We start from the raw sequence: 1,097,500 nt of genomic DNA on the forward strand, positions 1-1,097,500 counted from the left end.
TACATGATATAACATAATCTACAGTGGCTTGCGAAAGTCTTCACCCCACCCTGGATAATTTTTCCTATTTTGTTGCCTTAGAACCTGGAATTTAAATAGATTTTGGGGGGGTTTGTATCATTTGATTTACACAGCATGCCTACCACTTTGAAGATACAAAATATTTTCTCTTGTGAAACAAACAAGAAATAAGACAAAAAAAATAGAAAACTTGAGCGTGCATTACTATTCACGCCCCCAAAGTCAATACTTTGTAGAACCACCTTTTGTAGCAATTACAGCTGCAAGTCTGTTGGGGTATGTCTCTATAAGCTTAGCATATCTAGCCACTGGGATTTCTGCCCATTCTTCAAGGCAAAACTGATCCATCTCCTTCAAGTTGGATGGGTTTCTCCTGGTGTTCAGCAATCTTTAAGTCATACCACATATTCTCAATTGGATTGAGATCTGGGCTTTGACTAGGCCATTCAAAGACATTTATGTGTTCCCCCTTAATTAAACCACTCGAGTGTTTCTTTAGCAGTATGCTTTGAGTCCTGCTGGAAGGTGAACCTCCATCCCGGTCTCAAATCTGTGGAAGACTGAAAAAGATTTCCCTCAAGAATTTCCCTGTATTTAGCACCATCATTCCTTCAATTCTGACCAGTTTCCCAGTCCCAGCTGATAAAAAAAATATCACCACTGCATGATGCTGCCCACACCATGCTTCACTGTGTGGATGGTGTTCTCGGGGTGATGAGAGGTGTTGAGTTTGTGCCAGACATAGTGTTTTCCTTGATGGCCAAAAAGCAAAATTTAAGTCTCTGACCAGAGTACCTTCTTCCATATGTTTGGGGAGTCTCCCACATGGGTTTCGGTGAACACCAATGTGTTTATACTTATTTTTTTCTGGCCACTCTTCCGTAAAGCCCAGCTCTGTGGAGTGTAAGGCTTAAAGGTCCTATGGACAGATACTCCAATCTCCGCTGTGGAGCTTTGCAGCTCCTTCAGGGTTATCTTTGGTCTCTTTGTGCATCTCTGATTAATTCCCTCCTTGCCTGTTCCGTGAGTTTTGGTGGGCTTTTGGCAGGTTTGCTGTGGTGCCATATTCTTTCCATGTTTTATAATGTATTTAATGGTGCTCTGTGGGATTTTCAAAGTTTCAGATATTTTTTTATAACCCTGAACTGTTTGGAGAGCCCCTTGGTCTTGCTTGGTGGTGCCCCTTGCTTAGTGGTGTTGCAGGCTCTGTGGCCTTTCAGAACAGGTGTATATATACTGAGATCATGTGACAGATCATGTGACACTTAGATTACACACAAGTGGACTTTATTTAACTAATTATGTCACTTCTGAAGGTAATTGGTTGCACCAGATCTTATTTAGGGGTTCATAGCAAAGGGGGTAAAAACATATGCATGCACCACTTTTTTTGACTTTTATTTTTCTTTAGAATTTTTTGAAACAAGTAATTTTTTAAAATTTCACTTCACCAATTTGGACTATTTTGTGTATGTCCATTACATGAAATCCAAATAAAAATCAATTTATATTACAGGTTGTAATATAACAAAATAGGAAAAATGCCAAGGGGGATGAATACTTCTGCAAGGCACTGTACATAAATAAAATTATGTACAACTAAAATTCCCACCTGATTCAGCTAATCATGGTGAAGCAGAGAGAAGAGCTTGATTAGTTGAATATTTTAATCAGGTGTGTGATGCAGTGCTGAATCGAAAGCCTGTACTGCCAGTAGCTCTCTAGAAGTAGAGTTGGAGACCCCTGTTGTATTGTTAGTATATGTAATGATGACAGGGTAGGGGTGTTGTAATGTGTATAGTATAGTGATGGCAGGGTAGGACGGTAGGACACCTTGAAGGCCATCTTCCGATGTTGTGCTACCAGTGACTTTCTCCAGTGACTTTCTCCAGCAGGTCTCTGAGATGTTCCTGAGTGGCCTGACACATTGACTGACCACATCTGATCCCACCTCGGACACTCCAAACGCCTTGGGAGAGGGAGAGAGAGGGAGAGAGAGAACAAGAATAAGAAAAAGAGAGAGAAAGAAAGAAAGAGAGATATGTACAGAGAGAGAAAAGAAAGAAAGGAGAAAGAGAGCAAGATTGATTGGCTAATCTCTCTGAGGTTAAGGTCCATTTCTATTCAACATTGCTCCCTGCTGGTGACCAAATGAATGACACCTGTCTAAGATTAAAAAGGAGTGCTGATATTTTTTGCAACAAAGGTTGTGCTTATACAGGAAACTCTATCATAAAGGCCTGATTGGTGAAGTAGTGCAGAGATGGTTGTCCTTCTGGAAGTTTCTCTCATCCCCACAGACAAACTCTGGAGCTTTGTCAGAGTGACCATCAGCTTCTTGTGATCACCTCCCTGACCAAGGCCCTGCTCCTCCGATTGCTCAGCTTGGCAGGGCGTACATCTCTAGGAAGAGTCTTGGTGGTTCTAAACTCGTTCCATTTAAAAATGATGGAGGCCACTATGTTTTTGGGGACCTTTAATGCTGCAGAAATGTTTTGGTACCCTTCTCCAGATCTGTGCCTCAACACAATCCTGTCTCGGAGCGCTACAGACAATTCCTTCGACCTCATGGCTTCGTTTTTGCTCTGACATGCACTTTCAACTGTGGGACCTTATATACACAGATGTGTGCCTTTCCAAATCATGTCCAATCAATTCAATTTACCACAGGGGGACTCCAATCAAGTTGTAGAATCATGTCAAGGATGAGCAATGGAAACAGGATGCACCTGAGCTCAATTTCGAGTCTCATAGCAAAGGGATTAATAAGGAATTTCTTTTTTTTCTTTTCTTTTTCTTTTTTTTTCTAAAAACCTGTTTTCGCTTTGTTATTATGGGGGATTGTGTGTAGATTGATCAGAAAATCTTTTTTTTATATACATTTTCGAATATGGCTACAACGTAACAAAATGTGGGAAAAGTCAAGAGGTCTGAAGACTTTCTGAATGCATTGTTTATTAAATCATTTTCCTTAAAGTATTATTTCTTGTAAGTACTAATGTTACTGTCCCCACGAGAACAACAAAATACTTAAATACATGTAATTTGTCCTTGAACGATTGAATTGAAATACTGTAGAATTCCCTTCATTCCTATGGAGAACTGCTTTTCTGAGGAGCGCTAATATGGCTGACCAGTGGCTTCAAAGCCTGTCATTGGCCAATACATAACATCAGCACTCCAGGGTTTATACACATCAGTGTATTGGTCAGGCTCCTGTTCTGATCTGACGGGTATGTATGGCCTTGAGGATTATAGACCTAGGCTGTTGGCTCAAGTAAAATTTATTTTAATTGTCACATGCTTTGTAAACTAACAGTGAAAGGCTTACTTACAGGCCCTTCCTAACAATGCAGAGAGAAAATATAGAAAAATGAGTAACAATAACTTGGCTATATACACAAGAGAAACAGTCTATGACCTGTGGGCAGAGGCACACACAACGACACATACACACACACAAGTTTGACACTTCTAAAAGTAAAATTCAAATAGAACTACAGTCACTCATGCAGAGCTTTTCAGAGAGTGTGTTATCTGTGTTTACAGTAGGAGAAGGGCATTCACACAAAGCTGCTAATAAAGTAAATAGCATTACAGAAAATCAGAATAATGTTGTGACTGCTCTCCACATTATGAGTTTTCCCTCTGAAGGTGAGATAGCTAGCTGTATGTCGCCTGCAGAGGATAACTGATGAAAATCCTAATTTTGGGAGCAGTAGCTGTAACCTAGTTAGTCCTCAGCCTAGGCTCTAACTGAAGAGGAGAGAGGAGAGATAGAGGAGAACAGAGACAGAGAGGGAGAAGAGGTGAGGAGTGGAGAGGTGAGGAAAGGAAAGGAGGAAGAGGATGAGAGTAGATAGAGATGAATAAGGAAGAGAATGTCTAGTCTGTAATCTCTATTAACTTCGGTGTTCATACGTGTAAGAAATTGAGAGTTCCGGCCCAAATAAAGTCTACACCCTCACAAAATTATTTTCAGCAAAATAAACACAGTTGACAGTGAGAGGACATTTCTTTTTTTGCTGAGTTTATATTTATATATATATTTATATATGAAGGTTAAAACACACCGCTGCCCTTTAAATACGCCACTTTTTGCGTCAAGCCATACACCACCACACCCACCAAACTGAGCAAATGTACTCAAAGTCTGTTATTAAAGAATGTTCAAGAACGTTTTGGGGAAATGTGTTTCGTACAAACCGTCCCACAGCGTTGCAAACGTTAAAACGGGGTGGCAGCGTAGCCTAGTGGTTAGAGCGTTGGACTAGTAACCGGAAGGTTGCGAGTTCAAACCCCCGAGCTGACAAGGTACAAATCTGTAAACATGTGTAAATATTTGTATGAACATAACAAGATTCAACAACTGAGACATAAACTGAACAAGTTCCACAGACATGTGACCAACAGAAATGGAATAATGTGTCTCTGAACAAAGGGGTGGTCAAAATCAAAAGTAACAGTCAGTATCTGGTGTTGCCACCAGCTGCATTAAGTACTGCAGAGCATCTCCTCCTCATGACCTGCACCAGATTTGCCAGTTCTTGCTGTGAGATGTTATCCCACTCTTCCACCAAGGCACCTGCAAGTTCCTAGACATTTCTAAGGGGAATGGCCCTAACCCTCACCCTCTGAAACAACAGGTCCCAGACGTGCTAAATGGGATTGAGATCCGGGCTCTTCGCTGGCCATGGCAGAACACTGACATTCCTGTCTAGCAGGAAATCACGCACAGAACGAGCAGTGTGGCTGGTGGCATTGTCATGCTGTGGAGGGGCATGTTAGGATGAGCCTGCAGGAAGGGTACCACATGAAGAAGGAGGATGTCCTCCCTGTAACACACAGGGTTGAGATTACCTGCAATGACAACAAGCTCAGTACGATGATGCTGTGAAACACCATGACGGACCCTCGATCCTGCTCCAGAGTACAGGCCTCGGTGTAACGTTCATTCCTTTGACGATAAACTCAAATCCGACCATCACCCCTGGTGAGACCGCACTTTTTGCCAGTCCTGTCTGGTCCAGCGACGGTGGGTTTGTGCCCATAGGCGATGTCGTTGCCGGTAATGTCTGGTGAGGACCTGCCTTTACAACAGGTCTACAAGCCCTCAGTCCATTCTCTCTCAGCCTGTTGCGGACAGTCTCTGAGCACTGATGGAGGGATTGTGCGTTCCTGGTGTAACTCGTGCAGTTGTTGTATCCATCCTGTAGCTGTCCCGCAGGTGTGATGTTCGGATGTACCGATCCTGTGCAGGTGTTGTGATCAGCTGTCCTGTCTCCTTGTAGCGTTGTTTTAGGAGTCTCACAGTACGGGCATTGCAATTTATTGCCCTGGCCACATCTACAGTCCTCATGCCTCCTTGCAGCATGCCTAAGGCACGTTCACGCAGGTGAGCAGGGACTCTGGGCATCCTTCTTTTGGTGCTTTTCAGAGTCAGTAGAAAGGTCTCTATAGTGTCCTAAGTTTTCATAACTGTGACAATTGCCTATCGTCTGTAAGCTGTTAGTGTCTTAACAACCGTTCCACAGGTGGCAGTTCATTAATTGTTAATGGTTCATTGAACAGGCATGGGAAACAGTGTTTAAACCTTTTACAATGAAGATCTGTGAAGTTATTTGGATTTTTACAAATTATCTTTGAAAGACAGGGTCCTGAAAAGGGATGTTTCTTTTTTTGCTGAGTTTATATGTAATATATTTATATATATATGCAGTCATTCGTTTTGATATATATATGTAATATATTTATATATGTGCAGTCATTCGTTTTGAACCCACAATCCAACCATCCTAATTTTTCAACTGGTCATAACGTACAGCAGCGTTTATATTTAATTGAACGTTCCACTAAGTTTTTTCGAACTGAATACCGATTTTGTAGCAAAACGTTTTTTAAACTGAAGCAAACAGAACAAAACTGTAAGGACCTAGCTGCATTTATCTATTTGAAACTCTAATTTTCAACTGTTTGCAATTGTTTGGACTAATGATTGCACCCCGGGTGTTTCCATTGCTCTTTTTGTGGTAATGAATCTGAGTCGCTGTGTTGCTACAGTCGTGAAGAAGGCGCGACAGCTCCTCTTCCCCCTTAGGAGGTTGACATATTTGACATGGGCCCTCAAATCCTCAAAAGGTTTAACAGTTGCACCATTGAGATCATCTTGACTGCATCACTGCTTGGTATGGTAACTGCACTGCCCTCGATCACGTGGTGCTATAGAAGGTATGGTGGTGCGGACAGCCCAGTACATCACTGGGGCCGAGCTCCCTGCCACCTGGACCTCTATATCAGGCGGTGTTAAAGACTCCAGCCACCCGAGCCATAGACTGTTGTCTCTGCTTCCATATGGCAGAAGCGGTACCGGAACAAGCGGTACCGGAACAAGTCACGTTCTGACCTTAGTTCCATTATTTTGTCTTTTGCTTTAGTATGGTCAGGGCGTGAGTTGGGTGGGTTGTCTATGTTAGTTTTTCTATATTTTTCTATTTCTGTGTTTGGCCTAATATGGTTCTCAATCAGAGGCAGCTGTCAATCGTTGTCCCTGATTGAGAACCATATTTAGGTAGCCTGTGTTCTATTGTGTTTTGTGGGTGGTTATTTTCAGTCTTTGTGTCAGCACCAGACAGAACTGTTTCGGTTTTCACTTTGTTGTTTTGTATTTTGAAGTGTTCAGTTTGATTAAAAAAAGATTAACACTTACGACGCTGCGCTTTGGTCCTCTCCTTCCACCAATGACAACCGTTACAATGACCTTATATCCCCAAGCCATGAAACTGCTAAAAAGCTAACAAAATGACTGCACAGACTATCTACATTGACCCTTATTTAATTTTTTGCACTGACTCCATGCACTCACACTCACACATACTTATTTCTCACACACACATTCATACTGACTCAACACACCCACACACAGGTGCAATCTTCATATACGCTGCTACTACTCATACTCTGATGCCTAGTCACCCTACCCCTATACAGTCGTGGCAAAATGTTTAGAGATTTACACAAATATACATTTTCAAAGTCTGCTTCAGTTTGTATGATGGCAATTTGCATATACTCCAGAATGTTATGAGTGATCAGATGACTTGCAATTAAGTCCCTCTTTGCCATGCAAATGAACTGAATCCCCAAAAAACATTTCCACTGCATTTCAGCCCTGCCACAAAAGGACCAGCTGACACCATTCTCTCGTTAACACAGGTGTGAGTTGACGAGGACAAGGCTATAGATCACTCTGTCATGCTGATTGAGTTCAAAAAACAGACTGGAAGCTTCAAAAGGAGGGTGTTGCTTGGAATCATTGTTCTTCCTCTGTCAACCATGGTAAACACATGCCGTCATCAATGCTTTGCACAAAGAGGGCTACACAAGCAAGGCTATTGCTGCCAATAAGATTGCACCTAAATCAACCATTTATCGGATCATCACGAACTTCAAGGAGAGAGGTTCAATTGTTGTGAAGAAGGCTTCAGGGTGCCCAAGAATGTCCAGCAAGCGCCAGGGATTGGTGCACCACCAGTACAGAGCTTGCTCAGGAATGGCAGCAGGCAGGTGTGAGTGCATCTGCATGCACAGTGAGGCGAAGACTTTTGGAGGATGGCCTGGTGTCAAGAAGGGCAGCAAAGAAGCCACTTCTCTCCAGGAAAAACATCAGGGACAGACTGATATTCTGCAAAAGGTACAAGGATTGGACTGCTGAGGACTGGGGTAAAGTCATTTTCTCTGATGAATCCCCTTTCCGATTGTTTGGGGCATCCGGGAAAAAGCTTGTCCGGAGAAGACAAGGTGAGCGCTACCATCAGTCATGTGTCATGCCAACAGTAAAGCATCCTGAGACCATTCATGTGTGGGGTTGCTTCTCAGCCAAGGGAGTGGGCTCACTCACAATTTTGTTTAAGAACACAGCCATGAATAAAGAATGGTACCAACACATCCTCCGAGAGCAACTCCCAACCATCCAGGAACAGTTTGGTGACGAACAATGCCTTTTCCAGCATGATGGAGCACTTTGCCATAAGGCAAAAGTGATAACTAAGTGGCACAGGGAACAAAACATAGATATTTTGGGTCCATGGCCAGGAAACTCCCCGGTCCTTAATCCCATTGAGAACGTGTGGTCAATCCTCAAGAGGCGGGTGGACAAACAAAAACCCACAAATTCTGACAAACTCCAAGCATTAATTATGCAAGAATGGGCTGCCCAGAAGTTAATTGACAGCATGCTAGGACGGATTGAAGAGGTCTTGAAAAAGAAGTGTCAACACTGTAAATATTGGGTCTTTGCATCAACCTCATGTAATAGACAATAAAAGCCTTTGACACTGATGAAATGCTTGTAATTATACTTCTGTATTCCATAGTAACAATAGACAAAAATATCTAAAGACACAGAAGTAGCAAACTTTGTGAAAATTAATTTAGGTGTTATTCTCAAAACTTTGGCCACGACTGTACATGTCTACCCTACCACTCGAGTATCGCTGAACATTGTAAATATGTTATTGGCACTGACCCTGTATATTAAATACTGAGCAAAAATATAAACGCAAAATGCAACAATTTCAACAATTTTACTGTTACAGTTCATGTATTGAAATCAGTCAATTTAAATAAATAAATAAATGAGCCCCTATTCTGTGGATTTCACATGACTGGGAATACAGATATGCATCTGTTGATCACAGATACCTTTAAAAAAGTTGTGATTTAGATCAGAAAACCAATCAGTATCTGGTGTGATCACCATTTGCCTCCTGCAGCACGACACATCTTCGCATACAGTTGATCAGGCTGTTGTTTGTGGGCTGTGTTATAGAAACTCTAATTTGCAAATGTTGGACTAAAGACTACACCCTGTATCAGCTAGATGCAGGCAAGAGTGTGCCAGACGGTTTTGAATGTCACTGTCTGTCCATGTGTCACTGTCTGTCACCTCAAATTTGTCTCTTGTGTGCACTTACGTTGTAAACTTTCATTCATAGGCAAGGTTGTAGCAACCTCAAGAGTATAGGGAAAATTTGAGTATCATGTGGTAGCCTAAACCTATCGCTGTTACATTGAACTGGGTGAATGGAATATGAATGACAGTCATCCAATATCATGTAATAGAAATAAGGCCATGTTCATGAAAAAAAACATTTATCCTCCCTCATCTTAAACGGCACTGACCGCCACTGCTGTGGCATTGTGTTGCGTGACAAAACTGGCCATTTTAGAGTTGCTTTTTACAGTCCCTAGCACAAGGTGAACCTGTGTAATGATTATGCTGTTTAGTCAGATTTTTGATATTCCACACCTCTCAGGTGGATGGGTTATTTTGGCAAAGGAGAAATGCTCACTAAAAGGGATGTAAGCAAATTTGTGCCAAAACATGTTGAGAAATAAGCTATTTGTGTGTGTGGAAAATTTCTGGTATCGTTTATTCCAGTTCATGAAACATGAGACCAACACTTGACATGTTGTGTTTTTATTTTTGATCAGTGTAGCTTACATACTTTCTTGTGTTCTTCTTATTTCTATTTCTTGTGTGTTTTTGTTCTACTTTACTTTATTTTATAGTATTTACTACTGATATTGAATACTGCAATGTTGGGAAAGAGCTTCCAAGAAAGAAATTTCACCTTCAGCAAAAATAATACATTATTTTTTTATTTTGAAAACATTGATAAGAAGCTAGAGTTCATTGTACATGTTATAATACTATGAGTAATTTCTATATTCATAAATGAACGACTGCACCTGTGGCAACGGCCTATGTGGAGTCCGAAACATTTATTCTTGTGTCAAAATTGGCTACAAATTGTAAATAGGATCATTTTGGTCATAAAGTCAGTCTTGTTCGAAACGTACATTTGAGAGATGATAGGAAAACAATTGTATGTCATGGAATGAAGGGAACTTTAACAGTTTTCCTAGGGTTGGGATTATTTCAAGGAAACGTCTAAATGGAATCCTTGGGACATCCCAACTAGGGATCCTTGGTACATCCCTTCTCATTGAAGTTGAAATTGAACAGTTAAGGTGAGGGTTAAGGTTAGGGTTAGGTAAGGGTTAAGGTTAGGGTGGGTAGGGGTTAGGGTTAGGATTAAGTGTAGGATCCCGGATAGCACTGCTTTATTTCAATCCTGCCCACAGCTGGCAGCACCCAAGTAATCATCAGCTGCACCCTACCCCATCCTAATGTCCATTTGGTTTTACATTTAATATCTCTATGGAGCTAGTTAGGGACCATCAGTAAATTACACAATGTACATGGGACAACATTTTAAAATATCAATAGCAAAACATTTTAATGACTTAACTTCAAAACTATAAATTGTAGAAATGTGTAGAGAAATACTGAAAGAATTGAATTAAGCAAATAAAAATGTGCAACATGAAGATATTGTACCATTTACATTATGCAATTTATTGACAGTCCCTAACTAGCCCCAGAGCTAGGCTATCCAATATTAAACCAACTTTTGCCACAGTCATACACCTGCTGGGTGAAGCTAATTGGCTAAATAAGTTGGCAACTTCAAGACACAGGACCTGGTTAGATTGTTTCAAGTTATCTAAAAGTGTGAGTAACTAACTGTGTACTGTTTTGTCAGAGTGAAAGTACAAACGCTTGCCATGTGCGAACACACACACAAAGAGTCACCCACATTAATCTCCCCCTCCCCTCCACAAGACATCTCTTGTTTGGCTTCAGCAGAAAAAATCCACCCAAAATTGGTCCACATTAAACAGATTATTAATTATTACGCAAGTGAGGAGTTTTGTATGGGGGGCAATGAGAGTGTTGAATTTAGTCAAGATAAAAATGAATTGCTATTTTGATATGTGAGGCTTATTTGATCTAATAAAAGCTTTGTATTGCGTAGGTAGTTGTGAGTATGCTGATGTGTGATGCATGTGACATCCCAGCAACTTTGAGTAAAAACAAGTTGACCCTGATGAAGTTCGAGACGGTCTATGCATATTCACAAGGCTAGCATAGCATTTCACTCTCCATTAAATACAGGAGTTTTACGTCAACAACCCTCATCGAATATATCCAAAAAAGTATTCACCAATCCAAAGAGCTGAATAGGCAGGAGCTTGACAACAGCACTCCGTTCTGCTATGTGGACAAACAAATCCCATTGTCAGGGAGGAGACACACGCATCTTGTCATTATTGTTGCATTCACATGGTCGTTAGAGATTTCTATTTCCTAGCTGTGATGTCGGAAATACAACTTTGTTTAATCACAGATTACTCAAGTGGCCGCTCTAACAATGAAATACATGAAATACACAAGATGTAAGGCAGTCGGGAGGAGGCAAGATCAGATGGGACCATTCTAGCCAATTGAGAGGGCAGATACCCGAGTGAACAACAGGCACAACTCCGATATAAAATTGGTTTTCTCAAAGTTGCCTGGAAGTCACATTTCCTACTTAATATCAGTACACTCCAAACAATCTAACATGCTGACCACACCGGCCGTGTTCCGTCTGCAAGCGTTGCAAAATAAATGCATGTTATTCAATAATTTCATCCAAACTGCTCGAGTACGTCAACAAGCGTCTGCATAGCCAGGCACTAAAATAAAATGTGGTTTGATTTTAGACGCTTGCCAAGCTGTATGTTGGGCGGAAGGTAGCCTAGTGGTTAGAGCGTTGGACTAGTAACCGGAAGGTTGCAAGATTCATTCCTTGAGCTGACAAGGTCAAAATCTGTCATTCTGCCCCTGAACAAGGCAGTTAACCCACTGTTCCTAGGCCGTCATTGAAAATAAGAATTTGTTCTTAACTGACTTGCCGAGTTAAATAAAGGTAAAATAAATAAATAAAAATGTCCTGCCTCTCCCATTTCCTCATAGGAGCATATACCCAACTGGGTGATTGAAAGATGAATGAGGTCTACACTGCAGTCCAGTTGGCTGCATTAATGACACATAAAATCCACAGAAGAAGAAGACCGAACTAGAAGAGATTACTAGAAACTAACTAGGTTTCCCCTTTTTATCTGTGGATGAATTGTCGTAGTAGAGAACACACAATTTTGTGTAACTCAAAATGGGTCGATATTCTACAAAGATCCAGAAAAAAAATGACCTTGTACATTTCAGGTAAAATAACAACCTAATGTTTATATACCAGAACAAATTAGCTAGCAACAGCAAGCTAGCTAGCTAAATGGCCATGAATGTTTCAAATGTGTTTTGACCTGTCCCCAAATTAATATAGTTGGTTCAGAGTTTGTTTTGTTTATTTCAATCTGTGTGTACTTATCCTGTGTGGATGGACAGAATCAACATGTGTGCGATGGTGCACGCGCATGCCTGGTGTAGCCAGCATGTAAGCATTACGAAACGTATATTTGATCCAATAAGCCTTAGGTAGCAAATAAGCCATTATATTTTTTCCACACACTCTCTCATTGACCGCCATAAATTCCTCACTTAGTGGGCAAAAAAAAAGTAATTCCACTCTGGTTTCATTCATGTGCTTTTTGGTATTTGAGTGACTGGAGTCTTGACAATTTATTGGGCTTTCCTCTGACACAACCTAGCATATAGGTCCTGGATGGCATGAAGCTTGGCCCCAGTGAAGTACTAGGCAATACGCACTACCCTCTGCTCAGATGCCTAGCAGTTGCAATACCAGGTGGGGATGCAACCGGTCAGGATGCTCTCGTTGGTGCAGCAGTAGAGCTTTTTGAGGATCTGGGGACCCATGCCAAATCTTTTCAGTGTCCTGGGGGAGTGTCGTCGTGCCCTCTTCACGAGTGTCTTGGTGTGTTTGGACCATGATAGTTTATTGGTGATGTGGACACCAAGGAACTTGAATCTCTCGACCAGCTCCACTACAGCCCCTTCGATGATAATGGGGGCCTGTTCGGCCCACCTTTTCCTGTAGTCCACAATCATCTCCTTGTCTTCTCACATTGAGGGAGAGGTCTCTGAGCCCCTCCCTATAGGCTGTCACATCATTGTTGGTCATCAGCAAACTTAATGATGGTGGATGGAGTTGTGTTTGGCCATGCAGTCATGGGTCAACAGGGAGCACAGGAGGGGACTAAGCACACATGCCTGAGGGGCCCCAGTGTTGAGGGTCAGTGTAGCAGACATGTTGTTGCCTACCCTTACCACCTGGGGCAGCCCGTCAGGAAGTCTAGGATCCAGTTGCAGAGGGAGGTGTTTAGTCCCAGGTTCCTTAGCTTAGTGATGAGCTTTGTGGCCACTATGGTGTTGAATGCTGAGCTGTTGTCAATGAACAGCACTCACATAGGTGTTCCTTTTGGCCAGGTGGGAAAGGGCAATGGGGAGTGTGATTGAGATTGTGTCATCTGTGGATTTGTTGGGGCGGTAATGTGGATTGGAGTGGGTCTAGGGTGTCCGGGAGGATGCTGTTGATGTTAGGAATGACCAGCCTTTCAAAGCACTTCATGGCTACTGATGTGAGTGCTATGAGGCGGTAATCATTGGGCACAGGGACTATGGTGGTCTTCTTGAAACATGTAGGTACTACATACTCGGCCAGGGAGAGGTCGAAAATGTCAGTGAAGACACTTACCAGTTGGTCCGAGCATGCTTTAAGTACCCGTCCTGGTAATCCATCTGGTCCTGCGGCTTTGTGAATGTTGACCTGTTTAAAGGTTGTGCTCACATGTGTTACCGAGAGCGTTATCACACAGTTGTCCAGAACAGCTGGTGCTTTCATTCATGCTTCAGTGTTGCTTGCCGAGAAGTGAGCATTAATGGCATTTAGCTCATCTTGTAGGCTCATGTCACTGGGCAGCTCTCGGTTGGGTTTCCCTTTGTAGTCTGTAATAGTTTTCAAGCCCTGCCACATTCGATGAGCATCAGAGCCGGTATAGTAGGAATCAATCTTAATCCTGTATTGACTCTTTGCATGCTTGATGGTTCATCTGAGGGCATTGCAGGATTTCTTATAAGCATCCAGATTAGTGTCCCGCTCCTTGAAAGCGGCAGCTCTAGCCTTTAGCTTGATGCAGATGTTGCCTGTAATCCATGGCTTCCGGTTGGGATATCTACGTACGGTCACTGTGGGGACGACATCATCAATGCACTAATTGATGAAGCTGATGACTGAGGTGGTATACTCCTCAATGTCATTGCTTCATTGCCAAAATCCCGAAGTATCCCTTTAACATTGACACTATGGTCAAACCTAGCTATATTACACATATTGTAGTTGTCAAAAACGGATTTGTTGTCAAGTTTCTAACTAGGCGTGTCTTTGCGTCAACAAATACCTAATGTGCACAACCTGTTCCCAGAACAGGATTTTCTATGATGTTTGAAAGAAAATTAGTCTCAGCCTTACTTTATTTAGTCTATTCGTGATGGTGAATCCGTCCACTGACGCTCCCTAATTGGATCCGAGTCGGGTCCCTTCTGCTCCTTGGATTGGTGTGTGGGCTCCCTGAGCCACACCTATTGTAGACCCTGTGCACAGTTAACCTCGGTCTCCCTGGGAACGATCAGCAAGCGGAGTTAGCCATCTCATCCTCATGCCCATCACCAGAAAGGAAGAGAGACTGTAGATTCTTTAAAACAAGTTGTTTAATGATAAGAATTGCAATTCCGGAGCTGGTTAACAATCACTCAAAAGGTGCAGAGTTAAGAGACCAATGAACAAGAGTTGGGTCTCAGCTTTTATAATCTTAGTCTACGTGGCAGTTTAGCAGGTGTGTGAGATCATGATGGGAACATAGAGTACAAACAAGTGATAATGCCAGTTTTGTTACTCTTTTCTGCTGCTGCTCAAGTTTCCCTCTGTTCTCTTCATATCTCCACACAGCTGTGTCCTTGAAAGATACGAAAAGAACAGGATGGACCAAAAACTGGTCACTCCCACAGGGCCCTTTGTTTTTGGCCTCGTGACTAAGTTACTCAGAAACAAGAGAGGAAAAACACTGGCTTCTTCTTACATGAGAGAAACAGACAGTGGAAAGTACACATACACATACAGCACATGTGCATAACAACGTTTGTCATTTTCCCCCATAGATATGAGCTTGATGCTCCTTTTAAATAAATATTGAGGGTCGTATTCTGGTGACATGATGATCAATGCTTTGACTGTCGTTTTGACAATACAAATATTCTCGCTCTTATCTATAATAATCTAATTTTGTAGATTAGCCAACCCACATGGTACAGTATCTGCAAACTGATGGCTAGAGCCCACATAGCAAGGCCAGAGTAGGCAAATGTGCTATTTAACGCAATCGTTTAAGTGAGAAATCTATCAGTAGTGTTGAAAATGCAATGGATACATATTGAACATTAGATTTTTATTTGTACATGAATGCATACCTGCAACAAGTCATTTCGGTGAAAACACACCACTGGTAGAAAATGCACATTATTTCTTGATGCGGATTTTAGAATGCTCACATTCAAATCGGTCGCCAATTGGATGGAAACCTAGCTATTGGAGCCATTCTTTGCATAACACGCTGCCCTGCTATAGTGGTACACAAAACTACAGAGTAAATTGTCCATTGAAGTTGTTTCTGGCTCTTTTGATATCAGATTCAGAACAAATGACAAGATTTGTGGTAGTTTGAAAGGTTTTGATCCACCTTATGCCAGAGTGTTCCTGAATCACATGACACGACAATTAAAAAAAAACTGGCCTACAGACATAGCACAGATTAAAATGGAAGCTATCTATGCTTAACAAAAATATAAATGTAACAATTTCAAAGATTTTACTGAGTTACAGTTCATATTTTATTTGTTTATTTGTCAGGGACCATGTACAACATGCCATTGCAGCAGACTTAGCTAGACAGCTAATTTTCATCTGTAGTCTCTGGGCGGATAACAATCAACATTAACACATTATGAAAATATATACAGTGCATTCGGAAAGTATTCAGACCACCTGACTTTTTTCAACATTTTGTTACGTTACAGCCTTATTCTAAAACTGATATAATTTGTTTATTCCCCCTCATTCATCTACAACCAATACCCCATAACAGATAAATCACATTTACCCAAGTATTCAGACACTTTACTCAGTACTTTGTTGAAGCATCTTTGGCAGCAATTACAGCCTCATGTCGGGTTCAAGTCCGGGCTCTGGATGGGCCACTCAAGGACATTCAGAGACTTCGATCGAAACCACTCCGCCTTTGTCTTGGCTGTGTGCTTAGTGTCGTTGTCTAGTTGGAAGGTGAACCTTTGCCCCAGTCTGAGGTACTGAGCACTCTGGAGCAGGTTCTCATTAAGGATCTCTCTGTACTTTGTTCTGTTCATCTTTCCCTCGATCCTGACTAGTCTCTCAGTCCTTGCCGCGTAAAAACATCCCCACAACATAATGCTACCACCTTACTTCACCATAGGGATGGTGCCAGGTTTCCTCCAGACATGACTCTTGGCATTCAGGCCAAAGAGTTCAATCTTGGTTTCATCAGACCAGAGAATCTTGTTTTTCATGATCTGAGAGTCCTTTAGTTGCCTTTTGGCAAACTCCAAGCGGGCTGTCATGTGCCTTTTACTGAGGAGTGGCTTCCATCTGACCCCTCTACCATAAAGGCCTGATTGGTGGAGTGCTGCAGAGATGGTTCTCCTTCTAGAAGGTTATCCCATCTCCATAGAGGAACTCTGGAGCTATGTGAGAGTGACCATCGGGTTGTTGGTCACCTCCCTGACTAAGGCCCTTCTCCCCAGATTGCTTGGTCGGGCGGCCAGCTCTAGAAAGAGTATTGGTGGTTCCAAACACTTTCTATTTCAGAATGATGGAGGCAAGGTTTTTGGGAACCTTCAATATTGCAGAAATGTTTCGGTACCCTTCCCCAGATCTGTGCCTTGACACAATTCTGTCTTGGAGCTCTACGGACAATTCCTTTGACCTCGTGGCTTTGTTTTTTGCTCTGACATGCACTGTCAACTGTGTGTCTTTCCAAATGATGTCCAATCAATTGAATTTACCACAGGTGGACTCCAATCGAGATGTAGAAACATCTCAAGGATGATCAATGGAAACAGGATGCACCTGAGCTCAATTTTGAGTCTCATAGCTAAAGGTCTGAATAGTTATGTAAATAAGGTATTTGCAAACATTTCTAAAAATGTTTTTCACTTTGTCGTTATGGGGAATTATGTGTAGATTGATGAGGAAAAAAATAACAATTTAATCAATTTTAGAATAAGGCTGTCACATAAATGTGGAAAAAGTCAAGGGGTCTGAATACTTTCTGAATGCACTATATAATCAAAATATAGAACAATATAATGCTTATATTACATCAGAGATTAAATGTCCTTTGGTCCTACAGTATCTGACATTTTAAGAGTCAGAATAATGAAATTAGTCAATTGAAATAAAATGTATTAGGACCTAATCTATGGATTATGGCTGGGAATACAGATATGCATCTGTTGGTAGGTGCATTGATCATAAAACCAGTCACTATACGGTGTGACCACCATCAACACATCTCCATTGCATAGAGTTGATCAGGCTGCTGACTGTGGCCTGTGGAATGTTGTCCCACTCCTCTTCAATGGCTGTGCGAAGTTGCTTGATATTGGCGGGAACTGGAACACACTATTGTACACTTCGGTCCAGAGCATCCCAAACATGATCAGTGGGTGACATGTCTGGTTAGTATGGAGTCCATGGTGGAACTGGGACATTTTCAGCTTCCAGGAATTGTGTACAGATCCTTGCGACATGGCGCCATGCATTATCATGCTGAAAAATTAGGTGATGGCGGCAGATGAATAGCACGGCAATTGGCCTCAAGATCTCATCACAGTATCTCTATGCAATCAAATTGCCATTGATAAAATGCATTTGAGTTCATTGTCCGTAGCTTATGCCTGTTCACAACGTTGACATCAGCAAACCCCTCGCCCACACGACGCCAAACACAATCTACCATCTGCCCGGTACAGTTGAAACCGGAATTCAACCATGAAGAGCAAGTGTGCCAGTGTCCATCGAAGGTAAGCATTTTCCCACTGAAGTCAGTTACGAAGCCGACGGACGATGAGGATGCAGATGGTCCTAGGCTGGCATAGTTTCACGTGGTCTGTGGTTGTGAGGCCAGTTGGACGTAGTCTCAAATTCTCGAATACGGAGGGGGGCTTACATGGAACCAATACGGCTGCGTGCGTGCATCATCGTGCATAAATGTATTTTGTCCCCCCACACCAAACGCGATCACGACACGCAGGTTAAAATTTCAAAACAAACTCTGAACCAATTACATTAATTTCGGGACAGGTTGAAAAGCATTAAATATGTATGGCAATTTAGCTAGCTAGCTTGCACTTGCAAGCTAATTTGTCCTATTTAGATTGCTTGCTGTTGCTAGCTAATTTGTCATGGGATATAAACATTGAGTCGTTATTTTACCTGAAATGCACAAGGTCCTCTACTCCGACAATTAATACACACATTAAACGGTCAACCGAATCGTTTCTAGTCATCTCTCCTCCTTCCAGGCTTCTTCCTCTCTGGACTTTATATTGCAATTGGCAACTTATATAAATTAGGTGCATTACCGCCACCGACCTCATTTGTCTTTCAGTACCTGCTTCTATGAACCAATGAGATGGGAGAGGCAGGACTTGCAGCGAGATCTGCATCAGAAATATAACTTATTTCTATTTTAGCCCTTGGCAAAGCAGACACTCGATGGCGCACGCAAACAGTGTGGGTGCAATAATTGAATAACATAGATTTCTAAATTTATTTTGCAACACTCGCGCACGCAAGTGGTGTCAGCCTATTAAGGAAGATAAATTAAAATGTCATTTTCAGCTCTGGTGAACATTCTTGCAGTCAGCATGCTAAATGCATACTCCCTTAATTTGCGATATCTGTGGCATTGTGTTGTGATAAACGGCACATTTTTTTGGCCTTTAAAGGTCCGCCTGTGTAATGATCATGCTGTATAATCCGTTTTTTGATATCCCACACCTGGCTGGTGGATGGATTATCTTGGCAAATGCTCACCAACAGGCATGTAAACAAATTTTTACACAACATTTTTGATAAGCTTTTTCTATTTATGGAATATTTCTTGGATCTTTTATTTCAGCTCATGAAACAGCTCATTTTGTTCAGTGTATAATAATAATATTTTGTTGCACTGTAGACTACGAATATAGGACCCAAAATTTAACCTGACCAGGTCATGAGATAAGGAAAAACTCCCAAGCCCCAGAAAAGACACATACAAATTGCCACACCTCTTTAAAACCTGTGGTGAAACTGACTATAGAATATTACAATGCAATCTTTGATGAATGATGAAATGTGATCTGTCATCTTATATTATTTAGACGTGTACAGTGGTTTTGTAATGTGTTCTTGCCTGACTAACAAAAAAATTCAATAAACTGGTTTCCAGAATTGATGCTGCCTGCAAGCCAAGCATCCCCAAAGGTGAGCACATGAACCATATTCAGTTTCACTATAGAAATTCTGGAACCTATTATTTGCACATAAAGGTACGCTACACAACTAAATTGGCCAATGCTATCCCATTTGCAAAAAATGCATAACAATTCTCATCTCTTGGTTCTATTCTATTTGCTATTTAGAGTAAGCACTTGCATACAGACCAATTCCTGAGGGGGAAAGTCGTTTTTTGTTCTCAATCCTTGATAACATGTAAATGAGACATTTGGTCAATTGAAAATACAAAAAGGTGAATATTTTATTGTTCAATATTACATTAATAAACCGCATTATTTTTGGAGTCAAATGCTTCAGTTCAGGGTAATGTGCTAACATAAGTGAACAGAATGGTCATAGCTAATGTAACCACACTACAAAATAAATGGAGACAGGAGTGTGTGTTGTTGGATACAGTGGGTATTGAATGCAGTCACCCTGAATTGAAACGTATCCTATCCTCACACAAAGTGAAAACAGGTGATGTGAAAGACCAATTTGATTTATGTTGATTTCTTCTGCTTCTTCTTCTCTGCCTCCTCTTCTTTCTCCTTCTCGATTTCAGTCACAAGGGTTTCAATTTCTTTAGACTCCAAAAGCTGAAATATATGTACAAAACAGGGAATTAGTAATGATTACAAAATCCATCCATCCAGAGAATAAATCAGTTAACTGCTTTTGAGCTATTAGTGCGTGTACCTTCAATGACTGATTTCTCCTGATCACCGCCAGCTCAATGTTCTTTCCTCCTGACTGGACGACCTGTGAGGATAGGGTCAGGAGGTCAGCATGCTGTTGTTCATTACCATCAACCACCATGGGTGATTTAGTTGCCCGATTTACACTATAGAACCGACCCAAACCATAGTTGCCGGCGTAGATATTTTCATTTCACAGTCCTTTCCAGCAACTATAGTGGACACGTAATCAGGTTAGCCTAGTACAGCTCGCCTTGGCCATATAGTGTGGATCAGGCAAGTGCTGGTGCTTGCACTAGCCTACCTCCAAAAGGGCTTTGATGGCCAGCTTTATAGCCTCGTTGTCAGTGGCGATGGACTCCTCTGTGTAGTTCTTCTCCAGAAACTCCCGGACAGTCTTTGCACTGCGACCGATAGCATTAGCCTGCAGAAGAGTAGATGGAGAGGTTACCAACAAAAAAAGCTAAGCAAGTAACCTTACAAAACAGTTTGACTGATTAAACCACACATCCAAGGCAATATACTACACCATTTCTTTAAAAAAACGGGTTGAATAAAGCCAGTACTAGTGTGGGCATGTGTGTTCTGCTTTCTATCCATAAAGCCAGGCATGAGGCCACTGTCTGCCACACACCTTCCAGGCATGGTATGTTCCAGACGGGTCGGTTTGGTACAGCCGTGGGGTTCCATCACAGTCGAAGCCCACGATTAGAGCAGAGATACCGAAGGGTCTTCGTCCGTTACTCTGCGTGTAGCGCTGGAGGAGGAGGGTTAAGAGAGAGATACATTCTTACTCAAGGTGTTTGTGTGTGAGAAAATACCAGGGTCATGTTCATTAGGCACCAAATGGTAGAGAAGTGAAACAGAGATGACTAGCACTACCAATAAGAAACTCACTTTCATTTTCTGTTGCAGTGTTTCACTACAGCGTGCAGCCTACCTGTTTGAGTGTAGCGATGTGGCGTGTGATGTACTCCACCGTAACAGGGTCCTCTACAGTGAGCCTGTGGCTCTGACACTCTACCCTGGCTCTGTTGATAACTATACGAGCATCTGCCGTCAGACCTGGAAGGACAGGAGAAAGACCATATTAGACACGTCATACATTTCAGGCCTATTACTCAAAACCAACACAAAACACCTACTCTTCCACACACTAAAAAGCAGGCATTGCATCTGAAATACAAAGCACAGGCTAAATGATAACTATTCCCATTACCTGCAAATGCCATGCACACATGATCATCCAGTGCACAGATCTTGCGTACAGTCCTCTCCTCTTGGAGTTTAGCGACAGACTTTTTCTCAACACCCAGAACGACAATGTCTTTACCACGGATGCCAACCTGTACACATTAAGAATAATGCTTAGTCTGCATAGCTTCGTATGAGGTTATACAGATATCATTTTTCTGAGATGAGCATAAAGACGACCTGTTCGGCAACTTTAGCTAGCTGGGATAGTTGGCAGGTTAGCAACAACATGCAAGTCATGCTGGCCCTGATGTGTAAGTAACGTTAACTATCTGCTAACTATGTAACTAGCTAGCTTGAAAATGAGCAAGATGCTTCTCTGCAGCTAAAACTACAATCCACCGTCAATTCGACTTCACAAAGCAACTGAAGTATATTAGTTAAGACTGGAAACTAAACGCAACTTCAAGTAGCTAGCTGACGTTAGCCAACTAGCTTGCCTAGTTAAGCTAACTATTAGCTAATAACACTCACCGCAGTCGAGCCTTTTTTCACAGCCTCTTGCGCATATTCCACTTGAAACAGGTGTCCATCGGGAGAAAAGACCGTTATAGCTCTATCATATCTAGCGGCCATATCTAACTAAGAAAAGTTAAATAAATAAAAAATACGAAGTGTTCACCTGTTAGCTAAACAACCCGCTAAGGCTTTGGACCAATGACAGCTTTGGAATGGTACCAATTTGCGCATGCGCTGGTATGGAAACGCTGAAAGGGCGGTGCGTTTGATCCCATCACGTCCGTTCCACCAGCAAGAACAAACCAGACTAAGCAGGCATAAGGCCGTGACCTCTGTGATTTTCCTTCAAAATACAAGTCTGGAATTAAGATCTTGAAAAATAATACAAGTGGTCGAAATTCGTAAAATTTTTATGATGAAATGTTAGCAGACTTAGTTTAACAATATGAAAAAATACATGAAGTGAATTGCCTTTATAGCACAAATTATATTATAGCATTGCCCTTATTGTTGACAGCATTAAAAGTAATGATTACTAGATAGCTGTCATGGTAACAACAGTTACAAGGCTACTATTCATAATAATAGTAACAATCTTGTGTACTTCAGGAGACAGCAGAGGGAGCACGCACCTATCCACACCGACTGGACAGTCAAGTTCCTCGGAGTACACATCACTGACAATCTGACAGTGGTGGATAAAGTACCCAATTGTCATACTTGAGTAAAGTAAAGATAGCTTAATATAAATTGACTCAAGAAAAAGTGAGTCACCCAGTAAAATACTACTTGAATAAAAGTCCAAAAGTATTTGGTTTTAAATATACTTAAGTATTAAAAGTAAAAGTATGAATCATTTCGAATTCCTTATATTAAGCAAACCAGAGCACATGATTTTATTGTTTTTTAAATGTACGGATAGCCTGGGGCACACTCCAAAAATCAGACATAATTTACAAACAAAGCATTTGTGTTTAGTGCCAGATCAGATGCAGCAGTGCGTGAATTGAACAAGCATTCAAAATGTAAGAAGTACCTTTGGGTGTCAGGGAAAATGTATGGATTAGAAAGTACATTTTTTTCTTTAGGAATGTAGTGGAGTAAAAGTACAAGTTGTAAAAAATATAAATAGTAAAGTAAAGGACAGATACCTCAAAAAATGACTTTAGTAGTATTTTAAAGTATTTTTACATAAGTACTTTGCACCACTGCAATCTGAAATGGTCCACCCACACAGACAGTGGCGTAACTTCTACTTCCGGAGGCTGAAGAAATTTGTCTTGGCCCCTAAGACCCTCACAAACTTTTACAGATGCAAAATTGAAAGCCTCCTGTTGGGCTGTATCACCGCCTGGTACAGCAACTACATCACCTGCAACCGCAGGGCTCTCCAGAGGGTGGTGCGTTCTGCCCAACGCATCACCAGGGGCACACTGCCTGCCCTCCAGGACACATAAAGCACCCAATGTCACAGGAAGGCCAAAAAGATCAAGGACATCAACCATCCGAGCCACTGCATGTTCACCCCGCTATCATCCAGAAGGCAAGGGGCATCAAAGCTCGAATTGAGAGACTGAAAAACAGCTTCTAACTCAAGGCCATCAGACTGTTAAATAGCCATCACTCTGCCGGCTAGCACCCGGTTACTCAACCCTGCACCTTAAAGGCTGCTGCCCTATGTACGTACTGTAGACATGGAATCATTGGTCACTTTAATAATGGAACTAGTCACTTTAATAAAGGAACACTAGTCCTTTATTAAAAATATATAAATATGAATCATTAGTAAAGGAGAGAAGGGGACAGTCAGTGGGGTAAGGACAGGGTCAGATCAAGGACAGGAGTGGGTTGGGTTTAGTTCAGTTTAGTTTATTAGGATCCCATTAGCTACTCTTCCTGGGGTCAACATAAAACATTGAGTACAAACACATGACAAATAGACAATAACAACATAAAATAAGAGTTAAATATAGGAGACACGAAGGGACAACTAAAATACTATTTACAGACTATTCACATATGAATATTCATAATATATTCTTATATACAGTACAGTTAAATTAGATCTTTAGAAAGAGGAGAGATGCTGTGATACAATATGTTTTCAAACTGTTTTTTAAAGCTAAACTTGCTTTTTGCCTGAGTTCCCTTTGTTGGCAGAGCATTCCACATTGGCATGGCTCTATAGATAACTGAGCGACGCAGTAAATCTGTTTTTGGTTTTGGTACCGTGAAGAAGCCCATAGTGGCATGTCTGCTGGGGATTGTATGTCTGTTTGAAGTGTATGCAAATAGATTATACAACTGGTTAGGCATTTTCAACACACAAATGTTTCTTAAATAGACTAAAAGAGAAGTAGTCAATTTCTCCTCAACCCTCATGAAACACTATCATGCATGATGTTGATGTTAATTCTGTGTGCATTTAAGGGCAAGAGGTGATGATTAGTTTTGAGCCAGCTGTGGCTTTGCTAGGTATTTATTTGCTGCACCTGAACATATTACCGGACAGTACTCAAGATGGGACAAGATCAAAGCCTGAGCAACTAGTACAGTTGATCTTTGTGTCAAAAAGCAGCACATCTTTTTATAACAGACATACAGTGGCCCCTATTCTGAAACTATTCAGACCCATTGACTTTTAGAGCCTTATTCCAAAATGAATTACATTTTTTTCCCTCATCAGTTTATATGCAATGACAAATCAAAAACACATTTTTAGAAATGTAATTTATCAAACATAAAAAATGTAAATGTCACACTTACATAAGCATTCAGACCCTTTACTCAGTACATTGTTGAAGCACCTTTGGCAGCGATGACAGCCTCTTCTTGGGTATAATGCTACAATCTTGGCACCCCTGTATTTGGGGAGTTTCTCCCATTTTTCTCTGCAGATCCTCTCAAACGGTCAGGTTGCATGGGGAGCGTTGCTGCACAGCTATTTTCAGGTCTCTCCAGAGATGTTCGATCGGGTTCAAGTCCGGGCTCTGGCTGGGCAACTCAAGGACATTCAGAGACTTGTCCCGAAGCCACTCCTGCGTTGTCTAGGCTGTGTGCTGTGGTGGTTACTTTCTGTATTATCAAATGATTATCTGCCTTATAGGCAGAGTTGCAAAGAAAAAGCCATATCTCAGACTGGCCAATAAAAATAAAAGATTAAGATGGGAAAAAGAACACAGACACTATACAGAGGAACTCTGCCTAGAAGGACATCATCCCGGAGTCGCCTCTTCACTGTTGACTTTGAGACTGGTGTTTTGCGGATTCTATTTAATGGAGCTGCTGTTGATAGACGTACTCGCTGGTAAATTTGTTCTGGCTATCTACTCCGATTTCAGACCACGGGTAACATTTTCAGATATTTTACGTTTATAATTTTGACATAAGGTCTTTTAATTTCAAGTTAAAGTGTACTGTTAGCTAGCTAGCTAACGTTAGCTGGCTTACTCGCTAGCTAATGTTTCGAGTATGATCTTATAATTCGTATCTCAGAGACACTAGTTATAGCCTAATGTTAGCTAGCTAACATTGAACCTGGTTGGTTAGTCTACCTGTAGATTCATGCAGGGTAGTAGCGTCATGAGTTGGGATTATGGTTAATTGTTTACCTAGCTAGCTAGCTACATGTCTGAACAAAAGATGCTCATTTTAGTGTGCCAGAGCGCAGAATAACTGAAGTATTTACGAACGCTATATGGCCGGTGTCAGTAAACATTGGCAAAAAAAATTAAATAAATTGTTGCCAGCAGTACAGTTACAGTCATCAACGCTCTGGATAACATGAAAACAGCCTAACCAGCTCTGCTAAGGTGAGTAAAATGGTCAGAGTGGGGTGTTCTCTCATTATGTTTCTGGAAGTAGCTAGCAAGGTAGCCAATGTTAGTCAGTTAGCTTGGGTGCTTGACTGGGGTCAGAATGTTCGGATCAACCCTACTCTTTGGCCAGAGCGTCCAGTGTGTGCTCTGAACGCGAAACGCTCATGAACTACCTTAGACACACAAGTGTAAAGGAATGAATAAGAATATGTACATATAAATATATGGCCGCGCGATGGCCGGACAGCATATACCGCAGACTGACTGAGCAGAGGTTGCAATCTTACAGCATGGAAGTGGCAGGGCTGAGTATTTTTTGAGATCTTGATTATGGAACAGGTGGTGGGGATCTGATCTGCCTCCAGCACATCTGTCTCGCCCCCCCCCCCCACACACACACACACACACACACACACACACACACACACACACACACACACACACACACACACACACACACACACACACACACACACACACACACACACACACACACACACACACACACACACACACAAAGAGGAAGAGGGAGAGAGCACTGGGAGAGTGGCGGCAGGTTAGGGAGACACAGGACGAGAAGTAGAGGGAGTGGCATGAGCAGATGTAACAGATTTCTCTGAAACCCACACATAATTATCTGTAAGGTCCCTTAGTCCAGCAGGGAATTTCAAACACAGATTCAACCACAAAGGAGGTTTTTACAATGCCTTGCAAAGAAGGGCACCTATTGGTAGATGAGTAGAAATACAAAAAGCAGACATGTAATATCCCTTTGAGCATGGTGAAGTTATTAATTACACTTTGGATGGTGTATCAATAAACCCAGTCACTACAACGGTACAATCATCCTTCCTAGCTCAGTTGATGGAGAGGAAGAAAACCACTCAGGGATTTCACCATGAGGTGAAGAAACGGAATAGAGCTAAGCGGAAACAAAATCCAACAGACACTTGGAGACAAATCCACCTTTTAGAAGGACAATAACCTAAAACACAATGCCAAATATACACTGGAGTTGCTAACCAATACGTCATTGAATGTTATTGAGTGGCCTAGTTAGTTTTGACTTAAATCGACTTGAAAATGTATGACAAGACTTGAAGATGGCTGTCTAACAATGATCAACAACCAACTCGACAGAGCGTGAAGAATTTTTCTTAGAATAATGTGCAAATATTGCACCAAACAGGTGTGCAAAGCTCTTTAGAGTCTTTCCCAGAAAGACCCGCAGATGTAATCTCTGCCAAAGGTGATTCTAACATGTAATGATTCAGGGGTGTGAATACTTATGTAAATTAGATATTTCTGTATTTAATTTCCCCAAAATTTGCAGAAATGTCTAAAAACATGTTTTCACTTTGTTATTATGGATTTTTTGTATATGTACATTTTGAATTCAGGCTTTAACACAACACAATGTGGAATAGTCAAGGGGTATGAATACTTTCTTAAGGCACTGTACATGTAGAAAATGTTATTTAGTGCTAGTCAGACAAACAGTATGGACTGCCACTCCAGGTATTCTTATCCTTTAATAAATGTGTTACTTCAGATGGTATATAAGGTGAGATCCAATATCCCCATCTCGTAGTATTGACATTCCAGCTGGCGACAACAGGCAGGCATACAGATTGAGCTCGGTAATATGCCACTCAGGCAAAACAGCAAAAAAGGGGCACTACTGGTCACAGTTGATTTTTGATGGTTTTGAATTGAAGGCAGATGACCTGCATATATCATACATTTCCAAGCGTAATGAAAACACAGACGGAGTGATTTATTTTCAAATTTGCCCTCGTGGAGAAATTGATGGAGAAAAGCTCTGTTATGCTAAGGGTTGCGCTTGACCTATGTTACCCTTTCTTAGTCAGACGTCAGCTTTTACAGAATGTCCATCTAGATTATAAAGTGCTATCCAGGAACATAGGCCTTGTTGTCCACCTTTCACTCAAGCCATCAAACAGTAGAATAGATTAAAATTGTTAAAGGTTTCACAGTTGATGGTAGAGCAATGAGTGAAATACAATGATGTGACAAACATTGAGGACTTTGCTAAACAAGTACTTCTGGAAAATGTCTTAACCAATGATCTACTCTATATTCACAGTCTAGATGTTCTAATTTGCAGCCAGTGTGATAATAAGGCAGTGGTTGATAGCAAGAATAGGAAAGATCTTATCGTTGAAGTAAGATACATTTCAGATGACGGGATCAAAGGTTATCTTGAACAGCAATTGGCCCAACAGAGCGGGACTTCTAGCATGTGCAATACTTCTTACAAGATTCATCAAAGCTATGTACTCCATGCACCACAGACACTACTAGTAAAATGGTTATGACAACATAAAACAATTTACCTACACATTTTACTCTGTCCAGCAGACATAGCAAGCACACATATGAATTGTCTAGTGTAATGACATTTTCAGATAAATATACATTTTTGAAAATGTACACAAACTCTTAGGATCAACTTTGGTACATTAACTGTACTCAAAGATCAAAATCTCCACTAGCCTATATCTTTGAATTAGTCTAACATTTATTTTCTGAAGCTTCATTTGTTTTGGTAGTATATAGAAGAACACATCGGAAACAGACCACTAACTTGTGCACTGACCAATGGAATGACAAGTATTCACCTGGCAAAAGTCCCAGTCCGTCTAAGTGCCTACCATGTCCAACAAGTAGAGAGGATTATGATACACTACGAAATGGAAAGTTGCTTAATGGTGGGATTATAGATGTTTACAACAGTCAAGTGAAATCTCACAAGAAATAAAATAATGTATTAATGGCTCCTGCTTCTTTTGGTAGCAAAGAACTGCATAACGTCTATTGGCAAAACATAGATGTTCTACCAAAGGTCCTAGAAGCAGTGTTCAATTGGTGGTGTTTTGAGGTAGTGATAATACCTGTGAATCTGAGATCCTCACATTGGGTATCCATAGCGGGGCGGCAGCGTAGCCTAGTGGTTAGAGTGTTGGACTAGTAACCGGAAGGTTGCGAGTTCAAACCCCCGAGCTGACAAATCTGTTCCCAGGCCGTCATTGAAAATAAGAATGTGTTCTTAACTGACTTGCCTGGTAAAATAAAAAAAATAGCAATTGACAAGAATCAGAGAGTGACAAACGGTAAAAACATATAATTCAGTTGTAGAATAATGAACTCCTTACAGCTATATGAAATGGAGCTTGAGGGCATTATGTACCAACTGCAAAAATACCTGGCCATGCAATACTTGGCATGTCATGGAGTTCTGGTAGATATTAGTCTTGACTATGAATTCTGTCATCAATGCCCTATATGTATAAAACATACAGTTAGCAGAAGTTGTGGTATCTATATGTTTGTTTTCCAAAGCAGTCCTTTTTGGAGGAAGCATTAATCAATTTTGTCACAAGAGTATGAGAGACTGTCGTATGTGTTGACAGAAATGAAGTATTTACTTAGAAAGTTGGAGCTGAATAATGAATTAAAGCTCTATACTTTCATATGGATTTAAGATGACGTATTCGTTTTTGAATGACTTGCATGAAATGACAAGTTACCTTCTGAATTATTCTTATTTATATCAATTATTTAAAAAATGAGATATTTTTATTTAAATAACTAATGAGGTCAAGGAAGTCATGAATTTGAGAAAAATATAATTTTATGAAACGCCTGTTGTGTAATGAATGACTCATACAATGAATTAAGTAATCTTATCAATTGTACTGGAGGGTTTATTGAAAGACAATCTTTATGGACATAATTTGAGGTTTTGGGTCTCTATAGTTAGTGTGATCTTACTGGAAAATAATTATTTCACATACTTTTCCAAGACTGGATGTGAAAGAATAATCACCTGTTGAATGTTATATGGTGCATGATTCTCAGAGGTGTAATTTTGTCTTTCAGGAACTGAAAGCCTGGGACCTTTGAGATGTGATGTTCCGTCGCCAAGGGCATTTGCTGAAATCACAAAAGAACCAAATGGAAGTTGTGTTGATATTCTTGTAAATATTCTTGTTTAAATTCATAAGCATTAGTTATAATGTTTATATTAGCAAAGTTTGAATACAATGATTTTAGGACAGCTTTCAATGTACGACTTGTAATTCTTAAACATTTATTTTGTGTAATTATGTTTTGGGTTGTTGTGCTTTTCTACTTGTCTAGTGACTCATATTTTTATTGGTGTTTCCCAGCAGTTTGTGATTTGTTAGTATTTATTTGTAGAAACATGGGCAATATGCATGTCCAATATGAAAAACGATTGGATTTAAGTTGATGGACCACTCTATGGGAGGCCAAATGAGCAGCGTCACTCCTCGGTGTAAACTCTGTGGATTTAGAAACTAGAAGTTCTCCTGAGTAGAATGGACGCCATTTTTAATGTGACACAATTTACAGAGAATTTTGTATGGTGCAATATGTATGTCCAATGTGGAAAATACTTTTGGATTTATGTTGACACTATACGCTCCGCCAAATGAGCAGCGACGCTCCTCTGGGTGTAAACTCTGTGGAGTTGGACAGCTGAACTTCTCCTGAGTAGAATGGACCAGCCTTTTACTGCGGCACAATTTACAGATAGATTTGTATGGTGCAATAAATGATCGAAGTGCACATTGACATTGTTGAATATTTAGGCTTGACGTTTATTTATTTTATAAAATAATGACATAGAAATACGTTAAATTATTATTTGTATTATAACGAGTATGAAATATATAGATAATTGCGCATATTTTCCATAATTATACCCCTAATTATTCATATACAATTTATACAGGACGGGACTATTATTCTGAAGGATTCCAAAAATACGTGATCCGGAAGTACTTCTTTATCCTTGCCTACTATGACGTCTTGATAGAAAGTGGTTAACCGGAAGTCTACAGGAACCAAACTTCGACCTGGATCAATTTGAAGAGATAGCTGGAGTTTAACTTTTTTTATTAAAACCATTTGCTGGTTAGTTAGCTCGTTTTTTGCTATCTTTTTTTGTTTGTTGGTATTATGCCTAAATGATGAAATAGCGCAGCTGAACTCTTGAGTATTAGCAAATATTATCTGACTGATATCTGTGGAGCTGATCTGCTGCATGTTTATTTAATCTGCCTCGTTTTTCATCTGATACTGAGCATGCCTGCTCCTTACCTTGAACAAATTAGAAGAGCCAAGGAGTGGCAGGATGCCAAAGTTACTTCCACCATTACACCCACCTTGAAGAAGATATGCATCAAAACAGTGAGTCGTCACATGGATGTACTAGACAAGAAAGCTCTTGGTAAGTGTCTTCTTCGATGCAACCAAGGGAGTTTTTTTTACATTGTGCTGGACGAAGGACGATCTTGATTGCATCAAAGCTAAGTGTTACTCAGCTATTTTAGCTAATGCATGTACAATACATGAATGGACTGGTACCCAAACTAGCTCTCGAAAACGCTAGGTGGCATTCTGCCTTCTCCCTACAGTTTTCAGCCATTATTAACTTCGCCCACAACTGACTCGTGTGAACTACAATCCCGACACAGTTTTAACTTTTAGAAACGTCAATAATCATAGCTTGCGATACGGCTTTTGAAACATATGGCCCATATCTTTCATCGATAAAGAATCCTTCAAATAAAAAAAGAAACTATATTGTAGGAGTTTTGTCTCCATCCAACGAAACGACACTTCTTGAATTACACTTACACACAGGTGTTCGGGGGCATGCTACACTTAACACAAATATAAATGCAACATTTAAAGTGTTGCTCCCATGTTTCATGAGCTGAAATGAAAGAGTGCGCAATTGTCATGCTGACTGCAGGATGTCAACATTGTGAACAGAGTGCCCCGTGGTGGGGTTAGGGTATGGCCAGGCATAAGCTATGGACAACAAACACAATTGCATTTTATCAATGTCAATTTCAATGCAAAGAGATACCATGACGAGATCTTGAGGCCCATGGTCGTGCTATTCATCTGCTGCCATCACCTCATGTTTCAGCATTATAATATACAGTCCCATGTCACGAGGATCTGTACACAATTCCTGGAAGCTGAAAATGTCCCAGTTCTTCCATGACCTGCTTACTCACCAAACATGTCACCTATTGAGCATGTTTGGGATGCTCTGGGTTGACTTGTAGACAGCGTGTTCCAGTTCCCGCCAATATCCAGTGGGACAACATTCCACAGGCCACAATCAACAGCCTGATCAACTCTGTGCGTCTCACTGCATGAGGCAAATGGTGGTGACATCAGATACTGAATGGTTCTCTGATCCACAACCCTACCTTTTTTTTAAAAGGTATGCATATCTTTATATCCAGTCATGTGAAATCCATAAATTAGGGCCTAATGAATTTATTCCAATTGACTGATTTCCTTATATGAACTGTAACTCAGTAAAGTCTTTGAAATTGTTGCATGTTGCATTTGATATTTTTGTTCAGTATAGATCGACAACCACCTGTGCTAATTGCCTGTTGTCAAACAAGCGCTGTAACATGGAGATATGGCCGTGTGGGCACACTAATCCTATCAAGGTGTGAATCAATTTGACCTTTTATTGTTTTTTTGAAAATTATTTCTCGCAGATATGAAAGATAAGGTCCTAATGCTTCCAAAACTGTACCTCAAGCGACGTTTGTTAATGTTCAGATTGAGCGTTGGGGCTCTTAACAAAACTCCCCCATGCAGAAGAATCCTTTGTCCAATTACTCTTATGTGTAATGACTAGCTAGAATGTTCCTTACTGACTGTATTCCTAAAGAGGATAAACAAGATAAAATGCAGTCTGAATATCCTGAAAATTAACTGTTTTTAATATGACCCATTTAGACCTACCAATCTCACTGATCAAGGAGCTCCTGCAGCATTTAAACATTGTTGATCTGGATAGAATTCAGCCTGCAGTGAACCGGAAAGGTAAGTACTGTAAAGCCTAGCTTTGGTCGATGGCGCTGTCAGCTACGCTCTCACTATGACTGTCAGTGGAGAGATCAACGCAGCCAAATTACATACTGGACCAGCGCTATATAACACCCAACAGGCCTCAAATCACACTGCTGATTTTTCAGACAGGGGGAAGCTCATTGAGGGTAGCTAACTACTGCTATTCTATTAAACATTTCATTTGTCTGTCTTTCAGGAATCTCCACCTCCTTTGTGTGGGCAGGAATATTGAGAAGAATCTCTGGGCCTCGCAAAGGGAGTGTACGTATCTTATCCACATAATAATCCACCTTTGTACCATCTGGCTTTTTCACTATTTAAATTCCATCATGCAGTTAACGTCACTCTCCACCACATACTAAGGTGAGGCAATCCACTGAGAATGTTGAAAAGTACAAAACAACAGCCGGATAACTAGTTCTAACTAGTTTTAGTTCCAAGGTTGGCTATGTGTGTGATCTATAGCCTGAAACACTAGTTCTGAACCCTATAACAATAGTTCTGAACTAAACCTTCTAGAGAATGTGTTCCTTTGCTCTAATTATTGTGTTATTCTTGTTTCTTTTCCAGACCATACTCACCGAAGATGAATGGAGGGAGATAAGCATGCATAAGCTCTTTAACTTGGCCTTCTATGGCTTCAGGTTCGGAGGTGATACAAAATACCTCCTGAATGTTAACTTTAACTCCCTTCTCTTAGTCATGGCCAAATACATCCAGCACCTGGTTCTTCGAACATCACGACCACACGGCTACTTCTTCGCGAGGAGGTCCGTTCTGAGCGTTCTGGAGAAGGGTGTAAGGTGCATTCAACTGGGAGAGAGCACTCAGCTCAAAGAGTGGCCCAGTGATGTCTTATACACCCTGCACCGTTTACTGGACCACGGGGCAGCCCGTGATGTCATCATAAACCAGAGCCCAGATCCTCGTCTGCTGGCTTGGATTCTTCATGGCAGGGGACCTCGGAGTAAAAGCCACCAATGTCCAATGGAGTCCATGCAAGGTGGGATGGTCAAATGTTGCCAGGCGCCAAACACTGCAGGACGCAGCGCTAGAGATGCTGAGGCAGCCAACTGCCAGGTCCCCGAGGAAGAGGAGCCTGATGAAGAAGATAATAATGGTGGGACCCCATGCAAGCGTCCAAGGTTGAGTATTGCCTCTGCGAAGGCAGATCTTGACTTGACCAGCACTCCATGCCAATGTATGGTCCCCAAGCCATTGTGCCAGATGTTTATTCCCTCGGCTGGTCACTCGGCAGAGATTTGCCACAAGGGGCAAATCCATTCACTAAAGATCAATGACTTCAGGGGTGGAGTCTTCCCTGTACTGCTTCCTCTCCTGCCTTCTTGGCTGTGCCTCCACTCTCTAAGCCTGCAAAGTGCTTGTAAGTGTGTAATCTATACAATCTATTGTGCTTTATGTGTTTATTACAAAGAAAGGGTATGCTAAAAAGGACAGTTATGAAAGTGGAATGCACTTGTTGGTTGCCTCCCAAATGGCACCCTATTCACTTTATTGTGCACTACCAGTGTAAGGGGAATAGGGTACTATAAAGGCTATAGGGTGTATTCGGACACAGGCCGAGTGTTTCTGTTGTTGATGCCTCTGTCTGCAGGGACCTTTGAGGAGGGTGATGCGTTGAGCCTGGCAGAGTCTCTCCAGCAGCTGTCTGCTACACCAGGCTGCTCCCTGATTGAGCTGAGTGTGGGGTCCCTGACCCATCCTGCTCTCATGGAGTCCCTGCTGAATGCATGCCCCACCCTCAGGTCATTCTCCATGGAGATCCACCCTGTAGCAGAGTACCACAGAGCCCCACTGAGAAGCATTCCCCAGCCTGCATACCATGCAGGTGGCCGACAATCTAGTATATGGACCACCCAAAGTTATTAATATCCAACCTGTACAAAATGTTTTTGTTTTATTGTAGTTTGTTCCGCCGGTTTACCAGACATAGAGTAATCCTCGTCTTCGATTAAATGCAGATTTGAAGATTCAGATTCAAGTTTTAGTGAGTTGTCGGGTTAGGTGAGATTAATTTAACAAGGGAAGTGAAATCTCAACATAAGACATGAGGATTGCATATGCGCGTTTATAAAACAATGATATATAAATGTTTACTTTTAAAAATTGAGTTGCAGAGAATTGGATGTCTACAAAGAGCATTTATTTTTGCATTGTATTTGAGAACTTGTCCCAACTTTCCATTGCTAGAACTCTCACTGGAGAAGCTGTGTGTGAAAGTACCCAAATTGAGGACCAGTGTGGAGAGTCTGATGTGTGTGTTGCTACGCTCTCCTCGCCTCACCTCACTTCACGTCTCAGGAATCAACAGCTCAACTGGCTTCTCACCCAGCCACCTCCTCAACACAGTGGCAGGTAGAGTACAAGCACTATATTTCATTCAACAGTTTTGTCATTTAGCTTAAGCAGATGCTCTTATCTAGAGCGACTTAGTCAGTGCATCCAAGTGCTATTTTCTAGCAGTTTTGTATGTGTAAGTTGATGCTGCTGTGCTCACATAATGGGCTAGAATATGCATTATCTGTTTTTTGTGTGCTTCCAATTGCTTCAGCAATAACTTCATGTGCAATGTATGTGGAACACTTCATAGCCGTAGGAGATATTTTGGTATATTTTCTCCCATATGGTAAAATGGTTTTTGTGTTCCTGCTGTGACAGAGTCCAATCGCCACCTGAAGGACCTCACCTTGGAGGATATCAACCTGTCTGACTGTCACTGTGCAATCTTCCAGCTACTGGATAACTACTGTATGTTGGAAGGTAAAGGAATGATTTCCATTAAATAGTCTTTGCATTAAAATTCATATTAAATCTGTTTTAATCTAATATGTATGCAGCTCTAAAAAGTGGTATGCAGCATGGATATCACAAACAAGCAAAGCCTCTTGCATTTGATCAGTCTATTCTATGGTTGTGTCTCAAATGGCACCCTATTCCTTATGTAGTGCACTACTTTTGTCAAGGGCCTAAAAGGAAAACGGTGCCATTTGGGATGCATCCTAATTGTATCCTCCTGTCTGCTCCATAATGACAGCGTTGTCATTGAAGGACTGTCGGCTTCTGGAGAAATGCAGTGACAAGGAAGATGTCGTCCGACAGCTGGTTAATTCTCTCAAAAAGGTTCCATCTCTCCAGTCTCTCAACCTGGCTCAAAATCGCCTCGGTAAGAGGCCAACTTAGCTTTGTTTCATAGGTTTCGTTCAGACTTTTCATGCTACATCCCCCGCCCCTGCCACCTTTTATTTTATTTACCCTTTATTTAACTAGGCAAGTTAGTTATGAACAAATTCTTCTTTACAGTGACGGCCTACCAAAAGGCAGGCCTCTTGCGGGGACCTGGGGCTGGGATTAAAATAAAATATAGGACAAAACACACATCACGACAAGAAAGACACCAGAACACTACATGAAGAGAGACTTAAGACAACAACCTAGCATGGCAGCAACACATGACAACAACATGATAGCAGCACAAAACATGGTACAAACACTATTGGCACAGACAACAGCACAAAGGCAAGAAGGTAGAGACAACAATACATCACGCAAAGCTACTACACTTCTGGATGGTATGAATTTGATTTTTGAGTGTATGAATTGAAACAACTATTTTTATTTTGTCCTTTTAGCCAAGACTGTGACAGTTTTGGGGGAACTCTTCAAAGGACCCTCACCAAGCACAGTGAAAGAGCTGGACATCAGGCAAGTAGCTGCTATAAGCATTTCAGTAGGCTATTTTGGCATTTTGTGAAGAGGCCTAATCTGTCTTATAAGAGTTGGACTCTGTCCCTATTCTCCACACTTCCCCCAAAGTGTGCGCAAGCAAACTCCCCGTCATGGATTGGTGTAAGCATTGGCTGTAGGGAGTTTCAAGTTCGACCACTGTTAAATCCATGATGTAAAGTATACAACTGCAGACTTTGAGAGAAGGGTGGCAAATTGGAACGTAGCCATTCTGTTTCTTGTATTTCCTGTCTTTGTCGTTGATAGCTCCAACTTCATCCAGCCTCCTGAGCTGCTAGAGTTAGGGAAGTTGTTGGAGACCCACCGTCCTCCCCAGAGACTACTCCTCACCCTGAAGAGCAACCCACTGGACAGAAACATGGAGCTGAGGGACACTGCTCTGGGCACGCTCAGTCACCTTTGTGACCTCATCACCGACCACTGGAACTCCAGGGACACCATGGCTGACCACATCAGCATCATGTGAATTAGGTCTTAGGTCATGCGAATGGAGTAGGGTGAAGTTGCCTCTAGGTGCTGATCTTGGGACAGTTTTGTGAGGAAGAGAAAGCTGGTCCTAGACCTCTAGATAGGGGAACCTTCGCCTCGTAATCCTGCGAATTCTGGGTTGTGTTCATTAGTAACACTAAAACGTTTTGCAATGGAAAAAAATATGAGCATTGTTTATTAGACAAGAACAGATAGTACTTCCCTGTTTCACTCCAGTTCGGACCAACTGAACATGACCCTGGATAAAATGTTGTTCCTTAACCTGAAGTGAACAAACATTTGCTGCTACCCAAGAGAAGTTCCTGGAAATCAAAATTGCTTCAGTTTTAAGTCTTTTGTAAGGAACTTTTGTAAGGAACAATATTTTCCAGTTTACAACACATATGTGTTGCTGTTTTGTTTGTCAAGGCTGTTGCAGGCCTAATAAGCCAAAAACAATGTGTTACATAAATACAAGTGGCCTTTATATTTGGCATTTTAAATTGTGAAATAATGGCATAAGAGCTTATTCAGCATCTTTATTGTTAATATATTGTCATGTTTGTAATGCAGCATCTGCAGCCCTTAAATCATGTTTGTTGTTTTTTGGGGGTCATTGACCTAGAACAGGGATAGGCAACTGCGGATCAGTTACTGAGTCACTCAATTAGCCGATGTCATCAAAACATTTTTAGATTTCTGGCTAGACTAACTTACCAATCTAATCATGGTCGAATTACTGACCGGGGGGACCCCATTTGATTTTGTAACTTACAGTTTGATGTCATATTAAAACTGCAAACATTTGTAATGAAAATTTGTATTGTTTGTGCTTTTCTAATAACCAATTTCTGTCTTCGATGTTTGTGCTTTTCTAATAACCAATTTCTGTGTTCATGTAAGTAAGTGACTCAACGAATCCTCACCATCAGTATCTGCAATTTGGCAGTACGCCCAGAACCTTGTTTTGAGACATTTTCAAGGTCTCAGCTTGGAGAGAAGAAGGCTTGTAGTATTGGTCTGTCCCATGCATGACCCAAACATTAATGATGAATTTATTATGAATAAGCTAAATCATGCAAATATAATTAGTCTGTAAGCAGTATAAAAGATATCTAACGGGACTGCCCCGATAGAGCTCCGTGAAGACCGCTACTTTATGCATCTACATTTGACTGTGACCTCTCCAGCTTCCTGTTAATAAACAATGATTCATTTAAGATGAACTTCGACTGTCCCTATGTAGAATTGCAGCAAACTTGCTTTAAAACGGACCTATTTTCTCTATGCTCTAAACCTTCAATATTTTCTTTCTGCTGTCAAGAGGGGGGCTGATAAAATTGCGGGGAGGGTGGGCAACAATTTGACTTAGGGCCCCAAAAAGGTTTTGACTGCATGTGTGGGTTTGAATGTGGGTACGCAGACCTGCAAGCCACTGTGGACCCTACATTTTTTGTAGCCCCCCCCATCAAAGTTGCCCATCCATGACCTAGAATATCTTGTTTGTTGAATTGCTAGTTGTCTTGGTTCAATAAATCCTGACATGAGTGAAATTGTCTAACGTCTTTACAAAATACTTTTGTTATCAAGGCAACAAAGTATACGATTCAATAGAAAACAAATATAAGTACATTTAGACAATATATATGAATATTTACACAGTGAATATAACCTAAAACGGACTGGAAAGAAAGATGTGGCGACAATTACATATAGGAATTGCCTTTACATAAAAATAAAAGTCTTCAATATGGTTATTACATTGTTACACACCCTTATAAAAAGAGTATGGTGGATTGAACCTTGAACCTAGCAGTGCCGATATTAGCATGCAAATCTTGAGGCAAAAAGAAAATGTGGGATGCATGCCAGCAAAGCCACTACACAACACAAATTGCACTATAACTGACAAACTGTTTGGGCCTACATAAAACTGTCCCAAACACCTTACCACTGCTAAACCTGGCTTTCAGTGGAGCCTTGTCTGGCAGCGAAACAGTTCATTAAGCCTCATTTACTGCCTTTAAAAAAAACAGAGGATATGGCAGACTTGCTTAAACAAATGTGGTTTTTACTGACAATTGAGATGTACAGTTGAAGTCGGAAGTTTACATACGCTTAGGTTGTTTACAGACAGATTATTTCACTTATAATTCACTGTATCACAATTCCAGTGGGTCAGAAATGTACATACACTAAATTGACTGTGCCTTTAAACAGCTTGGAAAATTCCAGAAGATGATGTCATGGCTTTAGAAGCTTCTGATAGGCTAATTGACATCAAAGGAGGTGTACCTGTGGATGTATTTAAAGGCCTATTTCAAGGCCTACAAACTCAGTGTCTCTTTGCTTGACATCATGGGAAAATCAAAAGAAATCAGCCAAGATCCCAGAAAAACAATGTAGACCTCCACAAGTCTGGTTCATCCTTGGGAGCAATTTCCAAACGCCTGAAGGGACCACGTTCATCTGTACAAACAGTAATACGAAAGTATAAACACCATGGGACCACGCAACCATCATACCGCTCAGGAAGGAGCGGTTTTGTCTCCTGGAGATGAATGTACTTTGGTGCAAAAAGTGCAAATCAATCCCAGAACAACAGCATAGGACCTTGTAAAGATGCTGTAGGAAACAGGTACAAAAGTATCTATGTCCACAAGTAAAACAAGGCCTATATTGACATAACCTGAAAGGCCGCTCAGCAAGGAAGAAGCCACTGCTCCAGAACCGCCATGAAAAAGCCAGACTACGGTTTGCAACTGCACATTGGGACAAAGATCATACTTTTTGGAGAAATGTCCTCTGGTCTGATGAAACAAAGATTAGAACTGTTTGGTCATAATGACCATTGTTATGTTTGGAGGAAAAAGGGGGAGGCTTGCAAGTCGAACAACACCATCCCAACTGAGAAGCAAGGGGGTGGCAGCATCATGTTGTGGGGGTGCTTTGCTGCAGGAGGGACTGGTGCACTTCACAAAATAGATGGCATCATGAGGAACGAAAATGATGTGGATATATTGAAGCAACATCTCAAGACATCAGTCAGGAAGTTAAAGCTTGGTCGCAAATGGGTCTTTCAAATGGACAATTAACTCAAGCATATTTTCAAAGTTGTGACAAAATGGCTTAAGGACAACAAAGTCAAGGTATTGGAGTGGCCATCACAAAGCCCTGACCTCACTCCTATAGAACATTTGTGGGCAGAACTGAAAAAGCATGTGCGAGCAAGGGGGCCTACAAACCTGACTCAGTTACAGCAGCTCTGTCAGGAGGAATGGGCCAAAATTAACCCAATTTATTGTGGGAAGCTTGTGGAAGGCTACCTGAAATGTTTGATCCAAGTTAAACAATTTAAAGGCAATGATACCAAATACTAATTGAGTGTATGTAAACTTCTGACCCACTGAGAATGTGATGAAAGAAATAAAAGCTGAAATAAATAATTCTCTCTACTATTATTCTGACATTTCACATTCTTAAAAAAAAGTGGTGATCCTAACTGACCTAAGACAGGAAATGTTCCCAAGGATTAAATATCAGGAATTGTGAAAAACTGAGTTGAAATGTACTTGGCTAAGGCGTATGTAAATTTCCTACTTCAACTGGACAAGTTATGGCATAAGGTGACGACAAGCAGATAAGAGGCAATCCATCATTTAGATTAAGACATTAATGAGCAAGCGACAACGGACATAGTCAATAGGGCTAGGCCCCTTTTTTCTCCACTTCCTGTCTGAATGACATGCCCAAAGTAAACTGCCTGTAGCTCAGGCCCTGAAGCCAGGATATGCATATAATTGGTACCATTGGAAAGAAAATACTTTGAAGTTCGTAGAAATCTTAAAATAATGTGGGATAATATAACACAGTAGATATTATAGGAGAAAATCCAAAGAAAACCAACATGGAATGAAAAAACAGACACCATCCTCTTGGAAATGCAAGAGAAAGATCATATTAATCATATTAAGAATTCCACAGGGTGTCAGCAGTCTATGTTCAAGGTTCTGTTCAAGGTTCTGCTAAAACTGTAATATCAGTTTTAGCAGAAGGACACAGTCTTGGAAATTCTTGTTTGCGCTCTCCATGAAGACATTATGCACCTGCTAAAATCCAAATCCAGTTTCCAATTGAACATACTTATTTCTGTAAGAAATATTATAGTTTGTTTACATTTTTTGGGTATCTGAGGAGTAAATAGAAATGTATTTTGACTTGTTGAAACAAAGTTTAGGGGTATATTTTTGGATTCCTTTCTCTGCAAGTTGAATGAGTGGATTACTCAAATCGATGGCACCAACTAAACAGACTTTTTGGGATATAAAGAAGGATTGTATCTAACAAAACAACCCTACATGTTATAGCTGGGACCCTGTGGATGACAAATCAGAGGAATATTTTCAAAAAGTAAGTGAATATGTCATTGTTATTTGTGAATGTATGAAACCTGTGCCGGTGGAAAAATATTTTGATGTGGTGCTCCATTTTGATGTGGTGCTCAAACCTTAGAATTGTGGATCACGTACTGTCCCATGAGTGACAGAAAACTGTGCAAATCATAACAGAAAACTGAGCCAATCAGGCAAAATGCTCTGTATTTTCTGCTGGCTAGCCCCACCACCACAGAAAGCACTGAGCTAGGCTGAAACACCTGCATTTTGGAGATGCCTTATTCAAGAAGAGACCATGTTTGTATGCAGTTTACTGAACTCAATGACATGTTTTTTTTATACATTGTTTGCAAACTGATGTGACACTTATTAAGCCAAAATTACAAGCAAAACAGGTTAGCCCCCCCGCTCAAAACATTTGGGGCTCTGCCACATCTGCCCTGAATGACGGATCGCCACTGAATAATTCCATCATGAGAGAATTTATATTTTTTCGTGTATCCCTAGGCCCTCTCGTCCAGTAACGTTGCTCCTGTGTGGAGTTTACCGTCTTTGGTTCAACGCTAGGCCCTCTTGTCCAATCACTCCTGGTGCTCTCAGGCTTCCTAGCTGGTCCTTGTGGGAGCGCTGATGGAAGACGAAATAGACACCTGCATCCCAGGAGGCCGGCAGCACCGGGTCTCTCAGGCCTTTCTTATCAGTGTGGTGTTGCCACTGGGACAGGTCACAGGCACAGTCAGAGTCCCCAGGAGGGGTACGCACCTGACGCCTGTGCCTACAACGGAACCTGGCAGGAGCACAGAGAGGCAATAGTTCACTTCAGTGGCCAATCAAAACTGTTATGATTGACGTCCGTCCCTACACACAAGACAGATGTTTTATTTTTCCACAAAGTAGAAAAGTGCAACAGCAACTCCCCAACTATCTTTAAAAAGAGTTCAGAGGGGTTCTGCCAACTGCTTCTGTTGAGATCTTAACTCTGCATGTGGTTGTACCAAGCAGGGCTCTAAAGTGTGAAGGAATATTTTGACGTGCGACCTGGAGTTTTACTTTGGGAGCACCAGTGCGACTTAAAGACAATACAATAAAAATTTGATTCGTAACAATATTTAGCCGCAGTAGTTATCTACACTGCTGTGTCCCGCGGCAGCTTGGTTCCAGTTCCCAGGCCACACACACCATGTCCCACCCCCTGTCACTCAAGCAGGCACCACACAGTTCCTTCACGCTGTTCATTCTCTCAGCATGCTGTCAATTCATGCACTCACAATATTCTTCAAAAAAAGAAAGATGATGCTTTTCACGTTGCTTCTAAATATGAATCCACATGTTCTCTATTATACTATTCAGTTGCACATATTGCTCTCTGCAAAATGCGCGTTAAGTTAGTCTAAAGCTGGCATGTGCCTAAAGTAAGGATAGCTAATCTTTAATGCTAATCGCTAGTTGACTAGATAAATGCCTTATAGTTAAATGCACTTACGCCCAATTTTTCAGTTTTTGATTTGTTAAAAAAGTTTGAAATATCCAATAAATGTCGTTCCACTTCATGATTGTGTCCCACTTGTTGTTGATTCTTCACAAAAAAATACAGTTTTATATCTTTATGTTTGAAGCCTGAAATGTGGCAAAAGATCGCAAAGTTCAAGGGGGCCGAATACTTTCGCAAGGCACTGTATATATAGACATACAGTACCAGTCAAATGTTTGGACACACCTTCTCATCCAAGGGATTTTCTTTTATTTTACTATTTTTTACATTGTAGAATAATAGTGAAGACTTCAAAACTATGAAATAACACATTTTGTATTTATTTATTTTGATTTTACCTTTATTTTACTAGGCATCATGTCGTAACCAAAAAAGTGTTATACAAATCAAAATATATTTTATATTTGAGATTATTCAAAGTAGCCACCCTTTGCCTTGATGACAGCTTTGCACACATTCTCTCAACCAGCTTCATGAGGTAGTCAACTAGAAGGCATTTCAATTAACAGATGTGCCTTTTTTTAAAGTTAATTTGTGGAATTTCTTTCCTTCTTAATACAAGCAAATCAGTTCTGTTGTGACAAGGTAGGGGTGGTATACAGAAGATAGCCGTATTTGGTAAAAGACCAAGTCCATATTATGGCAAGAACAGCTCAAATAAGCAAAGAGAAATGACAGTTCATCATCACTTTAAGACATGAAGGTCAGTCCTTTGGTCTGATGAGTCCAAATGAGGTATTTTTGGTTCCAATTGCTGTGTCTTTGTGAGACGCAGAGTAGGTGAACGGATGATCTCTGCATGTGTGGTTCCCACCATGAAGCATGGAGAAGGAGGTGTGATGGTGTGGGGGTGCTTTGCTGGTGACACTGTCTGTGATTTATTTTGAATTCAAGGCACACTTAACCAGCATGGCTACCACAGCATTCTGAAGCGATACGCCATCCCATCTGGTTTGCACTTAGTGGGACTATCATTTGTTTATCAACAAGACAATGACCCAACACACCTCCAGGCTGTGTAAGGGCTATGTGTGCAAAGCTATCATTAAGCCAAAGGGTGGCTACTTTGAAGAATAGAAAATAAATGTTGATTTGTTTAACCTGTTATGGCTGCAATCCTGATATCGGGATCGATACCAGTGAAAATAGAGGGTGCCAAATTTAAACCACAGAAATCTCATAATTACAATTCCTTTACCATACATGTGTTTTATATCATTTTAAAGCTATTCTCGTTGTTAATCCCACCAAAGTGTCCAATTTCAAATAGGCTTTTCAGCGAAAGCACTACAAACGATTATGTTAGGTCTCCACCAAACCACTATAAGCACAGCCATTTTCCAGCAAAATATAGCATTCACAAAAAGCATAAATAAAGTTAAAATGAATCACTAACCTTGAATTATCTTCATCAGATGACACTCTTAGGACTTCAGGTTACACAATACATGCATGTTTTGTTTGATAAAGTTCATATTTATATTAAAAAATCTGAGTTTACATTGGCTATTTAGATTCACTAGTTCCAAAAACATCAAGTGATGTTGCATAGCCACATTGTTTCAACAGAAATACTTATCATAAATGTAGATGATAATACAAGTTATACACATGGAATTATAGATATACCTCTCCTTAATGCAACTGCTGTGTCAGATTTTTTTTAAAAGTTTACGGAAAAAGCAACCCATGCAATAATCTGAGACGGCACTCAGAACAGTAGCCAAATTAGCCTCCATGTTGGAGTCAACAGAAACCAGAAAATACATTAAATGTTTCCTTACCTTTGATGAACTTCATCAGAATGCAGTCCTAGAAATCCCAGGTCCCCAATAATTGCTTGATTTGTTCGGAAATGTCCGTTATTTGACTCTCTATGTCCCCTATCTTCCAGGCCGGCTCGGTCCTCCCCTCCCGCTCCGTGGCTCGACGACTCATTGCGAGCTCACAGAACAGGGCTCCGGGCAGCCGAGCGGAAATGGAGGAAAACTCGCCTCCCTGCGGAGCTGGCATCCTTTCGCTCCCTCCTCTCTATATTTTCCTCCTCTGTCTCTGCTGCTAAAGCCACTTTCTACCACTCTAAATTCCAAGCATCTGCCTCTAACCCTAGGAAGCTCTTTGCCACCTTCTCCTCCCTCCTGAATCCTCCTCCCCCCCCCCCCTCCTCCCTCTCTGCAGATGACTTCGTCAACCATTTTGAAAAGAAGGTCGACGACATCCAATCCTCGTTTGCTAAGTCAAACGACACCGCTGGTTCTGCTCACACTGCCCTACCCTGTGCTCTGACCTCTTTCTCCCCTCTCTCTCCAGATGAAATCTCGCGTCTTGTGACGGCCGGCCGCCCAACAACCTGCCCGCTCGACCCTATCCCCTCCTCTCTTCTCCAGACCATTTCCGGAGACCTTCTCCCTTACCTCACCTCGCTCATCAACTCATCCCTGACCGCTGGCTACGTCCCTTCCGTCTTCAAGAGAGCGAGAGTTGCACCCCTTCTGAAAAAACCTACACTCGATCCCTCCGATGTCAACAACTACAGACCAGTATCCCTTCTTTCTTTTCTCTCCAAAACTCTTGAACGTGCCGTCCTTGGCCAGCTCTCCCGCTATCTCTCTCAGAATGACCTTCTTGATCCAAATCAGTCAGGTTTCAAGACTAGTCATTCAACTGAGACTGCTCTTCTCTGTATCACGGAGGCGCTCCGCACTGCTAAAGCTAACTCTCTCTCCTCTGCTCTCATCCTTCTAGACCTATCGGCTGCCTTCGATACTGTGAACCATCAGATCCTCCTCTCCACCCTCTCCGAGTTGGGCATCTCCGGCGCGGCCCACGCTTGATTGCGTCCTACCTGACAGGTCGCTCCTACCAGGTGGCGTGGCGAGAATCTGTCTCCTCACCACGCGCTCTCACCACTGGTGTCCCCCAGGGCTCTGTTCTAGGCCCTCTCCTATTCTCGCTATACACCAAGTCACTTGGCTCTGTCATAACCTCACATGGTCTCTCCTATCATTGCTATGCAGACGACACACAATTAATCTTCTCCTTTCCCCCTTCTGATGACCAGGTGGCGAATCGCATCTCTGCATGTCTGGCAGACATATCAGTGTGGATGACGGATCACCACCTCAAGCTGAACCTCGGCAAGACGGAGCTGCTTTTCCTCCCGGGAAGGATTGCCCGTTCCATGATCTCGCCATCACGGTTGACAACTCCATTGTGTCCTCCTCCCAGAGCGCTAAGAACCTTGGCGTGATCCTGGACAACACCCTGTCGTTCTCAACTAACATCAAGGCGGTGGCCCGTTCCTGTAGGTTCATGCTCTACAACATCCGCAGAGTACGACCCTGCCTCACACAGGAAGCGGCGCAGGTCCTAATCCAGGCATTTGTCATCTCCCGTCTGGATTACTGCAACTCGCTGTTGGCTGGGCTCCCTGCCTGTGCCATTAAACCCCTACAACTCATCCAGAACGCCGCAGCCCGTCTGGTGTTCAACCTTCCCAAGTTCTCTCACGTCACCCCGCTCCTCTGCTCTCTCCACTGGCTTCCAGTTGAAGCTCGCATCCGCTACAAGACCATGGTGCTTGCCTACGGAGCTGTGAGGGGAACGGCACCTCAGTACCTCCAGGCTCTGATCAGGCCCTACACCCAAACAAGGGCGCTGCGTTCATCCACCTCTGGCTTGCTCGCCTCCCTACCACTGAGGAAGTACAGTTCCCGCTCAGCCCAGTCAAAACTGTTCGCTGCTCTGGCTCCCCAATGGTGGAACACACTCCCTCACGACGCCAGGACAGCGGAGTCAATCACCACCTTCCGGAGACACCTGAAACCCCACCTCTTTAAGGAATACCTAGGATAGGATAAAGTAATCCTTCTCACCCCCCCTTAAAAGATTTAGATGCACTATTGTAAAGTGGCTGTTCCACTGGATGTCATAAGGTGAATGCACCAATTTGTAAGTCGCTCTGGATAAGAGCGTCTGCTAAATGACTTAAATGTAAATGTAATGTAAATGTTATTTATGTCCAATTAGCTACTTTGTTTAGCGGCTTGGTAAACAATTCCAAAGTCACAAAGCGCGTCCACTATAACGTGACGAAATGTCCAAAAGTTCCGTAACAGTCAGTAGAAACATGTCAAACGATGTACTGAATCAAACTTTAGAATATTGTTTACATATATCTTGAATAACGTTCCAACCGGAGAATTAGAATGACTTCAGATGAGCGATGGAACGCAGGTCCTTCATCTGTGAACGCGCCTGGTGAAAGCATGGTCCACTCATGGCTCACTATTTCCTGTGTCAATCGACCCCCCTTCAGATTAGAGTCATCAGACAAAGTTCTATTGACTGCTGACATCTAGTGGAAGGCGTAGGAAGTGAAAACGAATCCATATCTCGCTGTAATTTCAATGAGACCTTGGTTGAAAATCTACCACCTCCAGAAGAAAAAAAACAGGAGGTGGAATTTCTCAGGTTTTTGCCTGCTATATGAGTTCTGTTATACTCACAGACATAATTCAAACCGTTTTAGAAAAGTGTTTTCTATCCAATACTAATAATAATATGCAAATATTAGCAACTATGACTGAGGAGCAGGCTGTTTGATATGGGCACCTTTCATCCAAACTACTCAATACTGCCCCTGCAGCCATAAAAAGTTAACACTTTTTTGGTTACTACATGATTCCATTTGTGTTATGTCATAGGTTTTGATGTCTTCACTATTATTCTACACTGTAGAAAATAGTAGAAATCAAGAAAAACCCTTGAATGAGTAGGTGTGTCCAAACTTTTGACTGGTACTGTATACACACACACATATACATACATACTGGTACATACACTACCATTGAAGGCCAGCAGCCTGGCCAGCATCCCAGAGTCACCTCTTCACTGTTGATGTTGAGACTGTTTTTTTTAAGCTGCCAGTTGAGGACTTGCGAGGCGTCTGTTTCTCAAACTAGACATTCTAATGTACTTGTCCCCTTGCTCAGTTGTGCACTGGGACCTCTCACTCCTCTTTCTATTCTGGTTAGAGACAGTTTGCGCTGTTCTGTGAAGGGAGTAGTACACTGTGTTGTACGAGATCTTCAGTTTCTTATCAATTTCTCGCATGGAATAGCCTTCATTTCTCAGAACAAGAATAGTTTCAAATGAAATGTATTTGTTTCTCGCCATTTTGAGCTTGTAATCGAACCCACAAATGCTGATGCTCCAAATACTCAACTAGTCTAAAGTAGGGCAGTTTTATTGCTTCTTTATTCAGGACAACTGTTTTCAGCTGTTCTAACAATTGCAAAAGGGTTTTCTAATGATCAATTAGACTTTTAAAATGATAAACTTGGATTAGCTAACACAACATGCCATTGGAACACAGGAGTGATGGTTGCTGATAATGGGCCTCTGTACACCTATGTAGATATTCCATAAAAAATCTGCCATTTCCAGCTACAGTAGTCATTTACAACATTAACAATGTCAACACTATATTTCTGATCAATTCAATGTTATTTTAATGGACAAAAAATGTGCTTTTCTACGTGACCCCACACTTTTGAATGGTAGTGTATATATATATATATATATATATATATATATATATATATATATATACACTATGAAACCAAGATAAATGAAACAAAGAATGTGTCACGGTTTTCCTCCTGGGAAGGAGAGGCGGAAAATGCAACGTGGTCGAAGTTCATGTTTCTTTAATGAGAAAACTAAACATGAACATAATACAAAACAATAAAAGTGGAAAAACCGAAAAAGCCCTATCTGGTGCAACAAACACAAAGACAGGAAACAACCACCCACAAAACCCAACACAAAACACAAAACCTAAATATGGTTCCCAATCAGAGACAATGACTAATACCTGCCTCTGATTGAGAACCATAGCAGGCCCAAACACAGAAACAGACAAACTAGACATCCAACATAGAATGCCCACTCAGATCACACCCTGACCAAACAAAACATAGAAACATACAAAGCAAACTATGGTCAGGGTGTGACAGAATGAGAATGAAAAGCTTTGGAGCACCTTAAAGGAAATTCTGGGAAAAAAGGCAAACTCAGCTCCATCATCCATTGAAACAGATGGCTCATTCATCGCAAAACTAACTGATATTGCCAAACTAAGGGCATAACATTCCAGCAACAAATGTTGACACTACACATCCAAGTATAACTGACCAAATTATGAAAGACAAGCATTGTAATTTTAAATTCTATAATGTTAGTGTAGAAGAGGTGAAAAATGATTGTTGTCTATCAACAATGACAAGCTTCCGGGATTTGACAACTTGGATGGAAAATTACTGAGGATAACAGCAGACGATATTGCCACTCCTATTTGCCATATCTTCAATTTAAGCCTACTAGAAAATGTGTGCCCTCAGGCTTGGAGGGAAGAAAAAGTCCTTCCGCTACCTAAGAACAGTAAAGCCCCTGATCAGCCTGTTACCAACCCTTAGCAAACTTTGGAAAAAGTTGTGTTTGACCAGATACAATGCTATTTTACAGTAAACAAATTGACAACAAACTTTCAGCGTGCTTATAGAGAAGGACATTCATCAAGCGTAGCGCTTCCATAAATGACTGATGATTGACTGAGAGAAATTCATAATAAAACGATTGTGGGGGCTATTTTGTTAGACTTCAGTGCGGCTTTTGACAATATTGATCATAGTCTGCTGCTGGCAAAACGTATGTGTTATGCCTTTACACCCCCTGCTATATTGTGGATAAAGAGTTACCTGTCCAACAGAACACAGAGGATTTTCTTTAATGGAAGCCTCTCCAACATAATCCAGGTAGAATCAGGAATTCCCCAAGAAAGCTGTCTAGGTCCTTTACTTTTTCAATCTTTACTAATGAATTGCCACTGGCTTTGAGGAAAGCCAGAGTGTCTATGTATGTGGATGACTCAACATTATACATGTCAGCTACTACTGCGAGTGAAATGACTGCAAGAGTTGCAGTTAGTTTCAGACTGGGTGGCAAGGAATAAGTTAGTCCTAAATATGTCTAAAACAAAAAACATTGTATTTGGGGCAAATCATTCACTAAACCCTAAACCTCAACTAAATCATGCAGTAAATAATGCGGAAGTTGAGAAAGTTGAGGTGACTAAATTGCTTGCAGTTACCCTTGATCGTACACTGTCATGGTAAAAACATATTGATACAACAGTAGCTAAGATGGGGAGAAGTATGTCCATAATAAGGCGCTGCTCTACCTTCTTAACAGCACTGTCAACAAGGCAGGGCCTACAAGCCATTAGTTTTGTTGCACCTGGACTACTGTTCAGTCATGTGGTCAGGTGCCACAAAAAAAGGACTTAGGAAAATTGCAATTAGTTCAGAACAGGACAGCACGGCTGGCCCTTGGATGTGCACAGAGAGCTAATATTAATAATATGCATACCAATCTCTCCTGGTTCAAAGTGGAGGAGAGATTGACTTCATCACTGCTTGTATTTTTGAGAGGTATTGACATGTTGAATGCACCAAGCTGTCTGTTTGAACTACTGGTGCACAGCTCGGACAACCATGCATACCCCACAAGACATGACACAAGAGGTCTCTTCACAGTCCCCAAGTCCAGAACAGACTATGGAAGGTGCACAGTACTAAATAGGGCAATGACTACATTGAACTCTATTCCACATCAAGTAACTCATGCAAGCAGTAAAATTAGATTTTTAAAAAACAGATAAAAAACACCTTATTATGGAACAGCGGGGACTTATACGCCTGTTCTGAAAGGCCCCAGAGTCTGCAACACCCCTCAGCAAGGGGCACCACCAAGCAAGCGGCACCATGAAGACCAAGAAGCTCTCCAAACAGGTCAACGACCTGTGGAGAAGTACAGATCAGGGTTGGGTTATAAAAAAATATCAGAAACTTTGAACATCCCACGGAGCACCATTAAATCTATTATTAAAAAATGCAAAGAATATGGCACCACAACAATCCTGCCAAGAGAGGGCCGCCCACCTTAACTCACAGACCAGGCAAGGAGGGCATTAATCAGAGAGGCAACAAAGAGACCGAAGATAACCCTAAAGCTGCAAAGCTCCACAGCAGAGATTGGAGTATCATCTGTCCATAGGACCACTTTAAGCTGTACACTCCACAGAGCTGGGCTTTACAGAAGAGAGGCCAGAAAAAAGCCATTGCTTAAAGAAAACAATAAGCAAATGCGTTTGGTGTTCGCCAAAATGTATGTGGGAAACTCCCCACACATATGGAAGAAGGTACTCTGGTTAGATGAGACTAAAATGTAGCTTTTTGGCCATCAAGGAAAATGCAAACCCAACACCTCTCACCCCGAGAACACCATCTGAGAACACAATCCGCATGGTGGTGGCAGCATCATGCTGTGTGGATGTTTTTCATCGGCAAGGACTAGGGAACTTGTCAGGATTGAAGGAATGATGGATGGTGCTAAATACAGGGGAAATTCTTGAGGGAAACCTGTTTCAGTCTTCAAGAGATTTGAGACTGGGACAGAGGTTAACCTTCCAACAGAACAATGACCCTAAACACACTGCTAAAGTAACACTAGTGGTTTAAGGGGAAACATTTAAATATCTTGGAATGGCCTAGTCAAAGCCCAGACCTCAATCCAAATGAGAATCTGTGATATGACTTAAAGATTACAGTACACCAGCGGAACCCATCCAACTTGAAGGAGCTGGAGTAGTTTTTCCTTGAAGAATGGGCAAAAATCCCGTAGCTAGATGTGCCAAGCTTATGGAGGCATACCCCAAGAGACTTGTAGCTGTAACTGTTGCAAAAGGTGGCTCTACAAAGTATTGACTTAGGGGGGTGAATAGTTATGCACGCTCAAGTTTTCATTTTTTTGTCTTATTTCTTGTTTGTTTCACAAAAAAGTGGTAGGCTTGTTGTGTAAATCAAATGATACAACCCCCCCAACAATCTATTTAATTCCAGGTTGTAAGGCATAACAAAATGGAAGAAAATGCCAAGGGGTGTCAATAATTTTGCAAGCCACTGTATAGATGAGCTCATTAAGAAGCAAAAATGTAAAGTTGGCCTTTTTCTGCAGAAACAGATTGTGCCTTTCTCTAAACAGTAGAAAGCAGATTATTCAGTCAACCTTTTTATCTGTTCTTGATTATGGCGATATTATTTATCAAAGTGCAGCTGCTACTCTTTAACCTTTGGATGCCATCTACCATAGTGCCCTTCGTTTTGTTACAGGTGACAGACAGTTCGATACTCATCACTGCATCCTGTATTAAAAGGTTGGCTGGACTTCGCTATAGACTCGTGCTGTTACGATCAACACTGTTCAAATCAAATGTATTTATAAAGCTCTTTTTACATCAGCAGATGTCACAAGGTGCTAATACAGAAACTCAGCCTAAAAAGCAAGCAATGAAAATGTAGAAGCACGGTAGCTCGGAAAAACTCTCTAGAAAGGCAGGAACCTAGTAAGAAACCTGGAGAGCAACCAGGCTCTGAGGGTTGGCCAGTCCTCTTCTGACTTTATTTGCCACTTAATAGGCACTGACTATAGTGATTTTTATTAAGCTGAATATGTGGTCTTCATGATATAATGTTAAAATGAGGTGAAATCAAAAGTGACCACGTAACAATTCTCAAAAGGCACAGAATTGGTGGAATAACCCAATGGGAGAAACAAAGAAGCCAAATATGTTTTGATGATGAACCCAGATCTGCATTCAGTATTTACTTATAAGCCTTCTTTTCCTATAGTAAGAACTAGTTATACATAGCCTTCCTCAATTAAACTAGGCCTATTGCAAATGTACAATATATGCCCCTTTCTGTATGTCTATCTTAATGCTCCATTTTGTCAGGAGAATAGTTAGGTGTATGCAAAGAAATACATATCAGGACAGGCAATACATTTTCATCAAGGTTAAAAAAAAACTTTATTCCTTAAAGAGGTACAAAAATAGTGTCCATATGACCTTTTAGACATAACAGTAACATCAATAAAAACAACATAAACCCGACACAAGTATGAAATGCAAGAATACAATTTGCTACGCAGGAGGCAATCATATATATTAGCTTTGAGTTGTGGGGCTGCACACGTTTAGATATTTCTTCTACGCAACCACGCAGGATCGCCATTTTGCACAGCTAATCGTAGCTCTTGCATTGTGTACTTGTGTAAGGTATAAATTAGGGTTTTAGAGCTACATCTAAAGGGAACAGACGTGTTTGGTCTCTGATACTGTGCCAGGGACTGGCACTCATCTATCATATAAAAAGTTAGTGGATATACCGCTCTGTGTGTGTATGCATGTTTGTCCATGCGTGTGCGTGTGTGACTTGCTTGGAAACATTCTTGCTTTTTCACAGAGAAAACAAAGGTAACATTTAAAAAAGCATACATGGCCATTTCATAAATAATAAATATCTGATATTTGTAAGAACAAGTGTACAACATGAAATACAATAAATACATCATTTTTATGTAATAAATAATTTGATAATGAGATGCATAGCATCTAACAGGGGAGTTCAGTTTGGACTTAATCAGTGAGTGACAGCAAAGAAAGCCAAGATGGTGCCGGAGAAGAAGGCTGACGTTTTACGTGTTCCTATCCAATTGAGTTTTTTTGTTAGTTTCTTTTTGTTGTTTGTAACTTATTTTTTTACATATTTTGTACATAATAATACATTTGTACTACCGTCTCTTATGACCAAAAGTAACTTCTGTACATCAGAACTGCGATTACTCAACACGAACTGGCAGAATCCTTTTTTCCCTTTAGCGAGTCCGACGAGCCCGACGTGAATGACATAATGCTTTCCCAGGAACAGGCCCAGATCCCCATCAACTGCGAGAAGAGAAGGCTGAGAAAAAGGGGCCGGAGGGCGGACTACCTTCTGATAATTCATAGGTGAATGAATAAACCACCACTTCCTTCCATTCTACTAGCAAACGTGCACACTTTGATTTTTTAAAATCTATGACCTACGTAAAAGATTAAACTACCAACGGGACATTCAAAGCTGTAATATCTTATGCTTCACAGAGTCGTGGCTGAATGATGACATTATCAACATTCAGCTGGCTCGTTATACGCTTTATCGGCAGGATAGATGAGCAGCGTCTGGTCAAGGGGGGCTGACTATGTATTTTTGTAATAACAGCTGGTGCACGATATCTATGGAAGTCTCGAGGTTTTGCTTGCCTGAGGTAGAGTATCTCATGATAAGCTGTAGACCACACTATCTACCCAAAGAGTTTTCATCTGTATTTTTCGTAGCTGTCTACATACAACCACAGCCTGATGCTGGCACTAAGACTACACTCAATGAGCTGTATTCCGCCATAAGCAAACAGGAAAATGCTCACCCAGAGGCGATGCTCCTAGTGTCCGGGGACATTAAACCTTTCATGCGTGAGTTACAAATATCTGTAACGGTCGCCCCAGCGTGAGTTTTGTTATGCACGTGATGTTAGAAGTTCTCTCCATTCCGGAATATGATTGTTACGCAACAATACATTAAATCCGTGCTGCCCTCAAACCAGGGCACTTAGCCTGTTTTTATTTATAGGCTGTTTTCAATTTCAAATGATTTTCCAACAAGTTTTTTTTTCTAAGAACAGTTTGAATTGAGGTGTGTTCCGCCTCCTCATTCATTCACATAAAAATAGTCATTTTTAATTTTGCGGATAATTAATCTTTGGGAGATTTCTGACCCGGATAAAATTCCCCAAGCACTTCCCAATTGTTTTAATGCATTACGATTCTTGCATAGATTGTCATGGACACATGGACACATAATATGTGTGTAAAATAGTTTTTTGAAGGTTGTACAGATTATGATGTGCTATGCTAATTCCAGCTGTGTGTAGCCATGTTTGTTGACAAACAATGCATTCTGGGTTTCACGTAATCCTCTGTTGGGCCAAAGATGTTATAACAAAATGAGGTGAGTAAGGGCTCACTATAAACAGACCAGACTCATCTTGTCTCCTCTTATTATCTGTGAGGGAAAAAAGCATGGCAGCGCACACAAGAATCTACCCATTGTCTTTAAATTTCTAGAGAGTGTTTTACTCAAATATTTCAATCAATGGTGAGTTCACCCGTGATGTGATTAATTATAAAAAGTAATTTCTATTAGCTAATTCATGACCGCTTGTGTTATGTCAATCTTTCCTCGGTTAGCGCTAGGAAAAATGTAGCCTACATTTTTCCGGTTTGGATGATTGTGTTATGCTGTATATACTTCTGTGAATGTCTGAACATTGCATACAAAAATAAACTGCTCACATTCTGGACATAACTTTGTAAGGATTTTGTTTGTGCAAAATGTTTCTGAAAAAAGTGTGGCCAGCTCAAATGCTGATTGTTGCGTCATTCGAAACTGGCCGTTCTAAATACGTGTTCTAAATAAGCATTCTAATCACACCGGGTTGATCGTGTGCTATGGGGACCACAGTAGAATGATCACACCCGTGGGTGAAAAGGATAATGCAGAGAAACTTAAATCGGTCTTACCAAATTTCTATCAGCATGTTAAATGTGCAACCAGAGGGGAAAAAAATCTCTAGACCACCTTTACTCCACTAACAGAGACACATACAAAGCTCTCCTTCACCCTCTATTTGGCAAATCTGACCAAAATTATATCCTCCTGATTCCTGCTAACAATCAAAAATTAAAGCAGGAAGCACCAGTGACAATAAAAATGTGGTCAGATGAAGCAGATGCTAAGCTACAGTACTGCTTCGCTAGCACAAACTGGAATATGTTCAGAGATTCCTCTGGTGGGATTGAGGAGTACACCACGTCAGTCATTGGCTTCATCAATAAGTGCATCAATGACGTTGTCCTCACAGTGACCTCACAGTACGTACATTCTCCAACCAGAACCCATAGATTACAAGCAACATCCGCACTGAGGTAAAGGCTAGAGCTGCCGCTTTCAAGGAGCGGGACTCTAAGCTGTTAGCTTATAAGAAATCCCGCTACGCCCTCCGACTAACCATCAAACAGGCTAAGTGTCAATACAGGACTAAGATTGAATCGTACTACACTGGCTCTGCTCGTTGGATGTCGCAGGGCTTGCAAACCATTACAGACTACAAAGGGAAGCACAGCAGAGAGCTGCCCAGTGACACGAGCCTACCAGACAAGCTACAATACTTCTGTGCTCGCTTCGAGGCAAATAACACTGAAACATGCATGAGAGCACCAGATGTTCCGGAAGACTGTGTGATCACGCTCTCCACAGCCGATGTGAGCAAGACCTTTAAACAGGTCAACTTTCACAAGGCCACAGGGCCAGGCGTATTACCAGGACGTGTACTGTGAGCATGCACTGACCAACTGGCCAGTATCTTCACTGACATTTTCAAACTCTCCCTGTCTGAGTCTGTAATACCAACATATTTTAAGCAGACCACCATAGTCCCTGTGCCCAAGAACACTACAGTAACCTGCTTAAATGTCTACCAACCACTCACTCCCGTAGCCATGAAGCGTTTTGAAAGGCGAATCATGGCTCACATCAACACCATTATCCCAGAAACCCTAGACTCACTTCAATTTGCATACTGCCCTTACAGATCCACAGATGATGCCATCTCAATCGCACTCCACACTGCCCTTTCCCGCCTCAACAAAAGGAACACCGATATGAGAATGATATTCATTGACGACAACTCAGCGTTCAAAACCATAGTGCCCTCAAAGCTCATCAATAAGCTAAGGACCCTGGGACTTGAACACCTCCCTCTGCAACTGGATCCTGGACATCCTGACGGGCCGCCCCCAGGTAGTAAGGGTAGGTAACAACACATCCGCCACGCTGATCCTCAACACTGGGGCCCCTCAGGGGTACGTGCTCAGTCCCCTCCTCTACTCCCTGTTCACTCATGACTGCACGGCCAGGCACGATTCCAACACCATCATTAAGTTTGCCGATGACACAACAGTGGTAGGCCTAATCACAGACAACGACGAGACAGCCTGTAGGGAGGAGGTCAGAGACCTGGCCGGGTGGTGCCAGGACAACAGCCTCTCCCTCAATGTAATCAAGACAGAGGAGATGATTGTAGAATACAGGAAAAAGAGGACCGAGCACGCCCCCATTCTCATCGACGGGGCTGAAGTGGAGCAGGTTGAGAGCTAAAAGTTCCTTGGTGTCCACATCACCAACAAGCACACCAAGACAGTCGTGGAGAGGGCATGGCAAAACCATTTCCCCTCAGGAAACTAAAAAGATTTGGCATGGGTCCTGAGATCCTCAAAAGGTTCTACCGCTGCACCATCGAGAGCATCACTGCCTGGTTGCATCACTGCCTGGTATGGTAACTGCTCAGCCTCCAACCGCAATGCACTACAGAGGGTACTGCGTGTTGCCCCGTACATCACTGTGGCCAAGCTTGCTGCCATCCAGGACCTCTATACCAGGCGGTGTCAGAGGAAGGCCCTAAAAATTGTCAAAGACTCCAGCCACCCTCGTCATAGACTGTTCTCTCTGCTACCGCACGGCAAGCGGTACCGGAGCATCAAGTCTAGGTCCAAGAGGCTTCTAAACAGCTTCTACCCCAAGCCATAAGACTCCTGAACATCTAATCAAATGCCTACCCAGACTATTTGCATTTCCCCCCTTTTACACCGCTGCTACTCTCTGTTATTATCTATGCATAGTCACTATAATAACTCTACCTACATGTACACATTACCTCAATTACCTTGAATAACCAGTGCCCCCACATTGACTCTGTACTGGTATATAGTATATAGTCTCGCTATTGTTATTTTACTGCTGACCTTTAATTACTTGTTACTTTTATTTCTAATTCATATTTTTTTTAACTGCATTGTTGGTTAGGGGCTTGTCAAGTAAGCATTTCAGTGTAAGGTCTACTTGTTGTATTCGGCTCATGTGACTAATACAATTTCATTTGATTTGATATATATGGAGATCGAACACACACCAGATGCTGCAGCTTCATATAACCACAAACCAGACATGAACTGAAGGCAGAATAGAGACTGGTAAAACTTCTTTGTTCACACTTTGCCAGTCCCTAGTGCCGTGAACAATGAGAAAACACAAAGTCTCTGCACGTAATTATGGTTGAAGCACATTGTTAAAATAGCATGGAAATCTCTCTCAGTACATGCTTTGGTTTTACTGTAGTACAGTTGGTGATGGGATCCGGGTAAAAAACAACAAAGATTGAGACAATGAATAACATCATGAAAAGAACAATAGCAGTGTATGGATACATCTTTCAATAGACTCTTGATTGTTTGTTACTGTGAATGCCAACAAGTCTTGAAAGACTGATCATAACATTGCTATTATGAATGATAGTTCTCCAGATGATATCCAACTACAAAGAGATTGAGGAGACATATGTCTTTCCGCTAATGTAAAACATTACAGCATGGTCCTGAGAGAATGGTGCAGAACTATGCAATGTACACAATGTTATACTACACACAGATTAAAATATAACCTTACTTTACGGAAACCTACTCTACAAGCTCCAACAGTTGAACAGAAATGCTTCACTTAAAAAATGTAACACCACTTGATATAAATCAACACTATAATACAATATGTGTGATACATTACTACGCAAACCTTCGCCTTGTTTGTATATACCGTATCTACATGGTGATTTATTCTCTCTACCATAAATCTCCATTTCATTGGTCAGGTGTGGAGAGGCAGCCAATCAGAAGACAATATGTATGTAGTCAATTCAAATGTTCCTTTAACACAGCTGCAACAGAATGGTATAAGTGAAGTTTGTCCATCACAGAGATAAACAATATGATATGAGAGAGGATATATACAGTATCACGATAAAAAAAAAGATTATAAGCACATTCAGAATAACAGTTGGCAATATGCTTAATTATCTTTGCAATCCAAAACCTTTAGTTGACTTCGGTGGTGTGCACATTCAGAGCTGAAAATAAACCCTGTGTGTCAGGCAGCATGAGGTATGGCTGGGCCATGATTGACCTTGGCCCTGTAATGGCATCCTACAACACACTGTTTATAGACATGTACAGTAAACAAGTTGGGCCAAGCTACAAACAAGTGCCTCAACAACTGCAAGTCTTAATCTAGGTAGGTACAGTTGATACAGTTGTGGTATTGTTCTCAAGGCATGCATGATTTCAGAGTTAGTAAAGTAAGAGTAGATTTGTGCTTAGTGACTGGAATCAACTGAATACCATGGTGTATGTCTATGTCATTTCATTCCCATAGCCTGTGTACAGAGACAGTGGGAGATGGGATTATATTGTTGTTGTTTTTTAATCTACAAATTGCTCAAATCTACCTTGCTATGCCATGAATGAGCAGCCAACGAAGCAGTAAACATAAAAATGCATAGATGTTATTTTGGTCTTATTAGAGAGCCTTCGAAACCAAACAACTTCACTTCTCACTTCTTATACAGTCAGTTGCCCTGTAACCCACAATGCTTCTCTTCTGGTTTAGAGTTATGGTCCAATGGTTCAATACTTTTGCTTCATCCTCTCCTCCTTTTAGATGTAACAAAATACAGATGAGGGCAGACAACAAGTGAAGTCCACCTTCTTATGGGGCATCTTGCCGTCAGCACAGGGAGCAAGTCTAGGGTGGAAGACAACTACTCCCAGAGCCGTGTATTTAGAGAGTTGGGCCAATGTGGTTTCTGCATTTTGATTCATTTACATGACACTTCAACATTATATGGCAGCCATGTTAGTGCCACATTAACATTACATGGGGAATATTTAAACATTGCTATGTAACGTAATGTCTAGAATTATAACAATATTCAAAATTCTAAAAGTTGGCCTAACTCTCTAAACACATGGCTCTAACTACTCCTAACCTCTCCAGTCCCTGCCAAGGAGCTCCGTCCTCTCCAGTCTCCAGAGCTGCGACTCCTGGGCTCTGACTGAGGATGTATCTCCTCTGTTGGACATAGGGATTGACAGGGAAGGGGAAGGGAAAGGGGGATACCTAGTCAGTTGCACAACTGAATGCATTCAACCGAAATGTCTTCCGCATTTAACCCAACCCCTCTGAATCAGAGAGGTGCAGGGGGCTGCCTTAAATTGATATCCATGTCATCGTCGCGTCCGGGGAGCAGTTATTGTCGAGGGCTAACTGCCATGCTCAAGGGCAGGGTGTATTTCTATTCTGCATCCGTGCTGTTTCCCGACTTGAGAATCCGGGTTAATCCAAAGTAGATCCACGTCAGGAGGAGACTCAACTTTTGGGCCATGGCTTCGATCCAGGCTCTGATCTAGCCTTTTTACCCAACACGCGCACAGTGAAGGCATCTCAGACTCTTCTTCTCTTCACCCTAAAGCTTCTTTATGCATGTGTGTTCTGCAGGTAGTCTTCTTCTTACTCTCTGCCCATCACCCCACACAGCTACAGTTAGCTGCAGACAGCCACTTGATGGTTTGCCATATGGTCTGGGCATCCATGAAGGAGACAGTCTCGTAGCGGGTGGGCCTACAGCATGGGTGAGCACTCACTTTCCTGCTGGAGATACTTCCATTCTCTGTCAGGGCCTTGAGGGCCAAGTCGTAGTTCTTACGGGAGCTCAAACACGTCCCCATACAGTACTTAAACAGGACGATCTCGTCGGAGTCAAAGCCCAGGCCCAGGTCTCTGACACGCATCTCCTTCTTCTCCATGCGGCAGTCCCGGCTGCTGTTCTTGGGCTTCTTGCGGGAGCCTCTTCGGGAGGGGTCTGGGGCCGAACGTTGCCACCTGCCCGGGTAGCTCTCTCCATCATTCACCAGACTGCGGTTCTCTACAGGAGAAAGGACATACAGTTGAAGTCGGAAGTTTACATACGCCTTAGCCAAATACATTTACACTCAGTTTTTCACAATTCCTGACATTTAATCCTAGTAAAAATTCCCTGTCTTAGGTCAGTTAGGATCACCACTTTATTTTAAGAATGTGAATATTAGTAGAGAGAATTATTCATTTAAGCTTTTATTTATTTCATCACATTCCCAGTGGGTCAGAAGTTTACATACACTCAATTAGTATTTGGTAGCATTGCCTTTAAATTGTTTAACTAGGGTTAAATGTTTTGGGTAGCCTTCCACAAACCTCCCACAATAAGTTGGGTGAATTTTGGCCCATTCCTCCTGATAGAGCTGGTGTAACTGAGTCAGGATTGTAAAGGCCTCCTTGCTCGCACATGCTTTTTCAGTTCTGCCCACAAATGTTTTATTGTATTGAGGTCAGGGCTTTGTGATGGCCACTCCAATACCTTGACTTTGTTGTCCTTAAGCCATTTTGCCACAATTTTCTAAGTATGCTTGGGGTCATTGTCCATTTGGAAGTCCCATTTGCGACCAATTTTGAACTTCCTGACAATGTCTTGAGATGTTGCGTCAATATATCCACATCATTTTCCATCCTCATGATGATCTATTTTGTGCACCAGTGCGTGCACCAGTCCCTCCTGCAGCAAAGCACACCCACAACATGATGCAGCCACACCCATGCTTCACGGTTGGGATGGTGTTCTTCGGCTTACAAGCATCCCCCTTTTTCCTCCAAACATAACGATGGTCATTATGGTCAAAAAGTTATATTTTTGTTTCATCAGACCAGAGGACATTTCTCCAAAAAGTACGACCTTTGTCCCCATGTGCAGTTGCTACCTGTAGTCTGGCTTTTTTATGGCGGTTTTGGAGCTGTGGCTTCTTCCTTGCTGAGCTGCCTTTCTCGTTTTACTGTGGATATAGATACCTTTGTACCTGTTTCCTCCAGCATCTTAACAATGTCCTTTGCTCTTCTTCTGGGATTGATTTGCACTTTTCGCACCAAAGTACGTTCATCTCTAGGAGCGGTATGACGGCTGCGTGGTCCCATGGTGTTTATACCTGCGTACTATTGTTTGTACAGATGAACATGGTACCTTCATGCATTTGGAAATTGCTCCCAAGGATGAACCAGACTTGTGGAGGTCTACAATGTTTCTGAGATCTTTGGCTGATTTCTTTTGATTTTCCCATGATGTCAAGCAAAGAGGCACTGAGTTTAAAGTTAGACCTTGAAATACTTCCACAGGTACACCTCTAATTTATTCAAATTATGTCAATTAGCCTATCAGAAGCTTCTATAGCCATGACATCATTTTCTGAAATGTTCTAAGCTATTTAAAGGCACAGTCAACTTAGTGTATGTAAACTTCTGACCCACTGGAATTGTGATTCAATTAATTATAAGTGAAATAATCTGTCTGTAAACAATTGTTGTAAAAATGACTTGTGTCATGCACAAAGTAGATGTCCTAACCGACTTGCCAAAACTATAGTTTGTTAACAAGACAAGACCATGGAGTGGTTGAAAAATGGGTTTTAATGACTGCAACCTAAATGTATGTAAACTTCCGACTTCAACTGTATATGAAAACAAATTAATCATTATGATACACACTGTGCTTTTAACATATAGTGTTTTCAACTGGTATACAGCCCTATTTGGTAAAAGCCATTTCCACATTTTGGCAAGAACAGCTCAAATAAGAGAATCGACAGTCCATCATTTCTTTAAGACATGAAGGTCAGTCAATCCAGAACATTTCAAGAACTTTGAACGTTTCTTCAAGTGCAGTCGCAATAACCATCAGCGATATGTTGAAACTGGCTCTCATGAGGACCTCCACAGGAAAGGAAGACCCAGAGTTACCTCTGCTGCAGAGGATAAATTCATTAGAGCTAACTGCGCCTCAGATTGCAGCCCAAATAAATGCTTCACAGAGTTTAAGTAACAGACACATCTCTACATCAACAGTTCAGAGGAGACTGCGTGAATCAGGCCTTCATGGTTCAATTACTGCAAAGAAACCACTACTAAAGAACACCAATAAGAAGAACAGACTTGCTTGGGCCAAGAAACACAAGAAGTGTAAAAGCTAACACCACAACCATGTCTTTCCAGAACATGTGCAGCACCAGCACAAAGAGTCTCTGCTTCCCCAGCCCACCATGCCGAACACCATTGCCAGTGTACCAAAGCCGGATAAATTACTATGGATGGTTTATACAGGCAGACAATTCTGATATATATATATTTTTTGATTGTGACCAATCAGATCAGTTCTGAAAAAGAGCTGATTTGATTAATACCAATTAGTGGGAAAAATATCAGAATTGGGCTGCCTATGTAAACACAGCTAGTGTGGCTCAGCATAAGACCATATAGAACAGGGGTCTCCAACCCTGTTTCTGGAGAGCTACATTATTTTTGCTGCAATCCCAGTTGTAACTAATGTGGGTCATATTATCAACCAGCTAATTATAAAAAATAAAGTGTGCCAGACTAGGGTTGGGGATTTCCAGGAACAGGGTTGGAGAGCCCTGATGTAGAACCACCATAAATGAGATGAGTGTTGTCATGATCAAACTGCCATTCAGCTCCTCATGAGTCATCTGCTTGAAATCCAGCATAATGTCTAATCCCTAGAGAGGGATACAGTTCATAGGATACAGTTCTGCTACAATGACACACGCAGGTAAATTAATTCTGTATCTAGAATCCACGATATTGTCTGTAAGACAATTTTTAAAAAGATTGTAGATTAAACAACAGTTGAATTGTATAGCATCAACATTGAACATGTATACTGTACATGTGCACAGGCACAGAGATTACATTTAGAACAATATTTAGACTAATATAAATAAATATGACATAACCCTCACTGTGCAAAGATTGAGGGTTATGTCATATTTATCGCCAACATGGATATCGCCAACAGAAATAAACATCTCTCTGGGAAGAAGAAGGGCGGGGGTGTATGCTTCATGATTAACAACTCATGGTGCAATCATAATAACATACAGGAACTCAAGTCCTTCTGTTCAGCTGACCTAGAATTCCTTACAATCAAATGCCAACCATATTATCTCCCAAGAGAATTCTCATCGGTTATTGTCACAGCTGTGTATATCACCGCTCAAGCAGATACCATGATGGCCCTCAAGGAACTTCACTGGACTATGTAAACTGAAATACATATATTCTGAGGCTGCATTTATTGCAGCTGGGGATTTTAACAAAGCAAATTTGAGAACAAGGCGACCTAAATTCTATCAACATATTGATTGCAGCACTCCCACAGGCAATACACTGGACCACTGCTACTCGGACTTCCGCGAGGCATACAAGGCCCTCTCCGCCCTCCCTTCAGCAAATCCGACCATAACTCAATTTTGCTCCTACTCTCCTAAAGGAAGAAACTCAACCAGGATGTACCCGTTACTAGAACCATTCTGCGCTGGTCTGACCAATCGGAATCCAAGCTTCAAGATTGTTTTTATGACGCGGACTGGGACATGTTCCAGGCAGCCTCAGAGAATAACATTGATTTATACGCTGACTTCGTGAGTGAGTTTATAAGGAAGTGCATTGGAGATGTTGTACCCACTGTGACTATTAAAGCATACCCTAACCAGAAATTGTGGGGAGATGGCGGAATTCGCACAAAACGGAAATCACGAACCACCGCATTTAACCATGGAAAGATGACTGGGAATGTGGTCGAATATAAATAGTGTAGTTATTCCCTCTGCAAGGCAATCAAACAAGCGAAATGCCGGTATAGGGACAAAGTGGAGGCCGCAATTCAACGGCTCAGACACAAGACGTATGTGGCCTGGTCTACAGGCAATTACGGATTACAAAAAGAAAACCAGCCACGTCACAGACACCGACGTCTTGCTCCCAGGCAAACGAAACACCATGGCCCGCTTTGAGGATAATACAGTGCCACCGACACGAGGACCGCGGTGCCACCCCCCTTTCCTTCTACATGACCGACGTGAGTAAGACATTTAAACGTTTTAACCCTCGCAAGGCTGCTGGCCCAGACGGCATCCCTAGCCGAGTCCTCAGAACATGCGCAGACCAGCTGGCTGGTGTGTTTACGGTCATTTTCATTCACTCCCTATCCCAGTCTGCTGTCCCCACATGCTTCAAGATGGCCAGCATTGTTCCTGTACCCAAGAAGGCAAATATGACTATCGCCCCGAAGCACTCACTTCTGTCATCATGAAGTGCTTTGAGAGACAAGTCAAGGACCATATCACCTCCACTTTACCTGCCAGCCTAGACCCACTTCAATTTGCATTCCACCCCAACAGGTCCACAGACGATGCAATCGCCATCACACTGCACACTGCCCTATCCCATCTGGACAAGAGGAATACCTATGTAAGAATGCTGTTCATTGACTACAGCTCAGCATTCAACAACACCCTCAAAGCTTATCATTAAGCTGTGTATTTTGCATTAACATCTGCTAACCATGTGTATGTGACCAATAAAATGTGATTTTATTTTATTTGATGTTTTTTGAGTGTGTTCATACATTCCTAGCAATAAGTATGAACCTGGTGGCACTGCAGAAACATTGATGCACTTAACCAAGAGGTTGCAATTTTAAATCCCTGAAGCATTCATCTATGTCAAGTGTCACTTGAGCACTGCTAGTTTTCGTTGATGTAATGTTGGTGGTGCAAATATATATATTTTTTGACTTGATTCTGGGCAGCTTTTAGCGAAGACGTGGATTGTGTATGTGTGCCATTCAAAGGGTGAATGGGCAAGACAGAGGGTATGGTAGAAGGTGCCAGACGCACCGGTTTCAGTGTGTCAAGAACTGCAATGCTGCTGTTTTTCCCGCTCAACAGTTTTCAGTGTGTATCAAGAATGGTCCACCATCCAAATGACATCACCCAACTTCACACACCTGTGGGAAGCATTGGAGTCAACATGGGTCAGCATCCCTGTGGAACGCTTTAGACATCTTATAGAGTCCAAGCTCAGACGAATTGAGGCTGTTCTGTGGGCAAAAGGGGGTGCAAATCAATATTAGGAAGGTGTTCCTAATGTTTATACACTCAGTGTATGTATAGCCAATCTCCAATTTGTCTGCAGACCTAGTGGCACAGCAGGATCATCAGGTACCTAACAACCAAGAGGTGGTGATTTCAAATCCCAAGCGAGGTTGAGTTCCAAGCAATCCAGGGGACAATGGCACAAGTTCAAAAAAATGTTATTCAGGACAAACTGGGAATGAGACAAAACCTCCAGCGTGAATGTAAATTATGCATTGTAAAATATGAATGTTTCATGGTATCACATGTTGATATTTTGCATCCCCATGTTGTCACATTTAATTCACGAGATTGTGTTTTCACATGCTCACGTTATCACGGTAACTTCACAAGATCACATGTGATCACATCAAATTAATGTGGTTTTTCCATAAGGTTTTAAAGCAACCATAACTTCACATTAAATACAGATTTCAGATATATGCCAGATGTCTGCTAGGACCTTTAGAATGTAAGTTGAACTTCTCACAGTCCTGCTGGGTGAAGGCCAGTGTAGTGTAGGTACTGCTGCAGCCTGTGGTGTGTGTGCTGCAGTCTCTCTCCTTGTTTGTGTGTGTGTGTGTGTGTGTGTGTGTGTGTGTGTGTGTGTGTGTGTGTGTGTGTGTGTGTGTGTGTGTGTGTGTGTGTGTGTGTGTGTGTGTGTGTGTGTGTGTGTGTGTGTGTGTGTGTGTGTGTACATGCTCATTTGTGTATGGACTAGTCTAGTGGGGTAGCTAGAGCAGAGCATGTGTGGCTAAATTGAAAGCAGATAGGTGCTGGTGTTGAATCTGGGAGTGAAATTACTTTTTTTATCAGCTGAATGGTGCAAAGTGTACTGTCACTATGTAGGGTGATTACCACCGGAGGAGAGGTGGGAGAGTGGGAATGGCTGGCAGGCTGGTCTCCAAAAGGAGGAGAATTAATGTTGCTCTGTGTGAGTTATTGGAAATATTTCAGCTCTAATTTGTTGCACAAACTTCCTGAAGCCCACCAGTATGTATGATGCATGAACACATTGAAGGTTTTTACTTTACAGGTGTAACATAGCACAGACATTAGAGCTGTTTCAACATTCATCTGAACTGAAAATAGTTTTGCCCTGCACTATTGAAGTTTTGTACAGTTGGTCAACTCCTTAATATGCTCATATGTTTTGGGTAATGAGATTTTTTAAAGGGGAGAATGCTTTCTTTCAGTAAATGAGTTGATGGATGGATAGTTACAGTAACCCACTTGTTAGTTCCTATGCCAGTGCCAGAACGAATCAGTTGGACGGGCCTTTGATATTCATAGGTGGGCATGTTTTTTCACAGAACCTCCTATGTTTGCATGCACTTGTGTGAATGTTTTTCTTTTTTAAAGACCATACGCAGCTGGTGAGTTTCAAGTTTGGGCAATTTATCCTATCATTTCTACCAAGCAGGGAAATTATGATTATTTATATGTGCATTTTCGTGGAACAGTTTTCATTTCAATAATTACTTTTTCGTTTCTCAAAATCATTGTCACATGTTAATCATAAAAATCTGGAGTAAAATAATACAAATATAAAAGTAAAAATTCAACTAAGGATAGAGCACCAGCCTCTGCCATATGGAGGCGGTGATACACTGTGGACTATTGGTGGCTAAAGAAATGAGCGCATAGAACTCAAAGAGAGCCTATAGGCAAATGCAGCAGTTGGCCTATAACTTAAATCATCAACTAAAGTAAAGCATACTGAACAAAAATATAAACGCAACATGCAATAATTTCAAAGATTTTACTGAGTTACAGCTCATAAGCAAATAAATTTAAATAAATTCATTAAGCCTACGGATTTCAAATGACTGGGCAGGGGCGCAGCCATGGGTGTGCCTGGCAAGGCATAGGCCCACCCACGTGAGGGGCCAGGCCTACTCACTGGGAAGCCAGACCCAGCCAATCAGAATGAGTTTTTCCCTACAAAAGGGCTTTATTACAGACAGAAATACTCCTCAGTTTCATCAGCTGTCCAGGTGGCTGGTCTCCGACAATCCCTCAGGTGAAGAAGCCGGATATCTGGAGATCCTGGGCTGGCGTGGTTACAAGTGGTCTGCGGTTGTGAGGCTGGTTGGACATACTGCCATACTGCCAAATTCTCTATAATGACGTGAGAGGCAACTTATGGTAGAGAAATGAACATTTAATTATCTGGCAACAGCTCTGGTGGAAGTCAGCATGTCAATTGCACGCTCCCTCAAAACGTGAGACATCTGTGGCATTGTGTTGTGTGACAAAACTGCACATTTTAGAGTGACCATTTATTCCCCCCAGCACAAGGTGCATCTGTGTAATGATCCGTCTGTTTAATTAGCTTCTTTATATGCCACGCCTGTCAGTTGGATGGATTATCTTGGCAAAGGAGAAATGCTCACTAACAGGGATGTAAACAAATGTGTGCAATTTTGTTTTGAAAAATAAGCTTTTTTGTGCGTTTGTATGCAACAAAAAAAATTCAGCTCATGAAACATAAGACCAACACTTTACACATTGCGTTTCTATTTTCATCAGAGTTTACCACGTCAGTGAGCTCGGGACAGAAAGCTGTTTTTTATGCCGATTCCACTGGATATATGTGATCATCAGATCATGATATTTTGTTCTTTCACACCGAGGCTTGGTGATTATCGAGGCCAGAAGTGTTGGAAAGACTATTCCAATCCTGAGGAAGTATAATTTGCAATGGATGTTAAAAAAAACAGACTTTGTTTACAATGTGTGAGTTGAAGAAAGAATTACTGAGAAGCTCAGCTCATGTGGTAGTTAAGACAATCAGACATTGCTAAAGAGCTACTTTCCAACATTTGCATGCAGCAGGCCAGGTAGGCCTATTTCTATGCGTGCTCAGGCACGCTTGGCTCCCTCAACGTTATCAGGACAGAGAAGCCAGACACAAGCTCATTGCTCACAGAGCACGCCAAACAAAAGTCAATTGAAAGATTTACAAAACTCATTATGGTTATGAAATAATCCCAAACTTGTTTCTCACAAGTGTAGCACATTGTGAACTCGGCAAACAATGTAAATGACTGTAATTAATCATTGCAGTAGTTTCAACAGAAATGTATGTAACCAAAAGAAGAGGGATTATCGGTACATTGACTAGGCCTACTAGTGACATATGTAATGAGGAATTGATACAAAAAATAAACCATCAAAGGGCAAACAAGCCCTACAATGAAACAATGAATGGGAAAGAATTGTCAGGAGACAGCTGAGCACATTCTGGAGAGCTGAGTGCATTCATTCTGGAGAGCTGAGTGCATTCATTCTGGAGAGAGACACGTCATATCTTCGCCACACACACCTAATTCTTCTTGTTAAAACATTTCAAATGATACCCAAGACACATTATCTTCACACGTATTTTCGATGCTTTTCACTGACAGATGCAACTCAATCAGCTAGACAGCCACGCGGGGCTGCCCAAAATTGCAGGATTCCCAAATATGCATAATCCTACAAATTTGTGATTAGAAACGGTGGCAGATAGCCTAGTGGTCAGCGCATTAGGCCACTAACCAAAAGGTTGCTAGATTGAATCCCCGAGCTGACAAGGTGTAAATATGTCCTTCTGCCCCTGAACAAGGCAGTTAACCCACTATTCCTAGGCTGTCATTGTAAACTGACTTGCCTAGTAAAATAAAGGTTAAAAAATAAATAATCCACAGCAATCCATATTAAAAAGGCTGATGGTCCTCTGTGGCAAGTCATCCTCTGGTAATGTATTTTTAAAGTTTTTTTTTTTAAATCAGTAGTAATTTATATAATTATATAATTTTGACTAATCCTACATTTACTTTAGGGGAAGCCAGCATCCTAACAGTGCACTGTGCACCAGCCAACTTTGCTTTCCAATTTGCAAGAGGTTGAAACCAGAGATTTGTATATAATGACGAGATGCTCATGTCTCCGCCCTTACAATGGGAGTCAGTGTCCCAAAGGCGGGAAGGCAGGAGATAAGTTTAGGTCTGCATATTATGCCCATAGAAATGCATTGGGCTTATTCTGGACAGATTTTGGTGAGATTTAGCCCTATCGCTTCGCCTCTTCCTCAATGCTAAAACTCTCTCACTGGAGAAAGCAGAACAGCACCCCTCTGTCTTACTATATGAAGCCCATGTATCTGATGCTGTCTGGACAGAAATAGTATGACATGCCATACTCTTTTGGTCCAGAGAGAATCAGATACATGGTCTATACATGCAGACACAGAGGGGTGCTGTTTCTCTCGCTTTATCTGAGATTTCTGTTGGCGTGCGTCTCGGACAAATAAATGATCAATATTTCTATATTTTATTTGACCGGCCATGGTCAGTTTATGTCTTGTTGTTTAAGAAAACAAAAAAATATGAATTTTAATGAAAATGTTCCTCAGGCAAAACAAGAACAAGGGAGTTGTTAGTCAAATCATTCCACATCTAGCCATGTTAAAACATGCTACAAGTGTTTTTTTTTTTAAATGTCATGCAATTATAGGAGTATTACACAAGGTTTAGGGAATCACTTCTGACACAGTGTTGCTGCAAAGACCAAAAAAAGAATCTTCACTAGTACATTAAAAAATATATATTAAAAAAATTGTGTGTGTGGGGGGGGGGGTATAATTATAGTAATTGTGCAGTCAGTAAAGAGGTAAGAACAATGTAAACAAAATATATGTACACATATATCTTGAAACTATCTTGGCGTCTCAGTTACTCCTGTATGTTCTCAACAGAGGTCAGTGGAGATCCACCCACCCAGCCCCAGGACATAATATATACAGCAACATGACAGCATGACACAGAGTACATAAGAGTGATTATTTTTATCCCTGTAGTATGTGGGAGAGCACGCTCTATTGCTCCACTGACCAAGGCCGTGTCCTGCTGTTGCGATGAAAACTACCAGGCATACTTCCAGAAGTTCTATGAGTCATAAGAGTATTGCACCCTATTCCTTATGTAGTTGCACTATTTTTGATCAGGGTCCATAGCGAGTCCCATAGGGCTCTGGTCAAAAGTAGTGCACTATATAGGTGCCATATGGAAGAGATTCCCAAACTTTTCTGTTTCAGACACCCCTTTTGTGATAGAAAATTCATCAGGGACACCCTCATATCAGAACACAACTCTTACTATAGAGTACAATAAAAATAGCATACAATTAGTTTTACTATGACTTCTGCAGTGCATGGCCGGATGAATCAAGTCTCGGGCCCTGGGAAAGGGTACGTTTTAAAGGCCCCTCTCTTGGCATCAGAGAGAACATTTTTCTACAATTCTACACAATTCTACACAATTCTACACATTTTGCCTTGGGGCAGAGAGAAAATGTTGCAGTTTAATTGCTAATTTTGTACAATTCTACATATTTTGCCATGGGGCTGAGAGAAAATCTCTGTGCGCCTCCCAAATGTTGTAACAATGCGGAGGGTGCCGTACTGTATAGCTCCCCATTGACATGATTGTTTGATGGTAAGTGGGGCCGGGAGATCCAATATAACACAAACTCACTTCCTTGACAACTTCCTTCACAACAGCTCTGCGAAGCGCAAGAAGTATAAATGCCTGACTTCTGCTAAGGCTGTATCACAGTAAATGCTGTACAGATACTGTAGAAGTCTGATTTACCTTGAAGAGCCTTTAAGAGTTAAGAACGTCAATTGTGGATGAGTAATATTATATATTACATATTGCATCCTCTCAACCTTTTACACAAATTCCTTGTCCAAAATCCATTTAATCTGTTAAATACAAATATCTTTTAAACAGAGTTTTTAATTTTGAGATCTGGCTGCAGACACCATGCAGTACCTCCATGGACCCCACTTTGGGAACTCCTGCCATATGGGACACCAGCGCCGCCTTTAGAGTTTTGGGTGCCCTGAGTGAGATTTGGTCAGGGGCCCCGCCCACATCGCAGTCAAAATGATCTAGTGCAATTCTTCACATTTTGTCATGGGGCGGAGGAAATGTTGCAGTTTTAAAGCCAATATTCTTCAACTCTACACATTTTGTCATGCCATGTTCAAATTATACTGTATCTGTGTGAGAGTGACTAACAAAATCAACCGGGGCCCCTGTTGGTAATTTGGTGATGATTAGGTGATGACAAGGTTCTGATAGCTGGCTAGACTACCTTACCCAGCAATCAAAAACATTTTAGATGCCATGGGCTAATTAACTGACTGACACATAAGAAGTGGAAAACTGATGATGCACTACCACATTTTGAAATTGCACCTTCTACTTTTCTAACTCTCAACTATAAGTTGAGACACCGACTGAGTTCCATTTTGGGGGGTTTGGGTTGTGGGCCCCCTAGAGGCCACGGGGCCCTAAGAGCAGCACATAGTCTGCGTATAGGAAGAGGTGACTCTGTGGGACACAGACAGTCTCTTATTTTATGGCCATTACAAATCAGGGTTTTATCTTTTGATTTATGAATCATTGTTCTCAAAGAGACAGCTTGACTGCTCCAAAACTGATTAGGGAGGATGAGGAATAAGAGCAAGAACGCCCTTCCCAATCTAATAAAAACCCAGCGGACCATGCAGGGCAAGGCTGGGTATGTACTGTTAGATGGCTCCCACGCAGCAGCCAGAAACCTTGATATACGGTAATGATACATGTTTTCCCATGGTGAACTGGGGGATACTTTGGCTACAGGACAAATAACACCCTATTCCCATACAGTGCACTTATTTTGAGCAGGACCCATTGCCTTTATGTGATGTGGTTTATGTGACAGCATCCAGTATGGAGGTCATGAAGAGTTCTGAGGAAGTACTAACCAAACAAACTGGGCCAGGAGGCCTGGCCATGGCCGTGCCTGCTCTCTCCCAGCTCGTGGACCTCTGGGTAGTGGTCTGGGAGCCAGGCCCCAGCAGCGGTGGTCCTCTCCTGGGCTCGGAGATGCTCAGTGTGGGCTTCCTTGAGGTCCTCCTCAGAGAACACCCCCTCCACCAGGGTTAGTAGAAAGGCCACTACCCACAGCACTATCTGGGAGGGAGTGGAAAAAAGTACATGTCACAACACCATTAGAGTTTACTACACCCATTACAACACAGAGCATCATCTGGGAGGGCCAGGTGGAGAGTACATATCAGGTGGAGAGTACCATTAAAGTTAGTTAGTTACTAGGCCTATCACAAAACATTAATCCGAAGCATAATATAGGACAGACAGGAATACAGTATGTCACTACTGCAATTACTACAGTTACTACAGCCATTTCAACATATTCAATAGAACTGAATTGATAAGCACAGAAAAGGCAGAGAAATATAGAAATGGCACAGAAACTATGTTGAATAAATAAACATTGTAAAATAAACAACATAGAGCAGACAAATTAAATGTAGCATAAGTAAACATATAAACATAAACACAGTCATACTATATACACAAAAACAGACATAACACTGTGGCTACAAAACCTAAAAAAGGACACAGACATAACAACAACTGCTGGTGAAATTGCAATGTCACCATAAGCAAAACAACTAACAGCAAGAGCAAGACTCATTTCGAGAAATAGATACCTTGTATGTTGATTTATTTGGCTTGCAAGTCACAGAAGGCATGCAAATACGTTTTAATGAGCCCCTACAAGTCCCCCCCACCCCAAAAATAAAATAACTGCACTTTGTCTTTTCCTACTAGCAATGACGGCTGATAACTTCTTTATTGGGGAAAAATGTACTTACTATGACTGTGATATGCGGCTGTCTCACCTAGCTATCTTAAGGTGAATGCACTAACTGTAAGTCGCTCTGGATAAGAGTGTCTGCTAAATTACTAAAATATAAATATAATGTTATCTCTATGACAGCAGGCAACAACCACAACAATGTTGCTTGGTTGGTTACGGAACACATCTCTCCTGTTATCATATTGTTGTTTACTTGACTCCTTGTATGCCCATCAATATTTGTCCCTTCGGGGATGAATACAGTTTATTGAATTGAATTGAGTTGGTTAGAGAATACATCTCTGTAGGCCTGCCCTGCCTGTGGTCAATTTGCATTTGATTTGGTTATTGTATGTTACATAATCCCTGTGAGGTTGTGGGACTCCAAGCTGTTGTAGGTAAGGTGATCCAGAACCCTATCCTTACTGTCCCATCACCATCAGCCCCAAGCCCCCAGCACCCTAGTCTGACATAGAGACACTCACTCCCTGGTCAGGCCTCTCTAACCAGGCCCAGGGCCCCCTGGAACAGACCTGGGTTCAAATACTATTTTAAATTATTTTAAATAATTTAGCTGTGCTTGATTGAACATAACTGTTGGAATGGTACATATTGTAATGTCCCAAAAGTGAAAACCCTGCCTACCTGGCACTCCAGGAAGGCTAAACCAACAGCTCAAAAATATTTAAAATAGTATTTGAATCCAGGTCTGCTGGATAATCCACTGACAGGCCTGTGGGCCGGCTGCGGCCAACACATTGCCTCTTTAATTACTTAATTGACAGCCGACACCCCTCCAGGGCCAAGCGGGGGTAATGTTTCAGAGGCACTTATAAAATGAGTTTCACTGGAGGCAGCAGCGTATGTCTGCTAGGCCAGCCAAAGGCCCAGATCAGTGTAGTTGAAACTGACAAGGCTGAAACATATACCTTTACAGCCATACTCTAAACCGGCTGCCGGCAAGCAAGCAAACCCTCTGCCCCTCTTTTCATTATTTAATTGAGGAGGTTTTAGACACGTTAATTAATGTTGAGATTTTAAGGTGTTGTGTTGTTGTTTGTTTGTTTTTGTTGTTGTTGTTATAATGGTAAACTCACCTTCCAGTTCCTCTGGTGGTATTGGGCAGATGACAGTTCCTGCCTCCTCCACATCTTTCCATCTGTAAAAAAGAAACTATGTTTGTTGAACAATCGCTACATACTTCTCTCTACATTCCTCTCCCTCGTTGTACTGTAGGCTTACTGTCGTGAGACTAACTACAACGTATTTTCAAAATACTTCACAGGTATTGATTTTAATCCAGAAAGAACGGGGAAGCAACATATTAAAGTAGCATGTTGATAAGCTAGCTTTCCCCTTCCTTTGCTTTCAATAACTCTAAGTCCTCTGTTAATGACATCATCAAGTGGACTGTGTCCCAAATGACACCCTATTCCCAATATAGTGGACTACTTTTGACTAGCGCCCTATTGGCCCTGGTCAAAAGTAGTGCACTGCATAAGGAATAGAGTGCTGTTTGGGAAGCAAACAAGAACAGCGGTTATTGGTGTGGAAATGAAGAGTGGTGAATTAATGGATTCCTTGTTTCCCTTAGTAGTAGCACCTCACCCCATGCTGCAGGCACTTTACAGCATCAAGGTTCGTAGCCAGAGATAGAGAGGAGGTGTCAGGTGGAGTTGCCAGATGAGAGGTGAAAAAGAGGCCGGCTGTCAACTTCAACACACTTGTGACAGTCTGTCAAGGGGAGGAGCAGGAACCATGCCATGGGGCTGGGCTGCACTGGTTTCTATCTCATCCAACTAGACCATAAAGACAGTACACGATGCGCCTCACGGAGGGTTGAGATAGTGAAAACGAGTCGCGGCTGAACAAGGAAAACATAAATCTAGCTGTTTTTTCTATACACCGGCAGGACAGAACTGCAGCATCAGGTAAACTCAAGGGGGGTGGTGTGTGTCTCTTTCTTAACAACAGCTGGTGCGCAATCTCTAATATTAAGAACGTTTCGAGGTTCTGCTTACCTGAGTTAGAATAGCTCACGATAAGCTGTAGACCACACTATTTACCAATCTATATTTTTTTCGTAGCCGTCTATTTTCCACCACAAACATCCCCTGGCACTAAGATCGCACTCAACAAGCTGTATAGGGACATATAAGCAAACAAAGAAAATGCTTAGCCTGAGGTGGCGCTCCTTGCGGCCGGTGATTTTAATGCAGGAAAACTGAAATCCATTTTACCTAATTTCTACCAGCATCTTACCTGTGCAAACAGAGGCGAAAAAACTCTAGATCACCTTTACTCCACGCACAGAGAGGCATACAAATCTCTTCCTCACCCTCCATTTGGCAAATCTGACCATAACTCTATCCTCTATACAAGCAAAAACTCTAACAAGAAGTACCAGTGACACGCTGAATACGGAAGTGGCCCAATGAAGCGGATGCTAAGCTACAGGACTGTCTCGCTAGCATCAACTAAAAAATCTGATGGCATTGCTGAGTTTATCACATCAGTCAGTCGATTCATTAATAAGTGCATCGACATCCCCACAGTGACCATACGTACAGTTGAAGTCTGTTTACATACACCTTAGCCAAATACATTTAAACTCAGTTTTTCACAATTTGTGACATTTAATCCTAGTAAAAAAATCCCTGTCTTAGTTCAGTTCACTTTATTTTATGAATGTGTAATGTCAGAATAATAGGAGAGAGAATGATTTATTTCAGCTTTAATTTCATTCATCACATTTCCAGTGGGTCAGAAGTTAACATACACTCAATTAGTATTTGGTAGAATTGCCAATTGTTTAACTTGGATCAAACGTTTCAGGTAGCTTCCCACAATAAGTTGGGTGAATTTTGGCCCGTTCCTCATGGCAGAGCTGGTGTAACTGAGGCAGGTTTGTAGGCCTCCTTGCTCACACACACTTTTTCAGTTCTTCCCACACATTTTCTATAGGAGTGAGGTCAGGGCTTTGTGAAGGCCACTCCAATGCCTTGACTTTGTTGTCCGTAAGCCATTTTGCCACAACTTTAGAAGTATGCTTGGGGTCATTGTCAATTTGGAAGACCCATTTGTGACCAAGCTTTAACTTCCTGACTGATGTCTTGAGATGTTGCTTCAATATAGCCGCATAATTTTCCATCCCCATGAAGCCATCTATTTTGTGAAGTGCACCAGTCCCTCCTACACCAAAGCACCCCCACAACATGATGCTGCCTCCCCCGTTCTTCACGGTTGGGATGGTTTTCTTCGGCTTGCAAGCCTCCCCATTTTTCCTCCAAACATAATGATGGTCATTATGGCCAAACAGTTCTACTTTTGTTTCATCAGACCAGAGGACATTTCTTAAAAAAGTACGATCTTTGGCCCCATGTGTAGTTGCAAACCGTAGTCTGGCTTTTTTGTGGAGGTTTTGGAGCAGTGGCTTCTTCCTTGCTGATCGGCCTTTCAGGTTATGTTCATATAGTACTCTTTTTACTGTGGATATAGATACTTTTGTACCTTTTTCCTCCAGCATCTTCACAAGGTCCTTTGCTATTAGAATTGGGATTGATTTGCACTTTTCGCAACAAAGTACATTCATCTCTAGGAGACAGAACACGTCTCCTTCCTGAGCGGTATGACGGCTGCATGGTCCCATGGTGTTTATACTTGCGTACTATTGTTTATACAGATGAACGTGGTACCTTCAGGCGTTTGGAAATCCCTCCCAAGGATGATGATTTATTTTAATTTTCCCATGATATCAAGCAAAGAGGCACTGAGTTTGAAGGTAGGCCTTGAAATACATCCACAGGTACACCTCCAATTGACTCAAATGACGTTGATTAGCCTATCAGAAGCATCTAACGCTGGAATGTTCCAAGCTGTTTAAAGGCACAGTCAACTTAGTGTATGTAAACTTCTGACCCACTGGAATTATGATAAGTGAATTAATCTGTCTGTAAATAATTGTTGGAAAAATTACTTGTGTCATGCAAAAAGTAGATGTCCCAACCAACTTGCTAAAACTATAGTTTGTTAAGAAGAAATGTGTGGAGTGGTTGAAAAACCTAATTGTATGTAAACTTCCGACTTCAAATGTACAAATCCCAACCAGAAACCAGGGATTACAGGCAACATCAGCACTCAGCCAAAGCTGCTGCTTTCAACGAGTGGGACACTAATCCGGACATTTCTAAGAAATCCCGCTAAGCACTCCGCTAAACCATCAATACAGGAATAAGATCGAATCCTACTACACCGAATCCTGACACTCGTCCGATGTGGCAGGGCTTGCAAATTATCACAGTTTACAAAGGGAAACCCAGCCAAAAACTGTCAAGTGATGCAAGCCTACCAGATGAGCTAAATGCCTTCTATGCTCGCTTTGAGGAAAGCAACACTGAACCTTTCATGAAAACACCAGCTATCCTAGATGACTGTGTGATCATACTCTCTGTAGCCGATGTAAGACCTATAAAAAGGTAAACATTCACAAGGCCGCAGGGCCAGACAGATTACCAGGATGCATACTCAGAGCATGCGCTGACCAGCTTGCAAGTACATTTCTAACATTTTCAACCTCTCCCTGATCCAGTCTGTAATACCTACATGTTTCAGTCAGACCACCATAGTCCATCTGCCCAAGAACGCGAAGATAACCTGTCTAAATGACTGTTGCCCAATAGCACTCACATCTGTAGCAATGAAATGCTTTGAAAGGTTGGTCATGGCTCATATCAACACCATCATCCCAGACCCTGGACCCACTCCAATTCAGATCCACAGATGATGCAATCTCTATTGCACTCCATACTGCCCTTTACCACCTGGAAAAAAGGAACACCTACATGAGAATGTTGTTCATTGACTACAGTTCAGCATTCAACACCATAGCGCCCTCCAAGCTCATCACTAAGGACCCTAGAACTGAACACCTCCCTCTGCAACTGGATCCTGGACTTCCTGACGGGACGTGGAGAGGGTAGGCAACAACACATCCGCCACGCTGATTCTCAACCCCTGGGGCCCCTCAGGGATTTGTGCTTAGTCCCCTCCTGTACTCCCTGTTCACTCATGCCTGCTTGGCCGCCCACCACTACAACACCATCACAAAGTTTGCAGACAACACAACGGTGGTAGGCCTGATCCCCGACGATGATGAGACAGCCTATAGGGAGGTCAGAGACCTGCCAGGACAACAACCTCTCCTTCAACGTCAGCTAAGACAAAAGAGATGATAGTGGAATACAGGAAACAGAGGGCCGAGCACGCCCCCATTCACATCGATGGCGCTGTAGAGGAGTGGGTCGAGAGCTTCAAGTTCCTCAGTGTCCACATCACTAAGGACCTATCATGGTCCAAACACACCAACACAGTCGTGAAGAGAGCAAGACAATGCCTCTTCCCTCCGATCCTCAAAAAGTTATACAGCTGCACCATTGAGAGCATCCTGACTCTACAGAGGGTAATGCGTACGGCCTAGAACATCCCTGGGACCGAGCTGTTGTCTCTGCTACAGTAGGGCAAGCGGTATCAGAGTACCAAGTCTGGGACCAAAAGTCTCCTGAACAGCTTCCACACCCAAGCCAAAAGATGCTGAACAGTTAATCAAATTTCTACCTGGACTATATTTGCATCGACCCCCTTTTAATTTTTTACTGTCTCTCTTGCACTGGCTCTATGCACACTCACTGGACTCTACCCACACACTCACATATACTACGCTGACACTCCAACACACACATACACACACACACACGCAGATTGACGCCACACACACACACACACACACACACACACACACACACACACACACACACACACACACACACACACACACACACACACACACACACACACACACACACACACACACACACACACACACACACACACACACACGCACGCACACACACACACACTCACTCACACACAGACACACTTTAACACTCTTTCACTCTCTTCACATACGCTGCTGCTGCTCTGTTTATTATCTGTCCCGATTGCCTAGTCACTTTTACCCCTACCTACATGTACATATTACCTCAATTACCCTGTACCCCTGCACATTGACTCGGTACCAGTACCCCTTATATTCTATATAGCCTCGTTATTGTTATTTTATTGTGTTACTATTTTTCCAAATTGTTCTTACTTTTTGAAAGTAAAGATTCACCCATTTTAAATGTTATATTATTTTTGTGCATCTTTGAGCAATGTTCAATCGATTCCCGGGGTAATTTCATCTGAGCTATTGCCATTCGACCAGGCAGAAATTCGTCCTGTATGACATAGCATTACGATAAAACCGCTCTCACTACACTGCAAGTTAATAGGAATATGACTTTTTGACTGCGAAAACATCTATCATATATGTCAGATTTAAATACTGCCCGATGACTTAACGTGGGAAGTAATTTTCTCTCGATAATGTTTTTGTGATATTCCTACCTCAAGAAATGTGTAATTTAACAGAGGGTCTAACACATTTCTCCTATTTGTCTGCCTTTCCAGGGTGCATTGCATGGTGCCATTGCGAATGTCAGACTCCACTCTGTTGCGGCACAACGACCTGCAGGTTGAACATGGTGGGATCGTAGACACCTAAATTGATAGTGCAGTTTGTTTAGCTAATTTTACAGATAACTAGTTGAATCTACATAAAGTTCTTCATACATGAGTTGTCATGCAGTCAATATGCTGTTCTGACCTTGTGTACAAAGTCAAATGGCACATGCTGATATAACAGTCTTTTAGCGCTTTTCATAACCATCTCAAAGCACTACAAAAGCAAACAACAAACAAGCAATACAGGTACACCATCATGAGTAGCCCCCCCCCCCTCAAAAAAAGAGGCCAAATCTTTGAGTGTATGGACCCTCCAAAGATGGAGAAGGACAGTTCATGGCTTGATCAGAGGAAGATGGTCAGGGAGATGGTTGATGAAGAGTCTGATGACAATCATGTAAAGGACTACTCTGGGAACCAGCCTGAGTCGTGTAGCTACTGGACCTCCTCCTTCACAATGTATGACACCCACTTAGGTAATGCCTCAGCTGCTCTGGGCGCCAGAAAGCTCACCACACACAGTTCAGAGTAGTAGCCAGTCGTCCTTACTACGAACCTTCTGCCTCAGTACTGCATTCCTTTAGTGCATCTCCCATTCCTCTCAAGCAACAGATAACTTTTCAGGTGATATTCAGGTGACTCTTCAGGTGGTAACACTCTTCAGGTGATATTGACTTTGGTATTATTGTGTGTAGCTACGTTTGCTAGCTAGCTAGCCAGCCAGCCATTCCATAGAAAGAGCATTGCATTGTGGATTTTGTAGTAGACATGAACTACAAAAGATTTCCACAACCAAAAATATTGTTCTCACATACTGTATTATAGGAATGCGAGGTTTTGGGTGGATTTTTTCTTTAACTCTGCATTGTTGGGAAAGGGCTCGTAAGTAAGGATTTCACGGTAGTCTACACCTGTTGTATTCGGCGCATGTGACTAATAACATTTGATTTGATTTGAAATGGTTCAGATGCACCTTGCATTCGAGTCCAATGTCATCTCTCTCAACTCTTATTGTCTGAGAGAGAGCTCTTGTTAATTTTATAGCTTTCATTGCTCAGAACAAGATATCTCTAGAGCCAGTTCTGAGCAGACAGTCATTCCTGCATACAGCCTCTCTGTTCAAAACAATGAGGTCCTGGATAGGACTCACTCAAAAAATATTTTTAAAGGTAGGCGCAGCAATGACGTAGATTCAGAAAGTAAACAGCATAGTGGGTCAATTTCCACAACAACTAAAAGCGTTGAAGCGCGAGGCTCAACTTCTCTGCTGTTTTGGTCCCGTGGCTACAATGCTCTAACAGCGTGAAGCGAACCCGTGCACATGTGCAGATATTATGTGTGACTATGTGAGAGCGAAGTCTTGCATGTCGCTAATCTCAAAATCTGTGGTGCTGCTCGTGGCAGCGTTATTTCGTTGAATCTACCTTTATATCTCAATGCAACAGACCTTGTAAAATAGGAATAATTGCATTACCATATAATGGCTTAAAAAGGTCCTTGATTTAAATGTCAATGTGTTTTATCAATAAAACTACTAGTGATTGAATTTCAATCTCACTTTATGTCCTTTAATCTGATAACAGAATATGGTACTGTACATTACATTGCAGACAGTACTTGGGTCATGAAGACTCAAAGTTCACACTTAACACATCATTTATAAGTGATATCCCAGAAAGGCGGATACAAAGGTAACAGCCATAAAGAATATTAACGAGCTCCTTTCTTCCTTTATATAAATAACCAAATAAGTCAACAATAATGTCCTATCGGCTTTATCTCAGTCTTTTAATATCCCTGTATTATGACTGTAAGTTTCTAAAAATATTCCTGGCTGGCCTTCCCTGGCAGACACAGCCTTGACACAGTGCTTCCTGCTTGCAGGTTGGAGGACAGGAATGGCATGAGAAGTAGTACAAAGGTTAGGAGAAGACCCGGCTCCCATTACACAACACCAGTTAGCCTCGACAGCCAGTCCACCACAACCCTTACCCAGGGAATCAGGTAATCAATGGCCTATTATACCCAGTAAACTGGGATAACTTTATTTGTCACAAGCGCCGAATACAACAGCTGTAAACCTTACAGTGAAATACTTACTTACAAGCCCTTTCCCAACAATGCAGTTTAAAAAAGTACCTAAAAAAAAAAACAATAAGAATAAGAAATAAAAGTAACAAATAATGTACCACATGATTACAACCACAAGGTACAACCAACTAGCATGGAGTAGAAAAGGACTCTCTAGAGCAGGGTTTCTCAAACTCGGTCCTGGGGCAGCCCTCCTGGGTACACATTTTGTTTTTTTCCTTCCTGCTGCACAGCTGATTCAAATAATCATAGTTTGATGATGAGCTGGTTATTTGAATCAGCGGTGTAGTGCAAAAACCAAAACGTGACGCAAGAACCAAGTTTGGGAAACCTGCTCTAGAGGAAGGAAACCATGACTAGGGCCTAGACTCAATCAGACCAAGCGTTAACCGGTGACACCAGACAGGTGCAATAGTGAATGTTTTGGCGGTGTTGGATGTGGAACTGTGTTGGAGCCATCAGATCGTTGAGCAGCTAATCTTGCAATCATTGTCACCATCTCGCGTTAGAAGTTCAGAACGATAAAGTTTAGGCCACGTGGAAATAATTACATTCAAATTTAAAAAGCATTCAAATAAACAATCAGGATTTCTATCATCCTAATGGAGGTGTAGATTACATCTCACATTCCTTGGTTCAAATTTGTAAACAAGGCTACATGGGATTTATCTTAATGTGACTCGAATAGCAATGACTGCTTTAGGTATAATGGCAAGAGCCGCTTGTGGATTTGAAAGCTCTAACGCAGTTCCACCCCAGACACCACCAAAACAACCGCTATACGGATGTCTGCTGAAGCGGATCTGATTGAATAGAGCTTTGGGACAAACAAGAGGAAGTATCTGTCCCAAATAGCACCATATTCCCTGTATAGAGCACTACTTTTGACCAGAACTCAATGGATCCTGTTCAAAAGCAGTGCACTATTTAAGAGAAAAGCGAAGCTTAATCATGGTGGTTAGGTGCTGAACTGGAACATCCTGTCCTAAAAAGTGAGCCTAATACCTGTAGAAGGTTACAGTCAAGTGTGTGTGTGCATGTGTGTGTGTAACTGGGGTAATTGTGCTGCTAACAGCTTAGCTTCCTCCACTTACCGACTGCCCCACACTGGGCTTAAGCTAGTGATCCTCTGCTTCGCCACACACGTGACCGCCCTCCTTGACAACAATCCAACGGGTTGAGCCACAGAAAAGGCAACAACTGGGTGGCTCCATCCGCAATATTTCATGCTAGCTTTCAATTGAGCTTAAGGTACGTTGCACGCGTGTGGGTGCATGTGTGTGTGTGTGCGCGTATGCATGTGTTTGTCTGTGTCTGTGTTTGCATGTCTTTGAGTCTCCGTCTGAGTCTATACACGAGCCATGAGGTCATTGTGAATTGTCTTTGCCCACAAACAGTACCAACGTCAGGACATGCTTGTAGCATTCCACACCAAAGAAAATGTACACAGGCTTTGATGAGAGCAGAGAGAGAAGAGCTCTTCAACCACATATGGGCACCGTGAGCAAAGCCAGCCATCCCAAACCCAGTGTGCATCCTAAATGGCACACTCCCTTTAGAGTGCACTACTTTTCACCAGAGCTCTGAGCCCTATTTACATTTTAGTCATTTAGCAGACGCTCTTAATGACGATTTATGCTTGATCTGGCATGTGGTCCGGAGGCTCCGTACAGAGGGTATGACGCAATTGCGGCGCTTGCGGAGGCCAAATCGAGCCTCATACAGTGATGCAGTGCGCCTCCAAATTTTGTAACAATACGGAGGGCTCCGTATAGCTTCGCTTTGACATGATTGGTTGATGGTAAGTGGAGGCGGGAGGTCCTGTATAAACACAAACTCACTTCCTTGACAACAGCTCTGCTCAGCGAAGCATGAATGCCCTGACTTATGCAGAAAACCTATCGCTGTAAATTACTTTATGGCCAATGCAGATGCCAGATTGACCATGCAGAGCCTTTTATCCAGAGCAACTAGGGATAAGTGCCTTACTCAAGGACACATCAACAGATGTTTTACCTGGTCAGCTCGCGGAATCGAAACAACAGCCTTGCAGTTACTGGCCCAACGCTCTCTATCTCTGCGCTTTGAGATGAGCTTGGAATGAAAAGCACTTTACAAATGTAATAAATTGTTATGAAATGTAGTGCACTATAAAGGGAATAGGGAGCCCTTTGGGATGCAGACCGAGCTCCTTCATCAGCTTGAGCTTTGAGTGGCTTGCCACTGGCATTAAGAGTAGAGAATAAGAACCCTGTATGGAGGTCAAGATAGGGTTGGAATGTTGCACCGTGGCCCAACAAAGCTTCACACCCTCAGATCCATCACAGTAATGCACGAGGTTAAAGGAGAGAGGCAAAAAAAACATGACACAGTGAGATCTTGCAGAGTCAAGGATTGCCAGCGTGCCGAGAGTCATGTAACCTGGCACACACTTGCACGCATACACACATACATGCACACAAATGTACACAGACACACACACACACACACACACACAAAGAAAACACACCTGCAAAAGGGGATGCTTAACAACCCACATGGATTTGATTGGCTTTAATGTTCCACTTCCAGCTGCTACTGCTTACACATCCGTAGCTCATCCGCCCATCACTCTGTCACTTGGTATAGTCTACCTCAAATCCGTTCAGACAGATATTACCTCTTAGAGTACCTCTTGGTTCACAATCTTTTTTTCATTCTTTTTTTCCACAATTCATTCTTTAAAATTGTTTTTCTACAGAACTCAGTCAAATTTAATCTCACACTGTCAGTATACAGTACATCCTTAATCGTGGAGATGGATAGATATAAATTCCTAGGCACAATGAAATGATGGCACGTACATTATCCCAAAATGGTGTCAGTTTGTCACAAGACCACAGCATATGTAATAGGGTTCCTTTGTGGGTTTTTTGCATCTCCAACAGAGATGTGACATTTCTTGGTGACATTACATGCATTCTGGTAAGAGTGTAGTAAGTCCTATGAATTATCTTAAATTGTAGTAGTTTATGTTTTAGGCTGTAGGAGCAGGTATGAACATTTTTACATATCTGTGACCAATGGTTCTCCTCGATGCCTTCCTTTAGATCTGCTTCCATTTTGTTTCTGGTTGTTTCTGCATCACCAGGTAGAGTCTCAGTCAACACTTGATATGACTTGGTAATCAACTTCTTTAGCGTAGCAGCTTATTTGAGTATTTTTTTCTATGCTAGATGCCTTAAATTAATCCGGATTCTGTTGAAGAGATTTAATAACATTTCTGAGTTGTACAAATGTAAAGAAATTGGCCTTGGATATTCCAAATCTTTCTTGTAATTGACTGAATGATAGTAGAGATACGGTACGCATTTTCAAAATTCATGATGCCACTTTGGAACCAGAACTTAAAGGTGTTATCATTAAACGTTGGAGGTATAAAGTGGGGTTATTCCAAATAGGGGTGCCTGGCGATGTTGGTTCTTTCCACCTCATGAATGTACGTATATTTTCCCAAATATGAATGGAATTGAGAATCATTGATTGTCTCTTTTTTTCTTCAATGCTTTGGACCCGAAATAGTGGATCTATTTTTAGATCATACGATATTACACTTGTGGCTTCAATACCCCTCCATGCACAATGATAGTCTGCTACCCATTGTTTAAGTGAACATAGTTGTGTATGCCAGTAATACAGTGCCATGCGAAAGTATTCGGCCCCTTTGAACTTTGCGACCTTTTTCCACATTTCAGGCTTCAAACATAAAGATATAAAACTGTATTTTTTTGTGAAGAATCAACAACAAGTGGGACACAATCATGAAGTGGAACGACATTTATTGTATATTTCAAACTTTTTTAACAAATCAAAAACTGAAAAATTGGGCGTGCAAAATTATTCAGCCCCCTTAAGTTAATACTTTGCTGCGATTACAGCTGTAAGGTCGCTTGGGGTATGTCTCAGAATGTTCTGGTTCAGATAAATAATTAAGTGATAACGCCAGAGAAGCCGGTGTTTGTTGGAGTGCTCTGGAAGTTGTCTGGGAGTTTTCATCGGAGAGTCCATCGGAGAGTCCAGACCAGGGTTCCATGGTCCGAATATGACGATTTGGCAATCGCTTTCAGTAAAAAGAAAGCGACTAAATTACCACCTCATCGACCGGGAGGGGGTACTGTCACGACTCCTACCGAAGGTGGCTCCCCTTCCTGTTCGGGTGGCGCTCGGCGGTCGACGTCGCCGGCCTACTAGCTGCTACTGATTCTTTCCTCCACCTCCTTGTCTGTTTATTGGTTACACTTGTTATGTATTTTGGTGATTAGTTGGGCTTTATTAGCCAGCCGGCCCGCCTGCTCTTTGTGCGGGATTGTTTGTGTGACATTTGTGCACGTTTGAGGTGAACGTGTTTTTTCCCTGTTCGTTGGTTTTGCTGGACTGTTTTAGTCCCCGTGTTTGGGGCATTTGTTTTTGTGAGCGCCCAGTGTTTCGTTAAAGAGCACTACCCTGAAATCTCTGTTTCCTGCGCCTGACTTGACACCCACTACCTCAGATCGTTACAATGCTCGGGGTTCTGTGGCTAAAGAAAATAAATAAATAGACAATGGGCATCCTGTCTTTTGCCTCTTGATAAATTAAATTATTCTGAAATCTGTCCGTTTGTTTGTATACAATGGCTTGCGAAAGTATTCACCCCTTGGCATTTTTCCTATTTTGTTGCCTTGCAACCTGAAATTAAAATTGATTTTTGGGGGGGGGGTTGTATCATTTGATTTACACAACATGCCTACCACTTTGAAGATGCAAAATATTTGCATTGTGGAACAAACAAGAAATAAGACAAAAAAACTATTCACACCCCCAAAGTCAATACTTTCAAGAGATACCTTTTATTTTAACTATTTTCATAGTTCCTTACTCATGATGATACATTTGTGTGTACCCCTTTAAGAGCTTCCCGCAAAGCCATGCTATAATTTTGGGGGGGGATAATAGTTTTCTGCATTGCAAATGTGTAACCACGGACACCATGCTCTGTTTGTTTCTATGGCAGAGGCTAAACCCTATCACTTGCCTGTGCTAATAGGCAAAGTGAAATTATACAAATTACTTTGCTCAAATGATACAAATTTAGCAACCGCCTAAAAAACACTGTCTAGGAGGAACTGGGAGAGAGAATGCTTGGATCTCCAAACGTGTCCACACTATGGTGGAATTAATGATTGACTGAATGGTTGATCAAATGAATTAATAAAAATGACTCAAATCAGAGCTAAAATATTTGACCCTACTGAAGGTTCAAGGTGGCTAACTTAATTAACTTGTATCATTTCACTGAAAAAATACACTATATAAACAAAAGACCCTGTCTTTTAAAGATAATTCGTAAAAATCCCCAAAACTTCACAGATATTAATTGTAAAGGGTTTAAACACTGTTTCCCATGTGTGTTCAATGAACCATAAACAATTCATGAACATGCACCTGTGGAACGGTCATTAAGACACGAACAGCTTACAGACGGTAGGCAAATAAGGTCACAGTTATGAAAACATAGGACACTATAAAGAGGTCTTTCTACTGACACCAAAAGATTGGATACCCAGGGTCCCTGCTCATCTCATTAGGCATGCTGCAAGGAGGCATGAGGACTGCAGATGTGGCCATTTCCATACCATGAGATGCCTAAGACAGCGCTACAGGGAGACACAACGGACAGCTGATCGTCCTCGCAGTGGCAGACCACGTGAAAAAACACCTGCACAGGATCGGTACATCCGAACATCACACCTGCGGGACAGGTACAGGATGGCAACAACAACTGCCCGAGTTACACCAGGAACGCACAATCCCTCCATCATTTCTCAGACTGTCCGCAATAGGCTAAGAAAGGCTGGACAGAGGGCTTGAAGGCCTGTTGTAAAGGCAGGTCCTCACCAGACATCACCGGCAACAACGTCGCCTATGGGCACAAACCCACCATCGATGTACCAGACAGGACTGACAAAAAGTGCTCTTCACTGACGAGTCACGGTTTTGTCTAACCAGGGGTGATGGTCGGATTCGCGTTTATCGTCGAAGGAATGAGCGTTACACCGAGTCCTTGTACTCTGGAGCGGGATTGATTTGGAGGTGGGGGGGCTGTCATGGTCTGGGGCGGTGTGTCACAGCACCATCGGACTGAGCTTGTTCTCATTGCAGGCATTCTTAATGCTGTGCGTTACAGGGAAGACATCCTCCTCCCTCATGTGGCACCCTTCCCGCAGGCTCATCCTGACATGAGCCTCCAGCATGATAATGCCACCAGCCATACTGCTCATTCTGTGCGTGATTTCCTGCAAGACAGGAATGTCAGTGTTCTGCCATGTCCAGCGAAGAGCCCGGATCTCAATCCCATTGAACACATCTGGGACCTGTTGGATCAGAGGGTGAGGGCTAAGGCCATTCCCCCGAGAAATGTCTGGGAACTTGCAGGTGCCTTGGTGGAAGAGTGGGGTAAAATCTCACAGCAAGAACTGGCAAATTTGGTGCAGTCCATGAGGAGGAGATGCACTGCAGTACTTAATGCAGCTGGTGGCCACACCAGATACTGACTGTTACTTTTGATATTGACCCCCCCTTTGTTCAGGGACACATTATTCAGTTTCTGTTAGTCACATGTCTGTGGAACTTGTTCAGTTTATGTCTCAGTTGTTGAGTCTTGTTATGTTCATACAAATATTTACACATGTTATGTTTGCTGAAAATAAACGCAGTTGACAGTAAGAGGACATTTCTTGTTTTGCTGAGTTGATGTGGACATCCCTTCAAATTAGTGGACTTTGCTATTTCAGCCACATCCATTGCTGACAGGTGTATAAAAGTCGAGCACACATCGACAAACATTGGCAGTAGAATGGCCTTACTGAAGACCTCGAGGCACTGTCATGGAATGCCACCTTTCCAACAACTCAGTTCATCAAACTTATGCCGTGCTCTAGCTGCACCGATCAACTGTAAGTCCTGTTACTGTGAAGTGGAAATTTCTAGGAGCAACCACGGCTCAGCCGTGAAGTGTTAGGCCACACAAGCTCACAGAACTGGACCGCAAAGTGCTGAAGCACAAAAAATGGTCTGTCCTCGGTTGCAACACTACAGAGTTCCAAACTGCCTACGGAAGCAACGTCAGCACAATAACTGTACATCGGGATCTTCATGATGGGTTTCCATGGCCGATCAGCCGCACACAAGCCTAAGGTCACCATGCGCAACTGCAAGCATTGGCTGAAGTGGTGTAAAGCTCGCCGCCTTTGGACTCTGGAGCATTGGAAACACGTTCTCTGTAGTGATGTATCATGCTTCACCATCTGGCAATCCGACAGACAAATATGGTTTTGGCCAGGAGAACATTACCTGCCACAATACATAGTAAATAACTGTAAAGTTTGCTGTTAGAGGGAAATGATCTGGGGCTAGGCCCCTTAGTTCCAGTGAAGGGAAATCGTAACACTCCATCATACAATGACATTCTATCTAGACAATTCTGTGGTTCCAACTTTGTGGCAACAGTTTGGGAAAGGCCCTTTCCTGTTTGCCCCATGCACAAAGCGAGGTCCATACAGAAATGGTTTGTTGAGATCGGTGTGGAAGAACTTGGCTGGCCTGCACAGAACCCTGACCTCAACCGCATCGGGATGAATTGGAATGCCAAATGCGAGCCAAGCGTAATCGCCCAACATCAGTGTCCGACTTCACTAATGTTATCTATGGTGGCTGAATGGAAGCAAGTCTCCGCAGCAATGTGGAAGTGGGAAGACTTCCCAGAAGAGTGGCGGCTATTATACCATCAAAGGGGGAACCAACTCCATATTAATTGCCATGATTTTGGAATGAGATGTTCGACGAGCATGTAGCATATGTCCATGTGTTTACAGTTTAGAGAGAGACAATGTAAAGTATGCTTACAACAGCACTGGGGAATGTGAAGTTGCGTCACTAGACTGCTACCCTGGAACCCAGATCTGTTTGTGCTGTCTTGTCATTTACTATGTTCATTGTCATGTCAAACATGAAGGATGTGGCTATACAGCACCAACATATCTGTGACCAGACTGCTAAGAAGTTTTTTTATACTCATCCTCTACTATTTATCATCACGACTATAATATATATATATATATATATATATATATATATATATATATATATATATATATATATATATATATATTTTATTAAAAAATTGACTCCCGATCACAGCCGGTTGTGATACAGCCCGGGACCAAACCCGGATGCAGTGCCTTAGACTGCTGCACCACTCAGGATCCCCGGGGACGTGTCAAAACAGGCCTGGTCCCTGGGACTCAACCAAGGAGGGACACAGCCTGGCTGCCTGGACTGAGCCATCATGGAGGTCCAGTTCCCTTTCAGACTGTGAAAAGTAGAACCACTAAACATACCTGAAGACCTGTTGGCTCAAGGGAGAAAAAAACAAGAACAATTCTGCAGCTACCTCACTTTTTTAACAATAAAGTATTTGTCCTTCAAGAGCTGACAGGTGATGTTACTTTTGACCATGAGAGTTGACTAATGGAGTAGCTGTTCAGTTTAAGTGCCATGGTCACAAACAGTAACACTTGTTTTGCATGTTACAATCTGTCTAAAATAAGTCTTGAAATACAGTGAAATCCTTCATTAGGCAATGGGTACTCAGTCACGTCATCTATAACCTAACAGAAGTCTGAGTAACACTAATGATGTTTGACAGGACTCCTGTTGACCAGATCTGCAACAAATACTTTGCACACCCAAACAACTAAAGTGGCTTGTGGTTCAAAATGGGATTTAAAGCATATTAAGCATTCTATTCTACAATATACATTTACAATCCTAGAAATCTGATTCTTCAAACAAAAACAACCTGTCAGAAACCCTTCTACTTCAAATGAAGCACATTTAGTAACATTAACATAATAAGCATCACTACCTTTGAACAATATACAGAAGTCACCCATGCAGTTAGTTCCTGTACTGAAGTTACAAGATGGAAGGTTCTGGAAGGTACTGAAGGTTCCAGAAACGACCCTTTCATGTCAACACAACTTGAGCTATGGCAAAACAAGTGTCATAGTAGGACGTGTGGGTATGGTGGCATATCATGTCTTATTCAGCGTGACAGCATTTAGATAGCAAGGCATTTAGATAGCATGCAAGCAAGTGTTCACAGATGGATGCCTATATCCCTGGTTACAGTGACTTGTTTAACTAGAACAAGTTTATTATCAACACAACACAATGTAAGTATGTAATAAAGAAGGAAAATGATTACTAAAAGAGCCTTTATCCAGATCCCCTTTACCCTTCAGAGAGTAATCACCTTCATCCATTTATCCAGCGTGAGAATACAGTAATACACAACAGGTCACAGTCTAGATAACTCTCCACTGAGGAGAAAGCCAAAGGTACTATTCAATCAGATCCACATTAGTGATATAGCGGTTGTTTTGAAGGTGTCGGTAGGTGGAAGTGCATTAGAGCTGTCAAATCCACAAGTGGCTCCTGGCATTATACCTAAAGCAGACATTGCCATTGGCTGCACAGAGTCACATTAACAGAAATCCAGCCTTGCAGCCTTGTTTACACGTTCGAATCCTCAAATGTGAGATGTAATCTAAACCCTCCATTAGCATGATAGAAATCTCCATTATTTGGTTGAATTACTTTTCAATTTCACCATAATTATTTTTATATAGCCTACACTTTCTCGAGTGGTGCAGGTGTGGCTTGATGACAATTTACATTTACATTTAAGTCATTTAGCAGATGCTCTTATCCAGAGCGACTTACAAATTGGTGCATTCACCTTATGACATCCAGTGGAACAGCCACTTTACAATAGTGCATCTAAATCTTTTAGGGGGGGGGAGAAGGATTACAATGATGGCAAGAGCAGCTGCTCACCGATTTTGATGGCTCCAACGCAGTTCCAGCTCCGACACTGCCAAAACATCAGCAATGCAGGTGTCTGCTATCGCTGGTCTGATTGAATATGGAATTCAGACCTCCAATCATCCAAACAAAACACTATTCCACTTCCTTAAAGGCGCAATTTGGACTTTCAAATTAATGATATGTACCCATTGATTCTTGATTAAATTAACTTATAAATGCCTCATGACCTTAGTTCAACTGTCGTACACCTTCAGAATCCAAAATATAAGCTTGTTTTACTCCAATGTTTCTACACTAAGTAAATGTAAGCGAATACAATATAGCCTCAAAACATGGTCACAACTATAATTTGATATCATAGATGGGCAGTCCTTGCAGCCATTAGCTCTGACTATGAATTTGAGAGTGGTTACATTTCTCTAGCCCCATCACTCAGCTTTTTACTGAAACAGGGGCGGGGAGTACACTTGTTTTTGTTTCAACTGAAGATTGGCCCCTTTAACAGTACACTACCGAAAAAACACTATATTTGGATGAAATGTATGTTTATGTGTGTATTACATTGAAGTTAATTAGTAGACACTCTTATCCAGAGCAACTTACAGAAGCAAATAGGGTTAAGTGCCTTGCTCAAGAGCACATCGACAGATTTTTCACCTGGGATTCAATGCTCTTAACCGCTAGGTTTCCTGGCCTACTATGATATTGTAAATGTGTGAGCGTGCGTGGGTGCATGTGTGTGTGTGTGTGTGTGTGTGTGTGTGTGTGTGTGTGTGTGTGTGTGTGTGTGTGTGTGTGTGTGTGTGTGTGTGTGTGTGTGTGTGTGTGTGTGTGTGTGTGTGTGGAGCAGTAAACAGAGCCAAAGCCCGCCCACACAACCCAGCGGCCTGGCGGACCCACTCCGAGCCTCTTGATGGATGAGTCCCTGTCTGGAAGACATTTTATAAATTTGGCTTTTACAAATTAAGTGGAGGCTGTTTGCATTCCCAGCATGCTCCTTCCGTGTGAGCGTGACTTGTGTGGAGCAGATGTTCAGCTGGGCTAATAGTGAGGCTGTGAGGCGGCAACTGCTCTATGAGTCTACAGTGTAAAAAAAAATCCTGTCATTTTTACAGTAAATTACTAGCAGCTCAGAACCCGGTAAATTACTGTAGATTTACAGGACCTGTACTGAAACACATATTTACAGCATATTTGTGGAACACCTGACTACAGCAACATGCTTTATTTCTAGAATGTACAGTGCATTACTGGAAGGAAAGTGGATAGTGAACTGTTGCAGATTTACAATGCAGGTAACTAGTGCTAAAGACGGGCAGTATTTCTGTTACATGTATTTGATATAGTTATTTCAATAGTTTCAATGCTTATTTTGTCATTTGTATTTCACTGCCATGAACTACAATTCATGTAGAGTGTTTTGTAACAGTTTAATTGGAATGCATGTATTTTGTATTCTCTAATACAAAAATAAACTTGAAAGTACCCGCTGAACTACAACAACATTCTCCGTAATGGTATGACTGTGATTTTTTTTGTTTGTTTATCTATCTTAGTTTAATGCACTGACTGTAAGTCAAAATACAAATATTTGAGGGCCAAGCTCATTAGAATAGTACCCAGCAGTATGATTGAAAGAGTTCATTTTTACATTTATGTTTTGGTCATTTAGCAGAAGCGCTTGTCCAACGTGACTTACATTCAGTGAGTGAGACTAAGGTTGATTTTAAAAATACACATATCAGTCATAGCAAGTAAAACGCTTCTGTAACCATTACTGAGAATGTTGTTGTAGTTCAGGATACATTGTTCTTCAAGGTACTTTGTATTAACTTGCTTGACCATGCTGCAGTTGATATAATTGCTTGTTTACATGCAATGTTGGCTTTGTGGACTTCATTGGAAAGATGTCATGTTTTGTGCTATATAAGTAGTTGAATTTTTCAGCCACTGTGTGCCTGTTGTCTTTTCGTTGTCACTGCCTTATTGTATAGCCTTATTGTATATCACGGTGGTGTATTAACCAATGGGTTATAGAGTAAACAACGGAATTATTACAACTTAATGTAGGTTGTAATGCCGATTTTGTTTTACTGGTTTGGCTTGGCTTCCTCAGTGATTTTATCTATGAACCGCTACTGTCCGGAGCTAAACCATTTAATCACACAAGTAGCAGGTGCATTGTCGCCCTCTTTGGAGATCGCTTAAGAGGCGTTGACTTCAATATTACCACACAGACTGACATCTGTGTGATCAGGAAAATAAAGTGACCAGTCACGCCGATGATGGAAAAAACAAACAAGCCTGAAATCACAATGTATCTGTGCGCCCGTTTTTCCCGCTCGCGCTCTTAGAAATATCAGTCCATGATCCGCATTTACGCATGTGGCTGAGATGTACATTTTACTATCCAACTGCGTAATCAAATAAAGGTTTGACTTTCCAGGTATTTTAACATCTCTTTCTTTCACACTGCTTTAATGTTATACGTTCTCTGCATTTCAAATTAGAAGATAAATATATTTAATTAATTGTATGCTCCCAAGTGAATACATGCTTTAAAAACACAAATATGCAGACAGAAAAGGCACAAGCTAACATTTGTATTGAATGGAAATAAAGTTTGATTGTTTGTTATCAATAACTTTATTATCATTATTGTTATTGCTATTATTATTATTGGACTATTACTAATATTGTCATTATTATGACCACCTTAATCATACGTTGTAGTAGTAAGATATAATCAATAACAGTTATTATGATAAGTAGAAGTAGTAGTAGTAGTAGTAGTATTTCTGCTATCATTGGTTTTATCAGAGTCTGATAGCAATACAAACGATTATAGGTTACATTGAATTACATGTAATTACATGCACATTTGGCATAAAGTCAAAGGATCATTACAGAGCACGGTAGAAAGGAGTCCAGTTCAAGCCGCGCTGGAGTTTGAACATGACTGTGCAATAACTAAGCTGCGCTTCCTGACATATTCTATATAGTATAGGCTATATTAACTTTGTTTGCTTGTGTAGGCCCATTATATAACCTACAACATTAACATTTGTTGTTGTAAGCAAAAACAAACGATACATTTGAATAAACATGGATTATTATACAACTATCCTACAAAACAACAGTGTTTATTTTATTCTTACCTTTGCCGACTCTGACAAGCTTCCCAATCATGGACGTGTGTATGAGCAGAAAAATCTAAACGTTATAAAAATAAATCTAAATGCAATGGCACTTTACCCCCTAGAAAGCTTTCTCTGGATACCTCTCTTCTAAACATGGCATAGTACAATAGCACAATCACAGTTTCAATGAAAAAAATATGCGGCCACATTTTTCTCAAAAACGTCCACATTGCCAGGCTATAAGAGTTCTAAACTTCGCCTGACCCTGGGATTCTGTATGTTCCATAATGGACAACAATGCGCACGAGATGCGTTATGGACCGAACGCGCAACAGGTATCGTTCTCATTGAATAGAAAACGTCTCCCTCTTTCTTCACTGCAAACTGCAGATGTTAGTGTTAAATTGTAGCTCCAAATACAGATGTGAGTTGGCTCAGCTTTTTTAAAGCCTGGGGTGTCAAATTCCACCATCTATCACATGTTCCCACACACAATACACAGGTGACATGACACTCAACCTACAAAAGCTTATAACAAGGCCTACTTACTGATTTTTGTTCCTTCTTTTAATGTAACTTGAATAACATTAACTTGATTCCTTATGTCGTTCTTTGACCCGAAAGTTGACCCGGTTCAGTTTGAACGTCTGGCGCGTTCCATTAGTAGGTCTCCAAAGGCTTGCGCCCGACTGGCGGTGTCTATTAACTGCGCATATAAATGAGCGCTTCAAGGCAACAGATATGAGTTACACCCCTTTTATTAGCGCCAAATGCTTTCACACTGCTGCTGAGCTCAGCCCTAGGGCATTAACTTTACACACTGCACTGCAGTACTTGTATAATGTGTCATATCATGAAAAAAAACTATAGACCTAAATTACCTCTAACAATCATAATTTGCCACCCATAAAAATGTGTAATTGTTATATTGTCTTCTCGTTTTGCCTGTTGAATGACCTTTGTGATATTTCGACATATCAGTACTTGATTGACTTGAAAGAGGTTGTATTTCAAGTGGTTTTCAGGGCAAGTACTTATCAATACCCAAACTTCTATCTGACAGCAATTGACCCAACGCTTTAAGAAAGAGGTTGTAATTTCAAGTGGTTTTCAGGGCAATTATTTGCTTGATGTGGAATCAATACCCATACTTTTCTATCTGACCACAATTGACCCAAATCTTGTTGTTTCGGAGATAAGGCTATTCAAACCAGCAGTCACACACTTGATAAAACAAACCTCAGTAATGAGCCTAGTTACTTACCAAATGGCAGTGCACTATGGGCCCTGGTCAAAAGTGGAGCACTAAATAGAGAAAAACACTCCGACAAAGTGGTTCCAAAAGGGTTCTTTGTGGAGGGATAGAGTTCCACCAAAAAACATTTTGATCTAAATAGCCCTGTTTGCAGCACAAGGGTTCTTTGTAAGGCAAAGGGTTCTACCTATAACCTATAACCTTATAACCGTTTTTTGGAAGAAAGGGTGTTTGATGATTCTTTGGAAGGCAAGAAGGATTCTTTGGGAGGGAAGAACGATTCTTTGGGAGGGAATATATTCAATATTCAATTTTTTCTACCCTGGCAGTCATTCTGAATGCAGGTTGCAGGTGACAAAAAGATTCCACTTCTTGGATATTCTAACTCTGGCCGGATTCCAATAGGAATTACACATCACTTTGCAAGCCAGCATAATGTGACTTTCAGGCCTCATGTGGCCTGTAAACTAGTTATGGAAAACCGAGGCTTTCTGATGGAGTCTTTTCACATTCACCAAATTGTGCCGATAAACGGTTCATTACTCTTTGCTTCATTATTTGTTCACAATACAAATTAGTGACATCTGCTGGTCAGCAATAAATAGCATTGTATGATTATCAGATATAAAACCATTTTCTCTACTCTTTTCATTAAAACTGAGTGGTACAGGAGTACGTCATTGGCATTTAATAGCCTATAATCAAATATAATACCAGAATCACATCATGCTTCCCTTTTCTGCCAAGTTTAAAACATTTAAAAAACAGAATATATGGCATTATTTAGCATGCTTCAGAGATAATTATTTTAACAACAGTACAGAAAGTGCCCTCACCTCCTCCCTATAGGCTGTCTCGTCATTTTTGGTGATCAAGCATACCACTGTAGTGTCGTCTGCAAACTTGATAATTTAGTTGGAGGCGTGGGAGTCAAGGAGGGGGCTGAGCACGCACCCTTTTGGGGACCCAGTGTTGAGGATCAGTGAGGTGGAGATGTTCTTTCCTACCTTCAACACCTTGGGGCTGGCCCGCAGGAAGTCCAGGACCCAATCGCACAGGGCAGGGTCGAGACCCAGGGCCTCAAGCTTAATGTTGAGCTGGAGGGTATTATGGTGTTGAATGCTGGGCTGTAGTCAATGAACAGCAATCTTACATAGGTATTCCTCTTGTTCAGATGGGATAGGGCAATGTGCAGTGTGATGGCGATTGGATCGTCTGTGGACCTATTGGGGCACTATGCAAATTGCAGTGGGGTGACAGGTAAGGTGCAGGTGATATGACCCTTGATTAGTCTCTCAAAGCACTTCATGGTGACAGAAGTGAGTGCTACGGGGCGATAGTCACTCGGTTCAGTTAATTTTGCATTCTTGGGTACTGGAACAATGGTGGCCATCTTGAAGCATGTGGGGACAGCAGACTCCGACAGGGAGAGATTGAATATATCCGTAAACACACCAGCCAGCTGGTCTGCGCATGCTCTGAGGACTAGGGATGCCGTCTGGGCCGGCAGCCCAGGGGTTCTACCAAGAACCATTCTATCATCTAAAGGTTCTTGCTAGAATCCTCTATGAAGGGTTCTACCGAGAACCATTTCATCTTTGGAGGGTTCTTCCTAGAACCGTCGATGAACGGTTCCACCAGCCTTATTAGCATTTCAAATAAAATGATTTACGACAATAATGACGTATATCATAAGACCTGTCACTCCTTACACATTGGTGTTAGGAAACGCCTGGTTTACAGTAGTGATGTTACGTTTGATACCGGAGCTCATAGAGGCATGCATCGAAATCTCTAAGCAGATAACTTGGAAGCAGTGTGCCAATGTGTGTATCACTTTATCAGAAGGATGTCATCATTGACTTCCGAAACTTCATTTGATTACGTGCTTTTTCTCAGATTCCAAGCTGCTTTCAAACATCGACCTCTACTGGACACCGAACTTACAAATATAGTTTGGGTTTTGTACCAAAAGCTTTTTGATTGGTAGAGTGAAACTATGGAACATTCAGGGACGTGAGGGTATAGAAAGAAACCTCCAAAGATTAAATGGTTCTCGGTAGAACCCTTCATATAGGATTCCAGAAAGAACCTTTAGATGATAAAATGGTTATTGGTAGAATAGTGAATTTTAGGCAGAACCCTTCATATAGGGTTAGAAGAATAACAATATACTGGGTTTTTTATGAATAACTCTACATAGAGGGTTCTAGGTAGAACACTTAGGCAAAGGGTTCTAACTAGCACCAAAAAGGGTTGTCCTATGGGGAGAAACCGAAGAACCCTATATGGTTCTATTTAGCACCTTTTTTTCTAACAGTGTAGTGTGCCATTTGGGACGCAAGCTTTCATGACCAAAGTTCCCGAAAGCGACTGGGGTGCAATCTAAATCTCAAACTTTAGAGGAGTTATCAAGATTGGCCTGTAATCAAACCCACCCGACTGACTACAGGGTCAGCCAGCTCTAAACATTAAATGTCCTTCCCAAATGGCACTCTATTTCCTATGTTGTGCACTGCTTTTGACCAGGAATCATAGGACTCTGGTCAGAAGTAGTGTGCCCTATAGGGAATAGGGAGCCATTTGGAACGCAGTCTTTTCCAGATTGTGGATCTCTTCTACACCCCTAACATGAAGCCATAGCATCGCCAAACAGCAGATTAAAGCCCCACAGAGGGTTGCCTTCTTTGGGCAGCGGTGGAAGGCTGACTGTCTCATTGGATGCTGCTGGTGCTTGACCTTGCCACCCTCCGCTGATCAAGCAGTGCCTAGCCTGGGAGGCTGTCTGACAGTGAGAGACAAGCCCCTGTGACCAGCCTACCTGGAGCTAGGGCTGTGAGACAGGACAGGAGGCTGACTGGGGCTTGACTGGGACACCGGGGCAGGAGATATAAGGGCTCACAGGGGCACTGAGGAGTGACTCTAGGTCGCACTGTTGACTCTGGGGCCAGGTCGTTATTCATGACTGCTCAGTGAACAGCATCAGCAGGACCAAAACCAAAAATGTTTAAAACCTGAATTTGATTCAGTATCCTCACTGTGTTTTGGGTTACGAGTCACAGGTGACTGTGGAGGGGTTGGACAGGGGCAGCAGGCATCCCTGGACTTTGAGTGTTTGACTAGTTTTGTAGTCTATAGAGCCATGTTGACCCCTGGACTGTGACCAGTGGCTGTGAGTAGTGTTGTGGTCTAAAGGTATGAGGTCCTGGCAGCAGACTGTTGTGGTCCAAAAGCATCAGGACGTAGTTGCCTCCCAGACTGTTCTTGTGTAGTGGTTTAGAGGTACTGTATGAGGACCTTGTTGACCTCTGCTCATAGGGAGAATATTAATGAGGTCCTCCAGCGGGGTTGGCACAATCCTCACAGCGAGACAGGCACCCAGGAGACCACACTGCCAGTCCCTGACTTAAAGCAGAAAGCCTTGTCCTTTCCAGCCCACACAGGTCCTCCCTGCTCTGGCCTGGAGTAGATGCTAAGCAAACATGGGCCCATATGCTCTGTCTCTGGAGCTCCAGTTGGCTAGCCCACCGCCACAAGCCCATCTCCCATCCACCTCTTTCAGAAGTTCAGATCTCCCTCACCACATTCCCCAAGCCTCTCTCTGCTATAGCCTCCTACTGTAAGCGCAACCGGCTGATTAAATTCACATGTATGTCTACCGCGGACCAATGACCATGAAATATTGTTCTCAGTACTTTCCAGGCTGCACAAGTGGACTTCCCTATGGATAAAATTAACTTTCCTTCCCTCTCTACATGAATGATGGCTGAACCCTTCAAAAGGAATTGATGACTAAAATAATTGTATTTCAAATAGCCATTTAAACTCAATTTGGCCTCTGTCAGAGTGATCTATTTTCAGTCGTATAGAATTCAGCTGGAACAACAGAGAGTTCATTGACTGCAACCCAAATGTCGGCCTGTTCCCTACATTTAGGGAATAGGTTGCCATTTGGGACACCGCCATTGACTGTTAGGATAGATAATAGTAGGGAAATCGGATCCCGGGCTGACAGTGTGCGCACAAACCGAAACCTGGGTATGTATTTAAACGGGGAGAGAGTTATTTGATGTAGTTTTCTATAAAATAAAAAAAACTTTATTCCCGGTCTCGATCCAGAGTGCTTTTTTATGCCTTTTAAGTGAATTACAGTATTGCAACACAGCAGAGATGTAGGCTATATTTCTCACGAAACAGAACCTGTTTGTTTAGAGCAAAGTGAAATACAATAGGTTCCACATTGCCAAACCACACATGTACATTCTGATAAGGCATGCTCACACTGTACCTAAGAGCCTCCTCAGACCTGGGCTAAGGGAGAGTTTAGCCAGGGGCTAAGCGAGTGTTCACACTTGCACATTCTAAAGTGGGCTAGCACCAACCTTAGCCCAGGGCTAGCTAGCCGTAAGACAGAGCAGGGTTAGCACCAACTTTTTTGGGGCTGGCCCCAGAAACACGGTGCCAAAATAGCCAGTGTGAAACGGGCTCAAGAACAACTCATAGAAATTTCACTGTCCAATCACAAAAGCAGCACTTTCACTTCATTTGCATATGCTTGTGATGGTTGTGATGAAATCTGCACACTATTTTAATAAGTACATTTATACTATTTCATCCGTCTATCTGAGGACAAAAACCTGGGAAAAAAACATACTTTCATCTGTGCTAAAGTATTGGTTGCTGTGGCTAACAAAAACGATTGTTATGCTGGCTGGGTAATGTCTTCTCACTTACTGACTTCGCTAGCCAACTGAAGCCACAAACTCTACAGCTGGAAGGGCAGCAAATGCTCAATATTCATCTGTTTTCATAGCTTTTCTATTTACATTTAAATGGATATAGCTATCCATGATAATAATATTTGTGCATGATTTTGCCTGGATCAGAAAAGGTGATGTTTTGTCTGTGCACAGCATTCTCTGTACATGGGCGACATCACATTTCAAAAGTGAAACATTGTTTCCGAGGTCGGACAGGCAGAAAGCAAGGTTTATACAAACCATCATTATTGGAAATAAAATGCGAGGCTAGAAGCAAGAGGAAATAACGTAATATTACTTATAACATTGGTTGTGTGCCAGAGATAGATTGTTGCATGTGTGTTTGTCCGTTATTCCAGGGCTTTGGAATACACGTGTGAATCCTAAAGCTTAGCCCAGGGTTAACTAATACCAGGATAAACTAGCTAAGGGCCAGTCTTAGCCTGGGGCTAAGATAGCCTGGGGCAAATAACAATGCAGCGTGAAAAGGCCTATAAAGAGGTCACAGTAGCTGCATCAATAGGTAACATATACAGTATATTCCAACTAAAGCTTTATAGTCACCAACCATCCTTCCAGTCTAAAATCATCACAAGTTATCACTCTGTGAATCCAAAATAGAACATGACCCTGATTAACCTGTGCCCTATAGGTCAAGCCCCCTGTTGTGGTTGGCCGGTGAATCCATCCACCCACCCACCTATTCCAATGGGGTTTCTGTCTATAAGGAAACTCGTAATCTTGGCATCTGAGTAAGGCTCACAATGGCACTGGAGGGCTAGATTTAGAGAATTAGAGAAAGGTTGATTTATCTGATATCTCTTTCGACCTGGGGTCTACTGGTCCTGTGGTGAGTTAGGGTTAGAGGTCAGGGGTCAGACAGTTTTTGCGTGGTCCGGCATCGTCCCCCTGGATCCCCCTGCTGTTCAAAGCTACCAGGTTCCTCAGCTCTCCTGCTGATTCACAGCATCCAGGTATTGTGAATGAGTTGGTGGCAGAGGATTCCTCCCAGGCTTAGGATGCCTATATCCGGGGAACACTGGTCTGTTCTGGTCTGCACAGGGTATCGTTACAGCCCTCTGTTACCCAGACTGGAGACTTCTATTCAGATGCCATCTCTAGTTGAGAACCTGTTAATTATAGAATGGTTTCTGCACTGATTCTACTATAACAGAATGCCCTTGTAAAACACTGTGGGGTAGAGTACAGAACAAAGCAAGAATATACAAATATATGCCTATTACTCACATGACTGTATTGAGGGAGAGAGAATGAGAAGAGTCTCAAGCCTATCCACTAAGACAAGTCTCAGTGGATAGGCTTCTGGTTCTGTAGTCAGCACCTCTCTCTTTCGCTTTTCTAACTCACCTGTGGCCCAGAGGGACTAGTAAGGAACTACTAGATGTAGTGATTCCACTCCACTGAGCTAGGAACACAGTGAACCACTCGGTCTATTTCTGGAAAGCATACTAAACGTGACGATATCTCTAAAGCATCGGGCGACCTGAGAAAACAAGCAGTTGATCAACGTTGTAAAAGAGGATTGCTGAAGAAACCTGGTCCACATTACATTACAACTTGTTCCAGAGCACATCACGTCCTATAATCTATCCCGTCAGTGTCTGACATACATTAAACATTATAATTGGAAAAGAGAACTTGTAGTGACCAGACCACCTGTTTCTCTGTCTTCTGTCCCTACTGTAGATGTGAACTGTGTATGTCAGGGTTCCCCAACTGGCCCCCCTATAACCCACCAAATAAATTATCAATACTTTTTGCATTAAAAAAAATGTCATTATAAAAACATCTCGGACCCAAGATGCAAAAGGTCCCAAATGCTATGTCCCAAGAAGGACGTTAGCCTGCCTAAATAATGCAAAAGTTACATTTGATCTTAATTCAAGAGGAGAAAGAATGCAGGACACAGTCAACTAATAAAGCAGGCAGTGGACCATTATGTGGTGCTGAAACGTAAAGCTGCAAACGCAGCGCAATCAATAGGAGGTGAACAGCAGCTGGTGATGCAAATATAGCTAACTTCTTTTGCAAGTGGCGCACAGCAACAGATGGAGAAAAACTACACCAGATGAGTAACTCATTTTAACAATAATCTTAATTTTAATTTGACTTTACAAACAGAGAGTGGGCTTAATTGGAGTATATTTTTTACGAGCCTAGGCCGATATAATATAACTTAACTGGCTGAGATAGACTAGTAATCTTTCACAAGAAAAAAAATATGGTCTAATTTAATATATATATATTTTTCTTAATAGAAGTGGGATTTTTTAAATTAGGCCTACTCACAATTGCAACTGGTCAAAAATGTAACAACCGACATGGTGATGTCTGTGTCTGAATGTCTGTATCGGTAGTCTCGGAATAGCTTGCATCTGTAATGACAGAATAAACAGAAAATACTGTCAGCATGACACCTAAATACCTCTGGATAAGCACTTTACTTACTTACTTAATGGGAAAAGTTGCATTTCCCTTCTTGTGGAGAGAATTGCGCTCTTGTGGATGTCAGGTGAGAAGGATGTGATTTTAATGCCCGGGCAGTCCTCAATTGAGTTATGTGAAAGCCAGTTACTCTCATGAGTCTTGATTGAGTTCATAGAGGAAAAGGAGGACTTGCAGTATTGTAAGTATCACAAGTCGATCCAAACATTGTTAGCACATAAAATGCAAGTTTCTTTATTGTGCTGTATTCCTCTGAGCATGCCACCCAAAACGCACACAAGAACTCAGCACTCCTAAGCGCATCACTGATTTGGCTCAATGTCTGGATTCAATCAGCTCAGTTTGAATTGCGGCCTTATCGAGGAAGGGTATCGTTTTCTTAGCAAGGGAGGAGAATTCTCCACATGGGCGGACTGTGAGAGGATCACAGACAAAGACAATGATATCCTTGGGCATGCTGTAGTCTTCAAATCTGGTGGAGAAGTTGTCCCTCAGCTGCTTGATGAAATCTTCCATCACCTCTGTGACAATGCTAAGGCCTGGTCCTTCTGCCTGTCGTTTCTTCGTTGTGCTGAAGTGCAGTAACCTTACACATGACAAGTCCAAATCTGGGCTGTACCCCTCCCAGTCCACCAGGTACTGAAGCTGACCCCCATGACGTCAGGGGTTCAGTAGAGACCAGACAGCATAGCCAGAGATCCCATCAATGTCCAGGGGAGGCGGAGGGGTGTCGCGGGGGACGGCATCAGCCAAGGGACCAGGAAACACCGGCCTGAGGAGGGAAACACAAAAAGAGGGTGAGATCGGGTAGTTGGTCGGGAGTTGTAAACGGTAAATTATCTCATTGACCCTCCGGAAGACTTTGAAGGGCCCCACAAACCGGGGGCTCAGCTTCTGGCAGAGGGCAGGCGGGGCGGGAGGTTCCTGGTAGAGATCCAGACGCGATCACCAGGATGGAACACGGGAGCCTCACTGTGGTGGCAGCCTGCCTGATCCTTCTGATGGCAAACGGAACCACTTGTCCACTGCAGGGGCCTCGGTCTGGATCAGAGTCCATGGAGCCAGGGTCGGTTGATATCCCAAGATGCACTGGTAGGTGTCAGCCTGGTGGAGGAGTAACGAAGTGAGTTCTTGGCGCACTCTGTCCAGGGAAGGAACCGGGCCCACTCCCCTGTCGGTCCTGGCAGTGATTTCTTAGGAACCTCCCCAGCTCCTGGTTGGTCCTCTCCACCTCCACGTTGGACTGAGGCCACAGTCGGAGATGATGTCCTCCGGAAGGCCATAGTGCCGGAAGACCTGCTGCAACAGGGCATCAGCGACCTGGAGAGAGGTATGGAGACCAGAGAGAGGGATAAAATGGCAGGATTTGGAGAATCTGTCCACAACAACCATAACAGTGGTGAAACCATCAGACTGGGGGAGACCGGTAACGAAGTCTACAGACAAATAGGACCAAGGCCACTGAGACACGGGAAGGGGAAGTAGTTTCCCTGCTGGAGCGTGCCAGGGAGATTTGGTTTGGGCACATATGGAGCAGGAGTTGACATAGCGGGTGATGTCCTGCGCCAAGGTGGGCCACCAGTATTTATTGGAAAGGGATTGGATAGTGCGGGTGATACCTGGGTGTCGATTGGCGAGGGATGTGTATGCCCAGGTTACCAGCAGATCTCTTACCCCTGTTCGAATATCGATGCATTCTGGAGGGCAGGTAGCAGGAGCAGTTTCCCTCTCCAGAACCTGGTGGATGTCCACATCTACATCCAGAAAACGCAGGGCCAACAATACCGGAGGAATGATGGATGGGCTGGAGGGTACTTACAGGACTCTCAACCGGCATGGAACCACAAGGTACGGGGAAGCAGGTCTTCCGGCATCATGGACCCCAGGAGGTGATTTTCATCCTCGACCAGGAGATGGCAGGGTTATGACTTTGGAGCCAAGGGAGGCCGAGGATGATTTTGTGTACGGGTGCAGTGTTGATGAGGAATGGAAGGCTTTCCTGGTGCATGGCTACCACAGTGAGGGTGAGTGGTGCTGTGATGTGCGTGATTGTGCCAGATCTCAATGGTCGCTTATCCAAGGCTTGCACCGGAAAAGGAAAGGAGAGGTACAAAGTTATGTTCAGGGAGGAGGCGAGGGCCTGGTTGATGAAATTCTCGCGGCACCGGCATCCACTAGAGCTGTAGAGACAACACCTGAGGGACAGCCAGCTAGTGAAATGGGAACCAGAAAGGGTTTGACGGAACACGATGATGAATACTCATGCGGGCCCTCTGCCCTAGTGGACTCTGGGTTGGGACACACAGGACACCACTTAAGCTGGTGCCCCTCCAGGACATAGCCCCAGCAGTCTCCTGCGACATCGCTCTGCCTGGGAGAGGTAAGTGGCTCCTAACTCCACGGTTTCAGGCTCTGCCTCACTACAGCCAAAGGAGGGAGGCGAGGGGCGAGGTGGCACCGTGGCTCCCGAAGAAGGTTATCCAGACGGATGGCCATCGCGATGAGTGGATACGTTGTCATCCCGACACGCCAACTCTGTCTGGACCTCATCATGCCTTTCTCTCTGGAAGAGAGTGCGGATCGCAGACTCATTCCATCGCTCACCTCCCTCTCTGGCCTCTGGAGGATGGTTGAAGACCGCTCTGAACAGAGCCATGAACCTCTTATAGGAACCCACCTCCTCCTCTCCCCTCTCCCAGACAGCCGTATCCCACTCCAACGCCCGCCCGGTTAGCAGCGAAATGACCGGGGGATGACCTCTCGATGGTGGGGGCTCCCGTCTGATGGGTGAAATAGAGGGAGCACTGGAGTAGGAAGCCACAGCATTTCGATGAAGTACCGTCATACTTCTCTGGAAGGGACAGTAGGGCATCGCTGACCTGGGCAGATGGCTGGGTAGGCTGGGAGATTGGCTCACAGTGATGACCAGTGGTACTAATCAGATGTGTTAAAAATGTTGTTCAATTAGTAGTGTAGGCCTATTAATTGTGCTAATATTATTTGCCAATTATGTTCTGGCCCGCCGGCTATTAGCTGAGAAACAATTGGGCCTGATTTTATGACACCTACATAAGTGTTTCAAAGCCCACATAACCTACCACACATGGTAAAACATTCCATTACACCATAGCCTACATGTCAAGAGTATGTTTTAAGAAAATAACTAAATATTGACCATATTCAATTATCATTGTAATCGTGCACACATTCATATCAGATATGCACCTACCCCAGTGCTCTGTTGCTGCTGACTGGGATGAATGCAGGAGCAGATTTCAGTAGCAGGACAAGACAACCTCTTTTTGACTGAGGACTGATATAAGGACATGTATGTGATGTGCTTATCTTGTCTTTTCTTATATGATTATCATCTTGACGGTGTCATAAAGTGTATTTCCTTAGTCCAACCAAGTAAAATGACACAGGTTCTCAGCTCTGTAGATTTTGCTGTGAAGAGACAGAATCACTTGGTCATTTATTTTGGTATTGCCCCCATGTAGATTGTTTCTGGTCACAAGTTCAGAAATTGAAAAAAAATATCACAACATTTACTTAAAATGATCCTTACAAATAGCAGTGTTGGGCGATTTGGAAAGCCATAGTCAATCAATCAATAATATAATAATACTTGTAGGCGAGGTTTTCAATCTAAATGTGTTTTTTTTTGGCAGAAATGCCTTCTCGAACACATGAACTTTCATGTGACTTGACAACAAACTTTTATGCCATCTGTAAATGGCAAAGGAAGAATCTCTCTCTACTTTGAAGAATCTCAAATATAGCATACATTTGGATTTAACACTTTTTTGGTTACTACATGAATCCATATGTGTTATTTCATGGTTTTGATGTTTTCACTATTACTCTACAATGTAAAACAAAGTACAAATATACAAAAACTCTTAACTGAGTTGGTGTGTCCAAACTTTTGACTGGTACTGTATGTACAGTTTATGTAGCTGAAAAGCTGTAAAAACAAAATAAGATATGTGTCCTCTGAAGAGGAGGGTGGGGATAAAAAATATGTATAAAAAAATCAATGACATAGGATGATCATTGTTCTTCATGACAATGCCATAAAGTGTATTTTCTACAAGTTATTTTAAAATATCATGAGAAAAACATGACTGCAAAAGAATTCATTACAACAGCAAAGGATTTAAGAAACAAACTTTCAAACGAAAGAAAACTTATTGGCAGGGAAAAAAGTAATTTGAGTAAATGTTTTGACCCTCTTATGTAGGTGTCATGACCAGCTATAGAATAACGCAATGTATGTCACAACAGGTGTAATTATACGTGTCATGACACATTATGTCAGCTTTTATGACATATCATGACATGTTTATTACCATGTCATAACATGTTATGACACTGGGTATCAAGTATTAGTGTTAAATGTTTTTCATCTGCAAGTGTCTTCCGTTTTCAAGTAAATACATTTTATAGGTCAGCAGCCATGATGCAGAGTCAGTAGAAACAGGTTGTGGAACCTGAGATTGCACAGACACACTCTGCTGGAGAACAGTGCATGGGCGGACCAAAACAGGGTCAGGGTTTAATTAAAACTAAATGATGTGACCCACCAACAAGAACCAGGGCTCGTATTTCAGGTCAGACAGAAGATGAAGAAAAATAAGATCAAAAGACTTGGGAGCAGCGACTGAACCCACTCTGGCCTTTTCTGCTGGTGGTATGTGAGAGCTGTCCCCTGGTGTCCCCTTCCCAGGATATCCATGTTGTCACTCAGATCTGAGGCCACCTAGATAGAGTAGAGAAGACCAGACAACCTGTCTGTGTGCACTCTACCAAGCCCCCCTAACCCCCCCCCCGCCCCCCCACCAACCATAACCTTAACCCTAACTGTCACGGCTGTGTGTAGAGACGGACCAAGGCGCAGCGTGCTCCGAGTTCCACATCTTTATTTCGTGAAACTTACAAAAAACTAAAAAACTAAACAAACAATGAACCGTAACATAAGAGGTGGTACATGCACTAACTCAAAACAAGATCCCACAAAAAAACAGTGGGGACATGGCTGCCTATATATGATCCCCAATCAGAGACAACGATAATCAGTTGCCTCTGATTGGGAACCATACCAGGCCAACATAGACATAAAACCAACCTAGATAACCCACCCTAGTCACACCTTGACCTAACCAACATAGAGAATAAACGTCTCTCTATGGTCAGGGCGTGACCCCCCCAAAGGTATGGACTCCGGTCGCAAAACCTGACTCTATAGGGGAGGGTCAGGGTGGGCATCTAGCGTTGGTGGCGGCTCCGGAGCGGGGCGAAGTACCCACACAAACCACGGGTCTGGCCATGGAGCCGGGAAGAACGCCGTGCCCAAACCGGGCACCGGCGCCGAAGAAGACTCCGACACAGGACGTACTGGACTGGGGACACACACTTCAGGGAGAGTGCAAGGAGGAGGCACAGGACATACTGGGCTGTGGAAGCGCACTGGAGACCTGGTGCGTAGAGCTGGCACAGATGATGCCGGAACAATGACATACTCCGCACGGTGAGTGCGTGGAGCTAGCACAGGATGTACTGGGCTTTGGAGGCGCACTGGAGACCTGGTGCATAGAACCGGCACAAATTGTACCGGAACAATGACACACTCCGCACGGTGAGTGCGGGGAGCTAAGCACAGGACGTACTGGGCTGTGTATGCGCACTGGAGACCTGGACGTACCTGACTGAGAAGGCGCACTTGAGGGAGAGTGCGAGGAGCAGGCACAGGACGTACCGGACTGGGGAGGTGCACTGGAGGCCAGATGCGTGAAACTGGTGCAGATGACACCGGACTGGTGTCACGCTCCTCAGCACGCCTGCAGCGAAATAATTACAATATAGCAATTAAACAGTGGAGTGATAGATGTGCAAAAGATGGGTGTGCAAGTAGAGATACTGGGATGCAAAGGAGCAAAATAAATAAAATAAATAACAGTATGGGGATGATGATGATGGATGGGCTATTTACAGATGGGCTTTGTTGCAGTAAAGTGATATGTGAGCTGCTCTGACAGCTGGTGCATAAAGATAGTGAGGGAGATATGAGTCTCCAGCTTCAGTGATTCTTGCAGTTCGTTCCAGTCATTGGCAGCAGAGAACTGAATATAACATGATTTGACGTCATTTTGTCTGTGGCCAATGACTTTGAGCCTTCTTGGATGGCTACTTCTAATGTAACTCTATGGCAGCACCCAAGGGGCTAGAATTGTCGGTGATGTAGTGTTCCCATGAGTGACAGAACACTGAGCCAATCACGGCACAACTAGAAAACATTACCAACCCCTACTATTATTTCCCGCTGGCTGCCCGACCACCACAGTAAGCATGGAGCTGGGCCTGAAACACCTGCATTTTGGAGCTGCCTTACTCAAGAAAGAAAAAAAGAGACCATGTTTGTATGCGGCTTCGTTAACTCAAATTAACTTTTTCATTGTTTGCAAACTGATATGTGACACATTTTAATGCCAAAATAACATGCAAAACAGCTAAACAGGTGGGGCTCAAAACAGGTGGGCGCTGCCCCAACTGCCTTGAATGAAGGGTCGCCAGTGGACAAATGTGAAACCAGTCATGTAAGCAAACAGAAAAGCATATCAACATGACAGGTATTTATTTCTGGCCCTTTCCCACAGTTAAGTATAAAATGATGTGACCTTGTGCATAATATAAATTGTATGGCCTTTTAACTTGCAGTGATGAAACTTGGGAGACTCAAGACAATAGGTAGGCTAAGTGATGATGATGATGCAAAGCATTGCACAATGACAGGAACACCAAATTGAACCTTTGGGCAGTCTTGAAAGTTGTAGTTATATATCCTGACTTTCTCGGTTTCCTACTATTTCAATCCCCTTAGATATTAGCCAATACTATAAATGTCAATGTGGTCATTAAACCCATTGCACTTACAGTGCCTTCAGAAAGTAATCATACTCATCAACTTATTCCACAATAGGTTGTGTTACAGCCTGAATTCAAAATAGATTAAATTGATAATGATTCTCACCCATTGAGAATCATCAGGTCTTCATGGTCGAATTGCTGCAAAGAAACCACTACTAAAGTACACCAATAAGAAGAATAGACTTGCTTGGGCCAAGAAACACGAGCAATGGACATTCAACCGGTGGAAAACTGTCTTTTGGTCTGATGAGTCCATATTTGGGATTTTTGGTTCCAGACACCGTGTCTTCCTGAGATGCAGAGTAGGTGAACGGATGATCTCAGCATGTGTGGTTCCCACCGTGAAGCATGGAGAAGGAGGTGTGATGGTGTGCTGGTGCTCTGCTGGTGACACTGTCAGTGATTTATTTCAAATTCAAGGGACACAACCAGCATACTCTTGTGCTACCACAGCATTCTGCAGCAATATGCCATCCCATCTGGTTTGCGCTTAGTGGGACTATCATTTGTTTTTCAACAGGACAATGGTCCAACACACCTCCAGGCTGTGTAAGGGCTATTTGATCAAGAAGTGGAGTGATGGAGTGCTAGCATCAGATGACCTGGCCTCTACAATCACCCGACATCAACCCAATTGAGATGGTTTGGGATGAGTTGGACCGCAGAGTGAGGGAAAAGCAGCCTACAAGTGTAAAGCATATGTGGGAACTCCTTCAAGACTGTTGGAAAAGCATTTCAGGTGAAGCTGGTTGAGAGAATGTCAAAAGCCTGCAAAGCTGTCATCAAGGCAAGGGTTGCTACTTTAAAAAAGGTCAAATATAAAATATATTTTGATTCCAGATGTGTTATTTCATAGTTTTGATGTCTTCACTATTATTCTACAATGTAGAAAATAGTACAAATAAAGAAAAACCCTTGAATGAGCAGGTGTGTCCAAAGTTTTGACCGGTACTGTATGTTAATGAGATATTTCTGTATTTCATTTTCGATAAATAAGCAAACATTTCAGAAAACACGTTTCACCTTGTCATTATTGGGCATTGTGTGTAGATGGGTGAAATAAATAAAATGTTTTTAATCCATTTTGAATTCAGGATGTAACACAACAAAATGTGGAATAAGCATCAAGTCATTACACAATTAAAGACAGATAACATGAAAAACTACAGGTAATCTAGTAAAAAACATAGAATTCACAAGAGTATAACAAAATCATAAAACAGCTAATTTAAAACATTGACAGATCAGAGAAATGTCTCGAAATTCTGCATCAATGATTAGAAACTCCAATCGGGACAAATTCTTGCAGATTAAAAGCATTATGTAAGGCGTTCCAAGCCGATGGCGCAGAGTACATAAAAGCCATTTTAACAATTGATGTTAAAAAAACAACAACAAATTCGCAGGATAAAGTCCTGCGAAAGAAGACAGAACCCGCCACATTTGTAAACAATAACAATTTCCCCCCAAATAACGGTGGTAAACCCAAAATGGCTTTGTAAATAAAAGTATACCAGTGACTGAGCCTACGATTGACAAGGTGTCAATTGATATCAAACACTGAGCGGATGCATTCATAAAGGCATTCATAAAGGTACCTGTTACCAGCCTCCTTCTGACTTCAAAAGAAAAACAGGCCTTATTCCCTAAAATAAAATCTCAAATTCAGTTTCATTTTTTTTGTAAGTTACAATAAATAACAGTATCATCAGCATAAAAGTAAAGTTGCGCATTTTGCACATTTTTGTCTAAATTATTTTGCACAAATAGTGAATAAGAGGGGACCAAGTACAGAGCCCCGGGGCACACCATTGCAGACAGACAATTTAACAGACATGAGCCCATTAAATTGAGTGCACTGAGTTCTATCAGACATATAGTTAGCAAACCATGCAACTGCATGCTCCGAAAGACCAACACTCAATAATCTCTGCCTCAGTATAGCATGATCAACTGTATCAAAGGCATTAGAGAGAGCAATAAAAAATAAAAAAAGACCCAATGCTGTTTTTGTCAAGGGATTCAGTGAAATAATTTAAAACCTTCATGGCTGCTGTAATTGTGCTATGCTTCTTCCTGAAGCCCGATTGGTAGATAGGTAAATTGGTAAAATAGAGTTAATAAATAAAAACTCCTTTAGCTGTTCACTCACAAGGGATTTAAGTATTTTCACCAGGGGTGAGAGCTTTGAGATTGGCCTATAATTATTTAAGAGTTGTATCTCCCCCTTTTAAAAAGTGGTAGGACAAATGCTGATTTCCAGATCTTTGGAATTTCATTACATTCCAGGGTTCAATTGAACAGATATGTAAGTGGTTTAGCTATGAAATGAGCTGACAGATTTAAAAAGCAGGGATCCAAAAGATCAGGACCTGCAGGCTTTCTCTGTTCTAAGTATTTCAGGGCTTTATGTACCTCCTGCAGAGTGGCAAAAAGCTAAAAGTTTGACCAGCTCTCACTGGTTTGTCCACACAGGGTTGTACAAACAGACTACCAGATGATACAAAGTGCTCATTGAAACAATTCAGCAGTTCAGTTTTGTCATATACAGCAACAGACTCCTTCAATACCCATGAAGGTAATTCATTAACATTACTGTTACCAGACATAGACTTAGTAGCCTCCCAAAACTTTCTAGGGTCATTCAGGCATAAAATATTCGGACTTCGCCTTTCTGAGACGAAAAGAACACTTGTTTCGTAGCTGCCTAAAACATGATTTCCTTGCTTTAGCCCAGGCAAGATTACGTTTTTGAATAATACAAGACAGCTTAGAAGAACACCATGGATTATCCCACCCACTAACTCTGAGCCTGCAGAATGGGGCATGTTTGTTTACTATTTGGGAAAAAACATCATGAAATAATTTCCAGGCAGTTTCCACATCAGTGTTAAGCTCAATCTTGCTCCAGTCAAAATTAAAGAAATCATGAAAGAAAGCCTGCTCATTACAACTTAACATTTCTCTAACGAATAAAGCATGGGTTTGTTTTAAGAACCTTTCTAACAGCAACAACAGCAACAATAACCCTGTTGTGAGGGGTCCAGATTAGAGTTGTATCAACTTGAACATTTTGAGTAATGAAAATCGGTCTTTTCAGGAAAACATCTGTATATTATGACCACTCTATGGAAAGGGGAGACTCCGTTTTTCTCAATAACCACCACAAGTGTCACGAGAATCATCTGAAGGTAACACATATAAACAAACTGAAGTAGTTTTGTGCCAAAATAAATAAAAAAATCCTGAGGTTTCGTATTTGTCCATTTATGGATGTGTTATCCTAAATCGGTCCTAAAATTCCTAATCAAAATAGCTAAATTATCCATGGTATTTCAATCAATTCCATATGTTAGCTTGGTAACTTCCCAAAATGTTCAGGTTTTCCAGAAATCCTGGTTAGACTTTTCCTGGAAACGGATACAGAAAATCCAAAATCCTTCAATCAGGAGGTCACCGGAATTTTGTAACCCTACTTGCAGGCCTGATGTGGCCTGAAGTATGAACTGGTGTACAATTATGCACTTATAACTAAAGGATGACCTTACAGGGTACCACTGAGCTGCAAGTGTTTATATCCCTTTAAGAACAAATCAAAAACGTTTTTTTTCTGAATGTAATATTTTGGCCTTAAACTCATGGTTTACAGGACACATCAGGCCTGTATGTCACATTATGCTGGCTTGCAAGGTGTTGAGTAATTCCTATTGGTATCCAACCAGTGTGGGGATTTCCAACTTTTTGCATTTTTAATCACCTGCAACATGTATTCAGAATGACTGCCAGGGTTGGGAAGACTAAGCAATGACTCTACATTTATTATTGCTCAGAGCTTTTTTAACTACTTCTTTTACTGACTTGAGAGTCATGATTAGTTTTACTTGTTCATTTAAATTGCTGGCCGTAATTAATTCTATAGCATGATTACTCCGCTGGTGACTCTGGAGACGTGCTCCGACCAACAACTGTCTGTTATATGTTTAGAACTGATAATTGATGGTGCAAGAATGAATGCATATAAGTGATTATTGAATGTTATAATGGATACAGATTTGTCAAACCAAAATTTACACAGCCTCTGCTCAACAAACTCAAACATGAATTGTTTGGGGGGGCTACAGTTCACGAACGATATTGTGCTTATCAACCTCACGGCATTCAAGCAATGCATTCCTCTAAGAGTCATTCACAATATAGTCAAGTTGCAGCAACAACTAGACTTAATTTTAAATGTACCAACAAATAATCGTATTTGTATGCCTAGCAATCAACACATGTACATTGTACAATACATGCACGCTTTTACAAGCCTCAGTCACAAAGGACAGATCCAATAAGCACCTTACAGTGAACAAAATGTGAACCAGAGGCTTGTAGAATTATGACTATTTTAAGTTTTCAGTTCATCGTTCGCTGGTAGGGGGCCCTGCGTGCGCTGGGCATTACTGAGTCAAATGTGGAAAAACACCTAACTTCCCATCACTATTGGAGACCCCTGACCGAAGGCATGTGTAAACTGGAACAACCATTTCAGTAACGTGTGCAATAAGTCAAGTAACATATTGGATTAGTTTAGTAATTTATATTAATTAATTAATTAATGAATCAATGACCATGCACAAACATAGATACAGAAATAAACAATTCTAAAAATCAACCTGCTATAGAGCATCATATGATACTTTTGTTCAAAGTTATATATATGAGTTTCAGGACTCTTTATTATGGTAAAACTAGGCCCTCAAAATAAGGACTTATGAAGTATTGGTACTGGTATTGTGTAATAAAAAAAATAATTATCATGAAAAGTCAAAATCAAGTTTTTAAAAAATTAGATGATATTTGAATGAGACCAGATCAAAGTATGATGATCAAAGTATGAACAATAACTGTTGCTTCTATGACTGGTCCCCTCACCAATGTTAAATAACTTGGATTCATTATTAAGGGAACATTGTGACATATTCTCTTATGGATTCGAGATGGTCAGTGACCTGTTTGTTGACTTGGCTTTCGAAGACCTTAGATAGGCAGGGCAGGATGGATATAGGTCTGTAACAGTTTGGGTCCAGGGTGTCTCCCCCTTTGAAGAGGGGGATGACTGCGGCAGCTTTCCAATCCTTGGGGATCTCAGACGATATGAAAGAGAGGTTGAACAGGCTGGTAATAGGGGTTGCGACAATGGCGGCGGATAGTTTCAGAAATAGAGGGTCCAGATTGTCAAGCCCAGCTGATTTATACGGGTCCAGGTTTTGCAGCTCTTTCAGAACATCTGCTATCTGGATTTGGGTAAAGGAGAACCTGGAGAGGCGTCCCAGAACTTTTTGGAGTTGGAGCTACAGGATGCAAACTTCTGCCTGAAGAAGCTGGCCTTAGCTTTCCTGATTGACTGCGTGTATTGGTTCCTGACTTCCCTGAACAGTTGCATATCGCGGGGACTATTCGATGCTATTGCAGTCCGCCACAGGATGTTTTTGTGCTGGTCGAGGGCAGTCAGGTCTGGAGTGAACCAAGGGCTGTATCTGTTCTTAGTTCTGCATTTTTTGAACGGAGCATGCTTATCTAAAATGGTGAGGAAGTTACTTTTAAAGAATGACCAGGCATCCTCAACTGACGGGATGAGCTCAATGTCCTTCCAGGATACCCGGGCCAGGTCGATTAGAAAGGCCTGCTCACAGAAGTGTTTTAGGGAGCGTTTGACAGTGATGAGGGGTGGTCTTTTGACTGCGGCTCCGTAGCGGATACAGGCAATGAGGCAGTGATCGCTGAGATCCTGGTTGAAGACAGCGGAGGTGTATTTGGAGGGCCAGTTGGTCAGGATGACGTCTATGAGGGTGCCCTTTCTTACAGAGTTGGGGTTGTACCTGGTGGGTTCCTTGATGATTTGTGTGAGATTGAGGGCATCTAGCTTAGATTGTAGGACTGCCGGGGTGTAAGCATATCCCAGTTTAGGTCACCTAACAGAACAAACTCTGAAGCTAGATGGGGGGCGATCAATTCACAAATGGTGTCCAGGGCACAGCTGGGAGCTGAGGGGGGTCGGTAGCAGGCGGCAACAGTGAGAGACTTATTTCTGGAGAGAGTGATTTTCAAAATTAGTAGTTCGAACTGTTTGGGTATGGACCTGGAAAGTATGACATTACTTTGCAGGCTATCTCTGCAGTAGACTGCAACTCCTCCCTCTTTAGCAGTTATATCTTGACGGAAGATGTTATAGTTGGGTATGGAAATCTCTGAATTTTTGGTGGCCTTCCTGAGCCAGGATTCAGACACGGCAAGGACATCAGGGTTAGCAGAGTGTGCTAAAGCAGTGAGTAAAACAAACTTAGGGAGGAGGCTTCTGATGTTGACATGCATGAAACCAAGGCTTTTTCGATCACAGAAGTCAACAAATGAGGGTGCCTGGGGACATGCAGGGCCACATCTCTAAACCCAACACCTCATTTGGCCGCCTTTCGTTCCAGTTCTCTGCTGCCTGTGACTGGAACGAATTGCAAAAATCGCTGAATTTGGAGACTTTGATCTCCCTCACCAACTTCAAACATCTGCTATCTGAGCAGCTAACCAATCGCTGCAGCTGTACATAGTCTATTGGTAAATAGCCCACCCATTTTCATCTACCTCATCCCCATACTGTTTTTATTTATTTACTTTTCTGCTCTTTTGCACATCTCTACCTGTACATGACCATCTGATCATTTATCACTCCAGTGTTAATCTGCAAAATTGTAATTATTCGCCTACCTCATGCCTTTTGCACACAATGTATATAGACTCCCCTTTTTTTTTCTACTGTGTTATTGACTTGTTAATTGTTTACTCCATGTGTAACTCTGTGTTGTCTGTTCACACTGCTATGCTTTATCTTGGCCAGGTTGCAGTTGCAAATGAGAACTTGTTCTCAACTAGCCTACCTGGTTAAATAAAGGTGAAATAAAAAAATATAAAAAATAAACAGTATGTTTCCCATTTCATCTGTGTCTGGTGTCAGTTACTGGCTAGGTCTTCAGCCAGCATGGAACAATAGGGGGGAAAGGGTCATTGAAAACTCTGATGCAGTTATCAAGTTAAAACATCTGTCAGTGTTGCTTTGAATCGCATCACAAGAGACGTGACAAACAGGAGATGTATACAAATAAATTGATATCACTGATGGAATTTCAATGTTGTTTGAGCTGCTTTGTGTATCACCACATTAGCTTGAGATGATTTTATGCTCACTGCATCCAAGTTCCTTGACATAGGTGTTTCAAAGAGCTGCCAGTCAAGGCGAGCTCATTAATATTAACTCCCTGTCCACTCAGTCTGTCTTTTCATTCTTTCTGGTAGTTAGCCAGGAGAGAAAATGTACTTTTCAGTATGGCTGTTCAGGACCATTAACACTGTTCCAGTGTGTATATGGGTTCACAGATTCCACACTATCCATCGTGATTCATAAAAATAAAATAAAAATTAGTCTGGAGAATTTGCTGTGTCTATTCATGTACTATAAGCTTTGAAGATAAGTCACTTTCATTAGTGACTTCATTAGGTAAAATCACATTAGGCTGGGTAATAAACTGAAGTTGTCTACATCCCAAATGGCACCCTATTCCCTACGTAGCGAGCAAAAAAGTTATGCACTCTATAGGGATTAGGGCGCCATTTGGTGATGCAACCCTATTGTTGTGTAAGGGTGGCCTTTGTTAATCCAGCCGTTCAGGCAGCACTCCTAAAATCTACAGAAATAGACACAAATTCCCTGTGGAAGAGCAAAACATACACATTAGACTCCAGCCTCTCCTGGCTTCTCCTGTTTCTCTCTACAGAGATAAGATAGAATATCGGTTAGACTGGTGTTATGCAGTCTTAGCCAACGCCACAGCTCTCTAACTTGTCTAAGCCACAGCTCTGATCTAACTTGCAGACGAAATGGTTGCGTTAGACTCTCCCTCCTGGTTGAAGGCAATAAAAGCTTTGGTAGCTCACCAACACTTCTGGCTCATTACAAAAAAGGTATAGTTACAATGAAATAGTAACCATGGCAAAACCTATTTCCACCCATGCACAAACACAAACCACGCACATACAAGTGATCAGTCTGAAAGAGTTATGATGGTCAGCAATCTGTTCCAAGAATACTGTTCTGTTGTTTCTCGTTCTTGACCTTTTCCACACAAATATCCTGCTAGAATCCACCCAGGAAGGCACCAGACCTGGGTTCAAACACTATTCAAAATCATTCCAAACAACTTTATATGTGCTTGATTGAGCTTGCCTGGCTTAATGGATGACTATAAGATAAAAATGTAAAATAAAAAAAATTGCAACAGCCACCTACCTGGCATTCCAGGCAGGATAGAACAAACTCTGAAAGAATTCGAAAGGTTTCGAATACTAGTTGAACCCAGCGCAAAGATGACTCAGATCCATCAGTTAAATTGAACATGTTTACCTGCACACTCCTATAAACATGTACTGTTTGTTGATGCCACCTATGAGAAGGGGAATAGTTTACAGCTCTCAAAAGTGGGACAAGAAAAAGCTGAGATGATCTTTCTGATAAGGCGTATCCACTACTGGAACACATGGATGGGTGGGTGGAGGACATATAAATACAAACATACTATATCTAAACAACATGGCATTAGAAAACAACACTTAGAATTTGCTGTTTTGCAATATAAAATAGATGCTTTGTAAATGCCCCAAAAACGTTTTCTAGGGAAGACAGTAGATTTTATATTAAATTAAACCAGTTGTATGCATTTCATGTAATTACATGGGACAGAGTCAGGTGATACAGCTTTTTAGAATCTGTTTTATTTCGTTTGTCAAACCATGACGCATGATGATCCATAGTATAGTCTGTGTATGAGCGATGAGAAATACATAATACATAAGTGCTTTGGCTTCTGCATACATTGTTAGCCGGTTTTGTAATTTTATCAGTAACTTACTGTATTAATCAACAGCATAATACTGTATGAACTGAATACAGTAGATTATCATAGAATGCACCGTAAAATACCATACATTTGTGTTACAGAACACTGTCAGACCTTGCTGTAATTTCAACAGTAAAACACTGTATAACGCACAGTAAAATGCTGAAAAATGTTTTACAGTATTAATTATGGAGCATTGTAGAAAATGTTGTGGGTGGGAAAGAGTCTCTGGCTCCTTAACATATTTTAAGGTGTGCCTTGTAAGAGGCTATACTGTATTTGTTGCACCCCTGAGTGAGAAAGCTGTACCCCCACAGAATGCGTAAATATACTGTATTTTAGGAATTCTACAACCCTTGTCCTGAAACTCTACAGTACCTTACTAGCTAATTGCTGCCAGTAATTAACTGTAATTCAGAACACAGTACAAATACGGCATCTTTGGAGCGCTAACAACCTTCTGAACACTAGTGGGTGTGTGGTATTGTTGTTTCTCAGTCAATAACATTTTGAGGCATGTCTTGTAAGAGCCTACATTTGTTGCACCTGTCATTGAGAGTGATGTATCAATTTAAGTGATACGAAGTAGTGCTTCCATAACAATTAAATGTACGTAGGGGACAGATCGGTGTGGAAGCAAGTCTCAAACCTTTAATGGTTGAGTGGCAGCCATGTCATTTGATTTTCCCTGTAGTCACTGTCAGTTTAGAAGCCTTTGTTAAGGTTTCAAAAATGGAAGTTATTTAAAAACACCAAATATCAGTTAGTATGCTGTAATATATCATTCATTATTCACTCTTAGCAATTGCTGAATTTCTTTTCAATATAATTCCACAATATAGTTGTCACGTTCTGTCCATCGTTCGTATGTGTTTTCCTTGTTTTAGTGTTGGTCAGGACGTGAGCTGGGTGGGCATTCTATGTTGTGTGTCTGGTTTGTCTATTTCTATGTTTGGCCTGATATGGTTCTCAATCAGAGGCAGGTGTTAGTCATTGTCTCTGATTGGGAACCATATTTAGGTAGCCTGTTTTGTGTTGGGTTTTGTGGGTGATTGTTCCTGTCTCTGTGTTTGCACCAGATAGGACTGTTTAGGTTTTCACTTTTCTTGTTTTGTATAGTCTGTTCATGTATAGTCGTCTTTATTAAAAACATGAATAACCACCACGCTGCATTTTGGTCCGCCTCTCTTTCACCAGAAGAAAACCCTTACAAAAGTACTGTATTTATGTTTTGCTATATATTTACTGCATCATACATTAATTTATGGTGCATTGTGGAGAAATATTGTGGGAGGAAAGAATCGCTAGCTCATTGACACATTTTAAGTTCCTATATTTGCTGCACCCATTAGAGTCCTGTACCAATTTACATTTTGGTAGTAAAATCCCTAACAATTAAATGCATATAGGAAAGAGATTGGAGTGGTAGTGGGTCTTAAACGTTTAAATATTTAACCATGTCCATTTGCTCTGTTTTGCCCTTTCATCACAGCCAGTTTGGAAGCCTTTGTTTAAGCCTCTAGAAGTGTACGCGATCTAAAACACCTGGTATTCATTAATACGCTGTAATATGCACTTTTACTGTATTGTACTGTTTCATTGCTCTGGCATCAAGTTACTGGGAATATCTCAGTATTGTATTAGCACTATCCAGAGATAGTCAGACATATCTTGTTGTAATTACAATTATTTTGAAGACCAATGTATCCTTAACTACAACAGCCTGGGTTGAATGCACTGAGTGAATAATGGTGCCGGGGGGGATGACTGCTGTTTTACAGGTTTCTAACCAACTGTGCTATTTTGTGTGGGTTTTTTCACATTGTTTATAACTTATTTTATACATAATGTTGCTGCTACTGTCTCTTATGACCGAAAAGAGCTTCTGAATATCAGAACAGTGGTTATTCACCTCGAACTGGTCAAAGATGTTTTCTTTAATGAGTCAGAGGGAAAGGATATGCTGCTTCTCCGAGACCAGGCCCAAATCAACATCATTCGTGTGAAGAAAAGACGTCTGGTAAGACGAGGGGTGGGGGTATGTGTCTATTTGTCAATAACAGCTGGTGCGCAATGTCTAATATTAAGGAAATCTCAAGGTATTGCTTGCCTGAGGTAGAGTACCTCATGATAAGCTGTAAACCACATTATCTAACAAGAGAGAATTCATCTATGTTTTTCATAGCTGTCTATTTACCACCACAAACCAATGCTGGCACTAAGACCGAATCAATGAGCTGTATAAAGCCATAAGCAAGAAAATGCTCATCCAGAAGCGGCACTCCTAGTGTCCGGGGACAGGCAAACTTAAATCCATTTTACCTCATTTCTACCAGCATGTCACATGCAACCAGAGAAAAACAACTCTAGACCACTTTTACTCCACACACAGAGACACATACAAAGCTCTCCCTCATCCTCCATTTGGCAAATCTGACCATAATTCTCTCCCCGATTCTTACTTACAAGCAAAAACTATAGCAGGAAGTACCAGTGACTCGCTCAATACGGACATGGTCAGATGACGCGGATGGTACGCTATAGGACTATTTTGCTAGCACAGACTGGAATTTGTTTTGGGATTCATCCAATGGCATTGAGGAGTATACCATCTCAATCACCGGCTTCATCAATAAGAGCATCGATGACGTCGTCCCCACAGTGACTGTATGTACATATCCCAACCAGAAGCCATGGATTATGCATCGAGCTAATGTCTAGAGCTGCCGCTTTCAAGGAGCGCGACACTAATCCAGGCGCTTATAAGAATTCTTCTATTCCCTCAGACGCACCATCAAACAGGCAAAGCATCAATCCTACTACATTGGCTCTGACGCTCGTCAGATGTGGCAGGGCTTGCAAACTATTACGGACTACAAAGGGAAACCCAGCTGCGAGCTGCCCAGTGACGCGAGCCTACCAGATGAACTAAATGCCTCAGGGCGGCAGGGTAGCCTAGTGGTAGAGTGTTGGGCTAGTGACCGAAAGGTTACAAGTTCGAATCCCCGAGCTGACAAGGTACAAATCTGTCATTCTGCCCCTGAACAAGGCAGTTAACCCACTGTTCCTAGGCCGTCATTGAAAATAAGAATGTGTTCTTAACTGAATTGCTTAGTTAAAATAAGGTGAAATAAAAAAATAAATGCTCACTTTGAAGCAAGCAACACTGAAGCATGCATGAGAGCACCAGCTGTTCTGGACGACTGTGTGACCAGGCTCTTCATAACCGATATGAGCAACACCTTTAAACAGGTCAATATTCACAAGACCTCTGAGCCAGACAGATGACCGGGACTTGAACTGCAAGCATGTGCGGAGAAACTGGCAAGTGCCTTCACTGACATTTTCAACCTCTCCCAGACCGAGTCTATAATACCTTCATGTTTCAGGCAAACCACCATAGTCCCTGTGCCCAAAAAAGCGAAGGTAACCTGCCTAAATGACTACCTCCCCATAGCACTCACATCGGTAGCCATGAAGTGCTTTGAAAGGCTGGGCATGGCTCACATCAACACCATTAACCCAGAAACCTTAGATCCACAGATAACGCAATCTCAGTCACACTCCACACTGCCCTTTCCCACCTGGACAAAAAAAACACCTATGTGAGAATGCTGTTCATTGATTACAGCTCAGCGTTCAACACCAAAGTTCCCAGACAGATCATCACTAAGCTAAGGACCCTGGGACTAAATTACCTCCCTCTGCAACTGGATCATGGACTTCCTGATGGGCCACCCCCAGGTGGTAAGTGGCAGCAACAGCACATCTGCCACACTGCCCCCTCCTGTACTCCCTGTTCACCCATGACTGCGTGGCCAAGCACAGCAACGATGAGACAGCCGTGCTGTCTCATCGGGAGGAGGTCAGAGACCTGGCAGTGTGGTGCCAGGAAAACAACCTCTCCCTCAACGTGAGCAAGATAAAGGAGCTGATCGTCAGTTACAGGAGAAGGAGGGCCGAAAACGCCCCCATTACCATCGACAGGGCTGTAGTGGAGCGGATCAAGAGTTTTAAGTTCTTTCTGTCCACATCACCAACAAAATATCATGGTCCAATCACACCGATCGGGAGCACCGGGACATTTTCCGGTGCCCTGAGGGTTGTTTTGACCTACCGGGAATAGGTAGGTCAATACTTGACCACCGATAATATTGCAAGCAGGAATGAGTTGACGGAGAATCCACGCATCAGGCGCGACTCTCACTCTCTCGCTGCAGTCTCCCCGCGACGCACATAGCAACCATCTATCTGCTTCGCACAGCGAAATGGATGGTCAGAAAAGGGAAGGTGGAGCAGAGAGGGAGAGAATAAAAAAGAGGAAGGCCCTTGCCACAGACGCAGCTAAATGCTGCAAAATAAGCGACATGTTCGTCAGTAAGGGACCAGGTCAGTCAAAAACACTAGCTAAAACACCCACACGACACCCAGCATGGCTAGCTAAGTAGCCTAGCTAATAATAGTGACACAACAGCCGGTAGGCTAAACAGTTTGCACGTCTTACGTCTTCGTCGAGGAATTATATCATAGCAATGAGTGCAACATAGCGATCATAATATGACATTGAAGGCAACTAGTAAAAAATAGTAAACCTAGACTATGGACAGCATTCAGTCTTGACTCATGTCACATAAGCTAATAAAGTGCACATACACTGTCCAGCGAAACAGGCTACAGTAACTTAACCATAATACATCCATGAACGTAACACAGTAGCCTGTGTGACACAACACAGACAACGACAAAGTCCATTAGAGCCATTAGTACCAGCATTACAAGTTACTACAATAATATACAGCTCTGGGAAAAATTAAGAGGCCACTCCAAATTAAGAGACCGCTCTTAATTTTTTCCAGAGCTGTATTACACTAATGATAGTGTCTATGATAATAGAGTATTTTCTTTGCAAAGGTGGAGAAGGAAGCAGCAGCACCACTAGGGCTTCAGGTGCTCCTGCAGAACTGGAGATGGTGGTCAGTTCAGAGTCAGACTCCGAGCAGGAACCTTCAGGTACAAGTAAAGAGCACAAACCTAAACATGTAGGCTATGATTTCAGATTCATATGTGCTTTATTTATGAGATTATCAGTAGGACTGTAATCGGGGGGCATACAATTGATGACTGCACAAGTTATACAAGTTTAAATTGAGGTTATTTACAATGTCTCATTCTGCAGAGCAGCCAGATGTGCAGAGAGAGAGAGGTTCAGAGCCCAGTACAGGGAAAATAGAATGGGACAGCGAAAGCACTGAAAATCCATTTGATTATTTTGCCCGTCCTCAGTCCAAGGATTTTGACTTATTTTTTCAGTATCACCCAAAACAAACCCCTCAATGAGTCATTCCCAATGTATTCCACTCCAAAAATGGCACAAACAGAAAATGGATGTAATAAAAGTAGCGAGACTACATATAGACACAGGTTAGTCAGGCTGATTGAGGTAATATGTACATGTAGATATGGTTAAGGTGACTATACATATATGATGAACAGAGAGTAGCAGCAGCGTAAAAGAGGGGTTGGGGGGAACACAATGCAAATAGTCCGGGTAACCATTTGATTACCTGTTCAGAAGTCTTATGGCTTGGGGGTAAAAACTGTTGAGAAGCCTTTTTGTCCTAGACTTGGCACTCCGGTACCGCTTTCCATGCGGAAGTAGAGAGAACAGTCTATGACTGAGGTGGCTGGGGTCTTTGACAATTATTAGGGCCTTCCTCTGACACCACCTGGTGTAGAAGTCCTGGATGGCAGGCAGCTTAGCCCCAGTGATGTACTGGGCCATTCGCACTACCCTCTGTAGTGCCTTGCGGTCGGAAGCCGAGCAATTGCCGTACCAGGCAGTGATGCAACCACTGCTCTTGATGTTGCAGCTGTAGAACCTTTTGAGGATCTCAGGACCCATGCCAAATATTTTTTGTTTCCTGAGGGGGAATAGGCTTTGTCGTGCCCTCTTCACGACTGTCTTGTTGTGTTTGAACCATTCTAGTTTGTTGTTGATGTGGACATCAAGGAACTTGAAGCTCTCAACCTGCTCCACTACAGTCCCGTCGATGAGAATGGGGGCGTGCTCGGTCTTCCTTTTCCTGTAGTCCACAATCATCTCCTTAGTCTTGGTTACGTTGAGGGATTGGTTATTATTCTGGCACCACCCGGCCAGGTCTCTGACCTCCTCCCTATAGGCTGTCTCGTCATTGTCAGTGATCAGGCCTACCACTGTTGTGTCGTCAGCAAACTTAATGCTGGTGTTGCCTGGCCATGCAGTCGTGGGTGAACAGGGAGTACATGAGGGGACTGAGCACACACCCCTGGGGAGCTCCAGTGTTGAGGATCAGCATGGCAGATGTGTTGCTAGTGACGCGAGCCTACCAGATGAACTAAATGCCTCAGGGCGGCAGGGTAGCCTAGTGGTAGAGTGTTGGGCTAGTGACCGAAAGGTCACCACCTGGAGGCGGTCTGTCAGGAAGTCCAGGATCCAGTTGCAGAGGGAGGTGTTTAGTCCCAGGATCCTTAGCCTAGTGATGAGCTTTGAGGGTACTATGGTGATGAACGCTGAGCTGTAGTCAATGAATAGCATTCTCAAATAAGTGTTCCTTTTGTCCAGGTGGGAAAGGGCAGTGTAGAGTGCAATAGAGATTGCATCATCTGTGGATATGTTTGGGCGGTATGCAAATTGGAGTGGGTCTAGGGTTTCTGGGATAATGGTGGTGATGTGGGTCATGCCAAACCTTTCAAAGCACTTCATGGCTACGGACGTGAGTGCTATGGGTCTGTAGTCATTTAGGAAGGTTGCCTTTGTGTTCTTGGGCACAGGGACTATAGTGGTCTGCTTGAAACATGTTGGTATTATAGAATCAATCAGGGACATGTTGAAAATGTCAGTGAAGACACCTGCCACCTGGTCAGCACATGCCCGGAGCACACGTCCTGGTTACCCGTCTGGCCATGCAGCCTTGTGTTTGATGACCTGTTTAATAGTCTTACTCACGTCGACTATGGAGAGAGTGATCACACAGTCGTCCGGAACAGCTGGTGCTCTCATGCATGCCTTAGTGTTGCTTTCCTCGACACGAGCATAGAAGTGATTTAGCTCGTCTGGTAGGCTCGTGTCACTGGGCAGCTAGCGGCTGTGCTTCCCTTTGTAGTCTGTAATAGTTTGCAAGCCCTGCCACATAAGACGAGCGTTGGAGCCGGTGTAGTATGATTCAATCTTAGCCCTGTATTGAAGCTTTGCCTGTTTGATGGTTCGTCGCAGAGCATAGCAGGATTTCTTGTAAGCTTCCGGGTTAGAGTCCTACATCTTGAAATCGGAAGCTCTATCCATGGCTTCTGGTTGGGGTATGTACGTACAGTCACATATGGTGTTACTCACATGTAATCAACCTTGTTCTAACTGACACCACTGGGGTTGTTGTGGCAAGTGAATCCCTTTTCTCACTACTGAATGACATTGTAGTGTTCGTTCGAGATTCCTACAAGCGCATGAAGCTATGGGAGGAAACCAGTGAGGACAGGAGACACAGACGGCTTGATGTAATTGATGAAACACGCTGGTGGGCCAAAGACAAGGGCTTGAGGAAAGTATTTGGAAGCTTTGCAAAGCCTGACCATGCACTTTACACGAATGTGGTCATCACTATGGAAATAATGGAAAATAATGTAACAATAAAACCTGCAAGGCCCAAGGGTACAAGGATGCTCTCCCAAAGTATGAAACCATACTTACAGCTGAGGTTTTTCTCAGGATCTTTGAGCAGACATCCCCTCTCTCTAAATACTTGCAAACAAGTGGCATGGATATTGTAACAGCACAGCACTTGGTTACGGGAATGGAGGATAACCTGAGAAAGTGTGACAAGACTTTGAGGGTTTGAAGAGGGCAGCAGACAACTTCGTTGAGTGGGCCAATGGCATTCTGGAGGAGTAGCAGGACTGTGATGCCGAAGCGTAGACTGCTCTCCCAGAGAAGAGAACAAAAAAAAGAAGAGAAAGCCAGGTGAGTTGGCAGAAGATGAGCCCATTACTAATGCAGACATGGATTACAAAATCAAGATCTACAATGTGGTATTGGACACTGTTGTTGAAAGTATTCACCTCCGTTAATGCAGCAAATGCAGTGCTGTATACAGATGTCTCCTGCATGAATCTGAAGCATTTTCTCAGTTCAAAGAAAAGGGCCTTCCAAAGACTATAACCCCGGTATTGTTATTTTATTGTGTAACGTTTTATTACATTTTTTACTTTAGTTGATTTAGTAAATATTATTAAAACTCCATTTCTTGAACTGCATTGTTGTTTAAGGGCTTGTAAGTAAGCATTTCACGATAAATTTGATACATTCGATTTGACTGTAAATTGCTAAGGACAAGAGCACACGCTAAATGATCAAAATGTAAATATCAAAATGAGAACTTGCAAAGAACACTGCGTAATATGTCGCTGCATGTGTAATTCCAGTAATATACTGTAAATTAGATTACAGTAACATTTTTGGAAGCGTTAAATGCATTACCGTAAAATAGATTACAGTAGCTGTACTGTAAAATTAATTCCAGTAAATTATTGGCCACTTTCTTCCAGTAAATTACTGTAATCCATTTTACTGTAATGTATTTTACTCTACCAAAAAGGTAGAAAATAAGACCATATGTAATTGATCAGAGAATGGCAGTTAAGACACCACATATTATTTCTTAAAAAATGTCAATGAATTTGGGCAAAAACAAAGAAATTATAATGTTTATACAACAACTGACAGTAGTCAGTAGTAACAGAGTATGTTTGCGGGCCATGCAGAGGCCTGACATAAAGGATGCATCCCAAATGACACCCTATTCCCTAAAGGGCTGCAGGTAGCCTAGCAGTTAAGAGCATTCAGGTCGCTGATTCAAATCCCCTAGCCAACTAGATAAAAATTGTTCCTTTGAGCAAGGCACTAAACCCTAATTGCTCCTGTAAGTCGGACTGGATAAGATTGTCTGTTTAATGATGTATAGGCTCCTGGCCAAAAGTAGTACATACAGTACATAGGCAATAGGGCAGGGGTCTACCACCCTGTTCCTGGAGAGCCACCCTCCTGTTTGTTTGTTTCTCCAACTAACCTAATTCAGTTAATCAGCCAGCTAATTATTAGAATCAGGTGTACTAGATTAGTGTTAGAGCGAAAACTTACAGGATGGTAGCTCCCCAGGAACAGAGTTGGAGAGCCCTGTAATTGGGTGTCAAGATAACAGCATTAAAACCAGAGTAACAGTGTGAAACGTGATCCAGGACAGTTCAGTGTTTGGAAAGATCACACAAAGCCCAGTGTTTCTCACAGAGAACAGTAAAATAAAATATAGGCTCTTACAAATAATATATGTTTATCTAGTGAGGGGATTGATTGTTCACTCATCTTCTTTGCGTTGAAAAAAAAAGACAGAGTAGAACAAAGTAATCTCTAAAGGTAAATCATTGTAATACATCGTAAAAGGTGGGAAGGAAGGAAGTTGAGCATCTCTGCTTCCTGATACAGTAGAACAGAATACGTATGTGCATTATTTGCTAACCCGGCGTCAACCATCCTATAATGACGAAGCCCAGATAAAGAGGGCACCGCAGCCATTACGAGATATTAAAATAAATAACAGTTTAAGAACAGTAACAGCAGTTTCTGCGATGCGTATGTAGTGACTGAATATATTCAAGTATACTGTATGAGCAGAGGTATGCACTTCTTCCTCCTCCAAAGATATTCTCGGTCCATCTTTTCATAATACTGTAATTGAGTCAGCAGTTTTAAGTTCCTCGGTGTCCACATCACTTGTCATGGACCAACAACACCACCACTCTTGTCAGCGTCTGTAATCCCTAAGGCGACTGAAGAAATTTGGCATGTCACCCCGGGTCCTCTCCAAATACTACCGATGCACCATCGAGAGTGCCCTGACCGGTTGCATTACGGCCTGATACAGGAATCGTTCCATTCACGCCCACAAGGCCCTCCAGCGAGTGGTGAAGACGGCCCACCGCATCACTGGGACCGTGCTCCGACCCATCTAGGACATCTACTCGAAACGGTGCCCGAGGAAAGCTCCAAGCATCATCAAGGACCTCCGCACACAAGTTGTTTACTCCCTTACCGTCAGGCAGACGGTATCGGAGCATGAGGTCTGATACCAAAAGGCTCAGTGACAATTTGTATCTACCAGCCATCAGACTACTGAACATTTGAACTTGACTGACCACCTTCTCTGATTCTCAGCACCTTAGCACACTTTAGCGCGCGCACACACACACAGGCACACACACACACACATGCACACACGCACACACACATTACAAATGCTGCTTCCAGACATATTGCGATTGCTAAATACTGCACAATTTAAACACTTGCCCCTAAATCCCCTCCTGCCCAAAACCCACAGATAAATGCTGGACTATAAATTGTGCCTTCCTGTATTATACTTATACAAAAAAAAATATTCTATTCAACTGAGCCATTTACTTTATGTTCATATTCTTTATAATTTATTATTGTTGTTGCATTGTCGAGAAAGAACTTGCAAGTAAGCATTTAGTTGGACGGTATACCATGTTTATCCCATACATATGACTAATAAAACTTCAAACTATTGTCACACTGCAGCAAATCATAAAATAGAATAGTATAACTCCGCATTCAACAGAGTTCAAGTTCCCTTTGTTCTAGAGTATTCTAGAGTGTTGTGTATCTCTCCAATGAAGTCCAGTGAAGATGCCATCTACCACAGTTATCTTCTGTCAGAGATAGGAACGCTTCAGAACCCTTCACCAGCCTTCTGTCCTGACAACAGTATGCCTCAGCCAGCGGTGAAGGTTAGGTTGAGGGGAACAGAGCAGGACGTCACAATGATGCCCCTGTGTTTCTCCTCCATATCTCTCTGCGATCTGGGATTGGCTGGATGTTGTCATCAGCACCCTGAGCCACAGATCCCATGGGTCAAGTCCTGTATAACCCCGGCCTTCACCAGCTTAATCAGGAACTCCTTCTCTTTAGAAATGTTATGAGTCCAGGACTGCGAACAGGAGACAGGGAGGGAGGAGAGGATAGGTGGGGAGAGAGGGAAGATGGAGAGACAGAATGGATAGGGGGGTAGAGGACAGGAGATGCAGAGGAAACAATTAGGTACTTTACAGGGGATGGACGTAAAAAGTAACATTCTTTGAAAATGGAGGCAGGGAGGATGACAAAGCTGTTGCGTCCACATACTACTACTTTACTTTCAACTTTTGATCACAGAGAGTTTCTCAGTGGAGGCAAAGGCGAGAGGTACAATAGAAGACCGAAAGTAAACAGACCATTGAGGTTGACAGGGACACTATTGTGTCTTTTTAAAAGGAGCTTTCTACACTTACGGAGCTGCACCTTAAATACAGCGGATGAGAGAGAGAGGAAACACCACATGACTGTACAATGTGGTTCACTAAACATTGTGGCTAAACCATTTTTTTTACAGTGGGCTGTTGGATGCAAAAGATAAGAGAGAAAGAGAACTGATTTATTATTATGGCTCCACGAGCTAAATGCAAAAACCATTCACAGCTCAAAACAGCCATGTCCATAGTGAAAGATCTGATGGAGATGCCGGTACATGACGGTAAATGATGATGGGAAAACTAGTGTCATTGCAGGCATGTTCAAAACCTTTTACTAACCACGACCACATCCTTTACAGGAACAACCTATCCCATACTTGCCTCTACTGAAACCAATAGCTGTTATCAAACAGTTGAAAGGCAATAGCTATCGTGTGTCTGGTCTAAAATATCACCCTTTTTGATTCCAGGTACAACCCTTTTGGGTTCCGTGTAGAACTCTCTGTAGAAAGGGTTTTACATGGAACCCAAAAGGGTTCTACCTGGAAACAAAAGAGATCTACTGGGAACCAAAAAGTGTTATTCAAAGGGTTATTATATGAGGGCAGACTAAGAATCCCTTTCGGTTCAAGATATTACCTTTTTTTCTAATAATGCAGTGAATCCTTTAGGTGTCATTAGAAAGAGCATATGATAAGTGTTTGAACAGTCTTAGCTGTTCAGTACATAGCTGTGTTTGTTTGCTCCATTCAGAGGCAGGATAGCCTGTTGGACTGAGCGGTTCTACAGGCACAGACCCAAAGGTCTTTGAGTGGGAGGCCCAGCGTTCATCTTGGAATGACAGCTTCACACGGGCCCTGGGTCACCCACAGAGAGAATAATGTACTACCACAGCTCTCAACTATACATGGCAGGGGGGTGGGAGTGGTGCTGCGATGGGTTTGTGCCACTGCAAACTAAAACACAAGTTGACACACGGAGAGTGCACACTGACATCTGGTTCAAAACAAATCAAATTGTATTGGTTACATGTACCAAATTTAACTGGTGTAAACTTTACATGGAAATGCAGAATACAAAAATACAAATATTTGCTACATAAAAAATAAATAGTAACGCAATTAAAACAATAACGAGGTAATATACAAGGAGTACCAGTATCGAGTCAATGGACAGGGGTACTAGGTAGTTAATTGAGGTAATAGCGAGAAATTTCCAAGAAACTGAAGATCTTGTACAATGCTGAGTTGCAAAGAAAAAGCCATATCTCAGACTGGCTAATGAAAATATAATAAGATGGGCAAAAGAACACAGACTTTTTAAAGAAGCTGCCAGACTTGTGAGGAGCCTGTTTCTCAAACTAGACACTCTAATGTACTTGTCCTCTTGCTCAGTTGTGCACCGGGGCCTCCCACTCCTCTTTCTATTCTGGTTAGAGTCAGTTTGCACTGTTCTGTGAAGGGAGTAGTACACAGTGTTGTACGAGATCTTCCGTTTCTTGGCAATTTCACGCATTGTACTAGCATTCATTTCTCGGAACAAGAATAGACTGATCAGTTTCAGAAAGTTATTTGTTTTTGGCCAGTTTGAGCCTGTATTCGAACCTACAAATACTGATGCTTCAGACACTTAACTAGTCTAAAGAAGGCCAGTTTTATTGCTTCTTTAATCAGTACAATAGTTTTCAGCTGTGCTAACATAATTGAAAAAGGGTTTTGTAATGATCAATTAGCCTTTTAAAAATATAAACTTGGATTAGCTAACACAATATGCCATTGGAACACAGGAGTGATGGTTGCTGATAATGGGCCTCTGTCCGCCTATGTAGATATTCCATTTAAAAAATCAGCGGTTTCCAGCTACAATAGTCATTTACAACATTAACAATGTCTACACTGTATTTCTGATCAATTTGATATTATTTTAATGGACCAAAAATGGGCTTTTCTTTCAAAAACAAGGGCATTTCAAAGTGACCCCAAACATTTGAACGGTAATGTACATGTAGGTAGGGGTAAAAGTGACTAGGCAATCAGGATATATAATAAACAGACCAGCAGCAGCGTATGTGAAGATTGTTAAAGTGGGTCTGTGTGGCATCAATATGCAAGTGTGTGTGAGAGTATGTAGTGTGTGTGTGTGTGTGTGTGTGTGTGTGTGTGTGTGTGTGTGTGTGTGTGTGTGTGTGTGTGTGTGTGTGTGTGTGTGTGTGTGTGTGTGTGTGTGTGTGTGTGTGTGTGTGTGTGTGTGTGTGTGTGTGTGTGTGTGTGTGTGTGTGGAGTGTTAGTGTAGTGGGAATGTGTGGGTAGAGTCTAGTGAGTGTGCATAGAGCCAGTGCAGGGGTGTCAGTGCAAAACAAGTGCAAAACAATTAAGATAAAGATTAAGATTAAGAATTAAATAATAAAGGGGATCAATGTAAATAGTCCAGGTAACCATCAGTCTTATGGCTTGGGGTTAGAAGCTGTTCAGGTACCTTTTGGTCCCAGACTTGGTGCTCCGGTATCGCTTGCCATGCGGTAGCAGACAGAACAGTCTATGACTTGGGTGGCTGGAGTCTTTGACAATTTTTAGGGCCTTGCTCTGACACTGCCTGGTATAGAGGTCCTGGCATTGTCGTGCCCTCATCATGACTGTGTTGGTGTGTTTGGATGATGATAGGTCCTTAGTGATGTGGACACTCCACTACAGCCCCTTCGATGTGAATGGGGGCGTGTTCAGCCCTCCATTTCTTGTAGTCCACGAAAAGCTTATTTGTCTTGCCCATATTGAGGGAGTGGTCTGCCAGGTTTCTGACCTCCTTGCGATAGGCTGTTTCATTAGCCTAGTGATCAGGCCTATCACCGTCATGTTGTCGGCAAGCTTAATTGCGGTGTTGGAGTAATACACGGCCACGCAGTTTGGGTGAACAGGGACTACACAAGGGGAATCAGCACGCACCCCTGAAGGGCCTCCTTCACCAACTAGGGGCGGCCCGTCAGGAAGTCCAGGATACAGTTGCAGAATGAGATGTTCAGTCCCAGATTTCGTCTAGAATGTCATTGTATGCTGTAGCGTTAAGATTTCCCTCCACCAAACCCAGATTCGTCAGTCCGACTGCCAGATGGTAGAGCGTGATTCATCACTCCAGAGAACGCGTTTCCACAACTCCAGAGTCCAATTGGCAGCTAGCTTTATAACCACTCAAGCTGACGCTTGGCATTGCACATGGTGATCTTAGGCTTGTGTGCGGCTGCTCGGCCATGGAAACCCATTTTATTCAGCTCCCGATGAACAGTTATTGTGCTGACTTTGCTTCCAGAAGAAGTTTGGAACTTGGTAGTGAGTGTTGCAACCGAGGACAGACAAGTTTTAAGCACTTACATGCTTCAGCACTCTGCGGTCCTGTTCTGTGAGCTTATATGGACTACCACTTCACAGCTGAGCCGTTGTTGCTCCTAGACATTTCCACTTCACAAGAACAGCACTTACAGTTGACTGGGGCAGCTCGAGCAAGGCAGACATTTGATGAACTGACTTGTTGGAAAGGTGGCATCCTATAACGGTGACATTTTGAAAAATTAACTGAGCTATTCAGTAATGCCATTCTACTGCAAATGTTTGTCTATGGTGGTTGCATGGCCGTGTGCTTGGTTTTATAGACTTGTCAGCAACAAGTGTGGCTGAAATAGCCGAATCCACTAATTCAAAGGGATGTTCACATACACTATATATACAAAAAAAAGCTGGTCAGCGCATACTCCGAGTACGTGTCCTGGTAATCCATCTGGCCCTGTGGACTTGTGAATGTAACCTGTTTAAAGGTCTCACTCACAATGGTTACGGGGAGCATGATCATACAATTGTCCTGAACAGCTGGGGCTCTCACACATGCTTCAGTGTTGTTTGCCTTGAAGCGAGCATAGAAGGCATTTAACTCATCTGGAAGCCTCCCATCACTGGGCAGCTCTCAGATGGGTTTCCCTGTGATAGTTTGCAAGCCCTGCTATATCCGACGAGCATCAGAGCCGGTGTAGAAGGATTCGATCTTAGTCCTGAATTGATGCTTTGCCTGTTTGATGGATTGTCCAAAGGCGTAGCGGGATTTCTTATTTAGCGTCCGGATTAGTAGTTGCGGAGTTGTGTGTGTGTTTGTGTGCTGAAGGTGATTGCATGTCAGCCATGGAGGGACCAGAGCAACCACTCTGGGCTCTGACATCCCTCAGTAAAGAGTGATTTATGACCAGGCAGAGTGCTGTGTACTTAACCAGCAGATCAGATGGCCCCCGTAGACACAGGGACTTGTGTTTGTCTGTGTCCTTAGTGTCTGTCTGTGTCCCTATTCCCTATAGTGCACTACTTTTTTTTTAGGGCTATGGTCTAAAGTTGTGCACTATTAAGGGAATAGGGTGCCATTTGGAACACAGTCAATGTGGTGCTTGTGGTAGTGTCTCCTCTTTAGAACTCAGCACCCACAGGCTCCTATGCACTTGACTTTCTTTACACATCCTACTCCACATCTCGCCTCTCATGTGGTGGTGGGAATTGGGAAGTAAAATGATGAATATAAGAGAGTAACCACGAGACTCTTGGGTATTAAATAATGACAGAAAGGTTTGTGTAAACTTCCACTGGGGAGAAGTAAACTATCAAAGCTAAACAGACAGGATGTTGGTGGGCAGGGGAGACAGGGACACACGCTTAGCAGGGAATGCTAACACATAATCACCGGCTGGCTGTAAGGTTCATAGCTTTGGACTTTGAGTGGGCAGATGGATGGGTGGATGTTACTGGTATGTTCCAGTAACTAAGGGTTCAGAGAACAGCCGATACCACAGCAACACAGTCAGTGACCTGTATGACTCATCATCAAAGGGATCCCCCGCAACGTTGTCTTTTTGTCTCTTTCAGATCAACCTAACTCTTTCATAAGGTGACCCTTTCACAACTTTACCCTTTCACAACCTAACCCTTTACAAACTAACCCTTTACAAACTAACTCTTTCAGAACCTAACCCTTTACAAACAAACTCTTTCAGAACCTAACCCTTTACAAACTAACCCTTACACAACCTAACCCTGTCAACACACTTAGAAATAAAGGTACTATCTAGAACTTAAAAGTGTACTTCTGCTGTCCCCGTAGGAGAACATTTAAAGAACCATTTTTGGTTTCAGGTAGGACCCTTTCCACAAAAGGGTTCTCCTATGGGGACCACCAAAGATGGCTTTTGGAACCCTTCTGCACTGAGGGATTCTAAAAGTGAAAAAGAGTAGCACTAACTGGCGGTGGACTCCAATAGAGGTGCTGCTTTAACATGTTGGTACAACTGTCCTCTGGTAGAAGGCAGATAATGACAAGTAGGAGACAGATGTACAGAACACACTTTATTCCACATTCAAGACAGACAGGCACACATACACACACAGATAGGAATTGGACTGATGGTAGTAGTGAAAGGGATAGTGGTTGTCTAGGAAAAGACAAGAGAGAAAGAATCAGACAATGTACAACTGTTATAGCTACAAAGGCAGTAATAACAATGTAATTGTAATGCTACCGTAGTAATAGCAGTGCTAATAACTGCATCATTGTAAAGTGGCAAGCAATATATTGGCTAATAGCACACAATGAACAGAACAGGCTACAGGATGTACAAAGGAATAGCAGTAGCATGAGCAGTACTAGTACGTCAGCAATATTGGCTACACAGAGAGGCTAGTAGGACCCAGATAATGTAGCACACAATATGACAGTATACATGTAGCACACTAGGTTAGGCAATAACAGGCTAGTAGTACAGGACAGTATATACAGAGGCAGGATAGCATGCTAGGCTGATAGACCACAGGCTCTTGGACATGGCAGACAACGTAAAAGCTATACAGTTAGCGCGCAAGGCTAATAGATAGCATTAGCATGCAATGATGTTAAGGTGTAGACAATAACAAGGCCATGGGGGCAGGCATCTTGGGAGAGACCAGGACGTGATGATGTTATAGGCCGGCCATCTTGGGTGAGTGTGAGACACAATAGGCTGGCAGCCATCTTGGCTCATGGAGTAAAATGGGGAAAGATTTTACCTCATAGCCTGAAGAAGAAAAAAGTATGTACCCCTGAACTATGCCATAAGGGCCAGATAAGCAGAACTAGTGTGGCTAGTACACAGGCCTGAGATAGTAACATTTAACCCTCAAACCCTTCCTACGAGGCTTGTCCTCGTAGGAAGGATCCAGTGGTGAGTTTTGTTGAGGTGGTGCAAAGTTCTTCTGACCTGTTGTCTCTCTGCACCCCAGCAGTAAAAGGCTACAACGTTTGTCTCTTCAGTATCAGAGATAGGGAGAAGGTTTGAATGGTTAATGTCTGAGGATTTATTGATACAGGTTAGAAGGTTTTGTACATAAAGGCTGCAGGTATAAATTACGCACTTCAGGAATGAATCACTGGAACCTAGGATAAGATAATGATCTTTAGAGTCTTCTGTAAATGGGCGGTAGGTAGCCTGGCAGGTAGGAGCATTGGCTAGGTACCCGAAAGGTTGCTGGATCGAGTCCCCGAGCCAACATGGTAAAAATGTGTTGTTCTGCCCTTGAGCAAGGCAGTTAACCTTTGTCGGTTTACTGCTTAGGTAGGCTACCATCCCTTGCCTCAGCTTGACCCCATTGTACAGTGGCAGAGACCACTTCACACCTCTGAGTTAGGGACCAGGTTGCAGTGGGAGAACCTATTTAAGTAAGTAAATACATTTTGAAAAATGTTAAAACAGTAATAGTAGTAGGATACTTTGTAGGCTAACTCAACTGAGCTGCAAGCTAGCTAACTTTACACACTGTTTAGCTAAGTTAATTAAATGTAATCAGCTAGCTAACTTTCTTTTCACTAGCTACCTTGATGTAATCATTGTAAATTAAAAAGACAGTCTCCAAAAGCATTTGTAGAAAACAGTCATGGAATTATTGACAAGTGTTACTCCCCTTTCCCGGGACGGCTAAATTAGCCCTCCCCAGCGCCCTTCCTTCGGCAAATCAGATCACGCCTCCATTCTGCTCCTCCCTTCCTATAGGCAGAAACTTAAACATGAAGTATCCATGGTAAGGATTGTTCAACGTTGGTCTGACTAATCAGAATCTATGCTTCAAGATTGTATGTTGATATGTTCTGAGTTGCCTTTGAGAATAACATTGACGTATACACTGACTCAGTGACTGAGTTTATCAGATCAAATCAAATCAAGCTTTATGTTTTTTTGCCAACCGAGGCATGGAAACCTCTCGAACCAGCTAAGGTGTGGAAGCCCGATGAGCCAGCTGAGGCAACCTCTGGTTCCTACAGCAGCGGCACCCGGGCCCGACATCACCAACAAAACAGAAAACAAAAACCTCTCTGATGCTTCAAATATTGGTGTCAGCATTCTGTAAGGACAGACGCTGGAGACGAGAAGCAAGTACAGGGAGAGAACATTTCATGAAACACGGACAGGAATAGAATACGGACAGAGTCTGGGCAGGGGAAAACAAAACAACAATAATGCTGACACAGGGGAACTGAGGAACAGACAGATATAGAGGGGCCAGGTGTCCAGGTGTGTCCAATGAGTGCTGATGTGCGTAATGATGGTGACAGGTGCGCGTAATTATAGGAAGCCTGGCACCAGAGAGGAGGAGCGGGAGCAGGCGTAACACAATGACACAAACCGAACAACTAAAAAGCACCCTAAGGAAAATAAAAGCTAAAAAGATGTGTCCACAGTCCACATATGTCCAGAGTTTCGGTCTCCCTCAGGTTCTCTAGCAGGCTATTCCAGAAGCATAATAACTAAAGGCTGCCTCCATGCCTCTTGGACCTAGGCTTTGGGATAGTTAAAAGGCCAGTGACAGAGGACCTGAGGGACCTACTGGTTTCATAACTTAAAAGCATGTCTGACAAGTACTGGGGTGCACAATCATGGATTGTTTTAAAAAACAATAGAAGAATCTTAAAATGTATAAAAAAAACTCACAGGCAGCCGGTATTCATAGAGGAAGTGCATAGAGGATGTTGTTCCCACTGTGACGAATCCAAATAAAATAAAATAAATTATTGGCAGCATTCGGACAAAACTAAAAGTGTAAACCACTGCAATTAACCACGGCAAGGTGACTGGGAACATGGAACATGGACGAGTACAAACAGTCCAGCTATGCCCTCCGTAAGGCAAGTCACAATTCAATGCCCTCCGTAAGGACAGTCACAATTCAATGGCTCAGACACAAGATGTATATGGCAGGGAGTCCAGACAATCACGGATTATAAATGGAAAACCAGCCACGTCGCTGACACCGACTCCTTGCTCCAGGACAAGCTAAACATCTTCTTCACCCGCTTCAAGGACAACAAAGTGTCCCCGGAACGGGCCAACACCGTTCATGAAGAATGTGAGCTCTCGTTCTACGTGGCTGACATGAGTAAGACATTTAAGTGTGTTAACCCTCGCAAGGCTGCCAGCCCAGACGGCATCCATAGCCGTGTCCTCAGAGCATGTGCAGAGTGTATAACGACATATTGAAGCTCTCCCTATCAGTCTGTTGTCCCCAATTGCTTCAAGATGTCCACCATTGTTCCTGTACCCAAGAAATTGAAGGTAACTGAAGTGAATTACTATCGCCCAGTAGTACTCACATCTGTCATTATGAAATGCTCTGAGAGGGTAGTTAAAGATCATATCACCTCCACCTTACCGGACACACTAGACCCACAACAATTTGCATACCACACCAACAGATCCACAGATGACGCAATCGCCATGGCACTGCCCTATCACATCTGGAAAAGAGAAATATATATGTAAGATTGGTGTTAATTGACTTACAGCTCAGCCTTCAACACCATAGTGCCCTCCAAGCTGATCACGAAGCTCAGGACCCTGGGTCTCGACCCCACCCCTGTGCCACTGGGTCCTGGACTTCCTGACGGGCCGACCCCAGGTGGGGAAGGTAGGCAACAACATCTCCACTACGTTGATCCTCAACATGGGGACCCCACAAAGGTGCGTGATCAGCCCTGTCCTGTACTCCCTGTTCATCCATGACTGCGTGGCAATGCACGCTTCCAACTCAATCATCACGTTTGCAGACGACACATCAATGGTAGTCCTGATTACCAGCAACGACGACACCGTCTACAGAGAGGAGGTGAGGGCCCTAGTGGAGTGGTACCAGGAAAACAATCTCTCTCTCAACGTCAACAAAATGAAGGAGCTGACCGTGGAATTCAGGAGGCAGCAGAGGGAGCACACTCCCATCCACATCAGTTAAAGTTAAAAGCTTCAAGTTCCTTGCCGTGTACATCACTGACAACCTGAAATGGTCCATCCCTGTTCAACCTCACTCTTTAATCTCAGGAGCCTGAAGAAATTTGGCTTGACCCCTTCTACAGATGCACCACTGAATGCATCCTGTCGGACTGTATCAACACCTGGTACGGCAACTGCACCATCCACAACAGCAGGGCTCTCCAAAGGGTGGTGCGGTCAGCCCAACGCATCACTGGGGGCACACTGCCTGCCCTCCAGAACATCTACAGGCTGTGGCCCGAATCAGCTAGAGACCACTAGCTGGCCTGCGCCCAGTAGCCTGCCCTGAACGTTGGTCATTTTTACTAGCCGGCTACCACCCGGTACTTAACCCTGCACCTTAAGAGACTGCTGCCTTATGTGAATAATGTAATCATTGAGCACTGGTCACTATAATAATGTTTACATACTGTTTTACCCACTTCATATTGTCGTGTCTTTCCTATCATTAACTGAAGACTGATAGTTTTTATCAAAGATTCTCTGTAATAGTTACTACGCGATCAACTGATTAATAACATAACTAATTAACTAGGAAGTCGGGGCACCAAAGACAAATATTCAGATTACAAAGTTATCATTTCCTAAAATAACTTTTCAGATATTTTATCTGATCAATTAGTCTTCAAATTAATGAATTATTTACTTTACCTCACGTTAGTCTCATTCCAAATGTCGTAAATGGTTGGTTATCTGCACGAACCCAGTCTTCACTATGAGTCATCCATACATCAATTGTCTTAAAAAATCTATTTATTACTAACTAAGTAATTCACAGAAATGCATAAACAAACAAACAAGGTAAATGTAATGATAGGAGAATGTACCCTAGTGGGCTAAATCGGCAAGGCGGCTTTGTTAGACAAAGGGGGAAGTGGGGGTCGACTAAGAAGTCACTACAAAGTTATAATTATAACAATTGAAATGCTAATCCTTTGCACATGAACACTCACTCATTCGGGAACAATTGCAATCAATATATATATTTATGCTCAGTGTGTCATCTTGATCGCTGGTGAAAAGTTAATTTATTTTGTAGAATTGTCCGTCTCTCTCCCTCTCTCTCACGGTTGTGGTTAGAGGGGATTGTATAGAATGGATGTTTTGGCAATTGTTGTTCTTCGCGTTCAATGATACCGAATTCCTAGCTGCAGACTAGTAATTAATATCAAAGACTTGTTCTTATTCTGTCGGTATCGATAGTCTAAGAGTTTAACCATGTGGTATGGTTGAAAGATTCAGCAATGGTCTACAACCTTTGTCCTCCCAATGGAGAAAAACATGGTCTGCAACCTTTAGCCATCTCGTAATTGAGGTAAGCTTGGTCTGCTGATCATTTCTCAAAGTTGGGTTTTATTCGGAATGGCAGAAAAGGAGCTGTCCCAGGAGGCCATAAGCATTTTGCTACACCCACGATAACATCGGCAAAATATATGTACATGACCAATAACATTTTATTTGATTAGGAAGACGATGGAATTCCAACTCCAGCTGTCAGTAAAGGGAGAGTGTCGGCTACTGGATAGGCTAGGTAACTTTCAGGGAGGACATTACGAAAAGATTCTCATGTTCCAGTCCCTAGAGGCAAAGACAGAGAGATAATAGGAACATAATATTCAGTGCTGTCTAATTTGAGTATAATGAAGCCTGTTTCTTTGTTTTCTGTCTTCAGGTATGTACATCAATGAAAACCTGTGTTCGCAGATGAAGAGAGGGGTACCAATGAATGTCCCAAGAGACCGATATCCATACAGGATTTACCCCAGTGTTTTACCCAAAAGGCTCAGACTTTTCTGTTTCCATCTACGCAGGCCGGCACCCGTGTCTCACTGGGCCATGGCTCCAGCGGACCTGCTCTCCCTTGGGGCCAAAACCAGGCCGTTGGTACTTTTCATCTTGCGTTTACAGAACAATGGCTAACTATGAACTTTAACACCTTCTCATAAAGCAACTGTGTATACCAGCATTATTTTTTCGTGTACAACATTTGCTAACATACTGTAGATAGGCTACCTATATGCCATGAGTTACATGTGTAGGCCCACAGTACCTATATTAGCACGTTATACACATTGTATACATTAGATTACTCACAATGTATCAACGTATTACAACTGGAGCAGGTCAACCCTGCTGGAGGTCTGCATTGCTGGGCTAGCAATAACACACCGGATTCAACTTATCAACCCTAATGAGGTGATAATCAAGTGTGCTATTGCTGGGCTGAAACAGAAGTCTGCTCACTCAGTAGATCAGGGACCAGTGGAGCAAGGTTTGCCACCGTTGGTATTGATTTTTTTTCTCTCACCTGAAATGATTCTTTAGTAATAAAAGCCTACTTGTTACTACTCAATTATTTATTGTTGTTGATACCTAGATGTCTAATCTTTAAATATGAGTTAATTTATTTGTACATTTTGTAGTGATGAAGTATTGATTCTTTGAAGAGAAGTGTTTAAAGCTGCAATATGTAACTTTTAAGGGCGACCCGACCAACTTCACATAGAAATATGAGTTGTAGAAGAGGTTGTATTCTATGTGCACAGTTTCTATGCTTCCCTTTCATAGGTTTTACATTTGAGTCATTTACTTTCGGTTTTGTACACCAGCTTCAAACAGCTGAAAATACAATATTTTTGGATATTACATTTACATTTAAGTCATTTAGCAGACGCTCTTATCCAGAGCGACTTACAAATTGGTGCATTCACCTTATGACATCCAGTGGAACAGCCACTTTACAATAGTGCATCTAAATCTTTTAAGGGGGGGAGGGGGTGAGAAGGATTACTTTATCCTATCCTAGGTATTCCTTAAAGAGGTGGGGTTTCAGGTGTCTCCGGAAGGTGGTGATTGACTCCGCTGTCCTGGCGTCGTGGGGGAGTTTTTTCCACCATTGGGGGGCCAGAGCAGCGAACAGTTTTGACTGGGCTGAGCGGGAACTGTACTTCCTCAGTGGTAGGGAGGCGAGCAGGCCAGAGGTGGATGAACGCAGTGCCCTTGTTTGGGTGTAGGGCCTGATCAGAGCCTGGAGGTACTGAGGTGCCGTTCCCCTCACAGCTCCGTAGGCAAGCACCATGGTCTTGTAGCGGATGCGAGCTTCAACTGGAAGCCAGTGGAGAGAGCGGAGGAGCGGGGTGACGTGAGAGAACTTGGGAAGGTTGAACACCAGACGGGCTGCGGCGTTCTGGATATTGAAAGGATATTTCACAGTGGTTTAGATGGTACAATTCTCTTCACTATATATTGTTTGTTTTGCCACCTTTAAACTTGTAAATATATTTTTTTACTATTATTCAAAATGAACTAGTGTCAATGTTGGTTAATAACATATCACAATCCTGCAATACAGAGGGGAAGGGGTTCTGTCTCTAATGTGTCTATTTCTGTGTTGTATTCACAAATTAACATTTCCTTTTTGTCTAGTTATAAGAGCTCCAATCTGTTTTATTTGATTGTCAATCTGTCTCAGTATATCTGAATCCCATTTAGCAGTTTATCATATGGCATGCATGGCCAATGCAGCCACAGGCCTGTAGCACTCAGAGAACAGCTAAACTCACACATTGTTTACTTGTTGAGCTATATGTTCTCAATTTAAAATGATACCAGTAGACAATGTATATGAGGCAAACCATATAACAGATTTTGTACATTCCTTTGAAGTGCTGACATATGAAATTGTCTAGTGAAATTCAAACCTTGTAATTTAGGTGCAGTATGAAAAGAAGATGACAACAATTAGGCTACAGGAGATGAGCATTACAGGTAACATATTATGAGGTTCATTTAATTCATTTCAGCAATGTTGCTTGCAAAAAGGTAAAAGTAGTTGTTTCCATAGCAGATAGACCAGGGGTAATTGAACTCTTACCCTACGAGGTCCGGAGCCCGCTGGTTTTCTGTTCTACTTTATAATGAAGTGCGTCCACCTGGTGTCCCAGGTCACCCTGTATAAGCTAGATACTCGGTCACAGCTAAACCTTTAGATCAATAATATGCTGTTTTTATTCAAATGTTGTTATAATCGTGAGAGAAATTAAACTAGCTAGTAGCTAACGGTAGCTAGCTAGTTATACCTTACAAGGTTAGCTGACTTTTCTCAAAACAAAACTCATTGTAGCTAGCTACATCTTGTCCCTCATGCTAGCCTGCACAGTCAAATTTCACTCCAGAAATGTACAAATGACATTTATATGGCCAGCATTTGAGACCATTTATCCCCTCTTGCTGCAGCTTTAGCTCATCTTGAATAACAGTGAAATGCTGTGAAATCCAGCGTGCTGCAAATGTTCTAGAATGTTTTGTCACCAATGCTTGTTTGTTAAAAACATTTTGTCCACTTGTACATTTGCTCCTACAGCACTAAACTGGTGGGCACCTTTCGAGCTCCGCCAAGCAAGGCATTTGATTGGTTTGACGTGTTGTGAGGCGTCAGTGATTTACACTGGATTCACACTCATCTTTAGCTGATTTCTGCCATGAAACTTCCCCAGGCTTCCCGTACTAGGGAAGCCTGGTTTGCGACGAGGCAAACCTAACTCTGGCTTTCACAACCTAACTTAGGAGACTAACACCTCAGCTCACACAAGTTTGCGTCTGCGTCCTAAATGGCAGCCAATTCCCAATGGACCCTGGTCAAAAGTAGTACACTATATACAGTAGGCACTATAGGGAATAGGGTGCAATTTGTTATGCAGGGTGAGTGAGTGCATGGAAAGCAGATCTGAGGCTTTCTAGATATAGCCAAACATACACCAGACCCCTGTTCACTACACAGTAAAGTCTCTAGAAAGAACTCAGGTTTAATTGGAAATAGTTTACATTTACCGTGCCAATTATGGTTCAAATATTCAGGTACATTTTGTCTGTAAATTTCCCTCTTGCTTTACAAGATATTTATAAAAGCTTTTCTTAACGAAGCTATTTTGACCTTGGCACCAAACTAAGCCATCAGTTCTTCTCACTTTGATGCTGTGTGGAATGTGTGCGTGTGTGTGAACATGTATTTCAGAGGTTAGTTGCTGGGTAAGGATGATACAACCATCATCCATAGTTAACTATCAGACTGACAACATACATTACACATGCCCCTCTTTCAGCTTCCATTATTTCAACAGGACTGCTAGAAATCTTAACAAGCCTTCTGCTATACAGTAGGTCAGTGTGACCTCATGGTCAGATGAATGCATTGTATACAAAACAGTTTACATATTTATTTTCATGTTTCCATGATGTATGTAAGCGTGTGTGTGTGTTTGTGTGTGTGTGTCAAGGCCCCACTGTGACCCTTTAAGGGGTCGACAGAGAATACGTAGACAGGGCAAATGGCTGTTGTCAGTGTCAGGTCACTTGTACCTGTTTGATGGCCACCATCCTGATCTTCTCATAGTAGTGTAGGGGAGCGTGGGGGGTACTCATGTCATAACCAAATCCAGCCACGGCTACCTCATCACAGTTATGGAGGGCCATTGTTATGGCAACAGTCCCCAGTGTCGGAATATTCTGGAAAACACAGAAGAGAAGACAAATGTTCCCTGAAACAAGACAGTGAGTAAAGTTGACTACTGGAACTACTGGAGGTTAATAGCACATGGGGTAACAAAGAAGAAATGTAAAAAGGGTACCAAACAGAAGTAATGGAACTATTTGAAAGACTTTAGTCACAGCTGAGTCAAGATTTGAAAAGATGGCGCTGACAGACATGGATGTCCAGTTCCTAGCTCCTAGCCAACTTTGCAGTATTTCATTTTTTTTGTGTTATTTCTTAAATTATTTGCTCAGAACATTTCTTGCATTATTTTACCTACAGCCAAAAATAAATTTTGGATATTAGATTTCTCGGTCACTCACCATAATTTCAACCATAAATTTGACTTTCCTGAACTGGCTCCTTTGTTTGTACCTCCCAAAACATTTCCACTCTTCACAGGGGCTGCTCCAAGACGCCCTCAAAGCAGAAGAGGAATACGGAGTGGGCTTTAATTTGGAAACCATCCACTGCCTCCAAGTATATTACTCACTAAGGTTTAGTCCATGGACAATAAAGTAGACAAGCTCAGGACGAGGATCTCCTTCCAGAGAGACATCAGGGACAGTAACATCATCTGTTTCACGGAATCATGGCTCTCTCCGGATATGCTGTCCCCATCCATACAGCCAGGTGGGTTCTCCGTAACATTCCTTGAACAGTAAGAAAGAACTCTCAGGGAAAAAGAAAATCAGAGGTGTAAGGTGCATGCTCAGACCCCCTCCTGTACTCTATTGTTTACCCATGACTGTGTGGCCAAGCATGTCTCCAACTCAAGCATCAAGTTTGCAGATGACAGCTGTATTCCTTGATACCAACAACAACGAGACAGGATACAGGGAGAAGGGGAGGGCACTGGCGGACTTCAGGAGACAGCAGAGAGAGCACGTCCACATCCGCAGAGGAGAGGGTGAAAAGCTTCAAGTTCCTCGGCGTGCACATCAGTGACAACCTGAAATGGTCCATCCATACAGAAAGTGTGGTGAATAAGGTGCAATAGCACCTCTTCAAGCTCAGGAGACTAAAGGAATTTGGCTTGGCCTCTAAGACCCTCACAAACTTCTAAAGATGTACCATTGAGAGGATCCTGTTGGGCTGTATCAATGCCTGATACGGCAACTGCACCTTCTGAAACCGTTGGGCTCTCCAGAGGGTGGTGCGGTCAGCCCAATGCATCAACGGGGCACTGTCTGCCCTTAAGGTCATCTGCAGCACCTGGTGTCACAGGAAGACCAATAAGATCATCAAAGACCTCAGCCAGCCGAGACACTAACTGTTCACCCCACTACCATCTAGAAGGCAGACAATTCAGGTGCATCAAAGCTGGGACCAAGAGACTGAAAATCAACTTCTATCTCCAGGTCATCAGAGTGTTAAATAGTCACCACTAACTGGCCTCCGCCCAGTAACCTGCCCTGAACTTTGTCATTGTTACTAGCCGGCTACCACCCGGTACACTACCCTGCACTTTAGAGACTGATGCCCTATGTACAGTTGAAGTCGGAAGTTTACCTACACTTAGGTTGGAGTCATTCAAACTTGTTTGTCTACCACTCCACAGATTTCTTGTTAATCAAGTTGGTTAGGACATCTACTGTACTTTGTGCATAACACAAGATATGTTTCCAACAATTATTTACAGCCAGATTATTTCACTTATAATTCACTGTATCACAATTCCAGTGGGTCAGAAGTTCACATACACTAAGTTGACTGTGCCTTTAAACATATCTTGAACATGCCAAAAAATGATGTCATGGCTTTAGAAGCTTCTGATAGGCTAATTGACATAATTTGAGTCAATTGGATGTGAACCTGTGGATGTATTTCAAGGCCTACCTTAAAACTCGACATCATGGGAAACATCAAAAGAAATATGCCAAAATCTCAGAAAAAAAATTGTAGACCTCCACAAGACCAAACGCCAAACACCTGAAGGTACCACGTTCCTCTGCACAAACAATCTTAACAAACAATAGTAGGCAAGTATAAACACCATGGGACCACGCAGCCGTCATACCGCTCAGGAAGGAGACGCGTTCTGTCTCCTAGAGATGAACGTACTTTGGTGCAAAAAGTGCAAAACAATCCCAGAACAACAGCAAAGGGCCTTGTGAAGATGCTGGAGGAAACAGGTACAAAAGTTTCTATATCCACAGTGAAACAAGTCCTATATCGACATAACCTGAATGGCCGCTCAGCAAGTAAGAAGCCACTGCTCCAAAACCGCCATAAAAAAGCCAGACTACGGTTTGCAACTGCACATGGGAACAAAGATCATACTTTTTGGAAAAATGTCCTCTGGTCTGATGAAACAAAAATAGAACTGTTTGGTCATAATGACCATCGTTATATTTGGAGGAATAAGGGGAGGCTTGCAAGCTGAAGAACACTATCCCAACCGTGAAGCACGGGGGTGGCAGCATCATGTTGTGGGGGTGCTTTGCTGCACGAGAAACTGGTGCACTTCACAAAATAAATGGCATCATGAGGCAGGAAAATGATGTGGATATATTGAAGCAACATCTCAAGACATCAGTCAGGAAGTTGAAGCATGGTCGCAAATGGATCTTCCAAATGGACAATGAACCCAAGCATACTTCCAAAGTTGTGGCAAAATGGCTTAAGGACAACAAAGTCAAGGTATTGGAGTGGCCATCACAAAGCCCTTACCTCAATCCAATAGAACATTTGTGGGCAGAACTGGAAAAGCGTGTGCGAGCAAGGAGGCCAACAAACCTGACTCAGTTACACCAGCTCTGTCAGGAGGAATGGGCCAAAATTCACCCTACTTATTGTGGTAAGCATGTGGAAGGCTACTCAAAACGTTTGACCCAAGTTAAACCATTTAAAGGCAATATTACCAAATAATAATTGAGTGTATGTAAACTTCTGACCCACTGGGAATGTGATGAAAGAAATAAAAGCTGAAATAAATAATTATCTCCACTATTATTCTGACATTTCACATTCTTAAAATAAAGTGGTGACCCTAACTGACCTAAGACAGGGAATTTTTACTAGGATTAAATGTCATGAATTGTGAACAACTGAGAAGTTATTCCTTATCAAGGTGTATATAAACTTCTGACTTCAACTGTACATAGTCATTGAACACTGGTCACTTTAATAATGTTTAAGTAACGCAAGTCAACTAATGTTGAATACTTATTGTTACGAGTGAAATTCCAGGAACCAATCATATCATACTATATTGCTATGTTTAAATTGACAGCTATTACAAATCAGCTGTCAGAAGCTGCATGACGAGCAGTTTATTTTGAGCCAATCAAAACTCAATATTCTCTTTGTCCCTCTCCTAACCTCACGTTATACACCATTCGGCACCAACATGCTGAAAAAAGAGCTAGAACATGAAGAGCTACCGCCATTCCATGGAAGAAAAACAAAGTTTCAAATCTTTGAGAAGTTGTATAAAACTGAACTAAAAAGAGCAAACTGGATCGGGGCGGTAGGTAGCCCAGTGGTTAGAGCATTGGACGAGTAACTGAACGGTTGCAAGATCAAATCCCAGAGCTGACATGGTAAAAATCTGTCGTTCTGCGCCTGAACAAGGCAGTTAACCCACTGTTCCTAGGCCGTCATTGGAAAAAAATAATGTGTTCTTAACTGACTTGCCTAGTTAAATAAAGGTAAAATAAAACACATTAACACTCACTTATCTATACAAACGTGCTGTGAAGGGATTGAGGGAAAGATTGATGCCAGGATTTGGTGAGTTTTCAGAAGGAAAACGAGCTGCTAGCGATTAGGCTAGCTAAGCTATTGCTAGCATGTTGTGCGCGTTCATACTGAACCAAGCATACGCACAAGCCGTTAACATTTAGGATAGCTCAGCCATCGATCAATTGAAATAAAATTGAAAACACTAGTGATCATGTAATCATACATGGTGAACTATTTTAGTTTTCATACTGTCATAAAATGTGATGTGAACTAGTATCTAGTGTGATGTGAACTAGTATGTGAACTAGTATCTTAATCAATTTTCGTACACTTATGTCATAGATTACTTTATAAGAAATTACGTGTAGGTGTAAGCACTAGTACTTTTAATTTGCCCGGGCTAGTCTATTGTTCAGTCCACATGAGCCTGGTGCTGTAGTTGTAAAGAATTTTGACTAAGTTTATTTTCTTTTTCCTGTAAGAGAATGAAGCTAAGCACTGAAATAATGGTTTTTGAAAGGTACTCATGGTATATATATGTGGTGTGATCCTGTTTGTAAAACAGGTCAGTTTTTTTGAGTATTTAATCAGTTCCACCAAGGATGGCGAGCTGCCAGAACACAGGATATCAAATCAAATCAAAGTTTATTTGTCAGTGCAATGCTTACTTACAGGCTCTAACCAATAGTGCGAAGAAAATGTATGTGTGTGTAAGTAAGTAAGTAAAGAAATAAAACAATAAAAAGACATTTGAAAATAACAGTAGCAAGGCTATAGACAGACACCGGTTAGTCAGGCTTATTGAGGTAGTATGTACATGTAGGTATGGTTAAAGTGACTATGCATATATGATGAAGAGAGAATAGCAGTACAGTAAAAAGAGGGGTTAGCAGGTGGTGGGACACAATGCAGATAGCCCGGTTAGCCAATGTGCAGGAGCACTGTTTGGTCGGGCCAATTGAGGTAGTATGTACATGAATGTATAGTTAAAGTGACTATGCCTTGCGGTTGGAGGCCGAGATATTGCCGTACCAGGCAATGATGCAACCGGTCAGGATGCTCTCGATGGTGCAGCTGTAGAACCTTTTGAGGAACTCAGGACCCATGCCAAATCATTTTAGATTCCCGAGGGGGAATAGGCTTTGTCATGCCCTCTTCACGACTGACTTGGTGTGTTTGAATCATTCTAGTTTGTTGTTGATGTGGACACCAAGGAACTTGAAGCTCTCAACCTGCTCCACTACAGCCCCGTCCGATGAGAATGGGGGCATGCTCGGTGCTCCTTTTCCTGTAGTCCACAATCATCTCCTTAGTCTTGGTTATGTTGAGGGATAGGTTTAGTCCCAGGTTGCTTAGCTTAGTGATGAGCTTTGAGGGTACTATGGTATTGAATGCTGAGCTGTAGACAATGAATAGCATTCTCACATAGGTGTTCCTTTTGTCCAGGTGGGAAAGGGCAGTGTGGCGTGCATAGAGATTGCATCATCTGTGGATCTGTTTGAGAGGTATGCAAATTGGAGTGGGTCTAGGGTTTCTGGGATAATGGTGTTGATGTGAGCCATTATGTCACGTTTGTCATAATGATTGGACAAGGCGCAGCGTGCGTAGAATTCCACCATACCAGGCCAACATAGAAATAAAAATCACCGAGATGACCCACCCTAGTCACACCCCGACCTAACCAACATAGAGAATGAAAAGCTTTCTATGGTCAGGGCGTGACACATTACCAGCCTTTCAAAGCACTTCATGGCTACGGACGTGAGTGCTACGGATCTGAAGTAATTTAGGCAGGTTGCCTTTGTGTTCTTGGGCACAGGGACTATGGTGGTCTGCTTGAAACATGTTGGTATTACAGACTCAATCAGGGACATGTTGAAAATGTCAGTGAAGATACCTGCCAGTTGGTCCGCACATGCCCGGACCACATGTCCTGGTAATCGGTCTGGCCCCACAGCCTTGTGTATGTTAACCTGTTTAATAGTCTCACTCACGTCGGCTACGGCGAGCGTGATCACACAGTCGTCCGGAACAGCTGATGCTCTCATGCATGCCTCAGTGTTGCTTGCCTCGAAGCGAGCATAGAAGTGATTTAGCTCGTCTGGTAGGCTCGTGTTACTGGGCAGCTCGCGGCTGTGCTTCCCTTTGTAGTCTGTAATAGTTTGTAAGCCCTGCCACATCCGACGAGCATTGGAGCCGGTGTAATATGATTCAATCTTAGCCCTGTATTGATGCATTGCCTGTTTGATGGTTCGTCGTAGGGCATAGTGGGATTTCTTGTAAGCTTCCGGGTTAGAGTCCCGCACCTTGAAAGCGGCAGCTCTACCCTTTAGCTCAGTGCGAATGTTGCCTGTAATCCATGGCTTCTAGTTGGGGTATGTACGTACAGTCACTGTGGGGACGACGTCCTCGATGTACTTATTGATAAAGCCAGAGACTGATGTGGTGTATTCCTCAATGTCATCGGAAGAATCCCGAAACATGTTCCAGTCTCTGATAGCAAAACAGTCCTGTAGTTTGGCATCTGCTTCATCTGACCACTTTTTGAATAGACCGGACATAAGAAGATTTGCATGCAAATATGTATTTTCCTTGGAGATCACTGATTTTGCACTGCCATACTACGGTGTGGTAGGATTTTTCTTGCAAGACATCATTGCATCATAAATTGCAGTGGGATTGTTATAAGCACATGCTACACTTAAACATCTTACAGTGTTTATTGATAGGCACAGTCACTCACATTTGATTCCATCTCATGGTCGTTTAAGTCAGTATTTGTGAATTGGTTTGTGTTTTTCTGTGCATTCATGTTATTGTATTGCTATTGAATTTTGAACATTGAAATCTGAGAGATCCTCAGATTAAGATAGAGTTGGGTGGACCCTCGTAAACTATAGGCAGGATATATGGCCGATGTCTAAGTTTATTGTACTATTGATGTGTTTAATACATATTGAGCTCATTGCACAAATATCAATATTTACTCAAGGTGATACATTTTTTATTTACAAAACACAAGACGGCATCCTTTCCCTAAATTACTCAGTCGTGTGGTTTTCATTTCTCCCTACTGCTCCAGTAGCGGACCTAACTGGTCCAATATACAGTTTAAGCTTAAACCCATAGTAGCCCATAGTGTTAAGCAATTGTTACATTTACATACTGATTTAACCAGTTCATATGTATATATACTGTATTCTTGTCAGGGCGCATCCTATATTACTACTGCTGTACACACCTTTTCTATTCACATACTGTACACAATGTCTATACACACCATCATATAGACAAAAATATACACCGAGTGTACAAAAGATTAGGACCACCTGCTCTTTCCATTGCAGACTGACCAGTTGAATCTAGGTGAAAACTTATTGATGTCACATGTTAAATCCATTTCAGTGTAGATGAAGGGGAGGAAACAGGTTAAAGAAGGATGTGTAAGCCTTGAGAAAATTGAGACATCATTGTGCATGTGTGCCATTCAGAGGGTGAATGGGCAAGACAAAATATTTAAGTGCCTTTGAACGGGGTATTGTAGTAGGTACCAGGCACACCAGTTTGAGTGTGTCAAGAACTGCAAAGCTGCTGAGTTTTTCACGCTCAACAGTTTCCCGTGTGTATCAAGAATGGTCCACCACCCAAAGGACATCCAGCCAAATTAGACACAACTGTTGTCGGCATTGGAGTCAACATGAGCCAGCATCCCAGTGGAACGGTTTGGCGCCTTGTAGTCCATGCCTTTGACGAATCGAGGCCTACAGTCCTTGCTCCCTCCATGGCTCGGAGCCATGCCTATAGAGGTGTGGATGTTGCAACAGGGAAGCGCATCTGCTTTAGACGCTATGGCAAAGCTACTGATTGATAAGAATGTCTACTAGGTGTGGACATTACGAGGATGTTACTAAAAGCTACTAGTATCGGGCACCTGGAGGGTCAGCTGTGTGTCTACAGTGTGTTAGGGTAGTATGTTAGAGCTGACCTGGTCTGCTGTGTGTCAGGGCTGACCTGTCCTGATAGGAGCAGACACACAGACAAGGAGAGAAACCAGTGCAGCCCAGCCCAGCAATTAACGCATGCTTATGTGTGAAACAGCTGAGTTTTTTTTTCTTTCTATTTAATTTCTTAGAATGTAATTTAACTACCTTGAGTATCCTGGTAACACATATTCTGCAAGCTATTTATGTAAATGACTAGTTGTTAGCTGTATAAAACCAGGGCCTGATTATTGCGGTTGATGGCATTATGTTTCGATCAGTTAGTTTCCCAGTCTCTCACCCCTCTCCCCATCTGTCCCTTGTTGTGTGGCAGGCCAATGAACCTGAAGGCAGCCTCCTGGATGAAGTAAGGGTTGAGGATCCTCATCTCACTGGGCTCCCTGGGGACATGATGGGCCACAGACTTCCAGAACCCATCTGTACTATGCTACGTGAGAGAGAGTGAAAGAGAGAGAAAGAGAGAGGGAGGGGGAGAGAGGGAGAGAGAGGGAGAGAGAGAGAGAAAGTGGAAGAAAGGTTAGTTTGAATAATAGCATTAAAAATGATAAAAACAAATGAAGACATGAGTTATACATTTACCACTTGCTATGACAATGTGATGTCTCTCTGTTGGTGGTCTCTAACAGCACAAGTCATCCAGCTTTTAGACCTGACCATCAATTACAAGGAAGCTCAGCCAGCCCAGAGCACCTCAACATCTCTTCTCATCAGACCTGGGTTCAAATACTAATTTAAATAATTTCAAATACTTTGAGCTTTTGCTTTAGCCTGCTTGGAATGCCAGATGGGCAAGATTTGACCTTTTGGGACTATTCTATTGAATCAGTAAGTCAGCCAAGCAAAATCAAACACGGACAATGTATTTGAAATGATTTCAGTTTCATATTTGAACCAAGGTCTGCTTCTCATGTTCTTCTGCCTGATCATTCATTCTTCTCTTCAGCGGAGAAACTGGCAAAGTGAGAGCTGATGCTTAGCAGTTGGTCAGTGAATTTTAACACACGTCACCTGTACAAATAAACCAGAGTGCTTCCTTTGATATTTTCAAATAAAGAGTGACTAAAATATGGCCAAGTGGCTTTGAGGTGGTTTGGCTGTGTGCCCAGGACAAGCCCAGACACAACCCACCTCTCTGTCAGACCAGTTCTGAATAAAGGGCCTTTCTGATTCTGATGGGGCAACAACATCACAGCAAGGGACACATAAAGCCAGGCCCAGGGACACAGCCCCCCCCCTTCCCCTAGGTAAACAAAAAACATATGGTCTCAGGTTTCACCTGATTGTTCAGAGGGTGAAAAGTGATGGAAGATGACACCTACTATTGAGTATTGCCTTTATTTGATTTATGATGAAGTATATTGTCCACGGTCTTGTTCAGATTCAACATGCCATAATCAACAGAATATACCCAATGCTTTTTTATGTAGAACCTGTCACAGGTCAGTCACACAGACAGAGTTCCAGGTCCTGTAGCAAGGTCCCAAGCTTGGTCTGATGGGCAGGGAGGAGAGCCCAAAAATTACAGGTTGTAACCTAGCCTACTGTGGTGGGAGGAGGTCCAGGAAATCAGGGCTTATTTTTCTTTGGGGAGGCCACTCTGCTGCACTAAGAATGCTGTATATACTTCACAGAGGTGTTCCAGATAACCTCCGACCGGTTTAGTCACGTGGGGTTCCTTTTATGGGCTAGGAGTTTATAAAAAGCAAGTAAAGAACACCTCACAGCACAGGCTGTGTATCATCTGTGTTTCCTTTTGTAAATAATATATGTGTGAAATTTGTTTTGATTTAGAATGGATCATTATCCCACAACTGTCTCGAAACAGGGACAGGGGGGAAAAAAATGTAATCTATGCAAATAGCGAATGGAGGACACTTTTCCCGTGGTTAATGTTCATGACAGCCAGGTAGGCTATACTGCTGTTGTAAAGAGAAGCAAAGTGTTTAGTATCAAGAAAGTATGCCTAGCCTATAGAAAGCTAATGGGATCCTCCTCTTTTTAATAGAGGCCATCAAAACGGCTTTCTCACGTAATTGCATAGGCTATAGAAATGTTGCTCAACATGATTTGATTTTTGATCGCATTTGCATTGATGTCAGAGTGGTTCGAGGGACAATAGAGTGCTGAGTACCAGTCAGTTAGCAAGCTTGGTAGGCTACTAATGACCATCAGGAGCATCAGAGTTAGGAGAAGCCTCGTTATGGTGACTAAACGGTCCTGTGGAATTTTACTGAGGTCATGACTAGTGACTGCTGGTGTGGCTGTAATATGGTCACCGTAACAGCCCTATCTGTGTATCTGTTGGGTCGGTATACAAATTGTAGTTGGTCAAGGAAGTCGGGTAAGATAGAGGTTTGATCTGATTTGCCGAAGGGTGGAGCAGGCAAGGGTCTTCTAGCCTTCCCAGAAGGGAGAGTAACAATGTGTAGCACGGGAGATGTGTTGGTAGATTTTTGGGAGCGTTTGCCTCAGATTTCCTTTATTAAAGACCCCAGCTACAATAAATGCGGCCTCAGGATATGTAGTTTCCAGTTTGCACAAAGTCCAGTGTAGTGCCTTATGAGCCATTGCGGTGTCGGCTTGGGGGAGAAATATACAGAGCAGTGACAATAGCCAAAGAAAATGATCTTGGGACTTAATGCTGTCTGCATTTGATGGTGAGTTATTCCAGATTGGGAGAACAAAAGGACTTGAATTCCTGTACATTACCACAATCACACCATGAGATGTTAATCATGAGACATACCTCCCACCTTAGTTTTTTCCAAAGAGTTCTTTCTTCCTGTCAGCGCGATGTAAAGAGAACTTTGTTGGCTGTATGGATGGGGACAATATACATGGAGAGAGCCTTGATTCCGTAAAACAGAGCATGTTACAGTCCCTTATGTCTCACTGAAAGGAGATCCTAGCCCTGAGCTCATCTACTTTATTGTCCAGGGGGCTGAATGTTTTAGCGAGTAATATACTCGGTAGCGGTGGATGGTTTGCTCGCAGCCTGACTAGAACTCCTCCCTCTGGTGGAGCGTCTGGGATGAATGAGGCTGCCTCGGGAAATCCAAACAAAAGATCCAGGTTAGGGAAGTCATTTCTCGTCAAATTGTGAGTGACCGCCGATCAAATGTTCAAAAGTTATTTTTCGGTTGTAGGAAATGATACTAGAAACTTTCTGAGCAAATAATGTAAGTCATAACACCAATAAAGCGAAATACTGCAAGTTGCCGGGGAGATAGAAACAGGGTGACCGTGTCTGTCAGCGCCATCTTGTCTGAACTGAGGACATACAACCACAACTTGCTCTATAAATGCTTTGCATAAGTACTTGGGATAAATACATTTTGAAATTAATGTATTTAGTGAAGGCCACTACTTCATAGGCTGTATTGCGGTGTTAGTTATATAATTGTGCGATACCTAGGCCTTCATGAAAAGGCAACACATTTTTTGTATATGTAAAGACAATATTAAATCAAGAATAGTCTAATGGGTGACAATATTAGCCTATAACTCGTGAATGATATATTATCACTTGTGTATGATGCCCAGCTTAAGGCAAGAAACAGCGCATGCCTTTTTGCTGCGAATTCAAATCATACTCGCACACGTATATATGCCTATATGTTTTGCTAAGTTTTATATCACAACTAAAGTGGCCAAATAACTTAAGATTAAGCACATTCATCTGCTTTACAACTGGTGTAGAGCCTAATAATTAAGCATTATATGCATAATTGCATTTGCGATTACTTTTGAGAATAGTGTTTTCCCGCTAAATTATTATTGCATTTTGGAACATTCGTGCTTATACAGCGGTTCTTCTTTTAAAAGTTGCGTCGTACTGCAGCACAGCTTGCGGACTGTCGCATAATTCTATGGCACGTTGTTTAAGTGTCAGCCATTGTTGCAATTAATGATAGTTAGTGCTAATTTGACCACCAGAGGGCATCTTTGAGAAGCATTTGACAGTTTTTAATATTGGCTGTACTAGAGAATTTAAACACTTTTTTTGTAAGAACATAGTATATGGAATTGATTTTAAGAAATGTAGCTTAATTTGATTCATAATATGTTGTTTCTATTCGAAGAAAAATGATAAACGAAACCCTCAGAGTTTCCATTAGGAAAATTTGTCTCTGTACAACATGACCGGTCAGGAGAAGGCTACTAAGAGCAAAATAATCCTAACATTTCCACACCCTAATTGTAGGCCAACCAATACCCAAACGGAGATTCTGTGAAAATAAAAATATAATTGATTTATCAAGACCAGTCCCCAAGCTTGTTTGTCACATATTTCTTTACTTATTTGGACATAATGTTGCTGCTACCGTCTTTTATGACAGAAAATGACTTCTGGACATCAGAACAGCGATTACTCACCTCGACCTGGAAGAAGCTTTTTCCTTTAATGAGTCCGACAAGCCTGATGCGAAGGATATAGTGCTTTCCCGGGAACAGACTGAAATCCCCGTCATTTCCGTCATTTCCTTCTGAGAATTCGTAGGCGAGCGAGTAAACTCCCACTGCCATCCGTTCTATTGGCCAACGTGCAATCATTGGAAGATAAAACCAACTAACTACGATCAAGATAATCCTACCAACAGGACATTAAAACAATCGGTGAAAAACGACACAGATAAAATGGAGCTGGCGGGATTTTCCATGCACCGGTAGAACAGAGATGCTACGTCTGGTAAAGAAGTCTCGAGGTATTGCTCGCCTGAGATAGAGTACCTTATGATAAGCTGTAGTCCACACTATCTACCAAGAGAGTTCTCATCTATATTATTCATAACTAATGTATCTATTTACCTCCAAAAACTGATGCTGGCATTAAGACCGCACTCAACCAACTCTATAAGGCCATAAGCAAACAAGAAAATGCCTCATCGAGAAGCGGCGCTCCTAGTGGCCGGGGACTTTAATGAAGGCAAACTTAAAACCGTTTTACCTCATTTCTACCAGCATGTCACATGTGCAACCAGAGGGATAAAAAACTCTAGACCACCTTTACTCCAAACACAGAGATTCATACAAAGCTCTTCCTCGCCCTCCATTTGGCAAATCTGACCATAATTCTATCCTCCTGATTCCTGCTTAAAAGCAAAAACTAAAGCAGGAAGTACCAGTGACTCGCTAAATTTGAAGTGGTCAGATGACGGGAATGCTACGCTATAGGACTGTTTTGCTAGCACAGACTGGAATATGTTCCGGGATTCATCCAATGGCATTGAGGAGTATACCACTTTTTAACAGCTTCTACCCCCAAACCATAAGACTAAATAAATAAAATGGCCACTGGACTATTTTTTTTATTTCACCTTTATTTAACCAGGTAGGCTAGTTGAGAACAAGTTCTCATTTGCAACTGCGACCTGGCCAAGATAAAGCATAGCAGTGTGAGCAGACAACACAGAGTTACACATGGAGTAAACAATAAACAAGTCAATAACACAGTAGAAAAAAAGGGGGAGTCTATATACAAACAAACATACAGTCAATAATACAGTATAAACAAGTATATATACAATGTGAGCAAATGAGGTGAGAAGGGAGGTAAAGGCAAAAAAGGCCATGGTGGCAAAGTAAATACAATATAGCAAGTAAAACACTGGAATGGTAGTTTTGCAATGGAAGAATGTGCAAAGTAGAAATAAAAATGTATGATATGCCTAATATGTCTGCACCCCAGGAAGAGTAGGGGATCCAACAATAAATAGAAATACCCACCTGTCTGTCACTGTGTGAATAGTGATCCAGACTCACAGGACCACCCCAGTGATATGCCTATCATCCATCCATCCATCCATCCATCCATCCATCCATCCATCCATCCATCCATCCATCCATCCATCCATCCATTCACTGTCTGGCTATGGGCATTGGGCAGGCCAGGTAAGCCCAGATCTGAGATACTGTTGCTCTCTGATGTGCATCAGACCCCTGAATCCCATAGCCTGTCAGCCTCCAGCCCCCCCCCCCCCAACCCTCTGAACCCCACACACCCTGACCCACCTCCTGCTCTAAGTGATCAGAGCATCGACAAGGACAGGAGTCTGTCTATGGAGCCCCTATAGATGTCCATATCCATGTAATTTATGCCAACATCAGATACAATACTATAGGATTTGACTCTGACACATCCTTCTATAAAGATTGGAGAATGAAGAGAGGAAGGGAGAATAAGGTATGCTGTTATTTTGAAAGTAGGAATGTGTTGTATGTGTTCTATTCCCATTCAACCATGAAGGAATGACCATAGTGACTGTAACCAGAGCTAGACATTTTTCTTCTCATAGACCAAAACCATGTCAGTCAGAGCCCTCTACAAAGCAACCTTAAAATGTCATAGCCCTCTGTACTAAAAAGCAACATTGGAATGCTGCTCTAAAACTTTGGATTAAAATGTACTGTATGGTTATTATTACATTCACATTCACACAGGGATTAGTGTTATACCCCTTAAATTAAATTCCACAAGTACAATGACACCTCCCAATCCCATTCTGTGTCCCCACTTGCTTCAAGATGTCCACCATTGTTTCTGAACCCAAGAAATCGAAGTTAACTGAACTAAATTACTATCGCCCAGTAAAACTCACTTCTGTCATCATGCTTTGAGAGGCTAGTTAGGAACATATCACCTCCACCTTACCTGACACGCTAAACACACTACAATTGGCATACTGCCCCAACAGATCCACAGATGACGCAATCACCATCGTACTGCAAACTGCTCTATCCCATCTGGACAAGAGGAACACCTATGTAAGAATGTTGTTCATCGACTACAGCTCAGCCTTCAACACCATAGTGCCCTCCAAGCTAATCACTAAGCTCGAGGCCCTGGGTCTGAAACCTGCCCTGTGAAACTAGGTCCTGGACTTCCTGACAGGCTGACCCCAGGTGGTGAAGGTAGGCAACAACACCACCGCTACACTGATCCTCAACAGGGAGCCCAACATGGGTGCGTGCTCAGCCCCCTCCTGTACTCCCTGCTCACCCATGACTGCATGGTTACGCACGTCTCCAACTCAATCATCAAGTTTGCAGATGACACAACAGTGGTAGGCTTAATTACCAACAATGATGAGACAGCCTACAGGGAGGAAGTGAGGGCCCTGGTGGAGTGGTACCAGGAAAATAAACTCTCCCTCAAACTTGAAAGTGTATTCCAGGGTTTCTTCTGGATCAAAAAGTGGCTTAGCTAGTGGATGTGGAAGGGGGCATGGCAATGGATGTGGTTGGCCAATTGCCGTGGCTGAATTTTAGAGAACATTTTAGAGGCTCTCATCTTGGCGGTTTAGAGAAAATGTTACAGGTTTTAAGCAAATTTCCTGCGTTTCTACATATTCTGCCATGGAGCTGAGAGAAAATGTTGCCGTCTTAACACTCATTTCCTGCAATTTTATGCATTTGCCATGGCTAAGGATGTGTTCTTATAACAAAATACATACAGATAAATTAATTGTTTTGGGAACTTTCATTTCTCCCAGACTGTTTAGCTTTCATTCTGGTGATAAAAATATCTAGATACATCATCTTTTCTACATATTTGTATATCTGTTTTGGTCATTTAAGCTTACACTGAAACGGTTCTCCATCCCAAAAATGTATTTAGTTTTTTACATTGTTTGGACTGAGGCGGCCCCAAAAAATACATACATATTCTTCATACAATTCAGTATGGTATAATGGTACAAATGGTATAATGACAGTAAATATGAATTCTCCAGTCACAACAAGTGCAGAGTTCCAAAGTCAGATTATAAGGCTACTATTATCTAGTATTATCCAATTGAGGTAAACAGTGTGGTAAAGATGGGTATAAACAGGTAAGTGACAAAATAATGAAACACCAACATAAATTGTATTAATACGACATTGGGCCACCATGGGCCAGAACAGCTTCAATGCACCTTCACATAGATTCTACAAGTGTCTGGAACTCTATTCGAGGAATGCGACACCATTCTTCTTTGAGAAATTCCATGATTTGGTGTTTTTTTGATGGTGGTGGAAAACACTGTCTCAGGATCCGCTCCAGAATCTCCCATAAGTGTTCAAAAGCAGAGGTGCATAAAGATGGCGGCTGGCATGCACTTACCACAAATTCCAAGTTCGCTAAATTCCTAATAAAATGTTTATGGTCATTAGCAATGTATACATGATCCCAATTTTAGCTTTAAGATGCGGGCAATTATTGGCACATTAAACCATATCGCACTCCCTACTGTACTTTTAAAAACTCAGTGGATAGTGAAAATGTCAAGAACTTTGAACGTTTCTTCAAGTGCAGTCGCAAAACTATCAAGCACTATGATGAAACTGGCTCTCATTAGGACCGCCACACTAAAAGAAGACCCAGAGTTACCTCTGCTGCAGAGGATACGTTCATTAGAGTTACCAGGCTCAATAATTGCAGCTCAAATACATGCTTCATAGAGTACAGACTCATCCAAACATCAACTGTTCAGAGGAGACTGCGTGAATCAAGCCTTCATGGTAGAATTGCTTAAAAAACACCACTACTAAAGTACACAAATATGAAGAAGAGACTTGCTTGGGCCGAGAAACACGAGCAATCAACATTAGATCGGTGGAAAACTGTCCTTTGGTCTGATGAGTCCAAATTTGAGATTTCTGGTTCCAACCGCTGTGTCTTTGTGAGATGCAGAGTAGGCGAACGGATAATCTCTGCATGTGTGGTTCCCACCGTGAAGCACAGAGGAGGTGTGATGGTGTGGGGGTGCTTTGCTGGTGACACTGTCTGTGATTTATTTAGAATTCAAGGCACACTTAAGCAGCATGGCTACCACAGCATTCTGCAGCGATATGCCATCCCATCTGGTTTGCGCTTAGTGCGACTATTATTTTTTTTTCAACAGGACAATGACCCAACACACCTCCAGGCTGTGTAAGGGCTATTTTACCAAGTAGGAGAGTGATGGAGTGCTGCATCAGATGACCTGGCCTCCACAATCACCCGCCAATGTAGAAAATAGTAAAAATAAAGAAAAACCCTTGAATGAGTAGGTGTCCAAACTTTTGACTGGTACTGTATGTTTTGATAAAGTTTGAATAACAACTAAAGTAGCCAAACAACTTCTTAAAATTAAGCACGTTAATCTGCTTTACAAGGGTTGTAGTAAAAGCTTAACTGGCATACATAAGCACTGCCTGAGTTTCATGTTTGGGGAAGATAATTTTCACAATGAAAACTGATTTAAAGATAGTTTGCATTCAATTTCAATACTAAATGCATTAACTCCGGAAACAGGAATTTGCCCAATTATAATACAACTCAAGTTAAAAAATTCTAAATAACAATTCCATTTAAATTATTTTTATTTTCCAATTCAATTCCAATTCAGGCAGTCTGAATTCCAATTCCATTCCAGGGATGATTTTCTTTTACAATATGACAATTTAAATCCAATTCAATTCCAATAAAAAAAATATATGATGGCTACAATTCCAATTGAATTCCAAGTAAATTCTCCACTTCCTGCTTGAATTCCAGAATTGAATTGGAAATTAAATTGGAATTGACCCCAACCCTGATGTTCTCATGACATGGCTTTAACGTTTTCTCCATGAATTGGGACTCAATTGGAACTTTACCTAACGTTGTAGGAATGGTCACTCTTTGCTGGATTACCACTTACCAGCCTCTCTTTAAAGATCATGGACCGCAGCCATTTGAAGTCGAGAGCTTTGAAGGCAGAGAGAACGAAGAGGGAGTCCTGTTCGTAGCGTTCAGTCTTCTGGATGGCTCCCTCTGGGTAGGTGATACGCATAGTGGTCCGGGAGCCCACATCTTTCTCATAGCCACTCACTGGGGCCTCGTTTAACCTGCAACACACACAGGTCAACTGGGACTAGGAATCTATAAACATATGGTTCTCACAATCACTGGCTCTTACTCAATTGGTCTTTCCTTAATTCCTCGCATCCTCTCTCTTCGCCTCCTTCTCAAAACATATTGGAGAAGGTCAGAACTTTGGATGTTCTCCTCTAGTGCTCTTGAGAAGGAGGCGAGAATAGAGGATGTAAGGAATCTAGAAAATATTATTTAAGAACCCTGGAGGTGATGTGCCTTTTAAAACTGACCTTGCAATCACATTGTACTCGTCAATCCTTGCACCCATAGACTTGTTGGTCAGAATAGCACCATTTCCCATGATTATGCACTTTTTACAACTCAGACTAGAAGAGCAGGAAAAGAACAGCAGAAAAACAAAATTTCTGTGAGGTTTGTGAAGAGAGGAAAATGACAAGTACTGCAGTGATTTATTCAGATATCATGTGTAGTTGTGCAATTGCTATCAGGTTCCCTGACAGCATTATGTAGTAGAGAATGTGACCTCTGTTAAGACTGAGTTCTACATTCCAGGTGGAAAATTAAACACATTCCCAATTTCCTTAGTTGATGATATCAGGTCGGCAAATAATGGTTGTGGAAAGAACCAAGCCATTAACAAGACAGAACACTGGAAAATCAGCAATGTTTTCGGGATTGGTAGAACATATTTCTTGCCTGGTCCCAGATCTGTTTGTGCTGTCTAGCCAACTTATATGGTTGTTTTGGCATGACAATGACCAAAAATGGGCAAATCAGCAAAAACATATTTGGGACCTGGCTAGAATATTTCTGAGTAAGCCGAGAGTTTTCATACAGGTTAGTTTCTGAATGTCTTGAGAAGCAGGCATAACCCTTTAAACACCCCAAGATGCCCCCTGATGTTGCCGAGTTAAAGGTGTGAAATACCTGTCCAGCTCATCTTCCAGACCATAGCTCTTTGTGGCTGTCAGAATATTATCTATGATCTTTTCTGAGGAGAGAAGAGAAGATTTTTAAACCAGCACCTTCTCTGGGCAGCAATCCTTGGACCCCAAGGAATGAGGTTACACCAGGTTTCCCCAAGGATAATGCCCCCACTATGTTAAAGATCATTTAAAAAACAATACAAAAAATACAAATAAAAACACTAATAGTAAATACTACAGTAATATCCGCAAAAACACTAAATTAATTACTATAGTATTTACAACAGTTTTTACTAAGGTAATACTACAGTATTTATACTTGTGGTCCTTCTGTAGCTCAGTTGGTAGAGCATGGCGCTTGTAACGCCAGGGTAGTGGGTTCAATTCCCGGGACCACCCATATGTAGAATGTATGCACACATGACTGTAAGTCGCTTTGGATAAAAGCATCTGCTAAATGGCATATATTATTATTATTATTATTACTGCGACTCGTTTCAGGAAACTTCACAGGAGAGCCATTTGAACCTAAACTTTTGTTTTATCAAAATATTTTTTGGGGGGCAGAAATACCTTCTGGAACATGTGAAATTTCATGTGACTTAATAACAAACTTGTACGCCATCTGTAGATACAGTGCCCTGCGAAAGTATTCGGCTCCCTTGAACTTTGCGACCTTTTGCCACATTTCAGGCTTCAAACATAAAGATATAAAACTGTATCTTTTTGTGAAGAATCAACAACAAGTGGGACACAATCATGAAGTGGAACGACATTTATTGGATATTTCAAACTTTTTTAACAAATCAAAAAATGAAAAATTGGGCGTGCAAAATTATTCAGCCCCCTTAACTTAATACTTTGTAGCGCCACCTTTTGCTGCGATTACAGCTGTAAGTCGCTTGAGGCATGTCTCTATCAGTTTTGCACATCGAGAGACTGAAATGTTTTCCCATTCCTCCTTGCAAAACAGCTCGAGTTCAGTGAGGTTGGATGGAGAGCATTTGTGAACAGCAGTTTTCAGTTCTTTCCACAGATTCTCGATTGGATTCAGGTCTGGACTTTGACTTGGCCATTCTAACACCTGGATATGTTTATTTTTGAACCATTCAATTGTAGATTTTGCTTTATGTTTTGGATCATTGTCTTGTTGGAAGACAAATCTCTATCCCAATCTCAGGTCTTTTGCACACTCCATCAGGTTTTCTTACAGAATGGTCCTGTATTTGGCTCCATCCATCTTCCCATCAATTTTAACCATCTTCCCTGTCCCTGCTGAAGAAAAGCAGGCCCAAACCATGATGCTGCCACCACCATGTTTGACAGTGGGGATGGTGTATTCAGGGTGATGAGCTGTGTTGCTTTTACGCCAAACATAATGTTTTGCATTGTTGCCAAAAAGTTCAATTTTGGTTTCATCTGACCAGAGCACCTTCTTCCACATGTTTGGTGTGTCTCCCAGGTGGCTTGTGGCAAACTTTAAACAACACTTTTTATGGATATCTTTAAGAAATGGCTTTCTTCTTGCCACTCTTCCATAAAGGCCAGATCTGTGCAATATACGACTGATTGTTGTCCTATGGACAGAGTCTCCCACCTCAGCTGTAGATCTCTGCAGTTCATCCAGAGTGATCATGGGCCTCTTGGCTGCATCTCTGATCAGTGTTTTCCTTGTGTGAGCTGAAAGTTTAGAGGGACGGCCAGTTCTTGGTAGATTTGCAGTGGTCTGATACTCCTTCCATTTCAATATTATCGCTTGCACAGTGCTCCTTGGGATGTTTAAAGCTTGGGAAATCTTTTTGTATCCAAATCCGGCTTAAAACTTCTTCACAACAGTATCTCGGACCTGCCTGGTGTGTTCCTTGTTCTTCATGATGCTCTCTGCGCTTTTAACGGACCTCTGAGACTATCACAGTGCAGGTGCATTTATATGGAGACTTGATTACACACAGGTGGATTGTATTTATCATCATTAGTCATTTAGGTCAACATTGGATCATTCAGAGATCCTCACTGAACTTCTGGAGAGAGTTTGCTGCACTGAAAGTAAAGGGGCTGAATAATTTTGCACGCCCAATTTTTCAGTTTTTGATTTGTTAAAAAAGTTTGAAATATCCAATAAATGTCGTTCCACTTCATGATTGTGTCCCACTTGTTGTTGATTCTTCACAAAAAAATACAGTTTTATATCTTTATGTTTGAAGCCTGAAATGTGGCAAAAGGTCGCAAAGTTCAAGGGGGCCGAATACTTTCGCAAGGCACTGTATGTATACAATTGTTAAATTACGAGCCTAGTTTGTTCAGCCACCAAAATATATAGGAAACTTCCCGTTAGTCAAGATTGGCTGAGATAATGAGAGGGCTGGACAAGGCGAGACTGTCTATAACATGAGCTGGTAGGTATGTGTAGCTAATTATTTTCTAACGCAGCTTTTTTGAACAATATCACATAGTAAAACCGTAAAAAGTGAAAGTGTTGCTCTCAGGTGGAATTAGAGTATGATAGCTCAGGAGACTGAGAAAATTCTGTCGTTTGATTGGAAATATGCAGAGGTAGTCGTAAAGAGAACACAGAGAAGGCTATTGTATAAAACACCTGTCTCAGGACTACTTCAAATATAGGGCAACCATGGCATCTGTGAAAGAGAGGGAGAAGTATCTATCCATGTATACAGGTAAGATAGTCTAGCTAGCTACAGTTGAAGTCGGAAGTTAACATACACCTTAGCCAAAAACATTTAAACTCAGTTTTTCACAAACAAAAGTTTACATACACTCAATAAGTATTTGGTAAAATTGCCTTTAAATTGTTTAACTTGGGTCAAATGTTTCAGGTAGCCTTCCACAAGCTTCCCACAATAAGATGGGTGAATGTTGGCCCATTCTGGTGTAACTGAGTCTGGTTTGTAGGCCTCCTTGCTCCCAAGAATGAACCAGACTTGTGGAGGTCTACAACTTTTTTTTTTGAGGTCTTGGCTGATTACTTTAGATTTTCCCATGATGTCAAGCAAAGATGCACTGAGATAGATGGTGGACCTTGGAATATATCCACAGGTTCACCTCCAATTGACTCAAATGATGTCAATTAGCCTATCACAGTGGTTCTTAACCTTAATCGATCGAACCCCAGGGGTTCGGTGAGTCAGTCTCAGTGGTTCGGCGGAGGTCAAGACACACATCCGACTCATATGATTCATGATGACACGCCTCGCTTGGCCATCGTTGGCTGCAGGTGATCACGCTACATCGCTTGGCCTATCTGTGCTGCAGGGAATTTGGTACACTCAGTAGTCGACTTGTGACTGTCGTGATGGTACGTCTTGTGATTTCTTTCTTAATATTTTAATCCCTTCATACTTACTTATGTCGCGCAAAAAAAGAAAGTGGTCGGATGAATATGTACAATATGGATTCACATGTATAACGGAACGTGATGGGAGTCAGCATCCTAACTGCATGATTTGCAATGCCAAGTTGAGCACCGGCAAAACTAAGAGAACACTTCCTTAAGCTGCATGGAGATGGAAAATACAAGAACACAACACTCGCTAAATTCAAGGTGAAGAGAGCCAGATTCGATGAAAAGGCTACTCTGCCTGTTCTCGGCTTTGTACCCATCAACAAACCGATCCTCACAGCATCGTGTGAAGTTGCTTACCTGATCGAAAACCACACACCATTGGTGAAACACTCATAAAACCAGCTGTGTTGAAGATGGCGAATATCATGCTGGGAAAAGAGGCTGAAGTTAAGTTATCCCAAATTCCTCTTTCAAATAACACCATCAGCGACAGAATAGAGGACATGAGCAAAGACATCTTGGCTCAAGTAGTTGCAGATCTGATTTCAAGCCCGGCAAAATTCAGCCTTCAACTCGACGAGACCACAGATGTTTCCAATCTAAGCCAGCTTGCTGTATTCGTGCTCTATGTGAAAGACGACGTGATAAAGGATTTTTTTTTACAACAACAACAACTAAGGCAGCCGATGTGAAGAAACTTGTGGATGACTTCTTCAAAGACAACAATCTTTCGTGGGATATGGTTTCTGCAATTTGTTCGGACGGAGCTCCAGTCATGCTGGGAAGAAAGTCTGGTTTTGGTGCGCAAGTGAAAGCCGATGCACCACACATCATTGTTACGCATTGTATTCTGCACAGGCAACAAAAACCTTGCCTCCAAAACTGGCAGAAGTATTAAAAATTGTAGTGGAATGCGTGAACTATGTGCGAACTAGTGCTCAAAGGCACAGCATCTTCAGTGAGCTGTGTAAAGAAATGGGCTCTGAATCCGAGGTACTTCTGTACCATTTTAACGTTCGGTGGTTATCCCGGGGACAGGTGCTGAATCGTGTTTTTGCAGTGCGTGTGGAATTAGCCCTGTTTTTGCAAGAGCACCAACATTGTCATGCAGATTGCTTCAAAAATTCTGAGTTCATTCTCATTTTAGCGTACATGGCTGATATCTACGCAGCTCTCAATCATCTCAATCAAAAGATGCAGGGCGGTGGAGTCAACATCATCGAAGCGGAGGAAAACCTGAAGGCTTTTCAAAAAAAGCTACCGTTATGGAAACGACGAACAGAGAACGATAACTTCGCAAACAGAAGCTTCTAAAGCCATGACATCATATTCTGGAATTTTCCAAGCTGTTTAAAGGCACAGTCAACTTAGTGTATGTAAACTTCTGACCCACTGGAATTGTGATACAGTGAATTATAAGTGAAATAACCTGTCTGTAAACAATTGTTGGAAAAATTACTCGTCATGCACAAAGTAGATGTCCTAACCGACTTGCCAAAGCTATAGTTTGTTAACAAGAAAGTTGTGGAGTGGTTGAAAAACAAGTTTTAATGACTCCAATCTAAGTGCATGTATACTTCCAACTTCAACTTCACATTTTCATATATTACACATTTCTAATTTTGTCAAAGTTGTTTATTTAAAGCTTACTGTTAGCTAGCTGGCTAATGTGTGTTACTTTAGTAATATTATTTGTATCTCAGATCCATTTGTATTGCTAGTTATAGTCTAATGTTAGGTAGCTAGCTAACATTGTAACTGCGTGGTTAGCTACCTGCAGATTCATGCAGGGTAGTAACGATATGAGTTGAGATTATGGTTCATTGTTTAGCTCGCTACATGTCTAAACAAAAGACTCCACTATGCAAGTAACCATTTCATTAGAATCTTCATGATGTCACTGTGACAACTGTCAATAGACATAGCTGATAAATTCACCCTTGCTGTCTACTCTGATTTCTGAGTACTTGTCTGAGTGTGCCAGAGCGCAGAATAACTGACAAATTTACGAACGCTTTGTCATTAAATTGTTGCCAGCAGCACAGTTATGGTCACCAAAGCTCTGGATAACATAAAAACAGCCTAACCAGCTCTGCTAGGGGGAGTAAAATGGTCAGTGAGCTCTTCTCTCATTTGTGTCTGGAAGTAGCTAGCCAACGATAGCCAGTTACCTTGAGTGCTTGACTGCTGTTGTTAGGTCAGAATGCTTGGCTCAACCCTACTCCTCGGCCAGAGTGTTCAGTGTGCGCTCTAAACGCCCCCTAGAGCGAAAAGCTCTGAATTTGCGAATGGACAATCTGAAAATGCTCTGAGTTTACAAATGCCAAGAGCGCAGTCTGGTACACCAGATTAAATTTACGAACACACCCATAGTATAAACCAGCCTTAAATCTTGAAATCTTGGGTTGTTTAGTACATGGCCTTACATGTGAATCCTTAAAGAGATGGGTGGGGCTAAGGCTTAAGAGGGTGTGAACGATGGGTGCAGACAAAGAGCTCTCCAGTAGGTGTACCAAAACATTCAAGGGCCATCAACTTTCAAAGCATAATAACTTTCTCATTGTTCCTCAACTGCAGGGTATGATAGACCATTTTCTAGATCTGAGTCTCTACTTTTATCCAAGGTTAAAAACACCACTTCAAATTTTGCAACATAAGACCAAATTGAGCCGGTCGGTCAACTATAGTAAACTTTACTACAGTATACTAGTCATGTCCACAAAAACACAACAGTGAATACTACAGTAAAGCCCATAAAAACACTACAGTGAATACTATAGTGTACTCCAGCAAAAACATTATAGTGAATACCATATTATATAAATATATTAATGCTTCAGTATTTAGAGCATAGTATTTTTCATATGGGCACTGGGAGGCCCTAAGTCTTTCTGTAAACTCTACAGTAAACAAATGCTCTCACTACCTCAATTTGTTTCTTGTCCTTCCACACTGCTGGCCTTTATGCATCTTTGAAGTATGCTTCCCTTAAACTGAGATGCCCATTGTCTGCCTGTTCAACAACTCTTGCTATTTATCTAGTCAGTTATAGTTGGAGTACATTATTTTATAGGAAGGAAAAACTTAAGTATTGTTTCCTAGTCCATACTTTCCCTGGGTCTTTCCACTATTTACATATCCAGTTATTCTAGCAAGTCCTAGGGAGTAACTATGAAGTACAAAAGTACAATTTCCTATAGTCCTTAGACTGAGATGCTCCTGTCTGCACAACAACACTAGCTAGGCCTATTTATATAGCCAGTTATTCTAGGAAGATATAAAAGGAAAGGAATGACTGCAATCCGGATGTTTTCTATACAATTGACAAGGGTAAATACACTTGGCCTCAAGAGATCAAGTTTAAATTAACAGTAATTGCCTAAACAATTGTGAGAGCTGAATCGCTGGACCATCTGTCACGAGATGAAAGTCCACATGATTTGACTGTATACTGTAGGCTTAGGCCAAGTAGGCTACTTGCTTGCTATTCGTGATTATTGACGTTAAACTAAATTGCCAGAGCATTAAATTGCTATTAGGCACTTGTGTTCAATTCTCAGATGCAGTGGAGATCATAAAAAATATCACCCATTTTAGCAAAATATGTTTTTCAGTTAGCATACTTTTTCGAACATAATTATTACTGTAATTAGGTCATGATGCATTAAAAAAAATGGAATCAGCCCATTGTTAAAACAATATTGCCTATAGCAGTGTTTCCTAATGTTGGTCCTGGGGACACAAAAGGAGCACATTTTAGTTTTAGCCCTAGCACCAAACCCACAATTTCACTAGTCAATAGTTTGATGATGAGTTGAACAGTGCAAAAACAAAAATGTGCACGCTTTTGGGTCCCCAGGCCCTGTATTAGGGAACATTGACTATAGTGAATTATACTATAGTAGATTGTGTCACGGGATGTGTCAGTATGACACATGATTTTGAAATCCCGTGACACAATCTACTATAGTATAATTGAGGATCACTCAGAGGCAGTGAAAAGCATCGATGTAGAGACAGTCTCAGCTCTGTCCAAAATGACTTGCATATCTGCATTGTGACTAACACTGGAGAGATTGGGAGGGAGAGGGCTGCATAATAAAAGGTATCCTTCTCCCAAAATAGTGCACTACTTTTGATCAGGGCCTATAGGGGTCTGATTTTCTGCTCTTTTGCACACCAATATCTCTACCTGTACATGATCATCTGATCATTTAACACTCCAGTGTTAATCTGCAAAATTGTAATTATTCGCCTACCTCATGCCTTTTGCACACAATGTATATAGACTCCCCTTTTTTTATTTTTTCTACTGTGTTATTGACTTGTTAATTGTTTACTCCATGTGTAACTCTGTGTTGTCTGTTCACACTGCTATGCTTTATCTTGGCCAGGTCGCAGTTGCAAATGAGAACTTGTTCTCAACTAGCCTACCTGGTTAAATAAAGGTTAAATAAAAATAAATACAAAATTAAAAGTAGTGCACTATATAGGCAATAGGGTGCAATTTGGGATGCAGCGAGGGAAAAGAGTTGTTGACTACTGTGGTGATATCCTAGATATAAACAGACAAGATCAATCAGGCTGGATGGGAATCATTTGAAAAGATTTTCTCTCCTTCCAGCCAAACCACACAGCTGATATCAGATGAGGGCTAGGCTACCATGGCACCATCTGCAAGGGTGAGGCACCTAGGCTAGGCACACCCCTGAAACAGCCCAATGTCTGACAATGAAGGACTCTAGTTCTGCCAACCAATCAATAACAAGACAAAGGCTTACAGTATGACTTTAATAATCTATGTTCAGGCAGAAGTGGAAACCACATGTTTAGTGTGATCCCTCAAACTGCCCTTACTACCGAGTCACAGAACAGAAAACGCCCAGAATGTGTTGGTTAGTTGGGAGAATAGAGGGTGTTGGTTGGGCTTCCTGGTTCCTATCAGCCATGAGGATGAGGGCAGGCAGTCAGGCCACAAATAGCTCACTGATTATTACTGATTAATAGGTCTCTCATACAGAAGAGATTACTTCAATAACCTGTATAAATAAAGGTTAAATGAAATAAAACTGATTAGATGATGCTGTGGCTGGCTACATACTGTAGCTAATCATTCCACAACTAACATGTGTTTGGGTGGGAGACTTGTGGCGTGAAGAACAAAGGTGTGGGGCTGAGACTGGGCTTTCCAATTGGGGCCTGAGACTGGTAGGCAAAAGGATCTGACAGTGGTCCTGTAGTGTGTTGGTGTTGCTCAATGTTACTGTTCAGTATTACAGAGAAAGGGCATGGATGGAGTTTGGTATCAGAAACAGACAGATTTCTATGAGAACACTAGTTAGCAAACACCCTTCCTCTAATACCGAGAACCAAGAACATAAAGGCATTTTCTGCACATGCAAGATGGAGAGCTAGACTACAAAGTCATCCTCCTGATACCTTTCCAGGGATATTTATATATTTAGCACAATTTGAGCGCACTGACACCATCATTATCGTCATTACATTTAGACAGATTTCTATTAAAACAGCTATAACATTGATATTTACGTCAAATGAACCCAAATGTGTAACATCAACTTTACAAGGGATTTGACGAGATTAAACACAAGTTAAATTGGTGATCACATTGTTTAAAAAAATATGAGCGAGGGGCAGCAAAAAATGCTTTGCTTAGCTGTGATCCCTGCATAGCTAGGAGAAACAGTGAGGTTATTCTCAATAAGGCCAGTATTTGGACATTGTGTACTGCCCTCATCTAAGCAGTCACCCAAAGCACTACCTCCCTGTAGTTGAGCTAGTGGTCAACAGTGTCCTCTCCCAGGGGCTCCCCATTCCTCATGGTCATCCAAAATGAAATATATCTAAAATGGAGGTCAATACCTTGCATTTTCATTCCAAAGGGTGGGAAGAATTTGCTGATTTTGGTGAATCGTCTAAAATTCGGATCAAGGAACATGGGGGCTGGTTTAGTGAACCTGGAGAAAAACAGAGAGAGCACAAGATATACCAAGTGAGAGTGAGACTAATTAGAATTAATAGGCCATAAATACAGTGCATTCGGAAAGGATTCAGACCCCTTGACTTTTTCCACATTTTGTTGTTATAGCCTTATTCTAAAATTTATCAAATAGTTTTTTCCCTCATCAATCTACACACAATATCCCATAATGACAAAGGAAACACAGGTTTAGACAATTTTGCAAATTTATTAAAAAACACCTTTGGCAGTGATTACAGCCTGAAGTCTTCTTGGGAATGACACTACAAGATTGGCACACCTGTATTTGGGGAGTTTCTCCCATTCTACTCTGCAGATCCTCTCAAACTCTGCCAGATTTGATGGGGAGGGTGGCTGCCCATTTATTTTCAGGTCTCTCCAGAGATGTTTGATCAAGTTCAAGTCCGGGCTCTGGCTGGGCCACTCAAGGACAGTCAGAAACTTGTACCCAAGGCCACTCCTGCGTTGTTTTGGCTGTGTGCTGTTAGGTTCTAATTCTCAGAGTAAATAACTCAAAGGACACTATGAAAGCTTAACCATGTTTAATTCTTCCCAGAGGATCAATACAGCTGCATTTGACAAAACATGTTTCCACCACCACAAGTATTTATACTCCAATGTAGGCACTCCTTCTCTCCAATCTATCATGGTTTGACAGGAAGAGGGTAATAAAACCATAATTTCTCCCTTAACCTGTAGTGACACCCCATCCCATGAACGGGAACGTTGTCATCATCTGACACTAATTAGCATAACACAACGGACATAGATCTTCCTAAAAAATATTCCTATTCATGAAAATCACAAGTGAAATATATTGGAACACAGTTAATTGTTAATTGTTGAGATCAACCTGTCATCTCAGATTTTCAAAATATGCTTTACAGCGAACGCTAGACAAACATTTGTGTAAGTTTAGCGATAGCCTAGCATAGCATTATGCCTTGCTAGCAGCAGGCAACCTTGTCACGGAAATCAGAAAAGCAATCAAATGAGTTAGTTTACCTTTGATGAACTTCGGATGTTTTCACTCACGAGACTTCCAGGTAGACAGCCAAAGTTAATTTTTTCCAAAAATATTATTTTTGGAGGCGAAATAGCTCAGTTTGTTCTTCACATTTGGCTGAGAAATCGCACGGAAATTGCGGTCTCCACAACGCCGAAAAATATTCCAAATTAGCTCCATAATATCGACAGAAACATGGCAAACATTGTTTAGAATCCATCCTCAAGGTGTTTTTCTAATATCTATTCGATAATATATCCGTCGGGAAAATTCGTTTTTCACTAGGACCGATTGGAGTAATGGCTACCTCTGTATTTTACGCGAGAATCTCTCTCGGAGCCACCATGTGACCACTTACGCAATGTGGCCGCCTACGGCTATTCTCCAACAGAAATGCGTAAAACTACGTCACAATGCTGTAGACACCTTGGGGAATACGTAGAAAGCGTAGTAAGCTCGTTGATGGTACATTCACAGCTGAATAGGGAGTCATTGGAACGCAGCGCTTTCAAAACCTGGGGCACTTCCGGATTGGATTTTTCTCAGGCTTTCGCCTGCAACATCAGTTCTGTTATACTCACAGACAATATCTTTACAGTTATGGAAACGTTAGAGTGTTTTCTATCCAAAGCTGTCAATTATATGCATATTCTAGCATATTTACCTGACAAAATATCCCGTTTAAAACGGGAACGTTTTTTTTCCAAAAATGAAAATACTGCCCCCTAACACCAAGAGGTTTTAAGGGGATCTGACCTGACCTCAACCCCCCAGTTGCCTAATCCACATATGTCCATCCATATCCTCTATAGCAATCCTGTGACTTCCTCCCATCCACACACCACATTCCAAAGCCATCTGGCTCCTGCAGATGTCTGATGTAAAAAACTAGTCTATAGGATAGCAATGTTCCAAGTTTAACACAGCATCCAACAGTCCCCCCATTTTGAACATTTTAACTCCACACTGTTCAACAGTGAGAGGTTTGACTGTGTGTGATATTAGATTGCTTCTTGTGTAAATATTTTCTGTCTGGATTTTAATGATTTGTAATGGAAATTACATATAAATGAACAAACAATAATAATAAAACATGAAAAAAATATAAATAAAACATGATTATAAATGAACAAACAATGATAACAAAACATTCACCGTGAGGTTTACAAACTCAGAGACTTATGGCCTCTGTGCATGGTGTGATCATAAATCAATCTTATTTCCATCTCTCATCACACAACAGAATGACATTCCAGCTGAAGCTGGTGGCTTCCTCCACTTCAGCTAGAGCTGCTTTTAGTTTCTCCACTTTCTCCTTCTGGTTCCTAAGAGAGTGATAGCATAAGACTTGATGGCGCTGACAGAGATGGTTGCCTTGCTTCAGGTCCTCAGATAACTATGCAGTTATTTGTTTTTTTAATGTACTATTTCTTACATTGTTAGCTCAGAAAATCTCAGGTGTTATTACATACAGCCGGGAAGAACTATTGGATATAAAAGCGATGTCTAATTACCATCATTACGACCAGGAATAAGTCTTACCCGAAACAGATCCTTTGTTCGGACCTCCACCCTGGACATGTGATCTTATCCCAGAGGCCGACCCAAAAAAAAGTGGTCGCCGCAGGAGAGGCAGACGGAGTGGCCTCTTGGTCAGACTCAGAAGGCGAGCACACCATCCACCGCTTCCTAGCATATTACTCACTAATGTCCAATCTCTAGATAACAAGGTGGACGAAATTAGGGCATGAGTTGCATTCCAGAGAAACATCAGAGATTATAACATTCTGTTTCATGGAAACTGCTCACTCGTACGTTGTCAGAGTCGGTAAAGCCACCCGGTTTCTTCATGCAACGCGCCAACAGAAACAAACATCTCTCTGGTAAGAAGAAGGGCGGGTGTGTATGCCTTATGATTAACGACTCATGGTGTAATCACAACATACAGGAACTCAATTCCTTTTGTTCACCTGACTGATTGTAAGTATTCCTTACAATCAAATGCCGACTGCATTATCTTCAAGAGAATTCTCTTCTATTATAGTCACAGCCATGTATATCCCCCCCAAGCAGGTACCTCGTCGGCCCTGAAAGATCTTCACTGGACTCTATGTAAACTGGAAACCATACATCCTGAGGCTAACCTAAGATCAAAGCTAACCTAAGATCAATACTACCTTAATTATATCAAAATATCGAATGAGTGACACGAGCTGACAGAATTCTGGATCATTGCTACTCGAACTTGCGCAATGCATACAAGGCCCTCCCGCCCCCTGCCTTCGGAAAATCTGACCATGAATCCATGTTGTTGCTCCCAGCCTATAGACAGAAACTAAAACAGGAAACGCCCGTGCTCAGGTCAATACAATGCTGGTCTGACCAATCAGATTCCACGCTTTAAGATTGCTTCGATCACGTGGACTGGAATATGTTCCGGATAGCGTCAGACAACAACATTGATGTATATGCTGACTCATACCCGCTGTGACTATTAAAACCTTCCCGAACCAAAAAACATGGATTAATGGCAGCATTCGCACAAAACTGAAAGCGCGAACCACCGCTTTTAATCATGGCAAGGCAACCGGAAACATGACCGAATACAAACAGTGCAGCTATTCCCTCCGCCAAGGCAATCAAACAAGCAAAAAGCGTCAGTATAGAGACAAAGTAGAGTTGCAATTCAACGGCTCAAACACGAGACGTACGTGGCAGGTTCGACAGTCAATCACGGATTACAAAAAGAGAACCAGCCCCATTGCGGACATCGACGTCCTGCTCCCAGACAAATTAAACAACTTCTTTGCTCGCTTTAAGAACAATGCAGTGCCACTGACACGGCCCGCCACCGAAGCCTATGGGCCGAAGCCCTCCTCCAACGTGGGTAAAACATTTAAACGTGTAAACCCTTGCAAGGCTTCCGGCCCAGACGGCCTCCCTAGCCGCGTCCTCAGAGCATGTGCAAACCAGCTGGCTGGTGTGTTTACGGACATATTCAACCAATCCCTATACCAGTCTGTTGTCCCCACATGTAACTTGCTTATGTCGCACAAGGTAACTGAACTAAATGACTATCACCCCATTGCACTCACTTCTGACATCATGAAGTGCTTTGAGACATCATCACTTCTGACATCATAAAGTGCTTTTTCATATCCCCTCCACCCCACCTAATACCCTAGACCCACTCCAATTTGCTTACCGCACCAATAGGTCCACTGACAATGCAATCGCCATCCCACTGCCCTATCCCATCTTGACAAGAGGAATACCTATGCAAGAATGCTGTTCATTGACTACAGCTCAGCATTTAACACCTCCCAAACTCGTCATTAACCTCATCCACATCGACGGGACAGTAGTGGAGAAGGTAGAAAGTTTTAAGTTCCTCGGCATACACATCACAGACAAACTGAAATGGTCCACCCACACAGACGCCCTGGTGAAGAAAGCGCAACAGCACCTCTTCAACCTCAGGAGGCTGAAGAAATTTGGCTTGTCATCTAAAACACTAACTTTTAGATGCACAATAGAGAGCATCCTGTCGGGCTGTATGACCGCCTTCAACTGCAAGGCTCTCCAGAGGGAGAGCGCATCACCGGGGGCAAACTACTGCCCTCCAGGACACCTACAGCACCCGATGTCACAGGAAGACCAAAAAGATCATCAAGGACAACAACCACCCAAGCCACTGCCTGTTCACTCCGCTATCATCCAGAAGGCGCGGTCAGTACAGGTGCATCAAAGCTGGGACCGAGAGACTGCAACACAGTTTCTATCTCAAGGCTGTTGACTGTTAAACAGCCATCCCTAACATAGAGAAGGCTGCTGCCAACATACAGATTAAAATCTCTGACCACTTAAATAAATGGACTTAATAAAGCTATCACTAGTCACTTGAAATAACGCTATTTTAATAATGTTTACATATCCTACATTACTCATCTCATATGTATATACTGTATTCTATAACATCTACTGCATCTTGCTTATGTCGCACGCCATCGCTCATCCATATATTTATATTGTGGCAAAGAAGGGGGTCGAGTGATAAATGGCAGATATGTGAGAGCAGAACTAGTAAACGGCCCCAGGTTCCGAGAGGTGTTCCCAAGCCATGTCATTTTCACTTTGTTCCCCATTTCCTCCATTGCCCCCTGATAAACACATGGTTATCCCTAATCAATGCTAAATCCTCTTGAGGTAACTCAGCACTGTACATGCTTTCACATCAATGCCTTCAAAATGTTGTTTAGAGTACAATTACCCCAACTATCTATCCTCTTTCATATGATGCATTAACCAATAAAGCAGCTAACCTAAACCAACTATGATGTTTAAAAGTAGCTCCCAAACGCAACCCATCTGTATGTCTACAGTGGACTCTAGTCTCCCTCTCTCTCTCTTTAGCTCCGCTTCCTCTGTCATGGTGTCTTCAAGCTCACCCATTATGCAGCTGGACCTCATGTAAGAACTATGCACCCACCAAGCAGAGACATGGCGATCTTTACCGCTGCAGGTGCAGTAAGGAGTACTGTGTGTGGACCAGACCAACACTTTCACAAACCCCCTGCCTGGTGTATCTTGATGTACACTCAATCTCCAGAATTCAGCCCGTGCCCTCGGTAATCTCCTGCTCCTCCTGTGCTGCTTTCACCTGAGGATATACACACTGCAACACATGGGTCATTTCCTGACAACATAGACTCTCCTCTTATGGCAAGATCACTAATTTGTGACATTTGAAAAAACGCCACCCCTGTACTCCCATCGGTCTCCCAGTTACCAAGCCATGTGGCACGAGTCCTCAAACTGATATCCCAACAATGCTACTAAAGGAACCCCTGCTACTACTAACATGGCCCATGACTATAGCCTCCTTCAATTACATTCCCTACAGCGACTGCCGTGAGAATAACTCCTGAATGTAATCTGTCAAGTGTTTTCCGACTGTTAGAAATTGGAAAATATATTTAATGAGTTGGAACAATATCCAACCTAACCAAACACTGAGTCACAGGTTTCTTGAATGTTTACCATAGTGTCTGAAATGCCACCACTATCTCTTCTACTCTCACCATAATCTGGGTATGCGTAATGTTCAATTTAACTTCACAATAGCCCCTATATTGTGCACAGTTAACTGTCCTCCCTCTCCTGTAACAATATACATAGTCTCTGGGAACAAAACACCTCAATCACCACAGCCTTCATTTATGAGCCCCTACAGATCTCCACTGCAGTCACGTTCCATCCCACTTAACAGCCCTATGTAAACATTCAGTCTCAAACACCTCGCCTCCTGCTACAGATACATCTGCACATATATCATTCCATCTAACCCATAACACACAAGTCACTACTACTAATGCACTTCTACAGTTATAAACATACTAAAATATTCTCAAATCAATTAGTCAATATACATCAGTCCCTCCGCTGGAACAATGAAAACCCTTATATTCCATGAAACCCTTTCCAAGGAAAGAGGGAAAAAAATACATGTAAATTGGAGTGGGTCTAGGGTTTCTGGGATAATGGTGTTGATGTGAGCCATTACCAGCCTTTTAAAGCACTTCATGGCTACGGACGTGAGTGCTACGGGTCTGTAGTCATTTAGGCAGGTTGCCTTTGTGTTCTTGGGCACAGGGACTATGGTGGTCTGCTTGACGCATGTTGGTATTACAGACTCAATCAGGGACATGTTGAAAATGTCAGTGAAGACACCTGCCAGTTGGTCAGCACATGCCCGGAGCACACGTCCTGGTAATCCGTCTGGCCCCGCAGCCTTGTGTATGTTGACCTGTTTAAAGGTCTTACTCACGTCAGGTTATGTAGAGCGTGATCACACAGTCGTTCAGAACAGCTGATGCTCTTACGCATGCCTCAGTGTTGCTTGCCTCGACGCGAGCATAGAAGTGATTTAGCTCGTCTGGTAGGCTCGTGTCACTGGGCAGCTCGCGGCTGAGCTTCCCTTGGTCTGTAATAGTTTGCAAGCCCTGCCACATCCAGCTCAGTGCGAATGTTGCCTGTAATCCATGGCTTCTGGTTTGGGGTATGTACATATGGCCAAAATTCACACAACTTATTGTGCGAAGCTTGTGGAAGGCTACCCAAAACGTTTGCCCCGAGTTAAACAATTTAAAGGCAATGCTACCAACTACTAATTGAGTGTATGTAAACTTCTGACCTACTGGGAATGTGATGAAATAAATCGTTCTCTCCACTATTATTCTGACATTTCAAATTCTTAAAATAAAGTGGTGATCCTAACTGACCTAAAACAGGGAATGTTTACTCTGATTAAATGTCAGGAATTGTGAAAACTGAGTTGAAATGTATTTGGTCAAGGTGTATGTAAACTTCCGACTTCAACTGTACATCCGTTTCTCCCACGTACACAAGTCTATCACCTGACCCTTTTTACTTCTTATGTGTTCATTAACCAATTCAATTAAAATACTCAGTCTGTACCCAGAGTTTGTAAGGTTCTGGGGGAAATGAAACAGATGGAGACCAGTCAAAAATAGTCAGTGACGTTTATTCTCGAGAGCTCTGCCCATCATTTCATGTACATTGGTTTATATACCTCTCATTACGTCATAAATGTCCCTCCTCCTCTAAGACAATGACAATGCTGTTTTTCAATTCCATTCCAACACATACATATTGCTTAGCATATGCTACTACGTTACACAATCTACTGCAAGCCCAACAGTTTCTCCCCTCCCTGGTTGGGGACCAGACATCTTTACTGTTGTTAGTTTCACTGTGGTCATAGGTTGTCTGTTAACACTTCCTCTTTGCCTATGTACAAACATTCTTCATCAGACAGGGTAGAATTCTGTTAGTTACAATCCTGCGTTAAATGTATACATCATTTAGTCATTATTCATAAAATCCCATAACGGGTTCACACACACTGTTTGTGGTCAAATTATTCCTACCATGCATTAACACATGATCTAATATACCCTTCCATGATAACCTCAAAAAATAACAAAAAAAGGACCCCCGCAGTTACCGTTTTGATCACAGGGTTCAAACCTGCCATCAAAGCAGACGTGCAAGTTATATCAATGCACTCCTGTACCCAGTCTTTCTGTGGCTGAGTACTAATACTAATTCCAGTTTTATCAGCTTGTATTTTTTTGTTGATAGAATGCTGACATCAAAATGCTGGTATATTGAGTTTTTTGATGATTCTTTGTCATTGTGCCAAGTCATAATTGCCTCCCTGAATTCTTTATTTGATTAGAATTCTCTGTTAGCAGGGAAATGTTGCCCGATTTTAATTTAAAAAAAAAAAAAAAAATGTTTTATCCAGTTTGCTCAATTTTCCCATATTCGAGCCGAATTTGTAGAATGCTTGTGCGCTTCTTTCAGAGCCTCCATTGCTTTATTAAAATCCTCTAGCTCCTTATTACAGGGAGAATCGGGGCCATTTGTTGCCATATGAATAGTTATTTCCTAACCTCTCCCGAAGGTGTTCAGGGTATTTTAGATTTCTTCACTCCCGTCTATAATGCACACCTTCTATTAACTAGGCAAGTCAGTTAAGAACAAATTATTATTTTTAATTCCGGCCTAGGAACAGTGGGTTAACTGCCTTGTTCAGGGGCAGAACGACAGATTTGTACCTTGTCAGCTCGGGGATTCAAACTTGCAACTAGCCCAATGCTCTAACCACTAGGCTACCCTGCCTTCCCAATGTAAGGATTGGAGAGAAGGAGTGCCTAAACTGGAGTATATATACTTGTGGTGGAAACATGTTTTGTATAATGCAGCTGTATTGATCCTCTGGGAAGAATTAAACATAGTTAAGCTTTCATAGTGTCCCTTTGAGTTATTTGAGAATAAAAACCTCTGAGAATTAGATTTAGAACAGTTGGCTCTGCATGTAAGACCCTGGTGGGGTTTGTTCCCTGCTAAACCTGTAACAAGAGGGTGAAGGTCTCAGTTGCACTGGCCGTGAGAGCGCAGAGTATGAGTGTGTGTGGGGGTGTGTATGAAGGTTTGAACAAGCTCTATTTTAAGGGTATGAGGCCGCTATTGTTAGGTTTGAGGCCTCTGTATTTGTGCTTGACGAGGTTTGCGTCCTCAAAACGGGTTATATAGCAATAAAGAGAGGTTGGTTTTATGCCCTGTTGGGGTGGTGAACCATGAAAGATTATGTGGAAATAGGAAGAGAAGTGTGAATAATTTTGGAGATGTGGCTTATCAACAACAGTGATATTTAAGGTGCAATACTGGAATAAGACATTAAGTCATCCATATTCTCCAGTAATACATTTGCAGATTCTATAGTATAGGTTCTAATACAAGGTATTAAGGTCCGTAACCAATTCATAGGTACGAATACCATAACTATTATCTGGGGAAGTGGGTAGCGCTACCTTGGAAAATAGTTAAATAAAGGTAAACAAAAAATAAACATCTTATGGTTCGACAGGAAGATGAAGTAATAGGGTAATAAACCATAATTTCGCCCTTAAGGGGATCTGACCTGACCTCAACCCCTCATTTGCCTAATCCACATATGTCCATCCATATCCAATATAGCAATACTGTGACTTCCTCCTGTCCATCCAACACATTCCAAAGCCAACTGGGCCGTACAGATAACCATTAACCAGTCTCTAGGAAAGCAACATTTCAAGTTTAACACAGAACCCAAAAGTGCTTATGGTCGTTGTCCTGTTGGAAGGTGAACCTTCGCCCCAGTCTGAGGTCCAAGCACTCTGTAGCAGGTTGTCATCAAGGATCTCTCTGTACTTTGCACCGTTCATCTTTCCCTCGTTCCTGACTAGTCTCTCAGTCCCTGCCGCTGAAAAACATCCCCACAGCATGATGCTGCCTCCACCATGCTTCACCATAGGGCCAAAGAGTTAATCTTAGTTTCATCAGAGCAGAGAATCTTGTTTCTCATGGTCTGAGAGACCTTTAGGTGCCTTTTTGCAAATTCCAAGCCGGCTGTCATGTGCCTTTTACTGAGGAATGGCTTCCGTCTGGCCACTTTACCATAAAGCCGTGAATGATGGAGTGCTGCAGAGATGGTTGTCCTTCTGGAAGTTTCTCCCATCTCCACAGAGGAACTCTGGAGCTCTGTCAGAATGACCATTGGGTTCTTGGTCACCTCCCTGACCAAGGCCCTTCTCCCCTGACTGCTCAATTTGGCTGGGCGACCAGCTCTAGGAAGAGGTTTCAAACTTGGTGGTTCCAAACCTCTTCCATCTAAGAATGATTGAGGCCACCGTGTTCTTGGGGACCTTCAATGCTGCAGAAATGTTTTTGTACCCTTCCCCAGATCTGTGACTCGACGCAATCCAGTCTCGGAGCTCTATGGACAATTCCTTCGACCTCATTGCTTGTTGTCTACTCTGACATGTACTGTCAACTGTGGGACCTTATATACACAGGTGTGTGCCTTTCCAAATCATGTCAAATCAGGTGGACTGAAATCAAGTTGTAGAAACATCTCAATGATGATCAATGGAAACAGGATGCTCCCGAGCTTAATTTCGAGTCTCATAGCAAAGGGTCTGAATACTTATTTAAATAAGGTATTTCAGTTTATTTTTAATACGTTTGCAAACATTTCAAAAACGCTGTTTTCACTTTGTCGTTATGGGTTATTGTGTGTGAGGACTTTTTTAAATATATATTTTCGAATAAGGCTGTGACGTAACAAAATGTGGAAAAGGGGAAGGGGTCTGAACACTTTCCGAAAGCAGTGTCCAGACACCAACTAGACAGACAGAACCCCCATGTGGACATAAGGCAGGAGATGCTCTGATTTAATGTGAGGCAGCATGCTTTACAGGATTACAGGAGTTGTGTTTCAGGTCATCTACTGGCTGTTCCTGTCTTTATCAGCACCCAGAGTACAGCGAGGGAGGGAGGGATGGGCAGAGAGAAAGAGAGAGCGAGCAAGAGGTGACAGCATCCTTCATCCAACATAGCGTGAGAGGAAATGCAGAGATGCATCTAAAAACAGATCAAGACATAGGCTTAGCTGAGCGAACGCTGTCTGGACAACTGTCAGGAATGCATGGGAACACTACAATAACTACAAGGGGTTATGCCTCAATGGGAATCTCCTGCTCACCAGTCTGTTTCAAACAGTTGCCAATCCACTGACAGAAAGACTAGTTTTTGGCATCAGCACTATGTTGTTTTGACAAACAAACCGTACTGCTGTCTATCTTCTGTCTGTGAATGATTAGCCACATCGTCTTGACAGACCACACAAAGGTAAAACCTATTGAATATGAAAAACCTGTGATGAATGTATGTGACACGCTACTAACAAAAGCAATGGTTCCATCATCCATGGAAATCAGATGCTTTGTGACATTCAGTAGTTCCACCCCTCATTGCAGGTAGTTGACTGATTCAGGGGCATATGATGGTGGTGGCAAGGGTGAGAAAGAGCTGTCATTCTGCACAGCATTGTATCTCATTGGTCTTTACAGTGAGAGGGAGCAACAACAGTTCACCCAGAGGCCGGAAAACCTCCTTCAAAATGCCCTGCCAGCTGCACCAATGAAAATAAATTCTGCATGACCTCAGTGTAGATGTTTACTGTCCTCAACATGTCACCTGATATGTCAGGTACATCTGATGAGGGTATTTTCCACAGTAAGGGTATCATCACAGTAAGCTGATCATTCTACCACAGGACTTATAGTAACTGTAAGACTCCTACAAACAACATTTCCAATTGATGATTCTCCCTTTTTATAGAGTTTTCCCCATACATCTGAAGTCCGATTGAGTTTCAGGGTGCATGTTCAACAATGCATGTAAAATGCATATTACATAGTTAACAAGTCTTTGTTGATTTAGTGTTTCAGCTAACATTGTATTATGTTGTCTATTTACTGCTCACATGTCTTCACTTTAGGCATTCTGCCTCAGATGTACAGCGGCTATATTATTATGTTCCCAAAACACAAAAACTGTCCAGTTGTGCAGATGTTTCTACAATGGCAGGTAGCCTAGTGGTTAGAGCGTTGGGCCAGTAACCAACAGGTTGGTGGATCAAGTCCCTGAGCGGCCACGGTCAAAATCTGTTGTTCTGAATAAGGCAATTAACCCACTGTTCCAAGGCCATGTTATAAATAAGAATTTATTCTTAAATGACTTGCCTATATAAATATATATTTATTTTTAAACGTGTCTTTTAGGCTGCAAAAACATTCACTTGATGTTACAAGAACGTTCCCAGAAAACATTTAGTCTCTTTAAAAGTTTCCCAGAATGCTTATTTAGGTTGTGGAAACATTGTGGGGATATGACAAGAAATTCCTAAAACACTTAAACTGTTCAGTTGTGCTGACATTAAGATAATATTTTCTATCAAGGGTGGGGCAGATCATTTAAAGGCCCACCTCAAGTTCCACATCCAAGACTGAAGCAATACATATTCAGGAATTGGGGTGGGAACAGTGTGGTGATTTCCACATGTAGCAGAGAAATAACAACAAATAGGGCACAGACTGACAGCTGTCAGTGTAACTAGCTAGCATGCTAACCTTAGCCAGCTAATGGAAGCTATGAGAGCACCTTTTCAGTTAAGACAGGCATACTGTAAGTCAGGTGAACATCATTATTTCAGAAAGACTACCAGTTCTACATAGAGCATGCTGGGAAATATTGGTTCTATCGCATGGAGATTTTCAGAATAGTCTGTTTTACTGTAATATATGTGTTTTTGTATGAACATTGATTAGTTAATACATTTTATGCTACACAAAGATAAATAACATACAGTTTTCTAAACCAATCTAATCTGTTGGATTTATTGCACCCGTTACTGAGATGGTTGTTCCAGTTTAGATGATTTAGATCAGGGGTGTCAAACTCATTTCGCATCGTGGGCCACATACGGCCTAGGGAGATGTCAAGTGGGCCGGACCATTAAAATTATACCATACTCTGCTATAAATAACCAAAATATCATGTCTTTCCTTTGTTTTGGTGTAAAGAAGCACAAGAACATTAGGAAAATATTGAAATTTAATGAACTATCCTTTTACAAAACATTTCATGAAACACCTCATATTTCCTTAGACAAATGTGCAATTTACTTTTATCATTCACAAATATGCATTGCAACTGATCCCACTGATTGTACAAAGGCACAAAACTTTAATTGGTACTGAAAAATATAGTAATGCACTTTAAGATTAAATGAGACTTTTAAAGAAAGGAATTTTTAAACCACTTACACATACGCATATAAAATCTAAATGTAATCCCTGCGTACACCTTACAAACTAAGGAGAGTGATTTTAAATGTGTAATGAAGAAAGTGTTCGCCTGTCCTGTAAATCTGTAAACTTCATACATGAAACATACATACACATACAATACATACTGAACATTTATGGAGCACAAAGGTTTTCCGTGCATCTCTAAATAAATAGGACGTGGTCCATTTTTCTTTGAAAATTCTACACTCCTTATCTACTTTTCTCCGTTTGGATAACGACATTTTGGCTAATGAGGGTGTAGCGGAGAGGTAGAGACCAAGGTATTAACAACGTCGTAACAAGCAGCAGATGGCGCATTGATACCGTCTGCTGTTTTCAGTCTGTCTCAGTGATGCGGCTTGTCTTCTACTCTGATGGAAAGAGTGCGCCCCTTAGCGGATAATCCATGAATTGCAGCGAATTAAAAATATTAATTCCATGTCTTTTATGCATTTTTTCCACTTTCAAATTATCCTGCGGGCCTGATCGAACCTCCTTGGGGGCCGGTTCCGGCCCGCGGGCCGTATGTTTGACACCCCTGATTTAGATCATTCCTATCCTGGCAGCCATTATGAATGCAGGTTGCGGATGATTAACAATTCCACTTATTGGATTTCCTAACTCTGGCTGGATTCCAATAGGAATTACACATCACTTTGCAAGCCAGCATAACGTAATTTGCAGGCCAAACCAGGAGATTCCTAAACACCACTGTGTTGGGGGTATAATTAGGCCCTCAAAGAAAGGCCTTATAAAATGTAATGTATTGACATAAATAATACAAAATATAAGGATAATCAGACCCCTTTCATAGAAAGGTTCCACCATAACCCTCCAAAGACAAAGGGGTTCTGGGTAGAACAGTTCATAGACAGTTCTAGGAAGAACATTTAGATTATGAAGGGTTCTACCAAGAATCATTTTATAGAGTGTTCTAGGTAGAACAGGGGGTTCTTTGAAGAACCCTACACAGAGGGTTCTAGCTGGAACCTCTGCAAAGGTTTCTAACCAGCACCAAACAGGGTTCCCCTATGGGGATAAACCTAAAACCCTATATGGTTCTACTTACACTCTTAGAAAAAAGATGCTACCTGTCTCAGCTAAACCGTGCCTATACAATCTGTTGACATGTTAAGGGTTGACATTTTACTCTTGTCGTTTGATAATTCCAGTGAAACCGTGTTCATTTTTGGACATTCACACGGACATTATCAAATAGCGATATTCTTTGTCTCTGTCTTATTTCAGCAAGCTAGCAAGCTGTATATCAATGACTATCTAAATTGTGACCTTGAATCCACCATAGAAATAGAAAGAATATGAGCTCAGGTAATATGGATATCCTAAATAGTGAACAGTTTGGAGCATGTATTGAAGCAATGGGTGAGATCGTTTTGCATGCCCTGGTGTCCCGGGTGGATGGAGATTTCTCTTTAGGGATCAATGGAATGGTCAAACGAGCAAACCATGCACACCCGGCCATGCAACACAAATTTGCCTAAAACGTTATTGATCAAGACCATTCATCTTGGGGCGACGGGGAGCCGGGTTCTAAAATGCAATCATATCACACAATTTTACTATTTATAAAATGTTCATTTTTTTTAATGCAGACTAGCCAAAAAAATAAGTAAACCTTTACAAATAATCCAATGAATTGTGATAAGTTTGCCCCATGGCAAGGTGTCCAAGTGTAGGGTCATCATTAGTTAACACAGCCACAAAGTCAGAAACACTGTTGGTTTCTAAATAAATCACACTGCTAACCTTAATTTAAGGTTAGGCGAAGGGACAAATCGAAATTGACAGAATGGTTACCTGGGTTCAGTGAATTGTTTGCAGCAAATATTTCAATATAACAGTCAGGAAGGACAACACAATCGTTTTAATTTTATTTTTGTATTGGGTGTATCTACCGACTGCATGTATAGGTCCGGAAAGATGCATCCTTTGTTTTGTTATTTTTGTTTTACTCTGCCTGCAAACACGCTAGATGATTCAGAATCCATTGAAGAGCTTGAACGAGGAGGCGGATGCTGGTAGGAAGCGGAACATGGCGGAAGCAGAAGTGTTGTTTGAGGCTGAAAGCATGTCGAGTACAGTTAGCGAGAAAAATGTGTGGACAACAGTGAAGTCCAAGAATGGAACAAAAAGAGCTCAAATAGTTGTGGAAAATGAGTCTGATGACTCAAAATGAGCCTGATGAACAATCTGGACTTAAATGGAGATGTACTCTTATAATATCCACCTGACCAGCCACCCCTCAGAGCCTGGTTTCTCTCTAGGTTTCTTCCTAGGTGTCTGCTATTCTAGGGAGTTTCTCCTAACCACAATGCTTCTACATCTGCATTGCTTGCTGTTTGGGGTTTTAGGCTGGGTTTCTGTACAGCACTTTGTGACATCTGCTGATGTAAAAAAAGGGTTTTATAAATCGATTTGCTTGTTGGACTACGTTTTTGGACAATGATGTTTATTTGGGAAACCCTTTTTGAAGTCCCGACGATGGTGAAGAAGGCATTGGGAAAAATGGATGCAGTCAAAGTAACCAGGAGTGGTGTGGTGTTGACATCGTGTGTATCTAAAGAGCAAAAAGAGTGTGCATTGTGGCTCGCATGACGCGAACAGCTTTGATAATCCATATCTAAGGTAGTGTTACAAAGGGTCGGAAACTCTCTGGTAAATTTCCGGAATTTTTACGGAAGTTTTCCATTGGAAGTTAAGCATGGGAATTTGGGGAATTTCTAGGTCTTGTGGCATATTTTGGTTAAACTATCCTCAATTCAATGGAATTGCAACCCTCTGCATGCACAGTGCATTCTTTTATCACATGTGATGGAAGAGTCCACTGCACATGTACAGCTGATTCTCAAGATCTTGCACACTTATCTGTTCATGGAATTGTATTTGTTTTCTTTTCCACTCATTTTTTTGTAATCTTTTCAGGAAAATGCCACGGGCACTATCTGATGTGTGGAGACATTACACTGCCGCTAATGTAGAAGGAAAAGCTGTGTACATTTGCAAATACTGTGCCAAATCATATGTGAAGAATGCAACAAAGATGCACAATCATCTGGCCAAGTGCATAAAGTTCCCTCAGCACTCACAACAAGCAACCTCTGAAAAAGTCCCTCTACTTATATTAGCTTTAGATTACATTTAAAAATCCAGTCAAATGTATAATTGAGATTTACTGTAAAAAAATGTACATTGTGTAAAAAATGATATGTTTTTCATGATCTGCAAAGTGATCCTAGATCAGCACTCAGAGTCTTGGATACCTTATATAAATGCAACATGCAAGAATTCCAAAGGTTTTAATGAGTTACAGTTCATATAAGGAAATCAGTCAATTTAAATACATTCATTAGGTCCTAATCTATGGATTTCACACAACTGGGAATACGTATATGAATATGTTGGTCATAGCACCTTAAAAAAAGGACTGGGACATTTTCGAGCTTCCAGTAATTGTTTACAGATCATTGTGACATGGGGCCATGCATTATCATGCTTCTGAAACATGGGGTGATGGTGGCGGATGAATGGTACAAAAATGGGCCTCATGATCTCTTCACGGTATCTCTGTGCATTCAAATTGTCATTGATAAAATGCAATTGTGTTTGTTGTTCATAGCTTATGCTTGCCCATATCATAACCCAACCGTAACCATGGGGAACTCTGTTCACAACGTTGACATCAGAAAACCAGTCACCCACACGATACGATACAAGCTATCTGCCATCTGCCCGGTACAGTTGAAACAGGATTTATCCGTGAAGAGCACTTCTCCAGCGTGCCAGTGGCCATCGAAGGTGAGCATTTACACACTGAAGTCAGTTACGATGCCGAACTGCAGTCAGATCAAGATCCCGGTGAGGACGACGAGCATGCAGATGAGCTTCACTGAGACGCTGCAGCCCGCCTGGTGTTCAACCTTCCCAATTTCTCCCATGTCACCCCACTCCTCCGCACACTCCACTGGCTTCTAGTCGAAGCTCGCACACACTACAAAACCATGGTACTTAATAATAACAATTAATATATGCCATTTAGCTGACGCTTTTATCCAAAGCGACTTACAGTCATGTGTGCATACATTCTACGTATGGGTGGTCCCGGGAATCAAACCCACTACCCTGGCGTTACAAGCGCCATGCTCTACCAACTGAGCCACAGAAGGACCACTTGCCTACGAGCAGCAAGAGGTACTGCCCCTCCCTACCTTCAGAATATGCTAAAATCCTGCACCCAAAACTGAGCACTCCATTCTGCCACATCTGGTCTCTTGGCACTCCCACACTTTTTAAAATTGTATTATTATTTTTTTTAACCTTTTATTTAATTAGGCAAGTCCGTTAAGAACAAATTCTTATTTTCAATGACGGCCTAGGAACAGTGGGTTAAGTGCCTGTTCAGGGGCAGAACGACAGATTTGTACATTGTCAGCTCGGGAATTTGAACTTGCAACCTTTCGGTTACTAGTCCAATGCTCTAACCACTAGGCTACCCTGTCGCCCCATTGGCAGGGCAGCTCCCAATGGTGGAACCAGCTTTCCCCTGAAGTTAGAACAGCAGAGTCCATGCCCATCTTCAGAAAACATTTCAGATCCTACTTCTTCCAAGAATATCTTAAATAATCCCACATCACCCCCCGAACTAACACTCACACTTGACTTTTTCTGCCTTACTAGCTCTGACTTTGCTGATAGTACATGTTTCCTCAAAGTAGCTTACTATGACTGTGATATGTGGTTGTCCTGTAAACTAACTGTAAATCTCTCTGGATAGGAGTGTCTGCTAAATGACTAAAATGTAAATAAGATGGGTGAAGTGATACCAATATTTCCCTGGATTAGATATGTATAAGAAGGTTTGAAAGAAAGCGTGGAATTCCTGATTAACCATACTGACATGGCTATAAACTGAAAACATTATATGGGAGAGCACTTCCCTGGTGGTGCATAGGATAAAAGATCTGAGCTGTGTTCGAATACCCATACTAACATACTGTATACTACTTACCTAATGAGTATATACTACATACTATTAGTTAATTTTAGTATCATGTAAACAAACGGTATCGTTTCCGGTGAGCGTACTAGGGCTTCGCCTGTCTAAAGGAAGTTGCTGCTGTTGCAATGCAACCTCTCACTAGCTAGTTAGCATATCAAATTACTAGCTAGACATTTTACGACTTTGGGTGTGTTTGTAAATTCAATCTGGAATGCCAGAGTGCGCTCTGGGCGTTCCAAAATCAAGAGTTGACAGATTGTCCATTCTTAAATTCAATGTGTTTTGATCTCGGTGCTTTCAGAGCACACACTGGATGCTCTGGCCGAGGAGTAGAGTTGATCCGAGCATTCTGACCTCGGCAGTCAAGCACCCAAGCTAACTGGCTAACTATGGCTAGATTGCTAGCTACTTCCAGACACAAATGGGAAAACACCTCACTCTGACCATTTTACTCACCGTAGCAGAGCTGGTTAGGCTGTTTTCATGTTATCCAGAGTGTTGGTGACTGTGTAACTGTGCTGCTGGAAACACATTTAATTATGTTTTTTCTTTGCTGACGTTTACTAACACCGGTCTTATTCATCGGGTGTTGAGCGTTTCTAAACTCATCAGTTATTCTGTGCTCTGACGCACTCAGACGAGAGTGCTCTGAAATCAGAGTAGAGAGCCAGAATTAACAATGTCCATTGAGAATGCACAATGACTATACCACTTAGCTAAGAATGACATGAATAATCAAGACAAACATTGGGTAGTTAGTTAGATAGCATATATATACACACTATTGTTTTTTACCCCTTTTTTGTGGTATTCAATTGGTAATCACAGTCTTGTCTCATTGCTGCAACTCCCGTACGGACTCGGGAGAGAAGTGCATCCTCCAAAACACCAAGCTGCACTTGACACAATGCCCACTTAACTCAGAAGCCAGGCGCACCAATGTGTCGGAGGAAACACCGTACACCTGGCGACCGTGTCAGCATGCACTGCGCCCGGCCCACCACAGGAGTCACTAGTGCGCAATGGGACAAGGACATCCCTGCTGGCCAAACCCTCCCATAACCTGGACAACACTGGGCCAATTTGTTCACCGCCCCATGGGTCTCCCGGTAACAGCCGTCTGCGACAGAGCCTGGACTCGAACCAAGAATCTCTAGTGGCACAGCTAGCACTGCATGCCTTTAGACCACTGTGCCACTCGGGAGGCCATGATAGCATATAGTTAAAATATTGCCTGGCAAGTTCGATGTATTAGTAGCCAACTAACATTAGGTAGCTAGCTAACATACCAGTACATACAAGCAACTGCTGTAATGATATGCTATGCTATGTGGTTCATAAGGCTCACATGGCTAACAAATTGCCAATGTAACGCAACTTATTTGAAAAGTCATTACTTTATTATATTGCTCAACATTTTCTTAACATTTGTCATAATTAGTTAAAGCAATGAATTTGTATCCGCTCTCATCAGACATCAGCTGCATATTTTCTGCCATTTTCTTCAAATGTGAAAACATTGAAGCCATGCCCATTTTTCTGATGAATTGCATTATGGGTCCTAAAAGCTGCTTGTATACTTCATATTTTGGCAAATGTAGTACACCATCCGGAAACTTTTGGCATATTAACTATATCCATACTATGACCAATAAGCATACTACAGTACATATTCAATTTGCGTCACATATGGTTAGTATGAGTATTCAAACATAGCTCTGGCTTGAGACCCAAACATTGCAGGTTCAAACCACATGTGCAGATTGTCAACATATGAAGTGAAATAAATATGGTTGTATTTGTATGATTAAATGCTGTTCAAATGTCCTATGAAATTAAAATGACCCCATAATATTCTGGGTCCATAATATCACCTTAAAATGCAAATTTCCATTAAATCAAGAGAGAAACATAATGGGGATGTATTCCAATCTGCTTTCTCATGCTTTACAGAGTTAAAAATGTGCATGTTGAGGATGTTGTGGTAATATTAGATCAAACTTAAATATAAAATGTTCTATATGTAAGAAGGAGAAACACCTGGCTAGACAAGAACACAAATGTGAACTGGATCGGGATCGCTCACTGACCAAAGTCTTCTCTTGTCCCCAAAAAGACAAAGTCAACATTCACTACACACCATGATCATTCCTTGCAAGCTTTGAGAAGGTATTTGTGTATGTATCGTTCATAGTGAATTACACTGTCCTTTTAATAATGACGAATATCAAAACAACCAAATAAAGTTCACGTCAATGGTAACTTATTGAGACACCTGACATTTGTAATAGATAATGATGTGTAAAATAGAATGTGCCTGACATTTGTAATGACCCAGTATGAAAATGTGTTTCCATAGCGTTGTGGATGGTAGGATATCAGAGACCCTTTGCCTCTGCCTGGTGAAAGATCAATCTCAATTTTTATTTCCTGGATTCCTTGTGCCCTCTCTCCTCGCTTCCTTCTGAAAATACACTGGAGGAGAACATCCGAGGTCCTCTCTCTCAGATCTTTTCCACCAATATTTTTTGAGATGGCAAAGAGAGAGAACCCAAGGAATCAAGGAAATACAAATAGAGAAAGATGCTTTGCTTCTGCCTGGTGAAAAGTCACTGATATCCTACCATCCACAACGCTATGGAAACACATGTTCATACTGGGTCAGTACAAATGAAAGATTCATTGAGATGAATCCACAGGAAGGTCGTCATCTTCACTGGGAGTCACTGAGGGTGCCCTGACCTTTTAACCCATGATCTGTCCAATGAGAGGACCATCTGAGTCACCTGGCTGCCTCTAACTAGCTGAGGAGGGCCGGACAATGGGCCAGTAGACTGCCAGCAGACAAGGAAATGGTTTTATGGGGAAGTTTTTTTCTGGATGAAGGAAGCGTCTCATATAGTATCTGAGATGGAGCTGACAATAATCTGTGGGTTTATTGTGTTCATGCTGAGAATCCATGGCATATATAATACAGTAGGACACTGGTGATTTAGAAAGTACAACTGAATGTTAATGAGATGGAAAGGTGTGGTCAGAGAGTGAAATAAAACCTTGAATAAGGCCGTCAAATTAGCGCCATCATCATCTCACCCGGAGGTAAAACGCTTTACTTAAATGGGAGAGGAAATATTTATGGGGTGCTGAATCATATCGATGCATCAAAAACCAAATTATAAAAACTGAAAAATGATGATAAAACATGCACATTAAAAGAATTAGCTTACTTTGGATAAATGGCAGTCATCTTAGCAGCTGCATAGCCAGGCTTGCAGACTCCCTCGCTGAGATTGCCATACTTGTACATCAGCTCCAAAGGCCTGTGGAACAAAGAGGAAAGTCAGAGACGGTCACGCAAGGAGAAGAAAGGGAAGGGGATACCTAGTAAAAACTGAATGCATACAACTGAAATGTGTCTTCCACATTTAACACAACCCCTCTGAATCAGAGAGGTGCAGGGGGCTGCCTTACTCAAGGTTATCGGCACATGGTTAGAGCGTTGGACTAGTAACCGAAAGGTTGCAAGATCAAAAATCCCCGAGCTGACAAGGTACAAATCTGTTGTTCTGCCCCTGAACAGGCAGTTAACCCACTGTTCCTAGGCCGTCATTGAAAATAAGAATTTGTTCTTAACTGACTTGCCTAGTAAAATAAAGGTATTAAAAAAAAAATAATAATAAAAAAACATTGGCAGCAGTTGTTGGGGGATAACTGTCTTGATCAAGGGCAGAACAGCAGATTTTTCCACCTTGCCAGCTCTGGGACTTTTCAGTTACTGGTCCACCGCTCTTCACCGCTAGGCTAGAGGAAAGGCCATTTCCTTGATGCTCATATTCTTATCTTGTATTATTTCTTATTGCTGTTGCATTGTCAATTAAGAACATGCAAGTAAGCATTCCGTTGGACAGTATATACCCCCTCATACTCAATTGGCGGACTGTGGTCCGGATATGGACCCAGAAAGGGTTCTTGGTCAGGTTTCAACCCCTGGTGTCATATAAACACAAATTAGACATGGAAAAATGTGTAGAATTGCAGGAATTTTGCATTAAAATGACTAGATGTTCTCTCCACTAACAAGAGTGCCTTAGACCGCTGCGCGAGCCCAAATAGTACTTGAGTACCCCTGGTGTATCCTGTACATACAACCAATAAAACTTGAAAAAAAATCATCTAAAAGCCTAAAAAGCTGCATAAGCCTTAAAAAAGAACCAGGAGTACGCTGTAAACGTGTAAAAGTTAAGAACAAACAACCAGATCATTAAACCTTTGAATCCCTAATAAGATTGCAAAGAATAGATGTTGATGACAATTTGATGGCTCTTACTTTAAAGATCCTCAAATTATACTGTAAACATAGATTTTCATTTCTTTAATAATGCATAAGAGCATTTATACCCTCCTAAAACTGTTTAGCCTCATATACCCGGAAAATGTTAAGACTGGAGCAGCTGTAGTGTAGCTGTAGTGTAGCAGCTTTTCACCGAAAAGGGGGGCAGCCTCTCCGCGCTGTCGTTTATTTAACTCTCACCTCTATCCAATGATTCAGTGATAAAGGATGAATCATGCACAGTAGTGATCATTTTGATTAAACTTCCATTAAAGATGAATTGTTTACATTTTATTTGCATATCAAATTAAAATAGTAAAAACATACATGTTTTACCTAATTTTCAAACTCAGTAAAATGTTAATTATATGAATCTGAAACTTGACTGAATGACTTATGCATCTAATGAATTATGTTAGATGTTTAAATAATCACTTTACCTATCTTTATTTTGCCATGAACTTGTTTTGGCATTTAACTTGTTTTAGTATTGACATTGCCATTTAAAAGTAGTCAACTGGGTGGGTTTCCTATGGGCTGGGAGTGATCAGAGAGCATTGTCTTCTTCAAACTGAGTGGCTTATGGTTTGTAAACAAAAGATTAAGGTAATATCCAGGAGCCAAAACCAAGATTTATACCAGGATATTGGTCCCAAGATCCAGACCCGGTGAGTTGAAACCATGACAAGTTAAAGACTGAAATTATGTAGTCTTCCATACCACTAGATCAAGAGTCCATGGGCCATTACTTCAATTGTAAGAAACTCAAAGTATGTGAACCCTTTGGAAATACCTTAATTTCTGAATAAATTTGTCATACAATTTGATCTGATCTTCATCTAGGTCACAACAATAGACAAACACAGTCTGCTTAAACTAATAACACAAACAATTAAACGTTTCATGTCTTTATTGAACACACCGTGTAAATATTCACAGTGCAGGGTGGAAAAAGTATGTGAACCCTTGGATTTAAAAACTGTGTGACCCTCCTTTTGCAGCAATAACCTCAACCAAAAGTGTTCTGTAGTGGTGGATCAGAGCTGCACAATGGTCAGGAGGAATTTTGGACCATTCCTCTTTACAAAACTGTTTCAGTTCAGCAATACCCTTGGGATGTCTGGTATAAACTGCTCTCTTGAAGTCAAGCCACAGCATCTCAAATCGGGTTGAGTTCAGGACTCTGACTGGGCCACTCCAGAAGGCGTATTTTCTTCTGTTGAAACCATTATATTGTTGATTTACTTCTGTTTTGGGTCACTGTCCTGTTACATCACCCAACTTCTGTTGAGCTTCAATTGGCGGATAGATAGCCTAACATCCCATTGAGCACATCTGGGACCTGTTGGATCAGAGGGTGAGGGCTAGGGCCAATCCCCCCCATTAATGTCCGGGAACTTGCAAGTGCCTTGGTGGAAGAGTGGGGTAACATCTCACCGCAAGAACTGGCATATCTGGTGCAGTCCATGAGGAGATGCACTGCAGTACTTAACGCAGCTGGTGGCCACACCAGATACTGACTGTTACTTTTGATTTTGACCACCCCTTTGTTCAGGGACACATTATTACATTTCTGTTAGTCACATATCTGTGGAACTTGTTCAGTTTATGTCTCAGTTGTTGAATCTTGTCATGACCATACAAATATTTACACGTTAAGTTTGCTGAAAATAAATGCATTTGACAGCGAGAGGACATTTCTTTTATGGCTGAGTTTATATTTTATATTTTTCAAAGTAGCCACGTTTTGCTTTGATGACAGCTTTGCACACTCTTGGTGAACGGATAACCTCCAAATGTGTGGTTCCCACCGTGAAGCATGGAGGAGGAGGAGGTGTGATGGTGTGGTGGGGGGTCTTTGCTGGTGACACTGTCAGTGATTTTAGAATTCAAAGCACACTTAACCAACATGGCTACCACAGCATTCTGAAAGCGATATGCCATCCCATCTGTTTTTGGGACTATCTGTAACGGTTTTTGTCTGGTGAAGGAGAGGAGGACCAAAATGCAGAGTGGTAAGTGTTTGTCATATTTTAATAGAAAAACTGAACACTACACAAAATAATAACGAAGAGAAAACGAAACAGTTCTGCCAGGTGAACATACTAAACAGAAATTAAACACCCACAACCAAAATGGGGAAAACAGGCTACCTAAGTATGATTCTCAATCAGAGACAACGAACGACACCTGCCTCTGATTGAGAACCATACAAGGCCAAACACATAGAAATATTACAACCTAGAAAAAAGAACATAGACTACCCACCCCAACTCACGCCCTGACCAACCTAACACAAAGACATAAAAAAGGAACTAAGGTCAGAACGTGACACGATCATATGTTTTTCAACAGAATAATGGCCCCCCAAAAATCGAGGCTGCGTAAGGGCTATTTGACCAAGAAGGAGAGTGAATGAGTGCTGCATCAGATGACCTGGCATCCACAATCACCTGACCTCAACCCAATTGAGATGATTTGGGATGAGTTGGACCGCAGAGTGAAGGAAAAGCAGCCAACAAGTGCTCAGTATATGTGAGAACTCCTTCAAGACTGTTGGAAAAGGCATTCCAGGTGAAGCATGTTGTTAACTTCCGGGTTGGGGCGAGCGGTCGCATCGCACTTCGCTCCGCAGGTAGTATAACTTTTTCATTACATTTCATTACATTTCATTATAGTACAACGGTTGATCTGTCTAATCTTAGCAATTTCTTCTTAGCTAGCTACATAGCCGTCCTTGTATCAGAGATAATTGCATAATTATCGTATTTCGTCGCCCTAACGTAGCCTTCACTGCTATTCGCCCAGCAGCTAGCAAACGCTAGCAAACGCCCACAGATTAGCACCACTGTAGTGCTATTACACTATTACACTCAACTGAACGACTTGATTAGTTTAGTGTTAGCCAGCTACATAGCTGTCTTTGTATCCAAGATAATTGTGTAGTTTAGAGTGTGTAGTCTTGGAGTGATCATCTTAATTTACCGAGGTTAGCTAGCCAGCTATTTGTCGTCCTTAACGTAGGAGACTCTGCTAGCTAGCCAACAGCTAACAGCTAACAGCTAGCCAACGTCTACTGAATAGTACTCAACAACCCGGTCGCATTCACAGGTAGTATCACATTTTCATTTCATTTCATTACAGTACAACGGTTTGATTTGTTTGATCGTAGCTAGCTACATAGCTAGCTACATAGCCGTCTTTGTATCAAAGATAATTGTGTAGTCTAGAGCGATTTTCTAGGTTAGCTCGCCAGCTATTGTCGTTCTCTTAACGCAACGTAACGTAAACAACACTGCTAGCTAGCCAGCTAGCCCCCGAATAGCAGCACTGCAGAAACTACTACACTCAACGGAACGACTTGATTAGTGTAGTGTCAACAACGCAGCTACTGCCAGCTAGCCTACTTCAGCAGTACTGTGTCATTTTATTCATTTTAGTCAATAAGATTCTTGCTACGTAAGCTTAACTTTCTGAACATTCGAGACGTGTAGTCCACTTGTCATTCCAATCCCCTTTGCATTAGCGTAGCCTCTTCTGTAGCCTGTCAACTATGTGTCTGTCTATCCCTGTTCTCTCCTCTCTGCACAGACCATACAAACGCTCCACACCGCGTGGCCGCGGCCACCCTAACCTGGTGGTCCCAGCGCGTACGACCCACGTGGAGTTCCAGGTCTCCGGTAGCCTCTGGAACTGCTGATCTGCGGCCAACAAGGCAGAGTTCATCTCAGCCTATGCCTCCCTCCAGTCCCTCGACTTCTTGGCACTGACGGAAACATGGATCACCACAGAGAACACTGCTACTCCTACTGCTCTCTCTTCGTCCGCCCACGTGTTCTCGCACACCCCGAGAGCTTCTGGTCAGCGGGGTGGTGGCACCGGGATCCTCATCTCTCCCAAGTGGTCATTCTCTCTTTCTCCCCTCACCCATCTGTCTATTGCCTCCTTTGAATTCCATGCTGTCACAGTTACCAGCCCTTTCAGGCTTAACATCGTTATCATTTATCGCCCTCCAGGTTCCCTCGGAGAGTTCATCAATGAGCTTGATACCTTGATAAGCTCCTTTCCTGAGGACGGCTCACCTCTCACAGTGCTGGGCGACTTCAACCTCCCCACGTCTACCTCTGACTCATTCCTCTCTGCCTCCTTCTTTCCACTCCTCTCCTCTTTTGACCTCACCCTCTCACCTTCCCCCCCTACTCACAAGGCAGGCAATACGCTCGACCTCATCTTTACTAGATGCTGTTCTTCCACTAACCTCATTGCAACTCCCCTCCAAGTCTCCGACCACTACCTTGTATCCTTTTCCCTCTCGCTCTCATCTAACACCTCCCACACTGCCCCTACTCGGATGGTATCGTGCCGTCCCAACCTTCGCTCCCTCTCCCCGCTACTCTCTCCTCTTCCATCCTATCATCTCTTCCCTCTGCTCATACCTTCTCCAACCTACCTCCTGATTCTGCCTCCTCAACCCTCCTCTCCTCCCTTTCTGCATCCTTTGACTCTCTATGTCCCCTATCCTCCAGGCCGGCGCGGTCATCCCCTCCCGCCCCGTGGCTCGACGACTCATTGCGAGCTCACAGAACAGGGCTCCGGGCAGCTGAGCGGAAATGGAGGAAAACTCACCTCCCTGCGGACCTGGCATCCTTTCACTCCCTCCTCTCTACATTTTCCTCCTCTGTCTCTGCTGCTAAAGCCATTTTCTACCACTCTAAATTCCAAGCATCTGCCTCTAACCCTAGGAAGCTCTTTGCCACCTTCTCCTCACTCCTGAATCCCCCCTCCTCCCTCTCTGCAGATGACTTCGTCAACCATTTTGAAAAGAAGGTCGACGACATCCGATCCTCGTTTGCTAAGTCAAACGGCACCGCTGGTTCTGCTCACACTGCCCTACCCTGTGCTCTGACCTCTTTCTCCCTCTCTCTCCAGATGAAATCTCGCGTCTTGTGACGGCCGGCCGCCCAACAACCTGCCCGCTTGACCCTATCCCCTCCTCTCTTCTCCAGACCATTTCCGGAGACCTCCTCCCTTACCTCACCTCGCTCATCAACTCATCCCTGACCGCTGGCTACGTCCCTTCCGTCCTCAAGAGAGCGAGAGTTGCACCCCTTCTGAAAAAACCTACACTCAATCCCTCCGATGTCAACAACTACAGACCAGTATCCCTTCTTTCTTTTCTCTCCAAAACTCTTGAACGTGCCGTCCTTGGCCAGCTCTCCCGCTATCTCTCTCTGAATGACCTTCTTTATCCAAATCAGTCAGGTTTCAAGACTAGTCATTCAACTGAGACTGCTCTTCTCTGTATCACGGAGGCGCTCCGCACCGCTAAAGCTAACTCTCTCTCCTCTGCTCTCATCCTTCTAGACCTATCGGCTGCCTTCGATACTGTGAACCATCAGATCCTCCTCTCCACCCTCTCCGAGTTGGGCATCTCCGGCACGGCCCACGCTTGGATTGCGTCCTACCTGACAGGTCGCTCCTACCAGGTGGCGTGGCGAGAATCTGTCTCCTCACCACGCGCTCTCACCCCAGGGCTCTGTTCTCGGCCCTCTCCTATTCTCGCTATACACCAAGTCACTTGGCTCTGTCATAACCTCACATGGTCTCTCCTATCATTGCTATGCAGACGACACACAATTAATCTTCTCCTATCCCCCTTCTGATGACCAGGTGGCGAATCGCATCTCTGCATGTCTGGCAGACATATCAATGTGGATGACGGATCACCACCTCAAGCTGAACCTCGGCAAGACGGAGCTGCTCTTCCTCCCGGGGAAGGACTGCCTGTTCCATGATCTCGCCATCACGGTTGACAACTCCATTGTGTCCTCCTCCCAGAGCGCTAAGAACCTTGGCGTGATCCTGGACAACACCCTGTCGTTCTCAACTAACATCAAGGCGGTGGCCCGTTCCTGTAGGTTCATGCTCTACAACATCCGCAGAGTACGACCCTGCCTCACACAGGAAGCGGCGCAGGTCCTAATCCAGGCACTTGTCATCTCCCGTCTGGATTACTGCAACTCGCTGTTGGCTGGGCTCCCTGCCTGTGCCATTAAACCCCTACAACTCATCCAGAACGCCGCAGCCCGTCTGGTGTTCAACCTTCCCAAGTTCTCTCACGTCACCCCGCTCCTCCGCTCTCTCCACTGGCTTCCAGTTGAAGCTCGCATCCACTACAAGACCATGGTGCTTGCCTACGGAGCTGTGAGGGGAACGGCACCTCAGTACCTCCAGGCTCTGATCAGGCCCTACACCCAAACAAGGGCACTGCGTTCATCCACCTCTGGCCTGCTCGCCTCCCTACCACTGAGGAAGTACAGTTCCCGCTCAGCCCAGTCAAAACTGTTCGCTGCTCTGGCCCCCCAATGGTGGAACAAACTCCCTCACGACGCCAGGACAGCGGAGTCAATCACCACCTTCCGGAGACACCTGAAACCCCACCTCTTTAAGGAATACCTAGGATAGGATAAGTAATCCTTCTCACCCCCCCCTTTAAGATTTAGATGCACTATCTTAAAGTGACTATTCTACTGGATGTCATAAGGTGAATGCACCAATTTGTAAGTCGCTCTGGATAAGAGCGTCTGCTAAATGACTTAAATGTAAATGTAAATGTAAATGTAAGCTTTTTAATAATAATATAATATGCCATTTAGCAGACGCTTTTATCCAAAGCGACTTACAGTCATGTGTGCATACATTCTACGTATGCTGATTGAGTAAATACCAAGAGTGTGCGAAGCTGAAGAATCTGAAATATAAAATATATTTTGATTTGTTTAACACTTTTTTTTATTAATACATGATTCCATATGTGTTATTTTATAGTTTGTTTTCATTATTATTCTACAATGTATAAAGTAGTACAAGTAAACCCTTGAATGAGTAGGTGTGTCCAAACTTTTGACAAAATTGACAACAATGTTTAATTTTGGTCATAAAGTCAGTCTCGTTCAAAACTGAGATTTTTCGAGATGATAGGAAAAAAATTGTATGTCACAGAATGAAGGGTACCGTAACTGTTTTCTTGGGTTGGGTTTATTTGGATCCTGTCAACATGCCCACAGCTGGCAGTACCCAAGTAATCATCAATTCGGAGTGCAGGTTGTTACAGGTTTTGTTTTTTACATTTATTGTTTTGAGATTGGACTTTAGCACATATAGCACATTAGCATGTAGGGCGAAGCTGGATTGTACCTCCAAAATGAAGGACTGGGCTGCTACAATGTCTCGCAGAATCTTCACCGGCTGCCTTACAGTCGGCTTGTACCGCAGGGTTCATATCTCTGCAGAGTGGCGATGCTTTTAAGCAGCCGGTGAAGATACTGCGAGATATTGGGGCATCCCAGGCCTTCATTTTGGAGGGTGTTTTGCCTTTGTCTGACACTTCAGCAACTGGTTACAGTGTGTTAGTACAAGACATGGGAGATGGTTGCATGGAAGTTCCTTTGTATAATATGGAACTCAAGTCTGAACTTAAGTCTGAACAAGTTACGTTATCATTGGAGTGAGGCCTAGCCTACCGGTGAAGGGGGTCTCATTCATTTTGGGAAACAATGTGGCTGGAGGGAAGCTCGTTCCAAATCCTGTCGTTTGTAAGGAACCCAGAGTAGAGAAAGCTGATGGGTTATCAGAAAAGTGCCCTAGGGTGTTCCTAGTTTGTGCCGTTACACATACTATGTCTAAAAAAGTCGCCGGGAGCAAGTCTAGTGTTGAGGAGCGATCCCACCCTGGTCGATCTGTCGGAGACATTTATGGGTGATCTGGATTTTGCTAAACCCCCTGAGTTGACCTCTCCTTTGAAAACCCCAAAGGTGAGCAAGTATCTTCTAGGACCACTGAAGGAATAGAGGGTCCCCACAGTTGACACTTGAAGCAGCTGATTGCAGAACAGAGTAAAGATGTTTCCCTCACCCCTCTTTTTGCTAAGATACTGAAAGTGGCTAGCTCAGGGCTCTAGTTGTTTTGAGAGACCTTTAGTTGGCGCTCCCTATTTGATTTCTAGAAAAACATTCCTTTGTATAAAATATTCATTTTTTTGATTGCTTCCCGTCTAAGTTTGGTGTGGGATTTTATTTTGTTTGCCTCTTCTTGAGCAAATTTACTGGATGCTCATGGTGGGTCTTTTAGGTTCGTTCCAGTTGTTGTTGCTAGTCAACTTTCAGTAGACAACCCCATGAGTGTCTTTCAGAACGCCTCCTAAAACCCCACCTGTTTTGGTTGTTGGTCAGTGACCGTCAGTTCCCCCTCGTGTTTGAGCATCATTTTTGGTTTTCTTGCTGGGGAACGTAACAAGTTGCACGTCTGGTTTTACAGCGCCTCAGAATGGACCTTGAATGGGAGTCTATGGGTGCGTTCTGAGCGGATCCCTTTTCTCAAGTTGGTGACCATCGTTGGTGTGTGTTGCATTATGGGGATACAAGCTCCGACTCTGCAGTTGTCAGGCTCTTCATCAACTTTATCCTGCAGTCATCGCATGCATTGTGGGAGGCTCGTTTGTCAACCAATCATTAGGGTGTTTTTCGTAGACCCACGCGAACGTGACCAAAGACATGACTGAAACAGGAACCAACTTTGCCACAATTCATGTATACAATAGAAATGTACAAATTAACATGATATTTTAGGTTCTCTTTCACCAATGTATTATACAATGTACACACATACATTCTCAGTTTAAGTGTGTGATATGGTGGCTGGAGAACAACCTTTTATAAAGAATGGCAACACTGCCATATTGCACTTAGCCTTGCTGTTAGAAAACCAGACCAGTGTCAGACTTGGCTGTCAGATGCACCTCCCCCAACTTCACTCCTCAACTTTTTTCATCCACTCAAATTAGCACTTACGACTATTTTCATCCACTCAAATGAGCATTTACGGCAGGAGCGTCAAACAGCCACCAGTTTTTATTGGCTAATCTCTGTCCATCACCATCTAGTGCAACCCTTAGAACCTCCCCCCTACATTGTGGACTTCAAAGTTCAAGCAGCGCAAGTGATTTAAGGAAGTGAGTTAGAAAATCTGAAAGTACGCATCTTAGAAATAGTTTTTACATGTAAACTTTATATGCCCAACTCAATTGTGCTTCCCCAAAATAATATGGTTCATGTGATAGAACATCTTGTTTTCCACTCGCTTCCACAGCCACAAAGTAAAAATGGACTACAAAAATGTGCTTTTTGGTCATAATTTAAGGTTAGGGTTAGGCATAAGGTTAGCAGTGTGGTTAGAGTTAGCTTTAAAATCAGATTTTAAGAAGAGGCATTTTAGAAATAGGCAAGGTTTATGACTTTGTGGCTGTGTTAATTAGTGACAACCCTCTCCCGCCTCGATTTAGAGCCGCGCCTCTTAACAGAATTTGAATTGATTAGCATGTCACTCAGTAAATCCACTACCCCGTGAATTCCAAACAGTCCCACACTGTTACCAGGCTCTATGCGCCAGCAATTCAAGCCTTGGGACGAGTTTATCCAAAGTCAAAGCAACTTTGCCACGGTCACGCCGGCTGAAGCTAATTGGCTAAATCATTTGTTTAACTCTTACCACCTACGGACACACGAGACACCCACATCAAACCACAACCCTCAACCAACTCACGGTTTAATTCAGTCATGGCTGCTATCATTTCTTAATGAACCAAATCTAAAACGAGGAACTAAATCAGGAAGTGCCCCAGGAATTACAGTATCCCTCTGTTTCCAGCAAGCTAAATATATCCCCAAGAGGCCCCTAAAATTATTAGGAAAATGGTTTCTAGTTGAGGTGGGGCTGGTCGTAAAGAGTAAAGTAAAGTAAAGTAAAAAGTAAAGAGAAAACAATTGCCCTCACAGACAGTCTGTGTCCCAAATGGTAAACCTATTCCCTTCATAGTGCACTACTTGTGACCAGAGCCCTATAGGCCCTTGTCAAAAGAAGACATTATGAAGGGCATAGGGTGCCATTTGGGAAGCAAGCCAGAGTGCCAGGCCAATATTCTGAAAACCATGCACATTGATATTAATTACTGCTCTGAACAGCAGATTTGAACCTCATCGTGAATAACCTGTTCAGTCCATAGCTTAGTCTAATAAACAGACAAGCCAGAGGAACTACATCAGTTGGGGAAAAGTAGGGCACAACACCATAGCATTGTAATACTAATCTATTCCACTTAGAAGACACGTTTGCATTTTATGACTGTGATCCCTGGGTCGTTCCACCATCTCAGATTGTTCTGAAATAGTTTGTTGTTAGAAACAGATAAGATTAGCATTCCTGCAACATTATTTTGTTGAAATATAATTTAATTAACCTAATTGATTGCACCTAAATTGGCCATTTTAATTCATAAGATCCATATAATATTGAATAAATATAGTACCTAACTAAACTAACAATGTGTATATAATATCAGTTGTCTATATTTAACAAGTAGTATGGAGCGGCGGCTCTGAGTATTGTTTCTTCATACTATGTAATGTACAGTATTCTCAGTGAATTGGTGATGTTTTTTCCCCCTGTTCAGAGAAATTTCTCATTGAAGTTGTTGGGTTTGTCCCGTCCTACATCCTGAATCCCCCCCATTGTTAAAGGGAGAGTTCACTCAAATTACATTGGTTTTCTTAACCTCTTCTTAACCTCTATGGGGGCGCTATGTCATTATTGGATAAAAAGACGTGCCCGTTTTAAGCGCAATATTTTGTCACGAAAAGATGCTCGACTATGCATGGAATTGACAGCCTTGGAAAGACAAAACTCTGACGTTTCCAAAACTGCAAAGATATTATCTGTGAGTGCTCCAGAACTAATGCTACAGGCGAAACCAAGATGAAGTTTCATACTGGAAATGCCCCAGATTCTGAAGGCGCTGTGTTCCAATGTCTCCTTATATGGCTGTCAATGCGCCAGGAATGAGCCTGCCCTTTGTGTCGTTTCTCCAAGGTGTCTGCAGCATTGTGACGTGTTTGTAGGCATATCATTGGAAGATTGACCATAAGGGACTACATTTACCTGGTGTCCCGCCCGGTGTCCTGTGTCGAAATTATTGCGTAATCTGTAGGTCCATGCGCGTTCCATTTCTTCAGAAGAGAAAGTCAACTGCCACGAAGGATTTTATCATCGATAGATATGTGAAAAACACATTGAGGATTGATTCTAAATATCGGTTTGCCATGTTTCTGTCGATATTATGGAGTTAATTTGGAAAAAAGTTTGCGTTTTAATGACTTAATTATTTTTTTTTACATTTACATTTACATTTAAGTCATTTAGCAGACGCTCTTATCCAGAGCGACTTACAAATTGGTGCATTCACCTTATGACATCCAGTGGAACAGCCACTTTACCCAAACGTGATGAACAAAACGGAGCGATTAGTCGACACAAATAATATTTTTTGTAAAAACGGAACATTTGCTATCTAACTGAGAGTCTCCTCATTGAAAACATCTGAAGTTCTTCAAAGGTAAATGATTTTATTTGAATCCTTTTCTGTTTTTTGTGAAAATGTTGCATGCTGAAAGACAGGCATAATCCTATTCTAGGCTATCAATACTGTTACACAAATGCTTGTTTAGCTATGGTTCAAAAGCATATTTTGAAAATCTGAGATGACAGTGTTGTTAACAAAAGGCAAGCTTGAGAGCAAATAGATTCATTTCATTTAATTTGCGATTTTCATGAATAGTTAACTTTGTGTTATGCTAATGAGCTTGCGGATAGATTTACACAATCCTGGATACAGGTTTTTTTCGTAGCTAAACGTGACGCAGAAAACGGAGCGATTTGTCCTAAACAAATCATCTTTCAGGAAAAACTGAACATTTGCTATCTGAGAGTCTCCTCATTGAAAACATCCGAAGTTCTTCAAAGGTAAATTATTTTATTTGAATGCTTTTCTGGTTTTTGTGAAAATGTTGCCTGGTGAATGCTAATGCTAAATGCTACGCTAGCTATCAATACTGTTACACAAATGCTTGTTTTGCAATGGTTGAGAAGCATATTTTGAAAATCTGAGATGACAGTGTTGTTAACAAAAGGCTAAGCTTGAGAGCAAATAGATAAATTTCATTTCATTTGCGATTTTCATGAATAGTTAACGTTGCGTTATGGTAATGAGCTTGAGGCTGTAGTCACGTTACCGGATCCGGGATGGCTCGAAGCAAGAAGTTAAGCAGAAAAACTGTAAGCAGCCTATGGACCAGAGGGGTATCCTACGAAGCAGGTTTGAGGAGTTAGTGAGGTAACTTTGGTCAACTCTGGGCTCAAATTGGGATAACCGTTCATCACTGAAAGTCACTCAATAAGCCATCAGCTAAAATATTTCAGATTGTAAGTTCGTCTTGCGGTCAGCAATCTAAACTTGCAGTAATCATGGTCTAATTTCTGACCGGGCAGCCCCCCATTTGATTTTGTTAGTCACTCACAGTCAGATATCATACATAATAAAAACTGCAAACATTTCTCTCCACCCCATGGTAAAACGTGTAGAATTGCAGAAAATGTTGGGGCCCCCAAAAGACTCTGACTGCATGTGGTATGGATGTGGGTACGCGGACCCATGAGACACTGCGGCCCCCCTTGGTGACTGATTTTTTTTGTCGTTGACCCCCACTCGCATCAAATATGCCCCTCCCTGCATTGAACATTTAGCATTGACAGAATGCATTTTAGACTTCAAGCACAGTAACACTTTGGTATGACTTAATAGAATGATTTTATCAATAGGAGTGGGGGAAAAAGGTGCTTGTGGTTGTGCATTCATAAGCACACAAAAGCACATGAAAGTCGGCATTAACGAGAAGTAATCACATAAGACAACACTACTAAAAGCCTATTTCACACGATAGCCTGCTGCATTTGCAATAACTTTCTTTTCATTTAGACTTTGGCACAAACTAAATGTGGCACTGACTCGCCCATGGATTGACGTTTCAGCATTGTCTCAATGAAGAGTTTGGCACTCGACTAGCCATGTGTGACATGCACGCACAGTTGCATGCCTGCTAGAGTTAGTGGCAGGGGGACAAGCAATATCCACCGCTGTAGTACGGATGAAGACTGAGCTGAAATGTGAAGCTAACTGAAGCTGGTTAGCTTTAGAAAACCCTGAGAAGATCTAGCTTGCTTCGTTGGCAATGTTCCCTGTTATTGTCAGCACTGAGCAAATTTCACGTCTTCTGAACGCAAACGTCCGGCGCGCGTTTACTGTGAACACTAAGGCTGTACTTGCTTTAAGTTAGTTTTAAACCGTGGCCAAGTAAGTAACCGTGGCTATTTGATCCGAATGGCCTACCATAAAAACTAATGGAGAAAAATGCATCCCATAACATTAATATGGAAACAGCTGTTCTATCATTCATCCCACAGTAGCAGCAAATGTGTGGCGTTAAATGTTGGTCTACATTCCGTGAGACTTTTGAAAAAAACATGCCGGGTTTGACATTTTAACCAGTTTATCCACTTGTCCTTCAGACACGGAGGTGACTGAAAATGTTGTTTCATGCAAGAAACCACTTTACAAAATAAAATGCATTATTATTCCCATACCATTATTACAGAGAACCAGTCAAATTATGCCTATTGGCTACTTAGCTTATTCAAGACCGTCTCAAAATACAACACTGCCCTTTTAACACAAAAAAAGCTCTTTACCTGCTTTTCAAAGTTGTCTAGAAATGCACACATGTTGTGTTCTTGTAGTAAGCAATCACTCCCACATTCTTGACTAGAAATGAGCTATAACAAGGCTAATAACTCATTAACTAGCATATAATATGATCAAATGTGCACAGGTGGCTGGCTATATGCAGCTCTCGCTTTGATCTCAAAACAAGCACATCTACTCGTGACCGTTCATGCTGTAAACACAAAACAGTTGAAAGTGAGTGGCACAGATCCATATATAGTAATGCATATTTGCATATTAGGCCTACTTTAGCTCTGACTGGTTATGGCATACCGGTCTATGTAGAGTGTGGGCTGAGTCGTGCCTGTCAATGCAATTGAATCCTACTCCAATGCACTCAGCCTACAATAAAATCGATTGCAGTTAGTTTTGCATACTAAGTCTTGCATAGTTGTTTTGTTTCGGTATGTTACATTGAAATTGGCTAATATTGTGTTGATTTGAGCACAAATCCCATGGTAAAGCAAAACGTTGATAGTGTTAACTAAATTAGAAAACTCTAGAAAGTTGAGCTCAATCTCGTACTTCTCTGCGCCGGCAGTCTGCTGGGGAGCTGGTATGACGGCAACCCAAGCTTTGGTTTGTTTACCTGGCAACTGTTTCAAATGCTAACTTTTTTTTGCACCTGTGTCACAAATCAATGCAAGTACCTGGACCATTTCTTTGGAAATTCTGCTAGGTACTATAATTCTTGAATATTATATGAATCCTATAAATTCAAATGGGTGAAATCAATTAGCTTAACTTCTCAGAGATCAAATAATATTTCAACAAAATAATGATTCCGGAATGCTTAATTTTTTTCTAACTACAGAAACGATTTCAGACAAATCTGGGTGTCATGACTTGCTGAAATGAAATGAACGACCCCCCTGTGAGAAGGGAAGCCACAACCTTGATGTTGCTAGTATCATGCTCGTACGTATAACTAATCGATTTAATCGTTAACAAACACACACTAAAACACACTAAAATAATTATCTTGTGAAGTAACTCGGAATACTTGTGATAAGACTGTTACTGCTTCGGCTCCTTAAGAGTTTGATGACTGTCGAGGCTAACGAAAACATACACTGCTCAAAAAAATAAAGGGAACACTAGAGTGAAAGCACCGCCATCATTCAAAAGTGACCAAAACATCAGCCAGGAAGCATAGGGACTGAGAAGTGGTCTGTGGTCACCACCTGCAGAACCACTCCTTTATTGGGGGTGTCTTGCTAATTGCCTATAACACAATGTAACTCCAAGTCAATCACACTTCTGTGAAATCAAACTGTCCACTTAGGAAGCAACACTGATTGACAATACATTTCACATGCTGTTGTGCAAATGGGATAGACAACAGGTGGAAATTATAGGCAATTAGCAAGACACCCCCAATAAAGGAGTGGTTCTGCAGGTGGTGACCACAGACCACTTCTCAATTCCTATGCTTCCTGGCTGATGTTTTGGTCACTTTTGAATGATGGCGGTGCTTTCACTCTAGTGGTAGCATGAGACTGAGTCTACAACCCACACAAGTGGCTCAGGTAGTGCAGGTCATCCAGGATGGGGCATCAATGCGAGCTGTGGCAAGAAGGTTTGCTGTGTCTGTCAGCGTAGTGTCAGAGCATGGAGGCGCTACCAGGAAACAGGCCAGTACATCAGGTGACGTGGAGGGGCCCGTAGGAGGACAACAACCCAGCAGCAGGACCGCTACTTCTGCATTTGTGCAAGGAGGAGCAGGAGGAGCACTGCCAGAGCCCTGCAAAATGACCTCCAGCAGGCCACAAATGTGCATGTGTCTGCTCAAACGGACAGAAACAGACTCCATGAGGGTGGTATGAGGGCCCGACGTCCACAGGTGGGGGTTGTGCTTACAGCCCAACACCGTGCAGGACGTTTGGCATTTGCCAGACAACACTAAGATTGGCAAATTCGCCACTGGTGCCCTGTGCTCTTCACAGATGAAAGCAGGTTCACACTGAGCACATGTGACAGACGTGACAGAGTCTGGAGACACCGTGGAGACAGTTCTGCTGCCTGCAACATCCTCCAGCATGACCAGTTTGGCGGTGGGTCAGTCATGGTGTGGGGTGCCATTTCTTTGGGGGGCCGCACAGCTCGCCAGAGGTAGCCTGACTGCCATTAGGTACCGTGATGAGATCCTCAGACCCCTTGTGAGACCATATGCTGGTGCGGTTGGCCCTGGGTTCCTCCAAATGCCAGACAATGCTAGACCTCATGTGGCTGGAGTGTGTCAGCAGTTCCTGCAAGAGGAAGGCATTGATGCTATGGACTGGCCCGCCCATTCCCCAGACCTGAATCCAATTGATGACATCTGGGACATCATGTCTCGCTCCATCCACCAACGCCACGTTGCACCACAGACTGTCCAGGAGTTGGAGGATGCAGGTCTGGGAGGAGATCTCTCAGGAGACCATCCGCCACCTCATCAGGAGCATGCCCAGGCGTTGTAGGGATGTCATACAGGCACGTGGAGGCCACACGCACTACTGAGCCTCATTTTGACTTTTTGTTTTAAGGACATTACATCAAAGTTGGATCAGCCTGTAGTGTGGTTTTCCACTTTAATTTTGAGTGCGACTCCAAATCCAGACCTCCATGGGTTGATACATTTGATTTCCATTGATAATTTTTGTGTGATTTTGTTGTCAGCACATTGAAATTTGTAAAGAAAAAAGTATGTGTTATTTTAGTGTTCTCTTTATTTTTTTGAGCAGTGTACATGAACGTCATGTAGTCAAAACACATAAAGCAAGGTGAAGGGGTAAAACACAACACACTGGAAAAGAGAATGTATTAAGGGAATACTTACAGATTACCATCCAACTTCAGCAAGAATCCCTGTTTGTCATACACTAGAGCGAGAAAGAGAGAGAGAGCGACAGAGTGAGATTAAGTAAATGTTGATGGCTAGAGAACAAGGAACAAAACATTGCAAAACAGATGAATACAAACTAAAACAAAAAGTGTAGTAATCAATGTTTATTTTCTTTCATATTAATTTAGCTGTGGATCATCTATAGACAAGGTGCCATGAAGCTTAAAAGAACAACTAGTGGAAAGCAATGAGAGAATTATATTTTTGGTAAGTTTCTGTTGGAGCCTGGGTCATAGGAAACGTCATGGATCATGAGGCAGTAGCTATTTCTACTTATGACATGGACACAACTCTTACGACATGGGTACATTTTCAACTTCATAAAAACATGTCTGTCTGCAATCATCATATTATATTCATCATCAGAGGTCACTGGAGCTGTTCTTTAAACTGGTAATGACTGTGTCCTCTCTGCCCTTTATTTTCAGGCCTGGTACATGACTTCATGTTCTTATGGGAGTGGAACAGTAACACAAAAAACATCATATTTTGCTCTTTTCAATGGTCTGGCTGGCAAATGTGTCTAGACAAATGATGTGGTTTAGTTGAACTGATTTACTGAGTTCAGGACAACTTAATCTCAATCTTAGCTTTCTTCATTTAAAATACCATTGTTAAAAACAAGAAAACAAATGATAGTTTTGAATCCAACATTTCCTGTTAAAACAAAGGTAAACAGAGGTCACACTTGTATTTGAAAAGCAGCAGAGCACTGTTCACCCACTTTCAAAACCAGTACATTCAGCCAACAAAAAAAAAGGTACAGATCTTTGACATTTGCCCGGCAGAGTTCAATTAAATTGACACTGGAGTAGCCAGATCTAAGGCCTCTCATTAGTTACTCAAGTTATCCAGCTCTTTCATGGTGCTGCTATCTGCCTGCTAAAGCAAATAACTCCGTGCACCCTGCTGCTTAAAAGGAAATGAAGCACAAATAAAAAGAGAAGAGATCTTGGAGATCTTCAAGAACACTGAAGATAAAGCTGTAACTTGATCTAATACCATCTGGCTGTGGGAGACTAGACCACAGTGTGTGGTGGAGTGTGTGTTAGAGGTCGACCTATTAATCAAAAATGGGGGCCGATTTCAAGTTTTCATAATAATCAGAAATCGGTAATTTTGGATGCCGATTTTGCCGTTTTTAAGAAAACATTTTTTTTTACACTTATTTCATCTTTATTTACTACGCAAGTCAGTTAAGAACACATTCTTATTTTCAATGACTGCCTAGGAACAGTGGGTTAACTGCATTGTTCGGGGCAGAATGACAGATTTTTAACTTGTCAGTTCAGGGACTCAATCTTGCAACCTTACAGTTAACTAGTCCAACGCTCTAATCACCTGCCTCACGAGGTGGGCGCCTGTTACGCGAATGCAGTAAGAAGCCAAGGTAAGTTGCTAGCTAGCATTAAACTTATTCAAACATAATAATTTGTTATAACTACACATGGTTGATGATATTACTAGTTTATCTAGCGTGTCCTGCGTTGCATATAATCGATTCCGTGCGCATTCGCGAAAAAGGACTGTCGTTGCTCCAACGTGTACCTAACCATAAACACATTACATTACATTACATTTAAGTCATTTAGCAGACGCTCTTATCCAGAGCGACTTACAAATTGGTGCATTCACCTTATGACATCCAGTGGAACAGCCACTTTACAATAGTGCATCTAAATCTTTTAAGGGGGGTGAGAAGGATTACTTTATCCTATCCTAGGTATTCCTTAAAGAGGTGGGGTTTCAGGTGTCTCCGGAAGGTGGTGATTGACTCCGCTGTCCTGGCGTCGTGGGGGAGTTTGTTCCACCATTGGGGGGCCAGAGCAGCGAACAGTTTTGACTGGGCTGAGCGGGAACTGTACTTCCTCAGTGGTAGGGAGGCGAGCAGGCCAGAGGTGGATGAACGCAGTGCCCTTGTTTGGGTGTAGGGCCTGATCAGAGCCTGGAGGTACTGAGGTGCCGTTCCCCTCACAGCTCCGTAGGCAAGCACCATGGTCTTGTAGCGGATGCGAGCTTCAACTGGAAGCCAGTGGAGAGAGCGGAGGAGCAGGGTGACGTGAGAGAACTTGGGAAGGTTGAACACCAGACGGGCTGCAGCGTTCTGGATGAGTTGTAGGGGTTTAATGGCACAGGCAGGGAGCCCAGCCAACAGCGAGTTGCAGTAATCCAGACGGGAGATGACAAGTGCCTGGATTAGGACCTGCGCCGCTTCCTGTGTGAGGCAGGGTCGTACTCTGCGGATGTTGTAGAGCATGAACCTACAGGAACGGGCCACCGCCTTGATGTTAGTTGATCACGCCAAGGTTCTTAGCGCTCTGGGAGGAGGACACAATGGAGTTGTCAACCGTGATGGCGAGATCATGGAACGGGCAGTCCTTCCCCGGGAGGAAGAGCAGCTCCGTCTTGCCGAGGTTCAGCTTGAGGTGGTGATCCGTCATCCACACTGATATGTCTGCCAGACATGCAGAGATGTGATTCGCCACCTGGTCATCAGAAGGGGGAAAGGAGAAGATTAATTGTGTGTCGTCTGCATAGCAATGATAGGAGAGACCATGTGAGGTTATGACAGAGCCAAGTGACTTGGTGTATAGCGAGAATAGGAGAGGGCCTAGAACCGAGCCCTGGGGGACACCAGTGGTGAGAGCGCGTGGTGAGGAGACAGATTCTCGCCACGCCACCTGGTAGGAGCGACCTGTCAGGTAGGACGCAATCCAAGCGTGGGCCGCGCCGGAGATGCCCAACTCGGAGAGGGTGGAGAGGAGGATCTGATGGTTCACAGTATCGAAGGCAGCCGATAGGTCTAGAAGGATGAGAGCAGAGGAGAGAGAGTTAGCTTTAGCAGTGCGGAGCGCCTCCATGATACAGAGAAGAGCAGTCTCAGTTGAATGACTAGTCTTGAAACCTGACTGATTTGGATCAAGAAGGTCATTCTGAGAGAGATAGCGGGAGAGCTGGCCAAGGAGTTTTGGAGAGAAAAGAAAGAAGGGATACTGGTCTGTAATTGATGACATCGGAGGGATCGAGTGTAGGTTTTTTCAGAAGGGGTGCAACTCTCGCTCTCTTGAAGACGGAAGGGACGTAGCCAGTGGTCAGGGATGAGTTGATGAGCGAGGTGAGGTAAGGAAGAAGGTCTCCGGAAATGGTCTGGAGAAGAGAGGAGGGGATAGGGTCAAGCGGGCAGGTTGTTGGGCGGCCAGCCGTAACAAGACGCGAGATTTCATCTGGAGAGAGAGGGGAGAAAGAGGTCAGAGCACAGGGTAGGGCAGTGTGAGCAGAACCAGCGGTGTCATTTGACTTAGCAAACGAGGATCGGATGTCGTCGACCTTCTTTTCAAAATGGTTGACGAAGTCATCTGCAGAGAGGGAGGAGGGGGGGGGGGAGGAGGATTCAGGAGGGAGGAGAAGGTGGCAAAGAGCTTCCTAGGGTTAGAGGCAGATGTTTGGAATTTAGAGTGGTAGAAAGTGGCTTTAGCAGCAGAGACAGAGGAGGAAAATGTAGAGAGAAGGGAGTGAAAGGATGCCAGGTCCGCAGGGAGGCGAGTTTTACTCCATTTCCGCTCGGCTGCCCGGAGCCTTGTTCTGTGAGCTCGCAATGAGTCGTCGAGCCACGGAGCGGGAGGGGAGGACCGAGCCGGCCTGGAGGATAGGGGACATAGAGAGTCAAAGGATGCAGAAAGGCAGGAGAGGAGGGTTGAGGAGGCAGAATCAGGAGATAGGTTGGAGAAGGTTTGAGCAGAGGGAAGAGATGATAGGATGGAAGAGGAGAGAGTAGCGGCGGAGAGAGAGCGAAGGTTGGGACGGCGCGATACCATCCGAGTAGGGGCAGTGTGGGAAGTGTTGGATGAGAGCGAGAGGGAAAAGGATACAAGGTAGTGGTCGGAGACTTGGAGGGGAGTTGCAATGAGGTTAGTGGAAGAACAGCACCTAGTAAAGATGAGGTAGAGCGTATTGCCTGCCTTGTGAGTAGGCGGGGAAGGTGAGAGGGTGAGGTCAAAAGAGGAGAGGAGTGGAAAGAAGGAGGCAGAGAGGAATGAGTCAAAGGTAGACGTGGGGAGGTTAAAGTCTTTCTTAAAAATCAATACACAGAAGTATATATTTTTAAACCTGCATATTTAGCTAAAGGAAATCCAGGTTAGCAGGCAATATTAACCAGGTGAAATTGTCACTTCTCTTGCGTTCATTGCACGCAGAGTCAGGGTATATGCAACAATTTGCCAGAATTTTACGTAATTATGACATAACATTGAAGGTTGTGCAATGTAACAGGAATGTAAAATAAACATCTGTTCCGTATTTCACTGAAAGAATAAACGTCTTGTTTTCGAGATGATAGTTTCCGGATTTGACCATATTAATGCTCGTACTAAGGAGGTATTTCTGATATTATTAAATTTCTGGTATTTCTAAGGCTCGTATTTCTGTGTGTTATTATATTATATTATAATTAAGTCTGATTTGATAGAGCAGTCTGACTGAGTGATGGTAGGCACCAGCAGGCTCATAAGCATTTATTCAAACAGCACTTTCATGCATTTTGCCAGCAGCGCTGCTGTTTATGACTTCAAGCCTATCAACTCCCGAGATTAGGCTGGTGTAACGATGTGATGTGAAATGGCTAGCTAGTTAGCGGGGTGCGCACTAATAGAGTTTCAAATGTCACTCGCTCTGAGACTGAGTATTTGTCCCTCTTGCTCTGCATGGGTAACGCTGCTGCGAGGGTGGCTGTTGTCGTTGTGTTCCTGGTTCGAGCCCAGGTAGAGGTACGGAAGTTATACTGTTACACTGGCAATACTAAAGCGCCTATAAGAACACACAAAGGCATATGAAATACAAATGGTATAGAGAGAAATATTCCTATAATAACTACAACCTAAAACTTCTTACCTGGGAAAACTGAAGACTCATATGTTCTCATGTTCTGAGCAAGGAACTTAAACGTTAGCTTTCTTACATGGCACATATTGCACTCTTACTTTCTTCTCCAACACTTTGTTTTTGCATTATTTAAACCAAATTGAACATGTTTCATTATTTATTTGAGGCTAAATTGATTTTATTGATGTATTATATTAAGTTAAAATAAGTGTTCATTCAGTATTGTTGTAATTGTCAATATTACAAATACATTTTAAAAATCGTCTGATTTAATCGGTATCGGCTTTTCAGTCCTCCAATAATCGGTATCGGCGTTGAAAAATCATTATCGGTCGACCTCTAGTGTGTGTGTGTAATGTGTGTGTGTGGGAAGAGTGCTGTGGTGACAGGTTCATTGAGTGCTGATGGGATTGAGAGGTTTGTTGTGAAGTGTGGTGGGTTAGTTGGGGAGGAGATAAATAGGTGCTTCTTAATGTTGCTGGGCAGAGAGTGAGATTTGTTCTAGCAGCAGTTTCCTGATGGAAAGCAGCAAGCCTCTAGCCAGCTACCTCTGGGCTCTAGATTCCGGGGTCTGGAAATCAGGGGAGCTCATGGGTCCTGCTCTTACAAAGATATATCTCTTAACTGCAGGGTGGATTTTGGTCGACTATGGGTGTTTCTATGGCACGTTTTCATTTCCTATGTCAAGGTCATTAATGAGGTTGAATGATCCACAATTGGTTATGAAATTCAAAAGAAGGCTGGTTCTCAATGTACAGTGAATCATTAAAACATTAAAGGTGAAGTCTTACATACACATCCAAAAGAGATACTGAATGAAATTGTACATTTCCAGCCATTCTTTTCCTATAAAATTAACACATAATATAATATAATATATGCCATTTAGCAGACGCTTTTATCCAAAGCGACTTACAGTCATGTGTGCATACATCTAGATAGAAGATAATTTTCTTTGAAAGATATACTGTATTTCAAAATGTGGACATACCATAGAAGATTGAACTGGTGGCAGTTTGGAAATGTTATAAAATGTTGGGAGGTGATGGATTTCAATAAATTAAATATATACCGGTAGTTTCAATAATAATAATACCATTATTATCATCTGATATGCCAGATACACTATTTACAGCAGTTGCACTCAATTCTAGATGTTTGTTAATCAAATGTAAGCACACCTAAGTGAGTACTATGAGAAAGCCAGGCTTTTGAAAATGCATATGAGTTCCTAAGATTGACAAAACCTCCCAACATGGATGCCGGGTTTATATGTGGCAGGGTTGGCTTAACTCTAAACCTTAATCTATACTACCTGAGTGAAATAATCGTCCCACGGAGAAAAAACTATCCAGGTCTTTCTCTGAAACACAAGAGTTAAGTAACGAGTTAAGCCCCAGGGTAATAAGTGTTCAGTTAGATATCGCTGGACAAGCCCTCCTATCCAAGGGAAAACCATAGAAATATAATAGCTTGCCATGGGCCCATCCATCACAGAACAATGACTTGAATGGGAATGTTCGTTGTAGAAATGTTATTTCTATGTGGAAAACACAGTGTGAAAACAGGTGGTTTGATTGGGTAGTGTTAGTCATAGAGTGTGACATAAACAAGAATCCATATTAACCACCACCCTCATAATTTCCACTAACACTACCAGCACGCTTTGTAACGCCTGTCTTCAGAAGGAGTGAACCAAAGCATAGTGTGAAAAGTGTTCATGATTATTTTATTAACAAAAAACACTCGAACAAAGTAACAAAACGAAAGCGAACAGCTCTGTCAGGTAACGGAGACAAAACAGAAAATAACTACCCACAGACACATGTGGGAAAAAGGCTGCCTAAGTATGATTCCCAATCAGAGACAACGATAGACAGATGCCTCTGATTGGGAACCATACTCGGCCAAAACAAAGAAATAGGCAACATAGAATGCCCACCCCAAATCACACCCTGACCTAACCAAATAGAGAAATAAAACAGCTCTCTAAGGTCAGGGCGTGACACCCTCTCTCAGAAGAGCACATCCATCTCCTGTTCTGTTGCTCCTAGGCAGCTCTACCGCCAACATCATCATTCACTGTCGTCTCAGCCTGCCATTTTACAAAGTGTTGGACGATATTGCAAATCATGAGATTAAGCAATAACCCTATTAAAAATGAACAAATTAAAACTGTGATGACAGGATGATTAAGAAGAGAAGTAATTCAATCAAGTTTACACAGTTGAAGGGAATGGTTTAAGGGTTTGGTTTGCACATCATTGGACATTGAGGAGTCCAAACAAGTGAATAATACACATTCTGCCAAGTCCAAACTACCTCCTGAGAGGTGCAATGCTTGATAGTGGGTTCATAGGAAAACAAGCTATTGTTGTAGAACAAGCTGTTAGATAGGGAATGTGTCCCAAATGGCACCCTATTCCCTATGTAGTGTACTACTTTTGACCAGGGCCCATAGCACTCTGGTTAAAAGTAGTGAATTATGTAGAGAATAGGGATCCAGCCTCAAATCAGGGATGAGGACCATTTTTAAAGAGGTACACCTCACCTCACATAAAAGAAAGTTCAACACACCCAACAGCGACACCGCAGTTGGCGTAAATGTATCGTAAAATCAGGACAGGGGGTGTGAGGTTGTTGAGTTGCTCTCACAATATCGGTTGTTTGAGGATACCTGTTAGCCTGCTTTCTTTCTTTGGCTCATCTGCCAAAAAGCTTAAACACTCAGAGTGATGTTAAATGCACTAATCTCCAAACGTTTACTTGGTTTTTACATAATGGGCTATTTTCAAATCAAGCCTGGACTCTGGTTGGCAGAGAACAAGAAGCCCTACGGCATCATGCTTGGCTCGCTCCTTCCATCCCTTTTCGGAACTTGGAAACTCAACTTGCATCTGTGGAGAGTGGTGAACAAACATATCTCCCAAATTGCTAACAAATGCTGATATGCCTGAGGTACAGGAATCATTTTCCGCTTTGAAATGTGTGTATTTTCACAGACCCTGGGTGCTAGTTGACAGAGCGAGAGGAAGGACATAAGAGAACGATAGAGAAGAGTAGTGTTGTTCTTGTTTCTCCTGAGTTAGACATTTAACCTAAACATGTAACTTTAAAAAAACATCATGATTTTGTACATAACTGTACAAAATACTGTACAAAAAACGGTACAAAATAAACACGACAAAGTCGTGTAATGCTCTATAGCTGTGTAGTTACGTTGTAGGCCTACTGTACGTTGTTACATATAACTTTATTCCGGTAATTGCATAGGAATAAAGTTAAAACATTTTGTTATTACGCAGAGAAAATCTCAGGCTGGAATAACATTATTTAACGGTATGATAATTACTTGAAAGTAAGACTTGCCTAGGAGATTTCGAAACAAAAGTCTCCTTGGTGTCTTTTATACTGATAACAAGTTCAAACAGGTGCCATTAATACAGGTAACAAGTGGAGGACAGAGGAGCCTCTTAAAGAAGAAGTTACAGGTCTGTGAGAGCCAGAAATCTTGTTTGTTTGTAGGTGACCAAATACTTATTTTCCACCATAATTTGCAAATAAATTCATTAAAAATCCTACAATGTGATTTTCTAGATTTTTTTTCTAATTTTGTCTGTCATAGTTGAAGTGTACCTATGATGAAAATTACAGCCCTCTCTCATCTTTTTAAGTGGGAGAACTTGCACAATTGGTGGCTGACTATCCCCCATTGTACCTTAGATAAATAACCCTTTAGTTCCACCTCCCACACCCGTGGTGACCTCACCTGGTTTAAATGATGTTTCTAGAGACAATATCTCTCTCATTGTCACTCAATGCCTAGGTTTACCTCCTCCACTGGATTCACATTCTACCATACGTTTGTCTGTACATTATGCCTTGAATCTATTCTACCGTGCCCAGAAACCTGCTCCTTTAACTCTCTGTTCCGAAAGTACTAGCCGACCAGTTATTATAGCCTTTAGCCGTACCCTTATCATACTCCTCTGTTCCTCTGGTGATGTAGAGTTTAATCCAGGCCCTGCAGTGCCTAGCTCCACTCCCATTCCACAGGAACTCTCATTGGTTGACTTCTGTATCCTTAAAAGCCTTGGTTTCATGCATGTTAACATTAGAAGCCTCCTCCCTAGGATTGTTTTATTCACTTCTTTGGCACACTCTGCCAACCCGGATGTCCTAGCCATGTCTGAATCCTGGCTTAGGAAGACCACCAAAACCCCTGGCATTTTCATCCCTAACTATAACATTTTCCGACAAGATGGACCTGCCAAAGGGGGCGAAGTTGCAATCTACTGCAGAGTTCTGTCTTACTATCCAGGACTGTGCCCAAACAATTTGAGATTCTACTTTTAAAAATCCACCTTTCCAGAAACAAGTCTCTCACCATTGCTGCTGCTATAGACCACCTTCTAGCCCCAGATGTGCCCTGGACACCATATGTGAATTCTTAGCATGCTATTCTGCATTAGCATCGAATAGCCCCCGCGATATGCATCTTCCAGGGAAGTTAGGGACCAATATACACAGGCAGTTAGGAAAGCAAAGGCTAGCTTTTTCAAACAGAAATTTGCATCCTGTAGCACAAACTCCAAAAGTTCTGGGACACTCTAAAGTCCATGGAGAATAAGAACACCTCCTCCCAGCTGCCCACTACACTGAGACCAGGAAACACTGTCACCACTGATAAATCCAAGATAATTGAGAATTTCAATAAGCATTTTACTACAGCTGGCCATGCTTTCAACCTGGCTACCCCTACCCCGGTCAACAGCTCTGCACCCCCCACAGCAACTTGCCCAAGCCGCCCCCATTTCTCCTTCACCCAAATACAGATAGCTGATGTTCTGAAAGAACTGCAAAATCTAGACCCCAACAAATCAGCAGGGGCTTGACAATCTGGACCCTCTCTTTCTAAAAATGATCAGCCGAAATTGTTGCAACCCCTATTACTAGCCTGTTCAACCTCTCTTTCGTATCGTCTGACATTCCCAAAGATTGGAAAGCAGCCACGGTCATCCCCCTCTTCAAAGGGGGCGACACTCTAGACCCAAACTGCTACAAACCTATATCCATCCTACCCTGTCTTTCTAAGGTCTACGAAAGTCAAGTTAACAAACAGATCACCAACCATTTCGAATCCCATCGAACCTTCTCTGCTATGCAATCTGGTTTCCGAGCAGGTCATGGGTGCACCTCAGCCATGCTCAAGGTCCTAAATGATATCATAACCGCCATCGATAAGAGACAATACTGTGCAGTTGTATTCATCGACCTGGCCAAGTCTTTCAAATCTGTTAATCACCACATTCTTATCAGCAGACTCAATAGCCTTGGTTTCTCAAAAGACTGCCTCGTCTGGTTCACCCACTACTTCTCAGAAGTGTTCACAGTGTCAAATCGGAGGGCCTGTTGTCCGGACCTCTGCCAATCTCTATGTGGGTGCCACAGGGTTCAATCCTCGGGCTGACTCTTTTCTCTGTATACATCAATGATGTGGCTCTTGCTGCTGGTGATTCTCGGATCCACCTCTCCACCTCTACTTCTGCCCCTTCTTTGGACACTGTGTTAACTAACCTCCAGACGAGCTTCAATGCCATACAACTATCCTTCCGTGGCCTCCAACTGCTCTTAAATGCAAGTATAACTAAATGCATGCTCTTCCGATCGCTGCCCGCACTTGCCTGCCCGTCCAGCATCCCTAGTCTGGACGGTTCTGACTTAGAATATGTGGACAACTACAAATACCTAGGTGTCTGGTTAGACTGTAAACTTTCCTTCCAGACTCACATTAAGCATCTCCAAGCAGGTATATTTCACTGGTCACCCCCAAAGTCAATTCTTCCTTTGACCGCCTTTCCTTCCAGTTCTCTGCTGCCAATGACTGGAACGAACTGCAAAAATCACTGAAGCTGGAGACTCAAATCTCCCTCACTAACTTTAAGCATCAGCTGTCAGAGCAGCTCACAGATCACTGCACCTGTACGTAGCCCATCTGTAAATAGCCCATCCAACTACCTCATCCCCATATTGTTATTTATTTATTTGCTCCTTTGCACCCCAGTATCTCTACTTGCACATTCATCTTCTGCACATCTATCACTCTAGTGTTTAATTGCTATATTGTAATTATTTCGCCACTATGGCCTATTTATTTCCTTACCTCCCTTATCCTACCTCATTTGCACACACTGTATATAGACTTTTTCTATTGTATTATTGACTGTATGTTTATTTATTCCATGTGTAACTCTGTGTTGTTTGTGTCGCACTGCTTTGTTTTATCTTGGCCAGGTCGCAGTTGTAAATGAGAACTTGTTCTCAACTATCTACCTGGTTAAATAAAGGTGAAATAAAAATACAAATAAATAAATGTGAAAGACGGCAAAGAGGAAAAATTGCCCTCAACCACTAAAAGTATCAACTAGTTACTTTTACAAGTAACCTCGTCCACAGGCTATTGTGTACAGCACATGTAAGCCTGGGAAATCAACGATTCAAAGTTGGCCTTAAGCTGATTTAAGCCAACGCGCCGGTAGTAACTCCTGGTCTTTCTGTATTGGCTAATGAAGGCCAAGTTTGACTCGTTGGTCCACCAGACTCTTCGCACATTTAGACAAGAAGTGTCTAGGAACAAGATTACTGTACAAGAAAGACACCCAAGTTGTGTTCAGTGGAGCACACCATAGCAAAATATTTTGCAACCGTTTTTAAACCCCGGCAACACATGCAATTAAATGCTTTAGTGAATCAAGTTGAATCTGTGAGAAGCTAGATGGCTAATGCTGGTATACAAAAGCGCTTGTCTTTATGCTATGAAAGAGTAGGGCAGACACAATATCGCATGAAAAAATATATTTAAGCTTTCCATCGCAAATTAAAGACACAAAATAATGGTTGTGCAAATAATAGATAGAGAAGTAGAGGTCGCAGTTCTAACTGGTTCCAACATTACTACATGGTGTGATAAAACATGTCAGTTTATTGCTAATGACAATAAACAAACAGCCTTTGAAGAATCAAAATCATTCTGAGGACAAAAAGCACAACTGAAAAGAACAGAGTATATAGAGTATAGTCGCATCAAATAAATTGATTGATAATCCATTAGTATCGTGTCACAGCATTTGTTAAAATACACTGCAGTTTTGCAACTCCAACTTATTAAGTAGCCTACATGGATTTGCAAGTAGAGCTCCGAGACAGGATTGTGTCGAGGCAGAGATCTGGGGAAGAGTACAAATAATGTCTGCAGCATTGAAGGTCCCCAAGATTCTTAAATGGAAGGATTTTTGAACCACCAAGACTCTTCCTAGAGCTGGCCGCCCAGCCAAACTGAGCAATCGGGGAGAAGGTCTTGGTCAGGGAGGTGACCAAGAACCCGATGGTCACTCTGACAGAGCTCCAGAGTTCCTCTGTGGAGATGGGAAAACCTTCCAGAAGGACAACAATCTCTGCAGCGCTCTACCAATCAGGCCTTTATAGTAGAGTGGTCAGACGGAAGCCAGTCCTTAGTAAAAAGCACATGACAGCCTGCTTGGAGTTTGCCAAAAGGCACCTAAAGGTCTCTCAGACCATGAGAAACAAGATGAACCTCTCTAATGAAACCAAAATTAAACTCTTTGGCCTGAATGCCAAGCGTCACTTCTGGAGGAGACTTGGCACCATCCCTACGGTGACGCATGGTGGTGGCAGCATCATGTTGTGGGGATGTTTTTCAGTGGCAGGGACTGGGAGAATAGTCAGGATCGAGGGAAAAATGAATGGAGCAAAGTACAGAGAGATCCTTGATGAAAACCTGCTACAGAGGCCTCGGGGCCTCAGACTGGGGCAAGGTTCACCTTCCAACAGGACAATGACCCTAAGCACACAGCAAGACAACGCAGGAGTGACTTTAAGACTCGTCTCAATTTCCTTTCGTGGCCCAACCAGAACCCGGACTTGAACCCGATGGAACATCTTTGTAGAGACCTCAGAATAGCTGTGCAGTGACGCTCCCCCTCCAACCTGACAGAGCTTGAGAGAGAAGAATGGGAGAAACTCCTCAAATACAGGTGTGCCAAGCTTGTAGCATTATACCCAAGAAGACTCGAGGCTGTAACCGCTGCCAAAGGTGCTTCAACAAATTACCGAGTAAAGGGTCTGAATACTTATGTAAATGTGATATTTTTTTAATACATTTGCTAAACTGTCTATAAACCTGTTTTGCTATGTCATTATGGGGTTTTGTGTGTAGATTGATGAGGAAAAGGGCTGTAAACATAACAAAATGTGGAAAAAGTAAAGGGGTCTGATTACTTTCCGAACGCAATGTAAGTGCCTTTGAGCGGTGTATGGTAGTCGGTGCCAGACGCACCGGTTTGTGTCAAGAACTGCAACGCTTCTGGGTTTGTCATGCTCAACAGTTTCCTGTGTGTATCAAGCATGGTTCACCACCCAAAGGACATCCAGCTAACTTGACACAATTGTGGGAAGCATTGTAGTCAACATGGGCCAGCATCCCTGTGGAAGACTTTTGACACCTTGTAGATTCCATGTCCCAATGAACTGAGGCTGTTCTGAGGGCAAAGGGGGTGCAACTCGATATTAGGAAGGTGTTCCTAATGTTTTGTACATAACAACATAAGACAATACAATGCAAAATACAATCCAAAATGTATAAAAATGTCTGTCTCTTCACAGTCCCCATTGTGCCGTAATGTGTTCTTTTATCTTTTTTTATCTGATTTTATTGCTAGCTTGAGTTGTCTGGGGAGGCAGATAGTTCCATGTATTCATGGCTCTATTTAATACTGTGTGTTTCTCAGCCTCTGTTCTGGACCTGGGGACTGTGAAGAGACCTCTGGCTGCATGTCTTGTGTGGTACTGATGAGTGCCCGAACTGTGTGACAACTGCTTCAACAGACAATTCAGTACCGTTAACCCATCAACACCTTGCACAAAGACCAATAGTGATGCAGTCAATCTCTCCTCAACACTGAGGAGAGAGTGACATGCATACCACTGACATTTGCCCTCCGTGTACATCTAAGCGCAATACGTGCTGCTCTGTTCTGGACCAACTGCAATTTTCCTATGTCCTTCTTTGCCGCACATGACCAGACAACTGGGCAGTAGTCTAGGTGCGACAAAACCAAGGCCTGTAAGGACCTGCCTGGTTGGCTGAGATGCCAAGAAAGCAGAACAATGCCTTATCATGGGCAGACCTCATCCCATTCTAGCAACCATTGAGTCTATATGTTTTGACCATGACAGCTTGCTATCTAGGGTTACACCTAGCAGTTTAGTCTCCTCAACTTGCTCAATCGTCACATTATTAAGTAATAGATCTAGATGAGGTTTAGGGTTGAGTGAGTGATTTTTTCCCGAAAACTATGCTTTTAGTTTTTTAGATATTTAGCACCAGCCTATTGCTAGTTACCCATTCTAAAACTGACTGGAGCTCTATGTTAAGGGTGTCCGTTACTTATTTTACTGTCTTAGCTTACGTGTATACGGTTGAATTGTCAGAGTACATAGACACACAGGCTTTATTCAAGGTCAGTGAAAGGTCATTAGTAAAAACAGAAAACAATAATTACCCAAGCCAGCTGCCCTTGTGGTTCACCACACTCGGGTAACTGTCATTCCATGATGAGGCAGAGGATGTAAATCCATAACGCCTACTTTTTTTTCACCAAGAGGTTATGATCGATGATATCAAAAGCTGCACTGAATACAAACAAAACAGCTCCCACAAACTTCTTATCATTTTCTTTCAGCCAATCATCAGGAATTTGTGTCCGTGCCGAGCATGTTGAGTGCCCTTCCCTATAAGCATGCGAAAGTCTGTTTTTTTATTTGTTTTCTGTAAAATATCACTGTATTTGGTCAAACACGATTTTTTCCAAAAGTTTGCTAAGCATTGGTAACAGGCTGATTGGTCGGCTGTCTGAACCATTACGGGGGCTTTGCTATTTTTGGATAGTGGAAAGACCTTTGCGTCCCTCCATGTCTGATGGCACACACTATCTTTCTAGGCCTAAATTGAAGATATGTCAAAAAGGAGTCACAATGTATTCCGCTACCAACTTCAGCAATTTACCATCCAGGTTGTCGGTACCAGGTGGTGTGTCCTTATTTAGAGATAGCAACAATATTTTCACCTCTCCCACACCAACTTTGCAGAACTCAAAACTACAGTCGTTGTCTTTCATTATTTGGTCCGTTATGCATGAATATAAAGGCTCAGCATTTGTTGCTCACATGTCTCAGTTTGCAAATATTATAAAAATATAATTTAAGGTACTCCAGACATTTTTACTATCATGCTTTATATAATTTCTTTATTCTATAGTGTAGTTCATTTTGTTTTGTTTAGTTACGTGATTTCTGAATTTACTGAATATACAGCACATCTTTCAGTTCCATGTTTCCTTAGTTGCCTTAGTCTCTTAGCTCCCCCTTCTGGTAAGTAGTAGTATACACAAAACATGCTGCTACAATGACAGGAAACATGCTGGAAACATTATGCTGGATGGGGGTGGGGGCAAAGCTTGGTGCATCATACTCATTATAAACATGTTTGGCATGACAATGAGTAACAATGATTTGGCATGACGGCACAAACAGACTGGCACTCCGTCTAGGACACGGGTAGTTGCTATACTGTACTTACGTGATGTATGTCCCCAGCCCCAGGGGTGCAGTCTCCCAGAGGAGTAGTAGAGGAAGCCCAGGATCACCATGGGACAAAGCACCAGGAGCAGGTGACGGGTTGGCTTCATGATTCTCATCCCCTTCTACTGTACATGGCACCATCCGCATTGTAGGTGAAGAGGATTGATTGTTATCAGGATAAATTCAATTTCAAAATGCATGGATATTTTTTTTTTAACAGGAAAGAGTAGTTTAGAATATAAAATAGCATGGAATATGATACAATCCAATATATGGAATTACAATGCACTTTTTATAGAATAGTGTCAAAATAATAGAATAGAACAGGATAGAATAGAATAGCAGCAGGTTCGGTTCATTGATTGCGCAGAACTTCAACTGCACACCTAATTGAGGAACATTCTGTTCTCTAATATCAAGGCGATAATTGAGTTTTGATAACTGGTTGCAGGATGTGCTAGCAACAACAATCAGTTGATACTTGTAAAAATGTCACTTCTGAAGACTCTTATCTGTACCTATGTTTATCCTGTACAACAACGGTCCTTCCACATAGTGTTCATATTCATACATTTTTTTAAATACCTTTTTTTAAATCGAATAAGTTAAAACCACCGACTTTTTCATCATTTGTGTTTTCAACTCAGCGCAAAAGTCAAGACAAGTCAAGACATCTCAAACGTCAAGACATCTCCAGTTGAGCAACACAAATTAGGAAAAAGTCACTGGTTGTATTCCATAAAATATGTTATTAAAAGTATGATGGGCCGCAGTTGCAGGTAGGCGTTTTCTGAATTGGCATTTTTTTAAAGTATCGACTGATGACTTAATGTTGTTGCTAGCAAATCGCTTGACCACTTATCAAAACTCAACTCGGCCTAGATTTAAGAGAACGGAGTTGAGCATTCCTCCGCTACCGCACTCCCTGCCTTGGCACCACCTGGGGACGTGCACCAGAATTTCATAACAATCGGAGCTCAGTCCTAAAGACCAGGGCTAAGGAGCTGGTGTGTCCGAGGAAAAAAAGTACCTTTTCTAAAATAATTTCCTGTAATTCTAATTTTACATGAATGGAGACATTACAATAATATGTTTTTTTTTTATACCACACAAATGATCAAAATGACAAGCTACTCTGACATGTACATACTGAGATCAATAAAACAAATGTCTTAAATGCAACCAATAAGGCCAATGAAAACAGTGGATAGGCCTACACAGATTTTAGGCCTAGAATATGAGGAGGAAATTATAGTCCACCAACTTTCCAGTGGCACTCAACTGTTCAAACAATTTTTTTCCCTACACAATTGTGTTTTGAAATATTGCGAAATACCTTCTAGCTGCCTGATTTTCATTGAAAGCTTCACCTCAACAATCAACCGTTTAATATTTTCTATGCGGGCTGCCCAATTGATGGATTCCCGACAGTAGACTAGGCCTATGCGCTCTTAATGTGACAAAACATAATTTACAGCTATTTAAATATATATATATATATATCGATCTTCTGTAGCTAAATTGTGCTGGTGTAGTATTTTCAATTATGTATTTCAATCGTGTATTTTTTATAGAGACAGGAGTAATTATAATTTGGCAAATCCAGCACCCTTCCTTCATCGCTGTTTTCTTCCATGAGCGATGCTCTCTCCAATGCCAAATAATCAACACTTATTATTAATTCAATCGATTGTGGTCAGTAACCACATACCATGGGTTACTGTGTAGGTTGGCTTACTGTTACAATAATATTTCAAATAATATATCAGCAAGTAGCCTCGCTTACAATTACAAAATTATAAATTCAGTAAGTCAATGAAGCCAATAGTGGTTTCAGTTACAATGTTATTGAAACGATGTAGGCCTCATTAACATTTTAAACAATTCAAAAACATGTATCATTACTTTAATAGCCTATGTGAAAGTGTACAAATGTGTATTCGCATCAGTAGACTAAGCGACTGAGATGCATTAGAAAAGTATTGGAAAGTTCAGGAAAACATCAGGGATGCTAATCGGGTAATGTGTGTGTGTGTGTGGACAAAATCGCTTTCAATTGCTAGACTAATGATCATGAGCACTCACCTCGATTTAGCTAACATTTCCCAGCCTAACTGTGACCAAAGATCCGAACGGAGATTCAGTTAAAACATAAATCGGACATTGATTTATCCAGATCTATTGTTTTATTTTATTTATCAAGATGAGTTCCCATGCTTGTCTCAAATAAGTGCAATGACGCTGTCCCAATCAAAATTGTGCTGGAATTATCAGTTGACCACACATGGCAATTGCTTTACATTTATTATAACCAGTGGTTTAGTGCCATTTTTTTTAAATAGATAGAACCATTTAAAAAAACGTTAGCCATAATTCCTGAATGAAAGTTGGTACCGACATGAAGCCTATGTATGAAATCATTTGAGAATATACATACAATGTACCAGCCTAATTGCATGATTGCCTATACCGACACATACTGTAAGTGGCTAAAGGAAAATGTTATATTTTTAAAATCCTAAAACCCCAAATTAAGCCTACCTTAGTTTAAATTAGGCCACCATCACTGTCAATCGTGAATGATAATTCTTCACGTTTTACAGGTGATACAAGTCAGTTTCATGGGAATATGCATTTCGATCTTGAATGATGTAAGGGTGGCTAACCAGCCGAACTAATCGAATTTTAGAACCGGTGGAGTTAAACTCTGGCATCGAATGAGAAAAACAATTCAACGTCTCAGCACAATCAGCCTAACTACTATAATAGTAGTCTGATAAAATCATGCTATTTTATTATGTTTATGTAAAATACTAATTAATAATTAAGTGATCTTGTGAGACATAGCACCATTGTGAAAAGTGGCGAAGCGTCGCTCTACTGCGCACCAGCAGCACTACACCCCTGATTATAACCGTTGGATGACTTCGGGAGTTTCACGTGACCACAGCTCTATGAAGTAAGTGGCGCATTCAGTTGACTACATTTTTTTTATACACCAGCAGCGCAAAAGATTCGGGGCTGACCCAAAATCAGCCCTGAAAGCCAGGTCCTGGTGACGTCCATGCTGTGCACCACCATGGTCGCCAGCCCAGCTCGGTCGTTCTTATTATAGCTCAGTGAGGTAGGTGGCTGTCAGGTATATCTGGACATGGAGGGACAGCTAAGCCAGCTAGCTAGCTAAACGAACAGCATTGCATATAGTGAACAGAAACAAAGCCCAACCCCAAACATGTATTGCACAGGCTTGTCGATATGTTAAATACCGGTATCTACTTTACATTCTATCACATTCTACTATTTAAGCATGGCTGGTCACAGTACAGAAGCTAGCTAGCGCTATGCTAACTGTCACCTTTTGTGTCCTTACCGTTTCTTTGATGATACGTGTTCCAGAAGTGACTGATAGCTAAGATAAACATTTCGTCTTTATATGCAAGCTAGCTGTCCATCTCCATCGTCAATTTCAAATTGATATCCAGCAGCGAGTGTATGTGGAACCCCCCTCAAAAGGTAAATAGCGGTCACTGTACAGTTGCACCATCAGCACACATAACACAGTGGACCCAACACTGACAGTGGGAGGGAACATCTCTGAAACGCCAAATCAGTGGCACACTGCTACAATGTAGCTAGTTGTGAGGGTGGAAATAAGTCACGTTGTTGCGACTTGAATGTCAGTGCATTGGATTCAAATAGAAAAGCAGAAATAGGAAAGATAATCATAAGGCTGTTCAGCACTTTATTGTCTTGTCTACATTAAAAAACAATGAGCAATGTTTGCTAAACACAAATGACATTCAACCTGTGTGCGAGCTGGTGCAAACCATAAACAGCAATATACAACTGCTATTTTTTGTAAAGGCTGGGCTACTGTAATGTAAAGTATTCAGACCCCTAGACTTTTCCCACATTTTGTTACATTACAGCCTTATTCTAAATTGTTTTTATCCCTCATCAATCTACACACAATACCACATAATGACAAAGCCAAAACACATTTTTTTTTAAATGTATCACATTTACACAAGTATTCAGACACTTTACTGAGTACTTTGTTGAAGCACCTTTGGCAGTGATTACAGCCTCAAGTCATCTTAGGTATGACGTTAGAATCTTGGCACACCTGTATTTAGGGAGTTTCTCCTATTCTTCTCTGCAGATCTGTCAGGTTGGGTGTGAAGCGTCGCTGCACAGCTATTTTCCGGTCTCTCCAGAGATGTTCAATCGGGTTCAAGTCCGGGCTCTGGCTGGGCCACTCAAGAACATTGAGGGGGGAAAAAGCCACTCCTGTGTTGTCTTCTGGTGTTCAACCTTCCCAAGTTCTCTCACGTCACCCCGCTCCTCCGCTCTCTCCACTGGCTTCCAGTTGAAGCTCGCATCCGCTACAAGACCATGGTGCTTGCCTACGGAGCTGTGAGGGGAACGGCACCTCAGTACCTCCAGGCTCTGATCAGGCCCTACACCCAAACAAGGGCACTGCGTTCATCCACCTCTGGCCTGCTCGCCTCCCTACCACTGAGGAAGTACAGTTCCCGCTCAGCCCAGTCAAAACTGTTCGCTGCTCTGGCCCCCCAATGGTGGAACAAACTCCCTCACGACGCCAGGACAGCGGAGTCAATCACCACCTTCCGGAGACACTTGAAACCCCACCTCTTTAAGGAATACCTAGGATAGGATAAAGTAATCCTTCTCACCCCCCCTTAAAAGATTTAGATGCACTATTGTAAAGTGGCTGTTCCACTGGATGTCATAAGGTGAATGCACCAATTTGTAAGTCGCTCTGGATAAGAGTGTCTGCTAAATGACTTAAATGTAATGTAATGTAATGTATTGGCTGTGAGCTTAGGGTTGCTATCCTGTTGGAAGGGAAACGTTCACCCTAGTCTGAGGTCCTGAGCGCTCTGGAGCAGGTTTTCATCAAGGATCTCTCTCTATACTTTTCTCTGTTCATCTTTCGCTCGATCCTGACTAGTCTCCCAGTCACTGCTGCTGAAAAACATCCCCACTGCATGATGCTGCCACCACCATGCTTCACTGTAGGGATGGTGCCAGGTTTCCTCCAGACATGACGCTAAGGCATTCAGGTCAAATAATTGAATCTTGGTTTCATCAAACCAGATAATCTTGTTTCTCATGGTCTGGGTGCCCTTTGGCAAACTCCATGGAGCCCACTGTGTTTGGGGAACTTCAATGCTGCAGAAATGTACCCTTCCCCAGATCTGTGCCTCGACACAATCCTGTCTCAGAGCTATACCTATGGCTTAGTTTTTGCTCTGTCAACTGTGGGACCTTATATGGACAGCTGTGTGCCTTTCCAAATAATGCCCAATCAATTGAATTTACCACAGGTGGACTCCAATAAAATTGTAGAAACAGGATGCATCAGAGCTCAATTTTGAGTCTCATAGCAAAGGGTCTTAAACACTTATGTATATAGGGTAGGTTTATTTTTATAAAATAGAAGAAAAAAATCTAGAAACCTGGTTTAGCTTTGTGGGGTATTGGCGACCATGGTGATGCACAGCATGGACGTTACCAGGACATGACTGTCGGGGCTGATTTTGGGTCAGTCCCAAATCTTTTGCGCTGCTGCAATGGAGTGATGAGGGGGGGGAGGAAACAATTTAATCCATTTTAGAATAAGGCTGTAACCTAACAAAATGTGAAAAGTCAAAGGATCTGAATTTTTCTAATACACTGTATGACCTTCAAAATCGTATACAGTTCTATAAAAATTGTCTCATGAATTCAAGCAATGACCGGTTCCTTGAACTTAATCTCAAACGTTCTGTGTAAATCCTGTTTTGGGCTAACCTGTGAGGTTTGCTGGTACAAACACTGGGAGTCTTCTCCTAGGACAGAAATAATTCAGTTGACCATTTTACTCCATATAGAGGTAAATGTATCACTACTGTGATTTAATGGTATGCCGTATTAAGCTCTCAAGGTATGCGAAAGTGTGATTACATATACTGCAAATTGTAGTCATAATTGTGATAAGCATGTCAAACATCGCTAACCATTGTAATTACATAGTAATGGAACCACCAACAAATAACACCAATACAGGACATAAGCGAGGCAAAAATTTACTGAAACAAAAATTGTTTACAAAATGCATGAATGATAATATGGAAGAAGTCCAGCGTTCATTTATCACAGACACAGGAAAGAGGTCAACGTTCAAAAGGTCAAACATGAACAGGCCAGGGAACGGTCCCAATGGTACCCTACTCCCTATATAGGGAATAGGGTTCCATTTGAGATGCTGCCAAGATCCCTAGAGTCAACAGTTTATATCTTTCAATAAAGTACTTATTACAATAATTACATCTCAGTGTCTTCCTGGCTGTGAATATAGAACATGTATCATTATAAAACAAAGCAATAGTTATTTTTGATAGAAAAGTAATTTTCCTCCGTGTATTATAAGTCTTAAGTTTTTCCAGACTATTGAATGATGATAAAAACCTTTTGCTCAGTGGTACTGCTGTGAATGCGGGCCTTTATAACTAACTGTAACCCATACTGTCAGTTCTGTGACTCACACACTCAATTAGGGTCACAAAATGCTGGGAACTTTCTCCAAATTCCCACGTTTTCCAGAAATCCCAGATTGGGTATACCTAGATTTCCTGCTTATTCCCTCCTGATTCCAGGCATATTCCGACCAGGATTTCTGGAAAACGTGGGAAAATTTTCCAACCCTATACTCAAGACAACAGCAGTTTACAGACAAACAATGAAGACAATCTTAAAGCCACCTTATCCTATCTTAATAAGTGCATCATGGTTGACGATCTTGGCCGAGTGGAGATGGGTAAGAACATCTTATAGATGTAGAATTCACAATAATATCCCCCCCACCACCAAAATAGCATATGGCAGCACACAACTATTAAAATGTCCTCTCAAACTGGACTTAAATAAAAGTGCAATGCACAACTTTCATTAAATGAGTAAAGAACCAACTTGGAAATAAATGGAGAGCCCACAGCAATTCTGAATAGGCTATTTCCAATTCATCGCTATAGCAAAAATAGAACATACATCATAATAGTTTTGAAACCTCTACAGCATTGCAACTGACAAACTGTCTGTATTGCAGAAGTTACTTTTAGTTTCTCCAAGCACCATATCATAAATATGCTGGTAAAAAAAACAACTCAAAATGGAAAAAGCTATATTCAACGCATTCCTACAAAATACAATGTATAGGAATGCAGTCAACAGTGTGAATCTGCTAAGAGGAGGCAGTATTAGTTACTAAAATGGCATTGCACCTCCTTGAAATCAAACATAGGTGCAAGTAGCACCATAAAAACTATACTGAACAAAAATATAAAGCGCAACATGTAAAGTATTGGTTCCATGTTTCATGAGCTGAAATAAATGATGCCCAGAAATGTTCAATATGCACAAAAAGCTTATTTCTTTCAATTTGTACACAAAATAGTTTACATCCCTGTTAGTGAGCATTTGTCATTTGCTAAGATAATCCATCCACCTTACAGGTGTGGCATATCAAGAAGCTGATTAAACGCCACTATCATTACACAGGTGTACCTTGTGCTGGGGATAATAAAAGGCCACTAGAATGTGCAGTTTTGTCACACAACACAATGCCACAGATGTATCAAGTTTTGTGGGAGCATGCAATTGGCATGCTGACTGCAGGAATATCCACCAGAGCATTTGCCAGAAAATGTCATGTTCATTTCTCTACCATAAGCCGCTTCCTTCATTTTAGAGAATTTGGCAGTACATCCAATTTCTGTCTATAATAAAGCCCTTTTTTGGGCAAAAATGTAGTTCTGATTGGCGGGGCCTAGCTCCCAAGTGGATGAGCTTATGTCCTCCCAGGCCCACCCATGGCTGCGTCCCTGCCTAGTCATGTGAAATCCATAGATTTATCCATCATTTATTTATTTCAATTGACTGATTTCCTTATATGAACTGTAACTCAGTAAAATCATTGAACTTGTTGCATGTTGTGTTAATATTTTTGTTCATTATACATAGGAAAATATATACATATGTATGTAAAACAACAACTGGCAAACATTGTCAAATATTGAGTCAGAAAACACAAGTGATTATGAGGATGAGTGGCAATAACTTTTGTGTCTGCTTCACTCCCTTGAGGAAATCCTTCCTACCACTGAATTATATTGAGTGAATTGTTATTATCAGAAAGTTTACATCTTGTTTGGGAGCAAAAATCAAGGGTCAATATCACTTCATTCAATACACAAATTACTGATACTGGGCACTGGCAGAGTAGCATAAAATGTGACATGGATGGTAATAACCATAGGGACAGGTTTCCTGGACACAGATCAAGCCTAGTTCTGGAAATATATTTTTGGTCCAGGACAAGGCTTAAACAGTGTCTGGGAAACCAGTGCCTAATGCTGGAATGATGAAGGGATGAATTGAAGAAAAAGACAGTCTAAACTAGGGGTTGGACAGTTATTTTCAGAGGAAGTCCTTTAGTCAGAGCTACACTTACTCACTCAGTGGATAAATTAAGGTAAAGTGAGCAGAAGTCTGGATAAGGAATATCAGTGCTGGTGATTTGTCGGTAGAGTAGGCTACTCCATGCTGTAGTCGGCAGGCTACTCCATGATGGCTCTGTAGATCACAGGTTCGATGTAGTCTCCTCTGTACCGTGAGTTGATCACTCTCTGCCTCTTCGACTGCTGGATGGCCTCCTTGTCCTCAAATATACCATCGAAACGCATGTCTGACGCTTTGGACTGGGGAGACGAGGCAGGGTACACACGGAAGATAAGGATTACTTCATGGTCCATTGTCACAGGGTTCATTAATAATCAACAAACATGCTGGAGAATAAGATCCAGTAGACTGCTACAGTAGAGTGAAAAAGTTCAGAGTTGATATACAATGTACATAGGTTAGCAACTTTGGATTCAGTATATTGGATAGCTCACAGTACACTCACCAGTCTTGACTTGACTCTCTTGGGCAGCTCCTCATCCAGGGTATAGACATCATCTCTCTTGGCTGTTAGTTGTGACCCGTCTTCAAACTCCACCTACATCAAACAACACCATCAATGCCAAAATAACCACATTTGATGACTCTCATAGCAAACAAAACAATGGTTTCATCACAGATTTTTAATGTATTGCTTGCTATGAGTTTTAAACCATCTGGGAAAATGGAGCTGATCAATTAGACCGCAAAGCAGTCTTTCATATAAGACTGTAATCTCTTTCTGCATAAGGTATATTGTTGCTACGGGTGAGTATGAATACTGTTGCAGTACCTGGTACATTTGGATGACGTGAGCAGCCACAAACTTGGCCCCGTAGACTAGACCATCTGTCCACCGGACCTGCACCACCTCCCCCTGCGATGGGGGGCCTAGCTGGGCACAATTCCGGCTCTGACAACAGAAAACAACATTAGATACAATCCTACGAACATACTATTTAGCAAACTCCAAAAAGCCATCACCCAATTTCAACCAATGTGTAATTCAGAGCTGGGATGATAAACCGAAAGTTACCGACATTGACATGGCCTTCCTCTTACCGAAGCATTTTGTGTACGTCTGTAATAAACAATGTGATAGACAACATTCCTGTAGATTGTTCTAAAACCATTATTTGGTCAACAGTAATAGCCTATGCATCATGTTGATTCGTGCTATGAAAGTATCTGCCTGTCCCTGTTTCGCTGTCAGCTGCTCTGTGAGCGAGCCACTCTCACTTCCTCTCCCCACTGTGCACACGGAGGAGGGAAAGATGCATTCTGAGAAGCACAAGCATATTAACGTTGCTCAAAATGCAATTGCGGAGAAAAAGACTACTGTTTTTCAAAACCACTGCTATATTTCTCACCTCTTTATATTAAGTTCATGGCACCACTTTACAACTGGATATGTTACATGAAATAGCTTACCATAATTGCTGGACTATTAAGCGCACCTGAATATAAACCGCACCCACTGAATTATTAAAAAAATATGTATTTTGTACATAAATAAGCCGCACATGTCTATAAGCCGCAGGTGCCTACCGGTACATTGAAACAAATTAACTTTACACAGCCTTTAAACGAAACACGGCTTGTAACAAAAATAAATAGGCTTTAACGAAACACGGCTTGTAACAAAAATTAAAACAGTAGCCTACCAAGAAAGTCATTGGTCACTATCTTCCTCCTCCTGTGCACTGAAACCACTGAAACCATCCTTCGGTGTCGGAGTTGAATAGCCTCAGAATTGCTTCATCCGATGGATCGTTTTCATTGTCGCTCTCGTCACTTTCATCCGGAGGCAAATACCCCGCTGAGCTCATGCTGCCCCTTCAACACGCAGCAGTCCAGCCTTTCGAAACCCGTTGATGATAGTGGATTTTTTGACAATGCTCCACGCTGTCAGGAACCACTGGCAGACTTGACCATAAGATGCTCTTGGCCTGCGGCCAGTTTTAGTGAAGGATTTCTCCCCACTTGTCATCCAAGACTCCCACTGAACAAGGAGCGCCACCTTAAATGCACGATTTACACTGATGTCGAGTGGCTGCAAATACTTTGGGCCATCTGCTTTTCTTCCCTCTGAAAGCTTTTATAATAATAATAATAATAATATATGCCATTTAGCAGACGCTTTTATCCAAAGCGACTTACAGTCTTTCTGCACTGAGTCAGATCCTCACGCTGCGGTTTCCAACGTCTTATCGACTCATTAAGGCCAAGCTCCCATGCAGCAGCTCTATTTCCTTTTCCAACAGCCAGATTTATCTCCTTCAACTTGAAAGCTGCATCATATGCATTTCTCTGTGTCTTTGCCATGATGAGGGTGACAAAATTACTACCGTAATCAGAATGATGGGAAGTTTGAGCGCGCTCGATTTACGTCACATTATGTGACGGTGCTCAGTTTTTTGGCGGCATGAATCTTGTGAAAGCGGGAAAAATCCATAAATTAGCTGCATCATTGTATAAACCGCGAGGTTCAAAGTGTGGGAATAAAGTAGCGGCTTATAGTCCGGAAATTACGGTAATTTTTTAATCATAGGCCACCCTCTCAGCTGTCTTACTTGGCACTGGAAGAAAATGTTCTAGAGCCCTCCGCTAATTTAAAGTATCTGTCCATTAATGATTGTTATCAAGCAAAATAGTTACATTCATCACAATATTACTGTTTGTCCATATCGCCCAGTTCGAGCACCTCCACCCCAAAATAATTGACCATTATTTATCGCCTATTCATTGTTATCACAACAAAACAAAAAAAACAGGTACATTTATCACGCTGTGGACTGTTGTCCATTTTGCCTAGCTCTCTAAGCAATCAATAAACAAATCATGAACAGCATATGAACTACTGAACCGTAAGTTCATTTCCCCCTTCTGATGACCAGGTGGCGAATCGCATCTCTGCATGTCTGGCAGACATATCAGTGTGGATGACGGATCACCACCTCAAGCTGAACCTCGGCAAGACGGAGCTGCTCTTCCTCCCGGGGAAGGACTGCCCGTTCCATGATCTCGCCATCACGGTTGACAACTCCATTGTGTCCTCCTCCCAGAGCGCTAAGAACCTTGGCGTGATCCTGGACAACACCCTGTCGTTCTCAACTAACATCAAGGCGGTGTCCCGTTCCTGTAGGTTCATGCTCTACAACATCCGCAGAGTACGACCCTGCCTCACACAGGAAGCGGCGCAGGTCCTAATCCAGGCACTTGTCATCTCCCGTCTGGATTACTGCAACTCGCTGTTGGCTGGGCTCCCTGCCTGTGCCATTAAACCCCTACAACTCATCCAGAATGCCGCAGCCCGTCTGGTGTTCAACCTTCCCAGGTTCTCTCACGTCACCCCGCTCCTCCGCTCTCTCCACTGGCTTCCAGTTGAAGCTCGCATCCGCTACAAGACCATGGTGCTTGCCTACGGAGCTGTGAGGGGAACGGCACCTCAGTACCTCCAGGCTCTGATCAGGCCCTACACCCAAACAAGGGCACTGCGTTCATCCACCTCTGGCCTGCTCGCCTCCCTACCACTGAGGAAGTACAGTTCCCGCTCAGCCCAGTCAAAACTGTTCGCTGCTCTGGCTCCCCAATGGTGGAACACACTCCCTCACGACGCCAGGACAGCGGAGTCAATCACCACCTTCCGGAGACACCTGAAACCCCACCTCTTTAAGGAATACCTAGGATAGGATAAAGTAATCCTTCTCACCCCCCTTAAAAGATTTAGATGCACTATTGTAAAGTGGCTGTTCCACTGGATGTCATAAGGTGAATGCACCAATTTGTAAGTCGCTCTGGATAAGAGCGTCTGCTAAATGACTTAAATGTAAATGTAAGTCTCCTTACCACGATGTCCTCGGGAAAGAGGTTGTCGCTGAAGGAGCCGTCATCAAAGTTGACCTCATAGAACGTCTCCTTGGAAAGCTGCACCACGTCACACTGGTAGTAGCGGCCATTTTTGTGCTTACAGATCACCCTCTGTCCCACGGTGAGCTCATGCATGGCTGCTTTGTTACGCTGAACGAGGAGAGAGATCAGTGATGATTACACGGTCATCCACAGGATTAGCATCAAATAAGAACTATCAACCTCTTTGGACTGGAAGCACATGGGCACACTTGTGGGAGTTTTCACTCAAATCTAAAACCTAGTCATGTTTATGCAATACAATGTGGTGAGCACAGTCCTGAATACACTGAGTATACAAAACATCCAGATAAATCCAGTTCAATCAGTGTAGATGAAAGGGAAGAGACAGGTTAAAGAAGGATTTTTAAGCCTTGAGACAATTAAAACATGGACTGGGTATGTGTGCCATTCAGAGGGTGAATGGGCAAGACAAAATATTTAAGTGCCTTTGAACGGGGTATGGCAGTAGATGCCAGGCGCAACAGTTTGTGCCAAGAACTGCAACGCTCTGGTTTTTCCACACAACAGTTTCCCGTGTGTATCAAGAATGGTCCACCACCCAAAGGACATCCAGCCAACTTTACACAACTGTTGGAAGCATTGGAGTCAACATGGGCCAACATCCCTGTCGAACACTTTCGACACCTTGTAGAGTCCATGCCCCGACGAATTGAGGCTGTTCTGAGGCCAAAGGGGAGTGCAACTCAATATTAGGAAGGTGTTCATAATGTTTGCTATACTCAGTGTATATAGAAGGTTTAGAAACTACAAGGCAAAGTATCAGAAGAATGTTCCCAACTAAGTTCCAAAACAGAGGCCTTCAGAGTTCCCCGTCTGGTGTATAGCTTCCTCTTTCTGAAAGACACCAAGTAAAGTACAACTGATGTATACCTCTGTCTGAATAGGGCCCTTGTGCCGGCAGCAGGTAACGTAGACCACGAAAGGCCACTCGTCTGGCTGCATGAGGACCCCAGCGGCTTGGGCACAGGTAGGGTGGTAGGCCGTAGAACAGCGGCCATGGGAACACTGCACACAGCACCCGGACGTCTTCTTCATCCTCTTCTTACAGTAGTAACATTTCTGCACATCACAGATAAGCATAAGAACATGCTCAGAGAGACAGGAAAGGGAAGTCTGACAGGGAAAACTTGGCCTGTATGTCCGGTCAAACAGTATACAGTGGCATGCTACATTCTCTTCAAATACAATGGCTGTCATGATTCCTGTGAAAGGGCTAAATTCAGAAATAAGGCTTTGCAGAAAGAGATGTAATTTCATATCCCCCTGATATGACATGTCAGAAGTTCTGACTGACTGGGCTTAAATCCCAAACTCACATGACATCCTCTAAATAGCCTGGTCTCTAGTCCAAGAATGGGCAACTTTGATGGGGGTGGGGACCACAGATAATTTCCTGCACTTCTACACATTTTGCAATAGGGTGGAGAGAAATGTTTACAGATTTGAATATGATATCTCAGTGAGGTCCCCCGGTCAGTTTAGATAGCTGGCCGCTAAAATATTTTTTTGCTGACATGGGCTAATTGAGTGACTATCAGTGACTCATATAGAGGAGGATGTGTCAACTATTCTCAGGTTTTGTCATGCAAATAACATATTACTTTGACATAATATGCTGAAGAGAAGATATTCCGCCACTCCACTCTTTTCAGTTTGCTCCTCTTCATGCACCTTGGTTGGAGAGTGAGGTGAACCGCCTTTGCTGTCTCTGCCTGGCCGGTTCCCCTCTTTCCACTGGGATTCTCTGCCTCTAACCCTATTACGGGGGCTGAGTCACTGGCTTTCTGGTGCTCTTCCATGCCGTCCCTAGGAGGGGTGCGTCACTTGAGTGGGTTGAGTCTGTGACGTGATCTTCCTGTCCAGGTTGGCGTCCCTCTCGGGTATGTGCCGTGAGGGAGATCTTCGTGGGGTGTTTCAGGGTAGTAAGTTGGTGGCTAAAGATATCCCTCAAGTGGTTTTGGGGACTGTGCTTTGGCAAAGTGGGTGGGGTTATATCCTGCATGGTTGGCCCTGTCTCGGGATATAGTCGGACGGGGCCAGTGTCTCCCGACCCCTCCTGTCTCAGCCTCCCGTAATTATGCTGCAATAGTTTGTGTCGGGGGGCTAGGGTCAGTCTGTTATATCTGGAGTATTTCTGCTGTCTTCTCCGGTGTGCTGTGTGAATGTAAGTATGCTCCCTCTAATTCTCTCTCTCTTTCTCTGAGGACCTGAGCCCTAGGACCATGCCTCAGGACTACCTGGCCTGATGATTCCTTGCTGTCCACAGTACACCTGGTCATGCTGCTGCTCCAGTTTCAACTGTTCTGCCTGCAGCTATGGAACCCTGACCTGTTCACCGGACGTGCTACCTTGACCCAGACTTTCTGTTTTTGACTCTCTCTCTACTGCACCTGCTGTCTCGAACTCTGAATGATCGGCTATGAAAAGCCAACTGATATTTACTCCGGTTTCTGTATAGCACTTTGACATCGGATGATGTAAAAAGGGCTTTATAAATACATTTGATTGATTGGCATTTACTGTGTTTAACTCACCAGTTTAAACCTCTGTAGAGGAATCCCACTCAGATCCACAGGGCTTCTCTCAGTGATGTTCACAAAGCGAGCCTCCAACACTGCTACTGCACACAGCACATGGACCCACCTACAACACACAAAAACATGTCAATACACACACAAAAACATGTCAACACACACACACACATCGTTAGTGGCTTATAAACTAAACCCTAGTAGATATATTTCAGTAGAACGTCTAAATATGTGAACATAAGTGTACATAAATCAATATACTGTTGATTAGAGTTGTAGAGTAAATGTTCCATGTGTGATTACTGATTGCTAGACTAGACCACTCCCTGATCTAAGGAAATTTGACTGGCACACAAACTTACTTGTTGTTGTTGGCTTTCTGCAAGGCTCCACCCCTCAGCGAACACAAACAGCAACTCTGCAAACAGGAAAACAAACTGTCAACCATCATCATCCAAGTAATCTAAACATAGATGTGGTTCCTGCTACCTGATGACCAGTATCAGTTAGTCACATATCATTAGGAGACTACCGCAAACACTACTGCCAGATCGAATGACTGTTTACAGTACTGCAAAGTTTGCAAACACTATTGACAGTGACAATAACAGAGATTTGGGCCAACTAGGTGAGGTGAATCATACATAGAGAAGGGCCACTGAGCTGTTGTAGAGACACTAACCTCAGTCATGGCGTTGGCCTTACAGCGAGCACACTTCCAATCCTTAGTAACAATCTTTGGATCCACGCCATAACAGCCTGGTAACACAAAACCAAACACCAGGTCAGGGGACAAAATTAACATAGCATACACCAAGAGCTAGTTTGGGAGGACGATTGGCAGACAGGCATTGACGAAGTCTTAAGTCTTTCCTTCTTAATGTTGTTGTCCTGATCTCAATGACAGAGCAGCTTTCACTTTCAGTCCCCGAGCCAAAACACACAATTCGCTCAATCCTGCCAAGGACGCATTTGCATCAGTCATTACTATGGCAATTCAGTATGGTGCTACACATACCTCTAATAATCAAAGGTTAAAGATAGAAACATCTCTATTTTTTAATTTTTAATTTTATTAGCACGTTTAGTATTAATTGATCTCTTTGCTTAGCTTTACTCCCTAAAGTGTTCCCATTCCCTTTAATAAGTGCATTGAAGACATCGTCCCCACAGTGACCATACGAACATACCCCAACCAGAAGCCATGGATTAAATGTAACATCCACACTAAACTAAAGGCTAAAGCTGACACTTTCAAGGAGCGGAACAGTAATCCGGACGCTTATAAGAAATCCCGTTACGACCGGCTATGACCCAAACAGGCAAAGTGCCAATACAGGATTGAAAGATTGAATCCTACTACGCCGGCTCTGACGCGCAACAGATGTGGCAGGGCTCGCAAACTATCACAGATCAGAGGGAAACCCAGCCGGGAGCTGCCTAGCGACGTGAGCCTAACAGACTAGCTAAACACATCAAGGCAGACCACACGGAACCATGCATGAAAGCACCAGCTGTTCCGGGCGACTGTGTGATCTTGCTCTCAATAGCCAATGTGAGTAGGACTTTTAAACAGGTTAACATTCACAAAACCGCAGGGCCAGATGGAATACCAGGACGTTTACTCCGAGCATGGGCTGACCAGCTGGCAAGTGTCTTCACTGACATTTTCAACATATCCCTGACGCGCTCTGTAATACCAACTTGTTTCAAGCAGACCACCATAGTCCCCTTGCCCAATAATGCCAAGGTAACCTGACTAAATTACTATTTCCCCGTAACACACGTCCATAGCCATGAAATGCTTTGAAAGGCTGGTCATGGCTCACATCAATACCATCATCCCAGACACCCAAGACCCACTCCAATTCGATCCTGCCCCAACAGATACAGAGATGAGGTAATTTCTATTGCACTCCACCCTGCCCTCACTGGACAAAAGGAATACCTATAAGAATGCTGTTCCTTGAGTATAGCTCAGCATTCAACACCATAGCCCCCTCCAAGCGTATCACCAAGCACAGGACCCTGAACAACTCTCTCTGGATGCTGGACCCTCCGACAGGCGCTAAGGATAAGCAACAACACATTCGCCACGCAGACAATCAACACGGGGGTCCCACAGGGGTGTGTGCTGAGTCCCCTCCTGTAATCCCTGTTCACCTACGACTGCGTGGTTTCATACAATGGTGGTAGTACTTATCACCGACAACGATGATGCAGCCTATAGGGAGGAGTTTTGAGACCTGGAAGTGTGGTGCCAGGACAACAACCTCTCCCTCAAAGTCAGCAAGACAAAAGAGCTGATCGTGGACTAGAGGAAAGGGAGGGGTGAGAACGGCCCCATCCACATCGATGGGACTGTAGTGGAGCAGGTTGAGAGCTTCAAGTTCCTCCGTGTCCACATTACTAAGGAATTAACATGGTGCACATACACCCACACAGTTGTAAAGAGTGTATGACAGGGCTTACTCCCCATCCAGGAGGCTGAAAAGATTTGGCATGGGCCCTCAGACCCTCAAATTTCTAAAGCTGCACCATTGAGAACATATTGACTGGCTGCATCACCACTTGGTACGGCAACTGCAAGGCTCTACACAGGGGGGTTGAGTATGGCATTGTCAAAGACTCTAGCCACCAAAGCCATAGACTGTTCAATCTATTTCCTGCACCTCAAGCGGTACCAGTACACCAAGTCTGGAACCAACAGGACCCTGAAGCTTCTACCCTCAAGCCATGAGACTGGTAAAAAGCTAATCAAATGGCTAGCCATTCTACCTACGTTGATCCTTTTTTGCAATGACTATGCACACACTGGACTCTACCCACACACACACACACACAAAGCACATCCACACATGCATACTGACACACACACAGCTAATGTCTTATCTATCCTGTTGCCTAGTCACTTTACCTACCTACATGTTCATAGCTACCTCGTACCCCTGAAAATCAACTCAGTTCTGGTACTCCCTGTATATAGCCATGTTATTTTTACTCATTGTTATGCACTGCATTTATTCCTCGTGTCACTATTTCAAATTGTTGGAAAAGGACCCATCAGTAAGCATTTCACTGTTAGTCACGAAGTATGTGACTAATAAAATGTGATTAGATTTGACAAGCTTAGGTCCAAAATAAGCCCATAGAAATGCACTGGGCTAATTTTAGAAACCTCTCGCATTGCCTCTTCCGTTCCGGTGTATATCAAAATGTGTCAGAGTAAAAATAAGAAATATATATATATTTTTTTAATTTTAGGCTTGAAACAGCCTGTAGTTAACTCCTCTAAATCAAGTCTGTCCAAACAGTTTGCTAGAGTAGAGTATAGCTGTTAACCCTGGTATTACAGTTAAGGATACAGTACAGCCTATGATCTCTCCAACTATAGCTGTAGGTAAAACCTGTTGACCAGAAGCTTTCTGAAGGCTAGTTAATACCCTACGTACACAACGGAGTTGCACACCTCTGCATAGTTTTGCTACGCAACAGCTATTTTGCATTGCTACTTGTAGTTCATCCATGCATACGTACGTAGGGTATAAACGAGGTTTGAGGGTCTGCAAAAACAATGACAGTACATTATGTTGCGAGTACTGACTAGTGTGGAGTTAGTAAGTAGTACTGACTGGTGTGTATGCGGACACTGCAGTGGGAGCAGCTGATGAGCAGGCTGGTGCCGTCTGGCTCCAGGTGAGGGGTGGTGGGCGCCAGGGCTCCAAGCGCCTGCTCCTCAGCACCCTCCTCTGGCTCGGTGGTGGTAGTGAAACACATCTCAGCGATCAGAGGCTTAGTCCTCAGTCTGCCTCCAGGCAACACCACTGGAGTGTCCTTACAATCATCAGCACACTCCGTCTGGAGATTTAAAAAATAATCATATTTAGCACCACTTGGGAGGACAATGGAGGATCATTTAAAAAACATTTTTACAGTTGTTTAAAAAAAATGTTTTGGGGTTTTTAATCGCTTTGGTGTAATTTTCACAGCTCTTAGTACTAAACTCAAAACATCATCAAAAAGGCAGTTGTTTCAAAACGAATCACATTTTCAATTGACTAAGTACAACACAAAATCAGTCCATTTTTCACCAAATTTAAATCAGTGTCATCTAGAAATACATATTTTGCATTGCACTGCTCACATTACTTTTGATATGTTTCTCTTCTGCAAAAATACATTTCACTTACTGAATCCAATTGTTAATTGATGACCACTTAAATGTTTGGTAAACCTTATAGATTTTACATGTAAACTGGTTTGTCTACTACAGATTGAGAACTACATCATGAAAATGTACATTGTAAAGTAGCAACATAAAAAGTATGATTTACACTACCAGTCAGAAGTTTTAGAACACCTCATTCAAGGGTTTTTCTTTAGTTTGACTACTATCTACATTGTAGAATAATAGTGAAGACATAAAAACTATGAAAAAACACATATGGAATCATGTAGCAACCAAAAAAAAAAAGTGTTAAGCCAAACTTAATATATTTGAGATTCTTCAAATAGACACATTTTTCCTTGATGACAGCTTTGCACACTTTTGGAATTTTCTCAACCAGCTTCATGAGGTAGTCACCTGGAATGCATTTCCATTAACAGGTGTGCATTCATTAAAGTTAATTTGTGGAACTTCTTTCCTTCTTAATGCGTTTGAGCCAATCAGATGTTTTGTGACTAGGTAGGGGGTATACAGAAGATAGCACTATTTGGTAAGAGACCAAGTCCATATTAAATGGCAATAACAGCTCAAATAAGCAAAGAGAAACGACAGACTACTTTAAGGCATGAATATCAGTCAATTTGGAAATTTCAAAAAGTTTCCATAACTTTTGAAAGTTTCTTCAAGGGTAGTCGCAAAAACCCTCAAGAGCTATGATGAAACTGGCTATCATGAGGACCGCCACAGGAACGGAAGACCCACAATGCTTCAGAGTTCCATCCCATTTGGTTTGGGCTTAGTGGGACTATAATTTGTTTTTCAACAGGACAATGACCAAACACACTTCCAGGCTGTGTAACGGCTATTTGACCAAGAAGGAGAGTGATGGAGTGCTGCATCAGTTAACCTGGCCTCCACAATCCCCTGACCTCAACCAAATTGAGATGGTTTGGGTTGAGTTGGACCGCAGAGTAAAGGAAAAGCAGCCAACAAGTGCTCAGCATATGTGGGAACTCCTTCAAGATTGTTGGAAAAGCATTCCAGGTGAAGGTACAGTGAAATGCTTGAAATGCTCCCAGCGCCTACAGTGCAGTAATTTAATATAGTGGAGTATTTGCATATGATCTCAGTGATCATTGTCCCATAGTCTGTATAACATGCTGACCAGACCGCGAGTGTCCCAAAATAAATGTAGAAATCCATGTTATTCAATTATTGCCCCCACACTGCTCGCTCGCTCGCGCGCGCGCGCCTGCGATGCCAAGGGCTAAAATAGAACTCCTTTCTAGTTCTGACGCAGATGGCACTGAAAGTCCTGCCTCTCCCATCTCATTGGTTTGTAGAAGCAGGTACCCACGTGCCATTTCCTCATTGGTTATACCCACGTGGGTGATTGAAAGACAAACTGTTTTGCCGATTGTCGTGGCAATACTATGAAAGTTTGGATGCGAACACCATATGAGTTCAAAGATGAAAAAGCCTGCAAGGAGGAGAGATGACTACAAACGATTCGGTTGACCATTTTATGTGTGGATTAATTGTCGGAGTAGAGGACCTTGTGCTTTTCAGGTAAAATAACAACTCAATGTTTATATCCTGGACAAATTAGCTAGCAACAGCAAGCTAGCTAAATAACAAATTAACTAGCTAAATTGCCATACATGTTTAATGCTTTTCGACCTGTCCCCAAATGAATGTCATTGGTTCAGAGTTTGTTTTGATATTTTAACCTGTGTGTCGTGATCGCGTTTGGTGTTGGGGGATAAAATACATTTATGCACGATGTCGGACGCGCGCAGTCGGTTTGGGTTCCAAGTTAGAGATACGAAACAGCAAAATACAAATTCATGTTTAATTAAGATAGCATTTCAAAATGTTTCTGCTAAGGGTTTTTACATGACATATTCTACTCTGTCTACTGTATTCCTGACCAAGTGTTGGCTTTAGAAAATCCCTCCTCCATATTTGTTCTCCTGGCAGATAAACACACCCCTATTAAACAATTAAGAGTCAAAAGATACAGTGCATTCATAAAGTATTCAGACCCCTTGACTTTTCCCATATTTTGTTACATTACAGCTTTATTCTGAAATGGACTAAATTGTTGTTCCTCAATCTACACACAATACTCCATAATGACAAAGCAAAAACAGGTTTAGAAATGTTTGCTATTGTATAAAAACAAATCAACTACCTGAAATCATATTTAAATATGTATTCAGATACCTTAATCAGTACTTTGTTCAAGGACCTTTGGCAGATATTAGAGCCTCGAACCCATGCCAAATCTTTTCAGTCTCCTGAGGGGGAAAAAGGTCTTCAGAACTGCCTTGGTGTATTTGGACCATGATCATTTGTTGGCGATGTGGACAGCAAGGAACTTGAAACTCTCGACCCGCTCCACTACCATTGCGTTATTGTTAATGTTGGGCCCGGCTTTTACTGTAGTAGACGATCAGCTCCTTTGTCTTGCTCACATTGAGGGATAGGTTATTGTTCTGGCACCACACCAACAGGTCTCTGAACCCTCCTCCTTATAGGCAGTCTCATCATTGTCGGTGATCACATTGAGGGAGAGGTTTTTGCCCTGGCTCCACACTGCCAGGTCTCTGACCTCATCCTTATAGGTGGTCTCATCATTGTCGTGGGTTAACAGGGAGTACAGGAGGGGACTAAGCACACACCCCTGAGGGGCACCAGTGTTGAGGATCAGCATAGCATTGTTGGCTACCCTTACCACCTGGGGGCAGCCCGTCAGGTAGTCCAGGATCTAGTTGCAGAGTTTAGTGTTTAGTCCCAGGGTCCTTAGCTTAGTGATGAGCTTCGTAGTGTTGAACGATGAGATGTCGTCAATGAACAGCATTCACACATAAGTGTTTATTTTTGTTCAGGTGGGAAAGGGCAGTGTGGAGTGTGATTGAGATTGCATCATCTGTGGATCTGTTGCAAATTGGAGTGGGGCTAGGGTATCCGGGGGGATGCTGTTGATGTGAGCCATGACCAGCCTTTCAAAGCGCTTCATGTTTGGATTTGGGTTTGGATATCTGAACTTTAACTACTATTAAATCATTAGTTATAATAGAGACCTGAGGGGTGTCATAATGAAGCTTGGGAGGAGCAAATCAGTTCAGAACAAATTCTTATTTTCAATGACGGCCTAGGAACAGCGTGTTAACTACCTTGATCAGGAGAACAGTGGATTAACGACAGATTTTTACCTTGTCAGCTTTGGGATTCGATCTTGCAACCTTTTGGTTACAAGTCCACTAGGCTACCTGCCACCCCAACAATTAAAGGCCATTTTAAGATGTGCAGTTTTGTCACAGAACACAATGCCACAGATGTCTCAAGTTGAGGGAGTGAGCAATTGGCACGCTGACTGTAGGAATGTCCACCAGAACTGTTGCCAGAGAAATGTTAATTTCTCTCCCATAAACTTCCTCCAACATCATTTCAGATAGGTTTGACCTACTGCCAAATTGCCTCACAACCACAGATCATGTGTGACCACGCCAGCCCAGGACCTCCACATCCAGCTTCTTCACCAGTGAGATCATCTGATTGGCTGCCCTCCCAGGCCCACCCATGGCTGCACCCCCTGGTAAGTTATGTGAAATCCATAGATTAGGGTCTATTTAATTAGCTTCAGTTGACTGATTTCCTTATATGAACTGCAACTCAGTAAAATCTTTAAAAGTTGTATGTTGCGTTTTATATATTTGTTCAGTATATTTCACAGTAAACATATTTTGGATCAATGGTTGTGTGGCGAGAGAAGTTTACAGTCAAAATAAATGTGAAACTAAAGGTTCTGAATGTAAGACTGGCTGCGTTACAAGCTTTACCATTTGAGTTTTGTGACAGAGTTTAGAAAATTCACCACATACTATACTTGTGAAAATAGTACCAAAGCGATTAATAAAAAGGGTATAATTCAAAAAGTAAAGTTTGCGTATGCTTTCATCTGTGCACTCGGTATGGCCATGGAGAGAGACACAGCAATAGAGCTAAATTCAGACTAGGCATAGAAAACATGAAATACCAAATTCACTGTTCAAGAGTACTGAGTGGGGTATACTACAATACAACTACTTTTCTCCTAATGCTAAGTGAAGAAAATAAATCACCTAATAAGAGCTTTACTCTCGTTAAGAATTTACTTTAGGAATCCCTTTGAGACTAATGACTGATAGGGTACACGCTTTAGCTTCCAAAATCCCCTGTTAAAGTGTCTGAGTGCTGAGTGTCTCCTCCTCTCCTGCTGTTGAGCACTCTCCTCTACCCTCCTTTCCTCCCTCCTCACCCGCTGGTAGGTCTGGAACAATGAGCACACGGAGCAGTATGGGGCCTGGAGGCCCATGCGACGGTTGTACTCCTTCTCTCTCTTCAGGCTGGGGGGTCTGTTCTGCCACAGATGGACAAAGGGCTTGGCCCACAACTCTCCCTCTAACCCATCCTCCTCTACTGGGGGCTGCTCTGGCAGCTCTAAAAACAACAAAACAAAGATTGTCTAGCGTTAGCACAAGCCATATCCAAAGCGACTTACAGAAGTGTCGATATTGACAGTGGCCCATGAAGGAAATCAAATCCACAATGCTATATGCTCTAATCACACAGACAAACTACTATCATCTCATCGAGTATGCAAACATCGATATGAGTGAATGATGCTCTTTTCTATTCAATGCCAGAACATGCCCGACACTGCTTTCCTTAGGTCGTATCCAATATTTAGGAAAAGGAAGCCTAACTTGGGCTGAACTATGTGAATGAAGAAGTAATATTTGTATTCACCCTCGTCACTCATGCTGTCCTTCATCAGAGGGTGATGGTGAGGCAGCTTCCCCAGTTTGCTTTGCACACCTTCATCCTCCGCTACCTCTTCTGCCCCCTGGTGGAATAAAAGGGGTTAACAACAGAATCATTATAGCGCTGATTCATTGAACATGTACAGTATATAGCTGACCTCAGAAAAATCATCATAAAGCCAATCCTACAGACAGAGGTTAAGTGACGTGATGTTTGGACACTACTCCTCTTCTCCTGCGTCTCTGCTCCTCCACCCCTCACCTTGCTGTCATCCTGTTCCTCTGCTTCACTATCACTACTATTGCTCCTCATGTCCTCCTTGCTCTCTCCCTCGCTGTAGTCTCCCTTGGCGTAGCTGTGGACGTGCAGCACGTCTGTCGGGCTCAGGGTCCTCTGGAAGAGTCGGTGAGCAGGGCTAGGGCTGTTGGCTGGTGCTGGAGGCTTCACATCCTCACTGGGGCCGGCCTTCTCTGAGCTCTGGGAGGAGGGGCCTGGTACTGCTGGTTGGGTTGACTGACTGTTAGTCTGTGGCTGAGACTTAATTAGAGTGGATTTAATAGAGTTATTGGCTTTCATCTGAAGTGCTAGCTTTCGGCTGGCGTTTGTGTTTCGGTTGGTCTGTGCGTTGGGTGGTAGCTTTGTTAGCTCATTTTTAACGTCCTCCGGCTTCGGCTCTGAAATAAAAAACAAACAACATGAAAAGATGGAGGCACAAAACAATATCTAACTCAGTGGTTCTCAACTGGTTTTTGCCTCGGGACACAAATTCAAATCAGGTAGTCTGTTGAGACCCAATATTCGCAGCCAAAATACAATCTGGAACACTATTTGTAAAGCTATATTGATAGCAAATGTGGCAATTATGAAAAGGGAACAACATTACCACCTCTATTTGTCAATAATACATATTTGCCCACATTCTTGATGAAGAATGTTAATAAACTCACTGTCTCGAGACCACAAAATCAACCATAATAGTGCTTCTTATAGCTCTATATTGAAAATACTGTGACTGATTTTTTTTAAAATAAATTCAGCGATAAAATGTTTTAAATTTTAAGTTCATTATCACTTCTACACACTTTCTACCTGGTTTACGTTGTTTAATTAAGAATCCGCCCCATTTTTTCAATTTTCGCCAAAAATGACATGCCCAAATCTAACTGCCTGTAGCTCAGGCCCTGAAGCAAGGATATGCATATTATTGGTACCATTTGAAAGGAAACACTGAAAGGAATGTAGGAAAATAACACAATAGATCTGGTAAAAAATTATAGAAAAAATAAGAAAAAAAAACATTTTGTATTTTCTTGTACCATCATCTTTGAAATGCAAGAGAAAGGCCATAATGTATTATTCCAGCCCAGGTGCAATTTAGATTTTGGCCACTGGACTGCAGCAGTGTATGTGCAAAGTTTTAGACTGATCCAATGAACCCATTGCATTTCTGTTCAAAATGTTGTTTCAAGACTGCCCCAAATGTGCCTAATTTGTTTATTAAAACTTCAGGATAGCGTGCCCAATTTCAACTTCCTGCTACTCAGCCCCAGAATATAAGATATGCATATTCTTAGTAGATTTTGATAGAAAACACTCTGAAGTTTCTAAAACTGTTTGAATCATGTCTGAGTATAATAGAACTTATGTAGCAGGCAAAACCCAGATGACAAATCATTCAGATGTTTTTTGTTTTTGAGGTCACTGTCTATTCAATGCGTTTTCATTGGGAAACTAGATTTCTAAAGGGACTTGTTTGCAGTTCCTACCGCTTCCACTGGATGTCACCAGTCTTTAGAAATTGGTTGAGGTTATTCCTTTGTGTAATGAAGAAGTACAGCCATCTTGAATGAGTGTCATTTGAAGTCTACTTTTTGAGAGAGGAGCATGACTTGAAAAGTAGCGTGAGTTTGTTGTCTTACGGTATTGATTGTCCCATATTCAATTTGATTGATTATTAACGTTTAAAAATACCTAAAGTTGTATTACAAAAGTAGTTTGAAATGTTTTGGCAAAGTTTACAGGTAACTTTTGAGATATTTTGTAGTGACGTTGCGCAAGTTGGAAGCTGTGTTTATCTGGATTAAACACGCCAAATAGACATTTTGGATATATATCGACGGAATTAATCGAACAAAAAGGACCATTTGTGATGTTTTTGGGACATATTGGAGTGCCAACAAAATAAGCTCGTCAAAGGTAAGGCATGATTTATATTTATTTCTGTGTTTTGTGTAGCGCCTGCAGGGTTGAAATATGCTTTCTCTCTTTGTTTACTGTTGTGTTATCATCAGATAATAGCATCTTATGCTTTCGCCAAAAAGTATTTTTTAAATCTGACATGTTGGCTGGATTCACAACGAGTGTAGCTTTAATTTGGTATCTCACGTGTGATTTAATGAAAGTTAGATTTCTATTGTATTTAATTTGAATTTGGCACTCTACATTTTCCCTGGCTATTGGCCAAGAGGGACGCAAGCGTCCCCCCTATCCCAGAGAGGTTAATAACTTTTCATGTTCAAAATTGTGCACTCTCCTCAAACAATAGCACGGTATTATTGCACTGTAAATTGGACAGTTCAGTTAGATTAACAATAATTTAAGCTTTCTGCCAATATCAGATATGTCTATGTCCTGAGAAACGTTCTTGTTACTTACAACCTCATGCTAATCGCATTAGCCTATGTTAGCGCAACCGTCCCGTGTACGGGACACCGATCCCAAATAAGTTTTAATTAAGTTCAGACTGGACTATTTATTGAATGTTTTTATTCAGACACCTGAGAACCATTCAAAACCTCCCATGACCCAAATTGGGGTTGCGACCCACCAGTTGAGAATCGCTAGTCTAAATGATCTCCCTCAAGTCAATCTGCAGTAGACTAGTGTCAGTCCCTTAATTGTTTGTTAGCATGGTCAAAGATTAACTGAGGTACCTTACCTTTGTACCTCCATATCCATATACAGTATTTATGTATAGATTGAATCTGGTGGATAATATATCTTTTTTTTATTTCAGTGAAGAACAAATTCTTATTTACAATGATGGCCTACTGGGGAACAGCCGTGTTCAGGAGCAGAACATAATTTTACGTTGTCAGCTCAAGGATTCTATCCAGAAACCTTTCGGTTACCGGCCCAAAGCTCTAACCACTAGGCTACCTGCTGCCCCTTAAGGGACAAAATGAAACTGTGGTTCTGGTATTATACTTTGTATTTCATGTTATTGAGAAGCTTCCCATGAACACAATTGATCTTATTTTATGAGATATCTTATTTTAAAGTTATCTGAAAAGATCAAAGGGTCAGACAGGTCAACGTTAATCCTTAGTCAATAAGGCACCAAATCACATGTCTGGCTTCTTAAATTCAACACTTTTTTGTCCAATAACTCAAGATAGGTTGGCCATACTGTTCTGGGAAAAATATATATACTGCTATGCAAATTATGCATTTAATATGCAAATGTAGCATTACAGAATACAACATTCCAGTAATTTAAGCCCAATCATTTAAAGTAGGGTGGTCATATTATAAACAAATCTTAATGTTTTATGAAAAACGGAGACTAACAATCAATGAAATTAGAGTACAACTTCTAATACTACTTTATGCAAATATAATACATAATATGCTAATTAGTCTGTTCATTTAAAGTAATTCGGTCATATTGTTTTATGCAGAACTAGGAGTTCACACAGAGGAATAGGGTACAGCCCGTGCACACACATTTTCACACAAACACACGGGGGGAATAGATAATCATGAACAAAAAAGCAAGGTTACTATTTAGTAACTGTTAGGCTGTATACTGTACACTGAATATACAAAACATTGTGAACATCTGCTCCTTCCATGGCAGACTGACCAGGTGAAAGATATGATCCCTTATTGATGTCACTTGTTAAATCCACTTCAAATCAGTGTAGATGACACTCAACAGTTTCCAGTGTGTATCAAGAATGGTCCACCATCCAAAGGAAATCCAGCCAACATGTCAACTGTGGGAAGCATTGAAGTCAACATAGGCCAGCATCCCTGTGGAATGCTTTCGACGCCTTGTAGACGCCATGCCCCAACGAGTTGAGGCTGTTCTGAGGGCAAAAGGGTGGGGGTGCAACTCAATATTAGGAAGGTGTTCCTAATGTTTGTTATACTCAGTGTACAATCACAGTTATGTTGTATTCAGTAGGCCAACTGATTAGACCTAGTGCGCCAAATAATACGCCCAACCCTGTGCTACCTGCATCCACACACACACACACACACACACACACACACACACACACACACACACACACACACACACACACACACACACACACACACACACACACACACACACACACACACACACACACACACACACACACACACACACACACACACACACACACTCCTCACTAAGTCTGAACCGTAACTCAGAAGGCTACTAGTCTAATAACATAGCTTAATTCTAAAAAGGTAGGCCTACATCGGAGTTGGGTTACATTGCGATGTTATTTTTGGTGTTGAGAATAAACTGCACCGTTTCCAGGAAATAATTATCCTAGGCTCAGAAAAGACAGACCGTGAGCTGCCTGCTAGCCAGCTGCACACAAAGAAGGGACACATTTGAAATTTGATCAATTGCAGGACTGCAGCCAAAAAATTGTCGTTTTAAAATCACCAATCACAACAAAAAATAAAAATCACTGTTGGCACAATACAGCATCGCAACCTCTCGCCTGGCTCGTTGCCTTAGCGAACAGCGTCAGGCACTCCCAAACAGCTAGCAAGCATGGAAATGGGAGTGACGAATTTGGACCAATTCCTGACAACTCATACAAAAACGTAGCTACGAAGCTTAACTTTGTAACCTGCTATGCTATTTTGATTTTTAGACATGGTTAACAACTTCCATACTCATGTTTTAAAATAATTTATGTATTTTGATGCCCACATTGACATTAAGAGAAAATTGGATTTGTTTTTTGTAATTTTTTTGTATAATTCTTGCATATTGCCCATCACAGGGTCACCTAACTTGAGGTACCTTTGTGTGCTGGGGTGTGTCCTCCACTCCACTTGTCCAGCTTGACTTTCTTTTGTGCTACCTCTCCTTCCTCCTTAGTTTGCTCAGTGTCTTCATCCTCCTTTGCCTCCACAACTGCTTCCCGTTGGCGCTTTTTCCCAACCTTCAGCTTCAGGTTGCTGTGGCACAGGACAGAGAGGGGAACTGTCAATGTTTTTTTTATGTCTCTTTTGAGACACTAGCTCAAAGTGGTGAACAAAGAATGAATCAATTATTTTCTTTGATCATTTAAAAAAAAAAGGGGCAATCTGCAGTAGAAACAACAAAAAGTGTTGAGGAAATGTAACAAATTCATAGACAGAGCTTTGGATGCAAGGACTGACCATCCATGATATCACAAGTATAGTTTAAAAATCAGGAGTTTAACCTTTTCTTGCCCAGGAAACACCCCCAGCGTAATCAACATTTTCAAATGGATTTAGTAGAAATTCTTTCATTATTTTGACCCCCCCACATTATAATCCAAGATGCTGGTAACTAACCCAAGATACACCCCTGGTGTGGTTTCCAGTGGGAGCAAATGAAGCATAGTGGGTGGAACAAGCAAGGACGTGGGAATAGGGGGCGTTCTAGCATGTATTTGCTGCACATGCACAGTATGCACAGTAGATACAAGACACTAGTTATTGCACACTACTCCAAAGTGTGCAATAACTAAATTCGACCCTTCTAAACACTGCAATTTTTAGAAAAGGGTCACGTCCACAAAACTTAGTGCACTCTGTTCGTAACGGATTCTAGTTTTGGGTACAGAAAATTGTATCGAGTTCGACTATTTCAACAATGAGAACATTTGCAGAATGTCGGCCAAGTGTCATCTACCGCCATCGTCACACATTTCTCGCCACTGGACATCCTCTCATGGTGGTTGGAAGTTCTAAACGGATGCTTCAGATACAGTGCCTTCAGAAAGCAATCAGACCCCTGGACTTTTTCCACATTTTGTTAGATTACAGCCTTATTCAAAAATGTATTATAGTTTTTTCCCCTCATCATTCTACACACAATAAATATCCCATAAAAACAAAGCAAAATGTTTTTAAATACATGTTTGCTAATTATTTAAAATTAAAAGACTGAAATATTACATTTACATAACTATTCAGACCCTTTAGTCAGAACTTTGTTGAAGCACCTTTGGCAGCGATTAGCCTCGACTCTTCTTGGGTGTGACACATAAGCTTGGCACACCAGTATTTTGGGAGTTTCTCCCATTCTTTTCTGCAGATCCTCTCAAGATCTGCCAGGTTGGATGGAGAGTGTTGCTGCACAGCTATTTTTAGGTCTCTCCAGAGATGTTCGATCAGGTTTAAGTCCGGGATGTGGCTCAGCCACAAGGACATTCAGAGACTTGTCCCGAAGCCACTCTTGTGTTGTCTTGGCTGTGTGCTTGGGGTCGTTGTCCTGTTGGAAGGTGAACCTTCGCCCCAGTCTGAGGTCCTAAGAACTCTGGAGCATGTTTTCATTGTTGGATTCGGGCTAAACTTTGAACATTGACATATTAAAAGACATGATCGATCAGATGCATAGTATATAAAGGAGTGAGACCTGTTGAAAAACAGAGTGGCTGTGGAATGTGCTGCGTGGACGGGAGAGAGTCAAAGGAGTGCGATAGGTGATACGAGAGGAAATCTGTGGATTAGGCGGAGGGGTTGAAGTCAGGTCAGATCCCCTGAAGGGAGAAATAATGGTTTTAGTATCCTGTTATGTCCAAAGTGGGGTGTATATATATATATATATATATATATATATATATATATATATATATATATATATATACATACATATACACACACACACACTTGTGATGGTGAGAAAATGTTTGTCTAAATACTGCTTTCGATGAAGCTGTGAGAAGAATTAAAACTTGGTCAAGCTTCTCTAGTGTTAGTTACTTACTCTGAAAAATAAGAACCTAACATCATCAAGGATCTGTCTATACAGTGACTTGCGAAAGTATTCACCCCCTTCGGCATTTTTCCTACTTTGTTGCCTTACAACCTGAAATTAGAATGGATTTTGGGGAAGTTCATATCTTTTGAATTATTTTAATATTGTGAAACAAACAAGACAAAAACAGAACACTTGAGTGTGCCTAACTATTCACCCCCCCAAAGTCAATACTTTGTAGAGTCACCTTTTGCAGCAATTACAGCTGCAAGGCTCTTGTGTTATGTCTCTATAAAATCTTGGCACATCTAGCTACTGGGATTTTTTTCCATTCTTCAAGGCAAAACTGCTCCAGCTCCTTCAAGTTGGATGGGTTACACTGGTATGGGATTTGACTAGGCCATTCCAAGACATTTAAAATGTTTCCCCGTGCTTCTACACCTGCATTGCTTGCTGTTTGGGGTTTTAGGCTGGGTTTCTGTACAGCACTTTGAGATATCAGCTGATGTATGAAGGGCTATATAAATACATTTGATTTTGAAATAAATTTGATTTAATAAACCACTCAAGTGTTGCTTTAGCAGTATGCTTAGGGTCATTGTCCTGCTGGAAGGTGAACCTCCGGTCCCAGTCTCAAATCTCTGGAAGACAAACAGGTTTCCCTCAAGAATATCCCTGTATTTAGCGCCATCCATCATTCCTTCAATTCTGACCAGTTTCCCAGTCCCTGCCGATGAAAAACATCCCCACAGCATGATGCTGCCACCACCATGCTTCACTGGGGATGGTGTTCTCAGGGTGTTGTGTTTGCGCCAGACATAGCATTTTCTTCGATGGCCAAAAGGCTCCATTGTTGTCTCATATGACCAGAGTACCTTCTTCGATTTGTTTGGGGGAGTCTCCCACATGCCTTTTGGTGAACAACAAACATGTTTGCTTATTTTTTCATTAAGAAATGGCTTTTTTTCTGGCCACTCTTCCATAAATCACAGCTCTGTGGAGTGTACGGCTTAAAGTGGTCCCTGAGACAGATACTCCAATCTTCTCTGTGGAGCTTTGCAGCTCCTTCACGGTTATCTTTGGTCTCTTGTTTGCCTCTCTGATTAATTCCCTCCTTGCCTGGTCTGTGAGTTTTGGTGGGTGGCCCTCTCTTGGCAGGTTTGTTGTGATGCCATATTCTTTCAATTTTGTAATAATGGATTTAATGGTGCTCCGTGGGATGTTCAAAGTTTCTGATATTTTTTTCAAACCCAACCCTGATCTGTACTTCTCCACAACTTTGTTCTTGACCTGTTTGGAGAGCTCCTTGGTCTTCATGGTGCCGCTTGATTAGTCGTGCCCCTTGCTTAGTGGTGTTGCAGACTCTTGGGGCCTTTCAGAACAGGTGTATATATATACTGCTCAAAAAATAAATGGAACACTTAAAATAACACATCCCAGATCTGAATGAATGAAATATTCTTATTAAATACTTCTCTTTACATAGTTGAATGTGCTGACACCAAAATCACACAAAAATTATCAATGGAAATCAAATTGATCAACCCATGGAGGTCTGGATTTGGGAGTCACACTCAAAATTAAAGTGGAAAACCACACTACAGGCTGATCCAACTTTGATGTAATGTCCTTAAAACAAGTCAAAATTAGGCTCAGTAGTGTTTGTGGCCTCCACGTGCCTGTATGACCTCCCTACAACACCTGGGCATGCTCCTGATGAGGTGGTGGATGGTCTCCTGAGGGATCTCCTCCCAGACCTGGACTAAAGCATCCACCAACTCCTGGACAGTCTGTGGTGCAACGTGGCATTGGTGGATGGAGCGAGACATGATGTCCCAGATGTGCTCAATTGGATTCAGGTCTGGGGAATGGGCGGGCCAGTCCACAGCATCAATGCCTTCCTCTTGCAGGAACTGGTGACACACTCCAGCCACATGAGGTCTAGCATAGTCTTGCATTAGGAGGAACCCAGGGCCAACCGCACCAGCATATGGTCTCACAAGGGGTCTGAGGATCTCATCTCGGTACCTAATGGCAGTCAGGCTACCTCTGGCGAGCACATGGAGGGCTGTGCGGCCCCCCCAACGAAATGCCACCCCACACCATGACTGACCCACCGCCAAACCGGTCATGCTGGAGGATGTTGCAGGCAGCAGAATGTTCTCCACTGCGTCTCCAGACTCTGTCACATCTGTCACATGTGCTCAGTGTGAACCTGCTTTCATCTCTGAAGAGCACAGGGTGCCAGTGGCGAATTTGCCAATCTTGGTGTTCTCTGGCAAATGCCAAACGTCCTGCACGGTGTTGGGCTGTAAGCACAACCCCCACCTGTGGACGTCGGGCCCTCATTACCACCCTCATGGAGTCTGTTTCTGACCGTTTGAGCAGACACATGCACATTTGTGGCCTGGTGGAGGTAATTTTGCAGGGCTCTGGCAGTGCTCCTACTGCTCCTCCTTGCACAAAGTGGGAGGAAGCGGTCCTGCTGCTGGGTTGTTGCCCTCCTACGGCCTCCTCCACGTCTCCTGATGTACTGGCCTGTCTCCTGGTAGCGCCTCCATGCTCTGGACACTACGCTGACAGACACAGCAAACCTTCTTGCCACAGCTCGCAATGATGTGCCGCACTACCTGAGCCACTTGTGTGGGTTGTAGACTCCGTCTCATGCTACCACTAGAGTGAAAGCACCACCAGCATTCAAGTGACCAAAACATCAGCCAGGAAGCATAGGAACTGAGAAGTGGTTTTCTGTCACCATCTGCAGAACCATCTGCAGAACCACTCCTTTATGTCTTGCTAATTGCCTATAATTTCCACCTGTTGTCTATTCCATTTGCACAACAGCATGTGAAATGTATTGTCAATCAGTCAATCAGTTGCTTCCTAAGGGAACAGTTTGATTTCACAGAAGTGTGATTGATTTGGAGTTACATTGTGTTGTTTAATTGTTCCCTTTGTTTTTTTTGAGCAGTGTACTATACTGACATCATGTGACACTTAATTAGTTAGATTGCACACAGGTTGACTTTATTTATGTAACTTCTGGAGGTAATTGGTTGCACCATATCTTATTTAGAGGCTTCATAGCAAAGGGGGTGAATACATATTTAGACTTGTTTTCATGCTGCTGTGCATTTTATTTCTAACCTTACTTTGCTACCTGCCAACTTTCCAGTTTTTACTTTTTAATTACCATTTATATTTTTAGTTTTCCCCACCTCGCTCGACTTTTTCACTCTGGACACTATCTGGACGTGTTTCGTCAGGACCTCCCACCAGCCGAAGCTAAGTAGTAACATTAATATGATGCCTTCTAATTGCAGTCGCTGTACTCATAACATACAGGAGAACGATCGCCTTACAGCGAGGATAGCTGTGCTGCTAGCCTAGCTTCAGACTCAATCGTTAGGCAAGGGTAATTTAAGTGTAGGAAAGAATGAAAGTGTCTGTGCCACCAGTAAGTACAGATAGTAGTATAAATCCCCTCGCACAGTCCCCGCAGCCAGACAACAGTCCCCGCAGCCAGACAACTTTCTCATGGCTTCTGGAAGGAAATGCTGTAGGATTGCTCAACCGGTGTCACTCATTCAGCCGACAGAAACCTTCAACCGGTTCTCCTCATTAAGCAGCGAGTCGGAGTCAGAGGCCGAGCCTTCTCTGGTCTCTACTCCTCCCATTATGAGGTCTGAGACGCTGAAGCCTCCCACAGTTAGCTCTGACAAATTGAAAACACTAGTCATTGGCAACTCCATTACCCGCAGTATTAGACTTAAAACGAATCATCCTTGGAAGCCTGTGTTTCAGACATAAGGAAGTGGATGGCTGCAAATGTTCTACTTTTAAACTCGGAACAAAACAGAGATGCTTGTTATAGGTCCCAAGAAACAAAGATCTTCTGTTGAATCTGACAATTAATCTTGATGGTTGTACTGTCATCTCAAATAAAACTGAAGGACCTCGGTATTACTCTGGACCCTGATCTCTTTTTTTAACAAACATATAAAGACTGTTTCAAGGACAGTTTTTTTCCATCTACGTAACACTGCAAAAATCTGAAACATTGTTCAAAAATAATGCAGAAAAATTAATCCATGCTTTTGTCACTTCTAGGTTAGACTACTGCAATGCTCTACTTTCCGGGCAACCCGGATGAAAACAACTAAATAAACTTCAGTTAGTGCTAAACACGGCTGCTAGAATCTTGACTAGAACCAAACAATTGTATCATATTACTCCAGTGCTAGTCTCTCTACACTGGCTTCCTGATAAGGCAAGGGCTGGTTTTACTGCTAACCTACAAAGCATTACATGGGCTTGCTCTTACCCATCTTTACGATTTGGTCCTGCCGTACATACCTACACGTACGCTACGGTCACAAGACGCAGGCCTCCTTACCGTCCTTAGAATTTCTAAGCAAACAGCTGGAGGCAGGGCTTTCTCCTATAGAGCTACATTTTTTATGGAATGGTCTGCCTACCCATGAGAGACGCAGACTCGGTCTAAACCTTTAAGTCTTTACTGAAAAGACTCATCTCTTCAGTAGGTCCTGTGATTGTGTGTAGTTTGGCCCAGGAGTGTGAAGCTCGGCCTCGTCTCAGGACAGTAAGTTGGTGGTTGAAGATATCCCTCTAGTGGTGTGGGGGCTGTGCTTTGGCAAAATGGGTGTGGTTATATGCTGCCTGTTTGGCCCTGTCCGGGGGTATCGTCGGACGGGGTCACAGTGTCTCCCGACCCCTCATGTCTCAGCCTCCAGCATTTATGCTGCAGAAATTTACGTGCCGGCGAGCTTGGGTCAGTCTGTTATATCTGGCGTATTTCTGCTGTCTTATCCAGTGTCCTGTGTGAATTTATGTACACTCCCTCTCAGAGGCGGACCTGAGCTGTAGGACCATGCCTCAGGCCTACCGACTCGTTTCCCCAGTCCACCTGGCGACTCGTTTCCCCAGTCCACCTGGCCGTGCTGCTGCTCCAGTTTCAACTGTTCTGCCTGAGGCTATGGAACCATGACCTGTTCACCGGACGTGCTACCTGTCCCAGACCTGCTGTTTTCAACTCTCTAGAGACAGCAGGAGCAATAGACTCTGAATGATCAGCTATGAAAAGCCAACTGACATTTACTCCTGAGGTGCTGACCTGTTGCACCCTCTACAACCACTGTGATTATTATTATTTGACCCTGCCGGTCATCTATGAGCATTATAACAGAACATGGCCAAGATGTTCAAATCTCCACCCAGCACAGCCAGAAGAGGCCACCCCTCATAGCCGTGTTCCTCTCTAGGTTTTCTTCCTAGGTCCTGGCCTTTCTAGGGAGTTTTTCCTAGCCACCATGCTTCTACACCTGCATTGCTTTCTGTTTTAGGCTGGGTTTCTGTACAGTACTTTGTGACATCAGCTTATGTAAGAAGGGCTTTATAAATACATTTGATTGATATGCACACACCACTTTCTGTTTTTTATTACAAGTTATTTTTTTCATTTCACCAATTTGGACAATTTTATTTATGTCCATTACATCCAAATAAAAATCCAGTTAAATTACAGGTTGTAATGCAACAAAATAGTAAAAACAGCAAGGGGATGAATACTTTTGCAAGGCACTGTACTTTGCTCCGTTCATCTTTTCCTCAATCCTGACTAGTCTCCCAGTCTCTGCCACTGAAAAACATTACCATAGCATGATGCTGCCACCACCATGCTTCACCGTAGGGATGGTGCCAGGTTTCTTCCAGATGTGACGCTTTGCATTAAGGCCAAAGAGTTCAATCTTGGTTTCATCAGAACAGAGAATCTTGTGCCTCGATTACAATCCTGTCTCGGAGTGCTACGGACAATTCCTTTCGACCTCATGGCTTGGTTTTTTCTCTGACATGCACTGTCAACTGTGGGACCTTTATAGACAGGTCTGTGTCTTTACAAATCATGTCCAATCAATTGACTTTAGCACACGTGTACTCTTGTTGTAGAAACATCAAGGTTGATCAATGGAATCAGGATGCATCTGAGCTCAATCGAGTCTCATTGCGAAGAGTAAGAATACTTACGTAAATAAGGCATTGCCGTTTTTCTTTTTACTTTAGCTTTGTCATAATGGGGTATTGTGTGTAGATTGATGAGGACATTGTTTTATTTAATCTAGTTTAAAATCAGGCTGCAACGTAACAAAATGTAGAAAAAGTCAAGGCATCGGAATCTTTTCCAAAGGCACTGTATATACATCCGGCGAGACATCTGGCTCACTTCTACATTAATGTGGATGTTACCCCGATCACAGATAATCCTAAATGACTTGTGAATAATGACAGAAAAAGTTAGAGGGCCAAAGGTCATACCCCTAACACATGCTAACCTCTCACCAGTACCAATAACAGGGGAGGTTAGCATGGAGCGTTGGTGATTAGCACTGGCCAAATGAGGGTAGATTTTGTCATTGGTGGGTAAGAATGTGGCAGGTGAAATATACATCGGCCACACACTATTTGGCAACAGTTTTATTTTTTATTATCCAAAGCCCACCAGTCGAATTGACAAGGCAACTTAAGTATGACTTTGTCCTCGTGTTTCTTGGCCATTTAAATATTTTGTTCACATCCGATTTCCTATTTTTCAATGTTAATTTGAGTTTGCTGCAACATTCTGCTGCTAAGTGCCCGAGTTACCACTGAAACGGCCTGTCCCGGGCCAGCTGAACCGCTGTCTCATCTAATGATTGCTCCATGGTCAATCAAGCACACTCTCCAAAAACTGTATTCATTAACTTTTAGTCACTGTCTCTGCTAAATTTATTTGTGTGCTTCTACATTTCTACTTAGAAGCACATCATGTACTCCTTGTAAAAAATGTTAGCGTAGAGCCCTGAACTAAAATAATAAATAGTCTGTATCACTCAGCATTGTGGCAGGGAAGGAACTTTCTTGATGTTCATCTGTTTGTATTATTGGATCTATACCAAACAAAAATATAAAAGCAACATGCAACAATTTTACTAAGTTACAATTAATAAGGAAATCAGTCAATTGAAATAAATTAATTAGGCCCTAATCTTGGGAGCCAGGCCCACCCACTGTGGTGCCAGGCCCAGCCAATCAGAATTAGTTTTTCCCCATAAAAGGGCTTTCTTACAGACATAAATACTCCTCAGTTTCATCAGCTGTCCAAGTGTCTGGTCTCAGACGATCCCACACTTGAAGAAGCCGGATGAGGAGGTACTGGGCTGGCTTTGTTACACGTGGTCTGCGGTTGTGAGGCTGGTTGGATGTTCTGCTAAATTCTTGAAAACAACGTTGGAGGCGGCGTATGGTAACAAAATGAGTATTCAATGCTGTGGTGGGCATTCCAATTGCATGTGGCATTGTGTTGTGTGACAAAGCTGCACAATCTTAATGGCCTTTTGTCCCCAGCACAAGGTGCACCTGTGTAATGATCATAATGTTTAATCAGCTTCTTGATATGCCACACCTGCAGGTGGAAGGATTATCTTGGCAAAGGAAAAATGCTCACTGACAGGGATGTAAACAAATTTGTGCATACAATTTGACAGAAATAAACTTTGTGTGGAACATTTCTGGGATCTTTTCTCACATGAGTTTATATTTTTGTTCAGTGTAAATTGTCTTAACAGACGCAGTTCACAAAAAATAAAATTAAGCGACATACCCCTTTACTTATTAGTAATACATTTTTGAAACAATTGAAAGCATGCTCATCTGTTTGATTTTTGGGTGTAATTATGGAGAGAGAAAAAAAACTTGTTGGTAAAACAATCTGAGTGGCTGGTACTTAAAAAAAAAAAATGATCTACTTCCCACAGTAGCTGGTGGACCAAAAAAATGATTCCCACCCTGTTAACATGTTATCTTTGACCATCTAACTTTCTCACTCATCATTATTCACAAATCATTCAGGATTATTCATAATCATTTTTTACAATAAAAGTGACTCCAAAATGACAATGCATTATTTACCATTAATTTCTACTGGGAACAAAATGATCAAAACAACTGAATCGAACTGCCAATGCATCCAACATGTGTGTAGGATCACAAGCTTGATATAGTCATTGCGTGCTAGGAATATAGGACCAAATACTAAACTTTTGACTACTTTATTTATAAGGATCTTTAAGTGCCAATAATTTTGACCCCTACCTTTAAGGGAAAAAAGTAATACTTGTATATAGTAATACTATATTTTCAAAGAAGCATGGGTCATCATTATTTGGACCGTATAGGTTAATAGGCCATATCGGTTTATGGTCCAATAACATTTTAAATCATCCATTGACCTTGATCTGTTTGGACAATTTGTACATATGTATCAAAATGACTGTTAATATTCACACCTTTTGAATTTCTTTGCCCATGAAAAAAAATAATAATAATCACCCCCCAGTCCTTTTTCCACACAACTTCACCTAAAATTGTTGAATGAGTTTCCTGTAAACAATATACATTATATTCCTTCTCTTTTAGCCAGAGTCTTTTCGTATTATACATTTACATTTTACATTTAAGTCATTTAGCAGACGCTCGCTCTTATCCAGAGCGACTTACAAATTGGTGCATTCACCTTATGACATCCAGTGGAACAGCCACTTTACAATAGTGCATCTAAATCTTTTAAGGGGGGTGAGAAGGATTACTTTATCCTATCCTAGGTATTTCTTAAAGAGGTGGGGTTTCAGGTGTCTCCGGAAGGTGGTGATTGACTCCGCTGTCCTGGCGTCGTGAGGGAGTGTGTTCCACCATTGGGGAGCCAGAGCAGCGAACAGTTTTGACTGGGCTGAGCGGGAACTGTACTTCCTCAGTGGTAGGGAGGCGAGCAGGCCAGAGGTGGATGAACGCAGTGCCCTTGTTTGGGTGTAGGGCCTGATCAGAGCCTGGAGGTACTGAGGTGCCGTTCCCCTCACAGCTCCGTAGGCAAGCACCATGGTCTTGTAGCGGATGCGAGCTTCAACTGGAAGCCAGTGGAGAGAGCGGAGGAGCGGGGTAACGTGAGAGAACTTGGGAAGGTTGAACACCAGACGGGCTGCGGCGTTCTGGATGAGTTGTAGGGGTTTAATGGCACAGGCAGGGAGCCCAGCCAACAGCGAGTTGCAGTAATCCAGACGGGAGATGACAAGTCCCTGGATTAGGACCTGCGCCGCTTCCTGTGTTAGGCAGGGTCGTACTCTGCGGATGTTGTAGAGCATGAACCTACAGGAATGGGCCACCGCCTTGATGTTAGTTGAGAACGACAGGGTGTTGTCCAGGATCACGTCCAGGATCACGCCAAGGTTCTTAGCGCTCTGGGAGGAGGACACAATGGAGTTGTCAACCATGATGGCGAGATCATGGAACGGGCAGTCCTTCCCTGGGAGGAAGAGCAGCTCCGTCTTGCTGAGGTTCAGCTTGAGGTGGTGATCCGTCATCCACACTGATATGTCTGCCAGACATGCAGAGATGCGATTCGCCACCTGGTCATCAGAAGGGGGAAAGGAGAAGATTAATTGTGTGTCGTCTGCATAGCAATGATAGGAGAGACCATGTGAGGTTATGACAGAGCCAAGTGACTTGGTGTATAGCGAGAATAGGAGAGGGCCTAGAACAGAGCCCTGGGGGACACCAGTGGTGAGAGCGCGTGGTGAGGAGAGATTCTCGCCACGCCACCTGGTAGGAGCGACCTGTCAGGTAGGACGCAATCCAAGCGTGGGCCGCGCCGGAGATGCCCAACTCTGAGAGGGTGGAGAGGAGGATCTGATGGTTCACAGTATCGAAGGCAGCCGATAGGTCTAGAAGGATGAGAGCAGAGGAGAGAGAGTTAGCTTTAGCGGTGCGGAGCGCCTCCGTGATACAGAGAAGAGCAGTCTCAGTTGAATGACTAGTCTTGAAACCTGACTGATTTGGATCAAGAGGTCATTCTGAGAGAGATAGCGGGAGAGCTGGCCAAGGACGGCACGTTCAAGAGTTTTGGAGAGAAAAGAAAGAAGGGATACTGGTCTGTAGTTGTTGACATCGGAGGGATCGAGTGTAGGTTTTTTCAGAAGGGGTGCAACTCTCGCTCTCTTGAAGACGGAAGGGACGTCGCCAGCGGTCAGGGATGAGTTGATGAGCGAGGTGAGGTAAGGGAGAAGGTCTCCGGAAATGGTCTGGAGAAGAGAGGAGGGGATAGGGTCGAGCGGGCAGGTTGTTGGGCGGCCGGCCGTCACAAGACGCGAGATTTCATCTGGAGAGAGAGGGGAGAAAGAGGTCAGAGCACAGGGTAGGGCAGTGTGAGCAGAACCAGCGGTATCGTTTGACTTAGCAAACGAGGATCGGATGTCGTCGACCTTCTTTTCAAAATGGTTGACGAAGTCATCTGCAGAGAGGGAGGAGGGGGAGGAGAAGGTGGCAAAGAGCTTCCTAGGGTTAGAGGCAGATGCTTGGAATTTAGAGTGGTAGAAAGTGGCTTTAGCAGCAGAGACAGAGGAGGAAAATGTAGAGAGGAGGGAGCGAAAGGATGCCAGGTCCGCAGGGAGGCGAGTTTTCCTCCATTTCCGCTCGGCTGCCCGGAGCCCTGTTCTGTGAGCTCGCAATGAGTCGTCGAGCCACGGAGCGGGAGGGAAGGACCGAGCCGGCCTGGAAGATAGGGGACATAGAGAGTCAAAGGATGCAGAAAGGGAGGAGAGGAGGGTTGAGGAGGCAGAATCAGGAGATAGGTTAGAGAAGGTTTGAGCAGAGGGAAGAGATGATAGGATGGAAGAGGAGAGAGTAGCGGGGGAGAGAGAGCAAAGGTTGGGACGGCGCGATACCATCCGAGTAGGGGCAGTGTGGGAAGTGTTGGATGAGAGCGAGAGGGAAAAGGATACAAGGTAGTGGTCGGAGACTTGGAGGGGAGTTGCAATGAGGTTAGTGGAAGAACAGCATCTAGTAAAGATGAGGTCGAGCGTATTGCCTGCCTTGTGAGTAGGGGGAAGGTGAGAGGGTGAGGTCAAAAGAGGAAAGGAGTGGAAAGAAGGAGGCAGAGAGGAATGAGTCAAAGGTAGACGTGGGGAGGTTAAAGTCGCCCAGAACTGTGAGAGGTGAGCCGTCCTCAGGAAAGAAGCTTATCAAGACATCAAGCTCATTGATGAACTCTCCGAGGGGACCTGGAGGGCGATAAATGATAAGGATGTTAAGCTTGAAAGGGCTGGTAACTGTGACAGCATGAAATTCAAAGGAGGCGATAGACAGATGGGTAAGGGGAGAAAGAGAGAATGACCACTTGGGAGAGATGAGGATCCCGGTGCCACCACCCCGCTGACCAGAAGCTCTCGGGGTGTGCGAGAACACGTGGGCGGACGAAGAGAGAGCAGTAGCAGTGTTATCTGTGGTGATCCATGTTTCCGTCAGTGCCAAGAAGTCGAGGGACTGGAGGGAGGCATAGGCTGAGATGAACTCTGCCTTGTTGGCCGCAGATCGGCAGTTCCAGAGGCTACCGGAGACCTGGAACTCCACGTGGGTCGTGCGCGCTGGGACCACCAGATTAGGGTGGCCGCGGCCACGCGGTGTGGAGCGTTTGTATGGTCTGTGCAGAGAGGAGAGAACAGGGATAGACAGACACATAGTTGACAGGCTACAGAAGAGGCTACGCTAATGCAAGGAGATTGGAATGACAAGTGGACTACACGTCTCGAATGTTCAGAAAGTTAAGCTCACGTAGAAAGAATCTTATTGACTAAAATGATTAAAATGATACAGTACTGCTGAAGTAGGCTAGCTGGCAGTGGCTGCGTTGTTGACTTTGTAGACTAGCTGGCAGTGGCTGCGTTGTTGACACTACACTAATCAAGTCGTTCCGTTGAGTGTAATAGTTTCTACAGTGCTGCTATTCGGGGGCTAGCTGGCTAGCTAGCAGTGTTGATTACGTTACGTTGCGTTAAAAGAACTACAATAGCTGGCTAGCTAACCTAGAAAATCGCTCTAGACTACACAATTGTCTTTGATACACAGACGGCTATGTAGCTAGCTATGTAGATCAAACAAATCAAACCGTTGTGCTGTAATGAAATGAAATGAAAATGTCATACTACCTGTGGAGCGAAGCGGAATGCGACCGGGTTGTTGAGTGCGGAAGTTCTATTCAGTAGACGTTGGCTAGCTGTTGGCTAGCTAGCAGTGTCTCCTACGTTAAGGACGACAAATAGCTGGCTAGCTAACCTCGGTAAATTAAGATAATCACTCTAAGACTACACGCTCTAAACTACACAATTATCTTGGATACGAAGACAGCAAAGACAACTATGTAGCTAGCTAACACTACACTAATCAAGTCGTTCAGTTGAGTGTAATAGTTTCTACAGTGCTGCTATTCGGTAGACGGTGGACGTTTGCTAGCTGGCTAGCTGCTGGGCAGATAGCAGTGTAGACTACGTTAGGACGACGAAATACGAAGTTGCAATAGAAGTGGTCCTTCTGTGGCTCAGTTGGTAGAGCATGGCGCTTGTAACGCCAGGGTAGTGGGTTCGATTCCCGGGACCACCCATACGTAGAATGTATGCACACATGACTGTAAGTCGCTTTGGATAAAAGCGTCAGCTAAATGGCATATATTATTATTATTATTATAGAAGTGCTGACTGTTTCACTTTGTTGTCCTCTTTCTTTTCCTTTTTCTTCTGTCCTTCTTTTGTCCTAATTTTGTCTTCCTTTCTTCTGTTAACTAGATATTTTGTTGTTATTCTTTGTAAGCTAGCTAGCTTCTTCCAGGAGAGTCCCTAGCAACTGCTTAGCAACAAGTAAACAATTCTGCTAGCAATTCAGCTAGCTAAGATAACTGTACAATTTTATGAAAAATAGTTAATTTTTCAAAAGCCTGTCTTTTTTGGTTTGTTCCTTGTTTTGTCTTCTATTGAGTCTTGCAGTTTTCTCTTGATTTTTTTCGATGTACTTCACTCTAAAAAAAACATTTAAATCTCAATATATACAGGAGCTCATTTTTCAGCAGCTGCTCAATTTAGAACTCCGGAACACATTATTATGTGCTAAGCCATTACAATTATAACTGGCTAATACTTATTTCACCACAATGAAATAAAAGTTTCAAATCTATTTAATATATATATATATATATATATGTAAACTCATCATTAAAAAGTACAATAGTGATTGAGTGTCCATATAGCTATACCATGATTTGTGCATTGCTACTAAGTAAACCTCTAATTGGTCCCCACTATTCCACCAGCTAAAACCCCTCCCCATCCCGAGTTGGGTTGTCATCCCAGTGACTGGCACACCCACCCCCCCCCAGATCCCATGGCCCCCGAGAGACCAGGACCAATTCTTCGAAAAGAGCACACAGTGCCACCCACAGAACAGAAGCAGATCAGCCGTCAAAAGCATTTATCGCACTCACCTCGATTTGTATTATATAACTATTAAAAAATGATTTAAAAAATCCTTCACCTTAATTTCCATAATTAACAATTCATATTTCTAATAAATTAGGTAGTTCATGCAAAGGATTGCTAACATTTACATTTTGGCAAGCAAATATTATTTTAGTGAACAATTATTGTGAATCATTCTATATTGTCCCTAACATCTTTACTCCCTAGCAAGTTATGGGACACAAACTTTCCCTCACAAACTGGGGATTTTATTTAATGCCAATTGTACTTTCGTTGGGCACAGATATCAACTTTAGGGGTTTAAGCTATACCAGCTGGAAATGATAAACATGACAGGGTAAGTGAGAACAGTAAAGTACAGACCTCGTCTCCTCCTGTGCAGTGGTGCCTGGGGTGTCCTCCTCCTGGTCAGGGGCCTCGCTGGGGCTTGGACCCTCCTTCCCAGGCTCCCCCGTCTTCTCTCCCGTCAGGAACTCAGCAGCCTCTGGCGTGGGCTTGGAGTGGTCAATAGGAATGTTGTCTTTCCCTGCCTTCCATGCCTTGTAGCGATCTGGTTGGAACTTCCTCACAAACACATCCATGGAGATCTTCACCATGTCTTTACGGCACGAGCACTGGGAGGGATAGGACAGGGATTGGTCATGAGAATATAATACAATAAATGCCACTTACTAGACTCTTAGCCAAGGCAACTTACAGTAAGTGAGTGAATGCATGGAATTTTTTTTTTATGTGATACTTGCTGGAGTTCTCTAGGGTAGGGGGCAGCATTGGGAATTTTGGATGAAAAGAGTGCCCAAATTAAACTGCCTGCTACTCTGCCATAAAAGCTAGAATATGCATATAATTAGTAGATTTGGATAGAAAACACTGAAGTTTCTAAAACTGTTTGAATGATGTGAGTATAATAGACATATGGCAGGCAAAAACCGGAGAAAAAAATCCAACCAGGAAGTGGGAAATCTGAGGTGTGTAGTTTTTCGACCCTTGCCCAATCGAATAGTGTCTATGGGGTCATGTTGCACTTCCTAAGGATTCCACTAGATGTCAAGTCTTTAGAAACTTGTTTGATGCTTCTACTGTGAAGTGGGGCCGAATGAGAGGGGAATGAGTCAGAGGTCTGCCAGCAGCCACGAGCGTTCACGTGAAAGCGACCTGCGTTCCATTGCATTTCTGAAGACAAAGGAATTCTCCGGTTGGAACATTATTGAATATTTATGTTAAAAACATCCTAAAGATTGATTCTATACACTGTTTGACATGTTTCTACTGAACTTTTTGCTAACTAAAGCTAATAAAAGTAGATATTTGGACATAAATTATGAACATTATCGAACAAAACAAACATTTATTGTGCAACTGGGATTCCTGGGAGTGCATTCTGATGAAGATCAAAGGTAAGTGAATATTTATAACGCTATTTCTGACTAATGTTGACTCCAACATGGCGGATGCGGTCTCTGCCTGGCCGGTTCCCCTCTTTCCACTGAGATTCTCTACCTCTAACCCTATTACAGGGGCTGAGTCTGGTGCTCTTCCATGCCGTCCCTTAGAGGGGTGCGTCACTTGAGTGGGTTGAGTCATTGATGTGATCTTCCTGTCTGGGTTGGCGCCCCCCCCCCTGGGTTGTGCCGTGGCGGAGATCTTTGTGGGCTATACTCTGCCTTGTCTCAGGATGGTAAGTTGGTGGTTGAAGATATCCCTCTGGTGGTGTGGGGGCTGTGCTTTGGCAAAGTGGGTGGGGTTATATTTTTCCTGTTTGGCCCTGTCTTGGGCTGTCATCGGATGGGGCAACAGTGTCTCCTGACCCCTCCTGTCTTAGCCTCCAGTATTTATGCTGCAGTAGTTTGTGTCGGGGGGCTAGGGTCAGCTTGTTATATCTGGAGTACTTCTCCTGTACATGTATTGTGTAACATGAAGTCCTATGAATGTCATCTGATGAAGAACAAAGGTTAGTGATTAATTTTATCTATATTTCTACTTTTTGTGACTCTTTGGCTGTGTTTTTCTGTGACTTTGCTCTGACCTACCATAATCCTTTGTGCTTTCGTCGTAAAGCCTTTTTGAAAATCGGACACTGTGGCTGGATTTACAACAAGTTTATCTTTAAAATGGTGTAAAATACATGCATGTTTGAGGAATTTTAATTATGGAATTTCTGTTTTGAATTTGGCGCCCTGCAGTTTCACTGGCTGTTGACAGGTGGGACGCTACTGTCCCACGTACCCAGGAGATGTTAAACCCATAACATTGCCTTTGCTAGTGCCATGCTTTACCAACCACACGACAAAACACCATTCTCACACACACATATGACCTGGAATCACACATTCAATGTGTTAATTAATGTATCTGTACATACCAGTGTGGCTATTTTGCCATAATCAATCCATCGCTGTGTGGCAAAGTTGGTAGACTCTGCACAGTTGAAGCCGTGGTTGAAACCAGCATGGTAGCCGAAAGGGAAGGTCACTATGAACTGGCCTGCCTCCTGGGTGATCTAAACACACAGACGCACACACAACAAGTCAGACCACTGATCTAAAGAGGTGGACACTAAGGTTGGGTGATGTCAATCTTTGTCCTATAGTCATTAAGTGCACACAAAAAGTGATACGATGGTATCGGCCCCTATTGGCCAACTCTCCCAACAAGGACCCTAGCGCGAGCTCGCTTGCTTGCTTTCAGGAAGGACCAGCAAAATCATGACAAAGGTATTTTAGAGCCAAATCTTTTTAAAGTTGCCTATTACTCTATGTCCGAGCTGTGGCGAGAAATTGTGCCCACATGCAAGTGACAGTCAAGGAGCCTCAACTGCAGAGCACCCAACTCTGCTGTCCCCAGAATTGTATGAATATTCAATGATTCGCATTTTAATAAATTCTCTCTTATTAGGCCTAGGCTTCTATACATTGTTAGGTAGGCTGTAGCCTACATTGCTAATAATAGGCTGTGGAAATAGGCCTACTCTACGCATAGTTTCTTTAATAAGCTTTGCTGAGCTATATGTTTTCTTTAGAATTCATTCGATTCTTCTATCTTGATATTGCTTGCTCAATTTCACTTTTTGCCTACATACAGTGCCTTCAGAAAGCATTCATACCCTTTAACTTATTCCACGTTGTTACAACCTGATTTCAAAATAGATTAAATAAATAAAACATCACACCCAACTACACACTATACCCCATATGACAAAGTGAAAACATGTTTAGACATGTTTCCACATTTATTGAAAAATAAATACAGAAAATCTCATTTACTTAAGTATTTATACCCCTTTGCTATGACACTACAAATTGAGCTCAGGTGCATCCAATTTCCTTTGATCATTCTTGAGTTTCTACAGTTTGATTGGAGTACACCTGTGGACATTTCAATTGTTTGGACATGATTTTGAATAGAAACACACCTGTCTATTTAAGGTCCCACAGTCGACAGTGCAAAGTCCAAAGAACTGTCCGTACATCTCAGAGATAAAATTGTGATGATGCATATATCTGGCGAAGGGTAGAAAACATGTCTAGAGTGATGAAAGTTCGGGAAATGAAAAAAAAAAATAATGGATCTACCTAGAGCTGGCCATCCGACCAAACTGAGAAACCGGGTAAGGGCCTTGGTCAGGTAGGTGACCAAGAACCCAATAACCACCAACATAATTACAGAGTTAAATTGCTAAGACCTGCCAGAAGGACAACAGTCTCTATAGCTCTTCACGAATCTGGGCTTTATTGGAGAGTGGTCAGACAGAAACCACTCCTGAGAAATTAAACATGATAGCACGCCTGGAGTTCGAAAAGACACGTGAAAGACGTGGCAAAAGAAATACAGGCAAATATTTAATGAGAACCTGCTTCAGTGTACAAACAACCTTAGACTGGGGTAAAGATTTACATTCCAACAGGACAATGACCCCAAGCCATGCTGAGATGGAATGTGAATGTCCTTGAGTGGCTCAACCACAGCCCAGACTTGAATCCCATTGAAAATCTGCCGAAAGACTTAAAACACAGATGCGCAAAGCTGATAAGACGGCTCAAAGCTGTAATCGCCGCCAAAGGTGCTTCTACAGAGTATTGACTCAGGGGGTGAATACTTATGTAAATTAGATTACTGCATTTCATTAGCAAAAATATTCATGTTCTCTTCTCAATATGGGCTATTGTGTGTAGATGGATGATAATCTATTTAATCCATTTTGAATTCAGGCTGTAATGCAACAAAATGTGGAATAAGTCAAGGGGTATGAAAACTTTCTGAAGACACTATCATTCAAAATAAAGCTGTGATACTCGCCTATAGACCGAGTTTCACAATTGTTCCCCTTTTAAAGCTGCAGCTTTAGCACATGTAAACACCTATAATAGCTTATTTGGGAAACACTCAAGTTGAACTTGTCTTAATGATTTTAATAGGCTATTTTAATTAGTATGATTTGACCGTTTGGTTCACAATGGCAAGGAGGAGTGATGCATGCATCATTTATTGTATAATAGACTAAGCTTGGCTCAACTAAGGCTAATTCAAAACTACTTGTTCGACTTTGCCATTGTTTGTTTTACCTCTATCATTATTACCGTAGGCCTACCTTGTTGAGGTTATTCAAAAACTTTGAGCCTAGAACTGTTAGATGAATTCATTGTTTGATCATGAAGTAGCGCGGCAAGAGAAAGCCAGCATACATAAAAAGTGATATTCATATAAAATGAGAGAAACTGTCAAATTTGACGTAGACACCGGAGTGTCTGGCTATACGGACCAGATAATCAAACATTGAGAGAAAAATTTAAATCTTAACCAGACATTTTGCACTGCTTTGGTGAAAATTGCTCTGTCTGCATTCTCTTGCATTCTGTACATTTTTTATAACATTTATATTGAAATAGGTTACGCAGCCTACAGCAAAGGAATAGGCCACAGTATGGTCCTGCTGTGGGCTGCTCAGTCAGCGCTTTACTGCGTGGCGCCAATCAAGTTGAAATAGGCTATACATTGTTTGTCACGTCACAATGTCATCACCAACTACAACAGCTGTCAAGCATCTTCGACATCCAATACTATCATAATAGTCACCTAGCCCAAGTGGACACGCATGCATGCATACATACATACATATATGCATACAATACTACTATTGAAAACAATATTACTTTTACTCCTACTGCCAAAACAGTCAAATCATCCCACTGTAACAACCTACAGTATAGCCAGAAAGTTTCTGGTCAGTAAAGCTGATTGTATTATGCCATTGAAAGAGAGGTCACCTTCTCAAATGGTATGCCGTATTTCTTCAGGATGGAGGGTGAGATTAGAGTCATCTTGTGCCGCAGGAAAGCTTCACAGCTCTGAGCACTCCCAGGGAAAAACCCTGCATGAGAAGAAGTCAATTATGTTAAGAATTCTGCTGACTACTCTGGACATTGATATACAATAAGGAAAATTATTTTCAAGTACCTTTAGCGAGACGCTCCAATCTCTTCCCATGTTCAGGGGGAACAACATACCTGTAGAGAGATAAGAGCAACGATGTCAAATAATAAGCTTTGTCCTAGCCAGAGCGGCCCATAGGGTAGGAGCCTTTTGCTGTATGAAGCAGCTCGATGTAGAAAAACACCTCCTGGACAGGACGCTAGTGTTGGGTGTTACGTATAATAATAACAACCCACACACGTTTAATTTGTAAACTGTAAAATCGACATACAGTAAATATCTACTGGTATAACTTCACTGCACTGAACCTTCTGTTTTTCTAACTATGCAAAATAAATAAAACTCTACCAGGACTTGGGCTCTCCAAAGTGAAGGTAGTTGATGCTGTAGAGATCCATGTCTTCAGTGTGCCAGGCGAAGGTACTCTTCCACATGCCAAAATACAGGTAAGGAGTGTTTACCCCTTTGATCTTGATCCCACTCTCCCTCTCCACAGTGTCCAGGATAGTGTTCAGATGACCAATGTTCCACTCTGTCACGTCCTAGGAGAGAGAGAGAGAGCAGAGACGATGTTGTTAAAGGCCCAATGCAGTTGAGGTTAGAAAAATACTGTGAAAATGATGATAAGAGTGGTTTCAAAAGGCAGCCTGAAATGTAAGCCTGTTGTGGTGGGATGGAGTTATGGCCAGCTGGTGACATCACCTAGCGTTAAATTTGTTAATATACCAATAAGAGTTCCAAACCAATAACAGCAGTTTCTCTCCCCACTCAGACCACTCCCAGACAATCCTAGAAGAATTCTTGCTTGAGAAATTGCTCTTTGCTGAGAAGCTATGTTCTCAATTAAAATGGTCAAAAAGAAAACTGGTGTACAGTCACAAGATACTTCATTTTTACCCAGAAATGATTTGATATTGATATAAAAACAGCTGCTTTGGAACTTTAAGGGTGACGACATTGACATTTAAACAGAATGCTGTGGGTTCAAATCCGAAATGGAGCCAAATGGAGGGCTGATGTTTGGAGAATACATTGGTAAAGTAAAAGCTTGTTTAATGACAGTGAATGGTCTATTGAAATATAATTAGAACATGGAATGGTCATGGAATGAGATGGAATCACTCACTGGATCATAGAGTGTTCCGTTGACATCCGCTCCATAGAGAGGGGGGTTAAAAGTCAGGTTCTTCCAAAACTTTCTCTCCAGCTCATCAAAATCCACATATCGGGGGTTACAGAACCTACAACAAAAAGTAACAGAAGATAACTAAACAAGTAGGGCTGTATATATTTCCTTTTCAAGACGATTTGATACTGATCTAGATACATGCCATGGGCTCCAATACGATACAGGAACGATTTGGTGCGACTCAGTTTGATTTAAAAAATGAATCGATGCAATTTGGTTCGGTGCACTAACATTTGCTACATAAACATTAATTTTTCATTTGAAATTAAAATCTGCTGAGCTTGTGTGTGTGACTGTAGGTATATGGTGTAAACTTGGGACTATATCAAAATGGGGTAGGCTGGTTTTTCAATATTGTCAACACTATTTCTTGGAAATTTCTCCAATACATTTTAATATTTGTAGCTACTTTCAGTTAATACCTGCAGTCAACTTCTGCAATACTTAGATGTTAGGTTCTAATTATCAGTAAGAACTCAAGACACTATGAAAGCTTAAACCAAGTTTATTCTTCTCAAAGGATCGAACAGCTGAACAGACAACATATTCACATAAAGCACTGATATTTAACCCTTTCTCCAATGCGGAGTCTCCTCCGACACATCTGGACAGCCAATGCATCTGTTGCTAGTAAGAACTTTAGTGATACCCATTCTTCCTCACTTCATTTGACCTGACCTCAGCCCCAAAGTGCTCACTCCAACTCACGGCTGTCATGGTGACTGGTACCAGACTGTCTCTTCTCCCAAAAGATCCCTGATGGCTAACAACAAATCCTGACAAAGTAAATGTTATACATTACCCTCTCTTCCTCAGTGACATGAATACATTTTCCATATTCTCAGAACCCAACAGAGAAAAAGCAGATTGTGTTCTTAATTTCACCTGCCACATTATGAAGTTCCCCAGAGCAGTTGAGCCAGTCATGTGTTTGTAAATAGCATAACGGGAGAAAGCAGGAGCTGGTGAGTCCATAGCGTTCAATAACTATGGGCAAGTCTCTGTTGTGCGACGCACAGGAGGTGATGAAGTTACACTTGTATGAAATTCAATAGTTACGTTTGCCATAAGCTAATGGATTTCTGCCAGAAGTTTAAAAAAGTTCTGGAAGGGATGCATACAGTTACCATCCCCCCCAATTTGCTACCTACTAGCGGTTTTTCCTCCTCCATTCTCCCCCTCTGCTCCGTGTACACAGAAGAGTATTCATCACAACGTTGTTGATTTGCAGTTTTTTCCCCCTCACCTCACTTTTGCTTGGAAATGTCCGAACTCACCCAAAATTACATTCAGTAGCTACTAACTATGCTTGCATAACTTTGAGCTGGCTTTGCAATTAGTTATGTTCGCTTTCGCTCGTTACCGTTTAGCTAAACACTGTCTATGTCACTATTAGTTTGTGCTAATTTTGTTAGCATTCTGGTAAAGGCCCAATGGGATTCTCTAACTTTGCCGCCCCTTGTGGGCCATGCCGGTAATACCGTAAATCCAGGGATGAGGAGGACTGTATGACGATATGAAAATCTGGATATGGCCCAAGCCTACTTTGGTGTATGTACTATGTAGCAGTGCTGAGCCATTAACTGATATGCAATTAACTAATCTTTGCAGATTGTGTTTATAATTTACAAATGAAATAAAAAATACACACTGCATTCAGAAAGTATTCATACCCCTAGACTTTTCCACATTGTTATGTAAAAAAAAAAATGTAAGTCCTCAAAACACAACACCCCATAATGACAAAGCAAAAGTCAATATATTTACTAAAAACATACCTTATTTACATAAGTATTCAGACCCTTTGCTATGCGACTCGAAATTGAGCTCAGGTGCATAATGTTTCCATTGTAGAAACAGCTCATGGATGATCAATTTGATCGGAGTCCACTGGTGGTAAATCCAATTGATTGGACATGATTTGGAAAGGCACACCCCCAGTCTACATATTGTCCCACAATTGCATGTTGGCGCAACAACCAAGCCATGAGGTCGAAGGAATTGTCCGTAGAGCTCAGAGACAGGATTGTGTCCACACAAATCTAGTGAAGGTACAAAAACAAATGTCTGCAGCATTGAAGGTCCTCAAGAACACAGTGGCCTCCATTCTTAAACGGAAGACATTTGGAACCACCAAGACTCTTGCTAGCCAAACTGAGCAATTTGGAGAGAAGGGCCATGGTCAGGGATGTGACCAAGAACCAGATGGTCACTGACAGAGCGCCAGACTTCTTCTGTGGATATGGGAGAACCTTCCAGAAGGACAACCATCTCTGCAGTACTCCACCAAATCAGGCCTGTACGGTACAGTAAAAGGCACTTACAGGAAACTCAGAACATGAGAAACAAGATTCTCTGGTCTGATGAAACCAAGATTGAACTCTTTGGCATGAATGCCAAGCACCACATTTGGAGGAAACCTGGCACCATCCCTATGCTGAAGCATGGGTGGCAGCATAATGCTGTGGAGATGTTTTTCATCAGCAGGGACTGGGAGACTAGTCAGGATCGAAGGAAAGATGAACGGAGCAAAGTTCAGAGAGATCCTTGATGAAAGTCTGCTCCAGAGTGCTCAGGACCTCAGACCGGGGCGAAGGTTCACCTTCCAACAGGACAACGACCCTAAGCACACAGCCAAGGCAATGCAGGAGAATCTTTGGGACAAGTCTCTGAATGTCCTCGAGTGGCCCAGCCAGACCCCGGACTTGAACCCAATCAAACATCTCTGGAGAAACCTCAAAATAGCTGTGAAGCAGCGCTCACCATTCCAACCTGACCGAGCTTGAGGATTGGGAGAAACTCCCAGTATAGTTGGGCCAAGCTTGTTTTTATTTCATCTTTATTTAACCAGGTAGGCCAGTTGAACAAGTTCTCATTTACAACTGACCTGGCCAAGATAAAGCATAGCAGTGTGAGCAGACAACAGAGTTACACATGGAGTAAACAATTAACAAGTCAATAACACAGTAGGTAAAAAAAGTGGAGTCTATATACATTGTGTGCAAAAGGCATGAGGTAGGCGAATAATTACAATTTTGCAGATTAACACTGGAGTGATAAATGATCAGATGGTCATGTACAGGTAGAGATATTGGTGTGCAAAAGAGCAGAAAAGTAAATAAATATAAACAGTATGGGGATGAGGTAGGTAAAAATGGGTGGGCTATTTGCCGATAGACTATGTACAGCTGCAGCGATCGGTTAGCTGCTCAGATAGCATTTGGTTTTGCTAGCGTTTAAGAGCAGTTGGAGGCCACGGAAGGAGTGTTGTATGGCATTGAAGCTCGTTTGGAGGTTAGATAGCACAGTGTCCAAGGACGGGCCGGAAGTATATAGAATGGTGTCGTCTGCGTAGAGCTGGATCAGGGAATCGCCCGCAGCAAGAGCAACATCATTGATATATACAGAAAAAAAGAGCCAGCCCGAGGATTGAACCCTGTGGCACCCCCATAGAGACTTCCAGAGGACCGGACAGCATGCCCTCCGATTTGACACACTGAAATCTGTCGGCAAAGTAATTGGTGAACCAGTCAAGGCAGTCATCCGAAAAACCGAGGCTACTGAGTCTGCCGATAAGAATATGGTGATTGACCGAGTCGAAAGCCTTGGCAAGGTCGATGAAGACGGCTGCACAGTACTGTCTTTTATCGATGGCGGTTATGATATCGTTTAGTACCTTGAGCGTGGCTGAGGTGCACCCGTGACCGGCTCGGAAACCAGATTGCACAGCGGAGAAGGTACGGTGGGATTCGAGATGGTCAGTGACCTGTTTGTTGACTTTGCTTTCGAAGACCTTAGATAGGCAGGGCAGGATGGATATAGGTCTGTAACAGTTTGGGTCCAGGGTGTCTCCCCCTTTGAAGAGGGGGATGACTGCGGCAGCTTTCCAGTCCTTGGGGATCTCAGACTATATGAAAGAGAGGTTGAATAGGCTGGCAATAGGGGTTGCGACAATGGCGGCGGATAGTTTCAGAAATAGAGGGTCCAGATTGTCAAGCCCAGCTGATTTGTACGGGTCCAGGTTTTGCAGCTCTTTCAGAACATCTGCTATCTGGATTTGGGTAAAGGAGAACCTGGAGAGGCTTGGACGAGTAGCTGTGGGGGGCGGAGCTGTTGGCCGAGGTTGGAGTAGCCAGGCAGAAGGCATGGCCAGCCGTTGAAGTTTTCGATAATCATGGATTTATCGGTGGTGACCGTGTTACCTAGCCTCAGTGCAGTGGGCAACTGGGAGGAGGTGCTCTTGTTCTCCATGAACTTCAGTGTCCCAGAACTTTTTGGAGTTGGAGCTACAGGATGCAAACTTCTGCCTGAAGAAGCTGGCCTTAGCTTTCCAGACTGACTGCATGTATTGGTTCCTGACTTCCCTGAACAGTTGCATATCGCGGGGACTGTTCGATGCTATTGCAGTCCGCCACAGGATGTTTTTATGCTGGTCGAGGGCAGTCAGGTCTGGAGTGAACCAAGGGCTATATCTGTTCTTAGTTCTGCATTTTTTGAACGGAGCATGCTTATCTAAAATGGTGAGGAAGTTACTTTTAAAGAATGACCAGGCATCCTCAACTGACGGGATGAGGTCAATGTCCTTCCAGGATACCCGGGCCAGGTCGATTAGAAAGGCCTGCTCACAGAAGTGTTTTTGGGAGCGTTTGACAGTGATGAGGGGTGGTCGTTTGACTGCGGCTCCGTAGCGGATACAGGCAATGAGGCAGTGATCGCTGAGATCCTGGTTGAAGACAGCGGAGGTGTATTTGGAGGGCCAGTTGGTCAGGATGACGTCTATGAGGGTGCCCTTGTTTACAGATTTAGGGTTGTACCTGGTGGGTTCCTTGATGATTTGTGTGAGATTGAGGGCATCTAGCTTAGATTGTAGGACTGCCGGGGTGCTAAGCATATCCCAGTTTAGGTCACCTAACAGAACAAACTCTGGAGCTAGATGGGGGGGCAATCAATTCACAAATGGTGTCCAGGGCACAGCTGGGTGCTGAGGGGGGTCGGTAGCAGGCGGCAACAGTGAGAGACTTATTGATGGAGAGAGTAATTTTCAAGATTAGTTGTTCGAACTGTTTGGGTATGGACCTGGAAAGTATGACATTACTTTGCAGGCCATCTCTGCAGTAGACTGCAACTCCTCCCCCTTTAGCAGTTCTATCTTGACGGAAGATGTTATAGTTGGGTATGGAAATCTCTGAATTTTTGGTGGCCTTCCTGAGCCAGGATTCAGACACGGCAAGGACATCTGGGTTAGCAGAGTGTGCTAAAGCAGTGAGTAAAACAAACTTAGGGAGGAGGCTTCTGATGTTGACATGCATGAAACCAAGGCTTTTTCAATCACAGAAGTCAACAAATGAGGGTGCCTGGGGACATGCAGGGCCTGGGTTTTATCTTCCACCCGCGGAACAGAGGAGGAGTAGTATGAGGGTGCGGCTAAAGGCTATCAAAACTGGTCGCCTGGAGCGTTGGGGACAGAGAATGAAAGGAGCAGATTTCTGGGCATGGTAGAATATATTCAGGGCAGACAGGGGGATGGTAGGGTGGGGGTACAGCGGAGGTAAGCCCAGGCACTGGGTGATGATGAGAGAGGTTGTATCTCTGGACATGCTGGTTGTAATGGGTGAGGTCACCGCATGTGTGGGAGGTGGGACAAAGGAGGTATCAGGGGTATGAATAGTGGATCTAGGGGCACCATTGTAAACTAAAACAATGATGACTAACCTGAACAACAGTATACAAGGCATATTGACATTGAGAGACATACAGTAATCACAGGTGTTGAATTGGGAGAGCTAGCTAAAACAGTAGGTGAGACAACAGCTAATCAGCTAGCACAACAACAGCAGGTAAAATGGCGTAGGCTAGGCAGGGGGGGGTCGGATTAACTGCACACAGAGCCTGAGTGCGGCTGGGGCCGACAGATAAAACATAAAACAAGCAGAATGGAATACCGTGATTAATGGACAGTCTAGCACGCATCAGCTATGTAGCCAAGTGATCAGTGTCCAGGGGGGCAGCGGGGGATGGGGCAGGGAAGCTGGACTGGCGAGTGTTATCCAGGTTAAAAACAGTTAGCAGTGGCTAACAATGACTAAATAGCTTGTAGCTAGTTAGCTGGTTAGCTTCTGGAGGTTCTTGAATGTGTTCTAAAAATTAAAAATAATGGCGATTCCGTATCACATTGGGTGAGGCAGGTTACCGGAAGGTATAAACAAATTAAAAATCGAAAAGAGAAAGTAAATATGGGTCCAGTGAGTGTTTGGGACGCGGCGATTCAGACGGTTAGCAGGCCTGTGCTAACAAGCTAACAGTTAGTAGGCCAGGGCTAAACAAGGTAGCAGTTAGCGGACCGGGGCTAAACAAGCTAGCAGTTAGCATGCCGAATTAGCAAGCAAGGACGTCGCGATGGGGTGAGTCTGTTTATTCCTCTTCATGCGGTGACATCGATAGAGCGGTCAAGGGTCCAGATATTGTAGCCCAGGAGTATGCTTCGGTGGTAGCACAGGAGCTCTGGCTGGGCTCGCTTCAAGCTAAGTGGGTGGAAACGCTAGCCAGGAGTAATCATCCGGGGTTGCGGTTAGCTAGATAGCTAGTTGTGAAGAATCCAGCTGAAAATGTTCAGTTTGCGGTGGGGATCCGGTGGGAATCCGGGGATAAAAAAAAAAAATAATAGGTCCGTTATGCTCTGGTTAGAGTCGCGTTGTTCGAACTGGCGAGAGCTTTCCGAGCTAAAGGTTAGCTGATGACCGGTTAGCTGAAGACCGCTAGCAATGGTTTGCTGACTGATAGCTGGTAGCTAGCTGGTAGTTAGCTGGCTAGCTTCAGTTGAGGGGTTTCGGGGGGGAAAAAACAATTGAATCAATTTTAGAATTAGACTAATGTAAAAAAAAAATTGAAAAAGTCCAGGTTCTGAATACTTTCCGTAGCCGTTCCTTTGTCCAGGTGGGAAAAGGCAGTGTGGAGTAGGATTGAGATTATGCGAATTGTAGCGGGTCTAGGGTTTCTGGGAGGATTGTGTAGATGTGAGCCATGACCAGCCTTTAAAAGCACCTCATGGCAACCAACGCGAGTATTACGGGGTAGTCGTCATTTAGGCAGGCTATCTTCACTTTCTTGGGCACAGGGACTGTTGGTCTGCTTGAAACATGTAGATATTACAGACTCAGTCAGGGAGAGGTTGAAAATGTCAGTGAAGACACTTGCCAGTTGGTCCACGAATGCTTGGAGTACACTTCTGGCCCCGCAGCCTTTTGAATGTTGACCTGTTTAAAAAGTCTTGCTCACATCAGCTACAGAGAGCGTGATCACACAGTCATCCGGAACAGCTGGTGCTCTCATGCATGCATGCATGCATTCAGCCTGTCTGGTAGGCTCACGTCACTCGGCAGCTCGCAGTTGGGTTTTCCTTTGTGGTCCATAATAGTTTGCAGGCCATGCCACAGCCAATGAGCGTCAGAGCCAGTATAGTAGGATTCATTCTCAGTCCTGTATTGACGTTTTGCCTGTTTGATGGTTCACCGGGATTTCTTATAAGATTACGGATTAGTGTCCCGCTCTAGCCTTTAGCTCAGTGTGGCTGTTGCCTGTGATCCATGGCTTCAACAGTGTTTTGAGAAATAAAACCAATATTACAACCATGTGTAGCCTATAACAATGTATCATGTGTCCTATAACATGTACCATGTGTAGAACATTGTTAACAATGTGAATGTACTATATTACAACCATGTGTATAACTATGTTAAAAATGAGTACTGTGTTTAACAGTGTTAAAGCTCACTTGTCTGTGTTGGCAGTCTTGCGGAACTCTCGGACGGTCATGGGTTTCTTTTGGATGTTGTACTGTGTGAAGAGACCGGACTGGCCAGTCACCACTTGCTGTATAGGAGCAGGGATCACCAGGTCATCTATGTCATCATAAGTACGTCTGGGCTTCCAGTCTTTGGGTGAAATAACCTGCAACACACACAAAACATAGCATTGTCTTAATTTATGCAGTGTATTCTTTATAGAATGGGATATAAACATTTGAAACATAATATGCATAAGCAGTCATCATTCTATCTTCAGAAACAAACACACACACTAACCTTAGCCATTCCAGCTCGGTGAGCTCCTTGTGACTCCATGTAGGCGATGTAACGGCTGAAGTCCTTAAACTCCTCCATGGAAGGGTGAAAGGTCATGATCTTGGAGCCAGGAGTTTGCTGGGATGCAGTGTCTGTTGCCATCCTGGAGTTGTCCAGTGTCTGCAGATCAGAGCAAGAGAGAACATGTGTTTTTGTTGTTGATCTGATGTCTGTGTTAATTGCATCACATTTTGATAGCCTTCACCTCTAACTTATTTTGTGTTAAAGGAAATGTTCACCCATTTTGAATGTTCATTTCTTGTTGTGTATCTGAGTGATGTCCTACCGATTCCCAGAGTCATTTCATGTTTATCTTAGATATTGGTGTTCAAGAAGGCAGAAATCCAGCCGGTATGCATAACACCGTCATAAAGTCGCTCTTACTACAATGAAAGTTAATAGGAATAAGACTTACATCGCGAAATCATCATACATTTCACATCTCAATATTGGCCGATGTCATAACTCGGGAGGACGTCTTCTCTCGAAAAGGGCCATTGATATTTTTGTGATATTCCTACCTTATGAAATGTGTAATTTTAACAGAGGGTCTAGCACATTTTTCCTATTTGCCTGCCTCCTTAGTCCAGGGTGCATTGCATGATGCCGCTGTCAGAGATATTATACAAAGGAGATATAGTTTCCTTGGATTCCTAACACCCCACCCAGCAGACTGTCAACCAATCGCTTTCACCTTGTCATGCTGCGTCACGCAGTTCCTAAGATAATCTTCACGCAATCCCTTCTCAAAGTCAGTGTCAAATGTGCCTATTTTCCTCGAAAGTACGTAACGATTCCAAAGCTATACGATTCTACAGATAGCAAGTTAAATTCTCACATCACGGAAAAGATTTGTAATGTCATACTTCTTGCGCCCTACAGTCTCTACATCCCTACATTCACTTCTTCATGTCAAAATAATGGTGCCAGAGGGGGGGAATCCCGTTTTATGAGCTTCAAATGAAATAAACAATGAGGAAAACAATGACAAAATTGCCTAACTTATTTTGTACATAATGTTGCTGCTACTACTCTCTCTTATGACCGAAAATAACTTCTGGACATCACAACAGCGGAAGGTAGCCTAGTGGTTAGAGCGTTGGACTAGTAACCGAAAGGTTGCAAGATCGAATCCCCGAGTTGACAAAAATATGTCGTTCTCCCTCTGAACAAGGCAGTTAACCCACTGTTCCTAGGCTGTCATTGTAAATAAGAATGTGTTCGTAACTGAGTTGCCTAGTTAAATAAAAGGTTATTAAAAATTAATATAAGGCGTTTGCTCACTTCGAACTGGATGAAGATTTTTTTCTTTAACTTCTTATGGCTGGGGGGCAGTACTGGGTAGCTTGGATGAATAAGGTGCCCAGGGTAAACTGCCTGCTACTCAGGCCCAGAAGCTAAAATATGCATATTAGTAGTAGATTTGGGTAGAAAACACTGAAGTTTCTGAAACTGTTTGAATGATGTCTGAGTATAACAGAACTCATATGGCAGGCAAAAACCTGAGAAAAAAAAAATCCAACCAAGAAGTGGGAAATCTAAGGTTTGTAGATGTTCAAGTCTTTGCCTATCCAATTTAGTGTAAATTTGTCCGATTGCACTTCCTTAGGCTTCCACTAGATGTCAACAGTCTTTAGAACCAAGTTTCAGGCTTCTACTGTGAAGGGGGAGCGAATAAGAACCAGGTGTCTGGCAGAATGCCATGAGCTAAGTCTCGCGTGCGGCGATGAGCACGAGCTCTGTTACTTTTCATTTCTAAAGACAAAGGAATTGTCCAGTAGGAATATTATTGAAGATTTATGATAAAAAACTTCCTAAAGATTTATTCTGTACATCGTTTGACATGTTTCTACGAACTAATGGAACTGTTGTCTGAACTAAGTGCCTGTGCCTTGCGAATTTGGATTTGTGAACTAAACATGCAAACAAAAAGGAGGTATTTGGACATAAATGATAGACTTTATCGAACAAAACAAACATTCATTGTGGAATTGGGATTCCTGGGAGTGCATTCCGATGAAGATCAAAGTTGAATATTTATATATGCTATTTCTGACTTCTGTTGACTCCACAACATGGCAGGTATCTGTATGGCTCGTTTTGGTCTCTGAACTGAAGATTATTCCATGGTGTGCTTTCGCTGTAAATCTTTTTTGAAATATGACACAGGGGTTACATTAAGGAGAAGTATATATATATATATATATATATCTCTTTAGTTCCATGCATAACACTTGTATTTATCAACATTTAGGATGAGTATTTCGGTAAATTGATGTGGCTCTCTAATCACCAGATATTTTGGAAGCAAAACATTACTGAACATAACATTCCAATCTAAACTGAGATTTTTGGATATAAATATGAACTTTATCGAACAAAACATACATCTATTGTGTAATATGAAGTCCTATGAGTGCCATCTGATGAAGATCAAAGGTTTGCGATTCATTTTCTCTTTCTGCTTTTTGTGACTCCTCTCTTTGGCTGGAAAAATGGCTGTTTTTAATGTTACTAGGCACTGACCTAACAATCGCATGGTATGCTTTCGTCGTAAATCCTTTTTGAAAATCGGACACTGTGGTGGGATTAACAAGTTTATTTTTAAAATGGCGTATAATACTTGTTTGAGGAATTTTAATTATGAGATTTCTGTTTGAATTTGGCACCCTGTACTTTCACTAGCTGTTGTCAAATCGATCCCGTTAACGGGATTTCAGCCATAAGAAGTTAACAGATTCTACCACTAAGCCATAAGACTGCTGAACAATTAATCAAATGGCCACCCGGACTATTTACATTGACACCACCACCCTGTTTTTACACTGCTACTACTCACCGTTTATCTATGCAGTCACTTTACTCCTACCTACATGTACAAATTACCTCGACTACCTTTACCCCTGCACATTTACTTGGTACTGGTACCCTCCTGTATATAGCATCATTATTGTTATGTAAACTGCAATGGTTGGTTAAGGACATGTAAGTAAGCTTTTCACACCTGATGCATTTGGCACCTGTTACAAATAAAATGTGAATTGATGGAGCGCGTTTCTTTTACCAGAATCGCCCAGAATGTACCGTGCAACCCTTTGACGTAGCATGGGCAACATTTCCCCATCTCTTGAAGAGTATATCTGCCATTGCGACTGTCAGACTCCATCCTGTGAAGCACATCGATCCGCAAATTGACCATGGTGAGCTTGTAGACTCCTAAATTGACAGCTGTAAAATCACCTAAACAAACTGCACTAACTAGCTACATTACATGCTGATCTTGTCCTTGGTATTATTGTGTGTAGCTATGTTTGCTTGCTAGCCAGCCAGCCCAACCATAGAGGGCATTGCATTGCAGATTTTGTAGTCAATTTGAGCTGCAACAGATTTCCACAAGAGATTTTCCATGTTGCTACCAACCTTCTTTTAAATGCCAAAATGAAACAAAACATTGTTCACATATTTAGTGGTTTTGGGCTGATTTTTTCCCTTTAAGTTTGAGGACTAGGAGTAATTTACATTATTGCAATTGATGTGCTTCACAGGATGGAGTCTGACATTCGCAAGGTTCGTTATCAGGGATAATTTGTATTTATTTTCGTAAGATTTTTTTAAAACAATAGAAAACAGAGACAAGACAATATAGACAAACATTGCTGACATAACACCTGCTCAGACCCACGTCCCCACCGTTTCAACTTCTAGTGCTTGTAAAACTATGCCATATGACCTCAAATTTCTCATTTTTTAAATATTTAAATAGAATGAATGAAATGCATTGTCTTAACAATTGAGGGTCAGTTGATTGAGTTTAAACAAAAACTTTTTCAAAATGATCGACAAGAAAAGTATAGTCCAACCCATTGTGCATCTCACCACACCCTCATATGCCGATAGATTAAAAAGTACATTTATATTGTAAAACTTCTGTCTACCAACTTTCTAATTCCGCCCATAACTTTAACTTCATAGCATTCCCAGAAGGCATGAATCATTAAGTCACTGTTGGTTTTACATTTAAGACATGACTCTGCCGTTGTGCTATAGCATTTGTGAATTCTGTCTTTGTATAAATTGTATCAGGAATAATTAATGGACTGTAGCTACTGTGGCATTGCATCGTTGATAACATATACAGTCTCGACCACCTGTCGCACACCAACTGTTTGTGTAAACGACTTAACACTGCTTGCTTAGCGAGTACCATTTCCTTCCGATTTGGCCCATACCCGGCGCAAACATTATTATTATTTTTATTTTTTTCCCACGTACCCACTGGGGACTGCCCGGTTGGGAAACACTGATGGAGAGGGCTACTCTGGGAACCAGCTTGAGTCGTGTAGCTACTGGACCTGCTCCTTCACAATGTGTGGCACCCACTTAGGTGATACCCCAGCAGCTCTGGGCGCCAGAAAGCTCACCACACACAGTTCAGAGTAGTGGTCAGTCGTCCTCACTACGAACCTTCTGCCTCAGTACTGCATTCCTTTCCTCCAGTGGTCACCAACCGGTCGATCGCAATCGACTGGTCTATCGCCAAACATTTCTGTAAAAAAAAGAAGCCTTTTTTTAAATTAAAGAATTCCTCGTAGTTGGTGGTAGGTGCACCCAATCAGCTGCCCTGAGCGGCAAGTAGGGGAAGTGTTCCGATTTTGAACCATTTCAAACTCTGCCTTCCGGGGCCTACCGCTGACCAATCGGATAGCTCAGATTACCGTGTCTACAGAAATTAAGCAGGTGTAAAAAGAAAGCTGCAGCAAAAATATTTCAAAACCATGATTAGAGTAGGGGCTGTCCAACAAATTTAAAGTTGTCTGTTCTTTCGACCAATCTACTTCTCAATTTAAGTGTATTTTTCCACGTTTTAATAACATCAACTATATGTAAGATACCGAGCTTAAGATTAAGACACACAAATGACCCGAGCCAGAGATCAAGACAGCCTAACCAAAAACAAAAATATTATATTGCCAACTATGTAAAGAAAATTGCCTACATAATGCCAACAAATAAAAACATAACAGCCTGCAGGTAGAAAATATACTAATACAAAATAAATATCATGGCCTGTCTGCAAGGAAATTGAAACATTGTATCAGCCTAAAATGTGCTAACAAACTTGCAACATTGTATATCCTGGGCCCTCAGGCCAGTGAGCTCCAGACAGACACAGCTGTAGGCTATTTGCGCAAGAGATAAAAAGTAATCAGGTAGGCCTATTAGGATGTTTCCACTGGATCAGAGGATTACTTTTTTTTCTCCACTTTTCACACTGATAGGAAAGGAAGTTAGCTGGAAAGATTGTTCAAATAGGCTACATTGAGGAACTACTGTCATTCTCAATGGATGAAAAACAGACTGTTTACTTGCTGTTTGAGGTGAAGAAAATATTACTTGGAGAAGCTCAGTGGTGGTTAGTTCAGATGTGGTTAGTTCCAAAAGGGCACATTTATAAGTCTACATTAGCATGCAGGACAGGTAGCCTAGGCCTACTTCTATGCATAAACAAGGTGCGTGTCCTAACTAAACATTGAAAGAAGCGCTTCAAACCAAACACAATTAATAAAATTGACAACTCGTAAATGGAATGAAATAAATCAAAACTTGTTTCTCACAAATGTAGCCTAGGTTGTGCACTCTGCAAATGGGAATTAACGGTAAATGTACTACTGTTGATATTCATGTGCCATCCCGCGGCCTCCGCAATGGATTAGTCCACTGGGACAGTCAATCAAGAGGTACTTTCCAACTGCTCAACTAAATAATATTGGTCGACTAACAGCCCATCAACCTGGGGCAGCAGGTAGCCTAGTGGTTAGAGCGTTGGACTTGTAACCGAAAGGTTGCAAGATCAAAGCCCCAAGCAGACAAGGTAAAAACTTACATGTAAAAATCCACTGTTCCTAGGCCATCATTGTAAATAAGAATTTGTTCATAACTTCCTTGCCTAGTTAAATAAAGCTTTAAAAAATAATTTAAAAACAGCCCATCGACCAACCAGTTGACTAAATGGGGTCAGCCCTAGACTCAACAAATACAGCAAAGAACAGCTGTTTTTGAGTGAGTTCATGTTTAAGTTCTGTCAATACTTTTAAAGGCCATAAAATGTGTGTTCATCGTGCTACAACCAGCATTGCATCTAATGAACGAGTAGAAATGTGCATCAATAGGATTTCATTTTTATTATTAGCAATTTTTTTAATATCAAGGAATATTTCACTTTCTCTGTTCATAGGAGTAACAGCATGAATTTGTTCATGAGGCAGAAATAATGCAGTGCAACTAAGTTGCCATCAGCTGAAACACAGTGTCCCTTTTTGGTCAGTGTCAGAAGAGGAAAGGGAGAGCGGAGGGACGTTGAGCAGCGGACCCTCATCAGTCTGCTGCTCTCTCCCTCAGCTGAGACTGACCATCAGATGCAGGCACCATCAGCCCAGTAAAATAAAGCAAATTATTTAACTGTGCTCACTCCACTGTGCCTCACAAGTAATGCAACAGCAACAGATCATATATCCTACCTTAAATGTTTTAATATAACTAACAATGCATTGGCAGGGCAATTCAAGCAAAGCCAATATGCAGTGATAACATATTAGGCCTATAGTCAACTGCACAAACCTCATTGATACGGTACTGCTTTTAATAGCTTAATGTTGCATAGGATTACTTTTTTTAAAGTAATGTTCCCCAAAAATATAAGCGGTGGATCTCGGCTTGCACTTTGACTAAGAAAGTGATATTGACTAAGAAAAGATTGGTGACCACTGCTTTGCTGCAGCTTCCATTCCTCTCGAGCTTCAGGTGACTCTTCAATTGATATTTTCAAAAAGGATCAGGAACCAGCAGCCAGGTGAAACAAAAAAGTTGCTACAGTGTCCAGATGCATCATTGAACAGAAACAATTAGCCAGCTAAAGTAGCTAGCTAAGCCATAATGACTTTTACCTGCCAGTCCATCTGCACATCTGTGGGTCAAAACCACCAGAAATATGCAATAAAACTCAATGTTATCAAAAAACAAAACAGCTGATTTAAAAAAAAAGTTAAATAAATGTATATGTACATATTTACAGGAGCTCTCTGCTTAGTCTAACGTTACTACTATGGCAACTACAGAAGTGTATACTATAATTACACAAAAACACAGTAGAAAAAATATACATATTGTGGGGCCAGGTAGATAATGTCGTCGAAATTACTTCAGTTCAGAATGCTAACGACACGTTAGCTAGTTAAAGTTAGCTCTTGGCATACTAGCGAGTTAACTAGCTAGATGCCGGTCGTCACTAGTTACCACAGCCAGTCATAAACCCCGCCTATTTCTAAAATGTATCTTCTTAACATTTTATTTTAAACCGAACCTTACCAAACTGCGAACCGTATGCCTAACCTTCAATTAAGACTAAAAAGAAAATGTTTGTTTTAATGAGTTGCGATAGTCATTTTGACTCTGTGGCTGTAGTAACTAGATACTGACAAATGCCTAACGTTAATATCAGCAACAACAACTCAAATTTAAACGAGACAGTTAGCTAAAATTATCTAGCTAACATTACCTCGCAGTAAGCCAGTCTTTTACTAAATTCTGATCTCCTCCGTGAGATGGTAGCTGGCTTCATATGATGCTCACGTTGTGTTGTTGTCTTAACTTTTCCTTCCTACAACATAAGAAAGCTAGCATGCTAATATTCCTCAAGACAGCTAACGTCAGCGAATTGCGAAGTTCCTGCGCACTTGCAGATTGGACGAAGTCCTGATGAAATTAAATTCCTACATTTGTGATTGGTTGAATGCCAAGTCATTTAACGACGGGCCCAGTGTTGTCACCTAAACTCACAGAAAAGAGCGTTAGCAAGATGCCTTACAAACCTAGCCAAATTAATAATTGTTCACTTAATAATGTAGTTCAGCTATATCAAAGACAAGGTAATAGTAGTTGTGTCATATTGACAAACATGTTAAAGATAACGCAACAACTGATAACGTCACAACTTTGAGAAGCAAGTAACGTTAGTACGTTACGCTAACGTAGCTTTGACTAAGAGCGAAGACCATTTTCAGCAACATTACTTATCAGTAGTTAGCTACTTAAAAGAAAACACATTTTTTTGTTTAAAATATTAACTTACGCTTGACGACCAAGTAATGAGTGATTGCTACGCCAAAATCTCCAAAAGCAGAAGATTATTTGTTTACAATTCACCATGGGTAGGAAAGATTATCCTCCATTAAGTTACCCAGTGTCGCACGCATGCTCAGTGCGTGTTTGTGCACAATGCTTAATGAGGGCGTATCCAACGCTCAACCGGGACAAATCAAAATGCACTATTTTGCTATGACTCCGCCTTGTTAAATTACTCATGCCCTGCAAATCGTAGCCTATTAATATGGTATAAATCGTTAAAAAGTTGGATGATGTAAAGAAAAAAGATTAAGTCTAGGACATCTAATTTCTCTGTACAAATACCAAATCCTAAAACTGTAGTCTTTCCGTGATCTGTTTTTTTCCACAATTGAAAATATTATTTAGCAACTGAATCTGGTTAATGAGTGCCAAATAATTAATCATGTAAATGGTATTGTCTTTATGTTCAACACAGTGAGTATTCCTCTTTGGAACCTGGAGTTTACCCAACATGTCACCTAACATTGTTCACCTAATACCTTTTTAAAAATATTTTTTGTTGTTGAAATTGCACTGTTGGTTAGAGCCTGTAAGTAAGCATTTCACTGTAAGGTCTACTACACCTGTTGTATTTGGCGCACGTGACAAATATACTTTGTTTTGACATGTCGAACTGTTACTGTAGATCTGAACAATTCCCAACATCCTCCTAGTCACAATGCTGGTACCTACTTACTACTGTAAACCAAAATTCATTGTTTCTATAATTTTGTGACCATAATATTCCAGGGGTTCTGTCAGGACAGAGTGGCTGTATAGCAGTGTCCAGGCAGTTCATGGACACAGCATGGACACAGCATGGACACAGCACAGCTACAATACTGGCAAGGGGGTGGATAAAGGGGGAGCAGGTCCATGGACGGATGGAAGAGAGGGGAACAGTGTGTGTGTGTGTGTGTGTGTGTGTGTGTGTGTGTGTGTGTGTGTGTGTGTGTGTGTGTGTGTGTGTGTGTGTGTGTGTGTGTGTGTGTGTGTGTGTGTGTGTGTGTGTGTGTGTGTGTGTGTGTGTGTGAGTTGTGACTGCATGTTTGTGCGTGTGAGTGCAGGGTACAGGCAAATCTCAACACAGGACAGTACATGGAATGTCCACAACATTGACAAAAAAGAGCCATGCAACCACCACATTATAAAAAACCAAATTTTTCAACTTTATTAACATCAAGGTTTTTGCAACATTTTTTTCCTCTCCTTTTTATTAACAAATAGAAAAAAGATTGAACCCCTACGGCACTATTCGAAGACAAAGTGAAATGAATCCTGTTTTGTAGTCCATTCTTCCGGGCCCACTAAATCCAAATTCACCTCATTTTGCAATTCTATAGTACCACTTAAGAAAGAAAAGCTTGACTATAAGGTAGAGATCTTCCACCGTACATTGATGCTGCTTCTTTGTGTTACAGGAGAATTTCCTTCTGTACCACAGTGAGGAGATAATACAGTATAGTACAGCAGTTATACCATGGATGTAAAGTCAGTGACAGTCAGAAGAGACGTTCATCTGGGTTGTTGTCAGTTACTGTATCTGCAGAGCTGGCCAGTCATTGGGAGTTGGACCAGTCGTTTGCAGATGGACATAGTTCAGAATCAGAAGGGTAATCAGAAATACATGGATGAATAACTGTCTTTCTGGACACTTCAACACTTCTCATAGGATGGTTGTTGTTGGGGCTGTACATTAGTCTGTGATGTGGAGCTCTGTATATCTGCTTCTCCAAACTAGGTATAGCTTGTCAGATCAGACCAGAGCCAGGGTCCCAGTTCCTCTGTGACATTCGGGAGTGATGGTTTGGTTCACTCAACCTCAGGCCATGCTCGACCTACCTGGATGTAAAAGAACAAACAACTTTCCATGTACCGGTGGTTTTCTGTATTTCTTTCGCTGTGTCTAGAGTTTGGACCGGAGCTCTTTGAGCGACAGGCATTGAGAAAATCACAGTAAACAGTTATTGGGTATTTGTACATGGCAGATTTGTCAAAAGTCATCAAGATTAGCCTATTCAGTTTTTTAAACATACAGTGCATTTGGAAAGTATTCAGACTCAGATAGTAGTCAGATTTTTTCACATTTTGTTACATTACAGCCTTATTCTAAAATTGCTGAACTAAATAAATAAATAATTTTATCAATCTACACGCAATACCCCATAATAACAAAGCGAAAACAGGTTTAGAATTGTTTGCAAATGTATTCTATTTAAAAAACAAACTTATTTACATAAGTATTCAGACCCTTTGAAACAGGCTGAGACCAAAATTGAGCTCAGTTGCATCCTGTTTCCATTGATCATCCTTGAGATGTTTCCACAACTTGATTGGAGTCCACATGTATTAAATTCAATTGATTGGACATGATTTGGAAAGGCACAAGCCCATCCATATAAGGCCCCACAGTTGAAAGTGCATGTCAGAGCAAAAACCAAGCCATGAGGTCGAAGGAATTGTCCATAGAGCGCAGAGACAGGATTGTGTTGAGGCACAGATCTAGGGAAGGGTACCAACAAATATCTGCAGCATTGAAGGTCCCCAAGAACACAATGGCCTCCATAATTTGGCAAGTAGCCCAGTGGTTAGAGTGTTGGGCCAGTAACCAAAAGGTTGCTGGATCAAATCCCCGAGCTGACAGGGTAAAAATATGTCCTTCTGCCCCTGAACAAGGCAGTTAGCACACTGGACTCTGAAGACCTTGATGTTGATTATGCCCCCCCGCACCTCTCTTTCACAGAAGGGCCTTGGTCAGGGAGGTGACCAAGAAGCCGATGGTCACCTATGTGGAGATGGGAGAACATTTCAGACCTTTATGGTAGAGTGGCCAGATGGAAGCTACTCCTCAGTAAAAGGCACTGCTTGTAGTTTGCCAAAAGACACCTAGACTCTCAGACCATGAGAAACAAGATTCTCTGGTCTGATGAAACCAAGATCGAACTCTTTGGCCTGAATACCAAGTGTCACATCTGGAGGAAACCTGGCACCATCCCTACAGTGATGCGTGGTGGCAGCATCATGCTGTGGAGATGTTTTTCAGAGGCAGGGACTGGCAAAGTACAGAGAGATCCTTGATGAAGACCTCAGACTGGGGCGAAGCTTCACCTTCCAACAGGACAACGACTTTCAGCAAACAGTCAAGACCACGCAGGAGTGGCTTCGGAACAAGTCTCTGAATGTCCTTGAATCTGCAGAGAAGAATGGGAGAAACTCCCCAAATACAAGTGTGCCAAGCTTGTAGGGTCATACCCAAGAAGACTTGAGGCTGTAAATGCTGCCAAAGGTGCTTCAACAAAGTACTTAGTAAAGGGTCTGAATACTTATTTAAATGGTCTGTTTTTTTTATTATATACATTTGCAAACATTTCTACAAACCTGTTTTTGCTTTGTCATTATGGGGTATAGTGTGTAGAGTGATGGGGCGGGGGGGAAAAACGTTTTTATTCCATTCTAGAATGGTAACGTAACAAAATGTAGAAAAAGTCAAGGGGTCTGAATACTTTCCAAATGCACTGTATGTAGGTTTATTTTATAGTAGTCCACTAACTCTGGTGTATGTGTTTGATCTCTTTTTGTGGAGATGGCTAGTCGTTTTGTAAAGGACCAGGAAGTGAAAAGGCGTATAAAAGATTGTCCCCCATATACCACTGAATACTACCACAGAATAGCGAACTTTGGAATATGGTAAAAAATAAAATTATTATTAGCAGCTCTGAGTATGCATACGTCTCCAGTATTAATAATAACTCAGAGCACATTAAAAATTCATGTCCCTTGTGCAAAAAAAGACAAGTAATTAATTTAAAATGAGACACGTTAAGACATACAATAACCAAAGTATAAATGATTAGAAAATAAATTCAAAATAATAATAATAATAATCACATACTTATAATGGGTAATAATATTGATATTTATGCATAATAAAAGCAGAAAAATAACCGTTGCTATGTCAGCAGTAGTAGGAGGCAGAAATAGTGATTTTATGTTGTGTGCATTACGTATAGAGACGTCAGAATGAAGCACACTGAAGCATTTAGATAATTTCTTGAGGAGTAGATTTTAGTAGTGGAGGGTTTTAAAGCAGGTTTATTATGCCAGTCAGTCCAGGAGTACTGCTCCACCTGATTGAAGGTCGCCCAGTCAGACTTGTGCTCTCTCCCTCTCCTCCCTTCTTCCTCCCCCCTCTCCCTTCTCCCCTCAGGCAGTTTCTGGACTTTGTCAGCCGGGTGTATATGGCTCAGAAGGGACACACTGGCGGCGCTCCGGAACCCCAGGAGTCCCAGTGCATTCTGAGAGTGATTATGTTGCATAGTGGTCAAAGCTGCCAAGGTACTCCAGAGCTGCCCTGTAGCACAACTGGTACTGGTCCTGGGAGGGAAACAAAGAGGGGCAGAGCAGTGTCGGTCAAGAGAGTGATCTACAATCACAAATAGAGCCACTTTACCCCGACCTACATGGACAAATTACCTCAACTAACCTGTACCACCGCACATTGACTCGGTACCAGTACCCCCTGTATATAGCCTCGTTATTGTTATTTTATTATGTTACTTTTTATATTAGTTTATTTAGTAAATATTTTCTGAACCCTATTTCTTGAACTGCATTGTTGGTTAAGGGCTCGTAAGTAAGCATTTCACGGTAAGGTTACCTGTTGTATTCGGCGCATGTGACAAATACAATTTGATTTGACTTAATAGTTCTGCATTTGCCTAGGAGAGTATTTGTAGCAATATGTTGAAATAACTACACTTTATTAATCTAACCCCACACATCCCAGTTTCCTCCCGATATCTGCCTACCTTCCTCATTATGGCACAGTATCACGACAGGACATCACACAATATAAATCTGATTTGTAAAAAAACTATTGTTTCAACTGAATCCTTGTTTGCTTAGTCACCTGCCTCTACCCAAGAGCTTCTATATAGTTCTATCCCCTCTCTAACCAGTCTATCCCAACATACTGTAGCGTTGTGACTGCATTGTACCTCTGTCTGCACCATGGCAGGTCTCTGGGTCCTCAGTGTTTTGGCGGTATGGAAGATGTCCACCACCCCCTCGTACCTCATCCTCTCCAGCACGATACTCAGGGTGATGAACACACCAGTCCGCCCAACACCAGCACTGTGGAGGAGCAAAGAGAGTAGATGCGCACACACGCACACACACACACACACACACACACACACACACACACACACACACACACACACACACACACACACACACACACACACACACACACACACACACACACACACACACACACACACACACACACACACACACACACACACACACACACACACACACACACACACACACGTATGCATAAGCGCACACACGTATGCATAAACACACACACAATGGTAATTGTCATTGGTGTCCCTTACCTGCAGTGCACAGAGATGGGTCCATCCTGTCCGAACTGTTCCTTGGTTTTATGCACTTGGCCAATGAAGTCGATAAAGCCCTCTCCAGTTTTTGGCACCCCTTGTTCTGGCCAATCAGTGAATTGGAACTGCCGAATGGTCCTGGATTGGCCATCCTTAGAGGTGGTGAGGAATGGATGATGGTTCATAAAGTGAGTATTTTCTTTAAGTCTTATTATTAGACATTATAAAGGCTCATACATGCTTATACCACTACATAAAGCATTATACCCACAGAATTTGAGTAATGTTACCAGTATTGTTTTAGTGTGTTCTCAAGCTACTAATGTCTTTGCTGTAACGTGCAGAAACTATTTCTACACACAGAACATCAGAACATAACCACAGTGCAGAGATAATTATATGTGTTCAAACAATTCACTGGGAAAATATGCTTAGCGTACAGCTATGTACAATAATTAGCCCTTTGCATAGAGCAGAAAGATATATATATATACGTCACTGGGAAGAAGAGGGAGGATGGATGGAGAGATGGACTTACCCTGGCGTCTGTGACCTTGAACTCTCGGAGGATGTACTGGGGCATGTTGTACTCAGCCATGGGGTCCACTACAAAGTACTGGTACCTAGCAGAGCGCTCAGCAGGCCAGTACTGATGGCACTTTTCCTAAGAAACAGAAAACAATGACAGAACTGTCATATCAATCAACAATACCATCCATTAGTGTGTGTGTGTCCATGCATGCATGTGTTTGTGTGTGCTTGTATTAACAGTGTATGTACAGTATCTATGCCACTCACCCGTCCCATCTCTCTGAGTTTGGTGAGCATGACGACGATGGTAGAGTTGTGTTCCCACAGCATCCTCCAGAAGTCCTCTGTGGTCTCTGCTAGCGGGCCCTGGGTGGCTATGTAGGCCTTCTGTTGCCTGAGAGACACGAGTTACGTCAGGATACAGGAAAGGCCATGACACAGGGAGTCAGGATAACATCATAACTACAAAGGATATAAGGTACACTTCAATACATCCCCATAGACCTAGAGTATCCACGCTGAGCCCTGTGTGGTCCTACTGTGATCTGAGAGGCCCTTGTGCTGATAATGGGGTCTGGGCTTGGTGTATTTTCATTATGTTATGCTGCTGACAAATTAAATTCCTATTCTCTTCAAGGCAGTGAGAACCGCAGCGTTGCAGCTGGGGTCCAGTTCCACTAGATCAACAGTAGAGGGCAGTGTGAAGCTGTGGGAGTAGTGTCGTTAATATGATTACGTTTCTGTCAGGAATCCCGACAAACGTGTGAGAGTCAGCCCAAGACGCATACATTCGTATGGCCAGACACACACACACACACACACACACACACACACACACACACACACACACACACACACACACACACACACACACACACACACACACACACACACACACACACACACACACACACACACTGCAGGAAATGAGTGACCATGAGATTACAGCAGCTATATGGTCTGCTCCTCCATGTTATAGGCTACAGAAGGATACAGTATAGCCATACATCATTGCTTATACATCCATACAGAGACAGACAGTGCATTCTATATGAGGCATGAAGTACAGTATAAGGTGCTGGTGGAATTGTGATTTCTATCTAAGGTGCTGCTGGATTGTGAGTTCTATCTATCTAAGGTGCTGCCGGAATTGTGAGTTATATCTAGCTAAGGTGCTGCTGGAATTGTGAGTTCTACCTATCTTTGCCCTAACTTTTCTGAGTAACAACTAAGACCAGCCTCAGCACAATGTTCAAAGGGTCTCTAACATCTGATAGGTTTGACTGACACAAGGATATTCAGTTTCTTCAGCTGAATTATTGGATTCTTAGTGTTCTGACATAGCAATAGCAATAAAGAAATGAACAGGCATGTATGGAGATCCTTGCTCTGCCAAGACAGTGCTTGGTATGTATGTAATGTCTGGTGTGCACAACATCGTTATGTCAGTGGCATAGCTGGCAAGAGACTAGATAGTTTGAATTACCACCTCAGGATATCAGAAAATTAACCAGAATGACATCGTCATCATCATTGCGTCATCATCATTATCCTCCCCTTCTTCATTCCCCTAAGTCATTCTGATCCCCTCTGGCACTTTAAAGATGTGATGCCTGCTTGCCTCCCACGCAATAGAATACTAACACCTACAATCAGTCCCAAATGGCACCCTATTCCCTATATAGTGCTCTACTTTTGATCAAAAGTGCACTATATAGGGAATAGTGTGCCATTTGGGACACAAGCCAACACCTCTCTGTCACTCTTAATTACCGCTACATGAATTAAAGAGGAATTACATCCACCTTCCTTCTCCCCCTCCCCCTCTCTTCTTTCCCTTCTCTCCCTCAGGTGGGGCAGCCCCAGGGACATTATTAGGCACAGAGGAGGTGTATGTGTGTTTGCTTACTTGCTAATGTGTGTGTGTGTGTGTGTGATGAGAGGTTGAATGAGGAAATCCAAATAGAAAACCCTCAACAAATCCTCCAAAAAGGAGGAAAGCTCCTATTCATTCAGACATTCACCCATTAGTGTGTTGTAGCATTGTGGATTATTGCCAATTACAGTGTTTACACTTCCATGAAGGAGCCTCTCTATGGGACCACTCTGATTAGGTATTAATATATGGGACAATACCTGAACAGAAGCCCCCAAGCACCTCACACACACTTTCAGTCTCAACCATACACACGCGCCCACACAGGAATTGGCAAAAATCACAAAGAACAATTACAAAATACCCTAAAGACCAACATATCAAAATAAATTACAACATACATTTAGGAAGCATTATATTTCTTTTAAAATACAAAAATACATTAGCAAGTCGACCCGTTAAAAACAACATCACTCTCAGTAATGGTTACAGAGACTTGTTGCTTGCTATGACTGCGATATGTATTTTTTTATTTACCTTAGATGAATGCACTGCCTGTAAGATTCCCTACATAAGAGTGTCTCCTAGGGGCCCCCTGGTTGCGCATTTTGGTGTTCATTTTTATATCTACATTTACAATTTGGTAATTTAACAGAAACACTTATCACACCATAGTGCCATCAGACGTCTGATACCAATGAACCGCTATATATAAAAAAAAAATGGTATTGAAAAGTATTTTGGTATTTTGAAAATACCAATTACAGCTCTCGAAAGTATCTCGTTACAAAAAACATTGGATTGTAGTTCAGGCAAATAAAATTGTAAATACAAAATACGTATTTCAAATATATTCAACAGAAATACTGCCCATCTCTGTGCACACATTAATGCTCACTTGCACGCACACACACAGCTGTATATTACGGAATTCTCAAAACCTTCCCATCCATCTCAGTAAGAACAACAGGTGCTTCATTTCACTGTTATTTTTCCAAATATCAACAAATGTCTTTAAAAGAGTGTTTCCCATACAGTAAAGGAATGTGGGAATCAGCAGACAAGAACAGAGTCATCACAATAAGCAATAACTTTATTCCTCTTCCAGGAGTAGTTTGTCACCTCTCACAAACAGACTATTTATTTACCACAGGAGAAATGTGGCAAGCGATGGACAGTACTGCCACCATGACCAATTTGCCTGTCAACTGACACAACAAGGAAGACAGACAGGAAAACACTGGTCTCCATGTCACACCATAATCCACTGCTGTCAGCCGCTGCAGGAAAGGTCCACCTCCTTGCTCATTAGAGGAGCTGTGTCTGCAGGATGGATTCGGTCTTCTCCATTTCTATTTCATCTCCTCTATTTTCACCATCCTCCATCTCACTTATTCTAGTCTTCAGAATATTTCATGTCTCATTTTCACAGTTTGAATCTCCTCTCTTTCTCTGCCCTCCCCCTCCTCTACTCTACCCCCTCTCCTCCTCTCCTCTCTTCTCGTCCCTCCTTCTCTTCTCTCCTCTCCTCATCTCCCTCTCTCTCACCTGTATCCATCGATGAAGCTGGCGTTAATGTAGTCGGAGCCCTCCACACCTCTGATAGGCTGCAGATACACGCGGGTGGACTCAAAAGGCATGATATTCACCAGCCGGTTCTTGAACTTGTTGCAGGGGAGGTTGGCGCTGATGAATCTTGAGGTATGTGCTTTAGAGTTAGACAGTTTCTGGAGAAGGAAGGGAAGAGGAATGGACAGAGTTAAGATACAATCTGGGATGTTTTTGGGCAAAATGGCAGCCCCGCCACTTGTTTTGGTATACTGTTGAGGGATGCATGGATGGATGCATGGATTAAAAACATGGCTCAGATTAAAGAACTGTGTGCTACTGTAGAGAAACACCAACCCTTACCCTTATAATTACTGGACTGGAGTGCACCCACAGGGTGCAGTCAAATTGCCTCTAACCCGACGACGACTGTTGCCACAGCGTTCCCTGACGCCCACCTTCCTTCCTTCAAAGTTGTAAAGCCAGGGATCCCAGCCAGCCTAGCGCTGCTGTATATGGGCAGGGATTTTGGAGGGTATAGGGGCTAACACTATTATTGATGCATGAAAATGATGAGCTTTGAGTCAAGCCCCTTTGTTCTCCATCTTCAAATAACTGCCTGCTGACACTGGCAACGCCGAGCTCTCTCTCTCCTTTAAACTCACCCTAAGTGTCGACGCCACAGCCACATACGGAGACGTCAGGGAGTCGAAAACAAATACTCACACAACATTTGAGACGGCTGTTAAGAGAGATGCACAGGCCTACAGTATATCCATGTGAAAGCTATGGAATAGCAATCCAAAACCAAAGCAAACTTTTAAAATGTAAAATCATTTTCTCCCAAATGAGAGGGGGATAGAGTTTTTATATTTTTGCTGGCTTGGCTGACAGGGTCCTCTTAATGTGATTCTCTGTCAGTAGTTAAAAAGCAAAGTATAAATTTCAGACCTTGCTTGCGGAACAAATTTGCGAGTGGTACTGAGCATCAAAACCTAATTATACTCGCTGCGGATTTACAATCATCCTGCTTGCTGAACAAGTTTGACCCACATCATTTCGGTTATGGTGGTGAGTACCCCAGAAGGAGACTGGTTAGAGCAGTTTTGTTTTCCTATGGCAGGAGGCTGTGAGTGGTTGCACCCCAAATGGGACCCTAATCCCTACATAGCGTACTACTCAGAGCCCTATGGGCCCTGGTCAACAGTAGTGCACTATATAGGGAATAGGGTACCACTTGGGATGCAGAAATGAGTATCTGAGGGGGACCAATACAGTCGTTGGAGCCCAGTGGTATAGGCCCAAGCCCAATCCCAGGATGCATCAGCTCTCCAACCCACTGAGGCTTTATCTACAGGCTGTCAGCCGGTCAGCCTGCCCCAACACTCCTCCCTCTCTAGATCACTCTCTTTCTCTCTGTCTCTCCATCCCCCGAGCCTCTCTCTTCTCTTCCTCCCTTCCTCATTCTCAGTCTCTCATCCCCAGTCCAGAAGATTAGCCTCTGAAACAGAACACCCCCCCCTAAGAGTTAGTGTGAGGGTGAGGAAAATTCCTCCTCCTCCTCCTTTTCTTCATTAACATTAACTTCCTGCCCCCACTGCATCGTACACACCGAAACAACAATAACTCCTAACTAAATGCCCCAGTTAGTAAGTGTACCAATTTTGTAGTCATGTCACTTAAACTCTAGCATAACCAGTCAATTCCCAAGTCCCTAGCATTCGAGTCTGATTTCAAGGCTGCACTCCAACAATTTTCAAGTTAAGTTCATAACATGGAACTGAACTGTAATGTACAAGGAGACAGGCTGCTACCACACTGTTTGCATTGTTCTTCCAACTGCTATGGTCGTTGTTTCCATCTGGGACCAGGCTACAAAGCAGGGCTGTTGCCTTATTCTCAAACTCCATGTTTTGTTACTCTACCTTGAACTCTAGCTCCATGGCGGAAACGGTGCCTCCGGGCGTGACCTGGGTGAGCTTCTGGATGTGTGCGTACAGGTTGCGTGCAGGGACCTCTGTGTTACCGCAGGTGGCTGCCTCTAGCAGGGCCTCGTGGATGAAGACGTACTGGTCCTCCGTCTGCACCATGTAGTTCCTCTGAGCTCTCATACACGTCACATGACCGTAGATATCCACAGACTTCTCATGCTTCATACGCTCCAGCATGGCTTCGATCACGATGAAGCAACCGGTCCGCCCTACACCAGCACTGTGGGGACGGACAGAGCACTGTAACTATTACACAGACAGGAAACTGTAATTATAGAGCCATGTACAGTACACTGACAGGAACAAATGGAATAAAAAGGAATGTGTCACATGCGCCAAATACAACTGGTGTAGACTTTACGGGGAACTGCTCGCTTTTATGAGCCCTTCCCAACGATGCAGAGTTTCAAAATAATGAAAATAATAATACAAATCAAATAGTAACACGAGGAAGGAAATAAATACACAAGAATGGAGCTATGCAGTATACAGGGAGTGCCAGTACCAGATCAATGTGCAGAGGTACAAGTGCCAGTACCAGATTAATGTGCAGAGGTACAAGGTATTTGAGGTAGATATGTAAATGAAGGAAGAGTAAAATGACTAGGCAATCAGGATAGATAATAATAAGAGTAAAATAAATAACAACAGCAAATTATGTGTGTAAAAGTGTGTGTATTGTGTGTAATGTGTATGTTTGTGTTGTGTCGTGTGTGTGTGTGTGTGTGTGTGTGTGTGTGTGTGTGTGTGTGTGTGTGTGTGTGTGTGTGTGTGTGTGTGTGTGTGTGTGTGTGTGTGTGTGTGTGTGTGTGTGTGTGTGTGTGTGCATGTGAATGTGTGTGGCCTTTGTGTGGGAAAAGTCACATATCTGTGAGATGGTTCTGGTTTAGGCTTATTTCCACCAGTGGAAAGAGCCTCAACAGCGCAACTTCAGTGAACCCTGTTCTTGGGCTGTTTTATTGACTTCATTCCAGGTGTTTGCAGTGAAGGAGATGTGTCTGAGATGGGGGTTACCTGCAGTGGACCACCATGGGCCCTGCATCTGTCGGGTTGCATGCCTTGACCCTGCGCAGGAAGGCCAAGGTGGGGGTGGGGTACTCAGGTACTCCATGGTCCGGCCAGGCCATGAACTGGAACTGACGAACCTCTCTCTTCTCACTGGAGCCATTCTGGTAGAGCAACGTATCAGAACACCACAAACGCACACTGGTGGCCACATTCTGGGTAGTCTCTATGACAAACATTTATATTTACAACACCGAGTTAGCTAGCAAGAGATTTGATAAAAGCTCGAGAAAACATTCCGGGATCATTGCCCTCCAGCTGGTCAAGAGCTGGTCACTCTTGGGCTACAACACATCCTATACCTCTACATGTGTGGCTCTTACCTTATAGAGGGTGAAGGTGCGTACGCTATAGGTAGCCAGCTCCACAGTGTCCAACATGGTCACCTGGATCATCCCATAGGTCTCTGTACCCCGACTGGGCCAGTACTGGTCACACTTCACCTGTACACACACAGGCAAAGAACAATTGACGTTCAGCCTCAGTGTAGAGCAGTGTTACTGACACTGCAGTTACAGTAAAGGAACAGTGGTAAGGACTAGGGGTGAGAGAAGGGGCTAGTGTTCGGGTAATGGGACAGTAAGGGACTGGGGCTGATCTAAAGAGAACAGCTTGAGCTGCTTCTGCTCCACTGTGTAATTTCCCCTGTCCTGGAGGATGAGAGGAGAGACTTCCACTCGCAGACACTGAATAATGAATATCTCTGAGCATAGCTTTAGCCTAAGAGCATTGACACAGAGTTACAGTAGGTTGATAGGAAAGGGACTAAAGCTGCCTGAGGGGCCTAGTGTTTTGGTGAAATGGGACAGGGACTGAGAGGGTCAGTGTTATAGGACAGGGACCGAGAGGGTTAGTGCTATGGGAGAGGGACTGAGGCTAAGCGAAGGATGACAGCTTGGACTGCTTCTGCTCCACTGTGTCATCCATGTCCTGGAGGGAGAGAAGGAGAGAGAAAGAGGGGAGAGAGTGAAAGCAGAGAGAGTTTGCCAGCTGGGGTTCAGTGGCCCATCTCTAGGGCAATCTAGGCCCAGGGACCCTAGCCAGCATGACTGGTGCCTCTCTTCTCCTCCAGACCTCTACGTCAAAGGGCCATTGGTCAGGGCTTTGTGATTGGACAGCAGCCTGGTGCTCCAGGGTCATTGGTCAGGGCATTGTGAGGGGGCATTGTGATTGGACAGTCTGGTGGACAGTAGGGTCACCACCTGGATACATTCCAATGAACATCCCAAACACACACAGTCAAGAGCTAACTGGTACATTTCTTACAAACACAGACCATGTACACAGATAATAATATTCCTTTTTAAATTTTACTGGTGTTTTATGTTGATCTGTTTTACAGGAACATTTCCCAACATCCATCCAGACTAGTGCCAGTTGGAAATGGCTGCTGTCCCTAAAGCTATTGAAGGTTGGTACTGTGCTCTGGTTGTTCATAGTGAAGGGGGTGTCACTGCGTCCCGGCCATCCCCATGTCAGTCGCTACGGACAGTCACATAAATTCTATTCTATTCTATTTCAGGTCCTCCCCTCCCGTTAATTTCCTCTCTAGTGAGACTGATAGTAAGGGGTGAAAATTGTCATGTCTAGATGGCTACAGCTTTTGTTAAATTGATGTCAAAAGTTTAATTATTTAGCATTATAGGTAAGCCTAAACCTTTTCCTAATCTTAACCTAATACCCCTAACCTGCTGCATAAATTATCCTAAATCTGCTACGAAAGTCAATTTTGACAAAAGCTGTATTCCTTCTAGACAAAACCGGTGAAAATGGAGGTTATCAGAGGACACAGCGGTGGGGTTGGGATATTACCAGCAGACACCCTGCTGTGATGATGATGACACACAGGGGCCAAGATTCAAAGGTGAAAGGTAATTGAATGATGAGTTGACCCTTCATGGGGCCAGAAAGACAGGTGTGATGTTAAGTTTGGCAGGAAGCTGTGACACTATGGGATGACCTTTAGGTACAGAGTTATTCATCCTGCTAGAGAAAGTAGGTGTGTGTTGGTGTGAGTGTGTGTGTGCGTGACACATTTCCATCTGTCTTGCTGACACCATGCAGTCAAAGTGTCAGTTATTTACAGAGTCTATTCAAATACCTCGATTAGGATTTTGCCACCGAACAGTCGACGCTCACACCTTCTGTCCATTAGAGAGCAAGGGTGAGACTACTGGGACTGTTACAGTCTGTAAGTGCAGGGTCAATGACAGCAGAGGGTGAATCAATAGTCAGGACGTGTGTGTGTGTGTGGGGGGGAGGGGGATTGTGTGTGTGTGTCCTGAGACATTGTGTGTGTGTGCGTGTGTGTCAGCAGGTAGCCTGGCATTTCAGAATGTTGGGCCAGTAACCGGTAGGTTGCTGGTTCGATTCCCAGAGACGACAAGGTGAAAAATCTGTTGATGTGCCCTTGAGCAAGGCACTTAACCATAATTGCTCGGTATAAAAGCGTCTCCTAAATGACTTAAATGTAATGCTGAGACAGTGTGTGCGTGTTCAGTCTCTCACCCTTGATTTCTCCTCCAGCCTGGTCATCATGACAATAGTGTTGGTCCTCTGCTCCCACACCATCCTCCAGAAGTCACTCAGGGTTTCAGGAAGCGGGCCCTGTGTAGCGATGTAGTCGTTCTGCTTCCTGTAGCCGTCTATGTAGTTAGCGTTGATGTAGTCGCTACCTGGCACTCCTGTAGCACGGTGAAGGAAGGCAGTGTTAGGAAACATTCGGCCTGCATCCCAAATGGCTCCCTACATAGTGCACTTATTTTGACCCCCGCCCATAGCGCAATGGCACTCCATCACTTCTTCCCAAATGGCACTATCTCCTATAGTGCGCTACTTTTGACCAGGGCCCATAGGGCTCTGGTCAAAAGAAGTGTGCTATAAACAGGGGATAGGGTGCTATTTGGGATGTCACCTAGCAGGCTGGCAGGTTTTCAACACGGTATCAACACACCCTTCACAGCATGAAACAGCTCCACACAGCACAACACATTAGAGAAGAAAGACACATCCACAACCAGTAGGATGCAATGACATTTATATCACTGACTGACTCCAAACTGAGACAGACGGACAGTAAGTGAGGGAGAAAGCATTGTCACACCTGGGGATTGGGTTGAGAGATATATTGTTGTGACATGTCTTTGCAGTGGGTAGGAGCTTACTGTCTGCAGACTTGGCTTTGGATATTCTTTATTGAGACTCACTTAGTTAATACCATCACAATACATCCCACAACCCCTCCCTAAAAAGCTAAACGTCACCTAAAAAATGTTTTATTGACAGGTGCTCTCTTATTTCATAACACATTACCTCCCCGCATCCAGTTATTAAAAAGCGAAAACACTTCACAACAACAACAAATCCACCAAACATACCGTCGACGGAGGTGAGGATGACCCTGGAGTGGTCGTAGGCGATGACATTTGCATAGCGGTTCTTTGGCTTGTTTACTTCCAGGTTCGAGTGTTCCCATGTGAACTGCTGGCCAGGGTCTACGGACTGATGGAGTGAGAGAGTGCAAGGGAGAGAGAAGAAGGGAGAGAGAAAGAGAGAAGGGGAGAAAGAAAGAAGGATAGGGGGAAGGAGAGAGAGATAGAGAGAGGAGGAAGAAGAGACACATTGTAATTTTTCCTGTCATATTTCTCAAAACTCAATTGCCTTGCAGTGTTTTGTGAGGAAAGTAGGTTCGGTATGTTTAATTCTAAAGGATGATGGAGGCACCAGAACACCAGAACATTCCCCATCCTTTTCAATGCCTGTTCTGTAATAAAAGCAGCCCTATGTGATCCCACAGCACTCTTCTGTTTGAGACGGGCTGTTTGAATTCATAAAATCACCTCTCCGTCGTGGCTCTACCATCTCTGGGCCACCTAATGGCCAAGGAGAGCTGTGCTGATGAAATCAAGAAGTCATGGAGGTGAACAGAGCAGAAACAACCTCTATCAGTGTTCCTGAATCTATCCAGCCTGAGGTCACGACCTCCAAGCCCTTCCACACAGAGAGGGGAGAACACTCAGGATGAATTTAACACTGGAAATAGGAAATATCTATGCTGTAACAAGCTAGTACAAATCAGATGTACTACTGTATCCTCAAATAAGGAAGATGAAAATGAGGAGGCTGTCCAGAGACCATTGAAAGAAGTTGAAACAATATTTACTGGTGGAACAATGTAGTATAGAGTACAGTACAAATACATACAGTATATAGAAGTAGTCTATACTACAGTATGTGACACAGTGAGGGAGAGCTGAACATATGGTAGGCAGGGCATGGGTAAGCCATGGCTACGCAGGTTGATGATTCATCTGAGCCCTGTATCGATCCCTGGCACTGGACAAAGGCTCTGGTCCAACTAAATAATGACAGACACTACATTGTTATTCATTATTGACCATTCTGTTCTGATCACTGATCTCACATCATACTGAAAAACAAATACATACGCTCTCCCCCAACCGCATCACTGTCTCGCCTCTCTCTTTCACCTTCTCGGTCTCTCTCCTTATCCCCTCTCTGTCTTGCCCTCTTTCTCCCTCTCCTCTCCCTCCTCTCCCGCTCCCTCTCTCTGCCTCTCTTCTTCGCTCACACACACACAAAGAAAAAGGCTGCACATTCTGGTTGTTTCCTCCTGTCTGAATGGCTGGCTGAGAAGGCATGTGGGACCTGTCTGTCTGCTCATATCAATGCCAATGGTGAGAGAGGTTGAGCGCACATCTTATTTAACAGCCTGTTAGGCAAAGCTTTTGCTGCGTTGCTTTGACAAACAACACACATTATTGCTAATGCGCCCAGTGGATGTGAATATCAGTTACCGTGGATGCCACTGCAATCACGCTCTCTCCCCGACACCGCCGCATTTCCATCCCTCTTAGAAACAAAAACAGGCACCCACAAAACAAAAGCCCAGAGGGCCGCCACCATGTGTACCTCCGTGAGGAAGAGATACCATGCTAACGCTTGGCACAAGAGGCTGAATTTACATAGGCGAGGAAAATTGACTTTGACATTTGAAGAGCCCTTAGCTTGTTTTCCACTAGCTGTGTGTGTGTGTGTGTGTGTGTGTGTGTGTGTGTGTGTGTGTGTGTGTGTGTGTGTGTGTGTGTGTGTGTGTGTGTGTGTGTGTGTGTGTGTGTGTGTGTGTGTGTGTGTGTGTGTGTGTGTGTGTGTGTGTGTGTCTGTGTGTGTGTGTGTGTGTGTGTGTGTGTGTGTCTGTGTGTGTCTGTTTTCCACAAGCTGCATCCTAAACCAGCAGCACGGTGATGCTTCAAGAATAGCTCCTGTATTTCAGCTGATATCAAATCCTGTCAAGACACTTCATACAGTAACTGACTGTGGCCCAAATGGCACAATATTATTCCATATATAGTGCTCTAGCTTTGACTTGAGCACTACGGACCCTGGTCAAATGTAGTGCACAACATAATGCACAGGGTACCGTTTGTGGCATACACTACTTATATTGTGTCTTTTGTGATGCTTAAAATACTTCTATATTGCTGCTTCAGTTGGCAAGGTGTACTATTCTGTGTCCATAACAAATACATGTTTTATTTAAACAGCTTCTCTAAGGAGGGTGATAATACATTGCAGGATCATAATTAGCTATTTCCCTGCTAACATGCACAAACACACCACCCACACGTGCACTGATACAGTACAAACATGCTTACACACACACACACACACACACACACACACACACACACACACACACACACACACACACACACACACACACACACACACACACACACACACACACACACACACACACACACACACACACACACACACACACACACGCACACACACACACACACACACTGTTAGGAGTGTGTATTGGAGGCAAGGTCAGGTGCAGGAGAGCAGAGTGTAGTGAACAAGCACACTTTTTATTCCACTCAAATAACAGCACAAAGTAACATAAAATGTGCCCAAAACACAGAACATAGACAAAAAAGTAATGCACGTAACAATATCCACAATATCAAAATGCACGTAACACAAACAATCCTACACACAAACACGGGGAACAGAGGAATAAATACATTTGATTTGATTGGGGAATGAAAACCAGGTGTGCAGGGAACAAGACAAAACAAATGGATACATGAAAAATGGAGCGGCGATGGCTAAAAAGCTGTTGACGTCGACCGCCGAACACCGCCCGATCAAGGAGAGGAGCCGACTTCGGCGGAAGTTGTGACGCACGCACGCACACACTAACACACACACACACACACACACACACACACACACACACACACACACACACACACACACACACACACACACACACACACACACACACACACACACACACACACACACACAGACACACACACACACACACACACACTATGGCTGACAGTGTCTGGCCGAGTGGCTGAAAGACATTGTTTGCTGTCTTTATCAGACTTGTGTAATTTCAACAATAAATTACTGTAGAATGCACAGTAAAATACCTTAAACATGTATTACAGAATTAATGATGGTGCATTGTGGGAAACTGTTGTGGGCTGCGAAAGAGTCTCTGGGACATTAACATATTTTAAGGCTTGCCTTGTAAGAGGCTATATTTGTTGCACCAGTGAGTGAGAAACCGCACAGAATACACTGATATATATTGTATTTCAAGAAATGTATAAACCTTGTCCTGAAAACCTACAGTATATTACTGGCCAAATGTTGCCAGAAATGTTACTGTAATTCAGAATACAGTACCATACTGCCTTTTGGAGCTCCAAAAGCATTTTAAACATGAGTGAGAGTATGATATTGTTTCTGATCCATTAACATATTTTGAGGTTTGTCTTGAAAGAGACTCTACATTTGTTGCACCCGTTAGTGAGAATGCTGTGCAAAATTAACTGATATGTGGTAGTAGTTCTGTAAGAACTTAATTTATCTATGGAACAGATCAGAGTGGGAGCAAGTCTCAAACCTTTAATGGTTGAGTGGCTAGCCATGTCATTTTCATCTGTTTTGCCATGTAATCACTATGAGTTTCGTAGTGATGGGAAACCGAGGCTTTCTGAAGGCTTCGGCGCTTTCATCAAATTGTGCCAAAAAACGGTTAAATACTCTAAGCTTCATTATCTGTTCACATTGCACATTAGTGACATCTGCTGGTCAGAAGCATGCGATTATCACAGGTATTCTTTCTCTGTTTCAGTCATAATATCATGGTCGTTGGCTTAAGTAGCCTATAATCAGTTGGAATACCAGGTTTGCATCTTACATCATGCTTCCATGTTTTTGCCTTCAAGTTGACTCTTTTTCAGAAATTGAATCTATGGCATTATTTAGGATGCTTAAGACAGAAGCTTATACTAAATAATGCAAATTGTTTTAACAGAAATGCAGAAAGAACCATTTTCTAAATAGTGTGCCTTCAACCAAGACTCAAACGCATACCCCCAAATCAGTGAATGTTCCATTGTTCCCTACTCTACCTGCTAAGCTACCGGTCAGGTGAAAAATATTTTGTACAAAATCATAAATATATATAAATATACTGTCTAGTCAGTGTTTGAAAGCAGCTTGGAATCGAAAAAACACACCGGAACCAGGGTGAAATCAGTGGAATCCCGCATTTTGCAACACATGGTTTGAGAAAAGTATGTGATCAAACTAAGCTTTGTATGTCATTGATTACATACTTCTGATAAAATGATACACGCATCGGTACACTGCTTCGAAGTTAGCTTCTTAGCGATTTCAACTCATGCCTTAGATCTCTGGTATCAAGCATAACATTGCTGTAAGTGCACCCGCTAAATGAACAAAATGTACATGTTTAAATGAAAACTTGCAAAGAACATTGGGTAGTATGTCACTGGGTATTTACAGTAATATGCTGTAATTGTAATTGGTACTGTTAATTAAATTACAGTAACATTTTTGCTGCCAGTAAGTTTCTGTACATTTTACAATAAATGTTTGACATAAATAACATCACATCCAGGCCCTCGTTGAGTCAGAGGCGCATTCTGACAGGTGCATCTCAGGTTGCCTCCCAAATGGTAAATTATTGTGAGTCATGGTCCAAAATAGTGCACTGAATAGGGAATAGGGTCCCATTTGGGGTGCATGCTCTGTTGTATCTATGATAAATACAGCAAACAATGTCTTTCAGCCATCTGGCCAGACATTGTCAGCCATAGTGTGTGTGTGTGTGTGTGTGTGTGTGTGTGTGTGTGTGTGTGTGTGTGTGTGTGTGTGTGTGTGTGTGTGTGTGTGTGTGTGTGTGTGTGTGTGTGTGTAAGCGTGCTGTAATTTATGTCAGCTGTCGACAAATCCACAGAGGGAAAAACAGACACACGGGCTATACAGTAGATGGAACGCACTAGACGTGTTAAACAGACCTATTGTTTGCTATAACTGAAGAAAAAAGCATTTCCCGTTCTTTTTCAGATGATATCCTAATCTAGCGAGGCACACTAGGAGGTGATTGTGTCTGGTGAACAGCCTGATTAATACCTGCTGTCACTCCCCAGCGTACATTACCAGACAAGTCCTCTCATAAATTGTTCGCAAATTCCCAATCCTAAATTGTCATCTCTGCGTGAATCGACGCTCCCTGAACATATGGTGTTGCTTCCTTCCTCTGTGTCAGCAAAAGGCATCAGTCCCCACTACTGAGGAAACGTTTGAGTTGGACAACATGTGCCAAACAGAGTAAGGCACAATCAACTAACAACTGTAATTGTTTTCACCTGTCTGAATACAGCTCAGGCAAGGAGAATGAAGGATTCCTTAATGAGAGTCTTGGACTAGTGCAAGGCAACACTCACCACTCAGTAGCAGGCAGTGATCATGAATCACTCATCTTAGGCTTATGAAGAAAGGTAGGTGTGTGTGTGTGTGTGTGTGTGTGTGTGTGTGTGTGTGTGTGTGTGTGTGTGTGTGTGTGTGTGTGTGTGTGTGTGTGTGTGTGTGTGTGTGTGTGTGTGTGTGTGTGTGTGTGTGTGTGTGTGTGTGTGTGTGTGTGTGTGTGTGTGTGTGTGTGTTGCCCATATAAACCAGACTGAGAATTTTAGCTCAGACTTTTTACTAGCTATTTGCATAATTCTACTTAATTCTACCTAATAACAAAGTGGGGGAAGGGGGGTTCAAGCTTCCTAAAGTTCAGAATATTACTGTATTTTGTGTGGATACAGCATTCTCACTCAAGAGTGCAACAAATATAGCCTCAAATGCAAGTCTTAAAATACGTTAATAAGCCATAGAAGCTTTCCCAGCCCACAACATTTTCCAACAATGCACAATCATTAAATCTGTAAAAAGACATTTAAGGTATTTTATTGTGCGTTCTACAGTGTTTTACTGTTGAAATTACAGAAAAGTCTTACAGCAGTGTGTGTGTGTGTGTGTGTGTGTGTGTGTGTGTGTGTGTGTGTGTGTGTGTGTGTGTGTGTGTGTGTGTGTGTGTGTGTGTGTGTGTGTGTGTGTGTGTAAGCGTGCTGTAATTTATGTCAGCTGTCTACAAATCCACCGAGGGAAAAACAGCCACACAGGCAATGCAGTGAATCGAACGCACAAGACATGTTAAACAGACCTATCATTTGCTATAACTGAACGATGCAGCAGCGACGCAGGGGTATTCAAAAAGCGTCTCCCATTCTTTTTCAGATGATATCCTAATCTAGCGAGGCACATTAGGAGGTGATTGTGTCTGGTGAACAGCCTGATTAATACCTTTCGTCACTCCCCAGCGTACATTACACAGCCAAGTCCTCTCATAAATTGTTTGCAAAGTCCCAATCCTAAATGTGTCATCTCTGCGTGACTCGACGCTCCCTGAACATATGGTGTTGCTTCCTTCCTCTGTGTCAGCAAAAGGCATCAGTCCCCACTACTGAGGAAACGTTTGAGTTGGACAGCATGTGCCAAACAGAGTAAGGCACAATCAACCAGCAACTGCCATTGTTTTCACCTGTCTGAATACAGCGCAGGCAGGGAGAGACTTGGACTGGCGCAAGGCAGCACTCACCACTCAGTAGCTGGCAGTGATCATGAATCACTAATCGTAGGCAATTAAGAAGAAAGGTGTATGTGTTGCCCATACAAACCAGAGTGAGAATTTTAGCTCAGACTTTTACTAGCTATTTGCATAATTCCACCTAATTGCTAAGTTCACCCTTTAAAATTACAACAGTTGACAAAGTCTGGGCTTCTTTCCCAACCCTCACCACTGAAACATAATTTAAACAGTATGCATAACCTATTAAAGACACTCACGATACTCTGACGACTACTACACTTTGAGTGGTCATGACCGTATTAGAATTATACTTATACAAATGTGTGTGTTAGAGGCCAATCACAGACTCCCGCTCTATTCCAAACGGCAGAACAAAGTGTGTGTGTAGATGAGCAATGTTCCAAATAGGCCTAGCTTGTGCATCACTATCACTAACTATCACCAGAGAGGAAGAGGTGAAGCGAGAGGATAACCTCTGTCCAAAATCTGCCCCTGCTAGATAAGCAGATCTTTTTGCATGGAAGTCTATGAGAGAGTGTCAAATTACATGACGCTTATGTGATCAAATAGCATAATGTCTAGGTTGTTACAAATGCACTCTTATAAGTGGACACACGTGCCATTCTGCAACTTAGTTGTGCTTGTTGTTCACACACGTATCTGCTCTCTCACTGGCTAGAATGGTCCCACCTGATCTCGTCTCCTGCTGCCTGCCTTCCATATTTTAGGACATGTATTTTCATTGTTAGAGTGGTTACTTGAACATCTTGTCAATATAATAGATAATCTTAGCTATCACGAGCCAACAAGAGTGAAGAAATTCGAGGCAGAGACATAGAGACACCCCCAAAAATGTTCTGATTGGGGAAGGCCCACTCTGGTCTGCTTATTGAGCAAAACATCTCACTGGCTCAGCATAATAGAATCCGCCCAATGGTTGCGTTCCCCTGCCGAGACGTTCTATGCATCAACCAATGGTTGCGTGCCACATCATTGACTGTGTCATCGACCACGAAAGGGTTCTACCTGGAACCAAAAACTGTTCTTCAAAGGGTTATGGGGACAGCCGAAGAACCCTTTAAGTTCCTAAATATCACCTTTTTTCTAAGAGTGTAGTGATAAAGACAGCCAGTGGTTGCAGGGCAGTGTGTGAGCCATAATCAAAGTGTCAAGCTAATCTGTTGAGAGAGACTATAGATCTAGAGACTACAGAGACTACAGTATATGAGCGAACTGAGTTGTAGACAGCCAGTGGTGGTCAGCAGGGCAGAGCAGAGCAGGGGTAGTTACCTCATACTCCTGTGAGAAGCGGAGTCCGTCGTTGGCCTTAAGTCGCTCGATGTGGTTAGCAAGATCAGTGGTGGAGATGAAAGGGTGCTCCATCATCCCTGAAGGAGAGAGGAAGAATGTTATTTACAGCGGTACATAAAACTTTCCAGAAGCTATGGATGAAAAGTACAACACAGTGTTGTATGGACGCACACACACTTGCAGCAGGTTGACGTTTATTGGGATGAGAGTGGTCCTGGAGGCAGAACTGAGCGATTTCTGCTAGATGTGCCAGCTGCAAAGTCAAAATTGGCTATATTGTAAACATTTATGAAAACAAAATGTGCTTTTTGATCCTAATTTAAGGTTAGGGTTAGGCATTAGGGTTAGCAGTGTGGTTAAGGTTAATGTTATGTTTAAAATCAGATGTTGTGACTTTGTGGCTGTGCAAGCTAGTGACCGTTCTGCAGAGGTGCCTCCAGAACAGGATTCATGACGAAAAAGCTAACCTGCACACATGCATGCACACAACAGACACTGAATGTGAGATATGCAACCAGTGAACTGATGCAAGTGTGATGACAAAGCACAGAGCTCATTGAGAGTGGTGATATGGAAAGAAGTGTGTGGAGAGAGAGAGAGAGAGAGAGGATGTTCTGAGCATCATGCTTTAACAACAGGTCACTTTCCAATTTTCCATGAAATGGTAAGTGCAAACTATCTCTTGCTATAGCTACATAAGACAAAACATCTTAATACATTAATCATGATATTGTCACAAAGCAAAACAATACTTTAGAAGATATACCATATACATTTGCTACCAGGTGATATATAGCTATTGATCCTGAAACGAATGATGCTGAAATTGTAACCTCAAAGTGCGGGACTTATAAACAGAACACATACAGGTACAGTATATCATCTTTTTCAGCGGTAAAAGAGCTCAGGGATTGATGCAGGAACAATCTTTCATCTCTGCTTGTCCTCAAAGCAATAGCAAATGGATTATCCTCCAAAATGACCGGACAGACCGAGACACAGACACCACTAAACAACAAACACAGACACAAATGTCTCAAACATATAATATTGATTCAAATAATACATTAATTATATCATTGTCAATAGAGGCTCTATGCATATTACTGCGTTCTTATCTTATTGGCTTATTATTAAAGACCCTAAGCTCTGACCTCTTCTATAACCCTTGACCTCCCACAAACAGCCATCCAATCAAACACTGTGGATAGTTCTCAGACAGCGGTGACAGGTAGCAGTTCTGAGGCCAGCCTGTCGAAAGGAAGTGACACAGCTAGTGGGGATGAGGGGGGAGGGAGTGCAGTGGAAGGGGGTGGGAGGATCCAGCCGACTGAGCTACAAATCAGATGCTCACAGAGAAGGTGCAGCTAGCATGGAGCCGAGATGAGATGGCCTTAGTGGGTGACATAGCAGCAGTGGAGGATGAATAGAGAGGGTGGAGGTGGGTGTTCTTGGAGGAGGGGGGGAGTCCAACTCAGCTCCCAAAGTAGCACCATCACAACACTTGCCGTCGGTTTTGGTGCAACAGTCACTGACTACATAAACTACTGTATGTACAGATCAGGATCAGTTCTAACACTAATAAGTAATTGATGGGTAGTTATATTTCTCCTATTACAGCTCAGACTGTGCCTCAGGGGGAGTTGAGATATGCAAGAAAAAAAATCACATTTCCAATTTACACATACATATAATCCACATTTGTACATGTGTGAATTGGAAATGTGTTTTTTTTGCATATTCCAACTCCCCCTGAAGCACAGTCTGAGCTGTGATTGTGCTACTGAGAGAACTGATGCAGAGTGACTCAGAGATCAGAGAGAGAGAGAGAGAGATCAGAGAGAGAGAGCGAGAGAGAAAGATCACAGAGAGATGAAGAGAGAGAGAGAGAGAGAGAGAGAGAGAAGGAAAGAGGATATGCTTAAATAGGTAGAAAACACGGGAGGAATGAAAACTAACTTGGAGTGTTCGGACAACTGAGGGCACTGGTACCTGTGGGGAGAAGATGGGGGAGGTCGATGTGTCATACTCAACAGCCAATACCAGAGGTATCATTCATGTTAAAGGGGGAAGAGAGGAAAAGGAGGGGAGAAGAGGGTGAAGAAGGAGAGAGATAAAGGGGGATAGAGAAAGAGCACCAAGGTTTTCAGAACTGAAGAGAGTGCGTTTGTTAGGCTGAAACTGAGAGGAATGATGCAATTCCAGGCGGTCTCCATCCATGTAAATAGCCTGGATCCAAATTGAACTGTTCGATTTCACCTCATGGTATTGGGTCCGGGCTACCATGACAGTCCAAACGTACCCTGACACATAACTGTCTTAGACATAAGACAGACTATACTGTATGTACTACTACCCTATATTAAAGTATCATAGAGTGCTTTAGTATGCAACAGAGGCATCGATAGTGAAGAACTGAGCTATTAGGACACGCCTGATGTCTAGCGCTGTTCTTCATTGTTGCTCATGAAGGACACACAAGGTAAGAGGCAACCTAGTCAACAACATACCTGCCTCTATTTGTGTAAACAACATCAGACAGGTCCCCCACTGCTAGAGACCCACAAGCTGCCCATCTAATAGCACATTACTAGAACAAATACTAAAGAGGATCCCTGTGAAGGATCTAGCTTCAAAACACCCCAGCGTGGAGGGATGGAGGGGAGAGAGATGAGATGAAGGGTTAGAGAGAGAGAGAAATAGAGAGAGAGAGAGAGAGAGACGGCATATAGTAAGAAAGAGTGACAGCAGGAGACAGAGTGAGAAAGCGAGAAAGAGGGCGAGAGAGCGCACAGGAAGAAAGTGCTAGAGAGAGAGGAGACGAGGAAGCACAGAAAGAAAGGGCGAGTGATTCTGTGGGCTTATATTCGAGTTCAAAGCTGCTTCCAATGGTAGTTAATTAGCAAGCTGGGTCATTCCAGCCCATTAGAAGAGGCTGTATCCCAAATGGCACCCTATTCCCTATATAGTGCACAACATTTGACTAGGACCCTGCTTGCCAGTTATTTATTTAAAACATACGTTTATTTGCCCGCCCGGCTATTAAAAAGGACAGGCGGCTATTTGAGACAGCTTTTAATTTAAGTTTTACGGTATGATAAGAGACCATTTAGTCTTCTTAAGGTCATAAATGGAAGTTTAGAGGGAGAGGACATCTCAACTTTCAGACTAAAACCAGTGCTTTGAGTTGTCGATCGACAGATGGTACCTTCAATCCTCAACTACAGTATCTCTCTTTGCATAGAGTATACCAACTTCACCTCAACCCAAGTACTACAAATACTACAAGATTGATATGATCCTATACATTAGGCCTTGTTAACTTACAATCCTTCTCATCCTCAATCCTCCCAATATAACAAAGACAAGATGATGACATCCACACAGAAAATTCTCCAGTTTTAAAAACAAAAACAAATAACACTGAGAAAGTGTGAAATTAACACACTGCTTAATGTATTTCTGAGAATACCTCAGCTTTCGAGTAAATTGTAGTTACCACCCATGACAGTATTTGTTTGTGACAGAGACATCATTGCTGCATTTATCCATTTTTGGTTCCATGGACTTGACCAAGTGAGATCCTAATTGAATATGTTATTATATATTTTTTTAAAGACATCCTCCAGTGATTTTTGAACTTCTTTTGAAAATAAATATCCCAAGTATAAAATACAGTCATGTCCCCACACTAAAGGGTACACAAATGATGTTTTAAGCAAAATAGTGGTGTTTAGACAACTGAAAACATCAAGGAGTAGGGAATTCAAAAATTGGTTTGATGGTATTGTGATGTCATCTGCCTCCCCCCTTGCGTGAGGAACAATAGAGAGCAATAGTGAACAAAATATAACCCCCCCCCCCATTTGTGCTGTGCTATGTCATGACTTAACTGTACCACCTATTGAGATGTGCCTTTTGTTAAGTAAATCAGATGTTAAATCATGTGAAAAGGAGACTGGAGTACCACTTTAGCACAACGCCATACACATTTTATAAGGCTTTACTTTGAGTGCCGAGTTTTACCCAAATACAGGAGCCTGGAACTCGTACACATCACTATAAACCAAAACCATGACAATCATTAACATGTTTCCCAGTAAGCTCTATTGCAGTTTGATTTTTCAAAATGGTTTGTTTCATTATCTGTTTGTGCATGTGCATGTACATGGATTAATTAATTAATATTATACCACTCAAATAAAAATGACAATTATTTTCTAAACTGATCCAATATGTTACTTAGAATTATTGCACCTGTTACTGAAATGGCTGTTCTAGTTGAGATGCTTTAGCTCAGGTCTCGCCCACTTCGTTCCTGGAGAGCTACCCTCTTGTATGTTTTCGCACCAACCCCAGTTGTAACTAACCTGGTTTAGTTTATCAACCAGCTAATTATTAGAGTCAGGTATGCTAGATTAGGGTTGGTGTGAAAACCTATAGGATGGTAGCTTTCCAAATCAAATCAAATCCAATCAAATCAAATTTTATTTGTCACATACACATGGTTAGCAGATGTTAATGCGAGTGTAGCGAAATGCTTGTGCTTCTAGTTCCGACAATGCAGGAACTGGGTTGGAAAGTCCTGCTTTAGGTAGTCTCATAGTGTAGTCTTCCCAACCCATTCTGAAAACAGGTTCCAAAAGTTATATTACTACACTGGCTGGATTCCAATAGCACATTGTGACGGCCCTGAATTTTTCTGAACCGTCTCAGTGCAGCTCCTTCCAATCGGGCGCTTTCCCTTTAATTCCCTATTAAATAGCCAGCATCAGCTGTGCAAAAGTGGGGTTGTGATGGAGACGTGAATGAGGATGTGTTCAACCCTCAGTTCCGAAGCTTCTCCATTCCGTTGTTTTGTTGCCGTTTAAACTTGTGTTTTGTAGCCTAAGAGAGTTTACCCAGGATCGGATCCACTCTTTGAGTCCGTGGACTACACCTCTCCGTTCTTCGTGGCCTTTTTCTGCTGGAGATCTATTGGCGGATTGGATTGTCTGACTGACCGACTGACTACAACCTTTTTGTATACGGTATTTCATTTGTTTTGATGTCATGTATAAGGTGATGATTTATGTAGTTAGTTGTAGTTGAGGACTTAGTAAGAGTTGATACGCGTTATAGTTCTGTAGTAAAATAATTGTTATATTGATTGTATAATTAATACTGGGTTTACGCTACACTTGAATGAACGGACAAACATCCGGGCTGGACTCTTTTTAGGCCCGAGGTACAAGACATTTCTGGAGGAACCAGAACTCATTGTGTTATATTACTATATGTGTGTGTAATCATTGATGTTGTTAATACAACCCACGCAAAAGAATATAGTTGTTTTTGAAGTTCTTTCCAATGTTTTAAGGGTTTATGAAAAGTTTATTTCCATCCTGACTTTTACATAAGTCCTTTGTATTAGTGTAGACTTGACGGACCAGATGGGACTCATTCCCTCCCAAACCAAAAGGAGAAACCAATGTTTTCTCTGGGAGGCACAACTTACCTGGCACCCCTATAAATAATAACCTCAAGTCAAAACCGTTACATAAAAAATGACACCCCAGATGGGACAGCTCAACATTGAGAACTAACCAAAGCAAATATTTTGTGTGGAATTAAAACAATGGATTCACCCCAAGATAATGTGCTCATCCATGTCATACCTGTCAATGGGAATACACAGGGCCATTCTGACCATCAAGCTGACAATACAAATCATAATGTGAATGGAGATAATGGAGTTGATTTGGGCCAGAGCCATGGGAATCTGAATGCTCGGTCTGGACCACAGGCCACAGGAGGTCTAACCAGTTACTCACTTATTGACATGGATCTGTGTGGAAGTACTGAGCTAGCCCTCCCTCTGACACCCAACCTTCCTCCATTGTCTGGTTTATCTCCAGAGGTTGTAGTCTTACAACTTCAAGGTGACATCCTTGATATTCGTCGGACTCAACAACATCTCCAAACTCTTATCCACCATAAATTCAAAGAGCAACAACAGTGTGCCATGGAATTCAGAAACTCACTGAGCACTCTAACCCATACGTTGACAGAGCTCAGTGAGAGTGGAAGACGGGAAATTACTGGTGCCATGGACAGGCAGTTTGACTACCAACGAAACCAACTCACTGCCACTCTCCAATGGCGCCTGCAACATCACCACACTGAGGTCCTCAAGGACGTTAAATTCTGTTTTTTCTCCCATGGTTAACACTGTAGACCACTTGCAGACAGAACTCTCTAATTGTGTTAAAATGTTGGATGACGTGTCTGTGGACATGGCCTCCATTAGGCACAACTCCTTACACAGAGTATCTCTGGTGTCCACTTCTGTTCAGACCACTGAGGGCCAAGCTGGCACCTCTGAACAGCCAAGAAAAGGACATGCTGCAGCCACCCCTTGCAGGATGCAATCCACCATGCATCCTGGTGTTCATTTTCATGGTCCGATAACTCCCTCCCCCTCTACTTCCTCAATCCCTCCTAGCTCGTTTGTTCATGGTGATATGAGTAGACGTCATGTGGGGGCGATGCCCATTAAATTGCAATTTCCCACATTTGGGAAAAAAAGATGACAGTCCTGATCCATTAATGTATGTAGAAAGATGTCATGACTTTATTGCCCTCAATCCCCTGGCTGACGAAGAACTTCTTGCCACATTGAGGAATGTGTTGCATGGGACAGCTCGAGACTGGTGGGATGTGGCACGTCTCACCACTACCTCCTGGGCTGACTTTGAGGCCAAGTTTTCCTCTGCATTTCTGTCTGAGGACTACACCGATGAATTGGCAGACAGTGTCAGAAATCGAGTACAAAGAGAGAAAGAGAGTATCTGTGACTTTGCATACGGTTACCACTCCCTGTGCAGAAGGTGGAAACCTGGCATTGAGGAGGAAGAGGTCATTAAATTGATCTTGAAGAACATCAACCCACTACTAGCCAGTCAACTCCGAGAACGAGTCACCACTGTTGATGGACTGGTTCGCTTGGGACAGCAGTTTGAGAAGGACAGAGAATGCCAACAGCAATATGACCAGAGAAAGAAACAGACACCCAAACAGTTACCCAAGACAGACCATCAACAACAGCCAGAGTCTCCAGCCAAGACCCCTCTCATGTTCTGTTGGAGATGTAGCCAAAAGGGACATTCTTCAGCTACATGTCCAAGACCGTATCAAGTAAACCCTTCCAGAAACCACAAATCACAACAGGCCAACACACCTAACTCTCTTCGCAGGAATGACCATTCTACTCTGGGTGCTTTAACCAGAGCTGAAACCCCAAGAGTCACTGCCTACGCCCCCCCATCGACATCCCCTTCCTTTCAGTTAATACCGCACCAACTGGTGTTACCCCTGTCCATAGGCCCATGGACAGGAAGAGCCATCTTGGATACCGGGTCATCCTACACACTGCTCAATGAGAAACTGTGGAAGGAGGTTAAAGGTCCACAATACAACTTGAAGCCGTGGACAGAAGGTTCACTCTATCTGGCTGATGGTGAGGCTAGACGACCACTTGGATGGAGTGAGGTAGAGTTTCGCCTGTGTAACCGCTTCTATATGATTCCTTCTGTTATCCTACAAACCAAGAACCTTGCTTTTCCTGTCGTGTTGGGAATTGATTTTATGTACTTCAGTGGTGTCCAGATTGATATCGCACACAATTGCTACTGGTTTTCCATACAATCCGAGCAAGAAGCATTTCTTCCAATCAGAAGCTACGAAGTTACATGATTGGGGATCAAATGGGGCATTCTTCTCTGCCATTGCTCCGGTACCACTAACCCTTGATAATCCTTCTGACGATCTCCTTTTACAGGCTGTGAGAAGAGCTCAGCTGGAACAGCCAGAGGAGTTAAGGCTGTTGGAACACCTGCAGAATAATGCTGATGTATGTACTTCAAAGCTGGGACGCACTGGGCTCCTGAAGCACAAAATATTCCTTACACAGGAAATGCCGATCGAGCAAAAGCCATATCGTTTGTCCCCAGCGAAGCTAATCATCCAAAAGGGACTCATTAATGATATGTTAACACAATATATAATAGAACGTTCCTCCTCTCCCTGGGCTGCTCCTGTTGTCCTCATCCCAAAAAAGACTGGTGGTCTTAGATTTTGTGTGGACTATAGGAAGACCAACAATGTTTCCCAGACTGATGCCTATCCTCTTCCCACCATCCATGAGATCCTGGAGTCATTGTCTGGCGCTGTTGTGTTCACTACCCTTGACCTCAATAGTGGTTATTGGCAGGTTGAGATGGACCAGGAAAGCAAGGACAAGACTGCTTTTGTCTGTGCTGAGGGCTTGTTTTCCTTTAAGGTGATGCCCTTTGGATTAAAGAATGCACCTGCCACTTTCCAAAGACTCATGGAGATTGCGTTAGGTGAGCTCAAAGGGAAGATCTGTTTCGTCTACCTGGACGATATAATTATCTACTCCCAGAACAGAGAACAACACTTTCAAGATCTTCAAGCAGTGTTGGACAAGCTAAGAGAAGCTGGTCTGACCTTGAATATGAACAAGAGCAACTTCTGCCAAACCTCCCTGAAGTTCCTTGGCCATATTGTGTCTTTTGACGGCATTCATGTGGATCCTGAAAAGACAAAGGCTGTACAAGACTTCCCTGTGCCAACCACACTCAAGGCCCTTCAACGGTTCCTTGGTATGGCTGGATGGTACCATCGGTGGCACCTGGGATGGTACCATCCCAGGTGGCAGAACCCCTCAACGCGCTGAAGCGAAAAGGAGCGAAATTCCAATGGACGGCAGAGTGCCAGACCTCCTTTGAAACCCTGAAACGACATCTCGTCACACCTCCCATTTTAGGTCATCCCAACTTTGATTGCCCTTTTGTTGTTTACACTGATGCAAGTGATGTTGGACTTGGTGCTGTCCTAGTCCAACAGACTGGACTTGGCACTGAAGAAGTGCTAGTGTTCGCCAGTCGGACATTGAATGGAGCAGAACGGAACTACTCCACAACCGAGCAAGAGTGCCTTGCAGTTGTCTGGGCTTTGGAAAAGTGGAGGTACTACCTGGAGGGAAGACACTTCACTGTGGTCACTGACCATTCCTCCCTTGTGTGGGTGTTCAAGACCAACAAACCAAGCACCAGACTCATAAGATGGGCTCTACGGTTGCAAGAGTTCACCTTTGCAGTAGAATACAGGAAAGGAAAATACAACACTGTTCCAGATGCCTTGTCCAGAGCTCCTGCTTGTGATAACGGTGGCCCTCATCTTACATGTGCTACTGTCCTGTCAAGCAGTCGAGACTCGCCCAAAACGGACTTTCCCATCTCTGATGAGGCCATATGGAAAGCCCAACAGGATGATCCAGAAGTACAGGCTTTGTACCAGACTATCCTGGAAGATGGAGAAAAGATGGTCAATTCTACCACAAAGCTGACCATCATTGAAGACAAAGTCTACCGAGTTCTACAACTACCTCACAGAACACTCTACCAAATGTACATACCTGAAACTCTACGCCTTCAACTGCTTCAACATTTCCATGAAGACCCATTAGCTGGTCATTTGGGCAGGTTCAAAACCTACAAGCGGTTGCAAGCGTTACTGTACTGGCCACATCTGAGCATGGATGTGAAGTCACACATCCGAAACTGTCAGGTTTGTCAAATGTACAAACCAGAAGGTAGATAGCCTGCTGGCAAGTTGCAGCAAACGGTGGTTACCCGACCATGGGAAATGTTAGGAGTGGATTTGATGGGTCTATTTCCTAGAAGCTCCAATCAGAATGTGTACATGCTTGTTTTTGTCGATTATTATTCAAAGTGGGTGGAACTCTTTTCCCTGCGTCAGGCCACAGCAAGGACCGTCTCTAACATCCTTACGAAAGAGATCCTGACTCGCTGGGGAGTGCCTGATTACATCCTGTCTGATCGAGGTTCCCAATTTGTCTCTGATCTCTTTGAGGAGACCTGCCAAAGATGGAACCTGAGACAGAAGTTGACCACGGCCTATCACCCACAGACCAATCTCACTGAGAGAGTAAATCGAACCTTGAAGACAATGACTGCTTCCTATGTAGGGACCCAGCACAAACACTGGGACAAGCACCTTCACGAGTTTCGATTTGCCCTGAATTCTGCTGTGCAAGAGTCCACTGGAGTCACACCTGCAGAGCTGAACCTAAGTCGTCCTCTCCGAGGACCCTTGGATATGGTGCTACAGCCCCAGCAGTTTACTCCAGACGCTGCTTGCTATGACCAGGTAGTCCATCTCCATGACTTGAGAGCTCTTGTCTCAAAAAACATGATCCAGGCTCGACTCAAGCAGAAGAGAAATTATGATAAGAACAGACGAGACATGCAGTTCCAGCTTCGTGATCGGGTGTGGCTTTGCTCTCATCCTTACTCGAAAGCTGAACAATTCTTCTCGGCCAAGCTCGCTCCTAAATGGCAAGGACCATATAGGATTGTGGAGCAGATGGGCCCTTTGAACTACCGAGTTCGCCTTAAGGCCTGTTACCCCCTCGGCTGAGGAATTGGAGGCGATTGAGCGCCGCAACGCAAGGTCCTGGATATCTTTGAAGAGGAAAGTGAGGAGACTTTTCTCGGATTCCCAGACCCAGAAGTCTCACACCTTATTAAGGCCTGTGACCCCTCAGCTGAGGAGCGTGAGCTCCAAAAAGTAATGAATATTTTTGTAGAGGAAAGTGATGAGACCTTTCTCGGTTTTCCCGACCAAGATGTGCCTTCCAGGGCAATGGTCGGCTTTTTCCAGGGGAGGGGGTGTGTGACGGCCCTGAATTTTTCTGAACCGTCTCAGTGCAGCTCCTTCCAATCGGGCGCTTTCCCTTGAATTCCCTATTAAATAGCCAGCATCAGCTGCGCAAAAGTGGGGTTGTGATGGAGACGTGAATGAGGATGTGTTCAACCCTCAGTTCCGGAGCTCCTCTATTCCGTTGTTTTGTTGCCGTTTAAACGTTTTTACCCAGGATCAGATCCACTCTTTGCACCTCTCTGTTCTTCGTGGCCTTTTTCCGCTGGAGATCTATTGGCGGATTGGATTGTCTGACTGACCGACTGACTACAACCTTTTTGTATACGGTATTTCATTTGTTTTGATGTCATGTATAAGGTGATGATTTATGTCGTTAGTTGTAGTTGAGGACTTAGTAAGAGTTGATATGCGTTAAAGTTCTGTGGTAAAATAATTGTTATATTGATTGTATGATTAATACTGGGTTTACGCTACACTTGAATGAACGGACAAACATTGCGTGACAAAAGTCACTTGAGTTCACTGAACTCCTTTACCGGGCTGGACTCTTTTTAGGCCCGAGGTACAGGACATTTCTGGAGGAACCAGAACTCATTGTGTTATATTATTATATGTGTGTGTAATCATTGATGTTGTTAATACAACCCACGCAAAAGAATATAGTTGTTTTTGAAGTTCTTTCCAATGTTTTAAGGTTTGATGAAAAGTTTATTTCCATCCTGACTTTTACATAAGTCCTTTGTATTGGTGTAGACTTGACGGACCAGATGGGACTCATTCCCTCCCAAACCAAAAGGAGAAACCTATGTTTTCTCTGGTAGGCACAACCTACCTGGCACCCCTATAAATAATAACCTCAAGTCAAAACCGTTACAACATACAAAGGTGATGTGTAAGTCACCATAATGTGACTTGCAGGCCCTATGTGGCCTGTAAACCACAACTTTCAGGCCATTGTATTACACACAACAAAAGGTTTCGATTTGTGCCTAAAGGGGTACAAACACTTGTAACTGTAGTGGTACTCTGTAAGGTCATCCTTTGTACCTTTGTAAGTGCATTAATTGTACCCCAGTTCATACCTCAGGCCAGGAAGGAATTAGGGTTATCAAAATTGACTGAATTATTTCAGATTTCCCGCTTCCATTTCCAGGAAACTTCCAACCAGGATTTCTGGAAAGCCTGGGAAATGTATCTGCATTTTTCAATTCTACCTGCAAGTCACATTATGCCAGTTTGCAAAGTGATGTGTAATTCCTATTGAATCCAGCCATAGTTTGGATATCCAACAGTTGGCGTTTGTATTAATCTGCATTCGGAATGACTTCCAGGATTAGGAACATTGTGCGGCGACATTTAAACTGGACAAAACTTTTCAGTAACGGGTGCAAAAAATGTAACTAACGCCTCCCAAAAAATGTAACCTTTATTTTTCCAGGCAAATCAGTAAAGAACAAAATCTTATTTACAATGCGGGCCTACCCCGGGCAAATCCTAACCCGGACAATGCTGGGCCAATTGTGCGCTGCCCTATGGGACTCCCAGTCACGACCGGTTGTGATACAGCCTTGTATCGTACCAGGCTCTGTAGTGACGCCTCGAGCACTGAGATGCAGTGTCTTAGACCGCTGCGCCACTCGGGACCCCCCAATGCATGAATGCACATGCACAAACATAGATACTGAAACAAACAATTCCAAAACCCAACCTGCAAAACAGCATGCTGGGAAATATAATAATGATGGGTTTGGTTTTGGTTCAAAGAGATGTATATGAGTTTCAGATCACTCTATTAGGGTAATACAAGACCCTTGATACAAGACCCTTAAAATAAGGCCATATGAAATGTGTAAGGTATTGTGTTACAAATACAATTTTTTTTTGATCACTTAGTGATGTCAGGAGGGCTGAAAATGGATGAATGCAACAAGCATATATCTCAGTCACTAACAAATACAGTCATGGGTGTTTTTTTTATTTGAAAGATCAGGCATTCTGGGAAATATTTGAATAAGGGTTTAAACTAAGCAGTGTTAATTTAACACGGTTCCCGATGTCTATATGGGTCCACAAACTCAATACTTTCAGTGTTGATTTAACACTTATTAACACTTTAACACTTATTTAACACTCATTTATTTTATTTTATTTTTACACTGGAGAATGTGGTGTGCAGTAAAGCAGGTACATTCCACCGATGATAGTCTGCATAATTGAATGTCAACAATCTTAATTTGAGATAACCAGCATCTGATATGATTCTAATTTAGCTGAATCTAATTTAGCTGCATATACACTGAGAACTCAGATGGTTTTCCTATTACATCTTCCAAAGCTGTCCTGTGAGCTGCGTTACATTGCTTCTCCTATCAAAGTGGTTACAAAAATCTACACATTTACCAGAATTTATCAAAGCGTAAGAGTGTGACCAGTGGAGGTGGCTCGAGGCCAGGTTTTATAAGCAACCTGGTTAGAGATTTGACTGTAGGCAAAGTGGAAAGTTTGTCCATGGTTGCTAAACTTAAGACTGTGTGGGTTGTTTTGTCTGCTCAACAAGATCTCGAAGTTTCCCTTCGAAATTCAACGTATTATGGATGAAGGTCTATTTTTGCCCCGTTCATTCTGCATGGTCACAGGGTTAATCCCGTGTGGTTACAGGGGTGAAATGGAAACAACTCAAAGGGTTAACTGTATGTGTTCATTCCCGAGTGGTTAAGGTTAGGACGATGGTTTATGGGAGGCTCAAAACAAAAATAATGAAAAACAACGCACTATTACCATCAGGTATCATCAGCATTCACAGTGATCTCGCAGCTTGCTAGAACATTGTGAACTGCGATAGCGCAGTGGTCTGAGCAGCGTGCTCTGACTCCGAGAATCATGAGTTTGCTCCCAGTGTTTTTTGGGGGTGAGTGCAGAGAAAGGCCTATCGACGTTCTTAAGACCTTTTCAAACGTCCGAATTTGCAGCGTGTGTCTAGTGATCAGTCTGGTCTGGTAGTGTGTCTGGGTGGGTGACTTTGTGTTTGTGTGCGTCTTTACCTTGTGTCTGGTAGTTAAGTCGTCTCATCTCCACAGGGTCAGAGGAGTGGGCCAGCAGAGAGTCCTTCACCCCAACAGAGTGCTCATCCTTGGCAGAGGGAGATGCTCGTTTCCTGGGGAGAGAGGCAGGGAGGATAGGCCATGAGAGGAGCTGTAAACACAGTATATTCTCTGTTCCAAAATTCACACTACTATTTAGAATGTAATGTATTTGGCATGTATTCTAAGTGGCATGCTAAAAGGCCTTTAGACGTTGGAATGTAAACCATACAGCAGGGGCCTTCTGGCTTGGGATGGTCAACCCCTTACACAGACTACCCATCAGAACCCAACCCAAAGACTGACATCTGTTTATTTCTGCAATCATGTGGAAGATACCAGATACCAAGACGATGCTCAATTTGCAGGTAGTTAAAAGTCATGTTGAGATTTGTAACTTCCTGAAGCAGAGGCACACATCTACTCTTCAGAGTCAGATCAGAATCCCAGAATCGGATTTACACACACCCCGAAATTGACTTAATGAGTAGGTGCTTCCAGTATTAGACCGTGTCCAAGACAGACAAGACACAAAGTCAACATACAGAATGCATAATATAAATACAGTACACATAAATAAGTACATTTGTTTTATGTCCAAAACTGCACCATCCCTGCTATATAATGCCCTACTTTTGACCATAGCCACAGCCCTCAGCTCTGGTCAAAAGTAATGCGTTATAAAGGGAATAGGGTGCAATTTGAGTATGCTGCTGTTAAATAACACTGTCTGCCGGGCTGTGTTCGTTGGTTCCCCAGATGAGGCCGTTTATGTGTGGAGGGCCCAATTTACTGTCTACACAGCTGGGGGGGAAGTGGTGACACAGTTTTAGGTTTACGCTCATTAAAACCTCTAATTTCCCCCATATGAATGTGTGAAAACAAACAGGCTGAGCAATTAACGGATCAGTTGCAGTGACAGACTAGCACGGCTGGCTAATTACAGAGGTGGAGAGAAAGAGAGAAGGAGGGAGGGAAGGAGAGAGGGGAGTGGGAGAGGGAGGGACTTGGGGAAGAGGAAAGGGGGATGGAGTAGTGAGAGGAAAGAAAGAGAGGGAGAGGAGGGAGGAAAGTAGCACACCTCCTCCATTCCCAATGCACAACACGTCTCCTAGCATGATAACTGAGGTCTTAAGTTTTGACGTGTTACAGCTGCTGCCAAGCAAATGCATTAAAGCATGCATTCGTTTCTCTGGGTAGCGCTAACATTACGCTAACATGTCATGTGCAGCAGCCTCCATCGCTGAGTACTGCTGCTGATGTGCTCACCTAACTCTGTCTCAGGGGCAGCTATTAGTGATGCCATGCTATCAAAGCTGTCTATGAGAGGTGTCAGTCATGTTACTAGCCCTAAACTTACAGTTTATATATACACCTTTGCCAAATACATTCATACTAATATTTTGACAATTCCTGACATGTAATCCTATAAAAAAAAATCCCTGTCTTAGGTCAGTTAGTATCATCACTTCATTTTAAGAATGTGAAATGTCAGAATAATAGTAGAGAGAATAATTTAAGCTATTATTTCTTTCATCTCATTCCCAGTGGGTCAGAAGTTTACATACACTCAATTAGTATTTGGTAGCATTGCCTTTAAATTGTTTAACTTGGGTCAAACGTTTTGCGTAGCCTTCCACAAGCTTCCCACAATAAGTTGGGTGAATTTTGGCCCATTCCTCCTGACAGAGCTGGTGTAACTGAGTCAGGTTTGTAGGCCTCGTTGCTCGCACACACTTTTTCAGTTCTGCCCACAAATTTTCTATAGGATTGAGGTCAGAGCTTTGTGATGGTCACTCCAATACCTTGACTTTGTTGTCCTTAAGCCATTTTGCCACAACTTTGGAAGTATGCTTGGGGTCATTGTCCAATTGGAAGACCCATTTGCTTCAATATATCCACATAATTTTCCACCGTCATGATGCCATCTACTTTGTGAAGTGGACCAGTCCCTCCTACAGCAAAGCACCCCCACAACATCATGCTGCCACCCCCGTGTTTCACGTTTGGGATGATGTTGTTCGGCTTGCAAGCCTCCCCCTTTTTCCTCCAAACATAACGATGGTAATTATAGCCAAACAGTTCTATTTTTGTTTCATCAGACCAGAGGACATATCTCCAAAAAGTATGATCTTTGTCCCCATGTGCAGTTGCAAACCGTAGTCAGGCATTTTTTATGGCGGGTCTGGAGCAGTGGCTTCTTCCTTGCTGAGCGACCATTCAGGTTATGTTGATATAGGACTAATTTTACTGTGGATATAGATACTTTTGTACCTGTTTCCTCCAGCATCTTCACAAGGTCCTTTGCTGTTCGGCAATTGATTTATACTTTTTGCACCAAAGTACATTCATCTCTTCCGTGATTTCATGACTTCCGGCGCTGACAGAGATGGCCGCCTCGCTTCGCGTTCCTAGGAAACTATGCTTTTTTTTTTTTACGTGTTATTTCTTACATTGGTACCCCAGGTCATCTTCGGTTTCATTACATACAGTCGAGAAGAACTACTGAACATAAGAGTAGCGTCAACTCACCATCAGTACGACCAAGAATATGACTTTCGCGAAGCGGATCCTGTGTTCTGCCTTTCACCCAGGACAACGGAATGGATCCCAGCCGGCGACCCCAAAAAACGACTTCGAAAAAGGGGAAAACGAAGCGGTCTTCTGGTCAGTCTCCGGAGACGGGCACATCGTGCACCACTCCCTAGCATTCTCCTCGCCAATGTCCAGTCTCTTGACAACAAGGTTGATGAAATCCAAGCAAGGGTAGCATTCCAGAGGGACATCAGAGACTGTAACGTTCTTTGCTTCACGGAAACATGGCTCACTGGAGAGACTCTATCGGAGACGGTGCAGCCAGCTGGTTTCTCCACGCATCGCGCCGACAAACAAACATCTTTCTGGTAAGAAGAGGGGCGGGGGCGTATGCTTTATGGGTAACGGGACGTGGTGTGATCATAACAACATACAGGAACTCAAGTCCTTCTGTTCACCTGATTTAGAATTCCTCACAATAAAATGTAGACCACATTATCTACCAAGGGAATTCTCTTCGATTATAATCACAGCCGTATAAAGTCCCCCCCAAGCAGACACATCGATGGCTCTGAACAAACTTTATTTGACTCTTTGCAAACTGGAATCCATTTATCCGGAGGCTGCATTAATTGTAGCTGGGGATTTTAACAAGGCTAATCTGAAAACAAGACTCTCTAAATTTTATCAGCATATCGATTGCGCAACCAGGGCTGGAAAAACCTTGGATCATTGCTATTCCAACTTCCGCGACGCATATAAGGCCCTGCCCCGCCCTCCTTTCGGAAAAGCTGACCACAACTCCATTTTTGCTGATCCCTGCCTACAGACAGAAACTAAAACAAGAAGCTCCCGCGCTGAGGTCTGTTCAATGCTGGTCCGACCAATCTGATTCCACACTCCAAGACTGCTTCCATCACGTGGACTGGGATATGTTCCGTATTGCGTCAGACGACAACATTGACGAATACACAGATTCGGTGTGCGAGTTCATTAGAAAGTGCATTGAAGATGTCGTTCCCATAGCAACGATTAAAACATTCCCAAACCAGAAACCGTGGATTGATGGCAGCATTCGCGTGAAACTTAAAGCGCGAACCACTGCTTTTAATTTAATTTTGAAATAATTCAGTCAGGTTTCAAGACTAGTCATTCAACTGAGACTGCTCTTCTCTGTATCACGGAGGCGCTCCGCACTGATAAAGCTAACTCTCTCTCCTTTGCTCTCATCCTTCTAGACCTATCGGCTGCCTTCGATACTGTGAACCATCAGATCCTCCTCTCCACCCTCTCCGAGTTGGGCATCTCCGGCGCGGCCCACGCTTGGATTGCGTCCTACCTGACAGGTCGCTCCTACCAGGTGGCGTGGCGAGAATCTGTCTCCTCACCACGCGCTCTCACCACTGGTGTCCCCCAGGGCTCTGTTCTAGGCCCTCTCCTATTCTCGCTATACACCAAGTCACTTGGCTCTGTCATAACCTCACATGGTCTCTCCTATCATTGCTATGCAGACAACACACAATTAATCTTCTCCTTTCCCCCTTCTGATGACCAGGTGGCGAATCGCATCTCTGCATGTCTGGCAGACATATCAGTGTGGATGACGGATCACCACCTCAAGCTGAACCTCGGCAAGACGGAGCTGCTCTTCCTCCCGGGGAAGGACTGCCCGTTCCATGATCTCGCCATCACAGTTGACAACTCCATTGTGTCCTCCTCCCAGAGCGCTAAGAACCTTGGCGTGATCCTGGACAACACCCTGTCGTTCTCAACTAACATCAAGGCGGTGGCCCGTTCCTGTAGGTTCATGCTCTACAACATCCGCAGAGTACGACCCTGCCTCACACAGGAAGCGGCGCAGGTCCTAATCCAGGCACTTGTCATCTCCCGTCTGGATTACTGCAACTCGCTGTTGGCTGGGCTCCCTGCCTGTGCCATTAAACCCCTACAACTCATCCAGAACGCCGCAGCCGGTCTGGTGTTCAACCTTCCCAAGTTCTCTCACGTCACCCCGCTCCTCCGCTCTCTCCACTGGCTTCCAGTTGAAGCTCGCATCCGCTACAAGACCATGGTGCTTGCCTACGGAGCTGTGAGGGGAACGGCACCTCAGTACCTCCAGGCTCTGATCAGGCCCTACACCCAAAGAAGGGCACTGCGTTCATCCACCTCTGGCCTGCTCGCCTCCCTACCACTGAGGAAGTACAGTTCCCGCTCAGCCCAGTCAAAACTGTTCGCTGCTCTGGCCCCCAATGGTGGAACAAACTCCCCCACGACGCCAGGACAGCGGAGTCAATCACCACCTTCCGGAGACACCTGAAACCCCACCTCTTTAAGGAATACCTAGGATAGGATAAAGTAATCCTTCTCACCCCCCCCTTAAAAGATTTAGATGCACTATTGTAAAGTGGCTGTTCCACTGGATGTCATAAGGTGAATGCACCAATTTGTAAGTCGCTCTGGATAAGAGCGTCTGCTAAATGACTTAAATGTAAATGTAAATGTAATCAGGGCAAGGTGACTGGAAACATGACCGAATACAAACAGTGAAACTATTCCCTCCGCAAGGCAATCAAACAAGCTAAGCGTCAGTATAGAGACAAAGTAGAATCTCAATTCAATGGCTCAGACACAAGAGGTATGTGGCAGGATCTACAGTCAATCACGGATTACATACGTAGAATGTATGCACACATGACTGTAAGTCGCTTTGGATAAAAGCGTCTGATAAATGGCATATATTATTATTATTATTATATAAAGAAAACCAGCACTGTCACAGACCAGGATGTCTTGCTCCCAGGCAGACTAAATCACTTTTTTTGCCCGCTTTGAGGACAATACAGTGCCAATGACACTGCCCGCAACTAAAACATGCAGACTCTCCTTCACTGCAGCCGACGTGAGGAAAACATTTAAACGTGTCAACCCTCGCAAGGCTGCAGGCCCAGACGGCATCCCCAGCCGCGCCCTCAGAGCATGCGCAGACCAGCTGGCCGGTGTGTTTACGGACATATTCAATCAATCCCTATCCAAGTCTGTTGTTCCCACATGCTTCAAGAGGGCCACCATTGTTCCTGTTCCCAAGAAAGCTAAGGTAGCTGAGCTAAACGACTACCGCCCCGTAGCACTCACTTCCATCATCATGAAGTGCTTTGAGAGACTAGTCAAGGACCATATCACCTCCACCTACCTGACACCATAGACCCACTCCAATTTGCTTACCGCCCAAATAGGTCCACAGACGATGCAATCTCAACCACACTGCACACTGCCCTAACCCATCTGGACAAGAGGAATACCTATGTGAGAATGCTGTTCATCGACTACAGCTCGGCATTTAACACCATAGTGCCCTCCAAGCTCGTCATCAAGCTCGAGACCCTGGGCCTCGACCCCGCCCTGTGCAACTGGGTACTGGACTTCCTGACGGTCCGCCCCCAGGTGGTGAGGGTAGGCAACAACATCTCCACCCCGCTGATCCTCAACACTGGGGCCCCACAAGGGTGTGTTCTGAGCCCTCTCCTGTACTCCCTGTTCACCCACGACTGCGTGGCCACGCACGCCTCCAACTCAATCATCAAGTTTGCGGACAACACAACAGTGGTAGGCTTGATTACCAACAACGACGAGACGGCCTACAGGGAGGAGGTGAGGGCCCTCGGAGTGTGGTGTCAGGAAAATAACCTCACACTCAACGTCAACAAAACTAAGGAGATGATTGTGGACTTCAGGAAACAGCAGAGGGAACACCCCCCCCCCCCCATCCACAGTAGTGGAGAGGGTAGTAAGTTTTAAGTTCCTCGGCGTGCACATCACAGACAAACTGAATTGGTCCACCCACACAGACAGCATCGTGAAGAAGGCGCCGCAGCGCCTCTTCAACCTCATGAGGCTGAATAAATTCGGCTTGTCACCAAAAGCACTCACAAACTTCTACAGATGCACAATCGAGAGCATCCTGTCGGGCTGTATCACCGCCTGGTACGGCAACTGCTCCGCCCACAACCGTAAGGCTCTCCAGAGGGTAGTGAGGTCTGCACAACGCATCACTGGGGGCAAACTACCTGCCCTCCAGGACACCTACACCACCCGATGTCACAGGAAGGCCATAAAGATCATCAAGGACAACAACCACCCGAGCCACTGCCTGTTCACCCCGCTATCATCCAGAAGGCGAGGTCAGTACAGTTGCATCAAAGCTGGGACCGAGAGACTGAAAAACAGCTTCTATCTCAAGGCCATCAGACTGTTAAACAGCCACCACTAACATTGAGTGGCTGCTGCCAACACACTGACTCAACTCCAGCCACATTAATAATGGGAATTGATGGGAAATGTAAAATATATCACTAGCCACTTTAAACAATGCTACCTAATATAATGTTTACATACCCTACATTATTCATCTCATATGTATACGTATATACGGTACTCTATATCATCTACTGCATCCTTATGTAATACATGTATCACTAGCCACTTTAACTACGCCACTTTGTTTACATACTCATCTCATATGTATATACTGCACTCAATACCATCTACTGTATCTTGCCTACGCCGCTCTGTACCATCACTCATTCATATATCTTATGTACATATTCTTTATCCCCTTACACTTGTGTCTATAAGGTAGTAGTTTTGGAATTGTTAGCTAGATTACTTGTTGGTTATTACTGCATTGTCGGAACAACAAGCACAAGCATTTCGCTACACTCGCACTAACATCTGCTAACCATGTGTATGTGATAAATACAATTTGATTTGATCTCTAGGAGACAGAACAAGTCTCCTTCCTGAGCGGTATGATGGCTGCGTGGTAGAGCATGGCGCTTGTAACGCCAGGGTAGTGGGTTTGATTCCTGGGACCACCCATACGTAGAATGTATGCACACATGACTGTAAGTCGCTTTGGATAAAAGCGTCTGCTAAATGGCATATATATATATTATACTTGCGTACTATTGTTTGAACAGATGAACGTGGTACCTTCAGGCATTTGGAAATTGCTCCTAAGGATGAACCAGACTTGTGGAGGTCTACAATATTTTTTTCTGAGGTCTTGGATGATTTCTTTTGATTGTCCCATGATGCCAAGCAAAGAGGCACTGAGTTTGAAGGTAGGCCTTGAATTACATCCACAGGTACACCTCAAATCGACTCAAATAATATTAATCAGCCTATCAGAAGCATCTAAAGCCATCATTTTCTAGAATTTTCCAAGCTGTTTAAGGCTCGGGTCAATAGAGCTGCACTATACAGGAAATAAGATGCCATTTAGGACACATCCATGGAGATGGACGGCGAGATGAGGATTGTAATGGAGATCGTAATAAAGCATGGAGGCAGGAAATAAGGAAGTGTGGGAAAGCGTGCTTTGTTATTCTGACTATTGCCTAGGAAACGACATGTAATTTGAACTCCACTTTTTGCATTTTGCTTGCAAGGCATCAGGGCTGCAGGTGTGTGTGGGTGTTGGTGGGGGGAACCGGGCAAAGGAGAAACCACAGACTATGAACTCTCAGTGAGATGTCGCTCAACAGATCAACGAGATCAAAGACATTTCTCAAAGCTGCCTGTAAACATTGCCCACACACGCATGCACATATTTGCATGCTCACACGCGCAAACACGACATACGTGGACACACACACACACATGCACACACATAGACACACAACCAGTCAAGAGCCAGACATGTCTCCTGTGAAAAAAACAGTCAAAGGTGTGATGTGTGATAGTGATGGGAAGTTCAGTCAAAAGAACGATTCTGTAGACTAATTTTGAGTCAGTAATGACCAGAACACGCAGGACCCCACACCAGCGAACGATGAACTGAAAACTTGAAAGTCCTGATTCTACAAGCCTCTCGTTCATCACAGTTGGCAGGCAGGAGCCCCTACCGGCGAACGATGAACTGAAAACTATCATAATCCGACAAACCTCTCGTTCACGTGTCGTTTACCGTGGTGTGCTTATTGAAGCTGTCATTTGTGACTGAGACTTGTTGTTTAAACAATGTAGGCATACATTTGTTGATTGCTAGGGATATAAATAAGATGATGTCTTAATACATTTGATACAAGGTCTAGTTGTGGCCACATCCGGACTAGATTGTGAACGACTGTTGGAGGAGTGCATTGCTCAACTGTGATAAGCACAATATGGTTCGCAAACTGCAGCCCCCCCCAAACTATTTGTTCTCGAGTTCAAGTTTGTTTAGTAGAGGCTGTTCATGCTTTGATTCTTCAAAGCCGATTCCATCATAACATTCAATAATTAATGAATTGGGTTCATTCTTGCACCATGAGATGAATTGTCAGTTAACATATATTTTTATCCTCTATGCTGCCTGCAGCATGATCTATTTTCCTTTGAGTAATTATGACAGACAGTTGTTGGTCAGAGCACATCTCTAGAGCTGTTGAGTCGGAGGACTGTATATCAATCCTGCTGCTAGCAGGCCAAAAGAACGACTAAAATGAACGAGTCACTCAGAAAAACGAATCGTGACTTTCGAGTCAGTAAAGAGAGTAGTAGAAAAAGAATCGATCGCATACCGGACCTCGCTATGTGTGATCTTGACAGTGTAGTAGAAACAAAGAGCATGTCAGTCTGTCACTCTGACTCTCTACATCAGGCATCAGTCAGAACAGAACAGAGTGGAGCAGCCTGACCCAGAAGCACATCTTATAGAGGAGTAAAGGCATCTGTCCACATGCTTCCCAGCTCAACTACCTTTTGTGACGTTTTTGTTAGTTTGTGTCTCAGCGAGGGTTTTATCAGTTGTTTGGGCACAACAGCAAAAAGTTTGAGGCAAGCCGAAGTCAGTAGCCGAAGTCTACTCCCATTCGTCTGTGATTGGTCAACGGCAGGGGTTCTTCAATTAAGTGTTTTTTGTCATTCAACGAGAGACGAATCGGTTTCATGCACATATTTTCACTTTAGAAATACTGCAATAACGTCTTAATTTGATGTAAAAACATTTTTTTTTTCAAGCGAAGGTCTTTTAAGGGACTATGCAAGCACACTCGTTCAGCCAGCTGACGCCTTCGCATGCTGACGCCTTAGGGGGAGGGGAGAGGAAGGGTGTGCTGCAGATTGACAGCCAAGCCAGGGTTGAGAGGGGGGAAAGTGGTGTACGGATGTAAAACAGGAGAGAAGTACTAACCTTTCTTGTTTGCTGCGTTCACAGAAAGCAGGGGGAAAGTGAGCGAGGGAGAAAACAGAGAGAGGGAGAGAGAGAGGGAGGAGGATTAAATTACAGGGTTAAAGCATAGAAGCAGTGGATGGGGAACAGCATCTGGCTAATACAAGCTCTTTACTTCACACCTCCCTCCATCCCTCATTCCATCCATCCCTCCCTCCCACCCTCTCTCTCTCCTCCAATCTCTCAGCCCTGCGGTTTTATTCAGATAATAACGCTGACATTTTGAAAATGAGTTTTTTTCCTCCAGGGGCCCAGATCTCAATCCCTGTCACTGTGATCATCTTCAACAAGTGTTTAAATATATATATTTTTTCTTTACAACCCATTCTCTTAAGATACATATGCTGGGATTTTTTTTTAAAGGAGGATCTACATATCTGCTATGTGGGGAATTCAGGAGATAATTATATTCTCTGCAGTTGGACAGGCTTGATGATGGTGCACTCTGCTCTCTCAGGTTACTTGAGGTAGATATTGTACTAACTCAGTGGAAATACAGCAGGTTGCATCCTGCAACTAACGTCCCGGTATCAACTATGTTATCCTACTACATTGTGTGGACAGATGAGGATGGGGTTATTATATAATAAGCTGTTTTACCTCATATACTTTTGCAACTGTTGAAATGTCTATAGATCTGCCTCTTGTACTGTGTTTTGTAGCATTTACATTAATTTATATTTGAATACAATCCATTCCAGCAAAATGACTTCCAAGTCATAAAAAGTTGCTATGTGTCCTGGCATGGACATCAGAGAGTTATAGGCCTATGCAGTCAAATAGGCATGTTAAATTGGGACACTTCAAAAGATTTCTTCTCATTTGCTGTGAAGAAATCCTCCACCCTCCTGCCATCTAAGTCAGCCTTGCCTGGACTTTTCCCACAGAGAAATACTTTGAATTACTAGTTCAGCTGAGTTCAGCTTATTACTTTCCTGGGTTGTTGTGTAAGAGCGAGTTGAGGTCTGGCTCCTTCTGATCGCCAGAGTGAGGAGAATTAAGGTGAGGTCAAGCATTTTGGAATGCTTTTTTGAATGATTAAGTCCTTTTTAATGATCAAGTCAAGCACCTGATTCCCTTTTTTGTTCAAGCAGAGCTGAAGCGTCTGAGAAGTAAGGAGAGCTACACTACCACAAGCCCAGCAACTCAAAGACTGAACAAACAGTAAGAGAGAAGGGTGACAAAAGAGGAGAAGAATGTTGAACAGATAGAAGAAGACAGAGGAAGGAGAACCAGCTCGTCCCATCCCAGCAGTGTGCTAGCTAGCTGAGATTTCATTATTAGCGGAAGAAGCATATGGATCCCCTGTTCTTCCCTCTCTCTCTTATGCTAGCTCAGCTAGAAGCTCTAAGGACAGCTACATTCAAAGAGAGCAGCGAAAACACAGCTGGGCCAACTCTGGGAGAGCATGGCCACAGGCTACCTGACTGAGATACCTCCCATATCAATGCTCACTCCAAGGAGACTCACTCCAAGGAGAGAGTCTCACAGAGCCTATAGGACTTCAGGCTGAGGCTAGATGAATGTCTATCTGTCTTGATGGAGTAACCACTGAACTCCAACGAATGAGGGCCAGTCAAGTTCTTCCACACCAATCTCAACAAACCATTTCTTTATGGACCTCGCTATGTGCATGGGGGTATTGATTGTCATGCTGAAACAGGAAAGGGTCTTCCCAAAATTGTTGCCACAAAGTTGGAAGCACAGAACCATCTAGAATGTAATTGTACGATATAGCATTAAGATTTCCCTTCACTGGAACTAAGGGGCCTCGCCCGAATCATGAAAAACAGCTCCAGACCGGAATTCCTCCACCACCAAACTTTACAGGTGACACTATGCATTCGGGCAGGTAGCATTCTCCTGGAATCCGCCAAACCCAGGTTCGTCCGTCAGACTGGAAGATAGTGAAGCGTGATTCAACATTCCAGCGAACGCATTCCCAATGCTTCAGAGTCCATTGGTGGCGAGCTTTACATCACTCCAGCCGAGGCTTGATATTGCGCATGGTGAGTTTAGGCTTGTGTGCGGCTGCTCGGCCACGGAAACCCATTTAATGAAGCTCCCGACGAACAGTACTTGTGCTGATGTTGCTTCCACAGGCAGTTTGGAACTATTGTTGCAACCGAGGACAGAAGATTTTTTGCGCTTCGGGCATCAGCATTCGGCAGTCCCGTTCTGTGGGCTTTGTGTGGGCTATCACTTCGCGGCTGAGATGTTGTTGCTCCTAGACATTTCCACTTCACAATAACAGCACTTACAGGGCAGAAATTTGACAAACTGACTTTCATGGTGCCACATTGAAAGTCACTGAGCTCTTCAGTAAGGCCATTCTACTGCCGGTCATCTATGGAGTTTGCATGGCTGTGTGCTCGATTTTACACACCTGTTAGCAACAGGTGTGGCTGAAATTGTCGAATCCACTCATTTGTAGGGGTGTCCACTTACTTATGTATATACAGAGTATTCGGAAAGTATTCAGACACGTTGAGTTACAGCCTTTTTAAAAATTTGATTAATAAACTATTTTCCTCATCAATCTACAAACAATACCCTTCAATGACAAAGCGATAACAGGTTTTTAGAAATTTTAACACATAAAAAAATTAAAAATAATATTCAGACCCTTTGCAATGAGATTCGAAATTAAGCTCAGGCGCATTCTGCTTCTATTGATCATCATTGAGATGTTTCTACAGCTTGATTGGAGTCCATCAGTGGTAAATTCAATTGATTGGTCATGATTTGGAAAGGCACACACCTGTCTATATAAGGTCCCACATTTGACAGTGCATGTCAGTGCATAAACCAAGTCATGAAGTTGAAGGAATTGTCCCTCGAGCTCCGAGACAGGACTGTTTTGAGGCACAGATCTGGGGAAGGGTACCAAAAAATGTCTGCAGCATTGAAGGTCCCCAAAAACAGAGACTCTTCCTAGAGCTGGCTGCACAGCTAAACTGAGCAATCGGGGGAGAAGGGCCTTGGTCAGGGAGGTGGCCAAGAACCCGATGGTCACCCTGACAGAGCTCTAAAGTTCCTCTTTGGACATGGGAGAACCTTCCAGAAGGACAACCATCCCTGCAGAATTCCACCAATCAGGCTTTTATGGTAGAGTGGCCAGACTGAAGCGACTCCTCAGGTAAAAGGCACATGACAGCCTGCTTGGAGTTTGCCAAAAGGCACCTAAAGACTCTCAGACCATGATAAACAAGAATCTCTGGCCTGATGAAACCAAGATTGAACTCTTTGGCCTGAATGACAAGAGTCACATCTGGATTCCACCTGGCAACATCCATACGATGAAGCATGGTGGTGGCAGCATCATGCTGGGGGGATGTTTTTCAGTGGCAGGTAATGGGAGACTCGTCAGGATCGAGGGAAAGATGAACGGGCCAAAGTACAGAGAGATCCTTGATGAAAACCTACTCCAGAGCGCTCAGGACCTCCGACTGGGGCGAAGGTTCACCTTCCAACAGGAAAACGACCCTAAGCACACAGCCAAGACAACACAGGAGTGGCTTTGGGACAAGTCTCTGAATGTCCTTGAGTGGCCCAGCCAGAGTCCAGACTTGAAACCGATCAAACATCTCTGGAGAAACCTGAAGATAGCTGTGCAGCGACACTCCCCATCCAACCTGACAAAGAACAATGGGAGAAACTACCCAAATACAGGTGTGCCAAGCTTGTAGCTTTATACCGAAGAGAATGCGAGCCCGTGATCGCTGCCAAAAGTGCTTCAACAAAGTACTAAGTAATGTGTCTGAATACTTATGTAAATGTTATATTTCAGTTTCTTATTAAAAAAGAAAAAGAAAATTTGCAAACATTTCTAAAATCCTGCCTTTGCTGTGTCATTATGGGGTGTTGTGTGTAGATTAATGAGGGGGAAAAAAACAATATGGTTGTTTTATAATAAGGTTGTAACGAAACAAAATGTGGAAAAATTCAAGGGGTCCGGAAACTTTCAGAGTGCACTGTATGGTGTAAAGTGCCAAGAATAATTTTTTTTGCACTTTGCTTTAAGTACATGCAACAACTTGAAGGTGTTATTTCTATAACAGGGGCGGCAGGGTAGCCTGGTGGTTAGAGCGTTTGACTAGTAACCGAAAGGTTGCAAGTTCAAATCCCTGAGCTGACAAGGTACAAATCTGTCGTTCTGCCCCTGAACAGGCAGTTAACCCACTGCTCCAAGGCTGTTTTTGAAAATAACAATTTGTTCTTAACTGACTTGCCTAGTAAAATAAAGGTACTTTTTTTTAAATGACAGTATACTGCTGTTTTCTGATTTCAATTAGTTTTATATTTTGTACTGTGACCACACTTGGTTGAGTGCGTCAATATTTCTGCAGTGCCATCTGGTTCATGGTTATCCCTTGGAAACATGAATTAACACACTCTCAAAAAATCGGGTATGGTTAAGATACAGTGTTGTTCCCTGGGGTACAAAAAAAAAAGTGAAAGGTACACTTCACAGGTACACATATGAACTCGCATGGTACAGTTCGGTACCTTGTAAGTATAATCAGACACGTTTCTACCTAACATTTAGAATATGAAGTACGATCACCATTCATAAGTGGGGGCAATGTACTGGTGGGGCTCATTAGCATATTTTGGGATGAGGTCAAATACACTCTCCAAAAGTATGTGGACACCCCTTCAAATGAGTGGATTAGGCTATTTCAGCCACACCTGTTGCTGACAGGTGTATAAAATCGAGCAGAGCCTTTCAATGTGGCACCATCATAAGATGCAACATTTCCAAGAAGTCAGTTCGCCAAATTTGTGCCCTGATAGAGCTGCCCCGGTCAACTGTAGGTGCTGTTATTGTGAAGTGGAAACGTCTCGGCACAACAATGCCTCAGCCGCGAAGTGATAGGCCACACAAGCTCAAAGAACGGGACCGCCGAGGGCTGAAGCGTGTAGCACATAAAAATTGGTTGTCCCCTGTTGCAACACTCAATACGGGTTCCAAACTCCCCGTGGAAGCTACGTCGGTGCATAAACTGTTAGTCGGGAATGGGTTTCCATGCCCGAGCAGCCGCACACAAGCCTAAGATCACCATGCTCAATGCCAAGCATCGGACGAAGTGGTGTAAAGCTCGCGGCCATTGGACTCTGGAGCAGTTGAAACGTGTTCTATGGAGTGTTGAATCACGCTACACGCATCACCATCTACCAGTCTGACAGACAAATCTGGGTTTGGTGGATGCCAGGAGAATGCTACCTACCCCATTGTAAAGTTTGGGGGAGGAGGAATAATGGTCTGGGGCTGTTTTTCATTGTTCAGCCATGGCCCCTTAGTTCCAGTGAAGGGAAATCATAACGCTACAGCATACAATGACATTCTAGACGATTCTGTGCTTCCACCTTTATGGCAACAGTTTCCTGTTTCTGCATGACAATGCCCCATGCACAGAAATGGTTAGTCAAGATCGATGTGGAAGAACTTGACTGGCCTGCTCAGAGCCCTGACCAATCCCATCGAACACCTTTGGGATGAATTGGAATGCAGACCGTGAGCCAGGCCTAATCGCCCAACATCAGTGCCCGACCTCACTAATGGTCTAGTGGAAGTCCCAGCAGCAATGTTTCAACATCTAGTGGAAAGCCTTCCCAGAAAAATTGAGGCTTTTACAGCAGCAAACTCCATATTAACACTGGGGATTTTGGAATGAGATGTTTCGACAAGCAGGTGTCCACATAATTTCGGTCATGTAGTGTATATGTGTATTTGTGCCAACTGTCATGCCGATACAGGTTAACCACCTCTTTTGACACTGTCTGCTCTACACACGTGAGTCTGGAGAGACATTTCTCCTCCTCACAATTGTGTAGCGAATTCTACTAGATGAAATGCCAAAATGAGTAAGTCATCCTGGCATTTAAAGCACACTCGATTTTTGAAATTTCAGTAATGTCACTTTTTTTGAGAACACAAGCACACATGTACAGTTGCGGGCACTTGCGAAAAACGATCCACATTAAACACTAGAGTGCCGTGACGCACATTCATTGCAGCAATGAAATAGTTGGCACGGCGGTGTATTTACCTCTTGAAGAGCAGGATAGAGATGACGATGATGATGATGAGTACGACGGCCAGGACAGGGCCCATGACCCACAGCATCTCTGGGTCCTCAGCATGGCGAGCCATACCGCTGTGGAGCTTCACTGTGATGGGGTCCGAGTATGGGCTGGCCGCAAACGTCTTCTGCTGCAGGAGAGAAGAAGGAGGAGGACACCAAACAGAAACCCCTGTTCAGAATGGAGAGGCTTTATCATTTGGTTGGAGTCTGAACACTGCACTATTAACCTTGAGACCTGTGTTGTCTCAAGCCCGTTGGAGTACTTTAGCTCTGTTGCTCTTGTGTCTTATCCCTTGTCCAACCCAGTGCCTGATTGAAAGTCAGTGGCTGACATCAGTTAGGCGCCTGGAAACACGGTGCTAACTCGACGTGATGTTACTGTAGCCCTATACAGAATTCTTCGCAGCTCTGCCTTAGCATGTATCTAACGCTGTGTCTGCTGGAGACTAACATCAGCCAGGCATCTGGTGAAGGAGAGAGAGGTGTATTTGTAGCTAGCTCCATTCTTTAATAGAGTGAAAATTCCCCAACCTGTCAGCCAGAACACAAAGTGACAACAAGCGCAGTTACTTTAAGATATTTACGCCTTGCAAATTGATCCATTTAGCTTTGTTATGTGACGCCAGCATCATGCCAAGCCATATCCATTGTACCCAGCCTCTGCAAAAAACTTGAAGATGAAAAGGGGATGAGAGAGAGAGAGAGAGAGAGAGAGAGAGAGAGAGAGAGAGAACTTCCGAAATTTATGACAGAACTCCCTTTTTAATAGGGTTTTAATGCCTTTTTAACTGATAAAAACATTAACTGGTGCTGACAACGGTGTTCATTCCAGTTGCCGTAGAAACACACAGAGCACTGCAGTCACTACATGTGCCTGCTTACTGTGGTGGCACAGACGCAAGCCGGGAGAGAGGTATAGGCTTACTGTAGCCTAAGTGCTGATGCAGATGAAGCTACTACTAAATACACTCAGAGAGTAGTACACATATGCTGCGAGCAGATAAACAAACTCCAGATCCTGCCCATGTATCAGCAATCGCCCACTCACAACCGCTCCCTGGTAGTTAAGTCTGTCCCCTTCCCCTCGCTCCTCTCTGCCCCTGACCCTGAGTTATTTTCAGCCTCTGTTGCTCTCTTCTCCTGCTCTTCCCCTCCTCTAACCCTGCCATGTCAATTAGTGAGACTGTGATATACTGTACTGACGCCAGTGAGAAAGAGTTGGCCTCGGGTTCTCTGCTGGCTTCCAGAGGGCGTGATAAAAGTTGTCACCTTTATCGGATTTGTCCTCAGAGGCCACTGATGCACATCCTCCCCTGCACTAGTCACCCTCCCCGGACACAGCAGAGAATATACACAATGACCGAGTCTAATCCTCCATCAAGATCTCTCTCTCTCTACCCATCTCTCTACCCCTCGCTCTCCCTCTCTCTCTGTCCCATTTGCAACCCCTTCGCTGTCTAAGACGTGTTGCTAAAATGATCGGCAGAGGAAATCCCAACAACTTTCACTGAGGCCATGCCACCAGGTTTACATGTGGATAGCACTTGTCAGGCCCACTTGAGGAGTACTCAAAACAAGGGTTACTGTCGAGTCTTCTGAATGTTTCACCACAGCATAAATTGACATCTTCAAAGGAAATATTGAAAATATGCATCTGATATTGATGAAGATGGTTGCAGTTATATCCTGCATAAACAAAGGACTCATATGGGCCAAAAGCATTTGCACAAATGTTCAAGGTCAAAAGGTCATGGTGCCTCCCATATTCTGATACCTGCTGAGAAAGACCTGGAGTCTTGATCGACTCAATGACAGAAACAGCCATGAATAGCCTGACATCTCTGAGAACTGTTCATGTTGATCTCATTTCTCGGCTTCCTCTTTCTCTCTCCATCGCTTCCAGCCTCGTCCCTCCCTCTTCTGTCTCGGTCTCTCTATTCTCTCTCTCCCAGGCTCCTCTTCTCCACAGCTCATTCTTATACTTTTGGCAATGTGCAGCAGGCGTTGTACCACAAAACTTTATTTGAAAAATGGCAGCAGTCACGCCTCTTAGACACAGTGGATGGAAGCCCAAACAAAAGAGGACATTTAGATATTCTCAGAGAGGGGGGAAACTTTGGGAGTGATCAATTTGAGAAGCACTATCTGATAGAAACACAGCCCATAGAGTGAGTGAATAATGTACTTCCAGTGCCTATACATTTACAAATGCAGCATGGGAATGCTGTGTATTGGAGAGATAATAAAGTGAGTGAAATGCAGAGCTGATGCGGGGAAGGGAAGGGAAGAAGACCGAGGAGTGCATAGGGTGAATAGTCTTATTTTTCCCCATTGTTTCTCCCACAATAAGGCTTCCTACTGGGCACAACACATCATTGAAACATGAACATTTGGGTAATATTTGGTTGAGATGTGGATTCACCCACTCAAAAAGACAGCCAGAGGTTGGTTGAATTCCCAACGTGCAATCACTGTGCTTTCAACCATCTAAAAGCACCACCAAGTTCCAATGGAAGAACCACGTCTGCTTTTCGGTTTAGTCGTCACCTAAATGTGTGTGAGGCGTAGATTTGTTTAAGACGACCAAGAAACACTCTGTGTGACCCTGATTCAGCCCACTGCAGTAAAAGGTTAAGAGGTCTCTCAATAATCATTCTCACGATAGCACATTGGAAGTAACACGTGACACATTTTCAAGAGCTTGGGACCATACGTTTCTATCTGCATTTGTGTCAAAATGTAGTTGTTGACACAGCCTTGTTTTTGACAGAGCGCCACTTGCGTCATGACTGCATCGGCAAGGACCAAAGAAACTCATGGTCATCACTCACCACGTCAGGTCATCAGATGCTCCAATAAAACATGTCTCTGCAAAAATAAATAAACGCTAGCTAAGTTTTTCCTCTTTGGATCTGTGTTTTGGATGTATCCAATGTGGTTGCTGGTTGAGCTTGATGTTACTTTGTAGCAAGTAGGGTCTGTGTATGTAGGCGCTTATTGCGTCATGATCGCTATTTTAGAATGCCCTTCTGGCCAATCGGAAACAAGTATTCACCAGTATAAAGTACCCTAAATACCCCAGTTCATGTTGATAAATCCTTAAATTCAATAATTGAGGGTTTGGAACTTCGAAGCAATTTATCTCAGAATCATAATTTTGCAGATAGGTCCTAAAAAGTCATTGTCAATGAGATCAGTGTAACATTAAATACTAAGATGATTATTGAACATATTGACAACGATCCCCTCTGGGTGTGTCTGAGGTGAGGGCAGAGCACCAGGACCCCCCACTCCCCCCTCCCTTAATCCTCAGGCTACGACCTCTCTCTGTCTGTGTCTCGGTCTCTCTCTTTCGTCCTGTCTCGCTCTCGTTCTTTCAATCTGTCTCTTCCTCTATTTGCCTCTGTCCATCTCCCTATTTTCACGGCGTCTCTGTCTCTCTGCCTCCCTCTGTGTCATTTAAACAACTCTCTTTTTCATCCATAAAATCTCCCCATAAAAAAAAGAAAATCTCATCCATAAAACCTTTACTGCATTCCTCTTCTCTTAGTACTGTATATTATTTCCCCAAGGCTCCCTCTAACAATCTCCATTCCTCCATCAGACTTATCTCTCTCTCTGTACCCCTCACTCTTTTCACCCCTCCATCACTCCCATTCGGTTTTCTCCAGTCCCCTCAGATGAAACTGACACCCTTTCTCTCTAATGCTCCCTCCCCTCCTCCCTCTCTCCCTCTCTTCCCTGCTGTAAGTGAGCACACTGTTTATATGGCTTGTTTCTTTTATCCAATTTCACACTTCCAGGCATATTTACCAGCCAAGGGAGCCACATAAAGCTGCAGTGCCCTTTTGCTCCAGTCTCCCGCCTCCCTCTTTCTCCTCTCTCCTCCTCCTTCCTCCATCCTGCCATCAACCCTGCCATAACTATAAAGCTGAGCTCACTTCCCTGTTTTCCCATGAACGTGATTAGCCTGCTATTTTATCTGGCCAGGCATGACTTAGATTCAATAATAATTCACTTTACTGGGTCACAGATCTGTTATGTGTCTGTCTGTCACTCTGTTAAAGAGAAATAACCACGTTCTAGCTGAACAAAAACACAATACACAACTCTCCTTTCTCTACACAATGTATTGCTTACCAGAAGATGGAGAAAGGCATAGCAATGGGCTGGCACTGTCGAGAGTTGGTGTTCCAATGGTTGTAAAAATCGATGTATGTTTTTTTTATTTTTTATTTATCAACCATGCCATCATTTCCTCATGCAGTATACAGTGCATTCAGAAAGTATTCGGACCCCTTGACGTTTTCCACATTTTGTTACGTTACACTCTCATTCGAAAATTGATTACATACATTTTTGTTCCTCATCAATCCACACACACTACCCCATAATGACAAAGCGAAAACAGTTCGTTTTTTTAACCTTGAAATTGGGCTCAGTTGCATCCTGTTTCCATGGATCATCCTTCAGATGCTCCTACAACTTAATTGGAGTCTACCTGTGGTAAATTCAATCGATTGGACATGATTTGGAATGGCAGCTGTGCAGCGACACTCCCCATTCAATCTGACAGAGCTTGAGAGGATCTACAGAGAAGAATGGGAGAAACTCCCCAAATACAGGTGTGCCAAGCTTGTAGCATCATACTCAAGAAGACTCGAGTCTGTAAACGCTGCCAAAGGTGCTTCAACAAAGTACTGAGTAAAGGGTCTGAATACTTCTGTAGGTGATATTTCATAATTGTATTCTTTTGCAAACATTTTTTTGCTTTGTCATTATAGGGTATTGTGTGTAGATTGATGAGAAAAATGCCACAAAACGTGGATAAATCCAAGGGGTCTGAATAGTTTCCAAATGCACTGTATGTACAGTAAATAGATAGGGGAGACATGTTTTGAGGCTGAGGAGCTGTCTGAACTTCTGCAGTGAAGACCAAGGCCACCAGTGAGTGCATCTTCTAAAGAGGAAACCAATGACGGCCACACTGAGTGAACTCTGACTGTGACGCGGGCTCATAGTTTCTCTGTGACACGTAACCGTGACTCACTACACAGACGTGAGTCACACAGTGCTACTGCTTCGTGCAGCGTGTGGTATGGCGACACCAGCGGAAGTCTTGGCTCACCTGTTACCTAGCTGTGTCACTGAGAGACGCGAGGAGTATCGCAACAACAAAAACAACTGATTGTGCTAAAATCCAATAATTGGCAGGCTGCACTGTGTAGAATATGCATGGCAGACTCAAGGGGCATTTACAGTATATGACATATCCTTACTGTTGTATTAACAGTACTAGTCTTTTGAGTTTGATTCTACATTGGATGTTCATGTATCTCGGGGATGGTGATACCGTATGGAAGTTGTGTTTGTGACAGGACTACAGTATCTATAGATACGGAGAAGTGGTTGTTTCACTTACAGATTCGTGGCCTTTGAGGGCAGCCAGTACGAAACAGAGGTACTGCTGCTGGCCCGGTAGAGGCTTGTTGTAGAAGCCGTTGTACTTCTTCTCGTCTCCTAGAGGGAAGGTGTCTGGGAGAGCATCCATCTTGGCAGCGATGTAGGGTCTGAGGAACTCTTGGGTCTGTCTCCTCTTCAGGCTCTGGTCAGAACTAGCCTCCAGGAGCTGACATGACATCAGAGAGAAATACTTATCTGCAGCCCAAATAGCGCCATTCTGTATGTAACTATGTTGGAAATAGGGTGCCAATTGGAGCGAAGACTCAAAGATACACAATCTCCTGCCATTATGGCTTTGAGCAAGGCACTTAACTTTATTATCTATCTGTTCAGTTTGGGGTTTTTGTTTTTATTCTGTAGCAACTATATAGTCAATAATATAGAACACACATACTGTTCACATCAATGTGTTCATAAACTGCGTCCATAGGCCACAATGAATTGTGCTTCTAGGCTCACAGGTGGGTTAAAATCTTACACTGCAAATGATGCATAGAGTAATTCAAGTTTTATAACATCTTGGTCCTGCAGCCAGGTTTCACACTTGAGCTGCTCCTCTCTTGTCTCTCTCACCACTCACACCTCTTTCTGACCTACAGCTGTGGTGAGAGGTCATAGCTTTATTAGACAGTCTCAGGAGTGTGTTCCTGTGTGTGTGTGTGTGTGTGTGTGTGTGTGTGTGTGTGTGTGTGTGTGTGTGTGTGTGTGTGTGTGTGTGTGTGTGTGTGTGTGTGTGTGTGTGTGTGTGTGTGTGTGTGTGTGTGTGTGTGTGTGTGTGTTTGTTCCTGTGTGTGTGTGTGTGTGTGTGTGTGTGTGTGTGTGTGTGTGTGTGTGTGTGTGTGTGTGTGTGTGTGTGTGTGTGTGTGTGTGTGTGTGTGCTTGTTCCTGTGTGTGTGTGTTTGTCCCTGTGTGTGTGTGTGTGTGTGTGTGTGTGTGTGTGTGTGTGTGTGTTTGTTCCTGTGTGTGTGTGTGTATTCAAAGAGAATGTCTGAAGTATTCTACAGTTCTACTGACTCCTAGAAAGTCCACGTTACATTTTTATGTGAACCCCCCTATAACCTTGTTCCTCTTCTCTGCTCTTCAACACGACTTTAACCGACTCATTTCATACCGACAGTTTCTCTAGTCTATAAAACGGCAGCAATAGCAATGTTTTAGATTGCAGAGAAAGAAAAGGCTTTGACAATGAGAGAGCAGATCTTGCTGTCTCAAAGGTGCTTTGGATGCAGGCATATTTATTTAACGCGCTCTATGCTTTTTGATATTCAAGAGGCTGCACTTTTTCTGCAGACGACAGTAGATTGAGAGAAAGCAAACTCACGAGAAAGGTATTGAAGCCCAAAAGGTCCACATTAATAAAACAAAGCAAAAAAATGCTATGAGCAGCTATTTAGGAGTGTTTTAAGTGCCTCAAACACTCAGGAGAAGCAAAACTTGAAATGAAAAATAAAAAGCTTATTTTTTTTAAATGGAAATCACCATCCTGCACAGCAAAGACAAAATGTTAAGGGCAAAAATGGCAATTTACATGTGTAGTGAAAGCTGAGAATTCTGTAATCAGCAATTCACAGCACGATATGTCGATATCGTCTTGTTCTTTTTTTTTTTTGGGGGGCAGAGACTAAATATATGAGCTGTTTTAAAGATGCTTCATATTTAATGGGCTTGGTGCTATGGAAGAAAGGGATTTTTTGGTCTGTGCCCAAAGGAGGTGCTGTTAACACACGCACACACACGCACTCACCTCATCCAAGTCCATATCTTCAGGGTTCTCCCACCTGTGTAGTGTGGCTGGTGTGACAGGAACCACCACTATGTAGTAATATCTGTAGAGAGAGAGAGACAGGCAGGTTGAGCACGACCAGGGTGTGTGTGTGTGTGTGTGTGTGTGTGTGTGTGTGTGTGTGTGTGTGTGTGTGTGTGTGTGTGTGTGTGTGTGTGTGCGTGCGTGCGTGCGTGCGTGCGTGCGCGTGTGTGTGCGTGCGTGCGTGTGTGTGTGTGTGTGTGTGTGTGTGTGTGTGTGTGTGTGTGTGTGTGTGTGTGTGTGGTCTAACTTTACTATCCTTTTGCGTTCCAAAAGTCCTCTCATCGGATAGTAAAACAAGGAACATTTGAATAGTGGGGACATTTCAACCGGTCCCCAAAAGGAAAAAAATGCGATTTTAGGTTAGGTTTAGAGTTAGGATTACAATTAATTAGGGTTAGAATTAGGCTGAGGAGTTAGGGGCTAGGGGTTAGGGGTTAAGGTTAGGGCTTGGTTAAGGTTAGGTTTCGGGAAAATAAGATTTAGAATGAGAATAGATGTTTTGGTCCCCACTTGGATAGTAAAACCAATGTGTGTGTGCGATGGAGTGAGTGAGTATGAGTGTGTGTGCGTGCATGGGTGCATGCATGTGTGTGTAACACGCTGTCCCTTTGGGTAAGCCTGAGCATATCTCAGATATCTCTATTGTCATAACATTCAGGCTCTGCTAAGGCCTCAATCTATCCATACTCGAACATACTCAATCACCATATTCTTATCGGCAGACTCAGTAGCCTCGGTTTTTCGGATGACTGCCTTGCCTGGTTCACCAATTACTTTGCAGACAGAGTTCAGTGTGTCAAATCGGAGGGCATGCTGTCCGGGCCTCTGGCAGTCTCTATGGGGGTGCCACAGGGTTCAATTCTCGGGCCGACTCTTTTCTCTGTATATATCAATGATGTTGCTCTTGCTGCGGGCGATTCCCTGATCCACCTCTACGCAGACGACACCATTCTATATACTTTCGGCCCGTCATTGGACACTGTGCTATCTAACCTCCAAACGAACTTCAATGCCATACAACACTCCTTCCGTGGCCTCCAACTGCTCTTAAACGCTAGTAAAACCAAATGCATGCTTTTCAACCGATCATCGCTGCCTGCACCCGCATGCCCGACTAGCATCACCACCCTGGATGGTTCCGACCTTGAATATGTGGACATCTATAAGTACCTAGGTGTCTGGCTCGACTGCAAACTCTCCTTCCAGACTCATATCAAACATCTCCAATCGAAAATCAAATCAAGAATCGGCTTTCTATTCCGCAACAAAGCCTCCTTCACTCACGCCGCCAAGCTTACCCTAGTAAAACTGACTATCCTACCGATCCTCGACTTCGGCGATGTCATCTACAAAATGGCTTCCAACACTCTACTCAGCAAACTGGATGCAGTCTATCACAGTGCCATCCGTTTTGTCACTAAAGCACCTTATACCACCCACCACTGCGACTTGTATGCTCTAGTCGGCTGGCCCTCGCTACATATTCGTCGCCAGACCCACTGGCTCCAGGTCATCTACAAGTCCATGCTAGGTAAAGCTCCGCCTTATCTCAGTTCACTGGTCACGATGGCAACACCCATCCGTAGCACGCGCTCCAGCAGGTGTATCTCACTGATCATCCCTAAAGCCAACACCTCATTTGGCCGCCTTTCGTTCCAGTACTCTGCTGCCTGTGACTGGAACGAATTGCAAAAATCGCTGAAGTTGGAGACTTTTATCTCCCTCACCAACTTCAAACATCAGCTATCTGAGCAGCTAACCGATCGCTGCTGCTGTACATAGTCTATTGGTAAATAGCCCACCCATTTTCACCTACCTCATTCCCATACTGTTTTTATACTGTTTTTATTTATTTACTTTTCTGCTCTTTTGCACACCAATATCTCTACCTGTACATGACCATCTGATCATTTATCACTCCAGTGCTAATCTGCAAAATTTTAATTATTCGCCTACCTCATGCCTTTTGCACACATTGTATATAGACTCCCCTTTTTTTCAATGAATGACTTGTTAATTGTTTACTCCATGTGTAACTCTGTGTTGTCTGTTCACACTGCTATGCTTTATCTTGGCCAGGTCGCAGTTGCAAATGAGAACTTGTTCTCAACTAGCCTACCTGGTTAAATAAAGGTGAAATAAAAAAATAAAAAAATAAAAATAGATATGTAGTTTCTCTTACTAAATAATGAATCCCCTGATAGGCGAACACACATATTCTATGCACACACACACCTCCCCCCTTTTATGCGTCAACATCTTTGCCCAGTTAAACCTATGTAGTTAACTTCTGCCACCAGAGGAATAGTAGGATAAGTTTGGCTTTGGCTCAGATGTTTACTCTGGCTCATGTGTGCTTGTTCCTGTGTGTGTGTGTGTGTGTGTGTGTGTGTGTGTGTGTGTGTGTGTGTGTGTGTGTGTGTGTGTGTGTGTGTGTGTGTGTGTGTGTGTGTGTGTGTGTGTGTGTGTGCGTGGCTCTAATCCAGAGTGTGATGAAAAGGTCTGGCCAGGGCATTAAGATACTGATTGTATTGCTAAATTCGTTTTTTTGTTTTTTTTTCTCACTCATGCTGGCGCTGCTTATTACGGCTTAGATGGTCACAGTTTCTTTTTAGAAACAAACACTTGAGTCCAAGTAATTCACAAGTCTGCCTGACTAGGAAGGGTAAAAAAAGTACCTTTTCTGAAATTGCAGGTTCTGCATTGGGCCCCTGATTTTTTATAAGTTAACATTTGAAGTGAACTCTTGAAGAAATTGCTTTCTGCTCTAATGGGAGAGTAGCATAGAGCTACAGTAAATCCAATCAAATTTTATTTGTCACATGTGCCGAATACAACAGGTGTAGTAGACCTTACAATGAAATGCTTACTTACAAGACCTTAACCAAACAAAATACAGTTAAGAAAATACCACAAAAAGAGTAAGAGATAAGAATAACAAATAATTAAAAAGCAGTACAGTGATGTCGACGCCAAGGAACTTGAAGCTCTCAACCTGCTCCACTAAAGCCTCATCGATGAGAATGGTGGCGTATTCGGTCCTCCTTTTCCTGTAGTCCACAATCATTTCCTTTGTCTTGATCACGTTGAGGGAGAGATTGTTGTCCTTGCACCACATGGTCAGGTCTCTGTCGTCCTCTCTACGGACTGTCTCATCGTTGTCGTGATCAGGCCTACCATGTTGTGCCATCAGCAAACTTAATGATGGTGTTGGAGTCGTGACTGGCCTTGCAGTCATGAGTAAAGAGGGAGTACAGGAAGGGACTGAACACGCACCCTTGCGGGGCCCCCGTGTTGAGGATCAGAGTTGCGGATGTGTTGTTACCTACCCTCACCACCTGGGGGCGGCCCGTCAGGAAGTCCAGGATCCAGTTGAAGAGGGAGGTGTTTAGTCCCCGGGTCCTTAGCTTAGTGATGAGCTTTGAGGGCACTATGGTGTTGAACACTGAGCTGTAGTCAATGAATAGCATTCTCACGTAGGTGTTCCTTTTGTCCAAGTGGGAAAGGGCAGTGTGGAGAGCAATAGAGATTGCATCATCTGTTGATTTTTATTTATTTTTATTTCACCTTTATTTAACCAGGTAGGATAGAAAACACTCTGACGTTTCTAAAACTGGTTAAATCACGGCTGTGACTATAACAGAGCCTGTGTTTCATCGAAAAGCGCAAGAAAAACTGATCACTGAAAACTGGAAAAAGTATCAATGCGCCACTTGCATGTTTTGTTTATGGGAAACCAAATTACATGGGGCTGAGATTGCAAGTCCTACAGCTTCCACACGATGTCGCCAGTCTTGTCAATTGCCTGGGCTTTGTTTCTTGGTCAAACGAGTAAGAGAGAGCCCATTCCTTCCGGTCTCCGACAGGATGTTTTGTATGAGAAATTTTCGACCATGAGTTCAAGACGTGGAGCTATTGAATACACATCGCCCCGTGATCAATTTGATAGATTATTAACGTTTACTAATACCTAAAGTTTACCTAATGCTTCCCTTTATATTCTGTAATAGTTTGCAAGCCCTGCCACGTCGGCCGAGTGTCGGAGCCAGTGTAGTATGATTCGATCTTAATCCTGTACACAATCCTGAGAACACTTTGCTTTTTTCATGGTTCAGCGGAGGGCATACCGGGATTTCTTATAAGCTTCCGTGTTAGAGTCCCACTCATTGAAAGCGGCAGCTCTACCCTTTAGCTCAGTGCGAATGTTGTCTGTAATCCATGGCTTCTGGTTGGGGTATGTACGTACAGTAACTGTGGAGACAACGTCATCAATGCACTTATTGATAAAGCCAGTGACTGATGTGGTGTGCCATCGGATGAATCCCGGAACATATTCCAGTCTGTGATAGCATAACAGTCATGTAGTGTAGCATCTGCTTTATCTGACCACTTTTTTATAGACCGAGTCACTGGTGCTTCTTGCTTTAAGCAGGAATCAGGAGGAATCAGGAGGATAGAGTCAGATTTGTCAGATTTGCCAAATGGAGGGAGAGGGAGAGCTTTGTGTGTGGTGTACATTTCTTTTCCTCTGGTTACATTTTAACATGATGATTGAAATGAGGTAAAAACTGATTTAAGTTTCCTTGCCTGAAAGTCCCCGGCCACAAGGAGCGCCACCTCTGGATGAGCGTATTCCTGTTTGCTTATGTCGGAATACAGCTCATTGAGTGCGGTTTTAGTGCCAGCCTCGGTCTGTGGTGGTATGTAGACAGCTATGAAAAATGCAGATGAACACTCTAGGTTGATTTTGTGGTGAGATACTCTACCCCAGGCGAGGAAAACCTTGAGATTTCCTTAGATATCGTGCACCAGCTATTGTTTACAAATATAACTATATAACCCGCCAGTTGTATGTTCTTAATGTCGTTGTTCAGCCACGACTTGTTGAAACATAAGATATTACAGTTTTTAATGTCCTGTTGGTAGAATATACGAGCTGTCAAGTCTTCCCATTTATTTTCCAGCAATTGAACGCTAGCAGGATGGAAGGCAAGTGCAGATTAGCCACTCGTCTCCTGATCCTCACAATGCACCCTGATCTCTTCCTGCGAAACCTCTGTTTCCTTTTCCAGCAAATCACGGGGATCTGGACCTGGTCGGGTGTCTGTAGTAGTATATCCCTCCCGTCCGACTCATTGAAGAAGAACTCTTCGTCCAATTTGAGGTGAGTAATCCCAGTTCTGATGTCCAGAAGCTCTTTTCGGTCATAAGAGATGGTAGCAGCAACATTTATGTACAAAACAAGTTATGAACAAAGCGAAAAAACAAACAAAATATCATGGTTGGTTAAGAGCCGATAAAGCGGCAGTCCTCCCCTATAGCGCCAGTTTCAAATGTGTCTTACTAGCACAGTTTTTTTAGAAAAATAATATTTTTTAAAGGTTTTTACTAGTAATGATTGCAGGACAGCAGGCTGGCCTGGGACAAAGCCAGACGTATCCCTAATAGTGGTCTCTCTACTGCTATACCACTGAAAATAAATGTGAAAATACCAAGGTGGTTATGAACTGCTCACACAAAAAATACTACAGTTCCTATAGAATTAAGTAGTCAAATGAAATATACTGTAGAATACAAATATTACACACTGTTTTTTCCCTCGATCGTGTGTAGTACTGTAGAATGTTGCAGTATCCTGTAGAATACTATAGTGAATACTACAGTATTATTCACAAAAGAACACTGTAGCACAGTACTACAGTAAAGTCTGCAAAAAACAGTAACTAGTAAATACTACAGTATTCAATATGCATATACCCTGCCCATTCCCTTCCCCATATCGCAATTTGAGCCACCCATAAGTGAAAAACCCAAATGCCAGGTATAGAAAATAGCATAAACTTTGAACTATCTGTTCAGACCGACCAGTTATTGAAAATGTGATCTTAGTATTTCTCCAGTAGGTTTCTTGAAGAAGAAACACTATATTAAATACTGCAGTAATTTAGTCAAAAACACTATAGTTAATACTACAGTAAAGTTTGCAAAAACACTACACTACAAAAACACTATAGTATTTATGCCGTAGTGTAGAATACTATAGAATTTATTCATGTTGGTGTGTAGAATAGCGTGACGTATATACAGGCACTGGAGTTGTTCTCCAACCAGGCAGCCCTGGAGGACACAGCTTGTGTGTATGTGTGCGTGCGTGCAGATCCTCATCCTCCATAAATCCTTCATCAACCTCGTGCTCATCTGAGGATATTGATTTAGCATTAGCATGGAAAGCCATGTTTTTTTTCTGTGTGTCTGGTGAGGAAGGCCTTCTGGACCCAAATTACAGCGAGCTAAGCCTCTTTAGCCTCTGTTGTGCGTCATCTTCTCTCTGTCCAAATCATCTCTCAACTCCTTTAAGTGCTGGGTGTTACTTTTAACAGTATAGCTCTGGCCTCCAGCCAAATAGATGAACAGATGAAGTAGCACCCAGACAACATACAGTGGCAACACTTGACAACTCATTCTTTATCCTCTGACCATTCTCATTCTCTATCCTCTCCTGTTCTTCTTTTTGTTAAACCTTTATTTAACTAGGCAAGTCAGTTAAGAACAAATTCTTATTTTCAATGACGGCTATGGTGGCAAAATTGCAAGATTATGCTATAATACTTTAATTGCATCAAATGGTTATTTTATTTCAACAGAATAGAGTATTCTTAACTATTGTGTGTGTTTTCTACTGAGGATGGGCCTCTGGGAGATAACACTGACAGGAGATTTACCATGTCTTTTGGGTGATAAAACATAAAGAGCATTCCAGAGCATGAGTTAATGTGTCTGTTCTATACCGTACCAGGGAGAGATGGTTCCAGTTTGGAGTCGGAGGACCAGACACTGGTCTATAAAACGAAAACCGTTTACCCAGCAGATACTGTCTGCTATGTATTATAGGTATCTTTCATACAAATCTTAACCTTATGACCCATTCTATATATCTGTTGTTCGTCATGTAGGTTTAAAGGGGGTGTACCTTGGCTAGAAAAGACCTTTGTACTTTTGTCTCGCCACTCTCAACGAATCATCAGAGATGGTGATGGGCTGACCAGCCATTGCTATTGCAAAGCTCTCACTATTAAAGATTTAGTTTATGACTTGTGTGATAAGTTTGTCTCTCCTCATTTGATAGTAAAGAAATTAACCACCACACGGCCTAGGAACAGTGGGGTAACTGCCTTGTTCAGGGGCAGAATGACAGATTTGTACCTTGTCAGCTCGGGGATTCTAGCAACCTTTTGGTTACTAGTCCAACGCTCTAACAACTAGGCTACCTGCCGCCCCCTATCTTCTTAAGGACATAGTTGGGACAGTTGGTGTTGGAGGATTCATGTTGACTTGTTGCTTACAACAATAGTAAGCACAGGATGGATAAGTAAGCACAGGATGGATAATACAAGTAGTGGCAATAATAGATAATACTAATAGGTATAGGGATTTAGATCGCCATCTTGTATACAATGGACTCAGATAGAGATCCCCGACTAAGGAACAATCGCCCCCAGGTCCCCAGTTAGAGGTATAGGGACACAGCAGGAGTAACAGATTTATAACCATGCCACGATGCAGACACATCAGCATTGAACAGGATGGAAGTTGGTTATAGCCCTAGTTTTAGCAGTGAGAGTGATGGTGGTAGTGACAGTAACATCCACAGTGTTTATGGGACAGACCTGACAGGGGCGGTGGTGGGGACTTTGGGCAGGGTGATGGTGAGCTTGCCCCCCTCCTCTGGGTCATGTTGGTATTGGATGGGTTTGGTCTTGAGCAGGTCCGGGGCGGTCCTGATGGAGACCTGCTGCTGTAGACCCCCAGCACTGTTCCCTCTAGACATCAACACAAAGCTGTAGTCTGTGTCTGGCTGCAGCCTCGTGATCAGCTTCCTCTTCAGGTTCCCCTGCACCTCCACACTCTGCTGGTTATACAGTATCTAGATAGAGACACAGGGAGGAGTGCTTAGTTATATACAGACACACACACATATATATATACACACACACGTACACAAACACACACACAAACACACATACAGTACCGGTCAAATGTGTGTACACCGCTACTCATTCCGGGGTTTGTCTTAATTTGACTGTTTTCTACATTGTGGAATAATAGTGAAGACAACAAAACTATGAAATAACGCATATGGAATCATGTAGTAATCAAAAAAGTGTTAATAAAACCTAAATATATTTTATATTTGAATCAATACCAACACTTCTTCTTCTTATTTTTTCAAATACTGTTAAACTATTTGGTCAAAATGTTGTCTTGAAGACAATGTTCATTTGCTTTGACCCTAGTGTTCCATTTGTACATGTCACAGGAGGTTGGTGGCAGCTTAATTGGGGAGGACAGGCTTGTGGTAATGGCTGGACCTGAATCAGTGGAATGGTATCAAACACATCAAACACATGGTTTAATGCCATAACATTAGTTCCATTCCAGCCATTATTGTGAGCCGTCCTCCCCTCAGGCATAATAAACTATATTGAAAAGAACACAGATTTTGATTTGGAACCTGAAAAATGTGCCTTTCAACTTACCGAATTGAGCCTTGTTTCAAATAATCACGCTTTAAGAAAAACTGTTGCGGACGTGAGATGCGAATCACTTCGCAATATTCTGTTATATTTTATTATAAAATAGGTGTCTTGACTGTGATAAGTGCTAGGGAAATAAGTGCATCTTGTCTGCTAAATTTACAAAACAATGCTATGCCATTGCACAGCAGTAGGCTTCTACAAGAAAGCGACATGCGGCTGAGGTTACTCCCTTTTCGAAGAGTATGATCCACGATATAATATAACCAGTTGAGATTAGAGTTTTAATACATTCATCTTAAAAGGCATTTGTTTTTTTATTGACTGAATATATATATATATATATATATATATATATATATATATATATATATATATATATATATATATATATATATATATATATATATATATATATATATATATATATATATATATATATATATATATATATATATATATACATATATATATGTGTGTAGTTGAAGTCGGAATTTTACATACACTTAGGTTGGAATCATTCAAACTCATTTTTCAACCACTCCAAAAATGTCCTTTTAACAAACTATTGTTTTGGCAAGTCGGTTCGGACATCTACTTTGTGCATGACACAAGTAATTTTTCCAACAATTGTTTATAGACAGATTATTTAATGTATAATTCACTCTATCACAATTCCAGTGGGTCAGAAGTTTACATAAACTAAGTTGACTGTGCCTTTAAACAGCTTGGAAAATTCCAGAAAATTATGTAATGGCTTTAGAAGCTTCTGATAGGCTAATTGACATCATTTGAGTCAATTGGAGGTGTACCTGTGGATGTATTTCAAGGCCTACCTTCAAACTCAGTGCCTCTGCTTGACATCATGGGACAATAAAAAGAAATCAGCCAAGACCTCAGAAAAATAATTGTAGACTTCCACATGTCTGTTTCATCCTTGGGAGCAATTTCCAAATGCCTGAAGGTACCACGTTCATCTGTACAAACAATAGTACGCAAGTATAAACACCATGGGACCACATGGGACCACGCAGTCATCATACCACTCAGGAAGGAGACGCGTTCTATCTCCTAGAGATGAATGTACTTTGGTGCAAAAAGTGCAAATCAATTCCAGAACAACAGTGAAGGACCTTGTCCTGCTGGAAGAAACAGGTACAAAGTATCTATATCCACAGTATAACGAGTCCTATATCGACATAACCTGAAAGGCCGCTCAGCAAGGAAGAAGCCACTGCTCCAATAATAATGACCATTATTGTGTTTGGAGTAAAATGGGGGAAGCTTGCAAGCTGAAGAACACCATCCCAACCGTGAAGCACAGGGGTGGCAGCATCATGTTGTGGGGTGCTTTGCTACAGGAGGGATTGCTGCACTTCACAAAATAGATGGCTTCATGAGGGAGGAAAATCATGTGGATGATTTCTCAAGATATCAGTCAGGAAGTTAAAGCTTGGTTGCAAATGGGTCTTCCAAAATGGACAAAAACCCCAGCATAATACATCCAAAGTTGTGGCAAAATGGCTTACGGACAACAAAGTCAAGGTATGTGAAACAATGTCAGGAATTGTGAAAAACTGAGTTTAAATGTAACTGTATGTACATACACACAGTTGAAGTTTACATACTGTACACCATATATATAGTGCTGCCCTTGTTCTAAACATTTTTGTTATTTTTATTTGACTACTCCAGTACTCAAAAAAAAAAAGTCATGCCAGTACTTGAACAGTCAAAAAAGGTATACTCCACCCACTGGTTTCAATCCTCAATAGCCACAAATGATTTTCAAGATGATCAGAGGTGGAAGTCGTGATGTTACAATGATGATACGTTTGATACCGGAGCTCCGAGGCATACACCGAAATCCTGAAGCAGTTTACTTTGAAGCAGTGTGCCGATGCTTGTAATTACTTTATTACAAGCACGTGATCAATGACGTTCAAAGCTTCATTTTGTCAAACAACCACGTAATTGGTTTGGTATTGGATTCGGGAGAAGGCAAAAAGACTACCCTGCACACCTGCTATGTGCAGGGTAGGACGTCATCTTTAATAATTTGTCTGTTTTAAATGATTTTGACCAGCAGGTGCCACTACTGTAAAAAAGCCTATTTTTGACACAATTAGCTGGCAATGCTCAATGCATTAGAAAGCTTAGTTTAGTTTCCCAATCACTAGGTGGGGGTATTGTGTCTAACATTGGTTGGCACACCACCATTAAGCCCTAGCAAAGAAGAAAACATTAAAAGTAACATTTTAACTTATTACATATTTGTAAATCCAAACAAAGGCTTTAAGGAAACTCATACACTTCTGTAAGTATCATTACAACTGCAAAAATATAAAAGTTTACCTTTGTTATGTGATAACTATACAACAGAACCAGTGAACAGAAATGACATTTACTCTCAGGGGTGTCAAAAGAAAAAAGATCTGGAAGCCACGCCCCTACTTAACTACGCCTCCAGTCTTCCTGCTCTGACCCAATGGGTCATATCTCAATAACCAAGCAGTTAAGAAAACAACCCACGTAAGTGACACAACACGTGCAACAAAGCAGTTGTGTCAACCAAACAACCCAGCATTTTTTAGAGTGCATGATGATTTTATTCTCCCTTCTTCCTTGTGTAATTTTCTATATGAACCTCATTGACAGTTATGGACCACGTGTGATGGAATATAAATCGTAACCTATTATTTAAAGCTTGGCCATATCCTTCCTCATTCCCATGATATTTCAATATATATTTCAATCCTAGCCCCTCCATTGTGTTGTGTGAGCCTTCTTTCCATTGTCCACTGACAAAAGTGGCGTCACTCACGCACAATGCAATTCCCTCAATCTGTGCAGGCGAAAGGCACGCTATCAGGATGGAGTTGTCTTTACTTACTTTGAAAGGCACTTGAGACTTGTATGTTTCTGGCACTTCCCAAGTCAGCAGCACTGACGTCTTCATCACGGCTTTTACACCAAAGTTTTTGGTGAACTCTGGGGGAGTTGGGGGGAGAAAGAGGGTGAGGCGGAAGAGAGAGGGGTGAGATTGAGGGAGAGAGGAGGGAGACAGAGGGTGAGGTGAGGCAGACAGGGTGAGGTGGAGGAGAGAGGGGTGAGACAGAGGGAGTTGGTGAGAGAGGGTGCGTTGGGGGAGAAAGAGGGTGAGGTGGGGAGAGAGTGAAGAGAGAGGTTAGGTGGGGGAGAGACGGGTGAAACAGAGGTGACGGAGACAGAGGAAACACACAGAAGGTAAATTATAAAAGAGCACTGTCATCTGTACTTGCTGTAACATGATAGAGCTAGGGGAACCCTAGAGCATCTTGGGAGATAAAATAGTAAGGGACACAAAGCAGATAGAGAGCAGATAAACAGATTATGAAACGAGTCTCTGGAGAGATATCTAATTCATAATAGTTCACTAATGTTCAGTGACCCATACTTTGTAATGGTAACATTAAGAGATGTTATTGCATTTACACTTGAACATAAATATATGCATGATAAAACATCAGGGGAACTACTCACATGAGTGTTCCTCTACATTAAACTTCACTGTAACTGGTGGGTGTAAAACAGTGGGATCTGAATCCCAGTATCTGGTAGCTGCCTCCTAGACCTCTGTGCATTAGATTTGACTATGAATAGCTAGTAGCAGGAAGCTTAGCATATATTTCCACATCAGCCATATGTGCCCTAATATGAACATGAAAGGAGTGTTCCATGGTGCTGATGTACTGCTGTACTGGTTACGCTGGACTGGTTCTGCCACTCTTGTCCAGTTGCCACCAGCTTCCACACACACAGTTACGCATCTGTTCCTCTCCCATACCATCTGCTCTGTGTGTGTGTGTGTGCGTGTGTGTGTTTGCATGCCTGTCTGCATCTGTGTGAGACTATTTATACAGAGGCATGGAGGTCGACACGATCATGCTCTCAGTGTGTGTGTGTGTGTGTGTGTGTGTGTGTGTGTGTGTGTGTGTGTGTGTGTGTGTGTGTGTGTGTGTGTGTGTGTGTGTGTGTGTGTGTGTGTGTGTGTGTGTGTGTGTGTGTGTGTGTGTGCGCCTGCACTCGGGTTTGTGTGTACGCCTGCATTGCGTATGTCCACCGCATACTCACCTGGCATGGCGGTAGACATGGTCCTGCTCTGTATACTAGGACTGATTGGTCCCCCTCCCTTGCTGGTGAATGCCCTGATCCTGATATCATAAGTGGTATCAGGCTGCAGCCCCATGATGGTCATCTGGGTCTCTGTCGTGCTGTTGAGGCAGATGAGATAAGGGAAGATAAGATACCTCTGTTTTAGGACAATGGACTATCCAAGATGAACTTCATTGAGATAAAGTGAGGACTTTCTGTGTTAAGTGGTTTATCAATGTCTCAGAAGGTGTTTACATTTATTTATTTACATTGGTATTGAATATTACCTGTTGGTGTGGTTCTGCTGGCTGTTGATATCTCTGTACACCACAACGTACTGGACAATCTTCCCGTTCCTCTCAGCCAGCACCGGAGGCTCCCAGGCCAGCTTGGTTGTGGTGGTGGTCAGGCCCACAACGCTCAGGTTCTGGGGGTAGCTACCGGGCACATCGTCTGGCGTGGTAATCTCCTTTGCGTACTCCTCCCCGTTGCCCACCCGGTTTTTGGCACAGAGCTTGAAGATGTAGGTGGCGCCCTTGTGCAGGCCGGTGACAGTGAAGTGGTCTTCTATCTTCTTGAAGTCTTTTACGGTGAACGACTCCTCCTCCATGCGTTTGTACTGCAGCTGGTAGCCCATGTGCTCTCCCACCATCTCCTTCGGAGGTTGCCACTGGATGAGGGCTGTGTTACCGATGGTGGTGCTGATCATCATAGTGGGCCTGCCTGGGACTGATGGGTAAAGAGAGGGATTAGGATCATTAGGATAATGACATAAAAAATACTTTAAAATGACATTGAACACACCTAATGGGCCCTGGACGAAAGTAGTGCACTATATGGGGAACATGGTGCCATTTGGGAGGCAACCATTGTGAGCAGTCAGAGTAAAAGGGCAGTTTCAGGTCAAACCAGTCAGAGTGAGTACTACTGCACATTCACCATTTATACTGGTCCTGAGCGCTCTGGAGCCGGCTTTCACAAAGGATCTCTATGGACTTTGCTCTGTTCATCTTTGCCTCGATCCTGACTAGTGTCTCAGTCCCTACCGCTGAAAAACATCGCCATAGCATGATACTGCCACCACCATGCTTCACCATAGGGATGTTGCCAGGTTTTCCCCAGATGTGGCACTTGGCATTCAGGCCAAAGAGTTCAATTTTGGTTTCATCAGACCAGAGAATCTTGAGTCCATTAGGTGCCTTTTGGCAAACTCCAAGCGGGCTGTCATGTGCCTTTTACTGCGGAGTGGCTTCCGTCTGGCCACTCTAACATAAATCCCTGATCGGTGGAGTGTTGCAGAGATGGGTGTCCTTCTGGAAGGTTCTCCCATCTCCACAGAGGAACTCTGGAGCTCTGTCAGAGTGACCATCGGTTTCTTGGTCACCTCCCTGACCAAGGCCCTTGTCCCCAGATTGCTCAGTTATGCGGAACGGACAGCTGTAGGAAGAGTCTTGGTGGTTCCAAACCTCCTCCATTTAAGAGTGATGGAGGCCACTGTTTTCTTGGGGACCTTCAATGCTGCAGAAATGTTTGGGTACCCTTCCCCAGATCTGTGCCTCGACATAATCTTGTCTCTGAGCTCTACGAACAATTCCTTTGACCTCATGGCTTGGTTTTTGCTTTGACATGCACTATCAACTGTTGTACCTCATACAGACAGGTATGTGCCTTTCTAAATCATGCCTAATCAATTACATTTATCACAGCTGGACTCCAATAAAGTTTTAGAAACAGCTCAAGGATGACCAATGGAAAGAGGATACACCTGAGCAAGTTTTTTACATTTACATTTACATTTACATTTAAGTCATTTAGCAGACGCTCTTATCCAGAGCGACTTACAAATTGGTGCATTCACCTTATGACATCCAGTGGAACAGCCACTTTACAATAGTGCATCTAAATCTTTTAAGGGGGGGGTGAGAAGGATTACTTTATCCTATCCTAGGTATTCCTTAAAGAGGTGGGGTTTCAGGTGTCTCCGGAAGGTGGTGATTGACTCCGCTGTCCTGGCGTCGTGAGGGAGTGTGTTCCACCATTGGGGAGCCAGAGCAGCGAACAGTTTTGACTGGGCTGAGCGGGAACTGTACTTCCTCAGTGGTAGGGAGGCGAGCAGGCCAGAGGTGGATGAACGCAGTGCCCTTGTTTGGGTGTAGGGCCTGATCAGAGCCTGGAGGTACTGAGGTGCCGTTCCCCTCACAGCTCCGTAGGCAAGCACCATGGTCTTGTAGCGGATGCGAGCTTCAACTGGAAGCCAGTGGAGAGAGCGGAGGAGCGGGGTGACGTGAGAGAACTTGGGAAGGTTGAACACCAGACGGGCTGCGGCGTTCTGGATGAGTTGTAGGGGTTTAATGGCACAGGCAGGGAGCCCAGCCAACAGCGAGTTGCAGTAATCCAGACGGGAGATGACAAGTGCCTGGATTAGGACCTGCGCCGCTTCCTGCGTGAGGCAGGGTCGTACTCTGCGGATGTTGTAGAGCATGAACCTACAGGAACGGGCCACCGCCTTGATGTTAGTTGAGAATGACAGCGTGTTGTCCAGGATCACGCCAAGGTTCTTAGCGCTCTGGGAGGAGGACACAATGGAGTTGTCAACCATGATGGCGAGATCATGGAACGGGCAGTCCTTCCCGGGAGGAAGAGCAGCTCCGTCTTGCCGAGGTTCAGCTTGAGGTGGTGATCCGTCATCCACACTGATATGTCTGCCAGACATGCAGAGATGCGATTCACCACCTGGTCATCAGAAGGAGGAAAGGAGAAGATTAATTGTGTGTCGTCTGCCATAGCAATGATAGGAGAGACCATGTGAGGTTATGACACAGCCAAGTGACTTGGTGTAAAGCGAGAATAGGAGAGGGCCTAGAACAGAGCCCTGGGGGACACCAGTGGTGAGAGCGCGTGGTGAGGAGACAGATTCTCGCCACGCCACCTGGTAGGAGCGACCTGTCAGGTAGGACGCAATCCAAGCGTGGGCCGCGCCGGAGATGCCCAACTCGGAGAGGGTGGAGAGGAGGATCTGATGGTTCACAGTATCGAAGGCAGCCGATAGGTCTAGAAGGATGAGAGCAGAGGAGAGAGAGTTAGCTTTAGCAGTGCGGAGCGCCTCCGTGATACAGAGAAGAGCAGTCTCAGTTGAATGACTAGTCTTGAAACCTGACTGATTTGGATCAAGAAGGTCATTCTGAGAGAGATAGCGGGAGAGCTGGCCAAGGACGGCACGTTCAAGAGTTTTGGAGAAAAGAAAGAAGGTATACTGGTCTGTAGTTGTTGACATCGGAGGGATCGAGTGTAGGTTTTTTCAGAAGGGGTGCAACTCTCGCTCTCTTGAAGACGGAAGGGACGTAGCCAGCGGTCAGGGATGAGTTGATGAGCGAGGTGAGGTAAGGGAGAAGGTCTCCGGAAATAGTCTGGAGAAGAGAGGAGGGGATAGGGTCGAGCGGGCAGGTTGTTGGGCGGCCGGCCGTCACAAGACGCGAGATTTCATCTGGAGAGAGAGGGGAGAAAGAGGTCAGAGCACCGGGTAGGGCAGTGTGAGCAGAACCAGCGGTGTCGTTTGACTTAGCAAACGAGGATCGGATGTCGTCGACCTTCTTTTCAAAATCATCATCAAAAGTCATCTGCAGAGAGGGAGGAGGGGGGAGGGGGAGGAGGATTCAGGAGGGAGGAGAAGGTGGCAAAGAGCTTCCTAGGGTTAGAGGCAGATGCTTGGAATTTAGAGTGGTAGAAAGTGGCTTTAGCAGCAGAGACAGAGGAGGAAAATGTAGAGAGGAGGGAGCGAAAGGATGCCAGGTCCGCAGGGAGGCGAGTTTTCCTCCATTTCCGCTCGGCTGCCCGGAGCCCTGTTCTGTGAGCTTGCAATGAGTCGTCGAGCCACGGAGCGGGAGGGGAGGACCGAGCCGGCCTGGAAGATAGGGGACATAGAGAGTCAAAGGATGCAGAAAGGGAGGAGAGGAGGGTGGAGGAGGCAGAATCAGGAGATAGGTTGGAGAAGGTTTGAGCAGAGGGAAGAGATGATAGGATGGAAGAGGAGAGAGTAGCGGGGGAGAGAGAGCGAAGGTTGGGACGGCGCGATACCATCCGAGTAGGGGCAGTGTGGGAAGTGTTGGATGAGAGCGAGAGGGAAAAGGATACAAGGTAGTGGTCGGAGACTTGGAGGGGAGTTGCAATGAGGTTAGTGGAAGAACAGCATCTAGTAAAGATGAGGTCGAGCGTATTGCCTGCCTTGTGAGTAGGGGGAAGGTGAGAGGGTGAGGTCAAAAGAGGAAAGGAGTGGAAAGAAGGAGGCAGAGAGGAATGAGTCAAAGGTAGACGTGGGGAGGTTAAAGTCGCCCAGAACTGTGAGAGGTGAGCCGTCCTCAGGAAAGGAGCTTATCAAGACATCAAGCTCATTGATGAACTCTCCGAGGGGACCTGGAGGGCGATAAATGATAAGGATGTTAAGCTTGAAAGGGCTGGTAACTGTGACAGCATGAAATTCAAAGGAGGCGATAGACAGATGGGTAAGGGGAGAAAGAGAGAATGACCACTTGGGAGAGATGAGGATCCCGGTGCCACCACCCCGCTGACCAGAAGCTCTCGGGGTGTGTGAGAACACGTGGGCGGACGAAGAGAGAGCAGTAGGAGTAGCAGTGTTATCTGTGGTGATCCATGTTTCCGTCAGTGCCAAGAAGTCGAGGGACTGGAGGGAGGCATAGGCTGAGATGAACTCTGCCTTGTTGGCCGCAGATCGGCAGTTCCAGAGGCTACCGGAGACCTGGAACTCCACGTGGGTCGTGCGCGCGGGGACCACCAGATTAGGGTGGACGCGGCCACGCGGTGTGGAGCGTTTGTATGGTCTGTGCAGAGAGGAGATAACAGGGATAGACAGACACATAGTTGACAGGCTACAGAAGAGGCTACGCTAATGCAAGGAGATTGAATGACAAGTGGACAACACGTCTCGAATGTTCAGAAAGTTAAGCTTACGTAGCAAGAATCTTATTGACTAAAATGATTAAAATGATACAGTACTGCTGAAGTAGGCTAGCTGGCAGTGGCTGCGTTGTTGACTTTGTAGACTAGCTGGCAGTGGCTGCGTTGTTGACACTACACTAATCAAGTCGTTCCGTTGAGTGTAATAGTTTCTACAGTGCTGCTATTCGGGGACTAGCTGGCTAGCTAGCAGTGTTGATTACGTTACGTTGCGTTAAAAGAACGACAATAGCTGGCTAGCTAACCTAGAAAATCGCTCTAGACTACACAATTATCTTTGATACACAGACGGCTATGTAGCTAGCTATGTAGCTAGCTACGATCAAACAAATCAAACCGTTGTGCTGTAATGAAATGAAATGAAAATGTGATACTACCTGTGGAGCGAAGCGGAATGCGACCGGGTTGTTGAGTGCGGAAGTTCTATTCAGTAGACGTTGGCTAGCTGTTGGCTAGCTAGCAGTGTCTCCTATGTTAAGGACGACAAATAGCTGGCTAGCTAACCTCGGTAAATTAAGATAATCACTCTAAGACTACACGCTCTAAACTACACAATTATCTTGGATACGAAGACAGCAAAGACAACTATGTAGCTAGCTAACACTACACTAATCAAGTCGTTCAGTTGAGTGTAATAGTTTCTACAGTGCTGCTATTCGGTAGACGGTGGACGTTTGCTAGCTGGCTAGCTGCTGGGCAGATAGCAGTGTAGACTATGTTAGGACGACGAAATACGAAGTTGCAATAGAAGTGCTGACTGTTTCACTTTGTTGTCCTCTTTCTTTTCCTTTTTCTTCTGTCCTTCTTTTGTCCTTATTTTGTCTTCCTTTCTTCTGTTAACTAGATATTTTTTGTTGAAATACATTTTTTTTTAAATACATTTGCAAAAATGTACATAAACCTGTTTTCGCTATGTCATTATGAGGTATTGTGTATAAATGGATGAGGATTGTGTATAAATTGTGTATAAATTGTGTATAAATTGATGAGGTTATTTTAGATTATATTTTTCATTATAGTGATATTGATATTTGTACTGCAGTGCCCTTTTGGAATAAAACATTCTCTTTCACAATAATCACCTGATCAAGAAGGAGCAATGATTTAGCTGTGCACACTTGCTCCTGTGTGTGTGTGTGTTTGTGTTTGTGTGTAGCTCTACACACCTGCTCCTGTTGTGGTGACCACCTTGGCCTTACTGCGTGCCCCATCTCCCTTGGTGGTGTAGGCTGCCACAGTGACAGAGTAGGTGGTCTCAGGGAGCAGGCCTGTTATGACAGTCTCCTGTCGGAGAGAAATGCACAAACAGCCCATGTCAGACTAATGCTATGATGAGATGATACCTAACACAATGACCCAGCCTTCATCCACTGTACTGTGTTCAGTACACTCTGGTAGGGTTAGGCAGTCAAGCGCACACGCACACACACACCATACGTCAGTGTAGCATTTGAAATACTCTCAAAGCATTGCATTTCTTTCTGAGAAATGGTTGCAGAGAAGGTAAAGGAACAAACAAAGCTCAAATGGTTTGAAAATAAATAGAGAACAATTTTGGTACTCCCATGTTGCTGTGGTGATATAAGAACTGAGATTAAACCTTATACACTCAGTGGCCAGTTTATAAGGTACACCGCCACATGGTTCGCTCCTAGAAGTTAGTCACGTGGCCGAGGCTTGCTATATAAAGCAGGCAGACAGGCATTGAGGCATTCAGTTACTGTCCGATTGAACGTTAGAATGGGTCAAAAGAGTGACATAAGCAACTTTGAGCATGGTATGATCGGCAATGCCAGGCACGCCATTTCCGGTATCTCAGATATGGCCAGCTTCCTGGGCTTTTTACGCATGACAGTGTCTAGGGTTTACCAAGAATGGTGCGACAAACAAAAAACATACTTACAGTGGCAGTCCTGTGGGCGAAAACAGCTCGTTGATAAGAGGTAGAAGGAGAATTGCAAGAATCATGCACGCTAAAAGGCTGGCCACAAACAGGAAAATAGTGGCACAGTACAATGGTGGTGTGTAGAACGGCATCTCGGAATACACAACTCGTCTGTCCTTGTCCACTCCTATCAGCAAATAAAAAGGAGAAGCCGCTCCAGTGGGCACGCAATCACCAACAAGATTGTAGACCTACACAAGGCTGGAATGGGCTACAAGACCATCGCCAAGCAGCTTGGTGAGAAGGTGACAACAGTTGGTGTGATCATTCACAAATGTAAGAACTGTCAATCTCCCTCGGCCTGGGGCTCCATGCAAGATCTCACCTCGTGGAGTTGCAAAGATCATGACAACGGTGAGGAATCAGCCCAGAACTACATGGGAGGATCTTGTCAATGATCTTAAGGCAGCTGGGACCATAGTCACCAAGAAAATAATTGGTAACACACTATGCCGTGAAGGATTGGAATCCTGAAGCACCCGCACGGTTCCCCTGCTCAAGAAAGCACATATACATGCCCGTCTGAAGTTTGCCAATGAACATCTGAATGATTCAGAGGACAACTGGGTGAAAGTGTTGTGGTCAGATGAGACCAAAATGTAGCTTTTTGGCATCAACTCAACTCGCCGTGTTTGGAGGAGGAGGAACGCTGCCTATGACCCCAAGAACCTCATCCCCACCGTCAAACATGGAGGTGGAAACATTATGCTTTGGGGGTGTTTTTCTGCTAAGGGGACTGGACAACTTCACCGCATCAAAGGGACGATGGATGGGGCCATGTACTGTCAAATCTTGGTTGAGAACCTCCTTCTTTGTCATTGGGCAAACGTACAAAATCAGCAGGGGATCAAATACTTTTTTCCCTCATTGAAGAACCATATATATTATTTCCCAGCATGCTCTTTTGCAGGGAGATTCAAGACTGTTGGAAAAATTTTCCAAGTGAAGCTGGTTGTCCAAGCTGTAATCAAGGCAAAGGGTGGCTACTTTGAAGAATCTGAAATATGAAATAGATTTAGATTTCTTTAACACTTGTTTGGTTACTACATGATTCCATATGTGTTATTTCACAGTGTTGATGTCTTCTCTATTCTACAATGTAGAAGACAGTCAAAATAAAGAAAAACCATTGAATGAGTAGGTGCAAAAACTTTTGACTGGTACTGTAATTGTTTGATTTACTGTAATATTTGTATTTTTGCATGTGTTGATTAATTTCATGCTACACAAAACATATAAATAACATACAGTTTTCTAAACTAATTCAATCTGTTAGATTTTTTTGCGCTTGTTACTGAAATGGTTGTTCCTGTTTAGATGATTGAGGTCGTCTCAGTATTCAATATTCTCTACTCTGGCAGTCATTCTGAATGCAGGTTATGGGTAACTAACAATTACACTTGTTGGATAACCCGGGCTGGATTCCAATAGGGATCACACATCACTTTGCAAGCCAGCATAATGTGACTTGCAGGCCTGATGTGGCCTGTAAACCAGGAGATTCCTAACATCACTCTGTTAGGGTATAACTAGGCCCTCAAAGAAAGGCTTTATTATTTACAGTATTGTATTCTCATACATATGTATAATTTAAAGGCTAATTAGGCTGGTGGAACCATTCATAAAGGGTTCAAAGAACCCTCCAAAGATAAAAGGGTTCACTGTAGAACCCTTCAAAGGGGTTCTTGGCAGAACCCTCCATAGAGAGTTCTAGGTAGAACCATATACAGGCGGTTCTTTGAAGAACCCTAAATAAAGAGTTCTAGTCAGAACCCTCTGCAAAAGGTTATACCCATCACAAAAAAGGATTCCCCAAACTGAAGAATCCTATATGGTTCTACACAGCACCTTTTCTTTCTTAGTGTACTTTTGACAAGGGCCATAGGGACACAGGAATGCTTTTGTCCAGGGCCCATAGTGACACAGGCATGCTTTTGACCAGGGCCCATAGTGACACAGGCATGCAAATAGTGCAATATCAAGGGAATAGTGTGTCATTTGTGATGAATGAGCTTCAGACGGAAGAGCGAAAGTCAGAGACAGGAGCTGGGTTTCCAACTGAGAACACCCAGAGAGACTCATCCACCCATCCCTCTATCCCTCCATCTCACTCGCCCATCAGCCTACCACCCATGGTGCAAGCTTGTAAGAGCCTGGGGCATGGAGCTCAGCACAGCCCTCCGAGAGCAGATGAGATAACAGACCAAGAAACTGCAGCTAGCAACCACAGGAATGACATGGCCAGCTCCGCTTCCCAGAGCCCAAACCAATCTTTAATTATGATTTCATGGCTGTAGCCTCTCACATCTTTATTGCATGATAATCATAAAAAGGAAGGCTTTCCCTTTCTGATAATTATGATGCAGCCATGTAATCACAGACATGCTACTGAGCAGAGCAGGCTGGCATATAGTAGGCTATTTTGAGCAAAGATCGCCCACTTAGGGTTTAAGAAGCAGCCATCTCATCTTCCACGGGGGGGGGGGGGTTCAAGATGAGAGGGAATACGAGTCATCTAGAGCTATTAATTTTCTTTAAAAAGCCTCATTATTTTTATCGTACAGTATTCCTTTTTAGTTTTGGCGCTGGAGTGGTTTCTCTCTTTCATTTGGAATAAAAATCTAATCAGGCTCTTCTCCCTTATTCAAATGCAGAGGGATGGGGGGAGGAGGAGGGGAGGGACGAATATCGGGTTCTCTGGGAATGTAGGGATGGATTCCCAAGGAGGGAATATATTAAACATTAAGACAGACTGCATCCCAAATGGCGCCCGATTCCCCTTTTGACCAGAGCCTATAGGGCTCTGGTCAAAAGTAGTGTACTACAAAGGGAATATGGTGCCATTTGGGATGCAGACAAGACATGATGAAAGATTCTATTCTACATCCAAGGGAACTCTGTCCTGGCTTGTTTAACTGAAGCCAATCAAGTTGTCATGACTTCCAGTTCCAGTAGACTCCAGATCAAACGCTCTGGTCCTCTCCACCTACTTCTTCCACCCCTCTCTTCCACCTCCTCCTTCCACTTACCTATTCCACCGTCCACCTTTTTCTAAACCTCCACCCTAAATTAACAGGGGTTCCTACACTGTGAAATCCAAGTGTTTAGGATCTGAACACATAACTAAACACTTTTCTGCAACACTTTTTAAACACATCAAGACATTTATAATTTATATAAAATCACGTCACAGTGTTTGGATTGTAAACACCAAAACATGTTTATTTAATGCCAGTGTCAATTTTTGCACGTAAATCTTGGTTGGGCAACAAACATTTTTTTGGGGGGGACGCATGCCAGCAAAGCCACTACCCTACACAACACAACACTAAACAATTCATTAATTGCACTATAACGGTGACAAACTGTGCCCACAAAATGTTAGGGCCTACATAAAGCTGTCCCAACAGCAGAGTCACAACAGCAGTCCCAAAACCTTGCCACTGCTACACCTGGCTATCAGCAGAGCCTCGTCTGGCAGCAAAACAGCTAATTCAGGCTCATTTACTGCCTTTAAAAAACTATGGCATAACGGGACGACAAGCAGATAAGAGGCAGATAAGAGGACGGCCGTAGTCAATCTAAATTTAAATGTACAGCGACAGAATACAGAACATGGGCTATTCTTACAGTGTTATCCCTGTACACCAAGTCAGAACCATGGGATAAATAAAGTGGGCATAAAAGCAGACAATGAAAGCTCTTACAATATTCAAAGATTACATTTCTCTAAACAGGTTATAGGCTACATGTGCACCACCAAGTCAGAACATTAGGCAAAATTAGGAGAGGAAAAGGGAGCAAATGATTAGGGTGAGACACATGGGCTCCTAACAGTTTAATACGCAACATACACTTAGTATTACTTTCTTAGCTGCAGTATAGGTATCTCACTGGCATATTACATCATTTATGTAGTTGTGTACAATACATTTTTGGACTCACCTTGTTGTGCTGTGCTCATTTGAACAGGAAGGTGGCACGGGAGTTCTTCGTGGGCAAATTTCGTCGTCAAACTTTGTCATCAAAGTCTAGCATTTTCTGGATTTATGGTGCTTTCAAGACAACTGGGAACTCGGAAAAAACGAGGTTGAATCATGATGACGTCAGTGACCTCCAGGTCGCGGCTCTAGTAAGAGGCCAGAGTTCCCGGCTTGGAATTCCGAGATGGATGACCTTTCTAAATGTATTTTCCCAGTCGGAGCTCGTTTATTCCCGAAATCCCAGTTGTCTTGAAATCACTGAAGTCAGATTTCCCAGTTCCAAGTTAAACAATTGTTTTGAGCACGGCAGAAATTATGCTGCATTGACAACATGACCAATGTTGAATATTTGTCATTTTAAGCTTGGTAAAGAGACCACCCTTAAAGCCAGAAATGGGACCACACACCCACTCCATTGAATAGCAGGGTAGTGATTGCTTTGCAATGCTTGCAGTTCGCCACTGATTCCTTCCAAACCACTCAATGTTGAATTTGCGATTTCCAACTTGTTGTCTTATGTTTATGTCCAATGGCCGAAGAGCACCGAAATATTGTATCTATAATTTCTCTTAATTATTTCTGTTCATAGGACACGGATTAAAAAGGATTTGCCAGTATATTGTTGACTTGATTCATGATGATAACTGCTAACTAAGATTTTGAAAGTATGATGTTGACATGATGTATGATGTTGATCAGTTCAATCAAAGCTACTGTAGATATAACGTGATTTCAAGTAATTTTATCAATGGCCTTGAACCTTCTTGGATGGGCACTTCTAATGTAACCCTATGTTAGCACCAAGTGGCTCGAATTTTCAAGCTCTACCCTTAGATTTTGGCAGTGACGTAGTGTCCCTGTGAGTGACAGAACACTAACCAATCACGGCGCAACAAGAGAACATTTACCAACCCCTACGCTCTGTATTTTCCACCGGCAGCCCCCACAGTACCACAGAAAGCACTAAGCTAAGCTGAAAGACCTGAATTCTGGAGCTGCCTTAAGAAATCCAGAAATAAATCATGTTTGTATGCGGCTTTAACTCAATGATTATTATTATACATTGTTTTAAAACTGATATGTTATATCCCAAAATAACATGCAAAAAAAGGCAACCCTACCAGTCAAAGGTTTGGACACACCTAAGGGTTTTTCTTTAATTGTACTATCTTTCTACATTGTAGAATAATAGTGAAGACATCAAAACTATGAAATAGCACATGGAGTCATGCAGTAACCAAAAAGTGTTAAACAAAACTAATTTGATATTTGATATTCTTCAAAGTAGCCACCCTTTGCCTCGATGACAGCTTTGCACACTCTTGGCATTCTCTCAACCAGCTTCATGAGGTAGTCACCTGGAATGCATTTCAATTAACAGGTGTGACTTGTTAAAAGTTAATTTGTGGAATTTCTTTCCTTCTTAATGCATTTGAGCCAATCAGTTGTGTTGTGACAAGGTAGGGGTGGTACACAGAAGATAGCCCTATTTGGTAAAAGACCATGTCCATATTATGGCAAGAACAGCTCAAATAAGCAAAGCGAAACAACAGTCCATCATTACTTTAAGACATGAAGGTCAGTCAATCCAGAACATTTCAAGAACTTTGAAAGTTTCTTCAAGTGCGGTAGCAAAAACCATCAAGTGCCATGATGAAACTGGCTCTCATGAGGACCGCCACAGGAATGGAAGACCCAGAGTTACCCCTGCTCCAGAGGATAAGTTTAGAGTTAACTGCACCTCAGATTGGAGCCCAAATAAATGCTTCACAGAGTACAAGTAACAGACACATGTCAACATCAAATGTTCAGAGGAGACTGCATGAATCTGGCCTTCATGGTCAAATTGCTGCAACAAAAAAAACACTACTAAAGGACACCAATGAGAAGAAGAGACTTGCTTGGGCCAATAAACATGACCAATGGACATTAGAAAAACTGTCCTTTGGTATGATGAGTGCAAATTTGAGATTTTGGATTCCAAACACAGAGTAGGTGAACGGATGATCTCCGGATGTGTAGTTCCCACCGTGAAGCATGAAGGAGGAGCTGTGATGTTGTGGGGTGCTTTGCTGCTGAAACTGTCTGTGATTTATTAAGAATTCAAGGCACACTTAACCAGCATGGCTACCACAGCATTGTGTAGTGATATGCCATCCCATTTTGTTTGCGTTTTTCAACAGAAAAATGACCCAACACACCTCCAGGTGGTGTGAGTGCTATTTGACCAAGAAGGAGAGTGACGGAGGGCTGCATCAGATGACCTGGCCTCACAATCACCGGACCTTAACTTCTCTAGGGTAGGGGGCAGCATTCGGAATTTTGGATGAAAAGCATGCTCAAATTAAACGGCCTGCTACCCGGGCCCAGAAGATATGATATGCATATAACTGGTAGATTTGGATAGAAAACACTCTAAAGTTTCCAAAACTGTTAGAAAAGTGTCTGTGAATATAACAGAACTGATTTGGCAGGCGAAAACCTGAGAAAAAGACATTCAGGAAGTAGTTTTTTTGTTGGTTTTGTAGTTTTCTATTCAATGCCATTACAGCATCCATTGACTAGGGACTCAATTTCCAGTTCCTATGCCTTCCACTAGATGTCAACAGTCTTTAGAAATTGTTTCAGCCTTGTATTCTCATAAATGAGGGAGTAAGAGCAGTCTGAATGAGTGGACCCTACCGTGTCGCAGAGCTTTTTCATGCGCAATCCCGAGAGAGTGCATTTCTTGTTTACCTTTTATATTGACAACGTTATTGTCCGGTTGAAATATTATAGTTTATTTAGGCTAAAAACAACCTGTTGCTATGAACTTTACGGATACAATTTTGATTTTTTTTGTCTGCCTGTTTTGACTGCGTTTGAGCCTGTGGATTACTGAAGAAAATGCGCAAACAAAACAGAGGTTTTTGAATATAAAGATACTTTTTATCGAACAAAAGGAACATTTATTGAGTAAATGAATGTCTTCTGATTGCCACCATATGAAGATCATCAAAGGTAAGTGATTAATTTGATCTCTATTTCTGAGTTTTGTAATGCTTCTGCTTGGCTGGTTACTGTTTGTAATAATTTGTCAACTGGGCTATATTCTGGGCTAGGTATGCTTTCACCGAAAAACATTTTATAAATCTGACACCGTGGTTAGATTAACAAGAAGTTAATGTGTAAAATATGTAAAATATGTTTTGTTTTCTGAATTTTTATAATGAGAATTTCTGTATTTCAATTTGGCGCTCTGCAATCTCACTGGATGTTGGCCAGATGGGACGCTAGCGTCCCACATACCCTGGAGAGGTTAACCCAATTGAGGTGGTTTGGGATGAGTTGACCCACAAAGTGAAGGAAAGCAGCCAACAAGTGATCGATCAGCATATGTGGGAACTCCTTCAAGACTGTTGGAAAAGTTTTCCAAGTGAAGCTGGTTGTCCAAAGCTGTAATCAAGGCAAAGGGTGGATCCTTTTAAGAATCTAAAATCTAAAATAGATTTTGATTTGTTGAACACTTTTTTGGTTACTACATGACTCCATATGTGTTATTTCATAGTTTTGATGTCTTCACTATTATTCTACAATGTAGAAAATTGTCAAATGAAAGAAAAACCCTTGAATTATTAGGTGTGTCCAAACTTTCGACTGGTATTGTATATACAGTTGAAGTTGAAAGTTTACATAACCCTTCTCCAAATACATTTAAACTCAGTTTGACAATTCCTGACATTTAATCCTGGTAAAAATTCCCTGTCGTAGGTCAGTTAGGATCACCGCTTTATTTTAAGAATGTGAAATGTCAGAATAATGCTAGAGAGAATGATTTATTTCAGCTTTTATTTATTTCATCACATTCCCAGTGGGTCAGATATTTACATACAGTCAATTAGTATTTGGTAGCATTGACTTTAAATTGTTTAACTTGAGTCAAACATTTTGGGTAGCCTTCCTCAAGCTTCCCACAAAAAGTTGGGTGAAATTTGGCCCATTCGTCCTGACAGAGCTGGTGTAACTGAATCAGGTTTGTTGGCCTCCTTGCTCGCATACGCTTTTGCAGTTCTGCCCACAAATGTTCTATAGGATTGAGGTCAGGGCTTTGTGATGGCCACTCAAGTAAGTTAATCTCTAGGAGACAGAACACGTCTCCTTCCTGAGTGGTATGACGGCTGTGTGGTCCCATGGTGTTTATACTTGCGTACTATTGTTTGTACAGATGAACGTGGTACCTTCAGGCGTTTGGAAATTGCTCCCAAGGATGAACCAGACTTGTGGAGGTCTACAATTTTTTGAGGTCTTGGCTGATTTCTTTTAATTTTCCCATGTTGTCAAGCAAAGAGCCACTGAGTTTGAAGGTAGGCCTTGAAATACATCCACAGGTACACTTCCAATTGACTCAAATTATCAATGATCAATTAGCCTATCAGAAGCTTCTCAAGCCATTACATAATTTTCTGGAATTTTCCAAGCTGTTTAAAGGCACAGTCAATTTAGTGTACGTAAACTTCTGACCCACTGGAATTGTGATAGAGTGAATTATACATTAAATAATCTGTCTGTAAACAATTGTTGGAAAAATTACTTGTGTCATGCACAAAGTAGACGTCCTAACCAACTTGCAAAAACTATAGTTTGTTCACAAAAAATGTGTGGTTTGGTTGACAAAACGAGTTTTAACTTCACTAGGGTAGGGGGCAGCATTCAGAATTTTGGATGAAAAGCGTGCCATAATTAAACTGCCTGCTACTCAGGCCCAGAAGATAGGATATGCATATAATTAGTAGATTTGGATGGAAAACACTCTAAAGTTTCCAAAACTGTTAAAATAATGTCTGTGTATAACAGAACTGATACGGAAAATCCAACCAGGAAGTACTGTTATTTTGAAAGACTGTTTTTCCATTGAAAGCCCATCCATCATACAAAAACCTGGGGCCCAGTTCATGACCTCTATGGCTTCCTCAACATGTGACCAGTCTTTAGGCATTGTTTCAGGCTTTTACTCTGAAAAATGCAAGTGGAAATTTCCATTCATCAGCCATGTATCTGATCGTGAACGCACCTTTCTTATTTCTCCTTTCCTATTGACAAAGCTTTTGTCCGGCTGAAATATTATTGATTAGTTTTGACAAAAACAACCGTAGGATTGATTTTAAACATTGTTTGGCATGTTTCTACTAACTTTTATTGTACTTTTAAAACTTTTCGTCTGGAATTAGTGCACGCGCCTTGAGTTTCTGTGGGTAGGAGCTGACCTAACATAATCACAAAGTGTGCTTTCGCCGTAAAGGATTTTTGAAATCTGACTCAGAATTTGCATTAAGGAGAAGTTTATCTATAATTCCATGCTTAACACTTGTATCGTTTATCAATGTTTATGATGAGTATTTCTGTTATTTGATGTGGCTCTCTGCACTTTCACCGGATGTTTGTTTGAGACAATGCATTTCTGACCATAACGCGCCAATGTAAACTGAGATTTTGGGATATAAATATGAACTTTATCAAACAAAACATACATGTATTGTGTAACATGAAGTCCTATGAGTGCCATCTGATGAAGATCATCAAAGGTTAGTGATTAATTTGATCTCTTACTGCTTTTTGTGACTCCTCTCTTTAGCTGGAAAAATGGCTGTGTTTTTCTGTGACTATTTTACTGACCTAACATAATCGTTTGGTGTCCTTTTTCAGTAAAGCCTTTTTGAAATTGGACACTGTGGTTGGATTTACAAGAAGTTTATCTTTAAAATGGTGGATAATACTTGTATGTTTGAGGAATGTTAATTATGTGATTTATGTTGTTTTGAATTTGGCGCCCTGCAATTTCACTGGCTGTTGTCGAGGTGGGAGAGGTTAATGACTCCGACCTAAGTGTATGTAAACTTCCAACTTCAACTGTACATAAGGTCACTTAGAAATGTCCTTGTTTTTGCACCTTGTGTTGGCTAATCTAAGTTTAACATTTCATAAGGCTAATTGATCATTAGAAAACCCTTTTGCAATTGTGTTAGCACAGCTGAAAACTGTTGTCCTGATTAAAGAAGCAATAAAACTGCCCTAGTTGAGTATCTGGAGCATCAGCATTTGTGGTTTCAGATTACACAGATTACTTTCTTCTGAAACTCGTCAGTCAGAGTTGTATGAGATCTTCAGTTTCTAGGCAATTTCTCATATGGAATAGCCTTCATTTCTCAAAACAAGAATAGGCAGACGAGTTTCAGAAGAAAGTTCTGAACGCTTAGGACATACAGTATAGGTGTTCACAAATGAACAGGACATTTGATTGAAAGTAGTGTGAGACACATTACTAGGTCTGGCCAGAAAATTACACACAAATAAGCTATATTGACACCTTTTTTTCTTGGGAACCAAAACAAAATAAGATTTACAACAGTAATACCTCAGAGACGAGAGGTGCTGCTGGTTCTCACGCAACATGACGACACTACTGAACCATGGAGAGAGTGCTGCCAAAACACACACCTGTGCGCAAGTATTCACACACGCACACACACCTCCCCCACACACACAAAAATCAACCTGCAACAAAACATGCTGGGAAATATGATAATGAGGCCCCACCCACGTCTTTTTCACTCAGAGAGTTACTCACACAGTCGAGTAACAATAACACCACGAGATTTAAAATATTTATTGAATCAAATGTCCTGTTTCGTAGTGCTGAAATGTAGGTAAGGTGACCGACATTCCGAACACTAATCTGAATAATAGGCATAGAAAGTTACATCAAAGACTAAATGCACTCTAAAAAGGACGACGGGAAAGTAAACACTAGTGTTTAAATCTGAACACTTAGGCTATACAGTATAGGTGTTCTCCTGGTTGGAAACTGACTGGAAAAAGCTGACTATCATCTTTTAATCTTGCATTCTAAACGCCTGTGTTTAAGATGAGAACACCTATCGGCACGTCAACATTTCTAATATTTCAGTTTTAAACACTGACATTTGGGTTATAAACGTGTCACATGTTTTATGTTTTTACAGTGTACGCCACTGTCTTACAGTTACACGACTATCAGGCCTAATGAACAACTATACTGCTGACTTGGTGTTCACACGGGAGCTCTGAACAGTCACTTTGGTGTTTTATACACTTAGTAACTGCCTGAGAATAGCTCTATGATGACAAAGTGGCGAACATAAAGGGTGTGTTCGTAAATTCAATCTGGAGTGCCAGAGTGTGCTCAGAGTGCGCTCTGGGCGTTCGTAAATTCAAAGCTTTGTCAAGTTGTACATTTGTAAATTCAGAGTGTTTCGCTCTCGGAGAGTTTAGAGCGCACACTGGACACTCTGGAGAGGAGTCGGCTTGATCTGAGTGTTCTGACCTCACAACGGAAGTCCAGCACCCAAGCTAACTGGCTAACATAGCTACTTCCAGACACAAATAAGAGAACAACTCACTCTGACCATTTCACTCACCCTAGCAGAGCTGGTTAGGCTGTTTTCATGTTATCCAAAGGGTTGGTGACTGTGCTGCTGGCAACAATTTAATGACGTTTTTTTTACTGATGTTTATTGACACCGGCCATATTCATCAGATTTTGAGCGTTGGTAAATTCATCAGTTGTTTTTGGCTCTGGCACACTCATTCGAGAGTGCTCAGAAATCAGAGTAGATAGCCAGAGTGAATTTACGAACGCACCCAAAGTAAGATACATTCTAATCTCGAATGCGCCGAATCTCCACAGCCTAATACAGTATCTTCAATTCTGAAGCTACAATGATGTAATGAGTGATGCATCAATGTTCCATTAGCGGCCCATTATTGACACACATCTCCCATATAAGTGTGATGGGTTCTGGGAAACTGAAGATGCGTTCATTTGGAGCTGTGGTTGTGGTTCCATAAGTAGCCACAGAAGAGAGGCCAAGAGAATGCAGGAAGCCCGAGCTCCTGCTCCTAAAAACACTGTGCTTAGTCTGCAGACTCTGAACTGACAATCTGGAGTTGTCACTACCTGTTCGGCATGAGGAACAGATGCTCCAGTCAGTCTGATACCTTTTTCTTTCCCCTCGCAGACAATGTAAAAAGCTCCGGAGCAGACATTTCCAGTCCCAGGGGGAGTTCTGTGCTGTTTGAGCTGGATTTCCCATTGACACTGTAAGGTGTGTCAGGGACCTCTGTCTCTACTAGGACGGTATCAGAATATGAAGTGAGATACGCACGCACATATGCCGGAGCACGCACGCACACAAACACACACACACTCTCTCTCAATTTGCCGACAACAACAATACATAACATAAGAAAAACAAACAAACACAGCATAACAGTGTGCATCACTGAGCCATGTGCAACTTCCATTACAGCATATAAACATACAAGAAAAGGGATTCACAGGACAGTCAATTTGCGGGAGACATAGTGTATTCAACAACACAACATAACATAAAGTTCAGCAGCCCTCACAGTCCCAGTGGCCACCACAACTGTAAATCCACTTCTTACTAAAAGCAAAATGTGGTTGAGGTGATTCAAGTGTGGCAGCGAAGAGCTCTGGACTCAGGAGCCTCTGTTAGCTAAAGTTGTGTTTCTGTTTTCTGTTTGACAGAGTACAGCAAGGTATTATAACTATTATAACACAACACGCAGGTCTGTTTGTATGTGTGTGTGTGTGTGTGTGTGTGTGTGTGTGTGTGTGTGTGTGTGTGTGTGCACGTGTGTACCTGTTTGCACAACCATACCTTACCTGGCAGGTAGACAGAGAGCTAGACAGGTATTAATCGGACTGGGGAAAGTAGTGGGAGACACATTACTCGGTCTGGACAGAAAATTACACACAAATAAAACACATTTTTTTTCTTGGGAACCAAAACAAAAGAAGATTTACAGCAGTAATGCCTCAGAGACGAGAAGTGCTGCTGGTTCTCACGCAACACAACAACACTACTGAGCCATGGAGAGAGTGCTGCCAAGACACACACACCTGTGCGCAAGTATTCACACACGCACACACCTCCCCCCACACACAAGCTGGTATGCACACACACACACACTCACCATGTACAAAGTGTGTGAGTGCACATGTGTGTGAGTGCACATTAAGCAGTGTGCATCATGTCTTCAGCAGCACTTTCTCACCAGCTGCAGAAACAAATAAAGAGAACACAGGGCCATCTGGGACACGGACTAGAGCTCACAGTTCTGCCTCAGTACACCCGGGGCTCCATGCCTCCCAACCAGAATCCTCACACATTCCCCCAACACTCCCCACACACTCCCCTACCTACACCCTCGACACTTGCCCACTCCGAGCCCTACACCGACACACTCCCAGCACCACCAGCCAATCTCACACAACACACTTGGTAAGTAGGAGTCCAAGCTGATTGGGAGGAAAGGAGAGGGGGGTCTACATGAGAACTTCACAACAGGAGATGAAAAGTTCAGTTGAACTCTGGACAGGGACCTGCTGTGAGAAGGTTGCTGACGGAATGAAGAACGGAGAGTAAAGGTGGAGAAGCATGACTATCTATGTGTATATGAAGGTCTAGATAGAAAGAGGATGCAGAGAGATAGATAGTGAAAATAGAGAGTGGAAATAAGGGGTGAAAATGGCCTAGGGAAAAAGAGGTATGGAGAATGGAGCGGAGGGAATTGGACCAGGCTATGGCATTGTAAATATGCTCCGTTAAGGTCACGTGTAGGTTATGCCTCTAATATCACAGTATTACATGGCGTTTTCAGGAAGAAGAGCAACTCCATACAGTTATATAAAGGACATAACAGGGTGGAAATGGTCAATTTCATGCCGTTTCACAAGACTTACCGCTACCACAGACAGTATGTCTTGAGTCTGGCAAGAGATACTTCCCTGTCTATCTCTTTCAATTCTACAGCTAACTGCTCCTAGTCTAACTGCTTGAGGGAAAGGGAAGGAGAGAGTGTTTAGTCCCCTGATAGACAGTGAGATGGAGAGAGAGGAATTGGGATAGAAGATTGAGAACAGAGAGCACTCCCAACGGCCCTCTCTGACAGCACCGCACCCAGCACACACTACACATGTCTCCTACTCACATAGTCCGTCGAATCCTCAACGTTCCACTAATGATAGGGAGCAGACAGAATGGAGGGAGAGAGGTCAAACACAGAACAGCACAGACAGAACAAAAAAATAAGTGATTTAAAAAAAAAAATCCATAGTTAGGAAAGGGGCCATAGGCTAAACTACAGGCACTACAATAGTGGCATGCTCAATGTGTCTGTTTAGGTAATTAGTGACTGGTAGAGAGGGAGAAGAAGCTCGATGGGGGAGGGAAAGGGTTAACATGCAGTAATGAATACAGGTAGATGGGTGGAAGAAGGGTGGTTGCTCTCCACAGTGCCACCTAGTGAGCCATGTCCTGAGGGGGAATCTGTGTTGGTGGAAGTACCCTGCTGCTACACCAACTGTGTGGGTTCATCGATCAGGGTTAAAGGCAATTATCAAAACACAAGGTCAGACTTCTGCTTTAGCCGAGAGAACACTGCCAACTTACCTGCAACGTTCTTCCAACCTCCTGCAAGCGTTTACTGTGTCTGAAAACACGTCAATGTGCATCCAACCCTTGAGAAAACGTAAAGGTTCCCAACAAATGCATAACTCTTAAAAAATGGCCTGGTTTTGAGACAAATCAACTGCCTTGTTTTTCCATTGGTATAATTGAAGCCTTTTTTATATTTCAGGTGACCAATATTAAAGAAGGTTGACATCAAAGCCAGGATGATACGATAAGAGATAAAACAAAAAGGAAGATTGGCAATAAAAATAAAACACGGCCTCTGAGCTGAGCACGCTGCTAATTCTTAAATAGGGTATGGAAATAGAATGCATTCATTATTAGAGTCTAACTGGGTCTTCAAATGGCTGACTATAACAAGCTCTCTGAGAGAGAGAGAGAGAGAGAGAGAGAGAGAGAGAGAGAGAGAGAGAGAGGCTTCTAAGGATGCAACTCCCATGATATTACACTTCAGATCTCGAAAATATGGGAACTAGAGGGAGGGAGATTACAAAGACAATAGAGCGAGTTAGAGGAGGAGATTTGTTGCGTTCTTTGTCTGATCTGTGCTTCTTCTTCCTGTTTATTCCTTTCATACTCAATACTCCACCGCACGACACAACATATACTCAACCTCTCAGCTTACTGCCTCATACATTACTACAGAAGACCATGCAGCTTCCAGAGGGGTGACTTTAAATGCGGAAGACACATTTCAGTTCAATACATTTAGTTGGACAACTGAGGTATCCCCCTTTCCCAGTCATGTGTGTGCACGGGTGCATGAGTGGAAGAGTCTCACTGAGAGAGAGAGAGAGAGAGAGAGAGAGAGAGTAGAGAGCTCAAGATCCTCTCCTGTGCTGCTGTAATGTGTCTGTCATTGAGTTGAGATTACATTTCACCTTCAGAGGTTAGAGCCCTTTTGCTTATTCAGCAGCCAGTCTGGGGATTAAATTGTTCTCCTTCGCTGTGAGGTACCTGCACCACCTATTCCCTTCATTCACACTTCCCTTTCAAATAAAGCTGGACAGAGCCCCTTAAACTCTACATTCAGGCTCCAGCCCCCTCCCAGCCCCCCAATAAGCTTGCCCTGTCCATCCCTAATCCCCATACTTCCCAAGCCAGACCTAGCCAGTAGAGGCTATTCATCCTCTAAGTAAAGGCAGTAATGGTTGATAGAGATTAAACTTAGTCTGTCTCTCTCTCTCTCTCTCTCTCTCACTCTGCCTCTCTCTCTGACTCGCTCTCTCGCCCGCTCCAACTGAAACCCACGACACGTAGCAGGTGCCACAGCAGAATTGATTCAGAGACACATGGGATTTGTATTCCACTCCACGACCTTGCTGACTAAAGGAAAATAAAAGATAAAGGGGCACGGCGGCACGCTTCTTTTTTCGAGCTGCTTAGAAAAATGACCTTATCATAAACAAGAGCTGCAGGGCGGGTGTACTGCTGGGCCTGCAGGGCTGGGGACAGCGAGCTGAGAATCAGCTATATAGCCGGGTCCCCTATTGGAAGTGCACGTTGTGCACTAAATCACGGAAAGATGCATCATCATAGCACAGCAAACACTAGGCAGAATAAAAAATAGTCTGAGGAACTGTCTCTCTGTTTCCTAAAGTAACTGCTGTGTTCCTTCACTAGGAAGGATTCTGCCTGGAATTGTGTGTGTTCATATCTACCCGGAATCGTAATATCTCCCATTTATAACGTTTGATCATACACTATTTCCTTCATAGCAGTCTCAGTTGCTTGGAAGAACAGTTATTGAATGGGATAGGCTTATTCCAGAAGCTGAAGTGACATTTTAAAAAACATCTTTGGCAACATCCTCAGATAGAGCTACAGACATTCTGTGGCCTTATACTGTATGTGATGTGAAAAACTTCGGAGTTGAGAGTACTCCCGAAACAGAAATGACATAGCCGGAGGCTATTCCGTCACACAACACAAATGTTTATCTCCAGAACCAATAAAAACACTTGACAACAAAGTCAATAACCCGAAGATGAGGGAAGGGAAAGGGTCAGGTAAAAGATTGACACATTGTCCTTACACAGTGAACCATGAGAAAAGAGAGTGCATTTCGCTTAAGTTGAGTGGAATTGAGTGGAAAAGCTCTTTGATAGAACATTTTGTGAGTATTGACTATAGTTTTTAAAGGAGGAGGTGGGGAGGTGAAGAGTGTAGGTGGGACTGAACTCTATATGACCCTGTAGCCTTGGAGTAGCTGCCAGTCACAGCAGCCTTCTGTGTGTGAGGTCACGGCTGTGTGACAGTGGTCCCTGAGGGCCAAACTGAACACGTCACTTTAGCCTGTTTGACCCTGTATGAAATTAGTTAGTGAGCGGAACTGGAAGCCCTGACCGGTAAACAGACTACCACAGAGCGCTCCAACACTAATAGACCATGTGTTTGTGAGTGGATGTCTGACTGAGGAGGTGTTCTAAATGGCACCCTATCCTTTATATAGCGCACTACTTTTGACTAGGGCATAATAGGGCTCTGGTCAAACGTTGTAAACTATATAAGGAAAAGGGTGCTATTTGGGATGCATCCTCTGCCCGGGCACTGTTCATGCAGTATGTGTCACACAGTGCAGGTCAAAAGGTATTCCACTGCTTGAGCCACACACTCACTGACACCAGAAAGGTCAATGCTACTGGACTGCAGGACTCTGGACAACACTACAGCGATAATCTACTCTGCCCTGCTGCACAGTTCCATGAATAGGAAACTAGACCTTTCAAGTTGCTGTTAGCAGAGGTCCTCTAACTCCAAGGTCATGTGTTCAATTCCCGCAAGGATCGCATAAACTAAGTGGCATACAGTACCTTGTTCCTCTTGGAGTGACTATAAGTACTGTAAACCTATAAGGAGCCACTGGTCTGCCTGCGCTTTAGTTCTAGATAGTAATGCTACTGAACAATAAACTGAACAGTACTGGACCCAAAAACCAGATTGGAATTTTTCAATAATACGGTTGGCACTTTCTTTTTTTTTTAGCTGTTTGAAAACCAATATCTCTTAAGAATGGGAGTTTGGAGATTGAGCTGAAGAATCTAGATTACTTTTCTTCAGAAGGGGTTTCACAATGGCAGTTTTTAGTGCAGTGGGGAAAGTGGAATGATTACCAACAGCTTGTACTTCTTCTGATATGCAATTAAAAACTGTTTTGCAGAAGGTGGAGGGGATAGGATCGAGAAGGCAGGTAGAAAGGCTTAAGTTGTGATATCACTTTCTTGAGCATGTCTGTGTCAACCAGGGAAAATATATCCATAGTGCCTTTTTTCTGGTAGACTGGGGCACAAATCATCAAACTTCTCATCGGGTTTCGCTTGACTGATACTCCGCCTGATGTTTGTTATCTTGTCTCTGAAATATGCTGCAAATGCCTCACATTTAGATGTGGAGGAAAGTTCACATAGGTTAGCTGAGGTAGGATTTATCAGGACACCAATGGTCGATAAGTGTCACGTCCTGACCTTTTTTATGTCGCTGTTTTAGTATGGTCAGGGCGTGAGTTGGGGTGGGCATTCTGTGTTTGTTCTGTGTGTTATAGTTCTATGTGTTTGGCCTGGTATGGTTCCCAATCAGAGGCAGCTGTCAATCGTTGTCTCTGATTGAGAACCATACTTAGGTAGCCTGTTCCCACCTGGTGTTTGCGGGTAGCTGTTTTCTGTGCCTGTGTTTTCACCAAACCGAACTGTTTCGATTTTCATTTCTGTCCTTCACTTGGTTATTTTGTATTTTTCGTGTTCTGATATAATAAATGATCATGGACACTTTCAATGCTGCATTTTGGTCCGATCCTTCCTACTCCTCATCAGGCGAAGAAGAAGTTAGTTACAGATAAGAGCACTCACAAATTATTCTGATTATTAGTGATCAATTTAGGAAAATTAGCCCATCTGGCATTTCCAATTGCCAAGTTGCGCTCTCAGAATATAATAATGGACCTGCGACTTTGAAAGAAAAAGCCTCAGAGATGCTCTGTCAGGATGAATTATCTGGGCAGATGTTGCTAAAGGAGCCAATAATTCACAGACCGCAGCAACAGAGGGAAACTTTCAGAATAGCAACCCAGAGAAAAGCATTAGGGTGCAAAGATCTCTCTCAGAATGCCAAGTTGCTCTCTCAGAATATCATAATGGACCTGCAACTTTAAAAGAAAGCCTCAGAGATGCTCTGTCAGGATGAATTATCTGGGCAGATGTTGCTAAAGGATCCAATAATTCACAGAACGCAGGAACAGAGAGAAACCTTCCGCACAGCAACAAAGAGACAAGCATTAGGGTGCAAAGGTCTACCAGAATGTGTTGTACTTTTCTTTATTTCATCATTCCTCTGACACAAATAAAAATAAATATATGTGATAACAGCTATAGGATAACAACTCCTTTCTATTTTATAATAGAAACAACAGTAGACTGTAGACTGTTTAGTGCCTGCTTTTTCCAACTTAGAACTGAAGACCTCAGCTGAAAACATAATTTTAAGTAGCAGACACTTATAACACAGTTAGTGCAGCACCCACACTGACACAACATCGTCTCATTATAAAATTGCTATATCTATAGTTGATAATACAATTTTCCTGTGTGCAATGTATCTCATCATTTCCTGTGATCAAATTACTTTCTTCCTGGCACTTGGCTGTGACAGCTCTCGCAATCTCTCTCACTCTCTCACACTCTTTCGCTCTCTCTCTTTCTCTCTCGCTCTCTCTCTCTCGCTCTCACTCTCTCGCTCCCTCTCCATCTGTCCATCTCTCTTTTAATGAAGTGTGTCCCATTGCCTGTCCTTTAGAAAGCGTAGCGACTACAATCCTTTTCGGAACATTTAGTTTTGTTGGCGGTTGGTCGTTCAGTGAGCTTTCAAACATCTCTGTGGTCATGCACGGCAGTAGGCGGTATATGTACTGCTGCGGTTAGTTTCACACACAGATGCCTGCCTGAAACATGTTGAAGCATGCCTGGCAGCTCTCCTTGAACATGACTAAGGAAATACCTCAGGGATATATGTTACATGGTAAGAGAGAAGACTATCTCGTTGTTAGAAGCAACTGTACTACTGTTAATAAGCAGCACTATAGCTTTCGACTGAAGTGTTTGGAAAGTATCTGCTGGCTACACCTGTGTAGAAGACACAAACAACTAACAACGTACACAACTGGGACCTTCAAGTGGTAGCTATTTGTCAAAGAGAATGTGTGTACTGCCATTTGTGAAGTTACACCACGCACTGTAAAGGCAACCAGAAAGAGAGAAGGGCTCTTCTCTCCTCTTTTCTCTCGTCTTTTCTCTGTGCAGTAAATATATGCCAGAGTGTGGGCTTCAAGCACCAATGCTGCCCTTGTTTATAGGTAATCACCCCTTACCACCCACACACAACGACACTCTCCCTCCCTCTCTTTTTCCTCCGCTCTCTCTTCGATTATCTCTCCCTCCTCTCTCTCTCTCTCTCTCTCTCTCTCTCTCTCTCTCTCTCTCTCTCTCTCTCTCTCTCTCTCTCTCCCTCTCTCTCTCTCTCTCTTTCTCTCTCCATCTCCTTCTCCCCCTTGCCTCTCTCAGTGACCAGTCTCTGCTGAAGCATCCGTTTTTTTCCCGAACTCCAGGAGACACAGATTAGCGTTTGATAGATTAGGACCGTCTTATCTGATCAGACAAGCCTTCCGCTTCACAGCCATCAAGCCTTCCGTTCCAGGTGTCCAAAAATAGGCCTGACTTCAAACCTCAAAACAACCAGCGTGTAGAAAAACAACACTCTGTCTGTTCACGAGCAGAGAGAGAGAGAGAGAGAGAGAGAGAGAGAGAGAGAGAGAGAGAGAGAGAGAGAGAGAGAGAGAAAAGAGAAGGAGAGAGAAAGATACAGGAGAGAGTCAGGTATAAACAAAAACGGTATAAGCGTCGTAAAGCACAGGGCAGGGAGTTGGCAGGCAATTAAGCCTTTATGTTCCTCAGTGTCTCTAACCCCCACGGCCAATAATTTGATATGGTGGAATTTACTCTGTCATTAAGGGTTTTGTCATAAGCGTGACGAAGAGAGCAGTAGTCCAAGCTTGATTGCTGTTCTATAGAGACCATCCACAGCCACAGTAAAATGGCGAAGGGATTTTAAAAGCTTCCTTCAACTGATAAACAACACACTACTAGGCCTACACTCCAAAAGGAGTTCTTTGGCTGTCCCCATGGGAGAACCCTTTTTGGTTCCAGGGAGCACCCTTTTCGGTTTCCGAACCAAAAAGGTTTCTTCAAAGGGTTATCTTATAGGGACAGTAAAAGAACCCTTTTAGGTTCAAGACAGTGAGAGTGTAGAGTGATGACAGCTTATACATTTACATTACATTTAAGTCATTTAGCAGACGCTCTTATCCAGAGTGACTTACAAGTCTAGCTAATGTGTTAGTTTCTCTATCACTAAAATTCTGTTCTCTCTCTCTCTCTCTCTCTCTCTATGCCCTTGGTTGGTAGGTCTATAGTGATCACAGCTACTAGTCTTGCTAATATGTTTTTCTGCAATGAGCTTCTCTCTGTCCTTGGGTGTGTAACACTGTATAAGCAACCGAGGGGAATGGTTATGGCCTCTTTCGAACAGATCTAGTCCCCAGACTTCATCAGTAGCAGTGGCCAGAGAGCCTGTTTTTCATGGAGCTGACAAGGACGCAGGCACCATAAATATGGACACAGCACAGCCAGCCGCCATGGTATGAGGAGCTCTCCACTGGCATAAAGATCTGAGCCTGGCAACACAGCCCACTTAAAGTGATTCAGCACCGCACCAGGGACGGAATCAATCCATCACATAAAATCGTGTGATGTGTATACGACAGACCGAGAGAGATCCAACAACACAGTGTGTGTGTGTGTGTGTGTGTGTGTGTGTGTGTGTGTGTGTGTGTGTGTGTGTGTGTGTGTGTGTGTGTGTGTGTGTGTGTGTGTGTGTGTGTGTGTGTGTGTGTGTGTGTGTGTGTGTGTGTGCGCGTGTGTGTTGTATATGACAGAGATCCAAACAACACACCGTGGAAATATTCAGCCAAATAAGGCCACATTCATGGCAGAACAGATTCCAATGAAGAGGACTAAGGAAACTACTGCAGTATTCTAAAATGAAAACGCTCCACTGGCTTGGCAAGATACAATTAATAAGATACATTACAGATAAAAACAGACAAAACTCTATGAATGAAGGTAGTAGGAAAAAAATGTGTGTGTGTGAGTCTGTACCGTGGATGTTTGAGTATGTGTGTGTGTCTGTGTGTGTGTGTGTGTGTGTGTGTGTGTGTGTGTGTGTGTATTGCTCCACAATGTACGTGTAGATGTGGCATGTCTGGTGGGGTAAGGGTCACGCACCACATAGTGCTGTGTGTAAGTTGACAATGCAAATAATTAGGAATTTCCTTCACATTAATGTTTCTTGTAAGAACAAGAAATTATGCAGTTGTAACGAGTGCGCTGAGAGTCGGTAAGCAAGTTCAGGGAGTGAGTGTTTTAATAAAATAAAACGGAACATAATACAAAACAGAAACATTAACAGCACCCAGACGAGAAACAGAAACAATGACGCCTGGGGAAAGAACCAAAGGGAGTGACATATATAGGGCAGGTAATCAAGGAGGTGATGGAGTCCAGGTGAGTGTCATAATGCGCTGATGCACGTAACGATGGTGACAGGTGTGCGCCATAACGAGCAGCCTGGTGACCTAGAGGCCGGAGAGGGAGCACAGTAAGTCTTACTGCCACAGTAAGTGGCAGCAGTAAGTCTTTCCTTATCTCTTAGCCCTCGAGAGACTGGCATGCATTGTAATGATATTAGCCCTCTGAATACAATGAAGTGCAAAACCTGCCTCTCAGTTCTTGGCCAGCTGAAGCTTAACTAAGTCCTTCTTTGCAGCACTTGGCCATATGACTGGACAATAACCGAGATAAGATAAAACTAGAGCCTGCAGGACTTTCTTTGTAGAGTGTGGGGGGGGGGGACAAACTAATATAAAAAAATATGAGCCTTCAAGCCCTTTAAGGGCAACCGGCTGTGATTGGGAGTCCCATAGGGCGGCACAGAATTGGCCTATCGTCGTCCGGGTTAGGGCAGGGTTTGGACGGGTTAGGCCGTCATTGTAAATAAGAATGAGTTCTTTACTGGCTTGCCTAGTTAAATAAAGGTTAAATATAAAAAAGCACATTCACTCACAGGGTGATATGTGTGCGTATGTGTGTGTTTGTGTGGGTGTGCACATCCGTGTGTGCTTGCGTACATGCTTGTGTGCGTGCATGCATGTGTAAGTGCTCATGTGTGTGTGTTTTTTTATATGTGTATGTGTGTGTGTGCGTCATTGCCTGCAATTTGTGTCACAAATGTGGTCGGGGGATGCAGAATAGCTGCTCCTTGCCCAGATAAGACAGGATTGTACCTCATGAAGGAAATCAGAGGTGAAACTTATCTCTGGGAGAGAGAAAAAAAACACAATGTGAAATGACATGAACGATAGGTCCTCACACTGTATGTCTACTTGACCTTTCAGCTTGGCCAAGAAGTGGTACAGTGTGTGTGTGTGTGTGTGTGTGTGTGTGTGTGTGTGTGTGTGTGTGTGTGTGTGTGTGTGTGTGTGTGTGTGTGTGTGTGTGTGTGTGTGTGTGTGTGTGTGTGTGTGTGTGTGTGTGTGTGTGTGTGTGTGTGTGTGTGTGTGTGTGTGTGTGTGTGTGTGTGTGTGTGTGTGTGGCAAAGACGAGATGCAGCAGCCATCAAGGAACAGGGATTTAAGAAACAGTCTTTGGGTGGCTGTCTGATAGCAAGGTCACGGGAAATGGTTGGTCACGGCAAAAACAGTAGGTTGGTGGAACCAGCCTGATCTCCCTATAGCTCCCATTTTGTTTCACTGTGAAGTAAAAGGAATCGTCAGGTCAACATGCTAGGGATGCGAGAGTTGATCAATTCGAATTAAGACATGTGTAAGGGTCAAAGGGCTCTGGTCAAACGTAAGTGCACTGTGTAGGGAATTGGGTAACATTTTGGTACAGCTTTACAGCTTTATGGAAAAATACATTGCTAAGGTGTAAGGTTCAGAGACAAAATACATTCACAGCACGTCAATACAAATATCCGTGATGTGGATAATAGCTCTGCCTGAACGAACTGCTGTGACTCAGCATCAGAATCAGACATGGCAGGGAATTGTGAATTGTCTCATTGTACATCTCATCACACCTCTATACCTACCATGTCAGCCAGGCTTGTCTGCAGTTATCTGAGGAGAATGGCAAAGGGTGCTAGCACTGATAAGCTGGGAACTGGAGGAGGGCTTGACACCGTGTGCTTGACACTGTGTGCTTTAGAGAGAAGGAAGGCATGCTCTCACAAGCTCCTAATATGACTAGAGATCCTCTTATAAGCATTCCTAATACAACGAGAGAGAGAGAGAGAGAGAGAGAGAGAGAGAGAGAGAGAGAGAGAGAGAGAGAGAGAGAGAGAGAGAGAGAGAGAGAGAGAGAGAGAGAGAGAGAGGTGTGTGTGTGTGTGTGTGTACGTGTGAGCAACCCTAATCAGGATTAAATCTATGCTTTTTCATATTCCTCATTTTCGAGTAATACTAAACCCAGCAACAATATGAAATACAATAATTTTCCTAGAATAACAAGGCAGTGAGTTGACATTCTCATCTACATAAAAGGCAGACCAACCCGCATTCATATCTACATAGAATATCACCCAATGCATTTTCATCATCAGCATAGCTAGAGACTGAACAGAGTTATCTTGGTATTTCCATCCCTGCCTTATTCCACTGAAGAGGAAATGGAAAAGGGGGATTTGTTCACTGTGTTTTTTAAAGGCAAATACATAGGAAATACAGGTCCTTTTCAATCACGTTAAGAGGACTGACTAATTAACTAATCATAGTGACTACCTGACCACCATTCTCTGCCACTGACAGAGAGTAATGATCATTCCTTACTGAACAAAATCTCCCCCAGTTCTCCATTATGAGTGACTAAGAACTGTGTGAGGTGAATGGGAGGGCTCTTTGAGAGTTTGAGAGACCTGGATGGGTTCTTTGAGCGTTTTCTTGAGCCTTCCTGGAGTGCCAAATGGCCGGGCAAGCTCAGCACATCTTACGTATTCAAAGTTGTAGAAATATTTCAAATACCATTCGAAACCCAGGTCTGACTGGGACACTGTGTCACTGGCAGTGGGACAGTACCTGTGCCTCGGGTAGGGAGACGTCCATGATGTTGGGCTGGCCTCGTGGCGCTCCATTCTCCAGTCGTGAGAAGACCACCTGGTACCCCCTGATCTGCCCATGCTGTTTCACCTGGAGGGGGGGCTTCCACATCACCCTCAGGGCTGTAGAGTTCAGGGCATCAGCCTCCACCTTCCTGGGAGGGGCTCCGGGCACTGGGGGAAAAGGATAACAGGTAACAGAGGTTACATAACAATTGAGGGTACTGCAGGTAAAAAGTTAAGCTTCAACTCTGACTGAGGGTTACAGCTAGGCTTAAACCTGTGTCCAAAATGGCACCGTATTCCAGATGTACCCAGAGAATAATTGAAGATGACCAAGCAAGCCTGTTTCAAACACTGTGCTCTGTAGCTAGCTAGATCTCTATCGGAATGGCATCAAAGCTTCATCAAAGAAACAGACCTATTGAGAAACATTGAAAGGTCTGTGGAGGTTCAAAGGTAATATGAAGGTAGCATAGTTCCCTTTGAAGGTTAGATAAATCAAAGCGTCTCGTGGTTTCTTGGGGGGGGGGGGACATCAGCGGCTGGGTTGAGTGGCCAGACTTACTGTTTCATGGCAGAGGAAGAGCAGAGCTGCTATTTAAACAGGCTAATTATGAGCTGGATGCATGATCAGCTACCCGGGGAGGTTTTAAATTAATACAACTGTGACGTCAATAGAAAGGAGCGGAGATAGATTGGCTTGATAATGATAGTCAATAGGAAGCAGCGGAGAGTGAGGAGGAAAGGACAGGAAGCGGTAAAGGAAAAGGCCTGTATTAAGAGATGAATACATAGATATAAGCAGACTGTTAGTGTAGTACTCTACACCAACGCAACACTACATATCCTAACGGAAAGGAAAAGCTCAGTATCTGCCAGTCAGCACTATGCACAGCAGCTCTGCTAATTGGAACCATTTAACCTCATAATACATCTGCAAGCTTCCAGAATCCTGCAGAATCCTGCCGCCTCGGTCGACCTTCAGAAGAACAAAAGTCAATATGGCTCTTGTATTAACAGATAAATACAAAGCCCAAGTCTACATCCCAAATTGCACCCTATTCCCTGTGCAGTGCACTACTTGTCAAAAGTAGTGCGCCGTGTAGGCAACAGGGTCCCATTTTTAGAACACATGTCATGCCTGTGTAAAATGGAAGAGGAACTGATGTAGAGAACCCCAGCACGTATACACAGACACGCTGTTGAAGTCTTTGAAGTTCGGTCTTCAAGGATTTCAATCCAGAGTACTGCTGGGTGTAAATTGTTCATCCTGTCTTCAGACTTGTCCAAAGGGTGCGTACACTGACAAAATTGCCGGGTTATTTGGATGACCCAACCGCTGGGGTTGTAGGCATTGGGTCACTCAAAATCAAATCAAATGTTATTTGTCACATGCGCTGAATACAACAGGTATTACAGTGCAATGCTTACTTACAAGCCCTTAATTAACCAACAATGCAGTTTTAAGAAAATACCTAAAAAAAAGTATGAGGTTAGAAAAACAAATAATTAATTAAAGAGCAGCAGTAAATACCAATAGCGGGGCTATATACAGGGGGTACCGGTACAGAGTCAATGTGCAGAGGCACCAGTGTCGAGGTAATTGAGGTAATATGTTCATGTAGGTAGACTTATTAAAGTGACTATGCATAGATAATAACAGAGAGTAGCAGCAGCGTAGAAGGAGGATGGGGGGGCAATGCAAATAGTCTGGGTAGCCATTTGATTAGATGTTCAGGAGTCTTATGGCTTGGGGGTAGAAGCTGTTTAGAAGCTTCTTCGGTCTAGACTTGGCGCTCCGGTACCACTTGCCGTGCGGTAGCAGAGAGAAAAGTCTATGACTAGAGTGGATGGAGTGTTTGACAATTTTTAGAGCCTTCCTCTGACGCCACCTGGTAAAGAGGTCCTGGATGGCAGGAAGCTTGGCCCCGGTGATGTACTGGGTCGTACGCACTACACTCTGTAGTGCCTTGCGGTCGGAGGTCGAGGAGTTGCCATACCAGGCCGTGATGCAACCCGTCAAGATGCTCGCGATGGTGCAGTTGTAAAACCTTTTGAGGATCTGAAGACCCATGTCAAATCTTTTCAGTCTCCTGAGGGGGAATAGGTTTTAGTTGGGTTGTTTTCTTTAAAAAGAGCAAGGTTGGAAAGTTGATGCTGGGTTATTGAGATATGACCCAGCCGGTCTGATGAGAAGACTGGAGGCGTGGCTTTTTACAGGTGGGGCTTTCAGATAGTTATTCTTGGATACCGTGACAGTCAATGTAATTCCGGTTGAACTGTTCTGCTATGTTGTTATCACATATTGAGGTTGAACACTAACATTTTTGTAGCTTTGAGAAAGTGTACTAGTTTCTTAAGTGCCTTCGGGAAACCCAATGTTGGGATGATTACCACTTTGTTATAGTATGCAAATAACAATATTAATATTATATTTGAATATTTAAAGTGCAAGAATGTTAAAGAAAATGTTTCATTTGCAGTGTACGAACATAATTGATAAAGATGGATGGCCAAAAATAACTATCTGAAAGCCACATCCCCAATTAGCCACACCTCCTGAAAATAACCTAAGGATTACATTAAAAGAAGACCCAGTTGCTGGGTCGATCCAAAATGAAAATGAATAAAACCCAACTCATGGTTAAATTAACCCATGTTTGGGTAATCCCAATATCCCAACATGTTGGGTTATTCATGCAACCCAACTGGCTGGGTCAAAATAACCTAGCGTGTGTTCTGTCAAATATTTACCCAGCGCTGGGTTTCCTAATAACCCAAATTGGGTTATTTTTTACCCATCATTCTTTTTAGAGAGTAACAATAAACCCTATTGTTTTCAAACAACATACTGTCATCTCTCAGTGTTGGGGCTGCACAGGGATGTTGGACTCAAACTGAGGGCAGCTGTGATAGTTTGTCTCCATCTCTCTCCATCTATTGCTCCCTCTCTCTGCTACCCAGCTCTCTTTCTTTCTCAATCCATCTCTGGCTGTCTGCTACTCATCAGAGAGACAGAGAGCTCCCACTCACTCCCATGGAGTCTCCATGGAAACCGAGGTGCAGAGACAGAGTAGGTTCATGCCATGTTCTCTTGTTTCTAGAATGTCCCCTCTACTCAGGTCCACATGAATGAAGTTGCTAATGCACTTTTTCCCAGAATCCCACTGCATGAATGCAATCAAGCACACATCATGTGCTTGTCAGCTCAGGGCAGCGGGAAAGTGATTCAGCAGGTAATTCAATAAAGATCTGGGACAGATTGGGAATGTATAGGCAAAGTCAGTTAGGGGGTCACTCATCCCACTGTAGCAGAGGAGATAGAGAGGAGAAGAGAGAAGGATCTGACGGTGGCCATGCTGTCAGTAAGTTTTCAGAACCCTTGACTTTTTCCAAATTGTGTTGTGTTCCAGCTTCACCTGGAATGCTTTTCCAACAGTCTTGAAGGAGTTCCCACATATGCTGAGCACTTGTTTTCCTTCACTCTGCGGTCCGACTCATCCCAAACTCAATTGTGTTGAAGTCAGGTGATTCTTGAGGCCAGGTCATCTGATGCAGAACTCCATCACTCTCCTTCTTGGTCAAATAGCCCTTACACAGCCTGGAGGTGTGTTGGGTCATTGTCCCGTTGAAAAAAAATGATAGTCCCACTAAATGCAAATCAGATGGGATGGCGTATTGCTTCAGAATGCTGTGGTAGTCATGCTGGTGAAGTGTGCCTTGAATTCTAAATAAATCACAGAGTGTCACCAGCATAGCACCCCCACACCATCACACCACCTCCTCCATGCTTCACAGCGGGCACCACACAGGTGGAGATCATCCCTTCACCAACTCTGCTTCTCACAAAGAAATGGCTGTTTGAACCCAAAATCTCAAATTTAGACTCATCAGACCAAAGAACAGATTTCCACTGGTCCAATGTCCATTGCTCGTGTTTCTAGACCCAAGCAAGTCTCTTCTTATTGGTGTCCTTTAGTAATGGTTTCTTTGCAACAATTCGACCATGAAGGCCTGATTCACGCAGTCTCCTTCGAACAACTGATGTTGAGGTGTGTCTGTTACTTGTAATCTCTGAAGCATTTATTTGGGCTGCAATTCCTGAGGATGGTAACTCGAATTAACTTATCTTCTGCAAGAGGTAACTCTGGTTCTTCCTGTCTTGTGGCGGTCCTTATGAGAGCTTGATGTATTTTGCGACTGCACTTGAAGAAACTTTCAAAGTTCTTGACATTTTCCTTATTGACTGACCTTCATGTCTTAAACTAATGATGGATTGTCATTTCTCTTTGCTTATTTGAGCTGTTCTTGCCAAAATATGGACTTGGTCTTTTACCAAATAGGACTATCTTCTGTATACCACCCCTGCCTTGTCACAACACAACTGATTGGCTCAAACGCATTAAGAAGGAAATAATTTACACAAATTAACTTTTAACAAGGCACACCTGTTAATTAAAATGCATTCCAGGTGACTACCCCATGAAGCTGGGTCAGAGAATGCCAAGAGTGTGCAAAGCTGTCATCTAGGCAAAGGGTGGCTACTTTGAAGAATCTAAAATTTAGCTGTTTGAAGCAGGTGTACAAAACCAAAAGTAAAAGACAAACATGACACTTAAGAACAGGAAGAATAGAAATAGAGCACATAGAACAGATCTAATGCTTCTTAGACTTGCTTTTAATGACAAGATAAATCTAGAACTGACATTTATACAGTATGCGAATTTGGTTGGGTCGCCCAAAAAGTATTCAATCCCTTTCTTAAAGCAAGCCTTAATAAATTATGGAGTAAGCATGTATCACACAATAAGTTGCATGGACTCATTCCGTGTGCAATAATAGTGATTAACATGATTTTTGAATGACTACCTCATCTCTGTACGCCAGTGAATTTCAAACACAGATTCAACCACAAAGACCAGAGAGGTTTTCCAATGCCTCGCAAAGAAGGGCACCTATTAGTAGATGGGTTAAAATGTTAAAAAGCAGACAATAAATATCCCTTTGAACATGGTGAAGATATTAACTACACTTTGAATTGTGTATCAATACACCCAGTCACTACAAAGATACAGGCATTCTTCTGTAGCTCAGTTGGTAGAGCATGGCGCTTGTAACGCCAGGGTAGTGGGTTCGATCCCCGGGACCACCCATACGTAGAATGTATGCACACATGACTGTAAGTCGCTTTGGATAAAAGCGTCTGCTAAATGGCATATATTATTATATTATTATTATTATCCTCAGTTGCTAGAGAGGAAGGAAACCGCTCAAGGATATCACCATGAGGCCAATGACTTCAAAACAGTTACAGAGTTTAATGGCTGTGATGGGAGAAAACTGAGGATGGATCAACAACATTGAAGTTACTCCATACTCCATTTTACTCCATAATAAACCTACTTGACAGAGTGAAAAAAAGTTAGGCTGTTCAAAATAAAATGTTCCCAACACATGCATTCTGTTTTCAACAAGGCACTAAAGTATTACTGCAAAAAATGAGGCAAATTAATTAACATTTTGTCCTGAATACAAAGCATTTTATTTGGGGCAAATCCAACACGGCACATTGAGTACCACTCCATATTTTCAAGCGTAGTGGTGGTTGCCTCATGTTATAGGTATGCTTGTCCAGTAATTGTTAAAGACAGTTTTTCAGGATAAAAAATACATGGAATGAATCTAAGAACAGGCAAAATCCTAGATGAACATCTGGTTCAGTCTGCTTTCTACCAGACACTGTGAAATGAATTCTCCTTTCAGCAGGACAATAACCCAAAACACAAGGAGAAATCTACACTGGAGTCATACGAAGAAGACAGTTGATGATCCTCAGTGGCCGAGTTACATTTTTCACTTAAATCTGCTCGAAAACCTATGGCAAGACCTGAAAATGGTATTCTAGCAATGATCAACCACCAATTTGACAGAGCGTGGAGAATTTTGACAGAGCGTGGAAAATAATCCATGGGCAAATGTTGCACAATCCAGGTGTGGGAAGCTGTTAGAGATTTACCCAGAAAGACTCACAGCTGTAATCGCTGCCAAAAGTAACATGTATTGTATCTAACATGTATTGACTCAGGGAGTTGAATACTTATAGAATCAATATGCACTGCTCAAAAAATAAAAGGAACACTAAAATAACACATCCTAGATCTGAATGAATGAAATATTCTTATTAAATAGTTTTTTCTGTACATAGTTGAATGTGCTGACAACAAAATCACACAAAATCTATCAATGGAAATCAAATTTATCAACCCATGGAGGTCTGGATTTGGAAAAATTAAAGTGGAAAACCACACTACAGGCTGATCCAACTTTGATGTAATGTCCTTAAAACAAGCCAAAATGAGGCTCAGTAGTGTGTGTGGCCTCCACGTGCCTGTGTGACCTCCCTAAAATGCCTGGGCATGCTCCTGAGGAGGTGACGGATGGTCTCCTGAGTGATCTCCTCCCAGACCTGGACTAAAGGGGTCTGAGGATCTCATCTCAGTACCTAATGGCAGTCAGGCTACCTCTGGCGAGCATGGTGTTGGGCTGTAAGCACAACCCCCACCGGTGGACGTCGGGCCCTCATACCACCCTCGTGGAGTCTGTTTCTGACCGTTTGGGCAGACACATGCACATTTGTGGCCTGCTGGAGGTCATTTTGCAGGGCTCTGGTAGTGCTCCTCCTGCTCCTCCTTGCACAAAGCACTACGCTGACAGACACAGCAAACCTTCTTGCCACAGCTCACATTGATGTGCCATCCTGGATGAGCTGCACTACCTGAGGCACTTGTGTGGGTTGCAGACTCTGTCTCATGCTACCACTAGAGTGAAAGCACCGCCAGCATTCAAAAGTGACCAAAACATCAGCCAGGAAGCATAGGAACTGAGAAGTGGTCTGTGGTCACCACCTGCAGAGCCACTCCTTTATTGGGGGTGTCTTGCTAATTGCCTATAATCTCCACCTGTTGTCTATTCCATTTGCACAACAGCATGTGAAATTTATTGTCAATCAGTGTTGCTTGGACAGTTTGATTTTACAGAATTGTGATTGACTTGGAGTTACATTGTGTTGTTTAAGTGTTCCCTTAATTTTTTTGAGCAGTGTATAGTAGTGACATTACACAGTATTTTGTGTAGATCATTGACAAAAATGACAATTACTGTAAATCCATTTTAATCCCACTTTGTAAGAAAACAAAATGTAGGATAAATTAAGGGGTGTGAATACTTTCTGAAGTCACTATAGGTAAAGCAGACTACTGCAGGTCCCGGTCCATCTGACATGACAGACATCCCAGCACACTGCTTGATATATATCCCCAAACCATCAAGAACAGCCAGACAGTTGCTGCTGGATCTCAATAACTATAGGCTGTGAGATTGGCTTCATTTTATTAAAACAAATGAATTGAGAGACAGAGGCCCAGCCATCAAGGCCCAGTGCACCCTAACCACAGTGTCACAGAACAAATTAGACTTCACTGTGATTGGACAGGGTGCCAGGCAGGCAACTCTGTGGGTTCTGCTGTACTGTGGGGGTGGGAGGATTATTGGTGTGTGTGTGAGAGAGATAGAGAGAGAGAGAGAGAGACACAGAGAGAGAGAGAGAGAGAGAGAGAGAGAGAGAGAGAGAGAGAGAGGATGTAGAGAGATGAAAGAAAGACAAAGAAGAGAGATTGGACAGGGAGGGATAGAACAGAGGATGCCACTGCACTGAGAAAAGGACAGATGCTGGAACAATCCAGGGAGAGACGAGAGCTCAAAGTCAAACGGACGCAGAGAGACGGAAAGAGATGAAAAGAGTGTGAGATTAGAATGCAGTGGGTGTGCAGAGGAAAACTGTAGCAGAGAGAGAGAGAGACAGAGAGAGAGGGGGCATGGGAGAAATAGAGGGAGAGAGAGAGAGACAGAGAGAGAGAGAGAGAGAGAGAGAGAGAGAGAGAGAGAGAGAGAGAGAGAGAGAGAGAGAGGGGGCATGAGAGAAAGAGAGAGAGAGGGAGAGAGAGCAGAGATGGAGCGAGAGGTGGAGATAGAGGGAGGGAGAGAGCGAGAGAGAGATTAAGAGAGGGAGGGAAGGAGGAGGAGGGGGTTGATGGAGTGAGATGTGGAGAGAGAGGGAGAGAGAGATGAAGATGGAAAGAGAGGTGACACAGTGAAGGTTAGTGGATGTGAGTGAGTGGGAGAGGAACAGTTTGCCTAACTAAAACGATGCTTCTGCTCGTCTCTTGTGAAGGCATTATTGGCTGTTTCTACTCTTTAAAGCCCTGCTGCCACTGTGAAGACAAAGAAAAACAAAGAGAGGGGAAGATATGGATAAAATCCAAGAGAGGGAGGGAGGGAGAGATGGCGATAATGCGATAAAGAGACCCTGCTATAGCCATTACATCAGTCCCTGTAGCTCTCTGACCCGAAACAGGACCGTAAAAGACCTGCCTCTACCAGAATGCGAAAACATGGGAACAACGAAGAGAAAGGAAAGCAGCTGCTAGATGAATAGCCATTACAATTCTCTCTGCCCTAGCCACCACCCACACATCACTCTACCACCCACACGTCACCCCCCCCCCACCACCACCACCACCACCACCACCACCACCACACACACACACACACACAGTGGAAAGCCTAACATAATTAATAGGCAAGGGGAAAAGCGAGAGACAGGAAAGATGAAATGGGGGAAGAGAGGGAGTCAGGAAGATGTCAAGAGCACATGCTGTCTTCATTTGTTAGCTGTGGTCACCACAGACAGACAGGAGGCTGGAGAAAGATGCAGAAAAACCCTGTTTTATCAGATGGAGGGAAAAAAGAAGGAACGGCTCCAGTCCCCACACTGTGCTGACTGACGGACAGCTGGAGAAAGAAGAAACACAGTGAAGAGAAGAGGAATTACCCTCAACACTGCACTGTCAAATCCGCTGATACTTTCTCCATTGGTCCAGGAAAAGAGCCTATTGTATTCCTGGTTACGGTGGAGCCCCTTGTAAGAATGTTGTGTAATGGCATCTTAGACTTAGTGGACACAGATGCTGGACTGTGCTGCTGTAATGTGAGGCGGTATGCTCTGTGTGCGCCCAAAATGGCACCCAATTCCCTATATAGTGCACTACGATTGACCAGAGACCCATAGGGAATAGGCTGCAATTTTCAGATGTGCCCTCTGTCAGTAATAAACACACAGAGTGTGCTGGCTGGGTGATGCAAAGCTGACCATCCTTGTGGGCTAGCCTCCGACAGCCCATTTATCCACTCACCACAGCACTTCAAACTAAAGCTTTATCTGCGTGAGGAGATGGAGCCTGTCAGATCCCCACTCAGACTCAGGCTCATCACCAGACAACACAGACCGCCCAGCCAGCTACCAGGCTAGAGAAATGACAGCATGCTCAAAGACAGGAAGAAGAGAGTGGTCAAAGAAAACCAGAAAGGTCATTAGAAAGAGTAGAGCAGCTGTATAGTAGTAGAAGAGTCCCGGCGCTGGGTTTTGTGTCAGAGAATGAGGGCCTTGCCTGGCTAGAGAGAGGCAGAGATAGGCCGCCGGGGAAGGCCCAGTTGAGAGCAGTAGTAGTAACAGTAGTGGCAGTAGTTGTACTACTACAACAGCAGGGCTGGGTTAGTGCCAGTATTGCTTCGCCAGGAAAGTCTCCAGCCTGACCATGGCAGAGAGGAGCACAGATGCCGGACAGAGGCAGAGACAGGTCAGGGGAAAGCTGCAGCAGTAGTATTAGTAGCAGTAGAGACCCAGTATCAGGCTGGGTTAGTGCCAGAAGTGCTTCTCCGGGAAAGGAGGCCCTTTCCTGGGCCCAACCATGGACATACCATCCTCCTTGGTCCTGATCCGGGCTGCAGGGCTCTCTGGGCCTGGGCCTACGTCCGTGTGAGCCCTGACCCACACCTGGTATTCTGACCACTTCTCCAGGCCCTCCAGTATGTAACTAGAGACGTCTGCCCCGATGTCCGACACCTCGTGGCGCTCCAGGTCCTCTCCAGTTGCGGCCTTGTAGGCCAGTGTGTAGCGGACGATGTCCCCATGGCGGCTGGCTGCAGGGGGCGCTCTCCAACTCACCTTAATGCTGGTGGAGCTGAGGCTCAGCAGGACTATCTCCTGGGGCGGGGCTGATGGGGCTGGGGGGAGGGACACAGGGAGGGAGGGGGGTCAAGCAGGAGAGATTGGAGAGGGATGGAAGAGGAGTGCATCCCAAATACCACCCAATTCCCTTTAAGTGCACTACTTTTGACCAGGGCTCTGGCCCAAAATAGTGCACTACTGTATTTGGGACACAACCTAGGCCTTCTGGACTGGGAGGGGGAGGGCCATATACTGTAGCCTATAACTCTTTACCAATGTGTGTTAGAGTAATCGTGTGTGTAAGGCAGCCTGAAATTTGTTTTTAAAGGAGGTATAGTAGGTGTATATATAAATACATATGAATAATTTTTATCAAGTGTTTTTCTTCAGAAGGTGTGCTTATTTTATTTTCTAGTCTGTTGGCTAAGCCCACAATCTTACACAGTAAAACAAACACTTAAAATGTAAAACAGGCACATAATATAAATGAGCAAAATAAATGTTTCAGAATATCACGACACAGTGAATATGAACAATGTAAAGGTGGTGGGTGGGTGAGGGATACTGAGGGAGCACTGTGTGACAGAGGAACTTTAACATGCCTGCTTGTGATTCTGGCAGCCAGAGCACTGAGGCAGCAGGACACAATATGCTTTCACTAATGAGTCATGTCTGGTTGGTTGGTGTGAAAGAGCTAATCCTTGACAGCCCATTATTTCCTTTCAGAATACAGATGCCCAAGTGATGAACAAATCCAGATTGAAACAGAGTAGAAACATTCTACAACCCAAATGGCACCCTATTCCCTACATAGTGCACCAACCCAAATGGCACCCTATTCCCTACATAGTGCACTAGGTGGCTGAACCTTTTTGGGTATATTCATGTGGGGGTGGATGAGAGGAAGAGACTATGTGTGGGAGACAAATTGCAACAGCTACGTTTCAAATAGGAGCAGGGTTGTAAGAAATACAAAAAGATAGAGGAGAGGGAGGCAGATATACAGAGAGGGAGATATAGATATAGAAGAAGGAAATAAAGACAGGGACAGATAAAGAGAGCAAGAGAATGAAATGGTGAATGGGTAAGAATATTGAGGACAGAGATAGTAATAGAATTGTGATTTTGAGAAGCAAGGGGAATAGAGCAGAAAGATTGAAATGCAGTGAAAGGAGGAAAAGTGGAAGTTATTGAGACAAAGACAGATAGAGAGAGACACTTTGCTGTGTTAGAACCCTTCTTGAAACGGTGACTCGGTGACTCCGTGTGTCAGTGGGCAGGCAGATAAGAGACTGACTTCAGAGAGAGCGAGAGAGAGAGAGAGAGAGAGAGAGCTCCATTTCGAGACCTCTGTTCCTATGGGAATCAAAGCCCTGTCTGGTCCCTCAAAAGTAGTGCACTAAATCGAGAATAGGGATCCATTTGGGACGCAGGCCTGGCTCCCCCTTTCCATACATGAAGGTTTTGACAGCTGACAAGTAAAACAAATGGCTCAGAATAAACTCTGATTCGTTTTAGGGAACCCATCATAAATATTTCAGCTTCCAACCCCTAGATTTCCTGGAGAGCCTGCTCGGTGATGTGAGTGGAGCCTGAGGCCGTGACAACAGCAGAGGTGCAGCAGAGGGGGCTAGTTATGTGCTAAAAACTCAATTAAGGGGAGCTGTTCGATGCTATTAGTGTCGGGTAGGCGACAGTGATTGTGTTGGTGGATGCCAAGGCCATACATAAAGACGTATAGTACAGTGCGGTGCCGTGTTTCATGATAAACTATAAAACCATAATAACAAATGATGGTGACATTTATGAGTCTGCCTTGTCTTCTGTGCAGCAGCCTGTTTGGGGTTGCTGGGTTCTGCATCATACTGAAAATGAGCATGTTCTGTGTATGTACTCAGTTGAATGTGGCGCAATGGGTTTATCATACTATTTGTCAAAATGTGCAAGGGTCTACTGGTAGTGATTTGTTATCGAACTGACTGCAAATAGGGAGAAGGAATGTTCCTCACAGTGCTGGCATGTACTGTACTTGTCAGGGGAGAACGACTGCACCCTCTCATTGAAGCCGCTGAAGTTCAAGGCCAACCGCTGTATTGCAGGCATTGTTTCCCCATTATAGAGTTGGACTAGTTACTGAAAGGTTGCAAGTTCAAATCCCCGAGCTGACAAGGTACAAATCTATCGTTCTGCCCCTGAACAGGCAGTTAACCCACTGTTCCTAGGCCGTCATTGGAAAATAAGAATTTGTTCTTAACTGACTTGCCTAGTTAAATAAAGGTAAAATAAATAAATAGTGAATAGAAAAATGGCAATCTTTGTGTGAATAAAACATTTTTTTCGAAGACAGTCATGGTAGAAATGATTCATTCTAATACACCAGATGTATGTTCTTGAACCTAATATTTTCAAATTGCAAACAGAAGTTAGAAGGATAAGCCTGCAGTACCCCGGTCAGGCCTTCAACTTGAGTTACTCAATGAGAGTGGGCAGCACCGAGCTAGCTCAGACTGCGTACGTTATGTCTCAATGAGATGTCATCTTAACCAACATAATTTTCTTTCAATGCACTTTTGAGTCTTCACATAGGAATGAACGGTGTCACCTGATCGATGGTTTTGTCCATTCATAGTACACACATAGGATTTTCCCCCTCAAGATCAGATGGGTTTGAGGTGCAAAATATGACCTACCTTTTGTGTCCACCTCAATGAGGCACTGACTACACATTCTTGTAAGATGCAGAAAATTTCATTAAAGTCCTAGAGTAAAAGCTTGTACGAGCGAAAGTGTTGCACGTAGAAGAAGAAAAAAAACTCTGTTTCTGGGCGTTGGGGTGTGGACCAAAAAGTAGTCAGCTCGAGGTAAAGAGAGGTAAAAAAGCTATAGGTTTGGGTCTGGGAGTTGAGGCACAGTACTTACTGGACTGGGCAGTCCTGGCCTCAATAAGTTGGGTGTAGACGCCAAGACCCATCTCAGAGCGAGCAGCCAGGGAGAACATGTAGAGGGTGTCTGGCTTCAGACCCTCCACAGCATAGGACCCCGCTGGAGGGAAGGTCACGTGGAGCTGAGGAAGAGAACAGGCATAATAGACGTTAGTAAAAGTCTCGGAAGAGTTGAGAAAAAAGGACCCAGAAACAAATGTTGTCGGCACTAGCAAGATCGCTACTCTATTTATGTTTACGTCTGTCGCTAGAGATTGTTAAAAAGCACAATGAGAACTGTAGATATTAATCATATTGTAGATTGTAGATATTAATTGTAGATATTAATCCTCAAAGTTAATATGTAACACTTCCACATAAAAGGTACACAAAGTAGGAATTACATTTCGGATCCTATATCGCATTTGCAACATCTGAAATATCTTATAGAAAGTCCACTGAGTAAAACATAACAGAAGCATGAAATGTTTCATGATCCTACGAGACGGATTACACTATTCCTGGAGTAGGGGGATTGCATTATCAGTAAGGGTAGGATGTGCTGGGGACAGGTTTAAAGTTGTAATTTACCTTATTGCCAGAGTTAGCCTCCCAGTACATGAGCTCGTACTTGGTGATCTGGTCCTGGACAGGCCACAGCCACGACAACATGATGCGGGTGTCCAACTCTGCCTCTGCCTCGAAGCTAGACGGCTGGGCTGGTACTACAGGCAGAGAGAAAGAGAGAGAGAGAGAGAGAGAGAGAGAGAGAGAGAGAGCGAGAGAGAGACTTTACCTATCAGGATACATAGGGGTTACGTCTTAATTCAGCCACAGCATGCACTTGTGCACTCCTTCCCATCCATCTAAAAGCATTGGAATGTCTTACACCATCTTCTTTTAACCACAAAGGGAAGTACACACTTTGGACAGAGGGGTTGATGACTTGGACTGGGGACAAAGTGAATTACTCAGTGTGGAATCATATAGACTACGGTAGTGTCTGCAGACGTGCTGTGAGGCACAGGAGATGCGCTGTGCTTTCGCATGATTCACTCTGTAATAGCGCTGAGACTACTGTTTCACAAGTGCCAGCAATATACAGAACACCTTCGCAAGTGGCTCCTTTATACCTTTAAAAGCTCGAGTACATCCACAGTACAAAGAAACCAATTCAGAAGACTGTTTCTGCACGGCAAAAGAATTCAGTGGCACTGCATCACTTTATCACCTTTCTTCTCAAATGTGTCAGAAGAGGAGGAAACTGCAGAGCAGACACCTACTTTGTTTCTTGGAGGACACAGCACAGTAGATAATATGCCCTTGTGGATATGGATTGTCACTTAGTGAAAAGTGAAACCTCTACTTGGGAGACTTGAGCTTGAAGATTGTCCCACAGTCGAGGGTAGTTAAGGAGCGGAAACAGACCTAACACACAAAGTGCACCCTGTTTCATACAGTGTCTACTTGCCATCTAGGTAGTGTCCCTTCTTCATAAGTAACAGTGCCCGCTCACCACTCCTCGGCTACACAAGTTGTACACTTACCACCTAGGTAGTGCACTAGGTACTGTCCCTCCTTCAGAGTGTCCACTCACCTCCCTGCTGGGTTTTGACCTGCAGTACATCAGACGGAGGTCCGTCCCCTACAGAGGTGAACCCCAGCACCCTGAGGCTGTAGGTGATATCTGTGGTCAACCCTGAGATGGTGGTCAGTCTGCTGTCATCAGTGTTATGTTTGTGCCACGCACTCAGCGGGGCTCCGAGGTCAGAGCTATAGTACACCCGGTAACTGAGGAGGGGGTTAGAAAATCAATCAATCAGCCAAGTTTACCAAATGGAAGATAAAATCCTCAGACGAAGAGACCTGTTAAATCAACCTTTAGCTGTATGACATGTATAAAGCATGTAGGCCTCATAAAGAGTTTATAAAGGCTTCATTAAGCCTTAAAAATATATATTCATGGAATAGTCTTATAGCTAAGACCCTACCCTCTGATCTGTCCATTAGGCTCCTCGGGAGGCTCCCATTGGACCAGCATAGTGGATGCGCTGAGCATGCGAGCCTGTACAGCCAGCGGTGGAGAGGAGGGAGCCTGCTCACTGGTTCTGGTGTCCACGAGGCTGCTGGGAGGGCCACGCCCAATGTTGTTCACCGCCATGACGTGGAACTCATACTCAGAGTAGGGGCTGAGCCCTCCGATGCTGTAGCGGGTGGTGGCTACTCCGTCAACCTAAAACATAATGACATCATAATAATATGGTCATTTAGCAGACTCTTTTATCCAAAGTGACTTACAGAACTGTCAACATTGACCATGACACTTACTGTACATTCAGCATATGTGGCCCATGTAGGAATGGAACCCACAACCATGTGAGAATGGAACCCACAGCCTTGGTGTTGCTTGAACCCACTGAGTCATTCAAACCATTGGAACGTACCTCCTGGAAGCCGTTTTCAGAGACCTTGGCCCGGTACTGGATGACGTAGTAGGACACAGGCTCAGGGTTCCCGGAGTCCCAGGTCAGAGTGACGCTGGTGGCTGTGGTCTCAGTCACAATCAGGGAGGTGGGGGGCTTGGGCAGGGCTGTCAGATAGACCATTGGGGAGGGAAATAAATACACAGGTCATGGAAGCTCACAACAGCAAAACGATACATTTCTGTTTTCATGGACAATAAAGTATGCTATTCCATTCTATTCTATTTTGTTCTATTCCAATATATTCTTTCATCCTTCGTCCAGTCCTGCTAACATTATACTACAAATAAAGACGTAAAAAAGGCTGAGAGTGCTCTATCTCACTAATGCAGGCCCCAGAGCTGTGAGCAGCAACACGAGCGAAAAGAGTGAGAAGGACAGCACTCACATCCTATCAGTCAATCACTGTTCAGAGCCTGTCTCTTTCAGTACCTCACCTGTCACTGGAGGGGCCAAGCCAGCCATGTTCATTATCTCCCAAAGCAAAGTGTCTCTCAACCAGTGTCACCATTCAGCACGCTCTCTCTCTCCCTCTTTGTTGCGCTCTCTTTCTTTTTCTCCCACTCACTATATATATACATATATAGAAAGCCCATTATTTCCTTCTTTGCTATCTAGGGCAAAACGTTCTCCTTCAATTAAGTTGAGAGTCAGAGTCTTGAATAGAGAGATGAATAGAGTAATGAGTCTTTTCTATTTTCGTTTTATTTACATATTGATCCCCCAAAAACTATTTCAGGGCTTGGAGCACACCTTTGGCAAAAAGACAAATGTGTTCAATGTCAGGTAATTGAGTATCACTACAAAATTATAATATTTAGGGAGTGTAAAGATACTGAAGAAGAGTCTAGTCTTGAATAAATAACCAACATAGAAAGCAGACTTAAGTAGACTGACTGTAAATCAATGTAAGCAATGTAAAATGGAGTGAACTGAATGTAAGTTATCTAGGTGGTTTTGTGCTAGGATTTCTTTTTTTTTCTTTCTTTTTTTGAATTGTACCCCTTTTTCTCCCCAATTTCGTGGTATCCAATTGTTTCAGTAGCTACTATCTTGTCTCATCGCTACAACTCCCGTACAGGCTCAGGAGAGACAAATGTTGAAAGTCTTGCGTCCTCCGATACACAACCCAACCAAGCCGCACTGATGTGTCGAAGGAAACACCGTGCACCTGGCAACCTTGGTTAGCGCACACTGCGCCCAGCCCGCCACATGAGTTGCTATTGCGCAATGAGACAAGGACATCCCTACCGGCCCTCCCTAACCCGGACGACGCTCGGCCAATTGTGCGTCACCCCACGGACCTCCTGGTCGCGGCCGGTGGGTGCGAACCCAGAGACTCTGATGGCACAGCTGGAGCTGCAGTACAGCACCCTTAAACCGCTGCGCCACCCTGGAGGCCAGTGCTAGGATTTCTTGAGAGGGTTTTCTTTTCATATTTTGCAATTATTTTACCTTCTGTTGACTTGCAAGGTGACATATTTCAAGTGGGTGTGGTATATGGCCAATATACCGCAGCTAAGGGCTGTTCATATGCATGACGCAACGCAGAGTGCCTGGATACAACCCTTAGCCGTGGCATATTGGCCATATACCACAAACCCCATAAGTGCCTTATTGCTATTATAAACTACTTACAAATGTAATTAGAACTGTTAAAATATGTATTTTTGTCATACCCGTGGTATACGGTCTGATATACCACAGCTTTCAGCCAATCAGCATTCAGGGCTCAAACCACCCAGTTTATAATACATGATATAACATATAGTATAATATGAATGTACTCGCAGAGCATTTGAGTTTGAAACACTCAAGATGTAGGTCCACTCTGCAAAGAAAGTGATTATCTGTCCCTTTACCTCATGGTAATGGTAATGTACACACTCTCCCAAGTTTTCTTATTTCCCTAGTAAATGGAAAGAGGCTGCATTATAATAAAATTGTGGCTGAAAATGTTTGCTAAATCACTTTTGTGTTGTGCATTATTGTACTACTGTCAGAGTCCAAATGGTTCTGCTAAAGCAAGAGGTAACAGCTCGCCTCCAGACGTCAGATGGGCATTATGGATGAGACACTGCAACCCGAGAGGTTTTAGAGAAAGAGATCAACCCTACAGCCGCAGCCCCCCAATTCCCGACGTCTTGGTTGACATCTGCTATTGACATCTGCTATTATTGCCTGCATCCCAAATGGCACGCTATTCCCTATATAGTGATGACTTTTGACCAGGGCCCATGGTGCTCTGGTCAAAAGTAGTGCACTATGTAGGAAAAGGGGTGGCATTTGGGACATAGAATTATGCGCCATATCCAAAAAAGGCAAAAGAAGCTTGAAAAACTTTTGAAACCCTGACAGTATTGCTCTGAGTACTGAGTGATGTTAAGTTAGAAGTTAGACTATTTTAGGGCCTATTATGCATGCATCACATATACAAAGTTGCGGAATACTTATTCATCAGTAGGTGTGAGTCTGTAGAGGAGAGAGAGCCTCTCCCAGGACTTGAAAATATCCCACCATCTGTCAACACTGTGAGTGATATCATGAGCTAATTGGGGAGTTGTAGTTTGCTTACACTTTAAAACATTTCCTGCAGCAATTGGCCAGTAAGTAACGTTGATTTATTTTAACCTACAGCTACCGTAATCCATTTCATGGTAATGCATTTTATAGTACCAAAAATGGTACTGTAATCAAATTTACAGCATATTATTGGATTTACGCATGCAGCGACGTATCACCCAGTCTTCCTTGAAAGTTTTCATTTTTAAATGTACATTTTGGTCATTTAGCGGGTGCTCTGGTCCTTAACAACTTACAGTCAGTGCATTCAACCACGGTAGATAAAACAAACACATATTACAGTCATTGCAAGTAAAATGTTTCTATAACCGTTACTGAACATGTTGTTGTATTTAACAACAATACATGTTATGATATGATTCTGAATATCTATGGAAAGTGCCAATACAATAGTGAGATATTCACGTTAACTTAACGCCAGAGCAATGAAACAAAGTACAAGTGACTATTAAACTGTAATAAATAAAAAAATCCTACAGTAATTACAAGGGATTAGAGCAAGCAGGTTGGCTGTATGCATTTGCATATTATAGCATACTAATGAATACTGGGTGTTTTATATCACTTGTACATCTAGAGGCCTAAACATGATGCCAGAGCAATGAAACAAAGTACAAGTGACTATTAAACTGTTTTTTTTTTTAAATCCTACAGTAATTACAAGGGATTAGCGCAAGCAGGTTGGCTGTATGCATTTGCATATTATAGCATACTAATGAATACCTGGTGTTTAATATCACTTGTACTTCTAGAGGCCTGGACAAAGGCTGCCAATCTGGCCATTATTACAGGGCTAAACAGATCAAACGGACATGGCTAAATAGTCAACCATTAAAAGGTTTAAGACCCGCCACTACTCTTACCTGTTCCCTATATACATTTAATTGTTAGGGAACTACTACCATATATCACTTAAAATGGTACAGGACTCTCACTAACAGGCGAAACAAATATAGCCACTGACAAGGCACACCTTAAAATACAGAATGTTACTGAGCCAGCAATTCTTTCTCTTCCCACAATATTTCTCAATGCACCATAATTTACAGTATGCTGCAGTGAATTTAAAGCAAAACATCAATAAAGTATTTTATTGTTGAATTAAACTGAAAATCCATTCAGCATTTGCTAATGGTGACTATTTAATTATTTATTGCAGCATACCAACTGATATTTGGTGTTTTATATCACTTGCACTTTAGGCCTTAAGAACGGCTTCTAAACTGATAGTGACTACAGGGCAAAACAGATCAAAATGAAATTGCTCGCCGCTCAACCGTTAAAGATTTGAGACTTGCTGTCACTCTGATCTGTTCCCTATATAAGTGCAATTGTTAGTGAACCACATATCACTTAAATTGGTACAGCACTCTCAATGGGTGCAACAAATATAGCCTTATACAAGACATGCCTCAAAATATGTTAATGCTTGAGAAACATTACCACACACCCACATGTGGTCAAAAGGTTGTTGATGCTCCAAAAATGCAAAATTGGTAGCGAATTCTGAACGACAGTAAATTACTGGCAGCAGTGCCAATAAGACACTGTAAAGTTTCAGGACAAGGTTGGTAGAATTGAGAAAATATAGTATATTACTGTATTCTGTGGGGGTACAGCATTCTCAGTCACATGTGCAACAAATATAGCCTCTTACAAGGCATGCCTTAAATATGTTAATGAGCCAGAAACTTCTTCCTCGCCCAAAACATTTTCCCAAAATGCACCATAATTAATACTGTAAAACACATTTACAGTATATTGCTGTACATTCTACAGTAATATACAGTATTCAGTTTATACAGCATCATATTGGTGATTAATACAGTAAGTTACTGATAAAATTACAAAAACAGATAACAGTGTACTTTATTATTTGTTTTTTGATAGTCATATTGTGTTTTGTTAATATTACCATAGGGCCCCATTCATTCAGAAAATATGTCTCCATTACTAGAAGTAGTAGTGCTTTCCTCTTCAAAAAATCTTTGAAATAACTGAGATTCTCTATAATAACTCTAGTGAATTAATGATTGGTTAGACTGATAGGTATTTGAGCGTCACAAATACTCTAATATTATGTGTTGTTTCAGCCAGTGCAAATATTAATCCCTAGAAGAAGGAACTGACTTTAATCTCTCCATGTACTCAACTCACTAAACTCAGAGGATGTAGAGATGATATGAGAACTGATTTGGGCTTCAAGCATTTCACATGCAATGAACAAAGTAGTAAATTAAATGTTCAACTGAGTCTTTGGCCAATTCGATCTGGAATCATTAGTCCATAGCTAAGACCCTTCCTTAAAAAATAATTAAAATATTACTTTGTGCTGTTCATATTTGAAGCAGTGAGAAAGCCTACTGTATTTCCCGAAAGCAGGATCCCATTGTAATTGGAAAGTAAACACAAAACGCTTTTCTCGCTAGTTTGTCATCTCGCTACTTTGTCATAGTTAGGTTTTCAGGAAGGTAAAGTTTCAGCCATGTTGAATTATTGATGACAGTATTAATGAACACACTGTCATCTGTACTGTACAAATAGAAAGTTTCTGAACACCATGACTGTGTAATGAAACCATGAAAAGTAGAGCACCTAAGCTGAAATCGTTTGGAGGGTGCTCCAAATGTAAGTCCAATGTAAGTGCTTTAAACAGAAATTCGTCTGAAACACCCAAAGTAGTTCTTTAACCTGAAAATTGGGGTTTTAAGAGAATGTTGTGAAAACACTTTATTGGGTTTCAGTGCATGCATGTAAAAGTTAGCATCAAAACACAGACACTATGTTTATCATACAATAAATGGTATTGAAATGCAAATGGTTTACAGCCTAAACATTGACTGATAAGGGCCTATGGAGAATATTTTTTGTGGAATTCCACCTTTATTTTTTCAATGCTTTATTTAGACAGATTAGAGACAGGAGGGGCAGTAAGATGATACATTTTGTTGGAATTGTATCCACTCAACCACACAGCCACACTGTTAGAAATCATTTTTGGGTGAATTTAGAATAATAATTTAAAAAAACATATACTGCTAGAACCGCTAAAGCAGTAATTTTGACTCCTCATGAATTATAATGTGTTATTACTCTGCCATGTTTTAAGTCATATAACACACTGTTGTTATTAGAATCATAATATCACAAACAGAACTGGAGTTATAACAAGTTTAAGGAGGGCATGTCATTTTATTTTATGGTTTTTCGCTCCTTCTTCCCACAGTTGAAAGTGCAGTGCCCATCTGATAATCACCCCGATAATTGCCACGAAACTGAACCCAAACTATACCGAAACTAATTTCACACATATAACACCAGATTAAATAAATGAAGTAAAGTATGATGGCTTTGAGTTGATGAACGAGGGGAAACAAACAATGCATAATTATGTAGTCACCAATTGTGAATGAAGAACAAGGCGAGCCATTCTATGGCATTGATCCGGTCTAATTAAAATCTTTAAATGATATGTACCCTATTTCAGTCCACCAAATAAAAGCAAATCTGGCCTACTTGGAGCAAGTTACCCAATGAGAGTGTGCGTAATTGTAGATGCTGAACGGCTTTCATCTGGGAAAATATCCACATTGGGCAGTAGGTGAGTGAGTGTCAGAGAATGTGGTGATGGGGCTTGTGGAACCTTACATTGGAAATAGCCAAAAATGTCACCATGGACAATTTCTTAACTTCACTGTCATTGGTGAACAATTTGCTTGCAAAGAAAACATGGCAGGCCGGCACCGTGAACAAAGTGAGACAGGAGTTCCCTCCCTCTGTGCAAAATAAGGCACCTGCACAGCAGTTGTACTCCACAATGGTGATGAAGAATGACAAGACAATGGGAACACAAAGAGAAAACCGGAGACTATATTACGTGCTACAAGCAAGCCAACGTATGTCAAAGTGGGTCAAGCAAGTGAAAGTTACAAAGACTGTCGGGACAAGGAATAATGGCTAAATAAAACCTAGCTGACACCATGTAATGTAAGCATGAGCTGACAATGATGGACTATTTTTGACTGCTGTTATATCGACACTTCTATTCATTGTAATGCCATTATTGCTTTGGTGCCAAGTTTGGCTATTTATCAAGACACTTGGCGCTTGTAATGATGTTTAGGCTACTGATGTTTTCATCATTTGACCGCTCGTCCTTTGACCGTTGGTCTTGGCGATTGGGGTATTAATATAATTTTTGTCATTATAAAAAGAAGCTGTTACCATGTTTCAACACATATGTTTTCTGTTTTATAGTTGTAACAAAGGCACTCCACGAATAAAATTGATTGGACACTTGAATTTTGGCACGTTTTTTATTTATTTTTACATATAGCCTACAGTAACATAAACTAATGTGTTATTTGAATTAAAATATATATATCGTAATCCATTGTGCCCAAGCCCTTCATTAACACAACCAAATTATATATTTTTTGCAATAGCATTTGAAATATATCAATTACACTGTTAGAATGTTGGGTCAATCATGGCCCAGCGGTTCTAGTGTTAATAAAAATGAATGCAAGTCATGCAGAACCCATGGTCTGGTGGAAACGCACCCGGCTTAGACCCATATCACCCCCCTCTGCTTTTAGAGGATTGTGGCTAAATCATTTTTATAATTTTTTATTCTTTCACACAATGCTGTATACATGTTTAAAGAAAGAAAAGTATATTTCTATATTAGTATTAAGCTTGTTGTGCCATTAGGTGTAATGGATCATGATTCATGAATATCAAGCTCTTATAATGCAGTCCAAGACATAGTGAGACATTTTTAACATGTCCATCTAATATTAATCTAAAATATCTCCTTTGGATGTTGATCTTGATCCAGATCCATCTATTCATTTTGGATGTTGACATGTTGATATTGAATGAGGGCTACTTTGCTAGATACCAAACATAGCTAATTCACTGCATCCCAGGCTACGTGTGCCATTTTTAAATTGATGTAGTTCTGTCCTTGAGCTGTTCTTATCTATTAATATTCTGTATTATGTCATGTTTCATGTTTTGTGTGGACCCCAGGAAGAGCAGCTCCCACCTTCGCAACAGCTACTGGGGCTCCTAATAAAATACCAAATACCAGGCAAAACAAACACTCAAAGACTCAAACTCCCACACCCCCTCTCTCACACTTCTCCCATCCTTCTCACCTTTGACGGTGATCTGTGCAGTGGTCTCGATCATACCAAGCGACGATATCGCCACGCAGGTGTAGTTGGCAGACTGGCGAATGTTGGTGACCTCCAAAACATTCCTCCCAATGGGCATCTCTTCTTCCTTAGTCAGGTCTACCACCCCCATCATCCACTTGACGTAGGGCATGGGTGCTCCCACCGCCACGCACGTCAGGTTCACGCTGCCACCCGGCATCACCTCGTGGTTGTTGGGAGGGATGGAGAACCGGGGTGGCACACGCCTCACTGCAGGGGGAGAGCATAGGGGTGTGAGAGGCAGAAGAAGTGGAGGTTTGATGGGAGACACTGCATGGTTGGCTGGGATAGCTCAATACCTCAATGGTCAGGCCTGGCTGTTGCTGCAGGGTATACCACTGTTCTCTGGGACAATAGAGGCCTATGGCAACTCTGCTATAGTTAGTTAGGGTGGGACCACATGTGATATATCTATTACTCAACAGTGAAATAGGACTTTCCTCCCCTTTCATGTTAAATTTGCAAAAAAATGCCTACGGTGGCCTATAAGGCTGGATTTCTCACGAGTGCCTTTGGATTTCCTTCTTTGGTATGTGGATTAAGACACACCTGGAGCTTATTACTGCTGTTAAGTCTATAGCTTCCCTACCATACTCAGAGTAAGCTAGCTATCTAACACTCGTTTTGTCTCTAAGTGTGAGTGAATAGAAGAGGTTTCTTCTCCCTTGTTATCTACCATACACCATTAGAAGTCCCCTTAAGTGCTGAGAAGTACTGCTCATTATGTCTGAATTAATGTTGCAATGCTACTCACTTTGCATGCATTAAATATACATAGCTCAACGGCATGGCAGCAAAAGTGCTCACACACACCCCTTGACTAGGAAGGCTGAGAATGGTCACAAAATGTGTTTCACTGTGGTATAATTTAAGTTTAGAGTCTGAATATTCTGGCCGTGAGGGGCGTAGATTGTGTCTTACGGGGTTTTCACCATGTTTCTTCTTAGTCTAACTAAATAGAAAGGGGAGGGGAGATCTACATGCTGTGTGAGTCAAACAGGGAGAGACACAGAGGTTTATGACAGATCTGACCTTGTCCCCAGGCTCACATTTCACATAAAGCCTGGTAACAGTGGCACTTTTTGGAATTTAGGTTGTGTGGATTTACTGAGTGACATGCTAATCTATTCAAATTCTGAGCGAAACACAACTTTGAGGCGTGGCTCTAAATTGAGGTGGGAGAGGGTTGTCACTAGTTAACACAGCCATAAAGTCATAAACCCTGCCAAAAATCTGATTTTAAACCTAATTCTAACATTCACCCTAACCTTAATCACACTGCTAACCGTATGCCCTACGCTAAACCTTAAATTAACTTGACTTTGTGGCTGTGGAAGCTAGTGGAAACCTGCCGCAGTATCTGTGCATTAGAGATGTTGCCAATGACTGTGACATGTCTCCTCTCTAACGCCCAGGAAGCTCAGATTCAAACTCCCATTAGACAGCTATGCAAGCGTTATAATGTCAAAGTACGTTCGATACTTTTCACTGAGCAACTATCTTCACTTACTCCCGTTATGGCTGGTATGTATTTCCAAAAAAGTATAAATAGAAATGTACAAGCAACCAAAAACATTACTAGTCGCCATCTCCAATGTATAATTTTTGCTGGGCAGAGACGTCAGTCAGTTCAACGTCTATTCCACGTTAGTTCAATGTCATTTCATTGAAATTATGTGGAAACGTTGAGACGTGAGATATATTGAGCTGTTGTAGACCTCCGACAAATAGGTCGGAAACACAGCAGGGTATAGCTAATGTTGTATAATTTGAGAGCGGTACTACTTTGAACAAATAAACTGAAAGAGGATGTATGCGCACATAATGTCTTCATTTGGCTCACTCAAGCACAGCAGTAAGTTAATTAGCTCCAACCAAGTGAGGAATCACTGTGATAAATGAATGTGTATTTGCATGGGCTCAGTCAGTCAGTGAGGAGAGGTGATAGATAGTCATGTTGGCTGTCGTCGCTGCAAAGACAAGGGCTGCATTGTCTGTCAGCTGGGACCGGAGGGAAAGAGAGAACCATCATTTACATTTTAGCAGACACTCTTATACAGAGCAATTATGGTTACCTCCCTTGCTCAAGGGCACAGAGAGTTTTCACCTAGCCAGCTCGGGGAATCAAACCAGCAACCTTTGGGTTACTGGCCCAACGCTCTTAACCGCTAGGCTACCTGCACGCTCTGTGATACAGATGGCTGGCATTAACATGGGTTGCCACGGAGACAGACATCGCCTGAGCACGTGACATGGACAACAGGGGGAAAACAGAGGGGGGGAAGGAGGAGAGGAGGGTAAGAGACAGAGAGAGAGAGGGAGGGCGAGAGAGAGAGCGAGAGTGGTGAGACGAGGGGAGGGGGCTGGCTGTTTGAGGCTGGGTATAGGCCTATAGGCCACAGTTATTTGCCATTCCGTGATTCCAGTTTAGGGTGATCTCAGGTCAAAAACTAAGAAAGTCGGAGTTGCCAAACTTTTAGATATATCAGGGTACCACTACTGCCAATCTCATACTATATGACTCTATTTCTGTGACTATTACCTCACAGAGCGGAGGTTGTAAGCGGAGGTTGCAAATCGTTGTGCAGGTGAGGCACAGCAAAGCAGCAAAAACCAGGCCTTGACGTTTCAATTCCCAATTGATCTCCCAACACACACACAGATGGTCTGCAGGATCTCACATTAAGCTACCCGCAAAACGATCCCCTTTCAGACAGCGCTGAGACTCTTAATCAACAGTAAGATAACTAAACGTTCCCAATTTCCTCTCTTTGCTCAGGAAAAATGCAAGGTTGCAGCCCAACAAAGAGCCGCTCGCTGAGAAAGAGGTTGCGTCCCAAATGGAACCCTATGGGTTCTGGTGAAAAGTAATACACCATGTAGGGAATAGGGTGCCATTTGGGATGGAACAGGATTTCATTTGGGATGCAAGGGGAGAACTCTAGCAGACCCCTGTTTTGTGCTTGAAGATAAAATAGAGGCAACATTATTCACATCACAACTCTTAAAATACTGTGTTTATCATCATGACTAAGAAATCACCTGCTTATTTCTTTACCACAGCAAAATGATGCAGGCATAGTAATGTAGTACTTACAGTATTCTAGGGCCCACCGGCCCTGCCTGGCTGACCAGCAGTTACATCTAAATACTGTAAATATCTCCAAGCTGGTTTTGAAGCTAGCATGGCACCAAAATAGTTTTTTCTTCCTCTTCTAATACAAACATCTCAGTTTTTAAGTGACTTGAATGGTGTATGGGGTGTGAGGTGAGGTTGCTGCCCTCTTCTCCCTTCTCTCTCTCTTCCTCCATCCTTTCACCCCCCCCAACCCTCCTGCAGTACTGTAGTCTACAGGAGGGCAACAAGAACTGAGGGACTTCCAGATACCCATAATGAACCACAGTTGGGTGTTATCTAACAAAATCAACATTTTATTTAGCCTAAGATTTGCAATCTTTCTCTACTGCAGTATTCACCTTACCTTACCTAAGTAGACACTTAGATTTTGCATTTCTTTTGCATGTATTTTTGTGTGTATTGTATGCATACTGTATGTGTGCCATGTGTACCATCTCTGTATGCAGAAAGTCTGCGTGTGATTCATTCAAGTCAAGTAAATGCTGAGATTTTGAGATTTATATATCTGTTCCTCTGTAATGAAATTGAGGCCAATGGTCTACCAACTCTGAGCTTTTCAGAGGAAATTAACCAATGTGTTAGATTGGAGTCTGAGAGCTGTCAACGTGACATGCTGGACAGCGCAATGCAGGGCAGGAGGAATCATAACAAACCAACGTTAGTCACCGTGTACATTATTAGAAGGATAAGGAGGTTGGAGGTTACCCATGGATATGGAAAATGGTCACAGCGTGACATGATGGTTGTTGTTGATTGGCTGACTGAGTGAGGTTATAACAAGGGGTTATCTGAGTTATTATTGGCTATGGAGGACAAATGTTAAAGGTTAAAGGTCACCAGGAAGTGGTGGAGGAGGAGAACTCGTCATCGTCGTAGAAGCGAGTGACACTGTGGGGTATAGTCACTGGTTTCAAGTGAACAGTTTTAGTATCAGAGGAAGTAGTATCAGCAGTAGCAACATGAGAAGCTGGCAGTTATAATGCAGACACGCACTTATCTTCATTGGCATGCCACAGAGAAAGAGGGGGAAGAGAAAGAGGGAAGGAAGGAAGGATTTGGGATTGGAAAAATAAAAGGCTTTGGAGCTGAGGGGGGTAGGGGTGGAAGCACAATCGTGGTTGCACACAGATTTTAGGCACACAAATATTGTCAAGCAAGGCATGCAGCAGCCCAGGCACAAGGCAAGCAAAGCATCAAGCCAATTACTAGCTAGCTACAGAGCAGCTATGATCATGATGAGGCTGTGGAAAATCTCCCTGATCTTTGTGATAGAATCTGTGCTTGAAATTCAGTATTCGACTAAGGGACCTTACAGATAATTGTATGTGTGGGGTACAGAGATTGGGTAGTCATTCGGAAATCAAGTTAACCACTATTATAGTTAGACTGAGACCATGCATATTATCATGTGATTTGCTAAAGACCCAGTGCTGTCAGAATTCTATTTTGCCTGTGTTTTTTTTACCATATTGTAACATGGCTGATGAAACTAACACTGTAAAAGTGCGAAAACATTTCCTGATAGTTGCTGGTTGAAAATACCAGCAGGACCTTCTAATCAGCAGGTTTGCATGGGCGGGAGTTTCGACTTTCCATGGTGACATCTCCGTGAGGTATATTGGTTAATAGACCGATAACAAAGAGTGTTCCAAGCCTCTCTGCCAATAACAGCTAGTTTTCAGTTTTCCCCTCACCACTCAGATGACTCCCAGACAGTCCTAGCAAAATACTTGTTTTTGTTGCCCATTTTAATGGAAATCTATTATATTAAGGTACTTAATTGTTACGAAGAAATGTTTTGATATTGATACAAAAACGACTGCAACATTTTCCCTCCTGAACTTATTTAGGCTTGCCATGACAAATGGGCTGAATACTTTTTGACTCTAAAAACAAAAAATGTTCACTTTGGACATTATTGGGTATTATTCTTAGGTCAGTGACTCGAAATCTCAATATAATCCATGTTATATTCAGGCTGTCACACAACAGAATGTGAAAACAGTAAAGGGGTGTGAATACTTTCCGAAGGCAATGTAAGTTAATATTTCTCACATTTCTCACAGAGAGGAAAGGAATCAGTTAACTATCTTAAAAGTAGTCCTTTTTTTTATTCGAGAAAAGACATGAGACTGTCTGGGATTAATGGGAGGTAAATTGTCAGAGGGCACAGACCTCCATTTTAGAAAGTGCTTTGCTGATGTGTGAGTTGGCTGGAAGTTTGGGTAGCTGAGACGGTTTTTATCCATCTCTCCCACAGAGAGACACCTTCTCAGCTCAGCAATTTAACCCTAGTGGCGCCAACATATTTTTGCTTAAAATCAAATTGGTAATGATTGCAAAGTACCACTTTAATAAACCTTTTGTTACACAAGTCAATGTTTGAAATTCCAGGTAGACAGGTAGTGACAGGTAGCAGTGACAGGTAGAACACTGCCACTGCCACACCCCCCAGGGGCCAAATCTGGGGTGGCTCCATATCTACAATACCATTCAAAAGTTTGGACACACCTACTCGTTCAAGGGATTTTCTTTATTTTTGACTATTTTCTACATTGTAGAATAATAGTGGAGACATCAAAACTATGAAATAACTCATATGGAATCATGTAGTAAAAAAAAATCTAAATATACTTTACATTTGAGATTCTTCAAAGTAGCCACCATTTGCCTAGATGACAGCTTTGCACACTCTTGGCATAATGAGGTAGTCACCTGGAATGCATTTCAATGAACAGGAATTTATTTGCTTCTTAATGCGTTTGAGCCAATCAGTTGTGTTGTGACAAGGTACAGAAGATAGTCCATTTTGGTAAAAGTCCATACTATGGCAAGAACAGCTCAAATAAGCACAGATAAATGACAGTCCATCATTACTTTAACCTTCCTGCTGTGTTCCGGTCAAATTGGACTGTTTTGTCTCTGAAAAATGTAGTTCATTTAATATAATTGTCATAAGGTTCCATGACTTTGTCCACACAGGGCACCTGAACACACAAAATACATTTGGATGATTTTCATTACATTTTCATTACATTTTGGGTGTTTGACCAAATTAAATATTGTATGTGAGGCTCTTGATCATATCTTTGATCATGACACTGGTGAGGAGGAGAGAGTCCTTGTTAAACTTTGACACAAAGTAGTCTGTGATAAATAACACAATATGTTTCATCTGAGTATTTGTTAGTCAAAATAATCCAAACATTATGCTTTTTTTTTTTTTTAACTCAAAAGACTTTTATGAGCTCAGGTTAATGAGGCCTACAGGCCATAAATAGCAAATAGAAGTTCAAAACTTGTAATGTTCATAAAAAGATCTAACACAACATTAGGTGATGATATATGGATTATTATGGATTCATAATCAGTTATAATGAGGCGGTCATTTTGGACAGGGAACACAGAATTAATTAGCATTTATTTGGGGTGCAATCTGAGTTGCAGTAAACTCTAGTAAACTTATCCTCTGGAACAGAGGTAACTCAGGGGTTTTCCTTTCCTGTGGTGGTCCTCATGAGAGCCAGTTTCATCATAGCGCTTGATGGTTTTTGCGACTACACTGAGTTCTTGAAATGTTCCTGATTGACTGACCTTCATTTCTTAAAGTAATGAGTGACTGTCATTTCTCTTTGCTAATTTGAGCTGTTCTTGCCATAATATGGACTTGGTCTTTTACCAAATCGGGCTATTTCTGTATACCACCCCTACCATGTCACAACACAACTGATTGGCTTAAACGTATTAAGAAAGAAATAACTTCCACAATTAAAACACAACAGGAGGTTTAAGACAAGAAGGTCAGTCAATATGGAAAAGTTCAAGAACTTTGAACGTTTTTTGAAGTGTAGTCGAAAAAAATCATCAAGCGCTATAATGAAACTGGCTCTCATGAGGACCGCCACATGAAAGGAAGACCCAGAGTTACCTCTGCTCCAGAGGATAAATTCAGTTGAGTTAATTGCACCTCAGATTGCAGCCCAAATAAATTCTTCACAGAGTTCAAGTATCAGACATCTCAACTGTTCAGAGGGGACTGCGTGAATCAGGCCTTCATGGTTGAATTGCTGCAAAGAAACCACTACTAAAGGACACCAAAAATAAGAAGAGACTTGCTTGGGCAAAGAAACACAAGCGGTGGAAATATCTCCTTTGGTCTGCAGAGTCCAAATTTGAGATTTATGGTTCCAACCGCCAAGTCTTTGTGAGATGCAGAGTAGGTGAACTGCATGTGTGGTTCCCACCATGAAGTATGGAGGAGAAGGTGTGATGATGGTGTGGGGGTGCTTTGCTGGTAACATTGTCTCTGATTCTTTTCGAAATCAAGGCACACTAGACCGGCATGGCTAACACAGCATTCTGCAGCGATATGCCATCCCATCTGGTTTGCGCATAGTAGGACTATCAATTGTTTTTCAATAGGACAATGACCCAACACATCTCCAGGCTGTGTAATGGCTATTTGAACAAGAAGGAGAGTGATGGAGTGCTGCAACAGATTACATGGCCTCCCCAATCACTCAACCTCAACCCAATTGAGATGGTTTGGGATGAGAAAAGCAGCCAACAAGTGCTCAGCAAATGTGGGAACTCCTTCAAGACTGTTGGAAAAGCATTCCAGGTGAAGCTGGTTGAGAGAATGCAAAGAGGTTGCAACGCTGTCCTCAAGGCAAAGGGTGACTACTGTGATCTCCCACTCTGTCTGCCATATTCTGTCTCTTTGCTCTTGTTTTCCTTAATAGGATGTCAGGATGTCAGTGGGAGGAGCCGGGAGGGTCATTAGTGAAATGGGACACACCTGGGCTCGGGTGTGACCCAGGATGAATATACCTCTTCCCCATTCATTGGGGAGACTCTCTCCATGCAGACACAGATTTTGGTTGTGGCATTTTTTTGGCTGTTTTTGGTTGTTTGCGTTGGCACCTTTCAACATCCCTCATTATCACATTCATGCACTCAACCACTCACTTACACTACTGACTACTGACTACACACACCGTTGTTAATTATATTTAGTTTACTTTAGTTAATAAATATATTTTGTTATTCCTTATCTCCACGTTGTCTCCCTTTTTGTTACGAACTTTGAGCCGGTTCATGACACTAATTTAAAGAATCTAAAATCTAAATATATTTTGATTTGTTTAACACTTTTTTGGTTACTACATGATCCCATATGTATTATTTCCTAGTTTTGATGTCTTCACTATTATTCTACAATGAAGAAAATAGTAAAAATAAAGAAAAACTCTTGAATGAGTAAGTTTTTCCAAACCTTTGACGAGTACTGTACCTCTGTGCCAAATTTTGTGTTTTTATCACAAAGTGCACTATTGAATCAAAACGTTCAGCGATGCACCACTAGTAAAATAAATATTGTATTTCATTCCTCCATTAAAAACAGAGAAAACATGGTAAATTGTTTGCTTGACAAAGTCCTACACTTGTGAAGGACGAAAAAAAAAGTTTTTCAAATTATGACATTTTAGACTCCTTTGTCTCATAATTGACCCCTGTTGTTTGGGGTTACGCTTGAAAAGATGAACTGGAAAAAAACTACTGAAAAACACACTGGGTCTTTAAACAGATTTGTTTGCTTTATTCTCATCTTCTCCGCAGTCTCTCCCTCTCTGTTCTCTGCTCACATTGTTCTATGAACTAAATCTGGAATACTGCACTGAATGTTGAATCCAAAATAAACAATCAAAGCTGCTTTAGCCTGATTAAATATTGAAAACTCAAAAGGCTTTTCACTGTTAACCAGGATAACACAACATCTTCTACTAAATAGGAAAATCGTTCCAGGGTGGTGGGAAAAAGGCACTTACTGAAATTTGAACTTGTATGTAAATAGTACTGATCTCTTAAGCGTCATGCAACATCTGTTCCCTGAACCCAGACGTAAAATACCTAAAAGACAATGAGAAACCACTGTTGCAGAAGACCAATGATAATGCATTGCATCAGAGAAATCTCAGTGAGAGCCCATACGCTTCTCATTTTCATAAACCATGGATATAACCAAGGCAGCAATTATTTCTAATGGTAGCTTATTGTTACTCCCAAGATGCCAAAGATACATACATCCAACTACTCTTCATGAATAATTAATTGAAAACCTCTGTTTTCTCTAATTCTCTAAGACTGTATGGTCGAGAGCTATGCTACCAACTGATGTTGATATACTGTGTGAGAATCGAGTCAAGGTAAGGTAAAATGAGAGTTGTGCAGTCAGCTAGACTGGGACCATGACGAGTCCACGTGGCAACACAGATGCGAGGGCTCAGGCTCACAGTGAAATGACACCCTTGTCCCTATATAGTGCCACACTTTTGACCAGAGCACTTGAGGCGCTGACCAAAAGTATTGCGTTTTTATAAGGAATAAGGTGCCAATTGGACACAGCCATGGTTGGACGGACACAGTGTGAACATAGAGGATGATGGGATGGAATAGACACGCCCTAGGTGATGTGAGGATCACCCAAGGAAGTGGGCAAGGAAGATACATAACAGACTGAAGCTGACAGGGAAGACCCATCCATGCCAGAGATATTCAGAGACCTATAACAATGTAGATGGTGGAGGGTTTAGGGTGGAGGCAAGCAGCATAGCAGTAGTAGAGAGGGTAGCAGTAGAGATAGGGTAGGAGATGCACAGTGGAGGTTCAGGTTGGTAGAGGCAGGAAGGTTCCTGGGAGGCCCATCAGGCCGGGACGGGCCCGTGGCACCCAGCGTGAAGCTGGGGGCGCTGCCAGGCTCCAGCCCACCGGGCCTTGGCATACCGTGGGGTATCAAAGGAGGAGCAGGAAGGTAAAGAGTGAAAAAAACCAACCTTCTCGTTGATCTGAGAGGATTTGGTGAGGTTTGGATTGTTTTATGGATGGCGAAGTGCGATGATGATGGGGGGAATAAAGAGAAAAGAGAAAAACCAACAAGAGAGAAAAAGGAAGAGGAGGAAGAAGACAAGGAAAAACAGAGAGAGTAAAACAGGAACATTTTCCACTTATCCATAATAGAGAGTGAGGAAAACACTATGGAGACAAAGGCCAGTGCACTGATAGCCACACTCCAAAAACACACACATAGCAACATCTCATCAAGTACAGACATAAATATAAACACACGCACACACTCCTCCTAGCCCCCCCACACACACACGTACTCCTCTCTGTTCCTGACTACTCTCATGTTCTCTAAGCCCTTCCCTTCAGACCCATCGGCTGCTGCCTGTGTATTAAGATGCCATTAGACAGTCAGCGAAACTGCGTCCCAAATGGCACCCTATTTCCTATATATCGCACCCCTATGGGCCCTGGTCAAAAGTAGTGCACTAGAAAAGGAATAGGGTGCCATTTGGTTCGCAGACAGTCTCCCTGGCTGACAAGCGGACTTCATTATGCACACAAAGCAGATACTGTTCTGCTGTTAGCTAAGGCAGCCACATTTATTCTGTCCATTGACACCTTCTTAGCAGAGCCACTGAGGATAGCAGAGACAGAGAGGCTGGATGTGAATACAAACATCAAACATGGCCGTCACTAGCTCTGGACTAGTCATACACTCAGAGTTATTGACTCGCACACAAAATGGCCTGACCACGGAGTTGTACACCGATAACAGAGAGAGCTCTGTGCATCACTCACTCAATGTTGAGGCAATGGCCTCACACCACTGTTGTGTGCTGACAGAATTTATCAAATGGGTCACGGTGGTGAAGTCTTTAACCAGTATGAGTGATTGTGGCATTCATGATGTCCTATACATTATGTCCCATGGGCACAGTCCTATACCTACATGAGCGGAGTATAGTGCATCTAAAGAGTCTATGCATTCTAGATGTGGTTCCTTTGTATTAAAGCTTGTTTCTAATCTTGATCTCTGCATGCGCACACACCCGCGTACACACGAGCGCACCCACACACACACTACACAAAGACAAATAAAAGCAGACACACATACGTACACAAGTTTCAGAGAAACTCAGAAAACCCCAAGACACATGAAACCTTGGGTGACACTTGGGAAAAACATGGGAAAGCACACAGACAATGGTATAATTCTTTTTTTTTATAGCAGGATAAGCATTTGTGTAATGGACACTCCCATATACAGTCTGTGTATATGACATAACACAGCAATGGACATGGAGTCAGTGCCAAGGATACGCCACACACAGAGTGATAATCAGAAAGCAAAAGCTGAGAGAGACAGACAAGAGAAAAGGAAGAAGTACAAATATAGCAAAAGAAGAGAGAGAAGAATTCTCTCTCACTCTCTCTCCCTCTCTCTCTAGCAGCAGAGAGAGCGCTTTCAGGCACCATCGTTTGCTAAGGAAATTACACCCCTGGTAGAGTGGTGTAATACCTGGAGAGATAGAGGTTAGACCCATTCAGACAAGAACACGTTGTACAGAGACAGAACAACCCAGTGTTACATTATACAGAAACATACATTTGTAAGAAAACACATAGGAAAGAAGCTGGTAGTCTTGACCTTGATGACTTCAGTTGTAGGTTTAGTAGAGTGATGTTTCAGCACAGTGCATGAAGGGTTTTTCTTTTTCAAATGATGTTCAACAGTATAGTTAAACTCCATGGCAACGCATTATGGACTGAGGGTTGGCAGTGGAAAATAATCAAAAATAATATTTCACAGTGTAAAAAACACTCGAAAAGACTCTTTCAGTTCTCAAAGGCAATTCCTCTCCGGGAGTGAGATGTAATCTACTCTATCTGTGAGAAATTGATGCAGGCATGGGTGGTGAGAAATACTGCAGGATTTTAACACATATGTATACACCTACACACATACTGCAGGATGGTCACATGCGCATGTGCGCACACACACAAACACTCACAAACACTTTACAGTCCACACACAAGCAAACAAGTACACCATGTCTTACTCTGTCACTGGGCAGGTGCAGTCTGATTACAGAACACTTATACATATATATATTAAATGCCATTCATCAACCGGACCAATTCTAAATCTGTATTCCCTGCGACAGCACTCCCTCTGTCACTTGGTCCGAGTTAAGGTCTGTGTCCCAAATGACACCCCATTCCCTATACAGTGCACACCTTTTAACCAGGGCTTTGGTCAAAAGTAGTGCACTACATAGAGAATAGGGTGTAGGGAATATGGTGCCATTTGGGATGCAACTAAGATCGAAGGAGAGCCCAGCACCAAGGAGAATGACAGATGTATCTTTTCTAAGAGTTTTCCCTCACATTCCTTTTTATCACTGAATGGGTCATGTATGTATTAATCTGGGAGAATTTACGACCTGGGCTGACAGAGGCAGTTACCAGGTTTACACCTCCAGAGGATGTTTCCTCTCTGTAGGTCAGAGGTCAACCATGGGACAATTTACCCAGAAGGAATGCACTGCAGTGCAGGTTGGTTATCACTAGTTACCGCAAAGTAATAATTATGGCATTTCTGCAATTTTATTTTCTTAAAATCTGATTGAAAACCTAACCCTAACCCCAACCCTAACCTTAACCATACTTCTCAATTTATGCCTAATCCTAACCTGAAATTAAGACCAAAAGGCACATTTTTTTATTTCATGAATTTTTACAATGTAGACAATTCTGACTATGTGGCTGTGGTAACTAGTAACAACCGTGCAGGTTAGGACATTGCTTTTATACTCTGGTACAGGTCTGTCAGATACCTGAATAATGTATTAAAAGCCTTTGATGCTGAAATTATCTAAAGAAGTTAGCTGGAGGGAATTTGAAATTAACTTTAGAATTATACCTCTGAAAGAAAATCATATTATCCTACCGGAAGCAAGTTAACATATCATTTGAAGATCAAAGTAATTGATGTGATGACAGAAATTAAGACTTGATTATGACACTAAGAGGAAAGGGGAAGGGGAAAAAGTAGGGAACTTGTCTGTCGGCCATGCATTGAAGACCAACATTGGTTAAAGAAAATTATGATGAATAAAAAAGTATACCCGTTTCATTTAAGGACCAAAAAATTGACAGCTGTGCCATATATATTGCAAAATAGTTGGGATTTTCAACGTACCGATTCCATGGCACATGGTTTATGAACTAATATGCAAAATGACGCCGGATTCAAAATGTATACAGTATACAAAATTCTTACAACCAATAGAATGTTATATACAGTGCCTTGCGAAAGTATTCGGCCCCCTTGAACTTTGCGACCTTTTGCCGCATTTCAGGCTTCAAACATAAAGATATAAAACTGTATTTTTTTGTGAAGAATCAACAACAAGTGGGACACAATCATGAATTGGAACAACATTTATTGGATATTTCAAACTTTTTTAACAAATCAAAAACTTAAAAATTGGGCGTGCAAAATTATTCAGCCCCTTTACTTTCAGTGCAGCAAACTCTCTCCAGAAGTTCAGTGAGGATCTCTGAATGATCCAATGTTGACCTAAATGACTAATGATGATAAATACAATCCACCTGTGTGTAATCAAGTCTCCGTATAAATGCACCTGCACTGTGATAGTCTCAGAGGTCCGTTAAAAGCGCAGAGAGCATCATGAAGAACAAGGAACACACCAGGCAGGTCCGAGATACTGTTGTGAAGAAGTTTAAAGCCGGATTTGGATACAAAAAGATTTCCCAAGCTTTAAACATCCCAAGGAGCACTGTGCAAGCGATAATATTGAAATGGACGGAGTATCAGACCACTGCAAATCTACCAATGACCTGGCCGTCCCTCTAAACATTCAGTCCATACAAGGAGAAGACTGATCAGAGATGCAGCCAAGAGGCCCATGATCACTCTGGATGAACTGCAGAGATATACAGCTGAGGTGGGAGACTCTGTCCATAGGAAAACAATCAGTCGTGTATTGCACAAATCTGGCCTTTATGGAAGAGTGGCAAGAAGAAAGCCATTTCTTAAAGATATACATAAAAAGTGTTGTTTAAAGTTTGCCACAAGCCACCTGGGAGACACACCAAACATGTGGAAGAAGGTGCTCTGGTCAGAGGAAACCAAAATTGAACTTTTTGACAACAATGCAAAAAGTTATGTTTGGTGTAAAAGCAACACAGCTCATCACCCTGAACACACCATCCCCACTGTCAAACATGGTAGTGGCACAGCATCATGGTTTGGGCCTGCTTTTCTTCAGCAGGGACAGGGAAGATGGTTAAAATTGATATGAAGATGGATGGAGCCAAATACAGGACCATTCTGGAAGAAAACCTGATGGAGTCTGCAAAAGACCTGAGACTGGGACGGAGATTTGTCTTCCAACAAGACAATGATCCAAAACATAAAGCAAAATCTACAATGGAATGGTTCAAAAATAAACATATCCAGGTGTTAGAATGGCCAAGTCAAAGTCCAGACCTGAATCCAATCGAGAATCTGTGGAAAGAACTGAGAACTGCTGTTCACAAATGCTCTCCATCCAACCTCACTGAACTCGAGCTGTTTTGCAAGGAGGAATGGGAAAAAATGTCAGTCTCTCGATGTGCAAAACTGATAGAGACATACCTCAAGCGACTTACAGCTGTAATCAATTTGTAAGTCGCTCTGGATAAGAGCGTCTGCTAAATGACTTAAATGTAAATGTAAATGTAATCGCAGCAAAAGGTGGCGCTACAAAGTATTAACTTAAGGGGGCTGAATAATTTTGCACGTCCTATTTTTCCGTTTTTGATTTGTTAAATTTTTTTGAAATATCCAATAAATGTCGTTCCACTTCATGATTGTGTCCCACTTGTTGTTGATTCTTCACAAAAAAATACAGTTTTATATCTTAGATGTTTGAAGCCTGAAATGTGGCAAAAGGTCGCAAAGTTCAAGGGGGCCGAATACTTTCGCAAGGCACTGTATATAGGGGATAGAACCTCCCAGCTCTGCAGATTTAGCTGTGAAGAGACAGAATCATTAGATCATTTGTTTTGGTACTGTCCATAAGTAGCTTGTTTTCTTCAGGAATGGCTGAAGAATTGCAAACATTTACCTGGAGCAAACTCAACAAATAGCACTACTGGGTGATCTGAAAAGTCATAGTCAATCGATCAATAATGTAATATTTTTGGCCTCCCGGGTGGCACTGTAACGGCTTTCTTCCGTCGAAGGAGAGGAGGACCAAAATGCAGCATGGTTAGAGCTCATGGTTTTTAATAAGATAAACTAAACATGAACACAATTGCAAAAACAACAAACGTGGCAAAACCCGAAACAGTCCTATCTGGTGCAAAGAACACAAAGACAGGAAACAACCACACACAAACCCCAACACAAAACAAGCTACCTAAATATGGTACCCAATCTGAGACAATGACTAACATGCCTCTGATTGAGGCCTTACATAGAAACAGACAAACTAGACACACAACATAGAATGCCCACCCAGCTCACGTCCTGACCATCACTAAAACAAGGAAAACACAAAAGAACTATGGTCAGAACTTGACTGGCTGAGGTTGAAGAGGCACTGCTGCGCCTTCTTCACGATGCTGTCTGTGTGAGTGGACCAATTCAGTTTGTCTGTGATGTGTATACAGAGGAACTTAAAACTTGCTACCCTCTCCACTACTGTTCCATCGATGTGGATAGGGGGGTGTTCCCTCTGCTGTTTCCTGAAGTCCACAATCATCTCCTTAGTTTTGTTGACATTGAGTGTGAGGTTATTTTCCTGACACCACACTCAGAGGGCCCTCACCTCCTCCTTGTAGGCCGTCTCGTCGTTGTTGGTAATCAAGCCTACCACTATTGTGTCGTCCGCAAACTTGATGATTGAGTTGGAGGCGTGCGTGGCCACGCAGTCGTGGGTGAACAGGGAGTACAGGAGAGGGCTCAGAACGCACCCTTGTGGGGCCCCAGTGTTGAGGATCAGCGGGGTGGAGATGTTGTTACCTACCCTCACCACCTGGGGGCGGCCCGTCAGGAAGTTCAGTACCCAGTTGCACAGGGCGGGGTCGAGACCCAGGGTCTCGAGCTTCATGACGAGCTTGGAGGGTACTACGGTGTTGAATGCCGAGCTGTAGTCGATGAACAGCATTCTCACATAGGTATTCCTCTTGTCCAGATGGGTTAGGGCAGTGTGCAGTGTGGTTGAGATTGCATCGTCTGTGGACCTATTTGGGCGGTAAGCAAATTGGAGTGGGTCTAGGGTGTCAGGTAGGGTGGAGGTGATATGGTCCTTGACTAGTCTCTCAAAGCACTTCATGATGATGGAAGTGAGTGCTCAGTTACCTTAGCTTTCTTGGGAACAGGAACAATGGTGGCCCTCTTGAAGCATGTGGGAACAGCAGACTGGTATAGGGATTGATTGAATATGTCCGTAAACACACCGGCCAGCTGGTCTGCGCATGCTCTGAGGGCGCGGCTGGGGATGCCGTCTGGGCCTGCAGCCTTGTGAGGGTTAACACGTTTAAATGTCTTACTCACCTCGGCTGCAGTGAAGGAGAGACCTCATGTTTTCGTTGCAGGCCGTGTCAGTGGCACTGTATTGTCCTCAAAGCGGGCAAAAAAGTTATTTAGTCTGCCTGGGAGCAAGACATCCTGGTCCGTGACTGGGCTGGATTTCTTCCTGTAGTCCGTGATTGACTGTAGACCCTGCCACATGCCTCTTGTGTCTGAGCCGTTGAATTGAGATTCTACTTTGTCTCTGTACTGACGCTTAGCTTGTTTGATAGCCTTGCGGAGGGAATAGCTGCACTGTTTGTATTCGGTCATGTTACCAGACACCTTGCCCTGATTAAAAGCAGTGGTTCGCGCTTTCAGTTTCACGTGAACAGCTGCCATCAATCCACGGTTTCTGGTTAGGGAATGTTTTAATCGTTGCTATGGGAACGACATCTTCAACGCACGTTCTAATGAACTCGCACACCGAATCAGCGTATTCGTCAATGTTGTTATCTGACGCAATACGAAACATATCCCAGTCCACGTGATGGAAGCAGTCTTGGAGTGTGGAGTCAGCTTGGTCGGACCAGCGTTGGACAGACTTCAGCGTGGGAGCCTCTAGTTTTAGTTTCTGTCTGTAGGCAGGGATCAGCAAAATGGAGTCGTGGTCAGCTTTTCCGAAAGGGGGGCGGGGCAGGGCCTTATATGCGTCGCGGAAGTTAGAGTAACAATGATCCAAGGTTTTTCCACCCCTGGTTGCGCAATCGATATGCTGATAAAATTTAGGGTGTCTTGTTTTCAGATTAGCCTTGTTAAAATCCCCAGCTACAATGAATGCAGCCTCCGGATAAATTGTTTCCAGTTTGCAAAGAGTTAAATAAAGTTCGTTCAGAGCCATCGATGTGTCTGCTTGGGGGGGGATATATACGGCTGTGATTATAATTGAAGAGAATTCTCTTGGTAGATAATGCGGTCTACATTTGATTGTGAGGAATTCTAAATCAGGTGAACAGAAGGATTTGAGTTCCTGTATGTTTCTTTCATCACACCATGTCTCGTTAGTCATGAGGCATATTTCATGTATCGTTCATTTTCATTAAAGAACATGAGTTACCACCACGCCGCATTTTAGTCCGATCCTTGTTCTACCTCTTCGTCAGTGGAGGAGATAGAAGAGAGCCGTTACAGTTACTACATGATTCCATATGTGTTATTTCATAGTTTTGCTGGCTTCACCATTACTCTACAATTGAGAAAATAGTGAAAATAAAGAAAAACCCTTGAATGAGTAGTTGTGTCCAAACTTTTGACTGGTACTGTATATATATGTATGTACATGTATTTATATGTACAGTGGCTTGCGAAATTATTCACCCCACTTGGCATTTTTCCTATTTTGTTGCCTTACAACCTGGAATTAAAATATATTTTTATGGGGGGTTGGTATAATTTGATTTACACAAAGATGAAGAAGATATAAAATATTTTTTTTGTGAAACAAACAAGAAATAATACAAAAAAACTCTAAACTTGAGCGTGCATAACTATTCACCCCCCCCTCCACACTTCGTTGAGCCGCCTCTTGCAGAAATTACAGCTGCAAGTCTCTTGGGGTATGTCTCTATAAGCTTGGCACATCTAGCCACTGGGATTTTTGCCGATTCTTCAAGTCAGAATTGCTCCAGCTCCTTCATGTTGGATGGCTTCCGCTGGTGTACAGCAATCTTTAAGTCATACCACAGATTTTCAATTGGATTGAGGTCTGGGCTTTGACTAGGCCATTCCAAGACATTTAAATGTTTCCCCTTAAAACCACTTGAGTGTTGCTTTAGCAGTATGCTTAGGATCATTGTCCTGCTAGAAGTTGAACCTCCGTCCCAGTCTCAAATCTCTGGAAGACTGAAACAGGTTTCCCTCAAGAATTTCCCTGTATTTAGTGCCAGCCATCCATCATTCCTTCAATTCTGACCAGTTTTCCAGTCCCTGCCGATGAAAAACATTGCCACAGCATGATGGTGTTCTCGGGGTGATGAGAGGTGTTGGGTTTGCGCCAAACATAACATTTTCCTTGATGGCCGAAAAGCTCAATTATAGTCTCATCTGAACCGGGGTATCTTCTTCTATATGTTTGGGGAGTCTCCCACATGCCTTTTGGTGAACACCAAACGTGTTTGCTTATTTTTTCTTTAAGCTGTCACGCCCTGACCTTAGAGATCCTTTTAATTCTCTATACTATGTTTTCTATTTCTTTGTTGGCCTGGTATGGTTCCCAATCAGAGGCAGCTGTCTATCGTTGTCTCTGATTGGGGATCATATTTAGGCAGCCTTTCCCCACCTGTTGTTTTTGGGATCTTGTTGTTGTGTAGCTGCCTGTGAGCAGCCCAGAACGTCACGTTTCGTTTTCTTCTGCATTGTTTTTGGTGAGTTGCATATTTATTAAACATGTGGAACTTGAAGTACGCTGCGCCTTGGTCCATTCACTCAGACGATCGTGACATAAGCAATGGCTTTTTCCTGGCCACTCTTCCATAAAGCCCAGCTCTGTGGAGTGTACGACTTAAAGTGGCCCTATGGACAGATACTCCAATCTCCGCTGCGGAACTTTGCAGCTCCTTCAGGGTTGTCTTTGGTCTCTTTGTTGCCTGTCTGATTAATGCCCCTCTTGCATGGTCCGTGAGTTTTGGTGGGCCCTCTCTTGGCAGGTTCATTGTAGTGCCATATTCTTTCCATTTTTTATAATGGATTTAATGGTGCTCCGCAGGATGTTCAATGTTTCGGATATGTTTTATAACCCAACCCTGATCTGTACTTCTCCACAACTTTGTCCCTGACCAGTTTGGGGAGTTCTTTGGTCTTCATAGTGCCGCTTGCTTAGTGGTGCCCCTTGCTTAGTGGTGTTGCAGACTCTACTGAGATCTACTGTATGTATGTATGTATGTATGTATGTATGAATGTATGTATGTATGTATGTATGTATGTATGTATGTATGTATGTATGTATGTATGTATGTATGTATGTATGTATGTATGTATGTATGTATGTATGTATGTATGTATGTATGTGTGCATATGTATAAATATATTTGCAAAACAATATATGTGGATTGGAAGTGATGAAGACAAAAACATTGATGGAAGCTACAATCTATCTGCAACATTCAACATCTACCCCCTAAAAAATACACTAATGAATAAATATTCTTTCTATGGAAATGGATAAATGGGAATTTACGATCCATGTAGATATATTAGAATGGTCTCAGTTATATGAACAGACGCTAGAAGACGAGAAGTAAGTACAGGGAGTGAAGATTTCATGGATAAACTGACATATAACAAAACAAGAACAGCGCATGGACAGGGGGATCAAAACGACATTAATGCAAACACTGGGAAGAAACTAAGGAAGTGACAGATATAGGGGAGGCAATCAATAAAGGGAGCCTGACGGGCCTGGGAGCCCAAGGCGTGGGAGCCCGACCAGCCAGCCCGAGGCGTGGGAGCCCGACGTGCCGGCCCGAGATGTGTTAGCTCGACGTGGGATGGGAGCCCGACCAGCCAGCTGAGGTGTGGGAGCCCGGCGTGCCGGCCTGAGGTGTGGAGTGCCGGCCCGAGGCATGGGAGCCCGACGTGCTGGACCAAGATGTGTTAGCTCGACATGCCGGCCCGAGAGGTGGGAGTCTGACGGGCCGGCTGAGACATGGCGTGGGATGGGAGCCTTATGAGCCGACTGAGGCGTGGGAGCCCGACAAGCCGGCTGAGGAATGACATGGGATGGGAGCCTGCCAAGCCAACCAAATAAAAAAAAACTCTCGAGCCAGCTAAGGTATGGAAGCCCGACGAGCCAGCTGAGGCACCCCTGGTACCTGGGCGTGAGGTCACCAACCCCAACAAAAATCAAAAACTCCCTGATGCATTCTGTAGTAAGGACAGATGCTGGGAGACGAGAAGCAAGTACAGGGAGTGAGGATTAATGGATAAACGGACATACAGTTGAAGTCGGAAGTTTACATACACTTATTGTGGGAAGGCTACCCAAAACGTTTGACCGAAGTTAAACAATTTAAAGGCAATGCTACCAAATACTAATTGAGTGTATGTAAACTTCTGACCCTCTGGGAATGTGATGAAAGAAATAAAAGCTGAAATAAATAATTCTCTCTACTATTATTCACATTCTTAAAATAAAGTGGTGATCCTAACGGAAGGGAATTTTTACTAGGATTAAATTCCAGGAATTGTGAAAAACTGAGTTGAAATGTATTTGGCTAAGGTGCATGTAAACTTCCAACTATATAACAAAACATAGAACAGCATCTGGAAGAACAGTGTTTGGACAGGGGGATCAAAACGATGGACAGGGGTAACAAAATGACATAAATGCAGACATGGGGAAGAAACTGAGGAAGTGACAGATATAGGAGAAGCAATCAATTAAGTCATAGAGTCCAGGTGAGTCCCATGAAGTGCTCATGCGCGTAATGATGGTGACAGGTGTGCGTAATGATGGGTCGCCTGGCACCCTCGAGCACCAAAGAGGGGGGAGGGGGAGAAGTGACATCAGTAACATAAAAAGTTGTGAATAACTTAATTCTTTGCCCTTGGTGAACTTTTCCAATGTGTTTGCAATGAGCACGGTAAAAACCTGTGGGTATGCATAAAACAGGGACACAAGGAACCAACTTGAGTTGAATCGTGGAAAATTGCCTTTGAGAACCTGATTTTGGCTGGTGGAATAGAGGCTAATTGAATTTTTGCTGCCGAACATTATTCTCTAAAAGACCATGGGGGTTGAGTTTGATATGACATCAGCCCTGTTTGCTTTGTAGTAGTAGAACAAATAGGCAGTGCACTAAATAGGAGATAGAGTGCCATTTGAGACGCAGCCATAGACTGCATATCATCCTGTTGATAGGGGAATGTCATACACTCAGGATGACAGTAACCAACGAGGTGTCTATTTCCTGTATGCACAGTATGTCTACAAGACTGCATATGTACCACCAGCATATAACAACTCTCTCCACTTCATCAAGTCTGCATCCCAAATGGCAACCTATTCCCTATATAGTGCATTGCTTTTTACCAGAGTATACAATCACCCAGGAGAAAAGAAAAGATACAGAAAAATAAACACCCCCCACAGAGAATAGACAAAACATTGACATAACAAGAACAGGCATCAACAGGTTAGGCTGAGCCTTTCACTAACTGGTTGGCTGGGTAGGTGCTCTATTATTCCAGTGAGGAAGTAGTTGGTTGGCATTTGTCAGTTTCCAGACAGTGAATAGATCCATGTGGAGTATTTGTATAGCTAGACCAGGCTCGCTGTGGAGAGGAGTGGGTTAACTTGACCAGAGAGCAGACCTGGTTGTGTAGCTGTGGAGTGGGTTAGCTTACACTAGTCTTTAGCGCTTGACCAGAGAGCAGTGATGGAAGTGATAGATTAGAATAGATACTTTATGGACAGGTGGATGGCCCCCACTGTTAGCACTGACCCGCTCGCCAGGCAGGGAGGGCTCTTACCTCTCACATATAGGTTGGCTGGAGCCGAGTAGCGGGTCCCGGCGCTGTTGACCGCCACACACTCGTACTTGCCCTGGTCCGACTCCTCGCTGTTTTCTATTTGGAGAGCTCCTGAAGGGAGAGGACACACTGTCAAGGCTCAGAGTCCACTCAGATGGATACATGGTTTTCATATCAAATGGCACCCTATTCCCTACATAGTGCACTATTTTTGACCAGAGCCCTATTCACCCTGGTCAAATGTAGTGCACTATATAGGGAGTAGGGTGACATTTAGGAAAATGCAGTTAATGCACACTGAAATGTGTGTTCAGACTTACACTACTTCAAACTCACACACACACACACACACACACACACACACACACACACACACACACACACACACACACACACACACACACACACACACACACACACACACACACACACACACACACACACACCTTGCCAAAACAAAAATACAAATAACCAAGCTGACTTTTCATACACGTACAGCATATATCAGAACAACTGACGTTTTGAAAACGGACCCATCCAGCAGACAGACATTTTGGCAACATTGAGAAAGACCAAAGCATAGACAGGTAAGAGGACATTACACTTCTTATTAGGGACCTAAATACTGCAGAAACGATGCAATATCAAGTTTCATGAAGTACCCATAAGTGGTAATTAACAGGAACTATAGCTCAGCCTGACGTTACAGTAAGACTGGACAGAGGAGAAAAGCAAAACAAGTAAGAAAAATACAGTAATTTAAAAGTGAGGAATTCTAAACCTGCTGTCTCATAAACAAGAAAACTTATCTTTATCTTCTCACTTGTCAATTCTAAAGTCAAATACAGGCCTAAGCCATTCTGTGAGTAATGACAATGTCAGTACAGAGAGATGGGAATCCCTAAGAGTTCTGCTGTACTTCAACGATCTCCCCATCACTCTGCCAAAGCTTCAGCCTTCAGCCTCACAGATTAACTAGCCACAAATCACTAATCAATTCTGCTTTGTTCACCACTGATTAGTTCTTATCGCCTGCTCTACTGTTAGTGACAGTGGGGACGGCGACCATTTTTCAAACAGTGAGGAAACAAATGAGTTCAAACAGACTAGGGGAGTGAAAGACTCTTTTATTCCTACTCTCGTCGACAGTCCTCTTTGGCCGTCCCTGTCTAAAACGGATGACACATGAAGACTGGATCAGGAACATAACACTTACCTGTTCCTGCTCACTCAGAGTGATCACGTGGTTTATCATTTTCTTTGACCATTTACCAAAGCATTTTCCTTTATACAATGAACAATTATTCATATACAGTCGACTCAGGATCGATTTTGACAGACAACATGACTGTGTGTCTGGTGTTCATGTACAGGGATGCTCTTGACCGTGATGTTACACACATCATGCAGTTTGAGATCAGTGGCGGAATATTAATAGAAAATAAACGTGAGAATATATTTCAGAAAAGGAATCTGAAATGCATCATATGGGATGAGTTTGTCACACAGCTGCTGATAACATTTGGACATAGAAGAAAAAAAATGTGTGGTGACATCCATGTGAATCTGGAGTTAGGTGAGATGGATGGGCGCCCAGAGATATCTTCATCCAGCAGCCACCATTGTTACGTCAATCATCTAGAGCAGGGGTGTCAAACATACGGCCCGCGGGCCGGAACCGGCCCCCAAGGAGGTTCGATCAGGCCCGCAGGATAATTTGAAAGTGGAAAAAAATGCATAAAAGACATGGAATTAATTTTTTTTTTTTTTAAGACAAGCCGCATCACTGAGACAGACTGAAAACAGCAGACGGTATCAATGCGCCATCTGCTGCTTTTTACGACGTTGTTAAGATTGTTAATGTCTCTACCTCTCCACTACACCCTCATTAGCCAAAATGTCGTTATCCAAACGGAGAAAAGTAGATAAGGAGTGTAGAATTTTCAAAGAAAAATGGACCACGTCCTATTTATTTACAGAGATGCACGGAAAACCTTTGTGCTTGGTGTGTTTGCAACAAGTTTCGGTATTGAAGGAATATAATATTCGACGCCACTACGAGACTCATCACAGCGAAAAATATGACGGCTTGCAAGGACAACTGAGAAGAGATAAGATTAACGAATTGCTGGCGGGTCTGAGGAAACAGCAGTCAACTTTCATCCAGAGCCGAGAAGTCAGTGAAGCAGCGGTAAAAGCCAGCTACCTAATTGCTAGCGAAATAGCATTAGCATCGAAGCCGTATTCCGACGGTGACTTTGTTAAACGATGCATGATGAAGGCGGCTGAACTTGTATGTCCCGAGAAGCGACAAGCTTTTGCCAATATTAGCATGACGAGGAATACTATAGCAGAGAGGATTTCGGAACTATCGGCAGATTTAGACAGTCAATTGAAACAGAGAGTCAAGTCATTTATTGCATTTTCCGTGGCAATTGACGAGAGCACTGACATCACAGACGTGGCCCAACTGGCCATATTTATTCGAGGAGTTGATGAGACATTGACTGTTACTGAAGAGTTTCTTGAGTTGGTGCCAATGATGGACACCACAACAGCCGAGGACATTTTCGGCTCTGTCCTTGCTGCATTGGACAGAGTTGGAGTGGACTGGTCCCGCTGTCAGCCTGGCTACAGACGGCGCGCCATCCATGGTCGGAAAGAAAGCAGGTGTCGCGACAAAGTTCAAAGACAAAGTACAAGCCCTTAATGGAGGAGATCGTTTCTGGACATTTCACTGTATTTTGCACCAGGAGGCATTGTGTTGCAAGTCGCTGAAAATGGACCACGTCATGGAGGTGGTTGTTCGCACTGTAAATTTCATCCGGTCCAGAGGTCTGAACCATCGTCAGTTTGACAAACTTCTCAGCGACAGCAACATTACCCACAGCCTGCCATACCACACTGAAGTGAGATGGTTAAGCCGAGGCGCTGTGCTGAGGCATTTCTTTGATCTACGAGAGGAAATCGGACAGTTCATGGAGAAAAAGGGAAAACCGTGTTGGAATTACAATCTCAGGAATGGCTACGGGACCTTGCATTCTTGGTTGATATTACTGAACACTTGAACAATCTGAACAAAATGTTGCAAGGCCGCAAAAAGTTGTCACACAGTTTTCTGACAACATACATGCATTTAAGTTGAAGCTGACTTTGTGGGAGATGCAACTGGCAAATGGCAACCCTGCCCTGATTTTATCAGTATCTACTACCAGGGTACCCCAAATTAACAGCCCTGGCTGCTAAAATTTTGTGCATGTTTGGGACAACCTACCTTTGTGAACAAATTTTCTCAGTGATGAATATCAATAAAACAAAAATGCGTTCAAGGCTCACAAACAAGCACTTAAATGACATTCTGAAAGTGACAGCTAGTCAGGACATGACACCTGGTGTTGATGCACTTGTACAGGCCAAAAGATGCCAAGTTTCAGGTACAAATACAAGTCCAGACTAGACTAACACCTTTAAAATGCTGCCTTAGATACTGTTTGCATTGAAAGAATACAGCTCTGTGAAGATGAATCCTTACTGTGGTGATTTAAAAAATGTGCACTTTAATGTTAGTCAGCAGCTTCAAAACAAAAGTTGTGTGATGGAATTCTACTGTTCATACAACTCCATACATTTTCAGTATGTATTGTATGTGTATGTATGTTTCATGTATGAAGTTTACAGATTTACAGGACAGGCGAACACTTTCTTCATTACACATTTAAAATCACTCTCCTTAGTTTGTAAGGTGTACGCAGGGATTACATTTAGATTTTATATGCGTATGTGTAAGTGGTTTAAAAATTCCTTTCTTTAAAAGTCTCATTTAATCTTAAAGTGCATTACTATATTTTTCAGTACCAATTAAAGTTTTGTGCCTTTGTACAATCAGTGGGATCAGTTGCAATGCATATTTGTGAATGATAAAAGTAAATTGCACATTTGTCTAAGGAAATATGAGGTGTTTCATGAAATGTTTTGTAAAAGGATAGTTCATTAAATTTCAATATTTTCCTAATGTTCTTGTGCTTCTTTACACCAAAACAAAGGAAAGACATGATATTTTGGTTATTTATAGCAGAGTATGGTATAATTTTAATGGTCCGGCCCACTTGACATCTCCCTAGGCCGTATGTGGCCCACGATGCGAAATGAGTTTGACACCCCTGATCTAGAGGATTCTGCCTGAGATGTGTATCCTGCTGCTACAAACGTCACATATACGCAGACAAGCCTCCGAAGCCCCCCCACACACACACACAGAGCCCAACTCAGGTAAGACTTTCTTCGATGTACAGTTCTCTTTCCAAGCTCTTAGCTTTCTCCCTCTAGCCTTAACTTCTAGTGATCAACGCTTGGTGTAGGCTAGGGCAATCCTGTTTCCGATGTGCGGAGAGCAGAGGAATGCAGCAGTGGCTGGTTATTGCCTCATAGTTACATCTGGAAAAGGATAATATGTATTATCCTTTTCCATTCCTCTTTAACTGGATCTTGTGGAATAGTGCACTACTTTTGTCAAGGGCCCATTGGGCTCCGGTCAAAAGTAACGCAATATAGCGAATATAGTGCCATTTGGAACACGTTTCCTTTCAACACGTTTTCATGGCAGTGAGACCCCTTGATGAGATGAGATGTTCTTTATCTCTGGAGAGAGACGACGAGGTGAGCAGCAGGCAAATTGGGAAGTTCCTACTGACCCAATCACCAAAGCCTGCTCTCGCTTTTCTCCCTTGTATAAAATGAGCCAGAGGTATAAGACAACTTCTCAGTCAGAGAGATGGTCTGCTTCCCCAATGGCACCCTATTCATAGTGCACTACTTTTTGACTAGGGCACTATGTAGGAAATAGGGTGCCATTTGAGGCGCAGACATGGAGATTTTAGGACCCTCAATAAAGAGTGTAGCTAGCTGCCAGAAGTTCCACTCTCACTCTGCCCAAAGAAGTTGAATCTTTAATAATGCAATCTAGTACCTCTTCCTCCTTCCTGCCTCTGACTACAGCCTCTCAGGACAGTGCTCAGACAGGGGTCATCGTTGACCACCTCTAAAACACATCACAGACTACTAATCATAGCAGGTGTCAATCCCGCCATACATTGGGAATGGAAATACAGTAACGTCAGGCTCATCGCGAGGAGTCTAGGAATATAAAAACTGAAAGAGTGGTCAAGAGATCACGATCCACGCTCAGGATAGAGCTGCAATTCAAAATATTAATCATATGTTTTGTTAATCTACAGTTTAAGCAGGTCCATCTTTCTATGAGGTTACAGTTTTCTTAGGTGAACGTTAAGACGGTTTAATTTGAGTGGGATGTGTAGTAAGGATTTTGTAGATTCGTTATTTGACGTTTGTGTTTTTAGAGGTGCCATTGACCAGACAGACTTACAAAGGGTCATGTACTGATGTGGAGAAGGAGTCAGGGCCCAGAGAGAGAGTGAGACAACTGGTGATGAGGACATTGTGAGGTGAAAGGAGGAGGGAATGGAGGAGGATAATGAGGAGGAGGACAGGAAGGATGACGTGAGTGGACAGTTTTTTGTGTACCCAGCATTCTTACCTCTGATTGGTGTACCACCTGGAGAGGTAATTTGAATGCAAATAAGATTAGAGAGAAGCATTAGTACAAAGATGAAAGAAAGAATAAAGAGAAGAAACCGCAGAGTGAAGAAGAACTTGAGTATTGAATTCCAGAAGCTATTTCTCCCTCAACACGTTTATAAAACAAATTGCTTTTCAAATTTCTGGATATTACACAATTTTGTGTTTTGTTGTGTTGGGTGAGAGTACCCAGAGTGGTAACAGAGTGGTAACCCGACTAAGGGGCAAGATTCTACTTCTGGTCTGCACTTGCCTGCTGTGTGCTATAATCCGGACTCTTTATGTTATCTACACCTGGATATTTGTTTTCTCCCCATCATTTTTTACGCTGTACACCTGGCTATTTGTGCTACTGAGCTGCGGGTCTGCTATGATTGCAAAGCTACTTATTCTCCCCACCTGCTTGTTCGTGTTAACACCTGGCCATCAACATCAACCTTGAATAGTGATCCGCCGTTCACCCAAAACAGGCCTGTTTCTGGCTGTTACCTAAGACATTCTGATAAGGTCTACGGACTAACTCTAGACAGGTTAACTAATCTGGGCTGTTTAGCTTCCTGTCGTAACGAGGTTAACACCAACACAGGCTACAACAGTATCTGATGTAATACTAAGAAACCTGTGCCCTGGAATACAATAGCCTAAGTTGTGATATTGCTGCTGCATTGTGAGAGAAAGTCTTAGGTGGGTGCAGTGTTATTCTTTTTTCTTTGTGGACCACCCTCTAACTAATTAGCTGCATAAATAATATATTGTTTGATTCCATTGATTATTCTTGTAGTTGTTAGTACGGGGTCATTTGGGCATATTTAGTCATATGCGACAAACGTTGGAGGAGTCGGTTTGGTTACTATACAGATACACACGATCTGGATAATAAATCCAAACCAGTATCCACTCATTAAACAGGAGAATAGAGGTGGAGAAGAGGGGTTGAGAAAAGAGGACGGAGAGCCCCCTAAAAGCTGTGTGTCCCATGTTGATGAGGTCATCAGCAGCTTAAAGAGGACTGGGTCTACGCTGAGACCTGCCAGGACAGACATACAGCCTCCATGTACTGAGCCCAGGTTGGTTCAGTATGAATATCACATGCTTTGTCCATGACAGATTTCAGTGTAGCAGGTACTAGGTAAATTGTGAAAAATAATAGTACTTTATTATGTTTTCGCAATATCCTGGATACAGTAGGCAGGTATTCATTTTCCTATATGTTGAAGAAATACATTGGGGTTAATGCACAACAATAACCTATTACCGTGGATTTAATTAGTCCATGCTCTGCCTTCACAAGGACATAATATTATGACCGTATATATTTAACACATTTTATCATGTCATCATTATCCATATACATATTCATAATAATTCAAGGATGGCATAATACAACTCAGCTAATTATGTTTCTAGCAGGCTGCAGTGGAGAGAATCACCAATCACCTAAGCTGTGTCCCTAATGACCCTCTATTTCCTATATAGTGTACTACATTTGAATAAAGCCCATTTCAAAAGTATTGCACTATAAAGGGAATGAGGTGCACTATAAAGAGGAAAAGGTGACATTTGGGATCCAACCCTGGTGAGTCAGGAGGACCCAGAAGAGTTTGAGTGACTACTCCACACACAGAGCCGTGGCCTGGTGCACCTGCTACTCCAGGAGTATTTCCCGGAAAGAATAGAGGTATAGCCACTTCTAGAGACACTAATCCTCCTCCTCTTCCACTCCTACTCCTCTCCCACACCTCTCTTCCTCCCTATCAGATCCCCAGGACAGCAGAAGAGGAGTGTCAGGATGAGTGTCTGTTTGCTTTTTGTGTGGCCTGCATTGTAAACAGTGTTGATCGATGTCAGGGGCCAGACTTCCTGGTTTGGACAAGCCTATCGGTAATTACCGGGAGACAATGCCATGTTTAAGTCTGCATCCCAAATGTCACCCTATGTAGGGAATAGCATGCCATTTGGGATGCAGCCTTAGTAGACGGGGGATAGAGCTCTGAGCTTCATTTGACGCAAAGGACACATACTGACTTGTCTTTCATTTGCTACCAGAGTGCAAAGGTCTCAAATGGAAAATTTTGGCTATTAGCATTCCTTGATGGATAAAAGGTCCTATAATAGGGATACTAATTTATGAGCAAATGTAATCTCACGAGCGCGTAATGAATTGTATTGGAACAAATAAATTGCTTGAATGTCAAGTTGACCTCTGACAGACATTTAGCGAACGGGCAGCACTTAAACAAGAAGATAAAAAAGAGACATGCCCATTTGGGCTTGACTGCAGTGGGATTATTGTGCATCCCAAATGGTACACTTTTCCCTACATAGTGCCCTACTTTTGACCAGAACCCAGGGCTCTGGTCAAAAGTAGTGCACTATGATGGGAATAAGGTTACAGTTAGGATGCAGCCGATGTGTGACGAGGAAGGCAAGCCAGCGCCATGAACCAAATTGAAGAAAATTGCTGTGCTGTCATGTTAATAATACATCATGGCGGGAGGATCTGTCTTCACCTGAGGCCTCTGCAGCTGAAGCCTGCCTGGGGAAATCCTCCAGCTTCCACAGGCTTCAAAGCTACACATAGCCTGTGTCCCAAATGGCATCCTACTCTCTTTATATCCCTTTATAGTGCACTGCTTTTGACCAGAGCCCTATAGAGCTCTATATGGGGATACGGTGCCATTTACAATGCAGACCAGAGATATCCTACAGCTTCTCTCAGCCTTTCCTCTCTCTGTGTCTGTGGATAGGAGCCAGAGGTGAAACACTGCAATTATACCTCTGTTTCTATATTATATTCTATGCTGCCAGAGCTGGGGTTCAAGAGTTGATGCCTATCTGGAATGCTTTTGGAGGTTGCATTGATGCTAAGGGTTTAGGGAGTAGGGACCCAGACTCCAACATATCTGTGAACTGTTTCCCCCTCAAAACTGACTGTATAGGGAGGGGCCTAGGCCTATATAGGCATATAGTACAAAGGTATGAAGTGCACAGCCGGGCAGCTTTGCTGCACCTGCCTTACTGACGAAATAAGTGCTTGGAAACAGGCCTTTCTGAGTTGTACTGAGCCTTGTGGTTGTTTATAATTTTAAGACGAATGGCTGCCTGCATCTGGTACTGAAGGCACCACAGGCACAGAACAGCAGCAGCAATCCCTTTCAGGAGCCACTGGGGGAATTACAAAGCTGTATGCAGTTAAATGAATGTAGAAAAACATTTATTCACAACTTTAAGGAGTGATTTGGCAATTACATTTTAAATGTAGAAAATACATTCTACACAAATAAATGTATATTCTCATCATTGTTCAACACAGCGTTGGAATATATATTGAATTTTAGTGATTTTATTGGGTGTGTTTGACATGGTGCAAAATACTGTGTATGTGTGTGTGTGTTTTTCAGAAATAACCATGTACAGTATGTGGGGACCGTGTGGAGACTCTGTACCTGAGCGGAGCTGCTTGATTCTTCCGTTGCTGCTGTTGATATCTACAGGGAGGAAGTCCTTGAACCAGGAAATCTCTGGGTCGGGGTTGCCACTGGCAGCACACAGCATTGTGGCTGTACGGGTCCGCTCTACAACTTTCAGCTGGGGTCCCATATCTATGGTGGGGAACCCATGGGGAATCTGGTCCTCTGGAGACACAGAGAGAGAGTGGTGGTTAGTGTATATGATATACTGTATATAATACAATGATAGTTTTAAGGTAAGTGGACCCTGACACGAGTGAACATAGCTTGCTGGTCGTCCCTGGTATAAAAAAGTTGAGAAACACTGAACGAAGGCACCAGTCATCCATTAAATGCATTCTCTCTCACACACACACGCATGCACACACGCGAGCACACGCACACACACAGCCTGTGACTTCTTTCCTTCACATCTTGATATGTGAGACCACCCAATCAGTCATGGTCTGTGGTCTCCTCTGTGATTGGCCTGTTCATCCCACAGCCTTGAGCTGCAGTGAGGTGGTTGCCTTTAAAACACTGTGAAATACACCCCCAATGTAAATATCGCTAGGCCAAGGCATGACTAATCCACCTATGGAATTTCTCGTCATGGATCTGTGGAGAGTGAAGCCGGAGTGCGAGACGCAATTTCACTCTGGATGAATTGCCTTCAGATAGAGAGTGTCCCCTGCTTTCCCAGGTATGATCATCTGGAAGGATAAGTGTGGTCAAATGCCAGCCTCTGCCAAATTCTGCATAAAAACGTAACACAATCAATGCCTGAAATCACTTTCCATGCTTCCCTCCTTCTCCCTTGTGTGTGAAAAGAGGAAATTACACCCCATCTCCAGGTACTCTGGAAAAGGAAAGCTCTGAAGGAAATAAGTTGGAAGGACCTTGAATTAACTGATGCAGAAGCTTAGGATATCTATACTATATACTGTAAGTAAACTGGTGAAGACAGGACCAGGACAAGGATCAGTACCAGGCATAAACTTTTTGTTGTTGTACTTTTTACCCCTTTTTCATGATATCCAATTGGAAGTTAGAGTCTTGTCCCATCGCTGCAACTCCCGTACGGACTTGGGAGAGGTGAAGGTTGAGAGCAAAGTGTCCTCCGAAACACGACCCCGCCGAGCCACAGTGCTTCTTGACACACTGCTCCCTTAACCCGGAAGCCAGCCTCACCAATGTGTCGGAAGAAACACCATACAACTCTGGCAACCGAGCGTCAGCGTGCATGCGCCCGGCCCGCCACAAGGAGTCACTAGAGCGCGATGGGATAAGGACATCCTGGCCGGCCAAGCCCTCCCCTTACCCGGATGACGCAGGGCCAATTGTGTTCCGCCTCACGGGTCTCCTGGTCGCGGCAAGCTGCGACATAGCCCGGGATCAAACCCGGATCTGTACTGATGCCTCTAGCACTGTGATGAAGTGCCTGCTGCGCCACTCGGGAGGCTCAAGCTTCATGTTTTTATTGAAACCTGTTTAATTCGCTGTGTTTTGCTGTTTAAATAAAAACTCAACTCTGAAACAGTATTGTTAATCGAATCCTGCCCCTTTGCCAAGTTTGTTGCCTTTACAGTAATTAACAGGCTTCAATGGGACAAGCTAGAGTACAGTAACTTGAACGCTTGATGGATAAGTGACATTGCAAAAGACATCGGCAACCGTGACAGACAGCAGCCAAGCCCGTATTGATGAGCAAGGGGATGTGACAACAGTACATACGTCCCAAATCACACCCTATCTCCTATGTAGTGCAGTACTTTTGGCCAGAACTGTGTGGTACCCGGTCAAAAGTAGTGCACTATAAAGGGAATGGGGTACCATTTGGGGACGCATGCCACTACCTGTTGTTACCCTTGTTTGACAGTAACCTGAGGCAGTGTGAACAATGGTGACACTGTGATTCTGTCAATACCAGGTACTACAGAGGGGAAAGTCAATAGCAGGTAGTGTAAAGAGGGGGTAATTTCTTAGGATGAGGTTGTCTATTAGTCCTGCAAAGAAACAGAATGGGAAAGGGAAGGAAAAGTGCATACCTCGTCAGTTGGACAACTAAATCCATTTAATGTGTCTTCTGCATTTAACCCAACCCCCTTGAATCAGAGCAGAAAACCTCAAGTGTGAAAGGACAATAGATGTGTCCCCAATGGCACCCTATTTCCTTTATAGTGCCCTACCTTTGGCCAGAAACCTATGGGTCATTTTTGGTTAATTTGGGATGCACACAATGATGCAAACGTCTGGCTCAGAAGAGTACAGAAGAGTTCAGAGAGACACTGGGAAACCCTTTAATAGAGAGACAGGCTGTGAAAGGGAGGTGGGATACCATGGAGAGAAAGAGACACATGAACCCTGAGGACTCTGGGGAGGGGCTGGCTGGCTATGGGAAACAACTGTCATATGAATCAGGGGACTGATGAAAGGAGTTAGTTGGCTGGCTGGCAGTTTGGCAGACTGTCTTGCTGATTGTCACTGGGAAACACCTACCGTAGCCTATCACTGTTGCTCCACCCTGGGCTCTGAGGCTCTGACTTAGGTAAGAACTGCCTGTTCTCTCCCCCCTCACACAATAAGAGCTGGAGATCCATGAGTTGTCGTCTCCATACCCACTTTGAAAGAAGTTCATTGTCGACTGGCAAGGACGCCTGGAGGTTCTGTGAGGAACCATTCGCCCCGAGGAAGCCTTTGTCTTTTCAGTGTCTCACTAAGAGATGGCATACTGTAATAGTACCCCAAGGGGAGCTGGGGATGTGCCCTGGTCTTTATCAATATGGAGGAGAGGGAAGAAAGAGGGTAACGCAGCCTTCTTAGAATGCCATTGCAAATTATTTAAACGGTGTCAAATCCCATTCTTGCTGTCTTACCATCTCTGTCTCTGCTCCCATACCATACTTGGGAGAGAAAAAAGTCATTCACATGCCCCGCATGCTTCAGCAACTAATCCCATAGGTTTCTTTACTGTCGCGGTCTTAGGGGAATACTGACTGTCAACTTGTAGGAAACAACATCTACACTTCGCTGATCCTCATCACTGAGGACCCACAAGGGTGCATGCTCAGCCCCCTCCTGTACTCCCTGTTCACCCATCACTGCGTGGCCATGCATGCCTCCAACTCAATCATTAAGCTTGCAGACGACACAACAGTAGCGGGCTTGATTACCAACAACGACGAGACAGACTACAGGGAGGAGGTGAGGGCACTCAGAGTGTGGTGTCAGGAAAACAACTCAACGTCAACAAAACAAAGGAAATGATCGGGGACCTCAGGAAACAGCAGAGGGAGCAAGACATCTGCCATTTCCAGCTACAATAGTCATTTACAACACAAACAATGTCTACATTGTATTTCGAATCAATTTAATGTTATTTTAATGGACAAAAAAAAAGGTTTTTCTTTAAAAAACAAGGACATTTCTAAGTGACCCCACACTTTTGAACGGTAGTGTACGTTATTCCAGCAGCAGACTATGATCGTTAATGTCAAAAGTTGTACTGAAGTCTAAGACAGCCCCCACAATAATTTATCATCAATTTCTTTTATTGTCAATCATCAGTCATTTGTGCAAATGCTGTGCTTGTTGAGTGTCATTGCCTATAAGCGTACTGAAAGTCTCTTTGTCAATTTGTTTCCTGTGAAATTGCATTGTATCTGGTCAAACACCATTTTTCCCAGAAGTTTACTAAGGGTTGGTAATAGGCTGATTGGTCGGCTATTTGAGCCAGCAAAGGGGGCTTTACTATTCTTGAGCAGCGGAATTACTTTAGCTTCCCTCCAGGCCTGAGGGCACACACTTTCTAGTAGGCTTAACTTGAAGATGTGGAAAATAGGAGTGGCAATATCGTCCGCTATTATCCTCAGTTATTTTCCATCCAGATTGTCAGACCCCGGTGGCTTGTCAGTGTTGATGGACAACAATAATTTTTTCACCTCTTCCACACTGACTTTACGGAATTCAAAAGTACAATTCATGTCTTTCATAATTTGGTTTGATATACTTGGATGTGTAGTGTCAGCATTTGTTGCTGGCATGTCATCTCTAAGTTTGCTTATCTTGCCAATGAAAAAGTCATTAAAGTAGTTGGCAATATCAGTGAGTTTTGTGATAAATGAGCCATCTGATTCAATGAATGATGGAGCCGAGTTGGCTTTTTCCATTTAAGGTGCTCCAAATAATTTTACTATCATTCTTTATGTAGTTTACCTTTGTTTCATATTATAGTTTATTTTAATGTTATTTTGCTTAGTCACATGATTTTTCAATTTGAAATACATTTGCCAATCAGTTGGGCTGCCAGACTTACTTGTCATACATTTTACCTCATCCCTCTCAACCCATAAAATTCTTCAATTCCTCATCAATCCAAGGGGATTCAACAGTTTTCACAGTCATTTTCTTAATGAGTGCGTGCTTATTAGTAACTGGAATAGGCAATTTCAGAAATGTGTCAAGTGCAGCGTTGCTCCTCATTACACACCACAGACCAGCAAATATTCTTTACATAATCAACATATGAATCACTACAAAATGTATTGTATGACCTCTTACACTATATTAGGCCCAGCCTTTGGAACTTTAGTTTTCCTAGTTATGGCTATTATATTGTGATCACCACATCCTATGGATTTGGATACTGCTTTAAATCAAATTTCTGCAGGATTAGTAAACATGTGATCAATACGTGTTGATGATTTAATTCAATACTCTGGTAGGTTGACTGACAATCTGATTTAGGTTGCAGGCACTGTTTACAGTTTGAAGATTTTTCTTGAGTGGACAGCTTGATGAGAGCCAGTCAATATTTAAATCACCCAGAGAATATTCTTCTCTGTTGATATCACATACATTATCAAGCATTTCACACATATTATCCAGATACTGACTGTTAGCACTTGGTGGTCTATAGCAGCTTCCCACAAGAATGGGCTTTAGGTGAGGCAGATGAACCTGTAGTCATATTACTTCAACAGTATTTAACATTTGATCGTCTCTAAGCTTTATATGTACGTGGTTCTTTATACAGACCGCAACACCACCCCCGTTGGCATTTCTGTCTTTTCTGTAAATGTTATAACCATGTATTGCTACCTCTGTATCATCAAAGGTATTATCTTAGTGAGTTTCAGAGATACTCAGAATATGAATGTCATCTGCTACAAGCAAGTTATTGACTACATGGACCATGTTTCTCAGGCTGCATATGTTAATAGGGCTATTTGAAGAACCTTCTGGGTTGCTTGATTGTTTGTAATGCTTTACTGGGAAGCTTATCAGAAGTAGACTTGCTCATGTTATTTGTATTGGAGCTGAGAGGCCTTCCTACAATGGCACACCGCCTCAGTGCTAACAGTGTATCTCTGGTTCATAGGCTCATGATTAATGCATACAACAGAGGTTTTCAGGGAAATTAGGGGGACATAAATTAATCTACTTACATTGTGTCTGCCAACACCCCTAGAATAATGTACATGCAGCATTATGGATGCAGCATTATGACGACTCATTGTCACAATGGTAGGGATTAACTGAGCTGGTCTCGGGTCATTGATAAGTCATTGTTTCAACGCTGCCTTGAAATGCAGGAGCCAAGAGGATTTGGATGGACTCTGTCATTCCTGTAGAGTATCTTCTGTTTCCAGAAGGTGTCAAAGTTATCTACTTGTATACAAGTGACTCCAGCAGAGCTACAATAATATTTTAGCCAGATGTGTAATGCCAGTAGCCTGCTGAATCTTTCACACCCACGGTCCAACGATGGTACTGGACCTGAAATGATTGGTCGTTTTTTTGGAGTCTTTTAATGCTAAAATTAGTTCTTAAAAATACACTTGCAGATGTTCCGAAACTAGCCCTCCTGATGTCGTTTGACCTCATATGGACTACGACAGTGTCAGCTCCCGGCATCTGTCATAGAACAGTCAGTGGCAGCCTTGTGATATCCTGTACTTTTTGCCTTGTGAACTAAGATGTTTCTCACCATAGAGCTGCCTATGATGACAGCTGGCGATGTTAAATGGCAGCCTCACGGAATGATGAGGGTGGGAGCTCCGAGGATCTGAACCCAAGATAGAAGCCACTGGAGAAGGAGACAGGACAGAGGACGAAGACGTAGGTACTTCCGGATCCGATCTTGAATGGGAAGCCCCAAAGGAAGAAGGCGCTGGAACCTCTGGATCCAGGGCGGAAAAGACGTTTCTGGTCTGTGTCAGGTCGGGCTCAACATCTCCAAGGAGACCCCCGTTGCCAGAGGACGCTTACTTCAACTTCCACTGCGAGTGACGCATCTCCATGGTTGGTTGGCTGGGTCGAGAACAGCTTCGTTCTCCAGGGAAGGGGGAGACCCCTTCGGGGATGGTACCCTGCTGAGCACCGGCCAGAGAGCCGACACGGCGGCGACACTTCCACCAGACCAGAGCGGGGTCCGAATACTGAGGTGGAAGAAAAAGAAAAGTAGGCGGGTGTGGATTCCCCAGTAGCTTGTGTAGGTTTGCTACTTCCTTGCTAATATGGTAAACAATATTTAATGGAATGGGTTAATGTTAGTATAAGAGCAGCATAAATGTATAGTGTAGAACAGTCCTGGACTGCAATAGAACACCCAGTCCACTTCTACTGTCTGTGACTACACATAACTTAGCGACAGTGATGGATCATTGTCATACAGATACTACTTTGCCATCCTGAACATGACACGTCAGCAACACTTCCCAAACTACCAGACAATTCCACCCTTGTCACTGCACCCTGACCCATAGTCAGGTGAGGCCTGGTTGGTTGGTCTCTCTGAGAGAGAGAAGCTTTGTTTGAAATGGTACCATATTCACTAGATTGTGTACTACTTTTTCTGACCAAACCAAATGCACTATAAAGGAAAAGGATGCCATTTCAGACACAGCCAGAGTCTGACCTCAGTGTAATGGCTGGTGGTTGAGACATGTGATGCTCAGGGCATGCTGCGAGAGAGGAGCAGAGAGAGCCTCTCCACACTGAGACTATTGTTCTCTACAATGCTGCTGTGACAAGGTGTTTGGCACAGGTTACAAGCCACACATTCCTCTTGTAATGCACCAGCCTGTTTCGTCAAGAGCACACAGAAACACAATCAGCCCAGATGAAGACAGGCCCGGGGGGGACAAGAGGATGGGGAGGTAGGAGGGATGTGGACGGAGGTTTGAGGTGGAGAGTGGTAGAGACACACAGAGCTACAGGTACACAGTACAAAATAATTATTGGGATTCAGCACACGGCGAGTTAAAATCAAAACTTTCCTAGTGTACAGTGTCTTCGGAAAGTGTTCAGACCCCTTGACTTTTTCCAAATTTTGTTACGTTACAGCCTTATTCTAAAATTGATTCAATTGTTTTTCCCCCCTCGTCAATCTGCACACAATACCCATAATGACAAAGCAAAAACAGGTATTTAGACATGTTTGCTGAAATGTCACATTTACATGAGTTTTTAGACACTTTTTTGAAACATCTTTGGCAGCAATTACAGCAACAAGTCTTCTATGATATGACACTACAAACTGAGCACACCTGTATTTGGGGAGTTTCTCAAATTCTTCTCTGCCGATCCTCTCAAGTTCAAGTCCAGGCACTGGCTGGGCAACTCAAAGACATTCAGAGACTTGTCCTGAAGCCACTCCTGCCTTGTCTTGGCTGTGTGCTTAGGGTCGTTGTCCTGTTGGAAGGAGAACCTTTGCCTCCGTCTGAGGTCCTGAGCGCTCTGGAGCAGGTTTTCTTCAAGGATCTCTCTGAGCAAAGCTCTGTTCATCTTTGCCTCAATCCTGACTAGTCTCCCAGTCCCTGCAGCTGAAAAACATCCCCACAGCATGATGCTGTCACCAACATGCTTCACCGTAGGGATGGTGCCAGGTTCTCCAGACATGACGCTTGGCATTCATGCCAAAGAGTTCAATCTTGGTTTCGTCAGACCAGAGAATCTTGTTTCTCATGGTCTGAGAGTCTTTAGGTGTCTTTTGGCAAATTCCAAGCGGGCTTCCTTTTACTGAGGAGTGGCATCCATCGGGTCTGATTGGTGGAGTGCTGCAGAGATTGTTGTCCTTCTGGAAGGTTCTCCTGTCTCCACAGAGAAACTCTAGAGCTCTGACAGAGTGACCATCGGGTTCTTGGTCACCTCCCTGACCAAGGCCCTTCTCCCCACCGATTGCTCAGTTTGGCCGTACGGCCAGCTGTAGGAAGAGTCTTGGTGGTTCCAAACTTCTTACATTTAAGAATAATGGAGGCCACTGTGTTATTGGTGTTATTTTTGGTACCCTTCCCCAGATCTGTGCCACTACACAATCCTGTCTCGGAGCTTTATGGTCAATTCCTTTGACCTCATGTAGACAGGTGTGTGCCTTTCCAAATCATGTCAAATCAACTGAATTCACCACAGGTGGACTCAGGTCGTTGAATCATCTAAAGTATGATCAATGGAAACAAGATGCACCTGAGTCTCATAGCAAAGGATCTGAACACTTATGTAAATAAGGTATTTCTGTTTTTAAATTTGACATTTTCGAAGTTTCCGAAAACCTGTATTCACTTTGTAATTATGGGGTGTTGATTGCTGAGAATTTGTATTTATTTAATCCATTTTAGAATAAGGCATTAAGGTAACAAAACGTGGAAAAAGTCAAGGGATCTGATTTTTTTCCCGAAGGCACTGTATATATAGGTTCCACTTAAAAAGTGTTAAATCAATAGTTAGATTTATCAAGTGTAGATTTATTTTACACTTCACAGTTTAGACAGATAACATTTTAGCATTGTTCAGATTTGAAAACAACACTAAGCAGTGTTGTGCCCAAAACAAATGTACGTTCTTACAGTGTTAATCCATATACCAATGAAACTTTTCAGCGTTGGAAAATGAACAGCTATGGCTCTAATGCTTTATTTCCAGTAATGTACTGATAAACCAAAGTTTACCAGTACATACTGTACTGTACCTTTTTACAGTAATTTACAGGTAACTGGATACCAATAAGTTACTGTAAAAACATGTTTTTTACAGTGTAACTAGGCATTGAGGGACATAGTGAGTAAGTAGGCATTTGTACAGCTATGGAACATGTATAAAGAAGATGCATGAAGCAGAGTTTATGTTCTTTGTCAGACCTCAGGGGCAGACATAGTGATGACTGTGTGTATTACTCACCCTCCCTGATGTCTACCACTCCTTAATTATCTATTCTGCTACCCTCTCTAGCTCACTCTGACTGTCTGACACAGGAACATGCAGGACTACAAGTCAGCACAGTCGGCAACATCTCCCCTGAATTGGTGGAGTGCCCTGAAAGGGCGGGCTTCTACACTGGTGGTGTGTGTGTGTGTGTGTGTGTGTGTGTGTGTGTGTGTGTGTGTGTGTGTGTGTGTGTGTGTGTGTGTGTGTGTGTGTGTGTGTGTGTGTGTGTGTGTGTGTGTGTGTGTGTGTGTGTGTGTGTGTGTGTGTGTGTGTGAGGGAGAGGAGAGAGAGGGAAGTGTCTGGCAGAGAAACGCACCTGCCACCACATGGCCCCATCTTTAAGCAGCAGCTCTCATGGTGCTGTTTACATGTAAAGTGCACCATGAGCCAGCCCAGCGATGCTCCATCCTGACAGACAGAGAGAATTCCCCTGATAATGAATATAGAATTATGGAATCAGAGAACATTGACTGAATGCGAATGTACATTCTATAATTATATTTCTATGTCTGCTGATCTCTGTGTTACTGCAAGCAGATGTGACCTCTCTCCTGAAGTTCTCTTAGGGCTGACAGGTCCCTCAGACCAGGGTTCCCAAACACGTATCAAAGTCCCAATGCAAAGTTACACCTCACTTTTCTATTTTTTGAGTTATTACATAAAACTGATCAGAATTCCAAAGAATGCCGAAGTCATGGCGGAAATTGTTTTTTTGTGGTTGTGGCATAATATGGAGGACCAGCCTATTCCCTATAGTGTAAACTCCAACAGAAATAAACTTCCAATGTATAACTTCAAATGAAACCAAATCGTTTCCACTCATGACTGGTGGTTTCAATGAAATGTTCTGCCAACTTACAAGCAAATACTTATGAATCAGTGGAGGCTGTTGAGGGAAGGACGGCTCATAATAATGGACAGAACGGAGCAATGGAATGGGATCAAAAACATGGAAACCATGTGTTTAATGTATTTGATACCATTCCACTGATTCCACTCCAGCCATTACCACGAGCCCGTCCTCTCCAATTAAGGTGCCACCAACCTCCTGTGTTATGAATGTATTGTTACAAATCAGCTTTGCCAGGTTGCTACTAACATTAGCCCTACTAGTCTGATAACACTGTCCTTACCAGCCTGCTAATGTTATGTTAGCACTGTGTGAGTCAGCCAGTTGCTATCAACACCTAATTTACGCCTACATTAAAGTAAACCAAACGTTTGGAAATACATAACACCATCTAACCCGTTATCTTAGCCAGCAAGCCAGCCAGCCAGCCAGCTAAAGTTAGCTGGCTAGGCTAGCTAGCAGACTAAAACAACAATCTATCTTAGCTAACCACCCAACACACGGTTGACATAGCAAAGTAGTCAGCCAGAAAACAACTAGTCTCGCACTGGCAGGAAACCACAGAACACAACAACAACAAAAAGACAGCAGATATAAAGTGGAGAGAGCAGAGACTTACCGATTGACAGCTGAGTTAGCTACCAAAGTCAAAGGAGAGCAAAGGAGAGGCCTTCAGAGGGAAAGACCATTTAACCGGCCGAGGGAGAGTAAGCTAATCCAATGCTCAGCACAACACCTGGTTTAAGTCAAAGTCTCGTTCCGAATCCTGCCTTCCACTGGTTATACTAAGCCATTGAAGTCCTGTGGGGTGAAATGAGCAATGCATATAGTTGTTTTGGAAAACTCAATGCAAAGATTTAGGCAGAGACTAATTTAAAGTTTAATAGTGTAATATTAGAAGCAACAGTTCCAGAACAAAATGGCCTTATGTTATGGTGCAGACATAACAGGAGTCTATTAAATGCATAACATCACAGTACCACACAGAACAGAGCATAAACCTTGAGAAATTACAACTGCTCACCCCAAATTCTGCCACCACACAGTAGACATGGGCATGGTTCCCATAATAATCAAAGCTAGCTTCTTATTTTTTTTTGCCAAAAAAGATTCAGAACCCTGTCCTTGTGGGTATTACTGCGCTATGTGGGTATTACTACACTATGTCCTAGCCGTGTTTGAATCCTGGCTTAGGAGGACCACCAAAATCCCTGAAATGTCCACCCCCAAGTATAACATTTTCCGACAAGATAGAGCTGCCAAAGGGGGCGGTGTTGCAATCTACAGCAGAGATAGCCTGCAGAGTCATGTCTTACTATCCAGGTCTGTACCCAAACAATTCAAGCTTCTACTTTTAAAAATTCACCTTTCCAGAAACAAGACTCTCACCGTTGTCGCTTGCTATAGACCACCCTCTGCCCCAGCTGTGCTCTGGACATCATATGTGAACTGATTGCCCCCCATCTATCTTCAGTGCTCGTGCTGCTAGGTGACCTAAACAGGGACATGCTTAACACCCCGGACATCCTACAATCTAAGCTTGATGCCCTCAATCTCACATAAATTATCAATGAACCTACCAGGTACAACCCCAAAACTGTAAACACGGGCACCCTCATAGATATCATCCAAACCAACTTGCCCTCCAAATACACCTCTGCTGTTTTCAACCAAGATCTTAGCGATAACTGTCTCATTGCCTGCATCCGTAATGGATCTGCGGTCAAACGACCACCCCTCATCACTGTCAAACGCTCCCTAAAACACTTCAGCAAGCAGGCCTTTCTAATTGACCTGGCCTGGGTATCCTGGAAGGATATTGACCTCATTCCGTCAGTAGAGGATGCCTGGTTATTCTTTAAAAATGCCTACCTCACCATCTTAAATATGCATGCCCCGTTCAAAAAATGTAGAACCAGGAACAGACATAGCCCTTGGTTCTCTGCAGACCTGACTGACCTTGACCAGGACAAAAACATCCTGTGGCGTTCTTCATTAGCATCGAATAGCCCCCATGATATGCAACTTTTCAGGGACGTTAGGAATCAATACACAGGCAGTTAGGAAAGCTAAGGCTAGCTTTTTTCAAGCAGAAATTAGCATCTTGTAGCACAAACTCAAAAAGGTTATGGGACACTGTAAAGCCCATGGAGAATAAGAGCACCTCCTCCCAGTTGCCCAATGCTCTGAGGCTCGGAAACACTGTCATCACCGATAAATCCACTATAATTGAGAATTTCAATAAACATTTTTCTACGGCAGGCCATGCATTCCACCTGGTTACCCCTACCCCGGTCAACAGCCCTGCGGGGTGCAGGAACTCGCCCAAGTCTCCCCCATTTCTACTTCACCCAAATCCAGATAGCTGATGTTCTGAAAGAGCGGCAAAATCTGGACCCCTCCAAATCAGCCGTGCTAGACAATCTGGACCCTCCCTTTCTAAAATTATCTTGGAAAGCAGCCGCGGTCATCCCCCTCTTCAAAGGGGGAGACACTCTAGACTCAAACTGCTACAGATCTATATCTATTCTACCCTGCCTTTCTAAGGTCTTTCGAAAGCCAAGTTAACAAACAGATTAACGACCATTTCGAATCCCACCGTACCTTCTCCACTATGCAGTCTGGTTTCAGAGCTGGTCATGGGTGCTCCTCAGCCACACTCAAGGTCCTAAACGATATCATAACCGCCATTGATGAGACAATACTGTGCAGCCTTATTCATCGACCTGGCCAAGGCCAAGGCTTTTGACTCTGTCAATCAACACATTCTTATTGGCAGACTCAACAGCCTTGGTTTCTCAAATGATTGCCTCGCCTGGTTCACCAACTACTTCTCTGATAGAGTTTAGTGTGTCAAATCAGAGGCTCCGTTGTCCGGACCTCTGGCAGTCTCTATGGGGGTACCACAGGGTTCAATCCTCTGGCCGACTCTTTTCTCTGTATACATTAATGATGTCACTCTTGCTGCTGGTGATTCTCTGATGACACCATTCTGTATACTTCTGGCCCTTCTTTGGACACTATGTTATCTAACCTCCAGACGAGCTTCAATGCCATACAACTCTCCTTCCTTGGCCTCCGACTGCTCTTAAATGCAAGTTAAACTAAATGCATGCTCTTCAACTGATTGCTGCCTGCACCTGCTCGCCCATCCAGCCTCACTACTCTTGGTGTGATGGTTCTGACTTAGGTATTTGTAGTTGTCCACATATTCTAAGTGTCTGGTTAGACTGTAAACTCTTCTTCCAGACTCACATTAAACATCTTCAATCCAAAATTAGTTCTAGAAGCGGCTTCCTATTTCGCAACAATGCATCCTTCACTCATGCTGCCAAACATACCCTCGTAAAACTGACCATCCTACCGATCCTCGGCTTCGGCGATTCTCCTTTACAAAATAGCCTCCAACACACAAATTGGATGCAGTCTATCACAGTGCCATCCGTTTTGTCACCAAAGCCCCATATACTACCCACCACTGCGACCTGCACGCTCTCGTTGGCGAACTGCAAAAATCACTGAAACTGGAGACACATATCTCCCTCACTAGCTTTAGGCACCAGCTGTAAGACTGCACCTGTACATAGTCCATCTGTAAATAGCCCATCCAACTACCTCATCCCCATACTGTATTTATTTATTTATCCTGCTCCCTTGCACCCCTTGCACATTCATCTTCTGCACATCTACCATTCCAGTGTTTAATTGCTATATTGTAATTACATTGCCACCATGGCCTATTTATTGCCTTACCTCACTTATCTTTCCTCATTTGCACACAATGTATATAGACTTTTTTTCTACTATGTTATTGACTGTATGTTTGTTTATTCCATGTGTAACTCTTTGTTGTTGTATGTGTTTGCTTTATCTTGGCCAGGTAGCAGTTGTAAATGAGAACTTGTTCTCAACTAGCCTATCTGGTTAAAGAAAGGTGAAATAAAATAAATACAAAAATAAATGTGGGTATTACTACTATTTTATTTAACCTTTATATAACCAGGCAAGACAGTTAAGAACAAATTATTATTATTATTATATCTAAAAATGCTAAAACATAACTATTTTTGTAGTTATAGGTAACCAGATCGTGACTACAACTAAGTCTTTGACCACACTGTGTTGTTATTTTGGTGACAAAAAACAAATGCTTCCTACCCCTTAATCAAGGAGATGCCAGACAACCCCAGGGGGAATTATATGCTCTTAATAAGATCTCCCTCCCTGGCAAATTAAAAGAGCACCAGCAAGTCATATTGTCAGGGGCAGAGAGAAGGGGACAAGAGGGTGGATGTGTGTTTGTGTGTGTGTGTGTGTGTGTGTGTGTGTGTGTGTGTGTGTGTGTGTGTGTGTGTGTGTGTGTGTGTGTGTGTGTGTGTGTGTGTGTGTGTGTGTGTGTGTGTGTGCGTGCGTGCGTGCGTGCGTGCGTGCGTGCGTGCGTGCGTGCGTGCGTGCGTGCGTGTGTGTGTGTGTGTGTGTGTGTGCGCGTGCGTGGACGGTCATCGCAGACAGCCAAGAGGTAACAGGCTTACAGCAACAGAACTCAGATGAGAAAGGAAGTTGACAAAGACCTTGGCGGGGAAGGGAAAACATTCACTCAGCGGTTCACAAATTAAAAGCAACAAGCAGTTCCCACATGGGCTGTGTACCTTTCTCTAATGGGAAGAGATTGATTCCAGCAGTAAGGAAAAGGCTTGTGAGAGATCAGGCCACCCACTGCTACAGGTCTAATAGCTGCGCTGAGAGAGAGAACCACGGCTGTTACAGTGTGCTCTCTCTGTTTGAGTCCCAAATACCACCCTATTCTTTTTAAAGTGTACCACTTTTGACCAGTGACCAAGGACTCACAGGCTCAATAGTAACACACTATCTAGGGAATAGGGAGCCATTTGGGATGCATCCTCAGCCTCTTTTATACTACAATAGTACCTGAATGACTACCGCGGCACATGGAGTGGATATCTCTTTCCCTAACACCGAAATTACCTTTGTTGTGTTTTATTCACTCTCAATGGAAAGTGACCAATTCTCCAGGAGGGTTAGAGGAGGTAATGGACGAATGTCCCTGAATGCCCTTGAACTTTCTGTCATTGTGTTATGTCCTCACCGACTGGGTGGCACATGCATGTGTGTGTATGTGCATGCGTGTGTGTGCATGTGTGTATGTGCGTGTCCTCACCACGACTGAGTGACCGGGGTATTTTCTTTAGAAAACCACTCTAGGAAACACAGTGGTACAAGCTTCTCTGAGCTGTAATTGATGGTGCTGATAGAAAACAGGTCAACACAACAGAAGAAAGCATTATAGAGAGGCCTCCAATCTCTATCACATTAGCATACATGACCAATAGGACCTCCCTGTCCTCCTCTCACCGGTTGCATCTCAAATGGCACCCTATTTCCTATATAGAGCACCTCTTTAACCAGGGCCTATTCCCTATATAGTGGGGGAATAGGATGCAATTTGGGATTTAGACAGGAGTTATGTAACCACTCCCTGAGATCAGTCCAACTCTGACACACACTGACACGCCGTGACTTAACCTTGGAGATAGAATTTAGGCTTAAGAGTGTTTTAACAATGCATCGTTCCTACAATGGACGAAGATGTAACATGCGTTTCCCAAAACACCCCGCAGAGACAATGGTCGCTAAGTTCATCGTTGGAGCATACGGATAGGATCGAAAGAAAAGGAGCACTGCTCTCGGATCAGCTCAAATCTTACCTTACCTTACCTTACCTTACCTTACCTCTTACCGTATATTTATTTCACAATACTGATGACTGATCAGCTCATAGAGAAACATTACCACCTTCGGCTGCAAATGTTGAGGCGGCTTATTCTAATGCTTACCCAATAAAAATTCACAAAATCACTGATTTGGCACATCATTGCGCACATTAGGCTACACATCATGCAAAATATTAAGAGAAATTACAGGCAGTGGCATATAAGTAACAAAACATAACAAAAAATTGATTGAACGTTAAATGTATTTCAATACGATTAAAATAAGCCTATAGCCTACAGTTTATATTTTAATGTAATCATCTCGAATTTCATTTCAAGCATCTTTTTATGTCGCTTGTCTGTATCAATTGCGAAGACATTGTCAACATTGTTTTTCTAGTCAACTTTGTTCTGATGTTATCAGCAGTCACAGAGAGACGGATAAACAATGTGATTCTATGTTTAGCAGAGATCTTCTGTGTATAAAGTGATGCGGGAGGGCAAAAAAAGCATCTCACTTAGCAGTTCTACGGTTGGTCTGAGGCAGGCAGGCATTAGATTATGAGCATTTTTTTAAGTGCAACATTAATAACGATGGTTTTGGGAAACAACTCTGAGATCTAACGATGCTTCTGCGAAGGATCTAACGATAAACTTAGCATTAAGATGCTTTTGGGAAACCGGGCCCTGTCCCTCATATCTCTACACCGTCAGGGCATAATTGGGACTTGTGACAGGGGGCGTGACACGGTGACTGTAATACCATGGTAACACCATAACCGTTGATACAGCAATAGGTACCATGGCGACACTGAATACGTCTCAAAAGGCACCCAATTACCTATTTAGTGCACTACTTTAGACCAGGGCCCATAGGGTGCCATTTGGAACACAAACAGTCTTTTCGTCAGGCACTGTGAAGATTAGGTATAGGAATAGCTACTGAGAGGAAAATAATTTGCCGCTGTCTTCCAAAGCCACAACCAGGCTTCCGACCTTCACTTGTTTTCATCAAGCATAATTAGTTGGATGAATTTATTTGCATTGGTAATCTCTCCAAGGATTAGAAATGGAGGGAACATTAGGGAGCGGTAGAGAAGAGGAGAGAAGGAGATTGTGTCTACACACACACACACACAAACACACACACACACACACACACACACACACACACACACACACACACACACACACACACACACACACACACACACACACACACACACACACACACACACACACACACACACACACACACACACACACTTAATAGCAACACAGCTCCTAACAAGCCTTTAATAGCTGCTGTTGGAACTGAAGCCTTTGAAGAGGCCTCCCCTCAGGTTTACATAAGTCAGCTGAGTTTACAAATAGGCTAGCACTTAACACTTTACACCCTGGACAAATCTGCATAATCACTCATCACCTGGGTGTGTGTTTAATAATGTGTGCATTGTATACTAATTATGTTATAGTGTATTGTGTGTCACCTTGGACCTAAACAAATCGTGATAGCAATTCAGAAATAGGATTTGTTCAATGGTCCATCCATCCATCTACACTATATATACAAAAGTATGTGGACACCCCTTCAAATTAGTGGATTCGGCTATTTCAGCCACACACATTGCTGACAGGTGTATGCAATCTCCATATAAACATTGGCAGTAGAATGGCCTTACTGAAGAGATCAGTGACTTTCAACCATCATCGGATGCCACCTTTTCAACAAGTCAGTTCGTAAAATTTCTGCCCTGCTTCATGAAATGGATTTCCATGACCAAGCAGCCGCACACAAGCCTAAGATTCACCATGTGCAATGCCAGACGTTGACTGAAGTGGTGTAAAGCTCGCCGCCATTAAACTCTGGAGCAGTGGAAATGCTTTCTCTGGAGTGATAAATCGCACTTCACCTTTTGGCAGTCCAACTGATGAATCTGGGTTTGGCGAATGCCAGGAGAACGCTACCTTCCCGAATGCATAGTGCCATATGTAAATCTTGGTGCAGGAGGAATAATGGTCTGGGGCTGTTTTTCATGGTTTGGGCTAGGCCCCTTAGTTCCAGTGAAGGGAAATCTTAATGCTACAGCATTCAATTACATTTTAGACGATTCTGTGCTTCCAACTTTGTGGCAACAGTTTGGGAAAGGCTCTTTCCTGTTTCAGCATGATAATGCCCCCATGCACAAAGAGAGGTCCATACCTCTATCCAATCAATCCATCCATCCAACAATGTGGCAGTAATGACCATGTCCATTTAACATTCCAAAGCCATTCCACTGCTCCCTGACAGCAGCCCACCAGACAGCTACCCGCTTCACATCCCAACAGGAGACACGATCATAGAGCAATAGATGGCAGGGATATCACAATTAACTCTCCAAATAACATGATTTAAATTACCAACAGAAGAAAAATCTAACTTTATTTGTGGGGAAAGCACTGAGATTAATTTAGTTTGCTTCCCACTGGCACCCTATTCCCTATACACCGAGCACTACATTTGAGTAGTACACTGTAGGAATATGGTGCCATTGGGATGCAGACTTAGAAATAACTGAATTTGATAAATAATAAATAGTTGTTAATGTCACACCAAGGCTGTTCGGAGGAGAGGGAAAAGAGGAGAGAGGAGGGAAAAGGAAAAGTGTAAATAAGATGTTATTATTAATGACATAAATCTGACGGTTTAATTGCTTCTTTATCTGTTCGCAACATCCAGAAGGCATCTGTGTGTGTGTGTGTGTGTGTGTGTGTGTGTGTGTGTGTGTGTGTGTCTGGAGCCTGGAAGGCCTGTGTGTATAGGGCCTGTCTGGTGAGAGATAAACAGCAAACTAAGATGGCAGATAGCTAAGCATGAAATCTCACCGCTGCAGAAGCCCCCAGAAAGGACACACTGTACACAGTACATTTTGCAGTGTTAAATTAACACTTAAGAGTTCATTTAATTTTAACACTGCCTCAGATAGCATATGGTGCCACTCTAGAGAGTGTAAAAACAACTCTGATTAACACTCAAAATGTAACACTCTAATGTAACACTTTCAAGTGTAAAACATTAACACTGTATTACACTTGCCAGTCTTACTCAAATTGAACACTTTGGGGTAATTAACACTCACAGTGTTATTTCTATTCAACACTAGTGTTAATCTTGAGTTAACTCCTATTAGTGTTATGCAATTTGCATATTTCCGAAGGTGTCTTTTCTTTTTGAGTGAATTGGAGAGTTGCCACCCATGACTGTATTTGTTAGTGACCGAGAGATGGTTGTTTAATTATTTTCAATTAAAAGACTATTGACATTCACTTAATGGATACCAAGGCAAATGTAAAACATTACAAATGTTCCTGTTAATGTTACAGTACATGTATCATAAGGCCTTACTTTGATGGCCTAGTTTTACCCTCACACAATGGTTCAACCGCAACCTGCATTCAAAATGACTACCAGGGTTAGGAAGTCTGGTAAAGGAGACTACCTAAATCATTGAAACTGGAACAACTATTTCAGTAATGGATGCAATAAATCTAACTAACTCATTGGATTTGTTTAGAAAAATGGATGATATTTATCTTCGTGTAGCATAAGATTTTTTGTTAATAGGTGAATCTTGAATGGATATAAAAGCTCTCGAAGGCACAAGTGTTATTATGCACAGCTTGTTTCACGGTTTACAACACAAGGTCATTCTACTAGACACACGACAAGTGTGTGTGTGTCTGTGTGTGTGTGTGTGTGTGTGTGTGTGTGTGTGTGTGTGTGTGTGTGTGTGTGTGTGTGTGTGTGTGTGTGTGTGTGTGTGTGTGTGTGTGTGTGTGTGTGTGTGTGTGTGTGTGTGTGTGTGTGTATGCAATTTGTGTACCTGCCTGCGTGCACTTCCGCTTTGTTCGTTTGTGACGAAACACTCAATCCCTTATATACCTCACGCCCCCATAAATGTTCAACGGGAGCACGCGAAGCAATGCGCAGAGGATTGTGGGAAGGTAAGCGACGAGAACCCTACTAGTTTTTTTTATAGTAAAAAAATATATGCTTTGTTTTTTATTCAGTAACATGAAAAACATAAACATAACAGCCAGAGGAAATAAAAAATAAATAAAACTAATCCACATTATATCAATTCAAATACTGACATGTAGCAACTACATTTTTTAAATCGCTTACAATCGGAGATATTCCAAAATATGCATTATTCTGAAGCAAAATTTTTATCCCAATATAGCTTTAATAACAGTGTCATATTCCTTGCTTGAAACCTCAAAGTTGTATCTTTACAGAAATTATCTCTGTGTAAATAGATATCCACTAATATTAACTAATTGGCTGACAAGGCCAATGTTTTTCGAGAACCATTTATGGTAAAATAACATCTTGTTTCTATGTAATATCAACCCATTGTTCCGTATAAAACATTTATGAGGTGAAAATGTGTGTTTATAAAACAAAGCCCAGCACATTAAAACCTGCTTGTGAAAAGCCAACAGTTTCACAGGAAGTTTACCCACAATACATGGACATTGTAGTAAAAAATGAAGCCTTCCGAACTTCTGAAAAATAAAATGAGGAGTAATATTCCAGAAACTATGAGGATTTTTTATGTACCTTTTAATCCAGTTGACCTTTGATATCTGATTAAAGAGAGTGAAGTCTAAGGTATTTAGACCGCCATCACAAACCCTGTTGGTGGAGAACCCTACTAGTGGAGCAATAGAAAAAGTGCTCTGCTCTACTTTATGCAAATAGCATGTGGCCACCGCTGCCGTTAACCAATCAGGTGAGAAGGATTGCAGAGATTGTTGGTGTTGATGGTGGGTGAAGAGAGATTTTCAAAACAATGTTTTCTTGTGCGTAAGCTAGGTAGCTATGAATTTCAATCAATCTTAACCTCAAAACTGTGATCAAAGCCACCATTTGTGAACGTGTTGATTAAATTAAATTGTGAAATTTCCCCACCAAATGATAGAAATCACCAATAACACACATAACATTGGAAATGAAACACTAAAGCATGAATTTCCCATGTAATATGCTACCAATTGGATTATGGTAATTTAACATTATGATTAACATTATAGTTTATGGCTTTTCATTATACCTGTTTCACAACATTAATGACTGTAGCTTACTTCCTGTCAAATACATAGCCCTACATTTAAAATTCACATGAATAGGTACTTTGAGTAAAGGACATTATGAATTTGACTTATGGCTATGCAAATCTCTCTTCACCCATTATCAACCCCAACAATCTTTGCAATCCTCCTCCGACATCGACCTTCTGATTTCTCAGAAAATAAAAGAGGTAGAATTACAACGCTCCCCATGCCCCATTATTATCCCTTTTCACTTAATTAGCCTACAAATGGTCAGCTCCTTGTTTTCATGTACAGTACATTACCTGGAATACAAAGGTTGGATTTGCACTAAACTATTTCACGTCAGAAGAATCATGTAGAAAATATGGTTTATGGTTCACCTCCTCTACATTATCTACTGGTATCATTTGATATTGAGATCATATTGCTAGCTCAACAATATGCACATTAGGTGTGAGTTTAACAATTCTCTACTTCAGATGTACAATGACAAGCAACGCATTGCACATGCCCATAAGGCCAGTCATGCCATCATACTGTCAGTGGTGACCTCAGACATTCATGTCAGAGCCCCACCTGTTTTGACCCCCACCAGTTTAGCAAACAATGTAAGACATTTTTTTCCTTGAATTAATAAAGCAGCATACAAACGTTGTCTCTTTCTAGCTCCAATGCAGCTGTTTCAGCCTAGCTCAGTGCTTCCTGTGGTGGAGGGGCAGCCAGAGAAAGCACAGAGTGTAAGCGATGTTAATCTTCTCTGATTGCACCGTGATAGGCTCAGGGTTCTGTTACTCATGAGGGTCTTACGTCACCACAGAATCTACGGGAGAGCTAGGCAGTTCAGTAGAAGTGCCTGTCCAAGAAGGCTCAAGATCATTAGCCACAGATAAAATGACATCGAATCACATTATATCTCCCGTAGCTTTGATTGGACTGGTCACATGAACATACTTTCAAAGTCATAGCTAGCTAGATACGTGTTCATCATGAATCACATTGACAATCTATTGGCAAATAATTTAAAATCCTTGTCATATGAAGAGAAATTTGAGGTTAAATTGTCTCAGTGCTTATCGGCCATTACACAAACATTACACAAGTCGGAAATTGCAAAGTTAAGAATGAGTGGTTTGGAATTAAGCAGTGGCTAACTGCGAGCGTTGCAAAGCAATCATCATTTTGTGTAGTCCAAGTCTGGGTTTAAGGATTTTAAACATTGTGGCTCAGCTAAACACTGCATATAGATGAGCCGTGACCTTCACAACCAACAGACAGACAGAGGAGAATAGGTACGTGCTTGCCAGAATTACTGCATTAAGCAAGTCAGCCATGTAAAGGTGGCTGAATGAACTGCTTCACTGCCAGATGAGGCTACTGGTAGCCAAATGCATTGGTGGTAAGGTTTCACTCCTTGGTGCTGAAAGGACAGATCCTCTGTCAGGGCAGCTTTGTGTCGGCCCTAACAGTTTGTGGGCACCGTTTGTCACTGTTATTGTGCATTTAATGTATTGTTTAGTGCTGTGTTGTGCAGTGGCTTCGCTGGCATGCGTCTAAAAAAAACATAGGTTGAGTTTGTCCCACCCAGATTTACATGCTAAAATTGCCACTGCATATTGGTGATGCATGACATTATGATAAGCTGCAGAATGGGTTCACATGACTGATATCCTGAGACAGAACGACAATCAAATGGAACAGATTGGAGAGCTAACTGGACCAACAACAAAATATCCTCTTCACCTCTTATATTGCAGAATTGTGATCTGTGATTTAATGAACGTTGACACTAGTTCATCTTGAAACATCTTTAAACAATCGACATTGAATGAATCAACACATCATTTCAAACTGTTTAAATAAGCTAACTCGTTTGTAAATGTTTGACATCTTAGCATGTAGGTTACTATTACTAAAGCAATAATTTCGGGTGAACAAAAAAATACTCCATACCGGAATTGGCCAACCCTGCTCTATTCCCTGATCTACTGGGTAAGCAGACTTCTATTCCAGCCCAGCAATAATACACATTGTTATCAACTCATTAGGTTTGACAAGTTGAATCGGGCATGTTAGTGCTGAAGCCTGCACACTCATCATACCTCCAAGAGCAGGATAGGCCTGCTCCGGTTGTAGTAAGTTTGTAGCCTACATTGTCTGTGACTTTAAAATGTATTATTGTACACAACATTTTCTATCATAAGTGCACATACAACCCATGGCATACAAGGATGTCTCTTGGGACATTCACTGGGACCTCTTCAACTGCAGACAGGCTTTCACAGCTCTCCATATCTGAGGACAGACAACATGACAAAGAAACAGGTTTCTTATTTTACATTTAGATAGCCCTGACTATTATCTCTCTGTTTGTCTTCATAGTTGTCCTCTCTAGGGACGAGAACTGGAGAATCATTTGATAATGTGGTCCCACAACCTGACCGATCTAACTAGTGCACAGTCTCCCTTTTTTTCTGACAGCTGGAGCAGCAAATCATTTCATCGCTTTCAAATCCATTTGGAGCATGTGTTTTTAATTTACAATGATAAATCGGCCTACATCAAGATAAACAGCTAACATGGCGAGCAGCTGATAAGCCTACACATAGCGGCCTGCTGTAGCTAACTTATAATACACAGTTTTTTTTACATTTTAAAATGTATTTACTTACTTGAATAGGTTCCCCACCTACGCCCACGAGGTGGACAATCTTTTGGAGCGAAGCATTGTCAATTGGAGGCACCGGTTCTGGTTAAAATATACTGTCACATTATGATGTGTTTAGAATGTTACACACAACCTTATTCCATTCCACATTGCAGGCTCACTGCTCAATGTTCCAGAACCCTGGTCCGTGTGCAGAGAGGCAGACCTAGCTGTAATTGGCGTCAACGCTACTTTAAAGGGTGGGGCGGATTTTTCCTCTTTAGAGTGCATTATGCACCCGGCGGAGCCGCCATCCATCATCCCAGGCAGCGAGGTGTTGCTGACACTTTTAACGGGATATCTCCTTTAATCCAGCCCAGGTATACAGGGCTCAGTACTGTGGGGTCTGACACCAGTTCAGCACAGCATGGGAGTGGAGAGGACCACAGAGGGTGGCTTGCAGCAGGAGCTGAACTGCCCACTCAGCCGCCACTCAGGCCTTGTTGTTTTCTCTACCTCTATTGATGATGGTCAGTTGACTTCAGGACCGACAGACAGAGGCATAAAGAAAGACCAAGATGGTAAGGTGGAAAGAGCATTCTTAAGTGCACTCTAACATGGATTAGGATATCTGTTTATGGATTTGTAAAGGGGGAGATATGTGTGTGGAACAGAGGTTCAACCTCCTTGTGAAAGCATTGAGTAGGCATTGAATAGATTCCTGTTTAGAATTCTAATCGAAAATCTACAACAGCTCCATAAAATCCCACTTTAACCACCCGTTTATATGTCCACAGCTAAGCCCACATCACTGTTTGTTTGTGGCCTTGGCATAAGGGCAGATAGAGTCAGTGTGTGCCAGCGTCTTGGCTCCTCTAATGACCAGGGAGAGAAGGTCATATCACAACCCAGCTGTCTACAAACACAACAGGCTTCCAATACACACACACACACACACACACACACACACACACACACACACACACACACACACACACACACACACACACACACACACACACACACACACACACACACACACACACACACACACACACACACACACACACACACACACACACACACACACACATACATACACACACACACACACACACACACACACACACACACACACACACACACACACGTTTAGGCCCGTTAAAGGAGAAAGTTGTCAGATTTACATGTTTTATAATAGCATCTTTTTGACACATTCTCTTTTTAAAAAGAGAATGTGTTATGTGTGTTATGTGGTATGGTATGATATGGTGTGCAAAAACTGTGCTGGCATCGTACTGTAATTTACCAAGCTTAAATAAGAAGCATGTCCATGCCAAGACCTATACCATCAGTACATTGCCACTGCATGTGGCAGGTAGCCTAGCAGATAGTATGTTGGGCAAGTAACTGAAAGGTCACTGGTTTGTATACCCGAGCTGACAAGATGAGAAATCTGCTGATGTGTCCCTGAGCATGGCACTTAACCCTAATTTGCTCCAGGGGTGCTGTGCTAGTATGGCTGACACTGTAAAACAACCAATTTCACTGCCCCTCGCTGGTGAGTGTACAAAACATTAAACACATCTTGAGTTTACTACACCCCTTTTTACCCTCAGAACAGCCTTCATTCATCGGGGCATGAACTCTACAATGTGTCTAAAGCGTTCCACAGGGATGCTGGCCCACGTTGACTCCAACGCTTCCCACAGTTGTGTCAAGTTGGCTGGATGTCCTTTGGGTGGTGGACCATTCTTGATACACACAGGAAACTGTTGAGCTTGAAAATCCCAGCAGCGTTGCAGTTCTTGACACAAACCGGTGCGCCTGGCGTCTAATACAATACACAACCCATGTGTCAATTGTCTAAAAAATTACTTATTTAACCTGTCTCCTCCCCTTCATCTACACTGATTGAAGTGGATTTAACAAGTGGCATCAATAAGGGCTTTCACCTGGATTCACCTGGTCAGTCTATGTCATGAAAAGAGCAAGTGTTCCTAATGTTTTGTACACTCAGTGTGAAAATATATATATTTATTTATTATTATTACTACATTATGTTGGCTAATTCTGAACCCCTAATATGTATGAATCACATCTGAAAGGCTTTGAGGAACACTATTACAGTGGGGCAAAAAAGTATTTAGTCAGCCACCAATTGTGTAAGTTCTCCCACTTAAAAAGACGAGAGAGGCCTGTGATTTTCATCATAGGTACACTTCAACTATGGTAGACAAAATGGAAGAAAAAAAACTAGAAAATCACATTGTAGGATTTTTTATGAATTTATTTGCAAATTATGGTGGAAAATAAGTATTTGGTCAATAAAAAAGTTTATCTCAATACTTTGTTAAATACCCTTTGTTGGCAATGACAGAGGTCAAACGTTTTCTGTAAGTCTTCACACACTGTTGCTGGTATTTTGGCCCAATCCTCCATGCAGATCTCCTCTAGAGCAGTGATGTTTTGGGGCTGTTGCTGGGCAACACGGACTTTCAACTCCCTCCAAAGATTTTCTATGGGGTTGAGATCTGGAGACTGGCTAGGCCACTCCAGGACCTTGAAATGCTTCTTACGAAGCCACTCCTTCGTTGCCCGGGCGGTGTGTTTGGGATCAATGTCATGCTGAAAGACCCAGCCACGTTTCATCTTCAGTGCCCTTGCTGATGGAAGGAGATTTTCACTCAAAATCTCACGAAACATGGCCCCATTCAGTCTTTCCTTTACACGGATCAGTCGTCAGCCGCCCCAAAGCATGATGTTTCCACCCCCATGATTCACAGTAGGTATGGTGTTCTTTGGATGCAACTCAGCATTCTTTGTCCTCCAAACACGACGAGTTGAGTTTTTACCAAAAAGTTCTATTTTGGTTTCATCTGACCATATGACGTTCTCCCAATCTTCTTCTGGATCATCCAAATGGTCTCTAGCAAACTTCAGACGGGCCTGGACATGTACTGGCTTAAGCAGGGGGACACGTCTGGCACTGCAGGATTTGAGTCCCTGGCGGCATAGTGTGTTACTGATGGTAGGCTTTGTTACTTTGGTCCCAGCTCTCTGCAGGTCATTGCTCACCGTTCTTGTGATAATTTTGACCCCACGGGGTGAGATCTTGCGTGGAGCCCCAGACCGAGGGAGATTATCAGTGGTTTGTATGTCTTCCATTTCCTAATAATTGCTCCCACAGTTGATTTCTTCAAACCAAGCTGCTTACCTATTGCAGATTCAGTCTTCCCAGCCTGGTGCAGGTCTACAATTTTGTTTCTGGTGTCCTTTGACAGCTCTTTGGTCTTGGCCATAGTGGAGTTTGGAGTGTGACTGTTTGAGGTTGTGGACAGGTGTCTTTTATACTGAAAACAAGTTCTAAAACAGGTGCCATTAATACAGGTAACGAGTGGAGGACAGAGGAGCCTCTTAAAGAAGGTCTGTGAGAGCCAGAAATCTTGCTTGTTTGTAGGTGACCAAATACTTATTTTCCACTATAATTTGCTAATAAATTCATAAAAATCCTACAATGTGATTTTCTGGAACTTGCACAATTGGTGGCTGACTAAATACTTTTTTTGCCCCACTGTATATGGAACCAAGTGTTCCTGCTACAACATGGGATTGTGTTACCACACAGATAAGAGAAAGACAGAGAGAGAGAGCAAAAGACAGAGAGAGAGAGAACAAAAGAGAGACAGACTTCTGAGTAGCATATGAATGAATAAAGAACAATTCCTAGAGCGCTGTGAGACAAGTCTGAACGCCAGCTATGTCTGTCTGTCTGGTTGGTCAGCCTCGGCCAGGCGCGGTGTGTATGTGCGTCTGTGTTGTATCGGGTGATGGATGAGAATAATTACGTGGAATGTCCGCTTGCACAGCGTGCGCCAGGGAGCGGCCAACACCAGGGGTGGACTCCTGCTCATATGATATTATAACAGTAAAGCATGCTTATTCACTGCCAGGCCCTTGGGCACTCCATCACCCCATCCGTCTCTCAGAGAGATGGCTGCCCTGAACCAAGGACTGGCTTTAGACACAGAGACTGGATCCTAAATGGTAACCTTTTCCCTATATAGTGCACTACTTATTGGCCCATCGGGTCCTGGTAAAAATAGTGCACTATATAAGGAATAGTGTACCATTTCGGACGTAAACATACACAAACAAACTGGTTAGCTCTAGGGAACAACACAGGAGGGGGAAGTAACAGTAGGCCACAATAACAACAAACTATCTAGCAGGGACTAACTTTCTCAAGTGAGCTTAATAGCCGAGAGACAGAGAGAGAAAAGTGTTACTCACTGGTCCAAGATTAGCAGCGAGAGAAGAGTACTTAGAATAGTACTGGATATAATAGAATAGTTATCAATTTGTCCATGTTTCAAAATAAATTGAGGTGCTAAACTTACTGGTGTGAAATTGACAGTGAGAACAACTGTTTGCTTACAAGTGGTTGCAATGTGCCCAAATGAATGACAAGAGGGTTCATGATAATAACAGTGATTTGTCAATTATATAATATCATGGGATGTTTTTGTTATTTTCAATAGCTGCAGTTGTTGAACTGATCCCACTCATTTTGGATTTGAAGGGCTACATTTTCTGACAGTTTTGTTTACTACTCAGATATTACTGAGCCACTCCACTGAAAAAATCTCCTTGTACTAGTCAGCCTGTCAAAACAGATTTGTTTGAAAGGTGTTGACAAAGTACATGAGAGAAAATCAAGCTTTTTAAAGCATTAGCCTGGAATGTTGTTGTTTTAACTTATGCAACAGTGTTAATAGCAGAGAGAGAGAGAGAGAGAGAGAGAGAGAGAGAGAGAGAGAGAGAGAGAGAGAGAGAAAAAGAAATGAATTCAATTAATTTTAATTGATTGTTTTTCTCACACAACTACTACACACAATACCCCATAAAGACAACGTGAAAACATGTTTCTGACATTTTTGCATATTTTTTGAAAATGAAATATCTAATTTACATAAGGATTCACTCCCCTGAGTCAATACTTTGTATTAGCACCTTTGGCAGTGATTACAGCTGTGAGCCTTTCTGAGTAAGTCTCTAAGAACTTTCCACTTTTGGATTGTGCAACATTTGCCCATTATTCATCTCAAAATTCTTCAAACTCTGTTAAATTGGTGGTTGATCATTGCTTGACAAGCATTTTCAGGTCTTGCCATAGATTTTCAAGTAGATTTAAGTTAAAACTGTAACTCAGCCACTCAGGAACATTCACTGTCGTCTTTGTCAACACCACCAGTGTAGATTTGGACTTTTGTTTTAGGTTATTGTCCTGATGAAATGTGAATTCATCTCCCAGTGTCTGGCGGAAAGCAGACTGAACCAGGTTTTCCTCTAGGATTTTGCCTGTGCTTAGCTTCATTCCATGTATTTTTTATCCTGAAAAACTCCCCAGTCCTGTACGATTAAAAGCATGTCCATGACATGATGCTGTCACCACTATGGTTGAAAATATGGAGTGGTACTCAGTAATATGTGGTATTGGATTTGCCCCAAACATAACACTTTGTAATCAGGACAAAAACAGCATTATTTTAGTGCATTGTTGCAAACAGCATGCGTGTTTTGGAATATTTAAATTCTATACAGTCTTTTGACTCTTCCAATTAGGTTAGTATTGTGGAGTAACTACAATGTTGTTGATCCTTCCTCAGGTATCTCCTATCACAGCCATTAAACTCTGTAACTATTTTGAAGTCAACATAGGCCTTATGGTGAAATCCCCGATTGGTTTCCTTCCTCTCTGTCAACTGAGTTAGGAAGGACGCCTGTATCTTTCTAGTTACTGGGTGTATTGATACACCATCTAAAGTGTAATTAATAACTTCACTCAAAGGGATATTCAATGTCTGCTTATTTATTAATTTTTTTACCCATCTACCAATAGGTGCACTTCTTTGGTAGGCATTGGAAAACCTCCCTGGTCTTTGTGGTTGAACCTGTGTTGTGAAATCCACTGCTCGCCTGAGGGACCTTACAGATAATTGTTTGTGTGGTTTACAGAGATGAGGTAGTCATTCCAAAATCATATTAAACACTATTATTTGCACACACATTTTTACTCAGAAACTTTAGGCTTACCATAACAAATGGGTCGAACACGTATTGACTCAAGACATTTCAGCTTTGTCTTTTTTATTAATTTGTAAATTAAAAAAAAAAAACATTTCCACTTTAACATTACGGGGTATTATGTGTAGGATAGTGACAAACAATCTCAATTTAATCCATTTTAAATTCAGGCTGTAACACAACAAAATGTGGAAAAAGTAAAGGGGTGTGAATTCTTTCTAGATATAGAGATATAATTATATATATATAAATAAGAGAGAGAGGTATGTCTCTACTGATCCTAACTAGGACTGTGGAGGTCAAGCAAATAACTGCCAGTCTCAGGGTAATTGACTGTTAACTAACTAATCTCTTGGCTTCCACGCATAGCCTACAAGCCACTGATGCAGACCTTTGGAACATCTACATTTAAAAAAGTTGAATAAATCAATTTAATAGATCCTACACCAGTGGCGGTCAGTGCCCTTTATTTTTTTCATGTGCATGGCCATATTTCTATTACAGCATATTGGATGACAGTCATTCATATTCTATTCACCCAGTTCAATGTAACATTGATAGGTTTAGGCTACTACATGATACAAAAATGTTGCTATACCCATCATGAGGTTGCTACAACCAGGTCAAGATTAGCTAGCTGCACTTGCTAAGTAAGTGAAACTGAAAGGGGAAATACATTAGGAAATCTCTCTCTCTCACTCTCTCCCCTCTCTCCCCCTCTCTCTTCATTTTTGAATAAATGAATTTGTTCAAAACTGTTCAGCTATTCTCTCTCTCTCTCTCTCTCTCTCTCTCTCTTTGAGTTACCTACTCACAACATTTTATGCACTGCATTGCTAGCTAGATGTAGCTTACTAGATTTATTCTCTGATCCTTTTATTGGACAACATGTCAGTTCATGCTGCAAGAGCTATGGTAGGTTGGCGGACGTCCTCTGGAAGTTGTCATAATGGGGTTGAGAACCATGAGCCTCCTAGGTGTTGTATTGAAGTCAATGTACCCAGAGGAGGACAGAAGCTAGCTGTCCTCCACCTACACCATGGTGCTACCCTACAGAGTCTAAGGTCTAAAGAGGTCTAAAGAAACATGATATTAAGAAAATGTAGTCTATTTCAGAAGGACAGAATCGCATACTCTGAGTTGTCCTTATGTTAGGCCCTGATCTGGCTATGCCATATGGTTGTGGGCAACACTAGTTCATTTAGCAGACAAGAGTTGCTTAGAATTCTGTGGCATTATATTTTATTATTTTATAATATGAACAAAATAATTGAACATAGCTTAATAAAATAGAAGGATATTTTCTACAAAGAATTTCAAAAGAAGTGTGCACAATCAAGCGATTAACAAAGAAACTGATCCCCCTAAATGCTTCACTTTGAGTTATTTAAGCAACTTTAGTTGTGATACAAACTTTGGGCTATAGGTTTTGATTTTTAATATATTCTATGGCTGCATGGTGGGACTCTAATGATGATTTAAAAAAAGTTGCAAGCTGCACACACTTCATCATTCTCTCATTCACAATTTGACAAGCATTTAATAATATTCTCACCAGGCCTCGAATTTCCCGGCGGCATACCCCTTGTGTGGCCATAATGCCCCCTAAAAAACGCATGCCTTTTGGGGCCAAAGTGGCCTTTTATGCCCTTGGGCTGAATATAATAATTATAATTCCCTTCTCCCAGTAAGAACACGAGACCATCACCCTGTTGGAATATTAAATTAGGGATTATATTACAAATGCAATGAAATAATTTAGTATCCATTTGATTTTAAAGATTATATTATAGGTTTTATAATCCAGAGCATTCAACCCTACCTCACTTTGGATGATACAAATTACTGATTTTCTTAAATAATGAGGTCCATACCTCCATATGAAGTTAAATCGTTTAGTGTCGAACCATTTTAGGCAAGGGAAGTATAAACTAATCTGGGCAGACCTTCAGATTTTGACAAAAGCACACATCCAGGGGGACATGACCCTCCCACATTCTGTTAGGTAGCAGTATCTAAAAGCTGTTGTGTGTATGGAAATGTTTTGTAGCATTTTGTTTGTCCCGTTTCAACAGAAGTAAATTAACTTGGCTAATTTTCACCTGTTGATGTAGCTACCATTAGAGCTAGCCAAAAGTTGGCAAACTTTAGCTATTATTTTTGCCTCAATAACACTAAACCTGAATCAAATGATGATTCCATTGAAGCCTGATATTCTGACATTTTTTGATAGCGCAATGTGAGTAGTTATTAGAGTCAGTATAGCGATAGCATTATTGATTGTCAGTTTCCTTATGTAGTTCCCTACTTTTTACACTGACATGGTATAAACAGCTCTACAGGCTTCACTGTCATGGTGCACAGTCAGTACACAACATTATAATCATCATGTCTTAGCAGGGTCAGACAGCCAGGGAAGGCCAGTCTACGGAGCTCAGGTAAATTTTGCAGTATAGTATAACAATCAGTGAATGGATACAAAGTTCTATCTTGAGTTGATGGGTAGGCTACAGTCTGAGATCTGGGAATAATGGTAATTTCAATTATTGTACCATTGATTCTATTCATGGATTATATGATGTATAAATGAAAACCAAGGTAATTCTTTGTCATGCCTCATCTGAGCAGGATGAGATGGTGACAGGGGTCTCAGCACGGTCAGGAAGCCAGGAAAAAGAACAGTCTGTGACCACTGAGGTGAACTTTTTCAGATGCAACACTTCATTCTCTCTGTGCTGCAAACACTGGACAACCCAGAAACTTCAAAGACTTGCAGCTATTTTGTCAGTCTGACAAACCTCTAAAGTTGTAATATTTTCCTAATGACACAAAACATGTCAAATGAAAATGTAAAGAAGACCTGAGAGACACTGTAAGGAATATATACAGATATGTTTGAATGCCCAGTCATGTTCATATAAACTCAGACATAAATGACTTCTGTTTAAGACCATCCATAGAACATACTACTGTATATGCCAGTTATACTGAATATCATGCACAGAGAAATGTAATTGCTCTGGTGAAGTTGTACAAACCAAAAGGGACATATTTGAATTTGTTATGATCATGTGAAGGCTGGCAAAATTCTGGCAAAGAGTAAATTCTTATATCTCAGCATGTCTACAGATTCCCCCTTCTCCCTGTTTTTGTTTGCTTGGAAATGTTGATACCGGAGAATGTTATAAGAAGAAACTGTGTAAGCATAGCATTAATAGTGGCTAAGAAATGCATTACCATTCATTTGAAGGTTGCTTATCCTCTGACAATGTCACAATGGATTGCAGAAATGTTGTGTCACTAGATTTGATTTATTACAAGATTAAGGGTATACTGTGCATCTTTCAAAAGGTCTGGGAGCCTTATATGGAATACTGTATGACAAAAGCTGTCTGTATTGAAAACATTACATAGTAGAAGCGTACATTTTCCGTTCATTTCCATCATTTCTAATCTGCAATGTATATTTCTTTTTACAGTAATTTCTGTTAATGCATTCAATATATTATTATTGCTGTTCTTTACCATTGTCAATGTCAGAGTGGACATGTGTTTTGGAGAACGTACAACCTATGCTACACTTGTGATAAACAAGTTTTGGCAATTTATTCATCATTTTTCATTTGAAACTCTCCTGTCAATGCACACCTGATTACTCATATAGAAGTAGAACTAGTCTACCTGGCCTGTGCACAAATGTAGGCCTATGAATGAGCCCATTTGGGGGTGTCTGATAGTATTTATAATTGTCTTAAAACCTCTTAGGGATAGGGGGCATGGAGCAGTATTTTCACGTCCGTATGAAAAGCGTGCCAAAATTAAACTACCTGTTACTCAGGCCCAGAAGCTAGGATATGCATATAAGTGATAGATTTGGATAGAAAACAAAACATCTATCCACAGTTTCTGGTTAGGCTAGGTTTTAATAGTCACAGAGGGTACTACATCTCCTATACACTTCCTGGTTAACTCAGTAACCGTATCAGTATATTCGTTAATGTTATTCTCGGAGGCTACCCGGAACATATCCCAGTCCGCGTGATCAAAACAATCTTGAAGCGTGGATTCCAATTGGTCAGACCAGCGATGAATAGACCATGGCATGGGTACTTCCTGTTTGAGTGTTTGCCTATAGGAAGGAGAGGAGCAAATCTGATCAGTCGTGATTGCTGAAGGGAGGACGGGGGAGGGCCTTGTAGGCATCCTGGAAGTTGGAGTAGCAGTGGTCGACTGTTTTAGCAGCGCAAGTACTGCAGTAAATTTGCGTTTTGGTAGCGTTTTCCTCAAATATGCTTTGTTAAAATCCCCAGCTACAATAAATGCGGCCTCAGGATATGTGGTTTCCAGTTTGCATAGAGTCCAGTGAAGTTGTTTGAGGGCCGTCGTGGTATCGGCTTGAGGGGGAATATCCACGGCTGTGACTATAACCGAAGAGAATTGTCTTGGGAGGTAATATGCTCGGCATTTGATTGTAAGGTATTCTACGTCCGGTGAACAAAGGGACTTGAGTTCCTGTATGTTATCACAATCACATCATGACTAGTTAATAATGAAAAATACACCCCGCCCTTCTTCCCGGAGAGATAATTATTCCTGTCTGCACGATGAACTGTGAACACAACTGGCTGTATGGACTCAGACAGTATATCCCGAGAGAGCCATGTTTCCATGAAACAGAGTATGTTACAATCCCTGATGTCTCTCCGGAAGGATGTACTCGGCCTCTGCTCGTCAACTTTATTATCCAAAGACTGAACATTAGCGAGTAATATACTCGGAAGCGGTGGGTGGTGTGCACGCCTCCTGAGTAGGAGTAGAAGTCCACTCCGAGTACCTCTTCCCCTCCAGTGATGTTTTGGTTTAGCCTCTGGAATCAGTTCAATTGCCCTGGGGGGTTCGAACAAAGGAACTTATTTGGGAAAGCCGTATTCCTGGTACTGCTGGTGAGTTACCGCCACTCTGCTATCCAAAAGTTCTTCCAGGCATAACAGATCTGCTGCTGGTCATTCTGAAATAACAGTTCTCTAGTCTTTAAACGGTCAGATACACAAGTCAGTCTGGCCCTGGTAGATACAACGACAACTAAAAGTTCTACAGTTTCTTCCCGGCAAAAATAATTATGTTCTAATAAAGTAAGAAATAACACATAAAAAAAAACAAAATACTGCAAAGTTGCCTAGGGGCTAGAAGCTCGGCTGCGCTCTCTATCGGCACCATTTTAGGAGATGACATTCTGGGACGGTTACTAGCAGACAAAGGGAAATGGGACTTGGGATGTTTTTTAGGCAAAAGACAACTACGGGGTATAGAATGAGATAGACACTTTAATTAGAAAACAATTCTTAATTGTTTTGATTTGTGCAATACTAAATTATAAATTACAAATCCCATGTGATGATAATACTTCATTCAATACCCTTCTTTAGGAAAGAGACAAACTCATGAACTCTGTCGACCTTAAATCTGTCATGTAACAGCGTTCTTACCCTTTCAGCCCTCCTTCCCCCAGGTATCCTACCTGAGTCCTTCCCGGAAGAGTTTTGATATCTGCCACACCCCTTTTGAATCAGCTATTGTTTACTAGAAGGAGAAAAGCGTACAGATTTTTAGAAATAATGTGCGACTTATCCATTTATCTATAAAATGTCTTGCACAACTAGCTACATTCGTTTTTCTTATCACTTTATACATTTATTTTGGGATTCCACCCTGTAAACGTAAATGCCTGATGAGAGTCCCATTTCAAGTGCATTTTCGGCCCCTTTCCCTCTCCTCGATTACCTTTGACCTTTTTCAGAAGGAGGCCAGCGAGGACAGAGCAGAGAGGATGCTGGAGTTGAGCAAATCTAATTGAGAAAAGGCCAATGGGTGAGGTGAGGAATGTGGGTTGTGAAGACAGGTCTCCCCATGCTAGTGAGGTGAGGGCTCCTCCGTGCCTGATTTATATAACACATATAATAGTTGTTAATTAATTAGTTTATTTGTGTGCCAAGACATACTCAACACAACATGCCCAGGAGCTTCTTCTGTATATTTCGGTTTCTATTCTCTCTCTCTCTTTTTTCCCTTTCACCACTCCTCACTAAGCACCCCTCTAAGTGCCTTAAACTTTCAGACGACACTGTGAGAAAGGAACAGTCTCTGTGGTACTTGTATAGAGTGGTAGAGAGTTTCATATATATTGTGTTAGTGAACATGAGGCCCGGGTGTACTATGTTGGTCCATTTCTGTAATCCCATATGTAATGAAATAGCTTACAGTATTTCTAGAAAACATAAAGAGCAACAACACACAATGAAAAGTAATTTAAACACATCAAAAACTGTGTTCCTGACTCCATCATCTATGATGTGCAATGCTCTCATTTGGGAATGTTAACGGGCTCTTGCTTCAAATGCCGATAGATATTAGAGTTTACTGCAGTGAAAACATCAAAAGACAAACTCAGACAAACTGGTCCTTTTAACTTAGTATTTTTTTAGGGGATAGATCAGCTTTAATATTGCAGATAGATTGTGGCTTCCATCAATGTAATTATCTGCATCATTTCAGATTCCCCAAATATATAAGGTGCATTCGGAAAGTATTCAGACCCCTTGACTTTTTCCACATTTTGTTACGTCACAGACTTATTCGAAAATGGATTAAATACATTTTGTCCGCAGAACTGCGAGACAGGATTGTGTTGAGGCACAAATCTGGGGAAGGGTACCAAAAAATGTCTGCAGCATCGAAGGTCCCCAAGAACACAGTGGCCTCCATCATTCTTAAAGCTGTCCACCCAGCCAAACTGAGCAAACTGGGGAGAAGGGCCTTGGTCAGGGAGGTGACCAATAACCCAATGGTTAGAGTTCCTCTGTGGAGATGGGAGAACCTTCCAGAAGGACAAGCATCTCTGCATTACTCCATCAATCAGGCTCCCCATCCAACCTGACAGAGCTTGAGAGAATCTGCAGAGAAAAATGGTTAAAACTCGCCAAATACAAGTGTGCCAAGCTTATAGCGTCATACCCAAGAGGACTCAAGGCTGTAATCACTGACAAAGGTCCTTCAACAAAGTACTGAGTAAAGGGTCTGAATACTTATGTAAATGTGATTTCATCCATTTTAGAATAAAGCTGTAAACAACTATATATATAAAAGATATAGTTTTTTAAAATCAATTTGTATATTTGAGTTTAAGTTATAATATTTGTAATGTCTTTTCTGGTCGATTAAACTGAAATTCCAACCATCTTTCTATGGCTTGTTTTAAAAATAACAATATTTTTGAGATTATATCATTTTCATATAGCCGAAAGTGAGCGGTTGTAATCTGAATAAAAGGAAGAAGGCCATTATTGAACATGGGGTGATACATTCTTACTAATCTGCTAGAGAACCAGTTCTGATTGAAGTATAACTTTTGTATGACTGATGCCTTTCGTGAGAGGTCTAATGCTTTAAATTGTATATTTTTTTGCTCATATAATTTAAAAAAGGTCTCTCACTCCTTCTCCCTCTCCCTCCTAGCAGTGGAGCTGGCAGCTATGGCAGTTGAGGTCATGCTCTGGCAGGAAACAGGTGCGTGAGGAACACCACATGACCCACACTCTGACTCCTCACGCTGGGCCAGTTCAGGGACCTCAGGAGGCCTCCAACCCCATTAAACACCCAACAACAGCCTCCCTTGACCCCCTACCTCTCTTCTGGTATTCCTGACCTCCCATAGCCTCTACCCAGCCTGGCCCTTCCGTGGTCTCTATCCAACAATTAGCCAACTACCAGGTCAGAATGCCACCTCTAGATCCCCCACTCCCCACCTGCTGCTTCGGTAATTAGAAGCGGCAGGCTAGCCTAGTGGTTAGAGCTTTGGACTAGTAACCGGAAGGTTGCAGGTTCAAATCCCAAGCTGGCAAGGTACAAATCTGTCATTCTGCCCCTGAACAGGCAGTTAACCCACTGTTCCTAGGCTGTCATTGAAAATAATATTTTTTCTCAACAGACTTGCCTAATAATTAAAAAAAAAATGCTGTTACAGTCCTCGGTTTCAACAAATGTGTTGCAGGGTTCGACTACCCACCATCAGCTTGCTGCTGTACAGTACATGCCATCCTTTTCATGGGCTTTGGGAAATATTTGGGAAACTCTTTAAAGGCCACAACATGATTATCCGTCTTTCCTTCAGAGACATCTCCTGTTTGACAGGTTCTATAAAAAGACTGACCTGAAAGTAGATAAAGTACCCAATTGTCATACTTATATAGACATACTTATATATATAAAGTACAGATGGCTTAAAAGAATATTACTTACTCAAGTAAAAGTCAGACAGAGAAAAACTACTTGAGTAAAAGTCTTAAAGTATTTGGTATAAAATATACTTAAATATCAAAAGTAAATATAATTGCTAAAATATTTATTTATTTAACTAGGTAAGTTACTTAAGAACACATTCTTATTTACAATGACGGCCTATCAGAGAACAGTGGGTTAACTGCCTTGTTCACGGGCAGAATGACAGAATTTTACCTTGTCAGCTCGGGGATTCAATCCAGCAAACCTTCCGGTTACTGGCCCAACGCTCTAACCACAAAGCTATCAAAAGCAAAGGTATAAATAATTCAAAATCTGTAAATTAAGCAAAGCAGATGACACAATGTTCTTGTTTTAAATGTTTACGGATAGCCACACTCCAACACTTAGACATTATTTACAAAAGATGGGTTTATGTTTAGTGAGTCCACCAGGACAGAGGCAGTAGGGATGATCACGTGTTACCTTGATAAATGTGTAAATTTGTACAGTTTTCCTGTCCTGCTAAACATTTAATATGTAATGAGTACTTTTGGTTGTCAGGGAAAATGTATGGAGGAAAAAGTACAATATTTTCTTTAGGAATGTAGTGATAAAGTAAAAGTAGTAAAAATATAAATAGTAAAGTAAAGATACCCCCCAAAAAGTACTTAAGTAGTACTTGAAAGTATTTTTTACTCAAGTTCTTTACACCACTGCTGACTACCCAACATCAGCTACACAGGGTCAGACTGGGATATAGGGCTAGTTTTATAGAGGGCTATGCTTCACTGAAGACTGATTTAACTCCCTGGGTTTTAGTCTGTAATTCATACGCTTTCTGTTAATCTGTTCTGAAGCCTGACTTTAATCTGTCTGGATCCCAATCTGACACATCCTATAGCCCTGGCTGGGTGATATATGCAGCGCGGTTAGATAGTTCATGTTTATGTTAGTCACTGAAAAAACAACATTACAGCAGATGAATAACCCTGATGTTGTTTCATGTACCTAACAACAGGTCATGTAGCTAAGGAAGACATGAAGGACAACACAGCACAGGAGAGGTATGCTGGACATGTATATGTGTCCTTAGCCTCCCCCCTCCTTTCCTCCCATCTCCTCTCCCTCCTCCTCTATCCCTCATTTGAGATTTTTCTTTAAGGGGGCGCTTCTCTCCCCCCCCCCCACAGAGCTTTTGAAGGAAACAAAGGCTGAAGGGCTGAAAGGGTGTATAGGCGTCTAAGTCTAAGTCAGTGGCTACATCCTAAATGGCACCCTATTCCCTGTATAACGCACTACTTTTGACCAGAGACCTACAGTGTGGGCCCTGGTCAAAAGTAGTGCACTATATACGAAATATGGTGCCATTTGGGACGTAAAACTGTGTCTTACGGTCAGGTGAGACAGAGATCTATCTACCCTGGAGACTGACAGGCAGACAGACACAGGTCAGGCACTGTGACGTAGCCTTAACAGAGAGAGAGAAGGAGACAATGGCTGTGTTCGAGAGCATCAAAACCGTAATGTATCATGGGTATCATTCCCCAAGGATGGCATATCAGTTCAGACGTCTTTTGTCCTCGTCTTGTCGTGTCCCGTATATAGGGTAGCCTAGTGGCTAGAGCGTTGGACTCGTAACCGCAAGGTTGCAAGTTCAAACCCCTGAGCTGACAAGGTACAAATCTGTTTTTCTGCCCCTGAACAGGCAGTTAAACCCAAATATTCCTAGGCAGTCATTGAAAATAAGAATTTGACTTGCCTAGTTAAATACAGGTAAAAAAAAATATATATGTATTTACAACATTTTTCACATACATTTTATTTTTATTTTCCATCAACTCATCTTCAAAACACTCTCCTGCAACCCGCCTCACCAATTTATATTTATAAAAAGTATTATTTACCTCAAATCTGTAATCCTCCAAGAAGTTAGCCAGAAACTCCAAGAAGCTAGCCAGAAACTAGCCAGAAGCTAGCCAGGAGCTAGCCAGAAGCTAGCCCAGAAGCGAATCCAGAAGCTAATTAGAAACTAGTTCAGAAGCTAGTTAGCTTCTTTACTGGCAAATCGTTAGTATTCAGCTCACCACGGTTTGTGGTCATCAGCTATCCTTTAGCTCGAAAATCTATCGCCAGTTTTGTACGGCGCAGCGCAGCGCGGCTCGGGACGGAACATACCGGACCAATTTTTCTCTCCATGTCCCTGGATTTCAACTGCTCTCTGGACATTCATACCTGGATCTCACAGCTAGCTAGCTGCTATCCGTGTGACTATCGGCTTTCGTCGATTCCGGAGCAAACATCAATTATTCCGGAGCTAGCCAGCTCCGTCAATCACTCCTGAGTTCCATCAATCACTCCTGGACTGCTGTCACCTATCCGGACCCGTTTTACTGCCTACGCGGAGCCCCACCGGGCCTTCACAACTGGACTGCCGACGTTATCTACCCGAAGGAGTTATCCGGCTGGCTCCTCCGTCGCGACGTTACCTGAACGCCCATCTGCGGCCTGATAACCGTTAGCTGTCTTACCGGCTGCTATCTGAATAGACAATCGGACAATTTATTTATTTTTATTATTATTATGTTTTCTTCTTGGGCCTCTATAACTATATCTATTGTTTTTATTTTTGTTGTTGTTGTGTGATATGGATTAATCCCCTCTACCACACGGAACCCCACTAATCTACTGACGGAACGCAAAAGGTGGCTAATAACAGACCTCCATCCTATGCTAGCTTGCTACCGATGGCCTGGCTAGCTGTCTTAATCGCCGTGACCCCCAACCAACCTCTCCAGCCACTGGACCCTTTTGATCACTCGACTAAGCATGCTTCTCCTTAATGTCAATATGTCTTGTCCATTGCTGTTCTGGTTAGTGTTTATTGGCTTATTTCACTGTAGAGCCTCTAGTCCTGCTCACTCTACCTTATCCAACCTATTAGTTCCACCACCCACACATGCAATGACATCTCCTGGTTTCAATTATGTTTCTAGAGACAATATCTCTCTCTTCATCACTCAATACCTAGGTTTACCTCCACTGTATTCACATCCTACCATACCTTTGTCTGTACATTATACCTTGATGCTATTTTATCGCCCCCAAAAACCTCATTTTACTCTCTGTTCCAGACGTTCTAGACGACCAATTCTTATTGCTTTTAGCCGCACCCTTATTCTACTCCTCCTATGTTCCTCTGGCGATGTAGAGGTGAATCCAGGCCCTGCAGTGCCTGGCTCCACTCCTATTCTCCAGGCGCTCTCTTTTGACGACTTCTGTAACCGTAATAGCCTTGGTTTCATGCATGTTAACATTAGAAGCCTCCTCCCTAAGTTTGTTCTATTCACTGCTTTAGCACACTCTGCCAACCCGGATGTTCTAGCTGTGTCTGAATCCTGGCTTAGGAAGACCACCAAAAATTCTGAAATTTTAATTCCAAACTACAACATTTTCAGACAAGATAGAACTGCCAAAGGGGGCGGTGTTGCAATCTACTGCAAAGATAGCCTGCAGAGTTCTGTCCTACTATCCAGGTCTGTACTCAAACAATTTGAACTTCTACTTTTAAAAATCCACCTCTCTAAAAACAAGTCTCTCACCGTTGCCGCCTGCTATAGACCACCCTCTGCCCCCAGCTGTGCTTTGGACACCAAGTGAACTGATTGCCCCCAATCTATCTTCAGAGCTCGTGCTGCTAGGCGACCTAAACTGGAACATGCTTAACACCCCAGCCATCCTACAATCTAAACTTGATGCCCTCAATCTCACACAAATTATCAATGAACCGACCAGGTACCTCCCCAAAGCCTTAAACACGGGCACCCTCATAGATATCATCCTAACCAACTTCCCCTCTAAATACACCTCTGCTGTCTTCAACCAAGATCTCAACGATCATTGCCTCATTGCCTGCATCCGTAATGGGTCAGCGGTCAAACGACCTCCACTCTTCACTGTAAAACGCTCCCTGAAACACTTCAGCGAGCAGGCCTTTCTAATCGACCTGGCCGGGGTATCCTGGAAGGATATTGATCTCATCCCGTCAGTAGAGGATGCCTGGATATTTAAAAAAATGCCTTCCTAACCATCTTAAATAAACATGCCCCATTCAAGAAATTTAGAACCAGGAACAGATATAGCCCTTGGTTCTCCCCAGACCTGACTGCCCTTAACCAACACAAAAACATCCAGCGTTCTGCATTAGCATCGAACAGCCCCCGTGATATGCACCTGGGAAGCTTCAGGGAAGCGAGAAACCATTATACACAGGCAGTTAGAAAAGCCAAGGCTAGCTTTTTCAAGCAGAAATTTGCTTCCTGCAACACTAACTAAAAAACAAAAAAAGTTCTGGGACACTGTAAAGTCCATGGAGAATAAGAACACCTCCTCCCAGCTGCCCACTGCACTGAAGATAGGAAACACTGTCACCACTGATAAATCCACCATAATTGAGAATTTCAATAAGCATTTTTCTACGGCTGGCCATGCTTTCCACCTGGATACTCCTACCCCGGTCAACAGCACTGCACCCCCAACAGCAACTCGCCCAAGCCTTCCCCATTTCTCCTTCTCCCAAATCCGTTCAGCTGATGTTCTGAAAGAGCTTCAAAATCTGGACCCCTACAAATCAGCCGGGCTAGACAATCTGGACCCTTTCTTTCTAAAATGATCTGCCGAAATTGTTGCCACCCCTATTACTATTCTGTTCAACCTCTCTTTCGTGTCGTCTGAGATTCCCAAAGATTGGAAAGCAGCTGCGGTCATCCCCCTCTTCGAAGGGTGGGACACTCTTGACCCAAAGGCAACCATACCTTTCTAAGGTCTTCGAAAGCCAAGTCAACAAACAGATTACCGACCATTTCGAATCTCACCATACCTTCTCTGCTATGCAATCTGGTTTCAGAGCTGGTCACGATATCTTAACCGCCATCGATAAGAAACATTACTGTGCAGCCGTATTCATTGATCTGGCCAAGGCTTTCGACTCTGTCAATCACCACATCCTCATCGGTAGACTCGACAGCCTTGGTTTCTCAAATGATTGCCTCGCCTGGTTCACCAACTACTTCTCTGATAGAGTTCAGTGTGTCAAATCGGAGGGTCTGCTGTCCGGACCTCTGGCAGTCTCTATGGGAGTGCCACAGGGTTCAAATCTTGGACCGACTCTCTTCTTTGTATACATCAATGAGGTCGCTCTTGCTGCTGGTGAGTCTCTGATCCACCTCTACGCAGACGACACCATTCTGTATACTTCTGGCCCTTCTTTGGACACTGTGTTAACAACCCTCCAGGCAAGCTTCAATGCCATACAACTCTCCTTCCGTGGCCTCCAATTGCTCTTAAATTCAAGTAAAACTAAATGCATGCTCTTCAACCGATCGCTACCTGCACCTACCCGCCTGTCCAACATCACTACTCTGGACGGCTCTGACTTAGAATACGTGGACAACTACAAATACTTAGGTGTCTGGTTAGACTGTAAACTCTCCTTCCAGACCCATATCAAACATCTCCAATCCAAAGTTAAATCTAGAATTAGCTTCCTATTTCGCAACAAAGCATCCTTCACTCATGCTGCCAAACATACCCTTGTAAAACTGACCATCCTACCAATCCTCGACTTTGGCGATGTCATTTACAAAATAGCCTCCAATACCCTACTCAACAAATTGGATGCAGTCTATCACAGTGCAATCCGTTTTGTCACCAAAGCCCCATATACTACCCACCATTGCGACCTGTACGCTCTCGTTGGCTGGCCCTCGCTTCATACTCGTCGCCAAACCCACTGGCTCCATGTCATCTACAAGATCCTGCTAGGTAAAGTCCCCCCTTATCTCAGCTCGCTGGTCACCATAGCATCTCCCACCTGTAGCACATGCTCCAGCAGGTATATCTCTCTAGTCACCCCCAAAACCAATTATTTCTTTGGCCGCCTCTCCTTCCAGTTCTCTGCTGCCAATGAATGGAACGAACTACAAAAATCTCTGAAACTGGAAACACTTATCTCCCTCATTAGCTTTAAGCACCAACTGTCAGAGCAGCTCACAGATTAATGCACCTGTACATAGCCCACCTATAATTTAGCCCAAACAACTACCTCTTTCCCAACTGTATTTAATTTATTTTTTTATTTTGGTCCTTTGCACCCCATTATTTTTATTTCTACTTTGCACATTCTTCCATTGCAAAACTACCATTCCAGTGTTTTACTTGCTATATTGTATTTACTTTGCCTTTTTTGCCTTTACCTCCCTTCTCACCTCATTTGCTCACATTGTATATAGACTTGTTTATACTGTATTATTGACTGTATGTTTGTTTTACTCCATGTGTAACTCTGTGTCGTTGTATCTGTCGAACTGCTTTGCTTTATCTTGGCCAGGTCACAATTGTAAATGAGAACTTGTTCTCAACTTGCCTACCTGGTTAAATAAAGGTGAAATAAATAAATGGGTAAATTGTGACTGACTGACTGATCGACAAATAATAACAAGTCATTATTTATGATGCAAGGTGATTTGTAGATCAGTCAGTCGGCGATCTCCTGCAAATGTTGGCTGCAGTGTCGCACAAGCCCAGAGAGAGAGGTGGAGAGAGAGCGAGAAAGAAAATATTTGACTGGGGAGAAGACTATCACATCATTTCGAGGTGTGAGAGAACTGTAATGTTGTTTGTTTTCTGACACAAAATGACACCCATGCATCACCTGGGATAATGTTTAGTCATTATGTAGTACATGCAGTATTCCGTCGTTGGGTGAAAACAGCTAACCTTGCCAGTGTTCCAAATGGCACCATATGCTTTACATAGTGCACTACTTTAACAATCTTTGGTCAAGTGTAGGAAATAGGAAGCCATTTGGAACACTGGCAAGGTTAGCTGTAGTTTAGAGACTTACAGGTTAGAAACGTACAGGCTAGAGACGTACAGGCTAGAGATGTACAGGCTATGGGCCCTGGTCAAATGTAGTGCATTACATACATTCTTAAAAATAAAGGTGCAAGCTGGAACCAAATAAGATACTTGAGAGCGATGCTACAGGGAACCATTTTAAAGTCTCTGAAGAACCATACAAACATTTAAAACCAGATTTTTTTCGACAGGATCGGAATTGAATAGCCCTGCTGTAAGGTTTTAAGCCTTATTTGCACATTTCCCAGGGTGCATTTGGAGTGAATTGTAGACTTACCAGTACTACCAATTTCTGTGTTTGCTAGTTACATAGACATGGTTTTGGCAATGCATTCATTTCTTTCACAATATCCCATAATGACAAAGCGAAACACGGTTTTTAGACATTTTTGCTTACAAAAACAGAAATACCTTTTCACGTAAGTATTCAGACCCTTTTCTATGAGACATGAAATTGAGCTCAGGTGCATCCTGTTTCCATTGATTCCTTAAGATGTTTCTACAACAGATTAGAGTCCATCTGTGGTAAATTCAATTGATTGGACATGATTTGGAAAGGCACAAACCAGTCTATACAAGGTCTCACAGTTAACATTGCATGTCAGAGCAAAAACCAAGCCATGAGGTCAAAGGAATTGTCTGTAGAGCGTCGAGACAGGATTGTGTCGAGGCAAAGATCTGGGGAAGGGCACCAAAACATTTCTGCAGCATTGAAGATCCCCAAGAACGCAGTGGCCTCCATCATTCTTACATGGAAGAAGTTTGGAACCACCAAGACTCTTCCTACAGCTGGCCGTCAGGCCAAACTGAGCAATCGGGGTGGAAGGGTCTTGGTCAGAGAGGTGACCAAGAAACCAATAGTCACGCTGACAGTGCTCTAGATTTCCTTTGTGGGGATGGGAGAAACTTCCAGAGGACAACAATCGCTGCAGCACTCCAACAATCAGGCCTTTATCTGAGAATGGCCAGACAGAAGTCACTCCTCAGTAAAAGGCTCATAACAGTTACTTATAATTGGCCAAAAGGACTCTCATACCATGAGAAATAAGATTCTCTGGTCTGATGAAACCAAGATTGAACTCTTTGGCCTGAATGCCAAGCATCACATCTGGGGAAAACATGGCAACATTCCTACGGTTAAGCATGGTGGTGGCAGCATCATGCTGTGGGGATTTTTGTCAGCGGCAGGGACTGGGAGATTAGTCGGGATTGAGGCAAAGATGAATGGAGCAAAGAACTGAGAGATCCTTGATGAAAACCTGCTCCAGAATGCTCAGGACCTCAGACTGGGGTGAGGTTCACCTTCCAACAGAACAACGATCCTAAGCACACTGCCAAGACAACGCAGGAGTGGCTTCGGGACAAATCAAAATCAAATCGGTCACATACATACAGATGTTAATGTGAGTGTAGTGAAATGCATGTGCTTCTAGTTCGGCCAGTGCTGTAATATCTAACAATTAATCTAACAATTCCCCTTCAAGTACTTAATACAGACAAATCTAAAGGGGTGAATGAGAATGTGTACATATAAGTATATTGATGCAGTACATGGTATAAAATTCGGTATATACATGTGATCTGAGTAATGTAAGATATCTAAACAATATTAGTGGCATTATTTAAAAGAGGCATTGTTTAAAGTGACTAGTGACCTATTTATTAAAGTGTCCAGTTATTGAGTTTCAATGTAGGCAGCAGCCTCTCTGAGTTAGTGATTGCTGTTTAGCAGTCTATTGGCCTTGAGACAGAAGCTGTTTTTCAATCTTTCTGTCCCAGCTTTGATGCACCTGCACCTGTACTGACCTCAGTGGCTTGGGTGGTTATGGTCCTTGATGATCTTTTTGGCTTTCCTGTGACATCGGGTGCTGTAGGTGTCATGGAAGGCAGGTCGTTTTCCCCCGGTGATATGTTGTGCAGACCGCACCACCCTCTAGAGGGCCTTGTGGTTGAGGGTGGCGCAGTTGCCGTACCAGGCTGTGATACAGCCTGACAGGACGCTCTCGATTGTGCATCTGTAAAGGTTTGTCAGGGTTTTGGGTGACAAGCCAAAATTCTTTGGCTTCCTGAGGTTGAAGAGGCGCTGTTGCGCAGGAACTTAAAACTTTCCCTCGTCTCCACTACTGTCCCGTCGATGTGGATGGGGGATGCTCCCTCTGCTGTTTCCTGAAGTCCACGATCATCTCCTTTGTTTTGTTGACGTTGAGTGAGAGGTTGTTTTCCTGACACCACACTCTGAGAGCCCTCACCTCCTGCCTGTAGGCTGTCTCGTCATTGTTGGTGATCAGGCTGTTGTGTCATCTGCAAATGATGACTGATTTGGAGGTGTGCATGGCCACGCAGTCGTGGGTGAACAGGGAGTACAGGAGAGGACTGAGCACACACCTTGTGGAGGCGTGCATGGCCACTCAGTCGTGGGTGACAGTGAGTACAGGAGAAGACTGAGCAAACACCCTTGTGAGTCAATCGACATTGAAGGGACAGTAGTGTTGAGGGTCAGCGAAGTGATGATATGATCCTTGACTAGCCTTTCAAAGCACTTCATGATGAAGGAAGTAAGTTCTATGGGGCGGTAGTCATTTAGTTCAGTTATCTTCGCCTTCTTGGGTACAGGAACAATGGTAGCCATCTTGAACCATGTGGGGACAACAGACTGGGATAGGGAGAGATTGAATATGTCTGTAAACACACGAGCCAGCTGGTCTGCACATGCTCTGAGGATGCGGCTAGGGCCAGCAGCCTTGCGAGGGTTAACAAGTTTAAATGTTTTACTTAAGTCAGCCACAGAGAAGGGGAGGGGGGGGACGCAGTCTTTGTTAGCGAGCCGTGACAATGGCACTGTATTATCCTCAAAGCAGGCAAAGAAGGTGTTTAGTTTGTCTTTAAGCATGACGTCGGTGTCCGTGATGGGGCTGTTTTTGTTTTTGTAGACCGCGATTTCCTGTAGACCCTGCCACATGCGTCTGGTGTCTGAGCCATGGTATTGCAACTCTACCTTGCCCCTTCTTTTGAGGGCCTTGTTTTATACTAATACAGTGACCTGAAACTCATAGTTTAGAGGCCACATCCAGTCTGTAAATCACAATATACTGGCTTGCAAAGTGATGTGTAATATCTAGTGGGATCCAGCAAGAGTACAAATAAATAAAAAAATATGTATTTTTTATTTACACACAACATGCATTCAGAATGGCTACCGGGTATCAGAGGTTATGATATGAGACTAGCTCAAACATCTAAACTCGAACAACAATTTCTGTAACGGGTGCAATTAAGTCCAAGTAGCAGATTGTAATAGTTTAGGAAAATGTATATCATATATATATATTTGAGTAGGGTAATTAATCAATCAATGTACATGCAAAAACATAGATATTGAAACAATTTTTTTTTTAAATCAACCTGCAAGAGAGCATGCTGGGAAATATGATAATGACGGGCATGGTTTTGGTTCAACTCTGGTTATTAACGCCAACACTAGGGTTCTTTTACATTGCTAAGTATTACTTTAACGCTTTAATCCACACTAGGAATGTTACTCTGAAAAATTAATACTAGTTAACCTGTTACTCCTACCCCCTACTTTTTCGAACATTCTGTTAAAAATTGCGCAACATTTCAGCGCCCTGCTACTCATGCCAGGAATATAGTATATGCATATGATTAGTATGTGTGGATAGAAAACACTCAGACGTTTATAAAACTGGTTAAATCACGGCTGTAACTATAACAGAACGTGCGTTTCATCGAAGTGCAGGAAAATCTGATCACTGAAAATGGGAAAATATATCCATGCGCCACTTCAACCAATTGTTAAACGTGAACCACATTAAATGGGGCCGAGGTTGCAATACCTACAGCTTCCACACGATGTCAACAGTCTTGTAATTTGCCTACTATTTGTTTCTTGGTCAAACAGACACAAGCGCAGTTCTTCCGGTCTCCGACCGGATATTTTGGTTGAGATTTACCCGGACATTATTTCCAGACGTACAGCTATAGAATATACATCGCCTCGTGATCAATTTGATCGCCTATTAACGTTTACTAATACCTAAAGTTGCATTACAAAAGTATTTCGAAGTGTTTTGTGAAAGTTTATCGTCGACTTTTTTAATTTTAAAAAATGACGTTATAAAATGCTATTTTTTTCGTTGATCACACAGTCTTCATAGATCGATATCTAGGCTATATATGGACTGATTTAATCGAAAAAAAGACCCAATAGTGATGTTTATGGGACATCTAGGAGTGCCAACAAAGACGATGGACAAAGGTAATGAATGTTTTATATTTTATTTGTGCGTTTTATGTAGCGACAACTATGCTAATTATTTTGTGTACGTCGCCTGCGGGTCTTTTGGGGTGTTACATGCTATCAGATAATAGCTTCTCATGCTTTCGCCGAAAAGCATTTTAAAAATCTGACTTGTTGCCTGGATTCACAACGAGTGTAGCTTTAATTCAATACCCTGCATGTGTATTTTAATGAACGTTTGAGTTTTAACGAGTGCTATTAGCATTTAGCGTAGCGCAATTGCATTTCCAGATGTCTAGATGGGATGCCTGCGTGTCAGGTAGGAGCAAGAGGTTAACACTGGCCAATTTGATGTGTTATATGAAGGGACACATCTGCAGACTTCCATACATTTCAAGAACCTTTTAGAATTCTGAAGAACTGTAGATGCCACATAAAAAACCTCACACTTCACTGAAATATTATTGATCAAGCCAAAGTTTACAGTGGCTTGCAAAAGTATTCACCTCCTTGGCATTGTTCCTATTTTGCTGCCCTACAACCTGGAATTAAAATAGATTTTTGTGGAGGATTGTATAATTTGATGTACACAACATGCCTATGTAACGGATGTGAAACGGCTAACTTAGTTAGCGGTGTGCGCTAAATAGCGTTTCAATCGGTTACGTCACTTGCTCTGAGACCTTGAAGTAGTAGTTCCCCTTGCTCTGCAAGGGCCGCGGCTTTTGTGGAGCGATGGGTAACGATGCTTCGAGGGTGACTGTTGTCGTTGTGTGCAGAAGGTCCCTGGTTCGCGCCCGGGTATGGGCGAGGGGACGGACTGTTACACCTACCACTTTGAAGATGCAAAATATTTTTTTATTGTGAAATAAAACAGAAATCAGACAACAAAAAACTGAAAACTTGAGCATAACGATTCACCCCCCATCCCCCCACAAAGTCAATACTTTGTAGAGCCACCTTTTGCAACAATTACAGCTGCAAGTTTCTTGAGGTATGTCTCAAAAGCTTGGCGCATCCAGCCACTGGGACTTTTGCCCAGTCTTCAATGCAAAACTGCTCCAGCTCCTTCAAGTTGGATGGGTTCCACTGGTGTACAGCAATCTTTAAGTCATACCATAGATTCTCAATTGGATTGAGGTCTGGGCTTTGACTAGGCCATTCCAAGACATTTAAATGTTTCCTCTTAAACCATTAGAGTGTTGCTTTAGCAGTACACTTAAGGTCATTGTCCTGCTGCAAGGTGAACCTCCATCCCAGTCTCAAATCTCTGGAAGACTGAAACAGGTTTCCCTGAAGAATTTCCCTGTATTTAGCACCATCCATCATTCCTTCAATTATGACCAGTTTCCCAATCCCTGCAGATGAAAAACATCCCCACAGCATGATGCTGCCACCACCATGCTTCACTGAGGAGATGGTGTTCTCGGGGTGATGAGAGGTGTTGGGTTTGCGCCAGACATAGCATTTTCCTTGATGGCCAAAAAGTGCAATTCTAGTCTCATCTGACCAGATTATCTTCTTCCATATGTGTGGGGAGTCTCCCACATCCCTTTTGGCGAACACCAAACGCATTTGCTTATTTTTTTCTTTAATCACTGGCTTTTTCAGTGCGCTCTTCCGTAAAGCCCAGCTCTGTGGAGTGTATGTTTTAAAGTGGTCCTATGGACAGATACTCCCATCTCTGCTGTGGAGCTTTGCAGCTCCTTCAGGGTTGTCTTTGGTCTTTTTGTTGCCTCTCTGATTAATGCCCTCCTTGCCTGGTTCGTGAGTTTCGGTGGGCTTTCCATTTTTTAATAATGGATTTAATTGTGTGCTGTGGGAAGTTCAAAGTTTTGGATATTTTTTAAATATCCATTTAAATTACAGGTTGTAGTGCAACAAAATGGGAAAAACGTAAAGGGGATGAATACTTTTGCAAGGCACTGTACAAGGAACCTTAAGAGCTTAGTAAGAACCATTAAAGATCCCACATCTATTTTTCTCCATTACAGTATAATATTATCCAGACTGAATACAGTAAATCATTGTAGTTAGTTTTTTTATATTTCCCGATAAATCATAAGGATACAACAGTCATTCCTGAACATGTCATTAAGACATGTTTCTTAATGGCAAGAATAATCAGTGATGTGTATGTATTATACTGAAGTTAAAACACACAGAGGGGGTAACTGACAGCATACAACAATGCATTTAATATGTCTACTGAGTCTGGTCATAAGTCTATGATGCAGACCTGGACATTCTCCTGAAGATCAAACTCTCACATATTATTTCCATTCCCACAGCATAAATATTACATCATAGGTGAGCCATACACTTAAGTATGATACAAAGGCCTGGATTCAATCAGATCAAGCGTTAACCGGCAATAGCTGACACCCGCATGATGTTTTGGCGGTGTCAGAGGTATAACTACATTGGCGCTGTCAAATCTGTGAGCAGCTGTTCTTGATCATTTTCACAAAGCCACACCGGTCCCACACGTGATAGAAGTTCAGAATGAGAAAGTGTAGGCTAAATAAAATATAATGAAGCTTGAATTGAAAATCATTAAACAAAGTAATGAGGATTTCTATCAGCCTAACCGGACTGTAGATTGTATCTCACGTTCCAGTGTTCAAACTTGTAAACAAGGCCGCATGGGATTTCTCTTAATGTGACTGCGCAGCAAAGTCAGCTTTAGGTATAATGCCTGGAGTGCTTGTAGATTTTACAGATTCTCCAGCGCAGTTCCACTTCCGACACCACCAAAACAATAGCTTTGCAGATGTTGACTAAAGCAGTTCTGATTTAATAGAGCCTAACACTGTTAGTTCATAATTTCTGATGTTTTCTTACACACCCATTTTCCTGCAAATCATTATGTGATCCAATGTCATATTCTGCCAGAGGCATTGGAATAATAAATATGTTTACAATTTGACTGCTTGTGCATTAGTGTGTTTTGAACTCTTGGGGAACCCCCCCCCCCACCACACAAATAGCTGGAGTAATGTTTCCTACTCCCATAGCTGCTCCTCTTCCCTGCCACCCAGATAGTAACCATCATAAACACTGATCAAGGTCACAGTGACATCAAAAGCCATCTGTACACAATATCATGGCCAAGGCAAACAGACATTTTGCTGGTGTTATTTTAGATATTCTGTTAGAGCCAAATTGACAAAGTATATATCCAATACATTCAAGAGCAGTCCTGCAAAATGGCATTTCAGAATACACACTGAAGAGATTTTTCAGAAGGAGATCAACAGCAAAAACAATCTGAGTCTCAAATAGCATCCAATTCCCTTTATGGAGCACTACTTTTGACCAGTGCCGGTCGGTGCCATATGGGACACACCAATGAGGGAAGTTTATGTAGTGTAAATAACACAAGTGTCTGCTCTCAAAGTACAAGAGCATATGCATATCGAGTTTAAAGTGTCTCCCAGAGCAACACTTCACCTTTAAAAAGAGAGTTTGCAGTGTTTGCATGTACAGAGCTCTTCTGAACCCTTAGAGACATGGACCCGGACAATCACTTGTGTCGACTCTTGACGTGCTGCTGATGGATAGAGACTAGAGACTGCCAAGTTCAGCCTGGTGTTTGTGTGTGTGTGTGTGGTGTGTGTGTGCCTGTGTGCGTGTGCGTGTGCATGTGGGTGTGTGTGTGTGTGTGTGCGTGCGTGCATGTGATTGAGAGTGGTATAGAGAGGACAAATCTCAAATCAGTCGGTTTGGACTGGTTAGCTACCTGGTGTTTGTTTGAACATGCAGATGAAGTGGTCGATGAGGTCCTGGATGCTAGCTAGCATAAAACGGCAAAGTGCCGGCCTCACTCTCCTCCATCATTAGCGTGTTGATGTTATGGGTAGTTATGCTGGAGAAACCTATTTTCCCCTTGTGTGGTGTTGGGGACTGTGGGACCCATGTTCAATGTTTCCTTAAAAGGAAAATGAGGATCATGTCTCTGTCAATACGGAGTCTGACAGTGAGTTGGAAGAAGAGGATGAGATTGACCCTCAGCCAGACCCAGGACCAGCCGTCAGCAACCAGCTCAACAGCAGCCTGCGGGAAAAGAGATATGGATGTAAAAAAAAATGTGAAATTGAATGGTCTTCTTGCCAAAGGAATGAGCCACCCTGCATGGCTGCCAATGTGATAAGGATGCAACCAGGGCCGACGCGGACGACGGTTACTCGTAAAATGTCTTCTTTTGAACATCCCAGACACCATCCAGAAAATCATTCTGGACTGTGCTAATTTGGAGGGAAGGCGTGTTTTTGGAGAGAGACGGAAGGAGATGGACCAAAGTAATTTACATGCATTCTTTGGGGTTCTTAACCTTGCTGGTGTTTTCAGATCCAATGGGGAATCCGCAGAATCCCTGTGGGATGCAGAAACTGTCAGAGAACTTTTCCGTGCAACAATGTTTCTGGAAGATTTCCACATTATTTCCAGGATTATCCGCTTCGATAACCGAGACACCGACCAGCTGAGTGAGTGATATGTTAGTAAAATTGCTGAACTAAGTGTCTTCATCATTCTAGATTGCAGGCGGAGGCAACAAGGAGAAGAGCTGCAATGTGTGTCGACCCAAAGACCGGAAGATACAGTACGGACACATCAAGTGTCAGAAATACATTTGTAACGCACACACACACAGTAAAACTCTGCCCATCATCTGGTGTGTAGACCGACCATAATTTGTGTTCAATGGGGCTCATTAATCATTTCCATGAAATACTGTATGTAAAATTTGTCCTTCCAATTTGTTCAGTTCAAAGCAATAAACATCAAGTGATGAAAACCTTGGTTCATTTATATTTGTTCAAGATAAACACGATTTATTCCATCCATGTCTTGATTATAATTTTTTTTAAACGAATAGTGCTTTGATTGATAAATGTGATCTAGCAGAGGTAAATGGCAAATATTCACCATGTATGCTGCCTATATTGCTTGTAATTGATATAAGTCAACATCTAAGCATGACATGTTTTTGACGTGAATTGTTACGGCGGTGTTGTGTTTAAAAACTAAATAGAAAGCCCATCAGACCCACGAACATTGGGTTAATACACAAACACACACCTTCCCTGTGTCGCTCTACCTCTATTATCCCTTCTCTCTCTCCCTCACTACCTCTTTCGCTCCAGCAGGTGTGCTGGTCTCTGTATGTCATCTTTATCCTCCACTCATTATGTTCTGCTCACATCCCTCTCTCCCACTCTCTTTCCTCATTTTCTGCCTCTGTGCTTATACAAGACCCTACACAAAAATAAAAAACTCCACCAGCAAAAATCTGAGGACAGGCTCATCGCGAGACATTTTGATTAGGTCTGTCAAACGAAATGTAAAAAATATATACATAGTTAATCACAGGATTTGTTGTGACTAATCGCAAATTCAGAATTGATTCCAATTGAGCTGTAATTTATTATCTTTTATACAAAAAAGCATTACACAAATATTGACATCTTGATTTTGTCCAAAGCAACGGTTAACAAAATCATTGCCATAATTTCCCTGAGGCATTGTAATGTGAGTACAGGACAGGTTTGGAATGTTCCATCCATTAACCACTAGCCATTTAAATGGCACTACATCTACAGCAGGTCAAATATTTTTCAGCCATTCAAATAATTCACGTTAACCTGTTAGGGATAAGTAAAGGGAATCTGGTGCCATTTGGGCCGCACATTGTCTCAGTGTGCCGGTCACTGCAGTGGAGACTATCCAGGTGATTTGCTGTGGGATCATAAACTTCCTGGAATAGAGTGGTAGGGAGTGACATGACTGTTAAACGCTGCTCATCGTTCACATTTAATTAGACACACACATGTTTTTTCTAAATATTACCAGGAAAGTTAATTGCATGTTTTGGTTTTTGCCCTAGCACTACACAGCTGATTAAAATAATCAACTAATCACAAAGCTTTGAACATTTGAATTAGCTGTGTAGTGTTAGAGAAAAAAAACTAAGTGTGCACCCCTTTGGGGCTCGGGGACTGAGTTTGGGAAAATCTGAGATAGCTTGGGTTGGTTTTTAAAGGTTCAATAACCATGCTCATAATGTTCTAAATGGAACCTGTATGGTTCTATAAAAACTTTTCTAAGGTTTATAAAGAACCATTAAAAAAAGGTTCTATATAGCAGCAAAAATAGTTCCGCTATGTTTACAACCCTTTTTGGGGCTCCATACTCTAGAACCCTTTGTATGGTTCTTTATAGAACCTTTATGGAGAATGTTTCTACAAATAAACTTTCTTAATCTGAAAGGTACTTTGTAGATCCTTTTGAAGAATCACACTATTTTTTTATTTATTCTGGTCAGCCATATTATATAGTTAAAATTATATAGGTCTAATTGTGTTAATTGCCAAGTTGAATCAAGTGAGCTACCTAGAACAGATGGGGTTTTTTGAAGAGAGAATTGAGAACCACTGACTGATTTAGTCAATCATTCTCAATTGACACAATGTCATATGTGAGTTTTTCACAAGACAATAGAAATGTGCAGTTTGCGAACGATTCGTTACTTTTGAACGAGTATTTTTGCTGGCTCGAGAGGCATGATTCATTTTTCTGAGTGACTCGTTTATTTTGTCGTTCGTTTGACCTCGTAGTGCTGGTTGCAATAAGTCATACAGCAGTAATTAATAAACGCCCATCAGGCTCAGACAGCGGCCCAATAGACCTGCTCAGTCATATGCACGCAGGAAAATAGATCATGAGCATAGAGACGAAAAATATATGTTTAGAATTGATAATTGATGGCATGGTGCAAGAATGACAGTAAATACTTGATTATTGAATTTTATGGACACAGATTTAGAACCAAAACATACACAACGGCTGCTTAACAAACTCGAACTTGAAAACAAATCGTTTTTGGCACTGCAGTTCGCGAACAACTGTGCATATGACCTTGCCCAGCAACTCGGACACCTTGCTCTGGCCAAACGTTAAGCCATGCCACGGACGTTATTTTCTCCTCGGCAATGAGAAGTATGTAGCAAACGGCAGAGCAGCGGAATAATTTAGTGTCATCAGGCTAATTATCACCATCACCAGCAGTCAAGAAATGCATTTTGCCAAGAGTCGTTCACAATCTAGCCTGGTTGCGGCCACAACTGGTCCTCATTTAAAATGTAGCAATAAATACTCTTATTTGTATGCCTAGCAATCGCCAAATGTACACTGTTTAAAGCACAAGCTTACAAGTATCAGGAACAAATGTCAGCTCCAATAAGCCCATAATAGATTTTTTAAACCGTTATTTTACCAGGTAAGTTGACGGAGAAACATTCTCAAATATAGAAATGACCTGGGGAATAGTTACAGGGGAGAGGAGTGGGGATGAATGAGCCAATTGTAAACTGGGGATGATTCGGTGACCTTGATGAGAGCAGCAGCTGCAGGAGGGACTGGTGCACTTCACAAAATAGACGGCATCATGAGGGAGGAAAATTGTGGAAATATTGAAGCAACATCAAGACATCAGTGAGGAAGTTAAAGCTTGGTTGCAAATGGGTCTTCCAACTTGACAATGACCCCATGCATACTTCCAAAGTTGTGGCAAAATGGCTCAAGGACAACAACGTCAAGGTATTGGGTGGCCATCACAAAGCCCTGACCTCAATCCTATAGAAAATGTGTGGGCAGAACTGAAAAAGCATGTGTGAACGAGGAGGCCTACAAACCTGTCTCAGTTACACCAGCTCTGTCAGGAGGAATGGGCCAAAATTATTGTGGGAAGTGCAGGCTACCCGAAATGTTTGACCGAAGTAAAACAATTTAAAGGCAACGCTACCAAATACTAATTGAGTGTATGTAAACTTCTGACCTACTGGGAATGTGATGAAAGAAATAAAGGCTGAAGTAAATCATTCTCTCTACTATTATTCTGACATTTCACATTCTTAAAATACAGTGGTGATCCTAACTGACCTAAAACCGGGGATTTTTACTAGGATTAAATGTCAGGAATTGTGAAAACTGAGTTTAAATGTATTTGGCTAAGGTGTATGTAAACTTCCAACTCTACTGTAAATGAGTAGAATGATTTATTATTTTTGACTGGACAAGCAGAACAGAGCAGAATAGAGCAGAGTCTGTAAAAAGAACCAAATATCCCATCACTGCAAGACAACAATATTGGCCATTCATATTTAATGCATTGTACCATAAAACATTAGATCAACTAGAATGACACTCTCACTTATGTTTGCACAAAAAGCTGTGCGTAAACCATGCCCCAAAATATTTTAATGAGCCGCCTCCCCTACATTTTAATTACGACCAAAAGAGCAAAGAACCCTTTTGTGAACTGTAAATAACCATTGAAGACCCCAATGGTTATTTAAAGACTTGTAGTTCCACATAGAACCATTGCTCTTCCCAAAGATCTCTTGAGGAACCCGCATTTTTTTGTGTGTATGCTGTAGTAATTTATTACCTCCAGTGCTAGACAGTCCTAAGGGACCCTCCACTGCCACTCCCTCGGTCTTTCTATCTCCCTCTCCTCCCTCCCTCCTACCTGGATCTCTCTCGCTCCCTCTCTGCCCTTGCTTCTTTCCTCAGACTCTTTCCTCCATCCCCTCCTCCCTCGTTCCCCATCTTTTTTTTCTCCCTACAACCTCTGTCGATAACCCCCCCTTCCTCTCACCTCCCTCCCACTCCTCATCCTATCATCTCACTGGGCACGTCTCCAGGTAATAGCGAAGACAGAGAGAAAACAAAGTGAAGATGACAGAAGTAATTTTGGATCAGTGCTTAGCCATATGGGCCGAGGACAAACCACTGGGCTTTGCTTCATAAATAATACAGATCACACCATCTGCATCTTTCAAGAAGCAGGATACCAGTTTTTGGTCCGGCATTTTCAATACTTTATCCAGTGTCTGCGTTCAAACAATTGACCCCAATCCATGCACCTCCATATTCGGAATAACCCCAGGGAACAATGTTACAAAAAAATACAGGATCAGGCCCAAATCCCCGTCATTCGCGTGAAGAAGAGACGCCAATACAGGGACGCAGTTCCGGGTGCCTTGTGAGAATTTGTTGACGAGTGGTTAACACGCCTCTACCATCCATCCTACTGGCCAACGTGCAATCATTGGAGAATAAACTGCATAAGCTACGTTCGAGACTATCCTACCAACGGCACAATAAAAACTGTAATATCTTATGTTTCACCGAGTCGTGGCTTAATGACGACATGGATAATTTTATTTTATTTTTTATTTCACCTTTATTTAACCAGGTAGGCAAGTTGAGAACAAGTTCTCATTTACAATTGCGACCTGGCCAAGATAAAGCAAAGCAGTTCGACAGATACAACGACACAGAGTTACACATGGAGTAAAACAAACATACAGTCAATAATACAGTATAAACAAGTCTATATACAATGTGAGCAAATTAGGTGAGAAGGGAGGTGAGAAGGGAGGTAAAGGCAAAAAAGGCCATGGTGGCAAAGTAAATACAATATAGCATATAATATAAAGTTGTCTGGGTTTCCTTGCACCGGCAAGACAGATCTGGTACCTCTGGTAAGAGGTGGTGGTCTGTGTCTATTTGTCAATAACGGCTGGTGTGCGAAATCTAATTTAAGTGCAATCACACAACAGAGATTATTTATTTTATGAAATAGTGAAGTTGTAATTTTTCCTCTAAGTTCTGCACAAACTGTTAGAAATCGTCTCAGGGAAGCTCATCTGCGTGTTTTTGTCCTCACCAGGGTCTTGACCGGACTGTCACCTACTTCAGTGGGTAAATGCTCACCTTCGATGGCATCTGGCACGCTGGAGAAGTGTGCTCTTTACGAATGAATCCTGGTTTCAACTGTACCGGGCAGATTGCAGACAGTGTGCATAGCGTTGTGTGGGCGAGCGGTTTGCTGATGTCAACGTTGTGAACAGAGTGCCCCATGGTTGGGCAGGCGTAAGCTATGGACAATGATGGCAATATGAATGCACAGAGAAACCATGACAAGATCCTAAGGCCCATTGTCTTGCCATTCATCACGTCATGTTTCAGCATGATAACGCACGAGCCCCATGTTGCAAGGATCTGTACACAATTCCTGGAAGCTGAAATTGTCCCAGTTCTTCCACGTCCTGCATACTCACCAGACATGTCACCCATTGAGCCTGTCTGGTATGCTCTGGATCGATGTGTCCAACAGATTATTCCAGTTCCTGACAATATGCTGCAACTTTGACCAGCCATTGAAGAGGAGTGGAACCATATTCCACAGGCCACAATAAACAGCCTGATCAACTCTATGCGAAGGAGATGTGTCACGCTACATGAGGCAAATGGTGGACACACCAGATACTGACTGGTTTTCTGATCCACACCCCTACCTTCTTTAAGGTATCTGTGACCAACCGATGCATATCTGTATTGCCAGTCATATCAAATCCATAAATTAGAGCCTATTGCATTTATTTAAATGTACTGATTTCCTTATATGAACTGTAATGCAGTAAAATCTTTAAAACTGTTGCACGTTGTGTTTATCTTTTAGTTCAGTGTACTTGTAAAAAAAAATACAAATCATAAATAGTGTTAAAAATAACAATAACAATAATAATAATAATAATACAGATCATACATGTGTCTCAAATGGCACCTTATTCCCTCTTTAGTGTGCTTTATAGGGTAGTGTACTACATAGGGAATAGGCTGAAATTTAGGACAAAGCCCATGATAATAACTACAGAGATCAGTCAAACACTGAGTTTTGATTGGTTCCACATTTGGTCTGGGTAACCTGTGATCTATGTACCAAGTAAAGAAATAAAGCCTGCATGATGGAAGATGTCTCTTTAGATTAAATGTTTGTCAAATAAACCCACAACAAAGAGAGATGAGTGTTCGACTTTATTTTTCATTTGTATAACCCCTGGCCTCTCCTAAAATATGGGCGATTCCAACTATAACATATAGGGGAGGATTGCAGCCCTACTCGGATGTCTATGTACCATGACCACCCCTATAGTTGATGGACCAATCCACCCACCCAAGCTTCTCTGTTTACAAAGACTGTCTTCCACAAGAAGGACCTGGAAACTGGAGGACCTGGAAACTAAGCTTGGTTCTAATTCAGTAACTGACATTATACATAACATAACCCCCGCAAAAAAATATTTCAAATTCTATTTCAGATTCAATATATTCCCTCAGAGGCCTTCCTTTATCAAAGAGACAATTTTATGAAAAACATTCGATAAATAGATTCAGTCCCACGGGGTAAGTTATTTGAGGAAGCAGTATTCAGTGTTGAAATAATCATTCCTAGTAATGGCACCACAGCTACATCAGCCGTCTTTAAAGGTACAATGCAGCTGTTCTTACCTCAATATCAAATAATTTCTGGGTAACAATGAATTAGCTTACGGTGATTGTAGGACTGGCACAATTACCGTATCACTGTGTAACCGACGTTTATGGATGAAGAATGTTAAGAATAGAAAATAACCATCATAATCGTTTTATTTTCTGGGAAGGGGAGAAGAAAATGCTGGCTGAAGACGGGACGGCCAGGCATTCGTACGGTTGAGTCCGTTTTTGTGATAACACGGACTCTTAACAACATGACTAAACTTTGTTGCCCATTGCTGAAACAAGCAAGGTGTTGTATCAAAATAATTAACATAATGGGCTAGGAACCTCTAACCCTGGTAATATGACTAGTAAACCGTTGTATTGTCATGCAATAATTTCAATAGTAATGTAGAATCTTCATTTAAAGTACATTACCAGTCAAAGGTTTTATAACACCGACGACTCATTCAAGGGTTTTTCTTTATTTTTTAAAACTATTTTCTACATTTGAGAAAAATAGTGAAGACATCAAATTAGGAAATGACACATATGGAATCATGTATTAAGTCTCAAACAAATCAAAATATATTTCATATTTGATATTTTTAAAACTAGTCACCCTTGACCTTAATCACAGCTTTGCACACTCTTGGCATTTTCTCAACCAGCTTCATAAGGTTGCTTTTAAAATGGAATGCATTTTAAAAGTTTGTCAAAGGTTCATTTCTGGAATCTTGAGCCAATCAGCTGTGTTGTGACAAGGTAGAGGTGAATGGACAGAAGATAGTCCATATTATGGCAAGAACATTTCAACTAAGCAGAGAGAAATGACAGTCCATCATTACTTTAAGACATGAAGGTCAATCAATCTGGAAAATATCAAGAAGTTTGAAAGTTTCTTCAAGTGCAGCTGCAAAACCCATCCAGCGCTATGATGGAACTGGCTCTCATGAGGACCGCTACAGGAGAGGAAGACCCAGCGTTATCTTTGCTGCAGAGGATAAGTTCATTAGAGTCCCCAGCCTCAGAAATTGCAGCCCAAAAGAATTCTTCAAAGTTCAATTAACAGACACATCTCAACATCAACTGTTCAGAGGAGACTGCTTGAATTAGGCCTTCATGGTCGAATTGCTGCAAAGAAACCACTACTAAAGGACACCAATAAAAAGAAGAGACTTGCTTGGGACAAGAAACATTAAACAGGTGGACATTAAACAGGTGGAAATCTGTCCTTTGGTCTGATGAGTCCAAATGTTCGGTTCTAACCGCTGTGTCTTTGTGAGACGCAGAGTAGGTAAATGGATGATCTCTGCATGTGTGGTTCCCACCGTGAAGCATGGAGGAGGAGGTGAGATGGTGTGGGGGTACTTTGCTGGTACCACTGTTAGTGATTTATTTAGAATTCAAGGCACACTTAATCAGCATGGCTACCACAGAATTCTGCAGCGATACGCCATCCCATCTGGTTTAATCTAAGTGGGATTATCATCTGTTTTTCAACAGGACAAGACATCAACACACCTCCAGGCTGTGTAAGGGCTATTTGACCATGCATAAGAGTGATGGAGTGCTGCATCAGATGACCTGGCCTCCACAATCACCCAAACCTCAACTCAATTGAGATGGTTTGGGATGAGTTGGAACACAGAGTGAGGGAAAAGCAGCCTACAAGTGCTCAGCATATGTGGGAACTCCTTCAAGACTGTTGGAAAAGCATTTCAGGTGAAGCTGGTTGAGAGAATGCCAAGAGTGTGCGAAGCTGTCATCAAGGCAAAGGGTGGCTACTTTGAATATAATATATTTTGATTTGTTTAACACTTTTTTGGTTTTTACATGATTCCATATGTGTTATTTCATAGTTTTGATGTCTTCACTATTATTCTACAATGTAGAAAATTACAAAACAAAGAAAAACCCTTGAATTAGTAGGTGTGTCCAAACTTTTGACTGGTACTGTATGTTATTGAAATATATGATCATACATTTTTAATTATATGCCACATTTATATACAGTATGGGTTTTAAATATATGATCATATGTTTCAAAATATACAGTAGGCCATGTTCTTTGATATATAAGGCCATATACTACTTTTCCGTATGGGCACCCTAGCCAGTCTCTCTAGCAGCAGTATGAGTGGAGATAGAGAAGAGGAGTTAGAGTTCTAACTCTGTGTAATCAGGCCCTTCATAAATTGGTTAATTCCTCCTCCGGACCAGTTTTCACTGGAGGAACCAGGAACCATTTAATGGGAACCATTCAGGCCTGGTCTGGGCTGTCCATGACACCCCAGTCTGGCCCAGACAATTACATGCTGGAATTGTGAGTCCAAGATCAAGTGTGATCCTGATCTTGAAATAAACTAACCTTTGTGTGTGATATTGTAGCATCAGAGTGTTAGTTATAACAGTATAACCATACAGTACATGGTTTAAAACAGAATCAAGGTCAGCTTGCTTGTAGAACTATATGGAAAATTATTGGGAGGATGCTGGAGTTACAACATACAGTAGAACACTTTCTCGCGTTAACTTTTTCATACAGTCAATGATGAAAAATACAGTACGATATAGTTCCCAGCAGCATCACTACTTCCCAAAATGGAGGTACCACTGTATCTCCACTGCAGCTTACTTCAACCAGCAGACAAACAGTATTACTGTGATTGGGACCTTCCAGATTCACTCTTTACTAACCAGAGTAAAGGGAGCCTCTTGGCACAACATAGCCCTGCTGTCCCTGATGTGTGGACTATATCCAGTTAGCGGGGTTTGTTGATGGTCGAGGAACACCAGTTAACAGCAGAAACCAGGGCAGCATCCCAAATGGCACCCCTTTCCCTATATAGCGCTTTACATTTGACCAGAACCCTTTTGGGCTTATGAGCTCTATGAGCACAGTGTGCCTTGGTCAAAAGAGGTACACTATATAGTGAATAGGGTGCCATTTTATACTTGAAAACTTGATTTGGGACTCAGACCAGCATAGCTATGATCACAGCTAGCCATCAGCAGTCAGTGACTTCCTTATTCAAGTCACTCTGTACTCTGATGTTCCTGCACAGAGTGATAAAGCCAGGCCTGACCATGGGAATTAGACTGTGTGGGGCCCCGGTCTCATCTCCATGATAGTGTGAGGCCAGCGGTGACACATGCTGGGCTGCCACAATAATATCCTTCCCCCACTCTTTGGCTTAATCTGACATGGGTTAGAGAGGCCAAGGCTGTGTTAGTCTGGTAATAATCTGTTGTTCACACCACTGAACACAGCAACAACCCACACCTGCTCAGGAAGACTGGATATTTGAATCTCTCAAATACTTTGCGAGTTTGCTTGAGTCAGCCTGGAGTGCCAGAATACAAATTAACACCAACATGGGACAAGATGAGACAGTGACAAAGAACGCAACACCAGAATCAGTAGCAGCAACACCAACCACATAACACAGACAGCGACAGTATAGTGCAGCATTTTTTCGTGCTATGGACTGGAATGTTATTACTTAGGCATCACCATCAATATGCAATACACAATATCTCTTCGGCATCACCATCAATATACGATATCCAATATCCCTCAGGCATCACCATCAATATGCAATATATAATATCCCTAGGGCATCATCATCATCATACAATATCCCTTGGGCATCAACATCAATTAACAATAATGATCAATTTCAGAACATTAGCAATAGTGGTGTGCTGGGGAATGCGGATGAGGACTGAGGAATGCCATAAATACTCCACAAATGAGGAAACTCTTTCTCCTCTATGTTTAACCCTCTCGCCATATCTTAGCGTTGACTATCTCTCGGTTTCTGTCTCTCCTTCAGGCTTCAGCCTTTCTCCCAGTGTGCACTTCATGACGAATGCCTCGCTCTCATTACCCACAGTCTCTCTCTCTCTCTCTCTCTCTCTCTCTCTCTCTCTCTCTCTCTCTCTCTCTCTCTCTCTCTCTCTCTCTCTCTCTCTCTCTCTCTCTCCCTCTCTCTCTCTCTCTCTCTCTCTCTCCCTCTCCCTCTCCCTCTCCTCTTCACTCCTCAGGTTGTCCTTCCATCACTCTACAGATCCAACACCAGTCCCAGTTCCAGCACCAGACCCAGTCACACCAACAGATGAGGTGCAGAGGAGGGACCAACAGATATTAACCTGGAGCGAGTGGACCACATGGGAGTGCCATCACTGTCCTTTGGGTCTGGAGCTCCCTTGTGGGTCTGCTTGCTCCTCAGGTTGTCTTTCATCCCTTCTGCCGATCCAGCACCAATTCAGATACCAGTTTTCAGCACCAGCTCTAGCACCAGACCACCAGAAGAGGCACGAAGGAGGGACCAGATCAGACGTTCACACGGAGTGAACAGGCCACAGGAGAGTACTACCATTTGGTTTCCCTGATTTGAATTGAGTACTTATTGTTTGAATTGTTTACTATTTTAAATTTTAACTTAATGATGGATTTAATTTGAACTTGTTGAACATTTAAAACTTCATGAAAAAACCCAAATAAAATGACCTTTACCCAAGAGTAAATTGACATTTACCCTATGCATGTCCCAGTATTGGGAGAGTTATACATTTGTTATAATATTTTAATAATATCTGTAAAGACAAATCTAATGTACACAAATATTGAGATTTGCAGTGTACAAACTTAACATGATGAATAAGAATGAATAAGAACTCATGGGTGGCCAAAAATATCTATCTGAAAGCCACGCCCCCAATAGGCCATGCCATCTGTCTCATCTCCTCCACTCATCCATTACGCTCACCAATCTTCTCTCCTCCTGTCCTCTCCTCCTCTCACCATCCATTACTCTCACCACTCTCCTTCTCTCCTCCATCATCTCCACTCCCTGTCTTGGCTCAACCTCAGGGAACAAACAGGAGTTCTGTCTAAAACATCACTGCTTTCTTTCCGTCATCCTCCTGATCCCAATCCTTCACATGCTGATGTACAGTAACGTGTGAGTGGGAGCAATGTGACCCAAGCACAATCCTTTTATCCATGAGTCAGCCTACAGTCAACCATCAGCCATGTCCTTCTCCCGAACACATCACACTCGATACACCAGGAGGATGGATGTCTTCACACTGCACTCAGACACCATGTCTGCCAATCATAGCAGCACTATTGTTCAACACAGACAGACTAGGGTTGCTTTCCAAATGACACCCTATTCCGTACATAGTGACTTACTTTTGTCCAGAGCCCTATGGCTGCCCAATGTATATGTCCCAAATGGTGCCCTACCCTATGTAGTGCACTACGTTTGATCAGAGTCCTGAGCCCTAGTCAAAAGTAGTGCACTATATAAGGGGATAGGGTGCCAATTGAGACACAGATTAAGAATGATCAGACACCAGTCTAGTACATGCTACAAAGCCCCCCTATCTGGCTCCTCTATCTATCTGCATACATTTACATCCGACTGATGGTAATTCTGCCATTAATCTGATCCTAGATCAGCTTATACCGATCCCGGTTAACACCAATAACCTCAGCACCCAGCCACACGCCTAACAAAACCTTTGGTAGTTCTGAGAATGTGTCCCAAATGACATCCTATTCCAAGAGTCCTATGGGTACTAGCCAAAAGCAGAGCACTACACAGGAAATAGGGTGCCATTTGGGGGTTTTCCAGAAGTCTTGGGGGTTTTCCGGCTATGTTTGCTGAGCAAGCCAGGAAGGAAGCCAGCCAGCCTGACGGTATCTACATTATCGTCTCCTAGTCCAGATAATGTGTTCCTAGGTGATTTGGAAAATCCCTGCCAGCCGGCGAAATGTTTGCAAATATTTCAATATCAATTTGAGTGTGGATAAAATAATTGTTGTTTCCACTGTCAGGAGAGGAAAAAACGAATTTCACACAGACCCCTCTACAGTAGCTATAAGCTTCAGAACAAAAACAATTCCCGCAGTCAGATTGTAGATTCATGGTTGGAAAGTGTAATAAAATAGAGATGTCAAGACACATCTCTAATCAGTACATCTAACAGCTACGGGCGAATCACAAACTGATGTATTGTTTCTATTTCATCAACCAAGCAGGCTACCAAAAGTAGCAGGACATAAAACGACATCGTTGGAATCTGTGTGGACATATTGAGCCTCGCTGATCAAGACAGAGAAACTCATTGTGGCAGGAATAGATGAGGAGAATAAGAGAGATGAGTGAGACAGACACAGAGAGAGAGAGGGAAAGAGGGAGTGTGTTTGTGCCTGCGCATATAAGTGAGAACGAGAGAGAGAAGCTTTATAAAAATAATGATCGAGAGAGAGAAAGAGAAAAGGAGTGAGAGAGGTGTATCGTACCTTCCAGGACGGTGAGTTTGGCGCTGGTGTTGATCTCTCCCACGCTGTTGATGGCAGTACACTCATAGATGGCCTCGTCCCTGTGGGTCCTCAGGGGCTGGATACGCAGGACAGACCCTGAGCCGTCGTCAAACTCTATCACCTAAAGACACGGATGGGGAGAGGAGATAAAAGGCATTACAATCAGACCTATGGTCGTCCTGTGACTAAGATTCAAATCTAAACTGATTTAAACGGTCATCTTAGCACGGGCATCCCTTTGATCGCTATTTCATCAATACGTACAGGACCACCAGAGCACTGTAGAGCCCACTGAGCCAAGGGAACACTCCTTTTTGGATCACTGGCAGGGGGACTAATATAGGGCTAACTTCTACTTACTCCGTAGGCGGGACTGAGGAACTGGGTTTATAACAAGAGTACAGACTATGCTCCAATTCTATCCAGTCTTCACAAGCATACCTGGCATACCTGACCAAACTCAAACTCTACTAAGCCATCTCAAATAGAGACTACTCTATTCTGATCTCAATTGAAAAGGACCCTCTGACATTGCATGACTTTGTTGCTGCCCTATATGCTCCACAGGCAGGTAAGCTAAGAGGAGTAGGTAAGTATGATCTGATACAATCACCCGATTAGAGAGAAATATGTTGTATGAAATGATGACCCTGAGTGGACAGCAGGTATTTCAGGAAGGCCTTTCAGGAAGCCAGCCTTTAGGGTGGTAAAGAATTAGAGGTCACAGGTCAAGGGAGTGGGTCTCCTAATCTTCCTTCCACTGCAGTGGAAACTCTCTGACCCAAACATCCACATGAGAGGAAGAGAACATTCCAGAACTTTTCTTTACTCCAATGACTGGATCTGTGTCAGTCGAGCACACCTAGGTTCAAATAGTATGACATTTTTCAATCACTTTGAGCGTTCACTTGAGCCTGCCTAGAGTGCCAGATAGGCTGGGTTATCACTGAAGGGGCTATTCCCTTTGTTCCCATATTCATATCTCCCAATTCATAATTAATATACACTACCACTCAAAAGTTTGGGGTCACTTAGAAAAGTACTTGTTTCTGAAGGAAAAACCATTTTTTTTAATCATTAAAATAAAATAAAATAGATCAAAATACAGTGGAGACATTGTTAATGTTGTAAATGACTATTGTAGCTGGAAAAGGCAGATTTTTTTAAATTGATAATTAGAAAACCCTTTTGCAATTATGTTAGCACAGCTGAAAACTGTGGTGCTAATAAAAGAAGCAATAAAACTGGCCATCTTTCGACTAGTTGAGAATCTGGAGCATCAGCATTTGTGGGTTTGATTACAGGCTAGAAAGAGGAGTGGGAGGCCAAGGTGCACAACTGAACAAGAGGACAAGTACATTAGAGTGTCTAGTTTGAGAAACAGATGCATCACACGTCCTCGACTGGCATCTTGTTTCAGGAAAATTAGCATATGTCGCGTGTCACTACTTTCATGTGCCTTAATAACAAACTTGTATGCCATCTATAAATATGAATACAGCTGTTAAATTACGAGCCTAGATGGTTTAGCCACAGAAACAGCCAGCAACCTTCCCGCTAGCCATGATTGGTTGAGATAATGAGTGGACTGGACATGCCGAAAGATGAGTTCGTATTGGTCTGCCGTGTAGCGCGGATCTGTATATTTGAGCTGGTCAGTATATGTAGGAAATCCTGTTTAACGCAGCTTTTAAAATATATATATTTATATATATATATATATATATATATTGCGTATTAGAATTGCATAAGTGTTGCTCTCCACTTTCTGGAGGACCGAGTTTTGAAATCAGTGGAATTTGAGCATGATAATTAAGGAGATGGAGAAAACACCTGTCTCTGGATTACATCTTCAAACTAAGGGCAACCATGGCATCCGTGACAGAGAGGAGCATCCATCCATGTATAGGGTTAAGATAGTCTAACTAGCTACATTTTTATAGCAACCTGGTTGGTTAGCTGCCTGCAGATTCATGTACGGTAGTAAGGTCATGAGCTGGGATAATGGTTAATTGTTTGTTTAGCTAGCTAGCTACATGTCTTAACAACATATTCCACTATGCAAGTATCCATTTCAATAGAATGTTCATGATTTCACTGCAACAGCTGTGGATAGACATAGCTTGTATATTCGCTCTAGCTATCTACTCTGATTTCAGAGCACTCTTGTCTGAGTGTGCCAGAATGCAGAATAACAGACAAATTTACAAACGCTCGACACACATTGAATATGAGCAGTGTCAGTAAACGTTGACAAAAAAGGGTCAATTGTTGCCAGCAGCACAGTTGCAGTCACCAATGCTCTGGATAACATAAAAACAGCCTAACCAGCTCTGCTATGGCGAGTAAAATGATCAGTGTAAGCTGTTGTCACATTTGTGTCTGGAGGTAGATAGCAAGCTAGCCAACGTTAGCCACTTAGTTTGGGTGCTTGACTGTTATCGATAGGACAGAACACTCGGATCAACCCTAAAAGAGATGAGTGGGGCTAAAGCTTAAGAGGGTGTGAACGATGCTGAATTGGGTGAAGACAATGAAGAGCTCTCCAGTAGGTGTACTAAAATATTCAAAGGACATTTTCTCAAACGTGAGGTTACAAGTTTATCAACTTTCAAAGCAGAATTACTTTCCCATTGTTCCTCAACTGTAATGTATGATCATGGTTCTGTAGATTCCTTTTTAAATGTCATCCGTTACAGTTACCTCTCCAAAATTGTAATCAGTAACATAATTTTGGGATTACCCAAACTCAATAACGTAATCTGATTAAATGAATTTACTTTAAAATTACTTTCCCCTTAAGGGACATTAGAAGAAGACACAAATATATGTTACCAATTGAATGACATCTATTACAGAAGAAATCAATGTTGAAGTTTACATAGCTGGCCATATATGGATGTTAAATTTCACTTTATGGGTTGGTTATGTAGGCTTCTTCTAACCCATCACTTTCTACCCATATAATAATATGATTAAATGATGTCAGAATTCCAGTCATTCCAAAAAATGTTTACCCCCCTTGATCTTCAAAAATAGGAGTTGGAAATATGGAAGCATATATTTAAACAAATTGTTATACCTGAGCATAACTCCAAAACTAAGGACTTAAACAGCCCATCTCTGTTGTTTATGATTTTGTTGTCATGGGGAACAACAAATGAACGCTATTTACTATTGGCCTACATTGTTGTTGGTGACACTTTGGTATCTTGATAATATGCAGCTGTTTAAAGGGCAAATCCACAGATTAAATGGTAACAAAATGGTCAGCATCCTGGAGTCGTCTCTTCACTGTTGACGTTTAGGCTGGTGTTTTGCAGGTACTATTTAATGAAGCTGCCAGTTGAGGGCTTGTGAGGCGTCTGTTTCATAAACTAGACACTCTAATGTACTTGTCTTCCTGCTCAGTTGTGCACCGGGGTCTCCCACTCCTCTTTCTTTTCTGGTTAGGGCCAGTTTGCGCTGTTCTGTGAAGGGAGTAGTACACAGCTTTGTACGAGAGCTTCAGTTTCTTGGCAATTTCTCATATGGAATAGCCTTAATTTCTCTGAACAAGTTTCAGAAGAAAGTATTTGTTTCTGGCCATTTTGAGCCTTTAATCGTACCCACAAATGCTGATGCTCCAGATACTTGAGTAGTCTGAAGGCCAGGTTGTTTGCTTCTTTAATCAAGACAACAGTTTTCAGCTGTGCTAAAAAAAATTCAAAAGGGTTTTCTAATGATCAATTAGCCTTTTAAAATGCTAAACTTAGATTAGCTAACACAACGTACAGAAGAGTGATGGTTGCTGATAATGGGCCTCTGTACACCTATGTAGATATTCCATATAAATCTGCCTTTTCTAGCTACAATGGTCATTTACAACACCACCAATGTCTACACTGTATTTCTGGTCAATGTGATGTTATTTTAATGGACAAAAAACATGTTTTTCTTTCAAAAACAAGAACATTTCTAAATGACCCCAAACTTTTGAACGGTAGTGTAAACTGTCTCTGTGTCAGAACATTTAGATTTGTATTTTGTTGCATTGGCCTATTTATTTTCTGCAACAGCACACTCATCTCTTACTGTAAGCAAGCTAGTGCCTGTGACTCCTAGTAGGCTTCTAACTAGAGACGAGATGAGTGAAATCAGGAAATGTGTGGCTATCAGCTGATCATAGCAAATGATGTTAGCTATGCTGTCAAAAACAATTTTCTATTTTGGCTTGATTTGAATTTGTTGCTGCGGACATCTGCCTCTTACTAGCAAACACTTGCCCCCTTCTCTGTCCATAACAGCGAGAGACACACATCACAGGTCCAACTTAAAAGTAGTTTACCAGTGTTCAAAACCGTAGACAGCACAGAGCACTACATGTCAGTTGAGTGCGTGCTTGAGGGGGATATATATATATATTTTTTTTTTTACCTTTATTTAAAAGGTAAGTCAGTTAAGAACAGATTCTTATTTTCAATGACGGCCTGGGAACAGTGGGTTAACTGCCTGTTCAGGGGCAGAACGACAGATTTGTACCTTGTTAGCTCGGGGGTTTGAACTCGCAACCTTCCGGTTACTAGTCCAACGCTCTAACCACTAGGCTACGCTGCCGATATAAGACTCAAGAGAAATTAAATTAGCTCGTTTGAGGTCTAATTTGTTCTTTTTTTATATATATTCTTTAAGACACAATAAATAAAATAAAGTATTCCAACTAGTCCCCTTTTTGCCCTCCTTTCTCATAAGAAGGCAAAAGGGCAGGTACTCGAGCACTGGTTGAGCTCGATCTGTGTACATGCCTGCTGGTCTGTCTGTCTCTCTGCCAGTCTGCCTGCCTGTCTGTGTACCTGTACCTATCTTGTCTGAGCAGGGTCTCCGCATCTTGTCTCTGTATTGCTTCAGGTGCTTCTTTGGTGGAATAAAAGGCAGACAGAGCGAGAGAGGGAGGTGGTCATTCAACGGACAACTGAAACAGACAGACTTGTGGTTGAATGCTGCTTTGAAATAAGGATGTGGGTATGCCCATAGAATAAAAATGAATCTGGTAATGTAATTAGGAAAGGTATACTATGTCTGCTTGGTGTTCCTGCAGTTTTTCTCAACCTTCTCTGTACGGGCAAGCTGATCCATTCTCATTTATGTGTGAGGATTAGCTATGTAGCTAAACTCTGGTGAAAAATCTGTTGTACATCATATATGTCAAATTAAATAAATAAAATACAGTAGTAGACAGTGTACCTCAAAGCGCTGAGAGCTGACTTTCTTGCCCTTCTTCATCCAAGTGATGCGTGGCTTGGGATCGCCCACCGCCTGGCATACGAAGGATGCCACGCCTCCCGAAATACCTGTCTGGTCATCTGGAGACTTGATGAAACTGGGCATGCCTGGGAGAGAGAAAGAGGACATCCAATGTCAATCAATCAAAAAACTCCCTTTGAGGATGAAACCTCCGAGAGGAGGCCAATAATCTGCTGACTGAACCGGGTAGAAGTTAGGAATACGTACAGTGGGTCTTCACATACAGTAGGACCATGAAGATCAGACCAAAAGCAAGAGAAAGACAACAACAACACAGGACAATACAGCTCTGGGCAGGTTACAGGGCATTCAGATTTCCCTACCAGTTGATGTTCAGGCAGTAACAATGCGTTTTCAAAATCGGATACCAAACTGCCTGCAGCCAAATCAAGTCAAAAAAGTCTGTGAGTAAAAAACAGTCCAGTGCTGTATTGTCCTTCCTGTCTTGTATTGTGTTGTTGCCATAATTCCAGTGCCTGTAAGTCTCACTCTCATTAATAGCCATACAAAACTAGCAGATACTACTCTCCCTCTTCATGCCTGAACAAACCAGCCCTGTGTGCCCTAGTCAAAAGTATTGCACTAAATATGGAATAGATTGTCATTTAGGACAGGATTTCCCAAACGCTGTTCTTGGCCCACCTCTGGTTTCACGTTTAGTTTTTTTTGCCTTAGCCCTACAGAGCTGATTCAACTAATCAATGCTTGATAATGGAGTTGGTTATTTGAATCAGCTGTGCAGTGTTATGGCAACAAATTCTAGTGTCAAGAGTTAAATTAACACTGTAAAGCATTAAAGGAACCCTATTGGTGTAAAATAATCTCAGTGTTGGTGTTAATAACCAGAACCATGCCTGTCATTATCATATTTCCCAGCATGATCTATTGCAGGTTGATTTTTAATATTGTTGTTTCAATATCTATGTTTTTGCATATACATCCATTTGATTGATTACTCTTATGCTATTCAGATATAAAGTAATGGACGTTTTGCGCCCGTTACTGAAATGGTTGTTCAAGTTTAGATGTTTAAGGTAGTCTCATATGGTGCTGTTCCCAACCCTTGGAGTCATTCCAAGCGGAGGTTGAGCGTTCAATCTGCCTGCTGGGGGGCAAGGATACCCCCAGCTCTGCTAAAACCATTGACAACTGCGCACTTTGATTGTAATATCATCTTAAACATCTTAAAGAGCGTAATCAGAACTACACATTTCTGATTATTCCATGGAAAAAATATCACCTATTTAGCGCTATCATCTGAGTTATACAGCACGTAACTGCATGCTTTCATGATCAGTAAACATCAATTGATCGTGTAATTTCAGATAGATAATTGGATATTTGAGCAATATAAAATAAAAGTGAACTATACCTGAAAAGTATGATTGGTTAAAGTTAATTTACCATCCTTTGTGGGCTCTGCCTGTCAAGCAGCAGAAGGGCACATTTGCCGATGTACTGATAATGTTTACTTCGCAAACTACTTATAGAATTGTTGTACAGTTGGCTAAACATAGTAGCAAGTAGACCAAATGTACTTTTTTGGTAGGCCTACCTAGTGAAGTTAGCTTACATAGCTTACAAGAGTGTATAATAATCACAATTGCAGCTGACAGACATGATAGCTACGCTACATTGATTTATGGACCTCGTCAAATTGGCTAGCTAACAAGCTAACTTTCAGGGGATAGACTAAATGGCTACATCCAAATATTGTTTGATTTGCTTGCCAGCTACACTCTGCTCTTCCCATGACATAGACTGACCAGGTGAATGCAATGATCCCTTATTAATGTCACCAGTTAAATCTACTTCAATCAGTGTAGGTGAACGGGAGGATACAGAGACAATTAGCCTTGAGACAATTTACGACATGGATTGTGTATGTTCCATTCAGAGGGTGAATGGGCAAGACAAAAGATTTAAGGGCCTTTGAACGGGGTATGGCAGTAGGTGCAAGCACACTAGTTGGAGTGTGTCAAGAACTGCAACGCTGCTGGGTTTTTCATACTCGACACCTTGTAGATTCCATGCTCCGACAAATTGAGGCTGATCTGAGGACAAAAGAGGATGCAATTCAATACTAGAAAGGTGTTCCTAATGTGATTTGCAGGCCAGATGGGGCTTGTAAACTATGAGTTTCAGACCACTATATTAGGGTAAATCTAGACCCTCAAAAGAAGGCCTTTTGAATTATGTCTCGTATTGTCTTAAAACATTTCTGATTTGGGATTTTTGTATGGTTATTCAAAGAACCATCCCATGCATGGTTCTTTAGAGATTCCTAAAATGGTTCCCAAATGGCATCACACTCAAGAACCTTATTTTGTTCCAAAATTGTTTTTTTGAGAGTGTAGTATTCTGCCTATTGTTCTCTAGCTTGTGTGTGTGTGTGTGTGTGTGTGTGTGTGTGTGTGTGTGTGTGTGTGTGTGTGTGTGTGTGTGTGTGTGTGTGTGTGTGTGTGTGTGTGTGTGTGTGTGTGTGTGTGTGTGTGTGTGTGTGCTCCTAGCAGTAGATGCATTATGCAGAGCTATGCCTGCCCTTGGCCTGTTTTCAGAGAGCAGAAGGGCTGTGTACTGTATGTCCGTCTCTGTGTTAGGGTGCAGTTACAGAAAGTGTCTTAGTGCACTACTTTTGATCAGGGCCCACTACTTTTGATGAGGGCCCATTGGGGTCTCATCAAAATATCTTATTTATTAAGGGAATAGGGTTACACTTATGACACAGCCACAGTATTTGTAGGATGAGGTAGGGGCACAGAGGGTAAATAAAATGTGATGAGTGGGCGCTAGATGTAGGGAGTAGTGAGACATAGCCGACTGTAGTGTAATTACCACCCTTCTTTCTCTCTTTTTTCCCCTCCCGCCATCCCTCCCTTTTATCCTGCCCCAAAAGATCCTCCTGGCGTCAGCGTTTCTCCTAAACTGAGCGCTTATGTCACCACTGTAACTCTAACAGAGACCCTAAGCGAGCGTTGAGCTCTCCTCACCGCTCTGTGCTGTCCTGCGACCATGTTCCGCTCTGTGGCACCCCTTTCCCTACATAGTGCAAAACCTTTGACCAGTGTCCATAGGGCACCATATCTCCTATGTGTAGCGCAAAGGTAGTAGGCTGCCATTTGGGACACATCCTGAGATGATACCATAGCAGGCTCCTGTCCCTGCCATTATTGTTCCTCTCCTGTGGTTTGTGGTCTGTGGCTGCTCTTCATACAACACATCCCACAAGGTATTATGTGAGAGACACATACATACACACACACACACACACACACACACACACACACACACACGAGCGTGCGCAAAATAATATTGTGAATTGAGTCATTCAAAGCACATAACACCTCTTCTCACTTTAAGTGGATACAGCTGAAGACAGTGGCAATATCTAACACCCATAATAGCATACTACATACTTAAACTACATATTATGTACTCATCGTCCGATACTATTTAGCACCTACCGTTTAGTAAAAAGGATGCAGTGTACCACAACCACAACAGTAGCGGCTCCTGACAGGCTGAGTAGGTTGGACCGGGCCGAGAATTCAATACATTTTTCTAAACTCTGAATAGAATAGGAATGGAGCACGTTGGGGAGTAACGGATTACAAAAAAACGGTAAATGTAATCCGCTATATTACCAGCTTAAATATTGTAATCAGATTACAGATACTTACAATTTACAGTAACTTTGAGTAATTACTTTTACATTCAGAAAGGATGTTTGCGAGCAACAAAATATTTGATACTTCTCTGTTTACTCAAGGACATTCAAATCAGCATTGAAAAAAGGTGCAAGTTTAAGTTTGTTCCAAGTCAGAGACCACTATGATGACACACCAAATGTGTTTGATGGATCACGGGAAAAGAGCAGGAATAGGCTTTTGTAGGCTACAGTTATGTCTTCCAATGGTGCGACTGCTGTCTGCATCCAAAGATTATCCAACACAAATAAACGCTTGGAGGTAAGGATGACAGCAGTGGTGTAGCCTACGGCGGCGATACAGATATCACTTATTATTGATATCTACTTAGTGCATTGATGTGAATCACACTGCTGCTCTCTCATTTAGCTATTTGCGCCTTACGGATTGAGGTTGTTGTGGATGGCTGTTTACAAATCCACATGTGTATTTGAACCCAATAATGGTTCAATTCAAAAAGTTTAAGCTGCCTATCAATCATTGTTTTTGAAATCAGTGGACAGCCAGTGAAAAATGCACTCTTGCAACAGATGCATAGTGCAGATCCAAGCCTAGCGAATAAAAGTGGATATTTTATTGCTCAATCTAAATCATAATGATAAAAAAATCCATAGGCCTAATGGACACAAACTCAAACTCATACAGTTTTGAAAGACTTAAAGGGGCAGTCTGTAGATGCTACATACATTTTTGGACATATACATCATATTTACACTACAGTTAAAAAGTTTGGGGTCACTTAGGAATGTCAATGTTTTTCATGTCCAATCAATTGAATTTACCACAGTTGGCCTCCAATCAAGTTGTAGAAACATCTCAAGGATGATCAATGGAAAAGTCAAGGGGTCTGAATACTTTCCGAAGCCACTGTATTTATTAGTGAAACCAAAGAGCTGTAACATATATACATTCAATCAAATAGCCTAGGACATACACTCAAACTTTTCAAATGTTCAAATCAAAAGGCTATTGCACAGAAAAACGTGGATAGACGGGTGCATTGCAAATTCAGAACCGCTGGACCATAATGACATCAAAATGACTGCTGCTTGATCCATAAATGAAATAACTAGACTGCAAAACTAAAACAATCTATTTGTTCAAATCAAAAGGCCTGATTAACATGACATCAGTAACGCAGCCACATCCCGAATCCCCAGTGCCGATACATTCAGAAATAAAAGATGGTTTAGTACTTTGTTTAAAAGCTCTGACGAAGGCTAAGAGAACTAGAAACACTGCTATGAGAAAACAGAAATCCACTTTGGATAGAAAAAGACTTATTTTTTCAAAGATGTAGCCTACGATGCAATACTTGGGATCATTTTAGGGAGAACAAAACCAACTTAGCCTACATTTGTACACCACTATATGTAAACAGTATTGTTTCTCGCCCCTTCCTGGGCTTGAACCAGGGACCCGAAGCATCGTTACCTATCACTCTACAAAAGCCGCGGCCCTTGCAGAGCAAGGGGAACAACTACTTCAAGGTCTCCGAGCGATTGACATCACCGATTGAAATGCTATTAGCACGCATCCCGCTAACTTGCAAGCTATTTCACATCGGTTGCACATAGGAGCTTCGCTATTCGGCATCTTCCCAATTATATAGCCTGGCTTTGTTGTTTGGCTGCTTGAAGAGAGCTAGGCCCTATCACTCACAGCCCACCTATTCCAAAGCATTGTGGGAAAGTGTGCATCGAATTCTACTAGATGAAGAGCTGAAATTAGTATAACATCCAGGCATTTAAACCATACTCGATTTTCAAAATTTCGAATACTCATTTTTTGCATACTGACAATGCGTCATGCGCAATTGTGTTCTTTTCCGTATTTTTCTTTCTTTCGATAGCGCATCCCCATATCTAATTGAACAGCCGTTGTCAAAGCCAAAAATATTATGACATCCAGGAATTTAAGGTATACTATATTTTTGAAATGGTGCATACTATTAACCATTATTTTTTTGCACACTCAAACAGCCTATTATTTAGGACGCAAGTATGGGTATTCAGACACGGCAAGTTTGTAAACTATTTATTGTAGGTAAATTGGCTCCATTGATAACAATGGCAATCAATACTAGTTTAACTCACATTGTTTAACCAAGAGGCACACATATACTGTATGTCATACTGTCCATTGGAACTATACTAAGCCCTAAACCCACCATGCTAGAGCTATGAAAAATCCCATAAAGTTAAATATAATTCAAATCCCCGCCATCATCATCATAGACAACACTCTATATCTAACCGTCGTCTCTAATAGGGTGCTGCGTGTATACAGCACAGTGAGTGGTATCCATAAGGAGGGATATGCTATTGCACAACACACACACAGACAATACAGTGGAAGAAAGAATTACACCCTCCTTAGACACAGCCATGCTGATAATGCAGCCACTCTCTCTTGCCTTCTCGAGGCTCATATAATGAGAGATATATGCCTTCTGTTCGACTGTGAACTGTTTCATCTTAATCTAATTGAGAAAGCGACAATCTCTTTTGATAAACCTCCAACACTGAGAGAACTACAGTAATACCATGACATAAGCATGCTCTATGGTGGTAATTAAAAATGGGATGTAATAAATGTATCACTAGTCACTTTAAACAATGCCACTTTATATAATGTTTACATACTCATCTCATATGTATATGTATATACTGTACTCTTTATCATGTACTGCATCTTGCCTATGCTGTTCGGCCATCGCTCATCCATAAGTATATATATACAGTGGGGAGAGCAAGTATTTGATACACTGCCGATTTTGCAGGTTTTCCTACTTACAAAGCATGTAGAGGTCTGTAATTTGTATCATAGGTACACTTCAACTGTGAGACGAAATCTAAAACAAAAATCCAGAAAATCACATTGTATGATTTTTAAGTAATTAATTTGCATTTTATTGCATGACATAATTATTTGATACATCAGAAAAGCAGAACTTAATATTTGGTACAAAAACCTTTCGTTTGCAATTACAGAGATCATACATTTCCTGTAGTTCTTGACCAGGTTTTCACACACTGCAGCAGGGATTTTGGCCCACTCCTCCATACAGACCTTCTCCAGATCCTTCAGGTTTCGGGACTGTTGCTGGGGCAATACGGACTTTCAGCTCCCTCCAAAGACGTTCTATTGGGTTCAGGTTTAGGCTAGGCCACTCCAGGACATTGAGATGCTTCTTATGGAGCCACTCCTTAGTTGCCCTGGCTGTGTGTTTCGGGTCGTTGTCATGCTGGAAGCCCCAGCCACGACCCATGTTCAATGCTCTTACTGAGGGAAGGAGGTTGTTAGCCAAGATCTCGCGATATATGGCCCCATCCATCCTCCCCTCAATACGGTGCAGTCGTCCTGTCCCCTTTGCAGAAAAGCATCCCCAAAGAATGATGTTTCCACCTACATGCTTCACGGTTGGGATGGTGTTCTTGGGGTTGTACTCATCCTTCTTCTTCCTCCACACGGAATGTGGAGTTTAGACCAAAAAGTTATATTTTTGTCTCATCAGACCACATGACCTTCTCCCATTCCTCCTCTGGATCATCCAGATGCTCATTGGCAAACTTCAGACGTGCCTGGACATGCGCTGGCTTGAGCAGGGGGACCTTGCGTGTGCTGCAGGATTTTAATCCATGACAGCGTAGTGTGTTACTAATGGTTTTCTTTGAGACTGTGGTCCCAGCTCTCTTCAGGTCATTGACCAGGTCCTGCCGTGTAGTTCTGGGCTGATCCCTCACCTTCCTCATGATCATTGATGCCCCACGAGGTGAGATCTTGCATGGAGCCCCAGACCGAGGGTGTTTGACCATCATCTTGAACTTCTTCCTTTTTCTAATAATTGCTCCAACAGTTGTTGCCTTCTAACCAAGCTGCTTGCCTATTGTCCTGTAGCCCATCCCAGCCTTGTGCAGATCTACAATTTTATCTCTGATGTCCTTACACAGCTCTCTGATCTTGGCCATTGTGGAGAGGTTGAAGTCTGTTTGATTGAGTGTGTGGACAGGTGTCTTTTATACAGGTAACGAGTTCAAACCGGTGCAGTTAATACAGGTAATGAGTGGAGAACAGGAGGGCTTCTTAAAGAAAAACTAACAGGTCTGTGAGAGCCGGAATTCTTACTGGTTGGTACATTTACATTTACATTTAAGTCATTCAGCAGACGCTCTTATCCAGAGCGACTTACAAATTGGTGCATTCACCTTATGACATCCAGTGGAACAGATCCAGTTAGATACAATAGTGCATCTAAATCTTTTAAGGGGGGTGAGAAGGATTACTTTATCCTATCCTAGGTATTCCTTAAAGAGGTGGGGTTTCAGGTGTCTCCGGAAGGTGGTGATTGACTCCGCTGTCCTGGCGTCGTGAGGGAGTTTGTTCCACCATTGGGGAGCCAGAGCAGCGAACAGTTTTGACTGGGCTGAGCGGGAACTGTACTTCCTCAGTGGTAGGGAGGCGAGCAGGCCAGAGGTGGATGAACGCAGTGCCCTTGTTTGGGTGTAGGGCCTGATCAGAGCCTGGAGGTACTGAGGTGCCGTTCCCCTCACAGCTCCGTAAGCAAGCACCATGGTCTTGTAGCGGATGCGAGCTTCAACTGGAAGCCAGTGGAGAGAGCGGAGGAGCGGGGTGACGTGAGAGAACTTGGGAAGGTTGAACACCAGACGGGCTGCGGCGTTCTGGATGAGTTGTAGGGGTTTAATGGCACAGGCAGGGAGCCCAGCCAACAGCGAGTTGCAGTAATCCAGACGGATTGGTAGGTGATCAAATACTTATGTAATGCAATAAAATGCAAATGAATTACATAAAAATCATACAATGTGATTTTCTAGATTTTTGTTTTAGATTCCATCTCTCGCAGTTGAAGTGTACCTATGATAAAAATTACAGACCTCTACATGCTTTGTAAGTAGGAAAACCTGCAAAATTGGCAGTGTATCAAATACTTGTTCTCCCCACTGTACCTTGTTCTCCCACTTAAAAATATGAGAGAGGCCTGTGATTTCCAGCATAGGTACACTTCAACTATGACAGACAAAATTAGAAAAAAAATCCAGAAAATCACATTGTAGGATTTTGAATTAATTTATTTGCAAATTATGGTGGAAAATAAGTATTTGGTCACCTACAGACAAGCAAGATGTCTGGCTCTCACAGACCTGTAACTTCCTCTTTAAGAGGCTCCTCTGTATTCCACTCGTTACCTGTATTAATGGCACCTGTTTGAACTTGTTATCAGTATAAAAGACACCTGTCCACAACCTCAAACAGTCAAACTCCAAACTTCACTATGGCCAAGACCAAAGAGCTGTCAAAGGACACCAGAAACAAAATTGTAGACCTGCACCAGGCTGGGAAGACTGAATCTGCAATAGGTAAGCAGCTTGGTTTGAAGAAATCAACTTTGGGAGCAATTATTAGGAAATGGAAGACATACAAGACCACTGATAATCTCCCTCGATCTGGGGCTCCACCAAGATCTCACTCCGTGCGGTCAAAATGATCACAAGAACGGTGAGCAAAAATCCCAGAACCACACGGGGGGACCTAGTGAATGACCTGCAGAGAGCTGGGACCAAAGTAACAAAGCCTACCATCAGTAACACACTACGCCGCCAGGGACTCAAATCCTGCAGTGCCAGCCGTGTCCCCCTGCTTAAGCCAGTACATGTCCAGGCCCGTCTGAAGTTTGCTAGAGAGCATTTGGATGATCCAGAAGAAGTTTGGGAGAATGTCATATGGTCAGATGAAACAAAATAGAACTCCAAACTCAACTCGTCGTGTTTGGAGAACAAAGAATGCTGAGTTGCATCCAAAGAACACCATACCTACTGTGAAGCATGGGGGTGGAAACATCATGCTTTGGGGCTGTTTTTCTGCAAAGGGACGAGGACGACTGATCCGTGTAAAGGAACGAATGAATGGGGCCATGTATCGTGAGATTTTGAATGAAAACCTCCTTCCATCAGCAAGGGCATTGAAGATGAAACGTGGCTGGGTCTTTCAGCATGACAATGATCCCAAACACACCGCCCGGGCAACGAAGGAGTGGCTTCGTAAGAAGCATTTCAAGGTCCTGGAGTGGCCTAGCCAGTCTCCAGATCTCAACCCCATAGAAAATCTTTGGAGGGAGTTGAAAGTCCGTGTTGCCCAGCAACAGCCCCAAAACTTCACTGCTGTAGAAGAGATCTGCAGGGCGGAATGGGCCAAAATACCAGCAACAGTGTGTGAAAACCTTGTGAAGACTTACAGAAAACGTTTGACCTCTGTCATTGCCAACAAAGGGTACATAACAAAGTATTGAGATAAACTTTTGTTATTGACCAAATACTTATTTTCCACCATAATTTGCAAATAAATTCATAAAAAATCCTACAATGTGATTTTCTGGATTTTTTTTCACATTTTGTCTGTCATAGTTGAAGTGTACCTATGATGAAAATTACAGGCCTCTCTCATCTTTTTAAGTGGGAGAACTTGCACAATTGGTGGCTGACTAAATACTTTTTTGCCCCACTGTATATATTACTGCATGGTCGGAACTAGAAGCACAAGCATTTCGCTACACTCTCATTAATATCTGCTAACCATGTGTATGTGACCAATAAAATTAGATTTGATTTGCTCATTTGCTTGTCCACCACCATGGGCAATAGTGTGTAATTCCACTGGGGAACCGAGTTTTACACTTCCGCCTCCATGAAGCAATACTAAAAGAAACAAGAACACAGCCCAGTCTCTGGGGGAGAGTTGCAGACTAAAGGACAGGATAGATATACCACTGTCTGTCGGTCTGCCAGCTACCTCCACTCTTATATCTGTCCTCAAATAAAAACATCTGCAGGGTTGAATCAATATTTTTCGACTGGCACAGTGTCACAACAACAACTTCAAAATGTCTGTCTAGGAGTGGTCCTATTAGGTAATATAGAAAGAGAAGGAAGGTGATGTGACCAGGGATGGGAGTGGGCAGTATTCAGGAGGACAAGGTTGCCCTTTAAAATACAATGTAAGAGGAAAAGAGAGCAGAGAAAGACATGAAGAGTGAGAGAGAGAAAGGGTGTGAGAAAGCAAGAGAGAGAGAGAGAGAGAGAGAGGGAGAGAAGAGAGAGTCACAGCGGTGGTGACGTAGGTTCTCAGTCTGAGGGATGCGGTGGGGGGACAGAGGTTGAGTTCACACCATTATTTAGCTATTTATTTCGTATGGTCACAACATCCTGACCCCTGGGTCGTGACATTCTAAATGTAAAACGTGCTTTGCTTGTAAAAACGTGCTCTGCTTTCCCTCTCCTTCAGCCCCACGCTTATATGACCGACAGCTGTGAATTCTCTCTCCACCACATTCACACGTGACCCTGTGACTATGCTGAATGTCTTCTTTTTTAGAAAGAGGGAGAGAGAGAGGTGAGAGAAGAGATACACTCTTACAAAAAAAGGGTTCCAAAGAGGTTCTGCGTGTAGGGATAGGGTACTACCAATAACTGTTTAATTGCAGGGATAATTTACAGAATTGTTTGTTTTACAGTTATATCTGTTGTTTTTTTACATTGACTGGTTGATTAATTTTATGCTACAATAAAGATAAACAACATACCATTTTCTAAACTAATAAAATCTGTTAGTAGTTGGATTTATTGGACCTGTTAGTTACTGAGATGGTTGTTCCTGTTTTGATGATTCAGGTAGTCTCAGTATTCAATCTTCCCTACCCTGCAGTCATTCTGAATGCAGGTTGGGGGTGATTAACAATTCTAGAGAGAGATTAGAGAGAGAGAAAGAGAGAGAGGGAAAGTGGTGTGTGTGAGAGAGAGAGTAGATGGTGAGAGAGAGAGGAGATACAGAGAGCTGAAAGAGAGAGAGAGTTAGGTGAGAAAGATTTGAGAGCGAGAGACTGGTGAGGGAGAGAGAAAGAGAGAGAGAGAGAGAGTGACAGAGAGGAGATTGGGAGAGATTTGAGAGAGAATGGAGAGATAGAGAGAGAGAGAGAAAGCTGAGAGCAAGAGAGAGGAGAAAGAGGACATAGAAAGAGAGAGAGAGAGAAAGAGTCAAACTACGTTGTTCCTCAAAAGAACAGACATGGAAACAACCACACAGTAAGCTGTACAACATCAGAAATTCATACAGAACAGCACAGGAGAATACCAAAAAGCAACCTGTAACCAAAATATCCAAACACTTAGATAACTTTCTGGATAGCACATTCACTCACAGTAAAGAAGGCATCAATCTAGCAGTAAAAACATCAACGATATATTCAGGCAAAAGAAGCACAACTGAATTTTATTTTTATTTTTTTATTTTTAAAGACCACAGATGACAACTGGTTTGATGCAGATTGTAAAATTACAAGGAAAAAACTTAGAACACTCTACAACCAAAAGCATGGAGGCACACATAATGATGAATTACGCCTTCATTACTGTGAGACTTTAATACTGATGTCATAAGGTGAATGCACCAATTTGTAAGTCGCTCTGGATAAGAGCGTCTGCTAAATGACTTAAATGTCAATGTAAATACTCTATAAAAGTACACTGAGAACCAAAAAAGCACAGTGCAACAGCAAGCAGCTGACACAAATTGAGGAGTCCATAAACACACAAAAAATTGAAACGAGAGAAATTAGCGATGCAAAATGGTGACATATGGACAACCCATTTTAAAACACTACAACACCTTCCAAATTGACACAAAAGCAGGGCAGTGCCAAATTCATGAGAAGTTGAATGGATTAGAAAAAGCTATAAAGGACAATCAAAATCAATTGGACTCCTCAATTACTGACCAGGAGCTCTATAAAAAACTTCAGGCCCTCAAAAAAAAGCATGTGGACCTACCTGATGGCATCCTAAATGAGATGCTCAAACTCAATTGGCTATATTAAAACTGTTTAATTTGATCCTGGGTGTAGGTTATTTCCCTGACATCTGGAATCAAGGACTCATAACCCCAATTTTTAAGAACGGAGACTAATTTGACCCTAACAATTACAGAGGCATTTGTGTGAACAGTAACCTGGGGAAGGTTTTCTGTAGTATTATAAATGTAAGAGTTCTAAACTTCCTTAATAAGCACAATGTCTTGAGTAAAAGCAAAATTCTATTTATACCAAAACATTGCACGACTGATCATATTTACACCCTACACACCCTGATAGATAAACATGTCCACCAAAATAATACCAACATATACACTCGACTTCCAAAAAGCATTTGATTCTATTTGGCATACAGGACTGTTTTACAACGTTATTGAAAGTGGTGTAGGTGGTAAAACATATGATATTAACATTAACATTTTAGCATTTTAGCATGAACATTTTCAAGAAAATAACAGAATTCTTTAAGAAGGGGCGGGGCCTTCGCCAGGGTTGCATTCTGAGCTCTGCACTCTTCAATATTTACATCAACGAATTGGCCACTATTCTAGAAACATCCTCAGGACCTGGTGTTAGTCTCCCCAATTCAGAGGTTAAATCCTTACTCTTCGCAGATTACCTATACCTGCTGTCACCCACAGCACATGGCCTACAGCAGAGCCTGGAGCCTGGACCTGCTAGAGCCGTACTGCCAGACCTGGGCCCTGGCACTAAATCCCAAAATACTAAAATAATTACTTTCCAGAGACACTGAAGCCTCAGTACCAGAACATCCAATGAATCAGAATAAAACAAATTACAACACAATCCAAACAAACCTACATTGCTTATTGGGAAACACAAGCACAAAGCAAAATGCAATGCTATCTGGCCCTAAATGGACAGTTCACCATGGCAAACTATTTGACCATAGTTACTGATAAAAACTCTAGAAAAACCTTGACAGAGTACAGGCTCAGTGAGCACAGCCTAACCTTTGAGAAGGGTAGACACAGGAAAACCTGGCTCCCTGAAGAGGAAAGGCTGTGCAACCACCGCACAACAGCAGAACATGAGACAGAGCTGCATTTCCTGAAGAAATGTCAAAAATATAAAACAATTAGAGAGTCTCATTCCCCCAAATTTGAAACCCTTATTCAAGGTTTCAAAGACGTCTCTGATGAGAGTAGGCTACCCGTCCTGTTGGGGGAGGACGCAGAGAGCTGTGGGTTGGCAGCGCACTACATTGCTGCCTGCCATAAGATGAGGGACAGTGTCTGACAGACCAATCAACCTGCACATGTCCCCTACAGTATGCTTACTGTTATTGTTCAATGTATGGTTATTTTGACCCTTGGTTATTGTTGTTACTGTTGTCCCTGTGGCATTTTGATTCTTATTATTTTCATATGATAAATATCCAAAGTAAGCTTTGGCAATATGCACATTGTTATATCATGCCAATAAAGCAAATTTTATTGAAATTGAAATTGAAATTGAGAGAGAGAGAGAGAGAGAGAGAGAGAGAGAGAGAGAGAGAGAGAGAGAGAGAGAGAGAGAGAGAGAGAGAGAGAGAGAGATGGGATAGGAACGTTTTGCCTCCTATGTACATTCTTCAAGGACGTGCCACTTCCAGTTAAAGGGGAGAAAAATACTGTGTACATATTGAAGGTAAAACAATTGACCGTGCCTACAATGTTTCATAACACATTATGTGTTCAGATCCGTGTAAGGGGTTTGCGAGCTCGCCATGCATATTGAGTGCTCAGGGGCCGCTGTCTCCAAAGTAATAAATACTTAATCGTATGATCACCATTTAATCATAAATAGATTCAATTTGAGCTTAAACACGATTCACCTTCTCAGTAAAACGCCATTTATCGATCCTGTATTTCTGGAGAGTATCTGTCTGGATTCAGTCAGTCGTGTAGCCTTTATCACAAGTCAGAGTTAAGCTGTCTAACTGATTGCATTAGTGGCAGAGCTTGGTGCAAGGCATATGTTTGTTAAAATGGCAGCCAGATTTGGAGGATTTGGTGTCAATTCCACGTATTAGGAATAGAGTACAATTACAACTCCCTCTCCACATTTTAACTGCTAGCTACACACCAACTATTCCAAAGTACAGTGGCATCCAACATAATAATCCCTTCTTTAGAATATATAATCAGACAGAAGGAAAAGTCGAGAGATAATCTGGATTTTGTAAAGATCAGTCGGATCTCTAGCATATCCACAAGGACCAAACGGAATGGATCAACATAAAAGCTCCCCAATATGACTGCCAGCCTAAAACACACACTGCTGTCTGAGGACCCCTCAGGGTTGGCCTGGGCAGAGTTGTACAATTCTTGTTCCAGAGTACACACAGTCAATGACCTTTGAACCTGAACTCATGGGGGTGTAGTATAAACAGACAGTACAGTAGCCCAAGCTGCATGCGTTCACAGTCCTGTATTGCTCAGTTGGTAAGCCTGTAGCACAAATGTTATGGGTTCAATTTCCGCAGGGATCACAGTCACATGTACTAAAAATGATTCATGTTTAGTAAGCTTTATGCTTCTAACAATGTACTGAATGCACTGACTATACTGTAAGTCACTTTGGATAGAACCATCTGCTAAATAGCTTACTGTATCTTCTACAGGAGCCAGGAGGCAGACAGACTGTTCCATTGGCATGCAGTGCATCTAGAGAAGCTGTTATAGCAAGAGCCCAGCAATAAAACCAAATGAGGCAAGGAAACATTGTGTTTTGTGCTCCCTGCGGAGAGGACGCATCTTAGGACATTATCTAGGACGATGGTAGCTCTGCCCGGTCTAGTGTAGTATCATTATGCAGTGGGAAAGAGGTGTAGCTACTGTACTCACTGTGTTGGAGTCACACACACACACACACACACACACACACACACACACACACACACACACACACACACACACACACACACACACACACACACACACACACACACACACACACACACACACACACACACACACACACACACACACACACACACACACACACACACACACACCTTGTAGAGGTACCTTAGGGATTGGGTGTGATAGCAGACAGATCTCTTCACACCACAGTCAGCACACACAGGGTGTGTCCCAAATGGCTCCCTATAAAGCACTACCTTTGATTAGACAGAGCAGTGGTGGAGTGGAAGCAGAAGGGAGAGAAAGAGAAGGACAGCTGGGAGTTTGAGTGCAGCTGGGAGGCTTTCCTTACATCTGGAGCCATTAGCTCTCTGTCCCTACAGCCTTGGAACAAGAGATAGAGAGAGAGAGAGAGTGAGAGAGAGAGAGAGAGAGAGAGGAGGGGGGGTAGAGAAAGGATGAGGGCTGCCTGCTTCCCTGCAGCGCATCACCAGAAAATACCTCTGCATCAAAAATAACACAACACCCACAGAGAGCTTTCCAGAACAGAGTGAGTACTGAATACACCCGAACAGCCATTACACTGCATTTACACAGTGCTAAGTTGACATTGCCTGCATCGAAATGCTACCCTACACTCTAAAAAATGCTGGGTTAAAAACAACCCAATTTGGGTAATTATTAGAAAGATCACAATGTTGGGTTATTTTACCCAGCCAGTTGGATCAGTTGGGGCGTGGCTTTCAGGTAGTTATTTTTAACCACCCGTGAGAGTAAATGTCATTCCTGTACATCTGTTCTGTTGTATAGTTACAACATGTCAAGGTTGAACATGGATATTTATGTAGTTTTAGTGAGGCTTATAGGATTGGTTCCTGAAACTCAATGCAAATCCAATTTTTGGGATAGATATCATCTCATTATAATATGTAATAAATAAGCCTAACATTCTAGAAGAATGTGTACAATGCAAAAATGAAGGAACCATTACATTGTCAGTATGTGAATTTAACATGATCAACAGGAATCACATTTAATCTAACAGTCAGCCAATACAATCCATCTAAAAGCCACACGCCGAATAAACCATGCCCCCTGAAAATAACACTAAGGATTACATAAAAAAAGACCCAGCTGCTAGGTCAACCCAGCATGAAAATAATAAAATACCCAACTGATGGTTAAACGAACCCATGTTTGGGAAATCCCAACATGTTGGGTTATTCATTCTTCCCAACTGGCTGTTTCAAAATAACTCAGTGTGTGTTCTGTCCAATATTTACCCAGTGCTTTTAACCCAGCATTAGGGAGCCATTTGCTGAATAAGCGAGTGGAGGCAAAACTGCAGCAGACCGGACAGCAATCAAGAAGTCAGACCCAGCTACCAATTCTTCACTCAGTGAATACTATAAACAGGCAATTTGGAGCTAGGAATCAATACACACACTGGAGTCTAACCAATCTGTTCCCATTAATAATGTATCCAGACACTTACATGTAGACTCTCATTTAGACCCTTACTGTAATATGTATTTGTCGAGTAGGATTGTAGGTGATTGGAGTGGGGCAATACATTGTGTTAATGTGGTTTGTTGCACTATTAGCAACACATATTATTATACAGTACAGCAAAAACGAATTATGAAACATATATTTAGTAAAAAAAAAAATGTTTAAATACACACTCAAGCTTTTTCTTAGCTACTGAATCTGTTGGGTAAATGTGCCCAGGAGATGGCAATGTTTCAAATATTGTCACGTTCTGACCATCGTTCGTATGTGTTTTCCTTGTCTTGTTTGTCTATTTCTATGTCTGGCCTGATATGGTTCTCAATCAGAGGCAGGTGTTAGTCATTGTCTCTGATTGGGAACCATATTTAGGTAGCCTGTTTTGTGTTGGGTTTTGTGGGTGATTGTTCCTGTCTCTGTGTTTGCACCAGGTAGGACTGTTTAGGCTTTCACTTTTCTTGTTTTGTTTAGTCTGTTCATGTATAGTCGTCTTTATTAAAACGTGAATAACCCCACGTTGCATTTTGGTCCGCCTCTCCTTCAGATGAAGAAAACCATTACAGAATCACCCGCAACAACAGGACAAAGTGGCGTGGTAACGGGCAACAGCAGCGAAAAGACGAATGGACATGGGAGGACGGTTTGGACGGCAAGAATATGGACTATACTACTTGGGAGGAAATAGACAGGTGGGCGGTCGACCCAGGGAGAGTGCCGGAGCCCGCCTGGGATTCGACGGAGCAGTGCGCGGAAGGTTACAGGAGAATGAGGTTGGCGAAGCAAGCACGGCGGCGCGGACGGAAGCCTGAGAGTCAGCCCCAAAAATTTATTGGGGGGTGGCACAGGGGGAGTGTGGCAGAGTCAGGAGTCAGACCTGAGCCAACCCCCCCCGTTTATCGTGAGGAGCCAAGGAGGAGCTCAGAACCAGAGCTGGTGTTGAAGGTGAGCGAAACAGAGACTGTGAAGGAGTTAATGGGGAAATTGGAGGAGAGAGATATGAGGGAGTTGGTGCATGAGACACGGAATTCGCCCGACGGAGCGTGTCGAGGATTTGATGACACCTGGGTCAGCTCTCCATACTCGTCCTGAGGTGCGTGCTAGTCGGCTGGTGAAGATGGTGCCAGCCTCACGCACCAGGCCTCCTGTGCATCTCCCTAGCCTTGCACGTCCTGTGCCATCTCAGCACTACAGTGCTCCTAGCAGTGCTAACCGTGGCGAGCGTGGTGCTGGTCAGGGCGGTTAGTGCCAGCCCTGCTCTCAAGTTCTCCAGTACGCCTTCACAGTCTGGTCCATCCAGTGCAACCTCCACACACCAGCCTCCGGTGGCAGCTCCCTGCACCAGGCTTCCTGTGCGTGTCCTCGGCCCAGTACCACCAGTGCCAGCACCACGCATCAGGCCTACAGTGCATCCCGCCTGTCCAGCGCTGCCGAAGCCTTCCTTCTCTCCAGTGTGCAGCCAGAGTCTCCCGCCTGTTCAGCGCTGCCAGAGCTCCCGCCCCTCAGTCCAGAGGCGCAAGAGCCCCTCATTCCAGAGGCGCCAGAGCTCCTTAGTCCAGCGCTGCCAGAGCCTTCCTCTCCAGCATTGCCGGAGCTTCCCGTCTGCCCAGCGCCATCTGAGCCACCCATCTGCCCAGTGCCGCCAGTCAGCCAGGGGCCGCCAGTGCCGGCCGTCTGCCCAGCGCTGCCAGTCTGCCCAGTGCCGCCAGTGCCGCCAGTCTGCCCAGCGCCGCCAGTGCCGCCAGTCTGCCCAGCGCCGCCAGTGCCGCCAGTCTGCCCAGCGCCACCAGTGCCGCCAGTCTGCCCAGCGCCGCCAGAGCCGCCAGTCTGCCAGGATCAGTTAGATCCGCCAGGATCCGCCAGTCGGCCAGGATCCGCCAGTCAGCCAGGATCCGCCAGTCGGCCAGGATCTGCCGGAACCACCAGCCAGCCAGGATCTGGTAGATCCATCAACCTGCCTGAGCTTCCCCTCAGTCCCGAGCTTCCCCTCAGTCCCGAGCTTCCCCTCAGTCCCGAGCTTCCCCTCAGTCCCGAGCTTCCCCTCAGTCTGGAGCTGCCCCTCAGTCCAGTGGGGCCCGTTGTTAGGTTTCCTAGGCCAAGGTTAGCAGCGAGGGTCGCCACTCAAGGGACGCTAAGGAGGTGGACAAAGACAATTATGGAGTGGGGTCCACGTCCAGCGCCAGAGCCGCCACCGTGGACAGATGCCCACACAGACCCTCCCCTATAGGTTTAGGTTGTGCGTTTGGAGTCTGCACCTTGGGGGGGTTCTGTCACGTTCTGACCATCGTTCGTATGTGTTTTCCTTGTTTTAGTGTTGGTCAGGACGTGAGCTGGGTGGGCATACTATGTTGGATGTCTTGTTTGTCTATTTATATGTCTGGCCTGATATGGTTCTCAATCAGAGGCAGGTGTTAGTCATTGTCTCTGATTGGGAACCATATTTAGGTAGCCTGTTTTGTGTTGGGTTTTGTGGGTGATTGTTCCTGTCTCTGTGTTTGCACCAGATAGGACTGTTTAGGTTTTCACTTTTCTTGTTTTGTTTAGTCTGTTCATGTATAGTCGTCTTTATTAAAAACATGAATAACCACCACGCTGCATTTTGGTCCGCCTCTCGTTCAGATGAAGAAAACCGTTACAAATATTCCTAGTTTGTGGATCACTAGCCAACAGGGAATGTAGCTAACTTGATTCTTCTTACATGTTCCACTAAAGTTATACACATTGGATTGGTTTAAACATGGGTGAGAATTTCCTTTCAACATAGGTTAGGTCAAATTTAAATTATGACCTGACCCATCATCGTATGTATTACTGCCCCCCAGTTGCAAGAAGTGACATCCCCAAAAAACGTGTTTTCTGTCCCTAACACTGAAACAAAATAATGTACAAATGAAATGGAAATACTTTTATACAAATACAACTTTAAAAAGCTAGCAAATCAGGTTTTAAAAGAATCTGAAATTAAACTGGATTACAAATTAAAATCAGATAATAAAAAGTTATATAAAAACTCAAAACTATAATAACCTTGCAGTACTGTTAATATTGTTCTTTACTTCCAGATTATTTATTTAGACAAATTTGTAATTGTTTCTTGGTTATTGTAATGGTCAATACTTTTAATGGGAAAACCCATCGAATTCTGCAACATTTAAAATGTGCCCATTAAAACCTGTTGTGACTAGGGGGCAGTATTTTCATTTTTGGAAAAATAACGTTCCCAAAGTAAATGGGATATTTTGTCAGGACTAGACCTGTCAAGCCTGTCAAGGACTGTCAAGCTAGAATATGCATATAATTGACAGCTTAGAATAGAAAACACTCTAAAGTTTCCAAAACTCTAAAAATATTGTCTGAGTATAACAGAACTGATATTGCAGGCGAAAGCCTGCAAAATCCAATCTGGAAGTGACTGATATTTTGAAAGCTCTGCATTCTGATGTGTCCCTATTGAGCAGTGAATGGGCTATCAACCAGATTACTTTTTCTACTTATTCCCCAAGGTGTCTACAGCATTGTGACGTAGTTTTACGCCTTTGTGTTGAAGAATACCCGTAAGTGGCTACATTGTGTGGTCACCTGATGGCTCTCAGAGTGATTCTCACGTAAACTACAGAGGTAGCCATTTTTCCTTTTGTTCCTACTGAAAAACCAATTGTCCCGGTGGATATATTATCAAATAGATATTTGAAAAACACCTTGAGGTTTGATTATAAACGTTTGCCATGTTTCTGTCGATATTATGGAGCTAATTTGGAATATTTTTCGGCGTTTTCGTGACCGCAATTTTCGGTCGATTTCTCAGCCAAACGTGAAGAGCAAACGGAGCTATTTCGCCACCAAAAATAATATTTTTGGAAAAAAGGAACATTGGCTGTCTAACTGGGAGTCTCGTGAGTGAAAACATCCAAAGCTCATCAAAGGTAAACTATTTAATTTGATTGCTTTTCTGATTTTCGTGACCAAGTTACCTGCTGCTAGCTGGACATAATGCTATGCTAGGCTATCGATAAATTTACACAAATGCTTGTCTTGCTTTGGCTGTAAAGCATATTTTGAAAATCTGAGATGACAGGGTGATTAACAAAAGGCTAAGCTGTGTTTCAATATATTTCACTTGTGATTTTCATGAATAGGAATATTTTCCTTTAATATTTATGTCCGTTGCGTTATGCTAATTAGTGTCAGTCGATGATATGCACCCGGATCCGGGATGGGTAGTATCAAGAAGCCCATTAAAAGTATTGACCCTTACAATAACCAAGAAACGATTTCAAATTTGGCATCTCACCAAAACACCAACTACTGATCTCTGTCTCCTTTCATCTAAACCTCCCCTGGCTATAGTGAATAATTGCTAGAATAAACCGTATTGGTTATGAGCTCATTGTTTCATGGGTGGTTTAGCTAGAATGAGGAGTGTGTTTTCTTCATCCAATTACTTCCATAAATTTAAGCAATTGTACATGAGAGGGCATGCTAAAAAAAAATGTTGCACTACTATGCTGAAACAGAAAATAAGATGCCCATTTTTATGTTACAGGCTTACCCATGCTAAATAGGTTTTTTACTACGGCTTAAAACACGTCTCAACCAATCAAAATTGTTGTTTTGACCAACCTGTTTTAGAAGATGGCATAATGAACAGTAGGGACAGAACAGGACATTGGCCTTCAGGGGATGGCTGCAGCTCAGGGGCTGTCCTGCTCTTAACAAAAATGGTGGCGTTCTTAATTGACCCATGCATATAAGAGGAAAATAGAAAAACTGTGGACAGGAAAGTGCTCTTGTGTTTTGTGGACAGTGGCCTTCGGCAGGCCATCTCTGCAGCTCTGTTCTACTCTGGTCTGCTCTTCTATGTACACAATGGTGATGCTCTGACATGACTCAGAGACATAAGAGGAAACATGGATATGGAAAGGTTAGGTTCTATAAAGCAAATAACTCCTATAGAAAACCAGCCATGCCAAACCTCAGCCGTTGTTGTTGAGCCATTGATTGACAGAAGGCAGGAAGAAAAATCCCCTGGTCCAACGTGACTCTCTCTCCACCAAACATACTGTATATATGACAGTATGTTTGATGAGGAATGCCCGAGTACAAATTGGCTGCTCTGAATTACCCGAGTGTGTGCTACAAATTGGTGGTTGTGCAGGCATCAGTTAATTCCTTTGCAGTGCAACGCTCTGAGACCAAGTTAAAAATGCTATCCAATGCACAGTGCACAGTGCTATCCAATGCACCCAATTAAAACCGGACAGGACTCTTCACGATCACATCAAGTGAGCACCGCAATTTTAGGTGGGTGGGACTTATTCTGGGCCTAGAGTAAGATCACATCGTCTACTTTATGTTTTTCTTAAAAAAAAATATTTTCCTAATCCCAAGCATGACTCAAAGTTCTGCTCCATGTTTTCATGGACATATAGAGGATAACTAGATGGGTTTGGATCCTTCAGCACGTTACAACAACACACTACAATTTGTCCATTTCCCATTGCCCAGAACAAAACAGTGCTCATTTCTTTCTCCTTCTTTCAGAGAAAATAAATAATTCAACACGAGGAGAAAGTCCTTCCCGAGATAAACCCCATGTGAAATTACCTTTCCTTTATTCCCCGTTGTGAAGTGCATTAAAGTAATGGTCCTCTTCAAACTGACTTTCGTCCCAAATGGCTCCCTATTCCCTTTACAGTGCACTACTTTTGACTGGGGGGCAGTGGTCAAAAGGAGTGCACTAAAATGGGAATAGGGTGCTATTTGTGACATACATCACCAGGGTTTCCAATTCCCCAGCTATTCATGCTGGCTACTGTCCACATCGCCATCAATATACATTATAGAAATGTTATCGATATTACTGGCTGGCAAATTCGTATTAATTGTGAAATGTTCTCTCGTGTGGATGACTGCCGTGATGATTGTCAGGTAGAAGCGTCGATAATGTTTGGGCAAGTAGAAAAAAACACTTAGCCAGCCGGCGAACAGAAACAAACATTATTACATGAAATACTATGCCTAAAAAATATTGTGAAAATGAACTTGTATCATAAGTCTATTGTATCATTGTTCTCAGAGATATGAATCATAATGTATGGTTTAGGCTTTCAGTGTAATTGCTCTTATAAAAGCAGCAGCCTATCAGGATTCATATCTAAGACTCAGAACAATAGACAGTTAAACAATGAAAAATTACAAGGGCTCTTATTTCAGTACTAAAAGGGTAACTCACACAGTGTATATTGCCTCAAGGCGTAATTTCTACCACCTAGTATTGTAAGGGCATGACTCACAAGATGGCCCCTATCTACTAAAAGGCTCATTTGGTATTGCCAACTACTTTAAAACATGTTTTATTGGCAAGATTAGCAAACTTAGGCATGACATGCCAGGAAAAAATGCTAAACCTACACATCCAAGTATAACTGACCAAATTATGAAAAACAAGCATTGTAATTTTGACTTCCATAAAATGAGGAGGAGGTGAAATAAAATATTGTTGTCTATCAACAATGACAAGCCACCTGTGTCTGACTTGGATGGAAAATTACTGAGGATGATAGCGGACAACATTGCCACTCATATATGCCATCTCTTCAATCTTACAAAAAAGTGTGTGCCCTCAGGCCTAGAAGGAAGCAAAAGTAATTCCGCTACCCAAGAATAGTAAAGCACCCTTTACTGGCTCAAATAGCCGACCAATCAGCCTGTTACCAACCCTTGGTAAACTTTTGGAAAAAAATGTGTTTGACCAGATACAATGCTATTTTACAGTAAATAAATGAACAACAGACTTCCAGCACGCTTATAGGGAAGGGCATTCAACACGCAAGGAAATTATACAGATGACTGATTATTGGAAATTGATGATAAATAGATTGTGTGAGCTATTTTGTTATTCACTGTGACTTTTGACATAATCAATCATATAATGCTGCTGGAAAAAAATGTATAAGTTATGGTTTAACATCCCCTGCTATACCAAGGATTGAGAGTTACCTGTATAACAGAACACAGAGGGTGTTCTTTACTGGTAGCCTCTCCAACATAATCCAGGTAGAATCAGGCATTTCCAGGGCAGCTGTCTTGGCCCCTTACTTTTTCAAATCTTTACGAATTTCTTGCCAGTAGCTCTGAGTAAAGCCTGTGTGTGCCAGCAGCTCCTCTACTATAGCTAGTGAAATCACTTAACAAAGAGCTGCAGTCAGTTTCAGAACCGGTGGAAAGAAATAAGTTAGTCCTACATATTTCAAAAACAAAACGCATTGTATTTGGGACAAATAATTCACTAAATCATAAACCTCAACTAAATATTGCCATGAATAATGTGGAAATTGAACTGGTTGAGGAGATTAAACCGCTTGGAGTAACCCTGGAAAGTAAACTGTTATGGTCAAAACATATTGATGCAGCAGTAGCTAAGATGGGGAGGGGTATGTCCATAATAAAGCGCTGCTCTGCCTTTTTAACAACAATATCAACAATGGCCAATAGGCCCTTGTTTTGTCGCACCTGGACTATTGCACAGCCAGGTGCCACAAAAAGGGACTAGGGAAAATTACAACTGGCCCAGATCAGGGCAGCACGGCTGCCCCTTAAATGTACACGTAGAGCTAACATTACTAATATGCATGTCTGTCTCTCATGGCTCAAAGTAGAAGAGAGATTGACTTGTTTTTGTAAGAAGTATTAACATGTTAAATGCACTGAGCTGTCTGTTTAAACTATTAGCAAAAATCTCGGACACCCATGCATACCACCCAAAAGACTTGCCACCATAAGTCTCTTCACAGTCCCCAAGTCCAGAACAGACTATGCGAGGTGCACAGTACTGCATGGAGCCATGGCTACGTGGAACTCTATTCCACATCAAGCAATTCAGGTCTGTGAGGAATCTGTTTAAACTACACACAGGTACAAACACACATAACATACACACATGTACACCTGGATTGTGTGTTGTGGTAGAGTAGTGGCCGGCAGGCACACAGATAATGTATTGCGAAACCGGTTGTAAAATGTATTTTAATGTTTAAAAATGGTATTATAAATATATATTACTGCCTTTTTCTGAAACCCATGAAGAGGATGGATCCATAATAAATACAAATACAAATACCTGCTATTATGTGTTAAGCTGTCTAAGCGTCGCAAATGGCACCCTTATTGTGCACGACATTTAACCTGGGCCCTTCAAAATTACTGCACTATATAGGGAATAAGATGCCATCTGGGACACCTTTTGTCTCTGCACTCAGCTGTGGTCCAAGTCATCAACAACAGAAATATATCCTATCTTCCCCGGTCTTCAGCTTTTAAGAAATGCTGCATGGACAGAATCACGATTAAGTGCAGCTTTAAGTAGAAGACCAGTATGAAAGGGCTCTTAGCCTGACAGGAAAGTGCCATTAGAGGCTTGTTTAAGGCACACACATATTTATCCATTGACTGTTGTAGTTACATTGGCCCAGAACACAAGGAGATGGCTTACTGTTCAGTATGTTAGCCCTAATGATAGTGTGTGTCAATGGAGGCCCTTCAGAGGAGGAAGGGAAGGACCATCCTATTCAGTAATTAATGTAATTAGCATAATACACAAAGTTAACACAAAAATCAGATATCTGTTTTTTTGGATTGGATGCTTTACTAATCACTTGCCACTAGCCCTGGATGTTGTTTGACAAAACTGCACGTTGTAGAATGGGCTTTTATAGCCCCCAGCACAAGTGTAATGATCATGTCGTTTAATCAGTTTCTTGATATGACACACTTGTCAGGTGGATGGATTATTTTAGCAAAGGAGAAATGCACACTAATGAATGTAAATACATTTGTGAGTAGTACAATATATTTCAATTTGCCTTGCTAACTTTGGTAGCAAGTACTAACTTTAGCTAGCTACCAGAATGGCTAGCTAATGCTAACAACAATGTAGTGGATTTTTTGTTGAGGAACCATTTTCATTGCTCACATTACATTCAAGCTTATTAAAGCTGCATCGATCATGTAATGGGCGAAAGTCTGCGTATTCAAACTGCGCAACACGAGATAAGATAAGATAAGATAAGAAGAAACAGAGTCACAAGCAGTTTATCGGCAAGATTTGGTTTTTATTTATGAAATGGAAAGTTCAGCTAAGAAGGGCAGCTATAAGGAGCTTGTAGAGGTAATTGCATATTACGATGCTTTACTTGCTGAGCATATGGAAGTTTATACGGTCTTCTCTGGAATGTCGATAATCAATTCAGAATGATTTGATCGCTTCCATCGCATCATCCATTACAAGTGAGATTAAAAAGAGAGGTTGACGCAGCACTGAAGTAAGCTACCACTTTCCTCCGGTATTTATTTAGCAAAAGTGATAACACATAACCACTCCAGAGACACAAGCAGAAACTCATTACATAGCTGCACCTAAACATTGGAGATCTGACATGCTCTGTGGGATGAAAACAAGATGACTTTCAGCCTGATCAACTGTAGGCTGCTAATAATAGCAGCTGCATACAGCCTATGTGCCCTGTCCATCTGGTCAGGGTAAACAAATTGGTAAGGTTATGTTTTTATAGTCCATTTGTTTGTCATTCAAATTTGGGCTGGCTAGGCAGCCTACCTCTTCAATCCAAAATTATTAACTGGAATTAATCTACATAATAGCGTTGACAAAGACGAGTATTTTTCTTCTTATTAGGGCTACAGTTGCATAGGCCTGCATGATGGAAACATGCATAGAGAAAGCTCAGCCCTGTGAGTTATATTGTCTATATATATATGTTTTTTTTACCTTTATTTTACTAGGCAAGTCAGTTAAGAACAAATTCTTATTTTCAATGACGGCCTAGGAACAGTGGGTTAACTGCCTGTTCAGGGGCAGAACGACAGATTTGTACCTTGTCAGCTCTTGCAACCTTCCGGTTACTAGTCCAACACTCTAACTACTAGGCTACCCTGCCGTCTATCAGTTGTTGTTTCTGTGTCTGGGTAGAGGAACACCCCCCCTTCATATGAACAAGTATAAGGTTGCTGCAGTTTGACAGGTTTTCATACTCCCCACAAGTATAAAAAAAAGAAAGAAAAAAATGACCTCATTAGAAAACACTGGTCCCATTATAGACCATATTTAAACCTTTTTATAACTGTCATACCCTATAGGGTCCAGAGTTTTCCTGGCTAGGTCATCATATTAGAAAAAAAACTCATGCCCCCAGGGGTAAAACTTGTAGACTTGTTTACGTGTTGCTGTGCATTTTGTTGCCAACCTTACTTTGCTTCCTGACAACTTTACGGTTTTTACTTTTTAATTACCGTTTATATTTTTGTTTTTTCCCTCACTCAACTTTTTTTCATTAAACTTTTTCACTCCGGATGCTTTATCTGGACGTGGTTTGTCAGGACCTCCAACAGCTGAAGCTAAGTAGTAACATTAACATGATGCCTTCTAATTGCAGTCGCTGTATTCAATATACAGGAGAACGATCGTCTTACGGCGAAGATAGCTGTGCTACAAGCCCAGCTTCAGACGCAATCGTTAGGCAAGGGTCATTTCAGTGTAAGAAAGGATGAAACAGCGTCTGTGCCACCAGTAAGTACAGATAGTAACGTTAGTATAAATCCTCTCGCACGGTCCCCGCAGCCGGACAACTTTCTCATGGTTTCTGGAGGGAAAAGCTGTAGGAATGCTAAACCGGTGTCGCTCATTCAGCCGACAGAAACCGAGCCTTCTCTTGTCTCTACCCCTCCCGTTACGGGGTCTTGAAAAACCCTAGTCATTGGCGACTCTGCGGGGCGGCAGGGTAGGGTGGTTAGAGCGTTGGACTAGTAACCGAAAGGTTGCAAGTTCGAATCCCCGAGCTGACAAGGTACAAATCTGTCGTTCTCCCCTGAACAGGCAGTTAACGCACTGTTCCTAGGCCGTCATTGAAAATAAGAATTTGTTCTTAACTGACTTGCCTAGTAAAATAAAGGTAAAATAAAAAATTACACTTAAAACAAATCATCCAGCGATCATACACTGTTTACCAGGGGGCAGAGCTACCGACGTTAAGGCTAATCTGAAGATGGTGCTGGCTAAAGCAAAACTGGCGAGTGTAGAGAGTATAGAGATATTGTTATCCACGTCGGCACCAACGATGTTAGGATGAAACAGTCAAGAGGTCACCGAGTGCAACATAGCTTCAGCGTATAAATCAGCTAGAAAGATGTGTCGGCATCGAGTAATTGTCTCTGGTCCCCTCCCAGTTAGGGGGAGTGATGAGCTCTACAGCAGTCTCACAACTCAATCGCTGGTTGAAAACTGTTTTCTGCCCCTCCCAAAAGATAGAATTTGTAGATAATTGGCTCTTTCTGGGACTCACCCACAAACAGGACCACGCCTGGCCTGCTGAGGAGTGACGGGCTCCATCCTAGCTGGAGGGGTGCTCTCATCTTATCTACCAACATAGACAGGGCTCTAACTCCTCTAGCTCCACAATGAAATAGGGTGCAGGCCAGGCAGCAGGCTGTTAGCCAGCCTGACAGCTTAGTGGAGTCTGCCACTAGCACAGTCAGTGTAGTCAGCTCAGCTATCCCCATTGAGACCGTGTCTGTGCCTCGACCTGGGTTGTGCAAAACTAAACATGGCGGTGTTCGCCTTGGGCAATCTCACTAGGATAAAGACGTCCTCCATTCCTGTCATTATTGAAAGAGATCGTGATACCTCACATCTCAAAATAGGGCTACTTAATGTTAGATCCCTTACTTAAAAGGCAATTATAGTCAATTAACTAATCACTGATCATAATCTTGATGTGATTGGCCTGACTGAAACATGGCATAAGCCTGATAAATTTACTGTGTTAAATGAGGCCTCACCTCCTGGTTACACTAGTGACCATATCCCCCATGCATCCCGCAAAGGCGGAGGTGTTGCTAACATTTACGATAGCAAATTTAAATTTACGAAAAAAAATGTCACAGTCAGACTCTGGACCTAGTTTTGTCCCATGGAATAAATGTTGTGGATCTTAATGTTTTTCCTCATAATCCTGGACTATCGGACCACCATTTTATTACGTTTGCAATTGCAACAAATAATCTGCTCAGACCCCAACCAAGGAGCATCAAAAGTCGTGCTATAAATTCACAGACAACACAATGACTCCCTCTGCCTACCCAAGGACATCAGAGGACAAAAATCAGTTAACCACCTGAGGAACTCAATTTACCGTTGCGCAATACCCTAGGTGCAGTTGCACCCCTAAAAACTAAAAACATTTCTCATAAGAAACTAGCTCCCTGGTATGCAGAAAATATCCGAGCTCTGAAGCAAGCTTCCAGGAAATTGGAAGGGAAATGGCGCCACACCAAACTGGAATTCTTCCGTCTAGCTTGGAAAGACAGTACCGTGCAGTATCGAAGAGCCCTCACTGCTGCTCAATCGTCCTATTTTTCCAACTTAATTGAGTAAAATAAGAACAATCCAAAATGTATTTTTGATACTGTTGCAAAGCTAACTAAAAAGCAGCATTCCCCAAGTGAGGATGGCTTTCACTTCAGCAGTAATAAATTCATTAACTTTTTTGAGGAAAAGATCATGATTTTTAGAAAGCAAATTACAGACTCCTCTTTAAATCTAGGTATTCCTTCAACGCTCAGTTGTCCTGAGTCTGCACAACTCTGCCAGGACCTAGGATCAAGAGAGATACTCAAGTGTTTTAGTACTATATCTCTTGACACAATGATGAAAACAATCATGGCCTCTTACCTTCAAGCTGCATACTGGACACTATTCCAACTAAACTACTGAAAGAGCTGCTTCCTGTGCTTGGCCGTCCTATGTTTAACATAATAAACGGCTCTCTATCCACCGGATGTGTACCAAACTCACTAAAAGTAGCAGTAATAAAGCCTCTCTTGAAAAAGCCAAACCTTGACCCAGAAAATATAAAAAACTATCGGCCGATATCGAATCTTCCATTCCTCTCAATTGTTTTTATAAAAGGCTGTTGCAAAGCAACTCACTGCCTTCCTGAAGACAAACAATGTATACGAAATGCTTCAGTCTGGTTTTAGACCCCCATCATAGCACTGATACTGCACTTGTGAAGGTGGTAAATGACCTTTTAATGGCATCAGACCGAGGCTCTCTATCTGTTCTCGTGCTCCTAGACCTTAGTGCTGCTTTTGATACCATCGATCACCACATTCTTTTGGAGAGATTGGAAACCCAAATTGGTCTACACGGACAAGTTCTGGCCTGGTTTAGATCTTATCTGTTCGAAAGATATCAGTTTGTCTCTGTTAATGGCTTGTCCTCTGACAAATCAACTGTAAATGTTGGTGTACCTCAAGGTTCCATTTTAGGCCTACTATTGTTTTCACTATATATTTTACCTCTTGGGGATGTCATTCGAAAACATAATGTTAACTTTCACTGCTATGCGGATGACACACAGCTGTACATTTCAATGAAACATGGTGAAGCCCCAAAATTGCCCCCACTAGAAGACTGTGTTTCAGACATAAGAAAGTGGATGGCTGCAAACGTTCTACTTTTAAACTCGGACAAAACAGAGATGCTTGTTCTGGGTCCCAAGAAACAAAGAGATTCATTTGACAATTAAACTTAATGGTTGTAGAGTCATCTCAAATAAAACCGTGAAGGACTCTGGACCCTGATCTCTCTTTTGACGAACATATCAAGACTGTTTCAAGGACAGCTTTTTTCCATCTACGTAACATTGCAAAAATCAGACACTTTCTGTCCAAAAAATGATGCAGAAAAAATTAAATTAATCCTCCCTACACTGGCTTCCTGTCAAGGCAAGGGCTGATTTCAAGGTTTTACTGCTAACCTACAAAGCATTACATGGGCTTGCTCCTACCTATCTCTCTGATTTGGTACTGCCGTACATACCTACACGTACGCTACGGTCACAAGACGCAGGCCTCCTAATTGTCCCTAGAATTTCTAAGCAAACAGCTGGAGGCAGGGCCTTCTCCTATAGAGCTCCATTTTTATGGAATGGTCTGCCTACCCATGTGAGAGAGGCAAACTCGGTCTCAACCTTTAAGTCTTTACTGAAGACTCATCTCTTCAGTGAGTCATATGATTGAGTGTAGTCTGGCCCAGGAGTGTGAAGGTGAACGGAAAGGCTCTGGAGCAACTGTCTTTGCCTGGCCGGTTCCCCTCTTTCCACTGGGATTCTCTGCCTCTAACCCTATTACAGGGGCTGAGTCACTGGCTTACTGGTGCTCTTTCATGCCGTCCCTAGGAAGGGTGCGTCACTTGAGTGGGTTTAGTCACTGATGTGATCTTCCCCCCTTGGGTTGTGCCGTGGCAAGGATCTTTGTGGACTATACTCGGCCTTGTCTCAGGATGGTAAGTTGGTGGTTGAAGATATCCCTCTAGTGGTGTGGGGGCTGTGCTTTGGCAAAGTGGGTGGGGTTATATCCTTCCTGTTTGGCCCTGTCCGGGGGGTATCACCGCATGGGGCCACAGTGTCTCCTGACCCCTCCTGTCTCAGCCTCCAGTATTTATGCTGCAGTAGTTTATGTGTCGATGGGCTAGTTTGTTATATCTGGAGTACTTCTCATGTCTTATCTGGTGTCCTGTGTGAATTTAAGTATGCTCTCTCTAATTCTCTCTTTCTTTCTTTCTCTCTCTCGGAGGACCTGAGCCCTAAGACCATGCCTCAGGACTACCTGGCATGATGACTCCTTGCTGTCCCCAGTCCACCTGGCCGTGCTGCTGCTCCAGTTTCAACTGTTCTGCCTGCGGCTATGGAATCCTGACCTGTTCGCCGGACGTGCTACCTGTCCCAGACCTATTATTTGACCTTTATGAACATTTGAACATCTTGACCATGTTCTGTTATAATCTCCACCTGGCACAGCCAGAAGAGGACAGGCCACCCCTCATAGCCTGGTTCCTCTCTAGGTTTCTTCCTAGGTTTTGGCCTTTCTAGGGATTTTTTTCCGAGCCAACGTGCTTCAACACCTGCATTTCTTGCTGTTTGGGGTTTTAGGCTGTGTTTCTGTACAGCACTTTGAGCTATCAGCTGATGTACGAAGGGCTATATAAATACATTTGATTTGATTTAAAACATTGCCACACACCTCTGGGACCTATGGTGCAACCAGTCTGCTGAGTTTAACTTCATGGAGAAACTTGTAGTAGCGTTGCTGTAATGAAATGTGTCTGATATTTGTATTTATAGCTTAGTCCCCTCCTGTCCCCTGATTTCAGAGGTGATGACCACTCCACTACCATTGTCAACTCTCTCCTGACATGAACTGAAGCCATGTCTCATATGCCCGCTCATCCACTGGCACATTGAATGTTTATTCTCCAAGCACTGTGTTCCTGCCAATTTTCTCTCATTACTGTATATAGAGTCAATCAAATACACAACACAATCACATTACCACACATCAATGATTTTACTCCTTGTTGGACGAACTCATTCTTAGCTATTTCGTATAACTGTGTAGGGTGTTGTGTTATTGTTTTTTGTCTTCCCATGTCAAATCCTGTCCTGCCCTCAGTGGAAGAGTTGAGCTCTTCTTCAACACTGTTCATCCATGATGGGCCTGTCCTGGACTGAAGCATATGGACACATCAACCCCTGTCCTGCACTGAAGTCAAGTCTCTGAACATGTCAACTCATGCCTTATACCCTCATTTAATCACTGCTGTAATCCCTTCCCAATTCTGTAAGTTTCCCTCTCATTCCCATTCCCCATAATATTGTACTATAAATGTCTTTATAAAATGCTTTAGGTTCAAATAATTAATCTTCAGCGATTTTTGAAATACCTTTGTCATCTCCATGCGGTCCACGCCTATACCGTGGTCTCCCATCTTCCTACATTTTTCAAGTCACAAGCCTTTGCTGGTGTGCGTGTGTGTGTGAGAAGCAAAGAGAGAGAAAGAGATCCAGATCAAGAGAGAGAGAAAGATAGCATGAGATATTATGATCCTTATCAAGGGAAAGAGAGGTAAGGTAAATGACATACTATACATAGAAACGTTTATGTTATTTGTCTTTGTGAAGCATAATATTAATCAATCAATCAAGATGGTTGTTGATCATTGCTAGACAGCCATTTTCAAATCTTGCCATAGATTTTCAAGCCGATTTAAGTCAAAACTGGGCCACTCAGGAACATTCAATGTCGTTTTGGTAAGCAACTCCATTTGACCTTGTGATTTAGGTTATTGTCCCGCTGAAAGATGAATCCGTCTCCTAGTGTGAATAAGGTTTTGGTCTAGCATTTTGCCTGTGCTTAGCTCCATTCCATGTATTTTTTTTATCCTGACAGCTTAATACCATCGACATAAAAATGCATGAGAATCTAAAGCTATCTGTCCGCCAATTGAAGCTTAACAGAAGTGGGGTGATGCAGCACCACAACAACCCAAAACACAGAAGTAAATCAACAATGGAAAGGCTTCAACAGAAGAAACCTTCTGGAGTGGCCCAGTCAGAGTCCTGAAATCAACCCTATTGAGATGCTGAGGCATGACCCCGAGAGCAGTTCACACCAGACATCACAAGAATATTGCTGAACTGACACAGTTTTGTAAAGACAATGGTTCAAAATCCCTCCTGACAGTTGTGCAGGTCTGATCTGCAAAACATTTGGTTAATGTTATTGCTGCCAAATTAGGGTCAACCAGTTATTAAAACCAAGGGTTTACATACTTTTCCCACCCTGCACTGTCAATGTTTACATGGTGGGTTCAATAAAGACATGGAAACATATAATTGTTTGTGTGTTATTAGCTTAAGCAGACTGTGTTTGTCTATTGTTGTGACTCAGATGATCAGATCAAATGTTATGACCAATTTGTGCAGAATTCCAGATAATTCCAAAGGGTTTACATACTTTTTCTTGCCACTGTATATCGTTATTATGATGTGCATCTATGACTGTGTGTGTGTGTGTGTGTGTTTGATTTTACTATCCTTGTGTGGACAAGAAGTCTTCATTAGCATAGTAAAACAAGGAAAAGTAGGCCAAGTGGAGGACAGCATGAAGGAAAAAGGCTATTTTAGGGTTAGGGATTAGGTTTAAATTGGGGTTAGAATTAGAATTAGTGTTGGGGTGAGGATTAGGGTTTAGTAAAATTCGTTTTTTTAATAATAATCATTTGTTTGGTCCCCACAAGGGTAGTAAAACGAACATGTGTGCATGCCTGCATGCATGCCTTTGTGCGTTTGACATATGTATGTGAACAAGAGAACTTGAACAGGGATATGGGGAGTAAAAGCCAACCTGGCTCATTTAGTTTCACAGCACAACCCACTCCTCCCTGCCTTCTTTTTTAATCCTTTAAAACCTGCCAGTTCTCCAGTGTTACTCACTGAAGTGGCTGACAGCATGAATTGTCAGGCGTGTACCTCAGTAACTCCCTTCGGCTCGGGGGTGCAGTAGAGAATAGGGCCAGGGTCATGATGTGTTTTCATATTGGTTACTAGCCTATCTCAGCAGGAAGTAATACAAAGTAAGAGGGAGCAGGTTCCTACATTTGAAGTCGGAAGTTTACAAACACTTAGGTTGGAGTCATTAAAACTAGTTTTTCAACCACTCCACAAATTTCTTGATAACAAACTATGGTTTCGGCAAGTCGGTTAGGACATCTACTTTGTGCAGGACACAGATAATTAGTATGCAAATATGCAAGTATAAACCCAATGGAACCACGAGCCGTCATACTGCTCAGGAAGGAGACGCGTTCGGTCTCAGAGATGAACATACTGTGAGGGCGCGAAAGGTGCAAATCAATCCCATAACAACAGCAAAGGACCTTGTGAAGATGCTGGAGGAAACAAGTACAAAAGTATCTATATCCACAGTAAAACGAGTAATTTTTCTACATAACCTGAAAGACCTCCCAGCAAGGAAGAAGACACGGCTCCAAAACCGCCATAAAAATAAGCCAGACTACGGTTTGCAACTGCACATGGGAACAAAGATCATACTTTTTGGAGAAATGTCCTCTGGTCTGATGAAACAAAAATAGAACTGTTTGGCCATAATGATCACCGTTATGTTTGGAGGAAAAAGGGGGAGGCTTGCAAGCCGAAGAACACCATCCCAACCGTGAAGCACTGGGATGGCAACATCATGTTGTGGGGTGCTTTGCTGCATAAGGGACTGGTACACCTCACAAAATAGATGGCATCATCATGGAGAGAAATTATGTGGATATATTGAAGCAACATCTCAAGACATCAGTCACGAAGTTAAAGCTTGGTCGCGAATGGGTCTTCCAAATGAACAAAGACCTCAAGCATACTTCCAAAGTTGTGGCAAAATGGCTTAAGGACAACAAAGTCAAGGTATTGGAGTGGCCATCACAAAGCCCTGACCTCAATCCTATAGAAAATGTGTGGGCAGAACTAAAAAAGCGTGTGCGAGCAAGGAGGCCAACAAACCTGACTCAGTTACACCAGCTCTGTCAGGAGGAATGGACCAAAATTCACCCAACTTACTGTGGGAAGCTTGTCGAAGGTTACCCAAAGCGTTTGACCCAAGTTAAACAATTTAAAGGTAATGCTACGAAATACTAATTGAGTGTATGTGAACTTCTGACCCACTGGGAATGTGATGAAATAAATAAAAGCTGAAATAAATAATTCTCTCTACTATTATTCTGACATTTCACATTCTGAAAATAAAGTGGTGATCCTAACTGACCTAAGACAGGGAATTTTTACTAGGATTAAATGTCACTGGCGTTTGCCCAGTGTGGCCCAGTGTGAGCAGCCCCCACTGAAGGCAGCCCTCACTTTGCCTGAAATAAACCCAACTTTTCCCAGAAAACGTCCTCCCAATGCGGACAAATATATTGGCCCCATGTACGCTGCCCACATTGGGCCGTTGCACCTTTGCTACTTAATGATTTTTAAAAAATGTATCATTTATTTATGACATTCATTTAAATGCACAAATTGCATAATTTTAAAGCCTTAAATGTATTTAGTGAATATGATGCATTTTATCAGAAAGAAAACAAAGTTGATATTATGGTACTATCATATACAGTGGGGCAAAAAAGTATTTAGTCAGCCACCAATTGTGCAAGTTCTCCCACTTAACAAGATGAGAGAGGCCTGTAATTTTCATCATAGGTACACTTCAACTATGACAGACAAAATGAGAAAGAAAAATCCAGAAAATCACATTGTAGGATTTGTAATGAATTTATTTGCAAATTATGGTGGAAAATAAGTATTTGGTTACCTACAAACAAGCAAGATTTCTGGCTCTCACAGACCTGTAACTTCTTATTTGAGAGGCTCCTCTGTCCTCCACTCGTTACCTGTATTAATGGCACCTGTTTGAACTTGTTATCAGTATAAAATACACCTGTCCACAACCTCAAACAGTCACACTCCAAACTCCACTATGGCCAAGACCAAAGAGCTGTCAAAGGACACCAGATACAAAATTGTAGACTTGCACCAGGCTGCGAAGACTGAATCTGCAATAGGTAAGCAGCTTGGTTTGAAGAAATCAACTGTGGGAGCAATTATTAGGAAATGGAAGACATACAAGACCACTGATAAACTCCCTCGATATGGGGCTCCACGCAAGATCTCACCCCGTGGGGTCAAAATGATCACAAGAACGGTGAGCAAAAATCCCAGAACCACACGGGAATGACCTGCAGAGAGCTGGGACCAAAGTAACAAAGCCTACCATCAGTAACACACTACGCCGCCAGGGACTCAAATCCTGCAGTGCCAGACGTGTCCCCCTGCTTAAGCCAGTACATGTCCAGACCTGTCTGAAGTTTGCTAGAGAGCATTTGGATGATCCAGAAGAAGATTGGGAGAATGTCATATGGTCAGATGAAACCAAAATATAACTTTTTGGTAAAAACACAACTCGTCGTGTTTGGAGGACAATGACAATGATCCCAAACACACCGCCCGGGCAACGAAGGAGTGGCTTCGTAAGGAGCATTTCAAGGTCCTGGAGTGGCCTAGCCAGTCTTCAGATCTCAACCCCATAGAAAATTTTTGGAGGGAGTTGAAAGTCTGCGTTGCCCAGCAACAGCCCCAAAACATCACTGCTCTAAAGGAGATCTGCATGGAGGAATGGGCCAAAATACCAGCAACAGTGTGTGAAAACCTTGTGAAGACTTACAGAAAACGTTTGACCTCTGTCATTGGCAACAAAGGGTATATAACAAAGTATTGAGATAAACTTTTGTTGTTGACCAAATACTTATTTCCACTATAATTTGCAAATAAATTTATTAAAAATCATACAATGTGATTTTTTTTCTCATTTTTTCTGTCATAGTTGAAGTGTACCTATGATGAAAATTACATGCCTCTCTCATCTTTTTAAGTGGGAGAACTTGCACAATTGGTGGCTGACTAAATACTTTTTTACCCCACTGTATATAGTAAATAGATATACAGTACCAGTCAAACGTTTGGACACACCTACCCATTCATGGGCTTTTCTTTATTTTTACTATTTTCTACATGGTAAAAATAATGGCAAAGACATCAAGACTATGAAATAACACATATGTTGTTGCAACCAAAAAGGTGCTAAACAAATCCAAATATATTTGGATTTTATTCTTCAAAGTAGCCACCGTTTGCCTTGATGACAGCTTTGCAGTCTTGGCATTCTCTCAATCAGCCTCATGAGGGAGTCACAGGGAATGCTTTTCCAACAGTCTTGAATGAGTTCCCACATATGATGAGCACATGTTGGCTGCTTTTCCTTCACTCTGCGGTCCAACTCAGTTCAAACCATCTCAATTGGGTTGAGGTCCGGTGATTGTGGAGGCCAGGTCATCTGATGCAGCATTCCATCACTCTCCTTCTTGGTCAAATAGCTCTTACACAGCCTGGAGGTGTGTTGGGTCATTGTCCTGTTGAAAAACAAATGATAGCCCCACTAAGCACAAACCAGAGGGGATGGTGATTCGCTGCAGAATAATGTGGTAGCCATGCTGGATATGTGTGCCTTGAATTCAGTGTCACCAGAAAAGCACCCCCACACCATCACACCTCCTCCTCCTCCATGCTTCACGTTGAGAACCACACATACGGAGATAATCCATTCACCTACTCTGCGTCTCACAAAAGATATGGCGGTTTTAACCAACAGATCTCAAATTTGGACTCATCAGACCAAAGGACAGATTTCCAACGCTTCAATGTCCATTGCTTGTGTTTCTTGGCCCAAGCAAGTATTTTCATCTTATTGGTGTCTTTTAGTAGTGGTTTCTTTGCAGCAATTGAACATGAAGGCCTGATTCACGCAGTCTCCTCTGAACAGTTGATGTTGAGATGTGTATATTACTTGAACTCTGTGAAGCATTTATTTGTGCTGCAATCTGAGGTGCAGTTAACTCCCGATTTCTGAGACTGGTAACTAGATTGAAATTATCCTATGCAGCAGAGTTAACTCTGGTTCTTCCGTTCCTGTAGTGGCCCTCATGAAAGCAAGTTTCGTCATAGCGCTTGATGGTTTTTGCGAATGCAGTTGAAAAAACTTTCAAAGTTTTCCGTACATTTTCCGGATTGACTGACCTTCATGTCTTAAAGTAATGATGGACTGTCGTTTCTCTTTGCTTATTTGAGCTGTTCTTGCCATAATATGGATTTGGTCTTTTACCAAATAGGGTCATCTTCTGTATACCACCCCTACCTTCTCTGTCGTTCTGCCCCTGAACAAGGCAATTAACCCACTGTTCCGAGGGTGTAATTGAAAATAAGAACATGTCTGACCTGTCTAGTTTAAAAAAAGGTCAAAGAGAAAACTATGTTTGCAATTCATTGTCATTTCAACCCGAAACAAATATTAAGGGTGATATTTTAGTCCCTTAAAAGGCTATTTTACATGGGAATCAGAATGGCTGTTTGGGACCTTTAAGGGTTCTTTTGTGTGATGCCTGATTTTTTTTGACACTGCCAATGATGAAGTCTTTAAAAATACTTAAAGGTAGTCATGTTACGTTTCATAATGGAACTCTGAGGCTTACATCAAAATCGCTAAGCAGCTAACTTCCCAAGCAGTGTGCCGATGCGTGTATCACTTTGTCAGAAGTGCGTCATCAATGACGTCCAAAGCTTTGTTTGAGCACGCTTTTCAAACCATGCATTGCAAAATGCGAGATCCCACTGATTTGGCCGATGTTCCAGTGCTTTCTCCGATTCGAAGCTGCTTTCAAACACTGAACTCTAATGGTCACTGTACTTACAAATGTACACTGAACCAATATATAAAATGCAACATTCAACATTGTTGAAAGATTTTACTGAGTTACAGTTCATATTTAGAAATCAGTCAACTGAAATAAATGAATAAGGCGCTAATCTATGAACTTCACATGACTGGTCACAGACTGGTCACAGATACATTTAAAAAAAAGTTGGGGCGTGGATCAGTAAACCAGTCTGTATCTGGTGTGACCACCATTTGGCTCATGCAGTGCGACACATCTCCTTCGCATAGAGTTAATCGGAATGTTGATTGCGGCCTGTGGAATGTTGTTCCACTCTTCTTCAATGGCTGTGCGAAGTTGCTGGATATTGGCGGGAACTGGAACACGCTGTTGTACACGGCGATCCAGAGCAATGGGTGACATGTCTGGTGAGTATGCAGGCCATAGAAGAACTAGGATGTTTTCAGCTTCCATGAATTGTGTACAGATCCTTGCGAGATGGGGTAGTGTATTATCATTCTGAAACATTAGGTAATTGCGGCGGATGAATGGCATGACAACAGGCCTCAGGATCTCGTCATGCTATCTACGTGAATTTAAATGGCCATCGATAAATGCAATTTGTGTTTTTTGTCTGTAGCTTATGCCAGCCCATACCATAACCCAACGACTACCATGGGGCACTCTTTTCACAATGTTGACATCAGCAAACCACTCACCCACACGACGCCATCTTCCCGGTACAGTTAAAACCGTGATTCTTCCGTGAACAGCACACTTCTCCAGCGTTCCCGTAGCCATCGAAGGTGAGCATTTGCCCACTGAAGTTGGTTATGATGCCAATCTGCAGTCAGGTCAAGACCATGGTAAGGATGAACGAGCATGCAGATGAGCTGTTGTAGGCTCACCCATGTTGGGCTGGTGTGGGCTTGGTGTAGGCTAGCCCGCGTTGGTCTGGTGTGGGCTTGCCTGCGTTGTTCTGGTGTGGTCTAGCCCACGTTGGTCTGGTGTGGGCTAGCCTGCGTTGGGCTGGTGTGGGCTTGCCCATGTTGGCTTGCTTGCCTGTCCCCACCTAGCTCACAGAATACCCACTTGGGGCCAATGGGTTCATGTTTGCTGTGTACACTCTCCAATTAGTGGTGTATTACTGCTTGGCTATCTCTTGACTGCTCTGGCAGCACTGTGTGTTTGTTTATCCCTGGCATATTAGCTGCCATGCTTTGTTGGTTTGGGAGATGAACAACTGATAAACGCTGGCATAATTTAAACTGGATTATATACTTGAAGACACACACACACACCACACACACACAAATAAACAAACAAACACACCCACACCAAGGCTCACACACACACACGCAAAAACAAACAAATATGCAAATATGCATTATGTATCCATCCGATAATGTTCAAATTATGCTTTTGATCTCAAATCAATCCCATTTTTAATGGATCTTTGATATGCAATCCAAACAACCAAACAACCGAAGGACCAAAAGAAGAAACAAGCAAGAGTCGACAGACACATTAAATAGTTTTACTCATCGCTCATCGCCCCCTCCGACATGAGTCCCAAATGGCACCATATTCCGCATATAGTGCACTATTTTAATCAGAGCACTGTAGTCCCTGGTCAAATGGGTGCCATTTAGGATGCAAACCGGTAAATGTTACACTTTTCCCTGTTTCAAAAGTAGTAGGGCATAGGGAATAGGGTGCCATGTGAGACACAGACACAGCAGCTTTAGACTAGAAGTGCTAAGACTGATATAGATACAGTTATATTTCAATACAGAGTGAATCAATTCACATTCTTAGTCAATTAGCCTCTGCATCAACAGTAGACACCAAATCTAATAGTAATCTTCTGGGATCTCGCTCTATACCTCGTTCACCACCTCCTCCTCCTCATTTTCTCCGCCCCCTCTCCTCTTCCTCCCTCCCCACCTCTCCTCCTCCCTCTTCCTCTCCTCGCTCCACACGTCTGCTACTCTAAGCCTTTAGTCTTGTCTCCTCCAGAGTCTAAGAAAGGCCAACAGAAGATTTTGTCTCTGCAGTTTGATCCCTGCAACCACAGTCGATTCTGTTCCATCACCTCCTCCCCATGGCTACAGGGGGACCTTTTCTCAACCAAACATGCTCAGTCAGGCATGGGCAGAGAATGGAGAGGTGGGAGGAGAATTAGGGGAGGGAGAGGAAGGAGGGGAGGGAGGAAGGAAGGAAGGAAGGAAGGAAGGAAGGAAGGAAGGAAGGAAGGAAGGAAGGAAGGAAGGAAGGAAGGAAGGAAGGAAGGAAGGAAGGAAGGAAGGAAGGAAGGAAGGAAGGAAGGAAGGAGAGGAGATCCTATCATTCATTAGATATATTTACATTTATTGAACAGGTTTTCTATGTCTGTGTTGGGCTTGCAGAGCTAGGAATGACAAGAGAGCTGTCATAGTGTCTGTGTATTGCCGCTCACTTGTTGAGCAATGAAGCAGCTAACAGCTAGCTATCAATCGGCTCAATTGTAGCTTTAATAGTAGAACCTTCTCCTCCAGTCCTTGATAAAAGACTGTCTGAATGCAGAAAAGTAAAAAAAAAAAGTGTTTGAGAAATTCAATAATCTGAAAAACCTACATTTGGAAAGAGCCTGAATGCAACAGCAACACAGGCATTCATGTTTGTTCTGATAAATAATTAATTATTCTTCTCTGCTCTGTTCTCTGTTTGCGGCCCTCAAAACTACCTCCCATCCACACAAGTCGGGGATAAGTACCACACAATGACTTGAAAGGTGAAGGGAAAAGGAGACAAGAGAAAGAGAGAATTTTTAGTATTATATTTTGCAGATAATCAAGCAAACATGACCCGTGGGAGCAGCAAGCACAAAGACTTCATACAATTTGTCTGCTGCGCGATGGCGCGGAAGAGGTCTAGAAGATGAGGTAGGCAGAGAGAGAAAGTCACAAATATTAACACATTGGGGACTGTGTCTCTATGACACTGTGTCTAGGGGTTGCAGCAGCATTGTACTGTAGAAGAGAAAATCCAATCTTTTCTCCAACCCCTGGCTTCAGAACGGAGGACCAGGCAAGGACCTGCTTTAATATTTGCACTGCTAAAATTCAATGGTACAGGGACAGTGTTAGGGACAGTGTTAGTAAATAATTAGTTTAAATCTACACTTCCATATTTCCAACTCCTATTTTTGAAGATCAAGTGGTGTAACATTTATTGGAATGACTGGAATTCTGATAGACTTTGGATTTTAATGTAAAGATATCTCTTAATCGTATTATTATATGTAGTAGAAAGTGATGGGTTAGAAGAAGCCTACATAACCAATCCATAAAGTGAAATTTAATATCCATATATGGCCAGCTATGTAAACTTTAACATTGACTTATCCTGCAATAGATGTCATTCAATTGGTAACATACATTTGTGTCTTCTTCTAATGTCTCTTAAGGGGAAAGTAATTTAAAAGTAACTGAATGTCATCAGATTATGTTATTGAGTTTGGGTAATCCCAAAGTTACATTACTGATTACAATTTTGGAGAAGTAACTAGTATAAATGGATTACATTTAAAAAGTAATCTACCCAAACATGATCATACACTACAGTTGAGGAACAATGGGAAAGTAATTCTGCTTTGAAAGTTGATAAACTTGTAACCTCACTTTTGAGAAAATGGCCTTTGAATATTTTGGTACACCTACTGGAGTGCTCTTCATTGTCTTCACCTAATTCAGCATCGTTCACACCCTCTTAAGCTTTAGCCCCACCCATCTCTTTAAGGGTTGATCCGATCGTTCTGTCCTATCAACAACAGTCAAGCACCCAAACTAACTGGCTAACGTTGGCTAGCTTGCTATCTACCTCCAGCTCACTCTGATCATTTTACTCACCATAGCAGAGCTAGTTAGGCTGTTTTATGTTATCCAGAGCATTGGTGACTGCAAATGTGCTGCTGGCAACAATTTCCTTTTTTTTGCCAACGTTTACTAACACAGGTCATAATCAATGTGTGTTGAGCGTTTGTAAATTTGTCTGTTATTCTACGATCTGGCACACTCAGTCGTGAGTGCTCTGAAATCAGAGTAGATAGCCAGAGTGAATTTACCAGCTACGTGAACATTCTATTGAAATGGATACCTGCATAGTGGAATATTTTGTTAAGACATGTAGCTAGCTAACTAAACAAACAATTAACAAATAATTAACCAATTAACCATAATCCCAGCTCATGACCTTACTACCCTGCATGAATCTGCAGGTAGCTAACCAAACAGGTTGCTTTAAATAAAATGTTGCTCGTTAGACTATCTTACCATCTTACATGGATGGATGCTCCTCTCTGTCACGGATGCCATGGTTGCCCTTAGTTTGAAGATGTAATCCTGAGACAGGTGTTTTCTCCATCTCCTTAACTATCATATTCCACTGATTTCAAAACTAGGTCCTCCAGAAAGTGGAGAGCAACACTTATGCAATTCTAATACGCAATATCAACAAACAAAAAAGATGCATTAAACAGGTTTACCTACATATACTGACTCATTATCTCAACCAATCATGGCTAGAGGGAAGATTGCTGACTTTTTCTGAGGCTAAACCAACAGGCTCATAATTTAACCGTTGTATTTGTATTTACAGATGGCACATGTTTGTTATTAAGGCACATGAAAGTTCACGTTCAAATGGCTCTCCTGTGAAGTAGTGACATGCGACATATTTCCATTTTCCTGAAACAAGTCACATTTCATTATGCCTTATTTTGAGGGCCTTGTTTTACCATAGTACAGGGACCTGAAACTCATACACATAAGTTTGACCCAAACCATGCCCATCATTATCATATTTCCCAGCATGCCATACTGCAGGCTGATTTTGTAAAATTGTTTGTTACAATATCTATGTTTGTGCATGTTCATTGATTGATTGATCTTATGCCACACAAAGATAAATATGCTTTGATTTGATAAATAACATTAATGTTTCTAAACTAATCCAATCATTTAGTTATACACTGCTCAAAAAAATAAAGGGAACACTTAACCAACACAATGTAACTAACTCCAAGTCAATCACACTTCTGTGAAATCAAACTGTCCACTGAGGAAGCAACACTGATTGACAATACATTTCACATGCTGTTGTGCAAATGGAATAGACAACAGGTGGAAATTATAGGCAATTAGCAAGACACCCCCAATAAAGGAGTGGTTCTGCAGGTGGTGACCACAGACCACTTCTCAGTTCCTATGCTTCCTGGCTGATGTTTTGGTCACTTTTGAATGCTGGCGGTGCTTTCACTCTAGTGGTAGCATGAGACAGAGTCTACAACCGACACAAGTGGCTCAGGTAGTGCAGCTCATCCAGGATGGAACATCAATGCGAGCTGTGGCAAGAAGGTTTGCTGTGTCTGTCAGCATAGTGTCCAGAGCATGGAGGCGCTACCAGGAGACTGGCCAGTACATCAGGAGACGTGGAGGAGGCCGTAGGGGGGCAACAACCCAGCAGCAGGACCGCTACCTCCACCTTTGTTCAAGGAGGAGCAGGAGGAGCACTGCCAGAGTCCTGCAGAAATGACCTCCAAGCAGGCCACAAATGTGCATGTGTCTGCTCAAACGGCCCGACGTCCACAGTTGGGGGTTGTGCTTACAGCCCAACACCGTGCAGGACGTTTGGCATTTGCCAGAGAACACCAAGTTTGGCAAATTCGCCACTGGCGCCCTGTGCTCTTCACAGATGAAAGCAGGTTCACACTGAGCACGTGACAGACGTGACAGAGTCTGGAGACGCCGTAGATAACGTTCTGCTGCCTACAACATCCTCCAGCATGACCGGTTTGGCAGTGGGTCAGTCATGGTGTGGGGTGGCACAGCCCTCCATGTGCTCGCCAAAGGTAGCTTGACTGCCATTAGGTCCCGAGATGAGATCCTCAGACCCCTTGTGAGACCATATGCTGGTGCGGTTGGCCCTGGGTTCCTCCTAATGCAAGACAATGCTAGACCTCATGTGGCTGGAGTGTGTCAGCAGTTCCCGCAAGAGGAAGGCATTGATGCTATGGACTGTTCCGCCCGTTCCCCAGACCTGAATCCAATTGAGCACATCTGGGACATCATGTCTCACTCCATCCACCAACGCCACGTGCACCACAGACTGTCCAGGAGTTGGCGGATGCTTTAGTCCAGGTCTGGGAGGAGATCCCTCAGAGGAGACCACCCGCCACCTCATCAGGAGCATGCCCAGGCGTTGTAGGGAGGTCATACAGGCACGTGGAGGCCACACACAATACTGAGCCTCATTTTGACTTGTTTTAAGGACATTACATCAAAGTTGGATCAGCCTGTAGTATGGTTTTCCACTTTAATTTTGAGTGTAACTCCAAATCCAGACCTCCATGGGTTGATAAATTTGATAATTGATAATGCCTATTGCTGGCCTTTTGTGGTGTTTATTTTTTTAACATTTCTCACGATCATTGAGTGGTTGATTTGTAAAACATTTTTTTATTGATAAGGCCAGCAATAGCCATTGATAATTTTTGTGTGATTTTGTTGGCAGCACATTCAACTATGTAAAGAAAAAAGTATTTAATAAGAATATTTCATTCATTCAGATTTAGGATGTGCTATTTTAGTGTTCCTTTTATTCTTTTGAGCATTGTAATTTATTGCACCAGATACTGAAATATTTGTTCCAGTTGAAATGCTTTAGGTCAGGAATCTCAAACTCTGTTCCTTGGAGAGCTACCATCCTGTAGATTTTACTCCAACCCCATTTGTAATTTATAGACCAGCTAGTTATTAGAATCAGGTGCGCTAGATTAGGGTTGGAGCGGAACAACTACATGACTGTTGCTCTTCAGGAACAGGGTTGGAGAGCCCTGCTTTAGGTAGTTTCCTCACAATGTTCATAACTCTGGCACTCATTCTGAATGCTGGTCACACGTGTACAACCTTCAGGAGTGAATCTAAACATTAATTTCAGACACTGTAGTACAATGGCCTGAAACAGGCCTTCAAATCACAGTATGCTTGCAAGGTTTTGGAATACAGTCAGTGCGGGGATAGCCAATTTGTAGAATTTCTAATCACCTGAAACCTCTATCCAAAATAACTGCCAAGGTTAGGATAACTGACCTATCAGACTACCTAAAGCATCTAAACTGGAGCAACCATTTCAGTAATGGGTAGAATAAGTCCAAGTAACATACCGTACAAACATATAACATTTAGAAAAGGTTTGTAAATTTATTGTAAACACACATTCATTTTGTTTATATTATTTGTGTAATTTTTGTTGTTGTATTGTTTGTACAGTGCATTTGGAAAGTATTTAGACCCCTTGACTTTTTCCACATTATGTTACATTACGATTGGATAAGATTTATCTATACAGTATGAGGTCCCACAGATAACAGTGCATGTGAGAGCAAACAACAAGCCATGATATAAAAGGAATTGTCCATGGACGCCGAGAGAGGATTGTGCCGAGGCACAGATCTGGGGAAGTGTACCAAAAGATTTCTGCAGCATTGAAGGTCCCCAAGAACAGTGGCCTCCATCGTGTGGAAGAAGTTTGGAACCACCAAGACTCTTCCTAGAGCTGGCCACCTGGCCAAACTGAGCAATCAGTGGAGAAAGGTCAGGGAGGGGAGCAAGAACCTGATGGTCACTCTGACAGAGCTCCAAAGTTCCTTCCCAAATACAGGTGTGCCAAGCTTGTAGCGTCATACCCAAGAAGACGGTGCTTCAACAAAGTACTGAGTAAAAGGTGTGAATACTCATGTAAATGTAAAAACCTGTTTTGCTTTGCCATTATGGGGTATTGTGTGTAGACTGATGAAGGAAAAATAACAATTAATATATTTTATCGTAACGCTATAACGTAACAAAAAGTGGAAAAAGTCAAGGAGTCTGAAAAGTTCCGGAATGCACTGCATATCTTTGTATTTTAAATTTATGTGACTCTCCTTGTCTATCAATGTATCAGTGTTTTGTTTCTTTGTTTTGTGTTTTTTGTGGAACCTAGGAAGAGTAACTGCTGCTTCTGCAAATGTTCCCGCAAAATAATGAGTTATGAAATACATATGGTATTGTGTTAAATATATTTTCGCTTCGGCTCTCACTTGGGGAACCATGTTTCTCAGTGTTAATTTGTTTGCTAATGCTAAGATGTCATTGATAGATGTTGTTGCACCATAGGATACTAGAGCAATAACTATTGATCAAGTGGACTTCATCTCATGAAAAATTGCTGTTAGATTTAAATGATGCAGATGAGCAATGTTGACATGTCGTGATTAGTATATCTGTATAATTACACATTGTTGCCCTATTGTGGTCAGAATGTAGTGAAAGTGGATATTTTATTCAGGAAAATGTGAAACCCGAAGTCCTGCCGCTTGTGCAGTCAGCATATACATTTACAAATATTTATACATAAACTTACATTTACATTTAAGTCATTTAGCAGACGCTCTTATCCAGAGCGACTTACAAATTGGTGCATTCACCTTATGACATCCAGTGGAACAGCCACTTTACAATAGTGCATCTAAATCTTTTAAGGGGGTGAGAAGGATTACTTTATCCTATCCTAGGTATTCCTTAAAAAGGTGGGGTTTCAACTTGATACATTAAGTAATTACTTTAAGAATGATTACCTGCTGCACTCAAAGATATTGCGTCATCCTTGTGGTACTGAGAGATGAACATGGTAATGCTTTCACTGATTGCACATAAAGCTTTGTTATCCAACCAATCTTGTTTCCTTTCATTCATCCTGTGAACCCCGTTCATTGCTTCTCACAGCTATATTAGTGTTTTTATTCTTTCAAATAATTCAGCTATGTTTGATTGACCTTTTCTGGTGTAATGAAACGAATAGAATAGTCCCAAATGTTCATATGAAGAAACCAGATCATCTAAGCAGTCTCAATAAATTGCTCAAATTATTTGAAAGAAAACAAATACTTTTTGAATCCAGGCCTTCTCCAGTCTCCATCACATCTCTACAATATCAGCATGTGAAAGATATACACCTTGTTGACATAACAAAACAGCAACGCTCTCAGGCCCCTGTGTGCAGCCTGATAGATACTATAATCATCTAGGCCACAGGGATTGGTGGAAGTCATTTTGGCAAAACAGTTGTGTCTCGCATTAATGTAATGATGGCACCGAAGCAGACACATTGAGCACACATTTGGCATGCCAAAGCTTGTTGTGCTAATTACATATGCCACCAACAAAGACCTTTCCTGACCGGGACAGTCACTCAATACTTGAATATAAAAGATAACCAGAAGCCCTGGACATGTGAGTAGATCTATTATTAATTAGGTAGCAATGCTGAGTGTGTGCTCAGCTGGAAAACGAGGGTGTGGGGCTTTTGACAATCCAGTAAGGGGTGCATGTCTAACGGACTCTCAGCTGGCTAGAGATCATGTGTGTGGTGTAGCATTACAGATTCAAATAACCCATGGAATGTACTGATTCAATGAAACCAGATTAAATTTCAGAATCTAATTCATTATAGGGCTAATAGATTGTTAGTATCAATTGCAGATCTCCTCTTATGGGAGCCAGAGGTTTTGTTAGTCTATGCTCACTAGCTAGTTAGATAGCTAAATAATTATGTTATCAGATCTACTTCGCTAGCGAGTTCTTAACAGTGTCTGGGTGTCGGTGTTTCAGAGCAAGTTCAACCATAATTTACCCCTGGGAATGCTGTTTCATGATGTTGTGTCCCTAGATTAGCAATGTACAGTTGAAGTCAGAAGTTTACATACACCTTAACCAACTACATTTAAATTCAGTTTTTATACCATTTCTGACATTTAATCCTAGTAAGAATTCCCTGTTTTAGGTCAGTTGGAATCACCAAATGTCAGAATAATAGTAGAGAGAATGATTTATTTCAGCTTTTATTTCTTTCATCACATTCCCAGTGGGTCAGAAGTTTACATACACATAAATTAGTATTTGGTAGCATTGGCTTTAAATTGTTTAACTTGGGTCAAACATTTTGAGTAGCCTTCCACAAGCTTCCCACGTTAAGTTGGGTGAATTTTGGCCCATTCCTCCTAACAGAGCTGGTGTAACTGAGTCAGGTTTGTTGGCCTTCTTGCTCGCACACACTTTTTCAGTTCTGCCCACATATTTTCTATAGGATTGAGGTCAGGGCTTTGTGACGGCCACTCCAATACCTTGACTTTGTTGTCCTTTAGCCATTTTGCCACAACTTTAGAAGTATGCTTGGGGTCATTGTCCATTTGGAAGACCCATTTGCGACCAAGCTTTATCATTGTGACTGATGTCTTGAGATGTTGCTTCAATATATCCACATAATTTCCATCCCTCATGATGCCATCTATTTTGTGTTGTGCACCAGTTCCCCCGGCAGCAAAGCACCCCCAAAACATGATGCTGCCACCCCCGTGCTTCACGGTTGGGATGGTGTTCTTCGGCTTGCAGGCAGCCACCTTTTTCCTCCAAACGTAACGATGGTCATTATGGCCAAACAGTTATATTTTTGTTTCATCAGACCAGAGAACATTTCTCCAAAAATTGGAAATTGCTCCCAAGGATGAGCTTGTGAAGGTCTACATTTATTTTCTGAGGTCTTTGCTTATTTCTTTAGATTTTCCCATGATGTCAAGCAAAGAGGTACTGAGTTTGAAGGTAGGCCTTGAAATGTATCCACAGGTGCACCTCCAATTGACTCAAATGATGTCAATTAGCCTATCAGAAGCTTCGAAAGCCACGACATAATTTTCTGGAATTTTCCAAGCTGTTTAAAGGCACAGTCAAGCTGTCGTTTGTAAACATGTGATATAGGAAATTATACATGAAACAATCTGTCTGTAAACAATTGACTTGTAATCAAGCACAAAGTAGACGTCCTAACCGACTTGCCAAAACTATGGTTCGTTAACAATACATTTGTGGAGTGGTTGAAAAATGAGTTTTAATGACTCCAACCTAGGTGTATGTAAACTTCTGACTTCAACTGTATGATCTGTGTAGTAATATTATTCAAATCAGAAATACATTTGCATTGCTAGTTATAGCCTAATGTTAGCTAGCTAACTTTGAACCTAGTTTGTTAGCTTTAGCTACCTGCAACTTCATACTACAGCAATGACAATGTTTGTATTGGTAGTAGTATGAGTTTGAATTATGCCGGTTAATTGTTTAGCCATCTAGCTAGCTTCATGTCTAAACAAAAGACTCCACTTCTGCCAGATTATTACATGACCCATCAAATTAGTCTGGGGGTGATTACGGCCATCTATTGTATTTCATGAACATGTGTACATGTCTAGACCATAGTGACCCATCCACTTAGCAAGATATGGCTGGGTGGTGGTTATAGCATTTCCTTAATATGAACCATCAATTTAGACAAGTGTGTCTGATAAGCATCATCTAATAATGATACAATATTTATTACATATTTTTATCTGGACAAGTTCGGTTTTTGATATTGCTACTATGCAAGTAACTACATCCCTGTACCATTTACACCTTCTGTATCGAGTGCATCTGACAAATAAACTGACATTTTATTTGATATAGCACATGTTTGCCACATGGCCTCACATTTAAATCTTTAAAGAGATGGGTGGGGCTAAGGTTTAGGATGATGTGAATGATGCTGAATGGGTGTAGACAAAGAAGAGCTCTCCAGTAGGTATACCAAAACATTCAAGGGACATTTTCTCAAAAGTGTGGTAACAATTACTTTCCCGTTGTCCCTCAACTGCAGTGTATGATATACCATTTTCTAGCTCTGAGTCTCTATTTTTATCCAATGTAAAAAAAAAAATATTTTAAAAAACATTTCAAATTATGCTGCATAAGACCGAATCGAGGCGGTCAGTCACATATTTTAATGTGGTAACAATCCACATGTCATACTTCATGTGAAATTTAGGATGATTTTTAATGGAAGGAATAAGTTAAACAGAAAATGGAATATTCTTGGCTGCGGCGTGTGTATGTAGTGAGTGTGCATGTGAGTGTGTTGTTAGGGAGGATGAGCGTCTGGGAGTAAATCCACTCACTCACAGTTCACAGTTCGGTACTCTATGTGAATGCACATCGAAGAGTAAAAAAAAAAACATTTTGGCACATAAATTGAAAAAGCTGAAGCTTGAAAATAGCTGGGGCTGCCAGAAAGAATGCATGGTTCCGTTGAGAGAAACCCTCTTACTGTACCTGAGATTGGGTTCTATCTCAAGGCCATCAGAATGTTAAACAGCCATCACTAACATAGAAAGGCTGCTGCCAACATACAGACTCAAATCTCTGGCCACTTAAATAAGCAGACTTAATAAAGGTATCACTAGTCACGTTAAATAACGCCACTTTAATAATGTTTACATATACTACATTACTCATCTCATATGTATATACTGTATTCTACACCATCTACAGCATCTTGCCTACGCCATTACTCATCCATATATTTATATGTATATATTCTTATTCATCCCTTTACATTAGTGTGTATTTGCGTGAATAAGGTAGTTGTTGTGAATTTGTTAGATTACTTGTTAGATTTTACTGCATAGTCAGAACTAGAAGCACAAGACTTTTGCGACACTCACATTAACATCTGCTAACCATGTGTATGTGACCAATACAATTTGATTTGGTTAGATTTACTGACACACAGTAGCCTACACCATGATGTTGCCAGTTACTGGACCAGCTAAACCTTGCAATAGCTGCAATATTGTTTGTACATTTCTTAGCTTGATAAAAGTACCAGTGATTGAGATTATTTTAAATTTGAATTTGAACTCCAATCCCACTAGATAACTGTTATCTTCCCAATGCCATTAATAAGTAGATTCCATAACTTTACGTCAGCACAAGCAAAGACAACGGGCTAGTTCGTTAATTAAATAGCCTGTCCCATATTCGCTACATATGTTGAACATGTTTGCAGTCCACATTGTTCTAGTGCCAAGGCATTGATGCAATCAGCCCAGCCGATAATACGCTTGAGTGTCCCCCAGAGACCGGTTTCTACATAAAACATCCTCCTATCAGGCTGCAAAGGCAAAGAATTCCTCCTTTACTCGATTTAATGGGGGCCGCAAGAATTAAAATTGAAATATATGCTTACTGGCTTAATAAAATCTACCCTAGACCTAATGTTTATTGCGGTGGACATGGACATAACAAATGTAGTCAATAAGCAAGCTTAAATTCACTAGGCTATTAATAAGCCCTAATAGACTGTGTATAATTTTAATCAAATTCTAATAAAAACAAAATATCAACATGTTTTAAATAGCCTATGTCTAAATGCAGTTACAGACATGATAATTGGTCCCCATGGATGTATGATACAAACAAAGCAACTAAAAATATGGAGGGTTTTACGCAAGTCCAAACTTTTCACAGGAGCTGGATAAATATCCAATATAAAGAGAAAGGGGGATTGTCAATTTTCTGTTATACTGTTCGCAAATGTTATGTTTTATAAACATCATGGAACCATCTTACAGATGACATTTTCACTTTTCTAGAAATATACCACATTTTTTTTTACCACATTTTCATGATTTCCAATTGGTAATTACAGTCTTGTTCCATCGCTGTAACTCCCATATGGACTCAGGAGAGGCGAAGGTCGAGAGCCATCCGTCCTCCAAAACACAACCACGCCATGCCACACCGCTTCTTGACACACTATTCGCTTAACCCAGAAGCCAGCTGCACCAATGTGTTGGAGGAAACACCGTACAGCTGGCGACCAAAGTCAACATGCATGCGCCCGGCCACCACAAGGAGTCACTAGAGAGCGGTAGGACAAGGAAATTCCAGCCGGCCAAACCCTCCCCTAACCCGGATGATGCTGGGCCATATGGGTATCCTGGTTGCGGCCAGCTGAGACACCGCCTGGGATCGAACCCGGATCTGTAGTGACGCCTCTAGCCTTAGACCAACTGCACCACTCAGGAGGCAATACATTTGGGTGTTAATCAAATTAAACAAAAAAACTGTAAAACATTTTTTAAACAACAATATTTCTAAATAGGATCGAGTCAGAACCATGATATCAGAAATATCTTCTCTCATTTACATGGCATTGAGTGCACACTTAGGCCTAATTATCTTTATGCATAACATTCGCACGTCTATACAAAATAATAGGCTCCTGTTAATTGTATTGTTGCCTATGTGCGAGGCAGATAAAAAATAACATCTGCTGTTGATATGGCATTATAGGAGGACTGAATAGTTTGGAGGAGCTCGTCTTTGGTAATTGGACAAGGGGCGCTCTTTGAATATGGGGATGGATAGCCTACTTGTGAATAATGAAAAAGCATGAGTGCAAAACCCTTTAAAACCATTCTCAGTAGACCATTTAAACCCCTTTATTCATAGGCTACTTGTGGCTTGATTAAGGTGAAGGTAGGCTATGTTTGGTTTTAAGTATATTATAGTAAATAAAATTGGGGGAAACCAATCATTTTTTCATGTTTCTAAATATGTTATTATACAGAAGGCACATCTCTCCGTCCATAGGCACTGTGCTTCAAGGCTGGATAGGCTACCCTTATTCTCTCAAAATCCATGCCATTATCAACTACGTTACCATTAGAAACTGCTTTTTGTTGGTTTTAAAACGTCCCATTAGCGCTGCATGAAATTGACACTTTTGTGCTTGTCCTTAAGGACAAACCTCAAATTTTGCCACCCCTCCCACCTCAACACAATTGAGCTGATGTTAGACAGTTCAATTTCCAAACCTGGTCATGGGGCTGGACAATGTGAGTGCGCCATTTTTTACATGACTCCAATATCTTTTACTTTTCTCCAGTTCTTGTTGACCATGTTAATGTTGTGTAATATGCCAATACAAAGAGACAGATCAAGAGATTGCATTACAAATATTTCAATGAATAGGTGTCATCTCATTAATTTAAATTTGAATGGTTCCATTTAAGAAGTGTTTTCGAATGCGAACCACAACATTTTCTATCTTACTGATCTGAGCCAAATGTTTGCAATCCAAATGGCACCCTATTCCTTTTATACCCTCATGGCACTGGTTAAAGGTAGTACACTATATATGGGATATGGTGCCATTTGGGACGCAGTGGCAATGTACCTGATCTACAAGTGGAATATCACCTAGATATATGGCACCAATAAACACATTGATCCGTAATTTCACCAGATATGAAAGTAGATTACATCAAACCGCAACCTGCTCTCAGACCATTTCATATTATTCTGTAGTAAAAGTAAATCTGAGATACTCCATTTAGTAGGATATGTTACGTTTTGTATGGTGTGTATTCATTTGTGGATGTCCATCACCATTTTGTCTAAACTTATGTTATGAATTACAATTGATATTATATGCTACAAATTTGCAAAATGTACAATATCTTACAAATTTGCTAAACGTACAGTATGTTACGAATTTGCAAAACCAATGATATGTTAGGAATTCTACCTATGTGGCTAGGTGGCTAATGTTAGCTAGCTAGCTAGCTAGCTAACGTTAGTCAGGTAAGAAACGTTAGCCACCAAGACAAAAATCTAGAATTCGTAACATCAAATCAAAATCCAATCATATTTTATTCATCATGTACACATATTTAGCAGTTGATAATGGCATGGATTTTGAGAGCGAAAGTGCAGCCTATCCAGCCATCAAGCACAGTGTCCATGGAAGGAGAGATGTGCCTTTTTTGAACATAACATTTATTGGTTTCCTCCCCCATTAAGTTTAATTTGATTAAAAACCTAGCATAGCCTACCCTCCCATTAATTGAGACCAAAGTAGCCTATGAATAAAGGAGTTTAAATGGTCTACTGAGAATGATTTTAAAGGGTTTTGCACTCATGCTTTATCATTATTCACAAGTAGGCTATCCATCCCCATATTCAAAGAGCGCCCCTTGTCCAATTACCAAAGACGAGCTCCTCCAAACTATTCAGTCCTCCTATAATGGCATATCAACAGCAGATGTTATTTTTTAAAATCTGCCTCGCACATAGGCAACAATACAATGAACAGGAGCCTATTATTTTGTATAAACGTGCAAATGTTATATGTAAAGATAAATAGGCCTATGTGTGCACACAGTGCCATGCAATGAGAGAAGAGATTTATGATATCATGGTTCTGACCTGATCGTACTTAGAAATATTGGTTTCAAAAATAGATTGATTGGTTTTTATTCAAATTAAACAACAACAACAAAAATTCATGAGATAGATTCACCGTTTATGGTGAGAACGTACATGGCTCGAATGCAATACGTTTTTGTCTGCTATTTCTGGAGAAGTGCAAATATGATATGTAAGATGAATCCTTGATTATTATAAAACATAACATTTGCGAGCAGTAAAACAGTGAATGGATATTCCCCCTTTCTCTCTTCCTCTTTATATTAGATCTTTATCCAGCCCCTGTGAAAAGTTTGGATGTGCTTAAAACCCTCCATAGTCTAAGTTGCTTTGTTTGTATTATACACCAATGGGAACCAATTACGGTGTCTGTAACTGTGTTTAAACATTGCCTATTTAAAAGTTGTTGTTTTGTTTGTATTAGAATTGTAGTCTTTTTTGGGCTTATCAATAACCTAGTGAATTTAATCTTGCATATCGACTACGTTTGGTATGTCCATGTCCAGACTGCAATATACAGTAGGTGTCACGGTCGTCCTCCTCTTCATCTGAAGAGGAGAGGCGAGAAGGATCGGAGGACCAAAATGCGACGTGATATGTGTTCATCATGAATCTTAATAAAGAAAACACTGAACACTGAAACACTATACAAAAACAGTAAACAAAATCACAACCGTGAAGCTAATGCGAGCTGCGCTGAAACCAGCCATCAACATAGACAATCACCCACAAACAAACAGTGCAACCCAGGCTACCTAAGTATGATTCTCAATCAGAGACAACTAATGACACCTGCCTCTGATTGAGAACCATACCAGGCCGAAACATAGAAATCCCAAATCATAGAAAATCAAACATAGACTGCCCACCCAACTCACGCCCTGACGATACTAAATAATTACAAAACAAAGGAAATAAAGGTCAGAATGTGACAGTAGGTTTCGCACAGCGTTTTATTAAGACAGTAAGCATATCTTCCCGTTTTTGTTCGGCGGCCACCCATTAAATCGAGTTAAGGGATTTTCAGCCTGATAGGAGGATGTTTTATGTAGAAGTCGTTCTCAGGGCTACACTAGAGTGGGCCGATTGCGTTGACACCTCGGCACTAGAACACTGTTGACTGCAAACATGTTCAACATATGTAGAAAATATGGGGCAGGCTATTTAACAAACGATCCCTTTGAGTCTTTGCTTGTGTTGGCGTAAAGTCATGGAATCCATTTTATGGAATTGGGAAGATAGCAGTTATCTAGTGGGATTGGATTTCAAGTTGACATTAGACGTGTATCTAATCACATAATTAATCATACATTTAAGATAATCTCAATCACGAGTACTTTTGTCAAGCTAAGAAATGTACAAACAATATTGCAGCTATGGCAAGGTTTAGCTGGTCCAGTAACTGGCAACATCATGGGGTAGGCTACTGTGTGTGTCAGTAAATCTAACCTAATCTCAGGTAGAGTAAGAGGGTTTCACTCTACAGAACCATGCATTCTTTCTGGCAGCCCCAGCTATTTTTAAGCTTCAGCTCCTTCTCGTATTGCTAGCTGTCCTCCCTTAAAACTATAAACAATTTTTGTGCCGACAAAACATTTTTTCTACTCCTCGATGTGCAACCCCACAGAGTATCTAACTGAACTGTCAGTGAGTGGATTTACCCCCAGACACTCATCCTCCCTGACACACACACACGCAGACACACACACAGCGGCCCGGAATATTACATTTTCTGTCTCATTAATTCCTTCTATTAAAAATCATCATAAATTTGACATGAAGCATGTCACGTCGATTAAAGAGAGTACTGCTCCCCCCTAGGATGCTGTGCAGTAATGAGATTACTGTGGTGTGTGTGTGTGTGTGTGTGTGTGTGTGTGTGTGTGCCTGGGTATGTGTGCTTGTATGTGCGTGTGTGTGAAGGTGTGAAGGTGTGGGTGGATGTGCGTGTGCCTGTGTGCCTTACTGAAATGGGACTCTCATGGGAAACTCCCAAACAACATGATTGCATTAGCTCGTCTGGTTCATGGATTCACCCTCTTTGCTGTCTATCTACTTTACCTCACCCCAGACCTGACCTTCACATATATCAATCAGGAATCCTAACAAATGTGACAAGTTATTGCTTAATGCATTTGTTGGTTACAATAATGCAATCTTCTATTTTAACTTGTAAGTGTAAGACATGCACGGTAGAGCAACATGCTGCTCAGAAGTCAGTAAAATAAGACAGCCCATGCTTTAGTCACCCTGGGGACACCAACAATATTTGTTGGAGAGAGAAACAGTTGATATTCCAAGTCTAACAATGCCCCAACCCATCAGCCATGGGCAGGGGGTTTGGGGGAAGGGTAGCCTGATCTCTAGTCACTGTAACGTGTGGTAGTATAAGTGCCTGGGTTTCATGCACTGTTGCATCATTACTCTTCAGCCTACTGAATACTGTAACATAGAAGCTGACAGGCTAGAGAGGACAGGGTTGAGCTGCACTGTTTAAACTGATAGATAGGTTACTATAGGATGGAGAGGACAGGGTTACATTACAGTCATATTCCTCTTTATGTCTGGCACTTGAGACTTCTAAACGCAGTCTCAAGCATAGTCTCTATTTGCAAAGTCCCTGCCATTGTCTGCCCCGTGTGCCTTTAGAGTAACATTGGATGACTGAGGAGGGGTTCGAAAAACAAGAATACTAAGAAGGCTGTCTGAGATAAACCCTCATAGAATCACTGGAATTCATTCATTCATTAATGAAGAAGGCTCAGAACAAACAAAGAGTTAGCGAGTCTTCCTTCAGAGCACAAACAATGTTCCCCAGAACACAAAAGAAAAGCTGCTATACTACTACAGGAGCCATACCGGAAAGCAATGTGATGTGATTACAAACAGTTTATAGCCAGTTCGAGTGTCATTTCAACTTTGCCCGATGACCTTTTGAGCTGCGGCTAGTTGGGGGAAACTGGTTCATCTCTGGTCATAGAAAACCACACTTTTCTCTCTGGTGCATCTCAGGTGAAGGTATCCACGGAAAGAGAATTAGAGAATCATCAACAATATATCTCTATGGCGAATCTTTATTGAGCAAGCTTTTTAGTCCAGGACCAGGCTTAATCTGGATCTAGGAAACCAGCCCCTATAGTCTAGGAAACCAGCCCCTATAGCCGATGGAAAATACCTCCCCAAGCTATACAATAACAGGCAGAATGTTCTCTGTGGAGGTAATATCATGGTGCTTCTGACTGTCTGCGTGGGATGATGTAATTTCAACCATCTTTCCCCACTGGGATGATTTCCATTGGCTAGTTACATTGTAATCATAGCTGGTACATCTCTAGTGAAACAGCACTGCACACTTCTCTCTGCACACTTGTCTCTGGTGTACACAAGGGCAGACTGACCATCTGCATTTCGGGGCAAATGCTAGAAGGGCTGGTCCATTTTTAGCCTAGTGGGCCTGTCTAACTTGTTTTTTTTTGTGCAAAAATTATCACTATCTGGCTAATTATGGGGGGAAAAAATGGGCCAGTGTGTTAGAAATGCCATAACTGATTTCTGGTCTCAGTCTGCCCCTGGGTGTACACAGAATTAGTATAAGAATACTGTGCATATACAGCATGGAGGTATCATGGATATGATTGTCTCAGGATGGTAAGTTGGTGGTTGAAGATATCCCTCTAGTGGTGTGGGGGATGTGCTTTGGCAAAGTGGGTGGGGTTATATCCTTCCTGTTTGGCCCTGTCCGGGGTGTCCTCGGATGGGGCCACAGTGTCTCCTGACCCCTCCTGTCTCAGCCTCCAGTATTTATGCTGCAGTAGTTTATGTGTCGGGGGCTAGGGTCAGTTTGTTATATCTGGAGTACTTCTCCTGTCCTATTCGGTGTCCTGTGTGAATCTAAGTGTGCGTTCTCTAATTCTCTCCTTCTCTCTTTCTTTCTCTCTCTCGGAGGACCTGAGCCCTAGGACCATGTCCCAGGACTACCTGACATGAGGACTCCTTGCTGTCCCCAGTCCACCTGGCCATGCTCCTGCTCCAGTTTCAACTGACCTGAGCCCTAGGACCGTGCCCCAGGACTACCTGACATGAAGGCTCCTTGCTGTCCCCAGTCCACCTGACTGTGCTGCTGCTCCAGTTTCAACTGTTCTGCCTTATTATTATTCGACCATGCTGGTCATTTATGAACATTTGAACATCTTGGTCATGTTCTGTTATAATCTCTACCCGGCACAGCCAGAAGAGGACTGGCCACCCCACATAGCCCGGTTCCTCTCTAGGTTTCTTCCTAGGTTTTGGCCTTTCTAGGGAGTTTTTCCTAGCCACCGTGCTTTTACACCTGCATTGTTTGCTGTTTGGGGTTTTAGGCTGGGTTTCTGTACAGCACTTTGAGATATCAGCTGATGTACGAAGGGCTATATAAATAAATTTGATTTGATTGTGTTACTCACTGTCTGCATGGGATGGTGATGGCAGGGCCAGACAGCCCAGGAGCAGGGTAAGCACGGCCCCCCTGGCGAGGGGATATTCTGCCCGCCGGTGGTGCGGTGCCATAGTCCAGGTGTAGGCACTCCTCTCGCCTCTGTTCTCCTACCGACACTCCCACTCCGCTCGATGGCTAGGAGCTCACACAATCATAGTGACAGCTGGGAAAGGAGACAGAAGAGAGATGGGGTTAGTATTGCATGTTCATTTAGTTATTTACCAGAAAGTCTTGTCCATGGAGACTTACAATCTGTGTGCATTCAACTAAATACGTAGCACAACCAACCGCATAGCACAGCCATTGCAAGTCAAATCAATCACAGTCATTGCAAGTCAAATATATCACTGTAAAATAGTTCACTACTTGTGCTACACAAATCTCAGTCTCACCGTTGGTTCAGAATTATCCAACAGACCAGACTAAAATAGGACTACATATGTAGATAGGTAAACACAAGGTAGACAACACAGACGTTAAATGGTTCCTACAATATGTAGAATGGGGCCCCGGGGAACCTAGATACAAACACCCACACAGCAGATACACTCCGGGGACCACCGGTGACAGGCCCGTAAGGGAGAGACTTTGTGTGTGTGTGTGTGTTTTCCAAAACATTAACACATTGGAGGAACACATGGTTGTTGGGTCCGCCAGGAATCGTCACACACCCACACACACAAACACACACACATTCGCTAGTCATCTTCAGCATAATTACAGTTGAGCACCTGCCTCTCACAAATGGACCGCAAATCACAAAAAGGCACCACGCTTATGCAAGCCATTTATGTCATTTTCTTCACATTTCTCTCAGATAGACAGAGCCAAACATTAACTACAAGGCTGCTGCGCTGCCAAGACTGCCATAGGTACAGTCAATCTCTGTTTGAAGCCTGTCCAAGGCAGAGGCGGTCGGGAAGGTTTAACCCTTAACAATGACTTGGTGATGTTGTCCTTTCATTCACACAATAGTCTGAATGATTGGATTAATAATACAATAATAGAAATAGAGGAGAGTGACAAAACGGATCTGACAGAATGTAATCCTTTACATTCAACTTGAATAACTGAATTAGCCGAATATTGAATAGTAAATCCGCTGTGTCATTACAATGAGCTAGCTTTGCTCAAATTTATAAATGTTGGTTAGGTGGACTCTTTTTCCCCCACACCATGGCAATGACCCGGGGGTGGCAGGGTAGCCTAGTGGTTAGAGCGTTGGACTAGTAACCGGAAGGTTGCAAGTTCAAACACCTGAGCTGACAAGGTATAAATCTGTCATTCTGCCCCTGAACAGGCAGTTAACCCACTATTCCTAGGCCATCATTGAAAATAAGAATTTGTTCTTAACTGACTTGCCTAGTTAAATAAAGGTTAAAAAAATACATATATATATATATATGTAGGGCACTACTAGTAGTGCATTTAATAGGGAATAATAGGGAATATGATGCCATTTGGAATGTAATCTATGGGAAGATCTCAATTGCAAACTTCTGGTGTCCTCTCTCCTTGTCTCCTTCTCAAAACCCATTGGAGGAGAAGATCAGAGGAGAGGGCCCTTTGACCTCCTCCAATGGGTTTTGGGGAGGAGAGGGTTATTCCAGGCTCATTTACAAACCTGTATTTCTCTCAAAAGTAGTGCACAAATTGGTTTACATCCCTCTTAGTGAGCATTTCTCCTTTGCCAAGATAATCGATCCCCCTGACAGGTGTGGCATATCAAGAAGCTGATTAAACAGCATGATCATTACGCAAGTGCTTGGGACAATAAAGAAAACACTCTAAAATGTGCAGTTTGTCACACAAAACACAATGCCACAGATGTCAAGTTTTTAGGGAGCATGCAATTGGCCAGATAATTGAATGTTATTAATATATCTACCATAAGCCTGCCGCCAACGTTGTTTCAGAGAATTTGGCAGTATGCTGAACAAAGTGCCACATGGTGGTGATGGGGTTATGGTATAGGCAGGCATAAGCTACGGACAACGAACACAATTGCATTTGATCAATATACAGTGACGAGATCCTGAGGCCCATTGTCGTGCAATTCATCTGCCACCATCACCTCATGTTTCAGCATGATAATGCACGGCACCATGTCGCAAGGATCTTTACACAATTCCTGGAAGGTAGAATTGTGTACTATTTCCCATTTCTTCCATGGCCTGCATGCTCACCCATTGAGCATGTTTGGGATGCTCTTAATCGATTTTGTACGACAGCGTGTTCCAGTTTATGCCAATATCTAGCAACATCGCACAGCCATTGAAGAGTGGGAAAAATTTCCACAGTCCACAATCAACAGCCTGATCAACTCCATGCGAAGGAGACGTGGCGCGCTGCGTGAGGCAAATGGTGGTCACACCAGATACTGACTGGTTTTCTGACCCACGCCCCTATCTTTTATTTAAGGCATCTGTGACCAACAGATGCATGTCTGTATTCCCAGAAATGTGAAATCCATAGATTCGGTCCTTCAATTGACTGATTTCATTACTTTTAATACAGAATGAAAACATGTTGTCCTCAAAAGTGGGTGCGTGCTTTGGATGAATGCTGCCATTCATGGAGATACAGCCAGTGGGGGGTGAAAGTGCTGTCACTCCTAAGCCATTATTTTGAAGAAAGTGTTTTTTGCGGGAAAATGTATAATTTAATGGAGGAGGTTGACATTGCGTAGACCTGCATCATCCACTTGCAACCTGACTAAATGCATATAATTTGAATTCTTAACTTCATAATGAACATGTTAATGAAGAATAAAAAGGCAAAAAACGAGATGTTGACTTGCATGTGAACGTCTCTCTCTCTCCTCTTAGCATGCAGGCAAAAAAACTTCAATTACAGAACAAACAAATCTTAAAAACTAGACGGTTTTCAAGAATTGTGATGTGCCGTTTGCTCAGTTGCTCTGTCTTCCTGTGCCTTCATCTCAAAGAGTTTAGTTGAAAGCATCTCACGGCATCAATAGCATCCGCAGCGCTCCCCTGTCCAAAATCATCTCTCTCTCGAAACAAGATGGTGCCACTGCATGAGACCTCCTCGCTGAGACAGCTAGCTGGAGAGTCATCACTTTCATCAGAGCTTTCACTTCTGAGACTTCTAACTTCATTGATTCAATAACAAACAGACTCATGAAACATACATTGCCTGACTGCGCCTTATTGGGAGATTATCAGCCTCCCTTGAGGCTTCAACAAACAAATTTAAAAACATATGACATGAAGATCAGGATCGTTGCGCCCTAATGAACACATCCCAGGTTTAGAGAACCATCTTTATGGGGTTGAAACTAAGTAGTGATGTTTGTCAGTAACAATTAGAGAGCACACAAGCACACTCACCCACACATGCAAGCCATAAACTCTAATTGTAAATGACTGGGTGATGAGTTGTTGGTTTGGTGTTTGTGTAAAGTGTATAAGACTGTGGAAAATAATTCCTTCTCTGTTCTATACAGTGCCATCAGTAAGGCAACGATATAGCATCGTGTGTAGGAGGCTACTTTAATTTATATCACTTATGTGATAGGCGGTCTGACCTGTGAACTATGAAGTGATGCATCTACATTATGTATTCTTAGATTATATGGTTCATGTACACTAATTCCAGACAACATGTTGTTTGAGTGCATTAAAGGATTTCAGGGAAATGATAGCCACACGCACACACACACACACACACACACACACACACACACACACACACACACACACACACACACACACACACACACACACACACACACACACACACACACACACACACACACACACACACACACACACACACACACACACACAGAGAGAGAGAGAGCCTCAACAAGACTGGACTGCTCTAAAACCCACTCATCCATCCACCGGCAACTTGTTTTATTGTTGCTAGATTGATCTGTAATCTTGTTTAATCCCCATATTGCAAATTGACTGCTTCATGTCGGATAGTGTTACCATTTCAAACAGTTTGTTAATTAGAAATCTCTACTGTAGGCCCATAGAGTGGATCTGTCTGCTGCTCAAATGCTGAAAGGAAAAGTAGCCTAGTACTCTATAAATGTATCAGTGCTTTATATTTCAATACATCATACTTAAGCCAGCACTTTGATACACACTATATCTGATTATGACAGCGTTGCCATTTCATAGCCTTAACTGAAATACAGAATCTATCTGGGCCATTCATTTATGTAAATGAAATACCCCAGAGTTAACACAGGTTGGGTGATATCTGGAGAAGAGGTCCTTTATGTAAATGGATAGTTTAATCCGGTCAGTATTATTTGACAGAGTACTATTGCTCTTCATTCATTCATTCAAATCCCTTAAAGTGGAGGTTTATCCCAATATCAGTTTTTTTATACATTGGCTTAATAGAGTCGATGTCCATGCAGTTTGGGCTACACATTAATATATACATTTCCACTATGGAAAGGTGTGAATCTCACAAAAAGGCACTTTGGTTGTTTTTCTCTAGGATGCCTGTCACGGATCCCTCTAGAACTTTCATTGCGCACACCTAGCCCCTATTCCCACTGATTATATTTGTATACTTCGTTCACCATGGTGTTGTTTTTTAAGCTTCCGTGCCATTGTAGAGCGCAGATGATTACGGGTCTCATTCTGTGTGATAATCATTGTGCGCTAGTGTTATTTCGAGGTACTCCTAGCTCTTTTGTTTGGGTTTCAACCCAGTGTTTTGTATACGTGTTTGTTTGGTTTTCGTCCCCTGCCTTTACATTACACGTTGTATTGTGGGTAAGAAATAAAAAACCCGATTACGCATTCCTGCGCCTGTCTCCCGACCCATTATACCAACATGACAGAATAATCGACCCTTAAGTGAGACAGTGGGAATGGCCCGCCCGACGACGCTGCGACTGGTCCGTTCAGCAACGCTGCAACTTCGGCAGCTGCAACTGGGTCGTCCGAAGTCGCCACAATGGGTCCGTCCGACTATGCAACTTCATCAGCTACAACTGGCCTGTCCGATGCCAGCACAACTGGTCCATCCGATGCCATTGCTACTGGCCCGTCCGACGACGTCGCAACTTAGGCAGCTCCATTGGGCCCTGATCGACCCACACTGCGTTCCTGTGATCGTCCTCGAGGCCGGTGTTGTTGCGCTGCGTATGCAGCGTGTCGGGGGTACTGTCACAGATCCCTCCGGAACTTTCAGTATGCACACCTATCCTCTATTCCCACTGATTAGTACTTGTATAAGTGTGCTTTTTGGTTTCCATTGGGCTGTCCATTATTGTTACTATGTCCGTTGGTGCGTGTGTGAGTACCTGTGCTGTGTGTTGTGGCACGGATTGCGCAGATGATTACGGGTCTCGTCCTGTGTGTTATTTATTTGAGGTACTCCTCGCTCTTTTGTTTGGGTTTCTACACTGTATTTTGAATACGTGTTTGTTTGGTCTTAGTCCCCATGCCTTTACACGGCATGCAGTGATGTGGGTACAATAAAAACGTTTATTACGCATTCCTGCGTCTGTCTCCCGATTCTTCATGCCAACGTGACCATGCCCACAAGTCTCAAAACACTCGTCTGAAGGTAGCCCGGTACCAGTTAAAAAAATTAAGTATATATGGAAGAAGTTTAATGACAATATTTGTATATGCTGTATATGGGTCAAAAAACAATATAGAATTTCCTGATCTTTCTTATATCTCTCAGATACATGACAGACACTTCCTTTTGATACATTTTTTTACTATCTGTTTTTCCATGTATGAATCTGTTATTCAGTGGGTTTCTATGGACTAATAGCAGTAAGGTCAAATTCAATGTTTCATCAAAACAAATCTGTTAATATTTTTTTTATCTCTAAAGGGGTGCTAAGGTGCAAAATCAAATAGCAAAATTATACTTTTTATTTTACTAGGCAAGGCAGTTAAGAACAAATCCTTATTTACAATGACTGCCTACTTGGAAATCCCCCCTGGCCAAACGCTCCCCTAACCCGGACAATTGTGACCACCCTGTGGGACTCCTGGTTGTGATACAGCCCGGGATTGAACACAGGTCTGTAGTGACACCTCTAGCACTGTGATGCAGTGCCTTAGACCGCTGCACCACTCGGGAGCCCTAAAATCCTTGATGTGACCATCTTAAACCTTGTGTTGTCTTCAGGGTAAAAAATGAAATGATATTTATTCAACTTGAAATGTTATGATTTTTCCTTGAGTGACCCCAACATTAGAAAAAGTGAAACATCGCCTTTGTTCATATTTCCATGAAAGCTGTACACTAGCAGGGTACAAAGATTGTCTTATGGTTATAAAATATTTTGTAAACCACACACACACACACAAAAAACATACACACACAAAATGAAATTTAGATTATGTGTGCTACTGATTGATCTCAGCCAGCAGCTCCTGAAGAGGAAGATCACCATGGTTGGCACAGTTAGAAAGAACAAGCTTGAGCTCCCCCCTGCACTCCTCGCAACAAGGGGGAGAGAGGCCTTCTCATCAAAGTTTGCCTTCACCCCCACCACCGCTCTAGTTTGTTACCTCCCAAAGAGGAACAAGAATGTGGTCCTCCTGAGCACACTGCACAAAAAACAGCTGAGACCAGTGATCGGGAGGACAGGAAGCCAGCCATCATCCTGGACTACAACCACAACAAAGGAGGCGTAGACAACCTGGACAAGGTGACTGGAACTTACAACTGCAGGAGGATGACTGCCTGCTGCCCCCTGGTCATCTTCCATAACTTCATTGATGTGTCCTCATACAATGGCTTCGTGATATGGAATAAGATCAACCCTACCTGGATGCCTGATAAGCGGGACAAGAGGAAGGTGTTCCTGGAGCAGCTGGGAAAGGCACTTGTAACCCCACACATTCAAAGAAGGGAGCGCCTCCCCCTCACAGCAGCCTCGGCAGCGCTACTGAAAGCTGTTCAGGGGGCTGAATCTTGTCCTGATCCACCTGAGGCTGCAGCTGAGGCAGGCAAGAGGAGGAGATGCCAATTCTGAACCCCAAAGGACTGTAAAACAAATACTATGTGCTGCACATGTGAGAAATACATCTGCAAAGTCCATGCACACACACTTGCATACTGTCCTACATGTGCTAATTAGAGTTGATTGTTTTATGTTCTTCACGTTTTTGTTTTGTATCTATTATCATATTTATTATTATTTATTGTTGTTGTTTATACACCTTGTGGGTGGGGGCAATGGATTAAAAAAAATGGGAGGAGACTAGTATTTTGTAGTTGAATTCCTCATTGTACAGTATCTAAGTATATGTATCACTATGTTGCCAAAAAAGTTAATGACTGTTATTGTTTCACTTCATAAAATGCATTCTAAACTACTTTCTGCACATTTCTGCTACTTTCTTAGGCTATACAAGTGTGATCTCTTCCTAAATAAATGTATGTTTACACCTATGCTGTAGCAACACTATGAATAATAATAATCAATTATGACAGGTGTGTTGTAATAAAAATGAGTGGTGCCCACTGATTAAATGCAGTCTTTCTGCATTGTGAAGAGGGAAAACCCAGATATTCAAAGTTTGTGATGAATGACAGGTTGTTTCTTGATGCAAAATAGATTGTCGGTTTAAAATTTAATAAAGATGCTTTATTTTAGGGGTTTAGTGAAGGCAAGTCATTTTTTACCCTTAGGACAAGTGGAGTATACCGAATGTTAAGACTAAACAAGGGTTAAAACGAATTCTATATGTTAGCTTAGTAGAACCCCAAATAGCAAAATTATCCCTGGTTTGACCATTTTAAAACACCCCCCCCATAGAAAAGTACTCTACACAAATGCCCTGTGTCTATTTCAGATCGCTGATCTGTGTATCTATCATATTAAATTAGGTCTAATAAAAGGTCAAATGAAGTCCAAATAATGAGCTTTAAATTTGTAACACCCTGCAACTACGTAGAGCATCACACACAGTGCCCCAAAATAGTAAACACAACTGAAGACTACATGTACCCTGCTTCTATGTCAGATCACTGATTTTCCCTATTCCTTAAAACACCCCATAGCTACTACTTAGAGGATCACACACGGTATCAGTCAAACACTACTAGAGACTGAAGTGAAACTAACTCTTGGGAGTTTTCTGCCTGCTTTTTTGCTTTGTCTCAATGACACCCTGTGACGACTGGTGGTTCGAGAGAGCCAAAGTCAAGCGTGTTTACAGCTGAATGCTCTTTGGGGGGGACTGATATCTTTTCCCAGCAGATGGTACAGGGCTGGGAGGATGTGACTCCCCTAGGGAGAATCTCTCTCTCTCGCTCTTTCTCTCTGGAGGACAAAGCATCTCTAAAGAGGTTAAAGTCTCATCCTCTACAGCACAGAGAAAGGAGGATGATTTAGTGAAATGCTAGGCTATCTGAGATCCCACAGTAGCTCGATTAACATGGTACATCTTACATTCCTGTACAGTCTACTGATACTCCACTTACTTACTTCATTGAACCCCATTTAGCAGTGAACATATCAACAGTAATAACCTCAGAGACACTGTGGGAGGTGAAAGACAAATCGGGGGGGTAGTGAGTCTGATTCCCCACAGCACAGAGAGAGGAGGATGATTCAGTGAAGAACTACACCCACTAAGCAGTTACAGTCCTGCGATGTCTTTTGGACGTCTTTTTTTGGTCCTCACCGGACCAGCTGTCTTTTTTTGTGTAGTCCAATGACGTTGATTCTTGGTCCGGTCCGGACCCAATCTGAACCAATCCTAATGTCTATTTGGCCCAAACATACACGTCTATGTTTGGTTCAGATTTAGTCCCAGGGATGTTAATAGATCGGCAAGTAAGGGTGCTTTCGAGCGGCTACATGTTCTTTCCCATTCGGCCATCAGATTTGCCACCAATGCTCCTTATAGGACACCACTGCACTCTATACTCTTCCGTAAACTGGTCAACTCTGTATACCCGTCGCAAGACCCACTGGCTGATGCTTATTTATAAAACCCTTTCAGGCCTCACTCCCCCCATCTGAGATATCTACTGCAACCCCCGTCCTCCACATATAACATCAGTTCTGCCAGTCACATTCTGTTAAAGGTTCCCAAAGCACACACATCCCTGGGTCTCTCGTCTTTTCAGTTCGCTGCAACTAGTGATTGGAATGAGCTACAACAAACACTCTTATCTCAATCTCTTCATTCAAAGACTCAGTAATGGACAGTCTTACTGACAGTTGTCGCTGCTTTGCGTGATGTATTGTTGTCTCTACCTTCTTGTCCTTTGTGCTGCTGTCTGTGCCCAATAATGTTTGCACCGTGTTGCTGCCATGCTATGTTGTTGTCTTAGGTATCTCTTTATGTAGTGTTGTGTTGTCTCTCTTGCCGTGATGTGTTTTGTTCTATATTTTAATTAAATGTTTTATTTATTTTAAATTCCAGCCCCCGTCCCCGCAGGTTGGCCTTTTGCCTTTTGGTAGGCCGTCATAGTCAATAAGAATTTGCTCTTAACTGGCTTGCCTAGTTAAATAAAAGTTAAATAAAAATGTATGCTTGTTTGGGGCCAGAGCTCATTACAATAATACCCAGCATGCTTTGCAAGTGTTTGTTTTTACATTTTGATCATTCAGCAGATGCTGTTATCCAGAGTGACTGACAGTCGGTGCATTCAACTAAGGTAGATAAACAACAACATATCACAGTCACAGTCATAGAATGTTGTGGTAGTTGAAATGATCAGTTGGTTAACCCTGTAGATTGGACAAATTTGAACATAATTTTTGTTGGTTTTAAAGCTTTGGAAAAGACAGATGGGAGAACTAATAAATATTATGTTGCAATCTTCAGTTGGATCTTCTTTCCTATGTTATTGTTATCTATTGCTTACTATATTGAGAATTTATGTGCAGTTGAAATTTGTCCATAGAATCAATGACCAAAAAAATACTAAATTTTTAAGTCTGTAAATTATAATTTTTTTATGTCTGGAAAATACGTATTTTCAACATCCCTGTAAAATGCATTTTCAACATTCATAAAATATACATTTTCAAGGTAATTTTTCTTACTGGGCAGTATCTCAGATTTCATTTATTTATTTTAAGCCTCAATTTACCAGGTAAATTGTCTGAGAAAACATTCTCATTTACAGCAACGACCTGGGGAACAGTTACAGGGGGTACTAATACATTTAGCGGGGTGCTCCTACATGGGCTACTGGCTGTCTACTGCAGTGAAACCCCATTTAGCAGTGGAGAGTGTTAAGCAGGTGTGGGAGGGGTCTTTTTTATTGTGATTAGTCACCCACGTCTCAGTCTGGTGTCATTTACATTGTGCTAATTGGAATGTTTTGTTTTATAGAGATTATAAAGATATAAAGATAGACTTAACATTAATGAATGACAGTGTGGCTAACACACACAGAAAATCGGCCAGTGTTGATTTCTGTGTAACATTTCAAGTGTTGATTCAAGAGTGATATTCACTCTGTAAGACTGAAATGAACACTAGGTGGTGTAAAAGTACCCCCAGTTTTGGTGTTAATCACAAGAGTTACTGTTTTTTTAGGATTGTTTCAATATGTGTTTTGCATGTACATTATGCTACACAAAGATAAATAAAAATGGTTGTTCCAGTTTAAATGGTTTCGGGAGTCTTCTCACCAATATTCCCAACCCTGATAGTCATTTTGAATGCAGGTTGTGGGTGAATAAATTCCACTTTTGGATATCTTAACTCTGGCTGGATTCCAATAGGAATTACACAACACTTTGCAAGCCAGCATAATGCGACCTGCATTCCTGATGTGGCCTGTAAACAAGGAGTTTCCTAACACCACTGTGTTAGGACAAACCTAGGCCATCCAAGTAAGGCTTAATTATTTAAGTATTGAATTGTCTTTGTTAAATTTTAACGATAGCGTTCACCTGGAAAATATGCAAATAAGACTTTACACCATATAGTTCTAAAACAACAACCACAAATGATTTACTGTAACACTACAGGTGTAATGTTGTACACTGAGAGGGTGTAACAGCATCAGCACTAAGCAAATTGAGTCCGTTCTACTCTTAACCAAGTGATATGTTTTACACTGTAGGTGTTGGGTACACTGAGTGTACAAAACATTATGAACACCTGCTCTCTCCATGACATAGACTAGCAGGTGACTGCTATGACATCACTTGTTAAATCCACTTCAATCGGTGAAGATGAAGGAGAGGAGACAGGTTGAAGAATTATTTTTTTTTAGCCTGGAGACAATTGAGACATGGCTTGTGTATGTGTCTCATTCAGAGGGTGAATGGGCAAGACAAAATATGTAAGTGCATTTGAATGGGGTATGGTAGTAGGTTAGTGTCTGCTGGGATTTTCACACTAAACAGTTTCCTGTGTGTATCAAGAATGGTCCACCACTCAAAGGATACAGTGGGGCAAGAAAGTATTTAGTCAGCCACCAATTGTGCAAGTCCTCCCACTTAAAAAGATGAGACAGGCCTGTAATTTTCATCATAGGTACACTTCAACTATGACAGACAAAATGAGAGAAAAAATCCAGAAAATCACATTGTATGATTTTTAATTAATTTATTTGCAAATTATGGTGGAAAATAAGTATTTAGTCACCTACAAACAGCAAGATTTCTGGTTCTCACAGACCTGTAAGAGGCTCCTCTGTCCTCCACTCGTTACCTGTATTAATGGCACCTGTTTGAACTTGTTATCAGTATAAAAGACAGCTGTCCACAACGTCAAACAGTCACACTCCAAACTCCACTATGGCCAAGACTGACTAAATACTTTTTTGCCCCACTGTATGTTCACTGGAAATTGTGTACATTTAACACTTTCCAGAGTTAGATGGACACCATTGAGTTTGCTGTGCCCACTGAGTTTCACAAGCCGATAAGACACACTTTCTCTAATACACGAGTATGAGTTGGACACCTAAGTCTCCCTAATGTCCAGTCTAGTCTGTAATGCATAACAAGTATGACCTTCTAATACAAGATCATGAGTGTGTAACCAACCCTATGAGAAAAGGTTGAATGTGAGCATCTGAAAGTCCTACAGACACACACGGGGACCTAAACACAGAATTGATGCAGAATATGAACACATTCCCTTCACAAAACAAACCCTTCTGCTCTCGTACAGCTGTGCTAATGAGTTGTGAAAGGGTAGTTGGAGTTTTATAAGAGGGAGGAATGTACTCTCTTCACACATCCAACAGTCTCTTGGAAGGAGACCGTAGCTGAAAAGACAGGCGGGAGGACCAGACAGCATAAGAGTGCTCCCATACTTAAGAGAAATATGGATGGATATGATGTGGGGTGTGATGAAAAAGTAGGGGTCCTTCCAGCAACCCTTATTTAAAATAAGTACCGCCTTGTAACCAACATCGGAGAAGGCGTGTTTGCAGAGGGGAGTGGTTTATATTGCGGAAAAAGCTACTCTACTGGTGCCAACATTTGATTGTAGGGTGTCAGGAACTACACTGAACCAAAATATAATGGCAACATGCAACAATTTCAAAGCTTTTACTGAGTTACAGTTCATATAAGGAAATCAGTCAATTGAATTCAATTAATTAGGCCGTAAGCTATGGATTTCACATGACTGGGGATAAAGATATGCATCTGTTGGTCACAGATACCGTCACATAGAGTTGATCAGTTTGTTGATTGTGCCCGGTGGAATGTTGTCCCACTCCTCTTTAATGGAAGTGCAAAGTTGCTGGATTTTGGTGGGAACTGGAACAAGCTGTCATACCCGTCGGACATTGCTGCAGGGACTTGCTTCCATTCAGTGGCAAGAGCATTAGTGAGGCCAGGCACTGCTGTTGGACGATTAGGCCTGGCTTGCAGCCAGCATTCCAATTCATCCCAAAGGTGTTCAATGGGGTTGAGGTCAGGGCTCTGTGCAGGCCAGTCATGTTCTTCCACATCGATCTCGACAAACCATTTCTGTATAGATCTTGCTTTGTGCACAGAGACATTGTTATGCTGAAACAGGAAAGGGCCTTCCCCAAACTGATGCCTCAAAGAGTGATCTAGAATGTCATTGTATTTTGCAGCGTTAAGATTTCCCTTCAATGGAACAAATGGGCCTTGCCAGAACCCTGAAAAACAGCCCCAGACCATTATTCCTCCTCCACTTAACTTTACAGTTGGCACTATGCAGTCGGGCAGGTAGCGTTCTCCTGGCATCCCCCAAACACAGATTTGTCCTTCAGACTGCCAGATGGTGAGGCTTGTGTGCGGCTGCTCAGCCATGGAAACACATTTCATAAAGATCCTGACAAACAGTTATTTTGCTGACGTTGCTTCCAGAGACAGTTTGGAACTCGGTAGTGAGTGTTGCAACCGAGGACACACAATATTTAAGCGCTACGCGCTTCAGCACTCGGTGGTCCGTTCTGTGTGCTTGTGTGGCCTACTACATCATGGCTGAGTCGTTGTTGCTCCTAGGCGTTGCCACTTCATAATAAGAGCACTTGCAGAGGGGCAGCTCTAGCAGGGCAGAAATGTGACGAATTGACTTGTTGCAAAGGTGTTATCCTATGATGGTTCCACGTTGAAAGTCATTGAGCTCTTCACTTAGACTATTCAACTGCCCACTTTTGTCTATGGAGACTGCATGGCTGCGTGTTCAATTTTAAGCAATGGGTGTGGCTGAAATAGCCGAATCCACTCATTTGAAGGGGTGTCCACGTTGTATATATAGTGTATTATATATAAGTACCTGTTGCAGTAGTGTATATACATTATATGCACTACTGTTCAAACGTTGAGTCACTTAGAAATGCCCTTGTTTTTGAAAGAAAAGCAAATGTGTTGTTTCATTAAAATAACGTGAAATTGATCAGAAATACAGTGTAGACATTGGTAATGTTGTAAATCAACAATTTTTAATGGAATATCTATCTTGGCATAAAGAGGCCCATTATCAGAAACCATCACTCCTGTGTTCCAATTGCACGTTGGGTTAGCTAATCCAAGTTAATAATTTTAAAGGCTAATTGTGCATTAGAAACCCTTTTGCAATTTTGTTAGCACAGCTGAAAACTGTTCTGATTGAAGAAGCAATAAAACTGGCTTTTTTTAGACTAGTGAGTATCTTGAGCATCAGCATTTGTGGGTTCGAGTACAGGCTCAAAATGGCCAGAAGCAAAGAACTTTCTTCTGAATCTCATCTATTCTTGTTCTGAGGAAATTGCCTGGAAACGCTGTGTACAACGCTGTGTTATGATGTTATTTTAATTGACATAAAAGTGATTTTCTTTCAAAAACAATGACATTTCTAAGTGACCCCAAACTTCTGAATGGTAGTGTAAGTACCTGTTATAGTAGTATATATATTATATAAGAAACTGTTATAGTAGTGCATTACAGTGGCTTGTGAAAGCATTTACCCCCTTGACATTTTCCCAATTTTGTTGCATTACAACCTGGAATTAAAACAGATTTTTTGGGGGGGTTGTAGTATCATTTGGATTTACACAACTTGCCTACCAATTTCAAGATTTTTTTTTTAAATTGTAAAACAAACAAGAAATAAGACACAAAAAAAACAGAAAACTTGAGCGTGCAAAACTATTCACCGGTGAGTATAACATAACTCATATGGCAGGCACAAACCTGAGAAGAAATCCAAACAGGAAGTGGGAAATCTGAGGTTGGTCGATTTTCAACCCAGCCCCTATTGAAGTGGGATGTGGATAAAATTCCACTTCCTAGGGCTTCCACTAGAGGTAAACCGTCTTCAGAGACTTGAATGAGGCTTCTCATTCAAACGGGAAGGACTGCCCGTTCCATGATCTCGCCATCACGGTTGACAACTCCATTGTGTCCTCCTCCCAGAGCGCTAAGAACCTTGGCGTGATCCTGGACAACACCCTGTCGTTCTCAACTAACATCAAGGCGGTGGCCCGTTCCTGTAGGTTCATGCTCTACAACATCCGCAGAGTACGACCCTGCCTCACACAGGAAGCGGCGCAGGTCCTAATCCAGGCACTTGTCATCTCCCGTCTGGATTACTGCAACTCGCTGTTGGCTGGGCTCCCTGCCTGTGCCATTAAACCCCTACAACTCATCCAGAACGCCGCAGCCCGTCTGGTGTTCAACCTTCCCAAGTTCTCTCACGTCACCCCGCTCCTCCGCTCTCTCCACTGGCTTCCAGTTGAAGCTCGCATCCGCTACAAGACCATGGTGCTTGCCTACGGAGCTGTGAGGGGAACGGCACCTCAGTACCTCCAGGCTCTGATCAGGCCCTACACCCAAACAAGGGCACTGCGTTCATCCACCTCTGGCCTGCTCGCCTCCCTACCACTGAGGAAGTACAATTCCCGCTCAGCCCAGTCAAAACTGTTCGCTGCTCTGGCTCCCCAATGGTGGAACAAACTCCCTCACGACGCCAGGACAGCGGAGTCAATCACCACCTTCCGGAGACACCTGAAACCCCACCTCTTTAAGGAATACCTAGGATAGGATAAAGTAATCCTTCTCACCCCCCCCCCCCTTAAAAGATTTAGATGCACTATTGTAAAGTGGCTGTTCCACTGGATGTCATAAGGTGAATGCACCAATTTGTAAGTCGCTCTGGATAAGAGCGTCTGCTAAATGACTTAAATGTAATGTAAATGTTCTACTGTGTCGTGGAGCCGGGTGGGAGCTCTTTGAGTCGGTGGTCTGGCAGAGAGCCAGGTCCTTGTCATGCGCATTGCACATGGCTTTCCTACAGAGAATGGAATTCTCCGGTTGGAACGTTTTTTAATATTTATGATAACAACATCCTAAAGATTGATTCTATACTTAGTTTGACATGTTTCTTCGACCTGTAATATAACTTTTTGAAGTTTTCGGCTGACGTTCGGATGGACCTGCACGAGCGTTTGGATTTGTGTACTAAACCCGCAAACAAAAGTAGCTACTTGGACAATAATAATGGACATTATCGAACAAATCAAGCATTTATTGTGGAACTAGGACTCCTGGGAGTGATTTCTGATGAAGATCGTTAAAGGTACGGGAATATTTATAATGTGATTTCTGATTTATGTTGACTCCAACATGGCGGATAATTTTATTTATTTTCTGAGCGCCATCTCAGATTATTGCATGGTTTGCTTTTTCCGTAAAGTTTTTTTAAAATCTGACACAGCGGTTGCATTAAGGAGAGGAATATCTATATTTCCATGTCTAACAATTGTATTTATCGACATTTATAATGACTATTTCTGTAAAATTATGTGGCTCTCTGCAATATTACCGGATGTTTTTGGAACTAGTGAACGTAACGCGCAATGTATACTGAGATGTTTTTATATAAATATGAACTTTATCAAACAAAACATACATGTATTGTGTGACATGAAGTCCTATGAGTGTCATCTGATGAAGATCATCAAAGTTTAGTGATTAATTTTATCTCTATTTGTGCTTTTTGTGACTCCTCTCTTTGGCTGGAAAAATGGCTGGGTTTTTCTGTGAGTTGGTGGACACCTAACAATCATTTGTGGTGCTTTCACTGTAAAGTCTATTTGAAATCAGACACTGTGGTGCCCTGCACTTTGTGTGGTGCCCTGCCCACTTTGGCACCCTGCACTTTCACTGGCTGTTGTCATATCGATCCCGTTAACAGGATTGCAGCCCTAAGAAGTTTTAAGCAATGTTTTTTTTCTGGACACTTTTTCTGGCCACTCTTCCTTAGGGATGATGCGAATTTTTGCAGATTTTTGTAAAAAATTGCGCAACATTTCAAAATCCTGCTACTCATGCCAGGAATATAGTATATGCATATGATAAGTATGTGTGTATAGAAAACACTCTGAAGTCTCTACAACTGGTTAAATCATGTCTGTGGCTATAACAGAACGTGTTTAGGAGTAAAAATCCCAAGGAAAACTGTTCACCAAAAACACTAAAAAAATATTCATCCGCCAGTCAATGTATTGTCTATGGCGATAGAAAATAGATGAGGTCCCGTTTACAATGCCTACAGCTTCCACACGATGTCGCCAGTACTGGCATTTCATTGCATATTTATCCTTGGTGGGATGACGTATAGGCACTTCCTGTCTTGGGGTCCACCGAGGAAGTTATGAAAGTGAAAAAATGGATGATGATTTCAAGACTTGCTGCTATCGAATACAGATCGCCCCGTGATAAATTTTATAGATTATTAACGTTTATTAATACCTGAAGTTGGTTTACAAAAGTAGTTTGAAGTGATTTGTAAAAGTTTATAAGGCAACTTTTTTAATTTTAAAAAATGACATTGCGTCTTGTAAAGGTGAATTTTCCTGGATCAGACGGCCTTCATAAATGGACATTTTGGGTATACAATGACGGATGTAATCGGGAAAAAGACCCAATTGTGATGTTTATGGGACATATAGGAGTGCCAACAAAGAAGCTCGTCAAAGGTAATGAATGTTTTATATTTTATTTCTGCGTTTTGTGTAGCGCCGGCTACCGCTAATTCTTTTGTTTAGGTCTCGTTCAGTTATTTCGGGGGGTGCATGCTATCAGATAATAGCCTCTCATGCTTTCGCCGAAAATCATTTTACAAATCTGACATGTTGGCTAGATTCACAACGAGTGTAGCTTTAATTGAGTACCTTGCATGTGTGTTTTAATGAAAGTTTGAGTTTTATCGAGTACTACAGTTGGCGGTCTGAAATTTCCGCTGATTTTGGTCCCTGTACAGGGACCAAAATCCGTAATTAACCTCATATGGATTGGATCCTTTTTTTCAATTTTTGCCTAAACATGACATACCCAAATCTAACTGCCTGAAGCTCAGGACCTGAAGCAAGGATATGCATATTTTTGATACCATTTGAAAGGAAACACTTTGAAGTTTGTGTAAATGTGAAATGAATGAAGGAGAATATAACACATTCGATCTGGTTAAAAATAATACAAATAAATAATCATGCATTTTTTTGACCCATCTTTGAAATGCAAGAGGAAGGCCATAACGTATTTTACAGGTTAAGGGCAATTTAGATGTTGACCAATAGATGGCAGCAGTGTATGTGCAAAGTGTTAGACTGATTCAATGAACCATTGTATTTCTGTTCAAGATGTTGTATCAAGATGATCCAAATGTACCTAATTGGTTTAATAATACATTTTCATGTCATAACTATGCACTCTCCTCAAACAATAGTATGGTATTAGTTCACTGTAGCTACTGTAGCTACTGTAAATTGGACAGTGCAGTTAGATTAACAAGAAAAAGTTTACTGCCCATACAGTGCATTGCAAAATAATTTTGTTGCATTACAACCTGTAATTTAAATAGATATTTATTTATATTTCATAATTGACATACACAAAACATTCCAAATTGTTCAAGAGAAATGGAGAAAAAAAAGTTTTACAAAATTCTAAAAAGTAAAATATATTCACCCCCTTTGCTATGAAGCCCCTAAATAAGATCTGCTGCAACCAATTGCCTTCAGAAGTCACATAATTAGTGAAATAAAATCCACCTGTGTGCAATTTAAGTGTCACATGATCTGTCACGTGATCTCAGTATATATACACCTGTTCTGAAAGGACCTAGAATCTGCAACACCACTAAGCAAGTGGCACTATCAAGCAGGTGGCACCATGAAGACCAAGGTGCTCTCCAAACAGGTCAGGAAAATAATTGTGGTGAAGTACAGATCAGGGTTGGGTTCTAAAAAAATATCTGAAACTTTGAACATCCCATTGAGCACCTTTAAATCCATCCACAACAAAGAGCCCAAAGATAACCCTGAAGGAGCTGCAAAGCTCCACAGTGAAGATTGGAGTATCTGTCCATAAGATCACTTTAAGCTGGAAACTCCACAGAGCTGGGCTTTACGAAAGAGTGGCCAGAAAAAAACATTGCTTAAAGAAAAAAATAAGCAAACATGTTTGGTGTTCACCAAAAGGCATGTGGGAGACTCCCCAAACATGTGGAAGAAGGTACTCTGGTCAGATGAGACTAAAATTGCGCTTTTTGGCCATCAAGGAAAATGCTATGTCTAGCACAAACCCAACACCTCTCATCACCCCGAGAACACTATGTTTTTCATCAGCAGGGACTGGGAAACTGGTCAGAATTGAAAGAATGGTGGATGGTGCTTAATACAGGGGAATTCTGTTTCAGTCTTTCTGAGATTTGAGACTGGGATGGAGGTTCACCTTCCAGCAGGACAATGACCCTTAGCATACTGCTAAAGCAACACTTGAGTGGTTTAAGGGGAAACATTTAAATATATTGGAGCCCAGACCTCAAACCAACTGAGAATCCGTGTTATAACTTAATGATTGCTGCACACCAGCGGAACCCATCCGACTTGAAAGAGCTGGAGCAGTTTTGCCTTGAATGGGCAAAAATCCCAGTGGCTAGATGTGGCCAGCTTATTAAGACATACCCCAAGAGACTTGCAGCTGTAATTGCTGCAAAAGGGTGCTCTACAAAGTATTGACTTTGGGGGGGTTAATTGTTATGCACTCTCAAGTTTTCTGTTTTTTGGTCTTATTTCTTGTTTGTTTCACAATAAAACATATTTTGCATCTTCAAAGTGGGATGCGTGCTGTTTAAATCAAATGATACAAACCCCCCAAAAAACTATTTTAATTCCAGGTTGCAAGGCAACAAAATAGAAAAAATCCCAAGGGGTGTGAATACATTCGCAAGCCACTGTATATTCTCTGGCTCAATAACATATTTTAAGGTGTGCCTTATAAGAGGCTATATTTGTTGCACCCATGAGTGAGAATGCTGTACTCCCACAAAATGCAGTAACATATTAATGTTACAAGCTTTGTCCTGAAACTATACAATAATTTAGTAGTCTACTGCTGCCAGTAATGTTCTGTAATTCAGAGTACAGTAGCAATACTGCATTTTCCTACCACCAAAAACCTTTGAACACTAGTAGGTGTGCGGCTGTTGAGGAGAGAATGGCTCATAATAATGGCTGAAAAAGAGCGAATGGAATTGCATCAAACACAGATGGAAACCATGTGTTTGATACAATTGCACTTCTTCCACCCCAGCCATTACTACGAGCCCGTTCTCCCCAATTATGGTGCCACCAACGTCCTGTGGTGTGTGGTCTTGAAGTTTTTCACTGTGGTGTGTATCTATTTTTGTTGCACCCTTCAGTGAGAGTCGTATAACAATTAAAGTGATATGTGGTAATGGCTCCCCAACAATTACATTTATATTGAGGGAAAATCAGAGTGGCAGCAATTTGCAAACCTTTAACAGTTGAGTGGCTAACCATGTCCTTTAGATCTGTTTTGCCCTAATTCTCTAGGCAGGTTACCATTAACCCAGGTTTATTTGACAAAAGCAATGTCACTAAAATTATTCATTGCGACATGTAGAATGAAAATGGCAGATATAGGAGACATTTTCTAAAGACCAACATTTTTATCCATTTGACAGGGCTGGGATTTTTTTTCTTTATTTCAAAAGATGATGGAAACGGTGTTTTTGGAATAAATGATGATTGCCGAATCGTTTTGAAGGTATGCGGGGCACATGATGTCACCGAGTACCTATAAAGCTCCAGTTCACGTTTGATTTTAAATGCCTACGGCTTGCAAAATCCAACTATAAAAATCATGTTTCTTTGCAGGACAAGGATTGTCCTGACTTTCAAAAATGCCTGAATTGCTTCGCCTTGCTTTTCTGGTCGGCTGGCAAGTTTCACCATCCAGATCTCCAGGAGAGCAAGTTTCACCGTGGCACGGACCATGATTGGGAAATGAAGCTTCTTGAAGCATTGAGGCTTTCCAGCTAATGGTGTCCAAAATAAATGAATTACTCTGAGCTTCATTATCTGTTCACAATACACATTAGTGACATCTGGTGGTCTGCAATAAATATCAATGTGTGATTATCAACATTATTTTTTCCACTACTGATTTCATTAAAATTGGTGCAGCGATAATTCATTGGCTTTGCAGTTGTTTTTTTTTTTTTTTTTTTTACAATCGCTAGGACCCATTTCTCAATAATTAGGTCACTTTTTCAAAACTCTTCACACATTGAGCACAACAGCAGTCTATGTGGGCTAAACTGTAGATCATTTTCCATTGCTTTGGCATATAATACTAATATAATACTAATAATAATTGACTACATCTTTCAAATGTCATTCATTATTTTCTCACTCCGACACAACCATCACCAAAACTCTATGTACCTACAGGCCAATTAGAACATCTTTACATACTCTTTTCAAAACTGTTAAACTTAAGTTGAAAACCTAACATAACACAACATTGAATAAGACAGCAATTTGCTACATTTCTACAGCAATACCTCATTTCAAATCTAAAAAATGAAATACTATCAAAACAATTAGACCAGCCACAGCGGACTATAAAATGCAGAACTGGTTTTGAACCTAACAGGGCAGAGGTACACAATGGCATGTTTTTAGGAATAATGTAAACTACCGTTATAGCTCGTATGTTGCCTTATTTTAGAGAGTCATAGAGATTGAAGCCAGGCAAACACCCCACATATTCATCATTGTGGATGAGGCTGGTTTCAACTTGGCCAAAACACGGCGGCGAGGAAGAAATGTGATTGGGAAAAGAGCCACAGTGGATGTCCCAGGCCAGAGCGGTGCCAACATCACAAGGTGTGCAGCAATATCCTCTGATGGATTGCTGTTACACAAACTGCTAATTGGGCCATACAACACAGAGCGTCTCATTTCATTCCTGGATGACCTCTATGGAAGGGTTGTGCCCGGTGAGGAAAGGGTTGCAGTGAGGCGAAATAGGCCAATGTTTGTAATTGTATGGGACAATATGGCATTTCACCATTCCCATGCAGTCACAGAGTGGTTTGCAGCCAATACAGGATTGTGCCACTTTTCCTCCCACCTTATTCTCCATTCCTCAACCGCATAGAGGAATTTTCCTCATGGAGGTGGAAGGTTTATGACCACCATCCACATGATCAAATGTCCATTCTGGACGCAATGAATGCTGGATGCCTGAACATATCTTCAGAATATTTCCGGGGATGGACCAGGCATGCCAAAAGATTCTTTCCTAGGTGTATTGCCCAAGATGACATAAGCTGTGATGTGGATGAGAACCTGTGGCCAAATGCAGAAGACAGGGTTGACTAGCATTGCCACTATATCTGTATTGGTAGATGGTGTATATACAAATTCTCGATTTTGGAATCACGCAATGCCAAAAAATGGAATAAAACATATTGAAGCATATTGCATCAAGTCTGATGAATTCCTGTAACATATACTGCAGTGAATTCTAAACAGTAGATAGATGTCATTCTTGTTTAGTAAATACATTTTACAAAAGAGAAACGTGTAATGCTACGTTCTAGTGTTTTTGAGTTGATTTGAGACATGTATGAAGTGTTTTGGTAGTTTTAGTGCATTTTGGATGTGAAATCAACTGCTGTGCCAAGTTGAAAGTTGGTTAGGAGAACTGTGTGAAGAGTTTTGAAAAAGTGGCCTAAGTATTGAGAAATGGGTCCTAGGGATTAAACACTGTAATAGCTGGATTGCCAGGTTTGAATCTTACATCATACAAATGTACTATTTTTCTCAAATGAAATCTATGGCATTATTTAGGAAGCTTAAGACAGTAGTTTATACTATACTAAATACAATTACATTTTTGAACAACATTGCAGAAACTGTGGTTTCAATATTTTCAAAATAGTGTGCCTTCAACAGGATTTGACGTCACACCCTCACAATCCTGATTGTTCCAAAGTTGCCTACTCTATTTGCTAAACTACTGGTCAGGTGTAATTACATGTACATAATCCTAACTAGATGTATAAATACGGTATCCAGTAGAGGTCAGCGTTTGAAAGTAGGTTAATCCAAGAAAGCACCAGAATCGCAGTGTAATCAGTGGGATTCAAAAAACTAAATTTGAAAAAGCACGTGATCAAGCGACGCTTCGGACGTCATTGATGACGTACTTCTGATAAAGTGATATAGGCATCGGCAAACTGCTTCGAAGTTAGCTGCTTAGCGATTTTGACGCATGCCTCGGCGCTCCAGTATCAAACGTAACATCACTAGTCATATGTTGACAGGGGAATTATTAGAATATGGCAAATATTTGTAAATTATTGCATTCTATACATGCTGGGTTTCGTGGGCTACCTGGGACATGAAACAAATAGCTGGGAGGGTATACAGCCTGCCGCCAGTTTATTCATGCTCGATTTGCACTTGAATTACTAACAACAAAAGGTTTTACGTGTGACGTCAATTACGTGCAGCTATATTTATCGACTCAATTTAGTTAAATGGAAACGCACCTTAGCAGGCAACTGTCACATCTATATTCTATGCAAACTTTCTAAATGTCAGCTGAAAATCACTGGATAAGCTTATGGCACCGGCTATTGTCAGTTTAGAAGCCTTTGTTATGGCCGAACGTGCAAGTGATATAAAACACCAAAAATAGGTTGGGATGCTGTAATATATAATACAATATGACCAATTAGCAATTTTTTATTTGTATTTTGAATACAATTCAACAATAATGTATCTGTATTGTGGTTTTGCTATATATTTACTGCAGCGCACTGTAAAATATGGTGCATTATGGAAAAATATTGTTGGAGGAGAAAGAATCGCTGGCTCATTAACATATTTTAAGGCATGCCTTGTAAATGGCTATATTTGTTTCATCCATTAGTGAGAGTCCTGTACCAATTTAAGTGATATGCGGTAGTAGTTCCCAAACAAATTAAATCTATATAAGAATCTGACCATTTAATGTTCACCCATGTCAAATTTGATCCGTTTTCTTTCCCTGTAATCATGGACCGGTTTGAAACCTTTGATTAGGTCTCTAAAAATGTATGTGATATAGAAGAACTATAATTAATTAATATGCAAATGCCTACACATAACCTGCTTGCTCTAATCCCTCGTAATTACAGTAAAATATGGTCAAAATGTTCTTACTATTTTATAGTAACTGTATTGTACTGTAATTCATTGCTCTGGCATCAAGTTACAGTGAATATCTCAGTATTATATTGGCACTATCCAGAGATGGTCAGAGATATATCATAAGATATCTTGTTTTAATCACAATTGTTTTGAAGACCAGTGTATCCTTAACTACAGCAACACTTTCAGTAACAGTTATAGAAACTGTACTGTAGAATAAATTACTGGGGAATTGGTGTCAGAAAGTTACTGTCAATTTTACAGGAAATGTTTTACAGTGTATATGTGGCAGACAGACAGGTTGCATTCCAAATGACACCCTATTTCCTATAATGCACTCGGCTCTGGGCAAAAGTAGTGCACTATGGTTCCATTTGGGAATCGGCACAGACAGGGCCAGTGCTAGCAGCTAACCTTTAGTCTAGAGTGTGATTGAGGGGAGGCCTGCCGAGCCAAAGCCGAGCCCCTCCCCGGGGTGCCCATTGAGACAGCATGGCTCTATAAACAAATGAGTGACAGGTTGGCGCCAAGCACACACACTAACATGCACATAGCAAACACACTCACTCACACACACACCCATGCACATAATCATACACATATGCAACTCTCTCTCTTTATACTGTCTCAAAAGTAAGTGGCAGGCTGGTATTACTGTCACTTTGTTTTTCTCTTGCTGTTAGAATGAAATGGAATGGCAATTCCATTTGTGGGGATTAGTGGACACTAGAATCTGATGGTGCTAATTGTCCTTTTTGAACGACCATTCGGCACAGCATGGCAATGCGACGTGTGTGCCTGTGTGTGTACATACTGCACAAGTGCCTGGGAAAGATTATGCCCGTCTGTGCCCATATCTATACACAGTGCCTTCAGGAGGTATTCACACCCTTTGACTTTTTCTACATTTTGTTGTGTTACAGCCTGAATTAGAATGTATTACAATTAGATTTGTTTTGCCACTGGCCTACATTCAATACCCTATAATGTCAAAGTGGAGTTATGTTTTTAGAAATTGTTACACATTAATTAAAAAGGAAAAGCTGAAATGAATCTTGAGTCAATAAGTATGCAACCCCTCTATTGGTAGATGGGTAAACAAATAAATATGAATATCCCTTTGAGCATGGTGAAGTTATTAATTACACTTTGAATGGTGTATCACTACACCCAGTCACTACAAAGATACAGGTGTCTTTTTTAACTCAGTTGCCAGAGAGAAGGGACATCGTCCCAGGATTTCACAGGGAGGGCAATGGTGACTTTAAAACAGTTACAGAGTTTAATGGCTGTGATAGGAGAAAACAGAGGATGGATCAACAATATTGTAGTTACTCCACAATACTAACATAATTGGCAGAGGGAAGGAAGGAAGCTTCTACAGAATCAAATTAATCTGAAACATGCATCCTGTTTGAAACAAGGCACTAAGGCAATACTGCAAGAAATGTGCCAAAGCAATTCACTTTTTGTCCTGAATACAAAGTATTATGTTTGGGGCAAATCCAATACAACACATTACTAAGTACCACTCTCCATATTTTCAAGCACAGTGGTGGCTACATCATGTTATGGGCATGCTTGTAATCGTTACGGAGTGGGGAGTTTTTCAGGAATTGAATTGCGCTAAGCACAGGCACAGGCAAAATCCTAGAGGAAAACCTGGTTTAGTCTGTTTTCCACCAGACACTGGGAGTTGAATTCACATTTCTGCAGGACAATAACCTAAAACACAAGGCCAAATCTACACGGGAGTTGCTTCCCGAGAAGACAGTGAATGTTCCTAAGTGGCCGAGTTACAGTTTTTACATAAATCTACATGAAAAAATCTGACAATGGTTGTCTAGCAATGATCAATAAACGATATGACAGAGCTTGAAGAATTTTGAAAATAATAATTGGAAAATGTTGCACAATTCAGTTGTGGAAAGCGCTTAGAGACTTACACAGAAAGACTCACAGTTGTAATCACTGCCAAAGCTGCTTCCTCAAAATATTGACTCAGGGGTGTGAATAGTTATGTAAATTAGATGTTTCTGTATTTAATTATCAATACATTTGCAAAAATGTGTTAACATATTTTCACCTTCTCATTATGGGGTATTGTGTGAGATAATTTTTTCTTTTCAAATTCAGGCTGTAACAGAAAAATATGGAATAAGTCAAGGGGTATGAATACTTTCTTAAGGCACTGTATTGGCCATGGCACACTAGTAGCAGCCTAAAGCAGAAAGCCCCTGTAAATATGTACATATTTAGTTATCTTAAGTGTTATTTTAATTTTAATTTTAATCTTATTATAATTTTGCTAACATTTAATTTAATGCGTATTCCTAGTGGTTTTGACCTCTAGGCTTAGCTGTAAAATATGTTTTGTTTCACCTGGATACTGGTTCCTGATCTGAGTCACTGGTTCCTGATGAGTCACTTTAAGCTTGAGAGGAATGGGAGATTGGGAGATTGCAGACCCCCCAAAATTCTCGATTTTCAATGTCATAGCTTCAAAACCTTGAAATTAAATATTCAAAAGCATATTAGCTGACCGTGCAGCCTTTTGTTTCGGCGTTAGAGGTTTTAATCTAAGAATGGCATGTCGGTCGTCTTGATTGCATCGACACTGTCCATGCAGAAAATTGATCTGTGCCTGTCCTTAATGAATGGGATTTTCAGATGCACCTGATGAAGCTGTAGCTTTATGTGATTAAGCTTCAACTGCAGCCAGTCAATGGAAGTAAATATTGCAGTCAGCGTTCAATGATCAATGCAGTGACCCGTACCTTTCTAAAGCAGACGTGTGTGAAAGTATTTGTCTCTTCATCAATCAATCACATGTATTTATAAAGCCCTTTTTACATCAGCAGATGTCACAGAGGTGCTTGTACAGAAACCCAGCCTGAAACCCCAAACAGCAAGCAGTGCAGATGTAGAAGCAGGAGTAAGGAGTATTGTAAAGAAGTGACAATGTACAGATAACACAGCCATTTTTTATATCCTTCACATATACCGTGAGTGTGTTTGGGGCTGCAGAATTGATAAAGTGACTAGGACAGAGACATAACAAAGCAGCCAAACGAAACAATAGCATTTCATTAAGAGCTGATTGTTGTCACAATTTGCTCTTATTACCCTCCATTGTGTTTTAACATCATTCATTCACCCAACAGTAGAAATTGTCTGAGTTGCATAACGCATAGTTCATCAATGAGCTTGATGCCTTGATAAGCTCCTTTCCTGAGGACGGCTCACCTCTCACAGTTCTGGGCGACTTTAACCTCCCCACGTCTACCTTTGACTCATTCCTCTCTGCCTCCTTCTTTCCATTCCTCTCCTCTTTTGACCTCACCCTCTCACCTTCCCCCCCTACTCACAAGGCAGGCAATACGCTCGACCTCATCTTTACTAGATGCTGTTCTTCCACTAACCTCATTGCAACTCCCCTCCAAGTCTCCGACCACTACCTTGTATCCTTTTCCCTCTCGCTCTCATCCAACACTTCCCACACTGCCCCTACTCGGATGGTATCGCGCCGTCCCAAACTTCGCTCTCTCTCCCCCGCTACTCTCTCCTCTTCCATCCTATCATCTCTTCCCTCTGCTCAAACCTTCTCCAACCTATCTCCTGATTCTGCCTCCTCAACCCTCCTCTCCTCCCTTTCTGCATCCTTTGACTCTCTAGGTCCCCTATCCTCCAGGCCGGCTTGGTCCTCCCCCCTCCCGCTCCGTGGCTCGACGACTCATTGCGAGCTCACAGAACAGGGCTCCGGGCAGCCGAGCGGAAATGGAGGAAAACTCGCCTCCCTGCGGACCTGGCATCCTTTCACTCCCTCCTCTCTACATTTTACTCCTCTGTCTCTGCTGCTAAAGCCACTTTCTACCACTCTAAATTCCAAGCATCTGCCACTAACCCTAGGAAGCTCTTTGCCACCTTCTCCTCCCTCCTGAATCCTCCTCCCCCCTCCTCCCTCTCTGCGGATGACTTCGTCAACCATTTTGAAAAGAAGGTCGACGACATCCGATCCTCGTTTGCTAAGTCAAACGACACCGCTGGTTCTGCTCACACTGCCCTACCCTGTGCTCTGACCTCTTTCTCCCCTCTCTCTCCAGATGAAATCTTGCGTCTTGTGACGGCCGGCCGCCCAACAACCTGCCCGCTTGACCCTATCCCCTCCTCTCTTCTCCAGACCATTTCCGGAGACCTTCTCCCTTACCTCACCTCGCTCATCAACTCATCCCTGAACGCTGGCTACGTCCCTTCCGTCTTCAAGAGAGCGAGAGTTGCACCCTTCTGAAAAAACCTACACTCGATCCCTCCGATGTCATCAACTACAGACCAGTATCCCTTCTTTCTTTTCTCTCCAAAACTCTTGAACGTGCCGTCCTTGGCCAGCTCTCCCGCTATCTCTCTCAGAATGACCTTCTTGATCCAAATCAGTCAGGTTTCAAGACTAGTCATTCAACTGAGACTGCTCTTCTCTGTATCACGGAGGCGCTCCGCACTGCTAAAGCTGACTCTCTCTCCTCTGCTCTCATCCTTCTAGACCTATCGGCTGCCTTCGATACTGTGAACCATCAGATCCTCCTCTCCACCCTCTCCGAGTTGGGCATCTCCGGCGCGGCCCACGCTTGGATTGCGTCCTACCTGACAGGTCGCTCCTACCAGGTGGCGTGGCGAGAATCTGTCTCCTCACCACGCGCTCTCACCACTGGTGTCCCCCAGGGCTCTGTTCTAGGCCCTCTCCTATTCTCGCTATACACCAAGTCACTTGGCTCTGTCATAACCTCACATGGTCTCTCATATCATTGCTATGCAGACGACACACAATTAATCTTCTCCTTTCCCCCTTCTGATGACCAGGTGGCGAATCGCATCTCTGCATGTCTGGCAGACATATCAGTGTGGATGACGGATCACCACCTCAAGCTGAACCTCGGCAAGACGGAGCTGCTCTTCCTCCCGGGGAAGGACTGCCCGTTCCATGATCTCGCCATCACGGTTGACAACTCCATTGTGTCCTCCTCCCAGAGCGCTAAGAACCTTGGCGTGATCCTGGACAACACCCTGTCGTTCTCAACTAACATCAAGGCGGTGGCCCGTTCCTGTAGGTTCATGCTCTACAACATCCGCAGAGTACGACCCTGCCTCACACAGGAAGCGGCGCAGGTCCTAATCCAGGCACTTGTCATCTCCCGTCTGGATTACTGCAACTCGCTGTTGGCTGGGCTCCCTGCCTGTGCCATTAAACCCCTACAACTCATCCAGAACGCCGCAGCCCGTCTGGTGTTCAACCTTCCCAAGTTCTCTCACGTCACCCCGCTCCTCCGCTCTCTCCACTGGCTTCCAGTTGAAGCTCGCATCCGCTACAAGACCATGGTGCTTGCCTACGGAGCTGTGAGGGGAACGGCACCTCAGTACCTCCAGGCTCTGATCAGGCCATACACCCAAACAAGGGCACTGCGTTCATCCACCTCTGGCCTGCTCGCCTCCCTACTACTGAGGAAGTACAGTTCCCGCTCAGCCCAGTCAAAACTGTTCGCTGCTCTGGCCCCCAATGGTGGAACAAACTCCCCACGACGCCAGGACAGCGGAGTCAATCACCACCTTCCGGAGACACCTGAAACCCCACCTCTTTAAGGAATACCTAGGATAGGATAAAGTAATCCTTCTCACCCCCCTTAAAATATTTAGATGCACTATTGTAAAGTGGCTGTTCCACTGGATGTCATAAGGTGAATGCACCAATTTGTAAGTCGCTCTGGATAAGAGCGTCTGCTAAATGACTTAAATGTAATGTAATGCATCCATTTGGAGCAGAAGTAGTGGAAGATTTCCCGTTTTCTTAGAGCCTTATATCATTTTATTGCATACGTTCAGTAGAAACTGATGTAATGTAAGGAGTGTGTGTGTGTGTGTGTGTGTGTGTGTGTGTGTGTGTGTGTGTGTGTGTGTGTGTGTGTGTGTGTGTGTGTGTGTGTGTGTGTGTGTGTGTGTGTGTGTGTGTGTGTGTGTGTGTGTGTGTGTGTGTGTGTGTGTGTGTGTGTGTGTGTGTGTGTGTGTGTGTGTGTGTGTGTGTGTGTGTGTGTGTGTGTGTGTGTGTGTGTGTGTGTGTGTGTGTGTGTGTGCGCGTCACAAATGAATACGACTTGTCCCAGTATACCTAACTCAGCACACCTGCCAAGTATTTACAATGAATACATAATGAAATGAAAGATGTGTTGCACTCTAGGCACTCTTTGCCAAACATTTCTGCTAATATTGTGTCACTGTCGATTTTTAGTCATCACTTGATTTGCAGCAAATAGCGTGAATGTTCAGAGTAAAGCTTCAGCTACAGCAGATGATTATACATTTTGGTCTGTGTCTCAAATGGCACCTTATTCCCTCCATAGTGCACTACTTTTTACCATGGCCCATAAGGGCTCTGGTTAAATCTAGTGCACTATACAGATGTAGGATCTTAATTTGAGCTGGTTTGCTACAGCAGGAAAATTACCCTGCAGCAACAGGAAATGTGAATTACTATGTGGATTAAAATTAATTGACATTTTTGTAGGGGTGGATACATTTTTTGTCACAAACTTAAACCTCAAATAAACTACAGATTTTAAATATCTTGCATTGCAGGAACGTTCTCCTGCAACAGGATGATTCAATTAAGATCGTACAGGGACTAGGGTACCATTTGGAATGCAAAAATATTGGCAGGTAATTTATGCTATTTCTGGTAGTTTAGATCATTCAAAGAGGGTGGAAGAAGTATATACATACACTCAGTAATGCTGCCTGCAACTATCAAAATGAAAAGTACATTGCATTTTGAGGCTGCTATACTGTGGTGCTGGAAACGATGGGTCACTCATTTGTTAATTTTCTTATTCTGTGTTTGCTTCCCAAATGGCACTCTATTCCCTATATACTGTAGCGGACTACTTTTAACCAGGACCAACATGTCTCTGGTCAAAAGTAGTGCACTATAAAGGGAATAGGGTCCCATTTGGGATGTACCCTATGTCACACTATAAATCATGCTTCACCTGTGGAGTGCTCAGACACCTTCACAAGCTTCTTGTACATGTTCAAGGGAAAGAAACCCGCTTGCTACTGCGTCTGTGGTTAAGAGGTGTGGAAATGTGTGAAGAGCACATTAATTGTTATCAGCCATCACGTCTTAATGTGTTTTTTCTGTAGTCTTGGCTGAAAGTATTCAACATACGGTACATATATTTCTCACCGTTGTGTAGTGATTTGGAAGAATTCAAGTTTAGCAAGCTTGCTCTATGTGCATTTCTCAGTGTATAATTTGTCTGAGATGACTCACCCAAGAGCTACTTTACTCAGTCTTTAACCTCATTGTCTCCAATATTTTTGGTGATATACAGTATATATCTGACTCTAAGGAATTATTCTCCACCCACCGAATGTTTAGGGGTTATTAAGGCATACAAAAAGAACATCTGAAATGTCTATTAAAATGTAGACCATCCTCCCTTACAGCAGCTCACAGAGAAGCTGCATCAACATTAGCATGTAATCAAATACATGGAGGAAACTTCATATTTCATACCCATACTGTCCTGCTTAATTTGCATAGAAGTGTGTACAATTTACATTTTCAGTGGATTTGTAGACCTACATAATGCTCTGAGATTGCAACACAACAGAAGTTTCAAACAGTGACCCGATTCATTACTTTCACCTGAACACACACATTGAGCTCTATTGAAACACATTAGATTCACAGTCAGGCCTACATTAGTGTGACCGCTGCTGAATTATTATTATTATTATTATTATTATTATTATTATTATTATTATTATTATTACCTCAAAAGACCACGAGACCACAAAGCCTGGCCCTAGTAATGCAGACTTGGCCTGGCTCTCTCCCCCTCTGCCTGTTGATACACCAACCAGGGCTGGGATCTCAAAACAGATACTGACCCTATCCCCCACCCCTCTGATTGTCCAGACTCTTAGTCCTGTTTTTTTTTTAGACTGGGGCAGTGTGAAAGTGATCAGAAGACACTATTAAGGCAGATATTGATCCACTTTTGCACTGCTCAGCTGGACAGTATGAGAGGAAGAGATCAAAACGGCCATGCAACTGGCCGTGACAGTCGTCGTAATGAGACCAGCCAGAGGATCTCGGACATGGACCCAGGCTACAGCCCAAATGCCACCCTATTACTTATATAGTGATAGGCAATAGGGTGGTATTTGGGACATAGACTAAGACTGCTTTCTGAAGCTATGGCATGTAGCCTGGATCATGTTAATGAATCCCCACTGAGCCTCCCTCTTTCCCTCCCTTCATCCTTCTCTCCCTCCAGCCCTCCTTCCTATGACTAGTTCACACTCTTATGTCCCTCTCTCCTTCCCTCCCTCCCTTCCTCCCTTCTTCCTTACCTCTCTCTTGCCACTCTCTCATTCCCACTTCTCTCTCTGTCACTCCATCCTGCAACATTCCAGATCCCCTCCATCGCTCCTTCCCTTTCTCCCTCCCATGACTCTCTCATTACCACTCTCCCTGTCACTGTCCCTCTCTCCCCTCCCTCCATCCTCCTCCATGATTCAGCCTTATTAGTGTAATCACACCATTATCTTGTGTGTCAATACTTTGTACTGGGGGCAACGTTATTTCATAAATATTTGATGACAGCTGAGGCTCAGTCTCAGGCTGGGCTTGGCAGTGCGATGTGTTGTGATAGCATGTCCTCCAAGACTCGTCTGCTCGCTCTCATAATATTTCAAGGGAACTCAAGGGCATGCTCTTTCAGGTTGCGTCCCAAATGGATCCATATTCCATACATAGTGCACTCCTTTTGACAAGGGCCAATGGAGCTCTGATCAAAAGCATTGCACTACATATGGAAATGGGGTGGCATTTGGGATACATACCCACTGTCACTCTGCTCTCCGTGTCTCTATGCTCTAGTAATTAGCCACTGTGGGTGTAGAGAAGAAGTGCTTAACTGGGCCTGATTCTTACTGGTCCCTCTGCAAAGCAAGGCAGCAACACTCACACCACAGTGGTCCCAGCTCCCTGCTCCAAACTTTACTGAAAGTAAACTTCTTTATCCTCACACTTTATCCGTGGTGTGAAAAGTAATGTTTGCTATGAAGCCCCTTAATAAGATCTGGTGCAACCGATTACCTTCAGAAGTCACATAATTAGTTGAATAAAGTCCACCTGTGTGCAATCTAAGTGTCACATGATTTGACACATGATCTCAGTATATTTACACCTGTTCTGAAAGGCCCCAGAGTCTGCAACACCACTAAGCAAGTGGTGCCATGAAGACCAAGGAGATCTCCAAACAGGTCAGGAATAAAGTTGTGGAGAAGTACAGATCAGGGTTGGCTTATAAAAAAATATCAGAAACTTTGAACATCCCATGGAGCAGCATTAAATCCATTATTAAAAAATGGAAAGAATATGGCACCACAACAAACCTGCCAAGAGAGGGCCGCCCTGAAGGAGCTGCAAAGTTTGGAGATTGGAGTATGTGTCCATAGGACCACTTTAAGCCGAGCTGGGCTTTAAACAAGTATTCAACCTCTGTCAAGTTGGTTGTTCATCATGGCTATGCAGTCGTTTTCAAGTCTTGGCAAAGATTTTCTTCCTGATTTATGTCAACGCTATAACTAGGCCACTCCGGAACATTCAATGTTACCTGGCTGTGTGCTTAGGTTTATTGCCCTGTTGAAAGGTGAACCTTCACCCCAGTCTGAAGTCCTGAGCACTCTGGAGCAGGTTTTCATCAAGGATCTCCCTGTACTTTGCTCTATTCATGTTTCTCTCGATCCTGACTAGTCTCCCTGTCCCTGCCGCTGAAAAACATCCCCACAGCATGATGCTGCCACCACCATGCTTCATCGTAGGGATGCTGCCAGGAATCCTAAAGACATGATGCTTGGTATTCAGGCCAAAGAGTTCAATCTTCGTTTCATCAGACCAGAAATGGTTGTTTCTCATGGTCTGAGAGTCCTTTAGGTGCCTTTTGGCAAACTCCAAGAGGGCTGTGATGTGCCTTTTACTGAGGAGTGGCATCCGTTTGGCCACTCTACCATAAAGGCCTGATTAGTGGAGTGCTGCAGAGACAGTTGTGCTTCTGGAAGGTTCTAGCATCTCCATAGAGGTACTTTGGAGCTAGGTCAGAGTGACCATCACATTCTTGGTCACCTCCCTGACCAAGGCCCTTCTCCCCCAAATGCTCAGTTTGACCAGGCAGCCAGCTCTGGTTGCCTGGTGGTTCCAAACTCGTTCCATTTTAGAATGATGGAGGCCACTTTGTTCTTGGGGACTTTTAATGTTGCAGACATTTTTTGTACCCTTCCTCAGATATGTGCCTCAACACAGTCCTGTCTTGGAGCTTTACAGACAATTCCTTCAACCTCATGGCTTGGTTTTTGCTCTGACATGCACTGTCAACTCTGGCACCTTATATAGACGGGTGTGTGCCTTTCCAAACAATGTCCAATCAATTGAATTTACCTCAGGTGGACTCCAATCAAGTTGTAGAAACAGGATGTACCTGAGCTCAATTTTGATGTGACACCTGACTCCTAGAGAGCCAAACAGTGCGAGAATGGCCGTATTCGAGAGCATCAAATCCAAAATGCATTGTGGGAAAACGGTGATTGACTGACTGATCTACAAATAATAACGAGCAGTTATTTATGATGCAAGGTGATTTACAGATCAGTCAGTTGGCAGTGGCATGCACTGTCAGCTGCAACGTCGAACGAGCCCTAAGTGTTCGACAGGCAAGAAGGATTAAATTAAAGTGTTTTCTAATATCAGTGTTTCTTGATGTCAAGTTACGCCCATTGATGCTTGTCATTGGTCCTTATCTGTTTCTTTCTAGTTTTAACAACAGTTGTTGACAACTGTACCATTGTGGCTAACCCTAACACCTTTCGTTACCTTAACCTCATTCTCTTAACCTGCCATGCTAATTCACCTAACCTGCCATGTTAATTATCCTAACCTGCTATGTAAACAGGTAATATGTGTTGAGAACCCATCAGTCTCATAACACCGGAACTGACAATGGCAAGTATCAATGGACTGACCAATAGGAGGCACCTATGGGCGTTTCCTGATATCAAGAAACGCAAAGCTCAAGAAGTGCTCAGAATTGCGGTTTTGCAATTACACTATATTGATCGTGTGTGTGTGTGTGTGCGCGTGCATCTGTCTGTGTGTATGTCCATGTGTGTGTGCTGTGTCCCTTCACGTTTCCCCGATATGTCACTGCTATGCCCAACAACAGCCTGAGTGACAAGGGGAATTAGCAGAGTTTGTATTTAACAGTGTTTATTAACCCAGTCAAGTGCCCAGCTGTCTTTGAAGGATATGTCACCTAAAAGGCCACGTTACCTGGCCGATGGAACTAACAGCTGGCCAGTCAAAAATGTGGGTTTGGAACTTTGTTTGTTGCCAATGCACCATTCTCGGTCCAAATATAAGGCTTATCACTTTATAGGGGACAGATTAAGATGTGACACATCCAGCATGATGAAGATGAAGATTCCATGTGTTTTTGAAAGCCTTTGTTGCCAATTACAACATCACCATAGGACACAGAATAGGATTCGATTTTGACACTTGGCGTGAAACTAAATTTGAATACATTCCATGTTATGTTTGTGGCAATCTCATTTTCACATGCACTGCAGTACAGTACGGACATGTCTTTATATGTACATGTGTCCCAGTACGAAGCTGTTTTCACATATAGTAGGCTTATTTCACAACACACACCAACAACTCTGTCTAAACAATCTGTGCATTGTGCTTTTTGACCATCTCATGCTGCCAGACTGTTGCCATATGTAAATCAGCCTTGGAACAGAAGCCTTTATAGTCTCTCTCTGCCCTGTTTGAGATGTGGTCCTCCTAGCCACTGCTAGGTCCTGCATCTCTACCCCAGCCTCCCTGCACAGCAGTACACTGCAGATTAAAACCCATCTCTCTCTTTGGAGTGGCTCGCAACTGCGACATTAGCACTGTTGAATCCTGGTACATTATAATTGCTTCCCTTTGGAAATATAATTTAATACACTCATTTAGGTGGCCCCAAAATGACTTTGATGTTCCTTGATTTGGTCCCAGGCCTTGCTGTGCTGCTCTGTGGCTCCACAAAGGATTGTTGACTCAGTTGCATCCCAAATGGCACTCCATAATCTTTGTAGTGCACTACTTTTGACCAGAGACCTTTGGACTATGGCGGGGAATAGAGTGCCATTTCCACTCTATCCTTACATTACACCATGGCCCGAGGTTAAATGGGTTATTTTTCTGTATTATGTGTAAACAGGACAACGACAAAACACAGACTACTAGGCTTTTTTTCTGTTTCTGATGTCATTGTAATAACACAATTTCAGTCAATTCTTCACAATCTGCAGACTTGATTATTTGATTTTGACTTTGATTTGATTTTGTTTCAAAGTATAACAAAGCTCAGAGGATAACACATGAATGTTTTATACATGACTTATTTCCAAGCTAGTCTTCAAATTAACTTCTTCGTTGTCCAGATATCCAGAATTGTATTTATCAAGTAAAGAATGTCTACTCTATCTTGATTAAGAACTTGAATGCTTCCAAATTGTACTTCATGTGTTAACATTTCATTTGCTAGCTTTTCATTTGCCCCTTATCTCATAGCTGTAAAATCCATGTTTTGGAGGTTTTCGTGTTGATCTAAATTTGCCTTAATTTCAGAGCTAGAGAGCAATGCAAGTGCTGGGAATAAATTAGGCAGAAAGGGCTCATTATTCGCTGTAATTGATTAGGACGTCATGATCTCAGACCTGTGGAATTAATCTAATGATTGATATGATTTGTGATTGATGACTACAGACTTTAATAGCATTCCGTTAATGTATCAATGCTTTCTGAAGGGCACTTCCTGTTTCTGTGCTCCAGCAGGCAGCTGATCAGCTGATGACTTGAGTTCTAGAATTTGTCCCAAATGGCACATCATTCGCTCTCATCAAAAGTAGTGCACTATGCAGGAAATAGGGTGCCATTTGGGACAAAGACAAACAGACTAGTGTTCTTTTCTACTCAGCAGCCCCTGCAGCAATTGGAACCCAACTACTATAAACCTGTCCAACAGTGTGTGTCTGTCGGTCTCCCCGAGCTGTTCTGGTGCCAATCACCCGTCAACGTACATGTGTTCAACAGCCTTTAACCATCCCGTCTGATAAGGCTGTTTAACAGTCAGACATTTTCAATGTTAGAGAGCGAGCGAGAGGCAGGATAGGCCTCCAGGAGTACACATCAAATAAAATATAATGTTATTTGTCACATGCGCCGGATACAACAGATGTAGACCTTACAGTGAAATGCTTACTTACAAGCCCTAACCAACAATGCATTAAAATAATAATAAAAAAATAAGAATAAGAAATACAAGTTCAATATTTAAAGAGCAGCAGTAACATAACAATAGCGAGACTATATACAGGGGGTACTGGTACAGAGTCAATGTGTGGGGAAACCTGTTGTTCGAGGTAATATGTACATGTAGGTATAGTTATTAAGTGACTCCGCATAGATAATAACAGAAAGTAGCATCAATGAAAAAGGGAGGGGGTGCAAATAGTCTGGGTAGCCATTTGATTAGATGTTCAGGAGTCTTTTGGCTTGGGGGTTAAAGCTGTTTTAGAAGCCTCTTGCCATGTGGTAGCAGAAAGAACAGTCTATGACTGGGGTGGCTGGAGTCTTTGACAATTTTTAGGGCCTTCCTCTGACACCACCTGGTATAGAGGTCCTGGATGGCAGGAAGCTTGGCCACAGTGATGTACTGGGCCGTACGCACTACTCTCTGTAGTGCCTTGCAATCAGAGGCCGAGCAGTTGCCATAACAGGCAGTGACGCAACCAGCCAAGAGTCTCCCGATGGTCCAGCTGTAGAACCTGTTAAGGATCTGCCAAATATTTTCAGTCTCCTGAGGGGGAATAGGTTTTTTTGTGCCCTCTTCACGACCGTCTTGGTGTGCTTGGACCATGTTAGTTTGTTGTTGATGTGGACACCAAGGAACTTGAAGCTCTCAACCTGCTCCACTACAGCCCCGTAGATGAGAATGGGGGCATGCTCGGTCCTCCTTTTCCTGTAGTCCACAAACGTCTCCTTTGTCTTGATCATGTTGAGGGAAAGGTTGTTGTCCTGGCACCACACGGCCAGGTATCTGACCTCCTCCCTATAGGCTGTCTCACCGTTGTCAGTGATCACTGTTGTGTCATTGGAAACTTAATGATGGTGTTGGAATCGTGACTGGCCGTGCAGTCATGAGTAAACAGGGAGTACAGGAGGGGACCAAGCAAGCACCCCTGAAGTGCCCCCGTGTTGAGGATCAGCGTGGTGGATGTGTTGTTATCTTCCCTTACCACCTGGGTGTGTCTCATCAGCAAGTCCAGGATTCAGTTGTAGCGGGAGGTGTTTAGTCCCAGGGTCCTAAGCCTGTTCCCGGGAAAGCAGTATATCCTTCTCGTCGGGCTCGTTAAAGGAAAAATCTTCTTCCAGCTCGTGGTGAGTAATCACTGTTCTGAGGTCCCAAAAGTTATTTTCGGTCATAAGAGCAGCAACATTATGTACAAAATAATGTTAAAAAAAATAAGTTACAAACAATGCAAAAAAATATATAAAAGAATATCACAGTTGGTTCGGAGCATGTAAAAAGTCAGCCAACCTCTCCAGCTCAGTTAGTTAGATTGAATGGCAAATTTAAGATCTGCCCAATGCAGCAGCAGCTCTACACTGCAGTGCAGTAACATAGTAACATATGTTTCCTTATCCAGCTACTAGCATGGTGTTCTACTCAAAGCTTCAGACAGTACTGGCCCACATCATCTTTGATGCATTTTTAATAATGGCTTCACACTCTGTTCTACTTTTATCTCTCTGGACTTTGAAGCAGAGTGGTGAATACGCAGGCTAAGACCTAATAAATCAGAGCTCTTAACAAGACACCAAGGTTGTGGGATTTTAGGCTCTGACAGAGGAACAGGAAGCCACAGAATGGACTTTCATATGCAGGCTTGGGTATGTTACTTTCTAAATGTAGTCCTTTACAGTTACTGGTTACCTCTCCAAAATTGTAATCAGTAATGTAACTTTTGGATTACCCTAATTTAGTAACATAATCTGAATACATTCAGTTACTTTTAGATTACTTTCCGTTTAAGAGGAGTTAGAAGAAGACAAAAATGTATGTTACCATTTGAATAACATCTATTGCAGGATAAATCAATGGTAAAGTTTACAAAGTTGGCCATACAGTTGAAGTCGGAAGTTTACATACACCTTAGCCAAATACATTTAAACTCAGTTTTTCACAATTCCTGACATTTAATCCTAGTAAAAGTTCCCTGTCTTAGGTCAGTGAGGATCACCACATTATTTTAAGAATGTGAAATATCAAAATAATAGTAGAGAGAATGACTTACTTCAGGTTTTATTTATTTAATCACATTCCCAGTGGGCCAGAAGTTTACATACACTCAATTAGTATTTGGTAGCATTTAAATTGTTTAACTTAGGTCAAACGTTTCGGGTAGCCTTCCACACGCTTCCCACAATACGTTTGGAGAATTTTAGCCCATTTCTCCTGGCAGAGCAGGTGTGAATGAGTCAGATATGTAAGGCCTCCTTGCTCGCACATGCTTTTTCAGTTCTGCACACAAATCTTCAATAGGATTGAGGTCAGGGCTTTGTGATGGCCACTCCAATACCTTGACTTTGTTGTCCTTTTGTCACAACTTTGGAAGTATGCTTGGGGTCATTTTCCATTTGGAAGTCCCATTTGCAGACAAGCTTTAACTCCCTGACTGATGTCTTGAGATGTTGCTTCAATATTGAGCCCTCATGAAGCCATCAATTTTGTGAAGTGCACCAGTCCCTCCTGCAGCAAAGCACCCCCACAACATAATGCTGCCACCCCCGTGCTTCACGGTTGGGATGGTGTTCTTCAGCTTGCAAGCCTCCCCCTTTTTCTTCCAAAAATAACTATGGTCATTATGGCCAAACAGTTCTATTTTTGTTCATCAGACCAGAGAACCTCCCTCCAAAAAGTATGATCTTTGTGGCTTCTTCCTTGCTTAGCTGAGCTTCCTTACCATTCAGGTTATGTCGATATAGGACTCATTTTACTGTGGATATAGATACTTGTGTATCTGTTTCAGCATCTTCACAAGGTTGATGCTGTTGTTCTGGGATTGATTGGCCCTTTGTATGTTCATCTCTAGGAGACAGAACGCATCGCCTTCCTGAGCAGTATGACGGCTGCGTGGTCCCATGCTGTTTATACTTGGATACTATTGTTTGTAAATATGAATGTGGTACCTTCATGCGTTTTGAAATTGCTCCCAAGGATGAACCCGACTTCTGGAATTCTACACATTTTTTCTGAGGTATTGTATAATTTATTTTGATTTTCCCATGATGTCAATCAAAGAGGCACTGCATTTGATGGTAGGCCTTGAAATACAGGTACACATCCAATTGACTCAAATGATGTCAATTAGCGTATCAGAAGCTTCTAATGCCATTACATAATTTTCTGGAATTTTCCAAGCTGTTTAAAGGCACAGTCAACTTAGTGTATTTAAACTTCTGACCCACTAGAATTGTGATACAGTGATTATAAGTGAAATAATCTGTCTGTAAGCAATTGTTGGAAACGTTTCTTGTGTCATGCACAAAGTAGATGTCCTAAGCGACTTGTCAAGAACAAGAAATTTGTGGAGTGGTTGAAAAATGAGCTTTAATGACTCCAATGTAAGTGTATGTAAACTACTGACTTCAACTGTTTATGGATTTTACATTTTACTTCATGGGTTGGTTATGTACAGTGGCTTGCGAAAGTATTCACCCCCTTGGCATTTTTCTTATTCTGTTGCCTTACAACCTGGAATTTAAATATATTTTTGGGAGGGTTGTATCATTTGATGTACACAACATGCCTACCACTTTGAAGACGCAAAATATTTTTTATCGTAAAACAAACAACAAATAAGACACAAAAAAATGAAAACTTGAGTCTGCAAAACTGTTCACCCCCCCAAAGTCAATACTTTGTAGAGCCACCTATCGCAGCAATTACAGCTGCAAGGCTCTTGAGGTATGTCGCTATAAGCTTGGCACATCTAGCCACTGGGATTTTTGCCCATTCTTCAAGGCAAAACTGCTCCAACTCCTTCAACTTGGATGGGTTCCACTGGTGTACAGCAATATTTAAGTCATACCACAGATTCTCAATTGGATTGAGGTCTGGGCTTTGATTAGGCCATTCCAAGAAATTTCCCCTTAAACCACTCGAGTGTTGCTTTAGCAGTATGCTAAGGGTCATTGTCCTGCTGGAAGGTCAACCTCCGTCCCAGTCTCAAATCTCTGGAAGACTGAAACAGAATTTCCCTGTATTTAGCGTCATCCATCAGTCCTTCAATTCTGACCCAGGTCCCAGTCCCTGCTGATGAAAAACATCCCCACAACATGATGCTGCCACCACCATGCTTCACTGATGGTGTTCCCGGGGATGATGGGAGGGTTTGGGTTTGCGCCAGATATAGCGTTTTCCATGAAGGCCAAAAGCCCAATTCTAGTCTCATCTGACCAGAGTTCCTTCTTCCATATGTCTGGGGAGTCTTTCACATGCCTTTGGCGAACACCAAACGTGTTTGCTTGTTTTTTTTCTTCAAGCAATGGCTTTTTTTCTTGCCCCTCTTCCATAAAGCGCAGCTCTGTGGAGTGTTCGGCTTGAAGTGGTCCAATGGACAGATACTCCAATCTCCACTCTGGAGGTTTGCATCTCCTTCAGGGTTATATTTGGTCTCTTTGTTGCCTCTCTGATTAATACCCTCCTTGCCTTGTCTGTGATTTTTGGTGGGAGGCCCTCTCTTGGCAGATTTGTTGTGGTGCCATATTCTTTCCATTTTTTTAGTAATGGATTTAATGGTGCTCCGTGGGATGTTCAAAGTGTCAGATTTTTTTATAACCCAACCCTGATCTGTACTTCTCCACAACTTTGTCTCCTGTTTGGAGAGCGCCTTGGTCTTCATGGTGCCACTTGCTTGATGGTACCCCTTGCTTAGTGGTGTTGCAGACTCTGGGGCCTTTCAGAACAGGTGTATATATACTGAGATCATGTGACAGATTATGTGACACTTAGATTGCACACATGTGGAGTTTATTTAACTAATTATGTGACTCTTGAAGGTAATTGGTTGCACCAGATCTTATTTAGTGGCTTCACAGCAAAGGTTGACACAGCTTGACTTCTCTGCCGCCAGTACGCACCTCACTACATTATCTTTGGATGCAGTCGCACCATTGGAAGATATAGCTTGGACTGTAGCCTACAAAAGCCTATTCCTGCTCTTTTCCCACGATCCATCAAACACATTTGGAGTGTCATCATAGTGGTCTCTGAATTTTGGTCAGACTCGCTTTCGTTGAACAAATTTAAATTTGCGCCTTTTTCCAATGCTGATTTGAATGTTATTGATTAAACAGAGAAGCTTCAAAGATTTGTTTTCGCTAATATCCTTTCTGAATTTCAAAGTAGTCCTGGAAGTTATCATCTAGTTTTTCGAAAGTATCTATATTATGATTACAATATTTTTGCTGGTAACGAAACGGATTACAGTTAGTTTTTTTGCAATCCCTTACATATAACAGATTACATGTAATCCGTTACTCTCCAACCCTGATCATAGTGATGGCAGGGGCTAGTATTGAGGAGCTCATCAGCATACTGTAGCACAGAGAGAGAGCACTACTATTAAGCTCCACAGGAGTGGATTTGAGACCCACACTCCTCCCTGCTCTCTTTCTCCTCTCTCTCTTGGTTAATCCATCCTGACACTGGGTGGCTGCCCTATAGTATGTGCAGGGAGTAGTAGTGAGGCTGGTGTAGATCTCCGACAGTTTGCATGGCTTTCCTGAGTAAAATCACATCCGCATCGATGTCTTCAAACCAATGTCTTCAAACTATGTGCATCAAGACCAATTCCTCTGCTTGGATTGTAATTATGCAGTTTGTTTGATTATCTCATGATGAGGACCTCTATATTGTTATTGGGAAGCCTTTCCACCATGGCATGAAGGAGAATTATGTTATAGTTTGAGATTATAATGCAGGCTCTTCAAAGACATTGAGCTGCTAATTGCTGATTGTTGTCAACAGACATTTTAATAGAAACCATCTTGAGGGTCCTCTCCTCTCTGTAATTAAGTCATATCTGCAACCTATTCCCTATTTTGTTCACTACTTTTGACCAGGGCCCAAAAGCCTCAGGTAAAAAGTATTGCACTATATAGAAAAATAGGGTGAGATTTGGGACACAGATATGACTTATTTACAGAAAGAGGAGGACCCTCCAGATGGTTTCTATTAAAATGTCTGGTGACAACAGTCAGCAATTAGCTGCTCTATGTCTTTGAAGAGCCTCTACTATAACCACAAGCTATAGCATAACTATCCTTCATTCCACATTCAGGGCCAGAGAAATCCAGACAACAGACATCTCTGACTGTAAGGATATTGTATCTGTGATACAGTGTGGGGGTCTGTATCCTGCCTGCTTCCCTTCCTGCCTGCCTGACTGGCTGTGTTAAAAGTATAATGTATCTGCTGGAGAGTGGTGGGGGAGATAGGTCTGTATCATCCCTGCCTCCTTGCCAGGCAGTCAGGCTGTCCAGGTTAGGATGTCTGTCACGATATCACTGCTGCTGCTCCTCTCACACTGCAGGGATTTATTTTTTTATTTAACCTTTATTTAACTAGGCAAGGAAAGAGGGAGAGAGAAAGCGACACGGTTGAAAGAGGAGTCAAAGGAGAAGAAAGAGGAAGCCTTCCCTTAACTGCCAACCTCTCACTACATTTAGGACTTTCCCACAGTCTTAAACATAAAGGTGCAAGTTGGAACCAAATAAGGTTTTTGAGAGCGATGCTATAGGGCAAGTGTCATACTCATGCCACAGAGGGCTGAGTGTCTGCAGGTTTTTGCTCCACGCTTGTATTTGATTGATAAATTAAGGTCACTAATTAGTAAAGCACTCTCTTCACCTGGCTGTCTAGGTCTTAATTGAAAGGGAAACACTAGGCTCTCCATGGAATGTTTGACACCCCTGCCATAGGGAACCATTTTAGGGTCTCTGAAGATCCATAAATGGGATTGTTCTTTGAAGAACCATTAATAAAATTCCAAATGAGAATTGTTTCGGCCCTCCAGGACCACAATTTAATTGCCCTACTGTAGGGTTTTAAGCTTATTTGCATAATTCCCAGGGTGTCTTTCGAGTGCAATTTAGAGTTACCAGTACCACCCATGATGACTGTGTTTGCTATTGACAGAGACATGATTTTTGCATTCATTCAGTTATAGTCTTTGAAGAATTCGGAATATTTGTAAATGCCGTGTCAAGAACCCCACATGACCAGGAGCTTTTTAAGACTCAAAGTGCTGCTTTTGTCAGGCTCTTCCCTACCCTATGATCATGAATTATCATCGTGTCTTTTCTGCCTTCACACCAGAGGAGGCTGATGGGAGGAGCTATAGGAGGACAGTCATTGTAACGGCTGGAATGGAATAAATAGAAAGGTATCAAACGCATCAATCATATGGAAACCACATGCTTGACTCGGTGCCATTAATTCCATGCCATTGCAATGAGCCTGTCCTCCTATAGCTCCTCCCACGAGCCACCTCTTCTTCACACACACATGAATTATTTGGTACCAGATGACAGCATTGGCTGTGACTACTTGTTTGTTGCCGGCTTTGACACAACATCCTCGGCCCAATGTCAGGCTGAAAAGAGGTGGCTGTTGCGTCGTGTCGGGCTGGTGACAGGCCCCTGTCACCTCTGGCTCTGGAATCAAGGGGGGTCGAGTGGGGTGCAAGTCGTCACTCCACTCTTCATTTTACCGACATACGAGACAGATCCCGATCTTGATATAGCACTCATCTTCTAGGAACACAATCTGTCTGTCCAATCTGTCTTCCTATGCTACACTGTTAGCTACTTTGCAATTTTATCAGTAACTCACTGCATTTGTGTCATGATGTGAGAACAGTAAGAATTTGTGTCACTACCAAAGTTTAATGGTTTTAAATGACTGTCTTGTATTTTCTGGATAACTCAGTTGTAGAATTTGCTTGCAGTAGGTCTCTTAAAAAAAGAGAAGCTGCTCAAGGTTATTAAAAAGAGGCGCCAAGTTATTCTTCTTTTGTTGATATCAGGTAACGTGAAACCTACTATAACTCTGGCCCTGATATGCAATGTCTCCAAACCCCCTTTGATTTAAAATCTGGTCTTGGCATTTTTTCATTTAATTGTACGCAGCCGAAATCAACTGAAGCTGATGTAATTGTGTTTTCTGAAACCTCAGCAAGTCTGTTCTTGATAAGGATATTTGTATAAATGGTTACAATGTGTATCTCACTGACTGAGTGGGGGTGGGGGTGTATATAGAAAGATGGGGGGGTGGCTATATATGTAAAGACTAATTTCTTTGTAAGTGTGGCAAGTCTGAAACTATTTGTAAACAGTTGGAATTTCTTGCTTTGAATCTTGAGGTTTCAAAGGGTCTCTCTGTAACTGTGATTGGCTGTTATAGACCTCCCTCTGCTCTCATGATGCATTTTCTTCTTTGATGCACCTTATGTCTAAACTTCTTTATAGTGAAATGATCTTGATTGGTGATCTCAGTAGGTGTTGGTTAAAGTCTGTGTCTGATGATTTTAACATGTATTGTAATTCTATAAATCTTATCCAGTTGTTAACTCACCCACCCGCCCAAATGTCCAGAGAAATCTACCCTCATTGATTTGATATTGACAAATGTTCCACATAAATATTCTGTGGTTGGTGTTTTCTGTTATGATTTAAGTGACCGTTGTGCTGTTGTTGCTGTTAGAAATACAAAAGGTTCCTAAGACAATACCACACTTTATTCTTAAGAGAAATTGTAATAGTTCTAATGAGCAGGCTTTCTTTCATGATTTGTTTTATTTTGACTGGAGAAAGATTGAGTTTATTCCTATTTGTAAACTTCCTGGAAAATCTTTTATTATGTTTTTTTTCCAAATAGTAAACAAACACACACCATTTCACAGGTTCAGAGTTACAAGCTGTCTTGTATTATTCACAAACATAATCTAGCCTGAGCTAAGGCAAGGAAATCATGTTCTGATGCTGATTTGCTTCTTTTTAGGCAGCTACGAAACAAGTATTCTTCTCAGGAATATTTGATGCATGTTACCACTGATAACCTGAACAACCCTAGAAAGTTTTGAAGGTTATTAAGTCTATGTCTGGTAACAGTAATGTCAACGAATTACCATCATGTGTATCGAAGGACTCTTGCTGTATATGACAAAACTGAACTGCTGAATTGTTTCAATGAGCACTTTGTATCATCTGGTAGGCTGTTTGAGTATCCTCTGTCTCAACCCTGTGTGGATGAACCAGTGAGAGCTTGTCAAACTTTTAGCTTTTTGCCATTCTCAGTGCAGGAGGTACATAAAGCCCTGAAATCCTTAGACCAGAGAAAACCTGCAGGTCCTGAACTTCTTGATCCCTGATTTGTAAAACTGGCAGCTGATTTCATAGCTGAACTACTTACATCTCTGTTCAATCTAACCCTGGAATGTAATGAAATATGATGTCACCTCCTTTGCATATGAAGTCACCTCCTTTGCTATGAAGCCACTAAATAAGATCTCGTGGAACCAATTATCTTCAAAGTCACATAATTAGTTAAATAAAGTCCACCGTGTGGCAATCTAAGTGTCACATGACCTGCCACATGATCTCAGTATATATACACCTGTTCTGAAAGGCCCCAGAGTCTGCAACACCACTATGCAAGGGGCACCACCAAGCAAGTGGCACAATGAAGACCAAGGCGCTCTCCAAACAGGTCAGAAACAAAGTTGTGGAGAAGTACAGATCAGGGTTGGGTGACAAAAGAATATCTGAAACTTTGAACATCCCACAGAGCTCCATTAAATCCATTATTTATATATATATAAAAAATAATATATGCCATTTAGCAGACGCTTTTATCCAAAGCGACTTACAGTCATGTGTGCATACATTCTACGTATGGGTGGTCCCGGGGATCGAACCCACTACCCTGGCATTACAAGCGCCATGCTCTACCAACTGAGCTACAGAAGGGCCACTAAGGACTGAGGGGGCCACTATTTAAAAAGGGAAAGAATATGGCACCACAACAGATCTGCCAAGAGAGGGCCTCCCACCAAAACTCACAGACCAGGCAAGGAGAGCATTAATCAGAGAGGCAACAAAGAGACAAAAGATAACACTGAAGGAGCTGCAATGCTCCACAGTGGAGATTGGAGTATCTATCAATAGGACCACTTTAAGCCGTAGTCTCCACAGAGCTGGGCTTTACGAAAGAGGGGTCAGAAAAAAAACATTGCTTGAAGAAAAAAATAAGCAAATGCGTTTGGTGTTCGCCAAAAGGCATGTGGGAGACTCCCCACACATATGGAAGACTGTACACTGGTCAGATGAGACTAAATTTAGCTTTTGGTCCATCAAGGACATTGCTATGTCTGGCACAAACCCAACACCTCCCATCACCCCGAGAACACCATCCACAGCACCATGCTGTGGGGATGTTATTCATCGACAGGGACTGGGAAGCTGGTCAGAATTGATGGAATGATGGATGGTGTTTCAGTCTTCCAGAGATTTCAGACTGGGATGGAGGTTGACCTTCCAGCAGGACAATGACCCTAAGCATACTGCTAAAGAAACACTAGAGTGGATTAAGGGGAAACATCTAAATGTCTTGGAATGGCCTAGTCAAAGCTCAGTCCTCAATCCAATTGAGAATCTGTGGTAAGACTTAAAGATTGCTGTACACCAGCGGAACCCATCCAACTTGAAGGAGCTGGAGCAGTTTTGCCTTGAAGAATGGGTAAAAATCCCAGTGGCTAGATGTGCCCAGCTTATAGAGACATACCCCAAGAGACTTGCAGCTGTAATTGCTGCAAAAGGGTGCTCTAAAAAGTTAGACTTTGGGGGGGGGTGAATAGTTATGCAAGCTCAAGTGTTCTGTTTTTTTGGCTTATTTCTTGTTTGTTTCACAATAAAAAATATCTTGCATCTTCAAATTGGTTGGCATGTTGTGTAAATCAAATGATACAAACCCCCCAAAATCTATTTTAATTCCAGGTTAAGGCAACAAAATAGGAAAAATGCCAAGGGGGTGAATGGTTTCGCAAGCCACTGTCTCAGGTATGTCTATATCCTGGGAAATGTTCTTGCTACTTACAACCTCAGGCTAATGTGATTAGTATATGTTCGCTTAACTGTCCCGGGGGTGGACAACAACGAAATTGATCCCCATTTCAGGAAACTAGGCATATGTCGTAATTCACGACTTCACAGAAGAGCTATTTGAATGTTTTTTTTAATCAAAATGCGTTTTTTGGTCAGAAATATTTTCTGTAACATTTGAACTTTCATGTGCCTTAATAACCTACGTGTATGCCATCTGTAAATACGAATACAATTGTTAAATTACAAGCCCTGTTGATTAAGCCACAGAAAAAGTCAGCAACCTGCCCGCTAGCAATGATTGGCAAAGATAATGAGTGGGCTGGACATGCAGAGAGAGTAGTTTGGATTGGTTTGCCATATAGATCGTTTCTGTCTATTTGAGCTGGTCAGTCTGTTTTGGTAATCCTGTCAAACTCAGCTGTTTTACAAATGTATCATGTAGTGGAGCTGCATAAGTGTTGTTCTCCACTTTCTGTGTGTTGTTCTCCACTTTCTGGACACATACAACAACACAGAGTTACACATGGAGTAAAACAAACATACAGTCAATAATACAGTAGAAAAAGTCTATATACAATGTGAGGAAGTGAGGTGAGATAAGGGAGGTAAAGTTTAAAAAAAGGCCATGGTGGAGAAGTAAATACAATATAGCAAGTAAAACACTGGAATGGTTGATTTGCAGTGGAAGAATGTGCAAAGTAGAAATAGAAATTATGGGGTGCATAGGAGCTAAATAAATAAATACAATAGGGAAAGAGGTAGTTGTTGGGGCTAAATTATAGATGGGCTATGTACAGGTGCAGTAATCTGTGAGCTGCTCTGACAGCTGGTGCTTAAAGCTAGTAAGGGAGATAAGTGTTTCCAGTTTCAGATATTTTTGTAGTTTGTTCCAGTCATTGGCAGCAGAGAACTGGAAGGAGAGGCGGCCAAAGGAGCAATTGGTTTTGGGGGTGACCAGAGAAATATACCTGCTGGAGGGCGTGCTACAGGTGGGTGCTGCTATGGTGACATGTGAGCTGAGATAAGGGGGGACTTCACCTAGCAGGGTCTTGTAGATGACCTGGAGCCAGTGGGTTTGGAGACGAGTATGAAGCGATGGCCAGCCAACAAGAGCATACAGGTCGCAGTGGTGGGTAGTATATGGGGCTTTGGTGACAAAACAGATGGCACTGTGATAGACTGCATCCAATTTATTGAGTAGGGTATTGGAGGCTATTTTGTAAATGACATCGCTGAAGTCGAAGATTGGTAGGATGGTCAGTTTTACAAGGGTATGTTTGGCAGCATGAGTGAAGGATGCTTTGTTGCGTAATAGGAAGCCAATTCTATATTTAATAACTTTGGATTGGAGATATTTGATGTGAGTCTGGCAGGAGAGTTTACAGTCTAGCCAGACACCTAGGTATTTGTAGTTGTCCACATATTCATATACATATTCTAAGTCAGAGCCATTCAGAGTAGGTATGTTGATAGCTAAAGATATGGAGAAAACACCTGGATTACATTTTCAAACTAAGGGCAAACGTGGCATGGCATCCGTGACAGGGCGACACGTCCATCACACATGATGAAGCTGTTCTAGCTAGCTACATTTTCAGATATTACACGTTTCTAATTTTGACAGAAAGTGGTCTCATTTCAAGCTAAAGTGTACTGTTAGCTAGCTAGCTAACGTTAACTGGCTGGCTCCCTAGCTAACGTTATGTCTATGAAGATATTATTCATATCCTAGAGCCATTTGCTTTGCTAGTTAGAGCCTAATATTAGCTAGCTTACATTGAACCTGGTTGGTTAGCTCCCAGCAGATTCATGCACGGTAGAAACGACATGATTTGGCACTATGTTCATTGTTGTTTAACTATCTAATGTTAGCTGACTGGCTCGTTAGCTAATGTTACGTAGTGTGTAATATTACACGTTGCTTAGCTAGCTAGCTACATGTCTTAAGCTAAAGTGTAAAACACCCATTGAATATGGCCGGTGTCAGCATACATTGGCAAAAAAGCGTAATGAAATTTTTGCCAGCAGGGCTGGTTAGGCTGTTTTATTGTTATCGAGAGGTAAACAAATCACCGGCCAGAGCGTCAACTGTGCGCTCTGAACGCTCCGACAGCGAAACGAGATGTGTGGGGCAACGATGCTGAAGGGGTGTAGACATTCAAAGGCCATTTTCTCAAAAGTTAGTTTACAAGTTTATCAACTTTCAGAGCAGAATTACCTTTCCATTGTTCCTCATATTTAGTGTATGATATACTATTTTGTAGTCTCTACTTTTATCCAATGTAAAAAACACAATTTCAAATGTTGCTACATAAGACCAAATCCAGGTGGTGAGTCACAAATACTGTACAATCCAGGTATTCAAAGCTCTTAGATGGCTGGAATGGAATATATTAAATTATGTCAAACACATAACCACCCCCGCACCCAAAAAAATGGTTTGATACCATTCCATTCACTCAATTCCAGCCATTATTATGAGCCGTCCTCCCCTCAGCAGCCTCCATTGATGTAAATGATATATTTCTGTATTTCATTTTCAATAAGTTTGCAAAAATGTCAAATATGTTCCCACTTTGTCATTATGGGGTATTTTGTGCAGATGGATGAGATAAAAATGTAATCAATTTTTGAATTCACAGCTAAATGTGGAATAAGTTAAGGGGTATGAATACTTCCTGAAGGCACTGCATATCAACATGATTCTGCTCTGCTTCAATGTAGCTAGCTAGCTATCAATAATAGTCAAATGTAGCCTAATTAGCCTTAATGCATTGCCCAAATGTATAATTTGATAAACTGTGAGAAAAGGCAGAGAAGGTTTTCACGACAAGTGTCATACATTTCTCATACACGAATCATTGATGAATCACACAAATACAGTGGTTCTTCATTTAAACGTTGTTTGCGGAGTGCCGCAGAATTCTATGGCACGTTTTTTAAGTGTCAGCCATTGTTTCCAGAATGACACAATTTACCACAATCTGCCACCATCTATCACAAATGGTCGCAGCATAAACTCAAAACTTTTAAAGGAAGAACCACTGTACTGTACATGAATGATGAAACATACTTAAAGAACCTATACAATACCTCAATTTTATTGTTACATTGTACTAACTGCCAGGCTTGTGAAGTGAACATATAACATGGAGTATGGCTGTTTCCTCTTAGGACACAGCCAGCTCTCTCTGCATTCACATGGCATGTCTGGACAGGAATCCTCAGCCTGTCTGTTGCTCTCTGGATGGAGCCTATAATTTGTCCCAAATGGCCCCCTACTCTCTTTTTAGTGCACTACTTTTGACCAAGGCCCATAGGACTCTGGTCAAAAGTAGTGTACTATAAAGGGAATGGGGTGTCATTTGGTGGGGACGCCCCCAGGTTGGGCCTTCACCATCACTTCCCCTTATACCATTTCAAAGACACTTCATGGTTTCTCCCGTTGCTGAGCTACCTGAGGTGGCCAATAGACATGAAGAGAAAATGAAGAAGAAGGGAGACTTGGAGAGGCTTCCCAGTACACTGACACAAACCTCCATATCAATAACTGTCACGCCCTGGTCGAAGTATTTTGAGTTTTTCTTCATGTATTTGGTCAGGCCAGGGTGTGACTGTGGTTTTTGTATGTGGTGTGTAGCTTAGTGGGATTGTAGCTTAGTGGGGTGTTCTAGGAGAGTCTATGGCTGTCTGAAGTGGTTCTCAATCAGAGGCAGGTGTTTATCGTTGTCTCTGATTGGGAACCATATTTAGGCAGCCATATTCTTTGGTTGTATTGTGGGTGATTGTCTTGATGTCCTTGTGCTGTGTTAGTTGACACAAGTATAGGCTGTTTTTGTTTTATTTATTGTTGGGTGATTCTGTCACGGTTTTCATATGGTGAAGGAGAGTCGGACCAAACTGCAGCGTGTATATTGCGATCCATGTTTAATCAAACAACGTAAACACGAATAAACACAAACACTACAAAAACAATAAATGAAACGAAAACCAAAAACAGCCTATACTTGTGTCAACTAACACAGCACAAGGACATCAAGACAGAGTACAAATATATTTTTAGGTAAATGAGTTGAGAAAGTTTAGAGAGCCTCGACCACAAAAGAGCCCCTGCTCATACAAGCACTCTATAGCCTCACGTGTTCATTGCCTTATAGGTTACTTTGTGGTTCAGAATGGGGATGAATACTGGTTTATAAAAACATTTGACAAGCATGAGCCGGATCAAGCCTAATTGGTGTGTCCAACTGCCAGATGGGCGGCTCCCATTTCAGACAAGACGAGCAATAGATGCACTTTTTGAAAATAGCATTCCCTGCGTAGTGCACTATTTATGAAGCACTACACAATTTTTGTGTTGGATGTTATTTGGGACTCCAAACAACAAAACTCCAAATCCACAGACAGTCACTATCATAAATAGCGAAGGCTTGATAATCAAATGGTGATTAAATTCCATCTATTTTGAAATCTTCTTCAAAAGCTTATGGTTGGAGGGAGAGGCCTTTGAATCCCCACTTCAAAGAGCAGAGACATAAACAGAAAGACTGCCTTCATAAGAAAACCAAATTACTAGTTTTACAGAGAAACATTGGTTTGATCCACATCAAACTATTGTAAACCGTTACACTTAAACCTCAGGCTACAACCTGTGTCTGTGCGTGCATTTACTTCTTGCTTGGATGTCTTTGTGTGCGTATATATTCTTTCTGTGTAAGTCACGAGTGTCTTTCCATAAATGTGTCTCTCTCTATGTGACATGTAGGAGAATATAACACATTAGATCTTGTAAAAGATAATACAAAGAAAGAAAAAATGGTTTCTTTGTATTTTTCTTGTACCATCATCTTTGAAATGCAAGAGAAAGGCCATAATGTATTATTCCAGGCCAGGTTAAATTTAGATATTGGACACTAGATGGCAGCAGTGTATGGGTAAAGTTTTAGTCTGATCCAATGAACCATTACATTTCTGTTAGAATTTTTGTATCAAGGCAGCCCACATGTGCCTAATTGTTTATTCATAACTTTTCATGTTCAAAATTGTGCACTCCTCAAACAATAGCATGGCATTATTTCACTGTAATAGCTACTGTAAATTGGACAGTGCAATTAGATTAACAAGAATTTAAGCTTTCTGACAATATCAGATATGTCTATGTCCTGGGAAATGTTCTTGTTTACTTACAACCTCATACTAATCGCTTTAGCTTATGTTAGCTCAACCGTCCCACAGGTGACTCACCAATCCTGAAGATAGGGAAGGGTTAGGCACTAGGGTTAGCATGAGGTTAAAATTATTGTTAAGGTTAGTGTTAAAAATCAGATTTAATGACCACTGTGCAGAGCTGCATTCAGAACCAAGATTCATGATGAAAAATGCTAACCTGCAGACTAGAACACAAACATAGCCTCCACAAATGTGAAATGTGTTGTTTTACAGAGATTAGCTCCATTAGTGGAGGAATCTGCAATGCAATTAACCTGTCTTGAGCACAGCAAAGCCTGCTCTCAGATTCCTGCTGTATGGCATCGGGCTGGGGGCCAGGGTGGATGAAACAGGCAGACAGGGGGCTCAGGGGCTGAACAGGGTATGGTAGTAGGTGCCAGGCGCACCAATTTGTGTCCAGAACTGCTCACTACTGGAATTTGTTCCCTGCCTGTATGGACCCATAGAGATGTTTACTCTGTTAGCTAGGGGTCACCTGCACACACACACACACAGACTGTGTCATTATGAATAGGAGCTAGCTGGCTGTGAAGTGGCCCCAGAGTGAGGTATAGAAACATATAGGCCACCAAGAGGTAAATGGTGACTTCTCTAAATAAAAGACTAACAGACTGTAGAGAGGGATTGTTGAATTATAGCCTGCTTACAATATGCTGGCTGAAGGACGCAGGTTGTGCCCCAAATGGCATCCTATTCCATATGGTCCCTTGTCAAAAGATGTGCACTACATAGGGAATAGGGTGTCATTTGGGACACAGGTGTATGCCTAGCTGCTGAAATGCAATCTCTCCCTTGAGAAGCTCCCAGTTTTCTGGTGAACAAAGTAAGAGACAGCTTGTTCAGGGAAACTACCTTTTCACCCAAATACATGTCTAGCTGATGGAGTGCATTATCAATGAAAGAAGAACGGGTTCACCAGTTCATAGAAACTGGCCTATTTTCTTTGTATCATTTGACTACTTACTCTACATTTAAAAAGTTTGGGGTCACTTAGAAATGTCCTTGTTTTGAAATAAAAGCTCATTTTTTTGTCCATTAAAATAACATCAAATTGATCAGAAATACAGTGAAGACATTGTTAATGTTGTAAATGACTATTGCAGATGCAAACTGCAGATTGTTTATGGAATATCTACATAGGCGTACGGAGGCCCATTATCAGCAACCATCACAACTGTGTTCCAATGGCATGTTGTGTTAGCTAATCTAAATTCATAATTTAAAAAGGCTAATTGATCATTAGAAAACCCTTTTACAATTGTTAGCACAGCTTAAAACTGTTGTGCTGATTTAAAGAAGATTAAGATGGGCAGAAAAACACAGACAATGGACAGAGGAACTCTGCCTAGAAGGCCAACATCCCTGAGTCGCCTCTTTACTGGTAACGTTGAGACTGGTGTTTTGCGGGTACTATTTAATAAAGCTGTCAGTTGAGGACTTGTTGAGGCATCTGTTTCTCAAACTAGACACTATAATGTACTTGTCCTCTTGCTAGCTCCTATTTCTAACTTCTGAACGGTAGTGTATATCCCTTTTGAAAACAAATTAATGTTCTCATTAAGCCACTATCTTTCATGTGGAACATTCACAAAAAACTATGGTTCCATTCCTTATCTTCAGAATAATATATTTAGATTTTCCCAAGCAGGCAGGCACAATAAAAAGTTGAATTACAGTTCCTTTATTTAACCTCTTGAATTTTTATCTACTGCATTAACGCCAAGTTGCGAAACAAATATAGCTTTTCATCTAAAACTGAGGTTGTTATTTAAACAACTACAGGGATAGTATAGATACTGGCTTTGGGTGAAGTATGCTAATATTACTGTGGGAGATGGCGACTTGTGGAGAACACACACAGGCCCCTTGAATCTACATGCTCACACACAAACTCTCAACTTGACAACATAGTCTCACCTTAGTACAGGTATCTCAGGGCAAAGATTGGCCAGAGGACAACTATTAGAGGCTCTAGTCTTTAGTCAACGCTCTGTGACTGCTTTGTGTGCTTGTATGTGTGTTTACTTTGACCAAGTGGGGTTACTTTGTTAACAGACAAAAACAGTTGATGTCAGAATTTGCAATTCTAACAAGACAAGACAGATCTGGCTCTAGATAAAATAACAAAACTGAGAATCGCTTTAATCACCCAAATATAAATTCACCCAATACCAACTTTCCTTTAAATTCTTTGCACTTGACCACTTCTGCTATATAATACATTTTCAGAACAACAAAACGAAATGCAGTAAAGAGCCACACTTACCCATTTCAATGTCCAAATGAAAAATACACAATAAAGGAAACTCCTCAGGAAATAAAACTTGTCTTTGAAACTGCTGTCATTCCTCAAAAATACATACAAGATTCTACTCAATATTCTTTAGTCCTTTAGCACAAAACCTCAGTCAGTCTGCAGTCAGAGAGAGAGAGAGAGAGAGAGAGAGACCAGGGTGGTGGGGACTAGCCACTACAGGTGGAGGGAAAGAAACTGGGAAAGAAGGAAGGTTGCAGCATTTCAGGTTGGCTTCTAAGTAGTCTAACTCTGGTTGTGTCTTTACTCCTTTGCCTCGAGCTGCCTGGCCCTCTCCTTACTATGCGGTGTGAAATGGCCACCGTCTGGAAAGATTCCACTGAATCCTACCAACGGTGTGGGAGCCTTGCTGGGGTCACTGGAGCTCGATCTCTCCTGGGACACTCTCCAATGAATACCCACAGAGTTCTGAACAGGCCAGCAAAGCCACTGCCAATGCTACACTGTGACGTCACAGGTGTTGAGTTTCAAGCCATGGTTTGGGGAGGTGTTTTCAGGGGTCTGAGCCAATGGGAGGGTTTGTTGCAGGTTTGATTTTACACAGGTAGAACCAGACTCCTCCAACTCTCTCCCACCTAACCTGGCACTGAGTGGCTGAGAAGGAAAGAGAAGACAGAGAGACAGAGGGGATGGGGGTTGGATGGGGGTTTAGCAAAGCATGTCTTGAGTATGTAGAAGTCGTTATTTGCCTGAAAACATGCAGACTGACTCTCTCTAACCAGCTGGAACGCTAATCCTGTTTGTGAGGTGAAGGAGTTTAAAAAGAACACTCATTGATTTTCAGTTTAATAAATAATAATAATAATATAATAATAAACTCAACCTGTCTGAACAAATAGAATAGATCTACAGCAAAGACCATTCAAATAATGGTACAGACACAGAGAAATCTGACTACGGTAGGTAGTTAGCACAGCAGGAGGCCATTCCCTCTTTCTAGAACAAAATACTTCCCTACAGTGTACCAACCCGGTACAGACAAATCTTCCGTGTCTACTTGTAGAATCGCAATGCTCTTCAGTGGTTGAGGTCTTGACTTTGAGCCAATCAGAGAGCACGAACCTCCACGTGGGGGAGCCTACAGAATTGACAAGAAAAATGGAAAAAGAGGTTCCTTTTCCTGGTGTAATACACCCCCTACTATTAGAATAAAACTCTTGATGTACTGGACTCATGATGGATCTCCTCTCTCTCTTCCCTTTCCATTTTGCTCCGAGCGATGGATGACTGGGATATCCGGCTGGAGCAATACATGAATTAAAATGTTTATTAAATTAAAGAAGCCAATAAAGCAAACTGTTGGGGCATTTCGATTTTTATACTCCAGTTGAAGGTACAAAAAAGAAATAGCAATGTGACTTGTATTAACACTATTACAATGTTTAATATTGTGTTAACACCATTTCACAATAATGTTTTCTGAACCAAAAATAATAATCTTAGCCATTAACTATTAATCATTCTATAGTTCAGATTAAATACTTTGGTGTCATAAACCAATAACAAAGAATGCAGAGAACAAGGTAATGCAATTATACCAGTGTATTTTGATTTCCATTATGGAGACTCCTATTGGATAAATGTGGCAAGACCACTTCTTGCAACCAACAAATGTTGAGCTAGTTTTAAGGACTTGTGGGTGAGTTTTGAGTGGTAATTTAACTGGAAAATGTAGCTAGACCTGCCAACCATGTGCAGAATAGAGCTTTCTTTTCTAGAACAAGTCTTTCCATCTTTTACATCTAGCTAAGGCGTTTTGTGCTTGAATAAGTTTGTTTTGTTATGTTCCGTTTGATAATGTACACCTGCTCATAAGTTAGCTAGCTACTGTAGGCAGTCACATACACTATATACAAAAGTATGTGGAAACCCATTCAAATAAGTGGACTAGGCTATTTCTGCCACACCCGTTGCTGACAGGTGTATACACTCGAGCACACAGCCATGCAATCTCCATAGACAAACATTGGCAATAGATTGGCCTTACTGAAAGCTCAGTGACTTTCAACGTGGCACTGTCATAGAATGCCACCTTTCCAACAAGTATAAGTTCATCAAATTTCTGTCCTGCTAGAACTGCCCCGGTCAAATGTAAGTGCTGTTTTTGTGAAGTGGAAACATCTAGCAACAACAATGGCTCAGTGATGAAGTGGTAGGCCACACAAACTCGATGAATGTGACCGCCTAGTGCTAAAGCACGTAAAAATGGTCTTTCTTTGGTTGCAACACTCAATAATGAGTTCAAAACTGCCTCTGGAAGCAAGGCAGCAAAGGCTGTTTGCCAGGAGCTTCATGAAATGGGTTTCCATGACCGAGCAGCCACACACAAGCTTAAAATTACCAATGTGCAATGCCAAGTGTCAGCCCGAGTGGTGTAAACTCACCTCCATTTGACTCTGGAGCAGTGGAAACACATTCTCTGGAGTGATGAATCACGCTTAATCATCTGTCAGCTCGACGGACGCTACCTGCCAATATGCATAGTGCCAACTGTAAAGTTTGGTGGAGGAGGAATAATGGTCTGTGGCTGTTTTTCATGGTTTGGGCTACGCCCCTTAGTTCCAGTGAAAGGAAATCTTAACGCTACAGCATACAATGACATTCCAGACGATTCTGTGCATCCAACTTTGAGCAAACAGTTTGGGGATGGCCCATTCCTGCATGAGAATGCCCTTGTGCACAAAGCGAGGTTCATACAGAAATGGTTTGTCGAGATCGGTGTGGAAGAACTTGACTGACCTACATAGAGCCCTGACCTCAAACCCATTGAACACCTTTGGGATGAATTGGAACACCGACTGCGAGCCAAGCCTAACTGCCCAACATCAGTGCCCGACCTCACTAATGCTCTTGTGGAAATCCTTTCCAGAAGAGTGGAGGCTGTTATAGCAGCAAAGGGGAGATGAACTTCATACTAATGCCCATGATTTTGGAACAAGATGTTTAACGAGCAGGTGTCCACATACTATTGGTCATGTAGTGTACACTTCATATGAAAATAATGGGGTGGTAAATGCAGCACAATACACAGAACACTAAATGCTTTACCAAGCGAGCTATCTAGCAAGATGATGAAGAAATAATGCAATTCACTCTCCATTATCCCATATTGCCAGTGCCAGTTTGCTTGCAAGCTAATGTTAGCAAAATGGTAAGCATTGTCAATTAGCATAACAGAGCTTGCTCGCTACTTGACAGCTAACCGGCAGCTGGTTCGTTTAAAAAATCAATCCATTGTGATTTAATTACGCTAGTTATCTAGTTGTGGCCATCTGGTTAGTATCAACAAGGGATTACTTCAAATTCTAGCTAACTAGCAACAACATTACCTACAGCAGGCACCTGGTGGCCTGTAGGATTTAAACAAATTAAATCAGCGATAGAACAGTTTTACGAGAACAACAAAAAGTTAACTACCGACACTCTGGCAGAGGTGCTAAGTACCTATCGGCAGTCAGATTTATTGGTAAGTCTGACCCTTAACCGGTTCTTCAGAGAGAACAATCTTATGCCCCTTAAATGGCAAGTCACCAAGAAGAAAGCATGAAACAAAATGTATATGAAAAATTATGAAAAAGTGAGTTAATGCTGCAAACTTTTATCCAAAGTGTATTGTCTTGAGTTGAAGGAGCTAGTGAGAGTGTTTTCTTGAGCATTGTACTGATTGCTTATGACTGAGCGGTGCTTCAACTAAACACAGAATCAACCTCTCTGGCTGTCCACTTACAACCTGTTTACAGCAGCCTGTAGAGTCCACGTATGTGCCTCAGTCAAGCCAAACTAAACAGAATGCATTCATTTGTTTACTTGAAATTGGTAGTGATTACTTATAAATAGTGCCTCAACTGAGCACAGAAAAAAAGTTAGACTGCACTGTAAAACATTTCCTTAAAATGTTACAGTAACTTACTGTCAGCAATTGGTCAGTGAGTTACTGTAATTTCTGTTACAGTACAGCTACTGTAATCCATTTATGGTACCAAAATGTTACCAAGCCAGTTACTGTAATCTAATTACAGTACCAAATATAATTACATAATATTACTGTAATTACCCAGTGACATATTACCCAGTGTTCTTTGCAAGTTTTAATTTTTACATGAACATTTTGGTAATTTAGCAGCGGCTCTTGTCCGATGCTCTTGTCCTGGAAGGAGTCCATCAATCTTGTTTCCTGGACCCTGTCAATGCATTTGAAGGCTCCATTGAGACAATGACTTATCAGTGACCCAAGCCCTGCTCAAATAATCCCTGCCATTGTGTCGCTGAATTGTCATATTGCTGCTGCAAATGTACATTGTCCCAGTGGTGTTGGCAGTCATAATGTAAGTAACCTAATTTATGTCCCTCTAACTCCCCTAAATACCTCTGTCAATCCTACAGCTATTGTCAGCAGTAATTATATGCTTATGAACCTGAGTTATGCTGTTAGCACTGAGAAGATTTGACCTAGTAGGAAGCCCACTGTGTGCAGTTCACCCTGCACTATCAGTTCGAACATAAATATCCCTGTCATGTCTACCTGTGAGAGAATGTAGTGATCATAATAAAGTTGCCATGTCTAGGAAAACCAAAGTTCCAAAGCATGGGCCTAATATAGTGTATAAGAGGTCATACAAGAGGTTTTGTAGTAATTCCAATGGTAAAGAATATTTGCTGGTCTGGGGTGTGTAATGAGAAACAACCAGACGCTGCACTTGACACATTTATGAAATTGCTTATTCCAGTTACTAATAAGCATGCACACATTAAGAACATGTAAAACTGTTAAATCCCCTTGGATTGATTCGGAATTTAAACATTTTATGGTTGAGAGGGATGAGGCAAAAGGAATGGCAAATACGTCTGGCTGCACAGCACTGTAAATTGAGAAATCAGGTGACTAAACCGAACAAAAGCTTTGGAGCACTTTAAATGACATTTTGGGTAAAAAGGCAAACTCAGCTCCATCATTCAGTAAATCAGATGGCTCATTCATCACAAAACCCACTGATATTGCCAACTACTTTAACTATTTTTTAATTGAGAATACTAGCAAACTTTGCCATGACATGCCAACATTAAATTCTGACCCTACACATCCACGAGTATCAGACAAAATTATGAAATGTTATTGTAATTTTGATTACCGTAAAGTGAGTGTGGAATAGGGCTGGGCGATAATGGCCTAAAAATCACATCTCGATTTCTTTCACATTTATGGGCGATTCACAATATATATATATATATATATATATATATATATATATATATATATATATATATATATATATATATTTCTCAAAATAAGATGTTGAAAAATGTAAGTTACAATGTATTTCAAACAGTCGGCAATAATATAATGAATTCTGGGTGTGTGAAATTAGGCTAAATATAAGCCCCAATCATAATTTTAATATTTTGTCAAAATAGTTTAACCTGCTTTTTCGCAATAATTACTGATCTGGCTTTCACGTCTGAATGTGAAAAGGGCCTTTTTGTTACAAATTTGAACAGAACCACGCATAAAGCACATTCACTAATAATAACTTATTGTAGCAGGCATTATAGACAATTATCACAGGTGTCACGCACTGACCTTAGTATTCTTTGTTTTCTTTATTATTTTGGTTAGGTCAGGGTGTGACATGGGTGATATGTGTGTTTTTGTCTCATCCCATGGTGTTTGTACTGTCTAGGGTTTTTTTGTAGATTAATGGTGTTGTTTTCATCTAGGTGTTTATGTTGGTCTATGGTTGCCCAGATTGGTTCTCAATTAGAGGCAGGTGTTTATCGTTGTCTCTGATTGGGAACCATATTTAGGCAGCCATCTTCTTTGGGTATTTCGTGGGTTATTGTCTATGTTATGTTGCACGTTAGCACATTGTTTATATAGCGGTCACGGTCGTCTTAATCGTTTTGTTGGTTTTTGTGTTCTTCATTAAATAAAGAAGAATGTATTCACACCACGCAGCGCTTTGGTCCCCTCCATACGACGATCGTGACAACAGGTCTCATAAACAATCTCTCAAGCAAAAGCCCACGTGCTAATAAGTAGCCAGCTGATCTTTATTTCAATTGGATCTATTTGCTAGCGAACAAGGCAGAACAGATGTATTGTTATGAACACATTCTGTCTCCAACTGTTTGAACGGCATGATAGTCTGTCCACTTTGTTCAGATGTTGAAATCAAGTGGCCTACCTTATTTCTCAGACTGAGAACGAGTTGGCAGTTTCCTAAAACACAATATAATTGTGTTTTATGCCTATTGCACATTTATAAAACACAGACAATACAGCTAGTGTAACAGTCTTTGGCTAAAATGCTGCTAGCAGTAGGAAGAGTAGTACCGCAAAACTGAGCATTCATTTTCCAGAATCAATGTTCATTGATACTCAGTAGTGTCTGCCCTGCGCGCAATTTGAATAGTTAATAAATAAAAAAGTATTGAGGTTATCAAGAGGTTAACTTCTCCTCTTACAGCAAAATAATGTCTCAATGTGTTTCGGTGTCCACATGACCGATTCTGTTGGACGAATCCTCAAATGCAAATAGTGAAAGTTTGAAACGGCTTGTCAGAGAGGAGGAAGTGATCTCTCAATTTAGCGTGTGCGTGGCAGGAGAGGTACTTGATCTGCGTGTGTGTAAACAGGGAGGAAGAGGTGAAGCGATAGGTTTCACTCTCGCCAAAATGTGTCCAAAATAAGCCCAATGAGTATATCTATGGGCATATTTTAGACCTAACCCAGCTAGGATTGAGGAATCGGCCAAGATGCGAACTGAACAGCCCGGAACCGACTCAAAATGAATGACTGCCCAGAATCGGCCCAAGTACATCAGCCCGTTCCTGTCTACCGGGATTCAGCCAACTTTTTACCAGAATCCACCCAGATGCGGTCCGATGCAAATTGAAATAAAAGTATACCAAACTACCCAATTTAGTCAATTTAGTCATTTTTACTATTATACATTTTATAAATACAAATTATACCTATCCACAAAAAAAAACATGTGCATGGCCTGCCACAGCGCGATGACATCCCGGGCCGCCAAACCCTCCTCTAACTCGAACTATGCTGGGCCAATTATGCCTCAACTCATGGGTCTCCCGGTCACGGCCGGCACGGGTCTCAAACCAGAATCTGTCGCAAGGCAGCTTGCACTGCGATGCAGTGTCTTAGACCGCTGCCCCACTCGGGAGGCGCAGCTTATCAATTGCCTTGCACAAAGTATCAAAATACTAAAGTACTACACAGGATTCTTAAAGAATTTAATTTAAATGTTAATTGTATTTTTTTTATCACAGAAACAATGAGAAAGTATAGAAAAATAAATCATGAAATGTTAATTATATAGAGAGTAGCCCCAATGGGCCCGAGCCCCAAGTAATACATTTGGGCCAGATAACTATCCCTGGAATCGCACCGAGCCACATGTATACAGTGCCTTGCAAAAGTATTCACCGCACTTGGTGTTTTTCCTGTCAAATTTTTTTTTTTAAATAACGGAAAAGTGGTGCGTGGTTCACCCCATTTTCTATGAAGCCCCTAAATAAGATCTTGTGCAACCAATTACCTTCAGAAGTCACATAATTAGTTAAATAAAGTCCACCTGTGTGCAATCTAAGTGTCACATGATCTGTCATAAGATCTCAGTATATACCTGTTCTGAAAGGCCCCTGAGTCTGCAACACCACTAAGCAAGGGGCTCCACCAAGCAAGCGGCACTAAGAAAACCAAGGAGCTCTCCAAACAGGTCAAGGACAAAGTTGTGGAGAAGTACAGATCAAGGTTGGGTTATAAAAAATATCCTAAACTTCGAACATCCCACAGAGCACCATGAAATCCATTATAAAAAAATGGAAAGAATATGGCACCACCCCAGCAAGAGAGGGCGGCCCACCAAAACTCACAGACCACACAAGAGGGGTATTAATCAGAGAGGCATCAAAGAGACCAAAGATAACACTGAAGGAGCTGCAAAGATCCACAGCAGAGATTGGAGTTTCTGTCCATAGGACCACTTTAAGTTGTACCCTCCACAGAGCTGGGCTTTACTGAAGAGTGGCCAGAAAAAAGCCATTGCTTAAAGAAAAAAATAAGCAAACACGTTTGGTGTTCGTCAAAGGCATGTGGGAGACTACCCAAATATAAGGAAGAAGATATTCTGCCCCGATGAGACAAAAATGTAGCTATTTGGCCATCAAGGAAAATCCTATGTCTGGCGCAAACCCAACACCTCTCATCACCCCGAGAACAACATCCCCACAGTGAATCATGGTGGTGGCAGCATCATGCTGTGAGGATGTTTTTCATCGGCAGGGACTGGGAAACTGGTCAGAATTTAACAAATGATGGATGGCACTAAATACAGGGAAATTCTTGAGGGAAACCGGTTTCAGTCTTCCAGAGATATGAGACTGGGATGGGGGTTCACTTTCCAGCAGGACAATGACCCAATTGAGAATTGAGAGTCTGTGATATGACGCTTAAAGATTGCTGAACACCAGAGGAACTCATCCATCTTGAAGGAGCTGGAGCAGTTTTACCTTGAAGAATGGGCAAAAATCCAAGTGGCTAGATGTGCCAAGCTTATGGAGACATACCCCAAGAGACTTGCAGCTGTAATTGCTGTAAAAGGTGTCTCTACAAAGTATTGACTTGGGGGGGGGTGAATAACTATGCACGCTCAAGTTTTCTGTCTTTTTGTTTAATTTTTTTGTAAATATAAAAATATTTAGCATCTTCAAAGTGTTAGGCATGTTGTGTAAATCAAATGATACAACCCCCTTAAAAATCATTTTTTTTATTCCAGGTTGTAAGGCAACACAATTGGAAAAATGCCAAGGGGGTGAATACTTTCGCAAGCCACTGTACATTTGGGCCAGATAACTTACACAGGAATTGGCCGAGCCCCAAGTAATATATACATTTGGGCCAGATAACTCTCACTGGAATCGGCCCAAGCCCCAAGTAATATATTTGGGCCAGATAACTCACAACGGAATCAGCTCAAGCTCAATCTCTGTATGCTAGTCATAGGTAATATTGCTGAAGGCGGCCAAGACTCGGTCCACATGATGTCGGCCGAGTCTGATTCTCAGCCGTGTTCCCCGACTCTCAGACGGAATCGGCCCAGATCCACTGTGCTAGCTGGGAAGCTTGTCGCCTTTGGGACAACAACTTTGATTGTTAGAGCAGAGACATGAACATCTCGTCATTATATTCAGATCTATGTTGTAAATGGGAGGTGCACACAGCACAGAAGGAACAAATGAGACGAGACCAAAAAAACAACATGAGAACAAGAGGACAAACGGTGAAAAAAATGAAAGATACAAAAAAACTTGGTTCTTGCAATAAACGTATTTGGAATATTGCGCAAAAACATACATTCAAACGAATCAAATGTATTCAATAAATATCATCCAGACCTAGTGTGGAAAAGTTGAAAAAATTGATTGTTTTCTATCATTAATGACAAACCACCTGGGTCTTACAATTTGGATGAAAAATTACTGAGGATGATAGCGGACTATATTGCCACTACTATCTGCAATCTCCTCAATCTAAGCCTACAGGAAAGTGTTAGCCCTCAGGCCTGGAGGAAAGCAAAAGTAATTCCACTTCCAAAGAACAGCAAAGCAATCAAACAGCTGACCAATCAGCCTGTTACCAACTCTTAGTAAACTTTTGGAGAAAATAGTTTGACCAGATACAATGCTATTTCAACAGTAAATAAATTAACAACCGACTTTCAGCAAGTTTATAGGGAAAGGCATTCAACATGTAAACACTTACACAAATGATAATTGGCTGAGAGATATTGAAAATAAGAAGATTATAGGAGCTGTTAGACTTCAGTGCAGCTTTTGATATTATCGATCATAACCCTGCTGCTGGAAAAACATATGTGTTATGGCTTTACATCCTCTGCTATATTGTGGATAGAGAGTTACCTGTCTAACAGAACACAAAGACTGTTCTTTTAATAGAAGACTCTCTAACATAATCCAGGAAGAGTCAGGCATTCCCCAGGGCAGCTCCTAATATAAATAAAAACTTAAAGCATTGTATTTGGGACAAACTCTAAAGCTCAACTAAATATTTTTTTGAATAATGTGGAAATTGAGCAAGTTGAGGAGACTATACTGCTTGTTGTAACCCTGGATTGTAAACTGTCATGGGCAAAGCATATAGATGCAACGGTAGCTAAAAAGGGGAGAGGTCTGTCCGTAATAAAGTGCTGCTCTGCTTTCTTGACAATGCTATCTAGAAAGTCCTACAGTCCTTAGTTGTGCCAAACCTGGACTATGGCACAGACATATGGTCAAGTGCCACAAAGAGGGACATGGGCTAATTACAATTGTCCCAGAACAAAGTAGCACAGCCGGCCTGTGCATGGAGAGCTAACATTAATACTATGCATGTCAATCTCTACTGGTTTAAAGTAGATGACAGATTAGCTTCATCACTACTTGTATTTGTGAGAAGTATTGACATGTTGAATCAAATCAAATGTTATTTGTCATGTGTCGAATACAACAGGTATTACCATGAAATGCTTATTTACTGTACAAGCCCTTAACCAACAGTGCAATTCAAGAAAGACAATATTTACTAAATAAACTAAAGTATTTTTAAATAAAAAGTACCACAATAAAATAACAATTGCCATGAGGTAACAGAGAGAACAGTCTATGATTTGGGTGACTGGGGTCTTTGACAATTTTTGCACCAAGTTGTCTGTTTAAACGACAAGCTCATGCATACCCCACAAGACATGCCACCAGAGGTGTCTTCACAGTCACGAAAGCCAGAACAGACTGTGGGAAACACACAGTACTACATAGAACCATGACTACATGGAACTCTATTCCACATCAAGTAACTCATGCAAGCAGTAAAATCTGATTAAAATAACAGATAAAACTACACCTTATGGAACAGCACAGACTGTGCCTTGGCAGCAGCTAATGGAGGATCCATAATAAAATATAAATACAGTCGATGAACTCAACCAAGGTTGGAAAAAAAAAACATTTCACAGTGATCGCAAGTTAAGTTCCTGAAAATGTTGTATTTAAGGATACACTGGTCTTCAAAATAATTGTGATTACAACAGGATATTTTATGATCTCTGACCATCTCTGGATAGTGCCAATACTTTACTGAGATGTTCACGGTAACTTGATAACAGCTTACTGTAAATTGTAAAATATGTAAAATATCAAAGCAAGGAAACACTGTACAATACCTTAAAAGTGACTAATAAACTGTAAGAAACCTATTTGTACAAAATGTAACACTGATTCCAAGCAAGCAGGTTGGATGCTAGGCATTTGAATAGTACAGCATATTAATAGAGGCCTAAAAAAAGGTTTTCAAACAGGTTGTGATTACAGGCCAAACCAGATCAAACACAAATGGTTACATTCAAGATTTAAGAACCACTAACCCTTGGATCTATCCCCAATAAACATTTAATTATTAGGGAACTACTACCACATATCACTTAAATGCGTACAGCCTCGTGGTTAGAGCATTGGACTAGTAACCGGAAGGTTGCAAGTTCAAACCCCTGAGCTGACAAGGTACAAATCTGTCGTTCTGCCCCTGAACAGGCAGTTAACCCACTGTTCCTAGGCCGTCATTGAAAATAAGAATGTGTTCTTAACTGACTTGCCTAGTTAAATAAATACAAATTAACGGGTGAAACAAATAGAGCCCCTAAACAAGACACCGCTCCAAACATGCGCCATGGTACTGTGTTCTGAAATACAGTAAATTAGTGGCAGTAATTGGCCAGTAAATTGCTGTAGATTTCCGGGTCAATGTTTGTATAATTCCTAAAATACAGTATAATTACTGTATTCTGTGGGGGTACAGCATTCTCACCTACAGGTGCAACAAATATCACTTTTTACAAGGCATGCCTTGAAATACTGTATGTATACAGAGACTCTATCCCTGCCCACAACATTTTCCACAATGCACCATAATTAATTCTGTAGAGCAAATGCAAGGTATTTTACTGTGCATTCTACAGTGTTTAGTGTTGAAATTACAGGAAAGTTTTGGTGTGCAGCTCTTGAAAGAAAACAAATAATATTTGACACTATGTCTGGTAACAGCAGCATGTACAGTGAATCTACAACCAGGCTCACGCTCATGCTGAACTAAAACAAAGCACAACTGTAATACCCCTGAGACCGACATACTCGTACTGCCGCGGCTGCTTTGAGAGAAGGACCCATTTCAAATGAATATCACAGCACACCTTTTCAAAAGAAACATTCTCATGTTACTCACTGACAGATTTACAATGCCAGAAAAATGAGCCCCATACAATTTAATGGGGTCGAAAGAAACATGAAAGTGTGTGTGTGTGTGTGTGTGTGTGTGTGTGTGTGTGTGTGTGTGTGTGTGTGTGTGTGTGTGTGTGTGTGTGTGTGTGTGTGTGTGTGTGTGTGTGTGTGTGTGTGTGTGTGTGTGTGTGTGTGTGTGTGTGTGTGTGTGTGTGAGAGAATAACCACCTGGCAGAGGAAGCAGATGAGGCTGATTGGATTTCTTCCCCCATTCCAATTACATGGACACAAACACACGCACGCAGGCACACAAACAAATACGCACACAGGTCTGCATGATTAGTAGCGTGAAGTGTTGGTTAATGACCGTCTCATAATCATTCTTCATAAACAATGTCAGGAGGAAATCCAATCATCTGTGAACATTACTTCCCATGCCTACAGTTATGCTGCTTCTGGAACTAGTCAGGGTACGAGTCACAACTAATGAATTGAATGATATCACAATCTGTGTTTTGAACACATTTGGCGAGTAAAAATTATAACTCTTATGCAAACATACTAGGGTGTACTGTATGTAACCTTGTTACTAAAGGAGAGAGAATTCTCGTCCCATATCTTAAAAAACCTCTTAGATGTGAAGTCCCCTGTTTTGGGGACCTGCGTGGTTCTGGGACCAGTTCCGACTGACGTTTTCGCTTATAAATCAATATGTGGACACCATAGATCGAAATGGCTTGTAATTGAGCAGGAGCCCTGATTCTCACGGACACAGGAGTATGTCTCCGATACTACTTGAAGCTGGGATGTCACTCCTACCATTTAATTCGCTCTTCCGACTAACCACTAATTCCTGGCTGAACCCAGCAAATTCAGAGATTGATTTACAGTTGAAGTCAGAAGTTTATATACACTTAGGCTGGAGTCATTAAAACTCATTTTTCAACCACTCCACAACTTTCTTGTTAACAAACTATAGCTTTGGCAAGCCGGTTAGGACATCTACTTTGTGCATGACAAGTCATTTTTCCAACAATTGTTTATAGACAAATTATTTCACTTAGAATTCTCTGTATCACAATCCCAGTGGGTCAGAAATGTACATACACTAAGTTGACTGTGCTTTTAAACAGCTTGGAAATTTTCAGAAAATGATGTCATGGCTTTAGAAGCTTCTGATAGGCTAATTGACATAATTTGAGTCAATTGGAGGTGGACCTGTGGATGTATTTCAAGCCCAACCTTCAAACTCAGTGCCTCTTTGACATCAAGGTAAATTTTAAAAAATCAGCCAAGACCTCAGAAAAAAATTGTAGACCTCCACAAGTCTGGTTCATCCTTGGGAGCAATTTCCAAATGCCTGAAGGTACCACGTTCATCTGTACAAACACTAGAATGCAAGTATAAACACCATGGGACCTCACAGCCTTCATACCGCTCAGGAAGGAGGCGAAGTTCTGTCTTTTAGAGATTAATGTACTTTGGTGCGAAAAGTGCAAATCAATCACAGAACAACAGCAAAGGACCTTGTGGAGATGCTGGAGGACACAGGTACAAAAGTATCTATATCCACAGTAAAATGAGTTCTATAGCGACATAATCTGAAAGGCCTCTCAGCAAGGAAGAAGCCACTGCTCCAAAACCACCATAAAAAAGCCAGACTACGGTTTACAATGTCACATGGGGACAAAGATTGTACTTTTTGGAGAAATGTCATCTGGTCTGATGAAACAAAAATAGAACTGTTTGGCCATAATGACCATTGTTATCTTTGAAGGAAATAGGGGGGCTTGCAAGCTGAAGAACACCATCCCAACCACGAAGCACGAGAGTACAGCATCATTTTGTAGGGTGATTTGCAGCAGGAGGGACTGGTGCACTTCACAAAATAGATAGCATCATGAGGGTGGAAAATGATGTGGATATATTGAAGCAACATCTCAAGACATCAGTCAGGAAGTTAAAGCTTGGTCGCAAATGGGTCTTCCAAATGGACAATGACCCCAAGCATACTTCCAAAGTTGTGTCAAAATGGCCTAAGGACAACAAAGTCAAGGTATTGGAGTGGCCATCACAAAAACCTGACATCAATCATATTAAAAATTTGTGGGCAGAACTGAAAAAGCATGTGCAAGCAAGGAGGCCTACAAACCTAACTCAGTTACACCACCTCTGTCAGGAGTAATGGGCCAAAATTCACCCAACTTATTGTGGGATGCTTGTGGAAGGCTACCCAAAACGTTTGACCCAAGTTAAACAATTTAAAAGCAATGCTACCAAATACTAATTGAGTGTATGTAAACTTCTGGCCCACTGGGAATGTGATGAAATAAATTAAAGCTGAAATAAATCATTCTGTCTACTATTATTCTGACATTTCACATTCTTAAAATAAAGTGGTGATCCTAACTGACCTAAGACAGGGAATGTTTACTAGGATTAAATGTCAGGAAATGTGAAAAACTGAGTTTAAATGTATTTGGCTGAGATGTATGTAAACTTCCGACTTCAAATGTATAGTCAGTAATGTCAAATTATTTATAGATTCTAAAAAACAAAAAAACTTTCTGATTGTCATAGATGGACAGTAGTAACATGAGATGAAAGGCGAGTTCCTAACAAGCACAGGAAGCCATGCTACAGTGCTGTGACACATTCACAGCGATGGGGGCAGACGTATTGATCAAGAGACCTTCAGAAAATGTACACATTTTCTCTAGCACTAAACATACAAACATATATTTTACAGTTATAAGGAATTGTGACATCTTATAGTTAGTTGTTTTATAAATTGATTTGAATTCAAATCAAACTTTATTTGTCACATGCACCGAATACAACAAGTGTACCATGAAATGCTTAATTACAAGCAGCTAACCAACAGTGCAGTTCAAGAAGAGTTAAGAAAATATTTACCAAGAAAACTAAAGTGAAAAATAGAGTAACACAATGAAAACAATAACAAGGCTATATACGGGGAGTACCGGTACCGAGTCAGTGTGCGGGGGTACATGTTAGTTGTGATAATTTGTATACGTACTGTAGGTATGGGTGAAGTGACTATGCATAGATAATAAACTGTAAGTAGCAGCATTGTACAAAACAAATGGAGGGAGGGGGGTGTCAATGTAATAGTCCGGTGGCTATTTGATTAATTGTTCAGCACTCTTATGGCTTGGGGTAGATGCTGTTAAGGAGCCTTTTGTTCCTAGACTTGGTGCTCCGGTCCTGGATTGCAGGAAGCTGGGCCCCAGTGAAGTAATGGGCCGTACGTAGTACCCTCTGTAGCGCCTTACGTTCAGATGCTAAGTAGTTGCCATACCAGGACGTGATGCAACCGGTCAGGATGCTCTCGATGGTGCAGCTGTAGAACTTTTTGAGGATCTGGGGACCCATGCCAAATCTTTTCTATGTTTAGAAAATATATAAGTAATTTAAAGCTTTATTCATGCAGTTTTGTTGAATTGGAAGCACATCATATAACATATTTTATATTTGTATCTTATTTGTACTGTGTACTTGAGCTTGTGTCCTCAAAGGTGAATACACCACAACAATGTATAACTATTTTTTAACAGAAAGGTGAGATTGACATGACTAGTTATAATTGCTTTTGGGGATTATATAGATTACATTTAGTTACATTTATGAGGTTTTAAGCAACTAAAGCCAGGATGTACAAATAAAACGATTGAATTGAATTAAAAGATAACACATACACACGCGCACACGCACACACACACACACACACAACAATATTTGGAGAAATGTAAATAGGCACACCAACAAGGTAGACTATCGTAGAGTTATTAATTCTCTACATTATGTTGAGTGCATATTCACTCTCTATGAGCTACTAAAAGATGACTTTTCACAGACACTTTTTATTACTGGAGGGCTATGTTTAAAGACATCCCTTGAATGGCAGGAAATGGTGCTATTTAAAGATCCAGTATTACCCCTGCCATTAAGCCTGTGCTGAGGGGCCCATGTCAAACCCCCTCAGCTTAGACAGAACACTGTCATGGCGCGTTTCTACACAAAATGTACCCGTGTTTTATCCCAAAAAAGGCTCAGATACTTCTGCTTCCATCTACATTTCTCACTGGCCCATGGCTCTGGTGGACCTGCTCTCACCTGGGGCCAAAGCCAGGCCACTGGTACTTTTCAGATTGCTAACTGTGAACGTGAACATCTCTCACAAAGCATCTGTTTTGATTATGCAGAGGTTTTTGATTCTGCTCTTCACAAGTCCTCAGTGTGACAATCTTACTGGAAACACAATTACACTAGTTTTCATTAACATAAAACTCTGGCGACACTCTGGTGTGCCGGTAAGTCTCCATGGAAATGCAGCATCAGGGTGGTGAGCACTGGTAAATAAATACCACAGCACAATGAGACCACACCACACAAAGGGCTGTGCAAATGCTGTAGGATACTAGAGAAATAGTAAACGCCTTCTTTTCTGATGAGAATGCTGAGGAGAGACAGAGAGGGGGGGGGGATAGAGAGAGAGAGAGAGAGAGAGAGAGAGAGAGAGAGAGAGAGAGAGAGAGAGAGAGAGAGAGAGAGAGAGAGAGAGAGAGAGAGAGAGAGAGAGAGAGAGAGAGAGAGAGAGAGAGAGAGAGAGAGAGAGAGAGAGAGAGAGAGAGAGAATGGGAAATATTTACATTTAACATTTGAGTCATTCAGCAGAAGCTCTTATCAAGAGCGACTTACAGTTAGATGGGGAGAACGAGCGGGAGAGATAGAAAGAGAGAAAGGGACGGGGAGAAGGAGAGAGATAGAGACATGGGTAGGGAGTGAGAGAGAAAGAGGAAGAGAGAAAGTTTATAACAACATTTGTTCTCCACCCACACAACAAATACTTTTTCATCAGTTATCCCAAGAGGTATTGACAAACTGGAGATGCATTTAAATAGCTGAATTAAAAGAGGAAATTAGTCAATGTGAAGGGCAAAGCCATAGCATCCGCTCTCCTCTCTCTTTCTCCTCCAGCTCTTCTCAGCACACTGACTGACTTCAAAGGGCAGGGGTGGTGCAGAGTAACACACATGTGCCCCATGGCCTACTCATCACGCGTACACGTGACACACATTGCATGCACGCGGAGGAAACGCACACACGCACGAGCACACACACACTTCCCTGGGTGCCTGGCTGTCAGAAGATGACATTCACCCAGTCTAACAACCAGGGAACCTTTTGGTTTTCATTCTCTCTCTCCTCTATGGAGAGGTAAGTAGGGAGCAGCTTTGGCTCTTGTCGCTTTATAAGGTTAGAGAGGAAACAGGGGATTTGGGAGATTTATGCCCGGGCTGTGTGATCCTGTAGTGTGACGCTGTGTGATGCTACTGTGATACCGTATGACGCACGGAGGTGTCATTATCATACACAGAATGGATTCTCTTTTTGTTGTTCTAATTACAGATGCGGCCTCTTCCACTACACTGGGGAATCATTAGAGGGCTGTCTCAAGGCTTCCTGTTGGCTCTCTATCACAAATTAGACGCACAATGGTAGCACAGACTCAAACATCCGTCACAATTACCTAGACCAGACGAGCCCAGTCCAGCTCAACGCAGCTCAATTGTAGCCCCACCCCTAGCCCCAGCACCACCCCCAGACCCAAACCCAACCCAACCCAAAACCTAAACCCCTCACAACCCAATCCCGGGCACAGCACAGCCCACACCTCCACAGGCTTCTCACCCAAGCTTGTTGCTGACCTTTGTCTCATATCAACACTTCACTTTGGTTCTGTTGTTGTTTTTCTACTTTTCAGCAGAAGATGCTTCTTAAATGTAAAGCTTGTAAAGAATATTGATTTTCTTCAGTAGTTTGAGGAGGAAAATAGCCTTGAAACCTGTGTTGCGCAAGTATCAACATTGCTATCTATAACCTTCATAACCATCAGCCAGCCCTCTAGAGTGAAGAGTTAGTGCCCAACACATTGGCCATTGTTAGCTGGTGTTTTCAGTGTACCATTTCTAGTATTGATTCAAGTGTTAAATTAACACTCATTGGTGTAAAGGAACCCCAGTGTTGGTGTTAATAACTAGTGTTAAACAAAATCCACAGCCATCTTTATTATATTTCCCAGCATACTCTATTGCAGGCAGATTGTTTGAATTGTTTGTTTCATTATCTATGTTTTTGCCTGTACATGTACTGATTAATTCATCTTATGCTATTCAAATAAAAACAACGTATATTTGCCTAAACTAATTGCACCCATTACTGAAATTGTTTATCCTGTTTATATGGGTTAGGTAAGTTCATTTCTTAACCTTCCCAACCCGGCAGTCATTCTGAATGCAGGTTACAGGTAAAAAGAAATTCCAAATGTTTGATGTCCCCAGTCTACCTGGATCATTGCTATACTCTCCTTTCTGGGATGGCTAAAAAGCCCTCCTTCTCGCTCACTTTGGCAAACCAGATCACGCCTCCATTCTGCTCCTCCCCAGCTATGGGCAAAGACTTAAGCAGGAAGCACCCATGGTAAGGAATGTTCAATGTTTATCTGACCAATGCTTCAAGATTGTTTTGATCACGTGGACTGTGTTCCGGGTCGCCTCTGAGAATATTATCGACATATACACTGACTCAGTGACTGGGTTCATCAAGAAGAGCATAGAGGATGTTGTTCCCACTGTAAAGATAAGAATTTATCCAAACCAAAAATCGTGGATATATGGCAGCATTCCCACAAAACTGAAGTGGAGTCGTAACTCAATTGCTCAGACGCGTGAGGTATGTGGCAGGGACCACAGACAATCAAGTATTACAAAGGGAAAGACAGCTATGCCGTGGACAATGCCACCTTGCTCCCAATGATGCAATCGTCATTGTACTGCACAATGCCCTATCTGGACTTCCTGAGGGGCCGAGCCCAATTGGTGGAGGTAGGCAACAACATCCCCGCCACGCTGACCCTCAACATGGGGGTCCCACTGGGGTGTGTGCTTAGCCCCCTCCTTTACTCCCCGTTCACCCATAACTGCATGGCCACATAGGTCTCCAACTCATTCATCAAGTTTGTTGACAACACAACAGTGGTATGCCTGATTACCAACAATGATGAGACAGTGTGATGAAGAGGGGCTTACGAAATTGAGTTTGGCCCGTAAGATCCTCACAAACTTCTACAGATGCACCATTGGTAGCATCCTGTCAGGCTGCATCACTGCCTGGAATGGCAATTGCACCGTCTGTAACCGCAAGGCTCTCCAGAGAGTGGTGCGGTCAGCCCAATGCATCACCAGGGCACATTGCCTGCCCTCCAGGACATATACAGCACTCTGTGTCACAGGAAGACCCTCAGCCACCTGAGCTACGACCTGTTCTCCCCACTACCATCTAGATGGTGAAAAAGAGTACAGTGACCGAGAGACTGATAAACAGCTTATATCTCCAGGCCATCCAACTGTTAAACAGTCACCACTAGCCAGCCTCAGCACAGTACCCTGCCTTGAACCTTAGTCACTGTTACTAACCGGCTACCACCGGGTACTTTACCCTGCACTTTATAGACTGCTGCCTTGTACATAAGTACGGGGCGGCAGCGTAGCCTAGTGGTTAGAGCGTTGGACTAGTAACCGGAAGGTTGCGAGTTCAAACCCCCGAGCTGACAAGGTCGTTCTGCCCCTGAACAGGCAGTTAACCCACTGTTCCCAGGCCGTCATTGAAAATAAGAATATGTTCTTAACTTACTTGCCTGGTTAAATAAAAGTAAAATTAAAAATTAAAACATAGAAAAACATCTGGGCATTGCTCGTTCTGATATTTCTTAGTTTCTTTATTTTTACATTCTGTGTATATTGTTTCATATTTCTAGGTATTACTGCACTGTTTGGAGCTAGAAACACAAGCATTCCACTGCACCTGTGATAACATCTGCAAATGTGTGTAGGTGACTGATAAACTTTGTTTTGATTTCAATTGGAATTACACATCACCTTGCAAACCATCATAATTTAAATTGCAGTCCTAAAATCTACTAGATTTTAAAACTAGGGCCTTAAAATATCACCTAATTAAATACATATTGTATTCATGAACTAAATTAGAATGAGGGGATTTTCAGGAAGAACTTTACTTGATGAAAAACCATAATTTATATATTTAATTTATACAACAATGTTGTCACTGTCCCTAACAATGTGTGTTATGGGTGGTAAAGCTACAATGCTCTTGAAAGGTAAGGCACTCTTGGAAATATGCAAATAAGACTTCCCACTGAGTATTGTGTTAATTTATTACAGAAAAGTGTGGACACATTCAGACATTGGGAGAGTGTTACTTTTAAAGAGTCACTTTATTGAAAACCAGATGTTTTAGGCAGTGAAGCTAATCGAATAACGTGTAATTTACCATTATGGATGAAGAACTCGATGAAAATGAAATAACTGTTCAAATAATTTAAATACGCCTACATTCATTTTTATTAACTTTACCTTCATGCAGATAAACTTGCCCTAATAGCGGAAGTGTGTACGAATGATTTTAAGCAATTGTTTTGGAACTTCATCTGTCTACATCTCCTCCTCTTTTCAACTGTCATTTGATAATCGAGCAGCTAATCGTCTTAATTTGCGGTGTAGAAGCATAGGCTATGCTATGCCACCTCAGTAAAAAATATAGTTTGATGTGTATATTTATACAATGCACGTTTTCATTGCTTGCTAGTAAATGAATAAATCTGTTTTTTTTAACAGGTTGATGTGTCTGACTATTAATTAATAATTGAACAGCAATCGACAAGGTTGTTCTGGCTATAATACGCGAATGTCGTGTCATATGGACGATGCATCAATCCTATCCAACCTGCATGGTATAATTTGATAAGGAATCGTTCCTTAATTTATCGATTAAACAACACTGATAAATAGGCTATGGATATGTTGCATGTATTTGTTTCTATTTTAATGACTGTCAACTTATTCTTCACACTATCACGTAGCTCTTTCCCCTTCATACTTTCCTTGCCAATTGATTATCTTATTTCCTACTTTCGGAAAACCTAAGGTAGGCCTATTTTTTTTTAATACGTTTTAAATAAATAATAAATATTTGCCGTTGTATCTTACATTCGCTGGTGGCTTTGAATGACAGATGTTTTTACGGGGGTGTGCGTGTGTGAGTTCGCTGCTTCTATCTATAGGCCTATGTGTCCAATCAGAAAGTTTCCTAAAGTATCCTGTGTGGAAAAATAAGCTGTTGCCCAGTATAAATTGTTATCTGGGACACTGCCACTGCCAGGTCTATAGGTTCGTTGTGTGAATTAATTAATTCATTTCTCTCTGTCTGTGTTTTTATGTTTGCAAATGCATCAGTGCAACAAGGTATCAATTTACCCCATGTGATCACATCACAGAGCTGGTCTACACGTCGCTCTCGCCATTCAAACTCCTCCTCCAGTTCATTGTCAAAGCTGTAGTCTCTTTCATAGGCACCCAACAAGCAAAATGATCGATCGATGCTTCTCTACTCTAATAGACCTAGGCCAATTAGTTTTTTTAAAGGCTTGAAATAATATTCAAACGATATTGCTGTTCAATTGTCGATTGACGGGCTACTCGTTCAAGAGCTAGAAAGACGGGAACGAGATGTGGCAGTGGAACTGTCAGCGGAGATGCGTGAATTGAGCAAGAAGGTTACAGCGAAGAAGACAGGGATGTGTACATTAGAAGTTAATGAATATAGTAATACATCATTCGTATAACTTTATGCAGGCCTGCTAAAGTGAATCTAGGCGACCAGCTGTGCTATTGGCATCCCTTAACGATAGAGAAAAAAAATGCCCGCCGGAGTTTATACCCATATCAATAAGTGGTTGCACAGCATTAGATAAAGCACTCAAATTAAAATGCAGTGTCAACATAGCCAACCATTGTTTCATTAAAATTGCTCAACAGCTGATCATTAGGCTTGGACAGGTTGCATGCATGTGTTTCTATGTTCTAATTGTTGTCAAGTTCATCTTCATGCTTATCTCATCTGTCTCTATATATCCCCCTTCAAACGTTCCTCATCAATATATATGATTAGCTACATTGATTTAGCGTTATCCAATAATGTAGACAATTTTGTTAGAGCCTAGACAAAGGATTTGAAGTTGATATGTTTTTTGGAAAGGACACATGTGATTTGGTTATGTGCCTGAGTGTGATGCGCTTGCAGGCGGTTTTGAGTGATGGTTCATTTTAGGTGGATGGGTGTGCGTGTATGAGTTAACAAATGTTCTATGCCTATTAAATAAAGTATCCTATAATAGCTATAGACCGCCTGGATTTAATCTCTTTGATCAGATCGAAAATAAGAACCGTGTCTTGTTTCAGGGTCAGCATAATATGCGAGGAATGACTACAGGTGCCTGTTGTGTGTTTTGTGCAATTGAATGAAACATAGCAAAGCGCCGTTCACGAGTCATCCTATAGGATGCATAGCCTTCATCCTAATATTTTCAGCAGCATATTATTTTTCCAATAGTATTTGTTTTTTAAATTCTCATTACTGCATCCTCTAGTCACTTTGAACAACATATTGCCACAGAAAACGACCGCAGCAGCGTTGGTAGCGTTATGCGAATTGTTCAGAAAAGTGGACGGAAAAATGCATTGGACTTGGTGTGAATTACTTAGTGCGTCAAATTTCTCACATATCTCACATTTCTTAAATGATATACTAGACTAATATTTACGTAATAATTAGCTAATAACTTCCAAAATTATAATGAAATGCTACTGATAATAACGAAATGTAATGATAATAGTGAAGTTGCAGAGAAAAGCTACATGATACTGAGCTGGATGTTCCAGTTTAGATGGTTTAGGCAGTCTTGTTAGGTCCTCAACCACAGCAGTCAATCGGAGTGCAGGTTGTAGGTGATAGAATACTCCAATTGTTGGATATCCTCTCTCTGGCTGGATTTATGTGTTTAACGTGTTCATGTGTAGGGGCCTGAGGGCACACAGAGTGTTGTGAAATCTATGAATATATTGTAATGTTTTTTAAAATTGTATAAACTGCCTTTAATTTAGCTGGACCCCAGGAAGAGTAGTTGCTGCTTTTGCAACAGCTAATGGGGATCCATAATAAATACAAATACAAATGTGTTTAAAAAGTGTTCTCGTGAATAAACATGTTCTGGTGTTTACAATCTAAACACTGCGACATGTTTTCATTGAAACTCTAAATGCCTTGATTCATTTAAAAAGTCTTACAGCAAAGTGTTTAGTTATGTGTTCGCATCCTAAACAAATGTTTTTTTACAGTATAACAGTCAAGTTCTGGCCTGGGCCTGTCAGTCACCCCTATAAGATGCACTGAAGGGGAGCTTGGGGAGTCTACACTCTTGGAAAAAAGGTTTGCAGAGGGATAGGGTTCTACCAATAAATGTTTTGATCAGAAGAACTCGTTTTGGTAGACAATGGTTCTTTGTAGAACCTTTAACATCCTATGAACTGTATTTGGAAGAAAATGTTATTTCATGATTATTTGGAAGGCAAGAAGGATTCTAAAACAAAACATCATATATAATATTTCCCAGAATGCTCTATTGCAGGGATATTTTTAGAATTGTTTGACTGTTATATCTGATGTTTTTGCATTGATTGGTTGATCAATTTCAAGCTACACAGAAATAAATAGCATACCATCTTCTAAACTAATCCAATGTCCGTTGGTTGTGTGAGTACCTGTGCTGTGTTGTTTTGGCTTTCGTGCTGCGTGTATTGTGCAGATGATTACGGGTCTTGTCCTGTGTGGTATCTTTGTGCAATTGTGTATTTATTCAAGGTTATTTATTTGTATTCATCCTTGCTCTTTTGTTTGGGTTTCCCCCCTGTGTTTTGTATGTGTTTGTTTGATCTTCGTCCCTGTGCCTTTACAGGGCACGCTGTAATTTGGGTCCATAAAAAACACTATTACGCATTCCTGCGCCTGTCTCCCGATCCTTTATTCCAATTGTGACAGTTCCAGTTTAAATTATTGATGTGACGTAGTCTCAGTGGTTAATCGTGGTTAATCTTCCCTACCCTGGTAGTCATTATGAATGGCGGATATGAGTGAATAACAATTCTACTTGTTGGATATCCTAACTCTGGCTGGATGTCAATAGGAATTACAAATCACTTTGCAAGCCAGCATCATGTGACTTACAGGCCTGTAAACCAGGAGATTCCTAACACCTCTGTGTTAGGGTTTAACTAGGCCCTCAAAGAAATGCCTTAGAAATGTAATGTATTGTCATAAATCATAACATTTTTAAAGGCTGGTGGAACTGTTCATAGAGGGTTCTAGGATGAACCCTCCAAATATAAAATGGTTTTCTGTAGAACCATTCATAGACTGTTCTGGGAAGAACCTTTAGATGATAAAATTGTAGAACTATATGCAGGGGGTTCTTTGAAGAACCCTATGTAGAAAGGTATAGATAGAAACCGCTGCAGAGGGTTCTACCCAGCACCAAACAGGGTCACCCTATGAGGAAAAACCAAGAACCCTGTATGGTTCTACTTAGCACCTTTTTTTTCTGAAGCTAGAGACGAGGGTACATTGTCAACCAGGGTGGAAAGCGTTAGCAGAAAAGCTCACAGCATCAGCACAACCCTACATCAGGGCTGGAAGCGAGGACAATTTACATGTCCCAAATGTCACCCTATTCCCTATAGAGGGCACGACTTTTGACCAGAGCCCTATGGGCACTAGAAAGGGAAAGGGTGCCAATTGGAACACACTCGAGTAGTCACGTCCTGTGTGTGTGTTCTCTCTCTTAAAAGGGCTCATAGAAGTAAGAAGCATTACAGGCGTAACAAAGCCGTGTGATTCCTACAGGAAGTCACCTTTTGACCTGGTGCTGCAGGCTGATGACATTAAACATGTAAGGAATTGAGGAAGAGGGTCGCTAAAATCTCTGACTTCCAGCCATACAGATCACACAGAATGTCACAGAGATTCTTCAGAGGAAGAGAGATGAATAAGATTTTCTGTGTGGTCACGGCACACAAGACGGGACCTTGACATTTTTCTCTTTATGAGTGTGTGGAGGTGTGGGGGAAGAGAGGGAGAGGGTGTGAGAGAGAGAGAGGGAGCGAGAGAAACACTCCCCAAGGCAGAATAGAGGGGAAGAGGATAGGGGTTTTCTGTTTTATTCCACACTAATGAAGTGTGTGAAGAAATAGAAGATTTTTATTTTATTTATTTCACCTTTATTTAACCAGGTAAACTAGTTGAGAACAAGTTCTCATTTGCAACTGCGACCTGGCCAAGATAAAGCATAGCAGTGTGAACAGACAACACAGTTACACATGGAGTAAACAATTACAAGTCAATAACACAGTAGAAAAAAAGAGAGTCTATATACATTGTGTGCAAAAGGAGGAGGTAGGCGAATAATTACAATTTTGCAGATTAACACTGGAGTGATACATGATCAGATGGTCATGTACAGGTAGAGATATTGGTGTGCAAAAGAGCAGAAAAGTAAATAAATAAAAACAATATGGTATCTTCATGTAAAACCTGTAACGTACAGTAAGAGTGTTTTGGCATGGAATGATCTATTAAGACCTCACCAAACAAATGTAATGATCACTCTTCATCAAGCCTACGGAAAATCTTTCACCAAGCCATGTACGTTTTAGATTCCTTGTTCCAGTTACATTTCCAGTTGAATCTCATCTAAAAGTGTGCTTGAAGGACAGAGTATTGTTGTGGCCAGTTCAGTTATTGGAACTTTCCGGGCTGCATCTCGCAATTATGATGTAATGATGTTAACATTGACTTTGTTTTCAAAACTTCTACTCAATTAGCCTTTACTCACTCAACTTCTGCCAGTCCATTAGGAATACCATGTTACACTACAGGGAGACAGTTTGCACGTATTTTGTAAGAGGTCTAAGGACTACAGAGCACTGTGGCTATAGAAAAGCCCTTAATTCAAATCTTCTGTTTGAAATTAGTGAAGTATCGGTCGTAGAATCACAACTGTAAGCTGGCGATCAACAAATGTATCCACCTAGAAAGCCCTCAACCGTTTACTGTAGTGGGCTAAATCAGGGTAACACAGTGATTCTTGGTAGTCTTAAGAAAATCGACTTTGAAACAAAAGTATACGCCTCACACATTTGGTTGTGGGCTTAAAAAAAGAGGACACCTGTACCATGTCAGATATGGAGTTGAAATGTATTCCATTTAGAGTTTGCCTCCCAATATTACACTTCATACACGCCACAGAAGACTGAAATAGAACAAAACTGTTTTACATAGAAACACCTGATTATTAATGATAAAACGTGTGAATAGCATGGGCCCAAAGAGGCTTAACCCGGCCCAGTATAGCTTGAACAAAGAACAACACAACATTAAACCACAACCAGAGGTGCAAGAACAACATCTCAAGACTAGCTATCTATGACTCTGGATATATCCACCTCTATGCACAACTTTTATAGCATTAGCATAGCCCTGTGACTGAGCCTGAACAGCCTGGATCAAGGAGCATTGTCCTCACACTGGTGTGAGATAGATCCCAGGGCTGTCATTGGCTGGATGTGTCTAACAAGGTGCCTGTGTGAGAGCAGACAGGTATGAGGATAAACCACCCGCCCAGTAAGGGTGGGCCTGTCAAATGAATGTATCTTATCACAGCTGGTGTGCGTCCATAAATGCCACCCTATTTCCAATGTAGTGCACTATTTTTTTTTACCAGGGCCCATTGGGCTCTGGTCAGTAGTGCACTATATCAGGAATAGGGTGATATTTAGGATGCAGTCATGGTCAATAAACCCTTGCAGCAGCATCTGATGAAAGATGTATTCATGCTCAGTGTATTGATCTCCAGCATGCATGCAAAATTGATTTTATTACTGTAATGTGTCACTGTTTGTTGGGCCCCCGTGGAACTGAATGAATCATAAATTGAGTTTTACATCAAGGGAGTTTTCTCTCCAATATATACATTTGTTTTGGAGGTATGTGTGTGTGTCTGTGATTGACCCCTGCTTTGTTGACAGGATTAGCCTTACCAGGCCAAGTAAAGTCTTTAAAGATGTGTGTGTGTGTGCACAAGCATCAACGTCTGCTTGTCTGTGTATGCTTGTGTGTGTGTGTGTGTGTGTGTGTGTGTGTGTGTGTGTGTGTGTGTGTGTGTGTGTGTGTGTGTGTGTGTGTGTGTGTGTGTGTGTGTGTGTGTGTGTGTGTGTGTGTGTGTGTGTGTGTGTGTGTGTGTGTGTGTGTGTCGTGTCTGTTTGTTCATGTGTGGGAGAGAGACTGTGTGTACTCTTTTTGTCACGCATGCCTTTTCATATTTCACTGTATGTACAGAGCCATGCAATATGTTGTGTGTATAAGTATACATACATACTGTATGTGCTTGTGTGTGTATATGTCTACAGTGCCTTGCAAAAGTATTCACCCCCTTGGCGTTTTTCATATTTTGTTTAATTTACAACCTGTAATTTAACTGGATTTTTATTTGGATTTCATGTAATGGACATACACAAAATAGTCCAAATTGATGAAGTGAAATCTATAAAATTACTTGTTTCAAAAAATTCAAAAAAATAAATAACAGAAAAGTGGTGTATTCACCTCCCTTGCCATGAAGCCCCTAAATAAGATCTGGTGCAACCAATTGCCTTCAGAAGTCACATCATTAGTTAAATAAAGTCCATCTGTGAACAATCTAAATGTCATATGATCTGTCATAAGATGTCAGTATATATACACCTGTTCTGAAAGGCCCCAGAGTCTGCAAAACCACTAAGCAAGGGACACCACCAAGCAATTGGCTCCATGAAGAACAATGAGATCTCCGAACAGGTCAGGGACAAAGTTGTGGAGAAGTACAGATCAGCGTTGGGTTATAAAAAATACATCAGAAACTTTGAATATCCCACACAGCACCATTAAATCCATTATAAAACGTGGAAAGAATATGACTGGGAAACTGGTCAGAATTGAAGGAATGATGAATGGCACTAAATACAAGAGAAATTATTTGTTTCAGTCTTCCAGAGATTTGAGACTGGGATGGAGGTACACCTTCCAGCAGGACCTCTATCCAATTGAGAATCTGTGGTATGACTTAAAGATTGCTGTACACCAGAGGAACCCATCCAACATGAAGGAGCTGGAGCAGTTTTGCCTTGAAGAATGGGCAAAAATCCCAATGGCTAGATGTGCCAAGCTTACAGAGACATACTCCAAGAGACTTTCAGCTGTAATTGCTACAAAAGGTGTCTCTAAAAAGTATTGCCTTTGGGGGGTGAATAGTTATGCACACTCAAGTCATCTTTTTTTTTTTGTGTCTAATTTCTTGTTTGTCATACCAAAAAACAACATATTTTGCATCTTCAAACGGGTAGGCATGTTGTGTAACTAACATAATACAACCCTGCCAAAAATATATTTTAATTCTAGGTTGAAAGGCAACAAAACAGGAAAAATGCCAAGGGGGATGAATACTTTCGCAAGCCACTGTATGTGCTCACACCTTGTCAGTTTGTCGCTGGAGGCAGTCAGCAATATGCTGGAGTGACTGAATGTTTAAGCCTCCTACTTGGCACCCTATTCCCTACATAGTGCACTACATTTGACCCCCATGGGCCTTGGTCAAAAGTAGTGCTCTATCTAGGGAATAGGGTGCCAATTGGGATGCAGATGGATAGAGGAGGATGTTGTCCCTGGGTGCTGTGACAAGAGTGCAGTGTCAGCTCTACAGCTCTGTTGTATCGCTACCTCACAGATACTGCTGGCTACACCCCCCTCTGGGAGGAAAGCTGCCACACTATCTCTCCCCTTTTCTCTTTCTATCGCCCTTTTACTCACTCCCTTATTCTCCTTCGTTCTCTCTCCTCACCCTTGCACTCCATCTCTCTTTCTCTCCCCCTCTCTGCCTCTCTCTCTCTCTCTCTCTCTCTTTCCATCTCACTCCTTCTCTCTACCCCTTCTCTACGTATATACACCACCGTTCATAAGTTTGGGGTCACTCTGAAATGTCCTTGTTTGTGAAAGAAAAAGCACATTTTTTTGGTCTATTAAAGTAACATCAAGTCGATACAGTGTTGACATTGTTAATATTGTAAATGACTATTTTAGGTGGAAACGGCTGATTTTTAAAATGGAATATCTGCATGCTGTAGGTATGTACGGAGGCCCATTATCAGCAACCATCACTCCTGTGTTCCAATGGCACGTTGTGTTAGCTAATCCAAGTTTATACTTTTAAAAGGCTAATTGATCATTTGAAAAACCTTTTGCAATTATGTTAGCACTTCTGAACGGTAGTCTATATATATTTAATGAAACACACCCAGACTTCACGTTGTGAAGTTCTAACTGAAATGGTCAAGTATGAACTAGCTAGCTAGCTTGATAAAGTACTGACAATTCCATTTGGGCTCGTGAAGTTATACAACCAACATTTCGCCGATATTGATACTGTTACAATAACCAAACAGTATGATTAAAAAAAATATTTGTGAAACCATGATGTGATGAATGACAGGATTTGATGTTGCATGTAAATTCAATGTTGTTTGAGTTGCTTTGTGTATCAGCAAATATGCTTGAGATAATCTCACTGCAACACTGCTCATGCATCCATGTTGCTTGACATAGACATTTTCAAAGAACTGTCAGTCAAGGTGAGCTACCCACCCCCTTAGCGTAATAGCTCCCCGCCCACTCAGCCTGTCTCTTCAGACTTTCTGGTTTGACATGAGAGAAAAAGCACACAAAAAATAAACGTGGAGCATTTTTATCTGGGAAAAAATGTTATGGGTGATGTTTTAGTCAATCAAAGGGTGACTAAAACATCAGTATGACTGTTAAACTAAATACACTATGCAAAAGATGAATTGTTGTTGAATATTTTGTTTGTCAATAGATTATTGTGTTTCCATCTCCTGTCTTGGTATAGGCTCTGAGATTAAATAGGCTATGATGTTGCGTTCCTATCTCACATCAATACTTCAGCATACCCATACTGTCTAGGCTACTTGTGTATTTACTTTTGAGCATGCTATTGAATGAGCGATGGAAAAAATGGTAGCCTAATATTTGTTGTGTAGTAGTAATAAACCAGTCATGTCAGCAAATATGATTATGATTTAGGCCCATATAATAAAACTCAAAGAAACATATTAGGCTACATGCTGCTATGCAACCTCCTTAGCAAATGCATCTGTTTAATCATTAGCCTACATTTTCACGTTTTTATTTGCCTGCCTTTATTACAATTCCTATGGGTCAAACACCTCCATTTCCCCCAAATTACAATATTTTCTTTTAATACAATTCTTCAATCACTAGAAGATGTGCATACGCGTGGGCTGAGATTTGCGTGGAGATACACACACACTTTCCTGTCAAGTTCAAATTTGATAAATACCAACTTTTGCAGGAAAAGTGGAGCACGCAAGGATTAAAGTATTTTGTGTGTGTATGTAACTTTGAAAAATGAGACCCCAGGAGTTTTCTAACGCCACTGTGTGAGGGTGTATTTACCCAGGAAATGATCTTGTGTTAATAAGAAATTACACTGAGTGTTAAATCAACACAAAGTGTTTAATCTGTGGAATAGAAGTCTTCTCGGATCCTGGCGTAGACTCTTATGGGTTAAGATGATTTGTAAATGACTACCACATCTCTGTACCCCACACATACAATTATCTGTAAGGTCCCTCAGTCGAGCAGTACATTTCAAGCACAGATTCAACCAGAAAGACCAGGGAGGTTTTCCAATGGTTCGCAAAGAAGGGTTGATTGGAAAATATATAGAAAACCAGACATTGAATATCCCTTTGAGCATGGTGCAGTTATTAATTACACTTTGGATGGTGTATAAATACACCCAGTCACTACAAAGATACAGGCACCCTTCCTAACTCATTTGCCGGAGAGAACAGAAATCACTCAGGGATTTCATCATGAGGCCAATGGTGATTTTAAAACAGTTACAGTTTAATTGCTGCGATAGGAGACAACTGAGGTTGGATCAACATTGTTGTAGTTACTCCACAATACTAACATTAATGACAGAGTGAAAAGAAGGAAGCCTGTACAGAATAAAACATACTCCAAAACATGCATCCTGTTTGCAGTACAGCACTAAATAAATACTGCAAAAAAAAGTGGATACAAATAAATAGAATAGAGCTAAATACAGGCTAAATCCTAGAGGAAAACTTGGTTCAGTCTGCTTTCCAACAGACACTGGGAGACAAATTCACCTTTCAGCAGGACAATTACCTAAAACACAAGGCCAAAGATAAACAGGAGTAGCTTACCAAAATGACATTGAATGTTCCTGAGTGGCCTAGTTACAGTTTGGACTTAAATCGGCTTGAGAATCTATGGCAAAACATGAAAATGTCTGTCTAGCAATGACCAACAACCAACTTGACAGAGTTTGAATATTCTTTTTAAGAATAATGTATGAAAAGCCTTTAGAGACTGACCCAGAATAACTTTATTCAATGCCAAATGTGATTCTAACACGTATTGACTCAAGAGGTTGAATACTTATCGAATCAAGATATTTTAGTGTTTTATTTTCCATAATTTAAAAAAACATGTTTCGATGTTTGTTCCACTTTGACATTACAGAGTGTTTTATGTAGATTGTTGACCAAAAAAGTACAAATAAATATATTTTCATCTCACTTTTGATTTTTTTTTTTTAAAGTCAACTGGTGTGACTACTTTCTGTAGGCACTGTACATTTCTAAACTAATCCAATCAGTTAGTTTGATTTTTGGCACCCGCTACTGAAATGTTTGTTTTACGTTTAAATCGTGTACAGAGATTTGCAGATGTTATCGCAGGTGCAGCGAAATGCTTGTGTTTCTAGCTCCAACAGTGCAGTAATACCTAGTAATAAAAAAGGTAGAAGAGGTAAAGTTTCATTTCTCTTGACGGTTTGAGCTTCATTACCGCAGCGTGGCCAGGAGGATTTGTCCAACTCTTACTCATTTTATGCTACAGAAACAGGAATCACATAAACTACTGGGGAATTACCCAACATTTATGTGGCAGACAAATGGAATTTAAGATAATTTGTCAGCGTCCCAAATGGCACCGTATTCCCTATTTATAGTAGACTACTTTTGACCAAAGGCTTATAGGCCCTGGTCAAAAATAGTTCACTAAATAGGGGATAGGGTGCCATTTTGGATGTAGCCTCTTCTGTCTTTGAGCAAGATACGTTTTCACATTTAGAAGATACGGGTGGAATATAGCATATCATTCACAGGCAATTAGAAATGGTCATTCATTCTCTTATGTCCTTGGATTACAACATCTATCACATTCGAAGATAGATTGTGCAGCAATTAATGCACTTTCATTAAAATATTAATTGAAGTCTATTTCCCTACATGCTACTCCATTTCCTTAGTCTGTAATGAAGAAGAGCAGTGTAAGTCAGTACATATTGTGAATGAGAGGATGTGATCCTCACACAGATACAGCTGTGTCAATGGCCCCACCCTAACTTCCAGACGGGCTGTCAACGTATTGACAGCTGGCTATAGTGGGAAGTGGCAGATACTACTTTCCAGGTGTGTGGACGCGTAGACTAAGCTACCATTAGAGAGGTGAATGGCTGGCCATCTGTTAGGATAGAGCAGGGTCACAAACTATAAACCACCTGAGGTCTTCACGTGAGCCAAGGGTAGAGTATACAAGGAAGAGTATCTAAAAGATACCTGAATCTGGATACAGGTAAATGGACTGTTATCTCAAGTGTCTTTCAGTGTCTGGTAGAGATTTACAGTGAGGTGAGGGTGGTCCAACCATAGATATACATCATCAGGCCCACCCTGCTTTGTAGGGTGGTGACGGAAAGTGAAGTGAACTCCGCACAGCCATCATGCATCACATCTGACTAATGGCCATGCAATCAACAGCCTCCATGTTAATAACAGGCCTCTCTCTCCAACAATAACAATGGTCCATAATTAAGCATAAAGAGAAACGACGTCAGAATGAGATTTTGAAGAAAACGACACAGCTTGGGAGGTTGTGTTCTGTGGATCTTTTGCAATTGTTCACGTCCTCTCTCCTCGCCTTGAGAATATTGTAGGTTCCTCCCCTTTGACCTCCTCCTCCAACGCGTTTTGAGAAGAAGGTGAGGAGAGAGGACGCAAGAAATTGAGGAAAGACGAATTGAGAATGAGCCTGAGTCCTATCCAAGGCTAGGTAGTAGAGATCTATCTGCATTGTAACTCCCTGAAGAAAGAAATGAGCCATAATAACAGCACAGGTCCATGCTCATCACTAAATCCACTCACCTTTAGTTCCATAACTGCCCAAGCAAACCTGTCACCTGAATCATCTGACCAACTAAACCTGTTTCACCATACAGTGGCCCTGGGGCCACGGCTCTCACTGTTTGTGTGTCCCAAATGGTACCCTATTCCCTATATAGTGCACTAATTTTGACCAGGGTCCATAGAGAATAACAAAATACTTTTCCTTCATTTGCAGAGGTTAGTTAGATGTTTACCTATTCTATTTGAGGAGCATTCTTGCTCTATTTTTAAAGGAGTCAAGGTCATTACACCATTCCATTCCCCTCAGCACAAAAAAATACAAAATTGCTTAGGTCAATAGACCACTTAATTTAGCATTTTACTCACTACAAGCCCTATTATAAAAACGACCAGCCATATAAGCGCTTCGATCCCAATAACATTGTTTAAGCTTCTCTTGAGTCACAAGACGGCACAAAAGGAGTGCTTGGTATCATGCATGTTGTTTTTAAGAGAAGGTCCTTGATATTCAAGTGCATGATCTAAACGTCCATTCGAAAATACTGGCTTTAGAACTGAAACCAGACAAAGATAAAAGTCATATCAACCTTCAACACCACTCAAAACAAGACCACGTGTCCATTGTCTAAACCCAGAGACCAAAACACAGTGATTTTTCAGGTCATAATAAGAGGGTGGTTCTGCAGTGGGTGAAAGGTTCCTGATCTAGAACTAAAGGGACCTATGCCCCCCCACATGCAACAAATGAGTCTCTTTCCTCCTATAGCCTGTCCTATATCCGTCCCTGCACATTAATACAAATCTACTCTAAATCTACTCTACAAATCTACCCTGGTCCAAAGTAGTGCACTATAAGGGAATAGGGTGCAATTTGGGACATAGTCTGAAGTCTAAGTAATTTATGTTTACAGTGGTCTCGTCTCGTCTACATTAGCTACCTGGAACATGGAACATAGAAATTTAATAATTCAGTGCTGGGATTGGAGGTGTAGTCCTATAGCTTCATTAGAAGCATATTTCATTGGGAGAAAGGATTGGTTTCAAAAGGACTTCTGGGTAATCCAGAAAAATCTAAGACATTTTGTTTGGCGGGATATTAAAGCTCGATGCAACACTATTCAAATTATTTTGTTTGGATTTTGTCAATAGTATAAATTAACAGGACGGAATTGTATTGGTGCAAAGCCCAAAGCCCAAATCCTTGTCTACTCTGTTTTCAGGAATAGGTTGTGAAAATAATCCCAAAATATTCCTTTTGTCAGCAGCAGCACATGATGGCTTCAGAGAGAACAAGAGGAGGAGGGATATGAGCAAAGCTTTTATGAGCACAGAGAGAAAGAGCGAGAGAGAGACAGCACAGCTACAAGCATTTCAGTCCGTGCACAGGATTCCCACAGGGGAATGATTCCAGCTAAACCTTCGCAGCCAGTTAGAGAGAAGAATAAAATCAATTTTGGTTCTGCTGAATACATTTCGGAGCAGAGGAGCTCAAATCCTTCACGGAACAGGAGGTGGCCTGGATCCCTCTGTCCCTCCACCTGCAAAACGAACAAAGCCAAAATGCCTGCTCTTCTTTTCCCTCTACCCCTTTAAACACTGTCCTTGGTGTCCATATTGGGGCTTAGCTGTGCCCTGTACCAGGTCGGTAGCTGGTGTGTTCAGTGCCACGTGATGCCCATTGAAACAGATGGCTGCCGAGCACACAGGCGCTGTGGGCAGCCTCAAGTCCCAGCCCTCGGCTTGGGCAAAAATATACATGGGGTTTGGACTGGCTGCTTGCCTGCCTGCCTACCCTGCCTGCCTGTGTGTTTCTCTGTGCTGTAAATTGCACCAGGCTCACAGGCAGTCCCGTATGTGGTGATTAGGGCTTGACGGACCCCGGCATCATGCCACTCAAATTGACAGGCAGTTGATTGACAGGCAGTTGGCAGGGTAGGGAGCTGGCAGGTTAACCTTAGCCGGCCGTAGCCGAACGGCCGCAACCACTATGATTTCAATATTTTACAGGTCATTACAACACTCCACAAGGCAGCAGGTCATAACGTACACAACTGGCAATACACAGTAGGACGGGACGGTTAACATAGAAGCAAGCAAGTCTTTGTAACGGTGTACAGTAGGTGTACATTTACTTTTTTGTTATTCAACTAAGGTAAGACAACATGTCTACATATGATCTATTTGTTTATGTAAAGTACACAATTTCAGTACTATTCTCTCTTGACTATTCCGCCTATATGGCATCCTGTATGGATGTAATAGTGTAGGGCATTTTTTAAAATAAGTTTATCTGCACTTGACCCAAATTGGAAATGTACCGTCCCATGACCCAAATCGTCCTCCAACGCCTCAAATGAAGAAATAGTGTGTGATTATAGATAACTCACAACTCACCTCACATTCCCAGGGCTGACGTTGTGTCCCGACCAATAGTTTAAGAAACCCTGGTGTAGGGAGTTATGGTGAGTCAGGGACCCTCCATGTGGCTGAGGTTATGATTTTCTCCAAAATAAGCAAAATAGGGTCTCTTTCCTTCTCTCTCTGAATCTCTCCCTCTCTCTCTCTCTCTCTCTCTCTCTCTCTCTCTGAAATTCTCTCTCTCTCTCTGAATCTCTCTGAATCCCTCTCTCTCGCTGAATCCCTCTCTCTCTCTCTCTCTGAATCTCTCTCTGAATCCCTCTCTCTCCGAATCTCTCTCTGGCTGAATCTCTCTCTGAATCTGATGAATGCATATCAGCCCAAAATAAACATAATTCATAAATTGCAAAACTAGGATGCTGTAGGCTCGATGCTTTCTTCTTCTTCTTCTCTGTGAACAATACCTCAGGCTGAGGTGCACGGATGAGGAGATCAATGAAAGTACTCTCTGAGAGCTCTGAGAGAGATGAGAGCATTGAGAAAGTCTAATGCACATCCCTTACATTTCAGTATGATCATGCTTTTTTGTATGCATGAGTGGATTGATCAATGCCCATGACGGTTAGAGATACAGGAAGGTTGACTATAACAGGAACTCTGAACACCCCTATCTGTATCTATGTGATTTATTATGCGATGTGTAACGTGATGTATTACGTCAATGTGTAACACATTGGTTTGGGTTACAGAATGGCACGGGTGCCTGCAATGTATTCTGCTGAGACATACACACAAGACTGTATGGAGAAAAACTCAAGCAGGATAATGTATAATTGCCTGTTTAGCATGGGAAGAGGCTCGCTAGTGTTGCTGCTCGAGAATGGCATGCAAAACAAATCAATTAGCTCACACATTCCACAATAGTGTGGGAGAGAGAAAGGGAGGATTCTGGTCCTTTGCATTCCTTCCTACAGATATCATGAAAAGGAGAGAAAGTGTGGATAGACAAAGCACAGTAAACAAAGTAAGCAAAACTATTGTAATCAGATTAAAGATACTAGATGATTACTTCTTGGATTCATTTTAAATTCAGAAAGAATACACCATGACACCTATCTGTTTTCTCAATGAAATTCAATTCAGCATTGAAAAAAGGCGCAAGTTTAACCCCCGTGTGGTGTTCATGTTTTTGTTATTCACCCAGTGTTCACAGTCCTGTTGGACCCACAACATTATTGGGTTTTTAAACAATACAGCCATAAAAATTTCAGTAAAAATACTCAATACTTACAACTTAGATTTTGACTTATATCAATTACAAGCAATATGGTTAATATTTGCCATTTACCGTTTATCAATAAAAACGCTACTTGTTATTTTTTCATAAATTGTTTTCCAATTATAATCAAGACATGGGAGGAATTAATTATGTTTATCTTGAACCAATATAAATGAAACAAGGTTTTCATTACTATTGACATGTTTTGCTTTGAACTGAACAAATTTGAAGTTTACATTCAGTATTTTATGGAAATGATAAATGAGCCCCATTGAACACAAATTAAGGCCGGTCTACACACCAGATGAGGGACAGAGTTTTGCAACAACATCACTCACACTTACTTCCGGTATTGGAGTTATCCGTTCTGTGGGTTGGGCGGATGGGGCACCAGCATCCTCCTCCTGTATCCTCCTCACAATGGCCGCAGAAGCTGGGGTCCTTGGGATATGATGCCTCCTCTGGATTTGAGGTCTTACCAATGCCTCTCTGTTCCAATCTAGGTTCAAAGCCATTCAGATGACAAATGTGTTGTATGCTGAGATATCCAAGATGTTGAAGAATATCACAAGTGGCCAGCGCAGGGTTCTTCTTTTGCAGCTGTAGCCAGTCACCAGCTTGTCTAAATCGTCCAACCCTCCCTTTGTGGAATTGTAATCCATTAGGATTTCTGGATATCTCCCATCCCTGTGCAGCGTACTCATGAGTACCACATTTTTGCCTTTCTTTGGCATGTAGGACGTGTCGGCTATGAACACAAACTTAGAGGAATTGATAGGTCTGTTCTGTGTATTCAACAGCTCAGATGGGAGATCTGGCTTATTTTTTCCTACTTATCGCATGTGATGTTGGGCCATGGAGTTCCTTTGTCACGTCCAGGACAAACCGCATGCATCCATTGGTTCTTTTCAGGGGCTCCTCCATCTGGCTTCCCCCGTATAAACTTGCAAGTTTCACGCATATGATGAAGCGGCATCACAGGCAGCCCAAGTCTTGATTCCATATTAGACCGTTATGTACTGCCTGAAGGGGCGGCGGCCCCTAAATGGCATAAGCTGCTCATCAACAGTAAGATTGGTCCAGGGTTGTAAAACAGGGGAAGACGGTCCACCCACTTGTCTCACACTGACCTGATTGCGGGTAGCATGGATTGGTGTCTCGGTTACGAAACGAAGAATCCTGGAAATAATGTTAACGTTTTCCAGAGACATTGTTGCACGGAAAAGTTCTCTGTCAGTTTCTGCATCCCACAGGGATTCTGTGGATTCCCCATTGGATCTGAAAACACCAGCAAGGTTAAGAATCCCAAAGAATGCATGTAAATTACTTTGGTCCATCTCCTTCCATCTCTCTCCAAAAACAAGCCTCCCCTCCAAATTAGTGCAGTCCAGAATGATTTTCTGGACGGTGGCTGGGATGAACAGTCCAAAAGAAGACTTCATGTCTGGCACATGAGTAACCGCCATCCGCATCGGCCCTGGTTGCATCCTTATCACATTGACAGCCATGCGGGGTGGCTCATTGCTTGGGCAAGAAGACCATTCAATTTCTTGACATCCATATTTCTTCTCCTGCAGGCTGCTGATGAGCTGGTTGCTGAAGGGCTGGTCCTGGGGCTGGCTGAGGGCAAATCTCATCCTCTTCTTCCAACTCACTGTCAGGCTCCGAATTGACAGAGGCATGATCCTCATATTCGGAAAATTCTTCACCTTCCAAAGTGGAAGACACACCCTCCACACTAGCTTCTCTCTCTGCAAAAATTATTTTAAAGGACCTCTGAGCAGAGATAATTTTGCCATACTGATTGATCGTGGTAAGGGGTAAGAAGCCACACATGCAATGCTATTTATTTGTTGTGTCCCTCCCCCAATTTGCACTTGGCTGGTGTAGAGTGTGGAAAAATATTGACTTTTGTACAATGTATCGAAAAATGTATAGAAATAATGTATTTTAATATCATTGTGCAGGTTTCCGCAAGACATGGTTTAGTTTCACACACTACAAAGGGTAAAGAGTGCAAGAAAAGTGGGAGACAGGCAGCGAGACAGACAGGTTCTTAGTGCTATGTTGAAACAGCAGGCCCAGGGAGGAGCAAGACAGAGTGAGGGCACACAGCAAACCTTTATGTTTCATTTTTAACTTGTTTCACCTACACACACCCTTTTCCACACTTTTATTACCCTCCAATCCATTGGATCCGAACACCACATATGTTAAATAAATGTGTAGGGTGGTGCACAGTGTGCACTCAATGAAAATGTGTTCTTTTACATGTTGTTCACAGAAAAAGAGCTAAGGCCAATGAGTCTCAGGTTGAGAAAATAATTAATTGTATCATTTTTCTTTTAGTAAACATTGATAATGGGTCCCACAGACCCAAACACCACACAAGGGGTAAATCAAATCAAATCAAATGTATTTATATAGCCCTTCGTACATCAGCTGATATCTCAAAGTGCTGTACAAAAACCCAGCATAAAACCCCAAACAGCAAGCAATGCAGGTGTAGAAGCACGGTGGCTTGGAAAAACTCCCTTGAAAGGCCAAAACCTAGGAAGAAACCTAGAGAGGAACCAGGCTATGAGGGGTTAAGTTTGCTCCACCTGTATGAGTCTGAGCACAAGTCAGGTACCACTATGATGACACACCAAATGCATTTGATGGATCTTCTTGTATTCTTCGAATGGAAAAGTAATCTAAAAGTAATTTGATTACATTACTGAGGTTGGGTAATCCAAAAGTTATCTTACTGATTATGATTTTGGACAGGTACTGTACCTAGTAACTGTAACAGATTACATTCAGAAATTAACCTTCCCAACCCTGTCTGTCAACAAGGAATACCAAGAGGTGTTTACCATAGAAATAAATGAAGGTTGACTTGAATAGGTAGTCCATTCTAGAGATGGTTTTTTTGTGTGTTCACACCACTCACCCTGTTGGGTAACAAAAGTATATGATGATTTAAGACCAACAACATGAAGCTTTAATAAAGCCCAACCAACAGGAGAAGCGGCACTCATCTACTAGCTGTCTGGTCAGCTTGATATTAGACCATGAAACTACAATGCATGTCTTAAGCACTGAGATGGGACCTACGTCAAAAACAATATGAAACTTACGAGAGGGGGGAGTACAAGGTACCAGAACTCATTAGTATTTTATTAGGATCCCCATTAGCTACTGATAAAGCAACAGCCACCCTTCAAGGGGGCCACAAAACCTGTCAACAGGACTTCAAAGGCTCCAGGAGGGAAACAAACACTATGTTATTTGTGGATCTGGGCTTTAATAAGAAAACTATTTTCTAATTGCACTGAATTAGCCGCGCCAGAGTTCATGCTCAGAGGTTCACGGGATACGTGTTAACCAACTCCAGCGCCAGCCAGCCTCTGAAATGGGTGCCCCACTGATGCCTTGCCAAGCTCGCTAGTCAGGCAGCATACCACCGTGATTTGTACCCACTTAATTAACGCTAATGAGTGCAGGGTGCCGTATCATAATGGTAGCTCTAACCTGAACCAGGTCAGTGGCTAAACGAGTAGACAGAAGTTCAAGGGAAAGCCTTGGCCTTGGTCTCTCTGCTCTATGGTTGTGGAATGAAGAGGTCAGCGCTCACAAATGAAATACAGTTATTTCAGCCAAGCCAAGCTTGTTAGTTTGTCAACTACTTGGACAGAGGTACTTGACTTCTTACGGCATATTCCTGCCATGAAAGCTTGTATAATGTGTGAAGGTCAAGTCTCACCAGTAGAGCAAATTAAGTTAACCAATTGACACGAGGCATAGAAAATAGAAATCTAACATCAGGAAGGTTCAGGCTTTGGACTAAAGCCTAAACTAAGCAAACAAACATGTTATGTCCCTATTTAATAAACACATTGTGTGGTTGCCATTTGTTTCCTATAATTGTGGATTCACATTGAGATTCGGTTCTGGTTCTTTAAATGTGTGGAGTGTTCCGTTATAATGTAGCAATGCACTGCATCATGTAACACTGCCCTACCAGACTTCCCTCAAACCACACCTCACGTTATCTCTCACTTTCTATTGCTTTCTGTCACTTTCTCTCTCATACTTTCTCGCTCTCTCTCGAATGCACGCCCACACGCACACGCAAAAATGCACTTGGCAGTGGACATCCATGATTAAGTACAGGCATAACTTGTTTGCAGTATTGCACACAAAACCAGTTACTGTTTTCAGAAAAAAGTATGAAAGTGAAACATACAAGCCCCTCAGAACGCCTCAAACATAAGCATGAACCTGTAGCAATGGGGCAGTCATACATCCTGTCAATAGGGCAGTCATGCATCCTGTCAATGGGGCAGTCATACATCCTGTCAATGGGGCAGTCATGCATCCTGTCAATGGGGCAGTCATACATCCTGTCAATGGGGCAGTCATGCATCCTGCCAATGGGGCAGTCATACATCCTGCCAATGGGGCAGTCATGCATCCTGTCAATGGGGCAGCCATGCATCCTGTCAATGGGGCAGCCATGCATCCTGTCAATGGGGCAGCCATGCATCCTGTCAATGGGGCAGCAATGCATCCTGTCAATGGGGCAGCCATGCATCCTGCCAATGGGGCAGTCATGCATCCTGCCAATGGGGCAGTCATGCATCCTGCCAATGGGGCAGTCATACATCCTGTCAATAGGGCAGTCATGCATCCTGTCAATGGGGCAGTCATACATCCTGTCAATGGGGCAGCCATGCATCCTGTCAATGGGGCAGCCATGCATCCTGCCAATGGGGCAGTCATGCATCCTGCCAATGGGGCAGTCATGCATCCTGCCAATGGGGCAGTCATGCATCCTGCCAATGGGGCAGTCATGCATCCTGCCAATGGGGCAGTCATACATCCTGTCAATAGGGCAGTCATGCATCCTGTCAATGGGGCAGTCATACATCCTGTCAATAGGGCAGTCATGCATCCTGTCAATGGGGCAGCCATGCATCCTGCCAATGGGGCAGCAATGCATCCTGCCAATGGGGCAGTCATGCATCCTGCCAATGGGGCAGTCATGCATCCTGCCAATGGGGCAGTCATGCATCCTGCCAATGGGGCAGTCATACATCCTGTCAATAGGGCAGTCATGCATCCTGTCAATGGGGCAGCCATGCATCCTGCCAATGGGGCAGTCATGCATCCTGCCAATGGGGCAGTCATACATCCTGTCAATAGGGCAGTCATGCATCCTGTCAATGGGGCAGTCATGCATCCTGTCAATGGGGCAGTCATGCATCCTGTCAATGGGGCAGTCATGCATCCTGTCAATGGGGCAGTCATGCATCCTGTCAATGGGGCAGTCATGCATCCTGTCAATGGGGCAGCCATGCATCCTGTCAATGGGGCAGCCATGCATCCTGTCAATGGGGCAGCCATGCATAGTATTATGGAAGAGTAGTTTGGACAGCCAGTGGACGACTTTCTCACCACACTGTGTGTGTATGTGTGTAGTGAGGATCAGTGTGGCAATTGGCTAGGAGGACGTACTGTATTGTGCGTGTGCATGATTAGAAACAGGGTGTGTGAGTAATTGTTATTAGTGCAGTAGAATTCTTTCTCTCTATCTCTTGCTCTCTCTCCAAATCTTCTCCCTCTGCACAGCTATATGTGCTAGTGTCCATGGGTTGTCGTAAACACACTCACACCACACACAAGAGGAGCAGATTGCTGGTCCACTCGGCCCTGCCCAAAACAGTGGGTCACATCCCCTCAGAGCCACAGACTACAGCCTGCACAATAGAGACCGGCCAGAACCTACCCCCAGCCTGTCCAGGGCCTGTATACACAAAGTGTCTAAAAGGAGGAGTGCTGATCTAGGTACAGGCCCCCTTTCCCCTTACTCGTTATGATATATGACGCTAAACTGATCTTAGATCGGCACTCCTACTCTCAGATGCTTTCTGGATTCAGGCCCTGAACTTATACCAGCCTGCAGAATGGAGGCCGGCCAGAACTTATTTCAGTCTGCCATCTAGGCAGGGGCCAAACAGCTGGCATAAACAGACGTCACAGTCGGGCACGGCTACTGATTGTCAGAGAAATATGAAGGGGAGTAGAAGGCATTCAACCAACATGAGTCAAAGTGTAACTAGCAATCAAAACAGCATTTGAAGGGAAAACGCAGGACTCTCACTCACAACAATGTTTTATTAGCTATTTTCAAATTATAAATACGACGTTTCATCCGTCAATAGCCTTCATCAGAATGTCTTAAAGAAATGTGGCCTTTTGGCCTTATATCCTCAATTGTGTGTAATTCATATTTCTCAATAATGGTCACATGGGGGTTGGCTGCTGCAGAGAGTATTGATTGTTATTTTAAATAAACTCAGCAAAAAAAAGAAACGTTCTCTCACTGTCAACTGCGTTTATTTTCAGAAAACTTAACGTGTTAATATTTGTATGAGCACAAGGGGGGGGACAAAAACAAAAGTAACAGTCAGTATCTGGTGTGCATGCCATCTGCATTAAGTACTGCAGTGCATCTCCTCCTCAAGGACTGCACCAGATTTGCCAGTTCTTGTTGTGAGATGTTACCACACATTTCCACCAAGGCAACTGCAAGTTCCTGGACATTTCTGGGGGGAATGGCCCTGGGCCTCGCCCTCCGATCCAACAGGTCCCAGACGTGCTCAATGGGATTGAGATCCGGGCTCTTCGCTGGCTATGGCAGAACAGTGACATTCCTGTCTTGCAGGAAATCACGCACAGAACAAGCAGTATGGCTGGTTGCATTGTCATGCTGGAGGGTCATGGCAGGATGAGCCTGCAGGAAGGGTACCACATGAGGGAGGAGAATGTCTTCCCTGTAATGCACAGCATTGAGATTGCCTGCAAGGACAACAAGCTCAGTCCGATGACGCTGTGACAACCTGACCCAGACCATGACGAACCCTCTACCTCCAAATCGATCCCGCTCCAGAGTACAGGCCTGGGTGTAACGCTCATTCCTTCGACTATAAACGTGAATCCGACCATCACCCCTGGTGAGACAAAACCACGACTCATCAGTGAAGAGCACTTTTTGCCAGTCCTGTCTGGTGCAGCGACGGTGGGTTTGCGCCCATAGGCGACGTTGTTGCCGGTGATGTCTGGTGAGAACCTGCCTTACAACAGGCCTACAAGCCCTCAGTCCAGCCTATTGTGGACAGTATGAGCACTGATGGAGGGATTGTGCATTCCTGGTGTAACTCGGGCAGTTGTTGTTGCCATCCTGTACCTGTCCCGCAGGTGTGATGTTCGGGTGTGCCGGTCCTGTGCAGGTGTTGTTACATGTGGTCTGCCACTGCAAGGACGATCAGCTGTCCGTCCTGTCTCCCTGTAGCACTGTCTTAGGCATCTCACAGTATGGAGATTGCAATTTATTGCTCTGGCCACATATGTATTCCTCATGCCTCCTTGCAGCATGCCTAAGGCATGTTCTCGCAGACGAGCAGGGACCCTGGGCATCTATCTTTTGGTGTTTTTCAGAGTTAGTAGAAAGGCCTCTTTTAGTATCCTAAGTTTTCATAACTGTGACCTTAATTACCTGCTGTCTGTAAGCTGTTTAGTAACAGCGACCGTTCCACAGATGCATGTTCATTAATTGTTTATGGGTCATTGAACAAGCATGGAAAACAGTGTCTAAACCCTTTACAATGAAGATCTGTGAAGTTGTTTGGATTTTTACGAATTGTCTTTGAAAGACAGGGTCCTGAAAAAGGGTCCTGAGTTTACTACCAGCTGATTTGTATTCCAAAGTATAAAAAAGCTTAGGAAATGACCAATACCGTCTATTTGATGGGGGTGTGAGAGAAGACATTGTGAATGTAGACAGTGGTTGATGGGGGAGGCCCCTTAAGATTGGCAGCACAACTGCATGTGACAGGAACAATGTAAGAGCAAGGGCGTAAAGAGCTAGTGTGCTTCCCAAATGGGCCCTGGTCAAAAGTAGTGCGCTAAAAGGGGAATAGGGTGCCATTTAGTATGCAGTCCTCCTGAACTAGAGGGCTAAAGTGATATTGCTGTTATCAGGGCCTTTCATTGTGTGCTCATATACATGGCATGGTTGTGCTTGTCATGCAGACAACACGCATCTTCTCTGGCATTCAGCTGCAGCTATCACAGATTGAAACATCACAAATGCCTTCGACCTTACTTTTACAATGTGACAGTAGAATTTAGCTGTCGCCTAATCAGGATGCCTTCCACGTTATTTGTAGAATGAGACAAGATATTTCAGCTGGCAATATAGCTACATGGGAAAGGAGGCTCTGGGTTATCAGCTTAGTTGTCAATGTATTGATTTAATAAAGCAATGAGTGGTGGGTGTGAGTGCCAGTTAAAGGCATGAGACACCAATATTCAGAAACCCCTAGAATTTGCAGGGGATTTACAAGCCTCTTTAGTCCCAACTGCTTCCAACACACACACAAATCTCTTATTGCATGCCGACAGCTAACTAGGTCATGTCAAGACATTGTCAAGGCTTTTGGATGATATGCCATCATCAACCACTGTCAACTGGTTTCACACTGTTTAAAAAGGATGAAATGTGCCTACAGTGTAATTTCCTGCTTTCCGAATAGTGAGTCCCACATCAATGGTTTACAAATTGCCAGAGAATAGCCAGAAAACAACACTTACCTTCTCCACATACATTACCCCCACATAGGGAATCTAACTTGGGTGATAAGAACTAATACAGCAAAGCAGAAAAAACAGGACAAACATGCAATGGCTGCATCTGAAATGGTACCCTACACTCTAAAAATTCTGATTTGAAAACAACCCAGTGCTGGGTAAATAGTGGAAAGAGCACACTTTGGGTTATTTTTGACCCAGCCAGTTGGATCACTTAGTTGTGTTATTGCGTTATGATTCACCGGGTGAGCTCTGAAGACTAGAGGTTTGGCTTAGTAGGAGTGTGGCTTTCAGATTATTGTTTTTGGCTACCCGTGAGAGTAAATGTTATTCCTGTTCATCTGATTTTTTGTATTGCCTTTCTTACAGGACAATTGAATAAGACAGCTACATTTCTACAGCTACATTTCAACAGTAATACCGTATTGAAATATATTCCAAATCTAAAAAATGAAATACTATCAAAACAATTAGACCAAACACAGCTGATTCCCATTGTAGCTGAACACCTACCCAGGTGTTAGTCTTTCAATGTCATTAACATCTATACAAAAGGGGACATCTTAGGAATAATGCCGTACTGTAATGTAAACATGGACTCAGCCATAGATAGAGAAGTGGCTGACAGAGGAAGAAGAGTGGCTGGAGAGAGAGAGAGAGAGAGAGAGAGAGAGAGAGAGAGAGAGAGAGAGAATTAGAGGAGTATGTGTGCGTGGTGGAAGAAGACAGAGGCAGATCAAGAGCTGTAGTCTCAGATGAGATTAGGGCTACTATAATTGATCATTTAATAAATCATGGTCTATCAATGAGAGAGGCTGGTCTGAGAGTGAACCCAAATCTGCAGTGCTCAACAGTGGCATCTACTGTGAGACATTTCTGGCAAAACAACAGGTAAGATGTGCATTCTACCAGGAACAGATACAGCCCTTGGTTCTCTCCAGACCTGACTGCTCTTGACCAGCACAAAAACATCCTGTGGCGTTCTGAATTAGCATCGAATTGCCCCCGTGATATGTAACTTTTCAGGGAAGTTAGGAACAATATACACAGGCAGTTAGGAAAGCTAAGGCAATTTTCTTCAAGCAGAAATTTGCATCCTGTAGCACAAAGTCATGAAAGTTGTGGGACACTGTAAAGTCCATGGAGAATAAGAGAACCTCCTCCCAGCTGCCCACTGCACTGTGGCTCGGAAACGCTGTCACCACCCATAAATCCACTATAATTGAGAATTTTTCTACGGCTGGCCATGCTTTCCACCTGGCTACCCCGGTCAACAGCCCTGCACCCCCCACATCAACTCGCCCAAGCCTCCCCCATTTCTCCTTCACCCAAATCCAGATAGCTGATGTTCTGAAAGAGCTGCAAAATCTGGATCCCTACAAATCAGCCGGGCTAGACAATCTGGACCCTCTCTTTCTAAAAATGATCTGCTGAAATTGTTGCAACCCCTATTACTAGCCTGTTCAACCTCTCTTTCATATCGTCTGAGATTCCCATAGATTGGAGCTGGCATGTTCGTCCCCCTCTTCAAAGGGGAAACACTCAAGTCCCAAACTGCTAAAGACCTTTATCTATCCTACCCTGCCTCTCTAAGATCTTTGAAAGCCAAGTTAATAAAAAGATTACCATCCATTTCGAATCCAACAATACCTTCTCCGCTATGCAATCTGGTTTCAGAGCATTTCATGGGTGCACCTTAGCCACGCTCAAGGTCCTAAACGATATCATAATGGCCATCGATAAGCGACATTACTGTGCAGCCGTATTCATCGACCTGGCCAAGGCTTTCGGAGGGTCTGTTGTCCGGACCTCTGGCAGTCTCTAAGGGGGTGCCACAGGGTTCAATTCTCGGGCCGACTCTCTTCTCTGTATACATCAAGGATGTCGCTCTTGCTGCTGGTGATTCTCTGATCCACCTCTCTACGCAGATGACACCATTCTATATATCTCTGGCCCTTCTTTGGACACTGTGTTTACTAACCTCCAGACAAGCTTTAATGCCATACAACTCTCCTTCCATGGCCTCCAACTACTCTTAAATGCAAGCAAAACTAAATGCATTATCTTCAACCGATCGATGCCCGCAACTGCTTGCCCGTCCAGCATCACTTCTCTGGACGGTTCTGACTTAGAATATGTGGAAAACTACAAATACCTAGGTGTCTGGTTAGACTGTAAACTCTCCTGCCAGACACACATTAAGCATCTCCAATCCAAAAGTACATTTAGAATCGGCATCCTATTTCACAACAAAGCATCCTTCACTCATGTTGCCAAACATACCCTCGTAAAACTGACCATCCTACCGATCCTCGACTTTGGTGATGTCATTTACAAAATAGCCTCCAACACTCTACTCAAGAAATTGGATGCAGTCTATCACAGTGCCATCCGATTTGTCACCAAAGCCCCATTTACTACCCACCACTGCGACCTGTATGCTCTCGTTGACTGGCTCTCGCTTCATACTCATTGCCAAACCCACTGGCTCCAGGTCATCTACAAGTCTTTGCTAGGTACACTGTCCCCTTTGAGAGGAACCCTGAACGAGTCAAGCAACCCAGGAACCAATATGTCCAGGTAAGATTACTATAATATACAGATCTGGTTTTGAACAAAACCAAACAGGGCAGAGGCATACAATAGCATGTTTTTAGGTATAATGTAAACTACCGTAATAGCCTAACTCTTGTTTCCTTGTGGATTTATTTTAGAGAGTAATGGAGATTGAAGCCAGGCTGTCACGCCTTGGTCTTTTCTTTAATTATTTGTTCAGGCCAGGGTGTGACATGGGTTTAATGTTGTGTTTCGTATTGGGGTTCTGTAGGCATTGGGATTGCGGCTGAGTAGGGGTGTAGCATAGGTTTGGCTGCCTGAGGCGGTTCTCAATCAGAGTCAGGTGATTCTCGTTGTCTCTGATTGGGAACCATATTTAGGTAGCCGGGGTTTCACTGTGTATTTCGTGGGTGATTGTTCCAGTCTCTGTGTAGTGTTCACCAGATAGGCTGCAATTAGGTTTTCGTTCCGTTTGTTGTTTTGTATTTATTTATTTATTTCATGTATCGCTATTTTCTTTATTAAATATCATGAGTAACCACCACGCTGCATTTTGGTCCGACTCTCCTTCAACAAACGAACGCCGTTACACAGGCAAACACCCCACATATTCATCTTTGTGGATGAGGCTGGTTTCAACTTGGCCAAAACACGGCGGCGAGGAAGAAATGTGATTGGTAAAAGAGCCACAGTGGATGTCCCAGGCCAGAGCGGTGCCAACATCACAAGGTGTGCAGCAATATCCTCTGATGGATTGCTGTTACACAAACTGCTAATTGGGCCATACAACACAGAGCGTCTCATTTCATTCCTGGATGACCTCTATGGAAGGGTTGTGCCAGGGGAGGAAAGGGTTGCAGTGAGGCGAAATAGGCCAACGTTTGTAATTGTATGGGACAATATGGCATTTCACCATTCCCATGCAGTCACAGAGTGGTTTGCAGCCAATACAGGATGGTGTCACTTTTCCTCCCACCTTATTCTCCATTCCTCAACCGCATAGAGGAATTATTTTCCTCATGGAGGTGGAAGGTTTATGACCACCATCCACATGATCAAATGTCCCTTCTGGATGCAATGAATGCTGGATGCCTGAACATATCTTCAGAATATTTCCAGGGATGGACCAGGCATGCCAAAATATTATTTCCTAGGTGTATTGCCCAAGATGACATAAGATGTGATGTGGATGAGAACCTGTGGCCAAATGCAGAAGACAGGGTTGACCAGCATTGCTACTGTAACTGTATTGGTAGATGGTGTATATTCAAATTATTGTATTTTGGAATCATGCAATGTCAAAAAAATGACATAAAACATATTGAAGTATATTGCATCAAGTCTAATTAATTATGTTAAAATATATTGCAGTGAATTCTGAACAGTAGAGAGGTATCATTCTTGTTTCGTAAAGACATTTTACAAAATAAAACATTGTGTGCTTTTTTAGGTCATTGCTTTATGAGTGACAAAGTGTGCTTGTTGGGTGACAACCTTTGCTTGTGTTATGAAAGTATGAGTTGATTTGAGACATGTATGAAGTGTTTTGGTCATTTGAGTGCATTTTGGATGTGAAATTAACTGCTGTGTCAAGCTGAAAGTTGGTTAGGAGAACTGTGTGAAGAGTTTTGAAAAAGTCACCGAAGTATTGAGAAATGGGTCCTAGCGATTGTAAAAAACTGTAATACAATACATCCGGAGACACCTGAAACCCCACCTCTTTAAGGAATACCTAGGATAGGATAAGTAATCCTTCTCACCCCCCTAAAAGATTTAGATGCACTATTGTAAAGTGGCTGTTCCACTGGATGTCATAAGGTGAATGCACCAATTTGTAAGTCGCTCTGGATAAGAGCGTCTGCTAAATTACTTAAATGTAAATGTAAATGTTTATCTTAAAGGGAAAATCCCCCTAAAAAAAGTCCACTTTATACAGTCCCAAAATGTTTTGCATGTCAGTGGTGAACTTTTTAAGACACTGAACTTCAAGAAGCAACGTGTTACCAGCCACATCATCACCGATGATGCAAAATGTGCAGATTTCCCTTTAATAATGCCTTCTTTTGAGGATCTAGTGTGACCCTAATACAGTGGCCTGAAACTAATAGTTTGCAGCAGTGATGTGAACGAGTTGTTATTTTTGAACCAATCTTTTTTACCGACTCAAAAGTCATGATTCATTTTTTTTCCCAGAGTGACTTGCTCATTTTCATCTTTTGTTTGAACAGTTGGGCTGGCAGCAATGAGTCATGCGGCAGGATTGATACACGCTCCTCTGGCTCAGACAGTGGCTCCAGAGACGTGCTCCAACCACCAACTAACTGTCTGTTATGAGCACGCACTAAGATAAAGAAGGAAAAGACATGTTTAGACCTGACAATTGATAGCATGGTGCAAGGTTGAATGCAACGAATTGATTATTGAATGTCGTGATAGACACAGTTATGATAGACACCGCTTTGTAGAACCAACAAACTCGACGTCGAGAACAAATCGCTTGTGGGGCTGCAGTTCGCGAACGATAGCGGCTTGTGCTAATCACCTTCGCGGCAGTCAAGCAACGCGTTCCGCCAAGAGTTGTTCATAATTTAGTCCGGTTGTGGCCACAACGAGACCTCGTTTCAAATGTATCAAGAAATAATCATATTTGTATGCCTAACAATCAATAAAATGACACCGTTTAATTTAAAGCACACCTTTACAAGTCTCAGTAACAAATGATGTCTCCAATAAGCCCCCTATGGTGAACGATTTATGACTCTTGAGTTTTTGTTCATTTCATTTGGTCTCAAGTAGGGGGTCTTGCGTGTTGAGTAATACTGACTCCAATGAACAAAACTAGGCAAAAGACTTGTTCTTTTGACTGAACGAGTCGAAAAGATCAGAGTCAATAAAAAGAGACAAACTTCCCATCACTAGTTTTGGCCTGTAAGTCACAATATGCTGTTTTTCAAAGTGATCCTATTGGAATCCAGAGTGGGGATATTCAATACTTGAAAAAGTTTATTCACACACAATCTGCATTCAGAATGATCACAAGGATTAGGAGATTACCTTAAACATCTAAACTGGAACAACCATATCAGTAATGGGTTCAATAAGTCCAAGTAACAGACGGGAATAGTTTAGAAAAATGTATGTTTATATTTGAGTAGCATAAAATTAATTAATTAATCAATCAATCAATGTTCATGCAAAAACATGGATACTGACAAAACTATTCTAAAACATGCAATAGAGCACACTGGGAAAAATGTTAATGATGGGTGTGGTTAAGGTTCAAATTTGGCTTTTAACACTAACACTGGGGTTATTTTACACCACTGAGTGTTAATGTAACTCTTTATAAGGTTTTGTAAATCTTGAGTCAACACTAGAAATGTTACACTCAACACTAGTTGCACACAGCAAATTGGCCAGTCTTAACTAGTGTTGATTTTTCAGTGTAACATTTCTAGTGTTGAGTCAAGATTTACAAAACACTATCAAGAGTTACATTAACACTCAGTGGTGCAGGCTTCCATACATTTCAAGAACCTTTCAGAATTCTAAAGAACCACACACATAACTCCAAGGTTCTTTATTGGGCAAGAGTTCTCAAAGGAACCCTCCAAACCTTACGGCAGAGGAATCTTTATTGTGTCAATGTAGAATTGCAAAGGCACACATATAATGCACATTGCATATATAGTACAGTATATACAGTAAACTGAGTGTATAAAACATTAGGAGCACCTTCCTAATATTGAGTTGCACCCACTTTTGCTCTCAGAGCAGAATCAATTCGACGGGTAATGGACTCTACAAGGTGTCGAAAGTGTTCCACAGGGATGCTGGCCCATGTTGACGGTTGTGTCATGTTGGTTGGATGTCCTTTGGGTGGTGGACCATTCTTGATACACATGGGAAATTGTTGAGCGTGAAAAACCCAGAAGCCTTGCAGTTCTTGACACACTCAAAGCGATATGCCTGGCACCTACTACCATACCCCATATAAAATGCACTTAAATTCACCCTCAATGGCACACATACACAATCCATGTCTCTTAAAAATCCTTCTTTAGCCTGTCTCGTCCCCTTCATCTACATTGACTGGATTTAACAAGTGACACTGATAAGGCTGATAAGCTGGTGTTCTTAAAGTGTTGTACGCTCAGTGTGCATTTACTCAGTAGACTTCACTTTAGCAGAGAGAAATACACTGATTACAACAATAAACTGTTTGACAGTGAACAAATCGACCCCATTCATTTCCAATTTAATACACTGAACATGCTCAAATGAAATAAAAGCCTTGCTATTTCAAAAGACAGAGTGAGTGATGGTCAAAGTCTGACTCAAATTATTCAAATAAAATTCCACTTAGGCTTTCAGTATGTAAAACTGGAAAATGCTGTGTTTTGTGTGGAATTTAATTCTTAAAATACGAAGACACTAAACTGACATTTCATTTGGTGGATATCATTGACCTTGAATATTATGATCACAGAACATAACAGACGATCCCCATTGGTGATCATCCAAATTACAAACAGTGTACAGGTGGATGCACCCGTAAACTTATACAGCACAACATGTCAAAACCACCACAATCTGCATCACTCAAATTGGCTTCTTCTGCAGCACATCCACAGTATTTTAGTTTCATTTCTGATCATTTTGTTAACTCACAATGTTAACATAATTGGTTGTTTTCATTAACTGGGTGGCAGACAAATTGCATTTTTCATCTCTTTCGGTCTCTGTCCATGTGCACACAGTCACTCTTTCTCCATGCTCGTTGTTTGATCTCCATCTCGATGCGCCAGGCAAAGATAGAGGGGGGAAGCAGTTTAGTGGTTCAGCATGACAGGGCACAAAATGGCAACGGCTCGTCCAAATTAGGCCTTGGCGTGTGGCGGGACTGGGATGCAGGGAGCCGGGGGGATGACACACACAATCATCCGTGCCACACTGCAGATTAATTTTAGCTAAAGACGCTGCCGAGCAAACGAGAAAACGAGAGAGCGAGCAGCCCCCGGAGGCAACAGTCACCAGAGGAGAGTGTTAAAATTCATCACAGGGCAGATTCAGGCCCCCGCCCCAGACTGGAGACGTACAGAGAATAGGCTCACTGCCATAACACGGTGACCCTCCCACACTTAAAAGAAAGGAATGCGTCAGCCAGACAGCCACTCACAAAGTACAGACCACCAAACGCTGTCCATGGTGCTGAAATTGCGACATGTCGATAAGGCTTCCTATCAAATCGATGATAGGCTTTCTGTGGTGCCAGGGCATGTAGTCTATATAGCTTTGCTTTAGCTAATGGATACATGTTTATTAGTAGGCCAAATTGGTCATAATTTTCTCATGTTAAGCCTAACATTTCACAAAGCTATGCACAGTGTCATAACAGCTGACATAACTAGTCATAACTTGTCACTACAGTGAATAGGCTCCTACATCCATCCATGGTACAAACCACCCAACATCGGCATAGAAGAGCTCAGTCTGTAGCCAGAAATGCCATCTTGTCGTCAACGTTCTTCAAAGAACCCCCTGTATATGGCTCTACCTAGAACCCTCTATGAAGGGTTCTGCCTATATCTACAGATATCCCTTTTATCTTTGGAGGGTTCTTAGAACCCTTTATAAACAGTTCCACCAGCCTTATTAGCCTTTAAAACATCATTATTTATGACAATACATACTGTACATCATTAGACCTTTCTTTGAGGGCCTAGTTATACCCTAACACAGTGGTGTTAGGAATCTACTGGTTTTACAGGCCACATCAGGCCTGCAAGTCACATTATGCTGGTTTGCAAAGTGATGTGTAATTCATATTGGAATCCAGACAGAGTTAGGATATCCAACAAGTGGAATTGTTAGTCACCCGCAACCTGTATTCAGAATGACTGCCAGGGTAGGAAATAATGAATACTGAGACTACCTCGATCATCTAAACAAAACCAACCATCTCAGTAACAGGTGCAATAAATCCCATTACTAACAGATTGGATTAGTTTATGAAATTGAATGTTATTTATAGATTTTTTGTAGCATAAAAGCAATCAACGAATCAACATAGATGTAAAAACACAGGCATTACAGTAAAACATATACTTTTTAAAATCTCCCTGCAATAGAGCATGCTGGGAAATATTATATATGGTTCCATGTACAGTGAGGGAACAAAGTATTTGATCCCCTGCTGATTTTGTACATTTGCCCACTGACAAAGAAATGATCAGTCTATAATTTTAATGGTAGGTTTATTTGAACAGTGAGGGACAGAATAACAACAACAAAAATCCAGAAAAACACATGTCAAAAATGTTATGAATTGATTTGCATTTTAATGAGGGAAATAAGTATTTGACCCCTCTGCAAAACATGACTTAGTACTTGTTGGCAAAACCCTTGTTGGCAATCCCAGAGGTCAGACGTTTCTTGTAGTTGGCCACCAGGTTTGCACACATCTCGGGAGGGATTTTGTCCCACTCCTCTTTGAAGATCTTCTCCAAGTCATTAAGGTTTTGAGGCTGACATTTGGCAACTCGAACCTTCAGCTCCCTCCAAAGATTTTCTATGGGATTAAGGTCTGGAGACTGGCTAGGCCACTCCAGGACCTTAATGTGCTTCTTCTTGAGCCACTCCTTTGTTGCCTTGGCCATGTGTTTTGGGTCATTGTCATGCTGGAATACCCATCCATGACCCATTTTCAATGCCCTGGCTGAGGGAAGGAGGTTCTCACCCAAGATTTGACGGTACATGGCCCCATCCGTCGTCCCTTTGATGCGGTGAAGTTGTCCAGTCCCCTTAGCAGAAAAACACCCCCAAAGCATAATGTTTCCACCTCCATGTTTGACGGTGGGGATGGTGTTCTTGGGGTCATAGGCAGCATTCCTCCTCCTCTAAGCACGGCGAGTTGAGTTGATGCCAAAGAGCTCCATTTTGGTCTCATCTGACCACAACACTTTCACCCAGTTGTCCTCTGAATCATTCAGATGTTCATTGGCAAACTTGAGATGTGCATGTATATGTGCTTTCTTGAGCAGGGGGACCTTGCGGGCGCTGCAGGATTTCAGTCCTTCACGACATAGTGTCTTACCAATTGTTTTCTTGGTGACTAGAGTCCCAGCTGCCTTGAGATCATTGACTAGATCCTCCCGTGTAGTTCTGGGCTGATTCCTCACCGTTCTCATGATCATTGCAACTCCACGAGGTGAGATCTTGCATGGAGCCCCAGGCCGAGGGAGATTGACAGTTCTTTTGTGTTTCTTCCATTTGCGAATAATCACACCAACTGTTGTCAACTTCTCACCAAGCTGCTTGGTGATTGTCTTGTAGCTCATTCCAGCCTTGTGTAGGTCTACAATCTTGTCCCTGACATCCTTGGAGAGCTCTTTGGTCTTGGCCATGGTGGAGAGTTTGGAATCTGATTGATTGATTGCTTCTGTGGACAGGCGTCTTTTATACGGTAACAAACTGAGATTAGGAGCACTCCCTTTAAGAGTGTGCTCCTAATCTCAGCTCGTTACCTGTATAAAGGACACCTGGGAGCTGTTATTCTGTCTCTCACTGTTCAAATAAACCTACCATTAAAATTATAGACTGATCATTTCTTTGTCATTGGGCAAATGTACAAAATACTTTTTTCCCCCATTGTAGAACCCTCTTTGCCTTCCAAAGAATCAACAAAGGATCCTTTTTTCCAAAAATATGTTTTAGAATGTTAAAGGTTCAAGATCGAACCCTTTGCCTTACAAAGAACCCTTGTCTTCCAAAAAGGATTCTTCTGATCAAAATGGTTCTTGGATGTACCCGATCCTTCTGCAGAGAAGCCTTTTGAAACCCTTTTTTCTAACAGTGTAGGTATCCTTTGAAAATATGATCATGCCATCATGGTGATAGAGCTATCATAGCCATAGAGACAACATGGTATTGTCTAAAATACATACAGTATGTATTAATAGTGTACAGTATGACTCTCAGGCCTCTTAGCGTATTCATAAATACAGTGATATGAATTGTATTACCAAGTATGTATTTGTGCAGCACAGTGATGTTTTACCCACAGCACTAGCTTTCGAAGAAAGGAAATTCATAAATAAAAAAAGTATTCACAAATTACCAATTCCATAATTGTGAATGATTGTAATTGCTTTCATTGTGACACAGATCGGCATATTTAAAAGTGAGCTGTTAAAGCCTCTTCACAAAAATCACTGCAGCGGCACTAAACTTTAATTGACAACAAATCTGTAACAAGGGAGGAAGATCATCAGTATTCAACAATTACCACCAAAACACTTCTAGGTGATTTATCCCACGTTTCATGATTCAGATCTGTATTACAAGCAAGCAGCCTTTGAAAAAGCATCCTACCTTATATAAATACAACAAAAAGAAAATATCTGATGCAAATTGAAACATTCACTATTAAAGCTGATTTAAGGAGAATATAGCCTGGACTGCATCCCAAAAGACACCCTTTTCCCTATATAGTTCACTCCTTCCCTATATTTTTCACTGCTTTGGACCAGAGACCAGAGTATTTCCAAACTAGTACACTATAAAGGAAATAGGTGCTCCTGAGTGTTGCAGTGGTCTAATGGCACTGCATTTCCATGCTAGAGGCATGACTACAGACCCTGGTTCAATCCCAGGCTGTTTCACAACTGGCTGTGATCGGTAGGCTCACAATTTGCCCAGCGTCATCCTGGTTAAGGGAGGGTTTGGCTGGAGTAGGCAGTCATTGTAAAATAAGAATTTTGTTCTTCACTGACTTGCCTAGTTAAATAAAATAAAAATGTGGGGCACAGCCACTGTGTGCAGGCCATTCTGTCTTTTCCAGAGTCAGTGTGACGTAGAAGTCCGTCACTGGCCTGCACTTGGTACTTTAACTCACGCACACATTCATCACTCCTCCCTGCTCCGTTATAAGATAAGTTAACAATGTGGGTCGACACACAAATTAGCTTCTGTCTTAGTACATACATTTCACACTTGTCAGTGTTCATATTTAATATAAGCAATATTTATTATACTTATCTATGTTGTGGATGAGCACGTTGTTTGTTTGTTTGTTTGTTCTGTTCCTCTCTCTCTCTATCTCTGTAGCTTCCGGGTATGCTGGATAAGGACCGGAGCTAAGGGAATTGGGCTGACTTTGTAGTTCCTGTCCCGAATGGTTCATTCATGTAAATGGGCATATTGAAAGATATGTAATTGTAATTTGGTAAATATTATGTTGTGAAATTGCTTCATAAACATGTTGCAATGTATATACTTTAGAAGGTTTAGTTAAATGTAAAATGTAGGTTTGACTAGGTAGGTTTGAATTGCTTAATTAATTAGGGTTAATTGTTCTGAGGGGAGGGGCTAGCCCTACAAAAGGATCCTATCTTTCAGTTCATAGAGGCATTTTGAATTGAGCTGTGAATGGGGCAGTATTGTTTTTAGCTGTCCCATAAGGTATATGTTTGATGTCAGTACTGTTGTTTTTGTTCCGGAATCACTATGTAAATAAACACCCTTGCACAGAAGAACTTTTGCGGCTCCGCCATCTTTTTATGTTGATGGAGGTTAGGTTTTCCAAACGGAATCATCTGGGGAAGAAGAGGTCAAGTATGCGAAACTAGGAGCCCGACCAAGGGGCCAAACACAACCAGAACCTTTTGAGTTACTGGTTGAACCAGCAGATACAGTCATAAAAGACCAGCTGACTGAAGGAGCAGTTGGGGGACCAGAACCACACCCAACCATGGTAGCCCTTCTCCAGCAACTTTTCACCTGCCCTGAGAGGAGGGATGAAGACCTCAAGCAGGAGTTCCGGGGTCTACGCCAATCTATCCTCACCGCTCCTGACCAAGCACTCCTCACCAAGCACTAGGCTACACTGGGGCAGCAGGGTAGCCTAGTGGTTAGAGTGTTGGACTAGTAACCGGAAGGTTACAAGTTCAAATCCCTGAGCTGACAAGGTACAAATCTGTCGTTCTGCCCCTGAACAGCCAGTTAACCCAGGCCGTCATTGAAAATAAGATTTTGTTCTTATCTGACTTGCCTAGTTAACCTCTCTGCGCACCGAACCCGTTAGCGGGATTAAATTCAACAACATATGGTCATCGCTACATAAATAGTCATATTAAACATTCATGAAAATACAAGTGTCTCACATGGTTCGAAAGCCTAGAATCTTGCTAATCCAACTGCGTTGTCAGATTTAAAAAAAATATTTATTGCGAAAATACGCTGCGATTATCTGAGCACAGACCCCCATATCAAACTACTTATTCAACCAGCACTTGCATAACAAAATCACAGATTGCATTGAAAAAATGGTTTATCTTTGAAGATCTTGCTCTGGTTGCAATCCCATGGTTCCTTGTTACACAATGTTCGGTTAAATCCATTTTTTTATAGCCTAACACAAAACATTTTGTGAACGATTATCTCGTTGAATTTCTTGTCATTCTATTTTCGACATAACATCCAACGTAAAATAGACACACTTTGCCTGACTTTATCCAGTTATGTTGGTTTTCCTTGCAATCAACTGTTTGTTTGTAACGCAACCAAACTTGATGGGTCATTTTGCGGGATGTATTGACCCGGAAAAAACGATTGGAAGACTACAAGTGACAAGCCCATTGTGCACCAATTACAGTATATGACCACTGTCTCGTAGATTGACTGTATTTTAACCCAGTGACCACTGATAGTCTTGAAATCTAGCTGGGTAGATAGCCAATGAGCAGAGGTAACAGCAATATCCCATGGTTCTTTGTTGTAAGACAAACCTTTCCCTTGAACGCTGGCTTGAGGACCGTTCTATCGCCATTGCCAATTCAACCGTGAAGGAGCGACGATGCTTATTACATACAGCAGTATTTCGGTGACTTGCATCTTCAGCTTTCTATTTATCCAACATCATGGTGAATAAGTCAAGGAAAGCTATTTCTAAGACTAGATATACGAATGTAGAAACAATTTTAGAGGAAATTGATCGTGAAAGTGAGACAGATCTGCTTTTTGAAGACTCCATTAGCTCCCATAGCTTTGACTCTGAAACTGAGGCATATTTTTTTGAATGGAGAGGACATTGTTTTGGACTGGTAAGTTGCTCTCATGCTAATGCCGTTGTTTGAAATTAATATAAAATATGATTTGTGATTGTTATTACATTTTATTTGCAATATATAAATATGTCATGAAATGGGTAAAGTACACGTTAGCTAGTCATTGTGAGTGAGGGTCTGTTTGTTTGTATGAGAACGACCATAGTCTGTGTGTGTCGTCTGTGTCTGTGTGGATAGATATATATATAAAAATAGTATGGTGTAGAATGCACACCCATACATCTCAACACAGCCAGCATGCTTCCTCCAATCAGTCTACATTAGAGGGAGCATCAAGGAGCTTGCTGGCTCCAGCAACACTGCACCAAGCCCTGTCCCTTCTGCTCCTGCCACAAGTGTTCATCTGCCCAAATATATTTGTGCATGCATGGATGTGCCTAAGGGCCAAAAGGGCACAGCATGGAGGCGTTGCTGTGTTTGCAAGATGAAGTCTCCCATCACGTGCACCACATGCTCAGTGACCCTCTGCTTTACATCAGAAAGAGACTGCTATGGCATCTGGCACCAGCAGCAGAATAATGTCTAGAGTTTTGGCAAAGTGGGTGGGGGCTAGGGTCAATATGTTATATCTGGAGTACTTTTCCTGTCTTATCTGGTGTCTTGTGTGAATTTAAGTCTGCTCTCTCTTTCTCTCCTTCTTTCTCCTGGAGGACCTGAGACCTTGGACCATGCTTTAGGACTATCTGCCATGATGACTCCTTGCTGTCCCCAGTCCACCCGGCCTTGCTGCTGTTCCAGTTTCAACTGTTCTGCCTGCGGCTATGGAACCCTAAACTGTTCATTTTTACTCTTGAGGTGCTATCCTGTTGCACCCTCTACAACCACTGTGATCTCCACCCGGCACAGCCAGAAGAGGACTGGCCACCCCTCATAGCTTGGTTCCTCTCTAGGTTTCTTCCAAGATTTTTGCCTTTCTAGGGAGTTTTTCCTAGCCACCGTGCTTCTGCACCTGCATTGCTTGCTGTTTGGGGGTTTAGGCTGAGGCTATATAATTTGATTTGCTAGAGGACTGAGGGTCTTCCAAATATTGAACGTGTAAATAGTTACCCATGTTATTTTGTAAATGTATATATATATTTTTTATCAATAAATATTTTTTCCCATTTTTTTTTCCATTTTTTTTTCTCAATTCTTTGGGTGTGTTAGAATACCATTTTGGTATTTTGTATATAGTTATTTGTTTCAAAATGTATACCTTCACCAGTTTGGCCACTTGGGTACATTTGGGCTACTTGTGTGGGACACCTGGGTGACTTCATGATAAATGTCAAGCACACATTTTGGAAGTTATCATTCTGAAACCTTGCACATGTACTGTTGCCCTCTTATATTTTTCACTGAAATTGTCCCCATCCTATCTGAATGTTTGTTTTATCTTGTTAATTTTAAAGATGATTTAAAAAAAAGTATTTATTTTCATTGTATTATCTAAACCAGATCAATTGTGTTATATTCTCCTACATTCAATTCACATGTACCCAAACTTCAGTGTTTTCTTTCAAATGGTACCAAGAATATGCATATCCTTGGTTCTGTGCCTGAGCTACAGGCTGTTAGATTTGGGTATGTCTTCAGGCGGAAATTACACAAAGTAGGGGGTAGCTCTAAGAGGAAAGGTAAAAGAAAAAGCAGAACTCGTCAGTGAGAGCCCAAGATTGGGTCTTCCAACACCAGGACGACAAAGGCTCGACGCAACAGGGACTTCAACTCCACAGCAGGATCCCCAAGCAGTGATGAGGCCAGCACCACGAGACCAGTCCAGCAGGGTTAACATCCATCTTCCAGCATTCCTGAGGAAGGAGCCAAAGATACCCTCATACCAGCTAGGGGAGGACATTGAAAACTACCTGCTGAGGTTTGAGCGTATGGCCAAGACGTGGCAGTGGACGGAGGTAGAGTGGGCCTGCAGGCTTGTCCCATTGCTCACGGGCAAGACCTTAGAGGCTTACACAGCAATGGATGAGGGGCTGTCCAACGTCTACAAGGGCTTGAAGGAAGCGCTGCTGGTGAAGTTCGACATCTCCCCAGAGACCTACCATCAACGCTGCATCGACGCCATCGGGTGAGACAGAGACGTACCACCGTCTCAAGTTCTACCACATGACATACGAACCTGGGTCCGAGAGCACGAGCCCAAGGTGGGCTTATGGCAGCCAAGCTAGCACTGCAGTACCTTAATGCACGTAAAAGGGGGCCCACCACGACCTGCAGCACCCGCTCCAAGGAGTCTCAGAGACAAGGGACATCAGAGAGGTAACTCTGGGGGTTATGTGTCTGGGAGGAGGGAGTTAAGGGATCATGCAGTTCGTTCTGATGGGAGGGGTCTGACCTGTTTTTACTGACGGCAGCAGGGGCACAAAGCTTCAATGTGTCCGCTATGTAAATCCAAGCTCTCAGGTTACTGTCATATACCCAGAGAGGGGGATGGTGTTCAGAATAGACAGACTCGGGAAGCTTGGGGAAAAAAAGTGAATGGTAAAAGTCTTACTGCAATGACTGACGCCGGCAGTTCCCTGTCGATAAAAAAGGTAATGTACCTGTTAATGACATTGATTACAGTCATCAGACACTGATCCAATTGGCCATGGTGACCAGTCACAGCAGCCCACAGCTGAGCTCACAGTTGAGATTCAGGGTCAGAAATACCTCCTCAAAGTTGGGGTAATGGAGAAGCTACCTTTTGAGATGATTTTGGGGAGGGATGTGCATGTACTCTCATGCAACCTTGAAATGTTTGTTTGACAAGGCCTTAGCTGGGGACAGTCAATATTCATGTGGGGGGATTTACACGGTAGACAACCACATACTCTACCTTGGGTCAGAGGCAGATAGCAGGAAGTTGGTGGTGCCATATACCTGTAGACCACTGGTACTCAACCTTGCACATACAGTCCCATGGGCAGGTCATCTAGGGCAACATAAGACCTATTTTAGGCTAGGCTCCCGTTTCTTTTGGCCCTCCATGTATCCCGATGTACAAACCTACTGCAAATCATGCCCCACGTGCCTGAAAACCAGTGCTGTCCGTAGGTCTGACCGGGCTCCTCTATGTTCACTGCCAGTTATCTCTACCCCATTCAAGAGAATTGCAATGGACATTGTTGGAGGAGAGTAGTGCAGAAGAGTAGTGCAGGTTACAAGTATATATTGATGATCTTTGACTGTGCCACCTGGTTCACAGAAGCCTTCCCATTCCGGCCCAAAACCACTCCAAAAATAATCTGTGCTCTTGTTCAGCTCTTCTCTCGTGTAGAAATCCAAGATGAAATCCTGACGGACCAAGGGACAAACTTCACCTGAGCATTAAAGGCTTGAGAACCACTCACTACCATCCCCAAACGGATGGGCTCGTAGAGAGTTTCAATCAAACCCTCAAGAACATGCTGAGGAAGATGTGGCTGACACTGGTAAAGACTGGGATAAGTGGTTACCCTTTCTGCTTTTTGCTTACAGGGAGGTGCCTCAGGCATCGACAGGTTTCTCGCCATTCAAACTCCTCTATGGATGGCCAGTGCAGGGACCACTGAAGAAGTGCTGGGAAGGTTCCCCAGTAGCTACCTCAGGACAGGGGATTGTCCAGTACGTCCTCCCGATGCGAGAAAGGTTGGAGCGGTACCGTGAGAAGGCTAGGGCAAACCTTCAGCAAGCCCAGAAGAGAGGGTATGACCAGCACGCTCTCCACAGAGAGTTTGAGCCAGGACAGAAAGTCCTGCTCCTCCTTCCCTCGTCTACCAGCAAGCTCCTTGCGCAGTGGCAAGGACCGTACCTAATCGGGAGGAAGATGGGGCCCAGTGACCTACGAGGTGCTGCACCCGGAGTAAGGGTAAGAAGAAGCAAACCTATCATGTGAACCTCCTCAAGGCCTGGGAGGAGAAAGAGGAACTCTCCAAGGGAAAGTCCTTTCTGGTCCGCAGAGTAGAAGAAGAGGATGAGTTGGATGGGGTCACAGAGGCATGGAAAGGACGAGCAGAGGTCATCACCTAGAAGAAAACAAGCAAGATGAGCTGAAGCAGTTTTTTGGCAAGTATCCGGCCCTCTTCAGTCAGAGACAGGAAGAACCAAAGTCCTAGAACACGTCATTCATTTGAAGCCTGGCCAGAACCCTGTCCGCCAGCATCCTTACCGTGTGCCTGAGAGGCTGGTGGTAGCCCTCAAGGAAGAGGTCCACACCATGATAGAGATGGATGTTGTCGAGCCATCTTCAAGTGAATGGAGCAGCCCTATTGTCATTGGCCCAAAGAAGAATGGCTCTTTGCGCGTCTGCATGGGCTTCCACAGGGTGAATCTTCCAGTTTGATGCCTACCCCATGCCCCGCATTGATGACTTACTGGAGGGAATAGGCAGAGCTCATTACATCACCATATCGTATGGTATATAAGTTGTTGAGATTAATTCCTGCTTAGAAGCCGCAGTGGTTCTTCTTTCACTGGAAGGAATCTGGGTTTGTATTCATTAAGCATATCAGAGCAGGTGGGCTGATCTAGGATCACCCCCCCCCCCCTTCCATCTAATCTCATTCCATTATGCTCAGAAAAGGCCAACCTGATCAGCACTCCTACTCTGAGACGCATTACGAGACCCTGTAGTGGTAATCAGTGGGGGTCGCTGAGGCAGTACCTCTTTCAGGAGGAAGACATTTTACCTTAATAATCATGACTCCATCCACTTTGACTTGATTGATCATGCGGCAGGGTTGACAAGACACACAATTAAAACAGTGTAAGGAGAGTAATTTCACTCTAATGGCACAACTGATTCAAACGTAATGATGCATCGAGAACAGACGTAATGACCCTACTAATCTAAGTGTGATTTAATGATGCACATACCCATTGTAACTCAATTGAAAATAGAATATTCTGGCTCGATGATTGTGAGACACAAATGCATGGCAATAATGACAATATCAAAGCAATTAATAATTCCCCTCTATTCCTCCTCTCTGTATCTTTCACTGACTACTGGAGGTACAGCATTAGTCCTGGATAATGATATGCTAAAATACAACTCTCCCATCAGTGTCTGTGAGAAGAGATTGTTCTTTTGAGGCGGAAGCCAAGCCGAGCTGTATCTTTCTTCGAGGAGGAAGGAAGGTGTATTCGGGGGGAGCTGTCACTTTGCAGGAATATGTTTGGCAGGAGCACAGAGAAGGGGGACATATTTCACAGCAGAGCAGCAGCAGTGAGCCTGCCTGCCTGGCTGCCGCTAGTGCTTGTGCCATCTCGGTCGTGCACAGACTCGCGGCAACTGTCGTCTTCCTCTTAAAGACAATCCTCTAGAGTCGACGCCTTTGTTAACGCTCAGCCTCCTGCTTGTCACAGTCTCCTGCCTGTCACAGTTCACTAAGAGAGGATTCTTTTCACAAAGGGAAAATAGTCACACGAAGCAAACTTTTATCTGCCATTATTTGTATTATAACCAGTCCCACCCTGCAGGTTCCAATGCCATATATGTTCTATATAATAAGAGCTATATGGATTCGGATATGAAAACTTTTTACACAGGAACATCTGTAGATGTTTGCAATGTGTTGAGGGAGTAAAGGTGCCTCAAGGTCAACTTTTTTTTTTAATAGAATGTACAATTGTTTCACAAGACATTTTTTTTTATTGACACACTGATTCCCAATCAATGCACAAGGTGTGACAAGTAATTGAAGCTTCATTCAATCGGTAAACAAATAATTTCCCCGTCTAATGCGGAGTAAAAGCACCCCCCCCCACCCCTCCCTCTTTCTCTCCCTTTCCTGCCTCCATCTCTCCCTCCCCTCCATGGATGTTGGGAAGTGAGGCAGAAATGTGATATTGTCCAGCCGACTGTTTGGTAACCGGTCGTTCCAGACCAGGGATGGGCAACTCCAGTCCTGGGGGTCGGAGTGGTGGCCACAATTTATTCCCATTCCTAGCAAACACAGCTGATTAAAGTATTGCATTCTAAACTGGAGATCATGATTAGTTGATTTTTGGAGCCAGGTGTGTTAGATGGGGAAAGGCCCCCAAGGATTGGAGTTGCCCGTCCCTGATCCAAACCATTGATTATAGTTTCTGTCCCTTAATGCAAGGTTTGTTTCCCAAACTCGGTCCTGGCTCCTCCATTGGTGCACATTTAAGTTTTTGCTCTAGCACTACACAGTTTATTCTCTCTGGTGGGAGAGAGAGTGAGAGACAGACTGACAGCAGCCGGGCGCTCCGGTCTGATAGAATGCATCCCAAATGGCAGAAGTTCTGTATATAATGCATTACTTTTGTACAGAGGCCTATAGAGCCATATGAACTAGGTACTCTATGGGCCATGGTCAAAAGTAGTGCAATAAATAGGGAATAAGGTGCCATTTGGGATGCAGACTGACAATCACACTGAAGAGAAGGCCCGTTATCTTCCTGCTATACCCCCAATATGTGTTACTGGTTCATCCTCAGGTTAATCCATCTCATTGATCCATTGGGATCAGTTTTCTGGACCTAGACTAAGCCTATACTTAAAAACACTTTCAATTAATTAAGAATCTTGCTTTTTGCGTCCAGGAGTATGCTTAATCTGGATCTGGGAAACCAGTCATTGTTCCTACTGCACCAGATGGGAAGACAAAATATGATGTTCTAGAAATACATACACTTTTCAACAGTTTTCTGCATTCTTTTTTGTTTATGTTTATTCAAAGAAATCCAATTACACAATTGAACTAAACAGTTGAGGAGGATTCAGTTCTGAGTAACTCGGCTGTGAAGGCAAACTTTGATTGATCACCAATTACAAAATGTATGGTAATAAGTGTATGAAATAACTCCCATAATTTTCTTTTTGGCAACTGTGTGTATGTACAGTAGCTTTCTATCTTAAGGAAAAATATCTTTAATAATATACTCATGGGTTGATGGAAAAGCAATAGATAAGAGAAGAAAACAACAGTTCATCCTTGTCCTGAACACATTAAAACACAGCCTCCCTTCCTTCTGGCAGCTTGCAAACAACATCCACACGGTCATAAATCCACTCGCTCTTTTTGTTTCACGCCTTTAAAAATGTATAACTGAAATAAACTTGAACTGTGGCCATGGAAATGCTTATATCCTCTGCCAGCTCGGTGCGGCACGGCCAGTAACACTGTCGTTGCTAACTATTCGCTGCTTCGTGGCCCATAAATCACACCACCGGAAAGTCTGTACTGGAGCCCGGTGGCCAGAGGAGAGAAGTACGTTTTCAGACCCATTTAACACTGATAATGCCTGCCGTTTCCCACAGGCCCCTGTGGGCCGCAGCTAGGGCCAGTCATGAATCACTACCTTCCAGGCCCTCTACCTCCAAGCCAGCGTCCCTCTCTACGCACACACACACACACACACACACACACACACACACACACACACACACACACACACACACACACACACACACACACACACACACACACACACACACACACACACACATACGCACGCACGCCAGCACCCCTCTCACTATACTCCCCTGCTGCTGACATTGCTCAGGCAGAGGGTCAGAACCACACATAGCCCTGGGGAGGGGTGGAGAGGTGGGAGTGGGGGGGGGCAGAGAGGGTGAATGAGGGTTAAGAGGTGAAGAAGAGGGATGATGACAGAGAGTGGTCGAGGAGTGGGTTAAAAGTTGCGGAGGGTATTTGTTTCTGTCCCTCCCTTAGCTCCTGTCTGTTATAGATCTATAATAAATGATTCTGTGCTCACTGCTGGTGAGGTACGATCTTTTAATAATCCTGTTGATGTGTGTGTGTGTGTTAGGTACTCTGAGTGTATTGCATTCAACCACTCAATTGGTCATGTAGCTAACACCATACAATCCGGATGTGCTGTACCTAAGCCAATAAAGTCCATCACACAAGGCCAATAAATAGAGCAAAGGTTGCCGAAGAAGCCTAGTAATTCAAGTTCCTTCCTACAACGACTCATTTGACCTTTATCTCTGTCCCAGGTGACTCGGGTGTTTCTCTCCACAGGGTCACTGCAGCAGGGCCAGGTATTCACAGGTAGCTTGGCTTGAGACTGTGCTGTAGACAGACCGACCCAGATGGCCAGAGTGACACGAGAACAGAGTGGAGTCTAACCATAATGCCAACACTGTGACCTTGCTACAGCTATGGCAATCTTGAAGAAGGATCCTCATATTAAATCACAAATATACTCTTAGAGCCCATCAGAGGTGTATAGCTACATTTGTACTGACAACTTTATTATTTTGAAACTTTTCAAAAGCTTAATTTGGTGACAAAAAAACTATTCTGTGTATATCTCAGAAAATATTTAATGTCAGCATAAATGTACATCCTGATTGGATTTTCCGCTCCAGCGTCACTTTGATCAGGATTTAAATCTGACTTTAAACAGGTGTTGTTGGACTTTTTTTATTATTATTTTTATTTCACCTTTATTTAACCAGGTAGGCTAGTTGAGAACAAGTTCTCATTTGCAACTGCGACCTGGCCAAGATAAAGCATAGCAGTGTGAACAGACAACACAGAGTTACACATGGAGTAAACAATTAGCAAGTCAATAACACAGTAGAAAAAAATGGGCAGTCTATATACAATGTGTGCAAAAGGCATGAGGAGGTAGGCGAATAATACAATTTTGCAGATTAACACTGGAGTGATAAATGATCAGATGGGCATGTACAGGTAGAGATATTGGTGTGCAAAAGAGCAGAAAAGTAAATAAATAAAAACAGTATAAAAACAGTATGGGAATGAGGTAGGTGAAAAAGGGTGAGCTATTTACCTATAGACTATGTACAGCTGCAGCGATCGGTTAGCTGCTCGGATAGCTGATGTTGGTGAGGGAGATAAAAGTCTCCAACTTCAGCGATTTTTGCAATTCGTTCCAGTCACAGGCAGCAGAGTACTGGAACGAAAGGCGGCCAAATGAGGTGTTGGCTTTAGGGATGATCAGTGAGATACACCTGCTGGAGCGCGTGCTACGGATGGGTGTTGCCATCGTGACCAGTGAACTGAGATAAGGCGGAGCTTTACCTAGCATGGACTTGTAAATGACCTGGAGCCAGTGGGTCTGGCGACGAATATGTAGTGAGGGCCAGCCGACTAGAGCATACAAGTCGCAGTGGTGGGTGGTATAAGGTGCTTTAGTGACAAAACGGATGGCACTGTGATAGACTGCATCCAGTTTGCTGAGTAGAGTGTTGGAAGCCATTTTGCAGGGCCACACTTTACTTATCTGGTGCAATCAAATTGGTTGTCACTATCAGGCCAAATACTGGGAACCAATCAAAAAGGATGACGCAGCATCATTTACCTAAACAACACTAGACACATCAGAAATGTCTGAAGAGACTTTTACATTGCTGCGGGGAATTTCTTCCATTCAGCCACAAGAGCATTAGTGAGGTCGGGCACTGATGTTGGGCGATTATGTCTGGCTCGCAGTCAGTGTTCCAATTCATCCCAAAGGTGTTCGATGGGGTTGAGGTTAGGGCTCTGTTCAGGCCAGTCAAGTTCTTTCACACCGATCTCAATAAACCATTTCTGTATGGACCTCGCTTTGTGCACGGGGACATGGTCATGCTGAAACAGGAATGGGCCTTCCCCAAACTGTTGCCACAAAGTTGGAAGCACAGAATGGACTAGAATGTCAATGTATGCTGTAGCTTTAATATTTCACGTCACTGGAACTAAGGGGCCTATCCCGAACCATGAAAAACAGCCCCAGACCATTATTCCTCCTCCACAAAATGTTAGTTGGCACTATGCATGTAGGCAGGTAGCGTTCTTCTTGCATCCGCCAAACACAGATTCATCCATCGGACTGCCAGATGGTGAAGCGTGATTCATCACTCCAGAGAAGGCTATCCACTGCTCCAGAGTCCAATGGCGGCAAGGTTACACCCCTACAGCCAACGCTTGGCATTTCGCATTGTGATCTTAGGCTTGGTGCGGCTGCTCAGCCATGGAAATCCAGACCATGAAGCTCCTGAAAAAAAATTATTGTGCTAATGATGCTTCCAGAGGCAGTTTGGAACTCGGTAGTGAGTGTTGCAACCAAGGACACTCAGTGGTACGTTCTGTGAGCTTGTGTGGCCTACCACTTGCGGCTGAGCCGTTGTTTCTCCTAGACGTTTCCACTTCACAATAACAGCACTTATAGTTGACTGGGGCAGCTAGAGGAGGGCAGCAATTTGACCAACTGACTAGTTGAAAAGGTGGCATCCTATATATATATGCCATTTAGCTGAGTCCATAAAGGTGCTCAAGAGAGGGGGAGTTTCTTTCACATTTTATTATTTCTTGTTGTTGTTGCGTTCTCACAATGGAACCTGCATTCCTCCACACACAATCCTACCTTATCCTTGTAACCTTAATCTGCTCTTATGGCCTGCCCTCTTCAAATCAAACAACAGGTTTTCAATGGGTTTTAAGTTTGAGATGGCCATTGAATAGAAAAGAGCTCTATTTTAATGTCATTTGACCAAAGCACTGGTCAGATTACATTTTACATAATAGTAATTTTGCAGATGCTCTTATCCAGAGCTGTTTAGAAAACTTAAGGCGTTTACATTTGTTGGATGACATTAAAATAGAGCTCCTTGGCCACGCACACCAGTGGTGGGATGCATATGCAGAAAAGAACCCCATACCTTCTGTAAAATATGATGGTGGATCTTTGATGTTACAGGGCTATTTTGCTTCCACTGGTCCTGGGGCCATGTTATTAAGGTCAACAGCATTATGAACTATACCCACTGCCAGGATATTTTCGCCAAAAACTCATTGACTCTGTCAGGAGGCTGGAACATGGCCAGGAGTGGATCTTCCAGCAAGACAATCACCAAACAATATCCAACATCCACAAAGAAATTGTTAATTGGCCACAAAATCAACATTTTGCAAATGGCCATCTCCGTCTCCAGACTTGAAACCCATTGCAAACCTGTGGTTTGAATTGAAGAGGTGCACACGATGGATATCAAGGATCTGGAAGGATTCTGTATGGAGGAATGTATCCAATCAAATTATTTTTTCCAAACTCTGGCGCGTTTACCCCCTTAGTTCGGTTTGTTTTTGACTGGTGTGAACTCTCTATCTGCACTTGGGAGCACACTAAACAACACACGGTGGTTCTCGCAAAAAGAGTAGTCTTGGTCTGATTCAATTTGTCCTTTGGTGCAGTTTGCTGCAGGTGAGAAAGCAGTCAGAATCAAAGGCTACATCAAAAATGGCCCCCTATTCCCTGTATGGTGTACTAATTTGGACCAGGGCCCATAGGGAAGCTCATAGGGCTCTAGTCCAAAGTAGAGAACTATATATAGGGAATAGGGTGCCGTTTGGAACTAAACATATTGGTCACACTCTAACCCCTATCTACGTCTTGTCAGAGGGGAGTACCTACCATAAAACCCCTCGTATAACAGACAAACCATCGCCATCGTTGGGTTCGCCTGTCTGTATATATCCACAATTGCCGTTTAAACTGATGGCCACAGGCGGTGTATCTATCCAGCAGGACACTGATAAATGACAAATATCAAACCCACCCGACAACATCATAACATTTAGCTGTAGAAGATGGATTGAGAGATGGCACCCTATTCCCTATATAGCACACAACTTTTGTAGTGCACGATAGAAGGAAATTAGGTGTCATTTGAGAAGCAAGCTGGGTGTGTCATTGTGGCTAGATTACAGAGAGAGAGGACCTTTCAGATTCTAAACAAATGGGGGAGTCAGACTCTCATTTGTATTTTAGACAATCTAATCAGGATCATGGCTTTCTGGACTGGACCTTTCTAAATGGAAACAACATACACACATGGAATTTAAGTAATGTCTTCTAGAATTAAATATACTGACTCTTGTCAGTGGCAACACACTGGAATTCTAAAATGTATATATTGTAAGAGGTGAATCGTTGAAATGAATGTCAAATTTACAAACATTTGCTTTACAATTGACATAATTCATTATTATCATTAGTAGTCCAGCAAAATAGCAGAATGCACATTTTCACGAATTAAATATAGACATTTCTCCGTCTCCGTTGTGCTGAAGAAAACCTTCTGGGTGTTTTTTCACTAGATGTAACTGCGGTGAAGCAGCTACAATACGTTGCTCTGCTATATCCATTAAGTAGCCACAGCTGCCATGTTCAACTGTCAAAAATATGAGATTCTCTTCTACCAATCCCCTCATGTGTGACTCCTACACCCTAGAAAAAAAGGGTTCCAAAAGGGTCCTTTGGCTGTCCCCATAGCAGAACCCTTTTAGGTTCCAGGTAGAACCCTTTTTTGGTTCAGGATAAAACCATTTTGGGTTCTATGCAGAACCCTCTGTGGAAAAGTTTCTACATGGAACCCAACAGAGTTCTACCTAGAACCAAAAGGGTTCTACCTGGAACCAAATGGGTTCTACCTGGAACCAAAAAAGTTCTTCAAAGGGTTTTCAAAGGGTTTTCTTAGAATGTTTCTTACTGTACAGCCAGCTAATTTGGCTCGCTCTGTTTCTGGAGTCCATCCCTTATTGGCAGTGTAAAGTACCACATGGTATATAGTAAGTAGCACAGAAATCTGGCAAGGAAAATATAAAGATCTTCGCAAAGTAGAAGTTTTTGCTAAACTGTTAAATCATCACTGTGGAATCGAATGGCTCGGGAGTAAATTGGATGATGATTGCGACACAAATGGCACCTTTTTCCCAAAATAGTGCAGTACTTCTAAAAATAATACCCTATTTTCCTATTTAGCGCTCAACTATTTAGAAGTAGTGCATTATATAAGGAATAGGGTAGTATTTTTTACACAAGCTAAATGGGATGATGTCCAAGGTAGTTGTGAAGTGGCTTACACAACAGGCCCACACTCACATACAATGCAGTACAGGCCTAAGTGCAGCTAGCTTTTAGTCTAAAGCCCATGACAATTTCACATTCTTTCTACATTAGAGCCATACACTATGTAACAGATAGAGAGCACTTGATATATTTGACAGTGTTCAAAAATGGAAAAGGATAAGATCCACTGTCAGATGGAGAAAAAAAAGTGTAAAAACATTCAACCCAAGTGACGTTGACACAAGCCAAACCACACTATATATATGTCATTTAGCGAATGCTTTTACCCAAAACCTATGAACACAAGACACCTGCCTTTATTTTGTCCTTCTTATAACGCAAAGGTAAAGTGTTTTCTTCTGATAAAGTGGAGGTAAAGTGTTAGGTGTTGATGGTCCTAGACTAGAGTATTCTAATGGGAGATGGATAGGACTCTAGATAAGTGCTCTTTTGAATAAACATCAATGTGAAATGAAGCGTTAGACAGCAGTATGCTTTTATCTGTTTCCTCTCAGATGTTAATCACACACGGTGGTCTCCCAGGAAGGACAACGCTTAGTTACTAATTTGATCTCACCCTGTAAAGAAATGCTAACCATCTTCAGTGTTGACAACAACAACGAAACTCAGTTCTGTATTCACAGATGGTAAAGGGTTATGTTGCAATTCAACCCACTTTATGACAGATTTATTCTAAATGTCATATTCAAAGTTGATGTGTTTCATTGTACATGAAAGATTATAGGCCAACCCAAGTTATCTGATAATTTGATCAGTTTACCATTTGCTAAGCTGATGCGTTACTTGTTATGTACAGTATGTTGTAAGCTATTCACCAAAAAGAAAATGCTCTCAGTCACTTTCCCACTGCACAATTTACAGAGTGGGAATACCTAAAGTATGCAAAGAAGAAAATGTGTTCTATCTTCAAGCAAACAAAAAGAATAAGTATAGCCCCTGTAATCTAAGGCATTTGGTGAATGCTTCTTTTGGGGCCTGACAGTTTTTCAGAAAACCAGTCATCCTCTGATGTTTTATTAATTAATGGTGTGTGTGTGTGTGTGTGTGTGTGTGTGTGTGTGTGTGTGTGTGTGTGTGTGTGTGTGTGTGTGTGTGTGTGTGTGTGTGTGTGTGTGTGTGTGTGTGTGTGTGTGTGTGTGTGTGTGTGTGTGTGTGTGTGTGTGTGTGTGTGTGTGTGTGTGTGTGTGTGTGTGTATTTCTCTCTCACCCATTCACTCTTTCTCTCTCTCTCAATTAGGTAATTACTGCCTATTTGCAGAAAGACAGACAGGAGAGTGGGAGAATAAGAGAATAGAATGACAGAGCTGCCTAGTTAAGAGACTCCGCTGTGGCAACTTTTACAAAGTAATATGGGAGAAGGGCAGGACAATCTGAATCAACAACATGCCAATCATCCTCCTCTATGGTCTACATCCCTCTAACTGAGACAATCCTGCAGGTTGAGCAATGAAAGTATAGCAACACCTTTTGGCTCTATGATCAAAAGATATCCCAACATTTTGAACAATGCAAAAGTTTTTGCTGTTATAACATTTAAAATGCATAGCTACAACTACAAAGTGTAAGTGTCCCCCTTCTCCTCCTCCTCCTCCTCCTTGTACTGACAGTGTTTCACTTCAAAGTGCAGAAATTGTCTTCTCAACAGGTGAAACGGAGCCAGAGAACGATGCAGCAAAATCCTGCTATACACAGCCAAAATTGTACCCTGAGTGCAGTGGTGGAATAAGTATCCAATTGTCATACTTGAGTAAAAGTAAAGACCCCATAATAGAAAATGACTCAAGTAAAAGTGAAAGTCACCCAGGAAAATACTACTTGAGTAAAAGTCGAAAAGTATTTGGTTTTAAATATACTTAAGTATCAAATGTAAATGTAATTGCTAAAATATACTTAAGTATCAAAAGTAAAAGTACAAATAATTTCAAGTTCCTTATACTAAGCAAACCAGACGGCATCGTTTTGTTGTCATTTTAATGTACGGATAGCCAGGGACTCACTCCAACACTCAGACATCATTTACAAATGAAGGATGTGTCTGCCAGAAAAATGTGTGAGTCCGCTGGAAAAAAGCATTCAAAAGTAGTACTAAGCATTCAAAATTAGTACTTTTAGGTGTCAGAGAATATATGTGGAGCAAAAGGTACACGATTTTATTTAGGAATGTAGTAAAGTAAAAAATAAAAGTTGTCGCAAATATTAATAGTGAAGTAGGGTACAGATACCCCAAAAATATGCCTTAGGTAGAATTTACACCACTGCCTGAATTCCAGTCTGCCAACCTGAGTGCCAAATTCTTGGTACTCATTGTCATGCCAATGACAGCATTGAAGTTAAAAGCACAAACAGATCTGGGACAGGCTACCAAAAATGTGCATTTGTTCATCAAATGAAGAAAATAAACATCTCTGTTGAATTCAAAAGAAAACATGATTAGAAAACACCATCATCCTGTATAGGCCCACACTCCAAAATGTTGTATTTGTTCATCAAATAATGAAAATACAAGTTTCTGTTGAATTGAATAGAATAGAAAACACTATTGTATGTTGTTGCGGCACAGTGATTACAATGTATTTCTAATTATTTCCACCTATTGCCTTCTGTGACAAAGAGAGCGCTTTTAATGAAGTTTAGTCTAATTAATGAAGTTTCCATAATTCAAATCAATCCACTAATACCTATTCTGACATTGCAGCCATCACAGACAGAAAACACAGTGGCAGACCACCACATACACAACGACACAGCTGTAGAATTACTAGATACAGTGCCAATTTCCTTGATAACATAGTGGGGAAATCATAGCCTTTAGAGTTGCGTCCTGAATGGCACCCTAGTCCCTACATAGTGCACTACTTTTGATCAGGGCAAAGTAGTGTGCTATATAGTTAGTAGGGTACTATTTTGCACTCAGTTAGGTCTGTGGCTGATAGGATCTTCCCCTTGCCCTGTGACGAGACAAAAACATTGCCAACCATACCCTGTATGCTGGTCGAACAATGGGCCGGTGTAATTGAAATCCCAGAGCCAGTCTGTTGCTGTTCAATTGTTGGGAAATGAAAGCAAAGAGAGAACCTGGACTTTTCTGCAGATAGGTCAATCAGCAGACGGACAATACATTGACAACCAAGTGACACACTACATGTTCCTGTCCCTTCTTGGGGACAGACAAAGAGAACCCTACAGCTTGGGCACTGTTGTTATTGTGGTTTATGCAGATAATTTCATTCATCCATCCATCCCCAGTCCACACCACACAGTGCCTGCTTCCCAAATGGCACTCTCTTCCCTTTATAGTGCACTACTTTTGACTAGGGCCCATAGTGCTCAGGTGAAAAGTACTGCACTTTCTAGGGAATAGGTTGCCATTTGGAATGCACCCAGTGTAAATGTCTCTTTCCAGTTCAGCCATTGGGTGAACAGGTTTCTGCACCTCAGCGGAGGCGACCGGTCCGCTCCTGATCCCTGGGATCGTCCATGTGGTTGGCGTCCTGCTGCAGGAGCCGAACGCCCCGGGGAAGGGGTACGGTCACGTATGCTCTATCTCCAGCGCTCTAGGTCGCCATGTTCCCGTGCCCCAGCTGGCGACAGGTTCCAGCGCATCAGCCAGGGTGACTGGTCCGCGCCTGATCCCCGGGATCGTCTCTTTGGTTGGCATCCTGCGGCAGGAGCCGAAACTCACCAGGGAAGGGGTACCATCACGTATGCTCTCTCCGGCCCTCTAGGTTGCCATGCTCCTGCGTCTCACCCGGACTGACAGATTGTCCATGCCTCAGCAGAGGTGACCGGTCTGCTCCTGATCCCCGGAATCGTCATTTTGGTTGGCATCGTGCGGCAGGAGCCGAAACGCACCAGGGAGGGGGTACCATCACGTATGCTCTCTCCGGCTCTCTAGGTTGCCCTGCTCCCGCGTCTCAGCCCGACTGACAGGTTTTCCGTGCCTCAGCAGAAGTGACCGGTCTGCTCCTGATCCCCGGAATCGTTATCTTGGTTGGCATCGTCTGGGGAGGGGGTACTGACACATTTGCTCCCTCTCCGACCTCTAGGCCACCAGGCTGCTCGCTATTGCGCACTTACGCTATTGCGCACTTACTGTTACGCATACTTGCGCATCATCAGACTCACCTGGACTCCATCACCTCCTTGATTACCTTCCCTATATATGTCACTCCCTTTGGTTCCTTCCCCAGGCGTCATTGTTTCTGTTTCAGTTTCATGTACGAGTGCTGTTAGTGTTTCTTGTTTTGTATTATGTTCTGTTTTATTTATTAGAACACTCACTCACTGAACTTGCTTCCCGACTCTCAACGCACATCATTACACAAGTAGCCTAGCGGTTAGAAGGGCCAGTAACCGAAAGGTCACTAATTCGAAATACCTGAGCCGACAAGGTGAAATATCTGATGTGCCCTTGAGCAAGGCACTTAACCCTAATTTGCTCCAGAGGTGCCGTACTACTATGGCTGATAGGTGCAGTGAAATGTGTTTTACATTATCAGGTGTAAGAATGACATTATAACATATTTCAAAGATGTAACATGCCCCCGACTGAAATATCATTTGACTTGTAAAGCGTGGTATGTATGTACTGCATATATGAAACATACACTGACTATCGCTTTTAAATGTCAAAGCAAATCAGTTGCTTTCTGTTGAGGTTCAAAGCAAAAACATTCACACACAGTGAATATCAACTTGACTAGAAAACTCATGCAGACTGTGAACCATTGAGGCATCAGGCAAACGAACAACTAGTTTTGCCATGGGATGTATACTAAACTGGGGCAGCAGGGTAGCCTGGGAGCCTAGTGGTTAGAGTAAGTTCAAATCCCTGAGCTGACAAGGTACGTTCTGCCCCTGAACAGGCAGTTTAACCCACTGTTCCTAAGCCGTCATTGAAAATTAGAATTTGTTCTTAACTGACTGGCCTAGTTAAATAAACGTACAAAAAAACTAGTTATCAAAAAGTATGCTTAAAGTATAGTTGGTGACTAATGATCATGAGCAATTGAAAATGAAGGGTAATTTACTAAGAGCTAACAATTTACTGAAGTGCTCCCGAATATGCCACACAGATAATAATTTTTAAAACAATATACATACTTTACAGTATTTAGATTTTAATTCTAGTTTCTTTTGAATGCAGGTGTACTTTGAAATGACGGAGAACTGGGATTACTGAAGAGCACTGTGTGAAGAGACACAGCCACTGAAATTAGATCTTAAATACTCAGTAAATGATATAGTAAATGCCAAAATGCAGGAATTACTAGAAATTCTGATAGTTACTCTGTAAAAATGTGCATTATTGTTGCCACATACACATGACCATAAGTATGTGGACACCAGCTCGTCAAACATCTAATTCCAAAATCATGGGCATTAATATGTAGTTGGTCCCCCTTTTGCTGCTATAACATCCTTCACTCTTCTGGGAAGGCTTTCCACTAGATGTTGGAACATTGCCGCAGGGACTTGCTTCCATTCAGCCACAAGAGCATTAGTGAGGTCGGACACTGATGTTGGGCGATTAGGCCTGGCTCACAGTCAGCATTCCAATTCATCCCAAAGGTGTTCGGTGTGATTGAGGTCTGGACTCTGTGCAGGCCAGTCAAGTTCTTCCACAATGATCTCGACAAACCATTTCTGTATGGACCTCACTTTGTGCACGGGGGAATTGTCATGCTGAAACAGGAAAGGAACTTCCTCAAACTGTTGCCACAAAGTTGGCAGCACAGAATAATCTAGAATGTCATTGTATGCTGTAGATTTAAGTTTTCCCTTCACTGGATCTAAGGAGCCTGAACCAGCATTGGGGCAGATAGCATTTTCCTGGCATCCGCCAAACCCAGATTAGTCCGTTGGACTGCCAGATGGTGAAGCGTGATTCATCACTCCAAAGAAGTTGTATCCACTGCTCCAGAGTCCAATGGCAGCGAGCTTTACACCACTCCAGCCGATGCTTTGCATTGCGCATGGTGATCTTAGGCTTGTGTGCGGCTGCACGGCCATGGAAACCCATTTCATGAAGCTCCCGATGAACAGTTATTGTGCTGACGTTGCTTCCCGAGGCAGTTTGGAACTTGGTAGTGAGTGTTGCAACCGAGAACAACAATTTTTACGCGCTATGTGCTTCAGTACTCGGCAGTCTCATTCTGTGAGCTTTTTTGGCCTACCACTTCGCGGCTGAGCCATTGTTGCTCCTAGACGTTTCCACTTCACAATAACAGCACTTAGAGTTGACCAGGGCAGCTCTAGCAGGGCAGAAATGTGACAAAATGACTTGTTGGAAAGGAGGCATCATATGATGGTGCCACGTTGAAAGGGACTGAGCTCTTCTGTAAGGCCATTCTACTGCCAATGTTTGACTATGGAGATTGCATGGCTGTGTGCTCAATTTTATACATGTCAGCAACGGTTGTGGCTGAAATATACCCGAATCCACTCATTTGAAGGGGTGTTCACATACTTTTGTATAAACAGTATAGTGTATCATGATCATAGGTGTCATAATAATGCGACAATAATATAATTCTTAAAGGTCCAATGCAGCCGTTTGTACGTCAATATCAAATCATTTATTTGAGAATTTAACACTTTAAGTAACTTACGGTGATTGTTTTCAATTAAAATGGTCAGAAAGAAACAAACATTTATTCTTAGCAAAGAGCAATCTCTCTTTGTTAGGACTGTCTGGGAGTGGTCTGAGTCGAGAGGGGAAAACTGAAAACGAGTTGTTATTGGTAGAGAGGTTTGGAACTCTCTTTCTTATTGGTCTATTAACTAAACCCACATCCCACCAAAGCAGGATGAAATGTCAGGCGGTCTTTTCAAACAGCTCTTAGACTAAAGGGCATTATCATAATAAATAAAAAAATGGTATGTGGTAATATTAGACTAAATAAATGCTAAATGTATGCTGAAAGTCGAACCCATACTACCTATTGTAACGGTTCTGCACAAAGCAGCAGCCAGGTAAGTCACGCAGACAACAGCGAGGACGAGTTGGATTTTGAAGGGAGGAAAATTAATGCATCAAACCCAATAGACGATGTTGGATCTTCCTCCTCAAATCTGGACAGATTACATAGACACTATATGTGAGTGCTGCTGTGTGGAGCACTGGTTGATTTTCAAATGACAAAATAAATCAATTAATAATAATTATCAAGGCAAGAGCATTCATAGTCCTACATATGGAGCGATTTCACTGCCAACAGAAATTGTACTTGAATTACATCATTTGTCATTTGTATATGTCGTTCTTCCCCTGAACAAGGCAGTTAAACCCACTGTTCCTAGGCCATCATTGTAACGTGATTGTAAATAAGAATTTGTTCTTAACTGACTTGTCTAGTTAAATAAAGGTTAAATGAAATAAAAATAACATTTTGTATATTGAATTTGAATGTAAATATTTTTGAGATTTTTTTATGCACAACTGTAATCATTGAACTCATAATTGACCTTATGATGATTTCAATCTGAATATATTGAATATTGCATTCAATTTTAACATTTATAATAATATAATAATAATAATAATATAATAATAATAATAATAATAATAATAATAATAATAATAATAACATTTAATTTCAATTTTAATTGAAGATTCAAATGTAATGTTTATATATTCAGTTGCAATATGGTAGATATTGTGTTCATTATCTGTTTATCAAGTTTACAAACTATAATTTCAAGTTCATCAACGTTTCATATATTTAACTTCTCAGATGCATTCAGATTCTGTTTTCAAATTCAGTTCTATACATTCAGATTCAAAACCAGACACAACATCCTGGTACTTTGCCAGCCAGCAAAAATCGAGGAGAACAGATAGAATGAAATGCTTACTGTGGTAAACAGAAGCTTCTGGCAGTTTCTGAACCCAATATTTGTATGAATTTGGCTCTAGCGTTCAAACCATTTTGGCTATAATCTATTAAGATCCTATTCCTGGTGGGGTATGTGTGTGTGTCAGTGCTGTGTGTACGTTGATTATGCAAACAATTTGGAATTTTCAACACATGAATGTTTCCAATAAAAACAAGAAGTGACACAGTCAATCTCTGAGACTGGCATGCATAGTATTGATATTAGCCCTCTGATTAAAGTGAAGAGAAAAACGTGCCTCTTCTGGACCAGCTGCAGTTTTTCTAGGTCCTTCTTTGCAGCGCCTGACATTATGACTGGGCAATAATCAAGATAAGATAAAACTAGAGCTTAAAGCACATGCTTTGTGGAGTGTGGTGTCAAAAAAGAAGAACATCTCTTTATCATGGACAGACCTCTCCCCATCTTCAGAACTATTGAATCAATATGTTTTGACCATGACAGTTTACAATCCAAGGTAACACCAAGTAATTTAGTCTCCTCAACTTAGTCAACAGGCACACCATTCATTATCAATCAAATTCATTCAAATGTATTATGAAGTCCTTTTTACATCAGCCGATGTCACAAAGTGCGATACAGAAACCCAGCCTAAAACCACAAACAGTAAGCAATGCAGATGTAGAATCAGTATTTATCAGATCATTATCAATCATTATCAGAGTCAGCTGAGGTCTAGAATTTAGGGAATGATTTGTACCAAATACAATATTCTTAGTGTGTTAGTTTAAAGTTTCTGGCAAGGGAAGTTATAATAATGTTAACATGTGACTGACTGAGTAAAGACTGAGTTAGCCTGTTGAGCTAAAGCATAGGCAATGGATGACTTGGATGGGTCTCTTCAAGGAACAGTGGCAATTTTAGCATGTAAATCTTGAGATCACGGAACCAATTATCTTGAAATCACGGCCAGTAGATGGTCAACTTGATTTATGATGATGATTGCTAGCTAAGATTGTGAAAGTATGAGTATGAGTCAGTCCAATCAAAGCTACTGTACTTACACTACCGGTCAACAGTTTTAGAACAACTACTCATTCAAGGGTTTTCTTAATTTTTACTATGTTCTACATTGTAGAATAATAGTAAAGACATCAAAACTATGAAATAACACATTTTGAATCATGTAGTAACCAAAAAAGTGTTTGTTACGTCTGTTGTTGGAATCAGACCAAGGTGCAGCGTGGATAGCGTGGGCTGCAAGGGACTATCATTTCAACAGGACAATGACCCAAAACACACCTCCAGGCTGTGTAAGGTCTATTTTACCAAGAAGGAGAGTGATGGAGTGCTGCATCAGATGACCTGGCCTCCACAATCCCCCGACCTCAACCAAATTGAGTTGGTTTGGAATGAGTCGGACCGCAGAGTGAAGGAAAAGCAGCCAACAACTGCTCAGCACATGTGGGATCTCCTTCAAGAGTGTTGGAAAAGCATTCCAGGTGAAACTGGTTAAGAGAATGCCAATAGTGTGCAAAGCTGTCATCAAGGTAAAGGGTGGCTGCTTGAAGAATCTCAAATATAAAATATATTTTGATTTGTTTTAAAAAATATATATATTTTTTGACAAGAGTGTGACACAGCGTTGAGATTGCCTGCAATGACAACAAGCTCAGTCTGATGATGCTGTGACACACCACCCCAGACCATGACGGACTCTCAACCTCCAAATCGATCCCGCTCCAGAGTACAGGCCTCGGTTTAACGCTCATTCTTTCGATGATAAACGCGAATCCAACCATCACCAGTGGTGAGACAAAACCGCAACTCGTCAGTGAAGAGCATTTTTTGCGAGTCCCGTCTGGTCCAGCGGCGTTGGATTTGTGCCCATAGGTGAAATTGTTGCCGGTGATGTCTGGTGAGGACCTGCCTTTACAACAGGCCTACAAGCCCTCAGTCCAGCCTCTCTCAGCCTGTTGCGGACAGTCTGAGCACTGATGGAAGGATTGTGCATTCCTGATGTAACCCGGGCAATTGTTGTTGCCATCCTGTACCTGTCCCGCAGGTGTGATGTTCGGATGTACTGTTCCTGTACAGGTGTTGTTACACGTGGTCTGCCACTGCGAGGACGATCAGCTGTCCATCCTGTCTCTATGTAGCACTGTCTTAGGCGTCTGACAGTACGGACATTGCAATGTATTGCCCTGGCCACATCTGCAGTCCTCATGCCTCCTTGCAGCATGCCGAAGGCACGTTCACGCAGATGAGCAGGGACCCTGGGTTTCTTTCTTTAGGTGTTTTTCAGAGTCAGTAGAAAGGCCTCTTTACTGTCCTAAGTTTTCATAACTGTGACCTTAATTGTCTACCGTCTGTAAGCAGTTAGTTTCTTAATGACCATTCCACAGGTGCATGTTCATTAATTGTTTATTGGTTATTGAACAAGCATGGGAAACAGTGTTTAAACCCTTTACAATGAAGATCTGTGAAGTTATTTGTATTTTTACGAATTATCTTTGAAAGACAGGGTCCTGAAAAAGGGACGTTTCTTTTTTTTTGCTGAGTTTATAGAGTGTGCATGTTCAATATGGCATGCATAGATCGTCGATGTTCTGTGGAGATCTTCACAATCGCCTTAATATTCTAATATTCTCCGCAGAATCTCGAACGGCATTGATCTCTTGCACCATGTACTTTTATTGTAATCTCAACTGCAGTCCAGGTCATTTGGTTCTGCTATTGGAGGAAGAAGAGTGATAAACACATTATTCTGTTGCTTAAATAATAGAAATATCTGACATTGTATTCCCATTTAAACTTTGCTGTGCTTTAAAACAGTTGAACGCGCAGTGATAGACATTTGGGCGACAACTGAACCGTATATCAGACATTGTTTTCCATTGGAATTTGGTTGTGCTTCGAGATGGTTGAAAGCATAGGCGATAACACATTGGACATTCAACAAAATGTTTGCTGTTTAAAAAAAACAAAAAAAAAACAATTATACACATTGAAATGACGTAGTGTGCCCAGAGGGTTTTATTCTACACAAATGACAGTGGGAAAGAAATGCCTAGCCAGGCAAATAGATTCCAACCTTGATGGCATAATTTAGGGGCTCTGAAAGTAATGCATAATGTGGATTGATGAGAAATAACTGAAATAACTGAAAATAAATTATTTATCCCAATAGACCCATACATCGTCATATTCACATGTTCCATATAATGTGACAATAAAGCCATGATAGCCTATTTGCAAACAACCAGAAATAGATCAGTGCATAACGGTGAGTTCCATCACAAACACCAGTTTGCACAGACCACTACTGCGCAGATATGTGGGTTTGAATAATGGCCTTCAAGTAGCCTATGTATTAGACAGGTGGAGGATCTTAATTTGAGCTAGTTTGCTACAGCAGGATAACAATCCTGCAGCAACAGCAAATGTGAATTATTATGTGGATTATAATGGACATTTTTGTAGGGGTCGATACATTTTTGTACCGTAAATATCAAAGTGGAAATTACAAACTTCAGAAGCCTTTTTAAAACTAAAATACACCACACATTTTTTTTCCTGCATTGCAGGAAAGATCGCTTGCATCAGGGTGATCAAAATAAGATCCTACACCAGTATTTTAACAAATAGTCTACTACAATTAGACAATTATGTAAATTAGTATCTTATTGGTAGCCTATCCAATAGCAAATTCGATACATGTCAAGTATTGTGCAAACAACTAAGCTGTTATAAAACGGAATAGTTCAAATCATTTACAAGCCAATGTATTGTGACAAAGGATACAATGTTTCGTTAATTGACCCCTCTCCATCCTGTAATTCACGCAACCTGTTTGTCTCTATGTAACAGGTTCAACGGGTGAACAGAGCAGAGCATAGAGCTGCTTGACAGGTGCTCCTGCCTGCTATTTGCCCGTGAGGCGTGTACACAGCCGTATTGATCTCGAACAAGCTCTGAATCGATTGACATTTGGATGTATTCTGTCATGAAGTAGCCAGAAAAACAATATCCCTCTCATACTCAGCACACAACTTTTCAAGATGACGAAATTATTCTTACCAATAGCCAGGCTATATTCCAAATCAGTAGTCATCATAATCAGTGGGCTAAAATGCGGCCACTCCTGAACAATACATGTGATTCAAATGTCAGTCAAACAAACACCACAATCATGAATTGTCAATAGTATATGAAATGCAAAAACTCACTCTCTCTAGGTCCCCTGGTCATTGGCATGTCTGTCTTCGAAAATAGCAACCACTTGGTTCTCTCGATCCACTTCAGAAAGAATACAATTCCTTTCCTTCTCAGTCCCGATGTCCACCTCTACTCTCCTCCGGGCGTGCGTCCTCTCCGTAATAGGCTACACAAGGAGGAATTTAAAGTATAATCCTTGAGATGTATAGGACCTGATGGACAGTTCTGCTGAATTAGACCATATATTTTCCAAGTAGAGAAGCAATGTGTCCGAATGTCTCCTCTCCTCTCAGTAGCTCAACCGCTGTTTATCGCACAGTGAAATGCGCTCTTTCTCGCTCTCCTCTGTAGCGCTCAAGAATGCACAATAATCCCTTCTCTGCTCTCACACAAATTGTTCGCAGCATTCTCGGGCTTTGTCGGATATGGTCGATGATTTACGGAATGATGAGGATTTAAAACAATACATATTATGGTTTAATTTTTCCTTTTCAGTTCGTCTCCATATTAAAAGTAAATAGCCTGATAACTGTGATGATGATTTTCATTTTAAATATTGAGGGTTCAGGCATTAGGCAATAGAGATGAACATGTAGCGTATAATTTATTATTTGTATTATATTTTTTTCAGAGTACGCCTAATATCACTTTCATTAGGCTTTGGAGTTATCATCCAGGGTTGAAAATCAGGGTGGAGTTGTTGGGTGTAACTAAGGTAGGCAATGTGACGAATGTAGGCTAGCAGTAAGGAGGCAGACAAGGATAGAAGGCTACACTGTAAAGGGGCTACCATGAATTTGACAGTACAGTAGCTTACAGGCAGCTTGGTGGCAAGTAAAATTCTGTATTTCATATTACAGTACAATTACTGTAATATAAATATGGTATCAAAGCAAGTACTGTGTAATGACACACAGTATGATATTGTAACGGTCTGAGTGTAGTGGGTGAGGAGTCAGGCGCAGGAAGCAGAGAGTTCAGGGGAGTGCTATTTTAATGCACTGAGAAACGGCCAACATAAGCCAACCCTCACGAAAACACAGGGCGTAATGAACAAACAAATGCCCCAAAAAAGGGGACTTAAACTGTCCAGAAAAAACCCACAAAATGGGAAAACACAAAACCCATAGACGTGCACACAAGTACACCAAACAGACGGTCACAATAATTAATCCCGCACAAGGAACCAGGCGGGCCGGCTGACTAATAAAGCCTTACTACTAACTACCTAACTCAAAACAGGTGCACTCAATAAACACATAAGGAGGGGGAGGAAATAATCAGTGGCAGCAAGTAGGCCGGCGACGACGACCGCCGAGCGCCACCCGAACGGAAAGGGGAGTGTCCTTCGGTCGGAGTCGTGACAGATACCATGAAATATTATACTGTAAAAACATATATACTGTAACAAAAAAAAAGTAAACGCTACCTTAATCGGAAAGAATGAATGAAAGGATGAAGGAAGGGGAGGGGTTTGTAATTTCACAGTATTTTACTGTAATTACAAAGAAATGGTGCAAACCGGTTAGCTGCTAGGTAGAATGTTTAGAAACATTACAGCATGTTTTATATCCCTTGCGCTTTTAAAGGCCTTAATAACTTCTTATGGCTGCAGGGGCAGTAATTGAGTAGCTTGGATGAAAGGTGCCCAGAGTAAACGGCCTGCTCCTCAGTCCCAGTTGCTAATATATGCATGCTATTATTAGTATTGGATAGAAACCATTCTTGATACCATTTGTAAGAAAACACTTTGACGTTTGTGGAAATGTGAAAGGAATACAGGAAAATATAACACATTAGATCTGGTAAAAGATAATACAAAGAAAAAAAGTTAATTGTATTTTTTTTGTACCAACATCTTTGAAATGCAAAAGAAAGGCCATTATGTCTTATTCCAGCCCAGGTGCAATTTAGATTTTGGTCACTAGATGGCAGCAGTGTATGTGCAACATTTTAGACTGATCCAATGAACCATTGAATTCCGGTTTAAAATGTTGTATCTAGACTACCTAAATGTGGCTAATTTGTTTATTAATAACTTTTAAAGTTCAAAACTGTGCACTCTCCTCAAACATATGCTTTCACTGTAATAGCTACTATAAATTGGACAGTGCAGTTAGATTAACGAGAAATTAAGCTTTCTGCATATTTAGGTCTACTTTGTAGTTGTCATTTTTTATCAACTATTGCATGAATGGAATGAGTATTAGTATTAAAGCCAAGGTCTGCTTGATCTGAAAATGTCGTCAGAAGCTTGGTTTGGAGGGTGTGACTCAATTGCGGAGCCTCCGGAGGCATGCAGAGGCCAAATTGAGCTTTGTACCGCATCGCTGTGCTCCTCCCAAATATTGTAACACCATGGATGGGACCTTACAGCTCCGCATTGACATGATTGGTTGATGGTAGGTGGGGGTGGGTGGGAGGTCCTATATAAACACAAACTCACTTCCTTGACAATTTCCTTCACAACATCCCTGATCCGTGAAGCGCAATAATTATGAATGTTCTGACTTCTGCAGAGGCCACATTGCAGGCAATGCTGTACGAACACCGCAGATGTCAGATTGACCATGCAGAGCGTTTTAGTGTGGCGTGCAAAATGTATGGCGCAAAATATGTATGAAATGACCACATGCCAGTAGAGAACCGCTGCTGCATTTACAAAGCATTTTCTCAACAAAGAGTTTTGATACATTACGTTTTGATGGATTTCTGTGGCATTAGTTTGTGGTTAGGCTACAGCTTTACAGGCAAATACAAATTGGTAAGCAAGGGTCAGAGAGTGTTAAATCACTGACCAACTACGTTTAAAAAAACGAGATAAAACAGACCAGATAAAACATACTTTTTTCTATAAACACTTATGTGATAACAAGTTTAGCATGTCTTCCAAACCTAATTAGCTTATTCAATAAAGTGTTAGAATAACTATATTTGCTAAAGATATTTGGAATAAGTTTATGAAAGTCAATGTGTTTATGGTAATTTAGCCTACAGCTAGTCTGTTTACTTTCCTTCGCCTAAAAATACCTTGACAGATCACATATGCATTTTTGTGAGAAGTAGACTGGACTAGTGCTTCTTCCACAGTCAAGCCCCAAGTCTTCCCTCCCTGCTTTGATACTCTGAAGAAGGTCCTATGAGATCTATGAACCAGTAGTCTGCATCCCATAGCACTCTATTCTCCATATAGTGCAGTACTTTTGACCGGAGTGCTGGTCAAAAGTAGTGTACAACACAGTGAATAATTAAGGTGCCATTTGAACTACAGTACATGTATATTGATGGCCCTGCTAAGAGCTAATGTGTGAGATCCCAGGAGGAGTTAATGGGACAGTGTACCACAATATTCAGACGTTTTCATAATACCTAAGAGGTGGTCGAAGGTCAAGTTGGGTCAACAGACTTTAGGGTGAACTCTCGCTTTAATAGACAATAGGGACAATAGAAATAGTACAGAACAAAATAAAATCGGAAATTATTTTATCTCTATGGCCTGAGGTCAAGCTGAGACCACTTTCTGACTTGTGAGCTGACTTGACCATAGAGATAAAAAAAAGATGATGCAGATACATTTGATTAATCTATTTATGTATTTGATTTATCTATTTATCAAAAACATTATTTGATTTTCCATGTGAGCTTGGCTGCACCTCACATGCTCTAGTATTGCGGCCGGGGGCATTTTGAAACCACAAAGCGTTGTGGACAGAGATAGCTTTTTAAATGCGGACCTCAGAGATAGCTTTTTAATGCAGACCTCATCCAATATGACTGATGGTTGAAGAGGGGGGAAAAAAACAATACGAAGGATTTTGTTCACTGAGTGCAGCTCTCATTGAACATCAATCTTTAATCCACTCAAATTCTCAGAGCACAGGGACCAGATTGATGTGTATAATAGACACCTCACCTTAGCCCTCTAAGAACCGTGCTGGGCCCAAATGGCTTCTTGTTCCCTATATGGTACATGGGGTGCCATTTGAGACACAACTTCTGTCTTTGTGAGGAATCAAATGCCAAAGATTAGCCATACATTCAGTCTGGCAGACAGACATATCCACTCACAGACAGACTGACAGCCGCAGGCTGGCAGGCAGACAGACAGGCAGACAGGCAGGCAGGCAGGCAGGCAGGCAGGCACACAGACAGACAGATACACACTGTTTCAAGTCAATAATTTTTAAAAAATGCAACCAATATCCTCTTCAGAATTAATTCTAACAAGGCTCTTAGTTTCTAAAACTGCGAGACCATTGTATCCAAAGGAGGCCAACAAATGTTTTTGAGTTGATGGACTTCAAATGTCATGTTTGGGAAGATTGGGAAGAATTTGGGAAGATTCAACCTTGTTTAACCCTTTGGAAACTGCCCCTAGTAGCAATATGATAAGAAAAACATGCTGACCACCAAAATTAATGTACACCTACATGTTATTCAATCGTTGCACCCACACTGCTCGCACGCATCAGCAAGCGTCTGCGTGGCCGGTCGCTAAAATAGAATAGGTTATATAATAGGTTCTGTATGTGACGCTCAACGAGTTGCAAGTCCAGCCTCTCCCATCTCCTCATTTGTTTTTAGGAGCATATACCCACGTGGGTGATTGAAAGATTAACTGAGGTCCTCACTCCAGTCAGTTGTAGTAATGCACCGTAAAGTTGGTTGCCAACCGTCATATAAAGTCCAAAGAAGAAAAAGAAGCCTGAAAGAAGATTTACAGTTTTATCTGTGGATTAATTGTTGGAGTAGCGGACCTTGTGCAGTTCAGGTAAAGTAACAACCTAATGTTTATATCCCAGGACAAATTAGCCAGCAACAGAAAGCTAGCTAGCTAAATTGCCATAAATGTATAATGCTTTTTGACCTTTCCCCAAATTAATATAATTGGTTCAGAGTTTGTTTTGATATTTCAACAAAATCAACGTGCGCGATGGCGCACACGGTTGCACGTGCACGTCTGGTTTGATGAGCATGTAACCCAACAGTTTAGAACAATTGCTCACAACATGTGGGATATATCACTGACCCATGCTGGGGCAACATTGCAGTCAACGGGGAAAAAATACAGTATGTGTCAGTGTTGTACACTTATGTCAATACATTGTATTTGAGGGGAAAAGATGGGTGTCAACCAATTGATGCTTATGTCAATACATTCCAGTTAATGGGAAAAGATGAGCTTAGACCAATCGATGCTTATGTCAATACATTGCAGTCTATGGGCAAATATGGTGAGAAACTGGCTCTTCAAAAACAGCTTGAAATGTGGCCTAAACGTTTTGTGCTCTCGTAGGAAGAAGTTACTCCCCATTGCTGGGGCGGCAGGGTAGCCTAGTGGTTAAAGCATTGGACTAGTAACCGAAAGGTTGCAAGTTCAAATCCCCGAGCTGACAAGGTACAAATCTGTTGTTCTGCCCCTGAACAGGCACTGTTCCTAGGCTGTCATTGAAAATAAGAATTTGTTCTTAACTGACTTGCCTAGAAAGATAAAATAAAAAATTGCTGAACTATACTTATCTAAAAACAAGGCTAATAACTTGCTAAAGAAAGAATATCAACAATGTGCACATGCATGGCTTTGTGCTCTGATCTGAACTGATCTGAAAAGTGCAAAGCGCATTCACTTGCAAGTGATTGAAAGACTGCTCATGGGCTACCCCATATATTCTACTCCATTGAGCTCTGGCTCTGCCTATAACAAAATCACAGACTCTTCGAAAGTTGGATTTGTTTTTGGTTTGTTGTATTGAAAAGGGGCTGCTGGTTGATTCAATCACAAAAAAAATCACAAAAGAAATATTTGATCTATGCAGTATAATGAAAGCTAATGGGGCGAACTCAGTGGAGTTCAATCTCTTCTCTGTGTCTCTTGTTCTCTGTGTGTTCTCTGGCCTGGTATTTCTTCTGTGTGGCAGTCCTGGAGGTGAGTGTGTGCAGCTTAGAGGGGACATGTGGAATCTGTTTCTGATGATCAATGATAGATTGTCAAAGAAGACACATTTATATGTGTTGTTTTGTATACAGTACCAGTCAAAAGTTTGGACACGCCTACTTATTATTATTTATTTTTGTACAATTTTCTACATTATAGAATAATAGTGAAGACATCAAAACTATGAAACAATACATAAGGAATCGTGTAGTAATGAGTAGGATACACCTACGCATTCCAGAGTTTTTCTTTATTTTTTTTACTATTTTCTACATTGTAGAACAATAGTGAAAACATCAAAACTATGAAACAATACATATGGAATCGTGTAGTAACCAAAAAAGTGTTAAACAAATCAAAATATTTATTATATTTGAGATTCTTCAAAGTAGCCACCTTCGCCTTGATGACAGCTTTGCACACTCTTGCATTGAATGGAAAAGATGAGTGTCAACCAATTGATGGTTATGTCAATACATTCCAGTCAATTGGAATAGATGAGCTTCAACCAACTGACACATGCCAATACATTGTAGTCAATGGGCAAAGATGAGAATCAACCAATTGATGCTTATGTCAATACATTTGCAGTCAATCAGAAAAGAGGAGTCTCAACTAATTAACGCTTATCTCAATACATTTCAACTCAATGGGAAAAGATGAGTATCAACAAATCGATTTGTACGTCAATACTTTGTAGTCAATGGGAAAATATGGTGATAAGGCTGCAATCGGTAAATTGATGAAAGACTTACAGACAGACATACCTATAAACTCACAGACAGAAATAAAGACATAGCTCTCTCTTGCTCTCTCTCTATTCTCTAATTCCCCTTCTTCCTCTTTAATAATCTCTCCCTCTCCTTCCTCTGTCCCACCTCTGTCTGTTGACTCTCTCTCTCCCGTCCCTCCTCTCTCTCCCCCTACAACCTTCACTCCCTCCATCCCCTCCATTCTCTCTCCCTCCTTCTTTTCCTACTCTTTCCTACTTTCCTACTCTCATCTCTCTCCCACCTCCACAGACAGGATATTGACATATTGATATGCATCAAGTGCATTGATGCGTAAGTCCACAGCCGCAATGGGTAAATTGGTGAAAGACTCAGACACAGTCAGACAAAAAGACAAACAGACAAACATACATATACACTCACAAACAGACAGAGGGACATACAGCCAGACAGACATCCAGACATCACAGACATACAGACAGACAGACGCCGGCAGACAGGCAGACTGCAGACAGACAGACAGACAGGGGTACATACAGACAGAAATATCCACAGACAGACGCAGGCAGTCAGACAGACAGACAGACAGACAGACAGACAGACAGACAGACAGACAGACAGACAGACAGACAGGCAGATAGACAGGCAGGCAGGCAGGCAGGCAGGCAGGCAGGCAGGCAGGCAGGCAGGCAGGCAGGCAGGCAGGCAGGCAGGCAGACACAAAGGCAGACAGACAGACAAGCAGCTCTGGAGGCAGGCAGGCAGGCAGGCAGACAGATAAAAATTTGCACTGAATTTGAAATCAAATCAAACTTTATTTGTCACGTGCATTATTAGACCTTATCGTGAAATGCTTACTTACAAGCCCTTAACCAACAGTGTAGTTCAAGAAGAGTTAAGAAAATATTTACCAAAGAGACTAAAATAAAAAATTATAATAAAAAGTAACACAATAAGAATAACAATAATGAGGCTATGTAACTTGGCACTCTGGTAGCGCTTGCCTTACCATAGCAGAGAAAACAGTCTATAACTTGGGTGACTGGAGTCTTTGACAATTTTATGTGCTTTCCTCTGACACTGCCTATTATTTAGGTCCTGGAATGCACGAAGCTTGGCCCCAGTGATGTAATGGGCCATACACACCAGCCTCTGTAGCACCTTATGGTCAGATGCCGAGCAGTTGCCATAACAGGCGGTGATGCCACCGTTTAGAATACTCTCGATGGTGCAGCTGTAGAACTTTTTGAGGATCTGGGGAACCATGCCAAATATTTTCAGTCTCCTGAGGGGGAAAAGGTTTGAAAGACAATTTAGACAGTTGAAAGACCATTTTTTCCAGATTATAAACCATATAACATTATTTTCGACAATATTTTTATATATAGATGTTCATTCAGATTAGATTCTCTCTGTTCTTTGGACATTTCAAAATGTGTCCATTGCATGATTGCGCATGATTAATGACCTTTTACTCCATGAGACAATATATCTGTTTGTTGGATAGGCTTTGTATAGTGTTCTTCCCCTGTAATGTGTTTTTAAATGGCAAATGTAGTCTATATTAGATTAAAGGATGAACTATAACCAAACAGGCACATAGGATTCAGTTCCTTGATGTGCTCGACTACAGAAAGCAATATTGAATTGATGTGGATGTGTTTGCTGCTTATTGTGTAGACTGCTGTCTACCTGATCTTGCATGATTGATGTTATTTTGTTTACTGTCGAACTAGGGTAAAGAACAAGGTGTAGCCTGGGCCTAATTATTTCTACATAGTTCTGACTATTTCTCCATAGTCTGTTAGTTGCACATTGCCTTGTCAATCTGTGCCCTTCATAATCCGGGTATACAGTTGAAGTTGGAAGTTTGCATGCACCTTAGGCAAATACATTTAAACTCAGTTTTTCACAATTCCTGACATTTAATCCGAGTAAAAAGTCCCTGTCTTAGGTCAGTTAGGATCACCACTTTATGTCAAGAATGTGAAATGTCAGAATAATAGTAGAGAGAATGATTTATTTCATCTTATATTTCTTTCATCACATTCCCAGTGGGTCAGAAATTAACATACAATCAATTAGTATTTGGTAGCATTGCCTTTAAATTGTTTAACTTGGGTCAAATGTTTTGGGTAGCCTTCCACAAGCTTCCCACAAAAAGTTGGGAGAATTTTGGCACATTCCTCCTGACAGAGCTGGTGTAACTGAGTCAGGTTTGTAGGCCTCCTTGCTCGCACACACTTTTTCAGTTCTGCCACAAGTTTTCGATAGAACTGAGGTCAGGGCATTGTGATGGCCACTCCAATACCTTGACTTTGGGTGCGTTCTGAGCCCTCTCCTGTACTCCCTGTTCACCCACGACTGCGTGGCCACGCACGCCTCCAACTCAATCATCAAGTTTGGGGACGACACAACAGTGGTAGGCTTGATTACCAACAACAACGAGACGGCCTACAGGGAGGAGGTGAGGACCCTCGGAGTGTGGTGTCAGGAAAATAACCTCACACTCAACGTCAACAAAACTAAGGAGATGATTGTGGACTTCAGGAAACAGCAGAGGGAACACCCCCCTATCCACATCGATGGAACAGTAGTGGAGAGGGTAGCAAGTTTTAAGTTCCTCGGCATACACATCACAGACAAACTGAATTGGTCCACTCACACAGACAGCATCGTGAAGAAGGTGCAGCAGCGCCTCTTCAACCTCAGGAGGCTGAAGAAATTTGGCTTGTCACCAAAAGCACTCACAGACTTCTACAGATGCACAATCGAGAGCATCCTGGCGGGCTGTATCACCGCCTGGTACGGCAACTGCTCCGCCCTCAACCGTAAGGCTCTCCAGAGGGTAGTGAGGTCTGCACAACGCATCACCGGGGGCAAACTACCTGCCCTCCAGGACACCTACACCACCCGATGTTACAGGAAGGTCATAAAGATCATCAAGGACATCAACCACCCGAACCACTGCCTGTTCACTCCGCTATCATCCAGAAGGCGAGGTCAGTACAGGTGCATCAAAGCTGGGACCGAGAGACTGAAAAACAGCTTCTATCTCAAGGCCATCAGACTGTTAAACAGCCACCACTAACATTGAGTGGCCGCTACCAACACACCAGCCACTTTAATAATGGGAATTGATGGGAATGATGTAAATATATCACTAGCCACTTTAAACAATGCTACCTTATAATGTTACTTACCCTACGTTATTCATCTCATATGCATACGTATATACTGTACTCTATATCATCGACTGCATCCTTATGTAATACATGTATCACTAGCCACTTTAACTATGCCACTTTGTTTACATACTCATCTCATGTATATACTGTACTCGATACCATCTACTGTATCTTGCCTATGCTGCTCTGTACCATCACTCATTCATATATCCTTATGTACATATTCTTTATCCCCTTACACTGTGTATAAGACAGTAGTTTTGGAATGTTAGTTAGATTACTTGTTGGTTATTACTGCATTGTCGGAACTAGAAGCACAAGCATTTCGCTACACTCGCATTAACATCTGCTAACCATGTGTATGTGACAAATAAAATTTGATTTGACTTTGTTGTCCTTCAGCCATTTTGCCACCACTTTGGAAGTATGCTTGGGGTCATTGTCCATTTGGAAGACCCATTTGCGATCAAGCTTTAACATCCTTTAACTGATGTCTTGAGAATTTGCTTCAATATATCCACATAATTTTCCTGCCTCATGATGCCATCTATTTTGTGAAGTGCACCAGTCCCTCCTGCAGCAAAGCACCCCCACAAAATGATACTGTCACCTCCGTGCTTCACGGTTGGGATGGTGTACTTCAGCTTGCAAGCTCTCCCCCTTTTTCCTCCAAACATAACAATGGTCATTACGGCCAAAGAGTTCTATTTTTGTTTCATCAGACCATGTACAGTTGCAAACCATAGTCTGGCTTTTTTTATGGCGATTTTGGAGAAGTGGCTTCTTCCTTGCTAAGCAGCCTTTCAGGTTATGTCAATATAGGACTCGTTTTACTGTGGATATAGATACTTTGTACCTGTTTCCTTGCAGCATCTACACAAGGTCCTTTGCTGTTGTTCTGGGATTGATTTGCACTTTTCGCACAAAAGTACATTAATCTCTAGGAGACAGAATGCATCTCCTTCCTGAGCGATATGACGGCTGCGTGGTCCTATGGTGTTTATACTTGCATACTATTGTTTGTACAGATGAACGAGGTACCTTCAGTTGTTTGGAAATTGCTCCCAAGGATGAAAAAGACATGTGGAGATCTACAATTATTTTTCTGAGGTCTTGGCTGATTTCTTTAGATTTTCCCATGATGTCAAGTAAAGAGGCACTGAGTTTGAAGGTAGGCCTTGAAATACATCCACAGGTACACCTCCAATTGACTCAATCAATGTCAATTAGCCTATCAGAAGCTTCTAAAGCCATAACATCATTTTCTGGAATTTTCCAAGCTGTTTAAAGGCACAGTCAACTTAGTGCATGTAAACTTCTGACCCACTGGAATTGTGATCCAGTGAATTATAAGTGAAATAATCTATCTGTAAACAATTGTTGGAGAAATTACCTGTGTCATGCACAAAGTAGATGTCCTAACCGGCTTGCCAAAACTATAGTTTGTTAAAAGGAAATTGTGGAGTGTTTGAAAAACGAGTTTTAGTGACTCCAACCTAAGTGTATGTAAACTTCCGATTTCAACTGTATATCCTACTTCATAAAGATTGACAACAATTCAAATATTAAAGGATTTCAGATACCAGCTACTTTTGAAGTTATTAGCCGTAACTGAAATTCTAAACAAAATGTGAGAACAAATTATTGCATACAATAACAGCCTGGAAAGATGCAAAATGCCTACTGTGTGCATGGGAGCTGGGATAAAACAAAACAAAAAATACAATGTAAAACGAAATGGACAACACAGACAAAAGACACTGGCATCAGCACAAATACAACAGCAAACAAACAGTGGATGTGTATGTGTGCATGCAGGCATGTGTGTGGTGTGTGTGAAGTAAAACAACATGCTTCCCTTACATAAGGCATCAGAAACATCCCACTGGACCAAAACTGGTGGAATCAACGTTGTTTCCACATCATTTCAAACAAAAAATTAAATGTGATGATGTTGAATCAACGTGCAAAACAGATTTGATTTGCAAAACAATCAAATTAAGGGAATTTCACCCAAATTTGAACCTAAATCCAATGACCGGGTGAAATGTTTGGATTCATGTGAACCAAAAGTAAATCAAAAGATGTTGAACTGATGTCTGTGCCCAGTGGGCAGTGACATCGGGTGACAACTAGAAACAACTACATCTCTCAACAACCTGTTCATCTATTTATCCTTTGAAATCCTCCAGGGACATCAGTTTTAGGTTGGGTTGGAGGGAATTCCAAAACCAGGGGGGCTGGGTAATTAAAGGAACGTTTTCCATGTTCAGTTCTAATTTTGGGACTGTTAGCATGAAACAAGTTTGAGATCTGACCATTTCTGTGTTTATAAATAAGAATGTACCAGTGTTGGTAGTGATGCCCACCCGACATCACTGTCGAGATTACAATGGTGACTTAGACGTCTCTGATTGGTGACAAAATGAAGGACTGTATGATACACAGGTGCAATAGCCTTCAGTGTAGCGCTTGAGGCTTGCACATAACACTGGGAGAAAAGTGCAACAAATCAACTATTTTCTAATAAACAAAATAAGCTTTGTGCCGGTAATAAAACCCAATACGCAGCTTGAGTTTCCTGACAAAATGTTCTACATGGGTGAAGCTCAACGTCTCATTCACCAAAACTCCCAAATATTTGTATGTTTTGACTTGCTCTATATAATGTCCTTCCAAGGTAGTAATTGCATGTTTTTTTTTTGCCAAAGTCAGACTGCTGCCACTTGAATAGAGAACAGTGTCATCCGCATAAAATATGTACATCAGCTGTCTCAATATGTCTCCCAATGTTGTTGAAATAATCATGAAGTGCTTTGAGAGACTAGTCAAGGATCATATCACCTTCACCCTACCTGTTACCCTAGACCCACTTCAATTTGCTTACCGCCCCAATAGGTCCACAGACGATGCAATAGCCATCACACTGCACACTGCCCTATACCATCTGGACAAGAGGAATACCTATATAAGAATACTGTTCATTGACTACAGCTCAGCATTCAACACCATAGTGCCCTCCAAACTCATCATTCTGACGCGTCGCCCCTAGGTGGTGAAGGTAGGAAACAACATCTCCACTTCGCTGATCCTCAACACTGGGGCCCCACAAGGGTGCGTTCTCAGCCCTCTCTTGTACTCCCTGTTCACCCACGACTGCATGGCCATGCACGCCTCTAACTCAATCATCAAGTTTGCAGATGACACTACAGTGGTAGGTTTGGTTAGTGGTGAGGGCCCTCGGAGTGTGGTGCCAGGAAAACTTGGTTTGTCACGGAAAACCCTCACTAATCCTCACTAACTTTTACAGGTGTACAATTGAGAGCATCCTGCTGAGCTGTATCACCACCTGGGACGGTAACTGCACCGCCCGCAACTGCAGAACTCTCCAGAGGATGGTGCGGTCTGCACAACGCATCACCGGGGGCAAACTACCTGCCCTCCAGGACATCTACAACACCCGATGTCACAGGAAGGCAAAAAAGATCAAGGACAATAACCACCTGAGCCACTACCTGTTCACCCCACTTCCATCGAGAAGCGAGGTCAGTACAGGTGTATCAAAGCTGGGACAGAGAGATTGAAAAACAGCTTTTATCTCAAGGCCATCAGATTGTTAAATAGCCACCACTAGCACAGAGAGGCGGCTGCCTACCTACAGACTTGATATCATTGGCCACTGTAATAAATGGAACACTAGTCACTTTAATAATGTCACTTTAAGAATGTTTGAATATCTCACATTACTCATCTGATATGTATATACTGTATACTATATCTTTCACTATCTATTCTTTACTATCTATTGCATCTTAGCCACTCTGTCACTGCACATCCATATATTCTATACTTATATATTCTCATCCCATTCCTTCACTAGATTGTGTGTATTCGGTTTTGTTGTGGAAATGTTAGATATGACCTATTAGATACTGCTGCACTGTCGGATCTAGAAGCATAAGCATCTCGCTACACTCGCAAAAACATCTGCTAACCATGTGTATGTGACCAATAAAATGTGATTTGATTTGATAGACAATAAACAACAGGGGCCCTAAAATGTATCCTTGAGTCACACCCGAGCACAACTCTATGGTGTATAACCATCTGCTTTAACAAACTCCAGTTGGATGCAATGTATTGACATAAGTGTCAATTGGTTGATGCTCATCTTTCCCATTAACTGGAAGGTATAAGCATCAACTCTGGGTCACTCACAACCTAACATAACATTAGCTAGCCTAGCTGGACTAGGTATGTTATCTAGCTAGCTAACATTTCAGTCCTGTATTGAACGCTGAAAGTCATCAGCTAAAATCAACATTTTTATTTTACCAGGCAAGTCAGTTAACTTCTTATTTTACAATGACGACCTACCCCAGCCAAACCCTCCCCTAACCCGAACGATGCTGCCAATTGTGCACCGCCCTATGGGACTCCCGATTACCGTTGGTTGTGATACAGCCCGGGATTGAACCAGGGGATGTAGTGACACCTCTAGCACTGAGATGCAGAGCTTTAGACCACTGTGCCACTTTTGTGTTTTTGTATCTTTTGGAAACAAACTGTCAATCAATTTTGCCTATGCCATGGTAGTCACTGCTAATCTGATAGCTACCTTCAGCAGAGTAAACATGTTTTTTTGTTCATTCTTTGATAGAGATGTTAGCATGTTCCATTAGTTTAAGCATATTGTGTTTGTCTATTGTTGTGACCTAGATGAGATCAGATCAGATTTTATGACCAATTTATGCATACAACCAGGTATTTCCAAAGGGTTCACATACTTTTTCTTGCTACTGTATCCAAAGAATGTTTATTTGTCAAAATCTAAAATACAAGTTAGTGTACATTATTTAATGCTAACTGAAAAATTAACTGAGTATTCAACAAGAATATTATATGGTAAACATAACAAAACAAAATACAGTATGAACAGTGTAGTACAGTTCAGTGTGTCTGAGTGTGTCTCAGGTGTAGTAAAGTGCAGAGAACTGTAGCAAATGATTTTTACATCACATAATGTGATTAAACCAAATGTGTTGGTTTCCATTACTGGGAGTTACAGGATAAGTACTGTTTGGTGTAGCACAGAGAATTTCCGACTAACTTTAGAGATACAGTAACAAATACAGTATGATAAGTGTAGTAAAGTTAAAGAGTGATTTAGAGAGTGTCTGAGGTTTAAAGTGCAGACATCTGTTGATCAGAAAACTATGGGAGGGGTTTTGTCATGATCCAACTGTCATTCAGCTCCTCTTGAGAGATCTACTGCTTGAAATCCAGAATGATGTCCAATCCATTGAGAGGGACACAGTTCACTGGATACAGTTCTGCTACAATGACACATGCAGGTAAAATGATTGTGTTTCTCTCCATCTAGAATCCACTCTAGGAAGAAGCCCAGGCACCACACAGTACTGTCTACACTACAAAAAAAAATATATATATATATTATACTCCATTATACAGCATAATATCAACATTAGGGTAGGCTAACTGAACGTGCACAAGCACAGATATTTCATTTAGAACAATATCTAGCCGCATAAAAAGAAATATGGCATAACCCTCAACTTTTGTATAGTGAGCAGACCGTGTCCCTTGCTGATTTGTGGTTGCTTGTTTCTGTCCCAGAGACCGTATCTAGCTACAGCCATGTCTATCAGGCATGCTTAGGTAAACATTTTTCGAATAAAACCAGCTTGTCAGTTTTAGAGATTTACAACAGTAAATTGTTGGATTGTTTTTCTACAGTGTAAAATTAGCTACCAAGCTTGCTGGATAGCCAAATATTGTTATTTACACCTGTTTGGAATCGTATGTTGCGTCATGCCTAGGAAGTATGATGAGATTGTAATCAAATCAAGTTTTATGTTTCATGCAGTAATATCTAACAAGTAACCTAATAATTTCACTGTCATAATCATAACCAATGTCAACCCTTGTCAATTATGTTACTTAGCTACTTAGTACATTATTTACAGTTGCTGATGTTATACTTTTTTTTATACTATATTTGCCAGCAAGTTACAAACGTGAGACCTCGCACATAGCAAGTTAGGAGGCGCCAGGCTAACTAGCTAGCCAACTCCGGTCATTTGCTAATGTTTGCTGGTAAACCTAGCTTTAGGTGGCTGGTTGTAACTTTGTAGCATGCTGTTTAGTAGCCATACCTACTACTAAAAAGAGAAGAGGTTTTTACAAAAGAGATACAATAGATCTCTGATTTTAAAACCTCTTCTCTTTTTAGTCATAGTTATGGCTACCGGTAGTTGTTTCTCTAAATTAACTAGTTAGCTATCTAAGTTAGCAAATTGAAAAATGTAACACAGTAGAATGTTAGCCAGCGATACACGATATGGGATTCAGTAGATCAACTAAAGTTAGCTAGCTAGCTAGGTGGCTTGCATGAAAATAACTTATACTTAGCTATCCAACGTATTTGTGATCTTCCCACTTGGTGCTGGCATTGGCTGTAGCTGAGCTTCTAGAAAAATCAAACTCTTTGTTTCGAATCCTCTTCACTATATTCAGGTTGAACCATGTATGGTTGAATGTCACCATGTAGCTAATAGAACATCAAAAAATGCTCCATCGTCAAATTCGTGTTGGTGAAAGAAATCAATTGAAGCCATTACAGTCTGGTCAGTTCTTTCAGTTTTTCCCCAAAGATTTTGTGTTGTTAGTGTCCAGGTCCCTTTAATAAAAGCCAACCTTGGAGGAGAGACGGAGCAAAAGCACGATGCACCGCTCCACACGAGTTGTACTCTTTCATAGACTGGAACAAATGTATCACCTAGTATATTTAGCAATGAATCCTGTGACACTTTCCTTTTCCCATTGAATGCAATCTATTGGCAGAAACATCAAGTGTTGGAACCTAATCTTTCCCATTGACTGCAATGTATTGACATAAGCATCAACCTTGTAACACTCATCTTTTTCCATTGAATGCAATCTATTGGCAGAAGCATCAAGTGTTGGAAGCTAATCTTTCCCATTGACTGCAATGTATTGACATAAGTGTCAATTCGTTGACATCTTTTTCCATTGAATGCAATGTATTGACATGAGCGTAAATTGGTTGACACTCATTTTTTGCCATTGAATACAACACATTGAAATAAGCATCAATACTGTGACACATTTTTTTCCATTGACTGCAATATATTGACATAGGAATCAACCCTTTGAAACTCATCTTTTCCCATTGAATGCAATGTAATAACATAAACCTAATTCCTGTGACACTTATCTTTTCCAATTGACTGTAATGACTTCCATATGTTGATATAAACTTCAATTTGTTGACACTCATCTTTTTCCATTGGCACTGCAAATTCTGCTGGAAGTATGACCATTTGACATAAGCATCAATGGGTTGAAGGCTAACTCATTGAAACAACTTGACAGGATGAGGTTTTGATGCTGATAATGGGCTGGCTGGGGAATATAATATCTGTTACACACTGTGTGGAGTTTTAATAACCTTGTCCTACTCTGGCGGTGCAAAATTATTCAACGCTGCTTGGTTTATTTTTTTGTTGTCAAGCTGGGCTATTTCTGATCCTGCTGTTTTTGAAGGAGAAAAGCTCAGGATAAATAAGAGGAGACAAGGAAGAGAGCATATTGCTTTGATGCTGTTAGGCTGGTAAATAAGCACAATAACTCCTCCCCCATGGCTTACATTGTATGGTGCCTCTCAAGGGTTGTTACAACACCAAGCTTCCCCTCTTAGAGCAAAACTCTGTTGGTTAAAGTAATTGAGGAGATACTGTACATGAAAACACAAAAGGCATAAAAAAAACTCACAATATACAGTACCAGTCAAAAGTTTGACACACCTACTCATTCGAGCGTTTTTCATTGTACGTTGTAGAATAATAGTGAAGACATCAAAACTATGAAATAACACATATGGAATCATGTAGTAATGAAAAAAAGTGTTAATCAAATCAAAATATACTTTATATATTTGAGATTCTTCAAAGTAGCGACCCATTGCCTTAATTACAGCTTTGCACACATCTGGAATTAGTAGGTGTGTCCAAACTTTTGACTAGTACTGTACATAGCACTGTAGGTGGAAACCAATACACTGATAATTCTATTTCTGGTCTTGTCCTTGTATGTTGTGTTACTATCCTATTTAATATCATAACATTTTTGATTATGAATGTTTGGTTATGTATGACTCATCGGTGCTTACATCAGACACCTACACATCAATGGGCACTTGATAGGGATTTATGCCAAAACCTTTTTTGAAAAACATATAGCATGATTGCCTGTGCCTAGTGTAACATTGTAATTAAGTATATAAACCAATAATTACAAGTGTTGCTTGTTTCTCCTTTGTATATCCCTTAGAGACAGGCAATAATGTGACTAATTTAGAAGTAGTACAAGAGCATCACTATCCTCCAACCTCCCCCTACTCTAATCACACGCACAAATACACAGACACACAAACACCCGCGCGCAGACCCCTCCACACACACATACTCTAATTCAGTCGATTAAGCTGGATGGCCTAGTAATGGACTTAGAGAAGTATGCATATGGAAGCACAACAATGGAGGGACAGTACCATCCCTACCTTCACAGTGCCACAGTGACAATGCCTCTCCTTCATATCCAGCCCTACAGCTCACTGCATGGCTTATGATCCTTAGTGCTATCTCCCCAATCACTTAATGGAAGAGGAACAAAGGCTTGGTCAAGCTGAAATGCAATTACACTTGTTGACACGCCCACAAATCACATCAGACAAGAGAAACCAGTGGTATCGTCAGTTTGTGTGTCCCTCTTCATAGGATGTTTTTATTGTTGTTGTTAGCCTTTAATATCGGCCATCTGTGGTCCACTTAAAGGATTGCTGTAGATTGTGAGTTATTCTTTTTCCTATTGACATTATTGAGTTTTTTCAACAATAATTATAGAGTTTTTAGAATTATTTTTTTGCAAAGGGGGCACTGAGTTTTCAGTATTGGTCAGGTGTATCAGGAGATCATCTGCAAATGAGTTTAGTTGATATTCATGTTTAGCAATACTGATACCTGTCTAATTGTTTCTGAAAGTGGGTCAATGGCCAGTGCAAACAGGATGGGGGAGGGGACATCCTTGTCTTCTGCCCCTTTCTAAAGCCATTTCATAAGATAATGTATTATTTGTGTATATTTTTGCTTTACAACATTTTTATTAAACATATTATTTCAACTGCAAAGTTGAATGATTCCAAAGTTTTGAAGAGAAAAGGCGATCAAAAGACAATCAAAAGCCTTTTCGGCATCAACAGCCGTTATTGATAAATCCATATCTTGTTTTCTTGTGTATTGTATTAAAATGAAACATGGTCTTGTATTTGTTTGTAAGTTTCTATTTTTAATAAAATGTATTTTATTGATTTTTATTTAACCTAGGCAAGTCAGTTAAGAACTAATTCTTATTTACAATGACGGCCTACACCGGCCAAACCCAGACAAGGCTGGGCCAATTGTGCGCCGCCCTATGGGACTAGCAATCACGGCCGGTTGTTATACAGCCTGGAATCGAACCAGGGAGTATGTAGTGACGCCCTAAGCTCTGAGAGGCAGTTTCTTAGACCGCTGCACCACTCGGGGGCTCTTGGGAGCTCCTGGTAACACTTTTGCCATTTTATTGTCACAATTTATTAAAATTATGGGTCTATAATCAGCAGGGGATTTATCAGATTTTCCTTGTTTTAAAATATCTGAAATAACTGTTTGATACATGGAAGTACTGAATTGACTGTGTGTTGTCATTTGTGTAAATAGGGGGAATAATTTGTCCCAAAATGTTGAATCGAATTCTATGGGAAACCATCCATTCCTTGTGCTTCTCTCAGTGTGAATGTTTTAACAGTATCAAATATACATTATTGGGTTGTTGAGTCTAAGAAGACTATAAGATCTGTCCAACTGTTGTTTAATTTGGATTTATATACATTTTAATAAAAGTTTTAGATAGGTGTGGAAGAACTTGACTGGCCTGCACAGAGCCCTGACCTCAACTCCATTGAACACCTTTGGGATTAATTAGAACGCCGACTGCGAGCCAGGCCTAATCGCCCAACATCAGTGTCTGACCTCACTAATGTTCTTGTGGCTGAACGGAAGCACGTCCTCGCAGCAATGTTCCAAAATCTAGTTGAAAAGCCTTCCTAGAAGAGTGGATTCTGTATATAGCAACAAAGGCTGGACCACCTCCATATTAATGCACATGAATTTGGAATGTGATGTTTGACGAGCAGGTGTCCGTATACTTTTGGTTATGTAGTGTATATAATAAAGCCTTTCTTTAAAGGTTTTAGGAATCTCCTTTTTTTTTACAGGCCTGCAAAGTCATGTGTAATTCCTATTGGAATCCAGCCAGAGTATATCCAACAAGTGGGATTGTTAATCGCCCGCAACTTGCATTCAGAATGACTGCCAGGCTCGGAAAGATTGAATATTGAAACTACCTCAATCATCTCATCTGGAACAACCGTAATGGGTGCAATAAATCCAGCAGATTGGTTTTGTTTAGAAATCTTTGTGTAGCATCAAATATATTAACCAATCAATGTAGATAATACAGTAAAACAAACTATTCTGAAAATCTCCCTGCAATAGAGCATCTTGGAAATATTATATTATGTATTGTTATATGAAGAACCCTTCTTGATTTTCAAAGAATCGCTCTTGCCTTCCAAAGAATCATCAAAAAAACCTTTCTTCTCAAAATGGTTCTTAGGATGTTAACGGTTCTAGGTAGAACCCTTTGCCTTACAAAGAACCCGTGTCTTCAAAAAAGGGTTCTTCTGATCAAAACTGATCTTGTTAGAACCATATCCCTCTGCAAATAACCCTTTTCAAAACCTTTTTTCTAAGAATTCAGGTGCATCATATCTGGTCCCGGGAGACTGATAAATAGCTTCATTATCCAGGCCATCAGCCTGCCCCTGCCCAGAACCTTGCCTTTAACTTTGGTCACTGTTGCCAGCCGGACACCACCCGGTACTCTACCCTGCGCCTTAGAGAATCTTTCCCTATGTACATAGTCATGAACACTGGTCACTTTAATAATGTTTACAAATCTGTTTTACCCACTTCATATACAGTGGGGAGAACAAGTATTTGATACACTGCCGATTTTGCAGGTTTTCCTACTTACAAAGCATGTAGAGGTCTGTAATTTTTTTAATCATAGGTACACTTCAACTGTGAGAGACGGAATCTAAAACAAAAATCTAGAAAATCACATTGTAGGATTTTAAAGTAATTCATTAGCATTTTATTGCATGATATAAGTATTTGAGACATCAGAAAAGCATAACTTAATATTTGGTACAGAAACCTTTGTTTGCAATTACAGAGATCATATGTTTCCTGTAGTTCTTGACCAGGTTTGCACACACTGCAGCAGGGATTTTGGCCCACTCCTCCATACAGACCTTCTCCAGATCCTTCAGGTTTCGCGGCTGTCGCTGCGCAATACGGACTTTCAGCTCCCTCCAAAGATTTTCTATTGGGTTCAGGTTTGGAGACTGGCTGGGCCACTCCAGGACCTTGAGATGCTTCTGTACGTGACCAATAACATTTGATTACATTTATATTTTAAATGGGCTTTATATGCGATTATAATGATGACAGAACAATTTGAATCTTTATTTTGAATTTCTTGGTCGCACGTTGAGATTTGTGGTTGCAAGTTTGATTCACAAATGTGTAATTTAATTTAGCAAGCATGTAACTTCAGGTCTCAAACTTGTAACTTGCCATTTGAATACATTCAATAAGATTTGCAAGAATATTTAATTTTCTGAATAATTACAAGGTCATTTACAAGTATGGATATGCTGCTGTTGAGTCAGATCAGCTTGGCAATGCCTGACAGTAACCAGACCTTCTCTCACCCACAGGAGAGGGGAGGAGGGAACTGGTGTGTGGGATTTGACACCTCACGCCCTGTTGTAAATTGAAGTAGAAGAGGATTCTCTTTTCCCATTCTGTATTGGGCGAAAGGAATGTCCTATGTTAACAGTTTTGCACTTGCTAGCTAATTTGTCCTATTTAGCTCGCTTGATGTTGATAGCCAATTTGTCCTGGGATATAAACATTGAGTTGTTATTTTATCTGAAATGCACAAGGTCCTCTACTCCGACAATTAATCCACACATAAAATGGTCAACCAAATCGTATCTAGTCATCTCTCCTCCTTCTAGGCTTTTTCTTCTCTTGACTTTATATTGCGATTGACAACATTCATAAATTACGTGCATTACCGCTACTGACTTAATTCGTCTTTCAGTCAACCACGTGGGTATAACCAATAAGGAAATGGCACGTGGGTACCTGCTTCTATAAACCAATGATGGAGATGGGAGAGACAGGACTTGCACTGCGTTCAGCGTCACAAATAGAACTGACTTCTACGACCAGACGCTCGTTGGCGCGCATGAGCAGTGTGGGTACAATCATTGAATAATTGAATAATATAGATGTGATGCAAGCGGTGTAGTCTGCCTGTAACACGTTACAATAAGTGAATACTGGAACAATATTTCTAACATAAGAACATGGGGAATGGTCAATTGAGAGCCATAGAAAACTAATGTCATCTTGGTTTTTATTCTAGTGATGTCATTAAAATGGTATGGACAAAATACTGTAACTTCAAAAGTATTTACACTACAGGTATGAGGTCTCCATACTTAATGTTGGGTGTGAAATATGAAAAATTCTCCAAGTATTTTTTGTTAAGATAGGAATGTGATTTTAGGAGCCATGAGAGATAATAGTTTTACATAACTTTGTAGAAGCAAGTAGTCACACCCCGAGTGCGGTCAGGGAGCATGTCATAATGATGTAATAATGACGTCCACTTGGCCAGAGTGTATAATAGGATTGCCAACAGAGATTAACATTAGACCAGGAAATATGAGGCAGAAACTACATGCTTGGAACTTTGAACCTCAACACGAGGTGAAGAAATAAACTCACTTTCCTTTTGACCAGAGAGATGATGAGCTGCAGCTCATGTCCAAATAACAACATGAGGGGGAAAACAAACTCCCCTCTCAGACCATGTCTGAGACAGCTGATTAGCTTTCTTGAGTCAAATATCTAGAAAAGCTCATCTAAGTGAAACTATCCTTCTACCCTCATCACCAATGGGAACCGTCGACACGGCTGGCTATCTATCTTCCAGAGTGAACAACAGTAGAAGACGGGAAAGGGAGACACCTTTCGGACAACCAGAGCCATACAGCTTGTCGCTGAAAGACCAACAAACTTCCTAAAGAGAACTCGTTCCGACAGAGATATTGTAATGGTTCTCTTGGTGTGAAGGAGAGTCGGACCAAAATGCAGCGTGTAGATTGCGATCCATGTTTTAATAAACAAACGTAACACGAATCTAAATACAAACACTACAAAAAACAAAAAACGTAACGAAAACCGAAACAGCCTATACTTGTGTACACTAACACATAGACAGGAACAAGGACACTAAGGACAATCACCCACGACAATCTCAAAGAATATGGCTGCCTAAATATGGTTCCCAATCAGAGACAACGATAAACACCTGCCTCTGATTGAGAACCACTCCAGACAGCCAAAGACTTTGCTAGATCACCCCACTAGCTACAATCCCAATATACACACACCACATACAAAAACCCATGCAACACCCTGGCCTGACCCAATACATGAAGATAAACACAAAATACTTCGACCAGGGCGTGACAGATATAATATATATTGACATTATAGCTATATATCTTATAGAGTTTATTTCGGGAGATGGTAACTCTTTAAATAACCTCTTTTGTGGTGCCCCAAATTCCTAATGAGTTAGTTGTTACATTATTTATTTCATTGGGTAACAATTAAAGATAGCGGATTAAATAAATAACAGTCATCAGATGACCCTCCTTCACTAAACCCCTAAAATAAAGCAGCTTGAATTGTAAACCCCAAATCTATTTTGCATGAAGAAACAGCCTGTGATTTATCACAAACTGGTTGAATATCTGGGTTTTCCCTCCTCAAAATGCAGAAAGACTGCATTTAATCAGTGGACACCACTCATTTTTATTTCAACACACATGTCATAATTGTTTTCTTTGCTAAAGTAGAGGTTTATTATTATTATTGTTATTGCTAAAGGTACTCAATAGGTGTAAAGATATTTATTTTAGCAAGAGATAGCACTTGTATAACCTAAGAAAGTAGTTTTGAATGTATTTTATTGAAGGGAAACAATAACAGTCAAAGTTTTTTGGCAACATATTATTATACACTGTGCATTTTTTTAAACCTTTATTTAACTGTGCAAGTCAGTTTAGAAAAAAAGCTTATTTACAATGACGACCTAGGAACATTGGGCTAACTGCCTTGTGTAGGGGCAGATCGACATATTTTTGTAAGGTCGAGGATTTGATCTAGCAACCTCCAATGCTCTAACCACTAGGCTACCTGGCGCTCCAATGAGGAATTGAACTACATAAAAAAAAACTTCATTAGGGTAGGGGGCACTATTTTCACCTCCAGATAAAAAGTGTGCCCGAAGTAAACTGCCTATTACTCAGGCCCAGAAGCTGGTAGATTTGGATAGAAAACAATCTAACGTTTCCAACTGTTAAAATAATGTCTGTGAGTATAACAGAACTGATATGGCAGACGAAAACCTGAGAAAAATTAATCCAGAAGCGGGATTTTTTTATGTTTGTAGTTTTCCATTGACTGCCTATACAGATTCCATTGACTTATGGCTCAAATTGCACTTCCTATGGCGTCCACTAGATGTCAACAGTCTTTTGAAATTGTTTCAGGCTTGTATTCTGAAAAATGAGGGAGTAAGACCACTCTGACACTGCAGTGTCACAGTGGTTTTTCATGCTCGTGACTGAGAGCGTTCCTTTCTGGTTTTCCTTTTATATTAACAAAACTTTTGTCCGGTTGAAATACCATTGATTATTATGACTAAAAACAACTTGAGGATTGACTATAAACATCGTTTGACATGTTTCTACGAACTTTACTGATACTTTTCAGATTTCCCGTCTACCTGTTTTGACTTCCTTTGAGCCTGTTGATAACTGAACAAAAAGCGCGAACAAAACGGAGGTTTAAGGATGTAAAAGAGAGAATTTATCGAACACAACGAACATTTATTGAGTAAATGGGAGTCTTGTGAGTGCAACCATATGAAGATCATCAAAGGTAAGTGATACATTTTATCGCTATTTTGACTTGTGTAAGTCCTCTACTTGACTGGTAACTGTTTGTAATGATTTGTCTGCTGGGTGCTGTTCTCAGATAATCGCAAGGAATGCTTTCACCGTAAAGCATTTTTGAAATCTGACATCGTGTTTGTATTAACAAGAAGTTAATATTTAAACCGATGCATAACACTTGTATGTTTTCTTAATTTTTATCATGAGTATTTCTGTTTTTGAATTTGGCGCTCTGCAATTTCACTGGATGTGACCCCCTAGAGAGGTTGAGCATTTCCCCCCACCCACAAGGAGTATAAGCAGCAACAATGAATAAAATAAGATAATAGATACAAAACAAAAACTGGAAAAACATAAATCAATCAACTCTAATTAGCACATGTAGGACAGTATGCACATGTGTGTAAATGGACTTTGCAGATGTATTTCTCACATGTGCAGCACATAGTATTTGTTTTACAGTCCTTCTTGAGGGGGAATTGGCATCTCCTCCTCTAGCCTGACCCAGCTGCAGCCTCAGGTGGATCAGGACAAGATTCAGCCCCCTGAACAGCTTTCACAAGCGCTGCAGAGGCTGCTGTGCGGGGGAGGTGCTCCGTTCTTTGAATGTGTGGTCTTACAAGTGCCTTTTCCAGCTGCTCTAGGAACACCCTCTTCTTGTTCTGCTTATCAGGCATCCAGGTAGGGTTGGTCTTGTTCCAAATCACAAAGACATTGAATGAGGACACATCAATGATGTTATGGAAGATGACCAGGGGCCAGTGGACAGTCATCCTCCTACAGCTTCCAGTCACCTTGTCCAGGTTGTCCACTCCTGCTTTTAGGTGGTTGTAGTCCAGGATGATATCTGGCTTCATGTCCTCCCGATCACTGATCTCAGCCATTTTGTGCAGTGTCCTCAGGAGGAACACACACTTGTTCCTCTTTGGGAGGTAATAAACTAGAGTGGTGGTGGGGGTGAAGACAAACTTTGATGAGAAGGCCTCTCTCCCCCTTGTTGTGAGGAGTGCAGAGGGGAGCTCAGGTTTGTTCTTTCTAACTGTGCCAACCATGGTGATCTTCCTCTTCAGGAACTGCTGGCTGAGTTCATAAGAGGTGAAGAAATTGTCACACGTGACATTGTAACCCCTCAGTCCATCTGTCACAACCCCTATCCCCTGGTTCTTCTCTGCGCCTCCATTGGTTGGCTTCCCTGTGTAGACTTGCATCTTCCAAGCGTAGCTGGATTGTGCATCACAGGCCACCCATATCTTGATGCCATACTTTGCTGGCTTACTGGGCATATACTGACAGAAAGGACAGCGACCTTTTGAAAAAAGAGATTACTATCAGTAATTAGTATCATAGAAAACAATCAGATATATCAATGATATTACAGCAATACATAATAAAATTAACTGTGAAAATCACTTACATTACATACATGAAAATACAGATGTACCTCTGAATAGAACCAGTTGCTCATCCACTGTTACTTCAGGCCCAGGGTTGTAGCGGTATGGCAGACGCTCCACCCACTTCTCCCAGACCTCTCTTATGGCCGCTAGTTTGTCTATCGCATGTCTTGCAGGTCTTGACTCGCGGTTATCAAATCATAGCATTCTTGAGAAAGTGTGAAAGGCTTTCAGTGGCATCGAGGCATGGAAAAATCGCCCTTCCACTCTGCATCCCAGGAAACTCCATGTAGCCTCGCCTCGCAACCTGTAGACACCCGCAAAGATTAGCAGCCCGATGTAGGCACGCAGATCAATCTCGTCCATCCTTTTCCAGTTGTCTCCATATTTATGGAAACCCTCCAAATTTGTTATCTTATTGGGCACTGAAACATGCACTCATGTCTTCAGCAAAGAGACTGTGGGGACTGTTATCTGCCGCACCTTTATAGCCTTTGACTGCATTCCCCATAGGTAAACAATGCTTTCAAGAAATGTTTATTTTGTCTGAAATGTTGTTTATTTTGCCAGATTTTAAAAATATTGTCTGTGAACTTGAGTCATGTGTGGGGTCATGGAGGGGAGGTCCTGCACATGCTCAATAACATTTTAGTTTTGAGTTCAATCAGTAGCACACAATCGCAATTTCTCATTGTGTGACCATAAGACAATCTTTGTACCCTGGTGGTGTACAGCTTTCATGGAAATATGAACAAAGGCGATGTTTCACTTTTTCTAACAGGGCCACTCTAGGAAAAGTCATCAAATTTCAAGTTGAAAAAATATAATTGAGATTTTTTTCCCTCTGTGGTTCTACATAGTGGGGGTCATTTTTTACCCTTAAGACAACACAAGGGTTATAGAAAGTAAAGTCACGACACTGTATATAAAAAATACACTTGTAGATGTTAAATACGCGCTCACTCTGGGGTTCTGTCACGGTTGTCACATTAACAAGCTTTGTAAGATTGTAAAAAGAGATTTATAAGTGAAAATGTGATTTGCGCACTGGGGGCAGGACCTTTTAATCATGACCAATCAGTTCCCTCTGCCAAAATCACAACTATCTAACCATTGGCTGGATTGTTCCATCAATCAAATCTCAGGAAGTAGCTCCCCACAAGCAAGACAGGATGAGGTCAATTAAACTAAAATGGATCTTCTTAAGTAATTGCCTATTTTGTCTGTGTGCAATTTTTTGTTGTGAAAAGGCATTACAGTCGTTCGCTTATCATGTGAAATATAATTATATATTTCAGACTGATAAAACTGACGATGGTGATGAGAAACTGGTACGGGAAGTTGAACATTTAATGCGGAACAGACAGGTAACAAGACAAGGGGGGGGCAGGTGTGCGTACTGATGTTGGCAGGAGTACATAATGCTGGGGAGCCTGTCCCCTTCGAGCACCAGGGAGGGGCAGCGGGAGCAGGCGTGACACTGACGAACTCCAGAACAGCCATTGCATTGACAGCCGCTATTGCGTTAGCTAACTGGCCTTTGACATTCATACTAGCTTTACTATCAACTGTTTAGCTTTAACAGGCAGGTTTAAATGACAGTGGAAATTGTATATATTGGTCATTTAGTTAAACATGTGATTGATTACAAATTCCATTATCCAGCTAGATAGCTAAATTGAAACTGATGGGGGAAAAGATTGCTAGCTATCTAACTCACAACACCGTCATTGCAGCGTAGCTATGTTAGCTAGGTTTCTAGATATTTCAAGCTATATTTTGAAGACTTTATTACTGACTTGTGAACACTTGTGAAACTACTTCATGCCACTGCCTGTTTATTTATGAATTAATGACTGAAAAAGTTTGCAAGAAAAATGCCCCTCACAATTTCACTGCTAGACTATTAGGGTGGTTGGGTATCATTTGGCTGATGTGCATATTTACATGAGTGTTTAATTAGCCTAGTTAGCCAAGTTACTGACTGACAAGGATTATTGTTATTCATGTTTTGTTATTGCATTTCAGCTGGAGAGGTAAGACCACTAGAAAGCAGCATGTTGCCAGACCACCAAAGGACCCTGGAGGTATTATAGTCAATGCTTATGAACTGGAAGTTGTATTTGAATTGCCCATTTATATCAATGAAACTAACAAAATGGTTGGATTTTTCAGCAACGTGCAGTAAATACTAACACGGCTTTGCTGGTGAAATGTACATGTTGTATTTGTCATCTCCCTATCAGGCCACTGCATGCTGTGACAAGGGCCTGGATGGTGAAACACACAAGCTTCAAGCTGCCTGCCTGAATACTGAGGCCTTCAGTGGTACCTTCCCTTTGATTACAGCAAGAGTCTCCTTACTTCTTTCTCGACATTTAACATATACTTTATGTAACCACTCAAATTCATAGAAACTACTAGGAACACAAGAACTGACTTATACTGAACAAAACTGTAAACGCAACATGTAACAATTTCAAAGATTTTACTGAGTTACAGTTCATATAAGGAAATCAGATAATTGAAAAAGGAATTAGGGACAAATCTATGGATTTGACATGACTGGGAATACAGATATGGATCTGTTGATCACAGTACCTTTAAAAAAAGGTACGGGCGTGGATCAGAAAACCAGATATTGTCGGGAACTGGAACAGTCTGTCGCACACGTCGATCCAAAGCATCCTAAACATGCTCCATGGGTGAACTGTCTGGTAAGTATGAAGGCCATGGAAGAACTGGGACATTTTCAACTTCCAGGAATTGTATAAAGATCCTTGTGACATGTGGCTGTGCATTATCATGATGAAACATGAGGTGATGGTGGAGGATGAATGGCACGACAATGGGCCTCAGGATCGTTTCATGGTATCTCTTTGCATTCAAATTGCCATCGATAAAATTCAATCGTATTCATTGTCCATAATTAATGCCTGCCCTTACCATAACCCCACGCCACCACAGGGCACTCTGTTCACAACATGGACATAAGCAAACCACTTGCCCACACGACACCATTCTCTGCAGTTGTGAGGATGGTTGGACATATTTATTAGACACTTTATTACAGACAGAAATACTCCTCAGTTTCATCAGCTGTCCGGGTGGCTGGTCTCAGATGCTGGTCCTGGGCTGGCATGGTTATATGTGGTCTGCGGTTGTGAGATGTACTGCCAAATTCTCAAAACAACGTTGGAGGCGGCTTATGGTAGATAAATTAACATTAAATTCTGTGGCAACAACTGTTACATCTGCTCCTGCCGCGCCCTATACTTCTCCTCCAGTGTCTCCCTAACATGCCGCCACTCCCCCAGTGCTCTCTCCCTCTTCCTCTCTGTGTGTGTGTTTGTGATTGTGTGGGCGGAGACAGGTGTGCTGGAGGTAGAGCAGATCCCCACCAGCTACAAGACCGCTACAAATACTCAGCCCTGCCAGATCGTAACCTCTGCTCATTCTGCCCGCTCTGCAACCAGCCCAAGCTTCCCCTGGCCTGCACCCCATCTTCCCCCTGTGTTTCAATAAATACCTTGGTTACCTCATCCTTGGCTCCTCGTTTTTCTGCATATGGAACAATTCTTGAATCTTATTTTAGCTCATGAAACATGGGACCAATACTTTAATGTTGTGTTTTATATTTTTGTTCAGTGTATATTTACTTGTCCTTGGCTGTGTTGAGACAGGCAGCCCAATTATGATGTTTTTTCCACTAATTGGTATTTTGACCAATCACGTCACATCCTTTTCACATTGTGAAAAAAAGGCAGCTCAAGACTGACCTATCTAAACAGCCTATTTGTCCTATTCTTCAGTCTTGCCTGGGATATACACTACCATTCAAAAGTTTGGGGTCACTTAGAAAGTTTTGTTTTTTGTTTTTGAAATATTTTTTTTTTTGTCCATTAAAATAACATCAAATTGATCAGAAATACAGTGTAGACATTGTTAATGTTGTAAATGACTAGTGTAGCTGGAAACGGGCATATTTTTTATGGAATATCTACATAGGCGTACATAGGCCCATTATCAGCAACAATCCCTCCTGTGTTCCAATTATCTAATCCAAGTTTATAATTTTAAAAGGATAATTGATTATAAGAATACCCTTTTTCAATTATGTTAGCACAGCTGAAAACTGCCTAGGAGGCCAGCATCCTGGAGTTGCCTCTTCACTGTTTTTAATAGGTTACAAAACAGTATCTCTTTCTGTTCTCATTTTTACTAACTACTAACTACTACTGTATCTTAAACATCTGACAACATGCAGACTTTATTCACCAAGACAACACTTAGAGCTTATGATTTAAAAAAGTCTAACAACACTTAGAGCTTATGATTTAAAAAACGAGTCTCAAAACCAAGTTTAGTATATTTTTATTAACGTATAAAGGACATCACACAGGTGTGCCAACTAAAATATACACTACCGTTCAAAAGCTTGGGGTCACTTAGAAACATCATTTTTGTGGGTACTATTTAGTTGAGGACTTGTGACGCGTCTATTTCTCAAACTAGACACTAATGTACTTGCCCTCTTGCTCAGTTGTGCACTGGGGCCACCCACTCCTCTTTATATTCTGGTTAGAGCCAGTTGGCGCTGTTCTGTGAAGAGAGTTGTACACAGCATTGTACGAGATCTTCAGTTTCTTGGCAATTTCTTGCATAGAATAGCCTTAATTTCTCGGAACAAGAATGGACAGACGAGTATCAGAAGAAAGGTCTTTGTTTCTAGCCATTTTGAGCCTGTAATCGAACCCACAAATGCTGATGCTCCAGATACTCAACTAGTCTAAAGGCGGGCAGTTGTATTGCTTCAATAAACAGAACAACAGTTTTCAGCTGTGCTAACATATTTGCAAAAGGGTTTTCTAATGATCAATTAGCCTTTTACACTGATAAACATTGATTAGCTAACATAACGTGTCATTGTAACACAGGAGTGATGGTTGCTGATAATGGGCCTCTGTACACCTAAGTTTATTTAAAAAAATGTTCACCTTTATTTAACCAGGTAGGCAAGTTGAGAACAAGTTCTCATTTGCAACTGCGACCTGGCCAAGACAAAGCAAAGCAGTTCGACACATACAACAGAGTTACACATGGAATAAACAAACATACAATCAATAAAAAGGAAAATAAATCTATATACAGCATGTGCAAATGAGGTAGGATAAGAGAGGGAAGGCAATAAATAGGCCATGGTGCCAAAATTATTAAAATATAGCAATTAAACACTGGAATGGTAGAATGTCCAGAAGGTGAATGTGCAAGAAGAGATACTGGGGTGCAAAGGAGCAAGATAAATAAATAAATACAGTATGGGGATGAGGTAGATTGGATGGGCTATTTACAGATGAGCAGGTCCAAAGATATGTGAGCTGCTCTGACAGCTGGTGCTTAAAGCTAGTGAGGGAGGTAAGAGTCTCCAGCTTTAGTGATGTTTGCAGTTCGTTCCAGTCATTGGCAGCAGAGAACTGTAAGGAAAGTTGGCCAAAGGAAGAATTGGCTTTGGGGGTGACCATTGAGGTATACCTGCTGGAGCGCGTGCTACGGGTGGGTGCTGCTATGGTGACCAGTGAGCTGAGATAAGGCGGGGCTTTACCTAGCAGAGACTTGTAGATGACCTGGAGCCAGTGGGTTTGGCAACTAACACGGAAGGAGAGTTGTATGTCATTGAAGCTCATCTGGAGGTTAGTTAACAGTGTCCAAAGAATGGCCAGAGGTATACAGAATGGTGTTGTCTGCGTAGAGGTGGATCAAAGACACACCAGCAGCAAGAGCAACATCATTGATGTATACAGAGAAAAGAGTCGACCTGAGGATTGAACCCTGTGGCACCCACATAGAGACTGCCAGAGGTCCGGACAACAGGCCCTCCGATCTGACATCCTGAACTCTATCAGAGAAGTAGTTGGTGAACCAAGTGAGGCATTCATTTGAGAAACCAAGGCTGTTGAGTCTGCCAATTAGAATGTTGTGATTGACTGATTTGAAAGCCTTAGCCATGTCGATGAATACAGCTGCACAGCAATGTCTCTTATCGATGGCGGTTATGATATCGTTTAGGACCTTGAGCGTGGCTGAGGTGCACCCATAACCAGCTCTGAAACCAAATTGCATAGCGGAGAATGTACGGTGTGATTCGAAATGGTCGGTAATCTGTTTGTTAACTTGGCTTTCGAAGACCTTAGAAAGGCAGGGTAGAATAGATATAGCTCTGTAGCAGTTTGGGTCGAGAGTGTCTCCCCTTTGAAGAGGGGGATGACAGCGGCAGCTTTCCAATCTATGGGAATCTCAAATGATACGAAAGAGAGGTTGAACAGGCTAGTAATAGGGGTTGCAACAATTTCGGCAGATCATTTAAAAAAGAGAGGGTCCAGATTGTCTAGCCCGCCTGATTTGTAGGGGTCCAGATTTTGCAGCTCTTTCAGAACATCAGCTATCTGTATTTGGGTGATGGAGAAGTGGGGGAGCGCAGGGCTCTTGCCCGGGGTAGGGGTAGCCAAGTGGAAATCATGGCCAGCCGTAGAAAAATGCTTCTTGAAATTCTCAATTCGATTAGAAAGGCCTGCTCGCTGAAGTGTTTTAGGGAGCGTTTGACAGTGATGAGGGTTTGACCACAGACCCATTACGGATGCAGGCAATGAGGCAGTGATCGCTGAGATCTTGATTGAAAACAGCAGAGGTGTATTTGAAGGGCAAGTTGTTTAGGATGATATCTATGACGGTGCCCGTGTTTACGGATTTGGGGTTGTACCTCGTGGGTTAATTGATAATTTGTGTGAGATTGAGGGCATCAAGCTTAGATTGTAGGATGGCAGGGGTGTTAAGCATGTCACAGTTTAGGTCACGTAGCAGCACGAGCTCTGAAGATAGATGGGGGGGCAATCAATTCACATATGGTGTCCAGGGCACAGCTGGGGGCAGAGGGTGGTCTGTAGCAAGCGGCAATAATGAGAGACTTGTTTTTGGAAAGATGGATTTTTAACAGTAGAAGTTCGAATTGTTTGGGTACAGACCTGGATAGTAAGACATAACTCTCTGCAACACCACCCCCTTTGGCACTTCTATCTTGTCGGAAAATGTTACAGTTAGGGATGGAAATTTCAGGTTTTTTGGTGGACTTCCCAAGCCAGGATTCAGACACGGCTAGGACATCTGGGTTGGCAGAGTGTGCTGAAACTGTGGATAAAACAAACTTAGGGAGGAAGCTTCTTTTGTTAACATGCATGAAACCAAGGCTTTTATGTTTACAGAAGTCAACAAATGAGAGCACCTGGGGAGTAGGAGTGGAGCTAGGCACTGCAGGGCCTGGATTAACCTCTACATCACCAGAGGAACAGAGGAGGAGTAGGATGAGGGTACGGCTAAAGGCTTTCCGGACTGTTCGTTTAGTGCGATCAGAGCAGAGAGTAAAAGGAGCAGGTTTCTGGGCGTGAGAGAATAGATTCAAGGCATAATGTACAGACAGAGGTATGGTAGGATGTGAGTACATTGGAGGGAAACCTAGGCATTGAGTAATGATGAGAGATAAACCAGGTGATGTCACCGCATATGTGGGAGGTGGAACAACATGGTTGGTTAAGGCATATTGATCAGGGCTAGAGTCTCCACAGTGAAATAAGACAATCACTAACCAGGACAGTAATTGCCAAGGCATATAGATATTAGGGAGAGGCATGCGTAGCCGGGTGATCAATAGGGGTCCAGTGAGTGGTTGCGCTGGCTGGAGACATGGCGATCCAGACAGCTAGCAGGCTGGGGCTAGCAGACCGGGGCTAGCAAGCTAGCATAAGGGCCTTAGAGGGAGGTCTCGGAGGAAAGTATGTTTTGGCCTCATGGCGTCGTGATGGAATTAGTAGGGTTCCGAGTAGCAGAGGGGTCAAAGTTCAATTGGCAAAATAGGTATAGTGGCCCAAGAAATTGACCAATGGATCTATACAGCTAACAGCTAGAGGGCCGCGCCTATCGGATGGGTATTCAGGGGTGGTCAGTGTAAAGGCCAGTTGAGTACCCCATCGAGCAGATTACGTCGTAGTCCAGTCGTGACGGATCAGCGGGGTTCCATGCCCCGTGCCGGCAGTAGAAAGGGTCCGGGTATTGTAGCCCAGGAGTGGCGGACGGGCCTCTTTTAGCTAGCCGGGAGAGAAGGGCCTAGCTAGCTCCAGGCTAATTGGATGTAGATATTCAATTAAAAATAAAGCTGTTTCCAGCTACAATAGTCATTTACAACTAACAATGTCTACACTGTATTTCTGATCAATATGTTATTTTAATGTGCTTTTCTTTCAAAAACAAGCACATTTCTAAGTGACCCCAAACCTTTGAATGGTAGTGTATATTTTAGTAGGCACGTCTGTTTGATGTCCTTTATACATTAATAAAATATACTAAACTTGGTTATGAGACTCGTATTGATGTTAGACTTTTTTAAATCATAAGCTCTAAGTGTTGTCTTGATGGATAAAGTCTGCATGTTGTCAGATATTTAAGTTACAGCACTGGTAAAAATGAGAACAGGCTATATACAGCACAAAACTTTATTGCATTTGGTGGTCATCCCCCAAATTTGACCATTTAAAATCTTCATAGTTGCATCTTTCCTCAGAGAACTGTCGATAGCTGACAACATGTTGGAATGTTTTTTCATGATCTGCTCTAGAGTTCCTTGGCCCAGCAGACTCCTGGGAATAGAGTGTCACGAACCGGCTCGAAGCCCGTAATAAAAAGGAGACAACCTGGAGATAAGGAATAACAAAAATATATTTATTAACTGAGGTAACCTATATACAATTAATTAACAATTGTGTGGTGTCAGTAATCAGTAGTGTAATTGAGTAGTTGCGTGGATAGATGTGGTAATGAGGAATGTTGAAAGATGCCAAAGCAAGCAAAGTAACAAACCAGCCACAAAAGAAATGCAACAACTAAAATCAAACAGCGTGTCTGCATGGAGAGAGTCTCCTCAATGAATGGGGAAGAGGTGTTTTTATCCTGTGACATACCCGGGCCCGGTGTGTCCCATTTTGCTGACGACCCTTCCAGCTCCTCCCACCGACATCCTAATAAGGAAAACAAGCGCAAAGGAAAATAATATGGCAGACAGAGTGGGAGGGTTGTCACCCCCCATAAAACCGGGGACCAACAAGGACTCCGGAAAACAACATCAATCACACAAAAACAACTTAATACTGCCCTGGATCCTAGTAGAAGACCCAGCCTGCATCCCACATCCATGAGGGGGTACGTGTTCACACTTCTACTTTCCCCAGCCAACATCATCCTCCCCAAACCTCAGCAATCTTTTCGCACAGGAAGAAACCTTTAAAAGGAAAGATGAAAACGAGACCAGAAGGGAACAGACAGGTGAGACAGAACAATACCAAACAAAATTAACAATGGTACATCACGTATACATTCAGGAACAGGGTGCTTGAGAGAATGCATCATCAACAAGCTCCAATGAAAAGAACATCTCTGTAACTGGTGTCGTCGTCTGAAGAGGAAGAATCGGACCAAAGCGCAGCACGTGTTCATGATTTTTATTAACTGAACACTGAAATAACAAAAATAACAAAAGAGAATAAACTAAACCGAAACAGTCCTGTCAGGTGCAGAAAACACTAAACAGAAATAACTACCCACAAAACATTGGTGGGAAAAGCTACCTAAGTATGGTTCCCAATCAGAGACAACGATAGTCAGCTGTCCCTGATTGAGAACCATACCCGGCCAAAACATAGAAAAGGGAATCCAATGAAATGAACTAGTATTACGTTCTTGTTTCTGACTGCTCGTTGTGAATAGAACAGCAAGTGCTACAGAGAAAAGGAATGGGATTTAGGGAATCACTGTACAAGGTGTATATGTACATTTTGTAAAACCCTGTCACACCCTGACTAAACCAAAATAGAGACGTAAAAAGCTCAGTGTCACGTTCTGACCTTTATTTCCTTTGTTTTGAATTTATTTAGTGTGGTCAGGGTGTGAGTTGGGTGGGCAGTCTATGTTTGTTTTTCTATGATTTGGGTATTTCTATGTTTTGGCCAAGTATGGTTCTCAATCAGAGGCAGGTGTCATTAGTTGTCTCTGATTGAGAATCATACTTAGGTAGCCTGGGTTGCACTGTTTGTTTGTGGGTGATTGTCTATGTTGATGGCTTGTTTCAGCGTCACGGTTGTTATTTTGTTTACTGTTTTTGTATAGTGTTTCAGTGTTCAGTTCTTTCTTTAATTAAACATTCAACATGAACACATATCACGCTGCGATTTGGTCCTCTGATCCTTCTCGCCTCTACTCTTCAGATGAAGAGGAGGACAACCGTGACACTCAGGGTCCTTCTCATTACATTTTGGTAATAACCGTAAGTTTCCAACGATATCAAATGAGTCTGGGGCACGACCGAGAGAGGTCACCTTCGCAGAGAGCTTTCCTTCCCTAAACAACTCTAGTCACTCTTGTTGTAACTTGATTTTAGCACTCTCCAAATCCTGTTTAAATGCCAATTCCTTTTCATACTTTACACGATCATGCTCCAGTTGTAATAGAAGCAGTTCTTTCTGTTTTTTAAAAGACAGATCACTAGGTCTAACAGATGGAGCGGCCATTGAAACAAAATGGGGAGACGACTGGGGAGGTGACGAGTCCTTGGCAGAGGCTACCCCAGGAGGTAAATTAAAGAATACCACTCTCCATCAGATTGGCCTTCAATATCAACCTAACATAATTTTTGTTGACGTTTTTATCACTAATTACAACCTGGTAGTGATCAGCGGTTTTCAACAGCTGTTCCTTTAGTACATAATTCTAACAGTTCCTCTGATGGAAAGCGAATGAACTCGTCCACATTAAATGCCATATTCACAAGTAAATGCAAATGCTGGCTCTTCCCCTCTGCTGAGCACACCCGACCGGACCACAACAAGATAAATGCCAATCACACTGGTCACCACAGGAGAGAGATGAGATATATATGGAGCTTCCCCAAATCCTACAATAACTCAACCCCAGTCCTCGTGCAGATTCGCTGTGGGAAATTACACACTGTAGCCTGCTGGCAAGGAAAGCCTCCCCAGCACGCTGGCAGATTCCCCCCAAGCCACGGATGTGCCCCCCGAGACAACTGCTCAGTCCATGGCCACCACACAAAAACAACAAACAAAATAAACACGCCCAACGTATTCCAACGCGAAACATGTTGCTAAGGGGGAAAGAAAGGCTATAGCTCCGGGTACCAAATGACACTACCCTACCCAAATCTCCCACTGAGGTGCACAGCAGATTGTATTCACCGCACGCACCCCAACTGCGAGTAGAGCAAGAGTTTCCAGCTTGGGCAGGGGCCTGAAAACTACCCCCGTGTTACTCTCTACAATGCAGCACACAACCAACTATCAACCGCAGTGGCAAGTTTACCAAACAAATAAAGGCAACCAACACTGGGCCTACCAAACATTAAATCTCAAAAAAGCTGTAACAAAAGATGCAAACAAGCACCTACAGAGTTTATCGAACAATAACTCCACATTTTCGCCAAAACAAAATACTCATACCAGTTAGCTTACCGATACAAGTATTAATCCTTCATAATGCAACAAAGTGCTATACGCCAAATGTCTAGGAACCAATGTTATGATCTCGGACGAGCCTCCGCTTTTCATGAACCGGCTCAAAGCCCATAACAAAAAGGGAGACAATGTGTAGATAAGGAATAACAAAAATATATTTATTAACTGAGGTAACCTATATACAATTAACAATGGTGTGTGTGTAATCAGTTATGTAAGTGAGTGGTTGCGTGTATAGATGTGATAATGAGGAGTGTTGAAAGATGCCAAAGCAAGCAACCGGCCACAACCAAACTCCAACAGCGTGTCTGCATGGAGAGAGTCTCCTCAATGAACGGGGAAGAGGTGTATTTACCCCTGGACACACCCGGGCTGAACAACTCAACTGAAATGTGTCTTCAGCATTTGACCCAAACCTTCTGAATCAGAGATGTGCGGAGGGCTGCCTTAATTAACATCAATGTCATCGGGGCCCAGGGAACAGTGGGTTAACTGCCTTGTTCAGGGGCAGAATGAAAGATTGTTTACCTTGTCAGCTCGGGGATTTGATCCAACAACCTTTTGGTTACTGGCCCAACAATACTACCCGCCAGGTTACCTGCCACGAAGAGTGTGTTGGGCAGGGGGTTGTCTGTCAAAATAGTTGCAAAGACTATCCAACCAAATAAAAATGTAAAACTGTGTTTTTCGCCACCAAACAGCTGTGTTGGACATGCATTTCATGCATTTTGGTTTGAAGGTAGCCTTATTCTGTGGTTGAAGTTGTATCTTCATGTCTGTAACTTCACTCTCTCTCCCTCTGACCCCTGAGCCCTCACCCCTGACCTCCTTTGGCCCAGGGCCTCCAGAAAAACCCTCTAATCAGACAGGGAGTTACTCCAGAAGTAGAAAGGTTTATGGTGCATAGGGCTTCTCCACTCTTTATATGAGTGGAGTATTAGCTATTACAGGATATACTGTATATATAAAAATATGCATGACTTACTGACATGCAGTGCTCCATGTTCCTGCTGGTAGCAGGCCTCAACCTGGATGCAGGGAAATGTCCTGCCTTGGATTCAGTGGTGTAAAGCACTCAAGTAAAAATACTTAAAAGTACTACTTAAGTAGTTTTTGTTGGGTAGCTGTACTTTACTACATTCCTAAAGAAAATTATGTACTTTTTACTCCATACATTGTCCCTGAAACCCAAAAGTATGTGTTACATTTGAATGCATAGCAGGACAGGATAATGGTCCATTTAGACACTTATCAAGAGAACATCCATGTTCATCCCTACTGCCTCTGATCTGGCGGACTCAGGAAACACACATGCTTCAATTGTAAATAATGTGTTGGGGTGTGCCCGTGGCTATCCGTAAAAAGATATATAATGAAATACATACTGTGGAATCTGTGGGATTTGAAATTATTTATAGTTTTGATACTTAAGTATATTTAAAAAAATATATATACTTTTAGACTTTTACTCAAGTAGTATTTTATTGGGTGACTCACTTTTACTTGAGTCATTTTCTATTAAGTTTTCTTTACTTTGACTCAAGTTTGACAATTGGGTACTTTTTCCATTACTGCTTGGATTATGGTTTTGTCCATCTCCACCAGGCTCCTGGAAATCATATGACAAACCTGCATAGAGTAACAAAAGAAAATAGTAACTATATTTAGTCAGTTGAATTCATGACAGCCATAGCTTCTTCACACAGGAGTGTACAGGTTTTTGTTCCAACACTTTAATAACACCTCATTCAACTAACTGTGGTCTGAATTCAACAAAAACCTGCTCAAAGTTCAGTCCCCTATGATAGAAATCACCCACGTCTGTATTGAAAGAGCCTCCCAAGGTAAAAGTTTAGCGACAATTCTGCATGATAGAAACAGATCCACACATGTTATTCTCTAGCTAACCTTGTGAATAAACTCTAACAAGAACAAGATGATTTTCCTGGTGGCAGGGAGGTTGCAAAGTTCTTTATATCTGTCTGGGTGTTAAAGGATGTGCTTCAACCTGAGGAGAACCATAACTACCTTTAATGTACCATCACTTTGTAAACAGTTTTATATATTCATAAGCTTGATTAAGTTGTCATTCAGCTTACTTTTAGGTAGCTAAAATATTTGCAGTGAAATTGAAAGGGTATTTTTTTCTTGCCTACTAGTCACCAATTAATCAGTAAACAGGCAGTGGAATGTAGTTTCACAAGTGTTCAAAAGCCAGTAACAAGATGTGTTTCACGGCATGCAAATACATTATGTACGTTTCACCACCAAAGCCGTGTTAGCATTTACTGCACGTTGCTGAACATTCCAACCATTTTGTTAGTTTCTTTGATATAAATAGGCAATTCAAATACAATATCCAGTTCATTAGCATTGACTATAATACCTCTAGGGTCCTTCGGTGGTCTGGCAGCATGCTGTTTCTAGTGATTTACTTCCTCTCCGCCTGAAATGCAATAACAACAAAAACATGAATAACAATAATCCTAGTCAGTCAGTTACTAGGCTAACTAAATACTCATGTAAATGTGCACATCAGCCAAATGATACCCAACCACCCTAATAGTCTATTTGCAGTGAAATTGGGAGTGGCATTTTTCTTGACAACTTTTTAATCACCTATTAATCAATACACAGTCATTGGAATTAAGTAGTTTGTTCAAAGGTCAGTAACAAGTCTTCAAAATATATCTTCAAATATACAGTACCAGTCAAAAGTTTGGATACAAGGGTTTCTCTATATTTGTACTATTTTCTACATTGTAGAATAATAGTGAAGACATCAAAACTATTAAATAAAACATGGAATCCATGTAGTAACCAAAAAAGTGTTAAACAAATCTTCAAATTAGCCACCCTTTGCATTGATGACAGCTTTGCACACTATTGGCATTCTCCCATCCAGCTTCACCTGGAATACTTTTCTTGAAGGAGTTGCCACACATGCTATGCACTTGTTGGCTGCTTTTCATTCTGTGGTCCAACTCATCCCAAACCATCTCAATTGGGTTAAGGACAGTGATTGTGGAGGCCAAGTTATCTGATGCAGCCCTCCATCACTCTCCTTCTTGGTCAAATAGTGCTTACACAGCCTGGAGGTGTGTTGTGTCAGTGTCCTGTTGAAAAACAAATAATAGTCCCACTAAGCGCAAACCAGATGGGATGGCGTATCGCTGCAGAATGCTGTGGTAGCCATGCTGGTTTGCCTTGAATTCTAAATAAATTCTAAATAAATCACAGACAGTGTCACCAGCAAACACCCCCACACCATCACACCTCCTCCTCCATGCTTCACAGTGGGAATCAACCATATGTGGAGATCATCCGTTCACCTACTCTGCGACTCACAAAGACCCGGGGGTTGGAACCCAAAATCCCAAATTTGGACACATCAAACCAATGGACACTGTAATATCTCATGTTTCTCCGAGACTTGGTTGAATGATGACACAGATTATATAGAGCTGACTGGTTTCTCAATTTTTCGACAGGACAGAGAAGCAACATCTGGTAAGACGAGGGGGGGTGGTCTATTTGTCAATAACTGCTAGTCAGCGATGTCTAATATTAAAGAAGTTTAGAGGTATTGCTCTCCTGAGATATAATGGCTCATGATAAGCTGTAGACCACACTATCTACCAAACGGTTTCACATCTGTATTATTTGTAGCCATTTGTAGCCATCTATTTACCACCACTAAGACTGAACTCAACGAGCTGTATAAGGCCATAAGCAAACAAGAAAATGCTCATTCAGAAGAGGCGCTCCTAGTGGCAGGAGACTTTAATGCAGGCAAAATTAAATCAGTTTTTACCTAATTTCTACCAGTATGTCACATGTGTATCCAGAAGGAAAAAACTCTAGACCACCATTACTCCACACACAGAGACACATTCAAAGCTCTCCGTCACCCTCCATTTTGACCATAATTATATCCTCATGATTCCCGCTTACAAACAAAAACTGAAGCAGGAAGTACCAGTGACTCGCTCGATACAGAAGTGGTCAGATGACGTGGATGCTACACTACAGGACTGTTTTGCTAGCACAGACTGGAATACATTCCAGGATTCATCCAATGGCATTGAGGATATACCACCTCAGTCACCTACTGCAGCAATAAGTGTATCGACATCATCGTCCCCACAGTGACCGTACATACATTTCCCAACCAGAAGCCATGGATTACAGGCAACATCCACACCGCGCTAAAGCCTAGAGCCTCCAAACAGACCATAGTCCCTGTACCCAAGATAGCGAAGGCAACCTGCCTAAATAATCACTGCCCCGTAGCACTCACGTCAGTAGCCATGAAGTGCTTTGAAAGGCTGGTCATGGCTCACATCAACACCATCATGCCAGAAACAATAGACCAACTCCGATTCGCATACGGCCCCAACAGATCCGCAGATGACGCATTCTCAGTTGCACTCCACACTGCCCTTTCCCACCTTGACAAACGGAACACCTACGTGAGAATACGGTTCACTTACTACAGCTCAGTGTTCAATACCATAGTGCCCACAAAGCTCATCACTGAGCAAAGGACCCTTGGACTAAACATCTCCCTCTGCAAATGGATCCTGGTCTTCCTGACAGGCCACCCCCAGGTGGTACGGGTAGGCAACAATACATCTGCCACTCTGATCCTCAACACTGGGGCCCTTCAGGGGTGCGTGCTTCCTCCCCTCCTGTACTCCCTATTCACCCATGACTGCACGGCCAAGCACTACTCCAACACCAACATTAAGTTTGCTGACGACACAACAGTGGTAGGACTGATCACCGATAATGATGAGAGAGCCTGTAGGGAGGAGGTCAGAGACCTGGCAGTGTGGTGCCAGGACAAGTACCTATCTCTCAATGTGAGCAAGACAAAGGGGCTGATCGTAGACTACAGGAAAAGGAGGGCCGAACAGACCCTCATTAACACAGATGGGACTGAAGTGGTGCAGGTCAAGAGTTTTTAAGTTCCTTGGTGTTCACCAACAATCTATCTTTGTCCGAACACACCAAGACAGTTGTGAAGAGGGCACGACAACACCTTTTCCCCCTCAGGAGACAGAAAATATTTGGCATCGGTCCACAGATCCTGAAAAAGTTCTACTATGGCATATATTACTAGACGGTGTCAGAGGAAGGCCCAAAAAATGTCAAAACTCCATTCACCCAAGTCATAGACTTTTCTCGTTTCTACCACACGGCAAGAGGTACCGGAGCGCCAAGTCTAGGACCAAAAGGCTTCTTAACAGCTTCTACCTCCAAGCCATTAGACTACTGAACAACCAAAGTAATCAAATGGCCACCCGGACAATTTACATTAACCCCCCCTTTTTGCTTTTACACTGCTGATACTCGCTGTTTATTATCTATGCATAGTCACTTTACAAATTACCTTGATTAACCTGTACCCCCGCACATTGACTCGGTACCGGTACCCCCTGTATATAGCCTTGTTATTGTTATGTACATTTATTGTGTTACCATGTGATTAATTGGATTTTTGAAACTTTAGTTTATTGAGTAAATATTTTACTAACTCTATTCAGTGAACTGCATTGTTGGCTTCTAAGTAAGCATGTATTCGGCTCATGTGACATATCATTTGATTTGATTTGTGTCTGTTACTTGAACTCTGTGAAACATTTATTTGGGCTGCAATCTGAAGTGCAGTTAACTCTAATAAACGTATACTCTGTGGCAGAGGTAACTCATGGTTTTCCTTTCCTGTGGCGATTCTTGTGAGATCCAGTTTCATCATAGTGCTTAATGGTTTTAGAGACACTTGAAGAAACTTTCAAATTTCTTGAAATTTTCCAGATTGACTGACCTTCATGTCTTAAAGTAATGATGGACTGTCGTTTCTCTTTGCTTATTTGAGCTGTTCTTGTCATAATATGGACTTGGTATTTTACCAAATAGGGCTATGGAGGCCATGAAGGCTTGATTCACCCTAACAAACTTATTCTCTGCAGCAGAGGTAACTGTGGCTCTTCCTTTCCTGTGTTGGTCCTCATGACCAGATTCATCATAGCGCTTGATGGTTTTGAGATTGCACTTGAAGAAACTTTCATAGTTCTTGACATTTTCAGGATTTACTGACCTTCATGTCTTAAACTAATGACAGACTGTCGTTTCTCTTTGCTTATTTGAGCTGTTCTTGTGATAATATGGACTTGGTCTTTTACCAAATAGCTATCTTCTATATACCACCCCTACCTTGTCACAAAACAACTCAAATTCCACAAATGTACTTTTAACAAGGCACACTTGTTATTTGAATGCATTCCAAGTTACTATCTCATGAAGCTGGTTGAGATAATGCCAAGAGTGGGCAATGGTGTCATCAAGGCAGAGGGTGGCTACTTTGAAGAATCTCAAACATTAAATATATTTGGATTTGTTTAACACTTTTTTGGTTACTACATGATTCCATGTGTGTTATTTCATAGTTTTGATGTTTTCACTATTATTATACAATGAAGAAAATAGTTAAAATAAAGAAAAACCCTGTAATGAGTAGCTGTCTCCAAACTTTTTACTGGTACTGTATATATTACCTTTTCTTGAAACCTAGCTAACATTAGCTACACTGCAGTGATGATGGTGGGTGATAGTTAGCTAGCTAGCTTTCCCCCAGCTGTTTCAATTGAGCCATCTAGCTAGATAATGGCATTTACAATCAATTTCATCAATCACATGTTTAACTAACTGGCAAATATATACATTTTCCCCTCACATCTAAAGCTCTCTGATAAAGCTAGCCAGTTGACAATAAAGCTAAGATGAATGTCAGAGGCCAGCTAGCTAATGCAATAACGGCTGTCAATGCAATGGCTGGTTTGGAGTTTGTCTGAAATATCCGATTATATTTCACATGATGAGCAAACTACTGTCATGCCTTTTCACAAAACAAATTGAACACAGATAAAAGAGACGGTTACTTTCAATTAGATCATTTTTGTTTAATTGAGCTCATCCTCTCTTGCTCATGTGGGGAGCTACTTCCTGACATTTCATCCATGGAAAAATCCAGCCAATGGTGGGGCAGTTGTGGTTTTGGCAGAGCGAACTGAATAAAAGGTCCTGCCCCCAGAGAGCAAATCAAGTTTTCACTTGCAAATCCTTTTTTCCAAACGTACAAAACGTTTTACAAGCTTACGAATCTCTTGTTAACGTGACAAACGTGACAGATCTCCGAGCGCACGCAGATTCAAAATCTGCAAGTGTATTTTTTCGGCAGAATATTAATACTAGTAAATGGAATTCTGAAAATAAATTATACTTGTAAATCTTATTGAATGTAATTCAAATGTGAAATTACAAGTTTTCGACCGATGTTAAATCTTTCACACATTATGAAACAAGCTTGCAAAATTAAATTACACATTTGAGAATCGTACTTGCCACCACGAATCTGAATGTGTAACCACAAAATTCTAAATATAAACTCAAGTTGTTCTGTCATTATTATAATCCCATAGCTTTAGTGCTCAAACAACTGGAGTAGTGGTTCTATATTAAATAATACAATTATGCATTAGAAGGTGAGGTACATCACTCTCTCCAATTAAAAAAATATAGTTTATTGTGAATTAAAAACATACTGTGACTTTCCGGTCAAAGACCATCATCAAACAGAGCGAGTAATTGTTAGATGGTATAAGAATAATTTTCCCATCAGATATTACACTTCATACAGTAGCGTGTGAACATTGAATAAAATTCAATCGAGAAAGCAGTGAGATTGGAACATGAAACTAATGAGAGATGTTCTCTCTTTTGCCATATATCAGACTGCTGATTCCATTAATCACATTGGTTTTAGTTTACTAGCTGTGTATATTTATTGGGCTCAATGTTTGTACGGTATATACTGTAACTGAAGACATGTTAGGCTGACCCTGATCTACTCATGCACAAAGTAGATGTCCTAACCGACTTGCCGAAACTATAGTTTGTTAACAATAAAGTTGTGGAGTGTTTTAAAGTTTTAATGACTCCATCCTAAGTGTATGTAAACTTCTGACTTCAACTTTAAATACAAATTAATATGTCATTTTTCACTTTGTAGTTACCTATCCACATTTCTTAAAATTGGATTACAAGCAATAAAATCAATTTCATGTTAATCAAGACATGAAGTCTTCCTTTACATAAGACTTATTGTAACCAAATGGTGACCAACACATCATTGGAAACCTTTCCAGACGCTTCCATGTCAAAGTCCTTTCACAAATGTAATAATAAATTCAGAGCGAGCAGTGAAGGTATAATCATAAAATAAAACAGAACACATTATCTGTAATGATATTCTCTCTCACGGGTGGCCAAAAATAAGAAACTGAAAGCACCAATAGGCCACACCTTAAACTCTTCTCATAGGCTGCCAATGCTAAATTGTTCCCACTGCTTGGCAATGTGAATGTGCATGATTTGTTGAAAGAAATTCAGAAGCTTTCTTTCAATACATAAAATCACATTGAGAGGTAAAACTTTTTTATTTGATTTCAGACAAACTAACCAAAGTGTAATTTTACAGTGTAGGTATGCTCATTGTGTTGTAGAGCACTCCATAAAGCAGTACAGATGCAAGTCTGTCACGACTCTCACTGAAGGTTCTACCCTGCCTGTTCTGGCGGCCCCCCGCTGTCGTCGTCGCCGGTCTACTAGCCGCCACCGATCCCCTTTTCATTTTCTGTTTGTTTGGTCTTATTGGTTGCACCTGTCTCTTATTTTGTTTCTTGATTCATGTCTATTTAAGCCTGTTGGGCCCGCCTATTTTTGTGCGGGGTTGTTTATCTGTTCGTCTGGTTGTGCGTGTTTGTGTTCCTGTCCGTTTGTGCCCTGTGTTGTGTTGGAGTATTTTCTGTTAAGTTTCTCCCGTTCGTTTTGGGAACCCTAATAAAGTCGGTTTCCCCAGTATCCTCTGCTCTCTGCACCCACCACTCCTGGCGTTTGTGACAAGGTCAGATTTTTTTGGTGCATTATTTCATTTCAAAGGGTACTTGGTGGTGAGATATTTCCACATCCTGCAACAATTCTAAGTGAGCATATGCTCTGCCCACAAGGGCAATCCTTATTTCTTATTTGGTCACACAGGTTTTATGATGACAATGACCATTGTGTGACTTCCTATCACCAAGTACCTGGCAGCAAAACTACAGCACTTCGAAGTGAGCTTACTCTTAGAGCAGATTAATCCTTTATTCTGTATTCTTGATTCGGATCCCTGTTATCTGACACCTTTAGCCACCGCTAATCTTAATCATATTTGGTCACACAGGTTTTGCCATGACAATAACAATTATGTAATAAAACAAACACAGGCTTCTGCCTCTGGCCATTACCAAGATCCTGGTAGCAAAACTACACTAAATGGTAGAGGAGAACAACAGAGACATCTTGCAGGAGAGAGAAATTATATCCGCCTGTTATAGTCCTATTACAAACATAATTATCCCATAATGTCTTCTCAGGGTTTCGCTGATGGCTGCTACACCCACTTATCCTGAGCTCTATCGATTCAACCTAAATAGCTCCCTATTCTCTACGTAGTGAACTACTTTTGAATTGGGCCATTTGGGCTCTGGTCAAAAGTAATGCTCTGTGTAGGGATAGAGTGCCATTTTGGACGAAGCCTATGATTGCTGTTCTCCACATTCCTCAGTGAATGCGTCCCACTTCGCACCCTATTCCCTATATTGTGCAAGGGCTCTGGTCAAAAGCAGTATGTAGGAAATATGGCTGTTTGGGATGCAGACTGTGTGTCACTCTACCACTAGACCTGACTAGACTGCAGTGAATTACATGCTATAGATTTACTTGACAAACACAGACCCTGTCATTAGAAGTTAAATGCTATTTTGACACCAGTATATGAAACAGGCTTTTCATATAGCTTTTCTTACTTGCATTATGAAGGTGACTTTAGACAACACCGTTGGAAAATGAGATGAAGGGTTTTCTCCCTATGGTCACATCCCAAATGGCACCCTAAACTAAATATAGTCCACTATATGGCGATAGGGTGCCATTTGAGAAGCAGGCTCTATGTGTTGATGGGTTTTCCATCACGCTGCTGGAGTATGACATTTCAGAAGCAGTAACTATGACAGCGCCCACTGGAAAGGTCAGTAGCAGGTAAGCAGGTCTGTGCTTTTCTGTGACAACCTAGCAGGAAAGGGGTGTTCAGTGGACTTGCTGCTGAGGGAGAGCTCTCATTGTGTCAAAAATATAAGGAATATATGACCATATTATACTCTTGCATATACTTGTCAAACAGCACTTAGCACTTTAAACTATCTGCACTTTAATATAGTATAACATGTAATGTACCCCAGCAATAATATGCAATGGACAAATGTACTATGTGATATATTGTATAATGCTGTGTCCTATGAATATGTAACGTACAGTACGAGAACACAATCTCACATTATAATCAGACTCACATGCTACTGTACATCTGTCTTGTATTGAATTTGCATGAACATTGGGGCAACAGTAAGACACTAGTCAACTAAAACCACTGAACTGATTGTCTAGTAATGTCCATAATATGACAAATGTTTGAATACTGTCTAGCATGAACAGACGTACTACATGTGATGTAAAAGAACATGATCTTTCCAACAGCTGTTTACAGAGAGATTATTTCACTTATTATTCACTGTATGATCAAATCCAGTGGGTCAGAAGGTTACATACACTAAGTTGACTGTGCCTTTAAACAGCTTGGACAATTCCAGAAATGTATGTCCTGGCTTTAGAAGCTTCTGATAGGCTAATTGACAATGTTTGAGTCAATTGGAGGTGTATCTGTGGATGTATTTCAAGACCTACCTTCAAACTCAGTGCCTGTTTGCTTGACATCTTGGGAAAATCAATAGAAATCAGCCATGACCTCAGATAAAAATGTAGACCTCCAAGTCTGGTTCATCCTTGGTTCATACGGCTCAAGAAGGAGACGCGTACTGTCTCCTAGAGACGAATGTACTTTGGTGCGAAAAATGCAAATCAATCCCAGAGCAACAGCAAAGGACCTTGTGAAGATTACAGAAGTATCTATATCGACAGTAAAATGAGTCCTATGTCAACGTAACCTGAAAGGCCGCTCAGCAAGGAAGAAGCCACTGCTTCAAAACCTCCATAAAAAAGCTAGCCTACGGTTTGAAAATGCACATGGGGACAAAGATTGGACTTTTTGGAGAAATGTGAAGTACACCATCCCAACCGTGAAGCACAGGGGTGGCAGCATCATGTTGTGGGGGTGCTTTGCTGCAGGAGGGATTGGTGCACTTCACAAAATAGATAGCATCATGAGACCGGGAAATTATGTGGATATATTGAAGCAACATCTCAAGACATTGGTCAGGAAGTTAAAGCTTGGTCGCAAATGGGTCTTCCAAATGGACAATGACACCAAGCATCGATAAGAGACAATAACCGCCATCGATAAGAGACAATACTGTGCAGCTGTATTCATCGCCCTGGCCACGACTTCGACTCTGTCAATCACCACATTCTTATCAGCAGACTCAACAGCCTTGGTTTCTCAAATGACTGCCTCATCTGGTTCTCCAACTACTTCTCAGACAGAGTTCAGTGTGTCAAATCGGAGGGCCTGTTGTCCGGACCTCTGGCAGTCTCTATGGGGGTGCCACAGGCTTCAATTCCCAGGCCGACTCTCAATGATGTTGCCCTTGTTGCTGGTGATTCTCTGATCTACCTCTATGCAGACGACACCATTCTGTATACTACTGGTCCTTCTTTGGACACTGTGTTAACTAACCTCCAGATGAGCTTCAATGCCATACAACTCTCCTTCTGTGGCCTCCAACTCCAAATGCAAGTAAAACTAAATGCACGCACTTCAACCGATCGCTGCCCGCACCTGCCCGTCTTTGCTATGTAAAGCCCCGCCTTATCTCAGCTCACTGGTCACCATAGCAGCACCCACCTGTAGCACACGTTCCAGCAGGTATATTTTACTGGTCACTGGTCAGCCAATTCTTCATTTGGCCACCTTTCCTTCCAGTTCTCTGCTGCCAATGACTGGAACGAATTGCAAAAATCACTGAAGCTGGAGACTCATATCTCCCTCACTAGCTTTAAGCACCCGTTGGCAGTGCAGCTCACAGATTACTGCACCTGTACATAGCCCATCTGTAAAAAGCCTATCCAACTACCTCATCCCCATACTGTTATTTATTTGTTTTGCTCCTTTGCATTCAAGTATCTCTACTTCAAGTATCTCTACAAGTATCTCTACTTGCATATTCATCTTCTGCACATCAGTATTTAAATTGCTAGATTGTAATTATTTCGCAACTATGGCTTATTTATTGCCTTACCTCCATTATCTTACATCATTTGCACACACTCTACATATACTTTTTTCTATTGTGTTATTGACAGTATGTTTGTTTATTCCATGTGTAACTCTATTTGAGTTTGAGTTTATTTTAACAGGGACAGTGCACGTTAATCAACCTTTCAGTAAAAGTGCGGGTTTTAGCCAGCCGGCTAATTTTCAACCGCAGTCCCTTGGTAGGTTATTAAAAACAATTACAATATAGACAATCATTGAGCAGTGAGCACACACAGAGCAACATAGGACAAGCAAGACATAGCATACAAACAGAGCAACATAGGACAAGCAAGACGTAGCATACAGAGAGAGCAACATAGAACATAAAGCAGCAAGACAAAATTCCTAAAAGCAGCAAACTGTTTCCACACGTCACAAGCTACAGACAACATGGAAACAGCAATACACAGCTCGAGATTATGATCACAAATCTGATTGACCTTTAGCCATACATTTTGTGAAAGTGTGATCGGTGGTGCAGTTATGTGTGTCTGAAGGCAGTGTATTCCAGACATGGGAAGCTCTCACAGAGAAAGCGGAATTACTAAAGGTGCTTTTCCTTAAGGGAACTATGCAGTCACCTCTCATGGCAGACCTTGTGGATCTGCTGCCATATGTTTGGGTTTTCTGTTTAACAGAAATACTGAGTGAAGGGGGACCCAGGCCATTTAGGATCTTGAATACAAGACATGTGTCGGTGTATTCCACAAGATTTTCCCAACTCAGGAGCTCATGCTTCTGAGGATGTAACAGTGATGATGGCTATTGGGCTTCCTATCAAGCACTTTGGGGGCCTGTTTGTAGACAGAATGAATAGGTTTTAATGTTGTACAGCAAGCTTGGGCCCAACTTGTCAAGCAGTATATCAAGTGGGGGAGTATCATAGATTTGAAGTACAGTTTCGGTACCTCTGTAGTCAAACAATTTCGTATAAATCGGAAATTAGCTAGGTTGAATTTGGTTATCTGGATGACCTTTTTCACATGCTTTTTAAAAGAGAGGTTGGAATCAAGTATGATGCCAAGGTACTTATTAAAATCAGATACCACCTGGAGCTTCTCCAATGACACATAGACATCTGGTTCAGTAGCATCTGTTGCCCTCTTTGTGAAGAACACGCAAACAGTTTTTTTCACATTGAGATGCAAACATAAGTCACTGAGCCACTTTGTAACCTGGACCATTACAGTAGTGAGTTCTTGTGCAGCTTGTTGTTTGCTCTTTGCATGCACATATATCACTATCATCTGCATACATTTGAACTTCAGACCCAGTACAGACAGAAGGCAGATCATTAATGTACAGGCTGAACAGGAGGGGCCCCAGTATTGACCCCTGGGGCATGCCCATATCATAGCTAAGAGTGGGCGACAGCTCATTGCTCACTCTGACACATTGAGTCCTGTCTTCAAGGTATGATTTCACCCATCTCAAGGCATCGGGAGAAAAGTTGAACTTGGACAATTTTGTGATGAGATTCCCATGGTTAACAGTATCAAAAGAACTTCCTTAGGTCCAGAAACACAGCCCCAATTAACGCCCCCCTTGTCCATCTTGGACTTCACATTTTCCAGAAGAAAGCAGTTGGCCATTTCTGTGGAGTGTTTCGCTTTGAAGCCAAACTGCATGGAGTGTAATGTGAAGTGGCTGTTGTTGAGTTGTTCTGCTACACACTTTTCAACAACCTTTGACACCACAGGTGTGGTGGCTAATGGGCCTGTAGTTACTCACGTCAGCAGGGTCGCCCGATTTAAAGATGGCCGTTATTATGGCCGACTTCCATACCCTTGGAAACACCCCGTGACCAATAGATGTGTTGGTGACCTTAGTAATGGGGCCAATGAGTAACTCTTTGTAGTTTTTAAGAAAGGTAGAGTCCAGCCCCAACACATCTTTGGCTTTAGAGTTCTTTAGTGAGCTAATCACCTTGTTCACCTTTGACTCAGAAACCTCCCTTATGATGAAGACAGGTTGAGCGTCATTCACTAGCACTGAGCCCAAGAAACCAGCGGAGGGGTTCTCGGTCAGTACCCTGACAGAGTCAATAAAGTAGGAATTGAAGGCTATTGCTATTTTGACTGCATCCTGAGTTAGATTGTTATTCACCATGATTTCTAGTCTTTTTGCAGTGTTACTATGGTCTTTCCCAGTTAACTTTTTTAGATTCTCCCAAATCAATTTAGAATTTCCCTTTGCTTCACCAATTATGTTAATAAAAAAGTTTGTCTTGACCTGTCTGATTTCTTTCGTCACCTTATTTCTCAACATGTTAAATTTACGTCTGTCATGCTCCGATGTGGATCTTAGGGCTATTTTTAGAGCATAATCTCGTTCTTTCATCAGTTTCCAGATTTCTCCATTTAGCCAAGGAAGATTGCTCTTTTGGCCAGGTTTGGATTTGATTTTCTTTAAATCAAATCAAATCAAATTTGATTTGTCACATACACATGGTTAGCAGATGTTAATGCGAGTGTAGCGAAATGCTTGTGCTTCTAGTTCCGACAATGCAGTGATAACCAACAAGTAATCTAACTAACAATTCCAAAACTACTGTCTTATACACAGTGTAAGGGGATAAAGAATATGTACATAAGGATATATGAATGAGTGATGGTACAGGGCAGCATACAGTAGATGGTATTGAGTACAGTATATACATATGAGATGAGTATGTAGACAAAGTAAACAAAGTGGCATAGTTAAAGTGGCTAGTGATACATGTATTACATAAGGATGCAGTCGATGATATAGAGTACAGTATATACGTATGCATATGAGATGAATAATGTAGGGTAAGTAACATTATATAAGGTAGCATTGTTTAAAGTGGCTAGTGATATATTTACATCATTTCCCATCAATTTCCATTATTAAAGTGGCTGGAGTTGGGTCAGTGTCAATGTCAGTGTGTTGGCAGCAGCCACTCAATGTTAGTGGTGGCTGTTTAACAGTCTGATGGCCTTGAGATAGAAGCTGTTTTTCAGTCTCTCGGTCCCAGCTTTGATGCACCTGTACTGACCTTGCCTTCTGGATGATAGCGGGGTGAACAGGCAGTGGCTCGGGTGGTTGATGTCTTTGATGATCTTTATGGCCTTCCTGTAACATCGGGTGGTGTAGGTGTCCTGGAGGGCAGGTAGTTTGCCCCCGGTGATGCGTTGTGCAGACCTCACTACCCTCTGGAGAGCCTTACGGTTGAGGGCGGAGCAGTTGCCGTACCAGGCGGTGATACAGCCCCCCAGGATGCTCTCGATTGTGCATCTGTAGAAGTTTGTGAGTGCTTTTGGTGACAAGCCGAATTTCTTCAGCCTCCTGAGGTTGAAGAGGCGCTGCTGCGCCTTCTTCACGACGCTGTCAGTGTGAGTGGACCAATTCAGTTTGTCTGTGATGTGTATGCCGAGGAACTTAAAACTTGCTACCCTCTCCACTACTGTTCCATCGATGTGGATAGGGGGGTGTTCCCTCTGCTGTTTCCTGTAGTCCACAATCATCTCCTTAGTTTTGTTGACGTTGAGTGTGAGGTTATTTTCCTGACATCACACTCCGAGGGCCCTCACCTCCTCCCTGTAGGCCGTCTCGTCGTTGTTGGTATAATCAAGCCTACCACTGTTGTGTCGTCCGCAAACTTGATGATTGAGTTAGAGGCGTGCGTGGCCACGCAGTCGTGGGTGAACAGGGAGTACAGGAGAGGGCTCAGAACGCACCCTTGTGGGGCCCCCGTGTTGAGGATCAGCGGGGAGGAGATGTTGTTGCCTACCCTCACCACCTGGGGGTGGCCCGTCAGGAAGTCCAGTACCCAGTTGCACAGGGCGGGGTCGAGACCCAGGGTCTCGAGCTTGATGACGAGCTTGGAGGGTACTATGGTGTTGAATGCCGAGCTGTAGTCGATGAACAGCATTCTCACATAGGTATTCCTCTTGTCCAGGTGGGTTAGGGCGGTGTGCAGTGTGGTTGAGATTGCATCGTCTGTGGACCTATTTGGGCGGTAAGCAAATTGGAGTGGGTCTAGGGTGTCAGGTAGGGTGGAGGTGATATGGTCCTCGACTAGTCTCTCAAAGCACTTCATGATGACGGAAGTGAGTGCTACGGGGCGGTAGTCGTTTAGCTCAGTTACCTTAGCTTTCTTGGGAACAGGAACAATGGTGGCCCTCTTGAAGCATGTGGGAACAGCAGACTGGTATAGGGATTGATTGAATATGTCCGTAAACACACCGGCCAGCTGGTCTGTGCGTGCTCTGAGTGCGCGGCTGGGGATGCCGTCTGGGCCTGCAGCCTTGCGAGGGTTAACACGTTTAAATGTCTTACTCACCTCGGCTGCAGTGAAGGAGAGACCGCATGTTTTCGTTGCAGGCCGTGTCAGTGGCACTGTATTGTCCTCAAAGCGGGCAAAAAAGTTATTTCGTCTGCTTGGGAGCAAGACATCCTGGTCCGTGACTGGGCTGGGTTTCTTCTTGTAGTCCGTGATTGACTGTAGACCCTGCCACATGCCTCTTGTGTCTGAGCCGTTGAATTGAGATTCTACTTTGTCTCTGTACTGACACTTAGCTTGTTTAATAGCCTTGTGGAGGGAATAGCTGCACTGTTTGTATTCGGTCATGTTACCAGACACCTTGCCCTGATTAAAAGCAGTGGTTCGCGCTTTCAGTTTCACGCGAATGCTGCCATCAACCCACGGTTTCTGGTTAGGGAATGTTTTTATCGTTGCTATGGGAACGACATCTTCAACGCACGTTCTGATGAACTCGCACACCGAATCAGCGTATTCGTCAATATTTTTATCTGACGCAATACGAAACATGTCCCAGTCCATGTGATGGAAGCAGTCTTGGAGTGTGGAGTCAGCTTGGTCGGACCAGCGTTGGACAGACCTCAACGTGGGAGCCTCTTGTTTAAGTTTCTGTCTGTAGGCAGGGATCAACAAAATGGAGTCGTGGTCAGCTTTTCCGAAAGGGGGGCGGGGCAGGGCCTTATATGCGTCGCGGAAGTTAGAGTAACAATGATCCAAGGTTTTACCACCCCTGGTTGCGCAATCGATATGCTGATAAAATTTAGGGAGTCTTGTTTTCAGATTAGCTTTGTTAAAATCCCCAGCTACAATGAATGCAGCCTCCGGATAAATGGTTTCCAGTTTGCAAAGAGTTAAATAAAGTTCGTTCAGAGCCATCGATGTGTCTGCTTGGGGGGGGGATATATACGGCTGTGATTATAATCGAAGATAATTCTCTTGGTAGATAATGATGTATACATTTGATTGTGAGGAATTCTAAATCAGGTGAACAGAAGGATTTGAGTTCCTGTATGTTTCTTTCATCACACCATGTCTCGTTAGTCATGAGGCATACGCCCCCGCCACTCTTCTTACCAGAAAGATGTTTGTTTCTGTCGGCGCGATGCGTGGAGAAACCCGTTGGCTGCACCGCCCCGGATAGCGTCTCTCCAGTGAGCCATGTTTCCGTGAAGCAGAGAATGTTACAGTCTCTGATGTCCCTCTGGAATGCTACCCTTGCTCGGATTTCATCAACCTTGTTGTCAAGAGACTGGACATTGGCAAGAAGAATGCTAGGGAGTGGTGCACGATGTGCCCGTGTCCGGAGTCTGACCAGAAGACCGCTACGTTTCCCTCTTTTACGAAGTCGTTTTTTGGGGTCGCTGCATGGAATCAATTCCATTGACCTGTTTGTAAGGCAGAACACAGGATCCGCGTCGCGGAAAACATATTCTTGGTCGTACTGATGGTGAGTTGACGCTGATCTTATATTCAGTAGTTCTTCTCGACTGTATGTAATGAAACCTAAGATGACCTGGGGTACTAATGTAAGAAATAACACGTAAAAAAACAAAAAACTGCATAGTTTCCTAGGAACGCGAAGCGAGGCGGCCATCTCTGTCGGCGCCGGAAGTTATACGAAACCATTTATTGTAGTCTGGATTGTGGATAGAAAAACCTGACTATCAGCTTCCACGTCTGTATAGGACAAGAGATCATTCCAGTTAATTCCCTTAATTGCGTTTTCAAAATAGTTTAATTCACTCTTAGGTATTCTTAGTTGATCCGGCTTTCTAACAGTAGAGAGGTTAAACATGCTCTTAGACAGCTTTCTGGCTATAAGTGTCAGATTATGATCAGATAGCCCAGTAACCATATTGAATTATTTAGTCACTCTCTCTGGTTTATTACTGAACACCAAATCAATCTGTGTTTTAGAGCAACAAGTCACCCTGGTTGGCCCTTTAACTAGCTGTGTAAGTTCAAAGGTATTAGTGATCCGTTTGAGGGTTTTCCTACAATACTTGTCTTCATAATTAATGTTAAAATCTCCCATTAAAATGACCTCTTTCCCAAAATCACATTCCCTAAGCATGTTATTAAACTTATCAAAAACCACACTTTTGGTGGAAGGTGGCCTATACATTCCAATAAGGGTAAAATACATTTGGGGAGACCAATACAGGCCAATACATTATAGTTCATTATCACATCACCACTCAATCTGTTTACATCGTATATGTTCTTTAATGTAAATCTTCAGAATCCCTCTTCCTTCAATCCTGTCTCTCCTGAAAACATTGTAGCCAATCACAATCAAAGCAGCATATGGAGAGTTTTTATGGAACCATGTCTCTGAGAGGCAAAGGAAGTCAAGGTTGGAGTCTGTGAGTAGATGTTGAATTTGATCACTTTTCAGAATGACACTACAAATGTTCAAGTGCCCCCCTAGTAGTCCCTTGGGCTTAGCTCGTGGGTCCCAGATGACTCGAGAATGATTGACACATTTAAAAAAGTTAAATTTCTGTTTGACGGTTTAGGCCGTTTAGTTTCGTTTTGATCAGGGGCAGTTCGGTAGCGCAATTAACAATCCCTCCCGCCTGCACTGGATGCAGGGAACTACTTAAAACAGCTTGCGTACCAGAAACAAAGACAGGGATCGCATATAGCGACTTGGGTATGTTTGAAGAGTCAATCTATCCTGGAGCCGGGTGAGTTGAGAGAAACCATGGGACCATAGCACTCGACGATCAGTGGACGAGGTCATCCACTACTTTCCACTCCGGTGAGTATCGCTGGCTTTGTGATGTTAGGCCCAGGATTGAGGTGCACAACACACTAAGTGTGTGCCCTCAGGCCCATACTCCACCGCCTCATATCTACAACACAAAATCCATGTTTACGTGTGTGTAAAGTATGTATGTGTAATGGTTTTCTTTAGGTGAAGTAGAGGCGGACCAAAACGCAGCGTGGTGGTTATTCATGTTTTTTAATAAAGACACTAGACATGAATAAACTAACAAAAACAATACATTTGGAAAACCTAAAACAGCCCTATCTGGTGCAAAACACAGAGACAGGAACAATCACCCACAAACACACAGTGAAACCCAGGCTACCTAAATATTGTTCCCAATCAGAGACAATGACTAACACCTGCCTCTGATTGAGAACCATATCAGGCCAGACATAGAAATAGACAAACAAGACATCCAACATAGAATGCCCACTCAGATCACACCCTGACCAACCAAAATATAGAAACATACAAAGCAAACTATGGTCAGGGTGTGACAGTATGTTATCGTGTGTGTGTGTGCGCATATGTCTGTGCCTGTGTTTGTGTTGCTTCACAGTCCCTGCTGTTCCATAAGGTGTATTTTTATATGTTTTTTAATCTGATTCTACTGTTTGCATCTGTTACCTGATGTGGAAGAGAGTTCCATGTAGTCATGGCTCTATGTAGTACTGTGCACCTCCCATAGTCTGTTATGGAATTGGGGACTGTGAAGAGACCTCTGGTGGCATGGCTTGTGGGGTATGCATGAGTGTCTGAGCTTTTCATTCTCATTCTCTATATAATGTATCTTTGTTTCATAGTGTAGTTTCTTCATTTTACTCAGTTTAGTAACATGATTTCTCAATGTTCAGTTAGTTTGCCAATCGGTTGTGCAGCCAGACTTATTTGCCATTCCTTTTGCCTCATCCCTCTCAACCATACAATTTTTCATTTCCTCATCACGAGGATTTACCTTTTTTTTATAGTCATTTTCTTAATGGGTTTATGCTTATTAGTAACTCGGGTATAAGCAGTTTCATACATGTTTCAAGTGCAACATCTGTTTGCTCGTCATTACACACCACGGACTAACAAATATTCTTTCCATCAACAACATCGGAATCACTACAAAACCTATTGTATGACCTTTTATACACTATATTAGGCCCAGCTTTTGGAACTTTGGTTTTCCTAGATATGGGTACTATATTGTGATCACTACATCCGATGGATCTAGATACTGCTTTCAAGCAAATATATGCAGCATTAGTAAAGATGTGATCAATTCATGTTGATTATTTAATTCCTGTGCTGTTTGTAACTACCCTGGTAGGTTGAATGTAAACCAGGTTGCAGAAACTGGTTATAGTTTGAAGCTTTTTATTGAGTGGGCAGCTTGATGAAGGCCAGTCAATATTTAAATCACCCAGAAAATATACCTATCTGTGAATATCACATACATTATCAAGCATTTCACACATGTTATCAATATACTGACTGTTAGCACTTGGTGGTCTATAGCAGAATGGGCTTTAGGTGAGGCAGATGAATCTGTAGCCATATCACTTCGACAGTATTTAACATGAGATCCTTTCTAATCTTTACAGAAACCTGGTATAATGGACATTTGCTAAAGCATTATGATGACTCAGTGACACAATTGTAGGGATTAACTGAGCTGGACTTGGGTCATTGATAAATCATTGTCTCAACGCAGCCTTATAATGCTGTGAAAGGATCCAGGAACACAAATGATTTGGGTGGATTCCATCCTCATTAAAAAACATGTTTTTTTTCCAAAAGGTATCGAAATTGTTAACAAAAGTTACACCCATTGAGCTGCAATAATCACGTAACTAAACTCAAAGATAATTCATAAAAATTCAAAGAAATTCACATCTTCATTGTAGAAGATGCTTGTTCAATGAACCATAAACAAGTAACGGACATGCACCTGTGGAACGGTCGTTAAGACACTAACAGCTTACAGACAGTAGGCAATTAAGGTCACAGTTATGAAAACTTAGGACACGAAATAAACCAGCGTCTGCTAAATGGCATTTATTATTATTATTATTATTATTATAAACCTTTCTACTGACTCTGAGAAAACACCAAAAGAAAGAACGTGCCTTAGGCATGCTGCAAGGCAGCATGAGGACTGCAGATGTGGCCAGGGCAATATATTGCAATGTCCGTATTGTGAGATGCCTAAGACAGCGCAACAGGGAGACAGGACAAATAGCTGATCGTCCTCGCAGTGGCAGACCACGTGTAACAACACCTGCACAGGATCGGTACATCCGAACATCACACCTGCGGGACAGGTACAGGATGGCAACAACAACTGCCCGAGTTACACCAGGAACGCAAACTCCTACCTAGAGAGGCTGGACTGAGGGCTTGTAGGCCTGTTGTAAAGGCAGGTCCTCACCAGACATCACCGGCAACAACGTCGCCTACGGGCGCAAACCCACCGCCGCTGGACCAGATAGGACTGACAAAAAGTGCTCTTTACTGATGAGTTAGGTTTTTGTCTCAGCAGAGGTGATGGTTAGATTTGCGTTTATTGTCGAAGGAATGAGCATTACACCGATGCCTGTACTCGATTTGGAGTTGGAGGTTCGGTCATGGTCTGGGGCGGTGTGTCACAGCATCATCGGACTGAGATTGTTGTCATTGCAGGTAATCTCAACGCTGTGCATTACAGGGAAGACATCCTCCTCCCTCATGTGGTACCGTTCCTGCAGACTCATCCTGACATTACCCTCCAGCATGAGAATGCCACCAGCCATACTGCTTGTTATGTGTGTGATTTCCTACAAGACAGGAATGTCAGTGTTCCGCCATGGCCAGCGAAGAGCCCGGATTTCAATCCCATTGAGCACATCTGGGACCTGTTGGATTGGAGGGTGAGGACTAGGGCCATTCCCCCCTGAAATGTCCAAGAACTTGCAGGTGCCTTGGAGAAGAGTGTGGTAACATCTCACAGCTAGAACTGGCCAATCTGGTGCAGTCCATGAGGAGGAGACGCACTGCAGTACTTAATGCAGCTAGTGACCACACCAGATAGTGACTGTTACATTTGATTTCCATTTATTTCTATGGAACTTGTTCAGTTTATGTCTCAGTTGTTGAATCTTGTTATGTTCATTTGAATATTTACACATTTACACAATTTGCTGAAAATGAACGCAGTTGACAGAGGACGTTTCTTTTTTTGTTGAGTTTAGTTGTGAAGAGAAAGAATCCTGCTAAAACGTTCAATGCCATGATTCAGAGAGGGCACAGGGCCAGATATGTTGGGTCTTTTATTAGTATCTAGCTGAGAGTCAGCCAGCTCTTTGAAATCCAGTTTCAACTGTTCAGAGCTACCCTTCGTAATGTCAATAAAACCTCTTAGAGGTTAGGGACGTTTTTTTCAACTTTTTGATAAAAAGTGTGCAAAATTTCAACGCCCTGCTACTCATGCCAGGAATATAGTATATGCATATTATTAGTATGTGTGCATAGAAAACACTCTGAAGTTTATAAAACTGGTTAAATCATGTCTGTGACTATAAAAGAACGTGTGTAGCAGGCAAAAGGAAAAACTGTTCACAAAAAAAATATATATATCCCTCCGCCAGTTCCCTGTATTGTCTATGGCAAGGGAAAATAGATAGCGCCCAGTTTACAGTTTCTACAGCTTCCACACGATGTCGCCAATATTGGGAATTGGGTTGAAGTTAATCTTTGGTGAAATGAGGAATAGGCACTACCTGTCAGAGGGTACACCTTGGGAAGTTATGAAAGAGAGAAAATCGTCCATGATTTCAAGACTTGCTGCAATTGAATACAGATCGCCCCGTGATCAATTTGATCGATTATTAACGTTTACAAAAACCTAAAGTTGGATTACAAAAGTAGCTTGAAGTGTTTTGGCAAAGTTTATAGGCAACTGTTTTAATTTTAAAAAATGACGTTGCGTTTTGGAAAGCTGTTTTTTTCTGGATCAGACGGGCTTCATAAATGGACATTTTGGGTATACATGGACGGAATTAATTAAAAAAAAGACCCAATTGTGAGTGCCAACAAAGAAGCTCGTCAAAGGTCATGCATGTTTTATATTTTATTTCTGCGTTTTGTGTAGCGCCGGCTACACTAATTCTTTTGTGTTCAGGTATTTTGGCGGGGTGCATGCTATCAGATAATAGCTTCTCATGCTTTCGCCGAAAAGCATTTTTAAAATCTGACATGTTGGCTCGATTCACAACGAGTGTAGCTTTAATTGAGTACCCTGCATGTGTGATTTAATGAAAGTTTGAGTTTTAACGAGTACTATATGAATTTGGTGCTACGCATTTCCCTGTGCTAGTGGCTAGGGTGAGACGCTCATTCGCCGTAGTTCATTCGGGAGCAGCTTAGTAATGTAATTAATCGAGCTCCGGGATAGGACATTGTTTTTGCACCAGGAACATTTCACATTTCTTACCATGTAGCCGCACAAAATCATGGCTGGTGAGAAGGACGAGGAAATCCGCCCACTCCCACGTGTCACAAGATGGTACAGGCCTCCGACAGATGGAGAAGGCCCGCTCGATCTAGAGCAGGGACGGAAGGTTGCCGACATCCACTCCGAAATCGTATGAGAAGGAGTAGGAACAACGTCTGCCGACAGAAGTGCCCCCAGCGATGAAGGTGCAGAAAGATCAGCCTCCAGGGCGGCGAAACTATTCGTTGTTTGTATCCGCTCCGGGCCTCCCGTTGGGAGTGTAAGCTGCTTTGCGGAAGGCCGCTGACTTCGGACTTCACTTCTCGTGACATGTGATTATCGTTGATTGCCATGCTCCTCTTGCTGTGCTCTTTCGGCTCCGCTATCAGATGGGGAGGAGAGGCAGGAGATGGTACTCTGGCGAACGAACTTCAGTCAACACCGTCCAGTCGTTTAACAACAATCAACAAGACGGAGATTTATCCAACATGCGCTACGCCATCCAGCCACCGGCGTAGAAAAGGTCAACATTCCACTCTGCGTTTTCCCCAGTTTCCTACGTAGGCTTGGTACCTGCGTGATCAAGGAAGCCATCTCAAACCTATAATCCTTGGCAAGCAAACAATTGCCGCATTGGAACTCTGAATGATCCAGTTTGTCCCGAAACAAAGCAAAGTAGATTCAACTCCTATAGTGCTGGAACCGTTAATTTACCTCTCCAGACAAAGTGGGCTCCATTGGAAAACTAATCTGGGACTAACTTTGTTAGGTTAGCTAGGTTAGCAGCTCTTTATATTCATCTTTAATAAGTACTTTTACACTACTTCACTTGTGCAACCAACTTGAAAAACAACAAAAAAATGAATTCAACCATTGACAGCTGCATGCCGTTTTCAAGGGATTGTTCAATAAATGTTAAACAGGCTATTTGGTTTTAATATCATTACCTCTTGAAGAGAAAATTCAGAGCTACACATTTCTGATTATTCCATGCAAAACAATTTTGCACATTTGGCTAATCTAAACAAGATCTAAACAACTATTTGCGTGTAAAAACAACTACAAGGAAAACTGTGTTTACCTTACTACATTTTTATAATATTTCCTTTCAACTTAAGAATTTGAAGTTCTTCCAACAACAAATCAGAGGATTGTGGGTTGAATATATATATTTTTTACTTTACAATACTTTTACACATGTATGCATGTTTAAAACTGTATTAGTATCAAACCGTTTGTTATGCTATGAGGTGTAATGGATCATGATGAACGGATATCAATGATGAGACCATCCATTCTCACCATTAGTAAGAGCATATGAGCATACACTTTTGACAAATGCAAATACATGAATCTACAATGCTTTCTGCTTTACTTCCAGTTGGTGCTGGTGGAATTAGCCCTGTGCTGAACAATTCCTGCTAAAGTGGAGCAATGTAAAGTGATGATATACTTAATACCATATGCACCCATCCTGTTAGCGGGATCATTTTCGTCAACCACCGCTGAATTGCAGAGCGCCAAATTCAAATTAAATTACTAAAAATATTAAATTTTCATGAAATCGCAAGTGCAATATAGCAAAACACAGCTTGGCTTGTTGTTAATCCACCTGGCGTGTCATATTTCAATAAAGCTTTTCGGCGAAAGCATACCAAGCGTTTATGTAAGAACATCTCTCTCAGTAGACAAAATATTACAAACAGCTAGCAGCCAAGTAGATTGGTCATGAAAGTCAGAAAAGCAATAAATTAAATTGCTTGACTTTGAAGATCTTCGGATGTTTGCACTCACAAGACTCCCAGTTACACAATAAATGTTCCTTTTGCTCCATAAAGATTATTTTTATATCCAAAATACCTCCATTTGGTTGGTGCGTTATGTTCAGAAAACCACAGGCTCGAGCGGTCACGACATGGCACACGAAAATTCCAAATAGTATCCGTAATGTTCGTAGAAACATTTCAAACATTTTTTATAATCAGTCCTCAGGTTGTTTTTACAATATATAATCAATAATATATCAACCGGGAATGTAGCTTCTTCAATAGGAGAGAGAGAGAAAATTGCTGCTCCAAGCTGTTGCGTATACAAAACGCTGCTGGCACCCAGCCATACAATGACACGATGTCATCTTTCTCGCTCATTTTTCAAAATAAACACCTGAAACTATGTCTAAAGACTGGTCACACATGGGGAAGCCATATGAAAATGAATCTGGTTGATATCCCTATAAATGGAGCAAAGGCAGGCTATGGAACATGGAGCTTTCAAAATAGAGGCCACTTCCAGGTTGGTTTTTCCTCAGGTTTTTGCTTGCAATATCAGTTCTGTTATACTCACAGACAATATTTTGACAGTTCTGGAAACTTTAGAGTGTGTTCTAATTAGATGCATATTCTAGATTCTGGGCCTGAGAAATAGGCAGTTTAATTTGGGTACGTTTTTCATCCAAACATCAAAATACTGCCCCCTACACTCAAGAGGTTTTAACACTAAGACACGATCAATGAAAGTAACTAGTCAGAAATATTAAGTATATCTAATGTACAATAACAGTTTTGGATTTGATAGTTAAATTGGATTTTAGCAACAACAAAAAATATGCTAGACAAAATTAAAGGTGTTTCTAACAAGTGATAGTTCAAAGGGAACATACTCTTTGAATGTCCTCGTAATAAGTTAAGATACTGTAGTCACCCCAACAGCCTATCCATACCAGAATGTGGTAATAGAATGAAAAAGATAGATACAGCATATCAGGTAGACAGACAAAGGCCAGTCAGATGAATGCTCCTGGACATGGGAGACCCTGGATGGTTCAGAGAGATAAAAAGCACAGCGATGGTCAGATGCTGAATGATAACACATGGCCCATGCAACTGAGCTAACCATCACAATGCAATGAGATTGACAGGGGTGTATGGGTGTATGGGAGAAATGCCAAATATTGTCAGTAAAAGGAAACGAGAGAGAGAGAGAAAGAGAGGGCAATCATGTATCAATCAATTAATGTATAGGTCGGGTATCCATCTCTTTGTTTATCAGGGCTGCCCAGTCAAATGTGAAATACTATTGTGAGAATAAAAAAATAAAAAATACAAATATATATATATATATTTGGTTGATGACACAAAATACTGGATGAATTGATAATAGATTATTGCATTATGTCACGCCTTGGTCTTAGTATTTTGTGTTTTCTTTATTTATTTGGTCAGGCCAGGGTGTGACATGGGTTTATTTTGTTGTGTTTGGTATTGGGGTTTTAATTGGCATTGGGATTGCGGCTGAGTAGGGGTGTCTAAGCATAGGCTTGGCTGCCTGAGGCGGTTCTCAATCAGAGTCAGGTGATTCTCGTTGTCTCTGATTGGGAACCATATTTAGGTAGCCTAGGTTTCACTGTGTGTTTCGTGGGTGAATGTTCCTGTATCTGTGTTTGTTTTCACTAGATAGGCTGTATAGGTTTTCGCGTTCCGTTTGTTGTTTTGTTACTTAGTTATTTCATGTATCGTTCTATTTTATTAAAGAACATGAGTAACCACCACGCTGCATTTTGGTCCGACTCTCATTCAACAGACGAACACCGTGACAGGCAGCGACAGCAGAAGCAGTGAAAGGAGGAATGGACATGGGAAGAAGTTTTGGATGACAAGGGTTGTTAAAACTTGGGAGGAGATACTGGCTGGAAGAGATCACCTCCCATGGGAACAGGTGGAGGCACTTAGGAGAGCAGAGGCAGCCGGAGAGAGGAGCCGACGTTACGAGGGAACACGGTTGGCAAGGAAACCCGAAAGTCAGCCCCAAAAATGTATTGGGGGGGAGGCTCAGGGAGAGTGTGGCAGATTCAGGGTTCAGACCTGAGCCAACTCCCCCTGTTAATCGTGAGGAGCAGCGATCAAAGGACTTCTGGACTTGGGAGGAGATATTGGACGGAAAAGGACCCTGGGCACAGCCTGGTGAATATCGATGCCCCAAAGAATAACTGGAGGCGGCGAAAGCGGAGAGGCGCTGGTATGAAGAGGCAGCACGGCGACGCGGATGGAAGCCTGAGAGTCAGACCCAAAAATGTATTGGGGGGAGGCTCACAGGGAGTATGGCTATGCCAGGTAGGAGACCTGTGCAAACTCCCTGTGCTTACCGGGGGGCTAAAGAGACAGGGCAGGCACCGTGTTATGCTATGGAGCGCACGGTGTCTCCAGTGCGGGTGCATAGCTCGGTGCGGTACATACCAGCTCTTCCTATTGGCCGGGCTAGAGTGGGCATCGAGCCGGGCAAGGTTGGGCAGGCTCAGTGCTCAAGAGCTCCAGTGCGCCTGCACGGTCCGGTCTATCCAGTGCCACCTCCACACACCAGTCCTCCGGTGGCAGCTCCCCGCACCAGGCTTCCTGTGCGTGTCCTCAGTCCAGTACCACCAGTTCCAGCACCACGCACCGGGCCTTCAGTGCACCTCGCCTGTTCAGCGCAGCCAGAGCCTTTCTCTTCTCCAGTGCTGTCGGAGTCTCCCACCTGTTTAGCGCTGCCGGAGCCTCCCGCCTGTTCAGCGCAGCCAGCGCTTTCCTCCTCTCCTGCGCTGCCGGAGTCTCCCTCCTCTACAGCGCAGCTGGAGTCTCCTGCCTGTTCAGCGCAGCCTGAGCTGCCAGTCTGCATGGAGCAGCCTGAGCTGTCAGACTGCATTGAGCAGCCAGAGCTGCCAGTCTGCATGGAGCAGCCAGAGCTGCCAGTCTGCATGGAGCAGCCAGAGCAGCTAGATCCGCCAGTCAGCCAGACTCTTCCAGATCTGCCAGTCAGCCAGACTCTTCCAGATCTGCCAGTCAGTCAGACTCTTCCAGATCTGCCAGTCAGCCAGACTCTTCCAGATCTGCCAGTCAACCAGACTCTTCCAGATCCGCCAGCCAGCCAGGATCTACCGGAGCCAACTACCTGCCTGAGCTTCCTCTCAGTGCTGAGCTTCCTCTCAGTGCTGAGCTTCCTCTCAGTGCTGAGCTTCCTCTCAGTGCTGGGCTTTCCCTCAGTGCTGGGCTTTCCCTCAGTGCTGGGCTTCTCCTCAGTGCTGGGCTTCCCCTCAGTCCCGAGCTGCCCCTCAGTCCCGAGCTGCCCCTCAGTCCCAAGCTGCCTCTCAGCCCCGAGCTACCCCTCAGTCTTGAGCTGCCTCAGTCCCGAGCTGCCCCTCAGTCACGAGCTGCCCCTCAGTCCAGTGGGGTACTGGGTGAGGACTACTCGTCCATGGTCAGCGGCGAGGGTGGACTATCCCAGGACGCGAAGGGGAGGAACTGAGACATTTATGGAGTGGGGTCCACGTCCCGAGCCGGAGCCGCCACCATGGACAGACGCCCACCTGGACCCTCCCTATGGTTTTGAGGTGCGTCCGGGAGTCCGCACCTTAGGGGGGTTCTGTCACGCCTTGGTCTTAGTATTTTGTGTTTTCTTTATTTATTTGGTCAGGCCAGGCTGTGACATGGGTTTATTTTGTTGTGTTTCGTATTGGGGTTTTAATAGGCATTGGGATTGCGGCTGAGTAGGGGTGTCTAGCATAGGCTTGGCTGCCTGAGGCGGTTCTCAATCAGAGTCAGGTGATTCTCGTTGTCTCTGATTGGGAACCATATTTAGGTAGCCTAGGCTTCACTGTGTGTTTCGTGGGTGAATGTTCCTGTCTCTGTGTTTGTTTTCACTAGATAGGCTGTATAGGTTTTCGCGTTCCGTTTGTTGTTTTGTTACTTAGTTATTTCATGTATCGTTCTATTTTATTAAAGAACATGAATAACCACCACGCTGCATTTTGGTCTGACTCTCTTTCAACAGACGAACGCCGTTACACATTATTTATATTATTTGTTGGTTTATTTTACCCAGGGAGAAGTTCATATCACAACAGATTGTAATGTTAAAAATGGAAGGCTCTATTCATGTTTTATGTGTATGTTATATATTTGAAAATGTCAATAAAGAATTTTTAAATAAATTGATGTCCACACCATGTCTTGACCTACACAAACCATTATCTGGCCCATATGGCTCTGGTCAAAAGTAGGAAATAGTGGGAAATTTGGTATGCAGTCTCTTTCTTTTCTCCATGGCGATGTCAATGGGATGACAACCATAGCCTTTAAAAGGTGCAATATGCATAAATTGCTCCCCATTTCCTGGAAGCTAAAATTCTAATAATTTTCCTCATTTCTGTTTATGTGACAACAAGAGTGTAAAGAATCATTGTACCATCTAAACTGCTGTGAAATATCTTTTCAATAACCAACAATATTGCATTTCCAGCTGTTTGAAGCTGGTGTACAAAACCGAAAGTAAAAGATGCAAAAACTAAACTTAAGATGGAAATAGCACACATAGAACAGATCTACTGCTTCTTATACTTGTGTTCATTGATAATGACAGATCTATAACTGACTTTTCTATGTGAATTTGGTCAGGTCACCCAAAAAGTTACGTTACAGCTTTAATTAGATTCATTCAAATAGTCCTTGTTGTCGCTGATCCTTGTTGTCGCTGGAGGATCCTGTGAGATGGTTTCAATTGACAATCAAAGGCAATCAAAGCCTCTTGATTGTGTTGAGATTGAAATGAGCAAAGAGAGAGAGCTCAAGAAAGAGCAACGTCAATAATGCAGAATGACTCGAAAAAGACAATCTGTTGGGTAAAAAGGAGCTTGGATCATTCTGCCTGTCAGTCACCTGCATCTAATGTGTTTTCTTATCTTGATCAGAGAGAGGGGGAGAAAGAAAGCGGGAGGAAACAAAAGCGAGAACACCTGTATTGGATGGTTTTCCCATTAGAAGAGAAAGATAGGGGGTAGAGAGAGAGAGACAGGGGTCTAGAAAACTAGAACAAGAAATGAGACCTTTCTGTTTGTCAGAGAGATCAAGTTGTCTCTAAATGGTTCCCACCCAAATGGCACCATATTCTCTATATAGTGCACTACTTTTGACCAGGGCCCATAAGGCTCTGGTATAAAAGTAGTGAAGTGTACTGTACTAATAGGATGCCATTGGGACATACACAATGTTGCTGTTAGGGGGAGAATCCTGCCTCTCTCTTTTATTTTACCTTTATTTTGACAGGGAGTCAATGGTGAGACTGGGTTCTATTCTCCAGATGAGCCCTGTACAGCATCGCAATACACATCAAAATACAATAAATGCATTAAACTACACATTCATATACACATTACACCAAAAGCAAAACACAATGGGGCATTTCAGTCCTTTTTACTGAAGAATGTGTCTCTTTTTTTTTATTAGAGGCACCAATTCCTCAAATTTGTTGTGTATTGCAACTCATTCCACACATAGGGTGCGAAAAAACTAAAAGCAGATCTACCCAACAGTGGAGATTGAAGGGATCTCCAGAGTTAGCCATCCCTGAGCCCGGGTCCAGTACCCTGTAAATCTATAGATTAACAATGAGGTAAGGTATGGCAGAAGTTTATGCAAGAGGGCTTTATAGACAAAAAGAGCGCAATGGAACGATCTACGAGACTTCAGGCAGGGCCAAACCACATTCTGATACAAAATGCAATGATGTGTACTGAACATATCGCCTCTAATAAAGCACAATGTGCTATGATACAGATATCGGATCTTAATTTGTTATTGCAGGAGGAGAATAATCCTGCAGCAGGAGGATTTGAATATCTGAAGAAATATTTAGAATTGCTGCCAGGGGGCAGCTGGAAGCGATGTTTTGTGTTTGTTTGTATACAATGTACACCATACCTACATTGTACCTTATGTAGGCTGTGTGCAGGCTACGGTCTCGTTAATTCTCATGTGGATTATAATAAATGGACATATTTGTAGGGGCTAGATATGTTTTTTTGTTAGGGAAAAGTCTGTTGATTTGAGATAAATTGTTTTGTCATATGTTGAAGGCAAGCAATAGGCAGAATTCATTATTGGTTTCATGAGTACCTGTGTGGTGGTTACAGCCTTTGACTCTGGCACACATAAGGTATGCCAGCATTGGCATGGGTTCAAATCTGGCATGCTGCCCTTTGACTCATGGAAGAACATCTATTAATTATGTTTGATTACAGGGTTAAAACAGAGACAGGTTAAAGCTGCCATGTGTAACTTTTTGGGTAACCCGAAAAAATTCACATAGAAATGTGTTAATTGGTCCGTCTCAGAAGCAGTAGATTTGTTCAATGTGCGCTATTTCTATGCTTCCTATTCTTAAATTTAGTTATGAGTCTTTTACTTTGGGTTTAGTATACCATCTTTAAACAGCTGAAAATTCTATATTTTTGGTTCGAGAAAATATATTTCACAGTTTAGATGGTACAAGTATTCTCTAAGCTATACTTGCTTGTTTTGTCATATTTAACTGAAATTAGGCAAACTATTGGAATTATATCAACCAGGAAATAGCAGAGGGATTTCTGCATAGTGCATCTAACAGTTTAGGCATTCATTCTGAGTGGTTAAGGTTAGGGCTATGGTTTAGGAAAGGTGAACTGCACTCACTGACTCTGAATGTATTTTTTATGGTGCTTATTCAGTTTTTTTTTCATTCAATAACTTAGTGACAGAGAGGCAAGCTACGCTAGCTTTGCTATGGAGAGAAGTTTTGAAGTTGAGGACTTCGCCCCTCCTACTCCCTACTGACTCGTCATCTCACGATGATCTGCTGATTCAATTCTCTGTGTAGGTTAATGCCTGTGCTGACCTCGTGTTTAGCCAACCTAAAAGCAGATTGGTAGCTAGCATAACTCAGGGATAGCTACACCTGGCTAGTCTATCTAGCTAGCTAATATTTCTCTGTCAAATCACAGTTATGCTAAGATAGCAAGAAGTTCCAGTGTCTGGATTGTGTTTCATGAGACTCATTCTACAACACCTTGCTTTGAAAGTAGCTTTGCAACTTGCATTTTTATCAGGTCATGTAAAGACATGTTACCATGGAAATGATATCAACAACTTTGAGTTGAATGCCTGGTCTTCAGTCAGATCAGCTGTCAGCACAATATTTTATAACTGTCTAGTTTTGTCTTGTCTCTGCTGTCCCAGAACTAGCATGCCATACTATAGGTTGCCAGTAAAACGTCACAATAAGGTGCAGAGTGTTCAATTTGCCTGCTGAGGGCAAGTTGACCTGCAGCTCCAGCTCCGCAAAACCATTGACAGCTGCGTGCTGTTTTCAAGGGATTGTTAAATAAATGTTAAACAGGCTATTTGGTTTGAACATCATCACCTCTTGAAGAGCATATTCAGAGCTACAAATATATGATTATTCCATGCAAAACAATTGTACACATGTAGCTCTATCATCAGAGTTATAGGCTTACAGCCAGTAACTACATGCTTTTCATGGTCAGTAGTGAGAGTAGCCTATATCTGTCACGACTTCCACCGAAGGTAGTTCCTCTCCTGTTCAGGCGGCGCTCGGTCGGCGTCGCCGGCCTACAGCCATCACCAATCCTTTTTCCTTTTCTGTTTGTTTTGTCTTTGGTTCTAGCACACCTGATTTCATTTGCCTTAATTTCTGTGTGTATATATTTACCCTGTTGCCTGCCTTGGTTTGTGCGGGATTGTTTTATTTTGTGATGTAGATCGGTGAGGTTGTGCCCAATTTTTTGTTTCACGCATTTAATAAGAATGTGTTATTTAGGAAGTTTGTTTGTTCCGCTTTGCGTGAGTAACGGGTGTCTCTGTTGTCGAGGGCATTTGACTTTTGGATTGCGCCATACCTGTGTTTGGTGGACTTGCCTTCTAAAAGTAAGCATCTCAGACATCTCTGCTCTCCTGCGCCTGACTCCTTCACCTACCTCCTAGCGCAACATTGCCACAATATCTCTCAATATTGGCCACCATTAATTGGTTATTTCATTTGAGTGAAATAAAATAACAGTGACCTATGCCTGACAAGTTTGAGTGGTTTAGGTTCATTTCCCATCTTTTGTGGGCTCTGCCTATCAAGCAGCAGTAGGGAGCATTGTAATGTTACTGTTAGCTAATTATGTTCACCTTGCAAGCTACCGGTAGAAACTTTATGCAGTTGGCTAAACACAGTGGTAGTGGACCTAATGTACTTTTTTCTCCAACCAATGTAAGGTCTCTTAGGTCTCTCTTAGAAAAAGGGTTTGAAAAGGGTTATTTGCAGAGGGATAGAGTTCTACCAAGAACTGTTTTGATCAGAAGAAGGCTTTTTGGAAGACAAACTTTCTTTGTAAGGCAGACGGTTCTACCTAGAAACTTTTATTAACATCCTGAGAACCAATTTTTGGAAGAAAGGGTTCTTTGATGATTCTTTGGAAGACAAGAAGGATTCTTTGGAAAGAAAGAAGGGTTATACATAGCCCTGTTAGTTTTTCCAGGGAGATTTTCAGAATTGTCTGTTTTATATCTGTGTTTTGCATGTACATTGATTGGTTAATGCATTTTCTGCTACACAAGGATAAATAACATTTTTTCCTAACTAATCCAATCTGTTGGATTTATTGCACCCATTACATAGACGGTTGTTCCAAATCAAATCAAATGCTATTGGTCACATACACATGGTTACCAGATGTTATTGCGAGTGAGAGAAATGCTTGTGCTTCTAGGTCTCACAGTGCAGCAATAATTAACAAGTAATATCTAACAATTCCACAACAAATACCTCATGGAATAAGGAATGGAATAAAATAAGAACATATAAATATATGGATGAGCAATGACAGAGCGGCTTGGCCTAAATTTAAATAGATAGTATAGAATACAGTATATACAGTCGTGGCCAAAAGTTTTGGAATGACACAAATATTAATGTCCACAAAGTTTGCTGCTTTCAGTGTCTTTAGATATTTTTGTCAGATGTTACTATGGAAAACTGAAGTGTAATTACAAGCATTTCATAAGTGTCAAAGGCTTTTATTGACAATTACATGAAGTTGATGCAAAGAGTCAATATTTGCAGCGTTGGCCCTTCTTTTTCAAGACCTCTGCAATCCAACCTGGCATGCTGTCAATTAAATTCTGGGCCAAATCCTGACTGATGGCAGCCCATTCTTGCTTAATCAATGAGTTTGTCAGAATGTGTGTGTTTTTGTTTGTCCACCCACCTCTTTAGGATTGACCACAAGTTCTCAATGGGATTAAGGTCTGGGGAGTTTCCTGGCCATGGACCCAAAATATCAATGTTTTGTTCGCCAAGCCACTTAGTTATCGCTTTTGCCTTATCGCAAGGTGCTCCATCATGCTGAGAAAGGCATTGTTGAATTGGGAGAAGTTGCTCTCAGAGGATGTGTTTGTACCATTCTTTATTCATGGCCGTGTTCTTAAGCAAAATTGTGAGTGAGCCCATGCCCTTGGCTGAGAAGCAACCCCACACATGAATGGTCTCAGGATGCTTTACTGTTGGCATGACACAGGACTGATGGTAGCACTCACCTTGTCTTCTCCAGACAAGCTTTTTTCCGGATGCCCCAAACAATCGGAAAGGGGATTCATCAGATAAAATGACTTTACCCCAGTCCTCAGCAGTCCAATCCCTGTACCTTTTGCAGAATATCAGTCTCTCCCTGATATTTTTCCTGGAGAGAAGTGGCTTCTTTGCTGCCCTTCCAGGCCATCCTCCAAATGTCTTTGCCTCACTGTGCATGCAGATGCACTCACACATTCCTGCTGCCATTCCTGAGCAGGCTCTGTACTGGTGGTGCCCCGATCCCGCAGCTGAATCAACCTTAGGAAATGGTCCTGGCACTTGCTGGACTTTCTTGTGCGCCCTGAAGCCTACTTCGCAACAATTGAACCGCTCTCCTTGAAGTTCTTGATGATCCGATCAATGGTTTATTTAGGTGCAATCTTACTGGCAGTAAACTCCTTGCCTGTGAAGCCCTTTTTGTGCAAAGCAATGATGACGGCATGTGTTTCCTTGCAGGTAACCATTGTTGACAGAGGAAGAACAATGATTCCAAGCACCACCCTCCTTTTGAAGCTTCCAGTCTGTTATTCAAACTCAATGTCCTCGTCAACACTCACACCTGTGTTAACGAGAGAATCACTGACATGATGTCAGCTGGCTTTTGTGGCAGGGCTGAAATAAAGTGGAAATGTTTTTGGGGGATTCAGTTCATTTGCATGGCAAAGAGGGACTTTGCAATTAATTGCAATTAATCTGATCACTCTTCATAACATTCTGGAGTATATGTAATATACCATCATACAAATTGAAGTAGCAGACTGTGAAAATTTATATTTGTGTCATTCTCAAAACTTTTGGCCATGACATATGAGATGAGTAATGCAAGATATGTAAACATTATTAAGGTGGCATTATTAAAGTGACTACTGCTCCATTTATTAAAGTGGCCAAGTTTATATCTAGGCAGCAGCCTGTCTGTGCTAGTGATGGCTGTTTAACAGCCTGATGGCCTTGATACAGAAGCTGATTTTCAGTCTCTCTGTACTGATCTCACCTTCTGGATGGTAGCGGGGTGAACAGACAGAGTCTCAGGTGGTTGTTGTCCTTGATGGTTTTGTTGGCATCGGGTGACATCGGGTGGTGTAGGTGTCCTGGAGGGCAGGTAGTTGACCCCGGTGATGTGATATGCAGACCGCACCACCTTCTGGAGAGCCCTGCGGTTGTGAATGCTCTCAATTGTGCATCGTTAAAGGTTTTAGGTTTTTAGGTGACAAGCACATTTTTTTCAGCCTCCTGAGGTTGAAGAGACACTGTTGTGCCTTTTTCACCACACTGTCCGTCTGGGTAAACCATTTCAGTTTGTCAGTGATGTGTATGCCGAGGAACTTACAACTTTCCACCTTCTCCACTGCTGTTGTGTCGTCTGCAAACTTGATGATTGAGTTGGAGGCTAGCATGGCTACGCAGTCATCGGTGAACAGGGAGCACGCACCCTTGTGGGGCCCCAGTGTTGAGGATCAGCGAAGTGGAGATGCTGTTTCCTACCTTAACCACCTGGGGGCAGCCCGTCAGAAAGTCCAGGATCCAATTGCACAGTTTAGATTGAATATTGAGACTACATTAATCTTCCCTATCCAGGCAGGTATTCTAAATGCAGATTGCAGGTGAATAAAAATGCCACTTGTTGGATAACCTGTTCCTTAACTGACTTGCCTAGTAAAATAAAGGTAAAATTTAAAAAAAATTAAATATTTTTTAAATCCTGACTCTGGCTGGATTCCAATAGGAATTACACATCACTTTGCAAACCAGCATAATGTGACTTGCAGGCCTGATGTGGCCTGTAAACCAGGAATTGGGGTATAACTAGACCCTCAAAGAAAGTCCTTATGATAAATGTATTGTCAGAAATAATACCATTTTAAAGGCTAATATGGCTGGTGAAACAGTTCATAGAGGGTTCTAGGGATAACCCTCCAAAGATAAAAGGGTTATAGATTGAACCCTCCATGGACACTTCTAGAAAGATCCTATAGATGACAAAACGGTTATTGGTAGAACCCTTCATAAAGGGTTCTAGACAGAACCCTACAAGAGGGTTCTACCCAGCACCAAAAAGGGTTTCCCTATTGGGACAAACCCGAAGAACCATGTATGGTTAGCTAACATTATCCCCTTATCAACATTGTTTTTAAATAGTGTTTAATTCCAATTGCTGCTGACAGACATAATAGCCTACATTGATTGATGGACCATGTCAAATTGACTAACTAGCTTATAACAGATCACGCCAATATGGCTAGTTAACAAGCTAACTTTCAGGGGATAAACTTTTTATTTGCTTGCCGTCCATAGTGGTGATGACACCCCAGTGGGCATTCGATGTGAAAAATACATGTTTTACTTGCAAATTCTGGTCAGGACGTTTTATAACCAGATTACAACCAGATGAAGACATTTTTAATGAAGTATATTTGACTAATATTTTGGTGGATATCTGATTTTTGGTTGAAATCTGAACTACTGACCAGTTTTCTAAATGCTACTTAATTAATAGACACCTATCTATATTAACATGTGCATAGTGTTGGTGGGCCATGCACCCATTGCATATAAGACACGAGAACCATTACAATTATTACAATTGGAGCAATGTTTTTTTCAGCAGGGTTTGCATGATTCAGCTTAGCACACTTGGCAAACAACAGCTGTCAGAGCGCACCAAAGTGGGTTAGGGTCTCGTACCATACTGTACCCAGTCAACACGCTGGGTTTGGGCCTATTCCATTTGAGACTTGGGGGACTCTGACTCGTGGGACTTCATGCGGGCTTAGATCCTCCTGAGTCCAGCAGAATCATAATGGTGTAGTACTTGGTATCAGACAGCAGCAGTTGCCCTGAGAAGAGCCACTGTACCTGTGCCAGGTTGGAGTCAGGCTGGCACGGCAGCTTGATGTTGTTGCCAGGAACTAAGGTGTACCTCTTCTTCTTGCGCTGGAGAGTGGGTCTGAAATCCCAAGGAGTACTCAAAAGGCGAGAGGCCAGTGGCTGAGCAAGGGAAGGTGTTGCATACTCTACCCACACGAGCTGCAGCTCCAGGTGGTGGAATTGGCAGAGATCAGGCAGCGAAGAGTCGTCAACAGGTCCTAATTGGCTCGCTCCGGCTGGCCAGGGGAACATGGAGGACAGGCTGGCCGTTGACCCAATGAGAGTGCAGAACGCCTTCCAGAACTGGGACAAGAACAGAGGACCGTGGTTGGAGACCATTTCCACCAGAAGTCCATGGATCCTGAAGATGTGTGGCACCATGAGCTGGGCAGTCTCCTTGGATGAGGGTAGATTGGGGAGAAGGATGAAGTGGGCAGGCTTTGAAAAACTGGTCCACCACAGTAAGGATAACCATGTTTCCATCAGACCGGGGGAGACCAGTGATGAAGTCCAGGGATATGTGACCAGGGACGCTGAGGGACGGAAGTGGTTGAAGGAGGCCAGCCGGAGCTTGCTGAGGAGTCTTATTCTGGGCACACATGGTGCAGGTGGCACCGAACACAGAGACTTCAATGAAAAAAACGTGGGCCACCAAAAACAATGTCATACAAAGGCTAGGTTGGCAAGCCAGTCGAGAGGTATGAGCCCATTCAAGAACTGAGGAATGAGCACAGTCCAGGACAAACATCCGGTTAGCAGGAGGCCAAGCATTGAGGCGCTTGGCGGTGCTGAGATATTCAAGGTTCTTGTGATCTGTCCATACTATGAATGGGTGTTCCGCCCCCTCTTACCAGTGACTCCACTCCAACGCCATCTTCACCACCAGAAGTTCCCGGTTACCCACGTTGAGGGGTTGAGAAGATGAAAGAGGAAAGCGGAAGGATGCAGCTTTTGGTCTTGAATTGAACGCTGGGACAGAACAGCCCCTACCTACTCTGACGTCTGAGGCATCAACCTCCACCGTTTGCTGCCGGAACGGATCTGGATTGATTAGGTTGGGGGCGATAGTGAATTGGTGTTTGTTGAAAAAGAATGCCTGGTCTGTAGCTGGAGACCACTTAAACGGGACCTTGGAAAGTGCTGACAGGGGGGAAGCCCGGGTGCTGTACCCCTGTATGAACTGGCCCTAGAAATTGGTGAACCCCAAGACGCATTGCAGCTGCACTTTGGATGTGGGTTGCGGCCATTCCACCACCGCTCTCACCTTTTCAGGATCCATCTGAATGTTGTCTGCAGCTATGATGTACCCCAGGAAGAAGATGTTGGTGGGGTTGGAATTCGCATTTTTCTGCTTTGCAGCTGGTCCTCCAGAATATGCTGCAGGAGTTGTCTGACATGGAGTAAATGTTCTTGAGCCGAGTGGGAAAACACAAGGATGTCATCAACGTAGACAAATACGAACCGGTTCAACATGTCTTGGAGAACGTTGTATACCAACACAGCAGGAGTGTTGGTCAGTGCGAACGGCATCACCAGGTATTCGTTGTGCCCGCTAGCCATGTTAAAGGTGTTTTTCCACTCATCCCCTTCCTGGATCCGTACCAGATGGTAGGCATTCCGGAGATCAAACTTTGAGAAGAACTTTACACCAGGGTAGTGTCCATAAAGCTCTTGTCGGCCTCAGAGTCTATGAGCACCCAGAGAGATTCGGACCGGTCACTCCATAACAGGGTAGCATGGAGAGGGGTACGAGCAATTGAAGATGGGAAACTCCCCGTACGGCACACCAGCATACTCATACAAGTACCTCCTTGATGATCCTCGTTATTTAATGGGCAAGTAGACAAAAGATGTCCCATAACTCCACAATACAGACAGCTCTGGGTGTTGAGTCTGCGTAAGCGCCCAGCAGGAGACAAGCTAGCCCTGCCCAGTTGCATGGGCTCCGGAGGAGACGACTCGACAAACCTCTGTGACCTCCGAGAGACTTTGGCCAACATCTGATCCACTCAGAAATGTGGGCTTTGTGGATTTCTGGTATTCCTCAGAGGCGAGGTGGAAATCGAGGACAACCGACAATGTGCGGAAATCCACCCCGTAGTCTGCCACACTACGGGAATCCTGACGTAGTTGGAGCAGCTTACGAGCCGCCTCTCGACAACGGAGAATCAAACACTTTCCGTACCTTCACCACAAACTCCTACAATCTGAGGCAAGCGGTGGATTGTTGCTTCCACACAGCCGTAGCCCAGGCAAGAACCCTTCCGGACATCAGCATTATCACGTACTCTATCCTCGAGTGATCCGAGGGAATGAAGAGGGCTGTAGTTCAAAGAGGAGAGAACACTGGGAGAGAAATGCCCGGCAGGAGCTGGGATCTCCAGCGTAGTGGTCTGGGGGAGGTAAGCAGGGTTCTTGGGGAGAAACGCCACCAGTAGTGAGGTAATTGACAGTCTGAGGGGTTACTGTAGTGGTGGGCTGCCTCACAGACAATCCATAGAATTGCTTCAACAATGTGTTGAAGGCACAGTCCTGGTAATCCCCCCAAGGTCTGGAATCCTTCCAGAAGACCTTGAAGTAACTCTGTGCCTTCCAATGGTGGCTCCCTGGGAGGAGACGGCTTTGCGGAGCTGGTCCGAATCTGCTGGGTCAGTCATGGCCAGTTCGTACTATCATGACTCAGATGCAGACACGGGTGGCAGATAGTACAGTTCTCAGATGATTTCTTAGAAACACGGGGCAGGCAAAAGGGCAGGTTGAGGGCAGGCAGAGGTTTGTGATCAGGTCAGAGTCAGGCAAGTACAGGAGGGCAGGCAGAATGGTCAGAACCGGGAAGATCTAGGAAACAGAACTAGAGAAACAGGAAGGCGTAAAAGAACGCTGGTAAAACCTGACAAGACAAACTGGCAATTGAAAAAAAGAGAACAGAGGTATAAATACACATAGGATATTGGGAAGATGGGCAACACCTGGAGGGGGTGGAGACAGGCACAAAAACAGGTAAAACAGATCAAGGTATGACACTCGACGACACTTTTTGCAGTAATTTTCTACCTTGGATGGAAGGACGGAGGAGAGAATGAAAGGAAGGAGTAGAGAAGTTATCCAGCCTGCTTACTAAGAAATGTAAATAGACAGCAAAACACAGGTAGGCCCTCTCTTTTTCTATCTCTCTCTCCGTATGTCAGCCTGACTGCCAGATTGCTGAAGGGCAACATAGTCAATGTATTTACTGATTCATCTCTGTCTTTACAGTTCCTGAAACATGTCAATGACCTGGCCACCCACTCAGTTACCAGTGTCCTATTATGCCCCATCCCAGGGAAAGGAGAGATCAGAACCTCCCCTCCTTAAATCCATAGTAATTGACAGTGAGTTTTGTGTGCAAAATGTTTTTTTTCTGTTTGATACTCTGATCTTCAATGTGTATTTATTCCTTCTAACCAGCTTTTTATGAGCTAGGTTTGTACTAGCTATGCTGATGATCAATAATGTTTTTTTCTCTGCATCAGGTCTCAGTGAGAATGGATTGCCCAAGAGACATGCTATTGAGCTGCCCATGATTGCCTGATCTTACAATTAGAATAAAAGATGCGATGTAGAATCTAAAAGGGTTTGTCTTGGAAATGTACCACTAAGGACTCAAATTCAAGGTAAATAAGCAATCTTTATTGTTAGAGAGGTTTACAAACTCAATACAAGCTTGATGAAAACTCTGAAAAAGGCATTCCATTTCAGTCCTTATATACCGCAACACAAACAAGTCATATAAGCATGATTTATATTTTTCATTATTAACGTTGGTTCCTGCATGTGACTGATACCTCACAAGGCCTCTTCTCTCAAAGCTGAGACCTTGTTTCGCTTATTTAGTCTCAGAACAATATTCTGTGCGTTCTGTCAAATTGCTTATCAGTGATATGGTGGAATCCTTCACATGTACAATCTATCAGTCACTCACATGAAACCAACCAAGTTGGTTGACTCAATAGAAGACAAAACAAGGAACAAACCAAAAAAGACAGGCTTTTGAAAAATTAACTATTTTTCATAAAATTGTACAGTTATCTTAGCTAGCTGAATTGCTAGCAGAATTGTTTACTTGTTGCTAAGCAGTTGCTAGGGACTCTCCTGGAAGAAGCTAGCTAGCTTACAAAGAATAACAACAAAAAATATCTAGTTAACAGAAGAAAGGAAGACAAAATAAGGACAAAAGAAGGACAGAAGAAAAAGGAAAAGAAAGAGGACAACAAAGTGAAACAGTCAGCACTTCTATTGCAACTTCGTATTTCGTCGTCCTAACATAGTCTACACTGCTATCTGCCCAGCAGCTAGCCAGCTAGCAAACGTCCACCGTCTACCGAATAGCAGCACTGTAGAAACTATTACACTCAACTGAACGACTTGATTAGTGTAGTGTTAGCTAGCTACATAGTTGTCTTTGCTGTCTTCGTATCCAAGATAATTGTGTAGTTTAGAGCGTGTCGTCTTAGAGTGATTATCTTAATTTACCGAGGTTAGCTAGCCAGCTATTTGTCGTCCTTAACATAGGAGACACTGCTAGCTAGCCAACAGCTAGCCAACGTCTACTGAATAGAACTTCCGCACTCAACAACCCGGTCGCATTCTGCTTCGCTCCACAGGTAGTATCACATTTTCATTTCATTTCATTACAGCACAACGGTTTGATTTTTTTGATCGTAGCTAGCTACATAGCTAGCTACATAGCCGTCTGTGTATCAAAGATAATTGTGTAGTCTAGAGCGATTTTCTAGGTTAGCTAGCCAGCTATTGTCGTTCTTTTAACGCAACGTAACGTAATCAACACTGCTAGCTAGCCAGCTAGCCCCCGAATAGCAGCACTGTAGAAACTATTACACTCAACGGAACGACTTGATTAGTGTAGTGTCAACAACGCAGCCACTGCCAGCTAGTCTACAAAGTCAACAACGCAGCCACTGCCAGCTAGCCTACTTCAGCAGTACTGTATCATTTTAATCATTTTAGTCAATAAGATTCTTGCTACGTAAGCTTAACTTTCTGAACATTCGAGACGTGTAGTCCACTTGTCATTCCAATCTCCTTGCATTAGCGTAGCCTCTTCTGTAGCCTGTCAACTATGTGTCTGTCTATCCCTGTTATCTCCTCTCTGCACAGACCATACAAACGCTCCACACCGCGTGGCCGCGGCCACCCTAATCTGGTGGTCCCAGCGCGCACGACCCACGTGGAGTTCCAGGTCTCCGGTAGCCTCTGGAACTGCCGATCTGCGGCCAACAAGGCAGAGTTCATCTCAGCCTATGCCTCCCTCCAGTCCCTCGACTTCTTGGCACTGACGGAAACATGGATCACCACAGATAACACTGCTACTCTTACTGCTCTCTCTTCGTCCGCCCACGTGTTCTCGCACACCCCGAGAGCTTCTGGTCAGCGGGGTGGTGGCACCGGGATCCTCATCTCTCCCAAGTGGTCATTCTCTCTTTCTCCCTTACCCATCTGTCTATCGCCTCCTTTGAATTTCATGCTGTCACAGTTACCAGCCCTTTCAAGCTTAACATCCTTATCATTTATCGCCCTCCAGGTCCCCTCGGAGAGTTCATCAATGAGCTTGATGTCTTGATAAGCTCCTTTCCTGAGGACGGCTCACCTCTCACAGTTCTGGGCGACTTTAACCTCCCCACGTCTACCTTTGACTCATTCCTCTCTGCCTCCTTCTTTCCACTCCTTTCCTCTTTTGACCTCACCCTCTCACCTTCCCCCCCTACTCACAAGGCAGGCAATACGCTCGACCTCATCTTTACTGGATGCTGTTCTTCCACTAACCTCATTGCAACTCCCCTCCAAGTCTCCGACCACTACCTTGTATCCTTTTCCCTCTCGCTCTCATCCAACACTTCCCACACTGCCCCTACTCGGATGGTATCGCGCCGTCCCAACCTTCGCTCTCTCTCCCCCGCTACTCTCTCCTCTTCCATCCTATCATCTCTTCCCTCTGCTCAAACCTTCTCCAACCTATCTCCTGATTCTGCCTCCTCAACCCTCCTCTCCTCCCTTTCTGCATCCTTTGACTCTCTATGTCCCCTATCTTCCAGGCCGGCTCGGTCCTCCCCTCCCGCTCCGTGGCTCGATGACTCATTGCGAGCTCACAGAACAGGGCTCCGGGCAGCCGAGCGGAAATGGAGGAAAACTCGCCTCCCTGCGGACCTGGCATCCTTTCGCTCCCTCCTCTCTACATTTTCCTCCTCTGTCTCTGCTGCTAAAGCCACTTTCTACCACTCTAAATTCCAAGCATCTGCCTCTAACCCTAGGAAGCTCTTTGCCACCTTCTCCTCCCTCCTGAATCCTCCTCCCCCCCCCCCTCCTCCCTCTCTGCAGATGACTTCGTCAACCATTTTGAAAAGAAGGTCGACGACATCCGATCCTCGTTTGCTAAGTCAAACGACACCGCTGGTTCTGCTCACACTGCCCTACCCGGTGCTCTGACCTCTTTCCTCTCTCCAGATGAAATCTCGCGTCTTGTGACGGCCGGCCGCCCAACAACCTGCCCGCTCGACCCTATCCCCTCCTCTCTTCTCCAGACCATTTCCGGAGACCTTCTCCCTTACCTCACCTCGCTCATCAACTCATCCCTGACCGCTGGCTACGTCCCTTCCGTCTTCAAGAGAGCGAGAGTTGCACCCCTTCTGAAAAAACCTACACTCGATCCCTCCGATGTCAACAACTAGAAACCAGTATCCCTTCTTTCTTTTCTCTCCAAAACTCTTGAACGTGCCGTCCTTGGCCAGCTCTCCCGCTATCTCTCTCAGAATGACCTTCTTGATCCAAATCAGTCAGGTTTCAAGACTAGTCATTCAACTGAGACTGCTCTTCTCTGTATCACGGAGGCGCTCCGCACCGCTAAAGCTAACTCTCTCCTCTGCTCTCATCCTTCTAGACCTATCGGCTGCCTTCGATACTGTGAACCATCAGATCCTCCTCTCCACCCTCTCCGAGTTGGGCATCTCCGGCGCAGCCCACGCTTGGATTGCGTCCTACCTGACAGGTCGCTCCTACCAGGTGGCGTGGCGAGAATCTGTCTCCTCACCACGCGCTCTCACCACTGGTGTCCCCAGGGCTCTGTTCTAGGCCCTCTCCTATTCTCGCTATACACCAAGTCACTTGGCTCTGTCATAACCTCACATGGTCTCTCCTATCATTGCTATGCAGACGACACACAATTAATCTTCTCCTTTCCTCCTTCTGATGACCAGGTGGTGAATCGCATCTCTGCATGTCTGGCAGACATATCAGTGTGGATGACGGATCACCACATCAAGCTGAACCTCGGCAAGACGGAGCTGCTCTTCCTCCCGGGAAGGACTGCCTGTTCCATGATCTCGCCATCACGGTTGACAACTCCATTGTGTCCTCCTCCCAGAGCGCTAAGAACCTTGGCGTGATCCTGGACAACACCCTGTCGTTCTCAACTAACATCAAGGCGGTGGCCCGTTCCTGTAGGTTCATGCTCTACAACATCCGCAGAGTACGACCCTGCCTCACACAGGAAGCGGCGCAGGTCCTAATCCAGGCACTTGTCATCTCCCGTCTGGATTACTGCAACTCGCTGTTGGCTGGGCTCCCTGCCTGTGCCATTAAACCCCTACAACTCATCCAGAACGCCGCAGCCCGTCTGGTGTTCAACCTTCCCAAGTTCTCTCACGTCACCCCGCTCCTCCGCTCTCTCCACTGGCTTCCAGTTGAAGCTCGCATCCGCTACAAGACCATGGTGCTTGCCTACGGAGCTGTGAGGGGAACGGCACCTCAGTACCTCCAGGCTCTGATCAGGCCCTACACCCAAACAAGGGCACTGCGTTCATCCACCTCTGGCCTGCTCGCCTCCCTACCACTGAGGAAGTACAGTTCCCGCTCAGCCCAGTCAAAACTGTTCGCTGCTCTGGCTCCCCAATGGTGGAACACACTCCCTCACGACGCCAGGACAGCGGAGTCAATCACCACCTTCCGGAGACACCTGAAACCCCACCTCTTTAAGGAATACCTAGGATAGGATAAAGTAATCCTTCTCACCCCCCCTTAAAAGATTTAGATGCACTATTGTAAAGTGGCTGTTCCACTGGATGTCATAAGGTGAATGCACCAATTTGTAAGTCGCTCTGGATAAGAGCGTCTGCTAAATGACTTAAATGTAATGTTATTAGAAAAGAAGCATTGTGCTAAACATATGATCTGATACACACAGAGAAAATTTCCATCACAGGTTCATCTGCTGTCACTATAGGAGAACCCTTTGAATAACTATTTTTGGTTCCATGTAAAACTATTTTGGGCTCCATGTAGAACCTTTTCCACAGAGGGTTCTACCCGGAACCAAAAAAACATCATACCTGAAACAAAAAAACAGTTCTACTATGGGGACAGCGAAAGAACTCTCTCAGAACCCTTTTTTCTAAGAGTGTAGTGTAAGTAGATCTAATTGAAATAGCACCGCTTTTAATGATATAAGTTTGTAAAGCAAATAAATTATATTTTAACTCACTTTTTTTCCCAGGTGCAAAATCCATGCAACAGACACCTCCCTTGGTGAGTCATATAACATTTTTCCCATTTCTTTCTTGCTCATTCCTTTTGTCGCTCTCAAACATGCACAGTTGCAGAGAACAGGAAGAGATTAGACAGTTACACAAATTTCTAACAATGTTTGTTTCAGGAATGATATGACAGACACACAACTTTTGAAAACTGTAATTATTGCCTCTGTACACATATGTTTTTACATTTACCTTTATTTTATATTATTTGTCCCATTCTTTCTAATGCATGTAATGTATGTGGGTGAATTATGAAATAATTACTGTATGCAGATATGCAAAACATTTTGATGTAGATTTGTTTTTGCCATTGCGTATTTTGAATGTAAGAATATGTTGCAGATTTAAACTTTAGAGCTGCAATAGTTTTGGGAGACCTGACCAAATTCACATGGAAATATAGTTATAGATATGTCATTCTCATTGAAAGCAAGAAGAAGCAGTAAAGAAGCAGTAAACATGTTCTGTGTGCATAATTTCTATGCTTCCCGTTATTAAGTTTTGTTTTTGCATCTTTTACTTTCGGTTTTGTACACCAGCTTCAAACAGCTGAAATACAATATATATATATATATATATATTTTTTTTAAAGATATTTCACAATGGTTTAGATTGTACAATGATGATCGACATTATACAAGCTTGATTTGTCACATAACCTGAAATTAGGCAAACTGTTAGAATTTTAGCAACCAGGAAATGGCGGAGTGATTTCTGCATATTGCACCTTTAATTGGTTATAATGGAAGCAAATATAAATGTAATGAACAATGTTTTACATTTTACAGTAGGTAATGCGCTGTAGTCAGGTGGTCATTACCAGGTTATGATGAGGTCTTAACTATGACCAGTAGACTATATAATAAAGCACATAATATAGTGGTCAGAATTATGACCAGCTGATCAGATAGAGGGCACAGTTAAGACCAACTGGTCGTATATGGTGGTCAGAAAAATATGTTATATCTGGTCAGTAAAAAAGTTAATTTTTTTAACCAGTTTGCGATCAGGATAAGACTTCATAAAAATACGACATACTGATGTTTTTTCAAACAGGTTTTGCCCACTGGGAGTAGTCTGACTTACAGATTTACCAGGACAAGGACTTGCCGATGTCAAGCTTTTTCCTAAAGCATAATCTCTGATGAAGCAAGCTAAATGACACGTTGTTTGCTTAGCTAGCTATCTTTTTGCCAAATGGATCTGGCTACCCACAAGTTTCTGAAAATACATGATCAATTGATTTTTACTGATCTTGAAACTGTGTAGTTTTTATTGATAACGACCTATTCTATTTGGCTGTCGAACCACACAGTGACATGCACAGCTCTCTGCGTGAGGTTCTGTCTTCAAGTCTCCATTGGGTGATTTACGTTCCTTCCATCTATGTAATGTATTGGAGATTATGAACAGGTACAGTCAAGCGGCAGGAGGGGTGGAATGCATGACACTCCATCCTGGATATGACAGAGTTTGCCTCAACCAATGACAAACAATCTCTACTGTCCTCCATCTGTAGAAAAACAAGGAGTTCATACAATGTTAGCTATGGAAATCTTCCTCTCTATGACATTACATCACATTAGACATTAGGGAGAGGCTATATATTTAGTTAGTTACATCACAGTATCATAGCTAGCTAGCCAGCTACATCAACCTTTTTTACCAGAGAAGTTGGGTTCAAGGAGGCAGTTCCACTTTAAAACAAAGTGATGCGCCTACGTATCAGTATTCATTGTATTGTTACTGCTTGCTAGAGCATTGTGAACTGCTGTTGCGCAGTGGTCTACGTTGTGTGCTCCTGCCTCAAGCTTCTTGCCAGTGCTGGGTGATATAGTGACCATCCTAAGCCCTCATTAGGCCCATAAGTTAACTGCATTTTTACAAACGTTAGGCTGATCATTTACACCTTAAAGAAAAGCTTCTCAGCTCAAAGATATAGTCTTTGGATAGTCTCAAATGCATAAACATCTTGACAGCTTTAGAAAATGAAATATTAAAACCACACATTGCAGGCTTTCAATCCACACCAAAGACCAGCACTATATTGACAAATTATACATAGCCTAACTATAAAACATGGATGAGCATCCACACTGGAGGAACGTTTAACATTCTACGGTAGACCTACAGTACATCTGTCAGTCAATTGATGGTCAAAATCAGCTCATCAACTCAGCCAGAGAAACACAGTAGCCTATTGGTTTTCATGTAGCGCTATGGATAGGCTAATGGGTAGCCTACAGAATGGAGTTTATTGGAATATAATCAAACAACAAGGGGCCTATTGCAACCATCAATGGCATTAGATTATCATCATCATCAATACCTGCTAAATTCACCCATACAGCTGATTTCAATTGTAACCATTATTGGTCACCTCATTACCGGTCCCTAAAATATTATGTCAATGTTACCTTAGTCCTGCTTACCTTTTTAGATATGTTCGCCCTCTTGTTGGTTTTGTATTCTAAACTATTTAGTCCTTTTTAAACAGACTAACAGTGAATAATCTCTTTGATAAGGCTCCCGAGTGGTGCAGTGGTCTAAGACACTGCATCTCAGTGCTAGGTTATCACTGCAGACCCTGGTTTGATTCAATGCTGTATCACAACCAGCTGTGATTGGGAGTCCCATAGGGTGGCGCACAATTGGCCCAGTGTTGTCTGGGTTTGGCCGAGGTAGGCCATTATTGTAAATAAGAATTTGTTCTTAATTAACTGACTTACCTAGTTAAACAAAAGGTTAAATACAAATTTAAATAAGCCTTCCGTACAATAGAAATAAAGTATTTAATAATTTAATCAGGCAAATCTACAGTGGCAATTTACCCAACACGTTGTATCAATGGAAACACATGTTGGTGTAGCCTATTGTTATTATTCTATTTGTTTCCTATTTATGTTATCCAAAAGTGTCTGGTATATTCATTTCCTATCGATATCAAAGGTAAAATATCCTTGGACTGTCCATATTTGAAATGTGTAAATAAATCAAGTAAATCTGGGTGGAGTGAGTTCTTTGTGCCAGTGTGGGACAGAACTGAACCCACGCCAAAAAGGTAGACAAATAGAGTATGTGCACAATGAAAGCAGAGGCGCTAACCACTAAACCACCCCAGGCCACAATTGACTATATTGCAGACTATATGTCGAATACTATACTATATGTCGAATTCAGTCTTTTACGATTATCACGTCACACTATGTGATGTTACCAAATTAAAATATTGATATCAACATGGCCAGATTGTACGATTTGCATCACTTCTGTCACATTCTGCGATTGGCTTGCGAGGCTACTTCAGCCATCATAGGCAACGTCAACTGCAGCGTTGTATTTGATCATGTGCCAGCACCAAGCAGCGCAAGCTTCAGTCTATGCGTATGTGAAGTAAATTCGCCAAAACTGAAAGTATACATCTTAGAAATAGTTTTCACATACTTACTTTGTATATCCGAACTCAGATTTAATTAAATAGGCTTCCCCAAAAAGGTTGACGGTTTTGTGCATTTATCAAAATCTTATCAGGTAGCCTGATATCAGATTTGCCATGTAGTGAACAAGATTCTTGCACGGCATGTAGGTTAAACGTTTAAATCAAACTATATAATATACAACACATTACTAAGTATCATTCTGCATATTTTTAAGTATAGTGGTGGCTGCATCATGTTACGTGTATGCTTGTAATCGTTAGGGACTGTAGAGTTTTTCAGGATAACAAATAAACGGAATGGAGCTAAGCACAGGATTAAATCACCTTTCAGCAGGACAATAACCTAAAACACATATTCGTTGCTTACTAGGATGACATTGAATGTTCCTAAGTGACCTACTTAGAGTTTGGACTTCAATTGAAATCTATGGCAAGATTTGAAAATGGCTGTAGCATTCATCAAGAAGAAGAATGCGAAAAATGTTCACTTTGTCATTATGGAGTGGTGTGTTGATGGGTGATTTTTTTCTTCTATTTACTCCATTTTGAATACAGGCTGTAACACAACAAAATGTGGAATAAGTCAAGGGGTATGAATACTTTCTGAAGGCACTGTATATGGAAGAAAATATTAGAGCCCCACATGGGAGACGTTGTCTGTAACCTCCAATAGCTGTCCTCTCATGCTGCAATGCATTGTGGATAACACCCATGTTTCCTTGAGCTGATACAGTAGTGGAAACCTCAGAGAAGACAAGTGAGTCAATTGTGACTTAACCTTGCAGCAATCGATGAGTAAGCTATTGAGTGAGGTACCAATGCTGATGTCATCTCTTCAGATTCAGCACAGTTTGCAAAACACAGACTCCCCCACTGTAGCCAAGCAGGTGTCAGTATCAGCAAGTCTTACTGTAATGGAATACAGAGATAGCCTATTGGGGAGTGAATGTATCTGTAGCCTGGTGTAATTTTTTAAATGTATTTTAAATTGCCAAATAAAATCAAAAAAGCTATCGGGTATGTTTTAGGCCTGCATTGTGTTACAATAAAATTACAGTGAATTGCCTGTTTATACAGTTGTTAAAGTAAAATACACTTATTTTAGAGTGGCTCAGTTCACATGAAGCTTACAGTTTTCAAACCAGTGTTTTCCTGTTAAAGAGAACTACAGTTCTAATGGCAACCCTTAATTTTATATAACAAAATATTATTTCCCAATACTTTTCTGTGTGCCCTCAACAACTCTGGAACAATTGAATGGCACTGGAGGAGATGGCTGCCATTTATTATTTATTTTGTACATAATGTTTCTGCCACTGTCTCATGATTGAAAGAGCTTCTGGATATCAGGGCAGCGATGACTAACCTCGTAGAGTTTTGTTTAACAAGTTGGACGTGAAGGATTTACTTCAGACACCCGACAAGGCGACAAGGAGAAAGAGATGGAGATCGGGGTGCCTTGTAAGGATCTGACGGCGAGTGGGTAATCTGCCTCTGTCTGTATACATTTGTTAACATCAGCTGGTGCCGGAAATCTAAAACCTGCTATGGCAAAGCGATCCCAGAGGGGAACTCCACCCCCCCATTCAGCTGAAAAGGTGGCGCAGGGAATTCAAAAAAACTTTCACACATTCACAAGTCCAATACAGCAAATGAAAGATAAACATATTGTTCATCTACCCATCAAGTCCGATTTTTTTAATGTTTTACAGCGAAAACACAACATATATTTATGTTAGACCACCACCACATCAAAGGAAAAACACAGCCATTTTTTCCAGCCAAAGATGGAGTCACAAAAGCAGGATTAGAGATAAAATGAATCACTAACCTTTTGAAAATCTTCATCAGATGACATGTAATACATGTATGTTTTGTTCGATAATATGCATATTTATATCCACAAATCTTAGTTTACATTGACGCCATGTTCAGAAATGCCTCCAAAATATCCGGAGGAATTATAGAAAGCTACGCCAGATAACAGAAATACTCATCATAAACTTTGACTAAAGATACATGTTCTACATATAATTAAAGATACACTGGTTCTTAATGAAACCGTTGTGTCAGATTCTTTTTAAACATTACGATAAAAGCCTACCATGCAATAATCGGAGACAGCGCTCAGACGTAAAAGTATTTCTCCGCCATGTTGGAGTCAACAGAAATACGAAATTACATCATAAATATTCCCTTACCTTTGATGATCTTTCATCACAATGCAGTGCAAGGAGTCCTAGTTCCATAATAAATCGTTGTTTCGTTCCATAATGTCCAATATTAGTGTCCAATTAGCTGCATTTGCTAGCACTTTCAGCTCCGTGCCCAAAAGCTGACGCTGGTCCAGGCGACCTCGGATGAAAACTTCAAAAATATATATTCCAGGTCGAATAAACTGGTCAAACTAAGTAGAGAATCAATCTTCAGGATGTTATTTTCATATATATCCAATAACGTTCCATCCGGATCATTCGTTTTCATCTGCAGCCAAATGGAACAATGGTAACACCCACAGACAAATGCGCCACGGGAAAATGGCATTCTGTCGGCACAGTGACTATTTCCCCTCCCATTCGACGATGACTGGAAATTAGACATGTATTCAGAATTTCACTTCCTGTTTGGAAGATTGCCTGTCCTATGAGTTCTGTTATACTCAGACATAAATCAAACCGTTTTAGAAACTTCAGAGTGTTTTCTATCCAATAGTAATAATAATATGCATATATTAGCAATCTAGGACAGAGTAGGATGCAGTTCACTATGGGCACAAAATTCATCCAAAGTGAAAATACTGCCCCCTATCCCCAACAAATGTTAAGGAAATCTCAAGGTTTTGCTCGCCTGAGGTGGAGTGTCCCACGATAAGCTGTAGACCACACTATTTACAAAGAGAGTTTTCATCTACAGTTGAATTCTGAAGTTTACATACACTTCAGTTCGAGTCATTAAAACTCGATTTTCAACCACTCCACAAATGTATTGTTAACAAACTGTAGTTTTGGCAAGTCGGTTAGGACATCTACTGTGTGCATGTGTCACGGCTGGCTGAAGGACATGACCAAGGTGCAGCATGGTAACCGTACATTTGAACTTTATTTAAAAATGATGCCGACAAAACGAAGAACAAAAAAACAACCGTGAAGCCTTGGGCTATGTGCCCTGAACAACTACAAAGTTAACTTCCCACAAAACAGGTGGGGGAAAGGGTACCTAAGTATGGTTCTCAATCAGAGACAACGATAGACAGCTGTCCCTGATTTTGAACCATACCAGGCCAAGACATAGAAATACAAAACATAGAAAAAATGACATAGAATGCAGACCCTAGTCGCACCCTATTTCAAGGCCTACCTTCAAACTCAGTGCCTCTTTGCTTGACATAATGGGAAAATCTAAAGAAATCATCCAAGACCACCACAAAAATGGTAGACCTACACAAGTCTGGTGCATCCTTGGGAGCAATTTCCAAATGCCTGAAGGGACCACGTTCTTCTGTACAAACAATAGTATGCAAGTATAAACACCATGGGATTACGCAGATACCGCTCAGGAAGGAGTCACATTCTGTCTCCTAGAGATGAATATACTTTGGTGTGAAAAGTGCAAATCAATCCTAGAACAACAGCAAAGGACCTTGTGAAGATACTGGAGGAAACAAGTACAAAAGTATCTATATCCACAGTAAAACAAGTCCTATATCGACATAACCTGAAAGGTCGCTCAGCAAGGAAGAAGCCACTGCTCAAAAACCGCTATGAAAAAGCCAGACTATGGTTTGTCCTCTGGTTGATGAAACAAAAATAGAAATGTTTGGCCATAATGACCATTGTTATGTTTGGAGGAAAAGGGGGAGGCTTGCAAGCTGAAGAACACCATCCCAACCGTGAAGCACGGGGTGGCAGCCTCATGTTATGGGGGTGCTTTGCTGCAGGAGGGACTGGTGCACTTCACAGAATAGATGGCATCATGAAGATGGGAAAATTATGTGGATATATTGAAGCAACATCTCAAGACATCAGTCTGGAAGTTAAAGCTTGGTCACAAATGGGTCTTCCAAATGGACAATGACCCCAAGAATTCTTCCAAAGTTGTGGCAAAATGGCTTAAGGACAACAAAGTCAAGGTATTGGAGTGGCCATCACAAAGCCCTGACCTCAATCCTATAGAAAATGTATGGGCAGAACTGAAAAAGCGTGTGCGAGCAAGGAGGCCTACAAACCTGACTCATTACACCTATTCTGTTAGGAGGAATGGGCCAAAATTCACCCAACTTATTGTGGGAATCTCGTGGAAGGCTCCCCAGAACATTTGACCCAAGTTAAACAATTTAAAGGCAATGCTACCAAATACTAATTGAGTGTAGGTAAACTTCTGGCCCTTTGGGAATGTGATGAAAGAAATACAAGTTGAATTAAATAATTCTCTCTACTATTATTCTGACATTTCACATTCTAAAGATAAGTGGTGATCCTAACTGACCTAAAACTGAATTTTTATGAAGATTAAATGTCAGGAATTGTGAGAAAATTAGTTTAAATGTATTTGGCTAAGGTGTATGTAAACCTCCGACTTTGTCATTTTTACTATACATTCATGTACATATTACCTCAATTAGTCTGACTAAACGGTGCTCCCACACATTGACTCTGTACCGGTACCCCCTGTATATAGCCTCGCTACTGTTATTTTCACTGTCATTTGACTGTTTTTTTAATTTCTTTACTTATCTATTGTTTACCTTAGCACGTGACAAATACAATTTGATTTGATTTGATTGGTCTTCCTCCTCACTTGTTCTGTTAATAATCATAATTAGTGTCATGTTTCGTTATTTACCCCTTCCCTTCTTCCAGTCACTGTTTTTATCCAAATATTAAGTTCCTGACGTCATCCCTCTCTTCTCTGTCTCATTGCACATAGGGAATCTTCTATTTCCATATTCTCTTTCCTCTTTCTGGAGTAGACAGAAAAGAGATATCAGGCTGACAAATGTTGTATTTATTTTAATGCAAAGCTGTGTAGTTCTGGTGGGCAGGGCAGTGTCCTAATGGCCTCCGGATAGGATAGGATATCACGTGGCTGGCTCTGGAGCATCACAGGAGTACCTCATGAAGCTGGTTGAGATAAATCCAAGAGTGTGCAAAGCTGTCATCAAGGCAAAGGGTGGCTACTTTGAAGAATCTCAAATATTAGATTTTTTTAACACTTTTTTTTTACTACATGATTCCATGTGTTATTTCATAGTTTTGATATATTCACTATTCTACATTGTAGAAAATAGTTGAAAAAAATAAAAAAAGAGAAAAACCCTTAAATGAGTAGGTGTGTCCAAACCTTTGACTGGTACTGTATATCCTTTATCAATAAAACATGTTTATATAATACAGTATGATGTGGTCAAGGAGCACCAACGCCTCATCATCCTAAATTGAAAATGTGGAGCCAGTAGCCAAAGTGAAAATCAATAAAAACATGATAACAGAAAAGGAAAAATAGTACATTCAGTACAGTAGTATGATATGGTCAAGGAGCAGCTCCCACCATACAAATCTGAAATTGTGGAGCCAGTAGCCTGAGTACAAGTCAATAAAGTCATATGAAAATCTAAAGTACACACAGTACAGTATGATATGACTCCCCCATCCCATCATGCTAATAAATATGGAGCTAGTGCATGTCAAGAAAAATGAAAATTATAATGTACATCTAGTACAGTATCCTATATGATACGGTTAAGTAGCATTGACTCTTCCTTCGTCCAATACTGAAACTACATAGACAGATGGTCTTCCCCCAGGACACAGCCTCAGAGGGGATGTGCATTGGGAAAAATTGCTAATATTAGACATATTAGAGCATCTCTCAAGGTACTTCCACTGGCAGATGGCCAAGGCATCTCTGACTCACTACACGAGAGGGAAGCAATGGTGCGCACGCACACACACACACACACACACACACACACACACACACACACACACACACACACACACACACACACACACACACACACACACACACACACACACACACACACACACACACACACACACACACACACACACACACACACACACGTGATGGTATTAAGCCTGGCAACTGATTCTGATGCAGTCACAAAATATTGGAACAGTCCATAAAAACCTTGGAGGGAGATGAGGTCCAAGATGAGAGGAATGTCAATGGCGCATGTAAAATAAGAACACTTTTGGTCCATAATGTTTTAATGGTCAAACACTATTAAAGTAAAATCAGCCTTTTAATTCAACAAAATATTGACAGTGCAAAATAATTGTTGGTTGAGTCAACATGCTGAGTCAGAGATGAAAGATCATTACGGCAATATTATTTTATCATTAGTCCTTCGATATTTACCATGTTAATCAACCATTCCATTTCCAAATTGATAAAGCACTTTGGCTAGAGTGAATATAGTCATCAAAATATCATATTGTCATCCTCGCTAGCTGATCACAGAAGGAATCTAAGATAATTCATGACAGATTTATTGAGTTTTTGCAGAAGATGTTTTAGTTGCACAATTTTACATCTTACTCAGGTGTTTTGTGCAGTATTTCTCAAGTAAAAAAATAGCGGCGTGTTGTATTATGTAAACAGTCGGAGTTGCTGAGCAGGTCTGTCGTACTGTCTATGCTATTGAATAGAGAGAAGTCACTGCAACTGTTCACCGCATGTTAGCGGGCAAATGGACATTGTCAAATCAAAACCCAACCTTCATTTACCCGTTGTGACGCATGGACATTCCAAACTCCGTTTTAGACGAGACAATTTTAACACTAGAATAACTGTTTCTGACTAATATTAATGACACATAGGCTGTTTTAAAAGGGATTCATTGATTTTTAAAGGCAGTTGCTCTTTAAAGGTTCCTCCAAGAATCCGTCAATTAACCAAAGGTGTAAATATGAACAATATAACTGGAACGGGTTCCTGAGAAACTTCAGAGGTTCCTTGAGGATCTCCAGGGTTCCTTGTGTCACCACACATTCTAAGAGTTTAGGAGAGAGTCCGAAATCCTCTCTGAATTTGATATCTTTCAATTTCTTCAGAGTCAGCTTGCCAAATGGGTTAATGTCACTTCGAAGTCACAGCTTATGACGTGGGGGTTGACTTCTGATGTGCCTCAGTACTCCTGGCAGTAAAAAAAAAGAATTTGCACCATCGGTGTGTGAATTATCACTTGCTGATGGGTAGTATTATGGAGGACACATTGAATGAAGATGAACAGTAACCAAGTCTGTGTCCCAAATATAACCATATTCCCTATGTAATGTTTGACCAGAGCCCTGATCTAAAGTCTAAGAGCAGTGTGCCATCTGCCACGTTTTGTGATCAGTCATAAAAAACACTTAAGGAAATAGATGACGGCGACAACGATATTTTCCTGCTGCCAGTGATAACAATCATCTGTCAAGCTAAGCGAGCAGGAGAACATACACCAAAATAGGCTGACCTTTTCCAGGTAATATGAAAACGTAATTAGTCCATAATAATGTGACAGTAACGTAGCGCCAAATGGTCTTCCACCTTCTATTACGAGTCTATTTAAATACAACAGTAATGTTGATTGTGACATTTCACAAAATCTAATGTCAAATCTATGAGAAAACATCATATTTCATTACAACACCTTCCCTTGTCAGTAAAATTTTGTTTTTTTTACAATTTACTTGTGTAAAGCTTTTAACAAACATAGCTCTTTATGACAGCACAGAGAATAACAAGCTACCTGTAACGGCGTTCGTCTGTAGAAAGAGAGTCGGACCAAAATGCGGCGTGGTGGTTAGTCATGTTCCTTAATGAAAATAAACGATACATGAAATAACTAAATATATACAAAAACAACAAACGAAACGTGAAAACCTATACAGCCTTACTTGTGACAACAAACACAGAGAGATGAACAATCACCCACAAAACACACAGTGAAACCTAGGCTACCTAAATATGGTTCCCAATCAGAGACAACGAGAATCCCCTGACTCTGACTCTCAGGCAGCCAAGCCTATGCTAGACACCCCTACTCAGACGCAATCCCAATGCCTACAAAACCCCAATACGAAACACAACAAAATAAACCCATGTCACACCCTGGCCTGACCAAATATATAACGAAAACACAAAATACTAAGACCAAGGCGTGACAAACCCCCCCAAGGTGCGGACTCCCGGCCGCACACCTAAACCCATAGGGGAGGGTCCGGGTGGGCGTCTGTCTACGGTGGCGGCTCCGGCTCGGGACGTGGAACCCACTCCAACCAAGTCTTAGTCCCCCTGTAACGCGTCCTTTGATTGGCGACCCTCGCCGCCGACCTTGGCCTAATAACCCTCACCAAGGACCCCACTGGACTGAGGTGGGAAGCTCGGGACTGGGGCTCGGGACTGAGGGGAAGCGCGGGACTGAGGGGAAGCTCGGGACTGAGGGGGAGCTCGGGACTGAGGGGGAGCTCGGGATTGAGGGGAAGCTCGGGACTGAGGGGAAGCCCGGGACTGAGGGGAAGCCCGGGACTGAGGGGAAGCCCGGGACTGAGGGGAAGCCCGGGACTGAGGGGAAGCCCGGGACTGAGGGGAAGCCCAGTACTGAGGAGAATCCCAGTACTGAGAGGAAGCCCAGTACTGAGAGGAAGCTCAGGCAGGTAGTTGGCTCCGGCAGATCCTGGCTGGCTGGCGGATCTGGAAGAGTCTGGTTGACTGGCAGATCTGGAAGAGTCTGGTTGACTGGCAGATCTGGAAGATCATGGCTGACTGGCGGATCTAGCTGCTCTGGCTGATCCATGCAGACTGGCAGCTCTGGCTGCTCCATGTAGACTGGCAGCTCTGGCTGCTCCATGCAGATTGGCAGCTCTGGCTGCTCCATGCAGACTGGCAGCTCTGGCTGCTCCATGCAGACTGGCAGCTCTGGCTGCTCCATGCAGACTGGCAGCTCTGGCTGCTCCATGCAGACTGACAGCTCTGGCTGCTCCATGCAGGCTGGCAGCTCTGGCTGCACTAAACAGGCAGGAGACTCCAGCAGCGCAGGAGAGGAGGAAAGCTCTGGCTGCGCTAAACAGGCGGGAGACTCCGGCAGAGCAGGAGAGGAGGAAAGCGCTGGCTGCACTGAACAGGCGGGAGACTCCGGCAGTGCAGGAGAGGAGGAAAGCGCTGGCTGCGCTGAACAGGTGGGAAACTCCGGCAGCACTGGAGAGGAGGAAAGCTCTGGCTGCGCTAAACAGGCGGGAGACTCCGGCAGCGCAGGAGAGGAGGAAAGCGCTGGCTGCGCTGAACAGGCGGGAGGCTCCGACGGCGCTAGACAGGTGGGAGACTCCGACAGCACTGGAGAGGAGAAAGGCTCTGGCTGCGCTGAACAGGCGAGGCACACTGAAGGTCTGGTGCGTGGTGCTGGAACTGGTGGTACTGGACCGAGGACACGCACAGGAAGCCTGGTGCGGGGAGCTGCCACCGGAGGACTGGTGTGTGAAGGTGGCACAGGATGGACTGGACCGTGAAGGTGTACTGGAGAGCCTGAGAGCAGGGCTGGCACAGGACGTGTAAGGCCAGGTAGGTACACAGGAGGCCTAGTGCGTGAGGCTGGCACAATTTTCACCAGCTGACTAACACGCACCTCAGGACGAGTATGGAGCGCTGACCCAGGTGCCATCAAATCCCCGACACGCTCCGTCGGACGAATATCGTACCTAAAGCACCATACTAGCAACTCCCTCATTACTCTCTCCTCCACTTTCCCCATTAACTCCTTCACAGTCTCTGCTTCGCTCATTCTATCACCGGCTCTGGTTCTGGTCTCCTCTTTGGCTCCTCACGATAACCAAGGAGAGTTGGCTCAGGTCTGACTCCTGACTCTGCCACACTCTCCCTGAGCCTCCCCCCAATATATTTTTGGGGCTGACTCTCGGGCTTTCTTCTGCGCCGTCGTGCTTGTCTCTCCATCTCCATTCTCCTATAACCCTCTTCGCACTGCTCCAGCGAATCCCAGGCGGGCTCCGGCACTCTCTCTGGGTCGACCGCCCACCTGTCTATTTCCTCCCAAGTAGTGTAGTCCCTATATTGTTGCTCCTGCTGCCACTGTTGCTTCTCCTCATACCAGCGCCTCTCAGCTCTCGCCGCCTCCAGTTCTTCTTTGGGGCGGCGATATTCTCCAGGCTGATCCCAGGGTCCTTCTCCGAACAATTCATCCTCCCATGTCCGTTCCTCTTTTCGCTGCTCCTGCTGTCGCTGTCTGTTACCACGCTGCTTGGTCCGGGTGTGGTGGGTGATTCTGTCACGGCATTCGTCTGTAGAAAGAGAGTCGGACCAAAATGCAGCGTGGTGGTTACTCATGTTCTTTAATGAAAATAAACGATACATGAAATAACTAAATATATACAAAAACAACAAACGAAATGCGAAAACCTATACAGCCTATCTTGTGACAACAAACACAGAGACAGGAACAATCACCCACAAAACACACAGTGAAACCTAGGCTACCTAAATATGGTTCCCAATCAGAGACAATGAGAATCACCTGACTCTGATTGAGAACCGCCTCAGGCAGCCAAGCCTATGCTAGACACCCCTACTCAGCCGCAATCCCAATGCCTACAAAACCCCAATACGAAACAAAAAACAAAATAAACCCATGTCACACCCTGGCCTGACCAAAACACAACACAAAACACAAAATACTAAGACCAAGGCGTGACACTACCACTCAAAAGGGAAGCTTCGCCGAGTGTCAGAACTCCCCAAGGGGATGTGGGTGTGGAGTCAGGCGCAGGAGAAACAAGTTCCCAATGAAAAGGGCGTTAAATAAACCAGCTCAAAAATCACAGGACACTGGACTACAGCGGTAGCCATGAAACCTTACTCAGACACAGTCCAGGGAAAAACTACCTATTAAACATGAACTAACGAAAACGCAACCCAAACCGACAGTCAAACGAAAACAATCCCGCACAAAAACCCAAAGGAAATGTCGAGATAAATACCCCCCTAATTAACCAAAATGAAACCAGGTGAAACACAAAACAGAAGTACCAAAAGAAAAGGAAAAAGGATCTGTGGCAGCTAGTAGACCGGTGACGGCAACCGCAGAGCGCCGTCTCCGAACAGGGAGAGGAACCCCCTTCGGTGGAAGTCGTGACACCGAACCACATTTTTTGATGTAATTGAAGATGCCTTTGCTGAAGAGAATAAAGGTGGCAGTTGGAAAAAGGCACTGACGCAGAAATGAATACCAACCAAAAGACTGACTCTCTTTGGTCTCTTTGTTGCCTCTCTGATTAATGCCTGCCTTGCCTGGTCCGTGAGTTTGGTGGACAGCCCTCTCTTGGCAGATTTGTTGTGGTGCCATATTCTTTACATATTTGAAGATGAAGGAGCTCTCGAAACAGGTCAGCGACAAAGTTGTGGAGAAGTACAGATCAGGGTTGGGGTATAAAAACATATCAGAAACTTTGAACATCCCACCGAGCACCATTAAATCCATTATTTACAAATGGAAAGAACATGGCACCACAACAAACCTGCCAAGAGAGGGCCGCACACCAAAACTCACGGACCAGGCAAGGAGGGCATTAATCAGAGAGGCAACAAAGAGACCAAAGATAACCCTGAAGGAGCTGCAAAGCTCCACAGAAGAGATTGAAGTATCTGTCCATAGGACCACTTCAATCTGTACAGTCCACAGAGCTGGGATTTACGGAAGAGTGGCCAGAAGAAAGCCATTGCTTAAAGAAGAAAATAAGCAAACAAGTTTGGTGTTCGCCAAAAGGCATGTGGGAGACTCCCCAAACATATGAAAGGAGGTACTCTGGTCATATGAGACTAAAATTCAGCCTTTTGGGCATCAAGGAGAACGCTATGTCTGGCGGAACCCCAACACCTAACATCAGCTCACAGATCACTGCACCTGTACATAGCCCATCTATCTACCTACCTCATCCCCATACAGTATTTATTTATTATCTTGCTCCTTTGCCACCTAGTATCTCTACTTGCACATTCATCTTCTGCACATCTACCATTCCAGTGTTTAATTGCTATATTGTAATTATATTGTAATTGCTATATTGTAATTATATTGTATTTGCTATATTGTAATTTGCCACCATGGCCTATTTATTGGCCTTATCTTACCTCATTTGCACTCACTGTATATAGACTTTTTGTTTTCTTTTGTTCTGCTGTATTATTGACTATGTTTTGTTTATTCCATGTGTAACTCTGTGTTGTATTTGTCGAATTGCTATGCTTTATCTTGGCCAGGTCGCAGTTGCAAATGAGAACTTGTTCTCAACTAGCCTATCTGGTTAAATAAAGGTGAAATAAAAAAATTAAAAAAGAAAAACATAGCTGATGCTTAAAGTTTGTGCGGGAGATATAAGTCTCCAACTTCAGCGATTTTTGCAATTCGTTCCAGTCATTGGCAGCAGAGAACTGGAAGGAAAGGCGGCCAAAGTAAGTGATGGCTTTGGGGATGACCAGTGAGATATACCTGCTGTAGCGTGTGCGCTACGGGTGGGCGTTGCTAAGGTGACCAGTGGGCTGAGGTAAGGCGGAACTTTAGCTAGCAAAGACTTATAGATGACCTGGAGCCAGTGGGTTTGGGGTCGGATATTTAGCGAGGGCCCGCCGACGAGAGCACACATGTTGCAGTGGTGGGTAGTATACGAGAGTATGTTTGGCAGCATGAGTGAAGTAGGCTTGTTGCGAAATAGGAAGCCTGCTCTAGATTTAGTTTTGGATTGGAGATGCTTGATATGAGTCTCGAATGAGAGTTTACAGTCTAGCCAGACACCTAGGTAATTGTAGTTGTCCAAATATTCTAAGTCAGACCCGTCCAGTGCAGTGATTCTAGTCGGGGGTGAGGGTGCAGGCAGCGATCGGTTGAAAAGCATGCATTTAGTTTTACTAGCGTTTAAGAGCAATTGGATGCCACGGAAGGAGTGTTGTATGGCATTGAAGCTCATTTGGAGGTTTGTTAACACAGTGTCCAAAGAAGGGCCAGAAGTATACAGAATGGTGTCGTCTGCGTTGAGGTGGATCAAGGAATCACCCACAGCAAGAGCGACATCGATGATATACACAGAGAAAAGAGTCGGCCCGAGAATTGAATCCTGTGGTATCACCATAGAGACTGCCAGAGGTCCGGACAATAGGCCCTCTGATTTGACAAACTGAACTCTGTCTGAGAATCAGTTGGTGAACCAGGCAAGGCAGTCATTTGAGAAACCAAGGCTGTGGAGTGTGCCGATAAGAATACGGCGATTGACAGAGTCGAAAGCCTTGGCCAGGTCGATGAAGACGGCTGCACAGTACTATCTTTTAACGATGACGGTTATGATATCGTTTAGTACCTTGAGCGTGGCTGAGGTGCACCCATGACCAGCTTGGAAACTGGATTGCACAGCTGAGAAGGTATGGTAGGATTTGAAATTGTCAGTGATCTGTTTGTTAACTTGGCTTTCGGAGACTTTAGAAAGGCAGGGCAGGATGGATATATGTCAGTAACAGTTTGGGTCTTGAGTGTCACCCCCTTTGAAGAGGGGAATGACCGCGGCAGCTTTCCAATCTTTATGAATCTCGAAAGAGAGGTTGAACAGACTGGTAATAGGGTTGCAACAATTGCGGTGGATACATTTAGAAAGAGAGGGTCCAGATAGTCTAGCCCAGCTGATTTGTACGAGTCCAGGTTTTGCAGCTCTTTCAGAACATCTGCTATCTGGATTTGGTTGAAGAAGAAGCTGGGGAGGCTTGGGCAAGTAGCTGCGGGGGTTGCGGAGCTGTAGGCCACGGTTGGAGTAGCCAGGAGGAAAGCATCGCCAGCCATAGAGAAATGCTTATTGAAATTCTCAATTATTGTGGATTTATCGGTGGTGACAGTGTTTCCTAGCCTCAGTGCAGTGGGCAGCTGGGAGGAGGTTCTCTTATTCTCCATGTGTCCCAAAACGTTTTGGAATTAGAGCTACAGTATGCACATTTCTGCTAGCCTTTGCTTTCCTAACTGACTGCGTCTATTGGTTCCTGACTTCCCTGAAAAGTTGTATATTGCTAGGACTATTCGATGCTGGTGCAGAACGCCACAGGATGTTGTTGTGCTGGTCGAGGGCAGTCAGGTCTTGCGTAAACCAAGGCTATTTCTGTTCTTAGTTCTGCATTTTTTGAAAGGGGCATGCTAATATAAGATGGTGAGGAAATTACTTTTAAAGAACGACCAGGCATCCTCTACTGACCTGATGAGGTCAATATCCTTCCAGGATACCTGGGCCAGGTAGATTAGAAAGGCCTGATGGCAGAAGTGTTTTAGGGAGAGTTTGACAGTGATGAGGGGTGGTCGTTTTACTGTGGACCCATAGCGGATGCAGGCAATGAGTCATTGATCGCTGAGATCCTGATTGAAAACAGCAGAGGTGTATTTGGAGGGCAAGTTGGTCAGGATAATATCTATGAGGGTGCCCATGTTTACGGATTTAGGGTTGAACCTGGTGGGTTCATTGATAATTTGTGTGAGATTGAGGGCATCTAACAGAACAAACTCTGAAGATAGATGGGGGGCAATCAATTCACATATGGTGTCCAGGGCATAGCCGGGAGCTTAGGGGGGTCTATAAGAGGCGGCAACAGTGAGAGACTTATTTCTGGAGAGATACATTTTTTAAATTAGAAGCTCAAACTGTTTGTGCATAGACCTGGAAAGTATGACAAAACTTTTCAGGCTATCTCTGCAGTAGATTGCAGATCCTCCCCCTTTGTCAGTTCTATCTTGACGGAAAATGTTGTAGTTGGGGATGGAAATCTCAGTATTTTTGGTGGCCTTCCTAAGCCAGGATTCAAGTCAGGATTCAGGATTCAGATCAGGGTTGGCGGAGTGTGCTAAAGCAGTGAGTCGAACAAACTTAGGGAGGCTTCTGATGTTAAAATGCATGAATCCAAGGCTTTTCTGGTTACAGAAGTCAACAAATAAGAGAACTTGGGGAAACACAGGGCCTGGGTTAACCTCAACATCATCTGAGGAACAGAGGAGGAGAAGGATGAGGGTACGGCTAAAGGCTATCAAAACAGGTCATCTGGTGCATTGGGGTCAGAGAATAATAGGAGCAGATTTCTGGGCGTGGTAGGATAGATGCAGGGAGTAATGTACAGACAGGGGTATGGCAGGGTGTGGGTACAGTGGAGGTAAACCTAGGCATTGAGTGACAATAAGAGAGGTTGAAGGAGCTGGAGCAGTTTTGCCTTGAAGAATGGGCAAAAATCCCAGTAGCTAGATGTGTCAAGCTTATAGAGCCATACCCCAAGAGACTTGTAGCTGTAATTGCTGCAAAAGGTGCCTCTACAAAGGATTGACTTTGAGGGGGTGAATAGTTATCTGTTTTCTGTTTTTTTTGTCTTACTTCTTGTTTGTTTCACCATTTAAAAAAATGTTGCATCTTCAAAGTGGTAGGCAGGTTGTGTAAATCAAATGATACAACCCCCACAAAAAAATCTATTTTAATTCCAGGTTGTAAGTCAACAAAATAGGAAAAATGCCAAGGGAGGTGATTACCTTCGCAAGCCACTGTACAGTATCTCTGAACAGTAGTTCAGCTTCTGAAAAAAAGGAAGTTAATTAAAAGGTAGTGCCAAGAGAGGAGTCTACTGTTTTTATATGGTTTGGGAATAGTTTTCAAACCACCTTGCTGTGTGGGTAGAATACATTTAGGCTCTCTATACATGTAAGTTTGACAGAGCAAAAGAGCATTGATTTGATACACACAGTGGGACCGCTTTGCATGACAATTCTCTATCATTCATGTAACACGACCATCACATTGTCCCTGGGTCTCCTCTGTTATTTCGGGAATGAGTAGGGAGAAACAAATAGCTCACCATGTTGTATTGAAACATCAAAGTGTGTTTGATATTGTCTTGAGCAGCGGGACACCTTAGTATTCATCTGCTAAGGCTGAACCATGGTGAGCCCACAGATGCATCCCAAATGACATCAGGGCCCATAAGGCTCCAGTGGTGTGTTTGCATGGATGTTCAACCCTTCCAGCCTGCCAGCCTTCCCCCAAAATTTGAAAGAAATGTAAAAATGTATCTTCCGTCTCTCTCTGTTTAATAATTGTCCTTCAATTCACAAAAGGAGGAATGTAATCTCACTGGAGAAAGCACTCAGAGCAAGCAAAACAGTGTCCCTCTGTCTCTGCATGTGTAGGCCATCTACCCGATGCTCTATAGTCCTAAAGAGTATTACATTGTTGCTGCCCATAGCATTGAATGCAAGGGAAGCCAGCAAGCATTTGTACTCCCTTGATAATTTTTAAAAATATAATATTGAAATTGAAATGGTGCTTGAATAGTGGATACAGCTCCTGTTTTCTTTGTGACTTGCGCATGCTCTGTGGTTCTAAATCATTATTTGTTTAGTGGTCCGAAAATGTCAGAAACATTATCTTGCTTGACCATGCTGTAAATTATGAAACTGTTACGTATAGTATTCTTTGTGGACCTCACCGGACAGAGATTGCTCTCGAGTTTTGTAATGAAACCCATGCATCATTCAGGGCAGGTGGGACCAAGCCCCAAATGTTTAGCAAAATAAACAAATATATTTATGTCACACCCTGATCTGTTTCACCTGTCCTTGTGCTTGTCTCCACCCCCTCCAGGTGTCACCCATATTCCCCATTATCCCCTGGGTATTTAAACCTGTGTTTTCTGTCTGTCTGTGCCAGTTCGTCAAAAAGCGTGTTTTTCCCCGTGCTCCTGCTTTTTCTATCCTCTTTTGCTTGTCTTCCTGGTTTTGACCCTTGGCTGTTCTCTGGAATCTGTATCCGCCTGCCTGACCTTTCTGCCCGACCTGACCTTGAGCCAGCCTGCCACACTGTACCTCCTGGACTCTGAACTGGTTTTCACCTTTTGCCTGTCCATGACCATTCTCTTGCCTACCCCTCTCGGATAATTAATAAATATCAAAGACTCAAACCATCTGGGTCTCGCCTTGTGCCCTAATAGTACGAACTGGCCATGACAGACCCAGCAGACTTGGACCAGCTCCGCCACGCTGTCTCCCTGCAGGGAGCCCCCATTGGGAGGCATGAGGAGCTACTGCTGGACCTTTTGGAGGGGCTTTGTTCTATGAGGGAATGCCACGACCAATGGATCAAGGCTATCATGGAGTGAATCAGTGAGTTAGCTCATAGGCAGCCTGCCACCTCTGAGACCTCCCAACCACCCAGTAACCTCTATCAGTAACCTCTATCAATGGAGGGTTTGTACAGCCTACCTCAGCTCATGAGAACCCTGCTTACCACCTCCGTAGCGGTATTCTGGGGATCCTGAAACCTACCGGGATTTCTTTCTTAACCTCTATTGGGTAGGGGGCAATATTTTCATGTCCGGATGAAATGCGTGCTCAGGACCAGAAGCTAGGATATGCATATAATGGGTAGATCTCACGCCCTCCAGGTGTCACCCATCTTTGCCATTTTCCCCTGGGTATTGAGACCTGTGTTCCGTGTCAGTTTGTTTTGTATGTTCCATGTCAACCAGCATGTTTTTCCCGTGCTCCTGCCTTTACTATTCTCTTTTGCTAGTAATCCCGGTTTTGACCCTTGCCTGTTTTCTGGACTCTGTATCTGCCTGCCTGACCATTCTACATGCCCTGACCTCAAGCCTGCCTGTCCACGACCATTCTCTTGCCTACCCCTTTGGGAAAATTAAAAAATATCAAAGACTCAAACCATCCTCCTCCCATGTCTGCATCTGGGTCTCGCCTTGTGCCCTTATTATTTAATATATATATATATGTGTATATGTGTATGTGTGTGTGTGTGTGTGTGTGTGTGTGTGTGTGTGTGTGTGTGTGTGTGTGTGTGTGTGTGTGTGTATATATATATATAATGTGGACACAGCTACTCATTCAAGGGTTTTTCTTTAGTTTTAGTGAGTCCAAAACTGTATTGCATAAATGATGTAATATGCCAGGGAGATATGTATACTGTCTCCAATAAAGTAATACTAAGTGTATGTTGTGAAGTAAGCTGTTATTATCCCATATGCCTCACCCTAGTGATTTGGTCCCTTTCCTCCTTCATAACTTAGTCTACTGTTCTGACTTGATGGTGTACATGTAGCCTATAGCCTGTTTTAGAGAAATGTAATTATTTAATATTGTAAGAGCTTTCATTGTCTGCTTATATGCCCCCTTTATTTATCCTACGGTTCTGATTTGGTGTACAGGGGGAATACTGTAAGAACGGCCCATGTTCTGAATTCTGTCTCTGTACATTTAAAAAATGCTGAATAGTTATATATTGACTACATCCATCCTAGCTCGCTCATTAATGTCTTAATCAAAATTACGGACTGACTCTTATTCGGCTGTCGTTCCCTTATGCCATAGTTTGTGCATCTCAATTATCAGTAGAAATCACATTTGTTTAAGCAAGTCAGCTATATCAGCTAGGGTTTTTAAAAAGGCAGTACAGGAGACCGATGGAACTGTTTCACTGACAGACAAGGCTCTTCTGATTGCCAGGTGTAGCGGTGGTAAGGATTCACTCCATGGTGCTGAAAAGAAAGCTCTGCTGTTGGGACAGTTTTATGTAGCCCCTAACATTTTGTGGGCACAGTTATAGTGCAATGAATGTATTGTTTAGTGCTGTGTCGTGGCTTTGCTTCACCCACCAAGATTTACATGTCTAAATCGAAACTGGATGAAACAAACAAGTAGTTGAATTTAGAAAGGCATATGAACTAACAGATTATATAGCAAACAGCGCAATTATCACAACACAGGTTGTAATATGGCTTTTTTTCTGTCTTAGCCAGTGATTTTAACCCACGCACTGCTACTGTAAGTCTCTGCTCAAAAGTAGTACACTATATAGGAAATAGTGTAACATTTGGGACGCTACCCTTCTCTCTGGGAGAGGCAGCTGTTAGCAGCATGCCAGCCATATCTCACCACTACACTGCTACACTCATCTCCATGGGATCACCACTAGCAGAGAAAACTATCTCAATTCCCCATTGAGTCTGCTATGCAATGGACCCTGCTAGGAATGGTAATGCATATTTCTGGAGCCACAGGAGGAGAGAGTACCAGGCTGCTGTTGTCATTTTGCAATGGAGAAACTGGAACGACAGGGTTTTAAAATTATAGGTATATGCAGAGTTTTGTCATTACAGAGATCTCTTTATCCTTGCATTCTTTGTAATGCTTTCATCTGAACAATACATGCTGCTTTTAAAGTCATATAGAGGGCAACAATAGTTTTTCAAGTGTCTTTTATATGCCTGTATATTACACATAATCTTATTAAGGGTATATATTCATAATACTGATAACAATAACATGCAATTGACATTTTAACAATGTTAGAACTGAACAATAGTATTAAACAGAATTTAACAAAGTGGGCCTAGAGGTTCTCATGACTTCTATAAATGCTACTGAACCTATTACCATTCAGAGCGCTTCCATCCTTCAGTCCTCCCCTGTAGTTATGATGATGTTGGAGGCTGTCCTGTGGTGGTGTGGGGAGGGGGTCCTTCACAGTCTGCCCCAACCAGCTCCTGGAAGCTCGCCGGTGATGGCATCTCAGGGTAGGGGTCAATATACAGGGCTGTCAGGGTGGACTAGGAGAGGAGACGGTCCAGTCTGTTTTCAGATGGACAGACAAGCAGAACAGACACTGCCTGTGGTGGCATGGTGTCTGATCCTAGTTCCAGAGAACCATTCTATTGGGCTGCCTGTGTGTACTGTGGTTTGGCCAGCCTGGTGTCAGCACTGGATTTAAAACAATAATACATTTGGTCCTGAAAAGAGGGGAAATGGTTGAACATGTTGGCTTGATGATTGGCTTGTAATACAAGCAGTCTCTTAAAAGTATGACCCAGAAAAAAATAATGAATTCATCTTCGGTTCTTTGAAGAGGGCCTTAAGTCCCAAAGAGGCTTGTGCTCACTGCTCAGAAACCTTTCTTGACATTGTATTATAATCGTACCCCGGTAGAGAATTGTTTATAGTTATATAATGCACCCACCCTGGAAATAATTGCACAACACTCTGCAGTCTACTGTACAACATTCTGTTGTGACCAGACCCAGACAGGAAGTGTAACTATGCCTTTGTCCCAAATGGAGCCTATTTCCCATAGGGTTTTGGTATAAAAAAAATCTAGCACTGTAAATGGAATAGGGTTCCATTTGGGACGCATCAAAGGTGACCTCTCTCTAAATATAAGCCCTACCGCTGCCAAGACTCCCCAGTATGTTATTTGTCATCTGCCTGCTCCCAACCAGCCCAGCATTCTGTTAGGAGAGTTACAGGACTCAGTTAATCAGCTCCACCAGATGTTGGCACAGCTCACACGAAGGCTACATCCCAAGTGGCAGCCTATTCCCTATAATCAGGGCTGGTGCCAGAACAAATCATTTGGACAGGCCTTTGATTTCCGTAGGCGGACACATTTTTTTTCAGGGGACCTCCAGCAGTACCAGTCAAAAGTTTGGACACACCTACTCATACAAGGGTTTTTCTTTATTTTATACATTGTAGAATTATATTGATGACATGAAAACTATGAAAAAACATATGGAATCACATAGTAACCAAAAACGTGTTAAACAAATCAAAATATTTTGAGATTCATCAAAGTAGCCACCCTTTGCCTTGATGGCAGCTTTGCACACTCTTGGCATTCTCTCAACCAGCTAAATGAGGTAGTCACCTGGAATGCATTTTAATTAATGGTTGTGCCTTGTTAAAAGGTCATTTGTTACATTTCTTTACTTCTAATTGCGTTTGTGCCAATCAGTTGTGTTGCGACAAGATAGGGATGGTTTACAGAAAATAGCCTTATTTGGTGAAAGACCAAGCCCATATTATGGCAAGAATAGCTCAAATAAGCAAAGAGAAACAACAGTCCATCATTACTTGAAGACATTAAGGTCAGTCAATAGGAAACATTTAAAGAACTTTGAAAGTTTCTTCAAGTGCACTCATAAATACCATCAAACGCTAGGATGAGACTGGCTCTCGTGAGGACCGCCACAGGAAAGGAAGAGCCAGCGTTACGTCTGTAGCAGAGGATAAGTTCATTAGAGTTACCAGCCTCAGAAATCGGTAATTAACTGCACCTCAAATTGCACCTCAGAGTTCAGGTAACACACACACCTCAATATCAACTGTTCAGAGGAGACTGCGTGAATCAGGCCTTCACGGTCAAATTGCTGCAAAGAACACATTACTAAAGAACACAAATAAGAAGAAGAGACTTGCTTGGGCCAAGAAACACAAGCAATGGACCTTAGACTGGTGGAAACCTCTCCTTTGGTTTGATGAGTCCAAATTTGAGATATTTGGTTCAGTTTTGGTTTGGAGAAATGCTTACAGTGCCTTGCAAAAGTATTCACCCCCCTTGGCGCTCTTCCTATTTTGTTTCATTACAACCTGTAATTTACATGAATTTTTATTTGTATTTCATGTAATGGACATCCACAAAATAGTCCAAATTGGTGAAGTGAAATGAAAAAAATTGCTTGTTTCAAAAAATTCTAAATAATGGAAAAGTGGTGCATTCATTGGTATTTCCCCCTTTGCTATGAAGCACCTAAATGAGATCTGGTGTATTGGGTGCGTGCTGGTGGCAGGGAAGTCAGGCGCAGGAGAATGAACTTGGTATAAACGGAGTCGTTTAATAAGTGCTCACAAACTCCAAAAACCAACATGTACAAAACCCGAGGCACACCATGACTGTACTCGCACATAACATACAATCAAACAATCATAGACAAGGACATGAGGGGAAACGGAGGGATAAATACACAAGTAATTGATGGGATTTGAAACCAGGTGTGATGGAAGACAAGACAAAACCAATGGAAAATGGATCAGCGATGGCTAGAAGGTCGGTGACCTTCGGTGACCTATCAGAAACTTTGAACATCCCACGGATCACCATTAAATCCATTATTTAAAAAATTGAAATAATATGGCACCACAACAAACCAGCCAAGAGAGGGGCCGCCCACCAAAACTCATGGACCATGTAAGGGGGTATTAATAAATGGATGTTAAAAAAACAGACTTTGTTGACTTGTGTGTGAGAAGAAAAACGCCGGACAGACCACAGCAGTGTCTGGTTCTCAGAGTATCTCTGGTCTGGTGACGCATGCAGAGAAAGAGTCAGTCTGCACAATATCCTCCTCACTCATCTGCCCCTCCATGAATACTGTGTTGTGGAAATGCACCACTAAGGACTCAAACTCAATGTAAATGAATCAATCTTTTTTATCATGGCCGGAGAGGTTCACAAAATCAATCCAAGCTTGATGAAAAGGGCGTTCCCTCTCAGTTCTTAAATACTGCTACACAAACAAGACATATAAGCATGATTGACATTATTCATTATTAACGTTGGCTCCTGCATGTGACTGACTGATACCTCAAGAGGCTTTTTCTCTCAAAGCTGAGCCATTGAAACTGATGGTACTCCTTGTTTCCCAAAGCAATGTTCTGGGTACTTTCCTCCAAATTGCTTAAACAGTGATAATGCGGATTCTTCCCATGTACAATCAATCAGTCACAAGCATGAACCCAGCAGAGTTGGTCATTAGAACAGCAGCATTTGTGCTAAACACACGATCTGTGTATGATCTGATCCACACAAACATTTTCCCTCACATTCCTTCCTTTTATCACTCTGCGATAGTTTTCCTTAAGTTTTAAGGTGAGCAATAGATTATAATTTATATCAAAGGAGGTTCTATCAAAATACTTATAAAGTAAGCGAAATCAACACATAAAACCAGACACTTTATCCCTTCAAACACTTCACTCAGGGTTGTGCAATCTAAAATACTCACAGACACACAAGGGATCTATAGACTCAGAGGTAAATAAATATCTCAATGTTTAAACATTGTTTCCATAGTTCTTACCACAATCGGGTTGCATTGACCTGTTCTGTACTAAATGTCCCTGGGACATCAACTAGTCAAAATATAAAACCTGTTGTTTAACAAATCCGCTAGGGTCTTCAAAAAGTTGGTGCTGACTTTATCAGCTAAATATTCTGTACTAAAAATATTGACTTTTATCTACTTGAATTCTGGAGAGTGTTCCACGTCATGGAAACAGATTATTATTTTTGATGACATATTTGAATCACTGGTATGTTCAAATTATTGAATTAGAAATTATTGGAAATAAGAAGCGGAAATTGTCAATAACATATGTTATTCAATTATTCATACCTCTGTCACACATTTTCCCACTGTGTCCCTTACAGTCTGAATTGAGTACCACTCACTTTCACTATTGGCTTATCTATTGGTCCACAGGAAGCTTATCTTTAAACCAAACACAAGATGGAAGCTTTAATTGTTATATTAGTCCCATGGCTCAATCTCTCTGTTTGTAATGTGTCCATGTATTGAAACATTTACTTCAAATTACTAAAATATTGCAATAATGGGGTGCTATCTGAAAACCACTAATATTATCATTCACTTTGTTACTTTCACTAGTTTCCCTATCTGTTTCCTTCAACTAGGACACTCCCTTTCTTCCCAATAAGAAAAATCCTCTCAATCACTACATCTAATGCACATGATCACTCGCAAACTATGTTCTGCTTTTACCCCATTGTAAGATTGAAAAACAAATAGAAACAATGATGATAACTTTCTCCTTATTGGAAGCATTGTTTGCCTTTTAGTCTACCCTAACAATGTTACTCTTAATATGTATTAACAATTTCTGTTGGATATTCAGCTAACCGATCGCTGCAGCTGTACATAGCCCATAGTACATAGTCATAGTACATAGTCATGTACATAGTCCATCTGTAAATAACCCACCCAATCTACCTACCTCATTCCCATATTGTTTTTATTTACTTTTCTGCTCAGTTGCAAACCAGTATCTCTACTTGAGCATCATCATCTGCTCAATTGTAATTAATTCGCTACTATGGCCTATTTATTGCCTACCTCCTCACGCCATTTGCACACTCTTTATATATTATTTTTTCTGTTGTGTTATTGACTGTACACTTGTTTATTCCATGTGTAACTCTGTGTTGTTGTTAGTTTACCTGGCTAAAATAAAGGTGAAATAAATTAATAAATGAATTAAAATTCTGCTTCGCTTCTTTAAATGTCTATTATTTTGTTTTTCATATGTAATGCACCAAAATTATAAAATACGTTGGCAACTTCAGAAGTGGAGAGATAAAAAGGAAGCTCCCTTCAAAGTTTAAGGTAGCTTTCGAGACGAGAGTTTCTTTCTGGGATCAACAGTTATTATAACTGGGCTAGCACTGCCTCTCAGTCCCCTGTCATTTGAGTGCTCCATCCATAATGAGTCTGGCACCTGAGACAGGATAGACTGGGAAACAGTGTTAGAGCCCCACTCCTCCTGGGGTAGTGGTTCAATTTACCTGCTTACTCATTGGTTTAATATCTCATTGTTTGGGATATCAATGTAAACTCCATCTGGGGTACAATAAATTGTAGCATTAAGTTTAGATAACCGCGTATCTTGTTAGGTAGAGACTTGTTGACTAGGTAAATACAGAAAATCATGTTCAACATTCATTGGTCCTATTGAACAGGGCATGGATTTGATTCACGATGTAGTTGGAGGAAATCCCATAAGCGTTTATAGTTTTATTGGTTAGGTGTAGGGCTGTGACGGTCATAACGGTCATAACATGACGGTCATAACATTTTGTCAGCCGGTGATTGTCAAGCAAATAACTTTTGGTCTCACGGTAATTGACTGTTAATTAACATAAACACATTTAGCATCATCATTCATGATCATTATACAGGTGCACTTTGTGAAGCTTGTATGCTATTGGACTGTAACTACTTTTGATTCTGTGTCTGAGTTGAATTACTGGGACCTTATCTTTACAATTTCTGCATTTTAACGAACTGTTCTAGTAACTTGGGGGTCTTAAAACTGGCTTCAAATGATTCCTGTGGCCTTGGGGGTTTCACCAGGCACAAAGCCTATACCTCTCTGGAGAACTGCCTTGCTGAATTCCAGGTGGGTCTGGATTTCTCATCACTTTGTAGCGGTGCATCGCTCCTGGATTCATCTCGGCCATCTTCTTCAAGTGGGGGTGGAAGGGTGGTGGGATGGGAATGGATGGAGACATTAGGAAGAGGGTGTTGGTTCTGGTTTCATCTTGGTGTTGTCTGGTCTGATTGTTGATCTGCTCCAGTCCTGGCCAATTGGGCAGCAGGGTAGCCTAGTGGTTAGAGCGTTGGATTAGTAACTGGAAGGTTGCAAGTTCAAATCCCCGAGCTAACAAGGTACAAACCTGTCGTTCTGCCCCTGAACAGGCAGTTAACCCACTGTTCCTAGGCCGTCATTGAAAATAAGAATTTGTTCTTAACTGACTTGCCTAGCTATATAAAGCTAAAATAAAATAAAATAAATAAAAATGGATGCACTCCCCTGTGATCTGCTCACTCCAGGTGTCTCATGCTTCTGGTGGTGATGTTGTCTGGTCTTGTCTCTCCTTCTGTCTAATCCAGCTGGTTGCAGTCCACTGGTGCTGGCCTTATGGCAGATGAAGAAAAAAAGGGCGAAGGAGGAGGGATGCAGACCAAGGTTAGAGAGAGTAAGGATCACCTTGGCAGCACTTTACTTACCGCAAGGCCTGCAGTCCGTTGTCTCCTCTTCAGACAGCTGGTCTAGTGCTGGTTCTGGATGCTGGGTGAAGTTCGGGGTGGTCTGTCGGTTAAGCCACTGTTACCATTTTGGCTTCCCCAGTCCTTCAGGCTATTCCGGCCTTGCTCGCCAGACCAGAAAGCCAGCACCCGACCTAGTCAATCCACTGCTGCCTCCATGGCCTTCCAAAGAAAAGTATAAACGAGAGAGGGTAGAGCGAGGGACACAGCACCAGAAAATGATCAACCATGCAGGGTTGTGCATAGTAAAGTGAAAACAGAGTCGTAAAACTATTGCAGTGCTGACTGCGTCAAAAGAGGTGCTTAACCTTCATGAACATAATGGTAAACCACAAACTCATACAACATTTCCACTGATGGTTGGCACAAATACAACGTATATTACACCATGCCACCAAATATGCTAATGAGCACAAGCTAGCACATTGACACCACCTTCACCAGTCCATTAATGATTGTACCTTTTGTTGAATATATTGTGTTGAAAAATGTACCATTGTACTAGATTATCCGCACATGTACCCTAAAAGGTATGTGAACCATGTGAATTCCTATGTGTACCTCTGAAGTCACTTTTTGTCTACCTATGACCTTTTTGTAAACCTGGGAATATTGTACTGGACATTGTACCGGAGAATGTCTCGATATATGTTCTTGGTAACAAGTATGTATCCTGTGGCGCTGCTGAGATATCAATGTGGTCCAGAGCATAAGGTTGCAAGTTCAAATCCTCAGATCATTAATGTCAAGTTTTGCTTAGTACTGCTACTTTTTCGTTGGTGTAATTAAACAATTATTGACTTGATCCTGGGCAACTTTCAGCAGTGCAGAAATGCATTCGTGCCAATAAATCTGTGGTCGATCTTTGTCATGGCCACAGACCCGGTGGCGTGTGAACTTGGTTGTGAAACACTTCACGTGACAATTCACATGTGAAAATGTGATTTTGGAGCACTTCACGTGACATTTCACATGTGGAAACATGTGAACAAGTGAAAAGAATGTGGTTTCTTCATAAAGGTGAGGACCATGTTAGGATGTTTGTAAGTTTCTCAAGACATTTGTTTTACCAGTCTTCAGAAGTCACGTGATGGTCCCAAGGGCGATACACCAGCAAAAAAGGCTCTATTTACATGTTGCTGATGAGTGCATTTCACTACTTTTGGATTATAATTGGATTTTAAGGCTCGTATGAATGTCCTGCTTAATATAATGTTTGTGCCATCATCGCAAATCAACTGCATTATACTTTTTTTTTAAACATTTGAACTCATACCAGTAAATTGGCTCTTTGGCTATCTTTTGCAACAGAGAATGACAATGAGCGTTAGCATTCTAACTAACAACTGCCGAATCCATAATCTTATTTTGCAAAGATCACAACCAAATACTGTATAATCAAAACATAATTGTAAGCATGAGAACCCCAAAATGTCATTCTGTTTAAAGTAATAAAAACTTAAATCTAGGCTATGTTAAATGGGCACAGATGTCATTGGCTTTCTTACTGCAGCCAAGAGTCGTGGGCATCCATACGTGACGTCAGTGTGTTGTGTACTGGAAAGGGGTCTATATACATTCATTACCTATAATACCTCTCTGCATTTAGCAAAAGAGTGCCATCTGCCCTGCCATTTTAGTTATCAATTCATCTGACTATTCTCTCATTCTACTCATAATCCTCTGCTTGTGCAGCTGCAGGATGAGTACAGTGTGTGCTTACATGTGGAGGAGTGGGGGAAGGGACATTTTCCTATATTCAAAAATAAGAAACTAGCTAGTTTTACGGGGAGTTATTTACTATTGAAATAACAGGATAAGAAAGAGACCAAAAGTGAAATAAATATGTATTAATTCTGATGTTTATCCACGTTTTTCCAAACATCAAATTTCAAAGTTGCTCCAAATGTCAAATTTAGAAGTTCTTTGACACCCTGGGTTGTTCGTCCTGTTTTGCATCGTTCTGAATGGTTAAGGGTTGAGGTTTTGGATAGGGTTAAAACATAAAGTTTTGGTATTCATTCTGAATGGTTAAGACAAAAAAATGGTTTCTACCACTGGGATTGAACACGCAACCTTCAGATCCTGTCACGTTCTGACCTTTATTTCCTGTGTTTTGTATTTAGTTAGTATGGTCAGGGCGTGAGTTGGGTGGGCAGTCTATGTTTGTTTTTCTATGTTTTGGTTATTTCTATGTTTCGGCCTAGTATGGTTCTCAATCAGAGGCAGGTGTCATTAGTTGTCTCTGATTGAGAATCATACTTAGGTGGCCTGGGTTTCACTGTGTGTTTGTGGGTGATTGTTTCCTGTCTCTGTGTGTGCACCAGATAGGACTGTTTTGAGTTTTCACATTTCTTGTTTTTTTGTTAGTTTGTTCATGTGTACCTTTACGCATTAAAAAAGAACCATGGACAATTACCACGCCGCGTATTGGTCCTCTGATCCGTTACGCCTCTCCTCTTCGGAGGAAGAGAAGGAAATTCATTACAGATCCAGAGTCGGTTTTGAAGGCATTTCCAGGCATCCTCAGGACATGGACAAATGTAAACTTTTTAAGCGAATCTTGAGCAATCTGGCTGGATATAGCAACAGTGTACTGTGCCTGCTGCCACCAGTGTTGTCAATTTAGCAACTTTGTCGCTATATTTAGCAAGTTTTCTAGTGATTTCTAGCAACAAATCAAGGAGCCAATAGTGATTCTCACTGAAAAATATGATGTTTGCTTATTTTTTTCTTTAAGCATGGGCTTTTTTCTGGCCACTCTTCCGTAAAGCCAAGCTCTGTGGAGTGTAAGGCTTAAAATGGTCCTATGGACAGATACTCCAATCTCCGCTGTGGAGCTTTGCAGCTCCTTCATTGTTATCTTTGGTCTCTTTGTTGCGTCTCTGATTAATGCCCCCCTTGCATGGTCTGTGAGTTTTGGTGGGAGGCCTTCTCTTGGCAGTTTTGTTGTGGTGCCATATTCTTTACATTTTTTCAAAATAGATTTAATGGTGCTCAAAGTTAAAAAAAAAATATATATATATATAACCCAACCCTGATCTGTACTTCTGCACAAATTTGTCCCTGACCTGTTTGGGGAGCTCCTTGGTCTTCATGGTGCCGCTTGCTTGGTGGTGCCCCTTGCTTAGTGGTGTTGCAGATTCTGAGGCCTTTAAGAACAGGTGTATATATATACTGAGATCCTGTGACAGATTATGTGACTTCTTAAGGTAATTGGTTGCACCATCTTATTTATGGGCTTCATAGCAAAGGGGGTGAATACATATGAACTCACCTTTTTTTCTTTTTTCTTTTTTCAAGTATTTTTTTAAATTTCACTTCACCAATTTGGAATATTTTGTGTATGTCCATTACATGAAATCCAAATAAAATCCATTTAAATTACAGGTTGTAATGCAACAAAATAGGAAAAACGCCAAGGGGGATGAATACTTTTGCAAGGCTCTGTACTCCTCAAGGAAGTGTGTATAGTATGGTATCGTTCGCCTTGATGATAGATCACATATTTAAGGATGTGGGACAGTGAGTGGGTGTGGTCTTGTATGCCGATGATGGGGCTGTATGGAAGAGATATGGGAATGTGAAATATGTGATGAGGAAGAGCCAAGAAGTTGTGGAAGATTGGTCTCTAACATGGGGGTTTAAGATGTCTGTGGCCAAGTCCTGCTTTACGGTGTATTCCAGGAGGAAGTTTAAAGATGTTAGGCTGCAACATACGGTCAGAGTAAAGGTGGGAAGGTGGGGGCAGGGCTGTATACCCCAGATTTCAATGTTGGACTATGTAAGCGATTAACTGATTATGTGTCTGTGTATGCGGCAGAGTTGATGGCAATGATTATAGATTTGAGATGGGTGGAGGAGGTGAAACCACTCAGTGGTGATCTAATCTGATTCGCATGCAGTGTTGAGTGGTGTAAAGATGGGCACGTCAGATAGGGGAGACCTGTTTGTGGAGATAATGGTGCTGTTACTGGGATTGTATAGGTTGGGAGGGGTGGTAAGATTTTGCTGGGTTCCTGCCTGCCTATGTGGGTGTGGAGGGTAATGAGATGGACGATGTGGTGGCTAACAGTGGTGTGAAAGAGGGGGTAGATATTCAAATCCCGCTGGGCCGCAGGGAAGTCTTTGATCTGGGCAAAAAGGATTGATCTTTGGCAAAGGGAGGCAATTTTATCATGTACATCGGTCAGTAAAGGAAGAGGTGGGGAGTATGGTGTGTAGAAGAGAAGAAGCTGTGTGGAGTAGACTACACACTGCCTTGATTACAATAGGAATTACAGCTCACCTTGCAAGCCAGCACAATGTGACTTGCAGGCCTGATGTGTCTAGTGATGATTCCGGGAGCTCCGAGGCGTGCGTAGAAATTGCTAAGCAGCTGAATTCTAAGCAATGTGAGGGCCTCCCGAGTGGTGTAGCCGTCTAAGGCGTCACTACAGACCCGAGTTCGATCCCAGGCTCTGTCACAGCCGGCTGTGACCGGGAGACCCATGAGGCGTCAAACAATTGGCCCAGCGTCGTCCGGGTTAGGGGAGGGTTTGGACGGGCGGGATTCCTATTGGAATCGAGGCAGTGTGGGGATATAAAACGTTTGTAATTTTTAATCACCCTCAACCTGTATTCATAATGACTGCCAGAGTTGGGAAGACTAAGTTATGAGTCTACCTAAAGCATCCTCTCCTCCTTCTTTTTTTTGGATTGGGTTGGCAGATTGCATCCAACTTCTAAGGTGGAAATACCGCCACCTACTGTACTTGAGTGTGAGGCCAGTCACGGCCGATCTACCTAATTCTCTTCCTTAGTCCTGTTCCTCTAAGTTAAATAGAGCCCTGGACATCACTTCCCTTCACTTTCCTCACCTTATTACACCCCCCAAACCTCAACCCTGCCCAGCCTCTCTAACCTTTCCATACAATCTCTCCCTATCTACATCATACAGTTGACAAAATATCAACACATGCTCCACCGTTTCCTCCACTAAACACTCATCACCAGACCGGTTTCATGTTTCCCTATCATCTACAACGTGGCATTTAAACCTAAGTTCCCAAACTGTAGTCTACTCAACACAACTTATTCTCTCCTCATACAATCACTCTCTAGCGACTTCTTGTGGCGGGCAGGTGCCTGTAAGCTGACTAGAGTTGCCAGGTGGACAGTGTTTCCTCCATGGGTGCGTCTGGCTTCCGGGTTAAGTGAGCAGTGTGTCAATAAAGAGTGTTGCTTGGTAAGGTCATGTTTCGGAGAATGCATGGCTCTTGACCTTCGCCTCTCCTGAGTCCGTAGGAGAGTTGCAGCGATGGGACAAGACTGTTTTATTTTTATTTTTTATTTTTATTTCACCTTTATTTAACCAGGTAGGCAAGTTGAGAACAAGTTCTCATTTACAATTGCGACCTGGCCAAGATAAAGCAAAGCAGTTCGACAGATACAACGACACAGAGTTAGGTACACATGGAGTAAAACAAACATACAGTCAATAATACAGTATAAACAAGTCTATATACAATGTGAGCAAATTAGGTGAGAAGGGAGGTAAAGGCAAAAAATGCCATGGTGGCAAAGTAAATACAATATAGCAAGTAAAACACTGGAATGGTAGTTTTGCAATGGAAGAATGTGCAAAGTAGAAATAAAAATTATGGGGTGCAAAGGAGCAAAATACATAAATAAATTAAATACAGTTGGGAAAGAGGTAGTTGTTTGGGCTAAATTATAGGTGGGCTATGTACAGGTGCAGTAATCTGTAAGATGCTCTGACAGTTGGTGCTTAAAGCTAGTGAGGGAGATAAGTGTTTCCAGTTTCAGAGATTTTTGTAGTTCGTTCCAGTCATTGGCAGCAGAGAACTGGAAGGAAAGGCGGCCAAAGAAAGAATTGGTTTTGGGGGTGACTAGAGAGATATACCTGCTGGAGCGTGTGCTACAGGTGGGATATGCTATGGTGACCAGCGAGCTGAGATAAGGGGAGACTTTACCTAGCAGGGTCTTGTAGATGACATGGAGCCAGTGGGTTTGGCGACGAGTATGAAGCGAGGGCCAGCCAACGAGAGCGTACAGGTCGCAATGGTGGGTAGTATATGGGGCTTTGGTGACAAAACGGATTGCACTGTGATAGACTGCATCCAATTTGTTGAGTAGGGTATTGGAGGCTATTTTGTAAATGACATCGCCAAAGTCGAGGATTGGTAGGATGGTCAGTTTTACAAGGGTATGTTTGGCAGCATGAGTGAAGGATGCTTTGTTGCGAAATAGGAAGCCAATTCTAGATTTAACTTTGGATTGGAGATGTTTGATATGGGTCTGGAAGGAGAGTTTACAGTCTAACCAGACACCTAAGTATTTGTAGTTGTCCACGTATTCTAAGTCAGAGCCATCCAGAGTAGTGATGTTGGACAGGCGGGTAGGTGCAGGTAGCGATCGGTTGAAGAGCATGCAATTAGTTTTACTTGTATTTAAGAGCAATTGGAGGCCACGGAAGGAGAGTTGTATGGCATTGAAGCTTGCCTGGAGGGTTGTTAACACAGTGTCCAAAGAAGGGCCGGAAGTATACAGAATGGTGTCGTCTGCGTAGAGGTGGATCAGGGACTCACCAGCAGCAAGAGCGACCTCATTGATGTATACAGAGAAGAGAGTCGGTCCAAGAATTGAACCCTGTGGCACCCCCATAGAGACTGCCAGAGGTCCGGACAGCAGACCCTCCGATTTGACACACTGAACTCTATCAGAGAAGTAGTTGGTGAACCAGGCGAGGCAATCATTTGACAAACCAAGGCTGTCGAGTCTGCCGATGAGGATGTGGTGGTTGACAGAGTCGAAAGCCTTGGCCAGATCAATGAATACGGCTGCACAGTAATGTTTCTTATCGATGGCGGTTAAGATATCGTTTAGGACCTTGAGCGTGGCTGAGGTGCACCCATGACCAGCTCTGAAACCAGATTGCATAGCAGAGAAGGTATGGTGAGATTCGAAATGGTCGGTAATCTGTTTGTTGACTTGGCTTTCGAAGACCTTAGAAAGGCATGGTAGGATAGATATAGGTCTGTCCCCCCCTTTGAAGAGACTGTAACTACCAATTGGATATCGTGAAACAAATCATGTGCCAATGCGTGTATCAGAAGTAATGTCATCAATGATGTCAAAAGCTTTGTTTGATAACATGCTTTTTCAAGCCGTGTGTTGCAAAATGCGAGATCCCACTGAATTTGCCGTGGTTCCAGTGCTTTCTTTGATTCTAAACTGCTTTCAAATACAGACCTCTACTGGACACCATACTTATAAATACACTGCTCAAATCAATAAAGGGAACACTTAAACAACACAATGTAACTCCAAGTCAATCACACTTCTGTGAAATCAAACTGTCTACTTAGGAAGCAACACTGATTGACAATACATTTCACATGCTGTTGTGCAAATGGAATAGACAACAGGTGGAAATTATAGGCAATTAGCAAGACACCCCCAATAAAGGAGTGGTTCTGCAGGTGATAACCACAGACCACTTCTCAGTTCCTATGCTTCCTGGCTGATATTTTGGTCACTTTTGAATGCTGGCGGTGCTTTCACTCTAGTGGTAGCATGAGCACTGTCGCCCTGTGCTCTTCACAGATGAAAGCAGGTTCACACTGAGCACATGTGACAGACGTGACAGTCTGGAGACGCCGTGGAGAACGTTGTGCTGCCTGCAACATCCTCCAGCATGACCGGTTTGGCAGTGGGTCAGTCATGGTGTGGGGTGGCATTTCTTTGGGGGGCCGCACAGCCCTCCATGTGCTCGCCAGAGGTAGCCTGACTGCCATTAGGTACCGAGATGAGATCCTCAGACCCCTTGTGAGACCATATGCTGGTGCGGTTGGCCCTGGGTTCCTCCTAATGCAAGACAATGCTAGACCTCATGTGGCTGGAATGTGTCAGCAGTTCCTGCAAGAGGAAGGCATTGATGCTATGGACTGTTCCCCAAACCTGAATCCAATTGAGCACCCATCCACCAACGCCACGTTGGACCACAGACTGTCCAGGAGTTGGCGGATGCTTCAGTCCAGGTCTGGAAGGAGATCCCTCAGGAGACCATCCACCACCTCATCAGGGGCATGCCCAGGTGTTGTAGGGAGGTCATACAGGCATGTGGAGGCCACACACACTACTGAGCCTCATTTTGACTTGTTTTAAGGACATTACATCAAAGTTGGATCAGCCTGTAGTGTGGTTTTCCACTTCAATTTTGAGTGTGACTCCAAATCCAGACCTCCATGGGTTGATAAATTTGATTTCCATTGATAATTATTCGTATGATTTTGTTGTCAGCACATTCAACTATGTAAAGAAAAAAGTATTTAAGAAGAATATTTCATTCATTCAGATCTAGGATGTGTTATTTTAGTGTTCCCTTTATTTTTTTGATCCGTGTATAATTAGGATTTTGTACACGTAGTTTCACCTGACTGGTAGCTTGCAGATAGAGTAGGGAGCTATAGAAAATTAAGGGAGGTGAGGGTACAAGGTTGAATCCTGTTAATGGCACACTTTTGAAAATATTTCTATGTGAAACCACACTTTCTGCACTGCATCCTAAAAATGTCCATCGGCTCCGTAAAGAAAATAGAGTATTACTTGAAGGCAAAAAATGGAAGCATGATTAGAATCTGGTATTCCAACTGATTGTAGGCTTTGTAGGTTTGATGAAAACAGTGGAGAAAAATGTTCCATCTCATAATCACATGCTTCTATTTCTTGTTGACCAGCAGATGTTACTAATTTGCATCGTGAACCAATAATTCATCTCAGAGTAATGAATCATTTTTCGGCACAATTTGCTGAAAGCTTCAAAGCATTCGGAAAGCCTCGGTCTCCCATCACTAGATGTGGCCTGTAAACCATGAGTTTCAGGCCACTGTATTAAACTATCAGATGTTTTTATTTTTATTTATTCTTAAAGGGGTACTATAACTTGTCACTTTAGTCATACCCTGTAAGGTCATCCTTTGTACCTTTATTTATAAATGCATAATTGAGCCGCAATTAAAATCAAATAAATGTGTATTTGTCACATATGCTGACTACAACATGTGTAGACTACTGTGAAATGCATACTTACGAGCCCATTCCCAATAATGCAAAGTTAAAATTAAGAAAGACTTGCTAAATAACAAAATTATATAGTAACAAAATAAAACAACAATAATGAGGCTATATACAAGGAGTACCTGTACTGTCACGCCTTGGTCTTAGTGTTTTGTGTTTTTGTTATATATTTGGTCAGGCCAGGGTGTGACATGGGTTTAAATCTTGTTGCGCCTCGCCTCTCCTGCGCTGCCGGAGCCTCCCGCCTGTTCAGCGCTATCAGAGCCTTTCTCCTCTCCTGCGCTACCGGAGTCTCCTGCCTGTTCAGCGCAGCTAGAGCCTTCTTCCTCTATAGCGCTGCTGGAGTCTCCTGTCTGTTCAGCGCAGCCAGAGCTGTCAGTCTGCAAGGTGCTGCCAGCCTGCATGGAGCAGCCAGAGCTGTCAGTCTGCAAGGAGCTGCCAGTCTACAAGGAGCTGTCAGTCTGCAAGGAGCTGTCAGTCTGCATGAAGCAGCCAGAGCTGTCAGTCTGCATGAAGCAGCCAGAGCTGTCAGTCTGCATGGAGCTGCCAGTCTGCAAGATGCTGCCAGTCTGCAAGGAGCTGCCAGTCTGCAAGGACCTGCCAGTCTGCAAGGAGCTGTCAGTCTGCAAGGAGCTGTCAGTCTGCATGGAGCAGCCAGAGCTGTCAATCTGCATGGAACAGCCAGAGCTGCTAGTCTGCATAGAGCAGCGAGATCCGCCAGTCATCCATGATCTTTTAGATATGCCAGTCAACCAGATTCTTCCAGATCTGCCAGTCAACCAGTCTCTTCCAGGTCTGCCAGTCAACCAGAATCCTCCAGATCCGCTAGCCAGCCAGGATCTACCGGAGCCTACTACCTGCCTGAGCTTCATCTCAGTACTGGGCTTCCTCTCAGTACTGGGCTTCCTCTCAGTACTGTGCTTCCCCTCAGTCCCGGGCTGCCCCTCAGTCCCGAGCTGCCCCTCAGTCCCGAGCTGCCCCTCAGTCACGAGCTGCCCCTCAGTCCAGTGGGGTTCTGGGTGAGGACTATTAGGCCATGGTCTGCAGGACGCGTAGGGGAGGAACTATGACATTAATGGAGTGGGGTCCACGTCCCACCCGGACCCTCCCTATGGTTGTGAGGTGCATCCGGGAGTGCGCACCTTAGGGGGGGTTCTGTCACGCCTTGGTCTTAGTGTTTTGTGTTTTCGTTATATATTTGGTCAGGCCAGGGTGTGACATGGGTTTAAATGTTGTGTTTCTGTTGGGGTTTTGTAGGCATTGGGATTGCGGATGAGTAGGGGTGTAGCATAGGTTGTCTGCCTGAGGCGGTTCTCAATCAGAGTCAGGTGATTCTCGTTGTCTCTGATTGGGAACCGTATTTAGGTAGCCTGGGTTTCACTGTGTATTTTGTGGGTGATTGTTCCTGTCTCTGTGTAGTGTTCACCAGATAGGCTGTAATTAGGTTTTCACGTTCCGTTTGTTGTTTTGTATTAATATAAGTTATTTCATGTATCGCAATTCATTTATTAAAGACATGAGTAACCAACACGCTGCATTTCGGTCCGACTCTCTTTCAACGAACGAAGAACGCCGTTACAGGTACTGAGTCAATGTGATGGGATATGAGGTAATTTAAGTAATATGTACATGAGGTAGGGGTAAAAGGGACTAGACAATCAGGATAAAAAATGTACAGAATAGGAGCAGCATATGTGAAGATTGTGTTTATGTATCATTGTGTTTCTGTAGCCTCTGTGTGTGTGTGTGTGTGTGTGTGTGTGTGTGTGTGTGTGTGTGTGTGTGTGTGTGTGTGTGTGTGTGTGTGTGTGTGTGTGTGTGTGTGTGTGTGTGTGTGTGTGTGTGTGTGTGTGTGTGTGTGTGTGTGTGTGAGTGTAGTTTGTGTGGGTAGAGTCCAGTGAATGTGCATAGACCCAGAGCATGAAAGTCAGTGCAAAAAAAGGGGGACAATGCAAATAGTCCGGGTAGACATTTTATTAACTGTTGATCCGTTATGGCTTAGGGGTAGAAGCTGCTCAGGAACCATTCGGTCCCAGACTTTACACAATGGTACCTCTTTCCGTGCAGTAGCAGAAATAATATTTTGTGACTTGGGTGGCTGGAGACTTTGACCCTTTCTGGGCATTCCACTGAAACCACCTGGTATAGAGGTCCTGGATGGCAGCAATGCGGCGACGAGGCTTGCTGATGAAGACCAGAGGACGGGTCTGGCGTTTGTCTTAGTCTGGAAGGCTCAGGTGGCGGTTTGGATGTTGATGTCCTTCCATCTTGCCACCCCCATACCGCCTTCATCTCTTCTGGGTCTTTATGGATATCTCTGATGGTGTGATCCTTAAGAAGGGTGGTAAATCCTCTTCCTCATTTGTTTTTTATTTTTTATTTTATTTCACCTTTATTTAAAACAGGTACTTTGAGATAATGCTAAATGTCTCAAACATGAAGTGATATTTTTTTTCCAGAATCCAGGTAAGCTAGTTGAGAACAAGTTCTCATTTGCAACTGCGACCTGGCCAAGATAAAGCATAGCAGTTTGACACATACAACAACACAGAGTTACAGATAGAATGAACAAAACATACATCAATAATAAAGTAGGAAAAAAGAAAACAATGTCTATATACAGTGAGTGCAAATAGGGGAGTTAAGGCAATAAATAGGCCCTGGTGGCGAAGTAATTACAATATGGCAATTAAACACGGGAATGGTAGATGTGCAAAAGATGGATGTGCAAGTAGAGATACTGTGGTGCAAAAGGAGCTAAATAAATCAATACAGTATGGGAATGAGGTAGATAGATGGGATGTATACAGATGGGCTATGAACAGGTGCAGTGAGGGAGATGGGAATCTCCAGCTTCAGGGATTTTTGCAGTTCGTTCCAGTCAGTGGCAGCAGAGAACTGGAAGGAAAGGCGACCAAAGGATAAATTGGCTTCCCCAGTTTGTTGTTGTTATAACCTGATGGTCCTTGTCTTCCATAGGATATACCATCCAGGATGTTCTCTGCCGTCAAGCGAGGTAGTGTCATCAACCTGTTGGGGGAGACAGAGGGAGCAAAGTGGGCCAAGACCCACCTGGCCACGGTGCACTCAACAAACAAGCTGGTAGATGTTTTCAGTGTCAGTGCATGTGTGGGGGCAGCTCTCTGTACATACTACCTTTTAGAAAGATTTAATTCAGATGTATTTTTATTACAGGAGTGTGGTCTACCCTTTTCAACCTTACAGGAAATGGGAGGAGAAATGACAGCATGGGCCCTCCATTTGGAGTTGATCCAATGTTTACAAAAAATGATGGCGTTGACATTTTAATCCCACAGCTGGTGGTGAAGGGGAGCACAGTGGTGTTTGGTGGGAGTGCTCTTTTAGCCAACTGTACCTTTATGGGAAGGGATTTTAATGTGCTAAATGTTTATGGTTTTAATTACAAAAATGACTGGTGCGCACTTTTAGAAGACCTGCAGTCCCACATGCTAGGGATTGATCCTCTAGTTGTGGGTGGGAATTTTAACTCTGTTTTAAGTAGAACAGACGGCACCAGAGCCTCTTGCATCTCTTTACCCGTCTCTGTCCCCCAACTGATGCTAGAATAACCCCTGCTTTCTACTTAGATCACGTAATGCTGACGTGCACCCTTTCACTAACTCTGGGTGTGACTGGGAAAAGGTCCCTGGAAACTGAACTGCTCCCTTCTAGAAGATGATAGAGTAGTTAGTCAGTACAGAGAGCAATTCAGCCAGTGGCAGATGTTATAGGACTTCTGTGACACACGAGCACAGTGGTGGGAAATGCTGAAGGGTAAGACGAGGACCTTCTTTAGAGAGATAGGCATTTAAAAAGTTAATAAAAGGACAGACGCATGGTGGGACTGCAGAGGTGACTGGAAAGGTATTTTAATCTAGTACAACAAGGCCTGGATTTTAATTATGATTAAAGAGGTAAAGAAAGGGATGGCATTATTAGCAGGACAAAAGAGCAAGTGGATTATTTTAAGATGCAAAGAAAGGGAACTAGAAGAAGTGTGCAAGGTACTTTTTAAAGAAAATTGTGATTAAGGGAAGGACAATTACGGAGTTAAAAAACAAAGATGGAGTTTTAAAAACAGACACGGAAGGAATAAAATAAGTATTTTCATGGGGAACTGTTTTGAGATAAAGAAGTGTGTGAGGAAACCACGGGGGAGGTTTTAACATACATCGACAAGACTTTATCTAACACAGATGACCTGGTAAAAGACTGGACAATGAAGGACTAAGACACAGGACTAAAACATTTTAAGAGGGGTAAATCACCGGGAGAGGATGGCGTCCCTTTGGAGTTTTATCTGACTTTCTGGGATGTTTTAGCCAACGACCTTCTGACTGTTTTTTACGGACTTTGAACGACTCAACAGACTACCTGACAGTTTTAGAGTAGGAATTGTGACCCTTTTACATGAGAAAAATGACAAGATAAACGAAAAACTGGAGACCAATTACTCTTTAAAACTTTGATTGTAAACTTTTTATAAAACACTCAGAATGTTCTTCTGTTTTAGGGGAGGTGATGCACCCGGACCAAGCCTGTGCCATCCCTGGAAGGAAGATCACGGACAGCTTGGTACTGATGGATGAGACATGCCTTCTGTTATGCGAGAGCCAGAAATATGCGGCTTGTTTGTATTAAATGTAGATTTTGAGAAAGCTTTGATTGGGTCTCGCATCAGTACCTCTTCAATGTAGTGCAACAAATGGGGTTCCCTGAATAGTTTCTAGCTTGGGTGAGATTGGTGAATGGGGACATTACCAGCAAAATCCTTCTAAATTGGAAATGGTCAAAAGCAGTGGGAGTACACTGCGGCGTTCGTAAGGGGTGTATGTTATCTCCTCTTTAGTTTGTGGCCTGTATTGAACCACTGGCACAGGCCTTGAGAAAGGACCAATGGGTCAGTGGGGTGGGTATCCCGGGAGTGGGGGGGATGACCGCCAAGTGCATGTTTTATATGGATGATGTTAACATTCTATGCACCAACCTTGTATCCATTGATAGGACCCTGGACAGGACTGACTGGTACGGACGAAGCTCTGGGGCGAGACTGAATAGTGACAAGACGGAGGGCCAATTTTTTGGACCATGGACGGACTCAGACTTGAACAGACTACCACTAACAGTTAACATGACAGACATAAGGGTACTGGGAGTAATGTTTGACCGGGAGGGAGGAGGGAAAAGCAATTGGACTGGGATTTTAGGGACAGTGAGACACAGACAGGGCTTTTGAGGGCTATGACAGCTGACTTTTGCGCGTAAGATTTTAATCATTAATGCTGTGATTTTACCTGTACTTTTACTAATCAGTTCTGTTTTAATCCCACCACAAACAACGCTTTTATCCCTGGAAGGGATGGTGTTTTACTTCCTGTGGGGAAGCAAGTGGGAGAGTCTGAGGTGGTGAAGAGGCCCAGGTTCGGGGGAGGGGGGGGCTTTCCTGACTGATACATGTTCCTTGGCAGCCGGTACTTGGTGTTACACCTCACTCTTGCCACCTCCCCAGTCAACAACAAGACCAAGGCCCTTGCACGGTTTTTGCTGGGGTCCTACCTCAGGATCCTGAAGCTGATCCTCGTTGACCTGCGAGCACCAGTCTCCCCTCCTGCTCTCCATACATTATCCACAGCTCAAAAAGTTATTAAGACATTTTAAACAGGAAAAAGAGCCATTCACGCTTTTAACTAAAAATGCTCTCTTCTTTCTCTTGTGCAGGAATGAGAAACAGTGTGTCCAGTGCGCGGACTCGCTATAGGTGAGCCCACAATGGTTTGGCACAAAGTGGCCCATCCTGCTCTGATGAACTAGCACCGGGACCCGTCTTGAATGGTCGCCCACGAGATCCTCCTGGTCAGGGCTGTTATGCACTCCCGGGCCATGGCGAGGCCATGGCCAAGATGAGTCGGTGAGGCACTTGCTCTGGGAGTGCAGAGCTGCCAGGGACATGTGGAAGGAAGCAGACCCCCTGATCTTCCAATGTCTGCTAGCAGAGGAGGAGCTTGTGTTGTATGGTGTGGGCCAAAGGCCCATCCCACCAAAGGCCTTCATCAAGCTCTAGCTCACCTTCACGTGTCTGGAGGATGCACTGTGGCCCTCCTGCAACCTGCTGGTAGGAGAATGAGTAGAAACCACCCCCCTGGCAGTGGCTTTGATAGCCACAGAAGCCCTGGGGTAGTACGAACAGAAAGGTGGCCTCGACCCCAGACGTAGAGTCGCCCACAACACCTAAGGTCCCGGCGGCCTCTGTCTCACAGCTCTGTGGTACCTTGAGTGATCCGCCAAGGAGAGGGATCTCCTCTGGGCCACGACAGGTGGGCACGGAGTTGATTCGGAAGAGCAGGAGGAGGCATTTTTTGATAAGGACTCACCCCATTCCTATACAAAGGACTAACGATTAAGGATTACCATAACAAAGGACTAAGGATTACCATAACGCAACGTTTCCTATTCATGAAAATCGCAAATGAAATGAAATAAATATATTGAAACACAAGCTTAGCCTTTTGTTAACAACACTGTCATCTCAGATTTTCAAAATATGCTTTTCAACCAAAGCTACACAAGCATTTGTGTAAGAGTATTGACAGCCTAGCATAGCATTAAGCCTAACATTCAGCAGGCAACATTTTCACAAAAACAAGAAAAGCATTCAATTAAAATCATTTACCTTTGAAGAACTTCGGATGTTTTCAATGACGAGACTCTCAGTTAGATAGCAAATGTTCATTTTTTCCAAAAAGATTATTTGTGTAAGAGAAATAGTTCCGTTTTGTTCATCACGGTTTGGCTAAGAAAAAAAAACGAAAATGCAGTCAACACAACGCCAAACTTTTTTCCAAATTAGCTCCATAATATCGACAGAAACATGGCAAACGTTGTTTAGAATCAATCCTCAAGGTGTTTTTCACAATTCTATTTGATGAAAAATCATTTGTGGCAGTCAGTTTCTCATCAGAGGCAAACGGAAAAATACTGTAGCTGGAGATTACGCAATAATTGCGACAGAGGACACCAAGCGACCACCGTCTCTTATGGTCAATCTTCCAATGATATGCCTACAAATACATCACAATGCTGCAGACACCTTGGGGAAAACGTGGAAAACGTAAGCTGGCTCCTAGCTCCTCCACAGCCATATAAGGAGTCATTGCCATGAGGCGGTTTTAAAAAATGCGGCACTTCCTGATTGGATTTTTATCTGGGTTTTTTCTGTAACATCAGTTCTGTGGCACTCACAGACAATATCTTTGCAGTTTTGGAAATGTCAGAGTGTTTTCTTTTCAAAGCTGTCAATTATATGCATAGTCGAGCATCTTTTCGTGACAAAATATCTTGTTTAAAACGAGAACGTTTTTCATCCAAAAATTAAATAGCGCCCCCTAGTTATAAAAGCTTAACACAGTGCCATCCAACCCGGAAGCCAGCCGCACCAATGTGTTGAAGGAAACACTGTGCACCTGGCAACCTTGGTTAGTGCGCACTGTGCCCGGCCCGCCACAGGAGTCACGATGAGACAATGATTTCCCTACCGGCCAAACCCTCCCTAACGATACTAGGCCAATTGTGCATCACCCCACGGACCTCCCGGTCGCAGCCGGTTACGACAGAGCCTGGGCGTGAACCCAGATTCTCTGGTGACACAGCTGGAGCTGCAGTACAGTGCCTGTTCTGAAAGTGACGCATGCGTGGTTTGACAAAGTACCTGTAATAATATTACCAATTTGAAAAAGCATTACTTTACTCTGTTACTCGTGAAAATGACACGATTACGTAATGCGTTACTTTTGTAACACAATACCCCCAGCGCTGGAAGGAATATGAACAGGTGTGAACAAGTGCATTTTAGTCGGTGGCGTTTCTTGTCTGTGAAGCTCTCTATTTATCTCAGTGATGAATGTGGACTCAAAGAAAATAACAACGGCAGACTACACTGTACCAGCCGTGTACATCTGCGTCTGATCTACAATGTTTCCCACCGCACGGTAGTAGAAATAAACACCTTCAGAATATAAAAATATACTACTGACAACAAAGGATGTGGCAAAGGAGAAAACCATTCATAAATTCTCATAAGCTTAGATTCAAACCTTTGAGTTTTAGCCAGAGATAAACAACACACTGAATAGCATATAGAGTTTTTTTTAGGCACGGTTAGAGGTGTAATGCTTTGGAGCTGTCAAATCGGAATGCAGCTGCTCTTGTTATCATTGTCACAAAGCCACAGCTGTCCGACCAGCGTTAAATGGTCAGAAAGAGAATGTAGGGTAAATAAAAAGAATGATGCTGAACTTGAAAATCATGAAACAAAATAATAAGGATTGATGTCAAATCGAATCAAAGTTTATTTGTCACGTACACAGTTTACAGCAGGTATATGGTGCATTCGGGAAAGTTTTCAGACCCCTTCCCTTTTTCCACATTTTGTTATGTTACAGCCTCATTCTAAAATGGTTGTATTTTTCCCCATCCTAAATCTACACACGATAACCCAAAATGACAAAGTGAAAATAGGTTTTTAGAAATGTTTGCAAAAAAAACATAAATAATGTATTCACATAAGTATTCAGACCCTTTACTGTGAGACTCAAAATTGAACTTGGGTGCAACCTGTGCATCCTTGAGCTGCTTCTACAACTTGATTGGAGTCCACCTGTGGAAAATTAAATTGATGGATTAATTTGGAAAGGCAAACACCTGTCTATATAAGGTCCCACAGTTGACAGTAACAAAAACCAAACCATGAGGTTTAAGGAACATTCCATAGAGCTCCAAGACAGGATTGTGTCGCGGCAGACATCTCGGGAAGGGTACCAAAACATTTCTGCAGCAATGAAGATCCCCAAGAACACAGTGGCCTCCATCATTCTTAAATGGAAGAAGTTTGGAACCACCAAGACTCCAAGACCAAGACTCTTCCTAGAGCTGGCCGCCCGACCAAACTGAGCAATCGGGGGAGAAGGGCGCTCGTCAGGGAGGTAACCAAAAACCCGATGGTCAGTCTGACAGAGCTGTACAGTTCCTCGGTGGAGATGGGATAATCTTCCAGAAGGACAACCATCTCTTCAGCACTCCACAAATCAGGCCTTTATGGTAGAGGGGCCACACAGAAGCTACTCCTCAGTAAATGGCATGACAGCCCACTTTGAGTTTGCCAAAAGGCGCCTAAAGACTCTCAGACCATTTTATTTATTTTTTCACCTTTATTTAACCAGGTAGGCTAGTTGAGAACAAGTACTAATTTGCAACTGCGACCTGGCCAAGATAAAGAAAAGCAGTTCGACACATACAACAACACAGTTACACATCTTCTAAGTCAGAACCGTCCAGAGTAGTGATGCTGGACGGGCGGGCAGGTGTGGGCAGCGATCGGTTGAAGAACATCCATTTAGATTTACTTGCATTTCAAAGCAGTTGGAGGCCATGGAAGGACAGTTGTATGGCATTGAAGCTCATCTGGAGGTTAGTTAACACAGTGTCCAAAGAAGGGCTAGAGGTATACTGCGTAGAGGTGGATCGACATCCTTGATGTATACAGAGAAGAGAGTCGGGCTGAGAATTGAACCCTGTGGCACCCCCATAGAGACTGCCAGAGGACCGGACAACAGGTCCTCCGATTTGACATACTGAACTCTATCGGAAAAGTAGTTGCTGAACCAGGCGAGACAAACCATGAGAAACAAGATTCTCCTGTCTGATAAAACCAAGATTGAAAACTTTGGCCTGAATGACAAGCGTCATGTCTGGAGGAAGCATGTCACCATCCCTACGGTGAAGCATGGTGATGGCAGCATCATGCTGTGATGATGTGTTTCAGCAGCAGGGACTGGGATAATAATCAGGATCGAGGGAAAGATGAACGGAGCAAAGTACAGAAAGATCCTCGATGAAAACCTGTTCCAGAGTGCTCAGAACCTCTGAATGTACTTGAGTGGCCCAGCCAGAACCCGGACTTGAACCCAATCGAACATCTCTGGAGAGATCTAAAAATAGCTGGGCAGTGATGCTCCCTATGCAACCTGACAGAACTTAAGAGGATCTGCAGAGAATAATAACTCCCCAAACACAGGTGTGCCAAGCTTGTAGTGTCATACCCAAGAAGACTCGGGGCTATAATCACTGCCAAAGGTGCTTCAGCAAAGTAATGAGTAAAGGGTCTGATTACTGTGATATTTCAGTTTTGTATTTTTATTAAAATGAGCAAAAATATCTAAAACCTGTTTTTGCTTTGATTTTATAGGGTAAAGTGTGTATAATTCAATCAGTTTTAGAGTATGGCTTTAACCTAACAAAATGTGGAAAAGTCAAGGGGTTTGAATACTTTCCAAAGGCAATGTATATTGGTTACTTCGGTGCTTCCACTGCACCTCTGGTTCAGGTGGTGGTGGTGTCTGGTCTGGCCTGTCCTTCTGTTGGTCTACTCCAGGTGGTTGGCTGTCAGCTGGTTCTGGTCTGTTCCATGGTGGCCTGAGGAGGGCAGATGTACCAAGATGGTGTAGCAGTGAAGACGTGTTTGTTTGTCCTCTCGTGTACTTTTGTACTTTTCGTATTTTTTGTATATATATTTACATTTATTTTCAATCTCTTTTTGATTTTTAATTCGATTTTTAATTTGATTATACCTTCCGGTAACCTGCCTCACCCAATGTGATACGGAATCGCTATTATTTTCAATTTTAGACCACATTCAAGAACCTCCAGAAGTGAACCAGTTAATCAACTACAAGCTATTTAGTCATTGTTAGCCACTGCTAGCGGTTTTTACCTTCTGCACAGATACCGGCCCTGTTTTTAGCCTGGATAATACTCGCTAGTCTACTAGTATCAGACTGTCTCTCCACAACAACGCCGGTTTCCTGCCGTAATCCCTGAACCACTACTTCTGATCTTCACAGCTAGCTTGCAGCTAGCTATCTCACAGTTAGCTTGCACTCACCGTGGCACCCAGTACCGAACTTTCCCTGAGGCCCACCTCCCGGCCTACTCAGCTGTTCACCCGAACCCCACTCATACACGGATAGAGCCCAATACTCCACCAGATCCTTGCTGTAAACTCTGGAACTTGGCACCGGATCACCGCTGCTACCGATTGGCTATAGTGGCTAACACCACTGCCACGAAGCTAGCACCAGTTAGCCGTGAGCCAGGCACATCTCCCGGCTAGCAAACTAAATTCCACAATACCTCTTTCGCCATCTGGCTTGGATTCTTTGTCCACAAGGCGCCCCACCGCACCACCACGACTGGTCTGCCGACGAATACTCCATCCGCTGTGCCTTCATCTGGCCTCCGTCGGAGCAGACGCTCCTACTAGCCCAGGGCTACTAACTTTAAACCCTGTTTCGCTAGCGTAGTGACGGCTTCCCTGTTCCATCTACTGCTGCGCCCTGGACACTATGATCACTTGGCTACATAGCTGATGCCTGCTGGACCTTCAATTAATCACGGTACTCCATTCTGTTTATTTATTTTTTTATCTGTCGGCCCGAGCCGCGAACTCAGGCTCTGTGTGTAGTTAATCCGACCCTCTCTGCCTAGTCATTGCCATTTTACCTGCTGTTGTTGTGTTAGCTGATAAGCTGCTGTTGTCTCACCTGTTGTTTTAGCTAGTTCTCCAAATCAACACCTGCGATTACTCGCTGTATGTCTCTCTCAAATGTCAATATGCCTTGTTTACTGTTGTTCACATTAGTTATCATTGTTTTAGTTTACAATGGAGCCCCTAGTTCCACTCTTCATACCTCTGATACCTCCTTTGTCCCACCTCCCACACATGCGGTGACCTCATCCATTACAACCAGAATGGCCAAAGATACAACCTCTCTTATCATCACCCAGTGCCTGGGCTTACCTCCACTGTACCCACACCCCACCATACCCCTGTCTGCGCAATATGCCCTGAATATATTCTACCACACCCAGAAATCTGCTCCTTTTATTATTTGTCCCCAACACTCTGGGTGACCAGTTTTGATAGCTTTTAGCCGCACCCTCATCCTACTCCTCCTCTGCTCTGCGGGTGATGTGGAGGTAATCCCAGGCCCTGCATGTCCCCAGGCACCCTCATTTGTTGACTTCTGTGATCGAAAAAGCCTTGGTTTCATACATGTCAACATCAGAAGCCTCCTCCCTAAGTTTGTTTTAGTCACTGCTTTAGCACACTCTGCCAACCCCGATGTCCTTGCTGTGTCTGAATCTTGTGTTAGGAAGGCCACCAAAAATCCTGAGATTTCCATACCCAACTATAACATTTTCCATTAAGATAGAACTGCCAAAGGGGGAGGAGTTGCAGTCTACTGCAGAGATAGCCTGCAAAGTAATGCCATACATTCCAGGTCCATATCCAAACAGTTCGAACTTCTCATTTTGAAAATGAATCTCTCCAGAAATAAGTCTCTCACTGTTGCCGCCTGCTACCGACCCCCCTCAGCTCCCAGCTGTGCCCTAGACACAATTTGTGAATTGATCGCCCCCCATCTAGCTTCAGAGTTTGTTCTGTTTGGTGAACTAAACTGGGATATGCTTAACACCCCGGAAGCACTACAATCTAAGCTAGATACCCTCAATTTCACACACATCATCAAGGCACCCTCATAGACGTTATCCTGACCAACTGGCCCTCCAAATACACCTCTGCTGTCTTCAATCAGGATCTCGGCGATCACTGCCTCATTGCCAGTATCCACTACGGGTCCGCAGTCAAACGACCACCCCTAATCACTGTCAAACGCTCCCTAAAACACTTCTGCGAGCAAGCCTTTCTAATCGACCTGGCCGGGGTATCCTGGAAGGATATTGACCTCATCCCGTCAGTTGAGGATGCCTGGTCATTCTTTTAAAGTAACCGTCTTAGATAAGCATGCTCCGTTCAAAAAATGCAGAACTAAGAACAGATATCGCCCCTGGGTCACTCCAGACCTGACTGCCCTTGACCAGCACAAAAACATCCTGTGGCGGACTGCAATAGCATCGAATAGTCCCCGTGATATGCAACTGTTCAGGGAGGTCAGAAACCAATACACACAGTCTGTCAGGAAAGCAAAGGCCAGCTTTTTCAAGCAGAAATTTATAGCTCTAACTCCAAAAATTTCTGGGACACTGTAAAGTCCATGGAAAACAAGAACACCTCCTCCCAGCTGCCCACTGCACTGAGGCTAGGTAACACGGTCACCACCGATACATCCATGATAATCGAAACTTCAACAAGCATTTCTCAACGGCTGGCCATGCCTTCCTCCTGGCTTTTCCAACCTCGGCCAACAGCTCTGCCCCCCCCCGCAGCTACTCCCCCAAGCCTCCCCAATTTCTCCTTTATCCAAATCCAGATAGCAGATGTTCTGAAAGAGCTGCGAAACCTGGACCCGTACATATCAGCTGGGCTTGACAATCTGGAGCCTCTATTTCTGAAACTATCTGCCACCATTGTCGCAACGCCTATTACCAGCCTGTTCAACCTCTCTTTCATATCGTCTGAGATCCCCAAGGACTGGAAAGCTGACGCGGTCATCCCCCTCTTCAAAGTGGGAGACACACTGGACCCAAACTGTTACAGACCTATATCCATCCTGCCCTGCCTATCTAAGGTCTTCGAAAGCCAAGTCAACAAACAGATCACTGACCATCTCGAATCCCACCACTGTGCAATCTGGTTTCCGAGCCGGTCATGGGTGCACCTCAGCCACGCTCAAGGTACTAAATGATATCATAACCGCCATCGATAAAAGACAGTACTGTGCAGCCGTCTTCATCAACCTGGCCAAGGCTTTCGACTCTGTCAATCACCATATTTTTATCGGCAGACTCAGTAGCCTCGGTTTTTCGAATGACTGCCTTGCCTGGTTTACCAACTACTTTGCAGACAGAGTTCAGTGTGTCAAATCGGAGGGCATGTTGTCCGGTTCTCTGGCAGTCTCTATGGGGGTGCCACAGGGTTCAATTCTCGGGCCGACTCTTGTCTCTGGATATATCAATGATGTTGCTCTTGCTGCGGGCGATTCCCTGATCCACCTCTACGCAGACAACACCATTCTGTATACTTCGGCCCTTCCTTGGACACTGTGCTATCTAACCTCCAAACGAGCTTCAATGCCATACAACACTCCTTCCATGGCCTCCAACTGCTCTTAAATGCTAGTAAAAACCAAATGCATGCTTTTCAACCGTTCGCTGCCTGCACCCGCACGCCCGACTAGCATCACCACCCTGGATGGTTCCGACCTAGAACATGTGGACATCTATAAGTACCTAGGTGTCTGGCAAGACCTAGGTGTCTGGCAAGACTGTAAACTCTCCTTCCAGACTCATATCAAACATCTCCAATCCAAAATCAAATCTAGAATCGTCTTTCTATTCCGCAACAAAGCCTCATTCACTCACGCCGCCAAACTTACCCTAGTAAAACTGACTATCCTACCGATCCTCGACTTTGGCGATGTCATCCTCAAAATAGCTTCCAGTACTCTACTCAGCAAACTGGATACAGTTTAACACAGTCCCATCCGCTTTGTTACTAAAGCACCTTATACCACCCACCACTGCGACCTGTAAGCTCTAGTCGGCTGGCCCTCGCTACATATTCGTCGCCAGACCCACTGGCTCCAGGTCATCTACAAGTCCATGCTAGGTAAAGCTCCCCCTTATCTCAGTTTACTGGTCACGATGGCAATACCCATCCGTAGCACGCGCTCCAGCAGGTGTATCTCACTGATCATCCCTAAAGCCAACACCTCATTTGGCCGCCTTTCCTTCCAGTTCTCTGCTGCCTGTGACTGGAACGAATTGCAAAAATCGTTGAAGTTGGAGACTTTTATCTCCCTCACCAACTTTAAACATCTGCTATCTGAGCAGCTGACCGATCGCTGCAGCTGTACATAGTCCATCGGTAAATAGCCCACCCAATTTACCTACCTCATCCACATACTGTTTTTATTTATTTAATTTTCTGCTCTTTTGCACACCAGTATCTCCACCTGCACATGACCATCTGATAATTTATCACTCCAGTGTCAATTTGCTAAATTGTAATTATTCGCCTCCCTCATGCATTTTGCACACAATGTATATATGTATATTTTCTTTTTCTTTTTTTCTACTGCGTTATTGACTTGTTTATTGTTTACTCCATGTGTAACTCTGTGTTGTTGTCTGTTCACACTGCTATGCTTTATCCTGGCCAGGTCGCAGTTGTAAATGAGAACTTGTTCTCAACTAGCCTACCTGGTTAAATAAAGGTGAAAAAATAATAATAATAAAATGTAGAAAAAAAGAGAGTCAGTGGAGGATGGCTGCAGGCCACAGGTAAAGGGAGTAAGGCTCGCCTCAGCAGCACGCTACTCACCTCAATGCCTGCAGTCCATCTTCTCCTCCTCAGGCAGCTGGTCTGGTGCTGGTTCTGGATGCTGTGGTGGTCTGTGGACTGGGGAATCAGGTCGGGCCGATGCATAAAGCAACTATTACCTTTCCGTTTTCCCCAGTCCTTCCAGAGATTCTATCCTTGTCCGCTGGACCAGCCACTTACTGCTGCTGGCTCCTGGTCCGTCCAAAGAAAAAGATAGTGAGAAGGAGGGTAGAGAGAGGGACACAACCCCAGAAAATCTCCATCACGCAAGGTTGTGCATAATGAAGAGAAAATGAAGTGGTATTAAAGCTGCAATAAGTAACTTTTTGGGCGACCCAACCAAATTCACATATAAATGTGTCTTAAATGTCTGTCATTCTCAATGGAAGCAAGTCTAAGAAGTGTTAGATCTGTTTTATGTGCAGTATTTTGTGCTACCCATTCTTAAGTTTAGGTTTTGCACACCAGGTTCAAACAGCTGAAAATACAACCTTTTTGGTTAAGGAAAAGAGATTTCGGCAGCGGTTTTGTTCGTACAACGATTCTTTACATTAAACTTGCTTGTTTTGTCACATAAACTGAAATTTGGCAAACTATTAGAATTCTAGCAACTAGGAAATGGCGGCGCGATTTATGCATAGTGCATCTTTAAAGGTTTGAGTCTTGCTGCCACTCTGGTCTGTCTGCAATATACATTTAATTGTTAGGGAAATGCTACCACATGCACTACATGACCAGAAGTATGTGGACACCTGCTTTTCCAACACTGAAACTAAGGGGCCTAGCCCAAACCATGAAAAACAGCCCCAGACCATTATTCCTCCTCCACCAAACTTTAGAGATGGCACTATGCATTGGGACAGGTAGTGTCTCCTGGCATCCACCAAACCCAGATTCTTCCGTCGGACTGCCAGGTGGGAAATGTTATTCATCACTCCAAAGACCACATTTCCACTGCTCCAGAGTCCAATGGCGGCGACATTACACCACTCCAGACGTATTTTGGCATTGCGCATGGTGATCTTAGGCTTGTATGCGGCTGCTCGGCCATGGAAACCCATTTCCTGATACCCCTGATGAACAGTTATTGTGCTGATGTTGCTTCCAGAGGCTGTTTGGAAATCAGTAGGGAGTGTTGCAACTGAGGACAGATGGTTTTTACGCGCTGCAGCACTCTGCAGTACCGTTCGGTGAGTTTGTGTGACGTACCACTTCACGGCTGAAGCGTCGTTGCTCCTAGACATTTCCACTTCACAATAAGAGCACTTACAGTTGAACGGGGCAGCAGAAAGACATGTGATGAACTGAATTTTTGGAAAGGTGGCATCCTATAACGGTGCCATGGTGAAAGTCACTGAGCTCTTCTACTGCCAATGTTTGTATATGGAGATTGTATGCCTGTCAGCAACGGGTGGGGCTGAAATACAGTAGCTGAATCCACTAATTTGAAGGGGTGTCCACATATTTACAGTGGGGCAAAAAAAAGTATTTAGTCAGCCACCAATTGTGCAAGTTCTCCCACTTAAAAAGATGAGAGAGGCCTGTAATTTTCATCATAGGTACACTTCAACTATGACAGACAAAATTTGAAAAATCCAGAAAATCACATTATAGGATTTTTTATGAATTTATTTGCAAATGATGGTGGAAAATAAGTATTTGGTCAATAACAAAATTTATTTCAATACTGTGTTAAATACCCTTTGTTGGCAATGACAGATGTCAAACGTTTTCTGTAAGTCTTCACAAGGTTTTCACACACTGTTGCTGGTATTTTGGCCCATTCCTCCATGCAGATCTCCTCTAGAGCAGTGATGTTTTGGGGCTGTTGCTGGGCAACACAGACTTTCAAATCCCTCCAAATATGTTCTATGGGGTTGAGATCTGGAGACTGGCTAGGCCACTCCAGGACCTTGAAATGCTTCTTATGAAGCCACTCCTTCGTTTCTCCTTCTTTTGTCCATCATAGTTGAAGTGTACCTATGATGAAAATTACAGGCCTCTCTCATTTTTTTAAGTGGGAGAACTTGCACAATTGGTGGCTGACTAAATACTTTTTTGCCCCACTGTATGTGGACCCAAGAAAGGCAGGAAGACACAGTACACATGCATGAAGTGCAAGAAATACATTTGAAACACACACACAGTAAAACTCTCTCCCTCATGTGGTGTGTCGACCCGCCTTAATGTTCAGAGCTGTCCAGACAGCAGACAGACCAGTGACAGCATTTGGATACTCACAGAAAAAATACAATATGAGATATTGATGGGCTTATTATAGAGAGGATGACATTCAATTAATATCTGGAAATGTCATGCAATTACCTGTGTCAATCATTTTTATACGAGGCTCTGTCATCAGGTAGTCACGCAGGTTGGTCACCCCCATGGCAATGAGCCACAACCTTGTCTGGGGTGGCATCCCAAATGGCAACCTATTCCCGATATAGTGCACTACTTTTGACCAGAACCCTATGGTTCCTGGTCAAAAGTACTGTATGCACCAGGGAATAGGGTGCAACTTGGGACATAGCCTGAGTGACTTGATGGTTTCTGCCATCTTTCTCTCTGATTTAAAGACATCTTCCCACCTTCTATTGGATAAAAGTTCAGGGTTATTAAGGAGATAAAGAAAGCCAGAATTATCACACACGATAGTTATATCTTAAAATCATTGTTTTACGTCAGATAGCCTAACATCTGTCTGCACATTTGGAGTGAAGCTGTCTGACAAAGGACAATGACCACAAAATGTCTTATGCTATTTAATGTGGAACTGGCACTGTTTTAACTACTTTGAAGAAATGAAATAAACAGATAATCATAATATCGTTGTAAAATATAACATTTGCATTGAATGCTTCAAAACCAAATGTATAAAAGTTTCTAAAAATAGGTTATATTTGACTCTAAATTCCATTACTAAAGTAAGGCATTGTTGGCTGAATTAAATTGATGCAGTCAATGCTGTACATAGTTGAATAAATATTGCTATCAGGTTGTAATTCAGGGGATTAAGTATTTCAGATTCAGTCACCTAATATTTTGATCAAAAACTGATGAAAAAGTCTTCTCAACACAATCAATCTAGCTATGGAATTACGTACCTAAGGCTATACCGTATCTATTTATTTAGGCCTACTTATTTAGCAAGCTAGCTATATGGATTAATAGCTAAGTAATTTAGTTATCTATAACCTAAAATGACACAGCGCTTGTACTGTAGCTAGCTAGCAATCAGCGGGAAGTATGTCATGTCATCATCTGGACAAGTGGGTGAGTGGTAGACATTTTTCACAGTGCAATTTTGACTGTCAACTAAATGCTGAAAAAATGTGTGGGTTTATCCATGGTCCCTTGTGCTAGATCTGAGCTAATCTGGCTCAGGTTAACATTGTTGTTGTTGTTCTGTGTAAACTGAAGGCGATATGGATCACCTGTTGATTGTTTGATCAATAGTAAAACTCCTGCGGTATTTATTCTCTGACTTTTGCTGCTGCTCTCTAAGCAAATAAGTGAAATATAGCCCCGCTGCTTGTAAAAACACAGTCCAGTGCAGTGTAACATCAAAGTGAGTGGCACATACCTGTATGGCATGGCCTATTCGTGACAAGTTTCAGGAAGCTAGGCATATGTCACATGTCACTACTTCACAGAAGAGACAATTGAACTGAATTTAATTTTTTTAACATAATGTGTTGTTATTTTTAGCAGAAATGCCTTCTGGAACATGTGAACTTTCATGTGCCTCAATAACAAACGTGTATGTCATATTTAACTACAAATAAAACATTTAAATTATGGGGCTAGTTGATTTAGCCACAGGAACCTTCCCGCTAGCTATGATTGGCTAGATAATGAATGGGCTGGACATGCTGAGAGATGATTTCAGATAGGTCTGCCATGTACTGTGGCATGTTTCTGTGTATAAAATGAGCTGCTCAGTATGTGTAGATAATCCTTGCTACCATGGCTTTTTTGAAAGATATCATGGAGAACTGCAAAAGTGTTGCCACTGCTCTCAACATTGCTGCCTTGAATTCAACAGGCGCTATCGACAAAGATCAGTGGGAAAAAGTCGTGATGGACTACTTTCTGGATGACGATCGTTCCATGCTGACTCTGACTCTGAAAATGAATCAGACTATTGTAGAGTCTTCTGATGACAGCGAAGAGGAAGAAACAGAGATAAACAGTGTGGTTGTCACAGAAGAAGCTGACCCAGTTTTGAAATTAGTGGAATACCTGGTTGGGTCAGTGTATGATTGCAAATTCAGAAGGAGTCAAAAAGAGTACTAAGGCCAACCATGGCATCCATGACAGAGAGGGAGAAGCGTTCATCAATGTATACAGGTAAGATAGTCTAGCTACAATTTCAGCTACGTTTCTAATTTTATCAGAAAGTCATTTTCATTGCAAGTTAAAGCTATAGCTTGCTAGCTAATGATACATGCATGATATTGTCTAGTAATATTATTTGTATCTCAGATATGCTTTTGCACTGCTAGTTATAGCCTAAAGATAGCTTGAACCCAATTGATTAGCTTTAGCCACCAGATTCATGCATGGTGGCTAGCTATGACAATCAGTTTGTATTGCTAGTGGTATGGGTTGGGTTATGGTTCATTGGTTAGCGAGCTAGCTATGTCTAAACAAAAGACTCCACTATGCAAGCAACCATTTCACTCTACTGTTTACACCTTCTGTATCCCGTACATGTGACATATACATAGATTTTATTTGATAGAGTTTGTGTTTTACCAGAGACGGTTATGTGAAGAACAACATGACCTGCATCAAAGTCAGATTAGGATATAGGCAGAGGAATACAGTGCATTGCAGAAGTATTTACCCCCTTGGTGTTTTTTCTATTTTGTTGCATGTAACCTGTAATTTAAATAGATTTTTATTTGGACTTCATTTAATGGACATACACAAAATAGTCCAAATTGGTGAAGTGAAAAAAAAATATATACATTTTTTAAAATGTAAAAACTGAAAAGTGGTGGCTGCATATGTTTTCAACCCCTTTGCTATGATGTCATGAGAATTTTCAATCCCAATTATAATAACTAACAATGAATAGCTTTGACCAATCCCAGAGGTTTGTAAAACCATGGGTATAATAACAATTAGGCAAAGACTCAGCTTATGCAAAAGGTTAGTACAGTTTATTCAGAGAACGTTCTGAAGTCCATGCAAAGACATCCATGTTATACTTGCTCCTTACTTACGCACATACTTTCACACAAACAGTAGATATCCTACGAACATACATACACACAAACAGTAGGTGAGTTGTATCCTTCTCCATAGTTCTCACCACTGTGTATCACTACCCAGCCGACAGTTCCATTCCCACGAGATTAGGGAAACCTTGAAGTACTCCGTCCTATCATACATTTCTCAGAGTTCTAGCCAGGTCGTTTCAAACACAGTTTAATTGTTCTCAGTATTTTCTTAGGCACACACATACACACACATTTCTCTCCCTCCCAGTCCAACCTAGTTGGACTTATTTTTAAAACTTGAATTATTCCTTATACATGCTACATAAACTATAATCCCTGGTTGAGTTTCAGGGTAGAATTATTTAATCATTATCTTGTAACATATAAATTATTTTATCATATGAAGTCCCTAAATAAGATCTGGTGTAACCAATTACCTTCAGATGTCACATAATTAGTTAAAGAAAGTCCACTTGTGTGCAATCTAAGTTTCACATGATCTCAATATACAGCGGGGAGAACAAGTACTTGATACACTGCCGATTTTGCAGGTTTTCCTACTTACAGAGGTAGAGGCCTGTAATGTTTATCATAGGTACACTTCAACTGTGAGAGACTGAATCTAAAAAAAATCCAGAAAATCACATTGTATGATTTTTAACACAACACAACGCCACTACACAACACAACACTAAACAATTGATGAATTGCACTGTAACGGTAACAATCTGCACGAACCCAGCCTTTACTATGAATCATCCATTCATCAATTGTCTTAATAGTTTATTTACCAACTAACTAAATAATCACAGAAATGCATAAACAAACAAAACAGTAGATATGGTTACAATGAAATGATAGGTGAGGTTCCCTAGTGGGCTATGCCGATATGATGGCAAAGGGAAGTGGGTGTGGACTGAGAAGGGCAGGAAAGACAAAAGAGACACTACACAGTTGATAATTATATTATTTGAAATGCTAAACATTTGCACATGAACGCTCATTCATTCGGGAATAATTGCAATCAATATATGTTTACGCTCAGTTTGTAGTCGTGATCTTCGTTGGAATCGTCCGTCTTTCTGTTGGAAAGTTCATCCACGTGTCTCTCTCTCTGCTTCCCTGAAGTCATTCGTGGTAGAATGGATACTTCAGAGTACCATTCAGAAATGTTCTTATAGGATAGATGTTTCGGCAGTTGTTGGACCTCGCAGCTCAGGTTTACATCATTTCTAGCTGCAGACTAGTGATTAATATCTAAGATTTGCTCTTATTCTGTAGGGATCGATAGTCTGAGAGTTTAACCATTTCCCGCCGTGTAGCCAACGCTCCATATGGTATGGTTAGGAATTCAATAACCATTACAACCTTAGCTAATACTGAGGTTTTTGTGGTATCTACTCAAACATTCGCTCCCTCGGTGATCGAGGTACGCATGGTCTGAAGATTTCTTCAGGTGGGTTTTTTATTCATAACAATAGAAAAGGGCTGTCCCATGAGACAGATCATGCCTGTGCTCATGGGGGCGGGCCAATGATTTAGTTAAATACAAGGGAATACAATTCTCTCACATTAAAGGTTCAACATCACCTTACATCATTTCACAAATAGTTTAATCTTTACTCATTCATTTTATACAATAATTAGACGCAAACCTCATAATGGAGGCACCTGTATAAACAGAGTTATGGTAATGTGGCTGTATTGTCTTTCATGAGGTCACAAACATAAAACAAAATGGACCCGGTCGTAGCTGACTTCTCCCCCGACCGTTTACACATTCTCCAAAACATGGATATTGTTCAGTTCTCAAGTTCTGTGATGTAGAAGAAGTTCCTTTGTTCTACTGTGAAACTCTCTCTCTCTATGTCTCTTTCTGCATGGCCAGGGGGAGAGAGTCTCCTCCAGGAATCTATGAGATAACAGAACCTGGGTGTAGGAGAGGATTTAGAGGGGGAAAGGGCCACGTCATGACAACAGTGCCACCTTGAAATGTTTGTCTATGGAGATTGCATGGTTGTGGGCTCGATTTTATTCACCTGTCACGAAAGGTTGTGGCTGAAATGAAATAGACAAATCAACTACAACCAAAAAAGCTAAAAGCTACAACCAAAATCTATCAGTGGCTGCATGGAGAGAGTCTTCCCAATGAATGGGGAAGAGGTGTATTTATCCCGAGACACACCCAAGCCCAGGTGTGTCCCATTTCACTGACGACCCTCCCGGCTCCGCCCACCGACATTCTATCAATAAAAACAAGAGCAGAGACAGAATACGGCAGACAGAGTGGGAGGGTCGTCACAGGGTAAACTACTGTAGGCTATCAAAGTAAGGTCTTATGATATACTGTATGTATAGTTTAATTGTAATGATAGCAGAATTGTTAAAAAGGCGCAGAAGAGGATGGCTGATGTTTCACATGATCCTAACCAATTGTGCTATTTTGTTCGTTTTTTTGTATTGTTTGTAACTTATTTGTTTTTTTTACATATTTTGTACAAATTGTTGCTGCTACCATCTCTTATGACCGAAAATAACTTCTGGACTGCAGAACAGCGATTACTCACTACGAACTGGAAGAAGCTTTTTCCATTAACGAGTCAGATGAGAAGGATATACTGCTCTCCAGGAACAGGCCCAAACCCCTTTCATTTGCGTGAAGTAAAGACAGAGGAAAAGAGGACGCAGATCGGGTTGCCTTCTGAGAATCCGTAGGCGAGAGAGTAAACTCCCACTGCTATCCGTTCTACTTGCTATCATGCAATCATTGGAAAATAAAATTGATGACCTACGATTGTGACTATCCTACCAACGGGACATTACGTACTGTAATATCTTATGTTTCACCGAGTCATGGCTGAATGACGATACGGATAATATGGAGCTAGAGGGACTTTCCATGCACCAGCAGAACAGAGAAGCTTTGTCTGGTAAGACAAGGGGTGGGGGTGTGTGTCTTTTTGTCAATAACAGCTGGTGTGCAATGTCTAATATTAAAGAAGTATCGAGTTATTACCTCGCCTGAGGTAGAGTACATTGTGATAAGCTGTAGACCACACTATCTACCAAGAGAGTTCTCATCTATATTATTCATAGCCGTTTATTTACCACCACAGCTATTATCTTCCAAATAAATTATTGGTTATCTGCAAGAACTCTGGCTAACAATTTGAATCAGCAATACAAAATTGGGTTTAATTATTTAATTACTAAATACCTAACCAATCACACAGAACTACATATACAAAGAATGAATTATACCTGGATAATTCTTTACGTCATAAAGGAAAACATCCCTAGCGTGCGGAACAGATATGACAGCTTATTACACAAAGGAAAAGGCGCTGGGTTGAGTGAAAGAGCGGGAAGACAGGAACAAATGCGAAGCTGTGCTATCGTAAATACAGTACCTTATGCATTCTAAATTACGACCCATTTGGAAAAGGAAAATGCAATAAATATTTACTCTGAGCTGCGCTTCAGTAGGTTGGTGGTAGATGGAAGACCTTGTTGCCAAACCGAGTCCTCTGTCTGTTGAAGAATGTCTCTGGTGGACACTTGGATAAGTTGTAGTGACGTTGTTGTGTGGTAAATCAAATCAAATCAAATTTATTTATATAGCCCTTCGTACATCAGTTGATATCTCAAAGTGCTGTACAGAAACCCAGCCTAAAACCCCAAACAGCAAGCAATGCAGGTGTAGAAGCACGGTGGCTAGGAAAAACTCCCTAGAAAGGCAAAAACCTAGGAAGAAACCTAGAGAGGAACCAGGCTATGTGGGGTGGCCAGTCCTCTTCTGGCTGTGCCGGGTGGAGATTATAACAGAACATGGCCAAGATGTTTAAATGTTCATAAATGACCAGCATGGTCAAATAATAATAATTCAGAACAGTTGAAACTGGAGCAGCAGCACGGCCAGGTGGACTGGGGACAACAAGGAGTCATCATGTCAGGTAGTCCTGGGGCAAGGTCCTAGGGCTCAGGTCCTCCGAGAGAGAGAAAGAAAGAGAGAAAGAGAGAATTAGAGAATGCACACTTAGATTCACACAGGACACCGAATAGGACAGGAGAAGTACTCCAGATATAACAAACTGACCCTAGCCCCCGATACATAAACTACTGCAGCATAAATACTGGAGGCTGAGACAGGAGGGGTCAGGAGACACTGTGGCCCCATCCGAGGACACCCCCGGACAGGGCCAAACAGGAAGGATATAACCCCACCCACTTTGCCAAAGCACAGCCCCCCACCACCAGAGGGATATCTTCAACCACCAACTTACCATCCTGAGACAAGGCTGAGTATAGTCCACAAAGATCTCCGCCATGGCACAACCCAAAAAAGCTGTCCTTGAAATGGTCTTGATATGTTCTTCAAAAGAGAGATCAGGGTCCAGAGTAACGCCGAGGTCCTTCACAGTTTTATTTGAGACGACTGTACAACCATTAAGATTAATTGTCAGATTCAACAGAAGATCTCTTTGTTTCTTGGGACCTAGAACAAGCATCTCTGTTTTGTCTGAATTTAAAAGTAGAAAGTTTGCAGCCATCAGACCTTATGTCTGAAACACATGCTTCTAGCAAGTGCAATTTTGGGGCTTCACCATGTTTCATTGAAATGTACAGCTGTGTGTCATCCGCATAGCAGTGAAAGTTAACATTATGTTTTCGAATAACATCCCCAAGAGGTAAAATATATAGTGAAAACAATAGTGGTTCTAAAACGGAACCTTGAGGAACACCGAAATTTACAGTTGATTTGTCAGAGGACAAACCATTCACAGAGTCAAATGGGATACTAGATGGGATACTCTGTCTGTTCCTTCTTAACCTGCGTTTGCAGCTGCGGTCGCTAACTCAACGGCTTGGAGGTATCACTTCTGTCATGAATAAGACAGAAGTGAACATAACCAATGATGGAACAGGAAGTTATGTTCTCCTCAAGGCTTTATATAGGAAGGGAGAGGAGGGTGTGTTTGAAAAGTTGTATAGCCCTTGTCCCTTCACAGAGGTGGGCCACTGAGTGAGCAGCCCTAACTTGTGAAAAACCACATCTCACATTTTAGATGCTAAAATCACATTTCATCCCGTCACAAATAATTTCATATTCAAACATTTAAAATGAACAACAATTCCATGTGAATCCAATAACTCTGATGTGTAGAATTTCCACTGTAGAGTTTATGTCATCTTATCATTGATGAGAATGTCTCAGATGACAACCGAACTGACATCATATTCATTAAGTACCACTGCATATGATCAATTGTTCGGATTACCAGAATATAGTTTAATTCCACCCACATTCTGACATTCCCAGAATCTCTATGTTAACCAAGAGTTATGCTAATGTAACCTTAGTAGGGTAGAGAGGAAAAAGGATGGAAGAGGTATTTATGACTGTCAAAAACCAACCCCCCAGGCCAATGTCATGACAATGGCCATAAGCAAACAAGAAAATGCTCACCCAGAAGCAGCGCTCCTAGTGGCTGGGGACTTTAATGCAGGCAAACATAAATCAGTTTCACCAAATGTTTACCAGCATGTCACATGTGCAACCAGAGGGAAAACTACCTTTAGATGGCAGAGATGTATACAAAGCTCTCTGCCACCCTCCATTTGGCAAATCTGACAATAATTCTATCCTCCTGATTCCTGCTTACAATCAAAAACTAAATAAATATGCAAATTTGGTTTTACACCAAACAGTGTTAAAACAACACCCAAAAATGTACTGTAACACTACAGGTGTTAATGTCTTACACTGAGAAATTGTAACAGCATCAGCACTAAGCAAAATGAGTCCAGTTTACTCTAAAGTGTTATGTTTTAAACTGGAGGTGTAAAGTTAATTTGAACACTTTAAGAGTTGAATGGGGAAAACTGAAACAAAGTTAAATATTTTACACTTTACAAATAGTTATTTTTACACCAGTTCAGTGAGACTCATCTGTTCACAGAAAATAGTGTACATTTAACACTTTCAGAGTAAATGTGCACCATTGATTTTGTGGTTTAGGGTGAGTCAGAAGGGTTCAGCTGTGATAGTTTTTTTAAACGTATAATGATTGAGTTCTATTAATTTTTATCTTACCAACGGAATGGAAGCCTGGAATCTGTGTATACTGTGTATCTGTTTTTTTTTATTTTCAGTCTTATTTCTTATTCACAGAGCTTCCTAATTTGTTGGGCCAGTGCACTCAATTATTCCATTTTTTTCTGTCTTACCAGAGAGAATATTCATGCTTCTTATGTAATGGGTCTCATTTGTGAGTGATCAGTTAGTCATGGTTGCTGTGTGGATGAACAGGCAGGGCCTCCCCAGAGTCTTACTATTAATGACAGAGCAAGAATGAAAACTCTTGGGAAAATAATATATATTCATATTTAACATCGCTTATATAATTTATATGGTTAGGATGCTCTTAGTAAGAGATTTATGTGACTTACACTATCCAAGTGAGGTTTAATACTAGCTCAATCCCTGGCTGAGTGATATACAGTACTTCTTGACACTTCTTGACATTGACTACACTTCCTGACACTGACTGCCACAAATGTTGGGATTTCAAGATAATCTCTCTGTCTATAGCTGCTTTTCTGCTCTTTTGTTTTCCAGTTTGTTTTCCCTATAGGGCTGTCAGACTAAATATAAGTCTACAGACTATACAGCAGAGGACCCCAATGCTTCACCTCCTCTTGACTCCTCTAAAGCAGTAAGCCTCAGCCATGCTGTCACCAGACTCTCTTTGTGGGCTGACAGCCACACTCAAATTCTCTTTACAATAGCTCACACACACACAGGGAGGTGGATTTCCTTCAATTTCCATCAGGCCATATTTGTATATCAGAACTCCATATTTCCTGCACTTCTGAGAAGGGTCATTAAGCAAGCACACAACAAGCATCTTGGCAATCAGTGTGTGACCATGGTAACATTTGTATTGGTGCACATCACAATCTATTCAACTTATTGATGCCATTTGATGATCACATTTAACCCATGACAAGTTGATGTGTAACACTTGTATGTTTTGTAGTGAGAGAAATATTCAAATATACAGAATTGAACGAGGAGGGAGGGAGGTGGGCTCCCTTCGAAAATGTAATAGGCCTGAGACTGATAGGGTTGAAATCAAATTTGAATGTAGGCTACTGTGGCATAATATATTCAGATATTATTACACTGATAAGATATGACCATGTTCCTGGATTATTATTGTTTTTACCCAATTGGTAGTTATATATATCCACTAGTTCCAATATATCCATGGAATTAGTGATTTCTGTGCATGAGGTTAATAGTTTGTAGTGTGATTTCCTTTACGGTCCATTGAGCTATTTACAACCATGTTTATAATCCCCCACCATAATAATAGTATTTGATAAATTATTATATACAGTATATTTTCAAAGCAGCATGGGTCATCAATTTTTGGACTGCATAGAATAATGATCCATATCTTTAAATGGTCCAATAACATACTTAAAATCATCCCTCTAACCTTGCGGATCTGTTTGGACAATTTGCACACTCCGATCAAAATTATTGTTAATTAGTATCATTAACCCTTTTGAGTTTTTTTTGCCCATGGGAGAAGTATATTTTGCCCCCTCATTCCTTTTTTTTCCACACAACTTCTTCTAGAATTGTTGATTGAGTTTGCCGTAAACAATACATATTATATTCCTTGTCTTTTCACAGGTAAATACCGATCGTCTTTTCATATTGTCTACTAAGCCATTACAATTATAGCTGGCTATAGATTTTTTTCATATTTTACCGTAAGGTTTCAATTCTATTTATCATAATATATGTTTGTAAACTTACCATTACAAAGTGCAAATAGCAATTGAGTGTCCATATAGGTGTACCATGACATTTGCATTGCTACTAAGTAAACCTCCAACTGTTCTCCACTATTAGCAAGCAAAAAAGTGTTTTAAAAAATCCAAATATATTCTATATTTGAGATTCTTCAAAGTAGCCACCCTTTTCCTTGATGACAGCTTTGCACACTCTTGGCATTTTCTCAACCAGCTTCATGAGTTAGTGGCCTGGAATGCATTTCAATTAACAGGTGTGCCTTAGGTTAATGTGTGGAATTTCTTTCCTTCTTACTGCCTTTGAGCCAATCAGTTGTGTTGTAACAAGGTAGGGGTGGTGTACAGACTATATACTTATTTTGTAAAAGACCAAGTCCATATTATGGCAAGAACAGCTCAAATAAGCAAACAGAAATGACAGTCCATCATTACTTTAAGACATGAAGATCAGTCAATCAGCAATCCACGCGAAGGAAAGGAAGACCCAGAATTACCTCTGCTGCAGAGGATAAATTCAGTAGAGTTACCAGCATCAGAAATTGCAGCCCAAATTAATGCTTCACAGAGTTCAAGTTAAAGAGTTCTCAACATCAACTGTTCAGAGGAGACTGTGTGAATCAGGCCTTCATGGTTGAATTGCTGCAAAGAAACCACCACTAAAGGACTTCAATAATAAGAAGAGACTTGCTTGGGCCAAGAAACACGAGCAATGGAAATTAGACTGGTGGAAATCTGTCCTTTGGTCTGATGAATCCAAATTTTACATTTTTTGTTACAGCCGCTGATTCTTTGTGAGATGCAGAGTAGGTGAACGGATGATCGCTGCATGTGTGGTTCCCACCATGAAGCATGGAGGATGAGGTGTGATGGTGTGGGGGTGCTTTGCTGCTGACATTGTCAGTGATTTAATTAGAATTCAAGGCATACTTGACCAGCATGGTTACCACAGCATTGCAGCAATATGCCATCTCATCTGGTTTGCGCTTAGTGGGGCTATAATTAGTTTTTCAACAGGACAATGACCCAAAACACACCTCCAGGCTGTGTAAGGGCTATTTGACCAAGGAGAGTGATGGGGTGCTGCATCAGATGACCTGGCCTCCACAATCACCCGACCTCAACCCCAACTGAGACGGATAGGGATGAGTTGGACTGCAGAGTGAAGGAAAAGCAGCCAGCAAGTGCCCAGCATATGTGGGAACTTCAAGACTGTTGGAAAAGCATTCCTCATGAAGCTGTTTGAGAGAATGCCAAGAGTGTGCTAAGCTGAACCTCAAAACTCAAATATATTTTAATTTGTTTAACACGTTTTTGGTTACTACATGATTCCATATGTGTTATTTCATAGTTTTGCTGTCTTCACCATTATATATATTTTTTTAAAGCCTTGAATGAGTAGGTGGGTCCAAACTTTTGACTGGTACTATACTGTATATATAAAGAATCTTGCGTATCTTATTTTTCACATTTGAAGAATTATATGCCTAATAATGTAGGCAGTTCATGCAAAGGATTGTTACCTATGAACAGTATTGCCATTACAAAGATTACAGTACATTTACATTACATTTAAGTCATTTAGCAGACGCTCTTATCCAGAGCGACTTACAGTATTGGCAAGCAATAATTATTTTAGCAATCAATTATTTTGATTAATCCTGTATTGTCCCTAACATCATAAAACCATAGCAATAGATGTGGGATACATACACACACACATACTCACACACTTCCGGCGCCGACAGAGATGGCCGCCTCCCTTCGCGTTCCTAGGAAACTGTGCAGTATTTAGTTTTTTTACATGTTATTTCTTACATTGGTACCCCAGGTAATCTTAGGTTTTATTACATACAGTCTGGAGGAACTACTGGATATAAGAGCAACGTCAAGTCACCATCATTACGACCAGGAATACGACTTTCCCGAAGCAGATCCTGTGTTTTGCCCACCACCCAGGACAATGGATCAGATCCCAGCCGGCGAACCAAAACAATGTCGCCGTAAAAGGAGCAGACGAAGCGGTCTTCTGGTCAGGCTCCGGAGACGGGCACGTTGTGCACCGCTCCTGAGCAAACTCCTCGCCAATGTCCAGTCTCTTGACAACAAGGTTGATGAAATCCGAGCAAATGTAGCATTCCAGAGAGACATAAGAGACTGTAACGTTCTTTGCTTCGCGGAAACATGGCTCACTCGAGACACGCTATCGGAGTCGGTACAGCCATCTGGTTTATTCACACATCGTGCCAACAGAAACAAGCATCTTTCTGGTAAGAAGAGGGGCGGGGGGGTATGCCTCATGATTAACTAGACTAGTGGTGTGATTATAACAACATACAGGAACACAAGTCCTTATTTTTATTTTTTTTATTTTTTTATTTTACCTTTATTTAACCAGGCAAGTCAGTTAAGAACACATTCTTATTTTCAATGACGGCCTGGGAACAGTGGGTTAACTGCCTGTTCAGGGGCAGAACGACAGATTTGTACCTTGTCAGCTCGGGGGTTTGAACTCACAACCCTCCGGTTACTAGTCCAACGCTCTATCCAATAGGCTACGCTGCCGCCTGACTTAGAATTCCTCACAATCAAATGTCTAATTATCTACCAAGAGAATTATCTTCAATTATATTCACAGCCGCATATATTCCCCCAAGCAGACACATCGACGGCCCTGAACAAACTTCATTTGGCTCTATGTAAACTGGAAACCACATATCCTGAGGCTGCATCCATTGTAGCTGGGGATTTTAACAAGGCTAATCTGAAAACAAGACTCCCTAAATTCTATTTGCATATCGATTGTGCTACCAGGTTGTGCTACCAGGGCTAAAACCCTGGATCATTGTTATTCTAACTTCCGCGACACATATAAGGCCCTCCTTTTGGAAAAGCTGACCACGACTCCATTTTGTTGCTCCCAGCCTATAGACAGAGACTAAAACAGGAAGCTCCCGTGCTCAGGTCTGTTCAACGCTGGTCCGACTAATCTGATCCCACGCTTCAAGATTGCTTCGATCTTGTGGATTGGAATATGTTCCGCATTGCGTCAAACAACAACATTGACGAATACGCTGATTCGGTGAGCGAGTTTATTAGCAAGTGCACCAGCGATGTCGTACCCACAGCAACTATTAAAACATTCCCAAACCAGAAACTCTGGATTTATGGCAGCATTCGCTCAAAACTGAAAGCGCAAACCACTGCTTTTAACCAAGGCAAGGTGACTGGAAACATGACCATGAACATGACAAACAGTTTAGCTATTCCCTTCCCGCAATCAAACAAGGTAAGTGTCAGTATAGAGACAAAGTAAAGTCACAATTCAATGGCTCAGGCAGAAGAGGTATGTGGCAGGGTCTACAGTCAATCACAGATTACAAAAAGAAGACCAGCCCCGTCGCGGACCAGGATGTCTTGCTCCCAGACAAACTAAACAGCTTCTTTGCTCCCTTTGACGACAATACAGTGCAACTGACATGGCCCGCTACCAAGACCTGTGGACTCTCCTTCACTGCAGCCGACGTGAGTAAAAAGTTTAAAATTTGTTTAACCTCGCAAGGCTACAGGCCCAGACGGCTGGTGTGTTTACGGACATATTCAGTCAATCCTTATCCCAGTCTGCTGTTCCCACATGCTTCAAGAGGGCCACCATTGTTCCTGTTCCCAAGAAAGCTAAGGTAACTGAGCTAAACGACTACCGCCCCGTAGCACTCACTTCCGTCATCATGAAGTGCTTTGAGAGACTAGTCAAGGACCATATCACCTCCACCCTACCTGTCACCCTAGACCCACTCCAATTTGCTTACCGCTCCAATAGGACCAAAGACGACTTAATCGCTACCACACTGCACACTGCCCTAACCAATCTGGACAAAAGGAATACCTACGTGAGAATGCTGTTATTCGACTACAGCTCAGCATTTAACACCATAGTACCCTCCAGACCCTGGGTCCCGACCCCGCCCTGTGCAACTGGGTACTGGACTTCCTGATGGGCCGCCCCCAGGAGGTGAGGGTAGGTAACAACATCTCCACCCCGCTGATCCCCAACACTGGGGCCCCACAAGGGTGCGTTCTGAGCCCTCTCCTGTACTCCCTGTTCACCCACGACTGCCTGGCCATGCATGCCTCCAACTCAATCATCAAGTTTGCAGACGACACGACAGTGATAGGCTCGATTAAAGAACAACGACGAGGTGGCCTACAGCGAGGAGGTCAGGGCCCTCGGAGTGTGGTGCCAGGAAAATAACCTCACACTCAACGTCAACAAAACAAAGGAGATGATCGTGGACTTCAGGAAACAGCAGAGGGAGCACCCCCCTATCCACATCGACGGGACAGTAGTGGAGAGGGTAGTAGGTTTTAAGTTCCTCGGCATACACATCACAGACAAACTGAATTGGTCCACCCACACAGACAGCGTGGTGAAGAAGGTGCAGCAGCGCCTCTTCAAACTCAGGAGGCTGAAGAAATTCGGATTGTCACCAAAAGCACTCACAAACTTCTACAGATGCACAATCGAGAGCATCCTGACGGGCTGTATCACCGCCTGGTACGGCAACTGCTATGCCCACAACCGTAAGGCTCTCCAGAGGGTAGTGAGGTCTGCACAACGCGTCACCGGGGGCAAACTACCTGCCCTCCAGGACACCTACACCACCGGATGTCACAGGAAGGCCATTAAGATCATCAAGGACAACAACCACCCGAGCCACTGCCTGTTCACCCTGCTATCATCCCATCCAGAAGGCGAAGTCAGTACAGTTGCATCAAAGCAGGGACCGAGAGACTGAAAAACAGCTTCTATCTCAAGGCCATCAGACTGTTAAACAGCCACCACTAACATTGAATGGCTGCTGCCAACATGCTGACTCAACTCCAGCCACTTTAATAATGGAAAAATGGATGTAAAAATGTATCACTAATGCCACTTTTATAGGTTTATATACCCTACATTACTCATCTCATATGTATATCCTGTATTATATACCATCTACTGCATCTTGCCTATGCCGTTCTGTACCATCACTCATTCATATATTTTTATGTACATGTTCTTCATCCCTTTACACTTGTGTGTATAAGGTAGTTGTTGTGAAATTGTTAGGTTAGATTACTCGTTGGTTATTACTGCATTGTCGGAAACCAGAAGCATTTCGCTACACTCTCATTAACATCTGCTACCTGTGTGTATGTGACAAATAAAGTTTGATTTGACTTGACCCCTGTCCCCCACAAACAACCACAAGCTCAGACGTTGAACAGTGTTCCATAACCGAGCCAAACTCAAGAATGGACTTGATGTGCGAATGCACATACAGTTGCAGCTGTTTGAGAAGGCATGCAAAATTTAGCAAAAATGTTGACATTTGATTAACCAATGTCAAGTTCTAGCTGACAGAGATCAGGTACACCCCCATCCTCTGAAACACATACACACTGGTCCCCCGTTGTGACAATTTTCCAAGCATGTCTGTGCAGTCAGACCTTTGATCATTCCGTGCCACCAGGGCCACAATAATTTGGCTCCTCTCTGATTGTCTTAGTGTGACCCCCTCCCCATCGGTTACTGCAGCTAGTGTTGCCATCACTGCCACTACCTGGGTGAGGACACACCAGGCTACTTACAGTAGGCCCATAAAACATGTAAGGACTTCTCATTAGTGTATGGGTCACTTAGGTGGGTGTCTAGGGTATAGGGCTGGGGACTGGGGACTGTTCCATCATGATAGGACAATAAACTATAATTATGATTAATTATAAAATGTATATCCCATATCTTTACAAAATTGAAAGCTTTCTCTCATAACCCCTTCTCACAGACAAACATGGGCTCTGGTATTCACAGCCATTTTCCTTTTTAACTCACTTAACTCCACACTTTTCCAAACACAAAAACACACACCCCATCTTCTATCACAATACACCCGCACATACCCACATAATGTGCCTTCTATATCCTCTGTTTGCTGTGTTTTTATCTCTACCATGTTGATTCTGAGTACTTTTGTTTTCTAGTTCCTTATATTTGAGATGTATTATTTTGCTAATTATCCTTTCTTCTAATGCTGTCTTATCTATTTACGAGTACCAGATGTGTCTATTTTAATCTATTCTTCTTGAAGAACGAGTACAGAAATTTGTGCCGTTCTGCAATTTCCTTCGGGAAATGATCATTAATTCCTATTTACGTGCCAGCGAGTCTTTTACCCAGGCTTTTAACCATTATTTTATCTTTGAAGAATGCAAATTTGGCAACGATTGGGTGCCCATATCTCTGTGCTCTCTGTCTGATATGGTGTACACGTTCGAATTAGATTTTGTCGACAACATCACCTGGGATCTGTAGCGCTGTGAGAAAGAATTCAGGGTTTTCGCATCCTTTTCTTTTATAGCAATAAGTACCAGCTTTTCTCACATAGAGCTAGTCTGTGTGTCAAGTAAGGCTTCTCTCAGAAACATGTTCTCCTTTTTAAGTTCATTAACGTGTGTTTTCATCTTATTGACTGAACCTTTTAGCTTGTTTGTTACTTACTCCGTCACTCATCTCGAAGGCTTGTCTTCAACTCCTTTATATCTTTACTGACTAATTCAAGTATGCACAGTTTATCATTTATCGACCTTAATGAACAGCTCGGTTTACACCCATACCATTCAAGGTGGTGAAAAGCATAAATTGTCTGTGTCCGTCGGAGTTGCATTTTCTTTTGGTAATTGATTCTCTGTGTTTGCTCTCCATCATGTTTGGGTGTTAATTTTTTTGGAATATTTGTCGATACACTTCTCAGGCCTTGGGCCTCCCGAGTGGTGCAGTGGTCTAAGGCACCGCATCGTAGTGCTAGAGGGGTCACTTCAGACCCGGGTCGGATCCCAGGGTGTGTCACAACCGACCATGATTGGGAATACCATTGGCTCATCGCACTCAAGCGTCTCATTGTGGCAGGCTCGGCACCTGCAGGCTGACCTCGGTTGTCAGTTGAACAATATTTCCCCCGACTCATTGGTGCAGATGGCTTTCGGGTTAAGCCGGCGGGTGTTAAGAAGCGCGGTTTGGCAGGTCATGTTTCAGAGGATGCATGACTTGACCATCACCTCCCAAGCGTGCTGGGGAGTTTCAGTGATGAGATTCAAATTGGGGAGAAAAAGAGGGGTTAAACACAATGTAAAAACATTTTCTCTAGCCTTATTTGTTTTGTTATCCAGATTGAAGGCTATTACCCACGAGTATGTGGACTGAAATGCTAATATTTAGTCAAACTTACAGATATTGAATATTACATTTTTATCTTGAGGCGATCTGCACTGCTGTGTTCATCCCTCCATCTTTACTTGTTCTTCTCACCACAAAGCATTACTCTTTCCATGACATTGACTCTGGAAATATTTTGGACTATTCCAATACTTTAACCCTATCGTACCCCAGACCAACTACCTGAGAGGACGGGAGACGACCACTCAACACACCCTGTAACTCTTTTGAATTCGTATCTCATACCCCTAAGTACTTCTCTGCAGCTACCACTACAACATTTATTTTCTGTGACTTATGTTCCATCTCTGCGGTACAGGTGATGGCCATTGCTATGAATGCTAAGAAGCCAAACTTACTGAAACATAATGTATATCACTCATGGGCCTATCCTTTAGTTCTGTCACATTTATACAAATCACAGGGATCCTCTCTGCCACCATTTGCAGCAATAACATAAGTCTCTACAAGTCTCTTGAGGTATGTCTCTATAAGCTTGGCACATCTAGCCACTGAGATTTTTGCCCATTCTTCAAGGCAAAACTGCTCCAGCTCCTTCAAGTTGGATGGGTTCTGTTGGTGTACAGCAGTCTTTAAGTCATACCACACATTCTCAATTGGAATGAGGTCTGGGCTTTGACTTGGCCATTCCAAGACATTTAAATGTTTCCCCTTAAACCACTCGAGTGTTGCTTTAGCTGTATGCTTAGGGTCATTGTCCTGCTGGAAGGTGAACCTCTGTCCTAGTCTCTGTCCTAGTATTTAGCACCATCCATCATTCCTTCAATTCTTACCAGTTTCTCTGTCCCTGCCAATGAAAAACATCCCCACAGCATGATGCTGCCACCACCATGCTTCATGGGATGGTGCTCATGGGATGGTGCTCTCTGGGTGATGGGTTTGCACTAGACATAGCGTTTTCCTTGATGGCCAAAAGGCTACATCTTAGTCTCAAATGACCAGAGCACCTTCTTCCATATGTTTGGGGAGTCTCCCACATGTTTGCTTGTTTTCTTCTTTAAGCAATGGCTTTATTTCTGGACACTCTTCCATAAAGCCCAGCTCTATGGAGATTTCAGCTTAAAGTGGTCCTATGGACAGATACTCCAATCTCCGCTATGGAGCTTTGCAGCTCCTTCGGGGTTATATTTGATCTCTTTGTTGCCTCTCTGATTAATTCCCTCCTTGCCTGGTCTGGGAGTTTTGGTGGACAGCCCTCTCTTGGCAGGTTTGTTGTGGTGCCATATTCTTTCCATTTCTTTATAATGGATTTAATGGTGCTCAATGGTTTGTTCAAAGTTTCAGATATTTTTTTATAACCCAACCCTGATCTGTACTTCTCCACAACTTTGTCCCTGACCTGTTAGGGGTGCTCATTGGTCTTCACAGTGCCACTTACTTGGTGGTGCCCCTTTCTTAGTGGTGTTGCAGACTGGGGACTTTCAGAACAGGTGTATATATATACTGCGATCATGTGACAGATTATTTAACACTTAGATTGCACACAGGTGGACTAATTATGTGACTTCTGAAGGTAATTGGTTGCACTAAATGTTATTTAGGGGCTTCATAACGAAGGGGGTGAATACATAAGCACACACCAATTCTCCGTTTTACATTTTTTTGGATTTTGTGAAATAAGGATTTTTTTCCCTTTCACTTCACCAATTTGGACTATTTTGTGCATGTCCATTACATGAAGTTCAAATACAAACCAATTTAGGTTTGTAATGGTTGTAATGCAACAAAATAGGAAAAAGGGGGATGAATACTTTTGCAAGGCCCTGTATAACACCGCAGTGTATTCGGCAAAAAAACTGTAACAGCATAACTCATATGTCAATACACTACTTTGTCAGGTAAAGACTGAATCAAAGCTCCAAGAGCAGACTGTGTCACAGACAATTTCTTAAAACACCTGATACTTTTACATAATCATTTGTATAATTTAAAATAGCAGAATTTGCATTAAGAACAGCACTGAACATTTACAAAATGTTAAAAGTATACATTGTCATTAATACAATAAAACAACCTAAGCTTGAAGTACCATAAAAAAGCATTTAAAATGTGCAAATATGATTAAAACAAGAGTATACATTTTTAAGACATGTCAACATGTTAAAGTCACTTTGATAAAAAAGCTGTCTTCTGTCCTTTGTGCAGGAGCAGGGTGAATTCTTATCAAACTCTCCTGCTCTTCTGAATCAACTCTGTCTAACATCCTTCGGGGCCCAGAGGAGTTCCCTCCCCTAGGCGCCGCAGCACTGTCATGCCATGGCCACCGGGTCCTTAGACGTTGTGGGGGACCCTTCGTCTGGGGTCGAAGCTACCTTTTGTTTATACCACCCCAGGACTTCTGTCGTTATCAAGGCCACTGGCTGGGGGGTGGTCCCCACACGTTTCCCAACCATCAAGTTATGGAAAGACCACAGTGCGTCCTTCAGACACATGAGGGTGAGCTAGAGCTTTGGCCCACCCCATACAGCACAAACTGATGTGCCAATGGCGCAAAGCAAGATTCAGGTCTTTCACAATTTGTTTATTTTCCTTGGAGTCTTCCTTACTTGCTTGGTCTGGTGCTGTTGTTGACAGAGTGTTTGTCTTTTTCTTGTGGGAGGAGAATGGGTGGGGTCTGGGCTGGTAGATACTGGATGGAGGTGGCAGTTGTGGTTGGTCGGTGCTGGTGTTGGGACCTGGGAAAATCTAGGGTTGGTGCTGGGTCTGGGGTTCTGGGAGAAATCAAGAACCGGGGATGGGTCAGAGTCTGTAGAAGGGTGGAAGGACAACCTGAGGAGCAAGAAAACACACAAGGGAAACCTAAACCTGGAGGTAAAATGTGGCACTCCCCTGTGGTCAGCTTGCTCCTGGTGAAGGTTTGGTCTGTGGTCCCTCCTCCACGACTCTTCTCACGTTGTGACTGGAACTGGTGTTGGATATGCAGAGGAAAGGAAGGACAACCTGAGGAGAGCACAGACATGCAAGGCAGCTCTAGACCCGGAGGTAAATCATGGGACTGTCCCTGTGGACCTGTTATTACATTGATCGGTTTCCTATACTCATGAAATATGACTAACTACTACCACATATAATTTACATTGGTACAGAACTCTCACTAACGGGTGCAACAAATCTAACCACTTAAAAAGCACGCCTAAAATATGTTAATGAGTCTGCAATTCTCTCTTTTCCCACAATATTTCTCCACAATGCACCATAATTTACAGTGTGCTGCATTCAGAGATGCAGTAACTAGCTCACACCAGACACAGTTGAAAGGGGAAATATATGTATTTTTGCCAAACATTTATAGGGTAAACTTTTATATTTGCAGACACCCTACATTCATGTTTTGGCACCAGTAGAGTATCTATCTAGCTATATATACCACACCACTTTTGCATAACACGCCTTATCCAATGTTGGTTACAAGGTGGTAGGTACCTATTTAAATTTGGTAAGAGTATATCATGTAACCATTGGTGCATTAAAATGAGAGTTAAGGTCATGTCACCTTGTCCACCTAATAATGAATCCAAGTGTTTGAAATGGGGGAGGGGACCAGTAACTTTATGATATAATTGCATCAATGTAGAAGCAACAGTTAATTTTCATACTTTGTTCATCATACCTTGATCTGGTTTCATTCAAATAGCATTCCATTGCATGAAAACCATGATTTTCACTGTTTATTACCTTTATTAAAGGCTAATAAGGCTGGCAGAACTGTCATAGAGGGTTCCAGGAAGAACCCTTCATAGAGGGTTCTAGATAGAACCATATACAGGGTGTTCTTTGAAGATCCATACATAGAACCCTTCCAGATAGAACCCTCTGCAAATGGTTCTACCCAGCACCAAAAAGGGTTCGCCTATCAGGGAAAACTGAAAAACGCTGTATGGTTTAACATTTTTTCTAAGAGTGTAATTACGGTGAGATATCGAACAGATGATTTCTGTCACTCTTTGATATTTGCGTCACTTGTAATAGTATTTCTGGGGGCTTATTAGGGAAGACAATGGTTCCATGAATAGATTGGAGGCTGCAGGTTGGAGAATGAGGAGAGAAGAGAGTGTCAGCGTAGTGCTAGCTGGCTGATGGTAAAGGAAGCCTCCCAAATGGCACCTTATTCCCTATATAGTGCACTAATTTGATCAAAGCCCTTGGGCCCTGGTCAGAAGTAATGCACTACTAAATAGTGAATAGGGTGAAATGTAAGATGAGTCAGAGTGATAAATCATGACATTCAGCCAAACACAGATTTTCATTGTTTAATTTCCTATCAGAGCATGCAGAGGACGATCTTGATGCACAGCAAGGCCCCTTACCTGCCCCTCCCCTATACCCTGTGAATCACAAACAGAACATATCATGAACAATCTCATCTGAAAGGTCCTTTAGGCAGATGCTGGGAGGTATATGCTAATGCTAATAACAGATACACTCACATAATTGCAAGTGCATGGTTTTAAAAGGAGGTGAAACTGTTTGACTATATTGACATTGATTGGATATTTTGGTTGAAAGGGTATATGCATAAGAAAGAGCAATAATGTCAAGATCCCCAAGGCGCTCTGAGCACTAGTGTGTAAGGCTGATGAGATGGTTGGATAATGGATGATAATAATAATAATTAAATATATATATTTAGCAAAAGCTTTTATCCAAAGTGACTTACAGTCATGCATGCATAAATATGGTTTCCTCCAGTCAAATGGAACAGCCCTGAGTGAAAGAGAGCGAGCAAGTTTTTCTCTGTGATTGGAAAATTTGTAAAGAATATTGAAATTAATTTCGGAGGTTAGTTGATATAGGGCAACATTTACAGGGGAAAAAGGCGCATTGCATTATAATTGTCTCGTTCCGAGAAAGGAGAAAATGTCTCCTCTTCTCTCTCTCACCCTCCCTCCTCACCTGGCCCTCTCCATCTTTCTAACGCACAGCATATTCTCCAGTGTTAAAAAACAACACAGAAAGGGTTTTCTGTAGATCCATATAGACACCGGAACAGTGTTAAATTAACAACACACTGTTCAGTGTAAAGCCTTATTCAAATATTTCCCAGAGTGCATTGACTTTCATGTAAATTGTTACCACCCATGACTGTATTTGTTAGTGACAGTTAAATTGCTTGTTCCATTCATCTGTTTAGGTCCCAAGTACTTCACATAGTAAGATCCTAACAAATAAGTTATCTTAAATTGTGTTTATAATATAACTCAATACCATATGTACATTCTTAAAGCTATATTTTGAGGGCCTAGTTTAACCCTAATGCAGGGGCCTGAAACTCATACACATAACTTTGAACCAAAACCACACCCATCATTATCATATTTCACAGCATGTACTATTGCAGTTTTTTAGAATTGTTTGTTTCAATATCTATGTGTTTGCATATACATTGGTTGATTGACTAATCTTATGCTACACAAAGACAAATAAAATATATTTTTTCTAAACTAATCCAATCAGTTTTTTCACCCATTACTAAAATATTTAAATGTCTTAGGCAGTCTACCCAACATGTTGCTAACTTCGGAAGTAATTCTGAATGCAGGTGATTAAAAATGTCAATTTTTGTATAGCTTATCCAGAAGCAACTGGTTTCCAGACAGATAACAGATCGTCTTGCGACACCTCTCCAATAACCTGGTAAATATCTACCTCCTCCAGGACTGTGGCATTCTGTATAATGAGATGGACCCTGGGGGATTTCTCTGCTATATTTGAGCCCAACCCCTACCTCCAACTGAAGTCCAGCAGGGTGGTCGAGAGTGGGCGAATCCTGGTCTTTGACCTTAAGATTCAGGGTTTGCCACTGAGGGTCAACAATGTGTATGGCCCAACCAATGTGCCCGAGAGAACATCCCTCTTCAAACAGCTTCCGTCACTCCTGCTCACCACCACACCAGTCCTGGTGAGGGGAGATTTCAACTGTGCCCTCCAAGACAGAGACCGCAGTAGTCCCAGTAGAGACCGTAGCACACACGTAGCATACAATCAATCATCGACAACTTCTCCCTAACAGACGCCTTGTCAACTCCCCTCCAACACCAAAGTGGGTGAGATCCTCTGGAGCATCCTAATCCAGGATTGACAGGTTCTTGCTCCCAGGCGGTGCACTTCTCAGACCATGGGAAGCTGACCATGTCCGTAGATTGGGAAGGCCTAGTGAGAGTAGGTACGAGGTCTTGTAGGATGAATACATCTATCCTTCAGGATTAAGCAGTCAAGCGCTCCTTCTCCAGACGCTACCTGGAGTGGAGAACTTTGAAAGAGCTATTTGACACCCCGATAGAGTGGTGTCAAATATTTCAGGGAAATTGGGTAGAAAGCTAAGGAAAAGAGGGATATTTTTGAACACCACAATAAGGCCCTCCAATGTCTTAGCCTCCTCCAGCTAGAGGGGTGGGAGATGGCCAGAGAGCTCGCTGAAACCAAAGAACACCTTTCCACACTCTATCCGGAAGATCCAGCACAAGTAAAAACTCCAAGATCTGGAGGAGGAGGAGGAGGAGAGATGCAACTGCTTGTTCTTTTGCAGGGCACAGTGAAAGGAAAAACCCAACCTGTTCCTTTCCAACAACCAAGGAGACTCTGTGACCAACAGTGAGGACATCCTGGCGCCTAAGCGTCAAAGAGCTCACTCGGGCCGTGTGCTCCCTGAACAAACAAAGCACCTGGACCAGACGGGATCCCAGGAGAATTCTATCAGCCCTTCTGGTAACTTCTTAATTACAATGTGGTGGATGTCTTCAGAGATGTAAACAGGGAAAAGAACCTGGGTGGGTCCATGCAACAGAGTAAAGTCTCTCTTATCCCCAAGAAAAGGGACCTCAAGGATCTCCGGCACTGGCGCCCAATAAGTTAATGGTCCCCACCCTCCCACTTACACACCCATCCACACACACCAGCAACATACTGCAGCATTCCAAAATATCGAATTTTGGTAGGTGTATTTTTATGGGGGAAAAAGCTAACAATCCTACAATTCTTCACGTTGTCATGGGGCAAAGATAAATAGTTTCAGTTTTATAGCTAATCTCGTGCTATTTTACACATTTTGACATGAAGCTGAGAGACAACTTTCCTCTTTTAAAAATGAATGTTCTGCAATACCACACATATTGCAAAAGGAGTCGAGAGAAAAATGTGCAGTTTTATAACTAATTGTATGCTATTCAATACATTTTGCCATGAGGAAATGTTTCAGTTTTGCAGTTTTACAGCACATTTTGTGACATAGAATATGAACACATAATAAGCCATCTGGGGAAGGGGTGGGGGGGGCGACCTCCAGTGCAAGGTGTGTTACGCCACACACGCACACAAACACCACGCTCCCCACATAAAATGTCATAAAGAAATGTCCTTGTTATCTCATTTCTGCAATAATCCACACATCTCTTGAACCTCTGACTGATAAGGTCACCCCCCTGTGTCCCTCAGTTGGATCCAAACCGTTTTTAATTAATACAACAACATGGATACAGCAGTTCTCTAGTTTCAAGGTATTCTGGCCAGAGCAAAAATAACTACAGTTTGCTTTACGTCCAATACATAGCACAGGACGTTAGAGACATTTTTATCCAAAACAGGGACAGTACATTCTGATTCATTCAGCTATTGTATTGATATACTGTGGTAAACAGTTCATTTTTATGACCAGAAATACAAAAACACAAAGTTAAGACGTCAACGAATATTGAGAAAACAACTAAAGTAGTTCAAGAAGAAAATCAACAGCATCAAAATGCAGTGCAGAACACAGCTCTACTTGAACACAGTAAGAGGCCAGGGCACAGTATGAGAAATCCAATCAGACACTCCAATCTAGAGATGTATTAGTCCCCTGCCAAGATTCCCGGAACAATAGATAATTGAGGTCATCAAGAAATCTTTCCATTTGGAGGCTTGCAGGCAGGCAGGCAACACTGAGTGCTGTTTAGTGTTTAGCTAGCAGTCTAAGATTACAACTAAAGGAGCCTTACTGGTGTCATTAGGTTGGCAATCATTTCACAATGGACAGAATCGACGCCCCCGTCATCCATGGGATGTCAATCTGTTTCTAACCTCTAAAGGTCTAAGCCTTTGGGGGGAATTTGAATTTTAAGACCCCATTGAGGTATCACCCCAAAATAATATATTTGATATAATATTGAATTTGGCCATTACTGCTAAAGCCCATAGAAATGTAATAACACATTCATAAATAGCAAAACAGACAGTCCAAAAGTAAATCTGAAGGAATCAGGTTTTGAAGGTCTGTCCTATATCTAGGAGATATAAGAAAACTCTGGAAATATTTTTGTTTTTTGGACACATATTTAACCCCTTTTTCTTGTTGGCACAAAACTACCTCCATACTTCCATAATTTTTTAAAAACAGTACCAGGTTACCTTCAGATGAGTCCAGTGTCACTTAGTAGGGTCATATTAGTTTGTAGCCCAAATGGTTTGGATGCTGCCGTCATACGTTGGCACATCGGTGGGACCGACTTCAGACGATTTCTGTGAGCAAAACATGCATGCATTCAGACTCTCAATTTGGTGATTGCCCCATTTTGAGAATTCTTGGTTGGTGAGCTGACCCCAGACCTCAAAAGGTTTCAAAAAGATAAAGACATTCAAGTATTATATTATTAGCTATGTACAGTATTTTTGCTTTGTGAAAATAGTTGCAGACTGAATGGTTGGGGGGAGATAAATAAACAGATAAATATTGGCAGTATTTACAATGTTGTTTGTGCTCCACTGGTTGTCTTTTTCTCATTGAAACAGGCCAAATATCTTTCTGCTGTGAATGCACATTGCGGTATTTCTCCTACCAGATATCAGAGTTTATCAATGGGACCTGACTGTATGGTGCAAGGACAACAACCTCTCCCTCAATGTGATCAAGACAAAGGAGATGATTGTGGACTACAGGAAAAGGAAAACCGAGCACACCCCCATTCTCATCGACAGGGCTGTAGTAGAGCAGGTTGGCGTTCACATCACCAACAAACTAACATGGTCCAAGCACACCAAGACAATAGTGAAGAGGGCACAACAAAACATATTCCCCCTCAGGACACTGAAAAGATTTGGCATGGGTCCTCAAATCCTTAAAAAGGTTTTACAGCTGCACCATCGGGAGCATCCTGACGGGTTGCATCACTGCCTGGTATGGCAACTGCTTGGCCTCCGACCACAAGGCACTACAGAGGGTTGTGCGTACGGCCCAGTAAATCACCAGGGCCAAGCTTCCTGCCGTCCAGGACCTCTATACCAGGCGGAATCAGAGGAAGGCCCCCCACCCCCACCCCCCACGCTGCTGCTACTCTCTGTTATTATCTAATTACCTCGACACCAGTGCCCCAGCACATTTACTCATTGACTCTGTTACGGTACCCCCTGTATATAGCCCCGCTATTGTTATTTACTGCTGCTCTTTAATGATTTATTATTGTTCTCTTACATTTTTTAGGTATTTTCTTAAAACTGCATCTTTGGTTAATGGCTTGTAAAGTAAGCATTTCACTGTAAGGTTGTATTCGGTGCATGTGACAAACACCATTTGATTTGATTTGATCAATGTATCAATCCTTTCTCTGAAAAATACTGGGTTGCTTGGTTGACCCAACTGCTGTGTTGCAGGATTTGGGTCACTTAGTTGGGTTGTTTTCTTTCAAACTGCTGGGTTACTGATGCTGGGTGCTGGGTTATTGGTGCTTGGTTATTGAGATATGAGGGTCAGATCAGAAGACTGGAGACTTTACATTTTAGGGACGTGGCTTTCAGATTTTTAGGCACTTTGATTGTAAATTTCATTCTTGATGTTTAGGCCAGGGTATAATTCATTGTGTGCTCTAGGGCAATGGTGTCTTGATATCATTTGTTGCCCTGGCAACTGGACCGTTTTTGGAACACCATTACTGTTGCCTTACTGAGCTTCACCTTCAGCGCCCAAGTCTGACACAATCTGTGCAGAAGAATAAGGTGCTGCTGTAGGCCCTCCGTGGTTGGGGATAGAAGCACCACATGATCTGCAAACCGTAGACATTTGATTTCTGAGTACAGTAGGGTGAGGCCGAGTGCTGCAGACTGTTCTAGTGTTGATCAATTGTTGCAACTTAGTGCTGAAGGTTGTTAGGAGTCAAGCGCAGGAGGGCAGAGATGTCAAATAAGCATCTTTAATAGGCAAATCCAAAACAGGTACAGGTACAATACGAAATAAACGCCCAAGACAATGGAACACACAGTCACTCACGGAAGGAGAAAACAATGCTCCTATGAATAAACTGAGGACAACCTCAACGAGCAACATGAAACAAACCTAAGCGGGAAACAGGGGTAAATATACACACAGAAATTAAAGCAAATGAAAACCAGGTGTGAATGAACCAAAGACAAAACAACCCAACAAAATAAAAATGGATCAGTGATGGCTAGTAGGCCGGCTACGCTGACCGCCGAGCACCGTCCGAACAAGGAGAGGAACCACCTTTGGTAGAAGTCGTGACACCAATTCATTTATAAACACTGTGAGTATACAAAGCATCAAGAACACCTACTCTTTCCATGACATAGACTGACCAGGTGATTCTCCAATCACATTGAGCTGTTTTCTGAAAATGTGTTCCTTCTTTCTTTTCATTTTTTGTACTGTTATAGTGTCTCTCTCTCTCCAGCATCCTGTCCACTGCCAACAGCAGAAACACTTTTAACAGCAGGGTAACAAAATAAATGCAATACACTGACAATTGGTTTCTTTGAGGAGCAATTTAAACTCCTCTTCTTTGACCACCCGTTTTTTTGCCATTACATTCTGATTTCCCTCGGATGTCTCCGATAATAATTTACATCTTAATATTGTTTTCTCTCTCCGCCAAGGAAAGGAAGCCATACTGTTCACAACACTTCAAAACACTGCATCACAAATGGAACCCTATTCCCTGTATAGTGCACTACATTTGACCAAGGGCACTATATAGAGAATAAATTGCCATTTGGGAGTCAGTGTTTGTAAATAATCTGGAACAGCCAGCTGCCACACAATGTATCATCTTTTCAAGTCAGATCTGTCTAAGTATGGAGAATTGAAAACACTGAAATGTAGACTCCCCTGAAGGAATCGTGTATCATAATCATTTAAAGACTTTTCATACCGTCATTCACCCTACTTTCTGGATAAAAGCAGTAATTGTTAAAGATGCCGACAGCTTGTTTTGTGTGACTTTGAAATTATCTCTGTCAGTCGTCTTAATGTTTTCTGTGCTAGGGGATATGTTGAGGGACTTAAAGTCTGCGTGTGTGTGTGTGTGTGTGTGTGTGTGTGTGTGTGTGTGTGTGTGTGTGTGTGTGTGTGTGTGTGTGTGTGTGTGTGTGTGTGTGTGTGTGTGTGTGTGTGTGTGTGTGTGTGTGTGTGTGTGTGTAAGTGGCCGTGTCCTTCAGACGCTCTCGCGTATCTCCTCACTCCACACCTTAAACACTTAACACGAATGTTACTGTAAGTAATCAATCCACATAGCTGTCCATTCCAAGGCTTTGAATTTCTTCCTCGGAATTTCTGTGTTTTACCCACATGCAATGGCTCATATCCTATCCTATAGCCGAAACCTTGGTTGGATTAAAGTGTGTTTCTTAAAACCTAGACTAGGGGGCAGTATTTTGATGTTTGGATGAAAAACATACCCAAATGAAACTGCCTATTTCTCAGGCCCAGAATCGAGAACATGCATATAAAACACTCTAAAGTTTCCAAAACTGTCAAAATATTGTCTGTGAGTATAACAGAACTGATATTGCAGGCAAAAACCTGAGGAAAATCCAACCCGGAAGTGCTGTTTTTTCTGAAAGCTCTCTATTGCCTGCCTTCGCTCCATTTTAAAGGATATCAACCAGATTCCTTTTTCTATGGATTCCCCATGGTGTGAACAGTCTTTAGACACAGTTTCAGGCTTTTATTTTGAAAAATGAGCGCAAAAGATCACATCGCGTCATTTAATGGCTAGGTGCAAGCAGCAGCATGCGCAACAGCTTGGAGCAGACATGTTCTCTTTCTCTACTATTGAAGAAGCTACAGTCCCGGTTGAAATATTATCGATGATATATTGTAAAAACAACCTGAGGATTGATTATTAAAAAAAACGTTTGACATGTTTCTACAATCTTTAAGGATACTATTTTTCGTCTGTGATGTCGTGACCGCTCGAGCCTGTGGATTTCTGAACATAATGCGCCAACCAAATGGAGGTATTCTGGATATAAAAATAATCTTTATGGAACAAAAGGAACATTTATTGTGTAACTGGGAGTCTCGTGAATGCAAACATCTGAAGATCATCAAAAGTAAGCGATTCATTTTATTGCTTTTCTGCCTTTCGTGACCAATCTACTTGGCTGCTAGCTGTTTGTAATGTTTTGTCTACTGAGAGAGATGTCCTTACATAAACGCTTGGTATGCTTTCCCCGAAAAGCTTTTTTTGAAACCTGACAAGACAGGTGGATTAACAACAATCTAAGCTGTGTTTTGCTATATTGCACATGTGATTTCATGAAAATTAAATATTTTTTGTAGTTTAATTTGAATTTGGCGCTCTGCAATTCAGCTGATGTTGACGAAAATGATCACGCTAACAGGATGGGTGCATCAAGAAGTTTCTTAATCTGAAAAAGCTTCTCATCAAGGTTATGATTTTTCAACTACACCCAATGCTGACAAAAAAACATTATGTTTTTATGTCTTTCGTTAATTGTAAATATACAGTCAATGAATAAGGAATTTAGAGTTTAGACAAAGCACCTCTAGTTCCACAAAAGCATAGGTTTGTTTCAAGCAGTTTACAAGGTCATGAAAAATCTATAGCAATTTTTCTTCACAGAACATCAACGTGAGGAAGAACTGTGCAAAACGAAATGTTTTTTATATGAAACATTCTGGTAAAGTTTGTCAAAAATAATGAAATGCTTACTCTACAAGCTCTTAACAAACAATGCAGTTCAAGAGAAATAGAGTTAATAAAATATTTACTAAATAAACTAATATAAAATAAAATCAATCAAAAAGTAACACAGGAAATTTACAACAACAATGAGGCTATATACAGGAGGTACCGGTACCGAATCAATGCACAGGCGTAAAGTTTAGTTGAGGTAATTTGTAAAGTGACTATGCATAGATAATCAACAGCGAGTAGCAGCAGTGTAAAACAATAGGAGGGTGCAATGTAAATAGTCCAGGTGGCCATTTTATTTTATTATTTATTTTATCAACAGGCTTGGGGGTAGAAGCTGTTAAGGAACCTTTTGGTCCTAGACTTGGTGCTCCGGAACCACTTGCAGTGCGATAGCAGAGAAAACAGCCTATGACTTGGGTGACTGGACTCTTTGACAATTTTTTAGGCCTTCCTCTGACACCGCCTATTATATAGGTCATGGATGTCCGGAAGCTTGGCCTCAGTAATGTACAGTGCCGTACACACTACACTCTGTAGCGCCTTGCGGTCAGATGCCGAGTAGTCGCCATACCAAGGAGTGATGGAACCGGTCAGGATGCTCTCGATGGTGTAGCTATAGAAGTTTGGGGACCCTCACCAAATCTTTTCAGTCTTCTGAGGGGGAAAATGTGTTGTCGTGAACTCTTCATATGTGTCATGGTGTGTTAGGACAGTGATAGTTTGAAACTCTCGACCCACTCCAGTTACTGAGAGCCTGTTCGGCCCTCCTTTTCCTATAGTCCGCGATAAGATACTTTGTCTGGTTGTCACATTGAGAGAGAGGTTGTTGTCCTAGCATCACACTGCCAGGTATCTGATCTATAGGCTGTCTCATCATTGTCGGTGATCAGGCCTACCACTGTTGTGTCATCAGCAAACTTAATGATGGTGTTGGAGTCATGCTTGGCCACGCAGTTGTGGGTGAACAGGGAGTACAGGAGGAGACTAGGCATACAACCCTGAGGGGCCCCAGTATTGAGGATCAGTGTGGCAGATGTGTTGTTGCCTATCCTTACCACCTTGTGGTGGCCCTTCAGGAAGTCCAGGATCCAGTTGCAAAGGGAGGTGTTTAGTCCCAGGGTCCTTAGCTTAGTGATGAGCTTTGTGGGCACTATGGTATTGAACTCTGAGCTGTAGTCAATGAACAGCATTCTCACATAGGTGTTCCTTTTGTCCAGGTGGGAAAGGGCAGTGTGGAGTGCGATTGAGATTGTGTCATCTGTGGATCTGTTAAGGCTGAAGTAATTTGATTAATATTATGGTGTTTCTATTCAGAGAACATCGAAAGCCTCAGGGTTTCCGCTGTACAACGTGAAGGTCGGGAGTAGGCTACAGGATTGGAAGATTCTAAATTGTTTGCCTTCATCAGACAACTTTGTTCCAATGTTTCTGTAAATCAGTGACATTTATTCCCATAGTAATTGGTTATGGATCCATAACTAAATCAATATGTGCATTTTGAAAGAGTATTTTTTCATCATTATTTTATTAACGCTACTGTGTTATTAGGCTACTGTGCAGTCTAGAATACATACTGTGGTAAATATGGGAAAGTGCCTAATTCCTTACATAAGGGAGAGCAGTCCATGTCTGTACTACAGAATGCTGGGTACGCGAGAGACCGGTGTTATTTCATAGTTGTGAAGTCTTCACTATTATTGTACAATGTTGAAAATAGTCCAAATAAACGAAAATCCTGGAATGAGTAGGTCTGTCCAAACTTTTGACTGGTACTTGCTTAACTAATTTGATTAATATTATGGTGTTTCTATTCGAAGAAAAATGAAAAACCCTCTGGTTTTCCAGAGGAAGGACTGTGTGATGATGGCATCTCAGGTAAGCAGCACTGGGCGTTCTTCCGTCCAACTCTTACATAGCTACTGTAATAGTTAGCTCCTACGATTCATTGGTTCATCTACTATATTACATGCATACATACCATAGAATGATAAATCATATGCAATTATTATTCTCAAGCTAACCAAAAGCATTTAGCTACGAACGCCTGTTCTCGCCATTTTCAGTTGAATGAATCTAACTTTCTTTCATGGCAACTCATGAGCAGGCCACGTCATTTGTTTCATAGTTGATATATAATCATATTTCATGGCAGTGTAATGGTTAGCATTTTTTACAGAAGGATGAAAGAACACAATGTGTCTGTCAGGGAATGCTATTCTGATATGTCAGATGAAGAGTTAGACCAGCATGTCAGTGCCATTATTTAAGGCAAGGATGGCCCATGTTGGCTTTAGAATTTTCAAAGGAAGTCTCAGAGCAATGGGCCATCATGTACAATGGCGAAGAGGTAGGGAGTCTCTGCAGCGTGTAGATGATGCAGGTATCATTGCATATTTCCCATCACCTAATGAACAACCACAATACCGGTCTGGTGTTAAGCTTTCTGTGCTGTATTGACGTATCCTAAAAATGACATCTGCTGCTTTAGATTGAACGGTCATATCTCAGTTATTGTTTTCATATCTATAAAAAATAAGCTATTTTCTTTACTTTCAGAGAGCGAGCTGATCAAGGGGTTGAAAATGTAGATATCACCAGATGTTCACTGTCTGAGGAACAAGCCGTGGAAGCTTTATTGTTGGAAAAACCTCCATAACTAGAGGTAATTAAACTGTTCTGTGTTATTTTTCTCTCTTCCTCTCTGTCTGTCTTGTTGTACATGGAACCATGCATTAATTTAATAAACCATAAAATGTCACCTGCTAATTTTCAGATTTACACCACATAAACACAGCCATTTTCACTGGACTATCTGTTGCAATCTGTTGCTGCCAAGTCATGATTTCCCTGGGGGTTAGCCTTGCAATATCCAAGTGGTGAGACACATAGCCCTCAATATTTCAATGTTTCAGATACACTCCGATAGGTGTCTGCGTCACATACAGTATCTTCTATTGACATTATCTTCTGTTGTTTGTCCTCATGTGTCTGTTTTTCAGCATAAAGTACTCTGTAGACAGTGTGGACACCAGGTGAGACCACATACAAACTATAACGGGGGCGGCAGGGTAGCCTAGTGGTTAGAGCGTTGGACTAGTAACCGGAAGGTTGCAAGTTCAAACCCCCTGTCGTTCTGCCCCTGAACAGGTAGTTAACCCACTGTTCCTAGGCTGTTATTGAAAATAAGAGTTTGTTCTTAACTGACTTGCCTGATTAAATAAGGGCAAAAAAAAAGAATAATAAAAACAGTCTCTCTCCTCCCTTTTCCCAAAATCCTCTAGGATATATCAGCTGTTTTGGTGAACCCCTCCCGCGTCTGAACTGGCTGACACAGAGGGCACAGCATGATCATAGGTGAGAGGTCACTTTGTTGGGTCAACAGGAAGTATTATTAACCTCTGACACCCCATCCCGTGAACGGGACCGTTGTCATCATCTGACACTAATTAGCGTAACGCAACGGACATAAATCTTCCTAGAAAATATTCCTATTCATGAAAATCACAAGTGAAATATATTGGAACACAGCTTAGCCTTTTGTTAATCACCCTGTCATCTCAGATTTTCAAAATATGCTTTACAGCCAAATATGCTTTACAGCCAAGCATTTGTGTAAGTTTATCGATAGCCTAGCATAGCATTATGCCTTGCTAGCAGCAGGCAACCTTGTCACAAATCAGAAAAGCAATCAAATTAAATTGTTTACCTTTGATGAACTTCGGATGTTTTCACTCAGGAGACTCCCAGGTAGATAGCCAAAGTTATTATTTTTGTAGGCGAAATAGCTCCGTTTGTTCTTCACGTTTGGCTGAGAAATCAACCGGAAATTGCGGTCACGACAACGCCGAAGAATATTCCAAATTAGCTCCATAATATCAACAGAAACATGGCAAACGTTGTTTAGAATCGATCCTCAAGGTGTTTTTCAAATATCTATTCAATAATATATCAACCGGGACAATAGGTTTCTCAGTAGAAGCGATTGGAATAATGGCTACCTCTGTACTTTACGCAAGATTTTCTCTGTGAGCATCATGTGGCCACTTGCGCAATATAGCCCCCTAAGGGTATTCTTCAACATAAATGCGTAAAACTACGTCACAGTGCTGTAGACACCTTGGGGAATACGTAGAAAGCGTAAACTGGTTCATAGCACATTCACAGTTCAATGGGGACTCATTGGCACGCAGCGCTTTCAAAATATGGGGCACTTCCGGATTGGATTTTTCTCAGGCTTTCGGCCTGAAACATCAGTTCTGTTATACTCACAGACAATATCTTTACAGCTTTGGAAACGTTAATGTTTTCTATCCAAAGCTGTCAATTATATGGATATTCTAGCATCTTGTCTTGACAAAATATCCCGTTTAAAACGGGAACCTTTTTTTTCCAAAAATGAAAATTCTGCCCCTAGAGTTACAACAGGTTAAAGAGATGCTTTACATTGAAATACAGATAGAGATGTAGTAGTCCCAGAGTAAATGATCCAAGGTAAGTTTTGCATTTCACATCCTGATGATTATGATGACTGACCGTGTTAGATTTTTTTTTTTAAAAGCTTAATCATGCTCTCTCTCTATTCATCTGTCTCTCGTCTGCATGTATGTTTTTATGTGAGAGAGGAGCCAGTCCCGTCATCGTTATCTCACCCACTCTTAAGATAACCTTTAAGCCAACTGGGGGCCCAAGGCTGGTTAGGAAACACTGCTAGAGAGACTGTAATTGTGATGAACTGAGAGAATATTAGGGTAGCACTGTAATTTATTAATCATATGCTGTCTGCCTCTGTTCTTACCTCTTTCCGTTTCTGTCTTCTACACCTTGTCTTTCTTACTTGTTGTATAATGCACAACATATGTTCATTAAAGTCCAGATTGAACTTGTTTATAATATAATCCTTGGCATAATAAAGTTATCCCGCTCCTTGAAGGCGACAGCTCTAGCCTTTAGCTCGGTGCAGATGTTGCCTGTAATCCATGGCTTCTGGTTAGGAAATGTACGTACGGTACGGTCACTGTGGGAACGACGTCAATAATGCACTTTTTGGTGAATCCTGGAACATATTCCAGTCTGTGCTAGTCCTGTATTGTAGCTTCCGCGTCATCTTACCACTTCTGTATTGAGCGAGTCACTGGTACTCAAGTATATAAAAACTTTTGCCACCACTATCACCCTTTCCAATCCAAGCCCACTCCATGAGGACACAACACAATGGCCACCACATTAATCAGCTAACCACGGCTAATTTTGTCGGAGCATGGAACAGGGATTTACATTTGGAAGAGAAATGAAAGACAGGTTGCCAGCTTGGTTAACAAACTGTGTGATTAGAGGGAACTGGGCATCTCAGTCAATTAATGTGAAGGCTGTTTGGTCCACTGAGACATAGGCTTCTCTCCCCTCCCAGTCAGTCAGTCAGTCAGTTACTGTCTGTGGCCCAAATGGCACCATTCCCTACATAGTGAACTACTTTTGTCCAGAGCCATATACGCTCTGGTCAATGTAGTGCACTATATAGGGAATAGAGTATCATTTGGGATGCCCTCCGAGTCGGTCTCACTCTACCCCATAGCATTGTCAGCTAACCTTCAGGAGAGCATAGGGATTATTACAAATGATAGAAAGTGGGCTATTCAGTCAGTGTACGAAGAGTCTATTCAACAACTTCATTTGAGTAATCTGTTGTAGATTAACCATTGTTTGCTAAAATGCATGAGTACACTGAGGAGCTGAGTCACAATTTAATATTCTCCTTTCCTTCATATCAATACATTTCCAAAGTAGCAACTAACCTGCTCATGGGTTGCACTAACCTTCACTTATTATATTTTTGTGAAGAATTTGAGGTACAGTTTTGCTGTTATTTGTAGTATAATCATACATTGTTGGCATTTCACCGGAATCTATTTTTACAAAACCATGGTCATAGATCTAAACACATACTGAGTGGGAACACTAGGAGGAATTATTGGGAGGGATATCTCCATCCTTTTTTAGCTTCTGCCCAGGACCACTACAGCAAGAACAAACAGGGCCCTCTGCCTCACCTCTCAGCACCACACAGCCATGTCTTTCCCTCAGATCCATCACAGAACGAGAGAGGAGAGAAAGAGAGAAGCAGCCATACAAACACAAATCACAACAACAAACTGCAGGGTGCAATGAAGAAAGAGACGCTTGAAGTGTAGGTTGCAGAGATTGAGATGCTCCATCTCCCTCCCTGAGCAGTGGAATGCACCCAGAGGACAATCTGAGAAAGGTGCAGAACGGAGTGTGACCAGATGAAACGTCTGGCCTCCCTGTTGGGAGTCATGAGATTGGATTCCCTGCTTGCCCTCCTGCATGCTACAAGCCCACAGAATAACACTGGCATTTGTAGAGTCGCGGGGACAAGGTGACCGAGGCCAGATAGCGCACGATACCAAACATTGGAGGACAGATTAAAAAGGCACAGAGGGAAAAGTGGAGAGTAGAAGAGAAGAAAAGTGAAGAGAAGAAGAAGAGAATGGAGTAGAGTAGAAAATAAAAGAGAAGAAAAGAGATGAGAAAAGAAGAGGAAGCACTGTGAATCCATTTCAATGTGTCTGTAGAGGCAGAGCAGAGCCAACCTGGAATGGGATGAGGTATTACTTTGTGGATGAGAGCTCTGTAATGATTCTATACTGTTGTTTGTAGACTGATTTGGCCAGGCCTCACTTTGTTCTCCTGTTCTGAGAGGAAGCCATTGCTAAACACTGTCTATGTCCCAAATTGCAACCTATTAATTATTCCGTGCACTACTAGTAGTGCACTATATAGGGAATAAAGTGCCATTTGGGATTTAGTTGTTGCTAAATGTACCTTTGCTTCATAACATTCCTCAGTTTTCTTCCAATGTTTAGAACTTCAAGGATAAGTAAAAGACAGTAGTTACTATTGGGAATGAATATTGAGATGAATATCAAAGCAAGTGAGCTTAGAAGCATATAAATCAGAGAAGCTCAAACATTAGGCATTACCCTGTACAATAAAATAAGAATGTGATTACATAAGCGAGTGAAGTGAGGGAGAGAGCCTCAAACTCTAACCCTGACAAATTTCGCTGGCTCTTCATTCCCTCACCGAGGGAGCAAAACTCTCAGCTCTTAACTACACATTTTAGAGGATACAGTAGAAGAGACTTCGGAGATAATATGCCTGCATCCAAAATAGCATCCTATTTGATACCTAGTGCACTACTTCTGACCAGAGTCCTATACTCCCTGGTCAAAAGGTATTGCACTATGTAGAAAATAGGTTGCCATTTGGGGGACACACTATGATGCATTAGCCCCAAGGGAAACAACCTGCTGTATATTGAATGTGGCCTTTACTGCTGTAGCCCATAGAAATGCATTGAATAACACATTCATAAATGGCAAAAAAAGACGGTCAAAAATGTATCATAAGTATTAGGGGTTTGAAATGTCCGTACTAAACATATTCAACTCCCTTTTATGGGGCACAAAACTACTTCCATTATTTTTTTAATCCGGTACCGGGTTACCTATGACAGTTGTGGGGGTTGTAGAACAAAATGGAGAACACCATCGTGTTCATGAGTCTCCACTTTCCATAGAGGGGTTATATTAATTAACCCAAACGGTTTGGACGCTATAGAAAGAAGTTGGCACATTGGTGGCACCGACTTCACACAAGTCCCGTTGGGACGGACATCCAGGTCGGGGTCTGTCGGTTCCATCCCCCAGCACCACCGCTCCAACGACGATGGAGCTGGGAGGTGCTGCACTTAGGGCGACCGGAGGAGGGGCCGTTCCATGCACCATCTGTGGTCACAGAGGGCACACTGCCGGTCAGTGCTGGGGAGGTTCCTCTCAGAGTCAAGGCAGCAGGCAGGGCACTCTCGTGTCACCCCAGGAGAGTCGGCACCAGGCTCACCCAGAGCACCCTGTTGCACACATGTTTGTGTTTATTAATTTTCCTTATTTTTCCCTGCATTCCCAGCATAAGCCGCTCGTAGATTCAGGCGCAGCAGGGAATTTTATTGACACATTTGCCCATAGTTTAGGGATCCCCATTGTTCCTGTGGATATGCCCTTCCCTGCGCACGCCCTAGATAGTCGACCTTTAGGGTCAGGGCTAATTAGGGAGACCACCGGTCCACTGGGCATGGTTAGGCAGGAGGGTCACAAGAAGAGAATGAGTCTCTTCCTTATTGATTCTCCTGCGTTTCCCGTGGTGCTAGGCCTACCCTGTTTGGCCTGTCATAACCCCACTATTTCGTGGCACAGAGGGCTCTCACAGGGTGGTCACGGAAGTGCTCGGGAGGTGTTTAGGGGTTTCCATCGGTGCTACTGTGGTGGAAAGTCCAGACCAAGTCTCCACCGTGCACATCCCCTCTGAATATGCCGATTTGTTTCTCACCTTCCGTAAAAAAGAGGGCGACTCAATTACCACCCTATTGAGGGGGGGATTGTGCAATACATTTCCTGGTAGACGCAGCACTTCCCAGGAGTCACGTGTATCCCCTGTCGCAAGAGGAGACGGCGGCTATGGAAATATATGTCTCCGAATAGGGGAGGGGTACATTCGGCCCTCCACTTCACCTGCCTCCTCGAGTTTCTTTTTTGTAAAGAAGGATGGAGATCTGCGCCCGTGTATTGACTATCGAGGCATCAACCAAATCACTGTGGGGTACAGTTACCCACTACCTCTCATAGCCAGTGCGATCGAGTCAATGCACGGTGCACGCTTCTTCACCAAACTAGATCTCAGGAGCGCGTACAACCTGGTGCGTATCCGGGAGGGGGACGAGTGGAAGACGACATTTAGCACCACCTCAGGGCACTATTGGTACCTCGTCATGCCGTACGGGTTGATGAATGCTCCATCAGTCTTCCAGGCCTTTGTGGACGAGATTTTCCGGGACCTGCACGGGCAGGGTGTAGTGGTGTAAATCTACGACATTCTGATATACTCCGCTACACGCGCCGAGCATGTGTCCCTGGTGCGCAGAGTGCTTGGTGTTGGAGCATGACCTGTATGTTCTTTCAAAAGTCTGTCTCCTTCCTAGGGTACAGCATTTCCACTTCAGGGGTGGAGATGGAGAGTGACCGCATTTCAGCCGTGAGTAATTGGCTGACTCCCACCAAGGTAAAGAAAGTGCAGCGGTTTCTAGGGTTACCTCACTGCTGAAGGTGTGTGGGGGGGGTGCGTTTGCAGTGGTCAGCTGAGGCAGACAGGGCTTTTGGTCACCTGAGGACTCTGTTTACCGCGGCTCCAGTGCTGGCTCATCCGGATCCCCCTTTGGCGTTCATAGTGGAGGTGGACTTGTCCGAGGCAGGGATACGAGCTGTGCTATCTCAGTGCTCGGGTACGCCACAGCTGTTGGCTGTCTTTAAGGCCTTGAAGGCGTGGAGACATTGGCTTGAGGGGGCTAAACACCCTTTTCTCATCTGGACGGACCACCGCAATCTGGAGTACATCCGGGCGGCGAGGAGGCTGAACCCTCGCCAGGCAAAGTGGGCCATGTTATTTACCCATTTTTGTTTTCACCCTGGCCTACAGACCAGGTTCCCAGAATTCGAAGGCAGACGCACTGTCCCGGATGTATGACACAAAGGTGCGGTCCATGTATCCCACTCCCATTCTCCCGGACTCTTGCCTGGTGGCACCGGTTGTGTGGTAGCTGGACGCGGACATCGAACGGCCGTTACGTACAGAGCCCACTCCCCTCCAGTGTCCAGCTGGGCATCTGTATGTTCCGTCTGCTGTCCATGACCGTTTGACCCTATTGGGCCCGCACGTCACCCTCCTCTGGTCATCCGGGTATCGGTCGGACAGTGTGCTGTCTCAGTGGGAAGTACTGGTGGTCCACCTTGGCTAAGGACATGAGGGTTTATGTTTCCCCCTGCTCGGTGTGCGCTCGGCGCAAGGCCCCTAGGCACCTACCCAGGGGGAAGTTACAACCCTTACCCGTTCCACAACGGCCGTGGTCGTGAATGTGTGGTGAATCTCCCTCCCTCACAGGGTAACACCATGATCCTGGTTGCTGTGGATCGGTTTTCTAAGTCCTGACATCTCCTCCCTTTGCCCGGTCTCCATACGGCCCTACAGACTGCGGAGGCCCTGTTCACACACGTCTTCCGGCACTACGGGGTGCCTGAGGACATAGTATCTGATCGAGGTCCCCAGTTTACGTCAAGGGTCTGGAGGGCGTTCATGGAACGTCCTCCACTAACCTCTCGCCTTCCAGTGCGTACTGGGGTACCAGCCGGTTCTCGCGCCTTGGCATCAGAGCCAGATCGAGGCTCCTGCGGTGGATGACTGGTTTAGGCGTGTTGATGAGACATGGGACACCGCTCATGTGCACCTTCAGTGGGCCGTGAGGCTCAAGAAAACCTGCGCAGATCACCACCGCAGTGAGGTCCCGGTGTCCGCACCGGGGGACTGGGTCTGGCTCTTGACCCGAAACCTGCCCCTCTGCCTACCCTGCCGGAAGCTGGGCCCGTGGTTTGTGGGGCGGTTCAAAGTCCTGAGGAGACTGAACGAGGTATGTTACAGATTACAGCTTCAGCTTCTCCCTGGTAATCGTATTAACCCCTCGTTCCATGTGTCTCTCCTCAGGCCGGTGGTGGCTGGTCCAGTCCAGGAGTCTGAGGTGCGGGAGGTTCCTCCGCCCCCTCTAGACATCGAGGGGGCCCCGGAATATGCAGTTTGATCCATTCTGGACTTGAGGCGTCGGGCGAGGGTCCTTCAGTACCTCGTGGAGTGGGAGAGATGCTGTGTGCCGGAGGCTCTGGGCTGTAATTGCTGCCAAAGGTGCTTCAACAAAGTACTGAGTAAAGGGTCTGAATACTTATGTAAATGTGTTTCATTTTTTATATATATTACAATTCTTAACCTGTTTTTTGTCATTATGGGCTATTGTGTGTAGATGAGAGTGGGGTGGGGTGCATTTTAATACATTTTAGAATAAGGCTGTAACATAAAAAAATGTTGAAAAAGTCAAGAGGTCTGAATACTTTCCGCTTGCACACGGGACACATATTAGTACTATATGTTCCAGAATGTTAAAGTATGTTCTAAAGAAAATGGTAATAATGAGTGTGTCCCAATGAGTCTGTCCCAGATGGGAGTGCAATCCTTTTGACCAGAGCCCTATTGGTCCTGGTCAAAAGTAGTGTACTATAAAGGCAATAGGCTGCCATTTAGGATGGACCTTGAGACCATGGGAGAGACGTGTATATCAATAACAGAGGTAGTTTTGTTTAAATATTCAGAGACGTGGAGGACAAGTCATACAGGGCTTCTGGAAGTCACAGCTATAGCATGTCCCAATGAATGATTCAGAAGGAATATGTTTTCAGAATGAATTAAACACAATGTGGTCTACAATACACAGAGCTGTCGAAGTGTGTAAGGGAAACTGAGCATAAATTCCCCTGTGTCAATTAAGAAGTAAGAGGACATGTAATTTCACCTTAACTAAACCCAGACCAGCTTCACTACCATTAATGAATCAAAAGGAACTGATTTCTCCTACTGTCTTCACCCACATATTTAACAGGGAAATTAATCTATGCCTGCTTTCTCATGGAGTAAAAGAGAATACGTCAAGTTAAGTAATATAAAATAATAACTTTGTTTTGATATATGATCTCCCATCTGTCACGCCTTGGTCATAGTATTTTGTGTTTTCGTTATATATTTGGTCAGGCCAGGGTGTGACATGGGTTTAAAATGTTGTGTTTCGTATTGGGGTTTTGTAGGCATTGGGATTGCGGCTGAGTAGGGGTGTAGCATAGGTTTGGCTGCCTGAGGCGGTTCTCAATCAGAGTCAGGTGATTCTCGTTGTCTCTGATTGGGAACCATATTTAGGTAGCCGGGGTTTCACTGTGTATTTCGTGGGTGATTGTTCCTGTCTCTGTGTAGTTGTTCACCAGATAGGTTTTCTCGTTCCGTTTGTTGTTTTTGTATTTATATAGTTATTTCATGTATTCGCTATTCGTCATTAAAGAACATGAGTAACCACCACGCTGCATTTTGGTCCGACTCTCCTTCAACAAACGAACGCCGTTACACCATCAAACAGTATGGCGTTGTTTGGTGAAACTATTCTACCATGGTTCTACCAACATCTTCCATGGAGATGAAGAAATGTAATGCTACGCTGAATTTTATGTGGTTACATTGAATATTGTCAAAACATGATGACAATGATTGATCATGTCACTGTCATGCAATCCAAGACCAGACATTGTATTAATACAAAGAGTATACGAAACTGCTGATCAGAAAACAACAGATTGCAGCTTCATTTGAACAGTAGTTTACTGTAAAGGTATTGTACAAACATTAAAATGGGTAAAGAAGACAGAGGTCATAAAGAAAGAGAGGGGCCATTTGTTTATTTATTTCAATCTCATATACTGGGGAAGCAGATTGTAGAAGGCACGCCTTAATGAAGGCCCCGGCCACAGATGTGACACAAGGTCATTTCAGAAGACTGACATCATTTAGCTCATAGCTTTGAGGATGGAGGAGTAACACTCTGGGGGCCTGGGATGACAGAAGGATCATAGTTTTATATTTATACCTAACAAAAATATAAACGCAACATGTTGTATGAGCTGATATAAAATATCCCTGAAATTTTCCATACGCACAAAAAGCTTATTTCTCTTAAATTTTGTACACAAATTTGTTTACATCCCTGTTAGTGAGCATTTCTCCTTTGCCAAAATAGTCTATCCACCTGACAAGTGTAGCATGTCAAGAAGCTGATTAAACAGCTTGATCATTACACAGGTGCCTCTTGCGCTGGAGACAATAAAAGGCTACTCAAAAATGTGCAGTTTTGTCACATAGTGCCACAGATGTCTCAAGTTGCGAAGGAGTGTGCAACTGGCATGCTGACTGCAGGAATGTCCACCAGAGCTGTTGCCAGAGAATTAAGTGTTCATTTATTTACCATAAGCCACCTCCAACGTTGTTTTAGGGAATTTGGCAGTAGGTCCAACCGGCCTAACAACTGCAGACCATGTGTAACCACGCCAGCCCAGGACATCCACATCCTGCTTCTTCACCTGGTGGATCGTCCGAGACCCGGACAAGTGATGAAACTGAGGAGTATTCCTGTCTGTAATAAAGCCCTTTTGTGGGGGAAAATGTATTCTGATTGGCTGGCTCCCCAGCGGGTAGGAATTATTTTTTTACTTAACCTTTATTTAAACAGTGGGTTAACTGCCTTGTTCAGGGGCAGAACAACAGATGTATACCTTGTCAGCTCAGGGATTCAATCCAGCAACCATCCGGTTACTGGCCCAACGATTTAACCACTAGACTATCTGCTGGCCCAGGCGTACATTGCAGACATTGCCTTCGGATACAGTGCCTTCGGAAAGTAATCAGAGCCTTTGACTTTTCCACATTTTCTTAGGTTATGGCCTTATTATTTTTTCTCATCAATCTACACACAATACACCATAATGACAAAACAAAATCAGGTTTTTAGAAATAGTTGCTAATTTATATATTTTTAAAAATATTGAAATAGTACATTTACATAAGTATTCAGACACTTTACTCAGTCTCAGTACCTTGTTGAAACACCTTTGGCAGCGATTACAGCCTCAAGTTTTCTTGTAAATGCCGCAACAAGCTTGGCACACCTGTATTTGGGGAGTTTATCCCATTCTTTTCAGCATATCCTCAAGCTCTGTCAGGTTGGATGGGGAGCTTTGCTGCACAGCTATTTTCAGGTCTCTTCAGAGATGTCTTTGGCCTGATGAGTCCAAACTTGAGATTGAGATGCAGAGTAGGTGAACGGATGATCTCTGCATGTGAGTTTCGCACCATGAAGCATGGAGATGGAGGTGTAATGGTTTTGGGGTGCTTTACTGGTGACACCGTAAGTGATAGAATTCAAGGCATACTTAACCAGCATGGCTACCACAGCATTCTGCAGCGATACACCATCCCATCTGGTTGCACTTAGTGGGACTATCATTTGTTTTTCAACAGGACAATGACCCAAAACACACCTCCAGCTGTGTAAGGGCTATGTGACCAAGAAAGAGAGTGATGGAGTGCTGTATTGGATGACCTGGCCTCCACAATCACCCGACCTCAACCCAATGGAGATGGTTTGGGATGAGTTGGAACACAGAGTGAAGAAAAAGTCCTCAGCATATGTGGGAACTACTTCAAGACTGTTCGAAAAGCATTACAGGTGAAGCTGGATGAGAGAATGCCAAGAGTGTGCAAAGCTGTCATCAAGGCAAAAGGTGGATACTTTGAATAATCTAAAATAGATTTGGATTTAACACTTTTTTGGTTACTACATGATACCATGTGTGTTTTTTCATACCATTGATGTCTTCATTATTATTCTACAATGTAGCAAATAGTAAAAATAAAGAAAAACCCTTGAATGTGTATGTCTCCAAACTTTTGATTGGTATTGTGTATACATATCGTAATTTTACAAAATTGTTTGTTGTTGCATGTTTTGCATGTAATTTTGGCATTAATACGTCTCACATATGAGTTTGAAAACAATTTTGCTTTCTTGAGTAAGGCTGCTCCAAAATGCAGGTGTTTCAGCTTAGCTCAGTGCTTTCTGTGGTGAAGTGGCAGCCAACTGAAAATACATAGTGTAGGGGTTGATAATCTTCAGCATCAGCTGGAGTGGTGTAAAGCTCGTTCTCTGGAGTGATGAATCTAGCAGTCTGAAGACGAATCTTGGTTTGGGTGAAGCCAGGAGAACGCTTCCTGCACAAATGCATAGTGTCAACTATAAAGTTTGGTGGAAGAGGAATAATGGTCTGGAATTTCTTCTTCTTCTTTGGTATTATGGCAGGCTGCAAACAAATGTTATATAGTAGGTGCATCCCGCTACCTACTGTATTTACTTTGTGGCAGCCTAATATTCTGTAGTATGAATTCATTACACTTTGCCCTACCAACTGACCCTAAACCCATTAAAATCTCTTCACTTTTCCACTACTTTGCTCTATCTGATCCTACACCAGGCCAGAAGCCTGGGAGGACCGGACGCAATCATTCAAAACACCTTGTAATTCTTCTGCAGTAAAATAGCATACACCCATTTACTTCTCTGCAGCTGCCCCCACAACATCTACCCTCTGTGATTTTACGTTCCATTCCTGCGGTACAGTTGACAATCACGCTCATGAACGCCCCAAAAAACAACTTTACTGAAGCACGTGTTATTCCTATCACTCTTGTGATGACCCTCCCACTCTGTCTGCCAAATTATTTCTCTTTGCTCTTGTTTTCCTAAATAGGATGTTGGTGGCCGGAGCCAGGAGTGTCGTCAGCAAAATGGGACACACCTGGGCTTGGGTGTGTCCCAGGATAAATGCACCTCTTCCCCATTCATTCTCCATGCAGACACTGATAGAGTTTGGGTTGTGGCTTGTTTGTTTGTTTGTTTGTTTGTTTGTTTGTTTGTTTGTTTGTTTGTTTGCTTGCTTGCGTGCGTTTGTTTGCGTTGGCACCTTTCAACACCTCTCATTATGACATTCATGCACGCAACCACTCACTTATACTACTGATTACTGCCTACACACACACCATTGTTAATAATTGTATTTAGTTTACTTTAGTTCATAAATATATTTTGTTATTTCTTAGCTCCACGTTGGCTCCCTTTATGTTGTGAACTTTGAGCCGGTTCGTGACACTCTCTATTGGCCTCGGCCTACTCATAGGGATCCTCTTTGGATCCCTCACCCTGGACTCATCTTCCTCTACCTCTCTCTTCACTGCCTCAGCATTCGACACCTTCTGCACTACTCTGATGGCAACTTCAACCTGCCTTTCTCTCACTGGACACCTCCGATCTCCAGCACCAGTACCCCTACAGTTCACACACACAACTTTTTCACACAAACACCATAATGGGTTCAGGAAAAAGCTCTCACGGGATAACTGACACATCCTAACTTGACTTTATCTGGTAAAAACTCTGCATCAAAACGCAGTTGTACAGACAGTGTCTTCTCTGTTTCACCACGCTCTCCACCACCGGTAATCTTCAACTTCAGTTGACCCTCCTTAATGCCACTCCGGTCATTACTCCTTTTCCTGCTCCGGAGAGGAAAGCAAGTCACAGTTCTTGTGCCCAGTCCCGTGGTGTGGAGCGCACGCTCCCTCTGGATGGCAGAAACGCAAAAAATATACACGATTCCACTTCGAGTGACTTTCACTGACCCAACATTCCCCAACCTCTTCTCCACCCAACCTGACACCACATATGGATCATCAAAAAAGGCAAGTATCCATTCTATCCAAAAATCTCACTCCCACTGGGCAAAAATTATCTTAATTACCATCGGGACAATTCTCAAATACTGCGGTCTTCACCACACCTGCCACTGCAGTGAATTCATCCTCCTTGTCATGTTCAATTTCCTTCTGAAGCGCTCCATATTTACTCTTAATGTGTACCACCTTCTTACCAACCTCTATAGGTTCCCCTGACTCCACCTTCAAGTCATTCGCATGTAATGTAATTATTTTGAAGACCAGTGAATCCTTAACTGTAACAACATTTTCCTTAACAGTGAAATCATTCTTTACTTGCTATGACTACGATATATTTTTTAGATCAACCTTGGTTGAATGAGTTGCTAAGGACAAGAGCGAACATTCGGTAATATGTCAGTGGGTAATAACAGTAATATGCTGTAATTGGTACAGTACATTAGATTACAGCAACTGACTTGGTACTGTAAACAAATTACAGTAATATTGTTACATTTACATTTACATTTAAGTCATTTAGCAGACGCTCTTATCCAGAGCGACTTACAAATTGGTGCATTCACCTTATGACATCCAGTGGAACAGCCACTTTACAATAGTGCATCTAGATCTTTTAGGGGGGGGGGGTGAGAAGGATTACTTATCCTATCCTAGGTATTCATTTACATTACATTTACATTTACATTTAAGTCATTTAGCAGACGCTCTTATCCAGAGCGACTTACAAATTGGTGCATTCACCTTATGACATCCAGTGGAACTGCCACTTTACAATAGTGCATCGAAATCTTTTAAGGGGGGTGAGAAGGATTACTTTATCCTATCCTAGGTATTCCTTAAAGAGGTGGGGTTTCAGGTGTCTCCGGAAGGTGGTGATTGACTCCGCTGTCCTGGCGTCGTGAGGGAGTGTGTTCCACCATTGGGGAGCCAGAACAGTTTTGACTGGGCTGAGCGGGAACTGTACTTCCTCAGTGGTAGGGAGGCGAGCCAACAGCGAGTTGCAGTAATCCAGACGGGAGATGACAAGTGCCTGGATTAGGACCTGCGCCGCTTCCTGTGTGAGGCAGGGTCGTACTCTGCGGATGTTGTAGAGCATGAACCTACAGGAACGGGCCACCGCCTTGATGTTAGTTGAGAACGACAGGGTGTTGTCCAGGATCACGCCAAGGTTCTTAGCGCTCTGGGAGGAGGACACAATGGAGTTGTCAACCGTGATGGCGAGATCATGGAACGGGCAGTCCTTCCCCGGGAGGAAGAGCAGCTCCGTCTTGCCGAGGTTCAGTTTGAGGTGGTGATCCGTCATCCACACTGATATGTCTGCCAGACATGCAGAGATGCGATTCGCCACCTGGTCATCAGAAGGGGGAAAGGAGAAGATTAATTGTGTGTCGTCTGCATAGCAATGATAGGAGAGACCATGTGAGGTTATGACAGAGCCAAGTGACTTGGTGTATAGCGAGAATAGGAGAGGGCCTAGAACAGAGCCCTGGGGGACACCAGTGGTGAGCGCGCGTGGTGAGGAGACAGATTCTCACCACGCCACCTGGTAGGAGCGACCTGTCAGGTAGGACGCAATCCAAGCGTGGGCCGCGCCGGAGATGCCCAACTCGGAGAGGGTGGAGAGGAGGATCTGATGGTTCACAGTATCGAAGGCAGCCGATAGGTCTAGAAGGATGAGAGCAGAGGAGAGAGAGTTAGCTTTAGCAGTGCGGAGCGCCTCCGTGATACAGAGAAGAGCAGTCTCAGTTGAATGACTAGTCTTGAAACCTGACTGATTTGGATCAAGAAGGTCATTCTGAGAGAGATAGCGGGAGAGCTGGGCAAGGACGGCACGTTCAAGAGTTTTGGAGAGAAAAGAAAGAAGGGATACTGGTCTGTAGTTGTTGACATCGGAGGGATCGAGTGTAGGTTCTTTCAGAAGGGGTGCAACTCTCGCTCTCTTGAAGACGGAAGGGACGTAGCCAGTGGTCAGGGATGAATTGATGAGCGAGGTGAGGTAAGGGATAAGGTCTCCGGAAATGGTCTGGAGAAGAGAGGAGGGGATAGGGTCAAGCGGGCAGGTTGTTGGGCGGCCGGCCGTCACAAGACGCGAGATTTCATCTGGAGAGAGAGGGGAGAAAGAGGTCAGAGCACAGGGTAGGGCAGTGTGAGCAGAACCAGCGGTGTCGTTTGACTTAGCAAACGAGGATCGGATGTCTTCGACCTTCTTTTCAAAATGGTTGACGAAGTCATCTGCAGAGAGGGAGGAGGGGGGGGGGATTCAGGAGGGAGGAGAAGGTGGCAAAGAGCTTCCTAGGGTTAGAGGCAGATGCTTGGAATTTAGAGTGGTAGAAAGTGGCTTTAGCAGCAGAGACAGAGGAGGAAAATGTAGAGAGGAGGGAGTGAAAGGATGCCAGGTCCGCAGGGAGGCGAGTTTTCCTCCATTTCCGCTCGGCTGCCCGGAGCCCTGTTCTGTGAGCTCGCAATGAGTCGTCGAGCCACGGAGCGGGAGGGGAGGACCAAGCCGGCCTGGAGGATAGGGGACATAGAGAGTCAAAGGATGCAGAAAGGGAGGAGAGGAGGGTTGAGGAGGCAGAATCAGGAGATAGGTTGGAGAAGGTTTGAGCAGAGGGAAGAGATGACAGGATGGAAGAGGAGAGAGTAGCGGGGGAGAGAGAGCGAAGGTTGGGACGGCGCGATACCATCTGAGTAGGGGCAGTGTGGGAAGTGTTGGATGAGAGCGAGAGGGAAAAGGATACAAGGTAGTGGTCGGAGACTTGGAGGGGAGTTGCAATGAGGTTAGTGGAAGAACAGCATCTAGTAAAGATGAGGTCGAGCGTATTGCCTGCCTTGTGAGTAGGGGGGGAAGGTGAGAGGGTGAGGTCAAAAGAGGAGAGGAGTGGAAAGAAGGAGGCAGAGAGGAATGAGTCGAAGGTAGACGTGGGGAGGTTAAAGTCGCCCAGAACTGTGAGAGGTGAGCCGTCCTCAGGAAAGGAGCTTATCAAGGCATCAAGCTCATTGATGAACTCTCCGAGGGAACCTGGAGGGCGATAAATGATAAGGATGTTAAGCTTGAAAGGGCTAGTAACTGTGACAGCATGGAATTCAAAGGAGGCGATAGACAGATGGGTAAGGGGAGAAAGAGAGAATGACCACTTGGGAGAGATGAGGATCCCGGTGCCACCACCCCGCTGACCAGAAGCTCTCGGGGTGTGCGAGAACACGTGGGCGGACGAGGAGAGAGCAGTAGGAGTAGCAGTGTTATCTGTGGTGATCCATGTTTCCGTCAGTGCCAAGAAGTCGAGGGACTGGAGGGAGGCATAGGCTGAGAAGAACTCTGCCTTGTTGGCCGCAGATCGGCAGTTCCAGAGGCTACCGGAGACCTGGAACTCCACGTGGGTCATGCACGCTGGGACCACCAGATTAGGGTGCCGCGGCCACGCGGTGTGGAGCGTTTGTATGGTCTGTGCAGAGAGGAGAGAACAGGGATAGACAGACACATAGTTGACAGGCTACAGAAGAGGCTACGCTAATGCAAGGAGATTGGAATGACAAGTGGACTACACGTCTCGAATGTTCAGAAAGTTAAGCTTACGTAGCAAGAATCTTATTGACTAAAATGATTAAAATGATACAGTACTGCTGAAGTAGGCTAGCTGGCAGTGGCTGCGTTGTTGACACTACACTAATCAAGTCGTTCCGTTGAGTGTAATAGTTTCTACAGTGCAGCTATCCGGGGGCTAGCTGGCTAGCTAGCAGTGTTGATTACGTTACGTTGCGTTAAAAGAACGACAATAGCTGGCTAGCTAACCTAGAAAATCGCTCTAGACTACACAATTATCTTTGATACAAAGACGGCTATGTAGCTAGCTACGATCAAGCAAATCAAACCGTTGTGCTGTAATGAAATGAAATGAAAATGTGATACTACCTGTGGAGCGAAGCGGAATGCGACCGGGTTGTTGAGTGGGAAGTTATATTCGGTAGACGTTGGCTAGCTGTTAGCTAGCTAGCAGTGTCTCCTACGTTAAGGACGACAAATAGCTGGCTAGCTAACCTCGGTAAATTAAGATAATCACTCTAAGACTACACACTCTAAACTACACAATTATCTTGGATACGAAGACAGCAAAGACAACTATGTAGCTAGCTAACACTACACTAATCAAGTCGTTCAGTTGAGTGTAATAGTTTCTACAGTGCTGCTATTCGGTAGACGGTGGACGTTAGCTAGCTGGGCAGTAGACTACGTTAGGACGACGAAATACGATAATTACGCAATTATCTTTGATACAAAGACGGCTATGTAGCTAGCTAAGAAGAAATTGCTAAGATTAGACAAATCAAACCGTTGTACTATAATGAAATGTAATGAAAAGTAATGAAAAGTAATACTACCTGCGGACCGAAGTGCGAATGTGACCGCTCGCTCCAACCCGGAAGTAGATCTCCGGGTTGGTACAGCAAAATGGATTATAGTAGCTGTACTGTCAAATAAATTACAGTAATTTACTGGCCAATTACTGTACAGGAAATGTTTTACATTGTAGGGTTGAAATGGTTTTTGGCACTCCATAAATGCAGTATGGTACTGCATTCTGAATTACTTTAAATTACTGGAAGCACTTGGCGAGTAAGTAGATTTACAGAACATCGTTTTTTCATATTAGTGTATTCTGTGGGGTACAGCATTCTTACTCACGGGTTCAACAAATATAGCCTCTTACAAGGCATGCCTTAAAATATGTTAATGAGCCAGAGATTTTTTCCCCCGCCCACAATGCACCACAATTAATTCTGTAAAACACATTTAAGGCATTTTATTGTGCATTCTACAGTGTTTTACTGTTGAATTATATAATTTAAAAAAAAAATCACCTTTATTTGTTTAAATGTCACCTTTAAATGTCTTTCAGTGTGCGGTAAAACATATTTACGGTATGTTACTGTGCATTTTAGAGTGTTTTAGTGTTGAAATTACAGAAATGTCTTAGTGTGGTTATCAAGGGCTATTTTCTGAGGCAGTCTGTATGTGAAAGGTCTATGGAACAGGTAGCTATAATAAATGTTAGATTAAAATTGTTATAACCCACATTGTTCATGCATCTCTCTGTGGAAATATCATTAGTTGCATATGTTTTTATTATGGGCCTCAAGTAATTTGCCTATAACATAAATCATATTGGGACTAACATGCATATTGCAGGCAAACATATGTCTATGGATCCTCTGCATGTATTGGTGCAGACAATGTGGTATTATTTGTGCCCTTTTCATGTTCATTACCTACGTTATGACCCTGATCTTCACACTGACATTCAGTTGAATATTCTACAAGTCTGGGAAGGACCAGGATGACATTCAGGCTCCTTACATAACAAATGAAACTAATTAGGATTTTTTTTTAAGGAGAGTAGTGTAAAAATGTCAAATGCCAACAAAGATTGAATACAAACTTCTGAAAGTAAATGTATGGTAGTACAAATACACTGCTCAAAAAAATAAAGGAAACACTTGGAAACACACAATGTAACTCCAAGTCAATCGCACTTCTGTGAAATCAAACTGTCCACTTAGGAAGCAACACTGATTGACAATAAATGTCACATGCTATTGTGCAAATGGAATAGACAACAGGTGGAAATTATAGGCAATTAGCAAGACACCCTCAATAAAGGAGTGGTTCTGCAGGTGGTGACCACAGACCACTTCTCAGGTCCTATGCTTCCTGGCTGATATTTCGGTCACTTTTGAATGCTGGCAGAGCCCTGCAAAATGACCTCCAGCAGGCCACAATTGTGCATGTATCTGCTCAAACGGTCAGAAACAGACTCCATGAGGGTGGTATTAGGGCCCGATGTCCACAGGTGGGGGTTGTGCTTACAGCCCAACACCGTGCAGGACGTTTGGTATTTGCCAGAGAACACCAAGATTGGAAAATTCCCCACTGGCGCCCTGTGCTCTTCACAGATGAAAGCAGGTTCACACTGAGCACATGTGACAGATGTGACAGCCTGGAGATGCCGTGGAGAACGTTCTGCTGCCTGCAACATCCTCCAGCATGACCGGTTTGGCGGTGGGTCAGTCATGGTGTGGGGTGGCATTTCTTTGGGGGGCCGCACAGCCCTCCATGTGCTCGCCAGAGTTAGCCTGACTGCCATTAGCTACCGAGATGAGATCCTCAGACCCCTTGTAAGACCATATGCTGGTGCTGTTGGCCCTGGGTACCCCCTAATGCAAGACAATGCCAGACCTCATGTGGCTGGAGTGTGTCAGCAGTTCCTGCAAGAGGAAGGCATTGATGCTATGGACTGGCCCGCCCGTTCCCCAGACCTGAATCCAATTGAGCACATCTGGGACATCATGTCTCGCTCCATCACCAACACCACATTGCACCACAGACTGTCCAGGAGTTGGCGGATGCTTTAGTCCAGGTCTGGGAGGAGATCCCTCAGGAGATCATCCGTCACCTCATCGGGAGCATGCCCAGGTGTTGTAGGGAGGTCATACAGGCACGTGGAGGCCACACACACTACTGAGCCTCATTTTGACTTGTTTTAAGGACATTACATCAAAGTTGGATCAGCCTGTAGTGTGGTTTTCCACTTTAATTTTGATTGTGACTCCAAATCCAGACCTCCATGGGTTGATAAATTTGATTTCCATTGATAATTTTTATGTGATTTTGTTGTCAGCACATTCAACTATGTAAAGAAAAAAGTATTTAATAAGAATATTTCATTCATTCAGATCCAGGATGTGTTATTTTAGTGTTGCCTTTATTTTTTTGAGCAGTGTATAACATAAAAAGGTAACTTGAATGCTCTCATTTTAATTGGAGCAATCTCAGATTGTCATGATATGTCTGCTTCAATAAGGGGATAATGCTCTAGGCGTCCGCATGCTTCACAGCTGAAACAGTTCACAAGAGTTTGTGCATATATTATGATGTCTTTTTGTGATGCTTTTGTTCGTGCACAAAAAAAAATATTATTGAGGCAAGCCGAAGTTGCTAGCCACAGTCTACGCCCCTTCATCGGTGATTGGCCTACAGTAGGGATTCTTCAGTAAAGTCTTTATTGTCATTCAACGAAAGACTCATTTTCATGCATATTTTTTCATTTAGAAATATTGCACCAAACATCTTAGTTAGATGTAAAATCGCACAACTAAGATCTCAGGAAAAACGTCATAATCAATTACAGATTACTTGAGTTATCTTAGAGAAATTTGGACTATTTTGAGGAAGTGCATACTGACTAAGGCGTTTCAAAATGATTGACAGTACTATTGCCTCTTTTTGGCAAGCTGCCAGCCGAACTGAAGCATGCTGATGCCTTTAGCCTACATCCTTTAACCATTTAATGACCATGCTTGGTAAGCCCTTATTTGGAAAGAAAGAAAGAGAGAGAGAGAGAGGGAGAATATTTTTTACATTACATTACCACGACTATACCAGTTCAAGGTTGAGTTCAACTTTATTTGCCATATGTAATAATAAATAAATCAATTCCTCTAAATGACAATGGATGTGCTTGCCCAGCCACAGAGGTCATTCCAAGAACGTACAGTACAGTACATCCATAACCCAGCTGTCCACTCCCTCTGCCATGTGTTTTTGTGTTAGGGGTCATTCTGAAAGGATAATCAGGTCAGATTAGGACCACTTACCCCTTAACATACTGTTGGAAGAACATCTGTAAAGCCGGAGAGCGGTGTTTATCTGTGCCCTCTGACAAAATACATGTTCACAGTACATATATTTGCATTGTTAAAATATGATAATGTTCCAGTTGTGATGGGATGTGGATGCTGTACTAAATTATTTGGATGATGACTAATAAATGGATAACAGCGTAGCCAGCAGCGCTTAAATTAGATCCATATAGTACATGATGTTGGATAGATTAGTCATAGACCAGAGCAACACTGAGCCTAACATTCTGAGGCCAAATGTACATAAACTAAAAAAAAGCGCCCCAATGTTATCCAATAGGGTGTTATGGAATTTTGCATGTGTTGAGTTTTATTAAACAGCATTCCTCCTGCGCCAATAATCATAACATCAGCATAGTAACCTTCTCATGTTTACTGAAAAGGCATATCAGTCCACACACCCACGTCCCTATTCTTGCTTTATAATTCCATGCTAAGTATATACTTTATGAAACAGCAAAACAGCTTATATCACTAAGTTGAGGGAAGGTTATCAGAAAGTTAGGAAAGGGAAAACGTAATAAGTCACTCCATGGCAGATCAGTGAGAGGAAGATTGAGAAACTTCTAGATGAGTCTCATTCCTTCACAGATAACAAACTCCATAATAGAAAATGATGGAGGCGTACAATATGTACCTCTTGGTTGGCGAACTGGTCCCAAGACCAATTAAAATCACACAAAACAGATGGCAGAAGACCAGCCTGGATCGAAAAGCCTCCCACTATAACTCACATTTGCAATTAATTGACTTAACACAACAAACAATGCAGCTGCAGCAAAACACCTGCAACTGTTCAAAAGGAAATATTCACTTTCTTTATGTTTTATCATATTTGTGAATCTCTGAGCGATATTCTATTGATTCCCGGGGTCATTTCATGTTTTCATGTGTATCTTGAGTCAGACTGGCTGTATTTGTGCCTGCTTATTTAGCAAATACCCGTTCTAACATTAAATGACCCCGGGAATCAATAGAACATTGTTAGAGATGCACAAATACAGGTGAATGTTTCCTTTCAGGGAAGATCATGAGGGATAGACTGCATTGTTGTTTAAAAGGGCTTGTAAAGTAAGACGTTCACGGTAAGTTCTACACCTGTTGTATTCGGCGCATCTGACAAATACAATTCGATTTGATTTGATAGACTAAACTAAACTAATCTACACCTCATGAGAAGTATTACTACAGACATTACTGAAACTGCAGTATATCAAGTAACCCGAATTGTGACAAACTAACATTTATTTATTCTTTATTTAACTAGGCAAGCCAGTTAAGAACAAATTCTTATTTTCAATGACGGCCTAGGAACAGTGGGTTAACTGCCTGTTCAGGGGCAGAACGACAGATTTGTACCTTGTCAGCTCGGGGATTTGAACTTGCAACTAATCCAAAGCTCTAACCACTAGGCTACCCTGCCGCCCCAATATATAAATATTGTTGTTTAAGGAAGTAAACCCCTTGGTGTCAAACAAATTATCTCAAACATAGGTAAAATATCAGATGTCAGGAAATGTGTTGAGTTCTGGTCATTTTACAATACAACTTAACTGTACTGTACAGTACTTGTATGTATACTCATATCTGACAGAATATAAAAGTTACCTTCCATACCATAACTGTTCTTTTTAACCTCTCGGAGAAGAGGCTGAAAACGACTAAATGGACTCTCTCCTGTCCGGGATTATGATGCGTTTGAATAAATGTACATTAAATAAATAAAGTTGGACATATGGCATGTGGCCCTAGGGTTGAACTAACAACAAAAACACAACAGATGCCGTCTGGCCAACTCTGAGAGGTTACATTCTACATTTTACTCATTAAGCAGATGCTCTTATCCAGAGTGACTGACAATTAGTGCATTCATCTTAAGATAGCTGGCTGAGACAACAAAACACAATCATATCAAGTCATTTTCCCTCAAAGTATATATCAGCAGTCAATGCTACAGTAGGAGGAAAATACAAGATATATAGAGTCTGCCCTGCAGCAAGACACTGCAGAACTGTAAAATCAGATTGTACTCCAGCGCCAATAGAAAACGACTTTAGACAAACCATGTTTGAGTCCCAAATGGCTACCTATTGCCTATATAGTGCACTATGGGCCCTGGTCAAATGTAGTGCACTATAAAGGGAATAGGGTGCATTTGGGATGCACAGCATGTTTCCCTGGTCACTGTCATTTTATTCATGTAGTCACAAATTAGCAGTCTGGAGATATGGAGATATTCAGAAACTCTTGGTAGGACAATGAAAGTTTCCTTCAAAACTCAATCTTTTCTTGTTAACTTTCACAGTTTTTTTGTTCAGTGGGAAACTGAGGGATTTCTACACCTTCAGAGAAGGCCTAAGGATTTATAAAATAATTGGTATAGTTTTCAAATATTTATATATTTTCAATAATATTTCAATGGTATTCTAATTACATTCAATTATATTCTTATTTAATTTAAGATCCAATCTGGGGAGATAATCCTTGCTAGCTAACTCAGCCATTGGTTAGGCCCTCAGAAGCTAAAGAAGGCATCTGGCATTCAACTATATTCCCAGTCGATATTAGATAGAACGATGTAGCCCAACCTGCCTGTGTGGAAACAACCTGGGGTGACCTACAGTAGGTTACCCCATTGACTCACGTCAAAAACATAACTGTAACGATGTACGTTGAGAGTCGGGAAGCAAGTTCAGGGAGTGAATATATTTCATAAATAAATTACCAAAACATGAACAGTGCACCAACATGAAACAGATACAGGAACAATGACTACTGGGGAAGAAACCAAAGGGAGTGACAAATATAAGGCAGGTAATCAAGAAGGTGATGGAGTCAAGGTGAGTGGAACGCTGGTGACAGGTGTGCACCCTAATGAGCAGCCTTGTGACCTAGAGGACGAGGACGGAGACGGAGCACACGTGACAATAACCTTTTTAAAAATAAATGCTTTTTTTGTCTGCTTGTTTTTGTCAATTAGAAAACTACTGTACATTTAAAGGTGCAATATGCAGAAATCACTCTGCCATTTCCTGGTTCCTAAAATTGTAATAGTTTGCCTAATTTCAGTTTATGTGACAAAATAAGCTGCCATTGTGTGGATAATCATTGTACAATATAAACCACTGTGAAATATATTTTCCATAACACCAAATATTGTTTTTTTCAGCTGTTTGAAGCTGGTGTACAAAACCAAAAGTAAAAGACGCAAAACAAAATGTAGGAATGAGAAGCATAAAAATAGAGCACGTACAGTGGTTCTTCCTTTAAAAGTTGCAAACTTACACGGCGGGACTTTGAAGTAATTTGTGGTTTAGTACGGTACCCTGTGTCACCACTTCAATGCTCCAGACCAGTGCAAGGGCGAGTTAGAGCACTGATTATGCTTTTGGGCCCTACTGTGTCTCTAATGGGCGACATAAACTTAAATAGAAACTGATAATTGTGCACGACTTCAGTAGTAGCCACAATAGTACCCACAAAACATCAGGCTCAATGTCAACAGTGAAGAGGTGACTCTGGGATGCTGGCCTTCTAGGCAGAGTTCCTCTGTCCTGTGTTTGTGTTTTTTTGCCCATCTTAATCTTTTCTTTTTATTGGCCAGTCTGAGATATGGCTTTTTCTTTGACACTGCTTAGAAGGACAGAATGCTGGAGTCGGCGCTTCACTGTTGACGTTGAGACGAGTGTTTTGCGGGTACTATTTAACAAAGCTGCCAGTTGAGGACTTGTGAGGCGTCTGTTTCTCAAACTAGACACTCTAATGTACTTGTCCTCTTGTTGTGCACTGCGGCCTCCCACTCCTCTTTCTATTCTGGTTCGAGCCAGTTTGCGCTACAACATGTAGTGACGTTTTGTTAGATAAAATTATTCTTTATATCGCAAAAAGTCTGTTTAGTTGGCGCAATCGATTTGAATAATTCACTCGTTCAACATGCAGAGAAAGGAATCCAAAAAGCTACCTCTAAACTTTGTTAAAACAATGTCAAAATTATTTAATCCTCAAATACCCTAAAATGTAATTAAACTATAATATTTCATACGGAATTAAGTATGTTCAATAGAAAAGCGATATTAGCAGGAGTGCATCCTCTTCCTCACATGCTCATACACAAAATTCCAAGTCTGTACCCCAATACTAAAACAAAATTTTCTACCTCGTTTTGGAACAAACAAGCCTGAAACCTTGAACAAAGACTGTTGACATCTAGTGGAAGCGGTAGGAATTGTAATCTAGGCGCTGGACTTTCCATTTTAAGAGCATGGGCTCTCTCTCAAAAATAAATCTGGTTGGGTTTTCTTTGGATTTTCTCCTACCATATCTATTGTGTTATACATGTTATACATACATTATTTTAACATTTCTACAAACTTAAAGGTGTTATCTATCCAATGGTACCAATTATATGCATATCCTGGCTTCAGGGCCTGAGTAATAGGCAGTTTACTTTGGGAATGTCAGTCAAGCGCAAATTGAGAAAAAAGGACCCTAGGCTGAATGAGTTTTAATGGAAGAAGTTTGGAACCACCAAGACTCTTCCAAGAGCTGGCCGCCCAGCCAAACTGAGCAATCAAAGGAGATTACCAAGAACCAGATGGTCACTCTGACAGAGCTCCAGAGTTCTTCTGTGGAGATGGGAGAACATTCCAGAAGAACAACCATCTCTGCAGCACTCCACCAATCAGGCTTTTATGAGTGGCCAGACGGAAGCCACTACTCAGTAGAAAGCACATGACAGCCCACTTGGAGGTGGCCAAAAGGAAACTAAAGGACCCTCAGACCATTAAAGACAAGATTCTCTGGTCTGATGAAACCAAGATTGAACTCTTTGGCCTGAATGCCAAGCGTCACTTCTGGAGGAAACCTGGCACCATCCTTACGGTGAAGCATGGTGGTGGCAGCATCATGCTGTGGGGATGTTTTTCTGCGGCAGGGACTGGGAGACTACTTAGGATCAAGGGAAAGATGAACGGAGCAAAGTACAGAGAGATCTTTGATGAAAACTTGCTCCAGAGTACTATAACAACAAAAGAACAACAAACGTCACGTTCTGAAGGCTACACCGAGCTAACAAAAAACAACATCCCACAACCTAAGGTGGCAAAACAGGCTGCCTAAGTATGATTCCCAATCAGAGACAACGATAGACAGCTGTCCCTGATTGAGAACCATACCTGGCCAAAACATAGAAACACAAAACCTAGAAATAAAGAACATAGAATGCCCACCCAAATCACACCCTGACCAAACCAAAATTGAGACATAAAAAGCTCTAAGGTCAGGGCGTGACAGTCACTGTATTATACTAAGGAGAGGTGATTTGATGATATTGAAATGTTAAAGTTGAAAATTTGCTGGAATAGTGGAGGCAGCTACTATTATCTTTGCGACTTGTGGTGACTCTCTGTGGTTATAAATCAACAGTAGTTTAGTGGTCCGAAAATGGCAGAAACTCACTTGAACATGTTGTAGGTATGTAACTCTCTGTTACATGCAATATGCTTTGTGCTCTAATCCAGATAGAGGCTGTTATCTGGTTTTGTGATAAAACAAAGAATTTTAATTTATTCTGCTACTGTGTCTTCTTATTGTCTCAGCCTTAGGCCTACAGTTGAAGTCGGAAGTTTACATACACTTAGGTTGGTGTCATTAAAACTCGTTTTTCAACCACTCCACAAATGTATTGTTAACAAACTATAGTTTTGGCAAGTCGGTTAGGACATCTACTGTGTGCATGACAAAAGTCATTTTTCCAACAATTGTTGAAAGACAGATTATTTCACTTTTAATTCACTGTATCACAATTCCAGTGGGTCAAAGGTTTACATACACTAAGTTGACTGTAACTTTAAACAGCTTGGAAAATTCCAGAAAATGATGTCATGGCTTTAGAAGCTTCTGATAGGCTAATTGACATCATTTGAGTCAATTTGAGGTGTACCTGTGGATTTATTTCAAGGTCTAACTTCAAACTCAATGCCTCTTTGCTTGACATCATGGGAAAATCAAAAGAAATCAGCCAAACCAAAAATGTAGACCTCCACAAGTCTGGTTCATCCTTGGGAGCAATTTCCAAACTCCTGAAGGTACCATGTTCATCTGTACAAACAATAGTACGCAAGTATAAACACCATGAGACCACGCAGCTGTAATACTGCTCATGAAGGAGACACGATTTGTCTCCTAGAGATGACTGCACTTTGGTGTGAAAAGTGCAAATCAATCCCAAAACAACAGCAAAGGACCTTGTCAAGATGCTGGAGGAAACAGGTAAAAAAGTATCTATATGCACAGTAAAACAAGTCCGATATCGACATAAACTGAAAGGCCACTCAGCACTGTTATAAAAGCACCATAAAAAAAGCCAGACTACGGTTTGCAACCACACATGGGGGAAAGGATTGTACCTTTTGGAGAAATGTCCTCTGGTCTGATGAAACAAAAATAGAACTGTTTGGCCATAATGACCATCATTATGTTTGGAGGAGAAAGGGGGAGGCTTGCAAGCTGAAGAACACCATCCCAACTGTGAAGCACAGGGGTGGCAGCATCATATTGTGGGGTGATTTGCTGCAGGATGGACTGGTGCACTTCATAAAATAGATGGCATCATGAGGCTGGAAAAGTATGTGGATATATTGAATATATTGAAGCAACAGTAAGTTAAAGCTTGGTTGCAAATGGGTCTTCCAAATGGACAATGACCCCAAGCATACTTCCACAGTTGTGGCAAAATGGCATAAGGACAACAAAGTCAAGGTATTGGAGTGGCGATCACAAAGCCCTGACCTCAATCCTATAGAAAATTGTGGACAAAACTGAAAAAGCGTGTGCGAGCAAGGAGGCCTATACAAACCTGACTCAGTTACACCAGCTCTGTCAGGGGGAATGGGCCAAAATTCACCCAACTTATTGTGGGAAGCTTGTGGAAGGCTACCCGAAACATTTGACCCAAATTAAACAATTTAAAGGCAATGCTACCAAATACTAATTGAGTGTATGTAAACTTCTGACCCACTGGGAATGTGATGAAAGAAATAAAAGGTGAAATAAATCATTCTCTCCACTATTATTCTGACATTTCACATTCTTAAAATAAAGTGGTGATCCTAACTGACCTAAGACAGGGAATTTTTACTAGGATTAAATTTCAGGAATTGTGAAAAACTGAGTTTAGCTGTATTTGGCTAAGGTGGATATAAACTTCCGACTTCAACTGTATGTATCACAGTCGCAAGGCATATGAATTAACAGGTTATAGAGCAAGCAATGCAATTATCACAACACAAGGGTATAATATGGGTTTTTTTCTGTCTTCCCCAGTGATTTTATCCACACACCGCTACTGGATATGAGTAAGACCTTTAAAAAGGCTAAAATTCACAAGGCCGCAGGTCCAAGCGAACTACCAGGAGACCTACTCAGAGCATGCGCTGACCAGCTGAAAAGTGTCTTCATGACCAACCTCTCCCTGACCCAATCTGTAATACGTACACGTTTCAAGCAGACCACCATAGTCCCTGTGCCCAAGAACACCAAGGTAACCTGTCTAAATGACTTTCGCTCCACAGCACTCACATCTGTAGCCATGAACTGATTTGAAAGGCTGGCCATGGCTCACATCAACATCCCAGTCACCCTGGACCCAATCCAATTCGCATACCGCCCCAAAAGATACACATATGATGTAATCTCTATTGCACTCAACACCTTTCCCACTTGGACAAAAGACCTAGAGAGTAAGCTGTTCATTGACTGCAGCTCAGCGTTCAACACCATAGTGCCCTCCAAGCTCAACACTAAGCTAAGGACACTGGGACTGAATACCTTCCTCTGCAACTGGATCCTGGACTTTGTGACGAGACGCCCCCATGTGGTAAGGGTAAGCAACAACACATCTGCCACGCTGACCCTCAACACTGGGCCCCTTCAGGGGTGAGTGCTTAGTCCCATGCTGTACTCCCTGTTCACCCACAACTGTGCACGACTCCAACACCATAATTACGTTTGCTGATGACATGACGTTCGTAGGCCTGCTCACCGACGACAATGAGACAGCCTATAGAGAGGAAGCCAGAGACCTGGCAGTGTGGTGCCAGAACAACAACCTCTTCCTCAATGTCAGCAAGACAAAGGAGATGATCTTGGACTACAGGAAACAGCATGCCCCCATTCACATCGACGGGGCTGAGTTGGAGCAGTGCGAGATCTTCAAGTTCCTCTGTGTCCACATCTCAAAGGATCTATCATGTTTCAAACCCGCATATTCACCCTCAGATCTTCAAAAGTTTATACAACTGCACCTTTGACAGCATCTTGACTGGTTGGATTACTGATTAGTATCCGACCACAAGGTGCTATAGAGGGTAACAAGCACGGCCGAATCCAGGACCTCTATACCAAGCAGTGTCAAAGGAAGGCCCTAAAAATTGTCAAATTGACTCCAGCACCCAAGTCAGAATTTTCTCTCTGCTAACCGCAAGGCGGAAGTCGGTCTGGAACTGAACAGCTTCTACCCCCAAGCCATAACACTGCTAAATAGTTAGTTAAATAGATAACCAAACAAACTTAGCAAAAAAAGAAACGGCCCTTTTTCAGGACCCTGTCTTTCAAAGATAATTCGTAAAAATCCAAAAAACTTCTTCATTGTAAAGGGTTTCCCACGCTTGTTCAATGAACCATAAACAATTAATGAAAATGCACCTGTGGGACGGTCGTTAAGACACTAACAGCTTACAGACGGTAGGCAATTAAGGCCACAGTTATGGAAACTTAGGACACTAAAGAGGCCTTTCCACTGACTCAGAGAGACACAGAGAGACACAGAGAGAAAGATGCTGAGGGTTCCTGCTCATCTGCGGGAACGTGCCTTAGGCATGCTACAAGGAAGCTTGAGGATTGCAGATGTGGCCAGGGCAATAAATTGCAATTTCCATACAGTGAGACGCCTAAGACAGTGCTACAGAGAGACAGGATGGACAGATGATCATCCTCGCAGTGGCAGACCACGTGTAGCAACACCTGCACAGAATCGGTACATCCGAACATCACACCTGCGGGACAGGTACAGGATAGCAACAACAACTGCCCGAGTTACACCAGGAACGCACAATCCTTCCACAATAGGCTGAGAGGCTGTACTGAGAGCTTGTAGGCCTGTTGTAAGGCAGGTCCTCACCAGACATCACGGGCCTATGAGCATAAACCCACCATCGCTCCACCAGACAGGACTGGCAAAAAGTGCTCTTCACTGACGAATTGCGGTTTTGTCTCACCAGGGATGATGGTCGGATTTGCATTTATCGTTGAAGGAATGAGCGTTACACCGAGGCCTGTACTCTGGAGCGGGATCGATTTGGAGGTGGAGGGTCCATCATGGTCTGGGGCAGCATCATCGGACTGAGCTTGTTGTCATTGCAGGCAATCTCAATGCTGTGTTACAGGAAAGACATCCTCCTCCCTCATGTGATACCCATCCTGCAGGCTCATTCTGGCATGACCCTCCAGCATGACAATGCCACAAGCCATACTGCTCGTTCTGTGCATGATTTCCTGCAAGACAGGAATGTCAGTGTTCTGCCATGGCCAGCGAAGAGCCTGGATCTCAAACTCATTGAGCATGTCTGGGACCGGTTGGATCGGAGGGTGAGTGCTAGGGCCATTCCCCCCAGAAATGTCCGGGAACTGGAAGAGTGGAAGAGTGGGGTAACATTTCACAGCAAGAACTGGCAAATCTGATGCAGTCCATGAGGAGGAGATGCACTGCAGTACTTAATGCAGCTGGTGGCCACATCAGATACTGACTGTTGCGTTTGATTTCACCCCCCTCTCCTTTGTTCAGGGACACATTATTCAATTTCTGTTAGTCACATGTCTGTGGAACTTGTTCAGTTTATGTCTCAGTCGTTGAATCTTGTTATGTTCACACAAATATTTACACATGTTAAGTTTGCTGAAAATAAACGCAGTTGACAGTGAGAGGACGTTTCTTTTTTTGATGAGTTTACTATACCAAACGTCACGTCATACTTATTTGAGTGTCCCGGGTTTCAGTTTATTATGTTATGTCCATCCTGGAGTCCAGATTGATATAGCGCACAACTTCGTCCAATTGCAGGTCAAAGGTATTGCAATATGTATTAAATAGGGTGCATTATTTGGAAAATAGTGTGCACTATTTAGGGAATACGGTGCACTATTTAAGGAATACGGTGCCATTGGGACGCAATTATAGAGGAGCCTGAGATTCGAACTGTGTCTGTGTGTGACTTGTGATGTAGTCATGCTGTGTTGATGACATAAACTAAAACAAACAGAGGTGGTGGATTGTGCCTATTATTTTATGTCTGTACAGATGATGACTTTCTATTTTTACTGAAGTGGGTTTATGTAAATGTATAATTATGCAGGAATATCATTTTCATTTTTTCTTTTTTTTCCTTGCTGAAATTCTTCACAAAATGAACCATTTGGGACACAACCCATGACCATATTGATCTGACCAGAGTTGAATCTTCACTCTTCAGCAGACTGACCCACGATAATGTCACTTCACCCGCCTCCAGTGTTCTCGCCAGGCTTTTGATCATATGAGCTGCTTGAAAGGTTACCCGCCCCTCACTCTAACTGACACATGGATCTTAATGATGTACTATTAGCAGGAAAATGGCTAGAGTGCACTGGGAAAGGTGAGAATACTGCACTGATAATATATATATATATATATAGTATGTGATTTGAAACAGTACAGTATATTTTGCAGTATGACGTTTTCACCAGCTCAGATACAAAAGGTTAGACTTTTACTGTATGGATGTATGCTAAATGGAAAGTGCACATTGTGATCCTTCCAATGCTTATGAAAGAACATACTGTTAACTGCAAAAATAAAGGAAACACTAACATTAAGTGTCTTAATAGGGCATTGGTCTACAACAAGCCAGAACAGCTTCAAAGTACCTTGGCATACATTCTACAAGTATATGGAACTCTATTGGAGAGATGTGACACCATTATTCCATGAGAAAATCCATCATTTAGTGTTTTGTTGATGGTGCTGGATTACGCTGTAAACTCAAATTTTATTTGTCACATGCTGAATACACCAGGTTTAGACTTTACCGTGAAATGCTTACTTACGAGCCCTTTCCCACCAATGAACAGTTCAAAAGTATGAAAATTTGCAAAAATAAAGTAAAACAATAAAATAACATTAACGAGGCTATATAGAAGGAGCACCGGTACTGAGTCAATGTGCTGGGGTATGGGGTAGTTGAGGTGATTGAGGTATGTATGTACATGTGGGAGGAAGCAAGATAGCGCCGATAGAAATGGCTGCTTCGCTTCTAGTCCTTAGGAAACTACCAGCACTACGACCAGGAATACGACTTTCCCAATGTGGATCCTTTGTCTGCACCTCCCAGGGCATTTGAACTGATTACAGTGGCAGACCCAAAACAACACTGCCGGAGGAGAGGCTGCCAGAGAAGTCTTCTAGTGAGGTTACGGATGTGTGCACACCACCCATTGCTTCCGATAATATTACTTGCCCAGTCCCTAATTAACAATGTCGATGAAACCAGGGCAAGAGTTGCTTTCCAAAGATAAATTCAGGATAGTAACATAAGCTGTTTCACGGAAACATGAATAGCTGGGGACATGCTCTCGGAGTCCATACAGCCAATGGGACTTTCATTGCATCCCGCTGACAGGAATAAACATCTCTCCAGTAAGAAGAAGGGCGGGGATGTATGTTTCATGGTGTAATTGTAACAACATACAGGAACTCAAGTCATTTTCTTCACCTGATCTAGAATTCTTCGCAATCAAATGCTAACAGTATTATCTCCGAAGACAACTCTCCTCAATTATCGTCACAGCCGTGTATATCCCCTTGCAAGTGAATACCAAGACGGCCATCAAGGAAATTCACCGGATTTAATGCAAACTGGAAACCATATATCCTGATGCTGCTGGAGCTGGGGATTTTAACAAAGCTAACTTGAGAACAAGGCTAACTAAATTCTATCAGCATATCGATTGCTGTACATGAGCGAGAAACACGCTCGACCATTGCTACTCCACGCTGCATACAAGGCCCCCCACCCCCTTGATGTCATCATTCGCACAAAACTGAAAGGACGTACTACCACATTTAATCATGGCAAGGCGACAGGAAATATGACCGAATACAAACAGTGCAGTTATTCCCTCCGTAAGGCAATCAAACAAGCAAAGTGTCAGTATAGAGACAAAGTGGAGTACCAATTCAACGGCTCAAACAAGAGACATATGTGGCAGGGTCTACAGACAATCACGGATTACAAAAAGAAAACCAGCCCCGTTGCGGACATTGACGTCTTGCTTCCAAACAAATGAAACAACTTCTTTGCGCACTCTGAGGACAATACACTGCCAAAGACATGGCCCGCTACCAAAGACTGTGGGCTCTCCTTCTCCATGGCTGATGTGAGTAAAACAGCATGCGTTTACCAGCACTCACTTCTATCATCATGAAGTGATTTGAGAGACTAGTCAATGATCATATCACCTCCACCCTACCTGTCACCCTAGACCCACTTCAATTTGCTTACCGCTTCAATAGGTCCACGCAATCGCAACCAAACTGCACACTGCCCTAACCCATCTGGACAAGAGGAATACCTATGTGAGAATGCTGTTCATCGACTACAGCTAAGCATTTAACACCATAGTACCCTCCAAACTCGTCATCGTCAACCCTGGGTCTTGACCCCGCCCGGTGCAACTGGGTCCTGGACTTCCTGACGGGCCCAGGTGGTGAGGGTAGGTAACAACATCTCCACCCCGTTGATCATCAACACTGGGGCCCCACAAGGGTGCGTTCTGAGCCCTCTCCTGTACTCCCTGTTCACCCACGACTGTGTGGCAATGCACGCCTCCAAATCAATCATCAGGTTTGCAGTGGTAGGCTGGAATACCAACAACGACGAGACAGCCTTCAGGGAGGAGGTGAGGGCCCTCGGAGTGTGGTGTCAGGAAAATAACTTTACACTCAACGTCAACAAAACAAAGGAGCACCCCCCTATCCACATCGACGGGACAGTAGTGGAGAGGGTAGTAAGTTTTAAGTTCCTCGGTGTACACATCACAGACAAACTGAATTGGTCCACCCACACAGACAGTGTGGTGAAGAACCTCAGGAGGCTGAAGAAATTCGGATTTTCACCATAAGCACTCACAAACTTTTACAGATGCACAATCGAGAGCATCCTGTCGGGCTGTAACACTGCCTGGTACGGCAACTGCTATGCCCACAACCGTAAGGCTCTCCAGAGGGTAGTGAGGTCTGCACAACACATCACCAGGGGCAAACTACCTGCCCTCCAGGACACCTACACCACCCGATGTCACAGGAAGGCCATAAAGATCATCAACCACCCGAGCCACTGCCTGTTCACCCCGCTATCATCAAGAAGGCGAGGCTCGGTCAATACAGGTGAATCAAAGCAGGGACCGAGAGACTGAAAAACAGCTTCTATCTCAAGGCCATCAGACTGTTTAAACATTAACATTGAGTGGCTGCTGCCAACATAATAACTCAACTCCAGCCACTTTAATAATGGAAAAATGTATGTAAAAAATGTATCACTGGCCACTTTAAACAATGCCACTAAATATAATGTTTACATACCCTACATTACTCATCTCATATGTATATACTGTACTCGATACCACCTACTGCATCTTGCCTATGCCGTTCTGTACCATCACTCATTCATATATTTTTATGTACATATTCTTCATCCCTTTACACTTGTGTGTATAAGGCAGTTGTGATTTTGTTAGGTTAGATTACTCGTTGGTTATTACTGCATTGTCGGAACTAGAAGCACAAACATTTCTCTACAGTCGCATTAACATCTGCTAACCATGTGTATGTGACACATAAAGTGTCATTTGCATCCCACTGGTGTACAGCAATCTTTAAGTCATACCACATATTCTCAATTGGATTGAGGTCTGGGCTTTGAGTAGGCCATTCCAAGACATTTACATGTTTCCCCTTAAACCACTTCAGTTTTGCTTTAGCAGTATGCTTAGGGTCATTGTCCTGCTGGAAGGTGGACCTCCGTCCCAGTCTTAGATCTCTGGAAGTCTGAAACAGGTTTCCCTCAAGAATTTCCCTGTACATAGCGCCATCTATCATTCCTTCAATTCTGACCAGTTACCCAGACCCTGCCTGTGAGAAATATCCCCACAGCATGATGCTGCTAACACCATGATGGTGTTCTTGGGGTAATAAGAGGTGTTAGTAGGCTTGTGCCAGACATAGCTTTTTCCCCGATCGCCAAAAAGCAAATTACAGCTCTAATTGCTGCAAAAGATGTCTCTATGAAGTATTGACTTTGGGGCGGTGAATAAATATGCACGCTCAAGTTTTCAGTTTTTTTGTCTTATTTTCTGTTTGTTTCACAATAAAAAATATTGTGCATCTTCAAAGTGGAAGCATGTTGTGTAAATGAAATGATACAAACCCCCCAAAAATCCATTTTAAATTCCAGGATGTAATGCAGCAAATTAGGAAAAACAGCGGGGTTGAATATTTTTGAAAGTCACTGTATCTATTACATTGATAAAGAGTAATCTTATTAATCATTACCTCTTATCATATCATCATTCTGAACATTCGTAACCTCATGCATCTGTAAAAACCCCAGCTCACTAATGATTCAGTACTACTCCAATTGGTTTAATTGTCAATTTACTCGCTAACTAAATAATAACTGGATAACATATACACTTAATACATCCCTAGCGGACTTTTACAACATGGTGGCTTTTACACAATGACATGAAGAGAGAGAGAGAGAGAGAGAGAGAGAGAGAGAGAGAGAGAGAGAGAGAGAGAGAGAGAGAGAGAGAGAGAGAGAGAGAGAGAGAGAGAGAGAGAAAACAACACTTATTGGCAATACATTTCAGAACTATTCTCACATTAATCATATAGTTTGCACATGCTGACCGTTTGGAATAAGGAATCATTAATGTATTTACGTTTGAGTGCCTTTGTTCGGTCAGAACCAGCCCTCCTTAAGAAGGTCATTGGCCTTTCAACGTCAAGCTGTATGGCTCTCATTGTCTAAAAGGGGTCTTTCCTTTCCCGTCTTCTATTGTTGTTCACTCTGAAAGATGGCTAGCCAGCTGTGCCGATGGTTCCAGTGGGGTGATGCAAGTAGAGTACTAGGTGATTTGACAAGAATAGTAGGATGGTTTGAAGAGTTCGAGATATTTGACTCGTGACAGCTAATCAGGTGTCTCAGTGATTGTCTGAGAGGTGAGCTTCTCGCCTACACCTCGTGTTGATTATTCAGGATTTGGACCACAATGGACATGAGCTGCAACTCGCCGTCTCTCTGGTCTAAAGGAAGGTGAGTTTATTTCTTCAGCTCGTGTTGAGGTTCAAAGTTCCAACCATTTCAAACATGTAGCTATCGCCTCACGTTTCCTGGTCTACTGTTAATTTCGTTGGCAGTGCTTTTTATGCACTCTCATCAAAAGGAGATTGTTCCGCCAGTCTGGCACGCTCTCTGCCCTCATTCGGGGCATGGCTACTTACTATGAACAGTTTATAGAAGATCAATTATCTTATCCCTCCTAAAATCACATTCATATCTTTCATCATTTTCATATTTTATGCACAACGCATTGGATGGAAACTTGACAGATAAAGGGGATATACTTTCCAAGTTATAACATTTCATCCTTACAATTTTTAATGACATCACAAAATGAAAACCCATATGACTTGTTTATTATAGCTCCCCACTGACCCCACTGACCATATGTTAGAAATATTGTTCCAGTATCCACTTTTGACTGTGTTTCAAAGTCTGCGAAACAAAGTAATTCATTTGGTTGATACAAAAGGGGGAGAAAGAGCCACCCTTCTTCTGTAATTTACAACAGCATGTGAACTGCCAAACCGGCCCGGTTGCTTCCTCCCCTTTTCTGTGGGTGAGAGAAGGTCTGGTTATTGTCACTCATTGCCAAGCTGATCTGACCCATTGTGATCCTCACAGGAGAATCATGGCACCTGTCTCATAGCTTGTTTTTTTCTGACCTGCACTGTCAACTGCGAGACCTTATATAGACAGGTGTGTGTGCCTTTCTAAATCACATCCAACAATTGAATTTAACACAGCTGGACTCCATCTGTGGTAAAAAAAAAAAAATAATAATAATAATAATAAAAAACATCTCAAGGATGATCAATAGAAACAGGATGCACCTTATGTAAATAAGGTTTTTCTATTATTATATATTTGCAAAAATGTTTTAAAAAACTTTTTTGCTTTGTCATTATGGGATATTCTGTGTAGATTAAATAAAAAATGTTCTTCAACATTAACAAAAAAAAGTCAAGGGGTCTGAATACTTTCTGAATGCATTGTATCTAAACAAGTGTTTTCTTTTGTTTGGAATTATTTTTACAAATTATAATTTTTCTTCCAAAGTGTGTGAATAATTTGAAGGCACTGTAGCTTTGCATTCTTATTCTTCTTTCGCCATGTAAACCATTTATTCTGAGAAGAACAAAGATGTGGAATGTTGGAGAGATAGTGTTCATAAACGGAATATAAGGCAGCAGACAAGGCATTCAAAGTCGGATGCTATTATAGGATCTGCCATCAGATAGAGGCATGACAGATTAGTTTATTAATCCAATTGGCAACGATTGCAGGGGAATACTGCAGGACTGGTTTATGGGCCGACTAAGAGGGCCATCGACATATGGGTAACGAGCTCTGATAAGAACTCCAGCTATCTCTTTAGCTGGCACTGTGTCAGATCACTTTCTCCCCCCCTAAAATGTGCTTGTTGATGCTACAGTAGAATATAATTTTTGACAATCAGATTCTGCTTAACATAAACTCAGGACAGAAATAATAGTCACATTTTGTCAGTCTGAATTACATTGTCACATTTTTTCAGTTTCAAATCGATATAAGAAGAGCACTTGACGAATTTCTTTCCAAAACATTTTACTGTGTATATCAATTTTCAGCTAGGCATAAACCTAAAACACAAGGCAAAATTTAAAGTCGGAAGTTTACATACACTTAGGTTGGACTCGTTTTTCAACCACTCCACAAATGTCTTGTTAATCAACTATAGTTTTGGCAAGTCGGTCAGGATATCTACTGTGTGCAAGACAAGTAATTTTTCCAACAATTGTTCACAGACAAATTATTTCACTTATAATTCACAATTCCAGTGGGTCAGAAGTTTACATTAAATTGACTGTGCCTTTAAACAGTTTGGAAAATTCCAGAAAGTTATGCCATTGCTTTAGAAGCTTCTGATAAGCTAATTGACATTGTTTGAGTCAATTGGAGGTGTACCTGTGGATGTATTTCAATGCCTACCTTCAATCTCAGTGCCTCTTTGCTTGACATCATGGGAAAATCAAAAGAAATCAGCCAAGACCTCCACAAGTCTGGTTCATCCTTGGGAGCAAAATTATGTGGATATTTTGAAGCAACATCTCAAGACATCAGTCAGGAAGTTAAAGCTTGGTTGCAAATGGGTCTTCCAAATGGACAATGACCCCAAGCATACATCCAAAGTTGTGGCAAAATGGCTTAAGGACAACAAAGTCAAGGTATTGGAGTGGCCATCACAAGGCCCTGACCTCAATCCTATAGACAATTTGTGGGCAGGACTAAAAAAAACATGTGCGAGCAAGGAGGCCTACAAACCTGACTCAGTTACACCAGCTCTGTCAGGAGGAATGGGCCAAAATTCACCCAATTTATTGTGGGAAGCTTGTGGAAGGCTACCCGAAACGTTTGACACAAAGTTAAACCATTTAAAGGCAATGCTACCAAATACTAATTGAGTGTATGTGATCTTCTGACCCACTGGGAATGTGATGAAAGAAATACAAGCTGAAATAAGTCACTATTATTCTGACTTTTCACATTTGTAAAATAAAGTGGTGATCCTAACTGACCTAAAACTGAATTTTTACCAGGATTATATGTCAGCAATTGTGAAAAATTTAGTTGAAATGTATTTGGCTAAGGTATATGTAAACTTCTGACTTCAACTGTATACTGGAGTTGCTTACCAAGAAGAGAGTGAATGTTCCTGAGTGGCCGAGTTACAGTTTTGACTTAATTAAATGTGCTTGAGTATCTGTGGCAAGACTTGAAAATGGTTGTATAACAATTACCAACAACCAATTTGATAAAGCTTGAAGAATAAAAAAAACATTTTTAGGCAAATGCTGTACAATCCAGTTGTGGAAAGATCTTAGAGACTTACGCAGAAAAACTTACAGCTGTTATCGCTGCCGACGGTGATCCTAACATGTATTGACTCAGGAGATTGAATACTTAACTAATCAAGATGTTATTAGCACTTTATTTTATTTTATTTTTTTACAAAGGGTTTACTTTTTCTTCCACTTTGACATTAGTGTATTTTGTGTAGTTGGCAAAAAATGACAATTAAAGTTGTCAGTTTATAACACAACAAAATGTGTAAAAAGTCAAGGTGTGTGAATACTTTGAAGGCACTGTAGCTTTGTATTCTTATTCTTCTTCTCTCGCCATGTAAACCATTTATTCTGAGAAGAACTGAGATGTGGAATGTTAGCGAGATAGAGAGTGTTCATAAGCGGAATATAAAGCAGCAGACGAGAGGCATTCAAAGTCGGATGCTATCCTAGGATCTGCCATCAGATAGAGGCATGACAGATTAGTTTAATCCAATTGGTAACGATTGCAGGGGAATACCACAGGACTGGTTTATGGCCAAGTTAGAGGCCATCCACATATGGGGAACGAGCTCTGATAAGAACTTCAGCTATCTCTTTAACTGGCACTGTGTCAGATCCCCCCTAAAATGTGCTTGTTGATGTTACAGTACAATATAATTTTTGACAATCAGTTTCTGCTTAACATATACTCAGGACAGAAATAATACAGTCACATTTTTTCAGTCTCAAGTCAGTATAAGAGGAGCACTTGACAAATGTCTTTCCAAAACCTTAAACTGTAAATCAATTTTCAGAAATGTTGGTCAATTTGCTTTTCTTGTTTAAAAATATATTAAATAGATTGGTGTGTTTTGCCACATCTAATCGTGGCATGGGGTTGTTAAATGACAGACATGTATTTGTTTGAATCCTATCACTAGATGGTTTTATTTTAGAGAGACAATCACATTCTGTTGTGAAATGAGTTATTACATTACACTCTCAGAAGAAAGTAGCACTGGAAGTTTGTGACATCAACATTGTAAAAAACATATATTTAAAAAGTAATCAATACAGTAGTATGAGATCTGGGCTCTGGACAAAAATAGTGCACTATATAGGAAACAGGGTGCCATAGAGCCCCACAGCAGGGGTGTCATAATCCCCATAAAACCTAACGGTTAAACAGAGAAATGGTTCCAATCGTTTTACCACCATTCATTTTTTTCCATAAGGGATTTTAGAAACACTTCAAATAAGTGCTTTGATTCGTGTAGGCTTACCCTGGCGTGACATTTTGATAACCATGTAAATATCTCTCGGACAAGGTGACTTTGGCTTCGATTCGTCAGTCTCGTCCAGCTCATCATGGCATTTGTAGTTCCTTATGACAACCACATTAGAAACTAATTAACATTTCATTTGTTGGTGGTAAATACAGGCAAATATATTGAAAGAAGTCACCTTGTCCGAGAGAGAGTTACAAGGTTATCAAAACGTCACGCCAGGGTAAGCCAACACGAATCCACGCCCTTATTTTAAGTGTTTCTAAAATCCCCAATGGGAAAAATGAATGGTGGAAAAGTGCCTTCGGAAACCATTCACACCTCTTGACTTTTTCTACATTTTGTTGTCTTAAATGGCCACTGGCCTATACACAATACTACATCATGTCAGATTTTTTTTACAATTTAATAAAACATGTAATGAGTAAAAATGTGCTTACCAAGTCACATAATAAGTTGCATGTATTCATTCTGTGTGTAATAATAGTGTTTAGCATGATTTTTGAATGACTACATCTTCTCTGTAAACTACACACAATTATCTGTAATGTCCCTCAGTCGAGCAGTGAATTTGAAACTCGGATTCAACCACAAAGACCAGTGAGGCTTTCCAATGCCTTAAAAAGAAGGGCATCTATTGGTAAATGTTTTTTTTTAAAGCTGACATTGAATATCCATTTGAGCATGGTGAAGTTATTATTTACACTTTGGATGGTGTACGAATACACCCAGTCACTACCAAGATACAGACGTCATTTCTAAGTCTGTTGCCGGTGAAGAAGGAAACCACTCAGGGATTTCACCATGAGGCCATTGGTGACTATAAAACAGAGTTTAAAATGGCTGTGATAGGAGAAAACTGAGGATGGATCAAATTCAACAACATTGCAGTTACTTCACAATACTAACCTAAATGACAGAGTGAAAAGAAGGAAGCCTGTACAGAATAAAAATATTCCAAGACATACATCCTGTTTGCATTTTTAACAAAGGTAATTTGAGGAAACCCTATTGAATTACTATCAACACATTGACTGTAGTACTCGTCCCGGGAAAACACTCAACCTCTGCTATTCTCTCTTCCGGGATGCCTACAAGGCCCTCCTCCTGCCCTGCCTTCGGCGAATCAGATCAAGTGTTGAATAGACAAGTTAAGGTCTATTCAACGCTGGTCTGACCAATTGGAATCCTTGCTTCATGATTATTTTGATCACGCGGACGGGGATATGTTCCATGGTAGCCTAGGGAAATAACATTGATATATACACGGACATGGTGACTGAGTTCATCAGGAATTGTATAGGTGATGTTATTCACACGGTGACTATTAAAACTACCCAAACCGGAAACCGTGGCCAGATAGCAGCATTCTCGCTAAACTGAAAGTGCGAACCACCACATTTAACCATGATAAGGTGACCTATCAAATATGGTTGAATACAAACAGTGTAGCTATTCCATCCGTAAGGCAATCAAACAGGCAAAACGTCAGTACAGAGACAAAGTGGAGTCACAATTCAACGGCTCAGACACAAGAGGTATGTCGCAGGGTTTACAGACAATCACAGATTACAAAGGGAAAACCAGCCGCGTTGTCGACACCAACGTCTTGCTCCCAAACAAGCAAAACACCTTTACCCGCTTTGAGGATAACACAGTGCCATCAACGTGGCCCATTCCCAAGGACTATGGGCTCTCGTTCTCCGTGGCCATGAGTAAGACATTTAAGCGGATTTACCCTCGCAAGGCTGCCACTCCGCCCTGTGCAACTGGGTCCTGGTGAAAGTAGAAAACAACACCTACACTTCACTGATCCTCAACACTGGGGCCCCACAAGGGTGTGTACTCAGCCCCCTCTGGTACTCCCTGTTCACCCATGACTGCGTGGCCACACACGCCTCCAACTCAATCATCATGTATGCAGACGACACAACCGTGCAAGGCCTGATTATCAACAATGACGAGACAGCCTACAGGGAAGAGATGACGGCCCTGGAGGAGGGGTGCCAGAAAAATAACCTCTCCCTCAACATCAAAACAAAACGAAGGAGTTGATCGTGGACTTCAGGAAAAAGCAGAGGGAGCACACCCCTATCCACATTGACAGGACAGCAGTGGAGAAGGAGGAAAGCTTCATCTTCCTCGGCGCACACATCACTGATGATCTGAAATGATCCACCCACACAGACAGTGTGGTGAAGAAGGCGCAACAGTTGGAGGACTGTTGGAGTTAGGAACACAAATGTTTCGCTACAGACGCAATAACATCTGCTAAATATGTGTATGTGACCAATAAAATGTTATTTGAATTAGACACTAAAGTACAATTGGTAAAAATGTGGCAAAGAAATTAACTTTATGTCCTGGGTACAAGGCATTATGTTTGGGGCAAATCCAGTACCACTCTTCATATTTTCAAGTGTGGTGGTGGCAGCATTATGTTATAAGAGTGCTTGTCAGCAAGAACTGGGGAGTTTTAAGGGATAAAAATAAATGGAATAGAGTAAAGCACAGGCTAAATCCTAGAGGAAAACCTGATTCAGTCTGCATTCCAACAGACACTGGGAGACAAATTAACCTTTTAGCAGGACAATAACCTTAATCATAAGGCCAAAATGACACACAGGAGTTGCTTACCAAGACAACATTGAATGTTCCTGTGGCCTGGATAGAGTTTTGACTTAAAGTGCGTTGAAAATCTATAGCAAGAATTGAAAATGGCTGTCTGATCAAAAACCAATTTGACAGAGCATGAAGATTTTTTTTAAGAATAATGTTCAAATATTGTACAATTCAGGTGTGCCAAGCTCTGAGAGATTTGCTCAGAAAAACTCACAGCTGTAATCGCTGCCAAAGGTGATTCTAACATGTATAGATTTACAGTATGTACATAAGTTATTTCATTTTCAATCAATTTGCCAAAATGTATAAAAACATGTTTTAACTTTGTCTTTATGGGGTATTGTGTGAAAATGGGTGAGGATTTGTTTTATATATTTTGAATTCAGGCTGTAACACTGCAAAATGTAAATAAGGGGGGCATAGCTACTTTCTGAAGGCACTACATATAGTGTTTTGCAACAAAACCCATTTATTACATCTAAAATATATTAATTGGAAATCTGAGAAAATTAATATTTTACAAACACATAAAGGTAAGCATTCATGATAAAACACAATTTTGAAATTAACTCCTCACTTGTAGACATATCTTAATATGGGTCTCATTACCAAAGTTACCAGTCGTTTAAAAATGTAAGTGTCTACTGTACACATTGGGATAAATTGGTAAATAGTCAATATTTCATTCTGCAGAATAGACCAAATGTAACAGGGAGGGAATAAATGCCGAATACACACAATATTCCAACCATTATTCCCTAGTCTGATTCATTGCTACAGTGCATTCAAAAAGTATTCAGACCCATTCACCTTTTCCACCTTTTCCGCATTATTCTAAAATGGATTAAATTAATGAAAACATCCCAATCATTCTACACACAACTCCCCATCATGACAAAGCAATTAGATGTGTTTGCAAATGTATTAAAAATAATCAGAAATAGCTTATTTACATAAGTATTCAGACCCTTTAATATGAAACTTCTAAATGAGCTCAGGTGCATCCTGTTTCCATTTATCATCCTTGAGATTTTTCTACAATATATATATACACATTACATGTCTCTCTATGTAAGGTCCCACAGTCGACAGTGCATGTCAGAGCAAAAACCAGCAAAAACCAAGCCATGAGGACGAAGGAATTGTCCGTAGACATCCGAGACAGGATTGTGTCGAGGCACAAATGTCTGCATCATTGAAGGTCCCCAAGAACACAGTGGCCTCCATCATTCTTAAATGGAAGAAGTTTGGAACAACCGTGACTCTTCCTAGAGCTGGTCACCTGGCTAAACTGAGCACCTCTTCAACCTCAGGAGGCTGAAGAAAGTTGGCTGGTCACCTAAAACCCTCAAAAACAGATGCACAATTGAGAGCATCCTGTCGGGCTGTATCATCGCCTGGTATGGCAACTGCACCGCCCACAACTGCAGGGCTCTCCAGAGGGTGGTGCGGTCATCACAACGCATCACCGGGGGCAAACTACCTGTCCTGCAGTTGGTCAGTACAGGTGCATCAAAGCGGGTACCGAGAGACTGAAAAACAGCTTCTATCTCAAGACCAACAGACTGTTAAACAGCCATCACTAACACAGAGAGGCTGCTGCCTACATACAGACTTGAAATCTTTGGCCACTCTAACAAATTGATCACTAGTCACTTTATTAATGACACTTTAAAAATGAAGTTTACATATCTTGCATTACTCATCCATATATATATATATATATATATATATATACTGTATTTTATACCATCTATTGCATCTTGCCTATGCCATATATTTATATGTATATATTCTTATTCCATCCCTTCACTTAGATTTGTTTGTATTAGGTAGTTGTTGTGGAATTGTTAGATTATTGTTAGATATTGCTGCACTGACGGAACTAGAAGCACAAGCATTTTTCAACACCCGCAATAACATCTGCTAACCATGTGTATGTAAACAAAATATGATTTCATTTCATTTGAGCAATCGAGGGAGAAGAGCCTTGGTCAGGGAGGTGACCAAGAACCTGATGGTTACTTCGACAGAGTTCTAGAGTTCCTCTGTGTAGATGGGAGAACCTTCCAGGACAACAATCACTGCAGCACTCCATCAATCAGGCCTTTATGGTAGAGTGGCCAGACGGAAGCGACTCCTCAGTAAAAGGCAGCCCGCTTGGATATTCCCAAAAGGCACCTAAAGGCACGTAGACTATGAGAAACAAGATTCTCCTGTCTGATGAAACCAAGATTGGGGGAAACCCAGGGAGACTAATCAGGATCGAGGGAAAGATTAACGGAGCAAAGTACAGAGAGATCCTTAATGAAAACCTGCTTCAGAGCGTCCAGGATTTCAGACTGGGGCAAAGGTTCACCTTCCAACAGGACAATAACCCTAAGTAGACAGCCGAGACAACGCAGGAGTGGCTTTGGGACAAGTCTCTGAATGTCCTTGAGTGTCCCAGCCAGAGCCCGGACTTGAATCCGATCTAACATCTCTGGAGAGACCTGAAAATAGCAGTGCAGCGATGCTCCTCATCCAACCTGACAGAGCTTGAGAGGATCTGTAGAGAAGAATGGGAGAAACTCCCCAAATACAGGTGTTCTCAGCTTGTAGCGTCATACCCAAGAAGACTGAAGGCTGTAATCAATGCCAAAGTGCTGAGTAAAGGGACTGAATACTTATGTAAATGTGATATTTCAGTTTCTAAAAACCAGTTTATCCTTTGTCATTATGAGGTATTGTGTGTAGATTGTTACGCTACAGCCTTTTCCTCATCAATGTGGAAAAAGTGAAGGGGTCTGAATTTCCAAATGCACTGCATATCGACCCAGACATGCAAAGGGCAAAACAAAACTCTGAATACAAAGGTCACAGAATTGGTTATTTGTCTGTATTTCTGTTTTCTGAGTCATGTCAGAGATGTTGTTTAACAGTATGTACACCCCCTCCCCATCTCCCACAATAATAATAACATACAACTGGATAAAACTCTGTAATGAGCTTTCTGACAACCATTCCGTTTGCAGGAAATATCTACAGTCTCAGTTATCGACTCAGCTTTGCCATTAACGTTTGGCCCCTTCATCATCATAATAGCAGTGACAGGGAGCCGATGGATAAGTGGATCCTCCAGTCTGGGAGAACTGCAGGCAGCACAACTTTAGCTGATGAGAGATCAGAGAGGAGAACCACAGAGCTGGGATAAGCCCAAATGGCATCCTATTTGCTTTATAGTGCACTACTTTTAACCATGGCCCGTAGGGCTCTGGTCAAATGTTGTGCACGATAATGAGTATAGCATGCCATTTAGGATGCTATCTCCCTGATACAGATGTTAGCCTTTCCAGTATCTGGCAGTTTCATAGAAGAAGACTGAAGTTTGTCCTTCATTTTCCTAGCTAGCAGTTGTCCATCATATCCTTTTCAGGATGTCCTGAAGCTCCAGTCATTGAGTATGTTTTACATGCACACTAATAATTTGATTTTAAACTGATTGTGGCAGAAGGCAGAGTATGGCAATAGTCATGTGAACATTTTACTCTGCGTATCTTCATCGACGTAAAGTCAAAATCAAAGTAATCATACGGCGATTAAAATACCTGGTTTTCTGAGCAATCTTTAAAAATATTAGGACCTGTAGATAGCTTAACTTGTGTTCCTGCGGTGTATTTGATCTGCACATGCCAGCACGGGTAGAGCAAGCCTCCCTCTTATGAACGATTTGAAGTGAGTTTGGGAAAAACTGAAAGTATGCATCTTAGAAATATTTCACACAAAAATGTTATACGTCCAAAATCAGAATCAAATAGACTTCGCAAAAATAACACCGTCGCTGTGGTAAAACGTTTATTTTGATTGGCAATTTTTGCATTTAAGTCCCATTAGGTATATGACTGTGTTAACAGGATTTTAAGGACATTGTTCTTCTTGCAAAGCTTGTAAACATTTTCAACAAACTATTATATTCATCTGACCAACCACAATGATCGTATTATTGTCTGCATGTTGCCACCCCCAGGAGCAGCAGTGATAGAAACGTCTTTCAAAACAACCTGTCTTAGACAAAGGCAGCTTCTTAACATCACAGCCCTAACTAGACTGTTAGAGTTTTTTTTATCACAGCAATGTTATTTGCATGTGTTTCAACATTTTCAAAATAACAAAAGCATTTAATATAACACAAAACAGGCAACCATTTTAAGTGTTATTAATCTGCATGTTGTTACAGTACATATTTTATTTTATTTGCCTGTCAGATATCTTAATCTTTAGGGAGAAAGAACATTATCTGGTGAGAAGGCTAGTGTCAACTTGTACCTTTATAGCTTCAAAAGGCCTATGTCTAATTAGTGAGCGACCGTCTTGACATCTCGTATTTTGTAGGGGGTGTTCTCACCGAATGGAAAATAACATTTTCTGCCAGTATTCGACTGCATATCAAATTAGAGAATCTAATAACAGTGATACCTAATTTTCAGTTTAACAGAAAATATGCACAGCCCATTCTCAATGTTGTCCTCTCTCCAGTGACAGGGGAAAATTAAGACTCCTCTGTTTAAGATAGTCTAGGAGCCAGACAAATAGGTTCATTCAAGAAAATGATGTGTTGCCATGTTGAATAATAAGACATGGTCTGAGCCCAGAAGACTTTATAAAAAGGTTTGGATGATAAATATTCCAGTTGAACTACTGTGCATTCCTGTTCACTATTATCCTGTATGAGTGAGGGAAATGTAAATGAATTGAAAGCATGTCAATACTCTGGAAATTTGGGAATGAAGAAATATGCCATTTGTTTCTGGAAAAAAAACAAATCTGACTTATTTGTATTAAGTGGATGATTTTCATACACTGTAGTTTTCTGTATAAACTCAGCCTTTTCCTGAGGTAATGTGTTGTCACCTGATGCAATTATGTGGGTATAAAGCATAGGAATGCAAACATGCTTTCTCGCAGAGTGGGAACAATCCGTGTTGTTTTCTTCTACCTACCTTGGAAACCAGGTTCTACTTCGATAGAATGTAGTCTATAGGTTGGCTGAGCCTTGCTCTGGTCAAAAGTAGTGCACTATATTGGGAATAGGGTGTAATTTGGGATGCACCCATAGTTTCTACTCATGGTTGATGACATATATGATGGATTGAGAGCTGTAAGGCCTCACAGCGCATCCAGGCCTTTATAGCCTCCCTCTCCCTCTAACCGGAATGTACAAGCTAGTTTTCATTAATAAGATATTTGAGCTGACAACAAAAAAAGACAAATCCAGATACATTATGAAGAAAACAATATTGCAATGGCACTGCTGGGGGATGGTGCGTGGACCGAGAGTTCGTGTGTGTTAGTTTAGCTTCATTGCAGCACATACGACTGTTTTTGTGGACTCTGTATTGAGCGTCATTGCAGAGCATTAGTGTCTGGGAATTGCCACGGGAGAGAGTAAATGATTGACCAGGCTATCTGTGTGTAATGGGAATGAATTGTGGAGTGCTCTCAACTGGAGGTCTTAAAACATAGGGCTTTCTTCTTCTCCTGCTTTTTACAGAGGCAGTGTGACATGCTGCATCTAGCAGCCGTGATACATTTGAATGTGTTTGTCATAGAGAAATCAACACTTCAATTATTTGTGCCACAACGTGATTTTTAGAATGAAATACTGTAGAGAAAGGGAAATAGTGGACGTTCTAATCTCAGTTTGGTATGCAAACGCTGGGAAACACATGCTGTTGGGGAAAACTTATGGTGTTTGCACAACGTTTTGATCCCTGTTCCCACATCACAAAACAGCCCAAATAAGCGTTCTCTCCAAGTGTTCAAAATAAAGCCGGGCCTCAAAGAGGAGACTTACCATAGTAAATGTAAATTCAAGTCCCTTCAATTCATAAGATAAGTTATGTTTGGTATGGTTACATAAGACAGAAGGTTACTTAAGCCATAAATTAAAGGAGGGTTTTTGGTTGGGGAGGATAGGTGGGCGTATAAGGTGAATGTCTAGTAACCCAAAGCTTGTGTGTTCAAATCACATCACTGACAATTTGAGCTAATTAGCAACTTCGCAAATACTTTCTACATTGCAACTAGGGGAGAACCGGGACGAAAGTAACACACCCATTTTCTCAGATAACACAGAAACTAGAATAATGTAGTGAAGTCAGCACAATCTGAGTGAGCAGGACAACCTTACTGCAAAAGAGCAGCCCAGTCCGACCATGTTTCGCCTTGTTATCAACAAAAAAGTTATTTTCAGCAACGGAAAAAAAACAGACCTGGGCTTGTTTTTTGGTTGTAGAGTTGTGTTTAGCTGTTTAAGGTTACAAACATACAGTATGCCATTTTCTTTACCCATCTAGTGACTAAATGACAGCGTAGGCTTTAAGTATCATGCGAGCTAGTCTTGGGTGTTAAGCTAGGGAGAAGTTACAGGAGAGAGGGGTGAGACGAAAGAGTGACGAATGTTAAATGATAACCTGGAATAAAAATGTTAAAAACATTTAAGCACAGCCCTTTGTCGAGTTAATGTTCCGTTAATGTTACCAGAATATCAAGAAGGATATGACTTTATTAGAATTATGCCTTAATCATATGGCTTTATTGATTAACTTTGAGTACACACAATAGCTTTTTATTGACAGGTTTTGTGTGTGTGTATGTATGTATGTATGTATGTATGTATGTATGTATGTATGTATGTATGTATGTATGTATGTATGTATGTATGTATAGATGTATGTGTATATATATATATTGTTTAAATATACTGCACAAAAATATAAAAACAACATGCAACAATTTCAATGATTTTATTGACTTAGTTCATATAAGGAAACCAGTCAAATTAAATAAATTCATTAGACCCTCATCTATGGATGTGGCAGGGCTTGTAAACTATTACGGACTACAAAGGGAGACCCAGCTGCAAGATGCCCAGTGATGAGAGCTTACTAGATGAGCTAAATGCCTTTTATGCTCGCCTCGAGGCAAGCAACACTGAAGCATGCATGCGAGAATCAGCTGTTCCAGACGACTGTGTGATCACGCCCTCCATAGTCGGTGTAAGAAAGACCTTTAAACAAGTCAACATTCACAATGCCGCGGGGCCAGACAGACTACCAGGAAATGTACTCAGAGCATGCACGTACCAACTGGCAAGTGTCTTCACTGACATTTTCAACCTCTCTCTGACGAGTCTGTAATACCTAAATGTTTCACCATAGTCCCTGTGCCCAAGAACGCAGAGGTAATCTGTCTAAATGACTAACGACCCCGTAGCACTCACGTCGGTAGCCATGAAGTGTTTGAAACACTGGTCGTGGCTCACGTCTACAACATCATGCCGGAAACCCTAGACCCACTCTAATTCACAAACCGCCCCAACATGGGCTCCCGAGTGGCGCAGCGATCTAAGGCACTACATCTCAGTGCTAGAGGCGTCACTACAGACACCCTGGTTCTATTCCAGGAGGTATCACTACCGGTCGTGATTGGGAGTCCCATAGGGTGGCGCATAATTGTATCAGTGTCGTCAGGTGTAGGCCGTCATTGTAAATACAAAATTGTTAAATTGTTAAATAAAGGTTAAGTAAAAAATGTATAATAATAAATATAAAAAAATTACGCAATTGCAATCCACACTTTCCTTTCCCACCTGGACAGGAACACCTACAGTATGTAAGAATGATTTTCATTGACTACAGCTCAGCGTTCAACACCATAGAGCCTACGAAGCTCATCACTAAGCTAAGGACCCTGGGACTAAACACCTCCCTCTGCAACTGGATCCTGGACTTCCTGAAGGGCCGCCCCCAGATGGTAAAGGTAGGCAACAACATCTGTCACACTGATCCTCAACACAGGGGCCTCTCAGGTGTGCGTGCTTAGTCCCCTCCTCTACTCCACTCCCTGTTCACCCATGACTGCTTGGCAATTCAGGATTCCTACACCATCATTAAGTTTGCTGACGTCACAACAGTTGGCCTGATCACTGACAACGACGAGAGAGCCTATAGGGAGGAGGTCAGCGAACTGGCAGTGTGGTGCCAGGACAACAATCTCTCCCTCAGAGTGAGCAAAACAAAGGAGCTGATCATGGACTACAAGGAAATGAGGGCAGAACACTCTCCCATTCACATCGACGGGCCGTCGTGGAGCGGGTTGAGTGCTTCAAGTTCCTTGCTGTCCACATCACCAACAAACTATCATGGTCCAAACACACCAAGACAGTTGTGAAGTTGGCACAACAATGCCTATTCCCCCTCAGGAGACTGAAAAGATTTGGCATGAGGCACAGATCCTCAAAAGGCACAACAGCTGCACCATCAAAAGTATTCAGACCCCTTGACTTTTTCCACCTTTTGTTACGTTACAGCTTTATTACATTTATTAAATGTGTTTGTCTTCCTCATCAATCTACACACAATAGCCCATAATGACAAAGAAATGACAAAAAAAACTGAAATATCACATACACATTTATATTCAGACCGTTTACTCAGTACTTTTTGAGGCACCTTTGGCAGCAATTACAGCATCGGGTCTTCTTGGGTATGACGCTACAAGCTTGGCACACCTGTATTTGGGGAGTTTCTCTCAATCCCACAGCATGGTGCTGCCACCACCATGCTTCACCATAGGGATGGTGCCAGGTTTCCTCCAGACGTGACGCTTCGCATTCAGGCCAGAGTTCAATCTTGGTTTCATCAGACCAGAGAATCTTGTTTCTCATGGTCTGAGAGTCTTTTAGGTGCCTTTAGGCAAACTCCAAGCGGATTGTCTCTCGCCTTTTCTGCGGAGTGGCTCCCATCTGGCCACCACCATGAAGGCCTGATTGGTGGAGGGCTGCAGAGACGGTTGTCCTTCTGGAAGGTTCTCCTATCTCCATAGAGGAACTCCAGTGCTCTTTCAGAGTGACCATCGGGTTCTTTGTCACCTCCCTGACCAAGGCTCTTCTCCCCCGATTGCTCAGTTTGGCAGGGCGGCCAGCTCTAGGAAGAGTCTTGGTGGTTCCAAACTTCTTCCATTTAAGAATGATGGAGGCCACTGTGTTTTTGGTGATTTTTAATTCTGCAGAAATGTATTGTTCCCCTTCCCCAGATCTGTGCCTCGACACAATCCTGTCTCAGAGCTCTACGGACAATTATTTTGATCTCATGGCTTGTTTTTTTTCTGACATGCACTGTCAACTGTTAATTGAATTTACTATAGTTGGACTCCAAGTCCAACTGTATGGAAACAGGATGCACCTGAGCTCAATTTCGAGTCTCATAGCAAAGGGTCTGAATACTTATGTAAATAAGGTATTTCTGTTTTTTATTTTTAATACATTTGCAAAATCATTTGTCTAAAATCCTGTTTTCGTTTTGTCATTATGGGGTATTGTGTGTAGGATTTTTAAAAATTCAATCCATTGTAGAATCTGTCCGTAAAGTTACAAAATGTCGAAAGGTCAAGGGGTCTGAGTACTTTCGGAATGCACTGTATCTTGGTTAGATAAGTATTCAACCCCCTGAGTCAACACGTTAGAATTATCCTTTTTGCAGCAATTAGCCTACAGCTGTGATTCTTTCTTTAGAAACTATTCACACCCCTTGACTTTTTCCAAATGTTTCCAAGTTGTGTTACAACCTGCATTTATATCTCCTAATGTTAAAGTCCATGCCCATTTCATATGATATGTTACGAATTATAATTCATATATGTTACGAATTTGTAAAATGTTCAATATGTTACAAATTCTCGCGAGGTGGCTAACATTAGTTAGCTGGGTAACATTCGTTTGGCTAGGGGTTAGGGTTTAGGTTAGGGTTAAGTTTAGGCGTTATGTTAAAGGGTTACGATTAGGGTTAAGGTTAGGGGAAGGGTTAGCTAAAAAGGATATGGTTAGGGAAAGGTTAGGAGGGTTAAGAGGGTTAGGAGAAGGGTTATTTAACATGCTAAGTAGTTGCAAAGAAACCAAAAAAGTAGTTGTTAAAAAGTTGCAAATTAGCTCAAATGCTGAAGTTGTAATGAGTTTCGAACTTGCAACCGTTGGGTTGTTAGACATTTGTGGAGTCCATGCCTAGACGAATTGAGGCTGTTCTGCATTTGTGACGCAGTCTACTGTCAGTGCTCTGCCAGCTCCATCCAGCCAGAAGCCCACGCTGGGCACTGATGGACACCTCACGTCACATCCATCACTCATAATACACTTTACACATTGTTTGCTTCCAAATGACACCCTATTCTCTACATGGTGCATTACTTTTGACCGCGGCCTATTGGGAATACTGTATGTATAGGCAGCCATTTGGGACACAACCAGTTTCTAAAGAGCCACATCAAAATCATTACCCACATCCTGTAATTGTTCTACTGTGAGAATGAATGAAAGGCAAACATAAACATGTTATGGGAAAGGGACAATGGAAGGTAGAATAAGTATTTCTAAGACAAACACTGTACAAAAAGAACAACACAGGATCTTAACAAGCAGAATAAAAGTCGATGAAAGTGACTATTCATGAGTGAGGGGTGCACGTGGACCCTGAGAATGGGGGCCCCATTGTGGGATCAGAGTGTTTGATGCTTTCCCTCTCATTATCTCTCTCTAACTCTCATGTCCTCTCTCTCCACAAAGTGGTTTGATCCCACTTTCTTTCAGATCATACACCCCACAGGAGGACATTTTATAATCGTTGCGTTATTCTTTGTTGTTGCTTTTTTCTTCCTCTTCTTTCTTTTTTTCTGCAACGTAGATGTCTGAAAATTAAACATTATCACAAACAATAGCATGTATTTCCGCTTAAAACCGCAACAACAAAGGAAATATAATTCCATCTGGTGCTTATGTTTCACGCTGCTTTTCTTCCAAGCCAGACGGGCTGCTAAAGTGTGACTATTCATTGCACGATTAGGGGGGGTTGTCACCTTTTTTTTATTGAGTTCTCTCTTATTTTGCCAGGGCTTTTATTTTGCCAGTGAGTTAACAGCAACACACAAATTACACTCTCCTGACATGGCTGGGAATACAAGGCAACTGAAAAATGTGTATGCTACATTACATTTTCCCCAACCACAGTACAGTACAAAGAGAAACAGGGAAGTTATTTGAGAAGCGATTGGGAGAGGTGACTGGAATGGCCCTGTCACTTCCAGACTATAGAAATTATGGCCCATATTGTGAGAAAGCACCAGGACAATCAGACTTCCTAAGGTGACATCATCGAACTTCTACAAATGACATTTCTTATAGACGAGGTGCATCCAAAATTGCCGCCTATTCAGTGCACTTTAGTAGCCCTATGGGCTTTGGCCAACAGTAGTGAACTATATAATCTCCTAGAAACCAATTCCACGAGCAGCAGCACTTAAGAGCTCCTCCCTAAATTGCAATAAAAAATACATGTAGTATATGTGAACAGTTTTTTTTTTGTGCTGCCCATCTAGAGGAATTTGAAGATACCTTTCTTTTGTGGAAATAGTTGAGAGATTTTGACAGATTGATCGACTTGGTTCTTACAAGACTCATCTGCTGAGTCATTAGGCAACATAAGGAAGGAATGGGATAGGAGGACTATAAACCCAACAAGGACAACAACAAGAATTAGCACATAGTGTAGATAAACAAACACAAAACCAACAGTGTGAGAAAGAGGAAGGATTTAGTAGAGATAGTGCTATGACAAAACATTCTCGAGGGTAGTACACCATATGATGCAGTCCACACCATCTATAATCCACATCATCAGCACTCCTATGCTGAGTTTGGAGCTTTGCCAGCTACATGGCCCTCCACACCACCCTCTTCAATTCCCCCCACAACCTCTCTCCCAGGCTAGTTATGGTTACCTTCCCTACTCCCACCCCCAGGACAGTCCTACCCCCCATGGCAGCCCCAACCCTGCAACAGGAGGACATATTTCCACCGGTCTAATTTCCATTGCTTGTGTTTGTTGGCCCAAGCAAGTTTGTTATTATTATTGGTGTCCTTTGTAGCAATTCGACCATGAAGGCCGGATTCACGCTGTCTCCTCTGAACAGTTGATGTGTCTGAACTCTATGAAGCATTTATTTGTGATGCAATATCTGAGGCTGGTAGCTCTAATGAACTTGTCCTCTGCAGCAGAGGTAACTCTGTGTCTTCCTTTCCTGTGGCTCCATCTTAACTACAGTCTGCCTTCATTGTATTACAGAAAAACGTTATTGACCTGAAATTAGTATTGAATGCATGTAAAACTAATTATATGTTCTCTAGAGGACGCATAAAATCTTTAAGCATATGTACTTTGGATGGTGTCCAAATTGATTGTTTACCTGCTTACAAATATCTGGGCATCTGGATAGATAAAAAACTGTCTTTAAAAAGCATATTGATGAGTTTGTAAAGAAGCTGAGGATAAAAATGGGCTTTTTCTATAAAACGAATTGTCTTCTATACTCTTCTAGCTAAATAGTAGAAAGCAGATTATTCAGTCAACATTCTTATCGGTCCTATGTCAGGGCGACATCATTTATATGAAGGTAGCTGCCACTTCGTGAAAGCCGTTAGATGCAGTTTATCATAGCGCACTGTTCGTTATTACTGGTGACTATTTTAGTACCCATCACTTCATTCTCCACCAGAAAGTTGGTTGGCCCTATTTGACTTACCATAGTTTGATACATTGCTGTGTTTTAATTTATAAAGCCATACATACATACATACCCCAACCAGAAGCCATGGATTACAGGCAACATTCACACTGAGCTAAAGGGTAGAGCTGCCGCTTTCAAGGTGCGGGACTCTATAAACCGGAAGCTTACAAGAAATCCTGCTATGCCCTGCAACGAACCATCAAACAGGCAAAGCGTCAATACAGGGCTAAGATTGAATCATACTACACCGGCTCCGACGCTCGTCTTATGTGGCAGGGCTTGCAAACTATTACAGATTTACAAAGGAAAGCACAGCCGCGAGCTTACCAGTGACATGAGCCTACCAGACGAGCTAACTTCTATGCTCGCTTAGAGGCAAGCAACACTTGAGGCATGCATGAGAGCATCAGCTGTTCCAGGCGACTGTGTGATCACGCTCTCCATAGCCGACATGAATAAGACCTTTAAACAGGTCAACATACACAAGGCTGCAGGGCCAGACGGATTACCAGGACGTGTGCTCCAGGCATGTGCTGACCAACTGGCAGATGTCTTCACCGACATTTTCAACATGTCCCTGATTAAGTCTGTAATACCAACATGTTTCAAGCAGACCACCATAGTCCCTGTGCCCAAGAACACAGACAACCTGCCTAAATGACTACAGACCCGTAGCACTCACGTCTGTAGCCATGAAGTGCTTTGAAAGGTTGGCAATGGCTCACATCAACACCATTATCCCAGAAACCCTAGACCCACTCCAATTTGCATACCACCGAAACAGATCCACAGATGATGCAATCTGTATTGCGCGCCACACTGCCCTTTCCCACCTGGACAAAAGGAACACTTACGTGAGACTGCTATTCATTGAACACTGAGCTGTAGTCAACACCATAGTACCCTAAGGATCCTGGGACTAAACACCTCCCTCTGCAACTGGATCCTGGACTTCCTGACGGACTGCCCCCAGGTGGTGAGGGTAGGTAGCAACACATCTGCCACGCTGATCCTCAACACTGGGTGCATGCTCAGTCCCCTCCTGTACTCCCTCTTCACCCACGACTGCATGGCCAGGCACGACTCCAACACCATCATTAAGTTTGCAGATGACAACAGTGGTAGGCCTGATCACCAACAACGACGAGACAGCCTATAGGTAGAAGTCAGAGACCCGGCCGGCTGGTGCCAGAATAACAACCTATCCCTCAACGTAACCAAGACTAAGGAGATTATTGTGGACTACAGGAAAAGGAGGACAGAGCACCCCCCAATTCTCATCGACGTGGCTGTATTGTAGCAGGTTAAGAGCTTCAAGTTCCTTGGTGTCCACATCAACAACAAACTAGAATGGTCCAAACACACCAAGACAGTCGTGAAGAGGGCACGACAAAGCCTATTCCCCATCAGGAAATGAAAAAGATTTGGCACGGGTTCCGAGATCATTCAAAGGTGCCACAGCTGCAACATCGAGAGCACCCTGCACTGGTTGCATCACTGTCTGGTACGGCAACTGCACGTCCTCTGACCACAAGGCACTACAGAGGGTAGTGCGTACGGCCCAGTAAATCACTGGGGCCAAGCTGCCTGCCATCCAGGACCTCTACACCAGGCGGTGTCAGAGGAAGGCCCTAAAAATTGTCAAAGACCCCAGTCATAGACTGTTCTCTCTACTACCACATGGCAAGCGGTACCGGAGTGCCAAGTCTAGGACAAAAAGGCTTATCAACAGTTTTTACCCCCAAGCCATAAGACTCCTAAACAGGTAATCAAATGGCTACCCGGACTATTTGAGTACCCCTCCCAACCCCTCTTTTTACGCTGCTGCTACTCTCTGTTTATCATATATGCAGAGTCATTTTAACTACACCAGTGGTTCTTAACCTGGGTTCGCTCGAACCCCAGGGGTTCGGTGAGTCAGTCTCAGGGGTTCGGCGGAGGTCAAGACAAACATCCGATTCATATGATTCGTGATGACACGCTCCGCTTGGCCATCATTGGCTGCAGGTGATCACGCTACATCGCTTGGCCTATCTGTGCTGCAGGGAATTTGGCGCGCTCAGTTTGTGACTATGGTGATGGTACGTCCTGTGATTTCTTTCTTAATATTTTAATCCCTTCATACTTACTATGTCGAGCAAAAAAAGAAAGTGGTCGGACAAATATGTACAATATGGATTTACATGTATAACCGAACGTCATGGGAGTCAGTGTCCTAACTGCATGATTTGCAATGCCAAGTTGAGGAGATGGAAAATACAAGAACACAACGCTCGCTGAATTCAAGGTGAAGAGAGCCAGATTCGATGAAAAGGCTACTCTGCCTGTTCTCGGCTTTGTACCCATCAACAAACCGATCCTCACAGCATCGTACGAAGTTGCTTACCTGATCGCAAAGCAGGGCAAACCACACACCATTGGTGAAACACTCATAAAACCAGCTGTGTTGAAGATGGAGAATATCATGCTGGGAAAAGAGGCCGAAGTTAAGTTATCCCAAATTCCTCTTTCAAATGACACCATCAGCGACAGAATAGAGAACATGAGCAAAGACATCTTGGCTCAAGTAGTTGCAGATCTGATTTCAAGCCCGGCAAAATTCAGGCTTCAACTCGACGAGACCACAGACATTTCCAATCTAAGCCAGCTTGCTGTATTCGTGCGCTATGTGAAAGACGACGTGATAAAGGAAGAATTTTTATTTTGTAAGCCTCTTACAACAACAACTAAGGCAGCTGATGTGAAGAAACTTGTGGATGACTTCTTCAAAGACAACAATCTTTCGTAGGATATGGTTTCTGCAGTTTGTTCGGACAGAGCTCCAGTCATGCTGGGAAGAAAGTCTGGTTTTGGTGCGCTAGTGAAAGCCGATGCACCACACATCATTGTTACGCATTGTATTCTGCACAGGCATGTGTTGGCAACGAAAACCTTGCCTCCAAAACTGGCAGAAGTATTAAAAATTGTAGTGGAATGCGTGAACTATGTGCGAACTAGTGCTCTGCGGCATCGCATCTTCAGTGAGCTGTGTAAAGAAATGGGCTCTGAATTCGAGGTACTTCTGTACCATTCTAACGTTAGGTGGTTATCCCGGGGACAGGTGCTGAATCGTGTTTTTGCCGTGCGTGTGGAATTAGCCCTGTTTTTGCAAGAGCACCAACATTGTCATGCAGATTGCTTCAAAAATTCTGAGTTCATTCTCATTTTAGCGTACATGGCCGATATCTTCGCAGCTCTCAATCATCTCAATCAAAAGATGCAGGGCAGTGGAGTCAACATCATCGAAGCGGAGGAAAACCTGAAGGCTTTTCAAAAAAAGCTACCATTATGGAAACGACGAACAGAGAACAATAACTTCGCAAACTTTCCCCTGCTGGACGACTGTGTAAGTAAGATCAAAGATGTATCTGGAATCTGAGACATTTCTGTACCCGCTGAACTGAAGCAAGCAATTGCCACGCACTTAGATGAGCTTGCAAAGTCTCTCGACGGATACTTCCCTACAAGAGAGTTATATCCAGCATGGGTGAGACAGCCGTTCACGTTTACTGTTGAGACAACAGATGTCAATGATGAATACCTCAATGAAATCATTGAAATTCAGCAGAGCCAGGTTCAACAGCAACTCTTCAGAACAACAATGCTTTCAACATTTTTGTGTCAACAAATGGTAACGTACCCTGTTATTGCTGAGAAATCTCTGGAGATTTTCATACCGTTTGTTACAACATATCTTTGCGAGCAATCCTTTTCGAGGATGCTGGACATAAAAACGAAGATAAGGAACAGACTTTGTTTTGCGAAAATGACATAAGAGTGGCACTTGCCAAGGTGAAGCCGCACATTTCTGAACTGGTCTCTGAAAGGCAACAGCAGAAGTCACACTGATTTGCAGTAAATATTCATTATTATGTTTTTGTTTTTGTGTGAAAATGTTTTGATGATTTTGTTCTTTGAACACAGTGATGTTGATGCACGGTTCATTTTGTGCACCAGTCAAATATATACCTATGTTTTGAATTTGATTTTTTTTTCAATTAAGAAGGGTTCGGTGAATGCGCATATGAAACTTTTGGGGTTCAGTATCTCCAACAAGGTTAAGAACCACTGAACTACACATTCATGTACATACTACCTCAATTGGGCCGACCAAACAGTGCTCCCACACAGTGGCTATCCGGGCTGTCTGCTTTGTGTCCCACCCACCACCCCCTCTTTTACGCTACTGCTACTCTCTGTTCATCATATATGAATAGTCACTTTAACCATATCTACATGTACATACTACCTCAATCAGGCTGACTAACCGTTGTCTGTATGTAGCCTCGCTACTTTTATAGCCTCGCTGCTGTATATAGCCTGTCTTTTTACTGTTGTTTTATTTTTTTACCTACCTATTGTTCACCTAATACCTTTTTTGCACTATTGGTTAGAGCCTGTAAGTAAGCATTTCACTGTAAGGTCTACTACACCTGTTGTATTCAGCGCACGTGACAAATAAACTTTGATTTGATTCTTTAAAGTCCCACTGTACCTAACATCTTTACTAAACTTCAGACATAAGAGTTACCACACCCGGTCTCAGAGATGGTCTCTACAGAGTAAGGTAAACCCTCTTTTAGTTTCCTTGCTCATCATTTGTGGAAGAATCTTTTCAAATGTGATGTTTTGGTGCCTCTATTGCAATTCAGAAGGCTGATTAAGACCTTATTAATGTATTTGTTTTTATGACCATGTTTTTTTTCTACTTGCCTTTTGTATTTATATTGAACTGTGCATTTTCTGTAATTTATTTAATTCAGGGCTCATCTGTAAAAGAGACGTTGGTCTCAGTATGACTCCCTGATAAAAAAATAAAAAAATAAAATATAGGGAAAGGGTGCCATTTGGGACGCAAACACAGAGTACACTTCTGCAGCTCCTCAGCGCTTGATAAAACATCTGCAGGCTTTTCCAAATATACTTTTTAAATGTTTTTATTTACCTTTCTTTAACTAGGCAAGTCAGTTAAGAACAAATTATTATTTACAATGATGGCCTACACCAGCCAAACCCGGACGACGCTGGGCCAATTGTGCAACACCCTATGGGACTCCCAATCACGGCCGTTTGTGATACAGCCTGGATTCAAACCAGGTTGTCTGTAGTGATACCTCAAGCACTGAGATGCAGTGACTTGAGCTCATAGACTCCATAGCCAGAAGGCAGCATTTTTGATCTATTACTGAGTGTCTTGACACTGTTAAGCTCTTGATTAACCTGCCCTTGTACCCGACAGAGGCAAGGTGCCAACACATCCTGATCTGACCGTGTCCCAAAAGGTACCCTATTCTCTATGCAATATACTACTTTTGACCAGAGCCCTACAGTTCCTGGTCAAAAGTACAGTACACTATAAAGGGAATAGGGTGCCATTTGGGATGAAGTGAAGATATAGTGATTTTCATACCTCTGCTGGCCTGGTCCTGCATCACCAGAGACAGAACTTCCCCCAGAGAGACACAAGCAGCAAATCTCCACAGCCTGATTCTCTCCATCAGAGACACATTTCATTGCATTGTTGTTGATGTAATAATACTGTCTGTTACTAATTTTATCATTAAAATAGCAATAGTTAATCTGTTGTACAAGACGCAGACTTAAAAGGTAGAGGTTTAGATTTTAGTCAGTAGAATTTATTTGGCCTTTACAGTAGTTCTGCTACAATATCAAGCACATGACATGTTTGGAATCTGAGCGTGCTTTACATTTACATTTGCTTTACCATTTGTCTTGAATTTAAACTTTTAAAAGGGTGAATTATCCAGAAAACAAGTACTTAAAGAATCAAGATAATTACAGTGCCTTATGGTTAAAAAGCTATGTTGATGATAATTCCCTTTCACTTCATGATTATAATGTTTACAGAGTTGATAGGGCAAAGAAGGGTGGCGGTGTAGCTATTTATCTGAAAAATAACTTTAATAAGGCGGCTCAATCTCTCAATGTCTGGCTTCCAAAGCAATTTGAGCTACAAGTTATAAAAAAATATATATTTCTCAAAATGTTATTTTCTACGTGGCAGGGATCTATCGCTTACTCCCTCGTCAGATTCTTAAATCAGTATGCATTGATTTGAACTTAGTACAACTGATTTCTGACCCCACTCGTTTGAATGTAAAGAATTCTGCTAAAATCAATTCTGATTGATTTGATACTTACAAATAACCCTCATAAATACTCAACTAGTGGGGTCTTTTGTATGGACCACAGTGATCACTTTTCAATTGTCTATGTCAGAAACACCAAGTTGCCTAAAACTAAACCACACCTTTAAACAAAGAAACTTTAAACACTTCCATGAGCAAGGGTTCTTATATGACCTTTACCATTCAGGCTTACTAAGTGATAATGACATTCCAGAAGAGGAACTTGCCCTTGAACAACTCTACTATGTTTATCTCTGTATTTGATAAACATGCTGCTATGAAGAGATTAAGACTTAGAAGATAGAGCCAATAATGGTTCAAACCTGAACTTGCTGTGTTATTTCAGCTAAGGAACAAAGCTTGGTCTGGAGCCAGACACACTGGAAGCTCTACTGACTGGCTCACTTTCAGACAACTTAGAAACAAATGTACTGCTTCCATAAAAAGGGCTATTTCATTAATTCAATTTCTGACTCTCGTGTCGATCCAGCATTGTTTGGAAGGCTATTAAATCACAAAAAAGAATCAGCCACACCTCTGAGGTTTTAACATCAATACTTTAATAAATGAAGCGGTTAACCAACATTTTATTGCTGCAGCCCAATTATTTAAAAGGGGATATAGCAGCAATAAGGACAACTCTGAAAAGACTGTTTGTGACACAAGCTCATCTCTAGATGATGCACCCCTGTTCAATCACAGAATTTTCTTATACTGTAAATGGTGAACCACTGTTCTCTCTACTCTTAGTTGTTAAAAAGTCCACTGGGGCAGACATGCTTGACCCGTGTTTTCTACGGCTTGCTGCAACTGATTGTGATTGTGGAACCATGACACATATTTATCTATCCATTCTCTTGGGTATTATTCCTAAAGTATGGAAAGTGGCCCTTATGGAAAAAAAAAAAAAAAAATCACGTGAAATTACGTGAAACATACGTTTTTGGAACACTTCACATGTGAAAACAGAAATTAGTCATTATGAAACACACAGTCCTTTTAAGGCCAAATTGTTCATAGATGACCAGCAGGATTGTAGAGGGGGCAACATGTCAGTACCTCAGGAGTAAATGTAATTTGGCTTTTCAATGCCAGGGGCCAAGACAGCAGGTGAGGTACAAAGAGAGAGTTGAAAACAGCAGGTCCGGGAAAAGGTAGCATGTCCGGTGAACATGTCAGGGTTCCATAGCCGCAGGCAGAACAGCTGAACCTGGAGCAGCAGCACGACCAGGTGGACTGGGGATAGATATGGAGGCTGAGACAGAGGGGGTCGGGGAACACTGTCGCCCCATCCGATGACACCCCCGGACAGGGCCAACCGGGCAGGATATAACCCCACCCACTTTGCCAAAATCACACCCCCCACACCACTGGATGGATATCAACAGACCACCAACCTACTACCCTGAGACAAGGCTGAGTATAGCACACAAATATCTCCTCCACCGTACAAGCCTGAGCGCAAAACTAGACAGGAAGATCATGTCTGACTCAACCCATTCAAGTGACGCACCCCTCCTAGGGAAGGCATGGAAGAGCACTAGTAAGCCAGTGACTCAGCACCTGTAATAGGGTCAGAGGCAGAGAATCTCAGTGGGAAAAAGGGAGCCGGCCAGGCTGAGACAGCAAGGGTGGTTCATCGTTCCAGCACCTTGCAGTTCACCTTCGCACATCCTGGGCCAGACTACACTCAATCATAGGACCTACTGAAGAGATGAGTTTTCAGTAAAGACTTAAAGGTCAAAACCGAGTCTGTGTCTCTCACATGGATAGGCAGACCATTCCATAAAAATTGAGCTCTATAGGAGAATGCCCTGCCTCCAGCTGTTCGCTTAGAAATTCTAGGTACAATAAGGAGGCCTGCGTCTTGTGACCGTAGCGTATGTGTAGGCAGGACCAAATTGGAAAGATAGGAAGGAACAAGCCCATGTAATACTTTGTAGGTTAACAAGAAAACCTTGAAATCATACCTAGTAGAGCTGTACGAAATTACGATATATATCGTGTGAGGATAGAGCATAATATGAAACAATAGACATTTTTCTATTGTTTTATTAGTTGTGTCGCAAATCACACTCTTTACGGCAATATTTTCCGTCAATTGGACAAAGCTTTGCATTCGGAAGGAAATGTGCAACTCAAACAAACATGAAAGAGAGTAAGAGAGTGAACGTGACACAGAGCACGGAGACACGGAGCTCGTACCTAAAAGAGGGGCAACTTCGGTCGCATGGATGTGGTTCGGGTATGAAAAGTATGACATGGACCAGAAAACCATCCACTGCAAAATATGCCGCAGGCCGGTCCCGACAACAGGTTCAAACACCACTAACCTCTTTTACCACCTACGCTAGAATCATGTGAAACAGTATGGAGAGTCTACGGATGAGACCTAAAAACATACAGTCGAGTGCTCAAAACAAACCCCCGATTCAGATGTTGCAAGAGGCTTTTGCCTGCGGCACACCATATGGCAAAGAATAAAAGATGGAAGGAGATAACAGCTGCCGTTACAACTTACATCTGCAAAGGCATCGCCCCATTTACACAGTAGAGAAACAGGGGTTTCATGAGTTGGTGCTAAACACTCAACCCAAGGTACCAAATGCAGATTGATGTGTGACACATATTAAATGCCAAAATAACAAATAGCTATTTTAGGCCTATATTTATTTTGTTTGCAACTATAATTTAAGTGTTTTCTATTTACCTTTTTAGATTTTATACATTCATATTTTATTACATGCTTAATTGAACAGGTTCTAAATTAAATAATCAAATATGATTATATGATTATTATATATTATATGATTATGATGAAGTACCTTTTTGATTTGTTGAGTATGATTCAAAATGTAATAAGAAATAGTCCTTTACATGTGGTCATTTTATATAAACTATTTATTCATTGAATATACAGAAAATGTGCTATATTGTGATATGTATCGTTATCGGGATATGAAATGACCTATATTGGGGTATGTGATTTTGGCCATATCGCCCAGCCCTAATACCTAGCCTTAAGCACTGGAGTAATATGATTAAATTTTGGGGTTCTAGCCAAGATTCTAGCAGCCGTGTTGAGCACTAACTGAAGTTTATTTGGTGCTTTACCTGGATAGCCAGAGAGTAAAGCATTGCAGTAATCAAATACAGAAGTGGCAAAAGCTTGGATTAGCTTTTCTGCATCATTTTTGGTCAAAACATTTCAGATTTCAGCAATGTTACGAAGATAGAAAAAGGCTGTGCTTGAAATATTCTTGATATGTTCGTCAAGAGACATCAGGATCAAGAGTAACAACAAGGTCCTTCACAGTTTGATTTGAGACAACTGTACAACCATCAAGCTTAATTGTCACATCCAACAGCATATCTATTTGTTTTTTGGGACCTAGAAGTAGCATATTTGTTTTGGCTTCCAGGGTAGGCAATTTTAGGGCTTCACCATGTTTCATTGAAATGTACAGATTGTGTCATCCACAGAGACTAACTGTTATCTTTCACTGATAAGATCTAAACAAGCCAAGAACTTGTCCGTGTAGACCAATTAGGGTTTCCAATCTCTCCAAAAGAATGGTGATTGACGGTGTCAAAAGCAGTAACAAGGTCTAGGAGCATGAAGACAGATGCAGGGCCTTGGTCTTTGCCATTAAAAGGTAATTTACCACCTTCACGAGTACAGTCTCAGTGCTATGATGGGGTCTAAAGCGTTTCGTAAACATTATTTGTCTTCAGGAAGGCAATGAGTTGCTGCACAACAGCTTTTTCCCAAAAAATGTTGAGGAATGGGAGATTCGATATAGGCCGATAGTTTTTCATCACTGCTGAAGTGAAAGCCATCGTCTCTTGGGGAAAACTGCTTTTCAATTAGCTTTGCGACAGTATCAAAAATAAATGTTGGATTGTTCTATTTCTCCTCAATTAGGTTGGAAAAATACGATGATCGAGCAGCAGTGAGGTCTCTTTGATATTGCACGTTACTGTCTTTCCAAGCTAATTGGAAGACTTTCAGGTTGGTGGAGCGCCATTTCCGTTCCAATTTTTTGGAAACTTGCTTCAGAGCTCGGGTATTTTCTGTATACCTGGGAGCCAATTTCTTGTGACAAATGTTTTTATTTTTAGGGGTGTGACTGCATCTAGGGTATTACGCAAGGTTAAGTTTAGATCCTCAGGTGTTTAACCGATTTTTGTACTCTGACATCCTTGGATAGGTGGAAGGAGTCTGGAAGGGCATCTAGGAATCTTTTGGTTGTCCAATAATTTATAGCACGGCTTTTGATAATCCTTGGTTGGGGTCAGAGCAGATTATTTGTTGCAATTGCAAACATAATAAGATGGTGGTCCAATAGTCCAGGATTATGGGGAAAAACATTTAGATCCACAATATATATTCCATGGGAACAAACTAGATCCAGGGTATGACTGTGCAATGAGTAGGTCCGGAGACATGTTGGACAAAATCCACTGAGTCGATGATGGCTCCGAAAGCCTTTTGTAGTGGGTCTGTGGACTTTTCCATGTGAATATTAGTCACCAAAAATGTGAATATTTTCTGCCATGACTACAAGGTCCGATAGGAATTCAGGGAACTCAGTGAGGAACACTGCATACAGCCCAAGAGGCCTGTTAACAGTAGCTATAAAAAGTGATTGAGTAGGCTGCACAGATTTCATGATTAGAAGCTTTTGTTGTAAATTGAAATTTGCTGTCATAAATGTTAGGAACACCTCCATCTTTGCGGGATGCACAAGGGATAAGGTGACTTGTGAACCCAGGAGAAAATGCCTCATTTAACACAGTAAATTTAATCAGGCTTGAGCCATGTTTCAGCCAGGCCAATCACATCAAGTTTATGGTCATTGATTAGTTAATTGACTATGACTGCCTTGGAAGTGAGGGATCTAACATTAGGTAGACATATTTTGAGTTGTGAGATTTCACAATCTCTTTCAATAATGAGAGGAATGGAGGAGGTCTTTATTCCAGTGAGATTGCAAAGGCGAAAACTTCCATGTTTAGTTTTGCTCAACCTAGATCAAGGGCGACACGGTCTCAATGGGGATAGCTGAGCTGACTACGCTGACTGTGCTAGGGCCTGCACCCTCTATCTTATTGTGAAGCTAGAGGAGATAGAGCCCTGTCTATGTTGATCGATAAGATGAGAGCACCCCTCCAGCTAGGATGGAGTCCGTCACTCCTTAGCAGTCCAAGCTTGGTCCTGTTTGTGGGTGAGTCCAAGAAAGAGTGCCAATTATCTACAAATTCTATCTTTTGGGAGGGGCAGAAAACAGTTTTCAACCAGCGAAAGAGTCTGCTGTAGAGCTCATCACTTCCCCTAACTGGGAGGGGGCCATAGACAATTACTCGATGCCAACACATCTTTTTAGCTAATTTACACCCTGAAGCTATGTTGCACTTAGTGACTCTGACTGTTTCATCCTAACATCGTTGGTTCCGACGTGGATAAAAATGTCCCTATACTCTATGCTCGCCAGTTTTAGCTTTAGCAAGCACCCTCTTCAGATTAGCCTCTATGTCAGTAGCCCTGCCCCCTGGTAAACAGAGTAACAGTGTCGCCGGATGATTATTTTCAAGTCTAATATTGCGGCTAATGGAGTCGTCAATAGGGTTTTCAATTTGTCAAAGTTAATTGTGGGAGGCTTGGGCGGCTCAGACCCGTAATGGGTGGAGGAGAAACCTGAGAAGGCTCGGCCTCTAACTCCGACTCGTTGCTGAATGAGCGACACCGGTTGAGCATGCCAACATTTCTTTCCAGAAGCCTTGCAGGGACTGTGAGGACTGTGAGGGTAAATTTATACTAATAACTGTACTTACTGGTGACACAGATGCTGTTTCACTTAAATTGCATCTGAAGCTGGGCTTGCAACACGGCTATCCTCACCATAATACGATAGTTCTCCCTTATACAGTTGAAGTCGTAAGTTTACATACACTTAGGTTGGAGTCATTAAAACTTGTTTTTCAACCACTTCACAAATTTCTTGTTAAAAAACTATAGTTTTGGCAAGTTGGTTAGGACATCTACTTTGTGCATGACTAGTAATTTTTCCAACAATTGTTAGCAGACAGATTATTTCACTGTATCACAATTCCAGTGGGTCAGAAGTTAACATAAAGTAAGTTGACTGTGCCTTTAAACAGCTTGGAAAATTCCGTAAATGATGTCATGGCCTTAGAAGCTTCTAATAGGCTAATTGACATAATTTGAGTCAATTGGAAGTGTACCTATAGGTATTTCAAGGCCTAACTTCTAACTCAGTGCCTCTTTGCTTGACATCATGGGAAAATCAACAGCAATTTTTTTTAAACGTCCTGTGTGATTGTGCCAAGTTGATTCTGCAACTACGCCAAATCTGTACATTGGAAGCATCACAACATTAACATATTCAGTGTTTCAGCAAACTCTGTTGTATGTGGCTGGCAACACAATCATATTATTGGCATTGCAATAGCTCTAACACAGACTTCCACTTGTTATTCTCAGACACTGAGATTGATTTGAGTTGTTCAAATACATTCAGACCTAGCAAATTCTCTAATGTTGAGGTGAGTCCATGTCTGGCTGTACCCAAAATTAGTTATATGCAAAAGGTGATTGTCCAACACCTGTAATGCAACTTAAATAATGAAAAAAAGAAAAACAAAACAAAAAACTATTAAATAAAAGACTCAGACTAAAAGATATCATCATATGGACAATGAGGTTAAAACCTTTTGGAGTAAAGAAATTATACCGGCTGTGATGACACCAGCTTTGTCAGTCCACGTCTGGAACTTGGGCAGAAGGATTTCGGCAGCAATAAGCTGTGGCTCCTCCATCATTTCTCCAAAGCGCTTTTGGAGACCATTCTGAATGGCTCTGATAGGCACATTTGGCAAGATGCTTCCAGCCTTTGAAGTTCTGTTTTTAGTAAGCAGATCCCTGGCAGCAGCTACCCCATATGAGTGTTGGTCTCAGACTGTAGAATGTTCAAAGCTGAGACCAAAGATTTGATCACTTTGCAGTACTCATTCAAGAAGGGCATTTCTGCCGGGCTCAGCCTGAAAGACAAGGTCAGGGAAATGTAATACTACCTCTTAGAATTCTAACATTTCATGGACAATAAATAGTATTGTAATAGGAAAACATGACATTGATTCAAAGAATTTCTACTCACATTTTCACTTTTAATTCTTCACATTTCTTATGGCATCCTCCCCCTTCTCTTGTATGATACGTGTGATCCTCTCCACAGCCAGGTAAGTTGAGTTCCAACGTGTTTGATTTGGATGGATCAACTGCAGTTTGCACTCATTCTCTACAACTTCAGCAGCTAAGGTTGACCGCCCTGTTTTATTCCACATAGCTTGGTATTTGGCAAAAGACCACCTGGACAACCTTTTGTAGCTATCACTATTTGTTTCTGCCAACGCAGAATCTGTTGCAATGAGATTCATCATGCACCCCGTTGATGCCGAGGGAGTTGATATTCTAGGCCACTGTCATTTTCCAGGATGGAATAGATGTCTTGGAATTCAACCTGCTCTGCTGGCTCTTCAGCATCTGAGTCTTGGTCTGCTGACTCGACTGCCTGGCTCTGCTCACCAAAAACATTGAATGCTTTGATGAAGTTTGATCCACTGTCTTGTGGTTCTTACCACTTTCCCCCTGATCCTGTATGCACAATGGATGTCATCGAGGGCACCTGCAAGCACATCAAATGTGTGGGAACCTCTCAATCTCTTGCAAGCGAGTGCAGCAGAACGTCTCACCATCTATCCAGTGGCATGTGACCCCGATGTAACTCCTTTGATGAGCTCTCCAACAATTAGTGTTGGTGGCAACATAATTTACCCTGCCAAGGTGTGCCATAACTGTCTTCTTCATGTGATTGGCAGCTTTAAGTATTCTTGAACAAACAGTAGGTCTGGAGATGACTTTGCATTGAGGATGCAGGGTGGTTACCAACTCTTTAAAAGCTGGTTGTTCGACCACAGAGAATGGCTGTTGGCCCTCCCAGATCAAATTAATGGCAAGCATCTCACAGCGGTTGCCTGTGAGATGGACCTGGCTCCTCCCACTGCCATCATTTCAGACATCTTTGCTGGCTTGCAAGTTGAAGAGGTGTTTGAGAGTTCCTTGGTTCATTTGTTTGTGGTTGCAGAGGTGGGCATATTGTAGTTTGTCATCTTTAATAATGGATGTTTCCTATGTGGACAAAATTATTGCATCAATCTGGGCAATAAATATATATAGCCTGACCAGTTTGGTTGTATATAAATGAACTTAAAACCAGCACAGAGTGCAATCTGTAAATATTTGGGTAATGACAACATTTTGTTTTGGCTCTGTTGTCCAGCACATTGGAGTTGAAAAGATACAATGACAATGGGGCCCGAAGAAGTTGTTTTTATTCTTATCAAATTAACCATTTAGAAATTACAACATGTTTTGAATAATGTCACTGGCCAAATACATATGGATGTTGGGGAATATTGTTATTTTCCCCAGTTATAAGAACTATAGTTTATGATTATTATTCGAAACTCTGATCTCACCAGATACAGCTAGGAAATAAGCAAGCAAAAAAAAAGAATAAAGAGACGTAAAAATACCAGGTCTCAAAAGGATGTATTAATTTTATCTTCACAAGTTCATTAATTACACGTTTAGCTATCCCCAATAACGTACATTATGGAGATGGCTAGCTACTAGCCACCATAATGTCAACGCGGTAGTAGCCCGCACTACAGCTTATAGTTCCTTCAGCTATATAAAGATGTTGGTCAGGGTTAGCTTCTAACTAGCTAGCAACCGGATGAGCTTGCTAACGTTAGCATTATGCTACAGATGGTATGCAACTGGCTAGTAGCAACACTTTGTTAGCTACATACATAGCCTCCACAACAAACGCCATTCATGGCGATAAAATATGTTTATAAAACTTTCCTTTTCGTACCATAACATGTTTCCTCAAGTTTGACGCTGTTTTTTTGTAGGTAGGCACCTCCACCATCTTTGGTAAGCAGGACTTACATTCCATAATTACACTGTCTCCTCTTCTCTGCTTGAAGTTGAAGTGTTCTTTGAAATGCGGCCATGGATTTACTTCCTCATTGTCTTCATAAGACCCGACCACTGGCTTTGTCTCTGTGTGTTTCTGTATTGTCTCCTGAACCTGCTCAATCTCGTTAGGCTCCATTTATTTTTCAAGTTGATTAGGAAACCCTTTTTTTTCACGGTATGTAACCTTCTTTTTTACTGTTAGAAAATCTTGCTACCGATCATCATTTGGTTTGCATACACAGCTGTGATTGGGCCGTTTTGGCGCGATGTGTGCAATTGAATTGGACCATTTGGTCATGTTACTTGTCACTGACAAACAGTTCTAGCTGAAATAAAAGGCGCAAACTTAATGTGCTTGCCATGATGACGTATACCCCTTTTCTACATTGTAACTGTAACGGATGGTTTTGAAAATGTACTTAAGTAAAAGTAAAAGTACAAGTACACAGAAAAGCTACTAAATTACAGGTTACGAGAGTAATTGTAATTTGTTACTTCTACCACTGTAAGAGACAGACATTCAGTAAATGCTAGTAATAGATTGTCCACCATCTATGTGTTTTCCAGACAGTAAAGAGAAAAAGAAAAAATAACATTTTGATTTAGAGCAATAAAAAAATTGAATAATGTATCTGAGCAAACCAGAAACCTTTCAATATATAAATTAGATGGTAGATGAAGAATCAATATTTTTAGACTGTTTGAGTATTTATCTGGTCAATATGTCAGTGTATTAAGTCTGTTTGTAACAGTGTGTTATATGTGAAAATGTGATCATATTATTAATTGTATTTTAATGTTTAAGGACTATTGGAAGATTAGTCCAAATGAGGACCAAAATAGATAAATAATAAAATCTGTTTTTGTAATCATATTTTCTACCCGAATGAGTGTCTCTCTCCACTATCTATTGTTGCTGCAGTGAGGATTCAACTTCATCAAATGTTTTCATAATTTATCTGCAGATAATCAGTGAATAGCAGTATTAACCTACCAGTATGAAAATTAGGTAGCCAAATGAATGACTCTCTCAATTATGCGATTCGGTTCCGTTCACCTAAAATATCATTTCAAAAACAGCAGTTTGTTTGAGAACAACACATCACTAAATTTTCAGTGTCTCGATGTGCAAAACTGATAGAGACATACCCCAAGCGACTTACAGCTGTAATCGCAGGAAACTACAAAGTATTAACTTAAGGGGGCTGAATAATTTTGCACGCCCAATTTTTCAGTTTTTGATTTGTTAAAAAAGTTTGAAATATCTAATAAATGTCGTTCCACTTCATGATTATGTCCCACTTGTTGTTGATTCTTCACAAAGAAATACAGTTTTATATCTTTATGTTTGAAGCCTAAAATGTGGCAAAAGGTCGCAAAGTTCAAGGGGGCCGAATACTTTCGCAAGGCACTGTATGAAGGGAGTACCACAAATAAGCAGACAACTCCAGCTGGGGGACTCAATTACTGTCTGTCCTTCGCAATGGTTCTTCTGGCATGGGTATGGGTAAGGATGTCCTGGTGTAGACTTCGGAGTGCCCAACCTCTGTGGTGAGTAAAGCCGGAACAAAATTCCGTGCACCCCTAAAATCCTATCCAGAGCAGTTAGCCCTTTGAAATTGTTGGGCTGGATTACCAGTCCTTAAGCAGACTGAGCGATACCTACCCTTATATACTGGTTATGACTGATCTGTTCTCTCGCTATGCCCTTGCAGTACCCACCCGGGACCAGACAGCGGCCACGATGGTGGAAGCCTTGTGGACAGCCCTGATTCAACCCATCAACACCAGACCACTGGTGCATTTAATACACTAAATCGTCCCCCCTTAACAGCGGAAGTCCATCAATCCTATACAAAATGTCACAGGAAATCTATTTCAAATGCATTTACATACATTTGAATATTTGCTAAAATAAAATTTTATTCCAGAGATGCATGTATAGGCACTACAAGGTCAAAAGTATGTGGACACCTGCTCATCGAACATTTAATTCCAAAATCATGGGCATTAATATGACGTTGGTCCGCCCTTTGCTGCTATAACAGCCTCCACTCTTCTGGTAAGGCTTTCCACTAGATGTTGGAACATTGCTGCGGGGACTTGCTTCCATTCAGCCACAAGAGCATGAGTGAAGTCGGGCACTGATGTTGGGCAATTAGGCCTGGCTCGCAGTCGGCGTTCCAATTCATCCCAATGTGTTCGATGGGGTTGAGGTCATGGCTCTGTGCAGGCCAGTGAAGTTCTTCCACACCGATCTTGACAAACCATTTCTCTATGGACCTTGATTTGTGCACAGGGGCATTGTCATGATGAAACAGGTAAGGACCTTCCCCAAACTGTTACCACAAGGCTGTAAGCACAGAATCGTTGAGAATGCCAATTTTTGTCTATACAGATTGCATGCCTGTGTGTTCGATTTTGTACACCTGTCAGTAACGAGTGTGGCTGAAATAGCCGAATCCACTAATTGTCCACATACTTTAGTATATATACAGTGCCTTGCAAAAGTCACCATCCCTCTTGGCGTTTTTTTCTATTTTATTGCATTACAAACTGTCATGTAATGGCCACACACAAAATAGTCCAAATTGGTGAAGTGAAATTTTAAAAATAAGTTGTTTCCAAATATTCTTTAAAAAATTCAATGGAAAAGTGGTGCGTGCATACTGTATGTATTCACCCCCTTTGCTATGAAGCCCCTGAATAAGATCTGGTGCAACCAATTACCTTCAGAAGTCACATAATTAGTTAGATTGCACACAGTTGGACTTTATTTAAGTGTCACATGATCTGTCACATGATCTCAGTATACATACACCTGTTCTGAAAGGCCCCAGAGTGTGCAACACTACTAAGCAAGGGGCACCATGAAGACCAAGGAGTGCTCCTAACAGGTCAGGGACAAAGTTGTGGAGAAGTACAGATCAGGGTTGGGTTATAAAAAAGTATCAGAAACTTTGAACATCCCACGGAGCACCATTCAATTATAAAAAAAACTGAAAGAATATGGCACCACATCAAACCTGCCAAGAGAGGGCCTCCCAACCAAAACTCACGGACCAGGCAAGGAGGGCATTAATCAGAGAGGCAACAAAGAGACCAAAGATAACCCTGAAGGAGCTGCAAAGCTCCGCAACGGAGATTGGAGTATCTATCCATAGGACCACATTAAGCAGTACACTCCACGGGGCTGGGTTTTAGGGAAGAGTAGCCATAAAAAAAAGCCATTGCTTAAAACCTATTAGCGCAAAATCTACAATATCCGGTGAAGCTGGAGCGTGCCAAATTGAAATCGTAATATTAAACATTCATGAACTGTCCTAAATCATTTAAAATCTTCACTTCTTATTATTCCAGTGACTTTGTCAGATTTCAGAAAGGCAAAAGCATACCATGTGATTATCTGAGGACAGCGCCCCACACACAAAAGCATTAAAAACATTTTCCAAGCTAGCACAGGCGTCACAATAGTCAGAAATAGCAATAAAAAAGCCTCCCGGATGGCGCAGTGGTTAAGGGCACTGTACTGCAGCACCAGCTGCATCACCAGAGACTCTGGGTTCGCCCCAGGCTCTATCGTAACCGGCTGCGACCGGGAGGCCCATGGGGCGACGCACAATTCGCCTGGCATCGTTCGGGTTGGGGAGGGTTTGGCCGGGAGGGAAATCCTTGTCTCATCGCACACCAGCGACTCCTGTGGCGGGTTGCCAGGTGCACGGTGTTTCCTCTTACACATTGGTGCGGCTGGCTGGCTATGACTTGCACAAAGCCAACATCTCGCATCACCCCAAGAACATCACCCCCACAGTGAAGCGTGGTTGTGGCAGCATCATGCTGTGGAGATGTTTTTCATCGGCAGGGACTGGAAAACTGGTCAGAATTGAAGGAATGATGGATGGTGCTAAATACAGGGAAATTCTGTTTCAGTCTTCCAGGGATTTGAGACTGGGACAGAGGTTCACCTACCAGCAGAACAATGAACCTAAGCATACTGCTAAATCAACACTTTAGTGGTTTAAGGGGAAACATTTAAATGTTTTGGAATGGCCTAGTCTAAGCCCAGACCTCAATCCAATTGAGAATCTGTGGTATTACTTAAAGATTGCTATACACCAGCAGAACCCATCCAACTTGAAGGAGCTGGAGCAGTTTTGCCTTGAAGAATGGGCAAAAATCCCAGTGGCTAGATGTGCCAACCTTATAGAGACATACCCCAAGAGACTTGTAGCTGTAATTGCTGCAAAAGGTGGCTCTACAAAGTATTTACTTTGCTGTTTATTTGTCTTATTTCTTGTTTTTTTTTTCACAATAAAAAATATTTAGCATCTTCAAAGCGGTAGGCATGTTGTGTAAATCAAATGATATAAACCCTCCCAAAATCTGTTTTAATTCCAGGTTGTAAGGCAAAAAAATGGGAAAAATGCAAAAGGGGGTGAATACTTTCGCAAGCCACTGTAAAGTGTAATATACGGCTCTAAAGTGGATGGTTAGCGGCGTTATGGTGCGTTCCTAACCACGTGTGAAGTGGAAATATACCACATCTGTCACGAATATTACCGAAGGTGACTCCCCTTCTTGTTCGGGTGGCGCTCGGCGGTCGTCGTCGCCGGTCTACTAGCTATCACTGATCCGTTGTTCTGTGTTCCTTTGGTTTTGTCTGATTGGTATCACCTGTTTCTTGTTTGGTTGTTAGGGTGGGGTTATATATAGTTTGTTCAGCCCGCTTCTGTTTCGTGCGGGCTTGTTCGTCTGTTCTGTGTTTGAGTGTATTTTGTTTGTATTTTGGGTTTCGCGCTGTCCGTTTTATATTTCTGTTAATTTGTTTTCCTCCTTTTGTTCATGTTATTTTTCCTGGACATTAAAGCGTGTTTTTCACATCTTTTGCTCTCTGCGCCTGACTCCACACCTCCTCACTTATTTGTCGTAACAGAAGCCCGCACCACGATATGGAGTCAGCAGGAGCAGCGACCACTCCTCTTCCCACAATGGAGGAGAGAGTCCTTCATCACACGTCCATCCTCCATCGCCTAGGATCAGCGATGGATCAAATGATGGAGAGGATGGATCGTTGGGAGAGGAATGGTCTCCCTACTACCCCACCGACCCTCCCACCAGAAACTCTACCATCTCCCCCATCTGGATCCGGTTCCAGCGCTCTGCGCATTACGCCTCCGAGGGAGTACGATGGAGCAGCGACGGGGTGCCAGGGATTCCTGCTTCAACTAGACCTCTACCTGGCCACCGTTCGGCCGGCTCCCTCGGACGAGGAGAGCGTGTGGGTCATCATCACATGCCTTACGGGTAGAGCCCTGGAGTGGGCTAATGCGGTCTGGAACTCAGCGAAGAACAATTAGCCGGAGTTCACCTGCCGTTTCAGGGCCGTGTTCGATCACCCTCCAGAAGGTCGAGCGGCGGGTGAGAGATTGTTCCATCTCAGACAGGGGAAGAGGAGCGCGCAGGACTTCGCGCTGGAGTTCCGGACCTTGGCCGCTGGAGCAGGGTGGAACGACAGGGCCCTGATAGACCATTACAGGTGTAGCCTGAGAGAGGACGTCCGCAGGGAGCTGGCCTGTCGGGACACTACACTTAGCCTGGATGGACTGATAGACCTGTCGATCCGGTTGGACCATCTGCTAGCTGCTCGCGGACATTCTGAAACGGTCCTGTCAGTTCTACCTCCTGACCCTCCTGCTCCTATCCCGATGGAGCTAGGAGGGACCGCGTCTAGGGAGATCGGAGGAGGAAGCTCCTCCTGTACCAGTTGTGGCCGGAGAGGGCACATGTCTGGTCGGTGCTGGAGGAATTCATCTGGGAATCGAGAAGGCAGGCAGAACACTCCTCGGTCACCCCAGGTGAGTAAGAACCACACTCTCCTAGAGTTTCCTGTTGGTCACATGTTCTTATTAATTTGTTTCCTTAATTATTCTCCTTCTCTCCAGCATAAGGCACTGGTAGATTCAGGCGCAGCTGGAAACTTTATAGATCGTGGACTCGCTCAGAGGTTGAGGATTCCGTTAGTAAAAGTAGACCCCCCTTTTCCCGTGCACTCTTTAGATAGTCGACCATTAGGGTCAGGGCTGGTGAGGAAAGCCACAATTTCGTTGGAGATGATTACGCAGGGGAATCACAAGGAGCGAATTAGTTTGTTCCTTATCGATTCACCTGCGTTTCCAGTGGTGCTGGGGATTCCCTGGCTAGCTATTCATAATCCTACTATTTCGTGGAAACAGGGAACTCTCCAGGGGTGGTCTGATGAGCGTTCAGGCAGGTGTGTAGGGTTTTCCATCGGTGTGACAACCGTGGAGAGTCCAGACCAGGTTTCCACCGTGCGCATTCCAGCTGAGTATGACGATTTGGCTATCGCTTTCAGTAAAAAGAAGGCGACCCAATTACCACCCCATGGGCAGGGGGATTGCGTGATAAACCTCCAGGGTAAAGCTGCACTCCCCAGGAGTCATGTGTATCCTTTGTCCCAGGAGGAGACGGTGGCTATGGAAACATATATCACCGAAGCTCTGGGACAGGGGTACATTCGCCCCTCCATGTCACCTGTCTCTTCGAGTTTCTTTTTTGTGAAGAAAAAAGATGGTGGTTTGCGTCCGTGTATTGATTATAGAGGTCTAAATTCCATCACGGTGGGTTTTAGTTACCCACTATCTCTCATTGCTACGGCAGTGGATTCATTTCACGGAGCGCAGTTCTTCACCAAACTGGATCTCAGGAGTGCTTATAATCTGGTGCGTATTCGGGATGGAGATGAGTGGAAAACTGCATTTAGCACTACTTCTGGCCATTATGAGTACCTGGTCATGCCATACGGTTTAAAGAATGCTCCAGCTATATTTCAATCCTTCGTGGATGAGATTCTCAGAGACCTGCACGGACAGGGTGTAGTGGTGTATATTGACGATATTTTGATCTACTCCGCTACACGCACTGCGCATGTATCTCTGGTGCGCAAGGTTCTTAGACGACTGCTGGAGCATGACCTGTATGTGAAGGCTGAGAAATGTGAGTTTTCCAAACGATCAGTGTCCTTCCTGGGTTATCGCATTTCCAGCTCTGGGTTGGTAATGGAGGGTGACCGCGTAAAGGCCGTGCGTAATTGGCCGACTCCGACCACGGTAAAGGAGGTGCAGCGGTTCGTGGGGTTTGCCAATTACTACCGGAGGTTTATCCGGGGTTTTGGTCAGGTAGCTGCCACTATTACCTCACTGCTGAAGGGGGGGCCGGCGCGTTTACAGTGGTCAGCAGAGGTGGACGGAGCTTTTCGTAAGTTGAAGGCGATGTTCACTGAGGCGCCAGTGTTGGCGCGTCCGGACCCTTCTTTGGCGTTTATAGTAGAGGTGGATGCATCCGAGGCTGGGGTTGGAGGGGTGCTCTCACAGCGTTCAGGTGCGCCACCGAAGCTCCGCCCCTGTGCCTTTTTTTCGAAGAAACTCGGGCCAGCAGAGCGGAATTATGATGTGGGGGATAGGGAGTTGTTGGCTATGGTTAAGGCCCTGAAGGTGTGGAGACACTGGCTCGAGGGGGCTAAGCACCCTTTCCTTATCTGGACTGACCACCGTAACCTGGAGTATATCCGATCATCTAGGAGACTGAATGCTCGTCAGGCAAGGTGGGCCATGTATTTCACCAGATTTCGTTTTACTATCTCGTATAGACCAGGTTCCCTCAACACTAAGGCCGACGCGCTGTCAAGACTCTATGATACTGAGGACAGGTCCATCGATCCTACTCCCATCATTCCGGCAGCTAAGCTGGTGACACCAGTAGTATGGGATGTGGACGCGGACATCGAGCGGGCACTAAGGGAGGAACCTGCGCCTCCACAGTGTCCGGAGGGTCGTAGGTACGTGCCGCTTGCTGTTCGTGATCAATTGATTCGATGGGCTCATTGTCTACCCTCGTTGGGTCACCCAGGTATTTTTAGGACAGCGCAAGGTCTTCAGAGGAAGTACTGGTGGCCCACTTTGATGAGGGATGTGCGATTCTATGTCTCCTCCTGTTCGGTGTGCGCCCAGAGTAAGGCTCCCAGACACCTGCCACGAGGTAAATTACAACCTCTTCCCGTTCCACAACGGCCGTGGACCCATCTATCGGTGGATTTTCTTACTGACCTTCCCCCCTCTCAGGGTAACACAACGATCCTGGTCGTTGTGGATCGGTTCTCTAAGTCCTGCCGTCTTATCCCATTGCCCGGTCTTCCTACGGCCCTACAGACTGCGGAAGCTCTTTTCACCCATGTCTTTATTTATTTTTATTTATGGAACGTCTGGGGGTCTCGGTCAGCCTGACCTCAGGGTATCACCCGGAGAGTAATGGGCATGTGGAGAGAGTGAACCAGGAGGTGGGTAGGTTTCTGCAGTCGTATTGCCAGGACCGGCCAGGGGAGTGGGCGAGATATATAAATAGCCCAGAACTCACTAAGCCACTCCTCTACCAACATGTCACCATTTGAGTGCGTGTTGGGGTACCAGCCAGTCCTGGCACCGTGGCATCAGAGCCAGACTGAGGATCCTGACGGTGGAGGAGCTGTGGGTGCAGCGCTCTAAGGAGACCTGGAGGGCTGTCCAAGAGTCATTGAACGCGGAGCTTTACCTAGCATGGCGAGTGTAAGGCAGAAGAAGAGCGCTGACCGTCACCGCAGTGAGGCCCCCGTGTTTGCACCTGGTGACAGGGTCTGGCTCTCGACCCGAAACCTGCCCCTGCGCTTGCCCTGCCGGAAGCTGGGTCCGCAGTGTATAGGGCCATTGAAAGTCCTGAGGAGAATAAACAAGGTTTGTTATCGATTATTACTTCCTTCGTATTATCGCATTAACCCCTCGTTTCATGTGTCTCTTCTCAGGCCGGTGGTAGCTGGTCCCATGCAGGAAGGTGAGGTTCCGGAGGTTCCTCCACCCCCTCTGGACATCGAGGGGTCCCCGGCGTACACGATATGAGCTATTCTGGACTCGAGACGCCGGATGAGGGGCTTGCAGTACCTCGTTGACTTGGAGGGGTACGGTCCGGAGGAGAGGTGCTGGGTTCCGGTGAGGGATATTCTAGATCCATCTATGTTGAGAGAGTTCCATCGCCTCCGTCCGGATTGCCCGGCACCTCGGCCCCCGGGTCGTCCCCGAGGCCAGCGTCGGCGCACTGCGGGAGCTGCGCGTCAGGGGGGGGAGGTACTGTCACGAATATTACCGAAGGTGACTCCCCTTCTTGTTCGTGTGGCGCTCGGCGGTCGTCGTCGCCGGTCTACTAGCTATCACCGATCCGTGATATCACCTGTTTCTTGTTTGGCTGTTAGAGTGGGGTTATATATAGTTTGTTCAGCCCGCTTCTGTTTCGTGCGGGCTTGTTCGTCTGTTCTTCGTTTGAGTGTATTTTGTTTGTATTTTAGGTTTCGCGCTGTCCGTTTATATTTCTGTTCATTTGTTTTCCTCCTTTTGTTCATGTTATTTTTCCTGGACATTAAAGCGTGTTTTTTCCCACATCTTTTGCTCTCTGTGCCTGACTCCACACCTCCTCACTCATTTGTCGTAACAACATCTGGGAAAAATCCACTTGAATTGCCCTCGAACTGGTAATTACTAGTTAAATCAGCCATGAATCCCTTTGTGACAGGAGGAATGGAAGCTTGTTGTGTGCAACATGGAGGGGTAGTAGAATGCAAGATTTACAAAAATTGTCACATTGTTAAAACATTTCTAGCCTGTCTATCTATGGGTAACATGGTTGATGTGTTATGCTTGACCCACAAAACATCAGAATATGGCACGAGATAGCAGAACCAACTCACCTGCTTTTACAATATGATTTGACATTTAGATGTTCAATGTTTATTTTCAAATAAATATAACATGGAATAGATTCACTGTATTAAAACAAGAGTTTTGCGTAACAGGCTTGACCTTAAAATGAGGAACAAACATAAATGAAACACTAAACTCGCAAAATAAATAATAATCTTCAGAAAAAACTGTCAAAGCAACAAAATAACTATGGCTTTACAATCATGGTGAAAACTTGTAGTATTTTGGGGGGATAATAAAGTGAGTTAAAGTTCAAATCTTCCTGGAAGTCACAGAGGATGCACAAGAGAGACATGTAAAATGCTGCATTTTGGGGGTTGTAAGCTGACATAAGGAACTATTTTAACCCTCCTGTTGTGTACGTTTCATGTTAATTAATTCTGTGTTCCCGGTCCAAAATGACTGCCCCATTATAGCCGATTATAAATCCATAATAATACATATATTATCACCTAATGTTGTGTTACATCTTTTTTATCAACTTAAATTCTTGTGACCATTACACTTTTTGAACTTCTATTTGCTGTTTATGGCCTGTAGGCCTCATTGAGTTGAGCTCATACAACTCATTTTTGAGTTTATTTTGACTATAACAGATACTCAGATGAAACATATTGTGCTATTTATCAGAGACTACTTTGTGTCATAGTTTAACAAGGACTCTCTTCCTCACCAGTGTCATGATCAAAGATATGATCAAGAGCCTCACATACAGTGTATCGTTTGGTCATTGTGCTGCCACAGAATGAATTGTGAGCAAGGCTTCAAAAAAGCTTTATATACCAAAGCTGTGAGAAAAGTTCTATATATTACAACAATGTTTCAACTATTTTTTATTTTATTTTTTATTTTATTTTAATTTTATTTTATTTTACTAGGCAAGTCAGTTAAGAACAAATTCTTATTTTCAATGACGGCCTAGGAACAGTGGGTTAACTGCCTGTTCAGGGGCAGAACGACAGATTTGTACCTTGTCAGCTCGGGGATTCGAACTTGCAACCTTTCAGTTACTAGTCCGACGCCAACAGGTGTGGTTCCCATGGGGGAAAATTATATTGGGCAAAGGTTCCCGTGGGGGTTGCCATGGAAGCTAAATTAACTACATTTTTCTGAGAGAAAACTTGTAAATCGGTCCAATTCGACCAAACACAGCAGGAGGGTTAAGAAGGTCATAACATGAATCGTTTAGCTATTTCATTTTGAAGTTTAGGACCACTTAAGGTATCCCCCAAAATTGTATTTGATAAAATACTGAATTTGGCCTTCACTACTGTAGCCCATAGAAATGCATTGAATAACACATTCATAAATGGCAAAAAAACACCAATACATCATAATGAATAAGGTTTTGAATTGTCTGTCCGTTATCTAGGTCGGAGATATAAGAAAACTCAGGAGAGAAGTTTTTTATTTTTAAACCCCTTGTTTTTGTTGGCACAAAACTACTTCCACAATTCCATTCATTGTAGGCTAAGGGTTACCTTTAGACGAGTCCTGTGACACTTGAGAGGGTTGTAAAGAGCACAACTGAGAACACCATTGTCGTTGTGAGAATTTCCCCTTTCTATAGTCACCCCTTTCCATAGAGTGGTTAGTTGTTACAAACCATTCAGACGCTACAGATGTTTTCGTGAGAAGACCATTTTTCGGGATGTCTCCTGGTCTGACAAAAAGCGCTGTAGCTCTCCCACTTTCCACCGCAGATCTGGAAGGTCACATACGCAGATGCAGTGGATTGAAACAGCCCATGCAAAAAAATCATATCATATATCTAGCTTTGTTATGTTACTTATATTGACGCAGATTGGGTTTAGGGTTGAGCTTGTACATTGTCAGTTTTGCAGCCCTTTCATTCAGTCAAATGACCTAGTGGCCTTATGGGTGGAATGCTATTAATATTTTTCATAATTTAATAATTAATAAACATGATTTCAGTAAAAGCTGCTGAAATTCCAATGTTCTATGTCAAACAGTTTTGTTGTATTTCAGTCTTCTGCAATGTATATAACATGTCATGTTGGATGCAAACTAAAAATGTAATACATTTCAAATCTACAGGTATTCAGACCCCTTAACTTTTTCCACATTTTGATACATTACAGACTTGTTCTAAAATGGATGAAATTGTGTTTTTCTTCATCAATCAACACACATTACCCCATAATCATAAAGCGAAAACAGTTTTTTGGAAATGTTAGAACATTTATGAAAACAAATAAAAAACAGAAATAACATATTTATAGAAGTATTCAGAGCCTTTGCTATGACACTCAAAATTGAGATTAGTGCATCCTGTTCCCATTGATCATCTTTGAGATGTTTCTACAACTTGATTGGAGTCCACCTGTGGTAAATGTATTTAATTGGACATGATTTGGAGACAGGCACACACCTGTATATATAAGGTCCTACATTTGGCAGTGCATGTCAGAGCAAAAATCAATCCTTGAGGTTGAATGAATTGTCTGTAGAACTCCGAGAGAGGATTGTGTCGAGGCATGGATCTGGGGAAGGGTACAAAACAATTGTGCACTATTGAAGGTCCCCAAGAACTCTGTGATCTAAATCATTCTTAAATGGAAGAAGTTTGGAACCCCAAGACTCTTCCTAGATCTGACCACCCAATCAATCTGAGCAATCGGGGGAGAAGGGCCTTGGTCAGGGAGGTGACCAAAAATATGATTGTCACTCTGACAAAGCTCCATAGTACCTCTGTGGAGATGGGAGAACCTTCCAGAAGGACAACCATATCTGCAGCACTCCACCAATCAGAAGAGAGTGGCCACTCCTCATTAAAAGGCACATGACAGCCCACTTGGAGTTTGCCAAAAGGCCCCTAAAGGACTCCCAGACAATGAGAAACAAGATTCTCTGGTCTGATGAAACCAACATTGAACTCTTTGGCCTGAATGCCAAGCGTCACATCTGGAAGGAACCTGCGCCATCCCTACGGTGAAGCATGGTGGTGGCAGCATAATGCTGTGGGGATGTTTTTCAGCAGCAAGGACTGGAAGACTAATCAGGATCAAAAGAAAAATGAATGGAGCCTGTACTCTGTACTCTGGAGCGGGATTGATTTGGATGTGGAGGGTCCGTGTGTCACAGGGGCGGTGTGTCACAGCATCATCGGACTGAGCTTGTTGTTATTGCAGGCAATCTCATCGCTGTGTGTTACAGGGAATACATGCTTTTCCCTCATGTGGTATCCTTCCTGCCGGCTCATCCTGACATGACCCTCCAGCATGACAATGCCACCAGCCATACTGCTCGTTCCGTGCATGATTTCCTGCAAGACAGGAATGTCAGTGTTCTGCCATGGCCAGTGAAGAGCCCAGATCTCAATCCCATTGAGCACGTCTGGGACCTGTTGGATCAGAGGGTAAGGGTGAGGGCTAGGGCCAATCCCCCCCAGAAATGTCCGGGAACTTGAAGGTGGAAGAGTGGGGTAACATCTCACAGCAAGAACAAGCAAATCTGGTGCACTCCATGAGGAGGAGATGCACTGCAGTACTTAATGCAGCTGTTGGCCACACCAGATACCGACTGTTACTTTTTAGTTTGACCAGGGACACATTATTCAATTTCTGTTAGTCACATGTCTGTGGAACTTGTTCAGTTTATGTCTCAGTTGTTGAATCTTGTTATGTTCACACAACTATTTACAAGTTAAGTTTGCTGAAAATAAAAGCAGTTGACAGTGAGAGGATGGTTTTTTTTCTGAGTTTATACACGTAAATATAAAGCAATCACAGAAAATATTTCTAAAATCTCTCAAATGAATACTATGCAATCATTGAAACAAAACTGCATTAGCTCGGATTTACAATATAAAATTATGTAAATATAAAGACTGGTTTTTCATTTACAAGTCTAATGTAGTATCCTTTCCTGTAGGTGTTGTCTATGACACTTTCCCGGTAGATTTCTGCTAGAATATCGTCCAAAATCTGCATACCTGGACTTTGATTTAGCTTTTCTAGTATTGGTAGTCATATTGTATGTTTGAAATTTACAAAAAATGTATTTTTCATAACTCACAGATATGCGTAACGCTCTTCGACATGCTCTTGCATAAATGTCCAAACGCCGCTCGACTCATACGCGCGAGATTAGCTGAAAGATTATTCTTCACACAAAGGGTTTCCACCTACTCTCCTAAAGCACAGCTCATTGGCTATCTAGCTTGCTAGATTTGAAAACGATAGATTGTTATTTGACAAAGATACAGTCAATCAAGTGAACACCGCCCGTGTAATCGGGACGCAATGATGTCATATTTTATTGGCTAAAATTGGCTTTCCAGTGGATATACTCAATACAGAATGATATAGCAAATGCTGGTGACTTTTTAGAGTGTCTGAGGAATAAATATGTAATTTGACTGGTTTAAGCAACGTTTAGCATACAATTTTCACAGATTTCTTTCTTTGCATGTTGAACGAGTGGAAATACAAAATCGATCATGCATAATATATGGACCTTTTTAGGAAATGAAAAAGGATTTTATCAAACAAAACTACACTATATTTTGTCTCTGAGACCCTTAGGATGACAAATCAGAGCAAAATTTCAGAATGTAAGTAAATTATTTACCTTCAGATGTGAATGTATCAAACCTTTCACAGTGAAAAAAGTGTTTTGTTGTTGTGCACTCTCCTCTAAAAATAGCATGGTATTTTTTCTCTCGATGTAATAACTATTGTAAATTGGACAATGCAGTTAGATTAACAAGAATTTAAGCTTTCAGCCCATATAAGACATTTACATGTGCGGATTTGTTGTTGTTGTTGTTTAAAACAACGTTTTAATCACATTATTCATATTGAGCAACAACTGTTCCGTTGACGGGACACTGGTCCACAAGAAGTTTTAACAAGTTACTTCTGAATTGCTTTAATACAGCAGTGCATTCGGACACCATGAATTTAAATACATTTAATCTTGTTCAAATAGTTGGCAGAAATCTTAAGGGATTAAATATTACACCTCCACTAGCTGAAGGAGAAGAAGACCTGGTAAAATAATGGTATGTTGCTAATATTATCTGGCTAGGTAGCTAGCTTCTTTACAGAAAAGTAAATACAGTGCCTTCAGAAAGTACCCATACTGCTTGACATAATTCAGAATCATCAAAGGTAAACTATTTAATTTGATTGCTTTTCTGATTTTCGTGACCAGGTTGCCTGCTGCTAGGCTAGGCATAATGCTATGCTAGGCTATCAATAAACTTACACAAATGCTTGTCTTGCTTTGGCTGTAAAGCATATTTTAAAAATCTGAGATGACAGGGTGATTAACAAAAGGCATCCTGTCGGGCTGTATCACCGCCTGGTACGGCAACTGCTCCGCCCTCAACCGTAAGGCTCTCCAGAGGGTAGTGAGGTCTGCACAACGCATCACCGGGGGGCAAACTACCTGCCCTCCATGACACCTACACCACCCGATGTCACAGGAAGGCCATAAAGATCATCAAGGACAACAACCACCCAAGCCACTGCCTGTTCACCCCGCTATCATCAAGAAGGCGAGGTCAGTACAGGTGCATGCATCAAAGCTGGGACCGAGAGACTGAAAAACAGCTTCTATCTCAAGGCCAGCAGGCTGTTAAACAGCCACCACTAACATTGAGTGGCTGCTGCCAACACACTGACTCAACTCCAGCCACTTTCATAATGGGAATTGATGGGAAATGATGTAAAATATATCACTAGCCACTTTAAACAATGCTTCCTAATATAATGTTTACATACCCTACATGATTCATCTCATATGTATATGTATATGTATATACTGTACTCTATATCATCTACTGCATCTTTATGTAATACATGTATCACTAGCCACTTTAACTATGCCACTTTGTTTACATACTCATCTCATATGTATATATTGCACTCAATACCATCTACTGTATCTTGCCCATGCCGCTCTGTACCATCACTCATTCATATATCTTTATGCACATATTCTTTATCCCCTTACACTTGTGTCTATAAGGTAGTAGTTTTGGAATTGTTAGCTAGATTACTTGTTGGTTATTACTGAATTGTCGGAACTAGAAGCACAAGCATTTCGCTACACTCGCATTAACATCTGCTAACCATGTGTATGTGACAAATAAAATTGTATTTTATTTTATTTGATTTGTTTCAATATATTTCACTTGTGATTTCATGAATAGGAATATTTTCTAGTAATATTTATGTCCGTTGCGTTATGCTAATTAGTGTCAGTTGATGACAACGCTCCCGGACCCGGGATGGGTGGTATCAAGAGGTTTTAGGTCAAAACTGTAACTCGGCCACTCAGGAACATTCACCGTCTCCTTGGTAAGCAACTCCACTGTAGATTTTGCCTTCTGTTTTAGGTTAGTGTCCTGCTGAAAGGTGAATTTATCTCCCAGTGTCTGGTGGAAATAGACAGAACAAGGTTTTCCTCTAGGATTTTGCCTGTGTTTAGCTCCATTCCATTTCTTTTTTATTCTGAAAAACTCCCCAGTCCTTAACGATTACAAGCATACACATAACATGATGCAGCCACCTCTGAAACTATGGAGAATGGTACTCAGTAATGTGTTCTATTGGATTTGCCCCAAACATAACACTTTGTGCTCAGGACAAAAAGTTAATTGCTTGCCACATTTTTTTTGCAGTATTTGGTGCCTTGTTGTAAACCAGATGCATGTTTTGGAATATTTGTTTTCTGTACAGTCTTCATTCTTATGTCTCTGGCAATTAAGTTAGTATTGGGGAGTAACTACAATGTTATTGATCCAGTTTTATTCTAGCACAGCCATTAAACTCTGCAACTGTTTTAAAGTCACCGTTGGCCTCAATGTGAAATCCCTGAGCGGTTTCCTTCCTATCCAGAAACTGAGTTAGGAAGGAGGTGTCACGTTCTGACCTTTATTTCCTGTGTTTTGTATTTAGTTAGTATGGTCAGGGCGTGAGTTGGGTGGGCAGTCTATGTTTGTTTTTCTATGTTTTGGGTATTTCTATGTTTCGGCCTAGTATGGTTCTCAATCAGAGGCAGGTGTCATTAGTTGTCTTTGATTGAGAATCATACTTAGGTAGCCTGGGTTTCACTGTGTGTTTGTGGGTGATTGTTCCTGTCTCTGTCTTTGCACCAGATAGGACTGTTTTGAGTTTTCACATTTCTTGTTTTTTGTAGTCAGTTGTTCATGTGTACCTTAACGTATTAAAAAGAACCATGGACAATTACCACGCCGCGTATTGGTCCTCTGATCCGTTTCGCCTCTCCTCTTCGGAAGAAGAGGAGGAAATTCATTACAGGAGGCCTGTATCTTTGTAGTGACTGGGTGTATTGATACATTATCCAAAGTGTAATTAATAACTTCAAAGGGATATTTAATGTCTGTTTTTTTTAAACATTTTTTACCCATCAACCAATAGGTGCCCTTCTTTGCGACACATTTGAAAACCTCCTTTGTGGTCGAATCTGTGTTCGAAATTCACTGCTTGACTGAGGAACTTTACAGATGTATGTGTGGGGTACAGAGATGAGGTACAGTAGTCTGTCAAAAATCATGTTAAACACTATTATTGCACACAAAGTGAGTCCACGCAGCTTATATTTGACTTGTTAAGCACATTTTTACTGAACTTACTTGAACTTATTTAGAATTGCCATAACAAAGGATTTGAATTCTTATTGACTTTCTGTTTTTCATGTTTTATTCATTTGTTAAAAAAAATTTAAACGTGATTCCACTTTGACTTTATCGGGTATTGTGCGTAGGACAGTGACAAAAATATATATATTTAATCCGTTTTAAATCCAGGCTGTAATACAAAATATGGAAAAAGTCAAGGGGTGTGAATACTTTCTGAAGGCATTGTATCTGACTGCTACTAGGATAGTATTCTGTAGAAGACACAAGACCAAATGCATAAATAAACTAAAACATATTAGTTAAAATATGGAACGGTAAATGAACTTAAGTATATATTTCGTTTTGGATCAACGTAGCTAGCTGATAGCAAAGGTTTTGCCTTGAGATGACGTGCATGAGCTTGTAGGGATTTGCAGCCTTGCATGATGTCTACTTTGATGGTAATGCGTATTTTAGATTCTGAAGAGTAAAGCTGAATATATGGATAAATGTCAACTTGTCTGAAAAATGTGTACATTTATCAAAACGTCATGCCAGGAAAAGCCTACACGAAACACGGATCTTATTTTCATTATTTTTAAAAATCCCCTATGGGAAAATGAATGGTGAAAAAAACGATTGGAACAATTTCCGTGTTTGACCGGAACGTTTTATGGGTATTATGATGACAAAACTGTGGTTACTGTGGTATTCTATTGTCTGAGGATGGTGCTGGAACATCTGACATAAAAAGTAAAGGAGACATTTTTATGAAAAAGCTTTAATTAAAGGTTCAAATACAAGCATGTCACATGATCGCGCAAAACACAGGGCCCTTCAATTAGGCTACTGTTCCAAATGAGTCCTATTTACATTTGCATCCAAAACTAAGCATAAAATACCAGTTTGATATCATTCATAACTAATAAACAGTCTAACCAAAATATCCTCACAGCCAGTGGGAGCAAATGCAGGAAAGCATTAGGTGTTTTCCACAGGCTGGGAAAAATAAACTTAGTGAAGGAAAGTTTCAGGAATAGATGTGCCTCCCAAATGGCACCCTGTTCCCTTTACAGTACATCACTTTTTTTTTTACCAGAGCTCTATGGGCCCTGGTCAAAAGCTGGGTGCCATTTGGGACATACACCCAGCTCTGCTCCAATCATCTCATTCTGTCTCTCTCACCTTCCAGCTGCCTCTCTGGTGGCTGCTACCTTTCTCAGCACTCCTCTTCTCGACAAGAACATTCATTCTCCCATCAGACCCAGTTATCTCACTGAGTGAATCACTGCAGTGAACTTCTCCCCACAGGCCACACACACACGTGCACTGAGGAGGTGATCACTGCTCTCTACAACTCATCACAGCTCAATGGACCAGATAGTTCTACTTCAGCACCGATATAGAATCTCATTACTGACCAATGCTCACAACACTGCTCACTGCAGGACCTTCCCCTCCTGTAGTAACCACACTATTAGCCGTTTTGTAAGTGTATCAATAACTTGCTGTATTAATCAACAATATAATACTGTATGACCTGAATAATATCATAGAGTTGTTTTACAGTATTAATCATAGTGCATTGTGGGAATATTGTATGTGCGGGGAAAGAGTCTCTGGCTCATTAACACATTTTAAGGCGTGCCTTGAAACAGGCTATATTTGTTGCACCAGTGAGAGAGAATGCTGTACCTCCACAGAATATGGTAATATATTTTAGTTTAGGAATTCTAGGAACCTCTACAGAAACGTATTGGCCAATTGATGCCAGTAATTTACTGTAATTCAGCATACAATACCATGTTTTTGAAGTTTGGTGTTGTTGTTTTTCACTTATCAATGTATTTTGTGGTGTTTTTTTTAAGATGCTGTATTTGTTGCACCCAGTAGTGAGAGTGCTGTACCAATTTAAGTGTTAGTGGTCCCCTAACAATTATTTTTATATAAGAGGCAGATCAGAGTGGTAACAAGTTTTAAACCTTTAATGGAGAAGGGTTTTGACATGGTTAGCTGTGTCATGAGGAATTCTGGTAAACATCACCCTCACAGACCCAGTCCCCATCAGATCCGGCAAATGCCAAGGCTGACCCCAAGCTCCTCTGCCGTACGTCATCTACCTAGAGCCTTTCCTCCAGAAGATCAGGTCAACACCAGGAATACCTGGCACCAGATGCCAAAGGCACAAGGGGAGAGGCTCAAAGTGGTGGAGTACATGGACGACATAACCATTGTCAGATAGTCGCTTCGCCGCGATGGCAACAAAGGTGTTCGTTGACTACTGTGCTGTCACTGGCACCCTGGACAAGAGGGATAAGAGTGAACTGTTCCTGTCAAGGACTGGCATGAGACTCTCACCACCTCTTTCCCTGTCAAAATAGAGACCATCAAGCTGTTGTGGGTCACCTTCCAGATGGATCAAGATGGCTCCGTCAGCTGGGAGGATGCCATCTGCCACTTGAAAGGTTGCGTGTGAAGGGAGTGCACGATACCTCACAATGACGGATAAGGTCCTGGTCCTAAAGGCAATCGTTCTCCCCATTGTCCTGTACCTAGGCAGAGTGTTTCCCCCAGACAGAGCGACCAGCAAGAAGATTGAACGCATGATGTTCACCTTTGCCTAGAGGAGCCAGATGGAGAGACTCAAGCACAGCGCCCTGTAAAAAGCAGTTGAGAAGGGGGGCCCAGACATCCTTAACATCATTAGGGCACAGGGACTATCCAACTTGGTCACCAAAAAATCTTCAACACTCTTGTAGTGTGAGATGTGCAATGACATGTTTGAGAATGGTGATCAGCAATAGTCAATGAGAGCTCGCCAGATAAGAAGCTAGTGAGATGACGTTGTTTCGTATCACCCAGAATGTGTAGTCTCTTGAGCAGGAGCGATGACTACTATTAGTATGCGTTTGTACTTGCCAAAATGTCAAATCTTTAACAAGTTAACTTCTTTGATATAAGGGGCACTCTTTTAATTTTTGGATAAAAAAACGTTCCCGTTTTAAACAAGATATTTTGAAAAGACGAAAAGATGCTCGACTATGCATATAATTGACAGCTTTGGAAAGACTCTGATTTTTCCTAAGCTGCAAAGATATTGTCTGTGAGTGCCACAGAACTAATGCTACAGGCGAAACCAACATGAAATTTCATACAGGAAGTGCCCCAGATTTTGAATGCGCTGTGTTCCAATGTCTCCTTATATGGCTGTGAATGCGCCAGGAATGAGCCTACACTTTCTGTCGTTTCCCCAAGGTGTCTGCAGCATTGTGACGTATTTGTAGGCATATCATTGAAGATTGACCATAAGAGACTACATTTACCAGGTGCCCGCTTGGTGTCCTCCGTCAAAATTATTGCGTAATCTCCAGCTGCGTGCATTTTTTCATTTGGTTCAGAGGAGAAACCAAACTGCCACGAATGATTTATCATTGAATAGATATGTGAAAAACACCTTGAGGATTGATTCTAAACAACGTTTGCCATGTTTCTGTCAATATTATGGAGTTAATTTGGAAAAAAGTTTGGCATTGTAATGACTGAATTTTCGGGGTTTTTTCTTAGCCAAACGTGATGAACAAAACGGAGCGATTTCTCCTACACAAATAATATTTTTGGAAAAACTGAACATTTTGCTATCCTAACTGAGAGTCTCCTCATTGAAAACATCCGAAGTTCTTCAAAGGTAAATAATTTTATTTGAATGCTTTTCTTGTTTTTGTGAAAATGTTGCCTGCTGAATGCTAGGCTTAATGCTATGCTAGCTATCAATACTCTTACACAAATGCTTGTGTAGCTATGGTTGAAAAGCATATTTTGAAAATCTGCGATGACAGTGTTGTTATCAAAAGGCTAAGCTTGTGAGCCAATATATTTATTTAATTTCATTTGCGATTTTCATGAATAGTTAACGTTGCGTTATGGTAATGAGCTTGAGGCTATGATTACGCTCCCGGATACGGGATTGCTCGATGCAAGATGTTAACAAGCAATGTTATTCAATTAAAAATGTTGACTAGATATTTCAGCTTTGTCTGGCAAGTGTGAATGTCTGACTGAAAAAGTTCATGAGGGTTCTTTGAGCCACAGCTCATTGTAGCTAAGTTAAATATAGTCACATCATCACATCATTGTTTTCGCGAGACACTGTGGTATCGAGAAACCTCAAGACCAAGTGAAGAATCTTGTAAAGTGTGACCGCCATCAGTGCCACATTCTTTAGTGTGAGCAACAGATCAAATCAAATCAAATGTATTTATATAGCCCTTCGTACATCAGCTGATATCTCAAAGTGCTGTACAGAAACCCAGCCTAAAACCCCAAACAGCAAGCAATGCAGGTGTAGAAGCATGGTGGCTAGGAAAAACTCCCTAGAAAGGCCAAAACCTAGGAAGAAACCGAGAGAGGAACCAGGCTATGTGGGGTGGCCAGTCCTCTTCTGGCTGTGCCGGGTGGAGATTATAACAGAACATGGCCAAGATGTTCAAATGTTCATAAATGACCAGCATGGTCGAATAATAATAAGGCAGAACAGTTGAAACTGGAGCAGCAGCACGGCCAGGTGGACTGGGGACAGCAAGGAGTCATCATGTCAGGTAGTCCTGGGGCATGGTCCTAGGGCTCAGGTCCTCCGAGAGAGAGAGAGAAAGAAAGAGAGAAGGAGAGAATTAGAGAATGCACACTTAGATTCACACAGGACACCGAATAGGACAGGAGAAGTACTCCAGATATAACAAACTGACCCTAGCCCCCCCACATATAAACTACTGCAGAGTAAATACTGGAGGCTCAGACAGGAGGGGTCAGGAGACACTGTGGCCCCATCCGAGGACACCCCCGGATAGGGCCAAACAGGAAGGATATAACCCCACCCACTTTGCCAAAGCACAGCCCCCACACCACTAGAGGGATATCTTCAACCACCAACTTACCATCCTGAGACAAGGCGGAGTATAGCCCACAAAGATCTCCGCCATGGCACAACCCAAGGGGGGGGCGCCAACCCAGACAGGATGACCACATCAGTGAATCAACCCACTCACGCACCCCTTCCAGGGAAGGCCAGTGACTCAGCCCCTGTAATAGGGTTAGAGGCAGAGAATCCCAGTGGAAAGAGGGGAACCGGCCAGGCAGAGACAGCAAGGGCGGTTCGTTGCTCCAGAGCCTTTCCGTTCACCTTCCCACTCCTGGGCCAGACTACACTCAATCACATGACCCACTGAAGAGATGAGTCTTCAGTAAAGACTTAAAGGTTGAGACCGATTTTGCGTCTCTGACATGGGTAGGCAGACCGTTCCATAAAAATGGAGCTCTATAGGAGAAAGCCCTGACTCCAGCTGTTTGCTTAAAAATTCTAGGGACAATTAGGAGGCCTGCGTCTTGTGACCGTAGCGTACGTGTAGGTATGTATGGCAGGACCAAATCAGAGAGATAGGTAGGAGCAAGCACAAGTAATGCTTAAACAGATGGTTGTTTAATATGAGAAGCTCAGAAATGTTAGGCTTTTGGAAATCGAATATTGAACGGCTTGACGGACTGATTCTCCCAATTATTTTGTTTTTGATTGATTGCTTTTGTTTTTGATATTCTTTGATTAGATGGCCATTTGGTTTACCTAATTTGAATGTATTATTTATTATTAAACTTATTTGACATTTTACCTGTAAAGAATTTTGAAAAAAACTAATAAAATTACCTCAAACCTTAAATGGTTTAGCCATGGCCTTTTGATCTGTTTTCCCTGTTGTCACTGTCAGTTTAGAAGCATATCAACATATGTGAAAATTGCGCATTTCAATGTTTTGTGGTAAAAAAAGATAAGGTAGATTAGTATTTTCAATTACATCATTGGTGTGCATTGTGTGATTTTAACCAATTCTGAGTAAGCATTGCCTACTAATTGTCTACTAATTATTTAATTACCACAGAACTTGCTAACCCAAGTGAAAAAAAATCATATTTTAATATATTACAAGTATATTAAATTATACTTAATTTAACGATGGATAAAATTAGAATAATATACTTCAAATATGAGATATTATTTGAGAAATGAGAAATGCTGTTCACAAATGCTCTCCATCTAACCTCACTGAGCTCGAGCTGTTTTGCAAGGAGGAATGGGAAAAAATGTCAGTCTCTCGATGTGCAAAACTGATAGAGACATACCCCAAGCGACTTGTAGCTGTAATCGCAGAAAAAGGTGGCGCTACAAAGTATTAACTTAAGGGGGCTGAATAATTTTGCACGCCCAATTTTTCAGTTTTTGATTTGTTAAAAAAGTTTGAAATATCCAATAAATGTTGTTCCACTTCATGATTGTGTCCCACTTGTTGTTGATTCTTCACAAAAAAATACAGTTTTATATCTTTATATTTCAAGCCTGAAATGTGGCAAAAGTTTGCAAAGTTCAAGGGGGCCGAATACTTTCGCAAGGCACTGTATATATAGTCGTTGCATACATATTCAGCCGCTTTGTTTAGGCAAGCCTAAATTCATGTAGGATTCCAGTTTTTCTCAATTGCTAAAACACTAAAACCCATTGGCTGAACAAAGTTCTCAGTTGCCTGGACCCATTTAGCTAATTATCCTCTTGATACTCCCCATCCCGGATCCGAGAGCGTAATCATCGACTGACACTAATTAGCATAACGCAACGGACATAAATATTACTAGAAATATTCCTATTCATGAAAATCACAAGTGAAATATACTGAGACACAACTTAGCCTTTTGTTAATCACCCTGTCATATCAGATTTTCAAAATATGCTTTACAGCCAAAGCAAGACAAGCATTTGTGTAAGTTTATCGATAGCCTAGCATAGCATTATGTCCAGCTAGCAGCAGGTAACTTGGTCCCGAAAATCAGAAAAGCAATCAAATTAAATCATTTACCTTTGATGAGCTTCGGATGTTTTCACTCACGAGACTCCCAGTTAGATAGCCAATGTTCATTTTTTTCCAAAAATATTATTTTTGTGGGCGACATAGCTCCGTTGTTCTTCACGTTTGGCTGAGAAATCGACTGGAAATTACGGTCACGAAAACGCCGAAAAATATTCCAAATTAGCTCCATAATATTGACAGAAACATGGCAAACGTTGTTTATAATCAATCTACAAGGTGTTTTTCAAATATCTATTCGATAATATATCCACCGGGACAATTGGTTTTTCAATAGGACCGATTGGAAAAATGGCTACCTCTGTATATTACACGAGAATCACTCTGAGAGCCATCAGGTGACCACTTACACAATGTAGCCGCTTACGGGTATTCTTCAACATAAATGCGTAAAACTACGTCACAATGCTGTAGACACCTTGGGGAATACGTAGAAAAAGTAATCTGGTTGATAGCCCATTCACTGCTCAATAGGGATGCATTGGAATGCAGAGCTTTCAAAACATGAGGCATTTCCGGATTGGATTTTTCTCAGGCTTTCGCCTGCAATATCAGTTATGTTATACTCACAGACAATATTTTTACAGTTTTGGAAACTTTAGAGTGTTTTCTATCCTAAGCTGTCAATTATATGCATATTCTAGCATCTTGTCCTAACAAACTATCCCGTTTACTTTGTGTACGTTATTTTTCCAAAATTGAAAATAGTAACAATAGGATTTATGCAGTGTTTTGTCAATACCTTAAACCATTTCACATGGTAAAACACAATTTGCAGATCTCACTTAGACTTTTCAGCAAAACTCTAAACACATTCTCATTCTCAAAACACATTCTGCACTCTAATACACATGTTATCCATACTGGTAAACACAAGTGGCAACAATCAAAAACAAATAGAGAACACATGTCATTGCTTGAACACAACCACTCAAAATTGATTTAACATGTTTCAAATTATGCGACACAACCAATATAAGCCAGTTCAGAGAGCAAACAGGTTGTTGAAGGTGGGAAGGAGAAAGTCTGGGAATGGATAGAAGAAACAATGTGAGAGGACGAGGACGTATGCGAGGTGGGCGACGTAGAGGAGGAGGAGGGCAAGAAATTGGAAGAAGACGATGAATAGGAAGACAAAGAGTGGAAATATCTGTTGAAATTCGAGCAACAGTTATAGACCATGTTCTTGTCCAATGAGGGAAGCAGGACATAGAGTGCAACCCAATTTGAGCCGATTTTCTGTATCCACCATAGTAAGGACATTCAGAGAAGAGGTCCAGTATAATACTGTATTTTTGTAATTGCAATTTTAGTGTACTACACTATATGCAGCTGTTTCAATATACATTTGTAAAGTTAATCACTGTATGTATTGTACTGCATGAATATGTTTTGTAACTGCACAACTACTTTTTGTAGAATTGCAAGGCTGCCACATGCAGGTGGAAGGGCAGCTATATTCACTCGGGAGCAAGAGGCCGTTATAGTTGGCATGGTCCTTCAAGATAATGCAATACGACTCAGAGAAATCCAGAAACGAGTGATACAAGACAACACACACTTCCAGGGAATCGACAGTGTGAGCATTTCCACAATTGACCGTGTCCTCCATCGTAACAGGATGCGAATGAAACAAGTATACAGAGTACCTTTTGAGTGCAACTCACCAAGGGTGAAAGAACTGCGAGCTCAGTATGTGCAAGTAAGTGTACATTCAGAAACATTTACTGTAATCCAGATTGTCTACAGTACTACTGTGTGAATGACATTACTCTTCAGTACATACAATGTATGTGAATTAGAAGCCTAATTGTACTCTACAGTATAGCACTGTCAGCACTGTATAGCACTGTCACTGTACGACATACAGTATATTGTACTTCTACACAGACAATATTTGACTTGGAATCCTTGGACAGACCCCATGAGTTCATCTTTGTCGATAAAGCAGGCTTCAATCTAACAAAGAGAAGAAGCATGATTGGACAGCGGGCCATTGTTGAAGTCCCTGGTCAACGAGGTGGCAATGTCACAATCTGTGCTGCTATCAGCAACCATGGTGTTCTACATCACCATGTTACACTCGGGCCATATAACACCCAGTACCTTCTAAGATGTATTGCCAATCTAAGAGATATTTTATTTGAGCAGCAGGTTCAAGAGCAGCAGGGTCAAGAGCTAAATGAGAATCCCATTCCCACCTATGTGATAGTGTGGGACAATGTCAGTTTCCACCGAGCTGCTCAGGTAAGGGAATGGTTTAACATCAATGGGCAGTTTATGAACTTGTACCTCCCTCCATACTCGCCTTTCCTGAATCCGATTGAGGAGTTTTTTCTCCTCTTGGGGATGGAATGTGTATGATAGACAACCCTACACCAGAGTAAATCTGCTGCAAGCCATGGATTTAGCCGTGGTGATAGAGGTGAGGAATCATGTCAGGGCTGGATACGGCACACAAGAGGCTTCTTCCCCCGTTGCCTCAGGAGGGACAATATTGCTTGTGATGTTGACGAAGTGCTCTGGCCTGACCCAGCCCAAAGACAAGAAGAAGCACATTGAAAACATGTTTACTCCTTTGATTTTTGTCCCTTTTAGTATTGTATACTGTATAGTACAGTGCTTTGTAGGCTGTATACTGTACAATGGACAAATTGTATGGCCCTGAAATTATATTTATCCTAAATCACAAATGTACCTAATTGTATTGATAAATAGGAAGTCATCGATGGAACCTGGGAGTTTACTTTCTCACATATTAGCATTAGCATTGTTGCGTGCAAAATAATAAGACTTATAGGAGCCATGGTAGCATGATCGAAGCATTCCCAAATCAACTCTGTCACTTCATTCCAATTCCCTACCATTCCCATTGCTTTGTGTTGTTAGGTTCTAATTCTCAGAGTAAAAACACACATTATGAAAGCCCAGACGCAAACCTCTGTGTACAACATTGTAACTGTAATTATTAACAGTACTGACTGCTCAATAGATTTTGACTGGTTGCAGGTTCATATCAACAAAGAACAAGAATTACAGTATCACAGAGACAAGTTTGTGAGATGCAGGGTACAGTACTGTAAAAATAGGGGTACAAGGAGGAGGAAAAACAAAAAACAAAATTGCAAAGAGCAAAGCAGAGTAGTATTTTCTGATCAATTTTGAGCTACTATGATAGAACATGTTTTCGTTCATCAAAAGACAATGACGGAAAATATTTTTTTTAGATTAAAAATGTACTTCTCCCTGAGAATTGTATGCTTTGAACAATGTGTTTTCTATTTTTCGGTGTATTGTGTACTTGAGAGTGTATATAATTTTGATCAATTTGTTTATGATTTGAGAGCAGTGTTTGATTTTGAACACAGGTAAAACTGTTTTGAGGCGAATGTTTCATTTTGCGAGAGGACTCAGAGGTTATGTAAATAGTGCTTGAAGATGAGGTTTTGTGTTTAATGTTCTCAGGAAGTGGAGCAAGGTTTCAGAAATTGTGTTTTAGCAATTGAGAAAAACTGTAAATGTGTCTCATCAAATCACAGAATATGTTACATAGTGTGAAATAATAGGGGCTGACCTGATTTTTTAATTACTAACCCTGCATCTGTCACTCATACATACAACATCTGTAAGGTCCCTCAGTCAAGTATTGAATTTCAAGCACAACAAAGTACAACAAAGACCAGGGAGCCTTTCCGTGATTGGTAGATCCGTAACAATATCAAATCAGACATTGAATATCGCTTTATGCATGGTCAAGTTAATAATTATGCTGTGGATTATGTATTAGACCACCCAGACACATCAAAGATACAGTCGTCCTTCTGAACTGATCTGCAGGACGGGAATGAAACTGCTCAGGGATGTTAACATGAGGCCATTGGTGATGGCTGTGATGGGAGAAAACTGAGGAAGGATCAACAACATTGTAGTGACACAATAATGATTTAAATGACAGAGTGAAAAGAATAATACAAATATACAGAATATATATCCAAAATATACATCTTGTATGCAACAAGACACTAAAGTAGTACAGCACAAAAAAAAACATTTTGGCCTGAATACACAGACTTATATTTAGGGCAAATTCAACACAAACATCACTGAGTAACTGCCACCTTATTTTCAACCATGGTGGTGGCTGCATCATGGTATGAGTATGCTTGACATGTGTAAATACTTTGTCGTTTTTCAGGATCAAAATAAATGGGATGGAGCTAAGCACAGGCAAAATACTAGAGGAAAACCTGCTTCAGTCGGCTTTACAACAGACACTGGGAGAGGAATTCACCTTTCAGCAGGGCACTAACCTACAACACAAGACAAAATCTACACTGGACTGGCTTACCAGGAACACAGTGAATGTTCCTGAGTGGCCAAGTTATAGTCATGAATTAAGTCTGCTTTATAAATCTATGGCAAGACCTGAACATTGCTCTCTAGCCATGATCCCCAACATCTTGACAGAGCTTGAAGAATTATACAAAATAATAAAATATGATTATTGCACAATCCAGGTGTGTAAAGCTCTTAGAGAATTACCCCAAGAAGGCTCACAGTTGTAATCGCTGCCAACGGTGTTTCTAGCATGTATTGTCTCAGGGAGTTGAAGACTTTTGCAATGACTATATTTGAGTTATTTAATGTATATTTATCTTTAAAAAATAACTAATAAAAAATGTTCACTATGACTTTTGTGTAGAATGTCTAAAAACAAAAAACAATTAAATCAATTTTAATCCCAATTTGTAACGATAAAATGTGAAAAAATCCAAGGGTATGAATACTTTTGCAAAAACTGTAGTTTCAGTGCCAATAATGAGTTTTGAAGTACAGTACTTTCTGAATTCCTGTTCAGAAGATTGCAGAGAAAGTTGACAATGATAACGATTGTTTATTCCACATGAGAAAACATGCACAGCTGAGGAACATGCTTCCTGGGAGTATACTTTTTCATATCGCAAGAAAATATACTTAAGTGTACTTTCAAAAAGTATATTTAACTTAAATGTCCACAAAATATTTTTTAAGTATACTTTTAAAAAAACATGTTAAAAACGTTTGAATATTACCCAGCATCCTTTTCTGCAGTTGATGTTTTGATTTATACTATGATATTGTGCCTCATATTTAGCTTATTCAAATGTTTTGATGTTCATTTTCAAACTGAATAATGTTGTACTTTTAATTACACATTAAATATTACACATTTGATTGAAATGTGAATTTATCACTCTAATGGGAACAACTAAAGTGTGAAATCCCACTGGTGCACAGCTCTTTAAACTTTTTGCTCCAGTCTTAACTGTTTGGAAATAGCATGTTATAAATGGCTGAGAAAATGCCTTAGTCAATCAAGATAAACTTTACATAGCTAATTAAAAAAGTTATTGAGTGGAAGTCTGCTTCAAAAATAAAATAATCCCAATTTTAGCACTGTTTTACTATATTATTAATTAGAAAAATATACATAAAAATACACTTAAGGTGTATTCAAAGTATATTTAGTTTTTCTCTTTATCTAATATACTAAGAATAGAGCACAACAAAAGTGTCCAAATTTACATAATTTAATATACTTAAATGCTAGTAAAACACAAATTAAATTGACATTAAATGTATTTCAATTTGTTCCAATTTAGTTCATTTTCAATATACTGAAGTATAGATATCATGGATATATATAAATATTTTTAAATATGTTAATGAAGTATGATTTAAATATATTTCAATGTTTTTTCCAAGAACACTGGGTAATATGTCGCTGCATGGGTTATTCCAGTAATATACTGTAATTTACATTACAGTAAAAATGGGGGTACCGTAAAATAGATTACCGTGTAATGGACTACAGTAGTTATACTGTAAAATTAATTACAGTAATTGGCCAATTGCTGCCAGTAAGTTACTGCAAATTTTACATTAAATGTTTTACAGTGCATATCAGAGAAAGGTAGATGGAGATGGAGGTCACTTTTCTCCAGACTCTCTGAATATTGAATTATGCAGTCAGTGGGGAGCAAGCTGTCTGCACTGAATCCTACAGACAAATGGATCACTAGTCACTTTAATAATGCAACTTTAATAATGTGTACATATCTTGCATCACTCATCTCATCTCATCTCATACTGTATTTTATACCATCTATTGCATCTTGCCTGTGCCGCTCTGTCATTGCTCATCCATATACTTTAATAATGCAACTTTAATAATGTGTACATATCTTGCATCACTCATCTCATCTCATACTGTATTTTATACCATCTATTGCATCTTGCCTATGCCGCTCTGTCATTGCTCATCCATATATATATATATATATATATATATATTTAGAATAAGAATATATATATTCTTATTCCATTCCTTTACTTAGATTTGTGTGTATTAAGTAGTTGTGGAATTGTTGGATTACATGTTAGATATTGCTGCACTGTCGGAACTAGAAGCACAAGCATTTCGCAACACTCGCAATAATGTCTGATAACCATGTGTACGTGACCATTAAAATGTATTTTATTTTATTTGACATTGAACCAATATATGTGCGTCTTGAATAAAATTAGATAGACTGGTTTGAAGACTTGACAGGTACTGTTTAAGTCTGCTTCACAAATGGCACCCATTCACTTTATAAAAGTTGTGCACTATTTAGGGAATTAGGGTGCCATTTGGGATGCATTCTAAGTCTTATTGATTAGAGAAACAAACAAAATCTCTCCCTGCCAGAGTATCAACTCTACCCAGACGTCTAAAACCTCCCTGTAAATAGCTACATCACAAAACTGCCTTAATAGAGGATGGTTGTCATACCACTAGGTTTCATGCCCGATGGGGTTAACTCTACTGCAACCAAGGTAATGAGGTAATGGTCGTTAACCTTCTTCTGATCTTGTTAAGGAATTCTGGGTATTGGCCCTGGTCAAAAGTAGTGCACTATAAAGGGAATAGAGTGCCAACTGAGACGCAAACCTCTGTGTACAACATTGTAACTGTAATGATACACTTTCAGAGGGTCATCAACAAACCTTCACTGCTTGAGGACAGAAGGGCTGCCTGCTAGGGGCTTTTTTCCAGTTGAACTTTGCCCTCGGTCTGCAGTACCCTCTTTCTTGAGTGTGATGGCAGTCAGTCCAGATTTTCCAAATAATTTCTGAATAGCCTCAAAATCTGTTTTGAGCCCCACATTTAAAAAAACATTTATTTTTACTTTTGTAACGGTTCTTCTTCTATCTCCTCCTCTGAAGACCGGCGTAGTTGGTGTTCATGTTCTTTAATAAAGGAAAAACTCAAACATAATACAAAACAAACAACGTGAAAAAAACGAAACAACCTATTTTTTTTATTTTTTTTAATATAAAATCATTTATTATCTTCAATACCATGCATTCTTTACAACTCCATTTTCATACATACTCAAATAATGGTATTTTAATTAAACTAATTTAACTAAACATAAACCCCAAACAAAACCTCAGGGGAGCATCTTCCCTCCCCGTCACCCTACAAAATACCTTTCCCTATCTCTCCATCCCTAATCTATCCCCTTACAAATCTAAAAGACACCCAGACCTAAACCCCCCTTCCACCTCTCCCGAGCAGCATGCTGCCCCCACTTCCTCTCCTCCCTCTTCATCCTCCCCCTCAAATCTCCTTCCACCCTCCTCACTATGCCTTCCACCCCCCAATCTCTCCCTATCTTCACCATGTTCTGCCTGGCTTCCGACAGCCCCCGTTTAAAGAGACTCATGAGAAGCCAGAGCAGAAACCTGTCCCTATCCATCCCTCTCGCTCTCCCTACACCTCTCTCTAACCTGGCCCACGTCAATACAAAATCCCCCCTTACCAAACCTAACAACACCCGTGCCCTAGCCCATACTACTCCGGCAAAGGCACAGTCCCAAAAGACATGGCGCACAGTCTCCTCCCTGCCACAAGAGAATCTTGGAGGATTGCCAAATACAAAATAGACGGCAACACATCCACCTTTAGGACCAGGACTTTGCCCATAAAAGACAAATACCTAGCCTTCCACATTGCTAGCTTCCTCTGTACCACTGCGATACGCATGTTCCAGTTTAGCGTCGCTGAGCCGGAGGTCTCAAAATGGACCCTGAGAATCCTCAGGGCCCCCTCACAGAGAGATAACCCCCAGGCACATCCGTTCTACCGCGCCATCTTCCAAAAAACTTGACGGAAGACTTTGCATGGTTCAGAACTGCCCCCGACGCTCGGGTGAAATCCCCAAAGATGGCAAGGGACCTTGTCAGGCACGAGTCCTTGCACAGCAGCAAGGAAGTGTCGTCGGCGTACTGCCCACCACTTCCAGGGATCAGAAAGCCTTACACCCCTGTGTCTGCTCTAATGGCAGCCCCCAGAGGCTCCATGTACAGAACGAAGAGGAGAGCCGAGAGTGGGCACCCCTGCCTGACCCCAGACGAGAGGTCAAAAACGTCACCCAAGTGACTATTTACACTAACTCGGCACCCCGCTCCGACATATAATGTACGAATCCATCCTATGAACTTCTCCCCAAATCCTAATCGACCTAACACTCTGAATAAAAAGGATCTATTCACGCGATCAAAGGCTTTCGGCTGATCTAGCGCTGCTACCATTAAAGGCAGTCCTCTATCTTCAACCCAAGCGATGGAGTCCCTGATTAACTGTAGGTTCCATCTAATAGAGCGGCCCTCTACCCCGCACGTCTGATCCTCATGAACAACGTAGGGAAGGGCTGTGCTGTGTGCCCGTCTCAAGGATGGCCTTCAAGACTTCGAGGACCACTGGTCCAAGTATACCCCAAAACTTGAGATAAAACTCAGCCGAGGTTGCCTGCCTCGTATTCGAGTTCAATTAACCTTTGGATACGATCCACCTCCCTCCTCTCCTCCCTTTTTTTCCCTCTTGCAATACCCTATTATAAAAGCCCTAATCCTCACCTTAACTAATTCCCACCACTCTAACACCCCCTCGCACATGGACCGGAGGCCTTCAAGCCTCCAAAAGAAACCATAAAACCCGTCAACAAAAGCCTGCTCCTCCAGCACATCCCGATCTAACTTCCAGTACCCCCTATCAAAGAGGCAGACTGGCGACCCCACCTGCAGGAGCACCCCGTCGTGATCCGAAAAGATGCATGCAACAGCCGCCCAGACAACTTACCCAAATACCTGGGTACAAAAATATAGTCGAGCCTCCGCTCAACCCCCCTGGAGTTGCGCCATGTAGGACCAGCCATTTTCGGAGTAGTGTGCAGACCACCATCTACCAGACCATGACAAGCCATTAGCCCGGCAATGGCGCCTGCACTGCTATCCCCCCCTATTCCTAAATCTGTATTAAAATCCCCCCCCTATCACTAATTTCCTATTTGTGACACACAGGGGCGTCAGACAGTCCACCATCTCCCTCCTGTCTGCCACCACCTGTGGCCCATACACCACCACTAATCTAAATTTACAATCCCTTATCGTGACATCCACCCCTATAACCCTCCCCTGCATTACCACAAAAGAATCCTCCACTTTTACCTCCCTGTGCCCACAAAAACCCTACCCCCGATGAGTGCACTCCCCCAATACCCCAAACCGACTCCCCCTTGTCCCACTCCCTCTTAAACCTACTAACATCCCCTCCATCCCTGTAAAAAAACTTAAATCAAACCCCACACCCTCCAAATAACTAAAAACCGCCCTCCTCTTAACAAAATCCCTTAAAACCCTTACATTTAAACTAACAAAAGTAAAGATAGACCCCATGAAAGAATAAAATAAAAACATGTAATACACTCAAATTCTAAACCCAGACACAAAAAAAAAACAGGAGACTCACCCGATGCTCCCCTGCTCCATATCTACCGGTGAGAACACCATCCGTACTCCCGACATCCCCCCCTCTTCCTCCATCTCACCAACCCAGGATGCAGGAATAGTGTTTGGCTCCGGGGTGCCCTGCACCCTGGGTCGACCCCCACAATCCTCCCCCTCCCCAGTGCTGCAGCTGGATTGGAAAAAAAAAAAAATCGGGGAGGCTGAGTCCCCAAACAAAAAACTCCCCACCTCCTCCTGTACCCAGTCCTGAGTCTTGTTAGGTGTGTCCCCACCCAACAGAAGTTGAGGGCCTGGGGAAAACAGCAGCAACCCAGAGGTTTCTCCCACCCCCATCACTCTCTTGGCCATCCCCTCCCTCTCACTGTCAGCCAATCGCACCCTCCTCTTCATTCTCTTCTTTGGTGATGGCGGCAGTGGAGAGATACCACCCTCCCCCCCTCCCCGCCAGCTCCTCCACCATACCCCTCATCTCTTCCACCAGGGCACTTTCCCCCCAGTCCACTTGCTCTTCCACAGTCTCCTTCTCCAACACTCCTCCCTCGCTTTCTTCTCTCTCATGCTCCTCCACTCGGTTGCCTTCTTCCACCACTTTTGCTGGTTCTCCTACTCCCGTGCCTTCCGTTTCCTTCTCTCTTCCCTCCGCCGCTTCTTGCTCCTCCTTCCTTGCGGCCTTCCCCTCTGGACCTGTACTCTGGTCATGAGGCGTGCTTCCTTCCCCTCCTCTTCTTCCCCCATACCCCGCTCCTGCTCCCCCCCCAGCCGCAGACGCATATGACCTCTGACGAGCCGGGCACCTCCGCCACAGGTGTGCTGACGAGCCACACCCGTGGCACGCCTTAGGCTTGTCACAATCCCTCGCCTCGTGTTCCTCAGATCCACAAAATCTGCATTTTCTTGTGCTGCACGAAGCGAATATGTGGCCGTAGGCCATACAGCGCCTGCAAAATGGGGGCTGACGTGCATAAAACAACGTCCCCCTGTCAGCCCCGAGGGAGAACATAGCAGGAGGATGGAGGTAGCCACCATGTCCCTTTGGGTCCTCCCTGAGGAGTGCCTGGAAGCCTCTCCTCCCATTCCAAAACCCAAGGGAGTCTTTGAGGTGCCTTGCTGAGGAGACGTTATCCATGTATCTCCCCAGAAAGGCCCTCACCTCTTCGTCCTTAACGTATGGGTTGTAAAATGTTGACAGTTACAACCCTATAGTTGTTCTTCGCCAGGCTTGTTATTTCATAGTGGCTCATCGGCCTCTCACCTCCCACTGCTCTTGCCCTTCTCAGGATATCAATTGTGTTTTTCCTCTGTATATAGTGCCACGTCGTATGCTCCCTCCAACGAGTTGCCTTGGAAACAAAACACATCCTTCACCGTCAGCTTTAGAATCCCCATCAATATTATCCTTCCAAAAGTTTCCCGTCCTAAAGGCTCCAACTCCTTTTCCTTCCAAGCAAACCGAATCGTGTTGGCCAGCCCAATTCCAGGGACCGACCGTGTTGATGTATTTTGCACCATCTCCGCAAGGAGAATGGCGCTCGTTCTCTTCTCTTCCAAAACAAGGAAAAAATAAAAACCAAAGTGACTGAGCCTATGTGGTGACAACTAACACAGAGACAGGAACAATCACCCACGAAACACTCAAAGAATATGGGTGCCTAAATATGGTTCCCAATCAGAGACAACGATAAACACCTACCTCTGATTGAGAACCACTTCAGGCAACCATAGACTTTTCTAGATAACCCTACTAATTCACAATCCCAATACCTACAAAAAACCCAAGACAAAATACACCACATAATAAACCCATGTCACACCCTGGCCTGACCAAAATAATAAAGAAAACACAAAATACTAAGACCAGGGCAATGATGAACATCTGCCTCTGATTGAGAACCACTTCAGGCAATTGTTTGCAAACTTTCCAGTTTAGCATGTTAATTTGGCATTAATACGTGTCACATATCAGTTTGCAAACAATGTAAAAAATATATATGTCATTGAGTTAATAAAGCCACATTCAAACATGGTCTCTTTTTTGTTTTCTTGAGTGAGGCAGCTCCAAAACGCAGGCATTTCAGCCTAGTTCAGTGCTTTCTGTGGTGGTGGGCCAAGCCAGCAGAAAATACGTGTGTGTTGCGTCGTGATTGGCTCAGTGTTCTGTCACTCATGGGGACACTACGTCACTGCCAAATTTAAGGGTAGAGCTAGAAAATTCAAGCCCCTTGGGAGCTGCCATAGAGTTACATTAGAAGTGCCCATCCAAGAGTGCTCAAGGTCATTGGTCACAGATAAAATTACATCAAATCACATTATATCTCCAGTAGCTTTGATTGGACTGTCAACTTCATACTTTCAAAAGCTTCGATAGCAGTCATCACCATAAATCAAATCGACTATCTACTGGCAAATCCTTTTTAATCCTTGTCATATGAAGATAAATAATGAAGAGAAATTATGGATAACACGTACCGGTGCACATCAGCCATTGGATATAAACATTACACAACAAGTTGGAAATCAAATTCAACAATGAGTGGTTTGGAAGGAATCAGTGACTAACTGCGAGCATAACCTGCTATTCACTGGAGTGGCTGTGTGGTTCCAAATCTAAGATTAAGGGTCTGTTTTCCTAGTTTAAAATTATAACCATTCAACATTGTCCATGCTGACAATTAAGCATGATTTATGCCTCGCCCAAAACAACTGTTAACTTGGAACGGCAAAATCTGACTTTAGTGAGTTCAAGACAACTGGGAACTCACTAAAGCTACGACTGGGAAAATATGTCTTGAACTTCCATCCAACTCGAAATTGTAAATTCGGATCTCGGGCCTCTTTCTAGAACTACGACCTGTAGATCACTGACGTCATCATGATTCAACCTTTTTCTTCTTCTTTGAGTACCCAGTTGTCTTGAAAGCTCCATAAATCCAGAGAATGCCATACTTTGATGACAAAGTTTGATTGCAAAATTTGCCCACGAAGGACCGCCGCACCAAGTTCCTGTTCAAGTGAGCACAGCACAAGGTGAGTCCAAAAATGTATTGTTTGCTGCTGCATAAATGATGTAATATTACATTTACATTTACATTTAAGTCATTTAGCAGACGCTCTTATCCAGAGCGACTTACAAATTGGTGCATTCACCTTATGACATCCAGTGGAACAGCCACTTTACAATAGTGCATCTAAATCTTTTAAGGGGGGTGAGAAGGATTACTTTATCCTATCCTAGGTATTCCTTAAAGAGGTGGGGTTTCAGGTGTCTCCGGAAGGTGGTGATTGACTCCGCTGTCCTGGCGTCGTGAGGGAGTTTGTTCCACCATTGGGGGCCAGAGCAGCGAACAGTTTTGACTGGGCTGAGTGGGAACTGTACTTCCTCAGTGGTAGGGAGGTGAGCAGGCCAGAGGTGGATGAACGCAGTGCCCTTGTTTGGGTGTAGGGCCTGATCAGAGCCTGGAGGTACTGAGGTGCCGTTCCCCTCACAGCTCCGTAGGCAAGCACCATGGTCTTGTAGCGGATGCGAGCTTCAACTGGAAGCCAGTGGAGAGAGCGGAGGAGCGGGGTGACGTGAGAGAACTTGGGAAGGTTGAACACCAGACGGGCTGCGGCGTTCTGGATGAGTTGTAGGGGTTTAATGGCACAGGCAGGAGCCCAGCCAACAGCGAGTTGCAGTAATCCAGACGGGAGATGACAAGTGCCTGGATTAGGACCTGCGCCGCTTCCTGTGTGAGGCAGGGTCGTACTCTGCGGATGTTGTAGAGCATGAACCTACAGGAACGGGCCACCGCCTTGATGTTAGTTGAGAACGACAGGGTGTTGTCCAGGATCACGCCAAGGTTCTTAGCGCTCTGGGAGGAGGACACAATGGAGTTGTCAACCGTGATGGCGAGATCATGGAACGGGCAGTCCTTCCCCGGGAGGAAGAGCAGCTCCGTCTTGCCGAGGTTCAGCTTGAGGTGGTGATCCGTCATCCACACTGATATGTCTGCCAGACATGCAGAGATGCGATTCGCCACCTGGTCATCAGAAGGGGGAAAGGAGAAGATTAATTGTGTCGTCTGCATAGCAATGATAGGAGAGACCATGTGAGGTTATGACAGAGCCAAGTGACTTGGTGTATAGCGAGAATAGGAGAGGGCCTAGAACAGAGCCCTGGGGGACACCAGTGGTGAGAGCGCGTGGTGAGGAGACAGATTCTCGCCACGCCACCTGGTAGGAGCGACCTGTCAGGTAGGACGCAATCCAAGCGTGGGCCGCGCCGGAGATGCCCAACTCGGAGAGGGTGGAGAGGAGGATCTGATGGTTCACAGTATCTAAGGCAGCCGATTAGGTCTAGAAGGATGAGAGCAGAGGAGAGAGAGTTAGCTTTAGCAGTGCGGAGCGCCTCCGTGATACAGAGAAGAGCAGTCTCAGTTGAATGACTAGTCTTGAAACCTGACTGATTTGGATCAAGAAGGTCATTCTGAGAGAGATAGCGGGAGAGCTGGCCAAGGACGGCACGTTCAAGAGTTTTGGAGAGAAAAGAAAGAAGGGATACTGGTCTGTAGTTGTTGACATCGGAGGGATCGAGTGTAGGTTTTTTCAGAAGGGGTGCAACTCTCGCTCTCTTGAAGACGGAAGGGACGTAGCCAGCGGTCAGGGATGAGTTGATGAGCGAGGTGAGGTAAGGGAGAAGGTCTCCGGAAATGGTCTGGAGAAGAGAGGAGGGGATAGGGTCAAGCGGGCAGGTTGTTGGGCGGCCGGCCGTCACAAGACGCAAGATTTCATCTGGAGAGAGAGGGAGAAAGAGGTCAGAGCACAGGGTAGGGCAGTGTGAGCAGAACCAGCGGTGTCGTTTGACTTAGCAAACGAGGATCGGATGTCGTCGACCTTCTTTTCAAAATGGTTGACGAAGTCATCTGCAGAGAGGGAGGAGGGGGGGGGGAGGAGGATTCAGGAGGGAGGAGAAGGTTGCAAAGAGCTACCTAGGGTTAGAGGCAGATGCTTGGAATTTAGAGTGGTAGAAAGTGGCTTTAGCAGCAGAGACAGAGGAGGAAAATGTAGAGAGGAGGGAGTGAAAGGATGCCAGGTCCGCAGGGAGGCGAGTTTTCCTCCATTTCCGCTCGGCTGCCCGGAGCCCTGTTCTGTGAGCTCGCAATGAGTCCTCAGGGAGAGTAATATGCCAGGGAGATATGTATACTGTAGCTAAGAAAGTAATAATAAGTGTATGTTTTGTAGTAAGCTGTTAGTAACCCACTTGGTGGTGCACATGTATCCTATCACCTATTTTTGAGAAATGTAATCATCAAATATTGTAAGAGCTTTCATTGTCTGCTTTTATGCCCACTTTTTTTAGCCTACAGTTCTGACTTGGTGTACAGGGAGAATACTGTAAGAACAGCCCATGTTCTGAATTCTGTCGCTGTACATTTCAAAACTGCTAAATAAATAGTTATATTTACTATGTCCGTCCTAGCTCGCTCATTAATGTCTTACTCAAAATTACGGATTGCCTCTTATCCACTTATTGTCCCCTTATGACATAGTTTGTACATCTCAATTGTCAGTACAAACCATATTTGTTTAAGCAAGTCAGCCATATCATGTGTTTTTTTTAAAGCAGAAAATAGTGCTGAAGGAACTGTTTTGCTGCCAGACAAGGCGCCGCTGATAGCCAGGTGTAGCAGTTGTAAGGTGTTGGGAGTCTGCTGTTGGGACAACTTTTATGGGCCCTAACAGTTTGTGGGCACTGTTTGTCACCGTTATAGTGCAATTAACATATTGTTTAGTATTGTGTAGTGGCTTTGCTGGCATGCATTCCACATTATCTTTTTGGAGCCCCTCCAAGATTTACATGCTAAATCACCACTGTGTGACAGTACAATATAATGACATATTCTGAGAAACATTGCATGGGTTAAAGCAATTTCATTAATTTCACTTTCTGCTGAAAATAACAATTTAGATAAAAGCAATTATTCTTCAGTTTATCGTGCTTCTTTTCAACCTGAGTTTTATTTACTGTTATTTAATCAGGGGAGCCCAATTGAGACCAGTGTCTCCTTTACAATGGTGCCCTGAGGACACAAATTCAATAAATATAAGTTACTAATGATGTATTCATTTTGAGAAGCAAATTGTATTGTATATACAGTACAAATTAACAATTACCTGCAATGTAATTAAAATGTCCTCATGTGACAGTACAAAACTCTCAATAGTAAATAGTTATTTTTACTATTGCAGGCCACCTCAGCTACACATGTACTCTGTATCCAATATTATGAATGGAAAGAAAGGTATTAAATAGAGGTACATTTTTTGTACTCATGATACCACGATGAACAGTAGAAAATAAAGTACAATTCAACATCATAATTTGTGTTGAACCTACTTTTTTACAATACTTTGGCGAAGTCAATTATTGTGCCTCTGCCAGGAGATTGTTATTACATTTCGTACAGTATATATACCACATCCATGAGGGTAACATTAAAATCCTTCTTCCTCCATCCACCAAACAGTAAAAAGATCTAACTTATTTCTGACTGGAAACTATGGGACACACAGCAGCAGAGTAGGCCTGTACCTGGGTGGGCTCACTCTCTTTCTCTCTGTCTCTCTCGCTCTCTCTCTCTGCAAAAACAGAATGTAAAGTCCCCTGATCTGTCCTTGAGGTCACAGCAGGAACACTGTCACAGGGATCCGAAATGGCACCCTAGTCCGTATTTAGTGTACAACTTTTGACCAGAGGGAGTAGACTGTCATTTGAGACGCACACGAGAACGTGAGTGGGACAATAAGCTGTCAATGGTAAACCTGGAAAAATAGCATGACAGTCGTTTGAGGCTGGTTACATGTCTAGTCAAAAGACAACAGCACACGTCACAATGGCATACACGACAGGGACTGAACATGCTTTTAGGAACAGCGAGAGAGAGGAAAAGGTGGGAGGAGCGGGAGAGAGATGGAGGGAGGGAGGGAGGGAGGGAGGGAGGGAGGGAGGGAGGGAGGGAGGGAGGGAGGGAGGGAGGGAGGGAGGGAGGGAGGGAGGGAGGGAGGGAGGGAGGGAGGGAGGGAGGGAGGGAGGGAGGGAGGGAGGGAGGGAGGGAGGGAGGGAGGGAGATTTGTTTAGTGCTGGAAACAAACACAACTCAAGGTTTGTGACTAGTTTCCAGATATACATGTGGCAAGTTCATGTTCATGCAAGTTCAAGTTCATGCAACAGGTGGTTCACGCACGTTTGCTGTTTCCTCAATAGAAGAACAAGGAGGAACTAGAACTAAAGAGAACTAAGGAAAACCAGAACCAGGCATGACGGTGAAGACAGGCCATAATTGTTGCATGCTTGTTATGTACTCTTTTAGAACTAACAGAGCCTAGAAGAACCTATTGTGGTTCTAAAAATTGCCACTCATTTGGAACCATTCCAGTTCAAAAAGGTTCCTTGAGAAACTCCTTTGAAAAGGATTTTTGAGGAACCCCTGTGTAAAGGATAAAACCAGAACTATTTTGTGATGGGAGGTGTTCAATTTTGAACTGATTTAATAATATTACTGAACCAAAACGTAAATGCAACATGTAAAGTGTTAGTCTCATGTTTCATGACCTAAAATAAAATATCCCAGAAATGTTTAATTCGCACAAAAAGCTTATTTTTCTCCAATTCTGTGCTATAATGTGTTTACATCCCTGTTAGTAAGCGTTGGTCCTTTGCCAAGATAATCCATCCACCTGACAGGTGTGGCATATCAAGAAGATTATTAAACAGCATGATCATTACACAGGTGCACCTTGTGGTGGGGAAAATAAAAGGTAACTCTAAAATGGGCAGTTTTGTCACACAACACAATGCCACAAATGTGTCACGTTTTGAGGAAGCTTGCTGACTACGGGAATGTCCACCAGAGCTGTTGCCAGAGAATTGAATGTTAATTTCTCTACCATAAGACACCTCAAACGTCAATTTAGAGAATGTGGCAGTATGTCCAACCAGCCTCACAACCGCAAACCATGTGTAACCACGCCAGCCCAGGTTCTCCACATCCGGCTTCTTCAACTGAGGGATCGTCTGATGAAACTGAGAGGTATTTCTGTCTGTAATAAAGCCCCTTTGTTGGGAAAAAAAAACAAATTCTTATTGGCTGGGCCCTCCCAGGTGCACCTATGGTTTTTAATTTGACCTTTATTTTACTAGGCAAGTCAGTTAAGAACAAATTCTTATTTTCAATGACAGCCTAGGAACAGTGGGTTAACTGCCTGTTCAGGGGCAGAATGACAGATCTGTACCTTGTCAGCTCAGGGATTTGAACTTGCAACCTTTCAGTTACTAGTCCAACACTCTAACCACTAGGCTACCCTGCCGCCCCTGAACAGTTTATGAAATCCGTAGATTAGGGCCTAATGAAGATCTTTCAATTAATTGATTACCTTATATGAATTGTAAATTAGTAAAAAAATTTAAATTGTTGCCTGTTATGTTTATATTTCTGTTCATTATATATTGGGTAAAAAGATGTACCATTATACTAGATTATCTGTGCATGTACCGAAAGGAACCGACCAGTATGATGAGAATTCCTATGCATACATCTAAAGGTATCTTATGTGTACCTTTGACCTTTTTGTACTCCAGGGAACAACCCTGTAACTGTACCCTAATTGTAAGAGTGTGCAGATATATGTCCTTGGTAATTAAGATGTACATAATGCCACAACTGATTGAATGCTCTTCCGCCCAACAGTTTCCAAGTTAAAATCATTGAGTTCCCCTGTGCATTCATCTTGTCAGATAATCAATTATTGACTTGATTCTGTGCAACTTTTAGCAGAGCGTAGAAATGTATTCTTGCCATTAAATATGAGGCAAATCTCTGTCATGCCCACCGACCTGGTGGTGTAGCAGGAAATTCAAGTCATTAGCAACCAAGAGGTTGTGAGTTCAAATTCCAAGTGAGGAATAGTCTCAAGCATTCAGCAGCATACTGTCCTTTTAGAGCAATATCACCTTAATTTAGCTGTTAAAATTGTGTATATTGTTGTTGTTTACCTTACTTTCACTGAAACCAGTAGCCTGTAGTGTACGGTAAGATTAGAGGAACTTTTTAACATTGCAATTCATGGCATAAAAGAAAAACATGCTGGAGAGGAAAATAACAAAATAGTTCTTTCACAACGGCAAATAATCCCTTCCTGATATGCCCCAGACAAAACCCTCCATAATTTCTTTTGGTTTATGCTGGTCCAGCATTGTCAAGCTGGTCTGTAAAACCATACTAATCATGTTCTATTGCAGTTAGATTTTTTGGGAATTGTTTGTGTCAATATCTATGTTTGATTAATGAATCAATTTATTTATTTTATGCAACACAAAGATGAATAACATACATTGTTCTAAACTAATTCAATGTGTTAGTTGGATTTATTGCACCCTGAAATGGTTGTTCCAGTTTAGACGGTTTAGGCAGTCTCATTAATAAACTTTCTGAATGCAGATTATGTGTGAATGAAAGCTACAATTGTTGGATATACCCACTCAGGCTGGATTCCAATAGGAATATATTTGCAAGCCAGTATAATGTGACGTGTTGCTAGTTTTGCAGGTGACCATTCATTATATGCTCATCACCAGTGTTCAAAACACAGCTGAGGCTGGTCACCAGCGAAAACACATCGACGTCTGGTCACCAACGAAAACACAATGAATGTCACGCTCGTTGATGGAAGAATTAGACCAAGGTGCAGCGTGGTAAGCGTACATCATTTTATTAGATGAACACGAAACAAAAATAACAAACTACAACCGACCGTGCCTAAGTATGATCCCCAATCAGAGACAACGATAAACAGCTGCCTCTGATTGGGAACCATACTAGGCCAACAAAGAAATAGAAAAAATAGATTTGCCCACCCAAGTCACACCCTGACCTAACCAAATAGATAATAAACAAGGCTCTCTAAGGTCAGGGTGTGACAATGAAGGCTGGTCATCAGTGAAAGCACAACGAAGGTTGGTCACCAGCCTATGCTGGTCTATGCATTTTATTTTCAGAAGGGTCACCAGGCAGGCCAAAACTCCATCCCACCAAAAAAAATGATATTTCAGGCGGTCTTTTCAAACAGATCTTACACTTAAAGGGCATTAACATAATTTTCAATATTTCACAGTATTTATTCCAACATCAAATTGTAGAAATATGTATAAAACATAGGAAAATTATTCACGTTTTTGACTGCACTGGTCCTTTAAATATTCAGTGATTGCTCACATAATGAGCCTACTAATGACCAAGAAGATAATTCACGTTTACAGTTTTTCACAATTGCTTACACATGATTTCTGAAATTATGGCTCCTTTTTGCTAAACTCTACACACAAAACCCCAAAACACACAACATGCAAAATGTCCCACATCTCTTGCAAAACTAAACACTTAATTCAAAATTATTTGAACTCTTCTCAAAATTGTGTTCTTGCATCAAAACTCTACACACAAACCATCAAATATACATGGTTTATATATATATAAATGATTAGCTCTATACATGCCAACTACACACGGATGTGACGTGTCTTTTGCATGTTCAGTGTGCAGTGGAGTCCACGGCAGTTTGTCTATCACTCACACGTACAAGTATGTGCACAAATACAATATGTATCCATATGCAGTAAATATTTACAATGTAAACAGAAATGCAAGGGGGGGGGGGAATTATATGTATTTCTTTCTCAAAACATTGTATTTTCAGGATGAACAGTAACAGACAAAACAAATACAGTAGAACATAAACAAATAGGCTTGTCCTCCTCCTCCTCCTCCTTGTCCTCGTCCCCCTCAAAACTCTCACTTTTCTTCCTCTAACTCTCTCTCCAAAATTGGCCTCCATTGTTGTCCAAACCAAGAAAGCCAACCTGAAGCCAATTTATAGTGCTCAAGCTCTGAAGTGAAGAAATTTGCTATAAGTGTGTTCACATGTCAGCACTGGTTGTAGGTCATCTGTAAATGAGTGAGGCATTTGGAATGGCAGTGTTTTCCAAACGAAACACAAGACCTGTTAGTTTTGAATGATGTATCTAATGTAAGAGATCTGTGTTTAGTGTTTTGCAAAAAGTGTGTTTTACAATTGCAAACTGACTATAAAGCAAATAATGTGCTTGCAGTTTTGCAGACTTGGTCTGAAGATTAGGTACATGAGTTAATGGTCTCACTGAGTGTGCCTCAAGTACCACCTTTAGTGCGTGAGCGATTGTAAAAAAAACTGTAAACCACAAGGCTCCCTCCGAAGTCCCCCCCCACCCACACAGTGCCTTACTCTCCCCTCCTAATGTCAGTCCTCGGTCAACTGTCAACCCCTTTGCGTGTGATGTTTGATTGTGTGTCCAGATGACTGCTGCCAGACAGTCTGTTGCCTGCCTTACTGGAGCATTGCTCAGGGCGTTTTCAGGGTGAGGGAGTCCATGTTTGATGAACGAGTGGTCGTTCTGGTGGTTCTGTCATGGGAACAGCTGTAAAATACATCTGCCGATGAGTCCGCAATGGTAGAGTGATGCTGCCATGCATGGCTTCATGGTTCACCTGCTGTTGTGGCCGGTTCGCTTTGAGGCTCTGAGGCAGAGCAGCTCATCTAGCAACCCAGCAGTTGGATGGAGCATCTACGGCTGTCTTTATGCACTGATATACAATATTATGTCAGAAAATCTACAGTCCCTTCAGAAAGTATTCATAACCCTTGACTTATTCCATATTTTGTTGTGTTACAGCCTGAATTCAAAATGGATTAAATAAAATAAAAATCTCACCCATCTACACACAATACCCCATAATGACAAAGTGAAACCATGTTTTTAGAAATTGTAGCTAATTTATTGAAAATAAAATACAGAAATATCTAATTGACATAAGTATTCACACCCCTGAGTCAATACTTTTTAGAAACACCTTTGGCATCGATTACAGCTGTGAGTCTTTCTAGGTAAGCAACATTTCTCCATTAGCCCATAGAGTAACTGTTAAGGCTCTCATTTGTGGAATGACCGGACCATGGTGCAGCGTGGTAGGCGTACATCGTTCCTTTTATTGATGACACCAAAAGGAAAATAACAACGACAAAAACAAAAGCGCACAGTTCTGTAAGGCAAAATAAACTATACCAGAAAACAAGGTCCCACAAAACCCAAAAGGAAAATGACAACCTATATATGATCCCCAATCAGAGACAACTCCCTCTGATTGGGAACCATACCCAAAAACACAAAGATATAGAAAACATAGATTTTCCCACTCAAATCACACCCTGACCTAACCAAACATAGAGAATAATAAGGATCTCTAAGGTCAGGGAGTGACAGTAACATCCAATAGTAAATTATTAGCATTCATTCTTACACCATGCAATCAATTATATGTTTTATACATGTCTTTTTCTCCTCTATGATTCATGATCTTTTTTTCCCTCACAGAAAAAACATGGCAGACAGTTCCCGGTCAGTGCAAGTCACCTGAGCAGCTGAGCCAGAGCAGTGTGTACTAATTCTGCTGTAGAACTCATTGCAGCCAGCAGTTCAAACAAATAATTAGTTCAGAAAAACAAATGATAACTATCAGGTCAGTGAAATTAATGTTTCTTGTTCGTGAACTGCAAATGACTTTACAGGAAGGACATGTTTACTCTAACGGGTGGCCAAAAATAACTTTCTGAAAATCATGCCTCCCACAAGCCACACCTCCAATCTTCTGATCGGCTGCCACCTCTACAATATATACTGAACAAAATTATAAACGCACCCATTTCAATTAGGGCCTAATTTATTTATTTATATTGACTGATTTCCTTATGCGATCTATGGATTTCACATGACTGGGCAGGGGCGCAGAGAGACTAACCACTAGGCTACCTGCCGCCCCAGGATTGCCTGGACACAGACCTTAGCCATGGTATTTTGGCCATATACCATAACCCCCCGCTTATTGCTATTATAAACTGGTTACCAATGTAATTAGAGCAGTAAAAATGTTTTGTCATAACAGTGGTATACTTCAGTCAGCCAATAAGCATTCAGGGCCGAACCACCCAGTTCATAATCTTGGTTAACCCTGAACTAAAATCTTGCGTAATTTGGTGAACTGGGTGATTCAATTACGTGTTGGAAATGGGGAGTTCCATTTTATACATATCTACTTGCAAATCATACATCGTCACACTGGTGCCAGATCTAACTGCACCTTCTACAGTACGACATAGAGCCATGGCTAAATGGAACTCTTTTCCACATCAGGTAACTGATGCAAGCAGTAGAATCAGATAAAAAACAGATAAAAATACACTTTATGGAACAGCAGGGATTATGAAGAGACACACACACAGGCACAGACACACATACACATCAGAAGACACACACTCTACACACAGTGAATTTTGTAATGTAGATATGTGATAGTAGAGTAGGGGCCTGAGGGAACACACTGAATGTGTTGTGAAAAGTGTTATGAAATGTAATGTGATGTACTATTTTATACTGTATATAACTGCCTCAATAGAAGGAACCATGAATTCTGCTCTGTATCAGAGAATTCTACAGGAGAATGTCAGGCCATCCGTCTGTGAGCTGAAGCTGAAGCTCACTAGGTTAAGAAGCAAGACAATGATCTAAAACACACAATCAAGTCTACATGAAAATGGTTATAAGCAACACATTTGAAATGTTGTAATGGCCTAATCTAAGACCTAATCCCAATTGAGACGAGCAGTTCATGCTTGAAAACCCCCAAATGTCATTGAGTTAAAGTAGTTCGGCATGGAAGCGAGAGACAAAATTCCTCCAAAGTGATGTGAGAGACTGATCAACAACTAAAGGAAAAATGTGGTTGCAGTCATTGACGCTAAAGGTGGCACAACCAGTTATTGAGTGTAAGGGGGCAATGACTTTTGCACACAAGGGAATTGGGTGTTGCATAATTTTGTTAATTAAATAAAAAATAAGTATAATTATTTTGATATTTGTAAACTCAGGTCCCTTTTATCTAATATTCGTTTTTTTTGAAGATCTGATTAACGTTCAGTATCAGAAATATGCAAAAATAGAGACAAGGGGCAAACACTTTTTCACGACATTGTATATAGTTCCATTCATTTTTTCAACTAGTACCTTCAGACGAGTCTTCTGTGGGCGTCCAAACGGAAAAAAATCATCGTGTTCGTGACAGTCTCATAATAGTTTTTAGACCGTTCGGGCACTACAGACCTTTCATGGTCTGACAAATACCTTTCTAGCTCTGTCACCTTTCACCACAGATGCAAAAGTGCGACATAGGCGGATGCGGTGGATTGAGACGAATCCAATGCAAAAAGACTGGGGTGTGGACATCGACCTTATGGGTTATTAAAGAACATTAAAAAAACATTTATTCTGGGAACGTTCTTGCAACATCAGGTAATTTTATTTGACCTAATAGAAACATTGTAGTCAACAGTTTTTGTGTTTTGGCAACATACGGTATCTCTTATGCCCCCACAATAACACCACAATCTAAACAATATACTCTGGGAACATTCTTGTAACATCAGTTGAACGTTTTTTGCACCCTAAAATAAACATTGTGTGTAAAAAATGTGTTTTGGGAACATTATGGGGACATCACAAAATATATATATATATTTTTTACATACAAAAGACTGTTCCCACAACCTAATAAAACATGGTAGAAATCTTTAAAAAACAAACTAAATGTGATCTTGGAAAGTTCTTGCATTTTCAGTCGAATGTTTTATACAAACATTGTATAATCATCAGCACAACTCAACCGTTTACGTGTTATGAGAACATTTCCCGCAACCTAACAAATGTTCTGGGATCAGAACCAATTTTGGTTTGCTGGGTAGTCACATTGTGTTGTATATTAATATAATTACTACATTTCTATGATTGTATAATTATCTGACATATCAGGGGTGAATGGATTCGGCCTACACAGTGAAGCCTTCTGCCTTTGTTGTCATTCTCTCACCTTCAGAATGTTTTTGAGAGAAGAAAGTTAAACAAAATATGGGGGAAATGACAAGGAAAGTATGTAGGCTACATGTATCTCAGTTTCTACATTTCAGCATTCCTCTGTGAGAGTATCCGTAGTTTCCATGGATCCTGTGTAAATGCTGGATAAATCAGGGGACTGTGTCCTAGAAGAAAAAATGCCTAGGTGCCTAATAATAATGCATATGCCTTTTCCTCCTTTCCTTTCTCACTTCCTCTCAACTACTCCTGCCCTCTCTCTTCTGAAAACAGCGTTTTCAGAGTCTCTGGAAAGTGAGAACGGTCGTGATTAAGACTTGTCAGACCTTTCAGAGCAGCCTAATGAAAAAGATAATTAACAGCTAGTTGTATTCTTTCCTATACCTACCAAGAGTACGGAACACGTAGATAAGGGAAATAGAGAATGTGTTCCAAATGGCACCATATTCCCCAGTGGGTCCTGGTCAAAAGTAGTGCATTTGGTCAAAAGTAGTGCATTTTGGACACACTGAGAATGTATGTTCCTGGCTTCCTCCTGTCCATTCAGCCAGATGCACATTCACTCAGAGCAGCTAATCCATTGTGGGAATAAGCCTGGTTGTTTCTGTGTTTGATGTTTTTAGGCTCTTGCTAGTGCTGTACCTCTGTGCAGAATGTCAACGCTTTTGCACAGAAAGAAGCTCATTATCACAAATTTGTGTATGGAGGATGGTTGCATCCCAAATGGCACCCCTATTCCCTGTATACTGCACTATACAGGGAATAGTGTGCCATTGGTGAAACAGAGGAAGACAGCACTAGATACTGTTAAATCAGCCAAAACCCTATTGAAGATCAACATAAAATAAAAGCTATCGTATGGAATTAGCAGGTATATGCTTGAATTATCTCCATGTGCTGTGTCAGGGAACGTATCGTTATGTTCAAAATGGCATCCTATTCCCTATGCAGCATAAAAAGTTGTGCACTATAAAGGGAATAGGGTGCCATTTGGGATGTATCCTATGAGAATGCAGAGTTTTGTTGGGGTTGGGAGGGGAGGGGAGGAAAGTAGGAGAGTGCAGGTTACCATTTGAACGCCACAAGGTCGTGAAATGGAACCAATAACCATGCATGCTCTTTGGAGATAATCTGGCCTGCTTTGCTTAATGGATTCTATTGACTACTGTACTGTATGTTTGTATGTCACCTATGATATTAAATTCAGTGTTTTTACAAAGTGCTAATTCTGCCATTTGGAGTATTGATATTAAAGGGTAACACATACTTCTTTGTGATGTTGTTTGTACCTATTATAGGAAAAGGACAACAAGTTTTCCCATTAGTGATTAAGGTCTATGCTGGTGTCTGGAAGTCATGGCTGGCAGCTGATGGTTACAGATGGTCCTTTGTAAGAGCTTGACTCTAGCAACAGCAAGGTTGTTCAATTCCTGCAGGGATCACATCAAACGTATGCACTCACTGTACTTTAAGTCATTTCGGATTTTAAAAAAGACGTGCTAAGTGGAATATATTAATGATCCAAACTGATATGAGGAAAGGAGTAGGTAGAAAAGACTGTGGTGAATGTAAAATGTCACCAGGTGTTGCGAAATGTTTACTTTTCACGTACTGAAAAGCTTCACATCAATGTCTGAATAGCAGTTTCATAGCAACCTGCAACCTGGGGGAAACTTTCACAATTCACAAACTGTCTACGGATGTGATATTTGCTCTTGACAATTAATCCATATTTGTAAAGCTGCCTGTTGGATCAATAAAAAATAACCTTTGGCAACATCTCAATATCATTACAAAGACTGCATTGACAGCTACAGCAGAACCACAAATATAAGTATCTCCTTTGGGTCTTATAAAGTGTTGAAACTATGTGAAAACGCCTGCTTAGCCTCTAACTTGCTCTGCTGCTACACCCTCTCATTACTGAAATGTAATTTTGACTCATACAGATGTTGTTTTTATAGTGGGGAGAGAGAGCGGGGGAGTGAAATGGAGAGACTGAGTGTGGGGGGAGACAGAAAGATAGACAGAGAGACAGAGAGATAATGCTCCAACAGACACGTCCTCCATTCTCAGTCAGCGTCAGTCGGGTCCAGACAACTTGGTGTGTGTCATGTGGTCAGCCCCATGGTCACATCGGCCCCGCATATAGAAGCCACCAGCCACCAGCAGCAGTAGGCCTAGTTAGTGTTTATTGTGAGGAGAGATGAGAGGAGATTGAGCCGGCCAGTGGAGGATGAGGAGGAAGAAGAAGTCACCAATCCCATTAGGGCTAGTCTCTCTTAGTCTCTGAATCTGGGCCCTGACGTTAGAGTCTCAAAGACAGTCTGAGAACAGACAGCAACAGGTGTAAGGACCTGACAAAGAAAGACACATAGAGAGCCCTGCAAGCCAGAAAGGATCTGATATGATGGCATCGTGACACGGTTACTGGACCTGTGGACCTCTCTGTGGACCTGTGAGCACAGCCTTATCCTCTGATACTGCCACTTGCTTTTCTCCTGGAATTACTGGAGTGCTGACTCTCAGTGCTCCTGTATAACAAGGCTTTAAGACGAGGCCTTGGGTCAGGCGGGATCTGGACAGGTCCAATATCACCAATATCAAGGAAATGTTCTTGGAGGAACGGTACAGCAACATTGTCTATCTGCAATCCATCACTGTCCCTTTGCCGTCTCTGCTCTGCACTGCCAGCAGGAGATTAAGGGTGAGGGGGTGCAACGATGGCTGCCATGACTGGAATGCAATGTGCTGCTTGAACCCACGAGGAACATAATCGTTTTTGAGGACTCTAGCAGTTAAATCCAATTAATTGTATCCCATGATAAGCTGTGAGGGAAGCCAGTCATGTCTGGTAATTGCTTCCTAGCTACAGGTCCATCCAACCTTCTCCAACAGGGAACTATTGTTTCTATGGTTGTTTGGATGAGCTTCAGGGACGATATTGATGAATTTTGGAGCCAAGAACATAGAATTAGTTCTACCTTCAACTCTGGAGTGGGAGCGATTCAAAAGTAATGTATATTATTTATTTCCTTTTCTGCAACACATACTACACTGACACTCCAACACAGACAGACAGACAGACAGACAGACAGACAGACAGACAGACAGACAGACAGACAGACAGACAGACAGACAGACAGACGCTCACACACACGAAATACACACACCCACATGTATATTGACACCACACACACTCACACATATACACACACTGCTGCTACTCTGTTTATTATATATCCTCATCGTCTAGTCACTTTACTCCTACCCACATGTACTGTATATACTGTACATGTATATGCTCTTGCCACTCTGTTTATTATAAATCCTGATTGCCTTGTCACTTTTACCTTTGCCCTCATGTACATACTGTATTAATAATAAATAATAATAATAATAATAATATATGCCATTTAGCAGACGCTTTTATCAAAGCGACTTACAGTCATGTGTGCATACATTCTACGTATGGGTGGTCCGGGGAATCGAACCCACTACCCTGGCGTTACAAGCGCCATGCTCTACCAACTGAGCTACAGAAGGACTTCAATTACCTCAACTACCAGGTACCCCTGCACATTGACTCTGTACTGGTACTCCTTGTATATAGCCTCTTAACTACCTGGTACCCCTGCACATTGACTCTGTACTGGTACTCCTTGTATATAGCCTCTTTATTGTTTTTATTGTGTACTATTTTATTTTGTCTTTAGCAAAAATGTGTCTTACGCTGCATTGTTGGGAAGGGCTCATGAGTAAGCATTTCACTGTAAAGTCTACACCTGTTCCTTTCGGTGCATGTGACCAGTAAAATGTAATTTTATATAGTGTAATATAATTTGCTTTGAAGAAGTAATGTGAAATTATGTTTTTGGAACACTTCACATGTGAAAAGAGTAGCGAGTAGTGATTTTTTTTACATTACATATTTGACTACATAATGTATGTTTATTTATACAGTAATTATTAGTCAACGAGTCCTCATTTGGGATTTGAACTCACAACCTCTTAGTTCATAGCATTCTGATTGTTCTGCTATGCCACCATGCCTCTGCTGTTAACTGACACTCCCTGTATTCCTACACTTTGAACTTCAAAGTTAATCTCAGCTTTGTTAAAAATCAACACTTACATTTATCATAGTGATTCAGGAGCAACGTTAAAACAGAAGAACAGAAGATTTACTAAGTGCTGAGATGTATTATAAGTAATGATTGTGTATGGGGATGCAGAGCTTATGAGTTCAAATCCCAGGTGGGGTCATACTTTAGCTGAACAGCATCCCACTGACTTTAAAACCACCATTTCATTACTTTACTTATAATGGTTTGGGATGGTTTGAGACCATCTGGGTCCATCACCTGACGCCCTGACGAGTGGTAAAACAAATGTCTTGAGAAACTCTTACAAACATTCAAGAATTGTCCTCAGCCTTATGGAAAAACACAAGATTTTCATGTGATCACATGTGAAGTGTTCCAAAACAAAATGTATACATGTGAAATACCCCTGCAAGGTAGGAGTCCGCAGCCCAAAAATCTTCAAGCTCTGTCAGATTGGTTGTTGATAATTGCTACACAACCATTTCAAATCAAATCAAATCAAATGTTATTTGTCACATACACATGGTTAGCAGATGTTAATGCGAGTGTAGCGAAATGCTTGTGCTTCTAGTTCCGACAATGCAGTGATAACCAACAAGTAATCTAACTAACAATTCCAAAACTACTGTCTTATACACAGTGTAAGGGGATAAAGAATATGTACATAAGGATATATGAATGAGTGACGGTACAGAGCAGCATACAGTAGATGGTATCGAGTACAGTATATACATATGAGATGAGTATGTAGACAAAGTAAACAAAGTGGCATAGTTAAAGTGGCTAGTGATACATGTATTACATAAGGATGCAGTCGATGATGTAGAGTACAGTATATACGTATGCATATGAGATGAATAATGTAGGGTAAGTAACATTATATAAGGTAGCATTGTTTAAAGTGGCTAGTGATATATTTACATCATTTCCCATCAATTCCCATTATTAAAGTGGCTGGAGTTGGGTCAGTGTCAATGACAGTGTGTTGGCAGCAGCCACTCAATGTTAGTGGTGGCTGTTTAACAGTCTGATGGCCTTGAGATAGAAGCTGTTTTTCAGTCTCTCGGTCCCAGCTTTGATGCACCTGTACTGACCTCGCCTTCTGGATGATAGCGGGGTGAACAGGCAGTGGTTCGGGTGGTTGATGTCCTTGATGATCTTTATGGCCTTCCTGTAACATCGGGTGGTGTAGGTGTCCTGGAGGGCAGGTAGTTTGCCCCGGTGATGCGTTGTGCAGACCTCACTACCCTCTGGAGAGCCTTACGGTTGAGGGTGGAGCAGTTGCCGTACCAGGCGGTGATACAGCCCGCCAGGATGCTCTCGATTGTGCATCTGTAGAAGTTTGTGAGTGCTTTTGGTGACAAGCCGAATTTCTTCAGCCTCCTGAGGTTGAAGAGGCGCTGCTGCACCTTCTTCACGACGCTGTCAGTGTGAGTGGACCAATTCAGTTTGTCTGTGATGTGTATGCCGAGGAACTTAAAACTTGCTACCCTCTCCACTACTGTTCCATCGATGTGGATAGGGGGGTGTTCCCTCTGCTGTTTCCTGAAGTCCACAATCATCTCCTTAGTTTTGTTGACGTTGAGTGTGAGGTTATTTTCCTGACACCACACTCCGAGGGCCCTCACCTCCTCCCTGTAGGCCGTCTCGTCGTTGTTGGTAATCAAGCCTACCACTGTTGTGTCGTCCACAAACTTGATGATTGAGTTGGAGGCGTGCGTGGCCACGCAGTCGTGGGTGAACAGGGAGTACAGGAGAGGGCTCAGAACGCACCCTTGTGGGGCCCCCGTGTTGAGGATCAGCGGGGAGGAGATGTTGTTGCCTACCATCACCACCTGGGGGCGGCCCGTCAGGAAGTCCAGTACCCAGTTGCACAGGGCGGGGTCGAGAGCCAGGGTCTCGAGCTTGATGACGAGCTTAGAGGGTACTATGGTATTGAATGCCGAGCTGTAGTCGATGAACAGCATTCTCACATAGGTATTCCTCTTGTCCAGGTGGGTTAGGGCAGTGTGCAGTGTGGTTGAGATTGCATCGTCTGTGGACCTATTTGGGCGGTAAGCAAATTGGAGTGGGTCTAGGGTGTCAGGTAGGGTGGAGGTGATATGGTCCTTGACTATAGTCTCTCAAAGCACTTCATGATGACGGAAGTGAGTGCTACGGGGCAGTAGTCGTTTAGCTCAGTTACCTTAGCTTTCTTGGGAACAGGAACAATGGTGGCTCTCTTGAAGCATGTGGGAACAGCAGACTGGTATATATTGATTGAATATGTCCGTAAACACACCGGCCAGCTGGTCTGCGCATGCTCTGAGGGCGCGGCTGGGGATGCCGTTTGGGCCTGCAGCCTTGCGAGGGTTAACACGTTTAAATGTCTTACTCACCTCTGCTGCAGTGAAGGAGAGACCGCATGTTTTCGTTGCAGGCCGTGTCAGTGGCAAAAAAGTTATTTAGTCTGCCTGGGAGCAAGACATCCTGGTCCGTGACTGGGCTGGGTTTCTTCTTGTAGTCCATGATTGACTGTAGACCCTGCCACATGCCTCTTGTGTCTGAGCCGTTGAATTGAGATTCCACTTTGTCTCTGTACTGACGCTTAGCTTGTTTAATAGCCTTGCGCAGGGAATAGCTGCACTGTTTGTATTCGGTCATGTTGCCAGACACCTTGCCCTGATTAAAAGCAGTGGTTCACGCTTTCAGTTTCACGCGAATGCTGCCATCAATCCACGGTTTCTGGTTAGGGAATGTTTTTATCGTTGCTATGGGAACGACATCTTCGACGCACGTTCTAATGAACTCGCACACCGAATCAGCGTATTCGTCAATAATTTTATCTGACGCAATACGAAACATGTCCCAGTCCACGTGATGGAAGCAGTCTTGGAGTGTGGAGTCAGCTTGGTCTGACCAGCGTTGGACAGACCTCAGCGTGGGAACCTCTTGTTTTAGCTTCTGCCTGTAGGCAGGGATCAACAAAATGGAGTGGTGGTCAGCTTTTCCGAAAGGGGGCGGGGCAGGGCCTTATATGCGTCGCGGAAGTTAGAGTAACAATGATCCAAGGTTTTACCACCCCTGGTTGCGCAACCGATATGCTGATAAAATTTAGGGAGTCTTGTTTTCAGATTAGCTTTGTTAAAATCCCCAGCTACAATGAATGCAGCCTCCGGATAAATGGTTTCCAGTTTGCAAAGAGTTAAATAAAGTTTGTTCAGAGCCATCGATGTGTCTGCTTGGGGGGGGATATATACGGCTGTGATTATAATCGAAGAGAATTCTCTTGGAAGATAATGCGGTCTACATTTGATTGTGAGGAATTCTAAATCAGGTGAACAGAAGGATTTGAGTTCCTGTATGTTTCCTTCATCACACCATGTCTCGTTAGTCATAAGGCATACGCCCCCGCCACTCTTCTTACCAGAAAGATGTTTGTTTCTGTCCGCGCGATGCGTGGAGAAACCCGTTGGCTGCACCGCATCGGATAGCGTCTTCCCAGTAAGCCATGTTTCCGTGAAGCAGAGAACGTTGCAGTCTCTGATGTCCCTCTGGAATGCTACCCTTGCTCAGATTTCGTCAACCTTGTTGTCAAGAGACTGGACATTGGCAAGAAGAATGCTGGGGAGTGGTGCGCGATGTGCCCTTGTTCGGAGCCTGACCAGAAGACCGCTACGTTTCCCTCTTTTTCGGAGTCGTTTTCTTGGGTCGCTGCATGCGATCCATTCCGTTGTCCTGTTTGTAAAGGCAGAACACAGGATCCGCGTCGCGGAAAACATATTCTTTAGTGCCTTGTTACAAACAGGATGCATGTTTTGGAACATTATTATTCTGTAAAAGCTTCCTTCTTTTCACTCTGTCAATTAGGTTAGTATTGTGGAGTAACAACAATGTTATTGATCCATACTCAGTTTTCTCCTATCACAGCCATTAAACTCTGTAACTATGTTAAAGTTACCATTGGTCTCACAGTGAAGTCCCTTAGCAGTTTCCTTCCTCTCTGGCAACTGGGTTAGGGGGGATGTATTTATCTTTGTAATGTCTGGGTGTATTGATACACCATCCAAAATGTAATTAATAACTTCACTGTGCTCAAAAGGATATTCAATGTCTGCTTTAATATTTATTTTTACCCATCTACCTATAGGTGCCCTCCTTTGCGAGACATTGGAAAACATCCCTGGTCTTTGTGGTTTTATCTGTTTTTGAAATTCACTGCTCGATTGAGGGACCGTACAGATACTGTAATTGTATGTGTGGGGTACAGCGATGAGATAGTCATTCAAAAATCATGTTAAATACTATTCTAGCACACAGAGTGAGTCCATGCAACTTATTATGTGACATGTTAAGCACATTGTCACTTGATCCTCACTCCTGGGTGAGGATCAAAGATAGCCTCCCCTCTCTCCCACCAAAGAGGAAGAGGTGGAGTGGGGGCAGTTTTATGACTTAACGACCAGTCGTAAATGGTTTCTATCCCTTTACCTCTCAGTATCCAAGAATGGCATGTCTGAGTGGTATAGAGAGACTCTTGCCCAAAGAACTATGACAAATTGAGGTTTTGGGATATAAAAATTTCTATCCCTTTACCTCTCAGTATCCAAGAATGGCATGTCTGAGTGGTATAGAGAGACTCTTGCCCAAAGAACTATGACAAATTGAGGTTTTGGGATATAAAAATATCGATATCGAACAAAAGGAACATTTATTGTGTAACTGGGAGTCTCGTGAGTTCAAACATCTGAAGATCATCAAAGGTAAGCGATTCATTTTATTGGTTTTCTGACTTTCGTGACCAATCTACGTGGCTGCTAGCTGTTTGTAATGTTTTGTCTACTGAGAGAGATGTCCTTACATAAACGCTTGGTTTGCTTTCGCTGTAAAGCTTTTTTTTAAATCTGACACACCAGGTGGATTAACAACAAGCTTAGCTGTGTTTTGCTATATTGCACTTGTGATTTCATGAAAATTAAATATTTAATTTGAATTTGGCGCTCTGCAATTCAGCGTATGTTGACAAAAATGATCCTGCTAACGGGATGGGTGCGCCAAGAAGTTAAGAGCTTTCACAATTTATTAGTCAGAATTAAATCTAAATGTTGTAAAAATTATATGATTAAATATGGGAAAACTTGTGAAGATAACAGTGTGATTTTAGCCTTCAAAATGAGATAATGGTGTCCCATAAAAACCTCTGCCAAGTCAGTAACCACGTCCGCATGAGAAAGACATTAATTGAAACGTGATGGAACCGCCCTCTTAAAAGGACTCGCTGAAGAATTAACATACTAGATCAGAAAGTATGGAGCGGTTGTCACAATCGTCGAAATAACATTCGGACCAAGCGTGATATAGATTCCACATCTTTTATTTCATGAAACGCACAAAACAATTTAAAAAAGCAAACGAAACGTGATAGATTCCACATCTTTTATTTCATGAAACGCACAAAACAATTTAAAAAAGCAAACGAAACGTGAAGCTATGGAGTGCTCAAAGGCAACTACACATAAACAAGATCCCACAAAAAACAGTGGGGAAATGGCTGCCTAAATATGATCCCCAATCAGAGACAATGCTAAACAGCTGCCTCTGATTGGGAACCATACCAGGCCAACATAGAAATAAAACAACCTAGATTACCCAACCTAGTCATATCCCGACCTAACCAACATAGAGAATAAAAAGGCTCTCTATGGTCAGGGCGTGACAGTGCCCCCCCTGAAGGTGAGGACTCCGGCCGCAAAACCTGACTCTATAGGGGAGGGTCTGGGTGGGCATCTACCATCGGTGGCAACTCCGGTGCGGGGCGAAGTACCCACTCCGCTCAAGGCTCTGGCCATGGAGCTGGACTGGACGCCGTCCCTGGAATGGGCACCGGCACATAGGAAGGTTCCTGCAAGGAGCGGGACTGGACGTTATGCCTGGACTGGGCACCAGGGGTGGTGGGAAATCTAGGTTGTTTCATGTCTATGTTGGCCTGGTATGGTTCCCAATCAGAGGCAGTGGTGCCTAAGCAGTCAGGGCCAAATCATAAAATGACTTTCTCCAGAGGCCCTCACGCCCCTTTTGGACAAATGCATGGAATGGGTTGTTAATAAGCACCTTACCCTTTCCATAGCAGATCAACTGGACCGTTACAGTTTGCCTATAAGGCACAGAGGGGGACTGAGGATGTTACCCTGACCTTGGTCAACATGGTGTCTAATCACCTTCAACATGCAAAATCATATGCACACATTTTATATATTGATTTTAGTTCAGCCTTCAATACAATGCAAATACATACACTGCTGAAATTATTACTGAACCCGAATGTCAACGGAGGCCTCGCAGGTTGGATCAAGGACTTTTTAACTGAGGGTCCTCATAAATGGGGCCCTCTCTGATGAACTGACCCTGAACACAGGGGCGCCCCAGGGGTGTGTCCTTTCACCATTGGTGTTCTCTATTAACACTAATGATATGAAGATGCAAGGAAACGTTGTGAGCCTTTTCAAGTACGCGGATGACATGGCTCTGGTAGGACTTTTAAAAAAAAATGTTACGTCAGGTGGGGAAAGATATTTCAAACAGACCAACAACCTTCAAGAATGGTGCCGGTCAAGTTCCCTCCACATCAATGTGGAAGAGACAAAGGAGTGGATCATCAATGGCAACAACTTACCAATGTCCCAACCACTCTCTCTGAACAACCAACCAGTAGATGTGGGTGAGTGTTTAAAATACCTAGGGACACAAATTGATAACAAGCTGAGTTTTACAGAGAATGCAGACTATATATTTTTTTAAAGCAAGCCAGCGCCTGATTTTAATCAGGAAATTGAAGGGGTTTGGGGTCAGCCAGGATGTTCTGAAGGGTGTACAGCAGCTTGGTGGAGAGCATCCTCACGTTCAATATGACCGTTTGGTATGGTAATCTTAGCGCGATGACTAGAATAGTAAACACAGCAAGTAAAGCAATTGGTCAACCACAGGCCCATTTGAGCAGCCTGTTCCACAAGGCTACCAAAAAGAAGGCACTGGCTGTCGTTGGCGACCACTCCCACCCTCTGTTTGAGAGGCTTCCCTCTTGCCGGCGCTTCAGAATGCCCATGGTCAAGAAGCACGTGTTCAAACATGAATTTGTTCCTTGTGCTGTTGGAATACTAAATACATAGTGCATTGTATCGGTATACAGTGGCAAGAAAAAGTGTGTGAACCCTTTGGAATTACCTTGATTTCTGCATAAATTGGTCATGAAATTTGATCTGATCTTCATCTAAGTCACAAGAATAGACAAACATAGAGTGCTTAAACTAATAACACATTTTTCTTGTCTATATTGAAAACATAATTTAAACATTCACAGTGTAGGTTGGAAAACGTATGTGAACCCCTAGGCAAATTACTTCTCCAAAAGCTAATTGGAGTCAGGAGTCAGCTAACCTGGAGTCCAATCAATGAGACGAGATTGGATATGTTGGTTAGAGCTGCTTTGCGCTATTAAAAACACTCACAAAATTTGAGTTTGCAATTCACAAGAAGCATTGCCTGATGTGAACCATGCCTTGAACAAAAGAGATCAGCTAAAGATTTTCAGAAATCTCTGGAACATGCTAACATGAAGAGTCTACGATACGTAAAACACAAAACAAGAATGGTGTTCATGGTAGGACACCACGGAAGAAGCCACTGCTGTCCAAAAAACATTGCAGCACATCTGAAGTTTTCAAAAGTGCACCTGGATGTTCCACAGCGCGACTGGCAAAATATTCTGTGGACAGATGAATCTACAGTTGGGTTGTTTGGAAGGAACACACAACACTATGTTTGGAGAAAAAAAGGCACAGCACACCAACATTAAATCCTCATCCAAACTGTAAAGTATGGTGGAGGGAGCATCATGGTTTGGGGTTGCTTTGCTGCCTCAGGGCCGGGACTGATTGCTATCATCGACAGAAAAATGAATTCCCAAGTTTACCAAGACATTTTGCAGGAGAATGTTAGGCTATCTGTCCACCAATTGAAGTTCAACAGAAGTTGGGTAATGCAACAGGACAACGACCCAAAACACAGAAGTAAATCAACAACAGAGTGGCTTCAACAGAAGAATATACGCCTTCTAGAGTGGCCCAGTCAGAGTCCTGATCTCAACCCGATTGAGATGCTGTGGCATGACCTCAAGAGAGCAGTTCACACCAGAGGCATAACCTCAAAAGAGCAGTTCACACCAGACATCCCAAGAATATTGCTCGACTGAAACAGTTTTGCAAAGAGGAATGGTCCTAAATTCCTCCTGACCATTGTGCAGGTCTGATCCGCAACTGCAGAAAACGTTTGGCTGAAGTTATTGCTGCCAAAGCAGGGCCAGCCAGTCATTAAATCCAAGGGTTCACATACTTTTTCTTTGCACTGTATGTACTTATCTAACCAGTGCAGTTGGGACAGCAGTCGGTTGTGAGTGAATGTAGTAATGTCCTCTATGTTCTTAGTGTAACATGATGGTTTAAATGTGTATGATGTGAGAATGTATCTGTATGTGATCCTTTTAATGGAAGGTGATGCCAAAGAAAAGTGCCTATCCTGGATGGACAATAAAGTTTTATTCTATTATATGTTCAGATATCTTGTGGCATTCAAACGTTGCTCCAAATGTATCAAGTGGCCCAGTGTGTGCCATGAAAACACAGCCCACACCACCACCAGCAGCTTGAAATGCTGACATGGGTCATGATGGATGCATGTACTCCTGTGGTTTTCTCCATACCCTAGTTCTCCCATCAGTGTGAAACAGCAGGAACCGGGATTCACCAGGCAATGTAATTTCCAATTCTCCAGTGTCCAATGTTTTCATTCTGTATCCCACTGAAATCCCCGTTTTGGGGTTTTTGCTGAAAGAAGTGGAACTCGGTTAGGTCGTCAGCTGCCATACCCCATTCATGTCAAGGTACATTGAGTTGTGCATTCCTTTATGTGTCTTTGGGCACCAATGTTGTACTAGACTGTCAGTTGACTAACTGTAGTCCATCTGTTGCTCTGCACAATTCGTGTCAGACTCCTTTGTCCTCTTTCATCAATTACCTGTTTTTGACTACTGGCCTGCTGTTGGCTGGATGTCCTTTAGGTGGTGAAACATTCTTGATACACACGGAAAACTGTTGAGTGTGAAAAACGCAGCACCGTTGCAGTTCTGAACACTCCAACCGGTGCACCTGGCACCTATTACCATACCCTGTTCAAAGGCACTGTCGTGTCTTTACTATCATTAAATTGAAGACTTAGTTTTAATCAAAGATTCTCTGTAATTAGTATTACGCAATCAAACTGATTAATCATGTAACTGTAATTAACTAGGAAGTCGGGGCACCAAGGAAAATATTCAGATTACAAAGTTATAATTTCTTAAAATAACTTTTTAGATATTTTATATCTGATCAAATAGTCTTCTGATTAATGGATTATTTACTTTACCTCACGTTAGTCTCATTCCAAACGTTGTAAATTGTTGGTTATCTGGGGTTCGATCCCCGGGACCACCCATACGTAGAATGTATGCACACATGACTGTAAGTCGCTTTGGATAAAAGCATCTGCTAAATGGCATATTATTATTTATTATTATTATCTGCACGAACCCAGTCTTCACTATGAATACATTGCTGTTGAAAAGTTGTCTTAAATCATTTATTTATTAACTAACTAAATAATCACAGAAATGCATAAACAAACAGTAAATAGTTACAAGGAAGGATAGGAGAATGTTCCCAAGTGGGTTAAACCGGCATCGCGGCTTGGTGGACAAAACGGGGAGTGGGGGTCGGCTGAGAAGTCAATACAGAGTTGATAATTATAACAATTGAAATGGTAATCCTTTGCACATGAACACTCACTCATTCGGAAACAATTGCAATGAATATATATATTTACGCTCAGTGTGTCGTCTTGATTGCTGTTGAAAAGTTTGTTTCTTTTGTAGAATTGTCCATCTATCTCTCTGGCGTGGTTATAGTGGATAGTTCAGAGTGACATTCATTCATGTTGTTGAAGAATGAATGTTTAGGCGGTTGTCGTTCTTCACGTTCAATGAATTCCTAGCTACAGACTAGTAATTAATATCAAAGACTTGTTCTTATTCTGTCGGTATCGATAGTCTAAGAGTTTAAGCACGTGGTATGGTTAAACGATTCAGTAGATTCAGTGGTCTGCAACCTTCGTCCTCTCCTAATGGAGAAAAACATGGTCTGGTGATAATTTCTCAAAGTTGGGTTTTATTTGGAATTGCAGAAAGGGGCTGTCCCAGGATGTCTGACTCTAACTGGCCTCTGATTTAGTTAAACTCAAAAGGGAATTGGAATTTCCTTCACTAAACAGTCCAAAATCACATCGCACAATTTTACAAACAGTATCATACTCACTCATTCATCTTATACAACAATTAGATGTAAACCTCATATCTGAGGCTATTATATAAACAGCGTTATGGCAATGTGGCCACACCGTCTCCCATGAGCTTCCCCAAAATGTAACAAACGGACCAGTTCGTAGCTAGATTTTTGACCGATCTTTTACACCTTGTCCGGAACATGAAATTTGTTCGGACCTCAAGTTCTGTGAGGTGGAAGAATTTCCTTTTTCCTTTGTTCTCTATGACAATTCACTTTGTCTCTTATACTGTGTGGCCATGAGGCAGGGTGTTCCCAGGAATTTACGACCTCTCTCTGACCACAGCAGCCTATTGAAGGAGGCAGGGGGAGGCAGGGAGAGGCAGGGAGAGGGGGGTGGGCTTGCTGTACCCAAAGAGGGCAACATCATGACAGAACTTAAATATGCTGTCTTACCCATTCACCCTCTGAATGGCACACTTACACAATCCATGTCTCAATTGTCTCATGGTTTCTACTGATTGAAGTGGATTTAACAGATGACATCAATGGGGGAGTGTAGCTTTCACCTAGATTCAACTTGTCAGTCTATGGCATGGAAAGAGTAGGTGCTCCTAATGTTTAGTACACTCAGTGTACTGTATGTATAGTCAATCACCAATATGTCCACAGATCTGGTGGCGCAGCAGAAATTTAAGGTACCTAGTGACCAAGAGGCTGTGACTTCTAATCTGAAGTGAGATTGGGTCCCAAGTAATCCAGGGGACCATGAAACAATGTCCTGAAAATGTTCTCAACAACAAATGGGTTTTCAAATGTCACGTGTAGTTTCATGGTATCACATGTTGAACTTTTGTGTCACACTAACTTCACATAAAATCACGTGATCTCAGGAGATCCTATGTCAAGGGGCCACGCATTCACAGGGACCGAGAAAGTTGTAACACATATATATGTTTGTCCCAGCTTCACATACGACAGTTTTAATTACATAGGTTTAATGTATTGTGATCACATGACAAGTCCAGATGTGGAGCTCCTCGTCCTTTTTGCTCTCTCTGGGCTTGCACAGAGAACATGATGTATTCCTTTATAAGTGACTGCGCCAGGCTACTTAACAATGACAAAGATGTCAGTTACCTTGCTGACAAAGGGAAAAGGTATATGCAAGAAAACATGGAAGCACAGTGTGGGAATTCCATTCCATAGAATGCATCTGGTCACAAATGCAATTGATTTAATGTTGTCAATTAAATTTATTGTGATATTATTATTTTTTAAAACACCTCAATGCTATCCTGTGATACTGGCTGCCACATAACATGCAATACTATACTCTATGAGAGAGACATACAGTGTGTCATTGTTCGCCATTATTTAATTAGGCAAGTCAGTTAAGAACAAATTCTTATTTACAATGACGGCCTACACTGGCCAAACTCAGACGACGCTGGGCCAATTGTGCGCCGCCCTATGGGACTCCCAATCACGGCCGGTTGTGATACAGTCTGGATTCAAACCAGGTTGTCTGTAGTGACGCCTCCAGCTGAGATGCAACGCCTTAGACCACTGCACCACTTGGGAGCGAAACCTTTCACAGGTCTGGTTCCAAACACAAACAAACCATACTAAACTGAAGGAGCATGAGCTCTGGGGTTGTACATCAGCATTCTGTAGTTTTTGTAAGTAGTCTTAGTGTAACAAGCTGTTTTATTATTAGTGAAAATAGTGCTCAAGTGCATTGGTCTACCCTCAAGGCAAATGATGTAGAACTGCTACCCTCTCCTTACATACACTCACAAATCAAAGTGGTTTGTGATTAAATGCTCTTAGGTATTGGGACAAATGGAGGCTGATTGAAAATAAGTCTTGCCAGGAGCCATGTACTGTAACCACTTTTGAATGATGTATTTTGTCTGTAAAATGCATGTAAAAGAGCAACTAGGTAGTAATATACACTAGGGTCTGCACACACAAGGATGACAAGGGAGGAAGAGAGGACCGCTTCAGAGTTCAAATACACTTTCTTATTTTCTGCTACTAGTTGGAAAACACAATACAACTCTGTAAGGTCAACCAAGGTCAAATCCATCAAGCACAGTGTTTGTTCTAAGAAAGGCCAAACAATACCCAGGTTTCTCATTCAGCTGCCTGTCTTATCCTTTGCTGTACTGTGACATGACAGAGAGAGAGCATCCGTTTATCATTTGACTTTGTATAAAGTGTACTGTCACATGAGAAGAAATCTCCCAGCTCTCAAAGTCTCAGAATTAAATGTCAGGTTTTGAAGTTGTTCCAAACGTCATATTTCAAGGTGTTTAAGGTTAAGTTTAGGCATTAACTCTGAATTTTTAAGGTTAGACCTTAGCTCTGAATGGTTCAGGTAAAGGTTAGGAAATAGCTGCATTGAAACTTTCAACCTTTGGAATCAAATCAAATTGTGTAAAAGTATGAAAGTAAAAGTAACAAATAATTAAAGAACAGCAGTAAATTAACAATAGTGAGGCTATATACAGGGGGTACTGGTACAGAGTCAATTTGGGGGGGGGCTTTTAGGGCCTTCCTCTGACACCGCCTGGTATAGAGGTCCTGGATGGCAGGAAGCTTGGCCCGGATGATGTACTGGGTCGTATGCACTACCCTCTGTAGTGTCTTGCGGTTGGAGGCCGAGCAGTTGCAATACCAGGCAGTGATACAACCTGTCAGATGCTCTCGATGGTGCAGCTGTAAAACCATTTGAGGATCTGAGGACCCATGTCAAATCTTTTCAGTCTCCTGAGGGGGAAAATGTTTTGTCGTGCCCTCTTCATGACTGTCTTGGTGTGCTTGGACCATGTTCGTTTGTTGGTCATGTGGACGCCAAGGAACATGAAGCTCTCAACCTGCTCCACTACAGCCCCTTCTTTGAGAATGGGGGCGTGCTCGGTCCTCCTTTTCCTGTAGTCCACAGTCATCTCATTTGTCTTGATCACGTTGAGGGAGTTGTTGTCCTTGCACCACACAGTCAGGTCTCTGACCTCCAACCTATAGGCAGTCTCATCGTTGTCAGTGATCAGGCCTACCACTGTTCGGCAAACTTAATGATGGTGTTCGGAATCATGCCTGGCCATGCAGTCATGAGTGAACAGGGAGTACAGGAGGGGACTGAGCACACACCACTGAGGGGCCCCTGTGTGAGGATCAGCGTGGTGGATGTGTTGTTACCTACCCTTACCACCTGGTGGCGGCCCATCAGGAAGCTCAGGATCCAGTTGCAGAGGGAGGTGTTTAGTCCCAGGGTCCATAGCTAAGTGTTGAGCTTTGAGGGCACTTTGATGTTGAGCTGTGTCCAATGCAAATTGGAGTGGGTATAGGGTTTCTAGGAGAATGGTGTTGATGTGAGCCATGACCAGCCATTCAAAGCACTTCATAGATACAAACGTGAGTGCTACAGGTCGGTGGTCATTTTTTCAGGTTACCTTAAGTGTTCTTGGGCACAGGAACTATGGCGGTCTACAGACTCGGACAGGGAGAGGTTGAAAATGTCAGTGAAGACACTTGCCAGTTGGTCAGCGCATGCTCACAGTACACATCCTGGTAATCAATCTGGCCCGGCGGCCTTGTGAATGTTGACCTGTTTAAAGTTATTACTAACATTGGCTATGGGAGAGCGTGAACACACAGTCTTCCAGAACAGCTGGTGCTCTCATGCATGTTTAGTGATATTTGCCTCGAGATGAGCATAGAAGTAGTTTAACTATTCTGGTAGGCTTGTGTAACTGGGCAGCTCTCGGCTGTACTTCCCTTTGTAGTCTGTAATGGTTTGCAAGCCCTGCCACATCCAACAAGCGTCAGAGCCAGTGTAGTACAATTCGATCTTTGTCCTTTATTGATACATTGCCTGTTTGATGGTTCGTCGGAGGGCATAGCTGGATTTCTTTTAAGCTTCCGGGTTAGAGTCCCGCTCCTTGAAAGCGGAAGATCTACCCTTTAGTTCAGTGCGAATGTTGCCTGTAATCCATGGCTTCTGGTTGGGGTAGGTACTGTATGTACAGTCACATTAATGAAGCCAGTGACTGATGTGGTTTACTCCTCAATGCCATCGGAAGAATCCCGGAACATATTCCTGTCTATGCTAGCAAAACAGTCCTGTAGTTTAGCATCTGCTTCATCTGACCATTTTTTTTATAGACCGGGTCACTGGTCCTTCCTGCTTTAATTTTTGCTTGTAAGCAGGAACAAGGAGGATTGAATTATGGTCATGTTTGCCAAATGGAGGGACGAGGGAGAGCTTTGTACGCGTCTCTGTGTGTGGAGTAAAGGTGGTCTAGAGTTTTTTCTCTCTGGTTGCACATTTAACATGCTGATAGAAATGAGGTTAAACTGATTTAAGTTTCCCGGTATTAAAGTCCCTGGCCACTAGGAGCGCCGCCTCTGGATGAGTGTTTTCCTGTTTGCTTATGGCTGTATACAGCTCATTGAGTGGTCCGTGGTAGTGTGTAGACTGCTACAAAAAATACAGATGAAAACTCTCTAGGTAAATAGTGTGGTCTACAGCTTAGCATGAGATTACTCAACCTCAGGCGAGCAAAACCTCGAGACTTCCTTAGATAACGTGCATCAGCTGTGGTTTACAAATATACATAGGCCGCCACCCCATGTCTCACCAGAGGTTGCTGTTCTATCCTGCCGATAGAGTGTATAAACCTCCAGCTGTATGTTATTAATGTCGTCGTTCAGCCATGACTCGGTGAAACATAAGATACTACAGTTTTTAATATCCCGTTGGTAGGATATACGCGCTTTTAGTTCGTCCCATTTATTTTCCAGCGATTGAATGTTGGCTAAGACTACAGATGGCAAAGGCAGATTAGTCACTCGTCGCCTGATCCTCACAAGGTATCCTGATCTCTTTCCGCAAAATCTCAGTTTCTTTCTCTTGCGAAGGATGAGGGTGAGGGCCTGTTCTGGTGTTTGGTGTATATCCTTCTCGTCCGACTCATTAAAGAAAAATTATTTGTCCATTTCGAGGTGAGTAATCCCTGTTCTGATGTCCAGAAGCTCTTTTCGGGCATAAGAGACAGTAGCAGCAACATTACAAACTCAGCAAAAAAAGAAACGTCCTCTCACTGTCAACTGCATTTATTTTCAGCAAACTTAACATGTGTAAATATTTGTATGAACATAACAAGATTCAACAACTGAGACATAAACTGAACAAAGTCCACAAACATGTGACTAACAGAAATGGAATAGTGTGTCCCTGACCAAAAGGGGACCCTAGCCCTTACCCTCCGATTCAACAGGTCCCAGACGTGCTCAATGGGATTGAGATCCGGACTCTTCGCTGGCTATGGCAGAACACTGAGATTCCTGTCTTGCAGCAAATCACTCACAGAACGAGCAGTATGGCTGGTGGCATTGTTATGCTGGAGGGTCATGTCAGGATAAGCCTGCAGGAAGGGTACCACATGAGGGAGGAGAATGTGTTCCCTTTAACGCACAGCATTAAGATTGCCTGCAATGACAACAAGCTCAGTTCGATGTCGCTGTGACACACCGCCCCAGGCCATGATGGACCCTCCACCTCCAAATCGATCTCGCTTCAGAGTACAGGCCTCGGTGTACCGCTCATTCCTTTTACGATAAACACAAATCCGACCATCACCCCTGGTGAGACAAATCCGTGTCTAGTCAGTGAAGAGCACCTTTTGCCAGTCCTGTCTGGTCCAGCGACGGTGGGTTTGTGCCCATAGGCGACATTGTTGCCGGTGATGTCTGGTGAGCACCTGTCTTACAACAGGCCTACAAACCCTCAGTCCAGCCTCTCTGCACCTATTGCTGGTGTAACTCTGGCAGTTGTTGTTGCCTTCCTGTACCTGTCCCGCAGGTGTGATGTTCGGATGTACCCATCCTGTGCAGGTGTTGTTACCTTGCCACTGCAAGGACGATCAGCTGTCCGTCCTGTCTCCCTGTAGCGCTGTCTTAGGCATCTCACAGTACGGATATTGCAATTTATTGCCCTGGCCACATCTGCAATCCTCATGCCTCCTTGCAGCATGCCTAAGGCACGTTCACGCAAATGAGCAGGGACCCTGGGCATCTTTCCTTTGGTGTTTTTCAGAGTCCGTGGAAAGGCTTCTTTAGTGTCTTAAGTTTTCATTACTGTGACCTTAATTGCCTATTGTCTGTAGGCTGTTAGTGTCTTAATGACAGTTCCACAGGTGCATGTTCATTAATTGTTTATGGTTCATTGAACAAGCATAGGAAACAGTGTTTAAACCCTTTACCTTTGAAAGACAGGGTCCTGAAAAAGAGACGTTTATTTTTTGCTGAGTTTATATAAAATAATATACAAACAATGCAAAAAAATAAAAAGCATGGTTGGTTAGGAGCCAATAAAACGGCAGCCATCCTCTCTGGTGCCATCATACATACAGAGGCAGATGCTTAAAAAATATAAAAAAACAACATTCTATTGCTGGATTTGAACTTGCAACCTTTGAAATCAGAGATGGATGCTGATGCCCATCCACAATCCCCATCCATAACACCTTAGCAAAACTAAAACCTACTTGAAGGTAACAGCGCTCGTTGTTGCCCCTAGTGGTAGCTTTGCACATAATGTCCCAACGTCCTCAGACATACAGTAGAGGGATGTCGAATACTGACTTGTTTCACGGGTGACCTGGCTGGAAGAAATATAGAGCCATGGGTGGCACACTGCCACACTGACCACCCTCTTCCAATGAGCAGTGACCTCTATTACCATTTTATTGAGAGTCACATTCACTCTGCATGTGAAGTCATGCTAAGTTTCTAATACAGTCTGCCTCCATCCCAAATGGCACTCTATTCCATAATGCACTATTCTGACCTGAGCCCTATTGTCCCTGGTCAAAAGTAGTGCAATATAAAGGGAACAAGGTGTCACTCAGAACAGGACAACACAGCTGTCCCTTGGATGTACACAGAAAGCTACCATTAATAATATGCATGTCAATCTCTCCTGGCTCAAAGTGGAAGGGAGATTGACTTCATCACTACTTGTATTTGTAGGTATTGAGATGTTGAACACCCATGCATACCCCACAAGACATGCCACCAAAGGTCCACCAAAGGTCTTTTTTTAATTTATTTTTTTACTTTACCTTTATTTAACCAGGCAAGTCAGTTAAGAACATATTCTTATTTTCAATGACAGGGAACAGTGGGTGGGAACAGTGGGTTAACTGCCTGTTCAGGGGCAGAACAACAGATTTGTACCTTGTCAGCTCGGGGGTTTGAACTCGCAACCTTCCGGTTACTAGTCCAACGCTCTAACCACTAGGCTACGCTGCCGCCCCAAGTCCTGAACAGACAATGGGACCAGCACAGTACTACGTAGAGCCATGACTACATGGAATTCTATTCCATATCAAGTAACTCATGCAAGCAGTAAAAATGTATTTTAAAAAACAGATAAAAAAAATACAGCAGGATAGTGAAGCAACACAAACAAACACATGTATTTTGTGTTGTAGATATGTGGGAGTAGAGTAGAGGCCTGAAGGCACACACTGCCTTACTTTTGCTGGACCCTGGCAGCAGCTAATGGGGATCCATAAAAAAAAAAACAAATACAAATCCATCCATCAGTCAACCAATAGCTGAATGCCTCATCAGTGAGTAACAGCTTAGACATCAAGCCATTTTTCCCCCAGAAGACAGGCAAAAATGTTTTGTATTTGAGGTATAGGACTGAGAGGTGCATGGTAGGAACACCAATTTGAACAGAAAAATATCTAAATTCAGGTAGTGAGCAGATGCAACCTTTAAACACAACTGCTCGATGTATCTCTCCCTCCCTCCCTCCTTTGTTGCTGATGTCAAGTTGCTTCAACTTCAAACAAAGGTGCTGAACAGAGCTAACTTTTGAGTCCTTTGAGATCTATGTGAATGCCCAAACAAAACGTGGTTTTACCTCCCCATTGAATATCTATAGATTACAGTAATGGGTTAATAGAGGAGTTAATTAGTTAACTACCCCCTTTGGCTCGAGACAAAACACCAAAAAAATGCTACATGTGTAAAAAAACAAAAAAGACCCCAAAACAACTAGATGAGAAAAAAAAAATCTGCAATGGTCACCGGCACAAACTTTTAGAGAGATAGAATATGGTGTAATTTGGGACACATCCAAAGATTTGTGGGGCTTAAAAATTGCACAGTGATGAGAGATTTGTTTAACAGAACACGGCCCTTAATTAAATACAGAATTTAATTTTGTTCTAGAATATCATTCAGAATAAAACCTAATCTTCAAGTATTGTGTAACATAAGAAACCATCCAAAACAATGTTGAGAAGTATTCTCCAGCTACAAGGATACTAACACTTCAAAGCCTGTGCATAAGAGCCGCGTCTGATCTTCACTTGTTTCTCAGCCCTGGCTCTGAGTGATCGTTAAAAACTGATAAAACCAACATCCTCTGCAGACGACTTCAAAGCATCTCTTAGGAAAAATTTTAACCAGTTTACCACATAGGTCAGCAGTCTCGCCTGCATCAAACACGGATGCTCCCTGAGTGACCCTCCCCAGTTTAAATCAGTCCTCTTACCACTGCTAACCATAATCTTCAAGGCAGGGTGATAGGACTAGCAAGGTACTGTATGTGTACTGTATGTACAGTGTGTACGGGAATGTAGATTCCGATTGTTTCAAAGGAAGACTAAGACATGCTAATTCTGTCAACTTTTCTAAAGAATACTTATATCTGACATCTAAACAATACAATTCTGGGAACTTTGCCAAAGGGTCAAGTCTACAAAACTTAGTGCACTCTGTACATAACAGATGTTAGTTTTGGGAACAGAAATCTTTATTGACATCGAATGTCAATGGTCCACAATGGCTCTGGAGGGGATGGCTGCCATTTTACGGGCTCCTAACCAACTGTGTTATTTTGTGTGGTTCTTTTGCATTGTTTGTGACTTATTTTGTACATAATGTTGCTGCTTCTGTCTCTTATGACCGAAAAGAGCTTCGGGAAATCAGAACATTGATTACTCACCTCGAACTGGATGAAGATTTTTTCTTTAATGAGTCTGACGCAAAGGATATACTGTTTCTCCGAGAACAGGCCACTATCCCTGTCATTAGTATGTCGAAAGGACAGAGGTACAGGGGGCGGAGATCGGGGTGACTTGTGAGAATTAGTCTGCGAGTGGGTACCATCCGTTCAATTGGCTAAATTGCAACCACCAGGGAATAAACTGAATGAGCTCCGTTCGAGACTATCCTACCAACAGGACATTAAAAACTGTAGTATCTTATGTTCCACCCAGGGGCGACCCGCCATTCAGGGGAGGTTCCCCATATTGAGCCCCATATTTTTAGCAACAAAAAAACAGCCTTATTAATAAGTGTCACATATCAGTTTGCAAACAATGTAAAACATTTAATGAATAAACCCGCATACAAACATGGTCTCTTTTTTATTTTCTTGATTAAGGCAGCTCAAGAAAGGCAGTGTTTCAGCCTAGCCGAGTACTTTCTGTGGTGGTGGTGGGGCAAGCAGCAGAAAATACGGAGTATTGCGCTGTGATTGGCTCAGTGTTCTGTAACTCATGGGGACACTACGTCACCACCATGTCTAAGGGTAGATTCTAGCCCCTTGGGTGCTGCCATAGAGTTACAGTAGAAGTGCCCATCCAAGAAGGCACAAGGTCATTGGCCACAGATAAAACGCCAAATCACGATATATCTCCAGTAGCTTTGAGTGGATTGATCATGTCAACATCGTCAAAATCTTAGCTAGCAGTCATCATCATGAATCAAGTTGACAACCTACTGGAAAATACATTTTAATCCTTGTCAAATGAAGAGAAATAATGAAGAGAAATCATAGATAAAATGTATCGGTGCTCTTCGGCTATTGGACATAAACATTACACAACAAGTTGGAAATCGCAAATTCAACAATAAGTGGTTTGGAAGGGATCAGTGACAGTGGCATCAGTGACAATCACAAGTCTGCTATTCTGTGGAGTGTCTGTGTGGTCCCAAATCTTGGATTCAGGGGCTCTTTTCCAAGTTTAAAATTATGAACATTCAACATGGCCATGCTGTCAATGAAGCATGATTTGTCCCGCACTCAAAACAACTGTTAACTCGGAACTGTGAAAACTTGACTTCAGTGAGTTCAAGACAACTGGGAAATTGGGAACAAAAACACTCTGACTGGGAAAATACGCAACTCGGAATTGTAAATCCAAACTCTTTCTGAGCTACGACTTGAAGATCAATGACGTCATCATGATTCAACCTTGTTTTTTCCCCGAGTTCCTACTTGTTTTGAAAGCACAATCAATCCAGAGAATTCCAGACTTTGATGACTAAATTTGCTCACGAAGAACCGCCGTGCCAGCTTCCTGTTCAAGTGAGCAAAGCTCAAGGTGTCCAAAATGTATTGTGTGCTGCTGCATAAACAATGTAATATGCCAGGGAGATATGTATACTGTAGCTAAGAAAGTAATACTAAGTGTATGCTGTGTAGTAAGATGTCAGTAGCCCATGTGCCTCACCCTAATCATTTGGTCTATTTACCCCTCTTAATTTCGCCTACTGTTCTGACTTGGTGGTGCACATGTAGCCTATAATCTCTTACATTTTGTAAGAGCTTTCATTGTCTGCTTATATGCCCCCTGACTTGGTGTACAGGGGGAACACTGTAAGAACGTCCCATGTTCTGAATTATGTCGCTGTACATTTCAAAAGTGCTAAACAAATAGTTATAGTGACTAAGTTCGTCCTAGCTCGCTCTTGATGTCTTAATCACATTTCCGGATTGCTCACTTAACCCAGAAGCCAGCCACACCAATATGTCAGAGCAAACACCTTACACCTGGTGACCATGTCAGCGTGCATGCGGTCCAAATGTCACAGGAGTCGCTAGAGCGCGATAGGACAAGAACGTCCTGGCCGGCTTAAACCCTCCCCTAACCCAGGCGACGCTGGGACAGTTGTGCGCCGCCTTCAACACAGACCGGTATCATACCAGGATCTGTAGTGACGCAGCTAACACTGCGATGCAGTGCCTTAGACCGCTGCGCCACTCGGGAGGCCCTGACAAATGTAATGTAAATTTAACGACATCATCAGGTGAGTCTCTTTAAATTTCAATGAGGAAAACAATCACAACAAATTGGACTCGTTGCCAAGCTTCATAAGGTGAATAACAACATCTGAACTGTGTGTGAGATTTCATGGGGGAAAATATATTAAAACAAAGGCTGTCAGAGTTCATTCGTTAACCCAAGTCGACTTTTTGAAATTTCATAGCAGAAAAAAATATATACCGTGATTAATCGCATTTGTCTGAATGCGTTCAAAATACACTTAGAACATACAAAATACATCATCTAAAAGCAACAACGCAATGTCAAAACAAGTTGACATTGAGGTTAAAGAAAGTGTGCTTTATGATTTGACCTGATTTTGCTGACCATTATTTTGGACCAAATCAAGAAGTCAATATTCTTGTAATGCTTTTTGTATAAAACAAAATCTTAATATATGTCTCAATTTGAACAATTTCTTAATTTGCGTTTAATTGTGATTAATCACAGCAAATCCTACAACTTAATTAAACAATATATATGTTGTTTGACAGCCCTAATAGAAACCCAATGATGTGAAACCCAGATTATTATCCTGATGACATGAACTCTATCTCCAGGTGGCCTCTGGCAAAAGTAATGCACTATATAAGGGAATAGGGGGTAACTTGGGACACAGAAGGTAAAGCATACAGATGATGCATGATGTCCCCATTATAAACAGTCTCCTTCTGTACTGCAGCGACAGGAACACTATCTCTCCAGTCTCCACTGACTGAAGATGGGCCAGGAGGATATTTTCATTTAATTTGTCTGCTGCCATTGACTAGACCTTGAGATTTAGCACACAACAATCTTTAATAAAACGCTGAGCCTATTTTAATGACAGGCCTCAGACAGATCTTCCTTCCTTCTGGCTGATAAGGCAGTGATAGAATGGGAGACTGACTTTTTCTCCAGTTTGCACTGACAGGCTCCCAATTAATGTTTTCTCAAGCTCTTCCTGCCATATCTCATGGCAGTGCAGTGCCTTCTATTATAAGAGATGAGAGCCTGTGAAATAACACAATACCTGCCTAATGTTGCACGGGCACTCTAGCTCCATAACATAGTTGCATCCCAAAATGGCACCCTATTCCCTAGGGCACTGGTCAAGAGTAGTCCACTATGTAGGGAATAGGGTGCCATTTGGGATGCATCCATGCAGGAGACGATGGTGACATTTTAATCCATTGTGCTCATACCCATTAATACTTAGAATTAATTGTTGTGTTCATAAAACAAGTGGACATACAATAACGGCAGGAATGATAATGATGACAGACTTTATCTATAGAACCTTTCATAATAAATATGGTGTCTAGGATTTACGTATAGAATATATGAAATGCTCTGAGACCAGGTTGGCATTAGTAACAATAAGATGCTTCATCTTGAGAGGACACTTAGATGATAACCAGTCGATGTTCAGGTCACCAAGAAAACATATTTCTCTGTTAGCATCACACAGATATTTTCCAGATACTGACAGTTTGCACTTGGTGGCCTATAGCAGCACCCTAAACGAAGAGGCTTCAGATGAGGCAGGTGAACCTGTAACCACAGCACTTCTACTTAATTTGTCATGAGATCCTCTCTGAGCTTTACAGGAATATGGCTCACATTATATACAGCAACGCCCCGTTGACATTCCTTTATTTAGGGAGAGAGAGAGAGAGAAAGAGAAAAAAAATGGTGTATACGGCCTCCCTTCCTAGGCCGGGCCCCACTACTTTTGACCAGGGCCCATAAGGGCTCTGCATGGTCAAAGAAAGTACACTATGTAGGAAATAGGATTATGACGCAGACCTAAAAATCCTCCCTGCTGCAATCTAACCTGAATTAGAAAATTGCTATGGAACTCAGCCACCAGTCGAACCAAATAAGTGAATAATAATATCCCAAGCAACAATGAAATTAATCATGGTAGGAAATGGCTTTGGCCTGTAGGGGAGGGAGAGAGGGGGGATGCTAATCCTGGGCCGTATTTTATACATGGCAAATGTCACCAGAAGCTAGAGAACAGGAGAAGCAATAGAATTGTTCCTTATTGCATTCGGTACGGGAACAATCTGTGCCTTGCCAGTTATGTAAAACACTGTGTTAATATTCATTTTGGTTACTAATGATGATTATTATTGCCCAAGGTCATTCAAGGTGCAGTTTGTTGCATTGTAAGTATCTGGAAAGACCCTATTTTCCTAGGTCACTTGTTCTGCAAAGTGTAGTGCCTTCAGAAACTATTCATATGCCTAGACATATTGCACGTTTTGTGTTACAGCCTGAATTCAAAATTGATTAAATATATTTTTTCTCTCACCCATCTACACACAATACTCCATAATGACAAGGTGAAAACATGTTTTTAGAAATGTTAGCAATTTGTTTGAAAATGAAATACAAAATATCTAATTTACATATATATTCACACCCCTGAATCAATATTTTGTAATAGCACCTTTGGCAGCAATTACACCTGTAAGTCTTTCTTGGTAAGTCTTTAAGGATTGTGCAACATTTTCCATTATTCTTTTCAGAATTCTTCAAGCTCTGTCAAATTGATTGTTGATCATTGCTAGACAACCATTTTCAGGTCTTGACATAGATTGTCAAGCAAATTTAAGTCAAAACTGTAATTCGGCCACTTTGGAACATTCACTGTCTTCTCCCCAGTCCTTAATGATAACAAGCATACACATAACATGATGCAGCCACCAATATGGTTGAACATATGGAGAGTGGTACTCAATAATGTGTTGTATTGGATTTGTCCCAAACTTAATACTTTGTATTCATGACAAAAAGTATATTTCTTTGCCACATTTTGTTTGCAGTATTATTTTAGTGACTTGTTGCAAACAGGATGCATGTTTAGGAATATTTGTATTCTGTACAGTCTTCATTCTTTTCATTCTGCCAATTAGGGTAGTGTTGTGGAGTAACAACAATGTTGTGGATCCATCCTAAGTTTTCTCCTATCACAGCAATCCAACTCTGTAACTGTATTAAAGTTACCATTGGCCTCATGGTGAAATCCCTGAGCGGTTTCCTTCCTCTCTGGCAACTGATTTAGGGGGCATGCCTGTATCTTTGTAATGACTGGGTATATTGATACACCATACAAAGTGTAATTATTAACTTCACCATGCTCAAAGGGATATTTTAATCTTTGCGAGACATTGGAAAACCTCCCTGGTCTTTGTGTGTTTGAAATTCACTGCTTGATGAGGGACCTTAAAGATACTTGTGTGTGGGGTACAGAGATGAGGTAGTCATTCAAAAACCATGTTAAACACTATTACTGCACAGTTATTAGTCCATGCAACTTATTAACTTATTATATGACGTGTTAAGAAAATATTTACCCATAAACTTATTTAGGCTTGAGTACTTACTGACTCATGACATTTCAGCTTTTCATTTTTTAAATTAATTTGTAAAAATGTCAAAAAACATAATTCCATTTTGACATTATGGAGTGTTGTGTGTAGGCCAGTGACAAAATAATCTCAATTTAATACATTTTAATTTCAAACTGTAACACAACTAAATGTTTCAAAAGTGAAGAATCTGTATGTAAGATTACATATATAAAAAATACATTTTATACAGCATTATAATACATTTTGTACAATCAGGATTAATTTTGTACAACACAGGCATCTTTTTTTAGTCCTGTTACACGTTACCATCTTTTCACCTTCTCTACCAATTAAAACTTTCTTAACACTGCACTTATCAGATGAAGTAGCCTAAATTATTGATGCTCCACACTGTAAAACCCTCAGATGTAATTGATAGAGTGATGAGATGACAGAAGGTGGTAATAGCAGGTGAGACACTAGACAAAAGTGCATTAATCAGTGAGGAGCTCGTTTGAAGATCAACCATTTTGGCTCTCATCACAGGCCCCACAGGGGTTACTGTGAATTTGACAGTAGCTTACAAGCAGCTCGGTGGCAAGTCAAATTCTTTACACCTACTGTAATATAAATACAGTATCAAAGCAAGTACTGTCTAATGCCACACAGTACAATACCGTAAAATGTACTGTATTATATTGTACAAAAGTAAATGCTACCATAATCAGAGTAAATTAACAAATGGATGAATGAATGAAATTCATTGAGGTGAGGGGTTTGTATTTCACAGTATTTTACTGTAATTACAAGGGATTGGTGCAAGCAGAGAGGTCCTACAAAGCAAGGTAGATCTAATCAGAGTTTTCTAAAGCCAACCAGCTTTAGTTGGCTTTTACATTCCAACTCAGGCTTCTAGAGGTCAAGGCTTTTAGAAATGCCGTCTTTGTTTTATTACTTATCCTTAACGTCAACTTTGCTGTGCTTTGGTGCACAACCACAATCACCCTTTTTTCCCCCACAATGATTGTAATAAGTCATGCTAAAGTGTTACTGTGTGTGAAGTTTCAAATGCATTCTGTCATTACTAAATGTGTAATGTAATATATTTTAAGATTATTTATTTTTTAAATGTACACAAAAAAACATTTGAATATTACCATTTTTAATCAGTCTCTTCCTCAAATGAAGGGGATGATAACGCAATATTTTCAAGAGGGAGGAAATCTGATTTCATTGGTCCTCAACTTGTGGCTCAGTCATTTCATTCAGGGTTAGTGGAGTTCGCTGTGTGTTAGCCTGCCACAGAGCAGGTATGTTCTGAAGGATTCGTTGCAATAGAATCTTACCGGGCTTAAAAGTGAGACGCTTTCGCGTGACTGGTTATCCTGAGTTGAACTCAGAGTTTATCAAAGTTACCTGGCTCGAACCTGCTTAGTAGGATACCCCCAGGTTGGCTGCTAGGTAACGTGTTTACAAACATTACAACATATTAATGAATATTTGGTGTTTTACATTACATTACTACATTTCTAGAAGTCTCAATGATCAAAGGCTTCCAAACTGGCAGTGACGACAAGGCAAAACAGACTAAAAGGATGTGGCAAAATGACAAATCATTTAAGGTTTAAGACTTGCAGCCTCATATCCCCTAAACATTTGAGATGAACAGGGCACTATACCCACATATCAGTTAAATTGGTACAGCATTCTCACTCCTGGGTGCAACAAATATGGCCTCTTTACAAGGCACTCCTCAAAACAACAATGCCATGCACTCACTAGAGGTCGAAAGGTTTTTGGCGCTCCACTGATACGGTACATTACTGTGTTCTGTGGGTTGGAATTAAAGTACCATTTGAAATACAGCAATTGTTTCCCCTGCCATAACATCTTCCTACAATGCACCATCATTTACAGTATGCTGAAGCAAAATGTTTCTGTTGATAATACAAAAATGTACTATATAGTTTACAGTTTTTCCGTTATATTGAAGTGGTTCTCAATCCTGGTCCTGGGGACCCAAAGGGGTGCACATTTCTGTTTTGTTGGGTCCCTAGGACCAGGATTGAGAACCACTGTTCTATACCATAGGGCTCTGTTCAAAATAAGTGTGCTATATACGGAATAGCGTACCATTTGGGATGCAGTCTCATCTGTGATTCATCAGTCACAATGACTTGATTCAGAATGGGTAGAGCTGTGGTTGGACCACCACAGGTCCTCCTGGTCTTGTTGGTGTCTCTGAACACCCGGATACGGTAAGGCTGTCTTAGCATAGTGTGTTGTCATTAGTGAGACTAACATAGAAATCCCTGAAGAGAAGGACTGGATGGTTTCACATTATCCAGGAGTGTTTATTACAATTTAGAAAGTGAATGGTACAACAATGATTACACTGTAATAACATTACTTGTTTGTTTATTTAGTATTGAATTAATACAAGCATAAAAGCGTAGCATAAAACAAAGTGCAAACATCATTTGATATTCCTGCCAAAGCATTCTGTTGAAGTAATTTTATGATTTCACAATGTTAATTCACAATGTTAACAAATGTGAGTTGACAATAGCATGTCTGTCTTCTGTGGCTAGGGTCTTTCTAGATGACCTGTTGTTTAAATTCCAGGAACTGTCAGGTTGTCAGGGTAAATGATTGATTCAGGCTGACACTGTTGAATAAGTTGATTGAAGGAAATGTGAGTTTAAAGAGTTAGACTGATGTCAGCAAGGTGACTCATTTCAAGTTTCTTAGAATTCCTGCCCCACCTTTACACACACACACAAACACACACACACACACAACACAAACAAGTATATTGACGCCACACACACACACTCACAAACACACAAATCAAATCAAATTTTATTGGTCACACACATGGTTAGCAGATGTTAATGTGAGTGTAGCGAAATGCTTGTGCTTCTAGTTCCGACTATGCAGTAATGTCTAGTAAGTGATCGAACAAATTCACAACGACTACCTTATACACACAAATGTAAAGGGATGAATAAGAATATGTACATTTAAATATATGGATGAGCGATGTCGTTCAGCATAGGCAAGATGCAGTAGATGGTGAGATGAGTAATGTAGGATATCTAAACATTATTCAAGTGCCGTTATTTAAAGTGACTAGACATACCTTTATTAAGTTCATTTATTTAAGTGGCCAGAGATTTGAGTCTGTATGTAGGTGTAGCGTGGTTCATTCTGCGTTGTGTACTTTTAATTAGGACGCTGCCACAACTAACGGTCTGCTCGTTGAATTATTTTTATTTGCCCTGCACACGAAGAGACAACACACATTATGTTAACCCTTGGCGCGGTCCTAGCTCTCAGGCACCTTGCTAGCCAAAGGTCAGGCAAAAGAGTACCAAAGGGAAATAGCAGGTGCTGTGTGCACACATTCAACGCACAACAGCACACCATACAATACAAGTAAAATGATACAGAACATAATTTGGGCAAAGTAAAAGACATACCTGCACACGAAGAGACCAACACACATTATGTTAACCCTTGGCTCAGTCCTAGCTCTCAGGCACCTGCGCAAGCACATGGACACTCACTCAAACACTGTCCCAAGTACTCACAAGTTAGATACCCGAGTTAGCGAGCGTTCTTATCCACATTGTAACAAACTTATGGTAGCATAACAGCACATTGTGTAACATTATGACAGTTTTATATTAAACCATTTCGGAGCCAAGGACAACATACCTTGCTAGCCGAAGGTCAGGCAAAAGAGAACAATAAGGGGGTACAGAAATACAGATAACCTGCGACGGACCAAACCAAAATATACAAAACCTTTACAATCACATGTATGTACAATATTGATATGAAAAACATTAGCTATGCAGCTGTAATTAATGCACTGAATTATTATTATTATTATTATCATCAAATTATTAACATCCCCTCTTGACCTTGCCTATTTGAATTGGTCCTTGTGTGCAACTTGGTGCATAATCTAGGGGAACAACATCACACTGCTACATTGGCAGCAGCCTCTTTATGTTAGTGATGGCTGTTAAACAGTCGGATGGCCTTGAGATAGAAGCTGTTTTTCAGTCTCTTGGTCCCAGATTTGATAGCAGGGTGAACAGGCAGTGGCTCGGGTGGTTGTTGTCCTTGCTGATCTTTTTGACCTTCCTGTGACACTGGGTGCTGTAGGTGTCCTGGAGGGTAGGGAGTTTGCCTCCAGTGATGCGTTGTGCAGACCGCACTACCCTCTGGAGAGCCTTGCGGTTGAGGGCGGTGCAAATGCAGTACCAGGCAGTGATATAGCCCAACAGGATGCTCTCGATTGTGCATCTGTAAAAGTGTGTGAGTGTTTTAGATGACAAATCAAATTTCTTCAGCCTCCTGAGGTTGAAGAGGCGCTGTTGGACCTTCATCATGCTGTGTGGGTGGACCATTTCAGTTTGTCCGTGATGTGTACGCCGAGGAACTTAAAACTTTCCACCTTCTCCACTACTGTCCTGTCGATGTGGATGCTCCCTCTGCTGTTTTCTGAAGTCCACGATCATCTCCTTTGTTTTGTTGACGTTGAGTGACAGGTTATTTTGCTGACACCACACTCCAAGGGCCCTCACCTCCTCCCTGTAGGCCGTCTTGTCATTGTTGGTAATCAGGCCTACCACTGTAGTGTCGTCTGCAAACTTGATGATTGAGTTGGAAGCATGCATGGCCACGCAGTCATGGGTAAACGGGGAATACAGGAGAGGGCTCAGAACGCACCCTTGTGGGGCCCCAGTGTTGAGGACCAGCAGGGTGGAGATGTTGTTTCCTACCCTCATCACCTGGGGGGCGGGGTCAGGTCTCAAGCTTAATGACGAGTTTGGAGGGTACTATGGTGTTAAATGCTGAGCTGTAGTCAATGAATAGCCTTCTTACATAGGTATTCCTCTTGTACAGATGGGTTAGGGCAGTGTGCAGTGTGATGGCGATTGCATCGTCTTTGGACCTATTGGAGCGGTAAGCAAATTGGAGTGGGTCTAAGGTGACAGTTAGGGTGGAGGTGATATGGTCCTTGCCTAGTCTCGCAAAGCACTTCATGATGACAGAAGTGAGTGCAATGGGGTGACAGTCACACACAGACTTAATAGTCACACACATACTCAATTCCTCCCCCCATCTATACAGTTGCCCATTCAGTCCGATCTCGTGGTCCTTCTGCCTTCATTATCTCTGAGGAGATGGACAGCTGCGCTGAGGTATTCTAATATATGCTAATACTAACATGGCTAACTCTCTGACAACAGCTGACAATAGCCTTGTCACTGGGTGATGGCATTTACATGGCAACCTGAATCTGCAGCTGAGGTGGAAATCCCCTGAACTACTTTAGGTATGCCTCTCTCTGCAGACAGACATATAATTGAAGACATCCATATTTTATGTTTTACCATGTTAATATTCATTTTTAAAATTCTTAGTAGGCTATCCCTGTGCATTTGTGTGCTAAAAAAGTGGTTATATTCTGGACTTGGCCTATACAGTATATCAATAAATCTTGCATATCCCCTACCTAAGTTAATTATGTTCTCATTTCTGAACAGTGTATGTAATGTGTGGGAGATGAATGAATGTGTCAAATGGCAGATAGACACTTTAACCTCTTCTTTGATAGGGCCTGTTTTTCCAACTGTCAAAATCACAGGGAAAAAATATCCATCCTAGGATAAGAGAGGAGCCATCCAGCCTGGACTGACACACACACACACACACACTCGGATCAGAGGAACCATCCCACCCAGACTGGCTAGGGAGATTAGTATTCTGGCGACACACCAAGTTGTCGTTGTGGCCCCCAAACAACCCTTACATCTCACTCTGTCACCCCCTGGCTTTTTACAAGGGAGAGAAATCATATGTGATTCTCACAGCAAACGTGATCTGAGAAACATGCCTTATCTTACTATCTGATTAGAGATGCTGTTTCTCGGTTCCAATGCCCATTCTGTTTTTGTGACTATCATGTATTGTATTATATTGCAAAAAAGATCGGAATAATTGAACGAATGGCTGAATTAATTCAATTCATTGAGGGAAGGGGTATGTGCTGTATGTGTAGGTCCTTGTTAATGTTGAGTGCTTGTGGAAAGTACCGTTTGACTATCTGGGCTGTGGTTCATTGTAGAATCTCTTTATTTTGTTTCTTGTTTGCAAGTATCGAGCATTACTGGGCTCTATTTTTTGTTGCTGTTGTTCAAAATCATTATAGCTGTGTTGTTAGCCTATATCAAGGGGCGACAGAAAAGCACGTTAGAAACCATCCTGACCTAATTCCTACCCTTCTGTCTAATTGCTGGTTTATTTGTCCTGAGCAGTCAAGAATGTCTTGAACTATTTATTGTCTACTAATTCAACACCCAAATTCATCATTCATCAAACGATTCACTTCGGAATGTTCATATTACTTTTTGAGCATACAGTGCATTCGGAAAGTATTCAGACCTCTTGGCTTTTTCCAAATTTTGTTACGTTAGAGCCTTATTCTAAAATTGATTAAATTAAACATTTTCCTCATCAGTGCACACACAATACCCTATAATTAAATAGTGAAAACAAGCTTTTAGAATTTGTAGAAATAAAAAAAACAGAGACTCGAAATTGAGCTCAGGTGCATCCTGTTTCCATTGATCATCGTTGAGATGTTTCTACAACTTGATTGGTTGGTAAATTGGTAAATTAAATTGATTGGACATGATTTGGAAAGGCACATACCTGTCTATATAAGGTCCCAGAGTTGACAGTGCATGTCAGAGCAAAAACCAAGCCATGAGGTCGAAGGAACTGTCCATATAGCTCAGAGACAGGATTGTGTTGAGGCACAGACCTGGGTGAAGGGTACCAAAATATTTCTGCAGCATGGAAGGTCCCCAAGAACACAGTGGCCTCCATCCTTCTTAAATGGAAGAAGTTTGGAACCTCCAAGACTCTTCCTTGAGCTCGCCGCCCAACCAAACTGAGCAATCGGGGGAGAAGGGCCTTGATCAGGAAGGTGACCAAAAATCTGATGGTCATTCTGACAGAGCTCCAGAGTTCCTCTTTGGAGACGGGAGAACCTTCCAGAAGGACAAATATCTCTGAGCACTCAGGACCTGAGACTGGGGCGAAAGTTCAACTTCCAACAGGATAACGATCCTAAGCACACAGCCAAGACAACGCAGGAATGGCTTCAGGACAAGTCTCTGAATGTCCTTGAGTGGCCCCACCAGAGCCCGGACTTGAACCCGATTGAACATCTCTGTAGAGATCTAAAAATAGCTGTTCAGCGATGCTACCCATGCAACCTGACAGAACTTGAAAGGATCTGGAGAGAAGAATGGGAGAAATTCCCAAGAAGACTCAAAGCTGTAATTGCTGCTTCAACAAAACATGTTTTAATATACATTTGAAGAAGAAGAAAAAATGTTTCTTTGTCATTATGGGGTATTGTGTGTAGATTGATGAGAGGAAGAAAACTATTTAATCCATTTTAGAATAAGACTAACTTACAAAATGTGGAAAAAGTCAAGGGGTCTGAATACTTTCCGAGTGCACTGTAGGTGGAAAGAATGGTGTCTTCTGTGTCTGAAAAGAACAGAGTGATGTTTTCATGGGTTGCTTTGAATTTGACTTGATCTTTCAGATCAAGTGTGTGTGTGTGTGTGTGTGTGTGTGTGTGTGTGTGTGTGTGTGTGTGTGTGTGTGTGTGTGTGTGTGTGTGTGTGTGTGTGTGTGTGTGTGTGTGTGTGTGTGTGTGTGTGTATTGCAGACTGCAGATCAATACTGTAGGTCTAGTGTTAAAGGGAAGCAGCTGCTGTATTCTCATTAGCCACTTAATTTAAGAAACAGTGCACATCTGGCCGGGCGACACACACACACAGGCACCCACCCTGGCTGCCAAGACCTCTCTAGTCCAAAGTGAAGGGTAATATGTGTTGTGTTTTCAACAACAAAAAGCAGACTGTCAGACAAAATGTCCAATGTGATTCTGATTTGAGGAGACAACATTACTCTCTTGGTATCGATTATAAGTGCAAAACAAGATGTAGCCTTGTAGCTGATCCCATTTCTATCTGAATCACATCAGATGTGCAGACAGACAGAGGATAGCCTACAAGGAGGGAAACATGTTTACACTGCCACACTTTAGAAGAACACATCCTCTCTTTTACTGAATATAAAATACAGTGCCATTAGAAAGTATTCAGACCCCTTTACTTTTTGCAAATATTGGTAGACTACAGCCTTATTCTAAAATGTATTAAATAAATAAAACGTCCATCAATCTACACACAAGACACCATAATGGCAAAGCAAAAACAGGTGTTTTTCAATGTTTGCAAATGTATATTTAAAAAAAACTGATATCACATTTACATAGGTTTTCAGACCCTTTACTCAGTACTTTGTTGAAGCATCTTTGGCAGTGAGTACAACCTTGAGACTTCTTGGGTATGATGCTACAAGCTGAGCACAACCGGAATTGGGGGAGTTTCTCCCATTCTTCTCTGCAGATCCTCTGTCAGGTTGGATGAGTAGCCTCGCTGCACAGCTATTTTCAGGTCTCTCCAGAGATGTTCAATCGGGTTCAAGTCCGGGCTCTGGCGGGGCCACTTAAGGACATTCAGAGACTTGTCCTGAAGCCATTCCTGCGTTGTCTTGGCTGTCTGCTTAGGATCATTGTCCTGTTGGAAGGTGAACCTTCACCCCAGTCTGTAACGTAACAAAATGTGGAAAAAGTGAAAGGGTCTGAATACTTTCCAAAGGTACTGTATATAGATACAAATATACAACTATACACACAGCTACCACCAACACAGAAACCATCGTTAAACACCTCATTCTGTATCTGGCTTGTGTATCAGTAACCTAATCTAACCAGACAGGTATTTGAGATGTTCTGGAGACCAAATCTGTGACAGATCGGCTATTTTCGAGGCTATCTGCAACCTGATAACAATCTGTGTAAATCCACAGAATGATTGGCTTGTGCTGCAGGCCCTTTGGCATGGTGTAATTGTAGTGTATTTAATCAGTTGTGCTGGCCACTGCCCATTGATTACTGAGTTAAAGGTTGTCAAGCAACAAATACGCCCTCTGGTCAATAATGAATTGATTGCAACAATTAGTAATGCCATCGATAATGTAAACAGGTTAATGTAAGTTCAAGAAAGATTGTCAGGCTCTTATGAGATGCAAAATATAAAAAACAGCCATGAAATATGCATAAAGTATTACAGTGAAACTTACTGGGACCACCTCAGAGAGTAGACGCCTTAACTCTCTCTAGTCCAGGGGTGTCAAACCAATTTTGCACCGGGGGCCGCACAAGGTCAGAAGGGCCACACTGAAAATGTTATATATTTCCTCGTGGTCAAAATAAAAATATCTATCATTTTTTAAATTTCCGATGCTCGATGACTGTCTAGCGTTCATTTTGGGGATTATTAGCGAACTGGACACATTCAAGAAACTGTATGAATGTAGGACCATTATTTCTACACAGTTTCAATTTGTTTTTAGTCATTTTAAAGTATATTGAGTTTGTTTCTACACCCTCAAAAGCAAATTCCACCCAAAAACTATCTTTTGGTATTTGTTTAATTAGTCCATTGTTGATCTAGTCCCAAAATGTTTTGCATGTCAGCATTCAATCTTTCAAGATATATAACTTTCAACATATTGAAATACACCTGGTATGATGCATTTTGCATTGTACTGAATGGTGCAAACGCAGCATCATATCATGCAAAATGCATCATACCAGCTGTATTTCAATATTTTGAAAGTTATATATCTTGAAAGCTTGAATTCTGACATTACCAAAAACAAGATAAATAACATTAAAAAATGACATGATATTATGGACAGAAAACCCAATTCATCTCCATCGTTTATTGAAGTTGATGTGTAATTTATAACAAAGCTTTTTGATATGGCCAATCATTTCAACTACTATTTTACTAGTGAAGTGGACAAACTGATGAGTGAAATGACAACATTGAACAACCATATTTGTCTATTGAAGATCTAATATTAAAAGAAAAGGATTGCTGTTTTGAATTTGGTCAAGTTTGTGTGGAAGAGGTGAAAAAACTATTGTTCAGTAATAATATACTACCAGGTATAGACAACCTAGATGGAAAACAATTTAGAATGGCAGCAGACTGTATTGCCACCCCTATTTTCCATGTCTTTAACCAATGCCTAAAGGAGTGTGTGTGTCCACAGGCATGAAAGGAAGCTAATGTAATAGGTCGTTATCAATAAAATGTCACAATAGGGTGCAGGGTGCAAGAAGACCCCCAGCTTCACTTAAACCATTGACAACTACTTGCCATTTTCAAGGGATTGTTAAGTAAATGTTATAACTCTTTGCTTTTCATATCATCTCCTCTTGAGATGAGAGCATAGTCGCAACTACATATTTCCGATTATTCCAAATTTATAATCAGAATTTTATAGCAAATAATTGCATCCTTATCATGATCAGTAAACATAAATTGATCATGACATTTCAGATATGTCATGGGTAGCCTATCCATTTGGCATATAGCTAGCTAGCTAAGCAAACAACATGTGTCTTTTAGCTTCACCAGAGATTGGGCTTTTGGAAATAGCCTGACATCGGCAAGTCCTCGTCCAGGTAAAGTTGTCAGTCAGACTATTGTCATCACCACTATAGACGGACAGAAAATCAAAGAATATTTGGATTTAGTCATCCAGTTTATCCCCTGTAAGTTAGCTTGTTAACTAGCCATATGGATGTGATCTGTTATTAGCTAGCTAGCCAATTTGGTCCCTCAATCAATGTAGCCTATCATGTCTATGGGGGAAAATTACAAACTTTGTTATGCACATGCGCTGTTTGAGCCTTGAACCTGTACATTTCCACTGTCTGTTTCTCTGATGTAAGTAAGAGGTAGCCAGTGTTTTTCCTCTCTTGTTTCTGAGTAACTTAGTTATGCGGCCAAAGACAAAGGGCCATCTGAGAGTGACCAGCTTTTTGGTCCATCCTGTTCTTTTCGTACCATTAGAGTACACAGCTGGGTGGAGATATGAAGAGAAGAGGCTAGCTTGAGCAGCAGAAACAATTCAGCGACAGAAAGGAGTAACACAACTGCAGTTATCACTTGTTTGAATGCTATGTTCCCATCATGATCTCACACACCTGCTAAACTGCCACGTAGACAAAGGTTATAAAATCTGAGACCCAACTCTTGTTCGTTGGGCTCTTAACTTTGCACCTTTTGAGTGATTGTTAATCTTACAATAAAAAGTTGTTGTTTGAAGAATCTAGTCTCTTCCTTTCTGGTTAGAATTTCCACTAAATGTCTGTCGGCAGCAGTTGTGATTAAACACTCTTAATAACAATGTTTAAAAAGGGGATGTTAGCTAACTTCGCTAGGTAGGCCTACAGTGGATGGAGAAAAATGTACATTCGGTCTACTTCCCAACTGAACAATATTTCTACCTGTAGGTTGCAATGTAAACATGACAAGCTAACAGTACAGTACATCGTCAAATACCCCTTCTGGTCCTTAACAGGCAAAGCTCATAAAGGATGGGAAATTAACCTAAACCACTCATTCTTGTCATGTATAGTTCTATTTTATTTTTAGCTCACTCAAATATCTAATCAATGGTGACCAATATTGAGAGATAGCGTAAGCCTACCCTCACATACAGTATATAAAATGACATGATCAATTGATGCTTACTGATCATGAAAAGCATGCCGTTACATGCTGTATAACTGATAGAGCTACATCTGTGCTATTGTTATGCATGGAATAATTGGAAACGTGTAGTTCTCTGATCTATGCTCTTCAAGAGTTGATGATATTACAACCAAATAGTTAACATTTATTTAACAATGGCACGCAGCATACCACCCTGCTGGCTTGCCTCTGAAGCTAAGCAGGGTTGGATTGGCCCTGGATGGGAGACCAGATGCTGCTGGAAGTGGTGTTGGAGGGCTAGTAGGAGGCTCTTCTTCCTCTGGTCTAAAAAATTATCCCAGGGCAGTGACTGGGGAGAATTTCCCTGTGTAGCATGCCATCTTTCAGATGGGATGTTAAATGGGTGACCTGGCTCTCTGTGGTCATTAAATACACCATAGCACTTATTGCAAGAGTAGGGGTGTTAGCTCGGGTGTCCTGGCTAAATTCCAAATCTGCCTTTCATGGCCACCTACTCCTCCCCAGCTTCCAATTGGCTCATTCATCCCCCTTCCTCTCCCCTGTAACTATTCCACAAGTCATTGCTATAAATGAGAATGTGTTCTCAGTCAACTTACCTGGTTAAATAAAAAGTTGTCAATGGTTTTAGCAGAGCTGGGGTCTCCTTGCCCCCCAGCAGTCTAATCGAACGCTCTGCACCTTATCGTGACGTTTTATTGATAGCGACCTATACCACTACCTAAAAATAGTAAAGCACCATATGCTGGCTCTAACAGCTGACCTATAGGTTTGCTGCCTGTTCTTAGTATACTGATGGAGAAAATTGTGTTTGAACAAATACAATGCTATTTTTCAAAGAACAAGTTTAACTACTGACTGGTGTGAAGATTTAAATTCCAACAGGACAATGACCCCAAGCATATAGCCAAAGCAATGCTCGAATGTTTTCAGAACAAGAATGTGAAAGCCCTTGAGTGGCCCAGCCAAAGCCCAGGTTTGAATCCCATTGAAAATCTGTGAAAAGACTTGAAGATTGCTGTTCACCGCCTCTCCCCATCTAACTTCACAGAGCTTGAGAAAATGTGTAGGGAAGAATGGGAGCAAATCCCCAAATCTAGATGTGCAAAGCTGATACAGACATACCCAAGACGACTCAAAAGCTGTGATCGCCGTCAAAGGTGCTTCTACAAAGTATTTACTGAGGGGTGTGAATGTAAATTAGCTATTTCTGTATTTCATTTTTAATACATTTGAAGATTTTCTAAAAACATGTTTTCAATTTATCATTATGGTGTATTGTGTGTAGATGTGTGAGCATTTATTTTAATTTTATTCAGGCTGTAACACCAACAATTTGGAATAAGTCAAGGGGTATGAATACCTTCTGAAGGCAATGTACATACCCCACCAGACACGCCACTATGGGTTTCTTCACTGTACCCCAACCAAAAACAGATTTAATGAATTGCTCAGTTATGTACTATATGTAGCCATGTCATCATGCAATGATTTTAAAAACATCTTGTATCACAGCACTTCTCCTCTTTCTAAAGATCTAATTTAACTGTATGTATAATATGTTTGGACACCTACCTACCTACTTTCTTTGTACTATTTTCTACATTGTAGAATAATAGTGAAGACATCAAAACCAATAAATAACACATATAGAATCATGTAGTAACCAGAAAAGTGTTAAACAAATCTAAATATATTTTATATTTGAAATTCTTAAAAGTAGCCACCCTTTGCCTTGATGACAGCTTTGCACACTCTTCTCATTCACTCAATCAGCTTCATGAGGCAATCACCTGGAATGCATTTCAATTAACAGGTGTGCCTTGTTAAAAGTTACTTTGTGGAATTTCTTTCCTTCTTAATGCATTTGAGCGAATCAGTTGTGTTGTGACATCATTTATTTTTCAACAGGACAATGACCCACAACACACCTACAGGCTGTGTTATGGCTATTTGACCAAGGAGAGTGATGGAGTGCTGCATCAGATGACCTGGCCTCCACAATCACCCAACCCAATTGAGATGGTTTGGGATGAGTTGGAACGCAGAGTGAAGAAAAAGCATTTTTTTAAAGAACTCCTTCAAGGCTGTTGGAAAAGTATTCCAATTGAAGCTAGTCGAGAGAATGCCAAGAGGGTGCAAATTTGTCATCAAGGCAAAGGGTGGCTACTTAGAAGAATCTAAAATATATTTTTATTTGTTTAACATTCTTTTTTTGGTTACTACATGATTCCATATGTGTTATTTCATAGTTTAATTTAACTGTATGTATAATAAGTAGATAATGTAGAAAATAGTACAAATAAAGAAAAGCCATTGAATGAGTAGGTATGTCCAAACTTTTACATTTACATTTAAGTCATTTAGCAGACGCTCTTATCCAGAGCGACTTACAAATTGGTGCATACACCTTATGACATCCAGTGGAACAGCCACTTTACAATAGTGCATCTAAATCTTTTAGGGGGGTGAGAAGGATTACTTACCCTATCCTAGGTATTCCTTGAAGAGGTGGGTACTTTTGACTGGTACTGTATATCAATGGTGTGTAAATAGTATGTGTTGTCTCTCGGTGTCTTTCGAATATATAACTCTTATTTTATTGTAATTTTTTACTTAATGTAATATCTTATTTTTATTTATTTATTTAACGAGGCAAGTCAGTTGAGGACAAATTTACAATGAGGGCAGGATGGCACTGGGCCAATTGTGCACCGTCCTATGGGACTTCGCAATCACGACCGGTTGTGATACAGCCTGGACTCAAACCAGGGTCTGTAGTGACGCATCTAGCACTGAGATGGATGAAAAAGTCACACAATTCCCTCAACATGTTACAAAGGTTTTATATCTACAAAACCACACATCCATGAATTGACGATGTCTGGGTCGGATCGTAAGATCTTAAGGCTAGTAGAAGTATAACTGTAAACTCCTTAAGCATGTGGTGGGCAGGTATATGACCTTGACTTGACATGGATGTAGACACAAAAGAGCCACAAATGTGCAAAAGAAGCTCTGTGGGATTGTCATCCAAGCCGAGGTTGTTATGAACAATCCAAATAAAAACGCACGTGCATTTAGTCTTACATGTGAACAATAGCCCATGCTGAACGTAGGGCCAACGTATAAACGCAAGGGACAAGAGAAGATATTGTGAGCTACATATTGGAAGTAAATCAACATGCCACAACTGTACACTTCTCTTTATCTGAACCCTAAAACCTCCCACACTTTCCTCTCTTCCCTCCCTGCAGCAGTAATGTTACATCTGTCACCGTTAGATGGCCCGTCAGTTAACACATCAGCCTGAACAATGAAATCAATAAAAGCCCTAGGTTTCTTTTTTGTCACCCCAAAGTAGGCTTGTTAAGTGCTAGGACGTATGAGGTCTGTGTTGTCCGCTTTTCAATTTCCTGCACCAGTGCCCTCCCCTGGGCCCAGGGGCAGCGCTAGCCCTCTTCTCTGGGCCTGCATCCCAAATATATACTGCATTACTTTTGACCCGTAGTGCACTACATAGGAAGTAGGGTGCCATTTGTACATAGATGGAGGTGGTTTTCGTTTACACCGTCTTTGGAGGAGGCCTGTCAGTTAGACTACCTACAACTTATGGTGGCGGTGGCCATAGAATGACACTGTCACTGTGGCGTATTGGTAAAAACAAAAAAAATACTGCTTCAGCTGGTATGTGAGAAATGAATCATATTCTTTAAGGCCATGGTATCTGCAAGTCAACAACATCAATTGGTTAGATGGCCTCAAATTTATGAAGTCTTCATTGTACTTGCAAAAGGAGAACATTGCAAATGTTCAATCTACCACATTTTACTTGTCATCCAAATGAGCACACACTGGTTGAATCAACATTGTTTCCAAGTAATTTCAATTAAATTAAGTTGAATCAACGTGGAATAGACATCTTTGCCCAGTGGGTAGTAATATGAGCCAGCCAGGACAATAGGAAATTAGTCTACCCTACAAGTTAGACTTTCAGAGCAATCAGGCGGTAGAATACTGCCCAGATTGTCTGTCGGTAAGGCCTGACAGACAATCTGGGGGGGGGGAGTATTCATACATAAATATAAAAGTATTCATACCCCTTGATTTATTCCACATCTTGTTGTGTTACAGCCTTAATTCAAAATGTATTAAATATATGTTTTTCTCACCCACGTACACACAATAGCCCATAATGACAAAGTGAAAACATGTTTTTAGAAATGTATGCTAATTTATTCAATTAAATACAGAAATATCTCATTTCCATAAGTATTCACACCCCTGAGTAAATACTTTGTAGATGCACCTTTGGCAGTGATTACAGCTGTGAGTCTTTCTTGGTAAGTCTCTAAGAGCCTTCCAAACCTGGATTGTGCAACATTTACCCATTATACTTTTCTAAATTATTCAAGATCTGTCAAATTGATGGGGGGGGGGTATTCATACATAAATATAAAATTATTCATACCCCTTGATTTATTCCACATTTTGTTGTGTTACAGCCTTAATTCAAAATGTATTAAATATATGTTTTTCTCACCCACGTACACACAATAGCCCATAATGACAAAGTGAAAACATGTTTTTAGAAATGTATGCAAATGTATTAAATTAAATACAGAAATATCTCATTTCCATAAGTATTCACACCCTTGAGTCAATACTTTGTAGATGCACCTTTGGCAGCGATTACAGCTGTGAGTCTTTCTGTGTGAGTCTCTAAGAGCTTTCCAAACCTAGATTGCGCAACATTTACCCATTATACAAGATCTGTCAAATTGTTTATCATTGCTAGACAAGCATTTCCAGGTCTTGCCATAGATTTTCAAGTAGATTTAAATCAAAACTGTATTTCGGCCTCTCAGGAAGATTCACTGTCTTCTTGGTAAGAAACTCCAGTGTATTTTTGTCCTTGTGTTTTAGGTTATTGTTGTGCTGAAAGGTGAATTCATCTCACAGTGTCTCAGTGTCTGGTGGAAAGCAGACTGAACCAGGTTTTCCTCCAGATTTTTCCTATGCTTAACTCCATTTTGTTTATTTTTTATCCTGAAAAACAAATTCATAAATATATTATTGGATTTGCCCCAAACATAACACTTTTTGCAGTATTGCTTTAATGCCTTGTTGCAAAAAAGATGCATATTTTTAAACATGTGTATTCTGTACAGGCTTCCTTTTCATTCTGTCAATTAGATAGTATTATAGAGTAACTACAATGTTGTTGAGCCATCTTCAGTTCTCTCCCATCACTCTGCAACTGCTTTAAAGTCACCATTGGCCTCATGGTGAAATCCCTGAGCAGTTTCCTTCCTCTCTGGCAACTGAGTGAGGAAGGACAGCTGTATCTTTGTAGTGACAGGGTGTATCACACTATCCAAAGTGTAATTAACAACTTCACCATGCTCTGCTTGCTTTTTTGTTATATCCATCTACCAATAGGTGCTGTTTTTTTGCAAGGCATTGGAAAACCTCCCTAGTCTTTGTAGTCGAATCTGTGTTTTAAATTCACTGCTCGACTGAGGGACCTTACAGGAAAATTGAACTGTATGTGTGGGGTACAGTCCATGCAATTTATTTTGTGACTTGTTAAGCACATATTTACTCCTGAACCTATTTAAGCAAAAATTAACGAAAGACATTTCAGCTCTTAATTTTTTAAAATTAATTTGTAAACATTTTGAAAAACATAATTCCACTTTGACGTTATGGGGTAGTGTATGTAGGCCAGTAACCAAAAAATCTCAATCCATTTTAAATTCAGGCTGTAACACAATTTATTTGGGAAAAAGTGAAGGAGTGTGAATACTATATGAAGACACTGTATAGTGTTTTCTTTAATTGAGGAAAATAAGAACAATCTGAAATGTCTTTTTGACTCTGTCGCATAGCTAACTAAAAAGCAGCATTCCCCAAGAGAGGATGGCTTTCACTTCAGCAGTAATAAATTCATGAGCTTCTTTGAGGAAAAATCATGATCATTAGAAAGCAAATTACGGACTCCAAAGCTCAGTTGTCCTGAGTCTGCACAACTCTGTCAGGACCTAGGATCAAGAGAGACACTAAAGTGGTTTAATACTATATCTCTTGACACAATGATGAAAATAATCATGGCCTCTAAACCTTCAAGCTGCATACTGGAACATATTCCAACTAAACTACTGAAAGAGCTGCTTCCTGTGTTTGGCCCTCCTATGTTGAACATAATAAACGGCTCTCTATGGACCAAACACAGTAAAAGTGGCAGTAATAAAGACTCTTGAAAAAGCCCAACCCTGACCCAGAAAATATAAAAAACTATAGGCCTATATCGAATCTTCCATTCCTCTCAAACATTTTAGAAAAGGCTGTTGCGCAGCAACTCACTGCCTCTCTGAAGACAAACAATGTATACGAAAAGCTTCAGTCTGGTTTTAGACCCCATCATAGCATTGAGACTGCACTTGTGAAGGTGGTAAATGACCTTTTAATGGCGTCAGACCGAGGCTCTGCATCTGTCCTCGTGCTCCTAGACCTTAGTGTTGCTTTTGATACCATCGATCACCACATTCTTTTGGAGAGATTGGAAACCCAAATTGGTCGACGCGGACAAGTTCTGGCCTGGTTTAGATCTTACCTGTCGGAAATATATCAGTATGTCTCTGTGAATGGTTTGTCCTCTGACAAATCAACTGTAAATTTCGGTGTTCCTCAAGGTTCTGTTTTGGGACCACTATTGTTTTCAATATAAGTGAATTGGATGGCTGCAAATGTTCTACTTTTAAACTCGGACAAAACAGAGATGCTTGTTCTAGGTCCCAAGAAACAAAGACATATGCTGTTGAATCTGACAATTAATCTTGATGGTTGTACAGTTGTCTCAAATAAAACTGAAGGACCTCGGTGTTATTCTGGACCCTGATCTCTCTTTTGACGAACATATCAAGACTGTTTCCAGGACAGCTTTTTTCCATCTACATAACATTGCAAAAATCTGAAACTTTCTGTCCAAAAATGCTGCAGAAAAATTCATCCATGCTTTTGTTACTTCTAGGTTAGACTACTGCAATGCTCTACTTTCCGGCTACCCGGATAAAGCTCTAAATAAACTTCAGTCAGTGCTAAATACGGCTGCTAGAACCCTGACCAGAACCAACAAATTTGATCATATTACTCCAGTGCTAGCCTCGCTACACTGGCTTCCTGTTAAGGCAAGGGCTGATTTCAAGGTTTCACTGCTAACCTACAAAGCATTACATGGGCTTGCTCCTACCTATCTTGCAGACATCTCCATGCAGACATCTCTAGCTTAAAACCCTCTTAAAGATCAACCCTTTTTTTTCATTTTTCACCTAAAATGACATACTCAAATCTAACTGCCTGTAGCTCAGGCCCTGAAGCAAGGATATGCATATTCTTGGTACCATTTGAACAGAAATACAATGGTTTGTGGAAATGTGAAAGGAATGTAGGAGAATATAACACAATAGATATGGTAAAAGATAATACAAAGAAAAAAACAACCATTCTTTATCTTTGAACCATCATCTTTGAATTGAAAGAGAAACAACCTAATGTATTATTCCAGCCCAGGTGCAATTTAGATATTGGCCATTAGATGGCAGCAGTGCATGTGCAATGTTTTAGACTGATCCAATGAACCATTGTATTTCTGTTCACAATGTTTTATCAAGACTGCTCAAATGTGCCTAATTTCTTTATTAATAACTTTTCATGTACAAAATTGTGCACTCTCCTTAATACCCTGTTATAGCTGCGATCCCCGTACAGGGATCAACATCAGGGGAAATTTCAGAGTGACAACTAAGAATACAACTTCGAAACATTAAACATTCTTGAAAATGCAAGTGTCTTACACCATTCAAAAGATTAGAATCTTGGTAATCAAACTACGTTTTCCAATTTAAAATAGCTATTACAGAGAACAAATGCCATGCTTTTGTTTGAGAAGAGCAATCAACAACAGAAATATTTTCCGCCATGACAGTTTTTACACATTCACTTCTGAAGGTAAAATTATGACTTACATTCTGATATCTTGCTCTTATTTCTCTTCCTGAGGGTCCCAGTGATCAAATGAAGTGCCGTTTTCTTTGATAAAATAGCATGATATTCTTAGCAATAGCATGGCTACAATAGCATGGCTACTGTAAATCGGACAGTGCAGTTAGATTATCAAGAATTTAAGCTTTCTGACAATATCAGATATGTCTAATTCCTGGGAAATGTTCTTGTTACTTACAACCTCATGCTAATCGCATTAGCCTACATTAGCTCAACCGTCCCGTGGAATTGACACTGATCCAGAAGAAGTTTTAAAGTTACGGATTTTGATGGGGATTTTTCAAATTATGTTACTCAGATTGACACACGGGTGCATCAATGAACTCTTAAGGATTAAACTGTAACTGTTTAAGTTCTGTTTAAATCTCTGCGCAGTTTCCTTCGTCCCGGGCAACTGAGTTAGGAAGGATGCCTGTAATGACTGGATATATTGACACGCCATCCTAAGTGTAATAATAATAATAATAATAATAATAATAACACCATGCTCAAAGGGATATTCAATGTTTAATTTAAATTATTATTTTCCATGTCAGAAGAAGTCAACACCTCTGTCAATTCCAGTAGTGTACCCTTTCGAGAGGAGAAACAAACAAAGGCTCAGTTTATGGAGCACAACAACATCTGCATTTAGGTAAAATATTATTTTGCCTAGCAAAACACCCTGCTGCCACTAGAGAGCTAAATAGCATGACAGAGAGAGAATCAAGAACAGTCAGATAGGCACTGACTGATGGAACCACAGGTACCCTGAGAGCAGTGGCGTGTCCAGAACATTTTAAATGGGGTTGCAAAGGTGGGGCACAAACCAAGTATATATATACACAGTACCAGTCAAAGATTTAGACACACGTACTCATCCCAGGATTTTTCTTTGTGTTTTACTATTTTCTACATTATAGAATAATAGTTAAGACATCAAAACTAATAACAGATATGGAATCATGTAGTAACCACAAAAGTGTTAAACAAATCAAAATATATTGTATATTTGAGATTCTTCAAAGAAGCCACCCTTTGCCTTTATGACAACTTTGCACACTCTTGGCATTCTCTCAAACAGCTTCATGAGGTAGTCACCTGGAATGCATTTCAATTAATATGTGTCTTGTTAAACATTTATTTGTGGAAATGATTTTCTTCTTAAAGCGTTTGAGCCAATCAGTGGTGTTGTGACAAGGTAGGGGTGGTATATAAAAGATAGCCCTACTTGGTAAAAGAGTCCATATTATGGTAAGAAAAGCTCACATAAGTAAAGATAAATGACAGTCCATTATTACTTTAAGACAGGAAGGTCAGTCAATCCGAAAAATGTCAAGAACTGTGCAGTCGAAAAAAACATCAAGCGTTATGATTAAACTGGCTCTCATGAGAACCGCCATGGGAAAGGAAGACCGAGTATTACCTCTGCTGCAGAGGATAAGTTCATTAGAGTTACCAGCCTCAGAAATTGCAGCATGTGTGGTTCCCACCATGAAGCATGGAGGAGGATGTGTGATGGTTTGGGGGTGTACTTTGCTGATGACACTGTCTGTGATTTATTTATAATTCAAGGCACTTAACAAGCATGTCTACCACAGAATTCTGCAGCGATACGCCATCCCATCTGGTTTGCGCTTAGTGGGACTATCATTTGTTTTTCAACAGAATGACTCAAAACACACTTCCAGGCTGTGTAAGGGCTATTTGACCAATAAGGAGAGTGATTGAGTGCTGCATCAGATAACCTGGCCTCCACAATCATCCGACCTCAACCCAATTGAAATGGTTTGTGATTAATTGGACCACAGAGTGAAGGAAAAGCAGCCAACAAGTGCTCCGCATATATGGGAGCTCCTTCAAGACTGTTCGAAAAGCATTTCAGGTGAAGATAGTTGAGAGAATGCCAAGAGTGCGCAAAGCTGTCATCAAGGCAAAGGTTGGCTACTTTGAAGAATCACAAATATATTTAGATTTGTTTAACCTCACTAGGGTACGTGGGATGCTAGACGCTAGCATCCCACCTGGCCAACATCCAGAGAAATTGCAGAGCACCAAATTCAAAAACAGAAATACTCATTATAATAATTCATAAAACATACAAGTGTTATACATCGGTTTAAAAATTAACTTCTTGTTAAATCCAACCACGGTGTCAGATTTCAAAAAGGCTTTACAGCGAAAGCATACCATGCGATTATCTGAGAACAGCGCTCAGCAGACAAATCATTACAAACAGTAACCAGGAAAGTAGAGAAAAGTGATAAAAAATTGAATAAATTGTGATAAAATGAATCACTTACCTTTGATGATCTTCACATGGTTGCACTAACAAGACTCCCATTTACTCAATAAATGTTAGTTTTGTTTGAAAAAGTCTATGTTCATATCCAAAAACCTCCGTTATGTTCAGTAATCCACAGGCTCAAACGCAATCACAACAGGCAGACGAAAAATCCAAATGATATCCATAAAGTTCGTAGAAATATGTCAAACAATGTTTCTAATCAATCCTCAGGTTGTTTTTAGCCTAAATAATCGATAATATTTCAACCGGACAATAACGTTGTCAATATAAAAGTTAAACAAGAAAGGCGCGCTCTCAATCTCGAGCATAAAAAAGCTCTGGGAGACTGTAGGGTCCACTCATTCAGAGTGGTCTTACTCCCTCATTTTTCAATATACAAGCCTGAAACAATTTCTAAAGACTGTTGACATCTAGTGGAAGCCATAGGAACTGCAATTTGAGTCCTAAGTCAATGGATACTGTAATGGCATTCAATAGAAAACTACAAACATAAAAAAATCCCATTTCCTGGATGGATTTTTCTCAGGTTTTTGCCTGCCAAATCAGAAACTTTAGAGTGTTTTCTATTATATGCATATCCTTGCTTCTGGGCCTGAGTAGCAGGCAGTTTACGTTGGGCACGCTTTTCAGAGTAAAAATAGTGCCCCCCTACCCTAGTGAAGGTAGTTAACACTTTTTTAGTTACTACATGATTCCGAATGTGTTATTTCATAGCTTTGAGGTCTTCTCTATCATTCTACAATGTAGAAAATAGTAAAAAAAAAACTTGAATGAGTAGGTGTGTGTGCAAACGTTTGACTGGTACTGTAATTATGATGGTTCAATGCATTAAATGCTTAAGCTGGTACATTTTTCTGTTCAAATAAATCATAAATCAATTCAAACATTCTTGTTACCATGTTTGCATTCAAGATCAGGATATTATGTAAGGGTATTAGCATACAGCAGTAAATTCACTTGAAAGTGTCATCCATAGTGCAAATTATACCATGACATTCGAAGGTCGCTACGTTTGTAATGGAACCTCCTATGTGGATTTTTTTAATGGGCTTTATAGTAAAGACTTAATTTAACTGCAAAAATGTATTACCTTCTAATGTGTCACGAATAGGGCTGTTACGGTGACCGTATTACCGCCTCACTGGCAGTCACAAGTCCTGACCGCAGTCAAATTATATGTGACAGTTGAGTTACGGTAACCAGGCTACTCCAAAAATGCACTATGACGCCTCTGATGGTCATTAGCAGCCTACCAAACTTGCTAATGGCCATCTCTAATGGCCGGTACTCAGCCCTTTATTGTCCCTCTAAATCACTCTGACATCAGTGCAAGTGTAATAGAAAATCAAATCAAACACTTCATGAGAGCCCTGGCGTTCAGAGAGTGAGCGGAATAGGATCCGCTGTTGCCCAGCAAGAGCCAGCTCCTCATAGCTGGTTGATGCATGGAATTAAATAAATGTTCCTATAAGCCCATGTTGCAGAACATTTCCATAGGCTATGCAATTGTGTGAGAAAACATAGTTTTGATGACACATTAATCCGCTTCACAAACAGTGTAGCCTACATGGCATATTAAAAAGTATCTTCCATTCGCTATTCGAGCGCAGGCTACAGATTATGGTTTTCCTGGGCCATTCTAAGTAAAAAATGATTCCACATATACAGTGTATTATTAGTAGGCTATATGTAAAGGCCAGATGAAATTGAGCATAGTCTGATGGGTGAGAATATTATCAAGGTCTTGTCAAATTGTGAATGAGAGACTGATGAAGTGTGTGTGTGCGCAGCCTGCACAAATCATCATTAGAGTAGCCTCACGCAGCCTTATAACGTTTTAGAAATCAAAACATATAGCCTAACGTTTTGTATCACAACTAAAGTTGCAGAAATAATTAAGTTAAGCATATAGGAGTACCTGTTTCTTTGTTAACCCCTCAACACAGAATAGCTGCATGTGCGCACTCCCTCAAATCGTTTGGGGAAAATATCCTGTCTATTTCATTCAGCTATGTTTAATTGTATTGTTCTTACTATAAAATAATGCCACAGGAATTATATGCAAATCTTGCTTGCTAAATTAACCATAGTAGCGCACAGCCATATGGGCCTAGCATAAGGATGACGTGTTACTCACTAATGCCTACTAAAATAAGTCCAGCACCCAAGCAGTGCACTGTGCACCTGCCATTTGAAATCTATTACGAACACCGTACCTATAATGACACTCAGCCTACCAGGTGTTGTGTATTCAGGGATGCCAAGGGAAGCCAGGCTTCCCCAATCATTTTTTTTTCATTTTTTAATTTATTTTACTATTTATCATTCGTATCTATCCGTTTCATAATTTTCCTTCAAATTCGCAAGAGGCTGAATCTATTTCACCATCAGAGAAAGCATCCAAGCGAGGAAACATGGACCTTTTTTCTTAGTATCTGTAGCCTATGTATTTGATGCTGTCTGACCAAAAATAATATGAAATGTCATACTATTTTTGGCCAAACAGCATCAGATACATGGGCTACATATACTAAGACAGAGGGGCGCTGTTTCACTAGCTCTGATATTTTCTCCAGTGAGATTGAGTCTTGCTGTCAGTGTGCGTTTTGGTCAAGATTACCAATATATTCAGATCTCAGAATTTCTTTGGAGACCAATCAGATTAACCCTAACTCATCCCCTGGACATGCCACTGGCTATAAAGAGGACAATTTGTTACATGACTGAGAAAAGCTGATCAAATATTTTTCCGTCACTGTGTACAGTATAAGAAAAATAATAGGTCAATGCAATGTGTGTTTGAGGCCATATGTATCTTTATTTTTTATTTATTTAATTTCAAGTCATCTAAGAACAAATTCTCATCTGCAATGACGGCCAAACCCTCAAACGGACAATTGTGTGCCGCCCTATGGGACTCCCAATCATGGCCAGTTGTGATACAGCCCAGGATCGAACCAGGGTCTGTAGTAACACCTCTAGCACTGAGATGCAGTTCCTTAGACATGGTAATTAACACAAAGCACATCACACAACATAAATTGAAAATAGAGATTTACTCAAGGAACGCTCTACTTCTTCACAGCATCCTTCTAAAAGGCGCTGCATTTTCAATCCGACGTCTGCATTGGCCGTACAGCATTTACGGTGATACGGCCTCTGCAGAAATCAAGGCATTCATACTTTTGTGCTTCGCTTTGCGGAGCAGAGTAGAGCTGTTGGAGTAGAGCTGTTGTGAAGGCAGTTGTCAAGGAAGTAAGTCAAGGAAGGCGCATCGCGTTGCGGTGCAGAGCGTGATTTGGCCTCCGCAAGCTTCTGGAGGCTCCGCAATTGCATCACAACCTCCATACGAAGCCTCCGGACAGCATTGCCTGATCAAGCATAAATCTATAAGCATAGCCTACTACAGCATCCCTAGCCACTTCATGAACCACAGTGGATCCCACTATTTGATGAGGAAAAGCGATGCTGATGAAAAATCGATCAAGACTCAAGTACATTTTTGTCACAGTATTTATCATTATTCACTATGTAAGTCCTACCTACTTCTTGTTGCAAGACACATATTGTTTTGAATGGGTTTCATGCTTATATCATCAAATTCATGAAAACCAAGTCATTTAAGGCAGAGGCTCCCAACCAGGGGTACTAGGAGCCCTGGGTAGTACTGTGGCCCTAAGGGGCAAACCAGCTTTCAAAATAATAGGCTGAAAAGTTTAGTAAAAGGCTTCAAAATTATTGAAAGGCCTAAAAAGTTTGGTAATAGGCTGCATAGTTTGGTAAAAGGCTGCATAGTTTGGTAAAAGGCTGAGAAATACACTCATCAGTACGAGACAACATACACATGGCCAAGTTCATGTAAAGTGGTGTTGTTTACGTCATTACCTAAGAACGCACTACCACTACTGCTTTTACAACTAATAGTCTCAGCATCTGTAACTCGTCACAATTTTAAAGTTACTTTTGATTTATTTTATCCACTAACTTTTGAAAATGGTGCCAACAAAAAGGAGGAGATGAAAAAGTAAACAAGAAGAAGAACATGTGAACCAGCAACCTGAGCCTAACGTTAACGTTAGACATGACGAAATCAGTAACGTTAGGGCTGCTATTGACAACATAGAAAATGAGAGAAATTAAGAAGCTAGCTACGTCAAGACAACCCAACTGGGCAGTGAAGTGCTTTCTGGAATGCCCGTCAGAAAATGGGATAACATAATTCGGGCATCTCATTTGTAATAAAAAAGAACCAAGAACCACAGATATCCAATGGAAAGAGAGAGAGAATAGTCGCGGCTGCATGTATGACAACCTAGGGAACGAGCTCTGCAGTATCATAAATAAATAGTGGTCAATGCTGTGACCATCCGTAAAAAAATGTCATTGTGGTTTCTATTCATATCTGCTGTAACAATGTCTTTGCTTCAATGTTGAAGCGCTGTTTTTAGATCCATGGACAGCGTCCTTATACAATGTTTCAATCTGGCATTCAATTTTCCTAAGCATAGACGTGCTCTATTTTCAGCATGGACAGCGACCCTAGAAACCAAGGTTCTGGAACTATCAACAAGCGCTTGGGTAGTTTACATGGCAGCCAATACAAATAGAACGACCAGAGAATGCCAAAAATGTCACTTAACAACCAGTGTTACTGCATGTAGTATCACATTTAGTTGAAAAATGTATGTTTTGGGAAATAATCTGGATTTTTAATGAGGGTAATCCGTTGTATAAAAGCAATAATACACTCTAGTCTATGTGTTATGACATTTTTATCATGACTTTGGTGGTCTATGCCACTCAGCTTCGCCTCGTAGCTATGACCACATCACATACATGATATAAATGTCATAACACATGGCCTCGTGTTTTATTGCTTAAATAAGACATATCTTTATTTCTGCTTCAGTCTAGACAGAAGATTATCCGTGCCATACAACTGTGATAAATGCAATGCTGGCTTTGGCTGTTGCCCATTCCACCTGTATGATGTGCCTAGGCTTAGAGCATGCCATTCAGGCTGTGAATTCCCCCTTTAGCTGCATTTATTGTGCTACTCTCGGCCCACGCCTATGTGAAGCATGATTAGCTATGATGGAGGAAAATGCTAGAGGCTACGGGGGTGGCCTCAAGAATAAACAGCCCTTCTCAGCAGTGGGCCTGCCCACCAAGCAGTCCAGGAAGAACAGGGGACCTACTCTTCACAGCTCTGCTCTCTCAGGTTGACAGGCTCCATTGAAGACAAGATCGTAATGCCATCTCCATCTTTGCTGGTAATGACTTAGATGAAGAGACCTCTGAGCCATTTCTGGGTCAGCGAAAGATGGATCAGAGAGGGAAGTGCCCTGTTCATCAGTTGATATGCAGGAGCTCCTCTCTATGGTTCTGAAAACTCTAGATATTGAGCCAGACCTTAACAGCAGCCCGAGCAGAGTGTACATTCCTCAGTGTCCCAAGTTCTCCAATGAACTGTGTCAAACTTGGGCTAAGGTGAACTCAAGGTTCCATGTCTCAAGCCAGTGCAAGCCTTGGACCTTCATGGCTTACCACGAGGAGTTGGGACTGGACCAGTACCCCATCATGGACCCCATTGTTGCGGCCACGGTCTCCCTTGCCCTCTAATATGTCATGTGCTAATGGAAAAGCTCTTGTCAACGGTCATCTAGTCACACAGACAGCCTTGGCTCTCACAGACAAAAGATGTCGCACTCCGTGAAGAGACCCTTTATGGAGCTCCCCATTTCCCCAGGCCAAATTCTTGGTTCTGGTGTGGATGCCATTTTGGTCCAAACAGCAAAGCTGCGGAAGGACAGATAGACCCTGCAGTCTTTCATGGGTCCCCCCTGCCCTGTATTACCCTACCTAAAGACCATTGCAGTCTAGACTTCAGCTCTCCCCTGTCTTGAAAGGCCACTTGGGCCCTCCCCCCCTGAACCAGCCACATCAACAGGCTCCAGGTCAGCAGTGCCACCACCAGAACAGGCAGCGGCATAACAGGGCCCCCTCAGTCATCCTGATGGGTGTTTACCCGGGGATCGGCCCTCTTCTCTCACGCCCATCGGGTGAAGTGGGAGGAGCTTGTGGAGTCCCTCTGGATGCTGGATACAATACTACAGGGGTACAAACCAGTTCCGACGCCGGCCACCACCTTTCAGAAGGGTTTGGTCAACTACAACAGCCGACCCCCTGAAATAAGAAGCTCTCCAACTGGAGATTGCCTCTCTGCTGGAGAATGCAATCAGACAACTCGAACCATCAGAACAGAGGGTTCTATGCAGTATATTTACTAGTCCCCAAGAGAGATGGTAGCTTTTGCCCCATCCTGCACTTGAAGCCTCTCAACTGGTTCTTGAAAACCCTCCCTTTCAAGATGTTCTCAGTCAAGCATCCTATAGGCTATCAGCCCAAGCCAGTGATTAACCACTGTCGATCTAAATGATTCTACTTCCATTTACCGATCCACCTGGATCACAGGAAGTTCCCACACTTTGCATTCAATGGCATAGCATACTAGTACCAAGTGTTACCTTTCAACCTCTTGCTGGAACCAAGCGCATTCACAAGATGAATTGGAGCTGCTCTAGCACCACTAACATCACAAGGGATAATAGTACTAAATTACCTAGACAATTGGCTAATCTGTGCTCAGTCAGGAGCTATGCCTCAGCTATGCCTCAGGTTGAACATGCAAAAAATCGCCCTGGTCTCCACACAAACCGTGATATTCGTCGGCATGAGGATCAACTCGTCTATAATGAAGGCTCACCTCACAGAATAATCTGGCATCACTAAGACCTGTACACCTCCCAGGGATCCTGAACACTGCAGTGGACAAGCTGTCCAGGGAATTCCCTCCGATCTGCTGATTCCAGCGACTCTGGACAGAATCAGGGAAGCGGGACAACAGGTCCTTCAGATTGCCCCAAGATGGCTGAGATGCCACTGGTTCAGCACAATACTGTCACTTCTAGCGGGGACAGCATGGAAACTAGGTCCTGCCCCCAGGTCACGTGAACAGGGAAATGATGTTGATGTACGCGTTCTGTGTCCTGTGAGATCCCTAAACGCAGCAGTTTGTGTGCTTTGAAGACGACAGGGTAAGTCCCTCTAAAAATAAGTTGTCACATTGGATTGTAGACACTATGCAAGCGTATAGCCTAGCTGGCCACCCAGTGCCATCCTCTGTGGTAGCGCACTCCACCAGGGGAGTTGCCACCTCCTGGGCACTGCTTAAGGGAGTCCCCCTCTGACATGCGTGGCTGCCAGCTGGGCATCCCACAGTACATTTGCAAGGTTTTACCCGGTGAATGTGGCAGACCCTCACGGTGTGAGCTCAGCTGTGCTTGGTACTACCCTCGACTCCCAACAGTAACCTGTGGTTGGGACTAGTACTGCCTCGAATGCCTATGGTGATGTGTTGCTCTAGGCTGTGGTCTATGGAAACTTGACTTATTCTGGTATTGTCATCCCACTGAGTGACTAGCATAGTCCCTCAAGCAAAATAGAATGAAGGTTACTCACGTAAACACGGTTCTATGAGCTAGAGTATTGGGGAAGTGAAGCTACGCGGGGGTGGGTGCATGTGCATCACACCTCTGGCACGGAATTACTCTGATATTAATACCTCATTGAGTGACTAGCATAGTCGCTAGCTCATAGAACCGTGGTTATGCGAATAACTTTCATTTCTCTGTCCTGATCATGTTGAGGGAGCGTGCTCACCTGAGCACGCCAACCTGCTGAGTTGAATACAATGTTGCACTTCACTAGCAATAGCTCAAGCCAAGAGAGATAGAAAGTGAGGCATACGGGCCTCCCGAATGGCGTAGCGGTCTAAGGTACTGCATCGCAGTGCTTGAGGCATCCCTACAGACCCGGGTTCGATCCCAGGCTGTGTCACAACTGGCCGTGACCCTAACCCTATAATTCCTCTCGGTTTGAGTCACATTGTTGCTAAGTACGTCATTTTAATTTAGATTTTTAGGATTAACCTTGTGACAATAATTTTGAGAAATGAAAACATTATTATTGAAAATAAACTGTTCCATGGAAATGTGCATATAAAATAATCATATGTGGTAAGATAAATTGTAAGCTTCAACCCAAAGAGCTGCCTATGGTCTTTATTATAACACGCATTACCAACATTTCTGCACACGCAAGCACATGCACACAGTTGTTCCCATGAAAAAAACTGGCCTGCCTGTAGAAATCAATTGCCCATCCAACTGATTTGTTCTGCCGCTGGCTCTGAGTGGCGGCCTGGCCCGTTCAAGATTAGGGAGGAAAAAACTATAGAGCATGCCTAGTCAGCACATTTGGTTCCTTAGAAGTCGTATGAACGTAAAATGTTGGTTTTCCATTGGTTCTGGGAAAGAAGTCATACATTTCCTGATCTGTAAAACATATATATATATATATTTTTTTTAATTTACATTCTGAGAACGGAAGTGAAGTTTCGCCGGTTCTTGTAAAGTAAATGTTTAGGTTGCAGGGAGATTCTGAGAAGGTTTTACTGTGGTTCCCTGAATTTTTTTTAATAATACCGCTACCTTAGTTTGAGTTAACTGTTTTGATCTCCAAGCACAGATAGGACACATTGAAATGCATTTGCTGATGCATTAATCCTGCAAAAGGTGATCAGTTAGAGTCGAGCCTATGATGTTCTGTTTGTTATCCATGGAATTAGTCCACCAGCAGGATGGAGCTAGCATGCCATGTTTTTTTTAACATACAAAGCTGTTCATTTTAGTCTATTCAAACATACGCCATTTCAAAGGAAACAAGCACTCAACATCAGGTGTGGCCAATTAGTAGGAGCGGCCAACACACTTGAACACACTTAACAGGATAGAGGATAGAGTTTTGTGGAGGCTGAGAACATAAAACATTCTTTGAATGTTATTAAGGGCTTCTATGTCCCCATCCATCATCTTTCTCCCAAACCGGAAACCATGCCTCCCACCCTGCCTTGCCTTTTTTAAGGGAAGGTATTTTAAGAGAGTATGCGAACACAAATATTAATTTCCCCTAGCCGTGTTCTGCTAGGAGCAAACCGAACCCATGTTTTCGGATGCCTTTAGCCAGGTCGCAAACATGAATATAATTCCTCTCGGTTTGAGTCACATTGTTGCAAAGTACGTGAAAAGTAAAAAATATACAACAAAATAGCTAGCTCTCTTTTTCTCTGTCCTCCGGCTACACCATGGTGCTACTCTAGAGGGTACTGTAGAGCATTGCTAAACAGTGTGTTTTAATCAGTTATTTGGTGACGTGAATATATTTAGTATAGTTTTATCTAAAAAGGGTAACTTTTTTAATGTTTCACTATTCTAATATTTTTTTTGCTTTGGAGACTTGTGGGCGGAGTGCTGATGACGTCGCCCACTGTATGCTCTTTCGGTAGCCTGATTGCGTCCAGACTGAGGAAAAATCTGTAAACATTGTGTCCCTGACCACCTCTGGACCAGTCTTTTCAATGTGATATTTGTATTCAGATAGCAGAAGTCGCATGTAAGTGTCAAGTGTAGACGTGGCCCCAGACAGTGCAGAAGAGCTGAAATTCCCATACATGTACCTCTTCAGTCTACTGGAGTAGCTGGGTTACCAGGGATAAATTGGCTATGAATACAAACTACTAGGTGAGAACTGAGCTGCATTCCAAATGACAAACTATTCCTCATATAGTGCATTACTTTTAGCCAGAGGCCTCACATTTAATGGTGAACTAATAGATGTCTTAACTAAAGTACCTTTAATTGCACTGGACTACAGTTCAACTCACTTATGACATTGTGGATTTAAACTGTTTCATCACTTCAATCATCATATTTACAATGTTGAGTGTAGTAGTAAGGCTATGATAATGTTAGTGTGTATACTGTATAAAGTAAAACTGTCAACTTTGAATCAAGGTTCTACAAATTAAGGTCTGGGTTGGGTGAAAGATTACTGGAAGAGCAGCTACAAGTGATGGACCAAGAGACCGGAATATTATACTTGGTAGAATAGGCAAAATCATGAACTAACCATGTGAAATGTGGGTTTGACAAATGCCAGGAGAACGCTACCTGCACGAATGCATAGTGGCAACTGTCAAGTTTGGTGGATGAGGAATAATGGTCTGGGGCTGTTTTTCATGGTTCAGGCTAGGCCCCCCTAGTTCCAGTGAAGAGAAATCTTAACGCTACAGCATACAATGACATTCTAGATGATTCTATGCTTCCAACTTTGTGGCAACAGTTTGGGAAAGGCCCTTTCTTGTTTCAGCATGACAATGTCCCCGTGCACAAAGCGAGATCCATAGAGAAATGGTTTGTCAAGATCGGCGTGGAAGAACTTGACTAGCCTGCACAGAGCCCTGACTTCAACCCAATCAAACACCTTTGGGATGAATTGGAACGCCGACTGTAAGCCAGGCCTAATTGTCCAACATCAGTGCCCAACCTCACTAACGCTCTCAATATTCCAACATCTAGTGGAAAGCCTTCACAGAAGAGTGAAAGTTGTTATAGCATATTAATGCCCATGATTTTGGAATTAAATGTTTGATGAGCAGGTGTCCACATATTTTTGGACATTTAGTGTGGCTCTTATTGATAATTTTTTCCCTTAGTTTATTATTATTTATTTCATTTTTACCCCTTTTTCTCCCCAATTGGTAGTTACAGTCTTGTTATGTATCATTTTTTTTCTTAGTTTATTATTATTTATTTAATTTTTACCCCTTTTTCTCCCCAATTTTGTGGTATCCAATTGGTATTTACAGTCTTGTCCCATCGCTGCAACTCCCGTACGGACTCGGGAGAGGCGAAGGTCGAGAGCCGTGCGTCCTCCGAAACACGACCCGACCAAGCCGCACTGCTTCTTGCCACAATGCTCGCTCAACCCGGAAGCCAGCCACACCAATGTGTCGGAGGAAACACTGTACACCTGGCAACCATGTCAGCGTGCATGCGTCGGGCTGCCACAGGAGTCGCTGGAGCGCGATGGGCCAAGGACATCCCCGACGGCCAAACTCTCCCCTAACCCGAATGATGCTGGGCCAATTGTGCGCCGCCCCATTGGGTCTCCGGTCGGGGCTGGCTGTGACAGAGCCTGGACTCGAACCCAGAATCTCTAGTGGCACAGCTAGCACTACAATGCAGTGCCTTAGACCACTGTGCCACTCGGGAGGTCCTCTTATTGATGTTTTGAATGTGTGCTGAGCAGCAGTATGATCAGATCCTTTGTAAGCCCATATGTATTTTTTTCATTGTCTTTTTAATTGACTTTTGTACAATAAAGTCCTGTGTTTGTACCACACTCGCTCTTCACTCCACTCTCAGTCCCTAACAGTGCACACATGTATACAGTAGGGCCATACTTATATTGTCAAGTTACTGTTAAAACACACTTGAATATACCATAAGGTTTATTGTAGCATATCATACAAATCCATCTGTATATACATAATGTACATATACAAGGTTCAGATTATAGTACAGTTTCAGAATGCATATACTGTTGCTATAGCCGGCCTCACTGTTAACATCATCTTGAATTATTCAAAATCCAGTGTTCTTACCTTCAAAACATCTCTAAAGACACAATTCACCTTACTGGGAAATCCATTATTATTATTATTATTATTATTATTATTAACATTCCAATTTCATTTGTTCCTTTTTAATAAGGAACTTTAAACAATCTTGAAACATTCTTTGCCATCTTGAAGTCATAAGGTATTGCAATGACATCTCTGAACTGATGTGTGGGTGTGTGTGTGTGATATTACAATGTTGTACACAATTTGGCTCCTACACTATGTCCACCCAACACTCCATATCTTTGTAAACAGAGACCAGCTATACCCTCAAGCCTGTCCGAATGTAGCTAGTTAGCAGTCCAATTGCATTTCCCAGAAATTCCACTTGCACGATTGATGCAATAACAATAAAACTGCTCTGCTAGCATTGTTAAGAAATAAAACAAAAACTAAGGCACTTCTAGGATGAAAATATGGCAGTAGGGCAAATTGGGTAGCAGGTTTGACAGGTAGGATACAATGGGAAGAGGGAAAAAAAAATCTATTACCCAATATTTCAGACTGAAATGGCAGCAATCTTTCACCTCCGCAGAAGACTCAAGACTGCATTCACTGGATTGTGTGCAGTGGCGATCTTGAGCATCTCGTCCTGTACCTTCGCAAGGCAGAGTATCCGAGAGAAATAACTTCATATATTCGTGTTCATAGGATTTGAACACCTACATTGATAAATGGGTTACGAGTTGGAGAATAGAATCTAATTTCCCAACACTTGGTTGCACAATAGTGACTTGTTTACAGTCCAATTCCGTTGGTTGGGGAGTGAGATCCACTTCAGGTTAACTGCACATGTATTGTAGATGATCTCTCATTAGAAGTAGAAGCTGAATGGGAACATGACTGAGATTACATACAGAAGTTCGGCTTTAGATCAAACTAGACTGAAAGTCTCACCCCCCTTTCATTCTACCCTACCACCACTGACCTCCAAGTCAATGAAGAATGGGCCTAGAAAGTTGGCATTGAAATGGGGGCAAATTGCATAACTTCCCTGCTTTGATCTGGTGCACTGTTCAGTGCAAAAAGCTAAACCTTCTTCAATCGGATTCTGTCATTGTGAGGTAGTGTTCACCTGAGCCTCAAAGCAAAGCGTTTATAAAATGACCTCTGTCTGTGAGGCCCAATGTCCACTGCAGAGGGCATGTCAACACCCACAACTGGCAGAAAAGAGTTCAGCCAAAGTCGGTCTCTGGTTACATTTTGTGTTGAGAGGAAAGTAAAAATGTATTTTCACTCACTATAGGGCACATACACTGTCTGATAAAGAAGAACCTTTGTGTGCAATAGTGTGTATAGTTCCTCCGAATATATTTTCCCCCAGTGGTAGAATTAGTAAACGACTGATTAATTGTACAGGAAGCTTTGACCTGCAAACTATCTCTCTGATTCGCTGGTTCAGCACTTTTCAATGATAACATCCTTTATTGGTGTCCCACAAGCCAAGGTGGCCTATAAAGGAAGCCGCCTGTCTGGAACTCCACCTCCCAGCAGCTCCGTTTCTCTGAGGCACACCTGGTCCTGATTGGCCCTCCAGCCCTAGAGCAAACCGGTCCAAAGGTTGTAGCAGGCTGTGTTGATCACAGACTCCAGATGATGGTACATGGACACCAGCTGGGGTGGGGGGCTGCTGCTAGGCTGCGGTTGGGATGGCAACGGCTCCCTAAACACAACCTTGAGGCTCTGGTGGGAGGCAACAAAGATAAATTGAAAATGTCATCTCATGTTATAGCTTATAAGGAATTCATACACAGTATTGGAGAAGCTATATAATAATATAAATGGGATTTTAAGAGTGAGAGCATATCAAGGGGCAGGCATCCCAATTACTCACCGTTTTTCCTGCCTTCGTGTCAAGGAAAACCAGAACAAAGCAGTCAGTGAATTTCTGGTTTAGGACAGCCTGAAAGAGAAAATAAGAGAATTGCAGGGCAACTGTTTATTTCAAGCTATAATGACTTACTTAACCCCCCTATTCCACACAATATAACTTGGAACAAAAATAGGTGACTGCCTACAGTTAATAGATGGATGGGATCTTGTGTTTGCGCTGTTTAAGTATTTTTCCCTCTGGAACAAAAAAGTTATTGTGTGTGTCGTTTGCTAGGGAGGGAGAGGTGGAGTTTATGTCACCAACTACAGTACTAGAGCAGAACATCTCCAGAAGAAAAAAAAAGTCAGGGGGATGTTCTTTTGATCTCAACTCTCTCAATTACCATATTAAGTAGAGAGTAACCTCTTGACACAGAAGAGGAGATGAAATTTCCCCACAAGACTCCCATAATCCCCCTTGAGAGCCACGCTTCACATTTTTACACAATGTCAAAACCCTTCTTCCAAACTGCAGAGGTCTCACAATTTTACATGTTTGAACAGACCATTTTTTTTCTTTCTTCCTTCTTCACACTCAATAGTTATTTTTCTCCCCTGTTACCTATGAAAGTTAGAAGCCTGAGAGAAACAGCTGAGTTTCATTTAGAAAAGTTCAAGGTGACTTGAGGCAGTTCCTTATAACGGATTAGTCCAGTAGAACCGAACAAAAATATAAAACGCAAAAATTTCAACAATTTTACTGAGTTACAGTTCATATAAGGATATCAGTCCATTGAAATAAATTCATTAGGCCCTAATCTTTGGATTTCACTTGACTGTGAATACAGATATGCATGTTGGTCACAAATACCCCCCAAAATAAAAAGGTAGGGGCATGGATCAGAAAACCGGTCAGTTTCTGGTGTGACCACCATTTCCCTCATGTAGCGCGACACATCTCCTTCACATAGAGTTGATCAGGCTGTAGATTTTGGCCTGTGGAATGATGTCCCATTCCTCTTCGATGGATGTGCGAAGTTGCTGGAAATTGGCGGGAACTGGAACACGCTGTTGTACACCTCAATCCAGAGCATCACAAACATGCTCAATGTCTGGTGAGTATGCAGGCCATGGAAGACCTAGGACATTTTCAGATTGTGTACAGTTCCTTGCGACATGGAGCCGTGCGGTATCATGCTGAAACATGACGTGATGGAAGCAGATGAAAGGCACAGCCATGGGCCTCAGGATCTTGCCATCGATAAAATGCAATTGAGTTAGTTGTCCGTAGCTTATGCCTGCCCATACCATAACCCCATCATGAGGCATTCTGTTCACAACATTGACATCAGCAAACCACTCGCCCACACGACGCCATACATGCTGTCTGCCATCGGTACAGTTGAAACCGGGATTCATCAGTGAAGAGCACACTTCTCCAGCATGACAGTGGCCATCGAAGGTGAGCATTTGCCCACTGAAGTCGGTTACAATGCCGAACTGCAGTCAGGGTCAAGACCCCAGTGAGGATGACAAGCACGCAGATGAGCTTCCCTGAGACGGGTTCTGGCAGGCTGTGCAGAAATTCTTCATCAGCTGTCCGGGTGGCTGGTCTCAGACGATACCGCAGGTGAAGAATCCGAATGTGGGCTGGCGTGGTTACACGTGGTCTGCGGTTGGACGTACTGCCAAATTCTATAAAACGACATTGGAGGCAGCTTATGGTAGAGAAATTAACATTACATTATCTGGGAACAGCTCTGGTGGACATTCCTGCAGTCAGCATGCCAAATGCACTCTCCCTTTAAAACTTGAGACATCTGTGGCATTGTGTTGTGTGACAAAACTGCCCATTTTAGAGTGGCATTTTATTGTCCCCAGCACAAGTTGCACCTGTGTAATGATCATGCTGTTTAATCAGCTTTTTGACATGCCACACCTGTCAGGTGGATGGATTATCTTGGCAAAGGAGAAATGTTCACTAACAGGGATGTAAGCAAATGTGCCCACACATTTTAAGAGAAGTAAGCTTTTTGTGCGTATGGAACATTTCTGGGATCTTTTATTTCAGCTTATGAAACATGGGACCAATACTTTACATGCTGTGATTATATTTTTGTTCTGTTTAAAAAGTTGACCTTCAAAATCCATTGAAATCAAATAGGGGACAGAGGGAGGGAATTAATGATTGAATATTACACATATAGATTGATATAGTATTTGCCTTGAATGCATTTAATAAACAGTGGAGTCCAATGACTGAGCTATGGGAACTTTGATAGAGGCACCCGGTGGTTTTGATGTTGTTGCATGCAATGTCACGATACAGTTTGGCTTGAGGCGGATGGAATCATTCGAATGTGGAGTAGAGAACAGGGGATGATTAATTTGCTTAGTGGGGTGCTTTCCCCTGTTAATCTGCATTATATTCTGGATCACATTGAATCAGCTGGAGGTGCAGTAGCTGGTGGTGCTGTAGTCCAGTGGTTCCCAAACTTTTGGGTGCGGAGAGGTAGGGGGAGATGAACAAATGCAATTGTTTTTGTTCTTTTTGAAAGTCAGGCTTTCAACTTACTCTTGAAAGTTGTAATAGTTGAATGCACAAGGTGCAATTTTGAAATTGGGTAGTGCATCAGTAGGTTTCCTCTTGTCATGTCAGTGATTGCAGAACTTAAGAGAGCTATTTATATATTGTCAGAAATAGGGGGGGGGGGGTGGCACCTCATAATATACCGGGATGGAATGTGTTCAGTGGGGAGAAGTGTTGATACCTTTTCCATTGCAGATTTTGCTACGTGTGCCCTACTGAACATGACCCTGATTTAGTGGGGGTTGAGCTCTGAAGGCCGCACTCTGGAAACTATTTTGACAAACCATTTGAATTCTACTGTGATTGTGGAGTGGCAGTTTTGACATGTTCTTGTAGTGTTTATATTTTATACATTATATTAGTTGTTCTGTTCTTACCAGATACTGAATGCCACTGTCATCAAAGTGTCGGCAGCTCTGAGGGAATCGAGTCAGAAGCACTTTGATCAGACTCTGGTACCAGCTGGGACTCATGGTTAGGAAACAGTCCTGGAACCGAGAGAGAGGACACAAAGCTTTAAAAAAAAAGAGGTGTTATTGTTCAACATTTCGACCCGAAAGTATTCATCAGGCTTCTGAACTACAGACAAAGATATGGCTTGACCCTACATGTTACCACCCACACACAAAACCGCTTCAGCAACATAAGAACTATTGCTAAAACTGGAAATACAAATAGCCTACACACACACTGACAAAAGATGCATTAGGAATTAAGATAAAAAGTAAAGATCTTTCAAAGTCTTCTAGATATTACCTTCCAAATTAAAAATACAGAAATAGTACACATCCAATTACTAAGCTGGCTTTGAATCTAAAATGTATAAAACATTTCTTGGCTGAGAATCTGTGATTCCCTGGCATACATTATGAATAGCAGCAATTGATGCAGGCAGAGAAGAGGATCGGGAGGGAAGGCGAAGCGGGGGTGAGCTGTAGGCAGCTTTTCAACGGCGACCCCTGCGATGCTGTAGAGCCTACTCAGTTCTCAACGTGCATACTTTACTACACACTCTTAATCTGTTCTCTCAGCTCGCTGGCAGTGAAGTTTCCATTCCACTTCTTTTTTCTTTATCACACAGCCATATAAATAGTACGTTTGGGTTTTTAAATTAGGACTTTCCTGTTGATAATTGCTGAGATCCCCGTGGGAAAGACAGAGCGGGTATTATCTTGGAAGAGGGCAGCTCTTTACTGTAGCTATACCTCCACACTAAATTGAAGTGTAGATCTTTTACTACATAATGATATAATAATGTTTTTTTTATTTAAAGGCTGCTCACCACTGTCCCAAATGGCACCCCATTGCCTATATACTAGGAAATAGGGTTTGGGAAGAATCCCATGCTAACATCCTAGTCAGAATGAATACCTTCTGCACGTTGGGCTTCTGAGCGTCGAGAAGCTTCAACCTCATGATGGATTTGATAATAGTTTTAGTTAATCTTTAACGAGACATCATTTAAAATAAATTACATTTGTTACTAGAAAAGAGTATCATCAGACACATTCTATGTGTAGTTCAATTTGGTTTAAAATCTATTTTGAACCTGGGGATCACATGTAGCCAGAGTAGACCTCTGGTACCTGAGCCCTATCCCCTAGTTGTGAGCAGCATGTAGACTTCTGAAATGCCCAGAGGGGTCAGGGGGTATAAAACAAACTCACAGGTTGCATCCCAAATGGTACCCTATTCCCTAAAACGGTGCACTACTGTTGAAGAGAGCCCACAGTCCATTGTCAAAAGTAGGTAACTATATAGGGAATAGGGATGTAACTACAGAATAGATCAAATATGACATGTGGACAGTGGAGTAGCTACATGTAATCACAATGCCCATATCTGCATTCAGCGCATTTACACATTCTCCAACTGCCCATGACGATACGACGGCAGCACTCTCCTCATGTTGCAGTCACTGTAAAGCTTGTGTGGTTAATATATGGAGGATACGGCCTGGTCTTGGCTCCATTCTCCACCTGCCTCCCTGTCTCAACTCTGATGGGATGAGCTGCTGTGGTGCACTGTGGGAAGGCTCTAAGACTCGAAGGAACTGTCAGTCACACAGTGAGGAGCCCAGTAGCCCACAACCACTGGATCAGGAAAAGTATGGGGGCTTTTAGAGGGAGCCTGTGATTATCAGGATTCCTTTCTCCATGGATGTTTCTCTCCTGTTTCGACACGCACAAGAAACATGTGTACACACACACACACACACACACACACACACACACACACACACACACACACACACACACACACACACACACACACACACACACACACACACACACACACACACACACACACACACACACACACACACACACACACACACACACACACACACACACACACACACACACCTCTCTCTGTGATTATCACTATTCATCCAAGGATGCTGTGGAGTCGTTCCTTGTCATTTCAGCAAGCCATGACACCCACCATCTCAGATTGTTCTGAAATTCTTTCTGTAGTTAGAAACAGCTAAGATTGGCATTTCTGCAATTTAAAAAAAAAACATTTTATTTCACCTCAGCAACATTAAACTAATTGATTGCACTCAAATTGGCCACTTTTATTTCTAGGATCCAGATAATATCCAATAAATATAGTACCCAACATCCAATTTGTACCAACATTTTTTCCTACCAATGAGTAAGACATGAGGAATCCCCCCCAAAAATGTCAAAAAGCCCCCCACACCCTGTGCCAATCCCACCCCAACAACCAGTATAAATTCTTTATGTTTAACAATGTAGTATGGAGCTGCGGCGAGGAACATTGCTTCTCCATACTATGTAATGTATTCCCTGTGAATCTGGTGATGTGTTTTTCCTCTTTTCAGAGAAAATAGTAATTGAAGTCGCTTGCATTATTTACCTTAAAGTAGTGCAAAAGTACCAGGACGCTTCTGTTCCTATTATACCACCACACTCATCCATTGTGCTGGTCTCTTGTCTTCATTAAATAGGTGACAACATTTCCTTTACAACTTTGGGTAGAAAACCAAATAGGGCTGTCCCCGACTAAAAACAAAATCTTGGTCGACCGAGAGTCATCCTGTTCTTTCGACCAATCGGTTGGCCCATATATAGGCGGACACACCCCTATGTGTTTGAATAAAATAAACTACATATGCAGTGAGCTTGTCTGATGCTTTAACCATACTGTTTGATTACATAATTAAGACACAAAAATGACTCAAGAAAGAGTCCGATGGTCACGCCATGTTAAAAAAATGACAGCGAGTTCCTGTGTGACTGGCGCACGCCGTCTCGCTCTCCTCCCTACAGCAGCGGAAAGGCACCACAGCACAGCAAGTGTTTATTGCGCTGTCCGTGCAGAAGCTTCAACATTATTTCAGCCATTTAGTTTCTTACTTGTTTCTGACTGAAAAGTTGTTACCGAAAACCCAAATTTGTTTAGGAAAAACATTCCCTATTCCCTCAACCCTTGCTCTCTTTACATGACACATATAAGCATGGCACGAATGTAACCAATAGGGCCTGACCTATAGCCTATCATAATCACATCAATAAATGGGTTATAACAAACTCCAAACACAGTAACACATGACAGCACAATGGATGTGGAAAAATAAACTCGAAACTGGTGAATGTTTACTGGTTGCTCAGAAGGGAAAGGGGAAGTCAGATCTGTGGAAGACATTGAGTTAGTTGTGGAAACTACTGGAGATCAAGAAAAAAGGAGGGTATAGGAGCAAGCGATGCGTGAGTATTGTGTGCCAAACAGTTGACTACAATATATATTTTTCAAACCCTTTGGAACAGTGTAAACACTAAATAAATAAGTGTACCAGGGAGGCTGTAAAGCCTTTATTACAGCAGACTAAAAACAGTTGCATGCATTTGTGAATTGCAGGTTATTTATTGTTTAGGCAAATTACTCAAAGCTCCCTTTGTTATTTCATTTTAAAACTAAAATGCTTGATTGAATTTCAAAGCCTGAATGTCTCGTGTGCTGTGTGATGGCATGAACGAATGAATGATAGATTGATACAGGAGCCTATATATGGAAATATAGGCCTAAGTAAATTATGGTATTAACCTCTCTGCGCACGGAACCCGGTAGCGGGATGAAATTCGACAACATACGGTGATCGCTACATAAGTCATATTAAAGAAACATTCATGAAAATACAAGTGTCTAACATGTTTCGAAAGCCAAGAATCTTGCTAATCCAACTGCGTTGTCAGATTTAAAAAGGATTTACTGTGAAAGAATACGATGCGATTATCTGAGGACAGAGCCCCATAAAAAACAACTATTTCAACCAGCACAGGCGTAACAAAATCACAAACTGCAATAAAATAAATGGTTTACCTTTGACGATCTTCCTCTGTTTGCAATCCCAATGCTCATTGTTACACAATGAATGGTCTATCGTTTGATAAAATACATTTTTATAGCCTAACACGAAACATTTTGTGAACCGCTTGTGTTGTGAATTCCGTCTCATTCCATTTGACGACACACTCGATGTAAATACACACACAAAACGTGACTTTTCCAGTCATATACAAAGAGCACTAATGATATCGACATTACTTATTATTATAATGATAATTGTAATAACAATAAGAAGGAGATCAAAAAAAGATTATAGTGTTTTGCTATTGTAATGTCATTGGGTTGCATGGGTTTAATGGTAAAATTCCACTAATCACAATACATGCAGTGCTTTCAGAAAGAATTCACACCCCTTGACTTTTTCCACATTTAGTTGTTTTACAAAGTGGGATTAAAATGGATTTGTCATTTTTTTGTCAACAATCTACATAAAACACTCTAATGTCAGTGGAAGAAAAATTATATTTAAAAAAAACAAACTTTTTTTATTAATTTTTAAATCACACTAATATATTTTGATTAGATAACTATTCAATCCCGAGTCAATACATGTTAGAATCACCTTTGGCAGTGATTACAGCTGTGAGTCTTTCTGGGTAAGTCCCTAAGAGCGACGCACACCTGGATTGCACAATATTTGGCCATTATTCTTTAAAAAAATTATTCAAGCTGGGTCAAGTTGGTTGATCATTGCTAGACAGCCATTTTCAAGACTTGCCATAGATTTTCAAGCCGATTTAAATCAAAACTGTAACTAGGCCACTCAGGATTACTTCATGTCATTTTGGTAAGCAACTCAAGTGTGCATTTGGTTTTGTGTTTTCGGTCATTGTCCTGCTGAAAGGTACATTTCTAACTATCTACCTGTGTCTGTAGGTGCTCAAAACCATTGCCCCAACCATTGTGTAATTGGAGCAGGGTACTTTTAATTATTGGAGCTCTGAAGAAAAGCCTTTATTTTACAAAGCCAACAGGTGAAGGATGGCTATATCGTTAACATCAATAACAAACTTCTGGGTTAAAGTGTTTTTTTTTTTTGTTATTGCAGAAGATAATCTGTTCTCAGTAACTAAATGTATCCATCTAACAAACACAAGAGGCTAACAGGAAACTCTACAACACTGACACAATGCATGCTTATCTAACTCAAGAGGTACATAGCCAAATCAAAATCAGCACTGGAACGCAATATCCTAATATGGACATGACGTGATACTGGAAATTAGGCTATTGAAAACAATACATATGTACAGCTGACTGGAACCATCCAATCGCTCTGAACGGCTGCACAATCCAATCAGTGACCGGATGCGTTTTAATGATGGGTGTAGATGGCTCTATAATAATTATGCCTCTTGCTGTATGTGTACAGTAGGGTGCTGATGGGCGTTTGAGAGGTTTCCGAAGCAGGAAGAGCAGCAAACAGATGCGGTCAAATCAACACAGCAGCTACTGCTAAAGCAATAAGTGAATAGAGGCGATACAAACAGGACCTGAGAAAGACACGTTGCATCATACATCACTGCACATCTGAGTGAATCAGTGAGGAAGGAGGGTTTGTGTGTAAACAGGAGAGCAAGGTCAGGGTCAATCATTGAAAAGTAAATGAGGAAAATTGAGTATTGGAATTTCAGCTTATTTCCTAAATTGACTGACTAGAAATGGAATGGGCCCCGACCCGGCAGGAAAGACATCAATATTGAAGTATGGCGGTGAGGTGAGCTGGTGTGGTCTGTAGTGGAGTGAGGTACAGTGTGTTCTTTACCAGCTGTGGGTCGATCTCCTCGACAGATCGACTCTGCACGGCGTTGAGGAGCTCCTCCAATTCGCTGAAGGACAGTTTGCTCAGCTTGAGCTTGTCCATGGCCAGGTGATGGTGTTCACCATGGAACAGCCTCCTCCACAGATTATCCCTGCGACAGTGGCCCATGGCCTGCTCCACGCTCGCCTGGATCTGCCTCCGTGCACAGCCCACCTGGATGGATTTATTTGACTCATTTAAAATACATTGCCTATAATCTCATGTACATGTCACATTGGCAATAACTACGACGTAAATATATCAGTACACTGATTTCTTTAGTTATACTAACATAGTAACCTATTCCTTTTTTTTTTAAACAGAAATGAACCTAGTATGAAATAGTAACCTACAGTTTCTTCATCCATGCGAGTATAATGTTACGCATATTAAATAGTTCAAGATTAAAAACACAATTAAGTTCTAGCAGTCCTGGAGAACCCTACCTCCTGATTGAGTAGAGGGAACAGAGGAGAGGGGTAGAGGAGTCCCTGGGCCCCAGACCCAGACCTCCGGCGGCCAGTCAGGGGGTAAAACTCGTTCCCATCGCTGGGGGTAGAGATGGTGTCTGGGGCTGAGGTTGCAGGTGGGGTCTCCTCCCAGAGGTCCGGTTCAGGGTCCCGTGCCCCGCCCAGTTCTGTCCCTCTCTCAGGGGGAAGCTTTCCTCCCAGGTCGCGGGCCTCTCGGTGTATCTGGGGAAGCTTTTTGAAGCGCCGCATGTCAGCAGTCAGCCGGGGGAACAGCTCTCGCTGACTGGTCATGATCACGTAGTAACGCAGCCTGAACCATTAAACAGACACAGATTGAAAAGACAGACAAGTCACTCTCAATGCAGTGCAATAAACCTCTTACATACACAGAGATATTGGTACAATACACTGCTTCATGTTGTGTAACCTACTGTATAAGGTGAATGCACCAATTTGTAAGTCGCTCTGGATAAGAGCGTCTGCTAAATGACTTAAATGTAAATGTAAAATGTACAGAATACTAACCTACTGTTTTCAATAGCAACCTACTGTACGAAATTGTAACCTACAAAATTGTTGCCTTTCTCCAATTTTCAAAAGAAACCATTTCCCCACAGCATTTCAGAGGATTGAAGAAGGGGAAATGGGATACCTAGTCAGTTGCGCAACTGAATGTTATTCAACCAACACGTCTTCCTCATTTAACCCATACCCTCTGAACCAGAGAGGTGCGCGTGGCTGCCTTAAATCGACAACCACGTCATCGGCTCTCATGTTGGGGATTAACTGCCTTGCTCAAGGACAAAAGAGAGCAACATGGTTTTCACCACATGTATACATACCCTGGTCGGGTTATCTGACAAGGAGTAATTACTTCCCCCATCCATTGTGTGATATTTATACAACAGGTGGGTCTAATCACGGATGCTGATTGGTTAAAACCGCATTCCAGCCGGTGTCTATTCCACAAGTTAGCACCGGCTAAATCTACGACGTTAAAATGCCCGCTCACTCTGTTCCATCTGACTGCGCAATCCACTGTCTCATCAGCTCAGCCAGGCAATTTATAAACTAGATCTACACTGGACCTCAGCAGATGTCTCTCTCCCTCCGACTGCTCCTCAAATGGTGCGGCATTGTGACACACCAGCAGGGACACGTCAAAATCGTCATGGTGACGCAGGCCTTCCAGGTCCTTGTAAGAGCCCGAGCTGGAGGAGAAGAATAGGTCATGAATAATGTATCTTTTAAAGTCGCAGAGGTGTGTGTGTGTGTCCATAAACCTACCTGTTCCAAAGTGCCACCAGAGCGTACTCATGCAGGTCGGAGCTGGGTGGCGCTCCCTTCTTGCCTTCGCTGGTCATTGCAACCTTGGACATGCGAAGGGGCTTCATGCCATAGGTGCCAGCGTGGTCAGTGATGTAGTTATACAGCTGGTGGGCTGTGATCATCCCCGTAGAGATAGAGAAACTCCCTGACAGAGACAGGTAGAGAGCATGAGCTCACTGACAGGACATAGGCCTAGATTCAACCCAACACAGATTAGTAACCTGCGCACAGCGACATACATTCAAAGGCAATTTCCCAGATGTTCACGGAGACCATGCTCACGGTTTAGGCTCAAGCAGAGATCACATGTGAAAGTGAAATCGCAAAGCACAGGTGGTTTATGTTAAAGCACAGTCTTAACCATGTTCCTACTGCTGGGACTCATCTTCGCAGCAGCATCCGGGTCTACTTGTTTAGGTGGGCTGGCTCAGACTCACCCTGGAAGACGTGATTGCGTCCGAATTTGGGGATGTCAGGGTGATGAGCAATGAAGTCCTCCAGGAAGCCGGTCAGCTGGTATCCCTGCCGCAGGGTCATGTGACAGCCCACCAGGTACTGGTGCACCACCCGCAGGTGGAAGTCATAGCTGAACGAGTGCACGTGCATCAGGTCACGCACCTTATCACACTCCTCTGTGAACAGCATTGAGAGCTGGAGGTGAGAGAGAGAGGGGGGGCGACACAGTGTAGACCCTCACTACCGAGTTCATTAAGGGTTGCGGGGATGGGATTGAATGGGATACACCACACAAACACACAGACAGTCAATCGCACGCAATTGCATGCACGCATACAATGGAACCTACCAATCACCTAGTCCAGAGGAAGAAGATCCCCATGACCTAACCTACCCAGCATCCTTCGCATCCTCAGATCATGACCTTAAACCCCAAACCCCTTTTTTACAGGCGATACATTCACAAAATCATCTGAATTCTCCTGGATTAAAATCGAGCCAGCATTGGCAGTATCATATGCACAATTCAATGTTTTATAATAGTGTTTCTAAAGTTAGGCCCAGCGCCTCTCTCGCTCTCTGCTATCTGTCTAGTGTCTAATAGTGATAGCAGCCCCATTAAACTGTTGTCTACAGCCATTGTCTGTCTGTGTTGTATCCATCCAATCTGTGGCAGCATGCACTTAAAGTGCTTATACTGCAACGCTACTCCCAACCCTCCTTTGTGAGAGCCTTTCGTAAGCAACTGTGATATCAATCAACTTCACAATTGTATATCTTATTTAATTAAATCCAACATCAAAGCGGAGGCTTACAAAAGCATTAAAAATGGCAAAATGCGGTGAGAGGCTGGAGCATGCTGTAATTACGACACAATAACAGGAGCTAGGGTTCCGGGAGGGGTGTTCG

At 42.3% G+C, this 1,097,500-nt stretch overlaps 7 protein-coding genes and 2 long non-coding RNA genes across 33 annotated transcripts in view; 2 read left to right on the plus strand and 7 right to left on the minus strand.

The window, feature by feature from the left end:
* Positions 1-14,789, minus strand: part of LOC118371479 (uncharacterized) — a 19,912-nt gene extending 5,123 nt beyond the window's left edge. The window contains exons 1-2 of the long non-coding RNA XR_008080047.1: positions 14,355-14,789; positions 1,855-1,990 (exon numbers count right to left, since the gene is read on the minus strand). This is a non-coding gene — a long non-coding RNA (uncharacterized LOC118371479). The remainder of the gene's footprint in view (positions 1-1,854; positions 1,991-14,354) is intronic.
* A 4,902-nt stretch (positions 14,790-19,691) lies between these two features.
* On the minus strand, positions 19,692-22,090 carry LOC118371484 (proteasome subunit alpha type-7-like). Its single transcript, XM_035756941.2, has 7 exons — positions 21,881-22,090; positions 21,372-21,498; positions 21,093-21,217; positions 20,787-20,909; positions 20,457-20,576; positions 20,154-20,216; positions 19,692-20,053 (listed from the first exon to the last, which is right to left on the minus strand). Exons 1-7 carry the CDS (start codon positions 21,980-21,982, stop codon positions 19,958-19,960), a joined length of 756 nt encoding a protein of 251 aa, XP_035612834.1. The 5' UTR covers positions 21,983-22,090; the 3' UTR covers positions 19,692-19,957.
* Positions 22,091-30,542: 8,452 nt separating this feature from the next.
* lrrc41 (leucine rich repeat containing 41) lies at positions 30,543-38,072 on the plus strand. Of its 4 annotated transcripts, none has more exons than XM_035756939.2 (10): positions 30,544-30,961; positions 32,506-32,592; positions 32,816-32,880; positions 33,190-34,003; positions 34,235-34,468; positions 34,831-34,995; positions 35,299-35,400; positions 35,675-35,803; positions 36,270-36,342; positions 36,631-38,072. In XM_035756939.2, exons 1-10 carry the CDS (start codon positions 30,817-30,819, stop codon positions 36,848-36,850), a joined length of 2,034 nt encoding a protein of 677 aa, XP_035612832.1. In that variant the 5' UTR covers positions 30,544-30,816; the 3' UTR covers positions 36,851-38,072. The 4 variants fall into 4 exon arrangements, 3 of the variants coding, with proteins under 3 accessions (XP_035612833.1, XP_035612832.1, XP_052336238.1); XM_052480278.1 differs by having other exon boundaries at positions 30,819-31,972; positions 32,118-32,592; XR_004823012.2 differs by lacking the exon at positions 36,631-38,072 and having other exon boundaries at positions 35,689-35,803.
* A 91,714-nt stretch (positions 38,073-129,786) lies between these two features.
* On the minus strand, positions 129,787-231,525 carry LOC118371481 (CMP-N-acetylneuraminate-beta-1,4-galactoside alpha-2,3-sialyltransferase-like). 3 transcript variants are annotated; one of them, XM_035756938.2, is made up of 11 exons: positions 231,377-231,514; positions 228,005-228,128; positions 212,404-212,446; positions 194,814-194,906; positions 173,186-173,280; positions 164,003-164,066; positions 163,345-163,440; positions 162,900-163,086; positions 153,515-153,661; positions 145,375-145,521; positions 129,787-130,405 (listed from the first exon to the last, which is right to left on the minus strand). In XM_035756938.2, exons 2-11 carry the CDS (start codon positions 228,120-228,122, stop codon positions 130,301-130,303), a joined length of 1,095 nt encoding a protein of 364 aa, XP_035612831.1. In that variant the 5' UTR covers positions 228,123-228,128; positions 231,377-231,514; the 3' UTR covers positions 129,787-130,300. The 3 variants fall into 3 exon arrangements, with proteins under 3 accessions (XP_035612831.1, XP_035612830.1, XP_052336240.1); XM_035756937.2 differs by having other exon boundaries at positions 129,789-130,405; positions 228,005-228,131; positions 231,377-231,525; XM_052480280.1 differs by lacking the exons at positions 129,787-130,405; positions 145,375-145,521 and adding an exon at positions 146,061-146,199 and having other exon boundaries at positions 228,005-228,131; positions 231,377-231,525.
* Positions 231,408-234,339, plus strand: LOC127912004 (uncharacterized). Its single transcript, XR_008080048.1, has 2 exons — positions 231,408-231,519; positions 232,169-234,339. It is a non-coding gene; the product is annotated as an uncharacterized LOC127912004 (long non-coding RNA).
* On the minus strand, positions 234,083-295,269 carry LOC118371480 (lysine-specific demethylase 4A-like). Of its 9 annotated transcripts, none has more exons than XM_035756926.2 (23): positions 295,127-295,269; positions 291,463-291,544; positions 286,960-287,118; positions 286,650-286,825; positions 278,816-278,930; positions 278,038-278,231; positions 277,714-277,763; positions 277,524-277,627; positions 274,622-274,759; positions 272,623-272,873; positions 256,982-257,139; positions 252,211-252,623; positions 251,935-252,031; positions 251,444-251,625; positions 246,605-246,830; positions 243,655-243,731; positions 243,335-243,390; positions 242,976-243,084; positions 241,312-241,500; positions 240,358-240,528; positions 237,302-237,421; positions 236,975-237,067; positions 234,083-236,768 (listed from the first exon to the last, which is right to left on the minus strand). In XM_035756926.2, exons 3-23 carry the CDS (start codon positions 287,098-287,100, stop codon positions 236,628-236,630), a joined length of 3,201 nt encoding a protein of 1,066 aa, XP_035612819.1. In that variant the 5' UTR covers positions 287,101-287,118; positions 291,463-291,544; positions 295,127-295,269; the 3' UTR covers positions 234,083-236,627. The 9 variants fall into 9 exon arrangements, with proteins under 9 accessions (XP_035612819.1, XP_035612820.1, XP_035612821.1 ...); XM_035756927.2 differs by having other exon boundaries at positions 291,420-291,544; XM_035756928.2 differs by lacking the exon at positions 295,127-295,269 and adding an exon at positions 294,554-294,706.
* A 1,037-nt stretch (positions 295,270-296,306) lies between these two features.
* On the minus strand, positions 296,307-726,769 carry LOC118371478 (receptor-type tyrosine-protein phosphatase F). Of its 8 annotated transcripts, none has more exons than XM_052480264.1 (37): positions 726,448-726,769; positions 586,205-586,399; positions 526,402-526,547; positions 521,158-521,299; positions 454,444-454,632; positions 450,957-450,974; positions 445,403-445,513; positions 423,306-423,575; positions 415,522-415,667; positions 415,069-415,310; positions 414,675-414,868; positions 413,669-413,802; positions 413,076-413,220; positions 409,907-410,212; positions 400,068-400,261; positions 374,615-374,732; positions 368,765-369,206; positions 368,457-368,596; positions 367,237-367,334; positions 363,477-363,733; positions 355,747-355,828; positions 353,962-354,168; positions 348,504-348,667; positions 332,667-332,779; positions 320,839-320,871; positions 318,859-318,956; positions 310,955-311,078; positions 310,086-310,261; positions 307,901-308,020; positions 307,527-307,681; positions 306,447-306,732; positions 304,522-304,700; positions 301,365-301,491; positions 301,105-301,230; positions 300,564-300,718; positions 300,159-300,294; positions 296,307-299,535 (listed from the first exon to the last, which is right to left on the minus strand). In XM_052480264.1, the coding sequence occupies exons 2-37, from the start codon at positions 586,305-586,307 to the stop codon at positions 299,467-299,469; spliced, it is 5,745 nt and encodes a 1,914-aa protein (XP_052336224.1). In that variant the 5' UTR covers positions 586,308-586,399; positions 726,448-726,769; the 3' UTR covers positions 296,307-299,466. The 8 variants fall into 8 exon arrangements, with proteins under 8 accessions (XP_052336224.1, XP_052336225.1, XP_052336226.1 ...); XM_052480265.1 differs by lacking the exon at positions 726,448-726,769 and adding an exon at positions 641,979-642,569; XM_052480266.1 differs by lacking the exon at positions 450,957-450,974.
* A 5,508-nt stretch (positions 726,770-732,277) lies between these two features.
* Positions 732,278-753,297, minus strand: LOC127912251 (piggyBac transposable element-derived protein 4-like). Its single transcript, XM_052481163.1, has 5 exons — positions 753,239-753,297; positions 752,979-753,109; positions 752,658-752,843; positions 752,158-752,561; positions 732,278-732,403 (listed from the first exon to the last, which is right to left on the minus strand). Exons 1-5 carry the CDS (start codon positions 753,295-753,297, stop codon positions 732,278-732,280), a joined length of 906 nt encoding a protein of 301 aa, XP_052337123.1.
* A 330,273-nt stretch (positions 753,298-1,083,570) lies between these two features.
* The window catches only part of LOC118358648 (KICSTOR complex protein SZT2), a 110,701-nt gene continuing 96,771 nt past the window's right edge, over positions 1,083,571-1,097,500 (minus strand). For all 5 annotated transcript variants that reach the window (XM_052480282.1, XM_052480284.1, XM_052480283.1 and 2 more), the window contains 8 exons: positions 1,096,573-1,096,786; positions 1,096,094-1,096,280; positions 1,095,895-1,096,017; positions 1,094,783-1,095,116; positions 1,094,301-1,094,510; positions 1,088,539-1,088,649; positions 1,085,594-1,085,662; positions 1,083,571-1,085,442 (listed from right to left, as the gene is read on the minus strand). In XM_052480282.1, coding sequence (XP_052336242.1) covers positions 1,085,299-1,085,442; positions 1,085,594-1,085,662; positions 1,088,539-1,088,649; positions 1,094,301-1,094,510; positions 1,094,783-1,095,116; positions 1,095,895-1,096,017; positions 1,096,094-1,096,280; positions 1,096,573-1,096,786 — 1,392 coding nt within the window. In that variant the 3' untranslated portion in view covers positions 1,083,571-1,085,298. The remainder of the gene's footprint in view (positions 1,085,443-1,085,593; positions 1,085,663-1,088,538; positions 1,088,650-1,094,300; positions 1,094,511-1,094,782; positions 1,095,117-1,095,894; positions 1,096,018-1,096,093; positions 1,096,281-1,096,572; positions 1,096,787-1,097,500) is intronic.

Source organism: Oncorhynchus keta, chromosome 26, assembly GCF_023373465.1.
Source record: "Oncorhynchus keta strain PuntledgeMale-10-30-2019 chromosome 26, Oket_V2, whole genome shotgun sequence".
NCBI lineage: Eukaryota > Metazoa > Chordata > Actinopteri > Salmoniformes > Salmonidae > Oncorhynchus > Oncorhynchus keta.

Bases quoted from the DNA above. Each gene is read 5' to 3' on its own strand.
- LOC118371478 (XM_052480264.1), bottom strand. From the start codon at position 586,307: ATGGCACCGCACCACCGGCGGGCAGAATATCCCCTCGCCAGGGGGGCC. The intron at 414,869-415,068 runs GTAGGGTCTTAG...CCCCCTCCTCAG, and splicing joins CCTAATGGACAGATCAGAGG to TTACCGGGTGTACTATAGCT. The intron at 320,872-332,666 runs GTAAAGACGCAC...TTCTCCCCACAG, and splicing joins ACTTAACTACCAGACACAAG to GTACCAGTGCCCTCAGTTGT.
- LOC118371480 (XM_052480272.1), bottom strand. From the start codon at position 294,616: ATGAAGCCAGCTACCATCTCACGGAGGAGATCAGAATTTAGTAAAAGA. The intron at 278,232-278,815 runs GTGAGTGATTCC...TCTCTCTCCTAG, and splicing joins ACGGAACACTCTATGATCCA to GACGTGACAGAGTGGAACAT. The intron at 237,068-237,301 runs GTACTGCAACAG...TGTTTGATGTAG, and splicing joins ACGTCATCCAAATGTACCAG to GTGGAGTTTGAAGACGGGTC.
- lrrc41 (XM_035756939.2), top strand. From the start codon at position 30,817: ATGCCTGCTCCTTACCTTGAACAAATTAGAAGAGCCAAGGAGTGGCAG. The intron at 35,401-35,674 runs GTAAAGGAATGA...CCATAATGACAG, and splicing joins TAACTACTGTATGTTGGAAG to CGTTGTCATTGAAGGACTGT. The intron at 35,804-36,269 runs GTAAGAGGCCAA...TTGTCCTTTTAG, and splicing joins CCTGGCTCAAAATCGCCTCG to CCAAGACTGTGACAGTTTTG.
- LOC118371481 (XM_035756938.2), bottom strand. From the start codon at position 228,122: ATGAGAATCATGAAGCCAACCCGTCACCTGCTCCTGGTGCTTTGTCCC. The intron at 212,447-228,004 runs GTAAGTACAGTA...TTCTCGCTCTAG, and splicing joins GGGCTGGGGACATACATCAC to TGTATGACAAACAGGGATTC. The intron at 153,662-162,899 runs GTAAGTGGTAAT...TCTCTCACGTAG, and splicing joins TGATCTTTAAAGAGAGGCTG to CATAGTACAGATGGGTTCTG.
- LOC118371484 (XM_035756941.2), bottom strand. From the start codon at position 21,982: ATGGCCGCTAGATATGATAGAGCTATAACGGTCTTTTCTCCCGATGGA. The intron at 21,218-21,371 runs GTAATGGGAATA...CTGTCCTTCCAG, and splicing joins TGTGTGCATGGCATTTGCAG to GTCTGACGGCAGATGCTCGT. The intron at 20,577-20,786 runs GTGTGTGGCAGA...ACTCTTCTGCAG, and splicing joins GAACATACCATGCCTGGAAG to GCTAATGCTATCGGTCGCAG.
- LOC127912251 (XM_052481163.1), bottom strand. From the start codon at position 753,297: ATGGACGAGATTGATCTGCGTGCCTACATCGGGCTGCTAATCTTTGCG. The intron at 752,562-752,657 runs ATGTCACGTGTG...GAAAGAACAAAC, and splicing joins AGATGGACTGAGGGGTTACA to CTGAGCTCCCCTCTGCACTC. The intron at 732,404-752,157 runs GTAAGACCACAC...ATTGATCATCAG, and splicing joins AGCAGCTGGAAAAGGCACTT to AAACAGATTCCACATGTCCC.